The sequence below is a fragment of the Neoarius graeffei genome, chromosome 15 (assembly GCF_027579695.1).
Source record: "Neoarius graeffei isolate fNeoGra1 chromosome 15, fNeoGra1.pri, whole genome shotgun sequence".
Taxonomy (NCBI): Eukaryota; Metazoa; Chordata; class Actinopteri; order Siluriformes; family Ariidae; genus Neoarius; species Neoarius graeffei.
This window is the reverse complement of record NC_083583.1, coordinates 27,214,099-28,179,486: the sequence shown is the minus strand read 5'-3', so window position 1 is coordinate 28,179,486 and position 965,388 is coordinate 27,214,099. Positions and strand designations below refer to the sequence as shown.

General features: G+C 41.6%; 8 protein-coding genes and 1 pseudogene across 16 annotated transcripts in view; 2 read left to right on the top strand and 7 right to left on the bottom strand.

Annotated features, from left to right (window-relative positions):
* Window positions 1-10,077, bottom strand: part of fah (fumarylacetoacetate hydrolase (fumarylacetoacetase)) — a 105,591-nt gene extending 95,514 nt beyond the window's left edge. Inside the window, exons 1-3 of one of the 3 annotated variants that reach the window (XM_060941107.1) lie at window positions 9,773-10,077; window positions 9,577-9,687; window positions 9,352-9,473 (exon numbers count right to left, since the gene is read on the bottom strand). In XM_060941107.1, coding sequence (XP_060797090.1) covers window positions 9,352-9,473; window positions 9,577-9,687; window positions 9,773-9,937 — 398 coding nt within the window. In that variant the 5' untranslated portion in view covers window positions 9,938-10,077. The remainder of the gene's footprint in view (window positions 1-9,351; window positions 9,474-9,576; window positions 9,688-9,772) is intronic. The other 2 variants (XM_060941108.1, XM_060941109.1) reach the window with 2 other exon arrangements.
* Window positions 10,078-13,490: 3,413 nt separating this feature from the next.
* Window positions 13,491-46,388, bottom strand: zfand6 (zinc finger, AN1-type domain 6). Of its 2 annotated transcripts, none has more exons than XM_060941106.1 (5): window positions 45,797-46,388; window positions 33,289-33,446; window positions 30,457-30,603; window positions 28,082-28,180; window positions 13,491-14,883 (listed from the first exon to the last, which is right to left on the bottom strand). In XM_060941106.1, exons 2-5 carry the CDS (start codon window positions 33,437-33,439, stop codon window positions 14,735-14,737), a joined length of 546 nt encoding a protein of 181 aa, XP_060797089.1. In that variant the 5' UTR covers window positions 33,440-33,446; window positions 45,797-46,388; the 3' UTR covers window positions 13,491-14,734. The 2 variants fall into 2 exon arrangements, with proteins under 2 accessions (XP_060797089.1, XP_060797088.1); XM_060941105.1 differs by lacking the exon at window positions 45,797-46,388 and adding an exon at window positions 44,425-44,965 and having other exon boundaries at window positions 13,492-14,883.
* On the top strand, window positions 45,869-104,828 carry mthfs (5,10-methenyltetrahydrofolate synthetase (5-formyltetrahydrofolate cyclo-ligase)). The gene is made up of 3 exons (XM_060941104.1): window positions 45,869-46,168; window positions 67,097-67,361; window positions 104,349-104,828. Exons 1-3 carry the CDS (start codon window positions 46,058-46,060, stop codon window positions 104,570-104,572), a joined length of 600 nt encoding a protein of 199 aa, XP_060797087.1. The 5' UTR covers window positions 45,869-46,057; the 3' UTR covers window positions 104,573-104,828.
* A 136,082-nt stretch (window positions 104,829-240,910) lies between these two features.
* minar1 (membrane integral NOTCH2 associated receptor 1) lies at window positions 240,911-304,807 on the bottom strand. The gene is made up of 3 exons (XM_060940474.1): window positions 302,573-304,807; window positions 260,148-260,384; window positions 240,911-241,108 (listed from the first exon to the last, which is right to left on the bottom strand). The coding sequence occupies exons 1-3, from the start codon at window positions 304,805-304,807 to the stop codon at window positions 240,911-240,913; spliced, it is 2,670 nt and encodes an 889-aa protein (XP_060796457.1).
* A 99,498-nt stretch (window positions 304,808-404,305) lies between these two features.
* Window positions 404,306-752,122, bottom strand: adamts17 (ADAM metallopeptidase with thrombospondin type 1 motif, 17). 2 transcript variants are annotated; one of them, XM_060941102.1, is made up of 24 exons: window positions 751,977-752,122; window positions 745,322-745,665; window positions 718,450-718,615; window positions 696,336-696,508; window positions 683,943-684,026; window positions 679,737-679,894; window positions 663,539-663,582; window positions 605,386-605,491; window positions 578,945-579,085; window positions 573,283-573,433; window positions 563,260-563,361; window positions 562,929-563,074; window positions 541,691-541,860; window positions 527,510-527,637; window positions 511,685-511,805; window positions 505,755-505,829; window positions 491,889-491,969; window positions 484,376-484,533; window positions 469,916-470,075; window positions 456,150-456,285; window positions 437,287-437,491; window positions 432,347-432,499; window positions 409,779-409,956; window positions 404,306-407,202 (listed from the first exon to the last, which is right to left on the bottom strand). In XM_060941102.1, the coding sequence occupies exons 1-24, from the start codon at window positions 752,047-752,049 to the stop codon at window positions 407,051-407,053; spliced, it is 3,405 nt and encodes a 1,134-aa protein (XP_060797085.1). In that variant the 5' UTR covers window positions 752,050-752,122; the 3' UTR covers window positions 404,306-407,050. The 2 variants fall into 2 exon arrangements, with proteins under 2 accessions (XP_060797085.1, XP_060797086.1); XM_060941103.1 differs by lacking the exon at window positions 505,755-505,829.
* A 536-nt stretch (window positions 752,123-752,658) lies between these two features.
* cers3a (ceramide synthase 3a) lies at window positions 752,659-838,159 on the bottom strand. Of its 3 annotated transcripts, none has more exons than XM_060941099.1 (11): window positions 838,001-838,159; window positions 824,662-824,844; window positions 821,138-821,255; window positions 814,631-814,749; window positions 811,264-811,321; window positions 804,462-804,512; window positions 803,828-803,920; window positions 801,548-801,676; window positions 787,504-787,610; window positions 787,204-787,357; window positions 752,659-757,319 (listed from the first exon to the last, which is right to left on the bottom strand). In XM_060941099.1, the coding sequence occupies exons 2-11, from the start codon at window positions 824,832-824,834 to the stop codon at window positions 757,197-757,199; spliced, it is 1,125 nt and encodes a 374-aa protein (XP_060797082.1). In that variant the 5' UTR covers window positions 824,835-824,844; window positions 838,001-838,159; the 3' UTR covers window positions 752,659-757,196. The 3 variants fall into 3 exon arrangements, with proteins under 3 accessions (XP_060797082.1, XP_060797083.1, XP_060797084.1); XM_060941100.1 differs by having other exon boundaries at window positions 838,005-838,159; XM_060941101.1 differs by lacking the exon at window positions 838,001-838,159 and adding an exon at window positions 827,077-827,269.
* Window positions 838,160-852,860: 14,701 nt separating this feature from the next.
* Window positions 852,861-883,855, bottom strand: lins1 (lines homolog 1). The gene is made up of 6 exons (XM_060941095.1): window positions 883,005-883,855; window positions 882,749-882,838; window positions 872,562-872,703; window positions 863,099-863,689; window positions 858,072-858,258; window positions 852,861-857,970 (listed from the first exon to the last, which is right to left on the bottom strand). The coding sequence occupies exons 1-6, from the start codon at window positions 883,302-883,304 to the stop codon at window positions 857,307-857,309; spliced, it is 1,974 nt and encodes a 657-aa protein (XP_060797078.1). The 5' UTR covers window positions 883,305-883,855; the 3' UTR covers window positions 852,861-857,306.
* On the bottom strand, window positions 865,876-865,994 carry LOC132899805 (5S ribosomal RNA; annotated as a pseudogene).
* Window positions 883,838-903,053, top strand: asb7 (ankyrin repeat and SOCS box containing 7). 3 transcript variants are annotated; one of them, XM_060941097.1, is made up of 5 exons: window positions 883,838-883,865; window positions 888,731-888,835; window positions 890,529-890,770; window positions 892,157-892,762; window positions 900,272-903,053. In XM_060941097.1, exons 3-5 carry the CDS (start codon window positions 890,560-890,562, stop codon window positions 900,409-900,411), a joined length of 957 nt encoding a protein of 318 aa, XP_060797080.1. In that variant the 5' UTR covers window positions 883,838-883,865; window positions 888,731-888,835; window positions 890,529-890,559; the 3' UTR covers window positions 900,412-903,053. The 3 variants fall into 3 exon arrangements, with proteins under 3 accessions (XP_060797080.1, XP_060797079.1, XP_060797081.1); XM_060941096.1 differs by lacking the exon at window positions 883,838-883,865 and adding an exon at window positions 883,920-884,230; XM_060941098.1 differs by lacking the exon at window positions 883,838-883,865 and adding an exon at window positions 887,283-887,305.
* Window positions 903,054-965,388: the final 62,335 nt, after the last annotated feature.

The following is a 965,388-nucleotide window of genomic DNA, read 5'->3' as shown; positions in this document are numbered from 1 at the left end:
TGTGTGTGTGTGATGGTACCTGGGCCCTGAGCTCCTGCTGGTCTCAGTGTGTGTGTGTGGTGTGTACCTGGCCCTGAGCTCCTGATGGTCTCAGTGTGTGTGTGTGTGTGTGTACCTGGCCCTGAGCTCCTGATGGTCTCAGTGTGTGTGTGTGTGTGTGTACCTTCTGGCCCTGAGCTCCTGATGGTCTCAGTGTGTGTGTGTGTGTGTGTGTGTACCTGGCCCTGAGCTCCTGATGGTCTCAGTGTGTGTGGGTGTGTGTGTGTGTGTGTACCTGGCCCTGAGCTCCTGATGGTCTCAGTTGTGTGTGTGTGTGTGGTGTGTGGTGTAGTACCTGGCCCTGAGCTCCTGATGGTCTCAGTGTGTGTTGTGGTGTGTGTGTGTGTGTGTGTGTGTGTGTACCTGGCCCTGAGCTCCTGATGGTCTCAGTGTGTGTGTGTGTGTGTGTGGTGTGATGGTGGTGTGTGTGTGTGTGTGTGTGTGTGTGTGTACCTGGCCCTGAGCTCCTGATGGTCTCAGTGTGTGTGTGTGTGTGTGTGTGTGTGTACCTGGCCCCTGAGCTCCTGATGGTCTCAGTGTGTGTGTTGTGTGTGTGTGTGTGTACCTGGACCCTGAGCTCCTGATGGTCTCAGTGTGTGTGTGTGTGTGTGTGTGTGTACCTGGCCCTGAGCTCCTGATGGTCTCAGTGTGTGTGTGTGTGTGTGTGTGTGTACCTGGCCCTGAGCTCCTGATGGTCTCAGTGTGTGTGTGTGTGTGTGTGTGTACCTGGCCCTGAGCTCCTGATGGTCTCAGTGTGTGTGTGTGTGTGTGTGTGTACCTGGCCCTGAGCTCCTGATGGTCTCAGTGTGTGTGTGTGTGTGTGTACCTGGCCCTGAGCTCCTGATGGTCTCAGTTGTGTTGTGTGTTGTACCTGGCCCTGAGCTCCTGATGGTCTCAGTGTGTGTCGTGTGTGTGTGTGTACCTGGCCCTGAGCTCCTGATGGTCTCAGTGTGTTGTGTGTGTGTGTACCTGGCCCTGAGCTCCTGATGGTCTCAGTGTGTGTTGTGTCTGTGTTGTACCTGCCCTGAGCTCCTGATGGTCTCAGTGTGTGTGTGTGTGTGTACCTGGCCCTGAGCTCCCTGATGGTCTCAGTGTGTGTGTGTGTGTGTGTGTGTGTACCTGGCCCTGAGCTCCTGATGGTCTCAGTGTGTGTGTGTGTGTGTGTACCTGGCCCTGAGCTCCTGATGGTCTCAGTGTGTGTGTGTGTGTGTGTACCTGGCCCTGAGCTCCTGATGGTCTCAGTGTGTGTGTGTGTGTACCTGGCCCTGAGCTCCTGATGGTCTCAGTGTGTGTGTGTGTGTGTGTGTGTGTGTGTGTGTGTGTGTGTACCTGGCCCTGAGCTCCTGATGGTCTCAGTGTGTGTGTGGGTGTGTACCTGGCCCTGAGCTCCTGATGGTCTCAGTGGTGTGTGTGTGTGTGTGTGTGTGTGTGTGTGTACCTGGCCCTGAGCTCCTGATGGTCTCAGTGTGTGTGTGTGTGTGTGTGTGTGTACCTGGCCCCTGAGCTCCTGATGTCTCAGTGTGTGGTGTGTGTGTGTGTGTGTACCTGGCCCTGAGCTCCTGATGGTCTCAGTGTGTGTGTGTGTGTGTGTGTGTGTACCTGGCCCTGAGCTCCTGATGGTCTCAGTGTGTGTGTGTGTGGTGTGTGTGTGTACCTGGCCCCTGAGCTCCTGATGGTCTCAGGTGTGTGTGTGTGTGTGTGTGTGTACCTGGCCCTGAGCTCCTGATGGTCTCAGTGTGTGTGTGTGTGTGGTGGTGTGTACCTGGCCTGAGCTCCTGATGGTCTCAGTGTGTGTGTGTGTGTGTGTGTGTGTGTGTACCTGGGCCCTGAGCTCCTGATGGTCTCAGTGTGTGTGGTGTGTGTGTGTGTGTGTACCTGGCCCTGAGCTCCTGATGGTCTCAGTGTTGTGTGTGTGTGTGTGTGTGTACCTGGCCCTGAGCTCCTGATGGTCTCAGTGTGTGTGTGTGTGTGTGTGTGTACTGGCCCTGAGCTCCTGATGGTCTCAGTGTTGTGTGTGTGTGTGTGTACCTGGCCCTGAGCTCCTGATGGTCTCAGTGTGGTGTGTGTGTGTACCTGGCCCTGAGCTCCTGATGGTCTCAGTGTGTGTGTGGTGTGTGTGTGTACCTGGCCCTGAGCTCCTGATGGTCTCAGTGTGTGTGTGTGTGTGTACCTGGCCTGAGCTCCTGATGGTCTCATGTGTGTGTGTGTGTGTGTACCTGGGCCCTGGAGCGTTCCTGTGGTCTCAGTGTGTGTGGTGTGTGTACCTGGCCCTGAGCTCCTGATGTCTCAGTGTGTGTGTGTGTGTGTGTACCTGGCCCTGAGCTCCTGATGGTCTCAGTGTGTGTGTGTGTGTGTGTGTACCTGGCCCTGAGCTCCTGATGGTCTCAGTGTGTGTGTGTGTGTGTGTGTGTGTGTGTGTACCTGGCCCTGAGCTCCTGATGGTCTCAGTGTGTGTGTGTGTACCTGCCCTGAGCTCCTGATGGTCTCAGTGTGTGTGTGTGGTACCTGGCCCTGAGCTCCTGATGGTCTCAGTGTGTGTGTGTGTGTACTGGCCCTGAGCTCCTGATGGTCTCAGTGCGTGTGTGTGTGTGTGTGAGTGTGTGTGTGTGTGTGTGTGTGTGTACCTGGCCCTGAGCTCCTGATGGTCTCAGTGTGTGTGTGTGTGTGTGTGTGTGTGTGTGTACCTGGCCCTGAGCTCCTGATGGTCTCAGTGTGTGTGTGTGTGTGTGTGTGTGTGTGTGTGTACCTGGCCCTGAGCTCCTGATGGTCTCAGTGTGTGTGTGTGTGTGTGTGTGTGTGTGTGTGTGTGTGTGTGTACCTGGCCCTGAGCTCCTGATGGTCTCAGTGTGAGTGTGTGTGTGTGTACCTGGCCCTGAGCTCCTGATGGTCTCAGTGTGTGTGTGTGTGTGTGTGTGTGTGTACCTGGCCCTGAGCTCCTGATGGTCTCAGTGTGTGTGTGTGTGTGTGTGTGTGTGTACCTGGCCCTGAGCTCCTGATGGTCTCAGTGTGTGTGTGTGTGTGTGTGTGTGTGTGTGTGTACCTGGCCCTGAGCTCCTGATGGTCTCAGTGTGTGTGTGTGTGTGTGTGTGTGTGTGTACCTGGCCCTGAGCTCCTGATGGTCTCAGTGTGTGTGTGTTGTGTGTGTGTGTGTGTGTACCTGGCCCTGAGCTCCTGATGGTCTCAGTGTGTGTGTGTGTGTGTGTGTACCTGGCCCTGAGCTCCTGATGGTCTCAGTGTGTGTGTGTGTGTGTACCTGGCCCTGAGCTCCTGATGGTCTCAGTGTGTGTGTGTGTGTGTGTACCTGGCCCTGAGCTCCTGATGGTCTCAGTGTGTGTGTGTGTGTGTACCTGGCCCTGAGCTCCTGATGGTCTCAGTGTGTGTGTGTGTGTGTGTGTGTACCTGGCCCTGAGCTCCTGATGGTCTCAGTGTGTGTGTGTGTGTGTGTACCTGGCCCTGAGCTCCTGATGGTCTCAGAGTGTGTGTGTGTGTGTGTGTGTGTGTGTGTACCTGGCCCTGAGCTCCTGATGGTCTCAGTGTGTGTGTGTGTGTGTGTACCTGGCCCTGAGCTCCTGATGGTCTCAGTGTGTGTGTGTGTGTGTGTGTGTACCTGGCCCTGAGCTCCTGATGGTCTCAGTGTGTGTGTGTGTGTGTGTACCTGGCCCTGAGCTCCTGATGGTCTCAGTGTGTGTGTGTGTGTGTGTGTACCTGGCCCTGAGCTCCTGATGGTCTCAGTGTGTGTGTGTGTGTGTGTGTGTGTACCTGGCCCTGAGCTCCTGATGGTCTCAGTGTGTGTGTGTGTGTGTGTGTGTACCTGGCCCTGAGCTCCTGATGGTCTCAGTGTGTGTGTGTGTGTGTGTGTGTGTGTACCTGGCCCTGAGCTCCTGATGGTCTCAGTGTGTGTGTGTGTGTGTGTGTGTGTACCTGGCCCTGAGCTCCTGATGGTCTCAGTGTGTGTGTGTGTGTGTGTGTGTGTACCTGGCCCTGAGCTCCTGATGGTCTCAGTGTGTGTGTGTGTGTGTACCTGGCCCTGAGCTCCTGATGGTCTCAGTGTGTGTGTGTGTGTGTGTACCTGGCCCTGAGCTCCTGATGGTCTCAGTGTGTGTGTGTGTGTGTGTACCTGGCCCTGAGCTCCTGATGGTCTCAGTGTGTGTGTGTGTGTGTGTGTGTGTACCTGGCCCTGAGCTCCTGATGGTCTCAGTGTGTGTGTGTGTGTGTGTGTACCTGGCCCTGAGCTCCTGATGGTCTCAGTGTGTGTGTGTGTGTGTGTGTGTACCTGGCCCTGAGCTCCTGATGGTCTCAGTGTGTGTGTGTGTGTGTGTGTGTACCTGGCCCTGAGCTCCTGATGGTCTCAGTGTGTGTGTGTGTGTGTGTGTACCTGGCCCTGAGCTCCTGATGGTCTCAGTGTGTGTGTGTGTGTGTGTGTGTGTGTGTGTGTGTGTGTGTGTGTACCTGGCCCTGAGCTCCTGATGGTCTCAGTGTGTGTGTGTGTGTGTGTACCTGGCCCTGAGCTCCTGATGGTCTCAGTGTGTGTGTGTGTGTGTGTGTGTGTACCTGGCCCTGAGCTCCTGATGGTCTCAGTGTGTGTGTGTGTGTGTGTACCTGGCCCTGAGCTCCTGATGGTCTCAGTGTGTGTGTGTGTGTGTGTGTACCTGGCCCTGAGCTCCTGATGGTCTCAGTGTGTGTGTGTGTGTGTGTACCTGGCCCTGAGCTCCTGATGGTCTCAGTGTGTGTGTGTGTGTGTGTGTACCTGGCCCTGAGCTCCTGATGGTCTCAGTGTGTGTGTGTGTGTGTGTACCTGGCCCTGAGCTCCTGATGGTCTCAGTGTGTGTGTGTGTGTGTGTGTACCTGGCCCTGAGCTCCTGATGGTCTCAGTGTGTGTGTGTGTGTGTGTACCTGGCCCTGAGCTCCTGATGGTCTCAGTGTGTGTGTGTGTGTGTGTACCTGGCCCTGAGCTCCTGATGGTCTCAGTGTGTGTGTGTGTGTGTGTGTGTACCTGGCCCTGAGCTCCTGATGGTCTCAGTGTGTGTGTGTGTGTGTGTGTGTGTGTGTGTGTGTGTGTGTACCTGGCCCTGAGCTCCTGATGGTCTCAGTGTGTGTGTGTGTGTGTGTGTGTGTGTGTGTGTGTACCTGGCCCTGAGCTCCTGATGGTCTCAGTGTGTGTGTGTGTGTGTGTGTGTGTACCTGGCCCTGAGCTCCTGATGGTCTCAGTGTGTGTGTGTGTGTGTGCGTGCGTGTGTGTGTGTGTGTACCTGGCCCTGAGCTCCTGATGGTCTCAGTGTGTGTGTGTGTGTGTGTGTACCTGGCCCTGAGCTCCTGATGGTCTCAGTGTGTGTGTGTGTGTGTGTGTGTACCTGGCCCTGAGCTCCTGATGGTCTCAGTGTGTGTGTGTGTGTGTGTGTGTGTGTGTACCTGGCCCTGAGCTCCTGATGGTCTCAGTGTGTGTGTGTGTGTGTGTGTGTGTGTGTACCTGGCCCTGAGCTCCTGATGGTCTCAGTGTGTGTGTGTGTGTGTGTGTACCTGGCCCTGAGCTCCTGATGGTCTCAGTGTGTGTGTGTGTGTGTGTGTGTGTGTGTGTGTACCTGGCCCTGAGCTCCTGATGGTCTCAGTGTGTGTGTGTGTGTGTGTGTGTGTACCTGGCCCTGAGCTCCTGATGGTCTCAGTGTGTGTGTGTGTGTGTGTGTGTACCTGGCCCTGAGCTCCTGATGGTCTCAGTGTGTGTGTGTGTGTGTGTGTACCTGGCCCTGAGCTCCTGATGGTCTCAGTGTGTGTGTGTGTGTGTGTGTGTGTACCTGGCCCTGAGCTCCTGATGGTCTCAGTGTGTGTGTGTGTGTGTGTGTACCCTGAGTTCCTGATGGTCTCAGTGTGTGTGTGTGTGTGTGTGTACCTGAGCTCCTGATGGTCTCAGTGTGTGTGTGTGTGTGTGTGTACCTGGCCCTGAGCTCCTGATGGTCTGTGTGTGTGTGTGTGTGTACCTGGCCCTGAGCTCCTGATGGTCTCAGTGTGTGTGTGTGTGTGTGTACCTGGCCCTGAGCTCCTGATGGTCTCAGTGTGTGTGTGTGTGTGTGTGTGTACCTGGCCCTGAGCTCCTGATGGTCTCAGTGTGTGTGTGTGTGTGTGTGTGTACCTGGCCCTGAGCTCCTGATGGTCTCAGTGTGTGTGTGTGTGTGTGTGTGTGTACCTGGCCCTGAGCTCCTGATGGTCTCAGTGTGTGTGTGTGTGTGTGTGTGTACCTGGCCCTGAGCTCCTGATGGTCTCAGTGTGTGTGTGTGTGTGTGTGTACCTGGCCCTGAGCTCCTGATGGTCTCAGTGTGTGTGTGTGTGTGTGTGTACCTGGCCCTGAGCTCCTGATGGTCTCAGTGTGTGTGTGTGTGTGTGTGTACCTGGCCCTGAGCTCCTGATGGTCTCAGTGTGTGTGTGTGTGTGTGTACCTGGCCCTGAGCTCCTGATGGTCTCAGTGTGTGTGTGTGTACCTGGCCCTGAGCTCCTGATGGTCTCAGTGTGTGTGTGTGTGTGTGTACCTGGCCCTGAGCTCCTGATGGTCTCAGTGTGTGTGTGTGTGTGTGTGTGTGTGTACCTGGCCCTGAGCTCCTGATGGTCTCAGTGTGTGTGTGTGTGTGTGTGTACCTGGCCCTGAGCTCCTGATGGTCTCAGTGTGTGTGTGTGTACCTGGCCCTGAGCTCCTGATGGTCTCAGTGTGTGTGTGTGTGTGTGTGTGTACCTGGCCCTGAGCTCCTGATGGTCTCAGTGTGTGTGTGTGTGTGTGTGTGTGTGTGTGTGTGTGTGTACCTGGCCCTGAGCTCCTGATGGTCTCAGTGTGTGTGTGTGTGTGTGTGTACCTGGCCCTGAGCTCCTGATGGTCTCAGTGTGTGTGTGTGTGTGTGTGTGTACCTGGCCCTGAGCTCCTGATGGTCTCAGTGTGTGTGTGTGTGTGTGTGTGTACCTGGCCCTGAGCTCCTGATGGTCTCAGTGTGTGTGTGTGTGTGTGTGTACCTGGCCCTGAGCTCCTGATGGTCTCAGTGTGTGTGTGTGTGTGTGTGTGTGTGTGTACCTGGCCCTGAGCTCCTGATGGTCTCAGTGTGTGTGTGTGTGTGTGTGTGTGTACCTGGCCCTGAGCTCCTGATGGTCTCAGTGTGTGTGTGTGTGTGTGTGTGTACCTGAGCTCCTGATGGTCTCAGTGTGTGTGTGTGTGTGTGTGTACCTGGCCCTGAGCTCCTGATGGTCTCAGTGTGTGTGTGTGTGTGTGTGTACCTGGCCCTGAGCTCCTGATGGTCTCAGTGTGTGTGTGTGTGTGTGTGTGTACCTGGCCCTGAGCTCCTGATGGTCTGTGTGTGTGTGTGTGTGTGTGTACCTGGCCCTGAGCTCCTGATGGTCTCAGTGTGTGTGTGTGTGTGTGTACCTGGCCCTGAGCTCCTGATGGTCTCAGTGTGTGTGTGTGTACCTGGCCCTGAGCTCCTGATGGTCTCAGTGTGTGTGTGTGTGTGTGTACCTGGCCCTGAGCTCCTGATGGTCTCAGTGTGTGTGTGTGTGTGTGTGTGTGTGTGTGTGTGTGTACCTGGCCCTGAGCTCCTGATGGTCTCAGTGTGTGTGTGTGTGTGTGTGTGTGTACCTGGCCCTGAGCTCCTGATGGTCTCAGTGTGTGTGTGTGTGTGTGTGTGTGTACCTGGCCCTGAGCTCCTGATGGTCTCAGTGTGTGTGTGTGTGTGTGTGTGTACCTGGCCCTGAGCTCCTGATGGTCTCAGTGTGTGTGTGTGTGTGTGTGTACCTGGCCCTGAGCTCCTGATGGTCTCAGTGTGTGTGTGTGTGTGTGTGTGTGTGTACCTGGCCCTGAGCTCCTGATGGTCTCAGTGTGTGTGTGTGTGTGTGTGTGTGTACCTGGCCCTGAGCTCCTGATGGTCTCAGTGTGTGTGTGTGTGTGTGTGTGTACCTGAGCTCCTGATGGTCTCAGTGTGTGTGTGTGTGTGTGTACCTGGCCCTGAGCTCCTGATGGTCTCAGTGTGTGTGTGTGTGTGTGTGTGTGTGTGTGTGTGTGTGTGTACCTGGCCCTGAGCTCCTGATGGTCTCAGTGTGTGTGTGTGTGTGTGTGTACCTGGCCCTGAGCTCCTGATGGTCTCAGTGTGTGTGTGTGTGTGTGTGTGTACCTGGCCCTGAGCTCCTGATGGTCTCAGTGTGTGTGTGTGTGTGTGTGTACCTGGCCCTGAGCTCCTGATGGTCTGTGTGTGTGTGTGTGTGTGTGTACCTGGCCCTGAGCTCCTGATGGTCTCAGTGTGTGTGTGTGTGTGTGTACCTGGCCCTGAGCTCCTGATGGTCTCAGTGTGTGTGTGTGTGTGTGTGTACCTGGCCCTGAGCTCCTGATGGTCTCAGTGTGTGTGTGTGTGTGTGTGTACCTGGCCCTGAGCTCCTGATGGTCTCAGTGTGTGTGTGTGTGTGTGTGTGTGTACCTGGCCCTGAGCTCCTGATGGTCTCAGTGTGTGTGTGTGTGTGTGTGTGTGTACCTGGCCCTGAGCTCCTGATGGTCTCAGTGTGTGTGTGTGTGTGTGTGTACCTGGCCCTGAGCTCCTGATGGTCTCAGTGTGTGTGTGTGTGTGTGTACCTGGCCCTGAGCTCCTGATGGTCTCAGTGTGTGTGTGTGTACCTGGCCCTGAGCTCCTGATGGTCTCAGTGTGTGTGTGTGTACCTGGCCCTGAGCTCCTGATGGTCTCAGTGTGTGTGTGTGTGTGTGTGTGTACCTGGCCCTGAGCTCCTGATGGTCTCAGTGTGTGTGTGTGTGTGTGTGTACCTGGCCCTGAGCTCCTGATGGTCTCAGTGTGTGTGTGTGTGTGTGTACCTGGCCCTGAGCTCCTGATGGTCTCAGTGTGTGTGTGTGTACCTGGCCCTGAGCTCCTGATGGTCTCAGTGTGTGTGTGTGTACCTGGCCCTGAGCTCCTGATGGTCTCAGTGTGTGTGTGTGTGTGTGTGTGTACCTGGCCCTGAGCTCCTGATGGTCTCAGTGTGTGTGTGTGTGTGTGTGTGTACCTGGCCCTGAGCTCCTGATGGTCTCAGTGTGTGTGTGTGTGTGTGTGTGTACCTGGCCCTGAGCTCCTGATGGTCTCAGTGTGTGTGTGTGTACCTGGCCCTGAGCTCCTGATGGTCTCAGTGTGTGTGTGTGTGTGTGTACCTGGCCCTGAGCTCCTGATGGTCTCAGTGTGTGTGTGTGTGTGTGTGTGTGTGTGTGTACCTGGCCCTGAGCTCCTGATGGTCTCAGTGTGTGTGTGTGTGTGTGTGTACCTGGCCCTGAGCTCCTGATGGTCTCAGTGTGTGTGTGTGTGTGTGTACCTGGCCCTGAGCTCCTGATGGTCTCTCAGTGTGGGCTCGTCCGCGCGCAGCAGAGTCTGTAGGCGCGCACGCGCCTCTCTCCACGCACCCGAACCCAGAGCCATGAACGCGTTCAGAGTGGGCTAACACACACACACACACACACACACACACACACCCGCTTTAATACACACGGACACTACACGGAACACGCATGCTCAGTCAAACCTGTGCAGTAAAGGAGACCTGATCAAACACATGCTGGTGCTGAGAGAGCTCCGGTCCAGTGAAGAGGTGTTTAATGGCGCTCAGGTCCACGATCTGATCTCCGATGGCCACCCCGATCCTCCTCCGACCCTCAACATCCAACAGCAGTTCAACACTTCATAAGGGTTTAAGTCAACAAACACACACACACACAAAATAAGATTTTCTTACTTACATTATCCGGGTTGGAGAAAACTCCATACGGGAGGTTGTGGAAAGAAAAGTCCGACTTATCATCTACTTTTATAAAAGACATTTTGGATTTGCAGTTCATCTCCCGAGCACTTTTCAAACTCAGCAGCAGTGTTAATAAAGCTTTCCAGATGTTGCCAGCAGCCATATGAAGTTTCCGCCCCCTCTAAGTTGCCAGGTTGGATTTTACACTTTTCCAGACTAGCAACAGTTGAAAAACCGTCCACAATTAAATTAACCTGCGAAATAAATCTAGTAGAATTAAAAATATATACACACACAAACCATCCCACAGACATTTATCCATTTCAATGGGTGTTTAAAAAAATAAGGCGTAAAATGGTTACAGACCTGGCAACCCAGAGAGCAAAGAGCCAATCTCAGGCTCCCTCGCGCATCCTCCCTACTCCAACTGCGCTCATTGATTGGCTGAAACCAAACGACACCTGCTTGACTACACAAGGGCACTCCGTGGAGCAGGAAATAAATGACCTTTGCACCCTGTATAGTGAACCATCTAGACACACTAGAGAGCCGTTTGGGATTCAGCCTGTAATTGCAAACATTGCAAATGACTCAGCACAAATGAGGGAGGCGGGTGTTCCGGGTGTGAGAAAACGCCATACGGGAGGTTGTGGAAAGAAAAGTTCGACTTATCACTACTTTTATAAAAAGACATTTTGGATTTGCAGTTCATCTCCTGAGCACTTTTCAAACTCAGCAGCAGTGTTAATAAAGCTTTCCAGATGTTGCCAGCAGCCATATGAAGTTCCCAACCTCTCAAAGTTGCCACGTTGAATTACACTTCTAGACTAGCAACAGTTGAAAAACCGGCCACAATTAAATTAATCTGTGAAATAAATCTAGTAGAATTAAAAATACACACACACATACACACAAACCATCCCACAGACATTTATCCACTTTAATGTGTATTTTAAAAAGGGGAAGTATTGATCAAATATCTGGCGACCCAGAGAGCAACGAGCCAATCACAGGCTCCCTCGCGCATCCTCCCTACTCCAACAGCGCTCATTGATTGGCTGAAACCAAACGACACCTGCCTGCCTACACAAGGGCACTCCGTGGAGCAGGAAATAAATGACCTTTGCACCCTGTATCCATCTAGAGCGGGGCTTTTCAAAGTGTGGGAGAGTCAGCCCCCCCTCAGCGAGCAAAGAAACAACAGCGCCCCCCACCACAATTTTTGTTGCTGTACTTAATGTTCCATTCGTATTTTAAAAAATGGTTGTACACATTTTTTTTCTTTTACACATTTTAAACATCTGTGCTTTTTGAAAACATCTTTTTTACACATTTAAAACATATGAGCTTTATTAAAACATTTTTTTACACATTTTAAACGTGTTTTTTTTTACTTTTTTACACATTTTAAACATCTGTGCTCTTTAAAACATCTTTTTTTACACATTTTAAACATCTGTGCTTTTTAACATCTTTTAACACATTTTAAACATCTGTGCTTTTTTAAAACCTCGTTTTACACATTTTAAACATCTGTGCTTTTTTAAAACCTCGTTTTACACATTTTAAACATGTGCTTTTTTTAAAACCTCGTTTTACACATTTTAAACATCTGTGCTTTTTTTAAAACCTCGTTTTACACATTTTAAACATCTGTGCTATTTTTTAAAACCTCGTTTTACACATTTTAAACATCTGTGCTTTTTTTAAAACCTCGTTTTACACATTTTAAACATCTGTGCTTTTTTTAAAACCTCGTTTTACACATTTAAAACATAAGCTTTATTAAAACATCTTTTTTTTTACACATTTTAAACATAAGCTTTATTAAAACATCTTTTTTTACACATTTTAAACATGTGCTTTTTTAAAACCTTTTTTTTTACACATTTTAAACATCTGTGCTTTAAAACATCGTTTTACACATTTTAAACGTCTGTGCTTTTTTAAAAAACCATCTTGTTTTACACATTTTAAACATCTGTGCTTTTTAAAACATCTTTTTTACACATTTTAAACATCTGTGCTTTTTAAAACATCTTTTTTTACACATTTTAAACATCTGTGCTTTTTTTAAAACCTCATTTTACACATTTTAAACGTGCTTTTTTAAAACCTCGTTTTACACATTTTAAACGTGCTTTTTTTAAAACCTCGTTTTACACATTTTAAACATCTGTGCTTTTTGAAAACATCTTTTTTACACATTTAAAACATATGAGCTTTATTAAAACATTTTTTTACACATTTTAAATGTGGTTTTTTAAAAACTTTTTTACACATTTTAAACATCTGTGCTCTTTAAAACATCTTTTTTTTACACATTTTAAACATCTGTGCTTTTTAACATCTTTTAACACATTTTAAACATCTGTACTTTTTTAAAACCTCGTTTTACACATTTTAAACATCTGTGCTTTTTTAAAACCTCATTTTACACATTTTAAACATCTGTGCTTTTTTTAAAACCTCGTTTTACACATTTTAAACATCTGTGCTTTTTTTAAACCTCGTTTTACACATTTTAAACATCTGTGCTTTTTTTAAAACCTCGTTTTACACATTTTAAACATCTGTGCTTTTTTTAAAACCTCGTTTTACACATTTTAAACATCTGTGCTTTTTTTAAAAAACATCGTTTTACACATTTTAAACATCTGTGCTTTTTAAAACATCTTTTTTTACACATTTTAAACATGTGCTTTTTAAAACCTCGTTTTACACATTTTAAACATCTGTGCTTTTTTAAAACATCTTTTTTTTTACACATTTTAAACATCTGTGCTTTAAAACCTCGTTTTACACATTTTAAACATCTGCTTTTTTAAAACATCTTGTTTTACACATTTTAAACATGTGCTTTTTAAAACCTCGTTTTACACATTTTAAACATCTGTGCTTTTTTTAAACCTCGTTTTACACATTTTAAACATCTGTGCCTTTTTAAAACCTCTTTTTACACATTTTAAACATCTGTGCTTTTTAAAACATATTTTTTTACACATTTTAAACATCTGTGCTTTTTTTAAAACCTTGTTTTACACATTTTAAACATCTGTGCTTTTTTAAAATCTCATTTTACACATTTAAAACATGAGCTTTATTAAAACATCTTTTTTTTTTTTTTACACATTTTAAATATGCTTTTTAAAAACTTTTTTTTTTTACACATTTTAAACATCTGTGCTTTTTTTTAAAAACATCTTGTTTTACACATTTTAAAACACCTGTGCTTTTTTAAAACCTCTTTTTTTTACACATCTGTGCTTTTTTGTAAAAACATCTTGTTTTACACATTTTAAACATCTCATAGCATCGTTAGCTAGCACCTCTTAGCAGACAACACACTGTGGCAGTGGAGCATCTTCAGATCCAGTCCATGAAAATCCAAACTTTAAATAATCGTGCTCATATTTCCTTCTTTTTTTGCTTGGTCCAGACTCTGTCTCCTCACTCACTGCAGCTTTAGGTACTAAAAATCGATCCATTTTGTCTCTGGCAAAGGCTAGCTGCAGTTTGCTAAATGTCCGCAATAGTAACTTATTCTGGTTTATTTTTCCTCACATTGCGCCCCCCCTGAAGAACTCTGGCGCCCCCTAGGGGAGGCGTGCCCCACACTTTGAAAAGCCCTGGCCTAGACACACTAGAGAGCCGTTTGGGATTCAGCCTGTAATTGAAAACCATTGCAAATGACTCAGCACAAACGAGAAACAAAAAAGGTGTTTGGGTTTTTTTTGCCTTTATTCAGATCAAAGCTGACAAAAGTGAAAATAAAATAACACGCATAAATCACAATAATTTTGAATAATAAATGCTATAGTCTTTCTGAAAAAAAGTTACTAATAATAATGATGCAAATACAGATGAATTAACATCTCTAGCTCCATATCAAACTCACACACACTCACACAATGAGTTGCCATTTTATCTTCCATATAGATCAGACTGTACACAATCTGTAACTACACAGTTTGCGCATACATGCATCCCCCCAGGCCATTAGAGGATACGGACCACCGCAGGACCACCGCCGATCAGATCTGTGCGTTTCCTATAGCACGTGTCTTATGATACAATGTGTTCGATACAACATTGTTCGATATTCCTGCTGGATCGAGAACCAGCCAACAGTGGAAGTGTGATCGTAAACTGACCGTGATAAACGGATCAGCTTCAGTCTCTCTGTAAGATGGAACGACAAGTTCAGTGTACACAGCATTCAAAACCCCATCACTGGAGCTGACCTGATCTGATCCAAATCATACCAGTATGATTTTAACCCGCCACCATGCCCGTGTCAGTACTGTGCTAAGAATGATCCACCACACGCAACAGTATCTGATCAGTTGTGGTCCTGAGGCGTTCGTTTACCATCAAGGAACTGACAAATTGTGCATGACAGATATGCTACAGTTTCTAACTCGATATCTGCAAAAGCAACTCCGCATACATATACACATGCTTACGCATTCACACCACTTTCTATATTCTTGATTATAAACTCTTAGTCATTTAACAAAATTTAGAGGGCAAAGCCAGCTGATAAAACGTTCCTCACATGCTTTAAGCCATTAACGTGAAACTAAAATCTGCTGCTCATGTTTATAATCTTTATCTAAAGAAAAATATCTTTGCTTGTTTAACATGCAATCTTTGTTTATAGACTTGAGAAAAGACCCGCCCCTCAAGTAGTCTCACCATAGCCCTGTTAGTCATTGAAATTAAAATATAATACAATTGTATAAATCTAGATTTCTGTAACATTTTCACACAACAATAGTGATAAATTCAAAGCAAAAACACGTTAAAAAACAAAAAACAAAAATGCACCCAGGTGTGGTGTGTATGATTCAAGGGTATGTGCTGGTATTGTTCAGAGGTCCACTGTGCAATGTGGGACAGAGGAGAAGAAAAATCGGGGGGGGGAAAAAACCCCAAGGTTTTGTCCAGGAGCTCCGACTCAGATCTTTGTAATTTTTTCACCAACAACGACTGGGTTTTCTTTCCTGATTTTCTCAGCACCGTCAGTTTTATAGTCAAAGGTGCAATTATGGACGTCAGAGTATCGGTGAATACCACAGAACATATTTCCACAGCGGCAGTCAAAACCTGAAACATACAGAGACATAGGAATGAGCAGATGCTTTGATTAAAAAAGAGATTTGTGAGACTGAACCCAAATCAGAGCGCATACAGTACAGTGCAAAAGTCTTAGGTACATGCAATGAAATGCTGTAGAGCAAAGATGCCTTAATTTAATGAAAACGTTTCTACATTTAAAAAAAAAAAAAGCTCAATAAGCAGTAAGGCATGAAAAAAAGTCAATGTTTGGTGAGACGACCCTTTGCCTTTTTTTTTTTTAAAGGAAAGAAGGAAAAAAAAAAGCAGGCTCAGGTACAGGGAGTGCAGTTTTATAAGGAACTGAGCATCTTACAGAACCAGCCGCAGTTCTTCTGGACACTGTCGCATTTCCTTCTCATTTTTGCAGCAAAACCCAGTAGTTTTCGTTATGCATTTTGTCTGAAAAGTGGTCCGTCGTGTCATACGCTGCTTTCTTTATCAACATTTTTTTTTCCCCTGTAACATTTAATTTTGTGCTGGAAAATGAATGTTTGGAAATCTAAAAAGTCTTTTTGTGCTGGTTCATAATGCAGAAGTCATAAAAGTCTAAAACAACGTTTGTACAAATTAAAAAAATAAAAATAAAAAAAAGGCGTCCAAGACTTGTGCGTAGTACGGTATATATTAATGTTAAGAGCCTCATGCAAGAACCCAGCAGTGGTAATCTGGCAGCCATGATAATAGCTTACCACTCACTGCCAAAATTCTAAGGTTCCTGATGATGAAATCTGGAACTGTTACCCCACTAACGCTATACTATTAAGCAATATCTCAAAAGTGCAGTTATATTGAATATTGGCAGGGCTGTGAATCAGTCAGTCATAGGTACAAGGCCACAGGTCCTGATATTCAGTACAACCACATGACTGCAAGTGCAATATTGCTTTTATACAGCAGTTTTATAAACAGGAAATTAATATCCAGTAACTGACATTTCAGACACAATATGGCCAAATAACACGTTTATTTTTGCTCTATGAACAGAAACGGATCCCGAAGCTGCCAAACGCACACTTTGCCTGTCAGCTAGCTAGCTCACAATGATTTGTACATTCCCATTAATGGTGGATCTGGTGAAACTGGCATCCCTTCCTCTGCCGAACTTTCATATTTTAAGTTAGAATTTATATTGGTGAAAAATTCATTCGCCATGGTCATTGATAATGTCGCTAACACTACTGTAGCAATGGTTTCAGTGGGACTGTTGACAGAAGAGCAGTTATACTAAATAAGCACTTGTGGAACACTGCTTTTCCGGTCAAATTAGCGGACTGGAACTCAATTCTGATTGGTCAGGAATGTTGATAACTTTTCTATTACAGCAACACTGACAGTAGTTCTGTCTACAAGACAAAACGCATGTTTTTTAAGAAAGAAAGAAAGAAAGAAAGAAAGAAAGAAAGAGAGAAAGAGAGAGGCACAGATGGGGAATAGAAAATAAGCAGGGGGTAGATGAATTACAATGACATGTATACATATTAAGAGACAGGGCCAGATCCAGGGTTTAGAAACATTTCAGTCCTTTTTGTTTCACTTGCCCATATTCTTTTCTCCACATCGAGACAGAGCAGAAGCCTTCTCATACAAGTGTGCAATAAACATTGAGAGGGTACGTCAAATAGGACATTAAAGTGCATATCACGGGTAAATGCAGGAGCAAGATCAATGTAACTCTCCCATTTTATATTAAACTTTGGTCAAATATCTAACATTCTGTGCAATTTTTTTTACCTTGCACAATACCAGAAAAATTCAGTTGAAATCAAGCCATTTGAGGCGAATTGGTCCACCTCTGCAAAAACTTGGCATTTGGATTTCCCAGCAAACATTGATTTTCATGACGTCGCGTGCGGGACGCCTCCTTCTGAATCCTACATCAGCGCTGGTTTGTTTATGAGAAAACGACCTGGTGGTTTTCTGCAAATTTCTTCAACATTACAGCCCTCTCAATATATTTCTGAGAAAGGGGCAAGTAAGAAAGAGTAGGAGGCAGAGGTTAAGCCAGGGATCCCAGCAGTAATTGAAAAAAATGGAGGAATGTAAGAAACTATCAGCATGGGTCAAGGGGGCTGCAAGCCCTTTGCGGGGTGCAGGGTCAGCGCCCCTGCTGGGGGTACAGGAGGCAAAGCCCCCTAAAGCTGTTGAGATCTTAACATTTAAAAGATGCTATAGAATACATTTTTTTACATAGATTTAACATAGAAAAGCAACAGAATTTAACAATAATGTGTCTCTATTTGATGCCATATTTTGTAATCTATGACATAAGTGGCAAAAAAAAAAAAAAATTATAAAAATTAGATGAAAATGTAGCTTTGAAGAATATACTTGCCTAAATATTCCACTGATTGTTATAACAATAGCATCCATAGTTCATCTCATTTGTTTATTTTTTTGTTTTTAGTTAATGTCAATACTAGTCTAATACAAGCCACATTCATTTTTTCAAAAATCATGAATATGAGCAGAAATGAATGATTCAGTAATATTAGATATATACATATGCACAGCAAATACTGGAGATATTTGATTTAAACCTTTCTCTTTTTGAAAGGTTTCACTGCAGAGGAGTTTAATGCTCTTTTCTGGGGTGCATTCTGCGATCTTTCCTCCAGTTTTCTCTGCTTTTGTTTCTCTGATCTTTCCTTCTGCTTTTTCTGATCTTCCTGCAGTGCTCTTTTTGGTAGTTTCTTGGCTACTCTGTTCACATGAGCTTTTGTTTCAAGTTCTGTATTCACCACATTCATTAATCTCTTCTTGGATTCAACTTCCTCTCTGGCTAAGCGCAACTACGCTTTCCACGACATATTGAATGAAGTTCAACACATTAGAAACAAAAGCACGAACGGAGTTAAAACACGTTTTCTAGCAAATGGGCGCAGCCGTATTGTTTTCTCGTTCTATCACATACAGTCTCGCGGCATTTACATCAATTTAACTTCCGAGTGTTCCCGAATGTCAACGAGAACTAGGGTATTAGGCAGAAAAAGAAATTTACCAGTCAAAAATAATATTTTATATAATCCTGATAAGCGCCGCAGGTGCGAAGACGAGCGCCGCAGGCGCGAAGTCCCTCTAGGGGGGTCTGGGGGCATGCCCCCCCAGAAAATTTTTGAAATTTAGACTTCATTTCCTGCATTCTAGGACATTTTCAGGGTGAAATGGCGTGTAATTTTTGATCAGAAATATTGCATATTTTTACTTTGTATTTTTTTCAGTTTCACTCCTGAATGTATCAGATGTATGTATGGTGTTTGATTTGGTAACAAAAGTGAAAAGAAAATAAACAACAATGAATTGTATATAATCTTTTGATCTAGTTACAGTATTTAATACAACAGTATTCTATTTTACCATACCCCAATGAAACCCCCTTGTTAATCAATGTATCACACATACCTTTTCTGTCTTTTTGTGGAAAAACGAATCAGTTTTTGTCACATTCAATTTGGGGCGTTTGTTGGGATTCATCTTGATCCAGAAGAGTGAGTCAGCAAAAAAAAATGCGGTTCTCCCGCCAAGAAAGAGGAAACTACAACGCAGGGTGTTTGGCAATTTTCGACCAATCAGAATTCGCGATTTATTCAGTCCGCATGTTACAAGATTCAGTGCGGGCCAAAATGGCGGAAACGATGAAATATTCTGATTTTTCATTTCAAGTTTTCAGTATTTTTCGTATTAAACTGTGTTTCTTACGATTTGTAAATGATGGCGGAACCACACACGGACTGGCCATCGGGAGTAGCGGGAGTTTTCCCAGTGGGCCGGTGGTTCAGTGTGGGCCAGCGGAGAAAAAAAAAAAAAACAGTTGCGCGCTGGGCTTTAATATGATAAGCAATGTTAACAGTTTCTTTAACAAACTGTTAACATTGCTTATCATATTAAAGGCCAGCGCGCAACTGTAATAAGCAATGTTAACAGTTTGTTAAAGAAACTGTTAACATTGCTTATCATATTAAAGGCCAGCACGCAACTGTTTTTTTTTTTTTTTCTCCGCCGGCCCACACTGAACCACCAGCCCACCGGGAAAACTCCCGCTACTCCCGATGGCCAGTCCGTGTGTGGGCGGAACATAACTGGATTTATCGGATGACATGTGGGAGTATTCATGTGCGAAAATTTTCGGCATTATTGTCCGTTTCAGTATCCGTCTGTGTGTATACTTGCCCGTTGAAATCGGCAATCGCCCGTCAAATTTACGGGTGGACGGGTCTCTGCCTAATACCTTAACGAGAACAAACGAAGCTGACGAAAACATCGCTAAACAAGCAAACCAAATCAGAACGTATTCTGCTGGTCATTTTACTTAAACATTTTTAACGGATATACAAGAGATTTAAAAAAAAAAAAGAAAAAAAACACCTTTGGCTAGAAAAATAGCGGAATTCCGCTAAATAGCAGACATCTGGGATCCATGTTAAGCGTAAGCTGAGCAGAGGCTGCGTTAGCCGGCGCGATGTATAAAAAAGAGGGGGGTCCGGGGGTCATGCCCTGGAAAACTTTGAAAATGTAGATGTTAAATGGTGAATTCTGAGTGATCCTGAATGCAAAATTTTATTTTTATGAAGTAAAAACTTATGAATTTCAATTCTTTGAAAAACCACTGTGAGTAGCCGGCAATGGAGCGTTTGTAGGCGGCAAACTCGCCGGTTGCCGGCAGTTATTGAGAGAACTGACGTTATCGTGTAATTATTAAAATGGTTAACAGATGTATCGTAGGAGGGTGTAGCAACACCAATCTTGATGGGATTAGCACTCATCGTTTTCCAAAAGAGCGGACAGTGAGAGAGAAATGGGAGCGCTTGGTCTACACAGGCTGTGCACTGAAACCGCATAAAGCTTGCGAAGCCTGCTCACGCTTCCGCAGGTGACGTCACGAATCTGGCTCCAGACTCCCTTGGGATTTTTCCAGACGTCTCATCTCATCTCATTATCTCTAGCCGCTTTATCCTGTTCTACAGGGTCGCAGGCAAGCTGGACTACGGGCGAAAGGCGGGGTACACCCTGGACAAGTCGCCAGGTCATCACAGGGCTGACACATAGACACAGACAACCATTCACACTCACATTCACACCTACGCTCAATTTAGAGTCACCAGTTAACCTAACCTGCATGTCTTTGGACTGTGGGGGAAACCGGAGCACCCGGAGGAAACCCATGGGGACACGGGGAGAACATGCAAACTCCACACAGAAAGGCCCTCGCCGGCCACGGGGCTCGAACCCGGACCTTCTTGCTGTGAGGCGACAGCGCTAACCACTACACCACCCTTTTCCAGACGTGTTTTATTTTTTTCTGCTGTAGACAGATGGCCTTGTGCAAAATTACCCTTCTGGATGAGTGTGTAAAGGGACATACTTTCATATTAAAAAAAAAAAAAAGAATTTGGTCCAGGATATGCACTTTAAGGGGCATCCATTATGTCTGGAATAATATTTTCTAATCTTTGTGATTATTGAAGCATATAGTCCAAGTTTAAAATCGATATCGATCTGTATGAACTGCATGCAGATTTATCTTTGCCCACCTTGGGAATTACAGAGATGATGGCATGTCTCCAGGAAGCTGGTGTTTCTCCTCCATTAAGTGTAAAATTAAAGCATTTCAATAATTTTGGTGATAGTAACTCTCTAAATGTTTGATACCATTCTGCAGAGTATCCATCCTCACCTGGCATTTTATTTGTTTTGAGTCTCGAGAAGGCATTATCCAGCTCTTTGTGTTATTTCATTCATCATTATTTTATTCTGTTCTGATCCAATGGATGGTAAATCCACTGAGTTCAGAAAATGTATAACGCTCAAAGAATCAGCTCCTTTCGGTTGTGCGTACAAATCTTTATAGTAATTTTCAAAAGAGTTTTGTATTTCTTTTAATTTATGACGTACTTTTCCAGATCATGTGCCCTTAATTTTATGGATGGACCTTTCCTCCTGTTGCCTTCTCATCCTCCAGGCTAACAGCTTTTTAGCTCTTGGCCCATTATCGTAGTACCTTTGTTTGATAAACTTAGCCTTCATCTTCTCATGACTATCATATTTTGTTTTATTTGATCTAATAATTTGCAATCATTAAAGTTCCATGTGTTTCAATTCTAGTTTTTTTTAGTTCCTGCAACAAGTCTTTTATTTGCTTCCGTTTCTCCCTCTGTTTAATTGAGGACCACAATATAAAAGTTTTCCTCTTATTACTGCCTTGGCAGCGTCCCATACGGTACCTGGAGACACTTCATCAGTATCATTTTGTTCTAAATATTCTTTAAATTCCTTTTGAATGTATTGATCGCACAAAGGATCATTTAATAAGCTTGCGTTGAGCCTCCATGTCGTATTTTTGGCTTCGGTGTCCAGATGTAGGGATAAATATACACCTGCGTGGTCTGAGATGTCTTTGACTCCTATTTGACACTTTAAAATTCTGTCTTTCTGAATTAAACATGAAAAAGTAGTCAATTCAGGAATGTACGTTATGAGGGCGGGAGAAAAAGGTAAACTGCCTTGCTGTTGGGTTTAATTCCCTCCATACAGCCATCATACCTGCTTCTAGGAGAAGTTTCTTAACAGTGACTGTCTCAGGATTAATTCTCTGTTACATTAGTGGAGTCAAGGGAGGGTTGTACAGTGGGGCAAAAAAGTATTTAATCAGTCACCAATTGTGCAAGTTCTCCCACTTAAAAAGATGAGAGAGGCCTGTAATTTTCATCATAGGTACACTTCAACTATGAGAGACAAAATGAGAAAAAAAAAAATCCAGAAAAATCACATTGTCTGATTTTTAAAGAATTTATTTGCAAATTATGGTGGAAAATAAGTATTTGGTCAATAACAAAAGCTCATCTCAGTACTTTGTTTTATACCCTTTGTTGGCAATGACAGAGGTCAAACGTTTTCTGTGAGTCTTCACAAGGTTTTCACACACTGTTGCTGGTATTTTGGCCCATTCCTCCATGCAGATCTCCTCTAGAGCAGTGATGTTTTGGGGCTGTCGCTGGGCAACACAGACTTTCAACTCCCTCCAAAGATTTTCTATGGGGTTGAGATCTGGAGACTGGCTAGGCCACTCCAGGACCTTGAAATGCTTCTTACGAAGCCACTCCTTCGTTGCCCGGGCGGTGTGTTTGGGATCATTGTCATGCTGAAAGACCCAGCCACGTTTCATCTTCAATACCCTTGCTGATGGAAGGAGGTTTTCACTCAAAATCTCACGATACATGGCCCCATTCATTCTTTCCTTTACATGGATCAGTCGTCCTGGTCCCTTTGCAGAAAAACAGCCCCAAAGCATGATGTTTCCACCCCCATGCTTCACAGTAGGTATGGTGTTCTTTGGATGCAACTCAGCATTCTTTCTCCTCCAAACACGACAAGTTGAGTTTTTACCAAAAAGTTCTATTTTGGTTTCATCTGACCATATGACATTCTCCCAATCCTCTTCTGGATCATCCAAATGCTCTTTCGCAAACTTCAGACGGGCCTGGACATGTACTGGCTTAAGTGGGGGGACACGTCTGGCACTGCAGGATTTGAGTCCCTGGCGGCGTAGTGTGTTACTGATGGTAGCCTTTGTTACTTTGGTCCCAGCTCTCTGCAGGTCATTCACTAGGTCCCCCCGTGTGGTTCTGGGATTTTTGCTCACCGTTCTTGTGATCATTTTGACCCCACGGGGTGAGATCTTGCGTGGAGCCCCAGATCGAGGGAGATTATCAGTGGTCTTGTATGTCTTCCATTTTCTAATAATTGCTCCCACAGTTGATTTCTTCACACCAAGCTGCTTACCTATTGCAGATTCAGTCTTCCCAGCCTGGTGCAGGTCTACAATTTTGTTTCTGGTGTCCTTTGACAGCTCTTTGGTCTTGGCCATAGTGGAGTTTGGAGTGTGACTGTTTGAGGTTGTGGACAGGTGTCTTTTATACTGATAACGAGTTCAAACAGGTGCCATTAATACAGGTAACGAGTGGAGGACAGAGGAGCCTCTTAAAGAAGAAGTTACAGGTCTGTGAGAGCCAGAAATCTTGCTTGTTTGTAGGTGACCAAATACTTATTTTACCGAGGAATCTACCAATTAATTCATAAAAAATCCTACAGTGTGATTTCCTGGATTCTTTCCCCCCATTCTGTCTCTCATAGTTGAGGTATACCTATGATGAAAATTACAGGCCTCTCATCTTTTTAAGTGGGAGAACTTGCACAATTGGTGGCTGACTAAATACTTTTTTGCCCCACTGTAATTGTATATTCCAGTCTCCACCACAAATGAGGACCCCAGCAGCCTCTTCAGCAATCAAATCAAATATTTTCTTTGCAAATGTTTTGTCATTACCTGGGCGTCTATACACATTTAATAAATGTTACCTGTTTGTGATCAATGTAACCTTTTACTAGAATGCATCTCCCCTCAGTATCCTTGATCTGCTTTGAGATCTGGAATGTAACTTTGTTAGAGCTTTATATTATAACTCCTCTTTTGTCCATATTCCTAAAATGAGTAATATGCATTTTTAAAACCCAAGTGTTTGAACTTTTCATGCTCTTTATCACTAAGGTGAGTCTCCTGCCAAAAAAAAATATGTTGCTTTTCTCCTTTCATTTTAGTAAATCAGCTTGCTCCTTTTGATAGGATTTTGCAGACCGTTAACATTTAGGGTAATTACTTTGTACTTCTGATTCAACATTCTACCTCTTAATTCTAAATGCATGTATTTTCCCCCTCCCTTAACCTAAACATGCAAATAAACATCTGTGCTGAACAAAACAACCAAATAAAAATAACCTCCGACAGTGAAGTGAAATAACACCTTCTGATCGGGGAGGGCCCCTCCAGATGCATCCTAGCATCGTCCTATAAGCGATTCTAGTACACACAATTAGTGGTTTTGGTGCAGTTTCAGTCACCCAGAGAAACAGTCCAACCAGTATTACCATAATATTGAGCTAAGAACTCATTCCCATAACCATGTTACTCTTACAGAGAAATCTATAACATTCAACCAATGTTCAATCAAAAACCAAAACACCCTCACAGGTGACAGTTCTAATAAATGTCTTTGAAATCATTATAATCATGGGGCGGCATGGTGGTGTAGTGGTTAGCACTGTCGCCTCACAGCAAGAAGGTCCGGGTTCGAGCCCCGTGGCTGGCGAGGGCCTTTCTGTGTGGAGTTTGCATGTTCTCCCCGTGTCCGCGTGGGTTTCCTCCGGGTGCTCCGGTTTCCCCCACAGTCCAAAGACATGCAGGTTAGGTTAACTGGTGACTCTAAATTGACCGTAGGTGTGAATGTGAATGGTTGTTGGTTTCTGTGTGTCAGCCCTGTGATGACCTGGCGACTTGTCCAGGGTGTACCCCGCCTTTCACCCGTAGTCTGCTGGGACAGGCTCCAGCTTGCCTGCGACCCTGTGGGACAGAATAAGCAGCTGCAGATAATGGATGGATAATTATAATCATTACTAATTATAGCATTCCTCTCATTATCACTCACGAGTGCACCTCAGGTCATGCTCTCCTGGAGCGTGATAGCTCGCTGGAATCTCCGGAGCTTCTCTTTAGCTCGCTCAAAGTCTGTAGCCCAGTTCCGACGTCTTACGGACCCGCTGACCTCCCATGCGTTTTCTCCCAGTTTTTTTGTGGGGTGTCACAGCTGTCTGTGGTGCGTCGGTGGGTGTAACGCCCTCATCGGTTTCTTCGCCAGCTGTTAGTATCCCCTTCTTCAGCATATCCTCCGTCGCCTCTTCTGCATTGTCGTACATGATGGGTCCTTCTTCATAAAAGACTCGGAGTTTTGCAGGTGCGGGTGTTTGGAATCCGAGTCCCTGTTTTTTTAACACCTTCCTCGATGGCGCATATTCCTTCCTCCTTTTTATAATTTATGCTGGGTAGTCGTTGTGGAAGTACACTCTTTCCATTGAGATGTATCTTTTTTTTTCCATGCGGTGTTCAGCACCAGTTCCTTGGTTTTATATGTGAGGAAACAAGCAATCTCGGGGCGGCTTGTGCTGGAGGTTTTGGTCCAAGTGACCGGTGACAGCGTTGTATTTTAAGGTCAACGTCCGGGAGTTGCAACTCTGACTTAATGAATTTCTCCAGAAACTCACATGGATCATTCCGTTCCTCTCCCTCGGGAATCCCGAAGATACGGAGGTTATTTCTGCGGGAGCACGTTTCTAAACCTGAGAACTTAAGACACAATATGCTCTTGTTCCTTGAAAGCCTGAAGAAGCGCATCCTTCGCGTTAACATTCCACTCTTCCACCTCAGCCACACGGTTCTCTACTTCATCCATCCTAGTCTCTGTGTTCTTAAGTTCTGCACCGATCTCGCTCAGTTTCTGGTTAACTTCTCTAAAGTTCCCAAGCTCTTCCTTCATGTCTCTTTTGATTGCCCCACAAAATCTGCTCAGTTCCCTTATCATGTCCAAGTGTCCTGCTTTTATGTCAGCACGGATAGCGCCTATGCTAGCTTGCAGGGCATCCATCATAGCATTGCGCATTAGCTCCACCTGTATCGACTTCATCGATGTCTCCTGTTGCCATATCTTCATTTTTCTCACTATTATTTGGACTCGTTGTGGTCTTAGCTTTTCTTAATTGGTATTTCCCCATAGGAATTTCACCGATATCAACCTGTTAATTACTCTAAAGCAGGGGAAATGTCAGACTGTTCTGGGAGCTCTCGAACTACACCATCAACCAGATCGCCGCCATACCCAGAAGTCCGACAAAATGCAGGTTTAAATTATATTCATGGACTCTTTAACTTTTCATGTTTCTATAATAAACACAGGGATTTGTATACTAGATGTACTGTATGAAGATATGTAATTGTTGATAAGGTGTTAAAGTTTTCTGTCATGAAACATTTACAGAAGAAGTCTCAAGGGGCAGCACAGTGGTGTAGTGGTTAGCACAGTCACCTCATAGGTTCTGGGTTTGAACCTCACAGCCAATGGGGGCATTTTTGTTTGGAGTTTGCATGTCCTCCCCGTGTCTGTGCTACGGTTTCCCCCACAGTTCAAAGACATGTAGGTTAGGTAAAATACAAGACCGTGCATACTTGGTACTGGTTCCAAGCCTGGATAGGTCGGGGAGGGTTGCATCAGGAAGGGCATCCGTTGTAAAACCTATACAAAATCAAATATGCGGAACAGATCCGCTGTGGCGACCCCTAATGAATGGGAACAGCCAAAAAAAAAAAAAGTAGTAGTAGTAGTAGTAGTAGTCTCAAGTGTCAGAACTTTGTAACGTTCGGAAGAAAAGCTGCAAATTTATGCTTTCCAATTTAAAAAAAAAGGCTTCAGAACAGAGGACTTTGGTTCAATAAGGAGAAAAACATTTTTTTAGACACACTGGTGAAGGAATGTGAGAACTGGGGGGGACGACATCATAACTAATTTGCATAAAAACAGTTCACCACTGTTCGTTGCCAGATCTTTGTTGCTTTGTTGCTTTCTAGTATGAACACAGGACCAGAGATTTGTTAAGACAAATCTAGATTTACAAAAAAAAAAAAAAATTTAAATAAATGAATTAAATAAATAAATAAATAAATAAATAAAGACAAATAAGATGTTCAGGGCGGCACGGTGGTGTAGTGGTTAGCGCTGTCGCCTCACAGCAAGAAGGTTCTGGGTTTGAGCCCCGTGGCCGGTGAGGGCCTTTCTGTGCGGAGTTTGCATGTTCTCCCCGTGTCCGCGTGGGTTTCCTCCGGGTGCTCCGGTTTCCCCCACAGTCCAAAGACATGCAGGTTAGGTTAACTGGTGACTCTAAATTGACCGTAGGTGTGAATGTGAGTGTGAATGGTTGTCTGTGTCTATGTGTCAGCCCTGTGATGACCTGGCGACTTGTCCAGGGTGTACCCCGCCTTTCACCCGTAGTCAGCTGGGATAAAGGGTTAAATTATTTGGTTTGAGATAAACAATTCAATCCTTGTTATGCTGCTGCAATTTTTGCTAGACTTTAAGGTCTTATTTTACCTCTGCCAAGGAGGTTGTTTTCAGTGAGGTTTGTTTATCTGTCTGCCTGTAAAAAAGACTGCACAAAACCCACCAACCCGATTTCCATGAAATTTGGTGGAAAGGTATAGTATGGGCCAAAGAAGAACACATACAACTTTGGAGCGGGTCCGAGTCACGGGGTGGATCCATGAATTTCGTTCCACTTTGTGAGATAAAGCATTTGTTTGTTTTATCTGTAACCGCTTATCCCGTGTGGGGTCACGGGGGGGCAAGCTAGAGCCTATCCCAGCTGACCATGGGCGAGAGGCAGGGCACACCCTGGACAAGTTGCTAGCTCATCACAGGGCTGACACACACAAACAACCATTCACACTCAGTCAATTTAGAGCCACCAGTTAACCTAACCTGCATATCTTTGGACCGTAGGAGGAAACCCACGCAGACACAGAAAGGCCCTTGTCGGCCACTGGGTTCAAACCCAGAACCTTCTTGCTGTGAGGCGACAGTGCTAACCACTACACCACCGTGCCGCAGATAAAGTATTTGGCCTTGGCATAAGTCTGTGCGCCATCTGCAAGCCATCTTAAAACCCAGTAGATGGCAGTAAAGTTCAACAGTGACAAAACATAGCTGACATAGAAATACGATGACTCCGTATTACAATCCACATTCACAGTTGCCAGTAATCCTCTGGGATACACATGTAGACGATTTGCTCAAACGTAAAAACAGAAAGCAGGTGTCGTGGAGCACTCGGGGACAATGGTTTCAAAATATATGTCTTTATGTGAAAAACAGACTGAGGAATCATTGCTAGCAAGTATGACTCATTCAGACATAAAAGTAGTTACGGTTGCAGATTTGCATATCATAGAAGAGTTGACTATTGCCCTTGGTGGGTGGGTGGGGTGGGGTCTGTGTTCAAGTGCCCTTCTAGTTCTTACATTGTGATGTAGCTCAAACTTCAAAAACTTGTCTTTATGTCAAATTCACAGGTGCCATATATGTTGCTAGTTAATAACGAATAGAAACCTGGGATAAAATCGTTATGCAAATAACAGCATGCTAACTGGATTCCGTTCACCATTAGTCATGCTAGCTTTTATGAATAAAATATTTTCCAGAGAGAACTGAGAGACGATGTTTACAATATGAATCCCAAATATTAATTAGAAACGAGGAGGACTTTGTCATTTCGACAAGTTGCTACATGTACTGTACATGTAAACGTCTCTTACCCGTCAAGCCCAATTTCTTGCGGCAGGTGAAGCAGCGGTTCTTTTTGGGTTTGGATTTGTCTGGCTCGGGGGTGGCTGGCTGTGTGGATTCGTCTGATCCTGAACCGGAGGACAAGAATAAAAAAAAACATTCAGAGTGAGAAACATTTTCTCTCCTTTATCTTTATGGTTAATGAATAGGGCAACTAATACAGTCATTACACACAGACAGGCCAATATTAAATTCATCAGATGTCGAGTTTTAAAGTGATAAAACGACAGCAATTTTTTTTCATAAATTATCCGAATAACAATAATACCGAGTAAAATTATAGGGATTATAATTTAGTCCATTATTGTTCAGCTCTGGAATATCATGGTAGTTATAATTAACATTAACAAGAAATGGAAGACTGAGCCTCTACATGGGAGTCTGACAAACTGAATATCTTCAGTAATTATGCTGAATCTATTCAGGGTTAACATCTCTTCTTCAAAACTGTGGTTATATTTCAGGGAGGGTGAGAGAGTTGAGGGAAGCTTATTTCTAATTTTGATTCGCACATAGAAACACCAAGTCCTAATGTGTGGTCAATATTGAATTTGCCACAGAAACTAACAGTAAGAAACTTGCTTAAAAACTAGCATGGCCTTAAGGCCTCTGCATGCTCTTGCGACAAGGCTTTTGCAGATAGCTTTTCGCAGACAGTTGTAATTTATCGTTGAGCGGGGAGTAATAGGCGTGCGCGATGTTATTCACTGCCACAACGCAAGGGGGCGCGAAGTTGCGAAATCGCTAGGAGTAGTTGGTGGGTGTGGTTAGTGGAGTGTTTATCCTCCGGTTACTTATAATGACTAGAACTGGAGTCGTATAGATGTACGTACTTCCTCGATCAACCGCTCTTCGTGCTGCTCCATCTTCGCTCGTGTTTTTAAAAATGGCAGTCGTGAAAACAAACCAAACCGGGAAAGTAGGGAAGCAGAAGTGCGTGTACAGCGGATGTAGAGTGGACCAATCAGAGCCCTCTTGTCTGCAAGGCTTCTGCGGTGGTCACAATTTTTGGGAGGTGCACGCAGAGCGTCTGCGAAGGGGGGGCTACGCAGACGCCATCTGCGAGGACTAGGTTGTCAGCATAAATCGGCCTTTAAGTAAAACTCAACATGCATGGACTTAGGAAATCATATAACCTAAGGAAAAGCGGCAGCCATCACCTTCAAATAAGTTCCAACAGATTTAAGAAGTCTTATGTAGACAGACTCATTTTTAAGTAGAAATTGTAAACAGGATATTTTTAGCATTTCTGGCGGGTTTTGTGTGCGTTGTCTACATTATAATGTTTTTAGTTGTTTAATGTTTGTAACTTGTGTGTCCACCTTAAGAAATAAAGATTACATGACACAAGGACTAGGACTGATACCCCTTTTCCACCAAATCAGTTCCAGGGCTGGTTTGGGGCCAGTGCTGGTGCTGGTTCACAACTCGTTCAACTTGCGAGCCAGCTGAGAACCAGCTTGCTTTTCCATCGCTCGCAGTGCTAAGAGAAGCCACGTCATTACGTCGCTGTATACGTCAGTGTATACGTCATTACGTTGCTGTATACGTCAGTTACGTCGCTACGTTTGCATAAACCTTGGCGCAAATATCAAAGCAAAAACAACGCGGAAGAAGCAGCAGCAGCAACAACAACAATAATAATAAATGACTTCGCGTTTGTACAGCTGCTGCTTCTCGTCGCTTAAAAATGGCGATCTTTCGCGGTCTTGTTATTGTTGTCGGTCTTAACAACTCCGTCCCCCCGCTGACGTAAGCGGTTCTTTCCTCTGGCCCAGCAGAGAGTTGGTGCTAGCCTGGAACCGGTTTTTCTGGCCCCAGAGCCAGTTCTTTGTCAGTGGAAACAGAAAACCCGGTTCCAAACTAAGCACTGGCCCCGAACCAGCCCTGGAACTGCTTTGGTGGAAAAGGGGCATCAGAGAAATAACAGTGTCCGAGTGCGTGACATCAGATTTCAGCAATAGAGAGGGCAGGATCTATTCAGTAATAATTACCTCCCAACTTCTGCCAGATATATACCGTTTTGAATAGGTGCAGGCCTACTATGAATAGGTCCAAAAATTTTTGGGAATTTCCCAGAAAGATAAAACGAGGATTCTGCAGCTTGCCAGTGGACTTTGGGCATGTGTTGGACCTTCCTCAACTCAAAGGCAAACAAACATAAGAGCAGATTGTCTGTGTGAGAGGGTGCAGGAAACACAGGGAGGCATTTTTATGGCTATCAGCTGACTTGCACGCGCGCGCTCTCTCCCTCTCTCCAACCTGTGTGAGTGAGTGAGTGCCGAACTGCTGTAAACACTGTTCCATTCTTGGAACGGGAGACATGGTGTGTGTGTGTGTGTACCTGTTACTTCTTGTGTTTTTGGCTCTACTTGGACTGAAGCTCCTGAAGCTTCCTCCTCTTGTGCGACTCCTGTGGGAGTAACCGTGGAGGATGATGCAGACAGAGATTCGTCTAAACTGCTCAAGTTCGACACGGCAGGCACTGACACTACAGAAAAACAAACAACAAACACATTTGAAGTTAGCTCGTTAGGTAACTAGTCGCTCAGCTTGCATCGCTGGGCCAAAAGCTGGAAGACAATGTTTTGTTGTGCCACAAACTCTACTGGCCAAGTACTGCTGGCTAACAAAAATAAATAAATAAATAAAGAAAGAAAGAAAGAAAGAAAGAAGGGGGGGCTAGGGGCTTGGTTACACCCCAACTCCCCTATAAGGGAAGTGTTGGGGGGGGGGGGGGGGGGGGGTTTGTTCACCCTTTCTTCACTTTCACTTTTGTGGAACCAAGAATAACACCATCAGCCACTGAACATATACTGTACATCCTCAATCATGTTTAGCAAAACCAAACAGGGCATATAACCACAAACACCTCATACCAATTGTCATGCATGGTGGCAGAGGGCTGATGATTCGGGCTTGTTTTGCAGCCACAGGAAATCGGAAACTTGCAGTCATTGAGACAATAATGAACTCCACTTTATAGCAGAATATTCATCACACAAATGTGAGGCCATCTGTCCAGCAGCTTAAAGGTCATAGGCAATGGTTTTCAATTTATGCACATTTGAAACTTATGTTAAAAAAACCCTCTGTAATTTTCTTCTGGTCCCAAGGAGTATTGTTAAGTAATAATTAAAATAAGTTAGTGCGGATCGCGGCAAATTTCTGTTTGGCGATTTTCGTGACCACTTGGCGCGTGACGTCATTCAAGACAAACCGCTTGAGTTGAGTCCACTTCCGTTTACTTGCATTGCCGTTCGGCTTGAGTACAGATGTGCGTTCGGGAATTTCCAAAGAAAAACCATGCCTTATTGTTGTGCAGTGAACTGTAACAACAGGACCGGTTCAGGAAGAAGTTTTTACCTTTTTCCAAGAGAGGAGAAGTGGCGGAGTGCGGGCATTGGCTTTTTCCGGAAAAGGAGAAGAGGCGGAGCGAGAGGATTGGCTTTTTCCGAAAAAGGAGAAGTGGCGGAGCAAGTGGGTTGGCTTTTTCTGAAAGAGGAGATGAGGCGGAGAGTGTGGATTGCGCACGTGAAACAAAATCAAGCAGTCAAAGAAGAAACGGCGCAGCAACCCTCAAACAAAAAGGAGAAGATTGGAGGTAAACATTTTTACTTTTGCTTGCAATTGACAAGTCAGTAATCCTGAGGGATCCTGTACAATCATTGTGGAAATGAGACAAAGGGATATTTCCTCGCTTAGAGTAGGCTATAAATAGTATAATGCCACGGATGGCAGGCTAATGTGGCCTACCGGCGCACAGTCAAGTAATCATTCCCTATATCCACAAGGGAGGGCGGTTTAATTATTCTTCAAAAGGGCTCTTATTTAATATTACGATGAAAGTAAGAATTTATCATAACTACCAGGATAAATCGTTTGGGCACGAGTCTCGTTGAGGTCCAGGGTCACCGCGATCAGAGTCGGCAGAGTCGCTGCCCGATTCCGAGGCCGCACGGTCAAACCAGTGAGTCACATTCACCGATTGCTTCGCAACGGCCACAGGTTCATACATATATGGATTCACCTCTTGATATTCAATTTGGAGAGTTCTTACTTCAAAATCGCTATCGCTTTCAGACATTTTACACAACCTCTCACGACCAAAGTCCGTACATGTGTACTCGGTTCACAAGTAAACACAGAGCTGCTCCCGGTCTGTTTGGCTTAAATGACGTCACAACGACAGTCCCCTGGCGGTGAAAGTGCGCTTAAGTGAGATGTAAACAAACCTTCGGAAACTACAGTATATTTTAACTGTTTTATTCAATTTTAGGGTGCAAATTAGACACTAGGAAGATTGAATTCGCTTTTTGGGTCGTTCTTCTAGACAGTAAAGTTGATATCCTACGTTTCACCTCTGACCGTTGCCTATGACCTTTAAACTGAGCCCAATTACAACACGATTATGATATCAAGTACACCAGCAAATCAACATCTGAATGTTTGGGGTGGGGGTGGGGGGGTGGAAAGGGTGTTGGAATGGCCAAGTCAAAGGACAGATCTCAATCCCATTGAGATGCCGTGGCAGGATCTTAAGCAAGCTGTGCATAAATGACTGCCCTCAAACTTGAGCTGAAGCAATGTTGTAAAGAAGAGAACAAAATTTCTCTGGATGGATCTTCACTGATCCCTTTGGGAGGGTTCCCTCAGGGAAATTAAAATTCCAGCAGCATCGTTACAGCAAGATGCAAGAAACTGATAAACTCGGACAGAAAACTTTCACTTCGAGTGACTGTTACTGAAGGTGGTTCTTCATATTATTGAATTACAGGGTGTATTTATTTCCCCCCCTTCACCTGGTTTACATGGGGGGGGGGGGGGGGAGCACAGACTGAAACCATGTTGTGGCATATCGAAAGCATGTGTTTGTTGTCACCCATCATCTATTTGTATATAGAAGCTGGTGAAGAACACACAATTTTTATTTAGGCTCTGATAAATAAAAGCATAGAATTGAAGGAGGGTGTACCCCATCATGACGGTACACATGACATTTTTTTAAAGCCCAGACTGTATTGTTGAGCTGGTCAATAATACAGACTTCATTACTGAGATGGTCAGAAATCACTGCTGTCCAACATGTGCCAGTAAACACCGTTTTGAATCAGTGCATTGTATAAATTCAGGCCAGCATTTCTGCAGTGGCTTGGCACCACCGCACGGATCTCACCTGTCTCCGTGACCCTGCCGTTGGCGTTTTGCCTCTGCAGGAAATCTTTGTAGCAGATGGAACACATGCCATTGGTGCGTGCGTTTCCATAGAAACCACAACCAGTGGAGCACAGTAGGGGCACCTGGGTCTGATTTGTCTCCTGAGCCATGGCACTCCTGAAGGACCAAAAATAGACAGAACAATAGACCAGTTAGTTTTATAAAGTTGTTGTGAAACAGGCAATGGAATTCCACTAACTCGCTGTTGAAATTAATTATAAATTAACAAAAATATTCCCTGTGTCTGAAATCACTCCCTACTCGCGGACTATATAGTGAGGTCATCATTTTGTAGTGCTTTCCGAATGTATAGTGAGAATTATTACACCCCATACTGTATAGTGCACTCAAAGTGTCCCACAATGCATCGTGAAAAGTAGTGTACAACCGATGGTCACTAACCAAGCAATATATACCATCATGCATTGCGGTTGCGTTGAAGGAAAAAAAAAAAAAAATTAAGGCAGATGACAGAGAAGCAACCAGTGCAGCAATGAGAGAATATTATGTATAAATGTAAAGTTAATTTCCGTTTGACTTTTGATAATATGCTGAGTATTTTTGAATTTTGCTTAACTGTTTTTAAAATGTCCTAAACATTACGTCATTATGGCAGAAAGCACGGCTAGCAATCTGGCACGTTTTAATTGCGCGACAGTAACGACATAAATAAAGGCGTGACAAAGTAGTGTCCGAAAGTGGTTTTTCATGAGCTCACTATATAGTCCTCTATACAGTAATTCCCTACATAGTGAGCAGGGAGTCGTGAACGAGTGAATGATTTCGGACACAGGGACAGACTCCTCTATTCACCAGAAGTGAACATGAAATAAAACTAAATCAAGTCTGATACATCAGACAGACAGACTTATTCTTTTTAACGATAACAAAACAGATTTGAGAGTTCAAGTTGTACTATTCTGTTTGGATCATGTTAAATTACTAACCCTTATCTGATCTCCGAAAGTAACCTAAAGTAGATCAACAGTCCACAGTTTACTTTCCCTAGCAATGAACTTTAGTACTGGCCAAATAACACCAGTTAAAAAAAAAAAAAAAAAGAAATATCGCTGTCAAGCATGCCTACCTATTCAAGTCTGAAAACATCTGTCATCATAAAAAGACACTGACAAATTAAAAGTAAATGCTAACTCATGGTTCATTTGTGTCTGTACTAGCAATGGCTGCCAGTAAAAAGTTACCTCTGGAGAACAGAAAGTGCTGTGGATCCTTTAATGAAATTACTAAATTAAAATTAAAAAGCAATCGTGGCAGATAAAAAAAAAAAAAAAAAAAAGTCATTTCCAGAACACAGCATACAGATTATAGCATGAATAAGGAATTAAATAAGGAATGTATTGATACTGGTATATCCAAGCTCATTTACCAAAAGTCCACAGCTCAAACTGGAGAAGCTGTTCACAGGACAATCATATCCTGACGTTCCACAGACCCGGGCTTGATGGAATATTATACAAAAAGTTAGTTCCGGCTGTGGTATGGCCATAAGGACGAGACCACCGGCTGTGATTAGATAGAATAACACTCTTGCTCGTGAGATATTTCTTAAGTGGCAAACCATCTGAAAGCCTATTTGGAGTTTGTCAAAAGGCATGATGAAGACTTGGCAAACATGTTGGAAAAACTTTCTGGCCTGGATACAAAGCTCTAGATTTTATGGAACTCCAAAAATGGTTAACACCATTCCACCAGTGAAGCATAGTGGTGGTAGAATCATGATGAACATTATTTGTTGCTTCACGTCGTGTTGGATCCAGAGCCTAACCACAGGATCACTAGGCGCAAGGCAGTTATTCACCCTGGATGGGATGCCAGACAAAGATAGAACATGCACAGAAACTCAATACAGACAACAACCTGAGCTCAGGATTACACCAGGGACCCTCGAGCTGGGAGGTGGCAACATTACCTGATGCATCACCACACCGCCATAATCAAACATAACGAGACAAGAAATGTGCTAACTGGACCCAAATAATATACGGTTTTGGTGAAACAGGAGATTACAGCTGACTGCTACAATATCAAGACAAGTTGATGTATAAATTTATCCTGACAACATTTTTGGCCACGTTTCCCAGTTCTGTTAGACAGATTAGTACAGAATAGGGATCAACAGAGTACTGGCACAACTGATAATCGGAGCCGATATTCAGCATTTTTCCGATTATAGGAATCTGCTATTAAACTTGTTTCCTTGCTAAGAAGTGTTTTTGTTTTATGTATGCATATATCTGACAGCCATGATTTAAAAAAAAAAAAAACCCACACTTCTATAGTCAAACCCAAAATCCCACCCACAACATTACTGGAATGCTTGAAATGTGGATTACATATTTAGTCCAACCGACACTTCTGTAGTCCGTCTCTATGTCCCACCTGCAGCGCTATTGGATTTGTAGAAATGTGGACCATGTGTCGAGTAAATCCAATCAAATGTGCTTTTTGGTGCGATTATGAGAAACGCAGGAATGAAGCAGCAGCTGCATTCGGAGGTTGAACACCACAGTTGGCAAAAAGCATTATGCACTCGATCATATAATTTCGCACACTTGCTCTCGCACACTCACCTTGAAATGATTACTGCAGACAGTATACTTTTCGCACAGTTTTTAATTGTAGTTACTATCTCATAGAAGCAGGAGCCACTGTGTCATCGTGTTGTAAGAATGAGTGTACAGTAATAAGAGCACACTGCGCATACAGTATGCATACAGGTATTCCTATTAAAATGACCAGCGAGTGTATGCAATTCGGTTCACCATTTGAAATAAATGGACTAGACTACGGAAATTGCTTTCAGACATGTTTATGCTTATTACTGAGGGAAAGTGCGTTCTTATTTTAAAATATACTCCAGGTTGTCACCCTTTCCTCGCCTTCTTTGGCCATGTGTGATAGAGATGTCACGCACTTCCGAGTTGTTACAGGAAGTTATTGAAAAGAGTATCGAGACTACTGAGCTCTAGCGCCGGGCCTTTTCTGGGAAATAAGAGTTTGGGTTATGGAGACAGCGTGTGTACGTCAGCCTCTGTTCGGAGGTTTCAGTTTCGAAAACTATAAGAGGTAAGAATAGAAGAATATTAAAAAAAAAAAAAAGTACAGACACTTGATATATTTTACTGCTGTGATTTTTAAAATTCTTCATTTTTGGATTATGCTTCTTTATATATGGATTTCAATCTAAAACTACGGAATGAAGGGGAATTAGGAAATGCTTTCCCTTCATTATTATCAGCAGTAGCATATACCCGCATGGTCCTTTGAGATAATTAGGGCCCAAAGGCTGTATCAGTGCAATATCATTAACACAAAGCACAGCAGAGCCTATAGAGATCTTGCAGTCACGTGACCGGAAAGTACACAACCCCCATCTTGTCGGTCAAAAACACCGCTGAATACTGCTGCACTCGTGTACAGAATGGATCAATTTCAACCGACGGACTACACGGCTCATTTTTCTAATGACCAGATAACTAGATATATGTCTAAAATAAACGATCTACAGATTTGTGACCCTTATGGCTTACCGGACGGAGTTTTCACGACCGGATTTTGAACTGCCAGCAGAATACCTGGACGTGTATGATTACCTCATTAACTTTCCCTCGCTGTTCAGTGGTGAAGCACTGCGTGCTTATAAATCTCTGGACAGTTATCTCTACAGAAATTCAGGATTTGTCAGCGACTCAGATGTGGCATCTTGTAAACAAGAAAATAATCCTCATTGGATGGGTAAGTCACTTAAGTATTGAGTATAGCACTGACCAGCCGATTATAGAATAGAATAAGGTAATTCCAAATCGTCCGTCTTGTTTATATGGATCTGGCGTTGGAGAGGTAGAGGCTTGGCAGTGGAGATTTGAGTGGCTGTTTTCTGAGCTTAGTCAACAGGCCGGCTCTGCCTGTAGCCTCGCTTTTGCTTCGGCTCCCGGCGCTGCCTCCTTCGCTTTGCTTCCAATAACAATCCACGGAGACCCCGCTGGTCTCGCTATCTCGTCCGGAATGTTTTTTTTTTTCTCGTCCGGAATGTTGTGCATGCGATGGAAATCGCTACAAACCGTCATTTTCTGCTGGAAACCAATGTCCAGTAAGTCCATACGGTTGTAGTGGATATTGAAGTCCGGTACAGACGAACAACACGCAAAAATACACACAAAAAACATAAAAAACGTGCACAGGTAGGGAGAGCTTGTAGCCGCAGCCGTTGTAGTAGAATTGTATATAGTAGGGTTTTCCAGAAGAAAAGGTAGAAGTAAAAGCAGAAGTAGAACCAGAAGTAGAAGTAGAAGGCAGAATATGGCGTTTGACCGACACGATGGCATCTGTCACAATCTGGATCGGCTGCGACGTCACATGCAAGTGCTCCATAGCCTAGAACTCTTAATGATGAAACACTACAATTTGTAATTGAGAAAAAGTGACAGGCTGCTTAAAGAGCCATTTTCTCCGAGCCAGCTTCAGTGTGGTTTGGGAATTAAAGCTGAACTGGAAAGCGCAAACACTTTCACCGCTTGAAACAGCAAGCATATTGTGTGTTTTTATTCCCATGCTGAAAGAATGAATTCACAAGGCTCTTCACAAGAAGCTTTTCATGACTGTTGGAAGTGTTTCAGCAGTAAGACTACAACTAACGATGCAAAACTGCTCTTTTGGCCCATTATTTAGAATTGTGGCTCTAGTGAATGTCTTCCCAGTTAACACATCAATACCAAAAGCACAAAGATACGTGTTTAGAAGTCATATGCACACTCCAAGTGCTAACGTACCTGAGACATTACAACAAACACTGACAGGGCTGCTTGTAAAGTCAGCAAGATATGGCTACAGCACAAAGGCATGTGTTCCACTTGAGATACGGGAACACACTAGTTATACGGTGATGTATTAACAATAATGAGCTCATATCAGAACTGGACTGCTGGTAGAAAACAACGTCTAGTCTCAAGTCCATATTGTTTGGAACAGAAATGGTTCAAGTGTTAGAAAATGTAAAAACATGTCCAACAGATAAAGCTAAGAATTTCTTGCAAAGTATGATGCAGCATTGTGTTAAAAAAGTAGTCGTCTTTAGAAACAAGAAATATACCTACATCTACATACCTTGGGGGTTAAGGACAGCCAAAAGCTCATCCATATAACCTCAACATGAAAGAGAGTCTGGTCAGTGAAGCCAAACTAGAGACTTAACACCAGCCACACTGATGGCTAATGGGTTGTTTTACAATCAGGGTACGCAAGCTAAAAATCACATTTAACACTTATTATCTTCAATATCAAAAGGCTTGACTAAAACTTGGTTGTTTATTGTAGCCCTGTGATAGCTCTATTTACCATGCAAAAAAAAATTTGGTGATAACGTTATTTTTGGTGAATGTATGGCAATATGTCATATTTAGCAAAATTACTCATGTCATTTAGAAAACGTGCTTTTTTGACCACAGGTAGCTCCAAAAGGGATGCACTTACATCATTCTTTATACCATAAAACACATATTTGGTTCCATATCATTGGAAACATAGTTAAGTTTTAATGTTGAATGCCAGTAAGTTTTCAGACTATTTTGATCAAATTAGTATGCAATTGTGTCAAAAAAAAAGTCCTCTCCGAGACAGCTAATTTCTCAATATAAAATAACATATCTAAAATGATTATTTTCATCCTAAAATGTGGTCAAGATATTGGGACATAAATATTAGACACAACTAACACAAAGCTTACAGCCTTATATTTAAAAGCACTATGGAAGTAGTGGATTCTGAATTGTTAAAAAAAAAAAATGTCCTCTCTGAGAATCACTTCATTTGTTTCTCCCAGCCCTGCTTAAAGCTACACTTAATCTTGTTATAATACAAACTATTACACATGCCTATGTTCATATGTGTATTAATTTCCAAAAGTGCAGATTTGATAGGTTTTTTTTTAACTTGAATTTTGGACCCCTGTGACACAAACTTTGTACCCTGATTGTAAAACAATCCTAATGGAACTGTGTCCCTGTTGGTCAAAAACTTAATCACTAAAATATTAAAAATATTTAAACCTCAGATATCCAGTAAGCTTCAAAGCCCTTCATACAACCAATAGTCTGGCCATATGCCTCATTACTGTATGGAGGTTAGTCAGGTCATCTACAAACCCTCACATGGGCAGTCCTGTGACTGGCTTAGTGAAACCCATGTCTTGGCACTCTCATGCTCACGTTCTTGGACCTCAGGGTCAGGAACGGATGACCATGTGCAGGACATGAAACGAGCAGGGTTCCTGCTGGCGCTCATTAGAACCCATTAGTGACGAAGAGAAAATTACTAGCAGTCGTCATAGTCACGAATGCAGTCGTCATCATCATCATAAGTCATCTTTGATAGAAATCTCTCCATAAATCCCTCAGTTTACTGAAACCTGACCGCAGTGAATTGCGACCAATAAAAATCGACTACACATACCGAGATTTTGACCAATCACAGCGCGTCCTAATCACTGAGCTGGAGAGAAAATCTGGAGAGCTCATGGCCTAAACTGGCCGCCATTTTACCACTCCCATCGCGGGGCGGAACTGCCATTTAAACCACCGGAAGCTACACAAAATTGGACAAATTATTTATGTAGTTGGTGAGAAAAATTAGAAAAAAAGGTACCCTATGGTACCCGTATAGGGTAAAGGTATCCTATACGGCGGCACGGTGGTGTAGTGGTTAGCGCTGTCGCCTCACAGCAAGAAGGTCCGGGTTCGAGCCCCGTGGCCGGCGAGGGCTTTCTGCGTGGAGTTTGCATGTTCTCCCCGTGTCCGCGTGGGTTTCCTCCAGGTGCTCCGGTTTCCCCCACAGTCCAAAGACATGCAGGTTAGGTTAACTGGTGACTCTAAATTGACCGTAGGTGTGAATGTGAGTGTGAATGGTTGTCTGTGTCTATGTGTCAGCCCTGTGATGACCTGGCGACTTGTCCAGGGTGTACCCCGCCTTTCGCACGTAGTCAGCTGGGATAGGCTCCAGCTCGCCTGCAACCCTGTAGAACAGGATAAAGCGGCTAGAGACGAGATGAGAAGCAGTAGCCACAAAAAATGAAGCGTAATCCAAAAATGAACAATTTAAAAACCACACAAATAAAATATACCAAGTGTCTGTACTTTATATTATTCTACTCTTGCCTCTTAGTATTCAAAATTAAAACCTCCGAACCGAGGCTGACACACACACACTGTCACCATGACCCAAACTCTTATTTCCCAGAAAAGGCCCGGCGCTAGAGCTCAATGGTCTCTATACACTTTTCGACAACTTCCTGTAACAACTCGGAAGTGCGTGACGTCTCCATCACACATGGGACCACTGGCCGAAGAAGGTGAGAAAAAGGGGACAACCTGGAGCATGTTTTAAAATAGGAACGCACTTTCCCTCGATAATAAGCATAAACATGTCCGAAAGCGATTTCTTTAGTCTAGTCCATTTATTTCGAATGGTGACCCAAATTGTATACACTTGCTGGTCATTTTAATAGGAACACCTGTATGCACTCACTCTTACCACACAATGGCTACAGCCTCTATATGAGGCAGTAGCCACAAAAAATGTCCACATGTGCGGTATTGAACTGTACAAATCGTCAGGTCAAAAGGTTGTGGACGGACATTTTCACCTGAGAGTGTTTATTATATATAAAGAAAAATAAATATATGACGGTACACTATATAGAGGAAAAACTGAAATAATCTCTGTAAAAATAATGACAGGAGTTTAAAAAAAACAGACTGAACTGGAAAGGAAAAAAAACAAACAGTAAATGGCAGTGCTATAAAGATATATAAGGAACGGGGGTAAAGTTGAGAAAATAAGAGGAGGTAATGAAAGGAGGAGAGAAAGAGTCAGAAGACACTTTTCTTGGGGCAAAATTGATCGGATAGCACGGTTGAAGAACAAACCAAATCCATGGGATAGGAGTGGTAAGATGGCGGCCAGACGGCTTCCCTGTCTCTACAGTAGGGAATGGGCTATGAGCTCTCCAGGTTTTATATAGAGCCCAGTGGTCTTAATCGGCCTGGCGTGGTGGTGGGTGATTATCTCTGCCGGAATCAAGCAATGGCGCAGTCTGAACGGTGTTTCGAACGAGTTTCTTCAAGCAGTGAAGATGATTTAAGGGCCAAAACAGGCACGAAGGAGACAGGTTCAGAGCCCCGACTGTCCTCGAGTGCATCAGACAGTGTCAGTAATACAGGGGTTACTTTATTAAAATCATAGAAAACAACTAACTTGGATATCATCTGGCATTTTGAATGTTGTAATAATATATTTTAGCTTGTATCTATATCTTGGTGGTCCTAAAGGAGAGATACGAGTAAGAAATATATTTTTATGAAATTGATTATTAAATTTTTCGAGTGATATTAAGTCAATTGACACATGCATCGGTTTTGAGACATTGCGTTTATCTTAATAATAATAATAATGAGAATCTGAAGGACAAATTTTAAATGCAAAAGTCACAAATAAAGATGCCATAATCTTTGTGTGTGGGTGGTGATATTACCTTGTAAAGTTAAGTATAACCTCGTCAACGTATCGATACCAATCTCCTTTGAAAAACACAAGTCCAAAGAAAAGCGGACTGAGCCTTTGGTGTGTTCAGCAGTCAGAAGAGAAATGCCTCTGTGCTGAGGAACAGTGATGTAAAACGCAGGGTCGTTCTGCATTCGGGTCGGAAATCGAAGGGAAATTCGGATTCCTTCACTGCTGGTTGTTCCCAGACGCTTCTCGATTCTGTTCAACTGTAAATCAAGTTTTGTGTTGAAGTAAAGGCTAAAACGAGTCCTAATACCGCTTGAATAATTCCATGTTAAAATAACCTGAAATAAGCTCAAACTAAAAGAGGTTTATTTTAGCTTGATGGTAAAATCAGGTCTTATTAGAGGCTGGAGTAGAGCTCAAGTTTTATATGTAACTAGCAGTTTACCCAGGCATTGCCCAGGTTCTAGTGTGGACCTGCTTGCCAAATTTGGTGAAAATCCATCGAGAAAATGGCAACGTTAACTCAAATTAACCCAAGAGAAACAAACACCCAAAAATCCACCCCTAGGCCCGAATAGGGACGGTTTTTACTTTTTGCAAAATTCTGGGTTGCCCCCAGACTTCCTTGTCAAATTTGGTGACCATCTGTTGAGAAATGGTGATGTTAACCCAAGACAAACCAAAATCCAAACATCCACCACCCAGGGACCCAAATATGGAATTTCTGAGTGCTGCCAAATTGTAGCCATCTCCTGTGCCAAGCTTAGTGAAGATCTGTTGAGAGTTTGTGTTGATAAATGTAACATGAAGAGCATTGAGAGAGGGGGTAGGTGGATGTTGTGCCCCCCCCAGGGACCTCCCTTGGGCCTGTACATGAATTTTGCTTATATCTGCAAAATTACAGGTCATCCCTGGACCTACTTGCCCAATTTGGTGAAAATCCATCAAGAAATGGCAACGTTAGCTTAAGAAACAAAGCAAGCTGCTTATTATATAGACTATGAAGCCTAGCTGAATCTGTACAAATATTTATAGTATGCCAGTTTGGTTGGTATAAACCTGTATTAAGTCCATTTTGATAAGTCAGTAACTAAGAAAAAAATACAGACTAAGAAAGTGAAATACTTATTTGCCTTTATTTTTCAAGGGAAAAAAAGTGGAGAATACTTTTCAGAACCCAGGAGGAACCCTGCGTAATGAGTGCTCACATGCTACAGTAACAAAAAAAAAAACAACACATACTGGTATTTGTTAGACTGCTGTTTTGGATTGTCTGATGGATAAATGGACAGATTGCTAGGCAATCGGATGGATGGATGGTTGAGTAGGTGGTCAGATGCTCAAATAGGTGGAGAGATGGACAGATGATCAGCTGTAGGTGGTCAGGTGGAGCATCAGATGGGCAGATAGAAGGATGAATGGATAGATACTTTGATGGCTGGGCAGTAGGATGATTAACTAATACCACTGTGTAAATTCTCAGGAGACAGCTGAAACGATTCTTGCATTTAATCCTAAATATCGTATGTCCTTTGCAGGTTCTAATGTTCTGACAGTGCTGTCCAATCCCAATCCTATGCTCCAATAGTCTTCACATTTTACTGGTTTCCTTACTCACTGGATGATTGTACTGGGTGTGTTTAGTGCAGGAAAAACAGTGTTCCAATAGATACAAGTGATTTGCACAGTTTGTCTGCAAATGTCCAATAATTCTGATCAGGAACTGAAATTAGCTGTTACTTTCATGTTTGTTGCAGAACTGTTATAGAAAAATAAAACAAAACAGCAATATTTTGTACAACTCATTTCAAAGGGGAGGCTTAATTTTTTTTCCAAAAAGTTATTTTTCTACAAGTTAGAATAAACTGTTGAGCTCATTTCAGTTCCTGATCAGAATCATGTTTATTGACCAAGTATGCAGGCACAATACTCTCGCTTCGTGACAACTGAAATGTGGTAATGCTATTCAACTGGTAATTAATCTAACTTCAAAATGGGGGGGGGAGAGTCTCAATCCTCCTCTTCTGTAAGAGCTAAAATTCGACAACAATAACAGATAGGAAGTACAGATCAAAGTCTTCATTATTGAGTCATTCTGTCTGAAATCCTGCCCACATTCATGGCCAAATTTGGATATATTCCAGATCATTCAAGGTGAAAATGTGAAAAGTCTAAAATGCACTGGAAGAGCTTGAAAGCTGATTATACTGGACAATTTTTTTTCCTCCCCCGTCTGTCTCAACGAGCTCGTTTGCCGGACTAAACGATGCTGTTTTTCAAAGTCTGTCCTTGTTTACAACAACATCCTGATTAGTTAGGACAGGCTAGCAAAAGTAATAAAACACTGGTAATATGAAAACAACGAGCTAGCAAGCTAACTATTAGTTAACTAACTAGACTAGTTGTTTTCCTGTTGAATGAAAACAGCTCATGGCTAGTTGATCTTACCGTCAAATTATCACCACTTGGAGGACTTTAAACCGAGACTCGATTTTTCTTTCACATAATGCTTAGCATAGCTGGCTAGTTTGCTATTGCTATTAACTCTACGGAGGGGGAAAGAAAAACTTACCGTCCCCTGACTTCACAGCTCTGTTACCCGAAATTACAGACCAACTTCTTTTACAGCGTCAACAGGCACGAAATAAGTTGACGTAAAAAAACACACACACAAGTTAAATAAACGTAGTACAAGTCGAAGCTCGTCCTTCAGCTCTCAACCCCCACACCCAGAAACAGCCTGTTTGTTATTTTCGTCACTCTCCATCCCCCAACATGACGTCACTCATTCCCCTTAATGTCATCCGCAGTGATGTAATACACACCACCACAATGATGTCTTTATTCAGTCTGTGTAATTAATCGAGTTTGTTTTATTAATGTGCCGTTTCCGCAACAATATCTTGCGCTAAAAATTTTATTTCACAAAACCATAATGTTCGTAAAATTATTCATAAGTGACAAGAGAAGAAAAACACTCATCGTCGAAACTTCCAGCATTCCATTAAGTTTTTTTTTTTCCCTAAAACAGCGGAAGTTTAGACTAAACCACGCCCACTGGCTCCTAATTGGCGGACTTGCAGTCTGCAAGCGTGAGAAGGAAACGCCCACTACCGGATGTATTAGTACGTTCATTCCTCATAAGCATTCAAATCACTTTTATAGAGAGTTTCAAGTGTCGAGCTAAACAATTCAGCAAGAAAATGACTGGTGAACCTTTTTTTTTTTAAACGTGGTTTAAAAAAAACAACCCACGAGCCCACTTGTAAATATTATAATCAAACCGGTTTCACAACGAAGTGAATGAATGTTTTTGGACTGTATATAATAACCTCAGTTAAGATTCCTTATATGGGCCTGAAAATTCATGCCATATCCTTTCGTTGAATATAGTTTGGAAACAAAAAAAATTGTTTAAGAATATAAATAAATAAAATTATTTCCTGACTGAATTTAGATAGCAACATCTCATCCAGACATTCTCTTTGTGCTGTATAATACATCACGTAACATTACATAACATATCTATTTACTTATTTATTTGAAACTCGCTTTAAAAACAAACCTCGTTTGTTTTTTCTTTAAAACTTCCATTTCTTCGAGTCCTAAAAACCGGAAGTGACCTCATTCAGGTGCGACCGCTGGTAAATGTCCTTATGAGTGACGTACAGTTTGACGTATGAAACGTGACATTACATATCTATCTATCTATCTATCTATCTATCTATCTATCTATTTGAAACTCGCTTTAAAAACAAACCTCGGGTTTTTTTTCTTTAAAACTATTCCATTTCGTCGAGTCCTAAAAACCGGAAGTGACTTCATTAAGCTGCGCCCGTTGGTAAATGTAGTCTTTATGAATGACGTACAGTTTGACGTATGAAACGTTACATTACATATCTATCGATCTACTTATTTATTTGAAACTCGCTTTAAAAACAAACCTTGGTTTTTTTTCTTTAAAACTATTCCATTTCGTCGAGTCCTAAAAACCGGAAGTGACCTCATTCAGCTGCGTCCGCTGGTAAATGTAGTCCTTATGAGCGACGTACAGTTTGACGTAGTCGCTGATCTGTTGACACAGAAAGTGCACATCCATTAATGATTAACGATGTAACATATTCAAACTTTGATACTCCTAATCTCTTAGTGAAGTACTAATAGTGCACTCAACTTTACGGGTTCTTACGAGCCAGCTGAGCGCTATGGCGGCCCTGAGAGCAGCTAAACAGACGCTCAGGAAAGAGATAAAGACGCGTGTGGCTGCTCTGAACGACGAGGAGAAACTTCGTCAGTCTCACATCGTTTCACAAAAGGTAAATACAGCTGTGGACTAGTTCGGGGTTCAGGGTGTTTACACTGCTAGACGCTGTGTTGAAGCATGCCTGCTCCTGTGTGCTCTGTAAATAAGGGCAGTGTGTATGCAGAATAACACATACACTGTACAAACATAACATAATATTGCCGCTTTTCCACTACAAACGCGGCTGTGCCGTGCCGTGCCGTGCCGAGTCGAGCTGAGTCGGGCTGAGCGGGGCTGTTGGAGTTGCATTTCGACTACAACCGCGCTGAACCGTGCTGGCTGGAAGTGGGTGGACACATTGGGTGGAGTTAGCGAAAGTGGGTGGACGTCATGTGATGTCGTTAAGCAGCGCAAACAGTGACATCAGTGACAGTGGCGGAACAAGTCAGAGCCGGGCCGGGGGCGGGGCAAATGACCGGGCCCTTTATTAAAGCTTATCATAACATCATTTTAGGCTACAAAATGTCCGCAACTGCGGTGTTTACCAATTTCAACACTACCGGGTGCAACTATGTTATTTAGTACATCAAGTCCTTCAAACGAACATGTAACTCAGAAACAAAAAACATTAGGATACTGTACATGGCTCATAATAAAACATCAATAGCCTATACTGCGCACATTATTTGAAGGGCATACGAATGAGCGCTCAGAGGTTGCAGCAGTGACAGGAAGAGTCAGAAATAAAAGGAGGGCGGTGCAAACCTCACTGAATGCACTGTGTTTACCAATTTCAACACTACGGGGTGCAACTATGTTATTTTGTACATTAAGTCCTTCAAACGAGCATGTAACTCAGAAACAAAAAAACATTCGGCGACATACTGTACATGGCTCATAATAAAACATCAATAGCCTACTGCGCGCATTATTTGAAGGGCATACGACGAGCCTTGCGCTCCGCGAACTCGTCCACGATGCTCTGTATGTCACTGATTCAGTGAGCTTTTAAGCGGTAGTCTCACGACCCGAATAGTAAACAATAAACATGGAGGACATGGAGTCGTTAGTGTTGCTGGTCTTGGTGCTGTGGCTTGACAACGCCAACAGATACTGGCAAGAGCGTATAGATGAGGCGAGGCGCATAAGGCTTCAGAAATTCTCGTAATTCATAATTATTCTCCTTCCGGGTTTGCAGTGTTTACAGATCCCAGCGCGCTCGCGGGGCGTGTGTGGGCATGTGAGGACACTCCTCCTCACCAATCAGTGCACAGGGGAGTGTCTGCTCACGCCCCCAACCTCAGTCAGCACGGCTTGGCTCGCTTCAGCCCCACTCCAAAACGGTGCGAGTTTTAGGGGCTAAGCAGGGCTGAAACGAGCTGAGTCGTGCTGGTTTTTGGTAGTCGAAACGCGAGCCGTGTCGTGCTGAAGTGAGCTGAAGCGAGCTGAAGTGAGCTGAAAAAGGGTAGTGGAAAAGGGCCATATGTGACTCCTACACATTACTGACACAGAGGACTGTGGGTGGTAAAAGAGAGCAACTGGACTTGCTTGAAGATTCTTGAAGACGTTTCATCTCTCATCCGAAAGGCTTCGCTTTTCTGCTCTTGAAGAAAGCCCAGTTGGGATACCCACAGTTCTGAAGTGCTTTCTTGATGTGATTTTGCTCCTTCTTTCTTCTTTCAGAACTGCAGGTATCCCAACTGGGCTTTCAGACAAGGAGGATAACAGGAACAAACGCAAGAACATTGTCATTCCGTACATTTTTGGTCTATCTGAGAAACTCAGGAGGATCTTCTACAAGCACAACATTTCAGACCCAGTAACACCCTGAAGCAGAAACTGGTCCACCCTAAGGACAGAATCAGGGCTCTACATTAACTTTTGAAACCGCTTGTCCTGTCGGGCAAGTTGAAAGGAAATTTACTTGTCTGAATGTGAAGTTGACTTGTCCAAAGAAATATTTGAGAAAAAAACCACAAATTATTTGTAACCCAACAATCTTTATGGCATTTGTTTCCGAATTCACAACATATGCATAATATCTATCACTACGTTCAGACTGCAACCTGAAACGACCCATATCCGATTTGTTGTGAAATCCGATTTTTTTGTTAGGCCGTTCACATTACCAATTATATGAGACTTGTATGCGATCTCCAATATGAACAGAAAACGACCCAAAAGTGTCCCGCATGCGCAAATTGACACGTAATAAGCACATCTACGTAATACGTAAACAAAAAAAAAGCGCACTCTTCAAGTTTGCAAGTAAAGCATGGAGATGAGGCGAGACCTGGTGATGTGGTTTTTGTGGCGGTGGCGGAACTCGCACAATAATCTGATTAATGTGGGCAGCAGACTAATGAGACCGAAGGTGTCAAATTACTGGAAATTTCCAGAACAATCTTATAATCTTGTAATACAGGATGATTTAACATCCAGGTCCCTACCAAATCCACCATTAGCTTGATCAATTCTATAAAAGTCTATTTAAATTCTGAAAACTGTACAAATGTTGTTGTTTTCCACCAAAGAGGCGGGATTAGCCAACGCAGAATAGTGACGTTTGTCTCTTGTTGATGACGTGTAGGTCGCATGAATGCGACCTGTCCGGTCAGACTGCAGTCGCATGTGAAAATAACGGATATGCATCGGAATTAGGACCACATATTCAAGCGGCCTGGGTCGCATGTGAAAAAATCGGATCTGTGTCGTTCAGATTGTCAATAACAAATCGGATACAGGTCGCATATGGGCAAAAAAATCGGATATGGGTCGTTTCAGGGTGCAGTCTGAACGTAGTCTATGAATCAAAAGTAATCAATACTTGATATACTGAGGCAAAAGTTCAAAAAATATAGTAAAACAGACTGATTGATACCATAATTCACCAATTATTCTGCTGAAGTTCTGAAGCAATATTTTCTAATAGAGTAGAAATTACGAACATAAAATTTTAAGAACAAAATAACTATACTATGAGATCCAGAAACACTAACCATTGTATATACACAGATCAGTGCTCTGCAGTTCAGTAACAAATATCACAAAAAGTAACATTATCATAAAATTTATGACTTGATGAGATATCACTAGTTTGGACAAGAGAAACAAATAACAACAATGCTACAAATAAAAACAACTGATAACAAAATTGACTAATACTGTAAATGACTGATTATTATAACTAGATTTCAGTGTATCAAATGACAAGATAATATATCTTGTTATGAAAACCTCCACACCTCTATTGACTCACAGATGAATGGATACAAATAAAGTTTCTATTCATCTTCATCTATCAGCCCTTGAGTTCTGCTCCATCAATTGGACTCCATCAATCATTAATTTATTTATGAGAAATTGAAGACCAGAAAATTAAAATTAGATATATTTTCATTTTTAAATAATTAATTTTGAATATACGTATATCCTCCACTGATTAATTGTCTAATGATTCAGTGTGGCTCCTGTATGGTATTTAATCGTCAAAAAAAAGATAATTTAAAATAATCCATAATTTATATCTAAATTATAGAGCCCTATGTTTCAAATCCCTAAACTCCCATTACTAATTAGTTAATTAATACAGCCGGTAACCTAATTAGCAGCCATTTTGACAGCTTGGTATTTCATAGATAACTTTCCCCACTCCTACCTCACTCCCTGTCAATCCACACGCATGCAGGCGCACGTTCCCCACCACACACGCTCGGCTATATAATGTACACCATCAACAGCAATTCAAGGATTTGGAAATTACCACATACTCAACATACAGTAAATATACAGTTGAATAATGATCCCGCCAACAGAAATGTCAACAAATCCACGTGTATGACACGATTAAAACCAATCATAAACAACCATTTACTTTTCAGTTCAAATATACGAAGTGGTATTGGTCGGTTTCACAAGTGGACTATTGCGCATGCGCACATCGCGCTTTCCGAATAGAAACATCCGGCGATTCATCAAAACAATATGTCAAGTGAGATGCTTCGGAAATCATGTAAATAAACTGATAAATTTGATATGTAACCCGAATATCGGCGTATTTTGGCACTTGTCCGATCGGACAAGTAACTGAGACGATGAACTTGTCCGACATTAAGTATCACTTGTCCCGGACAAGCGGACAACCGTTAATGTCGAGCCCTGCAGAATAGCCAGACACAAACAGGACAATGTAGTGTATGCAATTCAGTGCAGTGAGGAATGCACGGACTTATATATTGGGGTAACAAAACAACCGCTTCACAGGCGCATGGCTCAACACAGGAGAGCCAGTTCCTCAGGCCAGGACTCTGCTGTCTATCTTCATCTTAAAGTGCATATCACGGGTAAATTCAGGAGCAAGATCATTGTAATTCTCCTATTTTATATTAAACATGAAGCTGGACTCTCTGGTGACGGTGGCAGAGAAGAGGTCTATGGACAAACTATTGAACATCATGGACGATGCCAGTCACTCTCTGCACACCGTCATCAGCAACCAGAGGAGCCTGTTCAGTGACAGAATGCTCCTTCCCAAGTGCAGGACGAACAGACTCAAAAACTCCTCTGTCCCTCACGCCATCAGACTGTACAACTCCTCTCTGGGGGGGAGGAGGGGTAACAGGAGGACAGAGGACGGGAAGGAGCAGTAGCCTAGCCTAACAGTAAGCAATACCGGACAATGTGCAATATAATGTGCAATATCTCTCCTGCCGCCCCCGCCCCTTCTCCCCCCCTTTCTTTTTTTTAAATTTTATTTTTCTTCCTCCCCCTTCCCCTCTCCCCCATATTTTATTCTTTTTATATTTGCATATGTAAACACTTAATTTATTTTAATTTATCTAGAAGTTTTCCTCTATTTCTATTCTCTGTTTATCTGTAATGATGCTGCTGGAATCTTAATTTCCCTGAGGGAACCCTCCCAAAGGGATCAATAAAGTTTTATCTAATCTATCTAAACTTTGGTCAAATATCTGTCACATTTTGCATTTTGTGCAATTTTTTTACCTTGCACAATACCAGAAAAATTCAGTTGAAATCAAGCCATTTGAGGCGAATTGGTCCGCCTCTGAAAAAATTGCCATTTGGATTTCCCGGCAAACATTGATTTTCGTGATGTCACATGCGGGACGCCTCCTTCTGAATCCTACGTCAGCGCTGGTTTGTTTATGAGAAAACGACCTGGTGGTTTTCTGCAAATTTCTTCAATGTTATCACGTAATTATTAAAATGGTTAACAGATGTATCGTAGGAGGGTGTAGCAACACCAATCTTGATGGGATTAGCACTCATCGTTTTCCAAAAGACCAGACAGTGAGAGAGAAATGGGAGCGCTTGGTCTACACAGGCTGTGCACTGAAACCGCGTAAAGCTCGCGCAGCCTGCTGGCGCTTCCGCAGGTGACGTCACGAATCTGGCTCCAGACTCCTTTGGGATTTTTCCAGACACATTTTGTTATTTTATTTTTTTCTGCTGTAGACAGATGGCCTTGTGCAAAATTACCCTTCTGGAGGAGTGTGTAAAGGGACATACTTTCATATATACACGAAATTGGTCCAGAATATGCACTTTAACAACAAAGGACACTCATTTCAGAATTAACGTACACATTTTAGCCAGAGAGGATTGTTGGTATGAGCGAGGAGTTAAAGAAGCCATTTTTGTCAACCTGGAACGGCCATCACTGAACAGAGGTGGTGGTCTAATGCCGCTTTTCCACTACCAACGCGGCTGAGTTGGGCTGAGCCGTGCCGTGCTGAGTTGGGCTGAGTCGAGCTGAGTAGGGCTGTTGGGGTTGCATTTCGACTATAACCGCGCTGAACCATGCTGGCTGGAAGTGGGTGGACACATTGGGTGGAGTTAGCGAAAGTGGGTGGACGTCACGTGATGTCGTTAGGCGGCGCAAACAGTGACATCAGTGAGCTTTTAAGCGGTAGTCTCACGACCCGGATAGTAAACAGTAAACATGGAGGACATGGAGTCATTAGTGTTGCTGGTCTTGGTTCTGTGGCTTGTTGTCACCGACAACGCCAACAGATACTGGCAAGAGCGTATAGATGAGGCGAGGCGCATAAGGCTTCATAATTCTCGTAATTCTTCTTCTTCCGGGTTTACGGTGTTTACAGATCCCAGCGTGCTCGCGGGGCGTGTGTGGGCATGTGAGGACACTCCTCCTCACCAATCAGTGTACAGGGGAGTGTCTCCTCATGCCCCTAGCCCCACTCGGCTCGGTTTGGCTCGCTTCAGCCCCACTCCAAAACCGTGCGAGTTTTGGGTGCTGAGTAGGGCTGAAGCGAGCTGAGTCGCGCCGCTCTGAGGTAGTCGAAACGCGAGCCGTGTCGGGCTGAAGTGAGCTGAAAAAGGGTAGTGGAAAAGGGCCATAAGACACCATTTATCAGCCACCTACAATGCAGTCCTTGGCACACTTCCCAGACAACTGAATGCATACCAAAACCCAGCTGTTTTCAGTGACTCCCAGCAAAACAGGGAGAACCAACAACCACTGATCACCCCAACGACTCTCTTGACCGTTCACGCCCAGCCCCCAGTGACCCACACCAACAGGATGACTCAACGACACCTTAGGATTGCTTTTTATCTATGACAGGATAAATACCTGATACTCCCTAGTAGTCAGACAGAACTGAAGAAGCCTTTCAGATGAGAGGTAAAACGTCTTCAAGAATCTTCAAGCAAGTCCAGTTGCTCTCTTTTACCACCCACAGTTTACTATGACCTGGATGACTGAGAATCTTCAGACATACTGACACAGAGGCTCTGCAGAGTGGCTGTAATCACACTGTGAATCGCCTACACACTATATCCATGTGCAGATGTTGTGAATTACAGCCCAATGGTTCTTCAGACGTGTTCAGCTTGGAAATGTATCTTTTCAATTCTTTGCAACTTCTTTCAAAACAACTCTGCTCCTTGGTACCATAGTTGCCTCACAGCTCCAGGCTCCTGGTTGGATCCTGAGCTCCGGTTCCTCTCTGTGTCTAGAGTTTAGGATGTTCTCCTGTGTGGGGTTCTCATGGATGCTCCAGTTTCTTTTCAATTCCCAAAAGCACAAATGTAGGTGGATTTGCTCTGTTTTTTGTTAACCCTGTCAGTTCCCTCACCGAGTCAGTTCTGTGTTTGTGCTGTATTGTGTTCTTGCCTGTACTAGAGCGAGTGCATGGTGGTGTTTTTAGGATGGTTCCAAGCTTTCTCTCACTGATGCCTTATTAGGCCTGTATAAAGAAGGTGAATAAATAGAAAATGCATGGAATTTAATCACCAGCATGATGGACATTAATGCAGATTACCCAGGAGCCAATGGGAATGCGTCATAACTGTCTGCAGGAAAATGAAATTTTACAACTGAAAAAAAAAGTTGACTTTTTGGAAAACTGTTGCATTTTTGTGTTTACTGCCTCATAAAAGTGAAGCAAGGCAGTAGCCACTGTGTCATCGTGTTGTAAGAATGAGCGTAACAATAGCGAAACGTCGTACTGAGAGACACAGGAAATCATTCCTACCTGTTGCTGTCAGGCTGTACAATGCAATTGTATAACTGTGGTACACTTCTTACCATGTATCCTTAACTCAGGTGCAATATATGTATATAGGAATCATTGAATATAAAATCACTTCATTTTGCTTTTACTTAAGTTATTGAACTTATTTAAATTTATCTTTATTCTTTTTTAAAGACTATTTTATCTTCTATTTTTAGACATGTTTACTTCTTCCTTGATTCAGGAGCTTGGTTGCAAATTTGAATTTCCCTCCGGGGATAAATAAAGTAATTCTGATTCTGATAACCAATCAGCACTTATCCTGATCAAGTTCGATTACCCATTCTACTTCTTGATAAACTTCGGAACCAGAAATGAAATACCCTGGTGCAAATCCTGGCCAGGATCCTACCAGGATCCTAGCAGGATCTTACCAGGATCCTAACCAGGATCTTGTACAGGATCTGAAATATAATCCTAAAGGATCTTGTCCAAGATCCTACAGGATCCTGTAGAAGATCCTGTAGGATCCTACAGGATCCTGTAGAAGATCCTGTAGGATCCTACAGGATCTTGAGCAGGATCCTGTAGGATCTTGGACAAGATCCTGTAGGATCCTAACCAGGATCTGGTAAGATCCTACAGGATTTTGTGAAGGATCCTACAATATCCTACAGGATCTTCTACAGGATCCTGCAATATCCTACAGGATCCTGTACAGGATCCTACAACATCCTACAGGATCTTGAACAGGATCATACAATATCCTACAGGATCTTGTACAGGACCCTGTAGGATCTTGGACAAGATCCTTTAGGATTATATTTAAGATCCTGTACAAGATCCTGGTTAGGATCCTGGTAAGATCCTGCTAGGATCCTGTTAGGATCCTGGCCAGGATTTGCACCAGGGCTTTTAGATGAATCACATTATTATGAAGGTTATTTTTCAACCAAACATGCTGTTGATTGTACTAGGTTTCATAGTTGAATAAATATGGAACACTGCTCTTTATAACTTTATTCAAGCAAACTCATGAAAACTGTAACTCTGAAATATTATCATGGAATAGTTAAAATTGTCTTCCATATTCACATTATTATGGTTTGTTGAAATAAAGGTCATCATATTTAGCTATATTTAAACCCTAAATCACATATAGTATGTGTGAGCCCTCTTCTGCTCTTGTACAGAAGGATATTTATTTAAGTTTAAAAAAACCTCGCAAAAAAACTTTAAATGCACTATCTATTCAAGAATTTAGGGCTAGCAAGCCTTGTTTCCATGCTACCCTGAATTTGCTGAATCACCGTATTGGGAATTCGTTCGGCAAGAACCTACTCAGGATCCTGTTGGTATCCAGTTAGGATCTTATTCAGGATCCTACTTAGGATCTTGTTAAGATCCTACAAGAACATACCCAGGATCCTGTTGGTATCCAGTTAGGATCCTGTTCAAGATCTTGTTTAAGATCCTACAAGATCCTACACAGGATCCTGCTGCAATTGAGTTAGGATCTTATTCAGGATCCTGTTCAAGATCTTGTTTAAGATCCTACAAGATCCTACTCAGGATCCTGAAGCATTCGAGTTAGGATCTCATTCGGGATCCTACTCAAGATCTTGTTTAAGATCCTACAAGATCATACTCAGGATCCTGAAGCATTTGAGTTAGGATCTTATTCAGGATCCCACTCAATCTTGTTTAAGATCCTACAAGATCCTACTTAGGATCCTGAAGCATATGAGCTAGGATCTTATTCAGGATCCTACTTAGGATCTTTTACAGGATCCTGATACTTTTTCAAGATCTTATACAGGATCATGTTCAAGATCCCATCACTTCCAAGATTTTGGCTCCTTCTAGGATCCTATTTAGGATTCTGCACAGGATCTTATATAGGATCCTATTTCTACTTAGGATCTTAAATAGGAATGTAATCCTGTGCAGGATCCTATTTCTACATAGGATCCTATTCAGGATCTTAAATAGGATCCTGTTCCTATGTAGGATCCTATTCCGGATCCCATTCCTAAATAAGATCCTACAGGATCCTGTGTAGGATTTGCACCAGGGTAAGAGAAACCTTGTTATAACATCGTAGTGTTGAAAGATAAACTAAATTTACCTTGTGGTTTGCCAAGGCTACTGATTCGATATCAAGTAAATGATGTTTATTTTAAGAAAATTTGCCTTTTGATTATCACAGCTTTAGTTTGGTCCTTCTGAAAGGTTTTGTTTATTTTTTTAAGCTTTTTGGCAGATATATTGAGAAGCTGATATCAAACTTCTGCTATTCGCTTTAATTTAATTTTTGAGTCTTTACACTACACTTGTGAAACAAAATGTGCTCAGATGCTTCTAAGACAATTCATAAACCAGTGCTTTTTTTTTTTTTTTTACTGTTTTGAAAATATAGTTTACAGCGCTGTATTTTGAACAAAACACGGTAAACAAAATCGGTAACCAAAATACTACAAGCCCTGATGCTGCTCATAGCTTGGTGATGCTTGCAAGAGATGAGGCGAGTTTAATTGATAACATGTATATATGCTATATTTACTGTATGGACATGGTATTAGAAAACAATTATTTATAAGCAGTAGCCACATGTACCTATAGGGTACCTATTTTTAATAATTGGATTTGATACCAGTTAATTTGTAATTGTATGTGTTTGTTCAATTACACCGTTAATGAAGTTACATTCTTTATACCGTATCCTCTTCTTCTGGCTGTTTCTGTGAGAGGTCGCCATAGCGGATCTGTGCCTCATGCTTGATCTGGCAACCCTCCCCAGTCTATCTGGGCTTGGGACCAGCACTAAGTATGCACTGGCTTGTAAAACACCAGTGGCTGGGTATTTTACCTACTCTGCATGTCTCTGAACTGTGGGAGGAAACCCACACAGACACAGGGAGAACATGCAAACTCCACACAGAAAAGCCTCCGTTGGCCGAAAGGTTTGAACCTGGAACCTTCTTGCTGTGAGGCGACAGTACTAACCACTGCACCACCGTGCCACCCTACATTCTTTAGACCATATAAATCTTTTAAAAACAAAAGTGTGGGGCTTAATGCCCCTTTTCCCCCCTAAGTAAGTCATTACATTATATGAATGGTGAGTCAAGTGTGTGCTACACAGTGTTTGTGCAGTTTGATGCCACAAAAATTATGATTAGCTGTTATACATCAGTCCTTCATAATGATTTAACATGATACATTTCATTCCAAACTGCACCTCTACACTCCTAAATGTCAACTCAGGCTTTCAACTTCAGGTTCTTTGACATGTCCTTCTCTGAGGTGAGACCTTACAGCTTCAGTGTTTGGCCTCCCTTAGTGATTGAATGAGCTCCTTCTTTCAGTTCACATGGTCCTGTGTTCGGTGCCTTAGCAAAGCCAGCAACATCAAGGATAATTGTCACCCTGGTCACAAACCGTTTGCTCTCAGGAAGGCGCTACAGGAGCTTGAAAAGCAAAACAAACAGCCTCGAAAACAGTTTCTTTCCCTGGGCCATCAGAACTGTGAATGCTGCAAACACATGACTTACGACCTCATACATTAAAATGCATATCCTGGACCAAATTCTTTTTTTTTTTTTTATGAAAGTATGTCCCTTTACACACTCCTCCAGAAGGGTAATTTTGCACAAGGCCATCTGTCTACAGTAGAAAAAAATAAAACACGTCTGGAAAAAACCCAAGGGAGTCTGGAGCCAGATTCGTGACGTCACCTGTGGAAGCGCCAGCAGGCTGCGAGAGCTTGCACGGTTTCAGTGCACTGTCTGTGTAGACCAAGTTTAGCAGCTAGCGATTTTGGATTGAAATATGGAATTGTCACCTGAGCGCAATGTGGGAAACGATGAGTACTAATCCCATCAAGATTGGTGTTGCTACACCCTCCTACGATACATCTGTTAACCATTTTAATAATTAGGCCAAACAAAATGTGTGTGTTTCCGGTTACCCGACCGACCCTGTAAAAACACTGCGACCCTTCAACTGTTTGACTACGATAAACAAACTATTTCTTGTGCCCGACCCTACCTGCTTGGCAGCCACCTGGTGAGTCAAACGAGAACCGCTAGGGCGTGTCATATAAACCACTCGGTATTTGCCAAAAGACACGAGGCCTGTCAGGAGTAAATTGACAACCAACACGCCCAGTTGCGTCCCGAGGTGCGGGACTAGCCGGCCCTGGCAGCGCTGGTTTGTTGGGGACAGGGCAGAGGTTGCTGGCTGGCAAGTTTGGGGAGGCTGGGACCTCCCCTGCCTGAGTTACGAGCGTCCAAAGTCGGGCTGGAGCCGCCGATAGAAAAACGAAACTAAAGCCGATCACCATGGCTCTTCGTCCCGAGGCGCGGGGCTAGCCGGCCCAGGCAGTGCTGGTTCGTTGGGGAGAGGGCAGAGGTCGCTGGCTGGCAAGTTCGGGGAGGCTGGGACCTCCCCTGTGCGAGTTATGAGCGTCCAAAGTTGGGCTGGTGCGGGCGATAGAAACGAAACTAAAGCGGAGCACCGTGGCTCTTCGTCCCGAGGTGCGGGGCTAGCCGGGCCTGGCAGCGCTGCTTCATTGGGGGAGAGGGCAGAGGTCTCATGCGGGGAAAATAATTTAGTGTGGATATGGCTAGATAGTGATTGAAATAATGCATACATCACAAGGAACTGTTTGCTCAGGGTATAAATCAGGTATTCAACCCTTCCAATGCTATTCTATACTCAACTTAAGATATCTGAATTGATGATAAATCTGAAATTGGAGGAGTTTGTGTCAGTGAAATGATACATTCCTTGATTTCCTCCTGATTTAAACCTTAGAGCAAATAGTATGAACCATGGACTAACAGAACTGAAAAATGAAAGCATTTGCATTTATTTTGCAACACAATTTACAAACACAGAATAGGAAACTTAAATATAGGAAATTTAGTTTCTTTATTTGAAAAGAAAATGGCATGGAGCAGCTGTATTCATTAGAACAACATAAGTGAACATTGCATTCATAGACAGAATAAGAAAAAACATGAAGCAAATATAATGTCATGAAGGCTGAGATGTTAGGCATGCACCCAATTTTGATAAACACACAAGACATCAGTTTTAAGTATGAAAGTCCCCATTAGTATATAAAAATATATTTTGGAAATGTTCAGAACTGAAGGGATAGATCTAGGTACTGGACCGCCACCACCAAATAGATCATCCACCAAAATATTCCCATTTTACCTGGAAAATGAAAGTATGCCATCATTATTAGAACAATTTATATACAAGTGCATCCTTATATCATCAACGACATCTGATGAACTAGGTTTAGTTTTGAACGAGTATTTTGCAAAAAAAGTTTTCAAAGGAAACTTCTCACTTTTTCCTACCTACCCTAGAAAATTTGTCGTAAACTTTTGGGATAAACAAATTTTTTTTACCTACCCTATTTTGAAAACCCAGGAAACACATATATATTATTTTGTTTGGCCTTACGTGATGACGTTGAAGAAATTTGCAGGAAACCACCAGGTCGTTTTCTCGTAAACAAACCAGCGCTGACGTAGGATTCAGAGGGAGGCGTCCCGCACGTGACGTCATGAAAATCAATGTTTGCCGGGAGATCCAAATGCCAAGTTTTTTCCGAGGCGGACCAACTCGCCTCAAATGGCTTGATTTCAACTGAATTTTTCTGGTATTACGCAAGGTAAAAAAATTGCACAAAATGCAAAATGTGACAGAAACTTTGGTCAAATATAATATAAAATAGGAGAATTGCATCGATCTTGCTCCTGAATTTACCCGTGATATACATTTTAAGTGCAATAACAAAACCGTGCAATAAATTATTGTTAGGGTTTTGCTGGGATTCGAACCTGGTTCATTGGTGTGATGATCCAGCAAACCCCCACTAGGCCACCAGGGGGATGACTCAAATGCAGAGGCGTGAGGCGGAAGTAGAAAAAGAATCAAAAAGGTTTATTTAAACTATATACACTATATACAGGGCAAAACAAAAGACAAAAAAAAAAAACCAAAGAGTATAATCCAAAAGAAAAGCAAAGTGCAAAAATACAAAAGCTAAGAAGATCAAAAAACACAGTACAAAGGAAACTGGAGATAAACATAACAGCACAAAGACTCCGTGACAAGAGGACTGAACTCAGGGGTATAAATAGACAAACTAATTAAGGACACAGGTGAAGATAATTAGGCAATTAACACAAACACAAAACACAGGAACAGTGGCGGCCTCTAGAGGCCAAAATAAACACGACATGAAAAGGAAATAACAGCGGCCTCTAGAGGCCAAAACAGTCCTAGTCCTAACAGGACCCCCCCCTCTAGGAGCGTCTCCTGACGTTCCCAGGGCGATCCGGATGGGCCGAATGGAAGTCCCGACATAGTTCTTTATCAAGGACATCCCGCGCAGGAACCCAGCAGCGCTCCTCAGGACCATAGCCCTCCCAGTCCACCAGATATTGCAACCCGCCGCGGACCCGGCGGGAGTCAAGCAGGCGATTCACAGTGAACACAGTCTGCCCCTGGAAGATGCGGGGGGGTGGGGGGTTCCTAGGGGCAGGGGCATACGTAGACGTCAGTACGGGCCGTAACAGGGAAACATGGAAAGTGGGGTTGATCCTCAGAGTCCGGGGCAACTGGAGCCGGTAGGAGACAGGGTTCACCCTGCGCACCACCTTGAAGGGGCCAATGTAGCGAGGAGCAAGCTTGCGGTTCTCCACCCGCAGTGGAAGGTCCTTAGTGGACAGCCAAACACGCTGCCCAGGGCGGAAAGCGTGTGCAGGTCTTCTATGGCGGTTGGCCTGAGTCTGGTTGGTTCTGGAGGTCTGTATGAGGGTCTTCCTGACCTTGCTCCAGGTCTTGCGACACCGTCTCACATATTGGTTGACCGAGGGCACCCCCGCGTCCTCCTCCTGGTCCGGGAACAGAGGTGGCTGGAACCCGAATTGGCACTGGAATGGCGACAGCTTGGTGGCCGATGACTGCAGGGTGTTGTGGGCGTACTCCGCCCATGGCAGCCAGGTGCTCCACGATGTTGGGTTATCCATAGCCAGGCCTCGCAGGGTGGTTTCCAGGTCCTGGTTGAGCCTCTCCGTCTGACCATTGGACTGTGGGTGAAACCCAGAGGAGAGGCTGGCAGTGGCTCCGATGACCTTGCAGAACCCGTGCCACACTCGGGAGGAGAACTGGGGCCCTCGGTCTGAGACGATGTCCTGTGGAAGACCAAAGACTCGGAAGACATGATTAAACAAAAGTTTCGCAGTTTCAAGAGCAGAGGGGAGTTTGCACAGTGGTATGAAGCGGCAGGCCTTGGAGAATCTGTCAACTAAGACCAAAATGACCGTGTTACCTTGTGACTCAGGGAGACCCGTGATAAAGTCGACTGCCACGTGGGACCAGGGACGCCGGGGAATGGTCAGAGGATGCAGGAGACCCTGGGGACGCTGTCGTGGGTTCTTGGTTCTGGTGCAAACCTCACAGGACAGGACAAATGACCTTACTTCCTTCTCCATGTTAGGCCACCAGAAGCGTCTTTTCAGGAAGTCCAGGGTCCTCCGAGCTCCCGGGTGGGCGGTGAGAGGGGAAGAGTGACCCCACTGGAGAACCTTGGCCCGGGCTTGATGTGGGACGTACAAGAGGCCTGGTGGCCCCGTCCCAGGACCGGGGTCCTGGCGTTGGGCTCGTCGGACAGCCTCCTCAATACCCCAGCGGACAGGGGCCACAATCCGGGACACAGGGATAATAGGCCCGACTTCATTCTCCCTGTTAGTGGCAGAGAACAGTCTGGACAGTGCGTCAGGTTTGGTGTTCTTGGAGCCGGGGCGGTATGAGAGGGTGAAGTCAAACCGACTGAAAAACAGGGCCCACCTAGCCTGTCGAGGGTTCAGTCTCTTGGCTTGCTGGAGGTACTCCAGGTTCTTGTGGTCAGTCCAAACCAGGAATGGATGTTGTGCTCCCTCCAGCCAGTGCCTCCACTCCTCAAGGGCCAGTTTGACCGCTAGCAGTTCTCGATCCCCCACATCGTACCGGGACTCAGCAGGACTCAGGCGGTGGGAGAAGTAAGCGCAGGGGTGCAGCTTTCCTTCCGAACGTTGAGAGAGCACCGCGCCGACACCACTGTCCGAGGCGTCCACCTCCACGATGAATGGTTGGGAGGTGTCCGGGAGAACCAGAATGGGTGCCGTGCAGAAGCGGTCCTTGAGGTCTTTGAACGCCTTTTCTGCCTGAGGAGACCAGCCATAAGATCCACCTGTCCCTTTGGTGAGGTCTGACATGGGTGCTGCCACAGAACTGAAGTTCCTGATGAACTTGCGGTAGAAGTTAGCGAATCCTAAGAACCGCTGAACCTCCTTAACGGACTTGGGAGTAGGCCAATCCCGGACGGCCAGGGTCTTGGCAGGGTCCATTTGGAGTTGGCCTGTCCGTACAATAAATCCCAGAAAGGAGACCTCGGGAACATGAAATTCGCATTTCTGGGCCTTGGCGAACAGATTGTTCTGTAGCAGCCTCTGGAGAACCTGGCGGACATGGTGGCGGTGCTCCTGCACGGTCTTGGAAAAGATAAGGATGTCGTCGAGGTAGACAAAAACGTATAGGTTAATCATGTCCCTTAAGACGTCGTTGATTAGGGCCTGAAAAACAGCTGGTGCGTTGGTGAGTCCGAAGGGCATCACCTGGTATTCGTAGTGCCCAGACGGGGTGTTAAAGGCAGTCTTCCACTCGTCTCCCTGTCGGATACGGATGAGGTGGTATGCGTTCCGTAGGTCCAACTTGGTGAAGACGGTGGCGCCTTGGAGCAGGTCGAAAGCTGTGGACATCAGCGGAAGGGGATATCGGTTGCGCACAGTGATCTTATTCAGGCCCCTGTAATCAATACATGGTCGGAGCCCCCCATCCTTCTTGCCGACAAAGAAGAAGCCGGCTCCAGCAGGTGAAGTGGAGGGTCGAATAAACCCAGAGACCAGGGCATCTTTGAGGTATTCCTCCATGGCCTTGCGTTCTGGCTGAGAGAGTGAAAACAGTCTGCCACGAGGAGGGGTAGTCCCAGGGAGCAAGTCGATGGCACAGTCGTAGGCCCGGTGCGGAGGAAGAACGGCGGCCCTGCTCTTGCTGAATACCTCCTTGAGATCCCAGTACTCTGTGGGAACTTGAGATAACTCGGTGAGATCAGGGGGCTCGGCAGGAGACACAGGAGAGCTAGAGAGCAGACAAGAGGCATGGCATGCAGGGCCCCATTCCACAACCTGGCTTGTTACCCAGTCTATGCGAGGGTTGTGGCGAGTAAGCCAAGGAAGGCCTAGAATAACTGGGAACTCAGGTGAAGGAATCAGGTGCAGGGATATTTCTTCCTTGTGACCTTGAGACTGGAGGAAAACTGGAGAAGTAACTTGGGTGACTCTTCCATCACCTAACGCTTGGCCATCGAGGGCAGACACAGACAGTGGGACTTCAAGAGGTGCAGTCGGAATATTGATGCTTTGGGCGAAGTGAATATCAATAAAGTTCCCAGCCGCCCCTGAGTCTATCAAAGCTTGACAAGAGTGGACAGACTCACCCCAGGAGATGGAGACCGGGATGTAGATTCCTTGGCCAGGGAGTCCGGGAGAGAGGGTAGGCCCCGTCACAACCCTCCCTCGGCTGGACGGGGCGGTCCTTTTCCCAAGAGTTCGGGACATGATGCTCGGAAGTGACCAGGCTTGCCACAGTAGATGCAGCACTTGTCCCTCCTTCTGCGCTCCCTCTCAGATGCGGAGAGGCGAGTACGACCCACTTGCATGGGTTCTGGACAGTCACTGAAGGAGGTAGACGGTCTCCAGGTAGAGGTAGGGAGGCTGGGGGGGCTCAAGGCTTGGTGGCGTTCTCTCATCCTGTTGTCCAGACGAATAGCATGTGAGATGAGGGTTTCGAGGTCACTTGGGCATCCAATAGAGGCCAGACCGTCCTTGATGGGGTCAGACAGACCATGGTGGAAGGCTGAAACCAGGGCAGTCTCGTTCCATCCACTTACTGCTGCGAGTGTTTGGAACGAGATGGCGTAATCTGCGACGCTTCCTCCTTGCCGGATGGACATGAGCTTTCGGGCTGCGTCGGTACTGATGTCTGCCTGATCGAAGACCCGAAGCATCTCTTCAGAAAACAGCTGGAAATCAAAGCACTCAGGTCCCTGTCTTTGCCAGATAGCAGTAGCCCAGGCTCGCGCCTTACCAGCTAATAAGGTGATCACAAAGGCAATCTTGCGGCGATCCGTAGTGTAGGTGGTAGGCTGAAGCTCAAAGGTGAGTTGACACTGGGTAAGGAACTCTCGGCACTCACTGTGCTTGCCGTCATACCTCTGTGGTGCAGGAAGGCTGGGTTCGCGAGGTGAAGAAGGCAGCATTGCAGGAGGCACTGGAGCAGGAGTGGGAGCTGGATCAGGAGCAGGAACTGGATCAGGAGCAGGAGATGCAGGCAGAGATGTCAGCTGTGCCAGGGTTTTCCCAATTTGCTGAAGCAGTTCCTCGTGGCGAGCGAGGGCCTCACGTTGGCTGGTGAGCGTACGTCCATGAGCGTCCATGGTCGCTCCGAAGCGTGTCAAAGCTGCCATAATTCCCTGAAGGTTGGCCGGGTAGACAGTTGAAGCAGCCTCTGCTGAGTCGGTCATGACGGAGTCTTTCTGTTAGGGTTTTGCTGGGATTCGAACCTGGTTCATTGGTGTGATGATCCAGCAAACCCCCACCAGGGGGATGACTCAAATGCAGAGGCGTGAGGCGGAAGTAGAAAAAGAATCAAAAAGGTTTATTTAAACTATATACACTATATACAGGGCAAAACAAAAGACAAAAAAAAAAAACCAAAGAGTATAATCCAAAAGAAAAGCAAAGTGCAAAAATACAAAAGCTAAGAAGATCAAAAAACACAGTACAAAGGAAACTGGAGATAAACATAACAGCACAAAGACTCCGTGACAAGAGGACTGAACTCAGGGGTATAAATAGACAAACTAATTAAGGACACAGGTGAAGATAATTAGGCAATTAACACAAACACAAAACACAGGAACAGTGGCGGCCTCTAGAGGCCAAAATAAACACGACATGAAAAGGAAATAACAGCGGCCTCTAGAGGCCAAAACAGTCCTAGTCCTAACAATTATCACTTTATTTTTGTAATTATTGGTTTTATGTTTGTCTTATAAATTTTGTCTGTCGTTTTATAAATGTGGGTTTTTCAAATCATTATCAGACAAAGCACTTCAATTTTGTTGTACTGTGTACAGTGACACTAAAGGCATCCTAATTCTAATTCATTCTTTGAAATATGGCGAAAGATCTTCAGCCACTTTGTTTTGAGGGGAATAAAACTATCAATTAGATACCAGGCTGATGTGTTAAGAAAGCATTTCTGAAGTGTTTATACTCTGTGTTAAGCACGTCTCACAGAAAAAAAGGCTTCCATTTTAACTCAATATTTAACCCCCACACCAACATTTATAAACTTATTGCTGTTTAGGAAGGCTTTTAATTTCTAGCTGATATGGTTCACATCAGTGTTGTATCTTCACTGAGAGCCTGTTGGAAGAAAAAGTGTAAAGCCTCAAACTTTATACGCAGATTTGTTACAGTATCATGATGGTGTTTTTCTGCAAATAATACCATGATACAATAATGTGATCATATCACAGTGTGTATGACGTTACATGAAACACAGGAAAAGAAACCTGATTTAAAAACTCACTCATGCTGTGTTCACTTTCAGCTGTCTTTTATGTAAGAGTTTTATTATAGAGAAGATCGTTAATTGCAGATAACTGTAATACCACGAGGAAGGTTTAAGTGATGCTTTAGGAAGTGCATGGACCATTTCTTTTCTCCACAAGCGACTTATATAAACATTTAATGGACTGCCCTTTATTTAATTTTTTTTAAGTTAGTTATGCCTTCAGCCAATATCTATAGGGTAACTACGGAAGCGTATAGAGATCTTGCAGTCACGTGATCGGAAAGTACACAGCCGCCATCTGGTCGGTAAAAAACACAGCTGAATACTGCTGCACTCGTGTACAGAATGGATCAATTTCAACCGACAGACTACACGGCTCATTTTTCTAATGAACAGATAACTAGATATATGTCTAAAATAAATGATCTACAGATTAGTGACCCTTATGGCTTACCGGACGGAGTTTTCATGACCGTGTCAGTGGATATTGAACTGCCAGCGGAATACCCAGACGTGTATAATTACCTCATTAACTTTCCCTCACTGTTCAGTGGTGAAGCACTGCGTGCTTATAAATCTCTGCACAGTTATCTTTACAGAAATTCAGGATTTGTCAGCCGCCCTCAGATGTGGCATCTTGTAAACAAGAAAGTAACAATCCTCATTGGACGGGTAAGTCACTTAAGTATTATCTAGTATAGCACTGACCAGCCGATTATAGAATAGAATAAGATAATTCCAGCTGTAATTCCAAATCGTCCGTCTTGTTTACCATGGATCTGGCGTTGGAGAGATAGAGGTTTAGCAGTGGAGATTTGAGTGGCTGTTTTCTGAGCTTAGTCAACAGGCCGGCTCTGCCTGCTTGCTTTTGCTTCCTCTCCCGACGCCGCCTCCTTCGCCTGCCAGACCCGATAACAATCCACGGAGACCCCGCTGGTCTCGCTATCTCGTCCGGAATGTTGTGCATGCGATGGAAATCGCTACAAACCGTCATTTTCTGCTGGAAACCAATGTCCAGTAAGTCCATACGGTTGTAGTGGATATTGAAGTCCGATACAGACGAACAACACGCAAAAATACACACAAAAAACATAAAAAACGTGCACAGGTAGGGAGAGCTTGTAGCCGCAGCCGTTGTAGTAGAATTGTAGTAGGGTTTTCCAGAAGAAAAGGTAGAAGCAGAAGTAGAACTAGAAGTAGAAGGCGGAAATATGGCGTTTGACCGACAAGATGGCGTCTGTTACAATCTGGATCGGCTGTGACGTCACATGCAAGTGCTCCATTGCTGCTACAGCAGCGAAAGAAAAATGGATTGGTTTCATATTAATGTGAAAATTTTTTCTTCTTCACATTATAACAAGCTGAGGAAGCCCTGGCTTAATGGTTAGAGAAGCAGCTTTGAGACCAAAAGGTTGCCGGTTCGATTCCCTGCACCAGCAAGAATGGCTGAAGTGCCTTTGAGCAAGGCACCTAACCCCCAGGCTACTCTGGGTTTGTTGTACGTCACTCTGGATAAGAGCGTCTGCTAAGTGCCATTAATGTAATGTTTTTCATGTTATTACGATATACCAACTTACGTTGTAGCAAGAAACTTATCTTGCGATAACAATATACTATTTATCTTATGCAGACTTCTAACAATATCATCCACAGTGCTCAATAACAGCCGAATCTCGCCATGCATGCTCTAAAAGATGTTGCGGACTATAAGAGGGATGAAATGAGGAACCAGTTGTCTCAAGAATAAAATGATTCAGTACTGCATTGTATTTCTAAATCTACCACACCCTTTTCTGCAGCTGTTTAAACATCCCAACTACAGAAGCAGCCATCGTGTCGCTGTGTTCCTGAGCATGCATGATGAAGTTCGCACTGAGGCCATCCTTCAGCACATGTTTAGCAGCGGCAAGGTCTGTTTCATCCCCAGGTACCAGAGCGACAGCAACCACATGGACATGCTGCGGCTGAACAACATGGAGGACATGAACTCACTGCCCGTCACCAGCTGGAACATCCGGCAGCCCGCTGACAATGACGCAGAGAGAGAGGAAGCGCTCGCTACAGGTAGTTTCCCAAAAATTGCATCACATGTTTATTGCTTGAAAGATGTTTATTGAAACAAAGGAATTTTTTTGTATTTTCATTTGACTATGAAATGAGATGTCCATTATATGTTACAATAGGAGGAAAATTAAAGCTAGACAGCCTTTCGATTTCATAAAATCGTTGAAATTTAGTTCCCTATGAAATTTGTAAGTGATATATGTTTATTTCTGTAATATCTCACAAAATTTCAGGCCATTCTGTGGCTGGGAAGTTATTTAATTTGAGGGGATTCCCGAGCAAATTATATGCATGAAATTACTTGCTTCACGCAGCCAAGCAGACAGAGGAAGTCAGTGTGCACATACGCAGGTTTACCTTCTTTTGGGGTTTATGGCAGCTGGCGTTCAGTATTGCATTACTGCCATCCCAGAAGCTCCAACTTGGGAAATTGCAAAGAAGGAGATTCTCCCTCTCTGCGAGTAGCTCGGAGGGAGACAAGTTTGAGCACCGTAGGCGCGAAGGCGAGTTTATATATTTTATCCCATTATCTGTAGCCGCTTTATCCTGTTCTACAGGGTCGCAGGCAAGCTGGAGCCTATCCCAGCTGACTACGGGCGAAAGGCGGGGTACACCCTGGACAAGTCGCCAGGTCATCACAGGGCTGACACATAGACACAGACAACCATTCACATTCACACCTACGGTCAATTTAGAGTCACCAGTTAACCTAACCTGCATGTTTTTGGACTGTGGGGGAAACCAGAGCACCCGGAGGAAACCCACGCGGACACGGGGAGAACATGCAAACTCCGCACAGAAAGGCCCTCGCCGGCCACGGGGCTCGAACCCAGAGCTTCTGACTGTGAGGTGACAGTGCTAACCACTACACCACCGTGCTGCCCCATTTCGTGTCAATTAAATCTTATTAATAGTAGCAGATCTAGATAAATCCAGTGACTATAGACCAAACTTTAATATGCCTAAAGTCAATGTTAATGTCAATGCTATTATAAATTGCCAGTGGTAGACCCTCTGACGATAATGTTCTTCTAATAATATTCTATTTCTAAGTCTAAGTTAGTAAAAGTCAGACAAAAAAAGTCAGACAAGTTCGTTAGAATCTAACGTCTGGTCTGGTGATCGAACCTTGTCAGATATAGGGTCGTCTTGCTGCCGTCCAAAATAGTCCTCCATTCGTCCCTGGCGACCATCGCGACGGGCGATCCGAACTTTATCTTGGTGATTTTCTGATATTTTTTTCTTCGTAGTTTGGCTTTTGCCATTTCCACCAATGGAACTTCATTTCATTATCTCATTCAAGAGAACATAAAGTTAAAGATGAGCAGACGAGAAATGCAGACACAAAAAAAACAAACAAAATGGTTGAGTGTCGCGGGTTTTCTCGTTCTCTCGCGCATATCATTAATAGCGCCATCTGTATGCTTTATCGGCTAAGACATTGGGTGGGCTCAAGTGTGTACCCCGTGGCGTACCAAATTCCGCTCGATTCATATGCTTGCTTGATCTGCGCGCGCATGCCTCCGGTATTCACTCCAATCCCCCCGTTACGCCGATCGGTGTACCAATCGGGGAATCAGCATATACCACGGGGTACACACTTGAGTCCACCCATACAATGTCAGACACACGAAAAGCGGAAAGTCAACTATTAATTTTCGTCAACATAAACGTATCAAGTTATATACATTTTTTTAACTAATCATGTGTAGTAAGGGCGGGCAGGAGATTATGTTGTCAGCAGGAGGACGGGAGGATTTTCTAAATGTTCCCTAAAGCGGGAGATCCCACACCCATGGTGGGAGAGTTGGAGCCTCTGCCATCCACAGGTTTACCTTGACTGTGCACTGACAGTTGCATCATTTTGTCACTAAACGAACAGCTGATCATGCCAAGGTGCTCGCTGACTGCTGATATTTATTAGTTTGGTTCTGCATTTCCTTTCCTTTGCAACATAACGTCTTTTTTCTTCTTGCTTTCCGTTACTGTAGTCGGTCTTTCACGTTTCATTCGCACACTCGCGTCCTCCATTTTTCTCTCCTGTTTCAAATTTGTATCCCACAATGCCTTGCGTGAACGGGGAAAGCCCACCACATGATGCAGTATCTTGAATTGGGTCATGGTGAAGCAGGAAAAAAATAGCGGAGAATTTAGGGCCATGTGGCCCTAAAGTCATTAATTGTTCTATTAAAAAAGCCTAATAAAATCGAAAGTCTGTGATTTAAATTCAGTAGCTTTTGAGCCACTAAACAAAAACAATTGGATGTCGGGGAAAATTCTTTTTATGACCTACACTTGAAAAACCTGAAAGGCAGTCTACCTTTAAAATGCAAGTGCAAAACAGCTGTTCAACGACTGTCAACCCCACAGCTACTGTGGTGGAGCTCCTGCTTGCAGCCACTCTAGAACTTTATGGATAAAATTGGACGTACCTGACCTGTATACTCATCTGAAATCCATTTAAAGCCTTTAGATTCTCTAACATCAATTTAAGGAAAGCCCAAAAAGTGAACTTCTTTTCCCCCCATGGTCCCATATAGTGGCCTAAACCACCAGATGGTGCTGTCTTGTTACTTTTCATTCAAGTCAAATAAAAAAAAATGGTCTGGTGCAGACCTGATGTAATGCTGTTTAAAATGTTGCGTAAATAATAATTCGAAAGTAATTTGCACCGTGTTTCAAATATGCGTAAGTCAAAATGACAAAACAGGATTCTCAGTAGCTGTTTTTACACAGATATTCTGTTATATTGGTGCCTCAATATTCTGGCTTTAGTGATTTTACAGTGAACCAAATAAAGCTGGCACTAGTGCGTGTTTTTACATTGCAAGCCGATGTTCCGCAACCTGAGGCATGACGTGTCACAACAGTGTTGGTGTCTAGGGTGATGTATCTATGCATCGGAAATGTGAATATCCTGAGCATACTGGCATTTCTTTATTAAAAAAAACAAACAAACACCAACAGCAGTTGAACTGAGTGTTGAGGGTTTTTTTTTTGTTTTTTCTTTTTAAGCTGTGTACATTTATACCACTCTTCAAACACAAGCAAAGTTGCTGAGCATCATATGCAATGTGTAATCATTTCCGTTAAATAATTCACATTTAAGGGAAGTAACGGCCTCAATATATCGGCTATAACGTGTTTGTGTTCTTTAGCCGTGCCGACTTTTCAGGGGGAAAAAAGTGTCTCAGAAAATTGCGCTTGCAAACAGGGGGGAGACTCATGCAAGCAACATGTTTGTGTGATCAGAAATATGTTGAGGAGAAAGTAAAGTCAGAAGTGATTTGAAGCAGAAAAGAATGCGGACCTTCAACGCTGTTGATGGAGACCTTTGAATTTGCGCTGCTCTCGGAAAGAAGAATGTCAATGTCAAAACATCACACCCCTGTCCCACCATGCCAGCTATTCCTTTTACACAGACACATTCCAGCTCTGTTATTAGCAATTCTTTCAGCTCAGAGACAGAACAATACAGGCTCCCGTTCCGCATTCAGACGTTTTATACAGAATGTGAGGCGGAATAAAGGTGTAAGATTTCCACCTTGAACAGGCTCTGTAAAAGAGGCTAAATACTTTGTTCCTTCTGGTTACAGCTTCTCGAGTTTCTAGGTGCTAGTAGCTGTCCCTTCTTTCAGTTCTTGGTGCTAGCAGCTCCTCCCATCTCCCTCTATGCCATCCCAAAAAGAAAATCTCTCTGTGCTTGCTAGAAGCCCCCACCATGTCTTGGTCTCTTTTCTCAGTTCTCACTGCCCCTCCTGTATTGGTGCTTCAGCCCCACTGTTTGAGCAGTTCCTGGAGTCCCTTCAGTCTTTCTCTGTGATCACAGCCCCTCCTGTCTTTCCGTGCTTGCAGCACTGCCCATCTTAGAAGGATTTCAGACATCATCTCTCTCTCACACACACACACCTCTCTCTCTCTTTGAAGGATCACAGATGCACTTTCTTGCTCAACAGTGTGATTAAAGATGTTTAAAAGCACCTTTCTCAAAAACAGTACACGCCAGTCTTTAAGTGAAGTTCCACTTGTGAGGTGCTATTTGGCTTTTTTTTTTTATTTGTCTGGCAGGTTGAAATATGCTTAAAAAAAAAAAGTGTAGGCATCCCAGTGTAACAATAGATCCTGTGGAACCTTTCTTTCTCACACGTGCCTTCCTTCTTTACCACCACCCATTCAGCTGAACTTCACGCTCACACATTATATATCTCTTCACTCATCCCAATCATTTCACCGTTTATTCTCTTTTTCACCAAACCCCTCCCTCATACGCCCCACATCCCACCACTCTTCACGCATCCCAGTTGTCTCCCCATCATTCCATCTCATCCTCACACAGTCTTTCCCTCTTCACTCATCCCAGTCCCCACACAGCCCATCCCTTTTCTTCCTAGCCCTCCCCCCATTCATCCCACCCCTCCTTCATGCACCTTTTCCTATTCCAGTCATCCCAACCCCCATTTATCCAAACTCCTTCCCCTGTTCATCTCCATGTTTCCCATGAACATCCAAAGCAATATTTGATATAGAATGTGTAGTATTGTCTTTTTTTTTTTACGTCAAGATGCTTTCTGCTCTATTGTCATATTCCCTCCTTTTCTCTTTGAATGTATTCTATTATATTGTCTTAATTGTCTATCCTATTCTGTATTATTTTGCCACGTTCTCTTCTGTTCTGTGACCATTCAGTTTTCTATAGGCTATCTTAATGTACACTATCTTGTCTCATTCTCTAAGTTATTCTATTAGTCTTGGGCATGACTTTAAACTGCAACCGGTGGTGAGTCTCAGGTCCAGGAGGACTTGAGTATTGGGGAAAGTGGAGTTACCCCTTAATCACCATTGCTCCCAGGTCTGCTCTGACCCAGAGTGGTAGCACCTGCCTGGGTTCCAGCTATGGGTTAAATAGTACATCACCAATAAGGCATTGGCAGCAGGGTGCTTTTTGGTGCAATGTGGCAAATGAACCCAACAGGGTCAATGGCACACCACCAGATGGCATGCAGAAGAGTTACTCAAATGGCCAATGGATCGTATCACTTGGCAAATCAGTTGTCACTGTGGGGCAACTTAAATGCCGGTCAGGTCTGTGGCACTTTTCTGCACCACTTGGCATCAGATCTGGAGGTCCAGAGAGACAACACGGTGGGGGCATGGCATTGTTTGTCTTACCTTATGGTGCAAGGGGCTTCATTAGGAGAGGAGAATAGTATGCGAGAGCTCACGAGGCCAGATATTCCGTGGTGGCTCGGCTGGGCCGTACGTACCGCTGGTGCGGGTGACTGTCACTCTGGTGCAGGCCTCGCGTCCCATCTGTGTTTCTGCGCATCCTAACGAAGCAGTCATCATCGCTAGCAATGGACAGCCAACGATGACATCCAAACCACTCACAACTTGCACCACTGGCTGTCTACCTCCTGCACTACAAACTGCTGCAACGTCTCACTATTGCAGTTCTCACTACATACATCCAGCATACAGTATTCCTGATGCTTGCACTCAGAGTATGCCACATAATCTCCAAGTTAGACTTATGATCCAATGCTGGAATTCATTCTGCCATCCCAAACTCCACCAAGAGAGGCAAGCTCCCACTTGATTTATCAATTGATCAGCCATCATGTTAAACCTTCTTTTTTTTTTTTATACCCACACTTACAGGAGTCAGTTACAGCTAGAATTTCCATCCTTGCTAGCCGCTTATTCAGATTTAATTAGCTGACAGTTTTTGGGGCGAATCAAAAGGAAGATGATCTCCCCCTGCTGTGTTTTCGTTCCCCCCCGGTTTCCTCCCCATCATCCAAGGGTGTTTTTGCTTTGCCTTCGTCCCCTCTGGGTTGCTTACTAGTTACTGTATTAAAGCACTGTCATCCCTTACAAATCAGAAATCTGATTTGTGTAGCCTTCAAGTGTAACTTTGGTATTGCATCTTTTTTCCAGCCTAATGAAATCAAGGCAAGCCCTCACCCTGTGGTAGCCATACCCCCATTATCATCCATTATCTTTGCCCTACCATGGTTTTGCCATATATGTTTATAAAAGTTAGCTTTGATAGGTGGATGGCCTTCATTGCTACTAATAGCTCAGTCTTAAACATTAGTATACTAGTGTTGAGAAGAGCTGCTGTGTGATACCCAGATACCCCGGTCATTTTTCCCCTCAATAAACATTACACTGAATCTGTGTAGTCCTGTCATGCAAAGATACGGTCAGTCCTTTTGCTAACAATATGACTCAGGACAGAGGAATGACGAGGATGGTGAGAAGGAGACACTGAAGCATTAAAGGACCGGCACAGTTGAGCAAGTTTTACCCTAGCAGACTTCACAAGATATCAAGAAAGGGAGTGTAACCTTGAAAGAATGTTAGTGTGCATCTGTGGTGTTCACATTAAACACATTGAGTGTGACATTCACAGTGAGCTTGACATGTTTGTCTGCTTCAATGCCACTGAAACTGTTTGCTGTTAGGTACTCCCACTGTTGAAGAGCAGACTTTGATAGATAGTGAAATGAAAAGGTTAGATGTGGGTGTGCATGAGAGTGAAAGTGCTTTTGCTTTTTTTTTCGTTTTGTGTGTCTGAATCTCATCACAAATTCTGAGAGTGTATCTTAGGGACACACCAATGCAACAAACCCTCATTTTCAGTATCTGAACTTGGTCAATACCCAATGTTGATTTAATAGGGGCACACAGTAGCTGAGCCTGCTGGCTGATTCCAGTGGTATTTGGGTCAGATGTTAATATGGTGTTAGTCACATTTTCAGACTTTATACTTGTGTATAGAACTGATCCAAGGAACAGTACGTAAAAGCTCACTTTGTCATATCACTAAATGCTCTTCAGACCTGCCTGATCCATCCTGATGCCCTACTTCTGGCTGGAGTCTCATCACATTGCTCCTGTGGAGGACGGCCCCATACGGACAGTCAAAAGACAGACTTAGAAGAATGCTCTGGATACTTAATTTTCCTATGATGGTTTAGGACTATAATTGACATAACTTTTGGATTGCAGTTGTTATGAACAGTTTTTGCACACAAGTCTCCGTCAATGAACAGTTGATAACTTGAAAAGATAGACCTCATGTTAAAACTATAATGAATTTCCTGGTTACACAGTTGTACTTTGTGACTATATAGGACACAGTTATAGAAGTTATTTGTAATCATGCTATCTTCAATCACCCAAATGAGGATGGGTTCCCTTTTGAGTCTGGTTCCTCTCAAGGTTTCTTCTGAGTTGTGTGAAGGAGTTTTTCCTTGCCAGCATCACCTCAGGCTTGCTCATCAGGGATTAAAAAAAACAACAACAAAAGTGTTGTCTTTTTTTTCTATAAAGCTGCTTTGTGACAATGTCTGTTGTTAAAAGTGCTACACAAATAAACTGACTTGACTAAATAGGCCTGTGTGGTTAGCTATGTAGCAAGCTGTAAATGAGGAAAGCTGTCACACAGAAACACCAAACACTCTGAAAACAAAGAACTCTAATGACCTTTTCAGAGCTGTAACCCAATGACAGGATTCTATTCTGTACTAAAATAACAAGACTGGACTCACAGCAGGGTGCTGATATGACTCATCACATACTAACAACTGCTCAGCATGTGGAAGAGTTAACAAAACATTTTCAACTGCCTGCGTAAAACATTTACTATCTACAGCGCACATTCTGTGCCTGTCAGTTCAGTCAAAGGAGGCATGGCCTATGTGCTGGTCACTTAAAATCAATGGAAGCATGGATAATGTGCCAATCCAGTCATCCATCAAATAAGGCATGGCCTTTGTGCCAAAGAATCCAACTGAAGAAGGTGTGACCTATGTGTCTATTAATTCAACCAAAGAAGACATGCCTAAGGCCAAGTTTACATTAGACCGTATCTGTCTCGTTTTCTTCACGGATGCACTGTCCGTTTACATTAAAACGCCGGGAAACGGGAATCCGCCAGGGTCCACGTATTCAATCCAGATTGTGTCTGGTCCGGTGCTGTGTAAACATTGAGAATACGCGGATACGCTGTGCTGAGCTCTAGCTGGCGTCGTCATTGGACAACGTCACTGTGACATCCACCTTCCTGATTCGCTGGCGTTGGTCATGTGACGCGACTGCTGAAAAACGGCGCGGACTTCCGCCTTGTATCACCTTTCATTAAAGAGTATAAAAGTATGAAAATACTGCAAATACTGATGCAAATACTGCCCATTGTGTAGTTATGATTGTCTTTAGGCTTGCCATCCTTCCACTTGCAAGTGGTAAGTGACTTGCGCACAGCGGCTCAGTCCCTAATCACTGCTCGTGCGCTTAACTCGCACGCTCTGTGAGCTGCGCAGGGCCGGAGTGCGCACCCTCCAGAGGGCACTTGCTGTTCAGGGCGGAGTGATTTGGAGCGCAGCCGCTGAGGAGGAAGCGATGAGCCGCACTGACACATTTCAACTTACGTGCCGAATTAGTCATGTGATTAGCGTATCCGTGTATTGGCATTGCTGTGTGCACGCTAATTGTGTATTGGCGTTGCTGTGTGCATGCTAATCATTTTTAAAAATGTTAATATGATGATCCGCTGATACGGTCTAATGTAAACCCCACCTAAGCATCTTTCAGGTCCAGCCAAATGAAGTGTGGCCTATGTGTCTATTAATCCAACTGAACATTTACATTAATGACATTTAGCATAGTGTTTCTTAACTGGTGGGTCCTGACCCAAAACTGGGTCGCGGCGGTGTCCTGGGTGGGTCGCGGAGGGATGATGTCAAAAACAAAACCGCATTCTTTTCATGCAACCACTTAACGTTGACCCCAGAGCCACAGAGATGGGCTACTTAGGACTACTAGTTGACCCAAAACCTTTATTTTGATGTCAGGCCCATGCCTGTTGTTGCCATGGAAATAGAATGTTTTGTGACATGTATCAGTCATTTGAGCAGTAAAATGTTAGCGAGCTGTCATGGCAAAACGAAAATACGACCCCGAGTATTTGAAATATGGATTTAGCTATGTTGAGGACAAAGGTGTCCAGAAACCCCAATGTGTGGTGTGCAGTGAATTGCTGGCACATGAGAGCATGAAACCCTCGAAACTGAGACGTCACTTGGAGACAAAACACCCGACTGTCAAAGATGGACCAGTCGAGTATTTTGAGAGGCGACACCAGGAATTAAGGACTTCGCAAATGCGTCTAACTTCAGCATGCGCCACACAGGTACAGGCACTCCGTGCATCGTACTACGTTGCCCACTGCATAGCAAAGACCAAAAAGCCCCACAACACACAGTGGGGCAAAAAAGTATTTAGTCAGCCACCAATTGTGCAAGTTCTCCCACTTAAAAAGATGAGAGGCCTGTAACTTTCATCATGGGTACACTTCAGCTATGAGAGACAGAATGGGGGGGAAAGAATCCAGGAAATCACATTGTAGGATTTTTAATGAATTAATTGGTAAATTCCTCGGTAAAATAAGTATTTGGCCACCTACAAACAAGCAAGATTTCTGGCTCTCACAGACCTGTAACAACTTCTTTAAGAGGCTCCTCTGTCCTCCACTCGTTACCTGTATTAATGGCACCTGTTTGAACTCGTTATCAGTATAAAAGACACCTGTCCACAACCTCAAACAGTCACACTCCAAACTCCACTATGGCCAAGACCAAAGAGCTGTCAAAGGACACCAGAAACAAAATTGTAGACCTGCACCAGGCTGAGAAGACTGAATCTGCAATAGGTAAGCAGCTTGGTGTGAAGAAATCAACTGTGGGAGCAATTATTAGAAAATGGAAGACATACAAGACCACTGATAATCTCCCTCGATCTGGGGCTCCACGCAAGATCTCACCCTGTGGGGTCAAAACGATCACAAGAACGGTGAGCAAAAATCCCAGAACCACACGGGGGGACCTAGTGAATGACCTGTGGAGAGCTGGGACCAAAGTAACAAAGGCTACCATCAGTAACACACTACGCCGCCAGGGACTCAAATCCTGCAGTGTCAAACATGTCCCCCTGCTTAAGCCAGTACATGTCCAGGCCCGTCTGAACTTTGCTAGAGAGTATTTGGATGATCCAGAAGAGGATCGGGAGAATGTCATATGGTCAGATGAAACCAAAATAGAACTTTTTGGTAAAAACTCAACTTGTGTTTGGAGGAGAAAGAATGCTGAGTTGCATCCAAAGAACACCATACCTACTGTGAAGCATGGCGGCGGAAGCATCATGCTTTGGGGCTGTTTTTCTGCAAAGGGACCAGGACGACTGATCCGTGTAAAGGAAAGAATGAATGGGGCCATGTATCGTGAGATTTTGAGTGAAAACCTCCTTCCATCAGCAAGGGCATTGAAGATGAAACGTGGCTGGGTCTTTCAGCATGACAATGATCCCAAACACCCCCCCCGGGCAACGAAGGAGTGGCTTCGTAAGAAGCATTTCAAGGTCCTGGAGTGGCCTAGCCAGTCTCCAGATCTCAACCCCATAGAAAATCTTTGGAGGGAGTTGAAAGTCCGTGTTGCCCAGCGACAGCCCCAAAACATCACTGCTCTAGAGGAGATCTGCATGGAGGAATGGGCCAAAATACCAGCAACAGTATGTGACAACCTTGTGAAGACTTACAGAAAACGTTTGAGCTCTGTCATTGCCAACAAAGGGTATATAAAGTATTGAGATGAACTTTTGTTATTGACCAAATACTTATTTTCCACCATAATTTGCAAATAAATTCTTTAAAAATCAGACAATGTGATTTTCTGGATTTTTTTTCTTCTCATTTTGTCTCTCATAGTTGAGGTATACCTATGATGAAAATTACAGGCCTCTCTCATCTTTTTAAGTGGGAGAACTTGCACAATTGGTGACTGACTAAATACTTTTTTGCCCCACTGTAGCAGAGAACCTCATCTTACCTGCAGCTATTGATACGGTCAGAGAGGTGGTAAACCAAGCCGCAGCAGATAAGTTGAAGACAATACCGCTATCGAATGATACAATATGTAAGCGTATTGAAGACGTCTGAGGACATAAAGCAACCGACTACGGCCCATATCCAGGCAAGCAGTCATTACGCCTTACAGATTTATGAGTCCACGGATATAGCCAACCATGCGATTTTACTTGTATATGTGAGGCACATTTGGGAGGGAGATATACAAGAACAGTTTCTCTGCAGTAGAGATCTGCCTACCACTACAACGGCATACGAGATTTTCAACTCTGTGGATTTGTATTTGGGTTCTGTGGGCCTGAGCTGGGCCAATTGCATTGGGATTACAACTGATGGTGCTGCCTGCATGACTGGCAGGCATTCGGGAGTGGTGAAAAGAATTCTTGAGGAAGCACCGAATGCAACCTGGAACCATTGCTTTCTCCATGGGGAGGCTAGCCGCAAAAGACATGGTGCCAGTACTTGATTGCACATTGAAAGATGTTGTACAAGTGGTGAATCACATTAAATGCAGTGCCAAGAATAGCTGGTGTTTCAAAACTCTCTGTAAAGACCTGGGCGCAGAGCACTTGCAGTTGTCATATCACTCGGAAGTTCGCTGGCTGTCGAGAGGAAAAATTTTGACTCAGTTTTACGAACTGAAAGAAGAAATAGCAGCTTTCCTCTCCGAGACTAACTTGCTTTATGCTGAGCTGTTTGACAGTAAGATCTTGCTGGCCCGCATTGCCTATCTTGTTGTGTTCAAGCACCTAAACACACTGAACTTATCTTTGCAAGGGAAGGGGCATAATAAGTTCGAGCAGTCCGATAAAGTGAATGCATTTAAGAAGATCGCACTGTGGGAAAACAATGTCCAAAGACAGGCTGGACATGTTTCCCAATGCCCATCATGAAATACTTAAGCTGGACACTGTCGTGGACAAAAATGCCCTGAAGAGCAGCATTACGGTGCACCTTGGGAAACTGCAAACGTGGTTTCATGATTACTTCCCAGAGACATCAAGTGAAGATGAACAGTGGGTGTGCAATCCCTTTGGAATCGACCTCGAAAGCGTTGCGTTGCCATGTAATGAAGAGAATCAGCTGATTGAGCTTTCATGCAGCCAGACACTGGAAAAGAAATTTGGAGAAGTAAGCATTTCTCACTTCTGGTGCAGTGTCACGGCGGAGTATTCCTCCTTGGCTATCCGTGCAATTCAAATCTTACTGCCCTTCACCACTAGTTATCTCTATGAAAGTGGATTCTCCACTTTGGTCCAGCTCAAGTCCAAGCAAAGAAACAGGTTGGACACTGAACAATGACCTACGTGTAGCTCTGTCTACCATAGTGCCTGATTTTGAGTCTCTGATCAGATCTAAAACACATCCCCAGTTCTCTCATCCTAAAACAGCCTAGGCCTAATTTGCTCATTGTTAAGACAGCCTGTTCTGGTCTTTGTAAAAGGAGGTAGGCCTACCTCATATAATTTGCTGTGTTCACATCCAGTTCATACAGATGTCAAATCTAAATGGATGAAAGGTTTGAGTATTTTGCCAATAAATATTTTAATACAAATGTCAATGTAATATCATACGTGCAGTAATATTTTCCCCAGTTCTCTCATTAATGATTCTAAAACAGCCTAGGCCTAATTTGCTGAATTGTTAAAAGAGCCTGTTCTGGTCTTTTCATTGTAAAAGGAGGTAGGCCCACCTCATATTATTTGCAGTGTTCACATCCAGTTCATACAGTGTGATGTCAAATCTAAACGGATGAAATCTCATCTCATTATCTCTAGCCACTTTATCCTTCTACAGGGTCGCAGGCAAGCTGGAGCCTATCCCAGCTGACTACGGGCGAAAGGCGGGGTACACCCTGGACAAGTCGCCAGGTCATCACAGGGCTGACACAGACAACCATTCACACCTACGGTCAATTTAGAGTCACCAGTTAACCTAACCTGCATGTCTTTGGACTGTGGGGGAAACCGGAGCACCCGGAGGAAACCCACGGGGAGAACATGCAAACTCTGCACAGAAAGGCCCTCGTTGGCCACGGGGCTCGAACCCGGACCTTCTTGCTTTGAGGCGACAGCGCTAACCACTACACCACCGTGCCGCCCCAATGTAATATATGTGCAGTAATATTTTTGAGAAATAAAACAAGTTGTCTTGAATGTAAAAAAAAGAAAAGTGGGTCGCAACCTAATGACCATTGGGAATTGTGGGTCCCAAGGCCAGACCAGTTAAGAACCACTGATTTAGCAGATGCTTCTTATCCAGCACGATAACATACCCAGAGCAGCCTGGGGTTAGGTGCCTTGGTCAAGGGCACTTCAGCTAGTCCTGCTGGTACAGGGAATTGAACCAGCAACCTTTTGGTCTCAAAGCTGTTTCTCTAACAATTAGGCCATGGCTTCCCCCATTCCAGTCAATGAAGCTATGGTCTGTGTGACTCTCAGTCCAACCAAAGGCGGCATGGCCACTGTGTTCTTCAGTCCAACCATTGGAAGAGTGGCCTATGTGTCTGTCAGTTGAACCAAAGGTGTGGTATATGTGCTGCCACACAACCAAAGAAAGTGGGGTCCATGTTCTTATCAGTTCAAACAAAGGGAAGCATGGCCTCTGTGCTAGTCAGTCCCAGTAGAGGTCTAACCTTCCACTCCTCAAAGAGAAATTTTATTTATATATCTCAAAATGTTTGCATAAGTAGTTTAAATTTGCATTGTAGTAAATCACTAATTTAAATCTGTTCACATATGTAGTCTGAAAAGACAGTGAATTGTCCAGTGGCAGTAGCAAATCAAAGACTTTAAAAAAACAAAAAAAACAACAACAACCCACACTGATAGTGATGAGCAGAGAAATCCCTAGTCAACATTTGTAAAAAGTATTTATTTTTAATGTGAATATTGTAACCAAAGTTTTACATGCAATAACGTAGTTTAGTTTAATGGTTGTCACAAATTTACAATAAAGTACTGAGAAACAAAGATACCAAAAATGGTCACATACATCTAACAAATAAAAACTAAGTATAGAAATGTGACAGGGAAAAGGAACAAAGCTTTCATCACAATTGTGACCTAACCCCTACTAATTTAAAGGATAAGATGCATCATCTAAACTACAGAAATACTATTAGGTGATAGGAAAATATATACATTACTTTAACGAGGCAGCAATTAACGATAGGATCAATAATTTGATGCGTAGTTCAGTAGTCTGACCATCTGTAGAGGAATGCTGCATCCTCGGTTGTCTCTTGTGGCAACCCTTGTGGGAGGTGCTGTGCCTTGGGACTTAGTAACCAGATGAGGTGAAAATTTAGAGCCTTATTTAAAAATAGCATCCACAGAAGAGGGGTGGTGCAATGGCACTGCAGGATAGCTTCCCAAATCTAAGGTTCTTGGTTCAGTCCTAGGCTCTGGTTACAGTATATGAGTTCTGTATGTCCTTGTGGGTTTCCTCCAGTTTTCAGATTTCCTCCCACCTCCCAAAAGCATGTGGGTAGTTAGATTGGCTACTCTACATTGCCAGCAGGATGTGAATAAGTGTATGAATGTGGGTGCCCTGCATGTCATGGTGGTTTTCCCACTTATGCCCAGCGTTCTGCAATAGACTCCAGATCCACCCAGAACATAACCAGGAGAATGAATGAAATGATGAAAAGTACAGTTGTACATACTCTTGGATGTCTTTACCAAAACTGAGATGTACACAATTTTAGGCTTACCCCAAATGTAGTCATTCAGTCAAGATGCACTCTATGGCCAAAAGTTTATGGACACCTAATCACATCCATATGTGCTTGTTGAACATCCCATTCCCGATCTAGTCCCCCTTTACTGGTATAATGACTTCCACTCTTCTGGGAAGGCATTCCATTGGATTTTGGAGTGTGGCTGTGGGGATGTGTGTTCATTCAGCCAAAAGACCATTTGTGTAGGTTAGGCACTGATGTTGTGCTCAAAGGCATGGGGCATGTCAGCGTTCTAGTTCATCCAAACGTGTTCAGTTGGGCTGAAGTCAGGGCTCTGTGCAGGCCACTTGATTTCTTTCACTCCAATCTTGGGGAAGAATGTCTTCATGGACCTCCCTTTATGCACAGTAGCATTGTCATCTTGGAACAGGTTTGGGCCTCTTTGTTCGAGTAGAGGGGAATTGTAATGCTGTAATTTCTGTAGCAGACAAACACATTCTATACAATTGTGTGCTTACAGTATTGTGGCAGCAGTTTGGAGATGATGTACATGTGGGTGAGATGGTCAGTGGAGCCCAAACATTTGACTGTATATTGTGTGGTGCAGTTTATTTCTTTGCTTTTTTGGTGTCTGACATTTTCTTCTCAATTTTCATCACACACTTACCTCGGGACATTGTTTTCTGCTGATGCATACAAATAAAGTATAGTTAGAGCTACAAAGACGATGTGATAAACACTGACAATGCAAGAGATTTTATGGAAAAGATGTTCCTAAAATATCTGAGAATGCACAGAAAAGAATTTGGCAATTCTTTTCCCTTTTGCCTTTGTCATATTTACAAGGACTTAGAATGAGACTCTTGTACAGATACTTCCTCATACATTTTTCCTGTACTTTCACCACTGACTTGTGTGTTGTTAAGTGCTTGACTAATACTGAAATGATGATATTTGTAGACAAGGTTATTATAGTGTGAAACACCCTTAAACAGTGGAAGCAATAAGTCTCTTTCACACACACAGGGCTGGTGAACTGTTTTTAAAAAGTGAATGCAGCCAGTCAGGAATTGATGCTTAGGATATCTGTTTCAACCTGGCAACTTGTCCAGGGTGTACCTCGCCCATAGTCAGCTGGGATAGGCTCCAGCTTGCCTGCGACCCTGCACAGGATAAGCGGCTACAGATAATGGATTGATGTGGTTTATTCCCAGGCTACAAAACTTGGCATTTTTTTTAGTTCTCACCCAAAAAACAAATCTGCAGAATATCCAAGATGCATTATATTTCAATTTTAATACCCATGGCAAGCATCACTGCATGACACCAGTGCTTCCTTTCTCATACTGCATAGTGCAGCAAAGGCCTTATCATAGTCATTCAGTTAGCAGTGAAAGCACTCACTTGTCCTACTGTGTTTGCGACTTTACACACTGATCCTGGATCAGCAACCTGCTGTGAGCCTCTGAAAGTGATTTCTGGTTGCCTTCCGTTCTTCTTCTTCACCTTACAATAAAAAGCAAGAAAACCGCATTCATAGAAAGAGGAGGTAATGTTCAGAGAGGATGGATCAAATTTTTGATTGAGGCAGACTTAAAGAAAATTATGCACAGATATTTTGTAAGAATAAATAGCCCTGGGGAGATGATTTTGCTAAGATGGAGAAAGATAAGATTGAGACTGTTAGAAAGGCAGAAATTTGATTAAAGGAACGGTTCTCTTTGGAAGTTATAAAAAGTGCCCAAACCTCAAATATGATTAGTCAGCCATGATATGTTCAGTATTTGATGTGTGCTTATTTGTAATGTAACTAACAAGCAATAGATGATTATATCACTGTAGAACCAGAGCAGGTGGGTGGAGCACAGAAGCATAGCAGCCCAGAACTGAGTTCTCAGAAACTCTTTTATTTTTAATGTGTGGCTTTCAGCTCATTCAGTCTCTCACACATGCATTTGGGTCGGGAGAGAGCTCCCTTTCTCTGCTCTCTCTCTCTCCTTTTATAGGGCACGGTCACTGGGGAAGACATACAAACAGGTTAACTCACATCAGGTGCAGTGATTCTGCCACTTACCTTCCCTGACTCCGCCCTCCATTCACAGATCGACGCTTGACCACGCCCTGCTGCCACATAGCCCCACTGCCTGACTCAGGCCGGGGAGCTGTCCGGCCTGCAGCTGGACCCCCCCCCCCCCCCCCCCTTGACGGGAGAGGAAATCCGCCATGACCATCTGCACCCCCAGCCTGTGGACCACCTTGAACTTAAACGGCTGGAGTGCCAGATACCAACGGGTGATCTGCGCGTTGACATCCTTCATGCGGTGGAGTCACTGGAGGGGGGCAGGGTCCGAACAGAGGGTGAAAGGGCGTCCCGGTAGGTAGTAGCGGAGGACCGCCCACTTGATGGCGAGGCACTCCTTTTCGATGGTGCTTTACCGGCCCTCATGCACCGACAGCTTCTGGCTGATGTACAGCACTGGACGATCCTTCCCCTCCACTTCCTGGGACAGAACAGCCCCCAGCCCTCTGTCTGATGCGTCTGTCTGCAAAACAAGGGGGAGAGAAAAGTCAGGGGAGTGTAACAGTGGCCCCCCCACACAGTGCAGCCTTTGCCTCAGAGAAAGCCCGCTGGCATTGCTCCGTCCACTGGACCAGATCTGGTGCCCCCTTTTAAGTGAGATCAGTCAGCGGGCTGGTGACATCCGAATAATTAGGTATAAACCTACGATAGTAACCAGCCAGCCCCAGGAACTGTCTCACCCCCTTTTTGGTCTTGGGCCTCGGGCAGGCCGCAATCCCTGCTGTCTTATTGATTTGAGGATGCACCTGCCCATTGCCCAAGTGGAAGCCCAGATACCGTACTTCCACCTGCCCAATTGCACACTTCTTCGGGTTGGCTGTGAGACCCGCTCGCCTCAGCAACCTAAGGATGGCCCTTAGATGTTTTAGGTGTCGTGGCCAGTCATTACTATAAGTAATGATGTCATCCAAGTATGCGGCCGCGTAGGTGGCGTGGGGGCGGAGGACCCTATCCATAAGCCACTGGAATGTAGCGGGCGCCCCAAACAGCCCAAAAGGAAGTGTGACGAACTGGCGTAAGCCAAATGGTGTGGAAAAGGCCGTTTTCTCTTGGGATAACGGAGTCAAGGGGATCTGCCAATATCCCTTTGTCAAATCCAGTGTCGAATACAAACGAGCTGTGCCTAGTCGATCAAGCAACTCGTCAATACGAGGCATTGGGTACACATCGAATTTAGACACTGCGTTCACTTTTCTATAGTCCACACAGAACTGGACCGACCCGTTGGCCTTGGCAGCCAAGACCACCGGGCTGCTCCAGTCACTGTGGGACTCCTTGACGATGCCCATTTCGAGCATGGCCTCGAGTTCTTCCTGGACCACCTTGTTTTTTTGTGTTTGGGCAGTCTGTAAGGGTGGCTGCGCACTACCACCCCCAGGGGCGTCTCAATGTGGTGTTCTATGAGGTGGGTGCGGCCGGGCAGGGGCGAGAATACGTCAGAAAATTCTGTCTGCAACTGGGTGACCTCCGTGAGTTGGGTCGGAGAGAGGTGGTCTCCACAGGGGACCGGAGCGGTGGGCGATGTCAGTTTTACTTTTTGAACCTCCAGCCCCAGCTCCGCCTTCTCTGGAACCACCGACACCAACGCCACGGGCACCCCCTCGTTCCAGAGTTTTAACAGATTGAGGTGGTAAATTTGTAACGCCCCATCCCTGTCCGTTCGTCGCACCTCATAGTCGACGTCCCTGACTCGCCGTGTGACCTCAAAGGGTCCTTGCCACCTGGAGATCAATTTGGAGCTCGACGTGGGCAAGAACATGAGTACTTTATCTCCTGGTGTGAATTCCCTAAGGCATGTGCCCCTGTCATACAGATGGACTTGACATTCTTGGGCCTGCCGCAAATTCTCCTGGGTTAGGTGCATGAGGGTGTGGCGTTTGGTGCGCAGGTCGATTAACGTATTGAATTTCATTTTTGCTTGTTGAAGGCCCCTCCTCCCAATTTTCATGCAGCACATCTAAAATGCCACGCGGCTTACAGCCGTATAATAATTCGAACAGGGAGAACCCCGTGGAGGCTTGTGGGACCTCTCGCACTGCGAATAACAGGGGCTTGAGCCATTTATCCCAGCTGTGTGCGTCCTTGCTTACAAATTTTCGAATTATGTTCTTGAGGGTGCGGTTGAACCGTTCGACTAAGCCATCCGTTTGTGGGTGATAAACGCTGGTGCGGATAGGCTTAATTCCCAGTAATCCGTACAGTTCGCGCAGTGTGCGTGACATAAACATAGTGCCTTGATCAGTCAGAATCTCTTTGGGGATTCCGACTTGGGAGATGACGCGGAAGAGTGCTTCCGCAATACTGAGATATTGCGAAGAGGCACTGCTTCCAGATATCGCGTTGCATAGTCCACCAGAACTAAAATAAAGTGATATCCTTGTGTTGACCGATCTAATGGCCCGACGAGATCCATCCCAATTCTTTCGAATGGGGTCTCGATTAATGGCAGAGGGCTCAAAGGCGCTTTTGGAATGGCTGCTGGATTTACTAATTGGCATTCGCGGCACGCCATACACCACCTACGGACATCGCCGCGAATCCCTGGCCAATAGAACCGGGCCATTATTCGGGCTAGTGTTTTATCCTGCCCTAAGTGTCCAGCCATGGGATTAAAGTGAACCGCCTGGAATATGAATTCCCGGCGGCTCTTTGGGATCAAAAGCTGTGTTATCGGTTCCTTCGTCTGAGTGTCCTGCGTCACTCGGTATAACCTATCCTTAATAATGGAGAAATAGGGGAAGGACGGGGTGGCGTTTGGCTGGAGCGTTTGACCATTGATTACTCTCACTTGGTCAAACGCATGCCGCAGAGTCTCGTCTCATGACTGCTCTAATGGGAAATCCGCAAGGGATTCCCCGAGAGAGGGAGGAGGAGCCTGCTGCTCCTCACTCTAACGCAGTGATGACGTAGATGGCTCTGTGACGGCTGCTCCCGCCAATGCCACACCAGGACCTCTCCCTGCTAAATTATGGCAGGCCCCACTCTTCACTAAATGTGACATTAATTCCTGAAATCCCAGCCAATCAGTCCCCAAAATTATCGAGTGGGTTAGGCGAGGATTAACCGCCGCCTTTACTCTAAATTTCTCCCCTTGAAATAGAATGTGGACCGACACTAAAGGGTAGTTGTGAACATCCCCGTGCACACACAACACCTTCACCAATTGTGCTCTCCCCAATGCCTCGTCTTGCACCAGGCTTTGGTGGATTGAGGTCTGATTGCAACCGGAGTCCACCAAAGCCTGATATGTATCCCCTTGGATACTCACCGGTATGTGATACGCTCCGGCCCAATCGAGGGCGGTCTCTGGCGCGTCGGGGATCCGGACCACCCCGCCCACCTCCATCGCTGAGCACTGATGCTGGAGGTGCCGCAGCTCCAGCATACCGGCCCAGGCTCTCCCTCTGCACCAGTGTTTTGGAGCTCACTCACCTGAGGGGGGAAGACACAGACATGGAAGTAGGAAACGGTAGGGCACCGCGGGTGCGGCGGGCCGGCTGGGGTGGAGCCGGCCCCGCCTCCGCGGTGAGGTAATGGGGTGAGGATGAGAAACAGAAGGGGGGGAGAGAGAGAGGGGAGAAGAGGAGACATGCTGTCCTGCCATCAGAACAGCCACCGTATGGTCCTCTGCCAGCTCGATGGCCTGATCCAGCGACGCCGGGCGATGGCACTGGACCCACTCCACTGTTCCTTCCGGAAGTCAGGCAATGAATTGTTCCAGTGCCACCAGGTCAATGATTCCCTCGGCGTCACGGTTGTCGGCCCTCAGCCACCGCCGGCAGGCATCCCAGAGTTGCTGGCCGAACGCGAACGGCTGGCCGACCTCCTCCAGGCGCAGCGCGCGGAAGCGCTGCCGTTGCTGCTCTGGAGTGCACCCCACATGTTGGAGGACGGCCCTGCGGAGGTCGGTGTAGACCAGCCGGCTGTCGGTGGGGAGCTGTAGCGCAGCCAGCTGCGCCTCGCCCGTTAGCAGGGGGAGGAGGCGTGCTGCGCGCTGTTCCACCGTCCAACCCCATGCCTCTGCTGCCTGCTCAAAAAGAGCGAGGAAGGCTTTGGGGTCATCGTGCAGACCCATCTTCGTTAGGGTGAGGTGGGGAGGGTCCACAGCGGTGGTGATGGTGGACCCCGCCGATGTGAGCAGGTGCCGGAACGCCTGGTGATCTTCCTGCTGTGCCAGCACCAGGGCTTCAAACCGTTGTTCTTGCTCCTTCCGGAGGGCGACCAGCGCCTGGTGCTGGCTCTGTTGGGCTGAGGCGAGGGCATGGACCAGGTCCTTGAAGGGGGAGGACTCCATGGGGCTGTCTCCTTCTGCGCTCCGTCCCGGGTTTCGGCACCACTGTAGAACCAGAGCAGATGAGTGGAGCACAGAAGCACAGCAGGCCAGAACTGAGTTCTCAGAAACTCTTTTATTTTTAATGATGTGTGGCTTTCAGCTCATTCAGTCTCTCACACATGCATTCGGGTCGGGAGAGAGCTCCCTTTCTCTGCTCTCTCTCTCCTTTTATAGGGTGCGGTCACTGGGGAAGACATACAAACACAAGTTAACTCACATCAGGTGCAGTGATTCTGCCACTTACCTTCCCTGACTCCGCCCTCCATTCACAGACCGACGCTTGACCACGCCCCCGCTGCCACAATCACCATAAATACATTCCCAAATCTGGGTGACACGGTGGTGTAGTGGTTAGCACTGTCGCGTCACAGCAAGAAGGTTCTGGGTTCGAGCCCAGTGGCCGATGGGGGCCTTTCTGTGTGGAGTTTGCATGTTCTCCCCATGTCTGTGTGGATTTCCTCTGGGTGCTCTGGTTTCTCCCACAGTCCAAAGATATGCAGGTTAGGCTAATTGGTGGCTCTAAATTGACCGTAGGTGTGAATGGTTGGTTGTCAGCCCAGTGACCTGGCGACTTGTCCAGGGTGTACCCTGCACAGGATAAGTGGTTATGGATAATGGATGAATTCCCAAATCTTCCTATACAGTGGTGCTTGAAAGTTTGTGAACCCTTTAGAATTTTCTATATTTCTGCATAAATATGACCTACAACATCAGATTTTCACACAAGCCCTAAAAGTAGATAAAGAGAACTCCATTAAAACAAATGAGATGAAAAGATTATACTTAGTCATTTATTTTTTGAGGAAAATGATCCAATATTACATATCTGTAAGCAGCAAAAGTATGTGAACCTTTGCTTTCAGTATCTGGTGTGACCCCTTTGTGCAGCAATAACTGCAACTAAATGTTTCCAGTAACTGTTGATCAGTCCTGCACACGGCTTGGAGGAATTTTAGCCCATTCCTCCATACAGAACAGCTTCAACTCTGGGATGTTGGTGAGTTTCCTCACATGAACTGCTTGCTTCAGGTCCTTCCACAGCATTTTGATTGGATTAAGGTCAGGACTTTGACTTGGCCATTCCAAAACATTCCCTTTATTCTTCTTTAACCATTCTTTGGTAGAATGACTTGTGTGCTTTGGGTCGTTGTCTTGCTGCATGACCCACCTTCTCTTGAGATTCAGTTCATGGACAGATATCATGACATTTTCCTTTAGCATTTGCTGGTATGGGGGCGTCGTGGCTCAGGTGGCTAAGGCGCCATGCCATAAATCCAGGGACCCGGGTTCGATTCCAACCCGAGGTCATTTCCCAATCCTTCCCCGTCTCTCTCTCCCACTCATTTTCTGTCCTGTCTCTGCACTGTCCTATCCAATAAAGGTGAAAAAAGCCCAAAAAGATATCTTTAAAAAAAGAAAGCATTCGCTGGTATAATTCAGAATTCATTGTTCCATCAATGATGGCAAGCTGTCCTGGCCCAGATGCAGCAAAACAGGCCCAAACTATGATACTACCACCACCATCATGTTTCATAGATGGCATAAGGTTCTTGTGCTGGAATGCAGTGTTTTCCTCTTTCCAAACATAATGCTTCTCATTTAAACAGAAAAGTTCTATTTTGGTCTTATCCGTCCATAAAACATTTTTCCAATAGCCTTCTGGCTCATCTACATGGTCTTTATCAACCTGCAGATGAGCAGCAATGTTCTTTTTGGAGAGCAGTGGCTTTCTCCTTGCAGCCCTGCCATGCACACCATTGTTGTTCAGTGTTCTCCTGATGGTGGACTCATGAACATTAGCCAATGTGAGAGAGGCCTTCAGTTGCTCAGAAGTTACCCTGGGGTCCTTTGTGACCTCGCTGACCATTACACGCCTTGCTCTTGGTGTGATCTTTGTTGGTCGACCACTCCTGGGGAGGGTAACAATGGTCTTGAATTTCCTCCATTTGTACACAATCTGTCTGACTGTGGATTGGTGGAGTCCAAACTCTTTAGAGATGGTTTTGTAACCTTTTCCAGCCTGATGAGCATCAACAACTTTTTTTTTTTGAGGTCCTCAGAAATCATCTTTGTTCGTGCCATGATACACTTCCACAAACGTGTTGTGAAGATCAGACTTTGATAGATCTCTATTCTTTAAATAAAATAGGGTGCCCACTCACACCTGATTGTCATCCCATTGATTGAAAACACCTGACTCTAATTTCACCTTCAAATTAACTGCTAATCCTAGAGGTTCACATACCTTTGCCATTCACAGATATGTAATATTGGATCATTTTCCTCAATAAATAAATCTCATCTCATTATCTCTAGCCGCTTTATCCTGTTCTACAGGGTCGCAGGCAAGCTGGAGCCTATCCCAGCTGACTACGGGCGAAAGGCGAGGTACACCCTGGACAAGTCGCCAGGTCATCACAGGGCTGACACATAGACACAGACAACCATTCACACTCACATTCACACCTACGGTCAATTTAGAGTCACCAGTTAACCTAACCTGCATGTCTTTGGACTGTGGGGGAAACCGGAGCACCTGGAGGAAACCCACGCGGACACAGGGAGAACATGCAAACTCCGCACAGAAAGGCCCTCGCCGGCCACGTGGCTCGAACCCGGACCTTCTTGCTGTGAGGCGACAGCGCTAACCACTACACCACCGTGCCACCCCTCAATAAATAAATGACAAAGTATAATATTTTTGTCTCATTTATTTAACTGGGTTCTCTTTATCTACTTTTAGGACTTGTGTGAAAATCTGATGATGTTTTAGGTCATCTTTATGCAGAAATCTAGAAAATTCTAAAGGGTTCACAAACTTTCAAGCACCACTGTAATTGTGGGTTTTTTTTCCCTTTTTTTTAAATTAAGGACACCATGTCTTAAAGTAATGATGGATGTCATTTTTCTTTACTGAATTGAGCGGTTCTTGATATAATATGGATTACTACAGTTGTGGAATAGGACTGTTTACTGTATTTTTTTACTATTTGATCTCAAACACATAAAGAAGGTAAGAAATTGCACTAATTAACTTTTGACAAGGCATACCTGTTAACTAAGAAGCATTCCAGGTGATTACCTCATGAAGCTGGTTAAGATAATGCCAGTCATGTGCAAAGCATCATCGAGGTAAACACTGGCTACTTTGAAGCATCTAAAATATGCAACATGCAGTACTTTTAACTGGTGCTGTATCCTCAAACCAACCCTGTGGTAACTTTGATTTGAGTTTCTTCAGTTCCTACCTGTAGTTCATTCAGATACACTGATGTGCAAAAATGGGGGGGAGGAGGCTTCATATTTCCTTTCATTAAATGAAGCGGTGGAAGGAAGTAGTAGAGACTGTTGTTGGTTCTATGCACGTTCTATATATGCAGTTTTTATAGCTCCGTGGCCATTGAAAGTGCAGTTATGACACTCCTCATTTCATTCATTTAGGGTAGGCGCCTGATCTTGTTGGCCAGAAATAACTGCCTGGGTGCTTTACCTCGATGCCTGCCGAGTGGCATGATTATAAGCTGCCTATAAGGACTGTGTAACTACTCACTCACATTCATAGAATATACCGCAGTTACTGTATGGTTGGGTAGTAGGTACTGTTGGGTACGGTCCTTGGTACATACTGAGAATTCAGATGCAGCCCACGTTAAGGTAGAGTCCAAACAAAAGCAAGACTGAGCAAGATCATGACAGAAATCCATCAAATCCTTTTTGAGGACTAGTCGAGTCATTCATGCATTGTGCCAAAGATTAGGCTATGTTTTCTAGAAGAAGGAATTACTTCTTGTCAAACTTTGTTCATGTGAAAAGACAACACAAACATTATTTGTACAAACTCTCGGTCAAGACCAATAGCCAAGATCTAGACAGTTCCAAGTAAAAATGGCAACAAGTCACTGACTTCTCAAGACTAGACCCAATCCAAGAGTGAAGATGGGTCCTACAGTCCTAGCTACAAGCTTTCATCATTTCAACTAAAATCATAGATAGTACATGCCTACAAGTGACAACATTACCTATTGCTACATGCCCATAAAAGTTAAATTAAAAAAGTGACATTAGCAACACTAGTAAAGACACTTGCTAATGCAGGGTTATATTTGGGTTGAAGGGAACATTGTGTGAATTTTAGCTCATGACCAAACTATTCTTTTAGAAGATGAACATATTGACAAATAGAAGTAAAGATGGTTTCGTTGTAAATGATCCACAGCCCTTTTTGTCTATTTTTTTTTTTTTTGGCAGGGGGCTTGGTTCAGATCAAGGCAGAACTATTACCACATCTGCATTCTCCCATTTACCCAATAGCACATATTAAATTCTGCATATTTGATCGTGTGCCGTAGAAGTATGGCGTTGTAACTTCTTTGCTCAGTCTGTGTTTAGGTAGGACATTTTCTGTAGTCCCCTGACTGTATACTCTTGTTCATGTTGTTTGAGGAACAGTGTATACTCTGGGGGGAAAATGTATAGGCTATTGCTTCTGCCTCCATCGTTTATACATTATAAATAAATGTCAGAGAAGAGCATATTATTACACTGAGAGGCCAGTGAGGGTATCTGCTGATCATTATTGCACTGCTTTTATGATGTTCTTGTGTTTTATCAATATTTAATGGGCTTGTGTTGCTTTGAAATCTTGACTCCTATTTACTGTATATGTCAGCCTGCTGTTTGATGGTGACCGATGAATTAGTCTGACTGCAAGGAGAATTATGTTGCCTAGCATTTTTCATTGTCAGGGTATGGGGACATTTAGTGATGCTCAGCCATAGGAGTACAGATGAATGCCTTTAGTCAAATATTCTCACATGTACGCATGGAACAGTATGCGCCTTTCAGAAAACACAGATATTAAATTGCCTAACCTTTCACTAGGTATGTTAGCACAACATTTGAAATATCATTGTAGAATACATTGCAAAAACAGAAGCACTGCATATTACACCAAACTGCGATTTTTTTTTCCCCCCCACCACCTTTATTGCTTATCCAGTGAACAGAATTCAGAAATTGTCTTCTCTGAGGAGGACACGATGCAGTGCTCATAAAAAGTATTGCAAAGTTAGAAGGGCACTTGGTAGAGTGCATACCTCTGCTAAGCTACATATTATCAGCATCGAAATCAAATCACTTGTTTCAGGGTGCAGGTACTTATAGATGTATGTGCAGGGGAGAGCAGGGAAGCAAACTGGAGACCAAACCAAAATCACAAGACGAGAATCATTGTTGAGAAAACAGGCAGGGGTCGATCAATCCGCAAACAGAGCAATACAGACTAGACTGGAGACCGTGGCAAGAATAACGAGAAACAGGGTCGAGGCAACTAGAAGGCAAACAGAGTAAACAAAGGGTTCAGTGCACAGGAGCGAACACTGGACAATACTTCATATCTGTGAGGTGAGAGAGGAGTTTAAGTAGCAGCAATAGTGATTAGTGGAATGAGAGACAGGTGTAATTAGAACTCAGGTGACAGAGGGCGCTGTGAGTCTTGGGAGTTGTAGTTAAGAGAGTCCATGTTCGTAGTCTGTTTCGAGCTGTCGCTCTCAACGTTGTTACTGACATCTCAAACCTAGGGATAATACTAAAGCTGTACACCAAATTTCATCAGTCTGTTCGCTTCTTTTTGAGTTACGTTGGGAACAGACAAAAAAAATCCTGGATCTGCATACATATCTGGATTTGCATCAAAATCTAATCAGTTGTTTCTTGGCCCATTGACCTTTTCACAAAATCTCTTCACTATTTTATGAGTTACGTTAGGAACAAACAAATGGAGGTGAAAACATCTATCCATCCATTATCTGTAGCCGCTTATCCTCTTCTACAGGGTCACAGGCAAGCTGGAACCTATCCCAGCTGACTATGGGCGAGCGATGGGGTACACCCTGGACAAGTTGCTAGGTCATTGCAGGGCTGACACAGAGACAACCAACCAACCAACTACGGTCAATTTAGAGCCACCAATAAGCCTAACCTCCACGTCTTTGGACTGTCGCGGGGGGGAACCAGAGCACCTGGAGGAAACCCACGCAGACATGGGGAGAACATGCAAACTCCACACAGAAAGGCTGTCACCAGCTGCTGGGCTCGAACCCAGGACCTTCTTGCTGTGAAGCGACAGTACTAACCACTACACCAGCATAGCGAAAACATAACCTCCAACAAACTTGGTAGGAGCTTTAGAAGACACAGCTTGAAGATCTATCTTCCTTATGCCCCCTTTTTGGACAAGCTTTATTTTTAAACCATGAATGCTTCCCCAAAAATGCTGCTACATAGGAATTCCTGATACAGTTTTTGTGTATATCTACAAAGTTGAAGTGAAACCAAACGAAGCAAGGCGTTGGGCCTCCATGAGCCACACAAGCAGCTTCTATACACCTTGGCATTGATAAAAATATATTTTATATAAATACATAAATATATTTATACATATAGTTTTTTTAAAATATTTTTAGCAAGCACACACACACACACACACACACACACACACACGCTGTGCAAAAGTCTTAGGCACACCTGAGACTGCTTTTATTTTATTTTTTTTTAAAGCAAAAGGGTTGTCTCACACCAAATACTGACTTTGGTTCATTTATTATGGCTTACTGCTGTTTATAGTATTTTTTTTTTTTTAATGTTGAAAAATTTTGTTCCATTATTTTTAAGCCATTTTTGGTCTACAGCATTTCTTTACACTGTAAAAATGATTTGTTGTTTTAACTTAGTTAGTTTAAGGGCTGCCTTAAAATTTTGATTTCACTGAAATTAATATAGTAAGTTCATTACAATTTAACTTACTATGTAAATTTCAATGAACTCAAAATTTTAAGGCAGCCTGGGCACTAACTTTAAGTTAAAACAACAAATAATTTTTTACAGTGTACCTCAGGTCGGATTCAAACCCACATCCATGGATTTCTGGTTATGGCACCTTATCCACCTGAGCCACAATGCCCCGAAATGTTCTTTTAAGTTCACATAGAAGAGTATTTTATGTTGAGTTGACTTGGCTTGCCTTTAGAAGTTCAGTCCAACAAGTTGTTTAGTTGAAATAAATTGAAATAATAATGCCAATTAACTTAGAAGAACAAGTTGGCACATCATGGTTCTAAGTTGAGTTTACTCAAAATCCTTTGGCAGCCGGTTGCGTTACATTTTTAAGTTGGCTTGACTATTTTTTTTTACAATGATTTAGTGTGCATTACGTTTTTTAGTGGGGTGGTGTAGTGGTTAGCGCTGTCGCCTCACAGCAAGAAGGTCCAGGTTTGAGTCCTGTGGCCGGCGAGGGCCTTTCTGTGCGGAGTTTGCATGTTGTCCGCGTGGGTTTCCCCCACAGTCCAAAGGCATGCAGGTTAGGTTAACTGGTGACTCTAAATTGACCGTAGATGTGAATGGTTGTCTATGTGTCAGCCCTGCGATGACCTGGCGACTTGTCCAGGGTGTACCCCGCCTCTCGCCCGTAGTCAGCTGGGATAGGCTCCAGCTTGCCTGTGACCCTGTAGAACAGGATAAAGTGGCTAGAGATTATAGAGATGAGACATTTTTTAGTTAACACAAACCTCTCAACACTTAAGTTCTATTTCACTTTGCCTATTATTACACAAACAAACAAATACTGACATACAAGGAGGGAATTCCCTGGCCTCTGTTGAGGAAAGCTTAGTCTATACTCCTATACAACGTCTTGTGTCAGTTTCCACAGACTTCTCACTCCACCCGACCGTTGAAACTTTCGAAATTGTGAAGTGCGCATGCGCAGTGGCATCGGTTAAGGGGCGTCAATCAGCACTTGAATATATAAGTTCTGTTAGGGTTTAGCTGGGATTCGAACCTGGTTCGTTGGTGTGATGATCCAGCAAACCCCCACTAGGCCACCAGGGGAATGACTCAAATGCAGAGGCGTGAGGCGGAAGTAGAAAAAGTAACAAAAGGTTTATTTATACTATGTACACTATATACAATCCAGGGCAAAACAAAAAAAACAAAAACAAAGAGTATAATTCAAAAAGAAAAAGGCAAAAATGCAAAAGCTCAGAAGATCCACAAAACACAGTACAAAGGAAACTGGAGATAAACATAACAGCACAAAGACTCCGTGACAAGAGGACTGAACTCAGGGGTATAAATACACAAACTAATTAAGGACACAGGTGAAGATAATTAGGACTAACAGGCAATTAACAAAAAAAAACACTAAACACAGGAACAGTGGCGGCCTCTAGAGGCCAAAATAAATATGACACGAAAAGGAAATAACAGCGGCCTCTAGAGGCCAAAACAGTCCAAGTCCTAACAGGACCCCCCCCTCTAGGAGCGTCTCCTGACGTTCCCAGGGCGATCCGGATGGGCCGAATGGAAGTCCCGACACAGTTCTTTATCCAGGACATCCCGAGCAGGAACCCAGCAGCGCTCCTCAGGACCATAGCCCTCCCAGTCCACCAGATATTGCAACCCGCCGCGGACCCGGCGGGAGTCAAGCAGGCGATGCACAGTGAACACAGTCTGCCCCTGGAAGATGCGGGGGGGTGGGGGGTTCCTAGGGGCAGGGGCATACGTAGACGTCAGTACAGGCCGCAACAGGGAAACATGGAAAGTGGGGTTGATCCTCAGAGTCCGGGGCAACTGGAGCCGGTAGGAGACAGGGTTCACCCTGCGCACCACCTTGAAGGGGCCAATGTAGCGAGGAGCAAGCTTGCGGTTCTCCACCCGCAGCGGAAGGTCCTTAGTGGACAGCCAAACACGCTGCCCAGGGCGGAAAGTGTGTGCAGGTCTTCTATGGCGGTTGGCCTGAGTCTGGTTGGTTCTGGAGGTCTGTATGAGGGTCTTCCTGACCTTGCTCCAGGTCTTGCGACACCGTCTCACATATTGGTTGACCGAGGGCACCCCCGCGTCCTCCTCCTGGTCCGGGAACAGAGGTGGCTGGAACCCGAATTGGCACTGGAATGGCGACAGCTTGGTGGCCGATGACTGCAGGGTGTTGTGGGCGTACTCTGCCCATGGCAGCCAGGTGCTCCACGATGTCGGGTTATCCATAGCCAGGCCTCGCAGGGTGGTTTCCAGGTCCTGGTTGAGCCTCTCCGTCTGACCATTGGACTGTGGGTGAAACCCAGAGGAGAGGCTGGCAGTGGCTCCGATGACCTTGCAGAACCCGTGCCACACTCGGGAGGAGAACTGGGGCCCTCGGTCTGAGACGATGTCCTGTGGAAGACCAAAGACTCGGAAGACATGATTAAATATAAGTTTCGCTGTTTCAAGAGCAGAGGGGAGTTTGCACAGAGGTATGAAGCGGCAGGCCTTGGAGAATCTGTCAACAATGACCAAAATGACCATGTTACCTTGTGACTCAGGGAGACCCGTGATGAAGTCGACTGCCACGTGGGACCAGGGACGCCGGGGAATGGTCAGAGGATGCAGGAGACCCTGGGGACGCTGTCGTGGGTTCTTGGTTCTGGTGCAAACCTCACAGGACAGGACAAATGACCTTACTTCCTGCTCCATGTTAGGCCACCAGAAGCGTCTTTTCAGGAAGTCCAGGGTCCTCCGAGCTCCCGGGTGGGCGGTGAGAGGGGAAGAGTGACCCCACTGGAGAACCTTGGCCCGGGCTTGATGTGGGACGTACAAGAGGCCCGGTGGCCCCGTCCCAGGACCGGGGTCCTGGCGTTGGGCTCGTCGAACAGCCTCCTCAATACCCCAGCGGACAGGGGCCACAATCCGGGACACCGGGATAATAGGCCCGACTTCATTCTCCCTGTTAGTGGCAGAGAACAGCCTGGACAGTGTGTCAGGTTTGGTGTTCTTGGAGCCGGGACGGTACGAGAGGGTGAAGTCAAACCGACTGAAAAACAGGGCCCACCTAGCCTGTCGAGGGTTCAGTCTCTTGGCTTGCTGGAGGTACTCCAGGTTCTTGTGGTCAGTCCAAACCAGGAATGGATGTTGCGCTCCCTCCAGCCAGTGCCTCCACTCCTCAAGGGCCAGTTTGACCGCTAGCAGTTCTCGATCCCCCACATCGTACCGGGACTCCGCAGGACTCAGGCGGTGGGAGAAGTAAGCGCAGGGGTGCAGCTTTCCTTCCGAACGTTGAGAGAGTACCGCGCCGACACCACTGTCCGAGGCGTCCACCTCCACGATGAATGGTTGGGAGGTGTCCGGGAGGACCAGAATGGGTGCCGTGCAGAAGCGGGCCTTGAGGTCTTTGAACGCCTTTTCTGCCTGAGGAGACCAGCCATAAGATCCACCTGTCCCTTTGGTGAGGTCTGACATGGGTGCTGCCACAGAACTGAAGTTCCTGATGAACTTGCAGTAGAAGTTAGCGAATCCTAAGAACCGCTGAACCTCCTTAACGGACTTGGGAGTAGGCCAGTCCCGGACGGCCAGGGTCTTGGCAGGGTCCATTTGGAGTTGGCCTGTCCGTACAATAAATCCCAGAAAGGAGACCTCGGGAACATGAAATTCGCATTTCTGGGCCTTGGCGAACAGATTGTTCTGTAGCAGCCTCTGGAGAACCTGGCGGACATGGTGGCGGTGCTCCTGCACGGTCTTGGAAAAGATAAGGATGTCATCGAGGTAGACAAAGACGTACAGGTTAATCATGTCCCTTAAGACGTCGTTGATTAGGGCCTGAAAAACAGCTGGTGCGTTGGTGAGTCCGAAGGGCATCACCTGGTATTCGTAGTGCCCAGACGGGGTGTTAAAGGCAGTCTTCCACTCGTCTCCCTGTCGGATACGGATGAGGTGGTATGCGTTCCGTAGGTCCAACTTGGTGAAGACGGTGGCGCCTTGGAGCAGGTCGAAAGCAGTGGACATCAGCGGAAGGGGATATCGGTTGCGCACAGTGATCTTGTTCAGGCCCCTGTAGTCAATACATGGTCGAAGCCCCCCATCCTTCTTGCCGACAAAGAAGAAGCCGGCACCAGCAGGTGAGGTGGAGGGTCGAATGAACCCAGAGACCAGGGCGTCTTTGAGGTATTCCTCCATAGCCTTGCGTTCTGGCTGAGAGAGGGAAAACAGTCTGCCACGAGGAGGGGTAGTCCCAGGGAGCAAGTCGATGGCACAGTCGTAGGCCCGGTGCGGAGGAAGAACGGCGGCCCTGCTCTTGCTGAATACCTCCTTGAGATCCCAGTACTCTGTGGGAACTTGAGATAACTCGGTGAGATCAGGGGGCTCGGCAGGAGACACAGGAGAGCTAGAGAGCAAACAAGAGGCATGGCATGCAGGGCCCCATTCCACAACCTGGCTTGTTACCCAGTCTATGCGAGGGTTGTGGCGAGTAAGCCAAGGAAGGCCTAGAATAACTGGGAACTCAGGTGAAGGAATCAGGTGCAGGGATATTTCTTCCTTGTGACCTTGAGACTGGAGGAAGACTGGAGAAGTAACTTGGGTGACTCTTCCATCACCTAACGCTTGGCCATCGAGGGCAGACACAGACAGAGGGACTTCAAGAGGTGCAGTAGGTATATTGATGCTTTGGGCGAAGTGAATATCCATAAAGTTCCCAGCCGCCCCTGAGTCTATCAAAGCTTGACAAGAGTGGACAGACTCACCCCAGGAGATGGAGACCGGGATGTAGATTCCTTGGCCAGGGAGTCCGGGAGAGAGGGTAGGCCCCGTCACAACCCTCCCTCGGCTGGACGGGGCGGTCCTTTTCCCAAGAGTTCGGGACATGATGCTCGGAAGTGACCAGGCTTGCCACAGTAGATGCAGCACTTGTCCCTCCTTCTGCGCTCCCTCTCAGATGCGGAGAGGCGAGTACGACCCACTTGCATGGGTTCTGGACAGTCACTGAAGGAGGTAGACGGTCTCCAGGTAGAGGTAGGGAGGCTGGGGGGGCTCAAGGCTTGGTGGCGTTCTCTCATCCTGTTGTCCAGACGAATAGCATGTGAGATGAGGGTTTCGAGGTCACTTGGGCATCCAATAGAGGCCAGACCGTCCTTGATGGGGTCAGACAGACCATGGTGGAAGGCTGACACCAGGGCAGTCTCGTTCCATCCACTTACTGCTGCGAGTGTTCAGAACGAGATGGCGTAATCTGCGACGCTTCCTCCTTGCCGGATGGACATGAGCTTTCGGGCTGCGTCGGTACTGATGTCTGCCTGATCGAAGACCCGAAGCATCTCTTCAGAAAACAGCTGGAAATCAAGCACTCAGGTCCCTGTCTTTGCCAGATAGCAGTAGCCCAGGCTCACGCCTTACCAGCTAATAAGGTGATCACAAAGGCAATCTTGCAGCGATCCGTAGTGTAGGTGGTAGGCTGAAGCTCAAAGGTGAGTTGACACTGGGTAAGGAACTCTCGGCACTCACTGTGCTTGCCGTCATACCTCTGTGGTGCAGGAAGGCTGGGTTCGCGAGGTGAAGAAGGCAGCATGGCAGGAGGCACTGGAGCGGGAGCTGGATCAGGAGTGGGAGCTGGATCAGGAGCAGGAGATGCAGGCAGAGATGTCAGCTGTGCCAGGGTTTTCCCAATTTGCTGAAGCAGTTCCTCGTGGCGAGCAAGGGCCTCACGTTGGCTGGTGAGCGTACGTCCATGAGTGTCCATGGTCGCTCCGAAGCGTGTCAACGCTGCCATAATTCCCTGAAGGTTGGCCGGGTAGACAGTTGAAGCAGCCTCTGCTGAGTCGGTCATGACGGAGTCTTTCTGTTAGGGTTTAGCTGGGATTCGAACCTGGTTCGTTGGTGTGATGATCCAGCAAACCCCCACTAGGCCACCAGGGGAATGACTCAAATGCAGAGGCGTGAGGCGGAAGTAGAAAAAGTAACAAAAGGTTTATTTATACTATGTACACTATATACAATCCAGGGCAAAACAAAAAAAACAAAAACAAAGAGTATAATTCAAAAAGAAAAAGGCAAAAATGCAAAAGCTCAGAAGATCCACAAAACACAGTACAAAGGAAACTGGAGATAAACATAACAGCACAAAGACTCCGTGACAAGAGGACTGAACTCAGGGGTATAAATACACAAACTAATTAAGGACACAGGTGAAGATAATTAGGACTAACAGGCAATTAACAAAAAAAAAAACACTAAACACAGGAACAGTGGCGGCCTCTAGAGGCCAAAATAAATATGACACGAAAAGGAAATAACAGCGGCCTCTAGAGGCCAAAACAGTCCAAGTCCTAACAAGTTCACTTAACTTAATTTTCCAATTCCTATGAACTTGTGGCGAAGGAAAGGCGTCTCAACTATTTTTTTTTTAGTTACTTGAACAATTAGAAGGGAAATTTGTTCATTCAACTTAGAATCCTTTTTTCACTCAACAATTTTGCAAGTTACATTTTTTACAGTGTATAATGAGTGTAGTTTTACCAGGAAATGAGCTGTAGGTGTTATTGAGCATCTTGCAGAACCAGCCACAGTTCTTCTGGACACTTCGTCACACTCGCTTCTTAATTTTGCAGCAAAACCCAGTAGCCTTCTAAGTTCTCTAATGTAATATGCTGCTCAGATACAAACCTTTTTTTTCTGTAACATTTAATTTTGTGCTGGAAAACGAATGTTTGGACTCTACAATGTTTTTGTACTGACTCGATAATGTAGAAGTCATAAAATAAAAATCTATAACAAAAAGTTTGTATGAGAAAAGAAATAGGGTGCCTCAGACTTTTGCAGAGTACTGAATATATTTGGAACTGTACTGGAGGGATGAACACCATTCTTCCAAAGTACATTCTCTCAGTTGATGTTTGATGGTTGTGCTGGAGAGAACTGTCCTAATACTTTGGTCCAGAATCTCCCAAAGATGTTCGATTGGGCTCAGACCTGGTGACTATAGCAGCTGTAGCATAAGAGTTTTATATCATTTTCATCAATACAGACCATTGCAGTAAACCATTGTGGTATGCTCCCACAGCATAAGAGGTGTGTGTGTGTGTGGTTATTTTTCTTTTTTTTTTTTTCTTGGTCACCCATTTGTGTATCTGAATATGAACATATTGCATACAATGTTGGTCAATATTGGGCTCATACCTAAAAACACAATATCATCCATGACAAAATGTGACCAGCAATGGGAATTGTTATAGGCATTTGGAATTTTCTGGGTTGTAATGGCTGGTTTTAAAGCTTTTCTTCAAATAGATGCCTGTTTATTATCTGCCAACATCAGAAGAATCCACTAGGTGCTTCCCCGATTCTTAAGTTTTCTCAGTCAGGAATATTTTGCACAGTTATAGTCCTCTATTACACAGTAATAATCAATTGATCTTTGAGCACTGTGTGTACAGCCTGAAATGCAGTTAAACTCCAAATGTAATGACTTGATCCGTTATGGGGTGATTATTACATAACAGGCTTGGTATACATCTCCAAAATGTGATCACGTCCTCCTGTACAGGCAGATGTACAGAATGCATTGCATTATTGGGTTATTACATAATGGTGTGGTCAGAAAAGGCCAAAATTTAATAACTTGCATTACTGGCAGGATATAAGTTTTTTTTTTTTTGTATAACAGCCCAAAGTATAATAATTATATTATGGGCAGGTTATTGAATAATGTGTTTCTTATAGAGGCCCAACTATAATAAAGCCCATAGTATCATAACTTCTTATTATGACTTTCAACCAGTTTACTCATCTACTTCTCCTAATATCATGCTCATGATGTGCAAACATTGGCAGACTCAGAACAGAACAGAACTCCTTGGCTGCATGCAAGGGAATCTGTCTGAAATATTACCAAATCAGACAAAGCAAACAGTGAAATTAAAAGTGCTGTTTAGAATGAAATTAGATTTTTCAAGTGGAATAGAAATTTAAATATTTTATGACTGTCTTTTGATACTGGGCTTATTCTTACTTCATCACAATATCAAGCCAGTTGATGTGTTTTCCATGAGAGTTGTTATATTGTATTATGTATAAGTTAGTGTGTCCTTCATATGCCATACTAGAAAACAGATCAATGACTTTATTGTCCAGTTTGTTTTTTAGTGTGCTTTTAGACATTTTGTCCATTTTAAGTATGTTTCATTTATGCCTACATAAACGCCTACCTTTATTCCCACAAATGTCACTATATTTTCCTGGCAGTAGTTTATTATTCAGAAGAGTGAGTAGGATCTTTTGGAGGAAAGAGGTGGGGTATGCCAATATTTTCATTATAATGCATTTCTCGAGCAGTAAGGGGCTTTAAAAATTGCAAACCGCTTCTCGAAAGTGATGTATGTGTTCTGTGCCTCTTCATCCTCCTATACAGAGGTTCAAATGTTTATCTTGACAATATGGTCAGAATTAAGAAAATTCTGGCAATTGGAATGATGCTACAATAATAAATATTATTCTATCCACATTCACTGGATATGAGGAATCGCGCACTCTGATTAGCTACTCTGATATCAGCTCATATACCGTGAGTAGAGAAAAACAAAATGGCGGAGCGTGTTGCTGAACCAACCAAGGACGAAATAAAAACTCTACTCGAAAACAAAACCCCAAAAAATACACAAAAAAAGCAACAAAATATGGAATGAAAGTATTTGATGGTAAGAAAATATAATATATTTTTTTTTTTCAAGAAGAATTATGACATTTTTCACAAATTGCTATTGTCATTTCGCCGGTTTGCCGGTTTGTTTACAATCTAAGCGGAAATGATTTTGTCGGACGTTTTGTATAAAGTTTTTATTTATTGAATTTGCAAAAAATAAAAATGCTCTGTTTCTCAAAATCCAGCAAATGTGGATCGAATAAAACTGGAATTCCACTCGGTCTCTTCATACATGACTTATAGCCAACTCGGCTATCAGCTCATGTACAACTCGATTTCATGGAATGACTGTTAAGTGTCCTTTATTTCGTATTCATCATTCAGGTTTTTAGGTGCTCATGTTAGTGTATTTGTTTCATTAATGAGACCGGACATGGAAACATTTACTTACCGATAATGGAAAAATTCTACATTTTGCTGCAACAGAAAATGAATGCTAAAGCTTTTTCACTTCTTTCTAACCCTCATACAGGTGGTTTAGATCTGATCCTGATGCCCGGACTGGGCTTTGATAAAAATGGCAATCGTTTGGGGCGAGGTAAAGGCTTCTACGACTTGTACCTTCAGCGCTGTATGAAGCATCCTAAAGGCAAACCCTACACCATCGCACTTGCCTTTAAAGAGCAGCTGTGCGAGCAGGTTCCTGTGGACAGCAGCGACATCCTTATTGATGAAGTTCTCTATGAGGACGTTTGAACGACGGCCTCTCAAAAATGATCAATCCCAAAAACAAGTGTGTTTCCTCAGTATGATTCATGGAAAACTACAAAGGACTATAGATAAGTGGGCTAAGAAATTGCAGCTTGACTTCAGTTAAATGAAATCCGATGAAACTGTTCTTGGTTAAGTTGGAATAAATAACTGATGGAATGATTTATATGTTGTGGAGTGTGAAAATCTACCTCTCATTATAATCAACAATCCTGTGAATAAAAGCTGCATTTAAAGCTGACAGTAGTTCAGTGTGTTATGATTTCTTGCTGTTTCAGTGTGTTCTGGTGTGGTTCAGTATTGCAAATTGTACAGTTTAGCTTTGAGGAATGGGAAGACGTGCCTATTTCACTGGCACTGATGGACTTCAGAGAGGGGAGTAGAGAAACGCACTGCAAAAAGAAACTCGAATACTAATATTTTTTAATAACCGTACAGTAGTAAAGACGTGTGTGTGTGTGTGTGTCTGCTAACAGACTTTGCTGATATAGAGGCACTCCACTCCCCACGCCTCACTGTTTTTTTTCCCCAGACACACACCGCTTTAAATTCTCTAGCCATATCATAAATATTGTGACTGGTCGACAGATTTGATTTCTTAGTTTAGACAAAACAATGTTCAGAGGTCCATAGATGACTACTCGTCCTCATCTTTAGCCAAAATATAAATACATCCATGCTGTGCATTCAAATTAAGAGTGCTGTGAGAGCTTAAGTTTCAATCTGTGCATTAACTTTCTTCATTAGAAAGGAGATCAGGACAAAAGTATGATGAATAATTATAAGCCTTTCAGTACATCATCTTAAAGCAAAGTGTAGTAGTTGACACGGACAGTTTAAAAGCTGTGTTAATGGAAAATACTGCGATTATCTGATTATCCTTTGAAGCTAGACAAGCCAAAGCAAAATATCAAGGAATCATAATAGCAAGCAGTGACTAAACAAAGTAAAACACTTGTGATGATCTCTGGAATATCACTTTGCTTTATATTAATCATCTTTACCAGTTTATGAAAGCTGTTCTTTTTCTTTGCATACTATATACTCTGGCCAGAGGCATTGCTGCTTTTGCAGTTATTGAGTAAGCTGGATTTGGGCATATGTAATTGTATTACTTTATATTATATGGACACGAGTGTTTTACTGGGAAATAAACCTCTCATATTTTTCATATGTGATGCATCTGGGACATGCAGATTCAAAACTGTGACATAAATCTCTATATGTCATTTGCGAGGAAATTGATATTGTTTTGATAAATTTGGGTATGTTTTGTTTGTGAATGTGTCCATCCATCCATTATCTGTAGCTGCTTATCCTGTGCAGGGTCACGGGCAAGCTGGAGCCTATCCCAGCTGACTGTGGGCAAGAGGCGGGTACACCCTGGATAAGTCACCAGATCGTCACAGGGCTGACACATAGAGACAAACAAGCATTCACATTTACGGTCAATTTAAAGCCACCAGTTAACCAAACCTGCATGTCTTTGGACTGTGGGGGAAACTGGAGCACCCGGAGGAAACCCATGCGGACAACATGCAAACTCCACACAGAAAGGCCCTTGTTGGCCACTGGGCTCGAACCCAGAACCTTCTTGCTATTAGGCAACAGTGCTACATGCTACGCCACCGTGCCGCCCTTGCAAATGTGTCAATATAATAATAAAAAAAAAATCACGTGTTGGCTTGAAGATTTGAAGTTTATCTTGTTGTTTTGAAAAATTCATATTTTTCATACAACATACATTGCAGATCTGAGTGACATATTTCCCGATATCTCACTCCAATGACGTCACTCCCAGTGTGTTCCCGCTGACTAGACACACATTGTTAAAATGGTGAACCGGTTCAAAATTAAAATTCTTTTGATTAACTTGTATATTTTTTGTGGATATGTCCATATAATATAAAGAACATACACAGTGGTACGAAGATATTAAGTTTATCTTCTCACGTGGAAAATATTTTCATTCATTTGTGTCGCTCACTTGTGAATATGTTCACCACTTGAAGATAAACTTCATATCTTCATGTAACTGTGTAAAATCCTCTGTATATTTGTCCATCAGCAACATTATGTCCCATTGGCCCACTGCATCACTGTAGAATTTTTAGAAATATACTGTAGTTGTATAATTTCTTTTAAACTACACAATATAGCTTTATTTTTATTTCACTCATGGCAGATGTGCGTGTGTGTACACACAGGTGTGTGTGTGTGTGGGGGGGGGGGGGGGTAGAAATAAGAGATAGTGGAGGAATGTGGGAAATATAGTAACATTTAACATGATGGTTCACATTAACAAAGATTAAACCTTACTACACTCCAGGGCAAATATAACTCAGAATATCATTTACATATGACTTCAGAAATATTGTGGTTGTTAGAGAAGTGAGTCGAGCACATAAACCAGGGAAATTATTTTATCATTGGTAAAATGTGAAACGAATCATTTTGGCCTGAACAAAACACAAGGGTTAAAGGAAGATTATTCTTGCTTTGTGTTTAAAGTAAACAGTTCTGTTCAGATTATCAGATAATTCTTTGTTTAAATGGACTACCTTCAGAGAAGGCCACCAATGCCAGAAACATATTACTGAATTTTATATCTCTTTTTAATCAGACTTTGTGTTCTAGTGACAGACAGGCTGTGACTTGCCAAACAAATGACAGCTTTGACAAAATGGCACAAGAACTGTGTGTATGATTAGTGGGGTGTCACCAGATCTGCTGTAAAAACCAAGCCAATGGCTTTGTCTCAAATATCACTAAGCCTCCACCACTATATCATTCCCTCCCTGCTTAAGGCTGGTTTATACTTTTGTGTTGAAACACATTTGTGTGTCTGCTTTTCAGAATACTACTACTGTTCTAAATACATCTCAGTTGTGTAATGTATATCATATTCCCTTATTCCATCCAGTCATTTTCTACAAGTTAGGGAATATACATAATGGCACACAACAGAAACTGATGAAGAACACTGATTAAAATCTAACCCTGTGTCCGAAATCACTCACTCGTTCACTACTCCCTACTCACTATATAAGGAATTACTATATAGAGGACTACTGTATATGCGGTTAGGTTAATATGGGATGGCCTTGGGTTGAGATGCCCTTGAGCGAGGCACCTAACTCCCAACTGCTCCCCGGGCGCTGTTGGCATGGCTGCCCACTGCTCTGGGTATGTGTGTGTGCTCATTGTGCACGTGTATGTGCATGTGTGTGTTCACTGCTTCAGATGAGTTAAATGCAGAGAGGAATTTCACAAGCCTGTGATGAATAAAGTTCTTCTCCTTCTATATAGTGAGCTCATTGGTAAAATGAAAAAAAAAAAACACTTTTGGATATTACTCCGTTGCGTTGTTATTTACATCATTACTGTCGCACAATTAAAATGTGCCAGATCAGTCGGCTGGTGGGTATTCAAAATAATAAATACATATTATACTGAGCGTATTTCCCCACATAAATAAATACAAAATACTTTGTGTCTGCTGCATCTTTCAGTTCTTTTAAATCAAGGCTGAATACTTTCTTCTTTGCTGCTGCCTTTTATTAAATCAAATTTGAGGCTTTTTTTATTAAATCAAATTTGATGATTCAACAGCAGTGAATCATCTGATTCAGTGGTTCTCAACCGGGGGGCGCGCCCCCCTGGTGGGGCGCGGAGGTACTCCAGGGGGGTCGCGAGTAGGCTTCATGTATGGAGGAAAAAAAAATCTGGGGCTAACAGGCTATAGTAGCTAAGCAGATGCAACACATTTACCCATGTCAAAATGCAGGACATTGGACTATTACATACAAATCAATACTATTATAAAATCTATCATCAAATCTTGTGTGTGTGGCCGCATCAGTCGGGGGAACTGTGATATGTTCCCAAGCCTTGCAGACTTTATCAGTAATGCAGGCACTTCCCACGATTTCTCATCTGTCTTTCAAGCAGCGTCAGAGCACCTGTCGGTAATGAGAAAACAGTTTGCGGCATACTTCACAGAGGATTATCGCTCTTTTGCGTGGGTTCGAGATCCATTTGTGTGTACTGCTGACGAACTTCCAGTTGACATGCAGGAACAGCTTATTGAGCTGAAGAGTGACAGTAGACTTAAGGCAGTCTTCACCTCATGCCCTCTTTCGACATTCTGGGCAGCATTGATGCAGGAGTACCCGCAACTGTGTGACGTAGCCTTGAAACTGCTCATCCCATTCGCATCGACCTACTTGTGTGAGGCAGGATTTTCAAAAATGACTGCGCTCAAAACGAAATATCGCAATCGTGCGCAAATTGAGGATGACTTGAGACTGTGCTTGTCAAACATTTCGCCAAGAATCGAGGATCTTTGTAAGGCAAAGCAGGCTCAGGTCTCGCATTAACGCAAATGCAGATCACAAAGGCACAGTAAAAAGTAAAACCTAAATTCACGCCTGGTCCCAATTCCCAATGATATCAATAGCCAGCTAATGATAAGCCTAATAAAATACCTAATAAAAACACTAATAATAATAATAATAATAATAATAATAATAATAATAATGCCTATTAATAATAATAGCATAATAATAATAATAATAATAATAATATCAACAACCAACAACAGCAATAATAATAATAATAATAATAATAGGCCTAATAATAATAATAATGCCTGAAAGAACATAAGTCTTGTACTACTGCCAACAGCTTAGTAATGATAATAGGCAATAATAATAATAATAATAATAATAATAATAATAATGCCCGAAAGCAGATTAGAAATGTGGTGCTACTGCCAATTATAACAATAGCCTAATAATGATAATAGGCCTATGTATTTCTATGGAATGGATAATGCTACTACTGCTGCTACTGCTACTACTACTACTACTACTACTACTAATAATAATAATAAAAATAATGATAATAATAATAATAATAATAATCTAGCCCAGGGCTATCTATCTATCTATCTATCTATCTATCTATCTATCTATCTATCTATCTATCTATCTATCTATCTATCGGTCAATATAAGGTGCTGTAGGTCGGGTGGCGTCACTGCGGGTGAGTGTGTTGGGGGGGGATGGGGGCGGGGCGAGAAGAGGGGCCCCCAACTGCAATGAACCAGCTTTGGTGGGGCCCAGGTTGCAAAAGGTTGAGAACCCCTGATCTGATTGATTTGGTCCATTCCTCACTCGGCACTCTAACTTTTATTCTTGTATTTTGTCTGTCTTATTCTATTTTAGCTTTTTTTGTATTCTTTTACTATTTTTAAGTGTACTTGAATGTCCATCTATAACGTGTTTCTTCCTCCGTCCATTGATCCCAACACACTTTTTTTTCTTTCAGTGCAACTGCAATGCATGATGGAATATATTGCTTGGTTAGTGACCATCGGTTGTACACTACTTTTCATGATGCATTGTGGGATACTTTGAGTACACTATATAGGGTGTAATAATTCTCACTACATATTCAGACAGCACTACAAAATGGCGACCTCACTATATAGTGCACTATAGAGTGTGTAGGGAGTGATTTCGGACACAAGGTCAGTTTAGATAGAGTCACTTTGGCTATGTTTACATTACCATGCTGAAGTGACTCAAACCTGATTTTTTTTTGCCTTAATGTGACATGTTTTGAGGGGGGCGGCACGGTGGTGTAGTGGTTAGCGCTGTCGCCTCACAGCAAGAAGGTCCGGGTTCGAGCCCTGTGGCCGGCGAGGGCCTTTCTGTGCAGAGTTTGCATGTTCTCCCCGTGTCCGCGTGGGTTTCCTCCGGGTGCTCCGGTTTCCCCCACAGTCCAAAGACATGCAGGTTAGGTTAACTGGTGACTCTAAATTGACCGTAGGTGTGAATGTGAGTGTGAATGGTTGTCTGTGTCTATGTGTCAGCCCTGTGATGACCTGGCGACTTGTCCAGGGTGTACCCCGCCTTTCGCCCGTAGTCAGCTGGGATAGGCTCCAGCTTGCCTGCGACCCTGTAGAACAGGATAAAGTGGCTACAGATAATGAGATGAGATGAGATGAGATGAGATGTTTTGAGGGCTGTGTAGACACAGAAATGTGATCTTTTCAGATCAGATTTGAGTCCCTTTCATATGTGGTCCTAGATGGGATACATATCTGATTCGTAGCCATGTGACAAGATCAGAATTCATATGGATTTTTGCCTAAACACGTGCTGAATGGTGTCTTCATTAGCCAGTACCTGCAGTGTGCCAAAATAATGGAGGAGAGCTACGATAGCTTCAAAAACAGCAAAAGCTAGCCATCTAGCTTTTTCCACCTTCTTGACCTGATCATGTGCAGCTGACAAACTGTTTGCAATCTTCTGGAGCAAAATGTGATGCATACATTACACTGTAAAAAAAGAATAGTTGAGAATACTTGAAATTTCAAGGCAACAGTCTGCATTAAGAATTTTATGTTTTGCCAATGATGTGCCCATGATAATCCAAACTATGATAAAACTGTTATCTTTATTAAGAATTCTTAATTAAGTCAATTTTCAATTCCTCATTCTGCCAACATAGATTTCTCTTTTTGCTGAACAGTGGCATTCACAGTAGTACAAAAAGGCAATTGAGGTTATCAGACTTTTTTGGGGGGCTTTTTTCACCTTTATTTGGATAGGACAGTGTAGAGATAGGAAATGAGCAGGAGAGAGATCGGGAAATGACCTCGGGTCAGAACCGAACCCGGGTCCCCGGATTTATGGTATGGCACCTTATCCACCTGAGCCACGCTGCCATACCCATGATGTGGGTTTTAAAAACTTTATTTCAATATTGAAGTTTTGTAATTGTGTAGAACAATGAAAAAAGGCATGTATAGTTTAATGATAAATTGTGATAACCTTGGGGGCGTCGTGGCTCAGGTGGATAAGGCGCCATACCATAGACCCGGGTTCGGTTCCGACCCGAGGTCATTTCCCGATCCCTCTCTCTCCCGCTCATTTCCTGTCTCCACGCTGTCCTATCCAAATAGAGGTGAAAAAAGCCCCAAAAAAATCTAAAAAAAAAAATTGTGATAAACTCAATTGCCTTTTTGCACTACTGTGAATGCCACTGTTCAGCAAAAAGAGAAATCTATGTTGGCAGAATGAGGAATTGAAAATTGACTTAATTAAGAATTCTTAATAAAGATAACAGTTTTATCATAGTTTGGATTATCATGGGCACATCGTTGGCAAAACATAAAATTCTTAATGCAGACTGTTGCCTTGAAATTTCAAGTATTCTCAACTATTTTTTTTTACAGTGTAGCTACTAACACATTAATTCATTCAGTTTTAATACCAGTAGTCGTCTCACAAATGACATTTTTTGTTGTAGGTGACACAGATGACTCGTGCAAAAACATATCAATGTGCACATAAATGCCGCTTCAGAGGACAGATGTGTTCACATTACAATTAGATACAGGTCACATGCATGTACAGTGTTGTAATTATGAATGTGAACCATAAAAATAAGCAAAACTGATCTGAGAAAAAAAATCGGAATTGAACAGTGAGGCAACAGCCTAAGAAATGAATAGAGGCTGTCTTTTTAATAAACTGCTTTCTCTAAACTCTTGCATCGGACCTTCTACCAGTGGGTTTGCTCATGTCAACCAGAACCTGCCTGGAAGAGAAAAAGAACACAAGTGTATTTCACCCCAGCGCACAGTGAGGTGGATGCTTAGAGGGCAAACATTTCTCCAAGCATCAGGTTTCAAGATTAGCAGAAGATGGTAGCATTTTGGGGTCACCAAGTCTCCAAATCTATAATTAGTCATCACCGAGATGCCAACAAACTATTTGAAAGGCATGCCAAAAGAAAGTCTTTACATTTATCAAACCACAAATGTAAGTACCTGAAGTTTATAATACTGGCAGTTTGACTAGAACCAGGTTGTATGGTCAGGTGAAACAAAAATAAAGCATTTTGATAAACACTCAGGGTGTGTTTCTGCATAAAAAGAAGAATGGTTCGACAGAAAAGATACTGATCCCTACTGTTTAGCATGGATCTATGATGCTAAAGGCCTTGAGAACCTTGTTAGGATACATGACACTGTGGACTTCATGAAACACCACGAGATTTTACAAGGGTGAGTTAAATGAAGGCTGTATTTTTTAAAGCTATATTTTGCATTGTTTATGGCAAATAAGTGTCACAAAAGTGAATCAGGTTTAAGGTAGCAGTAGAAGCAGGTTTTTAAAAAAAAAAGGTGACCCCTTTCTTGAGTGCTCTAATTATTGCCTCATCAGTTTAATGATTCACATAACAAAAATCTTAATTCGTGTTATCATGAACAGAATCAAGAGAAAGATTGACAGTGAGGTTTGCTGGGAACAGTTTGGCTTCTGAATAAACAAGGGAACAAGAAATGCCATATTTGTTATGAGATCTATAAAAGAAAGAAGCATACAGATGCAAAAAAAATGTTTTCACTACCTTCATTGACTACAAAAAAGCTTTTGACAGAGTAAAACACATCAAAATAATGAAAGATCTCAAACAACTGGGAGTCGATGGAAAAGATGTCAGAATTTTGAAAAACCTATACTGGGAACAAGTGTCTGCAATATCAATTAATTAATGGAGAAGTCAGTGAATGGACACAAATCAAAAGAGGTGTGAGACAAGGATGTGTAATATCAACAGATTTATTCTCCCTTTATGCTGAAGTGATTATGAGGAAAGTAAAACAAAGAACAAACCACATACTCTTCACCATCGATGGCATAAATCTTCAAAACATCAGATATGCCGATGACACAGTACTCTTAGCTAAAAGTGAAGAAAATTTAAAACAACTTTTAAAGATTCTGAAAGAAGAAAGTGAACAAAGAGGGCTGAACATCAACAAGAAGAAGACCAAAATTATGGTACTCTCCAAAGATAAAATACCCCCAAAATGCAAAATAATTTTTGATGGTGAAGAAATACAAGTGGAACAGTTCAACTACCTTGGCAGCATCCTAAACCAAGACTGCAGATGTAACGCTGAAATCAGAAAACGGATTACAGTAGCAAAGAAGACATTTACAGACATGTCAAGTACCCTCGCAAACAAAAACCTATCAGTGAACACAAAGAAAAGACTCATGAAATACATATGGTCCACCATATGTAGCATGTGAGTTGTGGACACTGAGCAAACAAGATATGAATCGCCTGGAAGCAATGGAGATGTGGATTTGCCATAAAATGAAGAGAATATCCTGGCTCGAAAAACAGAACAAATGATGAAGTACTGGAGTTGGCCAATAAAACAAGGAACCTCATTCGAACTATCCACCAAAGACAATTGAGGTTCACTGGACATATAGTCAGAGAAAACTCAATTGAAAAATTATGCATCGAAGGAAGAGTGGAGGGAAGAAAAAGCCGAGGAAGACAAAGACAGAACCTTTTGCAGAGTCTGGCATTGGAAACGGGTATGAAAGCTGTGGACCTATTATGGTTGGCGTGGGATAGAACTGGTTTCAAAAACATGGTCGCCAATGTCAGATTCTGATTTGGCACTTGAAGAAGAAGAAAAAGAAGAAGAAACTGAGAACAGTGGCCCAGTAGTACATTTTTACTTTTTCAATGACAAATTTAATGCACTCTCAAGTTTGTATAATTTATGTCACACTGTTAAGGTTTTCATTTGACTCACCTTTGTAAATTAAAATCCGGCTGCCTCTGCCAAAAAGCTGTAACTGAGTCATGGTTGGCTCTTCCAGCAAGACATGAATCCAAATCCAAACAAAAGTGGTTCAGTGACCACAGAATCAGGCTTTTCATGTAGTCATCTCAGTTGCCTGACCTAACATAACACTGAAAACCTGTGGAGTGACCTTAAGAGGATGTAGGACCCTGGAGGATACGGAAGGATTCTGTATTGAGGAGTTTTTCCCAATTCTTTGCTCTCGTTAAGCATTATATGAGAAGACTCAGGGCTGTTATTTTGGCAAAGGGAGGGTGCACAAAATATGAAATGCAGGTGTGCCAATAATTATGACATAGCTTTGTTTTGGGGATAAAGTGTTTACTGAAGATGAATGAATGATTTAATAAAGGTTAGATTTCTTCCATATTAGCCACAGACATTTTTGCATAACTTTTTCCCCTGTCTTTATCAAGGGTACAAATAATTCTGGAGCTGACAATCCATATAAGGAAATAAAGGATGAGAAGGGAGATTCAAACACTGCCTGTGCTAAATGAAGGAAAAGGGGTGGTTCTGCTTATAATTGCACTCTGAGCCATGAAGATTATTTCCGGTGGAGCCAGACGAGCAATTAAAATCAGACTGTACATGGAAAATAAGACAAAAGACTGGACAGGCACACTGCCAGATAGGAGCCTCAAACCTCAGTTTTCAGGCCTTGTGTTTAATTTTGTCTTTTGTTGGGAGTGAGGAAGAAATTGCTGCATTGCTTCTCTCCCTGCTTTCATCATTCTTGTTCCTGAATGAGATGCTTGATGCAAGAAAAGGAAGCCGCTGCATTGTGATTGCGCTTTGTAACAAGTTATTATCATCTGCATTTATTCAGCAATTGTTGGACAAGGTTGAATAAAATATCGTGATTTGTTAGTGGTGAGCAAGCAATTAATTATTTGCCGATGCTGAAGGCAGAGACAAATAATTGCTTGCCAGACACTAGCAAATCACGATATTTTGTGAAAACCAAGTTCAATAATTGGTGTATCATTCAAATTATTTAAAAAATACTGATTATAAATGTCAGCCCTGCGATAACCTGGCGACTTGTCCAGGGTGTACCCCGCCTCTCGCCCATAGTCAGCTGGGATAGGCTCCAGCTTGCCTGCGACCCTGTAGAACAGGATAAGTGGCTACAGATAATGGATGGATGGATGGATGGATACTGATTCTAAAAGTTTGCGCAATGAGCACAACCAAGACCATTATTTGTAGGCAGTGATTTGTAGTTTGTTCTGCCAATCAAAGTGGAGTAAAATATAATTTTCATGATAATGAACACTGATTGCTTTTCTTAAGTGTCTGATTTTTATTACTGTATTAGATATCACCCATCCATTATCCGTAACTAGTTATCCTGTGCAGGGTTGCAAGCAAGCTGGAGCCTATCCCAGCTGACTATGGGCAAGAGGCGGGGTACACCCTGGACAAGTCGCCAGATCATCACAGGGCTGACACATAGACACAAACAACGATTCACACCTACAGTCAATTTAGAGTCACCAGTTAACCTAACCTGCATGTCTTTGGACTGTGGGGGAAACCGGAGCACCCAGAGGAAACCCATGCAGACACGTGGAGAACATGCAAACTCTGCACAGAAAGGCCCTCATCAGCCACTGGTCTCGAACCCAGAACCTTCTTGCTGTAAGGTGACAGTGCTAATCATTACATCACCATGCCACCTGTATTAGAACCCAGCAATATCTCATCTCATCTCATTATCTCTAACCGCTTCATCCTTCTACAGGGTCGCAGGCAAGCTGGAGCCTATCCCAGCTGACTACGGGCGAAAGGCGGGGTACACCCTGGACAAGTTGCCAGGTCATCACAGGGCTGACACAGACAGACAACCATTCACACTCACATTCACACCTACGGTCAATTTAGAGTCACCAGTTAACCTAACCTGCATGTCTTTGGACTGTGGGGGAAACCGGAGCACCCGGAGGAAACCCACGCGGACACGGGGAGAACATGCAAACTCCGCACAGAAAGGCCCTCGCCGGCCACGGGGCTCGAACCCGGACCTTCTTGCTGTGAGGCGACAGCGCTAACCACTACACCACCGTGCCGCCCCCCAGCAATATCACAGGGAACAAAAAAAATCCATGTTGCTCAGTCATCTCATTATCTCTAGCCGCTTTATCCTGTTGTACAGGGTCACAGGCAAGCTGGAGCCTATCCCAGCTGACTACGGGCGAAAGGCGGGGTACACCCTGGACAAGTTGCCAGGTCATCACAGGGCTGACACAGACAACCATTCACATTCAATTTAGAGTCACCAGTTAACCTAACCTGCATGCCTTTGGACTGTGGGGGAAACCAGAGCACCCGGAGGAAACCCACGCGGACACGGGGAGAACATGCAAACTCCGCACAGAAAGGCCCTTGTCGGCCACGGGGCTCGAACCCAGACCTTCTTGCTGTGAGGCGACAGCACTAACCACTACACCACCGTGCCACCCTTGCTCAGTCATCGAGAAATTAAAAATAACACCATTGCATTTTCTAGACTGTAAGATTTTTTAACCTCTTATACAACATAAAAAATGTATCATATGTTCTGCACAATTCTACTTAGAATATACCCATTTTAATGTATTCATGGTGGGGTGCTAATCCAACAATTATGGTAATCTGCCAGCCCATATAATAAACTATCACTACCATCAGTTGGCAGTAAACATCTTATAATTGTTCTAGCAGAAATTAATATTATTGTAGATTGCTCACTGGATAAACAAATACTAATTATAAAGTGAATCTCATTTTCAGCTTAGAACACAATATGGTGCAAGACAAATGGGACAAACAATGAACTAAACTTGGCATCTTTACAGTGCTGCATATATATCATGTACAATCAAAACACCTGCTATATTAAATGTAACTTCATTGTATATGATGCCTTATATATAGATTTTTTTAAAGAGGACACACTTGCAGCCCTGTATACACTGGATTAATTTTATATTGGGTTGGTGAGATAATTATTATTCTTCTATCCACATTCACTGGATACGAGCAATTGCATGCTCTGATTGGCTAGTCTACTACTAGGATATCCGCTCATATACCATGAGTAGAGAAAAACAAAATGGCGGCTTTGTTATCAAGTATTTAAAAGAAACAGAAATAGCTAAAAGAATATAGCTTTTTTACCCCCAGTATCTCCTGTTCCTGGTGGCACGGTGGTGTAGTGGTTAGCACTGTTGCTTCATAGCAAGCAGGTTCTGGGTTTGAGCCCAGCAGCCAATGGGGGTCTTTCTGTGTGGAGTTTGCATGTTCTCCCCATTTCTGCGTGGGTTTCTTCTGGGTGCTCCGGTTTCCCCCAAAGGCATGCAGGTTAGGCTAATTTGTGGCTCTAAATTGACCGTAGGTGTGAATGTGAGTGTGAATGGTTGTTTGTCTCTTTGTGTCAGCCCTGCAATGATCTGGCGACTTGTACCCTGCCTCTCGCCCATAGTCAAAAATATTATGTTTTTTTTTTGTGTGTGTGTGTGTGTGTTTTACCTAATACAAAAAAAAAGAGCTGCTGAAATAACCCCAGATAATAAACAGTTGCTGACACTTTAATAGGAACAACTGTATACCTGCTCATTCATGCAATTATTACCCAATAATTTGACAGCAGCATAATGCATAAAATCATGCAGATACCAGTGAGGAACTTCAGTTATTTTTCATATCAAAAAGAAAAAACGTGATCTTAACGACTTTGATTGTGGTATGGTTGTTGGTTCCAGAGAGGCTTATTTGTATATTTTTGAAACTGCTGATTTTTTGGGATTTTCAAGCATGCATTTACACAGAATTGCACAAAAAAATCATCCAGTGAGTGGCAGTTTTGTGGGCAGAAATGCCTTGTGGATGAGAGCGGTCAGAGGAGAATGACTAGACTGGTTCAAGCTGACAGGAAATCAACAGTAACTCAAATAACCACTCTTCAACCATCGCTAGCAGAAAATCTCCTCAAAACAAATCAAACCTCAAGGCAGAAACTGGACAGTTGGTTCATATATAGTAGATGTTCTGGGTATATAACCAGCTAATGAGTGAAGTGTCATTTGCATAGCCACAAGCCCTATAACGATCAGTTATTTATAAAGGTCAAAACAATGAGCCTGTATTAAAAATATGAGGTATACATATTATGCCTGGAACATTTGGTGTGACGAGTATCTCTGTGATTTAAACAGATGTTGCATATCCCGTGTTAATAAATCATAATTGTTACAGATGTCCTCCTCCTCCTCTGGCAATGTAACTTAACAGACATGCTCTATATCCGGAAATCTTGTCCCATCTAAATAGTCCTTTACAATCCATAAAACACAAAGATGTGGAATAATGGAGAAACTGCATTTTTTGCATCATACTTGTTAAAATGCAGACTATTTTTAGGCCTCTGTTATTTAAAAAAAAAAAAGTGTATACAAGCCATTATAAATCAAATTAAGTTGCCTCCCACTCGATGTTGATACAACACAGCAGAAGGTTTCCTCCACTTGGCCCTCCGTTGATCATTTCAGCTGCTTTCTTGCTTCATCAGAACCAGTAGGAACTTAGAAATGATTAATTAGGGAAAAAATGCTCGGGGTGCCAACTCCCAGCATGGGTGCTCATTATAAGGCATTAATAAGGAGATGCACTGCCGCATGCAGGATGTGACAGGTGGAGCCAGATGACGCAGGCTTCGCCTGAGCAGCCATAAGGCAAGTTCTCTCCTATAATAACCCCCTTATTTATCACTTCCCCAAGCCTTTATTGAGAATTAGGCTGGTATTTTTCTCCCAGATGTCCCCTAGCCATGTATTCAAGTAATTCTCTCAGTTTTGATTACCCATGGAGTTGTCTAAGTCAACATGGTGAGACTCTTAGGCTTTGATACTGTGAGGTAATTTTTGGTTACTCCTTGTGGTTGAGTGACCTTGGTTTTTTGTTCATTTCCTCTCTTGCCTGCCAAAGTGAACTTCTGAGAAGTGGTTTTCCAACATGAAGTGATGGCAGGTGCCATTCAGTACTTGCGTTTGAAGTGAAGGTGCAAGTGCTCTCCTTATATTTTCATTGGTGGAAAAAAAGTAATGACATTTCTGAATATCAAAAATGATGTCAACGATGGACATGTACAGAACTGTCAGAAATAAACGTACAGCAAAAATCAAGGCATTGTACATCAGAAGGCAATGCATCTGAATTTGGCTTACAGAATAGAGAATAAAGTTTGGAACACTTCTAAAAATAGCAGATTTTTGGCTCTGACAGTTGTAAGAATGGCTTTTGATGATCTTGTCCACAGGACAAATGAAAGAAAATATATGGTTATTTTTACTCTTTGTATTAGCAGTTGTACAACAAAAATAACATAAATCTGCATTTGCTCAAAAAAAAAAAAAGCATCCCTTGAAGGGATGAAGGGAATTTGGCCCATTAACTATTTTTTTCATAACAACTTAATTTTTTTCTCCTCTACATTCCCTTACAGAACTAAATCCACTTCCATCACAGTAAAGACAGGCACAAACCAATGGTGTGACTCGATAGAGCCATGAGTAATAGTGTAATAACTGGAGTTTAAAGTGGCATTGTGCTTGTAAAGGTGACTAATGAAGGATTCAGGACAGTGCTCTGCACGGCATTGTGGACCACGCTGGCAATGGCCTCTCACTCGACACAGCCATTTGTTTTGTCACTTGTAAATAGTCGCCCTTATTCAACTGATGATGAGAAGAAAAATAACGCAATGACCTAGCTTTCAAATGGCATTGTGCTTTGCTATCCATCTACCTCAGGCCAAAGGACATCACCATGCTGTATATTTTGAAACAAATCTCCCTTGTCTCCCCGTGTCCGCGTGGATTTCCTCCGGGTGCTCCGGTTTCCCCCACAGTCCAAAGACATGCAGGTTAGGTTAACTGGTGACTCTAAATTGACTGTGAGTGTGAATGGTTGTCTGTGTCTATGTGTCAGCCCTGTGATGACCTGGCGACTCGTCCAGGGTGTACCCCGCCTTTCGCCCGTAGTCAGCTGGGATAGGCTCCAGCTTGCCTGCGACCCTGTAGAACAGGATAAAGCGGCTAGAGATAATGAGATGAGATGAGATCTCCCTTGTCTTTGTTAATGACTCTGTATGCCAGAGTCATAAGTAAAATGACTCCATGTATGAGATTGCGATTAGCACAAGTTCTGGATTGAATTGTAGATAGGTGTAGACTTTTCACAATAGGGTGGCCAGGCGAGACCCAATGACTTTTTTTAGGGTGGTAATTTAGGGTAGGGTAAAATTCTAATCCACATACATAGAAAATGACAATGTGGCTACACCAATCTGTGTATGGCATTAGTAAGATTTGTACACACTTGGACATAAAAAGGGGCAGCATGGTGGTGTAGTGGTTAGCACTGCCACCTCACAGCAAGAAGGTTCTGGGTTCGAGCCAAATGGCCAATGGGGGCTTTTCTGTGTGGAGTTTGCATGTTCTCCCTGTGTCTGTGTGGGTTTCCTCTGGGTGCTCTGGTTTTCGCCACAGTCCAAAGACATGCAGATTAGGCTAATTGGTGGCTCTAAATTGACCGTAGGTGTGAATGTGAGTGTGAATGGTTGCTCATCTTGGTGTGTCAGCCCTGCGATAATCTGGATACTTGTCCAGGGTGTACCCCACCTCTCGCCCATGGTCAGCTGGGATAGGCTCCAGCTTGCCTGCGACCCTGTAGAACAGGATAAGTGGTTACAGCTAATGGATTGATGGATGGATTGGACATAAAAAGCATAATTTGTTTGTCATCTAGCAAGCTACAAAAAAGTAATAGCTAACATAACATTAGGCTATAGTCTATGAAGTATGCTAGCATTAGGAATTCAATATCATTAGCTAACAATAACTAATAACAAACTGAAGATTCATTCATTAATTTTCTTTACCACTTATCCATTGTAAGTTGTGGAGGAGCTGGAGCTAATCCTAGCTGCCACTGGGTGAGAGGCAGGTGCACCCTGGTGAGGTCATCAATCTATTGTGGGGCTAACACAGTCAACCATTCACACCTATGGGCAATTTAGATTAGTTATTTGACCTAATCCACATGCTTTTGGACTGTGGGAGGAAACACACACAGGCACAGGGAGAACATACAAACTACACACCAAAAGGGCCTGGTCAACCAGCAGGTTCGAACCCAGAACCCTGCTTGGCATAAGACAACATTGCTAACCACTGCATCACCATCCCACCCTGAACTAAAGATATTCAATATTATTGTTTATTGTGGCCAGTGGGGCCAAGGAATGGTTTCCTTCTTTGTTAGCTAGCTAACTTGTGTGTTTCTGCATGACATGACTCTTGTTGACAGTCCTCACCCTTGGACAAAATTTTTAAACTGTCCAGAGATGTTGTAGTGGGTGTTACGTTGCTCCTCCAATTAGCCTATTACAGCAGTTTCCCCATCATATGGCATTATTTACCACCACTACTACTATAATGGTGGTCTGTCGGATCCGATGATGATGTCTATGTGCGGGTGTGGACATGCAGATGGCTCTGGAGTCCAATGTGAGATCTGCATGTACGTCCACAGTGAGGGCAGGAAAACTGTTCTGAGTCACTGGTTGCCTTGGCTGTCGCCTTTCTCCTAGCATGCGCCACGGTGATTTTGTCTTGCCGGTTGTCTTCAAAGTTTTCCTGGGCAAGGCACATCAGGGCATGCCAGTTGGATTGATCCTGCGTACACTCCTCCAGCTGCTTTGGGGCTATGCCAGCATGAGCAATGTTAGCCTTGACACAGTCTTTAAAGCATTTCACTGGCCTTCCTTGTTTCCTTTTACCTTGGCAAAGTTCATCATAGAGGAGCTGTTTTGGGATCTGGTGATCATCCATGCGAATGACGTGCCCTGTCCATCTCAGTTGCACTTTCAGGATCATGGCCTCAATATTGGTTATTTCAGCACAGTCCAAGATCTTGAGATTTGTAATCTTGTCCTGCCACTTGATGCCCAGGATTGAACGCAGGCTACGCATGTGAAAGTGCTCAAGCAGTTGAATGTGCTGACTGTACAAGGTCCAGGTCTCATAACCATAGAGGAGGCTGGTGAGCACAATTGTTTTGTACACCTTGAGCTTGGTGGACTGCTGGATGTTGTGTTGATTCAGCAAACGAACTCGCAGCCTGCCCAGGGCCTGGCTGGCTTTGGAGATCCTGGCATTGATCTCTCTGTCAAGGGAGCCGTCACTGGAGATGATGCTGCCAAGGTATTTAAACTCCTCCACAGTCTTCAGCTCTGTTCCATCAACAGCAATGGAGGGCTAGTATCCTGCAGCAAGAGGACTGAGTTGGAACAGCACCTCTGTCTTGCCCAAGCTGATGGTGAGCCTGAAGAGACGGGATGCCTCAGCAAACTTGTCAACAGTATGCTGTAGGGAAGATTCTATGTGGGTCATGAAGGCACAGTCATCAGCAAAGAGTGCCTCCAGTATCATCTTTTTAACTGTCTTTGTCTTGGCATTCAGGCGGCACAAGTCAAAGAGAGACCTGCCCATTCTGTATTTCAGGTACACCCCATGCTCAAGATCTCTGACAGCGTGGCTGAGGACGCAGGTGAAGAAGAGGTTGAACAGCACAGGAGCTAAGACGCAGCCTTGCTTCACACCATTTGATATCTCAAAGGTATCTGATGCCTCACTGCCAGAGAGTACCAACCCAGTCATGCTGTCATGGAATAGGCGGATCAGGATCGTGAACTTCCTGGGGCAGCCCATCTTCTGTAAAATTGTCCACAAGGCCTCTCTGTTGACAGTGTCAAAAGCCTTAGTCAAGTCAATGAACACTACAAACAAGTTCATATTCTGTTCTCTGCACTTTTCTTGGACTCGGCGGACTGCAAAGATCATGTCAACAGTGCTTCAACCAGGGCGGAATCCACACTGTGCCTCGGGCAGGATTTCCTCAGAAACAGCAGTGATCAGGCAGTTGAGAAGGATGTGTGCCAGTATCTTGCCAGCGATGGATAGCAGAGATATGCCCCGACAGTTGCCACAGTCTGACTTGCTGCCCTTGTTTTTGTAGAGGGAGATAATCGTGGCATCCCAAAACTCCTGAGGCATATCTTCTTCCTCCCAAATGCTGCAGAGAATGCTGTGGAAGATGCCAAGAGCCACTGGTCCCGCAGCCTTATAAATCTCTGCAGGGATCCCGTCCTTGCCTGGAGCTTTTCCAGAGCTGGTCTGGCTGATGGCTTTCTTGACCTCATCTAGGCTGGGAGGTGTGTTGAGACTGTCTATCATTGGTCTCTGAGGGATCTGGTCTAGGGCCTGGGGGCTGACAGTGGAGGGTCTGTTGAGGAGAGTGCTGAAGTGTTCCTTCCACCTCTCATTGATGGCACTCTTCTCCTTCAGCAGCGTGCCATTGGTGGACAGGAGGGGGGTGGTGCTGGGTTGGGACAGTCCGTACACGGCTTTAATGGCACTGAAGAACATCAGAGTTCTTTGTGTTAGCATACAGCTGGACCTCATCTGCCTTCCTCTGCCACCACTCATCCTGCATGCGGCAGAGAGTAGCCTGGGCATGGCTCTGGAGGTGCTTGAAGCGATCACGCTCGGGGTTGGAGGACAAGTCATTTTGCCATGCTATGAACGCTTTCTGCGTGTCATCCAGGAGCTGGGTGATCGTTTTCGTCAAATCAATCCGGGTGGACTCTCTTCTTTGGACCGAGTATTGAATGGGCTACCTCTTTCACCACTGTGCTGAACTGGTCCCACTGCTGAGTTGGGGTTCCAGTGAGGGGTCCATGGGAGGTCAACTTGTCATCCAGACAGTTCATGAATTTATCTCGACATACTGGGTTCTGAAGTTTGATGGTGTTGAATGATGGTCTGACAAGCTTTGGCTTTTTGTGGTGGGTAGGGGCGATGTGCAGCTTGATGATCGACCTAAGAAGTCAGTGGTCGGTCCAGCATTCAGCTTCTCGCATGGCCCTGGTGTTCCTGAACTACTACCATCCTAAAAAAGATCCTGGTGATCCACTGCTACTACTACTACTACTACTACTACAACAACAACAACAACTACTACTACTACTACTAATAATAATAATAATAATGTTTTATACTATGGTAGAACTAGCCAGCCCTTATCTATGCCCATGCTCATACGTCTTTTTTTGTTGAAAAGACATTAATATATTTACAGCTCAATTCCAATTAGCATTACAGCTATCCATATCCTTTTACACCAATCTGGGCTTTTGTGCAGTCACTTTGAGGATTATAGACAATTGTTGAGCCAGGAATTGAACACATTGCAAGCAAAAGCCACAAAGAAAAAGGAACCATTGCACTGTGCCAGTATGGATGCCCAGAAGGTAAGAGTACAGTGCCAGGTGATGAGAGAAGCCCAGTGTGGGTTTTGTGGCACTTAGCATGGGGCTTTCATGGGCTGACTTCACACTGGCATACAACGGATTCCCTCCTGCCAACAGAGCAAAATGTTGGTCCAGCTTCTCCACCAGAACAGACCCACACAAAGAGACACATGATGAAGCCTGCAGATGGTGTATTGTCAAAGCTGTAGTGAAATTCCAGCAAAGGAAAAAAAAAGAACCCTTAAAAATGATGAAACGCTGAGATTGCACAATGAACACTTGCAGAGCACACTGTGTACAGTCATCTAAAATCACAGGAGTTTTCACTTTGGTTGACTTGTCTCTCTTTTCATCCAAGGATTACCACTCCAGGGAAGCATGTCATCTTGTTCACTTCTCCTGACAGTTTGTTCATAATATCCAAAATTAGCACACATGCTGAGTGTATAGATTGAAGACAACAAGCATAGTGTAGCAAGAAATTCTCCAAATGGTTTAAAAGTGAAATTAGGGAAGCAAAAAAAAAAGAAGTTACAAGAAGTTTGTACAACCCCGATTCCAAAAAAGTTGGGACAAAGTACAAGTTGTAAATAAAAATGGAATGCAATGATGTGGAAGTTTCAAAATTCCATATTTTATTCAGAATAGAACATAGATGACATATCAAATGTTTAAACTGAGAAAATGTATCATTTAAAGAGAAAAAATAGGTGATTTTAAATTTCATGACAACAACACATCTCAAAAAAGTTGGGACAAGGCCATGTTTACCACTGTGAGACATCCCCTTTTCTCTTTACAACAGTCTGTAAACGTCTGGGGACTGAGGAGACAAGTTGCTCAAGTTTAGGGATAGGAATGTTAACCCATTCTTGTCTAATGTAGGATTCTAGTTGCTCAACTGTCTTAGGTCTTTTTTGTCGTATCTTCCGTTTTATGATGCGCCAAATGTTTTCTATGGGTGAAAGATCTGGACTGCAGGCTGGCCAGTTCAGTACCCGGACCCTTCTTCTACGCAGCCATGATGCTGTAATTGATGCAGTATGTGGTTTGGCATTGCCATGTTGGAAAATGCAAGGTATTCCCTGAAAGAGACGTCATCTGGATGGGACCATATGTTGCTCTAGAACCTGGATATACCTTTCAGCATTGATGGTGTCTTTCCAGATGTGTAAGCTGCCCATGCCACATGCACTAATGCAACCCCATACCATCAAAGATGCAGGCTTCTGAACTGAGCGCTGATAACAACTTGGGTCGTCCTTCTCCTCTTTAGTCCGAATGACACGGCGTCCCTGATTTCCATAAAGAGCTTCAAATTTTGATTCGTCTGACCACAGAACAGTTTTCCACTTGGCCACAGTCCATTTTAAATGAGCCTTGGCCCAGAGAAGATGTCTGTGCTTCTTGATCATGTTTAGAGACGGCTTCTTCTTTGAACAATAGAGTTTTAGCTGGCAACGGTGGATGGCATGGTGAATTGTGTTCACAGATAATGTTCTCTGGAAATATTCCTGAGCCCATTTTGTGATTTCCAATAGAGAAGCATGCCTGTATGTGATGCAATGCCGTCTAAGGACCCGAAAATCATGGGCACCCAGTATGGTTTTCCGGCCTTGACCCTTACGCACAGAGATTCTTCCAGATTCTCTGAATCTTTTGATGATATTATGCACTGTAGATGATGATATGTTCAAACTCTTTGCAATTTTACACTGTCGAACTCCTTTCTGACATTGCTCCACTATTTGTCGGTGCAGAATTAGGGGGATTGGTGATTCTCTTCCCATCTTTACTTCTGAGAGCCGCTGCCACTCCAAGATGCTCTTTTTATACCCAGTCATGTTAATGACCTATTGCCAATTGACCTAATGAGTTGCAATTTGGTCCTCCAGCTGTTCCTTTTTTGCACCTTTAATTTTTCCAGCCTCTTATTGCCCCTGTCCCAACTTTTTTGAGATGTGTTGCTGTCATGAAATTTCAAATGAGCCAATATTTGGCATGAAATTTCAAAATGTCTCACTTTCGACATTTGATATGTTCTCTATGTTCTATTGTGAATACAACATCAGTTTTTGAGATTTGTAAATTATTGCATTCCGTTTTTATTTACAATTTGTACTTTGTCCCAACTTTTTTGGAATCAGGGTTGTACAAGGCTGCTGGTAATAGCTGGATATATATTTATTCAAGGCCAGTCCACTATTGCTAGCTTTATTTAATTTTTAATCGGTAGATGGTTGATTATTTTTTCGCAAATTTTTAATTGAAATGGCTTCAGCTTGAATGAGAGAGAGGATATTACATGGTTGTGCGGTTGAATTTACATGGTTAAAGTTTATCTTCGAGTGGTGAATGTATATATCACAAGTGAGCAAAGCGAATATTTTTTGTATTATATGGACACATCCAGAAAAAAATATGCAAGTTAATCAAAAGAATTTTAATTTTGAACCAGTTCGCCATTTTGACAATGTGTGTCCAGTCAGTGCATTTCATTCATTTGGTTCGATAGCATACAATATTGTTATCATATCACTTATCCTACATGTGTTACGTCACTCTACCCAATGGAGACTGAGCTTGCAATATTGTAACAATATTGCACGTTGTCAAGACAAAATGATGTCACACGTCAGAGCTGATGCGAATATTCAATGAGAAACTTTTCTGCTGCGCATTTCTTTGTTCGCCAGGAAAAAGAAAGATGTGTTGAACACTTGAAAGGCTACCAAAACTTCAAGCATATTTACAAGAGAAAATCATACCAACGGACATCGAAAAACTGGAAAAGGGAGTGTGTATGTATAATAATAATAATAATAATAATATTGGCTGGCTTTTTTTCGTGGTATATCAGATATATTCCATTCAACTAGCATGATATTGAACTCAGCTTTGACTTGCTAGCTGAATGGAATATATCTGATATACTACTCAACGCCAGCCATCCACCCATCCATCCATTATCTGTAGCCGCTTATCCTGTTCTACAGGTCGCAGGCAAGCTGGAGCCTATCCTAGCTGACTATGGGCGAGAGGCGGGCTACACCCTGGACAAGTCACCAGGTCATCGCAGGGCTGACACAGAGACAAACAACCATTCACACTCAAATTCACACCTACGGTCAATTTAGAGCCACCAGTTAACCTAACCTGCATGTCTTTGGACTGTGGGGGAAACCGGAGCACCTGGAGGAAACCCATGCAGACACAGGGAGAACATGGAAACTCCACACAGAAAGCCCTTGCCGGCGGCTGGGCTCGAACCCAGGACCTTCTTGTTGTGAGGCAACAGTGCTAACCACTACACCACCATAACACCAGCCAATTATATTTAAATGTCACCCAGATCCACAATGCATTTTCTATGAAAAATGTGAATTTTTCAACACAAGAAGATAAACTTCATATCTTCAAGCCAACATGTGATGTTCTTTTTATTATATAGACACATTCACAAACAAAAAGTACCCAAATTTATCAAAACAATTCATCGATTTCCTCACGAGTGACATCTAGAGATTTATGTCACGGTTTTGAATCTCCATGTCCCGGATGTAGCTCGTACAAAAAATATGAGTGGTTTATTTCCCAGTAAAACACTCGTGTCTGTGTGTATATATATATATATATATATATATATATATATATATATATATATATATATATATTACACACACACACACACACAGTTAGGTCCATATATATTTGGACACTGAGACAAATTTTGTTTTTTTTTTAACCTGTTTACTGAAACATAGTTATATAATGAACATGGACATAAAGTCCAGACTTTCAGCTTTCATTTGAGGGTATCCACATTAAAATTGGATGAAGGATTTAGGAGTTTCAGCTCCTTAACATGTGCCACCCTGTTTTTAAAGGGACCAAAAGTAATTGGACAATTGACTCAAAGGCTATTTCATGGGCAGGTGTGGGCAATTCCTTCATTATGTCATTCCCAATTAAGCAGATAAAAGGCCTGGAGTTGATTTGAGGTTTGGTGCTTGCATTTGGAAGATTTTGCTGTGAAGAAAACATGCGGTCAAAGGAGCTCTCCATGCAGGTGAAACAAGCCATCCTTAAGCTGCGAAAACAGAAAAAACCCATCTGAGAAATTGCTACAATATTAGGAGTGGCAAAATCTAGTTTGGTACATCCTGAGAAAGAAAGAAAGCACTGGTGAACTCATCAATGCAAAAAGACCTGGACACCAACAGAAGTCAACAGTGGTGGATGATCGCAGAATAATTTCCATGGTGAAGAGAAACCCCTTCACAACAGCCAACCAAGTGAACAACACTCTCCAGGAGGTAGGCGTATCAATATCCAAATCTACCATAAAGAGAAGACTGTATGAAAGTAAATACAGAGGGTTCACTGCACGGTGCAAGCCACTCATAAGCCTCAAGAATAAAAAGGCTAGATTGGACTTTGCTAAAAAAACATCTAAACAAGCCAGCACAGTTCTGGAGGAACATTCTTTGGACAGATGAAACCAAGATCAACCTCTACCAGAATGATGGAAAGAAAAAAGTATGGAGAAGGCGTGGTACAGCTCATGATCCAAAGCATACCACATCATCTGTAAAACATGGCAGAGGCAGTTTGATGGCTTGGGCATGCATGGCTGCCAGTGGCACTGGGTCACTAGTGTTTATTGATGATGTGACACAGGACAGAAGCAGCCGGATGAATTCTGAGGTATTCAGAGACATATTGTGTGCTCAAATCCAGCCAAATGCAGCCAAACTGATTGGTCAGCATTTCATAATACAGATGGACAATGACTCAGAACATAAAGCCAAAGCAACCCAGGAGTTTATTAAAGCAAAGAAGTGGAATATTCTTGAATGGCCAAGTCAGTCACCTGATCTCAACCCAACTGAGCATGCATTTCACTTGTTAAAGACTAAACTTCAGACAGAAAGGCCCACAAACAAACAGCAACTGAAAACCGCTGCAGTAAAGGCCTGGCAGAGCATTAAAAAGGAGGAAACACAGCGTCTGGTGATGTCCATGAGTTCAAGACTTCAGGCAGTCATTGCCAACAAAGGGTTTTCAACCAAGTATTAGAAATTAACATTTTATTTACAATTATTTAATTTTTCCAATTACTTTTGAGCCCCTGAAATGAAGGGATTGTGTTTTAAAAAATGCTTTAGTTCCTCACATTTTTATGCAATCATTTTGTTCAACCCACTGAATTAAAGCTGAAAGTCTGAACTTCAACTGCATCTGAATTGTTTTGTTCAAAATCCATTGTGGTAATGTACAGAACCAAAATTAGAAAAATGTTGCCTCTGTCCAAATATTTATGGACCTAACTGTGTGTATAACGGTTTTACTGTATCAAGATCTGAAAGAGAGTGCACATGTAGAAGGCCTATGACAGATGCATGCAGTTCCCTTGGGATTGGAGTGTAAAATCACAACAAGTGAGAGGAGAAAAGAAGGGAGTGCAAACTGAGGGGGTTTAGTGTGTGAGACAGCAAGAGCGTTGTGTGTCTCAGAGGGGCAGAGTGAGAGAAACAATGCATTGTTCAGCTAATCTAGCAACTCAGCCCCTGGGGCTGGAGTAGAGGGATGGGTAGAATTATGAGCTGGATTCCATTCAGAAAAAATAACAACTGGACAAAGATGTAACTTGTACAGCTTTAAAAAGCATGTGTCATGTTTGGAATGGGCTTTGAGCAAATGTGACATGAAATTATTCATAAAACATATTCAAAGGAGGATTCCTGGGTTCATTATACGTCTCTCTCTCTCTCTCTCTCTCTCTCTCTCACTCTCTCTCTCTGCCTCTAAGAATAGGGAAGTTGATCTTCTACACCTCCAGACTGCTGAAAGTCAGAGTGCAGTCAGTCTTCTTGTCAGCTGATTCTATATCCAGTATTAACAATGTACAGACTCCAGACATTTGACAAAAACTAATATAATTTTACCTTATCTTATATCTTGCTGATCTCCTGAAGAAGCATAACCCGTCCTGTTCATTTTTTTTTCACTGGCTCTGCCAGAATTACTAGCACTCATGGTAATGATGAGTAAAAATGGTTCTGAAATATGTGCCAGAAATGGAAAAAAAAAAAAAAAGCTTAATCAAAACCTGAAAATATGAGAGAAATGTAACATTTCAAATTGTAAAAACTGTCAACAATATATTTTTCAAATGGGAAAAACATGTCAATGTTTTATGGCTAAATATGTTTTAAATCACAGTATTTTCAGATAGAGCTTTATAATTCCACAGCTTTGACATCCTGAATATCAACATATAGGACAATTTGTAAAAACCTAACTAAATAAATAAATAAAGGAAAATTGAAAGTGAAGCGGACATAAATAGACATTTCAGTTTTAGACAAGAATTTTATTTTTGGGCAAATAAGTTTGATATTTTTGGTAGACTGTTACGTATACCCTACTGTAGGTAGAAATCCGTGAGGCTGTCACCGGTACAAAGCAATCATCACTAATCCTCTGCTTTTCTATACAGTATGTGTTTCCACCTCACTATAATGCTTACAAGTGACTGTTCAAGCTTAAAGGGAAATATTTATATTCTTCAGTTTAATGCTCTACATGTAAGAGCCATCTTTGTATTCACTACAGATGTTGTTTTTCACCTTAAAAAGCTTTCAAGATCCAGACAAGGTCAGATCACTGTTTTCCTGGGTGTAGGAGTACACACCTGGGGTGCATGCCATTTCCGAACAGCATGTCTCATTAGCACCTACACACCAGTCCTTTCACCCAAAACCCTCCTCCTTTCTCTTTTTCCCTCTTTTTCTTTTTGCCTGAATGAGTACATTGCAGAAAATGAGCACACAAAATAATGTCTTACACTCTTCTTGAGACTGAGCATCTTTTAAACTCCAAGTGTTTTTAAAGTAATTTTCTGTCCTGAGAGAATAAAGAAAGAAGCCTTCAGTGTTTCATAACTGCATATACAGTCCTTGTAATTACTGAAATACAGAACACACACACACACACACACACACACACACACACACACACACACACACACACACACACACACACTTTTATTCATTCCTTTAGCAGTGTAGGTTGCAAAAAACATCAGAGCCAGTGGTTAATTTGGATGAAAGAATGCGAAGTGGAGCTTCCCCACCTTTGATTAAGTAAAAGGCAACTGTAAAACATAGCATGGCATTATTGTGATCATAATAATCATGTAATATGGTTTCACAATGCTTCATAGAGAATCTTTTAATTTCAAAAGCAGATATTAAGTGCTGTATATAGAGGCTTTGCACCGTCACATGACCCCCATAGCAACGGCAACTACACCGCCATGACTGGAGGCAGCTTGTAGTGCTTCATTCAGATGAATTAGTTGTTACTGATCGGCATGGGAAGGTTTTGCTGCATTTTTGGATGTGCAAATCATTCTGAACGAAACAAAGACATCAGATTTTTTAATTTACCTAAAGTAATTCATCATCGGGGGAAAAACTAGAGAGATTTCTAAACATAGAAGGGAAAAATGGCTCGCAAACATAAAGTGCAGCGAGGTGCTCATTCTAATACAGAGAAGTGAACATGAGCTTGAGCACCTCGCTGCACTTTGTCTCTTACGCTCATGTTCACTTCACTGTATAAGAATGAGCACTTCACTGCAGTTTGTCTCTTACGCTCATGTTCACTTCACTGTATAAGAATGAGCACTTCACTGCAGTTTGTCTCTTTCACTCATGTTCACTTCACTGGATAAGAATGAGCACTTCACTGCAGTTTGTCTCTTACGCTCATGTTCATTTCACTGTATAAGAATGAGCACCTCGCTGCAGTTCTGAAATTAATTTTTTTCTTAAATTCTTACCTTTGTGGAAATGAAGTGAGCATACCATAGGGTTTCTGACCTCTACATTTGACACCAAGTCCCGTCGAATGTTTGCAAGCCATTTTTCCCTTCTATGTTTATTTTTTTCCCCCTGATGATGAGTTACTTTTGGTAAATTAAAAAATGTAATGTCTTTGTTTCATTCAAAATGATTTCCACATCCAAAAATGCAGCAAAACCTTCCCATACCAATCAGTAACAACTAACTAATCTGAATGAAGCACTACAAGCTGCCTCCTGTCATGGTGGCATAGCTACCGTTGCTATAGGGGTCACGTGACGGTGCAAAGCCTCTATATGCATTTAATCATTCAAGCAAAATGTATTTATATTACTACTTTTAAGGCTTTTCTGTGTGGAGTTTGCATGTTCTCCCCGTGTCCACGTGGGTTTCCTCCGGGTGCTCCGGTTTCCCCCACAGTCCAAAGACATGCAGGTTAGGTTAACTGGTGACTCTAAATTGACTGTAGGTGTGAATGTGAGTGCGAATGGTTGTCTGTGTCTATGTGTCAGCCTTGTAATGACCTGGCGACTTGTCCAGGGTGTACCCCACCTTTCGCCCGTAGTCAGCTGGGATAGGCTCCAGCTTGCCTGCGACCCTGTAGAAGGATAAAGCGGCTAGAGATAATGAATGAATGAATGAATGAATGAATGAATAAGGCATATGACTTTAATGGTCAGGACTCGGAAGAGTGTTCAGAATCAAGGTGCATGCGGTTTATTAATAATTCCAAAATGGAATCAAATTTGATCTCAAAACACCAACAAAGATCAAAACACAAATCTTTATCCAACACAGAAAGGCCAAAACAGTTATCCAAAGAATAATCTAAAACAGAAGCAAAAGTAACAATGCTTAGAAGATAGTTGGCAAGACTATGCACACAATGAGTGTTTGTGAACTGTGTGTTTATATATGCTAGGAAGCTAACAGGAAGTCGTGAGTGTGAAGAAGAGTCCTTACGAGGGCAGCCATGGCCTGAAGCAGCCTTGAGAAGCAGGCTTGGCCCAAAGGGTCACTGGTTCGGTTCCTGGACCAGCACGAAAAACGTGAGGGGAGTTGACTGAATGAACAGCACTTTACCCTCCCTCTCTATCATGGCTGAAATGCCCTTGAGCAAGGCACCTGCTCCCCGGGCACTGCAGCATCGATGCCCACTGCTCTGGGTATGTGTGTGTGCTCATTGCTCACTTGTGTGTGCATGCGTGTGTTCACTGCTTCAGATGGGTTAAATGCAGAGAGGAATTTCACTGTGCTTGAGTGTATTTGTCACACATAAAGGATGATGATGATGATGATGATGATGATGATTATTTAGGGCAGGAGACACCTACTGGCTTGGGGGTGTAATCTCCTGGTGCGTTTTAGCAACAGCCATCAAATATGAAATTATTAAAGTCCTGCAAATAGGCTCCTGAGTGGCACCATAGAAAAGTGTTCACCCTATCATCCAGAGACCATGAGTTTGGAATCCTGATGATGCCACAGTCATCTGTGGCTGGGAGTCCGATAGAACAAAAATTAGCAGTGCTGTCAGGGAGGGAGGGGTGGCATACACGCTCTCCCTATTAATCACAGTGGCACTAGCCAATCATGAGTGTCTGTTAGCTCAGGCATGCAGAAGTGGGTGGATAGCTCTTTCCTCTGACTGTGCTAAAAATGAACATTTATTTTGACAACTTTTTTTTTCTTTGGAAAAAAGAGGGAGTTTTAATCCTGACTGCCCATTTATGCATGCGTGCCTAATGAATTCAGTCTTCATTTGACTTTTGTTATTGTGGGAATCTTTACAAGCCCAGAACACACAAAAAATGTCAGGAAACAAGTGAGTTGCATGTTTTTATAGCCACTCACCTCAGGTTTTTGTGTTGCTTTCACTGAAGTCCCATCAGGCTGGGTGAAAGTGTTCCATGGGCTGTGAAGGGCAGGGGCGTGGAAACATGATGACAGAGGAGTTATAAAATGGTGGCTGGCTGTGTGTGTGTGTGTGTGTGTGTGGGGGGGGGGGGGGGGGGGGGGGGGGGGGTGAGCATGCATGTCCCCCACAAGAAAGATGTGAATATCTGAAAGTCTTAACATTTTTTCCCCCTTAACTTTAACAACAACAACAACTAAAAGAACTAAAAGTTATTTTGACTACTCAAATAAAGGTTAGCATTAGATTTAAGCTGGCTGCCAACTCTCACGCAATGAGCGTGAGACACACGCATTTGATTGTCTTCACACGCTCACACGCCATACCTCCGATTTCTCATGCTAGAAAAAAAATCTAGTTTATCTATCTAATCTAGGCTACCCATTGCGTCGCGCCAACCACTTGCGATTGATCAATTACGCCTTATGCACGGCTAAACAGGCAGAGAGGTGTTCCCTTCTGTACACACTCCCTATGGTAGGTGGCGCATCTAATGATGCTGCACTCGCCGGAAGTTATAATTGCCTACCGTCAATTTAGAGGAAGAGAAGGGAGAAGAAGGTATCCGAGTTGAAGACGGGTGTCTCAGACAAGTTTGTACATATGCACGCCAATGTGTGGTGTTACTGGCGTAATTATGAACTTATATAAAGTTTCTTAATCGTTTTAGCCTATAAGTGTTGTGAGAATATTTAATGCCATATCGAGAGCTGTGTACTAGGCATGCTAAATCATTATAGGCCTCCTGCCGTGCCACAGCCTCTATCTTCCCCAGCAAGCAGCACGGGAGAGCACCTCCTTAGCACACGTTTATTAAGGCGCATTTTTAGTTTGTTTACTGTATGTTATCATACTTTATGACTTTATTTGAAGCCATACTGGAAATGTTGTAAAATAAAGCAAGTAAGAGATAATATTACAATTGCAAGAAGAGCCATTAGCCACCATACCTATTGTTTATTTACAGGGTATTTATTTTTAATTATTTATGATGTATGTAATTGCTCAGCTAAAGTAAATAAAGCATGGTCACCTGTAATATCAAAGAACTTGAACTTGTGAATAATTTAAAAAAAAAACACAGAGAACAATATACTGAGGAGACAGGGTTTCGAAGAGGGCAAGACAGGTAGAGAATATTTGTCAGATAACAGGCCCTGACGAATGCTCTATTACTAATAAGAAACATAGATAAGAAATAAATTAATAAGAAATATATTAATATAGCTTATTTAAGTATGACCAAAATTTTTAAGCCCAACTTTGTGTGCACATTCCCACCTATGGCCAAGGTTCAGCTTTTTGTGTTTCAATACTGTTCAAACTTAATCATTTTAATGTTTTTTGTAGCACATGCACATTTTGCTGACTGTTTAAGCATTTTATTTGTTCTTTTGCTGTTGATATTTTTCCCCATGCCAATCTTCTGCTGAACCCAGTGGTGGGGAAAGCCCTAAATGCATAATGAACAGTCAGTGAGGGACAATCTTATTTTTTGCAACAGTTATTAAAAACTTAACATTTAGTTTCAATTCAGAAGTTGTTTAGGCTTAGCTGATGAAATATTTTCAAACATGAACTTGCCTTTAAATCTGAAACACAGGTCTATAGGGCTACAGGAACATTGGCAGTCATCTGTAGTTTTCTAGTGTGGGGGCTTTTAAGCCAAAACTTGGTGCTTTTGTTGGCCACAAGCTGAAGGCCTGGCAAGTCAGGGTGTGTAAGAATGTAGGTATGGCACAGCAGGCCACTCCAAAAATCCACCAGAATGCAGGAACATCTACTAAATCCAAAATCTCACCCCCCCCCCCCCCCCCCATTGTCCATCTCCAGCTGGATGACCCACAAACAAAACACCAGAATGCAGGGGGACAAGTGAATATCAAACTGAATACAAAATTCCCACTTACTGCATGGTGTGCGGAAAAATTTTGCCGTCGACCCCCCCCCCCCCCCCCCCAAAAAAAAAAAAATCTCACTCCAAGGAATTTTGAAAAGTTGGCAGCCCTGATTTAAGTGTAGCATCGCAGTAATTAGCTGCATTGATAATTATACCAATGGATGGTCCTCAGAAAGGACAGTATGACGTGTGTGTGTGTGTGTGTGTGTGTGTGTGTGTGCGCGCGCATGCTTGGTGGGTGGATGGAGATCATCTTGACTGAGCCATTCAAGTTTGTTTGTTTGCCACTGTGTTTTTGTCTAGTCTGGCACGTATTGCATCTGGTCGTCTCAGACTGAACGTGTCTAGACACTCCAACCTACAAGTAGCTGCACCTGAATGTAATCATCTATTTTTCTGGGGATAAAGCAATTAGATCAGTAACATGAGCAGCTTGTTAAAGGGGAATGGATGGTGCACAGGTAACACACTCCAAACACAAACACACGCCATTTCAAGTCAGATTGATATTGTGTTTGTTTAACCTGCTGTTTCAGGATTGTGACATAAAAACCTAATGATCTCATCTAGAATAAAACTGGTCATTGGTAATCCACACTGCATTGTAGTATTTTATGCTAAAATAGCATTGGTACTTTAACACCACACTTTACGTCCAGAAATATTGGATTGGGTTACTGTTTCAAGTACTACAGTAAATATATAAAAATACAAGTATAAAAGTGTTTTAGTGACTCTAGTCCTGAGGAAGATATTTCATTTCACCTTTTTTTTTAATATGAACTTATATGATAACTTTGACACTAAATGAGTGGATACCTCAAAACATATCCTTACAAACTACATGGCATTATTTCCTCTATAAACTTTATAAGCTCACATACCAACCAGACAAACCAACCAGACAAACACAATACATGGCAACCCAGTTTTAAATACCCCCCTACCCCCATTTTCCCACCCACCAGCCAGCTTTCCCCTGTCATAAGGTTGCTACCAACCAAGGAGGGTGAATTGTAACCTGTACTTCCTCCAGCCAAATGCATCTTTCTGAACTGTTGCTCATGTTACATCACAGGACAACATAGCACACTTGGAAAAGAAGTACTAACTGACATCTTCTACATATATGAGATCACAGCCTCTCCTGATTGGCTAGTGTTGCTGTGATTGACAGGGAAGTAAGAGTATGCCACTCCTCCCAGCCTGAAAGCATGGCCAATTTTGCTCCCTTGACTAGTGGATACTGTGGCATTATTAGGAATGGACCTCATGATCTTCTGATGATAAGGAGATGACACTTTATGCCACTCAGGAGTTAACCATTTATCTCTATAGAAAGAAACAAAGCCTCTTTATATACTCCCTTAGTAATAATATAAGTAGAGTGGTTGTGTTATAACTTGCATAAGTCTGTCTATGGTTTACCAATCTCATTTTTAATAGCCATTTTTGTTTTGCACTTTCAATGTGCAGAAAAAAAGGGGAAGTACGAAAAATGGCTAATCAGCTGTTTTTATGTCCTGCTTTATGTGACATGAAGATACTTTGCAGAGTCTCTCCATTTAACTACTTACACTCATCAACATCATGATCAATCACTAAGTGCACTGGCAAATATGAAAAAAAATTGTAAAGAATCAATCAATCAATCAATCAATCAATCAATCAATCAATCAATCCATTTTTTGATTTTCGGTAACCAGTTTAAACTGGTCAGGGCCACAGTGGACCTAGAGCATCTACCTGGAACACTGGGTGCAAGGCAAGATACACTCTGGTTGGGACAACAGTCCATCACTTATGCTTATTCACACCCAGGAGCCATGTATGTGATATTCAGCTTCATATAGACAGGAACCTGAGCTCAGGATCAAACCTATGGCCCTGGATCTGCGAGGCGGTAATGCAACTCACTATGCCACCACTACAACGTGCAAAAAATAAATATCGGATCATGTTACTAGACATCAAAATCCAAGCTTCAAAGACAAATAGGATAAAAATGTCATAATGATTCAGAGGTTGGTACATAGAGTATGTACAGAGAGAAGAAGAATCCTTTATTTGTCACATGTACACTCAAGCACAGTGAAATTCCTCCTCTGCAGTGAACCCATCTGAAGCAGTGACACACACATGCACACACAAGTGAGCAATGAACACACAAACATACCCAGAGCAGTGGGCAGCTATGCTACAGCACCCAGGGAGCAGTTGGGGGTTCAGTGTCTTGCTCAAGGGCACTTCAGCCATGATATAGAAGGAGGGGAAAGTGTTGTTCATTCACTAAACTCCTCTCTCACATTTTTTCTGCAGGTCCCAGGAATCAAACCAGCGACCCTTTGGGCCCAAGGCTGCTTCTCTAACCTTCAAGCCATGGCTGCCCCCAGGACATTATTACTATATGATATTTTCATCATTGTTATGATTATTATATTTTTTATCCAAGTATTTCAGAGTCACAGTTTATTTTGTCAAAACCTGTTATATTTAGCTAAAACACTGAACAGACTTGTAAATGCAAGTTTTTCAAAAGAGGACATCTGAAGGAAACAGCTTTTATATACAGTAATTGTCTGGTAATAGAACAGTGAGATAACAGCTGTTAAAAAATCCATTAAATATTGTCCTAATTTCACAGAGTTATTGTGGAATAAACCACACATAACAAATACCAGCTAGCGAATGTTAATACTGTAACTACATATTTAACCTGACCTAAAGTACACACTGTACATGACACATGTCAAGATCATACTATTTGAGTATTATCGAATATTATTAATTTCCAAGGCCGGCACGGTGGTGTAGTGGTTAGCACTGTTGCCTCACAGCAAGAAGGTTCTGGGTTTGAGCCCAGTGGCTGACGGGGGCCTTTCTGTGTGGAGTTTGCATGTTCTCCCCATGTCCGCGTGGGTTTCCTCCGGGTGCTCCGGTTTCCCATACAGTCCAAAGACATGCAGGTTAGGTTAACTGGTGGCTCTAAATTGACCGTAGGTGTGAGTGTGAATGGTTGTGAAGCTGTGACAGGCCTAGCAAGCCGGTGGTAGATTAAGGCTACATCCACATGGCAACGAGATTTTTTTTTTAGCGGGTAAAAAAAATATCGCGTCCACATGGGCAACGGATCAGTAAAATATCAGGTACATATAGCAACGCAACGCTTGCTGAAAACGATGCAATACACATGCCACACCTCTACGTGCGCTGTAAGACGGTCCCATCGGAGACACCAGAACAATAGAAGAAGTAGGACGCATGTGCATAAACCCCTTCTTCTACCCGGCGTGAATGAGTGCTGCTTGTTCTAGTCATGTGGTTGTGACGTCATCGTAAACAAATCTGTTCTACTCATCCAGACGACTTCGCAACGGCGCCGTTGCCAGATTTTTCCACTCTGGAAACCGTTCTAAAAAAATATCGTTTTGGGGCACCCAAAACGCCGGTGCCGTGTGGACGCCAGGCCGAAACGATAAAAAATTTTATCGGATTCGCCTGAATCCGTTGTCGTGTGGACAGGGCCTAAGTGTGCTCTCAATAGACACAGACAGCCTCGTAAGAGGCTGGCAACTGACAGGCCAATTGGCCTACAGGGTGTCAGGATGAACAAAAAAAAATTCCAAATACTTTGCTCTTGTTCTATAGTATAATTTTAAATAAAATCATGGATTACTGAAAGCAGGAGTGCGTGATTTGAATTTAATTAACACGAGTGAAAAAAATAGACACAGAATCTCATCTCATCTCATTATCTGTAGCCGCTTTATCCTTCTACAGGGTCGCAGGCAAGCTGGAGCCTATCCCAGCTGACTACGGGCGAAAGGCGGGGTACACCCTGGACAAGTCGCCAGGTCATCACAGGGCTGACACATAGACACAGACAACCATTCACACACTCATTCACACCTACGGTCAATTTAGAGTCACCAGTTAACCTAACTGCATGTCTTTGGACTGTGGGGGAAACCGGAGCACCCGGAGGAAACCCACGCGGACACGGGGAGAACATGCAAACTCCGCACAGAAAGGCCCTCGCCGGCCATGGGGCTCGAACCCAGGACCTTCTTACTGTGAGGCGACAGCGCTAACCACTACACCACCGTGCCGCCCTAGACACAGAATCTCATCTCATCTCATTATCTCTAGCCGCTTTATCCTTCTACAGGGTCGCAGGCAAGCTGGAGCCTATCCCAGCTGACTACGGGCGAAAGGCGGGGTACACCCTGGACAAGTCGCCAGGTCATCACAGGGCTGACACATAGACACAGACAACCATTCACACCTACGGTCAATTTAGAGTCACCAGTTAACCTAACCTGCATGTCTTTGGACTGTGGGGGAAACCGGAGCACCCGGAGGAAACCCACGCGGACACGGGGAGAACATGCAAACTCCACACAGAAAGGCCCTCGCCGGCCATGGGGCTCGAACCCAGGACCTTCTTACTGTGAGGCGACAGCGCTAACCACTACACCACCGTGCCGCCCTAGACACAGAATATTAAAAAAAAAAACCATTGGTATGAGTGGGATTGTGTTTTGATGGGCTTGAGCTGTTGAACTGGAGTGGATTAAAATGTTAAATGTGTCATCTGTAATGCTGAGAAAGGCGATTTAAAAAAAAATCTCCATCAAGCAATGAATTTAATATTAATAATACGCATCTCTCCCTAAGTAGTTTGGAAGTAATACTTGATGTAGACATGACATTTGTTCCAATTTGTAACATCTCTTGAAGACTAGAGACAAAACAATTTCATCTAAATTCTTTTTAATTTGGCTCATATTTACTTTCTAGGTTGCTCTGAGTGCAGGCATTCAGCAACACTCAAGGGGTGGCTGATTATCTAATGCTGTCTTTGAGTGATAACTCATCACTCAAGATTGTCTCTCTCTTCAAAGTCCTTGTGAAAAATCAAATCCTCACCCTTCAGCTGTATTTATCCCATTTCAAATCTGCATGAAATAGACAAATGCTTACTGGGGCATGCTATCACTTCAGTGTTTGATGAATTTAATTAAACACATACTCCTTGCCCTTCAGTGGAGAATTTAAAATTAGACTTGGCAGAGAGGCTCATTTTGAAGCATATATCAGAGTTGTGAGTGCACAGGGCCAAAAGCCATAGCCGGGGTGAGTATAATGTCATTTCGACGAGCTATCAGTCACCATCAGAGGACATTTGCAATTTCATCAGCTCTAGGTAAGGGACAGATTGACAGGTGGGTTATAGAAACCTTGACCCAGATGTTTTAAAATGGTTTCTATCTCCTAGTGTGAACATGACACAAGATTGTCAAAGTAGTTATATTGGGGACATCAAATATTTCAATCAGTGGCATCTACTTCTAAGTGCTAGATGTTACAATTAAATGAAAATGGCTCATTATAGGTCCATTACAGTTATTAAATTGGCTCTTGTGCGATGCTTGAGATACGTGAGACCTTCCAAGGACAAGTATGATTATTAATATTAAAACTTTCTCGACTGACTCACATTTCTAGTTTACAGTGCTGGCACAAATTAAATGTTGGTGCAGAGAAATGAATTGTTTTATCATGCTTCCTCTCCCTCAGTCTGTCCTCTCGTTTTTGTGGTCTGTTTGGTGCTTGCTGAACTGGGAAGATCCCTCATGATAGCTTCATCTAAAAATATCCATGACGTTTACTGGCGGAGTGTGCAGTTTGATGAACAATTTCCTTACAGCATCCATTTCTTTTCCCCTCATGTTTCTCTTTGATGGTATTGAACTGTGTTAATCCTTTCTCTAACAAGCTGTGGGTTGAGTAAAGCTCATCTTTACTTATTAAATGATTGAGAACATTGTTGTGCTACAATATTGTCATATTAAAATAAAAAGATGAAAAATAAGGCACAATCAAGAACCAATGCTGGGAATCTGTTGTTTTGATAAATTTGGGTCCTTTTTGTTTGTGAATGTGTCTGTATAATAAAAAGAAAATTGCACAGTAGATTGAAGATATGAAGTTTATCTTCTCGTGTTGAAAAACTCGCATTTTTCATACAAAATACATTGGGGATCTGAGTGACATATTTAAATAATATTGGCTGGCATTGAGTGGTATATCAGATATATTCCATTCAGCTAGCATGATACTGAATGAGTCGAAGATGAGTTCAATATCATGCTAGCTGAATGGAATATATCTGATAGACTATGAAAAAAAGCCAGCCAATATTATTATTATTTTACATACACAATTTCTTCATATCAGCATTCTTGAAGGCCAACACTAGCTTACCCATGACTTGGTGCTGTTAGTGCGGCAGTCCAGTTACCTTCCAACTGGTATAGCATTGAGCAGGAGCATTAGTGAACATCAACGCTAGCTTACCCGTGACTCGGTGCTGTTAGCACGGTAGTCCAGTTATCTTCCAGCTGGTGTAGCATTGAGTAGTAGCATCAGCAAAGGCCAACACTAGCTTACCCGTGACTCTGTGCTGTTAGCGTGGCAGTCCAGTTACCTTCCAGGTGGTGTAGCATTGAGCAGGAGCGTTAGCGAAGACCAACGCTAGCTTACCCATGACTCTGTGCTGTTAGCATAGCAGTCCACTTACCTTCCAGCCGGTGTAGTGTTCATCAGTAGTGTTAGCAAAGGCCAACGCTAGCGCAGTTAAGCCAGTGCTATCGAGTGCTCCTAGCACAAGCTAACAACCGAGAAACTAAGATTTCTGTCTCCAGACTCTTCTTCCACACACACTCGCCACAGTATTTTTCACTCATACTTAAGTATTCATTTCCCTGTGTAATTTATTTAATTACTTTTAAAATCAACATCAACAGCTACACACAACGGAGCTACCCGGCAGCCAAAATTCTCTCAAAATCTTTCATTTTTCACGGATCAAACCTGGTGGCCATGTTTGTTTACAAATTGTCACAGTCGCTCACTAGCATGGAAGTTTTACGTCTCCGACATGTGACGTCATGTTGTTTTGACAACGTGCAATATTGTAACAATGCTGCACGCTCGTTCTCCATTGGGTAGAGTGGCATAATACACATAGGATAAGTGATATGCTAACAATATTGCATGCTATTGAACCAAATGAATGAAACCCACTAGAAGGGAATGGAATACATGTTTTTTTTCCTGGAAAAAGTGTCCTGTATGTATAATAATTCCCAGTATTTCACTCCAATGACGTCACTCCCAGTGTTTTTCTGCTGACTGGACATGCATTGTCAAAGTAGCGAACTGGTTCAGAATTAAAATTCTTTTGATTAACTTGTGTATTTTTGGGGGGATGTGTCTATATAACATGGTGGCACAGTGATATGAAGGTTATCTTCTCGTGTTGAAAAATATGTACAGTTTTATATATATATATATATATATATATATATGAGTGATTCCACGCTTATTGGTACTGAAATGGGGACATGAACTTATTTTTAAAAATTCACCTAAAACCATTTCTTTTTTTTACCATCAGGTCACAAAACATGTAATCTTTAATGAATGATATGTTAAAAGATAACTTTAATTTTCTGAGATGTAATAAAAACATATTTATATGCCAAAGTCAGAACGTAACAGAAGTGTTGTGGACATATATATTCTCAATTTTAACAATGTAGAATTACTTTTTGAAACATAGGAAGGTGATGTTTTAGCAAATATAATTAATAAACATGTGTAGTAGAATAAACATACACATTCTTTCAATAAGATTAACATGGTATATAGCTAGATTGTAATTAATTTGTAACAGACGCGAGATGGACAATCGTAACAGAAGTAATGTAACAGACATCATTGTGGAACTCATAGGCTTGACTTTGGCATATAAATATGTTTTTATTACATCTCAGAAAATTAAAGTTATCTTTTAACATATCATTCATTAGAGATTACATGTTTTGTGACCTGATGGTAAAAAAAGAAATGGTTTTAGGTGAATAAGTTCATGTCCCCATTTCAGTACCCATAAGCGTGGAACCACTCTCTCTCTCTCTCTCTCTCTCTCTCTCTCTCTCTCTATATATATATATATATATATATATATATATATATATATATATATATATATATAAGGTAAAATATGACTGTTAAATATAATTCTAATGTTAATCCAACCAGTCCAAATGTTAGCGAGTGTTGTGAAGCATTTGCATCAATTGGGTTTTGATGTGGTGTGATCTGGAAGGTCTATACTTCTTCTGCTGCTTTGACACCATGAAGCTGTTACAACAGATGGTTTAATTATCATCACTGCATAGAAAGGTCCTTATTTTGGTATCACAATGTTCATTATCATTAGAGACAACCCAGTGGCATAAGACTAATGATTCCATTTTCATTGAAATTTGGGTTCATTAAAATTAAGAGCATACCAATTATCACACTGTTAACATACTGTACATAGTATATCGATGGTTACTGTTAAATAAGGTGTTTTTTATATCGTGAAGGTTTGAATGTATGAAGTTCAGTGTGTGTCACTAAATACAAAGTCACCTGTGCTTTGCTATGGCTTCTTATTATAATAAAGTCTATAAAAATACAACTGTGAAATTGCTTACACTGAAAAGGATACTTCCTATACTTTTCTCAAATTTGGCCAAAATGAGGAACCGCCAAGTGTTATTTTGTCTTCTGAAGGGGACAGACTGTCTCAGAATTGTGCAAATGCTGTCTGTGTGGTTAGCTGCCCTCTGATTGGGATGCAGGGAAAGTCTTTCATGCCCTGTTCTCTGTATATACTGTATGCTTTATTCATCACAGTTTGGGGACATGAGCGTACTGCAGCACAACTCAGTTCATCAAGTTCACTGTTGTGCAGTAGCAATGATAAAGTAGTACCCAAGAGGCAAACAACGTCTGTTGACAGTAGTGTTTTAATATGCTGTGAATGTTGACACATCACAGACCAGCAAGGAAAGACGCATCTCAGAAAAAAAAAAACTGAGATGAACAATCACTATTTTGATTACTTCTCAACACTGCCAAAAAAAACTGAGATGAACAATCACTATTTTGATTACTTCTCAACACTGCCAAGGATATCTTTCATTATTAACTCATTACACCACAGTGCTGTTTAATTCTCTAATCTGAAGGGGTTGATTAATTTTCTATAACAGCTTGGCTTTGACAGTAATTCAGGCTGTGATTCAGTGATAGGTTTATATTAATGTGCTCATTCTAGTACCTCATCATTTCTATGATAATTACCCATTTACAGGGACACTCCACGTAATCTATGTCTAATAATAAATGGATCAATAAAATATGACATTCATTGATATGGTAAAGCTTTCTGTAAGCATATATTTATAGAACATTTATTGACGGTGTCTTGGGTTTTAGCATGTGACAGTTACGACAGGTACGTTTTTTTTTGCCACATGAAAGTCTTCAGGACAGGGAACATTGCACTTTCAGGTTTCTTTGTAACATGACAAGCTGCAAAGAAATTCTGGTGAGGAAACAGCTTTTTATAGATACTATAACTTAAGTGATAACAGGAACTAACTTGTCTTGCAGATATTCCACAACATTAAATGTAGCTATAAACAGTAAAAAAGCACATTAAATTAAAAATTGCAAGTATTGGAAAATTGCAGGAGGCAGCCTGGTGGTGCACTGGTTAGCACTGCTGCCTCACAGCAAGAAAGTTCTGTGTTCAAACCACGTGGCAGTTTGCATGTTCTCCTTGTGCCTGAATGGGTTTCCTCCAGGTGCTCTGGTTTCCTTCCAAAGGTCAACTGTTGCTCTTGCTGTCACTCTCGGTCATACTCCTACTGTTACTCTCAGTTGTACTTTTACTTTTGCTGTAACTGTTACTCGCAGTCACACTATTACTCATACCATTACTGTTACTCTCATTCATACTCTTACTCATACTGTTACTGTTGGTGTGAATTTGAGTCAAATGGTTGTCTCTGTGTTAGTCCTGTGATAGATTAGCGACCTACCCTGCTTCCCCCGTAATCCTGATGGATGAATGGTATAGATAATGGATGGATGGTATAAGAGGAATAAAACACTCGGGGACATGTTGTTATAAGAAAACAATCAACAACAGTAAGTCTACTTCACATTGTGTTGTATCCCACCAACCACAAACAGATTATTTTCCTATAACAGCATGCCCCTGCTGTGTTTTATTCTTTACATAACTTCCAAAATCTTGGTATAAGCTGCTAACCATCCGATGTATCTCACTGGGTGAGTCTGACCAAATTTAGCTCCCATCTAACGCCATCTCAGCAAGTTTTGAAGTCAGGTTGTAACTATGCTGTAATAAATTACAGAAAGATGCAACATTTTTGTTGGCTGTCACAGTCCCAGCCAAAAGTTGCAGTAAGGCCAAAAATGAAAGTTGCAGTTTTTAAATTTTTTTAATAAACCATATTAGGAGCAATCAACCAAAATTTCACAACACACTTGCAGTAAACTTTATTGACCTGTTGAATATCTCAGACATACTTGCCTATGTAGTCTTGACACATTGTTTTCCACAAAACCTACATAAGGACATCACAGAAATAAAAACGGCAGCAGTTATATTGAAATCAGAATCACTTTCTTCCTCAGCATACATCTTTGTCACTCTGCACAAACATCAGAGTCAGGTAGGTGTGTCCCAAAGTTTGAATACAAAATTGACAGTTTTTAGTTGAATTATAATATGCAGTAGTTCCACTACAATTTGTGTATTAAATTTTTATTCCGGGCGGCACGGTGGTGTAGTGGTTAGCGCTGTCGCCTCACAGCAAGAAGGTCCTGGGTTCGAGCCCCGGGGCCGGCGAGGACCTTTCTGTGCGGAGTTTGCATGTTCTCCCCGTGTCCGCGTGGGTTTCCTCCGGGTTCTCCGGTTTCCCCCACAGTCCAAAGACATGCAGGTTAGGTTAACTGGTGACTCTAAATTGACCGTAGGTGTGAGTGTGAATGGTTGTCTGTGTCTATGTGTCAGCCCTGTGATGACCTGGCGACTTGTCCAGGGTGTACCCCGCCTTTCGCCCGTAGTCAGCTGGGATAGGCTCCAGCTTGCCTGCGACCCTGTAGAAGGATAAAGCGGCTTGAGATGAGAATGAGAAATTTTTATTCCACTTTTTGATGAAACTTTAAGTATGATTTTTTTTTTTACTTGGATACATACCCTCCATGATTATACAGTCTAGTGGGTTTAGTGAGAGCCTTCAATGAGAGGGTTGTAATTGGGGGATGAGCTACAGATCATTGATGTGGGACACCAAAATACAGTTCTCTCCATATATATCACTACGATGTCTTTCTTTCTGTCATTCACTGAGCAGTGAGCTTGGAACGTGTATATGGCCATGTGCAGAGTGAAGCCGAAAGTAACAAATGAGCTGGAAAAGCCAAATGATTTATCTGGACAAGTTTTATATTATTGACTAGCTACCATACCACAGCCAGAAATGTCCAGGAATATCTTGTGTGATCATACCTCGGCATGCTGTGTTTCGGAGTGGTGTATCGCCAACATTATTGGAGTATTGCTGAGCCAAATATTGCTTTTTTAAAGATGAGTGTGTATTTGCTCAGGCACAATGTGCACTAAATTACATTAATCTAATCCAGAGCAAAACTAAAGAAGCAAACTTCATGAACAGGTTTTGGCAGATTAACTACATTTGGGGTAAAGAATAGACCTAAAGTTATTTTTGGCCGAATTATTATGTCTCATATGTATACAGGGAGGTGATAGCTGTTATTGAGAGTTTGCAAATCACTGAAATATCTCTAATGTGTTTTTACTTTTGATATTACGCCACCCTGCCACTTTGATCCAACTATTAGGGGTATAATGATAGATCAAGAGACAATGTATTACGATGCAAAAATGTGACAATGTGCATTGTGGAAAACATGCGAGTCAAATTTGCACTGTTTGAACACCAGATCTCCCAATCTGTGCAAGCCATGGAGTTAAAATATATGGAGAGCATGCTGGTCACATATTTTATGGAGAGTCTGTGAAATCTGCACTTCTGAAGTCTGATAGCTCCAGATTGCATCAACCAATATGCATTATACATTATATGGTTACATAACCAAAATATAATGGTTAAAAATAGCTCTTCAGTGGCTTTCACACAAAATCAAAAGTGGTGGAAACCGGGCATTTTAGCTGACTTTGGAGCTCGGTTTCTGCCACAGAGCTCATTATGTTTTAGCGGTTCATTTCCAAAGTCCGCAGGTCTGAGACTTTATTTATTCAATCAAAGTTTTTGTGAGAATTTATAAATGTATTGATTTATTTTCAATAAACATGTAGTATATTTTGTTTACTATATTAAACCTCTGTTCATAGCAAATTTTAATTTTATTTTTTGTTTATGATACAGGAATAAAAACCTTTTTTTTTTCCAATGTTAAAACGATATTCTGAGAATCAAATTTAATTGAAATCGTGAAGCTAGTATCATGAAACAAATTGGAAACATGGCCAGAGTGTATCATTACACCCCTGCTTATTTTATATATATATATATATATATATATATATACACACACACACAATACACACACACTGTCTGCTGAAAGGCATCTCCACCCAGCTCCTGTCTATCACTATCAAGCGTTTCAAGCATCTGTCAGCCACTGTGACACCAACAACACCACTCTTTGTGAGATAAAGAGTGTGTCTGGTTGTGTGGGGTAGAGATATGTAATAAATAATAATAAAAAAAAGCAAGGAGAAGCTTCTGATAAAAGTGCTATGTGATGGACAGAGAGAAAAAATGGCTGCCATGTGATAAAGTGAGGATGAAAACCTAGCAAGCGGATGAATGATGAGAAAGCCTTCTTAAAGGGATCCAAAAATACTTTGGCTAAGTGTATACTACATACACAGCACTTTCCAGACTTTATTAACTTTCAAATGCTAACTGGAGAAATGCTAACTCAAACACGTATTTGCAGCTGTATTTCCCTTTTGAACGCTCACGATTCTGTATAATTATTCAACTGTTTTTAAATTTGCCTTCTTGTGCACAACAATGTACAATGGCTGCCGAAATTCCAGTATAAATTCAAAGTCTGTTTGATGTTTCATTTTTCATGATGAAACTGTTGTGACTTGCCAAATTGAAAAAGTATGAGCAATCCTTCAATTTACCCTTGTACTTTTTCATCCTCAAATTCTAACTCGGCCAAAAATAAAACACCTCCGCAGTCCCATTTGCTTTTTCACTGTCGACAACGTAGCCCTGTCAGTCAATTTCCATGGCTGAGACTTTGAAGGGATAGCAAAGTTCTTTTTCAGAGGAATTGAAACCTGACTAAAATACAAATAATACAGCTAACAGGCTAGCATTCACCCATAGAACTGAATGACCTTTGTTGTATAGATTTGTCAAGATTTCTTTGAATTATGAACCATAATCATTAATCTTTACTGTTTAGACGAGTTAGATAAAGAAGCTAATGAGACAGGATTTAAACAACAATGTTGTATTCAGGCCGGCACAGTGGTGTAGTGGTTAGCACTGTTGCTTCACAGCAAGAAGGGTCTGAGTTCGAGCCCAGTGGCCGATGAGGACCTTTCTGTATGGAGTTTGCATGTTCTCCCCGTGTCAAGTTTATTTGGATAGCGCCTTTAACAATAAACATTGTCGCAAAGCAGCTTTACAGAATTTGAATGACTTAAAACATGAGCTAATTTTATCCCTAATCTATCCCCAATGAGCAAGCCTGTGGCAACGGTGGCGAGGAAAAACTCCCTCAGATGACATGAGGAAGAAACCTCGAGAGGAACCAAAAGTGAACCCATCCACATTTGGGCAACAACAGACAACATGACGATAACATTAACAGTTTTAACATGAAGTCAGTTTCGTTGATGTTATAAACTCTTCATTGATGGAAACTTGAGTGCAAAACTGTTCATGACAACTGCAGTCCTAAAGTTAGCAAGTCAACTGTAGTCCTCAGCTATAAAAGCATTACTGTAAGTGTCCAGAGCGTCCTCTAAGTGTGACTTTCAACTGTCCACATGGGGCCGTCCTCCACAGGAGCGATGCGATGAGACTCCAACCAGACACAGGGCACCAGGATGGATCAGGCAGGTCTGAGGAGCAGAGGAGGTCAGCATCTCGATCCCAGGACCGACATGTAACTCAGAGGGACAGATTTGGGGGGGAGAAAACACAGGTTGTTAGGTATGCCCAATGTCACCTGAATAAGTAGGAACAGTATACATATTGCACTGAGTACAAGCAGGGATTCCAGCAACTAACTATGACAGCATAACTAAAAGGGGAGAGCCAGAAGGTAACACAGGCATGAGGGACCCTGGGACATAAAGCAGCCAGCCAACAAACTCAAGTGAGCAAGCAAGTGGGGGACTGACAGCATCCATACATCCCAGTTTACCAAAACACTCTATGCCTGAGGACCCTCCAGATTTACTCCTTTACCTCATAAACACCATTAACACAAGGCTTGACAAAACAGACATGTTTTCAGCCTAGACTTAAATGCAGAGACTGTGTCTGATTCCTGAACATTACTTGGAAGGCTGTTCCATAACTGTGGGGCTTTGTAAGAAAAGGCTCTGCCCCCTGATGTAGCCTTCACTATATGAGGTACCAGCAGATAGTCTGCAGCTGCTGATCTAAGTAGGCGTGGCGGGTCATAGAGGACCAGAAGTTCACTCAGGCACTGTGGTGCGAGACCATTCAGTGCTTTAAAGGTCAATAGTAGTATTTTATAATCAATGCGAAATTTGATTGGGAGCCAATGCAGTGTGGATAAGACAGGGGTGATGTGTTCATATTTTCTAGTTCTAGTAAGGACTCTTACTGCTGCATTTCGAATTAACTGGAGCTTGTTTATGCACTTATTGGAACATCCAGACAGTAAGGCATTACAGTAATCCAACCTGGAGGTAACGAAAGCATGAACTAGTTTTTCCGCGTCATGTAGTAACATTAAATTTCTTATCTTAGCAATATTTCTGAGATGAAAGAAATCTATCCGGGTGATGTTATCAATGTGAGTTTCAAATGAAAGACTGGGGTCAATAATCACTCTGAGGTCTTTTACTGCTGCCCGTGAAGAAACAGAAAGGCCATCCAGAGTTACTGTGTAATCAGAAAACCTACTTCTAGGTCTAAATCCTGAGGTCTAAATCCTGACTGATACATTTCATGGATGTTATTCCTATGTAAATATGAGCATAACTGCTGTGCCACAACTTTTTCAAGGATCTTGGAGATAAAGGGGAGGTTTGATATTGGCCGATAATTGGACAGCTGACAGGGATCGAGGTCAGGTTTTTTAATCAGGTGGTTTGATAACTGCTAGTTTAAATGATTTGGGTACATAGCCAATCCTAAAAGAAGGATTTATTATTTTTAGAAGCGGTTCAATTACTTCAGGTATTATCTGTTTGAATAGATGTGTAGGTAAGGGATCTAGTACACAAGTTGAGGCTTTTGATACCGAGATTAATGAAAGTAATTCAGTTTCTCTAAGGGGAGTAAAACATTCTAATTGCTGATCTGATACAGTTATATTGTTAACTACAGGGTCACTTACATTGTCTGACCTTAAATTATTAGTTTGAATTTTTTGTCGGATATTCCAATTTTGTCATAAAAAAAAATTCACGAAGTCACTGCTACTACGTACTGCAGGTGTGCATGTGTCTATAGACCCTTTTCAGTCACGTGACCTTCGAAAACGCGACCGCCATTTTGGACATGTAGTGGACTTCGGCTCAAATCGGTTTGAATGCGAGGAAGGCGACAAACATAAAAGAAAAAGGAGCGAGATGCAGAAAACTGTATTTACTAGTTTACTGTAATTATGATCTGGCAGCTATTTACACCGGATCCAGTGTAATTAGCTGCCGGAGCCAACGTCCGAGGTTCCGGAGTGCACGCGCTGGCTCCGGCCGCCCGCGAGCGAGCGCGCAGGCTCCGGCCGGCTGCGAGCGAGCGCGCTGGCTCCAGCCGCCCGTGAGCGAGCGCGCTCTGGAACCTCGGACATTGGCTCCGGCAGCTATTTACACTGGATCCGGTGTAAATAGCTGCCAGATCATAATTACAGTAAACTAGAATGGAATGTTAACAGCAATGTAATGCCTTTTCTGGCTTATTTTATTCGTCTTACCTCCAACAAAGTGGTCACTACACAAGCGCTGGTATGCCGCTATCCATCTTCTCTGTCGGTCAGCATCTACCGGGATCCGATAAAATGATAACCCTTGCCTTGTTTGTTGATGGTTACTACATCCAGGTGCACAACAATATAGTGGCATGATGGAAGTCTTGCTGAAAATAAACACTTTCTTTGCTGCCGTTCCTCAATGTTGGCTGTGGTAAACTACTGGTAGTACATGTCCAAAATGGCGGCCGCGTTTGTCGTGACGTCACGTGAAAAGGGTCCATAGTGGACTTATTCCTGGTTAATTTTGCTACAGTATTAAATAGGAATCTAGGATTATTTTTGTTATCTTCTATTAGGGAAGAGAGATATGTTGATCTAGCAGCACTAAGAGCTTTTCTATACTTCAGGAAGCCCTCCTCATCTCATCTCATTTCATTATCTCTAGCCGCTTTATCCTGTTCTACAGGGTCGCAGGCAAGCTGGAGCCTATCCCAGCTGACTACGGGCAAAAGGCAGGGTACACCCTGGACAAGTTGCCAGGTCATCACAGGGCTGACACATAGACACAGACAACCATTCACACCTACGGTCAATTTAGAGTCACCAGTTAACCTAACCTGCATGTCTTTGGACTGTGGGGGAAACCGGAGCAAACCCACGCGGAGAACATGCAAACTCCACACAGAAAGGCTCTCGCCGGCCATGGGGCTCGAACCCAGAACCTTCTTGCTGTGAGGCGACAGCGCTAACCACTACACCACCGTGCCGCCCCAGGAAGCTCTCCTTCCATGCTAATTTGAACACTACCAATTTTGTTTGACGCCATTTATGTTCCAATTTTCTAGTGGTATGTTTTAATGAGTGCCATCATTATACCAGGGTGCTAATTTTTTGTCTCTGACCATTTTCCATTTAAGAGGAGCTACATTATCGAAAGTATGGCGGAACGTTGACTCTAAGCATTCAGTTGCCTGATCAAGTTCTGCAGGGGCTGACAGTGACCCAATCAAAGTTGATAACTCTGGGAGATCATTTATAAAGCTCTGTGCAGTAGTTGATGTGAATGTACGTTTAATACAGTACATTCACGTGTACATTCACGTGTACATTCACAATACAGACACACCATGTCTGTGTGGGTTTCCTCCGGGTGCTCCGGTTTCCCCCACAGTCCAAAGACATGCAGGTTAGGCTAAATGGTGGCTCTAAATTGACCGTAGGTGTGAATGTGAGTGTGAATGGTTGTTTGTCTCTATGTGTCAGCCCTGTGATAACCTGGCGACTTGTCCAGGGTGTACCCCGCCTCTCACTCATAGGCCAAGTTTACATTAGACCGTATCTGTCTCGTTTTCTTCACGGATGCACTGTCCGTTTACATTAAACCACCTGGAGATAGGCTCCAGCTTACTGCACAGGATAAGCGGTTATGGATAATGGATGGATGTTGTATCCAAAATGTTTATACTTTTTATCATTAATCCTATCCAGATAGATTACATAAGTTAACTTGGCATGATTTTTGAATTGTATTCCAAGTTGTATTGTATTGTATTGTATTGTATTGTATTGTATTGTATTGTATTGTATTGTATTGTATTGTTGTATGCCATTTAAGTTGTTTTCCAAAGAATTCACAATAATCACTGCTAACTTGCTGGCTAACATAAAAACTACTTTTGAAAAAAAAAAAACTTTTTGAAAAAAGCTGCTTTTGAAGGCGGAAGAAACTAGGGGTGTAATGCAATACCACTATCTTTACCTATGTTTATTGCTGCACATATTCATGTCTGTTTCATATTAATCTGAATGTGAGCATTGTTGAGACCAGAAGTGAAAACAACAACATCAACAACAAAATCAGCTGCTGGGAATGGTTATTCACCAGTTACAACAGTAGAACATAGCTTTATTCAGCGATTGAACCAGATACTCTGAGGAAGTTTCTGGCAAGCTTTCTATCTTCTATCTAATGTAACATAGTAAGCAAGATAACCAACTTTCAAAACAACATGGGTTTTCCCAAACAAGGGAACTGTCGTAGCTGACAAGAGCATTTCTAATACAGTTGACAATCTAATAGCATATCTAATAATTTTCTATATTATATGGACACGAGTGTTTTACTGGGAAATACGCCACTCATATTTTTCATACGAACTACATCCGAGACATGGAGAACCAAAACCATGACATAAATCTCCATGTGTCACTTATGAGGAAATCGATGAATTGTTTTCATAAATTTGGGTACTGTTTGTTTGTGAATGAGTCTATATAATAAAAAGAAAATCACTTGTTGGCTTGGAGGGGCAGCACGGTGGTGTAGTGGTTAGCACTGTCGCCTCACAGCAAGAAGGCTCTGGGTTCAAGCCCAGCAGCTGACAGGGGCCTTTCTGTGTGGAGTTTGCATGTTCTCCCCATGTATGGGTTTCCTCTGGGTGCTCTGGTTTCCCCCACAGTCCAAAGGCATGCAGGTTAGGTTAATTGGTGGCTCTCAATTGACTGTAGGTGTGAGTGTGAATGGTTGTTTGTCTATATCAGCCCTGTGATGACCTGGCGACTTGTCCAGGGTGTAGCCCGCCTCTCGCCCATAGTCAGCTCGGATAGGCTCCAGCTCGCCCGCGACCCTGTAGGACAGAATAAGTGGCTACAGATAATGGATGGATGTTGGCTTGAAATTTATCTTCTTGTGTTGAAAAACTCACATTTTTCATATGAAATACATCGCAGATCTGAGTGACATTTCACTCCAATGATGTCACTCCCAGTGTTTTCCCGCTGACTAGACGGGGCGTTATCAAAATGGTGAATCGGTTCAAAATTAAAATTCTTTTGATTGACTTGCATATTTTTTGCGGATGTTTCCATATAATATAAAGAACAATACATGGTGGCACGAAGATATGAAGTTTATCTTCTCGTGTTGAAAAATATTTCACTTGTTCACTTCACTCACTCATGAATAAGATGGTACCACTCGAAGATAAACTTCATATCTTTGCGCAACCATGTAATATCCTCTATATCATATATACTTTAGTCTTGGGGTTTGTTACATTCCAGAAAGATCAGTAAAATTTTTGCTGGAGACTATCAGAATCTAAGCTGGTGCCACTGCAAATCAAATTTGAAGACCCAGCAGTGATATGCTTCCCTGTGCACAACATGTAGTCCGTGTGAGCTCTATGGAGTGGCAGCTCAATCAATAAATTAGAAATATGTTAGCTTGTTAATAAATAAAATTGAGACTTTTTGGATTAGTTCTTTTGTTTTCTGAGATGTAGTTTGCGTGATAATTTTGCAGAAATCTGCCAACCCTACCTGCAAGTTTCATTCTCGCTGCCTCTGCATGAAGGTAAAAACTTGCCTGACTTTGTTTCATTCCAGTCCCCATGTACACATCTAGAAGCTTTCTGTAAAGTTTTCTGAAAAAAAAAGAATAGTGCACATACTATTATATTTGTTTAGAACACATTGTGTGTTTTTGCATTCAATTATAACCCCGATTCCAAAAAAGTTGGGACAAAGTACAAATTGTAAATAAAAACGGAATGCAATAATTTACAAATCTCAAAAACTGATATTGTATTCACAGTAGAACATAGACAACATATCAAATGTCGAAAGTGAGACATTTTGAAATTTCATGCCAAATATTGGCTCATTTGAAATTTCATGACGGCAACACATCTCAAAAAAGTTGAGACAGGGGCAATAAGAGGCTGGAAAAGTTAAAGGTACAAAAAAGGAACAGCTGGAGGACCAAATTGCAACTCATTAGGTCAATTGGCAATAGGTCATTAACATGACTGGGTATAAAAAGAGCATCTTGGAGTGGCAGCGGCTCTCAGAAGTAAAGATGGGAAGAGGATCACCAATCCCCCTAATTCTGCGCCGACAAATAGTGGAGCAATATCAGAAAGGAGTTCGACAGTGTAAAATTGCAAAGAGTTTGAACATATCATCATCTACAGTGCATAATATCATCAAAAGATTCAGAGAATCTGGAAGAATCTCTGTGCGTAAGGGTCAAAGCTGGAAAACCATACTGGGTGCCCGTGATCTTCGGGCCCTTAGACGGCACTGCATCACATACAGGCAAGCTTCTGTATTGGAAATCACAAAATGGGCTCAGGAATATTTCCAGAGAACATCATCTGTGAACACAATTCACTGTACCATCCGCCGTTGCCAGCTAAAACTCTATAGTTCAAAGAAGAAGCCGTATCTAAACATGATCCAGAAGCGCAGACGTCTTCTCTGGGCCAAGGCTCATTTAAAATGGACTGTGGCAAAGTGGAAAACTGTTCTGTGGTCAGACGAATCAAAATTTGAAGTTCTTTATGGAAATCAGGGACGCCGTGTCATTCGGACTAAAGAGGAGAAGGACGACCCAAGTTGTTATCAGCGCTCAGTTCAGAAGCCTGCATCTCTGATGGTATGGGGTTGCATTAGTGCATGTGGCATGGGCAGCTTACACATCTGGAAAGACACCATCAATGCTGAAAGGTATATCCAGGTTCTAGAGCAACATATGGTCCCATCCAGATGACGTCTCCTTCAGGAAGGCCTTGCATTTTCCAACATGGCAATGCCAAACCACATACTGCATCAATTACAGCATCATGGCTGTGTAGAAGAAGGGTCTGGGTACTGAACTGGCCAGCCTGCAGTCCAGATCTTTCACCCATAGAAAACATTTGGCACATCATAAAACAGAAGATACGACAAAAAAGACCTAAGACAGTTGAGCAACTAGAATCCTACATTAGACAAGAATGGGTTAACATTCCTATCCCTAAACTTGAGCAACTTGTCTCCTCAGTCCCCAGACGTTTACAGACTGTTGTAAAGAGAAAAGGGGATGTCTCACAGTGGTAAACATAGCCTTGTCCCAACTTTTTTGAGATGTGTTGTTGTCATGAAATTTAAAATCACCTAATTTTTCTCTTTAAATGATACATTTTCTCAGTTTAAACATTTGATATGTCATCTATGTTCTATTCTGAATAAAATATGGAATTTTGAAACTTCCACATCATTGCATTCCGTTTTTATTTACAATTTGTACTTTGTCCCAACTTTTTTGGAATTGGGGTTGTATATGGCTGTGCCTTTGAGTTAAAGCTTTTGTCAACATGGAAAATGCAGTCACAAAAATGCAGATGCTTTTATACAGTACAAGTACAACTTCATACACTGCCATAATATACTTAGGAGAGTTGAGTTTTGTCTATTGTGACCGAGCACAAGCCTTGAATTGATGATCCATTCATTCTGTAATGGCTGGGAAAGAGATGTCAATTGCACTGCCAATTGCAGTGCTGAACCCGGCACGAACTCACTGAATCTTGAAGCCTCACAATGGGGGTACTCTGATTCCATTTTTTTGGTGGCAGTCAGAGAAAAATTATTTTGTCATTCAGCAGAGAAAGAGCATAATACCTTCTCTTGAACTCAACCACCTCAGTACCTTTCTCATACGTTTTTGAGTATGTGTGTGTGTGTGGCAGAGATAGAATATAGAATCACATTTTCAATGCAACATGGTAAAAAATAATAGAACTTTAACAAAAACTTATAATCATTGAAAAGGGTGAAACTTTCCAAAAAGGAGACGTTAATTTAACATTTCTGAAAGGAGTGTCCAGTGTCAGCACTTTGTAATGGTCAGTGAATTTCCTGCCATGAGAGAGTCTTCAGGAAAGAGGATTTTTTTCAAGAGAGAGAGTAAGAAAATGACTGTTTATAGCTAAGATAATGTTAAGTGTAACAGGAACTAACTTGTGCCGTGGAGGATCCCCAATATTAAATGCAAATATAAACAGTAAAAGCATGATGCGTCTTTCTTTAATACATTATAAATGATAACTGAAAATTACTGACAAACTGCTGCAGTTTAAGGTGAATAAAACACTTGTGCCAATATAATAATCAGCTTCAGGGTGATAATGCATCATACTAAGTGTGAGTTATTTTCAAACTGTCATATTTTATACTTTATTAAACAAATGATGTACAAGACGTGAAAGGTTACTTACTCCTACACTTACTCTAAACTGACAGCAATTAATTATTGCTTCGTTCTCTGTCTCAAAACCTTATCAATTTAATGAAGTATAGGTTAGAAGAGTGCGGCACAGTGGTGTAGTGGTTAGTACTGTCACCTCACAGCAAGAAGGTTCTGGGTTCGAGCCCAGTGGCTGACGGGGGCCTTTCTGTGTGGAGTTTGTATGTTCTCCCCATGTCTGCGTGGGTTTCCTCTAGTTTCTCCCACAGTCCAAAGACATATGGTTAGGTTAACTGGCTATTCTAAATTGTCCGTGGGTGTGTGAATGATTGAGAGGAGAAAACCTCTATAATAATACGGTAGAAGGCAATGGGAAACCACTGCTGTAATTCTTCCCTAGAGCCTTTGATGGCTGAAAGCCATCAGAGTGGCCATGTCACTGCAGTGATATGCCAGATAGATAGGTTAGAAGAAAAAAAAGTAAGCAATTGTCAAATAGGACTGAATATAGCCTGCCACTATTGTTGACATCACAAGGGTTTCTCATGTCTTGACACTAAAACTTATTAGACTTCTAATGTAATAAACCTGTACTGATCTTCTAGAACAGTACATGGTACACAATAGATCTTTGTATTCAATTTAATACAAAAATGAACTGATTGAGATAGAAAGGGTAAGGAAGAGCTAAGGGGGGACAGCAACAAAGGAAAGTTCACAAATCAAGGAAAGAAAATCAATTTTTTTTCTTTATTGGTTTAATTATGTGCAGAGTATTTTCACTGTAACTGCAAGCCATGATCTTTTATTCTGGCCCAGAATGAACTGAGGTGCTAGAGGTGCCTTAAAGCTTTAGGACAATCAATAACCACTTTATCTTTAATTTTGGATCAGTGGTACAATTTAAACACTCATATCAGACCTAGCTATGTTGCATATATACCCGATTGCTATTGTACCAAGTATAATTTGACATAAAATACTATTTCAGTATGGCCTGTTTCTCAACTGTGATTAAAACTGCAAAGAACTCATACATTCATGTACGTACAATGCGTTAATATTTCTCATTGTACATATGTGGATGTACTGAATGAGACCAGAGCTGGCTTCTATTGCCTTTCCGACTTCCCTTCATTCTGACACATGGCTAGCAGCATCAGTGGGGGACAAATTCGAGTCAAACCCCCTAAGGAGTTCAAAGAACATTACTTTTGGGAAATTTGCATTGCTTACAAGCCATCTGTGAACAGGGATGCTACAGTTTTATTACATTTAATGGCCTACCCATATATCAAAGCATGATGTGTGGGTGCAAAATTGGTCCAGTTCCACCCCTAACCAGAGTGTATGTGCATGTATTAGGGCTGGACCAAATAATACTTGAGAATTTGTGTGTAGTGTTGGTACTCATTTTTCTATTTAGTATTCAGAAATTTTGTCTTTATTATCCTCCTATTTTCTATATCAGTGCACCACATAGACAATGAAATAATGGTTCATTCACCCTATTTAGTGCACTATATTTTCAAATGGCAAACCATTTGGGATGTGCTCACAAAGATAACCTCCAGGAAGGCTGTTATTTCATTTAAATATCGTACTATACTTTATAACAATTATTGATCAAAGAACATCAGGCATGAGCCTGTCAATACTGTATGTATCTCTGAATCATAGTCATTAGAGCATCTCAAAGGAATATTGCTTGTATATTGCATCAGCTGGATGCATGAGGTTAACACCAGCAACCCTTATTTTAATTTTTTTACCTTATTTGTCACTGTTGCAAAGCTACTGAAACTCTTACAAGTTGTAAGCTATTTTTGTAAAGTATAAAGTATAATGTTTATATACAGTTATAAAAAGATATTGTTGCTATGCGTGGTTTTATTTTAACCATGGCTGATACTGTACATTGAACCTCGAACCCAGTATTATGGCTTATTATTTGACTAGAATCAAAGTCGTGTTTTTGACATTCTGTTTGTGTGATTTAAAAATATTGTTGCAAAAATAACTCTTTGTTATTTCATATGCAAATAATTATAACACCACATGGGCTACAGACAGTAATTGTATACCTGCAGTACTGTATATAGTGCACTTTCACTATATGGCCAAAAGTTTCTGGACACCTGATCATCACATCCATATGTACGTTTTGAACATCCCCTTCCAGCTTTCCTCTCCCCCTTTGCTGTTATAATAATCTCCACTCTTCTGGGAAGGCTTTCCACTAGATTTTGGAGTGTGACTGTGGGGATTTGCCAAATCCGCTCTTCATGGATCTAATATTTGGAACCTTAGTTCCAGTGAAGGGAAATTCACTACAGCATACAAAGACATTCTACACAATTGTGTGCTACTGACTTTGTGGCAACAGTTTGGGGAAGACCCACATATGAGTATGAAGGTGCCCACATACTTTTGGAAATATAGTGGATATACTATGTTTTCCTGATAAAATGGCCAATGAATGTAGGTCCAGAGTGCATGTAAATAATAATATTGCACTGGTTGGACATAAACTCTATATACTTTATATATACTCTCTCTCTCTCTTATATATACTCTCTCTCTCTCTCTCTCTCTCTCTCTAAGAAAAAAGATCTAAAGCATTTTCTTCAGGTTATCTGCAACACAAACATAAAAGAAAAAACTATTACACCGTAACCATGGTATTTAGATGTATGTATGGTCACTATCACTATTTTTGGACATTTTGTTGAAAATTGATACTAATACAAATAATGGTGGCACACTGAGTTGTGTAGTGTAGCCAAGAAGCCTTTATTTGTCACACATACACTCAAACACAGTGAAATTTAACCTCTGCATTTAACCCATCTGAACCAGTGAACACACACATGCACAAACAAGTGAACAATGAGCATACACACATACCCAGAGCAGTGAGCAGCTATGCTACAGCACCCAGGGAGCAGTTTTGGGTTAGGTGCCCTTGCTCAAGGGCACTTCAGCCCAACCTCAGGCCATGGCTGCCCCATATTAACCTAACTGCATGTCTTTGGGGAAAACCGGAACACCCAGAGGAAACCCACGCAGACACAGGGAGAACATGCAAACGCCACACAGAAAGGCCTTTGTCGGCTGCTGGGCTTGAACCCAGAACCTTCTTGCTGTGAGGTCACAGTATTAACTACTACACCAGCGTACCGGTTAGTACACTAGCTCCAGAAAGCTTGGGTTAGTACTTGTGCGGAGTTTCACATGTTCTCTCATTTGTGTTTCCTCTTGCTTCTCTGGTTACCTCGCCTGCGATGGAGTAAGCGCGGTGAGGTACTGTAATCAGTGCGGTTTGTCAAGTACGTTGATCTGTCCGTTTGTTTGTTGGTGCTCTAGCGTTGTCATTTCTTGACCAATCTTCACCAAAATGCACAGGACAACTCACTAGGGTCACACAAAGGCATCATTAGTTTTTTGTGGGTCAAGATCAAAGGTCACCAAGGTGAAATCTTGTAAAAACACTTAATTGGCCATAAGTTCCGTTCCTTTGTCATTTTCACAAGTATTGTGCTACATGACTTTTCATTTGGTTGTTTGTTTGTGTGTGTGCCTGTCTGTTAACAATCCAGCATCTAGACGGTTGCACCAATTGACTTCAAAGTTTCAGAGTAGGTCTGTAGATCACCTGATTAAATTTTGGGGGTAATCAGGTCAAGCTGAAGGTCAAGGTCACTGGTAAGGTCAACCTTTTGGTCAAAATAACATATTTTCCATTATAACGCAAAAATGGATACCGATAGACAGATATGTACTATTATGAGCATATAGGAACTCCCATATGGCCTTTCATTTGGCACCATGATCTTTGACCTTGAGTGACCTTGAAAGGTCAAACTCAAGGTCACAGATTTTCAGAGGGCTGTAACTTGAAAATGGTTGAGGGTAGACAGATATTTACCATCACCAACTTATAGGAAGTGCCACACGGGCTTTCATTTGGCACCATGATCTTTGACCTTGAGTGACCTTGAAAGGTCAACCTGAAGGTAATGGGTTTTCAAAGGGCTATAACTTTAAAATAGTTCATGATAGCCAGATGTTTACCATTATCAACATATAAGAAGTCCCATGTGGGCTTTCAGTTGCCGCCATGACCTTTGACCTTGAATGACTTTGAAATGTCAAACTCAAGGTTATGGATTTTCATAGGACTATAACCTGACAGCTGATGATTGAGAAATATTACCATTATCAACATAAAGGTATAAAATAAGTGCTGTTGTGTGAGGTTTGTTTTGCCTGGCAACACTTGTTTCTTCAGTTTATTGACCAGTTGGTGAATTGGACACTCTAAACTATGCTTAGGTCTGAATGAGTGAAAGTGTCTGTCTGGTGGTATAAAATAAGCTAGCATCCCATCCAGGGTGTCTTCCCACCTCGTTCAGTGTTCCTGTGATTCTGCATCCATGGCCACAGGATATTTGAACAGGATAAAATGGTTACTGAAGATGAATGAATAACAGTGCTAAAAATATAATCACACACTACCTTGAAATATCAGATATATAGCAGAGTTCCAACTGATATATGATATACTGCATACTACACATCCATCTGTTGCCCATTACTACCATGCAGTGGAAGCTGGCTTAGTGGTTAGCATGTCAAACCCTTGACTGTGAGATCACAAGTTCTACTTGCAGTCGGATCATACCAAAGACCATCATAGAAATGGTACCTACTGCCATCTGGTGAGGCACGCTACAATACAGATGTAGTAGGGAGTAGAGAATCAAACTCTTGTGGTTACCAGAGGACTAGTCCCCCACTGTAACTCTAGCGATATAATAGGCAAGAGGCTGAGGGCAAAAGAAACAGAGATCGGTGCCGCACCCGTGCACTTCAAGAGCTGGTTAGTACTGGGACAGGAGGCTGCCTGGGAAGACCAGATACTGGTGTGGGAGGGGACATCTATATTGTCCAAACCATTCACAGTAGATGATTTGCAAATCGTAATAACAGTCAGCATTACAGCATGACTTCCTGCAGTGCTTGTCATTTCATCATGGATAAGCATATTGCTGAAAGTACTAGTTCAGAATATAAATGACCTGTTTGGGGAAAAACTGCCTATACCAGTTTATCTGTAAGATAAACAGGAGCCTTGAACTCATGACTTGAGGGCGCTGTCTAAAAACAATAGTGGTCAGAAAAGATTTGTTCAGTCTTATAAATCTCACTGAGACAAGAGGAGAAAAATAGAGATGTGCGAGGGGCATAGAAAATAGGTGGAGGAACAAGACAGAAGGAAAGACAGATGAAGGAAACAGTGAAAGATACAGATGGAGGGGGAAAGGGAGCACTCTGTTTAATCCATCTACTGTCATTAGGATGAACTGTTTGCAGGCCAGCGTGATGCATAAGAAGTGGTACATCCATCTCCTTTATCCATCTCATGCAATTCCATTCAAGTTCCCACAAAGTCCCACAAAGAAAGAGAGAAGCCATATTGAATCTAAGATGTCAGTTTTCAAATTTGAACATTGACATGTCTGTATTTTACTCTATTACATCAGTGGCTTATTCCATAACCTCATTATAATACTAACCTCGTTATAATGTTAATCAAAATTGGCGTAGTAGAGATATAGCCCAAGTTCTCATTAGCACATCAGATTCACACATTGCACTGAAATATTTCCCTTACCCTCTGAGAGGGAGACAAAAATTCTATCTAGGCCGCCACACTGAATAATTTAGGGCATCTTTTTCCTTTATCTCTCTGGAAGGCTGTTTATTAAAACTCATCTGTGGTCACACTTGATGAGATTTTCTTCATGCCTTTTGTAAGCACAACTCTTAATTGAAAGCTTGCTTTTTGACACCCTACTCTGTGTGCTAGTATCCTTATGTGACTGCGTGATTACCGTGGCCACATCTAAACGAGAACTCACCACCAAATTAAGCAAACTGTTGCTGAGGCTTGGTTGTGGTATATATTCCAAATAGCCAAGTAAGATCAGAGCACCGCAATCAACACGAAGAAGGCATTAAAATATGAGCTATCTTTTGATTCACCTTCTAGTCCGTTACTTGCTTTTGATTAAAATATCAAACACAGTCACTGAAGCAGCTGATGTTTTTTGGGCAGCTGTGACTTTATTAGTTAATTGAGTCTGATTCAGTGTACTACCAACAAGAAAAGGACAAGATGCTCAATGCTGTTTTATCTGTTTTCTTTTCTATTCTAGACTAGACTAGACAAGCTTGGTTTAATGAGCCATCTCCGGTCTCCCTATATTATCACAGCCGCTTGTACATCATTATCACTTTCTAGCGTCATGTTCAATTACTCTGCCTGCTGACGTGCTTTGAGTATCAATAACTAAATAAAGTAAATGTTTTGTCACATTATGGTTTGGGTTTACTTTAACAGGAAAAATGAGCAATACAGACAGAATTTCTAGACATACCGGTACATGTGCACAAATACACATTTTTTTTATTACTTAAAGAGTAAATTTAAAAATAAATAGTTGATTAGTCAGTATGACCGTGAACGGTTGTTTGTGTCAGCCCTGCGATGACCTGGCGACTTGTCCAGCGTGTACCCCGCCTCTTGCCCATAGTCAGTTGGGATAGGCTCTAGCTTGCCTGCGGCTCTGTAGAACAGGATAAGCGGCTACAGGTAATGGATGGATGGATAGATAGTTGATTAGTCATTTTTTCCATTGTTAAAGGGATCCTCCAGAGGATTTACTCTTAAACTTATGTTAAGTAAAATTATTCATAGATTTCAAAAGTCAAACATTCATTTTCAGAGACCAAATAGTGTTCTAGAAAAATTAGTTTTTATTAAAATATGAGACGGGCCTCCCATGGAAGTGACATATGCAATAACGTAGCGTAGTGGAAGCTTGAAGCAACTCGGCTGTTTATATCCTCTGCTTACATCGTGGTTTTGTTAGTTTTACAAGTATTTTTACCAAATTTATCAGTTTTTAAATAAGTAAACTATGCCTCACACGTGGAATTGAGACCTTTATCATGGAAGCCCACCTTTGTTGGGCTGGTCATGTGCTTCATATGAGTGATGAAAGATTACCTTGTGCTCTGTTTTATGGTGAATTATCTGATTGTGTACGTCCTGTTGGTGCCCCAGGGAAGCGTTATAAAGACCTGCTTAAAGGTTCACTTATTAAACGTGGCATATCGGACTTTGAGAACCTTGCCAAAAACAGAGCTCAGTGGAGGGCAGTTGTAAAGGGTGGTGAGGCAAAGTTTGAGGAAAGGCGGATTGCGGAACTGAAGGAGAAGCAACGTTGCCAAAAGGAAAGGATATCAGCACCTGGAAGTTATCCTTGTGATAAGTGTACTAAAGTCTGTGGGTCGGCAATTGGATTGTTAAGCCATCAAAGAGTTCACGACTGCAAACAAGACAGTTGATACAGAACTTGGATCTGTCGTGTGAGACAGCCAAACCAAACCAAAGTATGCCTCATTGCTCAGCATCTCATCTCATCATCTCTAGCTGCTTTATCCTGTTCTACAGGGTCGCAGGCAAGCTGGAGCCTATCCCAGCTGACTACAGGCGAAAGGCGGGGTACACCCTGGACAAGTCGCCAGGTCATCACAGGGCTGACACATTGACACAAACAACCATTCACACCCACATTCACACCTATGGTCAATTTAGAGTCACCAGTTAACCTAACCTGCATGTCTTTGGAATGTGGGGGAAACCGGAGCACCCGGAGGAAACATGCAAACTCTGCACAGAAAGGCCCTCGCCGGCCACGGGGCTCGAACGCAGACCTTCTTGCTGTGAGGCGACGGCGCTAACCACTACACCACCGTGCCGCCATTGCGCAGCATATAAATGCCAAAATTATGCTAAAAAGAAGGACAAAAAAAATCTTTTCAGTGTTTACCTGGCCAGAATCGTCCGACTATTTGCAAGAAATGAATTCATGCCATCGGAAGACCTCAAAACAACCTGCCTGCGGTGCCCTACTTATTTTCCGAACATTTTGAATCATCCTGTTTCGTTGAATCGACAGAATTAAAAGCAAGATTAATGGGGGCTTCCAGAATAAGAAGAAAGCTAAAAGATGATGCCGTGCCAACAATATTTGCCCATCGTTCAACTCCAAACGTCCGCCGATGCAGTACTGAGCATCAACAGAGACAACGCCGAGAGGTTAGTTTCGACTTTGTTCTACCATGGTTCTTTGTAGTATATTACTGGTGTCTTACCTGGTGAATTGTAATCGGCATTCTGATGCATTATAGGCACTTCAGCATATACTGGAAGAAAATACGGGTAGCAAAGAAAACATAAATGTTAAAGAACAATCACCGATGGATCAAGAGACGGGAGCATTCGATTGAGCTTCAGGTACAGGCGACTATACTCCAGATAAGAAAATTACTCAGAACATTTTACATGAAACTCACTCATTTGAAATTTCCGTAGTTTTATTTCATGGTAGTTTCAGTTTCATTCTCATTCATGTGCTAGGAACATGAATTGACTGGAAAGAGGGATATTCCTGTGCATACAGATGAACCAGTCAGTGTTGAAATCCAGACAGAGACCATTGTCTTCCAAGACAAGATTATCCAGTGTTCTTTGTTGGGAGATGGAAGCGTCTCATTAGATGATTTGTTCAAACTCTAAACCTTTAAAGAAAAAGTGTTTCAAGGGATCACTACTTTTAGGTTGCTTTATTTGTTCAGCAAAAAACATATCAAACTGTACCTCAGTGACTCTTACCTTTAAAGAAAAAAGTGTTTCAAGGGATCACTACTTTTAGGTTGCTTTATTTGTTCAGCAAAAAACATATCAAACTGTACCTCAGTGACCAGCCATACATAGGCTACAAATTAAATTTCCAGCTTCAGTATTTTTAGGTTACAAGGTTAGCAATGGGAGTAAATAAATTGGTGTAAAAAAAAATGTGCAAAATAATAATAAAATTATGCATCTTGTTGATTGATGATTTGAAACTGAGCACATGGAAGCTCTGTATACCATTGAGGCCAAAATTTACATACACCTAGGCTAAAGATATTTAAATTCAGTTTTTCACAACTCCACACATTTCATGTTACCATACATTGTTATCATATATGGCCCGTGTTCAGTCAATTAGTGTATCAACTTGATTTCCATTAAGAGGTACAATGTAATTTCAAAATAATAGCTGAGAGACAATTTTATTTCAGCTTTTACTTACTATATCAAATTTTCACGGGGTTTAAAAGTTTACATACACTTTGTTAATATTTGGTGGCATTACCTTTTAATTGCTTGAACTTTAGTCAAACTCTTGTAGTAGTCTTCCACAAGTTTCTCACAGTACTTTGCCAGAATTTTTTGCTTATTCCTCCTTAATGAACCAGTGTAACATGCTTGCTTGGACATGCTTTTTCAGTTCGGTCCACAAAGTTTATGTGGGATTCAGGCTGTGTGATGGCCACTCCAGTATTTTCACTTTCTTGTCTTTAAGCCATTTTGTTACAACTTTGGAGCTATACTTAGGATCATTGTCCTTCTGGAATACTCAGTTGCAACCACGTTTTAACTTTCTGGCTGATGTCTTGAGGCTTTGCACCAATATTTCTAGATAATTAGTGGTATGGTGGTGTAGTGGTTAGCGCTGCTGCCTCACAGCAAGAAGGTCCTGTTTTTGATCCCAGTGGCCAACAAGGGCTTGTCTGTGTGGAGTTTGCATGTTCTCCCTGTGTCTGTATGGGTTTCCTCTGGGTGCTCTGGTTTCCCCCACTTTCAAAAGACATGTGGTTAGGTTAATTAGATACTCTAAATTGACCATAGGTGTTAATATCTGGGCTGTGTCCCCTGGTCAGACATGAGTAGTATGGCAGCTGCCTATGGTGCCTTTATATGCCTTCGACTCGGCCATGCTGAACTGCGTCCTTCGTAATTCAGCTATTCAGCTGCAAGAATGGGTGATTAGCCACTCTAAATAAATTCACCTTCCTCATAATGTGATCTATTTTTTGGGCAGCAAGGTGGTGTACTGGTTAACACTGTTGCCTCACAGCAAGAAGGTTCTGGATTCGAGCCCAGTGGCCGATGGGGGGGCTTTCTGTGTGGAGTTTGCATGTTCTCCCTGTGTCTGCGTGGGTTTCCTCCGGGTGCTCCGGTTTCCCCCACAGTCCAAAGACACGCAGTTAGGTCAACATGGGGTGGCCTTGGGCTGATGTGCCCTTGAGCAAGGCACCTAACCCCAAGTGCTCCCCGGGCGCTGTAACATACTGCCCACTGCTCTGGGCATGTGTATGTGCACATTGCTCGCTTGTGTGTGTTCACTGCTTCAGATGGGTTAAGTGCAGAGGACAGACTTCACTGTGCTTGAGTGTGCATGTGACAAATAAAGTGTACCAGTCCCCTTTCCAGCAAAAAACCCCAACACCATGATGCTGCCACCTCCATGCTTCACATCAAAAAGTATTCTTGAGAATACAATCCTTACCCTTTTCCCACCATATTTGTCAAACAGTTCAATGAGATAGCACTCCTCCAAAAGGCTGGTGATCACCTGCAAACTTGAGGGTGGCTTTGTTTTTATGCTGGTCTTGGTGTAGGGGCTTCTTCCTTACACAACAGTCTTTCAGGCCATGATGATATAGGACACTCGTAATGGTGGCTGTACATACTTTTGTACCTGATGCTTCCTTTACCAGTTCTTTTGCTGTTGTTTTGGAGTTCAATTTAACATTTCAGACCAAAGTTCATTCACCCCTCGGAGTTCATTTGTGGCTCTTTCCATAATGATGCAGCAGCCCAAGATTTTTATTTTTGTATACAATTGTTTGTACAGATGCTTACAGTACCTCCACTTTTTTTTTTTCCAAAATTGCTCCCAAGGAGGAACCACACTGGTGGAGGTCCACAGATAAAAAATAATACTAATTATATATATATATATATATATATATATATATATATATATATATATATATATACACACACACACACAGTGGTGCTTGAAAGTTTGTGAACCCTTTAGAATTTTCGATATTTCTGCATAAATATGACCTAAAACATCATCAGATTTTCACACAAGTCCTAAAAGTAGATAAAGAGAACCCAGTTAAACAAATGAGACAAAAATATTACACTTGGTCATTTATTTATTGAGGAAAATGTTCCAATATTACATATCTGTGAGTGGCAAAAGTATGTGAACCTCTAGGATTAGCAGTTAATTTGAAGGTGAAATTAGAGTCCAATCAATTGGTATGACAATCAGGTGTGAGTGGGCACCCTGTTTTATTTAAAGAACAGGGATCGATCAAAGTCTGATCTTCACAACACATGTTTGTGGAAGTGTATCATGGCATGAACAAAGGAGGTTTCTGAGGACCTCAGAAAAAGTGTTGTTGATGCTCATCAGGCTAGAAAAGGTTACAAAACCATCTCCAAAGAGTTTGGACTCCACCAATCCACAGTCAGACAGATTGTATACAAATGGAAGAAATTCAATACCATTGTTACCCTCCCCAGGAGTGGTCGACCAACAAAGATCACTCCAAGAGCAAGGCATGTAATAGTCAGCGAGGTCACAAAGGACCCCAGGGTAACTTCTAAGCAACTGAAGGCCTCTCTCACATTGGCTAATGTTAATATTTATGAGTCCACCATCAGGAGAACACTGAACAACAATGGTGTGCATGGCAGGGTTGCAAGGAGAAAGCCACTGCTCTCCAAAAAGAACATTGCTGCTCGTCTGCAGTTTGCTAAAGATCACATGGACAAGCCAGAAGGCTATTGGAAAAGTGTTTTGTGGACGGATGAGACCAAAATAGAACTTTTTGGTTTAAATGAGAAGCGTTATGTTTGGAGAAAGGAAAACACTGCATTCCAGCATAAGAACCTTATCCCTTCTGTGAAACATGGTGGTGGCAGTATCATGGTTTGGGCCTGTTTGGCTGCATCTGGGCCAGGATGGCTTGCCATCATTGAAGGAACAATGAATTCTGAATTATACCAGCGAATTCTAAAGGAAAATGTCAGGACATCTGTCCATGAACTGAATCTCAAGAGACATTGGGTCATGCAGCAAGACAACGACCCTAAGCACACAAGTCGTTCTACCAAAGAATGGTTAAAGAAGAATAAAGTTAATGTTTTGGAATGGCCAAGTCAAAGTCCTGACCTTAATCCAATGGAAATGTTGTGGAAGGACCTGAAGCGAGCAGTTCATGTGAGGAAACCCACCAACATCCCAGAGTTGGAGCTGTTCTGTACGGAGGAACGGGCTAAAATTCCTCCAAGCCGGTGTGCAGGACTGATCAACAGTTACCGCAAACGTTTAGCTGCAGTTATTGCTGCACAAGGGGGTCACACCAGATACTGAAAGCAAAGGTTCACATACTTTTGCCACTCACAGATATGTAATATTGGATCATTTTCCTCAATAAATAAATGACCAAGTATAATATTTTTGTCTCATTTGTTTAACTGGGCTCTCTTTATCTACTTTTAGGACTTGTGCGAAAATCTGATGATGTTTTAGGTCAGATTTATGCAGAAATATTGAAAATTCTAAAGGGTTCACAAACTTTCAAGCACCACTGTATATATATATATTAGTTCTTGGCCGAGTTGCTTGGATTTTCTTATAGTATCAAGTATCAAGGGCAAAAAGACACTGGCTCTAAAGGTAGGCCCTTTTACAACCAAATGTACATTCTCATTGACTTTTAATTATGACAACTGGACAGTCAGAAGCTTCTAAATATCATTACATAAAATTGAAAGTGAAGTCTTTCAAAAGTTCAGTTTGCTCAGCTATGCACTGTTAGCAAAACTCGGCACTTGAATATTAGTTCAGGAGTTTTATGTTTTCCCCTCCTCAATATACATCAGATTCAGCCCACATAGGCCTTGTTAATTAGCAGATGAGCTGAATATGATTTATTAAATGAGGTACAATGCTAAACTCTGCACTACTGTGGTCCAAAACTGCAGTCTGACATTCCTGATTTAGCATATCCCCTAACCCTGGGCTCATCAAATGGCAGACTAAACCCCAAAACACTGCTATGGTTTGCTGTTACACTGAAAAAGTAGAGTGCTGCCAGATCTAGCGTCAAAAAACAGTAAGGAGCAACATTCGAGGAAAAACTGGGTAATGAGAAGTGGAAGCATTTCAGTTTGAAATAAAATGACCATCCTAGTTCAGGGTTTTGTGTAAAATGTGTCAATCAGCAGGGGCTTTGTAAGAAAATAAATCATGCCTCTCAGAGTACTTTATTGGGGGATTACTTTTTGTAGTCATACTCAAGTAAATATATAAAAACAGATGTAATTTTCCCCGGTTACAATTGGCTCTGTTTTTCTGCCATGTTTTTTTCTGTGCCTGAATATAAAATGACTACTTATGATGTGCAAGGTAATTATGTTATGCCCTGTATAGCAAACCTGGCATGCAGGTCATATACCAAAGAGTATTTGTTCCATGAGAGTCTGACCCCATGTCAGATCTAATTGATAACCTTGTCTTAGCTGCATATCTCTCAGCTGTGATAAGAAAAATGTTTGATTTGGCAGTAATTTGTCAATTGCTGCTTGCTTTGCCATCTGTGCTTTTGTTTACAAGCTTCGTTTCACTGATGACAAGCTAGAGTGCCTGCTGGAGTAGCACAAATAAAAGGATTGCAATCATGTTACGGAAAAAAAAATCTGACATACTATATATATTTTATATATATATATATATATATATATATATATATATATATATATATATATATATATATATATATATATATATACACTGTATCACAGTAAGATATAAAACTCAGCTCTTACTACACCACAAAATTTTCTTGTCTGGAAAATATGGTATCACAGTTACCTCTCTTTGCCAACATAACAGCACTGAGTTTTTTTCAATATTACTGAGAGGTTGGAGCAAGAAATCTGAGAACACTCCTTAAAGCTGTACTGCCTTTCAGATTTTTCAAGTTTAGGTCATAAAAAGAATTTTCCCTGACACCCAGTTATTTTGTTTAGTGGACCAAAAGCTACTGAACTGGAATCACAGACTTCCAATTTTATTAGTTTTTTACAAACCGAACAATTAATGAATTTAAGACCACGTGGCCCTAAATTCTCAGCTATTTTTTCCTGCTTCACCATGACCCAATATAAGATACTACGCCGTGCATCACGTGGTGGGGTTTCCCGGTTTGTGCAAGGCATTGTGGGATACAAATTTGAAACAGGAGAGGAAAATGGAAGACACGAATAAAACGTGAAAGACCAACTACAGTAACAGAACACGAGAAGAAAAGACGTTATGTTGTGAAGGAAAGGAAATGCAGGACCAAACTAATAAACATCAGCGGTCAGTGAGCACCTCGGTGTGATCAGCTGTTTGTTTAGCGACAGAATGATGTAACTGTCAGTGCACGCTCAAGAAAAACCTGTAGATGGCAGTAATGCGACACTGGATGCCAGCTGCCGTAAAACCCAAAAGAAGAAGGTAAACCTGCACATGTGCACACTGGACTTCCTCTGTTTGCTTGACTACAGTACATGAAGCATGTGATTTCATGCACATTATTTCCTTGGGAATCCCCTCAAATTAAAAAACTTCCCAGCCCAGACACAGAATGGACTGGTTTTTGAGATATTGCAGAAATAAACATATATCACAATGACCAAATTTCAGAGGGAACTAAGTTTCACTGATTTTATGAAATCGAAAGGCCATCTAGCTTTAATGCTCCTTCATCTTCAGATCCTCTGGGGGTTTGAACACCCACCTTTTGATTGAGGTTTTGGTAAGTGGACTGGGATGGGCATGTGAAAAGGTAATATTTGATTCTGGTAATGTAACCATTTTGTAAAGATTTGGACTTATACATTGTTTATTTCATAGTGCTTCTTGAAGAACAGTCAGATTTTATTTCAGCATCTTCTGGTACTTCATGGAGCCCATAATGTCATGTATCCTAACAAGGTTTCCTGGGCTTTGGAGAGAAAAAATAGCCCCATATCAGCACAGATCCACCACCATGCTTAACAATGAGAATAATGTTATCTTCTTTAGACTCATTTTTCATTTTAGTCTAAATACAGCTTGAGTGAAAAAAAAACCCCTCTATTTTTGTCTTATTTAACCATAGGACATGCTTACAGTTGTACATATCAAATGCCAGATGTTTATCTTTGTGGTTAGATGAAAGAAAAAGCTTTCGTCACACACCTTCCAAACAATTTACACCCTAGACGTAGTTTCTAGTTACACATTTGAAGACTTAGTGACTCAGAATTCTACTATCCTGGAACGAATTTCTCAAAACACGTTCCATGGAGAAATTTTTGCCTCTCTGACATCCTCAGTGGTGTAGTGGTTAGCGCTGTCGCCTCACAGCAAGAAGGTCCGGGTTCAAGCCCCGTGGCTGGTGAGGGCCTTTCTGTGTGGAGTTTGCATGTTGTCCACGCGGGTTTCCTCCGGGTGCTCCGGTTTCCCCCACAGTCCAAAGACATGCAGGTTAAGTTAACTGGTGACTCTAAATTGACCGTAGGTGTGAATGTGAGTGTGAATGGTTGTCTGTGTCTATGTGTCAGCCCTGTGATGACCTGGTGACTTGTCCAGGGTGTACCCCACCTTTCGCCCGTAGTCAGCTGGGATAGGCTCCAGCTTGCCTGCGACCCTGTAGAACAGGATAAAGCGGCTACAGATAATGAATGAGACATCCTCACTGTGCGTGGGGGCAAAACACACTTGAATCCTCTCCCAGGCAGGTTCATGACCACTTTGGATATTTTTAAACTTCCTAATTATTGCCCTAAGGGTAGATGTGAGCTATGTACACTTTTGTCTAATTTCATTTATGTATTCTCTTACTAATTGAATTGTTGTTGAATGACTAAGGGGAATTTGTCCACTGTGTCACCTCATATTTATACTCATGCAAAACAGGAAGTCTTGGATTACTGCTTATATATGTAGCCTATTATAGTTTGTGAGCTCTGCAGTATATTGTGTAACAGTTGTGACACATGGTTTTGTTTAAAAACAGTATTTTTGATAAGGATTTTCCTACAACTCTTTTAAAACATAAATTTACTTCAAAGAATCATTAGGATTCTGTCTGTGAGATAAAGTTCGAACACATTTTTCATAACCATTTTTTTCTCCCTCCAGGACTCCAAAAATTATGAAGCTGTCTATACACTATTTGACTGGTGAAAAAAAATCACTGGCGGCACGGTGGTGTAGTGGTTAGCGCTGTCGCCTCACAGCAAGAAGGTCCGGGTTCGAGCCCCGTGGCCGGCGAGGGCCTTTCTGTGTGGAGTTTGCATGTTCTCCCCGTGTCCGCGTGGGTTTCCTCCGGGTGCTCCGGTTTCCCCCACAGTCCAAAGACATGCAGGTTAGGTTAACTGGTGACTCTAAATTGACCGTAGGTGTGAATGGTTGTCTGTGTCTATGTGCAGCCCTGTGATGACCTGGCGACTTGTCCAGGGTGTACCCCGCCTTTCGCCCGTAGTCAGCTGGGATAGGCTCCAGCTTGCCTGCGACCCTGTAGAACAGGATAAAGCGGCTAGAGATAATGAGATGAGATGAAAAAAATCACTGCAGCTGGAAATCAGAAATGAAATCTGCTTTCATGTTGCTGAATTAAGCAACAAGAAACGCAATTTCCACACGATTGTCTTCAGATAGCAGGAAAACCTCTTCAAGTCTCTGAAATCCTCAAAGCCCTAAAATGGTTCAGGAAAGTGAGAAACAAGTGACATTTGAGGAAGTACAGCTGTATTAGTTTAAATTTTTTTTTTTATTTTGTTTTGTTTGTTTTGCAAAGGATTCTCATCATGTTGCATGGAGTTGAATGATATTTGGTTGTACTGCACAACTCGGCTCTGTTGATGATATGAAAGCTCCTTCACTGCTAGAAGGGGAAAAAGAGCAAGAGCTTTGATGTGATCATGTATTTGAATCCTTTACAGGCAACAGAGTCCAAGCTTTTCTTTCCTCTCTTTCATCTGTCATGATTTCTGACCCACTTTCTCCAAAGCCAGGTGCTCTAGGAGATGTCTTCCTGAATTTTTGGCTTACTTGTGAAACAGAAAAACACACAAAAGCTTATTGAGGATTAACAAATTCATAATGGTATTCTCTAGCTTGTGTTAATTAATGGGATTCATTAAAATAAACAAAGTTACCACATCTATCTTTATGTTTAAGCCTATTATTTAGGAATGTACGGTATAGGTTATAATGACTATATTATGTATACTTCTCATTGCATTATCATCATCCACTCACTCACTCTTCTTTTTTTTTTTGTATTTCACTTCCCTACACCATTTGGCCAATGCTGGAAAGAAAAGATCACATTTTTTTCTTATCAGCCTCTTATGAACACGGTATTGTCCATGAGGGAGCCATACACTTGTCACAGAGATAGCAAAGAAATCCTCGATAAGGCTGGATAATTGAGGGTGTTAGACTTTGCCATGGTTGGAGTTCATATGAACGAGCTTTCAAATCTAAAAATAAGACTCTTTAAGCTGTTCTGGAATGTGTAATTTGTGCTAAAGGGAGCATTTCACATTTCATAGACATATGAAAGACTTCATAGCAAATTTGAGAAGAAACATAAAATGCAAGAACATTTCCAGGTTCCGTGTTACATTCTGACAGGCTGTGATTACAAGTTTCTGTATTACACTGGATTCTGTACAGCTCTAAAATAGTAGTTGATGAAATTACTAAGCACTTTTGGGTTATTATTATTTCTTTTAAACAAGTCCTTTAAATTTTTTAAATGTCTTTATGTATTCCATGGTGTTTGCTCTGGACAAGGAATGTGTATGTGGGAGTTCTAAATCAAGGACATCCACACTCAGCAGAATACCCACATCACTCCTCCTGAGCCGCTCTCTTTTTCTCTCTAAACAGCACACTGTACATAAGCAGACTGATGACTGACTACTTCTGGGTATGCTGTATTGCTCTCCTGTGAATGCAAAACAAAGGAAGATCTGAAGATCCAGCTGCGTCTCCAGACTCTTCTTTTGCCAGATTTCTCAGAGAAATTTCACTGAGAACTGAGAGCATATGAAACAGCAGACGCTCAAACAGATTCAAGCAAGCCTTGGGACTTCTAATCCATCATTTAATTAACTCTGCCCTACTTTATTCAGACTCGGGCCCGGTTCCAATATTACTCTTACATACCTCTGATATTTTATCAGGTCAAGTGAAGTTTGGAGGTTTTAGTCAACACCGGTAAGGTTAATTGCAGAGCAGAGTAGACCCAGAGAGTATTTGTGATCTGATGCATATTTTATGTAAAAAAGAACAAAACGCTGTTTATAAATCTAAATCACGGTAATCTCATCTCATCTCATTATCTCTAGCCGCTTTATCCTGTTCTACAGGGTCGCAGGCAAGCTGGAGCCTATCCCAGCTGACTACGGGCGAAAGGCGGGGTACACCCTGGACAAGTTGCCAGGTCATCACAGGGCTGACACATAGACACAGACAACCATTCACACTCCCATTCACACCTACGGTCAATTTAGAGTCACCAGTTAACCTAACCTGCATGTCTTTGGACTGTGGGGGAAACCGGAGCACCCGGAGGAAACCCACGCGGACACGGGGAGAACATGCAAACTCCACACAGAAAGGCCCTCGCCGGCCACGGGGCTCGAACCCGGACCTTCTTGCTGTGAGGCGACAGCACTAACCACTACACCACCGTGCCGCCCTAAATCACGGTAATAAAGTACTAAATTTGAAAAGGTAAGCAGGAACAGCTGGTATAAATGGGCTAACAGGGCCGTCCTGTCTTAACAAAATAAAAAAAAGAAATCAATATTTAATTTTTTGGCATCCACTTCAGATTATTTGCTGTTATCAACTGCCCGAAAGTGGATTGTTTTGATTTTTTTTTAACTACTGGTCATTAAAATAAAGTTATGTAGTAGAGACCGGGGCTGATTTCTTTCTATCCCAGACCGTAGATTCACCCAGCCTATCAGTAACAGTTGTACCAGGCATCAGAAGTGACACTTTGACTAGATTTGATCTCTATTTGGCTGATATTTTCAGCCTACTTTGCTGACGCCTCCATAACACATCATCAACAGAGATTATAGGCATGTGAAACACAGGTGTGGGTGTAAATGATGTGAACCAACTGGATTATTTACTCAATCATTTATTCAATCATTCTTTGTCTCCCAAAATGCCTTCATAGGGCAAAATAAAAGTAGATAAATTAAGCACGCATCTTTCAATCAAAGGAAACAAAAGATGACAACTAAAGGTTTAATGTTTATTTTTTGCTAATGTGAAAGTTACAGCTTTTCTATTTACCATGTTGGTATTTTGCAGGAACACAACATAAAGACAGTATAGCATTACACATTTGAAACACTTAAACATTTCTAATAATTTAAAATGGTGTTTGCAGCTATTTTATCTAAATATGACAACTGGTAAGCAAGATAGCTAAACAGCATGGCAGATAATTCACTAGATAAGACTCAGATCATTCAATGCTCCACTACAAACCACTTGTGAGTGAAAGTCAGTGAGGGTCCCTTATCAAAAAAAAGTATACTACAAGTTCATTTTATTAAGTATACTTAAGTAAAGTTAAAGTATATTTCCTTAAGTATACTTTTGTGTACCAAGTATACTGATATCAATGTACTTACAGTATACTTGTAAGTAAACTAATCTAATACTTCTTGGGACTAAATTGGCCCACTTTTAGTTTATAAACAGTATACTTTAAGTCTAAGAGAAGTAAACTTTGAGTATACAATTAGTATTTTTTATTTTGGACTGCAAGTAAACCACAAGTGAACTTATATACTAATAGTTTACTAGTTTTATACAGTACTTGTCCACTCTTTAGTTTACAAAAGCACACTTCATAGTATACTGGAAATATACTATGATTTTACTTCTTTTATACTTCTAGTCCACTTTTTACTTTACTAAAGTATACTTTGTAGTATACTGGAAATATACTATTGGTTTACTTGTTATGCACTTCTAGTCCACTTTTTAGTTTATAAAAGTATACTTTATAGCATATTGGAAATATACTATTAGTTACTGGTTATATACATCTAGTCCACTTTTTAGTTTTGAACTATACTGCAATTACCCTTCTAGGTATACTATTAGTTTTCTAGCCCTAACCCTTACCTCATGCACACTACTAGTAGACAACTTACAATAAGTGTTTTCAGCTGACCACAAACAGGATAAGCACAACTACAGGGCAAGTACACTAAGACATAAGGCACAAATATTTTAATACTTTATTACACTTTTGTTAAGTATATCTTGATCAAAGTTTAAGTATAAGCTTAATATACAGTACTTACATTTTTCTATATACTTTCAGTATAAGCCAAGTATACTTATGTATAATTTTATTTAGTATATCTGATAAGTAAATAAAAAGTAAACTGAAAACATACTCTCTTATTTTTAGTTTAATAGAAGTATACTAGAAGCACACTTGAATAAACTTCTTTTTTGTAAGGGGTGTTAATTTCATATATTACATTATCAGACTTAAAACTATCTACTTATTGACTAAGGAATGTCATACTAATCATTTGGCAATTACAAATTATTTGACACACCATAACCTAGAGTTAGACATGACACTGGTCTGATACCCAGGATTGGCATGTGGCCTATACCAGCAAAAAAAAAAAAAGGTGGATTGGATATAAAATACTTCTTTTCTTTTTTAAACATACTGAACATAATATACTTCATGTGTCAAGTTTGTGCTTTTCATGATATTTGATTAGACTAAGCAGACTCATGAAATTTGTCCACTTCTTTGCAGACACAATGTTGATATGTAACATATTCTTGTGTGTTATGGTGGTAGGCAGCAGACAAATACAGGTGCAGGTGGGAACCCCCCTTTTAAATCAGGGTCATCAGAAATAGGCAAAGAGGTCAGGAGATGAGAAAACAGGCCATCAGAGGCAAAAAACAACAAATCAGAAATATACAAAAGGCTTAGCAACAACTGGCAAACAGACTCAACGCATATACCTCTGTGTGTGTGTGTGTGTGTGTGTGAAGTCCTTTTATAGTCTATGGCTGTAATGGAGAACAGGTGTAATTAGGAATCAGGTGATTTTGAACGTGACCATAACTGTTGTCTGGGTATTGTAGTCCATAGCGCCATATTTTGTGGCCCCAGTGTGTTCCGAATCTGGAGGAGTCTCTGGTGCTGCTGTAACATTGCGTCTGAATGTTTATATTCTACAATAAACATATCTGGTGCTGCAAATAAGTTGCATGTGGACATTTTTTCCTGAATTTTTCCTGTATTTTTCAGTGATCCTTCTTTAAAAAATTATTTTAAAGCTTAGTCAAGAAAAAAAAAAATATTGGAGAGCTATCACCTGAAACTCAAGGTTTCAGTATCTATGTCTTTACCAAGAAAAAGAAAAAGTGGTATCGTGCCATCTCTACTTGCATCACATAGCATTATCAAGTGCACACACTTTAATACTGAAAAACAAAATTGACCATGGCTCTTAGAGGTATGTGACATTTCAGTGGCAGATTTTCTATTCATGACATTTCCTTTCCCATGCCAATCTTCTTTATCCAAGATGGGTTTAGGTTAGTATCTGTATCTGGGTGCTAAAAGGTCCGTTGGCATCAAATGGAAAGCTGCTCTGTACCAAGCGACATATTGGAATCACTCTTACAACAGTTGATCATTCCAAGATTGATTGCGAGGCAATTAGGGTTAAATAGTTATTTCAGAGCTGCACTGAACACATTATTTATTGAACACTTTTAATGAAGCGTGAGCCAAGATTTTGGGAATGAGTTTGGAAACGCTCTATAAATGGCTCATTAGGAATTTTCACTAACCTCTTTGCTTTGAAATCACTGTCTTGCCCATTTGATTTACTGTCAGTACATTTGTGTTAATTTGGATATTAGTGAAGGTTAATAGCCATTTCAAAAGCTCTTTTGATCACAACAACGTAGACTACAATATTCAACATGTACATGTGGTTCACTCAAAAATTATTTTAAATGTTCTGAAAAAATCATCCAAATGTAATAAAGTATCACATGCAAATGAGGATAAATGTGCCACATAAGCAAAACCCATATAAATTACACTTCAAGGAAATTATTAATCACGAGGGTGACAAACAATGTTTTTGAGTCAGATGATGTTTTACTGTCCCCATCCTCTGTCAGGTAGCAGACAGATTCCTCTACTAAAATAACTCCATAATGTTCAGTGGCTGAGTGCTTTAATCCATTTGGACACCGGGCCAGATAGGGAGCACAGCTGCAAATAAGATATAATTTCACTCTAAATGAATGCAACCCTTCTGGGTGGCATCTGAACCGGGGCTTGGTTCAGCTATTAAAGCTCAGGGGGCTCATCTAGTACGACAGTAAATTTACCCAGATAAATTACAGTGGCAATAATCCCAATTCAAGTGTCCAAATAGAAATGGAAAGCAGACAAGAAAGTTTAGGCTCAAGACTGAATGTATTCAACTGAAATTTGTAAACAATAGTGGACACTCTGGGTTTTGATATGTTTCTTTGGCAAGTAATAGCTCCATAGGTTTGGCTCGATAATTTTAAAGATGCCTGATTTTGTAATGAAAATGTTTACAATTTCTTGTTTTATATATCACTCACACACACACACACACACACACACACACACACACACACACAGTAATATACTGTAATACAGTACCAGTCAAAAGTTTGGACACATCTATTCATTCTTCATTTTGACCATTTTCTACATTGTAGAACAATACTGAAGACATTAGCACTATGAAATAACATCTGAAACATATTTAACAGTTATTCAACGAAATCAAGTAATACATGAGCTGATAGGTGACGAGACATGTAACACTGAGTTGGCCATAAGCCATGTATGATGAGATTGAGTGGAATAACTGTTTTATTATATCCACATTCACTGGATTTTGAGAAACAGAGCATTTTTTATTTTTTGCAAATTTGATCAATAAAAACTTTATACAAAATGTCCGACAAAATCATTTCTGCTTAGAATGTAAACAAACTGGCAAAATGGCAGTAGCAGTTTGTGAAAAATGCTATAATAATAATTCTTGAACATAAAAAAAATACATTCTTACCATCAAATACTTTTATTCCATATTTTGTTGTGGGTTTTTTTGGGAGTTTTGTTTTCGAGTAGAGTTTTTATTTCATCCTCGGTTGGTTCAGCAACACGCTCTGCCATTTTGTTTTTCTCTACTCACAGTATATGAGCTGATATCCTAGTAGTAGAGTAGCCAATCAGAGCATGCGACTGCTCATATCCAGTGAATGTGGATAGAATAAATGGAATTATGTGGTAAACAAAAGTGTTACAAAACAAAATACGTTTCATATTTTAGATTCTTCAAAGTAGCCAGCGTTTACCTTGATGATGCTTTGTACACTATTGGCATTATCTTAACCAGCTTCATGAGGTAGTCACCGGGAATGCTTTTCAATTCACAGGTATGCCTTGTCAAAAGTTAATTAGTGGGATTTCTTGCCTTCTTAATGCTGTTTGAAACCATCAAAAAATAAATAGTAAATAAAACAGTAAATAGCCCTATTCCACAACTGTTAGTAATCCATATTATATCAAGAACCGCTCAACTAAGTAAAGAGAAGCAACGTTCCATCATTACTTTAAGACATGAAGTGACTTTTAATTAATAAAAATAAAGAAAAAACTAGAATTGGAATGTGTCCAACTTTTGACTGGTACTGTATCCATATATTATAAGTTGTCTTGATGTGGTTAAATTTGTTAAGTTGCAGAATTTAGTCAACACTAGATGAAATTCATTTATTCATTAATCTGCTTTATCTTGGTCAGGATCATGGTGGATCCAAAGAATATCCCGGGAACAAACAACTAGATGACATAAAACCTTAAAATAGGACCAGACATTGGATTTCTTTAGACACAGTCTATTACTTTCTGAATGGTATCACAATGAGTTTAAAAATACAAAGTAAATGATTGCCTTCATGGCTTGTCACCTCTTATTACAAATAGTAGGAAATCACAAGAAGTCACAAGATATATTGTTTGGGTTGTTAACCTGCTTGAGCGATTTTGTTTCCAACCAACAGACAAGCAACCAAGTAGCATCACCACCTCACTAATGAAAAATATAGTTTGTTAAACTAAAGACTTGACGCTAAACATCAATATCTAGCTAAACATCTAGACACAATTTGTATCTTTAAAGCATCAAGTTTATATGACTAAAGTCCAAGATTGATTGTGAGGCATTGGGGTTAAATGAGTATTTCAGAGCTCTGCTGAACACATTATTTAGTCAACACTTTAATGAAGCATGAGCCAAGACTTAAGGAATGAGTTTGGTAAAGCTCTATAACAGCCCATTAGGAATATGCAGTAACCTCTTTGCTTTGAAATCAGTCTTCTCCACTTGATTTATTGTCAGTACACTATGCTAGTTTAGTTACAATAGACATTTAAACATTGTGACACAATCTGCCACTCTACCTGACCAATCACCTGAGAGGAGTTGGCGAAAGCATCAGAATGTCCCACTTTCCCCAAACTCTCTATGCTGTAAATAGCATGAGAAAAGCTATGTAACAAAATGCCTGAGTAAAGCCATTCAACCTAGACCTAAAGAATGAGATTGTGTCTTCGTCCTGAACACTAACTGAAAGGCTATTCTATGGATGAGAAATTTTATAGGCAAAAGCTCTGCCTCCTTGCTGTAGGTTTTTTTTTCTCAATACAAAAGCTTTATTCATTTTAAGCCTTCATTCGTCACATGTATATTAGAATACAGTGAAATTCTTTCTCTGCATTTAACCCATGTGGGGATGTGAGCACACACATAGCCAGAGCAGTGGGCAGCTGTGCTGCAGCACCCAGGGAGCAGTTGGGGGTTAGGTATGTCTGTGAAGGTTCTCAGTCATCCAGGTCATTGTAAACTGTAGGTGCTAAGGAAGGCAACTGGACTTGCTTGAAATCCTTGAAGACGTTTCGCCTCTCATCCAAAAGGCTTCTTCAGTTCTGTCTGACTAGTGGGGAATTGTTAGGGTCACTGGAGGCCGGGTGTGAATGGTGTTACTTTTGATAGGGTTGCTTTTGATCTACTACAAGGATAAATACCTGAAACTTCCCACTAGTCAGACAGAACTGAAGAAGCCTTTTGGATGAGAGGTGAAACGTTTTCAAGGATTTCAAACAAGTCCAGTTGCCTTCTTTAGCGCCTGGGGGTTAGGTGCCTTACTCAAGGGCACCTCAGCCATGGATGTAGAGGGGAAAGTGCTGTTCCTTCACTCCCCCCACGCACACATATTCCTGCTGGTCCAGGGAATCCAACCAACAACCTTTTGGTCCCAAAGCTGCTTCTCTAATCTTTAGGCCATGGCTTCCCCAATGCATAATATACAGTACGTAATAACATAGCTGAATTATCATTTGAAGCAAGTTTATGAATATGTGTATTCATGAATAAGATTTCTGGCCAGAGAGGTAAGCTACAGCTTGTGGATGTAACTAAATAAGCAGACTATGGACACCATGTATGCCTTGGCTGATTGACTCCACTTGGGGAATATTTTATTTTTCATGAAATATTCATTTTAGATTACATCTGACACAATCTGAATACACTGTAGATTTGCATGCTCAGCATTTGCTCTTTCTAATGGTTGAAACCCACCCAGTAAATGCATACAGACATGAACATATTCAGAGATGTTTGAGTGCCTTAGCTGGGAGCTTTGTGAAGTTATCTGATTAACACACATCTCAGCACTCTTCCTCCATCGTAAATGAGAGTCTGGGATTAATAGATGCATTAACCTAAAAACCTAAACCTAAAGAGCGATTTTCCTTAAATATTTAAGCAATCATTCTGAGCATGTCTGTGAAGATTCTCAATCATCCAGGTCATAGTAAACTGTGGGTGGTAGAAATGGGCAACTGGACTTGCTTGAAGATTCTTGAAAACGTTTCACCTCTCGTCCAAAAGGCTTCCTCAGTTCTGTCTGACTAATAGGGAGTATCAGATATTTATCCTCTCCTGGCTCAGAATCAGAATCAGAATTCTGATGACCAGCTCATCTAAGGTGTCATTGAGGCATCATGTTGGTGTGGGTCGCTGGAGGCTGGGTGTGAACGGCGAGTCATTAGGGTGATCAAAGGATTGCCCGTTAGGGTGATCAATGGCAATCTGACTCTCTCTGTCCTCCTGTGAGTCCCCGAAAACAAGTGGGTCCTTTTGGACGCCTTGTGGACGAGAGGTGAAACGTTTTCAAGAATCTTCAAGCAAGTCCAGTTGCCCATTTCTACCACCCACAGTCAATCATTCTGAGCAATTTTCATTTAATTGGTTTGGCTCAAGGAACTTGATGTGCTATCTCTGATGAAGGAGAAAAAGAAATCCAAACTGAGTTTTAATGTAAACAACTTCCAGAGACAGCAGTTTTGTGAAGATTTCACCTGCTTCTGGCTTTGAGTGTTAGCTATTCCTACACACTTCCTGTGATGTGGCTGTCACAGCATCAAAAAAAAAAAAAAAGTCGTAAACTGTAACATATCAAACACATTGCAATCGAAAGCACTGTGAGCTCAATATGTCAGTTTGTTTGTCTCTGTATGCTGTTGTCAGCAGCTGTTGCAGCCACTCTATTTAATGCATGGCTGGGCTCTTGCTCTGAAATGGCACAGTCCATAATGCTGGTGAGAGGTGCGGCAGAACGATCCGTCACCTGGTCGATGGCTGAACAGAAGCATGAGATTTACACAACTCATACAGCAAACTGCAGAAAAACAGACTGTGATTTTTGCATTGCACAGAGACCTAATTTTACCCCAAATGTTGTCAATCAGCATTGAAAAGAAAATTACCTTGTTTAGTTGTGCACTGAAGCTATGAGGCAAATGTTTTTAACAAATAAGGGAAGCTTATAGCAACCACTTCAACTTCATTGAAATGGCATGTCCAGGGATGGCTGTATAAATGGGCTAGACAGGCTAAAACTCCCCGCCCGTCAAAAATAAAAACAGAATTTTTGGCATCCACATCAGATTATGTGACGTTAATGTCTTCAAGTGTATTTCCCCCCCTGACTTTTGTGGAACCACCACCAACAATCAAAAGAAAAATGCACTGAATGTTATGAATAAGTGAGACTGGGGTTAAGTTCTTTGTACCCAAGACCGTAAGTAGATTCATTCAGCCTGTCAGTAGCAATTGTGTCAGGTGATTACATAGAGTATTGAGCTATAATAGATTTTAAATTTTAACCTTTGCATCTAATATGTATAAAATGTCCATGTGAATGCAAAGATATGTGGCAGTGCGTTTTTTTTTTTTTTTAAATTTGTATAATATTAAGATAATTAAAAAGTATTTGCCTAGGGAAAGTCTGTGTATACTTGTCCATGCTTTTATTACATCTTGTCTTGATTACTGTAATGGTTTAATGTATGGACTTCCTAATGTACAGATCGCTAAGTTACAGTGTGTACAGAATGCTGCTGCAAGATTGATCATGGACATACCTAAGTATTCTCAGAACTCCAGTGCTTTATGAACTTCACTGGCTGTCTGTTATGCATAGAATTTCTTTTAAGATTCTTGTTCTTACTTTTAAAGCTATTTATGGACTGGCTCCATCATATCTTAATGATCTAATTAGTATGAAGCAAAAGAGCTCATACTGTTTACGGTCTAATAATAGCTTAATGTTAGAAGTTCCTCAGGAGATCATGTGTAAAACACAGGGTACTAGGTCCTTTACTTATGCCACACCAACTTTATGGAATGGCCTTCCTCCTTGTCTCCGTGAAATTAAAACACTTTGTGTTTTTAAATGTAAATTGAAGACGCATTTGTTTACGGCTATATTTTGATTTCATTTATGAATTTTATTATTAGTGGCAGTACTACTTTATTTTATTTAAATTTATCTTTTATTGTGGGCGGCACGGTGGTGTAGTGGTTAGCGCTGTCGCCTCACAGCAAGAAGGTCCTGGGTTCGAGCCCCGTGGCCGGCGAGGACCTTTCTGTGTGGAGTTTGCATGTTCTCCCCGTGTCCACGTGGGTTTCCTCCGGGTGCTCCGGTTTCCCCCACAGTCGAAAGACATGCAGGTTAGGTTAACTGGTGACTCTAAATTGACCGTAGGTGTGAATGTGAGTGTGAATGGTTGTCTGTGTCTATGTGTCAGCCCTGTGATGACCTGGCGACTTGTCCAGGGTGTACCCCGCCTTTCGCCCGTAGTCAGCTGGGATAGGCTCCAGCTTGCCTGCGACCCTGTAGAAGGATAAAGCGGCTAGAGATAATGAGATGAGATGAGATTTTTAGCTATTGTATTTTTTAGATAATTGGTTGTATTGATATTTATTTTTGACATTGTAAAGCGCTTTTGATCACTGTTTGTAAATGGCACTATATAAGTTATTAAATTATTATTATTATTATTATTATTATTATTATATCATGGAGCGGGACAGTGGTGTAGTGGTTAGCACTGTCGCCTCACAGTAAGAAGGTTCTGGGTTCCAGACCAGTGGCTGATGGGGGCTTTTCTGTGTGGAGTTTGCATGTTCTCTCTGCGATGCAAATTGCCGCATTACGAATCCTCGTTTCAGCCAGCATAATATCAACATAGTTAATGCAGTGCCAAGTTTTCCTTGTTAAATGTATACTTACATGGTACTTGGTTAATTAATTGCAACTGATTGAACCAAATGATAAGACATAACTTGATTTAAAATTTGGTCTCCCAGTGAAGCTGGTTTGGCATTGACTAGGAGACCAAATCTGGCCATTGGGAGACCATTTGGTCTCCTAGTAACTATGTTAAAAATTGCTCTAGGTTAATTGGTGGCTCTAAATTGACCATAGGTGTGAATGTGAGGTGAATGGTTGTTTGTCTCTATATGTATCAGCCCTCCAATGATCTGGCAATTTGTCCACGGTGTACCCCACCTCTCGCCCATAGTGAGCTGGGATAGGCTCCAGCTTGCCCGCGACTCTACACAGGATAAGCGGTTATGGATAATGGATGGCTCTAATATCATGACTAGTCATGAGTAATCATTGGACATTTCTTAATCATAATATGTGCTCACTTCAAGCCTTGTTCAGTTGTTCAGCATCTCAAACAACTAAGACAGCACATAGTTTGGTGTCATCCAACACAGGTGTCTTGCCAAGAATGAGGCAAGGACCAAAGATTGAAGGCAAACTTATAAGTTAAAGGTCATTCAAATGATAATCCAAATCATCCGATTGAATTTGAACATTATATCATTTTAAAATACAGACAAATTCTGCTGTTTTATATACAAATGGTGTTAGTAAGCCAAATTCTGACTTTTGAGACAAACATGTGCTGATTTCAATGGAATTTGCACTGCACTAAGCTGGAAAAGTCCAGAAAGCAGATTTCAGACACCAAAAATGTCTTGGTCTATTGACAACATGAGAGTTAATGGTAAAAAAATTGTATAAGTTCACTTTTAGTATCACTGTTTCTAGAAGTATGGCCTGTAATTGAGAGTACAGTAATGGTTTTTAATGGCATATAAAGTCAGTATTCCACTACCTTGCAAAGCTGCAATGGATATCCACATGACATGCCATTTAGCTTGGCTGGGATTAAACAGTGGGCTAAGCGGAATGGTGTATGCAATCAGGAGGGACTAATGTGTCATGCAGTGATAAGTTTACAAGCAAAGGTCACTGGAGAGAAAGAGAGCGGAGGAAGCACTGTGTGAAACAAAAGGCAATATATAATATATAGTATTCACTGCGATTTTCAATCTACACTTTTAACAACTTTTCAATCTCCTGCTTGCACTCTCTGCCCCCTCCCCATGTTAATTATCTGTTCTGCTTTCCAGTGCAGAGCAGAGGCCTGAAATTGGTCCCATTTGTTTCAATTAGCCACAGGCACTAACCTCAGCACAGTGTTGTCTTACGCTGCAAGCAAAAATAGCCAACAAGAAATTTAGGAGAAACCACAAATGTCTTCCATCATTAGAATCTGCTGTACATGCAAAACATGAGTGTTTTTATTCATCATTTTTTTAAACTGTAATCTTGGCTATTGTGTATGAGACCATCATCAAATGACCAGTGGACAAACGTGCCAGTTTATGTTATTCATCACTCTCTCAAACACATGGATGGAGGCTTCCCAAGGTGAGCAAATTCTAAGAATATAAACCAGTTGGTGTTTTTCTACACAAAACCCAACATCCTACAGGAATCTGAGAAAAGGACAGCAGTGGGAGTTTTTTAGACTAACATTCGATATAGCTTCAGCACAAACACACTGTCCTTGCACAGTGTGGAATTATAACTAAGGTGTTATCATGGGAGACTCCATGCTAGTACTGTTTGAAGTCCTTCAGAAAAGGACAGAAACAACTAAGGGATGCTACACATTCCTTGCTGATTCAGCCACTGAGAAACTGCCATGATGTTCTCTTCCCTTTGAGCAGTTTTGCCATATTTGTATTATCCCATGTCATACAACTCTTTCTGAAAACAAAAAAAGCTGACGTTTGACATCAGACTTGTCTCAATGCTGTCAGCTCCATTTTAATAAGCATAACATCTGCCTCTATTGCCTCTATTTACAAGTTACATCATAGAAGTGAGTTGAACTCAAGCTGAGTGTATAAACTTCTCAATACAAATGAGAGTCTCAGCTGACAGAGCATGATATCAGTATTGAGCCAGGAATTAAGCTTCGTGTTGTTTTCAGTCAACATTAAAAGGAGCAGACATGACCTGAAACATGCTGCCCTAATTAGATTGCTTCATATATCCTTACTATAAACCTTTTCCCCCACTCATCAGCATGTTTTTGGTCATTCTTGAATTGGTTGACCAGGGAAAGATTGGCATGAAGGCTTTAGATAGTACAAAGTGTGGACCTATTGTTTGTTCCAGTACTTTATTATGGCAGGCAAAGTATGGCAGACAAGCCTTTGGAGGCTTGAGGGTCAATGTCAATTTAAACCGCCAGAGCAGAACTTACCAAGTAAGCATTTCAGTCTGACATCATATTCTTTCAATCCATGATGATATTAAAAGTAACAATTCATTTCATTTCATCATCTCTAGCCGCTTTATCCTGTTCTACAGGGTCACAGGCAAGCTGGAGCCTATCCCAGCTGACTACGGGCGAAAGGCAGGGTACACCCTGGACAAGTCGCCAGATCATCACAGGGCTGACACATAGACACAGACAACCATTCACACTCACACCTACGGTCAATTTAGAGTCACCAGTTAACCTAACCTGCATGCCTTTGGACTGTGGGGGAAACCGGAGCACCCGGAGGAAACCCACGTGGACAACATGCAAACTCCGCACAGAAAGGCCTTCGCCGGCCATGGGGCTCGAACCCGGACCTTCTTGCTGTGAGGCGACAGCGCTAACCACTACACCACTGTGCCGCCCTCATTTCATTTCAATCAGACTAATTTATGCTTTCAAACTGGGCTCATGAAAGTAATGTCATTACTTTATTTGCTATCCAGTTAGCACTCATAGTGGAAAGTAGCTCATTCATGCTCAAGAAGTCACTAGACGAGGTCATGCATCATGGGGTGTTTTGCATATTAACTGATATGGCATGATAATACTGTTTATTCTATCCACATTCACTGCATATGAGCAATCGCGTGCTCTGATTGGCTACTCTACTACTAGGATATCAGCTCATATACCATGAGTAGAGAATAACAAAATGGTGGAGTGTGTTGCTGAAACAACTGAGTGTGAAATAAAAACTCTACTCGAAAACAAAACCCCAAAAATTACAAAAGAAAGCAACAAAATATGGAATGAAAGTATTTGATGATAAGAACATATCTTTTTATTTTTCAAGAATTATTATTATAGCATTTTCCATAAATTACTGAAGTAATTTTGCCGATTTGTTTACATTCTAAGCGGAAATGATTTTGCTGGATGTTTTGTATAAAGTTTTTATTTATTGAATTTGCAAAAAATAAAAATAAAAATGCTCTGTTTCTCAAAATACAGTGAATGTGGATCGAATAAAACAGTTATTCCACTCAATCTTGTTGACATAACTTAGAGCCAACTCGACACTACACGCCTTGTTGGCTATCAGCTCATGTATGGCTCGATTTTGTGGAATAACTGTTAAATATTATACTGTATATCATCTGGTTCATTGCTGTACAATTGAACAACTATCCAATCAGCCACTCTTTACATCTAGGATGAGCAAAGAAGCATCTCAGAACCTTGAGACAATTGGGTTACAACAGCAGAAGACTGCATCAGGTTCCAATCCTGTCATCCAAGAACAGGAAGCTGAGGCTACTGTGGGCACAGGCTCATCCAAACTAGAAAGTTGAAAATTGGAAAACATTGCCTGGTTTGAATCCTGATTTCTGCTACAACATGCAGATGGTAGGGTCAGAATTTGGTGTCAACAGCAAGAATCCATGGACCCAAACTGCCAAATGTTCATGATGCTGCTGGTGGTGATGATATTAGTGTAATGGTGTGGGGAATGTTTTCTTGGCACACATTGGTCCCTTATTGGGCACTGTTTGAATGCTACACCAAGTTTCAAATCAAATCAAGTTTATTTGTACAGCGCTTTTAACAATAAACATTGTCACAAAGCAGCTTTACAGAATTTGAACGACTTAAAACATGAGCTAATTTTATCCCTAATCTATCCCCAATGAGCAAGCCTGTGGCGACGGTGGCAAGGAAAAACTCCCTCAGACGACATGAGGAAGAAACCTCGAGAGGAACCAGACTCAAAAGGGAACCCATCCTCATTTGGGCAACAACAGACAGCCTGACTATAATATTAACAGTTTTAACAGATATAACCCTCAACTGTCCTCATGGGGCCGTCCTTCACAGGAGTGGGGCGATAAAACTCCGACCAGACACAGGGCACCAGGATGGATCAAGCAGGTCCGAGGGGCAGAAGAGGCCAGCATCTCAATCCCAGGATCAACATGTAACTCAGAGGGACAGATGGGGGGGGGGAGAGAGAGAGAGAAAGAAAGAAAACACGTTGTTAGGTATGCCCTACAAATGACAAGTATTAAATCTGTGTGGTAGGCTCGCAGAGACGAGAGTCTTTACATCAGGCATAACACACAATGGCATGTTAATATGGTAAAAAATATATCATGACCTGCTCTGGCTGGATGCTTGATTGGGTGATGGGAGCACACTCCTCAGCAATGATGAGATGCAGATGGGACCCTTAGGCCTGGCCAAGACAATTCAGTTACATTTCACCGGGTCTGGGACATGCGACAGAATGTCTGACGGCCGATTCCCTGCAGGCTACGATAGCCAGTCGAGGTCCCCACCGTCTCCACCAAAAGATTTCCTCTTGACTCCATGTAACTCAGAGGGACAGATTTGGGGTGGGGGGGAGAGAAAGAAAACACAGGTGGTTAGGTATGCCCAATGTCACCTGAATAAGTAGGAACAGTATACATATTGCACCGAGTACAAGCAGGGACTCCGGCAACTAACTATGACAGCATAACTAAAAGGAGAGAGCCAGAAGGTAACACAGGCATGAGGGAGCCCCGGGACATAAAGCAGCCAGCCACTACACCGTCAACAAACTCGAGTGAGCAAGCGAGTGGGGACTGACAGCATCCATACATCCCAGTTTACCAAAACACTCTATGTCTGAGGACCCTCCAGATCTACTCCTTTACCTCATAAACACCATTAACAAAAGGCTTGACTAAACAGATATGTTTTCAGCCTAGACTTAAATGCTGAGACTGTGTCTGATTCCCGAACATTACTTGGAAGGCTGTTCCATAACAGCTACACCCTGTCTTACTATTGTTTCTGATCATATGCATCTTTTTAAAATTATTCTTTTTTATAATGGCTATGTCTCCCATGATACCACACCATGTCACAAAGTACAAGTTGTCTAAAACTGGTTCCATGAACATAACAGTAGGTTCAATCACTTTAGTAGTCTTCCCAGTCACCAGATCTGAACCAGAATCTCAAAAAAATTTTTTGTAACACCTTGTGAAATCCATGCCATGAAGAACTGAGGCCAGTTGTAGGATTACGTCTTGTGTGGGGAAAAAAAATAAAATATGCGCATAGACTGAACATGACCGTTTTGTTGAAGGATCAACTGAAATGTCTGTGAACTTCATTACTGTCTGAAAAAAAAATCAATTTTTTTTTCTGATCTGAGTTTGTGACCTTTTCTGTATTTACTTTAATATCCTCCCTTGCACCATTGATGATTCACACAGTAGGACTATACCTCAATGACATAACCTAGATGCAGACTTAGATGATGACCAGCAGGAGATAGGAAGCCATTTGGGACAGGAACGTATCCATCACATCATTCTATCATTTGGGTCTCTTTACTGTACTACACTTATTCTTGTTTCTCAGTGTGAACAAAATACACAGTTACACTATATGGCCAAAAGCATGTGGATATAACATTACTGGCATTTAGCAGACACTCTGATCCAGAGCAACATACAATATACCCAGAGCAGCCTGGGGAGCAGTTAGGGGTTAGGTGCCTTGTTCAAGGGTGTAGTGGTTCAGGTCATCCCAAAGGTGTTCCTTGAAGTTGACGCCACTTGAGTTCTTCCACTCTAACCTTGGCAAGCCATGTCTTCATGGAGCTTGCTTTGTGCGCAAGGACATTGTCATCCTGAACAGGTTTGGGCTGCTTAGACCCAGTGAATAGAAACTATAATGCCAATTGTGTGCTTCCAGCTTTGTGGCAACAGTTTGGGGAAGAACCATAGAAGACGAAGAAGCCTTTATTTGTCACATGCACACTCAAGCACAGTGAAATTTGTCCTCTGCATTTAACCCATCTGAAGCAGTGAACACACACACACACACACAAGTGAGCAATGAGCACACACACACATACCCAGAGCAGTGGGCAGCTATGCTATGGCGTCCAGGGAGCAGTTGGAGTTTAGGTACCTTGCTCAAGGGCACTTCAGCCCATGGCTGCCCCATGTTAACCTAACCACATGTCTGAACTGTGGGGGAAACCGGAGCACCTGGAGGAAACCCACGCAAACACGGGGAAAACATGCAAACTCCACACAGAAAGGTCCCCGTCGGCCGCTGGGCTCGAACTCAGAACCTTCTTGCTGTGAGGCAACACTGCTGACCACTACACCACCGTGCTGTCCCACCACGCACAGCCATATATGGGTGTGATGGTCAGCTGTCCACATACTTTTGGGCATATAGTGTATGTAGGGGAGGGTTAGTATAATTGTGACCTTTTTTTGTGTTACATTACTCAGTGATGATTCTTTCACAGTCCCACACAATATCAGAGTATGTATCTTTAAATGCAAGCCTAGCCATATTGTTAGTGAAGACGAAATTCTGCTGAAGCCAAATGAGTCTAGTGTTACAATGATACCAGCATAGCGGTAACATCAACTGGGTCAATTGGAACACCACACACACGCACACACAAACGTTGTACACTTACATGCACATTAGGAAATATTCACTTAAAGCATCATAAATGAATTGCTCTTTGCGATGTACTAAATTTGAGACTAGATTGAAAAATATTCAGTAATTACAGTAAATCACCGGATGTCTAGTATGCATATGTGGAGATGAACACAATGCAATTTAAAGCTGCATTATAACTGATCTATACTGCAGAGTTTATGAAGACATTATCTTTTTTGCTCTGTTTTCTTTCTTTTTTTAACTATAGGATTTGTGCAGTTGGAACAACGGAATGGTTCAAGGTGAAGGTGGGACCCCATCAAGGATCTGCTTTGAGTCCTTTCTTGTTTGCCATAGTGATGGATAGCTTGACGGACGAAGTGAGGCAAGAGTCACCATGGAACATGATGTTTGCGGATGATATTGTGATGTGGTGAAAATAGAAAGGAGGTTGAGTTGGGTTTGGAGAGATGGAGGTATACATTGGAATGAAGAGGAATGAAGGTGAGCAGTAGCAAAACAGAATACATGTGCATCAATGAGAATGGGGATGAGAGTGTAGTGAAGATGCAAGGAGTAGACGTAAAGAAAGTTGGTGAATTCAAGTACCTGGGGTCAACTGTGCAGGAAAATGAGGGCTGCGATAGTGAGGTGAGAAAGCGAGTGCAGGCAGGGTGGAGCAGTTGGAGAAGGATTTCGGGAGTCATTTGTGATAGGAAAGTCCCAGCAAAAGTGAAAGGTAAGATGTATAAGACGGTAGTGAGACCAGCTGTGATGTATGGATTGGAGACCGTACCCTTAACGAAGAGACAGGAGGCAAAGTTGGAGGTGGCGGAGTTGAGGATGTTAAGGTTTGCGATGGGAGGTTGGACAGGATAAGGAACAAGCACATCAGAGGGACAGCACATGTGGAGAGCTTTGGAATTAAGCTAAGAGAGATGAGACTGAGATGGTATGGGCACATCCTGAGAAGAGATGCAGAGCATGTTGGAAGGAGAATGTTGAGGATGGAGCGGCCAGGCAAACGAAAACGAGGAAGGCCAAAGAGGAGATACATGGATGTGGTGAGAGAGGACATGAAAGTGGCAGGTGTGGTAGAGAAGGATGCGGAAGACAGGGATCAATGGAGACGAAAGATCCGCTGTGGTGACCCCTAATCGGGAGCAGCCAAAAGAAGAAGAAGAAGGTATGGTTTAACAAGAATTCTGTAGTGAAGAAAACGATAACATCTTTATGAGCTTTGCATTGATTGCAGTTCAGTTTTATAAGCACGGAAATTAGTGGGTGCATTGTTTCTGTCTCAATAATACCATATTTCACTACTCTTAACAGGCTGAGACAGGATTATACAGGTCATACCCATACTTTTTCACGATCTTGTAAACAGAAGTATCATACACAAACTCTGAAAACTTTTAGTGCGCAACTAAGTGTACACAATTTCACAGATATCAGGTTTTTAACAAGGAAAAACATATTAGAGCTATACTTCCAATTCCTTTTTTTTAACTTACATGGCAAAAAAAAAGAAGTGTGTGTGTGTGTGTGTTCAGGCAAAAATATACAGATGAATAAATTAATACAGATGTACTCCATTGCCTCACATCTCTTGGTCTTAGTCTAACACAGCTACAGCGTTCAAGAATATGGCCACTTGCATTTAGATTGAATAATACCTTAAACAGGCATAGATGCTAGAGAAGAGAATAGAGGATGGATGAGGGAGGGAGAATGCAGGCAAAAAGCACAGCAGTGAAATGCATACAATGATGTAATTTAACAAGGAGGAAAAACACTGACAATTTGAATTAGCCTTGCATCCAAGAAGAAAAAACACATACTGTACCTTTGAGGTGCATTAATGACATAATGCATCCGTGACTAATCAGAGTGTAGGAAATAAGGGCAAGGGCTTACATAAGCCTTAGAGAAAGTCACAGAACTAAGACGTATTGGATTCTATTATCACGCATCTGATGATGATGATAATGAGACATTTGCGCCTGTGAGTATTTGATTACATGTGTGTGGTGTGTGTGCGCACAGACTTGCTGGGGCAGGGTATACTAATGATTCCTGACAGAGAGATATTAGCTTGTTACTTAATACCTTTGCCGTTGTTATCCCCAGTAGGTTGCATTATGAAATTGCTAATGAAAGAATAACAAGGCAGACCCTCAACACGTACGAGATCAAATCATGTAATGTTGTGCATAATAAAATCTGCTTGAAGATGGCAGCAAGCGTCAAAATGAAATGCCAGTGGGGAAAAAATACAGTGCAATGCACTATCCACTCTGCTGCCCGAGGTAATTGATAAGATATTTATAAGACGGGGTGAAAATGATTAAATATTAAAAATGATTAATCATGTGTTCACACTACTGTGAAGCTTTCTTGAAGTATATATAATATTCAGGCAAATTTTCTTTGAAAGGATGACACTACACCTATACATGATCCACAGAGTTCCTGTATGAGGAAACCAAAAGAATCATACACTGCAACTGGTGAGATCATTATTATGTTTGGTCTATTATGTGTACACTTTTAGAAAAAGAAAAAAAAAGGTTCTTCTATGGTTCTTGACGTAGTTAAAGGTTCTAACTTTATAAAGTTGTTTTATTTGGAACCTTTGATGATAAAGAAACACTGTTTTAAGGTTTTATATAAAGAGACAAACCCTTTGTGTTCTAGATTTGACCTTTTCAGAGTGTAGCTTGTGAAATGCAGGAGAAACGTTGTGGATGTTTGTCCAGGTGTATGTACAGTATGTATAGAGTGCTTTGCTGTACCACATTTCCTTGACTAAAAGAAAACAAAAGCCTGCAGACAAAACTCACTGGTGCTTTTTGATGGAAAACCTCCATCATGTGCCTTTCTGTTTTAGTCCTCAGTGAAAGGTTGTGTTTACTCATGTAATGATCATTGTGATAGACCAGGAGCTTGAGTAAACATACTTTCAGAAAGGGTGATTTCAGACAATGTAAATTTTGTTACATCTGAATATATTCTTGGATGTAGATGAGTGGAATGGTGGAACAGTGGGCAACATTGGCGCCTCACAACTCTACTTTAGCTGTGCCTCAAAATATCCAACTCTAAATCAGAAAAAGATGCGATGATAAAGAAAATGCAAATAAAAAAAGAAAGCAGTGATTTCTAAATTGACTTTGAATTGTATTTCATTGCAGACAGTATGAACCCAAGATATTTCATGTTTTGTCTAGTCAACTTCATTTCATTTGTTAATATACATCCATTCCTGTGTTTCAGTCCTGCAACACATTCCAAAAATGTTGGGACGGGGAGAAATTTAGGGCCAGTAACGAGGTAAAACAATTAAATAATGACGTGATTTGAAACAAGCGATGTCAACAGGTGAATATAATCATGATTTGGTACAAAATCAGTATCCAGGAAAAGCCTAGTCTTTGAGCAGCAAAGATGGGCCGAGGATCTCCAGGTTGTCAACAAATGCATGAGAAATTTTTTTTTTGAAATGTTGAAAAACAATGTTCCTCAAAGAAAGACATGAAGGAATTTGGATATTTCACTCTCTATGGTGTATAATGTCATTAACTGATTTAAGGAATCTGGAGGAATTTCAGTGCATAAAGGGCAAGGGCACAAGCCTAATCTGAACACCTGCGATCTCTGATCCCTCAGATGGCACTGCATCAATAACCATCATTCATCTATAGCTGATATAACCACATGGGCTCAGGATTACTTTTGCAAACCTTTGTCAAGGACTACAATACAAGAACAACAACTTTATTCATCACACGCTTGTGAAATTCCTCTCTGCATTTAACCCATCTGAAGCAGTGAACACACACATGCACACACATGTGAACAATGAGCACACACACATACCCAGAGCAGTGGGCAGCCATGCTAACAGCACCCGGAGAGCAGTTTGGGTGCTGTTAGCATGGGAGTTAGGTGCCTCGCTCAAGGGCACCACAGCCCAAGGCCATCCCATATTAACCTAACCGCATGTCTTTGAACTGTGGGGGAAACCAGAGCACCCAGAGGAAACCCACACAGACACAGGGAGAGCATGCAAACTCCACACAGAAAGGCCCCTGCCGGCCACTGGGCTCGAACCCAGAACCTTCTTGCTGTGAGGCAACCATGCTAACCACTTACACCACCGTGCCGCCCAAGAGAGGTAGGCGCAAAAAGGTAGATTTAGGGAACTGGTAACAACGTCTAGCAAGCTGATGGGCACAAATCAGAAAAGTCTGGAATTCATATACAGGGAACGATCACTTGGTAAAATTGATACAATTTTAACAGATGAAAGACATCCATTATTTTATACTTTTGAGCTGCTGCCATCAGGCAGCAGATTCCGATACCCCGCTATTTTTAAAAACAGGACGAAGCAATCTTTTATCCCACAAGCCATTAGCCTTTTTAACAAACATGTGAAACAAAAATGTAGATCTTAATTTGCGTCCCCCTGTTCAGCTGGCCTGAGCAGGTATGCTATTTTTATAGCTTTACCATTTATTTATTTATTTATTTATTTATTTTTTTACCACCCTTGCAGCTTTGTACAGCTCTTATGCTATGGGAATGCTATAGATAAACTGGGATTGTTGACTGATTGTTGATGGCTGACATCTGTCCAATGTCTTGTCATGTATTGGGATAAATGTGGCGTCTTGGGTATATGTGTAGCAACATAATGGGTTTGTGAGTGTTTGCTTGTTTTGATTGGTTTTTCATGTCTAACGTTTCATTTTCTGAAGGAAATTTCCCCCATGGGGGACAATAAAGTTTTACTACTACTACTACTACTACTACTACTACTAAGAGAGTGGTGGATGTACAGAGTTACATCCACAAATGGCAGTTAAAACTTTACTGTTCAAAAAGGAAGACTTATGTTAACTGTGTCCAGAAGCGCCACTGACTCCTTTAAGCTCGGAGGCATCTGGGATGGACCATCACACAGTGGATATATGTATTGTAGTCAGATGAATCAGTATTCCAGGTCTTTTTTGTAAGAAATGGATGGCGTTTTCTCTGGACCAAAGACAAAAAGGACCATCCAGATTGTTACCAGCAAGAAGTCCAAAAGCCAGGGTCTGTTATGGTGCCAGGGTTGTGTCAGTGCCCTTGGCAAACTTAACTTACACTTCTGTGATGGCAGCATTAATGCAGAAAAGTACACTGAGTCTTGTGAGAAGGAATGGCAACATTATAAAGTGATAAATGCTTTACCATCCCATCGTTGTTGTTTTTTTAATTTGGTATTGTAAAGTAATAAAAGAAAATACTAGCTAAAATGATAATATTCAAGGTATTTCCACTTGCTAAGATGTAATATTTTACTGTGAAGAGGCTAATAAATTAGATGAAATGTTTTATCTGGCTACTTATATTGTGGGAAGATGCTGTAGCTGTAGCATTTGTTTGACAATTAAACATGACATATGTCGAGATAGGGCAGCACGGTGGTGTAGTGGTTAGCGCTGTCGCCTCACGGCAAGAAGGTCCAGGTTCGAGCCCCGTGGCCGGCGAGGGCCTTTCTGTGCGGAGTTTGCATGTTCTCCCCGTGTCCGCATGGGTTTCCTCCGGGTGCTCCGGTTTCCCCCACAGTCCAAAGACATGCAGGTTAGGTTAACTGGTGACTCTAAATTGACCATAGGTGTGAATGTGAGTGTGAATAGTTGTCTGTGTCTATGTGTCAGCCCTGTGATGACCTGGTGACTTGTCCAGGGTGTACCCCGCCTTTCGCCCGTAGTCAGCTGGGATAGGCTCCAGCTTGCCTGCGACCCTGTAGAACAGGATAAAGTGGCTAGAGATAATGAGATGAGATGAGATATGTCGAGATAGCTGTCAGTTTTGTGTCATCTGTTTATAAATGCAGTGGTGTATGTTAGGCTGACGTCATGCCATCACATGGTATAGTACAAAATGGTTATTATTTGAATGTAACAAATCTCTCATATACAAACATGCTGTCTAATATCTTAAAAGCCACAGTTTCTACTTCCATGTATTGCTGTGCTTCCTTGTATCTTGTGTATTTGGACTGGTTCCTGAATTTGTACTGTGTGTTAGTTGTTCTTTTGATTTGTTTGTACTGAACATTGATTCTGGTTTTCTTTTGACCCGATGAACATTAGCCTTTACTTATTGGTAATATACAAAGTGCCTTTGGGTCCAACTATGTTGTATCATGACAACTGTCTGTGCCATGTAGTGTACTAACAAGCATCTCTGTGGCTTAAAGGAGATACGCAAAACCTTTATTTTTAAATACATTTCTGAATGGATAGTATCTCCATCCTTGACTATTATATGCTGCATAAATGGGAATAAGAAAAATATATTTTTGAGAGTTAAAATAGACCATAAAGTTGGCATTCGAGCTGCCCCGCTGAACCAGCCAGCCCTGAGTGCATGACGTCAAAGCGATAACTGGTTTTAAGGCTGAGGCCTTTGACAGCTATAGACCAAAGCCAGAGTCGGCAGGCGAGAGTGGTTGCAATGGCCTCTTCATTTGGATTTATTGGAGATTCTTCGGATTCCTCAGATAGTGATACATCTGACTGTGATAGTCCTGAAATTGGAGTATGTGTACATGCTACTGCTATACACGTAGAACCGTATCAGTTCGAACCATCGGAAAGTGATTCCGATAGTAACACGTCGGCCACGGAGGCCCCCACCATATGAGATAAAGCCAGAAAACAAAGCCGTCTAGAGAATTGGATGGAATTGAACTGACTTTCTCATGTGACTCTCATTAAAACAGGATAGGTGTTATAACTTATGCAATATACATGTACATGCATGCATTTTCACTGATAAAACGTAAAAGGCTAATTAAATAATCAGATGAACTGAGACAATCACATTCTGAAGCAAATTAAATAATCTTATACCGGTAACTTAAATATACAATACAAGTTACATGTATTAATCTAAATGCAGGTAAACAACGAGTGTTGTTGTTATGTAACCAAATGAGAGTCACATCTTACCCATCTTTGTTCTTGTTTCTTGAAGGCCGATCTTATGGCTGATTGTTTTGAAACAATCTGACTTTCAGTTCTTCGTTCAGTTCTTTGTTCATTCTCTTCTTTCACGTAAGAGCAAGATATTGCTGCTGAGGCAAGCATATCCAGCAGGGAAAAAAAAAAGCATATCCAGCTGAGAAATCTGATGACTGGTCCACTCATTCTCCATTTTCTCCATACTGAGTACTCCGCCATTACTGCTCAGCTCACACTCCGGGAGAACTGGTGCAACTGAACTTACTTTCCTTTTCTTGTAGTTTTCTTTTCCTTTAATTGTTGGTACTGCACCCTCTTTCAGTACAGGCTTATAGCCAATGCTCCTCAACAGATCAGAGGTTTCGTACGAGTCTTCAGTAAAATGTGCAGAGCAGAGGAGAGACCACTTCGTAGGCGCCCAATTCGTGAATTTCTCACAAAACGCATCCAAATCTTTGCAGTTTGAACATTCTTGGGCCATGAATGCAACATAAATCCACCTTCTGTTGTGTTGCTGCACCCGCCAGCAACACATCTACGTGGCATGGCGATAAATTAGCTCAAAATGGAGGATTGAAGTTGCAGTTAGCGCTGTGTTTTAGTATAGCGAAAATGGCGATGAGACCGATAGCCTTCCTGCTGTGATGTCATAGATGTCAAGGTCATTCATTCAGACTGCTACCTATATGAATAATTTTAATCGTAAAAATTGCCATATTAGATTTATTGTTAATGCTTAAAACTATTCCTATGCCATTCTTGAGGTCTCAAGGCATTTACAAACAAAGTGACGCCATGGTTCTGCGTATCTCCTTTAACATAAAGTGTAGAAGATGCAGAGAAAGAAATGAACACTTGGATGGATGTGAACCCATCTTCCAAAGTGATACGCTGCATTCCAAAGTGATGCTTCGTCACTCCTGTCTTTCATAAATCAGTTTCCAGTGTCCTTCCAAATTGCATAATGGGGTCATAGTTTGTTTGTTTGTTTTTTAAGTGCATGGATAAATCCAGACGAAACCAAATTGAAAATGAAGTCGAGATTTTGCCAACAGAGCAAAATGTCTGTAGGCCTGGATGATGGATAATTAACAGTAAGGCAAGGGTAACAGAGAAGGTCACTACCATGGCCATAGGCACATGCCTATATTGGATCATATGTCATGAGTTGCATATGAAGTGGTGCCATGAATTTAATGCAAATTATTGTCCTTGATGAACTGAAGGACACAACCAGTTTATTGTTTTACTGGCTACACACAGATACAGTATTACTGTACACACAACAGGATTCAAAAGTCGCAGCAGATTTCATTTTGATTTTAATTATTAATTTGTCAAAGTCCAATTAATATGTTCTTATAGAAGAAGTAAGAACAATGATTATGCATGGTTAAAAAAAAACCTTCATACCATAGTTTTTCATAAAATATGATCCTTTCTACACTTTCAAAGCACTGAAAGTGCATTGATTGTGGTTTCAGTACCTCTCCAAAAATGTCCTTTGAGGCCATTTCAGAGGTGTATATTGACTTATGACCAAGTGTTTACTACCTCCAGAGCAGATTTTATGTCAGATTGCTGGTATACACATCCAAAATAATCTGATTATTGGGCTGAAATTCATTGATTAATAATATATTGTAAAATGCTGTTTAAATGACAACTTATGGTACACTCTTCAGGGGACCTTTGGATAGTTATATAACTTACATATGCTTCGATTTTATTTTTCTCTCTTCTTCCCCCTTTATTTTATGTAATTTTATTTTCTATTGTTTACTGTTTTGCCTTTACCTCTGTAAAGCACACTGAACTGCCATTGTGTATGAAATGCGCTATATAAATAAACTTGCCTTCGATTAAATATTTTTTGAAGGTGTAAAAACCAAAATTAGTTAATATTATATTTATTAGTGTAAAAGATTAGACACTGCATCACATTGAGGACCATACTGAGTGAAAATCTGTACTGTAACATATACAGTACCAGTCAAAAGTTTGGACACCCTGTTTATTCGTAGGTTTTTCTGTATTTTGACTATTTTCTACATTGTAGAACAATACTGAAGACATACGCTATGAAATAACATATGGAGCATATATGGAATTATGTGGTAAACAAAAAAAAGTGTTGAAAAATATGTTTTGTATTTTAGATTCTTCAAAGTAGCCACCGTTTGCTACGATGATGCTTTGCACACTATTGGCATTATCTTAACCAGCTTCATGAGGTAGTCACCGGGAATGCTTTTCAATTCACAGGTATGCCTCGTCAAAAGTTAATTCGTGTAATTTCTTGTCTTCTTAATGCATTTGAGACCGAACAGTAAATAGTAAATAATAAAAATACAGTAAATAACTCTATTCCACAACTGTAGTAATCCATATTATGTCAAGAACCGCTCAGCTGAGTAAAGAGAAATGACATTACATTAAGACATGAAGTGTCTTTTAATTAATAAAAATAAAGAAAAAACATTGAAATAGAAGGTGTGTCCAAACTTTTGACCAGTACTGTATGTGCTTTGCTCTGAATGAAATATGCGGTATTAACATAATTTCAAAACATCAATCAAGTAATGTATGAAGAGAATATTTTGATAGATTTACATTTTATTTTACTCTGTGTGCTATGATTTTTATTCTAGCAATGTTATCACGTCTGTATTCATTCTTAATAACCATTTAAATAAAACCAGCTCTTGGTAGTTTCTTTGCCAGAACACAGTCATCCAAGTGTCCAAGCTACTAGTTCCCTTGCATGCCTCTGCACTGTTGTATCCGTATTCTGAGCACGCTTTGCCCTGCTTCCTTTGAATATCCCATCAGAAGGGGATGGGGGGCAGCAAATGAGCTGTCACATGCTGTGGTGATAAAACAGCATGGAGGATATGGGTGAGCCATTTACAGCTTTCCTTTCCAATTAATAGCACTACAACCAAAGCTTCACCTAATCACACTTTATGCTACAACCGCTCTCTATCCGTCTCCATTTCTAGAATGGTGAGACTGAGTGACATTACTCTGCTTAATAACCACCTCATGTAATTGCTGCTTTCTCATCTATTGTGAGATGAAAGGTGAGACCTAAGACATGCACTGAAGATAATATTCACTAGAGATCTGTACTGACTTTCTGGTGGTGGCCACAGTTACTGCAGCTTTACACCCTGCAGCTTTACTACTGTTCTACACATTCTGGGAAGGAAAACAGAGATAGAGACATATTCAACTCCAAAATTACTGGTAATTGTCATTAATATAAGGAAAAAAAAACTAACATATAAAAGGAATAGTAATGCAAAGTGTGATATTCAACATATGTTTGAATATAAAATTTGAACATAAATATTTCTTAAGTAGTGTAGTTTTTCGATTGCATATCAAAATTATGGATGCAATTTTCTCTGAAGCCTTCCCTAGAGACAATAACAGCACTGCTCCTCTTTCTGTAATGCTTCACAAGGCTGGACACACTTGTGGAGGATCTTGGACCGGTCATCATGCAGAACATTTCCCATATTTTATGCCCCACAAAAATTTTTCATTGAGTTTCATGCATAATCCATGAAGACCTCCTGGCAGAGGCAACAAAGTGTTGAGTTAAAATATCCAGGTATGTATCTTTAGGTCAAATACAAAACAGCAACAAAGCTCCATCCACCATCTTATTTTGAGTATACAGACACATGCATGCAGATGGTGTGCTCAGCTAGTAGGTTCAACTTCGTTCTGATTTGAGCATGCACCCATGCTGATAAAAACATCAGTTCCAGTTTCCAGTGAAGTGTTTCCTCCCCATACTACATTTGTGCAGGTCAACAACTATCTGCTCTGCTGTGGTGAAAGTTGTGTTGAAATTCCCCATGGTAATGGATGTTGAAGGGATTTTACATTCATTCTCCAGCAACAATTTTATTCTGGCCAGGGTCATAATGCCTCCAGAGCCTATCCCAAAAACACTTGCCAAGTTCTGTGGAATACACCCTGGCTAAATGCCAGTCAATTGCAGGTCCCCATGCGCGCACACACACACACACACACACACACACACACACACTAATTCACACCTTGCATTAGTTTAGAGTAGCCACCTGCATTGCATGTTTTTGGTAAGTGGGAGAAAACTGGAGAGCCAGGAAGAAAACCACAGGGACAGTAATTTATGCAATGTAATGTTATGTAAAATTCCACATGGACAGTCACCCAAAATCAGGAATGACCGAAGCACCCTGGAGTTGTGCAGTGGGAATGCTACCTGCTGCCCTATCATGCTGCCCTACCATGCCACAAGTCCTAAAAGTAGATAAAGAGAACCCAGTTAAACAAATGAGACAAAAATATTCTATTTGGTCATTTATTTATTGAGGAAAATTATCCAATATTACATCTCTGAGAATGGCAAAAGTATGTGAACCTTTGGTTTCAGTATCTGGTGTGACCCCCTTGTGCAGCAATAACTGTAACTAAACGTTTCTGGTAACTGTTGATCAGTCCTGCACACTGGCTTGGAGGAATTTTAGCCCGTTCCTCCGTACAGAACAATTTCAACTCTGGGAAGTTGGTGGGTTTCCTCACATGAACTGCTCACTTCAGGTCCTTCCACAACATTTTGATTGGATTAAGGTCAGGACTTTGACTTGGCCATTCCAAAACATAAACTTTATTCTTCTCCCATTCTTTGGTAGAATGACTTGTGTGCTTAGGGTCATTGTCTTATTGCATGACCCGCCTTCTCTTGAGATTCAGTTCATGGATAGATGTCCTGACATTTTCCTTTAGAATTCACTGGTATAATTCAGAATTCATTGTTCCATCAATGATGGCAAGCCGTCCTGGCCCAGATGCAGCAAAACAGGCCCAAACCATGATACTACCACCACCATGTTTCACAGATGGGATAAGGTTCTTATGCTGGAATGCAGTGTTTTCCTTTCTCCAAACATAACGCTTCTCATTTAAACAAAAACATTCTGTTTTGGTCTCATCTGTCCTCAAAACATTTTTCCAATAGGCTTCTGGCTTGTCCACGTGATCTTTAGGAAACTGCAGACGAGCAGCAATGTTCTTTTTGGAGAGCAGTGACTTTCTCCTTGCAACCCTACCACGCACACCATTGTTGTTCAGTGTTCTCCTGATGGTGGACTTATGAACATTAACATTAGCCAATGTGAGAGAGGCCTTCAGTTGCTTAGAAGTTACCCTGGGGTCCTTTGTGACCTCGCCGACTATTAAACGCCTTGCTCTTGGAGTGACCTTTGTTGGTCGACCACTCCTGAGGAGGGTAACAATGGTCTTGAATTTCCTCCATTTGTACACAATCTGTCTGACTGTGGATTGGTGGAGTCCAAACTCTTTAGAGATGGTTTTGTAACCGTTTCCAGCCTGATGAGCATCAACAATGCTTTTTCTGAGGTCCTCAGAAATCTCCTTTGTTTGTGCCATGATACACTTCCACAAACATGTTCTGTGAAGCTCAGACTTTGATAGATCTCTGTTCTTTCAATAAAACAGGGTGCCCACTCACACCTGATTGTCATCCCATTGATTGAAAACACCTGACTCTAATTTCACCTTCAAATTAACTGCTAATCCTAAAGGTTCACATATTTTTGCCACTCACAGATATGTAATATTGGAACATTTTCCTCAATAAATAAATAACCAAGTATAATATTTTTGTTTTATTTGTTTAACTGGGTTCTCTTTATCTACTTTTAGGACTTGTGCAAAAATCTGATGATGTCTTAGGTCATATTTATGCAGAAATATAGAAAATTCTAAAGGGTTCGCAAACTTTCAAGCATCGCTGTATGTTATTAACTGATCCTTTTGACCAGGGACAAATTAATAGTCTGTAGATTATCCACTAAACATCCATAGCTCTAAACTGGACTATCTAAATAAACTGAAAACAAAATAGATGACTAGTAATGATATATTGTGCACAATAATAAATATTACAGTATATAAGATAATTAGCATGTGACTTATTTACAGTAATTAAAAAAAATACATAAGCCTTTGAAATACCAAGGATTATAGGAATGCTTCTCAGTTTAATAAAATCCACATGAATAATTGTATAAACAGTTGGCTTTGTCTCCCAATACATTGTACTAATGCATTTTAATGACAGAAAATTGCAACAATGAGGTTCCATCTTGCTCAAATTAGAGAACATCATGAACGGAAATGGTTTGCAGCTCTATTTGCAGGACTACCAAATAAGTACTTTCAATTCAGACACTTTCAGGTAATTAAGAGAACATAGAAATCCTAAAAGAGGAAACTGTTGGGCTGATTAATGTATTCACATTTGATGTATTCATATTTGTGGCTCACTTAGCCTGGTGCATATTGCTGCATGTGCTGTAGTTAATTCAGTGTGATTGAAGTTGAGAATAAAGTGCCAAGAATTTATATATTTATTTCTATGCACTACTACATTCTAATGCTAAAAGTGTCACACATCGTGCACTGTCAGATTAATCATAAAACACTTACCTCATAACATTTGATACAGTAATTTGAATATGAATTGAAGTGTTTCATTAAAGAGCAGAAGTCTATAACAAAGGAATCAAGCCATACTCTTATCCAAATTACTTCCACAATTCCAGCTTCAGCTTTTGCTCCACACCTCTTAAGGTGATACTCAGTGAAAGTGATTCTAGTGATTCCACTGGAAAAAACATTGCTGGACATTTCCTTTAAAACACTGCCTTGGTCACACCTAGCTTATATATATATATATATATATATATATATATATATATATATATATATATATATATATATATATATATATATATACTGGGTGCGATTTGCTGGGGGGGATGGTGGGGATCATCCCCCCCTCTGGTTTTTATCTCTGCTGAAAAACAATCCTCGGGGACAACCCCGTCAATAAAACAAATAAACCAAAAAAAAAAGTTGACATGACAGGCATGTTGTGACACAGTTTTCTATGGTCTACATTGCACTCACTTTCAAAATGACCCGAAGTGGCAGCTTTGATGTTCACGAACGTCCCCAGCAAATAGATACATTGTAGATAATAACAATATCCAGAGTGTGAACGTGGATTTAAGCGCCATGAATCACATCCTTACTGATGAGCGCAACAGAATGAATGTATCCACACTGAACAGCCTTCTTTTCCTCGCTGTCAATGGGCCAGACGTGCGTTCCTTCCCTGCTGAGAAATTCGCAGAAATGTGGATTAAAGAAGGGCGAAACGCGGCGGATAGCGCACCGTTGAGAAAGCAGAAAAGGCCACATGAACTGCGCCATCAGAGCAAACTGTTCATTTAGTATTCATGTATTTTAGTGATTTTCGAGTCACTGTCCATTTAATCCGGAGGGAGAGAAACATCACAGCAACGCGACAAGCAATGCGAACTTTGTTGTGTTAGTGTTCGTGCATTTAGTCAGAGAGATAGGAAGATGAATTTACTATCTCTGGTTCGTTTTCATTTAGTGTTTGTGGCAGCGGGGGCGTGGTCAAGCATCGGTCTGTGACAGAAGGACGGCAGGACAGAACTGATTTCACACAACTCGCTTTTATTCAGCTTTTCAGCTTCTATCTGCACTCTCACACGCACACACATCAGTCGTCTAGTTGTAGAGAGAGCTCCCGCTGCTCTCGCTCTCTCTCCTTAAATAGGGCCCGGTCACTGGGAAGACACACAAACACATTAATTAACGACAGGTGTAGTGATTCTGCCACTTACCTTCCCTGACTCCGCCCTCCTGTCGCAGACCGATGCTTGACCACGCCCCCGCTGCCACAGTGTTATTCATTTGATATCATCGGATGTTATTGAGCTGTTAGCCTATTGTTACCTTAGTTTTGTGACTTTTCATGATTAAAAAAAAAAACATCCCCCCTTCTGGTTTTTTGACAAATCGCACCCTGTATATATATATATATATATATATATATATATATATATATATATATATATATATATATATATATATATAAAATGACTGAGTGCTGTCTTTGGATTACTGTGCCATAACTTAATATTTAACAACTAGCAGTGCTAATTGGGAGTAAAAGTAGGAACTGTTTTTTGTGGCATGTCAGGAAATGAAGTTCCACAAATTTTCCTAAACTGGAATGTTTCTCAAGAAATACAGTTCTGAAGTAGTTGCTGACAAACATCATTGTCCCTTACTGAACTGATCACCGTTTGCTCTGACATTGGTGGTAAAATAATCACTAATTACGGTAAATCAGTCAATTCTGTTCAGCACTTAGCCATCCAAAAACCTGATCGAAGTCAGTGATATTCACTGCGAGAGAAACCTTTAATGTCGATTATGTGTGCATATGTCTACGCAATCATGCGAATGCTGCCACTTTACCTGCACTGTACTAACATGTTTGCGCTAAATTTTACATTATGTACTGCATTGCTGCTGATCACCCATACAGTACAAGGATCTACACTCGAAGACATCTAAGACCAGGACACATGCACACACACGATATGCATAATGCCTTACCTCTTTTCACAGTCCTATTCACACAGGAAAAATGACTGACCAATTTTTCCAGAGTTAAAAGTATTTCTCAGAAATAGTTAATTTTGCTCTATTTGAGTTTAGAGAGTAAAATTTGGAGTTGGAGTTGGAGTACAAAATTACAGACTAATTTTGTAACAAAGTAACAGAGTTGGTTGTGGCTCTGAACTGAGTAAAATAGTACAAGAGTTAATTTCAAGACACACTGAATAGAGTCAAATACCTGTTTTGCTGCATCTGGGCCAGGACGGCTTGCCATCATTGATGGAACGATGAATTCTGAATTATACCAGCGAATTCTAAAGGAAAATGTCAGGACATCTGTCCATGAACTGAATCTCAAGAGAAGGTGGGTCATGCAGCAAGACAACGACCCTAAGCACACAAGTCGCTCTACCAAAGAATTGTTAAAGAAGAATAAAGTTAATGTTTTGGAATGGCCAAGTCAAAGTCCTGACCTTAATCCAATCGAAATGTTGTGGAAGGACCTGAAGCGAGCAGTTCATGTGAGGAAACCCACCAACATCCCAGAGTTGAAGCTGTTCTGTATGGAGGAAAGGGCTAAAATTCCTCCAAGCCGGTGTGCAGGACTGATCAACAGTTACTGGAAACGTTTAGTTACAGTTATTGCTGCACAAGGGGGTCACACCAGATACTGAAATCAAAGGTTCACATTCTTTTGCCACTCACAGATATGTAATATTGGATAATTTTCCTCAATAAATAAATGACCAAGTATACTATTTTTGTCTCATTTGTTTAACTGGGCTCTCTTTATCTACTTTTTGGACTTGTGTGAAAATCTGATGATGTCTTAGGTCATATTTATGCAGAAGTATAGAAAATTCTAAAGGGTTCACAAATTTCAAGTACCACTGTAGAGACAAACAACCATTCACACCTACGGTCAATTTAGAGCCACCAATTAGCCTAACCTGCATATCTTTGGGGAAACCAGACCACCCGGAGGAAACCCATACAGACATTGGGAGAACGTACAAACTTCATGCAGAAAGGTCCCTGTCAGCCATTGAGTTCAAACCCAGGACCTTCTTGCTGTAAGGTCTTGCTGTAACTTTTACTCTTTTTAGAGCGGGACCAAATGTTATCTGGTGTAGAGTAAATTTTTCTTTAATTTGACTAAATTTTACTCAAGAAAATTTCTTGTATATCCTTTATTTTTTACTTTATATGCATATTTAATGTTTCTATATTTATATTTTACATTTTCCTTAACTCCTTCAATGTAGCTTGGTACTGCACATTGAATGTCATTGTGTATGTACAATGACAGTAAAGGTAGTCATCTTTGTATTCATAATAATGACTGTTTTTCCACCACTTTGTTCAACCCCTTCCCCAACATGAGCTTTAGAGGAAGAAGACTTGACAAGAGTCGAAAATAAATAAAAACATTCGTCCATTATCTGTAGCCACTTATCCTGTACAGGGTCATAGGCAAGCTGGAGCCTATCCCAGCTCACTATGGGCGAGAGGCGGGGTACACCCTGGACAAGTCGCCAGATCATTGCAGGGCTGACACATAGAGACAAACAACCATTCACACTCACATTCACACCTACGGTCAATTTAGAGCCACCAATTAACCTAACCTGCATGTCTTTGGACTGTGGGGGAAACCGGAGCACCCAGAGGAAACCCACGCAGACACGGGGAGAACATGCAAACTCCGCACAGAAAGGCCCTCATTGGCCGCTGGTCTCAAACCCAGAACCGTCTTGCTGTGATGCAACAGTGCCAATCACTACATCACCATGTATACCACCTAAATAAAAACATATTCATTCAAAAGTATGTCATGAGGCAAAGAAGCACATTTTAATCAAAACCCAATTTTTGACTGTTTGCAGAATCCAGGATTCAGCCACAGTGCCAAACGATGGCTTTTCCCAGATTGCCACATAATTATACCTCCCTGAGGAGCTCCAACTGCAGCACATGCAGTTTTTCTGCAGACATGCTCTCCTGATGTCCCACAAGTTTATAGATTTTAGATGAGATAGATTTCCACTACTTGTCGGGTCCATGTCTTGGCTGATTGACAACATTTAGTGCTGAACCATACTTTTTAAGGTTGGGTGATTATGTAGGTCATTTCATTGCACACCGCTCTGTCTCCTTTCTGTCCAAATATCTCTCACATATGTTTGAGATCACTGCAAATAAAACATTCCTGAAAAAAAAAAATGCCAGCGTTCCCAAACTTTTGGCGTGCATGTTGATATTATTGAGACTGTATTGTGGAAGCTGTTGATGATCAGCTCTTTGTGCTGAACATGCTCGAGCATGTCGTTATAATTTGGTGGCCATTATATAATACTACACCATCAATGGTAATCTGATACCTTCATGCAAGGCTCTCGGTAATGAAGTTACTCCTGAATGATAAATATTTATGGAGCCAAAATTGGTAAAACATATTAACTGTGTCTGTTTAATAATTAATATTCAGAAATTGTTCTTGCAAATCATAATCAGGGTCAAAAACACATGCGGATATTTTGAAACTACAAGTATCCATATGTGTAAAATGGATAAACAATCGATATAAGCATTTCCTGATAGAGTAATTGTGGATGAGATCATCTTCAAAAGAATATAAACAGGTCATAAATTAATTAGGGTTCAGAAACTCAGATGGCGAGAGACTTCTCAAACGTTGGTGTATGTATGAAAGAAAGGTTTAACCTACATTCACATGATGAGAATGTTGTTTGTGTTGCTATCACTTTGTTTCTCATGCTATCGCTGAAATTGTGGCTCCCTGTTACACATTTACATTGATTATTAATGTTTGTCTGTCACTTTACTGCTTGCTAGTGTGATCATAAAGTCAGGGTTGATTAAGAATGTGTTCAAGGCAGAATTGGAGCAACAAAAAAAATCAAGAAGTATGAATGACTGAATGAATGAATGAATGAATGAATGAACCCTTTATTATCACTGTTGCCAGTGAAATTGACCATCAACCTGTCCTTACAGAGGGGGAACAGGACAGGAAGACAGGGATAAAAGAAAAGGAAACACAATAATAACATGAGGAGAGATGAGGAAAAAAGTAACAAGAAGACAGAGTCATCTATATCCCCCGCTCTATATACCAACTATATACCAAGTTTCAAGATATTTTTTGTCACATTTTTCAAGTTCAGCTGCAGGAAACCAACCCTACCTCTTTACACTGACCTCAGCAGCCCATGGCGTAAGTCCAGTGGACCTTTAGTCCAGGTGAGCTAAAAATTAAAAATTTTCATATTTCTTAGTATCAAAAGGCACATATACATTACTTAATCAACACATATACCAACTTTCAAGACCATACCACTCATAGTTTTCAAGTTCTGCTCCAGAAACAAAACTTACCCCTAAGACTAACCTGAGGGACTAAGTCTGAAATTGTTTCCATGGAAAAATGAAAAATTAAAATTTCTCAAATTTCTTAGTATGAAAAGGCACATCTACATTACCTTGTTAACGTGTATACCAAGTTTCAAATCCGTATCATGAATAGTTTTGGATATATACTCCGGAAACGAACATTGCTCTTAGAAACTAAGTCAAAATCTATTTTTTATGTAAAATTTTGAATAATACTTGTTTTCAAAAATCCAAAATAGCAAAAGGTACCAGTTCACATATTGCTTGATATGTATACAAAGTTTCATGAAGATATCTTCAGTAGTTTTAAAGATATGGTCCAGAAACGAAAACGTGACCGGATGGACAGCTGGACAGATGGACGGAACCTGTTTCTATATCCCCTACCAAACTTCATTTGGGCAGGGGATAAGCAGGAGTTTTCTGTAACAATTCTGAAGTTGTGCAGGTATGATAAGATGTAAGTGCTGAATCATAGCATATTTATTAAGTGTATTCCAGTTATATTAGTTTTTTCAAGCAGGAGTCATGCAGTTGACATGTAGACTGAAGAACAATCCATACTCATAAATCAGGCTCACAAAAAGTAACAGCAACCAGAAAAAAAAAAAAACCCACAGTCAGTAAACCAGGCCACTGGAGGAAAATAGGACAAAAACCAATGGCCTAGGTTCGGGGAAAAGGTACATAAACACATAATATATCACAAGAATGGGTGGAAAATAAATAGCTTAAAGCTGTTGTCACAGCAGGTAATATTTCTGCCTCATAGCTCCTGGTTCGATCCTGAGTTTGGGTTACTGTCTGTTCTAGGTTTTGGATGTTCTCCCTGTGTCTGTTTGGGTTTCCTTTGGGTTTCCAGTTTCCTCCCACCTCCCAAAAATGAGACAGTAAACTAATTTGCCTACATTGAATTCTCCCTTGGTGTGAATGTATCAGTGCATAGTGTTTTGCTGCCTCATGTCCATTTTCTTGGGATGGACTCTGGATCACGGCAACCCTAACCAGGACAAGGTCATTATTGAAGTTGCATGATTGAAATAAATGCTGGAGATTTCAGAATACTGCACTCTCTGGTTTAAAAAAAAAATGCTACTTGAAGCTACTCATGGAAGAACATCTCGTAATATGGGTTGTGCTATACCCTTCTCCATTATGAGTGACTATTTAGCTATTCATGAATACACTCTTTCTACGAATAATGTACCCTGGGATTGTGTATCCTGGAATTCACACTCTTTAGTCTTCAGAAAGCATTTGATTTTCCACTGGTACCCACAGGACCCCCCCCCCCCCCAATATAATTCTTGTGTTTTATAACCCCAAATCAGAAAAAGTTGGGACAGAATTTTGAAATTGAAATTAAAATTGAAAACAATGATTTGTAATTAATCGTTGTTGGAGCTCCAGGTTCCCTTTTGAATGGTATTGCATTCAAAAGAATACAACAGCACACTATTTGATGTTTTACATCATAAATTTTATTGTTTGATCAAAATAAACACGTTTTAATTTTGATTCTTGCAACACATTTCAAAAAAGTTGGGACAGTAAAGCATTTACCACTTTGTAATGTTGCCATTCCTTCTCACAACACTTAGATGTTTAGGAACTGAAGACACCAAGTGATGAAGCATTTCGGGTGTTATTTTTTCCCCCCCATTCTTCCTGCAAACAGGTCTTAAGGTGTGCAACAGTATGGGGTCGTCGTCAGAATTTATTTCAAAATTCGTCACATATTTTGTATTAGGGACAGAGGGAACAAACACCCTCTTCTTCCACAGCCATGTCTTTGGAATGTGTCCATTTCTTTCAAAAAAGGCCTGGAATACTGATTGATCTGACCACAATACATGTTTCCACTGTATGATGGTCCATCCCAGACGCCTCTGAGCTTAGAGCAGCTGACAGTACTTCTGGACACAGTTAATATAAGGCTTCATTTTTGCACAGTAAAATTTTAACTGGCATTTGTGGATGTAACTCTGGATTGTAGTGCTTGACAAAGGTTTGCCAAAGTAATCCCAAGTCCACGTGGTTATATCAGCTATAGATGAATGATGGTTCTTGATGCAGTGCCATCTGAGAGATTAGAGATCACGGGTGTACAGCTTAGTCCTTAGCCCTTGCCCTTTATGCACCGAAATTCCTCCAGATTCCTTAAATAATTTAATAATATTATGCACTCCAGAGGGTGAAATATCCAAATCCCTTTGTTTCTTTCTTTGAGGAACATTGATTTTAAACATTTCAATAATTTTTTCAAGCATTTGTTGATAAACTAGTGATTCTCGATCCATATTTGCTCCTCAAAGACTAGGCCTTTTCTGGATACTGATTTTGTTCCAAATTTTGATTACAATCACCTGTTGATATCACCTGTTTCAAATCACATCATTATTTAATTGTTTTACATTATTACTAGCCCCAAATTGCCGCCATCCCAACTGTTTTTGGAATGTATTGCAGGCCTGAAATGCATGAATAGATGTATAGTAACAAATGAAATGAAGTTGACCAGACAAAACATGAAATATCTTCGGTTCATACCGTCTGCAATGAAATACAAGTCAAAGTCAATTTAAAAATCACTGCTTTTTTTTTAATTTGCATTTTTCATACCATCCCAGCTTTTTCTGATTTGCGGTTGTATTAAATTGGGGTATGTTAAAATACAGTCTATGTACTTGGTGATTAATCAGCATAGCATATCTCTATGGATGTCAGTTACAAATGTCTGAAACCCAGAGGTGTTGTTAGAGATTAAACTATCTATAGTGGCCTGATGTAGTACTAAATGTCATTTTCCATTCAGTCTAGTTTTGTGAAAGTGGTGGCTGATTTTAGTTGTTCAAAGTCACAGAGAACAAGGGACAACTGGAAACAATTCACAATTATACCACGAAATTGAGTTGTACATTAGCTGATAGCCGACAAGGTGCGTACGGTAGCACTGAATCGGCTATAAGCCATGTATGATGAGATAGAGTGGAATAACTGTTTTATTCTATCCACATTCACTGGATTTTTAGAAACATCCATCCATCCATCCATCCATCCATCCATCCATCCATCCATCCAATATCTGTAACTGCTTATCCTGTGCAGGATCGCGGGCAAACTGGAGCCTATCCCAGCTGACTATGGGCGAGAGGCAGGGTACACCCTGGACAAGTCATCAGATCATCACAGGCCTGACATATAGAGACAAACAACCATTCACACTCACATTCATACCTACGGTCAATTTAGAGCCACCAGAGCATTTTTATTTTTTGCAAATTCGATAGATAAAAATTTTATACAAAACGTTCAACAAAGTCATTCTGCTTAACAAACCGGCAAAATGACAGTAGCAATTTGTGAAAAATGTTATGATAATAATTCTTGAAAAAAAATTATATACGTTCTTACCATCAAATACTTTTATTCCATATTTTGTTGCTTTTTTTGTATTTTTTGGGGTTTTATTTTCGAGTAGAGTTTTTATTTTGTCCTCAGTTGGTTCAGCAACACGCTCCACCATTTGTTTTTCTCTACTCATGGTATATAAGCTGATAGCCTGGTAGTAGAGTAACCAATGAGAGCGTGCGACTGCTCATATTCAGTAAATATGGATATAATAATATTTACTAGTAATCTGATTGAGGCTGTGATTGTCAATACATGACTAAAGGCCCCCTACCTTTGTCTGGCTGAAGCTAGGAATGTAGATGATCTAATGTAGCCTTGTCTGAGACCCTCAGCTATATACAGTACTCCATCCACCATGCCCGTGTTCTCATCAGGGGATGTCTGTTAAATAAGAGAGCTAGTGGGTGCAGTGTTAGACAGTAAATCAATGGCACAGCCCTAAGATCTGTTAGAAAGGCGAACACATGCCTAGACTGACTGAACACCTCTCAATATCCTGAATAACCTGCAAGTATTTCAGTTTGCTGTTCTACTTGGAGGCTTCCTACAGAGGTGTATGCTATAGTGTTGGTGTCAGAAATAAATGACATTGGGTTCATGACATTAGGGAGGATCAAACTAAGATTTCCCATCCTGACCAGGAGATCTGAGCACTGTGGGTTTAGAACAATGACTGTATATATGAGTGGACAACATGATTGGATACAATTTTCTATCTAACTTTACTCCCTTTGTGTGGTTTTGAAAAAAGTTGGAGCCAGAGTCGGTGCAGCAGAGACAGTGGGCCTGCATCTTCTCTACATCCATATGGGTGATAGACACTACTCATTTGTGCCAGGAACACACGCTGTGAAATATTACCTGAAGTGCAATTTAAGATGCTACATCGGCTAACTAAACGTGGCAAGTACAGCATTATTAATTAATCTGTAAAGTACTAAATTGTAGTCATATAATTTTTGCAAGTATATTGATTATACTGTTGTCAGGAAAAGATTTCAGAGCTTTGAGCCATAATTGACTGAGCTACCATTTGCTATCTTGCTGAAATAAAAATAATTTAAGCATATGTATACTTATACAACTATTAAAATATAAATAATTAATTTATATGTTAATTGTTCCTTTAAAAACAACTGGCTAAACTTAACAAGATACTTCAAATGTTCACTCAGGTCATACAGTCAACAAATTATTAGGAAATTTAGGTATCATTAGCTGCCCTGGTTTATGTCATCACTTCATTTACTCATGCTGGTTGTTAGTTAAAACATTAGTACAATGAGCTAGCATAGACATCAAAATGAGCAACGTCACGATTCCTGAAAATAATTTGAGTAGATATACAGTAACTTAAAATGTAAGTTTGGGTCATATCTCATTTACGAACAAGGGAACAGGCAGGGTTAAAAACTGGACTGCAGCCAGCAACTAGAAGGAAATTAGAGAGGATATCTCACTATGCATGGCAATAGTATCTATGTGATATGGCATGGCAATAGTATCTATGTTTGATGTATAGTGACGTCCCTCATCAAGTGACTTGTATGGTTTGGCAGCTTCAATTATGGAGTTGACAATGGTGCATGACATTCATGCAAGTTTCCAGCCAGTGTCAATAAGTGGTGAAAGATTAGAAATGTAGTGTTTTAAAGGTAGACTGCCTTTCAGATTTTTCAAGTGTAGGTCATAAAAAGAATTTTCCCTGACACCCAATTACTTTTGTTTAGTGAACCAAAAGCTACTGAATTCGAATCATAGACTTCCAGTTTTATTAGTTTTTTCTAATAGAACAGTTAATGTTCTATTAGAAACACGTGGCCCTAAATTCTCCACTATTTTTTCCTGCTTCATCATGATCCAATTCAAGACACTACGTCATGTATCACATGGTGGGCTTTCCCTGTTTGTGCAAGGCATTGTGGGATACAAATTTGAAACAGGAGAGAAAAGTGGAGCGTGTGAGTATGCAAATGAAACATGAAAGACCGACTACAGTAATGGAAAGCGAGAAGAAAAGATGTTATGTTGCGAAGGAAAGGAAACGCAGGACCAAACTAATAAATATCGGCAGTCAACAAGCACCTCGGTGTGATCAGCTGTTCATTTAGCTACAGAATGATGTAACTGTCAGTAAACCTGTAGATGGCAGTAATGCAACACTGTGGATGCCAGATGCCATAAAACCCAAAATAAAAAGAAGAAGAAGAAGAAGAAGGTAAACCTGCGCTTGCGCACATGGACTTCCTCTGTCTGCTTGACTGCACGAAGCGAGCGATTTCATGCACATTATTTGCTCGGGAATCCCCTCAAATTAAATAACTTTCCAGCCACAGAATGGCCTGATATTTTGTGAGATATTACAGAAATAAACATATATCACAATGACCAAATTTCATATGGAACTAAATTTCACCAATTTTATGAAATTTAAAGGCTGTCTCGCTTTAATAATTAACAATTATTCCCCGAAGGCGAAGTGAATATTGGTGAATAATAACTTAGAAGAAGAAAGAAGAAACCTTTATTTGTCACATGCACACTTCAAGCACAGTGAAATTCATCCTCTGCATTTAACCCGTCTGAAGCAGTGAGCACACGCACACACTCAGAGCAGTGGGCAGCCACACCAGACCGCCCGGGGAGCAGTCAGGGGCCAGGTACCTTGCTCAAGGGCACCTCAGCCCAAGGCCGCCCCACATCAACCTACTGTAACTGCATGTCTTTGGATTGTGGGGGAAACCGGAGAACCCAGAGGAAACCCACGCAGACACGGGGAGAACATGCAAACTCCACACAGAAAGGCCCTCGCCGGCCACTGGGTTCGAATCCGGAACCTTCTTGCTGTGAGGTGACAGCGCTAACCACTACACCACCGTGCTGCCCACCACCTCGACTTCGTTATTATTCACTGATATTCAGTGAACCTGAGGCAGATAATTGTTTTAGTATTAATACACCAGTGATTATCTCATCTCATTATCTCTAGCCACTTTATCCTGTTCTACAGGGTCACAGGCAAGCTGGAGCCTATCCCAGCTGACTACGGGCGAAAGGCGGGGTACACCCTGGACAAGTCGCCAGGTCATCACAGGGCTGACACATAGACACAGACAACCATTCACACTCACATTCACACCTACGGTCAATTTAGAGTCACCAGTTAACCTAACCTGCATGTCTTTGGACTGTGGGGGAAACCGGAGCACCCGGAGGAAACCCATGCGGACACAGGGAGAACATGCAAACTCCGCACAGAAAGGCCCTCGCCGGCCATGGGGCTCGAACCCAGAACCAGTCACTGGTGAGGCGGCACGGTGGTGTAGTGGTTAGCGCTGTCACCACACAGCAAGAAGGTTCTGGGTTCGAGCCCCATGGCTGGCAAGGGCCTTTCTGTGCGGAGTTTGCATGTTCTCCCCGTGTCCGCATGGGTTTCCTCCGGGTGCTCCGGTTTCCCCCACAGTCCAAAGACATGCAGGTTAGGTTAACTGGTGACTCTAAATTGACCGTAGGTGTGAATGGTTGTCTGTGTCTATGTGTCAGCCCTGTGATGACCTGGCGACTTGTCCAGGGTGTACTCCGCCTTTCGCCCGTAGTCAGCTGGGATAGGCTCCAGCTTGCCTGCGACCCTGTAGAACAGGATAAAGTGGCTAGAGATGATGAGATGAGATAATTATTTAAAAAATCATTTATTTCAGTCTTCAAAAGTGGCATGTAAATGTAATGCGTGCAGACTTGTGTCACTTATCTACCCCAAGTAACATAAAATACTTGGTTTTGAAATCGATTAAATAAATCACAATTCCACCTTACCTTTGAATAGTTTTAGACCAAACGTCGTAACATCTTTAGTGCTTTTAGGAACAGCATGTTCTTTCATAATTTGTAATTCTTCCTCACTTACGGTGATGAAGCAATTGGCCACCATTTTGCAGAGTTGCTGAGGTGATTATTGAGAAATAATCTGAATCTCTTGACCAATCAGTGCATGTGATTTCCTATAATCACCTCCTTATTTATACTGATGTATTTTAACAAGAATTACAAATGGTAATAAATCAGAGCGCACCCACTGTACCAGAAGATCTTTTCTAGGAGCAGGCTGGACTGGGCACTGTGTGATACAATGCAGCTTCTCCAGGAGTTTCAAAGATTCAACAGCTCTTAACCTGGAGTTGCTGATCTACTGTACATGTGTTCAGGATTTAAATATGTTACCTTTTCTATGGGATAAAATGTGTGGAGAGGAGCAAACATTCTTCTTTCAGTGTGTAGTTTACTGAGATGAATTTCCAAGTCTGACTGAATCCACAGGTACTGGCTATCACTTCAGGCTGATTTGGTAATGAAATGCACAGATTAAAGCTGGCTCATTCCAGCCACTACCTGCAAGCAGTGTTCTGAACTCCAGGTGAAGTCTCTCATTGTGCTGTGCTTATTTGAGAGTTAGTAAGTGCTCCCCTGCTTCTTTGCCTTCAGTGGGTGAAGATGTTGTGGGTTAAGTTCATGATCACGCAACCTCACCTCTAGTTAGTCATGCAGTAGTAGCTCAGCATAAAACCAGGCCCATGAGCAGTAAGCTGTTATAAACATGATTATAAAATTATCAGACAGGAGATTGTGTGCCAAGAATTTAATACATTGGAACAAAAATCACTTGGCACTTGATGAATCTTGATCATGGATATCATGGAGAGGCTGACTGTGTGAAGTAGATGTTAATGCTACAAACCAAGAAGATCCAAATTGCTGGAATGGGTTAGTAACATGACATGGATGGTGATGATTTGTTGTTCACCAATGATACAACCCTGTTATGCGCTGCTTGATTGCAATCTGCTGTATCCATTGCAGTGAAGTCAGCAAACAGCCATGAACAAGATAACCCATACAGGCAAAGAACTTAACCAAGCCAGACTCAAAACAATGCTTAAGTCATATCACAGAAAAAAAATGGTTGGGCAAGACTTCATAAAGTTACCGTGAACTTGTATGTAAGAGGTATGTAACGAGACCATCAGTGACGGTGTCACTCACCGTCTAGTCCAGAAGGAACGTTCTAAAGTGGGCCACCTTGCACAATAACTGTTGCAAGCTATATACACTATATACAAGCTATATATAGAAGCTATACACACCCTAGAAATACCAACCTATTTGCCAGAAAGAAACCAAAACGATGAGGAATTGACAGAGAAGAAGCGATTTTTGTTGAACTACTCATTAAGGCTTAATTAGTCCATAACTTCATTCATAATTGTAATTAAGCAAATCTGGGTAGAAGTTATATGCACCCTAGGTACCCATGCCAGAAAGAATCAAAATCGGTGAAGCACTGAGGGATAAGAAGCGATTTTTTGTGAAATGTGGACGACGACGGACATACGCCGGACAACACATGATGGCAGAAGCTCATCACCTGAACTAATAACTGAAACTAGGTATGAATAAAAATCCAGTGACTGTGGGGATAGGTTGCTTGTAAGACTGGGTGTGGAGTTCATGACCCGACACAGCTGTTGGCTGGGAATCATGTGTAGTATAGTTAAGCCTGATTTCATGAAGTTAAATAAAGTGAATGGTATCGAAATGGGAATTAATAGGGAAGAGTAAAATATCAGCTTTAAAATGTGTTGTTTTCAGGAGATCTCCAGGACTGTACACTTGTACATACTTCACCAATTATCCCACAAAACTAGTGGATTAGAACTGTGAAAGCTTTTTGAATGCTCTCTCAATGGTTATTGAAGTAAAACTAGTCGGAGGGAAGATTGTTTTTCTGGCAACCCTTGATGTGAAGGTAGAGATATGTCTGGCAGGGATGCGTAACATATGCACAACATTCAGCATTGCTTATGTAGCACCTTCTAATCTGTCTGCCAACTGCCTGCCAAAGCAATGCCTACTGCTTCTAAAGGTCACAGCATATAAAACAAAAATTTATGTCATGTACATTAAAAGGCCAGAAGCATTGCTGAAATGTTAATTAAAAAATAAATAGCCCTGTCATGGAACTGCAAGCGTGTGCACACATCACCATTCAATAAATCGGTCAGCGCTTTAGCATGTAATAAACCTGTCAGCAGGCAATATGGATTTATACAGTACAATACAAGTAGGGGAACACATACATAATGCACACAGTCAATTTGGCAGTTAAGATTCTGTCTTAGTAGCCAGATTGTTAAAATCGTAGGACCACCAGAAATGCTGTTGAATCCTTGAATAAGACCCTTAACTTTCAACTCCTCTACATGAAATAGATTCTGCTCTCTTGTCTAAAAGTCTCATCTCATTCTCATCTCATTATCTCTAGCCGCTTTATCCTGTTCTACAGGGTCGCAGGCAAGCTGGAGCCTATCCCAGCTGACTACGGGTGAAAGGCGGGGCACACCCTGGACAAGTCGCCAGGTCATCACAGGGCTGACACATAGACACAGACAACCATTCACACTCACACCTACGGTCAATTTAGAGTCACCAGTTAACCTAACCTGCATGTCTTTGGACTGTGGGGGAAACCAGAGCACCCGGAGGAAACCCACGCGAACAACATGCAAACTCCGCACAGAAAGGCCCTCGCCGGCCACGGGGCTCGAACCCGGACCTTCTTGCTGTGAGGCGACAGCGCTAACCACTACACCACCGTGCCGCCCTGTCTAAAAGTCTCCACCAAATAAAGAAATTTGAATGAAAAAAATATATATATAGAAGATATAGTATCCAAGGATAATGAGTTTGCATCAGCTTCCACCAACTTACAGGGGAGACTCGTGTGTTGTGGTCAACTATTTGAAATGTGAAATTTTAAATAATTCTCTCTCTCTCTCTCTCTCTCTCTCTCTCTCTCTCTCTCTTTCCCATCACCACAAATAAGGTATGTTTTCTCAGGATAAATAAAAAAATGCTTTTTAAATAGGATTATAGTATATATCTGTGCAGTTGTCAATATACCTGTTTTCTATGTGTGGGAAACACTGATATACCCAATTATGCAATATTATTGGGATTTCAGAATGTGGACAGAATACAATGCTGCAATTATACTGCTACTTTATGTGAGTGTGATATACTTGTAGTCTATTACCACACAGTTAAAGATATATTTCTTTTTATTCTATCCACATTCACTGGATATGAGCAATCACATGCTCTGATTGGCTACTCTACTACTAGGCTATCAGCTCATATACCGTGAGTAGAGAAAAACAAAATGACGGAGCGTGTTGCTGAACCAACCGAGGACGAAATAAATAAAAACTCTAAAAACTTGAAAACAAAACCCCAAAAATACAAAAAAAGCAATACAATATGGAATGAAAGTATTTGATAGTAAGAACTTATCTTTTTTATTTTTCAAAAATTATTATTACAGCGGGGGCACGGTGGTGTAGTGGTTAGCGCTGTCACCTCACAGCTAGAAGGTCCGGGTTCGAGCCCCGTGGCTGGCGAGGGCCTTTCTGTGTGGAGTTTGCATGTTCTCCCCGTGTCCACGTGGGTTTCCTCCGGGTGCTCCGGTTTCCCCCCACAGTCCAAAGACATGCAGGTTAGGTTAACTGGTGACTCTAAATTGACCGTAGGTGTGAATGTGAGTGTGAATGGTTGTCTGTGTCTATGTGTCAGCCCTGTGATGACCTGGCGACTTGTCCAGGGTGTACCCCGCCTTTCGCCTGTAGTCAGCTGGGATAGGCTCCAACTTGCTTGCGACCCTGTAGAACAGGATAAAGCGGCTAGAGATAATGAGATGAGATTATTACAGCATTTTTCACAAATTGCTACTGTCATTTCACCAGTCTGTTTACATCTAAGTGGAAATGCTTTTGTCATTTTGTATAACATTTTTATAAATCAAATTTGCAAAAAATAAAAATAAAAATGCTTTGTTTCTCAAAATCTAGTGAATGTGGATACAATAAAACAATTATTCCACTCAATCTTGTCGTACGTGGCTTATAGCCAACTCAGCACTATGTGCCTCGTCAGCTATCAGCTCATGTACAACTCAATTTTGTGGAATAACTGTTAAATAGTAATGCATTAATATGGTAATATATCAACAGCTGGTTAAAGATGTTAAAATTATTGATGCTTATTAATGTCAAGATATGTCCAAACAGCTCATCTGGATCTTAAAATAAGTATATTGTATTTCATTTGTCCTTAACCAGATTCTATCGCTTATCCAGTAAAATTACATATCATATTTATATATGTATATAAATACAGTAGTATATTTAAGCCAGTGTTGTAGTCAAGTCACTAAACCTCGAATCCGAGTCCAGTCTCGAGACCCCAGTGTTCAAGTCGAGTCCAAGAACAAGACTCCAACCGCACCATTTGACGGTGGCTGTTGCTGCCTTTATGTGAAAGCGTCTCTGCTACTGTGCTGGACTAACATTACTGCTTGACTGCCCCATTTTAGTTAATAGGCTACAGATAAAAAGCTTGTTCATCGCTCAAGAAGCTCCACCTGCTATCAACAGAGCAAATAATATGAGAGAGAGTTAACACTAGCTAGTTCATCGCTCAGCAAGCAAGCCCCGCTATTAACAGAGCAATGAATGTAGCACGTCGCTTCCTTCTCTGGGTGGAGTCTTGCCAAATGACAATTGAAGTTCGAGGTTGTCCCCATCGTCTCCTCAATAGTTCTTCTACATATGGAACATATAGAGATCTTGCATGTGACGTCACAGCCGATCCAGATTGTAACAGATGCCATCTTGTCGGTCAAACGCCATATTTCCGCCTTCTACTTCTACTTCTGGTTCTACTTCTGCTTCTACTTCTACCTTTTCTTCTGGAAAACCCTACAATATACAATTCTACTACAACGGCTGTGGCTACAAGCTCTCCCTACCTGTGCACGTTTTTTATGTTTTTTGTGTGTTGTTCGTCTGTACCGGACTTCAATATCCACTACAACCGTATGGACTTACTGGACATTGGTTTCCAGCAGAAAATGATGGTTTGTAGCAATTTCCATCGCATACACAACATTCCGGACGAGATAGCGAGACCAGCGGGGTCTCTGTGGATTGTTATCGGGTCTGGCAGGCGAAGGAGGCGGCGTCGGGAGAGGAAGCAAAAGCGAGGCTGCAGAGCCTGCCTGTTGACTAAGCTCAGAAAACAGCCACTCAAATCTCCACTGCCAAGCCTCTACCTCTCCAACGCCAGATCCATGGTAAACAAGACGGACGATTTGGAATTACAGCTGGAATTACCTTATTCTATTCTATTCTATTCTATTCTATTCTATAATCGGCTGGTCATTGCTATACTAGATACTACTGATATATCTAGTATCAGTACTAGTAATACTTAAGTGACTTACCCATCCAATGAGGATTGTTATTTTCTTGTTTATAAGATGCAACATCTGAGGGCGGCTGACAAATCCTGAATTTCTGTAAAGATAACTGTCCAGAGATTTATAAGCACGCAGTGCTTCACCACTGAACAGTGAGGGAAAGTTAATGAGGTAATTATGCACGTCTGGGTATTCCACCTCTGGCAGTTCAATATCCACTGACACGGTCGTGAAAACTACGCCCGGTAATCGATAAGGGTCACTAATCTGTAGGTCGTTTATTTTAGACATATATCTAGTTATCTGTTCATTAGAAAAATGAGCCGTGTAGTCCGTCGGTTGAAATTTATCCATTTTGTACACGAGTGCAGCAGTATTCAGCAGTGTTTTTTACCAACAAGATGGCGGCTGTGTACTTTCCGGTCACGTGACTGCAAGATCTCTATAGCAGTGCATTTTTCCCACTGCACAAGAAATCTGTATAAGCAAAGCAGACAACACTAGGGGTGTTCTCTCCAGGCATTTCAGCGCCATTAACGTTAGTTTGTTCCTGAACATGACGTATGAACAGGTGAATGTGCTTTCTCTTGCATGAAATTAGGATAAAAATTAATGTAGATATAAATATCTTATGCCATATTATTATGATGTTACAAAAAATAAAGAAAAAATCCAAGTCCTCATCTGCAATTTACGAGTCCGAATGCAGTTAATGCATGAGAGCGAGTCCAAATCCGAGTCATCAGTGCTCAAGTCCAAGTCAAGTCTTGAGTCCTTAAAATTAGAGCACAAGTCCAAGTCCTGGACTCGAGTACTATAAGCCTGATTTAAGCAATATCACACTCACTTACATAACAGTTTGGTCATACAGCACCTTTGTTTGTTTGTTTGTTTGTTTGTTTGTTTGTTTTTAGATTTCATTGTTCATTTGATTGTATAAAATGCACAGGACAAGCCATCACTATCTTTATTGTACAGAAATAAACCACTTAGTAATGTGAAAAATGGGAAATAGTAAAATATGAACAATTACATTTGTGCAAAAAAAGCAATAAAAATCTGCAGTGAAAGCTCTTTGTTGTAGTGTTCATCATGTTGTGTGGTGCATTAGTTCAGAAAGAGCAGCTCCAGACGGATAAATTGCTTGCAACTTCTCTCCCCAGCTGCTCTTTTTGACACTGCACTCTTCTAGGAGACAAGAAAGTTCTCTCACAGGAACTAATTCCCAAGTGCTCTGGGGACCATTAGAAAGTATAACCAGCAGGAATCTTCCTGCAAAATACACAAAGACAGTAAATCATAAGACAAGAATGATATCATATTTATTTTTCCCCAGATTACTGCAGTGATGTTATGGCAAGACAGTACAAATGATAGCTAGCTATATGCATGTGATAGACATCCCAGTTAATCTTTGTCTCATCTCATCTCATTATCTCTAGCCGCTTTATCCTTCTACAGGGTCGCAGGCAAGCTGGAGCCTATCCCAGCTGACTACGGGCGAAAGGCGGGGTACACCCTGGACAAGTCGCCAGGTCATCACAGGGCTGACACATAGACACAGACAACCATTCACACTCACATTCACACCTACGGTCAATTTAGAGTCACCAGTTAACCTAACCTGCATGTCTTTGGACTGTGGGGGAAACCGGAGCACCCGGAGGAATCCCACGCGGACACGGGGAGAACATGCAAACTCCACACAGAAAGGCCCTCGCCGGCCCCGGGGCTCGAACCCAGGACCTTCTTGCTGTGAGGCGACAGCGCTAACCACTACACCACCATGCCGCCCAGTTAATCTTTGTATTGCTGATAAAAATTATGTAGCATTTTCTATATTGGAACCTTTTAAAAAATATGCATTCATCTAATGACATATGTCTAATTAAATATACTTTATAAAACCACAAATATTATCTTGGGAAGGTATCAGAATTAAAATGTGATTTTCATTTTGAAAGCTCTCTTCAAAGACATACTTTCATAGAACAGCTTGTTGGAATGTCATTACTTTAATCAGAAAAATACCATGCACATCTGACAAAATACTGACATTGGAAACGCCCTTCCAAAATCCTAAAGAAATAATCTCTTTACAGAAGAAAATTTAGTGTTTTAATTTTATTTATTCGTGTTTTTAATTGCTTCTGTGGAGCATCTGCCATAGCACTCCCTGTTTACTGGAGGTTGTTACTATAGAAATGATAACGTATTAAAATGAATGCATTGATACAAATCTGGGATTTACCTGGTAGCTGAATTATCCTCAGAGCTACCCTGTTATGGAAAATTTTTCAACGAGCAGTATTTACAAGCTTTTTGATTAAAGAAAAAAAGAGCAAGGTAGTAGCATTGGAAATTTTAAAACAGCAACTAATACCACTAGTGATGCTACTCACCATCTAGTGATGCTACTGCCCCACTATGTTCACCAGTAGTTAGGCATACAGCATTAACTTTATTAATTTTCACATTGTGTCAGTAAATCCGCTGAAAACACACAAACTACAAACATGGACACTCAGAACTACAAGCCCCAAGAACCACAGCGCCCTCTGTCACCTGAGTTTTAATTACAGCTGTCACGCATTCCCCTACTTACTTAAACCACTCTCAGACTACACTCCAGTGTGAAGTATCGTACTGTTTGCCCAGTACATACCGAGCCTGGTATTCTCCTCTTTGGCTCTCTGTTTTCTGACCTTTGCTTGCTTATTTCTACGAAGACTTCTGTCTCGCCTATTCCACGTTGTTTGCCGATCACCCAACCCTTGCTTGTTTGCTGACCTTGCTTCAGTCTACCGTTTTGGCTTTGTCGACCGTCTACTTCCCCGCTCTCTTCTGCGCATACATCCGTAAGTGCCTGCACTCTGACAGGATACTTCGCCGTTATGGATGTAGCAGAGGATGCGAAGCAGATGGCTTTGAATGCTCAGGGACGCCTATTGGGAGAACATCAACAGATGCTAGCGGACCTCAACACCCATATGTCGCAACTAGCAACCATGATGTCACAGGCCCTCCTACCACACCCCGAGTCCCTTCCCAGCTCCGCGCTACAACTTCCATGTCCAGAGAAGTTCGCTGGAGACGCCACTGACTGCAAAGGTTTCTTGCTTCAGTGCTCAATGTATTTCACTACCATGCCTACCCTTTCTGACAAGCACAAGATTGCTAAGTTTATTTCTTTTCTCATGGGCAAAGCGCTGCGCTGGGGCAGCACGATTTGGAATGAGGAACAAGAACAGACAACTTCCTATAAGCAGTTCCTCTCCATGTTTAAAATGGTTTTTAACCATGAACCAGAAGGAGTTGTAATTGGAGAGAGTCTGCTAACCATTTCACAAGGTTCCCGTCGTGTGGCGGAATATGCGCTTGACTTCAGAACAATAGCGGCAGCTAGTGGATGGAACGAACCTGCCTTGAAGGCTATCTTTTGCCAAGGTCTACACCCCACAGTTCTGAATGAACTCACCTGCCATGATGAACAGCTCATTTTGGACTCACTTATAGATCTAGCTATTCGACTGGATCATCTGTTGACTCACAGACCCTCCATTCAGGAAAGCGCAAAACCTGACTCTACTTCCGATGACCGCACACCTATGGAAGTTTCACGTACTAGGCTCTCTTGTTCTGAGCATGAGAAGAGGAGAAGGGAGAAATTATGTTTCTACTGTGGAAATTCAGAACATCGACTGAATAACTGTCCTGTTTGTCCTCTCTGTAAGGCGCCAGCAGAAGAGTCTACACACATAGCGAGTCTGGTGAGAAAATTTAACTCTAAATCCTTTAAGGTTCCTGTATTATTAAAGCTAGCAGATGCCACATCCTCTGTGCTTTCATTGATTCAGGGGCAGAAGGAAACTTTATCAGCTGTGCGGTTGTGCAGAAATTCAAATTGCCCACAACCCTTCTGCAAAGCATGCTCAACATCAGGACCGTTGATGGAGGACCCATAGGGGATGGCCTTGTCACCACACGGACCTCATCTATTCACATTCAGATGGGAATTCTGTACTCAGAGCACATCTCCCTTTATGTCACCACCACAGATAATCATGATCTCATCCTTGGCTACCCATGGCTTCAGCTTCACGATCTACTAATATCATGGCAGAACAAAGAAATCCTCCAGTGGTCTTCCACCTGCTTTCAAAATTGCATTTTGTGCCTGCAAATCAACCTCACCTCCACTTCGGTAGAGAGCCCTCAACCAGACTCCTTGGACAAGGTTTCAGAGTATTACATGGACCTACAGGAGGTCTTCAGCAAGGGAAAGGTGTGCGGATTACCACCACATCTACCTTATGACTGCACTATAGATCTATTGCCAGGTATGTCACCACCTTGGGGATGCATATATCCCTTGTCCCAGAAAAAGCATGCCGCCATGGAGGAATACATTCAGGAGGTGCTTAAGCAGGGTTACATTTTACCATCCAAGCCTCCAGCTTCTGCGGGCTTCTTCTTCATGGAGAAGAGAGGAGGTGGACTTCAGCCCTGCATAGATTACTGTGGTCTGAACCAAGTTTCTGTTAAGTATCCATACCCTCTTCCTCTTGTTCCTGCGGCCCTTGAACAGTTGAGATCTGCCAAAGTCTTCTCTAAACTTGATCTGCGAAGAGCTTACAACCTGATCAGGATCAAAGAAGGTGATGAGTGGAAGACCATGTTAAGCACAACCACTGCCATTTTGAATACCAGGTAATGCCATATGGTCTTTCTTCAGTGCCAAGTGTGTTCCAATGTCTTATTAATGATGTTTTACAGGACATGCTGGGTAGGTATGCCATCACATACATAGATGACATCCTGATCTACTCCCCTGATGAGGAGAGCCACCAAAAGCACGTCAGAGCAGTCCTTCAACGTCTTCTTGAAAACAACCTCTACGTCAAGGCTGAGAAATGTGAGTTCCATCAGAATCACATCTCCTTCCTGGGTTACATCATTAGCACCAAAGGAGTCAGCATGGACTCCTCTAAGGTATCCACAGTAACTTTCTGGCCCACTCCTACCTCCATCAGGGAACTTCAGCGCTTCCTTGGTTTTGCCAATTTCTACCATTGGTTCATTAGGGACTTCAGTGCCATCACAACCCCCCTAACCGCATTACTTAAGAAAGGACCCAGATGCCTCCAGTGGAATCCCCAGGCCGAAGAGGCATTCCAGCATCTCAAGAAGTCCTTCACCACTGCTCCAGTCCTACAGCATCCAGACCCTACAAAATCCTCCACTATAGAAGTGGATGCGTCTGACACTGGAGTAGGGGCGATCCTATCTCAACGCTTTGGTGAGAAACAAAAGCTCCACCCCATAGCTTTCTTCTCCAAGAAGCTCTCCTCTGCTGAGAAGAATTATGATGTCAGCAACCAAGAACTGCTTGCCATAAAACTAACCCTAGAAGAGTGGCGACACTGGCGAGAGGGAGCTACTCACCCTTTCATTATCCTCACCGATCACAAAAATCTTGAATACCTCAAGTCAGCCAAGAGGCTAAACCCTCACCAGGCCAAGTGGGCACTATTCTTCACAAGATTTAACTTCACCATTTCATTTCACCCTGGTTCCAAGAACACAAAGGCTGATGCACTTTATCGAAGTTTCGGTTCTGCACACCAAGAGCGGGTCAGTCATTCCATTCTTCCATCCCAATGCTTCATACAGTCCATCACATGGAACCTAGACAGAGAGAGATAAGACATTCCCAACCATCTACTCTGCCTGACAATCTACCACCTGGCCTACCAGATTCAGATTCAGAATATTTATTGTCATTGTCACAAAAAAGAACAACGAAATTTCGTTTGGAGCATCCATACAGCAGAGTTGATAAAGTGCAAACCCATAAATAAATACATACCCCCCTAAATAACCCAGTGTAAGCATTTGACCCAGTATTACATCAGTACAACAAAAAGCAGCATAGCAAATAGCAGCATAAATTCAAGTCATCAATGTTGATAAAGTGCAGAGCAGGGACATTCAGACAGATACCTGAGTATTATGACATTGTATAAACAGTGCAAAAACCAGATCAGTGTCATTATAATGTTATAACGTTATTGTCTGGGGGGGTCAGGGGAGAGAGAGTAGTGACAACTGCAACAATGCAAACCAGTTCAATGATATTAATTGGTGGATGTGGTTGTGGATGCGGCAGAGTTCAGTAGCCTCACAGCTTGTGGATACAGGCTATTGGCCAGTCTGGATGTTCTGGCCTGTATGGACCTGTATCTTCTCCCTGAGGGCAACAGGTGGAAGAGGTGATGAGCAGGGTGGTGCTGATCCTGAAGGATGTTGCGCATTCTTCTCAGACAGCGAGTGGAGTAGATGGTGCTGATCTCTGGGAGAGTCGTTCCAATGATTCTCCCGGCAGCTTTCACCACCCACTGAAGTGCCTGCTGGTCGGCTTTAGTGCAGCTGGAGAACCACACGAGAAATCCATGTGTCAGCACACTACTGATGGCACAGTTGTAAAAGTTCACCATCAGAGGTCTGGGGATATTAGCGCTCCTCAGCTTCCTCAGGTAATGTGCCAAATGTGCCAAAACCATTGCGAGGTCATCTCATCACATGGGCTCACTCATCTCCCACCACAGGTCATCCTGGCAGCCAACATACGCACCAAATGCTCAGAAACAAGTACTGGTGGGAGAATATGCTGATTGACATTAACCAGTACATTGCCTCTTGTTCCACATGTGCTCAGGCCAAAGTTCCCAGAACTCCTCCCGCTGCCAAGTTATGTCCTCTTCCCACACCTCAAAAACCTTGGTCCCATATTGCCATTGACTTCATCACAGACCTCCCCTCGTCTGAGGACAATACGACCATCATGGTAACCATAGACCGTTTCTTGAAAGGCCTCAAGGTCATCCCTCTACCAGGCATCCCCACTGTATCACAAACAGCTGAGCTCCTCTTCCCATGTGTTTAGATACTACGGTATCCCAGAAGACATAGTCAGTAACCAGGGCTCTCAATTCATTTCTCATTTCTGGACAAGTTTCATGGATAAGCTAGGGGTATCAGTGAGCCTTACCTCCGGCTACCACCCCCAGTCCAATGGGCAAGTTGAGAAGGCCAACCAAGAAATCGTCTGCTTCCTCAGAATTTTCTGCATATGCAACCAGGGGGATTGGGCATGTTATCTTCCATGGGCTGAGTATGCACAAAACTCCCTGAAACACTCTGCTACACAGCTAACCCCGTTTCAGTGCATACTCGGCTACCAGCCACCCTTATTCCCCTGGGATGACACTCCTAGCCAGGTTCAGTCAGTGGAGGATTGGTTCACACGCAGCCAAGATATATGGGAGGAGGTTCACCAATGTCTGGAAACTGTGAATGCCAAGTATAAGTAATACGTAGACAAACACTGAGGAGACAACCTGAACTTTTCTCCAGGTGACAGAGTATGGGTAGCCACAAGGAATCTCCGAGAACCCAACACTTGCAAGAAGCTCCAGCCATGTTACATTGGGCCATTTAAAATCCTACGTCACATCAATGAAGTCTCCTACTAGTTAGAACTCTCCCCTCACAGCAGACTATCTTCCATGTTCCATGTCTCCAATCTGAAACCATCCTAGGTCCCCTTGCTGAAAATACACCAGTGCTCAAACATCCAGAACACCTTGTAGCGGGTGAGCCCATCTACCAATTAAACAAGATCCTCGACTCTAGACAAAGAAGAGGGCAAGTCAAATACCTGGTAGATTGGGAGGGGTACGGACCTGAGGAACAGAGCTGGGTCCCCGCCAAGGACATTCTTGACCTCTCCTCAGGCAAGATTTCCATGCCCAGAATCCTTACAAACCTGCACCACGAGGTAGAAGTCGTCCTCGTAAGAATATAGCTCCCAGAGAGAGCTCCTCAGGGGGGGTTCTGTCAGTAAATCCGCTGAAAACACACAAATTACAAACATGGGCACTCAGAACTACAAGCCCCAAGAACCACAGCGCCCTCTGTCACCTGAGTTTTAATTACAGTTGTCACGCATTCCCCTAATCAGCACCTCACTTACTTAAGCCACTCTCACTCTACACTCCAGTGCGAAGTATCGTCCTGTTTGCCCAGTACATACCGAACCTTGTATTCTCCTCTTTGTCGCTGTTTTCTGACCTTTGCTTGCTTATTTCTACTACGACTTCTGTCTCACCTATACCATGTTGTTTGCCGATCGCCAAACCCTTGCTTGTTTCCTGACCTTGCTTCAGTCTGCCATTTTGGCTTTGTCGACTGTCTATTTCCCCGCTCTCCTCTGCGCATACATCTGTAAGTGCCTTCTGACACATTGATTCTGCAGTAATCTTGTTTCTGGTTACAAAGGGCTAAGTTTGATAGACACAGCCATTTCACAATATTTTTATCATGCAAATTATTTCTATAGTTGTTTATTTCCAAACATTACTTTTAAAAAAAAAGTTACAGAAAAATGTTATGTAACATTACATACAACAGACCACTTTTTAGACAAGAAACATAATGAAGGCTGCTGGGTTTTGCTGCAAAAAAAAAAAGCAAGTGCAACAGTCAGAATCTCCAGAAGAACTGTGGCAGGGTCTCCTAGATGCTTACTCAGTAAAACTTACCAGCTAATTTCTTTATAAAACTCCACAAACACCTGGGAATAGTATTTTTTTTTTAAGCAAAAGGTTGTCACACCGGCGGCACGGTGGTGTAGTGGTTAGCGCTGTCGCCTCACAGCAAGAAGGTCTTGGGTTCGAGCCCCGGGGCCGGCGAGGGCCTTTCTGTGTGGAGTTTGCATGTTCTCCCCGTGTCCGCGTGGGTTTCCTCCGGGTGCTCCGGTTTCCCCCACAGTCCAAAGACATGCAGGTTAGGTTAACTGGTGACTCTAAATTGACCATAGGTGTGAATGTGAGTGTGAATGGTTGTCTGTGTCTATGTGTCAGCCCTGTGATGACCTGGCGACTTGTCCAGGGTGTACCCCGCCTTTCACCCGTAGTCAGCTGGGATAGGCTCCAGCTTGCCTGCGACCCTGTAGAAGGATAAAGCGGCTAGAGATAATGAGATGAGATGAGGTTGTCACACCAAATATTCTTTGTTTAGTTTTTTTTCTGGCTACTACCCTTTATAGTATGTTTTTATATAGAAGCATTTCATTTAATTATTTTTGAAGGCATCTCTGCTTTATATTTCATGCATTTCTTTGCATGTGCCAAAAACATTTGCATAGTACTGTATATTTAAGTTTCTCTAAAAATTGAAAAAAAATAAATAAATAAACCTCTGTTGTTGCCTTTACCAGAATATCATGCTGTAATCATGAATGGTAAAATCTGTCAACACAACAGGGACAGATTATTGTCTGGAAATGTTGAACATTTGCACAGTGGGTAAGATGATAAGGAAGGCAAAGAAGGCTCCAAATATCACAGCTATGATTTGCATAGTTATGATGATTCTTGCCTTGAAAAATGTTGGATACCACCATAATAACTGCTGTGGGGAAATGTTCCATGAAAGATGCTGTAAATGTGCTTTATTTTGTGTGTTGCTTCCAGAGAGCACATGTACAATATACAGCACCTTTCCAGTGTCTACAATTTAAAAAAAAAAAAAAACACTCATTGGATACAAGGTGAAGTCTCCAAACCCACTTTTAAATATGGTGGTGCATCACTGATGGTTTGAGGATTATCTTGCAGCTGATGCGCCAAGGGTTCTTGTAAAGATTGATGGCATCATAAATTCTGCATATGATTGTCAGCCAAAAACCTGATTTTCAATGGCAGGAGGTTGAGACTCGACCATAGATTGATCTTTCAGATGATGATTACTCCATTCATAGATCCAAGACAACAAATGGTTGCTAGAAAAAAAAGTGTTGACAAACTATTAACTATGGGAATGCTGATCATACAGAAGACAGTGTTTTGTAGTCAAAATTTCAATTCTTGAAAATCTTACCTACAATGTTTTAAGCTTTACTAGTGCATCTCAAACAATTAGAATATTGTGGAAAACGTTTTGCTTTTCTTTCGTAATATAATTCGCAAAGGTAAACATTCACATATATTCATTACACATAAAGTGAAATATTTCAAGCCTCTTTTGGTTTTAATTTTGATTATTATGGCTTATAGTGGGCGGCACGGTGGTGTAGTGGTTAGTGCTGCTGCCTCACAGCAAGAAGGTCCGGGTTCGAGCCCCATGGCCTGCGAGGGCCTTTCTGTGTGGAGTTTGCATGTTCTCCCCGTGTCCGCGTGGGTTTCCTCCGGGTGCTCCGGTTTCCCCCACAGTCCAAAGACATGCAGGTTAGGTTAACGGATGACTCTAAATTGACCGTAGGTGTGAATGTGAGTGTGAATGGTTGTCTGTGTCTATGTGTCAACCCTGTGATGACCTGGCGACTTGTCCAGGGTGTACCCCGCCTTTCACCCGTAGTCAGCTGGGATAGGCTCCAGCTCGCCTGCGACCCTGTAGAACAGGATAAAGCGACTAGAGATAATGAGATGAGATGAGATTTCCTTAGATCAATCAAAAAATAATCCACAATACAGAAATATCCAGCTTTTTAAAAATATGCCCATTTATACACTCAATACTCCTCTACCATGAATTACTGCACCAATGGGGCATGGCCTGAAGGCGATCAGCCTGTGCCACTGCTGAGGTGTTACTGAAGCCCACGTTGCTTTGATAGTGGCCTTCAGCTCGTCTGTATTTTTGGGTTGGGTGTTTGTCATCTTCCTCTTGACAATACTCCATATATTCTCTATGGGGATCAGGTCAGGCGAGTTGGCTGGCCAATCAAGCACAGTAATATCATGATCAGCAAACCATTTGGTAGTAGTTTTGGCACTGTGGGCAGGTGTTAAGTCCTGCTGGAAAATGAAATCAGCATCTCCATAAGGCTTATCAGCAGATGGAAGCATGAAGTGCTCTAAAATCTCCTGGTAAATGGCTGCATTGACTTTGGACTTGATAAAATACAGTTGACCAACATCAGCAGATTTGGCACCCCAAATCATCACAGACTGTGGAAACTTCACACTGGACTTCAAACACTTTGGATTCTGTGCCTCTCCACTCTTCCTCCAGACTCTAGGACCTTGATTTCCAAATGAAATACAAAATTTACTTTCATCTGAAAAGAGGACTTTGGACCACTGAGCAACATTCCAGTTCTTTCCCTCCTTAGCCCAGGTAAGATGCTTCTGACGTTGTCTCTGGTTCAGGAGTGGCTTGATATTAAGACTGTGACAGTTGTAGCCCCTTTCCTGAAGACGTCCGTGTGTGGTGGCTTTTGATACACTGACACCAGCCTCAGTCCACTCCTTGTGAAGCTCTCCCAAATTCTTGAACCGACTTTTCTTGACAATCCTCTCAAGGCTGCGGTCATCCTTGTTGCTTGTGCACCTTTTCCAGCCAGCCTTTTCAGCAATGATCTTCTGTGGCTTACACTCCTTGTAGAGGGTGTCGATGATCGTCTTCTGGACAACTGTCAAGTCAGCAGTCTTCCCCATGATTGTGGTTAAGTGTACTTAACTAGGCTGAGAGATACATGGTATTTAAACTGCTTTACTCAAACTCAAAATGAAATATTCTTCTAAAATTCTGAGATTTTTTTAGACTATAAACCATAATTATCAAAATTAACATATGAAATTTTCACTTTCTTAAATAACTAATATAAGTGTTATTCATGTTATATATGTGTTGCTAGGTTTCATGATTTTTTGGCGGAATTTCTGGTTTCATCAAAGGGAGTTGGGTTGAAAATTTGTAAAACTTGCACTGGGGACATTTCCTAAAATTGTCTTCTGTGAAGTATAAAGTGTTAGCTTAATTTTTGATGTAACTTGTATCATATGAGCCAAATTATATGGTAAGTAATGTGATGAGTACTCAGTGTTATGAGGTCACTATGTTCACAGGTAGTCAGGCATATAGCATTAACTTTATTAATTTTCAAGTTGATCCTGCAGTAACCTTGCATGTGGTTACACTGGGCTAGGTTTGACAGTGACAGCCATTTCAGTAAGCTTTTAATTACCTTAGATTTTACGTTATACAATCTCCCCTGTTGTTGTTAAGGGTTGACTGTCTTCGGTGACATCCTGTATTATAGCTACTCTTGATCTCAGTGTGGATGGCCAATGCCAGGTATCTGGCATTACACTTGCCTCCTGTAACCAAGCCATCTTCACCAGTTTAAAGGCCAGAGTCCTTCTTGCTGATGGAAGAACTAGACCTCCTTTAAACTCACTTACCAGATTTTTCATTATTCATCACAGTTAGGTTTTCAGAAATTGCCTGCATGAGCAATTTGTAAAACAGAAAAATTACCTTGTACTTTTTTGTGGACTTTTATATGCCTACTACTGCCTATACTACCTTCATTTACTGTGTGTTTCAAGCCTTCAAGGTCTTTGATGTGATGTACCACAAAACAAAAGAACCATCAAAACTCTCATTGGTCAGCCACTTAAATGATACTTAACCACATTCAAAGGATCTTCAACGGTCAGAACAATAAGAGTTTTATTAGACTATTATTCCAGATACACCTGTTTTACATTATGCACTTTGAACCTGAAGTTTATGTACAGAGTCTTACAGTGTACGAGGGCTCACAGTTCCCATGGTGAAGGCAGAGTCACCCGACAGAGTATCATCCATCAACTCAGAAGTCACCTTCAAACAGCTGATTATTAAAGGAATAGTTTTGCGAAAATCAATTTGATCGTTTTCAACTTACATCAGATGTAGTCGATGTGCCAACATGTTTAACGTCTGTCATTGTCTTCTTTAGATTTGATTTATAGCTATTAGACCAATATTGCTAACAAGTAATAGAAATTAATCTGATGCACAATATTTTTTCCTTTATGAAGTGTACCATTACCTTGTAATGGAACAGCCATCCTGAATCATTCTTTACTTCTTTAAAGGTGGTATTGTAAGGAAAGGCTGCATGTTATATGGATTATAGTAATAGTATAATTTGTAAATATGGATTATACCTACTATTTAACAAAATGGCTTATTTTAAAACTGTACTGTATTACTCACTGTAATGATGTCACTTGACACAGGTATATGAATATTTGGCATGTATTTATGAAAAATTTATCAGACCTAAAACAGCCAATGTCTAGGTTGATCGACTACATCTGAGATGAGGGGAAAACTGTGCAAATTAACTTTTCGCTGAACCAAACCTTTAAATAAGGTGTCTGGGTATGACACATTCAAAGAAAGAAAACCAAATGTGTTTGGCCGTGTGCCATGTTCTTGAATACACAAGAAATAGGGTTATATTCCCATAAGTCTAGTTACATTATTGAGAGAAATGTACACTAAACATTTCTCACTGTACTGATCTCATGGATCTTTTTTTTTGATGAAACATTTCTCTCTATCTCAGTATCAACCCTACTGATATGTTACAAAGACAACATGAATGAACACGGCAAAACATCTCCCTCAGTATTTTTCATCTCAGCAGCAGCTGGCTGCTTTTTTCATGACAGCTTGATGAAAATCACACATTTGTTGATTTCAAACTTGGCAAAGCTTGATCCGTTTCATTTGGTGAATTTAAAAGTAATATGCAGCTAGCAGTTTGCATTCAGTGGTCCGAAAGCCTCTATGAAGAGTAATGAATGGATTCTGCTACATCCTAGCAAAGATAAGCAAAGACATCGGGTACATCCCAAATCCAAGTTTTCAGTAAGAGTTATTATTGTAATTTCAATATAATAATTACAAACAGTTCAGAAATCTGGATCAGGATATGAGTTACAAGAAAAGAGATCAATACTTTGTGCTAATGCAGCCTATCTAAGTAGCTAGTATAGTAGGTAGCCTGCTTTCTTATCTGCTAATTCATGGCTGAGATAAGCCTTTAAGATGGCAAAGATACGTCCCAGAGATGTAATGTACATGTAATCTTACCCTTGATTTCATTACATAATCAATTCAAAGTTAACCAACTTGCTGTTTGCTGCCATTTCTCAGTAACAAAACACTGGTTTACACAATGCATTATGTTAATCCTATTACCACGGATAGTACATCGTATGAAAAATTAAAAGTAATGACTTTCAGGACCACTTTTTAAAAATGGATTCTATATATTTTAGCACTTTTCTACAATGTTTGATCAATACTGCCCTCATATGCTATTGGAATTATCATGAGATTAATTTGGATACTGAAGTTTACTCTTGAGTCAGAGGAGAGGTTTAAAGAACATGGCAAAATGTTAGGAAGATGCCAAAATACCAATAAAAACGTACCGGAATACAAAATCATCATGAGCACATGACGGCAGCATAAGAACACATAAGAATCGTGCCATTTCGGACAGACCCACAGATACAGACGAAGGTGACATTTTGTGTATATATAGTCCAAGTTCAAAAGTAAAACAGTTGAGCTGCTAAGAATGTAAAGCGGAGCTTCAAGTAGATCATGATCATGAAATAACAAGGTGAAGAATGCTTATCATAGCATTAAGACATAGCATTGTTCCAGTATCCAATAGATTGCTGAATTAAATTTGAATTAGGTGTACTGAGTACTAAATAACAAGTAAACATCAAGAGAGGAATCATTTTCAAATCCTCATACGATTAATACATACAATGGCCCTTCATACATTCACTTCTTCTGTAATGTTTTTTTTTTTTAATATATAGTAATCTAGTCATCTATCATATCTAAATTGTCACTTAGGAAAAGAAAAGCATTGCACAAACCCAATAAAACATTCCTGATTTGTCAAAAAAGATAAACCTTGCTGTACAGCGTCACATTCTGTCTGCAAATTCATTGAAAAATAATTCTCATAGAATCATAGTAAAATAAAAAATATACTACGCTTCCTTCCTTGTAGTGTCTTTTGCAACAACATAAAGATCTCATAATTGAAATATCTTAATTTAGTATGTTAAATACTAGCTATAAAACAAGAAAAAAATTATCTATGTTCCATAAAAGTCTATGTTAACAAATAATTTTTCTACTAGAAATAAAAACATCAAATGTTAATCCTCAGTAAGGAATAATATTTGTAGTTAGACTCTAAAACCAGTTCCTTGCACCTGGATTAAGCCAAAAACAGAGTATATGAGTTCTCTGAATGGATGTCTGCCGTTAAAAGTTATATCAAATTCACAATAAGGCTTAATCTAGGCACCAAAATTAACCCTACATCAGCAAAACAAGTCGTCTTGTGTTTATTGGCAACATAGAAGAAGACCTCAAGACTTCATAGTGCAAATGGGCACAACGATGACCAGTATCACAGTGCAAGCTGCTGCAGCAATCAGAGCACCAATCTTGCAAACTTTGGCCCTCCGAAACTCCGCCTCTTTGCGCTTCAGCAGTGAATCATAGCCCGGTGTGTAGATGTCCTCCATCCAGTACTCCAGATTATTGGGGTTGAGTGACTCCTGGGTCTGCTGGGAGAAAAAGACACATGATGAGTGATTCTGACAGGGACAAACTGTTAGTATGGAGTTAACTTTAATATTATTGAGGGCCCTGGTGTGAAATGAAGCCTGGGGAAGACAAATGGGGGTTCTGTTTGCTCATCAAACCGACAATCTTCAATATTGCCTGTTTAATTGAATTAGGAATGATAGAGCAAGCATGAGGGAGGAACTGAAAGGTGGAACTGAGATGGAACAGAAGAGGACCAGACGAGGAACGGAGGATATAGAGATGTCTAGGAGTGAAAAACAAATGATTGGTTCAGAAAGAATAACAGGAAAATGAAAGATTGCATGGTTAAAACAGAGGTGAGGAGAGAAAATACAGAGAAAACTCACAAAGTATGGATTCCCAAAACAACAAAAGCCCTTAAAAGGGTAAGCAGTAAAAGAAAATAACTAAATACATTTTTTTATTATTTCATAAAGTTTCAAAAAGATAAAACGTATCACTTTTTTTCTATTTTATCGATTCCAGCATGTTAAGTCACTGATCTAGTTCCTAATTTCACGCAACATTTACTAATCTCCAAACTGCTTATATGACAAAAAGGGGGTGTGTCTTTTACCTGGAGAGTACGTGATGAATCACTGGCTAATTGACTATAATAGTCTACAAATAGTACCACCGTGCTTTAGGAAGGTCCATTTACTAGCATTCATTGTCAAGAAACACAAAAAACACATAAATGTGGGAGAATAAAACACAATCATAGAGCTGGTGGTGTGTATCTATTTGAAGTGAAGTGCTGTGGGGTGACTAACAACAATCTCTATTCACACAGATATATCTATAGTCTTTATGCAAAATCAGTAATGTAGGCAAATGGAACTGAATTTTGAATTGAAATAAAAGTTTTTTTTTATTTTCAACCCACTCTAAAATTAATGTGTACTCTGTTATCTTTGACTCATTAGGTAGTCTAGGGTGGATTGGTGGACATGTTAGGTTCCTGTCTGTGCAGAATTTCTGTGCATGCCTTCCCTGTGTCAGCATGGTTTTCCTTCAGGTTCTCTGGTTTTGTCCGACTCCCCAAAAACATGGGACAGAGTGGAATGGCTGTACAACCCCGATTCCAAAAAAGTTGGGACAAAGTACAAATTGTAAATAAAAACGGAATGCAAGAACTTATAAATCTCAAAAACTGATATTGTATTCACAATAGAACATAGACAACATATCAATGTCAAAAGTGAGACAATTTGAAATTTCATGCCAAATATTGGCTCATTTGAAATTTCATTACAGCAACACATCTCAAAAAAGTTGGGACAGGGGCAATAGGAGGCTGGAAAAGTTAAAGGTACAACAAAGGAACAGCTGGAGGACCAAATTGAAATTCATTAGGTCAATTGGCAATAGGTCATTAACATGACTGGGTATAAAAAGAGCATCTTGGAATGGCAGCAGCTCTCAGAAGTAAAGATGGGAAGAGGATCACCAATCCCCCTAATTCTGCGCCGACAAATAGTGGAGCAATATCAGAAAGGAGTTTGACAGTGTAAAATTGCAAAGAGTTTGAACATATCATCATCTACAGTGCATAATATCATCAAAAGATTCAGAGAATCTGGAAGAATCTCTGTGCGTAAGGGTCAAGGCCGGAAAACCATACTGGGTGCCCGTGATCTTCGGGCCCTTAGACGGCACTGCATCACATACAGGCATGATTCTGTATTGGAAATCACAAAATGGGCTCAGGAATATTTCCAGAGAACATTATCTGTGAACACAATTCACCGTGCCATCCGCCGTTGCCAGCTAAAACTCTATAGTTCAAAGAAGCAGCCGTATGTAAACATGATCCAGAAGCGCAGACGTCTTCTCTGGGCCAAGGCTCATTTAAAATGGACTGTGGCAAAGTGGAAAACTGTTCTGTGGTCAGACGAATCAAAATTTGAAGTTCTTTATGGAAATCAGGGACGCTGTGTCATTCGGTCTAAACAGGAGAAGGACGACCCAAGTTGTTATCAGCGCTCAGTTCAGAAGCCTGCATCTCTGATGGTATGGGGTTGCATTAGTGCGTGTGGCATGGGCAGCTTACACATCTGGAAAGACACCATCAGTGCTGAAAGGTATATCCAGGTTCTAGAGCAACATATGCTCCCATCCAGACGACGTCTCTTTCAGGGAAGACCTTGCATTTTCCAACATGACAATGCCAAACCACATACTGCATCAATTACAGCATCATGGCTGCGTAGAAGAAGGGTCCGGGTACTGAACTGGCCAGCCTGCAGTCCAGATCTTTCACCCATAGAAAACATTTGGCGCATCATAAAACGGAAGATATGACAAAAAAGACCTAAGACAGTTGAACAACTAAAATCCTACATTAGACAAGAATGGGTTAACATTCCTATCCCTAAACTTGAGCAACTTGTCTCCTCAGTCCCCAGACGTTTACAGACTGTTGTAAAGAGAAAAGGGGATGTCTCACAGTGGTAAACATGGCCTTGTCCCAACTTTTTTGAGATGTGTTGTTGTCATGAAATTTAAAATCACCTAATTTTTCTCTTTAAATGATACATTTTCTCAGTTTAAGCATTTGGTATGTCATCTATGTTCTATTCTGAATAAAATATGGAATTTTGAAACTTCCACATCATTGCATTCCGTTTTTATTTACAATTTGTACTTTGTCCCAACTTTTTTGGAATCGGGGTTGTAATATATTGCCCACAAGATCCCAGTGGCCAGAACCACAACCTGCTCACACTACATTCCAGCAGACAATACTGCAGCATCATTACTCACAAGAACCAATTCAGAAACATTTTTTCCCCCCACAAGCGATAAAACTGTTGAACAACAGCATACTGTCATAGCCAGACATTAAACATCAACACATATCTCTGTACTGTAATGTACAGACTGCACAAAATATCCTCAGTGCAATCACTATATATTTTTATTCTATTCATATTCACTGGATATGAGCAATTGTGTGCTCTGATTGGCTACTCTACTACTAGGATATCAGCTCATATACTGTGAGCAGAGAAAAACTAAATGGCAGAGTGTGTCAAGTCAGATATATCATGTTTTTATCAAGTATTTAAAATAAACAGAAATAGCTAAATAAAATATAGTCGCGCCCCCAATATCTCACAAATCGCTACTGTCATTTTGTCGGTTTGTTGACATTCTAAGCGGAAATTATTTTGTTTGACGTTTTGTATAAGTTTTGATTTATCAAATCTGCAAAAAATAAAAAATGGTCTGTTTCTCAAAATCCAGTGAATGTGGATAGAATAAAAGTTATTCCACTCAATTTTGCTGTACATGGCTTATAGCCGACTTGGCACAACACGCCTCGTCGGCTATCAGTGCATATACGATTCAATTTCATGGAATAACTGTTAAATATTTGTTTAGTTTATATTTGTATTTTACTCACATATTATATTCAAAACAATATATGGTTAAACCTAGTTATATTTATACTTCATACATTTATTTCACTCATCTTTTATTCTTTTTGTCTTGGATAAATGATGTAATCTGTGATATGACAAAGCCTAAAGTCTAAAGTTAATGGCTCAGCCTGCCAACTAGAGTTGCTGGACGTCTTTGATCAAAAGTGTTTGCAATTTGTTATCCCAGTCATGCATCCACCTGCTAAACTCCACACAAAAACAAGTCGATGGAAGAATATGTGTCTTAAGCTTTGTAGCAAGCCTCCATCTCCATCAGATCCCCCACTTCACTCACATCTGCAGGGTTCTGCAGACCCACATCTACTGTGACCTGAAACAAAACCCAGTAAAGTACAGATAACCCAGTAAAATAAAGTTACCCACTACCTCTGGAACCCTCAGCAGGACAGCTCAAAACAGCCTTGATCATCTCTAAGGTCACCCTTCAAATCAGAGAGGGTGAGGAATGGAAGAAAGCCTTTGGTATGATGTCAGGTCACTATGAATATCTGATAATGCCAGTTGGACTGGTCAATGCCTCCTCTGTCTCCAGGCTTTCATTAATGATGTACTCGGAGACATGCTCATAAAACCAAGGATTTCACACACAGATTGACAAATGACTCCTAGCATATCCAACACATCACAAATACCATCAAAGAAATCCTAATGGGACATCATCTTCAGCAGATTCAGTTTCACAATCTTATATTTTCCAGGTTCTAAAAACTGCTTTGGCATTTTGGAAGACATTATGAAAGACACCGTAAAAAGAAAATGCCTTCCTCATACCCGGATATCCGAAGACTAAGAAATGATCCTGAAATTCAAGCTGCATATAGTGTAAAGCTAGAGCTTCGACTAAGGAAAGAACCTATCTTGAAACAGCTAAATGAAGTGAAAGAACGGGTGATAGGTGCCATTCAGGAGGCATCTAAGGAAACAATACCACCTAAGTCCAAGAAGGAAATCGATAAACCGTGGACAAACCACACCTATCAGGAACTCACACAATGATATCGGATGGAGAAGGACCCGGTAAAGAGGAAATCATTGTCTTACGAAGTGAGAAAGCTACGTATGGACTTAAAGAATGCCTATTTCAAAGCTTAGGCAGATCAGTTGAATTTTGCAAGTCAATAAAGGGACACAGAAGAGGAATTCAGGCTAATGAAACAACACACGTCGATGATGCGTCTCAACACTCCATTAATTTCAACTCAGAAGCGAGAGGAACATTTCTCCGCGCACTTTAGTAGTCACATGTATGAGCCTCAGCCCAAATTGGAACAACCTGAGAACTATCCGTACATACTGTCGCCGGATGATATACCTGACAAAAGTGTCCTGGCGCCTGACTGTGCCAAAGTTGAGAAAAGCATGAAGAGACTTAAGAATGGTAAATGTCAGGGGACAGATAAGAAATATGCAGAACAACTAAAATACTCAATGTCGATGGGACTGCTGAACTATATCATGTTTCTGATTGGAATAATATGGACAAGTCTCCAAGTGCCGTCCAAGTGGCTGATAGCTAGCATAACATATCTGCATAAAAGGGGGCTCAAGTCGCTTGCGGAGAATTATAGAGGGCTGAGTATAGTTGCGACAGTATCCAAGGTACTATTCGGGATTGTTGTTGAGAGGATCAGGGAAGTTTACGAATACATCTTGCTGTCATTGCAATTTAGCTTCCGAGCGAATAGATCAACATCAGATGCTATATATATTCTATGCCAGTTGATTGAGAATGCAGGGAATTCCAAAACCCTGATTTATGTAGCCTTTGTAGACCTAAAAGCCGCTTACGACTGGATTCTGAGAGATGCTCTATTCAAGTGCTTAGAAGTCCAACTCAAATGCCCCCGCCTGGTATCCGTATTACGTGCATTATACACCAGCACGAAGGCCTGTATTAAAGGGAGCACATGATTCTTCGAGATGCTGGCAGGGTGCCGTCAAGGAGCCTTGGAGTCACCTCTCGTTTTTAACATATACATGGACTTTGTGGTACGAATTGCACGTAATGAAGTATTGAAGAAACATCCAAATGCAGGCCTTAGAGTACTACACACCTAATGAAGTGTCACCAAGGGAATATCGTAAGAATGCCCCACCAGCTGGTGTCACTCACGTCACTGAACTCCTGTACGCAGATGATGAGGTCATTTTTGCTAACTCTGACCAGGAACTGAAGAACATCCTTGAAATTTATGACCAAACATTCACACGGTTTGGGTTGCAGATGTCATACAGCAAAACTGAGATAATGGCCTTCAATGTCGACGATGAAGTCAAGAACCAGGAATGCCTGATAACTGTCGGTAACAATAAAATAAAGAATGTTTGAAGTTTCAAATACCTTGGCTACACCATTACAAATGATGTAATAGATGCCTCTTGTTTCCTGTATGCCAGGATTGGAGCCGCCTTCCAGAAATGGAATGAGCTTAAACACGTGTTGACAGACTATACAATATACAGTGGTGCTTGAAAGTTTGTGAACCCTTTAGAATTTACTATATTTCTGCATAAATATGACCTAAAACATCATCAGATTTTCACACAAGTCCTAAAAGTCGATAAAGAGAACCCAGTTAAACAAATGAGACAAAAATATTATACTTGGTCATTTATTTATTGAGGAAAATGATCCAATATTACATATCTGTGAGTGGCAAAAGTATGTGAACCTTTGCTTTCAGTATCTGGTGTGACCCCCTTGTGCAGCAATAACTGCAACTAAACGTTTCTGGTAACTATTGATCAGTCCTGCACACCGGCTTGGAGGAATTTTAGCCCATTCCTCCGTACAGAACAGCTTCAACTCTGGGATGTTGGTGGGTTTCCTCATATGAACTGCTCACTTCAGGTCCTTCCACAACATTTCAATTGGATTAAGGTCAGGACTTTGACTTGGCCATTCCAAAACATTAACTTTATTCTTCTTTAACCATTCTTTAGTAGAACGACTTGTGTGCTTAGGGTCGTTGTCTTGCTGCATGACCCACCTTCTCTTGAGATTCAGTTCATGGACAGATGTCCTGACATTTTCCTTTAGAATTTGCTGGTATAATTCAGAATTTATTGTTCCATCAATGATGGCAAACTGTCCTGGCCCAGATGCAGCAAAATAGGCCCAAACCATGATACTACCACCACCATGTTTCACAGATGGGATGAGGTTCTTATGCTGGAATGCAGTGTTTTCCTTTCTCCAAACATAACGCTTCTCATTTAAACCAAAAAGTTCTATTTTGGTCTCATCCATCCACAAAACATTTTTCCAATAGCCTTCTGGCTTGTCCACGTGATCTTTAGCAAACTGCAGATGAGCAGCAATGCTCTTTTTGGAGAGCAGTGGCTTTCTCCTTGCAACCCTGCCATGCACACCATGATTGTTCAGTGTTCTCCTGATGGTGGACTCATGAACATTAACATTAGCCAATGTGAGAGAGGCCTTCAGTTGCTTAGAAGTTACCCTGGGGTCCTTGTGACCTCGCCGACTATTACACGCCTTGCTCTTGAAGTGATCTTTGTTGGTCGACCACTCCTGGGGAGGGAATCAATGGTCTTGAATTTTCTCCATTTCTACGCAATCTGTCTGACTGTGGATTGGTGGAGTCCAAACTCTTTAGAGATGGTTTTGTAACCTTTTCCAGCCTGATGAGCATCAACAACGCTTTTTCTGAGGTCCTCAGAAATCTCCTTTGTTCGTACCATGATACACTTCCACAAACGTGTTGTGAAGATCAGACTTTGATATATCCCTGTTCTTTAAATAAAACAGGGTGCCCACTCACACCTGATTGTCATCCCATTGATTGAAAACACCTGACTCTAATTTCAACTTCAAATTAACTGCTAATCCTAGAGGTTCACATACTTTTGCCACTCACAGATATGTAATATTGGATTATTTTCCTCAGTAAATAAATGACCAAGTATAATATTTTTGTCTCATTTGTTTAACTGGGTTCTCTTTATCTACTTTTAGGACTTGTGTGAAAATCTGATGATGTTTTAGGTCATATTTATGCAGAAATATAGAAAATTCTAAAGGGTTCACAAACTTTCAAGCACCACTGTAGTTATCTAAAGAGTGGCATTTCTGACCACATGTGTGCGGTCTCACCTGCTATATAGCATCCAAGCATGGCCTCTAACGGAGAAGGAACTGGATAAGCGTGAGACTTCATGGCATGGTTTGTTAAGGAAAATGGTGAAAGGTGGATACCAGTGTAAAAACGCCCCAAGCAGAAAAGAACAGAGTAATGTCCAGCTTGAAGGAGAGATAGATTGGAGATTTACAATCTCAAACCAATGCCTGTGGGAGATCACCAACACACTACCTATCCACAAGTTCTGTTACTGCCAACATTTGAAGTATGTTGGCCATATCTGCCAACTTGACAATGATGCCCTGCAAAAACAGGCACTCTTTGATGTGAGAAAGTCTAGGAGAGTATGGACGAATGTCGAAAAGCTACTGGGAGTTGATGCCCAACAGGCAAGAAAAGCCATGATGGAAAAGGCAGGTTTAGAATGAGTAGGTCATGTATTTAGATAAATATCTTTGTGAGTTTCTTTTTTTTTAATCATACAAGCATAATAAACATACTGACAGAAAATGTATACTTTACACTTTCCTATGTACCCACTGCCAAATAATATTATAGTTTTTAAATTACCTAAATAAGGTGAAATATAAAACTTGTCACCTTCCTCAGTCATACCGGAGTTGGCGTGCTGAGCGCTCACTTATGCATTCATAAAAGACTGTTCACATGGTAATGACATGATAAATCACTTTCACTCTTTTGGTTTTGATTGGTTTCTCTTTTGCGTTGGGAACGCCCACCGTAAACAGGATAAAATCTGTCAGACATAGTTTAGGCTATTTGGAGGTAAAACTTATTGTGAGATGGCAGACTTTATGCGCGTCGGATGATTCAGAACAGCAATTCAATTTATGATTCATTTCATGATTCGGGACAGCGAGTCAATTTCAGGATAGCGAATCAATTCATGATTCATTTCATGATTCAGAACAACAATTCAAGCTTGAAAACTGCGACACTGATGATGAGCGGTGCCTTTTTTTTACTTCGACTCGATCCAGCTGAAGATCAGTTTGAGTATGTGTAAATATTTCTTCTATTTCTGATGAGCAGATCAGTTGACATGCGTGTGCTGTAGTGCATACACAGGAAAAATGACTGAGCAATTTGTCCAGAGTTAAAAGTACTTTTCTCAAAAATAGTTAATTTTGCGGGCGGCACGGTGGTGTAGTGGTTAGCGCTCACAGCAAGAAGGTCCTGGGTTCGAGCCCCGGGGCCGGCGAGGGCCTTTCTATGTGGAGTTTGCATGTTGTCCGCGTGGGTTTCCTCCGGGTGATCCGGTTTCCCCCACAGTCCAAAGACATGCAGGTTAGGTTGACTGGTGACTCTAAATTGACCGTAGGTGTGAATGTGAGTGCGAATGGTTGTCTGTGTCTACGTGTCAGCCCTGTGATGACCTGGCGACTTGTCCAGGGTGTACCCCGCCTTTCGCCCGTAGTCAGCTGGGATAGGCTCCAGCTTGCCTGCGACCCTGTAGAAGGATAAAGCGGCTAGAGATAATGAGATGAGTTAATTTTGCTCTATTTTGAGTTTAGAGAGTAAAAGTTGGAGTTGGAGCAAAATGACAGAGTAACAGAGTTGGTTGTGGCTCTGAACTGAGTAAAATAGTACAAGAGTTAATTTCAAGACACACTGAGTAGAGTCAAATACCAAAATAGTCAAATACCAGATAAATGAAGCTGGTGTAAAAAGCAGTTTTAGAATTGCATTGGAATGTGTGAAAAAACATTACCTTACCCAGTGTGACTTGACCTGATGGGATTAAGAGTTAATCTGATGAGATTAAGAGTTGGCAGTGGGAGGGGTTTTCACTCTTCTCATTGAATGGAATGGAAATGTTTTTACTCTTCTCACTGAATACCCCTACCACTGCCAACCCTTTATCCCTAAATAATAGGACATACATTTTTTGATGGCCAGTTAATTGTCCAAATCAATGGAGCAGATTTAAGTTTTTGTGCTTGATACATTCCTAAGACTGAACAGAATCACCTCAAGTGATCAAAACGGTTCGACACAATGGGTAAGGTCATATTTTGTTTTGTTCCCCCCCCCACACATTCTAACACAGTTCTAAAACTGCTTTTTACAACATCTTCAATTATGTGTTATTTTTTAAAGTACAACTATGACATATATACTACAGAGATATTATTGTAGCTGAACTTGTGCTGAATACAAAAAAGTCATATGACTTTGAAAATACTGCTTAGATTTGTTGAAAGTGACAACAAAATTAGAGCATACCAAGATCATTAGAGTGCCAGAACATACTCTCAAACCCCAGAGGGTTAATACATAAAAAACAATAATGTATTCCATCCAAACAAAGTAGAGCCATCATTTTAGATGTATGCATACTGCATGATTAATTTTCCAGTCTTATCTTGTCAATTCTAATTCATATGCATGACAGATTGTACTTTAAACACAATGGTACAGATTTACAATGCAGATCATGATAGGTAGTTGTAAATAATATGTCGTCTTGTCATATGGTCCCCCGTATAAAAGTGGTCTGGACATACAAACTCCTCCTAGTGGCCACTAAACTGTAGTGCAGCATTTCCTCAGTTAGGAGAACAAGAAACAATTCAGTAGTAGTAAAGTGCACAAAACAAAACCCATACTATACATCCACAGCTCACAATTTAATCCTAATGGGACTCCAACCACAGGCAATTTAATTTGTTTTCAGCTTTCAATGTCACTGCAGCTACCTGCACCGTTGTGATTACCTGGCTCTGGTCCGCAAGGATTTGGAATGAAACCGTAACATTTGGGAGCCAGGGGCAGTAGGATATGCGTGCAGTTTTTTTATTTTTTTAAACTCAGGTTCTCTAATAGGCATGGGCAGAACATATGAGATGGTGTAATCCACAGGCAGATTCAGTAATCAAGCAAATCCATATCAGTTATGAGAGGGATTTTCAGTTACTAAGTTTCAGATACAGATATTCAGATTGATTCAATCATAACCAGATCCATCAAACTATACCATAACAATCAAAGCTATTTTGTTAATCACTACCATGAGTTAACTTAACATGGATATTGCAGCAATGATTTTTGAGTTCAATGATATCTCATCTCATCTCATCTCATCTCATCTCATCTCATTATCTCTAGCCGCTTTATCCTGTTCTACAGGGTCGCAGGCAAGCTGGAGCCTATCCCAGCTGACTACGGGCGAAAGGCGGGGTACACCCTGGACAAGTCGCCAGGTCATCACAGGGCTGACACATAGACACAGACAACCATTCACACTCACATTCACACCTACGGTCAATTTAGAGTCACCAGTTAACCTAACCTGCATGTCTTTGGACTGTGGGGGAAACCGGAGCACCCGGAGGAAACCCATGCGGACACGGGGAGAACATGCAAACTCCACACAGAGAGGCCCTCACCGGCCACGGGGCTTGAACCCGGACCTTCTTGCTGTGAGGCGACAGCGCTAACCACTACACCACCGTGCCGCCCAGTTCAATGATATTTTAAAGGTAATTGGCAAGGGTTGCATGTTACATTTGTAAGACACACACACACAAATACTTATAATGAAAACAGGTTCACCATTGACTTACCCACCATGAAATGAAAAGGTGTTAAAATATTTGTGGATTTTATATCTTGTTTCCACTTAAAATGGACAGTGTGCAATAAAAATATCACAACACAATGCAAATGATAATATAATAATGTCTTGTAAAACTTTCTAAAATGTTTTGTTTCCATATTTCTACACCTTTTATACATTTGGAAAGATTCTTGTCTCCTCCTGAGCCTGTATTTTCCTCCACCCACCCCACCCTCCGCTTTTTTTTTTTTGGAGAGGCACATAATTAAAATATCATATGGCACCAAATTTATGCCTAATTGCAGCATTTTTACTGTTGAAATATCCCCACTTCACTGTTCCAGACTATTTTATGTACTAATTTATTCCATTAGTCAAACGGGGGAAAAAGGACAATATTTATAAAATATTACCAATTAAATGATTGGCACATGCAAATATTTAAATGACTTTTTGCACAAAATCTTTTGAACGAAAACACCAAGTCATATTATTCCTTTTGCGTTTAACTGTGAAAAAAAACCCCACAACCACCTGCACCACTAACACGTCTTACAGGAAGGAAATGTTCACACATTTCCAATTTATTTCTTATCTCCAGTTAATTGAAGTTTGACCCTTACCTCAAGAAAACAGCACAGTTATTCATTTCAAATTAGTACATTCAGTAGTATGCGGTTTTGCATACACCACTTTGTGTGTGAGTTCTAACAATGTGAATATAAAACAAATGTGTGAAAACTGACGAGAAGAGTCCACAGTTTAATCCTTTCACCACTGTTTAACTTTTTCCAGAAGGGGTTTCTCGACTACAGTGAAACAGGAATAGTGGTGTGCAGTGGTGAAAGGGTTAATATCACAACGAGTATCACAAAAACTGTTTTGGAACTTGTCTGAGATGAAAAAGTTGCTCTAAAGATGTGATGCAAATAAAAAAACCCACAGTGATGGAAATGGGCTTTTTGAATAAATGATGGCATTGATGATGTAATTATCATGTTTCAGTCCTATAGCTAGATCTAAACATACCTAAACATCAGCATGGCTACAGGACGACACTCATATGATGTTTGAGAAGACCAAGAAGTGAAAGTTTTCTTTTTATTTAATTGATGAAAGCAACATAAAAATATAACTGTACCCCAGATCATGGTAAAGACATTACTAAAGATATATGAATAAATAAATATCTAACTTCAAACCTATCTATTTGGCACTCTAGTCTTTCCATACAACACAGGTTTAAAAAAAAGTCCTGCACTTCTTTGGGTATTGTGAGGTTTGTGGGTATTTCTTTTTTTCAGAAATTAATTTCTATATTACAGAACATTGAAATGTACACTGAAGACACTGAAGAAATTGCCTAGCTTGATGTCAAATGGCTGAACTATTCCTAAGTAAATTGTCTTGACAGTTCTATTCCAGGTTGTTAATAACGTGGCCACTATCTTTTTTCTTGTTTGTTTTAAAGTAATTTATAGTATCTATCTGCCCTTACTATGAAGGCACTTGGGCTACTAACCTTTCTCTCCCATGCTGCCAGACACGCAGAAGGTATTAAGCCTCTTTGTCTCTAGTAAGCTTAGAGTAATCTTGGATCAAAAGTGCAGTGCATAATGAGGAGTAATTTGATGTTTTTTTTCCTATTCGAAAAACCCACCACAATTTCATCTTGGATGAAATTAGCAATCAATAGTTTGGAAGGTCACTAGGTGGCTTCTTTTTTAACTATAATACAATATCATGGGGCGGCACGGTGGTGTAGTGGTTAGCGCTGTCGCCTCACAGCAAGAAGGTCCTGGGTTCGAGCCCCGGGGCCGGCGAGGGCCTTTCTGTGCGGAGTTTGCATGTTCTCCCCGTGTCCGCGTGGGTTTCCTCCGGGTGCTCCGGTTTCCCCCACAGTCCAAAGACATGCAGGTTAGGTTAACTGGTGACTCTAAATTGACCGTAGGTGTGACTGTGAGTGTGAATGGTTGTCTGTGTCTATGTGTCGGCCATGTGATGACCTGGCGACTTGTCCAGGGTGTACCCCGCCTTTCGCCCATAGTCAGCTGGGATAGGCTCCAGCTTGCCCGCGACCCTGTAGAAGGATAAAGCGGCTAGAGATAATGAGATGAGATGAGACAATATCATGGTGAACTAGTAACAATCTCCTGGTAACAATGCAAATGCAATCACGTTGCGAAGTCAGTCACATTATATTCAAGATCTGTTAGGCATCTTTTTATTCCAGGATGAAAGCTTAGGGTTTTTTTTTAATTATAATTTCTCAGCAGTGTATTCAATCTATGAATTTAGAGAACAAACAGATGTTAATTGTGAAATAATACACTTACAGTTTGAAAGCATCAATAACTGATGCATGCTTGCCCAAAGCTGCTTTCTGTTTTGGCAATTATCACTGTTATGAGTCACCTTGCAAAGATGAATAAGCATAATTTTAAATACATACAGCTGTACATCACTGATTTCCACGCAGACATGACTCGAATCAAATGTAATATATTGTATGTCTATTCAATGGAGTGATAGTGGGTCGTCATATCAGATGGGAGGGCTAAACTCTAATATCTATATACAGCACAATACTGAAAGTATTAGGATTGAGCAATGTATATAATCGAATAAGAATGATATGGGGCAAACTATTACCCAGTGCCCCCGTTAGGGGTCGCCATGGCAGATCTGTTCTGCATACAGTATTTGATTTGGCACAAGTTTTATACCAGATGCCTTTTCTGATGCAACCTTCCCCGGCTTGGGACTGGCACTAAGTATACACTGGCTTGTGCAACCCCAGTGGCTGGGTATTTTTACCTAATTTGCATGTCTTTTGGACTGTGGGGGAAACTGGAGCACCCAGAGGAAACCCACACAGACTCTACACAGAAAGACCCCCATTCGCTGTGAGGTTCGAACCCAGAACCTTCTTGCTGTGAGGCAACAGTGCTAACCACTGCACCACTGTCCTACAATAAAACCGTAACCGGTTCATTTATTCAAAAAACAAAAACGCACTAAACATACAGTTCTGGTGTCTGTCCTTTTTATTATTTGTGAAAATCGGAGATTTTTGCAAATATGTTGATCTGTTCGTTTGTTCGTGCTCTAGCATCATCATTTCTTGACCAATCTTCACCAAAATGCACAGGACAACTCACTAGGGTCACACAAAGACATCATTAGTTTTTGGTGGGTCAAGGTCACCAAGGCCAAATCTTGTAAAAACACCTAATCAGCCATAACTTCCATTTCTTTGTGATTTTCACAAGTATCGTGCGCTACACGACTTTTCGTTTGTTTGTTTGTTTGTTTGTTTAGACATTGATTGGACAATATGTGTGAAATCTAGGAGGTGTTTCTCTCCGTCTAATCACTTGACACAGCTATCACTGAGAAGCTGTATGATTATACAGTTTGGGCTAGAAAGAAATCAGCCACCATTCTGTGTATTTTTCTTCCAACCACTGGTGCTGATGCTGTGTTTGGTGCCACATAAATCCAAACTATTTTGCCTTAATACATTTCTTAACAGAAAATACTGTAATCTATTGTGGATTCCAAAAATGAAACCTTAGTTATGCGGGTTTAGCCCTGGTAGTCCATTTAGGCCAGCCGCCCCTAATTCAATGCAGCATTCATGCACAAACAAAGAAAGCGTAGACTGAGCAAACTGTCTCTGAGGAATACACCAAATGATTGTAGATATGTGCATCCACTCAAGGTGATCTGCCCTTTATCGTCATCACTTACTGCATTTTGAATGTAATCCTATTCTTTAGTGCAAAGCTTCAGGCAAGGTCTGAGTATGCATTTAATTTACTAAAGGATGACTTGCAAAGTGTTGTGCTGAGCAGAGCTGTACCTGGCAATTTTTGTACAATATCTCTCACAGGACAGCATCAGAAATAGCAGCCTCTAAAGTAAATCCTTGCAATCAAGTGCAATACACACCGACTATGATGTCAACCCACTTTCCAGCCCCCTAACAAAAGAACAATGCAGTGGCTGAGGATGCATTTTCATTTCTCCCAGGATCAACAGTGAACTACAAGGTTAATGAGTTGCTTTCCTGATCACACCATTTTTCCGGCTTTGCTTCCATTTAAGCAGGACAAGTGCAGTCAATTTGACCATTGAAAGCTTTCTCCCGTCTCAAATATTGAGCCAAAGTCAATAAAACAGTGATAGATTAGTACTAGGGCTGCATATTTTTTCCGCATACATGGCATATCTTGATACATGATCACTTATGCAGTGTAGGTACATGATACAGTGTGATACAATATGATTTAGAGCTGTTTTCCATGCAGTACAATACACACCTCCTTCACTGGGATTGAAAGGCACAGAGGACACACCCACTAAACTGGGACTGACAGGCATAGAAAATACTTCTCAACACAGAAAGTGCTAAAGTAAACAAATCTGACCAGATTTATAGATAACACTACACTAGTAATAAAAGAACCTGGATGAGTGTGGTGTTGGAATTTATTGGAAAGGCATCCTTGATATACAGTGTCTTGCAAAAGTATTCATCCCCCTTGGTGTTCATCCTGTTTTGTTGCATTACAAGCTGGAATTAAAATGGATTTTGGGGGGGGTTAGCACCATTTGATTTACACAACATGCCTACCACTTTAAAGGTGCAATTTTTTTAAAAAAATTGTGACACAAACAATAATTAAGATGAAAAAACAGAAATCTGGAGTGTGCATACTGTAGGTATTCACCCCCAAAGTCAATACTTTGTAGAGCCACCTTTTGTTGTAATTACAGCTGCAAGTCTCTTGGAGTATATCTCTATTAGCTTAGCACATCTAGCCAGTGGGATTTTTGCCCATTCCTCAAGGTAAAACTGCTCCAACTCCTTCAAGTTAGATGCGTTGTGTTGGTGTACAGCAATCTTCAAGTTATGCCACAGATTCTCAATCTGGGCTTTGATTAGGCCACTCCAAGACATTTAAATGTTTCCCTTTAAATCACTCCAGTGTCACTTTAGTAGTATGTTTAGGATCGTTGTCCTGCTGGAACATGAACCTTCTTCCCAGTCTCAAACATCTGGCCGACTCAAACAGGTTTTCCTTCAGAATTGCCCTGTATTTAGTGCCATCCATCTTTCCTTCAATTCTGACCAGCTTCCTGTCCCTGCAGATGAAAAATATCTTCACAGCATGATGCTGCCATCACCATGCTTCACTGTAGGAAAGGTGTTCACAGGGTGATGGGACGTGTTGGGTTTGTGCCACACATGGTGTTTCCCATGATAGCCAAAAAGTTCGATTTTAGTCTCATCTGACCAGAGAATCTTCTTCCATGTGTTTGGGGAGTCTGCCACATGCTGTTGGCATGTTTTGTTTTGTTTTTTGGCAGATTTCTGTTTTTTTTTTAAATCTTAATTATTGTTTGTGTCACAATAAAAGAACAATTTGCACCTTTAAAGTTGGAGGCATGTTGTGTAAATCAAATGGTGCTAGCCCCCAAAAAATCCATTTTAATTCCAGTTTGTAATGCGACAAAACAGTACAAGCACCAAGGGGGATGAATACTTTTGCAAGATATGGTACATCTTATGCTCAATATGCACTGTTTTGAATCACATATAGAAAATTTTGAGCTAGCATGCCAAGTCTAATTCTGATTCTTTACACCATTCACACTGACACAGTGATTAAAAGAATCAAGAGGATTATCAAGTCCTCTCAAGATGGCCAAGAGTAAACAGATATTGTCAGACTAGAACCCTTCTGTATCACATGCTTTGTGTGTAATTAACAAAGGCAAGATTTTTGACAGGGGGCCCTGTACTGGGGGGGGGGACCTTCTTCAATCAATGCCCTAAAATTAGCTCCTAACTTGTCGAATTGCAAGAAACTCCTAAAAATAATGGCTGTGTCATTCCTGCCTTTGGGACTTTTTTGACAAAGAGTAATTCACAAAACCCCTTAGCGCTATAAGTAGCGCCTAAGTCTGGGAGAACTAAGAAGTAGTCAAGAGGACTCCTAACTCACTAAGAACAACTCACAAAGGATTGTAAAACAATTGCTGCATTTCTACATCACAATGTTTTGGAAAAAAAATAAATTACACTGAATTACTTAAGATACCACCTCAACTGCAAGGGATTAATGATTGTTGTGGAGCTTGTGAGGGATGCAATAACATCTCCAACCAATGGAAAGAATCCAATCAGTGCTGAAATTAAGTGTTAAATTAAGCGTGGCAATGCTGTGCTAGTTGGTAACAGAGAAAAAAGCAACTTTGCAATCCTGACAACTTCGGAATCTCTGAGCTGTCCATCAAACAATAAATGCACTCTCTAGATGCCACATCATAGGGCAATTCATATGCTTCCCTTCAGACATTCACCATCTACAATGTCGGTCTACGTGGTGTGATCAGTGCTATAGATGAAACACATAAAAAAATAATCACACCATCACAAGACGAGGATGTACTTGTAAACAGGAAAACAAAATCATCCCATCAACACAGCACAATTCAATTTCCCTTAGACTTCTGGTTTTGAGGAAACAGATTTTCTAGTTTTGTTTCAAATTCTTGTCAGTGGTAATCAGATATATGTGAGAGTCTGGATCCTCAGACTTTTCTTCAGCCAGGAAGACTAATTAGTCTAAAAAATAATACATAAAAAATCCCTCAGCCCACATTTGACTAACATAATCAAACTGCTTAAATATACTCAAATGTACAATAAGGTTATTTATTTATTGGAACAAGAGAGTTTTATATTCATTAACCTTTCATCCAGAGAATATATTTTATTAAAATATCATGAGATTAAATTGACTTTATTTACAGGTCTAGTTGTGTATGAGTTATTGAAGGTTGGCTTGAACACAGTTATTGAAACAGGATAACGAGACCATCAATAACGGCGCAGCTCACACCGGCCCCGTCTAGTCCAGAAGGAACGATCTAAAGTGGGCCACCTTGCACAGTTCTATTCTCAACCAGTTTAGCTCAAATATTTGAGAGTAGAACTGCACAAGGTGGCCCACTTTAGATTGTTCCTTCTGGACTAGACGGAGCCGGAGTGGGTAGAAGTTTTATCCACCCTAGGTACCCCTACCTTCATGCCAGAAAGAACCAAAATCGGTGAAGAATTGAGTGAGAAGAAGCAATTTGTGTGGAAACTGCTCATTAGGGCTTAATTACTCCATATCTTCATTATTAATTGTAATTATGCAAATTTGGGTAGAAGCCATATGCATCGCAGACAGCCCTACCTTCCTTCCAAAAAGAATAAAAATTGGTGAAGAATTGAGAGAGAAGAAGCGATTTTTGTGAAATGTGGATGACGCCGGACAAATGATGGACCACACATGATGGCATAAGCTCATCAACCTGTCGGCCGGGTAAGCTAATAACTACAGGCACCTAATACTAAATATAAACTTTGATAATAACGGTCTGTGATTTCCAGCACTGTAAGAAAGTGCAAGTATCTCGGACCCCTGGCTAACCTTCACAGACCACTCTTTGAGAACCATGCTCCTACTGATGTAATGGATACAGATGAGGTTGAAATCTACTGGACTATTTCTTTAAAGCTCAAAAATGTCTCTGCTCTGAACTGTTCTTCTATACTGCAACTCTGCCTACAGAATGACCTATAATTCCTTTTTTCAGACACAACAAGATATTGATCAGCGCAACCTTCTATAGTAAGCCTAAAAGAATGTCCAATGTCAATACATCCTTCATTCCCTTGCATCTCAACCTCTGAGGCAAGTCCAATCATAGCAAAATGCAGCTAAACATCTACCACCTACTTGGGACATATAGATTGGCTCAAACCAACCTGCCTGGCCAAGAAGGTTTAAAAAAAAATGTAGAAAAGCCCACAGGAAGTTCTCACCTGTAGGTCCAGCACACTGAGTTTGTTCTTGTCTCCTGAGTTGCGTTTGAATTCCTCTATGGTCCAGGAGGGTTGTGGACGTTGTGGACGCAAGTCTGTGTAGAGAGGACTTCCCTTCACATGCGTCTTGACAGAGGGGGGGAAATGGTGAGGGCTGAACACTTGCTCCACCAGGTATGAGTCCTTCGGGACCTTGGATGACCGGTGGGCCTGGTGAGGGTCATACTGTCGATCTGTCTATTGGATAAATAGGGAAAATATCAGAAAAATGGACTTGAGCTGATCAGAAAGTTGAATGATGAGAGAGAGAGAGAGAATGTAGTTTTTTTTTCTTTTTTTAAACTATGGCATTCTGAAATAGGTTAGTGTGCTGAACGATACTCTCTCTGAATGCATTATTGATATTTCCCACATTACACTATGTAAAATAAGGATAATTAAACAGTCTAATACCCCTTTTCCACCAAATCAGTTCCAGGGCTGGTTCGGGGCCAGTGCTGGTGCTGGTTCACAACTCATTCAACTTGCGAGCCAGCTGAAAACAGTTTGCTTTTCCATAGCTCCCGAGCTATGGAAAAGCAAACTGTTTCTCAGCTGGCTCGCAAGTTGAATGAGTTGTGAACCAGCACCAGCACTGGCCCCGAACCAGCCCTGGAACTGATTTGGTGGAAAAGGGGTATTAGACTGTTTAATTATCCTTATTTTACATAGTGTAATGTGGGAAATATCAATAATGCATTCAGAGAGAGTATCGTTCAGCACACTAACCTATTTCAGAATGCCATAGTTTAAAAAAAGAAAAAAAAACTACATTGCTAAGGGGAGCCACATCATTACGTCACTGTATACGTCAGTTACGTCGCTGCATTTGCATAAACCTTGGCGCGAACATCGAAGCAACAACAACACGGAGAAGAAGAAGAATAAGCAGCAACAACAACAATAATGGATGACTGCTGCTTTACTGCATCCATGATATCTCGTCGCTTATTTAAAAATGGCAACCTTTCGCGGTCTTGCTATTGTTGTTGGTCTTAACAACTCCGCCCCCCCCCGCTGACGTAAGCGGTTCTTTCCTCTGGCCCAGCAAAGAGCTGGTGCTAGCCTGGAACCAGTTTTTCTGGCCCCAGAGCCAGTTCTTTGTCAGTGGAAACAGAAAACCCAGTTCCAAACTAAGCACTGGCCCCAAAACAGCCCTGGAACTGCTTTGGTGGAAAAGGGGCATAAGAGTCTTCTTGACCTACAAGGTGTTCAGTTAAGTGGTCTAGTTCAGCTGTTTCAGCTCTTCCTAAATCCCTTTTCTTCCAAGCACAGTAAGTGCTACAGTCCCAGAATTGGGGATGGACAACACGGCAAAATGGAATAACAGCAGTAGTTGTAGGTAGCCTACATCAACTATAATGCTAGCAAATGCAGCAAAGTATTTAGCTTTGTAGGTGTTCACCCACCTAGAGACATGATTCTGTAATATTACTGCTGTGCTTGCAGAAATTATTTTTGTCTTGTTTGTCGTGCAGAAATGATCTGTTTATTATCCCTTACAGTCTCAACTTTATTTCTACATATTTCTTCCTCAGGAGTGTATGGCTATTTCAAGATACGTATAATACTGCAGCCCAGACTTTCTCCATGGCTTAATAACTGCAAGCCAAGATGAGTATTACAGGCAATAATGACAATGCATAACATAATTACATCTTTATTTATGAACACAACCAGTGCTAGTAATTGTATTTTGGTGTGGCATGACTGCAACACACTTACTTGTTAGCATTTAATTCTAAAAAATAAAATAAAACAAGTGTTGCCAGGCAAAACAAACCTCGCCTGACAGCACTTATTTTATATCTATATGTTGATAATGGTAATATTTCTCAATCATCAGCTGTCAGGTTATAGTCCTATGAAAATCCATGACCTTGAGTTTGACATTTCAAAGTCAATCAAGGTCAAAGGTCATGGTGGCAACTGAAAGCCCGTATAGGACTTCTTATATGTTGATAATGGTAAACATCTGGCTATCATTAACCATTTTAAAGTTATAGCCCTTTGAAAACCCATGGCCTTGAGTTTGACCTTTCAAGGTCACTCAAGGTCAAAGATCATGGTGCCACATGAAAGCCCATAATAGCACTTCCTATAAGATGATAATGGTAAACATCTGTCTACCATCAACCGTTTTCAAGTTATAGCCCTCTGAAAATCTGTGACCTTGAGTTTGACCTTTCAAGGTCAAAGATCATGGTGCCAAATGAAAGTCCATATGGGAGTTCCTATATGCTCATAATAGTAAACATCTGTCTATTGGCAACTGTTTTTGAGTTATAATGGAAAATATGTTATTTTGACCGATGACCTTGACCCCCCTGACTTTTAACCCCTAACCGCTATGGAGACTGTCCAAGGTACCCCATCATGAAGCATATGGTAGGAAGCAGAATTGAAAGATACACATTTTGGCTTGAAGTCAAAATGATAAATTTTAAGAAAGTTATTGAAAAAAAAGGATTTTGACCTTTTCGGTGACCTTGACCCGATTACCCCCAAAATTTAATCAGGCAATCTACGGACCATTGCCCACCTACCCTGAAAATTTGAAGTCAATCGGTGCAACCGTCTAGACGCTAGATTGTTAACAGACAGACATATAGACAGACAAACAGACCAACAAACAAACCGCACTGATTACAATACCTCACCCCGCTTACTCCGTCACGGGTGAGGTAAAAATAAAAAAAAAAACAGTACCCTGACGGTTGTTTTTCACCAATGAAGTACAGAGATATAAGAGCAACGAAACAAAGGTTTTGCTTTTCTGTGTTGCACGTTGTCCTCGTGTCTCAAATGAAAAGCAGTACCTTAGTGTATTGAATTTCACATTTCTTCCCTGGTGTAATAGTGTTTCTATTTTGTATGGGATCTTCTCCATAATGAGGCGGCACGGTGGTGTAGTGGTTAGCGCTGTCGCCTCACAGCAAGAAGGTCCGGGTTCGAGCCCCGTGGCTGGCGAGGGCCTTTCTGTGTGGAGTTTGCATGTTCTCCCCGTGTCCGTGTGGGTTTTCTCCGGGTGCTCCGGTTTCCCCCACAGTCCAAAGACATGCAGGTTAGGTTAACTGGTGACTCTAAATTGAGCGTAGGTGTGAATGTGAGTGTAAATGGTTGTCTGTGTCTATGTGTCAGCCCTGTGATGACCTGGCAACTTGTCCAGGGTGTACCCCGCCTTTCACCCGTAGTCAGCTAGGATAGGCTCCAGCTTGCCTGCGACCCTGTAGAACAGGATAAAGCGGCTAGAGATGATGAGATGAGATCTTCTCCATAATAGTTCGGTTAAAATCACATTTACATAGTTTTCCCAATTGTAGTAAATCAAGAGTCACTAAGATGTGTTTGGCGTCAAATCTTTACTTCTATACTTTAGCACTGCAGGCTAATGTTGAAAAAAGTAATAGAAGTCTAGAAGACACTGTTTTCCTTCTCAGTGTAATTCTCACATGTAAGTCTTTAGTAATCCCACTCAGATTTCCCAGTATATTTAAAGACAGATTATGACAAAAAAACAAAACAAAACATGATCTACATTTCCATACAAACAGGCTTCCAATGCTGTTGGCATGCCAGAAAGACATCTTAGATATTTAGTATAGACTGCAGCAATTTAGAAACTGCAATCAAAGTGTCTGAACTGCCTGTCCTCCTCTTAATCCTCAAAAATGCTTATCACAGAAAGTGTTCAGTCAGAGTCAATTGGTTTAACTCCATTTACCAATGCAAGGTGGAAGCATTGCTATGGGGTGCTGAATGAACAAATTCGGTTACAGTTTCATAACTGACATACTTTGGATATGGTGGCACAATGGTGTAGTGGTTAGCACTGTTACTTCACAGCAAGAAGGTTCTGGGTTTGAGCCCAGTGGTTGGCGAGGACCTTTCTGTGTGGAGTTTGCATGTTCTCCCCGTGTCTGCATGGGTTTCCTCCGGGTGCTCAGGTTTCCCCCACAGTCCAAAGACATGCAGGTTAGGTTAATTGGTAGCTCTAAATTGAGTGTAGGTGTGAATGGTTGTTTGTCTCTATGTATCAGCCCTGTGATGATTTGGCGACTTGTCCAGTGTGTACCCCGCCTCTCGCCCATAGTCAGCTGGGATAGGCTCCAGTGTGTTTGTGACCCTGTACAGGATAAGCAGTGATGGATGGATATTTAGCTCACTTTCCTCACATTTCGCTCATTTTTCTTTCATTTGAGACAGAAATTCATGTAAAACGTTATATATAATTGTTAAAAAATGTGTATACGTACAAAATAAATAAAAATCTAAATGGTGAATGTTACATCTAAATATTAAATAGAAATCTAAATGTTAAATTTAAATCTAAATGTTAAATTTAAATCTAAATCAGTAAGCCCGCACACCGGCAATAACTGCCTGCTCAATCTCTCCTACTGGGAGCAAACCGGCCATGTTTGTGTCACTTCCCCTCGTCTCACCTACTGATCCACAGTCAGTGGTGTGGGCGGGGCCGTGTGAGCTGAGGCTATGGCAAGGGGCATGAGCAGAGCGTTGACACAGATTAGTTGCATATTTTCTAAACATTTAGCTTTACACTCAGCTACCGATTTAGATTTAACATTTAGATTTCACATTTAACATTTAGATTTAGATTTTTTTGTGTATACACATTTTTAACAATTATATATAATGTTGTTTTGCATGAATTTCTGTTTCAAATGAAAGGAAAATGAGCAAAATATCCAAAATATGTCAGCTATAAAACTGTAACTGAATTTTTACATTCGGCACCCCATACATTGCTCTTTTAATATTAAGCATCTCCGAAATAATGAAAATATTTTTTGGCCAAGTAGCAGAAACAAGCACTACACAATTTACATACATTTTCCTAACATAATACTGTATGTGTTTAAACTAATATATGAAATTGACAATTAAATGATGTCGACCTGATGCTGCTTTTTCTCTTTCAAGTCAATGCCACAAAGCTGTTTCAAACAAAATCACTGTTTAAGGACTTAGATTACCTTGTAACTAACATGCTAACTACATTTTAAAATAGGTTACCCACTGATAATTTAAACAGGACAAGACAGAGTGATACAGCATTCTTTTTTAATTGGAAAAAAACGAATCATGTTTTCAAATAAATGTTTCCCATTAGATGATACAATTGTGTATCATCCTCCTCAGATCATGCCATCGCAAAAAACTATAACATCCTCTTTTCAGTTGCAACACCAAGCACCACCATTTTATTTGAATAGACAAAAAATAATAATTACATGTTATGTCTGTTTACTGCCTGCCCTTTTGTTTAATGGACAGCTAAGACCCTCCTACTCCTTTCTAAAGTTTGATTTGGGTGTGCCTCAGAAAGAGTTCTGACAACGTACAGTATGAACCAGGCTTTAATCTCGGCGACCGACCACAGGAGGCAAGGAGTATCACGATATGATCTCTGGTATGATATGCATGAGAATGTACCTTTGGTTTCCATTTGCCCCAATGTTGTAATCCCAAACATGTATTAGAAATGGTTTATTACACTGGCGCAGAATCAAAATGCCATAAAAACTTCAATAAGTGTGAAAATTATTTGGTCACTTTTGGCCTACAATATACAGGGTGTTTCAAAAACTACAGAAACTACATAGTCTAGGCAAATGAAACTGAACAGGCTTAATGTTGAGCAATATAAGATTTATTCCTCAAAATCTGAATGAGAAATTCAAAGGCATGTAGATTCCATGAACGATTTCACAAATTTTCAATATGCGTGCCGCCTGAGACACGGCACTCTAACATACAAAATGGCTTTTCTTTTCCAGTGAATGGCATTTCTATACCTAAAAAGACAAAACCAAAAAACATTAAACATAAAATGTTGACCTGTTTCCACACATGCTGTTAATTTGAGGTCAACTGAACAAGAATTGGCAAAGTTATTAGATTGTAAAAATATATAAATTTTTTTAAAACACCCTGTATATTGCTTATAACTGACCTGCAGTATACACCTTGTTTTTTTCATGCAGACTTTGCTATAGATTTCTATTTTATGACTTCGACATTACTGAGTCAGTACAAAAAGATTTTAGAGTTCCAAACATTCGTTCATTTTCAAGCACAAAATTAAATATTACAGAAAAAAGTTTGTATCTGAGCAGCATATTACATAACAGAGCACTTTTCAGATTAAAAAAGAAAACATAATGAAGGCTACTGGATTTTGGCGCAAAATTACGAAGCAAATGTGACAAAGTTTCCAGATGAACTGTGGCTGCTTCTGCAAGATGCTCAGTAAAACCTACAGCTCATTTCCTTATAAAACTGCACTCATTGTACCTGAGACTATTTTTTTAAAAGCAAAGGGTAGTCTCACACCAAACATTGACTATGATTCATTTATTATGGCTTACTGCTGTTTTATAGTATGTTTTTTTATTGTTGAAACATTTCATTTCATTGTTTTTAAGCCATTTTTGGTCTACGGCATTTCTTTACATTTGCTTAAGACTTCTGCACAATACTGTATATCAAGTCATGTACATTTATTTGTATAGAACTTTTAAGACAAATACAGTATGTGCCAAACATGATTGACTTGAAGTTATCGGAGGAGAATAACTGTTCGTTCTGAGTTCCTTCCATGCTTTCTTCTTTCATCTACCTTTATTCTATGAGGGTTGTCTCTGCAGCTAATGCTTGGCTTGCTCAGCAAGAGCTAAGTCACTTAACCTGATGTTTGCAAAGCTGCTTGGAAGTGATCTGTACTGTTAAATGCATTACACGATATTCTGTTCTAATTCTATACTATTTTTCAGACACAACTTAAGCACTATTCAATATCAAGCCCTATTCAATAGATATGGTCAATAGAATGTCACAGTATGCAAGCTGGTAGAGAATAAGACTCATAAGCTTAGGCTTGTGGGGCTGAAGCTTATGTACACAGCTTTGGATAAGTGCTTAGAGGGGCAGTGATGTTTCAATGGTTAAGGTTTTGGGCTGTTGAGCAGATGGTTGAAAAAGAGTCTCAGCATTTTCAAGCCGCCACAGTTGAGCAAGCTTCCAGGGTTGCATACTCCAACTTCCAAGCTGGGATATTAGAACAAAAGCAATTAGTCAGACTGTGATGCAATCAGTTAAGCAAGTGATTATACATATCACACATTTATATGTATATTGACAATCAAGTCTGGATTCATTTTATGCCTTTCTCTCCTTTCTGCTTAAAGACAATGGATGTGATGTCCAGTTGGTCCCTGGGTTTGATCAACACTATCTTCTTGGTTTAAATGGTGAAAACCACAACCTTGATGGTTGTGGATGAATTGTTAGCTTGTAAACAAGCATGCCAGACATGATGGGTGATGCATGGCAAAGATAAAAATGATGGATGTTGGAAAGGAGCAGAACACAAATTACAAAGTAGATAGCCAGCAGCAGCTGGCTTCATCTTATGAAGATAGGACAAAAATTGTGACATATAAAGGACACTGACAAGCAGATGGTTTAAAATGAATGCAAAAATGGCTTGCTTTATTGAAGAGCAGCTTTTAGTCGAAATGAACATAAAGCAAAATACAAAGGTAGTAAAAGCCATAGAGCATAGCCTCAGACTAAGTATTAATAAGAAGTTGAGCGGATGTCTGGAATATGCCAGGAATAAAACATTATGGGGTGTGCTATTATAGGTAAACAATCCACAATCTAATAGTGCGTTAAGTGACCACCCTGAAATTGATTTTTTCCCCCTATAAGAACATGTCCCAAAGTGTTTTATTCCCCTTCTACTACAGAGATTTGCCAACTATTGCATTTTTTATTTATCAATGAACCACACATCACACTTTTAAACTATATATATATATATATATATATATATATATGCAGGGCTCGAAATTCATTTTTTTTCTTCACCAGCCAGCCGGACTAGTTACCTTCCAAAGTAACTAGCCAAACAGAAAATCAACTAGCCAAAATTTGTTCATGTATGAATTTTACTTCTGTCAAAAATAACGCAAAAGAGAGTAGTTACCATTGTTCATGACTAATGTGCATTTATTTCAAGACCCGAGTATTTTGATACATACATAAATGAGAACAACACAGAGCACCATAATATCAACAAATAATAATATATTGGGCAACTTGGTGTATGAGTATTGAAAGCAAATATACTTACTACCATGACTATTGCACCCAAAATATGTCCAACATTCTTTCTGTATTTAACCATTTATGAGAGAGAAAGCATTAGGAGCTTCATATTGACTAGGAATCAACTTGAAAAAAATTAATTATTCCATAAAAATCATATCGCAGCCAAGGCCTACCCTGCTCCCACGTTTGCTTGTAAGTCCTTTGTCGTTTCTCCTCTTCAGACCGAGGTTGCTTTGTCCCCATCTCTGGTGGTTTCTGTACACCTTTCAGAAAATCCCACATCGCAACGTAGCTTTGGCAGATGTAGATGTAAACAACAACAAAAACACGTGTTTAAATGGGCGATAATGTGGCCACATCTATTGAATTTGATAACGTGATGTGGCAGCGGGGGTGTGGCCAAGTGGCAGTCTGTGAATGAAGGGCGGAGTCAGGGAGGGTAAGTGGTGGAATCATTGCACCTGATGGGGATTAACCTGTGTTTGTGTATCTTCCCCAGTGACCGCGCCCTTTAAAAGGAGAGGAGAGCAGAGAAAGGGAGCTCTCTCTCCCCAACCAGAACACGTGTGTGTGTGTGTGTGTGTGTGTGTGTGTGTGTGTGTGTGTGTGTGTGTGTGTGTGCGCGCGTGCGCGCACAGGCTGGGAAGTGATAAAAGGCTGAAAAGCTAGCAATAAATAGTTCATTGAGAACTCAGTTCTGGCCTGCCGTGCTTCTGTGCTCCACCCACCTGGTCCAATACTACACGTGATTACCGCGATATTCAACGAGATGCGTTATATGCATGCGCAGTAGTGAAAAACCGACAGCCTGACTCGTACACGATATGATTCGCAATTCTTCGGTAGTTTCCGTCCTGCCGATAAACACATCAATTAACACAGATACGACACGCGCTTAATATGTGGCGGCTTTAGTTGACGGTGTGTCTGAATCTTCGCTTCATATATATTTTTTATTTTCAACCAGCCAGCCGGGCTGGCTAGTGACAGGAATTACCCGCCAAATGAAAAATTAAGTCGCCTTGGGCGACCGGACCACCGCGAATTTCGAGCCCTGATATATATATATATATATATATATATATATATATATATATATATATATATATATATATATATATATAATTACATTTAATGTTGTGGAATGTCCCCTAGATGAGTTAGCTCCTATTATATCCCTCATCAAAAAATTCCTGTGCAGGGATTGGCCAAGGATGGCTCACGTGACATAAAATAGTTCCACCACTGATTAAGCAATATATCTTGTGATGTCCAAAAAAAAAAATGGACATGGTGTGAGTCAGTCATAGTATATCCTGGATATGCCATGAACTGACGTCACAATTTCAAGCTGAACGGCCAACTCAGGTCTTTTTTTTTTCACAATAAAGACAGACAAAAATAGAAGTCATTAATACAATCAAAACAAAAACACTAACATTTCAGCCAGGGGGATCTTCAACTGAACACATTAAAATAACCACACAAATCAATTGCTTTAACAGCTTTCTGGTTTTATGAGTCAGTAACTGTTTTTATGTACTGCTTGGTCTCTTTTTCAAATACCAGAAATAACGGTTTAGTAACCGACTAGAGTCACAGCTGTGGCTCTGCGAGCATTTCTGTGTGTGTAGATCTACATACTGTATCATAGCATGCCTAGTGAGGCAGGCAATAGCATGGTAAAATAAATAAATGTAAAAAAAAGGTTAAAAAAGCGATAGCATGGTACATTGCATATGCGTAGGTTGAAGGTTGTTCTGACGTAAACAACAAACGTGAGTTTATGCTGAGATTCAATCTCACAGACGAAAGTTAAACGTTAACAGTTTTAGTTTGGAATTTTTTGATGAGGGACATAAATCAAATATACCATGCACTGAGAGGCTTCAGCTGAAATTATGGATTCTCTTCGGTGACTAGCATAGCACTATTTTCTTCAGGGCTGCACCCCTCACAAAATTGTACTATGCCAGTCATGTCAGAGAATCTATAATTTCAGCCGAAGCCTCTCAGTGCATGGTATATTTGATTATTATCCCTTACGTTATATCATCTATATTTAGTCATGCCCTCACCAGCCTCTCCTATTTTTCTGTCTCTTGAAGTTAATAAGACAAAAATGTAGTTTGCTGAAGACATAAGTTTCTCCCCTTAAGACTCTGTCCTGTCAACTCTCCTGTGGTGCAAAACCTACTGATCATTACAGAGCGCTGATACCCGAGACTCCTTCCCTAAATGTTAAATAAAGGTCTTCTCACAGAAAGTGTCCCCACTTCATATTATACAGCAATGGGCCTCATTTATTAATCTTTTCATAAAGTTATGTGTAAATGTTTGTGTGAACCAATCCAAACAAAATTCTGCTGGATTTATTAAAGCTTCAGAAATGCTGATTTTCTGCATATTTAAATGATAAATAGTATTCAACTCTAACAGCACAGTTAATTGTGTTTAGTGATGCTCACAAAACTCCAAAAAAGGCAAAGCAGAAAGCGCAAAGTCCCTGAGCGGCCCTAAGCGTCCAAAAGTCCTGACCGATGCTGTCTTGGAAAAGCAGGATGCTATGCTCAGAGCAGTGGAGGACATTGCAGCAACCCTAAGAGACATGAGTTTAATTATAAAGCAAACAGTGGCAATGTGAATAGGTGAAAATAAAGTTTGCTATGTAAATTAATCTGATGTCTGAAATTGTCCCATTTACTGAATTCCAGAATGTGCAGCAGCCATGTCCTAGCTAGGGTTTTCGTTTTGGGCTGGAAGAGCTGATATGTGATGTATTTGGGAACATGCTGGATGATGGCACACAGCACAGTAGGGAGTATGGGAGTATAAGACTCATTGTAGGTTGAGACATCCCAGATCTGTCTCTTTGAAATGTGCCAGTATCAAGAAATCAAAGCACTGACAAAACTTGGACATTCAAGAATGGCACAGGATCTTTCTATCAGATGAACTCGTGCTGGCTCTAAAGTGCTGCACAACATTAAGACAAGATGCCATGGCAAATGGAACCTATTTATAAGCCAGCTTTCATCCTCAAAAAATTTTTTAAAAAATAAAAATAAAAAAATCATACCAGTCTCTAAATATCCATCCCCCCCAGCGCAGCATATGCTAACTCTTTCAGTAATATCAAGTCTGCAATTTGCACCACCTTGGGCTATGCACAGACCAGCCCACCCTCCTTTCATACAGGGGCATTTCTTCTTAATTTAATGACTATATAAGGTAAAGAGTGTTTCTAAGTTGCATATTCACAGAATCTGGATTTCATGATAAAGATGCTTTGTAAAATGGTAGGACCTTCTTTTCCTTTTTCCGCTTTTCCTTCTTCTCATTTTATTGTGGAACTGCCACCTAAAGTGATGCACAAGTCCACATAAAAGGGAATCGATGGACTTAAAAACAAATATTGATTGATTTCAGGAGGCAAATACAGTATCTGACAGTCTTTTACATGGAGACCTGTAAAAGAGACACTAAGGACCTGACAGACTGATTGGCATCTAACATTAAAGGTAGACTGCCTTTCAGATTTTTCAAGTGTAGGTCATAAAAATAATTTTCCCTGACACTCAATTGTTTTTATTTAGTGGACCGAAAGCTACTGAATTCAAATCACAGACTTCCAATTTTATTATAAAAAAAATTTGAACAATTAATGAATTTAGGGCCACGTGGCCCTAAATTCTTGGCTATTTTTTCCTGCTTCAACATAAACCAATTCAAGATACTGTGTCATGCATCACATGGTGAGCTTTCCCTGTTCGCACAAGGCATTGTGGGATACAAATTTGAAACAGGAGAGAAAAATGGAGGACGTGAGTGTGCGAATGAAACGTGAAAGACCGACTACAGTAACAGAAAGCGAGAAGAAAAGACGTTATGTTGTGAAGGAAACGCAGGACCAAACTAATAAATATCGGTGGTCAGTGAGCACCTCGGTGTGATCAACTGTTCGTTTAGCGACAGAATGATGTAACCATCAGTGCATGGTTAAGGTAAACCTGCGCATGCGCAAACAGACTTCCTCTGTCTGCTTGACTGCGCGACGCGAGCGATTTCATGCACATTATTTGCTCAGGAATCCCTTCAAATTAGATAACTTCCCAGCCACAGAATGGCCTGATATTTTGTGAAATACTACAGAAATAAACATATATCACAATGACCAAATTTCAGAAGGAACTAAATTTCACCGATTTTATGAAATCGAAAGGCCGTCTAGCTTTAATAATGTTGAACCGCTAATGAGTTATAAATGACAGCATTGAACAAGATTAGAGAAAGATTGTTAAAAACTACCGGTATATGCTGAAACGTCCATTCAATGTGATATGTCAAGAGAATACAGGAGTGAGGACATGTAGATACTGAGTGAGTAGATGGCAGCATTTTAATTATCTTACATTCTGTGATGCCGGGCCTTGTAGAAAGTAATGGACACAGGAAAAGAGCTCAGTGCAGGAGGACATGAGAAAGATTTTGCCACCCACTAACCACTCTCTCTCTCCTCTGCCTGATAATGACTCCTCGGGTGCTGGCTGCTGAGGATGTCATTCCAGCTCATGGCTGCATGAACACGAACCACACACTGCTGAGAAACATTTTTCCACATTCACCCTCATTTTATTTTCCATCAATGTCCTGCATGTAAATAAAGCAGCGTTCAGGGTTCGATTTAATTCTGTGCCATGAGTGTTTGTATTCATGCTTGCCTTTCCACGCTGCAGCATCACAGCTTACGTTGTACATTTTTATCAAGTTTTCTTGCATAAGTGAAAACTCACTTATTTCGAGAAGCCTACTTCTCTTAGTTACAGTAGTGTCTGTAATTAGTTTTAAGCTTAAGTTTGTAATTAGTTTTTAGCAATATACAGGGTGTTTTCAAAAACATTTGATATAATTTCACAATCTAATAACTTTGCTAATTCTCATTCAACTGACCTCAAATTTTAACAGCATATGTGGAAACAGGTAAAAATTTAATGTTTTTTGTTTTTATCTTTTTAGGTGGGCGGCACGGTGGTGTAGTGGTTAGCGCTGTCGCCTCACAGCAAGAAGGTCCGGGTTCGAGCCCTGTGGCCGGCGAGGGCCTTTCTGTGCGGAGTCTGCATGTTGTCCGCGTGGGTTTTCTCCGGGTGCTCCGGTTTCCCCCACAGTCCAAAGACATGCAGGTTAGGTTAACTGGTGACTCTAAATTGACCGTAGGTGTGAATGTGAGTGTGAATGGTTGTCTGTGTCTATGTGTCAGCCCTGTGATGACCTGGCGACTTATCCAGGGTGTACCCCGCCTTTTGCCCGTAGTCAGCTGGGATAGGCTCCAGCTCGCCTGCGACCCTGTAGAACAGGATAAAGCGGCTAGAGATGAAGAGATGAGATCTTTTTAGGTACAGAAATGCCATTCTGGAAAAGAAAAAGCGTTTTGTGTGTTAAAGTACGCTCGAAAGCAGTCAAACAAGACTGTGCAGCGTGCATTTATGAGAGAATTCTCTAAAAATGCACCAACTGCAATGCAGATTTGGACACGGCACAAAAAGTTCAAAGAGAACGGCTGTCTGTGCAGGGCAGAAGGATCTGGACGACCACCAGCATCGGAAGAGAAGGCTGAGCAGGTTTGTGAAAAACTCTTGCGAAGCCCCAAGAAGTCCATAAGAAGAGCAAACCTGGAGACCCAGATTCTTCTGACAGTTTGGCGTGTCCTGAGGAAATGTTTGCGATTTAAACCCTACAAGCTCCACTTCGTTCAGTGCCATGTCTCAGGCGGCGTGCGTATTGAAAATTTGTGAACTCGTTCATGGAATCCACATACCTTTTGAATTTCTCATTCAAATTTTGAGGAATAAATCTTATATTGCTCAACATTAAGCCTGTTCAGTTTCATTTGCCTAGACTATGTAGTTTCTGGGACATTTACATCTCAAATAATATCAATTTTTTGAAACACCCTCATCTCATCTCATTATCTCTAGCCGCTTTATCCTGTTCTACAGGGTCGCAGGCAAGCTGGAGCCTATCCCAGCTGACTACGGGCGAAAGGCGGGGTACACCCTGGACAAGTCGCCAGATCACTGCAGGGCTGACACAGAGACAAACAACCATTCACACTCACATTCGCACCTACGGTCAATTTAGAGTCACCAGTTAACCTAACCTGCATGTCTTTGGACTGTGGGGGAAACCGGAGCACCCGGAGGAAACCCACGCGGACATGGGGAGAACATGCAAACTCCACACAGAAAGGCCCTTGCTGGCTGCAGGGCTCGAACCCAGGACCTTCTTGCTGTGAGGCAACAGTGCTTATTTTTATTTATTATTTTTTTTTAAATGTATATATATATATATATATATATATATATATATATATATATATATATATGAAGCATTTATTATTGGTATACATGCTATATAAGTAAAGTTATTATTATTTGCTTCAAACTCAGACTAATCTTTTGTCATCAGAATTAACATACAGGAGCGGGTCATAATAAATGCCCAAGGATTCCTGCAGTTCACACTCCGTACTCTTCTCAAAATTCTGGCTGTTCCCAAGTGTGCAGTATTTTGGAGCAACTCAGTTCGAATTTCAACACCAATCTTTGAGATCCGATTTTGGATCTTTTTTGTAACTGCACCAAGGACTCCAACAACAATTGGAATAACCTCCACTTTATTCATTTTCCAAATCCGCTTTATTTCAAATTTCAAAGGCTGGTATTTATCTTCCATCTCGTCCGCCTTCTCTGTAACCCTGTCATCTTCTGGTATTACAGTGTCAATCAAGAGGAAGTGCTTTCTTTCTCTATCTACCAGTACCAGAGTCTGGTCTTCTTGCCATGTTTTTTATTATTAATAATAATAATAATAATAATAATAATAATAATAATATGTCAGTTCACTAATAATGTTTCTTTTTTAAATTTAAGTAAAAATATATTTGGTATCACAGTATCACATCTCTGTATATAAAACCCAAGCAGTGTGTCTATGATATAACATTATGAATGGTTAGTTTTGGCTGACTCATTCTTTGTTTAAAGCTCCTGCGAGGTGTTAAAATGACCTGCTAGGCCTCACCTTGCTTGAGAAATAAAAAAGACAGCATGACGCACTACAGACAGTTTGGCAACAGAGAGTCAAGCAGACTGCAGAGTGTGCATATTGAAGATGTCAGTTAGTGGACTTGTTTAGAGGTCAGGGTTTTTTGTTTTTCTTTTGCAGGACAGATTTGCCTTAAGGATATGCACATTTAAGAGCTTGGATGTTTTGAGACAGAAAAAAAAGGTCACTTCAAATAAAAACTCATAAAGCTGAAAGATCGTGAGGATAGACTGGCGAGTTAATATTGAGTTATGGCTGTAAATGTAAATCTTTAACTAGATACAGACTGTGACTAAAGTCACAGTAATTTGCACTAGCTGACCTTTGTCAATTGAAGGTCAAGGTGAAGGTCATTTTGCTGAACAAAATAAAAAAAAAGACTGAAAAATCATGAAAATTGACAGAGTTATAAATGATTGGAAACAAGGCCGTTTTTCATGGATCATTCCAGTTCGATGATCCAGATTAACACCAAAAGTCATAGCAACTTAATTCAGCCCAGAGGTATTCTTCATGTGAACTTTGGTGATGACTGGTTGAAAACTGAGGGAGAAATAGCATCCTAAAAATGTTAGGAGAATAATAATAATAAGTGCTGTCAGGTAAAACAAACCTCACCTGGTAGCACTTATGATGAATATGAAGGAAGATATCATGAAAAAAATAGGTACCCTATGGGTACATGTGGCTACTGCTTATAAATAAAATTGTTTTCTGATACCATGTCCATACAGTAAATATAGCATATATACATTTACTCAGTCAGGCAGTAGCCACAAAAATGAAGCGTAATCCAAAAATGAACACTTTAAAATCACAGAAGTAAAATATACCAAGTGTCTGTACTTTATATTACTCTACTCTTACCTCTTACAGTTTTCGAAACTGAAACCTCCGAACTGAGGCTGACATACACGCTGTCACCATGATCGAAACTCTTATTTCCTGGAAATGGCCTGGCGCTAGAGCTCAGTGGAACGCACTTTCCCTCTGTAATAAGCATAAATATGTCTGAAAGCAGTTTCTTTAGTCTAGTCCATTTATTTTGAACGGTGAACCGAATTTATACACTCACCGGCCATTTTAATCAGAACACGTGTATGCGCACGCGCAATGCGCGATTGTTACATTCTTACAGCATGATGACATAGTGGCTAGCACCACTATATGAGGCAGTAGCCACAACAAAAACAATTTTGACCTTTTTTGATGACCTTGACCAGATGACCGAAAACAATACCTCGAGCCCTGGTGGATTCCGTCCCGGGCGAGATAATAATAATAATAATAATAATAATAATATCTAGACAGATACTGTGACTAAAGTCACAGCAATTTGTGCTAGCTCTTACAAACTGGGACGTCTGGTCACCGTACCCTATAGATCCGGAACAGTAAGAGACAGAGAATGACGCTTTGTGAGGAAATAAAGCCTGTTTTCCATGGATCATTCTGGATCAGTGATCCAGATCAGCACCAAAAGTCATAGCAACTTAATTCAGCCCAGAGGTCCTCCTCATGTTAAATTTGGTGATGATTGGTTGAAAACTGAGGGAGAAATACATCCTAAAAAAGTAATAATAATAATAATAATAATAATAGGAAGAATAATAAGATTAATAAAGTAAAAAGATCCTGATTGAGAGTAACAATTTGTGCTACCGCTGCTAGAGAAAATTAATTAACTCTGGTCACTTAGTACTGTATATGCTAAAAGATTCCTCATGGCTGGGGAAGTGAACACACAATGAGCTTGATTATTATCTGCATAGAGGCTTGGAGATCACTCACAGTTTATAGGATATCATTTGTATTTGTAATGCAAAATAACTTTTGCATGTCTGTCTTCACTTTCAAGCTGTAGAGTTAATCCCAAAAGTGATCAAGTAACTAGTTTAGTGTGCTATATTTTTGATTTCTTAAAATCATGGTAATCACAAGTAAAATTACAGCAGTATCCTGGTATTTATTTAAATATATAAAGTATGTACAGGTATGTATGTACGTACAGTACCATTCAAATGTTTAGACGCACCTACTCATTCATAGGTTTTTTTGTATTTTGACTATTTTCTGCATTGTTGAATAATACCAAAGATATCAGAACTATGAAATAACACAATTGAACATATACGGAATTATGTGGTAAACAAGAAAATGTTAAAAAACCAAAACAAAATATGTTTCATATTTTAGATTCTTCAAAGTAGACAGCATTTAACCTTGATGGTGCTTTGCACACTATTGACATTATCTTAACCAGCTTCATGAGGTAGTCACCTGGAATGCTTTTCAATAACCCTAACCCATAACTACGTCATTGTTTGTTTACCGCAATGTATTATGGGCAATACCCAGGGTTAGCTCCGCCGTATTGTTTACTTTTGCCTTTGTTAAACACTGCATTGTTCTGTCTAACCGGTTTTAACCATGCCTAAAGTGAATTGCTATGTGCCTTAAGGCCAATTTATGCTGACAACCCAGTCCTCGCAGATAGCGTCGCAGACAGTGTCTGCGTAGCCCCCCCACCTTCGCAGACGCTCTGCGCGCACCTCCCAAAAATTGTGACCACCGTAGAAGCCTCGCAGACAGCGTCGCAGACAAGAGGGCTCTGATTGGTCCACTCTACATCCGCTGTACACGCACTTCCGCTTCCCTACTTTCCCGGTTTGGTTTGTTTTCACGACCGCCATTTTTAAAAACAGGAGCGAAGATGGAGCAGCACGAAGAGCGGTTGATCGAGGAAGTGAGGAAGTACGTACATCTATACGACTCCAGTTCTAGTCATTATAAGTAACCGGAGGATAAACACTCCACTAACCACACCCACCAACTACTCCTAGCGATTTCGTGACTTCGTGCCCCCTTGCGTTGTGGCGGTGAATAACATCGCGCACGCCTATTACTCCCCGCTCAACGATAAATTACAACTGTCTGCGAAAAGCTATCTGTGAAAGCCTTGTCGCAAGAGCATGCAGAGGCCTTTACTGTGTCTCCACAACAAGGAGAACACCTAATTTGAGCTTTTATCAGCTGCCAGTCAACGAGAAGAAAGAAATGGATAAGTTTAATCCGCAACAAAAACCTTCGAACTAAATCAAAATGGACAAATGTTTTGTAGCTTACATTTCTCTGGTGGGAAAAAGACGTACTTAAACTGTGACCCAGCAATATTTCCATGGTCTACGGAATGGCCTTCGGTTATAGAAGATTATAACAATCAACACTGTTCATCATCTGAAACTAGTGATATTCCAAAGCCTGTAAAACAAAAAAAGCATTCTTTGGCCTTTGCCTCTCAACGTGGTGAAACACTCGGCAGCCAAACGAGCCTGTCAGACTGATAAAACTCCCAAACCACGAAGGGTTCTCTTTCGGGTGTGTATAATGTTCAGTGTACCTCACTAGCGGCATTTATTGAAGAAAATGCATTTATACTGAACATGACATGGCAGATCAGCGGGTTTCCAAAGTTTTTTCTTTGTAATGTTTCCTGATATCAAGTTTTATTTAACTAATCACTCATTTATCATTCAGACCGTCATTCGCCCACAAATCCCCAGCGAGAGCACTGCTCCGCGCCAATTCCCGATATTCAGATAAATTTGTTTTCTTGATAAAGTTTAGCTGGTGCAATATACGTCCTCAGAAATAAGACATTGTGAGATTTGATGTTGTTGTAGTATGGTGCGGTAGACTCAGTCTAGACTCTTACCTTCTCACCAAGCTTAATTTGGATTCAGATTTTCCTGCTGTAAACCTTCAACATGTTATCCACCTCTTTAAATCACCAATTTCATTGTCCACGGCAAAATTGCTCTTCTCACATCGCTCTCATTTAAAATTAAACTGACATCCGTCATATTGCTCAACTACCGACCCCAGCTATCCCCCACAATGCATTGTAGTAAACAAGTGATGATGTAGTTATGCTTGGGGGCTAGCATAACTGGTGTGCCTTGTCAAAAGTTAATTAGTGCAGTTTCTTGCCTTCTTAATGCATTTGAGATAATCAAAAAGTAAGAAAAGAAAAGAAAAGAAAAGAAAAGAAAAGAAAAGAAAAGAAAAGAAAAGAAAAGAAAAGACCACATCATAGCAGGTAGTGTTGCTGCTTCACAGCTCCAGGGTACCTGGTGCAATCATGAGCTCAGGTGATAGTCTGTGTGGAGTTTCACATATCCTCCATGTCCATGTGCATTTCCTTTTGGTTCTCCAAATTTCCTCCCACCTCTGAAAAACACGTTAGAAGGCAAATTGGCTCAGCTAAACTGCCCTCGGGTCTGAATGAGTGTGCACATGGACACCCAGAGAGTACTGTATTTCCACCTGGCTCTGGATTCACTGTGATCCTAACCAGAATAAGGTGATTACTTAAGGAAAATGGATGAATGAATGGATAAATGAAACATGCTACATTGGTAGCATGGTTATAGGAATATTAACCAATAACTTTTCCTAGCCCGTGGTTTCAAAGTATCATGGTTACATTAAGAGCCCTGCTTATAATGAGACAGGATGTTATCCAGACCGAGAGCTGAGCAGTGAAAATGTTGGTTTGACTCAAGGGTCCAACAGCATCTCCCTGGAATATCAATCTTTTAGTCATTAAAACAGTGCCTTCAAGACTACGATACTGCTGCCTTGATCATGAGATACAATATCTGCTGCAGAACAAATAACATTAAAATTAAAAAAGAGAAAACGAGAGTCTCAGTTGTGGTGAATTCTCATGATAAAGATCAAATGTATCCCTCGGCGTATCTAGCTAATTCTACATGTGCAAAATACCGTGTATGACATTCTTTTATCACAATGTAATCCTACGCAAACCAAGGAAATCTCACCCATTGAAAATAATCTCTCAAGGGACACTATCTTGTGTTGTGTTCTGACATCAAAACCTTCTAATGTATACATCAGGGATATTCAAGTCCATCCATCCATCCATTATCTGTAGCCGCTTATTCAAGTCAAATTTGTAAAGGTCAAGTTCCATAAAATGTTTTGTCCGTATATAGGTCTGGGTAAAAAGGGCAGCACAGTGGTGTAGTGGTTAGCACTGTCGCCTCACAGCAAGAAGGTCTTGGGTTCAAGCCCAGTGGCCAACAAGGACCTTTCTGTGTGGGGTTTGCATGTTCTCCCCGTGTCCGCGTGGGTTTCCTCTGGGTGCTCCGGTTTCCCCCACAGTCCAAAGACATGTAGGTTAGGTTAATTGGTGGCTCTAAATTGACCGTAGGTGTGAATGTGAGTGTGAATGGTTGTTTGTCTCTAATGGCCCTTTTCCACTACCCTTTTTCAGCTCACTTCAGCTCGCTTCAGCTCACTTCAGCCCGACACGGCTCGCGTTTCGACTATCTAAGAACAGCACGACTCAGCTCGCTTCAGCCCTGCTTAGCACCCAAAACTCGCACGGTTTTGGAGTGGGGCTGAAGCGAGCCAAACCGAGCTGAGTGAGGCTAGGGGCGTGAGGAGACACTCCCCTGTGCACTGATTGGTGAGGAGGAGTGTCCTCACATGCCCACACACGCCCCGCGAGGACGCTGGGATCTGTAAACACCGTAAACCCGGAAGAAGAAGAATTACGAGAATTTCTGAAGCCTTATGTGCCTCGCCTCATCTATACGCTCTTGCCAGTATCTGTTGGCGTTGTCGGCGACAACAAGCCACAGCACCAAGACCAGCAACACTAACGACTCCATGTCCTCCATGTTTATTGTTTACTCTCCGGGTTGTGAGACTACCACTTAAAAGGTCACTGATGTCACTGTTTGCGCCGCCTAACGACATCACCTGACGTCCACCTACTTTCGCTAACTCCACCCAATGTGTCCACCCACTTCCAGCCAGCACGGTTCAGCGCAGTTGTAGTCGAAATGCAACTCCAACAGCCCCGCTCAGCTCGACTCAGCCCAACTCAGCACGGCACGGCTCAGCCGCGTTGGTAGTGGAAAAGCGGCATATGTGTCAGCCCTGTGATGATCTGGCGGCTTGTCCAGGGTGTACCCTGCCTCTTGCCCATAGTCAGCTGGGATAGGCTCCAGCTTGCCCGTGACCCTGCACAAGATAAGCGGTTACAGATAATGGATGGATGGATGGATGGATGGATGGTCTGGGTAAGCAAATATCATGACTGACAACAGTTACCTGCTAATGTTTAACCATTAATTACCTCCGCCAGTTTTGTTAGAGAAGGTTTTCACTTCCATTTCACACCTCCCCAGCCCGTTTCCGGTTGAGAGTACGTCGTGTGCATTCTGGCTGCCGCTTCTCACCGGAGCTTTTTATTTTATTTTCTCTCCTTTTTTTTTAATTTATTTTTATTAATTTTTTTGTGTTTGTGTTGTTTGATGTTTGTTTTTGTTTGAGTGTTTCCGCCAGTGGCGGTGTAGCTCCGGACCCAGTTTTGGGCATCGGTTCCCTCCAGGCCTTGGTTCGCCGTGGGTGAGGCCTGTGCTCCGAGCGATGGACTGCAGTGAGCTCGTTGCTCATTTTAACATCGTGGTTGTCCAGCGCTCTGTGCAGCAGTGCTTTAGTGCTTGGCATGGTGTTCCGAGTGATGTTGCCCGGCGGCGGCATGGTGGCTGTGCTGGTGGTGTGGGACTTGTTTTCGTGCGCCTTTTGGTGGGACTCTGGCTGCTACACCATTGGAATGACATCCTGACCTATATTTGGTGGACTTTTTTTTCCCCCTATAATTGTAAAGCGACCTTGGGTTTTGAGAAAGGCGCTATATAAATTGAAATTATTATTATTATTATTATTATTATTATTATTATTATTTTGTTTGCTCCGAATGTAACTCCAAAAAATAGTGAACTTATTTTGATAAAATTTTGAGGAAAGGTGAGCCATGGATCAAGGAACAATTAATTAGATTTTGAATGAACCCTTTATTATCACTGTACCAGTGAAATTGACCATTTTGATGGATTTTGATGCAAATCCGGATATGTATGTATGTGGATCCAGAATTTTTTTTTGTCTGTTCCCAATGTAACTCAAAAAGTAGTGAACGGATTTTGATGACATTTGGTGTACAGCTTTAGTACTATCCTCAGTTCAAGTGACTTGATTTTGATGTTGATAATATGTGGCTTGGCAGAGGTATGCTTTCTACCAAGTGCCCTTCTAAGTATTGGTTTATTACTATAAATAAGACATCCATCCATAATTGCTTATCCTATGTAGGGTCATGGACAAGCTGGAGCCTATCCCAGCTGACTATGGGCGAGAGGCGGGGTACATCCTGGACAAGTCGCCAGGGCTGACACATAGAGACAAACAACCATTCACACTCACACTCACACCTACGGTCAATTTAGAGCCACCAATTAGCCTAACCTGCATGTCTTTGGACTGTGGGGTAAACCGGAGCACCTGGAGGAAACCTACACAGATATGGGGAGAGCATGCAAACTCCACACAGAAAGACCCCCGTCGGCCGCTGGGCTCAAATCCAGAACCTTCTTGCCATGAAGCGACAGTGCTAACCACTACACCACTATGCTGCCCAATAAATAAGACACAGTAGTTATAATTTATTTTGTAGTTGTGCTTCATGTTACCACTTTTGACCAGCACCATTAACTGATAAGACACATCTATTTTGCATTTGACACTGTGAGAATAAACGCATATTTCTCTGTCCATTCATCTTTGAGTATTAAGTTTGTTCCAGAAAATGTGATATGCCTGTGACACACATTGGCGTTTCAGCCTTGTGTATGTACGGCATATCAGGAAACATGACAGTAAGAAAGGAACGTCACAGCATCGCCAACTTATGTCACTAATACTCTACGATCCGTAACACAACCTCCTTGAACGGCAGGGTGCAGCGTATTTTTAAGTCTGCACTTAAAAATCTGTAGCATATATGTAGCAGCTTTGACATGTCACACACATGTCATGTGTATGCCATAAAAACGAAAGCTACACTGCAGTGACGCAGCAGGAACGTTGCTCAAACACCTATTATGCCGTGTGAATGCTTTACTTGACATGTGTCTGATGAAGGTGGCTCCGGGGCTGGCTGGGTGGATGCGGCTGATGTATTCCCTCGTCCCTTGCCCTTCTTGGGTCCTGACTTCTCCGCTGGCATGATGCTTTCTTGATTGTGACGAATGACAACGAATGCAGCGTGAATATGACAGATACACCGCAGGTACGCAGCAACAACGTCACATGTAAGAACAAAACACCATGCCAACAAAATGGTTACGCCATGGCAACGCATCGTATGCCATGCATACGCCTCAGTACGCCATAACTTTACGTCCCTTGAACCCCATACAAACCCCAGATACGCCGCAGTAACGCCACACATACGCCGTGTACGTCACAGGACTTTAATTTTGGACAAAATATGCCTCATTTCTTGGCGTTTGACCCACACGCCGCTTACGTGGCAAGATACGAGACAGTGTGACACAAGCATTAGTTCATGTTTTGACAACTAGAATCACGGCACTACTTCCAGTTTGTTCATACTTTTTTTTTCTGGTCTGCTACACTTTCTTTTAAAGTACTGTCTTCAGTCTGTAGACATACTTTGCTGGGTCTGCCAAATGACGACCTCTGGTGTCAACTCAATAATATAATGAACAGATTCATTTCCTATCTTGTTTCCTTGATCTGTCTATTAGCCTGCTCCCATTCTTGTTCAGATCCAGCTTTGCCTGCACTAATAGGCTGTACGCCTGTCATGCACATCACACAGCTGAGCTCGAGGAACAGTTTGTGTTTTGGTTTTGGCTCAGTAAGGAATGAATGTTTTGTTCCGAGCTAGGCTGGAGATGACAGCTCCGTCATGGCTTCACACCTGCTGAGAGTTCATTTGATCACAGAGACGGTTTGATACATCTGATGAGTGTTTTCATAGCCTAGGCTCATCTTTTTTTTTTTTTTGTGTGTGTGTGTGTGTGTGTGTTCCCAGAGAGTGAGAGCAATTTATCTTATGATTCTGAGAGTTTAATCCATTAGCATATTCCAAGGTCAAAGCAGACACAACTTTCAACTATTTTGTACTTTTAAGCAATATTTTGCTGTAATATTTTAAAGGAGAACTGAAGTCATTTTTAAACTTGCTTTATTCCTTCATTAACATGTTGTTATTAAATTATGTTTTCGGTTTTAGTAACCTTATATCGTGACTCGTGTTGGCAACTAATTGCAATTAAATATTATACTTATCGGCCTATTCGGTTTTTAGCCATGTTGAATGTACAGTGGTGCTTGAAAGTTTGTGAACCCTTTAGAATTTTCTCTATTTCTGCATAAATATGACCTAAAACATCATCAGATTTTCACACAAGTCCTAAAAGTAGATAAAGAGAACCCAGTTAAGCAAATGAGACAAAAATATTCTACTTGGTCATTTATTTATTGAGGAAAATGATCCAATATTACATATCTGTGAGTGGCAAAAGTATGTGAACCTCTAGGATTAGCAGTAAATTTAAAGGTGAAATTAGAGTCAAGTGTTTTCAATCAATGGGATGACAATCAGGTGTGAGTGGGCACCCTGTTTTATTTAAAGAACAGGGATCTATCAAAGTCTGATCTTCACAACACGTTTGTGGAAGTGTATCATGGCACGAACAAAGGAGATTTCTGAGGACCTCAGAAAAAGCGTTGTTGATGCTCATCAGGCTGGGAAAGGTTACAAAACCATCTCTAAAGGGTTTGGACTCCACCAATCTACAGTCAGACAGATTGTGTACAAATGGAGGAAATACAAGACCATTGTTACCCTCCCCAGGAGTGGTCGACCAGCAAAGATCACACAAGAGCAAGGCGTGTAATAGTTGGTGAGGTCACAAAAGACCCCAGGGTAACTTCTAAGCAACTGAAGGCCTCTCTCACATTGGCTAATGTTAAGGTTCATGAGTCCACCATCAGGAGAACACTGAACAACAATGATGCGCAAGGCAGGGTTGCAAGGGGAAAGCCACTGCTCTCCAAAAAGAACATTGCTGCTTGTCTGCAGTTTGCAAAAGATCATGTGGACAAGCCAGAAGGTTATTGGAAAAATGTTTTGTGGACGGATGAGACCGAAATAGAACTTTTTGGTTAAAATGAGAAGCGTTATGTTTGGAGAAGGGGCGGCACGGTGGTGTAGTGGTTAGCACTGTCGCCTCACAGCAAGAAGGTCCGGGTTTGAGCCCCGTGGCCGGCAAGGGCCTTTCTGTGCGGAGTTTGCATGTTCTCCCCCTGTCCGTGTAGGTTTCCTCCGGGTGCTCCGGTTTCCCCCACAGTCCAAAGACATGCAGGTTAGGTTAACTGGTGACTCTAAATTGACCATAGGTGTGAATGTGAGTGTGAATGGTTGTCTGTGTCTATGTGTCAGCCCTGTGATGACCTGGCGACTTGTCCAGGGTGTACCCCGCCTTTCGCCCGTAGTCAGCTGGGATAGGCTCCAGCTTGCCTGCGACCCTGTAGAACAGGATAAAGCGGCTAGAGATAATGAGATGAGATGAGATGTTTGGAGAAAGGAAAGCACTGCATTCCAGCATCAGAACCTTATCCCATCTGTGAAACATGGTGGTGGTAGTATCATGGTTTGGGCCTGTTTTACTGCATCTGGGCCAGGACGGCTTGCCATCATTGATGGAACAATGAATTCTGAATTATACCAGCGAATTTTAAAGGAAAATGTCATGACATCTGTCCATGAAGTGAATCTCAAGAGAAGGTGGCTCATGCAGCAAGACAACAACCCTAAGCACACAAGTCGTTCTACCAAAGAATGGTTAAAGAGGGATAAAGTTAATGTTTTGGAATGGCCAAGTCAAAGTCCTGACCTTAATCCAATGGAAATGTTGTGGGAGGACCTGAAGTGAGCAGTTCATGTGAGGAAACCCACCAACATCCCAGAGTTGAAGCTGTTCTGTACAGAGGAATGGGCTAAAATTCCTCCAAGCCGGTGTGCAGGACTGATCAACAGTTACCGCAAACGTTTAGTTGCAGTTATTGCTGCACAAGGGGGTCACACCAGATACTGAAAGCAAAGGTTCACATACTTTTGCCACTCACAGATATGTAATATTGGATCATTTTCCTCAATAAATAAATGACCAAGTAGAATATTTTTGTCTCATTTGTTTAACTGGGTTCTCTTCATCTACTTTTAGGACTTGTGTGAAAATCTGATGATGTTTTAGGTCATATTTATGCAGAAATATAGAAAATTCTAAAGGGTTCACAAACTTTCAAGCACCACTGTAGTTCGTTTGGTCCACGGCAGGCGTCGCTTATCCGCGCGATCTTCACAAGACTTGTGCAAGACTTCGAAACGTGAAGTGTCAGCCAGATGTCAGTGCTGCCATTTTGAAAACTGTTTTCCAAATGAAATATTGCACAAAAATGAGTTTAAATGACTACTACTGGCTAATTTTTTCAAACTTTCCTGATTGCTATCAAAACAAACAAAACTTCCAGCTTGATTACATCAGCATTCGAAAGAGGGCGCACGTGTCTTTTGACAACGTTGGCAGATGTTGGTCACTTTGATTTCCACTGTACGTTTTACTTCCGTCCTACGATGTCTCACACGTCTCAACGAATCTCGTTTACGGCCATTGCTTTGACATATGGACTGATATATTACATAGCATATTTCAAACACTCATAACTTGCTATAGCAGTGACAAAATAGCTATCAAAAATGCATTCCTATATTTAATGAAATGAGATAAATAGAATTTTGATAATAAAAAATTTGCCTTCAGTTCTCCTTTAAATATGTAATTAATAAATGTTAATGGCTGAAACAACATGTCTATAACATAGCCCGAAAAGACAGATCCTTATCATTTTCATCTCTGAAATATAAAAATATATTAACCTATGTTTATAATTTAATTGAAAACAAATATATTATGCGGCACGGTGGTGTAGTGGTTAGCGCTGTCGCCTCACAGCAAGAAGGTCCTGGATTCGAGCCCCGGGGCCGGCGAGGGCCTTTCTGTGTAGAGTTTGCATGTTCTCCCCGTGTCCACGTGGGTTTCCTCCGGGTGCTCCGGTTTCCCCCACAGTCCAAAGACATGCAGGTTAGGTTAACTGGTGACTCTAAATTGACCGTAGGTGTGAATGTGAGTGTGAATGGTTGTCTGTGTCTATGTGTCAGCCCTGTGATGACCTGGCGACTTGTCCAGGGTGTACCCCGCCTTTCGCCCGTAGTCAGCTGGGATAGGCTCCAGCTTGCCTGCGACCCTGTAGAAGGATAAAGCGGCTAGAGATAATGAGATGAGACAAATATATTATCTCATCTCATTATCTCTAGCCGCTTTATCCTGTTCTACAGGGTCGCAGGCAAACTGGAGCCTATCCCAGCTGACTATGGGCGAAAGGCGGGGTACACCCTGGACAAGTCGCCAGGTCATCACAGGGCTGACACATAGACACAGACAACCATTCACACTTACAGTCAATTTCGAGTCACCAGTTAACCTAACCTGCATGTCTTTGGACTGTGGGGGAAACCGGAGCACCCGGAGGAAACCCACGTGGACACGGGGAGAACATGCAAACTCCGCACAGAAAGGCCCTCGCCGGCCACGGGGCTCGAACCCAGGACCTTCTTGCTGTGATCCGACAGCGCTACCCACTACACCACCATGCCGCCCACAAATATATTATTCAGATCGAAAAGATAATGTGTTCGAACAATTAACATATACATATGAACAGTAGGTACAGTATCTGTTGTTAAGAAGGCTTGCCACTGGCTGAGACTAGAGGTGTGTGCACTGGGACTGGAATCCCACAGGATACAACAAAAAAAGTTGCGTGAGGACTTCATATAATTTCATGCTTCACACTAGCAAAGGACCAGCTTTAATAGGACATGCTCGATTTATTTTTCACGGCACAGTGGTGAAGTGGTTAACACTGTCGTCTCACAGCAAGAAGGTTCTGTGTTCGAGCCCACCGCCCGACAGGGAGTCTTTCTGTGCAGAGTTTGCATGTTCTCCCTGTGTCTGTGTGGGTTTCCTCCAGGTGCTCTGGTTTCCCCCACAGTTCAAAGACATGAGGTTAACATGGGGCGGCCTTTGGCTGAAGTGACCTTGAGCACACCACCTAACCCCCAACTGCTCCCCGGGTGCTGTACCATGGCTGCCCACTGCTCTGGGTATGTGTGTGTGTGCTCATTGCTCACGTGTGTGTGTGTGTTCACTGCTTCAGATGGGTGAAATGCAGAGAGGAATTTCACTGTGCTTAAGTGTACCTGTGATAAATAAAGTTGTTGTTGTTCTTATTATATATATATATATATATATATTTTTTTTTTTCAGTTTAAAGCAGGGGCGGCACGGTGGTGTAGTGGTTAGCACTGTCGCCTCACAGCAAGAAGGTCCGGGTTCGAGCCCCATGGCCGGCGAGGGCCTTTCTGTGCGGAGTTTGCATGTTCTCCCCGTGTCCGCGTGGGTTTCCTCCGGGTGCTCCGGTTTCCCCCACAGTCCAAAGACATGCAGGTTAGGTTAACTGGTGACTCTAAATTGACCGTAGGTGTGAATGTGAGTGTGAATGGTTGTCTGTGTCTATGTGTCAGCCCTGTGATGACCTGGCGACTTGTCCAGGGTGTACCCCGCCTTTCGCCCATAGTCAGCTGGGATAGGCTCCAGCTTGCCTGCGACCCTGTAGAAGGATAAAGCGGCTAGAGATAATGAGATGAGAATGAGTTTAAAGCAAACTTTTCTGATCTTTCTGGACTGTAACAAACCCAAACATCAAAATAAATCTGATAAAACATTATTTGATGGCTCTTACTGTCAACTTACTGTTGTAGTCATCTAAGATCCTTGGCTTACTCTGTCACATCAGAGAGAAATTGTTCCAGAATAGTCCACAGAATATCTGGTTGAGACCAGTTATAAACTGGAGTGAAGTAGCTAGACTGAGGAACTGTAGAAGTTCAGGAGATGAATAAAGTTAGGTTATGCAAATTGCTATTTGTTATCGTTTATGAGTGAATAAATGACAGCAGCAATTTACAGTACCATTCAGTAAATCATAAGTAACTGTGCAGGAAGGAAATTCAATTCAAGGAGTTATTCAATAATATCTATTAAAAAATCTGAAAGTATGTTCATGTAGAATATTTGTTACCAATTGCTACATGACAGCCTTGAACTTCTGTAGGTGATTATGTAATTGTATATTCCTTATTATTCTATACACATTCACTGGATATGAGCAGTTGCGCACTCTGGTTGGCTACTCTACTACTAGGCTATCAGCTCATATATTGTGAATAGAAAAAAACAAAATGGCAGAGCGTGTTGTTGAACCTACCATCAATTATCCGTAACCGCTTATCCTGTGCAGGGTCGCGGGCAAGCTGGAGCCTATCCCAGCTGACCATGGGCGAAAGGCGGGGTACACCCTGGACAAGTCACCAGATCATCACAGGGCTGACAGAGATAAACAACCATTCACACTCACATTCACACCTACCGTACGGTCAATTTAGAGCCACCAATTAACCTAACTTGCATGTCTTTGGACTGTGGGGGAAAACGGAGCACCCAGAGGAAACCCACACAGACAACATGCAAACTTCACACAGAAAGGCCCCCATCAGCCGCTAGGCTCGAACCCAGAACCTTTTTGCTGTGAAGAGACAGTGCTAACCACTCCACCACCATGCTGCCCTGAACCAACCAAGGACGAAATAAAAACTCTACTCTAAAACAAAACCCCAAAATTGTTATCAAGTATTTAAAAGAAACAGAAATAGCTAAAAGAATATAGTCTCCCCCCAATATCTCCTGTTCCACACTCCAGCCCAGTCAGTGGAAGTAATGCACCTTTAAGTTGGTTTGCCAACCACCAAAAAATCCCTAAAGAAGAAGAAAACCCCCAAAATACAAAAAAAAGCAACAAAATATGAAATAAAAGTATTTGATGGTAAGAACATATCTTTTTTTATTTTTCAAGAATTATTATTATAGCATTTTCCACAAATTGCTCCTGTCATTTTGCCGGTTTGTTTACATTCTAAGCGGAAATGAAATGATTTTGTCGGACATTTTGTATAAAGTTTTTATTTATCAAATTTGCAAAAAATAAAAATAAAAATGCTCTGTTTCTCAAAATCCAGTGAATGTGGATAAAATAAAACAGTTATTCTACTCAATCTTGTCGTACATGGCTTATAGCCAACTCGGTGCTATGCACCTCGTCGGCTATCAGCTCATGTACGACTTGATTTCGTGGAATAACTGTTAAATGTTATGCAATTGTTTTATTATGTGTGTTTTTTCTTCAGACCACTTTTTCACCGTGCTTCTTCTCCCACAGTTTTTTCGAGAAAACCATCCATTTATCTCCCGTTGACTTCAATGCATTTTTGTCATCACTGAAATGAGCGGAGTTTTTAGTCAGTCATCCTGCTCGGTCACGTTTTGTCAGAGTGCCACCAGATTTCATTGTGCTCTGACCAACTCACCTGTCACACACATCCATCCGCTGTGAGCCACACTCATCTTTTTTTTGCACTGGAAATGCATCTCTAGTTGTTGTTGATTTCTTTCTTTACATCACGAGACACCATGAGAAAAACAGCACACTGATCCTGAGCTCCTCTGAGGAAACCTATAATAACTCATACAAATTTACATTTCAGATACTGAAGTGTTGAAGCAGGTTGAGTTATATTAGGTAGTAGATCTTCATGAGGAAAGTAAGACTTAGCTATTGGGGATTTAATGCCAATATGATCAGTAATTAATCAATAGTTATTATAAAATCACTATAGTTAGCAATTAGTTCTCCAGAAGAAATGTCAGACTCAGGCTACATCCACACGACAACGGCAACGAGATGTTATTAAAAAAAATATCGCGTCCACATGGGCAACGGATCAGTAAAATATCAGGTACATATGGCAACGCAACGCTTGCTGAAAACGATGCAATACACATGCCACACTTCTACGTGCGCTGTAAGACGGTCCCATCGGAGACACCAGAACAATAGAAGAAGTAGGACGCTTGTGCATAAACCCCTTCTTCTACCCGGCATGAAGCACTCACAGGAACAAGCACACAACAACAAGAAGAAGATGGCTGCAACTACGCGAGGAAATCGTGCCTTCTGTGTGTACAAATTAGTTTTATTAGTGTGCATAGTTTTATATAACTTAATTTTCTTATTGTGTGTGAACATTTTGAAAAGCATTTTTATATAATTTATATAACTTTTTATATTGTGTGTGAACATTTTGAAAAGCAGTCTTATCCAATAAAAAAAAAGAAATTCAAGAAATGGTTCAGTTACTTGTTTATTTAAAAGAGAAGCTGTATACAAAAGTGAATGCAATGCAGTGGTTCATACAAAACAGTGAGAGTGCTGCTTGTTCTAGTCATGTGGTTGTGACGTCATCGTAAACAAATCCGTTCTACTCATCCAGATGACTTCACAACGGCGCCGTTGCCAGATTTTTCCACTCTGGAACCTGTTCTCGTTTTGGGGCACCCAAAACGCCGGTGCCGTGTGGACGCCAGGCCGAAACGATAAACAATTTTATCAGATTCACCTGAATCCGTTGCCGTGTGGACAGCCTCTCAGTAATTACTACTTAAAACTCAGTTAATCAGCGTTCCCTCTGGGTTCTGAAAAATATACTCCACTTTTTTCCTTGAAAAATAAAGTAAAATAAGTATTTTTCACTTTTTCTTAGTCTGTATTTTTTTCTTAGTTACTGACTTATCAAAGTGGACTTAATACAGGTTTACACCAATCAAACTGGCACAATTCAAATATTTGTACAGATACAGCTAGGCTTCACAATTATATATAAAATTTGAGCTCCACTCTGGCCTCTAATAAGAAAAACTTGATTTTGGGCAGCCTGTACACCATCAAGCTAAAATAAACCTCTTTAGTTTGAGCTTATTTCAGGCTATTTTAGCATGGAATTATTTTAAAAAGGCACTAGGACTCCCTTTAGCCTTTACTTCAACACAAAAGTTGATTTACAATTGAACAGAGTCGAGAAGAGTCTGGGAACAACCAACAGTGAAGGAATCCGAATTTCCCTTCGATTTACAAACCGAACACAGAATGACACCGTGTTTTTCATCATACGTTAGTTAGCCGCAGGGACTCAACACACCATGCGGCCCGAAACATAGCTCCCTTCAGTCACTTGCTGGCTGAAAGCACTTTCACTTTAGCATTTTTTACCAACCCCTGTATTACTGACACTGTCCAATGTGCTCGAGGACAGTCGGGGCTCTGAGTGTGTCTCCCCCATGGCTGTTTCAGCCCTTAAATCATCTTCAGTCCTTGAAGAAACCCACCCAAAAAACTTTGCCAGCTTAGACTGCACCATTGTTTGGTTCACACAGAGATAATTACACCACCACAGCAGGCCGATTAAGACACCCTGTGATTGGTCAAAAGTTTGGTGATCATTTGGTCATTATGTGTAGTCGATTTTTACTGATCACAAGCACTTGCTCATTGTTTACACTCTGGCTTCCTGCCATCTCTTCACTGCGGTTAGATTTTGGCAAACGGAGGGATTTGTGGAGCGATTTCTAGAAAAGATGAATTATGATAATGATAAAGATGACAAATACATTAGTTACTGTGAGTACTGCTAGTGATTTTCTCTTTGTCACTGATGGATTATGTTCGTCAGTGACGAGTGCGACGAGCACCAGCGGGAACTCTGCTTAATTATTAGATAGTTACTTTAATAGTGAACTCTTATGAAGATGCTTACTGAGTTCTTAGTATTTTATAGGAGTAAGATAGGTGTTAATGAAGAACTGCACATTCATTCCTGCCTACGTAGATACCTATGAGTTGCTGAATGGTGCTGAAAATGTTACCAAAATGACTTCTTATTCCCATCAGCCCTCTTTTTTAGTGTTTCCAGGGGCATAGTGGGAGCGGATAAATAAATAAATAAATAGGCCCATGCCCACCTTCAGTTTAAATTCAAATGCAGATAAAGATATGAATATTTTGAGCACTAAAGAGATACAGATAATTGCATTGTGTTACTAATGTACACAAAATAAATAACGCAGGTAAAGTATCTCATATGGATGATTTAATTGGCAATATCTTACTCTACATTCAGACTGTCTGTCCAAATCCGATTTTTTACATATCCAATCTGAATCTGATCTTCTTGATTGACTGTCCGTGTTATATATTATGAGTGATCAGATCCAATCTTTGTGTCCGTGTGTCAATCCTCATTTTCAGTCTTATTCACATTGGCTGCTATAGTAATGACACTGTGCCCAGAAATATAAGTAGTTGACATAAACAAACAAAAATGGAGGGTAATGAAACAGGCTAGCTTATTTACCACGTGGCAATGTGGAGCCATGGCGTAGGTTTTACAAAAATAATGTGACCGCATCAGAGACAGAGGAGGTTTGCCTGTTCTGATTTATTTCATGGACGACCAAACTAACGTTTCCAGTATGTGTGATGTAAACATGAATTTTACGTGGCATAAAGAACACAGACGTTAAAAACAAACAAAAAACAAAACAAAAAAAACCCCCACCTGAAATCTGATCAGAGCAGTGAGAACTAAATGGATTTGTAAACATGCAGCTTGAATATGCAAATGTGGTTTGAAACAGATTTTTTAATAATCAGATCTTGTGATTTTCGGTTGTTCAGACTTGCTACATACTGTATGACTGACTGAATTAAATCCTCTGGCAATGGTATAATTTGATATGTTCATGCCATATACACCTATAGTAAATTAGTTACAGTGTCTTGCAAAAGTATTCATTCCCCTTGGTGTTTGTCCTGTTTTGTCGCATTACAAGCTGGAATTAAAATGGATTTTTGGAGGGTTAGCACCATTTGATTTACATAACATGCCTACCACTTTAAAGGTGCACATTGTTGTTTTATTGTGACACAAACAATAATTAAGATGACGTTCATGTTCCAGCAGGACAATGACCCGACACATACTGCTAAAGCTACACTGGAGTGGTTTAAAGGGAAACATTTAAATGTCTTGGAATGGCCTAATCAAAGCCCAGACCTCAATCCAATTGAGAATCTGTGGCATAACTTGAAGATTGCTGTACACCAACGCAACCCATCTAACTTGAAGGAGTTGGAGCAGTTTTGCTTTGAGGAATGAGCAAAAATCCCAGTGGCTAGATGTGCTAAGCTAATAGAGACATACCCCAAGAGACTTGCAGTTGTAATTGCAGCAAAAGGTGGCTCTACAAAGTATTGACTTTGGGGGGTGAATACCTATGCACACTCCAGATTTCTGTTTTTTCATCTTAATTATTGTTTGTGTCACAAAAAAAAATTCACCTTTAAAGTGGTAGACATGTTGTGTAAATCAAATGGTGCTAACCCCCCAAAAATCCATTTTAATTCCAGCTTGTAATGCAACAAAACAGGACAAACACCAAGGGGGATGAATACTTTTCCAAGATGTGCCAGTTCTTGGCTGTTGTATGAGATACAAGATTTCTGAAAAGTGTTTGTGCTCCCAACAGAATGTCGGTTCCATTTGTAATGTACGATAAAAACAATATTTTCTAATGGTATTAATTTAGAGAAGTGTAAAGGAGTATCATATTTGTCCTTCTTCGAGAAATTTGTCCTATAATTCTGTTTATCAGACAATCATTGGAGGAAGGTCTGCGAAATGTGGAAATGTCACCCTCTCTGAGGAGTATTTAATACTTCAGTCATATGAAAATATTGTGATATGTGATAAAAAGTTAGTTAATGACTGTGAAATGAAAATGTAATATTGGCAAATACCGTCTTTGAAGTAAGTGTGTGTGTGTGTGTGTGTGTGTGTGTGTGTGTGTGTGTGAGAGAGAGAGAGAGAGAGAGAGAGAAAATGAGAGTAAGAGAATATGGCAGTTCCTGGACCCTTTCTTGTCTTCTGGGACATTCAGTGACTAAACTAAATTAGATCTGGACACAGCAATGCTGTCCTATGAACCCTGTGTATAATATTCTGGGTTTTGTAGCCTCAAGCCCCTGAACAAAACATCCCTCTTGTTTTCTAACAGGAACTAAACTCAATGTTATAGTATTCCATAACCCATGAAAAAGGCTAACAATAAAATGCTAAATATCCCAGTGCCCTTTGAGACAAAATCATCCATACAATGTAGTGCCACAACACACACACTATTAGCTTCTCCCAGTTGCATTAATGCGTGCAAGTTTGATTAAGTATCAGTTCCCTGAGGTGCCATTCAGAAAGATGAATCCGGGGCTGAGGGACTCCTGAGATGGAATTTATGGCAGCGCTACATTCATCAACTCCATAAAAGACAAGTGAGAGAAGAGAGAAGCACAGGAGCTGGCTGCTCTTCGCACAAGCAAACAGAGGAGAAAGACGGAAAAAGAAAGACAGCGTTGAGAAGAAAATATCCAAAAGAACAGTAGAATGTACATGCATCCACTGACTTAGGCAAAGCAAATGAGTTTCCAAATGATCAAAACAAGAGAGATATTTCGGTAGTGTCCACTCAAATCCAAATGCCTCATCTGTTGTGGCTATTATACATTTGGCTCATACCCTGCTAGTTACGGATAAGTTCTAGCCAGAGCTCTGAGAATGTGTCATTAGCTATGCTCATATTCAAAGAGCTTCACCATTTCATTCCGGATTCATTGCAGATTCAGAATGAACTGTTTATAGGTATCCAAAACTGGACACTCTGACGACTTCATGGATATGTGATCTGTTCCTAACATATGCACATGTGTGGCATGAAGGTTAGTGCCAATGGCACCATAACAAAGTGAAGCAAGGGGTTCCATGAGTTTTAAATTATATCTGTATCAGCAAAACGTCATCCAAGTGTGGTTATTAAATGGACAGCTTGAAGAAAAGTTTGTAACGACAGTAAACTGGACGGTTCAATTCAATTCATCCATCCATTATCCATAACCGCTTATCCTGTACAGGGTTGCACTCAAGCTGGAGCCTATCCCAGCTGACTATGGGCGAGAGGTGGGGTACACCCTGGACAAGTCGCCAGATCATCACAGGGCTGACACATAGAGATAGACAACCATTCACACTCACATTCACACCTACGGTCAATTTAGAGCCACCAATTAGCCTAACCTGCATGTCTTTGGACTGTGGAGGAAACCGGCGCACCCAGAGGAAACCCACACAGACATGGGGAGAACATGCAAACTCCACACAGAAAGTCTCCTGTCAGCCACTGGGCTCAAACCCAGGACCTTCTTGCTGTGAGGCTACAGTGCTAACCACTACACCACCTTGCTGCCCTCAATGTTATATGCATATTGCTTTTACCAATAGACATAACAGACAAAGTCACAAAGCAGCTTTACGGAAATATATAAATTCTGGATATAGAGGGCTACCGCATGACGTCACCGCGCCATTTTGTTAGGCGCCATATTGGAAGACCAAGTACATGCACTCACAATATAAAACAAAGTACAAGCGAGAGTAAAGTGACACGATGGCTGATAATTCTGGTTATGTGAGTACATTACCAGCTGCAGAAAGGGCACGGTATGTGGAGAAACTGGCTGTGATAGATGGGTTTGACCCATATAATAAGACTCGCGGCAAGGGAGAATGGAAACATAAGGAGGACCTGACACCAATTCTGCCATCTGTTTGCTACCCAGACATTGTAAACTATTTGTTGTTTACACCCAGTGCCTACACTCAGTGTTCGAACTATGCCGATATTTTCGGGGGGGTGCTTGCACTTGTCTCGGAGCGCGGATCTCCAAACACATGAGAAGCCTATCTTACGCACATATCACGTGGACTCCACACCTCCACACATGCATCGCGTCTGAAGCTCAACTCATCAGGGGAAATCGTGTCCGCATTGGCATGTTCAAAAAACAACCTCGCGTCAACAATGATACCACACGCAAGAAAAAAAAACAGTCAGGCTACTCAACAACCAACCTGGCAGCAGCAGTCATTGTCATATCGGTTTATTTGATCTTTGATGTAAACACAACACTTTGGATATGCAAATGCTTCCCATTACACATGATTGCTATGTCAATAAACATCATTTTGCCAATATTTTAGAGACCCCCCAACATTTCCCAAATCATGTTTTCAAGGGATCTCATGTCTGTTTCAGGGGATCTCGGATCCCCCGAGTACCCCCGTAGTTTGAACACTGCCTACACTGCTGATGACTTGAAAGCCTACAAAGGGCTACAGGCTTACAAATATGTTGTTAGTGGCTTGGTTCGTGATATTACAGCTGTTATTAAGAATAACCTACACATAGTTATGGCCAAGGTAATCTTGTTGATATTTATCTTTTAATAATATATCTTTTCAGTTGAAAAATTAATACTTTTTGTTACTATTAAGGTATCCATAATTTAGGTTAATTTATCCAAATTATACATATGTATTTATGATATATGCTTACACAACAACTATGCTTTATTTATATAATAGGAGGGAGAGCAAGCCCCAAACCATCCTAAATTATTATTATTATTATTATTATTATTATTATTATTATTATTATTATTATTAAATTGTAGAAGTCTGGGAGGCTTGCTCCTCATACAGTTATCAACTTGGGGCCAATTTAGCATGTTTTAAATCTGAATTTCTTGCGTTTGCTTACCTCAAAGTGTCCACAGATCATGCACAGACTTATCCATTATATCCAAAGTTTTTTGCCAAGTCTCACACAGGTTTCTTTCAAGTCTACTGTTGGGCCAATAAATCATAAATAAAACAGCTCAGATTTGTTTGTTTAAGTCGTTTGCCACTCCACTTTATTCTCGTGGGTTCACATACCGCTGCCGTTATTTCCCCCTAATCACGAGTTTGTTGGTCTTCCAAAATGGCGCAGGGTCTGTTTACTTCCGGTTTCGGGTGACATCAGTGAAAGGGGTCTATACATATGAATTTTGATTTCTGAAGTTTATCCTTAATGAGCAAACCTGAGGCGATGGTGGCAAGGAAAAAAACCCTGAGATGACATGAAGAAACGTTGAGAGGAACCAGACTCAAAAGGAACCCATCTCCATTTGGGTGAGAACAGATAGCGTGTAACTGAGAAATTCATTATCATTTTAACATGAAGTCTGCTTTGTTGAAGTTATCAACTGTTCATTGATGGTGACTTGAGTGCAAAACTGTTCATGGCAACTGCAGTCCTAAAGTTATGGCAATTGTAGTCCTCAGCCATTGTCGCGAAACTGTTTGAATTAACTGTCCAAAGCTATTTTCTGAGTGTATCTTTAGGCTGCCTCTATGGGGCCATCCTCTGTAGGAGAGAACTGATGAAAACTGCAGCCAGAAGTTGGGCATCAGGATGGGAGCAGGAGCTGTACAAATGGTGCCATCCTCACAGGATGACAGCTGAAAACTGGAAAAAGACCAGGAGACGTTTTTCTAATCTTTTCCAAGCCTATGACGACTCTATACTCAGATTCTTGTTCTTGGCTGACTGGAGTGGAACTTGATGTGGTCTTCTGTTGCTGTAGTCCATGCACCTCAAAGTTAAAATGCTGTCTGTTCTACATGTTTTTCTGCTCACCATGGTTGTAATAAAGTGTTATTTATAAGTTACCATATCCTTCCTGTCTGGCCTTTCTCCTCTGACCTCTCTAACCAACAAGGCATTTCCACCTGCAGAACTGCCGCTTACTGGATGTTTTTTTTTTTTTTTTGCACCATTCTGTTTAAACTCAGGGAAAGCTATGTGTGAAAATTCAAGGAGCTCAGCAGTTTCTGAAATATTCAAACCAGCCAGTCTGGCAGCACCAAAGATTGCCATGGTCAAAGTCACTTAGATCACATTTTGTTCACATTCTGATGTTTGATATGAACATTAACCTAAGCTATTAACCTGCCTTTGCATGATTTAATGTATTATGCTGCTGCCACATACAGTAATTAGCCGATTGAGCAATTGCATGAATGATTAGGTGTACAGGTTTTCCTGTTAAAGTGGCTGATGAGTGTATAATGTCTTTATTCATCTTCTAATGTTACCAAAATGGTTATGAATAAAAGTTACCAAATTTGGGAATAAGAAAATAAATGAAGGTTTTATTAAAATTAACCCTATTTTTCCACTTACACTGAAACTTACAGAGGGACTCCCTACATCTAGTTCAAAATATTAATTTGAAGCCCATCATACTGCAAATCCAAACTCACAGTGACAGGTTAAAATCTGCAACATGGACTGTTTTCTAACATCACATTATGTACACTGCATTTTACTGCACAAGAAGCACACCCTGACTTAAACTCACATGCACAGAACACACCCAGATCCTGCTAAAAGTAATAATACAAGAAGGTTTACATATTAATTATTCTTCATTTTAAAAGATTAAAGATGCAGACTGCAAAGTCATCTGAAATTTTTGCATTTTTTTATTGTGTATGGCATTTTCTTATGTCCTGCAAGAACAATATCATGCGGACGAGATGTGATCATTTTGATGTACTGAGGATTGCTTTCCTCCGTTTTAGAACCGAATATCCTACTTCTTGGAGCCAAACAGTATGGCCCCATGGAAACAGCCGAATGCGAGAAGCTTGAACTAATTAGCATAATTATGGAACTGGGTCACACCAAGATGGCGACACGCGGAAAACATTGTGACTCTGTATCGACCTTGGAGAGTTCTGAGTCGCAGGTATGTAATTTGCGGTTGACATTCGCAAATAGATCTGTGAAACAAAAGACGAATATATCTTTTCTCTGTTACTGCTTTTGTGCTATCATTTCTTTCTCTGTAAGATCAAAACATTAGGTGTATAACTCCATACTCAGATTCAACAATCCAAGAGTAGCGCTGCAAATTTATCAGATTTTGTACCTGTTTCATCCTTCAGTCGATTCCAGCGGTCGATCTGTCCCTTCACGAAAATTTTTGCGGACAACCTTTTGGTTTCCATCGCTTTTCTGGCACACTTTCTAGCTGATTCACTTTCATATTTTCCTTTTCTTTTCCGCTGGCTTTTAATTGGTGGGAGAGTGGAGATCACCATGTTTGCCCATGCCGACTTGTTTGGGTTAAAAGTAGGTCAAACACACCTCACAGTGGTCATGTGACATTGTTGCTCACTTGCTTCGGCAGTCTCCAGAATTGTAAAATGCAGGACGCATTTTATCTTGGCAAAACATTTACACATCGGATACACAGTGTATGCAGCAACACAACTCCTCAATTTCAACTCAGATCAATGCGAAACATCTTGACACTCCAACAGCAATAGAAATAGAACATTTCTGCCCAGAATTCCCCTTACAGAAAAACCACATGAACTTCACATGTGATTTCTCACATGTGAAATATGTGGAAAATGTGTTTTGCACATGGGAAACATGTTATTTGCACATGGGAAACGTGGTTTTGGCCCAATTTTATGTGAATCAAATGTGGGAATGTTGTACACATGTGGTAACGTTTTCCACATGTGCTCTACATGGTAACACGTTACAAAATCTGATACCATGCATTCCACATGTTACCACATGTGGTAACATGTGATCACATGTGAAATACATGGGAAATTCATGTGTTTTTTCTGTAAGGGTCAACTTTGCAGTCAGAATCTTTAATGAGACCATCAGTGAAAGTCTAGCTCACTCCAGCCCTGTCTAGTCCAAAAGGAACGATCTAAACTGGGCCACCTTGCACAATAAATGTTGCAAGCTACAGTATATACGCTATATACAAGCTATATATAGAAGCTATATACACCCTAGGAATACCGACCTATTTGCCACAAAGAATCCAAAATGGCGAGGAATTGACCGAGAAGAAGCGATTTTTGTTGAACTGCTCATTAAGGCTTGATTATTCCATAACTTCATTAATAATTGTAATTAAGCAAATCTGGGTAAAAGTTATATGCACCCTAGGTACCCCTACCTTCATGCCAGAAAGAATCAAAATTGGTGAAGAATTGAGGCAGAAGAAGTGATTTGTGTGGAAACTGCTCGTTAGGGCTTAATTACTCCATATCTTCATTATTAATCACAATTATAAATGTGGGTAGAAGCCATATGCACCCCAGGCAGACCTACCTTCCTGCCAAAAAGAATAAAAATCGGTGAAGAATTGAGAGAGAAGGAGTGATTTTCGTGAAATGTGGACGACGCTGGACAACGCATGATGGCATAAGCTCATCACCTGTCAGCCAGATGAGCTAATAAACAGATTAGCTATTTCATTTAATCAGATAGGAATTTTATTTGGGTCAGCCTGAATTCGTTTTCTCTTTTACAATTAAGGTGTATTCATGAAGATTTTTTATTTCACTCAAATTAAAACAGATTATCTGGCTGCACAACTATTTAAAATGAGAAGGCAGACAAGCCCTGACTAAGCTTTAGATACACAATGCATCTTATACTTCTGATGGTTCAGAATGTCACAACCCAGACAAGACACTAATTCACTTAAGCCTCTCAGTGAAACGTCATTACAAAACACTTGACCTCAGCCCTAGCAAAAGGACATAATAACCACTACCATCCTTTTCCACCCGTGCGCCAGAAATCATTCTCTAGTCAGAAATGTGTACTTCCGCCTGTAATTTTATTAGACGATTTACAGCCGAGCGTTGCAATGTGCTACTTCCCTTTGTTTAAGATGATGGATGTGTTAGCTCAGGAGGTATTTAAAGTTCTATTCTTCTAAAGCCTTTCACCAACAATATGCCCAATAATCTGACTATATTTATCTTTCAGCTCATTGTACTCTTTAGAAAGCTGCTCTCATTTGTCTCTATGCTCATAAAACAAGCAAGAGTTTGTTGTTCAGTCATAATTAGACTAACAAAGGAGCATAGCAATTCCTCACTGTAGCATAAGGCCTTTGATTTACAGGGCAACACAGAAGTCAGCGTACAGATTGGCAATGTGACAGATTTTCAGTCAAAACATAATCAAGAAAAATGCTGGCTTCGAGTCATCATTTCAGGGAGCCACAATATGCTTATATCTTCTGCCATTCAATACATTTAGGTATTTCTTATCTAATTAAGTATAAACTTATACCATGTCAACTTCTTGCTTTTTCATGGACTTGAATTTGCCCTGTTAACAAAAAAAAGTGCAATTCCAGACAAACCAAAGACAAATGCTTGAACAAGAAAAGTTATTTATTACCTCTTTGGCTTTCCTGTGTCTGTCCTTGCCTTCGCCATACCTGTCCTTCTCTTTCATATCTTCTCCTGGATAGCTTGAATAGGAGACAGTTCTCCAGTCTCGAGGAGAATTGGTGATGCTGGCCACCTTGGACTCAGTAGCACTGTTCTCCTCTGTCAGTGATCTGGAAGACCTGCGAGTGAACATGCTCTTCTTTAATGCCTTCACCCTCAGGCTTTCACTTCCACTCGCATCTGAGCAGCACCAGTCTGTGTTTGTGTCCACTTTGACATTGTGACCTGTGGTGTGGCACTGGAACATGTGTGGTGAAAGGTTCACATCTGTCTGAATCTGGGCTATGCCACCATCACTAGCTTTCCCATTTGCTTCTGGCTCTTGGATCTTCTCATCCAGCTTGGTGAGCTTGGACAGGACCTGTGAAATCTCCCCACGCACTCCTGAAAGGGATTCAAGCTTCTTCTCGATTTCACCAATCCGAAGGACCAGCTTGCATACACTCGCTTTGAGCTCATCGTCGGTGTTCTCTAGAGAGTGGAATAGATGGTCTAGCTTGCTAGCAGACTTGCCAAGTTTGATCGTGTTGCGTTCAGGTGAGCTATCACCATCTGACTTTGTCACGTGAGAGAGCGAGCCGTTACTGTTGTAACAGGATGACTGGGGTACCCCAATAGACTCGCATATGCTCATATCATCCAGAAAGCGAAATATGTCACTAATGTCATCACTTATGATTTCACACTCTTCGTCTCTGTGTTTAAAAGGTGGCCTCTCCGCATACTTGTGCATGCTGTAATCTTTCCGCTTCCTCTGTTCTGACTGGTCAGTCTGAGTCCCGACACTAAGACCATTGTCTACATTAGCAGTCTGGAGCGATGGACAATTGATGCTCTTGTCTTTATATCTCTTTCCTCCTTCTCTCTTTTCAGAACTCGGACCACAACCAACAGAGGCCATCTCTTTCATCTTTGGTCCACTAGACTTCTTGGAGAAGCCTGACGGAGAGGCTGTGGGCTTCTCTTTGGCACACTGGAAGTGCTGATCGTTGTCCATCATGCTGATATGGCGGTGATTATCTACTGGCACCTTCTGGTTTAAAAAGGATCTCTCAAATTCAGAGCCTTCATCTGCGTTCAGGCTTAAGCTCTTGACAGGCCAGGCAGGTTGCCTGTTTTGCTTCCCAGAAGTCCTCTTGGTGTTCACACACTCAGTGATTGTTGTTGGACCAAAATATGTGGATGCCTGCAAGTCGTCTAGACTCTCGTGCTTCACTCGCCCTTTGCTTTGTATAGGTGAGTTGACCGGCTCGAAATAAGGGTTGCTATATGGCAACTCAAAACTGTGATTAAAGAAAGTCGGTGGCTTGTGCAGTTCCCTCCTGTGGTAATCTCCACTGTCTCTGGCACTGGCTTTAGACTCTGCAGAGATGACATGGGGCGAAAAGGCAACAAGGTTGTGAAAGTCCTCCTTGAAAATATTCCGCTTTTGCACACACGAGTGTACAGCGAAAGACTCTGAATTAGGCAGAAAAACATCCTTACCGCCTGGGTTGATGTGCAGTGAGTCGTGGTCGGTAGTGGACTCGCTGTCGATGTCCATCGGGAAGTAGGTGCTCTGCATCTCACATGAAGGAGGACTGGCACTGGCATACTGAGGCAGATGCTGCAGCTTATCCAGCGATGCTGCTCTACATTTGAGATCCTTGTTGACTCCCAGGAGAAAATTGGGCTCTGAAGCTGGTATAAATGGTTGACAGCTGTTGCACTCAGATTTGGGACAGGGTGAGTTCCGAGAAGCACGATGACCCCTTCTGTCTGTGTGACCATACACACTTTCACACTCGTTGTATTTATACACTTCTGTATCAGACCTGCAAGACTCAAAGGATTGGTTTTTATGAAACTTGGGTTTCCGACTAACTGGCAACTTGTCTTTGGCCATCCCACCATTCATCTGGATGAGGTTGAACATGGTCACAATGTCCGCAGCTACCATGAGCTTCTTAGACTGCTGATCTTCCACCGAACACCTCATTTTGTCCTTAAATAAAGTGGCAGGAAAACTCGGATCCAAACATGCTGTGTAGAAAAGCAAGCTCCTCAGTTTTGCCAGATGAACCAGGTCAAAACGAGCACACAGAGACTTACACAGATCCTGATATGACACAGTGCTGTACTTGGTGTCTAGTTCCTCCAAAATCCTGACAAGGAAAATCGAGTATTCTGGCACTGCATCCATTCCGGTGGCTGGTGTGAGTCTTATCTTAGAGAAGAGATGATAACCTGCATGGGGAGACAGTAGGGATTAGTGACTGGAGATACTATATGGCTGCCTGCAGAGGTTAACTGGAGCTCTCTGTAACCCTTATTACAGCATGCACACAAACTGAAAGAAATATAAATCTATATATTTTACATTGCCAGCTGATTTTATTTCAGTGTATATTTTATTGCACTAAAGTACATAACAGCAACAGCAGACTTAAATAACAGAAAATGATGAGCAATGTTGGAAATATTCTCCTTCTGCATATATGCAGTATACATTGGATAATACAAATCTTGCATATAGTGCAATAGTAAGATCATCAGATACAGAGGCTCAAATAAAATATTGACTCAACTGGAGGGTTTTTTCCCCCCATGGGGGGCCCTGAATTACTGAACGAGTATCTTTGCATTATTTTAGAAATAAAATTCAGTCAACTAAGAAAAAGAGGAAAGGGTATACCTATTGCACCAGCCCATCTGCAGTCTTGTGCATGGAAAGAAAAAAAAAATATTGCTGATTATCCGGATGCATTTGGTTCACCGTTTCCTTCATGGCTGTGCATGCATGTAGAATGAAGTAGAGGATGAGAGCCGTGAGACTGTTCCCATGCCTGCGCTCCGTTTGAACACTCGCTCACTCGGGCTTTGTTGTCGCTCCAGTCCCGGGTTTGCAGCGGGGTATGGAAAGCCATACGGCTCAGAAACGTGGGAAACATACTCATACAGTTCCAGCCATCCATTATCTCTAGCCGCTTTATCCTGTTCTACAGGGTCGCAGGCAAGCTGGAGCCTATCCCAGCTGACTACAGGTGAAAGGCGGGGTACACTCTGGACAAGTCGCCAGGTCATCACAGGGCTGACACATAGACACAGACAACCATTCACACTCTCATTCACACCTACGGTCAATTTAGAGTCACCAGTTAACCTAACCTGCATGTCTTTGGACTGTGGGAGAAACCGGGGCACCCGGAAGAAACCCATACAGACATGGAGAGAGCATGCAAACTCCACACAGAAAGGCCCTCGCCGGCCACGGGGCTCGAACCCGGACCTTCTTGCTGTGAGGCGACAGTGCTAACCACTACGCCACCGTGCCACCCCCATACAGTTTCAAAACGGCACAAATATCTGACTTGGTGTAGTGGGTAGCACTGTTGCCTCACAGCAAGAAGGTTCTGGGTTCGAGCCCAGTGGCTGACAGGGGCCTTTCTGTGTGGCATTTGCATGTTCTCCCCATGTCTGTGTGGGTTTCCTCCGGGTGCTCTGGTTTCCCCCACAGTCCAAAGACATGCAGGTTAGGTTAATTGGTGGATCTAAATTGACCGTAGGTGTGAGTGTTAATAATAATAATAATAATAATAATAATAATAATAATAATAATGTTAAATTTATATAGCGCCTTTCTCAAAACCCAAGGTCGCTTTACAGTTATAGGAAGAAAAAAAATCCACCAAATAGAGGTCAGGATGTCATTCCAGTGGTGTAGCAGCCACAGTCCCACCAAAAGGCGCACGAAAACAAGTCCCACACCGCCAGCACAGCCACTGTGATGCCGCCGGGCAACATCACTCGGAACACCACACCATGGATCCACAAAGCGAGCACAGAAGCACCACCATACAGAGAGCTGGTATCTCCCAAACCGCCTGCACAGCTGCTATGACACCACTGAGCAACATCGCTCAGAACATCAAAGCACAGAGCGCTGGACAACCATGATGTTAAAATGAGCCACGAGCTCACTGCAGTCCATAGCTAGGAGCACAGGCATCACCCACGGCGAATCAAGACCTGGAGGGAACCAACGCCCAAAACTGCGTCCGGAGCTACACCACCACCAGTGGACAAAAACACTCAAACAAAAACAAACATCAAACTACACAAACAAAAAAATAAATAAATAAAAAATGAAGGAAAAAAAGGAGGGAAAATAAAATAAAAAGCTCTGGTGAGAAGCAGCAGCCAGAATGCGCACGATGTACTCTCAACCCATATGGTTGTTTGTGTCTATGTGTCATATGAATGGTTGTTTGTGTCTATGTGTCATATGAATGGTTGTTTGTGTCTATGTGTCATATGAATGGTTGTTTGTGTCTATGTGTCAGCCCTGCGATGATCTGGCAACTTGTCCAGTGTGTATCCCGCCTCTCGCCCATAGTCAGCTGGGATAGGTGACCCTGCACAGGATAAGCGGTTATGGATAATGGATGGACAAATATCTGATTTGTCACAGAGGTATGGCGGCCTGCAGAAATCTTTCACATGGTCAAATATGGTCATTTTCTACTTTACATAGGTCTGAAAATTACAACTTTTCTCTTTTGCAATTATCTCAGAAATAGATAGATAGATAGATAGATAGATAGATAGATAGATAGATAGATAGATAGATAGATAGATAGATAGATAGATAGATAGATAGATAGATAGATAGATAGATAGATAAAGTTCTTGCATATTAGAATTCATCCATCCATTATCCATACCCATTTATCCTGTGCAGGGTCGCGGGCAAGCTGAAGTCTATCCCAGCTGACTATGGGTGAGAGGTGGGGTACACCCTGGATAAGTCGCCAGGTTATCGCAGGGCTGACACAGAGACAAACAACCATTCACACTCACATTCACACCTATGGTCAATTTAGAGCCACCAATTAGCCTAACCTGCATGTCTTTGGACTGTGGGGGAAACCGGAGCACTTGGAGGAAACCCACGCAGACACGGGGAGAACATGCAAACTCCACACAGAAAGGCCCCCATCAGCCACGGGGCTCCAACCCAGGACCTTCTTGCTGTGAGGCGACAGTGCTAACCACTACACCACTGTGCCACACATTTGAGAATTCAGTTATCGTCAAACATGAATAAAATTCAATTTAAAGATTTAATTCAAAGTCCACTGAAAGATGGCTCGCCTACCTGAACATTTATAACTGAATCTCATGAAATTTATGGAAAAAGAATATTTCTATTAAATGATCCCATATCTGTTAAGCTGTTTGCACTATTTACTCCATTTGCACTGTTTCTGCTTGTGTGGTTTTTGTATGTGTGTGCCTTTCTTTAACTGTATTTTATTGCTTATATATTGTACTGCACTGTGCAAAAGTCTTAGGCACATGTAAAGAAATGCTGTAGACCCAAAATGGCTTGAAAAACAGTGAAATTAAATGTTTCAAAATTGATTAATACTGTAAACAGCAGTAAGCCATAATAAATGAAAGAAAGTCAGTATTTGGTGTGAGATGACTTTTTGCTTTTAAAAAAAATAGTAGTCTCAGGTACAATGAGTGCAGTTTTATAAGGAAATGAGCTGTAGGTTTTACTGAGCATCTTGCAGAACCAGCCACAGTTCTTCTGGACACTTTGACTGTCACACTCGCTTCTTAATTTTGCAGTAAAACCCAGCAGCCTTCATTATGTTTTCTTTTTTAATCTGGAAAGTATTCTCTTATGTAATATGCTGCTCAGATACAAACTTTTTTTTTCCTGTAACATTTAATTTTGTGCTGGAAAAAGAACGTTTGGAACTCTACAATGTTTTTGTGCTGACTTGATAATGTAGAAGTCATAAAATATAAATCTATAACAAAGTTTGCATGAAAAACAAATAGGGTGCTTAGGGTGCTTAAGACTTTTGCACAGTACTGTGTATATATATATATATATATATATATATATATATATATATATATATATATATATATATATATATACACACAGTACTGTGCAAGTCTTAAGCACCCTATATGTATACTTATACTTGTTTTGTTTGTGTATTTATGTTTACACCAAGGGTCTGGGAGAAACGATATTTCAGTCCTGTCTATGTCCTGTACATATGTCAGAATTGACAATAAAGTTAACTTGAACTTGAACTATATGGTTAAGGTAGGGATTGTTAATTATTACTAGGTTGCATCAGTTACTGTCTTATCATCTAAGGTAAAAGTCCATCTATCGATTATCTGTAGCTGCTTATTCTGTTCTCCAGGGTCGCAGGCAAGCTGGAGCCTATCCCAGCTGACTATGGGCAAGAGGCGGGGTACACCCTGAACAAGTCACCAGGTTATCGCAGGGCTGCCAAGGTAAAAGTTGCTTGTGGCATTAGATGAACTGGAGCATCATCATAATCACTTGCCTCGACTGATCTCTGTCCATGCTTATGTCAATGAGGAAATAATTGCTGTTCATTCATTCAGTTCTGTTCTGTAGGCTAAATTTCTTGTTATTAGCCCTTTGAACTCAACTGACACAAATTGCATCCAAATTCACATCCCTTCTGATTGGTTGAAATGCTCACGAAATATTTATCATGATTGCGATGTAGATTGCATACCACATGAAACGACACAATGTGGCCTTTCCAGCGATGCTATTTCCTTGTCTATGCAATGAGTTGCCCGTAGTGAGAAAAATAATTTTGAATTTCCATTAAATTTTATCATAGTTTCAATCTGCATACAGCTCTGCATCCATGTCCACACCCATTCCTCTTGTTTGCTCATTATTTATGAACTTGTTATTGCATAGATATGAAACACATATCATAAGAAAGAGCAACACCAAAGCTTTGTAATGTAAAGCTAGTCACATTTGCATAGTATTTGTACATACGAAAGTAATGTGATTATGAAAACAGATCAAACTTCTGCAAAGTAATATCTTTGCTAATTTCTTCACTCATTTTCACACTCTTAATTCTCAGCTGTATAAGCCATGAAGTCTGTATTGCTTCACAATGTACTATATATCAAAATAGACAACAACTTACCCTTTCTGATAGCATGAGTTGTTTCTCTGTACAACAAAGTAATTGAGTTGTTGAGTCATCCAGTTTTGAAATCGCAGCAAATAAAACAACGACCTTTTTTCTGCTATGTACTACGTACTAACTTTGTAGTAGTCATAGAGTATTAGACTCAGTCATAGAGTGTTCCACCCTCGTGGTTCTTATATTGCCAGATTTCAGACAATCTCCCCTACACAATCACGAAAAGATTCCTCTACGGCCAGCATTATATGGTGAGGTTCATGTAAAAACATTACAATTCTGATCTATTTTTTCCAAATATTAAAAATGTGCAAATATTCTATCCATCCATTATCTATACTGCTTATACATCAGGGCCACGGGGGAAGCTGGAACCAATCCCAGCTGACTTTGGAAGAGAGGTGGGGTACACCTGCAGTAGGTCACCAAGCTATCACAGGGCTAACACAGAGACGACCGCCATTCACACTCACAGGCAATTTTGAGTAGTCAGTTAAGCTAATCCACATGCATTTGGACTGGAGGAGGAAACTGGAGCACCTAGAAGAAACCCACACATGCACAAGGAGAACATGCAAACTGTAGGACATGAGTTTTGAATGCAGAACCTTCTTGCTCTGAAGCATCAGGGCGAACCACTGCACCACTGTGCCAGCCAAATGGAAGTATTATCATATAAAATGATGGACGAGCTGGATAGCCTAGAAAAGATGCAGCATGTATGGCTCGCCCTTATAATGACCAAGATAAGAGCTTAAAAATAAAGGTAGTGAAATTACCCTTAAAATAGCTGAAGGTCCATACGGTTAATGTCTTTTATTAATCCATTACAATTTTTAAAACTATGTCCTTTGTTTTTCTGTGCACAGTGTGTAAGAGCTCTCCTGGGTGTAGGTCAAAAACAGATAAGAGCTCTTACACACTGTGCTACACTGTAAGAAGTGATTTTGGAGAGTGGTAAATATAATCTATGCAAACCATATAAAATTTACTTGATTATTGCAGTCAGCCAAGGAATTATAAAGTAATGGGTAAATTATACATATGCTACCTATTCGTTAACAGTAACAACCGTTACATGGAAAAATACGGTAAAATCTACCCCAAAGCCGTGAGTCCTGTGCTCCAAATTGCGCATGCGTCAGACTGCGCGTTTGAGTGAGCGGGACAGGGAACTCTCGGACCGCCATCTTCCTCTCTCCGGCTGTTAGTTAGTGAGTTATAAAACAGGTTCATTACTTGAAATGTTGTGTGAAGCTGTTGTACTGCACTTTATTTTGTGTTTGTTTGGTTTTTTTTGATGATTTTATGGATTAAAAACATTGAGATGATGAACCATCTGAAAGTCTTTTTTTTTGGGGGGGGGGGGGGGGGGGGGGGGTACATCTTACCTTCTCCGAATAAGTAATGGTTACTAAGTGATATTAATTACCTTTGATTAGTAATTATCAGGGATTACCTACTAGCAAACAAGAGATAATTTTACCCAATTTCAGTGAGAAAGTAGCTGTTGAATAGATACATAAATGTGAGGTAAATTTTACCCAATTTATTTAAGTATTTCATAGCTTTTTATTTCAGTTATTTTATACTCAGTATATGGAATGAAATCTACCCCAAACAAGTCAATGCAAATTGTTACCTCAGATTTATTGGGTAAATTCTATAGGTTACTTTTTTCAGTGTATTGTTACAGACAAATGCCAGGTCAAGGTTAGAAAATAACCTAAATAAAAACATTTAGACATTGTTTTGGTAGATATATGTATTTTCTTAAAGTAGAGGTGTCAATATACAGGGTGTTTCAAAACAAATTTTATATTATTTGAGATGTAAATATCCCAGAAACTACATAGTCTAGGAAAATGAAACTGAACAGGCTTAATGTTGAGCAATATAAGATTTATTCCTCAAAATTTGAATGAGAAATTCAAAGGCATGTTAGATTAGATAGAAGATTAGATAGAACTTTATTGATCCCTTTGGGAGGGTTCCCTCAGGGAAATTAAGATAAAGATGTGAACGATTTCACAAATTTTCAACTTGTTCGACTGTGTTTGAGCATACTCTAACACACAAAACACCTTTTCTTTTCCAGTGAATGGCATTTCTATACCGAAAAAGATAAAAACGAAAAACATTAAGCGTAAAATTTTGACCTGTTTCCACACATGCTGTGAAAATTTGAGGTCAATTTAACAAGAATTGGCAAAGTTATTAGATTGTGAAATGAAATCAAATTTTTTTGAAACACTGTATTATTGATAGAAAAACTCAAATTTGGTTGAAAACAGATTTTTTTTTTTTAATTGAATTTGGTTTTCCAGAATTTATCTTTATCAACTTCCACCAGATTTTTCCAGACTGGCTAACATATTAAAGAGAACAAATGATGTAATCGTGGCATTTTTAATGCGCTAAATAAGGACAGGGGTCAATAATATGGTCAAGTCAAGTCAAGTTTATTTGTATAGCGCTTTTAACAATAAACATTGTCGCAAAGCAGCTTTACAGAATTTGAATGACTTAAAATATGAGCTAATTTTATCCCTAATCTATCCCCACTGAGCACGCCTGTGCCGACGGTGGCAAGGAAAAACTCCCTCAGACAGCATGAGGAAGAGACCTCGAGAGGAACCAGACTCAAAAGGGAACCCATCCTCATTTGGGCAACAACAGACAACATGACTATAACATTAACAGTTTTAACATGAAGTCAGTTTCGTTGATGTTATAAACTCTTCATTGATGGAAACTTGAGTGCAAAACTGTTTATGACAACTGCAGTCCTAAAGTTAGCAAGTCAACTGTAGTCCTCAGTCATAAAAGCATTACTGTAAGTGTCCAGAGCATCTTCCAAGTGTGACTTTCAACTGTCCACATGGGGCCATCCTCCACAGGAGCGATGCGATGAGACTCCAACCAGACACAGGGCACCAGGATGGATCAGGCAGGTCTGAGGAGCAGAAGAAGTCAGCATCTCAATCTCAGGATTGACATGTAACTCAGAGGGACAGATTTGGGGGGGTGGGAATAAAACGCAGGTTGTTAGGTATGCCCAATGTCACCTGAATAAGTAGGAACAGTATACATATTGCACTGAGTACAAGCAGGGATTCCAGCAACTAACTATGACAGCATAACTAAAAGGGGAGAGCCAGAAGGTAACACAGGCATGAGGGAGCCCCGGGACATAAAGCAGCCAGCCACTACACCGTCAACAAACTCGAGTGAGCAAGCGAGTGGGGGACTGACAGCATCCATACATCCCAGTTTACCAAAACACTCTATGCCTGAGAACCCTCCAGATCTACACCTTTACCTCATAAACACCATTAACACAAGGCTTGACTAAACAGATATGTTTTCAGCCTAGACTTAAATGCTGAGACTGTGTCTGATTCCTGAACATTACTTGGAAGGCTGTTCCATAACTGTGGGGCTTTGTAAGAAAAGGATCTGCCCCCTGATGTAGCCTTCACTATACGAGGTACCAACAGATAGCCAGCACCTTTTGATCTACGTAGGCGTCAGTGGCGACTGCTGGTTTTTAAAACAGGGGAAGCCCATTTTACGCATTCATCGTAAAACCTGTAGGCCGGATATCAAAGCATAGAAAGGTGTGCCCCATTAGCATAGTGAACTAGACAACCCCACCTAGTGGCAGAAAGTATTTTTGCTTGTACATTTCATGTTATAGTCTGGCTTGCCAGGCTAGTGCCTCATATCCTTAATCAAAAATATCAAACATCCAAAAATCACTGGCTATTCAACGAAGAGCCTTGAACATCATACTCTGATATGCAACACAGAGTCTTTAACACAACACCCAGCTGTGCAACACATCCTTGAACATCTTCTGCAACACAGTCTGGAAATTCATAACCAGGTAGGCTATACAACACACAGAACCTTGAATATTATACCCAGGTATAACCTATAACACAGAGCCCACCATTCTCTTAACATTACTGAACAATATACACACTTCAGATTCATGAACATTATATGATGCACACTATTTATACACAAATTCTGCCCTCCGCTCCTTTTCCAGAAAATGGTCTGTGACCCTGTCATACCAGCTGGTTGTGCTTATACGAGCACCTTCATCGATGGCATGTTCCACCCTGACCCTCCCCAGACAGCTAAGTCTTGCACATGAAGTGACATGCTCATTGCTCGTTTCATGCCTTTTGCAAGCCCTTTTGAAATTCACCAGGTCCCCAAACCCATCTTTTGACCAAACTAAATTTCCCTGAGAGGGCTTCATCAAAAGACATGGCCAACAGTACATTTTATTAGTCACAGGAGACCCAGCCAACCAGTTCACATTTTCATACCAAGACACCTGAAAAGACCTGTTATGACCTGCTGACTTTTGAATGAGATTAAGCTTGGGCTTTGGTCTGCCTTGCTCTTTAATTCTCACTTTCTCCTCATATGGCAGAGTGTCAAAACGTTTTGACAAAAGCATGTCCACGACGTTTGCCATTATAGCAAATACTAGATACCAGCTGTTAGCAGCTAGCACTGCAGATCCCAATAAGGCTCAAGCTAGCCTACAACCACGTTGATTGAACTACAAATGAAATAAACAAGTGAATTCACGAATGATCAAACTGATAGAATGGATGAAAGTTAACAGAGCACAATGAGTAATATTTACATTTATTTACAGAGTAATGTACAGAGACATCAATGAGAAGAAACGTTTATATGAAAAGAAATTCGGACAGCACTTTGGCACATGACTACACTTTCTCGACATCCGCTAGGGACTGACTGATCATGCTTACCGTGTTCCTCGCCGACGCCGAAGTACAGTGACCGCCCTCCTCATGTCTTTCAAACACCACCTCCAATAATCCTTTATCAGCCCAGCTTCTTGGCCCTCCCATGTCCCGTTTACCCCCAGAGATACCCGGCTTCCCTGGAAGTGACGATTTTGTCGATTTTAACCAATAACAACTAGCCGAAATTGGCTGTTCAGAGCCGTCTCGTAGACTGCAACGGATACCCAGCTGCCAGCAAAGGTGATTCTCGTAGCGAACTGCAAGTTCATCAGACATCACTCAAATAAGTTACAGGATGACATAGGGATAGTTATGAATGTAAATACAATCTTGGGCATATATTATGTTATGCAAGTTATTGTTTTAATGAGAATTCAACATCGTAGACGCCGCAGTTTGGGGAGAGAATTTTAGGGGAAGTTCGGCTTCCCTTGTTGTCTCTGAGAAATCGCCCCTGGTAGGCGTGGTGGGTCATAGAGGACCAGAAGTTCTCTCAGGTACTGTGGTGCGAGACCATTCAGTGCTTTAAAGGTCAATAGTAGTATTTTATAATCAATACGAAATTTGATTGGGAGCCAATGCAGTGTGGATAAGACAGGGGTGATGTGGTCATACTTTCTAGTTCTAGTAAGGACTCTTGCTGCTGCATTTTGAACTAACTGGAGCTTGTTTATGCACTTATTGGAACATCCAGACAGTAAGGCATTATAATAATCCAACCTGGAGGTAATGAAAGCATGAACTAGTTTTTCCACGTCATGTAGTGACATTAAATTTCTTATCTTAGCAATATTTCTGAGATGAAAGAAAGCTATCCGGGTGATGTTATCAATGTGAGTTTCGAATGAAAGACTGGAGTCAATAATCACTCTGAGGTCTTTTACTGCTGCACGTGAAGAAACAAAAAGGCCATCCAGAGTTACTGTGTAATCAGAAAACTTACTTCTAGCTGCATGTGGTCCTAGTACAAGTACTTCAGTCTTGTCAGAGTTAAGCAGAAGGAAGTTAATAAGCATCCAGTGTCTAATGTCCTTCACACATTCCTCAATTCTATTAAGCTGGTGTCTCTCATCAGGTTTTGCAGAAACATACAACTGTGTGTCATCAGCATAACAGTGGAAACTAATACAATGTTTATAAATAATATCACCCAGAGGTAACATATATAAAGAAAAAAGCAGTGGACCCAAGACAGAACCTTGTGGAACACCAAACTTTACCTCAGTATGTCTAGAAAAATCACCATTTACATCAACATACTGATAGCGATCAGTTAAATAAGACCTGAGCCAGGAGAGGGCTGTTCCCTTAACTCCCACAACATTTTCTAGTTTATCCAGAAGAATGAAATGATCAATGGTATCAAATGCTGCACTAAGGTCAAGCAACACAAGCAGTGAGACACAGCCCTAATCAGATGTCAACAGTAGGTCGTTTACTACTTTAACCAGTGCTGTCTCTGTGCTATGATGAGGTCTAAATTCTGACTGATACATTTCATGGATATTATTCCTATGTAAATATGAGCATAACTGCTGTGCCACAGCTTTTTCAAGGATCTTGGAGATAAAGGGGAGGTTTGATATTGGCCAATAATTGGACAGCTGACAGGGATCGAGGTCAGGTTTTTTAATCAGGGGGTTTGATAACTGCTAGTTTAAATGATTTGGGTACATAGCCAATCCTAAGAGAAGAATTTATTATTTTTAGAAGTGGTTCAATTACTTCAGGTATTATCTGTTTGAATAGATGTGTAGGTAAGGGATCTAGTACACATGTTGAGGCTTTTGATACGGAGATTAATGAAAGTAATTTAATTTCTCTAAGGGGAGTAAAACATTCTAATTGCTGATCTGATACAGTTATATTGATACAGTTATATGAGTGAACTTCTGCTCCTCTATGACCCGCCACGCCTACTTAGATCAAAAGGTGCAGGCTATCTGCTGGTACCTCGTATAGTGAAGGCTACATCAGGGGGCAGAGCCTTTTCTTACAAAGCCCCACTGTTATGGAACAGCCTTCCAAGTAATGTTCGGGAATCAGACACAGTCTCAGCATTTAAGTCTAGGCTGAAAACATATCTGTTTAGTCAAGCCTTTTGTTAATGGTGTTTATGAGGTAAAGGAGTAGATCTGGAGGGTCCTCAGACATAGAGTGTTTTGGTAAACTGGGATGTATGGATGCTGTCTGTCCCCACTCGCTTGCTCACTCGAGTTTGTTGACGGTGTAGTGGCTGGCTGCTTTATGTCCCGGGGCTCCCTCATGCCTGTGTTACCTTCTGGCTCTCTCCTTTTAGTTATGCTGTCATAGTTAGTTGCCGGAGTCCCTGCTTGTACTCGGTGCAATATGTATACTGCTCCTACTTATTCAGGTGACATTGGGCATACCTAACCACCTGTGTTTTCTTTCTCTCCCCCCCACCCCAAATCTGTCCCTCTGAGTTACATGGAGTCAACAGGAAATCTTTTGGTGGAGACGGTGGAGACCTCGACTGGCTATCGTAGCCTGCAGGGAATCGGCCGTCAGACATTCTGTCGCATGTCCCAGACCCGGTGAAATGTAACTGAATTGTCTTGGCCAGGCCTAAGGGTCCCATCTGCATCTCATCATTGCTGAGGAGTGTGCTCCCATCACCCAATCAAGCATCCAGCCAGAGCAGGTCATGATATATTTTTTACCATATTAACATGCCATTGTGTGTTATGCCTGATGTAAAGACTCTCGTCTCTGCGAGCCTACCACACAGATTTAATACTTGTCATTTTTAGGGCATACCTAACAACGTGTTTTCTTTCTCCCCCCCCCCCCCCCCCCCAATCTGTCCCTCTGAGTTACATGTTGATCCTGGGATTGAGATGCTGGCCTCTTCTGCCCCTCGGACCTGCTTGATCCATCCTGGTGCCCTGTGTCTGGTCGGAGTTTTATCGCCCCACTCCTGTGAAGGACGGCCCCATGAGGACAGTTGAGGGTTATACCTGTTCAAACTGTTAATATTATAGTCAGGCTGTCTGTTGTTGCCCAAATGAGGATGGGTTCCCTTTTGAGTCTGGTTCCTCTCGAGGTTTCTTCCTCATGTCGTCTGAGGGAGTTTTTCCTTGCCACCGTCGCCACAGGCTTGCTCATTGGGGATAGATTAGGGATAAAATTAGCTCATGTTTTAAGTCGTTCAAATTCTGTAAAGCTGCTTTGCGACAATGTTTATTGTTAAAAGCGCTGTACAAATAAACTTGATTTGATTTGATTTGATTTGATATTGTTAACTACAGGGTCACTTACATTGTCTGACCTTAAATTAGTAGTTTGAATTTTTTGTCGGATATTCTCAATTTTGTCATTAAAAAAATTCATGAAGTCGTTGCTACTACATACTACAGGTGTGCATGTGTCTATAGTGGACTTATTCCTGGTTAATTTTGCTGCAGTATTAAATAGGAATCTAGGATTATTTTTGTTATCTTCTATTAGGGAGGAGAGATATGTTGATCTAGCAGCACTAAGAGCTTTTCTATACTTCAGGAAGCTCTCCTTCCATGCTAATTGGAACGCTACCAATTTTGTTTGACGCCATTTATGTTCCAATTTTCGAGTGGTCTGTTTTAAAGTGCGAGTGTCATCCTTATACCAGGGTGCTAATTTTTTGTCTCTGACCATTTTCCTTTTAAGAGGAGCTACATTATCTAAGTATGGCATAACATTGACTCTAAGCATTCAGTTGCCTGATCAAGTTTTGACAGTGACCCAATCAAAGTTGATAACTCTGGGTGATCGTTTATAAAGCTCTGTGCAGTAGTTGACTTGAATGTATGTTTAATACAGTAGCATGGAGATGAGATAATGATCTGAGATAACTTCAGACTGTGGAAGTATGACTATATTTTCTACGTTTAACCCAAATGTTAGTATTAGATTGAGGGTGTGACCACCATTATGGGTCGGTCCTATGACATTCTGATTAATCCCTACTGAATCTAAAATGGACACAAATGCTGTTTTCAAAGGGTCTTCTGGGTTATCGAAGTGAATATTAAAATCTCCAACAACTAAAGCTTAGTCTAAGGAAAGAACCAGATCTGAGATCAAATCTGCAAATTCAGAAAGAAACTCAGAATATGGCCCCGGGGGCCTGTAAATAATAAGTAATGGAATTAACTGGGTAGACCTATTTTTCGAGGCCACATACATTATATGAGTATAACCAGGTTTTTGTGTTACACCTAGATAATCATTATAAATAACCATGACACTTCTTCCTCTGCCAGTTAGACGAGGCTGGTGTATATACAGTTGTGCTCATAAGTTTACATACCCTGGCAGAATCTATGATTCTTTGACCATTTTTCAGAGAATATGAATGATAACACAAAAACATCTTTTCCACTCATGCTTAATGGTTGGGTGAAACCATTTATTGTCATACGACTGTGTTTTCTCTTTTTAAATCATAATGACAACAGAAACTACCCAAATGACCCTGATCAAAAGTTCACATACCCTGGTGATTTTGGCCTGATAACATGCACAGAAGTTGATACAAATGGGTTTGAATGGCTACTAAAGGTAGCATCCTCACCTGTGATCTGTTTGCTTGTAATCAGTGTGTGTGCATAAAAGCTGAGTGAGTTTCTGGGATCCAGACAGACTCTTGCATCTTTCATCCAACCACTGATGTTTCTGGATTCTGAGTCATGGGGAAAGCAAAAAATTGTCAACGGATCTACAGGAAAAGGTAGGTGAACTGTATAAAACAGGAAAGTGATACAAAAAGATATCCATGGAATTGATAATGCCAGTCAGCAGTGTTCAAACTGTGATTAACAAATGGAAAATCAGGGGCTCTGTTAAAACCAAACCACGGTCAGGTAGACCAACAAAAATTTATGCCAAACAGCACAGAGACGAGCCTCAAAACTTCTGGAACAAGGTAATTTGGAGTGATGAGACCAAAATTGAACTTTTTGGCCACAACCATAAACGTTACATTTGGAGAGGTGTCAACAAGGCCTATGATGAAAGGAACACCATTCCTACTGTAAAGCACGGAGGTGGATCGCTGATGTTTTGGGGATGTGTGAGCTACAAAGGCACAAGAAACTTGGTCACAGTTGAAGGAAAGATGAATGCAGCATGTTATCAGCAAATACTGGAGGCAAATTTGCACTCATCAGCCCGGAAGCTGCGCATGGGACGTACTTGGACGTTCCAACATGACAGCGATCCAAAACACAAGGCCAAGTCGACCTGTCATTGGCTACAGCAGAACAAAGTGAAGGTTCTGGAGTGGCCATCTCAGTACCCTGACCTCAATATCATCGAGCCACTCTGGGGAGATCTCAAACACGCAGTTCATGCAAGACAGCCCAGGAATTTACAGGAACTGGAGGCTTTTTGCCAAGAAGAATGGGCAGCTTTACCATCTGAGAAAATAAACAGCCTCATCCACAACTACCACAAAAGACTTCAGGCTGACATTGATGTTAGAGGGGGCAATACACGGTATTAAGAACTGGGGTATGTAAACTTTTGATCAGGGTCATTTGGATGTTTTTTGTTGTCATTATGATTTAAAAATAGAAAACACAGTTGTTTATCAAAAAATGGCTTCACCCAACCACTAACCATGAGTGGGGAAAAAAGTTTTTGTGTTATCATTCATATTCCCTGAAAAAAGGGCAAGAAAGCAAAAATTCTGCCAGGGTATGTAAACTTATGAGCACAACTGTAACTGTATCCAGGAGGACTAGCTTCATTTAATGGTATATATTAATTTGGTTTAATCCATGTTTCAGCTAAACAAAGTACATTAAACTCCTGATCAGTAATGAGTTCATTAACCATTAGCGCTTTAGATGTAAGAGATCAATAATATGGTAACTTGATACATAGTTATATCTACAATCGATTAGACATATGCAAAATTAATAAAACTGATACAAATACATGTCAACGTGTGACATGAAAATCATGCATCATATATATCCGTCCATCCTCTGTAGCCACTTATCCTGTTCTACAGGGTCGTAGGCAAGCTGGAGCCTATCCCAGCTGACTACGGGTGAGAGGCAGAGTACACCCTGGACAAGTCGCCAGGTCATCACAGGGCTGATACACAGACAAACAACCATTCACACTCACATTCACACCTACAGTCAATTTAGAGCCAGCAGTTAACCTAACCTGCATGTCTTTGGACTGTGGGGGAAACCGGAGCACCTGGAGGAAACCCACATAGACACGGGGAGAACATGCAAACTCCACACAGAAAGGCCATCGCCGGCCACGGGGCTCAAACCCGGACCTTCTTGCTGTGAGGCGACAGTGCTAACCACTACACCACCGTGCCGCCCACTACACTTATTGTATATTATACTATTTATTCCTATGTAAATCGTGAATATGAGATGGATGCATTACAACTGATATTTTAGGTGCATATTAAGCATATGGCTTTCCACACATCATGAGTTCCATAAGCGAAGCTGTTGTTTCTCACCTACAGTGACGTAAGCTTCGGGCAGGAGTTGGGGTGAAACTCTGAAGAAGTGATTTCAGGGAAACTGTAGCCAATATATTATATATGAAATAAAAAAACCCAGAAATCTAAATGCAGTATTTAGTGGTAGATAGACAGTGAGCAGACATACAGTTATCAAAAAATGGACACAATAATCTGAAGCGCATTACAAGAAAATGTTATTGAACTCTTACTGAATACATAGAGTCTATATTGCTAGCCCTATAATTAGCATGCAGATGATTATGATATCGGACGGCACGGTGGTGTAGTGGTTAGCACTGTCGCCTCACAGCAAGAAAGTCCTGGGTTCTAGCCCAGCGGCCGGCAAGGGCTTTTCTGTGTGGAGTTTGCATGTTCTCCCTGTGTCTGTGTGGGTTTCCTCCGGGTGCTCTGGTTTCCCCCACAGTCCAAAGACATGCAGGTTAGGTTAACTGGTGACTCTAAATTGACCGTAGGTGTGAATGTGAGTGTGAATGGTTGTTTGTCTCTATGTGTCAGCCCTCCGATGACTTGGCAACTTGTCCAGGGTGTACCCCGCCTCTTGCCCACAGTCAGCTGGGATAGGCTCCAGCTTGCCTGCGACCCTGTAGGATAGGATAAGCGGCACTCTTATTCAGAGTGACGTACAACATACCCAGAACAACCTGGGGAGCAGTTGGGGGTTAGGTGCCTTGCTCAATGGCACTTCAGCCATTCCTTCTGGTCCAGGAAATCAAATCGGCGACCTCTAACCATTAGGCCATGGCTTCTCCTAGAAGGTCTAGAATGTCTTTATAGGCTGAAGCACCACTTCACTAGAACTAAGGGACTAATCCTAAAGATGTTGCAGCATGACAATGGCTCTGTGTACAAAGCGAGGTCCATGAAGACATGACTGCAGTGGTTAGCGCTGTCGCCTCACAGCAAGAAGGTTCTTGGTTCAAACCACGCAGCTGGTTAAGGTCTTTCTGTGTGGCATTTGCATGTTCTTCTCCTGCCTGTGTATGTTTCTTCCAGGTGTTTCAGTTTCTTCCCACAGTCCAAAGACATACAGATTAGGTTACCTAGCTACTCTCAATTGTCCAAGAGTGTGAATCTCTGTCTGTCTGTCTGTCTGTGTCAGACCTGTGATAGACTGGCGACCTGTCCAGGGTGTACTTTGCCTCTTGCCCAGTGTCAGCTGGAATTAGAGATAAGGGTAAGCGCTTAGAGAGAAACAGTATGAATGAATGAATGAATGAATGGTGTGGGGGAAAAAGCCTTCACAGAGCTCTGACCTCAGCTTGAACTGAACACCTTTGGGATGAGCTGAACTGCAGGCTTCTTCACCAAACAACAGTGCCTGACTTCACCAAAGCTCTTGTGGCTTAATGGGGAAATCCCAAAAAAGCCGTCTCGTGTACATGGGATGAAATAAATCTTGAGTAAAAAGGTTTTTTTTTAAACACTGTTCACACAGTTATTGGTTTTATTTGCACCCTCCTGATAGTTTCAATATAATTCTGTGAATTCTCTTTCTCAATCTCTTAATTTAAACCACAGTGACAGTGGCTGGTTTAAATCAGATTTGAATATGCATATGAATATAAATGAAAGTGATAAAAGTGTAGCACAGTGCTGCCCAAGCAACCTGCTGTGTCCTACACACTTCCATATTAATAAACAAAGCCTTTCTTTGTCCTGCAACCTTCACATCTTGATGCACAGCTCTAGTGTAATCCACCAATGTAGAAAAAGAGCATCATATCGTAATGCACAGGACAGTTTAGGTAATTATGCAATCATGTGCGACGTAGAAAATAAATTAGACAATGTAATTGTGCAAAGATGGATCAACTGACTTGTGATGTATACCATTATAAATAGCAGCATATGAATGTAGTATCATAGCACCTGCAAAGATATGTTTCAGGAGATCCTGACAGGACACATTTATCTCTGAGCACCATCATTTGTTATCTCTTATCTCTTGACATGTGTTCCTTGTATTTATGTGATGTTCTTCTCATTCATTTCTGTTTATCCCATCACTTCAGTATCAGTTTTATGGAGGTGGCTAAAATGTACCAAAAAGGGCAAGGTGTCTTTTTTTTAAACGTATTTTTTTTTTTTTTTGTAAAATGCTGAACCCCGACAAATCAATATCATATCTGTGCCTGCTCAGCAGTTAGGATTTGGTTGGTGGCACACAGAAATGGATTTGTGGATTAGAATGAGGCATACAGTATGCCACTCAGAGTAAAGTTTCAGACTCTGTTGGTATTACTGATCATTTATAACACACTTAGGTTCAATGCTGTTCTTAACTTCTGCAAATAATCCCAGCGATTGTGAGAGATTCAAAGGGAATCTTCAGCCACTAGTTCTTTCCCCTTTTGGACCAAATGATGAGACGCATGAAGCAACTGAGTCATGTGACATTTAGCTTCTGAAATACTGAGTCAATAAGCCGCACTGATGAGGACATCAGGCAAGGATGTGCAAAATACAAGGGAAAAAAAAGTCAATCAAAATTCTGTCCAAAGCAAAACAAGAGACTCAAAGGATATTTCTGCAAGCCATTGTGTGTACTACTGTAAATAATAATAATAATAATAATAATAATAATAATAATAATCTTGAAAAGACACCACCACATTGAACAAACACTGATATGTACTCAGGATGTAACTGGATGCTAATTCGGAATTAACGGATAATATATTCTAAGTGTGCGTGTTGGTGTGTGTGTATGTGTTCCAGAGAGTGAGAGCAATTTATCTTATGATTCTGAGATTTTAACACATTACCATACTCCAAGGGCGGCACGGTGGTGTAGTGGTTAGCACTGTCGCCTCACAGCAAGAAGGTCCGGGTTCGAGCCCTGTGGCCGGCGAGGGCCTTTCTGTGTGGAGTTTGCATGTTCTCCCCGTGTCCGCGTGGGTTTCCTCCGGGTGCTCCGGTTTCCCCCACAGTCCAAAGACATGCAGGTTAGGTTAACTGGTGACTCTAAATTGAGCGTAGGTGTGAATGTGAGTGTGAATGGTTGTCTGTGTCTATGTGTCAGCCCTGTGATGACCTGGCGACTTGTCCAGGGTGTACCCCGCCTTTCGCCCGTAGTCAGCTGGGATAGGCTCCAGCTTGCCTGCGACCCTGTAGAACAGGATAAAGCGGCTACAGATAATGAGATGAGATGAGACCATACTCCAAGGTCAAAGCAGATACACCTTTCAACCATTTTGTACTTTTAAGCAATGTTTTGCTATAATATTTTAACAGTATAATTAATAAATGATAATGATTTCACTAACAGTGTTTAGAAAGCTGCCCGGAAAAGCTCACAGAGCATCTGGTTGAGATTGGAGGTGTGCAAGATTCGAGGGATGGAACAAAAAAAAGTTATGTAAACAGGAGGTTTTTACTTTCTTGTCAATGAACAGTGAGATATGAAACGTGGGCTTGAGCAAGTGGTCTGAAATGTAGCTCATAGGACAAAGAAAGATCATATTCATTAATGTGAACATGAGCTGCCAGATGCGTTTCGCTTTCATCTGTTCTTCCTTAGTAACTGCCTGGTCAGGGTCAGTGTGGTTTATTTTTGGGCTGATAATTTGCTAGTTTGTTTATATTTTGCGAAAGAGAAAATACCATGGGCAGATACAAACAAAAGTGATAATTGTCTGAACAAGATATATTAAAAAAAAAAAAACCCAAAACACTCTACTTGAGACCAGTTATGAACTCGAGTGATGTAGCTGAGGTTGAATAACTGTCAGAGCCAGAATTCACAGTGCTGGTATTTTTTTTTTTGTAAACCGAGTATTTTCCAGTGTTTTCAGCAAAAAGTAGGATTCATACTTAATTAAAAAAAAAAAAAGGTTTAGGCCATGCCCTCTTCAGATATAAATCCAAACTCAGACCTGAACCTTTGACAGTACTTGGAATTAAGGAACTGCACAGGTACAAACAATGTAATGCCACTCAGAGGTTACCTCAGTAGTTCTTAAAGTTAGACGGCCTTTCGATTTCATAAAATCGGTGAACTTTAGTTCCCTCTGAAATTTGGTCATTGTGATATATGTTTATTTCTGTAATATCTCACAGAATATCAGGCCATTCTGTGGCTGGGAAGTTATTTAATTTGAAGGGATTCCTGAGCAATTAATGTGCATGAAATCGCTCACTTTGCTCAGTCAAGCAGACAGAGGAAGTCCGTATGCGCATGTGCAGGTTTACCTTTGTCCATGCACTGAAAGTTACATCATTCTGTCGCTAAACGAACAGCTGATCACACCGAGGTGCTTGCTGACCTCCAATATTTATTAGTTTGGCCCTGCATTTCCTTTCCTTCGTAAGCATAATGTATTTTCTTCTCGCTTTCCATTACTGTAGTCAGTCTTTCACGTTTCATTCGCACACTCATGTCCTCCATTTTTCTCTCCTGTTTCAAATTTGTATCCCACAATGCCTTGTGCGAACGGGGAAAGCCCACCACATGATGCATGACGTAGTATCTTGAATTGGGTCATGGTGAAGCAGGGAAAAATAGCTGAGAATTTAGGGCCACATGGCCCTAAATTCATTAATTGTTCTATTTAAAAAAAAAAAAAACTAATAAAATTGGAAGTCTGTGATTTGAATTCAGTAGTTTTCGCTCCACTAAACAAAAATAATTGTGTGTCAGGGGAAAATTCTTTTTGTGACCTACACTTGAAAAATCTGAAAGGCAGTCTACCTTTAAGGACCAATTATGTTAAATTATTTCACTACATTCATTTCTCTGGGTAATTAATTTAAAAAAAATAATGCAGCCTTGAGGATGCCATCACAGTCAAGAGTATTTAACCTCAGACAGACACTGATGCTTTTGGTAGTGCAATCTGACTTCTGGTCCCTCGTAAATGCACCTCGGTAATTCATTGCATATAATGGACAGGAACCTGATCAATATTGACCAAGGCACTGGCTTTGTAAACATTTAATTGCACTACGTTCAGACTGCAACCTGAAACGACCCATATCCGATTTGTTGTGAAATCCGATTTTTTTGTTAGGCCGTTCACATTACCAATTATATGAGACTTGTATGCGATCTCCAATATGAACGGAAAATGACCCAAAAGTGTCCCGCATGCGCAAATTGACACGTAATAAGCACATCTACGTAATACGTAAACAAAAAAAAGCTCACTCTTCAAGTTTGCAAGTAAAGCATGGAGATGAGGCGAGACCTGGCGATGTGGTTTTTGTGGCGGCGGCGGAACTCGCACAATAATCTGATTAATGTGGGCAGCAGACTAATGAGACCGAAGGTGTCAAATTACTGGAAATTTCCAGAACAATCTAATAATCTTGTAATACAGGATGGTTTAAGTTATAAATCAGTTATAGAAACTGTTTTATTTAATCAGGCTAACAGATCAACATCCAGGTCCCTACCAAATCCACCATTAGCTTGATCTCATCTCTCATCTCATTATCTCTAGCCGCTTTATCCTTCTACAGGGTCGCAGGCAAGCTGGAGCCTATCCCAGCTGACTACGGGCGAAAGGCGGGGTACACCCTGGACAAGTCGCCAGGTCATCACAGGGCTGACACATAGACACAGACAACCATTCACACTCACATTCACACCTACGGTCAATTTAGAGTCACCAGTTAACCTAACCTGCATGTCTTTGGACTGTGGGGGAAACCGGAGCACCCGGAGGAAACCCACAAGGACACGGGGAGAACATGCAAACTCCACACAGAAAGGCCCTCGCCGGCCCCGGGGCTCGAACCCAGGACCTTCTTGCTGTGAGGCGACAGCGCTAACCACTACACCACCGTGCCACCCCATTAGCTTGATCAATTCTATAAAAGTCTATTTAAATTCTGAAAACTGTACAAATGTTGTTGTTTTCCACCAAAGAGGCGGGATTAGCCAACGCAGAATAGTGACATTTGTCTCTTGTTGATGACGTGTAGGTCGCATGAATGCGACCTGTCCGGTCAGACTGCAGTCGCATGTGAAAATAACGGATATGCATCGGAATTAGGACCACATATCCAAGCGGCCTGGGTCGCATGTGAAAAAAATCGGATCTGTGTCGTTCAGATTGTCAATAACAAATCGGATACAGGTCGCATATGGGCAAAAAAATCGGATATGGGTCGTTTCAGGGTGCAGTCTGAACGTAGTCTTGGTGTGTAGACACTGTGGGAAAATTGATTCATGTAGGTGGATCTACAATCTCTGACCACTTTATTAGGAACACCCACCCACCTGCTGTTTTATGCCGTTATCTAATCAGCCAATCCCTTGACAATAGCACAATGCATAAAATCATGCAGGTACAAATTAAGAGCTTCAGCTAATTAATATTCACTTCAAACATCAGAATGGGAAAAATTGTGATCTCAAACTGTGATTTTCACTGTGACATGGATGTTAGCTTGAGCCAGATGGACTGGTTTGAGTATTTCAGAAGCTGCTGATCTCCTGGGGTTTTCACACACAACAGTCTGTAGAGTTTATACAGAATGGTGTGAAAAACAAAAACCATTGAGTGAGCGACAGTTCTGTCACAAATCTCAGCATGCAACAGCAGGAGACCACGTTGGGTTCCACTCCTGCCAGCCAAGAACAGGAATCTTAGAATCATGAACAAGTTCCGATTAAAGTGGCCGTTGAGTGTACGTATACTGAACTAAGGAAAGGTGTATTGTTTGCACGTCATGAGCCGCATTATTACAGGTCTGTTTGAGTGTGCACATGGTGGAGGAATAGGAAAAGCAATGGCTCTCATCTGACAATCAACCAAATAATGTTTTTGAGATTAATCTCCGAACAAACACTCATCTGGTCATGAGTTTTCCTTCAAGTGATTTGTCTCACAGTCAGCGAAAATGTGTTGGAAATTGATTATTTGTTGGCAGTAATGAAGAAATTGACATGCAAAGCGTTTTAGTGTGCTTTTGCTGGAGGGCCAAAATAATCAGTCCAACAAACCTATATGCATTTTGAGTGTTCTCATTTGTAATGCATGAAGGTTGCTTTAATGAAGCAATTTTCCATCTTACCCATTCCTTCAAGCAATGGAAGCAGAGATGAGCCTCTACCTTTTTACTACCTTTTATCAGGATTCTTTCATTCGAGCTAGTACTAAAAGCAATAAAGGAAAATTACGGGTCCAATTACTTTTAAACAACTGATTTTAATACTGCATTGCAATAGTGATCTGAATACAACAGTCAGATAAGACTGAACAGTTTTAGCATCGTTATGTAATTGGAGTTTTAGGGTGATAGGAATAATTTGAAGAGGAAATAGTAAGAATAATCAGCCAATATCTGTATCACACTCTGAGAGAGAAATGGCATGAGATTAAAGGGTGTAATTAATCTTCCAAGTGATGTTCAGGGACATAAGTGGGTCAAGTGGCCAAAATAAGATGGAAAATATATGTACACCCACATGTGAGTGCACATCGAGGGATGACTGTTCAGGGGTTTTTGTTTTCCTGACTCTTATTAATTGTGACAATGTTTTACACCTGCCAAATCAAATTCCTTATACATGGCTAATAAGAGTGATTTTGATTGTGGAATGAGATACTGCAACTCACCAAAATGGTGGATGTGTGTTATCCAGGTCATCATGCTAGCAAGTTATTAGAAATTCAGCAAAGATGAGTCAGTCTACAGGAGAGTGGTTTGATCTTTAGATTCCCAGTGTTCATCTGCAAGCTTGAAGTATCTTCAAAACAACATTTTCACTGAGCACAAGGGTCCATCAGTGACAATGTGGCAGCACTGGGATTCAAACTGACATCCTTCACTTTAGTCATCCAGATCCTTTAAATGCTGAGCCACCACTGTCCTTTATGTATAGTTTCAGAAAGTTTACAATTACAGCTTTGAGATGCCACCTTTTCATCTCTGACCTTGGTGTATTTCTGAGACTCAACATACCGAGAAAAAAGGAATGAGAAATATAATCTATTCAGCATATTTGACATTAGGATGAACATAAAAATTTCACAAATGGTCATAAAATCAGAGGGAAATAATTAAAGCAAATAAATAATACATCATACTTCGATTGTCTTACTATGTCTCGTTTAACATTTGCCACCTTCATCCTACCCACACAGTAATCATTAAGGATTTTCTGTGGAGTCTGTGATCATGTAGGGTTTCAGTTTATTGGATTTCACCATCCACTTTACCATCCACTTTATTAACAACACCTGCAATCTGCAGATTCATGCAGTTATCTAATCAGCCAATCATGTGGCAGCAGTGCAATGCAAAAAAATTATGTAGATAAAGGCCAACATCAACATCAAACATCAGAATGAAGAAAAAGTATCATCTTTGTGACTTCAAATGTGGCATGGATGTTGATATCAGATTGACTGGTTTGAGTATTTCAGAAACTGCTCATCTCCTGGGATTTTCATAAACACACACGTGGTTGATAAGAGAGATCAGAGGAAAACGACCAGATTAGTTCAAGCTGCCAGGAAGGATATAGTAACTCAAATAATCACTCTTTACAACTGTGGTGAGCAGAAAAGCATCTCAGCATGCACAAAACATCAAACCTTGAAGTGGATGGACTACAATAGCAGAAGACCACACTGGGTTCCACTCCTTTAAGCCAGGAACAAGAATCTGAGGCTATCATGGGCACAGACTCACCCAAACTGGAAGGTTAGAGGGGGAAAAAAATCACCTGGTCTTTTTCCAGTCTTCAACTGTCCAGTTTCGGTAACTCTGATAGCCTCATGGCTGACAGGAGTGAAACCCAGTGTGTGGTTTTCTGCTGTTGTAGCCTATCTTACAATTACAATGTCCTCTTTTGATTGACTGATTGATTTTTATAATATTAGAAATATCAAAGAAGGCTTTTGTGTGCTAAGTAAACAATATCACACAAGCAAGAGTGCTGTTATACTGAACGTCATTATTCAGCCATACAACAGCATGTCGGTAATCACAGCAGTGTTGATATTCAGTAAAGCAGCATGATTGCAAGTGTGATATTGCTTTTATTTTTGCTCCATTGAGGAAAATAGTTCCCAAAGAAGCCGCAGGTGGAAAGAGTGTAACAATATGCCTTGCAACACTTAGACTAACTGACAGCCCATAATAATAAGTGTAGTAATGGGTTCAGTGTAAAAAAATATAGCAAGAATTCTAATTTTATGTAGCGAACACAGATAAGTGGAGTGATACAAACAATGAAATGTACCAGTGTTGTTATACTAAATATCAGCACTCTTGCTTGTTCAATCCAGTTTGTGGACTGGAACTAATTTTTGTATAATTAAGTAATAATGCATGAGGAGTAAGAGTGCTGTTATAGTGAATATCAGCATGGCTGTGTTTCAGCTGTAGGTAATCACATATGGGGTTAACCCAATCCAATGCAATGCATATAACAAATAAGCTAAGCAAATTTTTGATAGGTAAAGCTAATCTTAAGGTGAAAATGAATTTTTGGCATTCATCAGGAAATACAATGATCTGCAGTGCTGATTTGTCATTGGTATGTCTGCAAGTGGAGGTGGATAGTAGGATATTAGGTGAACTTATGCATTTTATGCATTTTGTACGACAGCTGAATAGACCTTTACAGATATTGCCTGTGTGGTAAGCTGAGGCTCGGAATATTATCTCTGGATTGTGCAACTCTTGCTAATGTGTTAGTTTTTCCAAGCTCCTCGACACTGCCATGAATGGCTGAAGCCTCAGTCCTATTGGCTGTTACGCATACAATACAAGTCAATGTACTTTCCACCAAAGTTGAAGTCTAATGCGCTAAATGACAGATTCTTCTGGCCACATTGGCATGTGTATTGTCTGTCAGTGTATCATTTTCATTTAAACAAATGGTAGTGGTGTACTTTGTTGGCATATACCACAAATTACAGGGGCGGATCCAGGAAAATGGGAAGGGGGTGTCCGAGGGCTGCCAGAGGCTATGCAGTTTGTAAATGCCTGGAGATACATTTTGAGCTGTCAGAGACATTTTGTAAATGAAATCTCTTCAAGAAAATTACCATGAAAGTAGGAGCTTTCAAAACCATTTTATTAGTCACTGAAAATGATATAGTCAGAGTTGCAGGTACAGTGCTCAGCGTAAATGAGTACACCCCCTTTGAAAAGTAACATTTTAAACAATATCTCAAAGGACACAAACAATTTCCAAAATGTTGACAAGACAAAGTTTAATATAACATCTGTTTAACTTATAACGGGAAAAAGTAAGGTTAATAATATAACTTAGATTACACATTTTTCAGTTTTACTCAAATTAGGGTGGTGCAAAAATGAGTACACCCCACAACAAAAACTACTACATCTAGTACTTTGTATGGCCTCTATGATTTTTAATGACAGCACCAAGTCTTCTAGGCATGGAATGAACAAGTTGGCGACATTTTGCACCATCAATCTTTTTCCATTCTTCAACAATGACCTCTTTTAGTGACTGGATGCTGGATGGAGAGTGATGCTCAACTTGTCTCTTCAGAATTCCCCAAAGAAAATAATTTCTTTACACCACAAAGGTGAAGGCTACAAGAAGATCAGCAAAGCTTTACTTATCAGTCAGAATACTGTTGCAAAAGTGGTACAAAAATTTAAGAAAGATGGAACTGCAACCATCTCACAGAGATGTCCAGGTCATCCACGGAAGTTAACACCTCGACAGGAGCGTCTTCTGATGAGAAGAGTTGAAGAAAATCGGCATGCAAGTTCACTGCAGTTATCTAAAGAAGTAGAAAGCCAAACTGGGGTGACTATTTCCCGTGACACAATACGGCGTACACTGCAGAGGAATGGCATGCATGGATGCTGTCCACAAAAGAAGCCTCTCCTAAAGTCCAGGCACAAAAAAGCCCGCCTAGAGTTTGCCAGGGCCCATGCTGACAAAGATGAAGACTACTGGGACTCTATACTCTGGAGTGATGAGACCAAGATAAATGTTTTTGGAACTGATGGCTTCAAAACTGCATGGCGTCGCGAAGGTGAGGAATACAAAGAAAAATGCATGGTGCCTACAGTGAAACATGGTGGTGGCAGTGTCCTTATGTGGGGCTGCATGAGTGCTGCTGGTGTCGGGGAGCTGCATTTTGTAGGTGCAATTGGTAATTAAGTGATCAATCTCATTAAATCAGTCTCATTAATTATTGTCATTAAATCAGTCTCATATCATTAAATCACTCATGGAATCAATCTCATTGGATCAGTCTCATTAATTAATACCATTAATTTTGGTGCTTAATAATAAATTACCAAACAGCTAAAATTATGGTATATTCCAAATTATTATGATCACTTACCATATTACATAACTCATATGCACCTTGGAATTCTTTGAGATTGTGTGACTTCAAGGAATATGGAAGCAAATAAACACACAGTTTCAATAATAATTGAATTTATTATAACAAAGATAAAATTGAATAATGGCAGTTGAAATCATTATATACAAATATGATATATACTTGATGAGCGTGTGTGTGTGTGCGTGTGTGTGTGTGTGCATGCGTGCGTGTGCGTGCGTGCGTGCGTGTGTGTGTGAGATTTGAGGCGAACAAAGGATTAGCCGGTAGCTCACCCACGTGGTGGAGACAAAGGAATTAGCTCTGTGTTGCTAATTAAGATGTGTTGGCCATGTGTGGAGACACAGATTAGCCTTTTGTCACTAGCTAAAACAAAGGAATGCTAGCTAAGGTGTGTTTTGACCATGTGGTGAGGCCTTACAGTCCCTTGGAGACAATACAGTTAACTCTGGATGCTAATGAGACAGAAGAATTAGCTGTAGCAGCTAACTAAGGCCCAAGGATCCTACCTCGTGGAGTTAAGACAAAAGGTGTGTATGTGAGTGTGGAGGAGGGCCGCCATGTGCTCCCTTGAGACAATACACTTAGCCCTGGATGCTAATGGAACAAAAGAATTAGCTGTAGGGTAATTTCACTAGCTAATAACAGTACTGAATCCACTGAAATCTTGATGCGGTCAAAATGTGTAATAAGGAAATTCAGGATGTTAGTAAGGAATAGAGAAGCATGCACAGCCTATCTATTAAACAATTGAGATATTAAAACAAAATAGGACAATCATCAATTCAACACGCTGCGTGTCTACAGTGTAAACAATTAAACCGTTCCTGAGTTTAAATTCACACTACTTCAATAAAGCTATTTCCTAAGACTAGTTTTATGCCCCAAATTTGCCAGTCTTACTTCAGTATCTCGCCTCTACGCGAGATTATGAGAAGCAGTTCCGAGACTTTGGAGTTTCACCGTGGTGGAGCACATGAGTTGCTTCCCGTGGTTGCTCGTGATGAAAAGAAAGTCTCTGATCAGACAATGTGCACAGCTTTTTAATTAGAAGGATCCGGTCGCTTCTAAACTTTAAATTAAAACTGCTCTGGGCTGCAGTTTTGTACGTACTTATAAGGAACAAATGAAACCGGTTATATTCAATCTGAGTCAAAATCGCGCGATTCTGGAGTCTACCGTGGCCAAAGGTGAAAGAAAAGCGCGAAACTATGATTCTTGCAAGAAAGAAAAGAAAAGACATCTTTATCTTGGGTTTTCTGGTGCAGGGTATCTCTTTGTGTCCAGATGGCTTGACATCCACGACGAGAGAGAGAGCGAGCTAGGAGTTTCAAGGTTTCTTATGCCTTCCTGGAGGAAGTGACGTAGGTGATCCCGCCCAGGCATGATGTAGGTCAACGCGGAAGTTGGCTGATGGAAAATGTAGTTTCTTAAAGAGACGGGCTGTTGTAGTTCTTAGATGGACTGTACCTACAATTTCATTGATGGCATCATGAATTCACAGATGTATTGCTCTATACTGAAAGAGATGATGCTACCATCACTCCGTGCCCTTGGTCGTTGTGCACTTTTCCAACATGACTAAACACACATCTAAGGCCACTGTTGGATTTCTGAAGAAGAACAGGGTGAAAGTGATTCAGTGGCCAAGTATGTCTCCTGATCTGAACCCAATCGAACACCAATGGGGAATTCTGAAGAGATAAGTTGAGCATCACTCTCCATCCAGCATCCAGTCACTAAAAGAGGTCATTGTTGAAGAATGGAAAAAGATTGATGTTGCAAAATGTCGCCAACTTGTTCATTCCATGCCTAGAAGACTTGGCGCTGTCATTAAAAATCATGGAGGCCATACAAGTACTAGATGTAGTGGTATTTGTTGTGGGGTGTACTCATTTTTGCACCACCCTAATTTGAGTAAAACTGAAAAATGTGTAATCTAAGTTATATTATTAACCTGACTTTTTCCTGTTATAAGTTAAACAGATGTTATATTAAACTTTTTGTCAACATTTTAGAAATTGTTTGTGTTCATTGAGATATTGTTTAAAATGTTACTTTTCAAAGGGGGTGTACTCATTTACACTGAGCACTGTGTATGCATGGAGCATAATTACAACTGATGTATGGTAATATTTATGAAAGTTGCATTGTCATATAATGCATCACCACATGACACATTACAGTGTAGTACACTGACCATAAAATGCATCAAATCAATAAATTATTACTATTTTATCAACTGCATTCTGAGCTCCTGCTCAGGACATTCAATGGACATATAAGACAGTGAATATACCCAGGTAAACTGAGGGAATGAAAGTGGCCACTTAAGACAGAGCTTAATACCAAGATAACTATAAACAAAGACTGCAAGAGTTGCATGTCTAATCCAAAGTCAGTAACTGCAATCTGAGCTCCTGAGTCTAATAGACTGACATAATTATACAATAATTGTGTGAGTTGCATGGGAACAAGTCCTATAATAAGTCTTAGTTCCCAAGACTCAGGATATTTCAAGCCAATTTTCTTCAGAGCCATTGCAAAAATCAACATCTCTCACAGACCTATCCAGCCACTGTCAGCAAATTCAAAGTGAGGCTCGCCCCCATAACAGCACGTGTACCATATGCATACACAGGGTATAGTGAGTACAGGGACACCCTATTAATGAATATGAGCAGTAGCCGGACAGCCGACACGTGTGTGTACACAGTAAGCCTGCTGAAGCATCTCATAATTTTGGCTTGTGAGCGTGTGTGTTAACGATACCATAAACATAAAAGGATGGCACACACCCTTTACATGTAGTCTACAGTGCAGTCCGGGAATACAGTATGTTATTATGTCGATGCACAAAGTTCCTGCGCCCTGTTAAAATCCAACAGGACTCGCCCAGCTCGCTTTTCACTGCATTCATGTCACAAGCGAAAAAACCTAAGCTCAGACCACTATTATATATAAATTTATACCATAAACTCTTCAGCTCAATCCATGGGCGTCACCATCATTGAATGTGAAGGGAACGTGTCCCCTTCACATTTCATAATTCTTCATTTGGACCCCCCCTTCCCCCCCCACACACACATTTAACATAAAATATTAGTTCACTCAGCGCCATTTCTATTGCTTCGTGAAAGAATCCGTTCCACTTGATCGATAAGAGAATACACATACCACTGAAAATTCACTCTGGGTTTTCCGGGCGTTACCTACAACAACTCACCGCACGCAAGTGAAGTGAATCTCAGTGCAAGCAGAGAAATTTTAGTGCAAGGTGCATGCTGCTCGAAAGTGGAGGAAGTATCGTCAGCCCCATTGCCACCTCACAATGTCTAGCTTTTGCTAAAACCTTATTCTTTTGTTATATGCCCTCAAAATTAACCCTAGGCCACGTTAAATTAATGTTCAACTAAACAATGAAATAAGCTTAGCCTAATGGGGTATTCTTGGTTGATGATGAATTGTTTGCAATATTTGCTCCCTCCCCAGACACAATGGACTTAAGGAAATTCTTTACAAAGAAGCGGAAAGTAAGTTAAAATTTCCCCACAGGACAGGTTTCTTTTGTCCCAATGGAAATGTTAGTGCAGTTAGCTGGCTAGTCAATGTTAGGAGATGTATCAGCTAGCTTAATGTTAGCTATCATTTAATTCAAACCCAGTAGGCCTGCCTTACTGTAATGCCAAGAATGAGGTCAAGTCTGCGCTGATGATATTTATTGATTCCCTGTTGTGATTTGAAGAACTTGTTTTGTCTGGTCTTTGCCAGTTTTCTGGAAAGTAACATGGGAAATCAGTGTATGGGGAAGGAATAGTAGAAAGGAAAGCAATGGAGAGAGATGGATGTTATTCCAGGTGGATTGTGAAGGAAAGAGGGATAAAAGTTATGAAGTGGTAGAAATTGTGGTGGCACCAATGTAAGAAGGAGTTATATCTATAAATCTATTTGTTATACTAATCTGTAAATATTACTGTAGCACCACCATTGCATGTAGGTTGACAAAACTGCACTTGTTCATTGTGTGAAGTTCTCTTTTACGTGTCGTTGCTTGACAGTGTGATTTTGTGTTATGAAGACTGCATGATGCCATGTCATTTTTATTATGAGTATCACTAAATCGGAAAAAAGTAAAATGCATCCACTAAAGTCACTGTTGGTGGTTAACAAAATTGCACCTGTTCATTGTGTGAAGTTATTTTTTATGTGTCACCGTTGCTTGACACAGTGTGATTTTGTGTTATGAAGTTTGCATGATGCCATGTCATGCCTGTTCATTGTGTGAAATTATGAATATTCTTATTTTTAAACATACAGCTGAGTGTCACTATTGCTTGGCCCAGTGGCATGTTGTGTTACATCTAAAACTAAATAAAAAAGGAAACACAAAATAAAAAAAGTAAAATGCACCCATAAAGTCATTGTTGGTGATAAATTGTGTCACATTCATCTCATTATCTTAGGCAGAGCAGTGGGTTTAAAAACAGGCTGATGAATATATGGACTAGTTGAATGAGGACTTATTGTTGAGTCTCTAAAATAGTCATTGAATTAAGTGACTTTTGTAGGTAAAATTAGGTGTTTAACAACCTGTTAAAAATATACCAGAATGCAGGAAATGGCATCTAATTAATTAAAAATTTTCTGGGGGAGGACCCCCAGTGTCCCCCCCCCCCCCCCAATTAAAAATGCTTCTGACGCCCCTGGCTCAATCTCACATAACGATTTATTTCATTTATTTTTTTTAAACCTTATTGATTAAATAAAAAAACAACAGGCGCATCTCGGTATCTACTACTAAAAGGTTTTTTTTGAGAAATCCGCGCCAGAATTAATGGCAGTAGTAAATCAAGGTCACTGGATTTCTGTTCTGAATAGGTATATACCCATACATGTAGCTTCTATATACTGTATGTAACATGCTGTAGCTGCTCAGATGATTAGTGAAACAGCTTTATGATTAATTCTAGTTGCCTGGATGATCAATGAACATTTTGCTTAGATTGTGAATTTGTTCAAAATGACTAGCTCAGTTTGTTAATGAGAATCTTAGTAGTATCAGCTTTTGTAATGACATTACCATTCGTACAAGAAATTAAAGTTTAGCAAACCACAGGAGCAAATACCTAGTTCATTTACTTTATTTACTTTCTAAATTGCTTCAGGAGTTTAAGAGATGAGCCTCCCCCCCCCCCCCCCCCCTTTTTTCCCTTCAAACTGCAGCATTAAAACAGCTCCCATTAGCTTTGATGAACACTTTTAGATGCTAGGTCTGAAAAATCAATTAACTCCAGACCCTCCAGGACTACAATGCACACATATACAGCACGATGGAGTCTGTGATTTTCAAGATAGCAAGGCCTGGGGTAAAGCTGAAGATTGAATCAGCTAATGCCTTGCGGGGTGCGAACAGACACAGAAGAGTTGTTGATAAAGGACACAGAGGAGTCCTGAGAAATGCTGATAAAGCTAAACTGATGCAGTTATTGCTATGTAAATTTTCTGTTTATTCGCTATAAATACTGTAGTATGATGGCATTTAGAGCATGTTTTGTCTGTCTCTCTCTTTGTTCTGCTGTGTTTCAAATTTCCACAGGAAACAGTGACAAATTGCAGCATCAGAGCTTAAAACAAGTGCTTCAACAATCCCTGAATGTGTGATAAAAAAGGAGCTGGGGGGGAAAAATTGCATTATAATTCAATGATGCTGAACAGAGTAATAGAGCATATTAGAGTTTAGGTCAGACTTAGTATCAGAAGGTTATATGTAAGTAATACTTTTCTTCAGACTTCAACCACATACTTGGTTGTTTGTGCTGAACAGACCAGTGCACATTATGTTTGGTTTTAAAACTGATGCCAGCCATCTTTAATTTTTTGGCACAAAGACATTAAAAAATTCATCAATTTAACCTGAAATTCAAACAGACACATTCTCTTATTTCTTAGATAACATTAGAATAGGGCGTCACGGTGGTGTAGTGGTTAGCGCTGTCACCTCACAGCAAGAAGGTCCGGGTTCGAGCCCCGTGGCCGGCGAGGGCCTTTCTGTGCGGAGTTTGCATGTTCTCCCCGTGTCCGCGTGGGTTTCCTCCGGGTGCTCCGGTTTCCCCCACAGTCCAAAGACATGCAGGTTAGGTTAACTGGTGACTCTAAATTGACCGTAGGTGTGAATGTGAGTGTGAATGGTTGTCTGTGTCTATGTGTCAGCCCTGTGATGACCTGGCGACTTGTCCAGGGTGTACCCCGCCTTTCGCCCTTAGTCAGCTGGGATAGGCTCCAGCTTGCCTGCGACCCTGTAGGACAGGATAAAGCGGCTAGAGATAATGAGATGAGATGAGAGAATGAACATTAGAATAATCAGAAATGTTTTATTTGTCAAATGTAAGGTAAGAAATTCTTCTTGGTTTGAGTGTTAACATTCAATACATTCCATGAATTATAAGGTATAAAATATTATGGAGGATAGAAATGTATATCACAGTACTTTTGAACTCTGGATTCTGATTGGTCAGGAGATATTGATTAATTTTCTATAACAGCAGCTCTGACAATAGTTTCAGCTATAATTCAGATCAAAAATTAACATTAATCTATTCATTTTAATCTGTTATTGTTTCTGTATAAAGAAATCATCAACAGTGACTTGTATGGTGAATGATCTACATAATCCAAGGCTAATAATAAGCATACTGTACAGTGTCTTGCAAAAGTATTCATCCCTCTTGGTGTTTGTCCTGTTTTGTCACATTACAATTTGGAATTAAAATGGATTTTTGGGGGGTAAGCACCATTTGATTTACACAACATGCCTACCACTTTAAAGGTGCACATTGTTGTTTTATTGTGACACAAACAATAATTAAGATAAAAAAACAGAAATCTGGAGTGTGCATAGGTATTCATCCCCTTTCGTATGAAACCCCTCAATAAGAGCTGCTCCAACTAATTCACTTCATAAGTCACATAATTAGTTGATTAAGATCTACCTGTGTGCAGTCAAAGTGTTATATGATCTGTCACATGATGTCTGTATAAAGCAACCTGTTCTGGAAGGACCCTGACTCTGCAACACTACAAAGTAAGCAACATGAAATCCAAGGAGCATCCCAAACAGGTCAGAGACAAAGTTGTGGAGAAGTATAGATCAGGGTTGGGTTATAAAAAAATAACCCAAACTTTGAATATCCCATGGCGCACCATTAAACCCATTATAGCAAAATGGAAAGAATATGGCACCACCACCACAAACCTGGCAAGAGAAGGCCGCCCACCAAAACTCAACAGGCAAGGAGGGCATTAATCAGAGATGCAACAAAGACGCCAAAGATAGGAACCACTGAAGGAGCAGAGATGGGAGTATCTGTCCATAGGACCACTTTAAGCCGTATACTCCACAGAGCAGGGCTTTATGTAAGAGTAGCCAGAAAAAAAAAAGCCATTGCTTAAGAAAGCATATTTGGAGTTTGCCCAACAGTATGTGGCAGTCTCCACAAACACATGGAAGAAGATTCTCTGGTCAGATGAGACTAAAATCGAACTTTTTGGCCATCATGGGACATACCATGTGTGGCGCAAACCCAACACGTCCCATCACCCTGAGAATACCATTCCTACAGTGAAGCATGGTGGTGGCAGCATCATGTTGTGGGGATATTTTTCATCTGCAGGGACAGGAAAGCTGGTCAGGATTGAAGGAAAGATGGATGGCACTAAATACAGGGCAAGTATGGAGGAAATCCTGTTTGAGTTGGCCAGACTGGGATGAAGGTTCACATTCCAGCAGGAAAATGGCCCTAAACATACTGTTAAAGCTACACTGGAATGGTATAAAGGGAAACATTTAAATGCCTTTGAGTGGCCTAGTCAAAGCCCAGACCTCAATCCAATTGAGAATCTGTGGGATAACTTGAAGATTGCTGTACACCAATGCAACCCATCTAACTTGAAGGAGTTGGAGCAGTTTTGCCTTGAGGAATAGGCAAAAATCCCAGTGGCTGGATGTGCTAAGCTAATAGAGACATACCCCCAAGAGACTTGCAGCTGTAATTGCAGCAAAAGGTGGCTCTACAAATTATTGACTTTGGGAGGTGAATACCTATGCACACTCCAGGTTTCTGTTTTTTCATCTTAATTGTTGTTTGTGTCACAATTTAAAAAAAAAATTAAAAATTGCACCTTTAAAGTGATAGGCATGTTGTGTCAATTAAATGGTGCTAACCCCCCAAAAATCCATTTTAATTCTAGCTTGTAATGCGACAAAACAGGACAAACACCAAAGGGGATGAATACTTTTGCAAGGCACTGTATCTTTTCAGCCTAGACTTAAACACAGATACTTTGTCTGAATCCTGAACACTACATGGAAGGCTGTTCCATAACTTTGGGGCTTTGTAAAAGAAGGCTCTGCCCCTTGCTGTAGCCTTCACTATTTGAGGTATCAACAAATAGCCTGCACCTTTTGATCTAAGTAAGCGTGGTGGATCATAAAAGAACAGAAGTTCACTCAGGTACTGTGGTGTGAAACTGTTCAGTGCTTTATAGGTCAATAATAGTATTTTATAATCAATGCGAAATTTGATTGGGAGCCAATGCAGTGTGGGTAAGACAGGGGTGATGTGGTCATATCTTCTGGTTCTAGTAATGACTCTTGCTGCTGCATTTTGAACTAATTAGAGCTTTTTTATGCACCTACTGGAACATTCAGACAGTAAGGCATTACAATAATCCAACCTAGAGGTAACAAAGGCATGAGCTAGTTTTTTTCTGAATCATGTGGTGAAATTATATTTCTTATCTTTGTAATATTTTTGAGATGAAAGAAGGCTATCCTCATAATATTATATCCATGAGTTTCAAATGAAAGACTGGAGTCAATATTCACCCCAAGGTCTTTTCCTGCTACACATGAAGAAAAAGAAAGACCATCCAGAGTGGTGGATGGTATAGTGGGTGTGTATGGAGGGGGGTTGTTTGTGAGTGTGGGCAAGAGAAATAAGCTGTTCAAATAATACCTAGTCCCAGGCTTCAGGGCTTTTACCCTGAGAAGTAACTATCTTAATTAGCACTATGAGTCCACTCTAACCCAAAGCTAGATCCAGTCTTACACACTCTTAAGTCAGTCCTTTTTGTTTGTGCTGTAATCCTTACCTAGTCCTTGACTTTATGCTACACAGCTCCAGGGTTCTTAGTTCAGTCCTAAGCTCAGGTTGCTGTCTGTGTGGAGTTTCACATGTCCTCCCCAAGTCTGTCCGGGTTTCCGCTTGGTTCTTCAGTTTCCTACCACTGGTCCAAAACATGTTGATAGATGGATTGGCTATGCTAAATTGCCCTAAGTGTGAATGGGTGTGCATATTCGCATGTGCATCCAATCTAGGGCATATCTCTGTCTTGCACTCACTGTTCCTGGGATAGGCACCAGATCCACTGCAAACCCAATCAGGATAAAATTGTTAATGAAAATGAATGAATAACTGAATAAATCCACTCAGTCTCTATGATTAGTAATTAAAATGCAACATTTCTAAATGCCTTGGTGACATTTTTACACTTCATGCAGTGTAATTTGACAGGTAGAGCTGATTATTCTTTAAGGACATCTGGCTTAGAGTCTTAAAGGGGAGGCAGGAAGCACAGAGGAACGTATGATGGTTTGTAATCTTTCACCATTTATTAACATTTTGAGTAGTCTCTGAGTTTACAGAGAGATCTCAGTCTGAACAGTATATTTAGTTGTAGCAAGGTGCATCAAAGTATATGCTTATCAGATGTCATAGTAAATAAGGTCACAGCACATGACAGAGATTGTGTCACATCCTGCTGAGGCATTCACAGCTCATGGCTCTTGTTTAAATGGCAAAATGATTGCAGATGTACTCGAGTAGGGTCCTTTCACTTTATGCTTTGATTTGAGATTTTTGTATTTGGTCAAAGGTTAGATGCATGACAGTGTACACCTAAAATATACAGTATGAAGCATGTGGTGCTTGATTGCTTGATGTTACTCATCATTCATTCCTGCATCTTCAGGTCAGGCTTGCAATGGATTTGGAGCCTGTGACAGAACTACACTATGAACAGGACGCCAGTCCATCTTAGGTTACAGTGCACACACATTCATTCATTCATTCATTCATTCATTCACAACTAGGAACAATTTAGCATTGCCAAGTCACCTCAAGTGCCTCCAGAAAGTATTTACTGAACAATGATTACTTCTCTTTTTGCTGTATTGCAACACCAAATGCAGGACATCAGAATGGGATTTCTTTTCTGCCCCTTTTGAAGAACATTTGAATAATTCACAAGTCAAATTAAATAAAGCATTTTAGATGTCCTCAATCATTTGAAAATAAAAAGAAAATAAAAAAAATGGCTTAATTGATAGGCGGTGGTGTAGTGGTTAGCACTGTTGCCTCACAGCAAGAAGGTTCTGGATTTGAGCCCAGTGGCCAATGGGGGCCTTTCTGTGTGGAGTTTCAATGTTTTCCCCATGTCTGTGTGGGTTTCCTTCAGGTGCTCCAGTTTCCCCCATAGTCCAAAGATATGCAGGTTAGGTTAATTGGTGGCTCTAAATTGACCGTCAGTGTGAATGTGAGTGTGAATGGTTGTTTGTCTCTATGGCTACGTTCACACTGCAGGCTGAAGTGACTGAAATCCGATCTTTTCGCCCATATGTGACCTGTATCTGATCTTTTATTGACAATATGAACGACACAGATCCGATTTTTTCAAATCCGACCCAGGCCGTTTGGATATGTGGTCCTAATTCCGATTCCTATCCGCTCTTTTCATATGCGACTTCAGTCTGAACCGCCAGGTCGCATTCATCCGACTTACACGTCATCAACAAGCCACAAACGTCACTATTCTGCGCTGAAGTAGGCGGCGGGTCTCTCAAAAAAGTTACAACAACATGGCGCATAATCACGGGCGCAGATAGAGGGTGGGACGAGTCATATTTAAATTCACCTCGTTCGGTCCCCCCCCCACTTATAGGGAGGAAAAACGTCTATGCTGTCTTTCTTTGCATAAGGCAAACCTCACGGAAAAATCAAAAGACTAATTACCATTCGGTTTATTGAGGTGCACAGCAGTGTATACATAGTTGCAACAACTCACATAAAACAAAACAAAGACTGCTATTCGGTTGGTTGAGCTGCGCAGACTGCACAGGTTGCGATCTCGAGCTTGGTTGCTATGGTTACTAACAACAAGTTTGACAGGCATATCGGGGTTGGGGTTGGTTTGCTGGCAGCTTTGTCCCCCCCAGTTTTTTGTCCCCCCCAGTTCAAAAAACGTATCTGCGCCCCTGCGCATGACATCAATGCGAGGGACACTTCAGGCTGTGAAGGTTCTGAATCTTCTCAATGGAAGGACGCAGAGGTTAGGGAGCTGATTTCCATTTGGGGGGATGCAGCTATTCAAGCTAGATTGGATGAGTCATACCGCAACCGGGCGGTTTTACTTCCGTAAACACTGGCCATGCTCACTGCGTGTGACGTCGTCGTATCCTGCAATGCACATGCGGAACACTTTTAGGTCGCTTTTCGTTCATACTGAGGATCACATACAAGTCGCATATATTTGTTAATGTGAACGACCTCACAAAAAAATCGGATTTCACAGAAAAATCGGAATTGAGCATTAAGCCTTGCAGTGTGAACGTAGCGTTAGTGTCAGCCCTGCGATGACCTGGTCACTTGTTCAGGGTGTACCCCACCTCTCGCCCATAGTCAGCTGGGATAGGCTCCAGCGTGCCCGCGACCCTGCACAGGATAAGCAGTTATAGATAATGGATGGATAGATGGCTGGATAGATGGATGGGTTTAATCGATAAATATTCACTCTCTCAGTATGGTTTGTCCTTTTGAAGCAATTACAACTTTCAGTTGTCTCAGATGTGTCCCTATGAGCTTTGCACATATTGATTTTGACATTTTCTTCCAGTCCAAGTTTCAGTGACAAGTTTCTCTAACTCTGCCAAATGAGATGGATAATGCTGGTAGACCACAATTTTCAGGTCATGGCGCAGATGTTCAATTAGATTTAAGGTAGGGCTTTGACTTGGCCAAAACACAAACCTTCCCCCCCCCCCCCCCCCCAGTCATTCCTTTGTAGGTGTTTCTTTGTTCACAGCTCATTGTCCTGTTAGAACATATACAGTATGTTTGCTTAAATGTACATGTCTGGCAGTCTGGGCAGGTTCTCCTCAACAATTTGCTTATATTTGTCTCTGTCCATGCTGCCTGTGAGGGCAACAAGCTTTCCAGGGCCTCCTGCTGAAAAGCAAACCTAGAGCATGATGCCACCACCAGCATGCTTCACAGAAATAGGGTTACCTAAATGTTGGGCTGTATTTGGTTTGCAGCAAACATCAGGCTTTGGCTTTTGACCAAATAGCTCAAATTTAGTCTCATCAGACCACAAAATATTTTTCTAAAAGCTCTCAGAATTCCTAAAATTGCCTTTCTAGAAGTGGCTTCCTTCTGACCAGTCTCCCATTGAGACCAGATCTGTGAAGAGCTAATGATATTATTGACATCTGCACGGCAGGGGCGATTTCTCAGAGACAACAAGGGAAGCCGAGCTTCCCCTAAAATTCTCTCCCCAAACTGCGGCGTCTACGATGTTGAATTCTCATTAAAACAATAACTTGCATAACATAATATATGCCCAAGATTGTATTTATGTTCATAACTATCCTGTAACTTATTTGAGTGATGTCTGACGAACTTGCAGTTCGCTACGAGAATCACCTTTGCTGCCAGGCTGTAACCTTTCTTATTTCAATGGGCTCTATGGACTGGCAGCAGTGTTGCCAGATTGGGCGGTTTTAAGTGTATTTTGGCGGGTTTTGAATATATTTTGGGATGGAAAACGTCAGCAGTATCTGGCAACACTGACTGGCAGCCGGGTATCCGTTGCAGTCTACGAGACGGCTCTGAACAGCCAATTTCGGCTAGTTGTTATTGGTTAAAATCAACAAAATCGTCACTTCCAGGGAAGCCGGGCTTCTCTGGGACTAAACGAGACAGTGGGAGGGACAAGAAGCCGGGCTGATAAAGGATTATTGGAGGTAGTGTTTGAAAGACATGAGGAGGGCGGTACTTCGGTGAGGAACACGGAAGTATGATCAGTCAGTCCCTAGCGGATGTCGAGAAAGTGTAGTCGTGTGCCAAAGTGCTGTCCGAATTTCTTTTCATATAAACGGTTCTTCTCATTGATGTCTCTGTACATTACTCTGTAAATAAATGTAAATATTACTCGTTGTGCTCTGTTAACTTTCATCCATTCTATCAGTTTGATCATTCGTGAATTCACTCGTTTATTTCATTTGTAGTTCAATCTGGTTGTAGGCTAGCTTGAGCCTTATTGGGATCTGCAGTGCTAGCTGCTAACAGAAACTGGTGAAGTCTCTGGAAAGCACAACCAGCTGGTATGACAGGGTCACAGACCATTTTCTGGAAAAGGAGCGGAGGGCAGAATTTGTGTATAAATAGTGTTCATGTTCATGAATCTGAAGTGTGTATATTGTTCAGTAATGTTAAGAGAATGGTGGGCTCTGTGTTATAGGTTATACCTGGGTATAATATTCAAGGTTCTGTGTGTTGCATAGCCTACCTGGTTATGAATTTCCAGACTGTGTTGCAGAAGATGTTCAAGGATGTGTTGCACAGCTGGGTGTTGTGTTAAAGACTCTGTGTTACATATCAGGGTATGATGTTCAAGGCTCTTCGTTGAATAGCCAGTGGTTTTTGAATGTTTGATATTTTTGATTAAGGATATGAGGCACTAGCCTGGCAAGCCAGATTATAACATGAAATGTACAAGCAAAAATACTTTCTGCCACTAGGTAGGGTTGTCTAGTTCACTGTGCTAATGGGGCACACTTTTCTATGCTTTGATATCCGGCCTACAGGTTTTACGATGAATGCGTAAAATGGGCTTCCCCTGTTTTAAAAACCAGCAGCCGCTACTGCTGCACGGGTTCTACTATTTTAGTCACTGAGCTCTGTAACTCCTTCAGTGTTGGAGTTGGACTCTTGGACACTTCTTTGACAACTGTCTTGTTGCCATTGCTGGCCTTTTTTTAGTATTGCGGTTGTTCCATATGTTTTTCCACTTTATCGTGGTGCTCCTAAGAAAGTTCAAAGCTTTGCTGATATTTTAATAACGTTCCGTCTTTTTTTCTCTCCTAAAACATTATCTTGAAGCTTCACAGGGAGTCCTTTGCTCCTCATAACAACAGGACTGATCTGATCTGCCATTTTAGTTGTAAGACCTCCCAAAGTCAGAAATGTTTCTTGTGCAACCATACAATTGGACACAGGTGGATTTCAAATTAACACATGCCCAATGTTTAACATATTTTATGTCAGCTCTTGAAAAATAAATGTTAGTCCCAATTACCATTGTTTAAAAAAAAAGTGGGGGTTAATATTTTAAATTTGAAATTATTTTTTAATAATTTTGTTTCCGTAGAGTCACTACAAAATGGATAGAAAAAGATTCCATTCTAATATAGTTAGATTTGATGTTGCAATACTGCAAAAAGAGAAATATCCACTGTGGGGGGAGTTGAATACTTTCTGAAGGCACTGTACATGAATGTTTTTCGATGGTGGGACGTTTTTAAAACAGACACAGAAAGAGCATGCAAAGAAAATCTACACAGACAGTAACCTGAGCTAAGGAGCGTGGAACTGTGAGGTGGCAACACATTGGGGAGGGGGGGTTTCCTATATTTTATTTGTTATAAGCATTCTTCTTAACCTCACAAGAATTTAAAAAAAAAAAGATTCATTTTAGTTTATGCAACAATTGCCAAATGGTAACTTGTCACTTGATCTTAACAGAAGTAATCCTGTAGATAAGCTGTAGAGTCAGAGACGATTAGCCGGTGTTTACAACTTCATATTGTAGTTCTGTTAGATGTGATAAACACATGTGGAGCAGCACACTGATTCACACTGACAAAGCATAATGAATAATAATAATGCACAGCCTTTACAGACAGACACAAACCCAAACAGTGTGATTAAGCTCAGATTTGTACTGACTTCTCCTCTGCTCCAGCTCCCATCTTGTCTATTACTACACTTAGCCTAATCTGAAGAGCAGTGAGATTTAATGTGCCTAAGTTAGGCCTGCCTGGTTGTGACTGCTAATGCTAATACTGCAAATGCCTTTTTTGCGTACCTCTGTCTAAATTGCTTTTCACGTCACATTAGCAATTCTGCCCAACATGATGGCAGTGAAGGTTTCAATGACTGTACAGAGAAGTGTGTGTGTGTGTGTGTGTGTGTGTGTCCGTCCCCTCAGAGTTAAATATTTAAAAGTGGTCTACACTTAAAAAAGTTAGTACTCGGGCTGCCTTAAAATTTTGAGTTCAGTGAAATTAATATAGCAAGTTAACACAGTGAGGCAAACAATTTAACTTATTATATGAGTTTCAATGAACTCAAAATTTTAAGGCAGCCTGGGTACTAACTTTTTAAAGTTAAAACAACAAATCATTTTTTACAGTGTAACAGAAGCAATAATGCACATGACCTTGTGTAGTCGTAGGGCATCAGTTACTACCCAGGTTTACACACTTTTAATTGTTTGTTCCAACAATAAAGCAATCCAGAAATATAATGCCTGATCTATCCAACTTATCTCAGGCAATAAGCCAGATTTAGAAATGATTACTGGTGGGAGAGTTGCTCACTAAGGATTTGTTGTTGCTATATTAAAATTGTAAAAACTTGAAAAATGACACTAAAAAAAACCCACCCTGGAGTTTTGGTGTTTGTAGCGGTTTTCTATGAATGAGTGGAGCACAGAGGACGGCAGGACAGAGATCAGGTTGACACCCTTTTATTGTCACACATTTCAGTCTAACAACTACGTTTTCACGTTTACAGACACCCACACACACTCGGCATCTGGTTCCGGGGAGAGCCCCTCTGCTCTTGCTCTCCCTCCTTAAGTAGGGCACGGTCACTGGGAAGACACACAAACAGGTTAATTGCTCTCAGGTGTAGTGATTCTGCCACTTACCTTCCCTGACTCCACCCTCCTGTCACAGACCGGCGCTTGACCACGCCCCTGCTGCCACATACCCCTACCGCCCGACTCAGGCCGGGCGGCTGTCCGGCCTGCAGCCGACTCCCCCCCCCCCGATGGGAGAGGAAGTCCGCCACGACCATCTGTGCCCCCGGCCTGTGGACCACCTTGAAATTAAAGGGTTGGAGTGCCAGATACCAACGGGTGATCCGCGCGTTGGCGTCCTTCATGCGGTGGAGCCACTGGAGGGGCGCGTGGTCCGAACAGAGGGTGAAAGGGCACCCCAGCAGGTAGTAATGGAGGGCGAGGACCGCCCACTTGATCGCCAGACACTCTTTCTCTATGGTGCTGTAGCGCCTCTCACGCACCGACAGCTTCCTGCTGATGTACAGGACAGGGCGGTCCTCCCCCTCCACCTCCTGGGACAAAACCGCCCCCAGCCCTCTGTCCGACGCATCGGTCTGCAACATAAAGGGGAGAGAAAAGTCAGGGGAGTGTAAAAGTGGCCCCCCACACAGTGCAGCCTTTACCTCAGAAAAAGCCCGCTGGCATTGCTCCGTCCACTGGACCGGATCTGGTGCCCCCTTTTTAGTGAGATCAGTCAGCGGGCTGGTGACGTCCGAATAATTAGGTATAATCCTACGATAATAGCCAGCCAGCCCCAGGAACTGTCTCACCCCCTTTTTGGTCTTGGGCCTCGGGCAGGCCGCAATTGCTGCGGTCTTGTTAATTTGGGGACGCACCTGCCCATTGCCCAAGTGGAAGCCCAGATACTGTACTTCCACCCGCCCAATCACACACTTCTTCGGGTTGGCTGTGAGACTCGCTCGCCTCAGCGACCTAAGGACGGCCCTTAGGTGTTCAAGGTGCCTCGGCCAGTCATTACTATATATGATGATGTCGTCGAGGTAGGCGGCCACATAGGTGGCGTGGGGCCGGAGGACCCTGTCCATCAGCCGCTGAAACGTAGCGGGCTCCCCAAACAGCCCAAACGGAAGTGTGACGAATTGGTGTAAACCAAACGGTGTGGAAAAGGCCGTTTTTTCTCGGGATAGTGGAGTCAAGGGGATCTGCCAATATCCCTTCGTCAAATCCAGTGTCGAGTAAAAGCGAGCCGTGCCAAGTCGATCGAGCAACTCATCAATACGAGGCATTGGGTACGCGTCGAATTTAGACACCGCGTTGACTTTTCTATAGTCCACACAGAACTGGACCGACCCGTCGGCCTTGGGTACCAAGACCACCGGGCTGCTCCAGTCACTGTGGGACTCCTCGACGATGCCCATTTTGAGCATGGTCTCAAGTTCTTCCTGAACCACCTTTTTTTGGTATTTGGGTAGCCTGTAAGGGCGGCTATGCACTACCACCCCTGGGGGCGTCTCTATGTGGTGCTCTATGAGGTTAGTGCGACCGGGCAGGGGCGAGAACACATCCGAAAACTCGGTCTGCAACTGGGCGACCTCCGTGAGTTGGGTCGGGGAGAGGTGGTCTCCACAGGGGACCGGAGAGGTATGTGATGCCAATGCCCCTTTTTGAACCTCCGGCCCCAGCTCCGCCTTCTCCGGAACCACCGACACCAACTCCACGGGGACCTCCTCATTCCAGAGTTTAAGCAGATTGAGGTGGTAAATCTGTAGCGCCCCACCCCTGTCCGTTCGCCTCACCTCATAGTCAACGTCCCTGACTCGCCGTGTGACCTCAAAGGGCCCTCGCCACTTGGCGATCAATTTGGAGCTCGATGTAGGCAACAGTACGAGTACTTTATCTCCCGGTGTGAACTCCCTAAGGCGCGTACCCTTGTTGTACAGGCGGGCTTGCCGTTCCTGGGCCTGCCACAAATTCTCCTGGGTTAGGTGGGTGAGCGTGTGGAGTTTTGCGCACAGGTCCATAACGTATTGAATTTCGCTCTTGCTTTGTGAAGGTCCCTCCTCCCAATTTTCCCGCAGCATGTCTAGGATGCCGCGCGGCTTACGCCCATATAATAATTCGAACGGGGAGAACCCCGTGGAGGCTTGGGGAACCTCTCGCACTGAGAACAACAAGGGCTCGAGCCACTTATCCCAATTACGTGCGTCCTCACTTACGAATTTTTTAATTATATTTTTGAGGGTGCAATTGAACCATTCCACTAAACCGTCCGTTTGTGGATGATACACACTGGTGCGGATTGGCTTAATCCCCAATAACCCATACAGTTCACGCAGTGTCCGTGACATAAATGTAGTGCCTTGATCAGTCAGAATCTCTTTCGGGATTCCGACTCGGGAGATGACGCGGAAGAGTGCCTCTGCAATACTGCATGCTGAGATATTTCACAGAGGCACTGCTTCTGGGTATCGCATTGCATAGTCCACCAGAACTAATACAGTATAAAGCGGTACCCCCATGCTGACCGATCTAATGGCCCGACGAGATCCATCCCAATTCTCTCAAACGGGGTCTCGATTAATGGAAGAGGGTGCAAAGGCGCTTTTGGAATGGCTGCTGGATTTACTAACTGGCATTCGCGGCATGCCGTACACCACCTACGAACATCGCCGCGAATCCCCGGCCAATAGAATCGGGCCATTATTCGCGCTAGTGTCTTATCCTGTCCTAAGTGTCCAGCCATGGGATTAAAGTGAGCCGCCTGGAATACCAATTCCCAGCGGCTCTTCAGAATTAAAAGCTGCATGACTTGCTCTTCAGTTTGAGTGTCCTGCGTCACTCGGTATAACCGATCCTTCATAATCGCGAAGTAGGGGAAGGATGGGGTGGCGTTCGGCTGGAGCGTTTGACCATCGATTACTCTCACTTGGTCAAACGCATGTCGCAGAGTCTCGTCCCGCGATTGTTCTAATGGAAAATCTGCGAGGGATTCCCCAAGAGAGAGAGGAGGGGCCGGCGGCTCCTCACTCTGACGCGGAGATGACGTAGATGGCTCTGTGACAGCTGCTCCCACCAAAGCGACACCGGGACCTCCCCCTGTTAAATGGCAGGACCCACTCTTGACTAAGTGCATCATGAAATCCCGGCCAATCAGTCCCCAAAATTAAAGAGTGGGTAAGGCGAGGATTAACCGCCGCCTTCACTATAACTTTTCCCCCCTGAAAAAAATGTGGACCGACACCAAAGGGTAGCTGTGAATGTCCCCGTGCACACACAACACCTTCACCCCCTGTGCTCCCCCCAATGCCTCGTTTTGAACCAGGCTTTGGTGAATTGAGGTCTGATTACAGCCAGAATCCACCAACGCCTGATATGTATCCCCTTGGATACTCACCGGTATGCGATATGCTCCGGCCCGATCGAGGGCGGCCTCTGGCGCGTCGGGGATCCAAACCACCGCGCCCACTTCCATCGCCATGCACTGCTGTTGCCGGTGGCCCGGCTCCCCGCAGCGCCAGCAAACCGGCCCGGGCATTCCCTCTGCACCGGTGTTCTGGGGCTCACTCACCTGAGGTGGGGGAGAGACAGACACAGAAGGGAGAAATGGGAGGGCACCGCGGGTGTGGTGGGCCGGCTGGGGTGGTGGTGGCCCCCGCCTCCGCGGTGGGGGAATGGGGCGAGGATGGGACGCAGGAGGAGGGGGAGAGAGAGAGAGACAGAGAAGAGAAGATGCCGTCTGCTGTCCTGCCGCCGGAACAGCCACCAAATGGTCCTCTGCCAGCTCGACTGCCTGATCCAGCGACGCCGGGCGGTGGCACTGGACCCACTCCACGGTTCCTGCTCGTAAGCGAGCGATGAATTGTTCCAGCACCACCTGGTCGATGATCCCCTCGGCATCGCGGTTGTCGGCCCTCAACCACTGCCAGCAGGAGTCCCGGAGCTGCTGGCCAAACGCGAACGGCCGGCCGACTTCCTCCAAGCGCAACGCGCGGAAGCGCTGGCGCTGCTGTTCTGGGGTGCGCCCCACGCGCTGGAGGACGGCCCGGTGGAGGTCCGCGTAGGCCAGCTGGCGGTCGGCGGGGAGCTGTAGCACGGCCAGCTGTGCCTCTCCCGTTAGCAGGGGGAGGAGGCGCACCGCGCGCTGCTCCATCGGCCACCCCGAGGCTTCTGCGACTTGCTTGAAGAGCGTGATGAACGCCTCGGGGTCATCCTGCAGGCCCATCTTGGTGACGGTGAGGGGTGACGGGCCCGCAGTAGGAGCGCTGGTGGACCCCGCCGATGCGAGGAGGTGCCGGAACGCCTCTCAGTCTTCTTGCTGGGCCAGCACCAGGGCCTTGAAGCGTCGCTCTTGTTCCTTTCGGAGGGTGACGAGCGCCTGGTGCTGGCTTTGCTGGGCCGTGGTGAGGGCGTGGACCAGGTCGGCGAATGGGGAGGACTCCGTGGGGTTGATCAGCTGGTGCTCCACGTCCCGGGTTTCGGCACCACTGTAGCGGTTTTCTATGAATGAGTGGAGCACAGAGGACGGCAGGACAGAGATCAGGTTGACACCCTTTTATTGTCACACTTTTCAGTCTAACAACTACGTTTTCATGTTTACAGACACCCACACACACTCGGCATCTGGTTCCGGGGAGAGCCCCTCTGCTCTCGCTCTCCCTCCTTAAGTAGGGCGCGGTCACTGGGAAGACACACAAACAAGTTAATTGCTCTCAGGTGTAGTGATTCTGCCACTTACCTTCCCTGACTCCGCCCTCTTGTCACAGACCGGCACTTGACCATGCCCCCGCTGCCATAGTGTTCATTATGACTTAATTTGTGAATCAATTCTTTATGGAAATGCCCTTAAAATTGTGTCACTATCAATTCCCACCTGCTAGCTAAGTCTTCCTGTATCACATGACACCTATAAAACTGGGAGAGTGAAGCACATGCATCTTCTGAGACACTATATTGTTTGGAACTAGTGCAGCTGAATTCATTTTCATAAGACCACTAAGCAATCTATTCTGTTTAGATGAGCTACCAGATGTGATTCGTAGTGAGTGTTGATTGAGAAGTGGAGGCTCGGTGATTGTGGCTACATCCACATTAATACATTTTAGTTCTAAAACAGCACTTTAAAATGAAAACAATCTCTTTCCACATGAGCGTTTTACCTCTGTATCAGAAATAATGTATCTCTGTCCATACTAATACACCTGAAAACGACGTATATCACATGACCATTCACGTACGCTGGGCATGCGTGTGCCAGTATAAAAAAAATAGCCTCAAAGAGGCTGTAGCTCATATCAGCCACTGTTGTTGTGAGTTTGAAATCCAATCAATCTTGTGGGAGGAGTAGTGATTTTTGTGAAATTGCATATGACCCCAGTGTAGCCGCATCCACAGCAGGTGGCGCCACCTGGTGAACAATTCTTGTGAGAATATGTCTTTAGAGTCTTCTGGGTGAGTTTCAGTGAAAACATCCTAGCAGTTTACGAACAGTAGTGCTTGGTGTGAAGAGTCAGCTAAAATTTTCAAACGCCCATAAAATGTTAAATATGACGGGTGACACCACCATCTTGACAACTTTTATACATACCAACCTGGGGAACATTCCATATGAGTTTGATCAAAATCTGATCACTCCTGTAGGAGGAGTAGTGATTTTCATGAAATTGTATGTGACCCCTCTGTAGCCTCATCCATGGTAGGTGGTGCCACCTGGTGAACAACTCTTGTTGGAATATGTCTTTAGAGTCTTCTGGTGAGTTTCGGTGAAAACATCCCAGCAGTTTACGAAGAGTAGAGTTTAATGTGACGAGTCACCCAAATATTTCAGATGTCCATAAAATTGTAAATATGACAGGTGGCGCCAACATCTTGACAATTTTTATGCACACCCACCTGGGGAACATTGTATATGAGTTTGACCAAAATCCAATCAATCCTGTAGGAGGAGTAGCGATTTTTGTAAATTGTAGATGGACGACAATGGAAAACGTGTGATTGCGTAAGCTCATTCGGCCTGGCCTATGGCTGGATGAGCAAACAACTGATGCTGTTTGACTTCTTCTGGAAAAGGGTCACATGATAGGAGCGTGATGAATCAGGGAAGGATATGTTGTGACTAATTAGACCCAATCAGGAACATGGGTGTTTCCAAAAGTCTCCGTTTCTTCCCGTCCAGACTAAAACGCAACCCTGGAGTTTTCTAACTAAAACAAGGCCAGCAGCATTTCCAAAATTCTCCATTTTTAGAGGCTTGAAGACTCCAAAGGAGTATGGATGTCAGGTGTAAACATAGCAAAAGTGATACTGTACGTTTCAAAATTAAAATGCATTATTATGGACATAACTTAGGCTCTGGGCTACTGTTCAGAAGGGTACAAGCTCAAATTCAAAAGTCAAACTGTTTATCTAAAAGTGTCTGGAAATGAGTCAATGATATGCAGAGAGCAGGGCCAATTATTAGGTCTGAGCCAAGAATGGGTATGGCATTATGGGGCTTCAAACTTGTGATTTCCTGACAAAAGGGTAAAAAAATTTGACAGTTGTTTACTCATTCAATCTTAGTCATTTGGACAGGCACCCATAAACAATGTGAAGCTATGATTAACTGTGTCAGCTCCATTCCCTTCTGTAAACACATTACATTGATGGCATTTAGCAGACACTCTTATCCAGAGCAACGTACAACATACCCAGAGCAGCCTGGGGAGCAGTTGGGGGTTAGGTGCCTTACTCAAGGGCACTTCAGCCATTCCTGCTGGTCCAGAAAATCAAAACAGCAAACTTTTGGTCCCAAAGCTGCTTATCTAACCATGGGGCCATGGCTTCCCCCATGGGGAAACACAACACACAGTCATCTTGTGGTTAAACATGTTGAAAATAACCACTCAAATAATATCTTTGATGTGCAGTGTGAAGAGAAACTATCACAGCTCGTGGCCAAACATTGGTCAATGATTTGCTGTCTTTTTCGAGAGCACAAATACAATGTAAACACTTTATTAAAAGGCTAAAGATTATGGCCAAGTGGTCAGTTAAGCAGGAAGTTATATATACTTGTTTGTGTCTACATTAATGCATGTAACTAGCTAGCTACTATCTTTAGCTGAGAACATTAGGTTTCCAGGCAACCAAGACATGAGACAGGGGAGTACATTAGAGCTTTCACTTGCCCTGATGGCTAATTAATAGATTTATGATTTGTCCATCCATGAAAATATTGTGCTTTTGAGATCACACTGTCACTGACAATAAGATCAATATATTGTAAATACGCAAAGTCCACACAGCTTCTGCTAACAACATATAACGGTCAGTAAACTACATTATTCACTAAAAGGAGTAACTTAAAATCAATTCGTTCTTTAATCAGCCATCATTCCCAGAATGCACAGGAATGATTTGTATTCTATGGATAATTTCTGTCCATTTTTCTCATGCTTGTCCTTTCCAGACCAGTCTCTCTAGGACATGCCGAAAAAAATCATTGCATTTGTCCTGACTCTGCACTCCTTAGAGAGAATGCACAACACAAACACACACACACACACACACACATGCAAGCAATACCCCAGACACGCCTTCAGTGAATAAGCATCCAAGTCTCACCAAGGTCCAGGCCACATAAAGACAGGATAAGCAATTTCTCTCTGATTCGCTTAGTATTAAACACACACACACACACACACACACACACACACACACACACACACACACACACACACACACGAGAGAGAGAGACAGAGAGAGAGAGAGAGAGAGAGAGAGAGAGAGAGATTAGGTACACACACACACACACACACACACACTAAGAGTGATGTGTTATGTCTCCTGCTGATTTTAAAATCTTGTACAAAGGCAAGCATGAACACAAACACACCAGTGTGGATCCTGTGAACACACACACACACACACACATGACTTTGTGTGATCAGGCATGCATAAAGAAAGACATAAAGAGGCAAATGTGCCACTTATATTTATATTTATTTATATATACTACTGCATCACACACCTCTGTTACTATGTTTGACATGTAGTACTGTAAAATAATAACTGAATAAAAACTATAAAAATTGTAATATGTTAAAGGAAAAGCATCAGCACACACATACACTTTACATCCAGGCGATTTAACTGCATAAGTATTCTTGGATCAATTTTGTTTTGTCCGATTCTGGACTCGTACACAAGAGGAAGCCTCGGGCACTGAGATCTGTGTCTGTTCTCCTCTGTGTTTAGTGTTCAGAGAAGTGCATTAGCATGAGATCACGTGTGAAGTGCATACATCATGCCTTGTTGTGACCTGTTTTAAACAGTGGAGATTCATTTATTCTACAGCTGTACAAATGTAAAAGGAAATGACAATGAGGAGGAAGAGGAAATGAGGAAGAGTGACAGAGAGAGAGAGAGAGAGAGAGAGGTAACAGATGTTTCTGTATCCTCTCAGGCTGTGAGGATTTACTGCTACCTTCCTCATGCTGCACCTGCCATATAATGAGCACAGTGTGTTGCAAAGCATCAGCACACACTGGCACAGCCTAAGCATCCTCACTCTCTCTCTCTCTCTCTCTCATATACACACACAGCCACATACACAGACAACACATGCATGCACACCTTCACCTCCACAAACCTGAACAGTGTTTAAAATTCCTTGTTCAGAATAGATGTCATTAAATTCTTGGTTCTTACCACCACCAAGCACCCCACACACACACACACACACACACACATACACACACACATATACACACACAAATGAGCATAAGAGCAGGGGAAGAGAACGGGAGCATTGATCTCCATGTGGATCAAACCAAGCTTTGTCCGTAGTAGCCACCGGAAAGACTGAGGGGATTTTTAATGAGAGCCCAAAGCCTCAAAGCCAATAATTCAGTTCCATTCAATTCAAGGTGCTGTATTGGCATTACAAACAATGGTATGTAGAGTGTGAATATTAATGAAAAGAAAAAAGAAATAAAGAGTCGTAAAAAGTTAAGGAGACAAAAAAATCAAAATGACAACTGATATGGACAGTAATAGTAACAACAATAATTTGGCTTTGATTAGTTCATGAAAATTCAGTTTTATCACACTTGGATCATTATTTCTGCTACTTTAAGTTTAACCTTATCAAGGACACCTAACCTTTAAAAGAGGCAAATGAGAAATGTTTAAACCTGTGTTGCATGGGCTGGATTTGCATATTCAAATGTTATTGGCTGTTATATTTTATTATTCATTCCGTAACAGTTGTCTGTTATATTCTATATTCAAAACACATTCAGATTTTTCAAAAATCCCTGTTTCTTTAATGAATGCACTAAATTCTCAGCAGTGACATTTTTCACATTTGAACAGTTTGCTTGCTCAAATTAGCTCTGCCAAAAGGATTCATTCTAACAAAGATGTTTTATAATGGTTAGGCTGACTCTGTGTTTCAATTGCATTCTGGCCAATGAACATAAATATAATAAAGTAAACATTGGACCTAAATGCCGGTTCCTTGCAGTATCACAGGGGAAGACCCTACCATGACAATAACATGATCTACAAGGCAATACAATTGTTGTAAATTGGCAGGGACTGAACAGGACTTTTCATGTTGGAAATTTCCAGTCAGAACATTTTGTACATTTATACTCACATCATTATTATGGCAATATAAATGAAGATGTATGAAAAATAAGCTTTTTTTTGATGCATGAAAAAATGCTTTATGAAATGCCCCAATGTTTTGCTACAATAACTGAATGTTATTGCTAATGTGCTCATTTCGTTGTCAGACTCACTCCTGGTGTTTTATGGCAAGAATGCAGGCTGAGTGATCCCTAAGTGTAATGGCCAAGGCTGAGTTTCCCAAGCGTCACAGCACAAAGATCTCTGAATGGTACGACAAGCATCCCATTAAACACTCTCTCTTATTTCCTCCACCAACTTGGTTTGAGGAGGCTATGTTTTCGCCTCCATTTGTTTGTTTGTTTGTTTGTTCCCCATGTAACTCACAAAGTAGTGAATGGATTTTGATGAAACTTTGAGGAAAGGTAGGCCATGGGACAAGGAACAATTGATTAGATTTTAATGCAAATCTGGATATGTATGTGGATCCAGGATTTTTTTTTTTTTGTCTCTTCCCAGCATCATTCAAAATGTACTGAGTGGATTATGGTGAAATTCTGAAGAAAGGTAGGCCATGGGTCAAGAACCAATTGATTAGATTTAGATGCATATTCGAATATGTAGCTCGGTGGAGGTATGCACTCAATTGAGTGCCCTCATAGTTTTTTATTTTATTTTTGACAAACTAAGCTCAGACCGGCAAAGTTAGTGTAATCATAGTTTAAACCATAGTGTAAGGGTTTAGTAAGTGATTAAATCAGACTGGCTGAGTCAACCCCAAATGTCACTGCTATATTGTGCAGTAGGCAGTTAGACAGTTTGAATAATGAATCAAATTTCAATTGGAATCTTGTTTTTTTTTTCTGATTATAGTAGAAAAATTGCACTTCTTGCTTTCTTGTTGCTTTCACAGCCAAGACAAATCTTCCATTGGATTGTGTTTCAGAAATATGAATAAATTTGTCCACCTGGATTAGGCTTGGCAGTAGCCCCTCTTTTGTAGGTGAAAGTAAGAACAAGTCATGAATTATTTGAAAGTCTTTTAGAGTGAGACCTAGTATCATGGAGCACTCTAGTGTTTCCATTAGGGTGTCATTATAAATATTGAAAAGTCTGGGGCTCGGGCAATCTTGGATGCAGGTTTGCAAATTGACATGTACTGTAAGCCAACAAGAAAGAGCAAATCTCTGGTTTTAATTAAGCCCCGAAATGGGCATGAAAATGTTTCCTAACCAGACACTCAGCAGCAAGCTTTCAACCAATTATTACACCAAGTGTAGTGGTTAGCACTGTCTCCTCACAGCAAGAAGGTCCTGGTTTTGAGCCCAGCGGCCGGCGTGGGCCTTTCTGTGTGGAGTTTGCATGTTCTCCCCGTTTCTGCGTGGGTTTCCTCCAGGTGCTCTGGTTTCCTCCACAGTCCAAAGACATGCAGGTTAAGTTAATTGGTGGCTCTAAATTGACCATCGGTGTGAATGTGAGTGTGAATGGTTGTTTGTCTATGTGTCAGCTCTGCGATGACCTGGTGACTTGTCCAGGGTGTACCCCACCTCTCGCCCATAGTCAGCTGGGATAGGATCCAGCTTGCCTGCGACCCTGTAGAACAGGATAAGCGGCTACAGATAATGGATGGATGGATGAACCATGACCAACCGGAAGGTGAATAAAACGCAATATTCTTAATTATAATAATGCTTTATATCTTGCAGCATGTATCATTTTACCTTTTCTTATATCACCAATCACCAGTCAATCTGTGGCATTCTGCTTAGCTAAACTGTATGGCCAAACGTTTTTGGACACCTGACCATCAGACCCATATGTGTTTCAATCCCACTGAACACCTTTGGGATGAACTGGAAGGGCGACTGCGCCTCAGGCCTCCCCTGAAACCACTGCCTGGCCTTACTAATGCTCTTATGGCTGAATGAGCGCAAATCCCCACAGCCATGCTCCAAAACCTTGTAGAAAGCTTCCCAGAAGTGTGGAGGTTATTATAACTGCAAAGGGGGACTAAATATGGAATGGGGTGTTCAACAAGCGCATATGGGTGTGATTGGTCAGGTGTCCATATACGATAGATAAAATATCGATAAAATATCACTGTGGATAAATACCACTAATTGTGAGCTTAAGAGCATGGAGGGTATGGAGAAAAAATAAACTAGAGATCCACCGTAGTATCCTGAAGGAGCGTATTTCCAAGCATCATTGCCAACAATCATGGCAACTCTAGGGTACTGTTCTCTTATCTCCACTCATGGCTTGAGATGCCTTTGAAAATGAATATTAATGAGCAACATGCTACCTGACTGGCTGGTGGAAGAGGGGGATGGGGTGAGCACTGGCTAATTACCATTTAAAGTAACAGGCACTCAAATTGGCTATTTTGAAAAGCGCTGTTTTCAGGGTGAGATGGGTGCTGTGGTGCTTTTTTCCTTGTAGTATTTTGACCAAAGTATACTGGACATTTCTTTAAGCCCTCCAAGAACTGTGTATAATATGTATAATATGTCACATTTAAATCCCACTCCAGCCTCTGACATTTTTAGCCTAGCTTCTGCCTCAAAATGTGAAAGATTTGCACAATTTTTTATCAACAAAATAACATCTAATAGAGCTGGTATTGTCAGGAAAACCAGTAACTCATGTTATCATGTATGTGCCCTGTAATAGGCCAGCAATCTGGGCGGCACGGTGGTGTAGTGGTTAGCACAGTCGCCTTACAGCAAGAATGTTCTGGGTTCGAACCCAGTGGCCGGCGAGGGCCTTTCTGTGTGGAGTTTACATGTTCTCCCCGTGTCTGCGTGGGTTTCCTTCGGGTGCTCCGGTTTCCCCCAAAGACATGCAGTTAGGTTGACGTGGGGTGGCCTTGGGCTGAGGTGCCCTTGAGCAAGGTACCTGACCCCTGACTGCTCCCTGGGCACTGTGTGTGGCTGCCTACTGCTCTGTGTGTGTGTGTTCACTGCTTCAGATGGGTTAAATGCAGAGGATGAATTTCACTGTGCTTGAAGTGTTCATGTGACGAATAAAGGTTTCTTCTTCAATGATGAGGAACTTTAATAGCATCTCTGAGGTCGCACTTTGTAAGACAGAACAAACTGTCGACTTGCTGTCTCGACCCTGGCCCTTCAAATTTTTAATTGATGTTTTGGATAGTGCCTCCATATCTTTTCTAAAAGTGCTACTGTAAAACCATTATTGAAGAAACCAAATCTATACTTTATTGGGCTAAGTAATTACAAACCTATATCAAAAATACCCTTCATGAGCAAGATACTTGAAAAGTAGTATTTAATCAGCTGAACAATGTTTTAAATAAAAATGGTATTTTAGAGAAGTTTTTAAATCTAATCACAGTATAGAGACTGCCTGAACTAAATAAGCAATGATCTTAGACTCGGTGCTGCTGCAAACATGGACTGTTCTTATTCTCTTAGATTTGAGTGCTGCATTTGACAGAATTGACCACAGCATTTTACGTTAATTTTACATTAGCCTTGGAGATCATATATCAAAGAAATACGACACATCTTTTGGTGTGCTTAGAAAACTTAGCAAAGTTACTCAGGTGTACAAGGAAGCTGTCTTGGTCCCCTTCTTTTTTCATGATATATGCTAATACTGGGTAATTCCACCACAGAACACAATGTTAACTTTCAGAGACATGCTGATGATACACAATTATGCATTTCTATCATGCAAAATGACATACATACCTTATGCTCCCCGACTACCTGTCTGTCCACAATTAACCAATAGATGAGCAATAGTTCTTTAAAATGAAATGAAGATAGACAAAAATACTCTTAGTTGGTAGGTCTGTCTCAGAAACTGGGTACTGTTGGGGTACTCCACTAAATATACTCACAGTCAATAAACTATACGGTTTTGAATGGTGATGTTGGTTTTAATTTGAAATAAAATGATGAAAGAAATAATACAGATAAAACTAAATCTTTGATGTGAATACTCTATTCAGAATTTGGCAAAAATTCTGCAAATTTGTGGGAAAATGGCAGCTTGATCTGGGACATGATAAATGGTTGACTACATCGCATTCCCTTAAAAAGGTTGGAGTCCACTGAAAAGTCTACAGTTATCACTAATTGTATTTTAAGTTGTAACTTTATACCGTAATAAAACATCATGCAAAATATTTGATCACCATTGTAACTCCATTTTCCGCATACCCAAAACCAATATGATCGTGTGTTTTGATCTAAACGGAAAGCCTCAGGGTCAAGGTCACTACCTCACCAAAAGTAGTAACTTAAAATCACTACGCCATATAAACATTTAGTTATAAATCTGCGATTTTGTTTTTTAAAATGAAAGCGGAAAGTTAGGTATAGAATATGTTTCTTACAGAATATGTTACGATGGTAGCTGGTCTTGTATGAATTTCTGAGCTATAAAATGAGTTGTGGTCTATTTTTTACCGTAGCATGTTGTTTGTGTGTGGGGAAGGACACACATTAACAATTTGCATGTGTAGAATGGAATTTTCCACTCCAACAGTTAGAAGTTGATCGTGCTTCCATTTGCGGTCTTTCTGTTACGCGAGTGATCTGTTCGGACGTTATCACTGAAAAGGTGAGTTTTGACAGTTTTATTTTGTTTTAGTCTTGCAGTATAAGGCAATAGAATGTTTCTTTTTCATCTTACTTTCATATTTCGTAGTGTTTGCATATTTTTGGCCAATATTTTGCAACCATGGTCAATTTAGATTGAACTTTTGATAGAATCTACGGCCAGTCATTTTGCCCCGCCCCTGCCTCTTGCTCCATCCGGTGCGGTAGTGATGTCCCGTTGCTCGCCCGCCGCAGCAGAGACCCGCGCGACCTTCAGCCGGTACAGTCGCTGTTCTTTTACCAGTGCCGTTATTCTCATCTTTCCAGTGTGTTCTTGATTTTTCCATTATGTCCTATTATCCTATTTCGCCATATCAAATACCCGAAATGTATCATATTATTCATATTTAAGTGAATAATCAATTCAGTCATCATAACTTGGCATTTTTAACCCAAGCAATCAAAAAGAGGAAATTTATTCAATATTTTCACTCATCTGTGAAGGAGGGGCTTTAATTCTTCATGATGTAGTTATTTTATATGTAAATTAATTTTACAAAAGCATTTGAATTGTAATAAAAAAAAATTCCACAGTGGAGGCCAGATAAAGCAAGATGCTATCTTTATTCTTATTAAACATGACAAAAGAAACATTGAGTGTTAGGTAAATGCAAAAAAAATATTAAAATTAGAAAATTTATTTTTTGACCATAATGTCCCAAATGAGAGACCAGTTTCTGAGATGGACCCTGGTCCTAAAGTCAAAAGAGATGTACTTTCTGAAAGGCTAGGCAATCTGGGTTATCAGAATAAACAGGACGTACCGTAACAAGTCTGGGTGTCATTTTAAACTCTGATTTAAGTTTTAAATCCCACATAAGCGAGGTGATCTATGCTTTCTTCCACATAAGAAATATTGCCAAACTACACCCACTTTTAACTCATTTTTATTTCATGTAGACTGAACTACTGTAATGCTCTGTTGACTGGTCTTCCAAAAAGTCATTTAAGAAACTACAGCTAATTCAGAACTCTTCAGCTAGACTTTTAATAAAAGTATGGAAGAGAAAGCACATTAGCCCTGTTCTACACTGCACTGCTCCCTCTCTCTCTCTTAGAACTGATTTTAAACCTTCTACTTGTATACAAAGCTCTTAATGGTCTCGCACCCTCTTACATCACTGAGTCCCTGTTGCTTTATATCTTTTCATGAGCCCTTGGGTCCCCTACAGCAAGTCTTTTAAATGTTCCAAAAAGTCCCCAAAATCAAACAGGAAAGCAGCTTTTGCTCACTATGCATCTAAACTGTAGAACACTGTACTAAAATGTATTAGATAGGTTGGCTCAGTCAATTTTGATACCCCGCTGGCCAAAAAGCCCAAAGGGGGATTATGTCATGGCGATGTCTGTCCATCCGTCTGTCTGTACGTTCATCCCGGGATGGGTACTCACTTTCTGAAATTAATTCCTCTCACAATTTTTGGAGGAATTTCACAAAACTTGATAGGATTCTTTGCTATATGTCGATAATACGCATATTTGCAATTCGTTCAATTCAGTCGCATTTTACCAGCGTTATGACCCTTGATTACCAAACTTGTACTTTGACAATTTCATGAGGGTGTGCTTGTCTTCTGAAATGAACTCTTCTCACAATTCTTGGAGGAATTTCACAAAACTTAGCAGAAGGCTTTGTTATATGTTGATAATACACATATTCTAAGTGAGTTCAATTCGGTCAATTTTTTTTCAGAGTTAAGGCCCTTGATTACCAAACTTGTACTTTGAAAATTTCATGAAAGTATGCTCGTCTTCTGAAATCAACTCCTTTCACAATTTTTGCAGGAATTTTCCGAAACTTTGCAAAAGGCTCTGCTATATGCCGATAATGTGCATATTACAATTTTGTTCAATTCAGTCAGACTTCACCAGAGTTATGGCCCTTGATTACCAAACTTCTTGTTCGACAATTTCATGAGGGTGTATTAAGCACTTATAGCATAGATATAGCTGCCAGGGGGGATATTGTGCTCTCAGAGCACTCTTGTTCTTTATCCAACAACAATAACATACCACAAATGGTCTGTATCTTCTTAAATAAATAAGTAAAACCTATTTCATCTGCAGTACTAGTCATAGATAGTCCACAGATATAGCTAGATATAGCATAGATATAGTTGCGAGTGGGGATATTGTGCTCTCAGAGCACTCTTGTTTTGTTTTTTTAAATGACAACTTAAAACATTCTTCTTCTAGCTTATATTGTAATTAGCAACAGCCTTTTTACTGTGTTTATTTATTTATCTATTTTATCTTTTTTATTTTAGTTATATGATCTTCCCTGTTTTATGCCCCTTGGGTTGAGTGGTTTATCCATTATTATTTGTATTCTTTGTTGTCTGCTGATAAGTAAAGCACTCTGACCTGTATTCCCTATAAGAAAATTGCTATACAAATCAAGTTATTATTATTAGTAGTAGTAGTAGTAGTAGTAGTAGTAGTATATAAATGGAAAGCTGTTAAAGCCTGGCTTAGGGCCAGAAAATATTCACTTACAGGCAAGCTCCAGCCCATGGGCCACCATTTGATAACTGAGATAGTTCTAGATTAATGCATTGTACATGATTTTTAATATTAGTACATAGTATGTTCTTGAAGACATTGCTCCATGAGAAGTTTTTCTTTTCTTCCCCCTTTTGTTAGTGGCAAATTGCTTTTTTCATGTTCGTATTTATCAATTTGTCACATCAAATTTGTGATTACTTAAGTCATAAAACCATCATTCCGCCTCATCAATCTGTCAACTGCAAATGGCCTTCAGGAGCTCTAGTTTTTACCTCCAACTACCCTTGTAAAACAAGAAAACAAGTCTGTCTCGGTTGTAAAAAATTGTCCCTGTTTTGATAATGGAGGGTGTCTGTGTCTATGGTGGCCGATGGCTCCGTTTCTCTGTAGGTTGATATAAATCAGGCTAGGTCTGTGGTGGACCATTTTTCCTCAAGCATTTAGCCTCCTTGTCATTTGGGAGATGATAGAACTTTGACAGCTTTGACCTCAGTCCAGATGTCCAACAATAAATAGGAAAAGTCTGTATTTTGGGCTACTTTATGGCTGAAGGCATTGTGTTCCTCACATGTCTCCATGTACACTCTTTCAGAAAGACACAAATGAAACATTATTTTCACATACAAACTCACCTACCATCATACAACTGTTGATTAGGGAATTATCACTCCAGTCTATTAATTTTAAACATTCTATATGAAATACATTCAATTTTTTGGCACTTCCCCCCATTGATCTTTAAAAAAAAAACATGAATGGAAAAATCTTGTTAAAAAATGGTTGTGGTAGGATAGGGGGTCTAACAGGATGAATACTCTTTTTTTCTTCCTAATCATGTTACATTTTCACATAAAAGTAGATAGGCAACTGGATCCATTATCAGTTTTGTGAATTTAAAACTTGTGAAACATTTGAATGGAAACCCAGCTTATCTATTCTAGTTAAAACAGTCTATGGAGCGACTATATTAGGTGTGTGAAACAGGGCAGAACTACTGCAGTGTAAATGGTAAAGTATCATAAGCAGCTTAGCAAAGGCTAATTTGGTACCTTTAATTAATTAGCTAATAATTAGCCAACAGCTGCAGTTTGTAATAGTTTGATCTGTTTTATTAAACTATGTTTAGCAAAGTTACTCATTGCTTTTTCAGTACTAGTATTAAAGCAAGGTCATATTTATCTCATCTCATTATCTCTAACCGCTTTATCCTGTTCTACAGGGTCGCAGGCAAGCTGGAGCCTATCCCAGCTGACTACGGGTGAAAGGCGGGGTACACCCTGGACAAGTCGCCAGGTCATCACAGGGCTGACACATAGACACAGACAACCATTCACACTCACATTCACACCTACGGTCAATTTAGAGTCACCAGTTAACCTAACCTGCATGTCTTCGGACTGTGGGGGAAACCGGAGCACCTGGAGGAAACCCACGCGGACACAGGGAGAACATGCAAACTCCGCACAGAAAGGCCCTCGCCGGCCACGGGGCTCGAACCCGGACCTTCTTGCTGTGAGGCGACAGCGCTAACCACTACACCACCATGCCGCCCGGTCATATTTATATGGTAACTAAATTAGGTAGTTAGTTTAGTAATATTGTGTTCTTTAAGTGGCTCATTTGAGCTGAAACTGAAAGCAGCTGTATTTATTTGCTAACTACTGTACTTCATAACTGAATCCACATCACTGCTGCAAGTGTTTCACTATCTCTTACAAACCAGTAGACAAAACATCATCCATCTATCAAGTAAATAAGTCGACACTGATGAAATTGCATTAGTAGAATATAGCATTATTAGAGGAAATTGAAAAATTGTTGGCATTGTTTCTTGAACCCTGTATCTAATCACAGTGAAAGACATAAAATGTTTATCTGCTGCCTTGGTTATTTCATCTCTATTTATTGTTTCACTGTTCTATTTTTCTCAGTATGTGCTAAATATCTACACTGCGCAAAGTTAAAGTCTATTGCATTGTTGTAATGTTTATGCCTGAAGGTCAGTCTAAAGTATTCCAACATGTTTTCCAATATAATATATTAGTCAACTCCCATCTACTCAAACACACCAAATAAATCATCAACTCTGCTGGGTTATTTATACAAAACACTGATTAACCCACAATGTTGCAAACGGCAGCAATTCAGATAATGGAGCATGTTGCACACAAGCTAATTATGGCTGTCCAAACACATGCTGATGTTCACCACCAAAATCAGCACAGTCTTCAAACTAAACATTTTGTCCTGAACTTGGTGATGGGAGTACCCCAAGGCGACAGTGTGATTAATTTAATTACATTTACTCAGTGTTTATACTGCAAATAAATATACTTTCAAATAAATTATTAGACATGATTACTTTTGTTAATGAGGTCAACATGTAGCTAGTCTGACTATGGGTGTTGATGAGTCTTTCCAAGATAACTTTGATAAAATCCAAAATTATTTACAGCTGTTTGGATGGAGTTCAATATAATGAATTATTATACATATGGGACAATTTTTTGATGGAATAAAAACATGTATTCCCTTCTAGCAGGTTTCATTCATTTGGTTTGATAGCATGCAATAGTGTTAGCATATCATTTATCCTACATGTATTATGTCACTCTACCCAATTGAGAATGAGCGTTAAATATGGTTTACAATATTGCATGACTGGCAAGATAACATCACATCATATGTCGGAGCTGATGCGAATATCCAATGAGAGTTTTCTACTGTGCATGTGCAGAAGCATTTTTTTGCTCACTGGAAAAGAGAAATACGCATTGAACACCCGAAAGGCTACCAAAACTTCATTAGATATTCTTTATGCATATTTACAAGAGAAAAACATACCAACGGACATAAAAAAACTGGAAAAGAGACACATCGGAGATGTAAAACTTCCACGCTAGCGAATGACTGTGACAATTTATAAACAAATATGGCCACCAGGTTTGCTTTGTTAAATATGGAAGATTTTGAGAGAATTTTGAAAGAGAAAGATGTGTTGAACACCTGAAAGGAATGTGTATGTATAATAATAATAATAATAATAATAGTGACTGACTTTTTTTTGTGATATATCAGATATATTATATTCAGCTAGCATGATATTGAATGAGTCTTTGACTCATCTTTGACTCGTTCAATATCATGCTAGCTGAACTGAATTTATTTGATATACCACTCAACACCAACCGATATTATTTAAGTATGATATGATTCAGAATTGTGCAACTGGTTTGAATTTTAAGCAAAAATCTTTTAACAGTGTTACATGTGAAATATGAGGGGTCACACATCATTCAGACTAACAGACACAGAGGCTACACCTCCTGACTCAGAATAAGAGGCATAAATGCCACAACTCTTGACTCAGACCAACAAGTATAGAGGCCACCCCCCACCCCCCCGACTCAGGCTAACAGCCATAAAGGCCACCACCCCCCCGACTCGGACTGACAAGTATAGAGGGCTACCGCATGACATCACCACGCCGCGAGATTTTGTTAGGTGCCATATTGGAAGACCAAGTACATGCACTCACAATATAAAACAAAGTACGAGCGAGAGTAAAGTGACACAATGGCTGATAATTTGGGTTATGTGAGTACATTACCAGCTGCAGAAAGGGCACGGTATGTGGAGAAACTGGCTGTGATTGATGGGTTTGACCCATATGATAAGACTCGCGGCAAGGGAGAATGGAAACATAAGGAGGACCGGACACCAATTCTGCCATCTGTTTGCTACCCAGACATTGTAAACTATTTGTTGTTTACACCCAGTGCCTACACTGCTGATGACTTGAAAGCCTACAAAGGGCTACAGGCTTACAATTATGTTGTTAGTGGCTTGGTTCGTGATATTACAGCTGTTGTTAAGAATAACCTACACATTGTTATGGCCAAGGTAATCTTGTTGATATTTATCTTTTAATAATATATCTTTTCAGTTGAAAAATTAATACTTTTTGTTACTATTAAGGTATCCATAATTTAGGTTAATTTATCGAAATTATACATATGTATTTATGATATATGCCTACACAACAACTATGCTTTATTTATATAATAGGAGGGAGAGCAAGCCCCAAACCATCCTAAATTATTATTATTATTAAATTGTAGAAGTCTGGGAGGCTTGCTCCTCATACAGTTATCAACTTGGGGCCAATTTAGCATGTTTTAAATCTGAATTTCTTGTGTTTGCTTACCTCAAAGTGTCCACAGATAATGCACAGACTTATCCATTATATCCACAGTTTTTTGCCAAGTCTCACACAAGTTTCTTTCAAGTCTACTGTTGGGCCAATAAATCATAAATAAAACAGTTCAGATTTGTTTGTTTAAGTCGTTTGCCACTCCACTTTATTCTCGTGGGTTCACATACTGCTGCCGTTATTTCCCCCTAATCACGAGTTTGTTGGTCTTCCAAAATGGCGCAGGGTCTGTTTACTTCCGGTTTCGGGTGACGTCAGTGAAAGGGGTCTATAGAGGCCACACACCCTGATTCAGGCTAACAGGCATAAAGGCCATGCCCCCTGACTTGGACTGATGAGTATAGAGGCCACACCCCCTGACTCAAACTGACAAGTATAGAGGCCACACCTCCTGACTCAAGCTAACAGGCACAAAGGCCACACCCCCAACTCAAACTGACAAGGATAGAGACCACCCCCCCCACCCCAGGCTAACAGGCACAAAGGCCACACCCCTTGACTCAGACAGACAGTACAGTTTCCATGGTAGAAATAGCAAGCAGACTAATCGAACTTACAGCAAATATTTTTTCTATTTCTGATACTATACTTTGTGATGTTATAGTTTTAAAGCCACAAAAAAGGACACTTGGTTAGGACTACACATATTTTTACTCTCAATGTCAACAGTCCAAAATCAACAAATCACCCAAAAAGTTACATTTACAGATGTAAGCAGGTGTGTTGGAAGATTCTTTAAGTTGATAGGGTTACCAACTAAATATAAAAATGTCACATCATTGGGGTTTTCTTTGCGCAACATAGGGATTTATGCAGGATGCAGTCTTGGTAGTTTGAACACCTCCATATTTATGTTTCATTGGGAACAAGATAGCTTGCTAACTTTGATGAGTGACTTCTCCCCCCCCCCCACTTTGTCTGTCCCTCTGAGTTACATGTCAATCCTGAGATTGAGATGCTGACCTCTTCTGCTCCTTGGACCTGCCTGATCCATCCTGATGCCCTATGTCTGGCTGGAGTTTCATCACATCACTCCTGTGGAGGACGGCCCCATATGGACAGTCAAAAGTCACATTGGAAGATGGCTCTGGACTCTTACAGTAATGTTTTTATGGCTGAGGACTAGAGTTGACTTGCTAACTTTAGGACTGCAGTTGTCATGAATAGTTTTGCACTCAAGTTTCCATCAATGAACAGTTTATAACTTCAACAAAACAGACTTCATGTTAAAACTGATGCCTTTGTAGAATGTGTGCATGATGGGGGCCGGGGCTCTTGCTCTCCTCAGTTTGCGGAGGAAGTACAGACACTGTTGGGCTTTTTTGGCCAGTGATGCGGTGTTGTTGCTCCAGGACAGGTCTTCAGAGATGTGCACACCCAGAAACTTGGTGCTGCTCACCCTCTCCACTGCAGCACCGTCGATAGTTAGTGGAGCATGCTGGGTGTGCACTCTCCTGAAGTCCACAACAATCTCCTTCATCTTCTCCACGTTCAGGGGGAGATTGTTGTCCTTGCACCACATGGCCAAGCGGCTCACCTCACTCTTGTAGATTGTCTCATTGCCATTGTTGATGAGACCCACCACAGTCGTGTCGTCCGCAAACTTAATGAAGAGGTTGGAGCTGGATGTTGGTGTGCAGTCGTGGGGGGCCCCCGTGTTCAGTGTGATGATGCTGGAGGAGTTGCTGCCGACCCATACAGCCTGTGGTCTCCCCGTCAGGAAGTCCAGCAGCCAGTTGCACAGGGAGGTGTTGAGTCCCAGCTGGTCCAGTTTATGAATGAGCTGCTGAGGAATGATTGTGTTGAATGCTGAACTAAAGTCTATGAACAGCATTCTGACGTATGAGTCTTTTGTCTCCAGGTGGGTGAGGGCTAAGTGGAGGGCAGTGGAGATGGCGTCATCGGTCAAACGGTTGGACTGATATGCAAACTGGAAAGGGTCCAGGGTGGGGGGAGGGCAGACTTGATATGCTGCATGACTAGCCGCTCAAAGCACTTCATGAGGATGGGAGTGAGTGTGACCGGGCGGTAGTCATTGAAGCAGGGGGGAGACGGCTTCTTCGGGACCGGGATGATGGTGGTGGCTTTGAGGCACATGGGGACAACAGCCTGGCTCAACGAGATGTTGAAGATGTCTGTAAAGACATCTGTGAGCTCCTCGGCACAGTCTCTCAGGACACGACCAGGAATGTTATCAGGACCCGGGGCTTTCCGTGCATTTGTCGTCCTGAGAGCTCTCCTCATACTGTCTAGTCAACAGTGTCAAATTATCTCATGTTTAAAGTCACTAAAATTCTGTAAAGCTGCTTTGCAACAATATCTGTTGTTAAAAGTGCTATACAAATAAACTTGACTTTACTTGTGTATATTTACCTCCTCACAACAATGAACTACATAATGTTATAGATTTATTAAGGTAGACTCTGTATGTTAATTGATCTGAAGCAAATACTTGTATATAGAGTATTTAAAGGTCTTGCTTAAAGGTAGAAAGTGCTACTTTAATTTCAGCACAAAATGGAGCCTAGGCTGAGAGAGATAGGAAGCTAATCTGACAACATTTCAAAAAAATAATGCATTAGTAATAAAAACTGTAGTGTGTGTGTGATGGACTTTACTGATACAGGGACTCTGGTATTGATTTCGTTGTAATTTTCTCCACACATGTCGGAAGCACTGTATTTCAAATGACTACAGTCATATTATAAATGCTGAGATCTGTGCACAGATTCCAGTCATAAATCTTTACAAACCCTAATAGAGATATTATAAAAAATTAAAGTCCTGGCTTATTAATGAGATTACTTCCAATTTTAATACATGATTCCCAAACAGATTTGCTGCATGCTACAAAATTCAGGGCTTCTCCATGTTGTTTATATCACCATCTCTGATGGCCAATAAATCACCATAGTGAAATTGCCTGTAATAAACAAGAGGAAACACATCAATACAAGAGACCTGCAATTTATTAGTTATGAGTTATAATAGACTCGAGGTTCATGCCTGCACAGTGCAATCAACAGTGTGAAATTCCTACTTGCGGTACAGTGATGTTAATTGAACCCTGCTCATTTTGCTCTATAAGCTGATTATAAATTGATCAGTTCCAATATCTAGCAGGAAAAATTCAGCTGACCATTCAGGATGCAAAAGCAAGAAACTTGACCTCGTTGGCATCATTATGCACCACCTCACATGCATTATGTAGTAGTCTGCATTTCAGGGACAGAAGTCTCCAATAATGAATAAAGCATAAGCAGTGGCGGTTCTGATTTGGGATAACGGATTGTTTTGCGCTTGAAAGCAAAAGAAGGGTGCGAGCTGTTTATCACTGCTTTCTAAAAGTGCTGACATGCTCAGTCTACAGAATGAGAGAGCTATTCATCTAAAACTCTGCTCCCTCATTTCCCTTAAAAATTGTATGCATGTGTGCTTCAATCTTCAAGGCTCCAAGTAACACACATACTGTATTATCCTCTGTCAGACTAATTTAGAGTGGATGTTGACAGTTGTCTCTTCCTTAATAAATGTTTATAGTGGCAGAGGAAAAAGTTGTAAAGGTGTTCTTTGGTGCAAACACAGTTATCTCATTTGAAGTGTGATGTAGAGCTGACACATCTAGCCCAGAGAAGATGTGTGACTAAGGCAGAAATGTGTTTGTGTGAGAGAGAATAAATCAGAGAGAGAGACAGAGAACAATGTAACTGCACAATTTTTCAGATTGTCCCTTAGATTGTCCCCCAAATGGACAAATGTGTGACAGGTGGTTATCAGAGAAACACCCGATTACAGGTAGAAATTCTACACAACATAGACCATATATTATGGTCTCATAGACCATAATGAATGAAAATAATTGTCTTTTTTTTCAATCTTTTGGAGCTTTAAACCACTCAGATAAAAGCTTTCTCTCTGTAACAGATTATTAGACAACTTTCATGGAAAATGTATAATACTGTGGGACAATAACGTGGAATTAGGTGTTAAGGCCCTTCACACTAAGCTACTGTAAGAGTAATGATGCCATTTGGTGATTACCTTACATCTTCTGTGAAACAAGCCCTTGAACACGATGCAAAATGACAACCAATGATCATCTTCCATTCTGCACTTTCATTCCATACTTATGGGAAAGGAAACAACCCTCCATACCAGAAGGTGGCACTAGTTTGTAATTTATAATTGAACAAAGAAAAGAAAAAAGGTATCTGTTCCAAATCACATACTGTTATACTGACTATTTTCATTTATTCATCCTCTGTAAACAGGATGATCTTGGTTAGGGTTGCGGTGGATCTGGAGCCTATCCTGGAAACACTGGGCACAATGCAGTAATACAGTTCAAATCAATGTTAAATTGTCACAAAGCAGCTGTACAGAAATCCAAACATAAAAATAGAATTTAAATATTTCTCTAATTACTGAGCCAGATGTGATGGTGGCAAGGAAAAACTCCCTGAGGCGACAAGAGGAAGAAACCATGAGATGAAAAAGACTCAAAATGGAACTCATCCTCATCTGGATTATGCAGACAGTGATTATAAATAATTTTTCTTTTATAACTGTAAAGTCAAGCAGTGCTAAGTGTGTTAAAGCAACTTGAGTATGATCATGATTAACGTTACAATTCTTGGATCAAACTGAGGGGACAAGTTGGCTATTAGGTAGGTCCTTGTTCTCGAGTGGTTTAAGAAGGCAAAACAGCATCCAAACATCCCAGTTTACCAAAACACTCAATGCCTATGAACCCTCCAGATCTGTACCTTTATCTCAGAAAAAAATGCTATCTAACAAATGATTGACTAAAACAAATAGATTTTCAGCATGGCCTTAAAGACTGAGACTTTGCCTGAGTCCCAAACACTAATTGGAAGGCTGTTCCATAATTGGGGAGCTTTGTAAGAGAAGGCTCTGCCCCTTGCTGTAGCCTACATTATTCAAGATACCAACAAAGACCCTGCACCTTCTGATCAAAGCAAGACTGGTGAATCACAAAAGACTACAAATTTGCTCAGGTATTGTGGCACGAGACCATTCAACTGTTTGTAAATCAATAGTAGTATTTTATAAATCAATGGGAAAATTTACTAGGAGCCAATGCAGTGTGGATAAGATAGGGGTGATGTGGTAACAATTTTCTGGTTTTAGTAAGGACTCTTCAGTCTGGACTTGAAGGAACACCAGTCCATTTCAGGGCAACATGTACACATACATTTGTATGCTTTTGGGAGGTCAGAGGGAACTGGAGAACCAAGAGGAATCCAATATGGTCACTGTGAGAAACTCTATACATTAACCTGAGCTGAGGATTGAACTAGGCACTGTGAAGCGGTGAGGGAGCAATGCTACCCACTCTCACACTATCACCTATTGCAGTAAATAGTTGGTACTAAATGTTAAAATATTAAGCATCATATGGTGTACCAAATTCAGTACCTGTAGTGATGTATTATACTTTAAAATAATATTTATTGTAGGGATGTAATTGAACAAACTAAGCTTGCTACCACAGCCCACTGCAAAATCATAGCTTATTCGCAATGTTGTCATAGCTTATGAGCAATGAGATACTAGGTAACCCGCTTGAAGCCTTGCTTGCTTTCCTCACTTCAGTTTCTCTCTTTCTACACTGATTTCTTGCTCTGAAGAACCAATTAGACTGCACTTCGAATGTTCAATCAAGATTGGACATTGAACATCAGGAAGGTTGAATTAAGACTTCCTGGAAATAGTGGAAATGAGTGTCGTGTCTATATTTGGCAATGATTGTTGTGTCTTTTACTTGGCAATCTTAAGTACAGGAATTCATACAGAAGCCAAATGTAGGTTTTTAAATGGTTACTGATAATCTGTCGCTCATACAGCTAGCACATCAGTATTACATTCACTCTCTTTCTCAAAACATCACAGCAGGCAGGACTACAAATTGGAGTTTGCATGTTCTCTACATGTCTGCGTGGGTTTTCTCCGGGTGCTCTGGTTTCCCCCACAGTTCAAAGACATGCAGTTAGGTTAACATAGGGCAGCCATGGCCTAAGGTTGGGCTGAAGTGCCTTTGAGCAAGGCACCTAACCCCCAACTGCTCCCCAGGTGCTGCAGCATTGCTGCCTATTGAGGTATTTCACCTGACGTCACAGGGTCACGTGACGCCCCGGTGTCCACCATTTTGGACGGCAAGCTAGCTAATGTCAACAACAGTAGCTAGTATGTTACTGTAGCAATATTTACGTTCAGTCATTTGGATGACTGTTAAAACCTTTCAGTCTCAAGTTTTTCCTTTACTGGATTTACTAGTTTACTGAGCTAGCGCGCGATGGCTCCCGGCTCGGCCGGAGAGCGCGCGATGGCTCCCGGCTCGGCCGGAGAGCGCGCGATGGCTCCCGGCTCGGCCGGAGAGCGCGCGATGGCTCCCGGCTCGGCCGGAGAGCGCGCGATGGCTCCCGGCTTGGCCGGAGAGCGCGCGATGGCTCCCGGTTTGGCCGAGCGCGCTAGCTCAGTAAACTAGTAAATCCAGTAAAGGAAAAACTTGAGACTGAAAGGTTTTAACAGTCATCCAAATGACTGAACGTAAATATTGCTACAGTAACATACCAGCTACGATGTTGTTGACATTAGCTAGTGCTAACAGCTAGCTGCTAGTACACGGCTACAACACAGACACCGACCCTAATAATACAGTTCTTAGTCATTGCCTGGTAACAGCAAATTTATAACGGGCCATGTCTCAACAGACTAAGAAGTTATTTCAATGACATTTAATAACATTTTGTTTATCCTGAGGACCAAAAGTAAATGAAAATGTGAACAAACCTGAGCTGTAATCAGATGGCGACCACCGGCTCCAGGGACGACCCACTGATGTAGGCATGTTACCCAGCCTGACAAAATATTTGTAGGCATCCAAACTCTTATACGCTTTCAGATCAATACCTGTGTATGGCGATGGGTTTTTAACGACATAGGTATACAGATCATGTGGGCCGAAGTCAGGTAAAGACGAGGGCTTCGTGTACTTCTGTACGTCAGTGAACAATCCTGGTGGAAGCAGGTAAACGTCGTTCTCTAAGCCTGCTAACCTCAAATTTTGCAAATACCTCTCCCTCTGCTCGCCCTGTAAATGCCCTACATTGCTGGATAGTGAAGGTGTTTTCTGCATCTCGCTCCTTTTTCTTTTATGTTTTTCGTTTGTCGCCTTCCTCGCATTCAAACTGATTCGAGCCGTGCCGTCCAAAATGGCAGCATCACATGACTTGGTCACGTGAGTGAAATACCTCAATTGTTCTGTGTATGTGTGTATGCTCATTGCTCACTTGTGTGTGTTCACTGCTTCAGATGGGTTAAATACAGAGGAGGAATTTCATTGTGTGCTTAAGTCTGTGCTTGAGTGTATGTGTGATAAATAAAGGTTTCTTGTTCGAAATATGAATATTAGCTTGGTACAATCCAATACACCACAACAATCATGAACAAGGTCTTTGCAACAGGCTGATCAAACTACGGTAGAATCCAAATTCATTATGGGAAATCATTCTTGTCAACTGCTTATTAGTATGAGTTGGGACATTGTCAATATGAATATTAATATGAGCTCTCAATGATCTGTTTTTGTTACTTAAATATAATTCTTATACTTCATGCACTGCACTTTTCACATGTAGTAACAAGCTAGAGTTCCTTACAGGATTTGTAAAGTAACTAAATATGCATCTGTCTGTCTGTCAACACATTCATCCATCCTGCATGCCCACAGTATTTAGTGGCCAATACAAGTTTCGCACATGATGTCAAAAACAGACTGCTTAATGTAGCCTACTTGTTCTTTTTGTATACATGTTTCTGCTCTAAACATGAAAGCCTTTGCTGACTTGATTACTGCTCTGTGTTGGGATGCCATCTGGAGAAAGCATCCTCTGATTGGACAAACATTTTCCGATTGATTAAGCCTAATTGCTTCCCATAAACAGCTATGCAAGCACAAGTTCTAATTTCTCATAATAGGCAAATCGCACATGCTAGTAATTAACCTGTGCATCCTCATCAGGCATGGCTCCAATACAGCACTCTTTCAGTGGGATCTGGTCATTGAGTCTGGTGCTATTTCTTCTACTACTATTTCTATGAATCCTATTTTGTGCTGCAACTTATTGTACTGTGTCAGCTGAATGTTTTGATAAGCTTCTGCACTGAAGGCTGTGAGTTAAAATCCCAGGATTGACCCCCAGGAGGCAGTCAGTAATTGGACTGAACTCTGTCTCACTTGGAAGTCTCATCTCATCTCATTGTCTCTAGCCGCTTTATCCTGTTCTACAGGGTCGCAGGCAAGCTGGAGCCTATCCCAGCTGACTACAGGCGAAAGGCGGGGTACACCCTGGACAAGTCGCCAGGTCATCACAGGGCTGACACATAGACACAGACAACCATTCACACTCACATTCACACCTACGGTCAATTTAGAGTCACCAGTTAACCTAACCTGCATGTCTTTGGACTGTGGGGGAAACCGGAGCACCTGGAGGAAACCCACGCGGACACGGGGAGAACATGCAAACTCCGCACAGAAAGGCCCTCGCCGGCCACGGGGCTCAAACCCGGACCTTCTTGCTGTGAGGCGACAGCGCTAACCACTACACCACCGTGCCGCCCCACTTGGAAGTCATTTTGGATAAAGACACCCACCATACAGTGGTGCTTGAAAGTTTGTGAACCCTTTAGAATTTTCTATATTTCTGCATAAATATGACCGAAAACATCATCAGATTTTCACACAACTCCTAAAAGTGCCACTCACAGATATGTAATATTGGATCATTTTCCTCAATAAATAAATGACCAAGTATAATATTTTTGTCTCATTTGTTTAACTGGGTTCTCTTTATCTACTTTTAGGGCTTGTGTGAAAATCTGACGATGTTTTCGGTCATATTTATGCAGAAATATAGAAAATTCTAAAGGGTTCACAAACTTTCAAGTACCACTGTATGAATAAAAGATAAAAGGTTTACCGAGATGGTTTTCTGAGCTGTAGAAACTACAGTACTTTTGCACCCCTACTTGATATCCTTGAGTTCCATCTCTAACCTGAGTAACAATATATTCAAAGCTTTTTGGTGTACAATACCTAATCTTGTTCATGGATTTGATTTTATTAAGTGCCTTTGAACTGTCTGAAAGCACATGCTTGATGCAAGATGAATAAAGTTGAAATGCTGAAACTATCAACAGACTGTGTTTTCCTGCCAGCATTATCCAGCCTAATGCATTTGTTTATTAGTCAGATGGCTGCCACTTTATCGGAGATTAAAAAAAACAAAAATTGCACTTCACCAGAATGCTGTTATTATCAGGGATATATACATCCTCACTCCAGAAAGGTTAAAATGCATCAGGCAGAGGGAAGTATCAGGTCATACATTTGCAGAACAATGTGGGCCATTTCATAGCTACAGTGGTGCTTAAAAGTTTGTGAACCCTTTGGAATTTTCTATTTTTCTGCATAAATATGGCCTAAAACATCCGATTTTCACACAAGTCCTAAAAGTAGATAAAGAGAACCCAGTTAAACAAATGAGACAAAAATATTATACTTGGTCATTTATTTATTGAGGAAAATGAGCCAATATTACATATCTGTGAGCGGCAAAAGTATGTGAACCTCTAGGATTAGCAGTTAATTTGAAGGTGAAATTAGAGTCAGGTGTTTTCGATCAAAGGGATGACAATCAGGTGTGAGTGGGCACCCTATTTTATTTAAAGAACAGGGATCTATCAAAGTCTGATCTTCACAACACATGTTTGTGGAAGTGTATCATGGCACAAACAAAGGAGATTTCTGAGGACCTCAGAAAAAGCGTTGTTGATGCTCATCAGGCTGGAAAAGGTTGCAAAACCATCTCTAAAGAGTTTGGACTTCACCAATCCACAGTCAGACAGATTGTATACAAATGGAGGAAATTCAAGACCATTGTTACCCTCCCCAGGAGTGGTCAACCAACAAAGATCACTCCAAGAGCAAGGCGTGTAATAGTCGGTGAGGTCACAAAGGACCCCAGGGTAACTTCTAAGCAACTGAAGGCCTCTCTCACATTGGCTAATGTTAATGTTCATGAGTCCACCATCAGGAGAACACTGAACAGCAATGGTGTGCATGGCAGGGTTGCAAGGAGAAAGCCACTGCTCTCCAAAAAGAACATTGATGCTCATCTGCAGTTTGCTAAAGATCATGTAGACAAGTTAGAAGGCTATTGGAAAAATGTTTTGTGGACGGATGAGACCAAAATAGAACTTTTTGGTTTAAACGAGAAGCGTTATGTTTGGAGAAAGGAAAACACTACATTCCAGCATAAGAACCTTATCCTAACTGTGAAACATGGTGGTGGTAGTATCATGGTTTGGGCCTGTTTTGCTGCATCTGGGCCAGGACGGCTTGCCACCACTGATGGAACAAAGAATTCTGAATTATACCAGCGAAGTCTAAAGGAAAATGTCAGGACATCTGTCCATGAACTGAATCTCAAGAGAAAGTGGGTCATGCAGCAAGACAACGACCCTAAGCACACAAGTCGTTCTACCAAAGAATGGTTAAAGAAGAATAAAGTTAATGCTTTGGAATTGCCAAGTCAAAGTCCTGACCTTAATCCAATCGAAATGTTGTGGAAGGACCTGAAGCAAGCAGTTCATGTGAGGAAACCCACCAACATCCCAGAGTTGAAGCTGTTCTGTATGGAGGAATGGACTAAAATTCCTCCAAGACGGTGTGCAGGACTGATTAACAGTTACCGGAAACATTTAGTTGCAGGTATTGCTGCACAAGGGGGTCATACCAGATATTGAAAGCAAAGGTTCACATACTTTTGCCACTTACAGATATGTAATACTGGATTATTTTCCTCAATAAATAAATGACTAAGTATAATATTTTTGTCTCGTTTGTTTAACTGGGTTCTCTTGATCTACTTTTAGGACTTGGGTGAAAATCTGATGATGTTTTAGGTCATATTTGTGCAGAAATATAGAAAATTCTAAAGGGTTCACAAACTTTCAAGCACCACTGTATGTGTGGTTTTCTCCTGGGGTCATGACTAGACATGAAAATGTTCTGATCATGATCTGGGAGCGATATCCTAAACGTCCCGTTGATCCAAGAGTTACCTCTACCTCAGAAAGACTTCTACTCATTTTGGATTGTATTCAGAGTTGGTGACTTAAGTCCAAAAGTTTTGTCAATATATATGCAGGGAAAGGTATTCATATTCAGAGTTGGCTTACACACATCCTTAAGCTGACTTTCTGAGCCACCTATTCAGATGATTAAATTCACCTGCATGTAGTGAATGCACTATACTCAACTTGGCAAACTGGGAGGAAGTACTGTGACAATAAGCCAACTCACTAATGTTGAATTTCAATCCAAGGAAAAAGAAACTCCAAATGACTCTCAAAATATATCATTTGTACATAAGCAGTAAAAAAAAAAAAGGCAGAGTATTTTTTTTGTTAGGCAGCACTTTATTTAAAAGAGATGTTCATGGAGCATTACACCTCCTCCTTTAAATAAAGTCAAGTCAAAGTCCCTTCCATGCCAGGATCTGGTCTTCCCAGGCAGTCTCCTATTCCAGTACTAACCAGCTCTTTTGAGGCACATGGGTGCAATGCCGATCTCCGTTTCTATAGCCCTCAGCCTCTCGCCTGTACAGCTAGGGTTACAGTGGGGGGCCAGTCCTCTGGTAAGCGTGAGAGTTTGACTTCCCTACTCACATCTGTATTGCAGCATGCCTTGCCAGATGGCAGTAGGTACCATTTTTACGATGGTCTTTGGTATGACCCGACTGCGAGTAGAACTTGCGATCTCCTGGTCAAGAGGCAGACATGCTAACCACTTGGCCAACTCACAGTATTTAAAATAAAGTACTGCCTAATAAAAAAAATTCTACTTTATTTTATTTTATTTTTTTACTGTTTATGTACAAATTATACGTATATTTTGACAGTCATTTTAAGTTCCTTTTTCCTTGGATTGAAATTCAACCTTGGTGAGTTGGCCTATTGTGGGCGGCAGGATGGTGCAGTGATTAGCACTGTCACCTCACTGCAAGGAGGTTCCGGGTTCGAGCCTCACGGCCAACAGGGGCCTTTCTGTGTGGAGTTTGCACATTCTCCTTGTGTCTGTGTGGGTTTCCTGTGGGTGCTCTGGTTTCCCCCACAGTCCAAAGGCATGTAGATTAGGCAAAATACTCAGGAACTGGGGTTGCACAAGCCAGTGCGTACTTAGCGCCAGTCCCAAGCCTGGATAGACTGGGGAGGGTTGTGTCAAGAAGGGCATCTGGTGTAAAAACCTATCCCAAATCAAATATGCAGAACAAATCTGCTGGGGTGAACCCTAACCGGAGCAGCCGAAAGAAGAAGTAGTTGTTCATGGAGCATAACACCTAAATACACATTTCATGACAGCTGACACATTCATACATTCACACTGTTAAAGATTTATTTCAACAGATGACAGCTGAAATACTTTCTTTGCTTTGGATGTCAAGTTGACATAACACCCATGTCAAGTGACATTTCTTTATATAAAGATGTGTTATACTGTATACATGTTATGTATACAGTACATGTTTCCATTTTATTAGCTCACAATGCCATTACCATACAATGGTTTATTCCATGTGAACAAGTTCAGGACGAAATACTTTTTTTAGCACCCTAAAGAGCAAAATTTCCGAAACTGATATGTGTCATGTTATTTCGTAAATTTGGAGTTTGGATCAGTCCAACATGCATCTTTTTTAACATAAAATGGCAAGCAAGTCATTCATCTGATCTATAATGCTGATGCCTTTGTGCTACAAAGAAAAAGGTTAATTTGGTGGGATGCTATGGAGAGATTTAAAAAAAGAGTTAGGAAATATATTAAACAAACTTGAGTCACAGCTACTTTTAACGCAAGGCGTGGAAACATAAGGCAACACATATCTAAAGTCTTGTGGTCTATCAATCAAGGAGAGCATGAACACTAAAATGCATTAATGTTATTTCTGTTAAAGGTCAGATTCTTTTGTGGTGTCCTTCCCTGCAGAGTTAGCGATAGAGAAGTGGAGTCATGCTGTTCTGTTAGACCATAAAGCATTGGTAGGTTTTAAACAAAACAAACAAAAAAAACCTAAAATGTTTTAATTCAGATATCAGCTGATTTCAATTCAATTCAATTCAATTCAATTCAATGCCTTTATTGTCATTATACGTCAAGTACAACGAAATTATGCTGCTACTCCAACTCGGTACTCAATACCATCAATAAATAATAAAATAAATAGAACAATAAAACATGAAAAACAACAACATCTATACAGAATGCAACCAAGAATAAAAAGTACAACATGAAGAGTTCATAAGTGAGAGGGTGGCTTAGGCAGTTGTCATTTCTGTCTGTTTAGGTTTGGGGCCAAATAAGTCAGTCATGACAATGACAAATGTACTGTGAACAGAAAGTGGCCCAAATGACAATTATGTAAATGCAGCTAATCATTAAAGTGGTCGGACTCCAAGTTCTGGTCCAACTCATGCCTGAGATGGCAACAGCATGGTTGACTTGTAGCTGCATTCTGGCAGCCAGATTTGTATCACTTTATCATCATCATTCAGTTGCACGATGTGGGCCAAATTAAAGTGTTAACTGTGGGCTATCACACTTATTTGCTATTTGGGTAAATGTGAAACTACATTTGAAAATGTGATGTAAGATGCAAATTATCAAAGTTAATTTCATAAAGTATCATCCATCCATTGTGTATATCTATTATCCAAAGAGGGTCATGGGGGAGCCGGAACTGATCCCAGCTGATTTTGTCTGAGAGGTGGGGTACACCCTGGACAGGTCGCCAATCAATCGTGAGGCTAACACAGAGACAAACAGCCATTCATACTCACATTCACATCTATGAGCAATTTAGAGTAGCCAGTTAATGTAATCTGCTTGTCTTTGGACTGCAGGAGGAAACCAGAGCACCCACAAGAAACCTGTACAAGCAAGGGGAGAACATGCAAACTCCACACAGAAAGGCCCCATTTGACTGGTAGTAGCAAGCTAGAATTTCCAGGCTATTGGTTTTCCTGAGAACTTGGGCTACTTTCCACTTACTCATATTTTTCACAAATTATCAATCATGGGTTGATAATTTTGTTTGCATATTATTTTTCATACCTACACTTAATCTAGAGTCATTTTTAATGCAAATAACAAATGCATAGTCTACAATTTATGTAAATTTGCTGTTAAAAAGTAGCAAATGAACTGGTGAAATGTTGTAGTCATGATTTTAGAATATAGTACAGGAATTGGTATTTGGGAAGGCCAGACATTATGCATTGGAGTTAGACTGGTTTTATTGATCACTGGGCTACTGTAGTTTTGGGGCTAATTTTTGGCTAATTTTAAATGGTCAATATACTTCTACTATAAGAAAATGTAAATATTGAGTTCAAATATCTGGGGTCAACTGTACAAAGTAATGGTGAGTGTGGAAAAGAAGTGAAGAAGAGAGTGCAAGCATGTTGGAATGGATGGAGGAGAGAGTCAGGAGTGATTTGTGACAGAAGAATACTAGCAAGAGTGAAAGGGAAAGTGTACAAGACAGTTAAGAGCAGCGATGTTGTATGGTTTGGGGACAGTGGTACTGACAAAAAGGCTGGAGACTGAACTGAAGGTAGCAGAGCTGAAGATGCTGAGATTTTCATTGGGAGTGACAAAGTTGGACAGGATTAGAAATGAGAATATTAGAGGGACAGGACATGTAGGACGGCTTGGTGACAAAGTGAGAGAGGTGAGATTGAGATGGTTGGAACATGTACAGAGGAGAGATCCAGGGTATATTGGGAAAAGAATGCTGGAGATGGAATTGCCAGGTAGAAGGAAAAGAGGAAGACTAAAGATGAGATTTATGGATGTGGTGAAGGAAGACATGAGGATGGTTGGTGTGACAGAAAAAGATACAGAGGACAGGAGGAGATGGAGGGACATTATCTGCTGTGGCGACCCCTGACGGAAGAAGAAGAAGAAGAAAATATAAATATATTTTACCAAAGTGACATGAAAATTTCTAATTTTGCCTAGGCTGTCTGCTTGCAGAGATCATGTTAGCAAAGGAGCAGATTTAAACAAATGCAGAAGTAAATATAAATAAGACACCAAATTAAATTCAGGAAAGCATGCAGTTTTCAAAACTATATATATAACAGAAATATCATCATTTGACCCTGTGAAGGATTTTCATAGGCTGCCACATGTTTATTTAAGTAGCTGCTGTTCTAGTGAGCTAGTGTTATTAGTTCTAGTGTTATTCATCAGCAAGTCAAGTGTATGGGACAGAGGGCAATTTAGCTTATTACACACAATACTTCAAAACAAATTTATACAAAGCCAGCAGCAATTCTAAATAAACTATGAAGCTGCCTTAATTCTGCCTTTATCAATCACAGATGAGTACATTTTAGGTTACCAGTGATCTTTTATTTACTGTCTACAAAGCAGAGGTGACATTCCTCTCTCTATAGATTCATAGGTTCAAACCATCTCCTTCATGTTCAGCCTCTAATAGAAGACCTCAACATCTTAACAAGGATCTATGTTGTGTAGATTTCATCCCACAATCTCAAAGAAGATTATCATTCTCCTCTTGACACTCAATTCACAGAAGGACAAAAGTAAACGCGTATAGAGCTACAGAGCTGAAATTGAGGAGATAAAGACGGCTTCATACATTAATCTTGCCATTGTGTTCAAATCCTAGAATTTCTGGGTTAAAGTCATTCACATCATCGCATAAGGATTGAACATGCGTAACAGTGGATGAAAAAAAGAAGTCTATAGAAGGATAGCAAAGAAAATCTGATATTTAAAAAGAGAGATGATGGAATACACTATATGACCAAAAGTATGTGCAAAGCTGACTATCACACCAAAATGTGGGCCTTCCTCTAGTTATTGTCACAAAGTTGGAAGCATGTAAATGTCTAGAATGTCTTTGTACTGTACGTTGTAACATTAAAGCATATAGGCAGAACCATGGTCTCACTTTTTGTTTATAAATACCTTGAGACCTCAAGAATGGCATAGGAATAGTTTTAAGCATTAACAATAAATCTAATATAGTAATTTTTACAATTAAAGTGATTTATATAGGTAGCGGTCCGAGTGAATGACCTTGACATCTGTGACGTCACTGCAGGAAGGCTATCGGTCTCATTGCCATTTCCGCTATACTAAAACACAGAGCTGACTGCAACTTCGAGCTTCAATTTTGAGCTAATTTATTGCCATGCCACGTAGATGTGTTGCTGGCAGGTGCAGCAACATGATAGAAGGTGGATTTATTTTGCATTCATGGCCCAAGAATGTTCAAACTGCAAAGATTTGGACACATTTTGCGAGAAGTTCACGGGCACATTGGGTGCCTACGAAGTGGTCTCTCCTCTGCTCTGCACATTTTACTGAAGACTCGTACGAGACCTCTGATCTGTTGAGGAGCGTTGGCTATAAGCCTGTATTGAAAGAGGGTGCAGTACCAACAATTAAAAGAAAAGCTACAAGAAAAGGTAAGTATTTATTTTTTTAAAAGGAAAGTAAGTTCAGTTGCACCAGTTCTCCCGGAGTGTGAGCCGAAGGTTGTTGGTAAAACCTGGGACGGAATGGGACGGGACTTGACATATTATTGTTCAGGCAGTGACCTCCCCGCAGTTGTTGCTAAAACCGGTGACGTCCCATCCCGTCCCAGGTTTTAGTAATTACCTGAGCCGAGCAGTAATGCGGAGTACTCAGTATGGAGAAAATGGAGAATGAGTGGACCAGCCATCTGATTTCTCCACTGGATATGGTTGCCTCAGCAGCAATATCTCGCCCTTATGTGGAAGAAGCAATTGAACGGAGAACTGAACGAACAACTGAAAGTCAGATTGTTTCAAAACAATTGGCTACAAGATCAGCCTTCAAGAAGCGAGAACACAGACGGGTAAGACACGACTCTCATTTGGATACAAAACAACAAAAACAACAACACTCGTTGTTTACCTGCATTTAGATTAATACAGGACATGTAACTTCTGTTGTGTTTTTAAGTTACCCGTATAAGATTATTTAATTTGCTTCAGGAAGTGATTGTCTCAGTTCATCTGATTATTTAATTAGCATTTTACGTTTTATCAGTGAAAATGCATGCATGTACATGTACAGTATGTTGCATAAGTTATAACACCTATCCTGTTTTAATGAGAGTCAACCCACAATCAGTGAAGTCAAATCAGTCTTAGTTGAGCAAGTATTTCTTACTTTCACCATAAATTTTTATTTATATGACTTTGATCTATAGTTGTCAAAGGCCTCGGCCTTAAAACCGGTTACCACAGTGACGTCACACACTCAGGGCTGGCTGGCTCAGCGGTGCAGCTGGAATGCCAACTTTGCGGTCGATTTTAACTCTCAAAAATATATATTTTTATTCCCATTTATGCAGCATACAAGAGTGAAGGATGGAGATACTATCCACTCAGAAATATATTTAAAAATAAAGGTTCTGCGCATCTCCTTTAAGCTTTTCCTTCACTAAAACTAAAGTGTCTAAACATGTTCCAGCAATACAATGCCTCTGTGTACAAAACAAGCTCCATGAAGACATGGTTTGCCAAGGTTGGTGTGGATGAACTTGAGTGGCCTGCACAGAGCCTTGACCTCAACCGCACTGAACAGTTTGGAAATTAATTGGAAAGCTGACTGCAGTCCAAGCCCCCTCACCTAACATCAGTGTCTGACCTCACTGATGCTCTTGTGGCTAAATGGGCAGATCCCCACAGCCACACTCAAAAAGCTACTGAAAAGGTCTTGCAGAAGTTATTCTAAGATCAAAAGGGGGAATAAAATGGGATGTTCAACAAGCACACATGTATGACTAATCAGGTTTATGTTAATGCCTTCAAATTCAAATTTTATTGGTCTCACACACACACACACACACACACACACACACACACACACACACAGTATGACATGTAGTAATAAGTATAATAGTTGTTGCTGGAAAAGCTATAGCTAACACAGGGACTTGTATGGTGGATGCTTCACATAAACAGATTTTTTTAATGGGTGTGAATGTGAGTGTGAATGGTGAATGTGAGTGTGAATGGTTGTTCATGCCAGTGTTAGCCCTGCAACAGATTGGTGACCTGCCTAGGGTGTACCCTGCCTCTCTCACACCTATGGTTCAAAGGTAGTCTGCAACAACTAGCTCCATCAGGAGGTGGTTCCCTGAAATGGAAGATGCCCTCAGAGACTGCTATGACATCACGGACTGGGATGTGCTGCTTAGCCCACACTGTGAGGACATAGAGGGGCTGACACACTGTCTGACGGATTACCTCAACTTCTGTGCAGACGTGGTCTCCCCCACTAAAACTGTACGGTGTTACCCTAATAACAAGCCATGGGTAACACAGGAAGTCAAAGCTGTCCTTAACAGGAAGAAGGCCACCTTCAGGAGCAGGGACAGGGAGGCGATGAAAGCAGCACAGCAGGAGGTGAAACGCTGCGTGAGGGAAGCTAAGGACAGCTACAGGAGAAAGGTGGAGCAGAAGCTGAAGGAGAACAGCATGAGGGAGGTCTGGGAAGGTGTGAAAACCATCACAGGCCACAATACAAAGACCAGAGTCATTGAGGGGACAGTGGAGAGGGTGAATGAGTTGAATGACTTCTTCAACCGGTTCAACCAGCCCACCCTCCCCCTCACTGCAGCCATCTCTCCTTCTTCCCTCAACACACCTCCCCCCAGTCATCGCAGTAACTCCTCCTCCCCCACCTCAACACAGACTCCTCCATACATTACTGCAGACCAGGTCAGAGGTCAACTGAGGAAGCTTCACCCCAGGAAAGCAGCAGGCCCAGACAAGGTGTGTCCCCGACTACTGAAGACCTGCGCTGCTGAACTGGCTGAACCACTCCAATGCATCTTCAACCTCAGCCTGCAGCTAGGGAGAGTGCCCACCCTCTGGAAGACATCATGTATAGTTCCAGTTCCCAAAAAGAATCGGCCCAATGAGCTGAACGACTTCCGACCGGTGGCACTCACTTCACATCTGATGAAGGTGTTGGAGCGGCTCTTCCTCAGCCTCCTCAGACCCCAGGTACAACATGCCCAGGACTGTCTGCAGTTTGCGTACTGGGCAGGTGTTGGTGTGGAAGATGCTATCCTCTACCTGCTACACCGAGCCCACTCACAACTGGATAAGGGAAATGTCACAGTGAGGATCCTCTTCTTGGACTTCTCGAGTGCCTTCATCACCATCCAGCCCCTTTTGCTTCAGGACAAACTGAACAGGATGCAAGTGGACCCCTGCCTGGTCACCTGGATCTCCAGCTACCTCACCGACCGACCGCAGTACATCAGGCTGAAGGACATCATGTCTGACACTGTGATTATCAGCACTGGAGCACCCCAGGGCACGGTGCTGGCCCCTCTTCTCTTCACCCTGTACACCGCGGACTTCTGCTACAACTCGGAGCTGTGTCACATTCAGAAGTTCGCTGATGACACAGCCATCATTGGGTGTATCAGTGACGACAGAGGGGAGGAGTACAGGAGCCTGGTGAGGGACTTTGCTGTGTGGTGCAACAGGAACCATCTGCAGCTCAACACCTTGAAGACCAAGGAGCTGGTCATTGACTTTGGGAGGTCCAGACCAAGGTCACGACCAGTTCTGATCGAGGGAGTTGAGGTGGAGGCTGTGGATTCCCACAAGTACCTCGGGCTGTGGCTGGACAGCAAGCTGGACTGGACTTGCAACACCAATCACTTATACAGGAAGGGACAGAGCAGGTTATACTTCCTTAGGAGGCTGCAGTCCTTTAACATCTGCAAGAAACTCCTGTGGATGTTCTATCAGTCTGTGGTCGCCAGTGTCCTGTTTTACACCGTGGTGTGCTGGGAGGACAGCACATCCAAGAAGGACACATCTAGGCTCGACAAACTGATCAGGCAGGCCGGTTCTGTGGCCGGCATGAAGCTGGACTCTCTGGTGACTGTGGCAGCGAAGAGGACTATGGACAAACTATTGAACATCATGGACGATGCCAGTCACCTTCTGCACACCGTCATCAGCAACCAGAGGAGTCTGTTCAGTGACAGAATGCTCCTTCCCAAGTGCAGGATGAACAGACTTAAAAACTCCTTTGTCCCTCACACCATCAGACTGTACAACTCCTCTCTGGGGGGGAGGAGGGGCAACAGGAGGACAGAGGACGGGAAGGAGCAGTAGCCTAGCCTAACAATAAGCAATACCGAACAATGTGCAATATAATGTGCAATATAAAGTGCAATATCTCTCCTGCTGCCCCCTTCCTTTCTTCCCCATATCTTATTCTTTTTATATTTGTATATGTAAATACTTAATTTAATTTATCTAGAAGTTTTTTCTCTATTTTCTATTCTCTGTTATCCTGTAATGATGTTGCTGGAATCTTAATTTCCCTGAGGGAACCCTCCCAAAGGGATCAATAAAGTTCTATCTAATCTAATCTAATCTAATCTAATCTAATCTAATCTAATCTAATCTAATCTAATCTAATCTAATCTAATCTAATCGTTAGTATATTTGTTGATCAGTTTTGGGTTTTTTTTGAGGAGATATTTAGTTAGCTTAAAAGAGAAAAGAGACAGGCTTGGGAGGGAATGAACTGATGGATGAATTTTTTTGATCCCCAAGGGGAAATCTGGGGCTTTGTGTGTATAATGTTACATACAACATTAAACAAAAGTATCAACAGATGAAATACGCATCCATCCATTCATCCATCCATCTATACTTATGCATTAGGGTCCAGGGGAAGCTGGAGCCAATCCCAGCTGACTTTGGGTGAGAGGCAGGGTACACCCTGGGCAGGTCACCAATCTGTTGCAGGGCTAACACTGGCATGAACAACCATTAACACTCACATTCACACCTATGAGCAATTTAGAGTAGCTTGTTGATCTGATCAGCATGTCTTTGGGCTGTGAAAGGACACCAGAGCACCCAGAGGAACCCATGCAGACACAACGAAGAAGAAGAAGAAGAAGAAGAAGAAGCCTTTATTTGTCACATGCGCAGTGAAATTCCTCCTCTGCATTTAACCCATCTGAAGCAGTGAACACATACATGTGCTTACACAAGTGAGCAATGAGCACACACACATACCCAGAACAGTGGGCAGCTATGCTACAGCACCCGAGGAGCAGTTGGGGGTTAGGTGCCTTACTCAAGGTCACTTCAGCCCAAGGCTGCCCCCTGTTAACCTAACCTGCATGTCTTTGGACTGTGGGGGAAATCAGAGCACCTGGAGGAAACCCACACAGACACAGGGGAACATACAAACTCCACACAGAAATGCTCCTGTCGGCCGCTGGGCTTGAAGCCAGAACCTTCTTGCTGTGAGGTGACAGTGCTAACCACTACACCACCATGCCACCCAGAGAACATGCAAACTCCATGCAGAAAGGCCCCAGTCGGCCACAAGGTTCGAACCCAGAACCTTCTTGTTGTGAGGCGACAGTGCTAACAAAAAAAAAATAAAAATCATGAGCAAATTGCTGTGGTAAATGCCCATTCCTTATGTGTACATTAATTTGCCTGGTTGGTAGGAACTCCTCATTTGTATCTACACTTACTGGCCAGCCATTTAGTATCATACAGTATACTTTGTACTTGTATAGTTACTCACTGTAGCCCATCTGATACTATGCATTTGTTAGCCCCTCTCGAAACCCTCCATAGAAGATAAATAGAAAGGGACCACCACTGACCAGATATTATTTAGGTAGTGGGTCATTACCCAAATAATCCCTGTGTATGCAACAACTTGCTTAAATATATAAATCCTACGACTAAGGTAAAGCTTTACCAACAGATGCGTTATCTAAGGAGGTGGTGTGGAAATAATTGCACCTAAACTTCACACACACACGCACACAGGGTGTTTAAAATTTTTTGTTATTATTTGAAATGTAAATATCCCAGAAACTACATAGTCCAGGCAAATGAAACTGAACAGGCTTAATGTTGAGCAATACCCAATAAGATTTATTCCTCAAAATCTGAATGAGAAATTCAAAGGTATGCGGATTCCATGAACGATTTCACAAATTTTCAATATTCGCGAACCCGCTCGACCGTCTCTTCCAATGCTGGCGGTCGTCCAGATCCTTTTGCCCTACACACACAGCCTTCCTCTTTGAACTTTTTGTGCCATGTCCAAATCTGCAGTGCAGTTAGTGCATTTTTAGAGAATTCTCTCATAAACGCACACTGCACAGTCTTGTTTGATTGCGCTCGAGCATACTCTAACACACAAAACGCATTTTCTATTCCAGTGAATGGCATTTCTATACCTAAAAAGATAAAAGCAAAAAACATTCAACATAAAATTTTGACCTGTTTCCACACATGCTGTTAAAATTTGAGGTCAATTGAATCAGAATTGGCAAAGTTATTAGATTGGGAAATATTACATTTTTTGAAACACCTGTGTGTGTGTATATATACAGGGAGTGCAGAATTATTAGGCAAATGAGTATGTTGACCACATTACCCTCTCTATGCATGTTGGCCTACTCCAAGCTGCATAGGCTTGAAAGCCTCCTACCAATTAAGCATACCAGGTGATGTGCATCTCTGTAATGAAAAGGGGTGTGGTCTAATGACATCAACACCCTATATCAGGTGTGCAAAATTATTAGGCAACTTCCTTTCCTTTGGCAAAATGGGTCAGAAGAGGGATTTGACGGACTCAGAAAAGTCAAAAATAGTGACATATATTGCAAAGGGATAGAGCACTCTTAAAATTGCCCAGCTTTTGAAGCGTGACCATCGAACAATCAAGCGCTTCATTCAAAATAGTCAACAGGGTCGCAAGAAGCGCGTTGAAAAAAAAAGGCGCAAACTAACTGCCCGTGAACTGAGGAAAGTCAAGCGTGAAGCTGCCAAGATGCCACTCGCCACCAGTTTTGCCATATTTCAGAGCTGCAACATCACTGGAGTGTCAAAAAGCACAAGGTGTGCAATACTCAGGGACACGGCCAAGGTAACAAAGGCTGAAAAACGACCACCACTGAACAAGACACACAAGATGAAACGTCAAGACTGGGCCAAGAAGTATCACAAGACTGATTTTTCTAAGGTCTTATGGACAGATGAAATGAGAGTGAGTCTTGATGGGCCAGATGGATGGGCTCGTGGCTGGATCAGCAAAGGGCAGAGAGCTCCAGTCCGACTCAGACGCCAGCAAGGTGGAGGTGGGGTACTGGTATGGGCTGGTATCATCAAAGATGAGCTTGTGGGACCTTTTCGGGTTGAGGATGGCGTCAAGCTCAACTCCCAGTCCTATTGTCAGTTTTTGGAAGACACCTTCTTCAAGCAGTGGTACAGGAAGAAGTCAGCATCCTTCAAGAAAAACATGATTTTCATGCAGGACAATGCTCCATCACACGCATCCAAGTACTCCACAGCATGGCTGACCAGAAAGGGTCTAAAGGAAGAAAGATTAATGACGTGGCCTCCTTGTTCACCTGATCTGAACCCCATAGAAAACCTGTGGTCCCTCATCAAATGTGAGATCTACAAGGAGGGGAAACAGTACACATCTCTGAACAGTGTCTGGGAGGCTGTGGTTGCTGCTGCACGCAATGTTGATCGCAAACAGATCAAAACACTGACCGAATCCATGGATGGCAGGCTTTTGAGTGTCCTTGTAAAAAAAGACGGCTATATTAGTCACCGATTTGTTTTTTTTTTGTTTTTGAATGCCAGCAATGTATATTAGTGAATGTTGAGTTGTTATATTGGTTTCCCTGGTGAAAATAAATGAGTGAAATGGGTATATGTTTGTTTTTTGTTAAGTTGCCTAATAATTATGCACAGTTATAGTCACCTGCACACACAGATATCCTCCTAAGATAGCTAAAACTAAGAAAGCCCTACTCCAACTTCCAAAAATACTCAGCTTTGATATTTATGAGTCTTTTGGGTTCATCAAGAACATAGTTGTTTTTCAATAATAAAACTAATCCTCAAAAATACAACTTTCCTAATAATTCTGCACTCCCTGTATATACACACACACACACACACACACACACACACACACACAAAAGAAATGCTGACCTCAGTGGAGTCAGCCTGCTGAGACATTTTGTTTGCAACAATGCTGTTAAAAAGGGCTGAGATGAAAAAAGGGGGAAAAAAATTCAACTCTTGTTAACTCAAGATGGTTATATAAGCTTTCCCCCCAAAGCACCAATATCGACTACGGTATGTGAAGGGATGTCAGAAACTGGAAAAGCAATTCTGATGAGTGAACCAAAACAGCCTGAGCAGGATTGTGAAGCTAATTAACAGGAGAAATAGACTAATGTAAGGCATTGGGTGCAAGATGCCTGATGCTTTAGAGCAGAACATTTCATATGAGCTTGAAAAAAAAAGTCCTTTTTCCACACAGTGCTTCAAATCATTAACCAAAGCAAGACCTCATTTGTTAGATGCAATAAAGTGACGTTTGGCTTGCTGGGAAAGATTGAGCATCACTCTCTCACTCACTCATCCCTCACACTTTTAGATTTTCTTTTGCATATATTTAATCTATAATTAATATCATGGACTGTTATCTGGTGAAGCATGAATGGAGAGCTGAGGTACAGTCTTCTAAGAATGAATGCTTAGATGTGGCTTATTGCAATCGGGAGAGTTTTGTCTCTTGAACTTAATACACACCTGAAAATTTTAATTAAATTTTAATTTGCTAGGAAATTATATCATTTCCTAGCAAATTAAAATTTAATAAAAATTGTAATAATTTGCTAGGAAATTATGTTATACCCTTCCTAGAACTGCCACCTTATTGTGGTGGAGGGGTTTGTGTGCTTGAATAATCCTAGGAGCTATGTTGTTGGGGGCATTACGCCCCTGTTAGGGTCTCCCAAGGCAGACAGGTCCTAGGTGACAGGCCTGTCTAAGAGCAGTTCACCAAAACCCCTTATGGATAACAATCTATCAAGGACCATGACGTCTCCCGGTATGGCGCAGCCGGGGCCCCACCCTGGAGCCAGGCCCGGGGTTGGGGCTCATATGCGAGCGCTTGGTGGCCGGGCCTTTGCCCACGAGGCCCGGCCGGGCTCAGCCCGAAGCAGTGACGTGGGCCCGACCTCCTGTGGGTTCACCACCCACAGAGGTAACCGTAGGGGGCTGGTGCAGTGTGGATTGGGCGGCAGTCAAAGGCAGGGGCCTCGACGACCTGATCCCTGAACACAGCGGCTAGCTCAGACCTGGGCATTTTATGGCCCGCGGGCTGCATCCGGCCCTTTGGTTCATTCTGACCGGCCCGTGTAAGGTTAATTAGAAATTACAAAATAAACGTATTTTCTAATTTTACCTCATGCATGGACTGAATGTGCATTGCTTTTATTTTGAAGTTGTGTTCAACAAAAACGCAATGCGCGCGACATGAACATGACATGAAATCCCACGAAACCTAATCCCGCGATAACTACTTCCGTAATTTGTCCAGACCAACCACAAACTTGTACGTCATCCTTCAAACGGTCCAGCCAATCACATAGTGTGACGTCACCAGCAGGCACCGGAGCCCGAGCCGATCTGATACCTACACCGAATCGACACGGTATCATTATTATAATATGATGTATCTTGCTTGATATTTGGAGTAGAAAGACAATATTGTGATGTCTTTATTGTATTTTGGGGTGAATGTGACTGGAAAAAAATGGTACAAACGTTCACATTTTGTTAACCATTGTTTTGGGAAATTTGATTGAATAAATGACATTTTTGTAAGGCAACCTCGTTTTTTCCATACTCTTACCAGTCTTATAAGCTTGTAAAAACAATGTTATTTACTGCTTTATATAAAGAAATACAATTAATATTATGCAGAATTTAGTTCAGCCTTTTGGTCCGGCCCTCCACAAAATTTTCTGTTTCTCATGTGGCCCCATGGAAAAAATAATTGCCCACCCCTGGGCTAGCTGTTGGGACATGGAATGTCAATTCGCTGGGGGGGAAAGAGCCTGAGCTTGTGCGGGAGGTTGAGAGGTACCAGCTAGGGATAGTCGGGCTCACCTCCACGCACAGCTTGGGCTCTGGAACCCAGCTCCTCGAGAAGGGCTGGACTCTCCACTTTGGAGTCACCCATGGTGAATGGTGGCGGGCTGGTGTGGGCTTGCTTATAGCTCCCCAGCTCAGCCGCCATGTGTTGGAGTTTACCCCAGTGAACGAGAGGGTCGCCTCTCTGCGCCTTAGGATCGGGGAGAGGGCTCTTGCTGTTGTTTGTGCCTACGGGCCGAATAGCAGTATAGAGTATCCGGCCTTCTTGGAGTCCCTGGGAGAGGTACTGAGAGGTGCTCAGACTGGGGACTCCATTGTTCTATTGGGGGACTTCAGCGCTCACATGGGCGACGACAGTGACACCTGGAGGGGCGTGATTGGGAGGAACGGCCTCCCCAATCTGAACCCGAGTGGTGTTTTGTTATTGGACTTCTGTGCTAGTCACAGTTTGTCCATAACAAACACCATGTTCGAGCATAGGGGTGTCCATAAGTGCACGTGGCACCAGGACACCTTAGGTCGGAGATCGATGATCGACTTTGTTGTCATTTCATCGAATCTCCGGCCCTATGTCTTGGACACTCGGGTGAAGAGAGGGGCTGAGCTGTCAACTGATCACCACCTGGTGATGAGTTGGATCCGCTGGCGGAGGAGGAAGCCGGACAGACCTGGCAGGCCCAAATGTATGGTGAGGGTCTGCTGGGAACTTCTGGCCGAGCACTCTGTTGGGGAGGTCTTTAACTCCCACCTCCGGGAGAGCTTCTCCCAGCTTCCGAGGGAGGCGGGGGACATTGAGTCTGAGTGGATCATGTTCTCTGCCTCCATTGTCGACGCGGCTGTTTGGAGCTGTGGCCGCAAGGTCTCCGGTGCCTGTCATGGCGGCAATCCCCAAACCAGTGGACACTGGAAGTAAGGGATGCCATCAAGCTGAAGAAGGAGTCCTATTGGGCCATGTTGGCCTCCGGGACTCCTGAGGCAGCTGATGGGTATCGGCAGGCCAGGCGTGCCGCAGCTCGGGCAGTTGCGGAAGCAAAAACTCGGAACTGGGAAGAGTTCGGTGAGGCCATGGAGGAAGACTATCGGTCGGCCTCAAAGAAATTCTGGCAAACCATCCGGCGCCTCAGGAGGGGGAAGCAGTACTCTGCCAACACTGTTTACAGTGCGGGTGGGGAGCTGTTGACCTCGACTGGGGACATTGTCAGGCAGTGGAAGGAATACTTCGAGGATCTCCTCAATCCCACTGTCACGTCTTCCATTGAGGAAGTGGAGGCTGATGACTCAGAGGTGGACTCGTCCATTACTCAAGCCGAAGTCACTGAGGTGGTTAGCAAGCTCCTTGGTGGCAAGGCACCGGGGGTGGATGAGATCTGCCCCGAGTATCTCAAGTCTCTGGATGTTGTGGGGCTCTCTTGGCTGACCCACCTCTGCAGCATCGCGTGGCGGTCGGGGACAGTGCCTCTAGAGTGGCAGACTGGGGTGGTGGTCCCTCTTTTTAAGAAAGGGGACCAGAGAGTGTGCTCCAATTATAGGGGAATCACACTTCTCAGCCTCCCAGGGAAGGTTTACTCCAGGGTACTGGAGAGGAGAATTCGGCCAATAGTTGAACCTTGGATCCAGGAGGAACAATGCGGTTTTCGTCTTGGTCGCAGAACACTGGACCAGCTCTATACCCTTCATATGGTGCTCGAGGGTTCATGGGAATTTGCCCAACTAGTCCACATGCGCTTTGTGGATTTGGAGAAGGCATTCGACCGTGTCCCTCGTGGTATTCTGTGGGGGGTGCTTTGGGAGTATGGGGTTTGGGGCTCTTTGCTAAGGGCTGTCCGGTCCCCGTACGAACGGAGCAGGAGTCTGGTTCGCATTGCCTTACAGGTCTGTAAGTCAGACCTGTTCCCAGTGCATGTTGGACTCCAGCAGGGCTGCCCTTTTTCACCGGTTCGGTTCATAATCTTTATGGACAGAATTTCTAGGTGCAGCCAGGGGCCAGAAGGAATCCTGTTTGGCAACCACAGGATTTCATCTCTGCTTTTCGCAGATGATGTTGTCCTGTTGGCTTCTTCAAACCAGGACCTTCAGCATGCACTGGGGCGGTTTGCAGTCGAGTGTGAAGCGGCTGGGATGAGAATCAGCACCTCCAAGTCAGAGGCTATGGTTCTCGACCGGAAAAGGGTGGCTTGCCCTCTCCAGGTTGGTGGAGAAGTCCTGCCTCAAGTGGAGGAGTTTAAGTATCTCGGGATCTTGTTCACGAGTGAGGGAAGGATAGAGTGTGAGATCGACAGGCGGATCGGTATGGCCTCCGCAGTGATGAGGTCGCTTTACCGGTCCATTGTGGTGAAGAAAGAGCTGAGCCAAAAGGCGAAGCTCTTGATTTACCGGTCGATCTACGTTCCGACTCTCACTTATGGTCATGAACTTTGGGTAATGACCGAAAGAACAAGATCGCGGATACAAGCGGCCGAAATGAGTTTCCTTCGCAAGGTGGCTGGGCGCTCCCTAAGAGATAGGGTGAGAAGCACAGTCACTCGGGAGGAGCTCGGAGTAGAGCCGCTGCTCCTCCACATCTCCACATCGAGAGGAATCAGCTGAGATGGCTCGGGCATCTCTTTCGGATGCCTCCTGGACGCCTCCCTGGGGAGGTGTTCCAGGCATGTCCCCCCGGGAGGAGGCCCCCGGGAAGACCCAGGACACGCTGGAGGGACTATGTCTCTCGGCTGGCCTGGGAACGCCTTGGTGTTCTTCCTGAGGAGCTGGCCGAGGTGTCTGGGGAAAGGGAAGTTTGGGCTTCCATGCTCAGACTGCTGCCTCTGCGACCCGGGCCCAGATAAGCGGAAGAAGACAAGACGAGACAATGATGTTATAGCCATAAAAACGTTTCAGTGCTAATAAGAAAGAGGGAGGGGAAAAAAAAGGGAAACAAAGTGTGTTGCAGGAGAATATGAGCAACCACAAATTTCATGCATGATACATGAGCCAGGCAGCTGAAGGTGAAAATTTCCTTCTCGTGAAGTCCTTCAGTGTCATCCTGAATCTGCTCTGCTGACCATGGTAGAGAGAGAGAGCCAGATGGCTATTTGTCATAAGCATGCTCACTGCTTTGCATATCGTGCTATGTGTTCTCAATGCCATGGTGAAGGACCACCACTGGGCATGAAAAAAGAAATGAAGAGAATACAAATATGAACTGTGGGAACGTGTTGAATCTTCATACTGTTAAATGTAATTGCAACATAAATAGTTACCTTATTAAATATTTTTCAGTGCAAATGACCGTATTTTATACCAAACAAACCATGAATCTCTTCTGGGTGTTTCTGCACAATTAAAAGTTGAAATTGAAATCAAAAACAAATAATGCAGGTAATCAAGAGGAAAATTGCATTGAGAGTTATAAATTGTCTACATGTTTATAAGAACGGAAACTTCTGATTTTAAATTGTTAATTTGACAGTTTAAAAAAAAAGTAAGAAAACAAATTTATGATGAATATTATTAACCCCTTCAGCTCCCGCAACACATCTGTGGCTACTTCCTTTTGTGACTATATACAGTGTCTTGCAAAAGTATTCATCCCCCTTGGTGTTTGTCCTGTTTTGTCGCATTACAAGCTAGAATTAAAATGGATTTTTGGGGGTTAGCACCATTTGAGTTACACAACATGCCTACAACATTAAAGTTGCAATTTTTTAAATTTTATTGTGACACAACCAATAATTCAGATTAAAAACAAAAAACAAAACAGAAATCTGGAGTGTGCATAGGTATTCACCTACCAAAGTCAATACTTTGTAGAGCCACCTTTTGCTGAAATTACAGCTGCAAGTCTCTTGGGGTATGCCTCTATTAGCTTAGCACATCTAGCCACTGGGATTTTTGCCCATTCCTCAAGTTAGATGGGTTGCGTGGGTGTACAGCAATCTTCAAGTCATGCCACAGATTCTCAATTGGATTGCGGTCTGGGCTTAGATTAGGGCATTCCAAGACATTTAAATGTTTCCCTTTAAACCACTCCAGTATAGCTTTGGCAGTATGTTTAGGGTCATTGTCCTGCTGGAATGTGAATCTTTGTCCCAGTCTCAAACCTCTGGCCGACTCAAACTGGTTCTCCTCCAGAATTGCCCTGTATTTAGTGCCATCCATCTTTCCATCAGTCCTGACCAGCTTTCCTGTCCCTGCAGATCAAAAACATCCCCACAGCATGATGCTGCCACCACCATGCTTCACTGTAGGAATGGTGTTCTCAGGGTGATGGGAAGTGTTGGGTTTGCACCACACATGGCGTTTCCCATGATGGCCAAAAAGTTAAATTTTAGTGTCATCTGATCAGAGAATCTTCTTCCATGTGTTTGGGGAGTCTGCCACATGCTGTTGGGAAAACTCCAAATGTGTTTTCTTATTTTTTTCTTTAAGCAACGGCTTTTTTTCTGGCCACTCTTACATAAAGCCGCGCTCTGTGGAGTGTACAGTTTAAAGTGGTCCTATGAACAGATACTCCCATCTCAATTGTGGATCTTTGCAGCTCCTTCAGTGTTATCTTTGGTATCTTTGTTGCATCTCTGATTAATGCCTTCCTTGCCTGGTCTGTGAGTTTTGGTGGGCGTCCTTCTCTTGTCAGGTTTCTAGTGGTGACATCTCATCTCATTATCTCTAGCTGCTTTATCCTGTTCTACAGGGTCGCAGGCAAGCTGGAGCCTATCCCAGCTGACTATGGGCGAAAGGCGGGGTACACCCTGGACAAGTCGCCAGGTCATCACAGGGCTTAGTGGTGACATATTCTTTCCATTTTGCTATCATGGATTTAATGGTGCTCTGTGGGATATTCAAAGTTTGGGATATTTTTTATACCCCAAGCCTGATCTATACTTCTCCACAACTTTGTCTCTAACCTGTTTGGAGGCTCCTTGGTTTTCATGTTGCTTGCTTAGCAGTGTTGCAGAGTCAAGGTCCTTCCAGAACAGGTTGATTTATACAGACATCATGTAACCGATCATGTGACACTTTGATTGCACACAGGTGGATCTTAATCAACTAATTATGTGACTTCATCTTAATTATTGTTTGTGTCACAATAAATAATAAAAAAACAATTCACACCTTTAAAGTTGTAGACATGTGTAAATCAAATGGTGTTAACCCCCCAAAAATCAATTTTAATTCCAGCTCGTAATGAGGCAAAACAGGACAAACACCAAGGGGGATGAATATTTTTGCAAGACACTGTAGTTTCACTATAGTTAGTAAATAATTAATATTTTTTTCGCGGTCCGGTTTCCATCAAATCCTGCGCTCTGACTGGCTGGCGAGCGGGTCCATATCCTACGATATGGACCCCAGTTACGGACCCCGGTTACGGACCTCTGGCGACTCGCTAGTTCACAACAACAACAAACATAGTAGCAATTTTTGTCAACATTTATTTTCGCATTTCTCAGGAGAATAGCATTAATTTTACATCATGGATAGCGATAATGACAGTCTTCACAGCGAAAGCGAGTTTTACTACCCTGAGGAAGAAGAAATAAAAGAAAACATTTCAGGAGAAAGCTAAAAACCTGTAACTGTTGCTAACGCTGAGCAAAAACATGGCTGAATCCTGAAATGACTCAATTTTGTATAAATAGGGGACTACATAGGCGGCAAAATGTAGTTTTTTTCCTGCCATGGAAGTGCGCTTGTATACTGAGGAGGAAGCAATTTGCATTACAGCCGTGAATGAGGATTCAAAATGGCAGCTCGGCTCGGTTTTCCCTTTCGGGCGCTCTCATTTTCTGTTAGAATTTCGTAAAGAAAAAAACAAATATATTATTTACCAGCTTAAGGTCGGTCCATATGGTGAAATACCGTGACCTCGGCCTTAAATACTGACCTCGGCCCAGAGGGCCTCGGTCAGTACTTTCAAAACCTCGGTCACAGTATTTCACGATAAGGACCTCCCAGCTGGTAAATAACATATATATAGTTACCGAATAACATATTTGCATATAAATAACTGAATGATAATAAGAAGCCATGCAATGTCATTTTACAGTCAAATATTTTCTAAAAGAATTGGGATACTCTTTATTTATAAACTTGCGTTCAATGTAGTATTGAATATGGCTAAGTGTGGTTATGGAGAATACTTGTTTTTGATTGGACAACAGATTTGTTATCATCTTTTTTTAAGTAGATCCAGTCAACACTTTAGTCACAGCTCTAAATAAATGTTCTTGATATTACATATTGGATTGTGACTATTTCAACTAGCTTAAAGGGATAGTTCGGGATTTTTGACATGAATCTGTATGGCATCCCCATCAATAGTGTCGTGCAAACACACTGACTTACCCCTGACAGCATCCTGTGAGTCCAGTTCTTGTCCAGTTTTGGTCCAGACGAAAGTAGTCCGGCAAGTTTGTTGGGGTCACGAAAGTAAAATGTTTTTCGTCTCAAAACAGTATGTGTTCAAAAGAGTGATATATTTGCATCACAAAACCGTTGTCAAATAAAAAGTCAGACCTCGAAATCGCTTGGCACTATTTTCTCTCCCTCGGTATCACTGCGCGCTGCCGCCAGGTGACAGCCACGGCTGTTTCATTCATTGTTTACTAGTGATGGGAATTTCGTCTCTTTTTCGGGAGCCGGCTCTTTTGGCTCTTCTTACTATAAGGAGCCGGCTCTTTCGGCTCCTGAGATTTTATTTTTGATTTAAAGGAATACGCCACCCCCAGATGAAATTGAGTCAGTCCCTGCAGTCCCTAGAGTTGGATGAGTGAGCCAAAGCGTTTTGTAGCCGACCCAGCCATTGTCCTGATCTATAAACGCCCCGGTTAGCTTAGCGTAGTCACTGTAATCCGGCGTGTCCAGCTAGCATTGTCGTTACAAAAGTGAATTAAATAACTCAAGATTGTTTATAATTATTTCTCATGACTTGTACAGTCACATCGAGTACACATATCAATGCAAATTAACACGAAGGGATTTACTAGACCAATTTATATCTGGAACTATTTTCAGCCACAGCACAGGCAAAGCACCGCTGCAGGCGCAAAGACACCGTGCAGCGCCTGAAAACGGGTGCGCAGCGCCTGAAAACCCGTTTTCAGGCGCTGTGCGGTGTCTTTGCGCCTTCCTTTTCCTACCTATTCCTTTAATTGCTGCAATTAACTAGTTAATTCTGATTCTATTTCTCCTCTCAGTTATAATCTGTCCTGCTTTTGAAAAGATCCTCTCTGGGGGGACAGATGCTGCCACTATACACATGCTCCGTGCCATCACGTGTGTAAGCCGTGGATAGAGTGCAGTCTTGGTCTCCCACCAGCTTAGTGGGTCTGCGTTTCGCTGTCACCTGGCGGCAGCGCGCAGTGATAAGAAGGGAGAGAAAATAGTGCCAAGCGATTTCGAGGTCTGACTTTTTATTTGGCAATGGTTTTGTGATGCAAATATATCACTCTTTTGAACACATACTGTTTTGAGACGAAAAACGTTTTACTTTCGTGACCCCAACAAACTTGCTGGACTACTTTCGTCTGGACCAAAACTGGACAAGAACTGGACTCACAGGATGCTGTCAGGGGTAAGTCAGTGTGTTTGCACGACACTATTGATGGGGATGCCATACAGATTCATGTCAAAAATCCCGAACTATCCCTTTAAGTAACAGGTTTACTTTCGGTCAGTATTTACACTCATCACTTGCCTTCAACATTAAGACACTAAATTAAAATAAGAAAAATAAATCCTGTTGATGGTAAGACTTAATCTGTTTGGAGAGGACAAATCTTGGGAGAAATAAAGACAGCAGATGTTGTGCTAGGGAATCCTAATGTAGCTGGGAGGGGTGGAGAATTTTGCTTATTAAAAAAAAAAAGACTCTTCTATGAGAAAGCAAAACATTTAAAACCAGTTTTTAAAATGCTGATAAGTAGCATGTACAAGTGAGATGCAGTGCCTTGCTCAAGTATCCACCCCTTTAAACCTTTCCACACTTTGTAGTATTACAACCTGGAACTGAAATGGATTTCACTGAGATTATACTGCATGCATCTACACAAAATACTGGCGCTCAGTGCTGAGAACTCTGGTCAGAGATTTAAGGACAGATGGATGAACAAAAATGCAGAATATTTCTTGAAGAAAACCTGTTCTAGTCTGCAAGAGGACTGAAACCGGGGCAGAGGTTCACCTTCCAGCAGGACAACAGCCCTAAGCATCCTGCCAAAGTTACACCAGAGTGCTTCAAAACCAAGAATGTGTTCGAATACCCCAGACAAAACCCAGACCCCTGTCTGACTTGAAAATTGATGTTCATGATCCAATATGATATAGGATTTATGCCAAGAAGAACGGGCAAAAATATCAGGATCCAGATGTGCAAAGCTGATAGAGACATGCTGCAGAAGTCTTGTAAAAGTACAATATGTGGAAAAATTCAGGAGTGTGGATACTTATGTAAAACACTGTATAGCCAACTGAAGCATAATAATAGTGTTCTTTGCCATCCATTAATTTCTTAAGGCAGGACACTTTGTTGGGTGGTATTTCTTACATAACTTCTGACTTTCTGTCACAATTCCAATGTCAAACTTTGGGAACTGGCGCCTGGAGAGTGGAAGGATACCAAATTACACCAAGAAAAAAGTGATTGTTATTGTTCAAGATTGTTTTGACTATAATGTTACAGTTTTCAGTTCCACAGAAGCTTTTTTCTAATAGATTACAGCAAGTTATACTGTGTCCTAAACCACATTAGCAAACCTGTATGACACTGTTTAAACGTAGAAGCAAATAATTATGGAAAATTTACATTTCCATTAGCCTTGTAGCACCAGTGCAAAATTAAAGAATCAAATACCAGACACCAAACATGTCATGGATGATTGACTGCATTTGGGGTAACTGGGAAAATGCCTCAAGTTACTTTTTGTCTGAAATGTTCCCTTAAATAGAGACAAAGTGGATACCTACAGTACAATGACTTTTGCAACATTTTGAAATGAGAATATGAATTCAGCCAGCGTACCTTTGCTTTACAAAACGTAAAACATAATTTCCATGTGTTATAAGATTCATTTATTTCGGTATAACCATTTAAACAGTTGTAATCAAATCAGCACCATCAAAAAAAAATGCAGATTATGTACCAATCATGTGCAACTAAAGACATACAGTACTGGAATATATATGCATATCTGCACCATAGCAGTAAATGAAGCAATTTTCACCAATAGGCCGAAATCTCTGAAATAGTAAGGTAGCTACATTTTAGTATTAAATAATCATCACAAAACATATGTATCAGAAAATACCTATGGAAGAACAATCATGAGAAAAACAGGACAAAAAAAAAAAAACTGTTGAATTCCACAGTAGTGAAATTTGTCTAGCACCAAATGAACCCTGCGCTGCCTGAGAAAACAGGGGCCAAGGTATCTATAACACACACACACACACACACACACACGGAATTTGGGTAGTGTAAAAACCTTGAAAGTTCACATTTTACACCTGTGATCCAAAGTAATGCAGCTGCATGTGAGCCTGTAACCAGTTATAAATACTTTACTGATGGTGTCATCAGGAGTTCTTGAAAATTAAAACCTGCTCATTTTTGTTTAATAATTGTGCCCAACAATTACGATTTTCATTGTAAATAACATAAAGCGCTTTGTTCTGAGCTTGACTCCTGGAAATATGAAAAAAACTGTACGCTAGTTAAACATCCACTCTTCTAACATATGTAAACAAATGTGCAATGTTCTTATTGAAAAATTTCAAACAGTAACAGTACTTACTAAAACTCTGAAACAACGAAATACAAAAGGAAAATGTGTTGAAATTAACGTTTCAACACATACAAATGAATATAGCTAAATAAATCTGTGTTAATTCTGTAGCCATGGAAAGAAAGAAGTCAAACACAATGGTGTATATGACCAATTTTACCAACAATGAAAAAATTATTTAAAAAAACAAATGACGGGAGAGGAATTGGCCTAGTCTTTAAAAGATTGATCTTAGTCTTGTAACATTAACAGTCACCTTTAAAATGACCTGCTTTGTAATCATGGGAAAAGGGCTTAAAGCAGAATTAATGTCAGTGAAAGGACAGTTTCTAGTGGTGTTATCAAAATATGATTCAAGATAATATAAAAAAAACCCATCAAATTTAGTCACCAAAACATTACCTTGTAAGATTGTCTCACTGATTTTTGCTATAATACATCCACAGGCTACGGCAATGAGAAACAGCACTGTTGCTGTTGCCTTCCTGCAGCTTATGATGCTTAAAGAAAGTTTTCTTGAACTTTCAATACTGTGTATATCCCAGACTCCCAAACCTAAACCAAGAGAACACCATGTCCTGCAAAGGTAAGTGTTTTTCCTACTCTAACACACGCACTTCAACTCAGGAAGGGCTGTTAATGAGCTTGTCAGATGTGGTAGAGCAATTAAAACAGTAAAATGTGCAGGATAGAGGGTACTCTAGGACCAGGATTGGGAACCTGTGGTCTATATAAACTGTCCATTTATCACACATCACGCGTCCTAACCTCCCTGCTATAACAGGTCTCAGCTGAACACTTGTTTTCCAAATGGCCTGTGTGCAAGCTTGCAGTCCTAGTTTGGTCGTGGGATTTAGCAAACGAGCATTGGGTAGCCTGTAGTGTATTTATGTACAGAGATGTCAACATTGCTAACAAGAAAATCCTAGCAAGTAGAGTTAAGCTTGCTGCCGCAGCTAAACAAGCGCGACAACAAGTAAGGCAAAAGGTCTGGTTTAATTTGCTACAGAAGAATAGGAAGCTCCTCCATTTTGTTACTGAGGGGGGAAAAAAAAGCGACTTCAGTCCTGTGCACTTGGTTTCTATTGGCTCACAAGATAGAGCCCTATGATACCACAGGTCAAACTTCACCTAGATAAAGTTGGCACAAAAAAATTTTTTTAAAAAAGGTAAGTGACCACTATCATAAGTGAGAGCATGTTTCTCACCGTCAGTCCTTTCCTCTTCAGTAAACTGTCTGGTGAATTTTATTCAAACAAATATAGTTTCCAAGTGTGTGCCATATTCCCATATCAAGGGATCAAATCTGTACTGAACTATCTCTTTATGTGTGTAGCACTAGCAGTTATGGTATCTTTTCACATGAATGTGCACAGATAAGGCCAGTATTAGACGATCTTAAGCATACATTTAGTTGGTGTAATAAGTGTAAAGTTCTCAAAATCAGTCTTCGCAATGACCTATGACCTTATTTAAGACAACCATGGCTTGTGTTATACGGTAGCTAATGGGGTGCAACTGACCTCATAAGCCATGGTATTCTGGATCATATAAACTTGTTAAGGCACTTAATGGACCTCTGTGTTAAAAAAAAAAATCCAGAAGAAACAACAGATAAGAAAATGAATATGTGATTAGGATATCAAAATGACAATAATGTCCCATTGCTCAGTTCTTGGATTACTGGCCAACCAGTGGCTTTTAGAAAGCAAAGTAAGCCTTTCCTAAACGGTCAGCTTACTGTACAACAGCCAAGCTGCTATGCTGAAGAAGTCATCTCCAATGGCCTCCTATGTTCTCAACTTTGGTTTACAGCAACATAATAATAATAATAATAATAAAAAGTCATAGATCTTTTGCACCATTTTAAAGTCAAAACCTTAAACGTTTCAACGTAGCATTTGAAAGATCTGACATGTGCATCAATTTACCGGTTACTGCTTTAAAATCCAATAATCCTTAATAACAATATACACAGTGTCATTTTTGACAGTACAAAAAGAGGACATAAAAAAATTAAGCTGCTATGTGGGAAGAAGTGCCAGGCTCATTAACTTTCGCGGGACATTGTGCTTGCGTAAAAGTCTCTGCAGGTTTGGCAGCAGCGTTGGTACCAGCGCATGTCCTGGCACAGGTTCTTCTCCCGAATCACACGACAGTACACCGTCCACTGATCTCCTGTGCACTTATACGTCAGTGCCGCTGTTGGAATGAATACAAGGACAGGACAAGTGGTTTCAGAAATTATTATGTTATGCCTGCTAACTCCTTACAGTAAAGCTACCAGAACTAATTACGGTCCACAGTGTGTTATTCTGATTCTACAATAGCAATGTTTTGCCAACAATTACAACAATCAATGTTTAATTTATTAATGAACAACACAATGACATACAATACCAATCAAAAGTTTGGACACACTTCCTCATTCATAGGTTTTTCTGTATTTTGACTATTTTCTACATTGTAGAGCAATACTGAGGACATCAAAACTATGAAATAACATCTGGAACATGTCTGGAATTATGTAGTGAACAAAAAGTTTCCTATTTTAGATCCTTCAAAGTAGCCAGCGTTTACCTTGATGACGCTTTGTACACTATTGGCATTATCTTAACCAGCCTCATGAGGTAGTCACCTGAAATGCTTTTCAATTAACAGGTGCCTCGTCAAAAGTTAATTAGTGCAATTTCTTGCCTTCTTAATGCATTTGAGATCAAACAGTAAATAATAAATAATAAAAATACAGTAAATAGCCCTCGTCCACAGCTCTAGTAATCCATATTATTCCATCTACATTCACTGGATATGAGCAATCGCACACTCTGATTGGCTACTCTACTACTAAGATATCAGCTCATATACCATGAATAGAGAAAAACAAAATGGTGGCACGCATGAAGTCAGATATATCAATTTATCATCAAGTATTTAAAATAAACAGAAATAGCTAAAAGAATATAGGTTGGTTTTCCCCGCCAATATCTCCTGTTCCACACTCCAGCCCAGTCGGTGGCAGTAATGCACCTTTAAGTTGGTTTGTCAACCGCCAAAAAACCCGAAAGAATAAGAAAAACAAAATGACGGCGCGTGTTGCTGAACCAACTGAGGACGAAATAAAAACTCTACTCGAAAACAAAACCCCAAAAAATAAAAAAGCAACAAAATATGGAATAAAAGTATTTGATAGTAAGAACGCATCTTTTTTTATTTTTCAAGAATTATTATAGCATTTTTCACAAATTGCTACTGCCATTTCGCCGGGTTGTTTACATTCTAAGTGGAAACGATTTTGTTGGACGTTTTGAACAAAGTTTTTATTTATCGAATTTGCAAAAAATAAAAATAAAAATGCTCTGTTTCTCAAAACCTAGTGAATGTGGATAGAATAAAACAAATATTCCACTCAATCTCGTCGTCCATGGCTCATGGCTGTCAGCTCATGTATGACTCGATTTCGTGGAATAACTGTTAATTATGTCAAGAACCGCTCAACTAAGTAAGGAGAAATGACAGTCCATCATTACTTTAATACATGACATATTTATTTATTTAGTTAGTTAGTTAGTTACATTGAATTAGAAGGCGTGTCCAAACTTTTGACTGGTGCTGTATTTTACATCGTTTATAGTTAGATTTCATGTTGTGAAATATCCATGAAACAAGTTAGTTACATTACAGAGAAGATAAACAACTGTTCTGTCTCCTTCTCCTCCTTCTTGCTCTCTTTCTGTCTTTCCTTCTCTTTCTCTCAAAAAATGCAGCTTGTTATTTTACCGAGAAACCTAAAAGCATAAACTGCACTTTCCTGAAGATTTTCATTTTATGAGAATCTTTATAAAGTACTGAGATTGTTAGAAAGCACAGACACTCGAAACGCCTTCAAAAAACTTCAGCACATCAACAATCATACATTTTTCTTTGTTCAACAAAAATTGTTTTTAAAAAAAAAAATCTATTTATTATTAATCTTAGGTTATGTGGAGTATCTGCCATACAAGTCCCTGTGTATAACTTATTAGAACAAGTGCATTCATATAAACCTATCAATCATGTCATAGCCAGAATGTAATTGTAACAAATTACCAAAGTAGGTTAATGGATATATTTAATTGATGTTTGTTTACATGTTAGATTACTACTGTACACCTGCATTGACTATGCAAGGAATCAGCATGAAGTGGAGTTCCTGTTACCACCCTGAAGTTGATTATTTTCTAATAACAGCACATCTAGATGTGTTTTGCTTATGTTTAAAAACAGCTGATAGGCTGGTTGGTGACAGTCATTGGACAAGTTGTTGAAACTCAAAAAAAAAAGAGAAAATTTGCATCCTTTGGATTTGTTAGAGCATTTCTCTAAGACCACATTTCTCTCTCTCTCTCCCTCCATCCCCCCTTATCTCTCTAATCTGAGGAAAACATCTCACCTTCACTGCTCTGAGCCTTCTCCTCTTTTCTTAAAAAAAAAAAAAAGCCTCGCTACACATTATATGGCTTACCCATATCATCCAGTCAACAATTAAGCTAAACCCTGGACCACATTAATTTACATTTTGATCTGGAAGTCTGATGTTATCTATCTTCTTGCTGTCTGACAAAATGACACAGGATCAGATACATTTTATAAATATTCATCAGACATTAAGGTCTCTGGCTGGTGGAAGGCAAATCTTTTTAACCCCCATACTTTTTGAGAGAAAAATATATCAAATAGTTTAAGATAAATGGAATCTGCTTTTTACTAATATAACTACCATGTAGAAATGGTTTTCTTACCCAGCCTTGGTGAAGTTATGGTGTTGACATTAACTTTTTCATTGCATGCCTCCTGATGACACTGCCTATATGCTGGTGGCTTTAGGACAGTGGGACAGTCGCTGCCGTGACGACCAGTCACTCTGTGCATGCACTGGACTACACGGGACTGAAGCCCCCGTCCACAGGATGATGAGCACTGAAATGAAAAGACGCGTCACCAATAAATCAATGTTAGCTATGAAGGTAGAAACAACACCTTCTATCAAAAGCTGACAGTTCAGTTCTGACTGGACAGGATGGCCACTATAAAATACAACCCAATTCCAAAAGAGTTGGGACACTGTGTAAAACATGAAGAAAAATAGAATAGATTTGCAGTCATGGAAAACCTATAGTTCATTGAAAATGGTACAAAGACAACATATTAAATATTGAAACTGAGAAATTTTATTGTTTTTTGAAAAATATATGCTCATTTTGAATTTGATGTCAGCAACACGTTTCAGAAAAGTTGGGACAGGGGCAACAAAAGACTGAAAAAGTTGTGTAATGCTAAGAAAAGCTAATTTGATTAATTGGCAACAGGTCAGTAACATGATTGGGTATAAAAAGAGCATCCCAGAGAGGCGGAGTCTCTCAGAAGTAAAGATGGGGAGAGGTTCATCGCTCTGTGAAAGACTGCATGGGCAAACAGTGCAACAATTTAAGAATAACGTTCCTCAATGTAAAATTGCAAAGAATTTGGGGGTCACATCATCTATGGTACATAATATCATTAAAAGATTCAGAGAATCTGGAGAAATCTCTGTATGCAAGAGACAAGGCTGAAAACTGACATTGGATGCCTGTGATCTTCAGACCTTCAGGCAACACTGCATTAAAAGCAGACACGTGTCTGTAGTGGAAATCACTGTATGGGCTCAGGAACACTTCAGAAAACCATCGACTGTGAAAACACTTCATTACTGCATCCACAAATGCAAGTTAAAACCAGATATAAACAATATCCAGAAACCCCGCCCCCTTCTCTGGGCCCGAGCTCTTTTACAATGGACTGAGGCAAAGTGGAAAACTGTCCCGAGGTCTGACGAATCAAAAGCAGAAATTCTTTTTAGAAATCATGGACACCACATCCTCCAGGCTAAAGAGGAGAGGGACCATCCGGCTTGTTATCAGTGCACAGCTCAAAAGCCAGCATCTGTGATGGTATGAGGGGGCATTAGTGCACATGACATGGGTAGCTTGTACACCCGGGAAGGCATCATTAATGCTGAATGATATTAACACGTTCCAGAGCAATATGCTGCCAAAATCTTTTTCAGGGAAGGCCTTCCTTCTTTCAGCAAGACAACGCCAAACCGCTTTTTGTACATATTACAACTGCATGGCTCCATAGCAAAAGAGTCAGGGTGCTAAACTGGCCTGCTGCAGTCCAGACCTGTCTCCCATTTAAAATATTTGGCTCATTATGAAGCGCAAAATACGACAAATGAAACCCCGAACTGTTGAGCAACTGAAATTGTATATCAGGCAAGGATGGGACAACATTTCTCTTTCAAAACTACAGCAGTTTGTCTCCTCAGTTCCCAAACGTTTACAGATTGTTGTTAAAAGTAGACATGATGCAACACAGCGGTAAACACACCCCTGTCCTAACTTTTCTGAAATGTGTTGCTGACATCAAATTCAAAATGAGCTTATGTTTTTCAAAAAACAATAAAATTTCTCAGTTTCAACATCTGATATGTTGTCTTTGTACTCATCTCATCTCATCATCTCTAGCCGCTTTATCCTGTTCTACAGGGTCGCAGGCAAGCTGGAGCCTATCCCAGCTGACTATGGGTGAAAGGCGGGGTACACCCTGGACAAGTCGCCAGGTCATCACAGGGCTGACACATAGACACAGACAACCATTCACACTCACATTCACACCTACAGTCAATTTAGAGTCACCAGTTAACCTAACCTGCATGTCTTTGGACTGTGGGGGAAACCGGAGCACCCGGAGGAAACCCACGCGGACACGGGGAGAACATGCAAACTCCGCACAGAAAGGCCCTTGCCGGCCACGGGGCTCGAACCCGGACCTTCTTGCTGTGAGGTGACAGCGCTAACCACTACACCACCGTGCCGCCCTTGTCTTTGTACTATTTTCAATAAAATATAGGGTTTCCAGAATTTGCAAATTATCTCACTCTGTTTTTATTTATACTTTACACAGCGTCCCAACTTTTTTGGAATTGGCATTGTAAAACAAAACAAAGTTATCTTAAAGAAAATCTTTAAGATCTGTCCAATGCCCTCACTCTCTGGTTGTGGCATGGTACCAAACAGCTCATAGCCTGGTGGTTGAGAATCTCTGTTCCAAGGGACGTTATCTTGACCAAATGTGAACGCTTGTATACTTTAAAAAAATATATATATATTCGGTCATTCTGGTGACTGAACAAGAAATTGATATATGGCAGATATTTGCTGGAATATGTTTACAAATATAAGTTGCCAGGAGTACTGCTTTAATTCACATTATATTTGTCAGAAATCATTTCACTGGTTACAGTTAGCTACTTAATATGGCCTGAGAGCTGAATTTTGTGGGGGAAAAAAATAAAAAACCCTTATTGACTGATACATTCTTAGGGCTGGTATTCATCCCAATCATCATTGATCATAATTTAAGCTATGGTCACACTACAGCTCATGATGCTTTGTGATGGGTTATCAGTGAAAATGGGGCATTTTGGTGGAGATGCATGGTGATATACAGGTGAGCTAAAAGTTGTGGTTGCACAGCAGGTGAACACTTAACTGTCATGCCTTTGTGCATTTAAGCCTGGCACAGCTCGAGCGGCTACACCCACTCACAGAGCGCATTGTGTGTGCTCTTGGATCCCAGTCATTATGGGAAACACCTGATGCTGATTTGAGCACAATCAGCACATGCATATAAGGATGATGTTTTCACAGAGGCTTTGCAAAGTATTTTCATTATCACCATCACGTTTGTTTCTAACCATGTTTATGACTTTGGTTAAAAAAGTTCTGCTTTCTGTTTTGCTTTTGGTTTCATTTGTGTTTTGCTACTCTGACCTTGCCTCACGTTTTGTTTTTGTATATATCATGCCTGCTAATAAACACTTCCTGCATTTACTTCCATCTCTCACTGCATACCTGACACAATACTTGCAAAGTCTCTGTGAAAACAGTGTCCTTATATGTGCATGCTGATTGCACTCTAATCAGCATCAGGTGTTTCCCATAATCACTGGGTCCCAAGAGCATGCACAATGCGCTCTGAAGGATCGCCGAATGTAAATGCACTTTAAGTCTTGGCAAAGGTTTGGCTATGCTGAGCCATGGTGTTGATGAGGCTCCCGTGAGCACTGGGGACATGGATTCAAGACAAATACATGTCAAGAGGCTCGAAGAAGGTTCCCCGAGCTTTGGGAAGTATTCCCAAGCCCATCTGTGAATATTTGCTGCTTAGTTTGCCAAAGGAAACATGACCACTTTTCACAACATTTTTGGCCACTCACAAGGCAGAGACACACTAAAAAACAACTCACAATGCTGGGAGAACATTCGCCATGCATCACACGATTAGTGGTGATGGTACCAATTTTTCATCATCAAATATTCGCAAACCCATCGTGAGCTGTAGTGTGACCAGGACCTTATGTTACTGAGAAATGAAGCAAAGCATCATAAAACGTAAAATTACAAACTTTAAATTTATAATTAACCTTTACAAAGCTGCTTTGTAAATAAATGCTCAATAAAAACATATTATCTTTCGTAAATAACGAAAACTTCACCATATGAACAATTACATGCCATATATGATTACACACATTTACCCTATGACTCCCTGTATAAGCTGTTATGATAGAAATGATAATGAATGAGAAGATATAGCATATTGTCTTTAGCACTACTATCCGAGATGTGCTGCGACAGAAAATTAATCAATAGCATCTGACCAATCTGATTCAAGCATTCAACAGCATTGTGACTGCTCTTTTTTCTCTACATTCAAATCTGAATTCAAGACTTTTCTCTTCAATGAACACTACTTGTCCTCCTTTTCTGCTTTAATCTGCTTTTCTTCTTTTTCTCTTTCCCTATGTACAGCGACCTTAGGTTTGTGAACAGCACTATATAAATGTAACTTTATTATTATTGGTTATATCACAGCATGTTGGTAGTTGGTCTCTGCCATCTGTCTAGTATCACTAGATTGGGATGGACAGGACTTTCCTCAGGACATGCGCCGATCCTAACAGAGCTGCTTTCTTCTCTGCTGTACTTTCTCCTTGAGGATGTTCTAGTCGCAGGTTGACAACCTTGGACTGCCTGGTTCCCCACAATTCCACTGCAAGGCGAGAGCTGACTGGCAAGCCTGGCCCTCTCATTCACACCGTTCACTAGTGTTTCATTATTTGTATTCATCATAATCATATGAGTATAGTTTTGTCTAGGGTTAACTCCCCTAGCCTTTTCCCGTCCCGGGCCTGCAAGGCAACAGGGTCTTGTTTAGGGTAGACTCCCCTAGCTTTCGACTGCAACCACATTCTATCCCACAAGGCAGTGGGCACCAATATAGATCCCTATTAAGGCCAATCTATAAAGGTGGGTCCAGTGTAGTGTCGGGCACCGAGCCGATATTAGTGGATCTCAGTTAAGGCCAATCCACTACTGGTACCATGGGGTAACTGGGGTAAAATTTATAAATGTATATAAATGTAACTTTATTATTATTATCCATCCATCATCTGTAGCCACTTATCCTGTACAGGGTTGCAGGCAAGCTGGAGCCTATCCCACCTGTCTATGGGCAGGAGGTGGGGTACACCCTGAACAAGTTGGCAGGCCATCACAGGGCTGACACATAGAGACAAACAACTATTCACACCTATGGTCAATTTAGAGCCACCAATTAGCCTAACCTGCATGTCTTTGGACTGTGGGGGAAACCATAGCACCTGGAGGAAACCCACGCAGACACGGGGAGAACATGCAAACTCCACATAGAAAGTCCCCCTTTGGCCACTGGGCTCGAACCCAGGATCTTCTTGCTGTTAGGCAACAGTGCTAACCACTACACCATCGTGCCGCCCCATTATTATTATTATTATTATTATTATTATTATTAATAATAAACCACAGGCGCCTCTACGCAAGTAGCAATTGTGACAATATTGTAAACTGTCCAAGTCTACCAATAATCATAGTACAAATATGAAAATATAAAATATGTCTTTGCTATTTAACAAATGTGTCTTGAATAATGCATCATTGGACTTCCTCTGAGAGACACAGGTGACAAAACATCAGAATGAGTGTGCCTGTTGTGCTCCTGCTCAACCAGCTCCCCTAAACTCAATCAGCTTGTTCCAGTACATTCGAATAAACATGCACATCCACAGACCTGGAACAGATTCCATTAATCTTACATCTTGGCAGATCTAAACAAAGATGAGCAATTAATGCATAATAAGCCAATTAAATTTTGATCCAATTGGATTTGCTAGCTTTTTGCAAATGCATTAAAATTCACTGAGGAACATAAACTGCAGGCTAATTAATTTCGTCAATTAAATATCCTTTCCTCATCCATCAAAATCACACACTGTGACCTTAAAGAGTTGAAACAAACATAGTGAAGACTATAAAAATGTTAAAAGACCACTGATTAAACTGTATTTCTTCATAAGCTGAAAGAGAGTTTGGACCCAGGACTGAAGCTTAATATATTTTGTCAATCAGATAAAAAAACAAACAAAAAAAGAACAGAAGTACATAACTGAGAAATTAAGGTTCAAACACCATACAGGTTGATCTCACTAGTGCAGGACTATCACTGGTTTCAGATGGAAAGCCAGAGCACCAATCTGAGTCTGATAAACAGAGAAATATGGAGAGGAGCATGGAAAAATATGCAATTCACATCATTTTTAAGCAACATTGCAGTTAACCAAGCACACTCCAGTACAAAATCTGAACCTTTATAAATCTCTAAAATCTAAAGTCCTTCCCGCGCCATGCCCTGGTCTTCCCAGGCAGTTTCCCGCCCCAGTACTAACCAAGTCTTTAAAGCGCATTGGGCAGCGCCGATCTCCGTTTCTGTAGCCCTCGGCCTCTTACTTATACAGCTAGGGTTACAGTGGGGGGCTGGTCTTCTGGTAACCGCGAGAGTTTAGCTCCCTACTCGCATCTATATTGCAGCATATCTTGTCAAACAGCAGTAGGTACCATTTTTATAATGGTCTTTGGTATGACCTGACCACGAGTAGAACTCGCGATCGAGAGGTGGACACGCTAACCACTAGGCCAGCTTGCAGTACCTTTATAAATACTTATGTTTAATTAGTTCTAACATCAATTTCATAAGCCAATACATTATTGTCATATCTCACTGGTAATGTGGTAACCAGGACGTTGTGCCATTAACCCTTCTTCACCTTCCAGAACTTGCAATTGCATTACAAAGATGTTTGATCTGCATCAATATTTATTCATTTCTATAAGACTACTCCTGAAGCCAAAATGCTAACAGCACCATGCATTTGTTTCTGGAATTGTTTCTGCTGCTGTTAATGGTCCCTAAAGATATCCTAAATATTTGCACTTCCCAAAAACAGTTTATGCCCCAAGTCTCACCCATGCTTCAGTCGGTAATCTCAACTAGATACTGTAAACTTCAAAGAACTGCTGCTATAAACATACAGCCTATCTGTCATACCAAGACCCTAATTCACAATAAACTCAGACTGATTATGCTTTCAACACACTTAGAACTGTGACTTTATACAGTTGTAGAAAAATAATGGCTAACAAGAAGACAGAGTCATCTATATCCCCCGCCCTATATAACAACTATATACCAAGTTTCAACAGATTATTTGTCACATTTTTCAAGTTGTGCTGCAGGAAACCAACCCTACCTCTTTACACTGACCTCAGCAGCCCATGGCATAAACCCACCAGACCTTTGGTCCAGGTGAGCTAAAAATTAAAATTTCTCACATTTCTTAGTATCAAAAGGCACATATACATTACTTAATCAACACATATACCAACTTTCAAGACCATACCACTCATAGTTTTCAAGTTCTGCTCCAGAAACAAAACCTACCCCTAAGACTAACCTGAGAGACTAAGTCTGAAATTGTTTCCATGGAAACATGAAAAATTAAAATTTCTCAAATTTCTTAGTATGAAAAGGCACATCTACATCACCTTGTTAACATGTATACCAAGTTTCAAATCTGTATCATGAATAGTTTTGGATATATGCTCCGGAAATGAACATTGCTCTTAGAAACTAAGTCAAAATCTATTTTTTTATGTCAAAATTTGAAAAATCCTTTTTTTCAAAAATCCAAAATAGCAAAAGGCATCATTTCACATGTTGCTTGATATGTATACAAAGTTTCATGAAGATATCTTCAGTAGTTTTAAATATATGGCCCGGAAACGAAAACGTGACCGGACGGACAGCCGTTTCGACCCTTGTTCTCATTTTCTCTACCTCATTCTCTCGTCCTGTCTTCATTGCTCTGTTTGCCGATCGACCGACCCTTGCCTGTATTTTGACTATGATTTTCGTCCTGTGATTTGGCTCTGTTCGCAGTTTGCTTCTCCTACTCTCCCCTGCACATACATCCGTAAGTGCCTGCACCCTGACAGATACTGTCGTAGCTCAGCTTGCTTTTTTTGCAGAGCAAAATTGGCACATGTCTGAAATATGATTCCAGATTACACGCTGTTAATTAGAGCAGAAACCTGCACTAGGCTTACATCACATAGTATCACATGTTGGTATTACATATTGGTAAATTTGAGCATTTTTAGGAGTTCGAGTATGAGCAAATTTGCATGGTACTGGAACAATATCTCATATCTAATACCAATACCTAATCAGGGTTAATATAGTTAACGAAAACTAAGACAATATAGTCTTATAGTTGATAACACAATATACATAACAGCTAAATGGTAAACAGCTTGTGTCCAATTGAGTTATTATGGGATATCTATGGCTGTGCGGGTGGCATAGTGCAGTGGTTAGTACTGCTGCGTCACAGTGAGAAGGTTCTAGGTTCGAACCTCGCAGCCGACAGGGGCCTTTCTTTGTGGAATTTGCATGTTGTCTGCGTGGGTTTCCTCCCACAGTTCAAAGACACGTGGTTAGGTTAACTGGCTACTCTAAATTACCCAAAGGTGTGAATGGTTGGGTGGGAACTCCACTACCTCAATGTCTAGATAGTTCTTCTGAGCTAGCTAACAAATCTGCAGTAAAACAGTCAACTATGGTTGACTTATGAGAAGTATGGTTGTGCAATACCTGAAAAACTAATAATAAAACTAGTTGATTCCTAAAAATAAAACTATTTATGTACTTGCAAAACTAAACTGAAATTGAAAAATTAAATAAAACCTAATGAAAATTTCAAATCTATAATAACTCTGTACCCAATATGGATAATACTGAACTCCACAGAGTCCAGAATGGATAATAGTGGCTTGCATGGCCAAACCACAGAGAACACTCTACAAACACAGATTGGTGACACATAATCTGCATAATCTAAACAAATCCATTTGTAAACGCACATGTCCCCACACAAGCCTCATTCTTCACCACAGTATGTTACACTATTACAAGTCATGATGGGCTGATCAAAATCAAATCAGCATACTGAGTGCGTCTCAACTGATATAACAACATACAAGGAAAAGTGAGACTCAAATGAGCCAGCTGAAAGGTTGAAGTGTGTAAGTGTAGGGCACAGTCATACCTTTAAATATATTTATAAGTAAAAGTGGTATGGCACAGTGGTACAAAAGCTTTCTATAAAATGTCCATTCCGCTGATCAAAGCCAAGTCTGAACCCTAGGTTCATTTTTGAAAGATTGAGCACCGGACTTGTGGGATACACTACTGCTTTCAACTTCTCAGAGCTTTTAGTTGGATGAACCCAAGAGTGTTAACTCTGTACAAGACAAATGTTGTGCATTAAACAACAGGTATTGCTCTATATTGGCAAACAGTGGCCCCTGGAGCAAATCTGGCTGTCCTTATAAGACTGTTTGGCCTGCTGTAAAATAGTTCCTTGTCTTTTTTCTGACCTATTGGCCTGCTTGCATTTGCTTTTGACAAGGAAGTTTTGCATGTTAAATTACATTTATTCCACTTAATGAAAATTGTCATGTACAATGATTAGTACCCTATGGCACCAAAGTCAATGCTTTTTTATTGTCTTTTCAACCATATACAGTTGGTACAGTACACAGTTAAAACAAAACAACATTTTTCCAGGACCATGGTGCTACATTAAACATCACAGCACTGCAAATCTAAATATAACAACAAAGTACAAGAGCGCAGCAAGTGCAAACATCGCAGACAATAAGCTACATACAACACAAAGTGCAAACATCAACAACATCCCAGATAGCACACTTATGTCAGTCCACCGTTGGCTGTGCCGATGGTCCATCAGAGATATGACCAGCGGGCCTTCGTCGGGCCGAAGTTGGCAAGCCAATAAAGGGAAAAACAAAGGATGCAGATATTCACTTTAACTCTTCTCATATTTTTTATTCTAAAGATTATTCAATTATAATAACAGCAGGGCAGTATTGTAACTTTTTATTCTCAGAATCTGCAGAATATTTTCAGGATCCGGCGGCCTGCTAGAGACAGTGAGCGGCAGACACATTTGGTGGTCCATTATCAGCCCACCAGCGACTCGCAGGTGGCAAGACACGCGAGAGTAACAAGATCTTGTTTTTTTTCCCTTTATCGGCTTGCCGACGTCAGCCCGATGAAGGCCCGCTGGTCATACCTCTGATGGACCGTCAGCACAGCTGATGGTGGGTCGACGTAGGTGTGCTATCTGGGATAAAGTGCAAACAACAAGGACAGTGCAAAAACGACAACTAGCACAAACAGACAGTCCAGTGCCATCCAGTACCTGTCACTGGTAATGTACAGACTTGAATAAATTGATTCAGGGATCTTCTACTACTACAGTCAAAATGCTAACAGCACAATGCATTAAGAGGACTTGTTTCTGCTGTGGATGGTCACACATGGATACCTTAGATTTACACTCCCCAAAACAGATGATGCCCAAGCCTCACCCTTGCTTCAACAGATAAACTCACCTGGATACTATACATCTGCATGAAAGAACTGCTGCTGCTATCATACAGACTGTCCTTTGTCAATAAAAAGACCCTAATGCACAATATGCTCATATTGAACATCCTGTCTTAGTACTTTGTACTGTTTGACTTTATAGTCTACAGTTGTAGACAGTTGTGGTAAGCAATCCAACTATCCAGTGTCACCCAGAAAAGACTGAGTTCCCTTTAGAGTTTGGGTTCTCTGAAGGTTTCTTCCTCATGGCATCTCAGGGACTTTTTTTTTTAGTACTGTTGCCTCTTGCTTGCTCATTATACATTTACACCTATATCTGGATTTCTGTAAGCTGCTTTGTGATGATATCCATTGTTAAAAGCGCTATACAATGAAACCGAACTGAATTGGCATAGTGTGCATTCTTCTAGTCCCACCTAATTGACAGTGACATGCAAATTCACTGTTTCACTGACAGGTCTAACAAACATGCTTAAAGCTTTATAAAAAATATTAACAGGCTTTTGTTGCCTTGACGGTATTGTGGTAATGGTAAGATGATTATATTCCTTGCCTGACTTCTGTAAAATGGTAAGCTATTTAAGGCAGACCCATCACACCTACAAATCCATGTTTCCCAATAAACAGCACTAAAAAACACAGGCCCATATCCAGATTTAATTGCCGACTGCTATTATATACAATGCACAGATTGGGAAGATAACACAAGGAGCCTGGTTGGTGTGATATAATTTTGCTGGCAGAATTGAACCAATTTCAACCTCCCATCCATTTGACAAATGTAGCATCTAATTTCATCATCTGTTGCCAGCACTCACAATGTGTTTCACATAATTGGACAAACATGGCATTCAAAAGAAAAAAAATCAAAATCAGGATTATCCAAGATGAGATTTCATAGCTCAGTTGGGCTGAATGCATGCAATATGCCACAAAGTGAGCAGAACCACATCACGCCATTCAGACTTGTGACTTGGATTAACCTGACCCTTACCCATGATAAGAATAACCTGCTTGGGTTTATTAAGATAATTTGTGGAGTAAGAACATGTGCAATTGTCCACAAATGTCCCCAGGAATTAAAAAAAGAGCAATGAAATAAAACTTTGGAAACTGGAGAAAACATTCAACCCACTATCAGTATCATTTGTTCATTCTGCTTCATGGTTGAACCAGAGCTTATCCTGTAAACACTGGGCATGAGGTGGGAATACCACCACAGATGGGATGCTAGTCATTCATACACTCACTCATTCACTTCTAGTGGTAATTTAGCATAGCCAATCCACCTACAGGAATGTGTTTTGGAGGCAGGAGGAAACTGCTCATGATCGAACTAGAGACCCATGAGCTATGAGGCGGCAATGCTACGAGCTGCACTACTCTGCCATCTGGCTAGCAATATTTTGGTAATTCAATAAGTTTATAAATACAATGCAGCAGCACCAGCCAGGAGTTGGTTGTGGACTTTAGAAAGAAGGACCCCCACCCTCCACATCTGTCTGCATTCACAAGAGTTATGTAAATATTGTTATAATGAGGCTGTGTTCAGGAAGGGACCCTACCAGCTGAGGGTGCTCGGGTCCTTCAATGTGTATAACAAAGTGTTCCATCAAACTGTAGCAGCAAAAGACACTTTTATGCATTATGAGTTGGCCCTATACTATCTGGAAGTGGTGGAGAGGAGTACGGTGTCTAAATTTATGACTCCCAAAAGAAAAAGCCTCCCACCCCTTTCCACAACATACTTGTCAAAATGAAGCACATCTTCAGCAATAGGTTGATCCAACTATGGTCCATTTTCCAAAGTGCTAAATTATGTCTTTTCTTTCCCCATTTTCTCATCCCCATCCAAGAGAAATTTCAATCAAAGTCTCAACAGATCTCAAAATGCTAACTTACTCTCTCCCAGGCTCCTTGACCTGTAACCACAGCCTTCACCTTAATGTGAAACCAGAGTCCTGTCCTGCTCAACCTTGCCAGGGATCACCAGGTCTCCACTGCCTGTACCTCTTCCATCTGTGGTGGATGAAAAGTGAACCATGCTCCATTGCTCAGACCTCTGAGAGAACATAATCCTCCTTTTCTGCGTTTCCTCACTCTGAGCTGTGTTTGTAAAGTATAGCTGTAACCACAGGCAGGACAAGCCCAAGGCTATTGCTGGCCTTTAGCCCTAAACTTTGCTCATAAAAGCTTATATTAAACTGCTCTCCCAAAGGCAGGGAGTGATGAAATGTCTCAAAATTTTACCATGGACAGGAACATTGGACTTCATCATATTTTTAAAAAATGTCCAAGGATTATAAATAAAAGGGTTACATTTATAAAACTTGATCCACAATATAGCTTCATAAACATAAATTGGTACATAAACATAAACCTTATATTTAGCCCAAATAAGGTTGGGCTAAGTAACTACAGGCAGGAGTGATGAAAAGTTGCAGCTAACATCAACATGCTCTTGGCTGTTCTTACTATCTTAATTTCATCAAGTTTAAAATACAGTATAAACTTGGCCATACACTAAAGTGCCGCTGCTTTAACCAGTGTGGTGTGCAGTTATGGTGAACACCTGATTACTGAAGAACACAATACAAATTAGTAGAGCACAATAACTGAATTATATCAGTAAGTAAGTGAAAGATGGAGGTAAAAAAAAAAAAAATCCTGTATCTGATTCCATATGTACCAACACAATATGGGAATTAACTTGTTGATCTGATTATTAGTTATATAAGTAGTCATTGAAGCAGTTATTGCAGCTTATTAGTGTTTTATTGAGTGTTTTCATGTTCTTACCTTATATTGTAATTCTTACCGCCTTCTCTAATCAATCAATCAATCAATCAATCAATCAATCAATCAATCAATCAATCAATCAATCAATCAATCAATATTATTCTTATCCTGAATTCCTACCAGAAGTGTCGCATAAGTGATGGGTTTGTATTGTGAGAGCTACAAATTAATTATGAATTAACTTAGTGTGATGTATTTACAGCAGATAAATGCTTGTCAGCTTATCTTTAAAACTACCATCACATTTTCTTTACAAGAGAATGCACTTTTAACAAATTAACAAATGACAGTAATTATTTTTTATGAATTAAAAAGCTGAAAATTAAGTGTGATAAAATAACTTATCCAGGGAACATATTATGATTTCATGACCTCAATTTAGTATTTTGTAGCTACATTAGGTTGTCACCACAAAATAATAAATAAATAAATAAATAAATAAATAAATAAATAGATAATAGTGCTATTTTCTAAGCTGCCAAATAATGCAAGCAAATGTGCATTGACTGACATAATTACAATTATTCTATTCAATTCCTGCAGCCAGAGGTAGACAAAGTACCCAACTTCATTACTTAAGTCAAAGTACAGATCCCACTGATCAAATGTTACTCTGATACAAGTGAAAATTGTCCAGTCAAATTTTTACTTAAGTACTGAAGTACTTGCTTTTAAAAATACTTAAGTATTAAACGAACATTTTCTGTCAACACATCATTGTATTATTGCCACAACACTTACAAAACCTAATGCCATTACCAAAGACAGAAATGTGAATTCACAAAATGAACGCATGCTGTGCCATCATGGTGTTTTAACGTTAAGCCCCTCATTTCACCGAGTACGATCTGGAAAATGATCGCAGCTGTTTTCCCGTAGTCGCGGGCAAAATCCGTGCGACCTAAACCCATTATTTTCTGTGTACGCTCTATGTTCGATGTTATCTCGTTCGACCTTCTATGTGTACACTCTACCTGCGTCCTATACGCTCTGTAGACGCTTTACATACGCTCTACTTGCGTCTATCCACTCGATCTGATGCGATCTTAACACAACCAACGCTCATTCTGTTCGACCAATCTGCGACATAGAGTCGATCTCTCGGCGATCTATCCTCGCAAGTGCTCGACCTCGGCCGATCAAGGCTCAATCTTAGCCGATCTAGCTACGTACGAGTTGCAACGTACCCTCGATCAATACGATTTAGCCTGCGATATAAACGTTCTAGCCTCACTCTGTATGCTCAATTCTCGACCTTTTCTAGACAAATTCTCACCTGAGCTACGCGCAAATTTGTCATGGTCGCCCGGATTTGCGTGCGACCCGCTGTGACCGTATAAAAAGGCCCGGCAATCGGTGGCCAACCATCAGTTTTTGACCAGCCTCCGAAGGGACAACATAGACCCAATCGCTCTGCATCATGCTATTGCGCCCTATTTATATGACATTCAGTAGGCGTAGCTTAATCAGATTAGGCAAAGATAGGTTGCAACTTAAGCGATGGTCGATCTTTATTGGTTGAAGTAGGTCGCACCTTAATCCTCTTTATGTGCCCTATTTATGCGCCCTATTTATATGACATTCAGTACGCGTAGCTTTAATAGGATTAGGCGAAGGTAGGTCGCAACTTAAGCGATGGTCAATCTTTATTGGTTGAAGTAGGTCACACCTTAATCCTCTTTAGAATCCAATCGTGCCCATGGGAAGAATAGGGAACGTACGGGTCTAGGGAAGGTCTGGGACAGGTTGCGCGGAGCGAGGCTTGATCGCAAAAGAGTGAAGCTAGATCGCACGGATCGAGTGAGTGTCTAGGACGGGCCGAGCAGCACAACCATGCGCGCAATCAGTTCTCGCTCGAGAAGACTGAGCATCGCTCATCCCCGTTCTAGCCTCGATTGTCTCTCGACCAATGCATCCTTTCCTCGACCTTGTTCGCTCTTTCGATGCTCTCTGTGCGACTTTTAGGTCGAGGCTCAGTTTTTTGACATGTCAAAAAACCGAGCTACGATCTCTTTGTCGGGGAGACCATTCCTCGACCACATGCAACCACGGAAGACCAAGGCATGACCAACCCTCGGTCAACCGTCGACTGTGTATGACCTGTGGCGACCAAGCCACGCTCTGAGATCACAGCTCGGTTTTCCGGGAAGATTTCTCGGTGAAACAACCCCCTAAGCTAGCTAGTCAGTGAAGCTCCACCTGACATGCTAGCAAACTCTTTTCAAACTCAAAATCATATTGGGTAGCTAACGCTACTAGAAAAGAAAGATTTCTGCATTCTGTTTATTTGGCAAGCTTATGCTAAAACGTATTTTTGAAAGGACTTCAGATAAGTTAACGTTATTCATGTTAGTGTAACTCCGTGTTTACATGCTAACTAACAGTGTCCAAGTTAACTAGCTATGTGTTAACGTTAGCCGTGGACAAGGCGATGACAACTTGGTGGGCAAATCCATAGAAAGTCATTTGACTAACCAGACTGCATAGCTATTGCAACATTATCGCTAGCTTTAAAAGCACAGGCAACTTCGTTGCAAGCTTGGAATAAAATGTTTACATACCTCAATATGCTTCCACAGGTTGGACAGCGAGTTTTTGTAGGCTGTGATGTGGTTCGTTTTCGGCAAACAAAGCAAACATTTAAAACTAAACGACTCTTTATTCCTTTCAGAAAACTGAAACGGGTTCTAGGTATGGCCATGGGTGCGTGCATTCCTCAGAAGAACCGCCTCCTTCCATTCTGCCATCAACTGATCGTGTTAAATAATGCTGCTGAGGAATCACTGAACTTGATTTTATCCAGTCTATGGACGTGAGGTGACCCTAGTAATTACTGATCGGCTGTCTCAGTGTCACCTGTGAAAAAACCAATCACGTTTTAGAAAAGAAAAGAAAAAACATCCACTTTCAAAGCTGCTTCATAGTAATGAGGTAACGAGTAACGAGGACCTTGATAGAAATGTAGTGGAGTAAAAAGTACGATATTTGCCTTTCAAATGTAGTGAAGTAAAAGTCATAAGTTTCCAAAAATAATACTCAAGTAAAGTACAGATACTCAAAAAGTGTACTTAAGTACAGTACTCAAGTAAATGTACTTTGTTACTGTCCACCTCTGCCTGCAGCAATATTTAAGTAATATACAAGACTTCTGTTAGATGTTTATTTCAGTGTTTGCCATTTTCTCGTTCAGATACCATACGGTATGAGTCTTTTTTTTTTCATTTTTAAATTGTCTCTTGCATTTATATTACATTTTAGAATATCCAACAGTAAAGAAAAAAGCTATTTCCTTCTTAGGTCCACATTTTCTATCCCTGTTTTTTTTTTCAGGCTTTATAGCAAGTATTTATATTTAAACGCTGTGGTATTTGCTTTTGGAAACCCTGGCTTGGATACGTCGACTCAAAATCAGGCAACTCTAGAGACATGAACAAGTTACAGATGATTTGGAAAAAATCTATTTGAGCAACTACATAAGTCAACTCTAAACAGGCATAACTTACCCTACATAAATACTGGCATAATTTTTAAGCTTAAGTCACCAACTCTGAATACAACCCCATGTCTCCAATGATTAAGCATTCAGATTTTACATGCAACTTATTTCCATGTATTTTACAGTTTTTTAAGCTGTAAAGAAAAAAAAAATACTATTTTGATCCCTTATTAGTTTTTGACTTAATTAGTAGTATTTTAAGACAATGTAGGGTGTGCCTTGGCTAAAAGCCTTGGCTATACCGTACATAGCTCATTTAAAGACACGCATACAGTACAATTTAAGTTAGTTGCTATTTATGCTGTCCTGTTTTCTTCCTGGATGGAAACTCGTGCACAAAAACCCATGAAAGTGTCTACACAGTGCCTTTTCAACATCCACTCTTCAGAATGTTTGCTGAAATTGAGAAGTGAAGCTCTGTTTTTTTTTCATTAGTAATTTCACCTACATCCAAAGTGTTATTACTTTAGCATTCAGGCAGAATAATAAGGGGAAAGGCATCACAGGAAGAACATATACAATCTAGTACATGTACCGAGTCCAGTGTGTACCAAAGGATGTTAGGAAATAAAGGGCAGTTTTTAGTAAACAAAAAAAATGAATCTTAAAATGTGCACACTGTAAAGACTTACTGTCCAGAAAAAAACAAAACAAAACAATACTTCCCTAGTAATTGGCCTTTTGTCATGGCAGGTACCAGCAGTACAATGATCTCTTATAAAACAGTGTAGCTTTAACTTCAACAGTACTGACAGAGTCAGTAGCCTCATCACTGAACTAAATCAAATCAGTGGTGGTGTACATAAAATCTCTCTACATGCCCATCTGTGCATGTGCTCCTCATGCAAATACAGCAAATCTAATCTGGAACCTGGCCTCAGCTTTCAGAGCCTGTGTGTGAAGAGTTAAGGCTGCCTCGACGCCTGGGATTCAATTTGTCTCTTGCCTCTAAAATCACTATAAACAAAGGAGCAGTCAAGCCCTTCTTCTAACGTCATAAAGTTTTTAGATTAGCACTCCAGCTCTAAGTGTGTGTTTAAAAATGGCCAACACCTAATGTATAGATAAAGCAAAAATAAAGTGGACATGCTGCTGTATCATCATCATTTGTCATTGAAATGCACTGTCCCTTAATAGTGACACTTCTGTCATATATATATTAGATAGAGTGGTGCTTGAAAGTTTGTGAACCCTTTAGAATTTTCGATATTTCTGCATAAATATGACCTAAAACATCATCAGATTTTTACACAAGTCCTAAAAGTAGGTAAAGAGAACCCAGTTAAACAAATGAGACAAAAATATTATACTTGGTCATTTATTTATTGAGGAAAATGATCCAATATTACATATCTGTGAGTGGCAAAAGTATGTGAACCTTTAGGATTAGCAGTTAATTTGAAGGTGAAATTAGAGTCAGGTGTTTTCAATCAATGGGATGACAATCAGGTGTGAGTGGGCACCCTGTTTTATTTAAAGAACAGAGATCTATCAAAGTCTGATCTTCACAACATGTTTGTGGAAGTGCATCATGGCACGAACAAAGGAGATTTCTGAGGACCTCAGAAAAAGCGTTGTTGATGCTCATCAGGCTGGAAAAGGTTACAAAACCATCTCTAAAGAGCTTGGACTCCACCAATCCACAGTCAGACAGATTGTGTACAAATGGAAGAAATTCAAGACCATTGTTACCCTCCCCAGGAGTGGTCGACCAACAAAGATCACTCCAAGAGCAAGGCGTGTAATAGTCGGTGAGGTCACAAAGGACCCCAGGGTAAGTTCTAAGCAACTGAAGGCCTCTTTCACATTGGCTAATGTTAATGTTCATGAGTACACCATCAGGAGAACACTGAACAACAATGGTGTGCATGGCAGGGTTGCAAGGAGAAAGCCACTGTTCTCCAAAAAGAACATTGCTGCTCATCTGCAGTTTGCTAAAGATCACATGGACAAGCCAGAAGGCTATTGGAAAAATGTTTTGTGGATGGATGAGACCAAAATAGAACTTTTTGGTTTAAATGAGAAGTGTTATGTTTGGAGAAAGGAAAACACTGCATTCCAGCATAAGAACCTTATCCCATCTGTGAAACATGGTGGTGGTAGTATCATGGTTTGGGCCTGTTTTGCTGCATCTGGGCCAGGACGGCTTGCCGTCATTGATGGAACAATGAATTCTGAATCATACCAACAAATTCTAAAGGAAAATGTCAGGACATCTGTCCATGAACTGAATCTCAAGAGAAGGTGGGTCATGCAGCAAGACAACGACCCCAAGCACACAAGTCGTTCTAGCAAAGAATGGTTAAAGAAGAATAAAGTTAATGTTTTGGAATGGCCAAGTCAAAGTCCTGACCTTAATCCAATTGAAATGTTGTGGAAGGACCAGAAACGAGCAGTTCATGTGAGAAAACCCACCAGCATCCCAGAGTTGAAGCTGTTCTGTACGGAGGAAAGGGCTAAAATTCCTCCAAGCCGGTGTGCAGGACTGATCAACAGTTACCGGAAACGTTTAGTTGCAGTTATTGCTGCACAAGGGGGTCACACCAGATACTGAAAGCAAAGGTTCACATACCGTACTTTTGCCATTCACAGATATGTGATATGGGATCATTTTCCTCAGTAAATAAATGACCAAGTATAATATCTTTGTCTCATTTGTTTAACTGGGTTCTCTTTATCTACTTTTAGGACTTGTGTGAAAATCTGATGATGTTTTAGGTCATATTTATGCAGAAATATAGAAAATTCTAAAGGGTTCACAAACTTTCAAGCATCACTGTGATATGTGATTTTATATATATCAGCCATAATATTAAAACCACTGACAGGTGAAGTGAATAACATTTATTATCTTTGCTACAGTAGCACTTGTCAATGGGTGGGGTATATTAGTCAGAAAGCGAAGAGTTACAGTTGTTGTGCTGGAAGCAGGAGCCATGGACAAGCGTAAGGATCTCAGAGACTTTGACAAATGTCAAATTGTGATGGGTAGACAACTGGGTCAGAACATCTCCAAAATGGCAGGTCTTGTGGGGTGTTCCCAGTATGTAGTCGTTAGTACCTACCAAAAGTGGTCCAAGGAAGGACAACCAGCAAACCAGCAACAGGGTCATGGGCACCCAAGGCTCAATGATGCATTTGGGGGGAATGCTAGCCCATCTTGTTCAATCCCACAGAAGAACTGCTGTAGCACAAATTGGTGAAAAATTTAATGCTGGCTATGATAGAAAGGTGTCAGAACACACAGTGCATTGCAGCCTGCTATGTCTGGGGCTGCGCAGCTGCAGACTGGTCAGAGTGCCCATGCTGACCCCTGTCCACCACCAAAAGTGCCTACAATGGACACGTGAGTATCAGAACTGGACCATGAAACATGGATAAAGGTGGCCTGATCTGATGTTTTCTTTAACATCATGTGGACGGCCAGGTGTGTGTGTGCTGCTTACCTGGATAAGAGATGGCACAGGGATGCATTACAGGAAGAAGGCAAGCTGGCAGAAGCAGTGCGATGCTCTGGGCAGTGTTCTACTGGCAATCCTTGGGTCCTGGCATTCATTTGGATGTTACTTTGACACGTACCACCTACCTAATAATTGCTACAGGCCAAGTACACCCCTTCATGGCACCTGTATTCCCGATTGACAGTGACCTCTTGTATCTGGATAATGTGCCCTGCCACACTGCAGAATCTGTTCAGGAATGGTTTGAGGAACATGACAGATGTTCATGGTGTTGACTTGGCCTCCAAATTCTGTAGATCTCAATCCAATTGAGCCTCTGTGGGATGTGCTGGACAGAGTCCAATCCATGGAGGCCACACGTCGCAGCTTACGTCTTGTAAGGATCTGCTGCTAACATTTCGGTGCCAGATACCACAGCACACCTTCAGAAATCTCATGGAGTCCATATTAGGCAGCAGATAGCTTGTTTATCGCGTTCATAAATACCCATGATAGCTTCATTTATAAAGTGCACATAATATGACATCAAAAACAGTAACTAACAATAAAATACAACTTTTTCATATATGTATATTATATATACACATATGGAAAAATTAAGAGACCAATTTTAATGGTGACTACCACTGACCTTTTCCATAGCTGTATATAAAATATGTACTCTTACATTACCAAATGCTCTATCAATAAGAAAATGGTGTGGGTAAATATAAAAAATATTTGTTTAACCATTTGAGGATAACTACTTGGGACTATATTATCATTCAAATAACTTTTAATGTGCACACTCTTGTTCACACCTACCTGAGTCTGATACTTACAAGGAGTGGCACCACACAATATGCTGCATAAAAAAAGTGATTCCTGATTTAAGACGGCTGCCTGTGCTGTTGGCGTTGTGACAAGCAACTTGATGTGACACTTATTCAATTCAGTTTGAACTTATCCGGATAGTGCTTTTAACATTAAACAGCTTTACAGCACTCCAGATGTAGATTTAGATCCCTAATGAGCAAGCCACAGGCAATTGTGGCAAGGAAAAGTCTCGACATGAAGAAGAAACTTTCAGAGGAACCAGACTCAAAAGGATCCATCCTCTTCTGAGTGACACCAGATAGTTGGATTTTGATCATTTCATTATATACAGAGAAAAGGCAAACTGTACTAAAAATCTTGATATGGTTTAAGGTGAGTGTTTGGTGTCCTTTAGTGTTTCAGTGGAGATAATGGAGCGATAAGTAATGGAAGCTTAAATCGTCGCACAAATACCAAACAAATCTTGGCTGATAGCCTACATCTGGGGTAAGGCGGAAATGTTATTTTTCCTTTTGGCTTCACTGCCTTTTAACATTACATTTAGGTGGATGAATAGCTTAATTTAGCTATCCCCATAAAGATGCAAGTAATTACTTGTGTGTGTGTGTGTGTGTGCGCACGCGCACATGTTTTTATATACTACTGAGGACCAAATGTCCCCACAAGGATAGTAAAATCGGACAATTTTGACCTTAAGGCAGCACGGTGGTGTAGTGGTTAGCACTGTAGCCTCACAGCAAGAAGGTCCTGGGTTCAAGCTCAGTGGCCGATGGGGGCCTTTCTGTGTGGAGTTTGCATGTTCTCTCCGTGTCGCATGGGTTTCCTCCAGGTGCTCTAGTTTCCCCCACAGTCCAAAGACATGCAGGTTAGGCTAATTTATGGCTCTAAATTGACCGTAGGTGTGAATGTGAGTGTAAATGGTTGTTTGTCTCTATGTGTCAGCCCTGTGATGACCTGGCGACTTGTCCAGGGTGTATCCTGCCTCACGCCTATAGTCAGATGGGATAAGCTCCAGCTTGCCCGTGACCCTGCACAGGATAAGCGCTTACAGATAATGAATGGAATTTCGACCTTGTGGGGACATATGGATGGTCTCCACAAGGAAACTGCTGTTGTGTTGTTGTTTTTTTTAAACAAAAATTTGAATGAATTAATGAATGAATAAATAAAGAGCCAAAAAGTTTCTTTTTCATTACTGAGGTTAAAGTTAGGGTCAGGTTTATGTGCAGGCACAGCATTAATTAACTGCAATAATAATTATGTCAATGGAAGGTCCTCACAAGGATAGTGAGACAAACGTGTGTGTGTGTGTACACCTGACCATTACAACCATGTGTGCTTTTTGAACATCCCATTCTAGATTTAGCCCTGCTTTGCTGTTATAATAACCTTCACTCTTCTGGGAAGGCTTTCCACCAGATTTTAGAACACGGCTGTGGGGATTTGTCCATTCAGCCACAAGAGCATTCATGAAGTTGGGCATGGGTTTTGGGAATCAGATGTCACTGTGGTTGATGTCAGGACTTTGTGCAGGCCATTTAAGTTCTTCCACTCCAATCTTGGCAACCCATGTCTTCATGCCCTTTTATGCATGGGGCATTATCATGCAGGAACAAGTTTGGGCCCCTTAGTTCCAGTGAACAGAAATTGTAATGCTACAGTATTCAAAGACATCCTATACAATTGTGTGCTTCCAACTTTGTGGCAATAGTCTGGGAAAGGCACACATATGAGTGTGATGTTCAGGTGTCTATAAACCTTTGGCCATAGTGTGTGTGTGTGTGTGTGTGTGTGTGTGTGTGTGTGTGTGTGTGTGTGTGTGTGTTTATTTACTGTATGTACATACCTTGGACCAGTCTCCTGTCTTCCACTCATAGCATTTTGAGTAATCTTCACATGGCTCCTGGTGGGTAGGACGGGAAGCAGGGTCACAAAGCCCCTGAGGATTTGTGCATGTCACTGTCCTTTTCCTGATGCCCCGCCCACAATTAGATGAACACTGGAGAGATGGAGGGAGAGAGAACAGGAAAAGAGAGAAGAGAAAAGAACAGGTAGAGGTATAGGGAAAAGAAGGAAAATAAAACTTTTCTTGTTAAATGCCACCCCCTGTGGAGCACTATTAAGTAGTTTCTCCAATGAATGAAGAAGCTTTTCTTAATGAAGTGGATAAAACACAACATACAGATTAAAAAGGGTAAAAAGGGAGAGGGAGGGAGGGAGAGAGAGAGAGAGAGAGAGAGAGAGAGAGAAGCAAAAACTACCACAGTGCCCTCCAAAGGCTAAGCTACAGCACCACAGTTACAAATATTATATACGAGTCCTATTTGGACATTCCATTCTAATATACACAGGTACAGCAACCATACACACTCACTGTCCAGTGAATTTAATAGGAACACCTGAACACATGTACATTCATGCAATTATCCAATCGACCAATCATACAGCAGCAGTGCAATACAGGTCACGAGTTTCAGTTAATGTTCATAATAAACATCAGAATGGGGAAAAATGTGATCTCAGTGATTTTGACCATGGCATGGTTATTGGTGCCAGACAAGCTGGTTTGAGTGGTTCAGAAACTGGTGATCTCTTGGTTTCCAACTCACAGGAACTCTAACCACTCTATACAATCATAAAAGCATCTCAGAACACATAATATATCAAACCATGAGGCAGATGGACGACAACAGATTACAAAGACCACATCAGATTCCACTCCTGTCAACCAAGAACAAAATCTGAGGCTATATTGGGCACCAGCTCACCAAAACTGGAACAAGACGTGATTTGTATGCATTGTGCTGCTGTCACATGATTGTCTGATTAGATAATATCATGAGTGTATAGCTGCTCCAAATAAAGTGGACAGTGAGTGTAGGCTACTTTGTCGGAATAAAATTACTGACTCGAGCCCATCTGTTGCTATGAAGTTTCCCAGCTCCCTCTACTCCATCCATTATTGGATAGGCACCATCAGTGGAGCGTGTGTAGAGCTGGTGCAAGTGTTTAGGTACAGCTGGATTGTCTGGGTTTTTAACACTGTATTCTTGGTGGCCACTTTATTAGACATAACCAATCTTATTAGGTGTATGGTTTGTCACTACTGTACAGCTCGTTTTTCCATTCAAGTCTTAATCATCGCCTAGCCTTCATCAGTGTCAGTTTCTGACCACAAAGCCACTGTTTGCTGGGTCAAGAGACTGCCCACCAGCCACATGTTCCAGCTGTGACACTTGGGTGTTTAATAAAAAACTCAGCAACACTACTACACCTGGAACTAGAGCTACGCAAACTCTTTCTAAAGTTAGTTTCAGATTGTGTCATTACCTCGCCTGCGACGGAGTAAGTGAGGCGATGTATTGTAATCAGTGCGGTTTGTTTGTCTGTTTGTGTGTCTGTCTGGTAACAATCTAGTGTGTAAATGGTTGCAACAATTCACTTCAAATTTTCAGGGTGGGTGGGCAATGGTCTGTAGATTACCTGATTACATTTTTGGGCTAATCGGGTTAAGGTGAAGGTCAAGGTCACCGGAAAGGTCAACCTTTCAGTCAAAATAACATATTTTCCATTATAACTCAAAAACGGTTGCCGAAAGACAGATGTTTACTATTATGAGCATATAGGAACTCCCATATGGCCTTTCATTTGGCACCATGATCTTTGACATTGAGTGACCCTGAAAGGTCAAACTCAAGGTCACAGATTTTCAGAGGGCTGTAACTTGAAAATGGTTGAGGGTAGACAGATATAGTTAGATCCATACAGTATATATTTGGACACTGACACAAATTTTGTTTTTTTACCTGTTTACTGAAACATTCAGGTTATAGTTATATAATGGACATGGACATAAAGTCCAGACTTTCAGCTTTCATTTGAGGGTATCCACATTAAAATTGGATGAAGGATTTAGGAGTTTCAGCTCCTTAACATGTGCCACCCTGTTTTTAAAGGGACAAAAAGTAATTGGACAATTGACTCAAAGGCTATTTCATGGGCAGGTGTGGGCAATTCCTTCGTTATGTCATTCCCAATTAAGCAGATAAAAGGCCTGGAGTTGATTTGAGGTGTGGTGCTTGCATTTGGAAGATTTTGCTGTGAAGAAAACATGCGGTAAAAGGAGCTCTCCATGCAGGTGAAACAAGCCATCCTTAAGCTGCGAAAACAGAAAAAACCCATCCGAGAAATTGCTACAATATTAGGACTGGCAAAATCTACAGTTTGGTACATCCTGAGAAAGAAAGAAAGCACTGGTGAACTCATCAATGCAAAAAGACCTGGACGCCCACAGAAGACAACAGTGGTGGATGATCGCAGAATAATTTCCATGGTGAAGAGAAACCCCTTCACAACAGCCAACCAAGTGAACAACACTCTCCAGGAGGTAGGTATATCAATATCCAAATCTACCATAAAGAGAAGATTGTATGAAAGTAAATACAGAGGGTTCACTGCACGGTGCAAGACACTCATAAGCCTCAAGAATAAAAAGGCTAGATTGGACTTTGCTAAAAAACATCTAAAAAAGCCAGCACAGTTCTGGAAGAACATTCTTTGGACAGATGAAACCAAGATCAACCTCTACCAGAATGATGGAAAGAAAAAAGTATGGCGAAGGCGTGGTACAGCTCATGATCCAAAGCATACCACATCATCTGTAAAACACGGCGGAGGCAGTGTGATGGCTTGGGCATGCATGGCTGCCAGTGGCACTGGGTCACTAGTGTTTATTGATGATGTGACACAGGACAGAAGCAGCCGGATGAATTCTGAGGTATTCAGAGACATACTGTGTGCTCAAATCCAGCCAAATGCAGCCAAACTGATTGGTCGGCGTTTCATAATACAGATGGACAATGACCCAAAACATAAAGCCAAAGCAACCCAGGAGTTTATTAAAGCAAAGAAGTGGAATATTCTTGAATGGCCAAGTCAGTTACCTGATCTCAACCCAATTGAGCATGCATTTCACTTGTTAAAGACTAAACTTCAGACAGAAAGGCCCACAAACAGACAGCAACTGAAAACCGCTGCAGTAAAGGCTTGGCAGAGCATTAAAAAGGAGGAAACACAGCGTCTGGTGATGTCCATGAGTTCAAGACTTCAGGCAGTCATTGCCAACAAAGGGTTTTCAACCAAGTATTAGAAATGAATATTTTATTTACAATTATTTAATTTGTCCAATTACTTTTGAGCCCCTGAAATGAAGGGATTGTGTTTAAAAAATGCTTTAGTTCCTCACATTTTTATGCAATCATTTTGTTCAACCCACTGAATTAAAGCTGAAAGTCTGAACTTCAACTGCATCTGAATTGTTTTGTTCAAAATTCATTGTGGTAATGTACAGAACCAAAATTAGAAAAATGTTGTCTCTGTCCAAATATTTATGGACCTAACTGTATTTACCATTATCAACTTATAGGAAGTGCCATATGATCTTTGACCTTGAGTGACCCTGAAAGCTCAAACTGAAGGGCATGGGTTTTCAAAGGGTTATAACTTTAAAATGGTTCATGATAGCCAGATGTTTACAATTATCAACATATAAGAAGTCCCATATGGGCTTTCAGTTGCCGCCATGACCTTTGACCTTGAATGACTTTGAAATGTCAAACTCAAGGTCATGGATTTCATAGGATTATAACCTGACAGCTGATGATTGAGAAATCTTACCATTATCAACATATAGGTATAAAATAAGTGCTGCTGGGCGAGGTTTGTTTTGCCTGGCAACACTTGTTTAAACTGTGTTTAAAGATTATTACTTGTCACAATGTATAAGATGATCCCAGTAAACTCTATAACAGACTACACAGTAAAGTGTCAGAGTATATGATGAAGAGCCTCTAACGATAGACCTACAACTAAAAGAAATGACTTCTTTTGGTTTATGTTATCAATGCTTTACTCACAATGCTTTACTGAGTGTACGATGATAAAGCACAGACTTTTTATACATGAAAGTTGTAATTCATCCTCCATTTCATTTCATCAATCCACTCTTCTTTTAAATTCCAAATTTAATTTATGTTTCGTCATTGCCACTACTAGCTATCCTGTGAGGCTTGTGTCATCCTCTGCCATCCTCCTATGGTGGCTATTAGGCGAGTGTTGTTGCAGAGGTCAGACTCTGAGATTTTAATAAAAAATTTGCCAGAACTTTGTCGTGGCAGTGTATATTTAAATAATACTGGTTGGCATAGAGTGGTATATCAGATATATTCCATTCGTCTTCGACTCATTCAATATCATGTTAGCTGAATAGAATTTATCTGATATACCACGAAAAACAGCCATTATTATTATTATTATTATTATTATAATACAGTACATACACATTCCTTTCGGGTGTTCAACGTGTCTTTTTCTTTCAAAATTCTCTCAAAATCTTCCGTATTTCATGAGGCAAACATGGCGGCCATGTTTGTTTACAAATTGTCACAGTCGCTCGCTAGCGCAGATGTTTTACGTCTCCAATGTGTGACGTCGTGTTGTCTTGACAACCATGCAATATCGTAAACCATATTCAACGTTCATTCTCCATTGGGTAGAGTGGCATAATACATGTAGGATAAGCGATATGCTAACAATATTGCGTACTATCAAACCAAATGAATGAAACCTGCTAGAAGGGAATAGAATACATGTTTTTATTCCATCGAAAAAGTGTCCTGTATGTATAATAATTTCCCATATACTCTGGTCATGCGCTACTTCTGCACATGCGTTTAAGGAACACAGTATGTTTCAGTGTCTGTAGAAAACGGAAGGACATTTTCAAACCTGGCTCCACTCAGAGGCATCCCATGCAGTGAGACAGTGCCGTCCCTCGCAGTGCTGAATGCTCTCCGGTTTCACACTGAGGCAGTAGAGTTCTCGTGTGGTGAGGAATGAGCCGTTCTGGAGCTGATAAACACAGTCGACCTCACGCTGTTGTGCACCTTTTCCACACGTCACTGAACATTCGCCCCAGTCACCTGCCACCCATCTTAGAGAGAGAGGAAAGGGGGAGGGTTAAAGCAAGACACCCTTTGGATTTCATAAAATCGGTGAAATTTAGTTCCCTCTGAAATTTGGTCATTGTGATATAATTTATTTCTGTAGTATCTAAAAAAAAAAAAAAACAAAACGGGCCATTCTGTGGCTGAGAAGTTATTTATTTTGAGGGGATTCCCTAGCAAATAATGTGCATGAAATCGCATGCTTCACACAGTCAAGCAGAGAGAGGAAGTCCGGTGTGCGCATGCACAAGTTTTCATTGACCGGGAACTGACCCAGTTACATCAATTTGCTGTGAGACAAGGAGCTAATCATAATATTCGCATTGCAAGTTCAATACTCAAGTTGTGACAGAAAACATGACACAGCCAATGGATCCTACACATCAAATGCTGGTTAGTATGTTTCTCCCTATCGTAAATATTGTAATTAGTGAATAACATGCTGCAATTAGCCCAAATTTGTATCTTTGTGAGGTGACTGTGAGCCTGGTCACTCATCTTGTTGAAGTCCGTTTTTCATTGAGTGTATTCTAGCCAATATTCGTTCATCATAATGAAAGTTATGCATTGATTTCACAATGTAAATATTATTCCTGTGCATTAGATAGTTTACATAGAAGGTCCTTTTTTATCATTGCGATGGTGAAGACCGCTGAGCGAAAATGTGTGTAATTAGACTCATCTCATCTCATTATCTCTAGCTGCTTTATCCTGTTCTACAGGGTCGCAGGCAAGCTGGAGCCTATCCCAGCTGACTACGGGCGAAAGGCGGGGTACACCCTGGACAAGTCGCCAGGTCATCACAGGGCTGACACATAGACACAGACAATATATCACATTCACACTCACATTCACACCTACGGTCAATTTAGAGTCACCAGTTAACCTAACCTGCATGTGTTTGGACTGTGGGGGAAACCAGAGCACCCGGAGGAAACCTACGCGGACACGGGGAGAACATGCAAACTCCGCACAGAAAGGCCCTCGCCGGTCACGGGGCTCGAACCCGGACCTTCTTGCTGTGAGGCGACAGCGCTAACCACTACACCACCGTGCCGCCCTGTAATTAGACTATACACCTATATTGCACAACTTCTGGTGAACAACCTCTCGATTCGCTATTATACTGTGTAGTTTATTTCGTTGAGCAAGACAGTATATGGTTCTTTTTTTTACAGTGGCAGCAGGGGTGTGGTCAAGCACTGGTTTGTGAATGAAGCGTGAGCCTGGTGCTGTCTGTGTGTGTGTGTGTGCGCAGTGAGAGGACCTCTTCCCCTGGCTGAAATCACGTCAGTACAGTGGCACACAGTTTATTTTGAAACTGCTGAAAAGCGTGTTTTGTGTTAAGTGACATACAAAAAATAACAATGAAAGTGACATTGATCCCGCCTGCCTATCACATTCATCTTTTTGATTTTCATGTTTGCTCATGTTTTTGCCAAACATAGTGATCAGAAGTAATAGCTTTGGGAATACGAACCCTCCTCTATCTTTGTAATGCCACTAATAGACTTTCCTAAACTCGACTTTAGTATAACCTCGTGAATTTCCTGTATAACCCACCCGTTTCAGACATGAGCCTGAGGAGAGAAAAAAAATCTCTAAAGTTTGATTAAAGGAGTGATAGGATATATCTGATCGCCGATATTTATTAGTATGGTCCTGTGGTTTCTTTTCTTAGCAATACAGGGTCATTTCTTCTCACTTTCCATTACTGTAGTCAGTCTTCCACATTTCATGTGCACACTCATGCGCTCCGTTGTTCTCTCAGGTTGCAAATTTGTATCCCACAATGCGTTGTGAACAGGGAACCCCCCCCCCCAATGTCATGCATGACATAGTATTTTGGTTTAGGTTACGGCGAGGCAAGAAAAAAATGGCGGAGAATTTAGGGCCACGGGACTCTAAGTTAATTAATTGTTCTTTTAGGAAAAAAGCAATAAAATCGGAAGTCTGTGATTCAGATTCAGTAGCTTTTGGTCCACAAAAAAAAAAACCTGGGAAAATTCTTTTTTATGGCCTAAATTTGAGAAATCTGAAAGGGAGTCTAGCTTTAAGGCCCGATCCCACTGCACTTACGGATGCAAAGAGGATGTAAAACATAAAAAAATCTTTGCCATCCGTTGGAAAACGCTATGCATCCGTTGTGTACTCATTGCATACGTGCTTCATACGCTCTATCCATCGAGCATCCGTCCACTGTGATTTCATCCGCGCAAAAAGTTTTGAGCTGCACAAAACTTTTAGAACGGATGAATTTTCCGCCGTGTACGATGTAAATCCGCGACATATACGAGCAACAAACGTTCTATGTCCGTTATCATCCGTTAAACGTCTGCTGTATCCTCTCTGCATCCTCTGGGCATCCTCGCAACTCACATCCGCTGCAGCTGAAAACGGAAAGAGGGAGGAAAGATAAGGTACATGAAACGTCTATTCATCGTTAGTAGCACGGAAATAGAAAGGATGTAAGCGTATGCATCTCGTATATAAAGTATTCAAAACGGACAAAGCGTTTATATCTGGGATGTATCTCGTATATTTAGGATGTCTGGAGTATGTCTAGAGTATGTAGAAGGACACCTAGCGGACAATCGATATTTTGTATAAAAGGGGGGAGAAAATCATCTGGATCTCAGTACGAGTCGAACAGCCATGGTGTTGATACAAGATGTAGTAGAGATGTATCAATGTAGCCTTCTTCAAAAACGAGATGTAGTAGAGATGTATCGATGTAGCCGCCAGCACGTCTTTCTGCTTTATGCTGACGGCGTGCGTGCTGCATCCCTTTATATCCGCGGAGCAGACGCAATTCATACCCCCCGCATGCGCAGTGAATGGTCTGCATCCGATATACATCCGCGCAACATCCCCTTTGTTTCCGTTAGGCGTACGTGATGCATCCCCTTCATCCGCTATGCATCCGCTCTTTCTGCTATGCGTCTGCTTCTCAGTTATCACCGGTAACCCCTTCGGAGCTGTCATCCACTTCCATCTGCTAGGCTTCCTATGAACATGCGTTTAACATCCCCGCTATATACTACCCACGTCCGTTCTTTTCCGTTCTGTTTTCGCAAATTTTCGCCAATTTTGTCCATTTCTGGAGCGGATGAAAACGGATAGAGCCACCCCCGAAATTTTGCTCGTCCGCTGTGTCCTTTTTGCATACGTTTTGTGTCCATCGGCCAGTGGGACCGGGCCTTTAATGTTGATTCAGAGATGGGGCCCAAATAAGAAACTGAACTTATCCTCGTGGCTCCTGTATATTACAATAATCAATCCAAGCCTGACATTTTGAATCCAAGCATGCAAAGGCTGCGGAGAGTTAATAGGTTGTGTGACCTTGACATTTAGAAATGACTTCCAGGTTTTCACAACCAAATCTTCAGAAAAAGCCTCCTAGCTAAACTTTCCATTGTTAGAGGTGTCATGAACACTTCCTGGTTTCTAAAGCTCTGCATTGTCCATGCCTCCTAATAATTAACTGGGTTTTTTTTTCCAGCTTTGCATAAATGTCTTTGAAGTATGCATAAAAAAGCCAGTCCCTCCGAGAACAAACTGAAGGTAAAAATGTATGATTTTCCAACATTCTTTTGTAATCAACTGGAATTTCACCACAGGTACTACTATTTTTCAAGCAATAAAAAGCAAATTATGGATATAATTTGTCAGGAGTTTTTATATGTTCCCTTATGTAAGGAATAAGCTTGAGATGTGGTAGTTTCTCTACTTTGAGGAAAAGTAAAATCATTCTGAAAGTATTTTTGTAAGCATAAAAAATTAAAGGTTTCATATAACAAGCCCTTGAGCCTTGATACCACTAACTCTGAGAAGCCTATACACTCACGGGTCATTATATTAAAAACACCTATTCGCCTGGACATTCATGTAATTATCCAATCAGCCAAATGTGAACCTAGAGATCCAGCTCTATTATTTCATGCTGACATAGCTCAAGAGCTTCACAATGAATAAAATAATGCAGGTATAGCTCAAGAGCTTCATGTTAGTTGACATCAAACATCAGAATGGGGAAAACGGGATCTCAGTGACTTGTGGTTTGAGTATTTCAGAAGCTGCTGATCTCCTGGAATTTTCACACACAATCTCTAGCGTTTACTCAGAATGCCATGAAAAACAAACTCAATTCTGTGGATGGAAATGTTTTGTAGATGAGAGCGGCCTGAGGAGAATTGCCAGACTGGTTTGAGCTGACAGGCGTCTACAGTAACTCAAAAGACAACTCTTTATAACTGTGGTGAACAGAAAAGTATCTCAGAATGCACAAGATGTCTAACCTTTCGGCAGATGAGAACAGGAATGTGCAGCTGATAGATCTACACTTTTTTTAACACCTTGTACAATCCAAGCTATTAAATAAAAGAACATACAAGAATCCATTCCTAGTAAAGTGGACGGTGAGTATATGTGCTTCTATTAATTTCTTTTAGTTCCTCAGTGTTGCTCCTAGTGTCAACTCTGTCTGCTTTGACTTTGACCTTGCATGGATACTGACAGTCCTTGAATAAGCCCTAATATGTTTACATCTAACTGCTTTTGAGTTCCCTTTCATTAAAAAAGCACATTGTATTATGCAGTTGACAAAGTTGCAAGCAAATAAATTATTAATAATAATAATAATAATAATAATAATAATAATAATGGGGCAGCACAGTGGTGTAGTGGTTAGCACTGTTGCCTCACAGCGAGAAGGTTCTTGGTTTGAGCCCGGTGGCCAACAGGAGCCTTTCTGTGCAGAGTTTGCACGTTCTCCCCGTGTCTGCGTGGGTTTCCTCCGGGTGCTCCGGTTTCCCCCACAGTCCAAAGACATGCAGGTTAGGTTAACTGGTGACTCTAAATTGACCGTAGGTGTGAATGTGACTTGCTGTTTGTCTCTACATGTCAGCCCTGCGATGATCTGGTGACTTGTCCAGGGTGTACCCTGCCTCTCGTCCATAGTCAGCTGGGATAGGCTCCAGCTTGCCCGCAACCCTGCACAGGATAAGCGGTTACGGATAATGGATGGATATATGGATGGATAATCATCATCATCATCATCATCTTCTTCTTCTTCTGGCTGCTCCCATTAGGGGTCGCCACAGCATATCTGTTCCGCATATTTGATCTGGTGTAGGTTTTACACCGGATGCCCTTCCTGACGCAACCCTCCCCAGTCTATCCAGGCTTGGGACTGGCACTAAGTATGTACTGGCTTGTGCAATCCACTGCACCACTGTGCTGCACAATAATAATAATAACAATAATAATAATAATCATCATCATCATAATCATCATCACCTTTGTCACAGGCAGAGCCATGGAGAACGTATGATTTAATATGCAGTAAATCACTAAATGTCCATCGGAGTATAAAACCAATAATGTCAGCACTTGGCCTTTTATAATAACCTCAACAGTCATGACGCAACTGGGACCAGGGAAACATCTGGAATCAGCAGGGAGCTCTTCTTTCTTCAAGCGTCCAATGTTGTCATAATCCTAAAGCCAATTTAAAGCATATAAAAGGACTACACTACTTTTTCTGTTCTTATTGTTTTTGGATTTTATATAGTCAGGCATTTCTGGTAGCTGATTTCCTTCTCTTATATAAAGTTTTGGGGTTTTTTTTGGTACACCACTTGCAGGCAAGGCTTCAAATGTTTGATAAAAAGGAGACACTGTGAATAGAGGACATAAGGAAGGTAAAGTGACATAAGGTAACAAGACAAATGAGTCATCATGTCTGTAATGGCTGGTTGACAGTTTTTTTTTTTTTTTTTTTTTTTTTTTAATATTTTTATTAGGATTTTTTTTTTCATACAAACAAGAACATTACACAATTCAAAAAAAAAAAATAAAAATTGATAACGGGATTCTATTATGAAATAATTAAAATATTAAAGCTACACAGTACAAATAAAACCAAAAGGGGAAGAAAAAAAAAAAAAAAAAAAAGGGAACGAGAGGGTCCGTCAGTTAGGGGGCAGAGACTGGAGAGAGTGGAAGAATGTAAGAAAGGGAAGCCACTTGTTATAAAATTTAGCAGAGTTACCGTTCACTGAATATCTGATCTTTTCCAACTTTAGAAAAGACATGACGTCACTGAGCCACTGACGACTCGAGGGAGCTTTAGTCGACTTCCAGTGGAGTAGAAGGTGGCGTCTTGCCAGTAAGGAAGTAAAAGCTAAAATATCCAATTGATGAGAGGTAAACCGGTTATGGTCCTCTGGGAGCCCGAATATAGCAACATGGGGGGAGACTTTTATGGTCACTGATAGTATTTTAGACATGGTATCAAAATAATTCAACCAGAAGCAAGAGAGTAGCGGACAAGAGTAGAACATATGGGTTAAATTGCAGGATGAGGCATGACATTTGTCGCATTTGTCAGCAATACTGGGATAGATTTGAGACAATCGAGCTTTGGAAAAATGGACTCTAAACAGTACTTTAAACTGTATAAGTGTGAGACGAGCACAGGATGAGCTTGTGTGAATTTTCTTAAGAGCAGTGTCCCACCAGTCATCCTCCAAGTTTAGATCCAGTTCATCTTCCCAGGCAGTCTTAACTTTAGTAACTGGTGAGCAATCAAAAGAAAGAAGTTCGTTATAAACTTTAGAAATAAATGATTTTTGAAGTGGATCGCGGTTTAAAAACACCTCCCAGTGTAGAGTAGGCGGTAAGGAAGGAAAAACTGGAAACAAAGCTTTAGCGCAGTGTCTAATTTGAAAGTATCGAAAGAGATGAGAAGGTGGGAGATGAAATTCTTTTGAGAGATCTATAAAGCTGCGAAAAATACCATCCTTGTAAAGGTCTTTAAAACATTTCAGGCCTTTATTATGCCATGCAAGAAAGGTTGAATCTGTAAACGGAGGTTGAAATAAATTATTCTTCAGTAAAGGAGCTAATGTAGACGCTGACTTAAATTTGAAGTGCTTCCTAAATTGATACCAAATTTTAAGTGTGGAGAGAACCACTTGATTATTTGTAAAGCCAGAGGGGTTAGATGGAATAGAAGAGGTAAGTAAAGCAGGTAAGGAGGATGAAACACATGACTGTGCCTCCAAGTTGCACCATGGCAGATTGGTAGATTTGAACCAAAATGAAATTTTATGAATATGTGCCGCCCAATAATACAGTTGGAAATTCGGAAGTGTCAATCCACCATTGAATTTACATCTCTGAAGTATGGATTTACGGATCCTGGGAGCCTTTCCACACCATAAGAAATCAGAAATAGTTTGATCAATTGTTTTAAAAAACTGCTTTGGCAGGAAAAGTGGGAGACAATGGAACAAAAATAGAAATTTGGGCAAGATGTTCATTTTAACTGCGTGAATTCTTCCAATTAACGAGAGAGGCAAGCTTCTCCATCTTTGGAAGTCAGATTTAATTTTAGACATTAAAGGTAAAAAATTAGCAGAAAAAAGTGACTTTAACGTTCTAGTAACGCTGATCCCAAGATACCTAAAGCCAGACAGATTCATCTTAAAAGGGATATCTGACTGTGTAAGCTGTGATGCTGAAGCATTAATAGGATAGCATTCACTTTTAGAGATATTCACTTTATAGCCTGAGAATGATCCAAATCTCTGGAAAGCAGATAAAATTGTGGGAATGGAAAGGACAGGATCTGAGACATATAACAATAAATCATCAGCATAAAGTGACAACTTAAATTCTGTGCCCAATCGTGAGATCCCTCTAAAAGTTGAGGAGGACCTCAGAAAGATTGACAAGGGCTCTATAGCTAGTGCGAACAATAGAGGAGATAGGGGACACCCCTGTCTGGTACCACGGGTTAGAGTAAAAAAACTGGATTGGATGCCATTAGTGGAGATGCTTGCTTGTGGAGATGTATAAAGGAGACGTATCCATGAAATGAACCCATTTCCCAGTCCAAATTTCTTTAGTACAGTAAATAAATAGTCCCATTCAACCCTGTCGAAAGCTTTTTCTGCATCAACCGAGATTACTGCTTCGGGTGTTGTTGTGGTAGTTTTAGAATAAATAATATTTAGGAGTGTGCGGACATTAAAAAATAACTGCCGCCCCTTAACAAATCCAGTTTGCTCATGTGAGACAATAGTTGGTACAATATTTTCCAGGCGACAGGCCAAAGCTTTAGCAAGGATCTTAGCATCTACATTTATTAATGAGAGAGGTCTGTATGAGCTGCAGAGATTTGGATCCTTATCTTTTTTTAAGAGGAGACTTATGGAGGCTTGCCTTAAAGTGGGAGGGAGAGTGCCATGTTCCAGTGATTCTTTATAAACAGCATGCAGTAAAGGGAGCAGTTTTTCCTGAAATCTCTTAAAAAATTCAACTGGGAATCCATCAGGGCCAGGAGCTTTGTTATTTTGCATGCTACTCACAGCGAGAGTGATTTCTTCTACCGTTAATGGGGAGTCAAGTTTTTTAGCAGCATCTAAGCTTAACACAGGAAAATTGAGGCTATCCAGGAATGAATTCACTTCAGTGGTGTCAGGTGAAGATTCAGATGTATATAAAGAGGAGTAAAATGAGTGAAAAACAGAATTAATGGTAATGGGATCCTTATGCAATGAGCCAGATGAATCTTTTATCTGAGGGATCATACGTGAGGCTGCCTGGCGACGTAGTTGATGAGCCAGGAGCCGACTTGCCTTGTCGCCATGTTCATAATATGTGGAGCGTGATCGTAAGAGAAGTCGCTCTGCATCACTAGTGGTAATGAGATCAAATTCAGTCTGTAAATCAACACGTTGTTTAAGTAAACTGGGAGAGGGGCAAGTAGCGAGTTGTTGGTCCAATTTGGCGATATTAATAGAGAGTTCTTGCAATTTGGTTTTACGGGACTTATTCAAGTGGGCAGAGTAGGAAATAATTTGTCCCCGCAAGTATGCTTTTAATGATTCCCACAGCAATGAACAAGAAACAGGTTCCATATCATTCTGATTTATAGAGATATAATCATCAATTTTAGTTGCAATAAATTCTGTGAACTTATCATCTGAGAGAAGTAATGTATTGAACCTCCAAGGTGTTGAGTAACGGGGTTGTGAAGAAAACTGAATATCTAAAGAAAGAGGAGCATGGTCAGAAATAACAATCGGGTGGTAATTGACAGACAGTACTTTGGGAATTAGTTTAGCATCAATAAAATAATAATCAATCCGAGAGAAAGACTGATGCATCTGAGAGAAAAATGAATAATCCTTGGTACAAGGGTTATAAAATCTCCAAGGATCAATGCAACTGTTCTTAGACATAAAATCTGAAAGTGACCTTGACATTAAAGAAGGGATCAGAGTTTGTGGGTTAGAGCGGTCTAGGTTGGGATCAATTACACAGTTCATGTCTCCTCCAATTATAAGAAGGCTGTTGTTCAATGAGGGAAGACATTCAAAAAGTTTATTCATAAAGTGTGGATCATCAAAATTGGGGGCATATATGTTAACTAATAAAACGGGAGTATGGAATAGCGTGCCTGTAACAATTAAGTATCTGCCGTTTTTGTCTGATATCACCTTAGAAGCTGAAAACTGGATTGACTTACCAATTAAAATAGCAACCCCCCTGGCTTTAGAGTTGAAATTAGAGTGAAACACCTCAGAAACCCAGGAACATTTAAGTCTGACCTGATCTTTGACGCGCATGTGGGTTTCCTGCAGAAACACTAGGTCAGCTTTAAGACGTTTCAAATGAGCAAATATCCTTGATCTCTTAATTGGACTCCCCATGCCTTTAATATTCCAGCTCAAAAATCTCACAGAGGACCCAATATGTGGAATATCAGGAGTACGAGCGTTGGTGGACATATGTTAAGTTCCTAGAGATAGAAATAGACTGAAAACGGACCCCCAGGGAAGGAAGGAAAAGAGGGGAAAAACGCAAAAAATAAAAAAAACCCACAAAAAAGAATAAAAAAAAAAAAAAAAAAACACCACACTTACAAATTGAACCCCCCACCCCGCCCCATTGCACTTACAACGACCCCATCCCCAAACGATGGAGAACCCAGTGCTAACTCCACAAGGAGTCAGATCCCCAAAACGAAAACTTGCGGCTTTGAGCATGACTATCGAGCTTCGGATTGAGCTCCTGCAGTCCTAGCAACATTTGACAGATCGGTACAACCAATCAAGTCCAAGTGAAAACTGAAAACCACACATTGTGCGTATATGAGAATAATAAAGAGGAAACAAATGAAATAAAGTAATAACTGTCAATATTAACTGACTCTGCTTCCTCAAGGTTGTGTATCATTTCTCGGTTCTCTCACTACTGAGCGATCTGATGAATGCACTGGCCTCTTCTGGTGATTTAAACTCCTTCTCTGCACCGTTATGAGTGACCCGGAGGCGCGCCGGGTACAGCAAACCAAAGCGAATCCCCGGTATTTCGCGGAGCTGGCGTCGGACCTCATTAAAGGAGGCTCGGGCACGGGCCGTCCTCGGAGTGTGGTCGGGGAAGACAGAAAAACTCATGTCTCCAATCTTGATCCGTTGCTGAGCCCTGGCTCGGCGCAGTATGTCCACACAGTCTGTATGGTAGTGCAGACGAGCGATTATGGGGCGCGGGCGCTCTCCGGGCTTCGGTTTCGGCTGGAGAGTACGATGAGCGCGGTCCACGAGAGGCTCCTTCGCGAGGTTAAAGGCCTCCTTGAGCAGAGAGGAAACAGCTGTAGCAGTAAAGGAGGTGGAAAAGTCTTCGGGAATGCCCACTAGCCGTATGTTGTTGCGCCGCGATCTCGCCTCCAAATCCTCGCATTTATTGTCCAATCTCGTCAGTTCAGTTGTCAGATGCTCCACTTTAGCCTGTAAGGTAGTAATGTCGTCGGCGCAGGAGGACAGCGATGTCTCCATTTCACCTACGGTAGTCTTCAGAGTGCACACATCGGACTGGATGTTTGTAATGCTACTGGATAATTCAGTCTTCACTGCCTGTAGCTCAGCCTTGATATTTGACAAGTTTTCGGTCAAGGCAGCCTGAAGCTCAGTTTTAAAAATAGCCGACATCTCAACACGGAGTGACGAGAGCAGCTCGGCCTTAAAGTCGTGGAAAGCAGCGCCGCCTGCGGCTTCAGCCAGACCAGAAGAAGAATCACTACGAGGCGGGGATGTAACGTGCGAAGCAGGCCGCGGTGGCTGCACAGGTACTTTAGGCTTTGGAGGCATTTAGATCAGCAAAAAAAAACCAGCGTTAAATTCAAATTATGGTGGTGGAGAACACACACACCGAAAAAAGATACAAAAGGTGTACCTAAAATAGGGTTTTTTAAAGGTTGCTGCAGGAGCTCGGAGAAACGCGTCCTACTCCATTAGTCGCTACACCGGAAGTCCCGGTTGACAGTTTTCACAGGTGGCTCTTCTTTTTATTTCACACTTTCTTCCCATTCATGTTACTGTAACTCGATCCTGTGAGAGTGGTTAAATGGCATTTGGCTAGACACTCAGTGTACGTAATTCAACAGGGGAACACATGGCTAGACAGCTACATTGATTTTGGCTTTTCTGTAGAACTGTAGACGTTTTTGAAGTTTATGGTAGCTCATATTTTCCTGCTCTTAATTGCTATTTTCAGTGTCTGAATTCCACAGTACTCAGGCTTTAAATGTCTGATGAATAAGCTATGCTTTGTAATTTAACACTGTTTTGAACACACTCCTGTGGAGTTCCTCTCATGCTTGGGAACTAATGGCTTGCTAGTATAATAGCATGAGAACTTGGTTTTTAACTGATGAACTACAACAAAACTGAACGTCATCTGCTTAAATATAAAGTATATTTTATTTGATCGATGCACAGACACCAAGGCTTAACGGCTAGAATACTAGCTAACTAGAATGGTCATACAGTGGTTAGCTAACTACTTAGTACAATAAGGTAAAAATTTAAGCGACTATCATGTTCTGGCTGAGTCATCACATAAACCTCACTTGGTGCTATCTAGCTGACCTGATAACTCACTGTCACTTCCAAGTCATGAAGATTTGCTGGCTCTCGTATTTAGATGGAAAGACCTTTAAGATAGCAACATTGGCAGCATGGTGGTGTAGTGGTTAGCACTGTCACCTCGCAGCAAGAAGATTCTGGGTTCGAGCCCAGTGGCCGACGGGGGCCTTTCTGTGTGGAGTTTGCATGTTCTCCCCGTGTCTGCGTTGGGTTTCCTCCGGGTGCTCCGGTTTCCCCCACAGTCCAAAGACATGCAGTTATGTTAACAAGGGGCAGCCATGGTCTGGGATTGAGCTGAAGTGCCCTTGAGCAAGGGCACCTACTGTAACCCACAACTGTTCCCCAGGTGCTGTAGCGTAGCTGCCCACTGCTCTGGGTATGTGTGTGTGTGCATGTGAGAGTTCACTACTTCAGATGGGTTAAATGCAGAGGTTAAATTTCACTGTGTGTTCAAGTCTGTGCTTGAGTGTATGTGTGACAAAGGCTTCTTGGCTTGGCTTCTTGGATTCCCTCAAAGAAAAAGGGTGTTATAAAGAAGGTGTGTTACAAACAGTAACAAAACATAGCTTTCACGAAGACCCCTGAGGACACAGCGAGTTCTCAGTACAATCAGATTTCATGTCCAAGCTAAAGGTTTTTCATTCCTAGTTACTCTGAAGACAACTAGGTTCCGTAAGCTGCTATCCACAAATCACAATACAGTATGTATACTAAACTGTCAAATATTAAACTTTAAGTTTTTTTCCCCCTAAGTGCCTGGTGGTTACTGTAAAATGGTGTGTGTGTGTTCATACTCTAGTTTCTACTACAAAGGACTTGACTGTGCTGTTTCTGTGCTGACCAAGGCTGGAGAACAAACTGCATTTTTAATCAGTGTCTAATAATAAGATCAACTGTGAGCTGCTGCTCACTTAAGTATACCCCCGCTCTCGCTTATACCAGAATGCAAGCAATCGAAGGAATAGGACACTTATTATGAATGTTGACTTCAACAAATAATTAACCCTGAAACAAGTAAGTAAAGCGCAGTGTTCTCCCCAGGGATTTCAAACAGCATCCTGGTAAATTGTCATTTTGAAATCGCATTTTGCTTCTTGAAATAGCGTCAAAATCCACCCTACATGTTTCGTAAATACATTCAGTCGGTAAACAGGAAGTTGATGTGCGACAGACCTGAAAACAGTATACATGGTATAGAACCCCAAGCTGAATTTTGGTACCAAGTAGCTCTGATTTGCGGTTGCTGAGAAAAAGGGTGTTTCGGACGGACGGAGATACAGACAGACAGAAGTACAGTAAACCAGTATACCCCCCCCCCCCCCCCCCCCCCCTTCGGAGCGGGGGTATAATTATGATTACAACTTGTGTGATTTGTAAAGAGTTAGGTTTAAGTCTATTTAATTAGGGCATATCTAATAAGTATAGTTAACTGATGTTTACTATGTACAGTACTTGTTTAATGTTAGCCAAGAAGTCAAAAACTGATTGATTTTAGTTCACATTCATGAACTCAAAACATTCTCCATTTACTGTGATAAGGCTGCATCTTTCAGACTAGAACATCAAGACGAAACAAAATTTTAATGTACTGTATATTAATGATAAACTCTAAGGTGAGGTGTTGGGAAGGGGACAGAGCTATTTCCCCATTTTCATTTCCAGTTGAGAGTATGCTGTGCGCATTTTGGCTACCGCTTCTCACCGGAGCTTTTTATTTTTTTTCCCCTTTGTTTTTCTTTTTGGGATTGTATGATTTGATGTTTGTTATTTGTTTGAATGTTTTGTCCGTCGGTTGTGGCGTAGCGCCGGACCCAGTTTTGGGCATCGGTTCCCTTCAGGGCTTGGACCGCCATGAGTGATGCCTGTGCTCCTCACTATGGACTGCAGTGAGCTCATTGCTCTTTTTAACATTAGGGTTATCCAGTGCTCTGTGCAGCGGTACTTCTGTACTTGGCACAGTGTTCCCAGCAATGTTGCCCAGTGGCGTTGTGGTGACTGTGCAGGCAGTTTGGAACATACCAGAGCTCTGTGCAGCGGTGCTTCTGTGCTCACTTTGTGGATCCATGATGCAATGTTCCAAGCAATGTTGCCCAGTGGCGTTGCGGCGGCTGCGTAGGCAGTGTGGGACATACCTTCATGCGCCTTTTGGTGGGATTGTGGGCAGCTACGCCACTGGAATTATATCCTGACCCTCTTTCGGTGGACTTTTTTTTTGGTAATCGTAAAGCGACCTTGGGTGTGAGAAAGGTGCTATCTAAGTTTAACATTATTATTATTATTATTTATATTATTATTATAACTGAACCTTTTTACATTTCTTTGTTAATTTGTTGATCATCTGCCATTTTTATTCGAGAAAAAGATGACTGATCTTTTGGTGTAATTTTTGGTGATAACTCGTAGCAGTGTGCACTAATGTTAAAACGCAGAGCTCCTATGCAAAATGTGTAAAGGCTGGCAGGTCTGATTATTCTTGAAAAGCAGCTTCAGTGTATTTTACTAGCTAAATACTGTATCTTGTCATACTTTTGAGTTTTATTTTGTTAAACAGTGGCTAGACCGAGTACATACAGTATAATCTAACAACGAAATGTGATTGCCTTCTAACAGATGGTGTTACTAAATATCATGTTCTTTAAAAGGAGATATTACAAGTTCAACAATGAGAAATTAACTGTAAAAAATATAAAGAACAAATCTGTTTTTTTTCTCCCTGATACACACTGGTCCAATAAATAAATGTGTAATGAGCCCAGTGCACTTTGGGAGCTCATTTCAGCAAGAGCAGATGATTCAATAATATCCTCAGCCTGAATCCAGATACAAATGGACCTTAGTATTATAATTTCTGAGCAATAATGGGAACATATCCCTGATCCATTCTCTTCTATAGGTATTGTCTAGGCAGAGCTTATGAGACCAGAGCTGCTAAGTGTTATGCTTGGACTGAGTTTCATTTGAGTTCTGTTCACAAAGCTCTGGAATGTTATTTGCCTCAGCCATATTGTCTCACGAGTATCTCTCCAAATCAGCATAGACTTGGCAAGACAAGCCCCACCATTCATATACATCTCCACAGCTGGGTATAATTTACATTCACAGCTGTATGTGATCTCCAATAAAAACAGCACACTGTAACTAATTATCACGACCTTCATTTCTGTGTTTCAACATTACATCACCCTGATATGGTGAGGGCTCAATTTACATGAAGATATGAGATTCACACAGTAGAGTCCGAAAGATTTAGTTGACTCACAAAAACTGCATTTATTTTATTCAGTGATCAAAAACTGATCCAAAATATTACTCGTATTACCAATCAAAGAGGTGGGGCTTCTCTGTCTAAAAGTTCTAATCAAGAAGACAGGCAATCTTTCTGCCTGTCAGTACCAACCAAGGAGATATGGCCTTTCTACCTGTCAGTCCTAATCAAGGTGACATGGCATATCTGCCTACCAGTGCCAACCAAGGTGGTGTAACCTCTCTGCCTGTCAGTCCAGTGAAGGAGGCAGGGCCTCTCTGCCTGTCAGGACTAGAGACAGAAATGTAACCACTCTGCCTGTTAGGCCCAGTAAAGGAAACGTGGTCTCCCTGCTCATCAGTCTCAACCAAGAATGGCTCTGCCTGCTGTTCTCAACCAAGGAGGCATGGCTTGTCTGCTTGTCAGTCCCAACCAAAGAGGCATGGCTTCTCTGCTTGTCAGTCCCAACCAAGGAGTCATGGCTTCTCTGCTTGTCAGTCCCAACCAAGGAGGCATGGCTTCTCTGCTTGTCAGTCCCAACCAAGGAGGCACGGCTTCTCTGCTAGTCAGTCCCAACCAAGGAGGCATGGCTTCTCTGCTTGTCAGTCCCAACCAAGGAGGCACGGATTCTCTGCTGTTCAGTCCCAACCAAGGAGGCATGGCTTCTCTGCTGTTCAGTCCCAACCAAGGAGGCATGGCTTGTCTGCTTGTCAGTCCCAACCAAGGAGGCATGGCTTCTCTGCTTGTCAGTCCCAACCAAGGAGGCATGGCTTCTCTGCTTGTCAGTCCCAACCAAGGAGGCATGGCTTCTCTGCTTGTCAGTCCCAACCAAGGAGGCATGGCTTCTCTGCTTGTCAGTCCCAACCAAGGAGGCATGGCTTCTCTGCTTGTCAGTCCCAACCAAGGAGGCATGGCTTCTCTGCTTGTCAGTCCCAACCAAGGAGGCATGGCTTCTCTGCTTGTCAGTCCCAACCAAGGAGGCATGGCTTCTCTGCTTGTCAGTCCCAACCAAGGAGGCATGGTTTCTCTGCTTGTCAGTCCCAACCAAGGAAGCATGGCTCCTCTGCTTGTCAGTCCCAACCAAGGAGGCATGGCTTCTCTGCTTGTCAGTCCCAACCAAGGAGGCATGGCTTCTCTGCTTGTCGATCCCAACCAAGGAGGCATGTCTCCTCTGCTTGTCAGTCCCAACCAAGGAGGCACAGTTTCTCTGCTTGTCGATCCCAACCAAGGAGGCATGTCTCCTCTGCTTGTCAGTCCCAACCAAGGAGGCACAGTTTCTCTGCTTGTCAGTCCCAACCAAGGAGGCACGGCTCCTCTGCTTGTCAGTCCCAACCAAGGAGGCACGGCTCCTCTGCTTGTCAGTCCCAACCAAGGAGGCACGGTTTCTCTGCTTGTCAGTCCCAACCAAGGAGGCACGGTTTCTCTGCTTGTCAGTCCCAACCAAGGAGGCATGGCTCCTCTGCTTGTCAGTCCCAACCAAGGAGGCATGGCTTGTCTGCTTGTCAGTCCCAACCAAGGAGGCATGGCTTCTCTGCTTGTCAGTCCCAACCAAGGAGGCATGGCTTCTCTGCTTGTCAGTCCCAACCAAGGAGGCATGGCTTCTCTGCTTGTCAGTCCCAACCAAGGAGGCATGGCTTCTCTGCTTGTCAGTCCCAACCAAGGAGGCATGGCTTCTCTGCTTGTCAGTCCCAACCAAAGAGCATGGTTTCTCTGCTTGTCAGTCCCAACCAAGGAAGCATGGCTCCTCTGCTTGTCAGTCCCAACCAAGGAGGCATGGCTTCTCTGCTTGTCAGTCCCAACCAAGGAGGCATGGCTTCTCTGCTTGTCGATCCCAACCAAGGAGGCATGTCTCCTCTGCTTGTCAGTCCCAACCAAGGAGGCACAGTTTCTCTGCTTGTCGATCCCAACCAACGAGGCATGTCTCCTCTGCTTGTCAGTCCCAACCAAGGAGGCACAGTTTCTCTGCTTGTCAGTCCCAACCAAGGAGGCACGGCTCCTCTGCTTGTCAGTCCCAAACAAGGAGGCACGGCTCCTCTGCTTGTCAGTCCCAACCAAGGAGGCACGGTTTCTCTGCTTGTCAGTCCCAACCAAGGAGGCACGGTTTCTCTGCTTGTCAGTCCCAACCAAGGAGGCATGGCTCCTCTGCTTGTCAGTCCCAACCAAGGAGGCATGGTTTCTCTGCTTGTCAGTCCCAACCAAGGAGGCATGGCTTCTCTGCTTGTCAGTCCCAACCAAGGAGGCATGGCTTCTCTGCTTGTCAGTCCCAACCAAGGAGGCATGGCTTGTCTGCTTGTCAGTCCCAACCAAGGAGGCATGGCTTCTCTGCTTGTCAGTCCCAACCAAGGAGGAATGTCTCCTCTGCTTGTCAGTCCCAACCAAGGAGGAATGTCTCCTCTGCTTGTCAGTCCCAACCAAGGAGGCATGGCTTGTCTGCTTGTCAGTCCCAACCAAGGAGGCATGGCTTCTCTGCTTGTCAGTCCCAACCAAGGAGGCATGGCTCCTCTGCTTGTCAGCCCCAACCAAAGAGGCATGGTTTCTCTGCTTGTCAGTCCCAAGGAAGCATGGCTTCTCTGCTTGTCAGTCCCAACCAAGGAGGCATGGCTCCTCTGCTTGTCAGTCCCAACCAAGGAGGCATGGTTTCTCTGCTTGTCAGTCCCAAGGAAGCATGGCTTCTCTGCTTGTCAGTCCCAACCAAGGAGGCATGGTTTCTCTGCTTGTCAGTCCCAAGGAGGCATGGCTCCTCTGCTTGTCAGTCCCAACCAAGGAGGCATGGCTTCTCTGCTTGTCAGTCCCAAGGAGGCATGGCTTCTCTGCTTGTCAGTCCCAACCAAGGAGGCATGGCTTCTCTGCTTGTCAGTCCCAACCAAGGAGGCATGGCTTCTCTGCTTGGCAGTCCCAACCAAGGAGGCATGGCTCCTCTGCTTGCCAGTCCCAACCAACGAGGCATGGCTTCTCTGCTTGTCAGTCCCAACCAAGGAGGCACGGCTTGTTTGCTTGTTAGCCCCAGCCAAGGAGGTATGGCTTGTCTGCTTGTCAGTCCCAACCAACGAGGCATGGCTTGTCAGTCCCAACCAACGAGGCATGGCTTCTCTGCCTGTCAATCCCAAAAAAGGAGGCGTGGCCCTTATCTGTCAGTCACTGTAAAGTAGAAATGATCTCTCTGCCTGTCAGTCCCAATCAAGGAAGCGTGGTAGCTCTGCCTGTCGGTCACAACCAAGGAGGCATGATATTTATGGCTGTCAGTCCCTTGGAGGAAAGCATAGTGCCAACTTATTGAAGTTATCTTCATTAATATCACCTGGCTGAATAACACCAAATCACACTACATTTTCTCATATTGCATCAAAACAGCCCTTAAACCATGTCATATTAATTTGTCAGCTGCATTAAATGTATTTATCATAACATCATATCAGAAAAAGAAATACACTACTTGTACTCCTACTCCTTCTACCTCCTACTGACCTGTATTGGCAAGGATGAGTGTTGCAGCCACGGACTTGAGGTGCAGGGCGGTTCTCCGGGTGACAGAAGCTCTCATTCACCAGCGTCATGGTCTTATTAACCATCCTTATACAGGAAACCACTGTTTTTCTTTCTCCTGGGAAAAAAAAACACATAAAGCATATAAAACTGTTCAGCTCAATCAGCTTTGTACACAAGGGTTGTTCTCAAAGTGAAATGACACACATTAAAGCTTAGGGAAAAATCAAGCTGATCACAAAGGTTGTAAATAAAGAAAATATGCCTTGCTGTTGTTTCTTTGATCTTTAAAGGCCAGATCAGGAATTGCAGAATCAGCACTAGATTAGCGGTGTATACACACAAAGTAATAGAAAACAAAGGAACACTTTTCTTTCCAAACATCTGCTGTTGTAATAAAGCACCCAAAAATTTAGACCCTAAAAAAGTGTACTACTTTGTGTACTTATTGTTTTAGGATATGACATTGTTAGAGGTATGTGGTTGATTTTGTCATTTGACACAACATGCTAGCAAGCCTTTAAATGCATGATGGAAAAGCTAATGTTGGTGTCTGAACAAATCTAATTTGAGTTAATTAAGCCTTCCAAAGACTGACTATTTACAAATGAATAGGTGATGTATGGAGAAATAAGCTTTTTAGACCACTATCATTCCATTAACCAATCATAAGAAACCATATCATGGCTAATCCAGCCCACATCCATGTTTTTGATTACAAGGTACTAGCAGGTGCTTGGAATACACTTATTTCCACCTTCTTCACTTATTAAGGCCAAGATATCAACCACAGTTAATAGACCAAATGACAGATGACAAGATGAACCATGTGTCTCAATGAGCCATTTGAATGTTTACTGAAGGCAGCATAGTCCCCATGAAACTGACTCTGGGGAAAAATGGTTGAGTGGAATGTGAGACACAAATAATGCAAGGTAATAACACACGAGTCTTAATGTCTGTAATGGCTGTCTTAGAGTTTTCACAGGTGGCTCTTCTTACTTCACACTCCGTCAAAGCCCGTTCATACACATATGTCAAACATTCAAGTTACTTTACCTTGATCCTGTGAGAATTATTAAATGGCATTTGGCTAGACATTCAGTGTGCGTAATTCAACAGGGGAACACATGGCTAGACAGTAACTCCTTTCAAAAAACATGCTAAATAGTAACACCATCCTCCAGATATTACAAGTTCAACAAACAGAACTTAATAGAAAGCTTTGCAGAAACACTGGTCCAGTAAATGCTACTATTTGAAAGCCTTCAGCGGTACCTCAAAAGCTAGCCTTCTAGTAATTACTGCACCTTTAATGATGGGAAAATAGACTGACTCTCTTCTTCCAGCTTGTCTCGTGTGTGGAGTCACTGCCATGTGGACCCTTTTGATCCACGTCATGTCAATTGCAGCATAGTTTTACACTTGATGCCCTTCCTGCCACAACCCTCCTGTTTCAAGAAATGGGAAACAACCATTCACACTTTAAAGTAGCCAGTTAACCTAGATGCATGTCTTTGGGGGAAAACAGGCTTGTAGTACTTGAGTCCAGGACTCAGACTCGAGTCCGACTCGTGCCCTAATTTAAGGACTCGTGACTTGACTTGGACTTGAGCACTGATGACTCGGACTCAGACTCATGCATTGAATGCATTCGGACTCGTAAATTGGAGACGAGGACTCTGATTTTTTTCTTAATTTTTTTGTAACATGGCATAATAATTTGCCATAAGATATGTATATCTACATTAATTTTTATACTAATTTTGTGCAAGAGAATGCACATTCACATGTTCATACGTCATGTTCAGGAACAAACTAACGTTAATGGTGCTAAAAGGCCTGGAGAGAAGCCCCTAGGATTGTCCGCTTTGCTTATACAGACTTCTCGTGCAGTGGGAAAAAAGTGCACTGCTATGTGTTCCATATGTAGAAGAACTATCCAGGAGACAATGGGGACAACCTCGAACTTCAATCGTCATTTGGCAAGACTCCGCCCAGAGAAGTAAGTTACACACTATGTTCATTGCTCTGTTGATTGTGGGGCTTGTTTGCTGACCAATGAACTAGCTAGTGTTAACCCTCTCATGTTATTTGGCCTATTGATAGTGGGCGGGGCTTGCTGAGTGATGAACAAGCTTTTTATCTGTAGCCTATTAACTAAAATGGGGCAGTCAAGCAGTAATGTTAGTCCAATACAGTAGCAGAGACTGTGTCACATAAAGGTAGCAACAGCCATCGTCAGATGGTGTGGTTGGAGTCTTGTTCTCGACTCAGATCAACAGTGGACTCAACTTGGCTTGAAATTTTCTTGGACTTAACCACTGGGGACTTGAGACTGGACTCGGACTCAAGGTTTAGTGACTTGACTACAACACCCACACAGACATGGGGAGAACATGCAAACCCCACACAGAAAGTCCCCTGCCAGCCACTTGGTTCAAACCCAGAACCTTCTTGCTGTGAGATGGCAGCACTAACCACTGCACCACTGTGCTACCCATAGATTGGCTCAATGTCACATCTACCCAAATTCTGTCCCCAAGGAGCCACTAAAATTTGTACACTGTAATATATGTAAAATAAAATATGTATATTAAATAAATATGCAAAGTTCAAATTAAATTGAAGGAAGGAAGGAAGTGTTAAATGAAATTCAAATTAAATTCAAGGAAGGTGGAAAGAGAGGAAGGAGGGGTGGAGAAAATGTTAGTTGAAAATTAAATCCGGTGGAAGTGTTACATGAACTTCAAATTAAATTCAAGGAACTAAGGATGGCAGGAAGGTTAGGAAAGAATCGAGTGTAAAATGAAATTCAAATTATAAGCAAAAGTAGAGAAAGAAAGAATGTATCTTTTTGAGGACATGAAATTTATGTTAACCTTGATACAGTATTTAATGCACCTGATCATTACCAATAATAACCAATTTAACACAGTGTGTTTTATTGGACAACTGCAGTGAGATCATGTTGGCATATGAGAAAGGCATCTCTGGTTAGTTGATGCTCATTAGAAATAAACACCCAGCACTCCTGGGTTGTGGGTTTGGTCTGATGGTTGCTCTGGCTACATTTTTCCAGCAGGACTTTTCGATAAACCATTGAGGAAATGCATGAATAGAACATATGACACAGGTTAAGTGCCTTCGGATCACTTTTCCTTTGCAAAGCTTCGAATTGAATCTCATACACACACATCTGTTTCTTCCAATGTTTCAATAACAATCACTTCGCCAAGGTGTTCTACAGCAAATGGCCAATGGATTTGGAAGCACTTTTGGTGTCGTGACACAACTCACAGTCAGAGTTCATCACTGATCTGGATTTCCTCACTTTAATAAAGATGAATGCTTTCCCAACATTTGATACTGTCTAAGAAAAACGTGTGCTAAAACTAATGCATGCACTTAATCGCATTAAAAAACTTGTTTGTTTCTTTAGTAATAAATAGAGAAGGTGGAGGAATTCTTGAATAATATACAAAGTTTCTTGAGAAACTGGATGTTTAGACATCCTTCGTCTGATACTGTCAGACTTGTTTGCTTCCATGGGAAACTTTTTCTGCCTTTTCCAGTGACGGGGGTCGGTCCAATAGAGTGATGGCACAGGGAAGAGTGACGTGTCTTTTCAGAATGACTCTGCCGCATAGTGTATTCTCTGTCTGAGAAGTCTTCTGCTATTTTTGGTAATAAAGCTGAATTTTCAAATACAACAACCAGTCCAAGGAACAAAATATTTTGTAAATAGTTTATCAACTCTAATAATGGAAAGTATGAATGTAGCCTACTGTAGATCCAGCCTATTCTCTCCTTGCTCCTTGTTTCTGACTGCATTAAGAATTGGTACTTCCTGAAAGATGGCAGACTTTGTAACCAATTTCTGGGTCACAGGCTGAGGGATGGAGAACCTAGGAATTGAGGAGGCCTCAAATACACTAAAATATGCATTATGTATGTAATAGGTCAGAATTGTAGGTCAGGTGGAATTTTTCAACCTTGGTTAGAATTTTTAACCCAGTTCACAATTTGCTACTTGTATTTGGGAGACTTATTATATCTAGGGTTAGGATTTGTGGAGTTTGTATTTTAAACGACTTGATGCAAGGTTAAGACTAGACTCATTAATAAATTCAAAATATATATCACTCCTTCCATTACAATCATTGCTAGTGTAGTGGTTAAGGTGTTAGGTTAAGAGTCAGAAGGATTCAACTCCTGGGTAAGTATGAAAAAAGATATTAAAAAAAATTCTAATTAGGTAGACAGACAAACAAGAGGAAATACTAGGTAGGTGGAGGCAGAGAGGAAGTGGATGGAAGAAAGAGAGACAAAAGAAGTGATGGAAAAGCCCTTTTAAGAATCTTAGATAATCCAAAATTTTACCTAGGTTGGAAATTATGAACTAGGTTAAAAATTTTAACTCGGGTCAAAAAAAACATCACCTAGATTGAAATTTTTTTTTTTTTACCTGTAACGTACACTAAAACCAGGAAGTTACTTGAAAACCGTAGGCGAGAAATCAGCTATCAACTCTAATAATGCATAATGCGCCCCAAATAAATTGTAATCCTAGCACATCGCCTTGCATGTATTGGAAAAAAAAAAGAGGTAAAATAATTACACATAGTGACATGTATAGGACAAATCAATGAAAGATATGCTATTTAGTCAAAGTGCTTATTGTCATATGCACAGATAAAATAAGCTTCCCTGTACAATGAAAATCTTCCTTTGCTGCCCACTTTGAATGCAGGGAGGATAGTAAAAAGTAAACATAAATTAAGTTGAAAATACAATAATTCTAATGTACACTCAACAATATATAATGTACATTTATTATACATATGGGCCACTTTTCCCAGGAAATAAAAACATGTATTCTATTCCCTTCTAGTGGGTTTATTGATGGCATGCAATATTGTTATCATATCGGTTACGGTATCTTCCATGTATTACGCCACTCTCCCCAATGGAGAATGAGCGTGCAATATTGTTATAAAATTGCACGTTGTCAAGACAACACGACGTCACACGTCAGAGCTCATGCGAAGATCCAATGACAAAACTTTGCTGCTGCACATGCATACAATTTCTATGTCGGCCAGGAGAGAGAGAAGACGGGGTTAATTCAGTGCTCGGTTTAAGCACTAAATAAATCAACTGAAAACTGAAACTAAAGATGTGCTGAACACCCGAAAGGCTACCGACACTTCATCATATATTCTTCACGCATATTTACAAGAGAAAAACACATCAACGGGCATCGAAAAACTGGAAAAGAGACACATCAGAGACGTAAAACTTCTGCGCTAGCAAGTGACTGTGACAGTTTGTACACAAACATGGCTGCAAGGTTTGCTTCATTAAAAGCTGAACAACCGAAAGGCTACCAAAACTTCACTGGATATTCTTCACGCATATTTACAAGAGAAAAACTGGAAAAGAGACATGTCAGAGATGTAAAACTTCCACACTCACGAGTGACTGTGACAGTTTGTTCACAAACATGGCTGTGAGGTTCGCTCCATTAAAAGCGAATTGAATTACATTCAACCAGAATCAGCATTCAGTACTGGTAAGTTATTCTCCCCACCCCCATAATTTTTTTGTAAATCTATAATTGTTCCATTGAATGTGTATATAATAATAATAATAATAATAATAATAATAATAATAATAAGTGTAATAATAATAATAATAATAATAATAATAATGGCTGTTTTTTTCATGGTATATCAGATATATTCCATTCAGCTAGCATGACATTGAAGGAGTCGAAGACGAGTTCAATATCATGCTAGCTGAATGGAATATATTTGATATACCACTCAAAGTCAGCCAATATTTAAATATATGATCCAGTGCACGCGCACGCGCACAGACACACACACACGAGTCTAATATGACATGTAAAGACCAATGTACAATTTACTGTGCAAATTTTATGTCCAGTGCAATATTGTTTGGTGTGTGTGCAAATCTTAGTTTACTGTGCAAGTTCTATGTAGAGTGTGATTATATTTGATGTGGAGTGTGTGTGTGTGTGTGTGTGTGTGTGTGTGTGTGTATATATGTATATATATAAAAGTGGGTTGGGGCAGTAGGTCAGAACTGTTGAGTCTGATTGCCTGAGAATAGAACCTGTCCTTCAGTCCAGAGGTCCTACATTTCATACTTCTGTACCTCCTGCCAGATGGCATGAGTATTAAATGATTGTGCGGTGGGTGGGTGGAGTCTTTGAGGATGCTGCTAGCTCTTCTGTGGACTCTTCGGTGATAGATGTCCTGCAGAGATGGTAACGGTGCCCTAATGATCTTCTCTGCAGTCTTTACCACTCTCTGCTAGTATTTGTGGTCCTTGGCGGTACTATTCCCATACCACACTGTGATACAGCTGGTCAAGATACTCTCTATGATGCAACTGTAGAGGCTGTAGGGAATCCTCTATGACATTGCCATATTTCCTTAGTCTCCTTGGAAAGTACAGCTGCTGTTGTGTTTTCTTGACCAGCTGGGTGGTGTTACACATCCAGGTGAGGTCATCACTAATGAGGACGCCCAAGAATTTAAAACTCCTGACCCTCTCCACCTCAGATTCACAGATTATTGGTGGTTAATGAGGTGTCCTCTCCCTCCTCCTGTCCACTATTATTTCCTTAGTCTTGTCCGTCTGTGTTGAGAGACAGATTGTAATTGTCACATCATGTCACCAGACTTGCCACTTCTCTCCTATATGTTGTATTTACTGGACCTTATATCTTCAAATAATGTTTAGAAATCAATTATACTATGATCATGGGAAATGTTCATAGTAATGGGAAGGCAAATCCAAACAGTAAACATTAGGCAACACAAGGGTGATGGCAGAAAGCCTAAACATGGCTCAGAACTTACACAAACACTGAGATCAGCAATACTTTGCAAAGGTGTATGCAAAGACTAGGAGTTCTTAATATTTCTTAAAATGTATATCCCTCATTTCCTTTTCTTGCTTTCCTTTCATTACTTCTAATCTTCTCCCTCCAAGGAAGTGGAGAAAGAATGCAGCAAAAGGAAACAAATACAGGAGGAATTGAGAACAAATGTGCCAAAAGAGACATCCTTGCTTACTAAAGCATCACTGAAGTAAGTTATTTAATAATTTACTTATTGATGATTAAAATACCAGATATTGATTAAATATTGATTAAAACATTCTCACATGTGTACATCAGATGCTTAAATGTTTGTTTTAACTTAAAAAAGATTCTACTCATTACCTGACTTCTCCATCAGGTGTATTATTTGATGTTCATGCAAGTACTTTATTTGTACCCACTGTTTGTGTAATTTAGATTTTATTTTTTAAATGTGGGATTCTTAGAACATTTATACTGTCAGTTTACTTTACATGTTAAAATAAAACATGACTTCCAAGTAGGAAGTGCCTGTGGATCCAGCCTAATCTCTCCTTGTTCCTTATGACCACGTTTGAAGAAATGGTACTTCCTGAAATATGGCAGACTTCAGACTTTGATCAATTTCCAGGTCACAGGCTGAGGGATTATTTATTTATTTATTTTAATTAATTTTGATTTGTCATATAGTTTGTGACAGGGGAGGAATACAGGGCAAAGCCACAATTACTTTTCAACCCCTTTGATTTTACCTAATCTGCATGTATTTGGACTGTGGGGGAAACCGGAGCATCCGGAGGAAACCCACGCAGACACAGGGAGAACATGCAAACTCCACACAGAAAGACCCCCGTTGGCCATAAATTCAAACCTGGAACCTTCTTGGTGTGAGGCAACAGTGCTAACCACTGCACCACCATGCTGCCATTGTTGACTTGAGGTGTCAAATATACAGAATTATTATACATACGGGCCACTTTTTCCATGGATAAAAACATGTATTCTATTCCCTTCTAGTGGGTTTATTGATGGCATGCAATATTGTTATCATATCGCTTATCTTCCATGTATTACGCCACTCTCCTCAATGGAGAATGAGCGTGCAATATTGTTATAATATTGCACACTGTCAAGACAACATGACGTCACACATCGGAGCTCATGCGAAGATCCAATGACAAAACTTTTCTGCTGCGCATGTGCAGAATCATTTCTTTGTCGGTCGGGAAAAAGAGATGATCTAGTGCTAGGTTTGAGCACTAAATAAATAAACTGAAACTAAAGACGTGCTGAACACCTGAAAGGCTACCAAAACTTCATTATATATTCTTCACGCATATTTACAAGAGAAAAACATATCAACGGACATTGAAAAACTGGAAAAGAGACACGTCGGAGATATAAAACTTTCGCCTGAGTGAGTGACTGTTTGTAAACAAACATGGCCACGAGGTTTGCTTCATTAAAAGCCAAAGATTTTGAGAGAATTTTGGCTGCCAGGTCGCCCCGTTGTGTGTAGTTATCAATGTTGACTTTAAAAGTAACTAATTAAATTACACAGGGAAAATAATAATAATAATGATGATAATAATAATCGGCTTGACTGCGCTAGCATTGGCCTGCGCTAACACTACACCAGCTAGAAGGTAACTGCACTGCCACGCTAACAGCACCGAGTCAAGGGTAAGCTCATGTTGGTCTTCACTAATGCCACTGCTACACCGGCTGGAAGCTAATTGGACTGCCACGCTAACAGCACCCAGTCGCGGGTAAGCTAGCATTGGCCTTCGAGAATGCTGATATGAAGAGAGTGTGTATGTATAATAATAATAATATTGGCTGGGTTTTTTCATGGTCTGTCAGACCAAACGAGTCTTTGACTCGTTCAATATCATGCTAGCTGAGTGGAATATATCTGATAGGCCACTCAAAGCCAACCAATATTATTTAAACATACCAGTACATTAAATACACTAAAACCAGGAAGTTACCTGAAAATGGTAAGCTAGAACTCAGGGGAGGGGGAACTCTGCTGGTGGGGAGGTGTAATGTATTAGGCTTGTGCAATATAGACTTACTTGTGTATGTACACTAATATACATATTTAATATATACACTAATATCTACATAACATTTGCAATCAGCAAATATCTCTATTGTGCTGCATAGTAAATATGTAGAGAGTACAGAATGTTGGTAAACTTGTCATTCCTACCAAAGTGAGAATTTGTTTCAGTCAGTGATGAACACCGACTCTGAGCTTTGGAGCAACACCAAAAGTAATTCCCAATCCACAGGCCATTTGCAATAGCACATCTTAACCAGTAACTTACTGAACCACTGGAAGGAACAGATATGTGTGTGTGTGTGTGTGTGTGTGTGTGTGTGTGTGTGTGTGTGTGTGTGTGTGCACGCGCGGATCCATTAGCAGTTTGTGAAGGAAAATTGTGAATCTGAAAGCACTTCACCTATACAGCACATGTTCTGCCAAGCATCTCAATTGTTATAGCAAAGATGTGTTGGATTAAAAAAAAAAAGTAACAACCACCAGATCAAACACACAACCCAGTAGTGCTGTGTATTTATTTGTTCTTTTTGCTTAGCAACTCAACACTATCGACTGACCAGAGACAGTCTGTCTTTTGTTAACCTGGTCTGAAAAAAACTTGACCATTGATGTAATGATCACAAGCATTGCATATCTGTTCCAGTCCATAATACAAAAAATACGAAAAACACTGATTTACGTAGTTAGGAAGGAATTATTGGGTACAAGCCATAATATTCTAATCAGATGTGAAAAGAACAGAGTAAGATAATGCACTGAGGAATAAACATAGTAATGGTCATATTCTGGTAGTGGCACAGAAACTAGAAGTCTTGCGAAATATCAATGATATAACAATAAATTGCAACGTTCATATCAGTTATAAGGAAGCAAAACATATACTTCAAACTACTGTGGGAATAAATTGCTTCAGTTAGCTACAAGTCAGAAAGTAGAGACTTTGTGCAGCTTCACATTAAGCCTTTTATATTAGTGCGTTAAGAACAGCAAACAAGACCGTCAATGATGACATAGATCATTCTGGCCCTGTGTAGTCCAGAAGGAACAATCTAAAGTGGGCCACCTTGTGCAGTTCTATTCTCAACCATCCATCCATCCATTATCTCTAGCCGCTTTATCCTGTTCTACAGGGTCGCAGGCAAGCTGGAGCCTATCCCAGCTGACTATGGGCGAGAGGTGGGGTACACCCTGGACAAGTCGCCAGGTCATCACAGGGCTGACACACAGACACAGACAACCATTCACACTCACATTCACACCTACGGTCAATTTAGAGTCACCAATTAGCCTAACCTGCATGTCTTTGGACTGTGGGGGAAACCAGAGCACCCGGAGGAAACCCATGTGGACACAGGGAGAACATGCAAACTCCACACAGAAAGGCCCTCGTCAGCCACTGGGCTCAAACCCAGGACTTTCTTGCTGTGAGGCAACAGTGCTAACCACTACACCACCGTGCCGCCCCCTATTCTCAACCAGTCCAGCTCAAATATTTACTAGAAAGAATCCAAAACAGCGAAGAACTGACTGAGAAGAAGCGATTTTTGTTGAACTACTCATTAAGGCTTAATTAGTCCATAACTTCATTAATAATTGTAATGAAGCAAATCTGGGTAGAAGTTATATGCACCCTAGGTACTCCTACCTTCCTGCCAGAAAGAATCAAAATTAGTGAAGAATTGAGGGAGAAAAAGCGATTTGTGTGGAAACTGTTCATTAGGGCTTAATTACTCCATATCTTCATTATTAATTGCAATTATGCAAATTTGGGTAGAATCTTTGCATATGCACCCCAGGCAGACCTACCTTTCTGCCAAAAAGAATAAAAATCGGTGAAGAATTGAGAGAGAAGAAGCGATTTTCGTGAAATGTGGACGACGCCGGACGGATGCCGGACAACACAGGATGGCATAAGCTCATCACCTGTCAGCCAGATGAACTAACAAGGCTTCATCAATTAGAATAGGAGCAGAAAACAAGAACAACAAATGTTTGGTATTGGATTCTGATCAGAAAGGGTTTTCAGACTTTACTGACCTTTTTATGAGACCAAGTTTCTTGCTTCCCATAAATAAATGCAAGCAAATTGTTATAAATCTGCATCATCACTGTATATGATCACAACGTTTATTAATTTAATGAGATTTTCAATCATTCACAGTGTCTGGATTTTAACTGAAGCCAGAGCACCTGCTGCTGCAGTAGGACGAAAGCTGAAATACTTGGGGTCTTGGGGTCATGACCCTAAGGTTGAAAACCTATGGGTTAGAATCAAGCAGAAATCACGACACCAGAGAATGATCAGTGACGCACTACGGGTAGTGTAGTGATCTGCCCCTACACGCCAGCCAGATCCCTGGTCACCTGGCCCCTCCTCCTCCTCCTCCCTGCTCCTACCCAGCCCACTCAAGACTGCTGTCTGTCCTGGTTCCTTGTTGATGGAATGACCTTCCCATCGAGGTCAGAACTGCCGACTCCCTGACCACCTTAAAGCGCAGATTGAAGGCTCACTTCTTCAGGCTACTAGTCTGGCTAATGCGACTTCAAAGCTCTGCGAGCATTTGGTCTGGCAAAGATATTAAGCCCAACCGTTTCCCAAAGTGCGTGGTTGACCCGCCTCCCTGAAATGCCTCAGTTTGCTACTGGTCGAAGCCAGAAAAGGCTGTGACGAAGCTTAAACCAATCACATCACTCTTTCCTCTGACGTATGTGACGCGACGGGGCTAACTGGTAGATTAAACTCTTACCGAAGCCGGTCGGGAGCAAGGCGAAAACGTCCTTCCTTTCAATAAATACTTCCAGGGCTGCTCTTTGCTCTGTTTTCAATGAGAACTTGCTCCATGTTCGTAATGTTTCTAGTGAATGAAGCGCTTCCGGCATAGATTCTGTAAACAATCTATGGCTTCCGGTCGCAGTTCTACTACGTCACTGCCTTGAACACGCCTCTACCCAGGGCCATTGGAGATGCTCAAAGTTGATTGGCTCCCGATTTTTCGGGAGCTTGGAAGAGCTGTAGATAGCTTGCCTGGCCAGACTAAGCTCGCAACAGGCCCTCGTGTTGCGTCACGCTTAGGATGGGCGGGCCCAGGCTATCAGGCTACACCTCTCCCCTGCTTCCCTGCCTACTGTGTAATTGCATATCAGTTTAGACCAACCCAGGGTGTGTACTGTCTAGCCTGGGGTTATCCGTCCTAGAAGTTCAGCACTCCGTGTACCCGACTTCTACACTCATTGTACGTCGCTCTGGATAAAAGCGTTTGCTAAGTGGCATGTAATGTCACGTAATGTAATGGGTATTTTTGATTTGATCATCCAATTTCAAACCCTTCACCATCAACACAAAGCACAAATGCAGTCACAGACAACAAGTATGCACTGCAAAGGTACAGGTCCTGCATTAGCAATCCAGCTAGCTTCCATACACTTTGCTCTAGCCATAGCATATGTTTCAGCCATGGACCATTGGTTCACTGTTTAATGGCTTTGTTCATAGCTCCGTTTCCTAATGGTGACCCATGCAAACAACATAGCTTGAGTTGTTTGCTGTGGAAAATAAATGACCTCACTTCACTCATTAATCAAAGCATGCACAGAACACGTTTTATGCTGTGATTAATTCCATGAACGAGAAAATGTATTACACATGTAGATGTTTATCACACCTCAGTGGACGTTCATAAATCCATCTGCTCTGTTCGTAACAACCACACAAACCTTTGCATAAAGAATTGCCGTATATTGTAAACAACTTCCCTTTAAAAAAGTGATTTTATGGCTATGTGAGTACAATCCATTGCCCAAATTACACTTGGAAAATCTGCAGTGACGTGAAAATTTCTCATTATTGTTTCCTTTGGATGTACTGGTGCCACATTTGGAAATATAAGGTTTTGTAATGTTAGGAATATGAAAGCATGTATGATATATAATTATTCAGCTTTTTGGAAAATGCCAGATTCCTCCCCCATTTCTCATTGAAATGTGACTTCTTCTTCCTTGTCCAGCACTATTACCAGGTCAGGTTCCACGTGGGCGGCACGGTAGTGTAGTGGTTAGCGCTGTCGCCTCACAGCAAGAAGGTCTGGGTTCGAGCCCAGTGGCCGGCGAGGGCCTTTCTGTGCGGAGTTTGCATGTTGTCCGCGTGGGTTTCCTCCGGGTGCTCCGGTTTCCCCCACAGTCCAAAGACATGCAGGTTAGGTTAACTGGTGACTCTAAATTGACCGTAGGTGTGAATGTGAGTGTGAATGGTTGTCTGTGTCTATGTGTCAGCCCTGTGATGACCTGGCGACTTGTCCAGGGTGTACCCCGCCTTTCGCCCATAGTCAGCTGGGATATGCTCCAGCTTGCCTGCGACCCTGTAGAACAGGATAAAGCGGCTACAGATAATGAGATGAGATGAGATGAGGTTCCATGTGGACCCTACTGATCCACGTCATATTAATTGAAGCAACCCTCCCATTTCTGGGCTTGGGAAACAACCATTCACACTTATGGGCAATTTAGAGCCACCAATTAGCCTAACCTGCATGTCTTTGGACTGTGGGAGGAAACCAAAGCACCCGGAGTAAACCCACACAGACACAGGAAGAAAACACAAGCTCCACACAGAAAGGCCCCCATCAGCCATTGGGCTCGAACCTAGAACCTTCTTGCCGTGAGGCGACCGTGCTAATCACTACTCCACCATGCCATCCGCTCACCGAAATGTGACTATAGGCTAAAAAACACATAATAGATAGTATTTGAAAGGCTTGGGACATGTTTTGCTTTTTTATTTGTTTGTACCTCCTCCACAGTGCACGCTGCAGTCCTCCCAGCTGCTGTGCGTCCACAAGTAGAGGTGCTCGGGTTCTCTGGGCATCTCTGCGCTGCTCTCCTGAGACTGGTTCAGAGACACTGTGTACTCATAATGGATCCCGTATGTCTGATCATGGAACAGGAGAACCTAGGATGAGGATCAGAGGAAGAGGAATCCGAAATTAATTCAATGCACCAAAAGATTGACAAAGTGAGTACAATGGGAAAAACAGGAAATGCTGACATCTGGAAATGTATATCATTAAACAACTGTAAGTTGCCCGCCTAAAAATAGACACAGGAACACATGATGGATTTTAATAACAATTACATAAGAGTTTTTTTTTTTCCTGCCCTAGTGGAATAATGTAATGTCTTGCTGTCTGCATGGTTCAGGAGGTGCATAACTAACACACTCCAGTTAGTCTAGAATACAGCAGCCAGAGTTCTTACAAGAACAAGAAAATTCTATATTATCCACATTATACTGGCCCTCTGTAAAATGTTGCATTGATTTTAAAATGCCGTCGAGGAGGAGACTGTGGAGTCTCCAGGCCAAAACCAGCAGGCTCAAGAACAGTTTCTTTCACCCGGAAGTCAGGAGGCTCAACTCCCTCCCTGTTCTGCCCCTCCTCCCCCTCTGCCCCCTGCCACAGATTCTGCTCGCACACCCCCCTTCAGCATCTGACATGTCATCCTCACAGTTTCCCCCCCCCAACACACACACACACACACACACACACACACACACACACACACATACATCTCATCGTTCATTAACACACTGAACTCAGGGACTGCACATCTCACTTTACCTCGCTCATTTGCACTATTCCGCACTACCTCATCTTAACAGCTGCTAGTTTGTTTATACTGCTTATTTCATGTTTCATGTTTACCTGCTATACCTCAAGTCACGGGCGCAGATAGAGGGTGGGACGGGTGGGATTCGTCCCACCCAGATTTAAATTCACCTCGTTCGGTCCCCCCCCACTTATAGGGAGGAAAAAATGTCTATGCTGTTTTTCTTTGCATAAGGCAAACCTCACGGAAAAATCAAAAGACTAATTACCATTCGGTTTATTGAGGTGCACAGCAGTACATACATACAGTGGTGCTTGAAAGTTTGTGAACCCCTTAGAATTTTCTATATTTCTGCATAAATATGACATAAAACATCATCAGATTTTCACACAAGTCATAAAAGTAGATAAAGAGAACCCAGTTAAACTAATGAGACAAAAATATTATACTTGGTCATTTATTTATTGAGGAAAATAATCCAATATTACATATCTGTGAGTGGCAAAAGTATGTGAACCTCTCGGATTAACAATTAATTTGAAGGTGAAATTAGAGTCAGGTGTTTTCAATCAATGGGATGACAATCAGGTGTGAGTGGGCACCCTGTTTTATTTAAAGAACAGGGATCTATCAAAGTCTGATCTTCACAACACATGTTTGTGGAAGTGTATCATAGCACGAACAAAGGAGATTTCTGAGGACCTCAGAAAAAGCGTTGTTGATGCTCATCAGGCTGGAAAAGGTTACAAAACCATCTCTAAAGAGTTTGGACTCCACCAATCCACAGTCAGACAGATTGTGTACAAATGGAGGAAATTCACGACCATTGTTACCCTCCCCAGGAGTGGTCGACCAACAAAGATCACTCCAAGAGCAAGGCGTGTAATAGTTGGCGAGGTCACAAAGGGCCCCAGGGTAACTTCTAAGCAACTGAAGGCCTCTTTCACATTGGCTAATGTTAATGTTCATGAGTCCACCATCAGGAGAACACTGAACAACAATGGTGTACATGGCAGGGTTGCAAGGTGAAAGTCACTGCTCTCCAAAAAGAACATTGCTGCTTGTCTGCAGTTTACTAAAGATCACGTGGACAAGCCAGAAGGCTATTGGAAAAATGTTTTGTGGACGGATGAGACCAAAATAGAACTTTTTGGTTTAAATGAGAAGTGTTATGTTTGGAGAAAGGAAAACACTGTATTCCAGCATAAGAACCTTATCCCATCTGTGAAACATGGTGGTGGTAGTATCATGGTTTGGGCCTGTTTTGCTGCATCTGGGCCAGGACGGCTTGCCATCATTGATGAAACAATGAATTCTGAATTATACCAGCGAATTCTAAAGGAAAATGTCAGGACATCTGTCCATGAACTGAATCTCAAGAGAAGGTGGGTCATGCAACAAGACAATGACCCTAAGCACACAAGTCATTCTACCAAAGAATGGTTAAAGAAAAATAAAGTTAATGTTTTGGAATGGCCAAGTCAAAGTCCTGACCTTAATCCAATCGAAATGTTGTGGAAGGACCTAAAGCGAGCAGTTCATGTGAGGAAACCCACAAACATCCCAGAGTTGAAGCTGTTCTGTACGGAGGAATGGGCTAAAATTCCTCCAAGCCGGTGTGCAGGACTGATCAACAGTTACCGGAAACGTTTAGTTGCAGTTATTGCTGCACAAGGGGGTCACACCAGATACTGAAAGTAAAGGTTCACATACTTTTGCCACTCATAGATATGTAATATTGGATTATTTTCCTCAGTAAATAAATAACCAAGTATAATATTTTTGTCTCATTTGTTTAATTGGGTTGTCTTTATCTACTTTTAGGACTTGTGTGAAATTCTGATGATGTTTAAGGTTATATTTATGCAGAAATATAGAAAACTCTAAAGGGTTCACAAACTTTCAAGCACCACTGTAGTTGCAACAAATCACATAAAACAAAACAAAGACTGATATTCGGTTGGTTGAGCTGCGCAGACTGCACAGGTTGCAAGCTCGAGCTTGGTTGCTATGGTTACCCACAACAAGTTTGACAGGCATATCGGGGACAGCTCCTAGTTCAGGACCCCAACACGGCATGATGAAGGGTGCCAAACCGAAAAGGCAGAAAACGATTGCATCGTTTTTTTCAAAAAACGACTGTAAGTAAACTGTGCCTTACTTTATCATATCACCTTGCAATTTTTTGATAGTCTGTTCAAAGTAATGTCGTAGTGAAAGTAAAATCATACGGAGTAGAGATGCCTTTCTGGTAGCCTCCTTCTTTCGGTGGCAGCCTGTAGATACAGTGCTCAGAAGGCAGTTTTAATGTTTAATCTGGCGTTCCCTGCCATAATTTCAGCGAGCATATTGTTTCATAAGGAAACTTTGCGAAGAGTTGTTGACTGACTGCCGCTCACGCAACACATAGGCATAGTTAGAAAGTCAGGATGCACTGGTTTACACTTTACACACACACACGTAGCCCAGCCTCTCGCTATGTTTAACAGTTGGAACTTAGCGGTTTTAAAACTAGTTTTGCAATTTCTGTGCGTGATGATAATGTGTAAACTTTGGATTTCCATAGGCTATGTTAAAATGTTATCATTGTCCTGGCTTGCAGGTAGTTCCTGGTGATGGCAGTGAGGGAGGTGAAATAAGTGATCCACACGAGGGTAGTAGTAGTGCACTAGGCTTGCAACTGCAAGAGGCAGAAGGAAGAGAGAGAGAAGAAGGGGGGTCAGAAGAAGGAGAGAGAGAAGAAGGGTCAGAAGAAGGATGGACAGGAGACGAGAAAGCAAGGGCAGAGACAGCTGGAGGAAAGGGAGAGGAGGTTGACGTGTCATATACAAAACCAAATCAACCTGACCCCAAATCTGTTCAAAAGCAGGTGATGAAGCACCGTACACTGTCATTCCAAAAAGTATGGTATGAAAAGTATCCCTGGCTGCATGTCAGTCCTGGTATTGATGGTGTTCTGTGTTTTCATTGCTCTAAATACTATAGAAGTGGAAAACCAGCACAAGCCAAGAGCATAATACATAGTACAGTTTCAAAACCACTGCAGATGCTGCACAGACCTTAAAAGCAATGCCTGTTGAAGTTCATGCCCTTTTTGAGCAAGTTGAAACACTTCTCAGATTGTTAATGGTAGTGCCCGCATCATCTGCAGAGGCAGAACGAAGTTTCAGTGGCTTGCGGAGGCTTAAAACACGGTTGCGGTCCACCATGACCCAAAAAAGGCTGAATGGAGTGGCAGTGTGCCACATCCACCAAGAGAGGCTGGACAATCTGAATAGGAGAGACATCGCCCAACAATATATTCAGGGCAAGGATCGGAAGAGAGAGGTTTTTGGATCCTTCACATAATCTGTTTCTGCATTTGAGGCCATTTATTGAAAACTCATGTAGACTACTTATTTACAATTTTATTCATGTATATATTAGGGCTGTAACGATATGCGTATCGAAATCGAAATCGCAATACGCAGAGCCACGATCCGTATCGCGATACAAGAAGGCAGAATCGCGGTAAACCCTTTCAAACTTCTCAGCCCAAAAACAGAGGCACTTCCAAACTTCAATTTATGAATACTTTACTTTTTATTTAAATTACATTTTAAACTTACTTAAATTACTTTTATTTTTTTTTTTATATCTATTAGTAAGTCGTTTTTTCGCCGACCTGCGACAATCTTCTGCGAGTCACGCAACGTCCACACTCGCCACTGGCAGAGCATTCATTTCTTTTAAGCGGTCGCCGTTCTGGTTGCGACGCGGGAAGCGAATCTGTAAACAAGCAGCTCATTGGCTGGCTAGATGTGCCACAAGCCAATCACAATCACTTGACCGGAAAGGCATGCAGTGTTGCCAGATTGGGCGGGTTTAGGTGCTTTTTGGCTGGTTTTGAACATATTTTGGGGTGGAAAACGTTAGCAATATCTGGCAACACTGAAGGCATGTCTGCTTGGGCGGAAGCCTTCTGCGGCAGTTACATTTTGACACGCGAGCAATGTTTCACCATAAAAATTCCGTAATTTCCATCTGTTTTCCGCGATCACAGAAAATCATTGGCCCTATGAGAGTGAGACAGTGAGAGAGCCACCCCCCGATTTGGAAAAATGACTTTTTCAGAACCGAAAAAAACAGAGCTTCCGGCTCAACAGTATTATTTTGAGAAATAAAACAATCTTTGGATATACATTTGTTCATTTTTGCATACATATTACTCATTCTCTGCAGTGGTCTGAATTTTTTGTTATTAAATAGTTAATGTAAGTAAGTAAATGTTAATAAGTCAAATTTACTACTTTAAAAAAACATTTTAAAAAAATCGTGGGCGTATCGAATCGTGGGTCAAAAATCGCGATACGAATCGAATCGTGAGTTGGGTGTATCGTTACAGCCCTAGTATATATATAGGCTATGCTGTTTATGTGTTTGTAAGGCACATCAAGTAAGAAGTGACTTTTAATTACATTTTGTGTTTTTTTTTTTTTTACGCCCTGCTCTTTCTGTTTTCTTAAAGAATCAGTGTGCTGAAAGTCAGTTAATGTTTAAATAAAACAGTTTTTGCATACGGCATATGGCATGCTTGGGGAGTGATTGGAATCAGTATCAGAATCAATAAGCTTTATTTCTTTCAATTATGGGTAATTAAGTTTGACAGTCCAAGTCTCAATACATAGGATACACAGACCTAGATGCTATAGATAAATACAAAGGGTAGACAAAACAGTCAACAGTCATCCAGAACACACACACACACATATTCAACCCACATGACATCCTGTCGTGTCAGTGGTAAATAGCACATGAGAGCACCAGACATCACAGGTGTGCTCTATTCCTACTCTTTATTTATTAGTAGGCCTAAGCTAACGGTTGCAGGGATGAAGGAGTGATGTTTTTTTTGTCTTAGCTGAGTAATGTCGCCGCCCTGAGGGCATCAGAGTATATTCCTCGCACAACACATGTTGGGGGTGGGGTTGGGGTTGGTTTGCTGGCAGCTTTGTCCCCCCCCAGTTCAAAAAAACGTATCTGCGCCCCTGCCTCAAGTGCCCTTGACTGTTTGGTTATTTGAACCAGTTTATGTGTGTGTGTGTGTGTGTGTGTGTGTGTGTGTGTGTGTGTGTGTGTGTGTGTATATATATATATATATATGAGTGTTTAGTCTACGTCTAGTTCATATCTAGAGTGTTTATACTGTTTATATTGTCTGAGTGTTTAGTCTATGTGTAGTTCTTATCTAGTGTTTACACTGTTTATATTGTCTGAGTGTTTAGTCTGTCTTGTTCTTATCTAGTGTTTATACTGTTTATTTATACTGTTTATATTGTTTGAGTGTTTAGCCTATGTCTAGTTCCTATCTAGAGTGTTTATACTGTTTATATTGGTTTTTTTTTCAATTATTCTATTTTTATTTATTGCATTGCCTGTTTGCAATAAATTAAAGGCTGTATGTCGAGCATGTATAGCACATTTGACAATAAAGTTGACTTGACTTGACTAAAATACTAAAAGACTGGACTACTTCATTTGGCTCCTGAGAGGTCTGCCTCTGCAACTGATACAGAATGCAGCTGCACAACTTATTCTCTACCTTCCCAGGTACACCATTCTTTGTTTGCACGTGACGTCATAGCTAATTATGCATGAGGCTTTGAACCAGAAGTGGGCCATGTTGGAGGAGATACACAAACTCACGCAGCGCACATTTGCTATAGAAGATATGCTCAAGCGGTTGTTATGTTCAAGAATTCCTTTTGTTTCTTCGCTATGCCGACTCTTTGTGCTGTAATTAGATGCGGGCACAACTCTATTTGAGACAAGGGGACTTATACGTTCTTTAGAATTCCAGCAATTATAAATAATCAAGGAGAAAAAACAAGAGAGTTGTCCATGGAGCATAGACGTCACTGGCTGTCCAACATAAACTGGGCTGATCTAAGGGATGAGAAAGCAAAAACCACACGAGTCTGCAGTGAACATTTTATCAATAGTAAGTGCTATGAACTAGTTATTAATGAAAGATTCCAATATATAAGAAATATTGGATCATTTAATAGCCTGGTCGTACAAAAACTCGCCGCGATCATTGAGAGTGTGAGCCGACAATCAAAGGCTGCGACGATTATTTCATTTTAAAAGGAGCTGTATATAATTTTTGATGCTGCTGCTTTTATTTTGCTTTTTCTTCCCATTAGGGAAACCAGCTGATCTCTACAATTTTACAGATCCAGACTGGGATCCAACACAAAATATGAGTCACAACAACATCAAAGATGGTCCTAAAGTGGTAGCTCGAAATGCTAGGCTTACAGAGTGCAGAAAGAAACGTAAAATTATTGAAGAATCTTCCCAAACGATCACAGAGTCAATCGAACAAGATTCAGGCCAATCCACTACCTCAAATACTGCAGCCTCCTCGCCCGGTGAGTGCTCTTTTATAACTAAATGTTATACAGTGTGTTAGATACCTACTGTATATTCTGAAGCAATCAAAATGACTGTTTTTAACCATTTGATGCACAAGCTAAGCAAACCCAGCTTAAATAAAAACTCAGCCGGGTCACTTTTGACCCAGGTTGTGCATCAAAGGGTTAAAACAGATTTGAGAAAAGATTACAAGATTCTAAATGTAACTCCTCTTTACCTTCCAGTCTGTACTCTCACCACTGTACTGTATATCTTACCATTCTACATATATATTGTATATCCTCCAACATGGCAGTGGTCAATGATGTAAGCAGTTTTGATCACGTGGTTGCAAACGAAGAATTGCTACGCACCCTCCACTAGCTTCCTGTAACTGCCCATATCAGATTTAAAAGACTAATGTTTGCCTAAAAAGCCAAAAGTGGTTCATCGCCCACAGAAATTCAAGCACTTATCACACCCCGAACTGCACCATGCTCCATCTGATCCTCTCGTACTGCTAGACTGGACCTTCCATCTCTCAGGGTACGAGGAAGGTGTGCATCAAGGTTCTTCTCTATTCTTGCACGTGGGTGGGAGAATGATCTTCCCTTGATATCTGAACAGCTGAGTCACTGGCTGCCTTCAAAACTGACCTACATCTTCATGGAGTACTTAAATTTGGACTTTGTTATTCAACAAATAAATCACTGTATACGATCCCAAAGTTTTCAACTAAGTTAAATGTAATGACCTATGAAGGTTTACAGTTCAGCAGAGATGCTTATCCAGAGCAACGTACAACAAGTTCAACCTAATCTGCATGTCTTTGCAGTCGGAGGAAGCCCATGTAGACACAAGGAGGACATATAAACTCCACACAGAAAGGCCCCTGTCGGCCATGAGGTTCAAACCTGGAACCTTCTTGCTGTGAGGAGATGGTGCTAACCACTGTACCACCGTGCCTTGACTGAATTAATCTCACCCTATAGTATCTGAGTAAACTTTTGCTCTATTAGAATAGATACTTTATTGTCCCCATAGGGAAATTATTTCTCAGTGAGTAAACATGTCGGTCTCCAGCACAACCGTACAAGCAGGGTAAAACACATAAAACACTTCGACCATTCAACACATATGCACCAGTCATATCACAGTGTTAGTATTGCATTTAATCCAGAAAAAGGCTAAAATTTGACCAAAGACTAGAAAAACTATAGATTAAAGACAGGTTTTGACATCAACATTCCCGTAACGAACACATAGCATCAGTCCATACCCCGGTAATGCAAAGAGGCCTTCAGAATATTGGGGAAATAAATACAATAAATACATATAAGGGCGGCACGGTGGTGTAGTGGTTAGCACTGTCGCCTCACAGCAAGAAGGTCCGGGTTCGAGCCCCGTGGCTGGCGAGGGCCTTTCTGTGCGGAGTTTGCATGTTCTCCCTGTGTCCGCGTGGGTTTCCTCCGGGTGCTCCGGTTTCCCCCACAGTCCAAAGACATGCAGGTTAGGTTAACTGGTGACTCTAAATTGACCGTAGGTGTGAATGTGAGTGTGAATGGTTGTCTGTGTCTATGTGTCAGCCCTGTGATGACCTGGCGACTTGTCCAGGGTGTACCCCGCCTTTCGCCCACAGTCAGCTGGGATAAGCTCCAGCTTGCCTGCGACCCTGTAGAAGGATAAAGCGGCTACAGATAATGAGATAAGATGAGAAATACATATAAGATGTTCTCATAAAAGAAGAAGGAACTGAAGGGTTGTCACTATTCAGACCCGCTGAACAGAGACCCAGAGAGAAATTAAAGCCTACCGTTACCTTTCAGGTGCTTATTTAAGTAGTTAATCACTTGTGGAATAAATGACCGTTTTGTCCTATTTCTTGAAAGGGCTGGGTAGCGATTCCTACTGCCTGAGGGTAACAGTTCAAAAGCAATAGAAAGTGCCTATTATTCGACAGTGCCTATTATAATCCACCATGCCTGCTTCAAACAAAAGGTGGAGGTACATTCTGTACTCAGAATACTGAACTTTACAGCAGGGGACAAAACATTCCCCGAGAACCCCCTCCAGCTTCTGAGTTCAGTCTCTGTTAATGTAAGGTGACCAGATTTCTGAGAAGAAAACCGGGGACATTTTCGGTTTGGCGGTGAAAATATCATTAGAACAACTGACGTTTTCATCTTTGCAATAAAAAGGGGGACATTTCTGATTTTCATGTATTTTGATCATGCATTGCATAAAAAGTGGGATTTTCCACACTGTAGGCCGATTCTACAAGGTTAACATTAATTAAAGGCAATGTGAAAATCTCTGGTATGGGTACGTAGTTTAGATTTATAGACTCTTAAATTGTAGGCTAGCTGAAAAAGATGTTTTAGACCCATGAAAGTAAATTTATTAAATTAATAATTACCATATATGCCACTAGTAGGGCGGCACGGTGGTGTAGTGGTTAGCGCTGTCGCCTCACAGCAAGAAGGTCCGGGTTTGAGCCCCGTGGCCGGTGAGGGCCTTTCTGTGCAGAGTTTGCATGTTCTCCCCGTGTCCGTGTGGGTTTCCTCCGGGTGCTCCGGTTTCCCCCACAGTCCAAAGACATGCAGGTTAGGCTAACTGGTGACTCTAAATTGACCGTAGGTGTGAATGTGAGTGTGAATGGTTGTCTGTGTCTATGTGTCAGCCCTGTGATGACCTGGCGACTTGTCCAGGGTGTACCCCGCCTTTCGCCCGTAGTCAGCTGGGATAGGCTCCAGCTCACCTGCGACCCTGTAGAAGGATAAAGCGGCTAGAGATAATGAGATGAGATGCCACTAGTAATGGACAATGTATTTAAAAAATATACAAAACACACAACACAATGTAAATAAAAAGTTTACTTCAATTCAAGCAACTCCAAGGTAGGGTAACATATTATTATTATTATTATTATTATTATTGAGGATACAAATGATTCCCGATCTCCCATTGCCTAAATTGTAGCCATAGCTGAATTGACAATCTCGCCTATGTGAGTAGCCTTAATCAAAATATGTAGTTCGCTACGTCTTAAAGTGATCCACAAAACAATATGTGAGGTGTCTGCTGAAATCTGGTAGATGTTTCGGTCTGCTTTTTTTTCGGGTCGGTCAGTCATGATTAAAAATGGGGAATTTCCGGAGACAGCTCCAGCCAGGGACAGGCCACCGAAAACAGGGACTGTCCCCGGAAAACGGGGATGTCTGGTCACCCTGTGTTAAATGTTCCAGTCTCAGACCCAGTCTTAAATTTTAAGTCTAGGTTAGTTTTATTATTATTAGTTTGGTTAGTTTATTATTAGTTTAGTTAAGCATCCATCCACTACTGTTCAACTTTACTTTTCTACAACTATACTTTCATGATTTATAATCCCATTAACCTATTTTATACCATCACCCAGAAGAGGATGAGTTCCCTTCTGAGTCTGGCTCCTCCCAAAGTTTCTTTCTCATATCATCTCAGGTATTTATTTCAGACTACACTTGCCTCTAGTTTGCTCATTAGATATTTATATCTGCATCCTGACTTCTATAAGGCTGCTTTGTGGCAATATCTATTGTTAAAGGAACTGTGCAAATAACATTTAATTTAGCTGATCACAAATTAAGACCTTATTCAAGGGACCTCTGGCGACCTTGAGATCTAAATTCACAACCTACTTTTCTTGAGTATAGAATCTTAGCCAAATGGCCCACTCCCCATTCATTCTTTTTAAGTGTGAAAAAAAAAGATGCTAAGATTTCTTGAGATGGCAAATACATATTCAGCTCTGTTCTAATATACTCATTTAGTAAATATACACTCAACGGCCACTTTAATAGGAACTTGTTCTTGATTCTAAGATTCCTGTTCTTGGCTGGCAGGAGTGGAACCCAATGTGGTCTTCTGCTCTTGCATGCTAAGATGCTTTTCTGCTCACCACAGTTGTAAAGAGTTGCTATGAGTTGCTATATCCTTCCTGGCAGCTCGAACCAAAGTGTCCATTTTCCTCTGACCTCTCTTCTCAACAAGGCGTTTGTTTCCACCCACAGAACTGCCACTCACTCAACTCAATGTTTTTTGTACCATTCTGTGTAAACTCTAGAGACTGTTGTGTGTGAAAACCCCAGGAGATCAGCAGTTTCTGAAACACCCAAATCAGTCCATCTGGCTGAAACCAACACCCATGCCGCAGTGAAAGTCACACTTTGAGATCACAATAATTTTTCCCATTCTGATGTTTGACGTGAACATTAACTGAAGCTCTTGATTCGTATCTGCATGATTTTATGCATTGTGCTGCTGTCAAGGGATTGGCTGATTAGATAACTGCATAAAATAGCAGGTGGCTAGTGAGTGTATGACTAAAAAAAAAAATCCACACAGAATGAACTGATATGTTTAGAGCACAAAACCATCAGAGAATTTTCTCTTTAAATAGTCTCTACTTTGCTTGAATTTAATATAAAAAGACACCAGTTCATCAATGGACAGACTCGGAGGAGTAAACAGACTCCAATAGGCTGTGACTGAACAGCTCAACACAGACTGGCCAAGTCATTGCCACGAGGAAGAGTGGAAGTGCACTCATCCATTCTCTGTAATCACGTCAAAGTAATGGCACTAGACTCTGGCTGGCGGCGAGCAACACAAGCAAGAGTGATAATCTCCTCTTCAATCTGAGGGGAGTGTTTTCACTGCCAGTGGTCTGCACTGACGAGGCTAATGGTTTGTGAACACAGGGGCCAGTTGTGAGATCTTTGAACATGGCTCTTTATTTCCTTGTGTTCCTCCTGTTTAAAGTCCACTAAAACAAAGATCTAGACAATTATTTCATCCATAACCGTTTATCCTGTACAGGGTCGCAGGCAAGCTGGAACCTATCCCAGCTGACTATGGGCGAGAGGTGGGGTACACCCTGGACAAGTCGCCAGATCATCGCAGGGCTGACACAGAGACAAACAGCCATTCACACTCACATCTACGGTCAATTTAGAGCCACCAATTAACCTAACCTGCATGCCTTTGGACTGTGGGGGAAAACAGAGCACCCGGAGGAAACCCACGCAGAGACGACATGCAAACTCCACACAGAAAGGCCCCTGTTGGGCGCTGGGCTCAAACCCAGAACCTCCTTGCTGTGAGGTGACAGTGCTAACCACTACACCACCGTGCCGCCCTTGTACATTTATTTACGTTTATTACATTTGTGCAATATAGTAAAGGTGTAAACACATTAATAAATATAAATAGAACATTTAAGAAAATGTGGAATCAGGAAAAACAAAAACATCCAGAGTTAAAACATGGAAAATCAATGCATGTGATCTTTGGGAATTTAGTTCATTTGACTAAAATTAGCACAATATTTTACCAAAATAAAAATAATGGGTGCCCATGCTGGCGGCACGGTGGTGTAATGGTTCGCACTGTCACCTCACAGCAAAAAGGTTCTGGGTTTGAGCCCAGTGGCCGGCAAGGGCCTTTCTGTGTGGAGTTTGCATGTTCTCCCCTTGTCTGTGTGGGTTTCCTCCGGGTGCTCTGGTTTCCCCCACAGTCCAAAGACATGCAGGTTAGGCTAATTGGTGGCTCTAAATTGACCGTAGGTGTGAATGTGAGTGTGAATGGTTGTTTGTCTCTATGTTTCAGACCTGCGATAACCTGGTGACTTGTCCAGGGTGTACCCCACCTCTCGTCCATTGTCAGCTAGGATAGGCTCCAGCTTGCCTGCAACCCTGCACAGAATAAGCAGCTATGGATAATGGATGGATAGATGTATGGGCATCCATGCCAGTTCATCACAGAGCACTATGCATATCCATTCACTCCTCGGTGCATTTTAGCACAGCTAATTCACCTACTGACATGTTTTTGTGAGATAGAACAAGTGAACAGAGAGGAAACCCACAGGGACAGGGGAAGGATGTGCTATGAGCTATGCCACTGTGCTGAAATGTCAGTCAGAAACTCAATCCCCAGGTCTCAAAATTACAGCATTTACATTTATATCACTTCGCAGATGCCCTTTGTCCAGAGCATATATCTTTAATAAACAACCATTCACACCTACAGTCAATTTAGAGTCACCAATTAGACTAACCTGCATGTCTTTGGGGGAAACCAGAACACCTGGAGGAAACCCATGCAGACACGGCGAGAACATGCAAACTCCACATAGAAAGGCCCTCATCGGCCACTGGGCTTGAACCCAGGACCTTCTTGCTGTGAGGCGACAGTGCTAACCACTACACCACCATGCCGCTGTTCAAGTAAAAATCACTAAACACATATTTTTCATAATGTATGAGGAGTTGTTGGCAGGTGCTGATTAGTAATAACTATGTGAAGCTAAAACTGTGCTGTGTAAGTGCATGACACATTTACATTTAAAAGGCAACACCTACAGCGCCGAAGTGGATCATGTCAACCCATTCATTTCAGGTTAGAGCAACCTGCACCGGAGCTCCTCTGTGAGCCACTTAATCTCCTCTGCTATTTTGCTAAAATATTCCAAAGAGGGTCGAAAACCCTTGAACCATTTGAAGTTCAGCGTGACCTGAGGGAGTTGTATGGAGTCTGGCATCCACTAAAGCCTACATGACTTCTTTATTATGCTAAATATGGCACTTCATGAGGTTCCTTCAGGCTTTTCTGGCTTGCTTGACTATAGGGTGTAGTGTAGATTGTATCTTCATTGTTCTTAATGAGCTTTAAGGCAAAATTTAACTGAATCCAGGTGTAAAGATGATCATTTTTCATCTCACAAAAATGTAAAGGGATTAGTAACTTATAATTCGATGATATCATCGTATCTGACACAGAAGAAAAGAAAAGCTGATCCACTGTCAACATTTATGGTCCACATCTACCAAAACAAGGGTTACTTGGTAATATTGTGCTTTTCCTGTAATTCAGTGTGTTTATTCTGGATGGACAATTTTACAAATATATAGTGGTCCATTTTTCTCATGGACCCAACACAAGCCTTTTGTTTCATGGAAAACTAGTCTACCGTGCTTGATAATAAAGCCTAAAAAGATTTACATGCTTACAAAAAAGCAACCAACCAAAGCAAACTCCATTTCATAAAACCTTGAAACCCTACAAACTACAATCATAAATGAACAGAACTTGACATTAAAAGCAGCTTCTCTGAATACAGTGGGTAAACAAATGTGTTAAAGAAGGTTGGCCAGATTAAAAAGAAGAGTTAGTTGTTCCCCTGGGCTGTAGAGTAAAGCCTAATTTATTTACCATGAGGTGGAGAGGAGTCTTAGTGGGCCCCTTGGCAGACATCTTTTCCCACAATCCTCTGCGAACATAGCGAACGGTGGTGCCGGCGAGCTCAAACTCCCCCGGCAGCTCAATTTTCCAGTCGCTGTTTATGGATCTCTTGCTTGAGTCTTTCAACGCTGAAATGGTCAACAGGGAATATGGGTTAACTGCACGCACTCATGTGGCTCGTATAAAACGTTACAGCTGCAATATTAGAAAACTGATGCTCAACTATAAGGCTTCATTATGCTAGGCACTGCATTCATAGTTAAATAAAATTGCTCAATGTTACGGATGAAGTACAGGTCTTGATCTAGTCCAAAAAAAACCCTTCTTTTTTAACTAGTAGTATTTTCTCTCCGAAACACATGTTCCAAATTATGGACACCCCTAAAGCATATCTAAAATAAATGGTGCCGATGTAAAATCCCATTGTCATCCATTGCCACAGGAAACACCAAAGACCGTTTAATACAAAAGTCACACGAGCTTGTTGATTTGCACAGGTAAGGCAATGGATATGAAAATATATACCGTAAGCAGTTCAAATATCTTTGAGCAGAACTACACCCATAATAAACATCTCTGGAGCAGTGAAAATTTGCCAGGACGCAGCTCCTCAATCTCATCAAGCATCAGTAGGGCTACTTGAACTGGTCACGGATTGTCCTCCCATGAAACCAAAATCAATTTTGGTCATGCATACCATTTGCATATGTGATTACTGATGAGTGAATACAAAGAAAAACACCTGATAGTCAATGTAATCACTAGGCATGTAACAATATATCATGAGATGATGAATCGCAATACAAATTGATGAAGATTTGAATTGATGAAATAAAAAAAATGAATCACAATTATTAACAGGATGTGTAATCGCTTATTTTTTACTAGCTGTAATTGCATTGTTTAGATGCTAGAGAATGCAATAATGTACAATAGCAGGAACGTGTGTGACTTCACCTTAGGCCGAAGTAACACAGCTCTAATGCTGCAAAAACACACAAAAAACAGATCTAAAATGAGAAAGAGCTGTTGTGTGATTGACTGTACAGATAGTACAGCTTTTTACAAAGCAAAAGAAAAGAGAAGAAAATGGCGGTAATAAAAATATTCGGAAAAGTTTATTAAGAAAATGCATATTTGCTATTAGCTTTTTCATTTTTAAGAAAGGAATTTTTAGTTAATAGGTTAATATTTAGTTAATAGGTTAATATTTTACTCAAACCTTTACAAATATGGGTAAATAATTATTGTTGGTGATTAGGAAAATGAAGCAAAAGTTTTTTTTTTAATTTAACAAAAGGAATATTTAAGGTGATAAATAATAGGAAAATAAATGTTGCATCTTTTTTGGTCATAAAATATTCTTCATTTAATTTTGTTCAATAAATATTGTTGGAAAATCAAATTGCGAATCCAATATCATGAATTAAATCAAACTGTGAATTGGGTGAATCGTTACATGCTTCATGGTAGTTTTGCAGCTGATTAGCACAAGACCCCCTCTTGTGAAGAACGATGATATTATATGCCAAAATTTGGTTTCCTCTAACAGGAGGTTAAAGCTAGGCCAAAGATGAAGCTTTCAACAAAATAAAGACCCAAAATACATATCCAAATCGAAACAAACATTTGTGAGAACAAACATTTAGTGTTTGTTCTCAGTGTCAGTTAGTGTCAGTGACTAACTCTCCAGCGTTAATCCCTGTCAAAACCCTGTGTTCTAAATTAAACTGGGCAGTCCACTTGAGCAAACCGAAAAATATAACGGTGCTTGAAATACTGTGTATGGAGGATAGTCCAAGATCCATCTAGACATGTCACTTGTTAGACATTACAAGAAGAGACTCAGTGCTGTTTTTGTCTTGAGGAGAGTTCAGAGTGGCTGCCAATAAATGTGAAAACTATAAAAGTAAACTATTTATGAATATAATCGTGTTGCAATGAAAGGAACCATATGCTTAAGCTCAAAATATAACCCACAGTTTTATATATCAACTTTTATTGCCCCCTTAATAAAACTATGTTTTATTAAGGGGGCAAATACTTATGGAACTGACTATAATATTCAAAGCCATGGCTAAAGAATGCAACCTTGGATTTTCTTAATGGGACTATGTGTTTCAAAGAACTCTAGACCTTTATCAAGTAATATTTTATTTATTAATTGAGAAATGAAACCGAAACATCCGTGGATAGCATAATAGTTCAGCAAGTAGTGTTGCTGCCTCACAGTTCCAAGATTCTCAGTTTGAGCCTGAGCTCAGTCAACTGTTGGAGTTTGTTCTCCCTGAGTCTGTGAGAGTTTCCTCTGGGTTCTCCAGTTTCCTCCCACCTGTATATAATTGGACCAGTTATGCTAAATTCCCTTTGGTGTGAATGTTTGTGCATGGTGTAGTGAAATGGACTGGCGTCCCATCCAAACTGTATTCCCACCTCATGTCTAGTGTTCCCAGGATAGATTATGGACCCATCATGACCAGGATAAAACACTTACTAAAGCTGAATGAATGTAATATATCATCCCAGATATTATTATATTCCCTTTTAACAACCCACAAATTTGTAGATACTATAATTTTCATTCTTTTAGTATGAACTAAATAAAAAAAAATCTGCCCTAGAAATTTATCATCTATACCTCTTTGCACAACTCTGCAGTCATATTGTTAGTGTGTCCCAGTATTCAAGCTATTCAAACCAGCTTTGTTTACTACTGCAATTTATTTTTGCCCAAACACCAAAGTGTGTATGTGTGTGTTATGAAGAACAGATGTTCTACACAAAGGGAGTTGGTGGCTTTCATGTTGCTTCTGGGGCTTTTGGTGTTTTTGGAGTCCAAAATATGCCACTGTGTGTCCTGTTATTAAAGTCAGAACCCATTAAATGAGTGTTTAAACACTAAAACTGAACTAACAAGCGTGTTCAGGTTGCTGATAAGTAACCAAAGAACTATGGTCTTTTTAGGTGTTTCCAGATATAACCCAATCTCCACACTAAATACAGCAAGGCAAAATAGGAATCCCTGTCTGTTTTCATCAACTGAACCAATGCAACAAGATGATCTCATCCAAAATGGACAAACCAAAGTCATAGAGAGACACACACTCACTCAGCTATCATTTATTCCAAACCATCTCTTTCCATCACGTTTTTATTATATATTCTCTTTATCTATATCACAACTTTTCCAGCTTAGGCAAGCCTAAAACACTTAAAATTAAAAAAACAAAAACAAAAAACCTTATTTAGCTGTCAGCTTTTCTTATATGTAAAGGTGAACTGAAATATCACCTCAATTAGTGGGCTTCTACAAACATGCACCTTTAAACCATTTTTATTATTTTTCAAGCTATACCGAAGAAAGGGATGCAGAATATCAGACTCCATGAGATTACATTACATTAATGGTATTTAGCAGACACTCTTATCCAGATCGATGTACAACATACCCAGAGCAGCCTGGGGAGCAGTTGGGGGTTAGGTGCCTTGCTCAAGGGCACTTCCGCCATTCCTGCTGGTCCAGGGAATCAAACCGGTCACCTTTTGGTCCCAAAACTGTTTAGGCCATGGCTTCCCCCTTAGATGCATGATTACTATTGCAAGCTGGGTGTATGTGCAATTAACACAGCCACCATTTGATTGAATAAAATTTAAAGCTTATTTGATGTAATTTAGTGGTCCAATGAGCTTCTTCAATTTGCTTGACAGGCAGAGAGGTTACACCTTCTTCACTTTGTATAATAGAAACAGAAGCCATGCTTTTTCACTCTGTATGATAGGCACAGAGGTCATACCTCCTTCATGTTGTATGACAGACACAGAGGACGCACCTTCCTGTCCAACCAGGGGTGGAACCATATTGGATCACTGCTACTCCCTGTTCAAGAACGTTACAAAGCCACCTCTCTCCTGGCTATTGGTAAAGCTGACCACAGCAATATCTTCCTCTTTCTGAAATATAAACAAAGGCCAAGGCAGCCCTGGTATGGGGGGGGGTCAGACACTGGTTTGCCCAACCTGAGGCCACACTACAGGATGCACGGAGTGACGTGGACTGGAACATGTTCCAGTTGAGCTCTGATGATGTCAACGTGTTTACAGAAGTGGTGACATGCTTCATATCCAAGCTGATAGATGATATAATTTGTGTGGTGACTGTTAAGGTCTTTTTGAACCAGAAACCATCGGTTGCAAAAACAATCTGCAAGGCTGTGAAAGCATGCACCGCTGCCTATAGTGAAGGGCTCAGCTCTGGAGACATGTCACTGTACAAAGTGGCATCCAACAAGCAGTGAAAGTAGCGAAGAAGTGGTACAGGTAGAAGGTGGAAGCTCAACTGTGTGACTGCAACAGCAAATGCATGTGGCAAGGACTTCAGACGATCACAGATTATAGAGGCTGACTCCTGACTGGTGGGAGATTTAAACACCTTCTATGCATACTTTGAGGCAAGCAGCCCAAGCACTAATGTTAGCACTGCTAGCACCATAGCTAGAGCAACTGAAGTGGGCGACCAGACCAGTGAGGACTGCCCACTCTCCGTTTCAGAGGATGACATAAGGAGTGCTCTGAGACAAGTGAACAGCAGGAAAGCAGCTGGCCCAGATGGTATCACTCATCAAAGACTTCATCTGCTCATCTCTGCCCAGCTCATTAGACCCCTTTCAGTTCACTTATCAACCCAACAGGAGTACTGTCAATGCTATCTCCCACGTCCTGTATTCCACCCTCTCCACCTGGATAGCAATAAAGGGAATTATGCACGCCTGCTGTTCATTGATTTCAGTTTGGCATTTAACGCTATAGTCCCCCTCAGAATCATCACCAAGCTCAGGGGCCTGGGGTTGAGCTCCTCACTCTGCTCCTGGGTCTAGAACTTCCTGACTGACAGATCACAGGTGGTGAAAATGGAAAACCATACCTCCAGCACCCAAATCCTCAACACCAGTGCCCCTCAAGGTTGTGTCCTGAGTCCCCTGCAATATTGCCTTTACACCCCATGATTGCATAGCCATACACACAGATTGAAGTGTGGACTTTCAGCTTTACTTCAAAGGGTTTAACAAAAATTTTGCATTAACCATTTAGGGATTACAGCAATTTTTTACATAGTTACCAGACAGTAATGCTTCCAGAGACCACAAGCTGGCCTAATGGTTAGCATGTCTGCCTTTCGATCGGGAGATCGCGAGTTCTACTAGCGGTCGGGTCATACCAAAAACCATCTTAAAAATGGTACTTACTGCCATCTGGCAAGGCACGCTGCAATATAGATGTGAGAGGGGAGTCAAACTCTCGTGGTTACCAGAGGACTAGCTCCCCACTGTAACCCTAGCTGTATAGGTGAGAGGCTGAGGGCTATGGAAATGGAGATTGGCACTGCCCAATGCGCCTTAAGGGCCTGGTTAGTTCTGGGATGGGAGACTATGGTAGTGTAGAGAGGCAAAATTACACAAATTGTGTCAGTGGATGCAACTCTATATATGCTCTATTTAATATTTATACTGATATATAGCTTTGTGTTTGCTATTTGCACAGTTGTCAAATGTAATTTCTCTGCTGTTGTACATGTACAGTGGTGCTTGAAAGTTTGTGAACCCTTTAGAGTTTTCTATATTTTTGCATAAATATGACCTAAAACATCATCAGATTTTCACACAAGTCATAAAAGTAGATAAAGAGAACCCAGTTAAACAAATGATACAAAAATATTATACTTGGTCATTTATTTATTGAGGAAAATGATCCAATATTACATATCTGTGAGTGGCAAAAGTATGTGAACCTCTAGGATTAACAGTTAATTTGAAAATGAAATTAGAGTCAGGTGTTTTCAAATCAATGGGATGACAATCAGGTGTGAGTGGGCACCCTGTTTTATTGAAAGAACAGGGATCTATCAAAGTCTGATCTTCACAACACATGGTTGTGGAAGTGTATCATGGCATGAACAAAGGAGATTCCTGAGGACCTCAGAAAAAGCATTGTTGATGCTCATCAGGCTGGAAAAGGTTACAAAACCATCTCTAAAGAGTTTGGACTCCACCAATCCACAGTCAGACAGATTGTGTACAAATGGAGGAAATTCAAGACCATTGTTCCCCTCCCCAGGAGTGGTTGACCAACAAAGATCACTCCAAGAGCAAGGCATGTAATAGTCGGCAAGGTCACAAAGGACCACAGGGTAACTTGTAAGCAACTGAAGGCCTCTCTCACATTGGTTAATGTTTCTGAGTCCACCATCAGGAGAACACTGAACAACAATGGTGTGCATGGCAGGGTTGCAAGGAGAAAGCCACCGCTCTCCAAAAGTAACATTGCTGCTCATCTGCAGTTTGCTAAAGATCACGTGGACAAGCCAGAAGTCTATTAGAAAAATGTTTTGTGGACAGACGAGACCAAAATAGAACTTTTTGGTTTAAATGAGAAGTGTTATGTTTGGAGAAAGGAAAACACTGCATTCCAGCATAAGAACCTTATCCCATCTGTGAAACATGGTGGTGGTAGTATCATGGTTTGGGCCTGTTTTGCTGCATCTGGGCCAGGACGGCTTGCCATCATTGATGGAACAATGAATTCTGAATTATACCAGCGAATTCTAAAGGAAAATGTCAGGACATCTGTCCATGAACTGAATCTCAAGAGAAGGTGGGTCATGCAGCAAGACAATGACCCTAAGCACACAAGTTGTTCTACCAAAGAATGGTTAAAGAAGAATAAAGTGAATGTTTTGGAATGGCCAAGTCAAAGCCCTGACCTTAATCCAATCGAAATGTTGTGGAAGGACCTGAAGCCAGCAGTTCATGTGAGGAAACCCACCAACATCCCAGAGTTGAAGCTGTTCTGTACAGAGGAATGGGCTAAAATTCATCCAAGTCGGTGTACAGGACTGATCAACAGTTACCATAAATGTTTAGTTGCAGTTATTGCTGCATAAGGGGGTCACACCAGATACTGAAAGCAAAGGTTCACATACTTTTGCCACTCACAGATATGTAATATTGAATCATTTTTCTCAATACATAAATGACCAAGTATAATATTTTTGTCTCATTGTTTAACTGGGTTCTCTTTATCTACCTTTAGGACTTGTGTGAAAATCTGATGATGTTTTAGGTCATATTTATGCAGAAATATAGAAAATTCTAAAGGGTTCACAAACTTTCAAGCACCACTGTAGAATTATACATTTGACAAATCTCTTGAATCGCTTTCATTTTTTTATGACAGGCACATAGGCCACACCTCCTTCACTCTGTATTACAGGCACAGAGGACACACCTACTTTATTGGGACTGACACGAAGCCTGTCATCACTGTGTGTGTCACAGAGAGATGATGAGCAGCAGATCAATGAAGTCATCCATCACAGAGAAACAGTGAAATTCAACGCATCAGCTCTTTCGGCAAGGTTCCCCCCACTCTGAGCCTAAAGGGCAGGATGGGTCTGTCTGGTCTTTATTACAGAGAGACAAGCACTTACCCAGGAAGCTGTGTGATGGCCGGTCCTCCACAACTTTGATTCGCCGTGCTCCTACAGGAATGACGGCCGCCTCAATATAACCTTCAGGTAAAAGAGCGAGAGAGAAAGCAGGAGAGCAGATTTCAGAACATGATGTATTAGGGTCCAAAAGTCCACTACCAAAAATGGTATTCTTTTCAACACTTAAGAAACACTAAAACTGAAAAACTGAAAGCTGCAGGGATGATAATGATAAGGCATGGAGGACTAACAACACAATATTACATGTTACGTGTTAAGAGATGATGACAATCAACACTGTGTGTTAGAAGGCTTATGTGCTACCATTATTAAAAAAAAAAAACATTTGAGAACAGTATATTATTCAAATAAATTTCAATTTCAAGTATTAGCTAGTAAAATTTTCCTTAGATTTTTAAGTATTGATAGTGGACTTGGAATTTGGACCCTACTAAAAATTGTGTGGGTTAAGGTGAAGTTGAGGTGATAGTATGCATCCACATGTGTACAGATGTTAAGCAATAATGTAATGTAACGCAATGTCATTTCCAGGCCAATCGGAGCCAACCATCTCTTACAGTCTCTATGCTAACTACTGTGCAAACACAAGGATGCAGGAAATGAAACAAGTCAGATTCTGGCTAAAGCAAGTGTTAAGCAGGCTGGTTTTATTGATTTGGCATCAGTGCATCTCTGCTTTTCTCTAATCCTTCCCTCACAAAGCAACAGGTGAAGTTTAATTTCCTGTCATGACAAGTGTCGTTGAGCTTAGTTTTGACATAATAACACCAAATTCAAATTAATTACTTGTACCAGTCCAATGGCAAAGGCAACAAAGCAACAAGTGAAGTTTAATTTCCTGCCATGACAAGTGTCGTTGAGCTTAGTCTTGACATAACACCAAATCCAAATTAATTACTTGTACCAGTCCAATGGCAAAGGTTTCCTGATGTTTCCTTCTCCAATTCAGCATTTAGATCCCATTTGTAGAACTATGGTTTAAAACTTTCCCTCATTATATGCCAAATGCAACACAGAAATATGGATAAACTATACAGCAGCCTGTGTGGGTTTTGTCTACATATTAGAAAAAATATATTTTTTAAAAATCTGGAAAGGCTAGTGCCATATGTGACAACATTAGCAAGCTCTAAACTCCCACAGAAGGTAAAGTGACACTTGTAGTGTGAAAGATCAGATTAGGATCCTAATAAGAGCATGATGAGATGGGAAGCTCCGATTTATACCAGAAAGTCTCTCTCTCCCTCTCTCTCTTTCACACACACACACACACACACACACACACACACACACACACACACACACACACACACACACTCTCCTTCACCTAACATGACCGTGCCACAATATGTTTGGGCAGTAATGATAAAACAAAGCCAGAATATTATCACTCTTCTCTTAAAAGGAATCTGCACAGGCTTATTTAAGAAATCGTGAAAAGAAAATATGGAGGGCGAATGTCCTCTAAGAAATGACTACTCCTCTTTGGATTGGGTGTAATTGCCATAGGAAGAGCTTTCTTTCACAAAGCTGATGGGGTTATTCCAATCTGACCTTGTGGCAAAAGGGAGACTGAAGCTACTAAATACCAAGACAAAGATACATTACACTCTTCGTCTGTTCTCCAAAGGGTCAGTGTAGAAAGCAGGAATTAAGTGACCCTATTAGATCAAAAAGAGGTGAAGATTGTGAGATCAAATCCCAGAGAATGAATTTTAGGCCATTTTAAGTATGTAGTTTTACACTGGAGATATGAGGCTTGTCTTATGTCATGCTATTGCTTTTCCAGAAATACATGCTGAAATCTTCATACGCTTCAGTCAGCATCGTTACATACCAAACTTCCTGCAAATATTGCATTTCCATCACCCTTTGCACTACATCACTCTGATGCCATTACATGTTGCACAAGATATATTTGCACACTACTTCTATATTTATTCGAGACATATGCTTTTACCCATTTTTTAAAAATAAATTTTCATTTAATACTGTAGGCAACAGCTTAATGGGAAACTGCACACAATCTCATGTGCAATAAATAAAGTTAGTCATGTTTTATGAAGCTACATAACCTTTTTATATTTTTTTTATAAATATACATTTTTTGAAAATAGCAAAGCTTAACTGGGACTGGATTTTTCCAATTATGGTAAGACAAAGCCTCCTAAACTAAGGATATAGAATTGTACCAAAAAGCTCTAAATTATGCCTATGATAATTCCACATTTAACTTAAATTTGTAATTATGTAAACAGGAACTAGCCCAGCTATTTTACAAAGTGCTTCGTTACTTATCTTAAAGGTAGACTGCCTTTCAGATTTTTCAAGTGTAGGTCATAAAAAGAATTTTCCCTGACACCCAATTATTTTTGTTTAGTGGACCGAAAGCTACTGAATTTGAATCACAAACTTCCAATTTTATTACTTTTTTTTAATAGAACAATTAATGAATTTAGGGCCACATGGCCCTAAATTCTCTGCTATTTTTGCTTGTTTCTACATGACCCAATTCAAGATACTACTGTACATCATGCATCACATGGTGGGCTTTCCCCGTTCACGCAAGGCATTGTGGGATACAAATTTAAAACAGGAGATAAAAATGGAGGACGTGAGTGGGCGAATGAAACGTGAAAGACTGACTACAGTAACAGAAAGCGAGAAGAAAAGACTTTATGTTGCGAAGGAAAGGAAACACAGGACCAAACTAATATAAATATCAGCGGTCAGCGAGCACCTCGGTGTGATCAGCTGTTCGTTTAGCGACAGAATGATGTAACTGCCAGTGCACGGTCAAGGTAAACCTGCGCGTGCGCACACAGACTTCCTCTGTCTGCTTGACTGCACGAAACGAGCGATTTCATGCACATTATTTGCTCAGGAATCCCCTCAAATTAAATAACTTCCCAGCCACAGAATGGCCTGATATTTTGTGAGATATTACAGAAATAAACATATATCACAATGACCAAATTTCAGAGGGAACTAAATTTCACTAAGTTTATGAAATTGAAAGGCAGTCTTGCTTTAACAATATACTGTAGCTTAAAGCACCTGTATGAAGATGTGGGCATGTATTTAGAGAAATGATTTTGGGAAAGACCTCCATGATTTTGTTAACTACATAAGCCATTATAGCTCCAGTGCAAAAATAAGAACAAAATGCATCCACTGGTTGATCCACTACATTAATGCAAATAAAAAACTGTATTTTTTTTCCAAAACATTCAGTACAAATAAAATGATGTTGTGTAATGATTTTTATTAATGAGCTTCTCTGCTGGTTCGGATTGTGGCATGGGTTATATATGGGCCTGATTATTTCCTGAATGAATGCTGTTATGTTAACTAAACCTGCTACTGTGCACATCCCAAGCGACTTTGTTTCTCATTACTGCTCCAGACAAGCCAAAATGTGTTCACACCACAGTTGATCAAAAGCATGCACTTACTGCTATGTTACCCACCACAAAACGCTTTTCTTTGGAAAAATAAAAAATAAAAATCCATTACCTGAGAGTTTATCGAGCCCTTTACACCATGTTACCCAAACACACATACACACATAAACCCACCTACCTGAAGAGCAACATCACCATCCATCCCGACAGCCTGAGAGAGTTTTAAAGGTAGCAAACTTTCTGATCGGTCTCTCAGAACAGTTTGAGCTGATCACTTTTCTCCAATTAATACATTTTATATTGGAAAAAGTGACTAACCTCATTGAGTTTAAAGTCACCCCAAACCTGATATGAAGACCAAATTGTTTGATGGTTTCTTACATAATATCATTAGATAGCATTTTGTATTGCACTTGCATATTAGATCATCATCAGCATTTTTCAAACAAAATAATAATTGCCTTTCATGTGTTAAGCTATTTTTTTTTCAGCTAAAAGATATTCAGCCTTCGTCAAGTCAATTTCAATCATTAAAACATTTTTGTAATGTTTCCGGTGACTTTAAGGGTTAATTAATGATGAAATAAAAATGATGAAATGAATACAGAAGAATAAAATTTGCTTTTAAGGAGGAAGTGCTTAATATCCCAGACCCTTTGACTCAACACCAAAATTACTGGGTTAAGTTACCATAGGCATGTGCTGATATTATCAAATATCACAGTAACAATATCTGTTTATGACATTTCACTTAGCTGAATCCTAAAATGAGCAAAGTCTATTTATATAAAGTCTAAAGTAGAATCAAAGTCTATGTTCATGTCTATATACAGTATAGTTTACTTTGAAAGTACAGTCAGTAACTCAACTACCAGACACTATCAGTCAAAAAATTTGGACACGCCTGCTCATAGAAGGGTTTTCTTCATCTTTTTTTTTTTTAATTGCTTCAATAATAACTAGAAGGGCACTCGGTACAGTGCACACATCCGCCAAGCCAAATATTCACATTTGCATCAAAATCTAATCAATTTTTCCTCAGCCCATGACTCACCTTTCTTCAAAATTTCATCAAAATCTTTTCAGATTTTGATGAAATTTTGAGCGGCACGCTAGATGCCTGGTTTTCAAAAAGGCCTCAAAAGAAAAGACAAACAAACAGAGGCGAAAACAATCTCCTCCAACAAAGTTGGTAGAAATAATAAGGAAGATGTTCAAATTCAATATTCTATCATTAATATTCAAATATATTCAATCAAACCTTTGCCTGATAATAGATATGACTAGTTTTGTACTCGCATTTTAAAGTAATCTCAAGAGTAAACTAACAAAATTTAAATTTACTCACAATTTTTTGTGCCAATTTAATCCTAAACTAATAATGGAACTAATACACGGATAGTATATCAAGTTAAGTCAAGCCAAGTCAAAGTCTCTCCCATGCCAGGATCTGGTCTTCCCATGCAGTCTCCTGTCCCAATACTACCCAGGTGTTTGAGGCACATGGGTGCGGCACCAATTTTCATTTCTACAGCCCTCAGCCTCTCATACAACTAGGGTTACAGCGGGCGGGCCGGTCCTTTGGTTACCACAAGAGTTTGATTCCCTACTCACACTTGTATTGCAGTGTGCCTTGCTAGAAGGTACCATTTTTATGATGATCTTTGGTATGACCTGACCGCGAGTAGAACTCACAATCTCCCGGTCAAGAAGTGGACATGCTAACCACTAATCCAGTTTGCGGTAGTATATAAATTAATAAGTTTTAAATATATTTTCATCATGGTGAGACATATTTACTTGACCACATTTACTTAGGATTAATTTCCTCTAACAGCAGCTTTGATAATAGTTCCAGCTACAAGGTTCATATTACTGCATTTATTCTAATATGTTATCTTTTCTATAATAACAAATATTCAGGGACATAAACATTTAAACAGGTTAAAAACTGTATGGAGTAGTTGATATAGTGAAGTTTTCTGAGAAGATATTGAACATTTTTGTAAAAAAAAAAAAACTGGACACAATAAATCAGAGGTCTCAAAAGTAGCCGGTTGGCGGCGGCAAATCACTGTCTGTAGGAGGATTTGCCGCCATCTATTTTTCACTGAGTAACAAAAACTATTTTTGTTTACATATCTGTACAAAACTGAGCAACATGTTACATGAAACTAAGTTTTATTCAACTAAGTAATGACCAAATACTAACACGTCCGTAGGAAACAGAGGCAGCCATTATGCTGCCGTGTGCTGTAACTAAGCTGTAATCTGATTGGCTGACAAGGTGTTGACAATTTTTCGTGGACTGTGATTGAGCCGCGCTACCACATGGCTAGAAATGGCGACTAAGAAGCGGAGTGGCACGCTAGATGCCTGGTTTTCAAAAAGGCCTCAAACCACAGGTAAGTCTGTAATTTTAGCCATCGCTATGATTACCGAGTGAAATACGTCTGTGTATGGGTCCATGTATAAATGCTGGTTGGCTAAATATTAAATTATAAATATTGATCGCTACTCAATTATTGTATACAGCCTGCTTTGGGGCAAGCCCGTCCACTTGGCATGCTTGGCGCACTGACATTGTTTACATTTTGACTTGTGACGGAATGCAACGTATCCTTGTAGGGGAGTCACATATCGAGACTTGACATCTGTCATGCAGTTAATGTTAACGGTAATCATTAAAATTATAAATATATACGAGTTTATACGTATCTGTTTTTGTACAGTTGCTGTTGCAAGAACCATCATTCATTGCCAGATGAATATAGATTTACTTATTATAAGTTATATAGTGCAATGCCAAATGAAAATACTGTGATAAATTAATTAATATATTTTTTCAAAAATATCTGAAAAATCTTTTTTGAACTCTGAAAACCTCCTTAATATAAAGGGGATATCACATGCTTATATATATATATATATATATATATATATATATATATATATATATATATTTATACACACAGTGGGGCAAAAAAGTATTTAGTCAGCCACCAATTGTGCAAGTTCTCCCACTTAAAAAGATGAGAGAGGCCTGTAATTTTCATCATAGATACACTTCAACTATGAGAGACAGAATGGGGGGAAAGAATCCAGGAAATCACATTGTAGGATTTTTAATGAATTAATTGGTAAATTCCTCAGTAAAATAAGTATTTGGTCACCTACAAACAAGCAAGATTTCTGGCTCTCACAGACCTGTAACAACTTCTTTAAGAAGCTCCTCTGTCCTCCACTCGTTACCTGTATTAATGGCACCTGTTTGAACTCATTATCAGTATAAAAGACACCTGTCCACAACCTCAAACAGTCACACTCCAAACTCCACTATGGCCAAGACCAAAGAGCTGTCAAAGGACACCAGAAACAAAATTGTAGACCTGCACCAGGTTGGGAAGACTGAATCTGCAATAGGTAAGCAGCTTGGTGTGAAGAAATCAACTGTGGGAGCAATTATTAGAAAATGGAAGACATACAAGACCACTGATAATCTCCCTCGATCTGGGGCTCCACGCAAGATCTCACCCCGTGGGGTCAAAATGATCACAAGAACGGTGAGCAAAAATCCCAGAACCACACGGGGGGACCTAGTGAACGACCTGCAGAGAGCTGGGACCAAAGTAACAAAGGCTACCATCAGTAACACACTACGCCGCCAGGGACTCAAATCCTGCAGTGCCAAACGTGTCCCCCTGCTTAAGCCAGTACATGTCCAGGCCCGTCTGAAGTTTTCTAGAGAGCATTTGGATGATCCAGAAGAGGATTGGGAGAATGTCATATGGTCAGATGAAACCAAAATAGAACTTTTTGGTAAAAACTCAACTTGTCGTGTTTGGAGGAGAAAGAATGCTGAGTTGCATCCAAAGAACACCATACCTACTGTGAAGCATGGGGGTGGAAACATCATGCTTTGGGGCTGTTTTTCTGCAAAGGGACCAGGACGACTGATCCGTGTAAAGGAAAGAATGGATGGGGCCATGTATCGTGAGATTTTGAGTGAAAACCTCATTCCATCAGCAAGGGCATTGAAGATGAAACGTGGCTGGGTCTTTCAGCATGACAATGATCCCAAACACACCACCCGGGCAACGGAGGAGTGGCTTCGTAAGAAGCATTTCAAGGTCCTGGAGTGGCCTAGCTAGTCTCCAGATCTCAACCCCATAGAAAATCTTTGGAGGGAGTTGAAAGTCCATGTTGCCCAGCGACAGCCCCAAAACATCACTGCTCTAGAGGAGATCTGCATGGAGGAATGGGCCAAAATACCAGCAACAGTGTGTGAAAACCTTGTGAAGACTTACAGAAAACGTTTGACCTCTGTCATTGCCAGCAAAGGGTATATAACAAAGTATTGAGATGAACTTTTGTTATTGACCAAATACTTATTTTCCACCATAATTTGCAAATAAATTCTTTAAAAATCAGACAATGTGATTTTCTGGATTTTTTTTTCTCATTTTGTCTCTCATAGTTGAGGTATACCTATGATGAAAATTACAGCCCTCTCTCTTCTTTTTAAGTGGGAGAACTTGCACAATTGGTGACTGACTAAATACTTTTTTGCCCCACTGTGTGTGTGTGTGCGCGCGTGTGTGTATATATATATATATATATATAAAATTTGAATTCATCTGAAGTGAATAGACTTGTGCAAAAGACAATAGAGCGGTTCTTTTCAAAGAAAAGCAGGATAAAGGGGAAGCCAGAACATGTAAACAACCTGAATCAAGTTCAGTACCTGATATCACTAGCTTTAGGATTAGATCAATACTCAGCTTGTTCAGAAATTGAATAATGAATCAAAAAGAAATTTGACTGTACAAAACATATTTTTGATGTTTACAAAATCAAGTTATTGTAACTGTGTGGCAGTGGGGGCATGGTCAAGCGTCGGTCTGTGAATGGAGGGCGGAGTCAGGGAAGGTAAGTGGTAGGATCACTGCACCTGATGGGAATTAACCTGTTTGTGTGTCTTCCCCAGTGACTGCGCCCTTTAAAAGGAGAGAGAGAGCAGAGAAAGGGAGCTCTCTCCCCAACCAGAACACTTGTGTGTGAGCGTGTGACTGGGAGAGTGTGAAAGTCAAAGCTGAAAAGCTAAAATAAAGGAGTTTGATGAGAACTCAGTTCTGGCCTGCCGTGCTTCTGTGCTCCACCCACCTGCTCTGATTTTACAGTGGTGCCAAAACCCGGGATCAGAGTGCAGAAGGGAACAGCCCCATGGAGTCCTCCCCCTTCACGGACCAGGTCCATGCCCTCGCCACAGCCCAACAGAGCCAGAACCAGGTGCTGATCGCCCTTCAGAAGGAGCAGGAACAACGGTTTGAAGCCCTGGCGCTGGCGCAGCAGGAAGATCGCTAGGCATTCCGGCACCTGTTCGCGTCGGCGGGGTCCACCACCGCCGCAGACCCTCCCCACCTCACCCTAATGAAGATGGGTCCACATGATGACCCCGAGGCCTTCCTCGCTCTTTTTGAGCAGGCAGAAGAGGCGTGGGGTTGGCTGGTGGAACAGCGTGTGGGGCACCCCCTCCCCCTGCTAACGGGCGAGGCGCAGCTGGCCGCGCCGCAGCTCCCCACTGACAGCCGGCTGGTCTACGCAGGCCTCTGCAGGGCCGTCCTCCAATGTGTGGGTCGCACCCCGGAACCGCAATGGCAGCGCTTCCGTGCGCTGCGCCTGGAGGAGGTTGGCCGGCCGTTTGCGTTTGGCCAGCAACTCCAGGACGCCTGCTGGCGGGGCTGAGGGCCGACAACTGCGACACCGAGGGAAGCGTCGACCTGGTGGCGCTGGAAGAATTCATCACCCGACTTCCGGTCCAGTGCCATCACCCGGCGTCGCTGGATCAAGCGATCGAACTGGCGGAAGACCATATGGCGGCCGTTACGATGGCAGGACAGCTTGTCTCCTCTTCTCTCCTCTCTTCTCTCTCTCTGCTCCCCGTCCTCACCCCATTCCAGCCGGCTCCACCCCAGCTGGCCCGCCGCACCCGCGGTGCCCTACCGTTTCTTACTTCCTTGTCTGTGCCTTCTCCTCCTCAGGTGAGTGATGTCCGGAACACCGGTGCAGAGGGAGAGCCCGGGCCGGTATGCTGGCACTGCGGGGAACCAGGGCACCTCCAGCATCATTGCTTGGCGATGGAGGTGGGCGTGGTGGTCCGGATCCCCGACGTGCCAGGGACCGCCCTCGATCAGGCCGGAGCATATCGCATACTAGGGAGTATCCAATGGGATACGTATCAGGCTTTGGTGGACTCCGGCTGTAATCAGACCTCAATCCACCAAAGCCTGGTGCAAGACGAGGCATTGGGGAGAGCACAATTGGTGAAGGTGTTGTGTGTGCATGGGGATGTTCACAACTACCCTTTAGTGTCAGTCCACATTCTATTTCGAGGGGAAACATTTAGAGTAAAGGCGGCGGCTAATCCTCGCCTTATCCACTCGATAATTCTGGGGACTGATTGGCCAGGATTTAGGGAGTTAATGACGCATTTAGTGAAGAGTGGGGCCTGCCATAGTTTTGCGAGGGGAAGTCCCGGAGTGGCATTGGCAGGAGCGGCTGTCACAGAGCCGTCTACGTCATCACCGCGTCAGAGTGAGGAGCAGCCTGCTTCTCCTCCCTCTCTCGGGGATTCCCTTGCGGATTTCCCGTTAGAGCAGTCGCGAGATGAGACTCTGCAGCATGCGTTTGACCAAGTGAGAGTAATCGATGGTCAAACTCTCCAGCCAAACGCCACACTGTCCTTCCCCTATTTTTCCATCATTAAAGATAGATTATACCAAGTGACGCAGGACACTCAGACTAAGGAACCAATAACCCAGCTTTTGATCCCAAAGAGCCGCTGGGAATTTATATTCCAGGCAGCTCACTTTAATCCCATGGCTGGACACTTGGGGCAGGATAAGACACTAGCCCGAATAATGGCCCGGTTCCATTGGCCAGGGATTCACGGCGATGTCCATAGGTGGTGTACGGCTTGTCGCGAATGCCAGTTAGTAAATCCAGTGGCCATTCCAAAAGCGCCTTTGCGCCCTCTGCTGTTAATCCAGACCCCGTTCAAAAGAATTGGGATGGATCTCGTTGGGCCATTAGATCGGTCAGCACGAGGATATCGCTTTATTTTAGTTCTGGTGGACTATGCAACGTGATATCCGGAAGCAGTGCCTCTTCGCAATATCTCAGCAGATAGTATTGCAGAAGCGCTCTTCCGCGTCATTTCCCGAGTCAGAATCCCCAAAGAGATTCTGACTGATCAAGGCACTACATTTATGTCATGGACACTGCGCGAACTGTATGGGTTACTGGGAATTAAGCCTATCTGCACCAGTGTTTATCACCCACAAATGGATGGCTTAGTCAAACGGTTTAATCGCACCCTCAAAAATATAATTAGAAAATTTGTAAGTGAAGACGCACGTAACTGGGATAAATGGCTCAAGCCCCTGTTATTTGCAGTGGGAGAGGTCCCGCAAGCCTCCACGGGGTTCTCCCTGTTCGAATTATTATACAGGCATAAGCCGGGTGGCATTTTGGATGTGCTACGGAAAAATTGGGAGGAGGGACCTTCAACCAGTAAAAACGAAATCCAATACGTTATCGACCTGCGCGCCAAACCCCACACACTCGCGCACCTAACCCAGGAGAATTTGCGGCAGGCCCAAGAACGTCAAGTCCATCTGTACATCAGGGGCACGCACCTTAGGGAGTTCACACCAGGAGATAAAGTACTCGTGTTGTTGCCCATGTCGAGCTCCAAATTGATAGCCATGTGGCAAGGACCCTTTGAGGTCACACGGCGAGTCGGGGATGTCGACTATGAGGTGAGGGGAATGGACAGGGGTGGGGCGTTACAGATTTACCACCTCAATCTGCTAAAACGTTGGAACGAGAAGGTCCCCGTGGCGTTGGTGTCGGTGGTTCTGGAGAAGGCGGAGCTGGGGCCGGAGGTTTAAAAGGGAAAATTGAGATCGCCCACTGCTCCGGTTCCCTGTGGAGACCACCTCTCCCCGACTAAGCTCACGGAGGCTGCCCAGTTGCAGACAGAATTTTCTGATGTGTTCTCGCCCCTGCCTGGCTGCACCCACCTCATAGAACACCACATTGAGACGCCCCCGGTGGTAGTAGCGCGCAGCCGCCCTTACCGATTGCCCAAACACAAAAAATAGGTGGTTCAGGAAGAACTCGAGGCCATGCTCGAAATGGGCATCGTCGAGGAGTCCCACAGTGACTGGAGCAGCCCCGTGGTCTTGGTTCCCAAGGCCGACGGGTCGGTCCAGTTCTGTGTGGACTATAGAAAAGTCAACACGGTGTCTAAATTTGACTGGCTGCGGCACCTAGAACACCTAAGGGCCGTCCTTAGGTCACTGAGGCGAGCGGGTCTCACAGCCAACCCAAAGAAGTGTGCGACTGAGCGGGTGGAAGTACGGTATCTGGGTTTCCATTTGGGCAATGGGTACGTGCGTCCCCAAATTAATAAGACCGCAGCGATTGCGGCCTGCCCGAGGCCCAAGACCAAAAAGGGGGCGAGACAGTTCCTGGGGCTGGCTGGCTACTATCGTAGATTTATACCTAATTATTCGGACGTCACCAGCCCGCTGACTGATCTCACTAAAAAGGGAGCACCAGATCCGGTCCAGTGGACGGAGCAATGCCAGCAGGCTTTCTCTGAGGTAAAGGCTGCACTGTGTGGGGGGCCACTGTTACACTCCCCTGACTTTTCTCTCCCCTTTATGTTGCAGACGGACATGTCGGACAGAGGGCTGGGGGCTGTTCTGTCCCAGGAGGTGGAGGGGCGTGAGGGCAGGTACAGCACGATAGAGAAGGAATGCCTCGCCATCAAGTGGCGGTCCTCGCCCTCCGCTACTACCTGCTGGGGCGCCCTTTCACCCTCTGTTCGGGCCACGTGCCCCTGCAGTGGCTCCACCGCATTAAGGATGCCAATGCACGGATCACCTGTTGGTATCTGGCACTCCAGCCGTTTAAGTTCGAGGTGGTCCACAGGCCGGGGGCGCAGATGGCCGTGGCGGATCTCCTCTCCCGTCAAGTGGGGAGGGAGTTGGCTGCAGGCCGGACGGCTCCCCAGGCTGAGTTGGGCGGTGGGGGTATGTGGCAGCAGGGACGTGGTCAAGCATCGGTCTGTGAATGGAGGGCGGAGTCAGGGAAGGTAAGTGGTAGGATCACTGCACCTGATGGGAATTAACCTGTGTTTGTGTGCCTTCCCCAGTGACCACACCCTTTAAAAGAAGAGAGAGAGCAGAGAAAGGGAGCTCTCTCCCCAACCAGAACACTTGTGTGTGACTGGGAGAGTGTGAAAGTCAAAGCTGAAAAGCTAAAATAAAGGAGTTTGATGAGAACTCAGTTCTGGCCTGCCGTGCTTCTGTGCTCCACCCTGCTCTCTCCCTCCACCTGCTCTGATTTTACAAACTGTTACTTGATTTTGTAAACATCAAAAATATATAAAGTTTTGTATTATCAAATTTCTTTTTGATTCATTACTATATGGCAGTTCTATTCAAATTTTTAGCCTTGATTACCATCACTTCAGACTCTATTTTGTTGTTTACAATAAATTGGAAATTCCTCCCCAAATGCCTTGAAACTGTCTCAGATAAACCCAGTTTTCCATTTTTCACGGTGAAGGGCTTCAGCCTTTTTAATTGTACGCTCCTATTCCCTGCCTCATACCCTTTTATTCCCCTGAACTTTGAGACCACTGTAAATGGTTAAAAAGTATAATGTGTCAGTCTTTAAAAAAAAATTGCAATTTGGCAGACTGCTGTGATATAAAAGGAATAAAACCCTGCTGTTATTGGAAAAATAATCCAATTTGAGGTGATAATACCTCCACTTTACATCCCATCGTTGACTATTTTCCTATAACATCCAGCCTCATCATGATTTATTCCTTACTTAATATGCTCTATTTACATAAGATTATATTTTCAGATCAGTTCTGGACAACATATATACCCTTTATAACCCTGTAGACTTTGCTGAACCCTGCCTACCTACTCACTATGTATACAAGACTGCCGTTTATAAACACGCTTTGAGCACACACTCACATCCTGCCCCTCACTCCTACTTCTGCTTGTTCCATACTGTTATACTGTAGAAATAAATATCAGCACATGCCTATGCACATATTTAAAAACACAGCTGCTGATTTCAGATCAGGTTTGGCATCCAATAAACACGCTGAAATCACGACATGCAGTGGGTTTCTCTCAGGAGAACAATTGACATTCCTAACTGAAGAAGAAACATGTGATACTGTGTTAGAGTGGATCAGGCTATGGTTTAGTGCCGCTAGTGACTGTAGCTCCCTTTTTCCCAGAAGACACCAGTGAGGATGTACATGATGGGTCAATATGTCTGGGTTACACACACAAAGGATGCACGAACACACACCTACACGTCCATGCACAAGCATGCATCTTACATGAGAAACACTTGGGAAGAGCCCTGGATTTTGACATCACACACGTAGAGACCTTCTTACAATGGCTAGAGGTGACTGGGGAACAGAGAACCGAACACGGTCAGTGATCTCTTCCTGTGCTGGCATTCAAAATCCGATTTTTCTGACTCAGACGTGCAAAAACACACAGACACAAACAAATACACACTCACACCTGGGACAAGGATGAACACGCTCAGTTGCCGAGGTCAGCAATATTGAGACGGCCCAATTTTTTTCTTTTTGTAATCATTTTTGTAATAAAGCGTGACATTCAATTACTTTATACAGGAAGAGAATGTCTGCTATTCCTGAGGATTCATAATGATTATAAACACGGCCAAGTAGGAAGAACTGGGAATGAATTTACACATGCATTCCTTGACCCACCTAGTATTATGATTTGCAGTTTCATAAGATTTGCACTCAATATTTTCAGATTCACACACTTCATGCTGACTGGTTTGCCCCATATGCTCCTTCTGTTCTGTAGGGAACTTGCACACTGTGTATTTATTCATGCTTTCCAATACATTTATTATATTTGCTGCACTCATTTTGTTTGTGCAGTTTTCTCATCTTTTTGTCACGGTAGTATCTGTACTCGCACATGCTAAGCTACTGCAGTGAGTGAATTATTCAAGATGTGCTCAACTTTCCAAAGTATGAAAGATAAATTAAAAGTAGCCTGTTGTGATGAGTTGTGGTAAACTGCAATAAGAAAACAAGAGTAAGCTTGTTTGGTGCAGGTGTCTAAGATTACACCCTCATGACTTCCAATCCTGACAGTGCCACAGCCATTTGTGGCTTGGAATAGAAAGCATAATTGCTCTCTGGGTGGCAAGGATGACATTTCTCCCTCTCTAGCTCTCCTGTACATCAGAGCAATGCGAGAATTATTGCCACCTTTGAGAATGAGTCCCATAATTCCAGTATCATAGGAGGAAAAAAATGCAAAAAAAAAAAAAAACCACCCAGCTTTTATTTACAGAATGTCCACCGCTTTTCTCAAAGCACAAATTTTGTCATCGTAAACGTTGTCCAGGGAATAAATTCCTGTTTAATGATGTCAAGATAATGTCTAAATAATGCGTTAAGGCAAATGTTGATGCAACAGTCCTAATTTTTCTGCATATACAGAACCTACGCTCTCCAATTGGCTCGAATTATTTGGATTCGTTCTTCCTTGCTCAGATACATCATGGTCTGTAAAAATATATTTTAAAAAAAGTATATATTAACCCGGGTGGCATGGTGGTTAGCGCTGTTGCCTCACAGCAAGAAAGTCCGGGTTCGAGCCCCGTGGCCGGCGAGGGTCTTTCTGTGTGGAGTTTGCATGTTCTCCCCGTGTCCGCATGGGTTTCCTCCAGGTGCTCCGGTTTCCCCCACAGTCCAAAGACATGCAGGTTAGGTTAACTGGTGACTCTAAATTGACCGTAGGTGTGAATGTGAGTGTGAATAGTTGTCTGTGTTTATGTGTCAGCCCTGTGATGACCTGGCGACTTGTCCAGGGTGTACCCTGCCTTTCGCCCGTAGTCAGCTGGGATAGGCTCCAGCTTGCCTGTGACCCTGTAGAACGGGATAAAGCGGCTACGGGTAACGAGATGAGATGAGATATATTAACCCTATGTTATAAAGCTGATTAACAACAAAGACATTTTTTCATTTTCTTTTAACCCTTTGTCGTCAAAGGTGCCAATAATTCTGGCTTTTACTATACATATGTAGGCAGACGGGATAACACTTGGCACTCTGAGACTTGCTGAGACAGAATGAACATCATGGTGTTGGAAAAAGAGACAGTGAGAGAAGGACAGCACAGAAGAGAATCCATGTTTTGGTACAACACCAGTTGGCACCTGTTCTGTTGCTGAAATGGCAATAGTGATGATTTATGAGGAACTGTGTGGGCTTTAGTAAATTTCACACAGCCGGGTGCCGTTATACTGTGAATGAAGGATTTATGGTTTGCTTCCACAAGAAGGGGATGCTACGATGCAGAAAACAGCTCTAATGCCTCTTCAGTGAATTTAATTTTTTTTCTGATTTGTTTTTAAGATACTTTTATTATTTTCACCAGACCACCAAGTGGGCCAGCCTAGAAATCTCACATTTAATCAGTTACCAACTGACAATTGAAACTAGCCGGTGACTGAAATTTCTCCTTCCCTCACTTGTTCACTATTTACAGTACTGGCCTGAGTTTCCCAAAAGCATCACAGCACAAAGATCATCGTTAAATGGTAGAGCGAGCAGCACAATGAACACTCTCTCTCCTGGTTAAGACGATCTTAATGCTAAGAGGCTTTTGGGAAATCCACCCGAGTGTTCACTGTATAGTAGGCAACAATATGGTAGAACTGAGAACGCACCAGAAACACATCACTGTGATCCACTGCCATATAAACAAACTAAATGTTAGAAATTTTTTGTTTCGGTCAGAAGTTTACATACACGAACATGAATGTTATAGCAGTATTGGACTTTCATTGATTTCTTATGAAGTATTTTTCCCCCTCTGGCAGAATGAATGTACAACATACAACTTTAATAGAAAAAAAATAATTTGGTGCACATATTTCAATTTATTTGGGGTTTTCTGAAATTAACACAGGGTCAAAATTACATATACAGGGCAAAAATTTTACATAAGCCCACATAGATTTTTAATTCAGTGGTGCTGAAAGTTCCAAATGTCTTAATGTGCCAAGGCCTCTTAACTTCCTGTTCATGATAATGATTGACAACAACTGGTAGCTGCTGTGTTCCAACATAAAAAGGGTTTGTTTGACAGCTTTCACTGAACTGACCAAAACACAGTACAATGGGAAAGTCCAAGGAGCTCAGTGCAGATCTGAGAATGAGGATAATAGATCTACACAAGTCACAAATGTCCTCTTGGAGTCATTTCTAAACAAGTGCAGGTTCCAAGATCATCAGTTCAAACAAGTGTATGTACTGCAAGTACAAGTTATTGCAATGTGTAGACATTTTGCCAAGCCACTTTGCTGGAAGAAGACACAAACTGTCAACCTCAGCTGAGAGGAACTTCGTTCAGATGGTCAGGAACAACCCAGGAACCATCAAGGCACAAGCTGCTGGAACACTGTCTATAGTCAAACAAGTTTTACATCGCCATGGACTGAGAGGCTGCCATCCAGGAACGAAGTCTCTGTTTCAAAATCGACAGCTTCAAACTTGAATAAAATTTGCAGCTTACCATATGGTCAAAGAAAAAGCCTTCTGGAGAGACATTTTATGGTCAAATGAGACCAAGATTGAATTGTTGGGGCACAATGACCAGAGGTACAGAGACACACGGTACCAACTATTAAGCATGGTGGCGGCAGTATCATGTTCTGGGGTTGTTTTGCATACAGTGAAACTGGGGCCTTGTACAAAGTAAATTAAACAATATAAAGAATCTCAGAATTCTTCAGGATAACCTCATACCATCAGCTCGACAGTTGAAACTTGAACACAACTGGGCATTCCAACAAGACAATGACTCAAACACATATCAAAGCTGTTTACAGTATGGATAAAGCAGGCTAGAACATGTCCTGACCTCAACCCTATCAAAAATATGTTGACTGCACATAAAAGTCGGGTCCATTCCAGGAAACACACAAATTTAAATGACCTCTATCAATTCTGCCAAGAAGAGTGGTCAAATATCCAACCAGAATTCTGCCAGAAGCTTGTTGATGGCGATCAAAAGTGTCTGGTCAAGGTGAAACTTGCTAAGGGACATTTAACCAAATATCAGGTGTGCTGTATGTATATTTTTGACCCTGGATGTATAATTTTGACTCTGTGTTGATTTCAGAAACCCCAAAATAAATTCAAGCTTATTAAAGATGTATGTTTTATACTCATTCTTCCCCAGAAAAAGAACAGTTCAAATAAATCACTGAAAGCCCAATTTCGCCATGACATTCATGTCCATGTATAGAAACATCTGGCCACACCTGTACCTGACAAACCCTGACCACAAAAAAACATTAAAGCCAATTATCTGTATTAAAAAACACAACTATGATGTTCATGTTGATTTTAGCAGTCTATAAACATCCTTGCGAAATATTATCTTATTCTTAACCAAGAGCTGGTAAAAATCATACTTGTTTTGTCTTTCACTTTCCTCATGCACAAAGTTGGGAAAGAAATAATTCCTTCTTCTAGAAAACACTGTTGGAGGAATCAACAACTGAAGCTAATTAAGTGAAGTAAAGGCTTTGCCTTGAAAATGATTTAATGGTTTTCAGTCGTGGGTGGCACAGTGGTGCATAGTGGTTAGCACTGTCGCCTCACAGCAAGAAGGTCCTGGGTTTGAGCCCAGCAGCCGACGAGGGCCTTTCTGTGTAGAGTTTGCATGTTCTCCCCATGTCTGCGTGGGTTTCCCCCACAGTCCAAAGGCATGCAGGTTAGGCTAATTGGTGGCTCTAAATTAACCAGAGGTGTGAATGTGAGTGTGAATGGTTGTTTGTCTCTATGTGTCAGCCTTGCGATAACCTGGCGACTTGTCCAGGGTGTACCCCGCCTCTTGCCCATAGTCAGCTGGGATAGACTCCAGTTTGCCTGCGACCCTGCACAGGATAAGCGGCTACCAATAATGGATGGATGGATGGGTTTTCAGTCTTGTTCTTGACCCAGTCTTGCTTTGATCTGCACATGATCTCAGCTATCTACAGCCCTATACTAGAGTTACAGCATCCAGGTGTGACACACTATCATGAAGCACATTATGCCAAATGATAACTTTAGTTTTGCAAAAATATCTAGAAAGTAGTTTTGTTTTTTGTTTTGTTCCTCATTTTCCTGGTTGTTGAGCCTACTTGTTTGATAGGCAACTATGAAACAAAATAATAACAATAACAATAACCCCTAAAAGCTGGACACAAAATCTATCCCAGGTGCCCAAGGTAGTGAGTTCTCCATCCCTGATTAGTTTTACACCAGATTCATGGTGCACTCTGCGTAATAATATAATTAACTCTTTTTGGGATATTATTTGTCCAGTGAGAATTCAGACTACACCACAAAATAGCTGATACCTAAAGACATTATATTGTGAACAGGAAATTAATTCAGACAAGTCAAAAGATGGGGTTCCAAAAAAGTGGGACGTTCTGACTCCTACAAATGAGTGTGAAAATGAGTATATAAACAAAGATCAAAAGCACACAGCTCCTTAATTAGCAGTTCCTCCATTTTAGATTTAATTACAAAAGAAGAAACCAGATTTTTTTTTTCTAGTAGTTCATGCTTTCAAGATTGGTGATTTTGCCAGGTTACATTTCCCCTCGATGAACTCAGCATGAAGCTAATTTCTACCAGACTACTACCAGAAGCGAATTCCTTTTATGCATTCCCACGTCCTTTTCTATTCAAGTGATTTGTTTTTTACATTTGCATTCAGGATGACTGCTCCTGGGTTGTTCTAGCCTAAGCGAGTTGTTTAAATATGCGATTGAAAACTATTGTGTTGTTTCTTGTGTTTACTTAATAGGACTTGAATCCTTTAGGCTTGCCTTTAGGCTTCTGAACACTTTTTTTTTTTGAAAAGCAAGTGTGATTGGCAGCAAGGACATCTTTGTTTAACTCTGCTGGAAGGTCATGAGGGTTCAGCAGCTGCCAGAGAGAAAGACATAGAGACACTTTAACTATGCACAAATACAGATATCTCAGAATGCAAGGGAGACCATGCGCGCGCGCACACACACACACACACACACACATCCAACATCTTTCAATTCTTGTGTACAAACTAATGTCAAATAAAAACAAAGGTCATACAACATACATCAGAAAAAAGATGTCATGAATGACAACACCAAACACACATATCAAATGACATAAGAAAGAATCATTGCCGTACAACCCATATTATGCCGTCCTATGTCACTTACCCATGCCACTGCTGCGATTGAAGTCTCCTTTGACAATCTTGCAGGACTTGCCATCTCCGTTACACACTCCACAGCGGTCCTCTTTGGCTGAGGAGCCGATAATGCCGTCACAGCCAATTTTCTGAAGCAAAATGAAAGTTTGATTACAAAACATTTATAATGGTAGAATTAGCATTCTGAAGCTATGTTCACACTTGTGGAGTAAACAGACAGACTACAGAGTCTCAGTTCTCCAATACATAAGCATAACATAGCCATCTATCCATTATTGATCTCATATCCATCAGGGTCGTGGGGCAAGCTTTAGCTGATCTCTGCTGACTTTGGGTGAGAGGTGGGGTACACCTTGGGCAGGTCACCAACCTATCTCAGGGCTAACACAGAGACGAACAACCATTCACACTCACATTCACACCTATGGGGAATGTAGAGTATCCAAGTGACCGAATCCACATGCCTTTGGACTGTAGGAGGAAACCAGAGCACCTGGAGGAAACCCACACAGGCACGGGGAGAACATGCAAACTCCGCAAAGTTTGCCACGAGGTTCGAACCCAAAACCTGCTTGCTGTGAAGCAACAGTCCTCACCACTGCAAGTCTTAAATATCCAAATTAGCCTCTGTCAAATGAATTTGTTACCATGTTCTGTTTGCATGTTGACTAATGTTAGTTGTACGCCAATATTTAACTATGGTCTGCTGATTATTATGGAGTGCTGCCTCGCTATTTACTTAATGATGCTTGTCAGTGAAAACAATGGAAACAAGCTAACTAACATTCATTGAATTAGCTTTAAACACTGCCTACTGAAGGGCAGGGGTGCAGATACGTTTTTTGAACTGGGGGGGACAAAGCTGCCAGCAAACCAACCCCAACCCCACCCCCAACATGTGTTGTGCGAGGAACACTAGTTCCTCGCACAACTAGTTCCTAGGAAAACTAGTTTTAAAACTGCTAAGTTCCAACTGTTAAACATAGCAAGAGGCTGGGCTACGTGTGTGTGTGTAAAGTGTAAACCAGTGCATCCTGACTTTCTAACTATGCCTGTGTGTTGCGTGAGCGGCAGTCAGTCAACAACTCTTCGCAAAGTTTCCTTATGAAACAATATGCTCGCTGAAATTATGGCAGGGAATGCCAGATTAAACATTAAAACTGCCTTCTGAGCACTGTATCTACAGGCTACCACCGAAAGAAGGAGGCTACCAGAAAGGCATCTCTACTCCGTACGATTTTACTTTCACTACGACATTACTTTGAACAGACTATCAAAAAATTGCAAGGTGATATGATAAATTAAGGCACAGTTTACTTACAGCCGTTTTTGTTTTTTTTAAAAAACGATGCAATCGTTTTCTGCCTTTTGGCACCCTTCATCATGCCGTGTTGGGGTCCTGAACTAGGAGGAGCTGTCCCCGATATGCCTGTCAAACTTGTTGTGGGTAACCATAGCAACCAAGCTCGAGCTCGCAACCTGTGCAGCCTGCGCAGTTGCAACTATGTATGTACTGCTGTGCACCTCAATAAACCGAATGGTAATTAGTCTTTTGATTTTTCCGTGAGGTTTGCCTTATGCAAAGAAAGACAGCATAGACGTTTTTTCCTCCCTATAAGTGGGGGGGACCGAACGAGGTGAATTTAAATCTGGGTGGGACGAATCCCCCCCGTCGCCCCCTCTATCTGCCCCCGTGCTGAAGGGCAATTCATACTTCTGCATCTGTGAATCTGCAAATGTGCTACTACTTGGAAACATAATTGCACCTAATGTGAATGGTGTGCACTAGAGGGCAGTGTTGCTCACGTGTAAAAATGTGAACAAGCCTGCTCCTGAGTCAGCTGAAAGGCTACCGGTACAGCATTTAAACATGATCAATATTGATAGTACAAGCCCTGATTATAATAATACACGCAAGTGCAGCCACCTGATTAGCTATTATAAGTAGCTTTAAGTGCTTTAAAGTCCAAAAGTACGTCAAGTTTTATTGCACATGGGCAACCAATATGGCGCCCAGGATGTGACGAAAATTTGTTGACAGCCAGGTAGTGGAAGTTAAGTATAGACGATTTAAATAGACTTGTTAGCTTGGATTTAGTGAGAAGAAAAAGAGTTATCATCAAGTCAGTATGGATAACGGAAAAACGAATATCTATATGACCCTTGGAAAAAGGACTATCTGCATCTAGGAAATGATTTCAGCAGCGAATCATCACATGAGTCTAATGATGAAATCAGTAGTGCTTTGGAAGCGCAAAGTCGGGAAGGCAGGAAAAAGCGTTCAACAGCTGTCTGGGGTTAATGTGGAAAGTGTGTCAAGCGGAAAACTGACATTGAATATGTTTGCTGTAAAGAGGATAAACTTTTATGCGATGCAATACAGGCACAGTCATTAAATTGTTTCACAGATTAAACCCAGTTTGGAAACATACAGTATGTCACACACAAGCCTGCACTGGAAATGGACTATATACAGAACATGATGGCCTGTGTGTAGCACGTAGCATGTTAGCATGGTAGCCTGATGCGAGAGGACCAGCACCAGATGGAGAACTCATAAATCAGTAAGCAGCCTATTATATATAGAAATTATATATTATATATATAGTGTGTGTGTCCATAGTGGCTATAAAGCCTTTATTTATTGCGTGTGTGAACACAGGTATAGACATGCAATGTGCCTCATTATCTCTAGCCACTTTATCCTGTTCTACAGGGTCGCAGGCAAGCTGGAGCCTATCCCAGCTGACTACGGGCGAAAGGCGGGGTACACCCTGGACAAGTCACCAGGTCATCACAGGGCTGACACATAGACACAGACAACCATTCACACTCACATTCACACCTACGGTCAATTTAGAGTCACCAGTTAACCTAACCTGCATGTCTTTGGACTGTGGGGGAAACCGGAGCACCCGGAGGAAACCCACATGGACACGAGGAGAACATGCAAACTCCACACAGAAAGGCCCTCGTCGGCCACAGGGCTCGAACCCGGACCTTCTTGCTGTGAGGCGACAGCGCTAACCACTACACCACCGTGCCGCCCTCCCTCCCTTATTATCATGTTTATTATTTTTGCAACCATAGGTTTTGTACGCCGCTATTTTACAACAATGTTTTGTACATCCAGCGACATCGCGGTGTCAGGAGCAGCGAGCCAATCAAGCTACAGGAAACCTATCAACAATACTTCGTCAGATACCACCCACAAAACGGCAATACGGCTGTGCCCTTGAGTGAGCAGGAATACAAAACAATTTTAAAGCACTACTTTATGCAACACAGTGTGACAACACAGGATAGTCAAAATGCATTTGTGCAAACTGTGTAATATGTCTAGCCTATGTTTATTTTTTGCTGTGGGATCCCTTTAAGTTTAGGGTCCCTGAACACAACAATAAAGTCACTGGAATGGGTATTTTTTCCCCTCATGTGAGTGGACAGATTTAAGTTGCGGGACAAAAAGGCCACGTGATCAAAATGAGATCGCACTAGGTGCAGCAAAGTACTGCACAATACATAAACGCTTTATCATGGTCAAGGTTTTTGGGAAATTGGACTAACTGGGGTCATTCAGAAACATCGCAAGCAAGCGCAAACAAAAATAATCATTGCACGGGTAGCCGCAATTGGGAGAATTTTCTGTAGGAACAGGACGGTTCTGTGAACTCCATTTGTTTTCTTTGCAACAAAGTTTTTGGTCTTGGCAACAAGTCCGACAACAGCTCCAACGAAGTAATCCAAGATCATGTCAAACTGTCAATCTACATAAGTCATTCACATCTGAAGAACATGATCCCGGATAACCTATAATCCCAGTCGCTTCTCAGTCCAGGTACGGTATACTCCTTGCTAGACTTTCTGGCTCTCTGGTCTCCTTACCACCAGCTCAGTCAATTAAGCTCTCCTGGGATTTATTACTCTGCACGTATATAAACCCTGTTATTACAAAGCCTCGCTATTGTCTCAGTGTGTCTTAACAAGTCCACACAACTGTTATACTGCACCTTTCATTACTGACTACTTGCCTGTTTACTTGTTTGTGCCTCTTGGATTTCTCAAATAACTTGTTTTGGATATTTTAACACTTTGCTATATAATTATATAGCATTTTACATACCGTACAAGTGCCTTTCACAGTACCTTAATACGCTAAATCAGAGATGCAAACTAATATGGATACATTATTCGGAGATGTACCGTATATTTATGCTTTTATGAGATAAACAGATAAGAAAACTTAAAAGGAGTTGGCACAGAAAGGCAGATACAAATGGATCAGTAGGTGAGTGGAAAAGCAATGTTGTATAGATCAATTTTGAATTGCACTTTAAAATATGTAAGGGAGGTGCAGGCATGGAGATGGAGAGAAAGAGTATTCTGCAGTTTGGGGGGCAGCCCAAAGACTGTGTAGACGGGTGGATGTCATACCGTGGAGCCAAACTATCTCTGAGGCCCTCTAGTGGCTGGCTGCAATACAAGTTTTTAACCCTGCCCATTCTCATGTTAGTAGACGGAGGCTGAGCCAAACATCTAGTTTAAGTTACAGCTCCACATTTTTCTTTATGATAGATGCATTTTATACAAGTTATTTGGTGATAAATAAAGCGGCATGGTTGATAAGGCGATTGATGGTTTCGGTCATAACACACACTCCAACCTGGACCTGAAGCTCTTGATAGTTCTGTAGCAAATCCATGTCTTGTTCTACTGGAAACCGTTTGAACAGACCCTCATCAGGGAATTCTTTGCAGTTTTTCTGGTATGTTGCTTATATTGTGTGTATATATACTGATATTATAACTAGCAAACCAACATCAGTGAATGAATTGATGGTATAAACCTAGGCAGGGGGAGGCACGGTGGTGCAGTGGTTAGCGCTGTCGCCTCACAGCAAGAAGGTCCTGGGTTCGAGCCCCGGGGCCGGCGAGGGCCTTTCTGTGCGGAGTTTGCATGTTCTCCCCGTGTCCGCGTGGGTTTCCTCCGGGTGCTCCGGTTTCCCCCACAGTCCAAAGACATGCAGGTTAGGCTAACTGGTGACTCTAAATTGACCGTAGGTGTGAATGGTTGTCTGTGTCTATGTGTCAGCCCTGTGATGACCTGGCGACTTGTCCAGGGTGTACCCCGCCTTTCGCCCGTGGTCAGCTGGGATAGGCTCCAGCTTGCCTGTGACCCTGTAGAAGGATAAAGCGGCTAGAGATAATGAGATGAGAAACTTAGGCAGTTTGTTTAGCTAACACTAGCTAAGTTTCATAATAATTTATTGACTGTATGATGTTAGCGAAGGACGGCACAGTGGTGTAGTGGTTAGCACTGTTGCCTCACAGCAAGAAGGTCCTGAGTTCGAGCCCAGCGGCCAGCGAGGGCCTTTCTGTGTGGAGTTTGCATGTTCTCACCTCCGGGTGCTCCGGTTTCCCTCACAGTCCAAAGACATGCAGGTTAGGCTAATGGGTGGCTCTAAATTGACCGTAGGTGTGAGTGTGAATGGTTGTTTGTCTCTGTGTCAGCCCTGCGATGACCTGGCAACTTGTCCAGGATGTACCCCACCTCTTGCCCACAGTCAGCTGGGATAGGCTCCAGCTTGCCTGCGACCCTGTAGAACAGGATAAGCAGCTACAGATAATGGATGGATGGATGGATGTTAGTGAACACTTGAAATACCTTGGTAAGGTTAACCAGTCACTCCGATTTAAACTACACAGACAAAACAAGCAGAGGATATACAGTAAGAGGGCGGCATGGTGGTGTAAGTGGTTAGCACTGTCGCCTCACAGCAAGAAGGTTCTGGGTTCGAGCCCAGCAGCCGATGGGGGCCTTTCTGTGTGGAGTTTGCATGTTCTCCCCATGTCTGCATGGGTTTCCTCCGGGTGCTCCAGTTTCCCCCCACAGTCCAAAGACATGCAGTTAGGTTAACATGGGACGGTCTTGAGCTTTGGCCTTGCTTTCCTACAATGAACTAAATTTCGTTGTACATTTGTGCAGTGACAATAAAGGGACAATCTTCAGATGGGTAGAGGTTGATGAAAATCAAAATCACAGAGAGCAATGATTTTGGTAACTTACATTATCTACTTCTACTTCTACTGTATGAAACTTTGATAAAAATGATGGATAATGTCAACTAGCTAGAAAATGGAAGCTCAATCAAATCATGATGCAAATATCAAATTTTTCCCCCCGACAATAGTAAAATCAATATATTGTACCTATATTCTATGGCTGAGAAGCGATGGATCCATTGCCCATTCAGCTGTAGCTACTGCACAAGCTCTGGCTTCAGTTTTTACAAGATGGCGAGTTCCATTTCAACCCAAAAAAGCTTTAAAAGAACAATTGGAGTGAATGGTTCATGCTGTGCACTCATATACAGGTCTTTCTGAAAGTATTGGTACAACAAGGCCATTTTTTGTGTTTGCTATACACTGAAAACATTAGGGTTTGAGATCAAAACATGACAGAGATCAGAATTTCAGCATTCATTTCCTGATACTTCCATCTAAACTGGGACCTTTTGTTTGAACCCTTCTCATTTTTCAAGTAACCAAAAATACTGGAACATGTAACTGACAGTTATGCCTTGTTCAATTGATTGATTAAACAATTAAAGGGGAACTGAAGGCACATTTTTATCATCAAAATTCTATTTATCTCATTTTATTAAATATAGGAATGCATTTTTGATAGCTATTTTATCACTGCTATAGCAAGTTATGAGTGTTTGAAATATGCTATGTAATATATCAGTCCATATGTCAAAGCAATGGCCGTAAACGAGATTCGTTGAGACCTGTGCAAGACATCGTAAGACGGAAGTAAAACGTACAGCGGAAATCTAAGTGACCAACATCTGCCAACGTTGTCAAAAGATGCGCGCGCCCTCCTTTGAATGCTGATGTAGTCAAGCCGGAAGTTTTGTTTGTTTTGATAGCAATCAGGAAAGTTTGAAAAACGCAGGCAGTAATCGTCATTTAAACTCGTTTTTGTGCAATATTTCATTTGGAAAACAGTTTTCAAAATGGCGGCACTGACACCTGGCTGACACTTCACGTTTCGAAGTCTCGCACAAGTCTTGTGAATATTGCGCGGATAAGTGACGCCTGCCGTGGACTAAACGAACTAAATTCGACAGGGCTAAAAAACAAATAGGCCAATAAATATAATATTTAATTAGGATTAGTTGTCAATATGAGTCACGATATAAGGTTACTAAAACCGAAAAAGGAATTGAATAGCACGTTAATTAAGAAATAAAGCAAGTTTAAAAATGACTTCAGTTCCCCTTTAAGAGCACTGAATGTCTCAGTCTAGGTTTCAGCCGTGGGTTTGCCTGTGAAGATTGCATTTGGTGTTAAAATGGATAAGCCAACATGAAGATCAGAGAGCTGTCTATGGGAGAAAAGTAAGCAATTTTGAAGGTGAGAAAAGAGGAAAAGTCAATCAAAGGCATTGCTCTGATTATTGGGCTTAGACAATACAACAATTTAGAATGTAGACATCATTAGACATCAAACAGGTCAGCCAAGGAAAATAAGAGCAGCTGATGTCAAACACTGATAAAGCTGTGATGAAAAACCAAAAAACAACAGTCTGTGACATCACCAACAACTTCCACAGGGTCAGGCTGAAGGTATCACAATCCACTGTTTGAAGAGGACTTCAATAGCAGAAATATAGAGGTCATACCACAAGATGCAATCAGTAAGACTCAGAAGACCAGATTTGAATTCACAAAGAAATACAGAAATAATCCAAAAGTTCTGGAGCAAAGATTAACTTCTACCAAAAACTGATGGAAAGACCAAAGTCTGGAAAAACAAAAGATTTGTTCATAATACAAAACATATGAGCTCACTGGTCAAGCACAATGGAGGTAGTGTCATGACTTGGGCTTGCATGGCTTCTTCTGAAATGGCCTCTCTAATCTTTATTGATGATGTAACTCATGATGGTAGCAGGAGAATGAATTCAGAAGTCTACAGAAACATTCTGTCTGCCAATTTATGGAGAAATGCAGCCAGTCTAATTGGAAGGAACTTCATCACGCGACAAGACATAGACCCGAAACACACTGCCAACACAACAAAGGACCTCATCAGGGAAAAAGGTGGAAGGTTTTAAGCTGACCAAGTCAATCACCAGACCTTAACCCAACTGAGCATGCACGTCATCTCCTGAAGAGGCGACTGAATGGAGAAATCATCCAAAAGAAAAACAACTGAAAGAAGCTGCAGTACAAGCCTTGACAAGCATCACAGAAGAAGAATGCAACAGTTGGGTGATTTCAGTGGGTTACTGGATTGATGCAGTTATTACAAGCAAGGGACATGCAAACAAATATCAAGTGTTATACTATCAAATATCCACATTCACTTTATATGAGCAATCGCGTGCTCTGATTGGCTACTCGACTACAAGGATATCAGCTCATATACCATGAGTAGAGTAAAACAAAATGGCAGAGCGTGTTGCTGAACCAACTGAGGATGAAATAAAAACTCTACTTGAAAACAAAACTCCCCAAAATACAAAAAAAGCAATAAAATATGGAATAAAAGTAGTTGATGGTAAGGATGTATCTTTGAAAATTTTTGTCAAGAATTATTATCACATTTTTCACAAACTGCTACTGTCATTTCACCGGTTTGTTTACATTCTAAGCGGAAATAATTTTGTCAGACGTTTTGCATAAAGTTTTTATTTATCGAATTTGCAAAAATTAAAAATAAAAATGCTCTGTTTCTCAAAATCCAGTGAATGTGGATATAATAAAGTAGTTATTCCACTCAATCTCGTCGTACATGGCTTATAGCCAACGAGGCACTATCAGCTCATGTATTTCACAATTTCGTGAAATAACTGTCAATTATTTATGAGAAGACTGGCTGTTCCAATACTTTTGCTCTGGGAAATTTAACTTAACAAAAAACAACAACATTGGATGGTCTCCCACCAAAGGCGCCATGTTGTTTAAGGTATATTGATGTAAATATCAGAAAATGAAAGCTGAAACTCTGATCTATTTTCTCATTCATCTTTTGATCTCAAATCCTTCAGAGGGGACTGTCCTATCTTCTGTGGTGCAGAGCCTATCGGAAAGGATAGACTCCCAGATGTACATAAACACCACAAGTAGTATTTGGTACTGTATTTGGAAACAGTGCAACTTGTATGGGGCCAGGGGGCCAGTGTGGAGGTGATGTCACACTTTTTGAGATCACATTTGGATTCAGGACTGTTTTCAGATGTTTGAATAATTGCTCAGCACTTATATCCAAATCTCCAAGTCTGTACATTTGTGACAGCTTGATTTTTGCTCCAAAAGACAATAATAAAGTAAAAGTGTGGTGTGAATGTGCATTTAGTTTCATATAATGACAAAAAGGTGCAGTGAAACACCCTCTTTTCAACTAAAATTTCCGTTATTGCTTGAATGTGTCATAAACATCATGTCATTGGACTGCTAATAAGGATTATAGAGATGATCTCCGATCTATTACTTCATGAATGAAATGGGATACTATAAACATGAGCTCAACACAGTCTTCTCTCTAGTGTGTGCACACATACACACGCATACGCACACACACACACACACACACACACAGAACTCAGAAGAGGTTGCAAAACTTTCTGCAAGACATCCAACAGTTCCAAAGTGTGAATCAGCTGGATAGAAACAGGCAGAAAAGAAAAAAAAGAGAAAGCAAACCAAAGTGCAGGATGCAGCTGAAGTGTGCACTCATTTTACAGCACGAAAGAACAAAGCCCTAAACTGTGAGTGCAGATAGATTTGTAATACACCCAGACTACAGATGAGAGACAGAGTTTTTAGATGACCTCACAGGGGGTTTTCTGCATGTGCTAATGTGTTAAACATGAGAGAGAGAGAGAGAGAGAGAGAGAGAGAGAGAGAGAGAGAGAGATGCAAGCTACTCAGAAACTGTCTAGAATCTGGAAGTAATTTTATGAAAGTGCAGTCAGAGTGAAATGAGAGAATCCAACACATGTTCATGAATCTTATACCTTTCTGTTTATGTGATGAATCTGTCTGTGACCTTTACTCTGTGTGTGTGTGTGTGTGTGTGTGTGTGTGTGTGTGTGCGCGCGCATGCACGCGTGCATGTGTGTTTAGGATCAAAGACGTCCTTTGGTGGATATCTTTTGGTAGATGTCCTAAACGTCCTTCAGACTAAATGTCCTTTGGGAGGACAAAACATTCTTTGGCAGACAAAATGTCCTTTGATAGAGCTACATGTCCTTTAGTAGTGCTAAACGTCCTTTGATAGAGCTAAATGTCCTTCAGACCAAATGTCCTTTGATAGAGCTAAATCTCCTTTGGTAGACCTAAATGGACTTTGACAGACAAAATGTCCTTTGATAGCGCTAAATGTCCTTTGGTAGAGCTAAATGGACTTTGAGAAGATGAAATGTCCTTTGATACAGCTAAATGTCCTTTGGTAGAGTTGAATGGACTTTGGCAGAGCTAAATGGACTTTGGCAGAGCTAAATGGACTTTGGCAAACGAAATGTCCTTTGATAGCGCTAAATGTCCTTTGATAGCACTAAATGTCCTTTGGCAGAGCTAAATGGACTTTGGTAGAGCTAAATGGACTTTGACAGACAAAATGTCCTTTGATAGAGCTAAATGTCCTTTGGTAGAGCTAAATGGACTTTGGTAGAGCTAAATGGACTTAGATGAAATGAGCTTTGATAGAGCTAAATGTCCTTTAGTAGCACTAAATGTCCTTCAGACCAAATGCCCTTTGGAAGAGGTAAATGTCCTTTGGTCAAGCTACAGTAAATGTCCTTCAGACTAACTGTCATGTGGTAGGATAAAATGTGATTTGACAGAAAAAAATGTCTTTTGGTAAAGCTAAATGTTCCTTGATAGGGCTTAATGTCCTTCAGACTAAACATTCTTTGATTTGTTCAAATGCCTTTAAAATGTTAGTTGTTATTTCTTCCTCAAAACTGCTGATTTAATTAAAAAAAAAAAAAAAATATATATATATATATATATATATATATATATATATATATATATATTCCGGTTACTGAGATAAAGGTTAGATTTAAGTAACATAGAATTAATCAGCGACAGTACAAGTACAATACAATCATTAAAGTACAGCACAATCAGTACAAAAGATGAGAAAGAGTAAGATAGAAAAACAAGTGTGTGTGTGTCCTTATTTACAAGAATGCTAGATATGAAACATCTGCTAATATTACCTCATATAACATTGTAAAAGGGCGGCACGGTGGTGTAGTGGTTAGCGCTGTCGCCTCACAGCAAGAAGGTCCGGGTTCGAGCCCCGTGGCTGGCGAGGGCCTTTCTGTGTGGAGTTTGCATGTTCTCCCCGTGTCCGTGTGGGTCTCCTCCGGGTGCTCCAGTTTCCCCCACAGTCCAAAGACATGCAGGTTAGGTTAACTGGTGATTCAGGACGACAAATGCACGAAAAGCCCCAGGTCCTGATAACATTCCTGGTCGTGTCCTGAGAGACTGTGCCGAGGAGCTCACAGATGTCTTTACAGACATCTTCAACATCTCGTTGAGCCAGGCTGTTGTCCCCATGTGCCTCAAAGCCACCACCATCATCCCGGTCCCGAAGAAGCCGTCTCCCTCCTGCTTCAATGACTACCGCCCTGTCGCACTCACTCCCATCCTCATGAAGTGCTTTGAGCGGCTAGTCATGCGGCATATTAAGTCTGCCCTCCCCCCTGGACTCTTTCCAGTTTGCATATCAGTCCAACCGTTCGACCGATGACGCCATCTCCACTGCCCTCCACTTAGCCCTCACCCACCTGGAGACAAAAGACTCGTATGTCAGAATGCTGTTCATAGACTTTAGCTCAGCATTCAACACAATCATTCCTCAATAGCTCATCCATAAACTGGACCAGCTGGGACTCAACACCTCCCTGTGCAACTGGCTGCTGTACTTCCTGACGGGGAGACCGCAGGCTGTACAGGTCGGCAGCAACTCCTCCAGTACCATCACATTGAACACGGGGGCCCCCCAAGGATGTGTGCTAAGCCCCCTCCTCTTCACTCTGCTGACCCACGACTGCATACCAACATTCAGCTCCACTCTCTTCATTAAGTTTGCGGATGACACGACTGTGGTGGGTCTCATCAACAATGGCGATGAGACAATCTACAGGAGTGAGGTGAGCCGCTTGGCCATGTGGTGCAAGGACAACAATCTCCGCCTGAACGTGGAGAAGACAAAGGAGATTGTTGTGGACTCAGGAGAGTGCACACCCAGCATGCTCCACTATCTATCGATGGTGCTGCAGTGGAGAGGGTGAGCAGCACCAAGTTTCTGGGTGTGCACATCTCTGAAGACCTGTCCTGGAGCAACAACACTGCATCACTGGCCAAAAAAGCCCAACAGCATCTGTACTTCCTCCGCAAACTGAGGAGAGCGAGAGTCCCGGCCTCCATCATGCACACATTCTACAGAGGCACCATCGAGAACATCCTGACCAGCTGCATCACTGTGTGGTACGGCGTCTGCACCGTGTCCTGCTGCAAGACTCTGCAGTGCATCGTGAGAGCAGCTGAGAGGATCATTGGTGTCTCTTTTCCTTCTCTAATGGATATTTATAACTCCCGTCTCACCCGCAAAGCCATCAGGATTGCAGGTGACCCCACCCACCCATCTCGCAGCCTCTTCAGTCTGCTGCCGTCGGGGAGGAGACTGCGGAGTCTCCAGGCCAAAACCAGCAGGCTCAAGGACAGTTTCTTTCACCAGGCGGTCAGGAGGCTCAACTCCCTCCCTGTTCTGCCCCTCCTCCCCCCTCTGCCCCCTGCCACAGATTCTGCCCGTACACCCCCCTGCCCCTCCTTCAGCATCTGACATCATGTCACCCTCACAGTCCCCCCCCAACACACACACACACACACACACACACACACACACTCTCAACGTTCATTAACACACTGAACTCAGGGACTGCACATTTCACTTTACCTCGCTCATTTGCACTATTCCGCACTACCTCATCTTAACAGCCATTAGTTTATTGTTTATACTGCTTATTTCATGTTTACCTGCTATACCTCAAGTGCCCTTGACTGTTTATTTGCACCAATTTACGTGTGTGTATGTGTGTGTGTGTGTGTGTGTGTGTGTGAGAGAGTGTTTAGTCTATGTCTAGTTCTTATCTAGAGTGTTTATACTGTTGATATCATTTGTTTATGAGTGTTTAGTCTATGTCTAGTTCTTATCTAGTGTTTATACTGTTTATATTGTCTGTTTATGAGTGTTTAGTCTGTCTAGTTCTTATCTAGAGTGTTTATACTGTTTATATTGTTTGTTTTTTCAATTATTCTATTTTTATTTATTGCATTGCCTGTTTACACCGTGGGTCAGAGAGGACTGAAATTTCATCTGTGCTGTATGTCGAGCATGTATAGCATATTTGACAATAAAGTTGACTTGACGTGACTCTAAACTGACCGTAGGTGTGAATGTGAGTGTGAATGGTTGTCTGTGTCTATGTGTCAGCCCTGTGATGACCTGGTGACTTGTCCAGGGTGTACCCCGCCTTTCATCTGTGCTGTATGTCGAGCATGTATAGCATATTTGACAATAAAGTTGACTTGACGTGACTCTAAACTGACCGTAGGTGTGAATGTGAGTGTGAATGGTTATCTGTGTCTATGTGTCAGCCCTGTGATGACCTGGTGACTTGTCCAGGGTGTACCCCGCCTTTCGCCCGTAGTCAGCTGGGATAGGCTCCAGCTTGCCTGCGACTCTGTAGAACAGGATAAAGCGGCTAGAGATAATGAGATGAGATAACATTGTAAAAGGACCAAACTGCTTCTCTACATATCTGCCAGCATTCACATTTCTGTTGTATAGGAGGAATAAAACAGTTTGGCACATGATAGTGAGCGCAAATATTGGAATATTTTCAACTTTGGAGTAGCAGATGGTATCATACTGCCCTGTTGTTGATTATTTTCCTATAACAGTATGTCCCATTATATCCTATTCCTTATATAAATGAGCAATAATTTGTATACTATGGTCCACTAAGTAATTCTGTTTGTACTGCCACATCTATCTGACCTCCGACGTGTGCGTGCGTGCGTATGTGCATGTGCGCGCGCATGTGTGCTGTCTCAGCATGTGGACTGGCTACATTGAAAACATCTGTCTGTATCTTCACCCTTAGGGATTCTTCTCCCTCTTTTCTTTTCTCTATGTATCTCTATCAAGTTTTATGAATGTAGTAAAGACACACAGTAGCCCTTTTTACACAGATATTCCATAATATTGGCGTGAAGAAGATGCATCAATATTCATTCCAGCTTTAGTGATTTACAGTGAACCAAATAAAGCCGGCATGAAGCCATGCCAGTGTGTGTTTTTACATTGCGAGCCAGCGTTCCGCAATTTAAAGTGTGACGTGTCACAACAGAGTGTTGCCGTCTAGAGGGACATATTTACACCTCGGAAATATAAATACCCTGAGAATACCAGCACTGCTTTAAAAACGAGCAGGTGAACCGAGTGTTGAGGTGCTTTTGTTCGCTGTGCACATTTATACCACTCTTAGTTCAAACACAAGCAAAGTTGCTGAGCATCATATCCAATATGTAATCACGTCCATTAAATAATTCATATCTAAGGGAAGTAACAGGCTCAATATATAAGCTATAACGTGAGTGTGTTCTTTAGCTGAGCCGACTTTTTTGGGGAAAAAATGTCTAACAGAAAACTGTGCTTGCAAATGGAGAGAGAGAGAGAGAGAGAGAGAGAGAGAGAGAGAATCAAGGAAGAAAGGAGTGGAGAGACTCATGCAAGCAAAATGACTGTCATTAGAAATATATTGAAGAGAAAATGAAGAGATGGGAAGAGATGAGACAGAAAGGCACACGGACCTTTGATGCTGTCAAAGGAGACGTTTAAATTTGTGCTGGTCTCGGAAAGAAGAACGTCAATATCAAAAATGTCACACCCCTGTCCCACTGTGCCAGCTGTCCCTTTTACACAGACGTCAATTCCGGCTCTGTTATTACCAATCGTTCCAGCTCAGAGGCAGAATGACACAGACCCACCGTTCCACATTCTAACATTTTATCCAGAACACAAGGTGGAATAAAGGTGCAAGATTCCTGCCTTGAACAGGCTGTGGAAAAGGGGCTAGTAAGAAATGGATAACAAATGAAAGACTGTGTAGACGTGTATTATGTGTCTGTGTGTGCACATTGGGGGTGGGGGGTGGTATATACCACAAACACTGAGTCAGCAGGGATTCAGCGACACAGAGAGAGAAAGCTCTGTGGATGAGACTCTAACCCTTTTGCATTTTGTGTGTGTGTGCGCGCGCGTGCGTGTGTGTGCATGCACGCACTTGTGTGTGTGCCCTATTTAAAAGCCAGCAGTGATTAACAGAACCTCTTATCACTGCAAATAGAGCATCTTGAGTGCAGCTGTATGACAGTTATCACACTGAGAGCCAATTAAATGGAGATTAATGGATTTCCCACCAACATTAAAAATGCTAATGCTGATTGCTCAAGTTTTAAATCAATTGTTCATCAAAAAATGTACCTAAAAGTTGAAATGGAAGCAATTCCCTAAATTAATCCATTTAGTCCAGACATGTTCTGAGACCCGGTTCATTTCTTTAGTTTTGGATGAGTGTAGGGAAATGTGCTGCTCGCAGATTAGCACTGGCAGGAGTTTAAGAGTAATAACACCAAAATATGTTGGCGATGTTTACACATTAAAATGATAAAAAAAAAAAAAAAGTTTTAAGTTTTTTTTTCCTCAAGCATGGAGGATTTTATACAGTTTAAAAAGTACAGTACCTGACACCTCCCATGCACACACAAGTCACTCTCGTAGGGTCCACATGGCGTCCCGTCTAGCACTCGCTCAGCCATCAGCACGGGTGCATCCCTACCCACTGGCGTACAGTACAGAGCACATGGCTTCTCTGAGAAAACAAACACACAATCAATCAGTCATGATCATTTATATACTGTGGGGTCTAGAAATGCATCTATTTTGCATTCTTTTCTATTTTAATACAACATTTTGTATTACCAATCATATTATCAGCAATAACTTGTGCAGAAAGTAGAATCTTTACATGAAGTTCAGGGTTTCATAATCTGGAACGTCCCCCTTTTGCTTTAATGACAGTTTGTGTAAATAGTGATAATCCATGTGAGATCAAATCCATCAGTCATCAACTGAAATGAAAGAATGAGACTCAGTGAAAATCTGACCTTTTGTGGAAAGGATTTTGCTTAATTTTGGTTCATATGAAATATGATTTTTCATATTTAATACCAATATATTCATTATATTGAAGATTTACATCATTGTTTTAAATTTTTCAAAAATTAAAAGTTTATCGCAAATTAATGTGGTGTCAGACTTCTGGAAACCACTGTATATAATTCAACAATGACAATGTTATTAGAACTCAAGATATGAAGAGATGGGCATGGGTTTATAGAGAAGGGCTGAGCAGGGCTGTTGTCAAGACCACCATGGTCAAGTCCAAGACAAGTCCAAGATTAGGACTAGTCGAGTCTAAAGTGAGGTTGAGGCCAAGTCAAGATCGAGTCCAAACGAAAGTGAGAATGAGTCAAGATCGACACAGAAAACCAAAAAATCCTTTACTTCAACAAGTTGGATTCATTTGTATAATGTGCCAGTGATTCGGCTGTTTTCTAGAAGAAGGAATTCAAATGCTGTCATTAATTTGTGTCTGTATACAAAAACAAAAAATAAAACACAATTTAAAAAAAAAAAAAAGCATTTGAGGCCAGGATCATATTTAACAAGACTAGTGTCCAAGAATCTACAGTCTAGGCAAGAAAGAATTCAGCCCTAGTCTTGATTTTGTATCATTCTCTGTATTTTTTCCCCTCCCCACTAATGATGCTATTGTTTTTGGTTCCACAAACGTTAAATAAATAAATAAAATAAAACCACTTCAAGCCATTTGTTAATCGCAAAAAAGACACAAGCTGACCCTTAGTTAATTTGCGCTAGCAACGCTGGTGCAAATTGTTCCTCTCACTCAGGATCTTTCTACTTTCTTCTTCTTCTTATTATTATCCTCCTCACGTTTTTTTGGATGCTATTTCTCCCTCCACTTTCAACCAATCATCACCAAATTTCACATGCAGAAGACCTTTGGGCTGAATTAAGTTGCTATGACTTTTGGTGCTGATCTGGATCACTAAACCAGAATGATCCATGAAAAACAGACTGTTCTCCCTCACTAAGCGTCATTCTCTATCTCTTACCATTCCATATCTATAGGGTTCGATGACCAGACGTCTTGGTTTGTAAGAGCTAGCACAAATCGCTGTGACTTTAGTCACAGTGTTTACCAAGTTTTATTTGAAGTTAGATATGCTAGCCCATCTATACCTGCTGGTCCTGGAAACTTTGCATCTGAGATTCTTTGCACTTAGGGTTGGGTGAAAAGATATTTTTGTCATATCACTCTATTTAAAGCAGGGCTTTGAACCAGAATTTTTTTCCTATTGGTTCGTTCCGAACAGAAACGGAATTTTAACGTTTCCGGTTTTGGGTTCCACCATTAAATAGACGTTCCCGAACCGGTTAGAACAAAAAAATTTCGTTCCCGGAACGGTTTATTACGTTCCCTGTCAGCTGTTTAACAAATAGCTATAAAGTTATGTCTCTGTCTCATCCAGCTTAAGCCAAATGTAGGCTAATTCTATTACAACCTTCATTAAATAAGACAAGAAATAATTCAAAACAATTATTATTTCAAATATTGGTGATTTGGATTCTCAGTATGTCTTCCCATCTACACAAACAGAAAAAGTGCCAAAAATGAAAGATAATTCGTTTAGTGTGTTACCAAAGGCTAGTCAGGCCCTATAGCGGGCTACCGCATGACGTCACTGCACCGCAAGATTTTGTTAGGCGCCATATTGGAAGACCAAGTACACATCTATGCAAGTACATACATTCATAAAACAAACTACACCTGAAATGTAGCCAGGGCCGGTTCTGCCCTAATCTGGACCCAGGTGCAACATCGCGCAACCCCCCCCCCAAAACAAAACAAAACAAAACAAAACAAAACACCAGTCTAAATCAGGACAACCATCACATAACTATAACTATAAACATTTTATATCAACTATTTTAACTAAATGGGCTATAATAAATAAGCCTGCAGGCAGCCACGGCGGGCTGCCTCAGAAAAGTAACCATTCAATGACACAACTGAAAGCCTGCAGCCACGGAAGGCTGCCTCAGAAAAGTAACCATTTGTCCTACCTTAAAACTCGTTTTGCATTTTCTGCCTCCTTTTTTGTATTTTCAACCCTCCGTTTATTTTCTTTCCTTTTCTGAAAACCCGATTTGGGTCCAGACATTTTGTTCTGCTACCAACGAACTAACTCGTCAGGTCTCGTCTCTCAAGCCCGCGATGATTCCCGTGGGAAGGGCAACAACTGATACATTTTTACAAACAGCCAATAGGGAGGTTGCAACGTTCAGGCTCTTCTTTGCTCAGACACTCAGTAATGCACTTACTCACGTCTCCACGTGATAATAATCACGTGGAGACGTGATAGCAGTCCACCTTCCTGCTCTCTCCATTCAGTCAGCGAACGTCACACAGGAAGTGAACCCCAGCGGGTCATAGAAACTTGAGCAGGAGGAGAATGGCTTTTTTATTTGTAGGCTACGGAAACTTTGAGGAACGAAATAAAAACCAGTATTAACCGGTTACCATTATTTTTAATAAGCGTTTCTGTTCCGGAACATAAAAAATAATAAAGTTTCTGGTTTCGTTTCTGTTCCATGTGAAACAGAACAAATTTAAAGATATTTAAAGATATTTCTATGGCACAGGATATGAAGCACAGGATATATTGTGATATAAATATACCAATTGCCAGCAAAACAGCTGTGTTTATATAATGTAGAATAGAAAAATTTCACTCTGACACCCAACTTTTGAACATTATTAAAAATTTATTCTCGACAAACGTTTCGGCCTTCGGCCTTCTTCAGTGTCATAAAAAACTTGGGTGTCAGAGTGAAATTTTTCTATTCTACATTATCTACGTATATCTACACTGCTGGGACCCGTGGTATCCTCTGGATCCGTTTGGACAGACTAGTTGTTGGCTGACAGAGACTTTTTACTCTGCTTTATATATATATATATATATATATATATATATATATATACACACACACGCACATACAGTATATGAAACACCAAAAAATATATTGTGATATAATGTACCACAATCTCAATATTATATTGTCATATTTCCCAGCCCTAATTTGCACGGTTACGCAAACTGAGCAACCAGCAAGTTTATCTCAACTTAAGTCAAGTTCAAAATCTCAAATCTACAGTGGTGCTTGAAAGTTTGTGAACTCTTTAGAATTTTCTATATTTCTGCATAAACATGGCCTAAAACATCATCAGATTTTCATACAAGTCCTAAAAGTAGATAAAGAGAACCCAGTTAAACAAATGAGACAAAAATATTATACTTGGTCATTGATTTATTGAGGAAAATGATCCAATATTACATATCTGTGAGTGGCAAAAGTATGTGAAACTTTGCTTTCAGTATCTGGTGTGCAACAATAACTGCAGCTAAACGTTTCCGGTAACTGTTGATCAGTCCTGCACTCCGGCTTGGAGGAATTTTAGCCCATTCCTCCATACAGAACAGCTTAAACTCTGGGATATTGGTGGGTTTCCTCACATGAACGGCTCGCTTCAGGTCCTTCCACAACATTTCAATTGGATTAAGGTCAGGACTTTGACTTGGCCATTCCAAAACATTAACTTTATTCTTCTTTAATGATTCTTTGGTAGAACGACTTGTGTGCTTAGGGTCGTTGTCTTGCTGCATGACCCACCTTCTCTTGAGATTCAGTTCATGGACAGATGTCCTGACATTTTCCTTTAGAATTTGCTGGTATAATTCAGAAACTCATTGCTCCATCAGTGATGACAAGCCGCCCTGGCCCAGATGCAGCAAAACAGGCCCAAACCATGATACTACCACCAACATGTTTCACAGATGGGATAAGGTTCTTATGCTGGAATGCAGTCTTTTCCTTTCTCCAAACATAATGCTTCTCATTTAAACCAAAAGTTCTTTTTTGGTCTCATCCGTCCACAAAATATTTTTCCAATAGCCTTCTGGCTTGTCCACGTGATCTTTAGCAAACTGCAGATGAACAGCAATGTTCTTTTTGGAGAGCAGAGGCTTTCTCTTTGCAACCCTGCCATGTACACCATTGTTGTTCAGTGTTCTCCTGATGATAGACTCATGAACATTAACGTTAGCCAATGTGAGAGAGGCCTTCAGTTGCTTAGAAGTTACCCTGGGGTCCTTTGTGACCTCGCTGACTATTACATGCCTTGCTCTTGGCGTGATCTTTGTTGGTCGACCACTCCTGGGGAGGGTAACAATGATCTTGAATTTCCTCCATTTGTACACAATCTGTCTGACTATGGATTGGTGGAGTCCAAACTCTTTAGAGATGGTTTTGTAACCTTTTCCAGCCTGATGAGCATCAACAACGCTTTTTCTGAGGTCCTCAGAAATCTCCTTTGTTCGTGCCATGATACACTTCCACAAACATGTGTTGTGAAGATCAGACTTTGATAGATCCCTGTTCTTTAAATAAAACAGGGTGCCCACTCACACCTGATTGTCATCCCATTGATTGAAAACACCTGACTCTAATTTCACCTTCAAATTAACTGCTAATCCTAGAGGTTCACATACTTTTGCCACTCACAGATATGTAATATTGGATCATTTTCCTCAATAAATAAATGACCAAGTATCATATTTTTGTCTCATTTGTTTAACTGGGTTCTCTTTATCTACTTTAATGACTTGTGTGAAAATCTGATGATGTTTTAGGTCATATTTATGCAGAAATATAGAAAATTCTAAAGGGTTCACAAACTTTCAAGCACCACTGTAGCATTTAGTAAACATAGTAAACTGTAACGAAAATGACTCAAACAGCTGAAAGCAGTGCAGCAGCAAATAAAGTCCAATATTTTTCTTACTACCTCAGTTAAGCTTATGGCTCATGCATGTGTATGCGTTTGTGTCCGTAAATGTACATAATCAGATTAAGGGAACTGCAACTGCTAAATGAAATTGGTGGGATCGTGGGGAGGTTTTACTGCTTAGTCCATCTGTTCACACAAAATCCTGTTTAAACCTCAACCTGTTGTGGCTGTTGGTTGTGTAAGGATGAATGGACAAAATCAGGGACTGCATCTCTGATCAGTGCACACAGTCTTATTTCATGTGCTTTCCTGGGAAGAAGATGAAAGCATGCCCTAGTGTTGGTCTTAATATCCAGGTTTGCCTGTACCAATCTGAAAAGCTTTTAGTGCACTGGAATTTGACTGAAATTGTGTGTTTTGGGTGTGATAATATAATATAACAGATATAAAGAAACAGAACAGGATAGCAATGAAGTGTATGCCAAATCTGAGGCAACAAAGGCTCAACAGCGACCAGAAGGTTGTGAGTACAAATCCCAAGACTGCCAGAAGGCCACTGTTGCCTCAAGCAAAGCCATTAACCCTCAACAGCTCAGCTCTGTGCATGGGGGATTCAGACTCAGTTGTAAATAGAGAATTGCTATTAAGGGTTTCAGGTTCATTCTGGCTTTAGAAGATGAGGAAAAATAACGACAAACCTGAAGGCGAGCAAGAGACCTCACGAGTGTGTGTGTGGGGTTGTTTGTTTAGTCTTGGTGGGGAAAAATGTCCCCACAAAAATAGGAATATCTAACAGTGGAGGACCTGGTGGGGAGTTTTGACAGGACGCCATGAGGAAAAGTGTCAATTTATAAAAACTAAACAAGCCATTTTTTTTTCTTTTGGTTTCAGAAGCTATGTTAAGATTCAGTTAGAGTACAGCATTAATTAATAATGATAGCTGTATTAATAATTATATCAATGGAAGGAAGGGTCTCACAAGGATAGTACTAATACAAGGATAGTGTGTGTGCATGTGTGCGTGCATGCGTGTAGATGTGGCATTTCAAATAAACATTTTTTTCCTCATCCTGTTATGAAAAAGCTGGGACACGTGAAAATTGACATTTGGTGGGCAGCTGTAATCATTTCCTCCAGTAAAATTCAACTCAATGAAAATGTGATTAAACATCCTGCAGGGCAAAACACTAAAGCAAAAAATGACTATCATTTGAGAAATGTAAATTTTAAAAAGCCTCTGAGGAATGCTTGAGTCCTTTTCACATGACAACCGAAGTCTGACGTATGTTGTAGGAGTTACAAAATGTGTTTTTCAGTGACTATCATTTGCAAGTTGCAATATTTTGAAGCTTTAACAGCAAATGTGTCACTTCCCCTGCGTTCCATTCAAAAGGAAGTCATCTAGTTAGGCAGATTTTTTTGGGTTTAAGCCTTTTTCCCTAATTTGGAAGCGAGAATAAGGACTACCTCCTTTCCTTATCGAAAAATATCAGGAAAAGTTTAAAAGATAAACCAGGTTCCTCCATGAGCTGTTGTTGGACATTCATCGGAAACCATGGGGTCCATTTGGGACTCCAGGAAAATTGATGGTACATTCACAAAGCCTTCCATAAAAGATACCTACAGCCCAGAATGTCTTTGTACACATGGCACCCCATAACACCCACACAAAGTCGTAGGACTTCCATGATAGGTTCTTGGTACAGGTTGTGAGTTTCAGTTATTGCTCACATCAAACATCATAATGGGGAAAAATGTGCTCTCAGTGGCTTTATCTATGGAATAGTTGTTAATGCCAGGCTGGCTAGTTTGAGTAATGTCTAGTTTGACACAGAATGGTGCAAAACAATATAAATAAATAAATAAATAAATAAATAAGGAATGACTGGGGGCGGCACGGTGGTGTAGTGGTTAGCGCTGTCGCCTCACAGCAAGAAGGTCCTGGGTTCGAGCCCCATGGCCGGCGAGGGCCTTTCTGTGCGGAGTTTGCATGTTCTCCCCGTGTCCGCGTGGGTTTCCTCCGGGTGCTCCGGTTTCCCCCACAGTCCAAAGACATGCAGGTTAGGTTAACTGGTGACTCTAAATTGACCGTAGGTGTGAATGTGAGTGTGAATGGTTGTCTGTGTCTATGTGTCAGCCCTGTGATGACCTGGCGACTTGTCCAGGGTGTACCCCGCCTTTCGCCCGTAGTCAGCTGGGATAGGCTCCAGCTTGCCTGCGACCCTGTAGAAGGATAAAGCAGCTAGAGATAATGAGATGAGATGAGGAATGACTGGCAGTTCTAAGGACATGGGCGGTCATGCTCAGACTGGTTCAAGCTGACAGGAAGGTAATTCAAATAGCCATGACAACTACAGTAGGCCCATTCTATAATTGCACGTACATTTCAAGTGTTGACTCTGTTAGTCATCGTCAACTCTGTTATCAGTAAACTGGGCAATCCATTACCAGAATTGACGACAACCGAGTTGACATTCTCCCACCATTTTATGTCTTAACTCCACATGCTAACCTCAAACTACACATGGCATGTATAAAAACAATCTTATGGATCTTAATCATATTATTGTTTTAAAAAAAATGATTCACTCCAACATCACAATAACAGATTTGACGAATAATTAATTGTGGCAGTGGGGGCGTGGTCAAGCGTCGGTTTGAGAACGGAGGACGGAGTCAGGGAAGGTAAGTAGCAGAATCACTGCACCTGATGTCAGTTAACCTGTATGTGTGTGTCTTCCCAGTGACCGCGCCCTATAAAAGGACAGAGAGAGAGATGAGGAAGGGAGCTCTCTCCCCAACCAGATGACTTATGTGTGTGTGCGTGTCTGTGTGGCTGGGAGATTGTTAAGTCACTTGAAAGTGCTAAAATAAAGAGTTTTGGGAAACTCAGTTCTGGCCTGCCATCCTTCTGTGCTCCACCCACCCGCTCAGAGTTTTACAGTGGTGCTGAAACCCAGGATCGGAGCACAGAGGAGAACAGCCCCATGGAGTCCTCCCCCTTCACGGACCTGATCCATGCCCTCGCCATGGCCCAACAGAGCCAGCACCAGGCGCTGGTCTCCCTCCAAAAGGAGCAAAAGCAAAGGTTCAAGGCCCTGGTGCTGGCGAAACAGGAAGATCGTCAGGCATTCCGACACCTCCTCGTGTCGGCGGGGTCCACCACCGCGGGCCCTCCCCACCTCACCCTAACGAAGATGGGCCCGCATGACGACCCTGAGGCCTTCCTCACACTCTTTGAGCAAGCAGAAGAGGCCTGGGGCTGGCTGGTGCAACAGCGCGCGGCACGCCTCCTCCCCCTGCTAACAGGCGAGGCGCAGCTGGCTGCGCTACAGCTCCCCACCGACAGCCGGCTGGTCTACGCAGACCTGTGCAGGGCCGTTCTCCAGTGTGTGGGGCGCACCCCAGAACAACAACACCAGGGCTTCCGCACTCTGTGCCTAGACAAGGTCGGCCAGCCGTTCGTGTTTGGCCAGCAACTCTGGGACACCTGCCAGCGGTGGCTGAGGGCTGACAACTGCGATCGTTGATCTGGTGGTACTGGAGCAGTTCATCAGCCGACTCCCCGAAGGGACCGCGGAGTGGGTCCAGTGCCATCGCCCGGTGTCGCTGGATCAGGCCATCGAGCTGGCGGAGGACCATTTGGTGGCTGTTCCGACAGCAGGACGGCATATCTCCTCTTCTCCCCTCTCCTCTCTCTCTATCCCTCCCCTTCTGTTCCTCGTCCTCGCCCCGTTCCCCCACCACAGAGGCGGGGGCCGGGTCCACCCCAGCCAGCCCGCCGCACCCGTGGTGCTCTCCCGTTTCCCACTTCCGTGTCTGTCTCTCCCCCCCTCAGGTGAGTGAGCCCCAGAACGCCGGTGCAGAGAGAGAGCTCAGGCCGGTTTGCTGGCGCTGCGGGGAGCCAGGGCACCTCCAGCATCAGTGCTCGGTAATGGAGGTGGGCGTGGTGGTCTGGATCCCCAACGTGCCAGGGACCGCCCTCGATCAGGCTGGAGCGTATCGCATACCGGTGAGTATCCAAGGGGATAGGTATCAGGCTCTGGTGGACTCCGGCTGTAATCAGACCTCAATCCACCAAAGCCTGGTGCAAGACGAGGCATTGGGGAGAGCACAATTGGTGAAGGTGTTGTGTGTGCACGGGGATGTTCACACCTACCTTCTAGTGTCGGTCCACATTCTATTTTGAGGGGAGAAATTTAGTGTAAAGGCGGCAGTTAATCCTCGCCTTACCCACTTGATAATTTTGGGGACTGATTGGCTGGGATTTCGGGAATTAATGACTCATTTAGTGAAGAGTGGGGCCTGCCACAGTTCAGCAGGGGGAGGTCCCGGTGTGGCATTGGCAGGAGCAGCCATCACAGAGCCGTCTACGTCATCACCGCGTCAGAGTGAGGAGCAGCAGGCTCCTCTTCCCTCTCTCTGGGAATCCCTCGCGGATTTCCCGTTAGAGCAGTCGCGAGACAAGATTCTGCGGCATGCATTTGACCAAGTGAGAGTAATCGATGGTCAAATGCTCCAGCCAAACGCCACCCCGTCCTTCCCCTACTTTTCCATTATGAAGAATAGATTATACCAAGTGACGCAGGACACTCAGACTAAGGAACCGATCACACAACTTTTGATCCCAAAGAGCCGCCGGGAATTAGTATTCCAGGTGGCTCACTTTAATCCCATGGCTGGACACTTGGGGCAGGATAAGACACTAGCCTGAATAATGGCCCGGTTCTACTGGCCAGGGATTTGCGGCGATGTCCGTAGGTGGTGTACGGCGTGCCGCGAATGCCAGTTAGTAAATCCAGCGGCCATTCCAAAAGTGCCTTTGCGCCCTCTGCCATTAATCGAGACCCTGTTCGAAAGAACTGGGATGGATCTCGTCGGGCCATTAGATCGGTCAACACGAGGATATCACTTTATTTTAGTTCTGGTGGACTATGCAACGCGAGACCCGGAAGCAGTGCTGCTTCTCAATATCTCAGCACGTAGTATTGCGGAAGCACTCTTCCACATCATCTCCCGAGTTGGAATCCCCAAAGAGATTCTGCCTGATCAAGGCACTACATTTATGTCATGCACACTGCGCGAACTGTATGGGTTACTGGGAATTAAGCCAATCCGCACCAGCGTTTATCACCCACAAACGGACGGTTTAGTTGAACGGTTCAATTGCACCCTCAAGAACATAATTAAAATGTTTGTATGCGAGGACACACGCAATTGGGATAAATGGCTCGAACCCCTGTTATTCGCAGTGCGAGTTGTCCCACAAGCCTCCACAGGGTTCTCCCCGTTCGAATTATTATATGGGCGTAAGCCACGTGGCATCCTAGATGCACTATGGGAAAATTGGGAGGAGGGACCTTCAACGAGCAAAAATGAAATGCAATATGTTATCGACCTGCGTGCAAAACTCCACACACTTATACACCTAACCCAGAAGAATTTGCGGCAGGCCCAAGAATGGCAAATCCGTCTGTATGACAGGGGTACGCACCTTAGGGAGTTCGCACCGGGAGATAAAGTACTCGTGCTGTTGCCCACGTCGAGCTCCAAATTGATCGCCAAGTGGCAAGAACCCTTTGAGGTCACACGGCGAGTTGGGGACGTCGACTATGAGGTGAGGCGAACGGACAGGGGTGGGGCGTTACAGATTTACCACCTCAATCTGCTAAAACTTTGCAACGAGGAGGTCCCCGTGGCGTTGATGTCGTTGGTTCCAGAGAAGGCTGAGCTGGGGCCGGAGGTTCAAAAGGGAACATTGACTACCACTCTGGTCCCCTGTGGAGACCACCTCTCCTCGACCCAACTCGTGGAGGTTGCCCAGTTGCAAGCCGAATTTTCGGACATGTTCTCACCCCTGCCCGGCTGCACCCGCCTCATAGAACACCACATTGAGACGCCCCCGGGGGTGGTAGTGCGCAGCCGCCCTTACAGGCTGCCCGAACACAAGAAAAAGGTGGTTCGGGAAGAACTTGAGGCCATGCTCGACATGGTCATCATCGAGGAGTCCCACAGTGACTGGAGCAGCCCGGTGGTCTTGGTTCCCAAGGCCGACGGGTTGGTCCGGGTCTGTGTGGACTATAGAAAAGTCAACGTGGTGTCTAAATTCAATGCATACCCAATGCCTCGTATTGACGAGTTGCTGGATCGACTAGGCACGGCTGGCTTTTATTCGACACTGGATTTGACAAAGGGTTATTGGCAGATCCCCTTGACTTCATTATCCCGAGAAAAAACGGCCTTTTCCACACCGTTTGGCTTACACCAATTTGTCACACTTCCTTTTGGGCTGTTTGGGGCACCCGCTACATTCCAGCGGCTTATGGACAGGGTCCTCCGCCCCCACGCCACCTATGCGGCCGCATACTTAGACGACATTATAATCTATAGTAATGACTGGCCGCGGCATCTGCAACACCTGAGGGCCGTCCTTAGGTCACTGAGGCGAGCGGGTCTCACAATCAACCCGAAGAAGTGTGCGATTGGGCAGGTGGAAGTATGGTATCTGGGCTTCCACTTGGACAATGGGCAGGTGCGTCCCCAAATTAATAAGACAGCAGCGATTGCGGCCTGCCCGATGCCCAAGACCAAAAAGGGGGTGAGACAGTTCCTGGGGCTGGCTGGCTGGCTATCGTAGGTTTATGCCTAATTATTCGGACGTCACCAGCCCGCTGACTGATCTCACTAAAAAGGGGGCACCAGATCCGGTCCAGTGGACGGAGCAATGCCAGCGGGCTTTCTCTGAGGTGAAGGCTGCACTGTGTGGGGGGCCACCGTTACACTCCCCTGACTTTTCTCTCCCTTTTATGTTGCAGACGGACGCGTCGGACAGAGGGCTGTTTTGTCCCAGGAGGTGGAGGATCACCCAGTGCTGTTCATCAGCAGAAAGGTGTCGGTGCGTGAGGGACGCTACAGCACGACAGAGAAGGAGTGCCTAGCCATCAAGTGGGCGGTCCTCGCCCTCCGGTACTACCTGCTGGGACGCCCTTTCACCCTCTGTTCAGACCACGTGCCCCTCCAGTGGCTCCACCGCATGAAGGATGTCAATGCACGGCTCACCCGTTGGTATCTGGCACTCCAGCCCTTTAACTTCAAGGTGGTCCACAGGCCGGGGGTGCAGATGGTCGTGGCGGACTTCCTCTCCCATCAGGGGGGAGTCGGCTGCAGGCCAGACGGCTGCCCGGCCTGAGTTGGGCGGTGGGGGTATGTGGCAGTGGGGGCATGGTCAAGCGTCGGTCTGTGAACGGAGGGCAGAGTCAGGGAAGGTAAGTGGCAGAATCACTGCACCTGATGTCAGTTAACCTGTGTTTGTGTGTCTTCCCAGTGACTGCGCCCTATAAAAGGAGAGAGAGAGCAGAAGAAGGGAGCTCTCTCCCCAGCCAGACAACTTGTGTGTGCGTGTCTGTGTGGCTGGGAGATTGTTAAGTCACTGAAAAGTGCTAAAATAAAGAGTTTTGGGAAACTCAGTTCTGGCCTGCCGTCCTTCTGTGCTCCACCCACCTGCTCAAAGTTTTACATTAATCTACTGTTGGTGTATCCTCAACATGTTGTTCAAATTAATGAGAGAAGAAACAACCTACCTACCTCACTGCCTTTCTGAAGATTCCTGCCAGAGGAAGTGACATTTCTCGGTGCAGGTGTTATGCATATTATTAAAAGTCTTTGTGGATTTTATGTGGTTTTATAACAGATTTAACAGAGTTGACAAGAACATTGAGACAAATAAAAATATATATATATTTTATTACTAAAATTTCACATAAGACAGAAAATAGACTTTCTATGCAATTGATTTTATAACAGTTGATAGAATAAGCCACAAAAAACAGATTGTTTGACTGAATCACTGCATGTTTATTCAAGTTAAATGTATGAATCAGTAGTCGAAGACGGCCAATAATATGGGGGGAGGGGTGGGAGTAATTTAGTTAATGTTTTATGGATAAATTGGGTCTAAAATGTACATCAAGCACTACTACTGGTGAAAGTGTGTCATAATTTGCCTTATTGTTCAGAACTGATTCAATAAAGATTTCTTTTGTGGAAAATAACAAAAGGTTTATCTCAGAGACGCGAAATGTACCCCGAATTCTAGAATGACCCAGTAACACAAACGACCACTCTTTATAACCATGGTGTGCAGAAAATCTACTCGGAATGCACAGCACCTTGAACCTGAAGGCAGATGAGCTATAACAGCAAAAGACCACACCAAGTTCCAATCCTGTCAGCCAAGAACGGGAAACTGATCAAGCACCAGCTCATAGAAACTGGAAAAAAATGTAGCCTGGTTCCCATTATAATCCCATATTCAATCAATAGCAATTCACTCTGGGGTGTAATTAAATTCCTGTTGGGAATGATAATGGAAATCTCATTGGAATAAACCATGAATGTTCTTTTGGACAAATCTGAAGGATCGTTGCATGTGGCTGTAGAGGAAGCAGCAGGTTATACATATATATATATTGACACATGACATCATATTTGTTCGACTTCCGTGTGTGCTAGTTGTAAACAGTTGTTGTATTACAATTTCATCATTAACAGAACATTTCATGTTGTTGGTCCTGAAACATGAGCTTTATTTTGGCCCATGGATTTGTCCCAAATTGTTTCTCTAACCCTCCTTTACATGAAAGATTCAATGCAAATAAATTCCTGACAAATGAAGGTGTATATTATATGGGCTTATGGCCTGAGTTATGGGGGGAAAAAATAATAAGAGGAGGAGGAAAGTCGTATTTTATGCCTGGCACATATAATCTGCAGCAGTCCCTTGACACTGGGAGGGACTCAAACAAACAGTTGGACATGAAAACATTGTGACACGTGTATATGTGGGTGTGAGCACTACGTAATAAAGGAAATTATGTGGCTTGTTGTTTTCTATCAGTGTCTGTAATAGTAACAAGCCTAAATGCAAGTGAGACAGAGAGAGAGAGAGGGGGAGAGGGAGGGTGTGTGTGTGTGTGTGTCTCCTCACCATCATTTACAACAGCTGTCCACATCTGGCTCTTCTTCTTGCCCACCTGGCGCTCGTAAGACTGGCACTGCTGGTCCCTAAATGTAGGCGAGCCCTTAGTACATGGCGGACCCTCACACACTTTGTGCTCCACACTACCCCCCAGACACTGTTTCCCTCCAGGACCGGGTCTACAACAGCACAACACAACACAACATTACTTAACACCTGTACACACTTGAATGAGTGTTTATGGTAGGTCTTCTAAACAAATAATTTACACTAAGGGTAGAACTGTTCATAACTCTACATACAGTGGTGCTTGAAAGTTTGTGAACCCTTTAGAATTTTCTATATTTCTGCATAAATATGACCTAAAACATTATCAGATTTTCACACAAATCTTAAAATTAGATAAAGAGAACCCAGTTAAACAAATGAGACAAAAATATTATACTTGGTCATTTATTTATTGAGGAAAACGATCCAATATTATATATCTGTGAGTGGCAAAAGTATGTGAACCTCTAGGATTAACAGTTAATTTGAAGGTGAAATTAGAGTCGGGTGTTTTCAATCAATGGGATGACAATCAGGTGTGAGTGGGCACCCTGTTTTATTTAAGGAACAGGGATCTATCAAAGTCTGATCTTCACAACACACGTTTGTGGAAGTGTATCATGGCACGAACAAAGGAGATTTCTGATGACCTCAGAAAAAGTGTTGTTGATGCTCATCAGGCTGGAAAAGGTTACAAAACCATCTCTAAAGAGTTTGGACTCCACCAATCCACAATCAGACAGATTGTGTCCAAATGGAGGAAATTCAAGACCATTGTTACCCTCCCCAGGAGTGGTCGACCAACAAAGATCACTCCAAGAGCAAGGCGTGTAATAGTTAGCGAGGTCATAAAGGACCCCAGGGTAACTTCTAAGCAACTGAAGGCTTCTCTCACATTGGCTAATGGTAATGTTCATGAGTCCACCATCAGGAGAACACTGAACAACAATGGTGTGCATGGCAGGGTTGCAAGGAGAAAGCCACTGCTCTCCAAAAAGAACATTGCTGCTCATCTCCAGTTTGCTAAAGATCACGTGGACATGCCAGAAGGCTATTGGAAAAATGTTTTGTGGACGGATGAGACCAAAATAGAAATTTTTGGTTTAAATGAGAAGTGTTATGTTTGGAGAAAGGAAGACACTGCATTCTAGTATAAGAACCTTATCCCATCTGTGAAACATGGTGGTGGTAGTATCATGGTTTGGGCCTGTTTTGCTGCATCTGGGCCAGGACGGCTTGCCATCATTGATGGAACAATGAATTCTGAATTATACCAGCGAATTCTAAAGGAAAATGTCAGGAGATCTGTCCATGAACTGAATCTCAAGAGAAGGTGGGTCATGCAGCAAGACAATGACCCTAAGCACACAACTCGTTCTACCAAAGAATGGTTAAAGAAGAATAAAGTTAATGTTTTGGAATGGCCAAGTCAAAGTCTTGACCTTAATCTAATCGAAATGTTGTGGAAGGACCTGAAGCGAGCAGTTCATGTGAGGAAACCCACCAACATCCCAGCGTTGAAGCTGTTCTGTATGGAAGAATGGGCTAAAATTCCTCCAAGCCGGTGTGCAGGACTGGTCAACAGTTACCGGAAATGTTTAGTTGCAGTTACTGCTGCACAAGGGGGTCACACCAGATACTGAAAGCAAAGGTTCACATACTTTTGCCACTCACAGATATGTAATATTGGATCATTTTCCTCAATAAATAAATGACCAAGTATAATATTTTTGTCTTGTTTGTTTAACTGGGTTCTCTTTATCTACTTTTAGGACTTGTGTGAAAATCTGATGATGTTTTAGATCATATTTATGCAGAAATATAGAAAATTCTAAAGGGTTCACAAACTTTCAAGCACCACTGTAACAGCTCCATAAGCTGATCATTATAATGGAACCCTGCCACACCTGAAGTACAGAGATGTAGCGCCATTGGCTCAAGTACATTTGGCACCAAAGTCTTTATAACAGCTGATGCCTGTTGTAATAAAGTAGTATTATGTGGCAGCAGGGCGTGGTCAAGCATCAGCTGTGGATGGAATGGATTCTTACCACCAGTCTACATTTTTTTTTTTGTGATTTCATTGAATGTCATAACTAGAGATACACACACCAAACCTTGACCCTGAATGAGGCAAAAGCCCTGAGCTAGTAACAGACCTTTTCTGATAGTTTGTCCTTTCTTTTAAAGCATGCTAAAAAGTGTGGTGAAAATAAAGGAGAACGCAGATCTCTGCTGAAATTCTGCCTGCCTCTGAGTCTTCCTTCACACCCATACACTCCCGGATCTACATATGTACAGTGTCCATGTGCAGTACCTTTATGTAAAGTCAAGTCAATTTATTTATATAGGACTTTAAACAATAGACATTGTCGCAAAGCAGCTTTAGAGAAAAATAAAGATTTTGAACATATCAAGTAATAAATTTATCCCTAATTCGCAAACCTGAGGCAATGGTGGCAAGGAAAACCTCCCTGACATGAGGAAGAAACCTTGAGAGGAACCAGACTCAAAAGGGAATCCATCTTCATTTGAGTGATAACAGATAGCATGATTATAAATAACTCACTTCTATAAGTGTGTTCAGTAAGGTCAAAAAGCATAACTGGAAAATTCATTCTAGTTTTAACACAAAGTCTATTTTGTTGAAGTTATCAACTGTTCTTAGATGGAAACCTGAGTGCAAAAACTGCTCATGGCAACTGCAGTCCTAAAGTTATCATAGCAACTGTAGTCCTCAGCCATTATAGCAAAACTGTAAGTGTCCAGTGTAAGTGCCATCTTCTAAAGGTGTCTTTCGACTATCCATATGGGGCCATCCTCTACAGGAGAGACATGATGAGAGCTCCAGCCAGAAGTAGGGCATCAGGATGGATCAGGCAGGAGGTCTGAGGAGCAGGAGAGGCCAGCATCACTGGTATCTCAGGATTGACACAACTTGACAGTGTTAAGTGTCATCGCTGTGTGGGTGGGAATCCATTTCTCCTTTGATGATGTTACAGGTGATTTTTGAAATCAGGTGAATCTGAATTCACCTCAGTGACTTTAGATTTACCTCAGTGAATTAGGTTGACATTCTTAAAGGGGATTGTTTTTTGTTTTGTTTTTGGGGGGGGGACCTCATTAAAAAAGGGGGGCTTGGATTTTTCAGGGGGTTCATAAAAGAAAGATAACACTTTGACAAACACTCTCTAGTCACCTTTCCCCCCTCACCCCACCCCCTTTATATCCTCTATCCTCTTATACTTCTTTATCCAGAATTACACTTACATGCCTGCCTTTATGTTGAATTTAATTTGCTCTCTCCCCACACACGTTTTACTGTCCTTGCTAGGAATCAAACACAGGACTTTCTGCTTTCAAATACACCACTTTACCACTACACCACAAAGGATTCAGCTGCAGCCACTATACTACCCAACCCTAACCCTAAATCCTAATTCATCGAGGCAAATCGAGAATCGCCTTGGTGAATCCAGATTCACCTGATTTCAAAAATCACCTGTAACAGAGGCAAAGAGCTACACTGAATCTGGCCACACCTACACTCCTTCAGGGGGCTGTCAGATCGAGGCCATACCTCCTTCACTTTGTCTAACACACCTTCTTCACTTAGACTAATGAATACAGAGACCACACCACATTTAGCTAACAGAGTGACAGACCTAGAAGCCACATCTTCACTGTGATTAATGGTCACAGAGGCCACACCTCTATTCCTGGGATTAAAAAAGTACACAGGCCATGTTCCCTTCACTGCAAAAGACAAGCACATAGGCCACACCTCCTTTACTGTCACTGACTGGTAAAGAGGCCACACCTCTTTCACTGGAACCCCTAATTTATATTTGTGTTGCTTCTCATTTCGTAGAGATTGAAAATGATTAATATTTAGTCAGACAGGTTAATTACTAAGGTCAAATATAGCAGCAGGTTATGCAGATGGTATCTGTGACGTCTAATGGCTCAGACTTGGAGAAGTCGGGTCAATCAGAACAAGGTCATTGAGGAGGCATTCATTTCTAAGCAGCAGGAGTCCCAGGATATGCTGCCTCATAGAGCTGGAACAAGGACTGCTGTTTCAAGAAAAGGAAAGCATTCAATTCATTCTTATATATGTTTTTTTTTTACTAAATCAACTAAACAGAAGTGTCATGAAGCAGTGTTTGCTGCTGTAAATCAAGCCTTTGTGTGATGAATGTCCCCACTCAGACTCTTTCCGATATATTCTACAGGGAAATCATAACGGATCTAGGCGTCCTTGTGGGTGTAAATATTTGGAACTGATACTGGGGCAATTTATGATTTTGCCTCTTGATTCATGATAGAGGGTGTAAGAAAGAACAGCTGAGACCAACTTCTGCTCTATGTGGCTCCTTTAAAATAGTTTCATTTCTATAAAATATGTCACCCTTGAGTATAATAGTATTAAAAAGAATTAATGTACCAGGCATTTTTATTTCAAATAATGTTTCTTCACCTCTAAAACAACACTTCTACTAGTGTCGTGTATTTGATTTTTAGTTACAGTATTTTTATTCTTTAGCTGATACTTTTGTTACAGTCTTCATTTTTAGTCCTTCTCTTAGGCAAGAAAACATGTCTGTAAATCCATCATTATAAAACAATTATCATTCTAAAATAAAATTTAAAACAGCAGAGAGTCCATATTTAAATATTTAAATTCAGAGTGGAAGTATTTTATCATCTGCATAACCTCCAACTTTCTAGACCAATTCCATCTCCAAAGTTTGGGCCTGGGCTCGGACTGATCACTTAAAGGTGCAGTTTATAATGCTTAAATGTATGTATATGCAATAAAATCATATTATTTAAAAAAAAACAATAAGGTAAGGCTTCAGTTTAAACTTTTTATTTTTTTACCTCGCCTGGGAAGGAGTCCACCAGGGGGCGAGGTATTGTTTTTGGTGGGGTGTCTTTGTTTTCTTGTTAGCAACATTACAGGAAAACGGCTAGAGCAATCTTCATGAAACTTTCAGGATAGATGGGCAGTGGTCTCAAATAGAACCTCCAACATTTTGAGGGTCATCCGGTCAAGGCCACCAAAAAGGTCAAAATAATTTTTGGTGCACATGGAGTCCCAATGTCCCGAATGTGTCTCAAATCACTCCCTACTCACTACATAGTGGACTATATAGTCAGGTTGCTATTTTGTAGTGCTGTGCAAATGTATAGTGAGCATTATTATACCCTATACAGTGCACTCAAAGTGTCTCACAATGCATCACGAAAAGTAGTACCGCACCAAAGAAGAAAAAAAAAGGCCGCAGCAAAGAAGTTTTATCATTTAATCAATGAGCTCACTATATATTCCTCTATATAATAATCCCCTATATAGTGAGTAGGGTACAGTGAACGAGTGAGTGATTTAGGACACAGCATTTGTAACCAATCAGCACTTATCCTGATCAAGTTCGATTACCTGTTCTATTTATTGATAAACTTCGGAACTAATCAGAACTAGAAACGAAATAAGAGAAACTTTTTTTTTTAGCTTTTTGGCAGATATTTAGAGTCTTGACACTACACTTATAAAACAAAATGTTCTCGTTAGTATTAATGACCTTGAAAGAACAGAGACCACACTTGTGAGATTGAATCAGTTGTTATAACACTAAAATAAGTGCTACCGGGCAAAGTTTGTTTTGCCTGGCAACACTTGTTGTCATGATCCGCCCCGGACTTCCACTCCGGAGATTTACTATCTCCCAGTTCAGCGTAATCCGGATCCGGGACGGGACTTCCATCTTGCCGGCATTCACTTCCTGGTCTGCTCTGCGGTGTATAAATAAGCCGTTCTCAGAAGGGGACTTTGCTAGAATGTCTTGTCTGTTTCTCACGTTGTCTCTGTGCCATTTTTTGCTTCCTGGATTTTTGCTCTCTGCTTTGCCTAGTCTTAGCCACAGTTCTTTGCACTCACGTTTTGTCAGTTTTTCATGTGTTTTGCACTATGTTTTTTGTCTCCAGGTTTTGTCAGAACTATTTTTCATATTAGCACTTTGTCTTTGTCTACCTCGTTGTCTGGATTATTTTTGCTATTTTTGTTCGTTGACTCTTTTTGGACTTTAATTAAATCATTTTTTATTCATTGGATTTTCTGGTTTGTGTTCTGCTATTGGATCCTACGGTAACTCACCACATCTCGCCACCCTTAACAGTACGTTCTGGCCAACATGGATCCAGCGGAACTTGACCATCTGAGAACGGCTATGCAGCAGCAAGGAGCCCTCCTCGGGACCCACCAACAGGAACTCGGGCAGATCACTCAGAACCACCCTGTCCGACTCACTCAACCTCCTAGCCACACAACTCCAGCACTCCCAAGCCGTGCCTACCCCTGCCCAGCCGTCTCTTTCTTCACCTCCCGCCACCGCCGCTCTCCACGAACCAAGACTCCCTTCGCCTCAGCCCTACAGTGGAGAACCAGGTACCTGCAGGTCTTTTTTTGTCAGTGTTCACTGATCTTGGCGCTTCAACCTCTGGCTTTCCCCACAGAATGCTCCCGGGTAGCCTATACCATCACGCTCCTCACCAGCAAGGCCAGGGAATGGGGGCCGGTGGTCTGGGACACCGACACACCCTGTTGTTCCAGCTTCAAGGAATTCTCTGAGGAAATGAGGCGAAAATTCAAACGCTCTCTGTACGGCCGGGAGGTGGCAAGAGAGCTCATGGAGCTGCGGCAGGGGTCCCGATCTACCTTGGATTATGCCATCGAGTTTTGGACGTTGGCAGCATCATGCGGTTGGAACGAGAGTGCCCTGGTCAACGTGTTCCTACATGGCTTATCCGATGCCATCAAGGATGAACTCATCTCACGGGAACTGGCATCGGACCTCTCCAGCCTGATGGACCTTGCCAATCATATTGACGTGCGGGTCCAACAATGGAGGAGAGAGTGGAACTGCTTCAACTTCAACCCCCCTCTACCGAGCCTGCCCGCTAAAAGTATAAACCCACCAGTGAATCGAGGGGCCCTGGTGGGCAATGCTTGGAACCAGTCCCCTGCCGACCAACCGTTGCTCCCCGTTATCATCACTCTCAACAATCGGCATCACCATCTTCAGGCGCTCATCAACTCGGGGGCAGACAGGAACCTAATCTGCTCCACCACCGCCAAGGATCTCGGAATCCCATTACTTGCCCTCGAGGTCCCTCTCACCGTCCCGACACTCAATGGCACTGGCTTGACCACCATCACTCACCTCACCACCCCACTCACCCTAAGGATTTCAGGCAATCACTCAGAAACTATACAACTTCACATCATGAACAACCCTCACGTTCCTGTTATTCTTGGATTACCCTGGTTGAAGAAGCACAACCCCCACTTACACTGGACTGACCACACCATCTTAGGCTGGAATCCTTCCTGCCTGGCTTCCTGCCTGAACTCCGTTCTGCCTCCCGCCAAACCACCTCAGCCCTCAGCCAGCGAGTTTCCCGACCTTTCTCATGTGCCTCCAGAATATCTGGACCTCAAGCCTGTCTTCAGTAAGACTCGAGCAGTATCCCTTCCCCCTCATAGGCCCTATGACTGCGTTATCGATCTCCTGCCAGGGACGGCGCCACCCAAGGGATGTCTCTACTCTCTTTCCCCTGCTGAGAGACAAGCCATGGAGAAATACATCACTGAGTCTCTGGCAGCTGGGATCATCTGCCCTTCCTCCTCCCCAGCAGGGGCAGGATTCTTCTTCGTGGAGAAGAAAGACAAGTCACTCTGCCCCCGCATTGACTATCGAGGTCTCAACGCCATCACAGTCAAGAACTGCTACCCACTACCGCTCATGACTACAGCCTTTGAACTACTCCAGGGAGCTACGGTGTTCACTAAACTGGACTTGTGCAGTGCCTATCATCTAGTTAGGATCAGGGAAGGGGACGAGTGGAAGACGGCCTTCAACACCACCACAGGCCACTATGAGTAACTTGTAGTCCCTTTCGGCCTGACTAACGTGCCCGCGGTATTCCAGGCATTGGTTAAAGATGTCTTGAGGGACTTTCTTAACACCTTTGTCTTTGTTTACCTGGACGATATCTTGATTTTCTCTCGCTCCCTGGAGGAACATCGGGGTCACGTCTGGCAGGTTCCTCAGAGCCTGCTGGAGAATAAGCTGTTCATTAAGGCAGAGAACAGCAAGTTCCACCAAGGCTCTGTCTCGTTCCTGGGGTTCATCATTACACTAGCTAAGATCCAGATGGACCCCCTCAAGCTGGAGGCAGTCGCTGACTGGCCCACTCCATCTTCGAGATGAGAGCTCCAGCGCTTCCTGGGGTTCACCAACTTTTACAGGCGTTTCATCCACAACTTCAGCACGGTGGCCGGACCTCTCTCAGCCCTGACCTCGACCAAGACCAAGTTCAAGTGGGAGGAGGAAGCAGAGAAAGCCTTTTCCAGTCTCAAGCACAGGTTTACCACAGCACCCATTCTCACCATACCTGATTCTACCAAGCAGTTTATCGTCGAGGTTGATGCCTCCAAGTCAGGGGTCAGAGCCATCCTATCCCAGAGGGCCAACGACAACAAGGTCCATCCATGCTCCTTCTCCCCACGGCTATCCTCAGCCGAACGAAACTACGACATCGGCAACTGAGAGCTACTGGCCGTGAAACTAGCCTTGGAGGAGTGGAGGCACTGACTTGAGGGGTCTGACCTCCTGTTCCTAGTCTGGACCGACCATAAAAACCTGGAGTACCTCAAGTCTGCCAAACGTCTCAACTCTCATCAAGCCCGTTGGTCTCTTCTCCTGATTCAACTTCACGCTCTCCTACTGCCCAGGCTCCAAGAACGGCAAACCCGACACCCTGTCCAGGTTGTTCTCTTCCCACCAAGGGGAGTTCAAGCCACCCAAGACTATCCTTCCTCCATGCTGCCTGGTGGGAGCCGCTATTCTAGAAGTTGAGACGCTCGTGCAGAAGGCCCTGGAGCAGGACCCCGGTGAAGGTAACTCCAACAATATTCGTCGTAACCATCCGTTTGTTCCCTGTCATGTGCGAACTCAGGTGTTGCAGTGGGGTCACGGTTCCAAGCTGGCCTGTCATCCGGGAGCCGCCCGAACCCTGGCTCTCATCCAGCAGCGCTTTTGGTGGCCATCCATCAAGGAGGACGTCCAGGAGTTCGTGCCAGCCTGCGACACATGCTCCCGGAACAAGACAGCCAATCAACCCCCTGCTGGCTTACCAAGACCCCTTCCTACTCCGCATCGACCTTGGTCTCACATTACCCTGTACTTCATCACAAGACTCCCTAACTCAGGTGGCAATAAATGCATCCTCACTGTCACTGACTGTTTGTTTTTCTAAGACCGTCCATTTCATTCCTCTGCCCAAGCTCCCCTCAGCCAAAGAGACCACAGAACTACTCATCCACCACATTTTCCGCCTACATGTCTGCCTACCGACATAGTTTCTGACCGAGGTCCTCAGTTCACTGCACAGTCCTGGAGAGCCTTCTGCAAACTCATTGGGGCCACCTGTAGTCTCTCCTCAGGCTTCCACCCACAGACCAATGGCCAGGCAGAATGGGCTAACCAGGCTTTGGAGGTTGCACTCAGGTGCATGGCATCCAGGAATGCCAGTTCTTGGAGCAAGTACCTACCTTGGATCGAATACACACAACACTCTCCCTTCCTCTGCCACAGGTGTCTCTCCATTCCAGTGCTCACCTCTGTTCCCCAGCCAGGAGGAGGAGGTCGCTGTACCATCAGCTCAGGCCTTTATACACCACTGCAGGAGAACATGGGCATTGGCCTGGAGAAGACTCATTCGCTCCGTACTCGCATCCAAGAAGGAGGCTGACAAACAACATCGCTCCAAGGCACCCACCTACCGAGTGGGTCAACGAGTTATGCTCTCCACACGCCACCTGCCACTTAGGGCCATCTCTTGCAAGCTGGCACCCAGGTTCCTTGGACCCTTCCTCATCAAGAAGGTAATCAACCCATGTTCCATTAGACTGGCATTACCACTCACCATGCGACGTGTTCACCCCACCTTTCATGTATCACAGCTTAAACCTCTGGTTTCCAGTCCTATGCTCCCACCGTCCAAACCCCCTCCTCCCAGGCTCATTGATGGCGGCGAGGCCTACATGGTCAAGAAACTGCTGAAGGTGTGGCGGCGAGGCAGAGGTCTCCAGTACCTAGTGGACTGGGAGGGTTACGGTCCCGAGGAGAGAAGTTGGATCCCTGCCAGGTTCATACTGGACCCAACACTTATCACGGAGTTCCACCAGCAACACCCTCATGCACTTCCTAAAGTGCCTGGAGGCGCTTGTTGGGGGGGGGGGGGGGGGGGGGGGGGGGGGGGGACTGTCATGATCTGCCCCGGACTTCCACCCCAGAGATTTACTATCTCCCAGTTCAGCACAATCCAGGACGGGACTTCCATCTTGCCGGCATTCACTTCCTGGTCTGCTCTGCGGTGTATAAATAGGCTGTTCTCAGAAGGGGACTTTGCCAGAATGTCTTGTCTGTTTCTCACGTCGTCTCTGTGCCATTTTTTGCTTCCTGGATTTTTGCTCTCTGTTTTGTCTAGTCTTAGCCATAGTTCTTTGCACTCACGTTTTGTCAGTTTTTCATGTGTTTTGCACTATGTTTTTTGTCTCCAGTTTTTGTCAGAACTATTTTTCATATTAGCACTTTGTCTACCTCGTTGTTGTCTGGATTATTTTTGCTATTTTTGTTCGTTGACTCTTTTTGGACTTTAATTAAATCATTTTTTATTCATTGGATTTTCTGGTTTGTGTTCTGCTATTGGATTCTAACTCGCCACCCTTAACACTTGTTTGCAAATGTTTTATTGGTTTTAAAAATTTTTCATTGATGCATACAGTATATGCATACATATGTACAGTGGTGCTTGAAAGTTTGTGAACCCTTTAGAATTTTCTATATTTCTGCATAAATATGACCTAAAACATCATCAGATTTTCACACAAGTCCTAAAAGTAGATAAAGAGAACCCAGTTAAACAAATGAGACAAAAATATTATACTTGGTCATTTATTTATTGAGGAAAATGATCCAATACTACATATCTGTGAGTGGCAAAAGTATGTGAACCTCTAGGATTAGCAGTTAATTTGAAAGCGAAATTCGAGTCAGGTGTTTTCAATCAATGGGATGACAATCAGGTGTGAGTGGGCACCCTGTTTTATTTAAAGAACAGGGATCTATCAAATTCTGATCTTCACAACACATGTTTGTGGAAGTCTATCATGGCACGAACAACGGAGATTTCTGAGGACCTCAGAAAAAGTGCTGTTGATGCTCATCAGGCTGGAAAAGATTACAAAACCATCTCTGAAGAGTTTGGACTCCACCAATCCACAGTCAGACAGACTGTGTACAAATGGAGGAAATTCAAGACCATTATTACCCTCCCCAGGAGTGGTCAACCAACAAAGATCACTCCAAGAGTAAGGCGTGTACTGTAATAGTCCGCGAGGTCACAAAGGACCCCAGGGTAACTTCTAAGCAACTGAAGGCTTCTCTCACATTGGCTAATGTTAATGTTCATGAGTCTACCATCAGGAGAACACTGAACAACAATGGTGTGCATGGCAGGGTTGTAAGGAGAAAGCCACTGCTCTCCAGAAAGAACATTGCTGCTCGTCTGCAGTTTGCTAAAGATTACGTGGACAAGCCAGAAGGCTATTGGAAAAATGTTTTGTGGATGGATGAGACCAAAATAGAACTTTTTGGTTTAAATGAGACATGTTATGTTTGGAGAAAGGAAAACCCTGCTTTCCAGCATAAGAACCTTATACCATCTGTGAAATACGGTGGTGGTAGTATCATGGTTTGGGCCTGTTTTGCTGCATCTGGGCAAAACAGGCCCAAACCATGGCAGGGTTGCAAGGAGAAAACCACTGCTCTCCAGAAAGAACATTGCTGCTCGTCTGCAGTTTGCTAAAGGTTACGTGGACAAGCCAGAAGGCTATTGGAAAAATGTTTTGTGGATGGATGAGACCAAAATAGAACTTTTTGGTTTAAATGAGACACGTTATGTTTGGAGAAAGGAAAACCCTGCTTTCCAGCATAAGAACCTTATACTGTCTGTGAAATACGGTGGTGGTAGTATCATGGTTTGGGCCTGTTTTGCTGCATCTGGGCCAGGACGGCTTGCCATCATTGATGGAATAATGAATTCTGAATTATACCAGAGAATTCCAAAGGAAAATATCAGGACATCTGTCCATGAACTGAATCTCAAGAGAAGGTGGGTCATGCAGCAAGACAATGACCCAAAGCACACAAGTCGTTCTACCAAAGAATGGTTAAAGAAGAATAAAAGTTAATGTTTTGGAATGGCCAAGTCAAAGTCCTGACCTTAATTCAATTCGAAATGTTGTGCAAGGCCCGGAAGCGAGCAGTTCATGTGAGGAAACCCACCAGCATCCCAGAGTTGAAGCTATTCTCTATGGAAGAATAGGCTAAAATTCCTCCAAGCCAGTGTGCAGGACTGATCAACAGTTCCTGGAAACATTTATTTGCTGTTATTGCTGCACAAGGGGGTCACACCGGGTACTGAAAGCAAAGGTTCACATACTTTTGCCACTCACAGATATGTAATATTGGATCATTTTCCTCAATAAACAAATGACCAAGTATAATATTTTTGTCTCATTTGTTTAACTGGGTTCTCTTTATCTACTTTTAGGACTTGTGTGAAAATCTGATGATGTTTTAGGTCATATTTATGTAGAAATACAGAAAATTCTAAAGGGTTCACAAACTTTCAAGCACCACCGTATATGTTACAGGTCAAAACATTTCAACCTAGGTGATTTATTTATTTATTTTATTTTTTTTAACCTAGGTTAAAATTTTTAACCTAGTTCACAATTTCCAACCTGGGTAAAATTTTGGATTATCTAAGATTCCTAAAAGGGATTTTCCATCACTTTTTTTCTCTTTCTTCCATCCACTGCCTCTCTGTCTACACCTACCAAGGGTTTCCTCTTATCTGTCTACCTAATTGGCATTTTTTAATATCTTTTTTTCATACTTAACTGGAATTCAATCTCAGAACCTTTTGATTCTGAACCCAACACCTTAACCACTAGACCAGCAATGGTTGCAATGGAAGGAGTGATATATATATATATTAATGCGCCCAGCCTTATCAAGTAGTTTAAAATGCAAAGTCTTCCCAAATCCTAACTGTAAACCTAACCCCAAGGTGCTTTATGTTTTATTATAAAATACAAGTCTTCTCCAATCCTAACCCTAGATATAATAAATCTCCCTAATACAAGGAGCAAATTATGAGCTGGGTTTAAATTCTAACCAAGGTTGTAAAATTCTACCTGACCTACAATTCTGACCGGTAGCATACACACACATATGTGCCATCATGTCCTTGGTTTTAATATGTTCATTTTCAAAAATACACATTAATAGAATGCTAAAAGAAAAAAAAAAAACAAAGTAACACAAACAAAAATAACTATGTCCACTTTGTAAGTGATCTTTTGCATCATAATTATTCATTTGTAAAAATAAAATCAGGCCTATGGAGAGTCATATATTGAACCCATTTTTCCCAACTTTAAATAAATTGTTCTAGTTTAAATTTTTTCAGCATTGATGTTTGCTCCACCTTTAACTTTGCTAAGCTTTGCCTCTTTCCCCTGGCAACTCAAAAGCCAGATATAGGGTGCTTATCAATAGCAATTAAGGTTAATGTCAAGGAAGGATCATTATCAGCTGCATTTCAAGTTAGCCACATCAAAGCCACAGAAGGTTGTAGGTTACACCCACAATCCTACATATGCATATGTAAAAGGCAAGATAGGAAAATGGGGGCTGCGATAGTGAGGCGAGAAAGAGAGTGCAGGCAGGGTGGAGCAGTTGGAGAAGGATTTCGGGAGTCATTTGTGATAGGAAAGTCCCAGCAAAAGTGAAAGGTAAGATGTATAAGAGAGTAGTGAGACCAGCTGTGATGTATGGATTGGAGGCCATACCCTTAACAAAGAGACAGGAGGCAAAGTTGGAGGTGGCGGAGTTGAGGATGTTAAGGTTTGCGATGGGAATGACAAGGTTGGGCAGGATAAGGAACAAGTACATCAGAGGGACAGCACATGTAGAGAGCTTGGGAATTAAGCTAAGAGCTAAGAGAGATGAGACAGATGGTATGAGCACATCCTGAGAAGAGATGCAGAGCATGTGGGAAGGAGAATGTTGAGGATGGAGCTGCCAGGCAAACAAAAACGAGGAAGGCCAAAGAGGAGATACATGGATGTGGTGAGAGAGGACATGAAAGTGGCAGGTGTGGTAGAGAAGGATGCAGAAGACAGGGAGCAATGGAGATGAAAGATCCACTGTGGCGACCCCTAATCAGGAGCAGCCAAAAGAAGAAGAAGAGGCAAGACCTTTTCAATGGTGCACACCTGCCTAATCCCTGAAGGCCCCGACTTGGAAGGACCCATCCTACCAAGGAAACATACCTGACTTTGAGAAATATGAATAGTTTCAACAAAAGGGGTGGAGTCAAGTGGGAGGATGAGGAAGACTCATCAAAGCCTCAGAGAGCTCTGATAATGATCCTAACCCATACTGTAAGTATGTCATCACATGTTTACCACAATGCATTATGGGCAATACCCAGGGTCAGCTCCACCATATTGTTTACTTTCACCTTTGTTAAACACTGCATTGTTCTGTCTAACCAGTTTTAGCCATGCCTAAAGTGAATTGCTGTGTGCCTTACTGTGTCTCCACAACAAAGAGAACATTTGAGTTTTTATCAGCTGCCATTTGAGGAGAAGAAAGAAATGGATAAGTTTAATCCGCAACGAAAACCTTCAAACTGAACTGAAATGGACAAGCGTTTGTAGCTTACATTTCTCTGGTGGGAAAAAGACGTACTTAAACTGTGACCCAGCAATATTTCTATGGTCTGCGGAATGGCCTTCGGTTATAGATGATTATAACAATCAACATTGTTTATTGTCTGAAACTAGTGATATTCCAAAACCTGTAAAACAAAGAAGCATTCTTCGGCCTTTGCCTCCCAACATGCTGAAGCACTCGGCAGCCAAATGAGCCTGTCGGAGCGATAAAACTCCCAAACCATGAAGGGTTCTCTTTCGGGTGTGTATAATGTTCATTGTACCTCACTAGCGGCATTTATTGAAGAAAATGCATTTATACTGAACATGACATGGCAGATCAGTTGGTTTCCAAAGTTTTTTTTTTTTGTAATGTTTCCTTCTATCAAGTTTTATTTAATTAATCACTCATTTATAAATGTTTTGATGCTGTTCATCTGGGCCCGGGATCACGAAGCAATCTTAGACTTAAGTCAACAGTTGATTTTTCATAATAGTTTCCCTTACTGCATCTGTAACTTTCATTGTGCTGGATCAAGCTTAAGTACAAAGCTAAAAGATTTCATTAGAACAAAGCTTTGTAGAAAATGGTAAGGAATAACTGAAGATTAAAAGAAACAAATTCAGACTTAAGTCTAAGATTGCTTCGTGATCCAACATACTGTACATCCTCAGAAATAAGACATTCTGAGATTTGACGTTGTTGTTGTGCAGTGCGGTAGACTCGGTCTAGACTCTTACCTTCTCAGCAAGCTTGATTTGGATTCCGATTTTCCTGCTGTAAACCCTCGACATGTTATCCACCTCTTTAAATCACCAATTTCATTGTCTTCCACGACAGACCATGGCAAAATCACTCGTCTCACGTCACTCTCACGTAAAATTAATCTGACATCTGTCATATCAGGCGGCACGGTGGTGTAGTGGTTAGCGCTGTGGCCTCACAGCAAGAAGGTCCTGGGTTCGAGCCCCGGGGCCGGCGAGGGCCTTTCTGTGTGGAGTTTGCATGTTCTCCCCGTGTCCGCGTGGGTTTCCTCCGGGTGCTCCGGTTTCCCCCACAGTCCAAAGACATGCAGGTTAGGTTAACTGGTGACTCTAAATTGACCGTAGGTGTGAATGTGAGTGTGAATGGTTGTCTGTGTCTATGTGTCAGCCCTGTGATGACCTGGCGACTTGTCCAGGGTGTACCCCGCCTTTCGCCCGTAGTCAGCTGGGATAGGCTCCAGCTTGCCTGCGACCCTGTAGAACAGGGGTGTCAAACCTGATCCATAAAGGGCCGTGTGGCTGCAGGTTTTCATTCCAGCCATGCAGCAGCACCCTGATTTGGCTTATTCAATCAACTGACACACCCACCCTTTAATCAAGGGTGGGTGTGGCTGCAAGTATTTGACTGTGTGAAGACAGTTCAGTTGATTGAATGAGCCAAGTCAGGTGTGCTGCTGCATGGCTGGAATGAAAACCTGCAGCCACAAGGCCCTTTATGGATCAGGTTTGACACCCCTGCTGTAGAAGGATAAAGCGGCTAGAGATAATGAGATGAGATGAGATCTGTCATATCGCTCAACTACCGACCCCAGCTATCCCCCACAATGCATTGCAGTAAACAAGTGATGACGTAGTTATGCCTGGGGGCTATTACAAAGTGCTCCTCCAACTGAATGTGGTCAGAGGAAGATAGTTACAAAGACTTTGAGTAAGATAGGCTTCTATTATTTGATAGCTACATTAGTCTTATAGCTCTAGTGCATAATTTAAAATAAATAAATAAAACCCCTCCAGACACCAAACTTTACTTGCTGATCAGCTACATTTAGGACATTCTGATTTTATTTTTCAAAACTAATGTATTACCATTAAATGTTATGTTGTAACAATGCAGACAATGACTTCATTAAGAATAACATTACTCCCATGTTCAGGACATACCTTAAAATCTACTGTAAACAAGGTACAAAATGGGGTTTCTACATTGTTTTGATAAAACAGCAAAGACTAAGACCAATCCTCTTATTACGTCTGGTTTATTACAAATATTCCAGCAGTTTCCTTAACCAAAGAATGCTCCTCTTTCAATATACTGATATGGAGATACACAAAAAAACTGTGGTATTCACTGAAATGGAAGGACTGAGGAGGAAAAAAAAAAAACCTCTGAAAACCTTCTGTGGTCATGCGGTACAATAGAGTTTCCTGAAGGGACTGATTGGTCCACAAACTGTGTGATCTGGATGATCATTCCTGTTATGTGTAGCTCTCTAGAGTGATGGCCTCTGACCAGAAGAAGTGACCTCGATTTAAAAGCTCATAACTGTCAGTCTGTTTCAGAAACACATAGAAATGAATTAGTCTCTGAGCCACTTCAGCCATGTTGGAACACGTTCTTCTGGCCTGAGGGCTTCCTCTTGCTTTACACACAGACAAAACCGCAGACTAGATCATAATCCAGAGGTCTGAAAAGCTGCAGACAGGGTAGACCTGGGTTAAGCGTTCAGGTTCCCAGCAATCTCACTGCTGCCATCAACTTTACAAACTTTAAGTTTACAATGTTTCTAAAACGTATAACTAAGTCTTTCTTTTTTGCTGTTCAAGATGAATAGCTTTAGTCTATATTTTCCCTCTCTCTGGCCTTCTTGGTTGATGAAAAGCGAAGATACTGTTGGTTACACTTAGATACAGTCTAGGTCCAAAATTTGTTTTGGGTGGTTCAGGAGCATTTTTGATTGAACATAAATCAGCATTAGGATATTATTACATATAGGCCAAAATGCTCAAGACTGTCTCTTGGATGGATGGTGGTCTCATGGAGGATGTCACCATCGCAAGCAAATAACTTCTGATCCACAGAGAAATCACACAACTTTATAAATCTTTGTAAAATGAAAAATAGTACAAACATCCTTTTATTGTTCTTATGAATGTATACAATATCTACTAGTGTATCTCCAAAAATTAGAATATTGCGAAAAAAGTTTTTTTTTTCTGAACTTGATCCAAAAAGGTAAACTTTCATATATTCTATATTCGTTACATGTAAAGTGAAATATTTCAAGACTTTTTTGTTTTAATTTTGATCATTATGGCTTATAGCTCATGAAAATCAGTACTCCAGTATATCTCAAATTATTAGAATATTTCATAAGATCAATCAAAAAAGGATTTACAACACAGAAATGTCCAATTTCTGAAAAGTATGTTCATTTATACACTCAATACTTGGTTGGGGCTCTTTTACCATGAATTACTGCATCAATGAAGTGTGGCATGGAGGTGATCAACCTGTGGCACTGCTGAGGTGTTATGGAAGCCCACGTTGCTTTGATAGCAGCCTTCAGCTCGTCTGTATTTTTGGGTCAGGTGTTTCTCATCTTCTTCTTGACAATAGCCCATAGATTCTCTATGGGGTTCAGGTCAGGCGAGTTGGCTGGCCAATCAAGCACAGTAATATCATGATCAGCAAACCATTTGGTAGTAGTTTTGGCACTGTGGGCAGGTGTTAAGTCCTGCTGGAAAAGGAAATCAGCACCTCCATAAAGCTTGTCAGCAGATGGAAGCATGAAGTGCTCCAAAATCTCCTGGTAGATGGCTGCATTGACCTTGGACTTGATAAAACACAATGGACCAGCACCAGCAGATGACATAGCACCCCAAATCATCACAGATTGCGGAAACTTCACACTGGACTTCAAGCACCTTGGATTCTGTGCATCTTCACTCTTCCTCCAGACTCTAAGACCTTGATTTCCAAATGAAATGCAAAATTTACTTTCTTCTGAAAAGAGGACTTTGGACCACTGAGCAAGAGTCCAGTTCTTTCTCTCCTTAAGATGCTTCTGATGTTGTCTCTGGTTCAGGAGTGGCTTGATATTAGGAATGCGATAGTTGTAGCCCTTTCCTGAAGACGTCTGTGTGTGGTGGCTCTTGATGCACTGGCACCAGCCTCAGTCCACTCCTTGTGAAGCTCTCCCAAGTTATTGAATCAACTTTTCTTGACAATCCTATCAAGGTTGCGGTCATCCCTGTTGCCTGTGCACCTTTTCCAGCCAGCCTTTTCAGCAATGACCTTCTGTGGCTTATCCTCCTTGTGGAAGGTGTCGATGATGGTCTTCTGGACAACTGTCAAGTCAGCAGTCTTCCCTGTGATTGTGGTTGCATGTACTGAACTAGACCAAGAGATACACAGTATTTATACTGTTTCACTCAAAGTCGAATTAAATATTCTCATATTTTGAGATTTTTTTTTTTGCACTGTAGGCCACAATTACCAAACTTAAAATAGAAAAATGCTTGAAACATTTTCATTTACATGTAATGAGTGTAGAATATATTAAATTTTCACTTTCTGAAATAACTGATGGAAAATACTGAACTTTTTCATGATATTCTAATTTTTGGAGATGTATTAGTTGAGGACATCCCATTGTACCTGCAGACCACAACATGCCTTACTGCACCAATCCTGCAAATATGATTGCAGAGAGCAGGTGTATAGATGACCCTTCACCTACACAGCTGCACGTTCCTTCATCATAGCAAGGATATAAGAATCTAATCGAATATGTTTTCACTTCATCAGTTGCTTCTAACATTTGTACATCTGAAAGAAAACAATATTGTATTGTTTTATGTCACAGCACATGCAAAAAAAAAAAAAAGGCTACTAATCCAGAAAATACGGTACTTAAACCGTCTGGACCACCTCTTGTTACAGCACTGCATCCTGTACTGGCAAAGAGCAACAAGAGGATTTTCTACTCATCCAAGGAATTATTACATCCTGAGTTTTCATGCCAAACACACGCACGCACATACACACTCTCTCTCTCTCTGGCAGGCTGACTGCCATTCTGAATTAACTCTCAAAGTGTCAAAACCATCAACAACGTAATAAGGGAATTCAAATTCTGCCAGAATTCAAACAAAGCCATTAAGCAGTTCAGGTTTGGAGTGAGTCATGACTGTGACTGTCCTGAGAGAGCAGTGGTGCAGAAATTACTGAATGATTAAATGATTTAGAGAGTGCTTGTGGACTGGAGGATGAGGGTGTGTTCAAGAAGGACCTGTAATTCTGCAGGGATTTGAAATAACTGCTTTATTTATAGTGTGCTAGTTGTGGGATTTTGCATTAAGCTGTAGCAGGGGAAATTATGTAGCGCAGGGTGGAAATAAAATACAAGACAATTAAAGTTCATGCACATTGGAATAATATACTATGTGACCGTGTTGTGCAAGTAGTTTGATATTAATTTGAAAACAAAGTTTCAAGCCATGTGTCTATTACTGAGACTCAGGTACATAGGTACAGAGACCACACCTCTTTTACCAGGACAAATAGATACAGAGACCACACCTCATTTACCAGCACAAATAGGTACAGAGACCACACCTCCTTTCCTGGGACAGACAGGTACAGAGAACACACCTCCTTTACCAGGACAAATAGATACAGAGATCATGCCTCCTTTACCAGGACAGACAAGTACAGAGACCACCCCAACTTTACCAGGACAAATAGATACAGAGACTACGCCTCTTTTACCGGGACAGACAGGTACAGAGAACACGCCTCCTTTACCAGGACAAATAGGTACAGAGACCAGACCATGCCTCCTTTACCGGGACAAAAAGATACAGATACCATGCCTTCTTTACCAGGACAGACAGGTACAGAGACCACGCCTCCTTTACCAGGACAGACAGGTACAGAGACTACACTACACTTCTTTTACTGAGACAAATACGTACATAGACCACACCCTCCTTTATCGGGACAGACAGGTACAGAGACCACGCCTCCTTTACCAGGACAGACAGGTATAGAGACTATGCCTCCTTTACTCGGACAAATAGGTACAGAGAACACGCCTCCTTTACACTAGGACAGATAGGTTCAGAGACCACACGTCCTTTACCGGGACAGACAGGTACTGAGACCACGCCTCCTTTACCGAGACAAATAGGTACATAGATCACACCTCCTTTACCAGGACAGACAGGTACAGAGACCATGCCTCCTTTACTGGGACAAATAGGTTCAGAGACCACGCCTCTTTTACTGGGACAGACAGGTACAGACACCATGCCTCCTTTACACTGGGACAGACAGGTACAGACACCACGCCTCCTTTACACTGGGACAGACAGGTACAGACACCATACCTCCTTTATACTGGGACAGACAGGTACAGACACCATGCCTCCTTTCCACTGGGACAGATAGGTACAGAGATCCTTTGTGATGCTTCTGTCAACATCTTTGTAATGTACATTGATAAGCCACATATATTGTATTTTATCATTTTGTGTGTGTGTGTGTGTGTGTGTGTGTGTGTGTTTGAGAAGGCTTACGGGGGGTTATCGCACTTCCTCTGCCTGAACCGAGCTCCGGTACCACAGGTTCGGCTGCACATGCTCCACTGGCTCCATGAATTCCAGTCTCCGTCCATGTGCTGAGGGATCGGGGTTTTACTGACGCACTCACCAGCCCTGCACCACTAACATATACACACATACAGAGACACAAATGAAGAGGAACCTGGTTACTACCAACATCATTAGTACATTACTCACATCACAATATTCCCAACATCCTGTACATCATGGATTCTCAATCATTTTTGCACCCACGGACATCTTTCAGTGTTAAAAAAGGACCCCTTAGTCTATAGAGGCTTATTACCTTATCAGCACCACATTCAGTGCCATCCAAAGGTGGATCCAGTTTGGTTTTACAGGACGTGTCTCCTTCCACCAGACACCACAGGCCTGCACACATCAGGTGCTGAAATCACACAACCACCTGGGTTAGCTTAGCATAATTTCATAGCAATTTCATAGTTAGGACCACCAATGCAGAACCATTGCCAAGTTCCTGTCACTGGAATGCAGAGTATTTCAACAACAGGTGTGTGAAAGTGCTCACGTTCCATATCTTTTCCTTGCCTGCGGCGCCTCCTGAACATCACTCTGGCATCCAAAACCGTTTATTTAATCTGCGAGACAGTGTGGTGAACTTGATACTCATGGAACAGTGGATTAAGGAACAAAGAAATGTAACTGTGCTTCACTAACATTACAAAAAAGTAATAGTTCCTGAAGTCAGACAGTTCATCTCTTCAGACTGTTGTTGCTTTTGTGTTACACTATTCAGCCTTGACTACTTCGAGTGATTTTGAACAACAAGCTAGACAGTGAAGATGAATGTGATGCAATATTTGATTTTGAGAATACGGCTGAAAAAGTGGAAGTGGTGCCAACATAGATGGTAGATCAGGCAATTAAATCAATGTTATTTGGCGGTGGTGTAAGTGGTTAGCATGGTCGCCTCACAGCAAGAAGGGTCTGGGGTCAAGCCCAGAGGCTGGCAGGGGCCTTTCTGTATGGAGTTTGCATGTTCTCCCCGTGTCTGCATGGGTTTCCTCTGGATGCTCCAGTTTCCCCCCACAGTCCAAAGACATGCGGTTAGGTTAATACGGGACGGCCTTGGGCTGAGGTGCCCTTGGGCGAGGCAACTAACTCCCAACTGCACCCCGGGTGCTGTTAGCATGGCTGCCCACTGTTCTGGGTATGTGTGTGTGCTCATTGCTCACATGTGTGTGTTCACTGCTTCAGATGGGTTAAATGCAGAGAGGAATTTCACAAGCGTGTAATGAATAAAGTTGTTCTTCCTCTTATTATTATTATGTTAAAAGAGGGGCGGCACGGTGGTGTAGTGGATAGCGCTGTCGCCTCACAGCAAGAAGGTCCGGGTTCGAGCCCTGTGGCTGACGAGGGCCTTTCTGTGTGGAGTTTGCATGTTCTCCCCGTGTCCGCGTGGGTTTCCTCCGGGTGCTCCGGTTTCCCCCACAGTCCAAAGACATGCAGGTTAGGTTAACTGGTGACTCTAAATTGACCGTAGGTGTGAATGTGAGTGTGAATGGTTGTCTGTGTCTATGTGTCAGCCCTGTGATGACCTGGTGACTTGTCCAGGGTGTACCCCGCCTTTCGCTCGTAGTCAGCTGGGATAGGCTCCAGCTTGCCTGCGACCCTGTAGAACAGGATAAAGCGGCTACAGATAATGAGATGAGATGAGATGTTAAAAGAGATTTCTCTTGTTCTACCAGTGATAAAAATTGTGCAAGAGAAATATCTTCATGTTGTCATACTGCCCCTGATCTTTATGGTGATGTTCCACCTGACAATACGGCATCATTTTTTTGTATGTAAAATCAACACACTGAATAAACACAGGAGATGTGCAAACATGATTAAAAGCAACTATAACCTTGGCTTTAGTCCAGTTGGGAGCCTCCAGCAACAATAAAACATGCCCGACTCCTGGCTACTGTCATACTGTAAATTATCTGTACTTGCATGATTTACATGCCACTCCACACATAATTTGTACATTTCCATTCCATTTTTTCTTTAAGTCAGAGGCAAGCCCAGTCGAAAGTGTGATCCATGGGAACTAAATGCAAGTCATAGCTAAAATCTGTGCAAGAATGGTGAAGGCATTAAACAAGCGGTGAGATTAATTGAAGCCCATCATTTGAATTTGTTATCATACCCATCCAACCCATCACTTACTCTTAGAATCACAATCACACTTCACAATCAGGGCGGCACGGTGGTGTAGTGGTTAGCGCTGTCGCCTCACAGCAAGAAGGTCCGGGTTCGAGCCCCGTGGCCGGCGAGGGCCTTTCTGTGTGGAGTTTGCATGTTCTCCCCGTGTCCGTGTGGGTTTCCTCCGGGTGCTCCGGTTTCCCCCACAGTCCAAAGACATGCAGGTTAGGTTAACTGGTGACTCTAAATTGACCGTAGGTGTGAGTGTGAATGGTTGTCTGTGTCTATGTGTCAGCCCTGTGATGACCTGGCGACTTGTCCAGGGTGTACCCCGCCTTTTTCCCGTAGTTAGCTGGGATAGGCTCCAGCTTGCCTGCGACCCTGTAGAAGGATAAAGCGGCTAGAGATAATGAGATGAGATGAGACTTCACAATCACACAATTAAAAATTAAAGAGGATTTTTCACTTGAAGGTTGCTTGCACCAATGGGAAGGGGGTTGATCACGTGATGTACTGATACTACAAGTTCTATGATCAAACCTGAACCACCCCCATGAAGCCTGGAAGACCAACAGTAGGGGGGAAAAGACGGACTACACTAAATATACCTTCTTGTATGGCCTTGGGGCCAATGGCACCACCTCTATAAATTTGCTGCCCCCCCCGGCCAGACCAGTCACATATGCAAACTATTTATTTATTTATTTATTTATTGAAGTCCTTGAGCCAGAAATTTGCCTCCTGATCTGCTGTATGGAGGCGACTCAACCGCCTTTTAGTCTCTGAAGAGAGGACACTAAAACAGGGTTAAAATGGAACTCAAAATGTTAACTGGTATTAGTAAATCACACCACATAATTAGTATTATTATACATACAGGCCACTTTTTCCATGGAATAAAAACATGTATGCTATTCCCTTCTAGCTGGTTTCATTCATTTGGTTTGATAGCATGCAATATTGTGAGCATATTACTTATCGTACATGCATTACGCCATTCTACCCAATGGAGAATGATTGTGCAATATTGTTACTATAGTGCATGTTGCCAAGACAACATAATATCACACATTGGAGCTCATGCAAATATCCAATGACAAAACTTTTCTGCTGTGCATGCGCAGAACCATTTCTTTGTCTGCCGGGAAAGGGAAAAGACGAGGCTAATCCAGTGCTACTGCTAGGATTAACTATGCTTTAATTAAGCACTAAATAAATAAACCAAAAACTAAAACTACAGCTGCGTTGAATAGCCGTCAGGCTACCAAAACTTCATTATATATTCTTCACACATATTTACAAGAGAAAAACATACCAACGAACATTGAAAAACTGGAAAAGAGACATGCTGGAGATGTAAAACTTCTGCCCTAGCGAGCGACTGTGACAATTTGTAAACAAACATGGCTGCGAGGTTTGCTTTGTTAAATACGGAAGATTTTGAGAGAAGGTGGAGAAGGTGGCTGGAAGGTGACTTCAGTGCCGCGCTGATGAACACTATATTGGTTGGAAGGTGACTGCCGCACTAACAGCACCAAGTCACGAGTAAGCTAGCGTTGGCCTTCACTAACACTACTGATGAATGCTACACTGGCTGGAAGGTGACTGCATTGCCGCACTAACAGCACCAACTCGCGGGTAAGCTCGCATTGGCTTTCAAGAATGCAGATATGAAGAGAGTGTGTATGGATAATAATAATATTGGCTGGCTTTTTTTCATCGTATATAAGATATATTCCATTCAGTTACCATGATATTGAACACGTCGAAGATGAGAAAGGCCCCTGCTGGCTACTGAGCTCAAACCCAGAACCTTCTTACTGTGAGGCAACAGTACTAACCACTACACCAGCGTACCACCTCAATATCATGCTAGCTGAATGGAATATATCTGATATACCACTCAACGCCAGCCAATCTTCTTTAAATATTAACTGTAAAATAAAAAAACGAAGTATATCAGAAAGCGATTCCCAAACTCTCATATTGCTATAGTTTTCAAATAACCTATAAATGACAACAGCATAACAGAGTTCTTGAAATTCTGTTATGCCTTTTGGTTTTGGTGTGCCACCCCAAGATTTTCAGTGGCCCCCATCTGGTCACCCCTTTGAAAAATTTCTGGAGGTGCCCCTGCTTGGTGCTGGAACATCAAGGTCACAAGACAAAAGTACACAACCAGGAAAGGAAGAAGGAGAAAGAAGGCAAGAGAACCTATTCCTGACTATACACTCCTCCAGTCTCATAAAGCTGTCAGCAGTACAGATCCACAGATTTATATCCTGTACTCTTCCTCGGGACAGAAGAAGGAAGGTAATGAATGAAAGCACAACCTTGAAGCTCTGTCTATCCACTAGCCCCAGGGATCTTTTCTTTTTGTTGTTGTTGTCTTGCACAGTCTTCTGAATGCTGTTAAATGCACTTGTACAAGACGACTGAGCATCTGTACACTCATAAAGAAAGGTTTCTTAGCTTCCTGAAGGGTTTTACTTGAAACCCTTTGTGAAAATTAAACCCCCTGTTGTAGGATTTCAGTCGCCACGGAGGGATAAATCAAGCTGCATAATCCATTCATTCATCTTCAGTAACCTCATAGTCAAAGTGGATTCAGAGCCCAACCTAGGAATAATGGGTTCAAGGAGGGAGAAACCTTCTCCCTAGTGGCAATTAAGAGACACCAATCCACCTACAGGTATCTTTTTGGATGTAAATCAGGGAAACCTAACAAAGTCCACACAGACACAGGGTGAAAATGTGAAACTCCACACAGACAGACAGTAACCCAAGCTCAGGACTGAAGCAGGGAACCTGGAGCCTTGAGTTAGCGATCGTACCCACTGTGCCACCCTGCTTAATCCAAGGACGCTAAAATGACTAACAATGAATAAGGGGAGCTGTTCATATGATCTCACTTCATGAATACATGTAATAAAACCCGAATACATTTCACTCACTGTTGGAAAGAGTGTATCTGTGTGAAACATTGTCTCTCGGTGGTCAAAGCCAGCTTATCAATGGTCATCTTTTAAATGAGTTCATTCCACAACATGAGAAGAAAACTAGTTCTGCTTCGAGAAAGAAAAATCTCAGCGAGCAAAAAATATCACAACATAAGATTTATTTCACAACTTCCCTTCAAAGTGGCCAATCATACAGGGACCACAGTACGCACACCCAAGACTATATACGCTTGAAAATTCACCCATTGTAAAAATCATACATCAGTTATGAGCACCTGGGGCCAGGCTTATAAAAAGTAATTTCAAAGTGAAAAGTATGTGCAAGTCCACACGCTTTAGATCCCATGCCTAGGTTTAACCATAAATACTGGTGAATTCTCAAATCTGACGGTGTCTCGGTTGTCAGTGCTTTGCCACAGTCAGTAAGCTTTCATCTTCAGGACAGACGACTTTTTAATGCTTTCTGGTTTCTCAGTAAAATGAGAAACAAGCTACACCGTTTTTGTTTTATTAACTTCAAGAGAGAGATAAAAAGAAAGGCTGGTGAGGGAATGATTGTTTATAGCTGCTATGATGTATACACTGACTTGCCTCATGATTACTCCACAACACTAATTGGAATTATTTTATCCACATTCACTGGATATGAGCAATTGCGCACTCTGATTGGCTACTCTACTACAAGGTTATGAGCTCATATACCATGAGTAGAGAAAAACAAAATGGCAGAGCATGTTGCTCAACCAACTGAGGTTGAAATAAAAACTACTTGAAAACAAACCCCCAAAAAATACCAAAAAAAAGCAACAAAAAATGAACTAAAAGTATTTGATGGTAAGAACGTAGCTTTCTTGTTTTTCAAGAATTATTATTATAGCATTTTTCACAAATTGCTACTGTCATTTCGCCGGTTTGTTTACATTCTAAGCAGAAATGACTTTGTCAGACATTTTGTATAAAGTTTTTATTTATCCATCTATCCATTATCCGTAACCGCTTATCCTGTGCAGAGTCACGGACAAGCTGGAACCTATCCTAGCTGACTATGGGTGAGAAGCGGGGTACACCCTGGACAAGTCAACAAGTCATCACAGGGCTGACACATAGAGACAAACAACCATTCACACTCACATTCACACCTATGGTCAATTTAGAGCCATCAATTAGCCTAACCTGCATGTCTTTGGACTGTGGAGGAAACCGGAGCACCCAGAGGAAACCTACACAGACACGGGGAGAACATGCAAACTCCACACAGAAAGGCCCCCTTCAGCCACTGGGCTCAAACCCAGAACCTTCTTACTGTGAGGCAACAGTGCTAACCACTACACCACCATGCCATCTGTTTTTATTTATCGAATTTGCAAAAAATAAAAATGAAAATGCTCGGTTTCTCAAAATCCAGTGAATGTGGATAGAATATAACAAATTATTCCACTCAATCTTGTCGTACATGGCTTATAGCCAACTCAGCGCTCCACGTTTTATCGGCTATCAGCTCATGTATGACTCAATTATGTGGAATAACCGTTCACTACAAATGGCTAAAATCATGACGCATCATTCAATAATCAATAAAAAATTGTAATCGGTGGCAAATCATTGCAGTATCGAGTCAAAGACTACATGTTGTGCTTTTATTTCTTCCTTAATACTCCAATTTTTGTTTCAATCCTCATTTCATTTAATTTCATAAAATTTGATAATTTTACAAATTATCAAAGTGCGATAATTTGTAATGCATCTATTGTAGTAGCACTGGTGCAACCATTACATTATGGGAAAAAGAAAACAATTCATAATAAAATAACCTACTGAGAAAATGTTGCAAAAAAGACTTAAATGTCCAAGTAATAGATTACTTGTTTAAGTTAAAGGAGAGGGCGGCACAGTGGTGTAGTGGTTAGCGCTGTCGCCTCACAGCAAGAAGGTCCGGGTTCGAGCCCCGTGGCCGGCGAGGACCTTTCTGTGCGGAGTTTGCATGTTCTCCCCGTGTCCGCATGGGTTTCCTCCGGGTGCTCTGGTTTCCCCCACAGTCCAAAGACATGCAGGTTAGGTTAACTGGTGACTCGTAGGTGTGAATGTGAGTGTGAATGGTTGTCAGTGTCTATGCCCATGTTTACATTAGACCGTATCAGCGGATCATCAGATTAACGTTTTTAAAACGATTAGTGTGCACACAGCAACACCAATACACGATTTGCGTGCACACAGCAACACCAATACACGGATACGCTCGGCTCCGCAGGCATCCTGCGCTCCAAATCACTCCGCCCTGAACAGCGAGTGCCCTCTGGAGGGTGCGCACTCCGGCCCTGCGCAGCTCACAGAGCGCGCGAGTGAAGTGCACGAGCCACGATTCGGGACTGAGCCGCTGTGTGTGTGATCCCAGCGCATATCACTTACCACTTGCAAGTGGAAGGATGGCAAGCCTAAAGACAATCATAACTACACAATGGGCAGTATTTGCATCAGTATTTGCAGTATTTTCATACTTTTATACTCTTTAATGAAAGGTGATACAAGGCGGAAGTCCGCACCGTTTTTCAGCAGTTGCGTCACATGACCAACGCCAGCGAATCAGGAAGGTGGATGTCACAGTGACGTTGTCCAATGACGACGCCAGCTAGAGCTCAGCACAGCGTATCCGCGTATTCTGAATGTTTACACAGCACCGGAGCTGCCACGATCTGGATTGAATACGTGGACCCTGGCGGATTCCCGTTTCCCGGCGTTTCCAGGCGGTTTAATGTAAACGGACAGTGCATCCGCGAAGAAAACGAGACAGATACGGTCTAATGTAAACTTGGCCTATGTGTCAGCCCTGTGATGAGCTGGTGACTTGTCCAGGGTGTACCCTGCCTTTCGCCCGTAGTCAGCTGGGATAGGCTCCAGCTTGCCTGCGACCCTGTAGAACAGGATAAAGCGGCTAGAGATAATGAGATGAAATGAATATATCAGTCCATATGTCAAAGCAATGGCTGTAAACGAGATTCGTTGAGACCTGTGCGAGACATCGTAGGACAGAAGTAAAACGTACAGCAGAAATCAAAGTGACCAACATCTGCCAACGTTGTCAAAAGACGCACACGACCTCTTTCGAATGCTGATATAATCAAGCAGGAAGTTTTGTTTGCTTTGATCACAATCAGGAAAATCTGCAAAAAGTAGGCAGTAATCGTCATTTAAACTCGTTTTTGTGCAATATTTCATTTGGAAAACGGTTTTCAAAAGGGTGGCACTGACACCTGGCTGACACTTCACGTTTCAAAGTCTCGCACAAGTCTTGTGAAGCTCGCACGGATAAGCGACGCCTACCGTGGACCAAACGAACTAAATTCGACATGGCTAAAAACCGAAAAGGCTGATAAGTATAATATTTAATTGCAATTAGTTGCCAATACGAGTCACGATATAAGGTTACTAAAACCGAAAACATAATTGAATAACACGTTAATTAAGAAATAAAGCAAGTTTAAAAATGACTTCAGTTCTCCTTTAAGGAAGGCACATTCATTCTCCAGTGCCTTCATTCCCCTATGAGTGCAGTCAGTTATGAAAATTAATAAATAAATAAATAAATAGATCGATAAATAAATAAAAACCATTAAAAAAGAAAAAAAAAACCTTGCCATTGTTGTGAAATTGCTTTCTGACAGCCTGTTCACCTGTAAAAAACAACCTTCAGTTATCTGGGTGGCATCTTCCATTTGGCTGGCATGCTGCAGGAACAGTTTGCAAGTTCTCACTGAAAGTACCAGTTGGTAAATACCCTAAAATTATTCATACTTTTAAAAAGATACACGGATTTGGTGCGTACAATTTATATTACATTTATTCATTCATTCTGTACACAGTAGTAGGAGTAGCGATGTTGTATGGTTCGGAGACAGTGGTACTGACAAAAAGACTGCAGGCTGAACTGGAGGGAGCAGAGCTGAAGATGCGGAGATTTTCATTGGGAGGGACAAAGTTGGTCAGGATTAGAAATGAGTATATTAGAAGGACAGGACATGTAGGGTGTCTTGGAGACAAAGTGAGAGATGTGAGACAGAGATGATTTGAACATGTACAGCGGAGAGATCCAGGGAAAAGAATTCTGGAGATGGAGTTGGCAGGTAGAAGGAAAATAGGAAGAGCAAAGATGAGATTTATGGATGTCGTGAAGGAGGACATGAGGACGGTTGGTGCTACAGAAAAAGATATGGAGGACAGGAGGAGATGGAGGGACATTATCCACTGTGGTGACCCCTAACAGGAACAGCCAAAAGAAGAAGAAGAAGAAGAAGATTAATTCCGTAGACATCTTAAATTCAACAGAGGTTTCTGTTTCAAGTGTGACATAATCATAACATGTTTAAGTTTATTTAAATCCTCATGTGAGTGTAGGAAATGATATGCACTTTTCAAAGCAATGATCACTCGGTTTTCCTGAAATCCATGTTGGAAGCCATTAAGGATGAGTCTGCATGTGTAACAGAAATGGAAAGTATTCAAGGAAAATCCAAATGTGTCATGATGGAAGGTTCGTAAACAAGGAAATGAATCGCAGATAGTTTTAAGCTTCCTCAGATTTTTTCATGCTAATGATTAAAAGAAAATCAGAAGAAGGACAGAGTTATGATAGAGGATTGAGCCGACCAGTTGAGGGTTAGGAGTTTTGGGTTGTCCTGTGTTTTGAACTCACAGCATTTTGGTCAACAGTGTAGTCTTTTAACCGCTGTACTACTGCTGTCCAGGTCCTTAGACTTAGAAGAGACATGCTGGAAGATCCAAATACTTTCACTCATGCTCATTTCTTGTATACAGTTTTTTTTTTTTTTGCTTTCCTCTCTGACAGCTGACTGACTGAATGGCTGCGTTGCTGGCAAAGAAATGGCGTAATTGGGCAGGGAGAAGCATTTGCTTACAAATGTGAAATTGGCCATAGAGTGAAAATTAGCAGTGCTGAAATACACTGATTTTCCCAAGGTCTTGTCCTTGAGCTGTACGCTCCAAGCATAGCAAAACAAGCAAAACCAAAAACTGGCAAAAAGACAAATCTCTTGTAATAAACTGACTGGCTGAGTAAAAGCAATGCTCAATTTATAGACAACTCTATCATTGTCAGATTGTTCCACGGCTGCCAAAATCTTATAACAGTAACCTCATAAAGAGAACATTTGAATAAAGTAAAGTGGGTGAGTTTTGCCACCCACCTCCATGTTGGTGCAGAAGGTTGCGTTGGTGCCGAACAGAATCTGGCATTGTTCATCTGCGCTGTAGTGCATGCCAGGCAGCTTCACAGGAAGACGCACCAGGTAACGACTCCGCGGGTCTGTGTGTAACAGACAGGAACTGGCTTTGGACCTGAGAGACCGGGGGGGGGGGGGGGGGGGGGGAAATCTTTCAAAATGACTTTCAAAACAACAATGTTGAGCCAAGTGCTGTGCAGTGAGCTCAGACTAATTAATCCTAAAAACAAAAACAAAACTTAAATAAAAAGGAAAATATGACATAATCAATGTACACAAACACAAACCTGACCCTTGTCTTCATGCTTTTTAGGTCTGGTCATTACAAAGCCACAGCAACCAATTACACAGAAACATACAACCATAAACAGACACATATCACATCGTTTCTTTCTTTTTTTTTTTACTTTTCAGCTTCTAAATGCTTTCCTCCCAACTCCAACAAGACATAACATCCTCCAAAGGGAAAAAAAATCCATCCATCCTCTTACTTGCTGCATTCTAAAGTGACAAGAACACGGCTTGTGTCAGAGATTTCACATTTTTACACCACTGCATTTCTCCGCTCTAGGAAGCTTCCACACGGAGCTCAGATGTTTCGATAAAGAGTTGGCATGGATCTGTTGCTTGCATGCAGAAAAAAAAGGACAGATTCTTGAGAATGCCTGGCATCTGATGCACAGGAAAAATAGCATCGAGTGACAGCAGCACAAAGATGCCACGACCTTTAACCGGCTCTGACCTTCACATCACAGTGTGCCATAGTGGGGTGAAATGTCATGGTGAGAGAGCTCATGCCAGATATGACGTTACACTGCTGTCACAGCTTTCAAAGATTTTAAACAGTTCTATGATGCCATGATATATTAGACCTACTCAATCATGTGGGACTGGGACGGAGTCTTGGACGGTGAGGTGTCTAACAAGCATGTTCATGAGAATATTAGACCTCATCTGGACAGATTTCAGATGGGCCTGATCTGAGATTAGATCTTAAAGGCCCAAAATTCTCATAATCCCACCACCTTCAAAACCCTGCAATTATTCCTACTTTCCAATTAGCAGAATAACAGTCCAGATCTACTGCTTTGAAAATTCACAGCCCACCATCATGCACAATCCACAGGATATTTTGTAACTTAAAGATCAAGATTAAACTGATCTTAACAAGTCAATCCCATTGCTATAATTAGTACATGAAAAATACTCTCTTACCTAAATGTCGCAAATTACATATAATTGTGGGAGACGTCAAGAGATGTAGTTGAAAGTGAATGTTTCAGCTATTAAATATAACCTGGATCAGAAGCCTTGCTTCATAAATAAGCGCGAGCAAATGTTTTAAACCACAAAACTACTCTTATTTTTACTTTAAGTAGACCCTCAGCATGCTGCCAGTGCCACTTTGATTCCAGTGCTGGACGTGGCACAGTTGTGGGCTGTGAAATGGGCTCAAAAGGAGCTCCAAAGTAACTCAATCCTAAAAAATTGTAATAACTAGAAGGGCACACGGAGAGCACAGACAGATCTCCGCCAAAGACAACTGCTGAGTCTTCTGTGATATGCAAATCTGCAACCGCAACCACTTTATATGTCTGGATATAGCTCCAAAACTATTAGAATTCTGCGTCTACATGTGTATCCCAAAGGATTACTGGTACCCACAAGTGTGGACTGTGATATCAAGTCATCATATTTCTATATTGGCTATGTTTTTCCTGACTGAAATTCACTGCCATCTTCTGGATTTTAAAATGTATGTCATTGTTGAGTGCAGACTTCCGACAAGGCCAAATACTGTATCTCTTAATGTTAAGGAAAGTGAAAGTAAATTCATGGATCTGTGACTCTATCCACTCCAAAACTGTATGGGTTCTTCCTTGGCCCAAGCTATGCCCTTCCATTTCATGGAAATCGGGTCAGTAGGTTTTGAGCAGTCGTGCTTAGAGGCAAACGAACAAACAAATAGACAAACAAACCGTACTGAAAACATAACCTCCTTGGTGGACATAAGAAGAAGAAGAATCTTACATTTAATATTTAAATAATCTTGGCTGGCATTGAGTGGTATATCACATATATTCCATTCAGCTAGCATGATAATGAACGAGTCAAAGACGAGTATATATATATATATATATATATATATATATATATATATATATATATACACACACATGATATACCACGAAGAAAGCCAGCCAATATTATTATACATACACATTCCTTTCGGGTGTTCAATGCATCTTTCTCTTTGAAAATTCTCTCGAAATCTTCCATATTTAATGAAGCAAACCGGCAGCCATGTTTGTTTACAAATTGTCACAGTCGCTCGCACTGAATTTTTACGTCTCCGACGTGTGACATTATGTTGTCTTGACAACCATGCAATATCATAAACCATATTCAACGCTCATTCTCCATTGGGTAGAGTGACGTAATACATGTAAGGATAAGTGATATGCTAGCAATATTGCATGCTATCAAACCAAATGAACGAAACTCGCTAGAAGGGAATAGAATCCATGTTTTTATTCCATCGAAAAAGTGTCCTGTATGTATAATAATATTTTTTATTTTATAAATATTATAGAACCCATTCTGCATCTCAGGTAACCCCACATGAGGTCACAACCCCAACACTGCAAACCTATGGTTTATCTGGTATTTCACCAGCGATGTATGGAAAGTATTTCTTGCTGTTCTCATTCAAGTGTAATAAGGGGGCTTTGAAATCAGCGCACTACAGGAGTTCAGTCAGAAACTGGAACACTGTGGCATTTTACACTTCCTGATTTTCCTCGATTATAGAGTATTATAAAGCAGCTACTGGAACAAATCACTGCCATGCTGGGTAAGTCTATGTTTGGTGTGTGTGTGTGTGTGTGTGTGTGTGTGTGTGTGTGTGTGTGTGTGTGTGTGAGAGAGAGAGATTTGGGTTTTCTTTGGCAACACAGTGAGGATTTCTTAAAGCTGATGTATCCTGGAGAGACCCTAAAGCCTGAGAGATAAGATCAGCAAAAAAGGATATGGTGAGTACACACTGTTTCCTACAGCTTGTGATGTGGAAAAAAATCTGAAATGACACCATGGATTCGATGCCTAAATAGATTTAATCTGAGATGAGTTTTCAAAAAAAATACATCTTAGCTTTTAGATCTCAAGTATCAGACTTATTCAAACTCCGAATGGCTTTGGTAATGCACCATTTCTGGTAGGACGGGCCAAACAGGCAAATATTGACACCCCAGACAGAGTTCATGGATGTTAGATATTGAGCCAGTCTTAGCTGCAGCACGTATGCAATCTCCCACTGAAGCAGTGCAGAGCAACAGATTTTCAATTTTTGCTAATTACACCTAATCAGTACTATAATTAGTGGATATTTACACACACACACAGGTATTAAAATAACCCTGTGATTCAATCTCAATGGAATGGCTTGAGAGCTGTGTTGATGATGGCATGCTTGACGTACTTGACTGATTCATACAACAGCCAGTAGCCAATGTTAACACCCGCCTCACTCTAAACAAACCTGACAGCAAATTAGCTAAATATGGAGACGAGTGAAAAGCTTACCGAGACTTTTTTCCAACTGTGAAGGATTTCCAAGATGATATCTCAAAAAACCAGCTGCTGTGTTATTATGAAATGATGTACATGTATGTTGAAGCTGTTGACTGAGTGATGGGTTCATAGCTATGAATTCACATATTTTTTTATATATACACACTTTTTTCTAGGTTGTTGCACATTAGGTCAAACAGTAACTCTGTGTTCTAGGTGTTCGTCTTTCTGGTTAATAGCTAAAACGTAATAAAATGTAAGTAGTAGTGCATCTCAAAAAAACTGAATATTGTGAAAAAGCTCTTTTTTCTTAATTTTATTCAAAAAGGTAAACTTTCATTTATTCTATATTCATTACACATGAGGTAAAATATTTCAAGCCTTTTTTGTTTTAATTTTGATAATTATGGCTTATAGCTCATGAAAATAAGAAATTAAGTATCTCAAAATATGGGAATATTTCATTTTGAGTTTGAGTAAAACAGTATAAATACCGTGTATCTCTCGGTCTAGTTCAGTACATACAACCACAATCATGGGGAAGACTGCTGACTTGACAGTTGTCCAAAAGACAATCATCGACACCCTCCACAAGTAGGATAAGCCACAGAAGGTCATTGCTGAAAAGGCTGGCTAGAAAAGGTGCACAAGCAACAAGGATGACCGCAACCTTGATAGGATTGTCAGGAAAAGTTGATTCAATAACTTGGGAGAGCTTCACAAGGAGTGGACTGAAGCTGGTGCCAGTGCATCAAGAGCCACCACACACAGACGTCTTCAGGAAAGGGGTTACATCTGTCACATTCCTAATATCAAGCCACTCCTGAACCAGAGACAGCATCAGAAGCATCTTACCTGGACAAGGAGAGAAAGAACTGGACTGTTGCTCAGTGGTCCAAAGTCCTCTTTTCAGTCCTCTTTACATTTCATTTGGAAATCAAGGTCCTAGAGTCTGGAGGAAGAGTGGAGAGGCACAGAATCCAAGGTGTTTGAAATCTAATGTGAAGTTTCCGCAGTGTGTGATGATTTGGGGTGCCATGTCATCTGCTGGTGTTGGTCCACTGTGTTTTATCAAGTCCAAAGTCAACATAGCCATCTACCAGGAGATTTTAGAGCACTTCACGCTTCCATCTGTTGACAAGCTTTATGGAGATGCCAATTTCCTTTTCCAGCAGGACTCAGCACCTGCCCACAGTGCCAAAACTACTACCAAATGGTTTGCTGACCACGATATCACTGTGCTTGATTGGCCAGCCAACTCGCCTGATCTGAACCCCATGGAGGTGATCTATGGGCTATTGTCAAGAGGAAGATGAGAAACACCCGACTCAAAAATACAGACGAGCTGAAGGCCGCTATCAAAGCAACCTGGGCTTCAATAACACCTCAGCAGTGCCACAGGTTGATCACCTCTATGCCATGCCACACCGATGCAGTAATTCATGGTAAAGGAGCAACAACCAAGTACTGAGTGTATAAATGAACATATTTTTTTAGAAGTTGGACATTTCTGTGTTGTAAATCCTTTTTTGATTGATCTTAGGAAAATTCTAATATTCTGATTTTCATGACCTATAAGCCATAATCATCAAATTAAAACAAAAAAAGGCTTGAAATATTTCACTTTATGCGTAATGAATATAGAACATATGAAAGTTTACCTTTTTGGATTTACTCCATCAGTCAAAATACCCAGAATGCATCATATTCCAGCTCCATTCTGGATCCATTTGCTGCCTGCAACCCACAAGACATAGAATTTTTTGGCTCATGCCCTGCAATCAGGTCGATTCAGGGTCAAATTGCTTTCTCACTGAAAGTGAACCATGCTAGAGTTCACTTAGAACTGGACAGAGATCAACTCGGTCAGACCAATTGTTCTGGTCTGTGTGCAATTGCCATTATCTCATCTATTTAAAAGAAAGAAACGGACTAAGCTCTCCATATGTGAACTCACCCTTACACAGAGCTCATGAGTGCAAGTCTTTCCTCCTGCTAGCAAAGCAGTGTCACTTTATAGTGCGTAATGGTGGAATGACTGATGATGATTTCTCACCTGAGGAAGTTTTCCAGGTCATCACGGCTGCAGGTAGACCAGGAGAGGTCGCTAGGGTTACGACCTTTGACCCACTCTCCTGACATGATGTGTGAGTGGCCAGTACAAGCAGCATGGTCATCGTCATGGCTCATGCCCATGCTGTAAAGGAGAATGACAGTTTTATACCACACACGCAAACACACATCCATAGGACACTTTACAGCCGTCTCTTAGCACATAAGCAAAGTAACCGCACCAGTGACCACTAACCCTGAACACTATTTACAACACTAAAACAAAAAAATGTAAGCACAGCAATCTTGACATGGGTCTGGAAAGCTCATGTGTACTGACATGTGACGGAGAGATTCCCAGGCATTGAGCCTTGTTCCACTCAAGCCCTGACCTACATTTCCAATATTAAAAACAACAAGCAAAAAAAAAAAAAAGCAAACTAGAAGGCAGCAAAACACACAAGTTAATAAAGAATGGGGTGTGTGAATTTCCAGGGTGTGCCTAATTTTCCCTCTTCTGAAATACAAGCAATAAAAATCGGGGTATTCACAGGAGTGTTAAAAACTAACTACAAAAGCAAGTATAAAGAAAAGTTAACTATGCTGCTAACATGAATACTCCTATATACAACCCCAATTCCAAAAAAGTTGGCATGCTGTGTAAACTGTAAAGAAAAACAGAATGCAATAATTTGCAAATCATGGAAACCCTATATTTCATTGAAAATAGTAAAAAGATAACATAGCAAATGTTGAAGCTGAGAAATTTTATTGTTTTTTGAAAAATATATGCTCATTTTGAATTTGATGTCAGCAACACGCTTTAAAAAAGTTGGGACAGGGGCATGTTTACCACAGTGTTTCATCACCTCTACTTTTAACAACACTCTGTAAACGTTTGGGAACTGAAGAGACCAATTGCTGGAGTTTTGAAAGAGAAATGTTGTCCCATTCTTGCCTGATATACAATTTCAGTTGCTCAACAGTTCGAGGTCTCCTTTGTTGTATTTTGCACTTCATAATGTGCCAAATGTTTTAAATGGGAGACAGGTCTGGATTGCAGGCAGGCCATTTTAGCACCCTGACTCTTTTACTATGGAGCCATGCAGTTTTAATATGTGCAGAAAGCGGTATGGCATTGTCTTGCTGAAAGAAGGAAGGCCTTCCCTGAAAAACATTTTGTCTGGATGGCAGCATATTATTCTGAAACGTGTATATATCATTCAGCATTAATGATGCCTTCCCAGATGTACAAGCTACCCATGGCATGTGCACTAATGCCCCCTCATACCATCACAGATGCTGGCTTTTGAACTGTACACTGATAACAAACCAGATGGTCCCTCTTCTCTTTAGCCTGGCGGACGTGGTGTCCATGATTTCTAAATAGAATTTCTACTTTTGATTCATCAGACCTCGGGACAATTTTCCACTTCGCCTCAGTCCATCATAAAAGAGCTCGGGTCAAGAGAAGGTGGCAGTATTTCTGGATATTGTTTATATCTGGTTTTAACTTGCATTTGTGGATGCAGTAATAAACTGTTTTCACAGACGATGATTTCCTCAAGCATTCCTGACCCCATGCAGTGATTTCCAATGCAGACATGTGTCTGCTTTTAATGCAGTGCCTCCTGAGGGCCTGAAGATCACAGGCATCCAACGTCAGTTTTCAGCCTTGTCTCTTGCATACAGAGATTTCTCCAGGTTCTCTGAATCTTTTGATGATATTATGTACCATAGATGATGTGATCCCCAAATTCTTTGCAATTTTACATTGAGGAACATTATTCTTAAATTGTTGCACTGTTTGCCCATGCAGTTTTTCACTGAGTGGTGAACCCCTCCCCGTCTTTACTTCTGAGAGATTCAGCCTCTCTGGGATGTTCTTCCCCAATCATGTTACTGACCTGTTGCCAATTAACCAAATTATTATTATTTTTTATCATTACACAACTTTTTCAGTCTTTTGCTGCCCCTGTCCCAACTTTTTTTGAAATGTGTTGCTGACATCAATGTCAAAATGAGCATATATTTTTCAAAAAACAATGAAATTTCTCAGTTTCAACATTTGATATGTTGTCTTTGTACTATTTTCAATGAAATATAGGGTTTCCATGATTTGTAAATCGTCATATTCTGTATTTATTTATGCTTTACACAGTGTCCCAACTTTTTTGGAATTGGGGTTGTAGTTTATTGTCCAGAAATATGGCTCTGTGCCCATATCATACCCTCACCGCTAGCTTACAAGGCCCTGATAATCATACTCTCTCAGGAAAAAGCTACCGAACTCTACTTTTCCTTTACCATCAAGGGGACAAGTTCTGTATCTTGAGTTCATATAATTTATCCGGAAGCCTCTAATAAAGCAATCACTCATCAAAGGATGTACATTACAGTGAATTCATCATGAATAAGGATTTTTTTCCTTTGGTTGCTAAACAACATAATGGCAAAGGTTTGGGTATTCCATAGAAATTTGGCTTATGCGCCAATATACTCATACTTATTTGTTATTTTTGGCGATGAATCTTTAGTCTGAGTCCTTCTATAAAAAAAAAGCAGCAAGAACAAAGATGAGCAAGAGCTAATGATAGTCCAAAATGAAATCACATACATCTGATATCATGCGCAGCAGATCCCTGAATCCAGTTCATCATCAATCTATTTGTGTAATGGCAAAGAAAGGGCAAAATGTACAATAAAACTGTGTTGTGTTTTATAATAAATTATTTGGCATGTCAGATACAAATTGTTTCTAGAAAAAAAAAGACATCATTCTTGAAAAATTCAGTGGATATTCTGAAATAAATACACAGCACAGTAGATTAAATAGGCATGGCATCACCAACATCCCACAAGACTATTAGCTAAGCAGCATAATTCATAGCTGAGGCCAAAACTTTACATACAAACTACAGTTAAGGACAAAATCTTATATACATCTAGGCTCAGGATATTCCAATTCATTTTTTTTTAACTCCACACATTTCATGTTTTCATACATTTCCTGTGTTAACTCAATTAGGGTATTGACTTTATTTACTTCCATTTGTAAAATAATAACTAAGAGACAGATTTCAGCTTTAACGCACTAAATCGTATTTTCAGTTGGTTTAAAGTTTATGTACACTTTGCTAGCATTTGGTGGCATGGCCTTTTAATTAGTTTAGTTTAATTAACTCAAACTCTTGGGGTAGCCTTTGACATGCTTCTCACAAACTGTATATGAGTATGATGTATTTTAAGTGATAATTCTTTTACTCTTGTGAATCAAATAGTGAAATATTCCCTGAACACATTTTAATGGCAAAAGCTCCCAATAACATGTACTTGCATACAATTGTTTGAACTGATAATCTTGGAATCTGCAGTTGTTTAGAAATGGTTCTAAGAGACAGTCCTGAGTGTAAATCTACAGTGGTGCTTGAAAGTTTGTGAACCCTTCAGAATTTTCTATAGTTCTGCATAAATATGACCTAAAACATCATCAGATTTTCATACAAGTCCTAAAAGTAGATCAAGAAAACCCAGTTAAACAAATGAGACAAAAATATTATACTTGGTCATTTATTTATCGAGGAAAATGATCCAATATTACATATCTGTGACTGGCAAAAGTATGTGAACCTTTGCTTTCAGTATCTGGTGTGACCCCCTTGTGCAGCAATAACTGCAACTAAACGTTTCCGGTAACTGTTGATCAGTCCTGCACACTGGCTTGGAGGAATTTTAGCCCATTCCTCCGTACAGAACAGCTTCAACTCTGGGATGTGGGTGGGTTTCCTCACATGAACTGCTCGCTTCAGGTCCTTCCACAACATTTCGATTGGATTAAGGTCAGGACTTTGACTTGGCCATTCCAAAACATTAACTTTATTCTTCTTCAACCATTCTTTGGTAGAGCGACTTGTGTGCTTAGGGTCGTTGTCTTGCTGCATGACCCACCTTCTCTTGAGATTCAGTTCATGGACAGATGTCCTGACATTTTCCTGTAGAATTTGCTGGTATAATTCAGAATTCATTGTTCCATCAATTATGCCAAGCCGTCCTGGCCCAGATGCAGCAAAACAGGCCCAAATCATGATACTACCACCACCATATTTCACAGATGAGATAAGGTTCTTATGCTGGAATGCAGTCTTTTCCTTTCTCCAAACATAACGCTTCTCATTTAAACCAAAAAGTTCTATTTTGGTCTCATCCGTCCACAAAATATCTTTCCAATAGCCTTCTGGCTTGTCCATGTGATCTTTAGCAAACTGCAGACAAGCAGCAATGTTCTTTTTGGAGAACAGTGGCTTTCTCCTTGCAACCCTGCCATGCACACCATTGTTGTTCAATGTTCTCCTGATGGTGGACTCATGAACATTAACATTAGCCAATGTGAGAGAGGCCTTCAGTTGCTTAGAAGTTACCCTGGGGTCCTTTGTGACCTCGCTGACTATTACATGCCTTGCTCTTGGAGTGATCTTTGTTGGTCGACCACTCCTGGGGAGGGTAACAATGGTCTTGAATTTCCTCCATTTGTACACAATCTGTCTGACTGTAGAGTCCAAACTCTTTTTAGAGATGGTTTTGTAACCTTTTCCAGCCTGGTGAGCATCAACAACGCTTTTTCTGAGGTCCGCAGAAATCTCCTTTGTTCGTGCCATGATACACTTCCACAAGCATGTGTTGTGAAGATCAGACTTTGATAGATCCCTGTTCTTTAAATAAAACAGGGTGCCCACTCACACCTGATTGTTATCCCAGTGATTGAAAACACCTGACTCTAATTTCACCTTCAAATTAACGGTTAATCCTAGAGGTTCACATACTTTTGCCACTCACAGATATGTAATATTGGATCATTTTCCTCAATAAATAAATGACCAAGTAGAATATTTTTGTCTCATTTGTTTAACTAGGTTCTCTTTATCTACTTTTAGGACTTGTGTGAAAATATGTTGTTTTAGGTCATATTTATACAGAAATAGAAAAAATTCTAAAGGGTTCACAAACTTTCAAGCACCACTGTACGTGAGGTGCATTAGTGCTAGCCTGCTACAATATTTTTCCCATGCTGCGTGATCACAACTTATAGCAGAGCTCCCCGCCCAAAGCACACACGGAGCGGAGCCCCATACTTAAGAGAAATGCATTTCTGCACTGTGATCGAGCTCTAAATTAGGAACAGGTGCATGGTAATTAGTCCTAATGGAGCTGCACTCAGAACTCCAAAGCACATGGACGTGAAAAATGTAACCAGACAACTGTGACACATCAAGCTTGATTTTCGATTGTAACTATATAGTAAATGATATAAAGTGAAAGTGCTGGTTCACTGCTGTCCATCAGGCACCCAGCAGAGTCACACCATAATAAATGTTGTTTCTGGTGCATGGTATGAGGTGATATGTATTCATAACTGCAATGCGTAGTTCATTATAGGTGTCACTGTCACAAGACCATGCAGCAAGTTACTGATTTGAAATACAAGACCCTACACACTTTGATAGTTCATAGGCTATAATAAATAATAAATGACCAAGTAGAATATTCGATTCAGGTTGATTTTGTGCCCTTGCAAATATTTTGCTTACACACACACACACACACACATATCAGGAGCTCTAATTTTAGGCAGTGCCTTAATATCTATAATCTCAAAAAACTGATAGTTTTTTTAAACATTTTTATTATTACCTGAAATATCAAAAATGGCAACCAACAGTGTACAAAAGGAGGTTTCACTCACATTTTCCAAAATTTCTTCATGTGAAAAACAGAGTTAACTCAACTTGCATCCCATTTGTATCTTCTCACCGCAAAGGCTGCATCATGGGCAATCAAAAAAATTTCTTTAGAGACACTTGAACGTGCATTACAGAAAATGAGAAATATTCTACCAACTTTTTTTTTTTTACTACCACAACAAAACAGCAAATTGATCTAACTAAAATTAGAAATACCATTTCATTGTATATAGAGACGAAATTAAAAGTATACTCAGTGACTTTAATGCATATGAAGAGAATCATCCTTTTAGTAAAACCCTGACAAACCATACAGTAATGCATCCAGACACATTGTGGCAATGAGAATTCAGTGATAAAATTGGTTTAAATATTAGGAACATGAGGCAAAGGGGGGGGGGGGGGGGGATATGGGAGTCCAGAAAGAAGTACTCATTTCTTTTTTGCATGTAGTCTATTGCTTTTGTCTTTGAAGTGAAATATGATTCTGATTTGTTCACACAGGCATTTGAAATTATTCTACAATACTTCGTGGAAATTTTTGCTCATTTCTCATGAAAGAACTGATGTTAGTCAGGTTTTTGGGCGTTCTTGCTCATACACGTTATCATTTCAGTCCAGAAATGTCTATGGGATTCAGGTCAGGACTTTGGGATTGCCACTCTACAACCTTCACTCAGTTGTCTTTAAGCCATTTTGTTACAACGTCGGAAGTATGCTTACAATCATTATCCTGCTGGAAGGCCCCATTTACTACCAAGTTTTACCTTTCTGATAGATGAGGTTATTGAGGTCTTGAGGTTTATTTAATAATTTCACTATCTATCTAATGCTCTTTCCTCACAGCACTGTATTTTTTGAAGCACACCAGTTCCTTTTCTAGCAAAAACACCACACAACATGATGCTGCCACTCCCATGTTTCACAGCTGTGGTGGTGATTGTCAGATTAAATGCCCCACTTTTTTTCCCGCTCCATACACAGCACTGAACAGAGCACAAAAGGCCAAGTCTTCATCCTGGTGATCAACTGCAAACTTCCGCATGGCTTTTTTTTTATGCCAGACTTGGAGTCGTCTTGGGATTCTTACTTCGGCGACAGTATTTCAGGCCATGGCGATGCAAGACTCTCCTAATGGTAGATGTAGATACTTTGGTGCCTGATTTAGCCTCCAACTCCTTCACCAGTTGCTTTATTGTTATCTGAGGGTTCAGTTTAACCTTTTTGACCAAACTTTTTTCTTCCCTGGGAGTTAATTTGTGCCTCCTTCCTGAGCGATGGAGTGTCAGTATGGTCCCAAGATTTTTATATTTCCATACAATTGTTTGTACAGACGCTCGTGGTACTTGCAGTTGTTTGGAAATTGCTCCTAAGGAGGAGCCAGACTGGTGGAGGTCCACAATTCTTTTTCTGAGGTCTTGGCTGATTTGCTTGGATTTTCCCATTGAATCAAGAGCAAAAAGGCACTGGCTCTGAAGGTCGGGCCTTAAACATAGACACAGGTACACTCCCAATTATAACAACTGGCCAATCAGAAGTTGGATATTAGTTTTGTTTGTGTTGGTGCTGAATTTTTATTGGTAGCGGTCAGTTTGACAGTTACTGTCCACACAAGGGCACTTTGCAAGCCTTGCACATCAATGTTTCTCAGGGATTTTCTTGTTTCTAAAAGATATTCTTTTGAATGGCAGTAAGGGTGTAGTGCTGCGTGCTGATGCTCAGGAGTGCTGCGAAGAACGGTTGGGATGTTGCTGTGATGTCTGGGCCTCTGATGTGTCCTGAACTGCTTTCAGTAGTCCACCGAGACTAAAACAAAGATAAATGAAAATAATATTCAAATCAAACTTTTTTTTTTTTGCCACAAAAACAAGACTTGCCAAGATCTGTAACTGATATGAAAAATTAGCCATAAATAAAACAATACTGTATCAAATTGCACACTGAACCTTTCTTCTGGCACAAAAACACTATTTTCAGAGCTGTGTAAACTGAAACTTTCTGAACTATTATACATAACTAAAACAAAACAACCTAAAAATGGAAATAATCAAGTTGAGCACAAAAACAATAATAATCTCTGAGCTGTGAAACTGATAAACTGTCTGAATTCTTATCCAAACGAAAACAGCCTATAAATGGAAATGATATCGAACTGAACACAAATGTTTTAGCTCACAAACAATATTATCTAGGCTGTGCAACTGATAAACTGTCCGAATTCTTATTCATAACTAAAAGATAAATAAAAATCAGATCATATTAAAACACTGAGTAGTTTGGCACGGCTGGAAAATGAATAATGTCGGAATAAATTATCCGCAAACATACTTACATACTGAATCCTGAGTCTTCACGGAAATCCTCTTTGTCTCTTAGAAAACAGAGTCCGGAGAGCGCGAGTCATCTCTGTCACAGCAAATAAAAACTCCAAAAGCTCTTGTATGAAAGGTTTCTTTACTATCTGATACATAAAATTAAAAAAAAAAGTTTATTTTCTAATAAACATGAACAGCGAATCCTTTCCAGTAAACATAAAACGTGAACGCGGCTGCTACCCTACGGCGCGTCGTGGCGTCATCAAAAAGCGACACGAGCGTAGTATAAAAGCACAGCGTTGTCGAGCCAATGGCATGGCTGAAAATGGAGGCTAAATTAGCAACAGATTTTATGTCTCCTAACTTGACACAAGTTTAAACTTCTTTTTTAGGAAGTGAAAAAACATGCTCCAGGAGTTTTTGAGTTTGCAATAAAGACAAGTCTCGGTTTTCTGGTGCAATAAATCTGTCTCTAATCGACTGTTTTGAAATGACCTCTGATTTGAACACAGCAGATGCCCTGATGGGTGTCCGGTATTTTAGGCCCTCAGTGTATTCGCCCCATCTTCATGTGGTTTAGCCCCATGTTTAAATATGAATAAAATTGATCAAACATGTGTCTATGATTGATCATTCTAGATTTAAAAGACAACAGAGCTTTTTTTAAGGGAAAGTTTGAACTTGAAATTTTTGACTGGATTTTTCATTTGACTTCTGTAAACTAACTGGAAGTAGTTGAAGAAACTGACTAGCTAGCTGAATCAAATCAAAGGTTTTCATGTTTAAAGACGTGAACGTCGTTCTGTTGTGCTGGTTAATTGGTTAAGGCCCGGTCCCACTGCACTTACGGATGCAAAGAGGATGTAAAACGTAAAAAAAAAATCTTTGCCATCCGTTGGAAAACGCTATGCATCCGTTGTGAACTCATTGCATACGTGCTTCATACGCTCTATCCATCGAGCATCCGTCCACTGTGATTTCATCCGCGCAAAAAGTTTTGAGCTGCACAAAACTTTTAGAACGGATGAACTTTCCGCCGTGTACGATGTAAATCCGCGACATATACGAGCAACAAACGTTCTATGTCCGTTATCATCCGTTAAACGTCTGCTGTATCCTCTCTGCATCCTCTGGGCATCCTCGCAACTCACATCCGCTGCAGCTGAAAACGGAAAGAGGGAGGAAAGATAAGGTACATGAAACGTCTATTCATCGTTAATAGCAGGGAAATAGAAAGGATGTAAGCGTATGCATCTCGTATATAAAGTATTCAAAACGGACAAAGCGTTTATATCTGGGATGTATCTCGTATATTTAGGATGTCTGGAGTATGTCTAGAGTATGTAGAAGGACACCTAGCGGACAATCGATATTTTGTATAAAAAGGGGGAGAAAATCATCTAGTAGTAGAGATGTATCGATGTAGCCGCTAGCACGTCTTTCCGCTTTATGCTGACGGCGTGCGTGCTGCATCCCTTTATATCCGCGGAGCAGACGCAATTCATACCCCCCGCATGCGCAGTGAACGGTCTGCATCCGATATACATCCGCGCAACATCCCCTTTGTTTCCGTTAGGCGTACGTGATGCATCCCCTTCATCCGCTATGCATCCGCTCTTTCTGCTATGCGTCCGCTTCTCAGTTATCACCGGTAACCCCTTCGGAGCTGTCATCCACTTGCATCCGCTTTCATCTGCTAGGCTTCCTATGAACATGCGTTTAACATCCCCACTATATACTACCCACGTCCGTTCTTTTCCGTTCTGTTTTCGCAAATTTTCGCCAATTTTGTCCATTTCTGGAGCGGATGAAAACGGATAGAGCCACCCCCGAAATTTTGCTCGTCCGCTGTGTCCTTTTTGCATACGTTTTGTGTCCATCGGCCAGTGGGACCGGGCCTTTAGTTTTAGGTTGCTAACAAAAAAAAGTTGCTTATGTTTCCAGCAGGCGGCACAGTGGTGTAGTGGTTAGCGCTGTCGCCTCACAGCAAGAAGGTCCGGGTTCGAGCCCCGTGGCCGGCGAGGGCCTTTCTGTGCGGAGTTTGCATGTTCTCCCCGTGTCCGCGTGGGTTTCCTCCGGGTGCTCCGGTTTCCCCCACAGTCCAAAGACATGCAGGTTAGGTTAACTGGTGACTCTAAATTGACCGTAGGTGTGAATGTGAGTGTGAATGGTTGTCTGTGTCTATGTGTCAGCCCTGTGATGATCTAGTGACTTGTCCAGGGTGTACCCCGCCTTTCGCCCGTAGTCAGCTGGGATAGGCTCCAGCTTGCCTGCGACCATGTAGAACAGGATAAAGCGGCTAGAGATAATGAGATGTTTCCAGCAAGTGACCCAATCTTTAGTCAGTCCATCCCCTGGCATTCTTTCAGTCTGATCACTCGTACCCTAAGCTGTCTTTCTGTGGTGTTTTTACAAAGAAATTACACTAGATACTTTAAAAAACAAAACACAAAAATAAATGTCTTAAAATAAATAAAGGACATCCATTTCCTTTTCTTTCTTTCTTTTTTTATTGACTGTATTTGCTCACAGAAACACAGCTTGGGCTTCCGATAGCAATATGGCCGCCAATCAATATTCAGAGGCTCCAACTCTCCCGCTTTAGGGAATGTTTAGAAAATCCTCCCGACCTCCCGCTGATAACATAAAAATCTCCCGCCTGCCCTTACTACACATCTCATCTCATTATCTCTAGTCGCTTTATCCTGTTCTACAGAGTCACAGGCAAGCTGGAGCCTATCCCAGCTGACTACAGGCGAAAAGCGGGGTACACCCTGGACAAGTCGCCAGGTCATCACAGGGCTGACACATAGACACAGACAACCATTCACACTCACATTCACACCTACGGTCAATTTAGAGTCACCAGTTAACCTAACCTGCATGTCTTTGGACTGTGGGGGAAACCGGAGCACCTGGAGGAAACCCACACGGACACAGGGAGAACATGCAAACTCCGCACAGAAAGGCCCTCGCCGGCCACAGGGCTCGAACCCGGACCTTCTTGCTGTGAGGCGACAGCACTAACCACTACACCACTGTGCCACCCCTGATACGTTTATGTTGAAGAAAATTAATAGTTGACTTTCCGCTTTTCGTGTGTCTGACATTGTATGGGTGGACTCAAGTGTGTACCCCTCAGTATATGTCGATTCCCTGGTCAGTACACCGATCGGCGTCACGGGGGGATTGGAGTGAATGCCGGAGGCATGCGCGCGCAGATCAAGCGCGCATTTGAATCGAGCGGAATTCGGTACGCCACAGGGTACACACTTGAGCCCACCCGATGTCTTAGCAGTTACCGATAAAGCATACAGATGGTGCTATTAATGATACGCGCGAGAGAACGAGAAAAAACACGACACTCAACCATTTTGTTTGTTTTTTTGTGTCTGCATTTCGTCTGCATTTATCGCCTGCTCATCTTTAACTTTTTGTTCTCTTGAATGAGATAATGAAACGAAGTTCCGTTGGTGGAAATGGCGAAAGCCAAACTACGAAGAAAAAATATCAGAAAATCACCAAGATAACGTTCGGATCGCCTGTCGTGATGGTTGCCAGGGATGAATGGCGGACGGTTTTGGACGGCAGCAAGACGACCCTATATCTGACAAGGTTCGATCACCAGACCAGACGTTAGATTCTAACAAACTTGTCTGACTTTTACTAACTTAGAAAATTATTAGAAGAACATTATCATCAGAGGGTCTACCAGTGGCAATGTATAATAGTCATTATTGACATTAACATTGACTTTAAGTATATTAATGTTTGGTCTATAGTCACTGGATTTATCTAGATCTGTTACTATTAATAAGATTTAATTAACACAAAATGTGGTGAATCATATACATACACACACACACACACACACACACACACACACACACACAACCCCGATTCCAAAAAAGTTGGGACAAAGTACAAATTGTAAATAAAAACAGAATGCAATGATGTGGAAGTTTCAAAATTCCATATTTTATTCAGAATAGAACATAGATGACATATCAAATGTTTAAACTGAGAAAATGTATCATTTAAAGAGAAAAATTAGGTGATTTTAAATTTCATGACAACAACACATCTCAAAAAAGTTGGGACAAGGCCATGTTTACCACTGTGAGACATCCCCTTTTCTCTTTACAACAGTCTGTAAACGTCTGGGGACTGAGGAGACAAGTTGCTCAAGTTTAGGGATAGGAATGTTAACCCATTCTTGTCTAATGTAGGATTCTAGTTGCTCAACTGTCTTAGGTCTTTTTTGTCGTATCTTCCGTTTTATGATGCGCCAAATGTTTTCTATGGGTGAAAGATCTGGACTGCAGGCTGGCCAGTTCAGTACCCGGACCCTTCTTCTACGTAGCCATGATGCTGTAATTGATGCAGTATGTGGTTTGGCATTGTCATGTTGGAAAATGCAAGGTCTTCCCTGAAAGAGACGTCGTCTGGATGGGAGCATATGTTGCTCTAGAACCTGGATATACCTTTCAGCATTGATGGTGTCTTTCCAGATGTGTAAGCTGCCCATGCCACACACACTAATGCAACCCCATACCATCAGAGATGCAGGCTTCTGAACTGAGCGCTGATAACAACTTGGGTCGTCCTTCTCCTCTTTAGTCCGAATGACATGGCGTCCCTGATTTCCATAAAGAACTTCAAATTTTGATTCGTCTGACCACAGAACAAGTCGCCAGGTCATCACAGGGCTGACACATAGACACAGACAACCATTCACACTCACATTCACACCTACGGTCAATTTAGAGTCACCAGTTAACCTAACCTGCATGTCTTTGGACTGTGGGGGAAACCGGAGCACCCGGAGGAAACCCACGCGGACACGGGGAGAACATGCAAACTCCGCACAGAAAGGCCCTCGCCGGCCACGGGGCACGAACCCGGACCTTCTTGCTGTGAGGCGACAGCGCTAACCACTACACCACTGTGCTGCCCCACTGTAGATGATGATATGTTCAAACTCTATGCAATTTTACACTGTCGAACTCCTTTCTGATATTGCTCCACTATTTGTCGGTGCAGAATTAAGGGGATTGGTGATCCTCTTCCCATCTTTACTTCTGAGAGCCGCTGCCACTCCAAGATGCTCTTTTTATACCCAGTCATGTTAATGACCTATTGCCAATTGACCTAATGAGCTGCAATTTGGTCCTCCAGCTGTTCCTTTTTTGTACCTTTAACTTTTCCAGCCTCTTATTGCCCCTGTCCCAACTTTTTTGAGATGTGTTGCTGTCATGAAATTTCAAAATGAGCCAATATTTGGCATGAAATTTCAAAATGTCTCACTTTCGACATTTGATATGTTGTCTATGTTCTATTGTGAATACAATATCAGTTTTTGAGATTTGTAAATTATTGCATTCCGTTTTTATTTACAATTTGTACTTTGTCCCAACTTTTTTGGAATCGGGGTTGTATACATGTATATATATAAATAAAACTCGCCTTCGCTCCTATAGCGCTCAAACTTGTCTCCGTCCGAGCTACTCGCAGAGAAGGAGAATCTCCCTTTTTGCAATTTCCGAAGTTGGAGTCTCTGAATATTCATATAATTTTTTGTGATAATTCTAAAAGCTCTCATAAATAACTGTTATTGGTGTCTTAGAAGGTAAAATTATGATCAAACTTAGTTCAATTTAATTATGGGGCTAAACCACTTGAAGAATGTAAGATGTTCAGCATGTTAGTGGTCACGGTAAAATGGCCACCAATCAATATATGGCTGCGGGCTATATAATTTATGATCCTTAAAGGTAGACCGTCTTTCAGATTTTTCAAGTTTAGGTCATAAAAAGAATTTTCCCTGATACCCAATTATTTTTGTTTAATGGTCCGAAAGCTACTGAATTCTAATCACAGACTTCCAATTTTATTAGTTTTTTTTTAAATAGAACAATTAATGAATTTAGGGCCACATGGCCCTAAATGCTCCGCTATTTTTTCCTGTTTCACCATGACCCAATTCAAGATACTACGTCATGCATCACATGGTGGGCTTTCCCTGTTTATGTAAGGCATTGTGAGATACAAATTTGAAGCAGGAGAGAAAAAATGGAGGACGTGAGCGTGCGAATGAAATGTGAAAGACTGACTACAGTAATGGAAAGCGAGAAGAAAAGACGTTATGTTGTGAAGGAAAGGAAATGCAGGACTAAACTAATAAATATCGGTGGTCAGCGAGCACCTTGGTGTGATCAGCTGTTCTTTATAGCGACAGAATGATGTAACCGTCAGTGCACGATCAAAGGTAAACCTGTCGATGGCAGTAATGCAACACTGGATGCTAGCCGCCTTAAAACCCTAAAGATGAAGACGACGACGACAACTAAGGTAAACCTGTGCATGCGCACATGGACTTCATCTGTCTGCTTGACTGCGCAAAGTGAGCAATTTCATGCACATTATTTGCTCAGGAATCCCCTCAAATGAAATAACTTCCCAGCCACAGAATGGCCTGGTTTTTTTTTTAAGATATCACAAAAATAAACATATCACAATGACCAAATTTCAGAGGGAACTAAATTCTCATTCTCATTATCTCTAGCCGCTTTATCCTTCTACAGGGTCACAGGCGAGCTGGATCCTATCCCAGCTGACTACGGGCAAAAGGCGGGGTACACCCTGGACAAGTCGCCAGGTCATCACAGGGCTGACACATAGACACAGACAACCATTCACACTCACATTCACACCTACGGTCAATTTAGAGTCACCAGTTAACCTAACCTGCATGTCTTTGGACTGTGGGGGAAACCGGAGCACCCGGAGGAAACCCACGCGGACACGGGGAGAACATGCAAACTCCGCACAGAAAGGCCCTCGCCGGCCACGGGGCTCGAACCCGGACCTTCTTGCTGTGAGGCGACAGCGCTAACCACTACACCACCGTGCCGCCCGGGAACTAAATTTCACCGATTTTATGAAATCAAAAGGCCGTCTACTTTTAACTCTAAAAACTGATAAATTGCTGTTATTGGTGTCTTAGAAGTAAAAATTATGATCAAACAGTTCAATTCAATGATGGGGCTCGGTATCCAGGGGTTTAGCCCCCTGGTAGTTTAGCCCCCAGTGTAAAACACCTGAAGATGGGGCTAATACACTGGGGGCTAAACCACCATAAACCCCTGACTGACTTACTAAAAGAAATGTATGGCGTTATGAAAAACTGAGCTTGAATAACTTTAGCATTGGTGTATACAAGCTTTTGGCCTCGGCTGTTTTATTTTTTACTTTCTCTGGGAACTTTCTGTTTTGAGATAATTATGGAAAGCAGTAATATTAGTAATAAGTGCTTTGGGGTGATTCAGACAAAATACCCAAGAGATCTTTGTCAGCTGTATGTAATCTGAGTTTTATAAAGACATAGTCACATAAGGAGGCCAAATGTGTGTGCACAGAGGATTAAAAAGAGCAGGCCTGTAAACACACTCACGAATTTCACTGCCAAACTAGTAACAAGGACCACACTAGAAGAAAAGGTTCTAAAGCAGGCAAACCACAATAATGCAACACAAAAATTTTCTCTGATTATTCAAACAAGACAACACTAAACTGCACAGTCATTTTTCATTGTTGCACAAATTTTTTGGGGGATGGTTTTGGCTGTCTGTAATCTACAGAGACAGACAGACAGACAGACAGACAAAAAGAAGTCTAGTTCACTGGCGCTATGCTTGTGAGATTAAATCCTGCACAAACCAAGCGCAATACTTTTGTCGTCTGATGATATGGCATGCTAACTTTAATGAGGTTTTTAGTTTACTGATAACATTAATAACATTCTTTTTAAATTATTTTCATGAAAATGGGTTCAATTGGTTTAAAGTAAAATCATTTTAATTTCATCATTGCCTAGATATTTTTGTCTAGTTTTTATCATTGATGGGTAAAAAAATGATCACTGAGACCGTGTTTGTTACAGTGAATATAAGCTGGTTAACAAAAGCAGCAAAAATATTAAGAATGTTCATCCAAGCACATATTTTAATCCTCAGAACAGTGAACTATATAGTCAGTATTACAGATTTAACATGTTAATTGATCGAAAGGAAATACTTGTAAATACAGCATAACAAGTTAGAGAAGCAGCCTTGGGCCAAAGGGTTGACCGTTTGATTCCCTCGACCAGCAGGAATAATGTGGGGAGAGTGAATGAACAGCATTTTCCCCTCCCTCTGTATCATAGCTGAAGTGCCCTTGAGCAAGGCACCTAACCCCTAACTGCTCCCTGGGCGCTGTAGCATCGCTGTCCACTGCTCTGGGTATGCATGTTCACTGCTTTAGATGGGTTAAATGCAGAAGAGGAATTTCGCTGTGCTCGAGTGTACATGTGACAAATAAAGGCTTCTTCATAACTCAGTTAAAGTTAAGAAATGCTACTGTGTTTATTACTCATGCTGTGCGTAGCCATGTTAATTTGGCATCACCTATTGAAAACCGCCCCGAGTTCCACAGTAAGAATTCCACCTCTAGTCGAATACAGCATTGTAATGCAGTCGTCATTACTGTTGTCAATCAAGTTGGTGGGAAATAAACCACAACTATAGCCCTGAGTTCTGTTGCTTCTTGGGTTTTGTTTTGTTTTTTTCTCCTCAAGTATGCAGATCACATGATTTTCATTTTCACTGAATTTTCTCATGAAAATGATCAAATGATTGTCAACTCATACATATAAAACGACTGATTACTGGGAATAATGCTCTTTCTCCACCATTAGCAGTGTAAATTACGGTGTAATTATAGTATTTTCATACTGAAAGCACAGTTATATCACAGAATCAATAGTGTATTAATAATGATTACAAACATACAGTTGTGCACTTTTAAAAAGAACCTGTTTGGGAACCGTTAAATTGAAGAAGAAGAAGAAGAAGAAGAAGAAGAAGCAGCAGCACAACAACAACAACTTTATCACATACACTTAAGCACAGTGAAATTCCTCCTCCACATTTAATCAATCTGAAGCAGTGAACACACACATGCACGCACGCACGCACGCACGCACACACACACACCCAGAGCAGTGGGCAGCTAGTGCCCGGGGAGCAGTCGGGCGTTTGGTGCCTCGCTCAAGGACACTTCAGCCCAACCTCAGGCCATGGCTGCCCCATGTTAACCTAACCTGCATGTCTTTGGACTGTGGGAGAAACTGGAGCACCCGGAGGAAACCCACACAGACACGGGGAGAACATCCAAACTCCACACAGAAAGGCCCTGCCAACCACTGGGCTCAAACCCAGAACCTTCTTGCTGTGAGGCGACAGTGCTAACCACTACACCAGTTTGTAAAGTATTATTGTCATGGAAGACACCTGCATCATGATAATTAATTCCACTGCATGGTTCAGTCCCACATGTGGCACGGTGGTGTAGTGGGTAGCGCTGTCGCCTCACAGCAAGAAGGTCCGGGTTTGAGCCCTGTGGCTAGCGAGGGCCTTTCTGTGTGGAGTTTGCATGTTCTCCCCGTGTCCGCGTGGGTTTCCTCCGGGCGCTCCGGTTTCCCCCACAGTCCAAAGGACATGCAGGTTAGGTTAACTGGTGACTCTAAATTGACCGTAGGTGTGAATGTGAGTGTGAATGGTTGTCTGTGTCTATGTGTAGCCCTGTGATGACCTGGTGACTTGTCCAGGGTGTACCCCGCCTTTCGCCCATAGTCAGCTGGGATAGGCTCCAGCTTGCCTGCGACCCTGTAGAACAGGATAAAGCGGCTAGGGATAATGAGATGAGATGAGATGGTTCAGTCCCATTTCCAACTTCACTCACACACTTTTCAGTAACAACTTTAACTTTATTCTCAGGGTCAGAGTCATGTCGGATCCAGAGTCCATCTCTGGAACACTGGGCGTGGAGCAGGAATACATCCTGGATTGGACGACAGTCCATCGCTGGGCACCATGCACACACACACTAACACACTCACACAACAATTGGTAATTTATCTGAGCCACTACAACTACTAGAATATTTCTGAGTGGTTGGAAGAAACCAGAGAACCCAACAAAACACACACTGACATGGAGAGAACATGCAAAACTTCGCAAACAATCACCCAAGCTCAGGATCGAACCTGGGACTGTAGAGCTTTCTGGTCGCAACACTACGCCCTGCTCTGCTGCATCACCCCAGTTTTAACTTCATTTTTAAAATGTAACTGTATTCAGCAGTATTTCTCAGCAATGATATTCAATTTCTAGTGTGTTTTTATGCAAAATAATAAAGTTACCAGGCGGCACGGTGGTGTAGTGGTTAGCACTGTCGCCTCACAATAAGAAGGTCCGGGTTCGAGCCCCGTGGCCGGCGAGGGCCTTTCTGTGCGGAGTTTGCATGTTCTCCCCGTGTCCGCGTGGGTTTCCTCCGGGTGCTCCGGTTTCCCCCACAGTCCAAAGACATGCAGGTTAGGTTAACTGGTGACTCTAAATTGACCGTAGGTGTGAATGTGAGTGTGAATGGTTGTCTGTGTCTATGTGTCAGCCCTGTGATGACCTGGCGACTTGTCCAGGGTGTACCCCGCCTTTCGCCCGTAGTCAGCTGGGATAGGCTCCAGCTTGCCTGCGACCCTGTAGAAGGATAAAGCGGCTAGACATAATGAGATGAGATAAAGTTACCCATCAGATATTTAAAGGAAAGCTCCACCCTGAACCTGAAGTACAGTAAATATATTTCTTTTGCAATGTTTGTTTTGTGCGTCATGATTCTAGTGCCAATTTGTTGCTTGTTGCTGTATTTTTGTTCTTCCCATGAGAAGTTAGCAGTTCTCTGCTGCACTGATGTCCCAGGGTGACATTGTATCTATGCTCATAAGAAAATTTTCACCAATTCCAAATGTAAGTGATCATGGCCAGGTTTCACTGTTAGCTCCTAAAAAAAGAACAAGCGCTTCTTTTCTCACTCACAATCTCCCAGCAACATTCAACATCATATTCATGGGAAATCCAACTCCGAAACAGTGGAGCAGCAAGAGACTCGGCTCGGCTAGTTGATGATCTATGAGATGAAAATCGTGATGCCGTTGATAAAAATTGAAACTTTGGAAGCCGATCTGCTTGAGCAGAGTGTACAGATGCAGAGGACAGAATAAAGAATTACACTGCGTCGTTCTCTTTAAAATAGATATGAAATCCTGCTGGCGCCATTACCAGTGGACGTTTGCGTGGCATTGTGGATAATGTAGAAATGTACTCATGAGAAATCTTTTACACAAATGAAAATCACAGTGCTTATACAGGAAATCTTCACAAGCAAGTCATTCGGGGTCGATTTTCCCCTGAAACATGTAAGAAGTCTTATTTAATACTGCAACGATACAGCAAACTATGTCAAAAGGTTAAGTAATTACTGTAATGCTGTAATGTGAAAATAATATCAGCATGTCTACACTTGACTCATAATGTGACTAATGATTGATTTGGAAAAATAAGACCAATCACTGTGGTCTGACGAAAACATGGACCAAAATCACTGAAACAAGAAAAATGCATCTGCTTAATGAATAACTTGTGCAAACAAGATGAGATGTCACATTTAATTCGTTTCCCCACATGACTTAGTTCCATTTCTAACCCCATGGATTAGGCTTTTATGATCGCCAACCATAATTACACTTTTTTTTTCAACAATTCTTCAAAACAAACGATCATTTTAATGGATCCAAAAAGTTGCTCTTGTGTGACGAATGGCAGCATAATGAAACATTAATCAGAGAAAGTAATGAAACACGGAGGCTACTCTCCAGAGCTCAGGCTATATTTTACTGTAATCTGTTTTATCTGAGCCTCTGACAATCAGACTGTGTTCAAACAATCAGTTCCACTAAATTGGACAGAAACAACACAGGCTTTTAAGTAGTGGAGTTCAAATGTCTTGAAGACATGAGATTTTGCCAAGCTGTGATGCCTGTTAAAGTGTATTTGAGCATGTAAATGTCAAGCCGACATATATAGCTGGCTGGCTAATCCAAGTGAAACGCTAACACTCAAATCTCCTGACATGCTACACTACACTGTAGATTTTTACGCTGTTCAAACGAAGTTCCACTCAAAGCTCTAATATTCACTTTTTAAGAGGTGTTTTATAGAGTGAGCACAATGGGGGCTTGTGTGTGTGTGTGTGTGTGTGTGTGTGTGTGTGTGTGTACGTGGGTGGGTGTGAGATGTGTGTTAGAGCCATGGCACCGGCTACACAAGCGTGTCCTGCGTCTCGGCACCAGTCGGTCTCGCTGTATGCCAGCTTCTTAATGACAGGCCTTAAAGCACCCGTTGTGATAACTCCACACATGACTGGCACAGCCGCAAAGCCTACACTAATGCGAATACAACTTGGCTACATATCCAGGTGAGTTTGATGTTGGCTGCTCGATGCTGGCGTATCAAAGAAGGCTTTCTTTAGACCAGGGAAGATAATGAGACGGCACAGTTGTGGAAAAAGTAGTAACACCTACGCCAAGATGGAGCCTGGACTGGATAAAGGGCTAATATTTTCAGCCAAAATGTGGCACAGAGAACAAATGAATTGTGTGTGTGTGTGTGTGTGTGTGGGGGGGGGGGGGGGGGGGGGGGGGGGGATACAGAGTAGGGTGGGAGTAAAATCAAAGATTCAGGCGCACACACACACACACACACACACACACACAAGTATAAAATGCATTTATGGCAATCTTTCAGCCAAAAACGCCAACAACGATGGAAAGTCAGAGGCAATCATTTAGCATAATCTTCTTCCACAATGAGAGCTCAACCTTTTTTGAGGGTTTCTTTAAGGCAGTACAGGGCCATTTAGTTCAATTCATAAACGATGAGCTGCATAAAATTCTGGATGACCGAAAGGTGACAACCTTTAGTGATTAGTTTGCGTCTGTAAATAGTTTAAAGTCACAGTGTTAAGCTTTGTTTGCTTCCATCCATTAAGCGCTTATCCTGTGCAGGGTCGCAGGCAAGCTGGAGCCTATCCCAGCTGACTACAGGCGAAAGGCGGGGTACACCCTGGACAAGTCGCCAGGTCATCACAGGGCTGACACGTAGACACAGACGACCATTCACACTCACATTCACACCTACGGTCAATTTAGAGTCACCAGTTAACCTAACCTGCATGTCTTTGGACTGTGGGGGAAACCGGAGCACCCGGAGGAAACCCACGCGGACACGGGGAGAACATGCAAACTCCGCACAGAAAGGCCCTCGCCGGCCCCGGGGCTCGAACCCAGGACCTTCTTGCTGTGAGGCGACAGCGCTAACCACTACACCACCGTGCCGCCTGGTCCCGAAATGTATAGGAAAATTTTTTTTTTTACCAAAACATTCCGACCACCCTACCATTTTTTTTTACATAGGCTAAAAGAAGGCAACAAGCAAAATTTCAGAAAAATTGGTTAATATTTAGAGGTGCCACACGAGGTTGCAAATCGGGTTAAGCCATTAACATTAGTTGGTGTGTAGACTGTTACAGAGAAGATCTCAAACCCCCAAAAAGTCACAGTTCTAGAGGGAATATGCCACTTCTATGAAAAAGAAGAGGCAGGAAGAGTTTATAGACTGATAGAAGGTTAACTTTCATGCACTAAGGGGTTCTTAAACAATGAGCACTGATCGTAATATGCTGATGAAGTTGTGAATGTTTTTCTTTCTATGTTTTTCAGATGGCTAGCAACAGTAATACAAGTAGTACCGGTGGTGCAAAGCACAAAACCAGAAAGGACAATTATGTTTGGTTAATTGGTCCCACTTCCAAGGAACTGTCTGGGAGAAAGCTTCCTTCTGCTAGGGAAGTCCTTAGGTGGGGTTTACATTAGACCGTATCAGCGGATTATCAGATTAACGTTTTTAAAACGATTAGCGTGCACACAGCAACACCAATACACGATTCGCGTGCACACAGCAACACCAATACACGGATACGCTCGGCTCCGCAGGCATCCTGCGCTCCAAATCACTCCGCCCTGAACAGCAAGTGCCCTCTGGAGGGTGCGCACTCCGGCCCTGCGCAGCTCACAGAGCGCGCGAGTGAAGTGCACAAGTAGTGATTCGGGACTGAGCCGCTGTGTGTGTGATCCCAGCGCATATCACTTACCACTTGCAAGTGGAAGGATGGCAAGCCTAAAGACAATCATAACTACACAATGGGCAGTATTTGCATCAGTATTTGCAGTATTTTCATACTTTTATACTCTTTAATGAAAGGTGATACAAGGCGGAAGTCCGCGCCGTTTTTCAGCAGTCGCGTCACATGACCAACGCCAGCGAATCAGGAAGGTGGATGTCACAGTGACATTGTCCAATGACGACGCCAGCTAGAGCTCAGCACAGCGTATCCGCGTATTCTCAATGTTTACACAGCACCGGAGCTGACACGATCTGGATTGAATACGTGGACGCTGGCGGATTCCCATTTCCCGGCGTTTCCAGGCGTTTTAATGTAAACGGACAGTGCATCCGCGAAGAAAACGAGACAGATACGGTCTAATGTAAACTTGGCCTTAGTGTGTTCTTTTATCTTCACAAGATACCATAATACCGAAGGGTTTAGAAAATCACAGACAAGTAATAGCTATTGTTACTTTGAACACAGGAAGTTTATATTACTGTATTGTTTGTATTAATATGAAACAGTTAATAAGCCACATTATTTTATATTGTGTCTTGAGTGAAAACTTTAATGGCTTTGTGGCACCTCTAAACATTGTTCAATCTTAACCAAATTTCGCACAATAACTTCTTTTAGGCAATGTAAAAAAAAAAAAAAAAGGTAAGGTGGTCGTAACAAAATCCTAAAAAAAAAAAATTTGGGGACCACCCTAACCTAGACCCTAATCCCCTAACCTGTCAATTGACAACCCCTGCTATACTCTGTTTCAGTACCAAGTGAGATGTCCAATTAAGGTAAAGCAGAATCAGAATCGGGCAATTCCAGCGTTATGGACGTGACACTTGAACTCAAAATGGCAACAAATGACCCAGTGCATGTTTTATTGTCTCCCAGTATTTAAACAGGTGTTGCATATTTTAAGGCTGTACCATACTGGAGAAGTGATAGAACAAGAACAATTCCCATAGTACATCTAGGGCATGCCAGAAAATGCCAATAAAAGATGCGTTATGGATGTGACAGAAAAAGTATCACTTTTCTTGGGTGACTGTACATTTTTATCAAACTCTGTGAAATTGTAAACCTAATGTCGAAATGGAGATATCCATTTGATAGAGGGGTCCAAGGTGAATATTAAAAAATCTTTGTTTAAAATATTTTGTATTTCATGCAGAGTTTTGGAAGGAAAAGTCAGTGTTATGGATGTGACAAAATTCCGTTATGGATGTGACGCGTCTGAAATAGACATGGCATATGTTTAGAAAATCAGCAATTTAACCACCATAACCCTTTGAAAAACTCTCTAAATATCAGCTAAAACTATCAAAGTTCTTAAATAATATTTAGGATGGCTATTGTTTTGCTGTTTTGTGGATTTTAGCATACATTTCTGTGGCTTGTGGCAATAATATAGAATTGTACATGATCAAAGTTGATTTTAGCTTGGGTTTTACATTATAAGAAAGAAAGACTGACAGTGACATATTAGGTTGGTTACAAATTGGTTCAACTTATTCACATCTGTAAAATACAGGCCTAGGTGATATCTCTGGGAGTGGTTTTAATGTATTACATGTTGCTTTATTTTTGCATGGTGAGGTTGACATTTACATGGAATTGCCCAATCACGTTTATTAGCCAAGCGTGTTGACACACACAAGGAATTTGGTTCCAGCAGTTGGTGTCTCTCTAGCGATATGAAAAAGGGGAAATAAAAAAAAAAAAAGTTAAAGATAACCTGCTAATAACACTCACCACAGGATCGTAATAGCCTAGCATTAGCCACTTAAGCTAACTTACACTAGTGAACTGACGAGCCAAGGTGACAAAATTAGTATTAAATCAATCATTGTACGTATATCCGCTATCTATTACCTACCTTGGTCAGAGTTTCATCCATCTTGCACCGGGTCTGCCTGCTTACAATCTCTTAATTGTTGTTTGGTGGAACATACAATTCAGTGCCATTTAGCTCGATCCAACGCACAAAGCTTCCTCGTTGCGATATTGTAATCCTCTCCTAGATACAGCTGAAGATCGTTACCCAGCATCTTCAGGATGTTTAGTCTTGGGCATCCAACACCTCTAGAGCCATGGGTGGGCAGGAACCCAATCTAGCAGGAATTTAGGGAGCCTGCCATCTGATATTCGTGCCACATGCCCAAAGTAAAGGAGACGGCAGTAGCTTATACTGATTCCCAGGCTACAGCAACCAGTTCTCCTTCTTATCTCAAGGTTCAAAATGTGATCGTGGAACCGTACCTTTAGGACCTTTGGTTCTAAAGGTTGTTATCGCCTGGGGCAGCTTAGAGGACGAGCTCTCCAAGTCTTATAAAATTCCCCAAAGACATGCGTAAAATAGATCCTCTAACAACCAAAGTCTAGCTCCTGGCCTTCTCACGGCAGAACAGTTTGCACTGGCAGGAGAAGGGGTAAAAGTGGGTTACTGGCGCCTCAAAACCAGTTGCTCTCTTCAACACTCACTCACTGGTATACAACATCTTCGATCTGCCAGTTTTACATGCCATTCCAGGCAGTAAGCTTTCCTTTCAAACTCTGGTCCTCCAGGTTGGGGGCTTTGCGCAGGCGTAGCTTCTCTGCCAGGTAAAACCATTACTAGCTGCAGAAACTCACAACTCCACAATCTGTCTATTACAAAGTGTAAAATGACCAATTAACTAAGTACACAGTTATGATAAGAAAAGAAAGTAAAGCCATATTTATTTCAACTTCAGTTTATTGTTTATCTGTCAGTCATCTTGGTCCTGGTGGATGCGGATTTCAAGGAAATCATGATCATACTAGTCAGTTAGGATTTTGTGGTTTTATTTATTTATTTATTTATTTATTTATTTTACCTCCACCAACTTTGTTGAAGGATGTGTTTTCACCTCTGTTAGTTAGTTTATTTTCCCAATGTAACTCAAAAACTAGAGAATGGATTTACATGAAATTTTGAGGAAAGGTGAGCCATGGGCCGAAGAACAATGGAATAAATTTTGATGCAAATCCGAATATGTGGCTTGGTGGAGGTATGCACTCTACCAAGTGCCCTTCTAGTCACCTTGCCTGGGACAGAGTCCACCAGGCGGTGAGGTATTGTTTTCGGTGGAGTTTCTTTGTTAGCAACTTTACGCAAAAAGGGCTGGACCAAGCTTCATGAAAAACTTTCAGGATAGATGGGCATTGGTCTCATATAGAACCGTCAACACTTTGAGGGTCATCTGGTCAAGGTCAAGGTGACCAAAAGGGTCAAAATCTTTTTTTTTTCGCAATATCTTCCTTCATATTCATCATATTTACTTCAAACCAATTCCAAAATGCTCATCTTTCAATTCTGCTTCCATTGATATGCTACATGATGGGGTATCTCTCATAGTTTTCTTTCAAACTTTCATTTGTTTGGTTTTGTGTGTGTCTGCCTGTTAACAATCTAGCGTCTAGATGGTTGCACCGATTGACTTCAAATTTTCAGGGTTGGTGGGCAGTGGTCTGTAGATTACATGATTAAATTTTTGGGGTAATCAAGTCAAGGTGAAGGTTAAGGTCACCAGAAAGGTCAACCTTTTAGTCAAAATAACATTTTCCATTATAACTCAAACAATTGCTGATAGACAGATGTTTACTATTATGAGCATATAGGAACTCCCATATGGCCTTTCATTTGGCACCATGATCTTTGACCTTGAGTGACCTTGAAAGGTCAAACTCAAGGTCACGTATTTTCAGAGGACTGTAACTTGAAAACGGTTGATGGTAGACAGATATTTACCATTATCAACTTGTAGGAAGTGCCATATGGGCTTTCATTTGGTGCCATGATCTTTGACCTTGAATGACTTCAATATCAAACTCAATGTCATGGATTTTCATAGGACTATAACTGGACAGCTGATGATTGAGAAATATTACCATTATCAACATACAGGTATAAAATAAGTGCTGCCAGGCGAGGTTTGTTTTGCCTGGCAAAACTTGTTACTTATTTGATTATTTTTTTTTATTTTAGTGAGCATCAAGTGACATTATGAATCAAAAGTAAAGCTCACAAAGCTTACACTTCAAAAGTGGACTTATTTGTGGCATTAAACTTCAGCTACAGTCACTCTGCTGGAAATAAATTTGTTTTTCCATCCTGCATCTTTTCCCATTGAAATGGACTCATTCACCAGGAAAACTGTATTAGTTTCTTTAAAACTGCTGCCCATATGGACTGCTTTCTATACGCTATGTAGCACTTGTGGTGTATGATGTGGAGTTTCTTCATTATGAAAGCAGGATTAAGGACTCACTTGTGTCCAAGCTCATGGGCAATGGTGAAGGCCAGGTTGAGGCCGTTGTCCTCAGCTACTACGCACTTCCTCTTGGCGCTGCAGGTGCCACCTAAATAGGCAATACCTGTACGGGGGGGGAAGGGAAAAAAAAAAAAAATCCCATTAGAGCGTTATGTTACATTTAATAAATGCATGCCTGACCATTTCCAGCTTTATGTGGGACTACAATTTTTCAAACGCTACTACAGCTGTGACTATTTTCTCTCACTCCTCCTCTCCTGGCCAGATGTTCCTCTGTGCCTGCTTTCCATCGTGAGAATGTAATGTTCTTAGCACTGATCACCCAAAATGAGCCAGTGTCGAGGACATTCCAGTGTGGCTCTGCTAAATTCACTAGCAAGGCTTGATGAGTTGTTTTCAGTTCACCAGTCTCTGTATACCTGTGAGGTTTCTAATACTGATGCACCCCATGCACCAATTATGCACCAATGACACTGTGTTAATCATCCATCAGGGTAACAACAAGAGGAGAAACCTTTAACATCGATTCATTTTAAGCGACGCTGACTCACTTGAACCGATGTTGAAATGTTGAGGGCTTATATTCACAGTACTGTAAGTGACCCTGAACTTCTTTTGTTTGCAAGTGAAGCTTACTTAGCAGTGAAGCTCAAAACCCATTGCTCGACATTATATTTTCTAAGATCATTTCATGTTTGTGTTTTTTTTTAAAGTCACACATAAAATGTTTATATGTATGAGCTGTTCAAAAAAACTGCTTGCTAAGCCAAGTTGGTTTTGGTACTCGCACAAGTAGTTTTTATTGCAGATGACATGTTCCAGAAAGAAAGAAACACAAATGGCGTTTGCTTATTTAGAGAAACTGTCTGAGAAAAACCTTTGACCCTTTGACTCAATATACAATTAAATTTTCATTTCTAGCCCTTCCATGTTACAAAACATTCTTTGAGGGATTCTGTGTTCCTAGAAACTGAGCATTCCTCAGAGCAAAGACGCGCTGCTGCATCTCCCACCCTCACCCTGCACGACTCCTTCATACCGCTGTGCAATGCATGATTTAATGGGCAGTAGATTATTTGAAGCAACTGCATATGAAGATGATTGCGGCAAGAAGGTGCAGTTTGAGATATGGATTATGCTGCAGTTACACATGCTGTTAATTAAAAATCCCCACCATTTTATTACCAGTTACAACTTCATCAAGGTATTGAATTAAACTGCACTATGTACATGTATACCTTCATATTATCGTAACTATTGTATTGGAACAATTTCCCAGCTTGGGATCAATAAAGTATATATAACAGTTATTCCATGAAATCGAGTTGTACATGAGCTGATAGCCGACAAGGCACGTAGTGCCAAGTTGACTATAAGCCATGTAGGACGAGACTGAGTGGAATAACTGTTTTATTCTGTCCGCATTCACTGGATTTTGAGAAACAGAGCATTTTTATTCTGAAATTCAAGAAATAAAAATTTTAGACAAAACATCAACAAAATCATTTACGCTTAGAATGTAAGCAAACCGGCGAAATGACAGTAGCAATTTGTGAAAAATGCTATAATAATAATTCTTGAAAAATAAAAACAGATACGTTCTTATCATTAAATATTTTCATTCCATATTTTGTTGCTTTTTTTGTATTTTTGGGGGGGTTTGCTTTCGAGTAGAGTTTTTATTTCATCCTCGGTTGGTTCAGCAACATGCTCCACCATATCCTAGTAGCAGAGTAGCCAATCAGAGCACACGATTGCTCATATCCAGTGAATGTGGACAGAAAAAAAAAAATATATACACACACACACACACACACACACACACACACACACACATATATATACACGTTTATTTTTTAAAAATAAACATTAAATGTAATATTAAAACAGGACTCAATAACTGTCTTGAACAATACACAAGTAGGTGATTTGAGACAATGCTATTTTTTAGTCCGTTGCGGACACGATGCCACATGGTGCTATAATGCCACCACTATTTAAACTGGTATTACACCATGCCATCTTATCAACATATACAGTTAGGTCCATAAATTTTTGGACAGAGACAACATTTTTCTAATTTTGGTTCTGTACAGGGCGGCACGGTGGTGTAGTGGTTAGCGCTGTCGCCTCACAGCAAGAAGGTCTGGGTTCGAGCCCCATGGCCAGTGAGGGCCTTTCTGTGCGGAGTTTGCATGTTCTCCCCGTGTCTGCGTGGGTTTCCTCCGAGTGCTCTGGTTTCCCCCACAGTCCAAAGACATGCAGGTTAGGTTAACTGGTGACTCTAAATTGACCGTAGGTGTGAATGTGAGTGTGAATGGTTGTCTGTGTCTATGTGTCAGCCCTGTGATGACCTGGCGACTTGTCCAGGGTGTACCCCGCCTTTCGCCCGTAGTCAGCTGGGATAGGCTCCAGCTTGCCTGCGACCCTGTAGAAGGATAAAGCGGCTAGAGAGATAATGAGATGAGATAAAATGTTCATTTCTAATATTTGGTTGAAAACCCTTTGTTGGCAATGACTGCCTGAAGTCTTGAACTCATGGACATCACCAGACGCTGCGTTTCCTCCTTTTTAATGCTCTGCCAGGCCTTTACTGCAGCGGTTTTCAGTTGCTGTTTGTTTGTGGGCCTTTCTGTCTGAAGTTTAGTCTTTAACAAGTGAAATGCATGCTCAATTGGGTTGAGATCAGGTGACTGACTTGGCCATTCAAGAATATTCCACTTCTTTGCTTGAATAAACTCCTGGGTTGCTTTGGCTTTATGTTTTGGGTCATTGTCCATCTGTATTATGAAACGCTGACCAATCAGTTTGGCTGCATTTGGCTGGATTTGAGCACACAATACGTCTCTGAATACCTCAGAATTCATCCGGCTGCTTCTGTCCTGTGTCACATCATCAATAAACACTAGTGACCCAGTGCCACTGGCAGCCATGCATGCCCAAGCCATCACACTGCCTCCGCCGTGTTTTACAGATGATGTGGTATGCTTTGGATCATGAGCTGTACCACGCCTTCGCCATACTTTTTTCTTTCCATCATTCTGGTAGAGGTTGATCTTGGTTTCATCTGTCCAAAGAATGTTCTTCCAGAACTGTGCTGGCTTTTTTAGATGTTTTTTTAGCAAAGTACAATCTAGCCTTTTTATTCTTGAGGCTTATGAGTGTCTTGCACCATGCAGTGAACCCTCTGTATTTACTTTCATGCAGTCTTCTCTTTATGGTAGATTTGGATATTGATATGCCTACCTCCTGGAGAGTGTTGTTCAATTGGTTGGCTGTTGTGAAGGGGTTTCTCTTCACCATGGAAATTATTCTGCGATCATCCACCACTGTTGTCTTCTGTGGACGTCCAGGTCTTTTTGCATTGATGAGTTCACCAGTGCTTTCTTTCTTTCTCAGGATGTACCAAACTGTAGATTTTGCCACTCCTAATATTGTAGCAATTTTTCGGATGGGTTTTTTCTGTTTTCGCAGCTTAAGGATGGCTTGTTTCACCTGCATGGAGAGCTCCTTTGACCGCATGTTTTCTTCACAGCAAAATCTTCCAAATGCAAGCACCACACCTCAAATCAACTCCAGGTCTTTTATCTGCTTAATTGAGAATGACATAACGAAGGAATTGCCCACACCTGCCCATGAAATAGCCTTTGAGTCAATTGTCCAATTACTTTTGGTCCCTTTAAAAACAGGGTGGCACATGTTAAGGAGCTGAAACTCCTAAACCCTTCATCCAATTTTAATGTGGATACCCTCAAATGAAAGCTGAAAGTCTGGACTTTATGTCCATTATACAACTATAACCTGAATATGTTTCAGTAAACAGGTAAAAAAACAAAATTGGTGTCAGTGTCCAAATATATATGGACCTAACTGTATGTAAGGGATAATGTGCAGTGAACTGGTTATTACTGCAAAATAAACCGCAACAGGGTGATGCAGGACCCTGACGCAAACCAGACATGCAACTGAATTGGCTGTGGGACCAAAAGGTCACTGGTTCGATTCCCTGGACCAGCAGGAATGGTTGAAGTGCCCTTAAACAAGGCACCTAACCCCCAACTGCTCCTCAGGCTGCTCTGGGTATGTTGTACGTCGCTCTGGACAAGAGCGTCTGCTAAATGCCATTAATGTAATGTAATGAAGGGGTTTATTTCTCAAGAATGACCAGTGCTCTGTACATTTGAAATAAAAAATTTGACATAAAATATTGACTTAATTATTTTACTGCTTTGTAAATGACTTCATTGCTTCTGCTAACAGCAACAGTCTGTTATACAGAAATAACAGACGGTAGAATGCCATAATTGGCCAATCAGAATCAAGTCTTCGACAAAGCCATGTAATTTAGTACATTATATTACAGACACTCTTATCCAGAGCAACATACAACGTACCCAGATCAGCCTGGGGAGCAGTTGGGATTTAGGTGCCTTGCTCAAGGGCACTTCAGCCATTCCTGCTGGTCTAGGGAATTGAACCAACAACCTTTTAGCCCCAAAGCTGCTTCTCTAACCATTAGGCCATGGTTTACCCCAGTTAGTAAGTTAAAAGCAAGTATAATTCATCCTTGAGACGTTTTATTTTGCTTACAATCCTCCACATCTGAAGAAGATGCTCATCATCACCAAGATAAATCTCTTCCCAGCTCAGCAAAGTCTTTTGTTGAAGGAGTGTTTCATCTGGTATTGTAACAGAGCACCTCCAACAAAAGTCTCTTCTGAGCCAGAAACAGAGTTGACTAGCATTCAATAAACTTTATCATTCTTTAAAGTTCGAAAATTGTTTTATTTTGTTTTCAAATGGCGAAAAGGAAATTCCACAGGACTATACCTGCCCTTCGGTTGTAATACTTCATGAAGTTGCTGTTCTCCCCCTCACTGTTACGCTTGGAAATTCACACTAAATGAATCTATTTGCATAGACCTGCACCTTCATTCGTTAAGGCGAAGCCGCAAAATGGATAAGAAGTCTTATTTTGTTCATGTGAATGACGCAATCCTCCAGAAGTGAAGAAGATGCTAGTCAATGCCAATATAAATCTATTCCCGGCTCAGCAAAGACTTTTGTTGAAGGAGTGTTTCATCTGGTATTGTAACAGAGTGCCTTCAAAGGAACTCATTAGTTTAAAGCCGCATCAATCATCGACTTGGCCAACAAAGCGACATCTGAAGGCTGTCACTGCATCACTGCGTATCTGCTTTTAGGCACCTGGTTTGTGTCTCTTACTGGCCTTATCCCAGAATGCCTCATTTGGCCTGGGACCACCATATATTTAATCAGTGACATTAGAATAAAATCGAATCCAGATGGTTTTATTGAAAGAAGCAACAGTTTCAACATTTTCATTTGGGATAACCGTGCACACATATCATTTTTGGGTCTCCATCTGTGAGTGACATAAGCCAGGTTGGACTCGATATTTCATGCGATGATGGATAGGACTTTATACTGAGAAAAACGAACCTTGTTCTTTCAGACTTTGCATGTACGGATTATTGAGATCAGAGCTCTACTGTAATACATTTTGTAACAAGCTGTGACAATAAGGCAGTTTAGGTTTTCACCTTCGTGTTTTTTCACTTAGTAGTGAATAATTTCTCATCTTCGCTTTATTATTTATATGACTTCTAAACATCCATTCACCTGGGATTGGATTAAGCACTGAAAAAGTATGGACTAAATTTCCTGAACAGGGAAACAGCATCACATGTTATCACTTAACACAATGTGAGTAAATCACACTGGAAAAAAGACAACGTCATGTACTATATTTAAATCAAAGGAACCAGTTGAGAGACGCACGCTGGTGACGTGGCTAGATGCAGTGTTCAAATTTACGTGCTTAGAACACTTCGTCACACAGGCTACTTGAGATGAACCGCAAAACAGGAGTTAAAAAGCCAAATGCTAATGTTACAGAAAATTTAACAACTCTATTCAAAAACTATTATGTGATGTTTGTGGATCTGGCCATTTGCTGATATTATTTTTTTTGCACTGAAGACTGAACTGAAGCACACTAACCAGACAAAAGGTAACAAGTTAAGTACACTCTTTATCAAGGCAAGTCTTTGTCTTGCTAAGTAACAAAACTGAAACAAGGGAATAACCTCTGGAAATATTTAAATACAAATAAACAAAACAATTAAAAAATAGCTTTGAGGCAAGCTGTTAACTCACATTTGAGTATAATTGTAAACACAGCCATAAAGTAGACTTCCTCAGTGGAATACAACAGTGATAATACAAACCCCAGAAAAGTTTCCAGAAAAGTTGGGATATTTTCCAAAATGCAATAAGAACAAAAATCTGTGATTTGTTAATTCACGGGAACTTTTACTTAACTGACGAAAGTACAAAGAAAAGCTTTTCAGTCATTTTACTGACCAACTTACTTGTATTTTGTAAATATAAAAGAAGTTCGAATTTGATGCCTGCAACACACTCAAAAAAATTAGGCCAAAGACAAAATAAGACTGAAAAATGTATAGGATATTCAGGTGACACCATTTTGGAAGATCCTGTAATAAACAGGTTAATTGGTAACAGGTAAGAGTATCATGATTGGGTATAAAAGGAGCAGCACCAAAGGCTCAGACTCTGCAAGCAATGATGGGTCATGGCTCACCCCTTTGTGCCAAAATTTGTGAGAGAATTGTTCGTCAATTCAAAAAGAACATTTCTCAACGCAAGATTGCAGAGAATTTAGGTCTTTCAAAATCTACAAAACATAATATTGTGAAAAGATTCAGGGAATTCAGAGACATCTCAGTATGTAAAGGGCAAGGTCAGAAACCACTGTTGAATATGCGTGACATTCGAGCCGTCAGGCGGCACTGCCTGAGAAACTGTCATCCTAATGTGACAAATATAGCCACATGGGTTCGGGAGTACTTCGGAAAACTGTTGTCACTTAACACAGCCTGCTGCTGTATCCAGAAATGCAACCTGAAACTGTATTATGCAAAGAGGAAGCCATTCATCAATTCTATGCAGAAACGCTGCAGATTTCTCTGGGCCCGAACTCATCTCAGACGGACCCAAAGGGAATGGAAACGTGTGCTGTGGTCAGATGAGTCCACATTTTACTTTGTTTTCGGGAAAACCGGACGTCGAGTTCTCTGTGCCAAAGGTGAACATGACCATCCGGTTTGTTATCAGAGAAAGGTGCAGAAGCCAGCATCTATGATGGTATGGGGGGCATCAGTGCCCACGGCATGGGTGAGTTGCATGTATGAAGGTACCAGATATATCGGGGCATATATTGGGATTTTAGAGAGACATATTCATCAAGGTGATGTCTCTTCCCGGGAAGTCCATGCTTATTTCAGCAGGACAATGCCAGGCCTCATTCTGCATGGACTACAATAGCGTGGCTTCACAGACACAGAGTGCGTGTGCTTGACTGGCCTGCTGCCAGTCCAGATCTGTCTCCAATTGAGAACGTATGGTGCATCATGAAGAGGAGAATCAGACGACGGTGACCACTGACTGTTGAGGAGCTGAAGTCTTGTATCAAGAATGGACAAAAATTCCAATTGCTAAACTGCAACAATTCGTATCCTCAGATCCCATATGATTAAAAAGTGTTCCTGAAAGGAAAGGGGATGTAACACGATGATGATAATACCTCTGTCCCAACATTTTTGAGTGTGTTGCAGGCATCAAATTCTAACTTCGTTTATATTTACAAAATACAGTTAACCTGGTCAGTAAAACTATTGACCATCTTTTCTTTGTACTTTTGTTGGTTAAATAAAGGTTCAGGTGAATTAAGAAATCACAGATTTTTGTTCTTATTGCATTTTGGAAAATATCCCAACTTTTCTGGAAATGGAGTTTGTATTTTAAAACATCTATAACAACAATGCTGTGGATATCGAAAATCATGCAAAATCATGACTGATTACTGGTGCATACCTGGAACATGATGGAGCATGTCTATTAAGATCTAACATCACTAAGTTATCAGTGAAGTAATCCTAGTAAGGCATATAATACTCTGATAATTTGGATCAATACATCATTTTAAATGGCAATGACTGAATGGATCATGAATCAATCATAAATCAATTTCTATTAAAAAAAAACGACAGACAACTGATGTGTAAAAAAAAAAGTAAGTATTTTTTAAACTGATTTGTAAATTGGCTAGCAAGGTGATTTGATCTTAACTCTAATACTTAAAATAGTCTACGTCATCACTATTCACAAATTAACATTAAGCTTACCCCAGATTGTGAACAAATTTGGTTACCAGTTGATCAAAGGCCACTAAATTACATTCTATTGCACTGCAGGAGATTCAGTGGTAATATTAAACATTGAATTGTGGCCTTATGAATCATAATTATATTGTATTGTGTCATACTGTAGCACATTCATTCATATCCTTAAAATATTAAATTGAGCCATTGCCTTAATAATTGAACTCATATATCCTATTGTGTGAAAGCCTGAGATTAGTGCAGTGAGGATGGATTTTGTTCCATCTGATATAAATGAAGTCTGAAGAGAATCCACAAATACGAACCCTGCCCTTAACTCTAACTCTGATCATGTTTAATATGAACTGAATTTTGGGAATTCCTCTTAAGTTGCAAGTATGAGACTGTGACACAATGTACAGTAAATATTCACAATTTTGGGATTGACAGAGTCCTTGGAAAGAGCACAAATATGAATATTTAACAAATCAGCACTAAACAAATGCTTTAGAAAGTTCAGAACCACCACATAGTTCTCTGCCACTCAACCAAACCTTGTGGTAAAAACACAGGCTCCTTCTCATTACCAAGAATACCAAAACCTACATTCCTGAGAGGAATATTATTGCCAAATTAACTTGCAGAAACAAACTTGGAAGGACATAATGCTAGAAAACTCTCCTGTTCAAGAACAGCTATAAACTTGCCTTCAGTGAAAGCAGCATCCACATTCTTTATAACACTAACATTTCTCAAATAGCTAAAGTTTTTTCCCCCCAGATAGCTAACATAGCTAACCTTGGTTTGAACTGGCATTCATATTAGACCTTGTTTGTACCATGTACTATCCAGTTCTTAGCTCATTTTCAACAGATAATTTTGAAATTTGATGACTACAAAGAACAACTAAGCTGGGCAATTGAAACCAAAGCTTATCTTCTTCACTATCATCCTCACTCTTGGTGTGTACAATGTGCTCATGGATTCGGTTACTGGCAAATTTTCCACTATTACAAACATCCATCCATCCATCCATCCATCCATCCATCCATCCATTATCTGTAGCCGCTTATCCTGTTCTACAGGGTCGCAGGCAAGCTGGAGCCTGTGAGAGGCGGGGTACACCCTGGACAAGTTGCCAGGTTATCACAGGGCTGACACAGAGAGACAAACAACCATTCATACTCACATTCACAACTACAGTCAATTTAGAGCCACCAATTAACCTAACCTGCATGTCTTTGGACTGTGGGGGAAAATGGAGCACCCAGAGGAAACCCATGCAGACATGGGGAGAACATGCAAACTCCACACAGAAAGGCCCTTGCCGGCTGCCGAGCTTGAACCCAGGACCTTCTTGCTGTGAGGCTAACCACTACACCACCGTGCCGCCCTGTTACAAACATGTAAAACCTTTTATTATGGCCCTTGACATGAAATTTTATTTGAAATTTATTTTTTTAACCCACAACCTGATTTATGCAGGTCAACAACAAACAGTCTCTTTTGTGCTTAAAGTTCTTTGGTTTCCAAGGTAATGGATGGCAAAGAGATTTTACATGTGTGTAACCTTATATTTATATCCCAGAGAAACCGAGCACACTTAGAGGAAACAACTCAGGGACTGAGAGCAAATTAAGATTTTTTTTTTTTAAATGACAACTTCCTTGTATTTATTTAAATATTCATTAGGGGTGTTTAAAGAACTTTATGTATCTTGGAAGTGTGCTGATGAGCGATAGGGATGCCAAGGCTGATATCAAATGTAGGATTGGGAAAGGTGCTTCAGTATTCAACAAATTGCAGACCATTTGACAATCAAAGAGATTTGATATCAAGACAAAGCTGAGACTCTTCCAGTCCATCATAATCTCTACCACAACATATGCAGCAGACACATGGAAAAGCACTTCTAACACTGACAAACAACCAGACACGTTTCAACAAAGGTGCTTATGAAAGATACTTGGTGTCAAATGGCAGGACAGAGTAACCAACGATGAGATTGTAAAAAAAGCCAATACCACCAGGCTTAACAACATCGTCAAAAGCCAAAGATTGCAGCTGACTGGCCACAGCCTACAAATGCCTGATAGCATTCCAGCAAAAACTGCAATTCAGCTAGAGGGAAAAAACAGCGCAAGAGATCAAAAAAGACCTGGAGAGCAACTGTAATGGAAGATCTACGACAGGGTGGTACAAACTGGTGTCAAGCTCCCACCTTGAGAAATGGAAGAAGATGGTGGCCCATTGCCGTCAGGCTGGAGGACCAAGGTAGCAAAGTAAGGTAAGGTGTTTAAAGCATATACGCAGAACCATGCTCTTGCTTTTTGTTTATAAATGCCTTGAGACCTCAAGAATGGCACAGAAATAGTTTTAAGCGTTAACAATAAATCTAATATAGTAATTTTTATGATTAAAGTGATTCATATAGGTAGCGTCTGAGTGAATGACCTTGAGATCCGTGACGTCACAGCACGAAGTCTATCGGTCGCATCGCTATTTCCGCTATACTAAAACACAGCTGACTGCAACTCCGATCTTCCATTTTGAGATAATTTATCGCCATGTCATGTAGATCTGTTGCTGGAGGGTGCAGCAACACAACAGAAGGTGGATTTAGGTTGCATTCGTGGCCCAAGAATGTTCAAACTGCAAAGATTTGGACACGTTTTGCGGGAAGTTCATGGGCACATTGGGCACCTGCGAAGTAGTCTCTCCTCTGCTCTGCACATTTTACTGAAGACTTATACAAGACCTCTGATCTGTTGAGGAGCATTGGCTATAAGCCTGTATTGAAAGAGGGTGCAGTATCAACAATTAAAGGAAAAGAAAACTACAAGAAAAGGAAAGTATTTTAAAAAAAGGAAAGTAAGTTCAGTTGCACCAGTTCTCCCGGAGTGTGAGCTGAGGGTTGTTGCTAAAACCCGGGACAGAATGGGACGTGACATATTATCGCTCAGTCAGTGACCTCCCCACGGTTGTTGCTAAAACCGGTGACATCCCGTTCCGTACTGGGTTTTAGTAATTGCCTGAGCTGAGCAGTAATGGCAGAGTACTCAGTATGGAGAAAATGGAGAATGAGTGGACAAGCCGTCTGATTTCTCTGCTGGATATGCTTGCCTCAGCAGCAATATCTTGCCCTTACGTGGAAGAAGTGAATGAGCGGAGAACTGAACGAACAACTGAAAGTCAGATTGTTTAAAAACAATCGGCTACAAGATCGGCCTTCAAGAAGAGAGAACACAGACAGGTAAGCTGCAATTCTCATTTGTTTACCTGCATTTAGATTAATACATGTAACTTGTATTGTGTATTTAAGTTACCGGTATAAGATTATTTGATTTGCTTCAGAATGTGATTGTCTCAGTTCACATGGCGGAGACTATAATACATATAGGAGACTATGATTAATTAAATTTTCGTTGTACATTTGTGCAGTGACAATAAAGCCATTCATTCATTCCTCTGATTATTTAATTCGCCCTTTACGTTTTATCAGTGAAAATGCATGCATGTACATGTATGTTGCATAAGTTATAACAACTATCCTGTTTTAATGAGAGTCAAAATCAATGAAGCCAAATCAGTCTTAGTTGAGCAAGTCGGTAATGGTATTTCTTACTTTCACCATAAATTTTTACTTAAATGACTCTGGTCTATAGCTGTAAAAGGCCTCGGCCTTAAAACCGGTTACCGCTGTGATGTCCAAACTTTTGACTAGTACTGTACAGTGGTGCTTGAAAGTTTGTGAACCCTTTAGAATTTTCTATATTTCTGCATAAATAGGACCTAAAACATCATCAGATTTTCCCACAAGTCCTAAAAGTAGATAAAGAGAACCCAGTTAAACAAATGAGACAAAAATATTATATTTGGTCATTTATTTATTGAGGAAAATGAGCCAATATTACATATCTGTGAGTGGCAAAAGTATGTGAACCTCTAGGATTAGCAGTTAATTTGAAGGTGAAATTAGAGTCAGGTGTTTTCAATCAATGGGATAACAATCAGGTGTGAGTGGGCACCCTGTTTTATTTAAAGAACAGGGATCTATCAAAGTCTGATCTTCACAACACATGTTTGTGGAAGTGTATCATGGCACAAACAAAGGAGATTTCTGAGGATCTCAGAAAAAGCGTTGTTGATGCTCATCAGGCTGGAAAAGGTTACAAAACCATCTCTAAAGAGTTTGGACTCCTCCAATCCACAGTCAGACAGATTGTGTACAAATGGAGGAAATTCAAGACCATTGTTACCCTCCCCAGGAGTGGTCAACCAATAAAAATCACTCCAAGAGCAAGGCGTGTAATAGTCGGCGAGGCCACAAAGGACCCCAGGGTAACTTCTAAGCAACTGAAGGCCTCTCTCACATTGACTAATGTTAATGTTCATGAGTCCACCATCAGGAGAACACTGAACAACAATGGTGTGCATGGCAGGGTTGCAAGGAGAACGCCACTGCTCTCCAAAAAGAACATTGCTGCTCATCTGCAGTTTGCTAAAGATCACATGGACAAGCCAGAAGGCTGCTGGAAAAATGTTTTGTGGACGGATGAGACCAAAATAGAACTTTTTGGTTTCAATGAGAAGCGTTATGTTTGGAGAAAGGAAAACACTGCATTCCAGCATAAGAACCTTATCCCATCTGTGAAACATGGTGGTGGTAGTATTATGATTTGGGTCTGTTTTGCTGCATCTGGGCCAGGACGGCTTGCCATCATTGATAGAGCAATGAACTCCGAATTATACCAGCAAATTCTAAAGGAAAATGTTAAGACATCTGTCCATGAACTGAATCTCAAGAGAAGGTGGGTCATGCAGCAAGACAACGACCCTAAGCACACAAGTCATTCTACCAAAGAATGGTTAAAGAAGAATAAAGTTAATGCTTTGGAATGGCCAAGTCAAAGTCCTGACCTTAATCCAATCGAAATGTTGTGGAAGGACCTGAAGCCAGCAGTTCATGTGAGGAAACCCACCAACATCCCCGAGTTGAAGCTGTTCTGTACAGAGGAATGGGCTAAAATTCCTCCAAGCCGGTGTGCAGCACTGATCAACAGTTACCGGAAACATTTAGCTGCAGTTATTGCTGCACAAGGGGGTCACACCAGAGACTGAAAGCAAAGGTTCACATACTTTTGCCACTCACACATATGTAATATTGGATAATTTTCCTCAATAAATAAATGACCAAGTATAATAATTTTGTCTCATTTGTTTAACTGGGTTCTCTTTATCTACTTTTAGGACTTGTGTGAAAATCTGATGATGTTTTAGGTCATATTTATGAAGAAATATAGAAAATTCTAAAGGGTTCACAAACTTTCAAGCACCACTGTATATATACTTAGATTTTTGGGTGGTGCAGTGGTTAGCACTGTCGCCTCACAGCAAGAAAGTTCCAGGTTCGAACCCCAGGGCCAACGGGGTATTCTGCGTGGAGTTTGCATGTTCTCCCCGTGTCTGGGTGCTCCAGTTTACCCCTCTTGTCAAAGACATGCAGATTAGGTAAAATACCCAGCCAGTGGAGCTGCATAAATCATGTGCCAGTCCCAAGATTGGAGAGGGTTGCGTCAGGCAGGGCATCTGGTTTAAAAAATCTTTGCCAAAGGGGTTGAAAATCAATTGGGGCTTTGCTCTGGATTCTTCCCCTGTCACTACGTGACAAATGAATTTTTTTAACAAAGATTTTGATCGAACAAAAATTGCTTGAGTGGAAAATCTGAATCATCATGTGTAATGTTTATTTGAGACAATCGTTTTGTTGTTGTTTTTCAAAGGTGCCAATCATTCTCTATGTTGTAAAAAATTTTGTCTTAAAATTTCTTCTCATAGGTAAGTCAACAATTGATGCTCAAGACTTGGGTTGGATCAAGAACACTTTTCGATATTTTAACTTTTCTCATTGGAACCAAAATTGTGCTGTGGCAAATTATATTAAGTGACTACACAGGAACTCAAGAACAAACAGGAAACATTCATAACGCCTCTTATCGACAGCATTCAAAAACAGCACGTTGACTGGAAAACAGATGTTGTTCTAAATGCTTTCATGAAATTCCCACTACTATATTTCATTCTATTTCATTATCACCACACATAGTTGTTTAAGAGCTGCAATTATTTCCGCCCTCTCTATCCTTCCTGGACTGGAAAAAAGTAGCATATTACCTTTTCCTAAATGTGTGTGTTTTGTTGTGTTGCTTGAAGTGCATTGGTGTACAATGGACTCTGTCTTTACAGCTGTGATAAGATTAGAGTCTGTAATCAACCACAGTGTAAAAAGTACCTTGGTGGATTAAATTAAATGACTGACAGGTTGATATAATAATGGAAACACACACACACACACACACACACACACACACACACACACACACGGCCTGCAAAGCTTCTAACAGTGCAAGCCAGGTGTAAAATTAACCGGTGTTGACCTCATACCCTGAGGCCACGATTTTATTCCACTTGTGTCTTTTATTATGTCTTAAAAACACATCACAAGCCAAATCCCATTCAGTCATGAAAAGACCTTTCACTGTCTTCACCTCCAGTGGAGTTTGGACTAATTAAAGCGGATTTCTGCTTCAGACTTTCGTTATAGATGACATCACAGCCTTGTACAGCAGCACTACAACTCAAAGCTGAAAGGCCACACACAGAGGTTGTGACAAGTGGCTTGCGGGAAATTGTGAACTTTCCAAAATACCCTGGCTCATGTCTGTCGATCCAACTACCTATCTTTCCTTGCAGTTTTTAAGAACTAGAAGGACACTCGGTAGAATGCATAGCTCTACCAAGCCACATGTTATCAACATCGAAATTATCAACAGATCACTTGAACCTAGGATAATACTAAAGCTGTACACCAAATTTCATCAAAATCTGTTCACTACTTTTTGAGTTATGTTAGGAACAGACAAAAGAATCCTGGATTCAAATACATATCTGGATTTGCATCAAAATCTAATCAATTGTTCCTTGACCCATAGCCCAGCTTTCCTCAAAATTTCATCAATCTCCATTCATTACTTTTTGAGTTACGTTGGGAAGAGACAAACAAACAAACAAACAAACAAACAAACAAGCGGAAGTGAACACATAGCCTCCTCCAACAAAATTGGCAGAGTTAATAAAACAATAAGGTATGCTGTAATAGGAACTAGATAGAACTCGACGCCAATGGCGTCGATGGGGATGCCTCCGCCTGGTAGACTACACGCCTTATTAAGTTGTGATTTGGGGATGGACATTTGACCTCACAGTAATCTTGACCTGGTGAAATTACTTGTAATAGCCTTGGAGATATTGTGTTCACAAGGTTTTCGGACAGACATTTGACCTCACAGTGACCTTGACCTTAGACCTTTTGATCTCAAAATCTAATCAGTTCATGTTTGTCCCAAAGCGCACAAATGGTGAAAGTTTGGTGAAATTCCTTTCATTAGCCTTTGGGATATCGCGTTCACAAGGTTTCAGGACGGACGCACGCACGGACGGATCACAAGGTTTCGGGACGCACGGACAGACAGACAACCCGAAAACATAATGCCTCCTGCACCTTACGGTGGCGGAGGTATAAAAAAAGGGAAAACAATGGGGTGGAGTAATGTGATTTCAGTGTGAAACATAGTTACTCTTACCATCCCAAAGTTGATTATTTACCAATAACAGCACATCCTGAAGTGTTTAATTCCGCTTATACAACAGCAGCTTGTCAATGATAACAATTTGTTTATTTATTAGCTCATCCGGCCGATAGGCGATGAGCTTATGCCATCATGTGTTGTCCGTCATCTGTCCGTCTGTCTGTTGTCTACATTTCACAAAAATCGCTTCTTCTCTCTCAATTCTTCACCGATTTTTATTCTTTTTGGCAGGAAGGTAGGTCTGCCTGGGGCGCATATATGTAGCTTCTACCAAATTTGCATAATTGCAATTAATAATGAAGATATGGAGTAATTAAGCCCTAATGAGCAGTTAGGGCTCAATTCACCGATTTTGATTCTTTCTGGCATGAAGGTAGGGGTACCTAGGGTGCATATAACTTCTACCCAGATTTCTTTTATTACAATCATTAATGAAGTTATGGACTAATTAAGCCTTAATGACCAGTTCAACAAAAATCGCTTCTTCTCTGTCAATTCCTCGTCATTTTGGATTCTTTCTGGCAAATAGGTCGGTATTCCTAGGGTATATATAGCTTCTATATCCAGCTTGTATATAGTGTTGTGTATATAGCTTGCAACATTTATTGTGCAAGGTGGCCCACTTTATATTGTTCCTTCTGGACTAGACGGGGCCGGAGTGAGCTACGCCGTCACTGATGATCTCATTCAAGAACACTACACTTTTTTTTAAAATCGGTTTATAGTCATGTTTTAATGTTCTGAAACATCTGCTAAACAAGTTAGTTGCTGTTTTCACTTACATTATAGCAGCTATAAACAATCATTCCTTCACCAACCTATATTTTTTCTCTCTCATGAAGACTTTCATTTGGTGGAAAATTTCTTTACAGCTCTACCTGTTCTGCCTGTTAGAAAGTGCTGACACAAGATCAGGTGTTGTCAGAGTGGTTTGGCCGTAAGCTTTTTTTTTTCCATTCCTGTTTTTGGTTTGTTTTATTTCTTTCGTACACACACGTAAATGTATATATTTTGCACATTGCTTCTGGATCACAGTAAGTATAACATGGAAAATGCAATGCTCCAACTCTTGTTTTTTTTTTTTACATCTTATTTAATATCATAACACCTTTCAAAAACAGTACGTCTTGATATGTTCTATATTTCTTGATAGTAACTGTAAATCAAGAGACTGATGCCTGCTGTGTATTGTAATCTGTGATAATAACAATAAAGAAAAAAGAAAAAAAAGAAAAAAAAAGTGCTGACACTGGAGACTCCTTCCAAAAATGTTAAAGCATATACGCAGAACCATGGCCTCACTTGTTTATAAATGCCTTGAGACCTCAAGAATGGCACAGTTATAGTTTTAAGCGTTAACAATAAATCTATATAGTAATTTTTACGATTAAGGTGATTTATATAGGTAGCGGTCTGAGTGAATAACCTTGACGTCCGTAACGTCACAACAGGAAGTCTATCTGTCTCATCACCATTTCCGCGATACTAAAACACAGAGCTGACTGCAACTCCGATCCTCCACTTTGAGCTAATTTATCACCATGTCACGTAGATGTGTTTTTGGCCAGTGCAGCAACACAACAGAAAGTAGATTTATGTTGCATTCATGGTCCAAGAATGTTCAAACTGCAAAGATTTGGAAGCATTTTGCGAGAAGTTCATGGGCACATTGGGTGCCTCCGAAGTGGTCTCTCCTCTGCACATTTTACTGAAGACTCGTATGAGACCTCTGATCTGTTGAGGAGCGTTGGCTATAAACCCGTATTGAAAGAGGGTGAAGAAGTATCAACAATTAAAGGAAAAGAAAACTACAAGAAAAGGAAAGTATTTTTTTTAATTAAATTTTTTTTTAAAGGAAAATGAGTTCAGTTGCACCAGTCCTCCCGGAGTGAGCTGAGGGTTGCTGCTAAAACCCGGGACGGAACAGGACGGGACATATCACTCGGGCAGTGACCTCCCCACAGTTGTTGCTAAAACCGGTGACATCCCGTTCCGTCCCGAGTTTTAGTAATTGCCTGAGCCGAGCAGTAATGGCGGACTACACAGTCTGAAGAAAAGTGAATGCCGTAGTTAGTTAGTTGCCGGAGTCCCTGCTTGTACTCAGTGCAATATGTATACTGTTCCTACTTATTCAGGTGACATTGGGCATACCTAACAACCTGTGTTTTTTCTCTCTCTCTCTCCCCCAAAAAAATCTGTCCCTCTGAGTTACATGTCGGTCCTGGGATCGAGATGCTGACCTCCTCTGCTCCTCGGACCTGCCTGATCCATCCTGGTGCCCTGTGTCTGGTTGGAGTCTCATCTCATCGCTCCTGTGGAGGACGGCCCCATGTGGACAGTTGAAAGTCACACTTGGAGGACACTCACAGTAATGCTTTTATGGCTGAGGACTACAGTTGACTTGCTAACTTTAGGACTGCAGTTGTCATGAACAGTTTTGCACTCAAGTTTCCATCAATGAAGAGTTTATAACATCAACGAAACTGACTTCATGTTAAAACTGTTAATGTTATAGTCATGTCGTCTGCTGTTGCCCAAATGAGGATGGGTTCCCTTTTGAGTCTGGTTCCTCTCGAGGTTTCTTCCTCATGTCGTCTGAGGGAGTTTTTCCTTGCCACCGTCGCCACAGGCTTGCTCATTGGGGATAGATTAGGGATAAAATTAGCTCATGTTTTAAGTCGTTCAAATTCTGTAAAGCTGCTTTGCAACAATGTTTATTGTTAAAAGCGCTATACAAATAAACTTGACTTGACTTAATGAGTGGAGCAGCCGTCTGATTTCTAAACTGGATATTGCTGCCATCTCGCCCTTGCATGTAAGAAGTGAATGAACGGAGAACTGAACAAACAACTGAAAGTCAGATTGTTTCAAAATCAATCGGCCTTCAAGAAGCAAGAACACAGACGGGTAAGCTCCAACTCTCATTTGGATAAAAAAAAAAAAAAAAACACGTTGTTTACCTGCATTTAGATTAATATGTGTAACTTGTATTGTGTGTTTAAGTTACCGGTAAAAGATTATTTCATTTGCTTCAGAATGTGATTGTCTCAGTTCATCTGATTATTTAATTAGCCTTTTACGTTTTCTCAATGAAAATTCATGCATGTACATGTATGTTGCATAAGTTATAACGCCCATCCTGTTTTAATGAGAGTCAACCCACAATCAGTGAAGTCAAATCAGTCTTAGTTGAGCAAGTCAGTGACAGTATTTCTTACTTTCACCATAAATTTTTATTTATATGACTTTGGTCTATAGCTGTAAAAGGCCTTGGCCTTAAAACCGGTTAACGCTGTTACAGCACGCACTCAGGGCTGGCTGGCTCAGCGGGGCAGCTCGAATGCCAACTTTGTGGTCGATTTTAACTCTCAAAAATATGTTTTTATTCCCATTTATGCAGCATACAAGAGTCAAGGATGGAGATACTAGCCACTCAAAATTTCAATTTGAAGTCTCTAATTTAAAAATTTTGAAATTAGAGACTTCAAATGGGACATTCTGGCGGCATCTATGTCTGCTTTAGGCACAATTCAACATTAATAATTTGCTTTTTTTTTTAACCTTGTCAAATATGCAAGGGGCAAAATTTAATGGCCAAAATTACATTTGAAATGAAAACACTCCGTAGCACGCCTCTTCAATTTCCAATTCCAGGATGCCAGGAACAGAATCGAGGTCAAATCATGCAACAGCGCCATCTAGCGACCAGCACAGTGCCTAGAACGTGGTTTTATGTGTGGTTGTGAATGGCAGTCAGTGCACACAACAAAACCCTTCATTTTCACTTCTGGGTTGAGCATCAGGATAGTCTAGACCTATATATTACAATATCTTCCCATTTCTATAGTTATTACTAATCTTCAGAGGGGAATAGGAGATATTTAGGTGTGGAAAGTACTCTGCATTGTTCAATTTATGGTACTGATTTTTTTTTTTTGGTGTGCGAGTGACAGCACAGTGCTGACGTTGCATAGCACGGTGGAGCACTGCGTATCCACGCTTTGGGGAAAGCCCTGATATGGATTACTACAGTTGTGGAATCGGGCTATTTACTGTATTTTTATTATTTACTACTTACTGTTTGATCTGAAACACATTATGAATGCAAGAAATTGCACTAATTAACTTTTGACGCGACACACCTGTTAATTGAAAAGCATTCCAGGTGACTACCTCATGAAGCTGGTTAAGATAATGCCAATAGTGTGAAAAGTGTCATCAAGGTAAACGGTGGCTACTTTGAAGAATCTAAAATATCAAATATTTGGGGGGTTTTTAACACTTTTTCTTGACCACATAATTCCATACAGTGGGGAAAGTAAGTATTTGATACACTGCTGATTTTGCAAGTTTTCCCACTTACAAAGAATGGAGAGGTCTGTAAGTTTTATCGTAAGTACACTTCAACTGTGAGAGACAGAATCTTAAAAAAAATCCAGAAAATCACATTGTATGATTTTTAAATAATTAATTTGCATTTTATTGCATGAAATAAGTATTTGATCACCTACCAACCAGCAAGAATTCTGGCTCTCACAGACCTGTTAGTTTTTCTTTAAGAAGCCCTCTTATTCTCCACTCATTACCTGTATTAATTGCACCAGTTTGAACTCGTTACCTGTATAAAGACACCTGTCCACACTCAATCAATCAGACTCCAACCTCTCCACCATAGGCAAGACCAAAGAGCTGTCTAAGGACACCAGGGACAAAACTGTAGACCTGCACAAGGCTGGGATGGGCTACAGGACAATAGGCAAGCAGCTTGGTGAGAAGGCAACAACTGTTGGCGCAATTATTAGAAAATGGAAGAAACTCAAGATGATTGTCAATCTCCCTTGGTCTGTGGCTCCATGCAAGATCTCGCCTCATGGGGTATCAATGATCATGAGAAAAGTGAGGGATCAGCCCAGAACTACACGGGAGGACCTGGTCAATGACCTGAAGAGAGCTGGGATCACAGTCTGAAAGATTACCATTAGTAACACACTACGCTGTCATGGATTAAAATCCTGCAGCGCGCAAGGTCCCCCTGCTCAAGCCAGCACACGTCCAAGCCCGTCTGAAGTTTGCCAATGGCCATCTGGATGATTCAGAGGAGGCATGAGAGAAGGTCATATGGTCATATGAGACCAAAATAGAGCTTTTTGGTATAAACTCCAATCGCCGTGTTTGGAGGAAGAAGAAGGATGAGTACAACCCCAAGAACACCATCTCAACCATGAAGCATGTGGGTGGAAACATCATACTTTGGGGGTGCTTTTCTGCAAAGGGGACAGGATGACCACACCGTATTGAGGGGAGGATGGATGGGGCCATGTATCGTGAGATTTTGGGCAACAACCTCCTTCCCTCAGTAAGAGCATTGAAGATGGGTCGTGGCTGGGTCTTCCAGCATGACAATGACCCGAAACACACAGCCTGGGCAACTAAGGAGTGGCTTCGTAAGAAGCATTTCAAGGTCCTGGAGTGGCCTAGCCAGTCTCCAGACCTGAACCCAATAGAAAATCTTTGGAGGGAGCTGAAACTCCGTGTTGCCCAGCGACAGCCCTGAAACCTGAAAGATCTAGAGAAGATCTGTATGGAGGTGTGGGCCAAAATCCCTGCTGCAGTATGTGCAAACCTGGTCAAGAACTACAGGAAATGTCTGACCTCTGTAATTGTTTCTGTACCAAATATTAAGTTCTGTTTTTCTATTGTATCAAATACTTATTTCATGCAATAACATGCAAATTAATTATTTAAAAATCATACAATGTGATTTTCTGGATTTTTTTTTTAGATTCTGTCTCTCACAGTTGAAGTGTCCCTACGATGAAAATTACAGACCTCTCTATTCTTTGTAAGTGGGAAAACTTGCAAAATCAGCAGTGTATCAAATACTTATTTTCCCCACTGTATATGTTCGTTATTTCATGGGGCGGCACGGTGGTGTCATGGTTAGCACTGTCACCTCACAGCAAGAAGGTCCTGGGTTTGAGCCCAGCGGCCGGCGAGGGCCTTTCTGTGTGGAGTTTTCATGTTCTCCCCGTGTCTGTGTGGGTTTCCTCCGGTTGCTCCAGTTTCCCCCACAGTCCAAAGACATGCAGGTTAAGCTAATTGGTGGCTCTAAATTGACCGTCGGTGTGAATGGTTGTTTGTCTCTTCTGCGATAACCTGGCGACTTGTCCAGGGTGTACCCCACCTCTCACCCATAGTCAGCTGGGATAGGTTCCAGCTTGACTGTGACCCTGTAGTACAGGGTAAGCGGCTACAGATAATGGATGGATGGATGTTATTTCATAGTTTTGATGTCTTCAGTATTGTTCTACAATGTAGAAAACAGTCAAAATACAGAAAACCCTATGAATGAATAAGTGTTTCCAAACTTTTAACTGGTACTGTATATTTTCACTCCTTTCTCTTAAACTATATTAATGCTCTGAACCAATTAACAATCCCACCATATGTTATTACATTGTGTTGCTATCACTTTTCAGCCTAGTCAGTGAGGATTCTGGACAAACAAAACATGAGACAAGGCAGCACACTAAAGCTTTTATTTGCCTGTAAGCTATCTAATGCATTTATCAATTTTCCACCCCTGCCTTCGACAATAATAATACTTGCACTGAAATAGATCTAAAAACACATTTTTACGTCTATTCATCCACATTTGTGACACACTCACTGAAGCAGCTGCTACGATTACATACACCCTGTCTGTATAGATTTTCGAAAAAGTGTTCGGCATGTCATAAGCATGTACTGTAGTTCTGCTGGTTTCTAAAGCACCATACTGTGATTCCAATATGCTGTTGAAGTCTTGAAGTTCATGGATTAAGACTTGCCTGTGTTATGTTAACCAAGTGAATTTGGATCATGTGAAAGCTGACTTTCACTGACACACGCAGAAACTCTCATGTTTAAGGTCTGACTCTACTCAGGATGTGATCTGTAATATTCCAGGCGCCTATGCTGTTACTATATAACATTTACCAGACAATATATCATGCTGCCATATCTCATACACAAATAGTTTCAAGTCAAAAGCAAAAATCAAGACCTAGAAATACCGCTCACACAACCACACAACTATGCGCAAGGATGAATTCCAAAGCCTGTGTTTCTAAATGGCCTATAAATCTGAATACGCTTGAATCTTTCTGTTGTTTCGCACACAAATCATGATAAACTAGTGTGAACTGATGCATACGTTTCTCGCGCCATGATATTCCCTATGGATACATTATTCAGTACATTGAGAAGCAAAGTGCAAGCCTCTCCCTCGTACACACACACGCACCAGTCACTGGCACTTTGCAGGCTGTGAGGTAATGCATGTCTGTGTTGTTTGTGGCAGAGCACAGTATTTGGGGAGGCCAAAACTTTTGAAGTCTAAAGCTGGGAACAATGAAATAAATTCAGTGGAGTGCGTGATTCCGTACTCTGTCCTACTCCGCACTTCCAGATCAGAATCTGAACATCTAGCTGGCCAGCGTTTCTCACGTGGCTACGCCCATGTGTGATCCCCACAATATTCGTTAATTAACGTCTAGTCTTATATTCAACTTCAGGTATATAAATGTACAAGCTCAGCAAACTTGGTGAGCAGACTTGAGGAGGGTACTACCTCCAAACACACACACACACAAACGCCACTGGGGAAGAATGAGTCAGCTGGGCCATTACCAAGCACCAACTCCAAATGCAATCATCCCATCAAATGCAGTTCTGTAAGGACTTTTGACATTTGAACAAAAGTTCAAAAGTTTTTTTTTTTTTTTAGACCAAATCCAAACTCAAAAAGATTCATAACCTTATCTGTAAAATCTGTGATCAATCAGAATGCAACAAAAATTGTGTTTATATATTATCTACAAGGGTTGCATGGTGGTGTGTTGGATAACCCTCAAAGCTCTAGGGTCTCTGGTTTGGTTCCGAGCTCGGTTTACTGTGAACAGTATCATAGTTTGAACAGTAGAATAGTTTTGCATGTTCTCCCAGTGTCCATGTGCAATTCCTCCAGGTTTTCTTAAAACAAACAAATAAATCATCAATCAATCTCCGTGGCTACGATAAATTGCCTTTAGGAGTGAATGCGTATGTGAATGTGTGTGTACATGGTGCCCTGTGATCTCATCCAAAATGTATTCCCGTCTCACACCCAGTGTTCCTCAGACAGACTCAAGATCCACTGCAACCCTGACGAGGATAAAGTGCTTACTGAAGATGAATGAATGAATGAACGAATGAATATCACATACAGTATACCACACAACTGCAGTTCGGACAATATTTAATCATCGCATCGTGTTGAATTTTGTATTATTTGAACTCACTGGCTGCTTTAAGCAAGAACAAAAAGTGTTTATTCATCACACATACACTCAAGCACAGAATTAAGCACAGTGAAATGTCTCCTCTGCATTTAACCCATCTGAAGCAGTGAACACACACGCACACACATGAGCAATGAGTACACACACATACCCAGAGCAGTGGGCAACTATGCTACAGCGCCCAGGGAGCATTTGGGGGTTTGGTGCCTCGCTCAAAGGCACTTCACCCCAACCTCAGGCCATGGCTGCTCCTAACCGCATGTCTTTGGAAAGGAAATCCAAGCAGACAAGGGGAAAACATGCAAACTCCACACAGAAAGGCCCCCGTCAGCCACTGGGCTCGAACCCAGAACCTTCTTGCTAACCACTACACCACCATCCCACCAATGAATAAAACACAACAGGACATGCTGTTATCGAAAAATTATCAATGACGTCACGGTGTGATGCAGCCAAATGCAAAGTGGAGTACTACCTTGATTATTTTCCCATGACAGCACATCCTGAAGCGTTTAATGTTCTGGAACACTCTCAAGACAAGTTAGTTCCTATTATCACTTGTGATTTAGCAGCTATAAACATTCATTCCTTAAAGGCGTCACGCAGTGGCGATAAAAGTTGCATTATTCTGCACCAGAATGCTTTCGAGATTCGAAATAAATTGACCGTCGATTTTTCAAAAGCTTCCCGCGGTTGTAATCGGTCCTTATTTGGTCATGCCCATCACTTGAAATTTCCCGCATTCGCAGCGCCCCCTCTCGGTCAATGGAACAGCTGCGTGACGTCATACCAGTAACCACTCGGTGCAGTTGCAATGGCGGACACACCAGAAAATAGGAGCGATGCTGAGGAAATTAGCTTTGATTTTACCGATACAGAAGAAGAAAATGGCCCACAAGTAGAGATTTTGACAGCTGAATGTCCTGGTGGTATCCAGCCTTACAGATTTGAACCTGAGCGCTCATCTTCAGAAGAAAATGAGGACAGTTCTGACGACGACAGTTCTGACGACGACAGAAACGAAGACGAGAATGAAGAAGACCGGCGACTTGAAGACTTGTTTTGGTTGGTTTCTCTGACTAAATCACTACTTGTGTGTATTTTTAAAGACCATTTTCACTTGAATTAGAATGCTGTGTGATTAATCTATGATTATGTGTAATACTGATAGCTGTAGGGGGTAAAAGTATAGCTAGAAAAATTGAATTCTAGCAACTTGACAGCTTGCGATCTCGCGAAATGCAGTGGGCCTTCTGATACAGTAGACCCCTTGATATTCCAGTTTTCATCATTTTCCTTTTATTGCGGTTGATTTTAACTTGATATTCAGTATGTTATAGGCTGGGAGTATTGAGCTTTGTATTGTATTGTTTAGTAAACGTACAATCGTCAGCAATAAGTGATAATTATTAGTTAAAGGCAGCTCTGTGGCATAAATCACTGTAAAATTTGGACACAAGTCCAAATTTGGCCTTTTGGTTTCTATCCTATAGATCTATTTTGCTCTCCCATGATGATGTTAGACCTATTAAAAGCGACATGGGGTGTTGTTACAGCCAAACACAATACACCGATTAGGCATTTTGTATCACAGAATATTAATACATCATTTCATAGTGTTTTGAGTGTTCAAAACTATCCACAAACTGAATAAATCCACAAAATCCGCAATGTAAACAACTCTGGTAAACGCACGCTATAGAGAAAACATGGCGACAGGCCAGCATCACCCAAGGGAGGTTACTGGTATGACATCACACATAAGTTGACCTAGTTAACGGCTGGCTGCCTAAATTTGGCTGTGCGCGTCAACTGTAAATGCTTGTAGCAGGCGCATCGTGACACTGAGATCGCGGGAAACCGAGGGGCTTGAATAACCCACCAAACCCGACATTTTGACACATGATATAGCCTGATTGCTGAAATTACCGCACGACACCTTTAACTAGCCTCTTTTTTTTCTCTCTTGAAGTGAATAAGGCAAAAAGAAAAAACATTGCTGGTCATGTTCCAGAGAATCCAGAAAGCACAAACACCACTGTTTTGAAGACGATAGCTGAAAACCTTCTGACTGTTCCAAAGCTCTGACACTGGAGACTCCTTCCATAGACAAACATCTCCTTATAAAAATAGCAACACATTTTTAATCCATTTATAATTATGATAGCCACATTCACTGTTTATGAGCAATTGCGCGATCTGATTGGCTACTCGACTACTAAGATATCAGCTCATATACCATGAATAGAGAAAAACAAAATGACGGAGCATGTTGCTGAACTGACCGAGGATGAAATAAAAACTCTACTCGAAAACAAAACCCCAAAAAATATGAAAAAAGAAACAAAATATGGAATGAAAGTATATGATGGTAAGAACGTTTTTTTTCCAAGAATTATCTCATCTCATCTCATTATCTCTAGCCGCTTTATCCTGTTCTACAGGGTCGCAGGCAAGCTGGAGCCTATCCCAGCTGACTACGGGCGAAAGGCCGGGTACACCCTGGACAAGTCGCCAGGTCATCACAGGGCTGACACATAGACACAGACAACCATTCACACTCACATTCACACCTACGGTCAATTTAGAGTCACCAGTTAACCTAACCTGCATGTCTTTGGACTGTGGGGGAAACCGGAGCACCCGGAGGAAACCCACGCGGACACGGGGAGAACATGCAAACTCCACACAGAAAGGCCCTCGCCGGCCCCGGGGCTCGAACCCAGGACCTTCTTGCTGTGAGGCGACAGCGCTAACCACTACACCACCGTGCCGCCCCATAGTTATTATTATTATAGCATTTTTTACAAATTGCTACTGTCATTTCGCCAGTTTGTTTACGTTCTAAGCGGAAATTATTTTGTCGGACATTTTGTATAAAGTTTTTATTTATCAAATTTGCAAAAAATAAAAATGCTCCGTTTCTCAAAATCCAGTGAATGTGTACAGAATAAAACAATTATTCCACTCAATCTCATCGTACATGGCTTAGAGCCAACTCGGTGCTACGTCAGCTATCAGCTGATGTACGACTCGATTTCGTGGAATAACTGTTAATTATCCTTAGATTATGTCCATTGACAGTCATATAACTCTAAGTGAATGAGTTGTTACTACAGAAACAGTAACATACTGTATATAAGGAGATTAGTCTAAACCTGTGATGTGAATTACAGCCTGCACTACTGCCAGTGCTGCTGTTATAAACAATTCATCTCCACCTTCTAAGCAGAATTCAACAGTACTTTGGTATAAATATATTTTTATTCATCTCATCCCAAGTATTAAAATGTGCATTGTGTTGTTTCAGAAAGAAGCACCCCTACTCTAAGCCTACCCTCGCTCCGCCGGAGTGAAAATGTTGTCCAGATGCTTTCATAAGAGGCACTGAGATAACTAATGAATAACACTGTACAGAGCAGCGCACTGCTCTGCCATATTCCTTTCAGGCCTGGGCACATTATATATGCAGGGCACTGACTAGTGTCGCGATTTTCATTTTCATAAAAACGCTGACTCTCACGAGGGACGGAAAGACAGAAAGTTTCCCTAAAAATGAAACTAGGTCACATTTTGCATAGAAGAGCAGAAAGGCTCAGGAAGTCTTTCGAGTGAGACATTGTTGGAGGAGGTTTAGGCAGACGAGCCCTTGACTGAGTTCCCAAAGCTGCAGGTCTGCAAGTGGACCATTTCTTTCCCATGTTCCATGACCTCACAGATGTGTGTTCGTGTGTGCGTGTCTTTGTGTGTGTTTAATTGAGAAACAGTGCAGAAAGGGGCCAGTGTGTCCTGCTACTGGAAAAAAACCCATCTACATCTCCGTTAACTGGGATATCAGAGACCTAAGTTGAGTAAAAAGAAAGTCTTCATGCCTTGATGTCTGTATAGATGTCCGCCCAGGCGTCAGTAGTAAGTCGGGACTTGTGACTGTTTAATGTCTCACACTGGACAGATTTTTATTGGCCTGGACAATTTTCATTCCTTTGGTTCAACTTGTGCTCAGAAATTTTAAAAATCAGTTATATGTCCTTGCTTGCTTTCCAACCTAGGGTTTCCAACCCTAACATAGGATTCCTAACTGATTAAATTAATATGATAAACCACTTAATTTTTGTTCATGCAAGCTAAGAAATAGCCAATAATAATTTACCAAGGTCCCAATGCAATGTTTGACAATTTCAATAGCATTAGCAAACTCCTTATTTGAAAGTGTAAGGACATGCCAGTCTAGGTTAGCTAGCTAAGCTATTTTCCTTTCTGTGTCATTGTCATGAGATGTACTTTGTTTTCTTTCCCTGCCCGTGGCCTATTTGTATTGATTTTTTTGTCTGGTCTCTACCCACATCTTGTGATTGATCTATCCATCTATTCATTATCTGTAACCACTTATCCTGTGCAGGGTCACAGGCAAACTGGAGCCTATCCCAGCTGACTATGGGCGAAAGGCGGGGTACACCCTGGACAAGTCACTAGATCATTGCAGGGCTGACACATAGAGACAAACAACTATTCGCACTCACATTCACACCTACGGTCAATTTAGAGCCACCGATGAATCTAACCTGCATGTCTTTGGACTGTGGGGGAAACCGGAGCACCCAGAGCAAACCCACACAGACACGGGGACAACATGCAAACTCCACACAGAAAGACCCTTGCCGGCCGCTGGGCTCAAACCCAGGACCTTCTTGCTGTGAGGCAACAGTGCTAACCACTACACCACAGTGCCGCCCCTTAATGTAATTATATAAGAGATAAATAATGTTGAAAAGCTAAAAACAAATTCATGTTGGATGTATATTACATACAGTGGTGCTTGAAAGTTTGTGAACCCTTTAGAATTTTCTATATTTCTGCATGAATATGACCTAAAACATCATCACATTTTCACACAAGTCCTAAAAGTAGATAAAGAGAACCCAGTTAAACAAATGAGACAAAATTATTATACTTGGTCATTTATTTATTGAGAAAAATTATCCAATATTACATATCTATGAGTGGCAAAAGTATGTGAACCTTTGCTTTCAGTATCTGGTGTGACCCCTTTGTGCAGCAATAACTGCAGCTAAACGTTTCCAGTAACTGTTGATCAGTCCTGCACACCGGCTTGGAGGAATTTTAGCCCATTCCTCCGTACAGAACAGCTTCAACTCTGGGATGTTGGTGGGTTTCCTCACATGAACTGCTCGCTTCAGGTCCTTCCACAACATTTCCATTGGATTAAGGTCAGGACTTTGACTTGGCCGTTCCAAAACATTAACTTTTTTCTTCTTTAACCATTCTTTGGTAGAACGACTTGTGTGCTTCGGGTCATTGTCTTACTGCATGACCCACCTTCTCTTGAGATTCAGTTCATGGACAGATGTCCTGACATTTTCCTTTAGAATTTGTTGGTATAATTCAGAATTCATTGTTCCATCAATGATAGCAAGCCGTCCTGGCCCAGATGCAGCAAAACAGGCCCAAACCATGATACTACCACCACCATATTTCACAGATGGGATAAGGTTCTTATGCTGGAATGCAGTCTTTTCCTTTCGCCAAACATAAGAAGAAGAAGAAACCTTTATTCGTCACATGCACACTTCAAGCACAGTGAAATTCATCCTCTGCATTTAACCCATCTAAAGCAGTGAACACACACACACACACACACACCCAGAGCAGTGGGCAGCCCAGAGCACCCAGGGAGCAGTCAGGGGTTCAGTACCTTGCTCAAGGGCACCTCAGCCCAAGGCCGCCCCACATCAACCTAACTGCATGTCTTTGGATTGTGGGGGCAACCGGAGCACCCGGAGGTAACCGACGCAGACACGGGGAGAACATGCAAACGCTTCTCATTTAAACCAAAAAAGTTCTATTTTGGTCTCATCCATCCACAAAACATTTTTCCAATAGCCTTCTGGCTTGTCCACATGATCTTTAGCAAACTGCAGATGAGCAGCAATGTTCTTTTTGGAGAACAGTGGCTTTCTCCTTGCAACCATGCCATGCACACCATTGTTGTTCAGTGTTCTCCTGATGGTGGACTCTTGACTCTTGACATTAGTCAATGTGAGAGAGGCCTTCAGTTGCTTAGAAGTTACCCTGGGGTCCTTTGTGACCTCGCTGACTATTACACGCCTTGCTCTTGGAGTGATCTTTGTTGGTCGACCACTCCTGGGGAGGGTAACAATGGTCTTGAATTTCCTCCATTTGTACACAGTCTGTCTGACTGTGGATTGGTGGAGTCCAAACTCTTTAGAGATGGTTTTGTAACCATTTCCAACCTGATGAGCATCAACAATGCTTTTTCTGAGGTCCTCAGAAATCTCCTTTGTTCGTGCCATGATACACTTCCACAAACATGTGTTGTGAAAATCAGACTTTGATAGATCCCTGTTCTTTAAATAAAACAGGGTGCCCACTCACACCTGATTGTCATCCCATTGATTGAAAACACCTGACTCGAATTTCACCTTCAAATTAACTGCCAATCCAAGAGGTTCACATACTTTTGCCAGTCACAGATATGAAATATTGGATCATTTTCCTCAATAAATAAATGATCAAGTATAATATTTTTGTCTCATTTGTTTAACTGGGTTCTCTTTATCTACTTTTTGGACTTGTGTGAAAATCTGATGATGTTTTAGTCAAGTCAAGTTTACACTGAGTGCAGAATTATTAGGCAAGTGAGTATTTTGACCACAACATCCTTTTAATGCATGTTGTCCCACTCCAAGCTGTTTAGGCTTGAAAGCCTACTACCAATTAAGTATATCAGGTGCTGTGCATCTGTGTAATGAGAGGGGGTGTGGTCTAATGACATCAACACCCTATATCAGGTGTGCATAATTATTAGGCAACCTCTTTTCCTCTGGCAAAATGGGTCAGAAGAGAGATCTGACAGACTTTGAAAAGTCTAAAATTGTGAGATGTCTTGCAGATGGATGCAGCACTCTTGAAATTGCGAAGATGTTGAAACGTGATCACCGAACAATCAAGCGTTTCATTGCAAATAGTCAACAGGGTCGAAAGAAGCGTGTGGAAAAAAAAAGGCGCAAAATAACTGCACATGATCTGCGGAAAATCAAGCGTGAAGCTAACAAGCAGCCATTAGCATCCAGTTCTGCCATATTCCAGAGTTGCAACATTCCTGGAGTGTCAAAGAGTACAAGGTGTGCAATACTGAGGGACATGGCCAAGGTAAGGAAGGCTGAAAAACGACCACCACTGAGTAAGGCACACAAGATAAAACGTCAAGACTGGGCCAAGAAATATCTTAAGATTGATTTTTCTAAGGTGCTGTGGTCTGATGAGATGAGAGTGACTCTTGATGGGCCAGATGAATGGGCCTGTGGCTGGATCAGTAATGGGCACAGAGCTCCACTCGGACGCCAGCAAGGTGGAGGTGGAGTACTGCTATGGGCTGGTATCATCAAAGACGAGCTTGTTGGACCTTTTCGAGTTGAGGATGGACTCAAACTCAACTCCCAGACCTACTGCCAGTTCCTGGAAGAAACCTTCTTCAAACAGTGGTATAGGAAAAAGTCAGCATCTTTCAAGAAGAACATGATTTTCATGCAGGATAATGCTCCATCTCATGCATCCAAATACTCCACTGCGTGGCTAGCCAGTAAAGGTCTGAAAGGTGAAAAAATAATGACATGGCCCCCTTGTTCACCTGACCTAAACCCCATAGAGAACCTGTGGTCCATTATAAAACGTGAGGTCTACAAAGAGGGAAAACAGTACGCCTCTCTGAACAGCGTCTGGGAGGCCGTGGTTGCTGCTGCACACAATGTTGGTCGTGAACAGATAAAGAAATTGACAGAATCTATGGATGGAAGGCTTTTGAGTGTCCTCATGAAGAAGGGTGGCTATATTGGTCACTGATTTGTTTTTGTTTTGTGTTTGAATGTCAGATATGTTTATTTGCAAATCTGGAGTTGTCATATCAGTGTACCTGGTGAAAATAAATAAGTGAAATGGCTACATATTTGTTTTTTATTAAGTTGCCTAATAATTCTGCACAGTGAAGGTTACCTGAACACATACATATTCTCCTAAAATGGCCAAAACTAAAAACGCCCCACTCTAACTTCCATACATATTCAGCTTTGATATTTATGAGTCTTTTTGGTTGATTGAGAACATAGTTGTTGTTCAATAATAAAACTAATCCTCAAAAATACAACTTGCCTAATAATTCTGCACTCCGTGTATTTGTATAACAATTTTAACAATAAACATTGTCGTAAAGTAGCTTTACAGAATTTGAACGACTTAAAACATGAGCTAATTTTATCCCTAATCTATCCCTATTTTATCCCTAATCTATTTTAGGGGCGGCACAGTGGTGTAGTGGTTAGCGCTGTTGCCTCACAGCAAGAAGGTCCGGGTTCGAGCCCCGTGGCCGACGAGGGCCTTTCTGTGCGGAGTTTGCATGTTCTCCCCGTGTCCGCGTGGGTTTCCTCCGGGTGCTCCGGTTTCCCCCACAGTCCAAAGACATGCAGGTTAGGTTAACTGGTGACTCTAAATTGACCGTAGGTGTGAATGTGAGTGTGAATGGTTGTCTGTGTCTATGTGTCAGCCCTGTGATGACCTGGCGACTTGTCCAGGGTGTACCCCGCCTTTCGCCCGTAGTCAGCTGGGATAGACTCCAGCTTGCCTGCGACCCTGTAGAACAGGATAAAGCGGCTAGAGATAATGAGATGAGATCTATTTTAGGTCATATTTATGCAGAAATATCGAAAATTCTATAGGGTTCACAAACTTTCAAGCACCACTGTATGTTCCCTTTAACAAAACTTGCATATAGTGTCTTTAATTTAGTGAGTCATGTCATGTTCAGTGTGCAGTTGAGTGAAGCGTAGAGCTGCATCAGGCACAGGAGCACATAGTTTTTCTACCGTGTGACAGACTGTAATTTGAACTTTCTTTTTTCATTAAACATTTTTAAACTGGATTTGATCTCCTGTCATTCGTGTCAGATTGAAGTTACCGTGCCTACAGCTTGTTAAGTGGCTTTTTTGATGTCCAGAAGGAACGCCACTACAATGATCTTGTCATTACGTCTTGTTCTTTGTCAAATATTTCCTGGTTTAAACCTTCACTCATGATTCCAGTTTCCTTATGGATTATGGATTACTCTAGTTTATTGTTGTCTGCTTGTGTTTTGACCCCCACTATGGCCTGTGATTATGATTATCGGATTTCCCCAAAATAAACCTCATGCTATTTCTACACACTTGTGTTCGACCTCAACACATGGAATGTTACAGCTACGAGTGCACCAAAACACCCAACAGGCTCAGATATCTATCCAATGCAAACCTTTCCTAATGTAAAGTTTAACATTACCTTAAACATGATGTTGAGAATCCATTTATAGCAAGTTTTCATTTAGCAATGAACTGAAGCCATGCAATGCTACAGCCTCTGTGGCACAGTGTGTGTAAAGTAATGCATTGAATGAAATCACGCGTGATGTTGATCTGAACAGTTGGGAGCTTGAAGGTATGACATAAATAAAACCTAATGGCCTACATGAAACAAAAAATAATGCTATTAACTGGTAACAGATTTCAAATTAGCATCAAGTTCCAGAAATGTTACGGATGAATTAAGTTACATTTTTGTTCCAAGCTAAACATCGTTCATTTCCGTTTTATTTGTTTCGTTTTGTTTTGCTTTCATTCCATGAACGAGTCTGGAGCCCTGTTTTATGGAATATACTTCCTTCTGCTTGCATGTGTAGGTAAGTGGCAGTTCAATTAACTCAATGTTTTCTGAATAATCCTTTTGGAAAATGAATACTAAATTATAATTTGTACTAATTTGAAGAGTGATTTTAACCTATAGTAAGTACTATAGTATATTTAAGCAATATCGCAAGAGTAAGAGTGTAGTTATTCTGAATATCAGCACAGTAGGGCACAAGCCCACAGGCTGAATCAAGCAAGAAATAAATGTCAAGTAAGTGACAGAATATGGCCAAATGTTCTGTTTATTTTTGCTCTACAAGAGGAAAGAGATCTTGAAGAAACCAAACTCACTTTATAGCACACTGGCTAGATGGCTCATATTTATCTGCACATTCTCGTTAAAGGTGCTTCTGGTAAAATCGACATCTCTTTTTAATTTTCATCTTCAACCGATGTTGTCATATTTTAAGTCAAAATCTATATTCCTAAAAAGTATAGCTTTCAGGGCAGCACGGTGGTGTAGTGGTTAGCACTGTTGCCTCTTAGCAAGACGGTTCTGGGTTCGAGCCCAGTGGTCAATGGGGGTCTTTCTGTGTGGAGTTTGCATGTTTTCCCTGTGTCTGCGTGGGTTTGCGCCAGTTTCCCCCACAGTCCAAAGACATGCAGGTTAGGCTAACTGGTGGCACTAAATTGACCGTAGGTGTGAATGTGAGTGTGAACGGTTGTTTGTCTCTATGTATCAGCCCTGCGATGACCTGGCGACTTGTCCAAGGTGTACCCCACCTCTCGCCCATAGTCAGCTGGGATAGGCTCCAGCTTGCCCGTAACCCTCCACAGGATAAGTGGTTACGGATAATGGATGGAGTATTGCTTTCCATGCCTGCTGGTGATATCACTAACCCTACCGTAATTACGGCATTCTTGGAACACCACTTGAACAATGAAATTAGGGGACCGGAAATAACTGACGTATAATAAGTATTTATTCTATCCACGTTCACTGGATATGAGGACTCGCACGCTCTGATTGGCTACTCTACTACTAGGATATCAGCTCATATACCGTGAGCAGAGAAAAACAAAATGGCGGCGCGTGTTGCTGAACCAACCGAGGACGAAATAAAAACTCTATTCGAAAACAAAAGCCCCCCAAAATACAAAAAAAAAAACCCGCAACAAAATATGGAATAAAAGTATTTGATGGTAAGAATGCATCTTTTTTTAATTTTTCAAGAATTAGTATTGTAGCATTTTTCAGAAATTGCTACCGTCATTTCATCGGTTTGTTTACATTCTAAGCGGAAATTATTTTGTCGGATATTTTATATAATGTTTTTATTTATCAAATTTGCAAAAAATAAAAATGCTCTGTTTCTCAAAATCCAGTGAATGTGGATAGAATAAAACAGTTATTCCACTCAGTCTCGTCGTACATGGCTTATAGCCAATTTGTTGCTACGTGTCTTGACGGCTATCAGCTCATGTATGACTTGATTTCGTGGAATAACTTAATAATATAACTATTAAAGATAACAGAGTACAAATTATTGATTACACCTGCTATTTCTTCTCAGAAATAAAACCAATTCAAAGCAGTTAACACGCACTTGTACTAGTCCCACCGGTGGAAGTGTCGTCTCTGTGCCTGTTGAGGTGTGGCATCCTGTTCTTCAAACATTATTTTTAATGGCAATCCAACTGTGTGCAAAATACTGAACCACAATGTTATCAGAAAAATGTTCTTGAATGATCAGAAATAACAAGGTTTTACTTAGAATCGTTTCTCAAAGGGAAACCCACTGTTGAAGGCTGTAAATACACCATATGGCCAAAAGTTTGTGGACATCTAACCATCACACCCATATGTAGGTCTTCCCCAAACTGTTACCACAGGGTTGGAAGCACACAGTTTTATAGGATGTCTTTACTGGAACTGAGGGGTCCAAACCTGTTCCAGCATGACAATGCCCCTGCGCACAAAGCGAGGTTCAATGAAAAAGGTTTGCCAAATTGGTGTGGAAGAACTCAAGTGGCCTGCACAGAGCCCTGACCTCAGCCCCCCACTGAAGACTTTTGGGATAAACTGGAATGCTGACTGCGCCCCAGGCCTTCTCATCCAACATTAGTACCTGATCTCACTAATGCTCTTGTGGCTGAATAAGCAAATCCCCATAGTCACACTCAAGAAATCTAGTAGAAAGCTTCCCAGAAAAGTGGAGGTTATTATCACAGCAAAGGGGGGGACAAAGTGTGGAATGGGATGTTCAATAAGCACATATCGGCGTAATGAGCCGGTGTCCACAAACTTTCGGCCATATAGTGTAGAATCTGTAAGTGTTTCCCCAATGACAAAGAGAAACAAAGGAGGATAGATGGAACTATTTTGTTAGGAATATCACAAACTGCTTGAAAGGTGTCTTTCAATGGTATCAAAATGCACATTGCTTCCACCCAGAAAACAAAACAAGATGCAGACCAAAATATTTTCTTGTGGCATTTGCAATTAGCACCAGGGCTGAAGTAAATGGTGCCATGTGTTCTCAGGACTGATGGGCTCAGCTGGCTGACATTTCACCTGATTAGAGCAACATGTCTGCCATAATGAGAGACACTTGAAAAAGGCTAAGTGCTAGGTACAGCTTCTCAGAAGGGAAGGTATGGGAGTGTTTCTACTGTAGAGAGGTGGATGAATGTGTAAATGTAATTTTTCAAGACATGTTTTTCTTTGGCATCTCTCTAGTGTGTCCTTGGATTATTGCAAAGTAACTGTCGCTTTTGATTTCTCGTCACCCTTCCTTCATCTACTCGAACACTGTAGTGAAGTAGTGAAGCCTTTGCCAAGACTATAATTAAGTTACTGCAACTGTCATTGCCACTCACAACCCTGAAAGTATTACAAGAAAAACATCTATAATATAATCTATTCAGTAGTTAAAATTAGGCAATAGACAGGCTGGGAGGTTACGTATTCAAATCCCAGATAGCTACTGCTGGTCCCTTAAGTAATAAGTAAAAAGATGTTAAGAACCTGAAGAAGGCATTTTTTCCCAGACATTAAAAACAAATAGATTTCAGGCAGTGAAAAAATGGAAGACATTTTATGAAGACTTAGAATTCAAACTAGATAGAGACTATGACTAAAGTCAAAGTAATTTGTGCTCGCTGACCTTTGTCAATGATGGTCAAAGAAAAGTTGCACCCTGCCACCCTGAAAAAAAAACTGATTGAAACAAGCTCAACTGTGAGCTACTGCTCACTTACGTATAGCCCCGCTCTCGCTTATATCAGAATGCAAGCAATAGAAGGAATAGGACACTTATTATGAATATTGACTTGAACAAATAATTAACCCTGAAACAAGTAAGTAAAGAGCAGTGTTCTCCCCAGGGATTTCAAACAGCATCCTGGTAAACTGTCATTTTGAAATAGCATTTTGCTTCTTGAAATAGCGTCAAAATCCACCCTATGGGGGGCGTTGTGGCTCAGGTGGCTAAGGCGCCATACCATAAGTCCGGGGACCCGGGTTCGATTCCAACCAGAGGTCATTTCCCGATCCCTCCCCGTCTCTCTCTCCCGCTCATTTCCTGTCCTGTCTCTACACTGTCCTATCCAATAAAAAGGTGAAAAAAGCCCAAAAAAATCTTAAAAAAAAAAAAATCCACCCTATGTTTCATAAATACATTCAGTTGGTAAACAGGAAGTCGATGTGCGACAGACCTGAAAATGGTATACATCTTGGGTGGCCAACCCGCGGCTCGCGAGCCGCATGCGGCTCTTTGCCCGGTGTCATGCGGCTCTTACGTTCATATCGAAGTTTGTGGGTTTTTTTTTTTATGTGCGTGTGTGCTTTGCTTGAGTTCAGTATGGTATTTTCGTCAAATGCATCTTTGCTTTGCTTGGGTATATTACGGTATTTTCAGGTCATGTCAAATGCGCATGTGCGTGAGATAATCGCTAAGTTTTTGGGCAAGGTGTATCTTGTGTCAAGTAGCCTCTCAAAATGGCAATGAAAAAATGCACAGCAAAACGAAAATATGAAGATGAACATAGGACATTTTTAACAGAGTGGGAGAGTTTATACTTTTTTGTTGAACGTAATGGCAAGCCATTCTGCCTTATATGTCAGTCGTCATTAGCTCATTTCAAAGCTTCCCGCCTCCCTGAATAAGCAAGGAGCCAGATATGCAACACTAATTGAAAACCTGCATGAAAGCTTTGTAACCCGGTTCCATGATATACAACTGAAAAGGCCACAGGTTACGTTCCTCGTCGACCCATTCAATGCGGAGATGGACTGTTTGAAAGCCCCGCTCGTCACAGATGAGGCTGCGGCTGAGTTGGAGATGATCGATCTTTGTGAGGAAGACCAACTGAAACTTGTTTTGAGGGAAGGCACCATTGAGTTTTGGAAAAGTGTGCCATTGGAAAAATACCCGAATGTGAAACGGGCTGCGCTTAAGATACTGTCAATGTTTGGGTCAACATACGTCTGTGAGTCTGTGTTCTCTACCATGAAACACGTGAAGTCAAAGCATCGTTCTGTTCTGACTGAAACCCATGTGAAAGAACTGCTTCGAGTGGCAACGACGGAATACAAGGCAGATTTGAAGAGGATTGTTCAAGGCAAGGAATGTCAGAAGTCCCACTAAGCAACATGCATAGTAAGTGCACACAATATTGATTGCTGTAAATGACTGGCCTGTGGTATTAGTACTGACTGAAGGAGTAAATTTCTCTCATGTTGGCATGTGACATTTACTATTAATCTGGCTGAGCAGAGGTGCGTGAGCATGTGCGTGTGCGTCTGTGAGAGAGAGAGAGAGAGAGAGCGGGGGGGGGGGGGGGCGATGTTCATGTGCGGTCATGTGTATGGTGTGGCTTTTTTTTGGTAATGCCATGAGTCCCACTAAGCAGCATGCATAGTAAGTGCACACAATGTTCATTGTTAAAAATGACTGGCCTCAGCCTGTGGTCTTAGTACTGTAGGAGTAAATATGTTGGTGTGTGACATTTACTATTAATCTGGCTGAGCAGAGGTGTGTGTGTGTGTGTGTGTGTGTGTGTGTGTGTGTGTGTGTGAGAGAGAGAGAGAGAGAGAGAGAGAGAGAGAGGAAGGGATGGGTGATGTTCGTGTGCCCATGTGTATGATGTGGCTCTTTGCGGTAATACAGTAAAAAATGTGGCTCTTGGTCTCCAACTGGTTGGCCACCCCTGGTATACATGGTATAGAACCCCAAGCTGAAGATCAGTACCAAATATCAAGCAGTTATGATTTGTAGTTGCTGAGAAAAGTGTTATGGAAATTTTGTAATTCCACCCTATATATGTTTCGTAAATACATTCAGTCAGTGAACAAGAACTTGATGTGGGACAGACCTGAAAATGGTATACATGGTATACCAAGCTGAAGTTCGGTACCAAGTGGCTATGATTTGTGGTTGCTGAGAAAAAGGGTGTTTTGGATGGACGGAGATACGGATGGATGGAGGTAAAAAACAGTATGCCCCCCCCTTCAGAGCGGGGGTATAAAAATCATGAAAATTGACACAGTTATAAGTGATTGAAATAAATCCTGTTTTTCATTGATCGTTCCGGATCAGTGATCTGGATCAGCATCAAAAGTCGTAGCAATGTAATTCAGCCCAGAGGTATTCTTCATGTGAAATTTGGTGATAACTGGTTGAAAACTGAAGGAGAAATAGCATCCTAGAAAATGTTAGGAGAAGAAGAAGAAGAAAGATCCTGAGTGAGAGTGACAATTTGCGCCAGCGCTGCTAGCGCAAATTAACTAAATATAGACCAAAAAGGACAAATATCCAGCCACCAGATGAAGGTATACCAGAATGGACCATGCCTTTTAGGTCAGGATGAGCAGTACAGTGTCTTTCGTAAGTATTTACCCCCAATGCAGTGAAACTCCAACACTGATTCTGGTGAAACGAGTTACCATCAGAAGTGACCAACATCATTACATGTATGGAGTCCCACTGTGTAAAATTAAAGTGTCACATAATATCAATATAAATACACCTGTTCCAGAAAGGCCCCAGAGTTTGTTCGAGAACACATCAAAACAAATAACATCACGAAGACGAAAGAGTTATCGAAACATGTCTGGGACATGTTCTGGAAGAGTATCAATCAGGGTTAGGTTATTTTAAAAAAAAAATCCCAAACTTCTCCTGTGGTGCAACATTAAATCCATTATTTAAAAATGCCAAGAGAAAAACATCCATCAAAAGTCAGTGGCTGAGAAAGGAGGGAAGTAGTCAGAGAAGCAACCAAATCACTGCTGCAGACATCCAGCGTTGCTCTGTGCTTGGTTTGGGTTCAGCCTCATTTGTTGGTCACTTCAGCATCAGCCAAGTGAATAAATGTGAATGTAAAATTGCATATTGCACACATACTGCTAGTGTGACTCTGAAGAAGCTGCCAAAAAGAAGACCAAAGTACTCCAAACAGCTTGGCAGCTTGGTCAAAAGCCTGAGGTTATTATTCTGACGCCTCATACACAGTCAGCCCTAAAGTTCCAACAGTCTTCACAGAACAGGAAACTTCAGGATAAACCCAGCCAGCAGGGGATCTTATAAAACCAGGGAGGTGCTTCACTGAAGCAAATGTCAGATTACACCATGTCCTGTGCTACACTATATTTCCCAGGCCTGATTCTCTTCCCTATATGCTAAGTAGAAGCAGAGAACAGAGGAAAGGAAGCTGTGGCTATTACAATCAAATCCCAAATGTCACACTCTGGCAAGACATGAAAAAGTGAATATGATTCACTTCAAGTGCTGATCAAAGGTTGTTCGTGAAATGCTTTGTAGGCCCCTGAGGCCTAAGTGTCTTTACTCTCCTTTCTACTGTATTTCTAACCTTTATATTTTGTAATTCTATTTTCTCGGATGTTTTCTTCTACTTTTTGACCTCATATTAGTATGTATGCATTATGGAAGCTGATGGGGGGGAGAAAGGCTTTCACAGAAGCAAGCGGCAGCTAAGTACATCTCCGCTTCAGTGAAGCAAATATGAACAGGATGTAAAATGGAGACAGAGAGGCTCTTGCTGGAACCAAACGACCCTTATCTGTGTTACGATGTATCAGTACTCGGACAAGACAACAGGAAATGATTGTGGTTTCAAGCAAACACAGCAAAGTCATTCATTTTAGTTAATCCAGTGTTTGTTTCACACCAATTATTGTATAATGTAACGGACATACGTAAACGCTGTCAGAAATTATTTTTCACTGATGGATGGAAGATGATCAGAAGAAGAACCTCCAAAGAAGGAGAGGACAAGTCAGCAGCCAGGGTGATGTCAGAGAGTTCGAGAGTTTTTATCGTCATTCTATCCAGTAAAACAAAATATGGTTCTCCACGGCTCTGGTGCACCATTACAGAGGTCACTGACAGCAGTGGGCACAATCAACAGCGTGTAGTGCAAAAAGTGATGGAGATAAAAGCCCGTAGCAGTGCACAATCAACCAAAGCAGGTTCAACAACCAGAAAAAGAACTGACCTTACTTCCTCCTGACTTTTGCAGAACAAATCCTTGGTCTGTTTAAACATAATGTATTTCACCTCAATGCTGTAACGAAATCACAGGTTCCTAATCCCACCGCCTACTGCACTACACATATCAGCTGAGGTGTGACCTGATACAAGAACAACATTTAGTCACCTCAAGTGAAACTGTTCAGTCTCAAATAATATTTTTATTTGTGATGTGATGAGAGAACACCACAGCTCATAGCCAAAGCGTTCACCAATGACTTGCTGACTTAGCTAACTATCTGACCATACATTATTACTACTTTTTAGCCTAGTCAGGTTTCTGGGTAACAAAACCATGGGACTGGATGGCACGCTGAAACTAAGGAACATTTTTTTTTTCAGGGTGTAGAATACTCGATAGGGACTGCAAGCTGGCCTAATGGTTAGCGTGTTTGCATCTCCACTGGGAGATTATGAGTTCTACTAGCGGTCAGGTCATACCAAACAGCATCATAAAAATGGTACCGAGTGCCATCTGGTGAGGCACGCTGCAATACAGATGCAAGTAGGGAGTCAAACTCTTGCGGTTACCAAAGGACCAGCCCCCCACTGTAACCCAATCTATGTAACAGGCGAGAGGCCGAGGACTATAGAAACGGAGATTGGCACTGCCCAATAAGCCTTAAGGGCCTGGTTAGGACTGGGACAGGAGATTGCCTGGGAAGACCAGATCCTGGCATGGGAGGGCCTTTGATGGTCCAGTTCTTCTAAATGAAAAACAAAAAAACCTTTTTTTTCCCCAAAAAACTGTCTAAAAACTGTCCAAATCTCTTATATCCCCAAAGCAAAAACAAAATTATTTTAACAGAAGTAACTATTATGTAAGCCCCATGTACACCCACAGAAATAATCTTAAATTCTTAAATCCTAAATTTATATTACAGGTTGCACTTGATCAAAGCTGATTTGACCATCGATTTGTGGCAAAAAGTACAAAGTTAGATAAGTGATTTTAAAGGCCCAGAAAGCAGTCTCCATGTACATCGAGTACAGACTAGCACCCTCAGGGGTGAGTTTATCTTCCCTTATTCAAACTACATCTCCTTGTAGATGACTTTGATCTTCAGGAACTAAACGATGAGACATTCCTAACTTCCTGTTGGTGTAAGAAGGGGATTTCCTCTCTGTCAGTAATTATAGATGTGAGATCTGCCTGATTAAAGGGTCACTTCAGATTTTCTGTTAAAGCAGACACTCAGAGTGTAACAGATGTTTAATAAAGCTCTTAGTTTGATGCACGAATGCTTTCCATCATTCAGGTACATGTTCAGTGTCTTGGACATCTAGGTGAACGTGATGTAATATTAAAGATGTTAGGTGGTCATAGACGAGATAAATTTCTGAACAGTTTCTACGACGTGTCAAATGAACAAACTGGATGGACAGCAGCTTACGTATACATTAACCCCTTCGAATGGTTTTCTACATTTGTAGAGTTACATCCTGGAATTGAAATGAACTTAATCGGGATTAATTAGATTTACACAATATATAATTTGATGGTTAATTTTTTAAAATTTTTTGTGACACAAATGTTTAACATATTAAAGAAAAAAAGCAAAAATGTGTTGGTTGAATAAGTATTCACACCCTCTCGGTCAATGCTTGGTAGAACAACCTTTGGCTGCAATTCACTGGCCAATTTAATATGGACTTGTTCTTGATTTTAAGATTGTTGTTCTTGGCTGCAGGAGTGGAACCCAATGTGGTCTTCTGCTGTTGCATGCTGAGATGCTTTTCTGTTCACCACAGTTGTAAAGAGTTGCTATTAGTTGCTATATTCGTCCTGGCAGCTTGAACCAATCTGGCCATTTTCCTCTGATCTCTCTTATCAACAAGGTGTTTCGACCCACAGAACTGTCACTCACTCAATTTTTTTTTTTTTTGCATCATTCTGTGTAAACTCTAGAGACTCTTGTGTGAGAAAACCCTAGGAGAGCAACAGTTTCTGAAATACTCAAACCAGTCCATCTGGCACCAACACCCATGCCACAGTGAAAGTCAAAGAGATCACAATTTTTCCCATTCAGATATTTGAAGTGGGGTGGCACGGTGGTGTAGTGGTTAGCACTGTCACCTCACAGCAAGAAGTTCCTGGGTTTGAGCCCAGCGGCCGATGAAGGCCTTTCTGTGCGGAGTTTGCATGTTCTCCCCGTGTCTGCGTGGGTTTCCTCCAGGTGCTCTGGTTTCCCCCACAGTCCAAAGACATGCAGGTTAGGCTAATTGGTGGCTCTAAAAAAAACCTAGGTGTGAATGTGAGTGTGAATGGTTGTTTGTCTCTATGTGTCAGCCCTGCAATGACCTGGCGACTTGTCCAGGGTGTACCCTGCCTCTCGCCATAGTCAGCTGGGATAGGCTCCAGCTTGCCTGTGACTCTGTACAGGATAAGCAACTTCAGATAATGAATGGATGGATGTTTGAAGTGAACATTAACTGAAGCTCTTGAGTTCTATCTGCATGATGTTTTGCATTGTGCTACTATCAAGGGATTGGCTGATTAGATAACTGCATCAAACAGCAGGTGTACCTAATAAAGTGGCCAATGAGTATATATCTTTCTATAAGCTTTGCACATCTGCATTCTGATATTTTAGCTTACTTTTCTTGGCAAAATTTCTCAAGCGCTGTCAGCATGGAACTGTTGGTAAATAGCAATGTTTAAGTCTTTTGCCCAGATTCTCAGACTGAGGTATGGACTTGGACTTGACCATTCTAACCCAAGCATGTTCATGGTTTTGAACCACTCCAGTGTAGTTTTGACACTAGGGTTGTTGTCCTATTTGGAATATTTTTGTCCCTGATTTGTTTTGATGTTGTGTAGATTCATAACATGGAATTCCATTTCAGTTCCAGGTTGTAATACTACCAAGTATGAAATATTTCAAGGGGTAAATACTTATGGAAGGCAATGTAGAGTCTTTCATTAGTTACATTGTACAACATGAAAAGCTAATGAATTTGGTTGAAGCACACTCTGCAATATGCAGCAAGTGGTTATTTATATACAGTGCCCTCCAATATTATTGTTCCCCCTCGTAAAGATTAGTAAAAAGGGTTAGAAAATAATCCAACTTTTGGTGAAGTCGCTTCATCTCACACTGATAAAAAAGAGAAAAATCCAACCTTTAATTGAAATAAATTTATTCAGAGAAAAACAAATCCGGGGTGGCACGGTGGTGTAGTGGTTAGCGCTGTCACCTCACAGCAAGAAGGTCCGGGTTCGAGCCCCGTGGCCGGCGAGGGCCTTTATGTGTGGAGTTTGCATGTTCTCCCCGTGTCCGCGTGGGTTTCCTCCGGGTGCTCCGGTTTCCCCCACAGTCCAAAGACATGCAGGTTAGGTTAACTGGTGACTCTAAATTGACCGTAGGTGTGAATGTGAGTGTGAATGGTTGTCTGTGTCTATGTGTCAGCCCTGTGATGACCTGGCGACTTGTCCAGGGTGTACCCCGCCTTTCGCCCATAGTCAGCTGGGATAGGCTCCAGCTTACCTGCGACCCTGTAGAAGGATAAAGCGGCTAGACATAATGAGATGAATGAGATGAAAAACAAATCCAGGGCGGCACGGTGGTGTAGTGGTTAGCGCTGTCACCTCACAGCAAGAAGGTCCGGGTTCAAGCCCCGTGGCCGGCGAGGGCCTTTATGTGCGGAGTTTGCATGTTCTCCCCGTGTCCGCGTGGGTTTCCTCCAGGTGCTCCGGTTTCCCCCACAGTCCAAAGACATGCAGGTTAGGTTAACTGGTGACTCTAAATTGACCGTAGGTGTGAGTGTGAATGGTTGTCTGTGTCTATGTGTCAGCCCTGTGATGACCTGGTGACTTGTCCAGGGTGTACCCCGCCTTTCGCCCGTAGTCAGCTGGGATAGGCTCCAGCTTGCCTGCGACCCTGTAGAACAGGATAAAGCAGCTAGAGATAATGATGAAAAACAAATCCCTCATCAAGAAATAACTACGGACAACAAAACACATGTGCCACTATTATTGGCATCCCTGTTCTTAATACTTTGTACAACCTCCCTTTGCCAGTAAAACAGCACTGAGTCTCTCCTATAACATTTTATAAAGTTGGGCGTCTGAGACCATTCCTCTTTACACAATCTCTCCAGATCATCCAGGGTCCTCTGCCCTCTCTTGTGCTCTCTCCGCTTCAGCTCACCCAACAGGTTTTCACTGGGGTTCAGGTCAAGGGACTGAGATGGCCAGGGCAGAAGCTTGATTCTGTGGTCAGCGAACCATTTTTGTGTTGATCTGGACATATACTTCGGATTACTGTCCTGCTGGAAGATCCAGTGACAACCCAGTTTTAGTTTCCTGGCAGAGGCAGCCAGATTTTGATTTAAAATGTCCTGGAATTTCATGGAGTCCATGATGCCATGTACTCCAACAAGGTTTCCAGGGCCTTTGGAGGAAAAACAGCCCCAAAACATCATAGAGCTTCCTCCACATTTTACAGTCGGGATTAGGTTCTTTTCATTATAGCCATCCTTCTTTTTATACCAAACCAACCTTGAGTGTTTATTGCCAAGAAGCTCCATTTTTGTTACATCAAACCATAGAACACAGTTCCAGTCAAAGTTGTAGGAGCGTTTGGCAAACTTTTGGTTTTGGAGACTGAGAAAACCTGGATTTTACCTCTTCTTGTAATTCACCAACAGTGATCCTTGGGGATTTTTTTTTTGCTTCTTACCCTCCTCCTCACTGTACGTGGGGGCAAAATAAACTTGGGTCATCTTCCGGGCAAATTTGTAACAGTTCCAGTTGGTGTCCACTTTTTTATTCTTGCCCTAACAGTAGAAATGGACATTTTCAAGCGAGTAGCTATTTTCCTACAACTATTTCCTGACTTATGAAGGTCAACACACTTCTCCCTCATTTGATTTGTGCGTTCTCTTATCTTTCCCATGTTGATGAATGACTAAAGGAATTTGGCCTCTGTGTCACCTCATATTTGTACCCCAGTTAATCAGGAAGTCATGGATTACAGTTGGAAAGTTCCTACACACTCCAATCAACACAAAAAGGTACAATTTAAATGGGAAACATGCTTCAGTTACATTGTGTTCCCCATCATTTCCAGGGTGTGAATAATAGTGGCACATGTGTTTTTGTTGAAAAAATAATTATTTCTTGATGAGGGATCTGTTTTTCTCTGAATACATTTATTTCAATTAAAGGTTGGATTTTTCTCATTTTTTCAGTGTGAGATGAAGCTACTTCATAAAAGGTGGATTTTATCTCACCCTATAATCATATCATGAACCCATGGATGATTTTATGACATCATCTGTTTAAGAAGTGTCTCGATTCCACCAGTTCAAAACATAGCAACAATTACCCTACGTTTTAGCTTGCTTTTAATGAGTTAGCATCATTCCCAAACTTGCCAAATGATTAACCATTTTATAGGTGCATGTTCCAACATACAAGGGTCAGTTCCTCAAGTCAAGAATCAAATGTCAACCTACACGTGAAGGTAAACAACAGTTATAGGGTCAAAACCCAGGACACTACTTGTACCTGAATAACGAGAGGAACTGATTGACCTCAGGTCATGGCTCAACAGCCTAGTGGAACAACTGTTTTGAAAGATGAGCAATGGAAGCCATCTATCTCAAACTAGAATAAATCAACCCTATAACGTTGTTTTAACATGTTTACCCCTAGCAGTTATGCACCAATTCACGCATACCAACCCCAAAATATCAGCCTCATGACCTCTCAATTGCAAATCACACACAGTGTTTGAATAATAGGAAATTTCCCCCATTCAGTCAAACTAAGTAAGCCCGTGGGATAAATGGGACTTCAGTCATCAGACTTGCTTCTACAAGACAATTCATTAGATCGTCCATTCAGTCACCTTCTGAGCTTTTATCTTGACAAATGCACGTTCTGCCAAATTTCATGAACACATTAGAATCGCTTTTCACTAAATGATTCCCCAAAGTGGAAAACCATACTGACTTGGCATTTTAAGATGCAAATGTATGGCTTTAAAATGCCCAAGTCATTGCTTGATTGTAAAAGGTTTTACAGTATTATATTATCTGAATAATTCTCAATGATAACAAATTTATAACTGGCTATGTTCTGAACAATTTAAATCACACACACACACACACACACACACACACACACACACACACACACACACACACACACACAAGGAAATAAACTGGCCAAACTACAAGCATGGACAGCTGTAAACAACTGCTGTAATGTTTAAAGCAAAATTTTACAATAACGTCACATTTTATGAATTTATAACAAATTACAGTCATAAAGTATTGTGACACATTCTAGGATCTTACTCATCTAGAGCATACAACTGGAAATCAGCTTTCCCTGAAGAATTATAGGAGTGTTTTTGCCTTTTTTGGGTTGATACCAAGATGGACACAGTTTTACAAATGATAGAATGAGCTACAATAAAATAGCGCTCACTAATTGTCCTTCCTTGGACCACTTTTGGTCGGTACTCACCACTGCATACCGGGAACACACCATAAGATGTGCCATTTTGGAGATGCTCAGACCCAGTCATCTAGCCATCACAATTTGGCCCTTGTCAAAGTTGCTCAAATCCTTACGTTTGCCCATTTTTCCTGCTTCCAACACATCAAGTTCAAGAACTGACTGTTCTCTTGCTGCCGAATATATCCCACCCCTTGAGAGGTGCCATTGTAATGAGATAATCAATGTAATTCACTTTATCAGTCAGTGTTTTCCATTTTATGGCTGATTGGTGTATGTGTTTGTTGTCTAATGATATTTCTCGTGGAACACAAACATTAAAGAATTTACTATTCAAACTTCAAAACATTTTCTGGTCAAATCCAACCAATCTGCTGCATAAAATGCGAGCTGTGTGTTTTCTAAGAGAATACTTCCATCACCTGATGTCTATGAGCTCATAGCTTTGGTCCAGTTTCATAATGGGGCCTTACTGAATTTTATCCCAATTGTTGTCATTCAAATGGAGTCTTGCCAGACCTGGGCTGTTATTCTAAACTCTTTCTGGATGACCATATTGAGTAAAACAGCTGGCAAACAGCATATTCCTACAATCCTAATCATCCAAAATATATGTCATAAGTAGAAATGAAGGTTGTGGTGATCTGAAGCGGAAAAGGCTGGATTTCCTTAACGTGTCCTGACAGGTAATGTTGGCTGTCTGATACTATAGAAGGATAGCTACCTCTGTCTGCCAATCCCCCCTTTAGGAAAAATTGGCCACCCAGGAGGAGAGATGTCCATGTAGACATGCTATTTCAAGAGTGCCATGTTTCTGTGTCTGCATAATAGCACCACTGTGGCCAAGCCGGTTCCATCATGCCATATCAATTATGTTCAAGTCGAACTCTCAGGTTCTGACAATGCGTTCCTTCAGCTGGTTTAAACCCTTCTGTCTGTAGCGTACAAACTCAACACATTCTGCCTTAGTCCCACTCTTATTCACACATTTCTCGAAGGGTACACCCGAAACAAATACCCTTCAGAATTTCATAGAGACGGTCGGAAAGGCCGCATTCTAACTGATGCCTCTTTTTTAACGTCTCTTAATCTATGGGGAATGGATCTGCTAAACACGGCTTCAAGTGTGCAATTGCTCATTTTCACCGAGCTCTGAGGACAGACGCATTTCAGCATGCTGCTATGTTGCTCTACGAGCAGATTTGGTTGACTGGAGGACTTCGAGACATCTGTCTCTCTTTGCAGTAGGTGGAAACTGTTCACTATTTCCAAATTCCCCCCCACAGAGAGGTCCAGAATGGAGCAGCTGCCACTAACTAGGAAGTCTATGTGCTTTGTTTTATGACAGAAGTCTGGTGTTGTCATTCAAAGTATATTTGCAACCTGTACAGTTTTGAGACAATAGCTCTTTTTCATCTAAGCTGCAACAAAAGAAGTGTACAGATTTCAGTGTACAGAATGGCATATGAATAAATCTACATCTGATTCATAAACGGTCATCAAAATGAGCAGTGATTTGAGCGCAGATGATTCAGCTTTAGCTGCGCAGATGCAAACTCCCACCCACTAGTCCCTTATTTGCATGTCAGATGCATACTGCATGCCACAATTAACCCTCATATATATTTGAGGAAAATTTGGGAAGCCATGGCCTAATGGCTAGAGAAGCAGCTTTGGGACCAAAAGGTCGCTGGTTTGAGTCCCTGGACCAGCAGGAACGGCTGAAGTGCCCTTGAGCAAGGTGCCTAACCCCCAACTGCTGCCCAGACTGCTCTGGATATGTTGCACATTGCTCTGGATCAGAGTGTCTGCTAAATGCCATTGATGTAGTGTAACATTTGAGGAAAGAAGTAAATTGGATGGGAGGAAAAATACCTTTAAGTTAAGCCGAGCTAGAATTGCTTTTCTCCAAGGTTGCTGCTGTTATGAAACTGTAGTCTTTATTTAAATAAATAAATAAAAATAAATAAATAAGTGTTTAAGGTTAACTTTAGCCATTTCCAGCTTCACCTGCAGGTAGCTATGTTAACATTATAGCTTTAACTTTAAAGTCAGATGTAATTAAATCTTCATTTTGAAATATACGTAAATAAGTTTCCATCCTGAACAAATAAACACACCTTAGTCCATGTCAATAAAACAAAACACTGAACAAGTGTTGCCAGGCAAAACAAACCTCTCCTGGCAGCACTTATTTTATACCTATTGAGGTATTTCACCCACGTGACCAAGTCATGTGATGCTGCCATTTTGGACGGCACGGCTCGAATCAGTTTGAATGCGAGGAAGGCGACAAACGAAAAACATAAAAGAAAAAGGAGCGAGATGCAGAAAACACCTTCACTATCCAGCGACGTAGGGCATTTACAGGGCGAGACATTGCCCGTTATAAATTTGCTGTTACCAGGCAATGACCAAGAACTGTATTATTAGGGTCGGTGTAGTTGTAGCAGTGTACTAGCAGCTAGCTGTTAGCACTAGCTAATGTCAACAACAACAGTAGCTAGTATGTTACTGTAGCAATGTTTACGTTCAGTCATTTGGATGACTGTTAAAACCTTTCAGTCTCAAGTTTTTCCTTTACTGGATTTACTAGTTTACTGAGCTAGCGCGCTTGGGCAAGCTGGGAGCTAGCGCGCTAGCCGGCCGGCGCGCGGTAGCCTCGGCCGGCGCCCGGCGCGCGCTAGCTCAGTAAACTAGTAAATCCAGTAAAGGAAAAACTTGAGACTGAAAGGTTTTAACAGTCATCCAATTGACTGAACGTAAACATTGTGACAGTAACATACTAGCTACTGTTGTTGTTGACATTAGCTAGCTTGACGTTCAAAATGGTGGACACCAGGGCGTCACGTGACCCTGTGACGTCAGGTGAAATACCTCAATATGTTGATAATGGTAATATTTCTCAATCATCAGCTGTCAGGTTACAGTCCTATGAAAATCCATGACCTTGAATCTGACATTTCAAAGTCATTCAAGGTCAAAGGTCATGGCAGCAACTGAAAGCCCATATGGGACTTCTTATATGTTGATAATGGTAAACATCTGGCCATCATGAACTATTTTAAAGTTATAGCCCTTTGAAAACCCGTGACCTTCAGTTTGACCTTTCAAGATCACTCAAGGTCAAAGATCATGGTGCCAAATGAAAGCCCGTATGGCACTTCCTATAAGTTGATACTGGTAAATATCTGTCTACCATCAACCGTTTTCAAGTTACAGCCCTCTGAAAATCCATGACCTTGAGTTTGACCTTTCAAGGTCACTCAAGGTCAAAGATCATGGTGCCAAATAAAAAGCCATATGGGAGTTCCTATATGCTCATAATAGTAAACATCTATCTATTGGCAACCGTTTTCGAGTTATAATGGAAAATATGTTATTTTGACCAAAAGGTTGACCTTTCCAGTGACCTTGACCTTCAGCTTGACCCAATTACCCCCAAAATTTAATCAGGTGATCTACAGACCATTGCCCACCTACTCTGAAAATTTGAAGTGAATCATTGCAACCATCTAGACACTAGATTGTTAACAGACACACAAACAAAACACACTGATTACAATACCTCTCCCCGCTTACTCTGTCGTGGGCGAGGTAAAAACAGACCAAAGGGCTGTGTAGTAGAGTTGGCAACATAAATCCAAAAGTTACGTGTATTCAGAGTCTACTGACGCAGCTGAAGCTTTCTAGATACACTATGTGTGTATAGTTCACACATCTGAAAAGAGTTAGGAGATTTGGATACTGGGGAATGAAAATGTGGAGCGATTTTTTTTTTGCAATATTTTAACTAAAATCTTGTCTGTTCTATATTAGTTTTGATATGACAAAAACATCTAATCTTTCAATGCCCCAGGCATGTGGTTCATCTGTCCAAAACACCCAGGTCAGTGCGTAATGGTACCTCTTGTATGCAAATGTACCAGTGACTCACCTGAATGACTAATGAGCTAATAAAAGATCCATGACTGTGGCTCTGATTCACACTGACAAATTACATCGACACTGAACCTTATAATAGTAAAAGATTCCCACATGTGCAAATGTGATTATCAACACTATTTCCTCTGATACTTGCTATTTTACTTGCTACTCCGCTTACAATACTTGTTGACCTACTGATGACACGGATACGGACACTGATTCTTTCACTGCAAATGAGGTTTTTATCAGATTGGTAAAAACCCAATATGAGTTTGATTACACAGATATACAAAACATGCAACTGATGAATAATGAAAATCTTTTTTTTAAGAATCAGATTTGATCATACACAACTCTGATGAACAGGGGCCAATATATATATATATATATATATATATATATATATATATATATATATATATATATATAAAAAATCCGTGTATCTGTGTTTCAGGATTGGAAAACCATTCACATGTTAATATTCTAGTCCATGCCTAGGAAATATGAGCAGCTTAGTCTAATCTGAACTTAAACCCTAACAGCTTTTATGGTGTTGAAACAAGAAGTACACTTCGTCCAGAACTGCAGCTGAAGCACCCGTCATTCACTAGGTCGAGTGTGTATAAGACAATCCTGGTAATTCCATTCACAATATGATGTATAAGGTTTCACTAAAAAGGGAATTTATTTCAATCCATGAAATATCTTTGGCATCTCATGTCCCATGAAGGTAAGTTTAAAACTAAGACTCACTATTGACTGTGATGATGATTTTCTATAGAAGTATTTCGGCATGTTTTTTACGTAAAATGGTAAATGGCAGTTACAAAAGTAAGAATGCCCTTGATAAGTACAAACATAATGATCCTCAAAGTGCTCTTGTCGAGGGGGAACTGGATTGGAGCTACAGCATGTCAAATGCTGACCTATGCAATATAACCAAGACCCTATCTATAAAGCTATTTTGTTTTGAACAGCAGTTAAAATACATGACATTACATTACTGGCATTTAGCAGACGATCTTATCCAGAGTGATGTACAACATCCCCAGAGTAGCCTAGGGAGAAGTTGGGGGTTAGGTGCCTTGCTCAAGGGCACTTCAGCCATTCCTGCTGGTCCAGGGAATCAAACTGGCGATCTTTTAGTCCCAAAGCTGCTTCTCTGACCATTAGGCCATGGCTTCCCCCAAAATTCATGGCACACATTTGTCGGACAGTAATAACAAACAGCTTCTTTTTGACACGAAATCACCAAAGTGGACCAAGTTTGAGAATCTGTTGGGGTTAGACGCCCAGCAGATAAGACAGACAAATGCAGATGATGTTAAAAGCAGACTTCAAGCGACTGTTGAACAATGTACTGACAGAAGCACCCTCAGGAGTACCGAGCTCCAAGAGGGGAACTCGATGATGAGGAGTCAGTCTATGTTGTAAAAACCCTAACAGGTCAACTGTGTTGTAAAGATCTCATCTCCTCTCATTATCTGTAGCCGCTTTATCCTTCTACAGGGTCACAGCTGACTACGGGCGAAAGGCGGGGTACACCCTGGACAAGTCGCCAGGTCATCACAGGGCTGACACATAGACACAGACAACCATTCACACTCACATTCACACCTACGGTCAATTTAGAGTCACCAGTTAACCTAACCTGCATGTCTTTGGACTGTGGGGGAAACCGGAGCACCCGGAGGAAACCCACGCGGACACGGGGAGAACATGCAAACTCCACACAGAAAGGCCCTCGCCGGCCCCGGGGCTCGAACCCAGGACCTTCTTGCTGTGAGGCCACAGCGCTAACCACTACACCACCGTGCCGCCCGTGTTGTAAAGATACCACAGATATTTTTTTCCCCCAACTGCCTCACTACTCATGTATAAGCAAAAGCACAATGTGTCAAGTATATTTGACTTTTATTATGAAAAGCTTTGTTCTTCATTTGATATGTAGACTATGATGGCACATAGCATACTTTATGATAATGCAACACACCTTGATGCTCTAGCTATAGCACAAGCAAATCATTCTGAATCCCACTGCATTACACACAACAGCTGAGGAGTGAACTTTTACATCTGATGTGAGGATTGAACACTGCATCAAACAGTCAGAACTTTGGCCAACAACTTGATTTTTTTTAATCGAGAGTACAAACATGATGTGCGACATGATCATGTACTCATTTGTTTCCCTTAGTCTGCATTAATGCACTTAACTAGTTGTATATATGTGCATTATTACATCATGTTAGCTACCAGTTTTTAGTCTCGACAGTTATGCCGCTTTTCCACTACCAGCGCGGCTGAGTTGGGCTGAGTCGAGCTGAGTGGGGCTGTTGGAGTTGCATTTCGACTACAACCGCGCTGAACCGTGCTGGCTGGAAGTGGGTGGACACATTGGGTGGAGTTAGCGAAAGTTCGTGATGTCGTTAGGCGGCGCAAACAGTGACATCAGTGACCTTTTAAGCGGTAGTCTCACGATCCAGATAGTAAACAATAAACATGGAGGACATGGAGTCGTTAGTGTTGCTGGTCTTGATGCTGTGGCTTGTTGTCACCGACAACGCCAACAGATACTGGCAAGAGCGTATAGATGAGGGGAGGCGCATAAGGCTTCAGAAATTCTCGTAATTCGTAATTCTTCTTCTTCCGGGTTTACGGTGTTTACAGATCCCAGCGTGCTCGCGGGGCGTGTGTGGGCATGTGAGGACACTCCTCCTCACCAATCAGTGCACAGGGGAGTGTCTGCTCACGCCCCTAGCCCCACTCGGCTCGGTTTGGCTCGCTTCAGCCCTACTCCAAAACCGTGCGAGTTTTGGGTGCTGAGTAGGGCTGAAGCGAGCTGAGTCGTGCTGCTCTGAGGTAGTCGAAACGCGAGCCGTGTCGGGCTGAAGTGAGCTGAAGTGAGCTGAAAAGGGTAGTGGAAAAGGGCCATTAGGTTTCCAGGCAACCAAAACACTGTACTGGGCAGCATACAGGTATGTGAGATTTTAATTGCTCATAAATTTCTGATTTGTTCACCTCTTATCTATCGTCCACAACTCATACAAGTCTGACACTGCTCTTAAGAAGAAGACAAGAACATCTCAGAAGAAAGGGAGAAGAAGGGAACATTTGCTATTTGACAACATACCAATGTTGATTTTTGGCATTTTTAGGATCGCAAGAGTTTGGAATCTGAGCAATGTCTCTCACTCATATATATATATATATATATATATATATATATATATATATATATATATATATATATATATATATATATAAAATGTGTGTGTGTGTGTGTGTGTGTGTGTGTCTGTAAAACAGTTATTCCACAAAATCAAGTCGTGCATGAGCTGATAGAAGACAAGGCACTTAGCACCGAGATGGCTATAAGCCATGTATGACGAGATTGAGTCGAAAAATTGTTTTATTCTATCCAGGTTCACTGGATTTTGAGAAACAGAGCATTTATTTTTTTTTAAATTCGATAAATAAAAACTTTATAAAAAACGTCCGACAAAATAATTTCTGCTTAGAATATTAACAAACTGGCGAAATGACAGTAGCAATTTGTGAAAAATTCTCATCTCATCTCATTATCTCTAGCCGCTTTATCCTGTTCTACAGGGTCGCAGGCAAGCTGGAGCCTATCCCAGCTGACTACAGGTGAAAGGTGGGGTACACCCTGGACAAGTCGCCAGGTCATCACAGGGCTGACACATAGACACAGACAACCATTCACACTCACATTCACACCTACGGTCAATTTACAGTTGAACTCAAAATTATTAGCCCCCCTTGTGGAATTGAACATAATTCTTGATTTCATCTCATCTCATCTCATTATCTCTAGCCGCTTTATCCTTCTACAGGGTCGCAGGCAAGCTGGAGCCTATCCCAGCTGACTACAGGTGAAAGGTGGGGTACACCCTGGACAAGTCGCCAGGTCATCACAGGGCTGACACATAGACACAGACAACCATTCACACTCACATTCACACCTACGGTCAATTTACAGTTGAACTCAAAATTATTAGCCCCCCTTGTGGAATTGAACATAATTCTTGATTTCTCCATGAAAATGACCATTGACAACAAATGTTTTTATTCTTGAAATAAATGCACTATGAAGACATTGTCCAACAAGTTTCATTACGATATCTTATCACACTGAGTTTCAACCCAAAACAGCAAAAGTGAGATGTTCAAAATTATTAGCCCCCTGACCATTAGTAGTCAATTGTGTACCCTTTTTGACCCACAACTGACAACAACCTCTTGGAATAGTTTTTCACTAGGTTGGCACAGGTCTCCTGAGGAATTTTGGCCCATTCCTCCATTGCAAACTGTTCCAACTGGCCCAAATTGGATGGTTTTCGTGCATGGACGTTCTTTTTCAGCACTTGCCACAGGTTTTCTATTGGATTGAGATCTGGGCTCTGTGCAGGCCACTGTATGACGTTGGTCTTGGTATCCTTGAAGTATTGCTGGACTATTTTAGATGTATGCTTTGGGTCGTTATCTTGCTGGAAGACCCAACGACGACCTAAGCGCAAAGTGAGAGCAGACTTCTGCATGTTTTCCTTCAGTATTTTTAGGTAATCTTCCTTTTTCATGGTTCCATGCACCCGAACCAGACTGCCTGTACCTGAGGCTGCAAAACAGCCCCACAGCATGATGCTGCCACCACCATGTTTAACTGTGGGAACTGTGTTCACAGGGTTGAAGGCCTCTCCCTTTCTTCGCCATACATAGGCAATGTCCATATGCCCAAACAGCTCCAATTTTGTCTCATCTGACCAAAGCACAGACTTCCAAAACTCATCTTTCTTCTTCAAGTACTCACGGGCAAACTTTAGTCGGGCTTTGATGTGACGATGTTTTAGTAAGGGGGTTCTTCTGGGACGATAGCCCCGAAGCCCATTCCGATGAAGAGCCCTCACAACAGTGTGCCTTGACACACAAACTCCAGAAGAGGCCAGGTCAGCAACAATTTCCTTTGCAGATGTACGGGGCTCTTTACGGACATCTCTGACAATTTTTCTTTCCAGAGTTCTTGAGATCTTACACTTGCGTCCACGACCAGGTTTGTTCTTGACCGAATTTGTCTCCTTGTACTTGGCAATGATGCACCGAACTGCAGTTCTGGAGACTGTAAACCTCTTCGAAATGGCAGTGTAGCCTTGGCCCTTGTCATGAGCTTCCACAATCTTTTGTCGGAGTTCAAGACTTATTTCTTTAGTCTTCGGCATTGTGACAAATAGTAATCCTCCTCATTCATTCAAATGCCCTGTTCCTTGGAGTCCTTTTAAACTGTTGAATGGAGCCAATTGACTACAGGTGTTGCTAGGAAGCCAATTGATTGCACAGGTGTTGTTTAAAAGCTGATTGGTTAATTAACTGTGTTTTAAAAGCAAGAATCCACATGGGGGCTAATATTTTTGACCAACTCATTTTTACCATATTTCATATAAAGACAGCCTAAAACTAATTTCACATTCCAAAATGCACCACAAACATCTGAATAGTACTGGTGATTGTTTGTGTATATCAATTTTTATCAATGCTTTAAACATTTGGAGGATATTTGGGAAAATGTTCCAAAATTTAAGGGGGGCTAATAATTTTGAGTTCAACTGTAGAGTCACCAGTTAACCTAACCTGCATGTCTTTGGACTGTGGGGGAAACCGGAGCACCCAGAGGAAACCCACGCGGACACAGGGAGAACATGCAAACTCCACACAGAAAGGCCCTTGTCACCCACGGGGCTCAAACCCGGACCTTCTTGCTGTGAGGTGACAGTGCTAACCACTACACCACCGTGCCGCTGTGAAAAATTCTATAATAATAATAATAATTATTATTATTATTATTATTATTATTATTATTATTATTATTATTATTGAAAAAAGATACACATTCTTTATTATCAAATACTTTTATTCCATATTTTGTTGTCTTTTTATTTTATTTTTATTTATTTAATTTTTTTAAAAAAAATGGGGGGGGGGTTCTTCTTCTTTAGGGTTTTTTGGTGGTTGGCAAACCAACTTAAAGGTGCATTACTGCCACTGACTGGGCTGGAGTATGGAACAGGAGATATTGCTATATTCTTTTAGCCATTTCTGTTTCTTTTAAATACTTGATAATTTTTGGGGTTTTGTTTCCGAGTAGAGTTTTTATTTTGTCCTCAGTTGGTTCAGCAACACGCTCCGCCTTTTTTTTTTCTCTATTCCTGGTATATAAGCTGATAGCCTAGTAGTAGAGTAGCCAATCAGAGCGCGCGATTGCTCATATCCAGTGAATGTGGATATATATATATATATAATGTAATGCGGTTACTCACCAACAGTGTCGCAGGGCTCATCTTTGTGGACACAAAAATCTGTCCTGAAAAAAAGAGACAGAAACAGACTGTACGTTAACAGATCTTTCAATCAGACTTAAAGGCAGGAATGTATGCAGTGAAACAGGGGCCACAATCATCACAATCATTAACACTGGATTAAATCTCACTTAGAGTGGTTTCTTGAGCTAATGCATCTTCTTGAGTGATTTCTTGTTAGGATCTGAGATAAAAAAAATTTAAATAAAAATAAACAATGTCCTCAGTGAGACTCTCAACAGTAATGGTCATTTAAGTGATATCAATTGCTTTCATTGTCTTTTGAGGCTGATATTTAAAATATTTAAATATTATATGTAATGAAAGAGAAATAAAAAGTATCGCTTTTAAGCCAGCAAATTTGTAGTCACCCACGCAGCAAAACAGAACAACCAATTTTCCAACAGATTCAGACAGTTCCTCAGACTTGACTGTTCAGCATCCATGAAAAACCTTCAAAGATTCATAATAAACTTGAGAATTCTAACCAGACTTCTCAGCTGTATCTTCAATTATCCGCCTCTATATCCACGCTAGCATGGTGGCACTGTAAAACTAAAGTCTTTTGGCTGAGAATTAGCTTAATTCTCTTCGAACAAAGAGAGCGAAAGTTGTGTGTGAAATAGCAGACACTACTGAAGGCACCATTTTCCCATGACCTGCTGTCCCATGACAGAACAAGGTGTCAAAAGCTTCATGTCATCATCAAGAAACGCCACATGACCATGAACAGGTCAGAGGGGGAGATATGCAGACACAAAAAGAGATAAAGAGAGAGAGAGAGAGAGAAAATGTGAGCGATAGGCAGGCACCTCTCCCGGGACTCAAGCCAGGTCTGGATACAATCCAGAAACTTGCTAAGAAGAGAGTGATGGCCCCTCACCCCCTTAACTCCCTTCATCCATCAGACAGCTTTCAAACAGATCCAAAAGCTGCATCGCTTTGAGTTGCCAAATCAATACCAGACAGCACATCTCCCTCTCTAAAACATTTGACATCCGAGATGGTCTTAAAATCAGCTGTTTCACTTCTCACCAGCAGCCAGGACAACACTAACACAAACTAAAGCCATGTTCCATTGAGGTTTGACCTTCCTACCCAGCTTTAATTTAAATTTGTGGTGAATTTACCCTGAATTTAAATTTGTGGTGGTCTTCAAACCCCACAATTAGTGGGTTTGAGATGACACCATGAGGAGGAGGAGGAGGAAGAGAAAAAGCATTTATATGCTTAGACTCCACCAGCATCAATGACTCCAGAGCCACAAATGGTGCAAAGCTAAATCCGTCTGTGCTCCTTCCCCTTGTAATTCTCCTTGGCAGGGTCATGCTTCCAGTAGGCAACAGTAGTACACGCTAACCCTGTAATCTGACAAAACCAAAATCTTATTTTGAGCTCTGATGTTGTTGGATTGACTAACAGGTGATGAGGTCCAGCAGGTTTTACTGGACAGGAGGATTTTAAAGGATCTCATTTCAACACTACTGTCTCTATAAGTGGAGAATGATGAGGAAATAATTGGTGAAACAGCAACAAAAAGATCTAGGAGCTGCTGGGTTGCACAATGTATAAAAGATGGTGTGTAAGGGCCTGGTCCCACAACACCGATAACTATAACTATACCTATAACTACAACTATGACTATACCTGAATTTAGTTCCAGTCTGGAGCAGTCACACCACAACTATAATCCCTGACTATAACATCACTTGGTCCTGCCACTCAGGTAAATAAACGTATGCAACTTAGGAATAGTCATGGAAGTTTTTTCCAAGTAATAGGACATTATTCCAGGTCATACTGTACAGCTTGGACTTCAACCCATGCACATCCACTATGTGGTTGATATAATACACACAGGTCACGGACGACGGAAATATAATAAAAAAAGGACAGAAAATATGGAGTGGTTACGGATTTTAATACAGATGCATCATGGATGCTAATAGTTTACGGATTGGTCACGGATGTTTCAATATATTACAGATTGGTTACGGATTTCATACGGATGATGCACCATGGATGAAAAAAATAAGAAGTCTAAAATAATTAAATGTTTGGACTGTCGAAGTTCATACTTAAAATATCTTACCTGCATTTATACATTTATTAATTTACTATTGATATTTCATGGAAAATAATATATTCATGAATAAAAGATCCGTGCATTATATTTTTTATTTTCAGTGAATCCATATTCCATGACTTCGTGATGCAACAAGGATGTACACAGATGTCCGGGAAAAATAGCATATGCTCAGACAACATCGCATGTAAACAATTACCTGACTGGTCAGATGTGTTATCAGATCAGGTCCAGGCCTGGAAAAATCGCTCCAGAAGCAGTCTCACTGATACGGATAAACCCAGGCCTGGGCTATAGGTATCGTTATCAGTCTGGTGTGAGCACCAACCACAAACTGCAGGGGATCGATTTATTTATTGTTATTATAGTTGTAGTTATAGTTATCGGTATTGTGGGATTGGGCCTTAACACATACATGTAGTTCTACATGTTCCAGTAAATAGGTTCTTCTAACAAGAAGGATGTTTTTATTTTTAGCATTATTTGTATCCGAGACTATTAACAAAAACCATTCAGTCAGTCAAAAATGACTGATCACTGTTCATCTTTCTAATTTCATTACAACTTAATTTGTTACTAATTAAACAACAAAATTAAAAAGCAAAATGTCATACTTTTAAGCGTTTATAGTTGCAATTATTGCTGTGAAACATCCGCAAAACAAGTTTGTTCCTGTTACCACTTATGTTTTAGGAGCTATAAACGGTCAGTCCTTGACCAACTTCTTTTTTTTTTTTATATTTCACTTTTAGTTAATAAGGGAAAAAAAATGCTTGTTGTGTTACAGTCATGTTACAGAGAAACCTGGGAGCTGGTTGTATTTCCTGTGGTGGAAAATATACATGTTAAATAAACTTCCTTACATGTTAAATAAACGCTGCCATAGTCACTATATCAACAATTATACAATTTTCTTTGTTAAATAACATCACGTATTTAATCCATTTGCAAAGCAGAAATTTCATGCAGCATCCATCACACAATTCCCGATGAGCTGTTACTATACAAATAATATTAGAATAAGCATATTAATATAAACCTGTTATTTGATTTGCAACTAAACCTATGGACAGAGCTACTGTTCCAGAAACTTATTCAGCACCTTCTGACCAATCAGAATCGAGAATTCAACGCTGCTGAGCTATCAAGAAATTTGACACACAGCTAGACTTTGGAGATACTCCCTTGGAGTTTAGCAAGGGTTACTGTAGGAATACTAACTCTTAATAATGAAGTTAATAGTTGTTAGCTTATTTCTTCTATGTCACAAATTTAATAGGTTTAATTTTACCCCTAACTTGGGGTATATAGGGTCTGTCTGCAAATCACTCACCACCAAAGATGTATCTTTGAGTCCATATATGGAAATGTGGATGTTTCTTTGAGGTCATATATGAAAAGAGCATGATGGAGTGGGCGTGACTTGAAAGCCATAGTGATGTCATGCCAAAATCATTTTCTTAAATTGTAAACACGTTCATACACGCTGTACTCTGTTAATACAAATGGTAAGTTCAACAGAAAATGCATTATAGTAATAAATGTATTTTTAACAGGTGAATTATGGCTTATGCTCACTCTACTAGCTGAAAATACAGGACCACTTGGTTGAGCTCCACCACAATTCATGAGGAAACAAGGGTGGGGTTTTGTCCCTCTATTATCAGTGGATGGAGACCTTTTAACTGTCAACACCCCAGTCATGTTTGACCTCATTAACTTTTTAGAAGGGTAAAACACAAACATGTCAGAATCACGAGTGCATGTGTGTCAGAGCCCCTTTTCAAATAATCACCCCTTTTCTCCACGAGGATCCACCTTGTAGGAGATTTACCGAGACATTATAATCATACAAAAAAACAAACAAACAACAACAAAAAAAAAACCCACCAAGATACCATGCCAATTCCAAAACAGCTGGGACACTGTGTAAACTGTAAATAAAAACAGAATGTGAAAATTTGCAAACCATGGAAACCCTATGTTTCATTGAAAATAGTACAAAGACAACATATCAAATGTTGAAACTGAGAAATTTTATTGTGTTTTGAAAAATATATGTTCTTTTTTAATTTGATGTCAGAAACACATTCCAAAACAGTTGGGACGGGGCATGTTTACCACTGTGCTGCATCACCTCTACTTTTAACAACACTCTGTAAACATTTGGGAACTGAGGAGACCAATTGCTGTAGTTTTGAATAGAAATGTGGTCGTGTTCTTGCGTGATATACAATTTCAGTTGCTCAACAGTTTGGGGTCTCTTTTGTCATATTTTGCACTTCATAATGCGCCAAATGTTTTAAATGGGAGACAGGTCTGGACTGCAGGCAGGCCAGTTTAGCACCTGGACTCTTACTACAGACCCATGCAGTTTTAATATGTGCAGAAAGCAGTTTGGTGTTGTCTTGCTGAAAGAAGGAAGGCCTTTCTGGAAAAAGATTTTGTTTGGATGGCAGCATATTGCTCTGAAACATGTATACATCATTCAGCATTAATGATGCCTTCCCAGATGTACAAGCTACCCATGTCATGTGCAGTAATGCACCCTCATACCATCACAGGTGCTGACTTTTGAATTGTGCACTGATAACAAGCCGGATGGTCCCTGTCCTGTTTAGCCTGGAGGATGTGGTGTCCGTGATTTCTAAAAAGAATTTCTACTTTTGAATACTGTACTTTCATCAGCCATTGGGACAATTTCCACTTCACCTCTTGTAAAAGAGCTCGGGCCCAGAGAAGGTGGCGGTGTTTCTGGATATTGTTTATATCTGGTTTTAACTTGCATTTGTGGATGCAGCAATGAACTGTTTTCACAGATGATGGTTTTCGGAAGTGTTCCTGAGCCCATACAGTGATTTCCACGACAGAATCATGTCTGTTTTTAATGCAATGTCACCTGAGGGGCTGAAGATCACAGGCAACCAATGGCAATTTTCAGCCTTGTCTCCTGCATACAGATTCTCTGAATCTTTTAATGATATCATGTACCATAGATGATGTGATCCCCAAATTCTTTGCAATTTTACATTGAGGAACGTTATTCTTAAATTGTTGCACTGTTTGCCCACGCAGTCTTTCACAGAGCGGTGAACCCTTCCCCATCTTCACTTCTGAGAGACTCAGCCTCTCTGGGATGCTCTTTTTATACCCAACCATGTTACTGACCTGTTGCCAATTAACCAAATTAGGTTTTTTAGCATTACACAACTTTTTCAGTCTTTTGTTGCCCAATCCCAACTTTTCTGAAACATGTTGCTGACATCAAATTCAAAAGGAGCATACATTTTTCAAAAAACAATAAAAAATTCTCAGTTTCAGCATTTGATATTTTGTCGTTGTACTGTTTTCAATGAAATACAGGGTTTCCATGATTTGCAAATTTTCATATTCTGTTTTTATTACTATTTTACACAGTGTCTCAACTTTTTTGGAATTGGAGTTGTAAATAAAGTAAATAGCTTTGAATCTTATAGCCTTGGTACATTATATAAGGTGAAGTAGGAGTCTATCTAAATTAGGAGTAAGATGTTCCATACCCTGTTCTAACCTTTCAGTGTATATTACAAAAATATTAGATTTCATCCAGGCTGTAATAGCAGTCTTGTCAACATAAAATTTAACTACCAACCAAAATGCATCTGGATGGGTATAGTTATTGAAAAGCTGGAAAAAAGTATTGTTGTTTTTTTGCAAATGATTTGTATTAACTTAACAGCAATCATCTTAGGTACAGTATAAATGTTTTAACAAGTCAAAATATTTAATTTTAGGATTAGATACCATGCCAAGGAAATGACATTTTAACATTTCCTTGATATCTAATACAATAATTAAATGTATTATTTATGAAAAACTACTCTAACAGTAGCCTGTACCCTTTAACTTTTTCTTACAAATAAAACATATGTTATGTCTTCCTTTTACCCCAGAAACTCTTTACCACAGATGCTGTGATTTAACTTACAGTGGTGCTTGAAAGTTTGTGAACCCTTTAGAATTTTCTATATTTCTGCATAAATATGACCTAAAACATCATCATATTTTCACACAAGTCCTAAAAGTAGATAAAGAGAACCCAGTTAAACAAATGAGACAAAAATATTATACTTGGTCATTTATTTATTGAGGAAAATTATCCAATATTACATATCTGTGAGTGGCAAAAGTATGTGAACATTTGCTTTCAGTATCTGGTGTGACCCCCTTGTGCAACAATAACTGCAACTAAACGTTTGCGGTAACTGTTGATCAGTCCTGCACACCGGCTTGGAGGAATTTTAGGCCAGTGGTTCAGTGTGGGCCGGCAGAGGAAAAAAAAAAATACAGTTGCGCTGGCCTTTAATATGATAAGCAATGTTAACAGTTTCTCTAGTGTCTGGATAATCAGCATTGGCTTACATGGGCCTCAGTCGTGGGGCTGTTGGCCAATCACAGGTGAGCCGAAGGCCGAGGGTTTCGGTCCGGCCCCCTTCTCCCTCTTCATCTGTCAATCAATTAATCAGCCGTGCAAAAATGAAGAAGAAATGCAAGGGAGGAGCACAAAAATTAAGAGAAAAGAAAAGGCACGCACTACAAGCAGATGCGGCCAAGTGTCAGAAACTGACAAATATATTTTCTGCTGCTGCATCATCTGCACCATCCTCAGCGGCACCTGCAGCTCTCGCGGCGTCACCGTCTGGAGGACAACATGACCCGGAGGGGGATGCTACTCAGGTGGGCGGCTGTAATGTTATAACATTATTTAGCTAGCTTGCTAACTTTTAGCACAATGCATTTAGGCTAGTTTGGCTGTAAAAACGTCATTATTGTGTATGGACTACACTAGTACTGCTAAGCCTAGTATACTAACATAACATTTTTTAACCATCTTAGCTCTATTATCAAAAAATATATATATATTTTACTGATAGTTTGGTTTAGTGGTTTACTAAAACAATACTAACAGTACTAATCTCTTATTTAGCCTGAAGATGATCCAGCTACTGCTAGAGGAAGCCAAGCCCAGGAAGTCAGTGCTCGCTCTTCAAAAGTTGATTTTTTTACAAGGCCAAAACCAGAGGACTTAGATTATTTCTTGAGTCATCATCCCCAGCAGAAGGCAGAGAAGGCTATAGTGCAGAGAGCCTTTTCTTGCAAAGATGGCACAAATAGGAAATGGCTTTCATACAGTGAAGACAGACAAGCACTCTTCTGCTTCCTTTCTATGGCATTTGCTAAGGCTACAGATAGCAGTTTGTTCATCACTGGCATGACAGACCAGAAACACATACATCAGTGAGTGGAAGAACATGAGAGGAGCAATCTACACAGAGGTTGTGCAGAAGTATATTTCCTTAGGTCCTCAAAACGCAATGTTGAGAACCTTCTCATGGGACATCAGATGTCTCTTTGCAAAGTGCAGGTGCGCAAGAGGCAGCAAGTGTTGGAGCGCATCATAGATGTGGTGAAGCTCATTGGAAAAAGAGGTTTGAGCTGCAGAGGGTCACAGTCGGAGACAGCATACATGCTTGATGATGATACAGTGGATCATGGCAACTTCTTGGAAATGATTGTGTTGCTTTCAAAATATGATGTTTGCCTCAAGGAACATCTCACTCTTTGCATAGAAAAGAGTAAGAAAATACACCAGTCTGGATCCAGAGGTGGTAGAGGTTCTCTAGTTACTTTCCTGTCCAAAACTACCATCAACAACATCATTACAACCATCCAACACATAATGAAGGCCACCATCGCAAAACAAATCCAGGAATCTGGTATGTTCTCTGTCCAGATTGATACCACACAGGACATCACAGCCCAAGATCAGTGCTCTGCCGTCATAAGATATGTAACAGACATTGTTCATGAGAGACTTGTTGCTCTAATTAAATGTGAGGCATCCACTGGGCAGTACTTTGTCAAAGTTGTGAGTGAGGTGCTGGCAAACATGAACCTGTATATGAAGCAGTGCATTGGAAACTCAACGGATGGGGCCGCCAACATGCATGGCCAATATAAAGGCTTCTCCGCACTTCTCTCAGAAAAGTCCCCTCATCAAATCCATGTGTGGTGTTATTCACACATCCTCAACCTTGTTTTAGCAGACACAACACAGTCTGTCTTAGAAAGTGGCTCTCTTTTTTTTCTCTCCTCAATAACATTGCTGTTTTTGTCAGAGAGTCCTATCAGAGGATGTCCATTTGGGAGGAGAGGAAGGACCCTAAACACAGACGTCTTGCTCCAATTGGAGAGACACGCTGGTGGGCAAAAGACAGTGCTTTGACCAAGGTATTTGGACCTTTTGGAAAGCCAGATGGAGCCCTGTATGTTGATGTCCTTCACACTCTTTCAGCCATCCAAGATGAACAGAACATTAACACCACTACTAGGGTCGATGCATGTGGCTTCACTGCAAGGCTGCTGAAGTATGAAACAGTACTCACAGCTCAGCTCTTCCTCCAAATTTTTCAGGTCACCTCACCAGTCTCAAAATATCTCCAGAAAAGTGGCATGGACATCCTGACAGCTCATCAGATGATTGTGTCTGCAGAAACCCAGCTGAAAGGAATGGCCAGAGGTTTTCAGAAAGTGAAAACAGTGGCCGACACATTCGTCCAGTGGGCCAACAATGAGCTACTTGAAGAGAACGAAGAAACAGAGCTGGAGGTTGAGGCTGCTCTGCCACCAAAAAGGGGTCGAAGAAAGAAATCCATGCCTGGAGAGATGTCCCAAGATGAGACTGTGTCTGACACAGAGGCATTGTACAGAATCAATGTCCACAATCGCATCATGGATACAGTCACAGAGTATGCACCAGCGATTCCTCAAAAATGGCACCTTGTATGCTGATTTGGCTCTTCTGGACCCAAAAAACTTCAGCCAGGTCTGAGCAAATGTTTACTACCATTTGATGATGGGGCAACGGTCACCAATTTACAGAGTGAGCTCCTCAGTCTGGCAGGACAGTGGGATAAGTTGAAGGCCTCAATATTTGAAGAATACACAACCAAGACAGCAAAAGAGGTTGGGTCAGAGGATGCTGAAAATGAGATGGAGATGGTGAACACAAAGTGCTCATCTTGCAAGGACTGCCCATTGTGTTGCTACCGTGTGCTGAGGAAGTACAACCTCCTGACAGATGCATACCACATAATTGGTCTTGCATACAAGTTCCTGCTTACTCTGTCAGTCACACAGGTAGCATGCGAGCGCAGCTTTTCAACACTAAAATTCATCAAGGACAGGCTCAGGAGCACTCTCTCTCAGCAGCACCTGGAGGCATTTATGCTCATGGCCACTCAGCAAGATGTTCTTAAGATGCTGGATAGCGAGGACATCATAGATGGTGTTGCAGAGAAAAGTGTGCTGCTGCAGAAATTGCTACTTCAGTAAGGTGATATGTTAACTATTATGGTATGATCATTATTAGTGTGACTTACATGTTCACCAATCTTCACACTATTAAGCAACTATTGCAGACCATTTTAAGTAACTATAAAAAACATTATATATTTGTTCTAATCAAGGCCTCAGATTAAATGATGTCATTATCCCTTCAATAATGTTTACATGCATATTTTTTTGTCTCCCACATATATGTGAACATATTTGTTCCGCCGCCAGCATCCGCCTCCAGCATCCGCCTCCATCACCTGCCTCCAGCATCTGCCTCCAGCATCTGCCGCATCATCCACCTCCAGCGTCTGCCGCCATCATCCACCTCCATCATCTGCCTCCAGCATTCACCACCATCATCCACCTCCAGCATCCGCCGCCATCATCCGCTGCCCTGGCCCCCGAGTGGGCCAGTCAGGTACTAAATTCTCGGGCCACTTTTTTGCCCCAGTCCACCCCTGTATTACCACCACCATGTTTCACAGATGGGATAAGGTTCTTATGCTGGAATGCAGTGTTTTCCTTTCTCCAAACATAACACTTCTCATTTAAACCAAAAAGTTCTATTTTGGTCTCATCCGTCCACAAAACATTTTTCCAACAGCCTTCTGGCTCGTCCACGTGATCTTTAGCAAACTGCAGACGAGCAGCAATGTTCTTTTTGGAGAACAGTGGCTTTCTCCTTGCAACCCTGCCATGCACACCATTATTGTTCAGTGTTCTCCTGATGGTGGACTTATGAACATTTAACATTAGCCAATGTGAGAGAGGCTTTCAGTTGCTTAGAAATTACCCTGAAGTCCTTTGTGACCTCACTGACTATTACACCTCTTACTCTTGGAGTGATCTTTGCTGGTCGACCACTCCTGGGGAGGGTAACAATGGTCTTGAATTTCCTCCATTTGTACACAATCTGTCTGACTGTGGATTGGTGGAGTCCAAACTCTTTAGAGATGGTTTTGTAACCTTTTCCAGCCTGATGAGCATCAACAACGCTTTTTCTGAGGTCCTCAGAAATCTCCTTTGTTCGTGCCATGATACACTTCCACAAACATGTGTTGTGAAGATCAGACTTTGATAGATCCCTGTTCTTTAAATAAAACAGGGTGCCCACTCACACCTGATTGTCATCCCATTGATTGAAAACACCTGACTCTAATTTCATCTTCAAATTAACTGCTAATCCTAGAGGTTCACATACTTTTGTCACTCACAGATATGTAATATTGGATCATTTTCCTCAATAAATAAATGACCAAGTATAATATTTTTGTTTTATTTGTTTAACTGGGTTCTCTTTATCCACTTTTAGGACTTGTGTGAAAATCTGATGAAATTTTAGGTCATATTTATGCAGAAATGTACGAAATTCTAAAGGGTTCACAAACTTTCAAGCACCACTGTATAATCTCAATAGACAGTAACATAACATGAAATGTCCGGGTCAGGAAGAGCAAGCGATGGCGATGCCACAGGCATCATCACACACTCTTTTGGACCTCCACACACAGGCTTTGGTCTTGAAGTGTATTTTTCAAATATGCAGAAAGGGTGCTGACTCGAAGAAATCGACAGAGGGCATACACCAAGTTAGTATATCAACTTATATGTATGTATGTATGTATTTTGTATGTGTTTTGTTGTAAGATTTTGTTATCCAACTAGCTAACATGAAAGAACCTGACAGGATTCCTGTCAGATTTTTTTATACTCATAAATGTAATTGTCATTGCTAATGCTAGCTAACCCAGCTGACATGTGCTAACCTAAAATTATTTCTGAGAGGATTTTAAGTTATATGTATAAATTTTCACAAATCTCCCTGCTAATGGTAGCCAGCTAGCACAAATAAGCTAATCTAAAAAAGGACTTCTAAGAGGATTTACAAGTCAAATTTATAAATCTCATCTCATCTCATTATCTCTAGCCGCTTTATCCTGTTCTACAGGGTCGCAGGCAAGCTGGAGCCTATCCCAGCTGACTACGGGCGAAAGGCAGGGTACACCCTGGACAAGTCGCCAGGTCATCACAGGGCCGACACATAGACACAGACAACCATTCACACTCACATTCACACCTACGGTCAATTTAGAGTCACCAGTTAACCTAACCTGCATGTCTTTGGACTGTGGGGGAAACCGGAGCACCCGGAAGAAACCCACGCGGACACGGGGAGAACATGCAAACTCCGCACAGAAAGGCCCTCGCCGGCCACGGGGCTCGAACCCGGACCTTCTTGCTGTGAGGCGACAGCGCTAACCACTACACCACCGTGCTGCCCAGCATTTTAAATTATGTTTATAAATGGTCATACCTTTCCCCTGATGATATGTATTAGCTAGTTCACTAAAATCAATAAATATGACAAGGTTTCTAAAAGGATTTTTAAATCTTATTTATAAATCCCCGTAAAACCATGAAAAATGACCAGCCAGACCAGAATCAGCCTGAAAGTGACCAAAACCAAACCAACAAAGTTGAGCAGCCTGACCAGCAGAAGCTGGAGCCCAGCTAAGACCAAGTAAACTTTCCCAGACATTTTTTGTTTGTTTTGCCTTTTTGCAGGGTTGCTTATAATGTTCTCTGCTAATGCTATCTATCTGGGCAACATAAGCTATCTTTACTATAAAAATTTTCAAGAATTAAAGGTCTTATGCCTCTTTAGAAACATCTGAAAGATGTTCCTTTGTGGTTCCTTTATCCCCTTTGGACATAATGTGCACAATTGTACACATGAAGTCCCATAGCATTTTTCCTTGTGTCCGAAGGGGATATAGGCCCAAAGACGCACCTATCAGTCTTAGTCTCAACCAGAAGGGCACTTGGTAGAGTGCATACCTCCGCCAAGCCACATATCATCAACATCAAAATCAAATCACTTGAACATAGGATAATACTAAAACCGTACACCAAATTTCATCAAAATCCGTTCACTACTTTATGAGTTATGTTGGGAAGAGACAAAAAAAAAAAATCCTGGATCTGCATACATATCCAAATTTGCATCAAAATCTAATCAATTGTTCCTTGGCCCATGGCTCACCTTTCCTCAAAATTTCATCAAAATCCATTCACTACTTTTTGAATTGCGCTTGGAACAGACAAACAGAGGCGAAAACATAACCTCTTCCAACAAACCTGGTGGAGATAATCAAAGACACTTCCACCAGTCTACAGTTTCACAGCCCTCATCTCATAGACAACTTGGAGGATTTGAGATGAAGCAACATTAAATACATAACGCATATAACATACTATACAGTACTGTGAAAAAGTCTTAGGCACCCTATTTTTTTCATACAAACTTTGTTACAGATTTCAATTTTATGACTTCTCCATTATCACTGTCCTGTTTTACACCGTGGTGTGCTGGGGGGGCAGCACATCCAAGAAGGACACATCCAGGCTGGACAAACTGATCAGGCGGGCCGGCTCTGTGGTCGGCATGAAGCTGGAGACTCTGGTGACGGTGGCAGAGAAGAGGTCTATGGACAAACTATTGAACATCATGGACGATGCCAGTCACCCTCTGCACACCGTCATCACCAACCAGAAGAGCCTGTTCAGTGACAGAATGCTCCTTCCCAAGTGCAGGACGAACAGACTCAAAAACTCCTCTGTCCCTCACGCCATCAGACTGTACAACTCCTCTCTGGGGGGTAACAGGAGGACAGAGGACGGGAAGGAGCAGTAGCCTAGCCTAACAATAAGCAACACCGGACAATGTGCAATATAAAGTGCAATATCTCTCCTGCCGCCGCCCCCCTCCCCTTTTCCCCCTTCCTTCCCCCCTTCCTCTCTTCCCCATATCTTATTCTTTTATATTTGTATATGTAAATACTTAATTTATTTTAATTTATCTAGAAGTTTTCCTCTATTTCTTTTCTCTGTTTATCTGTAATGATGCTGCTGGAATCTTAATTTCCCTGAGGGAACCCTCCCAAAGGGATCAATAAAGTTTTATCTAATCTAATCTAAGTCAGTACAAAAACATTTTAGAGTTCCAAAGGCTCGTTTTCCAGCACAAAATTAAATGTTACAGAAAAAAAAAATTGTATCTGAGCAGCATATTACATGAGACCACTTTTCAGATTAAAAAAGAAAACACAAGAAGAAGCCTTAATTTGTCACATGCACACTCAAGCACAGTGAAATTCATCCTCTGTATTTAACCCATCTGAAGCAGTGAACACACACAAGTGAGCAATGAGCACACACACATACCCAGAGCAGTGGGCAGCCATGCTAACAGCACCCACAGAGTAGTTGGGGGTTTGATGCCTTGCTCAAGGGCACCTCAGGCCATGACTGCCCCATGGTAACCTAACTGCATGCCTTTGAACTGTGGGGGAAACCAGAGCACCCGGAGGAAACCCATGCAGACATGAGGAGAACATGTAAACTCCACACAGAAAGGCCTCTGTCGTCCACTGGGCTCGAACCCAGAACCTTCTTGCTGTGAGGCGACAATGCTAACCACTACACCGCTGTGCCACCATTAAAGAAGGCTACTGGGTTTTGCTGCAAAATGAAGAAGCATGTGTGACCGTCAAAGTGTCCAGAAGAACTGGCTGGGTCTGTAAGATGCTCAGTAAAACCTACAGCTCATTTCCTTATAAAACTGCACTCACTGTACCTGAGACTACTATTTGTTTTTAAGCAAAGGGTCGTCTCACACCAAATACTGACCGTTTTATTTATTATGGCTTACTGCTGTTTATAGCATTTTTTGTAATGTTGAAACATTTCATTTCTACGGAAGCCGCGAGAGGCCCTTCATATAATCTTTTTTTATTCACCTTGTTATCCCGAGATAACGACATAATTAATTCAGGATCTCGAGAAAACAACACAACTAATTCGAGATCTCGATAAAACAAAACCGTTATTTCGAGATCTCGAGAAAATAAAACAATGATTTCATGATCTCAGCTGGATCACTGTATCTCCGTCGGTAAAGACGAAGCCGGGCCAGTCTTCTGCGGAGGTGCCGCGGACTAATTTTGAAATTATCCCTTATTAAAAGACTTAATGCAATCTCTCCCTGTGTCAACCCCTGATCAAAATATCGCCTTATTAGGTGATCAATTATTCCAGACATTCTAATGACCAAAGTTGCGTCTATACAGAATGAGAAATAGCCCCAAAGTCAGCATATCACAAGTCTCTTGGCGCACCTGAATGAACCATTTCTCAGCTGTTTACTCGAGATCATGAAATAACTGTTTTGTTTTCTCGAGATCTCGAAATAACGGTTTTGTTTTCTCGAGATCTCGAATTAGTTGTGTTGTTTTCTCGAGATCCTGAATTATGTCGTTATCTCGGGATAACAAGGTGAATAAAAAAAAGGATTATATGAAGGGCCTCTCTCGGCTTCCGTACATTTCATTATTTTTAAGCTATTTTTGGTCTACAGCATTTCTTTACATGTACCTAAGACTTTCGCACACTACTGTACATGTCAGACTTTTGTCACCAAAAGACCACCACAAATGTGTTGTGATAGATTTAACAAATCAGTTTTTAAAGGAATTTTCATTTTCACTTGTTTTGTGTGGCTCATCTGGCATTAATCTGCACAGTGATTCAAATTAGTTATGTATGTCTAAGACCTTTTGGATGAAAAGGCATAGTCTTTTAAATGTATTGTACTAAACTAACCTTGTTGTTTGGGTTTTCACTACTTAGCCAGAAATCTGGGCTAAATTAGTGTAGGTGTGCCCCTTCATACATCTGTACTGCATATTTCAATTATAATCTCTGATTTCAAATGACAGGCTGCACTGAGATAATTACACACAAAAATGAACGCTACGGTTCAAGTTACACTCTTTTTGCCCAATCAAAGTGTCATTTTTTTTTCCCAAAGTCTAATAATATTGTTCTGAACAGTAAATAATGATATTGTGTGAGTCTTATGATGCTATAATAATTAGCTGTAAGGATTTTTGTCTGTAATGGCTGCAGACAGTTTGCTGCAGGAGAGAAAAACCGACAGCGTACCTTGACATGCTGTAATCTGCCTGTGACGTACTCCTACCGCCCAAAGCCATCTTGGCATTAGCACTCCGACAGATGTTGATCCTGCATGCTGCATCCTTTAATAGTGAGGCCCTTATGCCGGACGCAGTGGATCATATTTAACCTTGCAAAGGTGGAAACAAAAGACCCTTCTGTCTGTCACCGACGTTTGCCCCCACTAGATCCTCATGCCCAGGAAGACGGATAGTATCTGACAGGCTAACATGACTGCTCTGTTCTCAACAAAAGGATTCCTTTTTGTTCCCTGCGCTCTGAAAATTATCACAAGGTAATAATACCTAATCCAGGAGACACCGAGAGCAAACTATTTTGGCTGCCAGAAGCAACCGGCTGGAGTGGTGAAGGAGGAAGATTAGGAACAAACCTACCTCGCTGATGGACTGCTAAATGAGAGGCTCATTAAGAAGCATTATGGCTGACCTACTGAAGGGTCTGAATTATGTTAGGGCTTAATGAACGATGAGGGAAGAAAAAAAAAGTGTCCTAATACTCTAAAAGCAGCAGCGTGCTGACAGAAGCTGAGCATCAAAGAGGTGAAATGATGAGGGAACATGAGAGAACAAGTCAGGGAAAATGAGAAACGTCATTCAAAAATGCATCAACTACATACACAGCTGGACATGGCGAAAAGGCGAAATGGAAAAAAAGATGTACCTTGTAACCAGTACTGCGACGTCTATGGGTGGTGGATCATCTCTGCCTCCAGGGACATGGTTATTTCCTAAATATCGAGCCCCTCCAAATTCTTCATGCTGCCAGTGGCAGAAGCTCTCCAGTGTTTTCTCTCCATGATGGCCGACCTTCAGCTTCTTCTAAAGATGGGATTGGACAAAGACATTGTTCTTCATTTTGAGGATATCCAAATACGACCAAAAAGTTCTGGAACTGTTCCTGCTGCAAATGAACAGAGTGCTGGAAAGGTTATGCACGTGCAGTAGGAGTGAGCAGTAAGTCACGTGAGTCAGTATGCCATGTGACGTCACACTGTCAACATTGGGACCTGTGTCATGTGTGTTTTTGCGACAGTGCACACGTGCACATGCACATTTGCGATTTTACTATGGACCAGAGAGCAAACATCAAATTCTTTGTCAAACTTTAGGAATCGGCAGCAGAGACTGTGGAAATGCTTCAGCAAGCCTACAGCAGTGAAGCAATGAGCTGGACAAGGTGTTGAGTGGCATTCGTGCGTCAAGGGGGCAGAACGTTGTCCTCCAGTGACATCCTGCCTTTCTTGAAGCACAAATGCCACTCCAAACACCTCACCTGGCTCATTGCTTCATTGCTGTAGGCTTACTGAAGCATTTCAAGGGTTTCTGTTGCCGATCGAGCGCAGCGGCTGGCGGGAGCCTTTCTGTGTGGAGTTTGCATGTTCTCCCCGTGTCTGTGTGGGTTTCCTCCGGGTGCTCCGGTTTCCCCCACAGTTCAAAGACATGCAGTTAGGTTAACGTGGGGTGGCCTTGGGCTGAAGTGCCCTTGAGCAAGGTACTTAACCCCTGAATGCTCCCTGGGCACTGTAGTGTGGCTGCCCATTGCTCTGGGTGTGTGAGCATGTGTTCACTGCTTCAGATGGGTTAAATGCAGAGGATGAATCTCACTGTGCTTGAAGTGTGCATTTGACAAATAAAGGTTTCTTCTTCTTCATCTAAATGCTTGTGTATACCGCAAATGTTTTCACAAAAACACATGTAACACAGGTCCCAATGTTGACAGCCTGATGTCACGTGGCATACTAGCCTGGCTAATGCGATTTCAAAGCTCTACGAGCATTTGGTCTGGCCAAGATATTAAGCCCAACCGTTTCCCAGAGCCCGTGGTTGACCCGCCTCCCTGAAATGCCTCAGTTTGCTATTGGTCGAAGCCAGAAAAGGTTGTGACGAAGCTTAAACCAATCACATCACTCTTTCCTCTGACGTATGCGACGTGACGGGGCTAACTGGTAGATTAAACTCTTACCAAAGCTGGTCGGGAGCAAGGCGAAAACGTCCTTCCTTTCAATAAATACCTCCAGGGCTGCTCTTTGCTCCGTTTTCAATGAGAACTTCCCGTTGAATGCTTTCAATACAGCATCTATGCGTAATAGATGCGGAAGCGTGAATGAAGCGCTTCCGGCATAGATTCTGTAAACAATCTATGGCTTCCGGTCGCAGTTCTACTACGTCAGTGCCTTGAACACGCCTCTACCCAGGGCCGTTGGAGATGCTCAGAGTTGATTGGTTCCCAATTTTTTGGGAGCTTGGAAGAGCTGGAGATAGCTTGCCTGGCCAGACTAAGCTCGCAACAGGTCCTCGTGTTGCGTCACGCTTAGGATGGGCGGGCCCAGGCTAGTGGCATACTGTCTTGTGCAAGTTACTGCTCGCTCCTAGTGCATGCGTTTGACCGTGCCAATGCTCCGATGATTCGCAACAGGAACAGTCACGGAACTTTTTGATCGCATCTTGAATGACACAATCTGCTCAATTAAATTGTACCGACTTACTTGGTTGCTCCGTGTCAATGTATGGCATGAGACTATCCTTTAACACAAAAGACAACTTGCTAACCTGCCTAACAATGATCAAAAAGTTAATATGATATCCTTCCCATTACACTAATAAAACTATTTAACAATCTGAGAAAGGATTCATATAGGCAAATCTTTACACCACTCTTGCATTCCTGTATTGTACTTTACTCCCCTTCTCTCACCTTTGACACCCTCTTCTGGTATCAACCATGTGCATCATGGTGCATCATGGTGCTATAATCAACAGCACATGTTCCAGTCAGAATGCACACCCAGCCAGAACAATATAGTTGAAGCAATTTCCTTGTCTCTTTGCATTTCTTTTGATTCCTTCAAGTAATCATCTAACAAACTTCAGCCCTTAACATGTCAATGGGGATTCCATCAATGTTAAAAGACAAGAGAACCTTCGCATGTCCACATTATAAACAGTACTGAAAAGCTGCCTGCTACTCATTTGGTCCAAAGAATTCTAGGTTCAAGAAAAGGGAGGTTTTAATTTTAAGGAGGACATCTTGGACTTCCAAGTCATCCATCTGCCGAAGATTTCTCCCTATTGTCAGATGATCATGAGTTCAAAACTTTGAAAAGCCAGAGAGTAAGTGACCCTGTGCTCTAAGAGGGAAAGATGGCTTTAATCTTTCCCATGGCTTGTGGGCTTCCGTTAGCTCATATATACAGAATTGGGCAATTATCGCACTCTACAAGTGTGTTTCGCTGCCCTGTACAGTTGAACCATTAGTCCCTTTTCCGATTAGAACCCAAGGACCCAGTGGCATTGGGGAAAATGTCATCACCAGCACAGCACTAACATGGCCAATTGACTTGAAGCTTGAATCTTGTGACAGTTCAACATATGGTAAGTGGGAGAAAATAAACATATGACATTACACTTCAGGCATTTAGCAAATGTTCTTGTCCAGAATGACGTACAACAAGTTCAACTAGTTTTTGACCTAATCTGCATGAATTTGAAGTGGGAGGAAACCCACACTGTGGGAGGAAACCCCATTGGATCCTGCAACCTCCTTGCTGTGAGGCGACAGTGCTAATCACTGCACCACGATGCCATCTATCCATCCATCCATTATCCGTAACTGCTTATCCTTTGCAGAGTTGCGGGAAAACTGGAGCCTATCCCAGCTGACTATGGGCGAGAGGTGGGGTACACCCTGGACAAGTCGCCAGATCATCGCACAGCTGACACAGAGACAAACAAACATTCACACTCACATTCTCACCTACAGTCAATTTTGAGCCACCAGTTAGCCTAACCTGCATGTCTTTGGAGTCTGGGGAAAACCGGAGCACCCGGAGGAAACCCAGGCAGACACGGGAAGAACATGCAAACTCCACAAAGAAAGGCCCTCATCAGCCACTGGGCTCGAACCCAGAACCTTCTTGTTGTGGGCTAACAGTGCTAACCATTGCACCACCGTGCCACCCCACTATTTAATTTACTATTTAATCATGAGCATCTCTGAGCATATTCATACAGAAGAGGGATCTCCATCAAGCATGATCAGCTGTTCCACGAGTTTTCATGTCTGATTTTCATTTTAGAGGTTTCATATGGGCGTCACGGTGGTGTAGTGGTTAGCGCTGTCGCCTCACAGCAAGAAGGTCCTGGGTTCGAGCCCCGGGGCCGGCGAGGGCCTTTCTGTGCGGAGTTTGCATGTTCTCCCCGTGTCCGCGTGGGTTTCCTCCGGGTGCTCCGGTTTCCCCCACAGTCCAAAGACATGCAGGTTAGGTTAACTGGTGACTCTAAATTGACCGTAGGTGTGAATGTGAGTGTGAATGGTTGTCTGTGTCTATGTGTCAGCCCTGTGATGACCTGGCGATTTGTCCAGGGTGTACCCCGCCTTTCGCCCATAGTCAGCTGGGATAGGCTCCAGCTTGCCTGCGACCCTGTAGAAGGATAAAGCAGCTAGAGATAATGAGATGAGATGAGGTTTCATATGATACCCTTCACCATTCCTGATTGGTCGTCATTAATAGGAAAAAAAAAGATCTATTTTGGGTAAAAATAAAGTGGAACAAAAATGTTTTAAAATGCCACTGATACCACACTCAAATTTGTTTTCTAGTATTCAGTTTTGAGGGGGGTTGGTTGGTTGGTTGGTTGGTTGGTTGGGGGTTTTTTTCTTTTAGAAATTTTAGTCTGGAAAGCAATGGCTGAAACACAGAGAGAGAGAGAGAGAGAGAGAGAGAGAGAGAGAGAGAGAGAAACACAAATCAGACCCTGAAGACAGGAATAAAACAGGAAGAAAGGTGGATTGCTGTCGTGAAAAGATTTAGTGCATTTCAAGGTCGTGGGTTCAAGTCTCAAGTCTGTCAGGAGGGGTCACACTTACTGGGCGGGACTGCAAGAGGACCAGTTTGGAGAGTCGAACATTCAGCTTCAGTCCTAGACTCTGGTGCTGAAACATGTTATACACCTGAAAGCGAGAGATTGGAGGGAGGCATGAATATACATGTTAAGTGTAACACAACAGCAAGACTCATTTCCATCCATCCATCCATTATCTGTAGCCGCTTGTACAGGGTCGCAGGCAAGCTGGAGCCTATCCCAGCTGACTATGGGCGAGAGGCGGGGTACACCCTGGACAAGTCACCAGGTCATTGCAGGGCTGCAAGACTCATTTAATCATTTTAAATTCAATTGAGAAGAGAAGAGAAGAGCTTTACCTTTCTCACAATGACAAACATTAGATTTAAAAAAAAAAAAACATTACAACAGTTCTGGATAAAAGAGACACAGCTGGTAACATTTATGAGGTCAAATAAGTAGCAGGATGAGTGAACAGAATAAAGAATTAACATCTGGAAAGGAAGACCTCATGGAGAAAGTTCAATTCAGTGCATTTACATGAAAAAGAGGAATAGTTTCCACAATGGTGTCCTCATTGCTCTCAAACAATGAAGAGTGAAAGAGCTGAGGGAGGACAAGTGAAGGTCTGAGCTAAATCACACCCTGCCTTATCCTCGTTTGGCTGAGATGTGAGAACAAAGCCTGAGCTACGGAGGAGGCCTTCAGGAGACAAGCCGGTGCTGGAAAGAGGAGAACTCATGGAAGCATAGGAATGACAAGTCCTGCGGCATGTCATTCACCTCCGTCTGATGAACGGTTGTCAGAGTAAAATGCAGTTCCAGATTAAGTATCTCAATCAAATTAAAAATGCTTTTTATTAGAGTGAGCAAGTTCGGCACACTTGCAGAAAGTTTTGTCTAAAAACCTGAAAGAGACAAAATGTTTATTTTTAGATACTGAGCTCGAGATAAGGTTTAGGTGTAGTCATCGCATCTAGCTGCATTTGTAATTATGCTGATGGAAAGTCCTCATGATGCGAGCAAAGCAATCCTTTTTGTGTGTCTGGAACAGAATGATTTGAGATTATACAGATTTATTGGACAGTTAACACAGGGCTATGCATTTGTTGTGTGTGAGTGTGAAAGACCTGCCGTGTTCCTCATCTTTATAGGTTATCGAAATGATTCCGTTCTCTTACTTATGCACACACCTTAACATTAAGTGTAGCTTTGAGCGTCATGAATGACATCAGAACATGTGTATTGGACCTGATGACTCGAATGTAGCCGTTTAGATTTTGGATACTACAGGGCAGCATGGTGGTGCAGATGGCAGTGTTGTTGCTTCACAGCTCCAGGGTCCCTGGTTTGATCATCATGTTCTCCTCCTGTTCTGTGTGGGTTTCTCTGGTTTTCTCCAAATCCAACCCCCCCCCAAAAAAAAAACATGCATGTAGATACACTGGTGAATTTTGCCACTTGGTATAAATGAATGTGTGAAAGTGTCAAGCTTGTAGTACCTAATTTTAAGGACTCGTGACTTGACTTGGACTTGAGCAGTGATGACTCGGACTTGGACTCGTGTATTAACTGCATTTGGACTCGTAAATTGGAGACGAGGACTCAGATTTTTTCATTATTTTTTGTAACATGCCATGATAATTTGACATAAGATATTTATATCTACACCTGCAGCGAAACAAACCAAATCCAAGTTCCCTGCCATGTAGGTCCATGGTGTCAGAATCAAAGTTTTTGTTTCTGAGATGCTTCGTGTTTGTGTAACATGGTTATGTTTTTGAAATGCACACAAGTGCATTTGTTACAATAAAGCACATTAGAGTGTTATGTTTGTGAGAGTGTTATATTTTTGACATGGATGCTTAACGTTAGTGCCACCAGCTTTTTCCTAAATATTCCTGATAGAAGACTTTTTTTTTGTGAATTTATTGTAGGCTATGGTATGGGGCATACATCTTCACACTACTCAAATCTATCAATGTGTTTTAGAGTGTGCGTGTGTATGACAGCTGTGTCATTTTTGTCGGACTTGACTCGGCTAAATAGTGGACTTGACTCGGACTCGACTTGAAATTTTCTTTAATGACTTGGACTTGAACACTGGGGACTCGAGACTGGACTCGGACTCAGGGTTTAGTGACTCGACTACAACACTGGAATGTGCACATGCTTAGTGTCTCTGGTTGACTGGAGTCACATCCAGGATGTAGTCCCACCTCGCTTCCAGTGTTACCAGGATACGCTGTCCAGCGTAATGTAAAGATGAATGAATGAATGAATGCTACACTCCAGTTTACCATCATACACAGTCAGGTACATAATTTGTACCTAATAAACTGGCAAGTGAATCTGTAGTTATTTCAAGATTTTTTGCCCTGATTATAGCCATAATTCACACTAAACACCATACTGTAAATACTAAATACAGGTCAGTGATACCGAGTTCTTGCTTCTTGACTAGTCAGAGTAAGTCACGTTGATTTTTTGACCAGACTCTGGATGGATGCTGCATTCCATTATTTTTGGAAGCCAAGTTTTACAAAGCCAATGCTTTAGTTTCCCATCAAATTCTACTCCAAAAAACACGGATGTCCATAGCAAAGTAAAGTTTGGATAGCAAATAGTGGAATTCGATATTAATTACCACAGTGCCATGAGTAATATTTACATTGTTGTCTACTTTAAAGGTAGACTGCCTTTCAGATTTTTCAAGTTTAGGTCATAAAAATAATTTTCCCTGACACCCAATCATTTTTATTTAGTGGACTGAAAGCTACTGACTTCCAATTTTATTAGCTTTTTTTAAAAATAGAATAATTACTGAATTTAGGGCCATGTGGCCCTAAATTCTCTGCTATTTTTTCTTGTTTCACCATGACCCAATTCAAGATATGACATCATGCATCACGTGGTGGGCTTTCCACGTTCGCGCAAGGTATTGTGGGATACAAATTTGAAACAGAAGAGGAAAATGGAGGATGCAAATGAAATGTGAAAGACCGACTACAGTAAAGGAAAGCAAGAAGAAAAGATGTTATGTTGCGAAGGAAAGGAAACACAGGACCAAACTAAAAAATATCGGTGGTCAACGAGCACCTCGGTGTGATCAGCTGTTCGTTTAGCAACAGAATGATGTAACTGTCAGTGCATGGTCAAGGCAAACCTGCGCATGCGCACACGGACTTCCTCTGTCTGCTTGACTGCACAAAGCGAGCGATTTCATGCACATTATTTGCTCGGGAATCCCCTCAAATTAAATAACTTCCCAGACACAGAATGGCCTGTTTTTTGTTTTGTTTTTTTTTTAAGCTACTGCAGAAATAAATATATATCACAATGACCAAATTTCAGTGGGAACTAAATTTCACTGATTTTATGAAATCAAAATGCCATCTAGCTTTAAAGATTTATTTGGCCATTAAACAAAGCCAGTTACCAACGAAGGAAATTTTGCTTTCATACAAATCGATAGTAACATTAACCAGATGGCTAGTAGACTACTGAGTACTACTCAAAGCTCACCGACTGTGCTATCATTTAGCTGTGACATCGGGTGTGTAAGAGAGCCTACTAGCAGTCAGTGAAAATTTAGGCTACGTTTACATTAAACCGTATCTGTCTCGTTTTCTTTGCGGATGCACTGTCCGTTTACATTAAACCGCCTGGAAACGCCGGGAAACGGGAATCCGCCAGCGTCCACGTATTCAATCCAGATCGTGTCAGCTCCGGTGCTGTGTAAACATTCAGAATACGCGGATACGCTGTGCTGAGCTCTAGCTGGCGTCTCATTGGACAACGTCACTGTGACATCCACCTTCCTGATTCGCTGGCGTTGGTCATGTGACGCGACTGCTGAAAAACGGCGCGGACTTCCGCCTTGTATCACCTTTCATTAAAGAGTATAAAAGTATGAAAATACTGCAAATGCTGATGCAAATACTGCCCATTGTGTAGTTATGATTGTCTTTAGGCTTGCCATCCTTCCACTTGCAAGTGGTAAGTGATATGCGCTGGGATCACACACACAGCGGCTCAGTCCCGAATCACAGCTTGTTCACTTCACTCGCGCGCTCTGTGAGCTGCGCAGGGCCGGAGTGCGCACCCTCCAGAGGGCACTCGCTGTTCAGGGCGGAGTGATTTGGAGCGCAGGATGCCTGCGGAGCCGAGCGTATCCGTGTATTGGTATTGCTGTGTGCACGCAAATTGTGTATTGGTGTTGCTGTGTGCACACTAATCATTTTAAAAACGTTAATCTGATGATCCGCTGATACGGTCTAATGTAAACATGGGCTTAGAACATGAAAAAGAAGCGGCAACACCCTGGGCAGGTCGCCAATCTATCACAGGGCTAACACAAACATGAAGAACCATTCACACTCACATTCACACATACGGGCAATTTAGAGGAGCCAGTTGACCTAATCTTCATGTCTCTGGACTGTGGGAGGAAACAGGAGCACCCGGAGGAAACCCACACAGGCACTGGGAGAACGTGCAAACTCCAGTCGGCCAAGAGGTTCGAACCCAGAACCTTCAACCGGAATTCAACATGACTTCTGCTAAAGTAAAAGCTTAGCTTATCATCTGAATCACACTTTTTGGCCAAACACCAAATCTAATATTTCCTCATTTGACAGAATTTTCATAAAGAACTAGAAATATGATAAAGTGCTGTCATTTAAAATCTTTACTGCAATAAAAATCAATTCCAGTGTGATTAATGGCCTTCTGAAAATCCACTTGGACTAATTCAAGGTGACTTCCACTTTCAAAGATGTGAAAAAAAATCTATTATTTAAGTCCTTCATTATGTCTTGAAGCCATTATATCATTGAGAGTATAATCTGTGTGTGTGTGTATAAAGGAAGTTGAGCTCTAACTCAGATAAAGTGTTTATAGCGCTTGCCAAGGGACTTGTAAAAGAGGGTGTGATGTAGAAATCCTGAACTTCTGGAACTCACTCCCTCTCTGTTCTCGCGCCATCATCACACCGCTTTCAGAGGCACTTCATCTGGCCAGTGCTGCAGGTGTGTGTTCGTGGGAAAGCAGATTACCTTAAGATAAGCTTCAATGTGCTTAAGCTTAGGTGTTACTGATCCAGACCGTGCTGGCTGGCACAGTTTATCCTGACATTTACAACAGGCCGGATGGACGCTGCAGTATAGAACACCTCATCATCATCATAATTGGTCGAGCGAACCCGGATAAACTTGACCCGATATTCTGATATTTTTGGGGGAGAGACAACTCCTACAACTCCTACTGGGTGGCAGATAGGGGAAGGACTTTGAAGTTTAGCTGCGAGATATTGAAATAAGCAGCCCTGGACCAAATCATGGGTGGCCCTTTGGCAAGGCCTAGTACCTGGTATGCCACCCTTACCAGGGTTACAGTGAAGACTCTTGGCTTTTGGATGGTTTTGCCACGTCCGTTGGAATGTAGGATGGTTTGTAGGGTGTTTTGAAAAGCAATGTAAAACAGACTTTGTATTTGGATTCTCACCTCCCTTCGCAGAGCAAATTTGTGCATGCCAGCATAACTCGGTCTGGGAAACCTGTCAGTAAGATTGACAACTGCAACCTATCTATAGGACTGGTGACCATAGAGCTGTTTTACTTGCCATTGAAAGATAAAAATGATAGAACACCTAGATGTGTAAATATTCACCTATCTACCGGTATGTGGGACCATCCAAATCAGCAAGAACTTCTGCACTTGGGACTCACTTTCTGCTGCTCTAGATAGTCCCACATGGATGCTCTAAAGCTATGCATTTCCCTAAACCAGTTTGCACAAGTCTCATCCTTGTTTCACTGGATAATCTCACTAGGATAGTGTAAATTTGTGTAGCCAATATTCACACTATGTATATACTAAACACCCTTTCAACAAACTTTGCACTGCTTGCCTTTCCTCTTGTACAGGTACACCTACAGTACATACAGTAAGTATTTATATATCCATTACCCCGTGCCACTCAAAAGAGAATAGGTTCCCTTCTGTGTCTGGTTCCTCTTTCCTCGTGTTGTCTCAGGGACATTTTCAATGCCAATTCCATGAAACTGAACTGAATTCAAGTATTTTTGCATTAGTTCTAATATTTATCATTTGGTGCAATGATTGTGAACAGTGTCATCTCATCTCATCATCTCTAGCCACTTTATCCTCCTACAGGGTCACAGGCAAGCTGGAGCCTATCCCAGCTGACTACAGGCGAAAGGTGGGGTACACCCTGGACAAGTCGCCAGGTCATCACAGGGCTGTGAACAGTGTGTATCAGAAAAATGTGGGAAGAAGCAGAGGTGATAAAGTCTGATACCACACTCCAAGCTCTTTTTATTACTACTGAACTGCTTTTTTTTTTTTTTTAGAAACATAAAATAGTTTAAAAATCCATCTATTATCCATAACTGCTTATCCTGCGCAGGGTCACGGTTAAGCTGGAGCCTATCCCAGCTGACTATGGGTGAGAGGCGGGGTACACCCTGGACAAGTTGCCAGGTCATCGCAGGGCTGACACATAGACACAGACAACCATTCACACTCACATTCACACCTACGGTCAATTTAGGGCCACCAGTTAGCCTAACCTGCATGTCTTTGGACTGTGGGGGAAACCGGAGCACCCGGAGGAAACCCACGCAGACATGGGGAGAACATGCAAACTCCACACAGAAAGACCCCCGTCGGCCGCTGGGCTCGAACCCAGAACCTTCTTGCTGTGAGGCAACAGTGCTAACCATTACACCACCATGTCACAGAGTTTAAAAATGATTTTGTTATACTTTTTGAAAATCACAAACAGAAATTAAAGGGCTACACCAGGAAACAGATGAAACCTACAGTATGACTTCATTGGTCTAGTAATTTCATTGTTGAATATACTGGTTTAGTATAAATACACAGGTGATTAGGGCAGCACAGTGGTGTAGTGGTTAGCACTGGTGCCTCACAGCAAGAAGGTTCTGGGTTTGAGCCCAGTGGCCAACGGGGGTCTTTCTGTGTGGAGTTTGCATGTTCTCCCTGTGTCTGCGTGGGTTTTCTCCGGGTGCTCCGGTTTCCCCCACAGTCCAAAGACATGTAGGTTAGGCTAATTGGTGGCCCTAAACTGACTGTAGGTGTGAATGTGACTTTGTCTCTATGTGTCAGCCCTGTGATGACCTGGCGACTTATCCAGGGTGTACCCCGCCTCTCGCCTATAGTCAGCTGGAATAGGCTCCAGCTTGCCAGCGACCCTGCACAGGATAAGCGGTTACGGATAATGGATGTACACAGGTGATTAGAGGAAATTGCACACATTGATTGGTCGAGAAATTTGGATTATTTCTCAATAATCCACTCGAGCGACTTGGCAAAATGTCGGCCAATCTCTTTGTCACCGTAAGTGAGGAAGAATTACAAATTATGAAAGACAATGCTGTTCCTAAAAGCACTAAAGATGCTACAAAGTTTGGTCTAAAACTATTCAAAGTTAAGGTGGAATTGTGATTTATTTCATCTATTTCAAAACAAAGTATTTTATGTGACTCGGTGTAGATAAGTGACAAGTCTACGTCGTGCTGTTATTACAATTGCATGCTGCTTTTGAAGTTTGAAATATATGATTTTAAACATGATTTTTAATTTAAAAAAAAAAAATCACCTGTGTATTTATACTAAAACAACTGTCCATCTCAGGTTCTATGAATATCAGTGAATAATAACCTCGACTTTGTCTCGGTTATTATTCACCGATATTCACTTCGCCTTCGGCCAATAATTGTTAAATCGTGCAAAGTTCATGGTACATCCCTGGGGTTTCAACATATGGTTGGTGTGTGAGGGAAGAAGAGTTCTGCTTTTCAGTGTACTGAATAAAGCAGCCATGGAAAATAATGTGGCGTGAGGAAGTGTGTGTCACTTTACCTTAGTTCATCATGATTTGTGTAGTAAAGAACAAAGATTCCCATCCAGATTTATTGGCCATTTTTAAAAATGTGCTTTAAAATTTGGACTTGCTTGTGCAACTCCCCTAGCCATATAAAGGTTTTTTTTCTGGATCATTATTCTTGATCTTTATTTGGGCCTGGGATATGGAACACAAACCAACTGTCTGGACCCAATCTGACCCACAGCAGTAAATTTTGAACCTGAATGTGGATACAGCTCGGCAAAATTAGGTCCAAACTTGACCACTATCAATCAAATATATATGAAATAAATCTCAATTAGTCTCGTCATTTAGTCACATAGTCCTGGGCATGATGTTAAACTGCATCCAGTTGAGGACGTCAGCAGTAGTGGTCTGTGGCAGATGAATCCATTGGGGTCAATGGTACAGCCACCTCAGTAACATGCAGACAAATCAAACTTCTGGTCAATGGATGGCACAATTAGACAACTTCCTTATCCATCATGTCCATTGTGCTTTTGTGCACCACTTGAGTCCGGGTTTGGAAGTCCAGAGAGGCCATTGGTGGGGCACGATACAGTCTGTCTTATGTTTTTGTGCAAGACGTGTTGTAGAGGAGTTTTTGGAAGGTGGGCCTTACGGCTCACAAACGCACTTGCCAAAAAAAAACCCTCCCAAAAACAGTCAACATCGAAAACGTTGGACTGCCGAAGAAGAAGGAGAAATAAATATCAGCATTCCTAGTGATACAGTATGTTTAGCAACAACCTTAGCAATAACAAGAATATCACTAGTACACTACAAGTCAAATGTTAACCATTTTACCCAACTAATTTCATAATTTTTTTTTGGAAAACATGGAATTATAAGTCTTTATCTGAGTGTCAAAAAATGGGGGGGGGGGGGGGGGGGGAAGGGTACATATCAGAAGTTATACCAAAATAATGTTTTAAAAATAAAGTCAAAAAGCTGTATCTTCTTTGAGTGAATTTCGGATCAAAACGTAATACATGGCCTTATTTATTAATTTAATTAACAGCTTAATACAGCGTCCTACATTATTACGCATACGGGCCACTTTTTCCATGGAATAAAAACGTATTCTATTCCCTTCTAGCAGGTTTATTGATAGCATGCAATATTGTTATCATATCACTTATCCTCCATGTATTACGCCACTCTCCCCAATGGAGAATGAGCATGCAATATTATCATATTGCATGTTGTCAAGACAACACAACATCACACATTGGAGCTCATGCGAAGAGCCAATGACAAAACTTTTCTGCTGCGCATGCGCACAATCATTTCTTTGGAAGCCGGGAAAGAGAGAACACGAAGCTAATCCAGTGCTCGGTTTAAGCACTAAATAAATAAACTGAAAACTGAAACACCCGAAAGGCTACAGTACCAACACTTCATTAGATATACTTCACGCATATTTACAAGAGAAAAACATGCCAATGGGCATCAAAAAACTGGAAAAGCGACACATCAGAGATGTAAAACTTCCGCGCTAGTGAGTGACTGTGATAGTTTGTACACAAACACGGCCACGAGGTTTGCTTCATTAAAAGTGGAAGATTTAGAGAGAATTTTGAAAGAGAAAGACACGCTGAACACCCGAAAAGCTACCAAAACCTCACTGGATATTCTTCACGCATATTTACAAGAGAAAAACATACCAACAGACATCGAAAAACTGGAAAAGAGAGCAATAGTGGAAATATTGTCAAAGTTCTACTTGGAGGTGAGGAAAAGTGATGGAGACTTTTACAAGAGGACTTCACTCGTGGACTTCACTCAGGAAAGCCCTTTTGTTTTGAACAACTGCAATGTAACAATTAACTCCGACCAAAAGTAACTTTGAACTTGAACTGTCAACCTGGATATACAACCCCGATTCCAAAAAAGTTGGGACAAAGTACAAATTGTAAATAAAAACGGAATGCAATGATGTGGAAGTTTCAAAATTCCATATTTTATTCAGAATAGAACATAGATGACATATCAAGTGTTTAAAATGAGAAAAATGTATAATTTAAAGAGAAAAATTAGGTGATTTTAAATTTCATGACAACAACACATCTCCAAAAAGTTGGGACAAGGCCATGTTTACCACTGTGAGACATCCCCTTTTCTCTTTACAACAGTCTGTAAATGTCTGGGGACTGAGGAGACAAGTTGCTCAAGTTTAGGGATAGGAATGTTAACCCATTCTTGTCTAATGTAGGATTCTAGTTGCTCAACTGTCTAAGGTCTTTTTTGTCGTATCTTCCGTTTTATGATGCGCCAAATGTTTTCTATGGATGAAAGATCTGGACTGCAGGCTGGCCAGTTCAGTACCCGGACCCTTCTTCTACGCAGCCATGATGCTGTAATTGATGCAGTATGTGGTTTGGCATTGTCATGTTGGAAAATGCAAGGTCTTCCCTGAAAGAGACGTCATCTGGATGGGAGCATATGTTGCTCTAGAACCTGGATATACCTTTCAGCATTGATGGTGTCTTTCCAGATGTGTAAGCTGCCCATGCCACACGCACTAATGCAACCCCGTACCATCAGAGATGCAGGCTTCTGAACTGAGCACTGATAACAACTTGGGTCGTCCTTCTCCTCTTTAGTCCGAATGACACGGCGTCCCTGATTTCCATAAAGAACTTCAAATTTTGATTCGTCTGACCACAGAACAGTTTTCCACTTTGCCACAGTCCATTTTAAATGAGCCTTGGCCCAGAGAAGACGTCTGCGCTTCTGGATCATGTTTAGATACGGCTTCTTCTTTGAACTATAGAGTTTTAGCTGGCAACGGCGGATGGCACGGTGAATTGTGTTCACAGATAATGTTCTCTGGAAATATTCCTGAGCCCATTTTGTGATTTCCAATACAGAAGCATGCCTGTATGTGATGCAGTGGCGTCTAAGGGCCCGAAGATCACGGGCACCCAGTATGGTTTTCCGGCCTTGACCCTTACGCACAGAGATTCTTCCAGATTCTCTGAATCTGGAAGAATATTATGCACTGTAGATGATGATATGTTCAAACTCTTTGCAATTTTACACTGTCGAACTCCTTTCTGATATTGCTCCACTATTTGTCGGCACAGAATTAGGGGGATTGATGATCCTCTTCCCATCTTTACTTCTGAGAGCCGCTGTCACTCCAAGATGCTCTTTTTATACCCAGTCATGTTAATGACCTATTGCCAATTGATCTAATGAGTTGCAATTTGGTCCTCCAGCTGTTCCTTTTTTGTACCTTTAACTTTTCCAGCCTCTTATTGCCCCTGTCGCAACTTTTTTGAGATGTGTTGCTGTCATGAAATTTCAAATGAGCCAATATTTGGCATGAAATTTCAAAATGTCTCACTTTCGACATTTGATATGTTGTCTATGTTCTATTGTGAATACAATATCAGTTTTTGTGATTTGTAAATTATTGCATTCTGTTTTTATTTACAATTTGTAATTTGTCCCAACTTTTTTGGAATCGGGGTTGTAGTTTGTATACAAGTTGGGTTGTTGTTCAGGCTCTTTGGACTTGTACCATTTTTATTGTTCGAACTTTAACTTTGTACATTGGATTGACAGAACACTGAATTACATTCAATCAGAATCAGCATTCAGTATTGTTAAGTTACCCCCCTGTTCTTAACTTTTTGTAAAATCTATAATTGCTCCATTGAATGTGTATGTATAATAATAATAATAATAATAATAATAATAATAATAATAATTATGGCTTTTTTTGTGGTATGTCAGATATATTCCATTCAGCTAGCACTCGCTGAATGGAATGTATCTGATATACCACGAGAAAAGCCAGCCAATATTATTTAATTATTATAGATACAGGACATTTTTCAATGGAATAAAAACATGGATTCTATTCCCTTCTAGCGGGTTTCATTCATTTGGTTTGATAGCATGCAATATTGTTAGCATATTGCTTATCCTGCATGTATTACGTCACTCTACCCAATGGAGAATGAGTGTTGAATATGGTTTATGATATTGCATGGCTGTTAAGACGACATGATGTCACACATCAGAGATGTAAAACTTCTGTTTCTAGCAAGCGACTGTGACAATTTGTAAACAAACATGGCCGCCAGGTTTGTTTTGTTAAATATGGAAGATTTTGAGAGAATTTTGAAAGACAAAGATGCGGTGAACACCCAAAAGGAATGTGTATGTAGTATAATAATAATAATAATAATAATAATAATATTATTGGCTGGCTTTTTTCATGGTATATCAGATATATTCCATTCAGCTAGCATGATATTGAACTCATCTTTGACTCGTTCAATATCATGTGAGCTGAATGGAATATATCTGATATACCATGAAAAAAGCCAGCCAATATTATTTATATATTACAAGTTTAAACATCAGATTAACCATTAAGTTTATTTCTATTATAAAACCTGTACAATATAAACAGTGCCCAAAAAGTCAGGAACCACTGAGAGTAAGATTACATATACTTAATTTTGTGTTTAGCTGTGTGTGTGTGACCCACCATGTTCATGACAGTAAGGAGGAAACGCTGCGCTGCCTCGGCTCCATGGTACTGCACCATGTCTGCATCAGCCACCAGCACCGACTCTACAGTGTATTCTCCGCTCATCCGGATGGCATTTCTCCTCCCACGAGCATCCTCTGTGGTTTTAGACCGCCGATCCTTACGCTTCCCTGCACACACGCACGCACACACACACACACACACACACACACACACAACCAGAAAAATAGTATGTGTTTAAAAGTCGTAAATATTATTCAATATTACTAATATTACTAAAATGACACATAAGCTAACCAATCACAATTCATGTTCACCCTACACCCACTTTACCAGGGTGTGGTGTCTTACTATCTTCAAAATGTGAATACCAGTGGTTCAAAGAAACACAGACTTGTCAGTACACACAGTGTTAATATCGAACCTACAAATTAAGAGCTCATCTCATCTCATTATCTCTAACCGCTTTGATAAAGAAAAAAAAAATACACAGACACACATAACAGATAACTAAACAATCCGAACACACATACAGTACACACCTGCTCAATGCCCTCGCTACAAATTAAGACCCTAAGTATCAACAGAGGACAAAGACACACCAACATTAGCACCAACACACACTCCATATCACACTGTAGATCATAAAAAGCAGGACTTGTAATGCCTGCTCACAGCTGAATATCTGGCTGAAGTTTCTTGAGGCTGTTTCAAACAAATTGGTCACTTTGGACCTGGTTCCCTATCGGGGCTGTTTTTAAAGCAATTGTTCAGCAAAAACTGCAATGTCCACAACGTACACCAAGTGTAGTGACTCAACCAAGCTAAGAACCATGTGGTATTTGAACAAACAGCTTTACACCACTTCATTACCGTGAATTATTACTAAAATGTAAACAGATATGATCAGAAGCTCTCAAGCTAATGCTATGACGTTGTTAAAGTCTTTTCAACCTCAGGCGATCAGTGGGGGTGAAGTGAACAGTTGTTAAGACTGGAGTAGACTAATTGCTTGTATCTTTGCAAGCTGATAAGCAGTGAATAGCTCAGCTGCCTTTAATCATGGGAAGGTGTGTTTGTTTTTACAGCAGGCTATGACTGGAAGAACCATTTCCTTGGCCTGCTATGACAGACAGGGAACATTTTCCGAGCTTCAGTAAGCATTCTTGTACTGACCCAATAATACACTGGTTCGCTATGGAATGATCTATCAATGTCAAAAGATTCAAAAATGTGTCTGGATACGAAAAGCTAGAGAAAGCATAGCCATGTATTTTTTTCTTCCTATATAACATTTATTCTGTCCACATTCACTGGATATGAGCAATCGCGCGCTCTGATTGGCTACTCTACTACTAGGATATCAGCTCATATAGACCCTTCCCACTGACGTCACCGGAAACCGGAAGTAAACAGACCCTGCGCCATATTGGAAGACCAACAAACTCGCGATCAGGGGGAAATAATGGCAGCGCGCGGAATTTAAACCCACGAGGCACTTGATTCATCATAAACCTACAATGGTAAACTTTTGTGCTGTGTTAGGGTGTTCCAACAAAGCTGATGGGAAAGGTGAAAAGAAGTCGTTCTTCAGAATACCAGCTGTGATTGAGACACAAGGGGAGCAAACCAAGGAGCTTTCTGCCAGGAGACAGAGAATAAGTGCATTACTGAGTGTCTGTGAGCAAAGGAGAGCCTGAACGTTGCAACCTCCCTATTGGCTGTTTATTGGCTGTTTGTAAAAATGTATCAATTGTCGCCCTTCATCGCGGACTCGAGAGCCGAGACCTGACGAGTTAGTTCGTTGGTAGCAGAACAAAATGTCTGGACACAAATCGGGTTTTCAGAAAAGGAAAGAAAATAAACGCAGGGTCGAAAATACAAAAAAGGAGGCAGAAAATGCAAAACGAGTTTTAAGGTAGGACAAATGGTTACTTTTCTGAGGCAGCCCGCCGTGGCTGCAGGCTTTCAGTTGTGTCATTGAATGGTTACTTTTCTGAGGCAGCCCACCGTGGCTGCCTGCAGGCTTATTTATTATAGCCCATTTAGTTAAAATAGTTGATCTAAAATGTTTATAGTTATGTGATGGTTGTCCTCAGTGTTCGAACTATGCCGATATTTTCGGGGGGTCCCTTTTTTCCCTGGGGGGTGCTTGCGCTTGTCTCGGAGCACGGATCTCCAAACACACGAGAAGCCTATCTTACGCACATATCACGCGGACTCCACACACGCATCGCTTCTGAAGTCATAACTCATCAGGGGAAATCGTGTCCGCATTGGCATGTTCAAAAAACAACCTCGCGTCAACAATGATACCACACACAAGAAAAAAAACAGTCAGGCTACTCAACAACCAACCTGGCAGCAGCAGTCGTTGTCATATCGGTTTATTTTATCTTTGATGTAAACACAACACTTCGGATATGTAAATGCTTCCCGTTACACATGATTGCTATGTCAATAAACATCATTTTGCCAATATTTTAGAGACCCCCCAACATTTCCCAAATCATGTTTTCAAGGGATCTCATGTCTGTTTCAGGGGATCTCGGATCCCCCGAGTACCCCCGTAGTTCGAACACTGGTTGTCCTGATTTAGACTGGTGTTTTGTTTTTTTTTGGGGGGGGGAGGGGTTGCGCGATGTTGCACCCGGGTCCAGATTAGGGCAGAACCGGCCCTGGCTACATTTCAGGTGTAGTTTGTTTTATGTATGTATGTACTTGCATAGATGTGTACTTGGTCTTCCAATATGGCGACTACCGAAATCTCGCGGCGCGGTGACGTCATGCGGGATCCCTCTATACCATGAGTAGAGAAAAACAAAATGGAGACGTGTGTTGCTAAACCAACTGAGGACGAAATAAAAACTCTACTCGAAAACAAAATCCCAAAAATACAAAAAAGCAACAAAATATGGAATAAAAGTATTTGATGGTAAGAATGTATCTTTTTTTCATTTTTTCAAGAATTATTATTGTTGCATTTTTCATAAATCACTACTGTCATTTTGACGGTTTGTCTACATTGTTTTTGAGAAAATGTTCTGTTTCTCAAAATCTAGTGAATGTGGACAGAATAAAACAGTTATTCCACTCAGTCTTGTCGTACATGGCTTAGAGCCAATTCGGTGTTACGCGGCTCGTCGACTATCAGCTCATGTACGACTCAATTTTGTGGAATAACTGTTAAATGGTTTGCTAACAGAAAGAAAAGTCCTCAATATTAGAGAAGGAGAGAGAGAGAGAGAGAGAGAGAGAGAGAGAGAGAGTCCTGATGACTGAGGCTAAAAACTGGTAGCTAATGTAATGTAGCAATCTAAGGCAAGCTACTCAGCTAGTTAAGTGCATTTATGCAGATTAAAAGAAATTAGAATAAATATGAAGGTGATTATAGGAAATCACGCGCACTGATTGGTCAAGAGAGTCGGATTATTTCTCAATAATCGCCTCAAGCAACGCGGCAAAATGGCAGCCAATCACTTTGTCACCGTAAGTGAGGAAGAATTGCAAATCATGAAAGAAAAGGCTGTTCCTAAAAGCATTAAAGATGCTACGAAGTTTGGTATAAAACTATTCAAAGGTAAGGTAGAATTGTGATTTATTTTATTTATTTCAAAACAAAGTATTTTATGTGACTCGGTGTAGATAAGTGACAAAGTCTGCACCGCGCTGTTATTACATCTGCATACTACTTTTGAAGTTTGAAAAAAAAAATTTTAAATACGATTTTTTTTTTTAAATTAATCAATCACTTGCGTATTTATCCTAAAACAATTATCCGCCTCAGCATTCATTAACAAAGCTTTTAATGTAGCACGTCCTGTTTGAGCTGTTGATAAAATGTCAACAAGTCGTCGTTGGCAATCGTTTTGGCTGTGAGGTCTGGTGTTTAAAAAATATATATCAATTGTGTCTGACGAGCATCTTTGTTTTCTCTCGATATATGTTTAACTGTGGGCGGCACGGTGGTGTAGTGGTTAGCGCTGTCGCCTCACAGCAAGAAGGTCCGGGTTCAAGCCCCGTGGCCGGCGAGGGCCTTTCTGTGCAGAGTTTGCATGTTCTCCCCGTGTCCGCGTGGGTTTCCTCCGGGTGCTCCGGTTTCCCCCACAGTCCAAAGACATGCAGGTTAGGTTAACTGGTGACTCTAAATTGACCGTAGGTGTGAATGTGAGTGTGAATGGTTGTCTGTGTCTATGTGTCGGCCCTGTGATGACCTGGCGACTTGTCCAGGGTGTACCCCGCCTTTCGCCCGTAGTCAGCTGGGATAGGCTCCAGCTTGCCTGCGACCCTGTAGAACAGGATAAAGCGGCTAGAGATAATGAGATGAGATGTTTAACTGTGAGGTGATGTGCTAGCAGGAGGGCTATACGAGAGCTTTGCACAACACTTTTTTGTTGCTGACTTGTCAATGTTAACTGTGTGTTCCTTGATTCTAACTCGAGACCTGTGCAGGTCTGAGCTCAGCCTTTGTCTGATTGGGAGATAGAAGTTACGATATATAAATAGAAAAAAAAAATAGTCTGCTCAGAAATACATTTAACGCCAGGATTCGAACCGATGTTGCAAAACCTGTTCGTTTCCTAGACGGCACGCTAGACTGCTCAGCTACGGAAGATTACATCATAACCTGAGGTAAGATGGCACTTACATAGTTAGTATGCAACGGCACCACACCACGACTGTGGAATGGCTACCTGAGGCCGGGACACCAATGACATTCTTAAACACGCTCAAACTCAGTTAAACATGCACATACAGACAGGTGCCTCTATAGGCTTCAGCCAAAGGCTAAGCCAAAAAAACCTCTTCTACCAGCAACCTGATGTGTGTTGTGTAAAAGGTGCTGGGATTCAGAAAAGTGTGCTGTAGCTACAGCATTGCACCCAAATTAAATGCATTTTCTTAAAACATACACACCAAATCAATAAGGGGCAAGGTTTTGGGGCAAGGTTTTTTTTTTTTTTTCTTTTGTTGGTTGTTATCGTCTAACAGGCAACTGTGGAGAGAGGGGCAAGGATCTCTGGAGGAGTAGTACCTTTCTGGGTAGCCTTGATACACCTGGCGTCCCAGTTTGGTCTCCCCATATCCAGCATCATGTGATGCGCAAAACACGGCCAATATTCTAGCAAGTGGCCGCACCATCTAGCCTCTCACATGATGAAGACCATCCGCAGTGGCTCTCAGTGCCGCCCCTAGTGTCACAGAATCGCGGCGGATCTAGGGGAGACAACCCCGATAAAAAAATCCCAACACTCAGTTGGATAGTGGTGGTGTGTGGAGTCATCTTACCTTTTTCACATTGTAAAGTTACACATTATGAGAAAGCAACTATGACTGAAAAAAAATTATAGCTGGGACTCTGCTTGTCCCGGGTGCCCAGGTTAATGAGTGATTTGTTCACCCCTGATGTGATGCTAACAGGTCACCGGGTATATTTACAGTATATTCGAGGAGCTACTGCACACTGTTCACTAAAGGAGCTTCACAATGACTTTTTTACACAATTTGCAGAAAAAGGCACTGTTACCTTGATATTCACAGTCACTGTAGCTGTTTTTATGACATTAAATGGTGTCAGTGACCTTCACAATAAACATCTAAAACATTTGGTTTTGCCCAGGGCAGGGTTTCTACAACATTTCATATATTATTCATTTGTCAGGGAAAATCCAATTCAAATACACAGCTGAGCTGCTGAGGTTTTAAAGCCCAATATTTTTTATTTTTTTTGGAAAGTCCCAAGATTTCAACTCACAATCTCAATATGTTTTATAACACTTTCCCTAATCATATAGATAGCATTTAGTGTCATATGATTTCTGTGATGCCGAGACCATGGATTGAATCTCAAATTTGAAGCCTAATAACAAATATTTTACAGATAAGCATGAAAATTTGTTTAATTTAAGGTTTACATTTCTGAACATGTTAAATATTTTGAGCAACTGCAGCTTCATCTCATCTCATTATCTCTAGCCGCTTTATCCTGTTCTACAGGGTCGCAGGCAAGCTGGAGCCTATCCCAGCTGACTACGGGCGAAAGGCGGGGTACACCCTGGACAAGTCGCCAGGTCATCACAGGGCTGACACATAGACACAGACAACTATTCATACTCACATTCACACCTACGGTCAATTTAGAGTCACCAGTTAACCTAACCTGCATGTCTTTGGACTGTGGGGGAAACCGGAGCACCCGGAGGAAACCCACGCGGACACGGGGAGAACATGCAAACTCCGCACAGAAAGGCCCTCGCCGGCCCCAGGGCTCGAACCCAGGACCTTCTTGCTGTGAGGTGACAGCGCTAACCACTACACCACCGTGCCGCCCTAACTGCAGCTTCATGTGAATCCTAATTTTCACAGAAATCTCTGCAACGTCACTTTTTTTTTTTTTTAAACTTTCATTAGCTCAGCATGTGACTGGCATCACATCTTGCTCTACTTAGTGCTCTGCTTGCTTTGGTAGCAGCAATGACTATTAGCCCAGTTACACCTATTAGGATCGCTGTCGTCATTAGTTCAACCTGCTAAATTTGTATCATAGCTTAAAGCTAGACGGCCTTTCGAGCTCATAAAATCGGTGAAATTTAGTTCCCTCTGAAATTTAGTCACTGTGATATATATTTATCTCTGTAATATCTCACAAAACATCAGGCCATTCTGTGGCCGGGAGGTTATTTAATTTGAAGGGATTCCCAAGCAAATAATATGCATGAAATTTGCTCGCTTCACGCAATCAAGTAGACAGAGGAAGTCTGTGTGCGCATGCGCAGGTTTGCCTTGACCATGCACTGACAGTTACATCATTCTGTCGCTAAATGAACAGCTGATCACACGGAGGTGCTCGCTGACCGCCGATATTTATTAATTAGTTTGGTCCTGCATTTCCTTTCCTTCGTAAATATAACGGCTTTTCTTCTCACTTTCCGTTACTGTTGTCGGTCTTTCACGTTTCATTCGCACGCTCACGTCCTCCATTTTCCTCTCATGTTTCAAATTTGTATCCCACAATGCCTTGCGTGAACGGGGAAAGCCCACCATGTGATGCATGACGTAGTATCTTGAATCGGGTCATGGTGAAGCAAGAAAAAAAAGCGGAGACTTTGGGGCCATGTGGCCCTAAATTCATGAATTGTAATTTTTTAATTTAAAAAAGCCCAATAAAATTGGAAGCCTGTGATTCGAATTCAGTAGCTTTTGATCCACTAAACAAAAATAATTGTGTGTCGGGGAAAATTATTTTTATGACCTACACTTGAAAAATCTGAAAGGCAGTCTACCTTTAAATACAGTTTAAAAAAAAGGATAACTCAGAAAATTTGAATGAGGAAAATAATCTTGAGAAATCTGAGAATTTGAAATACATGGTGTGTGTTAGAAAATGTCTTTCTTCACTTTAGTCTGTGTTCATAGGAGTCCTTTGGCTGACAGCTAAACCGGGTGCTTGACTCTAAATCAGGCGTTTTTAACTTCAGTCCTGTGGACACACAGCCTTGCACAGTTTTCCCTAACCTGATCCAACTCATGAAAAACATTATAATTAGTTGATCAGGTGTGTTTCAAGTCGGGAAATACTGAACCCAAGAACCTTCCTCTAAAATAGACTTATGCACAAAAATGGGGAATGTGCACTTCATACCCCAGTCCTGCTCCAGCTTCCGTAGCGTATGCCTGTGTGCGTGCACGTCTGCTATTTGAAGGCCAAAAAGCCAGTGAGTGGAATAAAAATGTCCAAGTCGGAGTGAAGAGAGAGAGCAAGCTGAAAGGGAAAGGAATGGGCGGTGATGAATTGGAAGTTGTTCTGGATTTTCATGAGGGTAATTCGGAGAAAAGTTCCAACATTTTTGGAATTCCGTCTGGTTCGGAGGCAGACCGCAGCTCATAGTGATTCAAATCAGGAAAAAAAAAAAAAAAAACAGTTTCCAGCTCCATCACAAATATGTTGGATCTATTACGGACAGCTGCGACTACACAAGATAGATATCTGTATGCCAGATAAAAACAATGATTAATTGTCGGGATCTTTGTAGAAAAGTATTTTTAAACCAAATCCGAGAGATGCCCTTTGTCTTGAAATACTTCATTCATTTTTAAACTCCACTTCATCAGATGCACCTAATGCACTCATGTACTTTACCCATAAAATATTCACAGAGCTCTATGCTTCAAAGAAGCAGCTATTACCATTTAAATAATACTGCCAATGCCAATATTAGATTTTTTTTTTCTTGAGCTGTACAGTGGGGATTGCTGTTTTTGAGAAATGGAGCACATCTGATCTGTGAATAAGATCCCTGGACACAAAAATTACATGTCATTTCTTTCCTAATGCTTGACTACCCTTCCCTCGCCCTAACAACAGCACCAATCCAATCATGCCACCATAGACTCCAGTGATTTTGTAGGCCAAAATATCCAAGTGTATCTACATGCTTCCCAAACAAATCACACACAGATTTGGCGCCAATACACTCACCAGTTGCCATCGGAGACTGTGGAAGTGTCAGTGATGTGTTTTGTTTGGACATGAAGCACAGAACACAAACTCAGAATCTGGCCTACGACTGAGCATTCAGTTTTATACTAACTTACAAATATCAATGTCAGCTGCCTATCGATATTGGACAATAATGCCCTGTTATTTGTGGATGTGGCTTATTTTTTGTCTAGGGACTTTATTTTCACCAGTTGTTAAATATCATTTTTCCACTTCACTGACACTGACTGGTTCACATACTTGTATTAGAATTTCCAAAAACTGTTTTGGCATTAACGTTATGCTGACATGGTCTCCTTAAATGCCGTTTCACTCCATCATCAGGAGATTAACACAGTCATCCATAACCAGGAGTTCAAGGAACCCTAACTGGCTTTACTGTCTAGGTGGGAAAGATTGACTTGTTTCCCTCTCCTTTCTTTCATGTGAAGCAAGCCAATCATGGATGTCTATCTATCCATGCATAAACAGACTAGGACCAGAATGTCAAAGACATAGTAGCTCATCTGGCCTGCCATCAAAACAACCATGACGACCAAAACATCAAACAGAACTGAAATGTAACAATGTGACAGAGGACCAACCTCCACGACAAATTGTTTACAACAGGAAAATCAACAAAGGACTAAATTTTGTTCCCCAAGAGAAGATCTACCCAAAACACCAATAGTCCGAGAAAGGAGATACAATTCTAGTAAGAAGAAAATTTGTTAAGTTGACCTAATTACTAATTTGTTCGCAAAAATTGACAATGCAACGACAGAGTTTTGTGCAGAAGGACTAGTTCTTTCAAACAAAACAATCAGAACTGAAATCCATTGAGAACTGATGGAGGAGACATGATTTAACTGAAAATAAACAAAGTTGTAAACAAATTGTTTACAACAAGAAAATCAACAAACAAATGACCAAGTTTTGTTCCTGAGGGAAGATCTACCCAAAACATCGATCAGGACTGAAATTGGGTGAGAACTGCGAGAGGAGATACAATTCTAGTGAAAAGTCCCAAAATCTGCGAAGTTGACCTAATTAGCAGTTTGTTAGCAAAAATTTGACAATACAACGACCAAGTGTTCTGCAGAAGGTCTAGTTCTTTCAAACAAAACAATCCAAACTGAAATCCACTGAGAATAGAGGGAGGAGATATGATTTAACTGAAAATAAATGAAATTGTAAACAAATTGTTTACAAGTGGAAAATCAACAAACAAACAACCAAGTTTTGTTCCTCATGGAAAGATCGACCCAAAACATAGATCAGAACTGGAATCGGATGAGAAATGAGAGAGGAGATAAAATTCTAGTGAGAAGCCTGGAAAATTTGTTAATTTGGCCTAATTACTAACTCATCTCATCTCATTATCTCTAGCCGCTTTATCCTTCTACAGGGTCGCAGGCAAGCTGGAGCCTATCCCAGCTGACTACGGGCGAAAGGCGGGGTACACCCTGGACAAGCCGCCAGGTCATCACAGGGCTGACACATAGACACAGACAACCATTCACACTCACATTCACACCTACGGTCAATTTAGAGTCACCAGTTAACCTAACCTGCATGTCTTTGGACTGTGGGGGAAACCGGAGCACCCGGAGGAAACCCACGCGGACACGGGGAGAACATGCAAACTCCGCACAGAAAGGCCCTCGCCGGCCCCGGGGCTCGAACCCAGGACCTTCTTGCTGTGAGGCGACAGCGCTAACCACTACACCGCCGTGCCGCCCTAATTACTAACTCGTTAGCAAAAAATTTGACAAAGCAATGACCAAGTTTTGTGCAGAGTGATGAGTTCTTTCAAACAAAATAATTGGAACGGACATCCATGGAGAATTGACAGAGGAGATACAATTTAACTGAATTGTGGACGACGGACGGACGACACACCATGGCAACAGCTCATCAGCCTTATGGATAGATCAGCTAAAATTATTCTCAACCATGCATATTCAGCTAGGAAATTGCTTGATGGGTCAGGCCAATGATGGGCCAACTTCACGTATCAAGGAAACACATGTTTCCTTGATACGTGAAGAAGCCATGTCAACCAGCCAGGCCTCTAAATGGGATAGGAGTTCCTCACTCACTCCCCCAGACTGGTAGCAGAAATAGGGAATACAACCCCAAAATCAGAAAAAGTTGGGATGATAAGAAAAATGCAAATAAAAAAAAGAAAGCAGGGATTTCTAAATTTACTTTGACGTGTAGTTCACGGCAGACAGTATGAACCCAATATATACTCACTGGCCACTTTAATAGGAACTTGTTCTTGATTCTAAGATTACTGTGCTTGGCTTGCAAGTGGAACCCAATGTGGTCTTCTGCTGTTGCATGCTGAGATACTTTTCTGCTCACCATGGTTATTAAGAGTTGCTATATCCTTCCTGGCAGCTTGAACCAATCTGGCCATTTTCCTCTGATCAGCAAGATGTTTCCACCCATAGAACTGTCACTCACTCAATGTTTTTTGTACCATTCTGTGTAAACTCTAGAGACTGTTGTGTGAAAACCCCAGGAGATCAGCAGTTTCTGAATTACTCAAACCAGTCCATCTGGCTGAAACCAACACCCATGCCACAGTGAAAGTCACACTTTGAGATCACAATCTCATCTCATCTCATTATCTCTAGCCGCTTTATCCTTCTACAGGGTCGCAGGCAAGCTGGAGCCTATCCCAGCTGACTACGGGCGAAAGGCGGGGTACACCCTGGACAAGTCGCCAGGTCATCACAGGGCTGACACATAGACACAGACAACCATTCACACTCACATTCACACCTACGGTCAATTTAGAGTCACCAGTTAACCTAACCTGCATGTCTTTGGACTGTGGGGGAAACCGGAGCACCCGGAGGGAACCCACGCGGACACGGGGAGAACATGCAAACTCCACACAGAAAGGCCCTCGCCGGCCCCGGGGCTCGAACCCAGGACCTTCTTGCTGTGAGGCGACAGCGCTAACCACTACACCACCGTGCCGCCCCTGAGATCACAATAATTTTTCCCATTCTGATGTTTGAAGTGAACATTAACTGAAGCTCTTGATTTGTATCTGCATGATTTTATGCATTGTGCTGCTGTCAAAGGATCGGCTGATTAGAGAACTGCATCAAACAGTAGGTGGATGGGTGTTCCTAATAAAGTGGCCGGTGAGTGTATTTCAAGTTTTCACTTGTTGGTGATCACCTGTTAGTGATGTCAACAAGTGATCATGATTTGGTACACAATCATGATTTGGGACATAATCAGTATCCAGGAAAGGCTTAAGGCCAATTTATGCTGACAACGCAGTCCTCGCAGACGGTGTCGCAGATAGCGTCTGCGTAGCCCCCCCACCTTCGCAGACGCTCTGTGCGCACCTCCCAAAAATTGTGGCCACCGCAGAAGCCTCGCAGACAGCGTCGCAGACAAGAGGGCTCTGATTGGTCCACTCTACATCCGCTGTACACGCACTTCCGCTTCCCTACTTTCCCGGTTTGTTTTGTTTTCACGACCGCCATTTTTAAAAACACGAGCGAAGATGGAGCAGCACGAAGAGCGGTTGATCGAGGAAGTGAGGAAGTACGTACATCTATACGACTCCAGTTCTAGTCATTATAAGTAACCGGAGGATAAACACTCCACTAACCACACCCACCAACTACTCCTAGCGATTTCGCGACTTCGCGCCCCCTTGCGTTGTAGCGGTGAATAACATCGCGCACGCCTATTACTCCCCGCTCAACGATAAATTACAACTGTCTGCGAAAAGCTGTCTGCGAAAGCCTTGTCGCAAGAGCATGCAGAGGCCTAGTCTCTGAGAAGCAAAGATGAGACGAGGATCTCCAGTTTGTCATTAAATGCATGAGAAAATTATTGATTGCTTAAAAACAATGTTCCTGAAAGAAAGCTAGAAAGGGATTTGGATACATCACGGTGCTTAATATATCATTAAACAATTCAAGGAATTTGGAGGAATTTCAGTGCATAAAAGGACAAGGGCGCAAGCCAAAGCTGAACACTTGTGATCTCCGATCCCTCAGACGGCACTGTATCAAGAACCATCATTCATCTATAGATGATAACCACATGGGCTCAGGATTACTTTGGCAAACCTTTATCAAGCACTACAATACAGAGTTACATCCGCAAATGCCAGTTAAAACTTTACTGTGCAAAAAGGAAGCCTTATGTTAACTGTGTCCAGAAGCACCGTTGACTTCTTTGGGTTCGGAGTCATCTGGGATGGACCATCACACAGTGGAAACATGTATTGTGGTCAGACGAATCAGTATTCCAGGTCTTTTTTGTAAAAAAAAAAAAAATGGACGCTATGTGCTCTGGATCAAACACAAAAAGGACCTTCCAAACTGTTTCCAGCAACAAGTCCAAAAGCCAGGGTGTGTCATGGTATGGGGTTGTGTCACTGCCCTTGGCAAAGGTAACTTACACTTCTGTGATGGCATCATTAATGCAGAGAAGTGCATTGAGATTTTGGAGCAACATATGCTGCCTTCAAGACGACATCTTTTCCAGGGAGATTTCAACAAGACAATGCAAAACTACATTCTGCACACGTTACAAAAGCATAGCTGTGGAAGAACAGGGTGCCTGTCACCTCTGCCCCCAATAGAAAATGTGTAGTCAATTTTGAAACAAAAATCTGACAGCGACCCCGTACTGTTGCACACCTGAAGACCTGTTTGCAGGAAGAAGGGGACAAAACACCTGAAACGGTTCATTACTTGGTGTCTTTGGTGCCTAAACATCTTTTAAAGTGTTGTGAGAAGGAATGGCAAGATTATAAAGTGGTAAATGCTTTGCCATCCCAGCTTTTTTTGAAATGTGTTTCAAGAATCAAAATTGAAGTGTTTATTTTGGACAGAATAAAATTCATGAAGTAAAACATCAAATAATGTGCTGCTGTGTTGTTTTGAATGCAATACAGGTCAAAGGTTATTTACAAATCATTATTTTCAGTTTTAATTTCAATATACCGTCCCAACTTTTTCTGATTTGGGGTTATACACAGTGGGGTGGAAATTGGCCATGACTAAGACCTGAACACTTGGTAAGATGGTGAAGAAATGAGATGGGAGCCTCTATAAAGCCTAGGTCACAACTGGACGTACGATTTTTTTGGCCGTGCAATTTTTGGCGTTTCCCAAATCGCTGAGTTTTTTTTGTTCATGGAGAAAGACGCACGTTGGCCGTAAGTTTGTCTTGCAACCTGAATAAACCGTAAGCGTCCGTAGAGTTTGTTTGACATGACAAAGAACCTCTGCGGCCAGTCTACGGCTCAAAAATCAGCACGTCACACGCGCGCCCTCCGTGCGTTTCTTGCGTTTTTTGCACGTAGACCGGCCATAGGAGCACGTACGGCCGGTTGTGACCGAGGCTTAACCTGAAAATTTTCCGAATCGCCCCTCAGCATCAGTCCTATCCTCTTTTTCATCACCATGTGACTGTTTCCCCTGCTTCTCCTGCTCCAGTATTAGCCAGTGACAGGAACATTCACTCAAGTCTTTGGCCTTCCAGAGACCCTGAATTCTTCAGCTCTAGACTTGGACTGGATTAAGCCTTCCTTGTCAAGTCACCTGTCAGATGAATAAATTAAAATGTACTTTCCACACCTAAACCTTTCTAAGCTTCCTTTTCTCTGTGTTCATCTGATGACCGTTCTCTCTATTTTCCTTCTTTCAGTTTTGCACCAAACCCACACTACCTCACACTTTTTCAACTACCCGTTCTCTTCTGCTCCTTTTTAAAAGGACTGCATTCTCCTTCTTTGACACCATTTTGTAGGTGTATTACTACATAAAACAAGATCCGGACATGGTCTCATGGAATCAGAGAGAATAAACCAGCAAGCCTTTCGTGTACATAGTGTAATTCAAGCTCATGGGACAGACTTCTCGGTTAGAGCAGACACACCTAATTATGCAAGGTCCACTCCCTCGCCTGCTATCTCCTTCAGGCGAAGAGCGAGTCCGCTCCTCCTCTTGGGTCTTCTGAAGCAACACCACACCCTTTCTTCCTCTTTGATCCCAGTCGGCATCTCATTCCAGTTAGTCCTTCACTTTGTTTAAATGAACAGTCTCCTCCCATCCCATTCATAGTGGAAATATAACAACACCAGAGACAAATAGGAATATGGGGGGTATATCGGCACTAGTGGCCAAAAGATTGCGGCTTCAAATCCCACACGTGCCTGAGACTCTGTTTTGGGCTCTTGAGGAAGATCTTTAACCCTCGATTAGGCTTAATGTTTGGATCATATCATCCTACTTTATGTATACGTTGCTCTGGATAAACGCATCTGACAAATGAATAAAAATGTAAATGAATGGACTGGTATTTTACTTTTGTAGTTTGCACGTTTATGTTTCCTGACTTGCATATCTGTGCAAACGGATCGAGCGCAACCTTTCCACAGATTGCACAACAATGTTCCAATGCGACCGGTGTGTCAATGCGGCCGTATTTCACCGGCCCAGATGGAAGAGATTGCGAGAGGAGAAGGCAAGAGTCACAGATCGCCTCCTTCTGTTGCTTTTAACACTCCCACTCTGTCCTCGGTGTAACATGAGCTTCCCTTACACATCCAGACTGTGTGTGTGTGTGTGTGTGTGTGTGTGTGCGCGCGCACGCACATGTATGCATAGGGAACCCTCTGAAGTACTAAGGAAACAAAGTTTAATGGATATACAGTCTGTCTCATTCGGTATCTTTCTCCTGGGATAGTGTGGTTTGGTAGTGGTAGGGGTTTCAGGGCTGCAGTTCTCTCACAACTTTTCAACACATAGGCTGATGAGAGAGAGAAAAAGAGAAAGACAGGGAGGAGATAAGAACTTCTGGCATGGTCTTGAAACAGCCTGGAACATACGACAAAGCAGAGGAAATAATCCCCCCCTTACCACCTCCTCTCCCCCCCGCCAAATTCTGTCTTCTCGTGCATCTCTGTAGACATCAGGTACTGGTTATAACAGAATGGCTAAAGCACCTGGAGTTTCACTACAGAGCAGTTAAGTCCAACCACATTTGCACACAATCATACAGACCCCACTCAGCCTTCAAGATCCCCAGACATATGATTGGCTCTAATCCCTTCTTTCTTTCATTCCCCCAATTCCCATCTCTTTTTTTCAGTTGTGGTTACTTGAAGTCCTGATATGGACATATGGAAAGAATTTATTCACACATGTTGCCAACATTCAGGTGGCTGTTGCCCCTTCAGGTAGTTGTTTCTGTGAAAATTAAGAGCTGGTTATATAACATTGAGGGTGCATTTCATGGTACGTTTCTTGGTTCAAGCCAAATGGTAGACTCAATCAAAGCCAATGAAAAGGAGAAATTGCTGTTGCACTTAACCTTTGTACAAGTTCTAAGACGACGCACAGTCTGTGCTGATGTCAGATAACATTCCAGTTATTGTGTTTGAGTTGGATATTGTTCCTGTTTGCAGGAACAGTTCCTTCTCTTAAACCTTGAACTTTTGTCAAAAAACTGAAACGTCAATCTCTGCTAAGCCTTTAAATAATGATGTGTCTATGGTATAATGCTGCAGCAGATAGTGTTGCTGCCTCTCGGGGGAAAGCCATGGCTTAATGGTTAGAGAAGCAGCTTTGGGACCAAAAAGTCGCTGGTTTGATTTCTTGGACCAGCAGGAATGGCTGAAGGGCCCTTGAGCAAGGCACTGAACCCCCAGCTGCTCCCCAGGCTGCTTTGGGTATGTTGTACGTGGCTTTGGATAAGAGCGTCTGATAAACGCCATTAAATGTAATGCAATGTAATGTAGTATAATGTAATGTAATGTAATGCCTCACAGCTCCAGAGCTCAGATTACTCTCTGTATGGAGTTCTGCATGTTCTCCTTGTGTCTGCGTGAGGGTCCTCCAAGTTCTCCGCTTTCCTCCCACTGTTCAGAATCATGCAAGTAGATGGACTGGTTACACTACATTGCCCTTAGGTGTGTGTGTGTGTGTGTGTGTGTGTGTGTGTGTGCACGCGCGCGCATATGTGTTTCATACGCAGTGAATTGTCCCACCTCACACCCAGTGTTCCTGGATATTCCGGATCCACCATGACCCTGCCCAGAATAAAGTGTTTACAGAAAATGAATGAATGACTCACTGAAGCACGAGTGAACTGTATGGCCTAACTTGCATGGTTTCAAATCCCACAACTACCAGAGGGATTTATCAAACCAGCAAGCTATCTAGGTAGTTAGCTCTCCATCTCTCACTTCTCTTGACTCTCACTTTCTCACAGTATTGATATGATACAAGAGCATGCTCCAAAAGAAATTTAGCAACACTGACCACAGAGACATTAGAAATCACAACAGCTGCTCAAACAGGACTGTTTCATGTCTTTCAGCAGTATGAACAAAATTAAGATCCATCCATCCATCCATTATCTGTAGCTGCTTATCCTGTTCTACAGGGTCGCAGGCAAGCTGGAGCCTATCCCAGCTGACTACAAGCGAAAGGCGGGGTACACCCTGGACAAGTTGGCAGGTCATCACAGGGCTGACACAGAGACACAGACAACCATTCACACTCACATTCACACCTACGGTCAATTTAGAGTCACCAGTTAACCTAACCTGCATGTCTTTGGACTGTGGGGGAAACCGGAGCACCCGGAGGAAACCCACGCGGACAACATGCAAACTCCGCACAGAAAGGCCCTCGCCAGCTGCTGGGCTTGAACCCAGAGCCTTCTTGCTGTGAGGCAACAGTGCTAACTGCTAAACACCACCGTGCCGCCAGCCCAAAATTAAGATATTAAGAAAAAAGATTAGAGATGGCAATAAGTGTCGTTACAAAATGGGTGATTTTTGCAAGGGACAGCTCCTGAGTCTTGTGCGATCCTGGAGGGGTCAGGGAGGTGGAGATGGACCCAGTGTAATTATCATAATAGATTCTGTATATGTTATACTATATATATATATATATATATATATATATATATATATATATAAAAAAAAATTGTCCAATAATAAAATAAGCAGAATAAAAAAAAAAACAGAGCGTCAGCGACGCAGCAGCTCACACGGCCGTACCGTGAGAAACCAGACTCGTTTATAATTACAGAAGTTGTCCTTCATGAGAACAATTTAATCTTCAAAATAAAACAATCAGAATCAAAATCCAGCGAAAACTCAGGGAGGAGTAGCGATTTTCCTGAAAGTTCATTAACCAGCCTAATTAGCAACTTATTAATGAGAAATCACAAAACCAGGGAGTAACTTTTTTGCAGACTGATTAGATCTTCCAAACAAAACAATCAGAATCAAAATCCATTGAAAATTCAGTGAGGAGTAGCGATTTTCATGAATTGTAGATGGACAGACAGACAGACAGACAGACGGACGGACGATGAATGGATGACACATGATGGCAGTAGCTCATCGGCCAATGGCCAGTGAGCTAAAGAAAAAAGAAAAAAAAACGTGCAGTTTGTAATAGCAGTTGGCAATGTCAATGTATTTTACTGGATCAGGAAATAAAGCTCCAGATCATTGTGATTTAAGGTAATTTTTACTTTTGAGGTTTGTTCTGGACCCAGTAGTATGTTTTTTTGGAACTTGGCAGATGTTTTTGAAAAGTTCAAAAACCCAATGTCTGAAAACAGTCATTTGGAGCTCGCTTGTTAGCTCACTTGTAGGTAACCAGACTATGATGGTGGTCTGCATCAAGTGAAGTTTTCTGCATTCAGTGCTGCACTATAAGTAAAATGATTGGTTCAACTTATCATTTCCCGTTTTAAGTTTCCTGATGGTAGGAAAAGGGTTGCTATGATCAGTGGAGAAGACAGAATACCTTACTGAGATATGGTGCAAAGAAGGCAATGCATAATAAAGAAGGTGTATAAGAAATAGCTTGTATTTGCTTCTGTGAGAAAGTGGTAACCAGTATAATGGTTGGAGTATCGGTGGAATGTGTGCTGAGTGCTTCAGATGAGTAATGATTCCAGTAGCAAAATTTTGTTTGTTCAATCTTGATGTCAGAAGTGAACAGAAGCAGGAGTCTATTAAACAATTATTCCATGAACTCGAGTCGTATATGACCTGATAGTCAACGAGGCACGTAGCGCCGATTCGGCTATAAGACATGTGCAACAAGATTGAGTGGAATAATTGTTTTACAGTGCCTTGAAAAAGTATTCATACCCCTTGAACTTTTTCACATTTTTCCACCTTACAACCACGAACTTAAAAGTTTTTTATTGAGATTTTATGTGATGGACCAACACAGAGTAGCACATAATTGTGAAGTGAAACGAAAATTATAAATGGCCTTCAAAATTTTAAACTAATAAAAATCTGAAAAATGTGGTGTGCATTAGTATTCAGCCCCCTGTACTCTGATACCTCTAAATACAATCCAGTGCAATCAATTGCCTTCAGAAGTCATCTAATTAGTTAATAGAGTCCTACTGTGTGTAATTTACTCTCAGCATAAATACACTTGTTCTATGAAGGCCTCAGTGGTTTGTTAGAGAACACTGAAGAACAAACAGCATCATGAAGACCAAAGAATTCACCAGACAGGTCAGGGATAAAGTTCTGGAGAAGTTTAAAGCAGGGTTAGGTTATAAAAAAATATCCCAAGCTCTGAACATCTCAAGAAGCACTGTTCAATCCATCATTCAAAAATGGAAAAAGTATGGCACAACTGCAAACCTACCAAGACATGGCCGTCCACCTAAACTGACAGAGCGAGCAAGGAGAGCACTGGCCAGAGAAGCAGCCAAGAGGCCCATGATCACTCTGGAGGAGCTGCAGAAATCCACAGCTCAGGTGGGGGAATCTGTGCACAGGACAACTATAAGTCGTAAACTCCACAAATCTGGCCTTTTTGGAAGAGTGGCAAGAAGAAAGCCATTGTTGAAAGACAGGCATAAGAAGTCCCGTTTGCAGTTTGCCAGAAGCCATGTAAGGGACACAGCAAACATGTGAAGGAAGGTGCTTTGGTCAGATGAGACCAAAGTTGAACTTTTTGGCCTAAATGCAAAGCTCTATGTGTGGCGGAAAACTAACACTGCTCATCACCCTGCACACACCATCCCCACTGTGAAACATGGTGGTGGCAGCATCATGCTATGGGGATGCTTTTCTTCAGCAGGGACGGGGAAGCTGGTCAGAGTTGATAGGAAGATAGATGGAGCTAAATACAGGGCAATCCTGGAAGAAAACCTGTTGGAGGCTGCAAAAGACTTGAGACTGGGAAGGAGATTCACCTTCCAGCAAGACAATGACCCTAAACATACAGCCAGAGCTACAATGGAATGGTTTAGATCAAAGAATATTCATGTGTTAGAATGGACCACTCAAAGTCCAGACCTAAATCCCATTGAGCATCTGTGGCAAGACTTGAAAATTGCTGTTCACAGACGCTCTCCATCCAATCTGGCTGAGCTTGAGCTATTTTGCAAAGAAGAATGGGCAAAAATTTCAGTGTCTAGATGTGCAAAGCTGGTAGAGACATACCACAAAAGACTTGCAGCTGTAATTGCAGCAAAAGGTGGCTCTACAAAGTATTGATGCAGGGGGGCTGAATACTAATGCACACCACATTTTTCAGATTTTTATTTGTTTAAAATTTTGAAGACCATTTATCATTTTCGTTTCACTTCATAATTATGTGCTACTCTGTGTTGGTCTATCACATAAAAGTTCGTGGTTGTAAGGTGGAAAAACGTGAAAAAGTTCAAGGGGTATGAATACTTTTTCAAGGCACTGTATTATATCCACATTCACTGGATTTTAAGAAACAAAGAAACTACTGTATATGCTTTGTTATTAGGCGAACTTCTTAAAAACTTATCAATGGCTGCACGAATTGACTTTAGTGTTGTTTTTTTCGAGAAAGTGACGTCTTGCTGTCATGCCGAGGTACAGAATAGCTTTAGACATTTATTTAATTCTTCTTTGGGCATTTCAGTTATGTCATTTTCAAACTTCTTTGAGCTTTTGAACCAGTCTAAAAAAAAAAAAAAAAAATTCAACAAATTTTAATGCTTAAAGATGAAAAATGTAAACAAACCGGTGAAATGACAGCAGAAATTTGTGAAAAATGTATTGATAATAATAATTCTTGAAAAATAAAAAAAAGATACATTCTTACTATCAAATACTTTTATTCCATATTTTGTTGCTTTTTTATTTTGGGGGGTTTTGTTTTCGAGTAGAGTTTTTATTTCATGCTTGGTTGGTTCAGCCAAACGCTCCGTCATTTTGTTTTTCTCTACTCACAGTATATGAGCTGATAGCCTAGGAGTAGAGTAGCCAATCAGAGTGCACAACTGCTCATATCCAGCGAATGTGGATAGAATAATAAGGGTTTCCCCAGAAATGCCAAAGAACACTGAACTAAAGTAAGTGCGAGGTTATGGATACATGAAAGTTATGAAGGTTAAGGTGAGGTTATGGTCCAGCATCTTTCAATCTGAGTGAGTATCAGAACAATTTTGCTAAAGACCGGCACACATGCGCGATTTTCCGTCGCTTGGTCATGCAGCTTTTTGACGCAAGCGAAAAATTGCTTCATGTGCGGCTATTTGCGAGGGCGATTTTGTGTTGCTTGTGACAGATCGCAGGTATCAAACATGCTTGATATCCTGCGACAAAAAAAAAATCGGCAGTCACTGACTTGCTGCAGAGATATCGCCGCGTGTGCGTGTCTTTGCAATAACGAAGTAATCACCTCCAAAGGCTAAGCCAATCCCCGCCCGCAAAGTAGTCACGTGATTTCCACATGACTTGCATCCCCCTCCCCAAATTGCCTACTGGTCGCAGATAACGTGCACATGCAGCTACCCGAGAGGGGAAACTGGCATCCAAAAATCGCAATACGCTTGCGACGAGAAGTCGCCCGTGTGCACCGGGCTTAAGTGACCTGATATGAGGTTCAAACAAAAGCGTGTTGTCAAAAAAAAAAAAAAAAAAAGTGTGCCTATTTGTGGAAAGTTTAACAGTACAGTCATCTATATCATCTGAAAACACTGTGGTTTTAGAAAACAGTTACGGAGGCAATTAGCAAAATATTTATTTTTGTCTATTCATGATTTTTGATCAAGAACACAAAGAGCTGTGATGAACCTAGTACTGACATAAATCTACAATACACAGTATGAACACTGACTATCCAATAATGATGACTATCCAGACATGCAGCCAGCTACCTATGTCTGGAAAATTTTCTTTCAAATAAACAAGACATGTTATGACTGCATTTATTTAGCAAGAGTGAAGCTGGTTAAACTCAGTGTCTACAATGACAAAACTGGGTTCATGCCACACGATTGGTCAAAAGCATGTACTGAATCCATTAATCATTCAGATATGTTGTTTTACTACATCATAACTCATTTGCATAAATTAAAGAAATCTCATCATAGGATACCAATAAAGATAAACTGGCTGAGACACTGAGTTCCCTTCAAACAGGAATCTAGGTTTGTAACTGGCTCAATTTCCTTCCATTATCAAGGGAACCAAAGACGCTACATTCACACTGGAAGGAAAGGAAAATACAGTTGTGACAAAAATAAAATAGCAATATTCCATTGTATATAGGTCCCTGTTAAAAACAGAAAAAAAAAAAACACACATCTCAATAGGTCGCTCACCTTGGATGATTTGGCAGTGTTTTGGGCTGCTGTGTGTGAACCGGGACGTTTTGTCAGAAGAACGTTTTTGTCTGATGACTTTGTGTTCCCCACCGGAGAAGGATTCAAGCTCCTGGCGAACAGGCTTGATAAACAGAGTCTCATCTCCCAATTGAACCAGGCCAGTCTGCAAGACACAAAAGACAGAAGGGACTTAAACCTTTGAACAACATTTCCTGTATGTAATATAGTACTAAAACAGTACACTTTAATGTTGAAGACCTTATGTGGTTCCTACAGTCTTGATGATGATGATATCTCGGTCAGGCCTGGAAGAAATCTGTCTTGTAATTACTTCATGAGGAGCTTTTGTTTGTCCGATCACTGCCACGATGACGATGCTAATTAAACCGATGCTCTCAAAAAATAAAGTACATTATTGTACCTTTAGGGGTACAATGGCTGGTCACTGGAGCAGTTCCCGCTAAGGTACTCATTTGTACTCTACATGCTGTTTGGGAAAAATATATGTACCTTTTTAGTCCTGAAAAAGTAGACAAAGTTACCTTGAGGTCCAATAATGAGCTCTAGGGGGTACATTAGTGTAGACTGTACCATGGGGGACAGAAATGGACTCCTATTGTACCCCTATTTCTGACAGTGTAGGTTAGCTAATGCCAAGCTAGTAGTATACCTTCCTTTAGCCTTCTGTTAAATGCTAACAAATGGGCAAACTAAATGCTGGAAGGGCTGGAGTAGCATGTTTATCATAAATACACTATTAAATAGGCATGCTACAAATAAGCTAAGTAAAAAAAATGATAACATAGATACCTTTAGTGAATAAATTGCAGGATAGTCCACGAGTATATTTCCAATAGCCTTTCACTGAATTCTAGCAAATCAGAATGGAACTGTGTGTTGTCATTCAGGCATTTTCCCACAAACAGTGTTTGAAAAACACAATTTCAGGATTCCTGCCTGGTATTGCTTTACTTCCAGGTCACATTGCAATACTCGTTACTAGGATTGGTCCTATACAAATACACATTTAACACAGTCCAAATCTATAAAACAGATTCACAGTACAGGCTGGGCTTTAATCTAAGTTTTGGATGGATGGATGGATGGATGGACGGACGGACGGACAGCCAACCAACCTGTTCATTTGGATGGACAGACAGACAGACAGACAGACAGACAGACAACCAACCAGCCCTTTCATTTGGATGGATGGATGGATGGATGGATGGATGGATGGATGGATGGATGGATGGATGGATGGATGGATGGATGGATGGATGGATGGATGGATGGATGGATGGATGGATGGATGGATGGATGGATGGATGGATGGATGGATGGATGGACAGCCAACCAACCAGCCCGTTCATTTGGATGGATGGATGGATGGATGGATGGATGGATGGATGGATGGATGGACAGCCAACCAACCAGCCCGTTCATTTGGATGGACAGACAGACAGCCAGCCAACCAGCCCTTTCATTTGGATGGACAGACAGACAGCCAACCAACCAGCCCGTTCATTTGGATGGACAGACAGACAGCCAACCAACCAGCCCGTTCATTTGGATGGACAGACAGACAGCCAACCAACCAGCCCGTTCATTTGGATGGACAGACAGACAGCCAACCAACCAGCCCGTTCATTTGGATGGACAGACAGACAGCCAACCAACCAGCCCGTTCATTTGGATGGACAGACAGACAGCCAACCAACCAGCCCGTTCATTTGGATGGACAGACAGACAGCCAACCAACCAGCCCGTTCATTTGGATGGACAGACAGACAGCCAACCAACCAGCCCGTTCATTTGGATGGACAGACAGACAGCCAACCAACCAGCCCGTTCATTTGGATGGACAGACAGACAGCCAACCAACCAGCCCGTTCATTTGGATGGACAGACAGACAGACAACCAACCAGCCCGTTCATTTGGATGGACAGACAGACAGACAACCAACCAGCCCGTTCATTTGGATGGATGGACGGACGGACGGACGGACGGACGGACGGACAGCCAACCAGCCTGTTCATTTGGATGGACAGACAGACAGCCAACCAACCAGCCTGTTCATTTGGATGGACAGACAGACAGACAACCAACCAGCCCGTTCATTTGGATGGATGGATGGATGGATGGATGGATGGATGGATGGATGGATGGATGGATGGATGGATGGATGGACGGACAGCCAACCAACCAACCAGCCTGTTCATTTGGATGGACAGACAGACAGACAACCAACCAGCCCTTTCATTTGGATGGATGGCCAACCAACCAAAACAAACATACAAACAGCCAACCAGCCCGTTCATATATATGGATGGATGGATGGATGGATGGACGGACGGACGGACGGACAGCCAACCAACCAACCAACCAGCCTGTTCATTTGGATGGACAGACAGACAGACAACCAACCAGCCCTTTCATTTGGATGGATGGATGGCCAACCAACCAAAACAAACAAACAAACAAACAAACAAACAGCCAACCAGCCCGTTCATTTGGATGGATGGATGGATGGATGGATGGCCAACCAGCCCGTTCATATGCATGGATGGATGGATGGATGGATGGATGGATGGATGGCCAACCAGCCCGTTCATATGGATGGATGGATGGATGGATGGATGGCCAACCAACCAGCCCGTTCATTTGGAAGGATGGATGGATGGATGACAAACCAACCAACCAACCAGCCAGCCAACTTGTTCATTTGGATAGATGGATGGATAGCCAGCCAGCCAGCCAACCAACCAAACAAACAAACAGCCAACCAGCCCGTTCGGACGGACGGATGGATGGCAAACCAACCAGCCAACCAACCAGCCAGCCAGTTCATTTGGATGGATGGATGGATGGATGGATGGATGGATGGATGACCAACCAACCAACCAGCCCGTTCATTTGGATAGACAGACAACCAACCAACCAAACAAAACAAACAGACAACCAGCCCGTTCATTTGGATAGATAGACAGACAGACAACCAACCAACCAACCAACCAATCAACCCATTCATTTGGCTCATCACTCTTTAAGACCTCATCATTTCTGTTCAGTGTGATATAACTCTATTCTTCATAAGAAACCCTGTCCATTTATCAGAAAGTAGCTCAAGAATTTTATGAGTTAAAAATATGAATCCCAGGATCCTGTCACACTGGTAGCTGTGTTAAAGATGGAAGCACTCCCAGTGGATATGTCCATTCATCAACAGCCCTCCAAGGAACCTACAACATATGGTGGACTTGTCTGTCTGTCTGTCTGAGCTTCTTTAACATAACACAAGTTGCTACTGGTCTTAAAAGAACGGCTTCGGCCCAAAACTCTCATTTGGTCCAAACCCTTGAGTCAGTCACAATTGGTGCCGTTCAATCACATAGCCTTGGCTGTCACCCTACAGGGTCCATTTATCTGGAGACAGCAAAGGGAAAAAAGATGAATGGATAAAGGAACAGAAAGGACAAGGAATGAACGATGGAGCCTTAAGGCGGGTGTGAAGAAGGAGGAGAGGAAAAAGAAGACAGGAGTGCTGACAGGGCAAGGTGAAAGGGGGTCGTAAAGCATGCGCTTTCATCCCCGACACGTACAGACAAACACATGCCGCCGAACCCCCCCCATATAAGAATATGGCTGCCTCAGTGGAGGGAGAGCAGTGGAAATTACATTAACAGAGCAGGAATCTTTTTTCCTTTCCTCCAGCCACACTGACACTCGAGGGCTTCGGATAATGCTTGTGGCAACTTGAGCTGCAGCAACTGATTTCTGGGCTCAGAGGGGATATTTAATGAGTCCTGAACATACCCATAGATTACAGGCTAACATCAGTGATTACGACATAACAGCAAAAAGAATGTGTTCAATAATGACTTAAAATTGATGTAGCTAATGCAGTAGAATTAATAAAAGTATCATTAACCTGTCCTGAACAATGTGTTTATTACACTATCATTATAAACAACATACATCATTTATTTTGTAATGCAATTCTAAGTTGTTGTTTGTTTGTTTTTACACTTCTTTCATTGACAAGCAATCTATTTTCACTTTAGTTAACAGTGTCCTACATTACCCACAATGACATTTGACTACTATACTAGTGAGAAATAGCTCTTGCCTAATTATCTAAAGAGACTGATGCAGCAGAGCTTTATTCCTTTAGTCTGTCCAGCTGTTTCATGTCCTTATCGGTGCAGCTGGCTGAAACAGATCAGCATCCAAAAGATTCAACTTTAATGCTAATGCTGCCATCAACATCATTGTGCTTGGCATCTCATAAATCGCGAACCAGCCAAGCCAAGTCTCTGCTGTAACTCGGAGTTGTAAGAGCTACATTGCAATCTGGGACTGTGAGTCCAGCGTTTGCCCTCTCCACTATCTCTGTGGTGGATTTCTCATTAAAATAATGTTGAATATTGCTGGAAAATGGTGTGTGAGAAAAGATACTATTTCTCTTTTGTTTTTAGGAGCTAACAGTGAAATCTGTTGTGTTTGGGATCTTTTTTTCCAATTAAACATGGGGAAAAAGTTAATGAGTGAACATTATTTATTTGATCATACACAGTGGCAATGCTATCTGATCCAGACAAATTGCATAAGATATTTACTCACGCATAGTCAGAGATCCAAAATGAAGCTTCACATTCAGTGAATGAATGAACAAAGTGATTTGCAGGTACTGTTCATTTAAAACTTAAATTTTAAGGTTTAATTTAAAACCTGATCTGCAGGGCTCGACATTAATGGTAGTCTGACTGTCCGAGACAACCAAACATTTGGTCTGGACAAGTCAAATCTGCATCTGCCTATCCAATGGGACAAGTTGAATATTTGTTGAAAATCACCATTTTTATTAGTAATTATTCAAGAGTTACATCAGTAAAATTTCTAACAAAACTAGTTCAATCCCCTCAGTGATCTGGCTGTGTTATTGTTTATGAAATTCCGGGGAAGCCAAGTACAGCAGGTATGTGTGTAATATCTAAATTATAGATTATTAGAATTTGAATTCATCAATATCAGACAAATGGCTATCAAATACCTCAATAAAATAAATATCTGAGGTGAATCTTCATTTCATTTGGGCATTCATTGCATTTTTCTTTTGTATGGTTCACATTAACCATCACAAATGTCGTAAAATATTTCGTTGGAATTTTCCGACAGTGCCGAACTCACTGACGGTTTGTTTTCATTTACAACGTGATTCTGTCACCCTTATGTCCAACTTGTTTTCTTTCAGTTTCATTTCTTTAAATTCATTTATACTTCAGGTTTTACTGGATTAATCAAGATTTATTTCCTCCAGAAGCTTTGAATTTGGGTGAGTCGAACTCTTAAAGCTGCAGATCAGCTCATGGGTTAGAATAACACACGCACCATAATGGGGCTTTGGATAGTTTTTGTTTATTATTACAGTTAAAGTTTGAGTTTTATTGAAAGATTATAAATCATTGAACCATAGTGATTATCATAACTATACCTGCTTTTTGATAAACTTTATTAACCGCTTTCCTTTAACTGAACGAGTAAATACATACTAAATTCATGAAAAGGTTATGGTCAGGAAAAGTGAAAAATCTAGCTGCTTCTCCGACTGGACAAGTGAATTAAAAAGTTAATGTCGAGCCCTGATCTGCAGAATAAATAAAGGTTAGTGCACCAGTTATGGAAGAATTAGGTGTTTTTGTCACTTGGGTCTGTACTTCAGTTGATATAAAACGTGTTTGAAGGGCTTTTTACTCATCAGTTTTGGGTTGTGAGCACTGCATTTATAGAAATCATATAAAACCAAGTAAACCTATAGAAAACTATGAAGGCGAAAAAAAAAATACAAAAACGTCCTTAAAGGAGATGCTTGTTTGACAGTTTTGTGCAAATCAGTGATATATTAAGACAAATATAAGTTCCTTTTTCATGATCATAGTAAAAGTGAGACTTAAAAATCCTGAGCATAAATACAGAGGTGATTAGAGGAAATCGTGTGCGCCGACTATTCAAGAAATTCGGATTATTTCTCGATAATCAACTCGAGCGACTCGGCAAAATGGTGGCCAATCGCTTCGTCACTGTAAGTGAGGAAGAATTACAAATTATGAAAGAAAATGCTGTTCCTAAAAGCACTAAAGATGCTACGAAGTTTGGTCTAAAACTATTCAAAGGTAAGGTGGAATTGTGGTTTATTTTATCTCTCAAAACAACGTATTTTATGTGAGTCAGCGTAGATAAATGACGTCTGCACGCATTCTGCAATTCTGTATGCATTACATTTGCATGCCATTTTTGAAGATTGAAATAAATTATTTTTTAATACGATTTTTTAAAAATAATCATCTGTGAATTTATACTAAAACAATTATCCGCCTCAGGTTCAGTGAATATTGGTGATTATTATAGATACAGGCCACTTTTTCCATGGAATAAAAACATGTATTCTATTCCCTTCTAGTAGGTTTACTGACGGCATGCAATATTGTTATCATTTTGCTTCTCTCCCCAATGGAGAATGAACGTGCAATATTGTTATAATATTGCACGCTGTCAAGACAACATGACATCACATTTCGGAGCTCATGCGAAAAGCCAGTGACAAAACTTTTCTGCTGTGCATGCGCACAATCATTTCTTTGTCGGCCAGGAGAGAGAGAAGACGGGGTTAATTCAGTGCTCGGTTTAAGCACTAAATAAATAAACTGAAAACTGAAACTAAAGATGCGTTGAACACCTGAAAGGCTGCCAAAACTTCATTATATATTCTTCGTGCATATTTACAAGAGAAAAACATACCAACAGGCATCGAAAAACTGGAAAAGAGACACATCGGAGATATAAAACTTCCATGCTAGTGAGTGACTCGGACAGTTTGTACCATACATAAACAAGGCGGCGATGTTTGCTTCATTAAAAGCTGAAGATTTAAAGCAGTGGTGCTTGAAAGTTTGTGAACCCTTTAGAATTTTGTATATTTCTGCATAAATATGACCTAAATCATCATCAGATTTTCACACAAGTCCTAAAAGTAGATGAAGAGAGCCCAGTTAAACAAATGAGACAAAAATATTATACTTGGTCATTTATTTATTGAGGAAAATGATCCAATATTGCATATCTATGAGTGGCAAAAGTATGTGAACCTCTAGGATTAGCAGTTAATTTGAAGGTGAAATTAGAGACCGGTGTTTTCAATCAATGGGATGACAATCAGGTGTGAGTGGGCACCCTGTTTTATTTAAAGAACAGGGATCTATCAAAGTCTGAGCTTCACAACATGTTTGTGGAAGTGTATCATGGCACGAACAAAGGAGATTTCAGAGGACCTCAGAAAACGCGTTGTTGATGCTCATCAGGCTAGAAAAGGTTACAAAACCATCTCTAAAGAGTTTGGACTCCACCAATCCACAGTCACAGTCTTGAATTTCCTCCACTGTGTACAAATGGAGGAAATTCAAGACCATTGTTACCCTCCCCAGGAGTGGTCGACCAACAAAGATCACTCCAAGAGCAAGGCATGTAATAGTCAGCAAGGTCACAAAGGACCCCAGGGTAAGTTCTAAGCAACTGAAGGCCTCTCTCACATTAACATTAGCCAATGTTCATGAGTCCACCATCAAGAGAACACTGAACAACAATGGTGTGCATGGCAGGGTTGCAAGGAGAAAGCCACTGCTCTCCAAAAAGAACATTGCTGCTCGTCTGCAGTTTGCTAAAGATCATGTGGACAAGCCAGAAGCCTATTGGAAAAATGTTTTGTAGATGGATGAGACCAAAATAGAATTTTTGGTTTAAATGAGAAGTGTTATGTCTGGAGAAAGGAAAACACTGCATTCCAGCATAAGAACCTTATCCTATCTATGAAACATGGTGGTAGTAGTATCATGGTTTGGGCCTGTTTTGCTGCATCTGGGCCAGGACGGCTTGCCATCATTGATGGAACAATGAATTCTGAATTATACCAGCAAATTCTAAAGGAAAAATGTCAGGACATCTGTCCATGAACTGAATCTCAAGAGAAGGTGGGTCATGCAGCAAGACAACGACCCTAAGCACACAAGTCGTTCTACTAAAGAATGGTTAAAGAAGAAAAAAGTTAATGTTTTGGAATGGCCAAGTCAAAGTCCTGACCTTAATCCAATCAAAATGTTGTGGAGGAACCTGAAGCGAGCAGTTCATGTGAGGAAACCCACCAACATCCCAGAGTTGAAGCTGTTCTGTACGGAGGAAGGGGCTAAAATTCCTCCAAGCCGGTGTGCAGGACTGATCAACAGTTACCGGAAATGTTTAGTTGCAGTTATTGCTGCACAAGGGGTTCACACCAGATACTGAAAGCAAAAGTTCACATACTTTTGCCACTCACAGATATATAATATTGGATCATTTTCCTCAATAAATAAATGACCAAGTATAATATTTTTGTCTCATTTGTTTAACTGGGTTCTCTTTATCTACTTTTATGACTTGTGTGAAAAAGTGATGTTGTTTTTGGTCATATTTATGCAGAAATATAGAAAATTCAAAGGGTTCACAAACTTTCAAGCACCACTGAAGAGAAAGACGCGCTAAACACCCGAAAGGCTACAAAAACTTCACTGGATATTCTTCACGCATATTTACAAGAGAAAAACATACCAACGGACATCGAAAAACTGGAAAAGAGAGCAATAGCAGAAATTTTGTCAAAGTTCTACTTGGAGGTGAGGAAAAGTGACAGAGACTTTTATAAGTGGACTTCACTCATGGACTTCACTCAGCAAAGCCCTTTTGTTTTGAACAACTGTAATTTAACAATTAACTACGACCAAAAGTAACTTTGAACTTGAACTGTCAACCTGGATATAGTTTGTATATAAGTTGGGTTGTTGTTCAGGCTTTTTGGACTTGTACCATTTTTATTGTTAGAACTTTGACTTTGTACAGTACATTGACAAAACATCGAATTACATTTGATCAGAATCAGCATTCAGTATTGTTAAGTTACCCCCCTGTTCTTAACTTTTTGTAAAATCTATAATTGCTCCATTGAATGTGTATGTATAATAATAATAATAATAATAATAATAATAATAATAATGGCCTTTTTTGTGGTATGTCAGATATATTCCATTCAGCTAGCACTCGCTGAATGGAATGTATCCGATATACCACGAGAAAAGCCAGCCAATATTATTTAATTATTAAAGATACAGGACATTTTTCAATGGAATAAAAACATGGATTCTATTCCCTTCTAGCGGGTTTCATTCATTCAATCAAATGTGTATGTATAATAATAATAATAATAATAATAATAATATTGGCTGGCTTTTCTTATGGTATATCAGATACATTTCATTCAGCCAGCATGATACGGAACGAGTCGAAGACGAGTTCAATATCATGCCAGCTGAATGGAATATATCTGATATACCACGAAAAAAGCCAGCCAATATTATTTAAATAATAAACTTGACTTTGTCCTGGTTATTATTCACTGATATTCACTTTGCCTTCAGCCATCCATCCATCCATCCATCTGTAGCTGCTTATCCTGTTCTACAAGGTCGTAGGCAAGCTGGAGCCTATCCCAGCTGACTATGGGTGAGAGGCGGGGTACACCCTGGACAAGTCGCCAGGTTATCACAGGGCTGACACAGAGACAAACAACCATTCACACTCGCATTCACACCTACGGTCAATTTAGAGCCACCAATTAGCCTAACCTGCATGTCTTTGGACTATGGGGTAAACCGGAGCACCCAGAGGAAACCCACACAGACATGGGGAGAACATGCAAACTCCACACATACCCCTTTTCCACCAAATCAGTTCCAGGGCTGGTTCAGGGCCAGTGCTGGTTCACAACTCGTTCAACTTGCGAGCCAGCTGAGAACCAGTTTGCTTTTCCATAGATCGCGGTGCTAAGGGGAGCCACGTCATTACGTCGCTGTATACGTCAGTTACGTCGCTGTATACGTCAGTTACATCGCTACGTTTGCATAAACCTTGGCGCGAATATCGAAGCAAAAACAACACAGAAGAAGCAGCAGCAACAACAACAACAATAATAATGGATGACTTCGCGTTTGTACAGCTGTTGCTTCTCGCCGCTTAAAAATGGTGGTCTTTTGCGGTCTTGTTATTGTTGTTGGTCTTAACAACTCCGCCCCCCCCGCTGACGTAAGCGGTTCTTTCCTCTGGCCCAGCAGAGAGTTGGTGCTAGCCTGGAACCGGTTTTTCTGGCCCCAGAGCCAGTTCTTTGTCAGTGGAAACAGAAAACCCGGTTCCAAACTAAGCACTGGCCCCGAACCAGCCCTGGAACTGCTTTGGTGGAAAAGGGGCAACAGAAAGGCCCTTGTCGGCCGCTGGGCTCGAACCCAGGACCTTCTTGCTGTGAGGCGACAGTGCTAACCACTACACCACCGTGCCGCTGCCTTCAGTCAATAATTTTTAATTAAAATTTAATTTTTCTTATTTATAGCCAACTGTAAACTCCACTACCTCACAAAACGAGACATTTAGTTAGTACTAAATGACTCGTACTAGTTAGTGCCAAGTTGCCAGATGTTTTTGTGCCAAGATGAGCAAAGAGATTTGTTTTCACAGCTTGTAAATGAAATAAGCCACGCCTCCAGTACAGGTACGCATCACAGTTTGTTCAGCACATCAAACCTAATGATTTTTTACCACGTGCTAGTAACACACCATGATCTTTAGTTAAAGACAGAAATAAAACAGGAGACAATGAAACAAATCATGATGTTAAATGGAGTTGCTCTTTAATCTGCAACCGTTCAGCTCTGGATAAAACTATTACGACTCTGATGAACTTGCAAAGTCAAAAAAGTGTGACCACGAAAAAGATAATCAGGCATTGTTAGATTTACATCGACGCAGTACTCTTAGTCCTTTTACACTATATAGTCCTAGGCTGAATCTTGATGTGACTGAGCTAACTGTCGTATCTGATGTAAAATTCTGGGCCACACCTACTGAGTCTGATGTTTGTGTGGAATGACACCAAACTCTGTCCTGAGAATGAATGTGATTCCAGTGTTTGCTAAAATACAGCTATAAAATTTCCTTACTTAACAACATTAGCATTATAGGTACACTGCCAAACCAAAGAAGCAAACTTCATACATAAAACATGTCTCTCCATTTGGAGTAAGTGGAACATTGTTTACATTTCATTTCTTGGCTGAACTATTCTTTTAAGGAGGCCTGGCACGAAAGAAACACATGGAAAATACACCACGGAGACCTGATTCTCATGTGAAAGATACACCATTCTACAGAATTCATTCATGTTGCTAAATCATGATTCTACACTCACCGGCCACTTTATTAGGAACACCCATCCATCTGCTGTTTGATGCAGTTATCTAATCAGCCGATCCCTTGGCAGCAGCACAATGCATAAAATCATGCAGATACAAAATCAAGAGCTTCAGTTAATGTTCACTTCAAACAAAATGGGAAAAAATTGTGATCTCAAAGTGTGACTTTCACTGTGGCATGGGTGTTAGTTTGAGCCAGATGGACTGGTTTGAGTAATTCGGAAACTGCTGATCTCCTGGGCTTTTGACACACAACAGTCTCTTGAGTTTACACAGAATGGTACAAAAATAAAAAAAACATTGAGTGAGTGGCAGTTCTGTGGGTGGAAACAAACGCCTTGTTGATAAGAGAGGTCAGAGGAAAATGGCCAGATTGGTTCGAGTTGCCAGGAATGATATAGCAACTCATAGCAACTCTTTACAACCATGGTGAGCAGAAAAGCATCTCGCCATGCAACAGAAGACCACATTGGGTTCCACTCCTACCAGCCAAGAATAGGAATCTTAGAATCAAGAACAAGTTCCTATTAAAGTGGCCGGTGAGTGTCTCATATGAAGGGCTGTGTTTTGTATTTTACAAAGTTTTCTCAGTGTTTTCACAGCAACGCTAAACTATAATTAGCTGAATAGCTGTACAGTTTTGGGATTAGTTCGAGCCCTCAAGTCTGAAATGATCAGCTGTCAGGTGTGTAATGCAATTCCTCTTTTTTTTTTTGTATTGAAAGAGATCCTATTGCCATAAAATCATAAGTATTCTATCATCTCATTCATCTCATTATCTCTAGCCGCTTTATCCTGTTCTACAGGGTCGCAGGCAAGCTGGAGCCTATCCCAGCTGACTACGGGCAAAAGGCGGGGTACACCCTGGACAAGTCACCAGGTCATCACAGGGCTGACACATAGAGACAAACAATCATTCGCACTCACGGTCAATTTAGAGTCACCAGTTAACCTAACCTGCATGTCTTTGGACTGTGGGGGAAACCGGAGCACCCAGAGGAAACCCACGCAGACACGGGGAGAACATGCAAACTCCGCACAGAAAGGCCCTCGCTGGCCACGGGGCTCGAACCCGGACCTTCTTGCTGTGAGGCGACAGTGCTAACCACTACACCACCGTGGCGCCCAGTATTCTATCATAAAGTCTAATTTTCATTGAGAATACAGCACTAGGAAGTTTTTGAAGTATTTATGTTTTGTTGCACATTAAATTATATTCAGTAGCAATTCTTACCAATTCTGTAAGGAGAAATGTGTATTTAAATGTGTAAGTTTACATGATTCACATCAAGAGAGTTCTGGGTTCAAACCTGCCAGTAAACTGGGGCCTTTCTGTGTGGAGTCTGCATGTTCTCCTCATGCCTACGTGGGTTTCCTCCAGGTGCTCTCCTCCCACAGGCCAAAAACATGCAGATTAGGTCAACCGGCTACTCTAAATTGCCTGGAGGTGTGAATGTGAGGGTGAATGGTTGGTTGTCTCTGTGTTAGCCCTGTGATAGATTGGCGACCTGCCCAGGGTGAACCCCACCTCTCGATCGAAGTCAGCTGGGATTGGCTCCAGCTCAACCATGACCCGCAATGGATACAGTGGGGCAAAAAAGTATTTAGTCAGCCACCAATTGTGCAAGTTCTCCCACTTAAAAAGATGAGAGAGGCCTATAATTTTCATCATAGGTACACTTCAACTATGAGAGACAGAATGGGGGGAAAGAATCCAGGAAATCACATTGTAGGATTTTTAATGAATTAATTGGTAAATTCCTCGGTAAAATAAGCATTTGGTCACCTACAAACAAGCAAGATTTCTGGCTCTCACAGACCTGTAACAACTTCTTTAAGAGGCTCCTCTGTCCTCCACTCGTTACCTGTATTAATGGCACCTGTTTGAACTCGTTATCAGTATAAAAGACACCTGACCACAACCTCAAACAGTCACACTCCAAACTCCACTATGGCCAAGACCAAAGAGCTGTCAAAGGACACCAGAAACAAAATTGTAGACCTGCACCAGGCTGGGAAGACTGAATCTGCAATAGGTAAGCAGCTTGGTGTGAAGAAATCAACTGTGGGAGCAATTATTAGAAAATGGAAGACATACAAGACCACTGATACTCTCCCTCGATCTGGGGCTCCACGCAAGATCTCACCCCGTGGGGTCAAAATGATCATAAGAATGGTGAGCAAAAATCCCAGAACCACACAGGGGGACCTAGTGAATGACCTGCAGAGAGCTGGGACCAAAGTAACAAAGGCTACCATCAGTAACACACTACGCCGCCAGGGACTCAAATTCTGCAGTGCCAGACGTGTCCCCCTGCTTAAGCCAGTACATGTCCAGGCCCGTCTGAAGTTTGCTAGAGAGCATTTGGATGATCCAGAAGAGGATTGGGAGAATGTCATATGGGCAGATGAAACCAAAATAGAATTTTTTGGTAAAAACTCAACTTGTCGTGTTTGGAGGAGAAAGAATGCTGAGTTGCATCCAAAGAACACCATACCTACTGTGAAGCATGGGGGTGGAAACATTATGCTTTGGGGCTGTTTTTCTGCAAAGGGACCAGGACGACTGATCCGTGTAAAGGAAAGAATGAATGAGGCCATGTATCGTGAGATTTTGAGTGAAAATCTCCTTCCATCAGCAAGGGTATTGAAGATGAAACGTGGCTGGGTCTTTCAGCATGACAATGATCCCAAACACACCGCCCGGGCAACGAAGGAGTGCCTTCGTAAGAAGCATTTCAAGGTCCCGGAGTGGTCTAGCCAGTCTCCAGATCTCAGCCCCATAGAAAATCTTTGGAGGGAGTTGAAAGTCCGTGTTGCCTAGCGACAGCCGCAAAACATCACTGCTCTAGAGGAGATCTGCATGGAGGAATGGGCCAAAATACCAGCAACAGTGTGTGAAAACCTTGTGAAGACTTACAGAAAACGTTTGACCTCTGTCACTGCCAACAAAGGGTATATAACAAAGTATTGAGATGAACTTTTGTTATTGACCAAATACTTATTTTCCACCATAATTTGCAAATAAAGTCTTTAAAAATCAGACAATGTGATTTTCTGGATTTTTTTTCCTCATTTTGTCTCTCATAGTTGAAGTGTACCTATGATGAAAATTACAGGCCTCTCTCATCTTTTTAAGTGGGAGAACTTGCACAATTGGTGACTGACTAAATACTTTTTTGCCCCACTGTAAGTGATATAGATAATGAACGAATTAATGAATAAATCAATTAAGTATATCATGATAGTGGATGTTTCTAAATGACTGCCCTTCTGCAATTTGAATTATTGACTAACTGGTACATTTGTACTGAAATAGCCCAAATTCTGAGTAAAAATAATGGCTATTTAGTATAAAACAAGCACACTGTGACCTCCCTAATTTAAAAAGAAACCAGCAATAAATATCTATCTATCTATCTATCTATCTATCTATCTATCTCTACTAAGGGTGACACAGTGGTTAGCACTATCGCCTCACAGTGAGAAGGTTCTGGATTCGAGCCCAGTGGCTGACGGGGGCCTTTTCTGTGTGGAGTTTGCATGTTCTCCCCGTGTCTGTGTGGGTTTCCTCCGGGTGCTCCGGTTTCCCCCACAGTCCAAAGACATGTAGGTTAGGCTAATTGGTGGCTCTAAATTGACCGTAGCTGTGAACGTGAGCGTGAATTGTTGTTTGTCTCTATGTGTCAGCCCTGCAATGACCTGGCGACTTGCCCAGGGTGTACCCCGTCTCTCGCCCATAGTCAGCTGGGATATGATAAGCGGTTACAGATAATGGATGGATGGATGGCTGGATGGATATACTACAAAAAAAGTCTGCCTGTCTATCTGTCTGTTCACCTATGCAAACTGACACAGTTAGTAGGGCTGCGTACCGGTACAGAGGTTTAGGTACAGGTCCGGACCTGTACCTGTACCTGAACAATTTGACAAATTAACATGTGTTCTTCTGAACTTCTTCAATAATGACAGAAACATTAATAAACTGTTGACAACTTTTCAGTATCTTTATTCAAAGAAAACCGAACATAACTAGGTTTCCTACCTCACTTCTCAGTCACCCTCTCAGTCTCACACTTAGTTAACTTAGGACAAAAAGTCATAAGTTGTCTCACAGCGAGACAACTTGCATTCTGGCCCCCTGAAAGCTTTGTTATGTGATCCCAGACCTTACTGGTCTTCCCACGTGGCATGACAAACAAATTCACTCCGCACAGTCCGCGGCCTTTAACTTACGCGGCAAAATTACACAAAGCAATAAAGGCCGCCAATGCCAGCAAAGGAAAAATGGCTGACCTGCTTTTGAGTCTTTTTGACCAATCAGAATGCTGGATCAGCCAAGCTCTTGCAATGTCTCGCGAGACTGTGGCGAGAGGATCTCAAATCAAAGGTGGCTCTGCTTTCAAGTTTCAGTGCGGCATTTTACGTCTTTTCCAGTGCTAAATTTTCGTCTTTGTGGTAGGATTTACGCATCTTCAGTCACAAAATAAGCATATACTTGGTGTAAATTTATATCGGTACAGTACCGGTACTTCATGATCCGGTATTTTCAGGGATGTGATTTGGGGCTGGTGAAATTATCTGAAAATTTTAGGCGGGGGTCTGGGGGCCACAGGCCCCCAGCTGGTCCAGGGCAGTGTCCTGGTGGGGGGACAAGGGGGGAAGCCCCCCGAAGCTCCTGGGTTTTTCTGACTTAAAAACTGTACTAAAATGGCAAGCAAAACACATAAGAAAAAAACTTGTCATGATTAACAAATTCAAGCCAATTTAATGGTCAACATGCAACTCTGACACACACGGTCACTCTCTCTCTCACACACTCACTCTCACACACACTCACACACACACACTCACACACACTCTCACCCCCCCCCAAAGAACCAGCGCGAGCAGGGCCCGCTAGCCTTGGGACGTAATTCGCCCCGAGGCGAGCCGCGGCGCTCCGCTTAGGTTTCGTTTCTATCCCGACTTTGGACGCTCGTAGCTCGGGCAGGGGAGGTCCCAGTATCCCCAAACTTGACAGCCAGAGACCTCTGCCCTCTCCCCAAAGAACGAAATCGCTGAACAAATGTCTCACAGTCTTATGTCCAACGTCTGTAGCAACCTCTTTCTCCAACCATTCCCAGCAGAACTTGTTTTTCACTATTCTGTCGATTTCTTTAACTCGATTTGCATCTTTACGCTCGATCACGGAGGCTGCCATCTTTCAACTCTTTGTTTGAAGCGAGCTTACGTACAGCTAACAAGCGCGTTCATTGGTTGTTACAGAGCGATGGGCCAATCACGTACCTCGTTTCATCTCAATGACGTAATTGCGTAAATGACGTAATTATGTCAATGAGATGAAACGAGGTACGTGATTGGCCCATCGCTCTGTAACAACCAATGAACGCGCTCGCTTCAAACAAAGAGTTGAAAGATGGCAGCCTCCGTGATCGAGGCATAAAGATGCAAATCCGAGGCTGCCATCTTTCAAACAAAGTCGGAACGAATAGGATACGAATGTGGATTTGAGGGAAAAATCGGAAACTTTTTTTTTTCAAGTTTTGAGGTGATAAAAGCGGAATTCCGCGAATTCGCGGAAACATCACATCCCCGTATTTTGGACCTGTACCGAATCGATTTTCATGGTACAGTACCGGTACATAGTACCGGTACGCAGCCCTAACAGCTAGACGCACGTACTCCATACTTTGCACCTGGACTGGTGACACCTCAGAGGGGTCCAAGACAACATTTTCGATTTTCCAAAACATGGGATTAGTGCTAATCCAACAGACTATTCATTTACCGTAGGCTATATGCTCACGCTAACACACTACGCGCAGCCTTGGCGGAGAATCCCCTCCCTGACTCACCTGAGAGATCTGATTGTACAGGACCTACAGCGCTCAGGTAGACTGCCCAATTCTACAGCTGTTTGGCCAAACCATAGGACCAACACAGCCCCTGTGAAGCGCACCACTCAGAGGAAATCAGGCTCACGGGCAATAACGGAGAGTCAATTCTGAAAGCAACTTCTAAGAAAATCACAAAAGTGAAATAAGATGACCATGTGAGTTAGTCTTGAAAAAATGCTTTATGCATAAAGCAGCACTGACAAGTTTGAAGAGAGATGATTCGACTCACGTGGCCCAATCATTCAATTCATACATTGTCATTTGGTTAGTAAGTTGGAATTTGATATCCACTGCTTTAATATTCAACATTTGCTTATAAATTTATTTCTTCGGACTACAAGCAGGTGTTTGGATCATTTTAAAATTCATTCACAGTTTTCCAATATTGTTTCTCCTCTTTTTTTAGTAGACTCATCATGCTTTAGGTGTGTGTGTGTGTGTGTGTGTGTGTGTGTGTGGTCATGCAATATTGAGGTTATAAAGGTTATTGAATTGCACCAAGAAACAAATTAGGATCGTTATTTCAATACAATTATTTGTGCAGTCCTAATGTTCATTCATGCATTGTTGTGTTGTTGTGATCAGTCATTGGTGTCACTCAAGCATGCATGCACATCCTTAATGATGACCTGCATTTTCCCCATCTGCCAACTACCTGCTGCTCTAGAAGAAGCAATTTCCATTTGGAACCATGAGTCAAAACATCCAGTTGATCTCCAGCTGATCTGCTCCTTGTCAGCCCACACCGAGGTGTCAGAAAAGCTCGAGCCTCTACTGCCTGGCAAATCTGTTACGACAATGACCTCATTTTCCAAAGGTGCAGCCTGAACAGAGCTTATATGGTGAGGGAAAATGCAAACATCGTGCAAAGAAAGCCAAGTTTGTGTCTGTTGAATGATCCAGAGTGACTGCATTGCAATGGCCCAATATGGAGTGTACAGCAGGGGTTAGAAGAAGCGAGAGAGACAGTTAGAGCAGAGTCAGAGTGGTGAAGACCATCAAGCTGAGAATGCTTCCAGAGCAGACTCTGCAGACATAAAACCAAGCATGTTTCATCAACTGGTGCTCACCACACTTACATACCATCCCCTGCTTTCACTCCATCTATCTGGGTTTTTTTCAGTGTCTCAGCATTCAGACGAAGCAGTGCGAGTCAGGGGGTGTGAGCATGACCTTTCAGTTCAGCCAAAAAACTGAGTGACAGCCTGTCACAGTGGTGCTACTCATCCCTTTCAGCTGTCAAGCTGATGGCAGTTCAGGCTTTTCACAGGACTGGTTTTAGCTGGACCTGAGCCAGGGAGTTGTCTCCTACATGACAAATAAGAACAAGCACCACACAGTCCTACCTTACAAACATGCAAACTGGTAAATGGTTCACAAATCCCCCCCCCAAATAAATAAATAAACCACCATCAAGAAGACTGTAGTAAGTGGTAGTTAGCAAGAAAGTTCTGGGCTTGAGCCCAGTGGCCGATGGGGGCCTTTCTGTGTGGAGTTTGCATGTTCTCCCCGTGTCTGTGTGGGTTTCCTCCGGGTGCTACGGTTTCCCCCACAGTCCAAAGACATGCAGGTTAGGCTAATTGGTGGCTCTAAATTGACCATAGGTGTGAATGACTGTGAATGGTTGTTTGTCTCTATGTGTCAGCCCTGCGATGATTTGGCGACTTCTCCAGGTTGTACCCCGCCTCTCGCCCATAGTCAGCTGGGATAGGCTCCAGCTTGCCCACGACCTTGTACAGGATAAGCCGTTATGGATGGATGGATGGATGGATGGATGGATGGATGGATGGACGGACGGACATCACAACACAATGAAATTCTGTTCTTCACATATCGATCTGGAGAAGGTGTTTGATAAAGTACCGTGCCAATAAGTTTGGAGCTGTATCCGAGAGATAGGAGTGCCTAAAAAGTACATGAAAATTATCCAGGATATGTATAAAGGAGGGCGGCACGGTGGTGTAGTGGTTAGCGCTGTCGCCTCACAGCAAGAAGGTCCAGGTTCGAACACCGTGGCCGGCGAGGGCCTTTCTGTGTGGAGTTTGCATGTTCTCCCCGTGTCCGCGTGGGTTTCCTCCGGGTGCTCCGGTTTCCCCCACAGTCCAAAGACATGCAGGTTAGGTTAACTGGTGACTCTAAATTGACCGTAGGTGTGAATGTGAGTGTGAATGGTTGTCTGTGTCTATGTGTCAGCCCTGTGATGACCTGGCGACTTGTCCAGGATGTACCCCGCCTTTCGCCCGTAGTCAGCTGGGATAGGCTCCAGCTTGCCTGCGACCCTGTAGAACAGGATAAAGCGGCTAGAGATAATGAGATGAGATGTATAAAGGAGTGAGAACCCAAGATAGAAGTAAGGTTTGTACAACAGATTGGATCCCAGTCAAAGTTGGATTGCATCAAGGTTCTTCTTTAAGTCCATATCTTTTTGATCTTGTTATGGATGTGATGATCAGTGAAGTAAAAGATCGGCCTCTGTGGTGCATGCTGTTTGCAGACGACATTGCTTTAATTGGTGATGAAGTCGAAGAAAAGTTGGAAAAATGGAGGAAGGCAGTAGAGGACAGAGGATGAAAGATAAGCAGAAAGAAAACTGAATACCTTAGTTTCAACAATGATCAAGATTTTGAAATCAAGCTGCAAGAAGAAAGCCTGAAGAGAGTGGAAAATTTCACGTATCTGGGTTCAGTAGTGTCAAGAGATGGTGAATTGGACGAGGAAGTAATGCACTGAATACAGTGCGGATGGAGAAGTTGGAAAAGAGTGTCAGGAGTGTTGTGTGACCGGAGAATAAGTGAGATAAGCGTGAGAGGACAAGTGTACAAGTCAGTGATTAAACCAGCGATGCTGTATTCAGCAGAAACATGGACTGGGAAGAAGGTTCATAAAAAGAAGCTGGAGACCACAGAAATGCAGATGCTGAGGTGGATGGGACAGGAATAGAAACAAAAGAATTAGCGGGACAACCAAAGTGGGGGAGATATCAGAGAAAGTCCAGGAAAGGAGACTGCAGTAGTATAGTCATGTGATGAGGAGGGGGAGGAATATGTTGGTAGAAGAATGATGGAAATGGAGGTGGAAGGAAAAAGAAAAAGAGGAAGACCAAAATGAAGATGGTTAGAAAGTATTAGAATGGACTGAGAAAAGCCTGTCTGGACAAGAAGTGAGCAATCGTGCAGTACGGAAGAGATTCGTTGAAACCATCGACCCCACAAAGAAGTGGGAGAAGATGTCAGTAGAAGAAGACGTATTTCAGTTTGTGAGAAAGCTGGGATCAGAGTGTAGGGTCTGTCTTGATACAGCACCCCTGGAGCAGTGAGTGTTAAGGGCCTTGTTCAAGGGCCCAACAGTGGAAGCTTGGTGGTGCTGGGGCCAGAACCCCCAACCTTCTGATCAGTAATTCAGATGTATACTTCTACACAGAATCTACTCCACAGGTATGGCATTGACATTCGCACAGGGTGAAGTATTTCTACTTGCACATAAGATGCACATCTCCTCTTGGAGGCACTATCGCGTGAAACACACCTACTGATTTTACACACAGGAAAAGAGCAGACACGAGATCCATATTTCACTAAGAATAATAAACAGAAAATAATGTGGCTAAAATGTATTGAAACAAATTTACTGGAGGAAAAGAAACCTTGCGTGATTAATTATAAACCAAGTGAATTCTCACTGAAAATATTTCTGAAGTGTTTTAACTCATCTGTATTCAGCAGAATGAGCAGCTCAAAGCAAAAGTCCCACTGCACACTCAGGAACGAGACACAAAATTAACACCATCGTGTTAAATCCACAGAATTAGATGCAAAATTAAACTGCTCATTATAACGATCTACAGCCGTCATAAACCCTCACACTTTACATATTTACAAGAAGACAATATCGTTGTGAAAAATGACGAGGGGTGGTAGTTGCATTTTTCATAGAAACGCCAGAGACATGTCTTCCCGACACTCATAGACATCTTCTAACACACACACACACACACAGCCGATACGCGCCTGTTGGCGTTTCTTCCATGTATTGGAATTTGCTTTTTAGCGCGGCTAGCGTGAGATCACACATACGCTACACACACGCAATGGGCACATATTCCTCAGTTTAATAGTTATTTACCATCATCGCGAATAGCGTAGGTACCCGTTGTCTCGTGTCATATTCCACTCGCCACACAATAGTTTTACCACACAACAAACATTTTTATTCACCATTGCACCTGGGGTGACAACAATCCGGGCCGGGGGGAAACCGGAGCCCTTCCGGAACCAATGTTTTAACCACTGTTCCAGTGCAGTGGCGGGAACTTGGTTGAAATGGTGACGTAATGTTTTGTAATTATTGTTGTGTAGCTTTATTTTATATATGTATTGAATTTAATGTGGTGTATGTGTTTTCTAATATGTCTGGGGTATATGGTGGTATTGTGTAGGTTTAACTAATGCCGCTTTTCCACTACCAAGAGTTGAGTTGGGCTGAGCCGTGCCGTGCTGAGTTGGGCTGAGTCGAGCTGAGTGGGACTGTTGGAGTTGCATTTCGACTACAACCGCGCTGAACCGTGCTGGCTGGAAGTGGGTGGACACATTGGGTGGAGTTAGCGAAAGTGGGTGGACGTCACGTGATGTCGTTAGGCGGCGCAAACAGTGACATCAGTGATCTTTTAAGCGGTAGTCTCACGACCCGGATAGTAAACAATAAACATGGAGGACATGGAGTCGTTAGTGTTGCTGGTCTTGGTGCTGTGGCTTGTTGTCACCGACAACGCCAACAGATACTGGCAAGAGCGTATAGATGAGGCGAGGCGCATAAGGCTTCAGAAATTCTCGTAATTCGTAATTCTTCTTCTTCTGGGTTTACGGTGTTTACAGATCCCAGCGTGCTCGCGGGGCGTGTGTGGGCGTTTGAGGACACTCCTCATCACCAATCAGTGCACAGGGGAGTGTCTGCTCACGCCCCTAGCCCCACTCGGCTCGGTTTGGCTCGCTTCAGCCCTACTCCAAAACCGTGCGAGTTTTGGGGGCTGAGTAGGGCTGAAGCGAGCTGAGTCGTGCTGTTCTGAGGTAGTCGAAACGCGAGCCGTGTCGGGCTGAAGTGAGCTGAAAAAGGGTAGTGGAAAAGGGCCATAAATGTGTGTTTTTAACTGTTTTTTTTTGAGTGTTAATGTAATGGGATGCTTCTGTTGGTTGCTGATTGTCCAATCAGCATGTTACTCTTGATTGTGAACCCTTTAAAAGGGGCAGGAGTGTTCATTGTAGAGAGAGAGGCGCAGGAGGACACACGCTTGCTGTGAGGCTGTGTAACAGAAGTAGGTGCAGAGAAGTGCATACTGAGTTTTGTATTTTAAAAAGTCTTTTGTTGTAATTATATTTGTGTTGCCTGATTGAGGCCGGTTTTGGTTTTGCGTTTCTTCTCAGTTTTTGCTTTCCTATTTTTGTATTCACTGTTTGTACTGTAAATAAACTCGCACCCGTTTTACGTTATACTTTAAGTAGCCTTAGTTTTCTTCCTCTCGTGGCCAATCCTGGCGTGAGGTGGGGGTGGAGAAGCCCTCTTTCTCACAATCGTGATAACAGATTTCCGATTTTCGTGGAGAAGGAGGAGCAGCCGGAAATGCGTCAGAGGAAATGCAATGCTATCAAGTGGACCACAGTTGCTGCAGTCTGCATCACCGTGACGTGGAGTTACACATGCACGTCAGGGTATGGCATAGGGTATGGCATAGATGACACAGGGGAATCGACGCAGAAATAAATAAGGCCTTTAACCCTTTGAGCCACCAATGCCCCAGGTTAAAATGCTTCCTATGCTTCTGTATTGGTGGCACGGTGGTGTAGTGGTTAGCCCTGTCACCTCACAGCAAGAAGGTTCCGGGTTCGAACTTCAGGGCCAACAAGGGGCCTTTCTGTGTGGAGTTTGAATGTTCTCCCTGTGTCTATATGGGTTTCCTCTGGGTGCTCTAGTTTCCCCCAAAGGCATGCCGTTAGGTTAACTGGCTCCTCTAAATTGTCCATAACCAAAAGCAATGCAGCAGAGGGGTGGCTAGCCAGCTGTACTTACTTAGCCAAGGGACCCAACCAGTGGCGAATTGTTACTATTAGAGCTGAGACTTCAACTCAACAAAAACTTAGCCAGACACATCAAAAAAACAACAAAGCAAAGGATTTTGCAAGGGATTAGCGGCAGAATGCCAGGTAGCGCCGTTGTGTGTAGCTGTTGATGTTTATTTTAAAATTAACTAAGTAAATTACACAGGGAAATGAATACTTAAGTCTGAGTGAAAAATACTGTAGTGAGCATGTGTGGAAGAAGAGTCTGGAGACAGAAATCTTAGGCTACGTTCACACTGCAGGCTGAAGTGACTCAAATCCGATCTTTTCGCCCATATGTGACCTGTATCCGATCTTTTATTGACAATTTGAACGACACAGATCCGATTTTTTCAAATCCGACCCAGGCCGTTTGGATATGTGGTGCTAATTCCGATTCCTATCCGCTCTTTTCATATGCGACTTCAGTCTGAACCGCCAGGTCGCATTCATCCGACTTACACGTCATCAACAAGCCACAAACGTCACTATTCTGCGCTGAAGTAGGCGGCGGGTCTCTCAAAAAAGTTACAACAACATGGCGCATAATCACGGGCGCAGATAGAGGGTGGGACGAGTCATATTTAAATTCACCTCGTTCGGTCCCCCCCACTTATAGGGAGGAAAAAACGTCTATGCTGTCTTTCTTTGCATAAGGCAAACCTCACGGAAAAATCAAAAGACTAATTACCATTCGGTTTATTGAGGTGCACAGCAGTGTATACATAGTTGCAACAACTCACATAAAACAAAACAAAGACTGATATTCGGTTGGTTGAGCTGCGCAGACTGCACAGGTTGCGAGCTCGAGCTTGGTTGCTATGGTTACTAACAACAAGTTTGACAGGCATATCGGGGTTGGGGTTGGTTTGCTGGCAGCTTTGTCCCCCCCCAGTTTTTTGTCCCCCCCAGTTCAAAAAACGTATCTGCGCCCCTGCGCATGACATCAGTGCGAGGGACGCTTCGGGCTGTGAAGGTTCTGAATCTTCTCAATGGAAGGACGCAGAGGTTAGGGAGCTGATTTCCATTTGGGGGGATGCAGCTATTCAAGCTAGATTGGATGAGTCATACCGCAACCGGGCGGTTTTACTTCCGTAAACACTGGCCATGCTCACTGCGTGTGACGTCGTCGTATCCTGCAGTGCGCATGCGGAACACTTTTAGGTCGCTTTTCGTTCATACTGAGGATCACATACAAGTCGCATATATTTGTTAATGTGAACGACCTCACAAAAAAATCGGATTTCACAAAAAAATCGGAATTGAGCATTAAGCCTTGCAGTGTGAACGTAGCGTTAGTTTCTCGGTCGTTAGCCTGTGCTGCTTGCACTCGACAGCACTGGCTTGACCGCTTTATCAGCATTCGCTAACACTACTGATGAACACTACACCAGCTGGAAAGGTGACTTCACTGCTGCGCTGACGGTGCTGACTCTCAGTTAAGCCTGCATTGGCCTTTGAGAAGGCCGAGGGTGATCAATTTTTGGTCCCTCCCACTATAAATCAAAATCTGATTGGTTAATTCATCTGTCACTTCCTACATAAACATACACTGCCATGGCCTTCTGTCCTGGCAATGAAGTCCTAACCAATGAGTGAGCCGGCTCTAAGCTCTTCTCAGCCTAGACACAACAAACAAAAAAATCTCATCGGATAACTCTATTTTAATGTTTTCAGGACAGTAACCCTTTCATTTCTGAAGCAAATTTGATAGAAAATGAGGCCAAATTAGAAGAGAACAATTATCATGAAATTATGCAAGAATGAAAGCAATTAAAGAATGAAAGAAATTAAATATAACATTTAAAATGCTGGCGGCACGGTGGTGTAGTGGTTAGCGCTGTCGCCTCACAGCAAGAAGGTCCAGGTTCGAGCCCCGTGGCCGGCAAGGGCCTTTCTGTGTGGAGTTTGCATGTTCTCCCCGTGTCCACGTGGGTTTCCTCCGGGTGCTCCGGTTTCCCCCACAGTCCAAAGACATGCAGGTTAGGTTAACTGGTGACTCTAAATTGACTGTAGGTGTGAATGTGAGTGTGAATGGTTGTCTGTGTCTATGTGTCAGCCCTGTGATGACCTGGCGACTTGTCCAGGGTGTACCCCGCCTTTCTCCCGTAGTCAACTGGGATAGGCTCCAGCTTGCCTGCGACCCTGTAGAAGGATAAAGCAGCTAGAGATAATGAGATGAGATTTGAAATGCTGATATGTTTGGGTTTCTCCGAAGGCCTAGAAGGCCCTGACGGTTCCCCTCTGGACCCAACCCAGAACACACTGGACGGGTGAAGAAGAAGAAGCTTCTGTATTCAGGGCTGCCAAAAGAGACCAGGCTGCTCAACCTTCTAAGCTATGTTCCAGGTTCTTTCTTACAACTTGACTAAAGTGATCAATACATGTCTGAGTTTAACTGTTACTAAAATAACTTCTTTACAATGCAGCGTTCATAGCTGTTATTCAGAAAGGATTTTCTTTCTACCTTTTCTTTCAAGGATGGTCTACAGGTTTGACCAGCTCACTCAGACCGAGCTGGATCTTTCAGCAAAGTAACCCGTACATTTACTGTATTGTTTTGCACTTCTTATCTTAAGGCCAAAGTTATGCTTGGCGATAAAGCCAACTCACTTGTGTGGGAAAGATCATACAAACCAAAAAAGGAATCAGTGAGTAGCTCTGCTTGCTCCAACTTTACCTATATAAAGTTCATTCACGGATCTTGAAGGTGTATGCTACTCAAGAATACAGAAACCATGAAAACTAAGGTATGGCTCGATACCGTAAAGAATGTTTGCTTTCTTATTGTTTATATTGAATAGAAAATAATGTTACATTATTCATGTTACAATGTTGCACTATTTTGCACTTAGTCACATGTACAAACATCCTGTATCATTTGATTTATTCTATCCACATTCACTGGATATGAGCAGTCGCGTGCTCCGATTGGCTACTCTACTACTAGGATATCAGCTCATATACTGTGAGCAGAGAAAAACAAAATGGTGGCGCATGTTGCTGAACCAACCGAGGACGAAACAAATAAAAACTCTACATGAAAACAAAATCCCAAAAAATACAAAAAAACCTCAACAAAATATGGAATAAAAGTGTCTGATGGTAAGAATGTATCATTTTTATTTTTCAAGAATTATTATAGCATTTTTCATAAATTGTTAGTCATTTCGCCGACTTGTTCACATTCTAAGCGGAAGTGATTTTGTCGGACGTTTTGAATAAAGTTTTTATTTATCAAATTTGCTAAAAATAAAAATGCTCTGTTTCTCAAAATCTAGTGAATGTGGATAGAATAAAACAGTTATTCCACTCAATCTCATCGTACATGGCTTATAGCACCTCGCTGGCTACCAGCTCATGTACGACTCGATTTCGTGGAATAACTTAAATATTGCAACAGGATATGTGGTTGACCATACAAGTGAGGAATTCTCACTCATGATTACAATACTAAAAACCTCTACGAACAAAAATGTTGAGGATGAAATGCATTCACGTCTCTGAAATTCACTCAAAATGTGGTGAACCAGCAACGCAAAGCACTTCTGCACTCACCAGGCCGCCGCAAGTATCCAGCGAGGCAAATGAGTCTGTGTGATTGAAGACAGTACCAGTGTAGAAACAGACCCGTCCTTTAAAAGCTGGTTCACGCCGGGTGCTCTCTCCTCGACTCCTCTCCTCAACCATGAAGCCCTCAGCAAGGAAAGCCTCGTCCCTCTGGAGCGCCAGGTAAAGCTCTTGGCTAAAGGCAGGCAATGACACGAACAGGTGGCCATGCCGGTTCTCTGAGCGCCTCCTGCGTCCCCTGCTCCACCGGGATCCTTCCCAAATCAGCTCCACCTGCTCCTGCTGCAGCTCCGAGGGCACTACTAAGTCTGTCTCGTACTCTACCGAGCGTGCTGAGGAGGAGGGAAAGAAGACTTCACTTTGGCTGAGATGTCAAAACTCAGCACTACTGTCAATTTCTTGAGGACTTCAGCTGTCCCTCTGGGGAACCCTCTACATAAGTAGATCCCATCAGTTTCCCCCCCACCCATCAGAAAAGTAGTACCTTTTCAGTAATAACACTGAAACAGCTAATATACTATGTAAATTTTACAATATATACATTTTCATACTGAAATAACTGTAATATTATTACAAAGCTGCAAATAACATTACTGAACATTACTTCTCCTCCAACAGGACAAATCTGTATGCCAGTCTTTCATGATTTCATGCAGCTGATACCCTTTGAACCAAAGTTTGTTTCGTAGCCAGAAAAGGACACTTCTTGAAAGTATCAAGGACATTAGAGAACAGCTGTCCTTATTCTACTTTCTAAATAGGACACGCGTTTTATCTCTAAAGACTTTCAAATGCTCACCAAGATGGTGGCTGTAGTTACAATAGCTTGAAAGTCGATGATATGATAATTATATATGATATGCATGAAGGGAAATGATGGCTCAGTGGTTAATGCTCTAGGCTACTGCTCAGAGGTTTAGTGAGTTCAAGCCCTGGCACTGCCACGTCTGACAATGCTGTGTCCTTGAGCAAGGCCCTTAAACCTCTCTACTCCAGGGATGTGATATCATGACTGACCCGTCACCTGAGCCCAGCATCCTAACAAGCAAGAATATGCAAATATAAAGACACTTAACAGTTATTCCACTCAATCTCGTTGTACATGAGCTGATATTCAATGAGACACGTAGCACCAAGTTAGCGATAATCCATGTACGACAAGATTGAATGAAATAACTGTTTTATTCTATTCACATTCACTGGATATTTGAGAAACAGAGCATTTTTATTTCTATTTTTGCAAATTCAATAAATAACAAGAGTGCTCCAAGAGCATAATATCCCCTGCTGGCAACTATCTCATCTCATTATCTCTAGCCGCTTTATCCTGTTCTACAGGGTCGCAGGCAAGCTGGAGCCTATCCCAGCTGACTACGGGCGAAAGGCGGGGTACACCCTGGACAAGTCACCAGGTCATCACAGGGCTGACACAGAGACACAGACAACCATTCACACTCACATTCACACCTACGCTCAATTTAGAGTCACCAGTTAACCTAACCTGCATGTCTTTGGACTGTGGGGGAAACCGGAGCACCCGGAGGAAACCCACGCGGACACGGGGAGAACATGCAAACTCCACACAGAAAGGCCCTCACCGGCCACCGGGCTTGAACCCGGACCTTCTTGCTGTGAGGCGACAGCGCTAACCACTACACCACCGTGGCTGGCAACTATATCTATGCTATAAGTGCTTAATACAGCCTTATAAAATTGTCAAAGTACAAGTTTGGTGATCAAGGGCCATGACTCTGGTAAAATGCGATAATAAGGAATAAAGAATCCTGTCAAGTTTCGTGAAATTCTTCCAAAAATTGTGAGAGGAGTTGATTTCAGAGTTGATTTCAGAGTTGACCTTTCCCGGGATGGACAGATGGACGGACAAATAGACGGATGGACATTGCCACGACATAAACCCCCTTCAGGCCTTTTGGCCAGCGGGGGATTAAAAACTTCATACAAAACATTTGACAATGTTTTGTATAGAACGTATTGTAAACAATGTATTGTTTACATCCACTTAGAATGTAAACAAACTGGTGAAACGACAGTAGAAATTTGTAAAAAATGCTATAATAATAATAATAATAATTCTTGAAAAATAAAAAAACTAGAAAAGCACTCGGAGAGCGCAGACCTCCGCCAAGAATCCTTTAAAAAAATCCGGGATCCAGAAGGTGATCCGGATCACTGCCAAAATTTAATGGATTGTTACTTGTGCCCAGTCACACCTCTGGAAAAAATTTCAGAGCAATCCGTTCATTACTTTTTCTGTAATGTTGCTAACAGACAAACCAACAAACCAACGCTACCGAAAACATAACCTCCTTGGCGGAGGTAAAGATATGTTCTTTCCATCAAATACTTTCATTCCATATTTTTTCTTTTTTTTGTTTGTATTTTTTGGGGTTTTGTTTTCGAGTAGAATTTTTATTTCATCTTTGGTTGGTTCAGCAACCCGCTCTGCCATTTTGTTCTTCTCTACTCATGGTATATAAGCTGATATCCTAGTAGTAGAGTAGCCAATCAGAGCACACGACTGCTCATATGCAGTGAATGCAGATCGAATAATAAAGGTGATCTTCTTCTTCTATGTTATATCTGATGGCTGGCATATACTCACTACTTGCATTTTTAGCATTTATAGTGGAACTTAGGATGGAGAATGTACTAACCCAGCACAGTAGGGTGCTAGCATATGAACAAGTGCTATTGTATGAACACTTGCACCCTACAGTACTGTTTTGCTCTTTATACACAACTGTGGTACAGTCAGGATTAGAACAGGATTAATACAAATGCACCACTCAGGAGACTTCAGACTACGAACTATAAATCTAATTAAAAAAAAAAAAGAATTCCTTGTTTTTATAGTCATGTTAAGTGCCTTTTCTTTATATCCAGGCTGTTTCGGCTGTTAAGTTTGAGAAATTCAAATTACTGGCATGAATCCTTGTTTAAAACTATTAGTGTCTGCTTAGCCAAATAAAACTAATTCATCTGATATTACTGGTTATCAAAATTTATCGTTCCTTACGTGTCACATTTTTTATATTGCTCTGGCTTTATCGAGATGTAGTAGGAATATATTATTACAGATGCAGTAGGTATGAGTACAGAGTGAGCAGAGAGGAGTATTGAGCACGTAGGAGTGGACTGTTGTAAAAACAGTAGGTGTAAATTATTACAAAGGCAGTGGGAGTGAGTGCAGAGAGAGCAGTGATGAGTAAAGAGGGAGCGGGGTGGATTATTATCGAGGCAGCAGAGGTAAGTACAGAGTCAGTAGGAGTGGATTATTGAAGGTAGAACAGTATATCGTATATATTAGAGGCAGCAGAAGTGAGTGTAGAGAGAACAGGACTGAGTATATGAGCAGGAAAAGTGACTATAAGTGGACACTTACAGAATCAGAAGGCGACAGCGTAGGGGCGGTAGGAGTGAGTAGAAAGGTATAAAAGGGGCAGATGACATTGTTATAAAGAAAATATAACTGAGGAGGGGATTATTATCCATCCATTATCTGTAGCCGCTTATCCTGTTCTACAGGGTCACAGGCAAGCTGGAGCCTATCCCAAGCTGACTATGGGCAAGAGGCGGGGTACACCCTGGACAAGTCGCCAGGTTATCACAGGGCTGACACAGAGACAAACAACTATTCACACTCACATTCACACCTACGGTCAATTTAGAGCCACCAATTAGCCTAACCTGCATGTCTTTGGACTGTGGGGGAAACCGGAGCACCTGGAGGAAACCCACGCAGACACGGGGAGAACATGCAAACTCCACACAGAAAGGCCCTCGCCGGCCGCTGGGCTCGAACCCAGGACCTTCTTGCTGTGAGGCGACAGTGCTAACCACTACACCACCGTGCCCCCAGGATTATAATAATAATAATAATAATAATAATAGTAGTAGAGGCAGCAAGTCATAAAAGTATAAAAGGAACAGTAGTAGATTATTATAGAACCAATATACTGTAAGTACACATGGTGGCAGCACGGTGGTGTAAGTGGTTAGCACGGTTGCCTCACAACAAGAAGGTTCTGGGTTTGAGCCCAGCGGCCGACGGGGGCCTTTCTGTGTGGAGTTTGCATGCTCTACCCTTGTCTGCGTGGGTTTCCTCCGGGTGTTCCGGTTTCCCCCACAGTCCAAAGGCATGCAGGTTAGGCTAATTGGTGGCTCTAAATTGACCGTAGGTGTGAATGTCAGCATCTCTCATGCCTCCCTATGACCGCAATGCAGTTACGGGAATGAACAGAACAGAACACATGGTGAAGTGACACTCGGTATAGATGGAGTATCAGTGGATTATTACAGGCTCAGTAGGGGCGAGTACAAATGGAGTATGAATGGATAATTATTAGGGCAACAGGAGGAAGTAGAGAAGTGGGGAAGCACTTGGTGTATAGTGGGAGCAGGAGGTGATTACTATAAGGACAGTACGAATGATAGAGGCTGGAAAAGTGGGTAGAGAGAAGCAGATTACAAACAGATTATTACAGAGGTAGTAGGAGTGAATATAGAGGCACAACTTTTGAGAAGAGAAAGGCCTGGAGGGAATTGTTATGAAGATAATATCAGTGAGTAAAGAAGAGGCATGAGGAGAATATTATCGATGCAGAAGCAGGAAGTATAGAAGGAGCAGCAATGAGTGTAGAAGCAGCAGCAGTTTGTATTGAGGCAGCAGGAGTGAATACAGAGGCAGCATGAGTGAGAAATGATTATAGAAGCAATAGGAACTGAGTAAAGAATGAACAGGAGGGACTTATTACAGAGGCAGGAGGAATTAGCACAGATTTCCCAGGATGCATTCTTACAGAGGCAACATGAGTGAGAAGAGAGGGGGTTTGTATGTATTCTTAGAGAGTTTTGGGGCAGTAGGAATGAGCAGAGAGGGAGCAGGAAGGCATTATTATAGAGGCAGTAAGAGTACAGAGGGAGCAGATGGGGATTTATTATGGAGGCAATAGAACTGAGAAAAGGGAGGCAGGAAGGGATTAATATACTAGTAGCAGCAGTTAGGAAAGGGCAGGAGGATTATTATAGAGGCAGTAGGAGTGTGACTTTGTGAGTATAGAGTAATAGGAGTGAGCAGAGAGAGAGAGAGAGAGAGAGAGAGAGAGAGAGAGATCAGGAGGGCATTATTATTGAGGCAGTAGGAGTGACTATAGAGGCAATATGACTGAGTATGGGATTATTAGAGGCAGGAGTGGTGAGTATAGGGCAGTAGGAATGAGCGGAGAAGGAGCAGGAGAATATTATTATTATTATTATTGAGGCAGTAGGAGTGAATATAGAGGCAATATGACTGAGTATGGGATTATTAGAGGCAGGAGTGATGAGTATAGGGCAGTAGGAATGAGCAGAGAAGGAGCAGGAGAATATTATTGTTATTATTATTATTATTGAGGCAGTAGGAGTGAATATAGAGGCAATATGACTGAGTATGGGATTATTAGAGGCAGGAGTGGTGAGTATAGGGCAGTAGGAATGAGCAGAGAAGGAGCAGGAGAATATTATTATTATTATTATTATTAAGGCAGTAGGAGTGAATATAGAAGCAATATGACTGAGTATGGGATTATTAGAGGCAGGAGTGATGAGTATAGGGCAGTAGGAATGAGCAGAGAAGGAACAGGAGGATAATAATAATAATAATAATAATAATAATAATAATAATAAACAACAACAACAACAACATCCTCCTGCTCCTTCTCCACTCATTCCTACTGCCCTATACTCACCACTCCTGCCTCTAATAATCCCATACGCAGTCATATTGCCTCTATATTCACTCCTACTGCCTCAGTAATAATAATAATAATAATAATATTGAGGCATAATTAATGTTGGCTTTATCTTAAAATGAAGTAATGCACTGACTATTAAAAATTTTATATAATTGTTGATAATAATAATAATAATAATTTATTATTATTATTATTATTATTATTATTATTGTTATTAATTAAAAATGTATATTGAGGCAGTAGGAGTAAACAGAGGCAATATGAGTGAATAGATGGGGGCATGGGGGGATTATTAGAGAGGCAGAGAGTACAGGGCAGTGGGAGTGAGCAGGAAGGCAGTATTATAGAGGTATCGAGAGTATAAAGGAAACAGATGAGGATTTATTATTGAAGCAATAGGACTGAGTAAAGGAACAGGATGGGATTAATACACAGGCTGCAGCAGTGAGTATATGGCAGTAAGGAGTGAGTACAGATGTATAAATTATTGGTGGTACTGTATGAATGAGGACAGAGGCAGGATGAGTGCATGTAGAGGGAGCAGGGAGGAGATTATTATCTACAGGCAGGAGGAGCTGAAGTGAAATAGTTGTGCCTCTGCAGTGCATGCATAGAAGTAGTGCATAAACAAAGCTGTGAGAAAGTCATAAAACTTGTGCCAGTTCTTTAAATGAATCCATCCTGGCAGATGTTTGAACAGGAGGAAGATGTCAGTCCGTGCAGACGCTTTGCATTAGAAGGGTGCTGCAGAAGGAGCTCCAGCAAATCTCAGCTTCTGCAGCAAACCCGTCAACACACACATCCACAGAGAGAGAGAGAGAGAGTGGCTCCACTGCAGGCAGGTCGGGCTTTAGAGAAATAGCAAAGCAATGCAGTTGCTACATTCTTACCTACTGTTGCCTTCAGTCCAACAGAAAGAAGGAAAAAGGGCAGCAGGAGCGCAGGAGCCCTGTAGCTACGCATCACTGCCGGAGAAGCGAAGCCGAAGTGAGCAGAAGTTGAGCAAAGTTTTGGGAGAAATGAACCGCCGCAGCAAGCGGAGAAAACCCGAAGGCGAAGACACGCCCCCCGACACCGGATTGGCCGCCGGGATTTATACCAACAGGTTCCTGAGACGTGATTGGACATTCAAGCGATCACTCACAGCGGTGGGCAGAACGCGTACACGTGGTTTCCACGCTGCAGATAGAGTGCAGGTAGTGAAAGCAGATGTTTTAATCCACAGCAGGAGGCTTATTCAGAGTCATGTTGTTCTTTTTTTTTTTTAAGTAAGGGTTTTTTTGTACATATGCAATCTGATTATGTTAGATAAAGGGGTTAATTATTTATAGAAATATCAAACACTTAAAATGAATTATTACTGTATTTTCAAATAAATGTGGTGTAAAGTAGACTATTAATTGATAGATATGTCACTTAAACTAATCAATACTTGATATTTACATGACAGTGTTGGGACAGGTTAAGGGGCCAAACTGACAAACTGTGCACTGAAACTCACAGATAGATTTTCTACCACTTATGTCATATGTTGCATTTAATTAATATGTAGACCTTTTATTGGCAATGATGTTCATGGGAATCTGTTTAATGGGCAAAAGGTGTACAATGTACTGTACATGCATATACATCAATTGATCATTAGTGTCAATGAAAATATACACAACATATAGCTTAAATGGTTGAAATGAATCTATAAGTAGCCCATATGTTGCTCTGTACAGATTATCAGCCCCCGTTATGAATCATCAATGAAAAAAAACCAGCATATGTACACCACTTGCACTCTTGTCTTCCCCTGCTGTATTTAAACAATGTTACTGTCACATGAAAGAGACATTATACATACTTATTTGTATGATGAACGTGTACCTTTGTGATCATATAGACATTTAAGTAATTTGGATATAATGTAAATGTCAAATATAGGAACATACACACACACACACACACAAAATGTTTTTACTACGCATACATTTGTCCAGCTATTAGTGATGAAGCTGAACTCTTGAAGTCAGAGAAGACAAAAAAGAAATAAGCTGATATTAATATTACATTACTATTACACTATATATATATATATATATATATATATATATATATATATATATAAAAGAAAGAAACCTTTAACATGAACGGACAGCAGGATCTGCTTGCCATGGCTCATCTGTCAAGTCATGTCAAATCACTAGCTATCAAGTACTCTCAACCTGGGCGGTTCTGCCAAGCTGCTTCCTTATCATGGCCAGCTCAGTCACAGCAGCTGCCAGGTCTCCTTGGCAGCTGTGCAAGTGAATAAAAAAAAAGAAAGAAAAATCAAAGCCACTCAAAACAGGATTAATCCCTCTCTGACCCCACTCCAAATAACTCTGTGTTCACATTGCAGAAGTACATATTAAGGCTCCAATGAGAGTAAAATCTAAAGAACAAGGCTGTAAAACTACAAAGGCATGGGCTACAAAAGCATTGCTATTCAAGGCTTTTGAGGAGTTCGAGTTAAATATAGAGGCAGTGAAAAAGGCAATTATACATCACATGCCATCATTCTTTGTGAGACCTGATGACCACTTTATTATGTTTAGTGGTAGTGTAACACACACTTCAACACATCAGCTCATTTTTATGATGTTGTTTGAATCCTTCATGAAGCAAAAACAATAAAAAAAATCAAACAGAACAAGACATTATACTGTACTGCCAATAGAACTCGAATTCTGAATTATCAAGCCTTATAAACAATGGGGCCCAACCATCTGAACTTCACCTTTGACCCTGACTCCTTTTTATATTTTAAGCTGAATTCATCCTGTGCAATGGGAACCCCGAGGTCTAACTGAGCATGGTCAGGGGATTCAAAACATGGAAACTTCAGGACAAGATGTGATTTTAGACAGTGCTGATCTCTGTAAGCCTGAAACACTGACACATCAGTTGTCCACCATCTGTTGTCCACCAACTGATGTCCACCATCAGTGAAGCTGTTTAACCCATCATAAATTACGAAACACCTCTTAGCTTCTATATTGTATGATTCCTTCACAGATTGATTCTGTGGGGAACGTCATTCTGTCGGGTCTGATTGGGAAACTGGTGGTTGATCCAAGAACAGAACCCCAGCTGACTTTATAGTGGGTCAGGAGGGATTAGTCCTGTTTGAAGCACTCTGATTTTCCTTTTTTTTAATTGGCACAGCTGCCAAGGAGACCTTTAGCTACCTATGAGAGCCAGCAAAGCAGCTGGCATGACTGAGCTGGCCATTATAAGAGGGCAGCTTGGCAGAAGTGTCCAGCTTGAGAGTTCAGCTGCCACAGTGATCGTCTGAATCACAGTAAATAAGAGCCCAGCCCATTTAACACACTCACAGAAGGTCTGTTAGATAGAGACATTTTAACCTAATTTGAAAATGAATTTGCATGAACAAGAGTAAAAATACGTCCCCATTCAAGGGAGCTTCTTATAACTAAAAGGCATCATGATGATGGTAGGGTATGACGCGCTGTAAAACTCTATGGTAGTCTTGATCTGACATATCTAGCCATCAAAATAGAGAATGTAAAAACTTTTTAGAACCGGGGAAGTGTCTTAATCTATTAGTAATATTTTGCTCTACAATTTCCTCCACAGCCATCGGTGACTTTCAGGTGTCCATCATAATCCTTGGATCTCTCTCTCTCTTTTAATTTTTCCTCAAGTGTTGTTACATTACTGGCATTTAGCAGATGCTCTAATCCAGAGCGACACACAACATACCAAGAGCAGCCTGGGCAGCAGTTGGGAGTTTGGTGCCTTGCTCAAGGACACTTCAGCCATTCCTGCTGGTCCAGGGAATCAAACCAGCAACCTTTTGGTCCCAAAGCTGCTTCTCTAACAATTGCGCTTGCCCATGGCCTAATGTTGTTGATGAAGGACACCAAAAGAAATCTATCCAAGCTCCAGACAAACAGTTTCTGAACTGGCTACACTTTGGCAGCCGACACCCACTGGCCATCTACAGCAAACAGCTTATCTTGCCCTAAGAGAAGGGAGATTTTTGGAGGAACCTTAATCTGAGAACAGATACAGAAGCAGTCTTCTTTCCCCTTGACTTTACAGTTATTGTGGTGAATTGCCCCCTCTAGAGGTCAACTGACACACTTCATTGTCTGATTTTTTTTTCTCCATTTATGCATATGCTCGATGCCTTTATTCAAAGGGATTTACAAGTGGGGCAGAACCCAATCCAATGAATACAGCTGAGCAGTTGAGGTTTGTGGGTCTTGTTCAAAGGCCCAGAAGGAGCTTTTTGCCTGTATTGAAATTTAAACTCACTCTTCCAACCATTGTCACTGAACCTTGACCACTGTCAATGCCCCAATTATAAATTATATGTACTGAAACGTTGAATAGGAAGCACAGTACATCCTGAGTTTGGGTTATTGCCTGTATGGAGTGTCTTCATTTTTCACGAATTCCTTCCTAAGCTTTTAATCCTGATAACTTTAACCCACATACATTTCTTCCCACAAAGTGACCCCATCCAGGATAAAGCAGTTACCGAACATAAATAAATTAAGGAATTAAACATTGAATGCTAGGCTGCCTCCAAGCACGTGACTAAAATCAACCAAGGGGAATTCAGTCAGGAAAGTTCTAAGGCTCATCACCAAGTGATTGTTGATTATATTCTTGACTATATCACACACCTGCTTTTACATCAATTGAGTAAATTTGAGATAAGATTAACCACCTAACAATTTATTTGATAAAACAGTTTTTTTTAAATTAAAATGAAATACTTTAGTCAAAATGTCAACTTTCAATGATAAAATGACAATTTATCAAATGTCAAATCACACATGTATTGGAATATGTTTCACATAAACATTTAAAATAAATGACTACAAGCCTAAAAATCACAATTAATTTTTCTTGTTCTCCATTTGCATTAATTTGTTCTTGCATCTCTCCTGCATTCTCTCACTTCTCAACTTTACATTAAATAAGATTCTTCAAACAAAGACGGAGCCACAGTCAGGCAAGTGGGAGATGATTTACACATTGCATTTGCACATGTTAAACTAGATATAAGTTAGTTTCCCTTACTTGTGAGCAACATGAGCTTTGCTTCTCCTCCAAGAAGCTGAACAAGCAAACTTTGAACACCAGATTTGTCTTGGTTGGGGTACTTCATTCAGTATAATGTTTTTGTCTAAAATGTAACTTTTCAATACAAGATCTTGACCTCACATCATGGGATTAGGATTTTTTTTTTCTACAATGACTTCAACCAAGGCGGCACGGTGGTGTAGTGGTTAGCACTGTCACCTCACAGCAAGAAGGTCCTGGGTTCGAGCCCAGCAGCCGGGTAAGGCCTTTCTGTGTGGAGTTTGCATGTTCTCCCCATGTCTGCATGGGTTTCCTCTGGGTGCTTCGGTTTCCACCACAGTCCAAAGACATGCAGGTTAGGTTAATTGGTGGCTCTAAACTGACCGTAGGTGTGAATGTGAGTGTGAACGGTTGTTTGTCTCTATGTCAGCCCTGTGATAATCTGGCAACTTGTCCAGGGTGTACCCCGTCTCTCACCCATAGTTAGCTGGGATAGGCTCCAGCTTGCCTGTGACCCTGTAGAACAGGATAAGCGGCTACAGATAATGGATGGATGGACTTCAACCAATAGTGTTTCACCATACTGATGAGAAATAGCAGAGGAGCCTCAACAGTATCCAGGTAACTCTGTAGCATTGTGTTCAAATGAAGAATAAGGTTCAGATTAGGCACAATGGAAAAAATGTTCCTTTTGGGATCTTTTTCTTCTTGCTTTGTGGTTCATGTAGAGAGCATGGCCACAATGGAGGAGCCAAGGCAATCAGTCTCTATTGGCACTCGGGAAAAGGAAATAAGCACTTGTTTGGTTTTGTATTGTTGACAGATACAAGTGTGTTTCTGGTCAGGTCTCTGGCACTTTCATGGTGGAAATAAATCAAAAGTGTCTCGCATAGTCTGAAGCCAGTTGAGGCCGAACACCACTGGAGTCTAGGTCTTCTTTCAAAAAATAAAAAAAATTAAAAAAATCTTCATGAGGTTCCTTCAGTCATCAGCAACAAAGAGAAACTGCAGAAGTGTCCAGTTGGTTAGTGATGGTTGGCTCCACAGCCGTTGGTGACTTTTGGATGTCCACCAGTGTCCTCGGGCATGCTATTCTCCCCTTCATCATCTTCCTCTTCTTCATTGTCACTCCTCTCGTCTTTAGTTAACTGTCAAGAGAAGGAGGAGAATCTTATAAACACTTGTATATTTTAATCACAAATAATATTTGCTGAATAATACATGAACAATTAGCTCTTAACTATTAAAATGGTTTAGGAATCTCTTTAAACCTTTATGCTCAGAAGAAATGCTCCAATAGATGATAGAAAGATATACAGTACCAGACAAAAGTTTGGACACACCTTCTAATTCAATGGTTTTTCTTTATTTTTATTAATTAAAAGTCACTTCATGTCTTAAAGTAATGATGGATGTCGTTTTTCTTTACTTAGCTGAGCGGTTCTTGACATAATATGGATTACTACAGTTGTGGAATAGGACTATTTACTGGATTATTATTATTATTTACTTTTTGATCTCAAATGCATTAAGACAGCAAGAAATTGCACTAATTAACTTTTGATGAGACACACCTGTTAATTGAAAAGCATTCCAGGTGACTACCTCATGACACTGGTTAAGATAAAGCATCTACTTTGTAACGACTATGTCGTTTCTCGAAAGAGCAACTTGTCGGAAGTTCTGTCCACCAAAGCAATGCGGGGAGCTGAGTGCTCAAAAGACCATTGCATGGTTTGCTCTCATCTCAGGCTGAAGCTGTCACTACCAAGAAGGAAAACACCAAACAGTACCACTGCCAAGAAACTCAATGTGCAAAAGCTCAGAAAAGAAGCGGTCCAGACGAAGTTATCCTCAGCAATAACATCAGCCCTGGAAGAGGAATCCTCTGCCCTACAAGATATTGAAGGAAAATGGCAATGGTTGAAAGACACCATGTACACAGCTGCTTCTGAGGTGGAAGGCAAGCCAGAAAGAAATTCGTCTGACTGGTTCCTGGAGAATGAGGACAGGATCCAAGAATTGCTGGAGGAGAAATGGAACCTGCTCAACCTGCACCTAAAAGAAGGCACCAAAAGGAGCAGAACAGCCCTGAAGGAGATTAAGGCTAAAGTGCAGCGTGAGACAAGAGCTATGAAAGATGATTGGTGGTATAGGAAGGCAGAGGAACTGCAAGAGAGAAACGACTCTCAAGGGCTTTTCAAAACCCTGAGAAGCTTGTATGGACCAAAAAGCAATGCTGTGATTCCAGTTAAAAGTGCTGATGGCACCAAACTCCATGCAAATCTGGATGAAATCTAAGGGAGATGGAAAGAGCACTTCCAAAAGCTGCTCAACCAGGAAGGGACAGCAGATCCAAATGCCTGTCAATGGCTGAATCGAAGACCAATGAGGGACGAACTCTGCAAACCCATCACAGTGGATGAGCTTGAGAAAGCCATGTGGAGCACAAGGAATGGCAAGGCACCTGGCCAGGATGGCATTGCTGCCAAAGTGCTAAAACACGGTGGTCCAAGCCTGAGAGTGAAGCTTCTCGAGCTGTACAATGCATGCCTGGAGGAGATGGCCCTTCCACAAGATTTCAAAGATGCCCTCATTGTGACAATCTACAAGAAGAAGGGAGAGAGGAGTGAATGTGGGGACCATCATGGAATATCCCTCTTATCCATTGCTGGCAAAATTCTGGCAAAAATTGTGTTGAATCACATCAAGTCCATTTCAGAAGATGTGTTGGCAGAGAGTCAATGTGGGTTTTGAGCTGGAAGATCAACTACTGACCTGATCTTTACCCTAAGGCCAAGTTTACATTAGACCGTATCTGTCTCGTTTTCTTCGTGGATGCACTGTCCATTTACATTAAAACGCCTGGAAACGCCGGGAAACGGGAATCCGCCAGGGTCCACGTATTCAATCCAGATTGTGTCTGATCCGGTGCTGTGTAAACATTGAGAATACGCGGATATGCTGTGCTGAGCTCTAGCTGGCGTCGTCATTGGACAACGTCACTGTGACATCCACCTTCCTGATTCGCTGGCGTTGGTCATGTGACGCGACTGCTGAAAAACGGCGCGGACTTCCGCCTTGTATCACCTTTCATTAAAGAGTATAAAAGTATGAAAATACTGCAAATACTGATGCAAATACTGCCCATTGTGTAGTTATGATGGTCTTTAGGCTTGCCATCCTTCCACTTGCAAGTGGTAAGTGACTTGCGCACAGCGGCTCAGTCCCGAATCACTGCTCGTGCACTACACTCGCGTGCTCTGTGAGCTGCGCAGGGCCGGAGTGCGCACCCTCCAGAGGGCACTCGCTGTTCAGGGCGGAGTGATTTGGAGCGCAGCCGCTGAGGAGGAAGCGATGAGCCGCACTGACACATTTCAACTTACGTGCCGAATTAGTCATGTGATTAGCGTATCCGTGTATTGGCGTTGCTGTGTGTACGCTAATCGTTTTTAAAAACGTTAATCTGATGATCCGCTGATACGGTCTAATATAAACCCCACCTAAGACAGTTGCAGGAGAAGGCCATTGAGCAATGTCAGCCCCTGTATGTGGTCTTCATTGATTTCTCAAAGGCCTTTGATACAGTGGACCGGCAGACTCTCTGGAAAGTGTTGAATCTGTACGGTTGTCCTGAGAGACTTGTGAACATCATCAGGATGTTCCACGATGGCATGGTAGCACAGGTCACCATTGGAGGAGGTACAAGTGAGGCTTTTTCAATTAACCATGGTGTTAACCAAGGGTGTGTCCTTGCCCCCAGTCTCTTCACCTTGTACCTTGGGGCAGTGTTAGAAACCATGTCCATCAACCTCAACAAAGGAGTGTACATCAGAACTCGGTCAGATGGCAAGCTCTTCAACCTTGGAAGACTGAAGGCACCTACAAAAACAAGAGAAATCTGCATTTGTGAGTTGCTCTATGCTGATGAATCTGCGCTGGTGGCTACTGATCAAGGTGATCTTCAGGAAATTGTGGACAGATTCAGTGCAGCGGCAACTCTCTTTGGGCTGAAGATCAATGTGTCCAAAACAGATCTCTTGGTCCAGCCTGCCCCAGCGCATGAGCTACATCCATGTGACATTCTTGTGAAAGGTGAAGCCTTGAAGAACTGTGAATCCTTCACTTACTTAGGCAGCTCAGTCACGAAGAATAACTCCTCAGATCTGGAAGTTGAGCGCAGGGTGCAGACTGCAACCAAGTCCTTTGGAGCCCTCCAAAAGAGACTCTGGTCTCACCATGAGATAAGCCGATCCACAAAAGTGAAGGTGTACAATACTGCAGTACTCCCAGTATTGCTGTACTCCACAGAGTGCATGACACTGTACAGATACCACATATGGAAACTGACCAGTATACAGCTGAGACACCTGCGCTAGATTCTTGGCATCAAATGGCGGGACAAGATTCTTGATGTGGAAGTGCTCAAGAGAGCCGAGACTGTCAGTGTCAAAGCCCTTATTACTGCCTCTCAACTGCACTGGGCTGGTCATGTATGGCGAATGCCTGACTACCGACTCCCCAAAGCAGTCCTGTATGGAGAACTGAGTACTGGCAAGAGGAAATGTGGAGATCAGAAACTGAGATACAAGGATGTCCTCAAAAGACACATGAAGAGTGCTGGAGTGGATGACTTCACCTGGGAAAGGCAGGCTCTTGACCGAGGAAAATGGCATTGCACCATCAAGAAGGCAAAAAATGCAGTGGAAGAGAAAAGAAGTAAAGACTACATCCGGGCTCATGAGAGACGGCATACCATTGCGACTAATTCAGACTTCACCTGCCCCAGTTGCCAGAGGCCGTGCCAATCAAAGGCAGGCCTCATGGCCCACATGCGTTCCTGCATCACCTAACAACTAGTCATTATCGAAACGATGGACGGCCGAAGAGAAGAGGAATAGGGCTATTTACCGGATTATTATTATTTACTATTTACCTTTTGATCTCAAATGCATTAAGAAAGCAAGAAATTGCACTAATTAACTTTTGATGAGACACACCTGTCAATTGAAAAGCATTCCAGGTGACTACCTCGTGACACTGGTTAAGATAATGCCAATAGTGTGCAAAGCATCATCAAGGTAAATGGTGGCTATTTTGAAGTATATTTTATTTGCTTGTTTATTTCTAACACATTTTGTTTACCACGTAATTCCATATATGCTCCATGTTATTTCATAATTCTAATGTCTTCAGTATTGTTCTACAATGCAGAAAATTGTCAAAATACAGAAAAACTTATGAATGAGTAGGGGTGTCCAAACTTTTGACTGGTACTGTATGAATATGCATGATTACATATGTGGATTACCCTACATTACACTTTTGCCTATGTTGTGCTAGGCTGTTACAAAATGGCATGGGGCCACACTGTGGAAATTTATTCCTTAGGCTGACTTTCAGCATTAAGAGGCCTTTGTTGCCTATAATTTATATAACAGCAGTTAGCACAAAATTGAATGTGTCACAACTATACACAAGTAGCATTTCAGTAGAGTGTTGATCTGCAGTGTTATATTGTTAATAATAAAGAGTGGCCCAACATTTCAAAATATACCATAACAATCAGAACTCCATCATTAGCATTACCTGGGTTTTCTAGCTAGCTAGGTTACTATGCAAGACCATTTCTATAAATCAAGACTCAGTGGTATACCCATATAAAAACCTCACATAACCCACACTCAAAGAACAATGGTTACTGCATAAGTCAGACTCAGTGGTCTACCTCCGACTTCGGACACTCCTCAGGTCAAGACTCAGCAAGGTACCTACACTTGATAGAGAAGAGATTCCTCTCAGGTCAAGACTTGTCAGTCTAAATACACCTGATAGAGAAATGACACTCATAGTCTGTCAAGATTCAATGTCCTACTTACGCCTGAAGTGGAGGAACCACTCCTAAGGTCATGATACATTAGTCTACCTTCAACTGAAGTAAAAATAAATACACCACTTGTCAAGAATAGGTGGTTTGCTGACACCTGAAGGAGAAGCCACACTCCTCAGGTCAAGATATATCTGATTGCTTCCATCTGAAGGAGAAGAACCACAGCTCAACTCAAGATTCAGTGATCTACCTACACCTGAAGGAGAGGAGGCATTACTCAGGTCAAGACTTAGGGGTCAATCTATACCTGAAGGAGAAGAGGTACTTCTCAGGTCAAGACTTGTCAGTCTACCTTCGCCTAAAAGACAAGGTCACCATTCAAACTAAAGATAAATGGTCCATCTGGACCTGAAGGAGAAGAGATACTTCTCAGGTCAAGATTCAATAATTTTCCTACACCTGTAGTAGAAGAGACACTCCTCAGATCAAGACTCAACAGTCTTTTGAACACTCTTTTGAAGAGAACTTTGTATACAGGGCCAGGCTTAAAACTGGCTTGAAAGATAATTAAGGAGTTCTTATATCTCTGATTGGAACAAACCATATCTGATTGGGGTGGGAGGGGGGTTTCTGCAGCATGTTTAATTGCTCTGACTATGTTGGGACTTGAATTCCTCATTGTACTGGATTGCACTTACATGTCTTGGCATGTTGCCTCAGTGGTTTCAGACCAATTCACACCCCAAGAGCCCAATGGCATACATCTTACGAGACCACATCATGCTGTGTTCAAAACCACATCAGTAAATTAGTGTGAATTAAGTGTATGAAGAATTGGATGTGGTGTGAAGCATGTATTTACAGGAAGCTTTTAAATGAGATAGACTTCTATCACAAGATAGCAACTTTAGCTGTGTAACTCTAGCGCAGAATTAAAGAAGCAGATGTCTGTCATGAAGCAAGTCTTGAGTAATCAGCTACATTTTGGGGTAGGTGGAAAATTGTGTAAATGTTTTCTTGCCCAAACTATTCCTATTCCCACCCATCATATGAAACCAACCTCAAGTGCACTGTATCAAAACAGCCTTGAGTAATTAACATAAGTGTCTTTTATAAAGCAGACTCAGAGAACAATCAGTAACTCCAGACACATAACTGTATGCAGTTTGATGAACATTCAATCACACCTAATTATCATGTTGAGAGCAACAGGCTTTTGGTGCATTTACAAGGTGAAGTCATTCAATTTGGCAAACACTGCCCACTGTAATCGTCAGGGATCAAGCTCCTTGCCAGCATGATCACACACATTATGATTCACCCATTTCATTGCAGATAGAACAACAGGACAGGGAAACGAGCTGGCACTGTTTATTTTTATAGCAGCTACAGAAAGAAAGAGGGCCAAAGATGGCAAACTGCAGACCAGGGTAATATTACACTAACTGAACTGCATTAACTTTAGCATAAATACAACTGACACATTGGCTTTACAAAGCTCAGGATGAATTGGATATGAAAATCAGAGTCCACTTCCAAAACAAATTTGAATTCTTGTACAAGTTTCTCCACTTCTTTCAGTTATATATCAGAACATTGTGTTCTTCTTAATTGAACCCAATAGAAACATAACATACAGATCATAATAACAATAACAAGAATACGAATAAGAATAACTGAGTCAATAACTAAGCTATGAATAAAAAAATCTAAATTATATTTTCCAAGCAAGATTTCTTCATTCTTCATGAATAAACAGTACATCCAAACAGTGTCTTCTTACTGATTGAAAGAAGAAGGGATAATAAAATAAAAGCACATAACACATAGAGGACTGTATTGTTTATTCACAGTTTGCACACATATTAGGAACATAAATGTGAAAGAAATAGGGTGTTCTAGGAAATTGATTTGCCTTGGTTTTATGAAATTATAATATAGATGTGGCAGTGGGGGCATGGCCTAGCATAAGTTTGTGAATGGAGAGCGGGGCCAAGGAAGGTGAGTGGCAAAGTCAATGCACCTGTGGTTAATTAATGTTGTGTGTCTGTGTTGTTGCAGTGACAGAGGATAGAAAAGGAGGGAGAGAGCAGAGAGAAGGGGGCTCTCCTGACCAGAACACGTGTGTGTGTGTGTTGCGTGTGTGAGTAGCAAGTGAGTAAAGATGAAAAGCAAAGAAAATAAGGAAAATAAAGAGTGTGTGAGAACATCAACTCCCGCCTGCCATGCTTCTGTGCTCCACCCACATCAGGGACTTGTTACAGTAGTGCCGAAACCCGGGAGTACAGAAGGGAACCACCACATGGAGTCCTTCCCATTCAAAGAGCTCATCTATGCCCTCGCTACCACCCAGCAGAACCAGCATCAAGCACTGACCACCCTCTGGAAGGAGCAAGAGCAACACTTTGAACCCTTGATGCTGGCCCAGCAGGAAGATCACTGGTCAAGTTTCAAGTCAAGTCAAGTTTGTTTGTATAGCGCTTTTAACAATAGACATTGTCCCAAAGCAGCTTTACAGAATCTGAATGACCCAAGACATGAGCCAATTTTATCCCTAATCTATCCCCAATGAGCAAGCCCGTGGCGATGGTGGCAAGGAAAAACTCCCCCAGATGACACGAGGAAGAAACCTCAAGAGGAACCAGACCCAAAAGGGAACCCATCCTCACCTGGACAACAACAGACAACATGACTATAACATTAACAGTTTTAACATGAAGTCAGTTTCATTGATGTTATAACTCTTCATTTATGGAAACTTGAGTGCAAAACTGTTCATGACAACTGCAGTCCTAAAGTTAGCAAGTCAACTGTAGTCCTTAGCCATAAAAGCATTACTGTAAGTGTCCAGAGCGTCTTCCAAGTGTGACTTTCAACTGTCCATATGGGGCCGTCCTCTACAGGAGTGATGTGATGAGACTCCAACAGACATAGAGCATCAGGATGGATCAGGCAGGTCCGAGGAGCAGAAGAGGTCAGCATCTCGATACCAGGATTGACATGTAACTCAGAGGGACAGATCTGGGACAGATTTGGGGGGGAAGAGAGAGAAAACACAGAGGAACCAGGCATTCTGGCATCTGCTCACGTCGGCAGGGGCTTCGACCGTCACCACAGCGGACCCTCCTCACATCACCCTCATGAAGATGGGCCTGCAGGACGATCCGGAAGCTTTCCTCGCTCTCTTTGAGCAAGCGACCGAAACTTGGGGGTTGTCGCTTGAGCAGTGTGCGGCACATCTCCCGCTTCTGACTGACAAGGCACAGCTCACAGCGCAGCAGCTCCCTGCTGACAGTTGACTTATGTACGCCGACCTGAAGAAAGCCATCCTGCAGCATGTCGGACGCTCCCCAGAACAACATCACCAGCACTTCCGGACACTGACATTGGAGGAGGTCGGCTGGCCGTTCACATTTGGCCAGCAACTCCGGGATGCCTGCTGGTGGTGGCTGAGGGCAGAAGACCGCGACGCCGATGGGATCATTGATCTGGTGGCACTGGAACAGTTAATCTCTTGACTTTCAGAAGGAACGGCGGAATGGGTCCAGTGTCATTGCCCAGTGTCGCTAGAATGAGCCATTGAATTGGTGTCGGAGCATCTCCAGACTCAGGGCTCCACAATGGAGGTGGGAGCTGTGATCCAGATCCCCAATGCACCAGAGACTGCCCCCAATTGGGCTGGAACATATCGCATACCGGTAAGTGTTCAAGGGGATACATATCACGTGTTGGTGGATTCCGGTTGTAATCAGACCTCAATTCACCAAAGCCTGGTGCAAGGTGAGGCATTGGGGAGAGCACAAGCGGTGAAGGAGTTATGTGTGCATGGTGATGTTCACAATTATCCTCTAGTGTCTGTCCATATTCTATTCTGGGGCCAAAGCATAGAATTAAGGCAGCAGTTAATCTTCATCTCACTCACTCGCTGATTTTGAGAACTGATTGGCCGGGGTTTCGAAACTTAATGGAATACCTAGTAGTGAGTGGGTCCTGCAGTAAAACGTCATGGGGAGATCCCGGTGTGGCATTGACTGGAGAAGCTGTCACAGAGCCGTCTGCATCATCACCGCATCAGGGCAATACAAGGAGTGAGGAGCAGCCCACCCCTCCTCCTTCTCTCGGGGATTCCCTCGAGGATTCCCTTTAGACCAGTCACGAGATGAGACTCTGCGGCATGCATTTGACCAAGTGAGAGTAATTGATGGTCAAATTCTCCAGCCAAATGCGGCACCCATCTTCCCGTACTTCGCGATTATTAAAGATAGACTGTATCGAGTGACACAGGACACTCAAACCGGTGAACAAATAACCCAGATGTTAATCCCTAAGAGCCGTAGGGAACTTGCGTTCCATGCGGCTCATTTTAATCCCATGGCCGGACACTTAGGGCAGGATAAAACACTAGCCCAAATAATGGCCTGGTTCTATTGGCCAGGGATTCGCGGGGACGTTTGTCGATGGTGTGCAGCGTGCCACGAATGCCAATTAGTAAATCCTGCGGCCGTTTCGAAAGCACCTTTGTGCCCTCTCCCTCTAATTGAGACCCCCTTCGAGAGAATTGTTTTGGATCTCGTCGGGCCACTGAATTGGTCAGCATGAGGATATCGCTTTATTTTAGTTCTGGTAGACTATGCAATGCGATATCTGGAAGCGGTGCCTCTCCGCAATATCTCAGCACGTAGTATTGCAGAAGCACTCTTCCATATTATCTCCCGGGTCGGGATTCCGAAAGAAATCCTGACAGACCAAGGCACTTCGTTTATGTTACACACCCTGCGCGAGCTGTAGGAGTTGTTGGGGATTAAATCTATCTGCACCAGCGTTTACCACCCACAAATGGATGGTTTGGTAGAGAGGTTTAATCAAACACTTAAAAATTTAATTCAGAAGTTTGTAAGTGAAGATGCATGTAATTGGGACAGATGGCTCAAGCCCCTGTTATTTGCAGTACGAGAGGTCCTGCAAGCCCCCATGGGATTTTCCCCGTTTTAATTATTATATGGGCAAAAGCCATGTGGCATCTTGGACATGCTGCAGGAAAATTGGGAGGAGGGACCTTCACCTACTAAGAACGAAATTCAATATGTTCTCGACCTGCGTGCAAAGCTCCACACCCTCATGCACTTAACCCAGGAGAATTTGGCCGGTGGTCAAGTGTTTATGAGATACGTTGCCTTGCACTTATGATTGCGTTCCCTGTCATGGTACACGTACGTACGTCGCTCATACAGATGTCATACGCTCAAAAGCCATCAAAAATCAGGTTGATCCATTACCATATTCTCTAAAGTATGGGGCTTTGCGCCGCACGCTTTGCACACAGGGAGCTCTGCTATTATGTATCAATTGATTGTATGTTGTGTGACTTTTTGGTAAATAAAACACTGTCAATAATTGGTCAACAATTGATCATGATTCTCTATCTGAACTATTTATTGCATAATATAAAAGAGTTTGATTTGGCCTCATATTCAAGATATATACAATATAACTTGCATGCTTGTCAGTCACTGAGGTTTTACAGCAATAGCCATGTGTTCAATTCAATTTTATTTAGGTAGTGCTTTTAATAATGTACTTTATCACAAAGCAGCCTTCCAAATACCTGGATATGGATATAGATTTTGATTTATCCCTAATGAGCAAGCCATAGGTAATGGTGGTAAGTAAAAACTCCTTGAGATATCAGGAAGAAAACACTGTGAAAGGAAATCAGACTCAAAAGAGAACCCATCCTCTTCTATGTAATGGTTAGTGAGAACATAAGTCATTACTCTTCTATAACTGTAGAAGAGTCAAGCAGTGATAAGTGTGTTGGAAATATCTTCAGTATTAAGCATCAGGGCCATTTTTTTGAGTTCTTTAGGTTTTGCTTTAAGTCTAAAATATCCAGGTGAAGTCATAGTATCCACTGGATAACGAATGAGACTTTGGTGTGTTTTTTAGCAAAAGCAATCATTAGGTTGTTAATGTAAGACCATCCACAGTCATGTGTTCACATTTATATTTCTTAATTTGGGGACATTTTATACCAAGTGACTTACTTGTGTGACAAAATCCAAAGGACTTACTCGAAAACCACACAGTGACTCTGACAGCACTGGAATGTAAACATGCAACCTTCCAGTTCCTAACACAGAGTCTTGAACACTGAGCTACTGATGTTACTGGTGCACACACTTAAAATTTTACATTTACATTCATATACAGATAAGAAATACAATAGAAAAGTTTGGATATACCTTCTAATTCAATTTTTTTTATTATTATTAATTAAAAGACGTCATATCTTAAAGTAATGATGGATGTCATTTCTCTTTACTTAGTTGAGCAGTTCTTGACATAATATGGATTACTACAGTTGTGGAATAGGGCTATTTACTGTATCATTATTGTTTACTATATACTGTTTGATCTCGAACGCATTAAGAAGGCAAGAAATTCCACTAACTAACTTTTGACGAGGCACAGCTGTTTAACTGAAAAACATTCCAGGTGACTACCTCAGGAAGCTGGTTAAGATAATGCCAATAGTGTGTAAAGCAGTGGCGGCTGCTGGTTTTTAAAACAGGGGAAGCCCATTTTACGCATTCATCGTAAAACCTGTAGGCCGGATATCAAAGCATAGAAAGGTGTGCCCCATTAGCATAGTGAACTAGACAACCCTACCTAGTGGCAGAAAGTATTTTTGCTTGTACATTTCATGTTATAGTCTGGCTTGCCAGGCTAGTGCCTCATATCCTTAATCAAAAATATCAAACATCCAAAAATCACTGGCTATTCAACGAAGAGCCTTGAACATCATACCCTGATATGCAACACAGAGTCTTTAACACAACACCCAGCTGTGCAACACATCCTTGAACATCTTCTGCAACACAGTCTGGAAATTCATAACCAGGTAGGCTATGCAACACACAGAACCTTGAATATTATATCCAGGAATAACCTATAACACAGAGCCCACCATTCTCTTAACATTACTGAACAATATACACACTTCAGATTCATGAACATGAACACTATTTATACACAAATTCTGTCCTCCGCTCCTTTTCCAGAAAATGGTCTGTGACCCTGTCATACCAGCTGGTTGTGCTTTCCAGAGACTTTACCAATTTTAGCAGCTAGCACTGCAGATCCCAATAAGGCTCAAGCTAGCCTACAACCACGTTGATTGAACAACAAATGAAATAAATGAGTGAATTCACGAATGATCAAACTGATAGAATGGATGAAAGTTAACGGAGCACAACGAGTAATATTTACATTTATTTACAGAGTAATGTACAGAGACATCAATGAGAAGAAACGTTTATATGAAAAGAAAGTCAGACAGCACTTTGGCACACGACTGCACTTTCTCGACATCCGCTAGGGACTGACTGATCATACTTCCGTGTTCCTCGCCGAAGTGCCGCCCTCCTCATGTCTTTCAAACACTACCTCCAATAATCCTTTATCAGCCCGGCTTCTTGTCCCTCCCACTGTCTCGTTTAGTCCCAGAGAAGCCCGGCTTCCCTAGAAGTGACGATTTTGTTGATTTTAACCAATAACAACTAGCCGAAATTGGCTGTTCAGAGCCGTCTCGTAGACTGCAACGGATACCCGGCTGCCAGTAAGTGTTGCCAGATACTGCTGACGTTTTCCATCCCAAAATATGTTCAAAACCCGCCAAAATGCACTTAAAACCGCCCAATCTGGCAACACTGCTGCCGGTCCATAGAGCCCATTGAAATAAGAAAGGTTACAGCCTGGCAGCAAAGGTGATTCTCGTAGCGAACTGCAAGTTCGTCAGACATCACTCAAATAAGTTACAGGATAGTCATGAACATAAATACAATCTTGGGCATATATTATGTTATGCAAGTTATTGTTTTAATGAGAATTCAACGTCGTAGACGCCGCAGTTTGGGGAGAGAATTTTAGGGGAAGCTTGGCTTCCCTTGTTGTCTCTGAGAAATCGCCCCTGGTGTAAAGGTCATCAATGTAGTTCTATAATGTAGAAAATAGTGTAGTTTTAGATGTAGGTGTGTAGTTTTAGCTGAATGGCCAAGTAAAGACTGTCAATCGTGTTGTTTCCAACAACTGGGTAACTTAAAACCAGTCCAAATTCCAATTCCATATACATGTCATGAACTAGAACAAACAAACCTTGGGTCATAGGCTTTGGAAAGCATCCAAGGACATATATTTATAATTCACATGACAGAATCAAGAAAACACCTGGACAACTGAATAAATGAAACTGAATAAATCTTCATTGATACACCAGTTGCTACATATAATATGAGTGTATTCCTTATGATAGACTGGTTTCCTTTAAAACTGTAAGCAAACTCATTTTTTTATTCATAAAAGTGTGATTGAAGGCTACACTTCCAGTAAGAATACTCATGAAAAAAAAAAATCTAACTCAGTTAGGCCTGATATGGGTTTCATTTAACCATCCATCATGAAAAACTGATCACAAGTGCACTAAACCTACACACCATAAATCAAAACAGCCTTGAGAAATTAAATTAATGAATATCTGGCACACACTGGCCACTGGATTGTTAGGGATTGAGCACTTAGTCAGTCTGATCACCACACACACACACACACACACACACACACACACACACACACAGTAATGACTCAGCAATTTCATGGCAGAGAAAACAACAGGGCAGGTAAATTACCTGGGACTGTTTAATGGGATAGAGCAAGAAAGAGAAAGAGAGAGTCTGACTGGGTCAAAAAATCAGAATCTATTCGCAAGAACCGATTTTATTAATAAAGTTCTGCCTATGGATGGAAGCTGATAAGAGTTTATTGATACCATTGGCACTATCAAGTCTGCTTATTGGTCTGATTCTTTATCGAATCCATTTTCGATTCATGATCAGTTTTCTGAGTGGAAAAAAAGTAGGCCTACACAGTTTTTCAGCATCAACACAGCTCCTTTATTAACACAGTGTAGGTCTGCCTAATGGCATCTGAACATGTTAAAGTAATTGTGAAAGGGTTTTGCTGGCTGGGAGCTGAAGGGTGAGTTGAGCACCTGGCTGTAGCCTCAGAGCTATCTGTAGCAGTCTCTCAGCATCTAAAATGGATGTTAAGATGTGATGTGATGTAATGACTGTATTTCTGAGTCCAAGTCTAGTCTACTCAACATGCCACAGTGCTGTGAAACTCATTGTTTGAATAGCTCTGAGTTCAAAAAACTATGCAATTGTCATTCTGCCACTTTCCTTGCGATGTGACTATAAGATTAAAGAGTGATGATACCACCTAGGAGAAAAGTAGCTAAAGCAAGCTCAAAAAGTCACTAGAAGTCACAAGGTGACTTGCATACTAGTTATTCTTCATGATCAATGGCATAAGGGTACATTATATTGCAAATAAGGGTACATGAAGAAGGAAGATGTTCACTTAGAATATAAAAGAATAGAGTTTTGTCAAAGTAGAACATAATAGATTTATCTTTTTTTCTTAGCCTAAACAATTTATTTTGTATAGAAATAAGTCTTTGGTCATGGCACTATGAACAGAACCTTTATGCATTTACAGGATACTAAACTTTCTATCAAGAACACAAATGAAAAGAAGTGACAGTGAGGAGCAATGAGGGAGAAAGTTTACTCACTTGTAATCAGTGATTAGTCATGGGGAACAATGGTTCTCAGTGATTGGTCATGGGGGAACAATAGTTATCAGTGATTGGTCATGGTTATCAGTGATTGGTCATGGGGAACAATGGTTCTCAGTGATTGGTCATGGGGGATCGTGGCGCTCAGTGATTGGTCATGGGGGATCATAGTTATCAGTGATTGGTCATGGGAAACAATGGTTATCAGTGATTGGTCATGGGGAACAATGATTATTAGTGATCGGTCATGGGGAACGATGGTTATCAGTGATTGGTCATGGGAAACAATGGTTATCAGTGATTGGTCATGGGGATCATAGTTATCAGTGATTGATCATAGGGGATCATGGTTATCAGTGATTGGTCATGGGGATCATAGTTATCAGTGATTGATCATAGGGGATCATAGTTATCAGTGATTGGTCATGGGGAACAATGATTATCAGTGATTAGTCATGGCCCATGACCATCGTTCCCCCATGACCAATCACTGATAACCATGATCCCCATGACTCATGGGGATCATGGTTATCAGTGATTGGTCATGGGGGAACGATGGTTATTAGTGATTGGTCATGGGGGAATGATGGTTATCAGTGATTGGTCATGGGGAAACAATAGTTATCAGTGATTGATCATGGGGGATCATAGTTATCAGTGATTGGTCATGGGGAACAATGATTATTAATGATTGGTCATGTGGGAACAATGGTTATTAGGTCATGGGGGAACAATGGTTATTAGGTCATGGGGAACAATGGTTATTAGTGATTGGTCATAGGGAACAATGGTTATCAGTGATTGGTCATGGGGGATCATGGTTATCAGTGATTGGTCATAGGGGATCATAGTTATCAGTGATTGAACATGGGGAACAATGGTTATCAGTGATTGGTTATGGGGGAATGATAGTTATCAGTGATTGGTCATGGGGGAACAATGGTCATCCGTGATTGGTCATGGGGGAACAATGGTCATCAGTGATTGGTCATGGGGGAACAATGATTATTAGTGATTGGTCATGGGGAACAATGGTCATCCGTGATTGGTCATGGGGGAACAATGGTCATCAGTGATTGGTCATGGGGGAACAATGATTATTAGTGATTGGTCATGGGGAACAATGGTTATCAGTGATTGATCATAGGGGGGATTGTGGTTATCAGTGATTGGTCATGGGGAACAATGGTTCTCAGTGATTGGTCATGGGGGAACTATGATTATTAGTGATTGGTCATGGGGGAACGATGATTATCAGTGATTGGTCATGGGGGAACAATGGTTATTAGTAATTGGTCATGGGGAACAATGACTATCAGTGATTAGTCATGGGGGATCATGGTTATCAGTGATTGGTCATGGGGGAACGATGGTTATTAATGATTGGTCATGTGGGAACAATGGTTATTAGTGATTGGTCATGGGGGAACAATGGTTGTTAGTGATTGGTCATGGGGAACAATGATTATCAGCGATTTGTCATGGGGGATCATGGTTATCAGTGATTGGTCATAGGGGATCATAGTTATCAGTGATTGAACATGGGGAACAATGGTTATCAGTGATTGGTTATGGGGGAATGATAGTTATCAGTGATTGGTCATGGGGGAACAATGGTCATCCGTGATTGGTCATGGGGGAACAATGGTCATCAGTGATTGGTCATGGGGGAACAATGATTATTAGTGATTGGTCATGGGGAACAATGGTCATCCGTGATTGGTCATGGGGGAACAATGGTCATCAGTGATTGGTCATGGGGGAACAATGATTATTAGTGATTGGTCATGGGGAACAATGGTTATCAGTGATTGATCATAGGGGGGATTGTGGTTATCAGTGATTGGTCGCCAGTGCAAGTCAGGCATTACACACTGATAGTGGATCAAATGAATCTGTTTTTTAAACTTATAAAGAGCTACTGTGATGTGAGCTGGAGAACCATATGAAGTTCAAAATAGTCAGTAATGTGTGCTGAAAAGTCACAAGAATTGTTGCCAGCCACTTTTTTGAATTAAAGTCACTAAAGGGGTCTAAAAAGTCACCAAATCTAGCAACAAAGGGCTAGATTTACTAAGCAGAGCAAATTAACGTGAGCCCCCAATCCAAAAAAGCAATTTATTAAAGCAGTGCAAATTAGCACAGGTTCGCAAACAGGTACAGAATAATGTTCCTTGGCAATCGACATGTTCTAATAAAATCTTCCTCTGGCATTCCAAATAAATTAACATGAGTGGAGAAAATGTTCTCTTCTTCCACACGCTGTGTTTTTTTTATTGTTGTTTTGTGCCTTATTCCTGAGTACGCAGTGTGGGATATTCTGTACAGTATGACATTTGCAAGCACATAAATTATATTTTTAAGAGAAAAATATTAGCTAATCTGAAAAAATATAGATATCATCTGTGAGCACTCTGTCTCCAGCCACACTTGACAGCCCTCTGCACACTTGCTCACAGTGTCTTTCATGCTTTCTCATCATCTCAATGTCAAGTGCAAAATAAAGGCATGCTTTTTTTTCAAGCATTAAATAGTGGCACAATTAGCAGTAAATTGACTGCAGCAAAATTTAGTTAAATCACATTGCATGATTCATTTAAATATTCTCCTCAAATTTTGTGCTCTGAAAGTGAACCTCCTATAAATACATATGCAGTGAGGTCAGCCACAAAAATAACTGCATCCACCCCTTTCCATCACAAACGATACACTGCATGTCTTTCCTCTTTAGTGAACCCAGACAGTAGGATTTGTTTTTATTTTTATTTTTTTAATGCCAAAAGAAGGCTTGTGCATGCTGTGAACCATTAGTAACTCTGGCCCAGAGTCTCTAAGTTGGCAACACTCACTACGTTTACATGCACATAGAGAGAATCGAATTTCTGCCGTTGCTCGACTGAAATCGAAGTTCAAAATGCCATGTATACACCTTAATTCGGCTGAAATTGAACCGAACTTGATTTCTCGGAATCGAGCTACACGACCTAGTTTATGCGATTTCTGCTGAGCTACTTTGTGCATGTATACCCTATCGAGCTAGTTGTCGAGCTACTTCTGGAAGTGACGAGTGACGAGACCACAAGCGGGAAACACAACAGCCTCGGTTGGCATGACAACAGTAGTAGCGAGCAGCAGAAGAGGTCAGGAGGAACAAACGAAGAAGAGAAAATGGCGATGTAGAGCTCTCTGAAGTGTGGGTGGAGCACAGAGGACGGCAGGACAAAGCTTCTGGTACTAATAGGCTTTTTATTGTCAGACTTTTCAGTTTAACAGCCTACTTTTATTCTTGAGAGAAAAAAACACACACACGCACGCGCTGTGTTCTAGTCCCGGGATGAGCTGTCCCCTCTGCTCTCCCTCTGCCTCCTTAAATAGGGCGCGGTTACTGGGAAGACACACAAACACAGGTTTATTACCGGCAGGTGTAGTTATTCTGCCACTCACCTTCCCTGGCTCCGCCCTCCTGTCACAGACCGGCGCTTGACCACGCCCCCACTGCCACAGGCAAGCAGAAACGTGCACTTCTGGAGCAATGAGGAGAAAGAGTTCATGCTCATTCAGCTTAAGGAGTTGAATATATTAAAATTCATGGACGGGAGAAAAACGCGCAATGGAGAACACGGAACTGATAACTTTGTTTACACTCTTGAATAGCTCTTCTTCATGACGACAACCGGAAGTGTACCAACACGATGGGGCGTGTTGCGCCACCTGTGGCTCGGGTGCATAATGCACCTCACACAATAGCCCGATTTCAGTTGTGTGCATGTACGATTGGATTTCTCTGGCACCCTGCTGGGACCTTCAGCTCGATTACCGACAGCAGCTCGATTTGGATGTGCATGTAAACGTAGTCACTGAAGCAGCCTTTGGACCCGGAAATGGCTACTGGTGTCAGACTTAACAAGTAGATGTTTGTAGGGCCTTTGTTTTCATTTAGGTTTTCTTAGTCAAAGAAGAAATCTGCTAAGCCTTCCTGCATGGCACTAATGTTATTATAACACAGGATATTTATCTTCAGTAATAGATGTGATGCTCAGCTGGGAAACAGTGGCGATCATGCACAGTGTCAAATTTTTAATTTTTTAATTTATTTTTAATTCATTTATTTAGCTTTTGCCATAGGAAGATCTCTCTCTCTCTCTCTCTCTCTCTCTCTCTATATATATATATATATATATATATATATATATATATATATATATATATATACATACATCATGGCATGGGAAACCACAACAGCTTGTGCCAATTACAGTGGCCCCATTGTACCGAATCTGCATGTCTTTAATGCATGGCATTCGTGGAATTTTAGCCCATGTTGTGTCGAAAGATTTTCAACATATTGCTGGTGTTTCTACAACCCCAATTTCAAAAAAGTTAGGACAAAGTACAAATTGTACAACCCCGATTCCAAAAAAGTTGGGACAAAGTACAAATTGTAAATAAAAACGGAATGCAATGATGTGGAAGTTTCAAAATTCCATATTTTATTCAGAATAGAACATAGATGACATATCAAATGTTTAAACTGAGAAAATGTATCATTTAAAGAGAAAAATTAGGTGATTTTAAATTCCATGACAACAACACATCTCAAAAAAGTTGGGACAAGGCCATGTTTACCACTGTGAGACATCCCCTTTTCTCTTTACAACAGTCTGTAAACGTCTGGGGACTGAGGAGACAAGTTGCTCAAGTTTAGGGATAGGAATGTTAACCCATTCTTGTCTAATGTAGGATTCTAGTTGCTCAACTGTCTTAGGTCTTCTTTGTTGTATCTTCCATTTTATGATGCGCCAAATGTTTTCTATGGGTGAAAGATCTGGACTGCAGCCTGGCCAGTTCAGTACCCGGACCCTTCTTCTATGCAGCCATGATGCTGTAATTGATGCAGTATGTGGTTTGGCATTGTCATGTTGGAAAATGCAAGGTCTTCCCTGAAAGAGATGTCGTCTGGATGGGAGCATATGTTGCTCTAGAACCTGGATATACCTTTCAGCATTGATGATGTCTTTCCAGATGTGTAAGCTGCCCATGCCACACGCACTAAAGCAACCCCATACCATCAGAGATGCAGGCTTCTGAACTGAGCACTAACAACAACTTGGGTCGTCCTTCTCCTCTTTAGTCCGAATGACACGGCGTCCATGATTTCCATAAAGAACTTCAAATTTTGATTCGTCTGACCACAGAACAGTTTTCCACTTTGCCACAGTCTATTTTAAATGAGCCTTGGCCCAGAGAAGACGTCTGCGCTTCTGGATCATGTTTAGATACGGCTTCTTCTTTGAACTATAGAGTTTTAGCTGGCAACGGCGGATGGCACGGTGAATTGTGTTCACAAATAATGTTCTCTGGAAATATTCCTGAGCCCATTTTGTGATTTCCAATACAGAAGCATGCCTGTATGTGATGCAGTGCCGTCTAAGGGCCTGAAGATCACGGGCACCCAGTATGGTTTTCCGGCCTTGACCCTTATGCACAGAGATTCTTCCAGATTCTCTGAATCTTTTGATGATATTATGCACTGTAGATGATGATATGTTCAAACTCTTTGCAATTTTACACTGTCGAACTCCTTTCAGATATTGCTCCACTATTTGTCGGCGCAGAATTAGGGGGATTGGTGATCCTCTTCCCATCTTTACTTCTGAGAGCCGCTGCCACTCCAAGATGCTCTTTTTATACCCAGTCATGTTAATGACCTATTGCCAATTGACCTAATGAGTTGCAATTTGGTCCTCCAGCTGTTCCTTTTTTGTACCTTTAACTTTTCCAGCCTCTTATTGCCCCTGTCCCAACTTTTTTGAGATGTGTTGCTGTCATGAAATTTCAAATGAGCCAATATTTGGCATGAAATTTCAAAATGTCTCAATGCCGACATTTGATATGTTGTCTATGTTCTATTGTGAATACAATATCAGTTTTTGAGATTTGTAAATTATTGCATTCTGTTTTTATTTACAATTTGTACTTTGTCCCAACTTTTTTGGAATCGGGGTTGTAAATAAAAACGGAATGCAATAATTTACAAGTCTCAAAAACTGATATTGTATTCACAATAGAACATAGACAACATATCAAATGTCGAAAGTGAGACATTTTGAAATTTCATGCCAAATACTGGCTCATTTGAAATTTCATGACAGCAACACATCTCAAAAAAGTTGGGACAGGGGCAATAAGAGGCTGGAAAAGTTAAAGGTACAAAAAAGGAACAGCTGGAGGACCAAATTGCAACTCATTAGGTCAATTGGCAATAGGTCATTAACATGACTGGGTATAAAAAGAGCATCTTGGAGTGGCAGCGGCTCTCAGTAGTAAAGATGGGAAGAGGATCACCAATCCCCCTAATTCTCCGCTGACAAATAGTGGAGCAATATCAGAAAGGAGTTCGACAGTGTAAAATTGCAAAGAGTTTGAACATATCATCATCTACAGTGCATAATATCATCAAAAGATTCAGAGAATCTGGAAGAATCTCTGTGCATAAGGGTCAAGGCCAAAAAAACTTACTGGGTGCCCGTGATCTTCGGGCCCTTAGATGGCACTGCATCACATACAGGCATGCTTCTGTATTGGAAATCACAAAATGGGCTCAGGAATATTTCCAGAGAACATTATCTGTGAACACAATTCACCGTGCCAGCCGCCGTTGCCAGCTAAAACTCTATAGTTCAAAGAAGAAGGCGTATCTAAACATGATCCAGAAGTGCAGACGTCTTCTCTGGGCCAAGGCTCATTTAAAATGGACTGTGGCAAAGTGGAAAACTGTTCTGTGGTCAGACGAATCAAAATTTGAAGTTCTTTATGGAAATCAGAGACGCCGTGTCATTCGGACTAAAGAGGAGAAGGACGACCCAAGTTGTTATCAGCGCTCAGTTCAGAAGCCTGCATCTCTGATGGTATGGGGTTGCATTAGTGCGTGTGGCATGGGCAGCTTACACATCTGGAAAGACACCATCAATGCTGAAAGGTATATCCAGGTTCTAGAGCAACATATGCTCCCATCCAGACGACATCTCTTTCAGGGAAGACCTTGCATTTTCCAACATGACAATGCCAAACCACATACTGCATCAATTACGGCATCATGGCTGCATAGAAGAAGGGTCCGGGTACTGAACTGGCCAGCCTGCAGTCCAGATCTTTCACCCATAGAAAACATTTGGCACATCATAAAACAGAAGATACAACAAAAAAAGACCTAAGACAGTTGAGCAACTAGAATCCTACATTAGACAAGAATGGGTTAACATTCCTATCCCTAAACTTGAGCAACTTGTCTCCTCAGTCCCCAGACGTTTACAGACTGTTGTAAAGAGAAAAGGGGATGTCTCACAGTGGTAAACATGGCCTTGTCCCAACTTTTTTGAGATGTGTTGTTGTCATGAAATTTAAAATCACCTAATTTTTCGCTTTAAATGATACATTTTCTCAGTTTAAACATTTGATATGTCATCTATGTTCTATTCTGAATAAAATATGGAATTTTGAAACTTCCACATCATTGCATTCCGTTTTTATTTACAATTTGTACTTTGTCCCAACTTTTTTGGAATCGGGGTTGTACTTTTATCTGAAATGCTCATTTTAAAGACATTGCAAGTAGCAGCGTCGTCATCTTTCTTCATGAAATGAAGCCACGCTTTGGACCACTTCTTCCTCTCCACTATGACTTCTTCTTGTTGCAAGTTTTGAGCAGTGTAGATGCAGTGTTTGGCTTTAGATGCAGAGTTTGACGTCATGATGGATGATTTTCTTGAAATGTGCAACTTTCAGAACAACATGCCAGCATCAATAAAAGGAACTGATAACCACTGAGATATACGATTCATATGGATTGGACAATCTGGAAGCAGTTCTCAATTTCCATCCTTAGTTTTGACAAATTTCACATACAAGGTTCCATTAGTCCAAAAACTCCAGGAAGGACAATAATAGATAACAGAAATTTATACTAATGGAGCCGAAAGTCTGCCAATTGTAATTCAAATCAAAGTATTACATTAATGTGCTTGTTTTATGTCTAATACATGATTGTTTCTATAGTAACAACTAATTTGCTGGTATGGTGGATGCTCCACATCATCTAAAGCTAATAATAAGCAGATTAAAAAATTGTTATTAAGAAAGAAAAATGGATAATCGTTAATATAGTCAAGCTTTCTGCAAGGAGACACTTATTTAATCATTTGGAAAAAGAGTCTCAGGCATGGGCGTCACTAGGCCTTTTTTAGTGGGGCACGTGCCCCAGTAAAAATCAGCTGTGCCCCAGTCAGAAAATGTTGAAAGATTTTCGTAACAAACTAGTTTCTTTGGCAGATCATTTATCTACTGTCAGTTGTAGGACAGAGTGTGTTTCAAACTTCTATCACCCCTTCTTTCTAACTAATTTTCTGATTGGTCTGGGAGATTCTCACTGTAAACATAGCATGCGTGCGGCGTTCCATCAGTCCATTTAGCCTACTGGAGAGACGAGTCTACTCTTTGGATGAGTCAGAGAACGGGCTCTGGATGAGTTAAGGTAGCACGAAGTTTTTGCAACAAAACTAAGCAAACCATATTCTAACAAACCCATTAAACTACATTGAATTAAACGATATTAAATTACTTTTCCAGATGGATATCAGACAATTCTTCTCAAGAAGCAGAGACAGGGGCAGGGAAACAGTGACAGATGAGGAGGAGGGTGAGAGAGGTAAGATTAAGGTTGTAGACTATGTGCTAGTCAGTCATAACTAACCAGCTAAGTTCGTGAATCGTGAGAGTTGAGGTGACACATTTAGCATCAGCATGCATTAATAGCCCAAATGCCAACAATAAATTTTTTGGGGACTTGGATGTGTTTTCCGTCTCGTTGACCTATTCCTCGCATAACTTCATCCACAAGAGCATGAGAATTATCCACTTTGCATAGGTTGGGGACAGGAACATTAAGGTGCATTGTGCGGGGGGGGTGGCAGTGCCCCAGTAAAGCTTAATTCCTAGTGATGCCCCTGGTCTCAGGTGTCTGAACTCCCATGGCAGAGAGAGCTCCTTTTCAAGACCGAGGACTTTGCACTTTCTGGTTTCTCAGTAACACAACAATCTGCATTTTTTTTTTTGGTCTTATTAACTTTTAGATGTCTTACAGACATACAACCAGTGTTGTAGTCAAGTCACTAAACCTCGAGTCTGAGTCCAGTCTCGAGTCCCCAGTGTTCAAGTCCAAGTCATTAAAAGAAATTGAGTAATGGCTGTTTTAGCACCATTAACATTAGTTTGTTCCTGAACATGACGTATGAACAGGTGAATGTGCTTCTCTTTGTCAGAGAGTGTGAAGTATTCTGTCAGAGATGGTTGGGAGACAGATGTAAGTGCAGAAGGTGTGTTTATTATAATACAAGTGAAGACAGGTAAACAATCCAGAACGGCAGGCAAAATCCTAAAACAGTGAAACAGGCAATAGGTCGAGCGAGGCACAAACAGGTTATCGTAGACTCCGCAGAATCAAAGACGAGAAACAGGAAATCAGGGATCAGGAAGCCAAACAAGGAAATAAGGCTCAGTAATGTATCAGCAACGCAACTCAATACTTCGCAAAGTAAGTATGTTTTCACAGTTTTTATATTGGCACACTGATTGTGCCTTAATCCTGTGCAGGTGCGAGTTGTTTACAGTGCGCGCACGCAAGAGTCCGCTTGGTGCGTGCGCTGTCCGGAGCACGCCCAAGAGTCTATCTGATGCACGCGCGAAGGCGCACAGGTGTGACACTCTTGCATGAAATTAGTACAAAAATTAATGCAAATATAAATATCTTATGCCAAATTATTATAGCATGTTACAAAAAAATAAAGAAAAATCAGAGTCCTTGTCTCCAATTTACAAGTTCAAATGCAGTTAACGCACGACTCCAAGTCATGAGTGCTCGAGTCCAAGTCAAGTCACAGGTCCTTAAGATTAGGCCACTAGTCAGACTCGAGTCCAAGTCCTGGACTCAAGTACGATAAGCCTGCATCCAACAACTTTAAATTTTTCCAAAAATGGATCAAAAGCATGATGAGTTTGTCATTAATAAATAAAAATTCTAATCATTGGCAAATTGCTGTGGAATAAAATGAATAAAACAATTCAGGACATGCTGTTATAGGAAAATAAACAACTTTGGGGTGGTAAGATAAACTCTGCTTCACTTCAGACCACATCATCCCATTGTTGATTATTTTCCTACAAAGTGGTTTATTCTGTACTTCATGTATATTAGAAGACATCACCTTGTACTAATCATCTCAGCCAGGCAAAAAGAGAGACAACTTTTTTAGGACATAAAGAATCTCACCCTCCCAGATTCAGTCCAAATATTTATTTCCTGTTATTGTCAAACCCCAAAGCTCTAGGCCAACACCTCTGGTAAACGTGTTTATACAGGATTTCAGTCCCTGAATTACAGTTTGAGAAAAAAACAAAACACATCAAGTTATGACTCAGACAAATGTCAAGGAAGTACTCTCGCAGCAAAAGTTCTTTTCTTGTTTGCTAATTACTGAAACCTTAAGTTATACCGGGGGGACACATGACAAACTAATGAAAAACAATGAAGTGGAACATGAAATCTCGTCTTCAGTACTGTCACATTCAGTACTGGGATTGAAAGTCAGATTTCAAATTCGGAGCCATGCCATGAAAATGAGTGCAACTGCAACTAGGTTTTAACAGAACTGCATTTCAAGACAAAATTTTTGTCTGTTTTTAATCATGAAAACAGCTTCAGATCATTTTAATCTTGGTCATTTTCTGTACATGTAGTCGTCATCCCTACCGAACCCAATCTGAGCTTGAGGCGAACCTTGTTTGGTTGACTTGGCCAGAATTGCAGCAGTAAGGTTCCTTTCTGTGCATTCACACACACACACACACATTCACGCCTATGGGCAATTTAGAGTAGCCAATTAGCCTCACTGCATGTCTTTGGACTGTGGAGGAAACCCACACAGACACGGGGTGAACATGCAAACTCCACACAGAAAGGCCCTCGGTCAGCCGCTGGGCTCAAACCCAGAACCATCTTGTTGTGAAGCAACAGTGCTAAACACTACACCACCGTGCTGCCCCCTTTTTGTACACAGTGAGGTCCAAATGTGTGAGACCACACTGACCGCTATCTGGGATTCTTTAAAAATATTTAAATATGAAATATTAAAAATGTACGAAATATGTAAAACAAAGAAACATTCAATTTCTTGAATATTTACTACTCAATATATCTTGCACTAGGGGCGGCACAGTGGTGTAGTGGTTAGCGCTGTCGCCTCACAGCAAGAGGGTCCGGGTTCGAGCCCCGTGGCCGGCGAGGGCCTTTCTGTGTGGAGTTTGCATGTTCTCCCCGTGTCCGCGTGGGTTTCCTCCGGGTGCTCCGGTTTCCCCCACAGTCCAAAGACATGCAGGTTAGGTTAACTGGTGACTCTAAATTGACCGTAGGTGTGAATGTGAGTGTGAATGATTGTCTGTGTCTATGTGTCAGCCCTGTGATGACCTGGTGACTTGTCCAGGGTGTACCCCGCCTTTCACCCGTAGTCAGCTGGGATAGGCTCCAGCTTGCCTGCAACCCTGTAGAACAGGATAAAAGGTCATGTTTTCCCTCATGTTTATTCTCTTCTCCTGAAGCATGTGCTCAGACACACAGTGATGGATTTGATCTAAAATGGATCATCAGGTTTTGCACAAACTTGTCCTTGCCAACTTGAGTGCACACTGTCATTAAAGTAAAAAGGGGACATACCAAATACTTTTCACTCAAGGTGTTGTACATGATTTTTAATGAAAACTGTTGTATTAAATTCAAAAAGGATGCAAAATAGAAGCATATTCATGAGTAGTCTCAGACTTTCAGAGCCCACTGTATTATATATTTGCATTAATTTGCAGTGTTAAGCTTCATGTGGATCATTTACAGGGTGGAATGTCATGATGACAACATCTGTCATTACAAGGCTGCTTAAAGTAGTGGAACCGGTGATGAGACAAACTACACAGGAAGCAGTTGAATGACTTGAGGTGTTCTTTTGAAAAGGAAAATAATGTGCTAATCAATCTTCCCTTGAAGGCTTTGAACCAACTTCCATTTACAGAGATTAGCACTTATTAATGCCTATTTACATAAAGGCTAGGGCTAATATCTACAGATGCCTTTCCACCATTTATCATAAACATAATCTCAAATATTGCTAGTGCACTACAGGGCATACTGTACAACCTGCAGCGTTAGTGTGAAGAAGCTGTAATGCTTGATTTCACATTTAGAGATGTATTCTGAAGGCATTTGCCACTCTAGCAAAACATACTGTAGATTCACTTTCAAACCTAAGGGTGATGCATGTCATGTTGTGAGCAGAGGCTTGATTATTAGTGACAAATTATTACCTCCGCCAAGGAGGTTATGTTTTCGGTAGCGTTGGTTTGTTTGTTGGTTTGTCTGTTAGCAACATTACGGAAAAAGTTATGAACGGATTGCTCTGAAATTTTTTCCAGAGGTGTGACTGGGCACAAGTAACAATCCATTAAATTTTGGCGGTGATCCGGATCACCTTCTGGATCCCGGATTTTTTTAAAGGATTCTTGGCGGAGGTCTGCGCTCTCCGAGTGCTTTTCTAGTTGTCTCTTAACATGAGCATATCCGTTTAATTTCAAAACAGTAATGTACTGAGAGTCCAGAAAAACGGATCAGTTCTTAACCACTTTTGGTCATATTCATATTTGGCAATTAAATGCAATTCCATTTCAAATATAATGCAGTGAACGTTATTTACATTCAGGGTCCAGTTAACAGCGCTGAGGTTTTGGCAGGTTTTGAAGCATTACATATTATTTTTTACTGTGTCTAAATCAGCCTGCTTTAAAACAAGAACTGCTTTTCAAGCCCCAAAAAGGTGTGGGATCAAGAACAGCGAACTGAACATTAAAGGTGAAATATTTTTTAAAGGTGAAATATTTAAAGGTGAAATATTATACATTAAAGGTGAAATATTATACCCCTTTTCCATACATTGACACAGTTCCCTGAGGTCTTAAGGAAACGTCCGTGACATGCTTTGGTCAAAATACCATAAGGATAAAACACCACAGCTCCTTTCTCACCCTGTCGAAACAGTCCTGTTCAAAACGACTGATTTGAGTGCCTGTTCCTTTAAATGACAATGAATCAGGTAGCACTTTCCTCATGAATATTCATTTGCAAAGGCAGTTCTCATGAGTGGAGATACTCAGATGAGGGGGTGGGATAATTCTAATGCACTCCCCTTGTGACGTAGAAAAAGGAGCCAAATCTGAACGGCTTGTTGAAGCTCATGTTTTCTGAATCTGGAGCCCAAAAAGAAACCAACTGGCTGTCCTATTTCAGAGTTTGTGGGTTGGTAGGCACTCCAGGTACCCAAATACACTATATTGCCAAAAGTATTTGCTCACCTGCCTTGACTCACATATGAGCTTAAGTGACATCCCATTCCTAATCCATAGGGTTCAATATGACGTCGGTCCACCCTTTGCAGCTAGAACAGCTTCAACTCTTCTGGGAAGGCTGTCCACAAGGTTCAGGAGTGTGTTTATGGGAATTTTTGACCATTCTTCCAGAAGCGCATTTGTGAGGTCACATACTGATGTTGGACGAGAAGGCCTGGCTCTCAGTCTCCGCTCTAATTCATCCCAAAGGTGTTCTATCGGGTTGAGGTCAGGACTCTGTGCAGGCCAGTCAAGTTCATCCACACCAGACTCTGTCATCCATGTCTTTATGGACCTTGCTTTGTGCACTGGTGCACAGTCATGTTGGAAGAGGAAGGGGCCAGCTCCAAACTGTAAAAACAGTCTGCATGCCTAGGTGATTGATTTTATACACCTGTGGCCATGGAAGTGATTGGAACACCTGATTCCGATAATTTGGATGGGTGAGCAAATACTTTTGGCAATATAGTGTATATGTGCAGAAGAACTGAAAAAGTGAGTTTTTCAGAACATGTCCCCTTTAAGACTTTATTTATATTTTTATTTTGCCTCAAATGAGACCCAGGACCCTGATCCTTGTACAATGCACATCACTTCACAAATAAAATTGATATATGCAAAATTTACGAATGGTGATAATTCCAAACAGGCTAATTCAATTCTTCGAACATACATGAGATTATTACATGAAAGATTAGTATAGACAAACTGGGCTGTTTGAGATAATTACACCCTCTTGTTTTGCCTGGAAAGGACAGATATATCAAGACATAAAATCATTATGAATGAGTCAAAAGCTAATTCAAATTACATGGATGCTGAAGAGGTCAGTTAAAAGTTTTATTTTTCCATCCTCACAATATTTTGTGAATGAAATTTTGCCCACAGGTAGTTGTTTAGTTTTGCTCATCTAAAGAAAGCATGCATGGCACAATTATGGCCCTTTTCCACTACCCTTTTTCAGCTCACTTCAGCTCGCTTCAGCTCACTTCAGCCCGACACGGCTCGCGTTTCGACTATCTCAAAACAGCACGACTCAGCTCGCTTCAGCCCTGCTCAGCCCCCAAAACTCGCACGGTTTTGGAGTAGGGCTGAAGCGAGCCAAACCGAGCCGAGTGAGGCTGGGGGCGTGAGCAGACACTCCCCTGTGCACTGATTGGTGAGGAGGAGTGTCCTCACATGCCCACACACGCCCCGCGAGCACGCTGGGATCTGTAAACACCGTAAACCCGGAAGAAGAAGAATTACGAGAATTTCTGGAGCCTTATGCGCCTCACCTCATCTATACGCTCTTGCCAGTATCTGTTGGCGTTGTCGGTGACAACAAGCCACAGCACCAAGACCAGCAACACTAACGACTCCATGTCCTCCATGTTTATTGTTTACTATTCGGGTCGTGAGACTACCGCTTAAAAGATCACTGATGTCACTGTTTGCGCCGCTTAACGACATCACGTGACGTCCACCCACTTTCGCTAACTCCACCCAATGTGTCCACCCACTTCCAGCCAGCACGGTTCAGCGCGGTGGTAGTCGAAATGCAACTCCAATAGCCCCGCTCAGCCCAACTCAGCACGGCACGGCTCAGCCCGACTCAGCCGCGTTTGTAGTGGAAAAGCGGCATTAGATATATTTAATTCATTCCCGGACTTGCAATAGCAATTAACTGCAAGATATATTTAGTAATGAAGCATGTCTGTGATTTTTCATATTTTTATAAAACATCTGCACAGTCTAATCTTGTTTACACTGAATAAGTCTGCCCCTGTGTAGGTTAGAGCTTCAGGTAATGGTAGCAAGTCCAACAACAAACAAATCCAGGATCATGTCAAATCATCAACAATCCAATCTAATGCAGAAATCCACATATGAAGAATGGGTGCCAGATAAATCATGCAGTAAGGTTTTTAGAGAACAAACACCAGTTTGGTTTGCTTGCTAATGCTAGATGTGTAGAGCAACATTGTCTTTGTTGAGCACTACATTTGGAGTAAGGGTAGAAACTGTGCACGTTTCATTTTTGCTCACTTTAAATGAGAACTTTTGCTTTACGAAGAGCGAATTTAATAACTGGATAATAACTACTTACACTTCCAAAGAGAAATTTCTTAACCATGCGGAGGATCAGGTAGGCCCAGAATACGTGCAGCATCAATAGGATAACAAGCATAGCATTCAAGAAGTAATACCCGAAGAAAACAGGGTAATAGTCAGGTGGGTAGACCCATGTACAGTGGATGATCCTGAAACAAAGAGAACATTGATGCTTTAGAGTCCCTGTTTTCGTAAACTGCAGTTATATTGCAAAGTTTGTTCAAACAATTAGAATGTATTGACCAACCAGTATTCTCATAAGCTCATACATGCATCGACTAAAGAAACATCTTACCAAAATGGAAAGATAACGAGTCTCGTCACCATGAACACAGCAGCAAAGAGAACAAAAATGCTATTGCAGGTTTTCTCCCATTTGGCATAGTTAAAAATCTTGGCAGACTGGACAGAAAAATAAAGTTCACAGAAACCAAAACTGAGCTACACACTTATACATTCAAGTCATAATAGATAAACAGACCATTTAACTAGAAGCGTGTTCACAATGCTGGGAATCAAAACCCAATTACCATGTTTTAAACCTCAAATAATAATCAAATATATTTTTCGACGGGCTATGCATCTGATTGTTTGACACATGACACCAGGAGTCTGAGAAAACAAATCTAGCACTACGAAATGTTGGCGCGACCAGTTGCAAATTTTTATTGTCATTAAAATTACCTCTGTTTTAACAATCTGTGGAACGAGTTAACGGCATAGTCCAAAGTTATAATTGAGACTCTAGATATCTGCTTTAAACGTCTGATTTCATGTGATAGTTAATACTATCACATTTAATTATAGTTAAATGATAGTAGACTTAACTATAGTTAAAAGTAGACGGCCTTTCGATTTCATAAAATCGGTGAAATTTAGTTCCCTCTGAAATTTGGTTATTGTGATATATGTTTATTTTTGTAATATCTTTAAAAAACAACAACAGGCCATTCTGTGGCTGGGAAGTTATTTAATTTGAGGGGATTCCCTATCAAATAATGTGCATGAAATCACTCGCTTTGCGCAGTCAAGAAGACAAAGGAAGTCCGTGTGCGCATGCACAGGTTTACCTTAAGCCTAGGTCACAACCGGACGTATGATTTTTTGGCCGTGCGATTTTTGGCTTTTCCCAAATCGCTGCGGTTTTTTTTGTTCGTGGAGAAAGACGCATGTTGGCCATAAGTTTGTCTTGCAACCTGAAAAAAACGTAAGCACCCATAGAGTTTGTTTGACATGACAAAGAACCTCTGCGGCCAGTCTACGGCTCGAAAATCAGCACGTAACACGCGCACCCTCCGTGCGTTTCTTGCGTTTTTTGCACGTAGACCGGCCGTAGGAGCACGTACGGCCGGTTGTGACCGAGGCATTAGTCGTCGTCGTCTTCATCTTTTGGGTTTTACGGCAGCTGGCATCCAGTGTTGTATTATTGCCATCTACAGGTTTACCTTTGACCATGAACTGACAGTTACATCATTCTGTCGCTAAACGAACAGCTGATCACACCGAGGTGCTCGCTAACCGCCGATATTTATTAGTTTGGTTCTGCATTTCCTTTCCTTTGCAACATAACGTCTTTTCTTCTCACTTTCTGTTATTGTAGTCGGTCTTTCACGTTTCATTCACACACTCACGTCCTCCATTTTTCTCTCCTGATTCAAATTTGTATCCCACAATGCCTTGCATGAATAGGGAAAGCCCACCACATGGGATTTCCCATGGATTGGGTCATGGTGAAGCAAGAAAAAATAGCAGAGAATTTAGGGCCATGTGGCTCTAAATTCATTAATTGTTCTTTTAGGGGAAAAAAAGTAATAAAATTGAAGGTCTGTGATTCGAATTCAGTAGCTTTCAGTCCACTAAACAAAAATAATTGGGTGTCAGGGCAAATTCTTTTTATGACCTAAACGTGAAAAATCTGAAAGGCAGTATACGTAGCTTTAAGTGATGGTAGCTCAGAGTAATGACAGATTGCTTCTTATCATGCCTTTCAATTGAGGTAATATTTGTTCCTTTCTCCAGTGTCTGTCCATAATGTCGCACACAGCTCCTCACTAGTGTATGCAGTTATAATGCTGACGTCATGGCAGAAAGAGCCAATGATAATCTACTTGTACAAATAATATCATTAGCAAAATCTGATTGATATGGTAGCCACAAAGTTTTTACTGATTCTGTTTGACAAAAATGTCTGGCTGTTACAGGCCTTCAATCCTTTTATCCTACTAGAGAATCATCTCCTTAACAAAAAGTCTTTGATTAGGTTATAGTGCTACGGAATCACTGCAGCCTTGATAAAGTATTTCACTTCTCCAGATAAGTTTCACTTCTGCACTTAGTGTACTTATAAACGTGCTGATAAAAAAGGGTTTTTATACATTCATCAGTCCAATGTTTCGTGGTGTTAAACAAGATATCAACTTAACATTGATTTCCTAGATCCTAAACAATTTCTAAATATATGCTTTAGTCCAGTGTAAATGTGTACAGTTGAACAGTAAATTCATCCATCCGTGCATTATCTACAACCCCGATTCCAAAAAAGTTGGGACAAAGTACTAATTGTAAATAAAAACGGAATGCAATGATGTGGAAGTTTCAAAATTCCATATTTTATTCAGAATAGAACATACATGACATATCAAATGTTTAAACTGAGAAAATGTATAATTTAAAGATAAAAATTAGGTGATTTTAAATTTCATGACAACAACACATCTCAAAAAAGTTGGGACAAGGCCATGTTTACCATTGTGAGACATCCCCTTTTCTCTTTACAACAGTCTGTAAACGTCTGGGGACTGAGGAGACAAGTTGCTCAAGTTTAGGGATAGGAATGTTAACCCATTCTTGTCTAATGTAGGATTCTAGTTGCTCAACTGTCTTAGGTCTTTTTTGTCGTATCTTCCGTTTTATGATGCGCCAAATGTTTTCTATGGGTGAAAGATCTGGACTGCAGCCTGGCCAGTTCAGTACCCGGACCCTTCTTCTACACAGCCATGATGCTGTAATTGATGCAGTATGTGGTTTGAATTGTCATGTTGGAAAATGCAAGGTGTTCCCTGAAAGAGACGTCGTCTGGATGGGAGCATATGTTGCTCTAGAACCTGGATGTACCTTTCAGCATTGATGGTGTCTTTCCAGATGTGTAAGCTGCCCATGCCACACGCACTAATGCAACCCCATACCATCAGAGATGCAGGCTTCTGAACTGAGCGCTGATAACAACTCGGGTTGTCCTTCTCCTCTTTAGTCCAAATGACACGGCGTCCCTGATTTCCATAAAGAACTTCAAATTTTGATTCGTCTGACCACAGAACAGTTTTCCACTTTGCCACAGTCCATTTTAAATGAGCCTTTGCCCAGAGAAGATGTCTGCGCTTCTGGATCGTGTTTAGATACGACTTCTTCTTTGAACTATAGAGTTTTAGCTGGCAACGGCGGCTGGCACGGTGAATTGTGTTCACAGATAATGTTCTCTGGAAATATTCCTGAGCCCATTTTGTGATTTCCAATACAGAAGCATGCCTGTATGTGATGCAGTGCCGTCTAAGGGCCCGAAGATCATGGGCACCCAGTATGGGTTTCCGGCCTTGACCCTTATGCACAGAGATTCTTCCAGATTCTCTGAATCTTTTGATGATATTATGCACTGTAGATGATGATATGTTCAAACTCTTTGCAATTTTACACTGTCGAACTCCTTTCTGATATTGCTCCACTATTTGTTGGCACAGAATTCGAGGGATTGGTGATCCTCTTCCCATCTTTACTTCTGAGAGCCACTGCCACTCCAAGATGCTCTTTTTATACCCAGTCATGTTAATGACCTATTGCCAATTGACCTAATGAGTTGCAATTTGGTCCTCCAGCTGTTCCTTTTTTGTACCTTTAACTTTTCCAGCCTCTTATTGCCCCTGTCGCAACTTTTTTGAGATGTGTTGCTTTCATGAAATTTCAAATGAGCCAATATTTGGCATGAAACTTCAAAATGTCTCACTTTCGACATTTGATATGTTGTCTATGTTCTATTGTGAATACAATATCAGTTTTTGAGATTTGTAAATTATTGCATTCTGTTTTTATTTACAATTTGTACTTTGTCCCAACTTTTTTGGAATCGGGGTTGTATAAAAATATATAAGCTGAAGCCAATCCCAGCTGACTTTGGGTGAGAGTGCCAATCCATCACAGGGCTAACACAGAGATGAACAACCATTCACACTCACATTCACACCTATGGGCAATTTAGAGCAGCTCCGGTTGCAGAGAAAAATAATAATTATTCTGACACAGAATGTCAATTTTGAAGCCATTTTAATCAAAGGCTACTGAAATACACTATACATATTTAACAATTATTCCATGAAATCAAGTCGTTCATGAGGCTATAAGCCATGTACAGCAAGATTGAATGGAATAACTGTTTTATTCTATCCATATTCACTGGATTTTGAGAAACAGAGCATTTGATTTTAATTTTTTACAAATTCGAGAAATAAAAACTTTATAGAAAACGTCCGACAAAATAATTTCCGCTTAGAATGTAAACAAACCACCGAAATGACAGTAGCAACTTGTTCAAAATGTGACAATAATAATTCTTGAAAAAAAATATGTTCTTACCATCAAATACTTTTATTCTATATTTTCTTGCTTTTTTGTGGTTTTGTTTTCGAGTAGAGTTTTTATTTTGTGCGCAGTTGGTTCAGCAACATGCTCCATCATTTTGTTTCTCTCTACTCACGGTATATGAACTGATAGCCTAGTAGTAGAGTAACCAATCAGAACATGCGATTGCTCATATGCAGTGAATTTGGATAGAATAATTAAATAAGGGGGCGCTGTGGGAGTGAGGTAGATGTAGGACGTGTTTCGCACAGGCTCCGCAGGAATGTGACTTTTTTTACACTTTTATTACACTTTTTATTTGTTTTGCCGGCGTTAAGCTCTATTATTGCAGCCTTTCACTTTATGTAAACTTTTTTCACTTGTGGGCACTCTATGATGGCAAGCCGTGGGAGAGGCGACGCTACTAAAGCAGGCCGTAGCAAGTCCCGGCTATTACATCAACCACAATCCCCAGATCAGCCAGATGCTAATGCCACCTTGTTGTTGAACATGAGGGAGATGATGGATGAAATGCACTCGGACATCCTCAGTAAGTTTGAAACCACCATCTCTGCAGCAGTTAAAAGAGAGATTGTAGTGGCTTTGGAGCCCTTTGAGAACAGACTTGCTTCATATGGCGAAGCGATCGCGGACCTTGAGTGCTCGGCGAATGCTAACGACAGGGAGCTATCCAACCTCCGAGCTAATGTTAGCAAGCTAACCACCACTGTTGACTCCCTGTCAAAGAAGTGCGAGGACCTGGAGAGTCATTCAAGGTGGAATAATGTTCGCCTAGTGGGCCTGCCTGAGGGTACAGAGGGTCCTTGTCCCACCGAGTTCACGGCCCAGCTCCTACAAGACTTACTCGGTCTTGACAATAAACCTATGCTGGACCGGGCTCATCACACTCTACACGCCAAGCCTAAGGATGGTGAGCCCCCTCGTCCACTCATTATTCGGGTGAGCCTGTTTCAAGCCCGGAACCAAATTCTGCGCCGAGCTGGTGAAGCTTCCCCTCTTTCCTACATGGGCAGGAGGATCTCGATCTTCCCCGACTTCACTCCGGTGGTGGCTAAAAAGCGGGCCGCCTTTGCTGCAGTAAAAAAGGAGCTCCATTCCTGCCCGAATGTCAGGTTTGGCCTTCTTTACCCAGCAATGCTATGCATCACTCTGCCCAGCAGACAGACCCACAAGTTTGAGGATCCGACATTGGCGCTGAACTTCATTGAAAAGAATATTAAAAAGGGAGTCACCCCAGACACTATTTAGTTGACATGTTAACTTGATGTTTTGCTGTTATTGCTGCTGGCCTTGAGGACTACATTTGCTCCTCACCAGGGTTGCCTTGGTTTCTTAATGTGTTCAATGAGCTACAGTTCTGAGGTGACACTGATTTTGTTTTCTTGTTACCTCCTTGCTTTCTCGATTTTCCCTAACTTGGCTTATGGTGGCTATTTGATTGGAATACAGGAATACCTCAGGTAAAAACTGTAGCACCGTAGGTGCCCTTTTGATTTATCACAATTGATCGTGAGATGCTGCAAGTTTTTTTCTTGTTTGTTTGTTTGTCTCTTTTCTTCACATTATTGTTCAATAAGATTGTTTTATGATCATCACTATTACATAATACTATTGTTACCTAGCCATGATCCCATCTAATGTAACAACATCATCCAGTGGGTGTGACATTAGATTCACGAGCTTTAACTGCAAAGGGCTCAATAATCCTATAAAACGAAGTAAGATACTGCACCATCTTTACCATCTTGGGGCCCATGTAATTTTTTTGCAAGAAACTCACCTCAAGGTCTCAGACCACTCTAAATTGAGGAGGGGATGGGTAGGTCAGGCTTACCATTCCTCATTTCAAGGCAAATCTAGGGGTGCAGCTATCTTGTTCCATAAATCTGTTCCGTTTGTGCATTCAAGTACTATCTCTGACCCTAATGGTAGATTTGTTATAGTTGCTGGTCAGATTCATAACACCCGGGTGGTCTTGGCTAATATTTATGCTCCCAATTTTGACGATGATGCTTTCTTTAAACGCCTTTTTCTAACTCTCCCTGATTTGTCATCACACCACTTAATACTAGGTGGAGACTTTAATTGCTGGCTTGACCCTCAGCTGGATCGTTCCTCCCTCAGAGCTTGCGCTCCATCAAAATCAGCTAAAGTAATCCAGTCCTTTATGGAGGAATTTGCTGTCACCGACGTCTGGTGCTTTTGTAACCCTTCTAAGAGGGAATATTCATTTTTCTCTCATGTCCATCACACTTTCACCCACATTGACTATTTTTTGGTTGATAATAGATTTCTCTCATCGGTATCTAATTGTAAATATGATGCTATTGTTATTTCCGATCATGCCCCTATTTCTATGGATATTTGCATTTCAGAGATTTAATACGCGTGCGCCATGGTGTCTTAATACACGCCTTCTTTTAAATGAGGATTTTGTTAACTTTGTCTCACAACAAATTGACTTCTTTGTGAGCTTGAATAAAACACCCGATGTTTCTGCCTCAGTACTTTGGGAGGCCTTAAAGGCATACATCAGGGGGGAGATAATCTCCTACGCAGGATATGAGAAGAAACTCAGGAGGGAGAAATTAACTAAGCTGACGCAACGCATATCTGAACTCGACAGGTTGTATGCTACTTACAAAACTCCAGAGCTATATAAAGAGCGCCTCTGTCTACGGTCAGAATTCGATGCCCTAACGACACACCGTACCACTGAACTTCTCCTACAAACAAGGTCCCAGTTCTATGAGCATGGAGATAAGGCTAGTAAATTGTTAGCACACCAATTATGTCAGGCATCTACATCTCACCATATCCCTCAAATTCAGACTAATTCGCGTATCACCACTGAACCCATGGAAATTAATAATGTGTTTAAGGAATTTTATATGTCTCTCTATTCATCTGATCAAGATACCACTCCTGATTTTGACAGTTTCTTTGAAAATTTGGACATTCCCTCACTCGATCAACCAGCTGTGGAAGAGTTAGAGAGGCCAATTACTATTGCTGAACTTAATACAGCTGCATCATCTCTGCAAAATGGGAAAAACCCTGGGCCAGATGGCTTTCCTTCCGAATTTTTCAAAAAGTTCTGGCACAAGCTTGCCCCTTTGTTATTGGATATGTTCAATGAATCATTTGAATTCGGCCGCCTTCCCCAAACTCTCAATCAAGCCTCCATGTCCCTTCTCCTAAAAAAAGGCAAGGACCTGTTAGCCTGCACCTCTTATCGTCCAATAAGTTTATTGAATGTTGATTTTAAATTGTTATCCAAACTTTTAGCATTACGTCTGGAATCCATCCTTCCTTCCATCATTTCCTTGGACCAAACGGGGTTCATTCGAAATAGGCACTCCTTCTCTAACCTTAGACGTTTGTTCAATGTACTTTACAATGTCTCCTCTTCTGACACCCACGAAGCTGTGATATCATTAGACGCCGAAATGTCTTGGAGAAATTTGGTTTTAAGAATAGTTTTATTTCATGGATTAAGTTGCTTTATTCAGCCCCACAAGCCTCAATCAGGACGAATAATATCCAATCAGAATATTTTCGCCTCTATCGCTCTACTAGACAGGGTTGCCCTTTGAGCCCTCTATTATTCGCAATCGCTATTGAACCTCTCTCGATAGCCCTTCGGTCCAACCACCTTATTACAGGCATATTTAGAAATGATATTCAGCTGAGAGTTTCCCTTTATGCAGATGACCTACTTTTATATGTTTCCAACCTGCCTGTCTCAGTTCCCGCTGCTCTTGCCACTCTTCATTCGTTTGGTCAAATTTCTGGATATAAATTAAATTTAAACAAAAACGAGATATTTCCCATTAACCCCGCTGCTAAGACGTATCCCCTGGAAAACTTTCCCTTTAAAGTTGCTCAACATAGTTTTGTATATCTTGGAATTCATGTTACGCACAAATTTGAAGACCTCTACAAAGCTAACTTTGCCCCCCTATTGACCCGAATCCAGAAAGACTTTGAACGATGGTCTCTGCTTAATATGTCTTTGATTGCACATGTCAACTCTGTTAAAATGAATGTACTCCCAAGACTCTCCTACCTGTTCCAGTGCATACCACTCTTCCTCCCTCAGTCTTTTTTCCGTAAACTAGATAGCCTGATCTCTGAATTTATCTGGAACCAGAAGGTTCCTAGGCTGCACAAACAATATTTGCAAAGGCCGAAGCCACTGGGAGGGCTGGCCCTGCCAAATTTTAGGTTCTATTATTGGGCCACCAATATCAGGATTCTTAAGCACTGGCTTCAATATGAGGCTTTTGATCCTCCCCCAGCATGGCTGGTTATGGAGGCAAGTTCAGCAAAACCAGTGACCTTGAAAGCCCTAGTGCACTCCCCTATCCACTCCTCCACTTTTCCCTACACCAAGAATGTGATTGTTAAGGCCTCACTTAGGATTTGGGTCCAGTTTAAGCGCCACTTTGGTCTATAGACATACTCTATTCATGCACCACTCGCAGCTAACCATGCTTTTCCTCCTTCCCTCATAGACAGTGTTTTCTTAAGGTGGACGAATCTTGGTATTCATAACTTCAAAGACCTGTATACTGATAATGTTTTTGCTTCTTTTCAGCAACTTTTAGTTAAATTCTCACTTCCTAAGCAGCACTTCTTTAGATATTTACAAGTCCGCAGTTTTGTTCAGGGCACATTCCCTAGCTTTCCTAATTTACCCTCTGACTCTGCTTTAGATGGCTTCCTGATGCCAATTCCTACTCTTAAAGGCTCTATCTCATATACAGTTAGGTCCATAAATATTTGGACAGAGACAACATTTTTCTAATTTTGGTTCTGTACATTACCACAATGAATTGTGAACAAAACAATTCAGATGCAGTTGAAGTTCAGACTTTCAGCTTTAATTCAGTGGGTTGAACAAAATGATTGCATAAAAATGTGAGGAACTAAAGCATTTTTTAAACACAATCCCTTCATTTCAGGGGCTCAAAAGTAATTGGACAAATGAAATAATTGTAAATAAAATATTCATTTCTAATACTTGGTTGAAAACCCTTTGTTGGCAATGACTGCCTGAAGTCTTGAACTCATGGACATCACCAGACGCTGTGTTTCCTCCTTTTTAATGCTCTGCCAGGCCTTTACTGCAGCGGTTTTCAGTTGCTGTTTGTTTGTGGGCCTTTCTGTCTGAAGTTTAGTCTTTAACAAGTGAAATGCATGCTCAATTGGGTTGAGATCAGGTGACTGACTTGGCCATTCAAGAATATTTCACTTCTTTGCTTTAATAAACTCCTGGGTTGCTTTGGCTTTATGTTTTGGGTCAATGTCCATCTGTATTATGAAATGCCGACCAATCAGTTTGGCTGCATTTGGCTGGATTTGAGCACACAGTATGTCTCTGAATACCTCAGAATTCATCTGGCTGCTTCTGTCCTGTGTCACATCATCAATAAACACTAGTGACCCAGTGCCACTGGCAGCCATGCATGCCCAAGGCATCACACTGCCTCCACTGTGTTTTACAGATGATGTGGTATGCTTTGGATCATGAGCTGTAACCATGCCTTTGCCATACTTTTTTTCTTTCCATCATTCTGGTAGAGGTTGATCTTGGTTTCATCTGTCCAAAGAATGTTCTTCCAGAACTGTGCTGGCTTTTTTAGATGTTTTTTAGCAAAGTCCAATCTAGCCTTTTTATTCTTGAGGCTTATGAGTGGCTTGCACCGTGCAGTGAACCCTCTGTATTTACTTTCATGCAATCTTCTCTTTATGGTAGATTTGGATATTGATAGGCCTACTTCCTGGAGAGTGTTGTTCACTTGGTTGGCTGTTGTGAAGGGGTTTCTCTTCACCATGGAAATTATTCTGCGATCATCCACCACTGTTGTCTTCTGTGGGCATCCAGGTCTTTTTGCATTGATGAGTTCACCAGTGCTTTCTTTCTTTCTCAGGATGTACCAAACTGTAGATTTTGCCACTCCTAATATTGTAGCAATTTCTCGGATGGATTTTTTCTGTTTTCGCAGCTTAAGGATGGCTTGTTTCACCTGCATGGAGAGCTCCTTTGACCGCATGTTTTCTTCACAGCAAAATCTTCCAAATGCAAGCACCACACCTCAAATCAACTCCAGGCCTTTTATCTGCTTAATTGAGAATGACATAACAAAGGAATTGCCCACACCTGCCCATGAAATAGCCTTTGAGTCAATTGTCCAATTACTTTTGGTCCCTTTAAAAACAGGGTGGCACATGTTAAGGAGCTGAAACTCCAAAACCCTTCATCCAATTTTAAATGTAGATACCCTCAAATGAAAGCTGAAAGTCTGGATTTTATGTCCATGTCCATTATATAACTATAACTTTAATATGTTTCAGTAAACAGGTAAAAAAAGAAAATTTGTGTCAGTGTCCAAATATATATGGACCTAACTGTATCTATAATCAAATTAATCTTTTACGTTCAGAGCCCCTAGGCTTAATAAAGTCACTCTGGGAGGAGGACCTGGGAGTAGAGTTATCAGAGGAAGTCTGGACAGAGATTTTGAGACGGGTACATAAATCTTCTATTTGCGCTAGACACAGTCTTATTCAGTGTAAAGTTGTACACCGTAACTATTACACTAAGGCTCGACTGGCTATAATTTATGATGGTGTAATTCCGACTTGTGATAGGTGTCAGCAATCTCCTGCAAACCTTATACATATGTTCTGGCATTGTCCATCTCTACATAATTATTGGGTTGAGATTTTTAATACCCTCTCAGAGGTAGTTGGGGAAAAAATAAAACCAAATTCTCTGAGTGCACTGTTTGGGGTTGCCCCCCTTCCCCTTCCCTTTCTAAGTCCCAAAAGGATGTACTTGCTTTTGCTACCTTGCTAGCCAGAAGATTAATTGTAATTAATTGGAAATCAACAATTCCGCCCAGTTACGCCCACTGGATTAGAGATGCCCTTTATTTTCTGAAGTTGGAGATAATTAGACTGTCTTTTACGGAGCCCCTCTGGTGACATGGGTGGAAAAAAAATATTCCGTGGCCACAAGTTAATAACGCGGGGGAACGAGATCCTATTCCATGGCCACGACTTGTTTAATGCGTGGGAACGAGATCCTATTCCGTGGCCACGACTTGTTTAATGCGTGGGAACGAGATGATTATTGGGTGGCCACGAATTAATAATGCATGGCCACGAGAAGTGTTAGTCATTTCATCAGATCAACAGAGTGTTTTAATGTACAGCCCTGATCCTAGTTGAGTTATAGGTTTATAATCTTGAATATAAAAGTATAATTACCTGTATTTATTGCACAATTGACAGCCGCTCAAAAACTGGACATCATCCCATCAGGCTGGAACTTGAATCATCTTGTGGCCATGCGTTATTAATTCATGGCCACCCAATAATCATCTCATTCCCACGCATTAAGCAAGTCGTGGCCACGGAATAGGATCTCGTTCCCACGCGTTAAACAAGTCATGGCCACGGAATAGGATCTCGTTCCCACGCGTTAAACAAGTCATGGCCACAGAATAGGATCTCATTCCTACGCGTTATTAACTTGTGGCCATGGAATATTTTTTTTTCACCCATGTCACCAGAGGGGCTCCGTAGTCTTTGACTGGCTGCTCCAGTAAATTTGGGAAATTATGGGGCCCATTCTTTCAATTCATTATGAGGACAGATCTTTCACTCGCCCCTGACTGACTGACACGACTGAGGCAGCTAAGAGAGGTGCCATTACTCTGACTTAGAATGTTTGTTGCTATGTTTATTGCTGTTTACTGTTACCTGACTGATGTGCCTGTCCCTTTTTCTTTCTTTCCCCCCTTTTTTTTGTTGTCTAAAAATAAAGAATGTATACTTAACTCTTTGTAAATGTTTCAATACAATTGTATACGTCTGCAAAACCCAATAAACAAAGTTAAAAAAAAGAATAATTAAATAATATTGGCTGGTACTGAGTGGTTTTTCAGATATATTCCATTCAGCTAGCATGATATTGAGCGAGTCGAAGACGAATTCAGTATCATGCTTGCTGAATGGAATATATCTGATAGATCACGAAAAAACCCAGCCAATATTATTATTATAATTATAATACAGATACACTCTCTTCATATTAGCATTCTCAAAGGCCAATGCTAGCTTCCCCGTGACTCGGTGCTGTTAGCATGGCAGTCCCATTACATTCCAGCTGGCATAGCAGTAGTGTTAGCGAAGGCCAATGCTACAGTAGCTTACCCGCGACTCAGTGCTGTTAGCGCGGCAGTACAGTTACCTTCCAGCTGGTGTAGCGTTAGCAAAGGCCAATGCTAGCGCAGTCAAGACGATTATTATTATTATTATTATTATTATTATTATTATTATTCCTGTGTAATTTACTTCATTGCTTTTAAAATCAACATCAACAACTACATACAACAGAGCAGCCTGGCAGCCAAAATTCTCTCAAAATCTTCCACTTTTAATGAAGCAAACCTCATGGCCATGTTTGTTTACAAATTGTCACAATCACTTACTAGCGCGGAAGTTTTACATCTCCAACGTGTCTCTTTTCCAGTTTTTCGATGCCCGTTGGTATGTTTTTCTCTTGTAAATATGCGTGAAGAATATCTCATGAAGTTTTGGTAGCCTTTCGGGTGTTCCGCGCATCTTTAGTTTCAGTTTTCGGTTTATTTATTTAGTGCTTAAACTGAGCACTAGATTAGCCTCATCTTCTCTCTTTCCCGGCCGACAAAGAAATGACTGTGTGCATGCACAGCAGAAAAGTCTTGTCATTGGATATTCTCATGGGCTCTGATGTGTGACATTGTGTTGTCTTGACAACATGCAATATTGTAACACTATTGCATGCTCATTCTCCAGTGGGGAGAGTGGCGTAATACATGGGGGATAAGCAATATGATAACAATATTGCATGCTATCAATAAACCCGCTAGAAGGGAATAGAATACATGTTTTTATTCCATGGAAAAAGTGTCCTGTATGTAGAATAATTCCCAATATTTCACTCTGATGATGTCACTCCCAGTGCTTTCCTGCTGACTACTAGACATGCGTTGTCAAAATGGCAAACTGGTTCAAAATTAAAATTCTTTTGATTAACTTGCTTTTTTTTGTGGATGTGTCCATTGCCTTATTTTTGTATTACACTACCTATTTTGCACAACATTTAACCTTTATTTTGAACTACACTGGGTGTTTTTGTTTTTGTTGCTTTTGCTTTTCTTTGCTTTTATTTTTGCACTATATTGCCTTACTTTGTATTACTTCTTCTGCCTGTTTATTTATTTGTAATTGGCATTCATGGTGGACAGCAAATTAAGAATTTCATTGTGCAAGTGGGCATGTCCTTACTGTGCATATGACAATAAACACTTTGAACTTGAACTATAATATAAAGAAAATTGTATGTTGGCATGAAGATATGAAGTGTATTGTGTTTAAAAACATTTCACTCGTTTGCATCGTTCATTCATGAAATATACATTCATCACTCGAACGTACATTTATATATATCAGGAGAAAGATTGTTTGCCCACTTATATTTTTCATTTTCTTTAGGTATAAACTTTCAAAAAAATACAACATTTATATTAATATGGGACAGTTTAGTTTTCAACAGTGGTGTTACACTGTTGATGCCCAGCATTATGAACACGCTCCTATTCAGTTTGTGAATATGGTGTTGCTGCAAACAGACTTGAGAAATCTGCCTCACTCACCTCTAAAAACACATCAGATGCATCATGCACAAGCATGACCAACGTTCCTACTCGAATATAGTTTCCACACCAGGAAAACGCCAGCAGAGTCAGTGTGGCTAAGTGGTGAATTATCTGCTCCTTGAAGTCCTGCAAATATTAAAAAAAAAAAATATGCTCCTGTTGTTTACATAGTTAATGTGACATAAATCAGAGCGGTCATCTTCAAAAAACATTTTGATGGTTAATTATTGACATTTTCTACAAAATACTGTATACTTCCTACTTACAAAAGACTTTCCTGAATTGAAATGTGTTACAGTGGTTTAAAGCCAAGCCTGCTTACACTTAACATTGAAAAGGGAGAAAATTGTATTGAGAGATTCGACTCGCACTGCAGTGTAGGAGCATCACGGACATACTGACAGCTGGGATCTGATTACGAACTGAAATGATCAGACTTGTGTCTGTTTTACTTTGGCACACAGCTATCCAACAACTAGATCAAGCTCAAGTCTGACATGCACTGTGTGAGGAAATCTCACATCACCTGCAAGACTTAGCAAGATTTTAGAGCTAAAAGGTAGACTGACTAAAAAGTTAAAAGTAAATCGAAACATTTCCACATTGTTTTGATGAAATATATTGATTATTACTTAAAGTTAAGATGTCATAGTATTTTGGCCAAAACTTGATTTTTGTTCTTTTTGGCTGTTTGCCAGAATTTAGTCACAGCCAAAGCTGATTGGTTTTCCCAGACCACCACACATATACAGTATGTAACCGCTTTGTTACTTTGCTCATTGAAATGAAATAAATTTATTACAGCTGTTAAAAGTAGACGGCCTTTTGATTTCATAAAACCGGTGAAATTTAGTTCACTCTGAAATTTGGTCATTGTGATATATGTTTATTTCCGTAATATCTTAAAACATCAACAGGCCATTCTGTGGCTGGGAAGTTATTTAATTTGAGGTGATTCCCGAGCAAATAATGTGCATGAAATCACTTGCTTTGTGCAGTCAAGCAGACAGAGGAAGTCCGTGTGTACATGCGCAGGTTTACCTTTCATCTTCTTCTTCTTCTTTTGGGTTTTATGATAGCTGGCATCCAGTGTTGCATTACTGCCATCTACAAGTTTACCTTTGATGCTGCACTGACAGTTACATAATTCTGTCGCTAAATGAACAGCTGATCACACCGAGGTGCTCACTGACCGCCAATATTTATTAGTTTGGTCCTGAGTTTCCTTTCCTTTGCAAGATAATGTCTTTTATTCTCACTTTCTGTTACTGTACTCGGTCTTTCACATTTTATTCGCATCCTCCATTTTCCTTTCCCGTTTCAAATTTGCATCCCACAATGCCTTGCGCGAACAGAGAACGCCCACCACGTGATGTATGACGTAGCTTCTTGGATTGTGTCACGGTGAAGCAAGAAAAAATAGCGGAGAATTTAGGGCCGCATGGCCCTAAATTCATTAATTCTTCTATTTAAAAAACCCTAATAAAATTGGAAGTCTGTGATTCGAATTCAGTAGCTTTCAGTCCACTAAACAAAAATAATTGGGTGTCTTTTTATGACCTAAACGTGAAAAATCTGAGTCAGTCTACCTTTAAGTCTTCATCAGCCAAAATCTTTTCCATAAATACATGGCCAAATCTTCATGTACCTCAAATGACGTCATTGAGCTATCGTACATAACATGTAGCAGGTATGATCCATATTTAAAAATTTAAGTTCAAACTAAATTGTACTGATCATTTTTTTAACAGTAGCTTACATTAGGCCACAATTTGTCTAAAATCCAAACAACCTCACCTCATTGTCTTGTATGTAATGAAAACAAAACAAACTAAAGTCTAAGATGGCTGTCCTCATGTTACGGTGTACAGATGAAACAGTAATGTTTAGTTTATGTTCATAAATTACATTGTCATAATGTGTCCTACCCCATAAAACATTTTGAGATGACATAAAAACATCCATTACTTTTTGTGTTGGAAATTGTAGCTCCAGCGCAAAGCTAAAGAAACATGTCTTGGCTGATTGAGTTCATTTGGCACGAGTAGAAAATGATCTCTTTCTGAACTATTCTTTGAAGCTTGTTCAGTGTAATATTAAATACTTCACACAAAAATCTATGTACTGCTCCAAAGGTTTGCCATTTGAGTCTGGAGAGACTGCTATTAGCACAATTGTGCAATCCTAATGAGCTGAACCCTTTGGGATCGTTATTATTTTGTACATCAATATAGTCTATTGCAAGACGAATCTTGGGCTTTTGTGTCTGAAACTCACTTTTCGTTTCACATCGAATGTGATGCTGAAAAGAAGAGACCAGTAGAAGCTCATCTCCAGGATGTAGTACCAGTACTGAGACTCCAACATGGACTACAAAGAAGAAAACACAGCAGTAAGGCAATAAATCATTCAACCTGCCAATGTTAGCATGTATCTGGAATGAAATAAGTGTTAATTTATGAAGTAAGTAAATAAATAATAGGAATGTGTAATTCACTGAAGTTCAGCACATATGGGACTTTATATTACAAGAATTATACATTGTCCAGCATCAGAGTGGTTTTGTGTGTGTTCAATATTAATGACATCAGTGCACTGGCATCCACTTTAGTGTTAACTAAACTATCCCAGGTCCATTTTTTTTAGTCGTCTAAATATGTTCTGTAATGATGTTGTGTTTGGACCTGTGAAGAAGTCTTTCATGAAGTTTATTTATGAGGAGGTTGTAAATGTAAGTATCACATAAATATCTCCAGAGTTCTAGTTCAAACGTAGGAAAATCTTATGTGTTTTGTTCTTATTTGTGCCAGTGATAAGAGCAACCCGTATTTATTGGGTGTGGAGTGTGAATGCAGGCATGTTATAGTCTTAAATTCTCTGGCAAAACACAGATTAAAAAAAAAAAACCCACCTGTTTTGGATAAGCATTCCATACTTCTCGTAAATTGTAAAACCAGGGTTTCTGAAAAGGAGAATCAAGACAAAAGAATCAAAGAGTCATTGGTCATAGTGGTGAGAGAAACCGGTCTTCTTGAGACTTTCTACCTTTTATTACTCCTCTTTGTTTGTAGAACAATACAACAAGGATGTGATCAAATGTCTGCCCTACCTTGTAATGCATTGTTCATGGACAAAAGTACTGAGCATTGATCATCTGAAGCCCTTTTAAGTCCACAGTAACCAAGACAGAGCTCTGTTTGTCTTTTTAATGAAATGAAATTTTATCATCACTTTTATCTGTCCCAAATGCAACAAATTCCTGTCTAGTTAGTGTTCAAACATTTTAAGACAAACCCCCAAATCTAGAACATATAGTATGCATTCCAGCATGATATTTGGTATATTCCAACAGTCATATGTTGTTCTCTTACTGTTTAAAATGTATTACCCATAATGCACTGTGAGGATACATTAGTGTGGAATGCCTGCAAGTGAGTTCACAAATTTCATGCACTGCGCAAATATCAAGGTTACACCATCAACTGTGCAATATCCACCATCCATCCATTATCCGTAACTGCTTATCCTGTGCAGGGTCACAGGTAAGCTGGAGCCTATCCCAGCTGACGATGGGTGAGAGGCGGGGTACACCCTGGACAAGTCACCAGGTCATTGCAGTGCTGACACATAGAGACAAACAACCATTCACACTCACATTCACACCTACAGTCAATTTAGAGCCACCAATTAGCCTAACCTGCATGTCTTTGGACTGTGGGGGAAACCAGAGAACCCGGAGGAAACCCATGCAGACACGGGGAGAACATGCAAACTCCACGCAGAAAGGCCCCTGTCAGCCACTGGGCTCGAACCCAGAACCTTCTTGCTGTGAGGTGACAGTGCTAACCACTACACCACCATGCCACCCAGCGTGTAATATGTAAGTAGTAATACACAACAGCCATGCTGTTCTAGGAAAATACTCACAGTCCACATGGTATGATGTCTCCGAATTTGAAAGTCTCTGTTTCTGAATTTGCATTTATTCATTTCAATAGAATTCAAGATTGCAGCTGAGTAATTGAAGGTAAAGCTCTTGTTCAAGGGCCCTACAGGGTCAATCGAGCACAACCTTACAGTTACTAGCCAGTGTGGTGTCAGACAATCACTGATGTTTCTTAATTTACTTACAGTATATTCAGGATGGCTGGTATAAATGGGCTTGTAGGGATAAATCTTCCCTTTCTCTCCAGGAAACAATAAATAGAACAGGCTTTTACCATCCACATTGTCTTATTTGTCTATTTAAAGGCTTAAAGTGGATTAATTTTTACTTTTGTGGAACTAAGAACAATAGCACCACCAGTAGTCATAAGTAAAAATACGCAAAAACTATGAAGCAAGGCTGGGACTGAGTTCTTTCCAGCCCAGACTATAGAGTTCTGCAGCTTATTGTTCACAATCATGTCAAGTGATTACACATGTTGAAACACCCTAGATTTGGTGTGCACTGGAGATAATTTATGTAATCCCGATTTGCCCGGATATCTGTATCATATCATCAGCAGTGATTGAGATGGTGCATGTATGTGAAATGCAATAGGAGAAGTAAAAAGCATGAATGAGATGGACAGGGCTTGACATTAACGATAGTCCGACTGTCCGGGACAACTAAATGTTTGGTCTGGACAAGTCAAATCCGCATCTGCCTTTCCGACAGGATAAGTTGAATATTTGTTGAAAATCACCATTTTTTTTTAGTTATAATTCAAGAGTTACATCAATAAATTTCCAACAAAACTAGTTCAATCCCCTCAGTGATCCGGCCATGTTATTGTTTATGAAATTCCAGGGCAACTGAGTACAGCAAGTGTGTGTGTAAAAATAACCACGTCATAATATCTCATTATAGATTATTAGACTTTGAATTCATCAAAATCAGAGCAATGGCGATCAAATACCTCAGTAAAATAAATATCTGTGGTGAATCTTCATTTCATCCAGACATTCATTGTATTTTTCTTTTGTATGGTACACATTAACCATCACAAGTGTCGTAAAATATTTTGTGGGAATTTTACAACAGTGCTGAACTCGCTTACAGTTTGTTTTCATCCACAGCGTGATTCTGTCCCCCTAATCATGTCCACTTGTTTTCTTTCAGATTCATTTCTTTAAATTAATCTATACTTCAGGTTTTACTATAACCCCAATTCCAAAAAAGTTGGGACAAAGTACAAATTGTAAATAAAAACGGAATGCAATAATTTACAAATCTCAAAAACTGATACTGTATTCACAATAGAACATAGACAACATATCAAATGTTGAAAGTGAGACATTTTGAAATTTCATGTCAAATATTGGCTCATTTGAAATTTCATGACAGCAACACATCTCAAAAAAGTTGGGACAGGGGCAATAAGAGGCTGGAAAAGTTACAGGTACAAAAAAGGAACAGCTGGAGGACAAATTGCAACTCATTAGGTCAATTGGCAATAGGTCATTAACATGACTGGGTATAAAAAGAGCATCTTGGAGTGGCAGCGGCTCTCAGAAGTAAAGATGGGAAGAGGATGACCAATCCCCCTAATTCTGCGCCGACAAATAGTGGAGCAATATCAGAAAGGAGTTTGACAGTATAAAATTGAAAAGAGTTTGAACATATCATCATCTACAGTGCATAATATCATCAAAAGATTCAGAGAATCTGGAAGAATCTCTGTGCGTAAGGGTCAAGGCTGGAAAACCATACTGGGTGCCCGTGATCTTCGGGCCCTTAGACGGCACTGCATCACATACAGGCATGCTTCTGTATTGGAAATCACAAAATGGGCTCAGGAATATTTCCAGAGAACATTATCTGTGAACACAATTCACCGTGCCATCCGCCGTTGCCAGCTAAAACTCTATAGTTCAAAGAAGAAGTCGTATCTAAACACGATCCAGAAGCGCAGACGTCTTCTCTGGGCCAAGGCTCATTTAAAATGGACTGTGGCAAAGTGGAAAACTGTTCTGTGGTCAGACGAATCAAAATTTGAAGTTCTTTATGGAAATCAGGGACGCCGTGTCATTCGGACTAAAGAGGAGAAGGACGACCCGAGTTGTTATCAGTGCTCAGTTCAGAAGCCTGCATCTCTGATGGTATGGGGTTGCATTAGTGCGTGTGGCATGGGCAGCTTACACAGCTGGAAAGACACCATCAATGCTGAAAGGTATATCCAGGTTCTAGAGCAACATATGCTCCCATCCAGACAACGTCTCTTTCAGGGAAGACCTTGCATTTTCCAACATGACAATGCCAAACCACATACTGCATCAATTACAGCATCATGGCTGCATAGAAGAAGGGTCTGGGTACTGAACTGGCCAGCCTGCAGTCCAGATCTTTCACCCATAGAAAACATTTGGCGCATCATAAAACGGAAGATACAACAAAAAAGACCTAAGACAGTTGAGCAACTAGAATCCTACATTAGACAAGAATGGGTTAACATTCCTATCCCTAAACTTGAGCAACTTGTCTCCTCAGTCCCCAGACGTTTACAGACTGTTGTAAAGAGAAAAGGGGATGTCTCACAGTGGTAAACATGGCCTTGTCCCAACTTTTTTGAGATGTGTTGTTGTCATGAAATTTAAAATCATCTAATTTTTCTCTTTAAATGATACATTTTCTCAGTTTAAACATTTGATATGTCATCTATGTTCTATTCTGAATAAAATATGGAATTTTGAAACTTCTACATCATTGCATTCCGTTTTTATTTACAATTTGTACTTTGTCCCAACTTTTTTGGAATCGGGGTTGTAGATTAATCTTTATTTCCTCTAGAAGCTTTGAATTTGGGTGAATCTAAGTCTTAAAACTGCAGATCAGGTAATGGGTTGTAACAACACATGCACCATAATGGGGCACTGGATAGTTTTTGTTTATTGTTACAGTTAAAGTTTTATTGAAAAATTAAGAATCATTCAAGCATAGTGATTATAGCTATACCTCCATTTTGATAAACTTTATTAACCACTTCCCTTTCATTTAATTAGTAAATACATAGTAATATAGCCAGGCAGCCTTTATTTGTCACACGTACAAGCATAGACTTAAGCACACATTTCACCCATCTGAAGCAGTGAACACACACATGCATGCATACACAAGTGAGCAATGAGCATACACACATACCCAGAGCAGTGGGCAGCTATGCAACAGCGCCCAGGGAGCAGTTGGGTGTTAGGTGCCTTGTTCAAGGGCACTTCAGATCAACCTTCAGGCCATGGCCGCCCCATGTTAGCCTAACCTGCATGTCTTTGGACTGTGGGGGAAACCGGAGCACCTGGAGGAAACTCACGCAGACATGGGGAGAACATGCAAACTCCACACAAAAAGGCCCCCGTTGGCCACTGGCTCGAACCCAGAACCTTCTTGCTGTGAGGCAACAGTGCTAACCACTACACCACCATACTGCCCTATAAAGGTTATGGTCAGGACAAGTGAAAAATCTGTCTGCTTCTCTGACTGGACAAGTGAATTAAAAAGTTAATCTTGAGTTCTGATGGATTACCTTCTTGATCCTTGACTTGACAAAATGCCTTTGGTGGAGAACAGACTAAGCAAATATTGTCGCATCAAATTACAAAAAAGGACAAATGACAGAACTGCAAGTTAGTGTGGTTTGAATGAAAAAGATTGCTAACGGAGAGTGTAGCCTTTCTGTTCACTGTGTTTGCTTTTCAGAAGAGACTTGGCATGAGTACAAACTTGAAAGATGTAAAAAACAACAACAATATTTTGACCAGCTGTGACTACATCTAGAAAGAAGCATGTCTCCACTGATTGCCTCCAAGTGTATTTAGCTGTAAGCCGAATAGACCTTCAGAATAGAATAGAATGCCTTTTATTGTCACTGCACAAATGTACAATGGAATTTAGTTCATCATCGTAGGAGAGCAAAGCCACTGCATACGTGCGTGCCGCGACTCTTGGGCACTTCAGCCCAAGGCCGTCCCATGTTATCCTAACTGCATGTCTTTGGACTGTGGGGGAAACCGGAGCATCCGGAGGAAACCCACGCAGACACAGGGAGAACATGCAAACTCCATACAGAAAGGCCTTCATCAGCCACTGGGCTCGAACCTAGAACCTTCTTGCTGTGAGGCGACAGTGCTAACCACTACACCACCGTGCCGCCCGGAGCACAGTATTTAGATATATCATAGATGATATATCATATATTTGGCTAGATATATCATAGAAGAACCTTTTCTGAACATTCAGCTTCCCATATTGGTAGCAATCCTAAACTGGATAACTGCATCACACAGCATCAGCTATATTGATGTCTAAGGTTTGGTATCAGACTGTAATGACTATTAGAACAAATATAGAACATCAACTTTTCTCTCTCTCTCTCTCTCTCTGAATCCAAATGCATGACATGAATACATTATTCTGAATGAACAGATAATGTATTCTAAACGGATGTGTGTTTGTTTGCAGGGCATCTGGTTGAGACTTGGTGTGCACTGAGACTACGAACAAAATAAGTCAGGTTTTTTGTTTCAAGCTTCATGTAGGGACAATAGAATATCTCATCTCATTATCTCTAGCCGCTTTATCCTGTTCTACAGGGTCGCAGGCAAGCTGGAGCCTATCCCAGCTGACTACGGGCGAAAGGCGAGGTACATCCTGGACAAGTCGCCAGATCATCATAGGGCTGACACATACCGTAGACAACCATTCACGCTCACATTCACACCTACGGTCAATTTAGAGTCACCAGTTAACCTAACCTGCATGTCTTTGGACTGTGGGGGAAACCGGAGCACCTGGAGGAAACCCACGCGGACACGGGGAGAACATGCAAACTCTGCACAGAAAGGCCCTCGCTGGCCACGGGGCTCAAACCCGGACCTTCTTGCTGTGAGGCGACAGCGCTAACCACTACATCACTGTGCCACCACAATAGAACATATGAGTCAGATATAAAACTTGCAGCAGTTTCAACAGTTATAACATCATTAACATGAGCAATGTATTTCTTAGGAACTGGCTGGTCAGGGCTGGGGTGGTTTAAATGAGGATATTGGTTTGTTTATATTTTTTGGAAATAGAACCAACTAAGTTTGTGGGCAATTACAAACAAAAAAAAATAACTGTGTGAGCTGTTTTGAAAAAAAAATAGTCTCGGACACATTTCTAATTGAGAAGGGGTGGAGGTAGTAGTGGAAGTGGGAAACACCCTTCATTTTTAGGCCACACCCATTTCCGGTTTAAATGGCATTACCTTATAGCCCTAATACCTGGATCATACTTTTATATGTAGTATATGGTATGTATCCTGTTTCAACAATAATCACCTTCTTATGTTGACAATAACCAATAATAAGTTCAGCTTTGGTTTTGTGTTCCCTCAAATAGACATCCTTTATATTCACTGAATAACAACACCCTAAAGTGCACCAGTACTCATGCTACAGTCTCTAATACCTCTCCTATCAGCCAGCCACGGTACTTTTTGAATTAGTCATTCAACCAAATAAAAGAGCAAGCCTGCTAAACAGCTCTGTTGTTAAAAAAAATGAATGAAAGAAATATCTATTCATGATGTTGTCTATTTAGCACTATCTAAAGCTGTCATGAATATGGCCGATAATGCATGTCTGACTACAGTGATATTCATTACCTAACAAGTTTTGCATCTACTTACACCATCACCTCATTGTTAATCTGAGATTATGAACAGTTATAATGAGAAGAAACTAAAATTACTTACATCATACAGGGCTACAATGCCACCAGTAAAGGCTCCGAGGTAAAATACAAATCTCCAGCTGTAAAAAATGATGCAGAGAGTCAGTGTGAGGTTTCAGGGCGTCGTGATTGAAGATGTATTTAAAATACAGCGGTGGCTACAATTATTGACAGTCCATAATTATCAACATCATTTCAGATTTACCAATAAAAAACAATTTTACAAAGGTGAGTTTCAGTTACAATAGTTATTATTGGTTAATTAAGCAACCAGAAGACCCCCCCTCACCCTTTGATCTTGTCGTTGGATGACACAGCTCGTTACCTGAGATTAAATTTTGTTTTAACACAATCAGCAGTTTGAGAAAAACCCAGATGTTATCATCACAGGTAAGCATGGTGGAAAGATCATGGACATGTTTTACTTACAGTTGTGATCAGAAGTTTACATACAGTGACATGAATGTCATCTTGGATATGAATGTCATGGCAATATTTGGGCTTTCAGTAATTTCTTTGAACTGTTCTTTTTCTGTGGCAGAATGATTGTACAGCATACATCTTTAATTAAAAAAAAACACACTAGAATTTGGTGCAGAAGTTTTAATTTCCTTTGGGTTTTCTGAAATCAACACAGGGTCAAAATTATACGTACATACAGGGTCAAAAATTTATATATGCTCACTTAGATTATTAATTCAGAGGTGCTGAAACTTCCAAACTGTCTCTTATCTTGCCAAGGCCAAGGTCTCTTAACTTCCTGTTAGTGATCATGATTGACTACAGCTGGTAGCTTCTCTGTGCCTTCATAAAAGGGTTTGTTTACAGCACTCATTGGATGCACCAACACACAGTAAAATGGGAAAGTCCAAGGAGCTCAGTGCAGATCTGAGAAAGAGGATCACAGATGTACACAACTCCGGAATGTCTCTTGGAGCCATTTCTAAACAACTGCAAATTCCAAGATCAGTTCAAACAATTGTATGCAAGTTATTGCGAGGTGTAGTCACTTTGCCAAGCCACTTTGTTTCAAGAAAACCCAAACTGTCACCCTCAGCTGAAAGGAAATTGGTTTGGATGGTCAGGAACAACCTGGGAACCACCATGGCACAGTCCTGCCATGAACTGGAAGCTGATGGATCACTTCAGCTGAACTGGAAGCTGATGGATCAGTTCAGATTACAAGAGATTACAGTTCAGATTGGACTAAGAGGCTCCTATCCAAGAAATGACCCACTGCTCCAAAATCGACACCTTCAAGCGTAACTAAAGTTTGAAGCTGACCACATGGACAAAGAAAAAAGCCTTCTGGAGGAAAGCTGTATGGTCAGATGAGACAAAGATTGAGTTGTTTGGCCACAATGACAACCGTGTACAGAGGAACACTGTACCAACTGGTGGTGGTAGGATCATCATGCTCTGGGGCTGTTTTGCTGCCAGTGGAACTGGTTCATTGCACAAAATGGATGGAATAATGAAGAAGGAGGACTACCTCAGAATTCTTCAGCATAAACCATCAGAAACTTGAACAAAACTTGGGACTTGGGAGTTACAACAGGACAATGAACCCAAACACGCATCAGAGCTGGTTGTGGAGGATAAAGCAGGCTAACATTAAGCTTAAAACAAGTCCTGACTTCAACCCTATTGAAAATATATGGACCATGTTTCCACAACATTTCGATTGGATTCAAGTCAGGACTTTGACTTGGCCATTCCAAAACATTAACTTTATTCTTCTTTAATCATTCTTTGGTAGAATGACTTGTGTGCTTAGGGTTGTTGTCTTGCTGCATGACCCACCTTCTCTTGAGATTCAGTTCATGGACAGATGTCCTGATATTTTCCTTTAGAATTGGCTGGTATAATTCAGAATTCATTGTTCCATCAATGATGGCAAGCCGTCCTGGCCCAGATGCAGCAAAACAGGCCCAAACCATGATACTATCACCACCATGTTTCACAGATGGGATAAGGTTCTTATGCTGGAATACAGTGTTTTCCTTTCTCCAAACATAACGCTTCTCATTTAAACCAAAAAGTTCTATTTTGGTCTCATCCATCCACAAAACATTTTTCCAATAGCCTTCTGGCTTGTCCATGTGATCTTTAGCAAACTGCAGATGAGCAGCAATGTTCTTTTTGGAGAGCAGTGGCTTTCTTCTTGCAACCCTGCCATGCACACCATTGTTGTTCAGTGTTCTCCTGATGGTGGACTCATGAACATTAATATTAGCCAATGTGAGAGAGGCCTTCAGTTGCTTAGAAGTTACCCTGGGGTCCTTTGTGACCTTGCTGACTATTACATGCCTTGCTCTTGGAGTGATCTTTGTTGGTCAACCACTCCTGGGGAGGGTAACAATGGTCTTGAATTTCCTCCATTTGTACACAGTGGAGGAAATTCAAGACTGTGACTGTGGATTGGTGGAGTCCAAACTCTTTAGAGATGGTTTTGTCACCTTTTCCAGCCTGATGAGTGTCAGCAACGCTTTTTCAGAGGTCCTCAGAAATCTGCTTTGTTCGTGCCATGATACACTTCCACAAACATGTGTTGTGAAGATCAGAGTTTGATAGATCCATCCATCCATCCATCCATCCATTATCTGTAGCCGCTTATCCTGTTATACAGGGTCGCAGGCAAGCTGGAGCCTATCCCAGCTGACTATGGGAGAGAGGCAGGGTACACCCTGGACAAGTCACCAGGTCATCGCAGGGCTGACACATAGACACAAACAACCATCCACACTCACATTCACAGTCAATTTAGAGCCACCAGTCAGCCTAACCTGCATGGCTTTGGACTGTGGGGGAAACCCACACGGACACAGGAAGAGCATGCAAACTCCACACAGAAAGGCCCTTGTCGGCCACTTGGCTCAAACCCAGGACCTTCTTACTGTGAGGCGACAGCGCTAACCACTACACCACCATGCCGCCCCCTTTGATAGATCCCTGTTCTTTAAATAAAACAGGGTGCCCACTCACACCTGATTGTCATCCCAATGATTGAAAACACCTGACTCTAATTTCACCTTCAAATTAACTGCTAATCCTCAAGGTTCACATACTTTTACCACTCACAGATATGTAATACTGGATCATTTTCCTCAATAAATAAATGACCAAGTATAATATTTTTGTCTCATTTGTTTAACTGGGTTCTCTTTATCTACTTTTAGGACTTGTGTGAAAATCTGATGATGTTTTAGGTCATATTTATGTAGAAATATAGTAAATTCTAAATGGTTCACAAACTTTCAAGCACCACTGTGGCAGCTGGTATCTGACCACTGATCACTTAGCTAGCAAGGTTTTATACATCTCCAGAATGTCATTTTTGATTGTTTGCTAGAAACCACACATCTAACATGAGACAGTATTGGACTTACCTAGCCTCTCTGAACTTTTTCAGGACCCCTGGACGCTCCTGGTTGCGTCTCCTCCTGAACCAGCGTTCTACCTGTCTACAGGAGATACTGCATTTTTTTGACAGGCCTTGAATATCTGCCTGGAAACAAAACAAGAGATCACATTAACTCTTAGTATGGCAATACATTCACAATGATGCCACTCACTACTCAGTTTTATATAATAATATGCTACAAATACAATATATGTCCAAAAGTATGTGGACACCTGACCATCACACCCATATGTGGTTCTTCCCCAAACTGTTGCCACAAAGTTATTTAGGATGTCTTTATATATGATGTTACAGACATGTTCCAGCATTACAATGCCCCGTGCACAAAGTGAGATCCATGAAGACATGGTTTGTCAAGGTTCGAGTGGAAGAACTTGACGACCCTGATCTCAACCCCACTGAACACCTTTGGAGTAAACTAGAATGCAGACTTCACATCACATCTCTTCACTTGACATCAGTGCCCAATGTCACTAATGCTCCTGTGGCTGAATGGGCAAATCCCCAAAGCCACGCTTCAAAATTTATTGGAAGTCTTCCCAGAAGAGTGGAGGCTGCAAAGGAGGGGCCAACTGTGTGTTATTGTCCATAGTTTTGGAATCGGCAAGTATGTCCACATACATTTGGCCATATAGTGTGTGTGTGAGTGTAGGTTGTGTGTTGTATACTGTTAACCATGTAATTTCTGTATATTTTAATGGAGTTTATTCTAATATCATTTTTGTTTATTTTTTCAATCCATTAAGGCAAGACACTACAGATGAATAGGGTAATTTAAAACTAGATATCATAATCAACATTTGTTAAGCTGATTGCTGATCTTCTGACATGAGATTTTTTGGATTGGCAATTTTTTGAACATTTATCTATGCAAGTTGTACTTTGTCTAATTCAATATGCATACATTTACATACTTAGCATACTTAATAAAACCAAAATGTAGCCAATCTCTATGCTGAGATTAGGTTCTCAGCATTTCTGATCCCGATTACGGTATTTGGATTTTGTAATACAATTCAACCTTGTTAGAAGGTTAGAATTAAAATTTCACTGTAAAGAGCTGTTAGTTAGTTGTTAGTTTGTTAGTTAGCTAGTTAGCTGTTAGTTTGTTAGAAGCCTACTCATTTATTTATTGTTTAATCAAGAAAATACAACTCATGGATATTAAACAAATTCCATGCCATTTTCAGAATGAAATCTAACGTAAATCCAACAATAATCAAACTTTCTCAGAAATTCCGTTGTAATGTAGGATGAATATAGAAATCTGAATATAGAAAAATATTGATTTTGAGAAAAACAGTTTTAATGTTGTGTAACTGCGTATTGGTCTAGCCTGGGGTTAGCTGTTTGAGTTATCTATTTAGTTGTCCTTTATATGGTCCTTTATATGGTTGGTTTGTTTCCTCAGCTCTTTGAGTATTGGTACTTAAACAGAATATTACACTAGGTATTGCTATCACTTGTTCAGTTGGCACTAGAATGTTCTTGTCTAGAGGTTCAGCATTTCGTGTACGTGCTTGAAGTGTGCGTGTGACAAATACAAGCTTTCTTCTTTATATATATATATATATATATATATATATATATATATATATATATATATACACACACACACACACACACACACACATACATATATATAGACACGAGTGTTTTACTGGGAAATATGGCACTTGTTTTTTTTCATACGAACTACATCCGGGACATTGAGTAACGTTTTCCAATATCCTCACTCATGAAGATATCAATGAATTGTTTTGATAAATTTGGGTATTTTTTGTTTGTGAATGTATCTATATCATAAAAAGAAAATCACACGTTTGGTTGAAGATATGAAGTTTATCCTCCCGTGTTGAAAAACTCACATTTTCCATACAAAATACATCACAGATCTGAGTGACATATTTCCAGATATTTCACTCTGATGACATCACTCCCAGGCCTTTGCTGTTGACTAGACCCACATTGTCAAAATGGCAAACTGGTTCAGAATTAAAATCCTTTTGATTAACTTGTGTATTTATTTTTGTGGATGTGTCTGTATAATAAAAAGAACATTAGATGATGGTGCAAAGATATGAAATTTATCTTCTCATGTTGAAAAATATTTAACTCGAAGATAAACTTCATATCTTCATGCCACCATGTAATATCATATATGGATATGGATATTGGGGTGGGTGGGTGGTTGGGTGTACAAATCTGAACAGTCAGCCATAGTGATGTCATCGGAATGTGAAGTTTGCTGACTATGTTCCAAATCAGTCAGTGCGTTTACATGCACATAGAGAAAATCGAATTTCTGCCGTAGCTCGACTGAAATCGAAGTTCTAAATGCCATGGAAACACCTTAGCTCGGCTGAAATCGAACCGAACTTGATTTCTCGTAATCGAGCTACACGACCTAGATTATGTGATTGTAGCTGAGCTACTTAGTGCATGTAAACCCTACCGAGCTACGTAGTCGAGCTACTTACTTCAGCACTGCCCCTTCCGGAAGTGATGAGTGACGAGACCACAAGCGGGAAACACAACAGCCTCGGTTGGCATGACAACGAATCATGACAATGGCATGAATCTTTTCTTTTTGTGGCATTGTTTGCACTGTTAAAATTTAGCTCACTTACTGTATCACCAAATACATCTGTACAGCTGTTGCATAGCTGTGAATTGTGTACATAAACAAGTCATTGTATTTGTGTGTGTGTGTGTGTGTGTATATATATATATATATATATATATATATATATATATATATATATGTCCAACATCTGAAGAATGTCAATAAAAACAAAACAATTGAACTTTTTTGTGTGTTTATTAAGACATAAGTTAAATTGTAAGCAAATTTTTTTTTTTTTTTGTAAGCAAAAAATGGACTTTAGAAAAATATACAATTGTGCAAAATAAGTTGTCTTACAAAACAGTGGTCTGCGCAGGACAGTTTGTAGCCATACAGTCTGTTAGAGCAAGCCTAACAGCTTGAGCACGGAACTGCCAGTGTTGCCAGATTGGGCGGTTTTAAGTGCATTTTGGCGGATTTGAACATGTTTTGGGCTGGAAAACGTCAGCAGTATCTGGCAACACTGCTGATAACTTTGTTTATACTCTTGAATAGCTCTTCTTCATGACGACAACCGGAAGTGTACCAACACGATGGGGCGTGTAGCGCCACCTGTGGCTCGGGTGCACAATGTACCTCACACAATAGCTCGATTTCCTTGTGTGCATGTAGGATTGGATTTCTCTGGCACCCTGCTGGGACCCTTAGCTCGATTACCGACAGTAGCTCGATTTGGATGTGCATGTAAACGCACTGAGTGCTTCAGATCAAACCTGATTGTTTCTTTGACTCTGATCAGATCATGACTGAACAAAACTGAGGACATACAGTAGGGTCCAAAAGTTTAAGACCACATTAAAAATTTGAGATTTTGTTAAATTTAATTTAAATTTGGAAATAAACAGGATGTTTTAGTATTTTTAAATATTTAAACCAAAGAAAGTAAATGTTCCATATCTTTAAGAGTTAATATTAATGATTCTGCACTATTTCTAGGTCCCTATTTTTTTTTACAATATGTTTATTAGATTTTTTTCAAGAATATTATGTACAAATAGACAAGTAAAAGAACACATTATGCTTAAAAAAGAATAACAAGAAGATTAAAGTGGAAAACACAAAAACACACAAAGACAAAACAAACCAGGCGTACAAACCAAGACAATGACCTATCTTCACTAGTGCATAGCCAACATTGACACAGAAAAATAAAAAAATAAAAAAAGGAAGAGGTGAGTAGCCTATCACATTGTTTCAAGGTCTCCATCAAACTCTACAAGACAGTCCAAGAATGGCTGCCAAATCTTATAGAATTCTCTAAGATTGTTAGACAGATTGTACCTGATTTTCTCCATGTGCAATAGAGATGTGAGTTCAGATAGCCACGACTTGAAAAGGGGCACTGCCTCTAACTTCCAGAGCATTAAAATGAGTCTTTTTGCAATTACCATTCCATACATAATGGTGTGCTGTACACGCATGCTTTGTGGCAACAGAAACATTGAGTATCCAAACAGTGCCGCTTGTGGGTCAGGCTTGAAAACACAATTGTACATTTCAGAGAACCATTGAAATACACTGCACCAAAAGTCATACAGTTTTGGACATGACCAGAAAAGGTGAGCTAAGGTACCATCTGCAGATTTACATCTCTGACACAAAGGGGAAACAGTAGGATATGTTTTATGCCGTTTAGTTTTAGAGTAGTGGAGTCTATGCATGACCTTAAACTGGATTAGGTGGTGTCTAGCATTAATAAAGCAATTTTGTATTCTGCTGAGACCTTCCCCCAGACAATATCATCAATCTGGATATTCAACTCCTCTTCCCAAGCACTCTTCAAAGACTGGGTGGCACAGTCCACTTGTTCAGAGAATATCGTAACAAAGCTTGAAATCAGGTGTCTTGAATCTGGTGGGCCAAGCAAAAGATTATAAATCTTACTTTCCTCAGGGAGGGATTCAAAATTATGTAAGTTTTGGCGTGCATACAGTAGTTCCTAACTTGCAGGTATCTAAAGAAATGTGTTGCTGGGAGGGAAAACTTATCTTGCAGTTGAGTAAATGAGGCAAAATGTTTATTAATGTACAAATCTTTTAGAACGACTATACCTTTTAGTTTCCAACTATAAAAGGTTGCATCAGACAGTGAAGGTGGAAATGCATGATTATGACACACAGGGGCATAGACAGAGGTACCAGATAGTTTGCAACACTTCTTAATTTGCTGCCATATTCTCAAACAGTTACGAATTATTTGGTTATTCACTTTTGAATTGGGAGGACCAGGTGTTGAGAAAAGAAGAGCTGGGAGTGAAGTATCTTTAACATCAGTCTTTCAAATGGCAACCCAGGGTGGAGTTTCTGGTGAAACACCAGGATTATAACCCTCACCCCAGTAAGCAAGAGCTCTAAGGTTCGCTGCCCAGTAATAATGCTGAAAGCATGGCAGTCCAAATCCACCCTTTTCTCTTGGTTTTTGTAGATGCTTTTTTGATATCCTATAGGCTTTAAAACCCCATATAAATGGCATGATTATTGAGTCCAACAACTTGAAGAAAGACTTGGTTAAGAAAATTGGAAGATTTTGAAAGAGATAAAGAAATCTTGTCAGAGAAACCATCTTTATAGCATTTATACGGCCCACCACTGAAAGGGGGAGTGTGCGCCACTTTCCAATATCTCCTTTTAGTTTTTCCACTTTTTCATTAAAATTCAATTTAAAAATTAATTTGGGATCTTTTGGAAGGGTTACTCCAAGGTACTTCAACTTGTCTGTCACTTTAAATGGGACTTTATGCAGGAACTCTGGTTTATGATTTTTCCCAAGAGGCATAAATTCACTTTTTTGCCAGTTGATTGTGTACCCAGAAACGTCCCCAAATGACTTAATGAGATCTAACAGAATAGGAATGGATAATTCAGGCTGTGACATAAAGATAGCCACATCATCAGCGTATAGACAGATAGTGGTCCACACCTCCTAAACGAATGGGGTTGAGAGTATCATGCTGTCTAATACGAACAGCAAGGGATTCAATACATATTGCAAAAAGGAGTGGGCTAAGGGGACATCCCTGGCGTGTCCCACGCTGTAGTCGAAATGAGGTAGACCTATCTTGATTTGTAAGAATGCAAGAGGATGGATTGGCATACAAGATTTGAATCCAGGAGATAAAACGGTGACCAAATCCAAATTCTTCCAACACCCTAAACATATATGGCATTTCTATTTGGTCAAACGCCTTCTCGGCATCTAGGCACAGAACCGCCACCTCCTGATCGTTCTTGTAGTTATGGTATATTATATTCATTAATCTTCGGACATTAAAAAATGAAAACCTGCCAGGAATAAAACCTGTTTGGTCTTTATGAACAATGGAGGTAATATGTTTATTTAACCTATTTGCCATCAGTTTTGTGAAAATTTTTAAATCAGAGTTCAGTAATGCTATTGGGCGGTAAGATGAGGGTTCAGTCTCGTCTCTCCCCTCCTTTGGAATAAGTGAGATCTAGGTCCCTATTTAAATGTAAGAAAATCTGTGATATTGATCCAGTTAACCACTTTGTACAAAAGGTCAGGTTCTCATGTCTAATCTCTTTGATTGAACCATGTGTTCAGACAACACTCTGTTGGATCATAAGGTTTTGCACAAACCTGTGGAGTCCTTGCCAGCTCGAGTGCATACTGTCATGGAAGCTATGTAATAGGCGAGAGGCTGAGGGCTATCGAAACAGAGATTGGCACCGCCCAATGTGTCTTAAGGGCCTGGTTAGGACTGGGACAGGAGACTGCGTGGGAAGACCAGGCCCTGGCACGGGAAGGACTTTGACTTTTTGACTTTGACTGATAGAAGAAATCCACCCAGTACATTTACAGTTACTGTGGAAATTATCTGTGCTTTACCTGTCCTGGGGCTTTGGAATGGGATGTGAAATAATGTTCCAGAATAGAGTTGTACTGGACTTTCCGTCTGTTCTTCTCTCTCACCCCAAGGGCTGCTGCGAATGGCGTGGCTACAAACCTAAAAACGAACATCATTTGTGTGACAAAAAAATCTCACTGAAACAAACAAAATATACTGTATAGACTTTAGAGGAATACAGACATCTACCCAACATCACAATATGATCTAAAATTTTATAGGAAAATATTTAACAGTTGTTCCACAAAATTCAGTCATACATAAGCTGATAGCTGATTAGGGGCGCAGCGCTGAGTTGGCTATAAGCCATGTATGACGAGATTGAGTGGAATAACTGTTTTATTCTATCCACATTCACTGGATTTTGAGAAACAGCATTTTTATTTTTATTTTTTGCAAATTCGATAAATAAAAACTTCATCCAAAATGTCCGACAAAATCATTTCCGCTTAGAATGTAAACAAACCGGCAAAATGACAGGAGCAATTTGTGAAAAATGCTGTAATAATAATTCTTGAAAAATAAAAAAAAGATATGTCCTTACCATCAAATACTTTCATTCCATGTTATGTTGCTCTTTTTTGTATTTTTTTGGGGTTTCGTTTTTGAGTAGTTTTCATTTCGTCCTCGGTTGGTTCAAAATGCTCCACCATGATGTTTTTTCTCTACTCACGGTATATGAGCTGATAGCCTAGTCGTAGAGTAGCCAATCAGAGCACACGATTGCTCATCTCCAGTGAATGTGGATAGAATAATTAGTGGCAGACATCAAATAATATGTTGTTGTATTGTTGTGAATACAATACAGGCCAAAGATTCTTTACAAACCATTGTTTTCGGTTTTAATTTCAATTTGAAAATACCGTCCCAAGTTTTTCTGATTTGGAGATGTATATAAAAAGAGATTCAAACCAATTAAGACAAAAATGTTGACGTGACACCAAGGGAAGGACAATATTCCAGTACTTGTCTTTGAAAAACAAAATACCATTTTGTAATTTGAATTTCAAGCTCACTTTTTCAAAAACACTTTTATTCTCTGTATTTTTTTTTTATATTTTCATGGTGAAATATGTAAAATGATGCCTATACTTGAAATTCACAACTAGAACTTTTCTTTAGCAGCTAAACACCTGATGGCTGACCGATTTCTACCGCATGCATCTGTCTTGCGGAACTTGAACCGAAATTGGGTGTGTAATAAGCATTAAAATGATTCGACATAATCAGTAATAATCCCAAAAATATTAATATACTTTCCTCTATCCAGCAGCTAGCACACTGAACACTAGCTAGCAAGCCAGATGCTAGTGCAAGTTATCATCCACCAGAGCGTGAAGTGAAGCAGCATTACTTCAGAATGTTACAATTAAAAAATGCAAAATGTTGCATTTTACTTGGATACATTTGCATATTTTGTAATACATTTCAAAAGTATGATGTGTTCTTGCCCATCCCTATATTGTTAAAAAATAATAATAAACTATTGTGAAATGAATTTCAGAGCTACTATGTACCATACTGGGGAATCAGAAAGCATTTTGGTGATTTAGTCAACCTCACGAGATCATGAAATGAGTAAAATGGGAAAATTATTCTAAAATAGTCTTAGTGTAATGAGTTATGTTTGCTTTTATGGTAAATGTGCTTAATGGCAAACATTATTGCAGTGAGAGAGAATGCTTCTTAGTGAACTCACATTTTGCTTTTGCATACGCCTGGCAAAAGTAAATATTGCAACACATCTTGTCTCTAATGTTGCACATTCAGCCATTCCTGTTTAGCTTGTCATTGAATGTTGTAATAGTACATGAGCCTTAAAGCATACTTTACATATTTACAGTGCCCGCCATGATTATTGGCACTCCTTGTAACAATTAGTGGAGAGTTAGAAAAAAAATCCACCTTTTGGTGAAGTAGCTTCATCTCACACTGAAAAAAAAGAGAAAAATCCAACCTTCAATAGAGATAAATTTATTCAAAAAAACAAGTCCCTCATCAAGAAATAATTATTTTCAACAATAACACATGTCCCACTCTTATTGATGCACCTGGAAATAATAGTGAACACAATGTAACTGAAGCATGTTTCCCATTAAATTGTACAATTTTTGTGTTGATTGGAGGAACATTCAAGCTGTAATCCATGACTTCCTGGGGTAAAAACATGAGGTGACACAGAGGCCAAATTCCTTTAGTCATCCATCAACATGGGAAAGATAAGAGAACACACAAACCAAATGAGGGAGAAGCGTGTTGACCTTCATAAGTCAGGGAATGGTTATAGAAAATAGCTACTCACTTGAAAACATCCATTTCTACTGTTAGGGCAATAATTTAAAAACAAGTGGACAACAAATGGACCTGTTACAGACTTGTCTGGAAGAGGACACAAGTTTATTTTGCTCCGTGTACAGTGAGGATGATGGTAAGAGAGGCAAAAAATCCCCAAGGATCCCTGTTAGTGAATTATAAGAAAAGTAAAATCTTTGGGTTTGCAAGTCTCCAAAATCACCATCAGACTCCACTTCCATGCCAACAGCTTATTTGGAAGGTATACCAGAAAAAAAAGCCTTTTTCTGTCAGTTAACCACAAACATAAGCACCTGAAGTTTGGGAAACACTACTACAACTTTGACTGGAACTGTGTTTTATGGTCTAATGTAACAAAAATGGAGCTTCTTGGCAATAAACACTCAAGGTGGGTTTGGTGTAAAAAGAAGGATGGCTATAATGAAAAGAACCCGATCCCAACTGTAAAATATGGTGGATGTTCTGTGATGTTTTGGGGGTGGTTTGTTTTTTTTTTCACCAAAGGCCCTGGAAACCTTGTTAGGGTGATCATCATGGACTCCGTGAAATACCAGGACATTATAAATCAAAATCTGGCTGCTTCTGCCAGGAAACTAAAACTGGGTCATCACTGGATCTTCCAGCAGGACAATGATCTGAAGCATATGTCCAAATCAACACAAAAATGGTTAGCTAACCACAGAATCAAGCTTCTGCCCTGGCCATCTCAGTCCCTTGACCTGAACCCCAGTGAAAACCTGTTGGGCGAGCTGAAGAGCAAAGGGCACAAGAGAGGGCCTCGGACCCTGGATGATCTGGAGAGATTGTATAAAGAGGAATGGTCTCAGACGCCCTGCTCTGTATCTCCAACCTTATAAAATGTTATAGAAGAGACTCAGTGCTGTTTTACTGGCAAAAGGAGATTGTACAAAGTATTAAATGCAGGGATGCAAATAATAATGGCATGTGTGTTTTTGCTGAAAATAATTATTTCTTGATGAGGGATTTGTTTTTTCTCTGAATACATGTATTTCAATTAAAGGTTGGATCTTTCTTATTTTTCAGTGTGAGATGAAGCGACTTCACCGAAAGGTGGATTTTTTCTAACCCTTTTTATTAATCTTTACAAGAGATGCCAATAATCATAGAGGGCACTGTATATTTCCTGAAATTGCTTGCATGCTTATCTGTCATCTGGTTGCTTTGAACTCACCTTTCAAAGATGTAGCGCACTATGAGGAAACCTAGTGAGTAAGGCAAGGTTATGTATAAGTGAGACACTTTGGCGTAGACCCGGCCATCTTTGTCTTCTAGATCTGCCCATGTCAGGTTGACAGGCAGCCAGAGGCGGTCCCACCAGAACCATTCACAGATGGTCCCAATCATCCCGCCCACTCTGGAGAAAAAAAAAGAATGCATATCTGTCCATCAGAACAGATTCCACACATGCATTATGCATCAGAAAGAATGTGCATTTTATCTAGTCATACCAGTAGTTGGTCCTTGATAACTGTTGCAAGGAGAAAGTGATAATATGATTAGATATGTCTGAACAAAAGCTTTGAATAGCACAGGTACAGTTATGTGAAAAAGAAAGTATTGAGGTATTTCACCTGACGTCACAGGGTCACGTGACGCCCCGGTGTCTGCCATTTTGGAGGGCAAGCTAGCTAATGTCAACAACAGTAGCTGGTAAGTTACTGTAGCAATGTTTACGTTCAGTCATTTGGATGACTGTTAAAACCTTTCAGTCTCAAGTTTTTCCTTTACTGGATTTACTAGTTTACTGAGCTAGCGCGCGCTGGCTCCCGGCCGGCTAGGGCGCGCTGGCTCCCGGCCGGCTAGTGCGCGCTGGCTCCCGGCTTGCCCGAGCACGCTAGCTCAGTAAACTAGTAAATCCAGTAAAGGAAAAACTTGAGACTGAAAGGTTTTAACAGTCATCCAAATGACTGAACGTAAACATTGCTACAGTAACATACCAGCTATGATGTTGTTGACATTAGCTAGTGCTAACAGCTAGTTGATAATACACTGCTACAACTACACCGACCCTAATAATACAGTTCTTAGTCATTGCCTGGTAACAGCAAATTTATAACGGGCCATGTCTCAACAGACTAAGAAGTTATTTCAATGACATTTAATAACATTTTGTTTATCCTGAGGACCGAAAGTAAATGAAAATGTGAACAAACCTTATAGCTTTAATAAGATGGCGACCACCGGCTCCAGGGACGACCCGCTGATGTAGGCATGTTACCCAGCCTGACACAAAATATTTGTAGGTATCCAAACTCATATACGCTTTCAGATCAATACCTGTGTATGGCGATGGGTTTTTAATGACATAGGTATACAGATCATGTGGGCTGAAGTCAGGTAAAGACGAGGGCTTCGTGTACTTCCGTACGTCAGTGAACAATCCTGGTGGAAGCAGATAAACGTTGTTCTCTAAGCCTGCTAACCTCAATTTTTGCAAATACCTCTCCCTCTGCTCGCCCTGTAAATGCCCTATGTCGCTGGATAGTGAAGGTGTTTTCTGCATCTCGCTCCTTTTTCTTTTATGTTTTTCATTTGTCGCCTTCCTCGCATTCAAACTGATTCGAGCCGTGCCGTCCAAAATGGCAGCATCACATGACTTGGTCACGTGAGTGAAATACCTCAATACCCTTTTTTACGTCTAGGTTTTAAGTCTCAGGACATAATAAAAAATCATCTGGTCCTTACCAGGTCTTAAAATTAGGTAAATACAACCTCAGATGACCAATAACACATGACATTTTCACCCTGTCATTATTTATTTAACACAAAGTAAACCAAAAATGCAGTAGCAGTGTATGATTACTATATGATTAGTGAATGTTTACTGTAGTCTATGTTTACTGCAGTGTATGATTACTGTATGATTAGAAAGTACACCCTTACTGCTTCCATAGAAATTATGAAAGCAATTAGCAGCCAGGTGTTGCTGATCAAATGAATTTGATTAATTGATCATCAGCCAGTGTGGCCACCTCTTAAAAAGCAGAAGTTTTGGCAGTTTGCTGGTCTGGAGCACTCAGGTGTATGTTAACACAATGCCAAGGAGGAAAGACATCAGCAATGATCTTAGAGAAGCAATTATTGCTGCACATCAGTCTGGGAAGGGTTATAAGGCCATTTCCAAACAATTTGAAATCCATCATTCTACTGTGAGAAAGATTATTCAGTCATGGAAAACATTCAAGACAATTGCCAATCTTTCCAGGAGTGGACGTCCCAGCAAATTTACTCCAAGGTCAGACCATGCAATGCTCAGAGAAATTGCAAAAAACCCAAGAACTACATCTAGGACTCTACAGTCCAAAGTTAGCATGTTAAATATTAAAGTTCATGACAGTACAATTACAAAAAGACTGTGCAAGTATGGCTTGTTTGGAAGGGTTGCCAGAAGAAAGCATCTTCTATCTAAAAAGAACATGGCAGCACAGCTTAGGTTTGCAAAGATGCATCTGAACAAGCCACAAGCCTTCTGGAACAATGTCCTTTGGACAGATGAGACCGAAGTGGAAATGTTTGGCCATAATGCACAGCGCCATGTTTGGTGAAAACCAAACACAGCATATCAGCACAAACACCTCATACTAACCATCAAGCACGGTGGTGGAGAGGTGATGATTTGGGCTTGTTTTTCAGCCACAGGGCCTGGGCACCTTGCAGTCATTGAGTCAACCATGAACTCCTCTGTATACCAAAGTATTCTAGAGGTAAATGTGAGGCCATCTGTCCAACAGCTAAAGCTTGGCCGCAATTGGGTCATGCAACAGGACATTGATCCCAAGCACACCAGCAAATCTACAGCAGAATGGCTGAAAAAGAAAAGAATCAAGGTGTTGGAATGGCCAAGTCAAAGTCCAGACCTCAACCCAATTGAAATGCTGTGGCGGGCTCTTAATGCCCTCAAACATGAATGAACTGAAGCAATATTGTAAAGAAGTGTGGGCCAAAATTCCTCCACAATGATGTGAGAAACTGATAAAATCATATAGAAAATGATTACTTCAAGTTATTGCTGCAAAAGGTGGTTCTACAAGCTATTGAATCATGAGGTGTACTTACTTTTTCACACATGGATTTTGCATTTTCACTTAATATTTGTTAAATAAATAATGACACGGTAGAATCTGTTGTGTGTTGCTTTGCACCTGAGGTTAGAGTTGTATAATTTTAGGACCTGGTAAGGATCAGATGATTTTTTGTTATGTCTTGATTGGTAAAACCATGTAACTGGACGAGGGTGTACTTTCTTTTTCACATGACTGTATGCATGAGTACCCAGAGGCATGCTCACATATTTGGTAGGCATCCCCTCATCCATTAATGAAAAGGAACCATCATAGGAAAATGGAGTAAGGAACCTCGCTGATTAGATTATTTGATTATTTGAGTTGTGGACCATTCTCAGCACAGCCTAAGAATGGTTCACAGCACTGGGTTAGGTTAGGTGCCACAACACAGTTGGGGGTTAGGTTAGGTGCCCTGCTCAAGGGCACTTCATCTTTAATTTTTTTTTTTTACATCCAGATGTAAAAAAAAAAAAAAAAACCCTCAATATTTGTACCAGTGTCACAACACTGACATGGCAGTACGCTATGTGCGACACCGGTACAAATCTCATCTCATCTCATCTCATCTCATCTCATTATCTCTAGCCGCTTTATCCTGTTCTACAGGGTTGCAGGCAAGCTGGAGCCTATCCCAGCTGAATACGGGCGAAAGGCGGGGTACACCCTGGACAAGTCGCCAGGTCATCACAGGGCTGACACAGAGACACAGACAACCATTCACACTCACATTCACACCTACGCTCAATTTAGAGTCACCAGTTAACCTAACCTGCATGTCTTTGGACTGTAGGGGAAGCCGGAGCACCTGGAGGAAACCCACGCGGACCGGTACAAATATTGAGGTTTTTTTTGTTTTAACATCTGGATGTCACTGCTTGGTTGAGAAACAGCCTACCGCTGAAAAAATCTCCAGCTAACAGCTGTGATGTGGTCATAAACTGACAGTGACAAAATATAGACAATGATTATCACACTCTCTCATGGATAAAAATGAGTCTTTACAAAGTGGACCAACATGGTCAGTATGTGTAAAATAAAGTGGTTATTTAGCCTCAGTGTACACAGTGTTTAAAATCTATGACAATATTGTAAAGCCTATGACTTATACTACTATAAAGATATGACTCTATATTTACTCATGGAATCACAATCACAGTAGCTGGGGGTCGCCAAAGGGCCGCCGGTTCGATTCCCAGGACAAGCAGGAAAAAATGTGAGGGGAGTTGAGTGAATGAACAGCACTTTCCCCTCCCTCTGTATCATGGATGAAGTGCCCTTGAGCAGGGCACTTAACCTAACCCCCAACTGACCCTTTATGCTGCTGTAGCATAGCTGCCCACTGCATGTGTGTGTGTGTTCACTGCTTCAGATGGGTAAAATGCAGAGGAGGAATTTTGCTGTGCTTGCGTACATGTCATAAATAAAGGCTTCTTCTTCTGTGGTTCTTTCTGTTTGTCCTACAGCTGTGCAGCTTAAACCATATTGATCAAAAAGTGGTGATTAATTTTCTCTAAAAGCAGCTCTGACAGTACACTGTCAGAAATAGGGGTACAGTAGGAGTCCATTTCTGTCCCCCAAGGTACAACCCCGATTCCAAAAAAATTAGGACAAAGTACAAAAATTGTAAATAAAAACGGAATGCAATAATTTACAAATCTCAAAAACTGATATTGTATTCACAATAGAACATAGACAACATATCAAATGTTGAAAGTGAGACATTTTGAAATTTCATGCCAAATATTGGCTCATTTGAAATTTCATGACAGCAACACATCTCAAAAAAGTTGGGACAGGGGCAATAAGAGGCTGGAAAAGTTAAAGGTACAAAAAAGGAACAGCTGGAGGACCAAATTGCAACTCATTAGGTCAATTGGCAATAGGTCATTAACATGACTGGGTATAAAAAGAGCATTGTGGAGTGGCAGCGGCTCTCAGAAGTAAAGATGGGAAGAGGATCACCAATCCCCCTAATTCTGTGCCAACAAATAGTGGCGCAATATCAGAAAGGAGTTCGACAGTGTAAAATTGCAAAGAGTTTGAACATATCATCATCTACAGTGCATAATATCATCAAAAGATTCAGAGAATCTGGAAGAATCTCTGTGCGTAAGGGTCAAGGCCGGAAAACCATACTGGGTGCCCGTGATCTTCGGGCCCTTAGACGGCACTGCATCACATACAGGCATGCTTCTGTATTGGAAATCACAAAATGGGCTCAGGAATATTTCCAGAGAACATTATCTGTGAACACAATTCACCGTGCCAGCCGCCGTTGCCAGCTAAAACTCTATAGTTCAAAGAAGAAGTCGTATCTAAACATGATCCAGAAGCGCAGACGTCTTCTCTGGGCCAAGGCTCATTTAAAATGGACTGTGGCAAAGTGGAAAACTGTTCTGTGGTCAGACGAATCAAAATTTGAAGTTCTTTATGGAAGTCAGGGATGCCGTGTCATTCGGACTAAAGAGGAGAAGGACGACCCAAGTTGTTATCAGCGCTCAGTTCAGAAGCCTGCATCTCTGATGGTGTGGGGTTGCATTAGTGCGTGTGGCATGGGCAGCTTACACATCTGGAAAGACACCATCAATGCTGAAAGGTATATCCAGGTTCTAGAGCAACATATGCTCCCATCCAGACGACGTCTCTTTCAGGGAAGACCTTACATTTTCCAACATGACAATGCCAAACCACATACTGCATCAATTACAGCATCATGGCTGCGTAGAAGAAGGGTCCGGGTACTGAACTGGCCAGCCTCCAGTCCAGATCTTTCACCCATAGAAAACATTTGGCACATCATAAAACGGAAGATACGACAAAAAAGACCTAAGGCAGTTGAGCAACTAGAATCCAACATTAGACAAGAATGGGTAAACATTCCTATCCCTAAACTTGAGTAACTTGTCTCCTCAGTCCCCAGACGTTTACAGACTGTTGTAAAGAGAAAAGGGGATGTCTCACAGTGGTAAACATGGCCTTGTCCCAACTTTTTTGAGATGTGTTGTTGTCATGAAATTTAAAATCACCTAATTTTTCTCTTTAAATGATACATTTTCTCAGTTTAAACATTTGATATGCCATCTATGTTCTATTCTGAATAAAATATGGAATTTTGAAACTTCCACATCATTGCATTCCGTTTTTATTTACAATTTGTACTTTGTCCCAATTTTTTTGGAATCGGGGTTGTACAAGCTACACTAATGTACCCCTAGGGCTTATTATTGGTCCTTACGGTAATTATGTATACCTTTTTAGGGACAAAAAGATACATATATGTTCCCAATCAGTATATAAATGGTACAAATAAGTACTACCCTAGTGACAAGCTGTTGTACCCCTAAAGGTACAATAATGTACTTTATTTTCAGAGTACAGCGTTCACTGTAATTCAAATCACAGGTTTGTATAATTACAGTCATTCTAATATGTTACAGTTTATATGCTACAGCAACAGCTCATTCACAGGGACTTGAATGGTGGACGCTCCAAAAACCTAAGTCTAATCCATCCATCCATCCATTATCTGTAGCTGCTTATCCTGTGTAGGGTCGCAGGCAAGCTGGAGCCTATCCCAGCTGACTATGGGTGAGAGGCGGGGTACACCCTGGACAAGTTACCAGGTCATCGCAGGGCTGACACATAGACACAGACAACCATTCACACTCACATTCACACGTACGGTCAATTTAGAGCCACCAATTAGCCTAACCTGCATGTCTTTGGACTGTGGGGGAAACCGGAGCACCCTGAGGAAACCCACGCAGACATGGGGAGAACATGCAAACTCCATACAGAAAGGCCCTCGCCGGCCACGGGGCTCGAACCCAGAACCTTCTTGCTGTGAGGCAACAGTGCTAACCACTACACCACCATGCCACCTAAGTCTAATAATAAACTAATTAAAAAACACATTGTTACTTCACAAAAAAAAAGCAAAGCTTTTTCTGAGGAGACGTTTATGTAACACTTATGGAAGAAGTCTTCAGTGTTGGCCCTTTGGAACAGTCAGGACATTTTCCACCATGGGTAAGTCTTCATGGGGATTTACTTTTTTTTGTCCTTTTTTTTTTAAAGAAGAAATACAGAGATGCTGGTGAGGGAATGACTATTTGCAGCTGCTACGTATAATATAAATCATGCTTTCCTGGAGTGAACTCTTTTTACTGACTTTCCACAAGAAATAAATGTCATTCATTAATAAATGGTATAAGAGGAATAAAAAATAAATAAATAAATAAATAAATAACGGGATGTACTGGTCTAGGAAAATAATTAACTATGTGATGATAACAGTGACTGTGGCTCTGACTCATGTTGGGCTGCATAACACCACTCTATTGTTCATTCATTTCTGATAACAGCACAATGCACCATGTTTTACTACCTCGCCCACTATGGAGTAAGTGGGGCGAGGTATTGTTTTTGGTCGGGTTTTTTTGCTTTCTTTGTTAATGATATTACAGGAAAACGACTGGATCAATCTTCACGAAACTTTCAGGATAGATGGGCATTGGTCTCAAATAGAACCTCCAACATTTTGAGGGTCATCCTGTCAAGGTCACCCAAAAGGTCAAAATAATTTTTGTTGTGGCTACTGCTTCATACAGAGGCACTAGCCACTACGTCATCGTGCTGTAAAAATGTAAGAGTGTAACAATTGCGCATTGCGCGTGCGCATACACGTGTTCCGTTTAAAATGGCCAGTGAGTGTATAGAATTCAGTTCACCATTCGAAATAAATGGACTAGACTAAAGAAATCACTGTCAGATGTGTTTATGCTTATTACAGAGGGAAAGTGCACTCCATTGAGCTCTAGTGCCGGGCCATTTCCGGGAAATAAGAGTTTAGGTCATGGCGACAGCGTGTGTATGTCAGCCTCGGTTTGGAGGTTTCAGTTCCGAAAACTGTAAGAGGTAGGAGTAGAATAATATAAAGTACAGACACTTGGTATATTTTACTTCTGTGATTTTTAAAGTGCTCATTTTTGGATTACGCTTCATTTTTGTGGCTACTGCCTCAGAGTAAATATATATATGCTATATTTACTGTATGGACATGGTGTCAGAAAACAATTTTATTTACAGGCAGTAGCCACATGTACCCATAGGGTACCTATTTTTTTTCATGATATCTTCCTTCATGTTCATCATAAGTGCTACCGGGCGAGGTTTGTTTTGCCTGGCAACACTTGTTCCTTATGTATTTGTATCATTGTTAAAAAAAGCATGTGCCATACTTGTTTAGGATTCACTTGCAAGTAGACCCCGAAGCCGTTTGTTTTCAGGATAATGGCTGGCTGATGAAATTATTGGCTGGCTAGCTGACTCAGCCAAAACCTTAATGGCTGCTGCAGCCACCAAAATGTTTATGGCTACAAATGGCTGATACTGTTTCTTCACGCCTATGGTCTACGTTCAATTGATTATAAGATGCAGTGTACTGGTTACACAGATACATAGGCTATTTCCACAACACAGTTTGGTTAAAAAACTGATTGTACTACAACAAATGGTGTATTTATGATAGCATTTATTGATTATAAGTTATTTATTTATTACATTTATTTATTATAAGTACTTAGATGTATTATTATTCTCTCTCTCTCTCTCTCTCTCTCTCTCACACACACACACACACACACGGGTCATTTAACGTGAAATCATATTTACCACAGGTCCCCTGGTCTCTTACTTCATTGTAAATATAAATCTAGCAAGATTGTAGTTCAATGCTAATAATAAGCTAGTCTGGATTGTTCGAGGAAGGCATCTAGCTATCTACTCTCACTAGCAATGACCAGTGAAGGACTGGCAGCTATCTTACTACGATGAAAGTAGAGTGGTGGAGTACTTTTTTATTTTTATCAAATCTCGAAGTATGTGAAACAAACAAACAAAAAAAATACCTTTACACTTTCCCTCAGCAGCGGCAAAGAATGCAGCCATCTCGTCGATATCGGAGTCGATTGATGCTCTGGGTGGGTTCCCGGGTTCCCCGGCAGTGTATCGTGGTAACGGTGTGAGGGGCGGGAAGCCAGACAGGTAGTCACAACGGCAAGCTTGTGGTGGCTCTCTGTGCTGTGATATCAGTTCTAAATCTCTACAGTGTATGCCTATACGTCTCTATTGTGTTACTACTAGTGTGTACAGTTGATCATGTTTGTGTCACTTTTCTTGTAGCTCATGATGTGGATAAACCCATTATTTGATGTACACAATTCTTAGTGGCTCAGCCAAATTTTATTAGATAGCGGCTCAAATTGGCTTACAAAATTATTGGCTGGCGGCGGCTCAAATTCTAAATGGCGGTTTTAGCGGCGCCTGGCGGCGGCTTCGGGGTCTACTTGCAAGTCACTTTATGTAAAACATCCACCAAACGCAAATATACAGTAAATACTAGGAGATCAGACCGCCAAAATGTAGGGGAGCGCGGGGAGACTTGGAACAGTTTGTATTCCCATAAATTATTCATCCATCCATTACCTGTAGCTGCTTATCCTGTACAGGGTCGCAGGCAAGCTGGAGCCTATCCCAGCCGACTATGGGTGAGAGGCGGGGTACACCCTGGACAAGTCATGAAATCATTGCAGGGCTGACACATAGAGACAAATAACCATTCACACACATTCACATCTATGGTCAATTTTAGAGTCACCAGTTAACCTAACCTGCATGTCTTTGGACTGTGGGGGAAACCGGAGCACCCAGAGGAAACCCACACGGACAAGGGGAGAACATGCAAACTCCACACAGAAAGGCCCCCGTCAGCCACTGGGCTCGAACCCAGAACCTTCTTGCTGTGAGGCAACAGTGCTAACCACTATACCACTGTGCTGCCCTCCCATAAATGAATTTCAACCAATCAGGTTTGAGATTACATCAGAAGTTATATGTTGCCCCTTACAGTAACCTACTTCATTTGGAGCCACAAAGCTGGACACTGCAGTAAGGTTTGTGCAGTTCAATATTTTTTTGTCAACCAAAACTTGTATTTTCTACTTCACAGCCCATTTCCAGTCTACGCTGTAATGTATGCTTGTGAATTCAGGATTTGTTAGGAATTAAAGTATATAGCTGAGAGTTACCAGATATAGTATTACTGTAATTATTAAACTTAAATTCTGGGGGGGGAAAAAATTCAGGATTTTTTTTTTTCCAAAATGGCCAGATGGGGAGAGTTGTGACAGTTCCTCATGTCATGTTACAGGTTTTTTCTTGTGGTTTACAAATATGCAAATAAAATTGTTTAAAATTTTTAGTTAAAAATGTGGGCATGTCCCTGCATGAGGATTAAGCTTATTTCATTCCTTCTTGAGAATGAACTGTTTTGTCTTGTCAGGTTTTGGGTAAACTGATATTTTTCTATCGCTGTACCAGCATTGTGTGTTCATACAGTTCATATGTTACAGGTTTTGATAATAAATAAAAACTAGACAGGGACACTCTAACGAGTGCAAACCCCGCCTTTTCCCTATTAAAATACATTGGGCGAAAATTTCGAAGTTCTGCCATGACCTTGACCTTTGACCTTTGACCTCCAAAATTTAATGGTTTCCTTCCTGGGTGATTGGCAACACATGTACAAAATTTGGTCCAAATCAATCCATTGGTTCTTGAGATATCTTGCAGACACACAGACAGACAGACAGACAGACAGACAGACACACACACACACACAGACTGACGCAGGTGAAAATAATAACCCCTCCGACTACTGTCGGCGGGGTTAATAAAACGTATAGGAAAAGTTATGTATTTTATTGTTGTTCCATGTCTCCCTACTACTCCCTATTACTCCAATTCTAAGGTCCCTTCACTGGTTTCCAGTCAGCTACAGAATTGACTTTAAAGCATTGCTGCTGGTGTACAAATCTCTAAATGGTACAGGGCCCAATTACCTCTCTGATATGTTGCAGTGGCCTAACCCAATCAGATCCACCAGATCGCAGCAGAAAAATGTACTGTTAAAACCTGTTGTTAAAACAAAGTGTGATGAAGCAGCTTTTAGCTACTATGCAGTACAGCTATGGAACCAACTGCCAGAGGACATCAAAAATGCTCCTGCTGTTGGCAGCTTCAAATCTAGGTTAAAGACCAAGCTGTTTTCAGATGCTTTCTGCTAAATTATTAATATTGTCATCTCTACATGTTTTAAACTCTTTACTTTTACAGTCTCTGCATGTTTTAAATTTTACTTAACTTTTATTCTATTTTATTCTGCTGTTTTTTTTATTGAACTTTTATTTCATTTTATTATTTTATTTCTACTATTGTTTAATTCTTATTATTTTTCTTCCCCATTTATTTTATGTAATTTTATTTTCTATTGTTTACTGTTTTGCTTTTACTTCTGTAAAGCACATTGAACTGCCACTGTGTATGAAATGTGCTATATAAATAAACTTGCCTTGCCTTGCCTTACTATGTCCCAAGTCTCCCAACATAATGTCCCAAAATTCCCCTCAATGTCTCCCCGGAAAAAATAATGACCGAAAAAGTGAAACCTGAAGGTCAGTATATGTGACAAGCTGAGAAACTAATGCTGTGGTAACAGGCTATAGTAAATACTCTCTAATGCAATATGAATATAACACGACCTGCAAAGAAATTCACACAATCTACACAAGCTAAAAAACTTGTCCCAAGTCTCCCTGCTCTCTCCTATGGATCTACAGCCTCAAGCTTGGGAGTTCCTTATTATTTCCAAGGTAAATATTTGAATTGACTCGTCTGCACCTCATTTCACTTGCAATAAACGCACCACATGGATCCTAGCAACTGCCGAGAGACATGACAAAGAGGCTGGGGCTTGGAAGGGGTTAATATTTGAATAGTTCAGGTCACAGTTTGTATTCAAATAAACGCTCTCAGAATACAGTTTGAGGCAGCACCTTCTCAGAATCCACTGATTGCAAAACCACTTTGCTGCAATGCAAAACAACATAGATGGGGGTGATCCAGGCTATGCTGAGGCAAAACACAGATAAACACAGATCATCACACAAGCATAAACACACCTGCTCCCACCATGCTCGCTTAGAAACGGCACCAACTCCTAAATGGATTTGTGTGTGTTTTGGGAGGTTCAAAACACAATAGACTATTTCATACAGCTAGGTGTGTTGATGACACTATGAATAGTAAAGTCGGTTTTGCAATAGTACACATTGACAATAATTATAGCTGAAAGCATCTGAATCTTCACATGATGCCAGTCCCATTCAACTGGTAGGACAGGAACACCAGATAACGTTAAAAAAAACCCACGTGGTTAGTATTTCGCTAAATGAATCATCTGTAGAAAACACAAAGGTCATTGGTTATGATGAAACATATATTACTTCACACGTGTGTAATCAAATAGCAGATTAATGAAACTAAACCAGCTATGAACAACAGAAAATCCCCAAGACGCACAAAACACCCAGTGGGAAATGACTCCTCGTTCAGGATATGTTTGATCACACTACATGAAACAACCTATTGATGTATTTGCCTACGCACAATTCTCAGTGCAAAGAGTGTCAACTGTGTAAACAGAGTCAGCTCCACGTGTACACATGTGGGCCAACCCTCCCTCCCTTTCTGCCACCATCATCCTGAGAGTCCTTCTACTTTGAATTCGGGTTCGGAGTAGGATATCTTAATGATAATCAGCCCTGATGAACACAGTGAGGGCCAGCCATGCATGACAGTGGCTACTGTTTAAGCAAACTGCTTCTGATAAGACGGAGTGTTAAAGCAATTCTCTCTCACACACACACACGCACACACACACACACACACACACACACACACACTAAAAGGTAACATAAGATGCAACAGGACAACAAATCTGCACAGTATGTTCTTGGAAAATGTAATCCTTTCTATGTATGATTTGTTATACAACATATTTCTGTGTATTACAAACCTACAAGCTAAGGACAAAGCGCAACCTCTTGCTGACCTGTGTGAGTTCAGATATTACTTTGGAGATCTGCGGTGCCAAACTGTTTCCAGGAGAACCTGGCCGATGAACACAAATGTTGCTTTGTAAGGAGGTATTAAGGCTGGCCGAGAATGCTATAATTAAAATCCTGTAAAGGAGGAATTGTATGGAGTGTCCTTGAAAGAAGGTGTTGATATTTCTGACATTGTGTAAGAAGCACAAACAGAGCGTGAAGAAGAAAAAGGGGGAAAAAATGCACCAAAATATCAAGTTTAAGAATCTTGTGCAATGTCCAGGAAGTCTGTTAAACAAAAAAGCAGTTGTCCAGAAACTGTCCCATCAAACTGAAGCAACTTTTATGTCTACAAAAAGAACGAAAAAGCAAAAATCTCTCTTACAAGCTCCCTTTCTTGTCATTTTTCCCTTTTCCCAGAAGAAAAAGTGGAAAATCTAAATGTAAAAAGTGAAAGAAAGGCAGCTTTAAACATAAAAGGCCTACCAAAAGCCCTTACCTGCCTGAGAAGACGTCACAGTCTTCTCCCAACACTTCACGTCAGTGTATGTGAGCGTGGAAGGCTGAGGCTCCGGGTAAACTGAGCATGACAGCAGTGCGTCGCTCCGGTCACACAGAAATGCTCTTCATAATGTTCTTCGAATTCCTTGCAGGCACACCCAGCTTAGTTACAACTCTTTGACTCCTTTTGTCCCCTCCCTCTGCTCCTCCTCTGTCCCTACCTTCCCTAGGTAAGCAAGGATTCGTCAGCTGACTGACACACACTCTGCTGTGAGGAAGAAAAAAAAAAGCAGTGCACAAAGGACTTGTCTCATCTGGATTGTCAAGGCATGAGACTGGAGTCCAATCTATAGTCTGATCTCTGTATTTTTGACCACATTCCATTTTAACCAGGCATCTCATTTAATTTCAACTCAATTCTAATTTGTATACAGTGCTTGTATAGAGCTTTTAACAACAGATATAACAATAGCAGCAGAAATTTGGTGTATATTTAGATCCCTAATGAGGAAGCTAGACGTGGCAGTGGCAAGAGAAAACTCCTTGAGATGACATGAAGAAGAAACCAGACTCAAAATCAAATCAAATCAAATCAAGTTTATTTGTATAGCGCTTTTAACAATAAACATTGTCGCAAAGCAGCTTTACAGAATTTGAACGACTTAAAACATGAGCTAATTTTATCCCTAATCTATCCCCAATGAGCAAGCCTGTGGTGACGGTGGCAAGGAAAAACTCCCTCAGACGACATGAGGAAGAAACCTCGAGAGGAACCAGACTCAAAAGGAAATGGAACCCATCCACTTCTGGATGACACAGGATAAAGGGATTATTCTATAACTTTCTGTCTTAAATTCAAACAGTGTTGTGTGCTGAAAGGATGTTCAGTATGAGTATAATAATACTGTGCAAAACTGTGTTTCTTGGCACATGCAAAGAAATACTGTCAAGTCAACATGACTTCAATCCCATCCATCCATTCATTATCTGTAACCACTTATCCTGTTCAACATGACTTCAAAAATAATGAAATTCAAGCTTTCTACTTGAAAGAACAAGAGTGCTCTGAGAGCACGATATCCCCACTGGCAACTATATCTATGCTATAAGTGCTTAATACACCCTCATGAAATTGTCAAAGTACAAGTTTGGTAATCAAAGGCCATAACTCTGGTGAAATGTGACCGAATTGAATGAAATTGTAGTATGCACATTACCGACATATAGCAAAGCCTTTTGTAAAGTTTCGGAAAATTCCTGCAAAAATCATGAGAGGAGTTGATTTCAGAAGATGAGCACACTTTCATAAAACTGTCAAAGTACAAGTTTGGTAATCAAGGGCCTTAACTCTGAAAAAAATTCAACCGAATTGAACTAAATTGCAATATGCGTATTACTGACATATAACAAAGCATTTTGCTAAGTTTCGTGAAACTCCTCCAAGAATTGTGAGAGGAGTTCATTTCAGAAGACAAGCACACCCTCATGAAATTGTCAAAGTACAAGTTTGGTAATCAAGGGCCATAACTCTGGTAAAATGCAACTGAATTGAACAAAATTGGAATGTGCGTATTACCAACATATGACAAAGAATCCTGTCAAGTTTCGTGAGATTCCTCCAAAAATTGTGAGAGGAATTGATTTCAGAATGCTAGTACCCTTCCCGGGATGGATGGACAGACGGACGGACGGATGGACATCTCCACGACATAATCCCCCATTCGGGCCTTTCAGCCAGCGGGGGATAAAAATGCTATAAAGAGTGATAAAGAGGAATAAACTATCCATCCATCCATTATCTGTAACCGCTTATCCTGTGCAGAGTAGTGGGCAAGCTGGAGCCTATCCCAGCTGACTATGGGCGAGAGGCGGGGTACACCCTGGACAAGTCGCCAGGTCATCGCAGGGCTGACACAGACAAACAACCATTCACACTCACATTCACACCTATGGTCAATTTAGAGCCACCAGTTAACCTAACCTGCATGTCTTTGGACTGTGGGGGAAATCGGAACGCCCGGGGGAAAACCCACGCAGACACGAGGAGAACATGCAAACTCCGCACAGAAAGACCCTGGTCGGCCGCTGGGCTCAAACCCAGAACCTTCTTGCTGTGAGGTGACAGTGCTGACCACTACACCACCGTGCCGCCAGGAATAAACTAAACAAAGTCAATATTTGCTGTGACAATACTTTACTTAAATAGGGTTTTTTTTTCTTAAATTGTAGCATCAGGTATAATTAGTGCAGTTTTATAAGGAAATTATCTGTTAAGTTTTACTGAGCATCTTGGAGAATCTGCCACAGTGCATCAGGAAATTTTAACATTTGTACTTGCTTCTTTTTTTTGCAGTAAAACCCAGCAGCCTTCATTATATATTCTTGTCTGAAAAGTGTCTCTTGCATAATACAGTATGTTGCTTTCTTTACTGACATACAAAAAATTTTCTGTATTATTATTATTATCATCCATCCATCCATCCATTATCTGTAGCTGCTTATCCTATCCTACAGGGTCGCAGGCATGCTGGAGCCTATCCCAGCTGACTATGGGCGAGAGGTGGGGTACACCCTGGACAAGTCGCCAGGTCATCACAGGGCTGACACATAGAGGCTGTCCACACGGCAACAGATTCAGGTGAATCTGATAAAATTGTTTATCGTTTCGGCCTGGCGTCCACATGGCACCGGCATTTTGGGTGCCCCAAAACGATATTTTTTGAGAACAGGTTCCAGACTGGAAAAATCTGGTAACGGCGCCGTTGTGAAGTCGTCTGGATGAGTAGAACAGATTTGTTTACGATGACGTCACAACCACATGACTAGAACAAGCAGCACTCTCGCTGTTTTGTATGAACCACTGCATTGCATTCACTTTTGTATACAGCTTTTCTTTTAAATAAACAAGTAACTGAACCATTTCTTGAATTTCTTTTTTTTATTGGATAAGACTGCTTTTCAAAATGTTCACACACAATATAAAAAGTTATATAAATTATATAAAAATGCTTTTCAAAATGTTCACACACAATAAGAAAATTAAGTTATAGTGGTGCTTGAAAGTTTGTGAACCCTTTAGAATTTTCTACATTTCTGCATAAATATGACCTAAAACATCATCAGATTTTCACACAAGTCCTAAAAGTAGATAAAGAGAACCCAGTTAAACAAATGAGACAAAAATATTATACTTGGTCATTTATTTATTGAGGAAAATGATCCAATATTACATATCTGTGAGTGGCAAAAGTATGTGAACCTCTAGGATTAGCAGTTAATTTGAAGGTGAAATTAGAGTCAGGTGTTTTCCATCAATGGGATGACAATCAGGTGTGAGTGGGCACCCTGTTTTATTTAAAGAACAGGGATCTATCAAAGTCTGATCTTCACAACACATGTTTGTGGAAGTGTATCATGGCATGAACAAAGGAGATTTCTGAGGACCTCAGAAAAAGCGTTGTTGATGCTCATCAGGCTGGAAAAGGTTACAAAACCATCTCTAAAGAGTTTGGACTCCACCAATCCACAGTCAGACAGATTGTGTACAAATGGAGGAGATTCAAGACCATTGTTACCCTCCCTAGGAGTGGCTGACCAACAAAGATCACTCCAAGAGCAAGGCGTGTAATAGTCGGCGAGGTCACAAAGGACCCTAGGGTAACTTCTAAGCAACTGAAGGCCTCTTTCACATTGGCTAATGTTAATATTTGTGAGTCCACCATCAGGAGAACACTGAACAACAATGGTGTGCATGGCAGGGTTGCAAGGAGAAAGCCACTGCTCTCCAAAAAGAACATTGCTGCTCATCTGCAGTTTGCTAAAGATCACGTGGACAAGCCAGAAGGCTATTGGAAAAATTTTGTGGACGGATGAGAACAAAATAGAACTTTTTGGTTTAAATGAGAAGCGTTATGTTTGGAGAAAGGAAAACACTGCATTCCAGCATAAGAACCTTATCCCATCTGTGAAACATGGTGGTGGTAGTGTCATGGTTTGGGCCTGTTTTGCTGCATCTGGGCCAGGACGGCTTGCCATCATTGATGGAACAATGAATTCTGAATTATACCAGTGAATTCTAAAGGAAAATGTCAGGACATCTGTCCATGACCTGAATCTCAACAGAAGGTGGGTCATGCAGCAAGACAAAGACCCTAAGCACACAAGTCGCTCTCCTAAAGAATGGTTAAAGAAGAATAAAGTTAATGTTTTGGAATGGCCAAGTCAAAGTCCTGACCTTAATCCGATGGAAATGTTGTGGAAGGACCTGAAGCGAGCAGTTCATGTGAGGAAACCCACCAACATCCCAGAGTTGAAGCTGTTCTGTACGGAGGAACGGGCTAAAATTCCTCCAAGCTGGTGTGCAGGACTGATCAACAGTTACTGCAAACGTTTAGTTGCAGTTATTGCTGCACAAGGGGGTCACACCAGATACTGAAAGCAAAGGTTCACATACTTTTGCCACTCACAGATATGTAATATTAGATCATTTTCCTCAATAAATAAATGACCAAGTATAATATTTTTGTCTCATTTGTTTAACTGGGTTCTCTTTATCTACTTTTAGGACTTGTGTGAAAATCTGATGATGTTTTAGGTCATATTTATGCAGAAATATAGAAAATTCTAAAGGGTTCACAAACTTTCAAGCACCACTGTATATAAAACTATGCACACTAATAAAACTAATTTGTACACACAGAAGGCACGATTTCCTCGCGTAGTCACAGCCATCTTCTTCTTGTTGTTGTGTGCTTGTTCCTGTGAGTGCTTCACGCCGGGTAGAAGAAGGGGTTTATGCGCATGCGTCCTACTTCTTCTATTGTTCTGGTGTCTCCGATGGGACCGTCTTACAGCGCACGTAGAGGTGTGGCATGTGTATTGCATCGTTCTCAGCAAGCGTTGCGTTGCCATGTGTACCTGATATTTTACTGATCCGTTGCCCATGTGGACACGATATTTTTTTTAATAAAATCTCGTTGCCGTTGTCGTGTGGATGTAGCCATAGAGACAAACAACCATTCACACTCACATTCACGGTCAATTTAGAGCCACCAATTAGCCTAACTTGCATGTCTTTGGGCTGTGGGGGAAACCAGAGCACCCGGAGGAAACCCACGCAGACACGGGGAGAACATGCAAACTCCACACAGAAAGGCCATCGCCGGCCACGGGGCTCGAACCCAGAACCTTCTTGCTGTGAGGCGACAGTGCACCACTACACCACCGTGCCACCATTATTATTATTAAATTTTATTTTATTTTTTAAAATAATGATTGGAAATCTGGGTGGCACGGTGGTGTAGTGGTTAGCACTGTCGCCTCACAGCAAGAAGGTCCTGGGTTCGAGCCCCGGGGCCGGCGAGGGCCTTTCTGTGCGGAGTTTGCATGTTCTCCCCGTGTCCGCGTGGGTTTCCTCCGGGTGCTCCGGTTTTCCCCACAGTCCAAAGACATGCAGGTTAGGTTAACTGGTGACTCTAAATTGACCGTAGGTGTGAATGGTTGTCTGTGTCTATGTGTCAGCCCTGTGATGACCTGGTGACTTGTCCAGGGTGTACCCCGCCTTTCGCCCGTAGTCAGCTGGGATAGGCTCCAGCTTGCCTGCGACCCTGTAGAAGGATAAAGCGGCTAGAGATGATGAGATGAGATTGGAAATCTGAAATATTTTATGTATTGACCTGATGGTGTAGAATTCATAAAATAAACATCTATAACAAAATTTATACTAAAAAAACAACACTAAGAAAATAAAAAAACAAATAAAACATTGAATCAACTTTTAAAAAAATGAATTGAACACAAACTTTTTGAAGTTGCCTCAATGTACATTTATTTAATTTTTCATAAATTCGAATAATTTTTTTACAGTGACTCAACATCAAATATTTTGTTATTGATTGCTACAATTTTATTATTATTATTATAGTTGATCCAACATTTTATTTTTTGCAGTGAATACAGTGCCTAAGACTTTTGTACAGTACTGTCTATAGAAAATAAGTGTCCTGGGATGAGGACAGGACTTTCTATCTTTATGAGAGATTTTATTTCAGACAGTATTTCTTATATTAAGTCAAAGGTAAAATGTGATTTTAGAGAAGAGAAAGGGTTTTTGGTAGAACTGTGTGTAGGTGTACAGATGTTTTTGTGTGTTAATGTTATAACCCCATAATTAACATCACCGATGTCATACTGACTGACTCATGTTTAAGTGCTTCGTAATGTGATTACATTGGTCATCCTGTTGGATGAATTGTTTAAAGGCCTGGGTTGTGTTTCCCTAAGAAGAGGAACAAGTCCGTACTTCTGTGATGACATCACAGTCAATTACTGATTAACCTCATTCAACCTGTTAATGTTTAATAATGGCCCTTTTCCACTACCCTTTTTCAGCTCACTTCAGCTCGCTTCAGCTCACTTCAGCCCGACACGGCTCGCGTTTCGACTACCAAAAACCAGCACGACTCGGCTCGCTTCAGCCCTGCTTAGCCCCTAAAACTCGCACCGTTTTGGAGTGGGGCTGAAGCGAGCCAAGCCGTGCCGAGTGAGGTTGGGGGCGTGAGCAGACACTCCCCTGTGCACTGATTGGTGAGGAGGAGTGTCCTCACATGCCCACACACGCCCCGCGAGCGCGCTGGGATCTGTAAACACCGCAAACCCGGAAGAAGAATAATTACGAATTGCGAGAATTTCTGAAGCCTTATGCGCCTCGCCTCATCTATACGCTCTTGCCAGTATCTGTTGGCGTTGTCGGTGACAACAAGCCACAGCACCAAGACCAGCAACATTAACGACTCCATGTCCTCCATGTTTATTGTTTACTATCCGGGTCGTGAGACTACCGCTTAAAAGCTCACTGAATCAGTGACATACAGAGCATCGTGGACGAGTTCACGGAGCGCAAAATTCGCCGTATGCCCTTCAAATAATGCGCGCAGTAGGCTATTGATGTTTTATTATGAGCCATGTACAGTATGTCGCCTAATGTTTTTTTGTTTCTGAGTTACATGTTCGTTTGAAGGACTTAATGTACAAAATAACATAGTTGCACCCCGTAGTGTTGAAATTGGTAAACACAGTGCATTCAGTGAGGTTTGCACCGCCCTCCTTTTATTTCTGACTCTTCCTGTCACCACTCTGAGCGCTCATTCGTATGCCCTTCAAATAATGTGCGCAGTATAGGCTATTGATGTTTTATTATGAGCCATGTACAGTATCCTAATGTTTTTTGTTTCTGAGTTACATGTTCGTTTGAAGGACTTGATGTACTAAATAACATATAGTTGCACCCGGTAGTGTTGAAATTGGTAAACACCGCAGTTGCGGACATTTTGTAGCCTAAAATGATGTTATGATAAGCTTTAATAAAGGGCCCGGTCATTTGCCCCGCCCCCGGCCCGGCTCTGACTTGTTCCGCCACTGTCACTGATGTCACTGTTTGCGCTGCTTAACGACATCACGTGACGTCCACCCACTTTCGCTAACTCCACCCAATGTGTCCACCCACTTCCAGCCAGCACGGTTCAGTGCGGTTGTAGTCGAAATGCAACTCCAACAGCCCCGCTCAGCTCGACTCAGCTCGACTCAGCACGGCACGGCTCAGCCGCGTTTGTAGTGGAAAAGCGGCATAAGTTAACTCCTTAAACTGCCACGGGAATGTCAGTGGGTCCAGACTTACATTCCTCACTCTTGTGACTACATACCTTTCTGATTAGTTTCAATCTAGTATTTATTCAATATAGTAGTTAGTTAGTTATTGTTGCTATCATTATTATTATTATCATATACTTTAACATCTCATCTCATTATCTCTAGCCGCTTTATCCTGTTCTACAGGGTCGCAGGCAAGCTGGAGCCTATCCTAGCTGACTACGGGCGAAAGGCGGGGTACACCCTGGACAACTTCGCCAGGTCATCACAGGGCTGACACACAGACACAGACAACCAGTCACACTCACTTTAGAGTCACCAGTTAACCTAACCTGCATGTCTTTGGACTGTGGGGGAAACCGGAGCACCCGGAGGAAACCCACGCGGACACGGGGAGAACATGCAAACTCCGCACAGAAAGGCCCTCGTCGGCCACGGGGCTTGAACCCGGACCTTCTTGCTGTGAGGCAACAGCACTAACCACTACACCACCATGCCGCCCCAAAGGGATCAATAAAGTTCTATCTAATCTAATCTAATCTAATAAAATAAACTGGAGCACTAAGGGGTTAAAAATGCATACAACAGTTTTGGATGATAATTTTAAAAGGCCATTATTTACACCAGATCTGCCTACAACATGCTACTAGTACGTGACCCACAGCTTTCACAAACCTCCCTGAAGCCATCAGTCCTGGTCCATATTTGCATGTTAATGGGACTTAAACTCTCTCCTCAGAAGCATTCTTTATGTTACTCCATTGCAATTGGAGCTTATCTCCACAAAAGTCTTCCCTCAGGGGAAACAGTTTTCTTACCCACCACATAAGAATTAGTGTCAGTCAAGTTTGTGTCCTTACTGTCTTACTAAAACGTCAGGAATTTTAACAACAAATAGAACTTGATTATCCATCCATCCATCCATTATCCATCCATCTATCTATCCATTATCTGTAACCACTTATCCTGTGGCGGCACGGTGGTGTAGTGGTTAGCGCTGTCGCCTCACAGCAAGAAGGTCCTGGGTTCGAGCCCCGGGGCCGGCGAGGGCCTTTCTGTGTGGAGTTTGCATGTTCTCCCCGTGTCCGCGTGGGTTTCCTCCGGGTGCTCCGGTTTCCCCCACAGTCCAAAGACATGCAGGTTAGGTTAACTGGTGACTCTAAATTGACCGTAGGTGTGAATGTGAGTGTGAATGGTTGTCTGTGTCTATGTGTCAGCCCTGTGATGACCTGGCGACTTGTCCAGGGTGTACCCCGCCTTTCGCCCGTAGTCAGCTGGGATAGGCTCCAGCTTGCCTGCGACCCTGTAGAAGGATAAAGCGGCTAGAGAGATAATGAGACTTATCCTGTACAGGGTCATGGGCAAGCTGGAGCCTAGCCCAGCTGACTATGGGTGAAAGGCGGGGTGCACCCTGGATAAATCGCCAAATTATCACAGGGCTGACACTTAGGTGGTGTTTACATTAGACCGTATCAGCGGATCATCAGATTAACGTTTTTAAAACGATTCGCGTGCACACAGCAACGCCAATACACGATTCGCGTGCACACAGCAACGCCAATACACGGATACGCTCAGCTCCGCAGGCATCCTGCGCTCCAAATCACTCCGCCCTGAACAGCGAGTGCCCTCTGGAGGGTGCGCACTCCGGCCCTGCGCAGCTCACAGAGAGCGCGAGTGAAGCGCACGAGCAGTGATTCGGGACAAATAGCAGGAAGTGAAAGTCCACGCTGTTTTTCAGCAGTCGCATCACATGACCAACGTGGCATGACCAACGCCAGCGAATCAGGAAGGTGGATGTCACAGTGACGTTGTCCAATGACGACGTCAGCTAGAGCTCAGCACAGCGTATCCTCGTTCCTCAATGTTTACACAGCACCGGATCAGATACGTAATGGATTGAATACGTGGGCCCTGGCGGATTCAAGTTGTTCTGCCTGTGGAGTCGTTTCCCGGCGTTTTAATGTGAACGGACAGTGCATCCGCGACGAAAACGAGACGGATGCGGTCTAATGTAAACACCACCATAGACACAAACAACCAATCACGCTCACATTCGCACCTACGGTCAATTTAGAGCCACCAATTAACCTAACCTGCATGCCTTTGGACTGTGGGGGAAACCAGAGCACCCGGAGGAAACCCACGCAGACACGGGGAGAACATGCAAACTCCACACAGAAAGGCCCTTGCCGGCCACGAACCCAGGACCTTCTTGCTGTGAGGCAACAGTGCTAACCACTATACCACCGTGCCGCCCCAGATTATATTCTGCTTTAATTCAGAGGTGTTATAAGGACACTACTACCCTCAAGTTAATTACTTTTCTTATAAATATTTTCTAATAAATTAGTAATGCGGGCGGCACGGTGGTGTAGTGGTTAGCGCTGTCGCCTCACAGCAAGAAGGTCCTGGGTTCGAGCCCCGGGGCCGGCGAGGGCCTTTCTGTGTGGAGTTTGCATGTTCTCCCCGTGTCCGCGTGGGTTTCCTCCGGGTGCTCCGGTTTCCCCCACAGTCCAAAGACATGCAGGTTAGGTTAACTGGTGACTCTAAATTGACCGTAGGTGTGAATGTGAGTGTGAATGGTTGTCTATGTGTCAGCCCTGTGATGACCTGGCGACTTGTCCAGGGTGTACCCTGCCTTTCGCCCGTAGTCAGCTGGGATAGGCTCCAGCTTGCCTGCGACCCTGTAGAGGGATAAAGCGGCTAGAGATAATGAGATGAGATGAGATGAAATGAGTAATGCCAGGGTGATGTTGAGTATTTTCCCTATAATGCTTTGTTCCATTTATACCACAGCAGTTTCTCAATAACTGCATATTTTCCTTTGTTAAAATCAACACGACATTATACAATACAGCATATTGCAAAATGCTACAGCAGCTAAACAGAAGACTCCTTACCAGGCTCTCTCATGTGTTCTGAAAACATTATTACATATGACTTAAAAATACAAACTGTTGACTCACGAGTCTCTTTTTAAACAGGAAATAAAATTTATTTAAAAAAAAAAAGTTTTCATACCAACTTGTTAATGTATACTTTGAACAACAGTTCTTTAAAAAATTCTGATTATGTAATTTCATTAAATGATGCAGAGCGTCCTTTTTAGATGATATAAATGATAGGAGTGTTGGAATGTATACCTGTGATTTATCTTGCAGCTGGCACTACTTGTTAGTTATGTCCTGTTATAGAAAATTAATGGGCTGCAAAAACTATGAACTCATTCTGACCAGTCAGAAACACCAGTACTGGTGTATAACCAATAAAATGCCATTTTACCATCCACCTCCCCCACCCACAGCTATCATCAAGTAAAAAACACGAAGACTTCTATTTCATATTCTCTAAAATGCCACACACTGTACTGATGTGGGGGGAAAAAAGGTTCACACATTCAGATAATGTCTGTAATTGAGTAAAGTCAGGTTGGCTAAAGATATTTTTCGATCAGGCTTTGCTGAGTGCTATGCCTTAAATGGCATTCAAAAACAAAAGCAAAAAAAATCTAATGACCAACTTTAAATTATAATACTGATAAAAGTTTCTCAGAAACACAAGGTAGTATTATGAAATAATGATAACATTTCTTAAAATTACAGATTCAAGTTTTCTTTCTTTCAACATAATATTAGCCAGACATTTAGCATTTTAAAAAAAAGTCTCTAATGTGGTTTTAATGTCAATATAGCATACCTTATCAAAGGAATATACCTACATTATTTTATTATGCATTTGTATTGTGTTGTTTTGAATACTTTTTCAACAAATCTCACAAACTTCAATAGGGCATCAAGCAGCTCTGGTTATAAAGTACTAAGGTTGTAAATTCCTGTGCAAATGCCAATCCATTTAAAAAAATTATATATATATATATATATATATATATATATATATATATATATATATATATATATACACTTGTGTTCAAAATAATAGCAGTCCAACACGGCTAACCAGATCAATCACTGTTTTTGGTGGAAATTATATTACTACATGGCAAATAATTTACCAGTAGGTGTAGTAGAGTCATAGAAAACCAACAGACCCAACATTCATGATATGCATGCTCCTGAGTCTGTGTAATCAAATAATTAAGTGAAAGGGACGTGTTCAAAATAATAGCAGTGTGGAGTTTAATTAGTGAGGTCATTCATTCTGTGAAAAAACAGATGTCAGTCAGGTGGCCCTAATTTAAGGATGAAGCCAGCACATGTTGTACATCCATTTCTCTCTGAAAACATGAGAAACATGGGTCGTTCCAGACATTGTTCAGAAGAACAGCGTGCTTTGATTAAAACGTTGATTGGAGAGGTAAAACGTATACTGTAAAGAAGTGCAGAAAATGATGGGCTGCTCGGCTAAAATGATCTCCAGTGCTTTAAAATGGACAGCAAAGCCAGAGAGACGTGGAAGAAAACAGAAGACTACCATTCGAATGGATCGAAGAATAGCCAGAATGGCAAAGACTCAGCCAATGATCAGCTCCAGGGTGATCAAAGACGGACTGAAGTTACCTGCGAGTACTGTGACAATTAGAAGATGTCTGTGTGAAGCTAATCTATCGGCAAGAAGCTCCCGCAAAGTTCCACTGTTAAAAAAAAGACGTGCTGAAGAGGATACAATTTGCCAAAGAACACATCGACTGGCCTAAAGAGAAATGGAAAAACATTTTGTGGACTGATGAAAGCAAAATTGTTCTTTTTGGGTCCAAGAGCCGCAGACAGTTTTTCAGACGACCCCCAAACACTGAATTCAAGCCACAGTACACTCTGAAGACAGTGAAGCATGGTGGTGCAAGCATCATGATATGGGGATGTTTCTCTTACTATGATGTTGGGCCCATTTATCGCATACCAGGGATCATGGATCAGTTTGCATATATCAAAATACTTGAGGAGGTCATGTTGCCTTATGCTGAAGAGGAAATGCCCTTGAAATGGGTGTTTCAACAAGACAACGACCCCAAACACACCAGTAAGCGAGCAGCATCAGGGTTCAAGACCAACAAAATGAAAGTTATGGAGTGGCCAGCCCAATCCCCGGACCTTAATCCGACAGAAAACTTGTGGGGTGACATCAAAAATGCTGTTTCTGAGGCAAAACCAAGAAATGCAGAGGAATTGTGGAATGTTGTCAAATCATCCTGGGCTGGAATACCTGTTCACAGGTGCCAGAAGTTCTCAGAAACCGTGGTTATACAACTAAATATTAGTTTAGTGATTCACAGGAATACTAAATCCTTAAGATTTTTTCAGTTTATACAGTAAATATTTGGAGTTTGTAATGAAAAATGCAGACACTGCTATTTTTTTGAACAGCCCAATGTTCATTTTTCTTCATTTTCTGTAAAGTAATTTAAATATTGATACATTTTTCTTCATGTTTTGATGTAGAATATAATGTGCATTGTTCCCAATGCATGGAAATAAAAACTATTATAAGGATTTTGAGCTTTACTCACGTTTTTAAACACACTGCTATTATTTTGAACACAACTGTATATATTCAGGTTAATTTTAATAAACTAGGGTTTAAGATAGGTGTGGTTAGCACTGTCACCTCACAGCAAGAAGGTCCTGGGTTCGAGCCCAGTGGCTGATGGGGGTCTTTCTGTGTGGAGTTTGCATGTTCTCTCCGTGTCTGCATGGGTTTCCTCCGGGTGCTCCGGTTTCCCCTACAGTCCAAAGACATGCAGGATAGGTTAATTGGTGGCTCTATTCAAATTGACCATAGGTATGAATGTGAGTGTTAATGGTTGAGAGGAGAACACCTTTATAATAATCCAGTAGAAGGCAACGGGAAACCACTACTGTAATGTTCCCTAGAGACTCTGATGGCTGAAGCTGTCAGAGCGGCCACGGCACTGTCGTGATACGGATGGATGGAGGGTTTAAGATACATGGGCAGTGTATGTTGGGTTCAGTCACCTTTTTAAATTAAAATAGATAAAGGTTTTGACTTTAAAACAAATATCACAATTAGCTCATTTCAGATTCATTTGGGGGTGATTTTGAATTACCCAGATTTGCCTCAGTAAATTACTGTGGAGTTAGTAGCTTGAAAGAAGGTAGATTAAAGATTACCATTCGTGCCTGGAGTATAATACTGATAAAATCACAAAGTGCTCTCTAAAAACAGCAAAAGTGTTTTGGTGTCCTATTTTAGTCTATGCCTAGAGAAAAAAGAAAGAAAAAGGAAACCTTAAAAAAAAAAGCTGTCGGCTTATTTCTATTCATTAATTCATTCATTGAAATTAATGAATGCAACATACCCAGGCCATAGATCAATTATTCTTTCTTTCTCTCCATTTTTATAAACAGCATTGACCTATTTTCCATCTGATTTCTTTGAACAGGACAATGATCAGTAATCTGCCATTTTTTCCCTTACTTAGTATTATTAGGTTATACAACTTGAACAGTTACTATGCTAAAGAATTAAAGGAAAAGCTCAACATAACCTCAAAAGAAAGAATGTATGCTGTATCGGGACATTGCTGGCCAGGTATGCCTAGCAATGCCCCCCCAAACCCAAAGTGAAAGCTCCAGCAGCTACAAATAAATTACCAGGAAATGTTAATGATTAATGATTGGCGTTCCATACAGACTCACCATTGTGTAATACTATTTCCTGCATTAAATACAAAGGATTACAGTATACTCCTAAATTTTACAAAATATCCGGATATCTGGTTTTGGTGTTGATAATACAAGCTCACCATTTCGCTTTCACCATCTAAATGTAAGATTTCTTCAAATTAGAGATGAGCTAATCAAGCAGAAAGCTCAGTTTATTGTGCCCAATTTCCTAATGTGAAGTCCATCTTCTAACATGCTGTTGAATGTAAAATAAAGATGTGTGCCAATTTAAAGGAACAGCCTGAATAAATGGATGGAAAAACATAACGAGCGCAGACATAATGACTGTAAGAAAAGGCAATTAACAATTAATGTATAGAGCTCTGTGTCATGTATAACAATGTTGAGATGACTCAGCTGACCTTGATTTTGGATCAAGGTCTCAAGAGGAAAAGATATAAGTGACTTTAAAAGATGGTTAATTATTGGGACAGGCCTGGCAGGTTCTTCAATCATGAAGTCTGCTCAACTGGCTGTGGTTCAACAGGAGCAGCATTTTAAATTAATAAATAGGGTTGGAATTTGTGATCAAACTCACACAAGTCAATTGTATTTATACAGAGTTTTTAATAACAGGCATTGTTAGAAAGCAAGCTTACAGAAATGTGATGTCCATTTGTACGGAACAAGCCAGTGGCAACTCCCTAAGACAACACAAGGAAAACATTTTTTTGAGAGAACCACATAAACTAGTCAAAACCTGTTTAACAGGTGTGTAATGTCTTAGATCTTCAAACAAAACAGTTATGGGACCTGCACTTGGTGCTAAGCAGTTTGTTCAACCAGTCTAGAGGAAGAAGCCTTTATTTATTACATATACACATTACAGCACATGAGGAAGTCATGGCTTAATAGAGGGAAGCCATGGCCTAATGGTTAGAGAAACAGCTTTGGGACCAAAAGGTCATTGGTTTGATTCCCTAGACCAGCAGGACTGGCTGAAGTGCCCTTGAGCAAGGCACTTAACTGCTACAGCAAGAGTGGTGGTGTACCTTGTGTCTGATTAGCCAAAGAAAAACTGATGATAGGATGATGAGTTTGGGTGGTGCCTGGCCAAAACTAACAGTACAGTGACATTTTTATCTTTGCATATCCCAGTTGGTTAGGAAGTTGGAGTCAGAGTGCAGGCTCAGCTACGATACAGCTACCCTGGAGCAGAATGGGTTAAGAGCCTTGCTCAAAGGCCCAAAAGTGGCAATTTGGTGGTGCTGGGGCTTTAACCCCTGACCTTCTGATTAGTAACCAACGGATGATGTGCATACACTACCGTTCAAAAGTTTGGGGTCACTTTGAAATGTCCTTATTTTTGAAAGAAAAGCACTGTTCTTTTCAATGAAGATCACTTTAAACTAATCAGAAATCCACTCTATACATTGCTAATGTGGTAAATGACTATTCTAGCTGCAAATGTCTGGTTTTTGGTGCAATATCTACATAGGTGTATAGAGGCCCATTTCCAGCAACTATCACGCCAGTGTTCTAATGGTACAATGTGTTTGCTCATTGCTTCAGAAGGCTAATGGATGATTAGAAAACCCTTGTACAATCATGTTAGCACAGCTGAAAACAGTTGAGCTCTTTAGAGAAGCTATAAAACTGACCTTCCTTTGAGCAGATTGAGTTTCTGGAGCATCACATTTGTGGGGTCGATTAAATGCTCAAAATGGCCAGAAAAATGTCTTGATTATATTTTCTATTCATTTTACAACTTATGGTGGTAAATAAAAGTGTGACTTTTCATGGAAAAAACAAAATTGTCTGGGTGACCCCAAACTTTTGAACGGTAGTGTATAAGCGGCTTTTGTTTAAGGCAGCTTCTTTTAGTGAAGTTTGACAAATTGCTGAATTGCATGCATTATTGGTCAGCACAAAGGGTCTGCACTGGGGACCAGTGTTCAACTAGGTCACTCTGTGCTGGAACCCAACATTACTGCCAAAAGCATTAGACGCAGTAGTATATTAGGCCCTGGTCACACTACAGCTTGTGATGGGTTTGCGAATGAAAAATTGGTAGCATCGCCACCTATTGTGTGATGCATGCCGATTGTTCTCTGAGCTTTGCAAGTTGTTTTTTGATGCGTCTCCACCTCATGAGTGACCAAAAACGTCTCAAAAAATTTCAGTGCATGCATTTAAAATTTGGTGGTGATGTTTTCATTGGCAAACATGTTTAAAGGCTTACTCTTTGCACAGTAAAGTTTTAACTGGCATTTGTGGATGTAACTCTGTATTGTAGTGCTTGACAAAAGTTTGCCAAAGTAATCCAGAACCCAAATGGTTATATCAGCTATACTGTAGATGAATGATGGTTCTTGATGCAGTGCCATCTGAGGGATCAGACATCACAGGTGTTCAGCTTCGGCTTGAGTCCTTGCCCTTTACACAGCAAAATTCTTCCAGACTCCTTGGATCATTCAGTCCTATTATGCACCACAGAGGGCGAATTATTCAAATCCCTTCCTATCTTTTTTGAGGAACATTATTTTTAAACATTTCAATAATTTTCTTATGCATTTGTTGACAAACTGGAGATCCTTGGCCCATATTCGATCCTCAAAGACTAGGCCTTTCCTGGACACTGATTTTTTACCAAATCACGATTACAATCTAATCTATTGATGTCACCTGTTTCAAATCACATCATCATTTAAGTGTTTTACCTCATTACTAGCCCTAAATTGCTGTTATCCCAAATGTTTTTGGAACATGGTGCAGGATTGAAACGCAGGAATGGATGTATATTAACAAATGAAATGAAGTTGACCAGACAAAACATAAAATATCTTAGGTTCATACTGTCTGCAATGAAGTACAAGTCAAAGTAAATTTAAGAATCACTGCTGTCTTTTTATTTGCATTTTCCATACTGCCCCAACTTTTTCTGATTTAGGGTTGTACAACCACGATTCCAAAAAAGTTGGGACAAAGTACAAATTGTAAATAAAAACAGAATGCAATAATTTACAAATCTCAAAAACTGATATTATATTCACAATAGAACATAGACAACATATCAAATGTCGAAAGTGAGACATTTTGAAATTTCATGCCAAATATTGGCTTATAAGAAGGTCCGGGTTCGAGCCCCGTGGCCGGCGAGGGTCTTTCTGTGCGGAGTTTGTATGTTCTCCCCGTGTCCGCGTGGGTTTCCTCCAGGTGCTCCGGTTTCCCCCACAGTCCAAAGACATGCAGGTTAGGTTAACTGGTGACTCTAAATTGACCGTAGGTGTGAATGTGAGTGTGAATGGGTGTCTGTGTGTCAGCCCTGTGATGACCTGGTGACTTGTCCAGGGTGTACCCCGCCTTTCGCCCGTAGTCAGCTGGGATAGGCTCCAGCTTGCCTGTGACCCTGTAGAACAGGATAAAGCGGCTAGAGATAATGAGATGAGATGAGATATTGGCTTATTTGAAATTTCATGACAGCAACACATCTCAAAAAAGTTGGGACAGGGGCAATAAGAGGCTGGAAAAGTTAAAGGTACAAAAAAGGAACAGCTGGAGGACCAAATTGCAACTCATTAGGTCAATTGGCAATAGGTCATTAACATGACTGGGTATACAGTAAAAAGAGCATCTTGGAGTGGCAGCGGCTCTCAGAAGTAAAGATAGGAAGAGGATCACCAATCCCCCTAATTCTGCGCTGACAAATAGTGGAGCAATATCAGAAAGGAGTTCGACAGTGTAAAATTGCAAAGAGTTTGAACACATCATCATCTACAGTGCATAATATCATCAAAAGATTCAGAGAATCTGGAAGAATCTCTGTGCGTAAGGGTCAAGGCCGGAAAACCATACTGGGTGCCCGTGATCTTCGGGCCCTTAGACGGCACTGCATCACATACAGGCATGCTTCTGTATTGGAAATCACAAAATGGGCTCAGGAATATTTCCAGAGAACATTATCTGTGAATACAATTCACCGTGCCAGCCGCCATTGCCAGCTAAAACTGTATAGTTCAAAGAAGAAGCCGTATCTAAACACGATCCAGAAACGCAGACGTCTTCTCTGGGCCAAGGCTCATTTAAAATGGACTGTGGCAAAGTGGAAAACTGTTCTGTGGTCAGACGAATCAAAATTTGAAGTTCTTTATGGAAATCAGGGACGCCGTGTCATTCGGACTAAAGAGGAGAAGGACGACCCAAGTTGTTATCAGCGCTCAGTTCAGAAGCCTGCATCTCTGATGGTATGGGGTTGCATTAGTGCGTGTGGCATGGGCAGCTTACGCATCTGGAAAGACACCATCAATGCTGAAAGGTACATCCAGGTTCTAGAGCAACATATGCTCCCATCCAGACGATGTCTCTTTCAGGGAAGACCTTGCATTTTCCAACATGACAATGCCAAACCACATACTGCATCAATTACAGCATCATGGCTGCGTAGAAGAAGGGTCCGGGTACTGAACTGGCCAGCCTGCAGTCCAGATCTTTCACCCATAGAAAACATTTGGCGCATCATAAAACGGAAGATACAACAAAAAAGACCTAAGACAGTTGAGCAACTAGAATCCTACATTAGACAAGAATGGGTTAACATTCCTATCCCTAAACTTGAGCAACTTGTCTCCTCAGACCCCAGACGTTTACAGACTGTTGTAAAGAGAAAAGGGGATGTCTCACAGTGGTAAACATGGCCTTGTCCCAACTTTTTTGAGATGTGGTGGTGTCATGAAATTTAAAATCACCTAATTTTTCTCTTTAAATGATACATTTTCTCAGTTTAAACATTTGATATGTCATCTATGTTCTATTCTGAATAAAATATGGAATTTTGAAACTTCCACGTCATTGCATTCCGTTTTTATTTACAATTTGTACTTTGTCCCAACTTTTTTGGAATCGGGATTGTAAATATTTATTACTCCCTGCTGCATAAGTAAAAAAGGCATCATCTCAAACAAAATAAGTCTACTTTGTATAAACCAATTTGTGGTGGTTAATAGGGTTTTGATCGAAGACGTTTGTCTTCTCTGAAGATAAAATGTTTAGCTGCACATCATTAAGGCACTTTAATTATTTAAGCTGTGGTACTGTTGGGTTTTCCAGTTGACCTTTACTCTCAATAGCCAGCAGCAATTTAAGAAGAGAACTAGGGTTGTATGGGAATAGCCCCCTGCTGTGAAGTCGGCTGATAACAGTCCTTAATTCAGTAAGGCACAACATAACCTTGCCAGTCAGACCCTCAAGGGAGCCGGTGCATATTCTCTCCACAGTATCTGCTGATCCAGACACAGCCTGTTCTGCTTTTCTCATGTCGATCTCTGCTACTGGTTCCTCAGCGTTCCTTCTAATCTGGGAGTTTAACACACTGCTGTCTTCATCCTCAGAATCCTCTGAACTCTCATAATCCACTAGACTTGGCCTGGATCCAGCAACTTTAGACTGAGGGTCATTATGAGGTTGTGATGTTAATAATGCTTCAGAACATTGTGGGTGGGACAGAGCATGTATCTCAGTCTCAGAGTTTTCAATATGACAACATGCATTACAGAAATCCTGCCAGTGGTTGCGCAACTGCTTCAGGTAGAGAACACAGTACTCCAAGAAACAGGTTTCATTAGAAATGAGGAAGTCCAGGAGGACAGTGTGGTCGAAGGAGAGACTTTGGAGTAGGAGAGTAAAGTGACAATGAGGGTTGCATCCCCACTCACATGCTGCAGGGTCTGAGGAACTCAAACTAAAGGAGAAAAGACAATCATCTGAGTGCCTGCTCATCAAAGTAATGGAAAATCACACACCCAAACATCAATCTCCTCAAGATTACAACTAATATCCCACCTTCTCTGATGTAAATACAAGGTAACCAAAACCTTGGCTGATTCCATCAGGTCGTCATCCTGGTCCGCAAACACTACTAAGATCCAAGAGCAGAGATGTGTGACCGCTTGAACCTGAATCACCTGCTGCTGGAGAAAAGCCAGCAATTCCATAAGAAAAGGCTGAACATCAAGGGCACAGCGAGTTCCTGTAACATTAGAAGAGCTTGAGCAAAATGGAAAGACTGCCATCTTCTGCTAGAAGTGCAAAACTGTAAAAGATCAAACACTTGAAGGGCTTAATATTTTATTTTACACTGTGTGCACAATTATTAGGCAAGTGAGTACTGTAACCCTACCATTATTTCTATGCATATTTTCCCAACCCCAAGCTATATACAATGGTACTTGAAAGTTTGTGAACTCTTTAGAATTTTCTATATTTCTGCATAAATATGACCTAAAACATCATCAGATTTTCACACAAGTCCTAAAAGTAGATAAAGAGAACCCAGTTAAACAAACGAGACAAAAATGCTATACTTGTTATAACTATATACAAGTTGAAACATCAAGACTGGACCAAGAAATATCTGTAGACAGATTTTCCAAATGTTTTATGGATGGATGAAATGAGAGTGACTTTTGATGGACCAGATGGATGGGCCTGTGGCTGGATAACTAATGGACACACAGAACCATGTCGACTCATATGCCAGCAAGGTGGAGGAGGGGTACTGGTATGGGCTGCTATTATTAAGGATGAGCTAGTTGGACCATTCTGGGTTGAAGATGGACTTAAAATCAACTCCCAAACCTACAGTCAGTTTCTAGAAGATATATTCTTCAAGCAGTGGTACAGGAAGAAGTCTGCATCACTCAAGAAGACCATGATTTTTATATAGGACAACGCACTATCACCGCATCCAAGCACTCCACTGCTTGGCGAGCCAACAAAGGCCTTAAAGATGAGAGTAATGACATGGCCCCCTTCCTCACCTGACTTAAACCCTATTGAGAACTTGTGGGCTTTTCTTAAACATGATATTTACAGTGAGGGAAGACAATACACCACTCAGAACAGCATTTGGGAGGCCGCGGTTGCTGCTGCACAAAAAGTTGATCGTCAACAATTCAAAAAACTAACAGACTCCATGGATGGAAGGCTCATGGCAGTTACTGAAAAGAAGGGTGGATATATTGGTCACTGAATATTTTTGAAATGCCAAAAGTGTTTATTTGTTACACTTACTCTAAAAATTAAAACAAGTGAGATGGGAAAATTTTAGCTTTTCATTTAGTGCATAATAATTCTGCACACTAAATATTGCCTAATAATTGTGCACACTTGTATACAGGGGGCTGCAAAAGTAGGTATACAGTAAGGATTATTCCAGTTTTACCAGTATTATAATAGTGGTGCCAGGTTTCATTTAATACTAACGTTTTGTGCAACGTTTTGGTTTTCATTACTGTATACCTACTTTTGCAGCCCTCTGTATTCCCATGAGAAAGACTAAACTCCCTTTTCCTTTGTTAAACATTTGGGTTTTAGGTTTACGAACAATTTGGATTGACTGAGAGCATTGTATTTGTTCAACAATAAAACGAATCCTCAGGAATACAACTTGCCTCATAATTGTGCAAACAGTGTACAGTACATTCTTTGAAAAAGTGGGATTTCATAAGGGTTATTTGCATGGTTCTACAGTTCTAACATTCTAAATCAGCTCTACTTGAAATATTGTTTTTTAATTAATCATTTCAGCAGTAGATCAGTGGCTACATCAGACCTTTAAGGGTTCCTCCTTCATTTATGGGTTAGAAGAGAGAGAAGCCTTAAGGATGATAAATGGAACCCAAAAATCTGAAACAAAATTTCATTATTATTCATTTCTGGCACTTGTAGACAAAAACCCTAGATGAGATGCCAGTTATTCCACGAAAGTCATACATGAGTTGATAACCATATACTACAAGCTATATATGACGAAATTGAATGGAATAACTGCTTTATTCTGTCCACATTCACTGGACTGTGAGAAACAGTGCATTTTTAGTTATATTTTTTGCAAATTTGGTAAATAAAAACTTTATACAAAACGTCCGACAAACTCATTTCTGCTCAGAATGTTAAAAAAAAAAAAAAAAAAAAAAATCGGCGAAATGACAGTAGCAATTTGTGAAAAATGTGATAATTCTTGAAAAAAATTGTTCTTAATATCAAATGCTTTTATTCCATATTTTGTTGCTTTTTTTTGTATTTTTTGGGGTTTTGTTTTCGAGTAGGGTTTTTATTTCCATCCTCAGTTGGTTCAGCAACACACTCTGCCATTTTCTTTTCTTCTTTTTTTGGCGGTTTGGTGCCACCAACTGGGCTGGAGTGTGGAACAGGCGATATTCGGGGGGGGGGGGGGGGGGGGGACATTCATTGAGTCATTCATTCATTCATTATCTCTAGCCGCTTTATCCTTCTACAGGGTCGCAGGCAAGCTGGAGCCTATCCCAGCTGACTACGGGTGAAAGGCGGGGTACACCCTGGACAAGTCGCCAGGTCATCACAGGGCTGACACATAGACACAGACAACCATTCACACTCACATTCACACCTACGGTCAATTTAGAGTCACCAGTTAACCTAACCTGCATGTCTTTGGACTGTGGGGGAAACCCACGCGGACACGGGGAGAACATGCAAACTCCACACAGAAAGGCCCTCGCCGGCCCTGGGGCTCGAACCCAGGACCTTCTTGCTGTGAGGTGACAGCGCTAACCACTACACCACCGTGCCGCCCCAGGGGAAAAACAATATTCTTTTATTTAGCTATCTCTGTTTCTTTTAAATACTTGATAATAAAGTGATATATCTGACTTGATGTGCTCTGCCATTTTGTTTTTCTGTACTCATGGTATATGAGGTGATAGCCTAGTAGTAGAGTAGCCAATCAGAGCGCGTGATTGCTCATATCCATTGAATGTGAATAGAATTTTATATATATATACATACATATATATACATACAACCCCGATTCCAAAAAAGTTGGGACAAAGTACAAATTGTAAATAAAAATGGAATGCAATAATTTACAACTCTCAAAAATTGATATTGTATTCACAATAGAACATAGACAACATATCAAATGTCGAAAGTGAGACATTTTGAAATTTCATGCCAAATATTGGCTCATTTGAAATTTCATGACAGCAACACATCTCAAAAAAGTTGGGACAGGGGCAATAAGAGGCTGGAAAAGTTAAAGGTACAAAAAAGGAACTCTGTGCAAATTGCAACTCATTAGGTCAATTGGCAATAGGTCATTAACATGACTGGGTATACAGTAAAAAGAGCATCTTGGAGTGGCAGTGGCTCTCAGAAGTAAAGATGGGAAGAGGATCACCAATCCCCCTAATTCTGCGCCGACAAATAGTGCAGCAATATCAGAAAGCAGTTCAACAGTGTAAAATTGCAAAGAGTTTGAACATATCATCATCTACAGTGCATAATATCATCAAAAGATTCAGAGAATCTGGAAGAATCTCTGTGCGTAAGGGTCAAGGCCGGAAAATCATACTGGGTGCCCTTGATCTTCGGGCCCTTAGACGGCACTGCATCACATACAGGCATGCTTCTGTATTGGAAATCACAAAATGGGCTCAGGAATATTTCCAGAGAACATTATCTGTGAACACAATTCACCGTGCCATCCGCCGTTGCCAGCTAAAACTCTATAGTTCAAAGAAGAAGCCGTATCTAAACACGATCCAGAAGCGCAGACGTCTTCTCTGGGCCAAGGCTCATTTAAAATGGACTGTGGCAAAGTGGAAAACTGTTCTGTGGTCAGACGAATCAAAATTTGAAGTTCTTTATGGAAATCAGGGACGCCGTGTCATTCGGACTAAAGAGGAGAAGGACGACCCGAGTTGTTATCAGTGCTCAGTTCAGAAGCCTGCATCTCTGATGGTATGGGGTTGCATTAGTGCGTGTGGCGTGGGCAGCTTACACATCTGGAAAGACACCATCAATGCTGAAAGGTATATCCAGGTTCTAGAGCAACATATGCTCCCATCCAGACGACGTCTCTTTCAGGGAAGACCTTGCATTTTCCAACATGACAATGCCAAACCACATATTGCATCAATTACAGCATCATGGCTGCGTAGAAGAAGGGTCCGGGTACTGAACTGGCCAGCCTGCAGTCCAGATCTTTCACTCATAGAAAAAATTTGGCGCATCATAAAACGGAAGATACGACAAAAAAGACCTAAGACAGTTGAGCAACGAGAATCCTACATTAGACAAGAATGGGTTAACATTCCTATCCCTAAACTTGAGTAACTTGTCTCCTCAGTCCCCAGACGTTTACAGACTGTTGTAAAGAGAAAAGGGGATGTCTCACAGTGGTAAACATGGCCTTGTCCCAACTTTTTTGAGATGTGTTGTTGTCATGAAATTTAAAATCACCTAATTTTTCTCTTTAAATGATACATTTTCTCAGTTTAAACATTTGATATGCCATCTATGTTCTATTCTGAATAATATATGGAATTTTGAAACTTCCACATCATTGCATTCTGTTTTTATTTACAATTTGTACTTTGTCCCAACTTTTTTGGAATCGGGGCTGTGTGTGTGTATATATATAAATAAACACACAGATTTATTTATAGAAAATACAAATAAAATTTGACTTAAAATTAAATGGGACACCTTTGTGCCATCAAAACATAGAAGGCAGGCTGTTTGACCTTAAATCAGTTTAAATCCCAACACTGCCTGAACACACAAAATAAATAAATAAATTACATTTTGCAAATATTTTGTGTCCCTTAGCTCCCTACAGTGTGTTTGATGGTTGTTCAAAATATTATTCACGAATGTGACCTTCTTGTACAACATCAGTGCTTTACCAGCCCAATTTCCTCCAATGCTCGAGTTTGTGGAACCATAATATTACCTAATGAGTATACTGTCAATAGAATATAATATAGAATATTATGTGGAATATGATGAAAAAGTAAAAGGGATTGACCAAACAACAATCAATTCACCTTGAGTCAAAACATGCCGAGCTTTAATCTCCAGACACTTGATCAGAATCAGGCTCACGGCCCTGAGCATCACAGCATCTTTCATTTCTCCATCTGAAACATTCACTTTGCTCCCGCCAAAGAAACTCGCTCGAGTATTGACGCGGAATTTCCGAAGCCAACCAGCTTCCACTTCCTGGAGCACGGTGTCAGCCATCACGAGCAAATCAGTGGAATACTCTTCATCACGCTCTTTAGAGTGAGTTTCACCAAAACCCCATTCCTCTCCTGCTCTCTGAACGAGAATCCGCTTCAGCAAAAGCAGTGCTCGCTTCTTTACAAATTCCTTTGTGTTGGAGAGCGTCAGACGGATGAGTGCTGATGTTTGGAGGAACACCAGTCTCTGAACGGAGGAGCAGAGGCCATGCCACAGCCTCGCAGCACTGAGGACTTCAACGAGGTCCAGGAGTGCACATACACTGATTTCTAACTCCATGGAGTTGGTGTCATTTTCTGCCGCATGTGTGTGTTCAGGATTATCTTGAAAGATGAGCTTTGGATACAAGGACATGAGGGATGACTCAAAATCCGCAAGAAGTTTCATTAAAATCTCTGTAGGGAAAAAGAAAAAAAAAGAAAAATCACCCTTGGTTTCTGTGTGCAAGAAAAAAAACCTCCCTCTATCTTATATTTGAAATAAAAAACAGTTTTATGCTCATTTAATTGTTTTCTTATTCAACAACTGAGTCTGTCAGCCGTTAGCTTTAGTCACAAGCTTAAATGTCTTGTGACTAAAGCTTATGACGTGCTCCATCGAATTTATTTCAGTGTGCATTGTTAAGGTGTTGGTTCGGGTCTATGTTAAGTCTTATTTAAAGCGATACTGACACGAGCAGGTCTCCTCGGTGTCATTTTATAGATTTTAAAGGAGACCTGAAGGCAAATTTTTTTATCAAAATTCTATTTCTCATTTTATTAAATATAGGAATGCATTTTTGATAGCTATTTTGTCACTGCTTAAAGCCTCGGTCACAACCGGCCGTACGTGCTCCTATGGCCGGTCTACGTGCAAAAAACCCAAGAAACGCACGGAGGGCACGCGTGAAACACACGGAGGGCGCGCATGTGACGTGCTGATTTTCGAGCCGTAGACTGGCCGCAGACCGGCTGCAGAGGTTCGTCATGTCAAACAAACTCTACGGGCGCTTACGGTTTTTTCAGGTTGCAAGACAAACTTACGGCCAACGTGCGTCTTTCTCCATGAACAAAAAAAACAGCGACTTGGGAAACGCCAAAAATTGCACGGCAAAAAATCGTACGTCTGGTTGTGACCTAGGCTTTAGCAAGTTATGAGTGTCTGAAATATGCTATGTAATATATCAGTCCATATATCAAAGCAATGGCCATAAATGAGATTCATTGAGACCTGTGTGAGACATCGTAGGACGGAAGTAAAACGTACAGTGGAAATCAAAGTGACCAACATCTGCCAACGCTGTCAAAAGACGCGCGCGCCCTCTTTCGAATGCTGACGTAATCAAGCCGGAAGTTTTGTTTGTTTTGATAGGAATCAGGAAAGTTTGAAAAAAGTAGGTAGTAATCGTCATTTAAACTCGGTTTTTGTGCAATATTTCGTTTGGAAAACAGTTTTCAAAATGGTGGCGCTGACACCTGGCTGACACTTCACGTTTCGAAGTCTCGCACAAGTCTCGTGAAGATTGCGTGGATAAGCGACGCCTGCCGTGGACCAAATGAACTAAATTCAACATGGCTAAAAACCGAATAGGCCGCTAAGTATAATATTTAACTGCAATTAGCTGCCAATACGAGTCACAATATAAAGTTACTAAAACCTAAAATGTAACTGAATAACACGTTAATTAAGAAATAAAGCAAGTTTAAAAATGACTTCAGTTCTCCTTTAACACAAACTTTCAATTTTCGATGTGTGGAGATGAAAACTCAACAAAATAAAACATTTAAATGTCTCGCCACGAAGCGATGCCTGGAATTCCCTTCCCTTCTGCCAAGAATGCCCCAAACCGGAAATGACGTTGATTGGTGAACCCCTGCTTGGAAGGCATGCCGACAGAATATGCTTTCATGACAGAACATGTCTTGTATGATGGGGATGAAGAGGAGTTAGCTGGGGAAGAGGAGGTTGGAGAGGAAGAGAGGGAGAACGTAGAGCTCAGGATGGAGCCCTACTGGTTTGAGCCGTACCAGGACTGTCACACTGACGGCCACAATGAGGTGAGTGACTGCCACTCGGATCTCGGCAAGCTGACAAGTGGACATGGTGGAGGGATGACTGTAACAGATCACCACCTGCTTTTGTTTACATTAATAATTACCAGTACCAGTTGTTGTTAGAATATTTTACTGACATAATTGTTAGTATAATAGTAATTCCTGTTAATAAGTTATAACTCAAACCAAGATAAAATAATTCTTTTTGTTTCAATTCGGCAATTGCCTACCAAATCCCGACCTCCCAAAAGCACAGTGTGGCACAGAGATATGCTGCTTAGTGTGTCAGGTGGGCAAAGTATTCTGTCAGGAATGTGTGGGAGATAGATGTCAAGTCAAGTTTATTTGTATAGCGCTTTTAACAATACACATTGTCGCAAAGCAGCTTTACAGAATTTTAATGACTTTAAACATGAGCTAATTTTACTCCTAATCTATCCTTAGTGAGCACGCCTGTGGCGACGGTGGCAAGGAAAAACTCCCTCAGACGACATGAGGAAGAAACCTCGAGAGGAACCAAACTCAAAAGGGAACCCATCCTCATTTGGGTGAAACAGCACCTGGTATTCCCAGGCAGCCTCCCAGCCAAGGACTAGCCAGGCCCAACTCTGCTTCGCTTCGGAGATCAGACGAGATCAGGCACGGTCAGAGTGGTATGGCCATAAGTATGTAAGTGCAGAAGATAGTTTATTATTAAGAACAGTGAAAAACAGGTAAACGATCCGAATCGGCAAGCATAAATTGAGAAACGGTGAAACAGGCAATAGGTCGAGCGAGGCACAAACAGATGATCAAAGGCTAGGCAGGAAACAAACACGAGAAACAGGAAATCAAGGATCAGAAACCAAGAGAAGCAAACACGAACTAAGGCTCGGTAATGTGTTAGCAATGCAATACTTCACGATCTGCGAGCGTTTTCTTTATATAGGTGCACTGATTGCGCCTTAATCCTGTGCAGGTGTGAGTTGTTCACGGTGCCCGCTGTCCGGAGTGCACCCGGGAGTCAGTCTGATGCACGCGCCACGGCACGCAGGTGTGACATAGTATAGACAATTGTAGCGGAAAGTAGTCACTAGACTGCAGCTTGTGTACCAGAACAGTGCTAGTTTAGATCTACTCTACTTATTTTATTACCTGAAAGCTCAAATAAAATATTTCCCCAGCTACCTAAGAGTACCTACCCACTGTTCAAGCCTGTGTTTTCCATTGTTTTCAAGCATTTTCAACACTCTGGAATAATGGAGTATGTGTACAATAGAGTGAGCCATCTGTCTGCCAGATTGCTTTATTTTCACAGTCATAGAGAAGAGTGAATTTATTTAGGGTGTCAGTATTACTTTAAAACCTTTTCAGTATTGTAAAGTACTACAAAGGAACACTGCATTAATCCCATAATATTTCTAAATAAACTGCCATGTCATTATGTGACTGGGTTTGTCTGTATTCCTTTGGTAGTGATGGAAAATGATGTTTAAAAGTCCTGCCCTGTGTCTGAAATCACTCATTGCTCACTATATAGTGGACTATATAGTGAGTTCGCCATTTTGTAGTGCTGTCTGAATGTATAGTGAGAATTATTACACCCTATATAGTGGACTCATGGTATCCCATAATGCATCGTGAAAAGTAGTGTACAACTGATGGTCACTAACCAAGCAATATACACCATCATGCACTGCGGTTGCGTTGTAAGAAAGTGTGTTGGGGTGAATGGACGGAGGAAGAAACCTTTACAGTGGGGCAAAAAAGTATTTAGTCAGCCACCAATTGTGCAAGTTCTCCCACTTAAAAACATGAGAGAGGTCTGTAATTTTCATCATAGGTATACCTCAACTATGAGAGACAAAATGGGGGGAAAGAATCCAGGAAATCACATTGTAGGATTTTTAATGAATTAATTGGTAAATTCCTTGGTAAAATAAGTATTTGGTCACCTACAAACAAGCAAGATTTCTGGCTCTCGTAGACCTGTAACAACTTCTTTAAGAGGCTCCTCTGTCCTCCACTCGTTACCTGTATTAATGGCACCTGTTTGAACTCGTTATCAGTATAAAAGACACCTGTCCACAACCTCAAACAGTCACACTCCAAACTCCACTATGGCCAAGACCAAAGAGCTGTCAAAGGACACCAGAAACAAAATTGTAGACCTGCACCAGGCTGGGAAGACTGAATCTGCAATAGGTAAGCAGCTTGGTGTGAAGAAATCAACTGTGGGAGCAATTATTAGAAAATGGAAGACATACAAGACCACTGATAATCTCCCTCGATCTGAGGCTCCACGCAAGATCTCACCCCGTGGGGTCAAAATGATCACAAGAACGGTGAGCAAAAATCCCAGAACCACACGGGGGGACCTAGTGAACGACCTGCAGAGAGCTGGGACCAAAGTAACAAAGGCTACCATCAGTAACACACTACGCCGCCAGGGACTCAAATCCTGCAGTGCCAGACGTGTCCCCCTGCTTAAGCCAGTACATGTCCAGGCCTGTCTGAAGTTTGCTAGAGAGCATTTGGATGATCCAGAAGAGGATTGGGAGAATGTCATATGGTCAGATGAAACCAAAATAGAACTTTTTGGTAAAAACTCAACTTGTCGTGTTTGGAGGAGAAAGAATGCTGAGTTGCATCCAAAGAACACCATACCTACTGTGAAGCATGGGGGTGGAAACATCATGCTTTGGGGCTGTTTTTCTGCAAAGGGACCAGGACGACTGATCTATGTAAAGGAAAGAATGAATGGGGCCATGTATCGTGAGATTTTGAGTGAAAACCTCCTTCCATCAGCAGGGGCATTGAAGATGAAACGTGGCTGGGTCTTTCAGCATGACAATGATCCCAAACACACCGCCCGGGCAACGAAGGAGTGGCTTCGTAAGAAGCATTTCAAGGTCCTGGAGTGGCCTAGCCAGTCTCCAGATCTCAACCCCATAGAAAATCTTTGGAGGAAGTTGAAAGTCCGTGTTGCCCAGCGACAGCCGCAAAACATCACTGCTCTAGAGGAGATCTGCATGGAGGAATGGGCCAAAATACCAGCAACAGTGTGTGAAAACCTTGTGAAGACTTACAGAAAACGTTTGACCTCTGTCATTGCCAACAAAGGGTATATAACAAAGTATTGAGATGAACTTTTGTTATTGACCAAATACTTATTTTCCACCATAATTTGCAAATAAAGTCTTTAAAAATCAGACAATGTGATTTTTCTTTCTCATTTTGTCTCTCATAGTTGAGGTATACCTATGATGAAAATTACAGGCCTCTCTCATCTTTTTAAGTGGGAGAACTTGCACAATTGGTGACTGACTAAATACTTTTTTGCCCCACTGTATAAACAGACATTCAAGTACAATTAAAAATAGTAAGAGAATAGAAAAAAAGCTAAAATAGAATAAGACAAATAAAATACACGAATAAAAGCTACAGTGCAGAGCGAGGAATTAATCAAAAGCTTTAAATTTGATTTAATAAAAAGCAAAGAAGAAAGTATTCAGCCTTGATTTAAAAGAACTGAAAGATGCAGCAGACACAAAGTACTTTGTATTTATTAACGTGAGAAATACGCTCAGTATAATATGGATTTATTATTTTGAAAATCCACCAGCCAACTGATCTAGCACGTTTTAATTGTGCAACAGTAATGACGTAAATAACGGCGCGACGGAGTAGTGTCCGAAAGTTTTTTTCATTTTACCAATGAATTCTCTAGGCAGTGAGTAGGGAGTAGTGAATGAGTGAGGGATTTCGGACACAGCCCTGGTTTCTGACGCTGTGCGTGCACTTCCGGTTTGTAGAGGTTCCCCGATCCATTTCAAAATAAAGTGCCGCAGTTCCCGTCTGCTCGATCATGCCACTTTTTTATCATCAAAGGCTTATTTTGAAGGGGGGCTGTAGAGGGGAATGTGTAGTCTGTAGGGGGGCTATAGGGGGGAATGTGTAGTCTGTAGGGGGGCTATAGGGGGAAATGTGTAGTCTGAAGGGGGGGCTATAGGGGGGAATGTGTAGTCTGTAGGGGGGCTATAGGGGGGAATGTGTAGTCTGTAAGGGGGCTGTAGGGGGGAATGTGTAGTCTGTAGGGGGGGCTATAGGGGGGAATGTGTAGTCTGTAGGGGGGGCTATAGGGGGGAATGTGTAGTCTGTAAGGGGGCTGTAGGGGGAAATGTGTAGTCTGTAGGGGGGCTATAGGGGGGAAATGTGTAGTCTGTAGGGGGGGCTATAGGGGGAAATGTGTAGTCTGTAGGGGGGCTATAGGGGGGAATATGTAGTCTGTAAGGGGGCTGTAGGGGGGAATGTGTAGTCTGTAAGGGGGCTGTAGGGGGGAATGTGTAGTCTGTAGGGGGGCTATAGGGGGAAATGTGTAGTCTGAAGGGGGGGCTATAGGGGGGAATGTGTAGTCTGTAGGGGGGCTATAGGGGGGAATGTGTAGTCTGTAAGGGGGCTGTAGGGGGGAATGTGTAGTCTGTAGGGGGGGCTATAGGGGGGAATGTGTAGTCTGTAGGGGGGGGCTATAGGGGGGAATGTGTAGTCTGTAAGGGGGCTGTAGGGGGAAATGTGTAGTCTGTAGGGGGGCTATAGGGGGAAATGTGTAGTCTGTAGGGAGGGCTATAGGGGGGAATGTGTAGTCTGTAGGGGGGCTATAGGGGGAATGTGTAGTCTGTAGGGGGGGCTATAGGGGGAATGTGTAGTCTGTAGGGGGGCTATAGGGGGAAATGTGTAGTCTGTAGGGGGGCTATTGGGGGAAATGTGTAGTCTGTAGGGGGGCTATTGGGGGAAATGTGTAGTCTGAAGGGGGGGCTATAGGGGGGAATGTGTAGTCTGTAGGGGGGCTATAGGGGGGAATGTGTAGTCTGTAAGGGGGCTGTAGGGGGGAATGTGTAGTCTGTAGGGGGGGCTATAGGGGGGAATGTGTAGTCTGTAGGGGGGCTATAGGGGGGAATGTGTAGTCTGTAAGGGGGCTGTAGAGGGGAATGTGTAGTCTGTAGGGGGGGCTATAGGGGGGAATGTGTAGTCTGTAGGGGGGGCTATAGGGGGGAATGTGTAGTCTGTAGGGGGGCTATAGGGGGAAATGTGTAGTCTGTAGGGGGGGCTATAGGGGGGAATGTGTAGTCTGTAGGGGGGCTATAGAGGGAATGTGTAGTCTGTAAGGGGGCTGTAGAGGGGAATGTGTAGTCTGTAGGGGGGGCTATAGGGGGGAATGTGTAGTCTGTAAGGGGGCTGTAGGGGGGAATGTGTAGTCTGTAGGGGGGGCTATAGGGGGGAATGTGTAGTCTGTAGGGGGGGGCTATAGGGGGGAATGTGTAGTCTGTAAGGGGGCTGTAGGGGGGAATGTGTAGTCTGTAGGGGGGCTATAGGGGGAAATGTGTAGTCTGTAGGGGGGGCTATAGGGGGGAATGTGTAGTCTGTAGGGGGGCTATAGGGGGAATGTGTAGTCTGTAGGGGGGGCTATAGGGGGAATGTGTAGTCTGTAGGGGGGCTATAGGGGGAAATGTGTAGTCTGTAGGGGGGCTATTGGGGGAAATGTGTAGTCTGAAGGGGGGGCTATAGGGGGGAATGTGTAGTCTGTAGGGGGGCTATAGGGGGAAATGTGTAGTCTGAAGGGGGGCTGTAGAGGGGAATGTGTAGTCTGTAGGGGGGCTATAGGGGGGAATGTGTAGTCTGTAGGGGGGCTATAGGGGGAAATGTGTAGTCTGAAGGGGGCTGTAGAGGGGAATGTGTAGTCTGTAGGGGGGCTATAGGGGGGAATGTGTAGTCTGTAAGGGGGCTGTAGGGGGGAATGTGTAGTCTGTAGGGGGGCTATAGGGGGAAATGTGTAGTCTGAAGGGGGCTGTAGAGGGGAATGTGTAGTCTGTAGGGGGGCTATAGGGGGGAATGTGTAGTCTGTAAGGGGGCTGTAGGGCGGAATGTGTAGTCTGTAGGGGGGCTATAGGGGGGAATGTGTAGTCTGTAGGGGGGCTATAGGGGGGAATGTGTAGTCTGTAAGGGGGCTGTAGGGGGGAATGTGTAGTCTGTAGGGGGGCTATAGGGGGGAATGTGTAGTCTGAAGGGGGCTGTAGAGGGGAATGTGTAGTCTGTAGGGGGGCTATAGGGGGGAATGTGTAGTCTGTAAGGGGGCTGTAGGGGGGAATGCTTATTTCACTCGCATTGTAGGTGAAAATGATCATAACTAGCCATCTTTATTTTCATAGAGTCATCAGGAGGAGAGAATTTATTTAGGTGTCTGTATTACTTTAAGGCATAAACAACTCAAATAAGAAACTGTCACAAACTTGTGCTGTATAAGGAAGCATGAATAGAGCTTACACAAAACCTAAAACAAAACCTATTGATGTTCGCAGTACTAACGAAGGGAATACAATTATACTGAAAAGTTTCGGGACACTTGGCCTCATTTATCAATCCTTACATAAAGTTGTGTGTAAACGTATTCCTTCGGACAAACCGAACTAAAAATTCCTTCCAGTCCGATTTACAAAAGTTTTTGTAATACTGATTTTCTTCATATACGTGTGTGTATGTTGATAATGCCAATTATCAACCAATAAAACCATCAAAGGCAATGTTAAACAGTGAAAGAGCATCTCCTAAATGCGGGAGGAGCCAATTCTTCCAGTCATGTAGCTCAGCCATTACAGCGCATCAGTTACCACAGATTCACACGAACGCTTCTTCCTTTTATAGGGTGCCATTTCTTTTGTCCTACTTGAACAGCTCATCTCATCTCATCTCATTATCTCTAGCCGCTTTATCCTTCTACAGGGTCGCAGGCAAGCTGGAGCCTATCCCAGCTGACTACGGGAGAAAGGCGGGGTACACCCTGGACAAGTCGCCAGGTCATCACAGGGCTGATACATAGACACAGACAACCATTCACACTCACATTCACACCTACGGTCAATTTAGAGTCACCAGTTAACCTAACCTGCATGTCTTTGGACTGTGGAGGAAACCGGAGCACCCGGAGGAAACCCACGCGGACACGGGGAGAACATGCAAACTCCACACAGAAAGGCCCCCATCGGCCACTGGACTCGAACCCAGAACCTTCTTGCTGTGAGGTGGCAGTGCTAACCACTACACCACCGTGCCGCCCGAACCAAAACGTTATTTTGAAAAAAAAAAATCTTCCCAAACAGCAAGAGACCTGAAAAAGTTTTGGTATTGACGAATTTCCTGGAGTTATCTGAATTTACCTAAAGTTGTGAAAATACATTAATATTTTTCAGGGCTTCAGTACCTCGTTTGTTAATGCAGTCTAACTTCAGTATCTTCTTAATCATGTCGGTCAGAGCCCACAGGTGTGTGTCCAGGGTGCAGTTCGGAGGCGAACTCTGAAATGTTTCTCTGAAGGCGTTCTTCCATGTGGGTTTGCTACCAAGCTGCAAAAAATAAAAATTCACAGATTTACAGAAAAAAAAATTCTCAGTATGAATTATTATCAATAAAAATGTGTCTTCCACATAAATTTATGAAGTTTTATTCCAAGATTTCGAACCTACAGTCCATCATGAGGGACAGAAAGCTAAGTCTGAAATCTCGGAATAAAACTGCATAAACTTATGTGGAAGACACATTTTTATTGATTTAATATGATTTCCATATACAAACAAACTTTGACTATATTATTATTATTATTACTACTGTCCACTTTATTAGGAACCAGTGTTGTAGTCGAGTCACTAAACCTCGAATCCGAGTCCAGTCTCGAGTCCCCAGTGTTCAAGTCATTTAGCTACCATGCAGTACAGCTATGGAGCCAACTGCCAGAGGACATCAAAAATGCTCCTGCTGTTGGCAGCTTCAAATCTAGATTAAAGACCAAGCTGTTTTCAGATGCTTTCTGCTAAATTATTAATATTGTCATCTCTACATGTTTTAAACTCTTAACTTTTACAGTCTCTGCATGTTTTAAATTTTACTTAACTTTTATTCTATTTTATTCTGCTGTTTTTTTCTTTTACTGAACTTTTACTTCATTTTATTATTTTATTTCTACTATTGTTTAATTCTTATTATTTTTCTTCCCCATTTATTTTATGTAATTTTATTTTCTATTGTTTACTGTTTTGCTTTTACTTCTGTAAAGCACATTGAACTGCCACTGTGTATGAAATGTGCTATATAAATAAACTTGCCTTGCCTCAAAGAAAATTTCTAGTCAATTCATCTAATATACAATTACAATTGCTACTTCTATGATTATTGCCTTGACGGGGCGAAGTAGTTTGAGTGTTCTAGTGACCCGGAGAGCTAACTTCAATGGAAACCCTGCAACAACAATCATATCGTGCTACAGCCCAACAAATTGCTCTGACGAAAATGATGTCACACATTTCTATGCTGAATTGTTAGATTTAGTAAGAGGTATTCCTAAGCATAGCGTTATCCTAATTGGGGGAGATATGAATGCAAAAATTGGACAACAAGATTCTAAAGGGTCATTATTCCACAAAATTACCAACCGTAATGGTCAATACCTTCTTGACTTTGCAACAGAATGTGATCTTATTAATTTAAGTTCCCAGTATAAGAAGAAAAAAGGCAAGCTTTGGTCTTTCATATACCCAAACGGCAACAAAGCACAACTTGACCATATACTTATAAACAAGAAATGGAGAAACAGTGCCTTAAATTGTGAAGCCTATAATACATTTACCATAGTAAATTCAGATAATTGAATAGTATCATGAAAAATTCGACTAAGCCTCAGGATGCACAAAAACACCAGCAGAAAGAGGATTAACTATGACTGGAGTAGACTGCTCTCTGTAGATAAAGTCAAGACAGAATATACCGCAGAAGTTATAAAACGTTTTCAAGCACTACAAGATCTATCAGAAAATAAAAATGCTAACACTACATACAACAACATAGTTGTAGCACATGAACTGTCTGCAAAAATTCACATACCTGTAAAAGAAAAACGTAAACAGAGGGTGCCCTGGGAAAACACAGATATAAAACTGAAACGTGAAGTAGTAAAAAAATGCAGCTAGAGCAAATTCAAGAAGATCAACTAGATCTAGTGTTGCAATACTCGAAAAAGCAAAAGATCTTAATGCTGCTTATATACGCAAATTCAGCTCATATAACACAGAGAAAAGCAGTGTTATCACTAATGCTTCTGAAAATCGTCAATCACATCTCGCGTGGAAAACTGTAAATGAGATCACAGGAAGAAAATACACACCCAGTGGAAAAATAAAAGCAAACAGTCTCAAGGAACGGATCTCAAAATGGAAAGAACACTTCAGTAATCTTTTGGGTAAACCACCTCAAATCAGTCCTAAAGAAACCATCAAGGTAGTGGAAGATATTCTACCAATAAGCACAGAGAATTTCACCAAAGAGGAAATACAAAAATGCATCAAATCATTCTCCAATGGCAAAGCAGCCGGGCTTGACAACATCCCAATAGAAGTCTGGAAGACAGGGGCATTGATAGATCCCCTGTTGGAAGTCTGTCACCAAACTTTCAACGGAGAGAAACCGGATCTATGGGGAAAGAGTGGGCTTGTACCACTCCCAAAAAAGGGTGACCTAGGATACACCAAAAATTACAGAGGAATAAGTTTATCAGTAATTGCAGCCAAAATCTACAACAAGACGCTACTGTTCAGAATTAGACCTTACATTGAACCACTTCTCCGTATAAATCAAAATGGATTTCGCCCAAACAGATCGACTTCAGCACAGATATTAACTCTTCGTAGACTAATAGAAGGAATCAAGGCAAAGAATTTATCAGCTGTTCTAACATTTGTTGATTTCAGCAAAGCTTTCGATTCCATTCATCGAGATAAATTAATGGAAATCCTAGAAGCATATGGTATGGACCCTTTTCACGTGACGTCACGACAAACGCGGCCGCCATTTTGGACATGTACTACCAGTAGTCTACCACAGCCAACAACGAGGAACAACGGCGAAGCATCGAAAGGAATATAGCCATCAAAGAAAGTTTTTACTTTCAGCAAGACTTCCATCATGCCATTATATTGTTGTGCACCTGGATGTAGTAACCATCAACACACAAGGCAAGATTTATCATTTTATCGGATCCCGACAGATGCTGACCGACGGAGAAGATGGATGGTCTCTAAAATATTGGCAAAATTATGTTTATTGACATAGCAATCGTGTGTAACGGGAAGCATTTGCATATCCGAAGTGTTGTGTTTACATCAAAGATAAAATAAACTGATATGACAACGACTGCTGCTGCCAGGTTGGGGACACAAACTAGTAGAAAGGAAGTGTGCCAACAGACTTCCTTTGTGGTCGATTCTGCTTTAAGTTAAGATGCATTTAATTATTCATCTGCTGTGGGTTTGGAATCAGTAGCCTGACCGATTCATTTATGTTTGTGGTGCCATTTGTTTGTTGACGCGTGTTGAAATGGAAGATTGGTTGTTGACATGATTTCCAGTGATGCTTTGGCGCTGGTGTGGATCAGATGTGTTGAGTAGCCTGACTGTTTTTTTTTTCTTGCGTGTGGTATCATTGTTGACGCGAGGTTGTTTTTTGAACATGCCAATGCGGACACGATTTCCCCTGATGAGTTATGACTTCAGACGCGATGCGTGTGTGGAGGTGTGGAGTCTGCGTGATATGTGCGTAAGAGAGGCTTCTCATGTGTTTGGAGATCCGCGCTCTGAGACCAGCGCAAGCACCCCCCAAGGGAAAAAAAGGGACCCCCCGAAAATATCGGCATAGTTCGAACACTGGGTTGGAGAAAGTAATGGCAAATAGTGAGTGCACAAACCATAGAAGGTAAACTGTACACAGCGCCAGGGCAGTGTGATGGTATGTCTACTTTTAGATTGTGTTAGCTTATCAATGAACACACTCGTCACTCGACGAGTTTCACGTCTTTACGACGGATACTTAAATGTGTGTTAGGTATTATTGTTGCAGTCTAAGCAGTCATTGTAGCAGCTAGATGAGCAAGAACCGAAAGGGTCTGTGCCATAAACCGTTATTTCTTCATGTCCAAAATGGTGGTCACGCTTACGAAGGTCACGTGAGTGAAAAGGGTCTATACCAGCAATCATTGTCAATGCTGGGAAAATACTTTATGAAGATACAAAAGCACAAGTTCTTTCTCCTGCTGGTGAAACAGATTTCTTTGAAATACCGGCAGGAGTTCTTCAAGGTGACACTTTAGCACCTCTCCTTTTCATTATTGCATTAGATTATGCCATGAGGATTGCGACATCTAATCCCCAAGAAATAGGCTTCACATTATCCCACAGTCGCAGTTCAAGATATCCTGCTACAATCATTACTGACACCGACTTTGCCGATGAGATCGCTTTAATTTCAGATACGCTAGAAAAACCACAGTTGTTACTGCACCAAGTAGAAATCGCTGCTGAAACAATTGGTCTACATGTCAATGAATTCAAGACAGAGTATATGGTATATAACCAGTCAAAAGAGGATATTACTACATCAAATGGCAAAATACTAAAGTGTGTCGCCGACTTCCAATATCTGGGATCTTGGATTGATAATACCGAGAAAGACATGGATATCAGAATAGCAAAAGCATGGTCTGCAGCAAAAAAAATGGAAAATGTGTGGTCAACAACCCTAAGCAGAAAATTAGAAACTAATTTCTTCAGAGCTGTTGTCGAAAGTGTGTTACTGTATGGTGCTGAAAGCTGGATGCTTACAAAATCATTAGAAAGAAGGCTTGATGGAGTCTACACAAGATTATTACAATTAGCTCTCAATGTTTCTTAGAAAGAGCACAAAACCAACAAAGAGCTTTATGGCAATCTTCCACAAGTGTTGGAAACATTAAGAATAAGAAGACTTAGGTTCATTGGTCATTGCTGGAGAAAAAAAAAAGATGAAATAATATGCAAACTTCTACTCTGGGAACCTACGCATGGAAAAAGAACCAGAGGACGTCCCTGTTTCACATACATAGACCAATTAATTGAAGATACTGGACTGGACATACAAAATTTGCCAGATGTAATGAACGACCAAGAAAAATGGAGGAAATTGACAAATGGTTGACCGAGTATTTCACTCGACAAATCATCGTCAGTCAAGTCCGAGTCAAGTCCGAGAACAAGACTCCAACCGCACCATTTGACGGTGGCTGTTGTTGCCTTTATGTGAAAGCATCTCTACTACTGTGTTGGACTAACGTTACTGCTCGACTGCCCCATTTTAGTTAATAGGCTACAGATAAAAAGCTTGTTCATCGGTCAGCAAGCCCCGCCCACTATCAACAGGGCAAATAACATGAGAGAGGGTTAACACTAGCTAGTTCATCGCTCAGCAAGCAAGCCCCGCTACCAACAGGGCAATGAACGTAGCGTGTCACTTCCTTCTCTGGGTGGAGTCTTGCCAAATGACGATTGAAGTTCGAGGTTGTCCCCGACGTCTCCTCGATAGTTCTTCTACATATGGAACACAGAGCAGTGCATTTTTTCCCACTGCACGAGAAGTCTGTATAAGCAAAGCGGACAATCCTAGGGGCTTCTCTCCAGGCGTTTTAGTGCCATTAACGTTAGTTTGTTCCTGAACATGACGTATGAACAGGTGAACATGCATGCTGTTGCATGAAATTAGGATAAAAATTAATGTAGATATAAATATCTTATGCCAAATTATTATGGCATGTTACAAAAAATAAAGAAAAAATCTGAGTCCTCGTCTCCAATTTGCGAGTCCAAATACAGTTAATGCACGAGTCGGAGTCCAAGTCCGCGTCATCAGTGCTCAAGTCCAAGTCAAGTCACGAGTCCTTAAAATTAGGGCACGAGTCAGACTCAAGTACTACAAGCCTGTTAGGAACACCTATAATACTCCTGCATGTTGATGCAATTATTCAATCAGCAAACCATATTGCAGATGCAAGTCAAAAGCTTCAGTTAATACAGTAGTCACATCAAATTTCAGAATGAGGGAAAAAAAATTGATCTCAGTGACTTTGACAATAATAATAATAATAATAATAATAATAATAATAATAATAAGTTAAATTTATATAGCGCCTTTCAAGAAACCCAAGGACGCTTTAAAATAGTAGACAAAGAAAGAAAAAATAAATAAATAAAAATATAATAAGAAAATAAATAAATAAATAAAAAAAAGTAAAAAGTCCACCAAGTAGGGGTCAGGATGTAATTCCCGTGGTGTAGCAGCTACAGTCCCACCAAAAGGCGCACGAAAACAAGTCCCACATCTCCAGCACCGCCGCCGCGACGCCGTCAACAACATCGCTCAGAACATCACACCATGGATCCACAAAGCGAGCAGAGAAGCTCCGCCACGCAAAGCACTGGTGTGTCCCAAACCGCCTGCACAGCCGCCGCGACACCACCAAGCAACATCGCTCGGAATATCACGCCAAGCGTTAAAGCGCAGAGCACTGGACAACCATGATGTAAAATGAGCAACGAGCTCACTGCAGTCCACAGCTGGGAGCACAGGCATCCCCACGGCGAACCAAGGCCTGGAGGGAACCGACGCCCAAAACTAGGTCCGGAGCTACACCACCACCGGTGGAGAAAACACTCAAACAAACATCAAACTACACAAACACACAGAAAAAAAAAATAGAAAAAGAAATAAAATAAAACAAAAAAGCTCCGGTGAGAAGCGGCAGCCAGAACGCGCAAAAAAAAAAAAAAAGTATGGTTAATGGGCTTTAACAATTAACAATATGGTTAATGGGCTTTTTTTTTAGTTTTTAAAAAATTTCCGACCTCGAGTTTACACATCGATATCGTCGTCACTGCCGAACCCAGTCTGGGCTTGAGGCGAACCATGTTTGCTTGATTTGGCCAGAATTGCAGCAGTAGGGTGGCCAGTTCCTTTCTGCACACTCACTGTGTAGCCTAACTGCATGTCTTTGAACTGTGGGGGAAGCCAGGGCACCCGGAGGAAACCCACGCAGACATGGGTAGAACATGCAGACTCCACACAGAAAGGCCCCAGTTAGCTGCTGGGCTCGAACCCAGAACCTTCTTGCTGTAAAGCGACAGTGCTAATCACTACACCACCATGCCACCCAGAGTTTATACATCATAGTGTGAAAACAAAAAGCATCCAGTGAGTGGCAGTTCTGCAGGTGGATGTGCTTGGTGATGAAAAAGATCAGGGGAGAATGACCAGACTGGTTTGACTCTAACGACCTTCATCAGTGCATGTTCATGTGAAAGGAGACGGAGTATAGCCTCAGGGCTTAAACATCCAAATGTGTCATTTCCCACAGAAAACGCTTCACTAACATTTGAAATAAGACTGTGTGCAATGCCCACTCTGTGTCAAACGCACTAAACCATCACTTGCATTTGTACATTTATCCTCATCTTCACCGAATGCCTCATCACAACGTTTTGCGCAGGCATATACGGCAGCTCCACTGAGTCAATGTGGTGTATATATTGTATATTTTATATATTGCATGCATGATTGGTTTTATTATACTTTTACCTACTTTTTAAAAATTCCTATGAAAAAGCCTTTATCTATCAATCAATTTACATTATGGTCCATAAGTATTTGGACAGCGATACAATTTTATTTATTTTTGTAAGTTATGACTCGGGGTGGCACGGTGGTGTAGTGGTTAGCGCTGTCGCCTCACAGCAAGAAGGTCCGGGTTCGAGCCCTGTGGCCGGCGAGGGCCTTTCTGTGCGGAGTTTGCATGTTCTCCCCGTGTCCGCGTGGGTTTCCTCCGGGTGCTCTGGTTTCCCCCACAGTCCAAAGACATGCAGGTTAGGTTAACTGGTGACTCTAAATTGAGCGTAGGTGTGAATGTGAGTGTGAATGGTTGTCTGTGTCTATGTGTCAGCCCTGTGATGACCTGGCGACTTGTCCAGGGTGTACCCCGCCTTTCGCCCGTAGTCGGCTGGGATAGGCTCCAGCTTGCCTGCGACCCTGTAGAACAGGATAAAGCGGCTAGAGATAATGAGATGAGAAGTTATGACTCTGTACACCACCACAATGGATTTGAAATCAAGCAGTCAAGATGTGACTGAAGTGTAGACTTTCTGCCTTCAGTTCTGTTCTATCTATCTATAAGCAGTAGATGTATGTTAAGCAGATCTACAGTACTGTGCAAAAGTCTTAGGCACATGTAAATAAATGTTGTTGACCAAAAATGGCTTAAAAATAATGAAAAGAACTGTTTCAACATTTAAAAAAAATACTATAAACAGCAGTAAGCCATAATAAATGAAACAAAGTCAATATTTGGTGTGAGACGACTCTTTGCTTTAAAAAAAAAATAGTAGTCTCAGGTACAATGAGTGCAGTTTTATAAGGAAATGAGCTGTAGGTTTTACTGAGCATCTTGCAGAACCAGCTACAGTTCTTCTGGACACTTTGACGGTCACACTTGCTTCTTAAATTTTGCACCAAAACCCAGTAGCCTTCATTATGTTTTCTTTTTTAATCTGAAAAGTGCTCTCTTATGTAATATGCTGCTCAGATACAAACTTTTTTTCTGTAACATTTAATTTTGTGCTGGAAAACGAACATTTGGAACTCTAAAATGTTTTTCTACTGACTAGGTTGAGAAATTCCCCCTGATCTGGAACATTTACATGCTCACTCTCTATCGGTGGGAAACTGGAGGTAAACATAAAAGTATGCATTGCCAAATCTGTGATCAGAAGCTTGTTTTTAACTTGCTTTATCGTCCTCTCATTGCTCATTTCTGTTTAAATGCTCAGTGATTCGTTTGTAAATCAGCTCATTGCGGCCCAATTTCTCCAAATTCAACTGGGTATCTGCCGACTTGGTAATGTCGAAGTCATAAATCAGAATCAAGTTTATTGCCAAGTACATTCTCAAATACAAGGAATTTGCTTTGGTGACTGGTGCTTGAACAGTTAAGATCGAAGAGTTTATCAAAAATTAAAAAAAAAGTAAAAAGTAGCTATGTACATAAAATAAGAAATGGAAGAATCTGAAATATACTTTCTTCTTCTTCTTTCGTCAATCTGCTTGTACCCTTGGGGGTGTCGGAGGAAGAAAGAGTCTTTTCTCTGTAGCCAAGTGGAGAGCCTGTTCCAAGGTGATGTTATGCTTTAACAAAGATTCTTGACACAGTTTGCCCAGGCCTTCCTTGGTCTGCCTTTGACTTTAAATCCAGAAATTCACATATTGTATGTGCGGTGGGTGGGTTGTTTGGATGACATTCACATGAGGTGGCCAAACCATTTAATTCTCTGCTCTTCTATATGATGAAGGACAGGTTTTGTTCCTACCATCTCCCTTATCTCAGAGTTTCGGATCTTATCAAGTCTGGTCTTATCGACTGATTTTCTAAGGCATCGCATCTCACAGGTTACAACTTTGCTCTCTAGGGGTTTGGTTAGGATCCATATTTGGCATTGATAAGGAGTGTGGGAATGAAAACAGAAGTTATTATCTTTGATTTTGTTGGGATGTTTGGGTGTTTCAGGAGTGGGGAGAGCTGATAGCGGATGTTGTTTGCTTTTCGCACCCTGGTCTCAATTTCCCTGTTCATCCTTCCATCTTCAGTGAAAGTACTTCCCAAATATTTAAACTCAGTTGTTTGTTTGTTTCAATTTTACCCCTCCTAAGTATAAATTTAACTTATCTGGCCTTCTGCAGACTTTCATTACCTCTGTTTTGCCAATACTTATCTTCATGCCAGCCTCTGAAATATACAAATTTGAAAAATGGACATATTTACAGGGTATATGCATGAGTTGATGAAGTCCAAGCTGTACAGTATGTCCAGAATGTGCAAAAACAGGTCACATGATGATGATGAAGCTGGAGAAGAGACATGATAAGTGTGTGTGAAAGGAAAAGAATACGTGTAGTGGGTTAAGTCGATAACCAAGCTGTACAGCGTGAGCCGGAATGTGCAATAAAGGTTCACAGAATGGAGATGTATAACAAGGCCTTGAAATGTGCAAATTTGCAGGTAAAAAAAAAAAAGTCATAAAATAGAAATATATAACGAAGTTTGCGGCACGGTGGTGTAGTGGTTAGCACTGTCGCCTCACAGCAAGAAGGTTCTGGGTTTGAGCACAGCAGCTGACGGGGGCCTTTCTGTGTGGAGTTTGCATGTTCTCCCCATGTCTGCGTGGGTTTTCTCCGGGTGCTCTGGTTTCCTCCCACAGTCCAAAGACATGCAGGTTAGGCTAATTGGTGGCTCTAAATTGTTCATAGGTGTGAATGATTGGGAGGAGAAAACCTCTATAATAATCCAGTAGAAGGCAATGGAAAACCACTACTGTAATGTTCCGTAGACGGTCTGATGGCTGAAGCCGTCAGAGTGGCCACATCACTGTAATGATATGCCAAAATGGATGGATAAAGTTTGTATGAAAAAAAGGGTGCCTTCTTAAGACTTTTGCACGGTACTGTACATGTACAATATGTTGGGAATTTATGTAATGTCAACTGAGTACTTACATTATTACTGATGTCATATATGACAAATGATGCCATGCATTTTGCAGCTAAATGAGACAACATCCTGTCCTGGCAGTTCATCAGACACACCTATGGCAAAAATAAAATAAAATCATTAAGAGAGCCTTAAAACTGTACAACCAAACATGTATGCTCTTGGATCTAGGTTTCTCAAATCAAATTTTAACTGAAACCTATACAAGGAAATGGGAACTGGTGAAAAAGAGGAGGACGCGCTGTGGAAGCTCACACTCACAAGGTCAGCTGTCAGATCACAGGCTCCAAAGAGTCTCTTCATGGCATCATCATAGAACACGCCGACATCTCGTGGCAAACTTTTTGAAGACAGCTTGGAGATGATTTTTCCAGTGAGTGTCAGGAACATGCCAGTCATCTCCATGTCTTCACTTGTCATGCTGTGGGGAGACTGTGATACAGTATAATGGTTTATGGCTGATGAAATCTGACTTGCGAGTTCCTCAGCACTCATAGCAGGAACGAGTCCAGACTGTAAATCTGCGAATACAGCCTGCAAGTCTGAATGCTGTGCATCCATGTGTACAGTAAACTGTGGTGGGTTTCCCAAAAGCCTCTTAACGCTAAGAGCATCTTAACTAAGAAAGAGAGAGAGTGTGTTCATTATGCTGCTCGCTCGACCATTTAACGATGATCTTTGTGCTGCGATGCTTTTGGGGAAACTCAGGCCTGATCACCAGCAAAGCACACAAAACAGATTGGATGAAGTGGCACTGGGAGCTATTTAATCCATAACGATCTCACTGGAAAAACACTTCTTGTTCTCTACGATTTAAACTAACGGAATATTATTATAACATGAAACTTTATGAGCTTCACGACAGTTTTACAAACATGAAAAAATAATGCTCTTTGCTCACAAGCCCAACTCAAGCGAATAAACAAAGGACTAAATCGCCGCGTTGGAGTTAATCCGAATGAAAAGTCCTCTTGAGTTTTTAAACGTATTAAGTGAGATTTAAAAATAAATAAATAAATCCTGCACGTTGTTCTTCCCTACTGTCAAGCATGAGCAATGAAAACAGTCGCAGTTGATGACGTCAGCGATGGTGCCGGAAGTAAGTTCCCCTCCCGTAAGTAAGTAAGTAACCCGACTTGTATTCATTATTTAATTGTTTAACTTTGCTACATGAATCTGTGTGGCGTCACACACACACACACAAAAAAAACGTTTTAAAAACACATTTCATTCCCCTCTAAAATGTTTAAGTGTAAGGTAGACTTGTTTTTGTGGACGATTTAGTCACGCCGGTCGCAAATAGACGACGCTTTTTGCAGCAGTTTGCCACACTTGACGGCTCACTTCTTCGTTCCTGATTGGCTACATGCTCCTTATCCGAAGTGCACGGCTAATTGGCTAGCTGCATTTTGTTCCAAGTATGAAGCTTTGAGTAGTTTTTATATTGTTTTCTTTTCAGCGGTTGCTCTCACAACGCACCAGATACAGTTAAGTATGAGCACAACTTTCATTTCTAAAGTTTTTTCAAAAATGATTTACAGTACAGCTGTGGAAATGAGTTACCATCTCCTGAATAGGAGCTAATTTAGCTAACTAGCCTGATAGGTTTGCATTATTGTTCGGTGAGAGATCATTGGGCTAGCTAGCTCACCTCTGTATAATGACAGCGGACGGCTCGGTCGTGTATTCCAGTTAGATTTATATTTATAAAGCGCTATTTTGTCTAATTGGAGCTAGCACTGGCTAACACAGCGGCTCCTGGTTCATAACACCAACTGGCTAGCGGCGCTTGCTAACTTGGCTTGTTTCGATGTTTGTCTATTCTAGTCGTGAATCTTGGCTAGCTGTTGTGCAATAAAACTGTTTTGGTTTTTTTTAACGTGAGTAAAATCATTTTGCTTCGTGGTACAATGACATTTCTGTTTATTTAAGAAGAGATACACTTTGACACATGATGAGAAAAACGTCCTAAATGACCAACGATATTCGGATACATCTAAATGGCACTATCTCAGAGACACAGGGGGGAAATAGAGTAAAAATAACCCTGCTGTATAATGAGGTTATGGCTAAAAGGACAGTTGGAGCATCGCTAATGGTCTCGATTTTCATGATTTCATTCGATAAGTAAGAACGGGTTTATTGTAGAATCATATCAAGGCAAGACCCAAGACACCAGCACTGTCATTCGGTCATAATAATGTCACTTATTTACGTACAAAGGTGTTAAACTGTGGAATATTCAACGGTTAACTTTGCTGTTAGTCAGTCAGGTTAATTAAATCCTCGTCCCGAGGTAGCGAAACCTGAGTCAGTACTCCAATATGGAGTTCATTTCTGTCCTTTAGTCTTCATGTAATGTAAGGGTTGTTTTACAATCAGGGTGCAAAGTTAGTGTCACAGGGGTCCAAAATTCAAATTGATTCAACTGGTTCTTGTACCGGTTTTTAGTGAAGGACAAGTTAAAGAACAGATTTCAGGTCATTTTTTTTGACGTGTGTATGGTAGTTTTGTGTAATCTGCTATAAGATGGGAGAAACAAATGAAGTGATTCTCGGAGAGGACTTTTTTTTTTTTTTTGACAATTCAGAATCCACTACTTCCATAGTGCTTTTAAATATAAGGCTGTAAGCTTTGTGTTCGTTGTCTCTAATATTTATGTCCCAATATCTTGACCACATTTTAGGATGAAAATAATCATTTTAGATATCTTATCTCTAGCCGCTTTATCCTGTTCTACAGGGTCGCAGGCAAGCTGGAGCCTATCCCAGCTGACTACGGGCGAAAGGTGGGGTACACCCTGGACAAGTCGCCAGGTCATCACAGGGCTGACACATAGACACAGACAACCATTCACATTCACACCTACGGTCAATTTAGAGTCACCAGTTAGCCTAACCTGCATGTCTTTGGACTGTGGGGGAAACCGGAGCACCCGGAGGAAACCCACGCGGACACGGGGAGAACATGCAAACTCCACACAGAAAGGCCCTCGCCGGCCACGGGGCTCGAACCCGGACCTTCTTGCTGTGAGGCGACAGCGCTAACCACTACACCACCGTGCCGCCCATTTTAGATATGTTATTTTATATTGAAAAATTAGCTGTCTCGGAGAGGGCTTTTTTTTTTTTGACACAATTACATACTAATTTGATCAAAATAGTCTGAAAACTTACTGGCATTCAACATTAAAACTTAACTATGTTTCCAATGATATGGAACTAAATATGTGTTTTATGGTATAAAGAATGATTTAAGTGCATCCCTTTTGGAGCTACCTGTGGTCAAAAAAGCACTTTTTCTAAATGACACGAGTAATTTTGCTAAATATGACACACATTGCCATACATTCACCAAAAATTTTTTTTGCATGGTAAATAGAGCTATCACAGGGCTACAATAAACAACCAAGTCGCTTATTATTTAGTCAAGCCTTTTGATATTGAAGATAATAAGTGTTAAATGTGATTTTTAGCTTGCGTACCCTGATTGTAAAACAACCCATGAGTAACGGCTAATAGTTCATATTAGCGCATCTCGTACAGCAGATCATTGCTATTTAGTGACCTGAATGACGTTTAGTGTTTTTGACTATAGAACACTAACAAAACAGAAGCAGGGCGAAGACCGCTGGTTGAAGTTAAAGCTAAATAAACCTCCTAATAAGGTGTAGTTTTTGGCATTAAATCGAATTATTTACTCTTGAATGTTTTCGGTGGCGCCAAGCCAAACAGTGCCACCAGTGACTGTAAGAAAATTCACAGAAATTGTATAAAGAAGTGAGGCTGGGGCTGATTTCTTTCAAGCGCAGACTGTAGATTCATGCCCCATATCAGCGGATGATTTACTCTACCATCTTTCTGTTCTTTAAAACGCCTTTTGGAGGAGAAACTAAAAGTAGACAAACTAGGCACATGTTGTCCAACTGAAGTAGGACAGAAGAACAACAACTTTATTCATCACATGCTTGTGAAATTCCTTTCTGCGTTTAACACGGTGGTGTAAGTGGTTAGCACGGTTGCCTCACAGCAAGAAGGTTCTGGGTTTGAACCCAGCGGCCGGCGAGGGCCTTTCTGTGTGGAGTTTGCATGTTCTTCCCGTGTTTGCGTGGGTTTCCTCCGGGTGCTCCGGTTTCCCCCACAATTCAAAGACATGCGGTTAGGTTAATATGGGACGGCCTTGGGCTGGGGTGCCTTTGAGCTAGGCACCTAACTCCCAATTGCTCCCTGGGTGCTGTTAGCATGGCTGCCCACTGCTCTGGGTATGTGTGCATGTGTGTGTTCACTGCTTCAGATGGGTTAAATGCAGAGAGGAAATTTCACAAGTGTGTGATGAATAAAGTTGTGCTTTCTTTCCCATCTGAACGCACACGTGAGCAATGAGCACACCCACATACCCAGAGCAGTGGGCAGCCATGCTAACAGCGCCCAGGGAGCAAGATGTCCGAACCATACATTTGGTGTTTTGTTTGTTTTTGTTTAATCGAAGGAGTTAGTGTTTGGAGAAAGCACAGCATGAACAAACCAGAGCTGTTCAACTTGTACAACTTCAAATTTGTAAAGGTACAGTTACATCAAATCTTTGCCTCCTAAGGTCTGGTAACAACGTTTACATGTTTATCTATTACTGATTTATGGCTATAAATAAGACGGTGTTTTGTTTGTTCCAAGTTGTGTTTTGCACCGAAGAGTCAAGTTAACACTTTATCACATGTTATGCAGGCAGATTTTAATTGTACTCAAGCCTGCTCCTCTTAAAAGTTTGACCAATTCTCCCCAATTATTATACCCTCGCTCTGTGGGGGGTGGGTGTATACTGGTTTACGTCTGTCCGAAACGCCCTTTCTCACAGCAACTACAAACCACAGCTGCTTGATATTTAGTACTGAGCTTCAGCTTGGGGTTCTATACCATTTTCAGGTCTGTCCCACATCGACTTCCTGTTTGCCAACTGAGTGTATTTGCGAAACATATAGGGCAGATTTTGACGTTATTTCAAGAAGCAAAATGTTATTTCAAAATGAGTTTACCAGGGGGGTGGCACGGTGGTGTCGTGGTTAGCGCTGTCGCCTCACAGCAAGAAGGTCTGGGTTCGAGCCCCGTGGCCGGCGAGGGCCTTTCTGTGTGGAGTTTGCATGTTCTCTCCGTGTCCGCGTAGGTTTCCGCCAGGTGCTCCGGTTTCCCCCACAGTCCAAAGACACGCAGGTTAGGTTAACTGGTGACTCTAAATTGACCGTAGGTGTGAATGTGAGTGTGAATGGTTGTCTGTGTCTATGTGTCAGCCCTGTGATGACCTGGCGACTTGTCCAGGGTGTACCCCGCCTTTCGCCCGTAGTCAGCTGGGATAGGCTCCAGCTTGCCTGCGACCCTGTAGAACAGGATAAAGCGGCTACAGATAATGAGATGAGTTTACCAGGATGCTGTTTGAAATCCCTGGGGAGAGACACTACTCTTTACTTACTAGTTTCAGGGTTAATTATTTGTTGAAGTCAACATTCATAATAACTGTCCTGTTCCTCCAATGGCTTGCATTCTGATATAAGCGAGAGCGGGGGGTATACGTAAGTGAGCAGTAGCTCACAGTTGATCTTATTTTTGCTTGTACCTGCCTGTGAGGTTTTCTAACAAACCTAGTTGTGTCCGTTTCCCAAAAATGTAAACAAATTAGTCATCCATCCACCCTGCCTCTGACCAGGATAAAAGAGGAAATGAAGATGAATCAATGAAAGGAGAGTTACATGAACCACCTGAAACATTCCCATGTTAATGAACATGACCTGTCTTCATCCCTCAAGCTTTGTATCTGACCGCCTGTATTAAAGCAAAAACAGCCCACTTGTACAACAGTTTATCACCAGGAACTTCTGTGCTTCTCATATTAAAGTCAAGATCCCTTAAACGCAATATCAGGACAGCTGTTGAGCAAAGTAACAGTGTGTCGTGTTCCTTTTTTTTTTTTAATGTTTGATCTTGTGCTTTTGCTCACAGGTTTGTGACGTTTCTGCACCGAGGAGTTTGATGCCGGTTGGGCTGGACTGAAAAATGCACCCAAAACACAAAGGGCCTTCCAGAACTGCTGTACATTAATCAAGGGTAAAGGTTTCATTTAAACCAACAGGCAACATTCCTTGAACACTCTCAGATGATTTTAGTGTGGCCTTGAAGTTTAAAAATTATTATTATTCATTGGTGTTGGGTGAGTCATTTGAGTAATGTACAAAGTGTGCGTAGTCAGGCGGGGACAAATCATAAATCCATTAGCTGACCCATGGGACAAACAAATGCTCTAATGTGCTGTCCATTCCCATGCTTTGGTTGACAGGATACCTAACTGCTTAAGCTAAAAATAGCATACCTGATGGTGCATTAATACAGGCACAAACGAGTATATAAAACTCCGCTGTAGTCATTATCCTTTTCTACGAAAGTTTCTAATGAAGCACGTTGTGTTTACATCCCCCACCAAAAAGTCAGCAAGTCTTGGCTAATGCCTGGTTATGACATTTTGTGTTCTGTCCTCATATCACACGCAAAAGATATTATTTAAATCGAGCTAGTGTCATTTTTTTTTTCTTTGTTTAATGCTGTTTGCCATTTATTATTTGTGACTGTGGTGTTTTGCCTGAGGAAATTATTCAATATTTCATTAGATGCATTATGAATCTGTCTAGCTGCCTGGTTGCTTAATCTGCACAGGTGTATTTGTATACCTCTCTATCTTTCTGCCTGCCTTTGCATTTGTCTGTATGTGTGTGTATATATAGGGTGCGATTTGTCAAAAAAACAGAAGGGGGGATGTTTTTTTTTTATCATGAAACGTCACAAAATTAAGGTAACAATAGGCTAACAGCTCAATAACATCCGATGATCTCAAATGAATAACACTAAATGAAAACGAACACGAAACCAGAGATAGTAAATTCATCTTCCTATCTCTCTGACTAAATACACGAACACTAACACAACAAAGTTCGCATTGCTTGTCATGTTGCTGTGATGTTTCTCTCCCTCCGGATTAAATGGACAGTGACTCGAAAATCACTAAAATACATGAATACTAAATGAACAGTTTGCTCTGATGGCGCAGTTCACATTGTGCGCAGCTTTCCGATTTAAACTGTTTTTTTTCTCATCCTTATACTTCCTGTTTCATGGACTGTAACGGATTTGCTTATTTAGTAATTTTAATACAGAATTTACTTTGAAATTATAATCAGACACTCCAACGCCCTCCCTAAAAAAAAAAAAAAAATCGGCCGTGAAAAAGGCAGCATCCGCCAAAAGGCGTGCTGTTTGCATCCCTGCATAGAACGCAAAGATATTGTTATTATCTACAATGTATCTATTTGCTGGGGACGTTCGTGAACATCAAAGCTGCTACTTCGGGTCATTTTGAAAGTGAGTGCAATGTAGACCATAGAAAACTGTGTCACAACATGCCTGTCATGTCAACTTTTTTTTTTGGTTTGTTTGTTTTATTGACGGGGTTGTCCCCGAGGATTTTTTTTCAGCAGAGATAAAAACCAGAGGGGGGGGATGATCCCCACTATCCCCCCCAGCAAATCGCTCCCTGTGTGTGTGTGTGTGTGTATATATATATATATATATATATATATATATATATATATATATATATATATATATATAAAATCTGCCAGACTGCATGATTTATAAAGACAGGTAGATACAGAGATGATCTTTCTATCTGTCATGTGCTGTTTTATATTGACATTCAGTGCTGTCTCTTGACGTGCTCCTGTATCTCAAGTCCTGTGTCTGTGTGCAGGGACGCAGGAGTGGCTGCGCAATGTGACAGGATGCTGAACCATCACTTCAGAAGGAACCCGGACCTGCAGGAGGAGCTGCAGATCCAGGCGGCGGTGGCAGCCGGCGATGTCTACACCGTACGCAAGATGCTGGAGCAAGGCTACTCTCCCAAGATCAGGGACGCCAACGGCTGGACACTACTGCATTTTTCCGCCGCCAAAGGCAAGGAGCGCTGCGTCCGTGTCTTCCTCGAGCATGGAGGTAGGCGGCCTGGATGGTTTCTTTTTGAGAGCGCAGACACTGTTGTTCTAGAAACCAGTTCAGTCAAATTACTGAAGTTATTTTCAGTAGGAGTCAAAATTACAGTGATGTATTGGGATTGTTATGGTTGTAGGACTTTAGGCCAGAAGCTAGATGGTGCTATAAAACTGGGAAGGAAGTGATGAGGGAAATACCTACTTGACACAAGTGTCAGGATGTGGACCACTCCTTCTTTTTTTTTTTTTTAAAGAGTGGGGGTGTATTCTAGTCTCAAGTTTACATAGCTTTAGTGCTTTTTAACCACTTCTAAAATATTCTAGCATGTGCATGGTAACAGGAAATAATGTGATAGTCCTGAACTTTTGTTTTCCACCAAATTATCATCAGTTGTTCGAGGCAGAACAACAACTTCATGAGAAATAAGGTCACAAACACGATTTTTCAGTCTTTTTAAAAAGTTTTACTATATCATTATACAATTACATACCATAAATTAGCCAGACCATCACTGTGAGGTCGGATATTTTTCAAACTAATATTTAGTCTTGCCATTTGATTGCTAATTTTAAGTTATTTAAGACAACACTAAGTTATTTATTAGTGCTGTCAAAAATGTCGCGTTATCGCGTTAACTTAACTCAATTTTAATGGCGATAATTTTTTTATCGCGAGATTAACGCTCCGTGACATGATGTAGGTTTTTCATAAGCTTTTGAAACTGCCAGGAACTTGGAACAGAGACTTTGCTTAGAAAAATGATAGCAGCTAGACTGTAATCCCACGCCCCGCACAGCCAGAGTCCTCTGCCCTCCCCCCAAAGAACCAGCGCGGGCAGGGCGCGCTAGCCCCGCGCCTCGGGACGAAGAGCCACGGTGCTCGGCTTAGGTTTCGTTTTCCCATCGGCGGCTCCAGCCCGACTTTGCAGTGGCTGTGACAAGACGTGTTATGCTCTGCAATAAAAAAAAAAAACATTGGTACAAAGCAAGCCCATTCACTTTATGCTGATAAGAGAATTACAATAGTTTTTCATGTGACAAAAATGTGCGATTAAATTGCGTTTAATCGCGAGTTAACTATGACAGTCGCGACATTAATCGCGATTAAATATTTTAATCGCTTGACAGCACTATTATTTATATATTTTATAATCAAGTCTGCAAACGTGAAAAAACTTGTATGGTACGATTACACTAACAGACTTTATATCAAAAGACATATTAAGTATTAATTGCATTGACGTGCTTGAACCATATGTCCTTAAGGGAACGTGTTGTACCTACTTTTAAACAATTTCTAACATCTCTTGAAGCTTGAAGGATTGAGAGTCCCACTGCTGCACTTTATTAAGTTTCTGTGTCTGTGTGTGTTTTTAAAAAAAAAACGCAGCGGACCCAACAGTAAAGGACTTCATTGGCGGTTTCACGGCGCTGCACTACGCAGCCATGCACGGACGCGCACGCATCGCTCGCCTTATGCTGGAATCAGAGCATCGTGGCGACATCATCAATGCCAAGAGCAACGACGGCTGGACGCCACTGCACGTGGCTGCACACTACGGGCGCGACTCATTTGTGCGCCTGCTCTTGGAGTTCCACGCCGATGTAGACCCACTGAGCGACAAGGGCACTACGCCACTGCAGCTGGCTATCATCCGAGAGCGCTCGAGCTGTGTGCGGCTGCTACTCGACCATCACGCCAACATCGATGTGCAGAACGGCTTTCTGCTGCGCTACGCCGTCATCAAGGGCAACCACGCGTACTGTCGCATGTTCCTACAGCGGGGGGCAGACACCAACCTTGGGCGCGTGGAGGACGGTCAGACACCTCTTCACCTCTCGGCTCTGCGTGACGACGTGCTTTGTGCACAGCTTCTCTACGCCTACGGAGCTGACACAAACACGCGCAACTATGAGGGCCAGACGCCGGCCGCCGTTTCAGCCAGCATGTCCCGTGCCAGTCGTCCCTGCCTCGACTTCCTGCAGGAGGTTACACGTATGTAAAGCATTATGAGGTTTTCTTTCTTTTAGGGTGTCCTTAAATGAGAATTGCCATGGCCAAATACTCCAGAGTGGCACAACACCGATCAAAAGATCAGTTTTTTTTGTTTTTGTCGTCCCCCCCACCAGGACAAAAATAAAATCTCTTTCTCCAAATGATTAGTGGCTGCTAACAGCTTACAGCATTTGATTGTTATAAAAAGCATCACATTGATGAATGTGGCTTTATTATAGAACATTTTAAAAAAAAAAAACCTCTCTGTGCTGTATTGTGGTTTCCACGAATGCCAGTAAGGTTTCTGAACCTGAGCCCAAAGTGATGATTAGCCAGTCAGTATTTCTGTCAGGTTCTCCTACATATCGCGGTCATGCTATACCTCAAACTTCTGAAAACATTTTAATATCCTTGTTTACGTGACACAATTATTTCTGGCCTAAATTTATTTGTGGAGTCATCTGGATGTTCTAGAACCACATTTCATGAAAATATCAGTTTTCAATATCGTCCTCAGTTCCATCAGTTTTGCCAAGTCCAATATTGTGATAATGAGTAACAGACTATGGATCTTGCAGCTGTACACGAGAAGAGGGTCCTCATGGACTCGGTACAGTCCATGCAAAATCCCTAAATTGTTGTTTTTATTCAGATAATATGAGAATATTGGGCATTTAGAAGGACACAAGCACATCGAGCATGAAGTTTATTCGAACAGTGTATGAACTGTGATTTTCTTTTTCTACAGATGAATTGGGATGTTCTAAAATGTTGATAGAGGGGTGTAATTACTTATGCCTCATGAGTTTTTAATATTGACCTCGCCCGCTACAGAGTAAGCGGGCGAGGTATTGTTTTCGGTGGGGTTTGGTTTTTTAATTAATTATATTACGGGAAAACGGCTGGACCAACCTTCATGAAACTTTCAGGATAGATGGGCATTGGTCTCAAATAGAACCTCCAACATTTGGGGGGTCATCTGGTCAAGGTCAAGGTTTTTGTTGCTACTGCTTCATATAGCGGCGGTAGCCACTATATCATCGTGCTGCAAGAGTGTAATAATTGCGCAGTACGGTGTGTTCTGATTGGCTGAGAGCAGCAGAGAATCAGAATCAGAACCATGTTTCTTGGCCAGTATGTTCCCACACAAGGTCAAAATCAAGGTCGCCAAAAAGGTCAAAATCGTTTTTCTCAATATCTTCCTTCATATTCATCATAAGTGCTACCGGGCGAGGTTTGTTTTGCCTGGCAACACTTCTTTGAATCGTAACAACATTAATATAATAATCTAGTATAGTAAGTATAATCTATATTAATCAGGCCAGATTCATGTCTTTTAGTTTTATATTAACGCTGAAACATGGATATCGTAGTTCGTTTCTTTAAAGGAATAGAATAAGAAAGTGAAAACACTGTTGGTGTGTAAGTAGAACAGAGGCCAGGACCAGTGGTCTCAGCATGGCCGAAGTGAGCCCCGTTGCCCGTGCGAACAATCCAGCGTGTGAGAAAAGTGAGCCGTATCCCCTGAAGCACTAATGATCTAGTAGACAACAATAGCCACATTCCTGCGCTCTGCTTCAACTTTGATATCACCATATCAAAGCTGGCCGTCTCAGCCCCACATGCACTGCGGGGTCTATTCAAGCCCAACCGTCAGTCAGATTGTGTTTCAGCCCGGTTATCGATTAGAAAAAGCACCTTTTATTGAGGCCTGACAGGCAGGTGTTTTTGAATGGATTGTGTACTGATGATTTTTATTTTTTTCCCCCCCTCCTGCAAGTGACGGTATACAGCATCTGTAGGTGGTCCTGCCCACACTTTTTTTTTCTAGTGGTTTTCCTAGCTGCCTCTGTGTCACATTGCGGGGGCAGGAGGAGCTCCGCTATTAGAACAGATAAAGTGCGTGGACTGGATTCCTGGAACTCGTTGTTTGACTTCCTTCACATCTTTAAGACAACAGATAGAGGGGGAGAACAGAGCCAATGGTCTTGAAACCTCAGATCTTTTTGGACAAGAACCAGAGGCTGAAAGGGGCAACTTGCGGCCTTCAAGTCTTAAGCACAGGCATGTGCCGGAGTTCAATTTTAATAATAATAGTAGTAGTAATATTTATATAAAAAATTTGTCATGCTCCCAAGTAAATGTATTTATAAAGCTGTGTTTATGACCAGAAACGCACAAAATCTCAGGAAATATCTCATCAGAGGTGCTGACTTTGTACGATGCCTTGCAGCATAGAACCGAGTAAAACCACACAAAGTTAAATGACTAATCACTTCAGTCTCAAAATGTTGACGACACAGGCAGCACTCAAGCTTCTGCAGTTTTATGTGCTTCAAACTTTGAAAGAATCGAGCAGATCAAAGGATCTAAACACAGAGTGCTGTTGTCAATGTTTAAGTGACTTTTCCATTACCGCTCTGTGGTTTTTTTTTTTTTCTTCTTTTTTTAATTGTTTCTCTGTTACAGCAATAATGTATATGTCTTATCACATACTGCAGATCCGTTTACAGTGGCGTTTGAAAGTTTGTGAATCCTTTTAGAATTTTCTGCATAAATATGACCTAAAACATCAGATTTTCACACAAGTCCTAAAGGTAGATAAAGTACCTAAAAAAATCAATGAGACAAAAATGTACTTGGTCACTTATTTACTAACGAAAAGGATCGAAATCTCGAATGGAAATTCTAAATCGTTCAATAAACTTTCAAGCACCACTGTACATGCCACATGCATACTTGAGGATTTTGATTTGGGCCAGAACGTTCCTTTAACATTACACTAGTGCATCTCAAGCAATTAGAATATCATGAAAGAGTTCAATATTTTCCATCAGTTATTTAAGAAGGTGAAAGTTTAATTTATGCTTGACTCAATACACGTAAACTAAAATGTTTTTAAGCATTTTTCTATTTTTTGATAATTATGACCTACAGTTTTAAAAAAAATTAATCACGAGATATGAGAATTTCATTTTGAGTTTGAGTAAAACAGTATAAATACTGTGTATCTCTTGATCTAGTTCAGTCCATGTGACCACAATCACAGGGAAGACTGCTGACTCAACAGTTGTCCCGAAGATGATCAACACCCTCCAAAATGAGGGTGAGCCACAGAAGGTCATTGCTGAAAAGGCTGGCTGGAAAAGGTGCACAAGCAACAGGGATGACTGCAGCCTTGAGAGGATTGTCAGGAAAAGTTGATTCAAGATCTTGGGAGAGCTTCAGAAGGAGTGGACTGAGGCTGGTGTCAGCGCATCAAGAGCCACCACACACAGACGTCTTCAGGAAAGGGGCTACGTCTGTCACATTCCTAATATCAAGCCACTCCTGAACCAGAGACGTTGTCAGAATTATCTTACCTGGGCTAGGGAGAGAAAGAACTGGACTGTTGTTCAGTGGTTCAAAGTCCTCTTTTCAGAAGGAAGTAAATTTTGGAAATCACGGTCCTAGAGTCTGGAGGAAGAGTGGAGAGGCACAGAATCCAAGGTGTTTGAAATCCAGTGTGAAGTTTCCGCAGTCTGTGATGATTTGGGGTGCTATGTCATCTGCTGGTGTTGGTCCACTGTGTTTTATCAAGTCCGAGGTCAGTGCAGCCATCTACCAGGAGATTTTAGAGCACTTCATGCTTCTATCTGCTTACAAGCTTTATGGAGGTGCTGATTTCCTTTTCCAGCAGGACTTGGCAGCTGCCCACAGTGCCAAAACTACTACCAAATGGTTTGCTGACCATGATATTACTGTGCTTGATTGGCCAGCCAAGTCACCTGACCTGAAGCCCGTAAAGAATCTATGGGCTATATCATGAGGAAGATGAGAAACACCCGACCCAAAAATACAAATGAGCTGAAGGCTGCTATCAAAACAACCTGGGCTTCAATAACACCTCAGCAGTGCCACACTGCATTGATGCAGTAATTTGTGGTAAAGGAGCTCCAACTAAGTATTGAGTGTATAAATGAACCAACTTTTCCAGAAGTTGGACATTTTATGTATTGTAAATCCTTTTTTTTTTTTTTTTTAAATCTTAGGAAATTTCTAATAATTTGAGATTCTGGATTTCTGATTCTCATGAGCTAGAACCCATAATCATCAAAAGTAAAACAAAAAAAGGCTTGAAGTATTTCACTTTGTGTCATGAATATGGAATATATGAAAGTTTACCTTTTTGAATAAAATTACTAAAAAAAAAAAACCTTTCATGATGTGCTAATTGTTTGAGATGCACTAGTGTATGGCACTACTTATCACAGCAAATGGTGAACTACATTAATATAGTATAAATTGGTGTCACCTCACAGTTCCAGGGTCCCAGGTTCAATCCTGAGTTTGAGTAACTGTCTGTGCAGAGTTTAGCATGTTTTTCCCGTGTCTGTGTGCGTTTCTTCTGGGTTCTCCGGTTTTCTCCCACGTCCCAAAAAACATGTATGTAGGTGGAATAGCTGTGCTAAACTGAGCTTAGACTTGACTCAGTGGTGCTATGCAGTGGACTAGCGTACTGTTCAGGATGTATTCGGGCCTCACGTATAATGTTCCAGTGACCTTGACCAGGAAAATGTGATCACTGAGTATGTATGTATGTATGTATGAATGTTAACTGACTAATGAGCAACTGCATTACTTAATGTTTATCTGACGATGACTTGCAAAAAGTCCCCATCGAGAACAAAAACACTTGGTGTTGTATGAAAATAATAAACATGGTTGGTGTGATGTTGCCCAGTAAGAAGTGAAGCTACCCTGAAATTGCTTATTTTCCATTAATCGCACGTCATGAACAATTAGTTTTTCTTAAAAAATCTCAATTTTTGGTTACAAGTTTACATACACGTACATGAATGCTATCATGGACATGAATGTCATGGTACTATTGGGCTTTCGGTGACCACCTTACAGCTGTTCTTTTTCTGTTGTAGAATGGTTGTACAATCTAGTTAATGTATTTAATGGGGGTGGCACGGTGGTGTAGTGGTTAGCACTGTCGCCTCACAGCAAGAAGGTCCGGGTTCGAGCCCCGTGGCCAGCGAGGGCCTTTCTGTGCGGAGTTTGCATGTTCTCCCTGTGTCCGCGTGGGTTTCCTCCGGGTGCTCCGGTTTCCCCCACAGTCCAAAGACATGCAGGTTAGGTTAACTGGTGACTCTAAATTGACCGTAGGTGTGAATGGTTGTCTGTGTCTATGTGTCAGCCCTGTGATGACCTGGCGACTTGTCCAGGGTGTACCCCGCCTTTCGCCCGTAGTCAGCTGGGATAGGCTCCAGCTTGCCTGCGACCCTGTAGAACAGGATAAATCGGCTAGAGATGATGAGATGAGAGATTTAATGGGGCGGCAAGAATCTGGTGCAAGTTTCAGTTTATTTTGGGTTCTCTGAAATCGGTGCAGGGTCAAAAATATTCCTGCAATACACCTAATATTTAGTTAAATGTCTCTTGGCATGTTTCACCTTGACCAAATGCTTTTGGTAGCAATCAACAAGCTTCTGACAGAATTCTGGTTGGATGTTTCGCTATTTTTCTTGATGGAATTAGCAGAGTTCAATTATTTGTGTATTTTCTCACATGGACCAGACTTAAGTGCAGTCCTCATATTTTTGATGGGGTTGAGGTCAGGACTTGTTTTGATGTTAGACTGTTTTATTCATTCCACCATCAGCTTTGATGTTTGTGGGGGGTCATTGTCCTGTTGGAATGCCCAATTGTGTCTACATTTCAGCTGTCTAGCTGATGGTTGGAGGTTATGCTGAAGGAATTCTGAGGTCCTTCATTATTTCATCCACTTTGTGCAATGCACCAGTTCCACTGGCAGCAAACGAGCCAACGAGCATGATGCTACTCCCACTCTGCTTAATAAGACTTGGTAGTGTTCTCTGTACCTCTTGTTTGGCCACAACGACCACTCAGTCTTTGTCTCATCTCACCATAAACCTTTCTTCCAGAAGGATTTTTCTTCATCCATGCGACCAACCGCAAACTTTTGTTGAGCTTGACTGTGTTGATTTTGGAGCGTGGATTTCTTTCCTGGATGGTAGCCTCTCTCACTGCAATGTAAAACTGTAATGTAAAACTTGCTTCACTGTAGACAGTGTTCCAGCAGCTTCCAGTTCATGGCAGGCCTGTGCCCCAGTGGTTCCTGGGTTGTTCCTGACCATCCAAACCAATTTCCTCTCAGCTGAGGGTGAAGGTTTGGGTGACGGTTCCCAATAACTTATTTTAACTTGCTTGCATACTGTTGTTGTTGTTACCTGCAGTTGTTCAGAAATGGCTCCAAGAAATATTTCCAAGTTGTGTAAATCTACCATCCTCTTTCCCAGATTTTCTCAGATCTGCACTGAGCTCCTTGGACTTTTCCAATATTGAGCTAATTGAAAGCTCAGTATTGCCATTCATGTTCCTGTATGTAAATTTTTCTTTTGATGGCAACTGAAGTTACGTTTAATGTTGTGGAACATCCAGGAAACAAGTCCTGTTTTCACTTGGGTTATAATGGCTGCAAAAAGTCATTCCATTACTGGGGTTTTTCTCTCCATTTGAATTTACGAAGATAAAAAATGCAACTTGTCATGTTCTTGAGAAATGTATGTGGCCCATTCTATAATTGTAGGTACATTTCAGGTGTTGACTCTCTGTTAGTCATCGTCAACTCTGTTATTGTTAAACTGGGCAATCCATTAACAGAATTGATGATGAGTTGACATTTTCCACCATTTTGTGTCTTAACTCCACATGCTAACCAAAAACTAGCTACCACATGGCATGTATTAAAAACAGAATTTTGTGGATTTTAATCTTTTTTTTTTTTTTTTAATGATTCACTCCAATAACAGATTTGATGAATAATTAATCTACTGTTGGTGTATCCTCAACATTTTGTTCAAATTAATGAGAGAAGAAACATAACCTACCTACCTCATTGCCTTTCTGAAGTTTCCCGCCAGAGGAAGTGACATCTCTCGGTGCATGTGTCATGTGTATTAAGTCTTTGTGGATTTTATGCGGATTTATAATAGAGTTTTTAATTGCTAAAATTTCACATAATACAAAAAAAAGACTTTTTGTGCAGTTGATTTTATAACAGATTGTTGGACTGAATCACTTCATGTTTATTCAAGTTGAATGTATGAATCAGTAGTCGAAGACAGCCGATAACGGGGGCATTTAGTTAATGTTTTATGGATAAATTGGGTCTAAAATGTACATCAAGCATTACTATTGGTGAAAGTTTGTCATAATTTGCATTATTGTTCAGAACTGATTCGGTAAAGATTTCTTTTGTGGAAAATAACAAAAGGTTTATCTCAGAGACGCGAAATGTACCCCGAATTCTAGAATGACCCGTATATACGGGAAGCGAAGTATAAACCAGGAATTATGCAAAAATCTTTGACCATCTGAATCCTGGATTGATGTCTGACATATTTTGAATTATATTTTATTTCTTTATCCTCAACTTTTGTTTGAAGTATGAGCAAATAGTGTAATACTGACCCTACCAAATCTTTTCTCTTTCTCCAGGCCAACCCAGGACATTGCAGGACCTGTGTCGGATAAAAATTCGTCAGTGCATAGGCCTTCAAAGCTTAAAGTTCCTGGAGGACTTGCCTATTGCTAAGGTGATGAAGGACTACTTAAAACACAAGTTTGACAATGTCTGACAGAGGCCTGGAACTCTCCAGGCATCAGCACAGGAACAGATTCTCTAGCAAAGACTATGCAACCTCTCATTTTCCTTTCTGTTCTCAACCTCAAGCAGCGGGTTGTTTTCTACAACCATGCGTGATGTTTTTCTGTAATTTAATCTGGAAATATAGCCAAGCTATTTGTCATGGACACTGATCCCCAGCTTGTGTTCATCGTTTGACTATTGAGCCACAAAAGGAAAAAAAAAATCGACAGATTTTATTTTAACGAAGTTCAGTCCAAGTATTAGGTTGGAATTAAGGGTGGGTATCAAAAGCTGATATTATTATGAGCTTGTATCAACCCAACATCATGACTTTGTGTGCTATTAAATATAATTAAATTATTTGAATATGGAATTTTTTTTTTTTTAATTCAAGCTTTTATAGTAAATAGATTCTCAAAACAATCTCCACAATACTAATTTACTGATGCATATTTCATTCACCTATTCACTTTTCTGTGAGCAGCAAAACATTAAAGGTATAACTATTTCAGATTTTTGAAGGATACACGTGTACTTATAAGTCATCAAACCCCTAGTTTCAATTGTATAATAGATCAAGAAACAATCCCTTTTACTAACTTACTGACCTTTTTTTTAAGATGATGTGTGGGATTTGATCTTTTCATACAAAATCAAGTGAATTGTGCACCTTCCACTCATTAACAATTCAGCACGGTTTGAAGGTGCACGGAGTTAATAGTGACATTAAACACAAACAATTTGACTTGTGAAACAAGCATTAAAACTGTGATTTGAACTTTTTCTTCAGTTTTCCCACTTGAAGTCTTGGTTTCCTCATGTGCTACTCATTAACAAGGACTACACTATGTATATAATTGTGTCATATGTACAGCAGATATTTTTCTAGAATTATTTAAGCTATGAACTCTTGTATCATAAAGTGTTAAGGATTTTTGTTGAACAGTTGTGTGGCGCCTTTTTTTTTTTAAGTCTTAATTTTTTATTTTTTTTTTAGAATTGAAACACATTTGACAAACTAATTGGGAGCAATTAGTGAAATTGTGGAAATCTAATTAAACATTTCCCTCTATCAGATTTATTGAATGAGAGGTTTTTGGAAGTTGGCACATGGTTTAAAAAATGTTCTATGCTCACTGTACAAGGCCCATAGCATTTAGTCATGCCTTGACGTGGGTGGAATCTCGGGTTGCTCAACAACGTGTATTTTTCTCTGGTGTGTCAGTTGTTATTAAATTAATTTGACTTTTTTTGTAAAATACACCAGTATAATCTAGTAAGGTAATTATTCTGTTCGTTTCTTACAGCTTTAGTCAGAAAAGTATGCGTAGTTCCACCTGTAATGAAGCAACCACGTGCCTATAACTGGTTATACAATATTTAAGTTATTTCACGAAATCGAGTCATACTGTACATGAGCTGATAGTTGGCTATAAGCCATGTACGATGAGATTGAGTGGAATAACTGTTTTATTCTCTCCACATTCACTGGATTTTGAGAAATGGAGCATTTTTTTTTTTTTTGCAAATTCGATAAATAAAAACTTTTATACAAAACGTTCGACAATCATTTCCACTTAGAATGTGAACAAACTGGCGAAATGACAGTAGCAATTTGTGAAAAATGCTATAATAATTCTTGAAAAATAAAGATGTTCTTACCATCAAATACTTTAATTTCATATTTTGTTGGGTTTTTTTTTTGGGGGGGGTGTTCTGTTTTCAAGTGGAGTTTTTATTTCATCCTCGGTTGGTTCAGCAACGTGCTCTGCCATTTTGTTTTTCTCTACTCACAGTATATGAGCTGATAGTCTAGTAGTAAAGTAGCTGATTGCTCATAGTAGTATAGTGTGTGATTGCTCATATCCAGTGAATGTGGACATAATAATTTCCAATATTTATATTGCAGACAGGTCAAAGTGTGTTAGTTCTATTCCCAAAGCAGTCTGGCCATCCCTTTGGAAGGCAGTCCTTAATAAATCTCCTTATTGATGACACATTTTGAAGGAGCATTGTACGTGGAAGTTCCTTCAAATCCAAAAGGTGATACGATTTGTAAATCAGGATAAAAGGTTGGGTAAAGGATGTGGGAATTTTAAAAGGAAGTGTATATGGCTGGATGATGTTTTTTATTTAGCTACGTACTAATAAAATGACAGTTTATTTGTTGGAATAGAAGTTATTGTATTCTTTCAATGTTGCAGGGCTGAACTGAAATTTCCTCACTTAAGTACAGTGAGCTGTTCTCTGAATCCAGGAATAAAGAAGAAATGCTTTCGATTGGACTTTATCTGTATATTCAGGTTTTTACAGTTTCAATAAAGTCCGATTTCATTTTTTTACAATTCAGCATTTTCTCTATTTTATTTTGTGTGTGTGTGTGTATTTGGTTTTGAAGCACTGTTTTCAGAAAGCACTTATTCCAGATTCAGATCGTCTCAGTGTCTTCCACGCTGTTCACCACAACAACTACTGAATGTACATAAACTGCTGTTTGCCTTGCCCAAACTGAATTGTGTGAATAAATGATTATCATGTCCTTGTTTATTTTTAAGCATTAGTATCCATGTTCTGGTTGTTCATTTGCTTACATTTTTGACTGCTGAGAGTTTAATAAAGATCTGCTCAATATGTGGAGGTTTTTTTTTTTCCTCCCCCCCACTATGTGGTAAGGTTTCACAATATCATTTGTTATTGATATTGGACTTACCCTTCTGCAATATCAGTATTGTTATAAATTGTAAATGAGTCCTTTTAAGCAGCTCGAGATGAATAAATGTTTGGATAAAACATGATACACAGAAGGTACACTCACATTACTGTCTTGAGAGTTCACACAGAAGTCATAGTGCAAAAATCAAGAACATAGAGTGAGGGTCAGTCCTGTTGGGGGAAACGCCTTGTTCATGAGAGCGAGATCAGTGGGGACTGGCCGGACTGTTTTGAGCACACAGCAAGGCTACAGTAACTCAAATTACCACACTTTGCAAATGTCATGACCAGGAGAGCATCTCAGAACCCACAACACACCAAACCCTGTCAGCCAAGAACAACAATCTGAGATGACCGTGGGCACAGGCTCATTGTTCTCCCTTTAGTCTCCTCTTCAGGAGGTGAAATGCTGCTTGATTAGGTCTGGTGATTGACTTGACCGGTCTAAAACCTTCCACTTCTTTCCCCTGATGAAGTCTTTTGTTGTGTTGGCAGTGTGTTTTGGGTCATTGCGTGGTGAATTTGCATGATGAAGTTCCTCCTGAATTAGATTGGATGCATTTTTCTGTAAATTGGCACGCAATGATTCTGTAGACTTCTGAATTCATTCTGCTGCCACCATCATGAGATGCATCATCAATAGTGATTAGTGATCACATTCCGGAAGCAGCCATGTAAGCCCAAGCCATGACACTACCTCCACCTTTGCTTGACAGATGAGCAAGCTTTGACTGATCAAGGCATGGAGTCCATAAAACCCCTGAAGGTGTGCTGTGGTATCTTGGCACCAAGATGTTCGCAGCAGATCCTTTAAGTCCAATATGTTTCAAGGTGGGGCCTCCATGGATCAGACCTGTTTGACCAGCACATCCCGCAGATGGTCGATTGGCTTGAGATTTGGGGAATTTGGAATTTGTCATGTTCCTCAAACCATTCCTGAACAACTTTTGCAGTGTAGTAGGGCACATAATCTTGCTGAAAGAGGCCACTGTAATTAGGGAATACAGTTGCTATGAAGGGATGTACTTGGTCTGCAACAATGATAAGATAGGTGGTATGTGTGAAAGTAACATCCACGTGAAGGCAGGGACCCAACATGTCCCAGCAGAACATTGCCCATCACACTGCTTTTGCCGGCTTTCCTTCTTTCCATAGTGCATCCAGGTGTTGTCTCTTCCCCAGGTAAATGATGCACACGCACCCAGCCATCCACATGATATAAAAGAAAAGTGATTCATCAGACCAGGCCACCTTCTTCCATTTCTCCATAGTCTGGTTCTGATGCTCATATAGCCATTGTAGGTGCTTTTGGCAGTGGACAGGGGTCAGTATGGGAACTCTGACTGGTCTGAGTCCACAGTTTTTTGACAACTTTCTATCTATATCTACAGTTGTGTCAGAAGTTTACATACAGTGACATGAATGTCATCTTGGATATGAATGTCATGGCAATATTGGGACTTTCAGTAATTTCTTTGAACTGTTCTTTTTCCTGTGGCAGAATGATTGTACAGCATACATCTTTAATAAAAAAAAAAACTAGAATTTGGTGCACAAGTTTTAATTTTCTTTGGGTTTCCTGAAATCAACACAGGGTCAAAATTTACATACGCTCACTTAGATTATTAATTCAGAGGTGCTGAAACTTCCAAAATGTCTCTTATCTTGCCAAGACCGAGGTCTCTTAACTTCCTGTTAGTAATTATGATTGACTACAGCTGGTAGCTTCTCTGTGCCTTCATAAAAAGGGTTTGTTTACAGCACTCATTGGATTGACCAACACACAGTAAAATGGGAAACTCCAAGGAGCTCAGTGCAAATCTGAGAAAGAGGATTGCAGATGTACACAACTCCGGAATGTCTCTTGGAGCCATTTCTAAACAACTGCAAATTCCAAGATCAGTTCAAACAATTGTATCCAAGTTATTGCGAGGTGCAGTCACTTTGCCAAGCCACTTTGCTTCAAGAAAACCCAAACTGTCACCCTCAGCTGAAAAGAAATAGGTTTAGATGGTCAGGAACAATGTGGGAACCACCATGGCACAGTCCTGCCATGAACCGGAAGCTGATGGATCACTGTCTACAGTTCAGATCACCATGGACTAAGAGGCTGCTATCCAAGAGATAACCCCCTGCTCCAAAATTGACACCTTCAAGCCTAACTAAAGTTTGAAGCTGACCACACAGACAAAGAAAAAGCCTTTGGGAAGATAGCTGTATGGTCAGATGAGATAACATTTGAGTTGTTTGGCCACAATGACCATGATGTACAGAGGGACACTGTACCAACTAGTGGTGGTGGTAGGATTATCATGCTCTGGGGCTGTTTTACTGCTAATGGAACTGGTTCATTGCACAAAGTGGATGGAATAATGAAGAAGGAGGACTACCTCAGAATTTTTCAGCATAAACCATCAGAAACTTGAACTTGGGACTTGGGAGTTACAACAGGACAATGAACCCAAACACGCATCAGAGCTGGTTGTGGAGGATAAAGCAGGCTAACATTAAGCTTAAAACAAGTCCTGACTTCAACCCTATTGAAAATATATGGACCGTGCTTATAAGTCAAGTCCATGACAAGAAAAAAAAATTAATTGAACTCTACCAATTCTACCATGAAGAGTCGTGAAATATCCAACCAAAATTCTGCCAGAAGCTTGTTCATGGTAAACAAAAATGTTTGTTCAAGGTGAATCTTGCAAAGAGACATTTTACCCAAATATTAGGTGTGCTATATGTATATTTTTGACCCTGTGTTACAGAGAAAGTAAAAGCTGTTCCTTTTTTTCTCCCACTTACAAGGCTAAGAATAGCAGATGTTGCACTTTGCAACTTCTTACTAACATCCATATCACTACAGTGATGTGGCCGCTCTGACGGCTTCAGCCATCAAAGTGTCTAGGGAACATTATAGTAGTGGTTTCCAGTTGCCTTCTACTGGATTATTATAGAGGTTTTCTCTTCTCAGCCATTCACACTCACGCCTATGGACAATTTAGAGCCACTAATTAGCCTAACCGCATTTCTTTGGACTGCGGGGGAAACCGGAGCACCCAGAGGAAACCCACACAGACATGGGGAGAACATGCAAACTCCACACAGAAAGGCCCCCACCAACCACTGGGCTCAAACCCAGAACCTTCTTGCTGTAAGGTGACAGTGCTAACCATTACACCACTGTGTCACTGTGCTTACTAATAAGTTGCATTTTTTTTTGTCAAAATTATACATAGAGGTTCAAAAATACACATACAGCATATCTAATGTTTGGTTAAATGTCCTTCAGCAAGTTTCACCTTAACCAGATGCTTTTGGTAGTCATCACCAAGCTTCTGGCAGAATTCTGGTTGGATATTTGACCACTCGTCTTCACAGAACTCAACTAAATGTGTTGGTTTCCTGGCACAGACCTGAGTTTTAAGCACAGTCCACACATTTTTGATCCGAGTTGAAGTCATTTTTGAGGTCAGACTATTCCAAAAGTTTAATGTTAGCCTGCTTTATCCATTTCACAGTCAGCTTTGATGTGTGTTTGGGGTCACTTTCCTGTTGGAAAACCCAGCTCTGTCAAAGTTTCAACCATCGTTTTGATAGTTTGTGGTTATCCTGAAGAATTCTGAGGTACTCCTCCTTTTAAATTATTCCATCCATTTTGTGCAGTGCACCAGTTCCACTGGCAGTAAAAGGGCTCCAGAGCATGATGCTACCACCACCATACTTAACAGCTGGCACAGTGTTTTGGGGGTTGAATGCCTCGCCTTCACTCCTCCAAACATACCTTTGGTCACTGTGGCCAAACATTTCTCCAGAAGGCTTTGTCCATGTGGTCAGCTGCAAACTTTAGTCAAGTTTGAAAGTGTTGATTTTGGAGCAGGCCATTCTTTCTTGGATGGCAGCCTCTCAGTACACAGAGATATAAAACTCGCCTGACTGTAGACAGTGGTACTGGGGTTCCAGCAGCTTCCAGTTCATGGCAGGCCTGTGCATTGGTGATTTCTGGGTTGTTCCTGACCATCTGATCCAATTTCCTTGCGGCTGAGGGTGACAGTTTGGGTCTTCTTCCAGATCTTGGCAAAGTGGCTACACCTTCTATTAACTTGTACTTACTGTATGTACAATTGTTTGAACCGATGATCTGCAGTTGTTTAGAAATGGTGCCAAGACACATTCCTGACTTATGTAAATCTATCATCATCTTTCCCAGATTTGCACTGAACTCCTTGGACTTTCCCACTGTCCTGTGTGCTGGTCAATCCAATGAGCACAGAGAGCACTCTGTTGGCACAGAGCAGCTACCACCAGTCGTGATCCCTAACAGGAAGTTAAGAGACCTTGGCCTTGCCAAATTAAGACATTTTGGAACTTTCAGCACCACTGAATTAATAATCAGAAGTAAGTATGTGTATATTTTTGACCCTGTATGTATAATTTTGACCCTGTGCTGATTTCAGAAAACCCTAAATAAATGAACTTGTGCACTAAATTCTTGGATTTTTTTTTCTATTAAAGATGTTTGCTGTGTAATCATTCTGCCATAGTAAAAGAATGGTTCAAAGACATTGAAAGTCCTATATTGCGATGACATTCATGCCCATGATGAGTGTATGTAAACTTCTGACCTCAAGTGTAGCAGGTTCTGCTCTGTACAACTGTGGGTTTTTTTTTCAAGCTTCTTTACTGTGATTTACATTCACTTCATAAAAGTTCACAAAATGAATACTGAAAGAGTCAAACTGCCGCTGGAGGCTATTCATTTTCATGCATATCATGACTCTTTGCTGTCCTTGTCTCTTTCATGGGTCTCTATCAGCAGACCTCCTCAAAGTCCTGGCAGAACATGAGAAAAAAGTTCCCACCCCTGCAACGCTGAGCTCAATGGCATCATATGTGCTTCTGTAGGAGAGACACCTTAAATGACATGCCTTGGCACGGCATCAGTGCTTTTCCTGCAGACGCCATGTATCACCTTAACACAGGCTGGGTTTCGTGCAAAGCTCTTCCATCTCCTCTCCTCTCCTCTTCTCTCTCTTTTTCTTTCTCTCTGTAGTTCCCAGGAATGCAGTTCTTAAATGAAAAGCCTCTCTGCTTTCTTTAAGTTGGCGCTTAAGTGGGCCACTGCCAGGCCTCGGGAAGTCGAGGTGGCCTAAGACCAGGCGCTGATATATTTGTGGATTCTTCTTACAAAAACACGAGGCGCTATCGTCGATCAAATCGCAGGTAACGTTACCTGATAAAACAATGGCATCTCTCTGTGGCCCATGTTTCCAAAGTACAATGCGCCTATTGTGGGACTAAAGGCGGCGTCCTGAGCCATACTAGAAACTACAGGGCTTCCATGAGCGTGAGGGGAAACTCCCTGTCCATGGGTCCATATCTGTACAGAAAAGGAACGGTTGACATAATCAAGCTTGAGACTGACAGGTCTAAGTCAGTGTAGCACTTCTATGCAGAGGAGTATGCAAAGCAGGCTTTATCACAGAACAAGGAAAACCGCTACACATGGTCATTCATTCAAGTTCAAGATATGATAACTACAAAGCCAGGTTTTGGTTTGGGGGTGAAAAGTAACAATTAACAAAAATGTAAAAATCAGTGTAATGTTTTAAACGAAAATGAATCTATATTATAATTGAGCTGCACAACTGCCATTCATAAAATATATATGGTACTGGGAAGCCATGGCCTAATGGTTAGAGAAGCAACTTTGGGGCCAAAAGGTTGCTGGTTTGATTCTCAGGACCAGCAGGAATGGCTGAAGTGCCCTTGAGCAAGGCACCTAACCCCCAACTACTCTGGGTATGTTGCTCTGGATAAGAATGTCTGTAATGTAATGTGCTGTGCAAAAATCTGCTTTATTTTTTTAAGTACAAATGTTGTCATAATATTTATTTTATGACTTGTTTTATTGAGTCATTACAAAAATATTTTATGTCTGAACCATGTATATTCTATAATATAATAAGCAACTATTTTCCTACTAAAATGTTACAGAAAAATGTTTGTATGTCAGTAAAGAAAGCAGCATATTACATAAAAGACACTTCATCTCATTATCTCTAGCCGCTTTATCCTTCTACAGGGTTGCAGGCAAGCTGGAGCCTATCCCAGCTGACTACGGGCGAAAGGCAGGGTACACCCTGGACAAGTCACCAGGTCATCACAGGGCTGACACATAGACACAGACAACCATTCACACTCACATTCACACCTACGCTCAATTTAGAGTCACCAGTTAACCTAACCTGCATGTCTTTGGACTGTGGGGGAAACCGGAGCACCCGGAGGAAACCCACGCGGAGAACATGCAAACTCCGCACAGAAAGGCCCTCGCCGGCCACGGGGCTTGAACCCAGGACCTTCTTGCTGTGAGGCGACAGCACTACCCACTACACCACCGTGCCGCCCTAAGAGACACTTTTCAGACAAAAAAACAAAAAACCCACCCATTATGAAGGATGCTGGGTTTTGTTGGGGGGTAGATGGACGACACAGAGACAAGTGCAACAAAGTCTCCAGAAGGCCTGTGGCAGATCTTCAAGATGCTCAGTAAAACTTACCAGCTACTTTCCTTATAAAACTGAACAAATTGTACCTGAGACTACTGTTTTTTCAAAGCAAAGAGTTATCTCACACCAAATACTGACTTTGTTTCGTTTATTACTGTTGACTACTCTGTTTTTTAATCTAGAAACAGTTTTCAGTATTTTTGCAGTCATTTTTACAGCATTTCTTTGTGCGTGTCTTCGACTTTTACCCAGTACTGTATATTCAAACGACACAGTAGGTTATGGCCATATGGTCTGTATGCTGTATGTTTTATATGTAATTGCTTAACACTGATTACCGCATTATAGATGTGAGATTTGAACTCATTAACTTGCAAAGTGCCTCACTGCCTGCACAAGGTTAGTATCAACGAGACACATCTGATCATGCGGTCTTTCAGGTAGAATGCAAGCCAGTATGCAAACTGTAAGATATTTATTTACATATTAGAGATATACAGAGGTTTATCAATGGCATACATGTGACATCACTGGGACAACACTTATGCGGAACAATCAAAATAGGCATTAAAGAATAAACCATGAAATAAGAATGCTGGCTGGCATGTAGTATGGGTGGATAATATCGCTCTCTTACAAATTATAGTTTTATCTCTGCTCAAAATTGTAGTTTTTTATGATAATGTTTACATGTCAAGAAACCATAGAACTCAGATGACACCCATGTGGACACAGGGAGGACATGTGATACTTGGCAGAGACAGTAATCCAAGCTTGAATGCCCTGGAGCTGTGATATGGCAGTGCTACGATGCATGAGCACATAAAAAGTTCAAAATGAAAATAATTCTATAATGCAACTCAGGCATTTTTGTATGAATTCCATTCCAACAACCTGTCATTGCTGTCAAAGTTTTCTTCAGGAAACTAGTTTGTGTCATGCATTCACCAGAATCCATCCAGAACTCCACTTCCCAGAATGCACCACAGTTTCAAACATGGCCACCATGGATTACGACTCCCAACACGCACGCACCTGCACGCTCAATTTCGCCTAACTATTGATGACACACACCTGTTTCTAATTATGCTCACACCCGTTACAAGTTGACTCCAGACAAATGACACTCCATGTGCCTTTACCTGGTTTACTCTGCGTTTGTATTTTTTGTGACTGATATTCTGGTTTTTGACCTTGCTGTGCTTCTTGGGTTTTGTATTTTGCCTGGTTCATGTTGTTTGCCTATCACCTGATCTTTGCCTTTTTTTTTTTTGGACATTGTTTTTGGTCTGACATTTTGGACTTGTCTGCTTGAGCTTTCATAAAACTTTTTACTGCAATTGCATTTGCTTACCATCTGTATTTGTGACAGTTTACAACTATAGCGGCGGCTACAATTATCGACACCTTAACGATCTTTTGGTCGTTGCAAAGAAGAAAAGACTTCCAATATGTAAATTGTGCATGAATAATAACTCAAACTTCCACTGAAAAAAAAAAGAGTTGATTCCCGATTACTTAGCATATCAGATCACGTGACACCGTTCCACAATTATTGACACCGTTCCACAATTATGATTATTTATAAAAAAAATTATCGGTATGTGGTATTACATTAAGAAAACATTTAAAATTTGCTTTACATAGACTTATATTTGGTACAAAATAACTTTTATATAAATATATCAGTGTCGGTGCTTACGTAAATGAGGAAGTAATTCTAATGTTCGTAAACAAATGAACTGATAATGTTTAACCTGTTTCAGAAAATCTTTTTGTTCCACTTTCTACCCACTTTCGAAGTATTTGCGTAGATCACATTTTGTTCATCATTCGTTGCTGTTGTTTGTATTAATATCTAGTTTTGTTGTTTACCAGTAAATGTCAACAGGCAATTGACATTGTAACCACATGAAAATCCAGGTCAAAGGTCGCATGTCATTCCTCGAACCAAAATATCAAATGTCTACTGATATTGTAATATGTAATCTGTGGTAGATATTTACAACAGACTGCAAAATCTATATATATTTTCTGAATGGAATCGAAAAATCTGAATATTTCAAGCATGTAATTTTTTATCTCATCTCATCTCATTATCTCTAGCCGCTTTATCCTGTTCTACAGGGTCGCAGGCAAGCTGGAGCCTATCCCAGCTGACTACGGGCGAAAGGCGGGGTACACCCTGGACAAGTCGCCAGGTCATCACAGGGCTGACACATAGACACAGACAACCATTCACACTCACATTCACACCTATGGACCAGTTAACCTAACCTGCATGTCTTTGGACTGTGGGGGAAACCGGAGCACCCGGAGGAAACCCACGCGGACACGGGGAGAACATGCAAACTCCGCACAGAAAGGCCCTCGCCGGCCACGGGGCTCGAACCCGGACCTTCTTGCTGTGAGGCGACAGCGCTAACCACTACACCCCCGTGCCGCCCGTAATTTTTTATATGCTAGGAATTTAATTCTGCTCTAATTCTATTTATTGCAATCGGATTCCAAATACTCGATAAACATTCCATTCTGTTATGGATCAGAAAAAAAAAAATTATAAATCACAGCACTTTTATTTTTTTAAAGTACTTCATCTACTTCAATAATGTTACACAAAGATCGAGCCATAACAGTTGTAAATGTCACTTAATTCTACAGGGTGTTGATAATGGTGGACACTGGTGAAAGTCATCACTATTATCGACACCTCACGTGTTTTTCAAATGCACGTTTAGATACAAAATGGCGACTGTCAAATGAAAGACTAAGAAATAAAGTAGGTTTCGACAAGGAGATCATGAAATATTGGTGAATTTGATCAGTAAAAACATGCCCATGATCTTTCCACCATGCTTACCTGCGATAATAATGTCCGAGTTTTCCTCAAATTGCTGATCATGCTAAAAAAATTCCATCTCAGGTAATGAGCTGTGTCATCAGACGACAATCTCAAAGGGCGAGGGGGTCTTCCGGTTGATTAATTAACCAATAATAACTGTAGTAACTGAAACTCACCTTCGTAAAATTGTTTTTTATTGGTAAATCTGAAAAGGTGTCAATAATTATGGACTGTCGATAATTGTAGCTGCCGCCCTAGTGTACTAGTTTAATTGTGTTTGTTATGGCATTGATGATAAGGAGGCTTCCTGACGGCAGAGATAAACAACCACACAAAACCTGAATGTTTGACTGAGCATTCTATCTATCTTCATTTTTCCAAGATTAAGGTAAATAAATGTCAAATGTGTGCCAAATTTTACATATCACATTTTACTGAAGAAAGCCCCCCCTTTTTTTTTTTTTATTAATAGAGCATTCTGTATTTCATTGATTTGCACACCTTATACACAGGCTCTACCAGAATATTTTTTCTTTAAACTTTAATTACTCACAGTGCGTTTCATCTGGTGCAGTATGAAAAGATTTTGACCTACTCATAACATTATCTGGCCAAAATAAGCCAAAAGTAAAATTATGAAAATTTTCATCAAAGCGAAAGGCACTGCCCGCTTAGCAGAGTAAGTTCTCTGCTGATGACCACAAGATGACCAGGACAAGCAAAAAACTGCTGTTAAAGCATCATTCATTCATCTTCATGTGGGTTAGGATTGTGCTGAATCAATAATCCCAGGAACGCTCGGCTCGAAAGAGGAATCCACCCTGGATTGGATGTCTGTTTATCACAGAGCACCATGTGCACACACATTCACACACTCCTTCACAAGTTGGGGTGATTTAGAGTCCAATCCACATTGTTATAACAATAGTTTAGCAAAAGAAAAAAAATGACACCATTTTTCACTTCCCCCAAAAGTAGTTGATTTTCAATGAATTTATTATTGCCATTTTTTGTAACGGTATACGGAAACCACCTTTGAGAGCAAGAATTTTTTTCTCTGTGCTGTTTATCTTATGGGTGGCATGACAGTGTAGTAGTTAGCACTGTCACCTCACAGCAAGAAGGTTCTGGGTTCGAGCCCAGTGGCTGACGAGGGCTTTTCTGTGTGGAGTTTGCATGTTCTCCCCGTGTCCGCGTGGGTTTCCTCCGGGTGCTCCGGTTTCCCCCACAGTCCAGAGACATGCAGGTTAGGTTAACTGGTGGCTCTAAATTGACCGTAGGTGTGAATGTGAGTGTGAATGGTTGTTTGTCTCTGTGTGTCAGCCCTGTGATGACCTGGCGACTTGTCCAGGGTGTACCCTGCCTCTCGCCCATAGTCAGCTGGGATAGGCTCCAATTTGCCCGCGACCCTGCATAGGATAAGCGGTTATGGATAATGGATGGATGTTTACCTTACTATCTTTCCACCCCTCAGGTTCTGCCTCATTGCAGTGGGAATACTACAGGAGAAATAAAGTACTGGAAGTTATGCAGATGACAACATAGTTCTCCTCTTAAATTTGTAAATATCACCATATAACTTATTCAAAGTTACTCTCTGTGGGGAGTTTTGCATTTTTTATGAGTTTCCCTGTGTGATCACAGGGTTTCCTGGTCTCCCAACTGCTAAAAACATGCTGGTAGGTGAACTGATGATTCTAATTACCCCTTGATGTGAATGAGTCTGTGCATATGTGTGTATATGATGCTTTGCAATGGACTGGCCATGCAGGGTGTACATATTCCCACCTCATGCCCCAGGATAAGCTTTAGATCCACTACATCCCTGACTTGAACAAAGCAGGAACTGAATTAACTGGACTACGAATCTTAACAATGTTGTTTAGCAAGTATACGTATTTTGGCATGCGGTATGGTGGTGTAGTGGTTAGCACTGTCGCCTTCTGGGTTCGAGTCCAGTGGCCAACGGGGGCCTTTTATGTGTGGAGTTTACATGTTCTCCCTGTGTCTGTGTGGGTTTCCTTCAGGTGCTCTAGTTTCCCCAACAGTCCAAAGACATGCAGGTTAGGTTAATTGGTGGCTTTAAATTGACCATAGGTGTGAATGTGAGTGTGAATAGTTGTTGTGTCAGCCCTGCGATAACCTGGCGACTTGTCCAGGGTGTTCCCCACCTCTGGCCCATACTGTAGTCACCTGAGATAGGCTCCAGCTTGCCCACGACCCTGCACAGAATAAGCGGTTACGGATGGATGGATGGATGGATGGATGGATGGATGGAGTATTTTGGCATGTATTAATTTTGGTCAAGCTATAGTGTAAAACTAAAGCAAATGTCAGACACCAGCTCCTGTTAATCTGCACTATTTTTTTCTTCAGTGCTTCCATCTCTGTGCTTGGATTGAATTCTGCCTTCACTCAATAAAAGAATGTACCGTACCAAATGAGCAAATACATGCATAAAGTTGAGTTCTGGTTTTAAAATACTTTTTTCCAAGCCTTTACAACATCCCATGTGTTTTAGTAGTGGGCTAACATGTGATTTCAAAACAGTTGGTCAAATTACTGTTACTTCTCAGGGAGCACTGAAAACTCAACAGCCACTTAAAATATCTTAAATCATTAGTTCTCATCTAAATTGTGTATAACCTTATAAGGTATGTGGTAATTGATGTCGGTTCTCATTTAGCTTAGCACAGGGTTCTTCCTGAACAGTTATTGATGACAGAAATATTACCTTTCTGATGAAAAACATACCATGACAGTCTCATGGTATACTGTTCATGGTTCATTATGGCTCACCTTTGCGTAATGGCCCAAGGAAACACAAACGTGACCCCTCTGCCCCTTTTTTCTCTCAGTTGGCCTATCATGATCACCTGTTCCGGTACCGTTTTTAGCAGCTCTTCATTTGCGGAGTGAAAGCCTTGGCTGGGGGCTCGTGCTCTTGGCCAGATGCAGGACGTGCTGGAGCAGAACGAGAGTGAAAGGCCACGGTAGGAATTCCCTCCTGCTGGGACACAGGAATAAAAGACTGCAAGAGCAGAGAGCTGGAGACATGGACACTGTCTGCCTTTGTGTGTCCACTACTGCAGTGTGGTGGGACTAATGGAAGCAGAGCAGGACAGGTGCACTATTAACCAACAAGGGAGAGAGAGAGAGAGAGGAGGGGGGATTTATGGGAGGACTGATATATCCTAACATTTCCCAAACAGAGACTATACTAAGATCTAGGATTAAAGAACACTTCCACAGTGAACCTCTTATATACTGTATGTTTGTATCAAATATCTGTGATGTGTTTAGTGATTCTGGTGCTAATTTTTTTCTGGTTAGTGATGTACAAGTAGCATGATGGTGTTGGTTTTGGAACCTTATCTGTTTGAGCAGACTGGATAGATGACTCACTGAAAGAGCTGGACAGACAGAATGAAAGTGGTGCTGCATCATCATCTCAGCAGCAGTGCTTTAATTCTGTCTGTCCAGATCTCTCAGCAAATCATATGTACAGTCCACTCAAACAGATCAGGTTGTACAGCGGTGGGTTTCCCAAAAGCCTCTTAACACTAAGAGCGTCTTAACTAGGAGAGAGAGTGTTCATTGTGATGCTCGCTCTACCATTTAATGATGATCTTTGCTTTTGGGAAACCCATCGCAGATGAGTCAAAGTCAAGTCAAAGTCCCTTCCCACGCCATGTGGCACATAGGGTGGCGCCGATCTCCGTTTCCATAGCCCTCAGCCTCTCCCCTATTATGTACATAGCTAAGGTTACAGTGAGGGGCTAGTCCTCTGGTAACCACAAGAGTTTGACTCCCCATTCGCATCTGTATTGCCGTGTGCCTTGCCAGACGGCAGTAGGTACCATTTTTATGATGGTCTTTGGTATGACCCGACCGTGAGTAGAACTCGCGATCTCCCGATCGAGAGGCAGACACGCTAACCACTAGGCCAACTCGCGGTATCCCAGATGAGTAGCTAGAGCTAAATCCCACAGATACCACTATCAGCAGGTAGTCGAGTGGCATGGTGGGTAATGCAGGAAACCAACATTAACCAAAGTTTGTCAGCTTAGACTTTCATTACTAAATATTACTAAATACACTTTGGATGCCATTTAACATCACATTAATTATAAAGATTAATATCCAAGTCATTCAGGGTGGATTTTTCTTTTTCGAAAACTGTATACTGAGTGAATTGTCTGTAAACAGAGTTATTTGATTAGTTGAAAACCTGGCCCACCCCGATTCATATGTGACCATTCATCTGATGGATCACACACTGTAAATAGATCTAAATAGGTGAAGAGAGCTAAACGATATTCTACATTTCTACACATTTGAATGGTAGGTCATCTATAAACATAGATAATTTCGGGACTGGATAAAGCTGAAAGCAAGCTAAAACAACTCTTCCACTTTTGTAATTATACACCAGAGGGGAACCATCAGGGCCTTCTAGGCCTTCAGAGAAGCCCAAACATATCAGCATTTCAAATGTTATATTTCATTTCTTTCATTCTTTAATTGCTTTCATTCTTTCATAATTTCATGATAATTATTCTCTTCTAATTTGGCCTCATTTTCTATCAAATTTGCTTCAGAAATGAAAGGGTTACTGTCCTGAAAACATTAAAATAGAGTTATCCATCCATTATCTGTAGCTACTTATTCTGTGTAGGGTCACAGGCAAGCTGGAGCCTATCTCAACTGGCTATGGATGAGAAGTGGGGTACACCCTGGACAAGTCGACAGATCATCACAGGGCTGACACATAGAGACAAACAACTATTCACACCTACGGTCAATTTAGTGCCACCAATTAGCCTAACCTGCATGTCTTTGGACTGCGGGGGAAACCAGAGCACCCGGAGGAAACCCACACTGACACGGGGAGAACATGCAAACTCCACATAGAAAGGCCCCCGTCAGCCGCTGGGCTTGAACCCAGGACCTTCTTGCTGCGAGGCAACAGTACTAACCACTACACCACCGTGCCACCCATAGAGTTAGCCAATGAGATTTTTGTTTGTTGTCTTTAGGCTGAGAAGAGTTTAGAGCTGGCTCACTCATTGGTTAGGACTTCATTGCCAGGACAGAAGGCCATGGCAGTGTATGTTTATGTAGGAAGTGACAGATGAATTAACTGATCATGCCATGCTTTCATGGATGTGCAATGTCAAAAGAGGAACATGAATTAGCACGTCTTCTCTTCTGCGGATGCTGAACCTCTGTCGCCTTGACACTGTCCTCAGATACAATCATCTCCGTTGGTTTGGACATGTCCAACGCAGTAATTCTTGGATCAACAGATGTACTACCTTGGAAGTTGAAGGAGCGAACAACCGTGGCCGACCTCGAAAAAGCTGGAAAGAATCTGTCCGTGCTGACTTGAAGCTATGGAATATCGCAGAGGAGGCAATTCAAGACCATGCTGAATGGAGAGCTCTGCTGAAGACTGCTGGTCACACACATGTCTGATGTGTCAACTGACTCAAAACGGATAGTGAGTGAGTGATTTTGATTTATAGTGGGAGGGACCAAAAATTTATCGCCCTAGGCCTTCTCGAAGGCCAACATGAGCTTAACTGAGAGTCAGCACCATCAGCGCAGCAGTGAAGTAACCTTCTAGCCGGTGTAGTGTTCATTAGTAGTGTTAGCGAATGCTGATAAAGCGGTCAAGCCAGTGCTATCGAGAGCAAGTAGCACAGGCTAACGACCAAGAAACTAAGATTTCTGTCTCCAGACTCTTCTTCCACGCATACTCGCTACAATATTTTTCACTCATACTTAAGTATTAATTTCTCTCTGTAATTTACTTAGGTATTTTAAAATCAACATTGACAACTACACACAACGGAGCAACCTGGCAGCCTGCTGCTAATTGCTTGCAAAATCCTTTGCTCTGTTGCTTTTTTGGTGTTTGACTAAGGTTTGGCTGAGCTGAAGCTCTAATAGTAATGGTTCACCACTGTTATATACTATAATATAACATTGAAAACAATGTGCTATGTTTTACCCTTAGTGTTAGCATTAGCTTATTCACCAATGAAAATGCATCAACTCACTGAAAATATGATTACCAACTGATGCATCATTATATGTTATCAACCCCATGAATATGTTTATATAGAAATATTGTTCATGTGCTTAGTGATTCTGGTCAAAATTTGTTTCTTGGTGCTGGCTAATCTATGCTAGTTTAGGCTTTAAAACCTAGCATAGATTAGCCAGCAGTGATTTGCTATTGTTGTCATGACATAAAGAGCTGGAAAAAATGAAACGTGTACTAGTTTTACATATCCCACATGTCTGCTGTGATACTCTGATAGAGGTTTCCAGTGTGGGCTAAAACATGAAACCCGTTCAGCTCAATACTGAAGTAATTTTAATATTTCCAGCAGTATCTGACTCATCCCCTTTTTCTATTCAGAGTGGAATGTTAATCGGGGACTATGATTTAGTGACTTCATTTGTCTCCAGGCTAAAATCGAACAATGTTTTACCTGTGCTTATGTTTGCCTTAGCTCTAGCTAGCTTACAGCTGCTGACTGTTGAATAATTTAGCTATTTAGCCATGAAAAGCAGTTTAATGGTGTCAGTGGTGGCATATTATGTGTGTCTTTATAAGATTCTCAGTGTCAAATATAATATTTATTTGCTCAACTGCTAAGAATGTTGCTAAATCTTCAAAGTTGAGGATAACCTGAGCTGAATCTGAGTTAAAAAAAAAATAAAATAAAGTGCCAAAAATTATCCTACTCTTCTAAACTGATAAAACTGTACTAAGGTTCCTGTTCCCTCCTTTTTATTATGTTGCAAGTACAACCCTGATTCCAAAAAAATTGGGACAAAGTACAAATTGTAAATAAAAACGGAATGCAATGATGTGGAAGTTTCAAAATTCCATATTTTATTCAGAATGGAACATAGATGACATATCAAATGTTTAAACTGAGAAAATGTATCATTTAAAGAGAAAAATTAGGTGATTTTAAATTTCATGACAACAACACATCTCAAAAAAGTTGGGACAAGGCCATGTTTACCACTGTGAGACATCCCCTTTTCTCTTTACAACAGTCTGTAAACGTCTGGGTCTGAGGAGACAAGTTGCTCAAGTTTAGGGATAGGAATGTTAACCCATTCTTGTCTAATGTTGTTAGGGTTTTGCTGGGATTCGAACCTGGTTCGTTGGTGTGATAATCCAGCAAACCCCCACTAGGCCACCAGGGGGATGACTCAAATGCAGAGGCGTGAGTAGAAAAAGAATCAAAAGGTTTATTTAAACTATATACACTATATACAGGGCAAAACAAAAGACAAAAAAAACCAAAGAGTATAATCCAAAAGAAAAGCAAAGTGCAAAAATACAAAAGCTAAGAAGATCAAAAAACACAGTACAAAGGAAACTGGAGATAAACATAACAGCACAAAGACTCCGTGACAAGAGGACTGAACTCAGGGGTATAAATAGACAAACTAATTAAGGACACAGGTGAAGATAATTAGGCAATTAACACAAACACAAGACACAGGAACAGTGGCGGCCTCTAGAGGCCAAAATAAACACGACATGAAAAGGAAATAACAGCGGCCTCTAGAGGCCAAAACAGTCCTAGTCCTAACAGGACCCCCCCCTCTAGGAGCGTCTCCTGACGTTCCCAGGGCGATCCGGATGGGCCGAATGGAAGTCCCGACATAGTTCTTTATCAAGGACATCCCGAGCAGGAACCCAGCAGCGCTCCTCAGGACCATAGCCCTCCCAGTCCACCAGGTATTGCAACCCGCCGTGGACCCGGCGGGAGTCAAGCAGGCGATTCACAGTGAACACAGTCTGCCCCTGGAAGATGCGGGGGGGTGGGGGGTTCCTAGGGGCAGGGGCATACGTAGACGTCAGTACGGGCCGTAACAGGGAAACATGGAAAGTGGGGTTGATCCTCAGAGTCCGGGGCAACTGGAGCCGGTAGGAGACAGGGTTCACCCTGCGCACCACCTTGAAGGGGCCAATGTAGCGAGGAGCAAGCTTGCGGTTCTCCACCCGCAGTGGAAGGTCCTTAGTGGACAGCCAAACACGCTGCCCAGGGCGGAAAGCGTGTGCAGGTCTTCTATGGCGGTTGGCCTGAGTCTGGTTGGTTCTGGAGGTCTGTATGAGGGTCTTCCTGACCTTGCTCCAGGTCTTGCGACACCGTCTCACATATTGGTTGACCGAGGGCACCCCCGCGTCCTCCTCCTGGTCCGGGAACAGAGGTGGCTGGAACCCGAATTGGCACTGGAATGGCGACAGCTTGGTGGCCGATGACTGCAGGGTGTTGTGGGCGTACTCCGCCCATGGCAGCCAGGTGCTCCACGATGTCGGGTTATCCATAGCCAGGCCTCGCAGGGTGGTTTCCAGGTCCTGGTTGAGCCTCTCCGTCTGACCATTGGACTGTGGGTGAAACCCAGAGGAGAGGCTGGCAGTGGCTCCGATGACCTTGCAGAACCCGTGCCACACTCGGGAGGAGAACTGGGGCCCTCGGTCTGAGACGATGTCCTGTGGAAGACCAAAGACTCGGAAGACATGATTAAACAAAAGTTTCGCAGTTTCAAGAGCAGAGGGGAGTTTGCACAGTGGTATGAAGCGGCAGGCCTTGGAGAATCTGTCAACTAAGACCAAAATGACCGTGTTACCTTGTGACTCAGGGAGACCCGTGATAAAGTCGACTGCCACGTGGGACCAGGGACGCCGGGGAATGGTCAGAGGATGCAGGAGACCCTGGGGACGCTGTCGTGGGTTCTTGGTTCTGGTGCAAACCTCACAGGACAGGACAAATGACCTTACTTCCTTCTCCATGTTAGGCCACCAGAAGCGTCTTTTCAGGAAGTCCAGGGTCCTCCGAGCTCCCGGGTGGGCGGTGAGAGGGGAAGAGTGACCCCACTGGAGAACCTTGGCCCGGGCTTGATGTGGGACGTACAAGAGGCCTGGTGGCCCCGTCCCAGGACCGGGGTCCTGGCGTTGGGCTCGTCGGACAGCCTCCTCAATACCCCAGCGGACAGGGGCCACAATCCGGGACACAGGGATAATAGGCCCGACTTCATTCTCCCTGTTAGTGGCAGAGAACAGTCTGGACAGTGCGTCAGGTTTGGTGTTCTTGGAGCCGGGGCGGTACGAGAGGGTGAAGTCAATATCCATAAAGTTCCCAGCCGCCCCTGAGTCTATCAAAGCTTGACAAGAGTGGACAGACTCACCCCAGGAGATGGAGACCGGGATGTAGATTCCTTGGCCAGGGAGTCCGGGAGAGAGGGTAGGCCCCGTCACAACCCTCCCTCGGCTGGACGGGGCGGTCCTTTTCCCAAGAGTTCGGGACATGATGCTCGGAAGTGACCAGGCTTGCCACAGTAGATGCAGCACTTGTCCCTCCTTCTGCGCTCCCTCTCAGATGCGGAGAGGCGAGTACGACCCACTTGCATGGGTTCTGGACAGTCACTGAAGGAGGTAGACGGTCTCCAGGTAGAGGTAGGGAGGCTGGGGGGGCTCAAGGCTTGGTGGCGTTCTCTCATCCTGTTGTCCAGACGAATAGCATGTGAGATGAGGGTTTCGAGGTCACTTGGGCATCCAATAGAGGCCAGACCGTCCTTGATGGGGTCAGACAGACCATGGTGGAAGGCTGACACCAGGGCAGTCTCGTTCCATCCACTTACTGCTGCGAGTGTTCGGAACGAGATGGCGTAATCTGCGACGCTTCCTCCTTGCCGGATGGACATGAGCTTTCGGGCTGCGTCGGTACTGATGTCTGCCTGATCGAAGACCCGAAGCATCTCTTCAGAAAACAGCTGGAAATCAAAGCACTCAGGTCCCTGTCTTTGCCAGATAGCAGTAGCCCAGGCTCGCGCCTTACCAGCTAATAAGGTGATCACAAAGGCAATCTTGCGGCGATCCGTAGTGTAGGTGGTAGGCTGAAGCTCAAAAGTGAGTTGACACTGGGTAAGGAACTCTCGGCACTCACTGTGCTTGCCGTCATACCTCTGTGGTGCAGGAAGGCTGGGTTCGCGAGGTGAAGAAGGCAGCATTGCAGGAGGCACTGGAGCAGGAGTGGGAGCTGGATCAGGAGCAGGAACTGGATTAGGAGCAGGAGATGCAGGCAGAGATGTCAGCTGTGCCAGGGTTTTCCCAATTTGCTGAAGCAGTTCCTCGTGGCGAGCGAGGGCCTCACGTTGGCTGGTGAGCGTACGTCCATGAGCGTCCATGGTCGCTCCGAAGCGTGTCAAAGCTGCCATAATTCCCTGAAGGTTGGCCGGGTAGACAGTTGAAGCAGCCTCTGCTGAGTCGGTCATGACGGAGTCTTTCTGTTAGGGTTTTGCTGGGATTCGAACCTGGTTCGTTGGTGTGATAATCCAGCAAACCCCCACTAGGCCACCAGGGGGATGACTCAAATGCAGAGGCGTGAGGCGGAAGTAGAAAAAGAATCAAAAGGTTTATTTAAACTATATACACTATATACAGGGCAAAACAAAAGACAAAAAAAACCAAAGAGTATAATCCAAAAGAAAAGCAAAGTGCAAAAATACAAAAGCTAAGAAGATCAAAAAACACAGTACAAAGGAAACTGGAGATAAACATAACAGCACAAAGACTCCGTGACAAGAGGACTGAACTCAGGGGTATAAATAGACAAACTAATTAAGGACACAGGTGAAGATAATTAGGCAATTAACACAAACACAAGACACAGGAACAGTGGCGGCCTCTAGAGGCCAAAATAAACACGACATGAAAAGGAAATAACAGCGGCCTCTAGAGGCCAAAACAGTCCTAGTCCTAACAAATGTAGGATTCTAGTTGCTCAACTGTCTTAGGTCTTTTTCGTCGTATCTTCTGTTTTATGATGTGCCAAATGTTTTCTATGGGTGAAAGATCTGGACTGCAGGCTGGCCAGTTCAGTACCTGGACCCTTCTTCTATGCAGCCATGATGCTGTAATTGATGCAGTATGTGGTTTGGCATTGTCATGTTGGAAAATCTAAGGTCTTTCCTGAAAGAGACGTCATCTGGATGGGAGCATATGTTGCTCTAGAACCTGGATATACCTTTCAGCATTGATGGTGTCTTTCCAGATGCATAAGCTGCCCATGCCACACGCACTAATGCAACCCCATACCATCAGACATGCAGGCTTCTGAACTGAGCGCTGATAACAACTCGGGTCGTCCTTCTCCTCTTTAGTCCGAATGACATGGCGTCCCTGATTTCCATAAAGAACTTCAAATTTTGATTCGTCTGACCACAGAACAGTTTTCCACTTTGCCACAGTCCATTTTAAATGAGCCTTGGCCCAGAGAAGACGTCTGCGCTTCTGGATCGTGTTTAGATACGGCTTCTTCTTTGAACTATAGAGTTTTAGCTGGCAACGGCGGATGGCACGGCGAATTGTGTTCACAGATAATGTTCTCTGGAAATATTCCTGAGCCCATTTTGTGATTTCCAATACAGAAGCATACCTGTATGTGATGTAGTGCCGTCTAAGGGCCCGAAGATCACGGGCACCCAGTATGGTTTTCTGGCCTTGACCCTTATGCACAGAGATTCTTCCAGATTCTCTGAATCTTTTGATGATATTATGCACTGTAGATGATGACATGTTCAAACTCTTTGCAATTTTACACTGTCGAAGTCCTTTCTGATATTGCTCCACTATTTGTCGGCGCAGAATTAGGGGGATTGGTGATCCTCTTCTCATCTTTACTTCTGAGAGCCGCTGCCACTACAAGATGCTCTTTTTATACCCAGTCATGTTAATGACCTATTGCCAATTGACCTAATGAGTTGCAATTTGGTCCTCCAGCTGTTCCTTTTTTGTACCTTTAACTTTTCCAGCCTCTTATTGCCCCTGTCCCAACTTTTTTGAGATGTGTTGCTGTCATGAAATTTCAAATGAGCCAATATTTGGCATGAAATTTCAAAATGTCTCACTTTCGACATTTGATATGTTGTCTATGTTCTATTGTGAATACAATATCAGTTTTTGAGATTTGTAAATTATTCCATTCCGTTTTTATTTACAATTTGTACTTTGTCCCAACTTTTTTGGAATTGGGGTTGTAACAACTCCCAACGCTCATGAGTTCTCTGGTAAATAAACAGTGAAAAATTAAACTGATGTAACAAAACATATCACATTTTTGAATTGCAGTTCAGGTTCCAAGTTTGGGTATTAGATCATTTTAATTCTACAGATCACCTTTCCTGAGCCAAGAAACCAAAGCTTTTTTTTTTTTCCTTGAGGCAAATTTTGACATGCAGGCAATTTTGTCTGCTCATTTGTACAACACAAAGTTTTCTTGTCAGAGGAAGTACACAGAAATATAAGTGTGTAAAGGTAGATGTTCATACTTGCCTAGACTTTCAAACACGGTTGATTATCAAGGCTACACTGTCTGAGTTCATGTCAGGCCGGATGCCCAATGCCAACTTTCCCACTACCTCACCTCCTTTATAATAACCATGTTTGCTTTGCAAATAATTGCATGATTTCCCACTAGTAGTGGTTTGACTTTCTCAAATGCTTTCTACCATCTTATTCCCATGACACAGCTTTGTATTCGATTTTGAAATGTTTGGCCAAGTGATTTCCATTCAGAGACGAGACTTACTTCATCAAACCAAAGTTATGAATGCCGGATGTCTGTTTTCTCTTTCTCCTTTTGCAGATGACATTTTGTTTTGTCTTTTGGCTCGATGTGTTGACATTATATCAAGTGACTCCATCATTTGACCAGTGTGAATAAAAGCTTGAGTAAGGCCTTGAGGTTGACAGGGCCAGCTGAAAACATGTTTTATCAGAGAAGCAAAGGGGCACAGGTCTAATGTTGGTGAGAAATGGAAAGCAATAACTAAGTCCGGGCATGAACATGAAGAAGGGCTGGATGGGTTTCAGGACCAGGGAGTGAAAGGATAACAGAGAGAAATGGAGAAAAAGAAAGAAAAAAAAAACAGGGAAGGGGAGAACTCTGTGCTTAGCCGGGTTAGGCACTCATGCAGAGAGCTGTCTAAACGGACTGGCCACTCTCAATGGAAATCCAGAGAACGAGAGAGCAGGTTCGAGTTTCCCCACACAAGAGGGTAGTGATTCAGAAAAAGGCTGTCCAAAATAGGTCCAGTGGACTTCCAGTTGGAACGCTGCCTTTTTTTTTTTTTTTTCCCTGAGGGTAGGGTAATTTCATTAAGGCCTTCTGTCAAGAAACATATTAAGCCACCCAGGTAACTTTGTACAGTAAACTCAAGATACTTGTTTGTTTTAAGGTGTACATTATCAGTCATCACGTCATTGCAGTTTAATGTTCATTTTGATATTTTTTTATACATTGACTGCTCATTATCTTTAGCTGTTCATTGAGTTTCCATATAAAATCAGAACATATCAGATCATTTCCATTCCTTTATTCCTAATTGTTATAAAGTTATTGTCTCTCATGGTACATGTGGACTTTGAAGGAAGACTTTATCTAAACGTCTAGCAGTATGCTGCACATGCCAGCCTGCCCATCTGCATGGCTTATTAAAACCCTCAAATCTACCAATGGGAGGCTTAGGTTTCATCATACATAAAGACAGACTGCTCCCCATTTATTTTCTCCTCTTTAATAACAAGTTTCATCTGTCATTTACCTTCTCATTATACTTGGGGGAATAATAAAAGTCGGCCCGATTACAGCGGGCCGACTTGTCATGCCGCCGTAATCATGTACACATCATTTGTGCAGACTAGACACTTTCAGCAAGAACAATAGCTGACATTGACGTTGTGGCTCAGAAACGCCTGCTCTCTCCTGGTGCCCCTCACTTACAAGCTTCTCAGGGCGAAAAGCGAGATGTAAACAGTGTTCAGTCATTCAATACGCTACATTAGAGCAGCATTTTTGACAAGGAGCCTTAGCATGCAGTCACAATAAAACCTGCTCCCTTAGCCCTGTGAATGGGGTGCTGGTGTACCCTACATCCCCAAGTGACATGTAATCCAACAGACTATATTTCACCCCAACAGTTGCCCACTGTGGCCACATGGAGAGAGTAATGTCAAGGGTTCTAAAGACAGCCATGCTGTTTAATGGTTGGTTCTCACCATAAAGGCATGTATTCACCAGGACAGGTCAGAATTCTGCTATTTAGAACATTTGTCCAAAGATTAAAACCAGGAATTAGATGGCTAATGGTAAAAAAGGTTGGAGGCTTTTTAAACAAGATAGGGCATTAATAAAGAAATCAAATTAAGATGGTTACAAGAAAATGACTAATCTATTTTAATGTTATGTGAAGAATAAAAATGTCCAAAAGTAGTTTCTTCCCTTTGTTCCAAAGTGATTTCTTAGTGATTCCAATTTTTTTTATTAATAAACAAAATATCCTGCTTTTTTTAAATAATTTCATTTGAATGAAATTCTTTAATGTTGTGGACCATCTGCAAGGCAAGTTAGTTTCTGATATCACTTTATTATACCACCTACTGGTAGCTATAAATCAGTAATTTCTTCAGGAGCTTCTCTTTTCTCTCTCTCTCTCTCTCTCTCTCTCTCTCTCTCTCTCTCTCTCTCGAAGTTAATAAGACAAAAAAGATTGGATTATGTAGTATGTCCAGTGTACAAGTCCTCTCACATTACCCCTCTGCTTGTAGCCCTGCACTGGCTACCCACTGCAGCTCATATCAAATTTAAGACATTGGTGCGAGCTTACCAGGCTGTCAAGGGGTTAGGGCCAGCATACCTCCAGAGTCTGAGCCAACCCTACATGCCAGCCAGATCCCTATGCTCTGCTACTACTGGTCACCCGGTCCCTCCTCCTCTCCACTCCTGCCCAGCCCGCTCAAGACTGCTGTCTGTCCTGGCTCCCTATTGGTGGAATGACCTTCCCATCGAGGTCAGAACTGCTGACTCCCTGACCACCTTCAAGCACAGACTGAAGACTCACCTTTTCAGGCTGCACCTCTCCCCTGCTTCCCTGTCCACTATGTAACTCCGTTTCGGTCTTGACCAACCCAGGCTGTGTATGGTCTAGCCTGAGGTTAGCCGTTTGAGTTTTATTGTTCTCTACTTAATTGTACTTTGTCAGCTCATTTGTATGGTTGGCTTGTTTTCCTTGGCTGTTTGCTGAGTACTGGTACTTCAACAGAATATTACACTGTTATTCTGTCACTTGTTCAGTTCACACTAGTACTTTCTTGTCTAGAAGTTCAGCACTTCTTGGACCTGACTTTTGCGCTTGTTATACAGTGCTCTGGATAAGAGCGTCTGCTAAATGCCATGTAATGTAATGTAATACAAGTTCCTGTGAATGAGCTGTTACTCTAGAAATGCTAACGATTCGAAAGAACTTGTTAATATAAACGTATCATTTGAATTATAGCCAGCACTACTGTGAGATCAACCACATTCAACACCTGTGGCATGAGGCAAAAGTAAAAGTAAAAAGTAATAGGGGTAAGAATTTTGCTTAAGGAGAACCAAGTTTGGATTTTTATCTAATTGTATACCAATTTTGTCAAATATTATACCCACCTGCAAGTTTTGTATTGCATTACTGTTGCCAACTTATATATAACAGCTGAGCAATACCAATTTTGTCAAATATTATACCCACCTGCAAGTTTTGTATTGCATTACTGTTGCCAACTCATATATAACAGCTGAGCAAGTGTTAACTGCCTTGTTCTTTATACCTGAGCTAACAGACTTGGCAAGTCCTTCCCTTCCGGAGAGCAAGCCTTGTTATGGGCTTGGACTCCCAGACACATATGGTTGAGGTATTGCTGGGATTTTAGTCACTGCCACAGAACTCAACTACTGCCCTAAACATAACTCTAATTTCTTCTGTCTATTTATTTTTATTTATTCTGTGTCATACTTCATTTGGTGGTAAAAAGTCAAGATGTGTAATTGGTCTCATTTTGAATTTTCAACTATACTGGACTTTCAGGGCGGCATGGTGGTGTAGTGGTTAGCGCTGTCGCCTCACAGCAAGAAGGTCCTGGGTTCGAGCCCCGGGGCCGGCGAGGGCCTTTCTGTGTGGAGTTTGCATGTTCTCCCGTGTCCGCGTGGGTTTCCTCCGGGTGCTCTGGTTTCCCCCACAGTCCAAAGACATGCAGGTTAGGTTAACTGGTGACTCTAAATTGACCGTAGGTGTGAATGTGAGTGTGAATGGTTGTCTGTGTCTATGTGTCAGCCCTGTGATGACCTGGCGACTTGTCCAGGGTGTACCCCGCCTTTCGCCCGTAGTCAGCTGGGATAGGCTCCAGCTTGCCTGCGACCCTGTAGAAGGATAAAGCGGCTAGAGATAATGAGATGAGAGATGAGACTGGACTTTCATAATTCTGTACATTCAATAACAATACAGGTCTTCTATAAACCAGTCCTGGAGGATTTACATAAATAAGCCTTATGCAAAAGTTTTGATGTGACACTAATAGCATGGTGATAAGGCTTTAAGACATTTTCTATGAAGTATCCATCTGTCATATTATGATTTGTGTTATGTCTTTACTGTACGATTGAGCTTTTTCAACCCTGAGCGTACATATTTCATTTGGGAGCATGGAACTATCCCTCAAATATTCAAAATTATTCTATCCACATTCATTGGATATGAGCAATCACATGCTCTGATTGGCTACTCTACTACAAGGCTATCAGCTCATATACTGTGAGTAGAGAAAAACAAAATGGTGGCACATTTTGCTGAACCAACCGAGGATGAAATAAAAACTCTACTCGAAAACAAAACCCCCAAAAATACAAAAAAAAGCAACAAAATATGTAATGAAAGTATTTGTTAGTCAGAACGTATCTTTTTAAAAACAAAATTTTCAAGAATTATTATTATAGCATTTTTCACAAATTGCTACTGTCATTTTGCTGGTTTGTTAAGCAGAAATGATTTTGTTGGACATTTTGTATGAAGTTTTTATTTCTTGAATTTGCAAAAAAAATAGAAATAAAAATGCTCTGTTTCTCAAAATCCAGTGAATGTGGATATAATAAAACAGTTAGTCCACTCAATCTCACCATATATGCCCTTATAGCCAACTCAGCCCTATGCACCTCGTCGGCTATCAGCTCATGTACGACTCGATTTCGTGGAATAATTGTTAACAATTATAAAGTACCATTCCTATATACCCTTAGCAAAAAGTAGTATACTTAAAGTTCATTTTATTAAGTATGCTTCAGTATGAGTATAAGTATAGCAAGTATACTACAGACCATGTACTTTTAGTGTACTAGAAAGTATACAAATTTAATACTTTTTCGGACTAAATTGGAACATTTCAAGTTTATAAAAGTATACTTTAAAGTTCATTTTAAGTTTGCAAAAGTACACTTTAAAGTATACAACAAGTACACTCATCTATATACTATCAGTGTACTTGGTATATCCCTCTTGCATGCTTAAAGTATACCACAAGTACACTTATCAATATACTTCGTTTTTTTGGCTTTTTTCACCTTTATTGGATAGGACAGTGTAGAGACAGGAAATGAGCAGGAGAGGGATCAGGAAATTACCTTGGGTTGGAATCGAACCCAGGTCCCCGGATTTATGGTATGGCGCTTTAGTTGACTGAGCCACAACACCCCTTAGTTACATACTTCAAGTCCCTATTTTTAGTTTATTATTGTATACTTTAAGTATACTGTTATAAACGTTGGTTATTTCACTAGTTTACTTGTTATACTTTAAGTTTGCTTGGCATATTACTTGTAGCTTACTATTTATATACTGGAAATATACTCCTTAATGTATTCTTAAAGTTTACTCATACTGTATGTACACAAGAGTGTGATGCATTTACAAAATCACAAGACAGAATGTTGAAAACAAGTTTGATATATTTTCAAACATTTCAAAAATAAAGACCTATGAAATCAAGTCCTTCCTTACTGGAGAAATTGATCAATAAAGTCAAGTCAAAAGTTTTTCTGTTTTTGTGTATGATTTTAAGGTACATAAAGATAATGCAATTGAGCACACATACTATATACTGTAAAGTTTTAAACTCCAGCATTATATTATATTAATATATAAATTAAATGTTAAGCATGAGTCAATGACTTGACCTTATTATGCACTTGGAGCAAGATATACTAAGTATTAGTACTTTGTGGCAGAAAAACGTGAAAAGTATACTAAAGTATACGTTTTAGTATTAAAGTATAAGTCTTAGTATTAATGTACTTAGTCTTAGACTTTTATTTATACTTTTCAGTATAAGCCAAGTATACTTCACTATACTATTCTTAAGTATATAAAATATAGTTTATAAAAAGTCAACTTCAAGTATACTTCCTCAGTTTTAGTAAAAAAATAAGTATACTCATAGTACACTTGAATAAACTTCTTTTTGCTAAGGGTAAGTTCACTCATTTAGGTGTCACAGATGTCAGCCGGATATTGCTGGGTTCCACGTGATGTCACACCCGCCTCATTAGTTATTCAAAACTTTAGCTGGTGGTCTATCAAAGCTCAGTTGACAAAGCATTCGTACGGAGAAGGTGCATTGCTCGCATGAAAAATGCCTTACACTTGCATTGTTTTAGGTTGTTCTAATTGATCAAACCATGAAACTGATGAGTTTCTTCAGGGCTCCCCATGAACAAACACAGGATTTCACAAAAAGACATGGAGAAAGGTGGCTTTTGAACCTCTCACTGAAATCGAAGGGAGCCGAGTCGAAGCATGCTCGAGTTTGCAGCGATCACTTGGTGAAAGGTTTGTATCTCCCTCTCAGCTATATCCTTAGTGTTTTCCAAGTACTTTTCTTGTTACGTTTCATTATTTTACTGTACGTTTTTTAGTCACAAAGCGCTAAAGTCCCCAGCTGCTTCTTTGTTTACTCCTCACAAAGTTGATATGCATGAAGGTCGCGACAAAATTCTTACCCAGCCGTACAGTTACAATGCGCCGTGATCACTTCTCCGTCTTGTTTAACTAAGGTCCAGGTCTTTAAAGGGGTTTCTGATGATCTTTGGGAATGATTTACCTGAGAGATAAGAGCCAACACAAGTGAGAATCAAGCAAACTGTTGTTTGTTTACACTTCAACTTGCAGCGCTTCGTTGTAAAGATGTGAACGAAAAGCTTAAAAAAAGCATACTTACATGGGCAAAAATTGATTGGATTGATTCGGCAGCGACTTGAGACCGAGGTCCTTTACCCAGCCACATACAAAAAAGTTGTAAGCTTCCATTCTCTTCCACGCTTTCATCTGTTTTGCAGTGTAGAAGGACGTCTGCAACACCAGATGGTTCGAGATGTCGGGGAACTCGACTGAAGGGTAGTTTTCGAGATCATATGACAAATCCTTCTTTCCCAGACTGTAGGGGTCGATTCCATTGCACATAGCAATTTTCTGAATATATCTAAAGTGAACAGTGGCTTCTAGATTACGAGCATATGCTGATAAGTTATTGCTAGTTGTTTGCACTACAGCAGCCGTTTAGACCACCAGCTATTTCACTTCCAGTAAAACCGCTAAGAAAAGTAAATTATAGTCAAGCAGTTATATCAGATATAATCCCATGTCCTCAAACTAAAATGATAATCATTTTTTTCTTTCACTTTTATTACACTACAATGCAACAAAACATTTTAAAGCAGATGACACATCAGTTAAATATAACATATGAATGAAAAATAATTCTAACGTTTCTTCTAGTATCTTCAATCTCACCAGATAAGGATGCAATAATTTACAGTAACATTCCTGAACACTCTACTTCATAAGATAATTGAGAATCGAGACTGCCTCTCTTCTTTCCTTCATGTAAAGAAAAGCAAACCACATTAAACATCAAATGTCTTGTCACAAATTTTAACATAAGCCTTGCATAATCCTCCAGCATTTCTTGAGTTATGAAAATAAAGTGTTACTGAAACAAATGAAGTTCTGCAGATAAGTGAGTAAACCTCAAGATAGCAGTATGATGGACAGAGTGGACGGTGACCTGGATGCCTCAAAACCTTCATAGACATTCCTCAGCTACATTTAAGCAGTTACATTCCTTTTTTTTTAAATGAAGGAAATACTGAATATCTACTGAATATTTATTTCTGTTACTTTGTGTGAGATGGTTTACATGACTGAGCAGACCTCCTATAGCATGTGGCCTTGTAGAGACATCAGTAACCACTGGATCAGGGTCTCTATGGCTCTGGATCCTGGATGGGCTGCCAATTCCTCACAGAACAAGTGGTACATTATTTTTATATTTATTAACATTATGTTTTGATACGGGCGGCACGGTGGTGTAGTGGTTAGCGCTGTCGCCTCACAGCAAGAAGGTCCGGGTTCAAGCCCCGTGGCCGGCGAGGGCCTTTCTGTGCGGAGTTTGCATGTTGTCCGCGTGGGTTTCCTCCGGGTGCTCCGGTTTCCCCCACAGTCCAAAGACATGCAGGTTAGGTTAACTGGTGACTCTAAATTGACCGTGAGTGTGAATGTGAGTGTGAATGGTTGTCTGTGTCTACGTGCAGCCCTGTGATGACCTGGCGACTTGTCCAGGATGTACCCCGCCTTTCACCTGTAGTCAGCTGGGATAGGCTCCAGCTTGCCTGCGACCCTGTAGAACAGGATAAAGCGGCTAGAGATAATGAGATGAGATGAGATGTTTTGATACATGCTTTCATGCACTTCCAGGTGATGTACAGTACAAAAGTCTTAGGCACCTTATTTTTTTCATACAAACTTTGTTACGGATTTGTTACAGTGGTGTAAGTGGTTAGCACGGTTGCCTCACAGCAAGAAGGTTCTGGGTTCGAGCCCAGCGGCCGGTGGAGTTTGCATGTTCTCCCCATGTCTGCATGGGTTTCCTCCAGGTGCTCCAGTTTCCCCCACAGTCCAAAGACATGTGGTTAGGTTAATATGGGACGGCCTTGGGCTGAGGTGCCCTTGAGCGAGGCACCTGACTCCCAACTGCTCTCCAGGCACTGTTAGCATGGTTGCCCACTGCTCTGGGTATGTGTGTGTGCTCATTGTGCATGTGTGTCCACTGCTTCAGAGGGGATTTAAATGCAGAGAGGAAATTTCACAAGTGATGAATAAAGTTTTCTTTCTATTTTATGACTTCTACATTATCAAGTCAGTACAAAAACATTTTAGAGTTCCAACCATTCATTTTCCAGCACAAAATTAAATGTTATAGAAAAAAAAAGTTTGTATCTGAGCAGCATATTACATAAGAGAGCACTTTTCAGATTTAAAAAAGAAAACATAATGAAGGCTACTGGGTTTTGGTGCAAAATTAAGAAGCGAGTGTGACAGTCAAAGTGTCCAGAAGAACTGTAGCTGGTTCTGCAAGATGCTCAGTAGAACCTACAGCTCATTTCCTTATAAAACTGCACTCACTGTACCTGAGACTACTATTTTATTTATTTTTTTATTTTTATTTTTTTTTAAAGCAAAGGGTCGTCTCACACCATATACTGACTTTGTTTAATTTATTATGGCTTACTGCTGTTAATATATCTCATCTCATCATCTCTAGCCGCTTTATCCTGTCCTACAGGGTCGCAGGCAAGCTGGAGCCTATCCCAGCTGACTACGGGCGAAAGGCGGGGTACACCCTGGACAAGTCGCCAGGTTATCACAGGGCTGACACACAGACACAGACAACCATTCACACTCACGGTCAATTTAGAGTCACCAGTTAACCTAACCTGCATGTCTTTGGACTGTGGGGGAAACCAGAGCACCCGGAGGAAACCCACGTGGACACGGGGAGAACATGCAAACTCCGCACAGAAAGGCCCTCGCCGGCCACAGGGCTCGAACCCGGACCTTCTTGCTGTGAGGCGACAGCGCTAACCACTACACCACCGTGCCGCCCCGCTGTTAATATATATATATATATTTTTTTAATGTTGAACCATTTCATTTCATTATTTTTCAAGCCATTTTTGGTCTACAACATTTCTTTACATGTGCCTAAGATTTTTGCACTGTACTACATGACTTCCTAGAGTTCCAGAAATAGGTGACAAGTTTAAATTCAACGAGTGCTGTAAACAAGCCCTTTTTATGAAGGCACAGAGAAGCCACCAGCTGTAGTCAATCATGATCACGAACAGGAAGTTAAGAGACCTCGGTCTTGGCAAGATAAAAGACATTTTGGAAGTTTCAGCACCTCTGAATTAATAATCTAAGTGAGCGTATGCAAATTTTTGAGCCTGTATGTATAATTTTGACCCTGTGTTGATTTCAGAAAACCCAAAGAAAATTAAAACTTGTGTACCAAATTCTAGTGTTTTTTTTTAATTAAAGATGTATGCTGTACAATCATTCTGCCACAGAAAAAGAACAGTTCAAAGAAATTACTGAAAGCCCAAATATTGCCATGACATTCATATCCAAGATGACACTCATGTCACTGTATGTAAACTTCTGACCACAGCTGTAACTGTAAGTTTCTCTACAGGTTTGTTCTGATAAAGCTCATGAATGGAAAAACTCTTGGCGCAGGCAGAACGGCAGAGCTGTTTTTTCCAGCTTATTCAGAACCCAGCAGCATCAAATACATGTACAACAACACAGCGAAACATGCTCACATCTAACAAATTTACAGCTGTATTACACATTTACAATGGATCACGATGTTATGAAAATGCTTCCAAGAAGGCCGTTTTAGCGACATTTTTGTCAACACACCTGTAAATAATTCGAAGTGTGACATTTTTTTTGCTCATGTGTAATTTTTTCCTGGAGAGAAAAGACAATGAACTGTATACAACATTTACGTCGTACATAAAACATGTATCAATGTGATTTAGCACCACTACTCTTTCTCATGGCTGTGTCTTTGCTCTGTTTCCATAGTTTCCTCTCAGGCTGAAAATTGTGTTCTGTTTAGAGTATTCCTTTTTTCAACTTTTATTTCTGGCCTGGGGCGGCACAGTGGTGTAGTGGTTAGCGCTGTTGCCTCACAGCAAGAAGGTCCTGGGTTCGAGCCCCGGGGCCGGCGAGGGCCTTTCTGTGCGGAGTTTGCATGTTGTCTGCGTGGGTTTCCTCCGGGTACTCCGGTTTCCCCCACAGTCCAAAGACATGCAGGTTAGGTTAACTGGTGACTCTAAACTGACCGTAGGTGTGAATGTGAGTGTGAATGGTTGTCTGTGTCTATGTGTCAGCCCTGTGATGACCTGGCGACTTGTCCAGGGTGTACCCCGCCTTTCGCCCGTAGTCAGCTGGGATAGGCTCCAGCTTGCCTGCGACCCTGTAGAAGGATAAAGCGGCTAGAGATAATGAGAGAGAGAGATTTCTGGCCTACAAATTTGTTTTATTACATCACTGCATCACACTTCATCTGACTTTACTGTTTCCTAGATGCATCCCTATAGAGATAACTTCTCTACCCTACCTGAAGTCACTCATCAGAGCTTATTTTCTGCATCAGAGTAGTCTAAATGTACCTAGTGATCCCAAATAGTTTGAACAAATGTGTGTGATTAATCAGTATAAACGTAACTGTATGTTCTCATTTGATTCATAGCGTTTACTCTATACTGAAGCAATAGTTTCGGCAAAAATGTTTTCCCAGTTTTCTTTACCAAATGTAGCTGATGATCTTTCCTTCTTCAGTTTTTTTATTTTTTACTGTAGCTACAGTATAAGGCTAAGGTCCCGGTCCCACAACACCGATAACTATAACTATGACAAAACCTCATCTCATCATCTCTAGCCGCTTTATCCTTCTACAGGGTCGCAGGCAAGCTGGAGCCTATCCCAGCTGACTACGGGCGAAAGGCGGGGTACACCCTGGACAAGTCGCCAGGTCATCACAGGGCTGACACATAGACACAGACAACCATTCACATTCACACCTACGGTCAATTTAGAGTCATCAGTTAACCTAACCTGCATGTCTTTGGACTGTGGGGGAAACCGGAGCACCCAGAGGAAACCCACGTGGACATGGGGAGAACATGCAAACTCCACACAGAAAGGCCTTCGCCGGCCCCGGGGCTCGAACCCAGGACCTTCTTGCTGTGAGGCGACAGCGCTAACCACTACACCACCGTGCCGCCCATGACAAAACCTATACCTGAATTTAGTTCCAGTCTCGAGCAGTCACACCACAACTATAATCCCGACTATAGTATCAGTTGGTCCTGCCACTCAGGTAAATAAATGCATGCAACTCAGGAATAGTCATGGAAGTTTTTTCCAAGTAGTAGGACGTTATTCCGGGTCATACTGTTCAGCTTGGACTTCAAAACAACTATTCTATCAACCACGCGAGTGTGTGCATAGACACACTCGGGTGGTTGATAGAATATGGCTAGGTCATGGACTACGCAAATATAATAAAAAAGGATGCAAAATACGGAGTGGTTACGGATTTTAATACGGATTCATCACGGATGCTAATAATTTACAGATTGGTCATGGAGGTTTAGTATATTACAGATTGGTTACGGATTTCATACGGATGATGCATCACGGATAAAAAAAAATAAGAAGTATAAAACAATTAAATGTTTGGACTTCCAAAGTTCATAATTAAAATATCTTGCCTGCATTTATGTATTTAGTTTATTAATTTACTATTGACATTTCACGGAAAATCACATATCCATGAATAAAAGATCCATGCTTTGTATTATATTTTTTTATTTTCCATGAATCCTTATTCTATGAGTTCATGATGCAACAAGGACGTACAAAGATGCCCAGGGAAAATAGCATATGCTCAGACAACGTCACATATAAACAATTACCTGATTGGGCAGATGTTTTATCAGATCAGGTCCAGGCCTGGAAAAATCGCTCCAGAATCTCATCGATACGGATAAACCCAGGCCTGGGCTATAAATATTGTTATTGGTCTGGTGTGACCACCAACCACATAAACCGCAGGGGACCAATTTATTTATAGTTATAGTTATCAGTAATGTGGGACTGGGCCTTAATGTAGGGAAAACTAAATGGATGTCTGTCTGACCCTAAGTAAATACATCTATAAATCTAAACCATGATTTTTTGTTACCCAATTTGATCCCAATTTAGTCATTTTCCAAATCCTATCCACTAGCTAGCTCACGCCTATCACACAATAGCTAGCAGCCAGGGAGGGTAATGACTGACGTGCTTCCTCTGAGATACTGTATATGAAGCCAGCCACCAACTTTTTTTTTTTAACTGCTGCTTAATCTGCATCACAGAGAAGCTGAACACACTTGGAGGAAAGTGATAATTGCTAACTTTGACATACGTGACTTCACAGATGTTTGGTCAGTGGTACCTTGACTGACAGGGGAGAGAGTAATACCATCCCTCCCACCCAGAAAGCATGGCCAATTTTGTGCCTGTGCAACACAGATTGCCTTGAGCAGGACACCTCTAAACAAGGCCAATGATGAGGAGATATTATTTGTTGAGTGCTGCAATACAAACTGCTGAGTTGTCCATATTCCAGGGTTCCAACTGGGCCTTTTCAGCGTATCGGGCCGATACGCAATGTTTCCTTACCGCTATGCCCACAATATTGATGACACACCTGTAAAAGTTGCCACTACATGAATAAAAAGACTCATCAATTTTGAAAATGTGGTCTTTTGTTTAATTTTCTCTTGTTATCCCCACGCGGTGGTGACAGCGCACCGCCATGCGAATGTTCTACATTCAGACATACTCCACTCCCCATCCACGGAAGCATCCAGTGCATGGTTGCCCAAGTACAGTGGTGCTTGAAAGTTTGTGAACCCTTTAGAATTTTCTATATTTCTGCATAAATATGACCTAAAACATCATCAGATTTTCACACAAGTCCTAAAAGTAGATAAAGAGAACCCAGTTAAACAAATGAGACAAAATATTAGACTTGGTCATTTATTTATTGAGGAAAATGATCCAATATTACATATCTGTGAGTGGCAAAAGTATGTGAACCTTTGCTTTCAGTATCTGGTGTGACCCCCTTGTGCAGCAATAACTGCAAATAAACATTTCCGGTAACTGTTGATCAGTCCTGCACACCGGCTTAGAGGAATTTTAGCCCATTCCTCCGTACAGAATAGCTTCAACTCTGGGATGTTGGTGGGTTTCCTCACATGAACTGCTCACTTCATGTCCTTCCACAACATTTCGATTGGATTAAGGTCAGGACTTTGACTTGGCCATTCCAAAACATTCATTTTGTTCTTCTTTAACCATTCTTTAGTAGAACGACTTATGTACTTTGGGTCATTGTCTTGCTGCATGACCCACCTTCTCTTGAGATTCAGTTCATGGACAGATGTCCTGACATTTTCCTTTAGAATTCGCTGGTATAATTCAGAATTCATTGTTCCATCAATGATGGCACGCCGTCCCGGCCCAGATGCAGCAAAACAGGCCCAAACCATGATACTACCACCACCATGTTTCACAGATGGGATAAGGTTCTTATGCTGGAATACAGTGTTTTCCTTTCTCCAAATGTAATGCTTCTCATTTAAACCAAAAAGTTATAGTTTCATCTCATCCGTCCACAAAACATTTTCCCAATAGCCTTCTGGCTTGTTCACATGATCTTTAGCAAACTGCAGACGAGCAAGAATGTTCTTTTTGGAGAGCAGTGGCTTTCTCCTTGCAACCCTGCCATGCACACCATTGTTGTTCAGTGTTCTCCTGATGGTGGACTCATGAGCATTAACATTAGCCAATGTGAGAGAGGCCTTCAGTTCCTCTAGTCACCCTGGGGTCCCTTGTGACCTTGCCGACTATTACACACCTTGCTCTTGGAGTGATCTTTGTTGGTTGACCACGCCTGGGGAGGGTAACAATGGTCTTGAATTTCCTCCATTTGTACACAACCTGTCTGACTGTGGATTGGTGGAGTCCAAACTCTTTAGAGATGGTTTTGTAACCTTTTCCAGCCTGATGAGCATCAACAAGGCTTTTTCTGAGGTCCTCAGAAATCTCCTTTGCTCGTGCCATGATACACTTCCACAAACATGTGTTGTGAAGATCAGACTTTGATAGATCTCTGTTCTTTAAATAAAACAGGGTGCCCACTCACACCTGATTGTCATCCCATTGATTGAAAACACCTGACTCTAATTTCACCTTCAAATTAACTGCTAATCCTAGAGGTTCACATACTTTTGCCACTCACAGATATGTAATATTGGATCATTTTCCTCAATAAATAAATGACCAAGTATAATATTTTTGTCTCATTTGTTTAACTGGGTTCTCTTTATCTACTTTTAGGACTTGTGTGAAAATCTGATGATGTTTTAGGTTATATTTATGCAGAAATATAGAAAATTCTAAAGGGTTCACAAACTTTCAAGCACCACCGTAGTTCCATGTGGAGATTATCACTGATCATGCTAGTCTGGTTTACCTCCTTCCTTATGCTGTGTTCGCGGTAAAATGCTAGCCGTGTTAAGAGGTGCTTAAGCACCATGCACATAATTTGTGCCAGTCCCCGGCAATTTTTTTTAATGACGCAACATAGTGCACTGAAACTATTGGAGTAATGGTCAGTAGGGGAAGGTATGATAGGAGTCAGATCTGGACAGTACATGACAGTACATTACATACTGTAATTGAATGGCTGAAGCTGAAAATAAAACTGACACTTGGTGAACATCAGCTGGTTGTTTTATCATTATTTCATGAAAATATGTCACAAATATAGTTGAATATTAATTATAACAAGACTTCAATCAAAAACAATCACAGCAACTTTTGGGAAAAAAAAAAACCTCATTAATATTACCAAAAAAGAGTGACTTTCAGGGAGGCCTACAAGTGCCAAGAAATGCACTAGAATGCATCTCCAAGCATATAGAACCTGTGAGCTTTCAGGGGCCTAAGGCAGTCCCTGACCCCCCAGCTGTTATAACTGGTGCCACTAACTATGCTGATATTTTGGTCTAGTTAGAACCCTGGTATTCATCACCCAGTGAGCCAACATTTGCTTAGACAAATTAGCATGCTGTGTTTTACCCCATAGCAAATAAACAGCTGGTTGAGGATTTGATGTCTGCCAGACAATCCAAATTACACTATTGGTCATACATCAGGCATAGCAAGGAACACTCCAAAGTCCACTGAAGACTGAAAGGTCAATCGACTGATTCACAAAATTGACTGATATGATCAGGCAGAAATCCTTGGTTTAAGCCACAACATCACCCCACAGTTATTCTACTGAATGCTTTACTGGACTTGATTGCTAACAAAAAGATTGACTCCTTTCACTGAGACACAGAAATGGAATGGCTGTAGTTCTACCAAGGTTAGATGGATCACAAATGTGTATGCCTAGCATCCTCAGCAGACACTAATCCCCCATGTGGTGGTTGGTGTGAATCTATTTGGCAAGCATGCACTTACAATACAAGCATAAATAGCCACAAGTGATGCATGTCAATATCAAGTTTCCACCAGGGAGTCATCAGTGCATCTGCACTCAGCACTTTGGCAGTGCACATCTGGACATAATCTTTCATCTTTTGAGACCACCAGCAACACAACAAGCAACAATGGCTGATATATGGCCAAACTGGGTGTGAGTGAGCTGGGGCCTGCTCTAATCCCCTACCCAAATGGTGTCAATAAAGTCGTTGCACTGTGGCAAAGAAAACCCTGCCATCACATGTGTGGTGTGAAAGAATGCATTTGATGTTGTGGGTTGCATTACACCAGGGGTGGGCAAACTTTTTGGCTCAGGGGCCACAGTGACTTTTGAAATTTGCCAGGCAGGCCGGGCCAACACCAAATTCATACATATCGAACATAAACCGGAAAAGCTTTAGTGTTATTGTAAGGCCTTCACTGACAGAGACCCAAATGCAGATCAGATTGACATTTATTTTAGTTCTCAGTCAACAAAGGCAGAGCAGAAAAAATGCTTGCAGTTCAATAGATTGGCACTGGAGCCATCCAGAAAAGTAACACACACACACACACACACACACACACACACACACACACACACACACACACACACACACACACATGACAGTAAGAAAAGTAGCACACTTAATTCTTAAATTACATCTTTGAACTGCCAGGATGAGTAGGATGCCAGTGTATTTGTATATTTGTATCATTTTATACATACAACTAAATTGCATATCATTAAATTGAACTAAATTACATATCAGTACATATCATTTTTGTACATTTCACTGAACTTGTAGATTTACACCCGAGTGTTTTTTTTTTAACCATCCACTTCCAGCCTGCCAGTACAACCAACCACCATTAGTAGGAGAGGTACCACACCATTCCAAAATGTTTGCAGTTCAACAGTTTGGGTACCACACCATGCCAACATATTTGCAGTTCAATGGTTTGGCACTGGATCCATCCAGCCCACAAAATCAGACAAAACAGCTCAAGAAAGCAAAAAACTCCAAACTGGTTTTCAGGTTCAAAGTCACTCACTGAAATATTTCCAGTCCTCAAAAAATCAAAACACAGGTTCCAAACAGGTTTTCATATTCCAAAAGGCCACTCATAGATCAGAATAACCTCCACAGGCAAAAGTCCAGGAACAGATATAAGCAGAAGCAAGGTCAGCTGCTCATAATACACCTATAATAGCAGACAGGGACATAAATGAGGGGCGGAGCAGACACCCAAAAGCACACGGTACTTAAAAACAAACACCAGCACTACAGCAGCCACCCACGACAACCAAAATTACTAAGAGTTATACTTTTTATATTATGTCTGTAAACATGTGACTACCATCTTATTACAGCTCCAACATAGTTTTAAAAAGAGAAAGTGTTAATACTCACATTCACTCAGCAACCGCTGAGCTGTATTCATCCGTGCTTGCGCTGACTGGTTGTTAGCATAATTAGCATGCTTGGAGGAAAAGTGCCGTTTGATGTTATAAAACTGCAACGGTTTCTTTGCAAATAAGGCATACAGCCTTTGATCAGACTTCAGCAAAAAAATATTTAGTTGTCCATTCTTTATTGAACACCCTGCACTCACTGTCCACTTTTCTTTTTTTAGGACCACTCATTGTAAAGTTTTATCCTGTGTTCTCGAGATCATCAGTGGCACGGGCGCCAGAATGACTTCCATGGCACGCGCTGCACCACTCTGCAAATGTAATCTCGCGTGAATACGACTGACTGGAAAGACGGATCTCTAGAACACCTGTCTACGTGATAACACTGGCGCTTATAGTTTATAGATCTGCTCAATCATGTTTATATGATTGTCTTCCGCGGGCCGGATTAAAAACGCCAATGGGCCGGATGTGGCCCGCGGGCCGTAGTTTGCCCACCTCTGCATTACACCATTGGTCTGCAGCCATCTTTAGACTAGCTGTCACAGCAAACTTGCAGCCTGTTGAAGGTTTACCAGGTGAGCTGGTAGATGCAGAACCAAACTCCTCTACAAAATATAGCTGTGACCAGAGTCGAAAGTGGTGCCTCAACTCGTAGGTCATTATCAAACTCGGAAGCCTCCCAAATGTAGCTGAATAATACCATTCTCATGCTCTTCTGATAAGGAGTGAGGAGGATGCCTGGTCCCTGAGCTACAGTATAAGGAGGTCTCTGACTGCCTCTAAGTTGCATAGCCTCAGCTTTTGGGTCATTGATTTCAGTGAAGCTATGTCTTCTGCTTCCTATTGTTCTTCTCAGTTGTCTCCAGGCCTGGGTAATTGCAACCAGCAAGTTATTTAGGGGTATTTTTTTTTTTATTATTAACCAATATTTCAAAAGGATAAACCCCTTCAGACAGTGTCTGCTATCACTGGGGGTCCTGCATTAAATTATTACAACTGAGAAACAGATTACTAATTAAAAAGCAAAATACAACAACTAAAAATAACAGCTAAAAATAAAAAAAAATTTTAAAAAGTCAAAATTTTTACCCTAAGAGATTTGTTAAACTATAAAATGTTCTTGATTCTCCTTTTGAAGCCAGTTAATGATCTTTCTAACTTTGCTTCTACAGGTAGGGTATTAAATGTTTTCGGTCCCATATACTTAATTTTCTGAAGAATTCTGTTTTAACTTGTGGAAGTTCAAGGTTTATCCCTTTTTGTCTAGTGTTGTACTTCGAGGAGATCCAGCAGAAAGTCATGGGGAGATCCTGAGGGGGCAAGCCATACAAGCATCTATGAACAAAGACGCACATATTCCGTTTTTGTCCGGTTCGCAGGTCTTTCCAGCCCAGTCATTCCAGATTGATGTCTTTGCTATGCTGCTCTTTCAGTACAATCTTGGCTGCTCTTATCTGCAGTCTCTCAAGTTTTTCTAGGAGTGTTGAGCTAGCTCTACTCCAGCAGATATCACAGTAGTCTAAGACCGGCAGAATGAATGCCCTGTAAATGGTGTTGGCTGCCTCTGTTGTCAGGTTTGGTCTGGTTCTTCTGAGGGCGCCAAGACACTGCGAAACCTTCCTAGCTAGATTGTTAATGTGCTCTTCATATGTGAGTGCAGCATCAAGATGCACCCCAAGGTATTTATATGATGTCACTTGCTTAAGTACTTGGTCTCCAATTGCAATGTTCAGATTAGAAGAATGCGCCAATTTTTGGTGTGTCCCAAATAGTAAGCACTCAGTCTTTTTCGAATGAATTATCATCTCATTTTGGTCAAGCCAGTAGAGCATGTTGTTGAAATCTGCATTAAGCGTTGTCTCGATGCAGTTTGAGGTTGGTCCAGATGTGAAGATAACAGTATCGTCAGCATACATGAGAATGGAAGATCTTTCAAGGACACACTGTAGGTCATTAACATATAAAATGAAGAGGAGAGGGCCTAAGATGCTGCCTTGCGGAACTCCACTTGTGACATTTTGGGGGGCAGATGTTATCCCATTACAATATACAACCTGTTGTCTAGGCATCAGGTAACTTGAAAACCATTTCAGCTCTTTATCTTTTACACCATATTTAGTGAGTTTGCTAAGCAACAGGCCATGTGGTACCGAATCAAATGCCTTTCTGAGATCAATAAATACGGCACCCGTCAAGCATCCCTTGTCGGCGTTTGCTCTGATGGTTTCTGTTAGATGAGTGACTGCGGCTTGTGTGGAATGTCCCTTTCGAAATCCATGCTGGTTATTACTTAGCAGATTGTTGACCTCCAAGTAACTCGTCAGTTGAAAGTGCACAGCCTTTTCCAGGACTTTGGAGACAATCGAGAGTAGAGATATGGGGCGATAGTTGTCCATGTCTTTGTGGTTGCCAGCCTTGAATAATGGTATCACTTTTGCTACCCTCCATTCCTCTGGAACCCTTGATGTTCGTAGGGAGGTGTTGATAAGCCTAGCCTGCAAGACAGCAATTTCCGCTGCACCATCCCTGAGCATTCGAGGAGGAATGTTGTCAAGACCAGGTGCCTTATTAGGCTTGAGTGTCCTGAGTTGTTGGTAAACAAAGGCAGAGCTGACTGGTTGGAAGCAGAACTCCTTCCTGGTCAAGGTCTCGAGGGGATAGGATTTTTTGCCCGGCAAGATGAGACGTGGGATCCGATCAATGATGGTTGAGAAAAAAACACAAAACCCATTTGCAATTACAGTTTTATCAGTGGTGATTGTTCCGCTGACTGACATAGCATCGGGTGGAGATCTGCTTGTCTTGTTGCTAGTTGGGTGTATTTTCTTGATGATATTCCAAAAATTGCGTGGGTCGTTGATGTTAGTGTCAATTAATTGTCGATTGTAGCTTGCTTTAGAGGCTCTTATCTTTGTAGTAACAAGGTTGCGATGACATCTGTACTCCTTCCAATCCTCTTCTGAACCTGATCTCCTTGCTTTTTTCAGAAACATGTCTCTTGCTCTCATGAGATTGCTTATTTCTGCAGTGAACCAGGGGCAGTCGCGGTCACGAATCTTCTTTGTTACCATGGGTGCATGAGCATCGCAGATCTTAGTGAAACGTTCCCTCCACTGTGTCCAAAAACAATCAACATACTCAATATTTGCATCAAAGTCCTGAAAAGCTTCATGTAAGTCGACGCAGAATAATTCTGGATCATACTTGCTGAAAACTCGGCAGGTGGTGACTCATGGTTGGAATTTCAAGGAGTTCAGTTTTCTAACACATGCTACCATTTCGTGATCACTGAAAGCTGTTATGACATCACGTCTCACAATGTTCTGTGGGCTATTAGAAGCAAGGATGTCTAAGAGTGATGTAGTATTCTTTGTTATCCTCATGGGCGTATCAACCAACTGTTCCAGACCGATAGTATGAAAAACGCTGACCAATTTCTTGGTGTCGCTGTCGCACTTTGAGCCAGGCAATAAGTCACAGTTAAAATCTCCCAAGATGATTATCTCCTTGTTTTCTACAGATGCTTTATTCAAAACGTCCAGTAACTTATCCATGAACTCGGGGTCATGATAATCAGATGTAGTTGGGGGGTTGTAGAAATTACCTATCAGAATGCCTTTCGATTTTGGATATAAAACCTCAATCCATATACCCTCAGCATCATCACATTCTAGGTCAGTTCTCCTGATGTTAGGTGTGAATTCAGCGATGTAAACCAGGACTCCACCATCCGAACCAACAGGCCTGTCCTTTCTTTAGATTTTGAAGCCATCCACCTGGAGCTCACTATCTGGGATATCCTCAGAAAGGTGGGTTTCTGAAAGTCCTATCACATGGAGTCCTTTGTTTGTAGAGCTGAAGAGCCTTAGTTGATCCAGTTTGCCTAGAAGCGACCGTATGTTTTGATGCACGATCTTAAGTCCACGGATTAGACAAAATTCACTGATCCTGTCTGGTTGGCTCACATTTGGAGCAACACAACATACATCTTTACTACATGGCGGGGAGCACTTTAGACAGCATTTGGAATCCTCGTATTGTGCCCCTAGACACTTCAGATGGAATTCAAAATTACAGGACACACAATAAGCAAATCCTTGGTTTTTCCTGATCGTTTTGCTGCACAAACTGCACATGGGAGGGCCTGGGTTGACTTCCACGTCATTGGAAAGCTGCAGCAAAACAAACGCGATAGACATTCGCTGAACAATAAGCAGACAGCAACGAGCCTGAACGGATATTGGAACTTGAGTCCTGGTTGGGGTCCGCTGGTAACTCTGAGTAAATACCGGGGGCCATGTAGATTCGTCCGATATAAATAGTAGTGCCGCGGTGGCATTTCCGGTATTTACTAGCCCTTGCAGGATGAGCCAGAAGAGAAGAATAATTGACACTTTAATTGAAGAAGCAGTGAAAGAGCGAGAAAGGCGAAGAAATCTTTTACAAGAGGAGCCACAAGCGCGCGCGAGTGAAATTTCCCGAAACTCAGCTTCCATTACAGTGCTTTTTTCACCGCCCGCTCCCCTACTGCCTATCCGTCACTACCGGAGACGGAAGTGGATACGGGTAACACGGTGGTGTAGTGGTTAGCACCATCGCCTCACAGCAAGAAGGTTCTGGGTTTGAGCCCAGTGGTTGGCGGAGGCCTTTCTGTGTGGAGTTTGCATGTTCTCTCCGTGTCTGCGTGGGTTTCCTCCAGGTGCTCCGGTTTCCCCCACAGTCCAAAGACATGCAGGTTAGGCTAAGTGGCTACTCTAAATTGTCCATTGATCAAGCTTGAAGAGGGATGGGCTCCGCCAAGTTTAAATGCCCTAGACACACCAATGATGGACTGTTAAAACATCTTCAGTGGTGCCCCTATGGATCTTCTTGGCTATGGGATGAAGAAATTATTTAGAGTAAAGGTTTTGTTCCAGATGAGACTCTGACCTAAGGTTCAAATCTGCCAACTGAGCATACATGTCAACTCTGGCATTGTCATGCAGTGAGTGCAGGGAATGTCCATGTCAGATACGTTCTTGAGATGGTCAATTTTGAAGCAGTGAGTATATAGCTTGTGATTATCTTCACCTTTCAAGAAATTCAGATACAAAATCCATGAGTGCAAGTCTTGGAGCATTGTTATTTACGACTCTCCACATGGTACAATATGACCAATGAGGGCAACCCAAGTGTAGAGAAAAAAATGTACATTGTGCAGAGGGAGTGCCTACTCTAAGTCAAGCGGCTACAAATTTGCGTAAGTTCAGCAAAATTATGAGGCTAAATGTATAGTATGTCAGAAGAGCATCACTAAAAATGCTAGCACTGCATTAGCCACAAGATGTGATAGTCAACAAGTTGTCAGGGCATGTAGAATATTTGAATGCGAAGAGGCTTTACCCAGATTTGGATGACAGGATATCAGTATCTCTGACCACAGTGATAAGGTGCTAGAAGGTGCATAAGAGATTAGCTCCATATTGTCTTTGTGTGTCTGACATGAAAAGGAAAAAAGGAATCATTGCTATATGACAGCTGTAAGTTTAGCAAATTTATGGTGAAAGTAAGAAATACCGTTACAGACTTGCTCAACTAAAGCCTCACTCACAACCCACCGTAAGTGCTTTGGACACACATGGGTTGCACGGTTTGGTAGCTCGCAGCCATTCCGCAGGGTCGCAGTGAACCCGGGGGAAAGTTTGGGGGAGGAGTACAGGCAAAGTACTTGTCAAGTACAGGTTGCACACCTGACTTCCTCAAGGCATGGGAAAAATTGCGCCATTCGCCCATGGAAAGCATATGTCTGACGCACATGATCAGTGTGTGTTCAGTGAGTGTGGAGTGTGTGAGACTTGCATTTTACCAGTTTCCTGTGCTACGAGTTTGGGCCGCACTTGTGAAGCGTGTGTGATGCATGTGATTAGCATGTTACAATCACTCATAACTTGTGTGTGATGCAAGCCAGGAGTGGGTATAAAATCAGCATGTCTGCAGCATTCTGCATCTGTCTTTCGACTGAAGAACATTGGATATTTTGTGGGAAAAATTTAAAAATTTTCAGTTTAAAGTTTAGAAAATGGGACCCAAGAAGAAGCGAGCAAAAGTGAAGTAACCCAGCCTGAAACAGCAGAGGGGGAGGAGGAAGAATTTGATGATGATGGTAGCAGCACCGGCGAGCCCTGCACAGACAGGGAGAAGTGTGCCTTCAAGCCGGCAGAAGGCACAGCACCCCACCAGAGGTATTTTCACAGGTAAATACACATGCTTTAAACATTCATTTCAGTATCTATATGCTTATGTAATTAATATTATATATGCTGATTTTCATGTATGTTTCAGCTAACGACACCCAGAAGTGAGGACACTGCAATCCCATCATCGCTGTCAGGCCGTTGTGCCATGCTCAGCGATAAGGACAAGGACATCCCGACACCCCGTCCCACCACTCAGCAGGAGGAGGAGCAGGACAGCAGCTCGGAGTCAAAGTGTGTTTCAGTGCTTAAACTGTTGGGCTATTTAGTTGGGATTTTTTACAGTGTAATAAAATGCATTATGCCCTTATACTCATGTTTTATTATTTGATGTTTGCATGGTGAATTAAACATATACTCAAATAAAAACAGCAAATGAGGTGGTCTTCTTCCCTTCTACAATGCTACAAGCTACACGATCGGTTCCATGGTTCCTCCCCAATATATATACCCAGAATCTTGCCCCTCATGTCGCGCGCAGGTCGCGTGTGCTGCGTGCAGGTCGCGTGCACACCACACATAGGGGTAGAAAGTGAGATGAACTTTTGTCTTGCGCACCGCACAATTAGCAAGTGTGGAATACTTCTGTATTTCTGAGGCATGTCACTCAAACAATGACCGTGCATCACTCATGAGTCTTACTGTCATCGCAAAAAGCCCCTACTAGCCGTGCTGCTGACTTGGTTCAGGTGTACAAAAGGAATACGGGTCCCTTACATAGTGCATGCATTCTTGATTTGTCGCAAGACCCGTAGAATTTGCATGTGCAGGACCAAAAGTCTCTGCGGGTAGTCCGCGGCCTTCTACGGCACTGAACACATGCAAGTATCATGCAAGTCTCAAGCACGGTTTTGCCAATTTTTTTACCGTAGACCGCCCATAGCAGCATGTACAGCAGGTTGTGAGTGAGGCTTAAGACTGATTTGACTTCATTGATTGTGGGTTGACTCTCATTAAAACAGGATAGTCGTTATAACTTATGCAACATATATGTACATGCATGCATTTTCACTGATAAAATGTAAAAGGCTAATTAAATAATCAGATGAACTGAGACAATCACATTCTGAAGCAAATTAAATAATCTTATACTGGTAACTTAAATACACAACACAAGTTACATGTATTAATCTAAATGCATATAAACAATGAGTGCTGTTTTTGCTGTTTTTTTTATCCAAATGAGAGTCACAGCTTACCCGTCTGTGTTCTCACTTCTTGAAGACCGATCTTGTGGCCAATTGTTTTGAAACAATCTGACTTTCAGTTGTTCATTCAGTTATCCGTTCATTCACTTCTTCCACGTAAGGGCGAGATATTGCTGCTGAGGCAAGCATATCCAGTGGAGAAATCAGATGGCTGGTCCACTCATTCTCCATTTTCTCCATACTGAGTACTCCACCATTACTGCTCGGCTCAAGCAATTACTAAAACCCGGGATGGGACGTCACCGGTTTTAGCAACAATCACAGGGAGGTAACTGTCTGAGCGATAATATGTCCCATTTCATCCCGGGTTTTAGCAACAACCCTCAGCTCACACTCCGGGAGAACTGGTGCAAGTGAACTTACTTTCCCTTTCCTTATAGTTTTACTTTCCTATAATTGTTGGTACTGCACCCTTTTTCTATACGAGCTTATAACCAATGCTCCTCAACAGATCAGAGGTTTTGTATGAGTCTTCAGTAAAATGTGCAGAGCAGAGGAGGGACCACGTCATAGGCGCCCAACGTGCCCATGAATTTCTCACAAAACGCATCCAAATCTTTGCAGTTTGAACATTCTTGGGCCATGAATGCAACATAAATCCACCTTCTGTCATGTTGCTGCACCCGCCAGCAACACATCTACGTGGCATGGTGATAAATTAGCTCAAAATGGAGGATCGGAGTTGCAGTCAGCTCTGTGTTTTAGTATAGCAGAAATGGCGATGAGACCGATAGACTTCCCGCTGTGACATCACGGATCCCAAGGTCATTCACTCAGACCACTTCCTATATAAATCACTTTAATCGTAAAAATTACTATATTAGATTTATTGTTAACACTTAAAACTATTCCTATGCCATTCTTAAAGTTTCAGGCATTTATAAATAAAAAGTAAGGCCATGGTTCTGCATATGTGCTTTAAAGGATGACAAGGGAAATTAAAGCCCCTTCCTTTTTGTCTAAATTTTACAGGGGAGTACAAAAAACACAATGTGCCCAATGTTTTTTGAATGTCTTCGAACTATAGACATCAAGTGTAGACAGAAAATGTGAATTTTAAAAAAATAAACATCTTTATAAAAATGTACATTAGAGACATCTCCTTTCCTTCAGACTAGCTTTGTGAACTCGAGCAAAACTTGAGATGTTGCAGTGTAATTTCCCCAAACTGTCCACAAGCAGCCCATTTCATCGGGTATGAAAGGCAATACATGGCTAGCGAGAAACAGCGTTGACAGATTCTATATCTAAGCTTCTTTTGTGCAACAGGTTTCCTCAATGAGCTTGCAAATTGCTCAGATCTTACACACAAAGAACTCTCTCACTCCGGCAGCCAAGCATCTAACTGTGTGGAGATGATTATGATGATCATAATAATCATGATGATAATGGGAACTGCTGAGAAAGGCAAGGATTGAGAGTTAGGGCTGACTTCAAAGAGACAGATGAGACGCAGAGGACAGGATCAGACACCGATACAGTGCAAACCAACACTTTCGAACTCAGACTGTGGGCCCCAAAATGTGGGATCCTTCACACACTATCAAGTCTGTGCAGTTCAACAAACATACACACACTTTTCTCTCATCTTTCTCACTCATGTTAAACACACCAAAACACTAATATTTGTCAGAAGACTGCAAATGATAAATTTTGTTTGAAATGATATTCCAACAAAGATACATGACTCATTACAAATCCTGATTCAGTAGTTAAGGTCTCATACATTATTTATGATAATATCAGGTTCTAAGACATTTGGCACAAACTACAAGGCTGTGCCCAGAACATAACATGATCACAGGAAACATCTTATCAACATTTCTTTTATATGTCAACGGTACTTTAACCATAATTGTAATTTCACTGACTTTTGCCTTTTTTTATTTTTAATATGCCTCCCTTGGTAATATAAGAGTGATAATTGTGTACACAAAACAACTCGACTTGTTTTGTAATTTTGAAACGTTCGACTGTTGCTTCTACTCACTGTATCTTTGTCTTTTTGTCAATTCTTATAGCTAACAGTATGATATAAAGTGTCATAAAAAACTCAACACAGTACAAAGCAGCTTTGTGATTAAGCTGGAGGCTATAAGCTTAATATACTTGTTACTAATTACAACATTAGGCTTGTAGCTCCAATGAAAATCCAAAAAATCAAATTTGTCTGTTCAATAATTTTGGGGTTAGGTGAAAGTTATCCTGTTGAAAGTTGATCTGTTATTTTCCCACTGAAGTATCTCTATAATATTTACTTACTACTAGAACTTTCACATTAAATGGATAACCAGACCTTGTTCATTAAAATGAATTCAGTGGTAAATAGTCATATCTCCTCTGAAAGATAATGCTGCTATATTCATTACTCATGAAATGGAATTCTACTATTAAGTCAGAAAGGAAAGCAGGCTGCCATGAATTACAAACTCTAGTACATATTTTTATTTAATAGCCATGCATTACAATTCTCTGTCCAGTTAACAACCACCAGAACCATGAGTTAAACAGATTCATCACACTTTGGAATGCAAGCACAATTTTAGTAGAATAAACCAAGACAAACTGCCAGGTGGCCTTGTGGCTGACATGTTTGCCTCTCCACCAGGAGATCGCGAGTTCTACTCATGGTCAGGTCATACCAAAGACCATCATAAAAATGGTACCTACTGCCATCTACTGAGACATATTGCAATACAGATGTGAGTAGGAAGTCAAACTCTCATGCTCACCAGAGGACTGCCCCCCCACACACACACACTGTATCTCTAGCTATGCAATAGTTAGGGCAGCGGGCATGTGCCATCCTTGACTGCCATGCAATGGAGTAGTAAGGTGTCTCCTTCCCTCCACTAGCATGGGGTGGTGCCTTGAGCAAGCCCTAGCAACCCCTCGATCCCTCTGGTCAGGGTTACGACCGAAGACTGGACTTGGCAGACTGCGTGGAGAAGACCACCACCTAGTGGTTCAACAGGCAGGAAGACAGACCCAGCAAAGCATTTGTGGAGCGTGATCAGGGCACAGTGCAACACGTAGGACACCATTGGCCATTCACTGCATCCCAACCTAGCTCCAGCCATCTTGATTCTCTCTTGCCCCTGGACCCAGTTAGGTCAGAATGAGAGAGTGAGGCTGACAGCTGTGCAACTCTCCCTCACTCTAATCCAAGTCATGCACAAGACATGACTTCAAATTCAAGTCCTGTGGTGATGGGCAAGTGGCGAAGCAGCAGCTACAGAAACACTGGAAGCTGTAGTCATGAACCTGTGCACAGGTGACCCAGGGCATAAAGTTGTTCTCTGGTGGAACGAAGCAGCAGCGGAGTTCAGCAGCCCCCTGGGTGTCTGAGCAGCCGTGTTTAGGATTCACTCTGCTCACCTCCATGGAGGAAGGGGCAAGAAAAGGTGCCCCAAACATAGCCTGCTTCACCTCACCCTGGCCAACACACCACGGCTTGCAGGGATCCCACTCAGTGGTCAAAATGCAACAAATAAGAAAATAAATAAGATCGTGAAAGTACTCAACCTTGGCATGTGGAATGTGCGCACTCTACTGGGGGCTGGACTTCCTAGTGTAACACTCTTCTGCAGAAAGCCCAAGCCAGATGGACTGGCCATGTTGTCAGGATGCCAGACAGTCAACTGCCCAAACAGTTGTTGCATGAAGAGCTGCGCCAAGGCAAGCGCTCATCTGGAGGGCAGAAGAAATGCTTCAAGGACAATGTCAAAGTGTCCCTCAAAACCCCAGAAATCAATCTCACCTCCTAGGAGTCGCTTGCTCAGGATCATCCAGTATGGCAAGCAAAGCTCACCAGTGACACACATGCAGCAGAGATGAAACATATTGCCAAGGCTGAGAAGAAATGAGCTGCACGGAAGGCTCAAACTTTCGCCACCCCCACTACAGCACCTACCTACGCATACCCGACATGGGTGTATCTTCAAAGCCCAGATTGGCCTCATCAGTCACCTCCAGACCCACAACTGCCACCCACCAAATTGAAGTCATGGGTCATCTTCAACCCCAAAGGATGAACATCATTATGGAATAGGCGAGAGGCTGCAGGCTATAGAAATGGAGATCGGTGTCACCCAATGTGCCTTATGGGCCTGGTTAGTACTTGAATGGGAGACTGCCTGGGAAGACAATACCCCTGGCATGGGAGGGACTTTGAAACCAAGACAAGCAAAGAAAAGTGATAAGGCAATGCAAAGGTAAGGGTCAACTGTACATTACAAGTATGATGCACAGCTTGATGAAGCTGGAAAATATACTTGCAATGCACCTGGAATTAACATTCAATTTACTAAGTCAGTAGCTTATTCGGCAAATTGCACCTGGTATAAATAGCACGACTCCTACAGGCATTCTCCTTGAAGTGCACATTGTGATTTAAAAGTCAATGTGACATGGTGACAAAATGCTACATTCCAAATGCAAGTTGAAGCTGGAGTGAAATGATATAGAGAAGTAGGAACATGAAAAGAAGTAAGTTCTGGTATTTTCAAGTACTCATTGTTCTAATGGTCATGTATCCTATGAATTGGTGTTCAGCTTTCTGCAACCAGTTATGCCATTCTTCTAGAGCTAATTTTATGTGTGAGTTTTCAGAAGAAAAAGGCAATGGGATACATTTGACTGGTGGACCCTGACACTGTAAGACAATAGTAGCAGCAGCAGCCTCCTCAGAAGTATCCACAGCAATGACCGGGATCAAAATGCTTTAAGATTGGCAAACATTTGCTTGTGAGACTACGGTGAAGGCATGAATGGCTTGGGTGTTTCAGACTAGTCTTTTAGATCAGCCTTTCAAACAAGAGGTGAGGAGTGCAATAGAGTAGTGTAACAGTTAGGAAAAAAAATTGTGAAACCTAAAAGTCTCTGAAAGTCTATGATGCTTTGATGGATTGGCCATTTTGTGACTGCCTAATAATTAGTGTCATCCATGACCAGGAATGCAAATTGGTGTATGTGGAACTCACATTCTTCTATTTTAACAAATACTAAAAATGACCAATGATCAACGGTTGTTTGCAGGAACTTATTTACATGTTAGATACATTGTTCTGTACAATCTGACAAACCTGCCTAACATGTCTGATAGTTAGTTAACAAATACTTGCGACACAGACGGAGCATTGACTAGAATAAATGGCATAACCAAATATTCATAATATCTGGAAGCATCTTTAAATGCCATCTACATCTGATAAGGTTGTGGCACTACAAAGGCTAAGTTAGGTGTAGATGGTGATTTGAGCTGTTATAGGGCAGATGGTAGTGGGGGAGTAGGTAGTGGCATGTCATTGTGATTAAGTTAAGATCATGATAGTGAATGCAGTGCTGAAGACCTTCTTATCTGTTCTTAGCAAACATCTCAGCAGAAGCTAGTGAGGTAGAAGATCTGATCTAACCTTACTTTAAGACTTGTGATATATTCCTCCATGGATCTGCTGTCAGTTGGGAACAAGTACATACCTTAGTCCTACAGAAGGCCTTTCTATAGAAAAGGACAGTGAAATAGTTTAGTGGAAAGGACATAGAGGGTACTCACCACACTACAGTGAAATCATACTATCTGCACTGTCCAGAAGATCCCTTCAAGGAGCAGGTCTGATCAGAAACTGAGCAAAATGATGAAAAGTTCTGCACAGTAAAAGCAGAGACCCCTTTCTAGAATTTTTATTCTATGTTCATTTTATTCTATGTTCATTCTTGGTTCTAATGGCATTGGTGCTTTGCATGGGTTTAGGACTTGCATTCATGACTTAATTTAAAAGTCTAATTTTTCAGAGTGGAGATAAACTATTTGTGATTCTTCCAGCTGATCACAAGACCAGGTGCCATTTTAATTTGTTTTCGCAGTTTATGGGATATGAGAAGATACACACACAGACCTGACATACTTGTTGCATTAGGCTTGGCTACGGGGCCCTTGGTAATTATTTTATGTATCATCTAGAAATGTGTTTTTATCAATCACGTTCCAAAATATTTTTGCAATGTAACATAATGACTCATTGGTGCCAATAAACAGATGGTCATAAATTAATTATGGATATACAGTACTATGCAAAAGTCTTAGGCCTCCTATTTTTTCTTCATACAAACTTTGTTATAAATTTCTATTTTATGATTTCTCCATTATTGAGTCAGTACAAAAACATTTTAGAGTTACAAACGTTCATTTTCCAGCACAAAATTAAATATTACAGAAAAAACTCTTTGTATTTGAGCAGCATGTTACATAAGAGAGCACTTTTCAGATTAAAACAGAAAACATAATGAAGGCTGCTGGGTTTTGGTGTAAAATGAAGAAGCGAGTGTAACCGTCAAAGTGTCCAGAAGAACTGTGGCTGGTTGTGCAAGATGCTCAGTAAAACCTACAGCTCATTTCCTTATAAAACTGCACTCATTGTACCTGAAACTACTTTGTTTTTTAAAGCAAAGGGTCGTCTCACACCAAATATTGACTTTGTTTAATTTATTATTGCTTACTGCTGTTTATAGTATTTTTTTAATGTTGAAACATTTAATTTCATTATTTTTGAGCCATTTTTGGTCTACAGCATTTCTTTATATGTGCCTAAGACTTTTGGACAGTACTGTATATATTGGAAAAGGGGTTCCACCAAACACCTGAAGTGTTCTTTAGCTTGTCCCTCTGGGAGACCCATTAAAAGCCCTGTGTAGAAACATACATAAGAGGCTTTTCCTTTCAAAAAAGTTTTCAAGTGGAATCCTTTAGAAAGCTAAAATCCTTAACCATCTGAAGGGTATATGAATAAAAGTAAGTCTCGGTAAGTTGAGCTCAAGGTCGGTGAATGAGACACAGCTGGCTGACTCAACTGAGAGTCCGCCAAGGTCTCTGATAAAGCCCAGCCAATGTCTTATAGATAAGAGAGAGCAGCAAAATGGGAACATCTTCTTATCACCATTCACAGTCCATAACAAAGCTCCTTACTCATACTTTACTCATGCAGCGCCTGAGCCATGTGGTCAGTGAACTCATTGCTGGCTTCTAGCGTAGTTGTTATTAACATTATGTTACATCTGTTCATTTATCAAGAACGTTTATCTAAAGTGACTTACAGTAAAGCAGTATAATGCCCCTGCATAGAGAAATGAGTACAAAAGTTTATACAGTATACAGTGCCTTGCAAAAGTATTCATCCCCTTTAGTGTTTGTCCTGTTTTGTCGCATTACAAGCTGGTATTAAAATGGATTTGGGGGGGGGGGGGGTAAGCACCATTTGATTTGCACCATGCCTACCACTTTAAAGGTGCACACTCTTGTTTTATTGTGACACAAACAATAATTACGATGAAAAAACAGAAATCTGGAGTGTGCATAGGTATTCACCCCCTTTCATATGAAACCCTTAAATAAGAGCTGGTCCAACCAATTCACTTCATAAGTCACATAATTAGTTGATTAAGATCCACCTGTGTGCAATCAAAGTGTCACATGATCTGTCACATGACGTCTGTATAAATCAACCTGTTCCGGAAGGACCCTGACTCTTCAGTACTACTAAGCAAACAACATGAAAACCAAGGAACATGTCAGTCAGGTCAGAGACAAAGTTGTGGAGAAGTATAGATCAGGGTTGGGTTATAAAAAATATCCCAAACTTTGAATATCCCAGGGAGCACCATTAAATCCATTATAGCAAAATGGAAAGAACATGGCACCACTACAAACCTGACAAGAGAAGGCCGCCCACCAAAACTCGCAGACTGGGCAAGGAGGGCATTAATCAGAGATACAACAAAGACACCAAAGATAACACTGAAGGAGCTGCAAAGATCCACAGCGGCGATGGGAGTATCTGTCCACAGGACCACTTTAAGCTGTACACCCCACAGAGCAGGGCTTTATGGAAGAGTGGACAGAAAAAAGTAATTGCTGAAGAAAACACATTTGGAGTTTGCCCAACAGCATGTGGCAGACTCCCCAAACACATGGAAGAAGATTCTCTGGTCATATGAGACAAAAATTGAACTTTTTGGCCATCATGGGAAATGCCATCTGTGGTACAAACCCAACACCCTGAGAACACCATCCCTACAATGAAGCATGGTGGTGGCTGCATCATGCTGTGGGGCTGTTTTTCATCTGCAGGGACAGGAAAGCTGGCCAGGACTGAAGAAAGTTGGATGGCACTAAATGCAGGGCAATTCTGGTGCGAAAACCTGTTTGAGTCAGCCAGAGGTTTGAGACTGGGATGAAGGTTGACAGTCCAGCAGGACAATGACCCGACACATACTGCTAAAGCTACACTGGAGTGGTTTAAAGGGAAACATTTAAATGTCTTGGAATGGCCTAATCAAAGCCCAGACCTCAATCCAATTGAGAATCTGTGGTATAACTTGAAGATTGCTGTACACCAAAACAACTCATCTAACTTGAAGGAGTTGGAGCAGTTTTGCCTTGAGGAATGGGCAAAAATCCCAGTGGCTAGATGTGCTAAGCTAATAGAGACACACCACAAGAGACTTGCAGCAATTGTAGCAAAAGCTGGCTCTACAAAGTATTGACTTTGAAGGGGGTGAATACCTATGCACACTCTAGATTTCTGTTTTTTTTTCATCTTAATTATTGTTTGTGTCACAATAAAACAACAATGTACACCTTTAAAGTGGTAGACATGTTGTGTAAATCAAATGGTGCTAACCCCCCAAAAATCAGTTTTAATACCAGCTTGTAATGTGACAAAACAGGACAAACACTAAGGGGGATGAATACTTTTGCAAGGCACTGTACCATTACACTGGAATGACGAGAACAAAAGGCAATTTAATGCAAGTTTGATTGAACACAAGGTACAAATTGGTAAAAAGTGAATGTTTAGATCCTTGCCTTTAAAGGAACAGTCCACCGTACTTCCATAATGAAATATGCTCTTATCTGAATTGAGACGAGCTGCTCCGTACCTCTCCGAGCTTTGCGCGACCTCCCAGTCAGTCAGACGCAGTCAGACGTGCTGTCACTCCTGTTAGCAATGTAGCTAGGCTCAGCATGGCCAATGGTATTTTTTGGGGCTGTAGTTAGATGCGACCAAACTCTTCCGTGTTTTTCCTGTTTACATAGATTTATATGACCAGTGATATGAAACAAGTTCAGTTACACAAATTGAAACGTAGCGATTTTCTATGCTATGGAAAGTCCGCACTATAATGACAGGCGTACTAACACCTTCTGCGCGCTTCGGCAGCGCATTGATATCTGAGCTCCATATCAGTGCGCTGCCGAAGCGCGCAGAAGGTGTTAGTACGCCTGTCATTATAGTGCGGACTTTCCATAGCATAGAAAATCGCTACGTTTCAATTTGTGTAACTGAACTTGTTTCATGTCACTGGTCATATAAACCTATGTAAACAGGAAAAACACAGAAGAGTTTGGTCGCATCTAACTACAGCCCCAAAAAATACCATTGGCCATGCTGAGCCTAGCTACATTGCTAACAGGAGTGACAGCGCGTCTGACTGCGTCTGACTGACTGGGAGGTCGCGCAAAGCTCGGACAGGTACGGAGCAGCTCGTCTCAATTCAGATAAGAGCATATTTCATTATGGAAGTACGGTGGACTGTTCCTTTAAGGGCATTTTCACATCTCACTTGATTTGTTTTGGATTTTGATGAATTTTATCACTATGCTATGATTTCTATGATTTGTCTTCCATGCTTTTTTAGTTCTGTGAAAGTCAATATTTTCTGTTTTACATTGTGTGTTGTGCTGTTTACCAAATTCCTACTGATACTTAACTTAGTAAAATGTTTTGTCTGTTTTAAGTTATTAGAAATCTTAATGTGTCACATTCTATATATTAAAAAGAGAATATCAGTAGGGACACAAATGTTAATTGATGTCATATTTGGGCTTTATGTTCTAAGTGTTCAATAAGAAACTCTATTGTCTGGAGTTTGCTTGTTCAAATCTGAATGATGCCATAATCATCTCTGGTTGGGAATCCAAGAAAGCAAAATTCAATCATGGGCAGCACGGTGGTGTAGTGGTTAGCACTGTCGCCTCACAGCAAGAAGGTTCTGGGTTTGAGCTCAGCAGCCGACGGGGGCCTTTCTGTGTGGAGTTTGCATGTTCTCCTCGTGTCTGCGTGAGTTTCCTCCGGGTGCTCCGGTTTCCCCCACAGTCCAAAGATATGCAGGTTAGGCTTATTAGTGGCTCTAAATTAACCATAGTTGTGAATGTGAATTGTTGTTTGTCTCTATGTGTCAGCCCTGCGATGATCTGGTGACTTGTCCAGGGTGTACCCCGCCTCTTGCCCATAGTCAGCTGGGATAGGCTCCAGCTTTCCTGCAACCCTGCACAGGATAAGCGGTTACGGATGAAGGATGGATTATTCAGTCATGGGTATCTATGAGCTCATGGTCACAAGGGATGGAGAGCATTTTCCTCTCTGTGATGCAACATGAGCAGCAGTTCAAAAAGATGCATTTGGCTGGCACAACATGTCTCCGAGGAAGTATGTGTTAGCCATCATTTTCCCCACTTGATGGGTGTCATTTAATGGAGGAGATCTGATGGCGGAGTCAGACTTGGCCATCTGGAAACCCCACCCATCTAACCACTATTATTCTATACACAGGATATGAGCAATTGCATGCTCTGATTGGCTACTCTACTACTAGGCTATCAGCTCATATACTGTGAATAGAGAAAAACAAAATGGTGGAGTGTGTTGCTGAACGCTGGTTTGTTTACATTCTAACCGGAAATGATTTTGTCGGACGTTTTGTATGAAGTTTTTATTTATCAAATTTGCAAAAAATAAAAATAAAAATGCTCTGTTTCTCAAAATCCAGTGAATGTGGATCGAATTAAACAGTTCTTCCACTCAATCTTGTCGTACATGGCTTATAGCCGTAACGCCGAGTTGGCTCATGTACGACTCGATTTCATGGAATAACTGTTAAATATCCCCCCACCCCCACAAAAACATGAATGTTGACTTTTCTATTGTAGATATACAGTCAAACATTTACATTTTCAAATACCTTCCATTTAACTGTAACTTAACTCACAACCCTCAGGTCACTAGTATGTGATCTGCTGTACATCTGTATGTGAGTAACGTTGTACATCTGTACACAGTATTTTCTCCAAATGTTTTTGGTTTATTGGTTTTATGGTTGGAGGATTTATGGTTTAATTTTGCTAAAAGTTTCCTGCAAATCTGTTATTAGCATTAAAAGGGTGATTATTTTCAATGATTGTTGCTGCAGTATTAAATATATTGTAGTTTTTCTGTTTTATAGCATTGTAAATCAAAATGATTGCTAAGCAAAATAGCAAAAGGAAAACTTGAGGACTTTAACCGGAACAAGAATCTTTCATTCAATGCTGCATTTCTGAGACAAAATTGCTATAAAATCTAAGGTAAATTGAAATGTAGTGCACTTTTAATTTGGCTTTTAATTAGTATTAACTGGTTAAGTAGTTATCACTTCTGATAAATACTGTTTTACTTGTTTGTTTGTTTGTTTGTTTGTTTGTTTGTTTGTTTGTTTGTTTGTATTTTAACCTTTTTTTAAGTGGAATTCAAATCTGTCTCCACACTTGAACCTGCCAACGTATCAGATGTCAAAATTGCATTTCATCAAAAAACAAAACAAAATGGCACACACAGGAAAGGGCGTGGGGTGTGATTTCCCTTTTCATGTAAATACTTGCAAGTTGAAAGGGATCTTTTTATATCTGTTGTCCAGGACAGATAGTCAAATAAAAAAAGAAGCGGAAGGGGACAAGGATGAAAGAAAAGCTTCTCTTTATATGTAAATAACTCCAATTTGAATGAATCTGAAAAGGCACAGGATCTGAAACTCGAAACAGGAAAAAGGAGGGAGGTGTTATAACTTTTTATTAATATCATGTCACGAGGACGAGTGATATATTTTTTAACCTCCGTTGTTTAAAGAAGGTTATTTATACATTTAAATCATTTAAACTGATGTGTCGGTGGGAGAGTTTTGACATTTTGTAACTAAGCACCTTTCCTATTTAGTTTCACTGTAACGAGTAAGGAATTAATTATAGTGACTAAATTAAAAGCTTATAATGGATAACAAAATAATAAGCTGGAATTGTAAGTTTTCGTCATGGTTTTTCTTGATTTTTTATGTATAGCAAAAAAAAATCTCTAGACTTTAAAGGTATTAAAAGATTAAGTTGTAATGTTAACTAAAATATTAACTAAAGCTGTAAAATGAACTGTTATCAACTGTAATTAGATTAAGTGTAGTATAAATCTGGAATAGTAATCAAATATACCATGCAGATGAGATGAGACTGAAAGGCTCCGGTTGAAATTATGGATTCTCTGAGGTTCCTGGCAAAAGACTAGTTAATGAGGGGCACATGCCAGTCACCGCAGAGAATCCATAATTACTGGAGCCTCTCAGTGCATGGTCTATTTGATTTATGTCCCTCATCAAAAGATTCCAAACTAAAAGTGTTAAGATTGAATCTCGGCATAAACTCACTGGAGGCAGCCATGTTTGTTGTTTATGTCAGTGCGACCTTCGACCTGCACATGTGCAGTGTACCATGCTATCGCCTGCCTCATTAAGCATGATCATGATACATAGATCTACACACAGAGAAATGCTCACGGAGCCACAGCTGTGACTCGAATCCGCTGTACAGCTTGAAATTGTGACGTCAGTTCATGGTATATCCAGGATATACCATGACTGACTCACATCATATCCTTTTTTTTTTTTTGATGTCACGAGATACATTGCCTAATCAGTGGTGGAATTATTTTATGTCACATGAGCCATCCTTAGCCAATCCCTGCAAGGGAATTTTTTTGATGAGGGATATAAAGCAAAATAGATGATTAATATTCTACAGTATGTACCTAAAGTGTTTTGAATATTTTGATGGATATGATGTTATTGTTTAATATAAATCACCCAGCATCCCAAAAAAGCTCAAAAGGACTCTGTGTATGGTCCTGTTTCTAACATCAGCTGTCCTCCATGCATTCAATTTATTGCCAGATATAATACACTCACCAGCTATCTTTCCCACCTGGTCTAACGCTCAAGTGGGTAGGAACTGGCGATACACTCTCAGGCAATGCTCAGAGTATTATATTTGTGGCTGCTTTAATTAATGTGCTTGTTTTTGCCACTGAAAACAAGGGACCAACTTAATTGAGGCTCGTAGGCCGCTGCACCGCTGTAACAGAATATTACCACCTGCTCAAGCAGTGTTCCTTTTTTACCGGGAATATTTTTCTGCCAAACCCAAGGCCTCTTCATTCTCATGCAGGACATTGAAAAGGCTCTTTGTTTGCAGGCCCATGCACACCTGGAGGGAGTTAGCTCAGGCTCAGTGCTCCTCCACGCTAACTTGGGCAGAGTGGGCACCGAGTCGCTTGGCACCTCTTCCTTTGAGGGTGAACTGACTCCGAGTACTGAGGCAACATGTCTCTGTCAATGCTTGACATGATGACTAAGATTTCATAGTGATGCTGTTTGGAATGGATTTTTATTACAGGCAAAAAAAAAAAAAAGTACAAAAATATTCAAATGTAGTCAGTCAGCTAAAATATGTTTTCAATATAAGGTTTGCTTTTATAATTTTTCAAACTAAGAGGCAAATGTAGCTAACAAGTAATGGAAGTCAAATGTATTCTGTCCAAAATATTTTCCACAAAACATGCCAACATCTTTATAGTCAAACTCTAATAGGAAAGAGTGTTGTGTTTAAGTCTATGACAATAAATTAAAACAAGACATTTAGTTATTGAAATCTGAAAACAGGAAAATCAGCAACATTAAAATAATAAAATTATTATACATTATTAAAAAAACTGATTAGTCAAGAAACTTAAATAATTGACATTAAGTGTACATTTATAACAAATAAAGAGATATTTTAACAGGAAGGGTGAAATGTATTTCAAGTGAGTGTAATTTTACTGTATAGTGCATGTGCACTTGCATATTTTTTAAAAAGTGTTATTAGTGGAGCTCCCTGCTCACGAAGTGGAGCTCCATACTTAAGATAATGCAATGACCTGATTTTTGATGGTGTACCACCACAAACGTGTACCACCACACGGAACCCAATCATAAGTCCAAGGTAACGTATCTCATAAACATTTGAGCACCGGACAACAAAATTTGTATCTTTATTTACATAAGATAGATGGGGTTTTATCCAGTGCTTACTTTTAATTTGCTTTTTAAAAAATAACATTGGATTATTTACTAACACATTTTACAGAACATGTTCACAAGACTTTCATATAAAACTTGTTAAAATAGTTTTATTAGTCCACTAGCTCGTTGGACAGTTGACAGTTTCTGTCATGGAAGGGTGACAGATGGATGTAATTGCAGGAAAAGTTTTACTGAAAGCACGCTAGCAAACAGATCCAAAATGAAGACAAAGGCAGGGTCGAAAAACAGGCACTGGTCAAGTGAGGTACAGATAAGATATCAGAGGTAATACAATACTCAAATCCAAAAACACAAACAGGGTCAATACCAGAAAAGTGATACAAAATACACGGCTTGGTAACGTCAAACGCAGGGTACGGAGTGTATACTTCACAAGATCTGTGTGTTACTGAGAGTCCTTATATGTAAGCGCTGTGATTGCACTCTAAGCAGGAACAGGTGCATGGTAATTAGTCCTAATGGTGCTGTGTGCACATAACCAGATGTAACCAGAGAACTGTTTGACATATCAAGTTTGATATTGGAACTGTAACTATATAGTAATGATGTAAAATGAAAGTGCTGGTTCACTGCTGAACACCAGGCACCCAGCAGAGTCACACCATAATAAATGTCGTGTTGTTGTTTCTGGCACATGGCATGTGGTGTCAAAGAAAGGAATAAATCTGTATTTGTAACTGTGATGCATATTTCATTATGGGTATCAGTGTCACAAGACAATGCAGTGATTTATTAACATGAAATACACTACACTATACAATTTGATGGTTTATATGCTCTAATATACTATTCTATTCAGGTTGATTTTGTGCCCTTACAAATATTTTGCTTGTACACTCATCAGGAGCTCTGCTTTTAGGCACTGCCTAAATAATAATAATAATAATAATAATAATAATAATAATATTATTATTATTATTATTATTATTATTATTATTATTATTATTATTATTATTTAGTAGTAGTAGTAGTAGTAGTAGTAGTAGTAGTAATGTTTTTCTAGAAAAACTGTGAAATCACATTACCATCATTTAACTTTTTGTGTAAAAAGGGATTTTAGTGTAATTTCCTGAAAAAATAATTGCCATTAAATAATTACAGTATTACTAGCTAATTATTACTAGCTAACTACTAGCTATTATTTTGGAAAAAAAGCAAAAATTATCTTAATTGATTGAAGTTTATACTACAATTAATATAAAAAATAAATTTTTCCTTACATCTAATTGCATCTTTAGGTTAAATAAGTGATATTTTAAAATATCACGTCCTTTTAGTTGTGTCTTCTCCGGGTCTTGTTGTGGTTTTCAGAAGAACCCGGTATGTGGGTCATTTAATCCTTTTACATTGTTGGAGTTCAGCAACACCAATGATCCTCTCAATAATCCATTAAACACATCTATTCACGTCAGTGTTTTGGTGTCTGTGGTTAGTGTTTTCTGTCAGATGCAGTCATTAGAATTTAGTTGGCTGTATAATTCTCTTCA

Coding starts and splice junctions, on each gene's coding strand:
- zfand6 (XM_060941106.1), bottom strand. CDS start 33,439: ATGGCTCAGGAGACAAATCAGACCCAGGTGCCCCTACTGTGCTCCACT. Junction 28,181..30,456: donor AAAAACACAAGAAGTAACAG/GTACACACACAC, acceptor CCTCCGGTTCAG/GATCAGACGAATCCACACAG. Junction 14,884..28,081: donor CAAGAAATTGGGCTTGACGG/GTAAGAGACGTT, acceptor TGTATGTTTCAG/GTTTTGACTGCCGCTGTGGA.
- mthfs (XM_060941104.1), top strand. CDS start 46,058: ATGGCGGCCCTGAGAGCAGCTAAACAGACGCTCAGGAAAGAGATAAAG. Junction 46,169..67,096: donor CTCACATCGTTTCACAAAAG/GTAAATACAGCT, acceptor CCTTTTCTGCAG/CTGTTTAAACATCCCAACTA. Junction 67,362..104,348: donor AGAGGAAGCGCTCGCTACAG/GTAGTTTCCCAA, acceptor ACCCTCATACAG/GTGGTTTAGATCTGATCCTG.
- minar1 (XM_060940474.1), bottom strand. CDS start 304,807: ATGGATGCAGTGCCAGAATACTCGATTTTCCTTGTCAGGATTTTGGAG. Junction 260,385..302,572: donor GACACAGGAAAGCCAAAGAG/GTAATAAATAAC, acceptor TTTATCCAATAG/ACAGATCGACAGTATGACCC. Junction 241,109..260,147: donor TCAGTGTGCTGGACCTACAG/GTGAGAACTTCC, acceptor TTCTCCCAGCAG/ACCCAGGAGTCACTCAACCC.
- adamts17 (XM_060941102.1), bottom strand. CDS start 752,049: ATGCGTAGCTACAGGGCTCCTGCGCTCCTGCTGCCCTTTTTCCTTCTT. Junction 718,616..745,321: donor TGGATACTTGCGGCGGCCTG/GTGAGTGCAGAA, acceptor TGTGTCTTGCAG/ACTGGCCTGGTTCAATTGGG. Junction 505,830..511,684: donor CAATCGCAGCAGTGGCATGG/GTAAGTGACATA, acceptor TCTGTTCCCCAG/TCACCTCTAGCCATTGTAAG.
- cers3a (XM_060941099.1), bottom strand. CDS start 824,834: ATGATTGGGACCATCTGTGAATGGTTCTGGTGGGACCGCCTCTGGCTG. Junction 811,322..814,630: donor AAAAAGTTCAGAGAGGCTAG/GTAAGTCCAATA, acceptor CATTTTTTACAG/CTGGAGATTTGTATTTTACC. Junction 803,921..804,461: donor GGAATGCTTATCCAAAACAG/GTGGGTTTTTTT, acceptor TCTTCTTTGTAG/TCCATGTTGGAGTCTCAGTA.
- lins1 (XM_060941095.1), bottom strand. CDS start 883,304: ATGGATGCACAGCATTCAGACTTGCAGGCTGTATTCGCAGATTTACAG. Junction 872,704..882,748: donor TATATGACATCAGTAATAAT/GTAAGTACTCAG, acceptor TATTTTTTGCAG/CTTGGTAGCAAACCCACATG. Junction 858,259..863,098: donor TCGGCATGTTTTGACTCAAG/GTGAATTGATTG, acceptor CTAATGTTACAG/GAACTCGCTGTGCCCTTGAT.
- asb7 (XM_060941097.1), top strand. CDS start 890,560: ATGCTGAACCATCACTTCAGAAGGAACCCGGACCTGCAGGAGGAGCTG. Junction 890,771..892,156: donor TGTCTTCCTCGAGCATGGAG/GTAGGCGGCCTG, acceptor AAAAAAACGCAG/CGGACCCAACAGTAAAGGAC. Junction 892,763..900,271: donor CTTCCTGCAGGAGGTTACAC/GTATGTAAAGCA, acceptor CTCTTTCTCCAG/GCCAACCCAGGACATTGCAG.